At 44.8% G+C, this 1,153,433-nt stretch overlaps 4 protein-coding genes across 9 annotated transcripts; 3 read left to right on the forward strand and 1 right to left on the reverse strand.

Moving 5' to 3' along the window:
* Positions 1-775: 775 nt before the first annotated feature.
* SHISA6 (shisa family member 6) lies at positions 776-326,477 on the forward strand. 3 transcript variants are annotated; one of them, XM_062175261.1, is made up of 6 exons: positions 776-1,419; positions 25,002-25,162; positions 160,451-160,546; positions 320,112-320,168; positions 323,989-324,141; positions 325,927-326,477. In XM_062175261.1, the coding sequence occupies exons 1-6, from the start codon at positions 776-778 to the stop codon at positions 326,475-326,477; spliced, it is 1,662 nt and encodes a 553-aa protein (XP_062031245.1). The 3 variants fall into 3 exon arrangements, with proteins under 3 accessions (XP_062031245.1, XP_062031246.1, XP_062031247.1); XM_062175262.1 differs by lacking the exon at positions 320,112-320,168; XM_062175263.1 differs by lacking the exons at positions 160,451-160,546; positions 320,112-320,168.
* Positions 326,478-359,063: 32,586 nt separating this feature from the next.
* DNAH9 (dynein axonemal heavy chain 9) lies at positions 359,064-718,828 on the forward strand. Its single transcript, XM_062215967.1, has 69 exons — positions 359,064-359,480; positions 367,561-367,757; positions 370,327-370,485; positions 371,966-372,096; positions 379,330-379,541; positions 381,614-381,847; positions 388,549-388,716; positions 391,449-391,565; positions 393,774-393,924; positions 397,087-397,201; positions 400,170-400,238; positions 401,761-401,887; positions 405,666-405,921; positions 407,010-407,251; positions 417,003-417,138; positions 420,549-420,745; positions 420,839-421,263; positions 434,187-434,409; positions 434,995-435,161; positions 447,525-448,395; positions 453,154-453,284; positions 453,863-453,989; positions 459,068-459,220; positions 460,346-460,471; positions 463,348-463,587; positions 464,253-464,413; positions 478,047-478,203; positions 486,060-486,164; positions 496,394-496,551; positions 502,376-502,514; positions 505,817-506,104; positions 513,541-513,751; positions 520,110-520,237; positions 521,493-521,601; positions 523,935-524,082; positions 527,201-527,375; positions 539,587-539,760; positions 542,018-542,225; positions 555,334-555,499; positions 557,465-557,567; positions 558,157-558,396; positions 566,133-566,294; positions 570,233-570,429; positions 577,865-578,027; positions 580,381-580,504; positions 591,653-591,795; positions 592,116-592,277; positions 592,488-592,721; positions 602,349-602,609; positions 620,738-621,163; positions 628,908-629,027; positions 631,802-631,990; positions 634,985-635,220; positions 641,325-641,447; positions 642,816-643,020; positions 646,535-646,699; positions 653,358-653,498; positions 660,499-660,669; positions 662,204-662,326; positions 669,333-669,526; positions 670,739-670,887; positions 680,116-680,243; positions 684,606-684,833; positions 689,310-689,501; positions 690,213-690,404; positions 693,216-693,386; positions 701,209-701,391; positions 709,801-710,190; positions 718,601-718,828. Exons 1-69 carry the CDS (start codon positions 359,064-359,066, stop codon positions 718,826-718,828), a joined length of 13,461 nt encoding a protein of 4,486 aa, XP_062071951.1.
* A 2,227-nt stretch (positions 718,829-721,055) lies between these two features.
* ZNF18 (zinc finger protein 18) lies at positions 721,056-744,389 on the reverse strand. Of its 3 annotated transcripts, none has more exons than XM_062216786.1 (7): positions 744,352-744,389; positions 737,475-737,943; positions 735,722-735,911; positions 735,303-735,394; positions 727,705-727,789; positions 726,915-727,025; positions 721,056-722,311 (listed from the first exon to the last, which is right to left on the reverse strand). In XM_062216786.1, the coding sequence occupies exons 2-7, from the start codon at positions 737,859-737,861 to the stop codon at positions 721,530-721,532; spliced, it is 1,647 nt and encodes a 548-aa protein (XP_062072770.1). In that variant the 5' UTR covers positions 737,862-737,943; positions 744,352-744,389; the 3' UTR covers positions 721,056-721,529. The 3 variants fall into 3 exon arrangements, with proteins under 3 accessions (XP_062072770.1, XP_062072769.1, XP_062072768.1); XM_062216785.1 differs by lacking the exon at positions 744,352-744,389 and adding an exon at positions 743,697-744,159 and having other exon boundaries at positions 726,915-727,022; XM_062216784.1 differs by lacking the exon at positions 744,352-744,389 and adding an exon at positions 743,697-744,159.
* A 13,325-nt stretch (positions 744,390-757,714) lies between these two features.
* On the forward strand, positions 757,715-878,356 carry MAP2K4 (mitogen-activated protein kinase kinase 4). Of its 2 annotated transcripts, XM_062216498.1 has the most exons (12): positions 757,715-757,854; positions 771,503-771,535; positions 790,550-790,652; positions 817,351-817,525; positions 828,171-828,290; positions 842,748-842,867; positions 846,313-846,364; positions 849,570-849,697; positions 863,225-863,302; positions 864,999-865,147; positions 874,004-874,049; positions 875,806-878,356. In XM_062216498.1, the coding sequence occupies exons 1-12, from the start codon at positions 757,737-757,739 to the stop codon at positions 875,917-875,919; spliced, it is 1,236 nt and encodes a 411-aa protein (XP_062072482.1). In that variant the 5' UTR covers positions 757,715-757,736; the 3' UTR covers positions 875,920-878,356. The 2 variants fall into 2 exon arrangements, with proteins under 2 accessions (XP_062072482.1, XP_062072483.1); XM_062216499.1 differs by lacking the exon at positions 771,503-771,535.
* Positions 878,357-1,153,433: the final 275,077 nt, after the last annotated feature.

Here is a 1,153,433-nt window from a genome sequence, read left to right on the forward strand (position 1 = left end):
GCTCGCTCGCTCGCTCGCTCAGTCGCTGCGCTCCCGCCTCGCCGCCGCCGCCACTGCAGTCGCAACCGGGCATGGTGAGTGAGTGAGGTTCGGCCGCCGCACGCGGACCCCAAGCTCCCCGCCCGACCCCACCAGCCTTAGCCGGCGCCGTCCCGGCCAGCCAGCCTGCGGCGGGAGCGCGCGGCGGGCCCCGGCGGCCCGTGCGCTCTCGGTCCCCGGCGCGCAGGGCCGCCCGACTCCGTCTTGGGAGCGAGCTCCTTGCCCCTCCCGGTCCGGAGCTTGGCTCCTCGAGGGCTGCGCGCTCCCTCCTCGCCCGTCCGCTGCTCCGCTCCTGCCCGTCGCCCCACCCCGTGACCGGCTCCCTGTCTTGTCCCGCAGGACCCGCCCGGACGGGACCACGTCGCCACAGCCGCCGCCGCCGCCGCCCGGAGCCGCGCTTCGGGTCCTGCCTGAGCCGAGTCGCGCGCGGGGCCGCCGCCGCCGCCGGCGGGGGATGGGGCTGCCCGGCAGGCGCGCCGATCCCGCAGGGGGAGCGCGGAGCCGGCGCGCAGCCTGAGAGCCCGCCCGGAGCAGCCCGCGCCGGGCCGGTCCGTGCGCACCGCGCGCCGCCACTGCCGCCGCCGCCACCGCTCGCGCCTCGATGGCGCCATCGCCCCGGAGCCGCTGAGCGCCCCGCGCAGCCAGCCCGGCCCGTGCGGCCGCCCTCGGAGCCCGGCCCGCCGGGGGAGCGGGCCTGCCGCGGAAGCTTCCCCGCGCCCTCCCGCCCGGCCCCGCCATGGCGCTGCGGCGCCTCCTGCTGCTGCTTCTGCTGCTGCTCTCCCTGGAGTCCCTGGACCTGCTGCCCGGCGCCCACGCCGCCCGCGGCCGCGCCGCCAACCGGACCCTAAGCGCCGGCGCCGCTGCCGTCGGGGGCCGGCGGCCGGGGGGCGCCCTGGCCCGGGGCGGCCGCGAGCTGAACGGCACCGCTCGGGGGGCATCCGGCGGCCCGGAAGCGGGCAGCCGGCGAGGGCAGCCCGCGGCGGCGGTGGCGGCAGCCAGCGCGACCGTCACCTACGAGACGTGCTGGGGCTACTACGACGTGAGCGGCCAGTACGACAAGGAGTTCGAGTGCAACAACAGCGAGAGCGGCTACCTGTACTGCTGCGGCACCTGCTACTACCGCTTCTGCTGCAAGAAGCGCCACGAGAAACTGGACCAGCGCCAGTGCACCAACTACCAGAGCCCGGTGTGGGTGCAGACGCCCAGCACCAAGGTGGTGTCGCCGGGGCCCGAGAACAAGTACGACCCGGAGAAGGACAAGACCAACTTCACCGTCTACATCACGTGCGGGGTGATCGCCTTCGTTGTCGTGGCGGGGGTCTTCGCCAAGATATCCTACGACAAGGCCCACCGCCCTCCGCGGGAGATGAACATCCACAGGTGAGCGCCAGGGCGCGGTGCCCCCAGCCCGGGACACACCCCCCCCCCCAAGCCCCCAGCTCCCGTAGCCTCTCCCCTCTTAACGTGCCCCCTGGCTTCCACCGCGCTTCTTTCACATGCAATCAACTTGCCTTCCCGCGCCCTGGGCTCTCCATTGCTGCACAGCCTGGGGGCGGAGGGAGTGGGCACGCTTTGGTGGTAGGGGGCTCGCGCGGCCCAGTCAAGAATTGGTGGAGGACACTGGGAATTCAAGTGCCACGGTTTTTACGAATCCTGTCATCGTGCCCAGGGATCCAGGGTTCCCTTATCCAGCCATGTGGGCACTTTGGTTGTGTGGGCTTGATGGCATTTAGCTTTTTTGAGACAAACCCGAGTGTCATCTTCAGTACAGAAAGGAGTCCACTGTTGGAACCGTAGTCAAAAGAGCACCGAGTAGCTTCGAGTAAACTGGGGTGTTCCCTGCGGGGCGGGATGGGGGTGACACGCGGAAGCACAGATGGTGTCTCTCGGAGTGGGATGCTTGTCTTTCCTGCAGAGACCCGACTTGTTCCGTTCCGTTCTGGAGGCAGAACTCGCCGAGGTAACCCATTCTCGCTGAGTTCTGCCTGGTGGGCATCCCTCACTGCTCCCCCTGGGGACACGGTGGGGGCTGCCTCCTACCAAAACTTAGGCTGAGAGAGCTCAGCCAGGGCAGCCTGTGGTTCCACTCTGAGGGCCGCCCACCCCACTGGGCTGGCCCCCAGTTCGATCTTTGGGAAGTGAAAGCCAAGGGAAGGACAGAAAACCCAGCCACTCCTTAGAAGTCTGGAAAAGACACACCCCAGGTTAGCTGCCTTCATGGCGGGGAGGGGCTGGATGTGGCTCAACAGGGTCCTTTTGGGGAGCAAACCTGGCCCCAAGAATTCCCTGCATTTTTGGTGCAGGGGATGGGTACTGCCCTGATAACCATGACTGCCCCCGCCCTAAAACCGTTGCTTCTGGGTTGTTCCAGCAGTGCCCCACCCTGAGCCAGCATCCCCTTCCACTCATCTCCACACCTGCTGTTCTCCTTACATCCCGAAGGGCTCCATCCCTTGCTGCTGTGGACATTAATCACCATCACCCCTGGCTTGCCAGAGGGAGAGAGAAAGGCAGATAGAAATTTCTAGGCATGCCGAAAGAGCTGTCCTCCCCCCCCCCCCCCCCCCAGTTTGGTACTGTGGGTGTTGAGAAAAGGTGATACTCCCTGGCAGGTTCGACCGAGTCAGGTCCACATAGTGTGGGTGCATTGAACTCAGACCTAGAACTGGGCTGACTCCACAAAGAGACCCACTGATAATCTGTCCCCATCCGAGGGTGCCACCACCTTCCCTCCCACTGTTGCCTTAGCTCTCTGGTGGTATATTTTGACTTGGCATCTGCCTCGAGCCTGTGTTGGCCCGAGGCACCGATTGGGGGGAGTTTGAGAAATGATCTGGGGTGCAGATTACAGGACAGGTGGGACGAAATCAAGGCAAAACCCTTTCTCCTTTGAGTCTTGTCTGGCAAAGAGATCTCTGTCTTGGCTGAGCTTGGAAAGCAGAGAAGGCATTGCCTGTGAGCCGTGTCCCTTCCCGAAGCAGATGGTCCTTACCATCCGTCCACCTCTCGCTTAGGACTTGGAGGAGGCTTGTCTCCCAGCCCTTTCCCCCGTGTCCCTGGCCTCTCATCAGAGCCTCTGCTCTCTGCCGCCGGCCTCTTGCTAGTTGATTCCCACACACCCACCTTTCTTTCTGTGGGTTTCTGTCTTCCCTGAGCCATTGCTGTCTGCACTCTTAGAGGAAGTTGCTCGCTGTCCTGCCCCCCTGGCCCCTCCTGCAGAGTCCGGCACAGAGAAGCTGGTATCCCCGGATGCTGGGAGCAGGTGCCTTTGGCTACAGAGTCCGTGCACAGAGAAGGTGGTATCCCCGGATGCTGGGAGCAGGTGCCTTTGGCTACAGAGTCCGTGCACAGAGAAGGTGGTATCCCCGGATGCTGGGAGCAGGTGCCTTTGGCTACAGAGTCCGTGCACAGAGAAGGTGGTATCCCCGGATGTTGGGAGCAGGTGTCTTTGGCTGCTGCTGGCATTGGCACATGACCCCAGCGAGGTCACTCTGTCTCCTGGTATTTCCTCCCCTCCCCACCACACAGACACCCCTTATCCCAAACCAGGGTAGTTATCGTGACACCACCGCAGCGATTTCTCTCTGGGGCTGGAGAAGAGTGGTGACCATGGGGAGGGGACTGAACCTCAGGCCTCCGACCATTATGTAAATGAGGGATGTTTCTCCCTCAAGTTCACCTCCTGCTTTTATTCCACTCATAGCACCTCTTCCAGCAGCTGCAGCCTCGCCTGATCCATGCTTGGGAGATTGTCATATTGACGGTGTTGGGTGGGGACGATGCCTGTGTGTGTGTGTGTGTGTGCGGCAGGGGAGGGTGTGGAGAGGCCGGGGCACAGAACCTGAGAGGTCCAGCTAGGCTGCTTAGAGTGACCTTGTGCAGGTCAGGGGAACTCGCTTTTTCAGTTCGGGTAACCCAGGTACAGAGACCCCACAAGGATCTCTCCCTTCCAGAGCGTGTCAGGGCAGGTGAGCATACTGCCCTCTCCCCTGTGGGGGTGGGAGCTCCTGTCACTCTGCCCATGACTCAAAGCTCCCTGCTCACCATTCATTCCAGGAGTGGGCTTGTGCAGGCTGACTTGTTGGGGAATCAGGATAGGGGTGAGGAGGGAGCGAGGAAGACAGAAAGAAACAGTCACACCCTTGGTGAGTTTTCCCCAGGGAAAGTGCAGATAAAGAATGGGGTCGGGAGGCTTCCAGACAGTTCAACAAAGACCCGAGATCCTGCCTAGAAGGAAAAAGAGGTGCTTACTTGTCCCTGAAGACGGCTGGGCCGGCAGGGCTGAGGTTGCACAAGTCTCAATGACCTCTTTGGAAAGAAGAGTTTGTGGGCACGAAGGAAGGGGCCGTAGGACGGGATTGTCGGCTGCGCCGGGGTGTTCCCTGGCTGGCCTGGAAAGCCCTCTCTCAGCCCAGGCACAGGTGTTCCTTAGGGCAAGCCTGCCTTTCATCTTGGCACCCCCTGCAGGGAAGAACAGATTCTCATCTTTTCCAGAAGTGGTTAGACCTTGCTGTCCTGATCCCGAGTGAGAAGTCCACAGGCTCTCTGCTGCACCAAGTCACACTCAGTTAGCCTGCCGGTGACCCTAGGGGAGGAGGAGGAGGAGGTGGAGGAGGAGGTGGGTACAGGGACTGGAGACAGAGCCATGTCCTGGGTGTGGGCAGCCAGCAGGCAGCCTGGTCTCCAGCAGGATCTCTGTCCTAACTCCCCGTTCACTGAAACAGCCCTGGGCTATGGCTGGAGCTGATGGCCCACAGGCATCCCCCAACTTTCGTATTTACAGAGTGGCCTCTGCCAGGCCTCCCCGGAGCTCTCTGCTCAGTGAGAGGTTCCTGATGTCCTCCAAGGCACAGGCTTCGGACGGAGGCTGACTCCTTCTGCCATTGAACTCCACGCCGGCTGTCTCACATCCAGACCTGTTCCTTCCTCCTCGCCCTGAGTTGATTCATTAGCATCGTCAAGATGAGGGTGATGCTGAGGGAGGAACCGCACGGCTTCTTTTTTCTTTTTTTTTTTTATGGCTAATTAACAGAAGGGTCAGGAAGCTGTTGGGAGGCTGCAGACGCAGTTGGTGAAGTCACAGGTGCCCTGGGTCCTCCCACCCCCGCAACAGGCAGGGGAGGGACAGAGGACAGGGAAGTGGGCAGGGGAGGACTGGCTGCTGGGAGAGGTGGGGAGAGGGACCTGAGTGGACGTCATCAGGACTGGGAGTCAGCTCTGCCATGGGGTCGTAGCTCTTGGGGTCTCCCTGTTGATTTCCAGAGGAACGACTTGCTCCACCTTCTCTCCTTCCAGAAAGGAACCACAAGCCCAGTGAGCACCCGGTGTGTTCCTCACCAGCCACAGAACTGCAGGAGCGGCACCACGGGGCTGGCTGATTCAGTGAGGAGCTCTTTCTGGCTTCCTGGGCATCACATGGCCCAGTCCTTTTCATTTTTGAAGCACTGTGCACTCACTGTTAGGGACTGAGCCCAATGGGAAAATCAATTTTTGTTTTTAATTTCAAATATTAGTAGCTGGAAGGAAAGGAAAAGTGGCACCTGGCCTTGGTCTTCTTTAGCCTTGTGGGTTTTCCCGTTTCATTGAGTTGCAGCAGGGTAAGCCGCCATGTAGGATGCCTGCATTCCTACGTTGGAGTGCGGCTTGCAGTCCTGGCTGCTCTGCTTCCAACCCAGCTCCCTGCTAATGCTTCCAGGAAGGCAGCGGAAGATGGCCCACGTGCTTGGGCCCCTCGCCTTCCAGGCACTTGGTATCCCAACCTGCAGATGCATGCATTTATGCACCGTGTCTGCAAATGAACCCTGCTCACCTTCTACACCCAACAGAAGTTTCAAACCCTATCGCATAAGCTTAGAAAGCACCTGCTGCCCTTGGCACAGAAACGTAGCAGGGTTCATTCTTGCTTTTGCAGGGCTGTCAAGTTTCAGAAATCTCTAGACTTTGACAGTTGTCGCATTACTCACCCTCTTCATGTTCCTTTGCTACCCTGCCCCAAGCTCTGAAGGCAGGCATGTCTGTCCCCTTGTCCCCCCCTCTATTTCCCTCCCCAAAGCTCCGAGCACATTCGTCCTGGGGAGTCTGCTGCTAAGATACCACAGTTCTAGGCTGCCAGGACACAGGAGAGAAAAAAAAAAAAGTCCAATTTATTGTTCTTGACCGATTTTAATGAGAGATTGGATTGACTGTGCAGTCGATCCACATCAATTGTGCAGGAAGCAATGGATAAGACAGCTGAAAAAGTGAGCCGAGAGAAAGAGGTTAATTCACTGGCCCCAGACAGTCATGCCCACAGACCCGGAATCAAAGGAGGACTACCCAGGAGCAGCTCAGCCGCCTGCTTTCTCGAGCTCAGCCGCCTGATTTTTCCAGGGCCTGGCAGCACTGACTGTATTTGGGTCTCAACTGTCTAGATCCACTTGTCCGGCCAGTGGGATTGCTGACTGCACGATGGAACTAGCAGCTGCTCCTGGCCACGGCCGGTCCCCCTTCCTCCTTCCCTGCCACCCTCCTTTCCTCGGTCAGACTCCTGCACGATCTATTTTTGAAACTATGGAGAATCAAGTGCGTTTTGCCCCACCGTTGTGGCCACGTCCTCTGCTGATGTGGAGCCTGCGGGACCACGGCGTGATGGTTTGAGCTCCCGGGTGAATGGGATGTCTCAGGTTGTGGTGATGGAGTGCAGGAAGGGCTAGGCAAAATTCATTCTTTATGTGTCTTCTGTTGCGATTTTTCCCCCCTCTCTTCCCTACCTTGGGAAACTCCAGCCCATTATTTTTCCCTGAGTCACATTTATGACCTCACAGCTCCAGCGTCTTTCCTTTGGCAGACATTTGTAGAGGAGGGAGCGGGCCAAGAGGGAGCGCTCTCCAGGGAGCCCGCGGAGGGTCTTAGTCCTTTCCTTGCCCTTGACCTTAAGCAGGCTTAATTTTTTACACCGTTCGGGACAGACTGCAAATTCCCTCCGTTCTTCTTCTTTTTAATCTCTTGAAGTCAAACCAAAATCTTCTGCACGGGCAAGGTAATCGTTTGGCTATGTTGTTGCTGTTAGAGAATCCTGGACTCTCTGCTGCAGGCGATTCTGAGTCCCTGGGGTTACAAGCAAAGCCGCTGGAGTCCAGCCAGGGTTCCCCAGTAGTGGGTGCATGAGCTTGGACTAAAAGTCAGGGTCCCGTATCACCATCGGCTCATGCTCAGCCTTGCTTTGTCCAGGGAGGTCTGCTTTGCTTTATGAACATTTCTTAGTCATCATCAGATAGCTTTTGGCTGCTTCACGATGGACGTGACAGAGGGAGAGACAAAGAGAGAGCGCTTCCATCCTCTGGTTCACTCCCCAGATGGCCTCAATGCCTGGAGCCCAGGACTCCACTTCAGTCTCTCACATGGGTGACAGGGCCGTAGGCACCTGGGTCATCATCCACTACTTTCCCAAGCACATGAGCAGGGAGCTGCATTGGAAATGGAGCATCCAGGGCTCCAACCAGTGCTCGTATGGCTACTGGTAGTGACTTAACCCACTGTGCCAAATGCTAGCCCTCTGTGCCGTGTCTTTAAGCCTTCCAGGTTCCATGTGTTGATCCACCAAGGTGATTTGCATTGTTTCTCTGGCCCTTTTACAGCCTCCCCATGTCCCTTTTTAAAGAGCAGTCACCTGGTCTCAGCCTAATCCTTTCGTAAGACCTGAGTTCAGGTCTTACATCCTCCAGGATGTAAGGTTTTAACTCCACGAGCCATAGCAGCACAGTGACCAGTGCCCATGGTGGACCTTCTCAGCTCTGGACCAAGACACCACAGGCCGGTGGCGCTGTGCTTCTAGATCCGATCCTGGTGTGAAATAAATCGCTGTGGCCTGTGGTTTGGGACCCTCGCCTGCCTATGCCCGGTTCTCCCATCTGACAGAGTCAGGGGGTACCTATCCTGATGTGCGAGCCCACCTCCCCAGCGGTCTCCCCTGGGAAGCACTTCCTTCGAGGGTCCATGTGTGTCACCTGGACTTTCTAGAACCGGAGCATATTTTTATCTTCCCAGGAGAGATTTGATTCTTGTAAGCAGCGATAAATCATGGGGCCGAGGCCGAGGCATGAAATAGGTGATCAGAAACCCAGAATGCCTCCAGCCAAGAGGCTTGCCCTCTGCAGGCAGGAGCTGGGAAGCGGTGTCTCAGAGACAACCATGGCATGTGTGGCCCCAGCAGTCCAGGAAGGGGCCTCGTGTCACAGGGAAGGGTAATTAGCGGCCCTCCGAAAATCACTTTGTGTTATGCCGATGTGTTGGGCAGGCAGCAGGGCTGTTAGGAGACGGGAGAGGAAAGAGTTGAATATGCAGCAAACGTTTCAAACAACTTAACACAGAAAGGATGAAAAAAAAAAAAATGAATGTCCCACATTCCCGCCTGAGATAGTAGACAGATCGCTCAATTTAGCTTCCTGGTTGGACACTGAGGGTGAAAGGACTGAGTTTTTTTTTGGGATGCGCGCAGAGGGGAGGCGCGGGATCAGAGCCCACGTTCACTGTGCCCCTCCCAATCCCCCTTCCACTCAAGGCCATTCGCCTCTGCGATTCTGAATTCGGATAGGGGTCACCGCTTGGGCCAGACAGCTACAGATGAAGCAGAGTGTTTGCAAGTCCAGAGAGACGGGGCTGCCAAGCGGCATGGCCCAGAGATTCCCAGCGTGCACTGGCCGGCAGCTCCCCACTTCCTTGAATTCCTAAGCATGCTCTCGTCTGACAACGTGGATCTTAGAAGCAGGGTGAGGGTGGGGCCAGGTGACCAGGGGGCCACAGGGTGCTGCGTTTGCCTTACCGCTGTGGGTGGGGTGGCTCTCACGTCTCAGGGGTTGGGTGGCGAAGGGCTGGCCACCTGAATTGTTCTGACGGTCCCATGACTCCTGGGAGGAGCCAGTTCCACTGTGAGCCTGGGTAGGATGTACCCCGCAACTCTGCTCAGGTGTCAGGAAGGGGGCATCCCTAACACCTCACCCCACCAGGGTACACACAATCATATCACCTGTGTAACTCACAGAGCCAGACGGGGGATGGTCCAAGGCCTAGGTGGGAAGAGTACGGCACTCATAAGCACCCCTGTTTCAAGCATTCACTTGTGCCGGGCTCCCTGCTCCATCCCAGACCTTATTGTATCCCTGCATCCTCCCTCTGCATCTCAGAGCACAGGGGCCCATTTCATAGATGAGCAGGCTGGCTCAGAGAGGCTCAGTAACTTGCCCAAGGTCACACAGCCAGCACATTGCCCATCTCTATCCCCTTTTGGGGTCCCACAGGGCAGCTGGCTCACTTCCTCATTGTCAAGGGGTCAGTGATACTCAGATTAGTTTAGAAAGGGAAGGCCAGCTGGCCCTGTGTGCCTAAATGATGCATATATCAGAGGACTGTGGACCAGACTGGCGGCCCCAGGTGGGGTTGTATGCAGGGCAGGCAGGTGCCCAGGGCAGTGAGTGGGTTCTCTTTCAAGAATGGGTGAGGGTAGTGGAGACAATACAAAGGAAATGGAAAACAAACAAGCAAACAGGGCCTCCTGATTTTAAAAGAGGAATTTGATCAACAGACCCTTTTCACAGTAGTGAAAGAAGCTCCGGTCCCACCTCCTGAGGGCAGTGAGGTGCGCTCTTGTCACAGGTGCAGGAGACAGGCAGTGACTGGCAGAGGAAGGCTGGCCTCGGGCAGTGAGTCCCCATTTTAGCTGCAGACAAAGCCCAGGTCACCCAGGGCCCCATTTATAACACCTAGCGCTGTGCATACCAGACAGAATTCTGCCAGCTCAGGTCTGCCTTCCTGTTCTCATTTTCTTTGTTTCTCTCTCTCTCTCTTTCTTTCTTAAGATTTAAAGGCAGAGTTACAGAGAGGCAGAGGCAGAGAGAGAGAGAGGGAGAGAGAGAGAGGTCTTACATCCGCTGGTTCACTCCCCAAATGACCGCAATGGCCAGAGCTGAGCTGATCCAAAGCCAGGAGCCAGGAGCCTCCTCCAGGTCTCCCAAGTGGGTGCAGGGGCCCAAGGACTTGGACCATCTTCTACTGCTTTTCCAGGCCACAGCAGAGAGTTGGATTGGAAATGGAGCAGCTGGGACTTGAACCAGTGCCCATATGGGATGCCGGCGCTGCAGGCTGGGGCTTTAACCCACTGCACCACAGCGCCGGCCCCCCTGTTCTCATTTTCTTCTTCCTCTGCTTTGATACTCCCGGCTGTGCTTCCTGGCCACTCGCTCTGTCCTGGGTTTTTCTGTGTCTCGTGCTCCCAAGTGCTCTGTCCTGAAGGGCATGGGAAAAGGCAGGCACCTGGGGACACCCAGTCACCTTGTGCCAAAGCAGTCACCAGCCTCCAGCTGCAGGTACCACGGGGTGGCGGGCAGCAGCGGAGCCCACCATCCCGGACCCACAGCTGAACGCCAGGGGCCCCAGAGCAGGTGACTCGCCTCTGAGTGCAGCGGGTGTGCCGACCATGTCACCAGCCTGGCTGGCACCCCGAGTTCTCAGCCCCTTGTCCCCTTCCTGGTGCAGGGGAAACAGCAAGAGAATGAAGGCTTGTCTCCTCCTTAGCCATGGCCACCCATGTGCCCATCTTAAGCCCCACGGGAGCTGGGTGGCCAGTGCCTTGGCTGAGCTCCCTGGGGTTGGGAGCGTCACTGCTTTCCTTGGCAAACACTTGCTTTATTCCTGGCGTTCCTGGCATTTGGTCTCGTGTACTGTTCCTATTAGCTCCGGCATTAAAGTCTCATTACTTAGGACATCTGTCCTCTGGACACGTTCTTTGTTCCCTTCGCCAAATGTCCTCTTCTCAGAAGTGTGTTTTCCACCCAAACAGCCATTTCCTCCCTCTTCCTTCACTCTCGCTGCTCTTGGCGCGGGGAGAGAGGGGGCAGGAATTTCAGTCCAGAGAAGGCTCATTTTAAGTAGCCTCCGAGAGATCTTTTCAGAACCTGTCTGAGGCCCCAGGGAATACAGGCCTTGGCTTGGGATCCAACACCGTTGGGTGCAAAACCGTATTCAGGAGTGGGGAGTGGCCGGCCCGTGGGCCATGTAAGGACCTCACAATCATTTGCTCTGGCCCTGCCCAGGCCACTGTGGGCAGGACTTGAAATCGGTCAACCTACAGCAGGCTCATTTTAAGTTGATAATCTTGCATGGCCCGTGACTGATGCTACAAATACCCAAAGAGGTCTTGGCAGTAAAAGGTTCTCCACTCCTGTAAGGGAGCTGGTGATGAAGTGTTCCCTTCAGTCCAGGGATGGAACTCAAATGGGCTAAGGAAGGTGCTCTGGTCCCTGTCGCTGTGGTGTTGGGCAGCTGCTTGGCCCAAGAGCGAGGCCATTGTCAACCCACCTCTCTGAGACGACAGAGGATGTGGCTAGCCCAGATGCCCAGGCTAGCCCAGACGCCAAAGCTGCTCCAGAACCCAGGGGAGATTCAGGGTCCAGCTTCCACTTGGGCCTCGTTTGTTGATCCTCTCTGACTTCCTGCTGCACGTGGAGCAGTTTGCATCAAGTTCCCCGGGAGTGACCTCGCAGAGGTGTGAGGACTGGATGCAGCAGGCACTAAGGCAGTGTTTCTGTGCTCGGATAACGGACAGGCAGCTTCCTACCCAGCCTCCACACCAGCACCGCCTTCCCCCACCCTCATGTGTTTGCAAAGAAGATGGCGGGTCTTTGAGCAAAGGATCTGTCGCGTTTCTCTCTCTTTTAAGTCACATCATTAAAATGTTTCTTCTTGTTACTGCCGGGGTTTTGTCCACCGTCGCTGCTCCTCCATCTGTCCGTCTTTTGATCCGTGTTCCCTTCTGTCGAGTCGGTTCCTTCTCGCCTCTCCCTCCACCTCTCCTTCTTGGGCTTGTTCAGCTGTAACATCATTAACCTGCATCGACTCAGACGCGGCTAATGCAAAATGTATCTGGAGTGGACCTGGGCGCGATTGTTTTTCTTCTCTCTGCCTGATGAAAAGCTGCGGCCGACAGATTAACAGCTCAGATGCTGCTGTGAAGATGGCGCAGGAGGCGTATGCCACGGAGGACGGGCGATCGCATGCTAATGACGCATCATCTTATCTCCCCCTTAAAGCCGCTCTCCCAAGATCGATGTTAGTTTACTTTTTAGTCTAGTTTGAAATCCTGCAGTGACCTGGAAAGTGGTGAAAATGTGGTTCTCTTAAGGTGTTTCCTAGTTGTCATATCTGTTTCCTGGATTGGGATTAACCTGACGGCATTGCTGGTACTTGACACAGGCTGGTTCAGATTTCTTTTTTCTTTATTTGAGAGTCAGGGAGTAGGGGAGAGAGATCTCGTGTCCGCTGGTTCACTCCTCAAACTCTCACAATGGCTGCCTGGCTAGGATTGAAGCTGGGAGTTCTGGTCTCCCATGTGGGTGTCAATAACGCACTTGAGCCCATCACCGTTGCCTCCCGGGGCCTGCATTAGCAGGAAACTGGGGTCCAGGCACTCCAGTGTGGGATGCCCAAGTCTCAGCCTGATGTCTTGAGTGCCCATCCCCCAGATTCCCTCTCTGAGTCCCTCTAGGGGCTTCTGTGCCTCTTCCCTTTTCTTGTTCCTTTTCTTTTTGTTATTTTCCTGGCCTAGTGTCTCTCTCTCTCTCTCTCCCTCTCTCTCTCTCTCTCTCTCTCTCTCTCTCTCTCAATTCTGATAACTAAGTGATGAATCATCAGGCCGCATCCTCAGGGGCCCCTTCCTCTGTGTTGGAGCCTGAGGATGAGCAGCTGGGCTGGGAGGTTCAGGTGCAGGAGGCAGACCCAGGATGCTTTGCCCCATATCTGGGCAATCAGAGGACGTAGAACTCTCCCTTGCTCCTTGTGAAGTTTTTTTTTTTTAATGACCCCAGGAGTCTGCTTGTACATCACTGTCCCCGCACCACTGTTTGGATGGGATTGAGGGGACAGCACCGCACCTGCTGTGGCCCGTGACAGGAGGCATTCAGCCGGCACCCTTACAGCAGAGGACTTTCTCCTCCTCCTCCTTCCCGTCTTCCTCTCACTGCCCGAGGTTGTCACCCACCTTCCTCCGCTCTAGAGCACCTGCAGGGAGCTGAGATACGAGGCAGGCTGGTCCCAGCTCCGGCCACCTTCTGTGCCCTGACCTTGGCTTTGTTATCCGGGTGCTGGGATGTGTGCTGTAACCTGCAGGTGTCTAAGGGTGTTCCAAAGGCTTGTGGCGCAGCGGGTCAACGCTCTGGCCTGAAGCGCTGGCATCCCATATTGGCGCCGGTTCGAAACCCTGCTCCTGTACTTGTGATCCAGCTCTCTGCTATGGCCTGGAAAAGCAGTAGAAGATGGCCCAAGTCATTGGGCCCCTGTACCTGCATGGGAGACCTGAAGGAAGCTCCTGGCTCCAGATCAGCACAGCTCCAGCCATTGTGGCCATCTGGGGAGTGAACCAGTGGATGGAAGACCTCTCTCTCTTTCTCTCTCTCTCTCTCTCTGCCTCTCCTCTCTCTTTGTAACTCTGACTTTCAAATAAATAAATAAATAAATCTTTTTAAAATAAGATAAATTTATTTTGATGCAGATTTGCGTGGAAACCCATGCATTTTTTTTTCATAATCCATGTTTCCCACAAACTTTTTGAAGACCCCTAGTCTTCTTCTCCGGCCCATTGCCACCTCAGCATGCTTTGGAGATCTGGGAAAACACGGTCAGCACTGGTACACATGTAGTGGCCCTGGGATGTGGGAGAAAGTGTGTTGCCCTCGCACACTCCATTCTGATAAGGATGCTCTCTGCAGATGGCCTCATGGCAATGCTTGTTTTAGCATCTTCAACTCACAGGCTCCCTCCGTGGAAAGGGACTCAGGGAGGTGTTTCAGTGCCTTCCCCTCTGGGCACCAGCTGGCTTCCTCCTGAGCTCAGCCAGTGGCCACCCATGCAGTCCCTTTAATTGTTAGGATGCACTTCTAGTTGATTCTCACGGGGGAGCCAACGTTGACTTCCTGGGATGAGGTCCACTCGCTGGAGGCACCCAGAGGCGATCCATCCTTTCTTTTGCAAGATGGCGACCCCCTCCTGTAGAGAGCAGTTAGGACCCCTGCCATCATTCCTCCTTCGAATCAACATTCCCAGTCATAAGTCTGTTCTTACTGGCGTAATTGCAAGTCTTCATGCATGCCCAGAGGCTCTTCACCCAGAGATATGGTTAGCCTCCTTAGTCATAGGCCAGGGGCGGCTTGCCAAGAGCAATGTGTGGGCCTTAGCAATTCACACACAAGGCCGAGAGCTGGGAAATCGCTTGGCCTCCAGTGTTGGGCAGCGGCTTTGCCTTGTAGCAAGGATCCCTCTCCCCTGCTGTAAGGTCAAGAGAACAGGAGTTTTCACCTGCTTTTGCTCACTCACCTGCATTCTAGTGCCCAGAGCGGTGTCTAGCACAAAGTAGATGCTCAGTAAATAGGAACAAATTGGCTGAATGGATGAACAGATGAGTCAGAGTGTGTAGGATCTGGGGTAGTCTTGTGTTCCGTGGTCGCGTTAGTTTGGACGTATGGGGGCATGGAAATGACAAGTGTGTTTTTAATTATTTTCAGGATGAAAGGAAGGAAGGGGGAGCAGGAGAGAGGCAGGAGAGAGGAGGAAGGAAGGCATGAAAGGAAAGAGAGAAAAAGAGGGAGGAAGAAAGAATTTAAACAAGTTCTCGAATCCTCTGCAGGACACGTTGCCCCGGCCAGTGTGAGCTTTTGCCCTTCTGTGCCCGAGTAGAGCCCTGATTGGTTTTGCTCCTGCTGTGAATCTCTCGCTTTCCAGTGGCCTTCCTCCCAAGACTTCCTTGCACACTGATGGAAACGTCATTCGCAGAGGCTTGGTGGACAGAAGCAGACAGACGCTGTGTTTGCACTTGACCCTCAAAGCCCAAGATCAGGGTTCAGCAAAAAACGGGAGTGTGACCATCTGGATCCCTGTGATCCCTGGATCCCTGGGCCTGGCTTCAAAGCGTGTGATGTGGGTGGTCGCTTCCGGGATGGCCTGCGGCCACAGCTGTGCTGTGTGTGGCTGTCCCCACCCCAAGTGCTTTGCCAGTTTGGCTTCATTGAGTCAGTCCTTCGAGACTTCCCTGTTCCATCTGCACCGTTGCTGTGGTCCCGTAGGCCGAGCCTGTGTAGACATTGGGAGGATTTATTTATTTATTTATTTTTATAGATCTTATTTATTTATTTAAGAGGTAAAGTTACAGACAGAAGGAGAGAGAGCGAGAGAGAGTGAGAGAGAGAGAGAGTGCGCTTCCATCCATTGGTTCATTCCCCAAATGGCTGCAATAGCTGGAGCTATGCTGATCCAAAGCCAGGAGCTGGGAGTTTCTTCAGTGTCTTCCATGCAGGTGCAGGGACCCAAGCACTTGGGCCATCCTCTACTGCTTTCCCAGGCCCCAATCAAGGAGCTGGATTGGAAGTGGAACAGCCGGGACGCGAACTGGTACCCATATGTGATGCTGATGCTGCGGGCGGAGGCTTAGCCTACTACGCCACAGTGCCGGCTCTGGGAGGATTTATTTATTTATTTATTTTTATAGATCTTATTTATTTATTTGAGAGGTAAAGTTACAGACAGAAGGAAAGAGAGAGAGAGAGCGAGAGAGAGTGAGAGAGAGAGAGCGAGCGCTTCCATCCATTGGTTCACTCCCCAAATGGCTGCAATAGCTGGAGCTATGCTGATCCAAAGCCAGGAGCTGGGAGTTTCTTCAGTGTCTTCCATGCAGGTGCAGGGACCCAAGCACTTGGGCCATCCTCTACTGCTTTCCCAGGCCCCAATCAAGGAGCTGGATTGGAAGTGGAACAGCCGGGACGCGAGCTGGTACCCATATGTGATGCTGATGCTGCGGGCGGAGGCTTAGCCTACTACGCCACAGCGCCGGCTCTGGGAGGATTTATTTATTAGTCTAATATTTATATAGTGCTTACTAGATGCCAAGCTCTGTTTTAAGTGCTTTACAAATATTAATTCATTTAATCTTCATCGTAACGCTAAGAGGCAGACATTATTTTTTGCCTTGTTATTTTGGTTCTATTTTTTTTTTTTTTCCCAATGAGGGAACAGAGCCATGGGGTATGTGAGTGGTTAGCTAATTATCAGCAGTGCACTGAGTGGCCAGTGTTCCAACTTAGGCACTCTGGCTCCAAAATCCTGGTGTCTAGCCATTAGACTATACTACCTGCATTCTTCCTCAGCTGTAGACTTAACTTCTGAGCCCCTTGCAAACAAAGAAAACAGCAGGAATAACCACAGTAGCAGCAGCAGTGGCAGTGGCCCACTTATACCTTGTAGCAGACACATTTATTAGCTCATTTATCACCTGGCCGGCCATGTGACTCTGCTACCGAATTTTTGGTGGCGGTTTTGTTTTCCTAATTTCCAGTGGTAGCTGCACCTGACACATCCAGATTGATTCCTTCCCAGACAAACAATCCAAATATTTGTGGGAAGTCTGAGTTTAGTATTGATGCTTGCAAATTTCCCAGGCCCAGATACATGTATATGTGATTCATGAGATACGGAATGGAATAAGTGGCATTCATGTCATTAGGAATAAATTTGGGCCCCTGGCAGGGAGGCGTATCAGCTCTCTACCTAGCTGGTCTGCTCAGAAGCCCTGGGCAGGCTCCCATCGGGATGAAGCCACTGGTCTTGCTGGCCTGGAAACCCCAGCAGGCAAGCTATGCCTTGCCTCGCTGAGTCCCGGGATGCTTACTGGGCGCGATGGATTCCAATTGTGCCGGGGACAACTCAGACCTAGGAGCAGCTCAGTGCAGATGCACAGACATTGTTCCCACAACAAATGAGATCTGCACATCCATTCTGAGCTCTGTATGAGGAGAGCAGTCCTGGATACACATAAAGCCAGCAGCTGTGTTTTTCAAGTGGACTGGGAGAGAACCGGGAGTAGGGAGAACTAAATTAAGCCATTCTCCTTGGTCCGTGTTTATTAAAAATATATTCATTGCGATTGTCCTGAATGCGAATTTGAGAGAATCAAAGCACTTTGTCCAGTGGACAAGCGTGAAGATGAGCCTGAAGACAGGACACCAGCTGTTAGCTGAATGTCGGGGACTCAGATATCCGGAATCCTCGATTTAACCGGAATCAAGTTATCTACGCTCTACTGTTTGTCGAAATACAAAAAGAAGTGGTTATCAGAGATTTACTTAAAGAAAACAAAACCAAAGCCGATCTCTATGGTCCGCCCGGCCATTTTTATGGGAAGAGTTGCATTTCCCGGACTGTGTTCTTAGCTCTCTCTGTGAACAGAAGGTTGTGATGGCTCTCTCCCAAAGAACCTTGAATTCTTCAAAGAGAAAAAAAAAATAATTAATTATATTCAGTATCATCTACTTAATTAGACAGGTGTGCTTCTAGAAAAATTTTCAGAACACAAGTGTTCTCATCTATCCTTAGGAATAAGCACATTAACTAGAGTAGCTTATATTCATGGAATGGTTCATCTCGTTGGCCTTTTATTGTACATATCCAACAGCATCAATTTTTTTCCCAGTCCCCCAACTCCTGCTAAGGGAAAAGGAGTGACTTAGGGGTCTCTTTGCACAGACAGCTTAGTGAACAGCTTAGTCTCTCCTTTCCATGGCTCAGAAATCCAGACAAAGGGCAGAGGCCAAGGGCCGGTTTCCATTCGCTGCTCTGCAGGGAGCATCTGTATTCTTAGAATCCTCATGCAGAGCCAGTTCCCTGAGAGCAGAAAGACTTCCCAGGTTTTGGTAAGGGCCCTAGGCACCCCAGCTAATTTGAGCAGACCTGAGCATGGCCATCTGTTCACCGAGTGAGCATGAGGACCAAACAACCCAAGTGTTTATCGGATGCTCTTTTGCCTCATTGATTTTCTAACTGGGAAACTTCATGGAGTGTAGGAGGGGGTGAACTCGAGAGAGGAAGGTTCTGGCTCCTCATGCTGGCCTCAGGCAGGGCAGGGGTCCAGTCAAGGGGTCAGGATGTCACCAGATATGAAGAGCTTCCAGTTGTTGCTGTTTTGGACTCACTGAGAGACAGAGTTGAGCATTTGAGCCACAGCAGACTTTCTGGATTCTGATAGATTGTTGTTCCTAGTAAATATTGGACATTCTCTAAAATCTTAGGTTCATGGCCTAGAAGGTGGAAAAACAAATGTGATTAAGTGAATGGATGAAGTTATGGGGGAGGGTGGATGGATGGATGGATGGATAGATAGTTAGTGTCTGTAGTTTGATCTAAGTTTGAGATCTGGATTCACCACTTCCTTGGACAAATTGTGTTGTTTCCTAGTGTTTGCTCCTCAGTAAAATGGGGCTACTGCCAGTACCTTCTGTGCTAGGTTGTTCTGAGGATTCCATGATAGAGCGAATGGCTGACACTGAGTTAGATGACAGTCTTCAGATTTCCCAAGCAGGCACGGCCATAAAGCAGAGTTTGCTTACTTTTCTATCACTAAGGGCAGTCATTCACCATGTAAAGAAAGATTTCATGTTTTGAATGCAGGTGGCAGCTTGTCGAAGTGTTGACTGGGCTTGGTCCCTACAGGTGTTGAGATCACCAAGCACTTAGGGGAAATTCAGACTTGGTCCTTACAGCCCCTAACAACGTTAACCGAGGTTTTCAGCAAATACCTGCTTGGTCTTGACCTGGATCACTGGGTTTCTAGTTGTTTCCCTAAGTTCAACTATTAGCTGGCATTTGCTGACTTTGCACACCCAGCTCGGGAGACCGGAAGAAGTCGTGCTGGCCCTGGATTTCTAGAAAGCGTGATGTGTGCAAGAGGCAACTCCCAGGGAGCAAAAGGAGGCCTGGGTTCAAGACAGAGCCCTGCATTTCAGTTTCTGTTCCGTCCCATTTTTAGTATTGGAGGAAGCCTGTGCCTCCACTCTGTGCTCAGCCTTGGGGTTACTCGTGTCGGCGGGGGGTCACGGGGTTAGAATGGGAACTGTGAGGGTGAGGGGAAGGACTGGCGAGCACATTTAGGAACCAAGCGCCCACCAGAGAGAAGATGGCGTTTTCCTTACCCAGGTGGTAAACGCACCGTCCCGAGTACTGAAGGAAATGTTTCCTGGCCTGAATGACTCTTTTCCCTGATCAGATTTGCTGCCCAATTAATTTACTCTCCCCTGCTGGCCACGCATCAGAGAAGGCCAAGGAATACTTGGACAGAAGGGAGCAGCCAACTCAGGCAGTAATCCAGATAATTCAGGCAAGAGAATTGCTTTATTTCGTGTATCAGATGTTGCAGCAAACGTGGCCAGTGAGGGGGGGAGGTGTGTGTTGCACCTCCAACCCCTGAATCAGGCACATCTGTTGTCCCCAGGGGAGGGTGACACGAAGGCTGGGGACGCGGGGGGGAGGCGCTGGCTCCCGCCCTGCCCCGGGCACTTGGCTGACAGCCGTCCTCCTTCCTTCCCTTGGCCATCTCTGTGTGTGTGTGTTTCTCTCCCTCTGTCTGTCTCTCCCTCTGTCTGTCTCCTTGCCTCTGAACGTTGCTGTTTCTTTTCCGAGTCATTTTCCGTCTCTCGGTTTCCCTTTGCATCTCTGTTCCTCATTTTGTGTCTTGCTCATTCCACCTGCTCGTCTCTGTCCCTCGGACTCTGTGTCTCTCTTCCCTCTCCGTCTCCTGGTCTGTGTCTTCCTCCTCACCTGCTTCTCTCTCCCGCTCTCTGGTTGGCACCCTCTTGTCTGTCTCTGCCCCTCTCTCAGAGCCTCAAAACTGCTGCCTGCTCTTCTACAAAACCCGCTTCTCTGTCCCTCAGTGGCCAGCTTCCTTTCCTATGGTTAGAAAGTAGCGCAGGCCTTAACCCATTTCCTCCGGCGTATCCAGATTAATTAGGCGAAACCGGGACCGCACAGTTCAGAATTAGAATAATATTTATCGAGCACCCTGGAGACCAGGGGATGGAAGGTGTAAAGGAACCAGAGCAAGGAGGGAGGTCATGGAGCTCAGGGGAGGGGAGGGGAGCTGGCAGAGAGACTCCTCCGAGGGCCACATGGTGGGGGAACCAGGGCCGCCTGGCCAGCTGCCTGGGAGGACAGGTCTTGGGAATGGTCCCAGGCTGGGTGGAGGACTGGGAGGATCTCTGTCGCTACCGTGCCCCTCACTGGGACAACCCAAGGTGAGGTCTCTTGCCCCAGCTGCCTCTCTTAGGAAATACCTTTCCTGGGCGTGCAAAGCCCTCTTCCGGGAGAGGATCAGTCCAAGTATGTGCGAGTTGTTTTCTTGTCTCCTCACATGACTTAGAGACAGGAGGAGACGGCTTTGTGGTGAGCCTGGGGTTAGAGGTGGTTCCGTATCTGCCAGCTGGACTCACTGGGATCCACCAAGCCTACTGGCATTTGGGAAGGTGGCTGTCCAGCCAGGTCCCACGCAGCACCTGCGCCCTGCGGGGCCTCTTGGGTGAAAGGCGTTGAAACTCTTCCCAGCCCATCTCTATCTGTGAGCCCTGGAGGCAGCCAACTCTGAAGCTGTTAATGTTGGCAGGAAGCCCTACAAGGCCGGGATGGGGCCCATCTTCATTGCTTTCTCTCTTGCTGCATACCAAGACCCGTGGATGGGCAGGGTAGGACACCTCTCTCTCGGGACACTCATTTAGTGTCTACAGACCGAGACTAGCCCCGTGTCCAACCTTCATGCAAGCTGCCCTAGGTATTTGCAGAGCTAGATTGCATTGAGGATTAAACATCTACCACTTTGCCATTAAGGTTTCTCAGCTTCACCACTGTTGACAGTTGGAGCTTGGTAATTCCTTGCTTCAGGGGCCATTGTGTGCCTTGCACAATGTTGAAAGCTTCTCTGATCTCTAGCTCGTTAGATACCAGGATTCCCCCCTCGTTAGCTGTGACAACCACAGAGTGTCTGCACACGTGACGGAGTCACTCTGGTTGAGAGCCACTGGTGCAGATCCAGCCTCGACCTACCCAAGGCAGTGGATTTCATCTTGTGACTCTGTCCACCTTCATAGGCACCAGAGAAGCAGGGGTCTTCACAAGAACTTAGGAGTCATGGAAGAGTATAGAAACTTTTCTCTAATAGCAGCTTTGTTCAGATGTAATTCTACCATAAAATCCACTGGGTTCTAAAGTATACGATTTAGTGATTTTTACATATTGACAGATTTGTCCAACTGTCACCACTCTCTATTTTTAAAATACAACAACTTCATGCTCCCAGAAAGAAAGCCCATATCTGCTAGCACTCAGTCCGCACTCATCCCTCTTCCAATTCCTGGGAGACCACAGATCTTCTTTCTGTCTCCATGGGCAGATCTTATTGCACATTTCATATAAATATGGTTCATTGTGATTGACCTGATTCCCTTTGTGTGATGTTTGCAAGGTTCATCTGTGTCCTAGCACGTATCACTACTTTCCTTTTCATGGCTGAATACCATTCCCCGTTTGTTTATCCATTCAGCAGGTGTAGAACATTTTGGGTTATTTCTACTTCTTGGTTATTATAGTTGATATTGTTGCCATGAACCTTTGTACACGTTTCATGTAGACGTACGTGTACGTTTCTCTTACCTAGGATTTCTGGATTGTATGTTAACCCTATGTTTAACATTTTGAGTATAGCTAGAGTGGTTATGAAAAGGGCTTCACTGTTTTATATTCTCGCCAGCAGTGTCAGGACTGCTTTTTCCACATTGCCAGCACTTGGTATGACCTGGCACTTTGGTCATGGCTAACCTAGTGTGTCTGAAGGGGCATCTTGGTGTGATTTTCATTCATGTTTTCCTAATGAGCGATGATATCAAATTACTTTTCATGCATGCCTCCTTTGGAGGAAATGCCTACTTTAGGTGTTGAATATTTTATTTTATTTTTTTAAAGATGTATTTATTTGAAAGTCAGAGTTACACAGAGAGAGGAGAGGCAGGGTGAGAGAGAGGTCTTCCATCGATGGTTCACTCCCCAGATGGCCGCAACGGCCAGAGTTGTGCCGATCCGAAGCCAGGAGCCAGGAGCTTCCTCCAGGTCTCCCATGCGGGTACAGGGGCCCAGTGATGTGGGCCATCTTCTACTGCTTTCCCAGGCCATAGCAGAGAGCTGGATCAGAAGTGGAGCAGCCGGGACTAGAACCGGTGCCCATATGGGATGCTGGCATTTCAGGCCTGCTGTGCCCCAGGTATTGAATATTTTAAAGTTGAACTGTTTTTTCTCTCTCGTTGAACAGCAGGATTTTTTTATATGCTCTGGGTACAAGCTTCTTATCAGATGTGCGATTTGTGACTATTCTCTGCCATTCTCTGAGTTGTCCTTGACTTCCTTGGTGGCATCCTTTGAGACACAATGTTTTTAATTTGTCTGCATTTTTTCTTTTGTTCCTTGTACTTTCATGTCATCTTTAAGACACTGTTGTGAAGTATGAGGTCACGAAGATTTGCTTTTGTATTTTCTTCTGTGAGTTTTACAGGTTGTGGACTAATATTTGGGCGTTGGATCCATTTTGAGTTAACTTTTGCTCATGATGTGAGGTAAGGGTCTGAACTTTGTTCTTGAGCATGAAGATAACCAGTGGTCCCGGGGCCATCTATTGAAAAAGCTGTTCTTTCCCCATGGAATGATCTTGCCACCATTATTCCAAATCGATTAACTATTGATATATGAGTTTTGTCTGGACTGCTGATTCTACTCCATCCGTCCAAGTGTCTGTTTTAACTTAGAACCCACTCTTTGTTTTATCACAGAAAGGTGGTAGGAGAGTGTCTTTGATCATCAGAAGGGAGAAGGAGTCAAGGTAACCTGGGTGAATATGGGGTTAAAAATGCACAAAAGGGGCCAGCGCTGTGGCACAGCTGGTAAAGCCTTTGCCTACAGCGCCGGCATCCCATATGGGCGCCGGTTCGAGACCCGGCTGCTCCTCTTCCGATCCAGCTCTCTGCTATAGCCTGGGAAAGCAGTAGAAGATGGGCCAAGTCCTTGGGCCCCTGCACCCACGTGGGAGACCGAGAAGAAGCTCCAAGCTCTTGGCTTTGGATCAGCGCAGCATTGCGGCCAATTGGGGAGTGAACCAGCGGATGGAAGACCTCTCTCTCTGCCTTTCCTTTTCTCTGTGTAACTCTGACTTTCAAATAAATAAATAGGTATTTTTAAAAAATGCACAAAGTAATCAGATTTTAGAATTAGGAGGAATCTCTAAATTCATGTTAGTTTAAGATTTTTTTTTTTTTTGTGGATGGGGGAAAAGATTAAGTTTCTTTTTAAAATGTTTTTTGTTTATTTGGGAGCAGGGAGAGAGATAAAGAGAAAAGAGAGAGACAGCACGGTCGCATCGCCATCAGCTGATTCACTCTCTAGATCCCAGTGGGTGGCAGGGATCCTATCACTTGAGCCATTCCTGGCTCTCTCCCACTGCCTGCATTAGCGGGAAGTTGGAGCTGGGATTCAAACCCAGGCCTGCTCTTGGGGACCACTAGGCTAAACACCCACTCTTAAAAAGATTAAACTTCAATTTCAGGGATTAAGAGCTATCCCACAGATCCACAGCTGATCAGTGGATTTGGTCCCAAATCTCTCGGCTTTGAGGCCAATCCCAATCTCTTACTCCCAGCCCTGAATGTCAGATCTTTGTACCCGGACCCCGGGCATGCCCAGATTTCCTTTTCCGGACCAATAAGACTCTACATCCTTCTTCCTCTATAACTACTTGTTAGGGAGGCAAACGGGGGTGGTGGCCTGTGTCTGCGCCTCCTTTGACAGCTTGAGAGAAATGCAAAGTGGCAAAGGGGAAAGCGTTCAGAAAATCTGAAATTGCTGTATAAATTCCACTAAATGATAAGATTGCCAAGTTTGCTGCTCTTCTACGAAGCTTCAGCATGTCACAGGCGGCTTAATGGCAGGGGGCAATTCACTGTCAGACGCATCTGTACAGCACTGGGGTTGTCCGTGTCCAAGGAGGCAGAGTGCTGGAGCTGGACTCCCATGCAAAGGATGCCGTGGGGTGGGCTGGGCCTGACGGACCCCCAGCTGGGCAGGGCTGGCTGGGAGGGGCCTGGGGGGCCTGCTGCTTGTCTGCCCCACCCCCCTCAGAGGCACCCTTCCGCACCCCATGTGTACAGACAGTACCCTGGTGTGTTCTCTGGTGGTTTGTCCACAGTCTTCTCTGACCCTCAGTCCGTCGCCAGTGGGTGTCCCACAGGTCACAGTCACAGAGGGGGCCCCGTGGGAAACCAGATGGCAGAGCGATCCCCTGAAATCATGCAGCCCTCATGGCAGGAATTGGGCCCTGCTTCCCATCCGCCTGTGCAGTCACTGATGCAGACCGAGTCTTCCATGAGTGCGTGTCTGGCTGTCAGGGCTGGACGTGGAGGAAGTGCAAGCTGCCTTCCCCGGGGTCAGGTGGGTCTCTTCAGCTGCGGCAGGCTCCCCCAGGGTCCCTCTTTCTCCATGCCTGTTTTCCTCTCTGAGTTTGCAGATGCAAACTGTAAACTCCATCACCTGCGCTGTCTGCGCCTTCCTTGTACCTGGATATTCATCTTTTTATCCGTACATCCTGTCTTTTCAGCTAAATCACACCATTCTCTGACAGCAGGAGCCATGTCTTGTACTTATTTGGGTCACCAGGGTCTAGTGCTGGCTCCTCGGTGTGTGTTTTTGGATGGGGAGGTTGGTCCCCCAGACATTAGTAACTCGTCTCTGAATTTGAGGTTGGTTACACCATTCTTTCACCATGGTGGTGTTCCACTGGCCAGCTGCTACCAAGGTGAGTATTTGGGGCCCAGTATTTTGAAAGGGCTTAGAGGTCATGGATGTGAAATGCATAAAAGAAAGATACTCTATAGTCACAGCCTTTTAGCGTCTATGCCCCCAGGCATGGCAACCTCCCCCTTGCATCCCCAGTGCAACCAGCACCAGGTGAACCTGTTACAGTTGAGAACTGAAGGTTGCGTCTCTGCTCCTTCCCATAGCCCTGGAAATCAAAGGGTCTGTGGAAGCCAGCCAGCTCCCTTTGTGGCTGTGCTCGACCAGTCTCATTGTGTGATCTTCTCCTTGTTTAGGGCTCTGGCTGACATCTTGAGACAACAGGGACCAATCCCCATAGCACACTGTGAAAGAGAAGCTATCTCGGCTATCGATACCTCTCCCAAAGAGAACACACCGGTGAGATCCTCCTCCAAAAACCTCTACACCCCCGTGCGTACCGCCAAGCCGACTCCAGGTAAGTGTGAGCCGAGCTCCTGGAACCTTCGCGGAGGCTGCGAGAGGTGTTGGCCGTGTTTCTGCTCCTGGAGGCCCGGTGGTGGAGCGCTGTGCCGTGAAGAGAGTCCTTGATGGATGGGTAGGCTTGTGAAGGAGTCTGGGGGGTGTCTCCCTGGAGAGCACTCAGAATGGGAGAGACTGTTGCCGGTGGGTGTCCGGGCTGGATGAAGGCTGATGATTGTGGGCATCTCTGATTTTGTGAATGGCTGGCATGGTTCTCTCACTGGAAGGGGGCGCCGTGGTGGAGTATGGTCACCTGTTGGTCCGTGTCGTCAGAAGGTTTGGGGTGCCCAGGATGGCAAATACGTGGCAAGAAGCTGCTGCACCCAGATGTAGAGCCTGTTCGACTATTGGAACCTCAAAGGGTCTTTCCTGTGGGCAGGAGTATGTCTGTGTTCAGGGTGACCCTGTCCTGTGCTGTGCATATCCCCTGGATATAGGATGAGTCGCTGTATAATAACTCTATTCAGTCGTTCCTTGCTCTCTATGGGGAGTTGGTTCCAGGACCCCTGCGGGTATAAAATTCAAGGATGCTAGAGAGTCTTATATCAAGTGGCATAGTATTTGCATATAACCTACATAATCTTCCTGTATATTTTAAATCATCTCTACTTATAAATACCCACAAATCTTCTTATAGTGCCTAATACAATGTAAATGCCATGTAAACTGTTGTTATACTGGGTTGTTTAGAGAGTAATGACAAGAAAGAAAGGTCTGTGGGTGTTTCGTGCTGACACAGTGTTTTCTAGGTTGTTTCTGATCGGTGTTTGGTTGAATCTCATTGGAGTGAATACCACGGCTGGGGTAATCTCATGGCTCAATGTGGAATCGGATGTGGAAGGCTAACCATACCTGATACTTTTCAGCTCGATTTTCACCATGAGAACACTGGGCAGGGAGGGTCCCCCCCCCCCCCCCGTCTTATAGATCAATAAATGAAGCTCAAGGGAACTTAGTAACTTGAGCAAGGTCACTGAAGTATTAATAATAATAAAAGATCAGTAATAGCAGTAATGTAACCTTGTTATTTGTTGGGATTGTCCAAGTTTCATGTCAAGCATTTTATCCATATTTTCTTATTTTTTTTCATAGCAATCTTTTTTTAACATTTATTTAATGAACATACATTTCCAAAGTACAGCATATGGATTACAATGGCTTCCCCCCCCCATAACTTCCCTCCCACCCACAACCCTCCCCTTTCCTGCTCCCTCTCCCCTTCCATTCACATCAAGATTCATTTTCAATTCTCTTTATATACAGAAGATCAGTTTAGTATATATAGAGTAAAGATTTCAACAGTTTGCACCCACATAGAGACACAAAGTGAAAAATACTGTTTGAGTACTAGTTATAGCATTAAATCACAATGTACAGTACATTAAGGACAGAGATCTTACATGAGGAGTAAGTGCACAGTGACTCCTGTTGTTGACTTAACAAATTGACACTCTTGTTTATGGCATCAGTAATCACCCTAGGCTCTTGACATGAGATGCCAAGGCTATGGAAGCCTTTTGAGTTCACCGACTCTGATCATATTTAGACAAGGTCATAGTCAAAGTGGAAGTTCTCGCCTCCCTTCAGAGAAAGGTACCTCCTTCTTTGATGACCCGTTCCTTCCACTGGGATCTCATGTGCGGAGATCCTTCATTTGGGTCATTTTTTTTTTTTTTTGACAGAGTGTCCTGGCTTTTTTTCATAGCAATCTTAAAGTACTTACATTTATCCCCATTTTATATGAGAGATGGAAAGATTCATTGTCTTTTCTAAGATCATATAGTTATTAAGAAATAAAACCAGGATTCAAACCAAGGCAAATAGTTAACATTAGAAAACTGTAATATCCTAATCCAATTGTGGAAGTGAATACTAGTACCTACGCAGACGATATCCTTGCAAGTACAACTTGGGAAGTCTTATCTCATTGTGAACATTCCCAGACATTGTTTTTACTTTGATGGCTTGCATCCAAAGTCTTCACCTCCATCGCTACAGTTTTTTTTTTTTCATTTATTAAACTTTTATTTAATGAATATAAATTTCCAAAGTACAGCTTATGGGTTACAATGGCTTCCCCCCTCCCATAACTTCCCTCCCGCCCGCAACCCTCCCCTTTCCCGCTCCCTCTCCCCTTCCATTCACATCAAGATTCATTTTCAATTCTCTTTATATACAGAAGATCAGTTTAGTATATATTAGGTAAAGATTTCAACAGTTTGCCCCATATAGCAACACAAGGTGAAAAAACTACCGTTGGAGTACTAGTTATAGCATTAAATAACAGTGTACAGCACACTAAAGACAGAGATCCTACATAATATTTTTTTAAAATTAATTAATTTTCTATGCCATTTCCAATTTAACACCAGGTTGTTTTTTTTCATTTCCAATTCTCTTTATATACAGAAGATGGATTCAGTATATAATTAGTGAAGACCTCATCAGTTTGTACCCACACAGAAACACAAAGTATAAAAATACTGTTTCAGTACTAGTTATAGCATCACTTCACATTAGACAACACATTAAGGACAGATCCCACATGGGGTGTAAGTACACAGTGACTCCTGTTGCTGACTTAACAATTTGACACTCCTGTTCATGGCGTCAGTAATCTCCCTAGGCTCTAGTCATGAGTTGTCAGGGCTATGGAAGCCTTTAGAGTTCGCTGACTTTGATCTTATTCCGATAGGGTCATAGTCAAAGTGGAAGTTCTCTCCTCCCTTCGGAGAAGGGAGCCTTCTTTGATGGCCCCGTTCTTTCCACTGGGATCTCACTCACAGAGATCTTTCATTTAGGTCTTTTTTTTTTCCCATGGTATCTTGGCTTTCCATGCCTACAATACTCTCATGGGCTCTTCAGCCAGATCCGAATGCCTTAAGGGCTGATTCTGAGGCCAGAGTGTTGTTTAGGACGTCTGCCATTCTATGAGTCTGCTGTGTACAGGTTTTGCTATGAGCCCTGTGATTTGCACTAAACCTGCAATAAGTGTACATACCCAGTAGGGGGCAGTGGTGTGTTCCAGATCCCAAACCACAGCATGGGCGCTGCTGAGAGCAGTTTTCTTGAATTTATTAAGTCATACTTGCCTTTAAAATACTGGGCTCAAATCTTAAGAATGTGATAAAAGCTAAGGACATTCTGTCCTGAAATTATAGGTGTACAAATCAACACACCTATTGACTCAACAGTTTTTGTAGAATTAAAGGGGACTCCTAGATCCCTCCCAGGTTAGCGATCCCTGAATTAAAGGTAAAGATGGTGACTCACCTTTGCAAAAATTGTAAGATACATTTTCAGCCTCTGTATTTTAGACCCATAGACTAGAAGCAACCTTGGCAAAAACATCTGGAACCATGCTCATTTACCTGGGAGTGGGGGAGGAGTCGCAAGGTGGGGGAGGGGGAGGACAGGGTTCTTAAAAACACAGTGCCTTGGAATTCTTAAGGATGGGGCTGGCGTCCGTCCGTATTTTATGGATTCTTCTCCAGGTGATTCTGACATACAGCCAAAGTGAAGGATCACCGGTCCAAGCATCACTGGTCTTGAGGGAGTGAAGACGCTGGATGCCACCGGTTCTCACATGACACATGGCAGTTACCTGAGCATCTTAAAGATTAAGGATGACTGGGCCCGTAGTACCTCCGGGGACGGGGGTGGGGTGGGGTGGGGTTTCACCGACAGGTGCAGGAGGGTGGCCTGCGAATGGGGGGAGGGGACAGGGACAGGGCGTAAAGCTTCCCAGATGATTCTTTTTTTTTTTTTTTTTTTTTTTTTTTTTTTATTAAACTTTTATTTAATGAATATAGATTTCCAAAGTATAGCTTATGGGTTACAATGGCTTCCCCCCTCCCATAACTTCCCTCCCGCCCGCCACCCTCCCCTTTCCCCTTCCATTCATGTAAAGATTCATTTTCAATTCTCTTTGTATACAGAAGATCAGTTTAGTATATATTAGGTAAAGATTTCAACTTTTTGCCCAAATAGCAACATCTAGTGAAAAAACTACCATTGGATTACTAATTATAGCATTAAATAGCAATGTACAGCACATTAAAGACAGAGATCCTACAGAATTTTTTTTTTCAAATTAATTAATTTTCTATGCCATTTCCATTTTAACACCAGGTTATTTTTTTTTCATTTCCAATTCTCTTTATATACAGAAGATCACTTCAGTATTAATTAGCAAAGACCTCATCAGTCTGCGCCCACACAGAAACGCAAAGTATAAAAATACCGTTTCAGTACCAGTCGTAGCATCACTTGGCTTTAGACGACACATTAGGGACAGATCCCACATGGGGTGTAAGTACACAGTGACTCCTGTTGCTGACTTAACAATTTGACACTCCTGTTCATGGCGTCAGTAATCTCCCTAGGCTCTAGTCATGAGTTGCCAGGGCTATGGAAGCCTTTAGAGTTCGCTGACTTTGATCTTATTCCGATAGGGTCATAGTCAAAGTGGAGGTTCTCTCCTCCCTTCGGAGAAGGGTACCTCCTTCTTTGATGGCCCCGTTCTTTCCACTGGGATCTCACTCACAGAGATCATTCATTTAGGTCTTTTTTTTTTTTTTCCCATGATATCTTGGCTTTCCATGCCTGCTATACTCCCATGGGCTCTTCAGCCAGATCCGAATGCCCTGAGGGCTGATTCTGAGGCCAGAGTGTTGTTTAGGACATCTGCCATCCTATGAGTCTGCTGTGTATCCCACTTCCCATGTTGGATCTTTCTCTCCCTTTTTGATTCTATCAGTCAGTATCAGCAGATACTTGTCTTGTTTGTGTGATCTCTTTGAGTCTTAGACCTGTCAGAGCTATCAATTGTGAGCTGAAATTGGTCACCTGGACCAGTGCGATGGCATTGGTACATGCCATCTTGATGGAATTGTGTTGGAATCCCCTGGCACGTTTCTAACTCCATCATTTGCGGCCAGACCGATTGAGCATGTTCCAAATTGTTCATCTCCTCCCTCTCTTTTTCCACTCTTAGATTTAACAGGGATCACTTTTCAGTTAAAATTTAAACACCTAAGAATAATTGTGTGTTAATTACTGAGTTCAACCAATAGTACTAGAACAACAACAATAACAACAAATACTAAAATGGATAAAGTATTACATTGTACATCTAAAGTCAGGACAGGAGCTGATCAGTTCATTGTTGCTTATAGTGTCCGTTTCACTTAACAGGTTTCCCCTTTGGTGCTCAGTTGTCACCGATCAGGGAAAACAAATGATATTTTTCTCTTTGGGTCTGGCTTAATTCACTCAGCATGATGTTTTCCAGATTGCTCCATCTTGTTGCAAATGACTGGGTTTCGTTGTTTCTTACTGCTGTATAGTATTCTAACATGAGCCGAGTTTGAGAATCAGTGGGCTCTGGCTGTAGCATCAAGCCCCGTGGTCGCTCATCCTCAGGCTCAGTGGCTTTGTAATCTGACCTTGGTGTCATCACCGGCTTCCTGAAGATTTATCTTTTGAAGTCAGTCTTCCCAGAGCCTTGTTTGTAACCCTGGAACTTCAGGCCACTCTGACATCAAAAGCACCCCTGCTTGTTTATTCTCGCCTTTCTCTGCGTGACTTTTCTCTGTTTCACAAGGGGGTTGCTTCCCAGCCACTGCCCCCGGACGAGGTAGACCATCCTGAAACGCCCTTCCCTGCTCAGGAGCAGGTGCCATGTCTTCTGGCTTCCGCGTGCATCCTCTTTCTAGGGAGCTCCTAAGGAAAGCTTGTGGTTCTGTGATTCAGTTCTGATTCGAGAACGGACTCCCTGCGCTTTTCAAATTGGAACTCTCCACTCTGCTTTTCAGAGATGGCAATGCTTTCCTGGCCCAGAAACCGCTCTCCGTGGTGACACTCGAATTTAAAAGCAATTTCATACCAAGCCACGACTTCCACAGCTTATAATGGACACGACGTTTTCCCAAATTGCTGGTGTCTGTTGCCGCAAAATATCGCAATTGGAGCAGAAGTTTACACAGAACTTTGGCTAAGTGCTCAGAGTGGAAAGGGGCTGTGGTTTTGCCACTCATCCAATCAGCAAACCACCAATTGTAGAATAGTGGCACAAGCTTTCCGGGGGATGTTGGGGAAGACACCAAGAGGCGTCAGTGCTTTGCTGCTCTAAGTACAGACTGCGGACGAAGTGCATCGGCACCACCTGGGAGCTTGTGAGAGGCTGTGGAATCTCAGCTCTGTGGAACGAGGAACTGCGTTTTAGTGAAATGCCATGGCAGTGAAAATCTGAGAAGCCCTGGGAAAGCTGGGGACCTGGCGTCTATCTGTTCTCAGCTTGTCTTTTGGCACGGTCACTATATACGAGGGTTCTCCAAAAATGGAAAATGGAATTAAAACCTAGATTTATTTTGGTGCCAAAAATATTGAAATCCATGCATTTTTTTTTTTAAATTTTATTTTATGAGTCATATTTTCCACTAACTTTTTGAAGAACCTTCCTGGGTGGTCTCTGTCTTTCTAGGGTTTCTCATCGTTAACTGACACTCATAGCCCGTGCTGCCTAGGGTTGTTAACAAGAGTTCATGGGAGTAGAACAGTTACAATATCTCCTCATTATTAGCACGACCAGGTGATGGATGTAGAGGCAGAACTCAGGGACAATGAGTCCAGGGAACAGGAGCACCAAAGGCAGTGCTTTGCTGGCCTGGGGCCAGACGGAGTCCATGGGATGAAGGGCCCTGGACCCAGGTCTTCCTGTGCTTGGCTCCTGTCTGAGTCATATCCTTGGGCTTCCAGGTGGCTTGGGACTCAGTCAGGAGTTTGGACCTCAAAAGCCCGTGCTTGTTTGATTTGGGAAGTGACATGAGGGTGCTGCGGGAATGATAAAGACAGTGCTAATGCATGCAGGACACACAGCACTCCTGGGCATTTATTGGGCGCTTACTGTGTGCTGGGGACACTGCTAAGCACCCGTGTGTAACTGAGCATGGATTCTGTGCTATTTGTTTAGGGCCACATGGAAGCTCCTAATTGCACACGAGCAGAAAAGTCCTCTCGCCTTCTCTGAGAGCCTTATACCCTTACTCTTCCCGGAAGCTTTTTTCAAACTTGAAGGGGGCTTGGTAAAGGGGTGCTTGCTTTGGGTGTGGGCAACCAGTTAAGCCTACTTCCTGCTTTCTCAAAGATGGCTGCCTGTAGACCCTCGCTACTCAAACTGTGGTCCATGGACCTGCAGTAGTTCTATCCCATGGGAGCCGATTGGGAAGGCAGAATCTTGGTTTTTCCCCTAGACTTACTGGATCAGAAATCAGTCCCCAGGTGATTGGTAGAGCCCTCTGCCGGTCACTGTCATGGGAATTACCACTGCTTGATTCCTACCTCCAAAGATTTGACTTACTGGGTTTAGGGTAGGAGCTTGGCATTAATATTTTTAGTTAAGACTCCCCAGAGTGTTCTCATTTGAAATAGACTTTGAGAACAGCTGTTTGCCTAGTCAGAGATAGTATGCTGTGATAAGAAGTCCTTCCAAGGCAAGGTGGGGAGGGCCCCGGCTCAACTGGGCGAAGAAGGGGCCGGTATGCAGCTATGAAGGGCCATACCTAAACAGAAGCAGGCACAAGTCGAAATGTCACAATTGGTTAGAGGACATAGCAGAGGCTTTCAGCATGGCAGGTTCCCCAAGCTCAGGGGAGACTGTGGGCCTGGTCTTCCTAGGTGGAGAGGAGGGGAGACCTGTTAGGTGTGCTTGGCCTAGCCCACTCCTGCAGAGCCCATCTTGGGATAGTTAGGGGAGGGTGGGGTGCCCACCCCTAGCAGAAGCAATGAGACCATATCATGCATCAGGGTTCCACAGTTGTGATAGCCTCAACTTCCCAGTTTCAAGAGCAGCATCAGCTGGAGGCAATAAATATTTATTCCCCATCTACACACCACTGTGCGTTGTATAAATGAGTCATCAGTCATCCTGCCTGTTGTCAAAGCCGTGCTCTTGAATGGCAGGCCAAGGAAGCTCAGGGACGTGACCCTTTAAGCTTCACGGAGACCAAGAATGAAGGCTGCCCAGCTGACAGCTGAGAGGCCTGCCCCAGCGCTGCGTAGCCTGCTCCCCGGAGACCCCCGACCTCAGATCCGGTTACCTTCTGCCTCCCTCGATGGGTTCCAGGCACACTGGCCTCCTTTCCTGCCCCTTCTCTTGCAATTTGTATTCTTACCTCGATGTATTTTCCTCTGTCTGTTCCGGTGGCTCCCTGCTTTCCAGCACCAGATGTTTGCGCCGGGAAGTTGAATTCTCAAATGGCCCCGTTTCGGAGAGGCCTTTGCTGACTCCCCATCTGTCTCTCTCTCCTGCTTGATTTCCTCCAGAGCGCCTACACCTCCTAACATGTGAGGTTGGTTCATTGGCTCAGTGTCCCTGTCCCCATCAGAATGTAAGCTGTCTGCTGGCAAGGGTTGAGTCTTTATCCCTGTGGTGTCCTAGAGAGAAGAGCATTGTCTGGAAGATGCCAGGTGCTCAGTAGGCGTTTGTCCAGGGAGTGAATGAATGATGACAATCACAGTCCTTGAATGAATGAATGAATGAATGATGTCATAGTCCTAGACTTTACATGGAGGAGCTGAGGTATGGGTGTCGGTTAAGTAGCTGCAAGATGAGAATGCACCTGTTGAGGCTGAACATCTGTGCCGTGGCCCTCTCTCTAATACAGGTGTAGAGTGGTCACTGTGACAGGCCCATGGCAGGTTCGTGGCAGGTTCCCGGGGAATAACTGACCTGGGAGGCTGAAGTCTCCAGGGCCAGGCTCCTTGCCAAGCCCTGCAACCCCTCTCCTGCTGTCGGGGCTGGCTCCCAGCTCCACAGCTCAGCACAGCCAGAGGCTGAGAGCTTGGCTCCCCTGTCTGGCTCAGAGCCCCTCCCCCAGCTCGTGCTGCCCACTCTGCTCATCCAGCCTGGAAAAACTCATTAGGGAATGTGGGCATCCCAGAGGTAGGGCTGCCTGCGAAGCCAGAAGACCTGTGCTGTGCAGCTGAATCCTGGGAAACATCTGGTCAACCTCCACATCCCATAGGAAATGGGGCCTCTTTTTTTTTTTTTCCCCCAGTCATTTGCACTATTGTGTTCTGGAGGAGGCAAAGAGATGGCTTTATAACAGTGAGACAGTGAGATGAGATGGTCCAGCCTGCACTTGGCCTGTGAGGAAACTGAATCACACTGGGGTTACCCTGTGGAGGTGATGTAAACACCAATGTAGAACTGAGAGCATCATCGGACGTGAAAGATCGCTCAAGTCTGCACTGTGTGGTATGTTGTCCCCAGTCACCTGTGGCTGCCGAGTGCTAAGAGAATTTACTCACCTGTTTCTCTTCTTTATTAAAAATTTTTATTTTCAGGTCTTTATTTTTTGTTTGTTTTTTATATTTTTTTAATTTATTTACTGGAGAGGTAGAGGTATAGACAGTGAGAGGCAGAGGCGGGGGGGGGGGGGGTGTCTTCCATCCGTTGGTTCACTCCCCAAAGTCTACAATGGCCAGAGCTGGGCCAATCTGAAGCCAGGAGCCAGGAGCTTCCTCCAGATCTCCCATGTGGGTGCAGGGGCCCAAATACTTGGGTCACCTTCTACTGCTTTCCCAGGCCATAGCAGAGAGCTGGAATGGAAGAGGAGCAGCCGGACTCGAACCAGTGCCCATATGGTATGCCTGTGGCGCTGCAGGCAGAGCCCTTAGCCCACTAAGCCACAGCTCTGGCCCCAGGTCTTTATTTTTTTAATGTGACTACTAGAAAAAGTGGAACATCATTTATGGCTTACACTTGTAATTTGCATTTTGTTGCCTGGAGTGAGCTGATTCAGATGGTAATGGCATTGAGGGTCCACTTGCATTCAAGTTTCAGTCATGAACAGAACTAAGCTTCTGTCTTCAGTGTGTTGGAGGAAGTGCAAAAGAAGTGGGTCACTAACTTCGTGCTTGGGAAGACAGGCAGGTAGGTGATGTGTTAGGGGAGCAATGGGCAAGGAAAGTGGCCTTGGATAGTGCCGTCTCAAGAAGTGCATTAAGCTGGTACCTGACTGATGTGGGCAGGTCTGGAGGAAGAACGTACCAGGCAGAGAGAGGGAAGAGCCAGTGCTCTGGGGCAGAAGCAAATCTTGCAGTGTGCAAGGAACAAAACTCCAGCATACTTCCATGGTGGGTGAAGGAGCAGGCTGTGTATGATACAGAGAGAAAGATGCAGGCCAGCTATGCATGGTCATAGGGGTCACAGAGTGGAGTGTGGATTTTATGTAAGTGTGATCACCTGATTTCTGATCTCGTAAGATTGCTCTGATCGACAGGCAGTAGACGGGACTCTGTGAGAGCATTTTTCTTTTCCTTCCTTTCTTTCTTTTTCTTTTTTTTAAAGACATATTAATTTGAAAGAGTTACAGAGAGAAGCCCTCCATCCACTGGTTCATTTCCCAGATGGCTGCACCAACCGGCTGGAGCCAGGAGCTTCTTCTGAGTCTCCCACGTCGGGGCAGGGTCCCAAACACTTGGGCCATCCTCTGCTGCTTTCCCAAGTGCATTAGCAGGGAGCTGGATCAGAAGTGGAGAAGCTGGGACTAGAACCAGCTAGAAGGCCAGCATCACAGGCAGCGGCTTAACCTGCTATGCCACAACACCGGCCCCAAGGGCACTTTTCTTTTCTTTTCTTTTCTTTCTTTCTTTTTTTTTTGGACAGGCAGAGTGGACAGTGAGAGAGGGAGACAGAGAGAAAGGTCTTCCTTTTGCCATTGGTTCACCCCTCAATGGCCGCTGCGGCTGGCACACCGCGCTGATCCGAAGCCAGGAGCCAGGTGCTTCTCCTGGTCTCCCATGTGGGTGCAGGGCCCAAGAACCTGGGCCATCCTCCACTGCCTTCCCGGGCCACAGCAGAGAGCTGGCCTGGAAGAGGAGCAACCAGGACAGAATCCAGCGCCCCGACCGGGACTAGAACCTGGTGTGCCGGCGCTGCAGGCGGAGGATTAGCCTAGTGAGCCGTGGCGCTGGCTGCAAGGGCACTTTTCTAACAGCAGTGAAAGAACTTTCCTGAGAGACCCTTCTCGGACTTCCTCCTCTCCAGGAAGGTACCCGCTATACAGGGGGTAGGGCGCTGTGGAAACAGGTTTTAGACTTGGACAAACCAATGCTTGAGTTCCACCTTCACTGGGGTAGCCTGGCCCTTCTGCCAGGGCTCTTCCACAGGGGTGGGCAAATGTGTTCTGAAAAGGGTTGGATCATAAGTGCTTTAAGCCTCTGCCGCCTACCACGTCTCTGTGGCAACCTCCCAGTTAGTTGTCGGAGGCCAGAGGCAACCGTGGAGGATGAATGGGCATGGCTGTGTGCCTGTCTGTAAGACCTGTGATATTTCTGTCCCTGTGGAATGTGGCTAGGAAGCTTTCCTCCCCAGGCACCTGCAGAAGGATCCAAGGCCCTGGAGTTGCTGTGCCAGTGTCAGACCCTGTCTCCCCCCGCCTCCCCCGCCCCCCCGACACTCTGGCTAGCCAGTTGCTTCCTCCTGGTTCTATAGCTCAGTTGAATGGAGCCTCTGGGAACCGATGAATGAATCCATCACTTGGGTGAAGACATAGAAACCTACAAGTGACACATCACCAAGAGGGACAGCCAGCACCGCTCCCTGCATGACAGACCCAGAGTCAAGCTATCTTGGATGGGTGTGGACACACCAAGGTGACATTGAACAAAGCTCCTTTTCCTGCTCAGGGCTCATCTCTCCTCTTGTGCCTTTCTGTCCACAGAGCCCTTGCCCCTCTGATTGACACCCCTTCCACTCCTGCATCATTCTCTTCTAGCTCTGGGCCTTTGGCGTGCCAGTGTGCTCACACCCAGCCTTCCATGGGAAGTTGAGTCCACCCTCCCTCTCGCACCCTTCCCACTGCTTCTCTCCCTGACAGCTAAGTGTGGCAAGTCAGTCATGTGCACCTGCTACCTCTTCATCCTCGCCTCCCCCCCATCAGTCTTCAGCCTCTCCACACAGGGGTTCCAGGCACCGGTCCATGCTTGGCCCTGCAGCTGGGATCCTACTACTCCCCAGTGGGAGACAAGACTCCAGCCACCTGAGTACATTTGGTTCCTTATGCAGATGCACTCTGGCTTCTCAGGCTGCCCAGCTGTGCCCTGCGCTCCTCTGTGTCTGCAGTGCCCTCTTGTTGGCCACTTTTCCTTAGCCTTTCCCAATCCTGGGGCCTTGACCGTGCTCCTTAAACTTCCTGTGCCTGTTTCCTGGTTTGTAAACCAGGGATGGTAATAGTATCACCCCTGTGTGTTACTGTGAAGCATCACGGGGTCAGTGGCCTCTGTGCTATCTGTTATCAGCTCAGCCCTCCAGCCCCTCGCCTTGGGGGCCTGGCACACAGGAGCTGCCCAGTAAATGGTTGTGAACAGTAGAATGAAAATCTGTATTTAAGGATGGATGTTTGGCCTGGCGGTTAAGACACCTGCATCCCATGTTGGAGAATCTGGGTTTGAGTCCTCCTCTATACCCAATTCTAGCTTGCTCTCAGTGTGTACTCTGGGAAGCAGTGGGGATGACTTGGGCGGTTGGGTTCCTGCTATTCCCATGGGAGACCTGGATTGAGTTCCTGGCTCCTGACTTTGGTCTGGCCCAACCTCAGCCAGTGTGGGCATTTGGGGAGCAAAGGAGTGGCTGGAAGTGCTCTCTCCCCCCCCCCCCCCCCAAAAAAAACAACAATCCTTATTTGCGTCAGAAGACCCAGTAACCCAGCAGGGGAATAGCAGGTTACCCTAGAGAGAGTCATGAGGCTTTTTGTTGACTCTGCCCAGTGTGAGCAAACAGGAAGTTGATAACTTGGAAACAGCCATGTCCCCAGAGTGCATGGGAAGGACTTCAGCTCCAGATCCAGGGAGGTGACGTGCCTGCTCTTGTGTGGCTGTGTGTGGCAGCTGACTTCCTGTGTAGACACAGAGGGCAGTGTAGACACTCATGCCCCTTGTCTGCCGGGAAGGGTGACAGCTCCAGGGAAGGGAGCATGAGCCCCTTGGTCTTTGAGTAACTCTAACAACAGTACATCCCTAGTGCTTTCTGTGTGGTGGTTCATTTATATCCTGTAATGATCCTAGGGGCAAACACTGTTACCATGTGAGGAAAATGAGGCCCAGGGGCCACGTGCCACTTGTCCAAGAGCTCAAGGCCAGGAAAGGATCTGAGTTGTGAACATGGACCCCGGAGCTCAGACCTTGAAGCAAACTAATCACAGGTGCAACCAGGGCATCAGGTGCCCCCTGTAGCTACCTGACTCCTGTCCTGGGTGGGGGACTCTGCACTTGTTCTGGTTTCCCTCTTGCACGGACCTGGGGCTGCTGGGAAGATGCCAGGGCAGGCTGCTGTTTGCTCAGCCTTAGGGTGGGTGTTCTCATGATGGGAGCCCCTCAGCTGATAGAAAGACCACCTTGCCCTGCAGTGAGTGACTCACGCCATGATGATCCAGTGTTGGTGGTTGGGTGACGTGGGTCCTTCTTCTCAGAGCATAGCAGGAACAGTAGCTGACATTGGTTGAGGGCTGACTGTGCACTCGGAGGCTTTCTTGTGATGGTTCCCAGAGGCTACTGTCACCATCTCAGGCGACAGTAAGTAATGGGGCATGGTCCTGGGCTATCTCCTCTACAGGTGCACAGGTGTGCTGGGTGCAGAGTGCAGGTCTACCCAGGGCAACCGATCCAAAATTCATTCTTCCCCATTGCACTTCACTTGGGATTCTGTGACCCCAGGGTTTGAGCCCTGTTGAACTTCAAGACCAAGCTACCGTTCCATTCTCAGTGCCACCCTCGCCATGGAACAAGAGCTGATTCCAACTTCATGAGTTCATGATACACACAAAATGAGACCCAAGCTCCTGGGAGTGGAGCTGGCGTGGGGGGTGGGGGCCAGAGGCTTTGCCATGTACATAGTTGCCTTAAGAACAGGTGTGTCTTTCAGCAGAACCTTCCAGAAGCCCGAGGAGCCACCTTGCCCTGGCTGTGCCTGCCCCCATGGCCTTCTCATGTCAGGTTGCTGCACAGATTGGCTGACTGGGCTAGAGAGGACCTGTCCCTTGCCCTCCCCACCACAATGTCGCCTGATCCCACTGTGTGGCCAGGGCAGAAGGGAGAGTCACTGGGCTGGCACACTAATTACTCCCCATGCCCGTGAGCAGGAGGATTCTGAATATGTTCTGACAGTGCTCAACATGAGGCACGGGCCAGGGAGAGCCAGAGCACTGGGGACAGGGTTGGAATGCACAATTACCTCCGTGAGTCTGCAGAACTGAGAATGACCAATGCGGTGTGGTGATGAGAACAGGATGGTTTTGGGCTCCGGGAGCAGAAGGCAGCCAGCCCTGAGGGAGAGGGGCAGCTCGCCCCGACCCCCCAGGCTGGAAGAGGCCATCACAGGCAGGTTTCTCTGGCTAGCACAGAACACCTGAAATTGAGAACTTTGTCCAGCAAAGAGGTTTCTCCCTGACTCGTGGTTCTAGGGTCTGGGGGAGTCTCAGAGCAGCTCCTTGGCGTGTTCATGGCTTCTGGTGATGACTGGGTACTGGTTCATCTCACGATGGAAAGCGGACCAGGCAAGCAGACATGTGCAGAAGAGAGAAAACTGGGCCATGCTCTCCTTACAGCTAACCCAGTCCTATAAGAAAAGCTCTCATTCATTCATTCACTCATTCCTAAGGGCTCCACCCTGGGATCCAGATACCTCCCACTGGGCCCCATCTTCCAACACATGAACTTCTGGGGGAGCACACTCAAACCGAAGCAGAGGGTGAGAGTTCTTGGGAGAAGAGAGAGCCCAGCTTTTATTCTTTTTTTTTTTTTTAACAGGCAGAGTTAGACAGTGAGAGAGACAGAGAGAAAGGTCTTCCTTCCGTTGGTTCACCCCCCAAATGGCCGCTATGGCTGGCGCCCTCCTGCTGATCTGAAGCCAGGAGCCAGGTGCTTCCTCCTGGTCTCCCATGCAGGTGCAGGGCCCAAGCACTGGGGCCATCCTCCACTGCACTCCTGGGGCACAGCAGAGAGCTGGACTGGAAGAGGAGCAACCAGGACAGAACCGGCGCCCCAACTGGGACTAGAACCTGGGGTGCCGGCGCTGCAGGTGGAGGATTAGCCTAGTGAGCCGTGGCGACGGCCCTCAGCTTTTATTCTAGTGGCTTTTAGAGCTGTGTTTCACTGGGACTCAATGCCCATTGCCTGCAGAGTAAAGGATATTTGGGACTCAAGAGATGGAGGAGAGGGGCTGGGGTTAGCCAGCTTCTTGGGACCCTCGCATCCCAAATTGGCATGCCTGGATTCCAGCTGTGGATCTGCTTCTGATTCCAGCTTCCCGCTCATATGTACCCTGGGAGTCAGCAAGTGATGTCTTCAGTTTTGGGATTCCTTTTACCCACAGGGGACACCCAGATGGAATTCCCAGCTGCTCCCTTCAGCCTACCCCAGCTCTGGCTGTTGAAGGCATTTAGGATGTGAACCAGCATTTGGAAGATCTCTCTGTGTCTTTCTCTGTCTGTCTTTGTCTCTCTGTCTCTGTCTCTCTGTCTCTCTCTCTCTCTCTGCTATTCAAATACATAAAATTAAACAAGTGTTTTGTTTTTTAAACGTGTAGGGGAAGGCAACATTGAGCCATTCATAGCTAAATGTGTAGCACTGGCTATACACCAAACACCTCATTAGTTCCTATGGGAACTAGAAGATGGATTAGATGTAGTCCTGGCCCCAGGAAATTAAATCCAGGAGCAGAAAAGCAAGGCTGTACAAGATTCTTCCTCATGCAGGTACCCCGTGAGGGTTACAGGCTGTGACCTTGCAGTGTTCAGATGGAGGCTGCTGAGGCCAGAGTGGGCATCCAGGGCGGGCATTGCAGACTGTTTGAAGGACACTTTGGACTCCCTGGGCGAGAAGGGGGGCGGAATACATTCCTGGAGGATGTTAAGTGGGTTCAGTGAGAGGCTAGGGGGGTGGGACTGCCTAAGCACCAAAGGTTTACAAAAGAGTGCAGTGATTAGTTCCTTTGGAAAGATTGGTTGTAGCCCTTCTGTCAACAGACAGCTGTGATGAAAGAATTGGGACAAAGGCCAAGAAGAAATTGGGACTCTTTGTACTATTGGAGAGGGCTGTTCCAAGCAGGGGGATGTTTCCCCCTCAGTAGACACAGAACTGTGTCCCTGGCATGGAAGCTATGTGGAAAAGGAAGGAGGTTGCTACTCGGGAGGCAGCATATGGCTCAGCTGGACTGACGATATGGAGACAGGACAGAGTGGGCCCTCCAGGGAGGCTTGGAGGTTTGGGAGGACCTAAAGAGGACATGGGGACCATGTCTGTTGCCACAGCCTGTTGGCAGTGTTCTGAGAGCCAGAAAGAGGGAAGTCAAGGTGGACTTAAGAGTCGCTGAACTCTTCCTTCCTTAACCATGGCCTTGGTGCCTTCCTGAGTGACAGGCACTGGGCTTATGGGAGTGAGCAAAGCTCCACCATGGATACCTAGTTGTATGGTGCTTACGACAAGTTAGACGAGACAGGAAATAAACCCCCTAAGCGTGTACTATAAAAGACAGGTAATGGTAAGTATTTAGAAGAGAAAGAGAGCAGGGAAATGGAACAGAAACTGGTGGGAAGTGGCAGGAAGGATCTTGCTTTGGGGAAGGGGCACTGAAGCAGAGACCAGATTACCAAGCCATGTGTGATTGTCCAGAGAAAGAGGACTCAGGGCAGAGGTGAGATCAGGCTTGGCGTGTTTAGGAACAGGAGGGCAGTGACTGGGGTAGAGAGGACCGGAGCCGAGACTTGGGAGGGCATGGAATCTGAGAGGTGGGGCCAGTTAGGGTCTTAGAGTCCATCCGGGTATGCTGGGAGCCCTGGCAAGGTGTACGGTAGAGGAGAGAGGTGATCTGATCCATGTGAATAGTCACTCTGACTGCTGTCTTCAGAGTAGACTCGGGGGGGGGGGGCACAGGTGAAGGAGAGGAGCAGAGGTGGGAAGAAGCTGTTGCCTCATCTAGATGATGGAAGGGAGATGAAGGCTTGGCCTCAACTGTTAGTGATGGAAGGAAAGAGGAGGACTCAGCTTCAGGGTTTGTTTATTTATCTACTCTTAACTCTTTGTTTTAGACAATATCAAATCAACAAAATATTTGCAAGAATGGTGCAGTGGTACACCTGTATGCCCTTACCAATCACAAACATTCTATCACACTTATCTCTTTCTCTCTTCTTCCTTCTAATCCCTGCCATCGTCATCCTCATCACCATGGTCACCATCATCATTGCCATCACCCTCATCATAATCATAATCTTCACAACCATCTTCATCACCATCATCGTCTTCATCATCATTACAGAACCACGTGAGAATAAGTTGCCCCTATCTTGACTCTTCATTAACTACGCAAGCGTTTTTCTTCTCAGTTCTAGGATGTTTTCTTAAATAACCATGATACTAGATTTATGACATTTTCCATTTTTGCCAATGCTAGTATCTAACAAAGAGCTCATGATCCAGGATATATCTGAAAACAGAAATGACAGCATTTGTTGATGGAATTAGTGGAGGGTTTGAGGGGAAGATGGGAGTCATGGATGACTCTGAGGATATTGGCCAGAGCACGTGGTTGATGAGAATGGGCAAGTCAGTGCAGGCACTTGGTATAAACATGTGAGAAGTCTTAACCTAAAAGGGACTCAGGAAAAGGCTGAATGTTGGTGGATGGGCTGACAATAACAGGGAAAGCCAGGTAATCTCTCTCTCTCTCTCTCTCTCTCTCTCTGTCTGTCTCTGTCTCTCTCACACACACACACACAAACACACCCATGCTGAGTATACCTCCATATCTGTAGGTTCCACATCTACATATTCAACAAACCACAGATTGAAGATATTTGGAAAAATATTTGCATCTATGCTGAATAAATAGACTTTTCTCCCTTATAATTACTCCTGAAATAATACAATATAACCAGTATTTACATTGTATTAGGTGTTTTAAGTCATCAAGCAATGATGTAAAGTGTACAGGAAGATGTTCATAAATTATACGCAAATTCTACACCATTTATGGAAGAGATTTGAGCATCCACAGGATTCTTTTTCTGCATAGGGGGTCTGGACCCAGTCCTCTGTAGTTATCCAGGGACAGCTGTCCAGACTTCTTCCAGGGATTTAGACCTGGATGTAGACACAGGTGTATCTCACCAGAGCTAACCGGACCAGTAATGATGCAATCGAGTCTGCTTTGCTCACTGCGTTCCTGGTGCCCAATGTATTTTGCATAGATCTTGACATTGTGTAGGCATCCAGTGACTGTTTCTTGAGCCGATGAATGACGGGATGAATTCTCTTGTTTAGTACACGATACAGGATGCAGCCATTATGATTATGCACATGACTTGGCTGGCGCCGTGGCTCAACAGGCTAATCCTCCGCCTAGCGGCGCCGGCACACCGGGTTCTAGTCCCAGTCGGGGTGCCGGATTCTGTCCTGGTTGCCCCTCTTCCAGGCCAGCTCTCTGCTGTGGCCCGGGAGTGCAGTGGAGGATGGCCCAAGTGCTTGGGCCCTGCACCCCATGGGAGACCAGGATAAGCAACTGGCTCCTGCCTTCGGATCAGCGCGGTGCGCCGGCCGCAGCGCGCCAGCCACGGCGGCCATTGGAGGGTGAACCAACGGCAATAGGAAGACCTTTCTCTCTGTCTCTCTCTCTCACTGTCCACTCTGCCTGTCAAAAAGTAAAAAAAAAAAAAAAAAAAAAAAAGAGATTATGCACATGACTGAATACCTCACTTAATAGCTGCTGATGCAGTGAGCTGTTTTCCTGTCTTTGCTGTAGAAGGAACCAGTCCAGTGATGGTGTAGGCGTCTTCTCTCTGGCTGCTCTCTGTCTTCATAAACCTGTGGCTTCCAGGTCATGGCCCATGGTGGCTGTGCAAGCTCATGCTGTCGTGTTTGCATTCCAGGTCTGGAGGGGAGAAAAGGCCAAGAAGATCATGCTCCTTTTCTTTAAGGAAACCTACTTGAAATGGCCATTCCTCTCCTACTTAAGGCAGGGACCATGTGATCAGTTAACGCGTGAGGGTTCTTTGGCTAGAGCAGAATGCCACACTGGGGACAGTCGGGGCGCTGTGCCACAGTACCCAGAAGCAGACTGCGAAATGGCTTTCTCCCACCAGCCAATGGGACAGAAAGCCATCAGGGGAGGTGAACAGCTGTGGCTAGTGTCTGTTTGCTCCTGTGACCAGACCAGGAGATGAATGGACTGTGACTGCTTAGGATGAGCAAGGCCACTGTGGCTCCCCTGGAGAGACAGGTGACAGCTCAAGAGGCCTTGTGTCTGCTGGCTTGGATTCTGATCTGGAAGCTGCATTTGGGGTAACCTCTGCAGAGAGACCCCGCCTCTGTGCCCGCCATGGAGCCCCTGGAAACAGAGCTTGTGTGCTTTTCATCTCTGCCTGGAGATGTGGGCTCACCTGTCCCCTGGATCCTAGCCCCATGTATGCTGAATGGAGAGAGGGCAATCGGTTTCGAGTATTTGGAAGTTCTACAAGGTGCAGCAGTGCCAGTTTTTCCTTAGTGAAACATTTGTAGAGCTTTTGCCAGAACCATCTAGAAAGTATGTCACTGTGGACATTGCCCCAGCCCCATCCACCTGCCCCTGCAAGGAGGCAGCGGCAGCCCCTCCCAGGTGAAGGCCTGGGTAGTTGGCGGCAGCCGGCAAAGGCCCGCGTTTATCTGGCCTCTGTTTCTTTAGTCTGATCTGTATTCAAGCTTTCGATTTCCCTTTGTGTGTGTTTAGCTTCGGGATTTATCACCGCAGCTTAGATCTGTGATGAAATGGATAAGCCTGCACTTTAATAAATGTGCAATTTCTTTCCCCGTAAGAATTAGATGAAAGGAAACGAGGCCTCCAAGGAGGCTGGTGGGGCAGGGAGGTGGAGGAAGCCGGCGGAAGACGTCACCGGCCCAGCAGTTCAGGACGGGCAGAACTGGGGTGTAGTCTGGGGCTGTTTGCAGGGATGAGGCAGGTGCACTGTCCCCCATGGCACCATCACATTTTCCACAGAAAGGAGCTAAGACAGCAAAGTCTTATGCCTGCTGTGGGTGAGCAGCCAGGGCTCTCCAGCCTGGCTCCTTTTCGTGGCACAACTGCAAACACATCTCCTGCAAGTGTTTGGTTCAGGGGCTGGGGGTGTCTCTTCCTGGCCACACGAGTCCAGCTCCAGGCAACCAAAGAAGTGACATGGTAGGTCAAAGAGTGGGTGAGCCTGTGTGCTTGAGCAGAGATATTGCTCACCTGCTCTGGACCCCAGTTTGCTCTTCTCTGCATGAGAATACAAATGTCTGTGTGCTTGGTGGAGACACTGGATCATAAGGCCAAAGCAGCCAGCATGGTCCCGACCCTGGTCGATGCGTACTGAGTGATAACCTTTAGCGTTACTATTAAGGAGTTCTGATCAGTGTGGTGCAGTCGCCCGAGGCTTACCCCACAGTGGCTCTGAGGACAGGGACCAGTGGAGCTGCTTTTGGTTCGTGACAACCCACAGGCTATCGGATAGGAATCCTAGGAAGTCAGTAGCATCGTTATCCCTTAAAAAACTTAAAAGGACCGACTGACTTACTCAAGGTTAAACAGTTTGTCGTGACAGTGCCTGCAGCGGTTATTAGAGCTTTTAAGACAAGATCCCCCAACTTCCCTGATCCGTTTCTGTCTCCAGCTCCCTGATTCTTCTTCCTCCATAGCCACCAGGTCACTGTGATGCAGAACAGCAGAGAACAGAGAGAGAGGAGGTCAGGGGAATGACCTGTATTTTCAGTTCTCATTAGCAGGTTCACGCTCTCAGGGCTGCTCTGGGCAAACACCTGGCCCCTTAGATTTTCCTGTGAAAGAAGCTTACGGTGACTTTGAGAGCCGTGACGGTTTCGCTGGGGCTGGCCAGCATCTCCAGACACACAGGCTTGAGTGAGTCGGAGGGGTTGGAGTGGGGCACTCTGTCATTCTCTATGAAGCAGTGCGATGGTTTCTGATAGACGCATTCTTAAAGGAGGAGCCAGTGCGAAGAAAATCTTGGTAGCATTTCTGAGTGTATTGTTGCCGCATAAAGCTTTGCTTAAGTACCTGGCAGCTTCTTTTCTGAAATTACCTCTGGGATATGTGATGGGTATGATTAAAATTGACTCCAAGTAGATACTCATGAAATCATCATCAAACTGTTTTACATATATATAATATATATTTAAAAATTTATTTGTTTTGAAAAGCAGAATTACAGAAACAGGATGAGAGAGAGAGAGAGAGAGAGAGAGGGAAAGAGAGAGAGAGAGAGAGAGATCTTCCATCTGCTGGTTTACTCCTCAAATGGTCTCAACAGCCGGGGCTGGGCCAGGAGCCTGGAACTCCATCTAGGTCTCCCACATGGGTGCAGGGGCCCATGGACTTGGGTTGTCTTCTGCTGTTTAGCAGGTGCATTAGCAGGGAGCTGGACTGGGTGTAGAGCAGCTAGGACTCAACCGGCGCCCCTATGAGATGCGGGCATGGCAGGCAGCGGCTTAACCTGCTGTACCACAACATTGGCCCCCAAATACTTATACTTATTGAGTACCCACTCTGCTGGGCATTGTGGTAAAAACTGTGTGAACAGATGGAATGAATGATGGGCATCTTTGCTCTGGCCGTTGCGGTCATTTGGGGAGTGAATCAGCAGAATGGAAGACTCTCTCTCTCTCTCTCTGGCTCTGTCTCTCTCTCTGTAACTTTGTCTTTCAAATAAATAAAATAAATCTTTTAAAAAAGTGTTGAGAAACATTCCCTCCTCTTCTGCATCATGGAAGCATTTTTTTTTTTTTTTTTTGTGGATTCTAGCAGTGAAGCCCTCAAAGCCTGGAGCCTTTGTTTATTTTTTTTGTAGGAAGACTTTTTTTTTTTTAAAGATTTATTTGTTTATTTAAAAGTCAGAGTTACACAGAGAGGGGAGAGGCAGAGAGAGAGAGAGAGGTCTTCCAGCCGCTGGTTCACTCCCTAGTTGGCCGCAATGGCCGGAGCTGTGCCGATCTGAAGCCAGGAGCCAGGAGCTTCTTCCGGGTCTCCCACGTGGGTGCAGGGGCCCAAGGACTTGGGCCATCTTTACTGCTTCCCCAGGCCACAGCAGAGAGCTGGATCAGAAGTGGAGCAACCGGGTCTTGAACCGGTGCCCATATGGGATGCTGGTGCTTCAGGCCAAGGCATTAACCTGAAGCACCACAGCGATGACCCCTGTAAGAAGACTTTTTAACACACTCAATTTCTCTAGTAGGTAAAGGGTCATTCAGATTCTTTAAAAAACAAAACAAAACATGCATAACCAAAAAGCACTTGAACATGTTGCTAAATTTCTGATCCTACAGTGCAGTCTAAATGTAACTTACACAAAGCCATGGTATATCGTTTCATTTCCTTTGGGTATTGTCAGAGGTGAGACTTCTGAGGCAAAGGTAGTAGCTCTATTTTAGTTTTTTTTTTCCCTAAATTTTATTTATTTGAAAACGTCACATATGCAGAGAGAGAGAGAGAGGGAGAGAGATTTTCCATCTACTCTTTCACTCCCCAAATGGCTGCCACAGTTGGGGCTGGGTCAAGCTGAAGCCAGAAGCCAGGAAATCCATCTGGGTATGCTACATGAGTGGCAGTGACCCAAGGACTTGGGCCATCACCCGCTGATTTCCCAGTGCATTAACAGGGAGCTGGGTTGGAAGTGGAGCAGCCGGGACTTGAACCAGCCCTGCAGTATGGGATGCCAGCATTGCAAGCGGTGGCTCAACCTGCTGTGCCACAGCATTGGTCCCTATTTCAGTTTCTTTCAGAACTGCCATATTGTTTTCTTTTTTTTTTTTAAGATTTATTTATTTATTTGAAAGAGTTACACCGAGAGAGAAGGAGAGGCAAAGAGAGAGGAAGAGAGAGAGAGAGAGAGAGAGAGAGAGAGGTCTTCCATCCACTGGTTCACTCCTCAGATGGCCGCAATGACTGGAGTTTCCTCCAAGTCTTGCATGTGGGTGCAGGGGCCCAAGCACTTGGGCCATTTTCCACTACTTTCTCTGGCCGTAGCAGAGAGCTGGATCGGAAGTGGAGCAGTTGGGACTCGAACCAGCGCCCGTATGGGAAGCTGGCACTGCAGACAGCTGCTCTACCCGCTATGCCACAGCACCAGCCCCCACCATACTATTTTCACATTGGCTACACCATCTGCATTCCCAGCAACAGTATCCAGGGGCTGTCTTATCTCCATACCCTAATACTCTTTTGTTTCTTGTCTTTTGGATAAAAGCCGTCTTAACAGGTGAGAGGGGAGAATCTTGTTGTGGTTTTGATTTGCATTTCCCTGATGATCACTGATGTCAAACACCTTTTCATATGCCAGTTGGCCGCTTTTTTTTATGTCTTCTTTGGAGACGTATCTATTCATTTATAATTGGGTTATTCTTTTTTGCTATTGAGTTGTCTGAGTTCCTTATGCATTTGGGACGTCGGCAAATGACTGTGGAAAGATCTTTTTTCGTTTTCCTTATCCTCCGTGCCTTTCATGTTTGCAGAGGCTGCTTCCATAAGCACTCTTTATCACAAAACTTCCCCAAACTCCGCGCAGTGGTCTCGGTGAGTTAGCTGTCTTTGCTGTGTCCCTCAGCTTTAGTCTCTCTCCCTTGCTCTTTGTCATTCACCCATTGCCCAGATTTTGAACATCAGTGGCGAGTTCTGGAACCAATTCAAAGAGGTGTGGAACGTTCTCTGTCTTTTCAGTGGGGGAGGTGGGGCAAGAAGGCAGTGAAATTGAACTGATATTATTTTTTATTTGTAATCACACTGTGTGTTCATGACTGCAGCCTACAGAGACAAGTGAATGAGCGGCTCCCCAAACCACACTTTGAGGGGTCGCCTGTCAAGCAGCAGGTGAGAGAGCAGGTGCTCACCCTAGCTCCACGCTTGGGGTCTGCAGGCGTCCCCTGCTCCTTTCCCTCGAGCCACACTCCACATTCAGGTGTGTGCAATGGAGCTCAGAATAGACTTGCATTGAAATGAGCCCTGCTGTTTGGACAGGATTAGCTCTAGGATCATTTCATGGATCTAACAGAGTGCAAAGATCATTGAACTCGGAGCACAAGATCTGGGTGTTTTTCCCAACTGAATCTTCAGGTTTTGTCATTGGTGAGTAAAGATAAAAATCTCCTACGTTGCAGGGTTTTGAACTCTACTAAGTGTCCTACATAAATGTTAACCGTTACAATCTTTCTAAGCAATATATGTGATAAAATCTTCCATTTATATAGCATTCAATAAAAGCAAATATATAGCTATATGTTATGTAGTATATACATGTGTATCTGTCAATTATTATTTCAGTCTTTTGAGGAAGAAGTAATTATTTCCAATTTTTTTAAAGATTTATTTTTATTTATTTGAAAGGCAGAGAGAGAGAGAGACAGAGAAAGAAAGAGGTCTTCCATCTGCTGGTTTGCTCCACAAATGGCCACAGCTGAACTGATCCAAAGCGAGGAGCCAGGAGCTTCTTCTGTGTCTCCCACATGGGTGCTGGGGCCCAAGGGCTTGGGCCATCCTCTGCTGCTTTCCCAGGTACATTAGCAGGGAGCTGGATTGGGAGTGGAGCACCTGGGACTTGAACTGGTTCCCGTATGGGATGCCCGTGCTTCAGGCCAGGGCTCTAACCCACTGCGCCACAGCGCCGGCCCCAGTACTTTCCCTTTAATAGGCGATTCTGTGTTGGAGATTCAGAAGGATCTGCTATAACACAGCCAGAGGTACTAAACCCAAAACGAGAACTTGAGTCTTCTGCATCAAGGTCTGTTTTCCCTTCTGCTTTTCCACCCCACCCCTTTTACAGTTCAGCCACTTGTTTCCTGCTGCAGGATGAAAACTGAATAGATCTAAAGCCTCCTACTAGATAAACACATGTGCACGCTGGCTCGCTTTTATCTTAAATGAGGAAAATGAGCTAGCCACGTAACGTGGGGTCAGCAGACACTGCCAGAACCACAGAACGCTAGCATATGCTAGGGGAACTCGGTGAATATTCGTTGAATGCACAGAGGCCATGTAAGTTGCACCCATGTTGTTGGAACGTTTCACAGACATACGATGCGGTTGTGGATTTCAGTGCCACAAGGCTGCATTGGCTACCAAAGGAATTCTGGATCTGTTCTGTGCACGGAGGAGCTTCTCTCCCAAATTTCTTTGGCTGCTGCTGGGGAAACCTCCTGAAAAATAATCTATGGCTTGATCGAGTTTTTTGGTGGTTTATTTTCCCCCAGTCCGTTTTTATTTCTAAGCTTTCCTCACTCAGAGATTCTTGCATTTCGCAGAAGGACCTCCAGTAGGAAACTCTGACTTCTGTGTTGTCACCTCTGAACCAAGCACATGGACATACACACTGATGAGTATGGACACGCTTGCATGCACACATACATATACACGTACACTTGCACAACCCCTCTTCCCGAATGAAGACTGGGAGAAGTGATTTCTATCTTTTGGGATTGTGTTCAATTTCAAATAGAAAACTGGCTTAAACAAATGAAGGTTGATTGTTACCCTGGCCATTCATGGAGCTGAGTTGTCAACGGTACCTTCATAGAACCAGATTTTTCCTGTCTCTTCTTCCACCATCCTTAGTGAATTTCCTTCTAAACTTATGCTTGTGACTTCATGACAGCAAGATGGCTGCCCTAGCTCACTTGCTCTTTTTTTTTTTTTTTTTAAGATTATTTATTTGAAAGTCAGAGTTACAGAGAGGAAGGGAGAGAAAGAGGAAGAGGAGGAGGAGAGAGAATCTTCCATCTGCTGGTTCACTCCCCTGGCAGCTGAGCCAGACTGGAGCCAGGAGCCAGGAGCTTCTTCCGGGTCTCCCTTGTGGGTGCAGGGGCCCAAGGACTTGAGCCGTCTTCTACTGCTTTCCCAGGCCATTAGCAGGGAGCTGGATCGGAAGTGGAGCAGCTGGCAGCGCCCATATGGGATGCCGGCATCACAGATGACAGTTTTCCTGCTACGCCATGATGCCAGCTCTGCTCCAGGCTTTTTATCTACATGCAAGGCAATAGGACTGAGGGAAGGGCAGGGCCAGTGGACCTTATTTAGCAGGACGTAATGCTGACCTCAACAATGTTGGTTTTGTTAGCAAAGAAGGAGATGGACAAGTTGATTATTGGTGGATGACTCACAGTGCCTGCCATGTCTTTTGATATACTTCGTTCTCTATTTTTGGATTTGGACACAACTTTCTCAATAAGGGATGCTTCTGGTTAGGTGCTCACTGGAACAAAACTCTGTGTAATTAAAAAATTCAGATGTCCCTTGGGATTCATTCTATATTTTAAAAAAAAAGATTGATTTATTTATTTGAATATCATAGTGACAGAGATGCAGAAGGAGGGAGATTGATCTTCTTTCCATTGGCTCATTCCCTGAAAATCTGCAATAGCCAGTGCTGGGCCACTCCAAAGCCAGGAGCCTGGAACTCCATCTGGCTCTCCCACAAGTATGGCAGGGCCCAAAGCACTTGGGCCATCTTCTGCTGCCTTTCCAGGCGCATTAGCAGGGAGCTGGATCAGAAGCAGAGGAGTTGGGCCCCGAACCCGTGACTCCAGTATGGGGTGTGGATGTTGCCCAGTGGCCTGCTTTACCTGCTGCACACATGCGCGCCCCATGCCGTGGTGTTTTAATGACTCCATTGGTGCTGCATTATGCCTCCCTAGCGCTTGCCCTGTTGGATGGGCTCACACTTAAACTCAGCAGCAGTCACGAGGCACAGATGTCCACACCTCCACCCTTCAAGGGGAAGTTGTGATGAGCTCCACGGCAGCCTCCCCATCCAAGACTCTGTCCCACGCTCCACCTGTGCTTCTAGGCACCGTTGATGTGACTGTGACATGGTCTTGCAGGAAGCCCCAGTTCTTTGAATTCTTCAGAAGCCCTCACTTAGCTGACCCTGTGGCCTGCTGCCCAGCTGAGCACACAGCACAGGTGCCATCTTGCTAACACAAGCCATTGTGCTGAGACACAATCAACCAAGGATGGAATCCCAGCCTCGCGTTTCATTGATACGCACGCTTGTGGACACACGTGCACCTCAGAACCAGATCTTTCCAGGGAAGTCTCCCAGGTCGGGGCATCTGCTGGCTCCACTTGGATCTGACGGATGTCAGGGGAATTGTGAAGAAAAAAATCAGTCCGGATCAGTTTTGTGACAGATGGGGACCGCTTCCTCATCCTGAGACTTGATGCTGTCCTGGGATCCCTGCAGAAGTTGCTGCCTAAAGTTGAGCCATTTTCTTCCTTCCCATTGTCCTGTTTCAGATGGTCCAGCGCGGGGCATGTCCCACCACCCCACAGTCCCTGGGGAGGAGCAGATCGTCCCTAGCCTTGGGCAGAGCCGGGTCTAAAAAAGGGATAAAAGGGAGTTGTGAGGGATGGGGGTCATTTGTTTAAGATAATGATACTGATGCCTTTTAAGAAATGCGTGGCACTGGTAGCTTGGGGACCTTTAGGCGGGGAATCCATACCAGCTGATACAACAGAGTTTTAATGTGAGGTTCATTTGAACAAGGCACCCACAGAACAGGATTCCATCTGCCTTAACCTTGCTGTGCCTGTGCTTGTCAGGGCTCTATGTTTGCTGCAAAAAAATTGTGCTGGAGACTTGGATTAGTGTGGCTGGGACATGGCTCCTTGGCACTTTGTAATAGCGGGTGGCTGCAGTGAGAGTGGTTGGAGTGAGAGGGAGGGTGGCGTTGGTGGTAGACACTGCATATGTATCTCCCCACCACACAGGTGGAGATGGGGCCCACGGGCGTACGGGGCGCACCAGTGCAGCAGGAACAAGTGTGTTTTGGGCATAGGAGGCCCAGTTTGCTGGTGCTGCACTGCCCGCCCACCCAGACCAGACTTTGTTAGGGACCAGGACATATCCATCCATCCTTCCCTATGGAAGATTCTATAACAGGGCCTAAGGGCCCACGCCCCTGCATCTTAACCTTGCATAATTCTGCGACTTCACTTTCATTTTTAAAAAGCGAATTAATTGTCTTTGAAAGGCAGAGAGGTGGAGACAGAGAGGGATCTGCCAGCTGCCAGTTCACTCTGCAAGTACCCGCAGTAGCTGGGGCTGGGCCAGCCTGCAGCCAGGAGGCTAGAACTCAGTCCAGGTCTCCCGCGTGGGTGACAGGGAAGTGAGTGTTTGAGCCATCACCTGCTGCCTCCCGGGTGCATGTTAGAAGAAGCTGGATCAGAAGAGGAGCTGGAACTTGAATCAGGCACTGTGACATTGTTACCTCGGTTCTTTGTCTCCCATGGAAGAATTTCCAAGCAGACAGCAGAGAGATTTGCAAAGATTTATCAGAGTCCAAGACCTCCAGTCAGAGTGCCCTGGAGGGGGGCTTCCAAGAGAAGAAAAAGCCCAAAAGGCCCCATAACCCTACAATTTCGAAGGAAAAAAAATACAAAACTTGAAAATTAGATTGGCATTCAGTTGCCAGGTGGGGACAGAAACCATCAAAAGACCTGATTCTGTGTCCTGTCTGGCCTGCTCTTGATAAAACAAAAGACCATCCAGAAAGGTGGGCTAGGTACCTTGTTTTCTCAGGAAGAACACCCTTGCTATTCTCCTGGTAAATTTGGAGATTTTGAAGAAAGGAGGGCGGCCTGTTTGTTCTTGCTGAAGATAACGTTTTTTTGGGGGGGAAGGGAACAAATATTTTACACCCCAAATTCCATTGGGACCGCCCTGACTACCTGTTAACCCATCTGACTCCTCACATCACGGGATGTGGTGTGTCCTTAGAAGCATTTTAATCACTGCACCAAACACTCATCTTTGTGCATTCATTTGTACCCCCCTCTGCTCTAGGAATTCTCTTACCCCCTTGGCAGCCAGTGGAAGCCTTGACCTGCTCCAAGGATTACTTGAAACATCACTTCCTCTATGAAGCCCTCTGGGGCACATCAGGCCCCTTCGTTCACATCCAGATTCTCCCCTCCTCTTCCCTGTAGCTACCTCTTGGCTGCATTCCCCATCACCCTGCCCTTTATCAAAGCGAGGCATCTCAAGTTGCTGGAAGAGTAATGTTGGAGAGTCAGAGAGAGCTCCCTTCTGTGAGTCTGGACTGACTTCAGTTTCCATCCCAAAGGAGCCAGACCCCAGGTCAAGGGCAGGCTCCTTGATTGGGTCAAGTGGCCACTCACGCTCTGTAGGTCGGTAGGGTAGTTTGTCCAGCATTTCAACACCGTTTGTGTACTTAGGGATGCACAGTGATGGCCTCTGAGGTGCAGAACACCGTGCCTGGCCTTGGAAGCAGGATTCAGGAGAGAAGGTCTCATAGTGTCTATCAGAATTATAGAACAGAAGAGGTGGCATGTTCTGAAGGCCTGATAGAAAGTTTTAAGTCTGTTGATAACAGGAAGGAGGCACCTTGAGCAGTGGACTTGACTTTTCTGTGTGCTCTTGTTGCCCAGGAATCCCACGAAGTCCTCCTCTTTTTTTTTTTTGCTACTTAAATAATTTTTATTACTCAACTAAAATATTTTTGTTATAGAATAATGTGAGCATGCAATGAATGATACAAAAACTCTTCATCGTCTTACCCAAAATCGTTGGGTTTGTGTTTTGATCTATATTTGCATATATATCCAGAATTTTAGAATGAGATTCTACTTTACATACTATTTCACAGATGCGTCCTTTTTCCTGGATAGTTCATAAATAGCTTTACATGAGAACATTAGAACATTATTAACCACTTATTTTCTTTCTTTTTTTTAAAGGTTTATTTATTTATTTGAAAAGCAGAGTCACAGACAGAGAGGGGGAGGCAGAAAGAGAGAGAGATATTCCATCTGTTGGTTCACTCCTGAAATGGTTGCAACAGCTGGAGCTGGGTTGATTCAAAACCAGAGCCAGGAGCTTCTTCCGGGAGAAGTGTAGGAGCACTTGGGCCATCTTTCACTGCTTTCTTGGGCGCATTAGCAGGGAGCTGGTTCAGAAGTGGAGCAGCTGGAGACATGAACTGGGATCTATATGGGATGCTGGCTCCGCAGGTGGTGGCTTTACTTGCTACACTACAGTGCTGACCCCTATAGCTTGTTCTCTTGCTATGGAGAATTTCAAACATAGATATAAAAGTAGAGAGAATAGTGAACATAAATTCCCTTGGGCAGTCACCTACATTCCCAAATTACCAGATCATAGCGAATCCTTTGTATCTATAACCCCTCCACCATCCCCAAATCATGCCCGCCCTTGAACTCAGGTTAATTTGAGACAAAGTCTGGGTATCACGTCTGTGACTATTTAAGGTGGAGTCTCTTACAGGAAAGCACTTTTGGGAAGGAAAAATCCACAGTATCACTCTCCTACTTAGAGAAGTTATCAGGATCTCATTAATCTCATCAGATGCCCCACCAGCTACAGGATCTCCCATGGTCGCTGTCTAGAACCTTCTCATCCAGCTGCAGCGTGGCTCGTTCAGCTGGGAGCTGCTTGTGGGCTGTAGGAGATGATAACTCTTTCTTTTCATTGTTACAAACAATGCAGCTGGAAATCTCTAGGACAAGAACTTTGGCACGTCTGTCTCATTATATCCCCAGGACATGTCACCGCAGAGTCCAAAGCTGTATACATTTTTAAAGACTTTGAATGCATGGTATCAAATTTCCTTCCACAGTGGTTAGACTCACTTATGCAGTTCCCAAGTGGTCCAGGAGGATGCCTCATTATCCTATCACTTTTGTTTTTCTTCTTCTGTGTAAACTTTAGAATTGTTTTGTCTAAATAGAAATGCACTAGGGGTAGTTTTTATTTTTGACTGCATTTTTATATGACAGACTATTTTTAGGCTGATTGTATTATAATACCAAGAATTCCTGTCCATGGACAAGCATTTCAGTTTTTTTTAAATAAGTATTTTATGTTTTATTCATATAAGTTTCTTACATTTATAAAATACTGAGTATTTTATATAGTGTTCCATAATTGTGAGTAGGGTTTCAGTTTGCTTCTTCTTCACTTTTCTCTCCCTACACCTGCTAATTACTGCTAATATTAAAAGATTAACTTTTGTACAGGAATTCTGTACTTGTCAACCTTACTGAAAATTATTACTAGTTTCAGAGGTGTTTTTTTTCTCACTGACTTTCTTAGGTTTTCTGGATTTCTTATCAGTTGGTGATGATAATTTTCTCTCTCTTTTTAAGCATTTATACCTTTTATCTCTTTTTCTTATTGAATTGCACTGACTACCCTGCAAGGTAAAGCAAAAATGATGGTGAGCCCTGGGCATCAGTGTTTCACTTCTACCTGGAGTGGAAATTACTCTGTTCATGGTTCATTTGTGCCTGATAGAGGCTGTAGGTCTTACCTGGGGAGTTCTTCTAATTTTATCTTTTCTTCTTAAATATAAGAGAACTCAGAGCTGTAAGTTTTTCTCAAGGGTAGCTGAACTGAATCCTCCAAATTTTTGTATGTGACTCTTTTATTTCCAGTATGTTCTAAATATCCAGGGTTATAGTTTGAGTCACTGTTTCTCACAAAGATTAATCAGCAAAGACCTTACTTTTATTTATTTATTTATTTGAAAGAGTTACACAGAGAGAGAAGGAGAGGCAGAGAGAGAGAGGTCTTCCATCTGCTGGTTCACTCCCCAATTGGCCACAATGGCCAGAGCTGTGCCGATCCAAAGCCAGGAGCCAGGAGCTTCTTCCGGGTCTCTGACATGGGTGCAGGGGCCCAAGCACTTGGGCCATCTTCTACTGCTTTCCCATGCCACAGCAGAGAGTTGGGTGGGAAGAAGAGCAGCCGGGACTTGAACCAGCGCCCATATGGGATGTCAGCACTATAGGCAGTGGCTTCAGCTGCTATGCCACAGTGCTGCCCCCAAGACCTTCCTTCTTAAACTTCAATTGGTTCATCTTACTGTCTGTTCCTATTTTATTTATTTATTTATTGTGATTTTACTTGAAAGAGAGAGGCAGAGACAGAGAGAGAACTTGCATCTGCTGGTTCTCTCCCCAAATGCCTACAATGGCCAGTGCTGGGCTAGGCTAAAGCCAGGAGTATAGAACTCCATATGGATTTCCCACGTGGGTGACAAGGACCTAAGGACTTGAATTGTCCTCTGCAGCCTGCCGTGGCGCACATGAGCAGGGAGCTGGACTCAAAGTAGGCACTCTAATATAGGATATAGTATCCCAGGCTGCACCTGGCCTGCTGCACCAAATGCCCGCTCATTTGTTCATATTTTATCATTATCTAATGTTATTGCATTTGCACTCAATGTGTGACCTGTATTATTCCCAGTTTTGGAAATTTTCAGTTTGTGTGTGTGTATCTATGGCGTGTAATATGATCAATTTTTGTAAGAACTATCTGCATATTTAAAAATATCTGCTTATAATATATATGATAAGTAAAATGTGGTGGGTTAATCATGTCACTCATATCTATTCTGTGATCATTTATTTTTGCTCACTTGATTAGATTTGACACAAATGTGCTAATTTTTTTCACCGTGATTGTGTTTCATTTCTCTCCTAGTGCTATGCACATAAGAAATCACAGGTTCTGGGGGCGGGTGTTTGGTGCGGCTTGGGACACCCAAGTTCCATGGGGGTGTGTCTGGTTTGCATCCCAGCTCTGCTTCTGATTCCACCTTCCTGCCACTTTGCACCCCAGGAGGCAGCAGGTTTTGACTCCCATTCTTGATGGGTGGTTATTGGCTCAGCTACCCAGATTGAGTTCCCAGATCCTGGCTTGACTTTGCCTGGGGAATGAACCAGAAGTTGGAAGATTGCTCTATCTGTGTGTGTGTGTGTGTTTATCGTCTGTATCTCTTTCTCCATCTCTGTCTTTTAAATAAAAAAAGAGGCGGCGGCGCGGCTCACTAGGCTAATCCTCCGCCTTGCTGCGCCGGCACACCGGGTTCTAGTCCTGGTCGGGGCGCCGGATTCTGTCCCGGTTGCCCCTCTTCCAGTCCAGCTCTCTGCTGTGGCCAGGGAATGCAGTGGAGGATGGCCCAGGTACTTGGGCCCTGCACCCCATGGGAGACCAGGAGAAGCGCCTGGCTCCTGCCATTGGATCAGCGCGGTGCACCGGCCGCAGCGTGCCAACCGCGGCGGCCATTGGAGGGTGAACCAACGGCAAAAGGAAGACCTTTCTCTCTGTCTCTCTCTCTCTCTCACTGTCCACTCTGCCTGTCAAAAATAAAAAATAAATTAATTAAAAAATAAATAAATAAATAAAAATAAATAAATCACACGTGAAAAAAAGGAATACCATATTCCATCGGTCAGAAAAATATTAGATACTGACAGTTGCATATAGGTTAACTAACCTACAAAGAAAATACTTTAGAAATGTGTTTGCTTTTGTTGGCACTGGTATTTAAGGGTTCATCGGCCTACAGGTCTCCTGTGTATGATACATTCCCTTAGCTTGGATGCCCTTTGCCTGTATGCATGCTATCAACTATGACGTTAACAACTATAACACTCTATCAACTATAACAACTATATAACAACTTCGAGACTCTGAATATAGCTGATATATATCAACTGTAACAACTATAATATTCTGTCAACTATAACAATTGCAACTTTTGACTTTTTGTTTTTGCTTGTTTGCATTTTCCTCCTATCTCTTTCCTTACCCCCTCTTAACTAATCCCTTCATATCATTATATGTTAGGTCTATCTCTATTATGTAGTTTGTCATAGGCCTATGTTTGTGTTCTTGTGTTAATGGATTTTGTAGCAACTGGGGTGTTAAGCCTATGCATATTTAGTTGATAAACATTATGCTCTGCTCTTAGATTTTATTTATTTCCATTTTTGGCTCTCCATTTAAAAATCCTTTCTTACTGTTACTTCCTTTCAGTTCTTTCCCTATTTTTGCCTCTTTTATTCTCCAGTGATTTGGAAGGTATCCAGCTTATTTTTACTCCATGGGTGCCTCCCCAATTCCTTCCGCCCCTCCTCTTCTCTCTTTGGTTTGATTTAGAATAGTCCGGGGTGCAGTGTCGCTCAGTCCTTCATCCACATCGCTTGTGAAGGCGCTTCCATGTGCCGTGCACTGGGAGTGGGGAACAGATCCCTAGTCCCGTGCAATGACAGATTGGGGAGGGGAGGCTGATAGATGAACAGGCAGAGGCTGTGAGTGAGGCCTCTATGCACACAATTAAAACACAGCATGGATGGATGGTATCTAGTGGCTTCTTTAAACTCGGTGTCCAGGGAAGACCTCTGTGCTAGTTCCCTCTGGCTCCCATCACAAAGCACCAAGACCGGGTACTGTCAGCGATTGACACTTATCTTCCCTATAGCACTGGAGACTGGTGGGGTCTCCAAGTCCCTAAGGTCAAAGTCTCAGCAGCCTTGGTTTCCTCTGAGGCCTCTCTCTCTGGACTGCTGATAGCTCTATTTTAAATGTAGTCCTATGTTTTAGTTAAAGTAATGGAGATGTACTGGGCATGGAGAGCTGCAGTGAAGTAGTTGACTCGTGGTCCTCCAGGACAGGTAACATTGACATTAGGATCTGAGTAATATAGCAAGTCAGGGAATGGCACACGGAAATCCTAGAGATGAAAATCCCAGGGGGCTAGTGCCGTGGCTCACTTGGTTAATCTTCCGCCTGCGGCACTGGCATCCCATATGGGTGCCGGGTTCTAGTCCCGGTTGCTCCTCTTCCAGTCCAGCTCTCTGCTGTGGCCCGGGAAGGCAGTGGAGGATGGCCCAAGTGCTTGGGCCCTATACCCGCATGGGAGACCAGGAGGAGGCACCTGGCTCTTGACTTCGGATCGGTGTAGCGCCAACTGTAGCAGCCATTTGGGGAGAGAACCAACGGAAGGGAGACCTTTCTTTCTGTCTCTCTCTCATTGTCTGTAATTCTACCTGTCAAATAAATAAATAAATAAATAAATAAATAAATAAATAAAAAATTCCAGGTGAGGGAATGGTCTTGAAGTAAGTGGCAGTGGGTGAACTTAAAAGATCTAAAGGTGGGTGTGCTGGGGGGAATAAGGACGAGAAGAAGGTGCAGCACTGTGCCGGGTTTATAAGCTGGGCTATGATTTCATTCCCAGTGTGATGAGGCGTCACTGGCAGGTTTTAAGCAGGAGACAGGATTGGAGGATTAAGCGGCTTCTCTGGTTGCTCCGTGGAGAATTCCAAAGGGGGGGGGGGGAGTCCTTTGGAGCAGGTCACGTGAAATTGATGTTGGCTTGGACTGAGTGAGGCTTAGAATCTGAATGAAGTAGGTAGATTTGGGATCCATTTCAGCCTAAGGTTGTAGGACCCTGTTAATGAGACTCATGCAAGGGGCACATCTATGTGTTTGGGTCAAGTTAGGCTAATTTCCAGAGTTTTGGCAATGGCCTTCAGGGGGATAGAAAGGAATTGGGAAAGAACAGGCTTTGGGGACAAAATTGAAGTGATGCACTGAGTCCCAGGGGGCCTGGGTCAGGAAACTTGGTGGAGCCTGGGATCCTCAGAGGCCCTGCCACTGGGGTCTCTCTGCCTTGATGCCCAGGCTGGGACACAGTGACACAGTGCTGAGAAAGGAGAGCCAAGTGCTGAGGCTGCCTGGGCTGTCCAGCTGCCCAGCCCTGTGAACCAGGTGGGGATGACCTGCCTCTGGCCTCTGCGAGGTGTCTTGTGTGTTAGGATTATGGACATCAACCTAAGAGATCCACTGGGAGGATTCAGTAGGGTTGTGAATGAACACAAGCCCTGGCACTTGGCATGACCTGTCCTTGGTATTATTCTTAATGTTTTGACAACTGATGGGAGGACAGCTTGACTGTCACTGCCTTCCAGAGATCAGAGGTTGCCACGGCCCTCCAGCCCTCTGCAGTGTTCCACACATCTATTCGGCTCACAACCAACACTTGGTTCAGTCTTGCTTTGTATAATGTTTCTCTCTAGTTTTTATTAAATTCATTGACTGTTGATGTGTCTCCAAGGCTCTGAGCTGTATGAGGGCCATGTCGGTGGGGGGGGGGGTACATCACTCCAGTCTTCCACTGGGCCAGTGACCCGATGAGGGTGACAGCTGTAGACACTCAGGAGACAGGGATAAGAAGCAGGTGTCTCCCTGTGTGCAGAGCTGCACCGTTTTGCCAGTAACAAATTAAAAAATTAATTGAACAAATTGAATTAACAAATGAGAGACTGGAAAACACCCTCTCAGGATGCATTCCCAGGTAAGACAGTGTATTTTATTCATAGCTGTATCTCAGGAGGGAGGCGGAGGAGATTCTGGGTGCTGTGGGTTCCCGGAAGCTGGAGAAGGGGGTGTCTAGAGACGGCGAAGTGAACTCCTCCTGTCCAAAGCCATGGAGAGGATTAATAATACGAGTGAAAGATGCTCACGTGGACATCACCAGCAACCTCAGAAAGAGCAGTGTCCATGGAGTTGGAGAGACTGGAGCCAATTAGGGTGGGGACCAGGGGAAGTGGAATTGTAGAGATGACATTTTTTTTCAGGAAGTTTTGTTTGGAAAAGGAGTGGAAAAAGGATGTGAGAGGGGATATGGAATCCAGAATGTGTCTTTCACAGGTGGAGAGTACTAGAACGTGTGTGTATGTCATAGCGCTCTTGGCAGTGGAATGTAAGAGACTGAAGAGACACATGGGGGAGTGAAACACAAGAGAAGTTGGCTGCACTGATTAGTGTATGAGTGTGGCTGTGTTTAAAGGAGACTTTGAATAAGAGGAGCTTGAATAAGACAGAAGGTTATTTTTCTTTCTTTTTTTTAAAAAGATTTATTTATTTATTTGAAAGTCAGAGTTACACTGAGAGAGAAGGAGAGGCATAGAGAGATCTTCCATCCGATGGTTCAATCCCCAATTGGCCACAATGGCCAGAGCTGTGCTGATCCGAAGCCAGGAGCCAGGAGCTTCTTCTGGGTCTCCCACGTGGGTGCAGGGGCCCAAGGACTTGAGCCATATTCTACTGCTTTCCCAGGCCATAGCAAGGAGCTGGATTGGAAGTGGAGCAGCCGGGACTCGAACCGGCACCCATATGGGATGCCAGCACTGCAGGTGGCAGCTTTACCCTCTATGCCACAGCGCCGGCCCCTATTTTTCTTTCAATATAATAGCCCAAGATAATCTTCATAGGGATGGCATAGTGGTTCGATGATACAGGGTTGTTCAAGATCAAGATCCTTGTTCTACCATCTCTAGCATCATCTTCCCTGGGGTCCAGGTTGACTCAGCTCTGTACCACACTCCACACATCAAGATGGAAGGAGGCACAATGCAGGAGGAAACCCCATCCTTTAAAGGCTGTATTCCAGAATTTGCCCACAGGACTCCCTTTCATGTTAAATCAGCCAGAACTTGGCCACATGGCCATGCTTAGCTGCAAAAGAGACTAGGAGGGCTGGCATGTGATGCCAGCCTCCCTTATGGGTGCTGATTTGAGTCCCGGCTGCTCCACTTCTGATCCAGCCACCTGCCAACGTGCCTGGGAAAGCAATGGAAGGTGACCTAAGTGTTTGAGCGCCTGTACCCACATGGGAGCTAAAGCCAGATAAAGCTCCTGGCTCCTGGCTTTGGCCTGGCCCAGTGTGGTTATTGCAGCCATCTAGGGAGTGAACCAGCAGATAGAAGATCTCTCTCTCTCTCTTTCTCTCTACCCTTCAAAGAAATAAATCCTTTTTTAAAAAAAGAGTAGGAAATACAGCAACCCCCCCCCCCCCCCCACGATCCATATGATCAGCTAAGAACTGAGGCTTCTTTTACCAAAGAAGGAAAAAGCTGATGTTGGGGGTCTGCCCATATCAAAATCTTGAAGTCTCTATCAGTTACCATCATAGGAAAAAAAAAGGGGGATCTCCAAGCAAAGTGGGGGGATATTTGCCTTCAGTCACAGAAGCCATAATGAATTCTTTTGTGTTAGCAGAAAGAAAGAGAAAATGGATGTTGGTGCAAGGGGGTCTGTAGCTCTAGTGGTGAGAGGACAAGAAAGTTCCCACCCGACAGCTTCTGTTTAGTCCATGATGTTGGTGGTGAGGTCATTAGACAGGAGGATGGACTGCAAAGAGCTTGGGGAAGAGAATAATAATTGCTGCTACTTCTGGAGTGCTTGCTGTGCCCTGGTCTCTGCCCCAACACTTGCACCTCCATTCGTTTGCATAACCTTTGGAAGAACAAGGGAGAAAGCTGATGCCCAGGGAGCTTGAGCTACTTGATTAAGATCCCACAGCTGGTGGGTGGGCGGTAGAGCCAGGACTCGAACTTGGACAACTCCATCTCAGCACCTACGCTCTTCAGCCCTGTGTCTCCTGCTGCCAAATGTGGAGCTTGGGGTGTGGGGGCCATCTGCTCCAAGAAGGAGAAACACTCTAAGAGGGCTTGCTTGACCAGAGATTTGTGACCTTGAATTTAAAGAGACAGGGAGAAATTTAGTCGTGCAGTTGTCCCTGGAAAAGTGGGGCTGCTGGGTGCAGGTACAAGGTGATGGATAGATAGGTAGATAGAGAGAGATAGAGATAGAGAGAGAGAGAGAGAAAGAGAGAGAGATAGATAATAGCTAGGTGGATGGATAGGTATGATAGGTAGGTAGGTGGATAGATAGTTATGATAGATGGATATAATAATAGATACATAGATAATCAGAGTTAGAATGCTGCAAGTGAGGGTGACAATAGGAGACTCAGCTAAGGATTGGAGACTGCTGGAAATTCAGATGTCATCATCATAGACCATGGAATCCAGGCTGGGCCAGTTGGCAAAAGAGAATGACCAGAAGGGGCTGATGGTTGGTGAGAGAGCCATAGGGTTGGTCTCAATGAAACCACAGCACGTGGCAGTGAGAAAACTGAAGCACGTGAACTTGCTGCATGGTGGCGCCATGGGTGTGTAATGTGACGATTTTGAAAGCAGTTCGGATTCTGTTCATTTAAGACCTAGGACCTGAGGGCCGGCGCTGTGGCGCAGCGGGTTAATGCCCTGGCCTGAAGCGCCGGCATCCCATATGGGTGTCAGTTCTAGTCCCGGCTGCTCCTCTTCCAGTCCAGCTCTCTGCTATGGCCTGGGAAAGCAGTAGAAGATGGCCCAAGTCCTTGGGCCCCTGCACCCGCGTGGGAGACCCCGATGAAGCTCCTGGCTCCTGACTTTGGATCGGCGCAGCTCTGGCCGTTGCAGCCATCTGGGGAGTGAACCATCGGATGGAAGACACCTCTCTCTCTGTCTCTGCTTCTCCTCTCTCTATGTAACTCTGACTTTCAGATAAATAAATAAATCTTTAAAAAAAAAAAAGACTTAGGACAGGAGTCTGGGGGTGGGCGGCTGGGGGAAGGCTCAGTGAGAATCCAGAACACAGTAGCTCCCAGTGCACACACCGTGTGCCAGGCTCACTGTTGGCAGCCAACTAAGGAGACAGAGCTCATGGCTGGGTGGGAGCGATGGGCAGGAGCCCAGCTTCTTCACCTGTTTAAGGTGGCCTGGCGTTCCGGGTAGATTTGTTCAGGGACATGGGAAATTGGATTTAACTGCCGAATGCTCTCTGCTTCTCCATCTCTCTCTCTCTCTCTCTAAAGATTTTATTTATTTATTTGAGAGTTAGAGTTATACAGTCACTGAGAGTGAGAGAGAGAGAGAGAGAGAGAGAGAGAGAGAGAAAGGTCTTCTATCCGCTGGTTCACTCCCCAATTGGCTGCAATGGCCAGAGCTGCGCGGATCCAAAGCCAGGAGCCAGGAGCTTTTTCCGGGTCTCTCACACGGGTGCAGGGGTCCAAGCACTTGGGCCATCTTCTACTGCTTTCCCAGGCCATAGCAGATAGCAAGACTGGAAGAGGAGCAGCTGGGACTAGAACCAGCGCCCATATGGGATGCCAGCACTGCAGGTGGAGGATTAACCTACTGTGCCACAGCACCTGCCCCTTCTCTATCCCTTTTATCCTCTGACCTAGGGTGGTTGAAACTTCTGTGGTTCCCACATTCCTTTCATAAGCAAGAGAGCGCCTCTTGAGTAATCCCCAATTAGGGATGACCACATTGCCTGGCTGTGTCACTGCGACCTCCAGTACATTACCTTCTCTGTCTGGACTTTAATGTTCTCCCCCATAAAATACAGCAGTTGGATCAGAGGAGCCACTCCTAATATTTATTGAGAATTACCGCCTGCCAGATGCTAGGCTAAGTGATTTGCATATATTATGTTACATTTAATTATCCTGACAGCTCCATCCAAGGCAGATATTATGATAGCCATTTCTTTTTTTGCCAATAAGGGAATTGAGGAGCAGAGAAGAACGTTCATGTTCATTTCCTATTGCTGCAGTCACAGACTTCTACCAGACTGAAGCATCTTGCATTTCTTCCCTGTGAATAAAGTGACACAAAGGGGTTTTCTTACCCTCCTGGAGGTCAGAAGTCCAACGTGAGCTTCATTGGGATGAAGTTGGGGTCGACTCCCTTGGGAGCCTCCAGGGGACCATGCATTGCTTTGCCTTTTCTGCCTTCTCCAGGTTGCCTGTGCTTCTTGGCTTATAGCCCCTGCCTCCTGCCTCCCTGGTGAGTCCCTCCAGCCTCTGATTCTACCACTCCATCGCTGTCTCTCTCTGACCCACCTGCCTCCACTTACAGGGGTAGAGAACCTTTTTTTTTTTTTTCCTCCCAAGTGCCATTTGGATATTCATCACATCATTTGTGAGTCATACACAAATATCAACTTAAAAATGAGCCTGCTGTAGATCTATTAAATTTTGAGGCCCACCTGCTGTTGCCCTGGCAGAGCCAGACCAAATCATTTTGCAGGCCTTATATGGCCTGCGGGCCAGATGTTCCCCACCCCGGGCTAATAAAGACCCCATGATAGCGTGGGGCCCTCATACGTAATCCTTGGTGATTTCTCCATCTGATGGTCCTTACCTCTTTATTCCATGAAAGGTGACGTAGCCACAGGCTTAGGGAGTAGAATGTTGATCCCCATGGGGACCATTACACCACGTACTACACCCGTGTCTGAGACATGAGCTTCTTTCCAGCGTGGACCTGGGCTCAGGACACCTCCTTGCTGTGTTGACTCAGGGAGGGCACATGTGTGGCGAAACATTGCTCCTGTCCTTGTGCTCACGGAATGTCAGCCATGGACCACAGCCCTCTTCCATTCAGAATCCAAAGGCACCGTCGGAATCCTTCCCGGCACTGCTCCTCCCCAGCCTGCTCTGTCCATCAGGATGATTGTGCAAGATGAAACCTCTGGGCCATTCTCCATCCATCTCTCAGGGGCCACTGAGAATATGGTGGTTCTAGGTTACCTTTTAGAAAGTTGGCTGGGGGCCGGTGCTGTGGCATAGCAGGTAAAGCCGTCGCCTGCAGTGCTGGCATCCCATATGGGTGCCAGTTCTAGTCCCGGCTGCTGCACTTCTGATCCAGCTCTCTGCTATGGCCTGGAAAAGCAGTAGAAGATGGCCCAAGTCCTTGGGCCCCTGCACCCACGTGGGAGACCTGGAAGAAGCTCCTGGCTCCTGGCTCTGGATCAGCACAGCTCTGGCCATTGCAGCCAATTGGGGAGTGAACCAGCAGCTGGACGACCTCTCTCTCTCTTTCTCTCTCTCTCTCTGCCTCTCCTTCTCTCTCTCTGTAACTCTTTCAAGTAAAATAAACAAATCTTTTTTAAAAAAAAAGTTGGCTGTAGCAAACCTATGTGCTTTAAAAATGTTTACTTTTAACTGACACATACAAATCTTAAATATCCAAGTGGTATGACCTGATGTTTTGATGCATGCATACATCATTTAATGTTCAAACCAGGGTAAACTCTGTTCTTCAAACATGTATCACTTCTTTATGGTGAAAACATCCCAAATTCCTTCTTCTAGGTTTACAAAAATTTTTTCTTTATTTATTTTTATTTGAAATGCAAAGCAAAAGTAAGACAGAGAGAGTGGCCGGCGCCGTGGCTTAACAGGCTAATCCTCTGCCTTGTGGTGCCGGCACACCGGGTTCTAGTCCCGGTCGGGGCGCCGGACTCTATCCCGGTTGCTCCTCTTCCAGGCCAACTCTCTGCTGTGGCCCGGGAAGGCAGTGGAGGATGGCCCAAGTGCTTGGGCCCTGCACCCGCATGGGAGACCAGGAGAAGCACCTGGCTCCTGGCTTCGGATCAGCAAGATGCGCTGGTCACAGCGGCCATTGGAGGGTGAACCAACGGCAAAAAGGAAGAGCTTTCTCTCTCTCTCTCTCACTATCCACTCCTCCTGTAAAAAAAAAAAAAAAAAAAAAAGACAGAGAGAGGACTTTCTGTTGATTCGTTTACTCCAAATGCTTGCAACCCTCAGGGCTGGTCCAGGCTGAAACCAGGAGCCCAGAACCCCACCTGGATCTCCCACGGGGGTGGCAGCCTTTACCTGCTGCCTCCCAGAGTGTGCGTTAGCGAGAAGCTGGATCGGAAAGCAGAGCTGCCACTTGGAAACTGGCTAAGAAGGGGTGTGGGTGCTTCTAGTGGCATTTTAACCAAGGTGCTGTAATGTCTGCCCCTAGCTTTTTCCTTTTTCTTTTTTTTTAAAAAAGATTTGCTTATGTATTAGAAAGGCATAATTACAGAGTAAGAGGGGGAGACGACAACGAGAGAGAGAGAGAGAGAGAGAGAGGGAGAGAGAGATGCTATTTTTCTCCACCAATGGCCACAATGGCCAGGACTGGGCCAGGGATAAGCCAGGAACTCCATCCAGGTCTCCCACGTGGGTGCAGGGGCCCAAGCACTTGGGCCATCTTCCACTGCCTTCCCAGGGCATTAGCAGGGAGCTGCATCTAAGTAGAGCAGCCAGGACGCGGATCGGTGTCCACAGGGGATACCAGCATTGCAGGCGGGGGCCCAATCCTCTGGGCCGCAACGCCAGCCCTAGCTTTTTTACTTTTTAAGAAAGATATGTGGGGGCCCGGTGCCGTGGCTCACTTGGTTAATCCTCCGCCTGCGGTGCCGGCATCCCATATGGGCGCCAAGTTCTAGTCCTGGTTGCTCTTCTTCCAGGCCAGCTCTCTGCTGTGGCCTGAGAAGACAGTGGAAGATGGCCCAGGTGCTTGGGCCCTGCACCTGCATGGGAGACCAGAAGGAAGCACCTGGCTCCTGGCTTTGGATCGGCATAGCTCTGGCCGTAGAGGCCATGTGGGGGGTGACTCAACAGAAGGAAAACATCTCTTTCTGTCTCTCTCACTCTCTCTCTCACTACTCTACCTGTCAAATAAATAAATAAAAATCTAAAAAAAAAAAAAAATAAAAGAAGAAAGATATGTGGAACCCTCCTATGCACTGGAGCACCAGAACTTTTTCCAGTTAACTACAGCGAAGCACTGGTTAACCAATCTTTCTCCATCTCTTTCTCCCCCCACTCTCGCCAGCCTCTGATGACCACTTTTCTAACTCACAAATTCCGTGAGATTACCCTCTGTATTTCCCACCTCTGAGATAGAGCACGAGGCAAGTGTCTGTCCCTGCCTGGTTTCTTTAGGAGAGAAATCCCTCTTGTCCAGTTCAGGACTGCGTCTTGTAATTCAGCCACTGTGGGTCCAAGCGTCACCGCTTCAGAAGAGATGATTATAGAAGACGCAAGCTATTGCTTCTGATTCCGTGGGGGGTGCTGGCCAGGAATCATGGCTCTCCCTGAAATGTTCCTTGGTGATTGCAGAGTTTGGGCGGTGGGGAAGGGCGGTGGAGCGCACAGGGGGATCCGGCTCCGCCCTCCTGCCCCATCTGCCCGTGCGTCAGGAACATGCTGTAATTTTGCCGAGCCCCGTGTGCAGCAGGGAGGAAGAGGAAATCACAACATGTTCACGCAGATGAGAAAGCAAACAGCCTTTGCTATCAGTCAAGGGAAACACTTTTTAAAGGGTTTCTGCAAGGCCCAGAGCCAAAGGAAGTCCCCCGCGGAGCCACCTGGGGGCCCTTCCTCAGCTTTTTTTTTTTTTTTAAATTTTTGACAGGCGAGTGGACAGTAGAGAGAGAGACAGAGAGAAAGGTCTTCCATTTTGCCGTTGGTTCACCTTCCAACGGCTGCCGCGGTAGGCGCGCTGCGGCCGTCGCACCGTGCTGTTCCGATGGCAGGAGCCAGGTGCTTCTCCTGGTCTCCCATGGGGTGCAGGGCCCAAACACTTGGGCCATCCTCCACTGCACTCCCTGGCCACAGCAGAGAGCTGGCCTGGAAGAGGGGCCACCGGGACAGGATCGGTGCCCCGACCGGGACTAGAACCCGGTGTGCCGGCGCCGCAGGGTGGAGTATTAGCTTACTGAGCCGCGGCGCCGGCCCCTTCCTCAGCTTTATCGTGGGCCCTTCTGTCTGTGGGTGTCAGAGCCTCCGTGGAGGTGCTGGGTTCTCTTCCTCAAGGCCCTCATGGGACCACGTGCTGCAGCCAGGATGCTTGTTGGAAGTCTTCTTCACCCCTCGGCTAGCAGTGCAGTGGTGGGTGCTGGGGTGTGGCGGAGCTTGAAGCTGAGTTATCACCTGGGTGTCCTGCATCCTCCAACACCATCACCCACACGTTCTCCAGGGCATCGCATGCCCCGGAGGAGTAAAAATCCCATTGCAATAAAAGGGGATGGCTCATTGACCTTTATGGGTCTTTCTGATCTCCCACTTCTTTGGGGGCCTCCAGACGTGGCCAGGGTCTTTAGTCTTGGTGGCGGCAGCACTCTGGGGCGACGTGTCCCTTAGGGCACTCTTTGCGGAGCTGCTGGCCAGAGAGCTGCAGCAGAGGCTTTTTGCCCACTGGTAGCCTTGTGCATGGATGATCCTTTCTGTGCTTTGGAGCATCCTTCACTTGCCCTCCTTCCTGCCTCCTCCAGCCGCAGGCAGCTTCCAGCAACTTCCCGCACTTGCTGTGTTTCCCCCGCAGGCTTGTGCAATCGAGGTATGTCCTGGTGGATGCCCCAGCCAGTGTCGTGTGGGTGGAAAGGTTGGGGTGCAGATGCCGCACGTTTGATGGGAGTTTTCCCATAAGGGGAAGCCACGAACTCTGTTTCCCAGCCCCGTCCATAATCTCGGCTTGACGGGCTTGTGGTTGGAATTTTCAGAAAGAATTCCAATTTTTATCAAGCTCAGCTTGTGGAGCCGTTGCTCTGCCCTAAGGATAGGGCCCCCAAGAGACGCAAGTGCTTGGAGCTGGATGACAGCTCTGGGGGAGGTGGCAGGTGGCAACAGGAGGTCACAGAAATAAGAAGATGGGCACTTGATGAGGAGAGAGAGAGAGCGAGAGAGAGAGAGAGAGAGTGAGTGCTGGTGGAAAACCACATGGTATCTCATGTCCTAGGTTTGAGGCCTTCTTGGTCCTTGTGTTTCTCGTGTTGGCAGCCTTGGGGTTTCCAGGAAGTTGGAGTGAATGATGCATTGGAGCCGATGGCTAGGATTGGATGCTGGGACAGAGCTGGCAGAGAGAGGGCAGCAAGAGGAAGGGTGTTTTTTTCAGTGACATTTTGAGCCAATTGTAGAGGAAGTGAGTAGGGGACACTGGTACGGGAGGTGTCGGAAGAGATGAGTCAGGGCTGAAGCAGAGACACAGCATCCCTTAGGACTAGGAGTTAGTGATGATGGCGAGGGAAGGCTGGAGGAGACAAGAGCCAGAATCACTCCAGGGACCTCCCAGGGGCACCTCAGGCTCAAGTGCAGGGCTGCAGCCCGAGAGTTGCCATCACTCTGCCTGGCGAGGTCGGAGGTGAGGGCACAGTGCCAAGTGCGCCTCACTGTCCTCGGCCACTGTCTTTTCGCTTCGCTGATGGATGTCCAGTTGGCCAAGGGAGACCAAAGAGAGGCAGGAACGTTGCTGTGTTGGTAGAAGTGCTCACGCTGTTTGCTTGAAGTTCCAAGAATCCTTTGCTAGCTACAGACCTGGCTGCCACCTTGGCCCATGGTGCTGGGGCTTGTGAGACACAGCCACAAAGATTACATCCTATCCCTGGCTAAGCAGAACACTTGCCTGTGGCATATCCTTGGGCAAATTACTTAACAGCTTTGTGCTTTAGATGCCTTGCATGAAAAGCAGATCTCATAAGATCAGTCTTGTTGGGGAGTTCATTGTTTGCAATGAATAAGCAAGCCTTTTTAAAACACTTAGCACATTGTCAGCGTTCAGGAAAATTTGCTATTTTATGGGTCTTTGACAATAAATTCAACAGGTAAGGAGACCGGGATTCAGGGAGTGTAAATGAATTTCCAAGATCAATAAGCAGTGAATAGGCAGAGTTGGAACATAACTAACGGGGACAAAAGGCAGCTTGGGTTGAAGAGACCTTGAAATGGGGGCAGTGGTGGGAAAGCTGAGGCCAGGCCACAGCATCTGCACTCGGTAGGCTCTGAGTGGGCTGGTGAAGCCCCTGGGGCTGACACATTGAGCTGCCGTAATGGAGAGATCCTAAAACCCATCCTCTGCCTCTCTGCTCTCTGCCTTTCCCTAAGCCTGGAGCATTTTCTGGGTGGCCCAAGGCTGGCTCTCTGGGCATGAAAGGGAGTTGGAGGAGGCAGACCCGCCTCTCACCCCCAGGCCCCAGGATGAGCCCGTCACTGCCTACAACAAGTAGGACAGCCCCAGCTGTAAGAAGGCTGAGAGATGACGGGAGCTGGCCAGCCATCAGCAAGTTCCGATTTCAGCACCACAGGAAAGGGGAAAAGGGATTGCTGGTGGGAAGCCGGCAGTCTCCAGCGTCTGTGGACACCAAGCGACTGTGCACACCCCTCTTCTGACCAACAGGATGCCCTCCACCCTGCCCCCAAAATGCAAACCCAAAACTCAGCGGTCCCGAAGAGTTCAGGATTCTGGACCTTATTCGGCTCTCCTTTCTTGAGGTCTGATGACGCTGTTCATTCATGGTCTCGGAAGGAAAGTGAGTAGTCTTATCCGCTCCCAGCACTGTCCCTCAGCCACGCCCTAGCACCTCCCCCGTAACAGACAGTGGTGGAGCGGACGGAGGAGTTCATAGGAGGATTTCCAGTTGGAAAAGAGAAGGAGTGGCACAGCTCTGATGGGTTCTGCTGGGAGGCGTTTGAGGGCCCATCCCTGGTTTCCCATTCCTCTACCTCCAGGGATTCCTGGTTATCCTGTGTGGCTGTGCCTGAGCCCGTCTTGGTGACCACCCACCACTCCCCCTCGAGGGCTGAGCGCTTCACCTCTGGCTTCCTTCTCGGACATGGTCAGGGCTGTGGACCAATCTTTCTTGGGCAATGCACTCCCCGCAACTTAGCAGGCTTCTGGTCTGTTTCCTTCCTGTCCGTCCCACATTCAGAGAACCACATTCAGGATTCTTTCCTAGACATAGAACTTAAGTCTGCTTTGTTCTTTGCTTCTCTGAACCTGTAAAATACAGCTATTTCTCATTTCAGCGGTGGCTGTCTGAAGGCCACCCAAAAGCTATTGAGTTTGGTGGGAAGGGCAGACACCATTCTTAAGCTGATCTTTGCTGAAGGTTTGGATGCTCCTGTTGCACTGAGGAGTCTTAGGAGGCTTTTGGAAAAATGTTTTGGAGAAAACGGTTTATCTCCTGATGTTCAGGGCATGAAAACAGATGGTTTCTCCAAACTTGGGCACCCTCCCCCTCCCCAGTGGAAAAATTTTATGCTGTGTCTGTTTGCAAAATAACCTTTAAGAGCATGCCATACTTTTAGTACCCTGCTTTCTATATCAGATAAATATTGAGCTGCTCCAAGAAGGATCAGAACATGCAGTGGCTCCAACCGGGTAATTGTGGCACAGGTAGGGTATCTGATGCCCAGGTTGACAAGTAGCTCTGGGGACCCTGGTTCCTTCCATGTTACTTCACTGCATTAAGTCATCATTCGCATCTGCATGGCCAAAGCTGTGCTCCAGCATCAGTTCTTCAGGTGATGGGAAGAGAAAGGTAAGAGGGAGAAGGCAGGTGCACAGACCTTCAGGTCACACCTAACAACAGGGGAATGGAGTGTGCCCTGCGCCTCAGTGTTGGATGGTAGTTCTCCCACCATGCAAGATGGGGAGAATGGATCATGATAGACAGCTAGCTGTGTCCTTCATGAGAGCATGAATGGGTGCCTTGGTGAATTTGCCTTAGCCTGAGGAGGTCAATAAATATTTAGATTCATAATCTAACTCTACACGTGGCACGTGCTTGGCAGAGAATGCATGGAAGGGGACATTGGCTTAGCTGGACTGTTAACAAAGGTCGGGCTGAAAGGCGAGTCCAGTTCCTCCTTTTGCAGATGGGAATGGCTAAGGCAAAGCCACTGTAAAATGCTTAGTATCCACAAGCAGATGAAGAGAGTCCTGGAGAATGGGCAGTTTCTTCTGGTGCCGTTGAGTTCTGTAGGGGAGTTTGCTGTCTGAGCTGTCATTCTCAAAGTCCTACCTGGGGGTGGCGTTGGGGGTAGACACCCAGGTTCGAGAGTTTATCCTGGAAGGGCAGGGTCAGTGGATTCCATAGAAATCCTAGTCCCACCTCCAGATGTGAAACCTAATTCCAGATGCAGGAACCTGCTCTGAACTTCCCCCAGTGTTTTTCACAATGATCATGCAGAGGATGGTCATACAGAGAGCAGAGATGCCGGGGTGCAGAAGGTAGAGCCAGTGGGCTAGATCTACCTGAGTTCCATCAGTGGGACCCAAGTTCCCTAAACACATAAACATCTACCTGTGCCCAGCCCTTCACCCAGTCCTCAATTAATATGAAAAAAATTAGGTATGGATTCCAAAAGATTTTTTGCAGCACCATAAATCTTGCTTTTAATATTTTCCACAAACTTAAAAACATTTTTAAAAAAAATCTATTTATTCTCCCTTTATTTCAAAGAGGGAGAGAGACAGACCCCATAGGTACACAAGACTGCCATCCGCTGGTTCACTCAGCCACCAGGGCTGGACCAGACGGAAGCCAGGAGCCTGGAACTCAATCTGGATCTCCCAGATGGGTGGCAGGAACCCAAGTGCTTGAGACATCACCTGCTACCTCCCAGGTTGTGCATTAACAGGACTAGAACCAGGCACTTGAAAAGGAGCTGTGGACATCCCACATGGCATGCTAAATGCTAGAACACATGCCCACCCCTGTACACACTTTGAAATGCCCTCATGTATGTGCCCAAATGCAGCAAAATTGACTTTCTTCGGGAATGGCAAAAACAGAGTTGTTTCCTCTCTGCATCCATCCAAGGTAATCACAGAATCTTTCTCCTCTTCCCCTTTTACCTAAAACCAACCTTTCAGGCTTCTCAGTTTAATGTCCTAAATGCCTCCTTACAAACCTCCCCACACATATTGCGCTTGGCTATGCTCGCCAAACCCCTTCATTTCACAAGCTGATCCAAAAAGCAATCAAGTTTGTCCAGCATGATTTGTTCTTTAATAAAGAAACTCTGTGATCTCACAGCTGATCTTTGCCCAGGGCTCAGGCTGCAGCCAGTACTGGAGTTCTGTTTGGTGAGTATCCACAGGGACATCTCTCAGGGTCTGGTGGCAGCGAGGCAGGCAACAGCTGCAAAGATTATGCTTTGCTATGTGAAGGGGAGAGCAGGCAACCTTGTAGAGTAGGACATGAAGGCACGGTGACAGATGAGCTCAGTTAATGTGCAGGCTGTCAATATCATCCGTTCACCTGACCCTGACCTTCCAAACAGTGGTCCTGCTGGTCGAGCATGAATCATGCACATGGACATTCTTTTGAAAAATCATTTATTTTATTTAATATTTATTTTATTTGAAAGGCAGAGATAGGGAGAGAGAGAGTGTGTGCGCATTTCCATCTGGAGTCTGGAATTCCATCCAGGTCTCCCACTTGGGTGGCAGGGGCCCAAGCACTTGGGCCATCTTCCTCTGTTTTCACAGTTAGCAGGGAGCTGGATTGGAAGCAAAGCAGCTAGGACTCAAACTGGTGCTCTGGCATGGGATGCCAGTGTTTCAGGTGATAGGTAGCTGAACCCGCTGGGCTACAAAACGGACCCCTATTTATTTACTTATTTATTCATTTATTTATTTTAGAGAGAGAGATGGAGAACTCTACGATCTAGCATCTGCTGGTTCACTCTTGGATCTGGGAACTCAATCCAGGTCTCCCACATGGGTAGCAGAGACCCCATTGCTTCAGTCATCCCTGGTGTCTCCCAGAGTCAGCATTAACAGGAAGCTGGAACTGGGAACCAGAGCTGGGACTCAGGCCTGGGTCCATCCATATGGGGTGCAAGCGCCTTTACCACTAGACTAAGTGGCTGCCACTCGCCTGGACGTTCTTGAAGTGTTGGATGGCAGAGCTTGTATAGAACCGATCTTCGTCCTTTAGGGAAAATAAGATACTCTCTGGGTCTGATCACTGCTTGATGTCTCTAATAGCCTCCGTGGACTGATCTGACTGTTTATCGGACTGACCCTGTATCACTTCTGCCTAGGGACCCATTGTATGGGTGCCCTGTCTGCTGTGTTCCTTCTTTTGAGTGTGGGAAGATATCCCTGTGCCTGCGTGGGGTTATTCCCTACTTTGCTTCATTTTCTGTTTCTGTTTGGCTCTCACTTCCGCGTGCCTTGACGCTTTAGCTTCTGATGTTTGATTTTTTTTTTTTTTTTTTTTTTTTACCCTCATGTGAGTGATAACTGAATTCTGTTAAGTGGCCACTCTAGAAAGCATCATCAATAATTCACAGAGCACTTTGTCAATACCTTCAGCTCTTCATTTAATCAAGTGTATAGATGTGCCCCATGCAAGCATTGGCCCCGCAGCAGTTTTATGTGAGGACATCCTGAATGAAGATGAGAAACTGTGCTTGGTTTCCTTCTAAGATTCTCTCTGTGCAGAGGGATTCCTGTGGTTTGTCTTGGTTTCGGGTTTCCTTTCCCTATTTGCAAATCAGGAAGAAGGACTTATTCACTCTCTCAATGAGATGCATGGACGCTCTATCCACATCTCCATGGCCAAAGTTAGGCTCCTATGTCAGTTGTAACAACTTGGTAAGAAGAGGATACGAAGGAGGCAGGGCCGCCATCTTTTCAGGCTTCATCCCAGTACTGGTGCACAGTCCTTTGATCCCCCGTCCCTGAGTGAGATCACAGGCACATTGGCACACGTGACGGCAAGGCAGGCTGGGGCCTGGCCACCTGTGGGGCTGCAGTTGTCCTGCTGTGAAAGATGGGGCAGGTGCCCTGTGATGGACAGCTAGCAGTGTTTCCTGTATGCCTCACTGAGAGAGTCTGTGTCTTTGTGAAGCTTAGGCTGACTTGGGGAGGTGAATGAATCATAGAATTCATAATGTCAGGCCACATAAAGGCACTGTTTGAAGGATAAGGCTATGGGAGTGAGCAAAACGGAACCTGTGCCTTGGTCATGGAACTGCTCTTGAGGAACTGCTCCCAAGGGGATGGACAGTGAGAAGATAACCACGTGCATATTACACCTGCACAGAAAGGCAGACTTCATAAGGGAAGTAATGCAGATAAGGAGGTGTAGGATGTACTTAGGGTGATCAAAGACAGAGAATGAAAAAGCCCCAAGACTGGACTGCAGCTGCGTGTTTGGGGGAACATCAAGGAGTCCTAAATGCCTGGAATAGAAGAAACATGGGGTGCTGGACCCTGTCATAAAGGGCTTTGTTGGACAGGGCAAAGCTCTGGACTTCATCTCACGTGCAAGGGGAAGCTTTCAGAAGGGAGTAAAGAGTAGGGCAGGGCCCCGGTAGAATTCATGCTTTCAAAGCGCTCACATTGGCTGCTGTGTGGACAGGCGACTGCACCAATGCTTTCTTGGCAATGTGTGTTACTCTAAAAGGATTCGACATGAGGTTTTCTTGCTGGGTGTGTGAGAGGGTCAGGTCTTAAAGTCATGAATTTGCCCATAAGATGTGCTGTGTTGGGATGGATTTTTAGTCCAGCACTGGTCAAATGAATGGGGATGCTTACCTCATTTCTGCTTTGAGAATGATTTTCATAATGTACATATGGGCATTCCAGGAAGTCTCCAGACTTCTTTTTGAGGGACACATTTGGAAAATTCTTTCATAATAGCCTGTTTCTATTGCTTTTTTCCTTTTTTGTTTAAGTTATACTTTAATAGCACACTGTCTTGCCATTTTCAAGTATCATTTCTTTCATGAATTTTCATCTCTGCATTTTTGTTATAAATTATTTTTCATTGTTAAAGATGGATGATGGATAGATGATAGATAGGTTTATTTTTTCTTCTATTGATGGAATGTGCCAGAAGTTCGTTTTACTGATTTTGTGTTCATAGAACTACATTTAGGACTTGTTTTTTACTTATCTTTTTCATGATTTCTAAATGCATTAATTGCTTCTTTCATCCACTTATCCCTTTCCATTGATTTCCCCGAATTTTATTTTCTAACATATTGAGTTGAGAGCTTAGTTACTTTATTATCATGTTTTCTGTTTAGTCATTGAGATTATATAAAGCTACAAATTTTCTTATTTTTTTAAAGATTTATTTATTTATTTGAGAGGCAGAGTTGTAGACAGAGAGAGGGAGATCACTCATCCACTTGTTCACTTCCCAAATGGCTGCAATGGCTGGAGCTGTGCCGATCTGAAGCCAGGAGCCAGAAACCTCTTCGTGGCCTCCCATGTGGGTGTAGGGGACCAAGAAGTTGGGCCATCTTCCACTGCTTTCCCAGTGATGGAACAAAGACATAAGCCTCAGCCATTCTTGATCATTGTCCAAAAGATAGATAAACATTGGGATTTATTCCTTGCCCTTGAATCTCAGTTGGGTCTTACACCCTATTGGCTTCATCCCCCATCCCCCAGTTGATCAAACACTAGAAAGACCAGTTCCAGGAATTCCCCTCTATCTGCTGCCCCCTACCCCTACCCCCATCCCTAGCCCTCCTAAAATTTAAAAAGGGCCAGCCCCTGGGAGTCGGGGCCTTCTATCACGTATTCTATCATGTGTATGCCGGCAATTGGTCACCACCTCTGTAAATTTATTTTCTCTGAATAACTGCAGCCTAGCTGTGAATTTGTACATGGCATCCTCGCTATTCTGCGCCTCTTTTCCTAACATTTATGGTACCTTGTGCGAGGAGCCACCAATCTACAACTCTTTCCCTAACACCCAGGCCATTAGCAGGGAGCTGGATTGGAAGGGGAGCAGCCGGGATGCGAACTGGCACCCATATGGGATGCTGGCCCTGCAGGTGGAGGCCTAACCCACTGTGCCACAGCCCAAGCCCTGAATTTTCTTCCTCTTATGGCTTTTGTCACATTCCATAATTTTTTGCCATGAGTTAGTGTGTCATTATAATTTGATGACCTCTTTAATCCAAAAGTTATTTGACATTATAGTTTGCAGGCCATAATTATCTGCTGTTGTTTCGAGAATGTACACCATTTATAAATGAAGAGGTTAGAGAGCAAAATCCATGCCCCTCCTTTCCCATCTGGATGGCAGTCCTGAGGGGTAACCGTTTGCAGCTGTTCGGCAAACAGACCTGTGCAAACACGTACGAAGTGGTGTGAGCGTATACAGCTTCGTTCAAATGCGGTGGCCATCGATGCCCTCCCGATTCTCTGTTTGTTCCACAGTATCCTTTGGTAATGTCTATACACCTACCTTATGATTTTTGATGGCTATTTTATACTGTGATAAACTTGGGAAATCATTCTGCCACTAACAAGCATTGTGGTATCTATTTGTGTGCATGTTTAAATTTTTATTTTTCTCGTGCAATGATTTGTTCTGGACTACAAAGCCAAAATTATCCCCATTTTTTTTCTATTTATGGATAAAGACATAGGTGTGGCTGTAATGTGACAGCCAAAACAAACAAAACAACCATCAGATTCATAGCAGTTGCCAGTTTTTGTGCTGTAAATACTGCCATTGTGGGTAGCTTCAAGCTACTATTCTCAGAAAACTTCTGAGTAGTCAACTATGGATTCTTTTTTTTTTTTTTTTTAAGATTTTTATTTATTTATTTATTTGAAAGTCAGAGTTACACAGAGAGAAGAGAGGCACAGAGAGAGAGAGAGAGAGAGAGAGAGAGGTCTTCCATCCAATGGTTCACTCCCCAATTGGCCGCAGTGGCTGGAGCTGTGCCGATCCTAAGCCAGGAGCCAGGAGCCAGGAGCCAGGAGCTTCTGGGTCTCTCATGGGGGTGCATGAGCCCAAGCACTTGGGCCATCTTCTACTGCTATCCCAGGAGAACTATCGATTCTTGTGAGCTGGTACAAACCAGTTCAAGTCCATTCCAGCACTCTGGGAAAATTCGCATTGCCTCCATAATTATGGGGTTTGTATAGCCTCATGCAGGTACCATAGTGCACATCTCTCTGTACCTTTAATAACCCTGACTATTCAAAATCCATTTTTTTCCACTTTGTAAGAGTAAAGAAATGTGCTTTATTGTTGTTTAGTCTGCATTTCTGTTCATGAGTTTAATATCACTGATATTTCTTGAGTGAAAAGTTTATTCATATTATTTGTTCTCCTTTAAAAAAAAAGATTTATTTATTTGAGAGGCAGAATTACAGAAAGAGAGGAGAGACATATACATATGTACACACACCAAACACATATATATATGTACATCTACATACACACACACACACACTTGCTGATGTTTGAAAAAAATAATTTAATGGGGGCAGTGTCGAGGCACAGCAGGTCTCCCACGTGTGTGCAGGGGCCCAAGCACTTGGGCCATCCTCTGCTGCTTTCCCAGGCATGTTAGCAGGAGCTGGATCTGAAGTTGGAGACTTGAACTGGCACCCGTATGGGATGCTGACGCTGCAGGCCTTGGCTTTAACCCGCTGAGCCACAGCACTGGCTTGTTCCTTGCTTTCTATAAATTCAATAACACTTTAGTTAAGCACTTTTCTACATACTGTGCTTGCTTCTAGCTGTTAGGGTTACAAAAGCGAACAAGACAGGTAATGTTCTCTGCCCTAGTAAAGTTTATAATGCCAGGGAACAAGACAATTAGAAACAAGTAATCAGTCAGATAGAATTATTTCAAGTTGGAAGTGAACTTGCAGTCCTGGAGCTTAGCAAGGAAATAAAAGGGACATTGTATTTGGGGAAGGCTTCTCTGGGAAGTGATGTTTAACTGGGTATGGAGGACCAGCCAGGCAGTCAGTGTGAGCTGTGAGCTGGGGATTTGAATGGTGTTGGAAAACTTTCCAAGCAGCAGTATTGACCTCTGCAGATTTCTTGAGAATTCAGCAAGATGTGGGAAGACCAGAGCATGGTGATGGTGGAGGAGAGGGGCCTTGTAAGACAAAGTGGGACCAGAGGACCAGGCCTGGTAGGATCACACTGACCATGGGGACTGGATTTTATTTTAAGCAAGCAGTCAGCTCCACAGGTGTTTTGAGAATGGATGTGATCCTGTTGAGGATAAAACCAACAAGTCTCTTTTGCTGCTGTGCACAGAGTAGATAATGGAAGAGATAAGAGAAGAATCTGGGAACTGGTGGAGAGACTGTATGCCGCCATAATCCTGGTGAACAACTCCAGGTGGCGTCCCTCAAGCTGAACTCCATGCTCCGCTGTAACGGACAGTCTATGGCCCCAAATGACAGATTGTTCATTTTTCCTTTTTGATCAGTTATCTTTGGGGTGCTATCAAATATGGTATCAGAGAGTTTGTGGAAAAGAGGAATAATTGACAGATAAGTTTAATTTGGTGCAAAAATTTTTGAAATCCAGGTATAGGAAAAGTCTTTGAAAAGTTCATAAAAATATATTTCATGAAAAAAGTATGCATGATTTTCAAAATATTTTCCCATTGAAATAAACCTTTTAAAAAATTCTGCTCTTTCATGAACTTCCTTATAAAAAGTAATTTGATTTATTTTCATTTATTTGAAAGACAGAGAGTCAAAGGTCTTCCATCCTCTGGTTTACTCCCTCAAATGCCTGCAACAGTTGAGGCTGGGTGAGGCTGAAGCCAGGAGCTTAGAACTCAGTCTGGGTCTCCCACGTGGATGGCAGGGACCCAAGTACTTGAGCCAGCATCTGCCGCATCCCAGGGTGTGCATCAGCTGGAATGCTGGTCTCAGAAATGCAGCTGGACTTCAGTGTAGACACTCTGATAGGGGATGCTTTATCAGGCTTTCCAAGAAACATCTTCACCACTGTACCACACACCCACTCCCCCCGGATCTTAAGGCACCCCAGTTTTAAATTCTTACTAAGTCAGATTTGTTCATCATGCCCTTTATCGGGGTTGAGTTTCCTTGTTCTGTTTAGGAACATCTTCATTTGTGCAAGTATACAAAACACACTGTCCTATTTTTCCATCAATATAAATATTGGAGAAAAAACAAGCTTTAAAATGAATCTGGAAATGAATTTATTTTCTATAAATAATGTAGGGAAATAACTCTTTTAGTGTATTTTTACTGTGGGCTTTGGTATCACTGCATTCTGTTTTTTTTTTTTTTTTTTTTTTAAGATTTATTTGATTTATTTGAAAGAGTTACAGAGAAAGGTAGAGACAGAGAGAGAGAGGTCTTCCATCCGCTGGCTCATTTCCCAAATGACTCCAGTGGCCAGAGCTGCACTGATCCGAAGCCAAGAGCCAGGAGCTTCGTCAAGGTCTCCCACGTGGGTTCAGGGGCCCAAGGACTTGGGTCATCTTCTACTGCTTTCCCAGGCCACAGCAGGGAGCTGGATCAGAAGAGAAGCAGCTGGGACTAGAACCGGCGCCCACGTGGGATGCCAACGCTTCAGGCCAGGGCTTTAACCCGCTGCACCACAGCGCCGGCCCCTGCATACTGTTTTTTTAAAATCTGATGTCTGGAAGTGCAAAACTCCTTTCATCAGATATTTTCATAAAATATCACTGATCGTTCTTATGCATTCACTTTGTCATTTGAGTTTGAGAATTAGCCTTCCCAAGTTCCATTAAAGAAAAACAAGCTCAGAGTCAAATGCAACTCCTGGCCTAATTTGGGGAGAGTTGACATTTTAAGCATCCTGAGTTTTCTTACCCAGTAGTCTATCTTTGCAGTTACCTTCCTTCCCTTCTCCCCTTTAGCAAAATATTCATTGTGTTTTTCTGATACTTCTCGTGTGTTTATTACAAAGCATTTTATCACTTTTCTTATTAAATAAATGGAGTTATTTTTCATTGGATTTTGCAAGTGTGTAGGAAAGCTATTGATTTTTGAGTTTTTCTTCTATCTGGTCATTTTATGGAATTTTCTTCCTACTTTTGATGGCTTTTCAGTTGATTGCCTTGCTTTTTTTTTTGTTTGTTTTTTGTTTTTTGACAGGCAGATTTAGACAGTGAGAGAGAGAGAGAGACAGAGAAAGGTCTTCCTTCCATTGGTTCACCCCCCAAGTGGCCGCTATGGCCGTCGCGCTGCGCCTATCCAAAGCCAGTAGCCAGGTGCTTCCTCCTGGTCTCCCATGCGGGTGCAGGGCCCAAGCACTTGGGCCATCCTCCACTGCCTTCCCGGGCCACAGCAGAGAGCTGACCTGGAAGAGGGGCAACCGGGATAGAATCCGGCGCCCCGACCTGGACTAGCACCCGAGTGCCGGCGCTGCAGGTGGAGGATTCACATTGTTTGGGCCATTGCTTACTTTTTTAATATTTATTTTATTTATTTGAAAGGCAGAGTGAAAGAGAGAGAGAGAGAGAGAGAGAAAGAGATCTTCCATCTGCTGCTGGTTCAGGGCTAGGCCAGGCAAAGCTTGGAGCCAGGAGCCAGGAGCTTCACCCAGGTCTCTCACACAGGTGCAGAGGCCCAAACACTTGGGCCATCTTCCACTGCTTTCCCAGGTACATTAGCAGGAAGCTGGATCAGAAGTGGAGCAGCTGAGATTCAAGCTGGCATCCATATGTGATGCTGGCATTGCAAGCTGTGGCGTTACCCGCTACACCACAGTGCCAGCCCTAACTACTTACTTATTAACATAGAATTTTGAATTGAAGAGAAGCCCCTTTGTGATGTCTACATTTAGAGGTTTATTGAGCTTTTCTTTGTAGCCTGGTGACTGCTTTTTCTAAATGCTTTACAGATGTTTTCAAGAAACATTTTATATTTGTTTGGCTCTCTATTTATGTTTATACATTTTCTTGTGTATACTTTACATATCATGTGCATTTTTGCCTCATATTTTAAAAATTCTAATGAATTATGTCTTTTGATGTACTCATGGCTTTGTCACACTCTTATTTCTGTGAATTTTGTTTTAAATTTTTCTCTATTGTATTTTTAAAAAGATTTTTATTTATTTATGTATTTGAAAGGCACAGTGACAGAGAGGGAGAGATAGATAGATAGATAGAGGTCTTCCATTCCCTGGTTCACTCCCCAAGTGGCTGCGATGGCTTGGGATGTCCAGGGTGTCTTACGTGGGTAGCACGACAGCACAAGCCAACCTTTGCTGCTCTCCCAGCTCCATCACCCTGGAGCTGCATTGGAAGTGGAGGTGCTGGAACAGCTTTACCTCGGTGTTTGTCTTCCTTTTTATCCCTTAATGCTTCTTTATGCTTTGTATTGTCTGTTATCTAAGATTTCTAGTCCCGATTCGTTACTGATAATATGTATAGAGTTTATTTCTGCTTAATCTTTTATTTTCTGCTGTTGGTTTGTAGACTATGAACAAGTGTTAGTGATGTTTTGCCACTTTTACTAAAATACCTGAGAGAAGCTCCTTGGAAGGGAAGAGGGTTTATTTAGACTCACAGTTGGGAGGTTTACATCCCAAGATTGGGTGGTTCCATTGGTTCTGGCATTGGATGAAGCTGGGGATGGTGGAGGGGCAATTACATGGCGAGCCAGGAAGCAGAGACATGGGGAGCCCATGCTTCCTCTCCCCTCCGTGTGGACTCTAGAAAGCCATCGTGGTTCCTTCCTGGGCTCCACCCAAGCAATCTAACACATTCAACCACTTTCCAAAACCTCCACCTTCAGACTCCTTTAATGGATCAAACCTGCACCCCAGTCTACCAGTCACTAACACTAATTCATTCATGGTTCACAGAACGCTTTGAGGTTAAAATGTCTGCATGAGTTTGGGGAGCCAGATCCTGTTTAAACCATCATACACACACACATACACACACGTACATATACACACATACACATGCACATGTACACATGTACATATATACACCCACATACATACATACATATATGTACACATATACATATATACATATGTACACATACACACCCACCCCGCACGTATACACATGTACATACACACATACATATGTACCTGTATATGCACACATATACATATGTACGCACACCCCAAACACACATACATGTGTACATCTACATACACACACACATTTGCTGGTGTTTGAAAAACATAATTCAATGGGGGCAGTGTCGAGGCACAGCAGGTTGAGCTGCTGCCTGCAGTGCTGGCGTCCCATGTGAGCACTGTTCAACTCCTCGACTTCAGATCCAGCTTCCTGCTAACGATCAGCAGAAAATGGCCCAAATCCTTGGCGCCCTCCACTCACATGGGAGACCTGGATGGAGTTTGGGGCTCCTGGTTTCTGCTTGGCCCGGCTCTGGCTGTTGCAACCATTTGGGGAGTCAACCAGCAGATGGAATATACCTCTGTCTCTGAACTCTGATTTTCAAATAAATAAACCTTTTAAAAAATTGACTGCATTTCACAGCCATAGTATGAATAGATACTTAGATTTTCCTATATTTTTATTCTTTGCTTATTCCTTATTTTATTCTTTGCCATTGTTTTGCCTTGTTCCTTCCTGTCTTCCTCTCCCTTTCTTGTTGTCTCCTTTTTTAAATTTTTGTTTTACTAGAATTTCCCTTAAATTATTTACTTCTGACAGATTGAGCATTTGGTTGGCAAATTCTGTCAATGCTTATACTTCAGAAGATGTCATTATTTCATTATTTTAAATGAAATTACTTTATTTATAATTATTTTCTTTTTTATTATAGAAGTATTTCAGGGCCGGTGCTGTGGCATAGCAGGTAAAGCCGCTGCCTACAGTACTGCATCCCATATGGGCACCAGTTTGAGTCCCGGCTGCTCTACTTCCAATCCAGCTCTCTGCTATGGCATGAGAAAGCAGTGAAAGTTAGCCCAAGTCCTTGGGCCCCTGCACCCACCTGGGAGACCTGGAAGAAGCTCCTGGCTCCTGGCTTTGGATCGGCGCAGCTCTGGCTGTTGCGGCCATTTGGGGAGTGAACCATCAGATGGAAGACCTCTCTCTCTCTGCCTCTCCTTCTCTCTCTGTGTAACTCTGACTTTGAAATAAATAAATAAATCTTTAAGAAAAAAAAGGAAGTATTTCAACCAAATGCAAATATATAGAGAATGGTCTGATGAACCTATTTTGTTGAAGATTTATTTTACTTTGAAATGCAGAGTTACAGAGAGAGAGAGAGAGAGAGAGAGAGAGAGAGAATCTTCCATCTACTGGTTCACTCCCCAAAAGGTCATAATGGCCGGGGCCTGGGTAGGGCAGGCTGAAGCCAGGAGTTTCTTCCAGGTCTCCCACGTGGGGGCAGAGGCCCAAGCACTTGAACCATCTTCTGCTTTCCCAGGTGCATTAGCAGGGAGCTGGATTGGAAGCGGAGCAGCCAGGACTTGACCCACACTCGATGTAGTATGCTGGTGTTACACATGGTGGCTTAACCTGCTGCAGCACCCCTGTAGCCCCTGTGTCTGCTTTCACTTCCTGTTGCACAGGCAGCACCAAGCACAGCAGGTTGCATATAAAAGCCACTCAATAAATATGTATCTATTAAATGCTTGAATGCTGGAATCGATGAATGAAGAATATCTTCATGAGATGCTCAACGTCTTAATTATCTGGAAACTTTGCTTTTGGGTTTCCAGTTACTGCATTTCTTTCTCTGCTCCTGGAATTATCATTAGATGGATATTAGATTTTTGCTTGAACTGTCTACAGTGGCTTTTAACGTTTCTCCTAATTTCAATCTCTTACTCTTTTGCAACCTTTACTAATTCGTGCGTCAGCCCTTTCCATTCGGGTAGCCAGCTCTTTATTGGTTTCTTTTTTTAAAAAAAAATTATGTTTTATGTTCTACAAGCTTCTTGTCTTTCTTATTGAGAATGCATCCTTACTTTATGGGTATAATATCCTTTCAAGTATCTCTGAGGGAACTGATTTTACTTATTTGAAAATTGTTTTCTGTATCTCGAGTTAACCCTGTCTTTGGGAACATTTTACCTTGCCCAGTCTTTGCGATTTCTTTGTCATGCTCCTGTTTTCCTTGCAGAGGTGGGAATTAAAAATTGCCTTCTCACTTTTACAACTGTTACTCTGCTAAATTAGTCATGTTTGACATCGCTGTTCACCCTGAAGGAAAATGAATGACATGATAGCTTTTTGATGATTCAGTTGATCCCATCCTTGAAGATATAAGAACTATTCAAAGCGTATTAGTGTTTAACTAACATTAATTGAGCATGTACTATGTGGTTAATCGTTGGAGGCAGAAATATGTGTGCATTTTTGTTCTTTCCTTTATTGGTTCAGTTAGGGGGAAGCACCTCTGGACAGAGAAGGTATAATACTACAGGATTACAGCACCATGATCATGAAGTGCCTGAAGAGAAAAATGGAAGACAAAAACATGTAAAACATTCTAAAGTATCTGAAAGGGAAAACAAGTCGTTATTTCTCGTTTGTGTCCCTAGTGTTCTGGAATAATAATTAATGTTGCATTCGGAGAAGAAAGAATTAATGTAAGACTAGAACAGAAGTCTTTTCCTTCTTAAATAAATATTTTAAATTATTTATCCAGACACAGTAGAGAGCACTACTTCCAGCATGGGTGACATCTCGACTCTCTTTAGAGTGCTTTGCAGACCTCTTGGATAGTTAACAATTAGGTGACAAATAGCCTGCTTCTGGGACGTTGAGAAGTAGTAGATTTTACTTTCCCAATTTATAATTCCGCAGTGCTTGTGGGTGAGGATGAGGGTGGTGTAGTTGAGAGAATAAGCAGAAGAGGGGGAGGCAGAGCAGGGAGAGGAGAAAACAGAGGGGCAGCGGCTGGGGTAGGGACCCCCGTAAATTGTGCTCATGTAGCGCACCCTCTCGCCTGCCATCCTCTTCAGCTGTGATCCAACACTGCCTCCAGGGAGGCAGAGAAATCCCTCTGTAGTGTGAGACACCTTCTTTGCAGAGAGGGGAGAGAGATTGTTCTATCTGCTGATTCATTCTGCAATGGTCAGGGCTGGGCCAGGCCAAAAGCAGGAGCCTGGAACTCCATCTGGGTCTCCCACATGGGTGGCAGGGCCTCAGGCACTTGAACCAACACTGCTGCCTTCCAGGGTGCATTAGCAGGAAGCTGGATCAGAAGCAGAAGTGCTGGGTCTTGAACCAGCACTCTGATATGGGGGGTCGGCGTCCCAAGCTGAGACGTAGCACCCTGTGCCACAACACGCTCTCCTTGGCTTGATTTCTTTTTTAAAGCAAAACACAAAATGCCTGTCTAACATTGCATAAACAAAATGTGGTATAGTTTTCTCACGCAATAAGAAGTATGGAGTATTTATTAAATACCTTAGTGATATCCTTTAGCCATTATCTCTGCCAATTTCTTGGGCTTTATCCTTGTGTCACAGGCAGCCACTGTGAAGTAGCGCAGTATGTATCACATTTGCATTCAAAATGAGGAACTGGATATAGAGGATGGTTGTAGCTACATACATCCCATTTGTTAAGAAAGCTGATGCAGTCCCAGGAAATCTCTGTTCCTGTCTTGCATTCTGCAACTAGGCAATATGATCACCCCTAGCTGCAAGGGAGGCTTGGAAAAATTAGCTTTTGAACTTGAAAAAGTTAGCGTTTGAACTTGAGAGAGTTAGCTTTCCTGGGTTCTTTATGAAAGACAGACAAATCTGGAAGTGGATGAGAATGGGTAATAACAGTGATTGGGGCTCGCTGGATGAGGGGAGTGAACGTTTGCATGGGAGATTATTTTGCTTCTTGAATGTTCAGCCTATCTGTGACTTTATCTCGGAGCAGCATCTATTACCAGGAGCATATAGGTGTGTCTTGTTTTGGTGGCTTGTCTGACAGTGCCTGCCTTTTTATTTTTTTAAAGATTTTATTTATTTATTTGACAGGTAAAACCATAGACAGTGAGAGGTAGAGACAGAGAGAAAGGTTTCCTTCTGGTGGTTCACTCACCAAATGGCTGCAACAGCCGGAGCTGTGCCGATCCAGAACCAGGAGCCAGGTGCTTCTTCCTGGTCTCCCATGAGGGTGCAGGGGCCCAAGGACTTGGGTCATCCTCCACTGCTTTCCCAGGCCACAACAGAGAGCTGGATTGGAAGAGGAGCAACCGGGACTAGAACCCCGCACCCATATGGGATGCCGGCGCCGCAGGCAGAGGATTAACCTTCTGTACCATGGCACCAGCACCAAGTGCCTGCCTTTTAATGATGGTGTTTGCTCACCTTATATTTGATATAAGTACAAGAACAATTGGCCCTCTGCATCCATCATTCCCACATCCGTGAATTCAACCAATTATTCCCCAAACCACACAGTACAGCAATGATTTACATAGAATGTACATTGTAGTCTATGTCATAATAAAGAGATGACTGAAGTATGCAGGAAGGTAAGTGCGGGTTCTGTGCAAGGCGCCACCATCTGTAGATTTTGGCATCTGAGGGGTCCCAGAACCCAGAGAAGCCGCAGGGCAGCTGTCCTTGCTTAGCTGAATTTAAATCTGGTTTGCCTTTGGTCTTTCTGTTCTTTGTTCCTTTCCTCCTCCTTTCCAGGCAAATCAATTTTTATTGTCTTCGTATATGTAAATCAAGTTTCTGTTGCTGTTATTATTCTGTTCTTTGCTTGGATTCTGTCCCCCCCCCCCCCCCGCCCCCGTGGGATTTTTGGAGAGCCCTCTTTCAGTAGCTCTTTTGTGGTTGCTCTAGGGCTTCGAATACAGCACCCGAGGTCACCAGTGCCTGCTGTTACCTTGAATTATGTGACATCCTCCATGGGCCATGTTAGGTCTTTAAAATGAGATTTCCCATCGGTATCCCTCTCATCCCGTGTCTACTAGTGATAGGAATTTTGCTTTTACATATATTCTAAGCCCCACTTTACATTGTTTGATTTTATTTGAGCCCATGAAAAAAATGTAAGAAAAGAAAGCACAGTAGTCCCTTGTTTGCATCTATACAATTTACCATTTCTAGGACTTGTTCTCCAAGGCTAGAGAGAAGAATTTCCCCTTGGCTCTGTTTACTTGAGTAGAAAGAAATTTTACAAATTCTTGTCGAGTGAGTCTGCTGGTGATAAGTTCTCTTTGCTTGTATTTACCTGAAAATATCTCTCTTGCCTCATTTTTTAAAAAATGATATTCTTATCTTCATTATCTATAGCTTAAAATGAGCTTAATGTAGAAGAGTTTTAGATTTGCAAGTTGCAAAGATAGTACTGAGAGTTCCCATCCACCCCACTCGACCCAAGTTTTCTCTGTTTTACAAATCTCCTGTTAATGTAGTACATTTCTCACAATTAATGAACCAATATTGATGCGTTATTATGAACCAAAATGTACACTATATTCACATTTTCTTAGGTGCATTAATATCCTTATATTCTTGTTCCAGGATTCCAGGAAACCACATTACATTCAGTTTTCAGGATCCTTGGGCTAGGGCAATTCCCTTTTAAAATCATTATTTATTTTGGGGCTGGCATTGTGGCACAGCAGCCTAAACTGCTGCCTGACATCTGTATCCCATTTGAGCACCAGCTCCAGTCCCAGCTGCTCCACTTCCAATTCAGCTTCCTGCTAATGCACTTGGGAAAGCAGCGGAAGACGGCTCAAGGGCTTGGGCTTCTGCCACCCACGTGGGAGACTTGGATGAAGTTCCAGGCTCCTGGCTTCAGCCTTGCAGTCATTTGGGGAGTAAACTATTGGATGGAAGATGTGTGAGTGTGTGTGTGTGTGTGTGTGTGAGAGAGAGAGTTCTATCTGTAACACTGCCTTTCAAATAAATAAATATTTTTTAAAAAAATAAAAGAAAAATCTTATTTATTTTATTTATTTGAGAGAGGGGGAGATAGAGATGGAGAGATACAAAGAAGTCAGATAGAATTCTCCCCTATCAGCTTGTTCATTTCTCAAATGCCTGTAAATGATAGGGCTGGGTCAGGCCAAAGCTGGGAGCTAGGAATTCAATCTAGGTCTCCTCCATGGGAGTCAAGGAACCAATTACTTGGACCACCACCTGTTGCCTCCCTGAGTGTGCGTTAGCAGGAAGCTGGAATTGGGAGCAGAGCTGGAACTCCAATTAATCCAAATTAATTAAGAACTCCAAAGTAATCCCAAATATGGAATGCAAATGTCCTGAGTGGCATTTTAACCACTACACCCAATGCCCAGTCTCAGTTTCCTTGTTTCTGATTCCTTTGGGGGTTTTGAAGTGGTTTTCTAGTACTTTCCCTCAGTCAGATTTGTCAGATGTTTTTCTCATGCATTGGAGTTTTGTGTTTTGCCGAGAAAATTCCACGATGTTAGGTGAGATGCCTTTCTGACTGATGGTGATTACCTTGGTTACCTGGCTTAGGTAGTGTTTGTGAGGCTGTTTCATTATCAGCTTCTTCACTGTTGTAATCTATGCACAGGCCTCACCATGTGCAGACCACAGTAAGACTAGATCTTTGTACTCAACTTTTTTCGGGGGGAACAGCTCCATAAATTATTCCAGATTGTTCCTTGTGGGATATTTGTCTGTTCAATTTATTCCTTCTTATTTTTTTTCTAATACTTAGAGTTATAATCCAATATTATTTTGTTTTGTTGGTCAATTTTTTTTGCTTTTATTTTTTAAAGATATTTTTACTGCTTATAGAACTCTAGGATTTTTTTTCTTTTTACTTTGAGTCCCATTGCTCCATTGTCAATGGGTGCCATTGTTTCTTAGTCAAATTGGTAGTACATCTATTCTTCATTTCTTAAGTGTTGAAATTTTAGCCATTTGACTAGGATGTAGATATATATTTTTTGTAGTTCTGTTTTTTTTTTTTTTGGCTTTTTAAAGATTTATTTATTTATTTGAAAGAGTTACACAGAGAAGTAAAGACAGAAAGAGAGAGGGGTTTCCATCTACTGGTTCCCTCCCCAAATGGTCACAACAGCCAGAGCTGAGCCAATTTGAAGCCAGGAGCCAGGAGCTTCTTCCATGTCTCCCCATGTCTCCCACGTGGATGCAGGGGTCCAAAGACTTTGGCCATCCTCTGCTGCTTCCCCAGGATCAGAAGTAGAGCAGCCGGGACTCGAACTGGCACTCTTATGGGATGCCAGCGCTGTAGACTGGGACTTTAACTCGCTGAGCCATAGCACCGGCCCCTCACTGACTCTTAAGAGGACTTTTTTTCAGTTTTTAGGATGGGATAGTTTCCAACAATCTGTCTTCAAGCTCATTGACCTGGTCTTTGAACATCTTTGTGCCCTAAAGCACACCTCTTCATTTCTTCTACTCTAGATGATAATCTTTGTTTCATATGTAGAATGTCCATTCAGTTTTTATCTGGAGTTTCCACTTAGGTGCTTTGATTTTCCATCTATTCACCCATTATCACCATCTTCTCCTGTCTGGTACTTGAGCATATTTATAATAGTTACTTTGAAGTCTTTGTTTTTGATTTCAACATCTGAGTCATTTTGTGAACAATTTCAATCACCTATATTTTCTTCCTGGTTATGAATCACTTTTCCCTAATTCTTCCTATGTCCGTTTATGTTTTTAAAAAGATTTTTTTATTTATTTTATTTGAGAGGTAGAGTTACAGACAATGAGAGGGAGAGATACAGAGAAAGGTCTTCCTTCCATTGGTTCACTCCCCAGATGGCCGCCATGGCCAGAGCTGTGCCGATCCGAAGCCAGGAGCCAGGAGCTTCTTCCGGGTCTCCCACGTGGGTGCAGGGGCCCAAGTCCTTGTGGGCCACCTTCCACTGCTTTCCTAGGCCACAGCAGAGAGCTGGATAGAAAGTGGAGCAGCCGGGACTAGAACCGGCGCCCATATGGGATGCCGGCACCGCAGGCGGAGGATTAACCTACTGCGCCATGGTGCCACCCTCTGTCCATTTATTTTTATGTGATGCTAGACCTGGATGCCATGTAGCTGAACATGTGGATTCTGTAGGATTTCTTCAGAGTGTCGAGTTTCATCAGGTAGGCATTTGCATTGTTAAAGAAATGACGACTTTTTTTCAACTGCTTTTTAATCTTTGTTAGAGTAGGTTTATTGTAGGCAGGAGCTATGGTGTCATTAGCCCAGGTGGCTCAACAAGGGCTGTCTTCCCTGCCTTGTTACAACTCCTGCATCTCTCAGTACCACGCAGATTCTGAGATCTTTGGCTATCCCGTAGCTTCCAAGCAGCTGTTCCCTGCAAATTCGTGAGTCCTTCCTTGCTCATGTACTACATGTTGGTATTTGATCAGAGTCTTAAATTCATCCCTATGCAGATGAAGAATTTCTCTGTAGTGCTTTCCATACTTGGGCATTCTGTTCTGCAGAATTAGACACTTGTATAACCACAGACTTGGCGATACGCTTCCCCAGACCAATGAAATCGCTGAGAGCTGCTGGACTTTCCCCTCTCTGTGGCTCGAGCTAGACAGTGCTTAAAGACAGAAACCTGGGGGCCGGTGCTGTGGTGTAGTGGGTTGAGCCACTGCCTTCAGCGCCAGCATCCCATGTGGGCACTGGTTCAAATCCCAGTTGCTCCATGTCCAATCCAGCTCCCTGCTGGTGGCCTGGGAAGGTAGCGCAGGATGGCTTGGGCCCTTGGGCCCCTGAGCCCATGTTGGGGACCCAGGAGGAAGGTCCTGGCTCTTTGGCTTCAGCCTTGCCCAGCCTTGGCTGTTGTGGTCATTTGCGGATGACCTCTCTCTGTCTCTCTCTCTCTCTCTCTCTAACTCTGCCTTTCAAGTAAATAAAATAAATCCTTTTTTAAAAAAAAGATAGAAACCTGGGGCAGGCATTGTGGCATAATGGGTAAGTCACTGCCTGTGATGCTGGCATTTCATATGGGCATCAGTTTGTGTCCTGGTTGTTCTACGTTGTGTCCAGCTCCCACCTGGAAAAAACAGCAGAAGATGGCCCAAGTGCTTGGGCCTCTGCCGCCCTTGTGGGAGACCCAGATAAAGCTCTTAGCACCTGGTTTTGGCCTGTTCCAGTGGTGGCCATTGTCGCCATTTGGAGAGTGAACTAGCAGGTGGAATATATCCCCCCCACCCCTAGCCCCGTCATTTGCATCTTTCATATAAATAAATATATCTTTTTTTAAAAAAAGTACAGAAACCTGCCCACAGTGTGTACATTTTCCCAGTGGCTCAAACCAGATGGCTCCTGTATTTTGTCCACCTCTGTAGTTGTTTACTGCAGAAAGGCTAACCTATTAGCAGTTACTCCATCACGGCTCTCTCTTCTGTTTTTATAACAATTGATTCTCTATTTGAAAACTTTGAGTCTCGTGTGTCTCTAACATTTTCTCTGTTTTAACCCCATCACTTCTGTTGTCATAGACTCATTTTGGTTCTTGCTTTGAAGTTTCCATATCTCCTCTATAATTACAAAAAATCTGCACCAAAATAAAGTTATCGTCTAATTCGATTTTTCCACCAAGTTTTTTTTTAAAAGTATCCTCATATTTTAAAGTATTTTTTTGTTATTATGAAATCCAGGCTATTTATGAGTTTGCTTCCACTGACCGATTCCTCTCTTCCTGTTTGTGTGTTTGTGGTCATCTGCGTTGCACACTGGATGTGTGGGTGATAACATGGTGGAGGTCCTGCGTTCCCGTGATCCTGTTCTGAGGGCACTGCGTCTTGTTCTAGTGATAGATGCCTGGCAGGTCATGAACTTGTTTGGCACTGAGCTGGGCAGGCCAGTGTTGGTTTTGTGCTCAGCCCTTGTAGTTACTCTGGGTCCGAGATATAGGCTTTCTTCCTAGGGGCTAGCCTTCCTGGAGTGACGATAGCAAGTCTGGGGTGCTTATCAGTTTCCTCCAACTTGAGGGGACCTGAGCTCTACGTTCCAGCTTGCAACTGTAATTTGCCCCGGCACACCTTACTTATCTGCTCATGTGTTGCAGTTCAGGGGGCGGCCAAGGATCCCAATGGGGACTGTGGGAGGCATTTGGGGGCTTCACCTTCCGTGAGTTCCTCATTTCCAGAATTTCTATCTCAGATCCTAGCCCGTTAGATGGTCTCAGTGTCTAGCCTGTGACTCAGGCCAGTGATATTATGGCTTCCCGTCTGAATTCTTGAGTGCATTATTCCATATGGGCTAGAGAATTGCTTTGGGACAAAAGTGATAGAAAATACACTTCTTGCCAGTTTTCTTCTTATAGGAGTCAAATACCCTTCAGTTTCTGCCTCCTTTTGGTATTTCTCTACTGTTGTCAAATAGTTGGGCTTTTTCTCTTGAAATTTTTGTCCAGCGATTTTAAGGAAAATCTCTAGAAAGGTTAGGCCAAATGAGCCATCTTTTTTCTTTCTTTCTTTTTTTTTTTTTTGACAGGCAGAGTTAGACAGTGAGAGAGAGAGGGAGACAGAGAGAAAGGTCTTCCTTCCATTGGTTCACCCACTAAATGGCCTCTATTGGCCGGCACGCTGCGCCGATCCAAAGCCAGGAGCCAGGTGCTTCCTCCTGGTCTCCCATGCGGGTGCAGGGCCCAAGTACTTGGGCCATCCTCCACTGCCTTCCCGGGCCATAGCAGAGAGCTGGCCTGGAAGAGGAGCAACCGGGACAGAATCCGGTGCCCCAACTGGGACTAGAACCCGGGGTGCCAGCGCTGCAGGCAGAGGATTAGCCTAGTGAGCCACAGCACCGGCCCAAATGAGCCATTGTTGCAATAGGATTTCAGGACCTAACTCCACAGTGCTGGGAGGTGGGACCACCGGGGAGGTGTCCGGGCCATAAGGGCCTCTGCCCTTGCTAATAAGTTGACAGCACTCTAAAAGAGGCTGTGGGAGTGGGTTTGCTTTCTTCCACATTTCTACGGTGTGAGGACAGGCGTTGGTCTTGCCCTTCTGCCTTCTACCATGTGTGATGCAATAAGAAAGCCACACCAGATCCTGCTGCTTTGAACTTGGTCTTCCCAGTCTGCAGAACAGTGAGAGAACTCATTTCTTTCTTACAGTACCCAGTCTCAAATATTCTTTTATAGCAGCACAGAAACCCCAAGTCAGTCTCCTGGTGGAAATGTGGAATTACAATCATTGCTTTTACAGGGTTAATTTTTCTTCGGATTTTTTTTTGGGGGGGGGGGGATGAAAGTTTGAAGGACAGAAGGAGAAAAATTTTAGCCAGAAAAAAGAGGAGTGAGTCACTGCCATTAATGTTTTTGAAAAAATATTTTCGTTCAGGTCAGGTTAACCCATCTTCCCCACCCTATGCCCACAGGACCGAATGTTTCACAAGCCCTTCATCAAAAGAGTTCACAGAAGAACCTGGGATTCCATTCTGTGCCTTAGTCTGCCTTCGTTCTATAAAACTCACCTCATTCTAATTTTATCTAAACTTCATTAGCTTGTCTTAAAATAATTTCTGAACCAAAGAATAAGAGCTGTCTCTCATCACAGCCAGCTACCTGGATGTGACTCATGAAAAACCTGAGATGGAGAGGGTGGCTCAAGGTCACGGTACCTGCAAGGGGCTAACTTGACCTCGTGAACTTGACCTCGTGGACTCTTGTATGAGCCCAGGGACGTGTAGGCGGCAACCTGTCCACCACCCCTTCCTTATGGATCCTTTCCTTTCCTGTGTCTCAGGTGCCCTGATCCGCAGGGAAGAAAGCCCACCTTTGCCTGGGTGGGCTTCCTTTCTGTTTTTAGACAGCTTTTGTGAGATAACATGGACAGCGTGCAGTGCATCCATTGTCCATTCACTTCCGGCTGCAGTTTGAAACCTGGATTCCCAGGTACCCAAGTGCCCAGCAGAGAAGGAAGCTGTTGTAAGTGAGAACCCAGGGCCTCTCAGGGTCTATACCCAGGAGCGAACACACACCTGTATTTCATGGAAATGACAACTCAAGAAGACCCGCCCGCGTTCCAACATTCCTGGCCCCAGATCTCTTGGAAATCTTTCCCACTCATCTGCAGCTTTTCTCAGTTTCGGAGCTGGGCTTTCATCCTATCGGAGATGCATGGACGTGTGTCAGACTGGCACGTGTAGGCTGTGGAATCGGATGCCCATGCACAAGGAAAGGCTGGCTTCCTATCTCTGCCACCCTTCCCTTCCCCGCCACACAGCACTCAGCAGGAGGATCATCTGTGTGCTGTCTTTGGCACGAAAGGAAATAAAAAAGCAAAAGAAACTCACAATTATTTACTCATCCAGCGTATACTTCTTGCACACCTCCTGAGTGCTGTGGCCTCTCCGGCTATGGAGGATACGCAGCGGGTCCAAATAGACAGGGGTTCTGCCTTTCTGGAGCTCACAGGAAATGACGTATCCAGCCTCCTGTTGGGCAGAAGCCGTGTTTCTTTCGTACAGATCTGTGCATGTCCTTGGCTGGTGGCTGGGGGACTGGGGCTGGAGGACACAGTTGTGCACCTGCTGGGGAAGTGGAGAACAGAGGCCACACCAGCTGTTGTCCTGCCCCTCCTCTCCAGCTCCTCACGCCCCTCATGGGATTTCTCTGTAAACCCCAGATAGTGCAAGGCGGAGGGTCTGCATAGATCTTCTGGAGATCTGAGAGGTCTGGCTTTACTTAAAAATTTCATATTTTTTTTTTTGACAGGCAGAATTAGACAGTGAGAGAGAGAGACAGAGAGAAAGGTCTTCCTTCGGTTGGTTCACTCCCCAAATGGCTGCTACATTCGGCGCTATGCCAATCCAAAGCCAGGAGCCAGATGCCTCCTCCTGGTCTCCCATGCGGGTGCAGGGCCCAAGCACTTGGGCCATCCTCTGCTTCCCTCCCAGGCCACAGCAGAGAGCTGGACTGGAAGAGGAGCAACCGGGACAGAATCTGGTGCCCCACCCAGGACTAGAACCCGGGGTGCTGGCGCTGCAGGCAGAGGATTAGCCTAGTGAGCCGCGGCGCCGGCCAGAAATTTCATATTTTTATCCCATGTCACCCATTTTGTTAATTCACAGATGAGGAATTGGAAACTGAGAAAGGAAGACAGAAATGACCCAAGGTGACAGCAGCCGGAACAGGGTCTCCAGCCTCTTGCCTGACTGGTCCCTAGTGCTTCCTCCCTCCAAACTGGTTCTACCCTAACTCTTCCCTTTTGTCAGTTTTTCTCCATACACCTAAGAAGACCCCACTGTCTTTGCCACCGGCTCCAGTCACCCACCTGATAAGGGTCAAATGTCCCTGGAAACAGTTCTGAGAAGTGTGCCACCATTGTCAGACAGCAACCTGCATGCGTCAGGATACCCTGATCCAGGGTGGGGGCCCATCAAGGCAGGCCCACAGGCGCAGGACTGTGCCTCACTGTGTGAGGCTGCAGGGGCGGCGGGCTTCGGCAGGTTGAACGGCATGGGCCTGCAGGGGCGGCGGGCTTCGGCAGGTTGAACGGCATGGGCCCCAGAAACAGGGCAGGACCTGTACTTTTCTAGGGCTGCATGAGATAAACTGGGACATCTGCAATTTTTCCTAAGCAAACTAGGTTACCCTCCCCGCTGCTGCGGCCACCCGAGGGCATTGGGCAGCTGGGTGACCCAGAAATGGCCATCTCCTCGTCCAGCTCCATCTGGAATTCCAGCCCCTCGTTCCGGGGCGCTGACAACCTCTAGGTGGAAGTGAGTGTTACAACACCCAATGGAATCAAGCCCATTCTTGCTGCAGGAAGTTTATCCCAGGCAATAAGGGGGAAGAGACATCTGACTTTCCTTTTCTTTTTCTTTTCTTTTTTTTTTTTTAAAGGCCGGATCTGGATGTGAAATGGCAATAAATCTTCCCCGTCTCCTGTTGTGTTTTATAGTTTAGAGATACAAAATAATTGTAGAAAAGTATGCCATGTTAAAAAAAAAACAAACGGAGAGAACAGGTTTGATGTCAAGAGACATTGATTTGGGTCGCTAAACAGGGGAAATGACTTCCTCTGTGGGCCTGGCGCTCTCCGTGGTACCACGGAGAGGTCGGCTGAGGTGACCTCTGAGTGTCTCTTGCTCTGAAAGCCACGACTGTCCAGTTAGCAGTGCACACAACAGCAAGGGGGCCAGTCACCGGCTAAGATGCATTCCCACCCCCAGAGGCCAGGCGGTGCAATGACTGCAAACCCCACAAGGCAGTGTCGGAAGCCCCAGATACGGGATGTAGGACAAGGACAAGGCACCTAGCTTAGGTGAGATGCCTTCACCGCTTCCCTCCAGAAACATGTTCAGTTCGCTCCTATGTCTGGGGTGTTCAGAGTCCAGCGTGTCCCCTGCTGTGTGGGCAGCATTGGGGGTTCCAAACTAATGATGTAAACGAGACGGGGAACCAGCCGGCCGCGAATCCTACCATTCACCTCCACCGGGTAGGCCCAGGATTATTTACTGAGTCACTCAGTAGCAACGTGGCACCCCATTTGGCCAGCGCAACAACCTTCCCAACCCTGGAGCATCTGTCTGTTGCTGCTAATTGGTTCCAGAGGGACATGTGCTCAGAGGACGTGTCCCTGAGTGCACGTTGAATAGGATGAGCAGTTTTTGGATTTAGAGCTCTGTGTGAGATCCCCCTAGCCCTGGGGGCCTATACTGAACCCCCCTATGAGATCATGGAGTTACTTATGCTAAGAATGTAGACAGGCCTTTCCTCCTGGGTCACACTTTCTGCTCTAGTATTCCAGGATGGGAAGCCTCTTGGTGGGGAGCAACCAGCCCCTTGGCTTATCTGATCACATTTCCAGCAAGGTAGGACTTTGGGAAAATGCCCTAAGATGACGTGATTCTGAAACAGCAGAGTAGACAGTAGAAAGCCCACCTGCCTGTGACAGTAACAGCTTCAGTGCCTTCTTTCTCATGCCTGTGCCAGATCGTGCTCTTCTCAGTATCAATGTCCAGTTGTGTCCTTGACCTTGAACTCTCTGGCTGTCTTAACCGAAGTGAGAGCAGCGCTAGGATTGAAATGCACCTGCAGGTTAAGGAGGAGCCAATTTATAGGGCCTGATGGCTGGATGCCTGGTTTTGATGATAGTGTTGAAACGCTGCGGTGCAGGACCAGAGACCAGGATAACTATGATCTCACTTCCAAATTCACCCAGGAGGAAGCGTAGTCCTTGACTGTGCATGTGGGCACACATTCGCCTGGCAGAGCCTAACTTTGTTCTGAGTTGGTGCAACTCAAAAAAGAACACCAAGTCTCTGGGCAAGTCGTTCAAGCTCTCTGAGGATCGGCTTCCCCATCAGAGAAATGAGAGGGAGAGGCCAAAGTATCACCCAGTGACCTGGCCTTAGGAGCCAGGGGCTCTTCTACTACGAGAAAGGAGAAGCAGCTCGGTGTGTTTATTGGAGAGATCTTTGTCGGTAGTGGCAGCAGCAAATCCAGTGAGACAGAAGGAAAGAAAGAGGTAAAAGACTATTTCAGGGTAAAAGGCTTTGATTTAGACTTATCCTGGGTACATCACACACATACACACACACACACCACAATTTTAGTAAACTAAGAAACATAGAAGGGTTCTTTTAAAACTTTGTGGAAAGTGGATTAAAGGACCCATTTAGATTTTCAAAACCCCTACATATGAGTATCTTCAGAAAGCTCATGGAGGAGTGGGTGCTTGGTGTGGTGGCTAAGTCTCTGGTTGGGAAGCCCTTGTCCCACATAGGAGTGCCTGGGTTGAATTCCCGGCTCTGGCTCCTGATTGAACTTCCCGCTAATGCGTGTTCTAGAAGACTGAAGTGATGGCTCAGTTAATAACTGCCACCCATGGGAGAGTCCCGGATGGAGTTCCCCGCTCCTGGCTTCAGCCCAGCACAGCCCTAGGTCTTGCAGGCGTGTCAGGATAAAACAGAGAATGGGAGATGGATTTCTTTCTCTCTCTCCGTCTCTTCCTCTCTCTCTGCCTCTTCCATTAATAAATTTTTTTGAAGTTCATGGAAAATGAATACTATTAAAAAGCTGTGCATGGATGTTGAAATTTTTTGCACCAAAATAAAGGTCCCTGAACTTTCATTTCAGCCAACTTTTTGAAGTACCCTCATGTATATGTTTTAATAAGTGAAAAATTCATGCACTTTTTTGTAGGGAGACTTCCAGTTTATTCCTTGGTCAGTTACTAGATTTGCAGCCAGAGCATGATCTTTTTTTTTTTTAAGATTATTTTTTTGAGAGGCAGAGTTGCGGGGGGGTGGGGGGAAGAAAGGGGAGGGAGAGAGAGAGAGAGAGAGAGAAATTATCCATCCACAGGTTCACTCCCCAGATGGCTGCAATGACTGGAGCTGTGCCAATCCGAAGCCAGGAGCCAGGAGCTTCTTCTGGGTCTCCAACGCAGGTGCAGGGGCCCAAGCACTTGGGCCATCTTCCACTGCTTTCCCAGGCCACAGCAGAGAGCTGGATTGCAAGTAGAGCAGCCGGGACACAAACTGGTGCCATATGGGATGCCGCTGCCACAGGCAGAGGCTTAACCCACTGTGCCACAGCACTGGCCCCCAAGGCATGGTCTTTGACCCTTTGTAAACCCCACTCCTCATCTGTTAAGCAGAGGTCATGGAAGCTAGGCCAAGGGGCCAATAGGGCAACAAGTGAGCAGCAGGCACGGTGTAGTCCTGGCCTTGGCTTGTGAGTGCAGCTCTCCAGCACCGCAACCTGGTGCAGTTCCCTCCCTTCTCTGGGTTTTGGTGATGATAGAACTTTCCCCAGGGGGTCTGTTCTGCACGTGTTACGGGGAAAAGGGGCACAGCTCTGGAGGGAGCCTGGAAAGGATTCAGAGCCCAGTTCTGATACTTAGGAGTTGCAAAACCACAGGCAACCAACTTAGTTGACTTTTTGTGCCTTGCTTTTTGTCCATCTGAAAATGCGATGAATGCCAGCACTGCTCACCTAGCATTTTCCTTAGTATCGAGTGAGTATCTAGTGCTTGCAATGGTGCTTGGTACATAGTAAACACTCCATGCAGAAGGTGTGTGTGTGTGAACACAGTGTAGCATGGTCATCAAAATCATGTAACAGAAATTACAAAGAATACACAGAGAGTCTTCCTCATAGGGACCTTACATTCTTGAATGGAGAAACAGACAATGCACGGATATGTATGTATATGTACTTTTCTCTGCCTGACCTACTTCATATGAGGAGACTTCAATAACTTTGTTTAAAAAAATGGGATGAAAAGCTAACTTTATTTTTGTGGAAAACGTTTTTGAAATCCATGCACATAAGGGGTCTTTAAAAAGTTCATTGAAAATATGTGTTATGAAAAAAAACTGCACGGATTTGAATTTTTTGCACTAAAATAAACCTTTCATTCAATTTCCATGACTTTAAAAAAAAAAAAAAGATTGTATGTATTTGAAAGGCAGAATGACAGAGAGGGAGAGACAGAGACCGAGACAGAGACAGAGAGTTTTCCATCTCCTGGTTCACTCCTCCAAGTGGCAACAGTGATTGGAGCTGGGCCATGCTAAAGCCAGGAGCCAAGAGCTTGATCTGGGTTTCATGTGGGTGGCAGGGGTCTAAGCACTTGGGCCATCTTCTGCTGCTTTCTCAGGTGCATTAGCAGGGAGCTGGATGGGAAGTGGAGCAGCCAGGACTTGAACCGGTGCCCATATGGGATGTCTGCCTTGCAGACAGTGGCTTAACACAATGTGCCGCAGTGCTGGTCGTTCATGGCTTTTCTTGTACTGTGCTCACTAGGGCAGACTGGGAGACCCAGTCCATGGTAAAAGGAGAGAATCCTATTGCATATCAACAGGACTAGCTATCCTGGTCTAGATTCTTAACCTCTATAGAAGAGAGAAAAACAACACAAAATAATTCATGGGAAAGATGAGATTATTGGCTCATTGGTTATAATGCATTCAGTACTACTGGATCAAGGTGCCTGGTGCAGTGGATGTGAAATTTTCACCTGTCTAGAAGCTCTAAGTTGAAGATATCATACTAGGGGCAGGCACTGCAGCAGTTTAAGCCATCACTTCAAACACCAGCATTCCATATTGGAGGGCTGGTGTGACTGCAGGCTGCTTCATGCTTCTGCTCCAGCTTCCTGCTACTGTGCCTGGGAGGCAGAGGATGATGGCCCAAGTACTTGGGCCCCTGTCAACCACATGGGAGACCTACATGAAGTTCCTGGCTCTCCTGGCATCAACCTTGCCCAACCCCAGCTGTTGCAGGCAAGCACCTGGGAGCGAGAACCAGCAGCTGAAGATCTCTCTGTGTGTCTCTCCCTCTCTCTGGGTCACTCTCTGTAGAAAATTCTTTAAGAAAATAAAGATACTGGGGGCCGGTGTTGTGGCTCACTTGGCTAATCCTTCGCCTGCGGCGCCAGCATTCCATATGGGCACTGGATTCTAGTCCCGGTTGCTCCTCTTCCAGGTCAGCTCTCTACTGTGGCCTGGGAAGGCAGTGGAGGATGGCCCAAGTGTTTGGGCCCTGCACCCGCATGGGAGACCAGGAGGAAGCACCTGACTCCTGGCTTCGGATCGGTGCAGCACCGAATGTAGTGGCCATTTGGGGAGTGAACCAACCGAAGGAAGACCTTTCTCTCTGTCTCTCTTTCTCACTGTCTATAACGCTACCTGTCTAATAAAAAAAAGAAAAGAAAAGAAAAGAAAGATATGACATCACACTCTTTGCACAGCAGTGTTCTCCTTTGTCCACAGGGTTCGGGGCGGGGTTGGCTGTCCCCCTCCCAGACCCCTCTTGACCGTGGTCTGGCCAATCCCTCTGCAATTGGTGGTTGAGCTAGGGGACAGTCCAAGATGGCCAGGCAGAAACCTGGAAGGTTTCCTGGAAATCTGACAAGAGACTTCGCTTTCCTCTCAGATGTTAAGCTGCACGCATGATGCAAGGTGGGAGTTGCTCAGTTTCCCCCCAGAAGGCAGCCACCTTCCCAGGAGGGAAATCAAACCAAAGCAAACAGCACGAGGGCGAGAGAGAGCAAGAGAGACGGAGATGCAGAGGGAACCGGAACTGGAAGAGGGGGAAGCGATGGAGAGGAAAGGCAAGAAAAAGGCTAAAATGAAGGGTTTTCCTAGAGAAAATCCGTAACGGTGTTTGGGAAGTTGTCATCAAAGTACAAACCAATACCTTTTCTGAGCTTCCCAGGGGTCCATAGGAAGTGCTTTTACTACAGGTGACAGCCAAGGGAAAAAGACCCCTGTTAGAACAGTGATTCCTGAAGTCCATGAAGCCAGACAAAGCACCGAGTAAGCGTCTGGCCTTGAATGGAGCATAGGCTGCCCTTGGTCCTCTCTCTGGGGTCAAGGGCAGGAGACAGTGGGGACGTGGTCCACCATCTCTCTGCTCGAGAGCCAGGAATGTTGCAGCAGCACGAGACAGCCGATGCTTGGAGACTCCATGAAGTCACTCTTGGGTACATGCGGTCCTGCGAAATGTCAGACTGGGAGTTCCAGGCTGCTGAGAGGCAGCAGAAGTGAGAGACGGCGAGGGGATGGCTGTGCACACTGGCAGCACCTGCAGGCAGCCCTTAGGGTGAGGGCGAGGGTCTGATCTGCATGGAACCCTCGCCAGGGCTGAACCGGCTGTGCCACAGAGCCTGAAGGCCGCCCCCCTGATCCTGGCTGGAGGAGGCTGCGAAGGGGAGGCTTTCCTAATTCATTAGGACCCACCTTTGTTTGGTCGAGTCTGTAATTGAACATAAGATATTCCTTTGGCAAAGCTGCACCCTCGGAAAAGTACAGGCCAGAAGGGATGGCAGAAAAACCAACTGCAGCATCCATTGCCCGCCTCCTCCTCTCTGCCGGGCCCTTTGCTAAATGCTCCGTGCTAAGTTATCTCAGGTAAATTCTGCCGCTGAATTCAGAAGTCCAATTAAATAGGATTTACAGCAGTGTTCACGGGGGAGAGAAAGTAAAACCGGCTTCTTTTGCTCTTGAGAGAGAGGTGGGTCTGTGCGTGATTTCTTTCTCCTTTCAGTCCTCAATTCTTTTTTAAATGGCTGTGTTTTACCTTAAAAAAAAAAAAAAAAAAAAAAAAAACGTCCAAGAGGCAGAGAGGCAAACAGACAGAAACAGAGAGCTCTCATCACCGGTCCGTTCCCCACATACCTGCGAGGCCTGGCTCGTCCCAGGACGGAGCTGGGAACTCGGCACTCAATCCAGTTCTCCGCCCAGGAAGGCAGGAACCCGATTACTTGAGCCATTGCCACGACCACCGAAAGTGTGCACTAGCAGGAAGCTGGAATCAGCAGCCAGAGCCTGGACTGGATCGCGGCACTTGGACGTGGCGTGTAGGTGGCTTAACCTCTAAGCCCTCTGCTTTACTGTTTAAGTGAGAAGACACAGTCCCCAGTGAACATGGCAAAGATGGCCTGTGTCACACGGAGCACACAGAGCGTGGCACACACGTGGCTGCACTTAGATTTCAGCTCAGCGCACCTCCTGCTCGCTCCCTTATGTGTAAGCTTCCCTAATTTCTCTTCCGTTCCTCATTTCCTGTGTGAACGCGGCTCCCATACACATGGCTCCCTTTGTTTCGATTTCTCTGTTGTCCTATGTCTACATGTGCACGCACGCACACACACAGACACTGCTTCCGTCCCTTCCTTACGTCTGTCTTTCTCCCCCTCCAGCTGACTCTTGCACACACAAACCTCCAGTCTTGTCGTCGTCACCCGGCCGCCTTCCCCTGACCCTCGCTGCCCAGCGCACAATCGCACGCCTTCAGCGGCGGTTTCTCGCGCTCTGTGCGTCTTTCATTCGCAGACACACGCACCGCCAGGCTGACCTCAGCCACTTCCTTCCTTCCCTGGGATCCCCCAGCTCCCATCCATCTTACTCTGCTGCCTCGCTCCTTTCCCCCCGTGGGAGCGGGCTCCCCCTTGCCTGTCTCCCGATGAGTTGTGCCCACTCCCAACCGCAGGAGTTATGGATTCAATTATCCAAACCCCACAGCCCTCCCCCAGCCCTGTTGAAGAGTGAAGACAAGGGAGCATCCTAATTAAAACGTTACCCGTCTCATTGGCGTGAGGAGACAGAAGCGCCGGGGCTGGGCAGAGAAATGAAAAGACGCGACTGCGGGTACCTTCCCCCCAGCTGGGTGAGTCATCTGCGGGCTTGCTCTGCTTTTCCACCAGCTCGCTCCCACTCTGGGTACCATCGACTGGGGACAATTTGCTTTTTGTCCATCCCTCTGGGTAAAATGATGAATTCTGTCCCTGGACACTTAGGGATAAACGTGCACTGTCATCAGAGCTTGGCTGCAAGCCGTGGGCTCCCCAAACTTTTCAAAAGGCCCCTTTGTTCTTTGTCAGCTATGAAATAAACACATCGCTGGCGGCTCCCGCCTCCCGTGATAGCAGGTGGACGTGGGCCATATTTGATGGAAGGGGGAGAGTCTCCAGCCTTTCTCCCCACCCCCCCCGCAGCCCACATTTGCCATCCATCCCCTTTCTGTAGGTAAAAAGCGGCTCTCCAGTGTGGGTAGCCTCATGACCAGGGCAGGGCCCGGAGTAGCTCGTGTCTGGAGGAGACAGTGAGAGCCAGGGCCCACCCAGGAGTAGAGCGATCCTGAGCAGCAGCAGCAGCAGCTTGCTTCTTGGTGTTGCCACATCTGATTCAAACGTGCGATGAGGACCTTGCAGTCTTGGCTCCCTCCCAGTGCTCCTGGAGGGCCTGGGATTGGCTGACCTGCGTTATAAGGAATTATCCTGCTGTTCAGGGTGGTAGGACAGGTGGATCCCTGTGGACAACAGGGAGGGGGGCCTGTGAGAGGGTGGCATGATGAGCAGTGTCTATGAGGTCTTCACCCCTGGTCTCTGCGCAGAGCTCCTGAGACCCTGGGAGTTTCCCGAGTGACCTTGCTTTTGTTCCAGCAAGGCTACTTCTGGATGGGGGTCAGTCTCCAAAAGCAGTTTTTACATTTATTTGCAAGGCAGAGAGAAAAAGTGCCCCAGGGCTGGGCCAGGCTAGGAGCCAGGAGCCAGGGCCATTGGCTAGATCTCCCACCTGGGTCGCAGGGACCTGCTGCCTCCCAGGGTCTGCAGGAGCCGGAAGCTGGACTCAGCAGCTGAAACCTGGAATCCAGCTCAGGTAGGCTGATGTGGGATGTGGGCATCCTAACCAGCGGACTAAATGCCTGCAAGACCAAGCTTTGATTCAAAGCTTGAAACTTCCAGCCCCACACTCCAGTCTCCAGGGACAGGAGAGGGGCTGGAGTCTGATGTTCACTGTGGAACGTGTGTCCTGAGACCTCTGCAGCTGGGGCAGGCGGTGGGACCAGAGAGGGCAGCGAAGCTTCTCGGTCCCTACCCCTATCCCTTGTCCTGTGCATCTCTTGCACTGCTGTCCTGGTCTTGTGGACTTCAGTGTGTGGGTAACAGTCAGCCAAGGGTGCTTTGGAGTCCTGAGAGCCATTCTAGCAGGTTACTGAGCATGGAGAGAGGGTCGTGGGGAACTCCCACTCCTAGTGGGGTGGGCAGAAACCCAGAGCCTGAGACCTGCACATAGGGTCTTAGGAGGGGAGCCCTCTTGTGGGACTGAGGCTTTACACTGTAGGGTTTGTCCTTACTGCAGGGAGGGAGTTGATTTGTTCGATGTCCAGCGGTGGCCTGGAGAACTGGAAAACTCTTTCCAAGAGGAAAAGAAAACAAACAAACAAACAAAAAAACTACCTTACACATCTGGTGTCAGAAGTGTGAATAAAAACAGTTCATTGGACTGCATGAGAATCAGACCCTGCTGCATCAGACTCACAAAGTGGCCATTGCCCCTGAACTTGACCTTGTGGGGAGCAAGGTCCAGCATAGCTCACCTGGCTCTGCCCACCAGGAGGGCACCAGATGTGCTAGTTCAGGTTTTATGCTGGAGAGATGCTGGAGGACTGGCCAGGACCAATTATCCCTATAGATTTGGGATCCAATTATCCCTGTAGATCTGGGATTCTTGCTTGGTGGGGGGGGGGGGGAGGTGGGAAGAGATAGAGAGAGAGAAAGACAGTGCCACTGTCACTACCACCAGAGCACCTGGACACTCCCTAGAAGCCCAAACCTCAGCTCAGAGTGCACCACATCTACCTCCAGGGCTCTGAGCAGGAGCACACAGGCGCTGTCCTGGGCGGGGCTGGCTACAGGATCTTTGAATATTCAGTGGGCATCCTTGTCCAGGATCTTTTTGCCTTGTGCTCCTCAGAAGCAGGGATGGTTCTGACACTCAGGGACTCAAGTGTGAATCACAGCTTTCTTCTCCATCACGGCCTCGCCCTGGGCTCGCACACCTCTGCCCAGCTGTGTCTTAGAAGACTCGTCTCTAGCACACGTCTCTGGGTGCTCACTGCTCCCTCAGTCACATGGGTCACTGCCAAGTCGATGTCGGGGCGGGGGGACAACTGAGTGAATGAAAATTTTTCTCCGTGCTTCTCACTGGGGAGAGAGGGGGGCCCTGTGCCCTTGGCAATGTCCTCAGTGTCCAGGGCTTTGGGAGGCAGGAAGAGAGCAAAGTGGCCCTAGAGGCACAGAATTCATGGATGCATCTTCTCCTGGACTTCCCAAGGCCTTTCCCTGGGAAGACTTCTTGGGGCAGGGACCAAGAGTCTCAACAAGTCTCCCTCCCTCCCAGGGAAAAGGGGGTCTTCTCCACCAGTGACCAAGGGCCCGTGGTTCTGGTGAGCACAGAAGGTGGGGAGGCTGTCTTTTGTTTCTTCTCTGAAGCCACTGCTCATTGGCTGGATGACCTTGGGTGCTTCATGGAGCCTCCGCTCCCTCATCTGCTGCATGTGGGTCATGGTAGTGTGTACTGCACAGCACGGCTTGAAGGTTCCAATGAGCTGTGAGTGGCAGCTTGCAGCAGCGTAAGCTCACCCACTCTGACCCCATGTCCCACGTCTGGGGCATGCAGAGGCTGGTGAAGAGGGGCCGGTGCAGGGGTGCGTGAAGTCCCAATGCCTCCTTCCTCCCTCCCGTCTCCCGGTTACTGGACAGAAACCGAGCCAGGAGCAGAGTCTTTCCCTGATCACCTCTGAGGAACATCGTGCAATTACAGGGCTGACAGTTGCCATCTGTCCTGCCCTTCCCCAGTCGCCCAGGGCGCAGGGACTCGGAGCTGGCACAGGGTGATACTCTACAGTGTTTGTGTCACCTCTGATTTCTCCCAGAAAGTCATTAAGCAGACCTGTGTGGGAGCTGCTCCAGTGTCAGAAATCTCCCTCCAGGGCAGGCAGCACAGAGGTGGAGAGAACACGCTAGGATTCCTCAAGTTCAAGGAGGATGGAGTCTGGGAGACGAGAGGAGAGGAGGGTGTGTCGTCAGGCAAGGATGAGCCAGACCTGCGCTGCCCATGGACTCATTCATTTTCTCTCTCCTCTTGGGTCCCTTCGCTGTAAGATTGAGCCCCGTCGCTTCCTTTGGACCCCAGAATTGTAGGCATTATTAGGTGTGAAATCAATTTAGGTTTTGCTAAAAGCGGAGTCTGACACAAGAACTTGGCTGCAGAGAGTTTATTTAGGAGAAGATCCAAGGAGCAGAAGAGAGGGACAAAGGACAGTGGGGTGAGACGGAGAGCCAGTTCCAGGATGTGTGGAAGCAGCATTTCAGCCCCACTGGGGACCCCCTGTAGGACCACCGTCCTGCTGGAGGCTGGGCCATTTAGCCACCTGCTGCCATCCCCCCTAAGGCATTCATTGCTCTGCACTTCTGGCTAGAACCTGCAGATGGTTGGACAAGACCCTGAGGCAGTGAGGCAGAGACGCGTGGCTCACTGCATCCGAGAACTTCTCATTACAGCAGTGCTGAGAAGGAGGCCCCGGGCTGTCGATGCGCTGGGCTGCATTGGTAGCGTGAGCTGACAGAGAGCTGAGTTCTTGGGAAATGGGGCATCTCCATCTACACCCGAGAGGCAGGGACAGGGACTCCCTTTTGCCTTTGTGACGGATGTGTTCTTTTCCCTTGAGGACCTGCTCATGGGTTACCGGCTGCTCTGTCTGGCTTTGCTTGGCCAGGAGCAGTGAGGCGCCTCTGGAATTCTCATGATCTAGCCCTGCTGGAGCCAGCTCACTCTGCTGCTCCTATGGGCTGCCTTATCAGCCTTGAGTCCCTAGAGGGCCGTGGGCCACACCCGCTTCATCTTTGTTTCCTGAGCACCTGCCAGACTACCTAGTCTAAAATAATTGTTGGGTAAATGTTCATTTTTTTAAAGATTTATTTATTTATTTGGAAAATGGAGTGACATAGAGGGAAAGACAGAGAGAGATTTTTTTTTTTTTTTTTGGACAGGCAGAGTGGACAGTGAGAGAGAGAGAGACAGGTCTTCCTTTGCCATTGGTTCACCCCCCAATGGCTGCTGCGGCCAGCGCACTGCACTGATCCGAAGCCAACAGCCAGGTGCTTCTCCTGGTCTCCCATGCTTGTGCAGGGCCCAAGCACTTGGGCCATCCTCCACTGCCCTCCCGGGCTACAGCAGAGAGCTGGACTACAGCAGAGGAGCAACGGCGCCCCAACCGGGACTAGAACCCTGGGATGCCGGCGCCGCAGGTGGAAGATTAGCCTAGTGAGCCGCAGCGCCGGCCGAGGGAAGTATCTTACATCAACTAGTTTTCTCCTCAAATGCTCACAACAGCCAGGACAGGACAAAGCTGAAGCCGGAACCAGGAATCCCATCTTGTTCTCCCACATGGGTGGCAGGGCCCCCAGTACATGAACCATCTTCCGCTGCCTTCCTAGGTTCATTAGCAGGGCGCTGGATCAAAATTGGAGCAGCCAAGTCTGAAACTGGCCCTTCAGTTTGGGATGACAGCATCTCAAGCAGCAGCTTAACTCACTGCACTGCAGTCCTGGCTCCCGATTCTTTATTTTTTCCTTCATATATTTGACAGTACCTACTACAGAAGGTACTTTGACTTATTGCCTTTGCTGTTGACTGAGCAGGGTGTAACAAGATGTGGTCTTTAGGAAGTCTTGGGAGAAGAGTGATGGGGGCATAGGTGTCCGTGGGGGCACCATTATGATGGTCCAATGAGAAAGAAAGCAAGATCTGGCACCAGAGCGTGGGTAGGCACATGTGGAAAGATACATCAGATGCACTAGACTCTGCATCTGATGGCATAAGGTCACTAACAGTGGGTGAAGCACCCAGAAACAGGTGCACACAGACCAGATAGGCACTTGACAGCCATCTGCTATTGAGGGTGTTGCAACCATCGTCATCATTTCCCAACCCCTGGACCCAGCTACGTAACAGTTTGTGCTGATAGTCCCAAAGCCCATGGCTAGGGAGCCACTACTAGTAGACAAGCAACCTAGAATCTGCATCCTAGAGTCGTGGCCTGCCAGGCAGATCTCTTTAATACCAGAAGGCTTTGAACAAGAGGTCTGGCTCTCTTTACACCGGCTGCCCTGCAGTTCATGGCTCAAGATGCCTTTGAAGTTTAGTTGACTTTGCTAATTTTGCTTTCTCTAAATTACCACGGAAACTGCCAAGATACATGAAGAGGTGCTGTGTTGCTTAAATGATCTAAAAACTAAGAGTAACCTAAATGAACAATAGGAGCTTATCCAATTAATTTATCGATGTGCATAAATTGGCAACATCTGTGTACAAGGGTACTTAATTTGTGGAAAATACACATTACATTTCAATTCCATTTTCCATGAAGGTAATTTTGGAGGTATCTTATGCGACCCTATTGTATAAAATATTGATAAACCAGGAACAATTTACACACACTCAACAACAGGAGGTTCATTGAAAAACACAAATGCATGTAGCACAACCATGCAGTAGAAAAATATGAGAGTAGGGCCAGCAGTGAAACTGCCATCTGCGACACCTGTTCGAGTCCCAGCTGCTCCACTTCCAATCCAACTCCCTGCTAATGCACCTGGGAAAACAGTGGAAGATGGCCCAAGTGCTTGGACCCCTGCTACCCACATGGGAGACCCAAATGGAGTTCCGGGCTCTTGGCTTCTGCCTGGCCCAGTTCCAGCTGCTGTTGTCATTTGGGAAGTGAAGAAGCAGATGGAACATCTCTCTCTCTTTCTCTTTCTCTTTCTCTTTCTCTTTCTCTCTCTCTCTCTCTAACTCTGCCTTTGCAATAAATCAATAAATCCTTTAAAAAAGAAAACTATGAGACTACTAATTTGTTCCTGTCCCATTAAATACGATGCTGTGGGCGTATATTTGTTGACATAAAGATCTGTTAGTACCATCTTAAATAAAATAAGCAAATTAAGAATTAGTATGCACACCATGATCTCATTGTTTTCACTATAATTATTTAAATATGAGTAAAAAGATCCGGAATAATAATCTCCAAATGTTTACTGTGGTTCTTTCAACGTGATAGGATTGTGAGCGATTCAGCGCTACCATACACATGTTCGTAATTGTTCTACAAGAAGCATGCTTCATTTGTGTGTATAATAACAAAGGCATTCTTGAGGGACAGCTGTGCAACTTAGCAACCCTCTAGAAGTCTCTTTCTTATCTGTCTTTCATCCCTTGCAACAGAGTCTGACTCCAAGGATTAAAGGGTCAGGTAAAAGTGAGGTGAGGCTAAAACATCTCAGGAAAGAATTTCTATTTGGGCATTTGGTAGTCAGGAAGATTGAGAGAGAGAGAGCGAGAGAGAGAGCGAGAAAGAGAGAATGCGTAAGCAGTGTGACCTGGGACAGGGACTCAAAAGCTTTTGAGAGCCAGGAAAGTGGAGAACGACATTCAGACAGGAGCTGAGATAGAAGGAAGATTAAGACTTGCTAGAAAAGACGGAGCAGGTCAAGAATCTAAGGATGCTAAAAGAGGGCCTAGATGACCCAGGAGAGAAACAAAGGAACAATCTGGTAAAAGCTAATTACTATGCTAATTGTGTCAAGCTAATTAAGTTGAGAAACTGGGAACCTGTGTGTTGCGCTCCTGTAGTTGTTTCTATGCCATTCTGCAAGTTGAGAGGGGGTGGGTATTTGGCACAGCAGGTCAGGTACCACTTGGGATGCCAGCATCCACAGTGGGGGGAACCTGGAGTCAAGTGCCAATTCTACCTGAGTCCAGTTTTCTGCTCACGTGTGCCCTGGGAGGCAACAGATGATGGCTCAAGTCCTTGGGGCCCTGCCATCCACGTTGGGGACCCAGATTGAGTTCTGGGCTCCTGGTTTCAGCTGGGCCCAGCCCCAGCTGTTGTGGACATTTGGGAGTAAACCAGCAGATGGAAGATCTCTGTCTCTGTGTCTATCTGCTTCTCCAATAGAATACAAATCAATAAGTATTTACAAAAGTTGAGAGCACATGAATTCTCAGTGATCATGTCATTATAACAGCGGAAGCCTGAGCACAAATGGACTGGATATGGACGGCCTTTGGGGGATTTGTGATGTGTCCAGGGTCCATCAGAAGTTCATGAAAAACAGAGTGAAGAGTTTATTTTAGTAAAACATTTTTGAAATTCATGGATAGTTCTTTATAATGGGAAGGGTTTTTTTTACTTATTTATTTATTATTATAAAGAGAACAGATGTCATGAAGTTCATAGCTCTTTTTTTAAAAAAAAAAAGATTTATTTTAATTATTTGAAAGAGTTACAGATCAAAGTAGAGCCAGAGAGAGAGAGATAGAGAGGTCTTCCATCCGCTGGTTCACTCCCCAAATGGCCGCAATGGCCAGAGCTGAGCTGATCTGAAGCCGGGAGCCAGGAGCTTCTTCCCGGTCTCCCATGTGGGTGCAGAGGCACAAGCACTTGGGCCATCCTCTTCTGCCTTCCCAGGCCATAGCAGAGAGCTGGCCTGGAAGTGAAGCAGCTAGGACAAGAACTGGTGTCCTCATGGGATGCCAGCACTGCAGGCTGGGGCTTTAACCTGCTGTGCCACAGCACCGGCCCCTAGATACAGTTTTTTTTTTTTTTTTTTTTTTTTTTTAATTTGACAGGTAGAGTTATAGACAGAGAGAAAGGTCTTCCTTCTGTTGGTTCACTCCCCAAATGGCCGCCATGGCCAGCGCTGCACCGATCCGAAGCCAGGAGTCAGATGCCTCTTCCTGGTCTCCCATGAGGGTGCAGGGGCCCAAGCACCTGGGCCATCTTCCACTGCCCTCCCGGGCCACAGCAGAGAGCTGAACTGGAAGAGGAGCAACTGGGACTAGAACCCGGCACCCATATGGGATGCCAGCGCCGCAGGCAGAGGATTAACCAAATGAGCCACCGGCGTCGGCCCCGTAGATACAATTTTAAGAATATAATTATACTTCCCTCCCTCTCCCCTTCCCTCTCACTTCCTTCCTTCCTTTTTAAATTTTTGCAATAACGTATTTTAAATGTACTTTATAATCACAGGTTTAATACTCCGCTAAATTAAGAGTTCAACAAGTAAAAAGTACAAAGACCACAACTCAGGAGGGATATAGACAGGGGCTGTAGATGATAACCCAACCCCTAGAGGTCAATGTTACTCATACACATTAAGTTTTTGGTACCCTGTCTATCAGCTGCCACCAAAATACATGATGTTTGTCTTTCTGGGTCTGGCTATTTTACTCAGCACAGGCACTTTCTGGGAATTTTCTGAATACCCTTTACGTTAGTTATCTATTGCTGCCTAGCAGACTGTTCCAACACGTTGTGAATCCAAACAGCCTGTTCTGCCTGTTCTGAGGGCTGACGGGAGGATGGTCCTGCTGTTCGTGCCCGAGCTTGCCCCTGCAGGTGCATTCCGAAGGCGAGGCGGTTGGAAGCGCGGCTCCTCCGGACCCTGGAAGCCTGGGTGTCTCTCTAAGTGTTCCAAGGAGGCTAAAGCAGAAAGCCTGTGGGCTTGTGGGGGTCCAGCCCCAGACCTGGTCCTGCACTGCTTCCGCTTCCTTCTGCTGGGCAGAGCAAGTTACAGGGCCGGGTCAGATCGAAGGGGAGAGGCAATGTTTCCGCCTCTTCCTGGAGTAGCCATGTGCGTGTGTAGGAGTGGGAGACCCTGCTGCTGATGGCTTTGCAGACAGCCTGTCCCAGGGAGGGCCCAGCCCTGCTGGAAGCTCTCAGTCCCCAACATCACACCCACTCCACAGAGTTGACACCCCCGTTGCATGCAGGCTGCCTAAAAGGCTGGTGGCACAGCTGGTTTTCTGGGGACTCTGGACTAGGGTAATAGACAGAGGCCCAGTGACCGCACGTGGCTACTTCAAAAAATTGTTCTTGCAAAATGGAGCACAAAGACAATTTTATTTTGGTTCACATTTTTTGTTTGTTTGTTTTTGAAATCCTTGCAAATTAGGGGGGAGTCTTCAAAAAGTTCATGGAAATGCATATCCTGAAAAAATTAGGACTGGGCTGGCGCCGCGGCTCACTAGGCTAATCCTCCACTTGCGGCACTGGCACCCCGGGTTCTAGTTCTGGTTGGGGCGCCGGATTCTGTCCCAGTTGCTCCTCTTCCAGTCCAGCTCTCTGCTGTGGCCCGGGAAGGCAGTGGAGGATGGCCCAAGTGCTTGGGCCCTGCACCTACATGGGAGACCAGGAGGAAGCACCTGGCTCCTGGCTTTGGATCGGCACAGCGCTGGCCGTGGTGGCCATTTGGGGGGTGAACCAACAGAAAGAAGACCTTTCTCTCTGTCTCTCTCTCTCTCACTGTCTAACTCTGCCTGTCAAAAAAAAAAAAATTAGGTCTGGATTTCAAACTCAATTGCACCAGAAGAGCTTTCTGAAGATTCCTGTTCTGTCCCAGCCAGTCCCCAGGAGGACTAAAAGGGCCAAAAGAAGGGATGGAGTTTGAATGTGGGTCAGGGAGGGTTCTCAAGCCCAGGGCCCATGCAGCTCTGTCCATGAGCTGTGGTCATGGAGGTGACTCTAAGGCTTGCAGGGCACTGCCTGGGTTGCCTCTCAGGTCCCTCTGGGGTCACAGTCAGTGAGCAGTGGCCACAATCCCGCCCTGCCTTGCGAGTTAGAGCCCTGCCTGCGGGTCAGAGTGGATCTCTGGCTGAGGTGCACCTGCTCCCAGGGCATGACAGCATGTGTGGGAGCATCTTCCAGGGTGGAGAGTCCCAGGGTTGAATTTGTCTCTGCTCCCAGCAGCCACAGCCAGGACGACAGCAGTGACAGCACACACTGAACAGCCCCGAGCTCTGACATGGGACACCAGCATTGCAGGCAGTGGCTGAAGCCAGCCCCTGGAGCTGCCCTTTGAACCCTGCCAACCTGGCTCATAACCACCACCCTGCACCAACATTCAAGATTCGGCTGGGATCTCAATGCTTTTGCACAGGGCAGGCACGTGGGGATCTCTTGTATAACAGAAGACCGTGAGGCAGACTATGCATGTGGCTGGCTACTCGTTATGCAGAATTTCCTTCCAGTGTGGGTTTGAGGCATCCTCTGGGAGTGGGTACTATGGAGCCTCTGCCTCCACGGAGTTTAGAATAAAGGGAAACGGGTTTGGGGGGCAGTTGGCTGAGCCCTCAGCTGTACGGTCAGAAGGTGAGACCCACTACCTGTGGATGAAGCTCCTGGGGGCTTCCTGGGGTTTATTCATTAGCCTGATTTTCAGTGTGGTTGGCCCTGAAGCCCTAGTGGTAGTCTGGGTGCCATCCAGGGCTGTGTTTCTACCAGGGCAGTGCTCAGGAGGAAAGGCGGGTAAAAGTGCAGGCAGTAGGATGGGTGTTTAAGATGCCTGCGATTCGAGCTTCCTAATAACGTTCACCCTGGGAGGCAGCAGTGATGGCCCAAGTGCTGTGGTCGCTGCTGCCCACAGAGGGAGACCTGGATTGAACTCTGGACATTTGGCATGGCCCTGGCCCAGTCCTGGCCGTCACAAGCATTTTGGAAGCTCTCTGTCTATCTTTCTCTGTATGTGTGTGTGTGTGTGTGTGTCTGCCTTTCAAATAAAATGGAAAGAAAAAAAAATTTTAAAAGAGCAGAGAGTGGGCATCAAGCAGACAGGTCCTGTTGCTTCCCCCAGCTGGCGAGGCTCTGCTCGGCTTCTGGAGCAGTTTGACTAATGGGGCAGAGAAGGTCTGAGTTGGGGGTACCCCAAGATGGAGCCCCCTGCAGCCCACCCTCTCTGCACCACTCCCTCCTTCTGCAGAGTCTCCTGGGGACCAGGCTGCATCACCATCCTCTCTCTCTCTCTCTCTCTCTCTCTCTCTCTCTCTCTCTCTGGCTAAATATTCATCCAGCATCTTGAGACCTGTCTGCCAAAATCCCCCACTGGGGTGCAAGCTCCCCTCACTTCGACCCTTTCCTTGCAGTCCCCAGAGCCTCCAGAGAAGCCCAGAGCCTGGAGCGGGTGGACGCATCTAACCAAAAAAGTGAGATCCACAGAGCTGCAGCCTTAAGTTACATTAATATGATGAAATCACCCAGGAGCCCCAATCCTGCGGGAGGGGGAGCCATCCATCAGGGAGAGACAAACGGTGGGGGAGGAAGACGTGCAAGGCCTGGGCTGCAGCCTGATAGGTGGAAAGGGCCAGGCTGGGAAGGTAGAGGTACAGAGAGGAAGCCAGGGAGCCCTGCTCAGTTGTTGGCATCCAGAAATAATCACATTCTGATCCAAGCTCAGCTTCATCTCATGAACCCACTATGAGAAAGCTTGTGGCTGCTGCTCCAATGGGAAGTGTGGCTCCATGTCCCCAGGATCCAGCTCCATGAAGGGGTTTCATGAGTTCCCAAAGGAGAGAAAAAGAAAAGTCCCTTGATGATGAAGGGCTAGAGGCTAGATACTGAAGCTCCCAAGAGCACCGCTGATTTTTCAAAACCACATTTCCCGTTAGAGCAGGCGTCACAACCTTTCTTGCAGTGGGTTCATGTGGTGAGGTCACCCCAAATAAACAGCCAACACCCCACCGCTCTCCAAGGAGCACGAGACAAAACTGTGCATGGATGAGAATGCTGCTATTGTTGCGACTTTTCCCACATCTGTTGCAGGCCTGTTTTTTTTTTTGTTTTTAACCAGGGCCAGTCTGTGCACTGCCCACAAATGTTAGGCAAGGCCGTCACACTGGGGAGGTCCACGGGTGGGGAATGGGAAGCAGAAAAATCCCTGGTGTGATGTGATTCTGAGAACACCCCTGTTCACTTCCTAGGGACTGCTCAAGCTGTGTGAATTGCACCTCCCTCCAGATACAGAGGAAGGCACATTGTGAGCTGCGTGAGATCCTGGGGCTCCCGTCCAAGCCTTTCATTGAACAGAGTAGGAGACTGGAATAGTCACGCCCATCCCTGTGTGCAGCGGCCTCTGGAAAACACGGGGCCGCAGCCACACAGCTGGCACTTGTGCCTCTCGTTCCAACGGTGCCTGTGATTTTAGCTCTGCTACAAATGAATAATTTATTTAGGGTAGTAACTGAAAATCTGACATCATCCCATCGTGGGCATATGGAGGAGGAAGAGAGAGAGGGTCTGCTTCCCAGCTGATTTCCTGGATCCTCTCTTAAAGGAGGGAAACCGGTGTCGTTGGTACAAGTCCAGGACATTGGTTAGCCCAGGGCAGGGACTTGACTGTGTCAAAGGCTCAAGAGACTTGTCTTGGGGCCCCATGAAAGCAGAGCCTGCAACCAGGGTCCAAGCTGGGTCATTTGTTTGTGAGGTGTGATTCCCAAGGAGTGGAGGATTGAGAAAGCACATACAGAAGGAGACAGAGCCCATGCGAGGATTATTGAGCTGTTTACAACTGCGCAAGACAGGAGTCTGATCCTGCTGGGAACATGAAAGTACCTGGAATTTTCTGCTTGAGCCGCTGAGCTCTGAGTCTCATGCCCCCTCCAGATTCGGGTGTGTGATGGATAGCGAGGCAGGCTCCCACAGAGCCTAAAAGCCCCAGGGCAGAGTATGAGAGAGCAGGTGCAGCTGAGGTGGGTTGCTCTGTGTATATACCTGGGTGCAGGCAGGCTGGCTTCTACAGCAATGGCCAAAGCCAAAGGGAAAGACAAAACAGGATGCAAGGTGGGGCATTAAGAGTGATGGATTTACTCACATGGAAAGGGTACTGCTCTCAGGGCCTTTGCCTTCCCGTGCCAGGGGCATGGCCAGGTGACTGTGAGATCCCAGGAACCTGGCTTTGGTCCTAGGTCTCCAGGACTTTGGGCCATGTCAGTGCTTCTCAAACTTGAGACTGCATCAGGATCCCCTGTCCTGGAGGACATGGCAGAACCTGTGTGCCTGGGCCCCCATTCCAGAGTTTCTGATTCCTTAAGTCCTGGTGGGCCTGACTGTTTGCATGACTAACACTGGTGGGGAGTCCAGACAGGAACCCACCGGGCTAAGCTGTGTCTTGGCCTCACTTACTGACGAGTTCTGAAGTGGGATTTCTGGCCTAAACCCAGTTAGTTCATCTGCCATTGTCCATCGTGAGCCTCAGGTAGAGAGGTATCAATGGGATGAGGGAGGAGACATTCCCCAAATAATGTCCAGAGAGCCAGTATTCCTCTTCATCGCATCAAAGCCAACATCCTTTTCTGCATCTTTTTTTTTTTTTTTTTTTTTTTTTTTTTTTTTTTTTGCAGTGGATTTGACTCTACATACTTGGAAGTGCCTGGTTGTAGTCATATTTACTCTACTCACCACCCAGCTTCCTGCTAAGGCACCTGGGGAAGCAGTAGATGATAGCTTGGACCCCTGCCACACACATGGGAGACCCGGGTGGAGCTCTTGGATTCAGTCGCCTAGCCTTGGCTGTTGTAGCCTTTTGGGGAGTGAACCAGGTTATCCAAATTTTTCTTTTAAGAAAAAGCTTTACGAAGATATAGCTTGTATATCATGCAGTTCACCTATTTAAAGTGTATAATTCAATGGTTCTTTGATATGCATAGAGTTGTGCAGCCATCACCATAATCAATCATAAGACATTTTCAATACCCCAAATAAACCTCATTCCCGTTAGCTGATATTTCCCATTTTCTCCCTAAGCTCAACCTCCTCGACCCTAAGCCCTGGGCAAACATTAACTGATGTCTGTGTTTATAGATTTGCTTATTCTGGACATTTCTTGTGAATGGCTTCATGCAATACATCATCTTCCATGGACAGCATCTTTGACTTAGCATAGTGTTTGCAAGGTTCCTTTATGCTGTAGGGTGTCCTAGAGCTTCATACCTTTCTATGGAAGAATACTATCGCATTGTGTGGATACGCTAGCCTTCAACTAGTCATTCATCAATTGACGGGCATTTGAGTTGTTGCCACTTTTGGGCTGTGATGAGTAATGCAAAGTTCATGTTTGCGAACGCACTGAGTTTGATATTCTGATGACGCATCATTCATGTACAGGTGTTAACAGGGGAGTTAGCAGGTGGACACACAGCTGAGGATGGAGTTTGGGGCTGGATCCAGAGGCCAGGTGGCATCATTGGAGGAACATAACCAGCTGAAGACTGACCCTTGAGGGCTGTCTACACTGGCAAGAAGAAAGGAGGAAGAAACCACAAAAATGATAAAGTAGGGGTCATCAGAGCAGTATAAGAAAGTCCAGGGGAGTAGAGAGAGGCTAGGATTGTCAAACCATAAAAAAGGGCACCATGGCTGACTGCTTCAGCTTTCCTGCAGGATATGTGCTAGAACCTAGGCTTCCTAAAGGTACTTCAGAAAGTTGCAGGAGAGAAGTCACGCATCAGGTTCAGCCGTCATTGGGATGCGTGTGTATCCTATATGGGAGTGCCTGGTTCTAGTCCTGGTTTCTTCTGCTTCTGATCCAGTTCCCTGCTAATGTGCCTGGGAAGGCAGTGGACGATGATTCAGTACTTGAGTCCCTGCCACTCAGGTGTGAAACCAAGACTGAGTTCCAGGCCCCTGGCTTTGGCCCCGGATGTTGTGGCCATTTGGGGGCTGAATCAGCAGGTGGAAGATCTCTCTTTCTCTCTCACTCTTTCTCTGTCACTGTGCTTTCAAGTAAATCAATCAATAAGGGTTTTTTTTAAAGCTATGGTAAAATGAAATTAGAAAAATTTATTTTGGTAAAGTCTTGAAATCCATGCATAGTTTTTTTTTCCCCCATGATGTGTATTTTCCAAAAACTTTTTGGAAAAAAGATCGAATTACCTTTTAATGTCATTTTCTACAGTTTTTGTTGTGCTCTCACATTTTGCATCTATTATCATATTAATAAAAGAGCTCCGTGAGATAGATCTTATTCCCCTCTCACAGAGGAGGAAACAAGGACTCAGAAATGTTAAGTAACTCACAGGAAGTCAGACAGAGTCAGTGACAAGCTGGAATTCAAACCCAGCCTAACTCTAAAGGAGAAAGAAGGAGCAGGTGAGGAAGCAAAACAGAGCAGCATGGGTAGACACGTGAGGGACCCAGGACATACCAAGGAGCAGGCGGAGCTGTGTGCCAGGAAAAGGTGTGCCAAGGAGAAGGGGAGCTGTGTGCCAGGGTGGACGTGGCCACCTCCCCTCTGGAAGCCCAGATTAGATGACGTTACAGGACAGGCAGTGTTGCATCCAGCCTGGTGCTCATGGCGTTTGTCCTACATTATCCATACCACTCTTAGGTCGTGAACGAACTTGACCTAGAAAGACAGACACACGGAGACCTGTAAAACCAAACCACGGAGCTCAGTTCAGAGAGTCAACAGGATTTGGGGCGGGGGGGGGGGGGGGAGGGGGCTGGCAGAGCTAACTGGTGCTCCGTAACAGGATGTAGATTTGTCTTCTTTACAGAATGTAGTGGCTCTGCATGACATAATAGCACTCGCAGAAATGTGTCCTCACTCAATGAAGGAGCCCTCTTCTCCTCCACGTGTTGAGGGTACATATGGTGAAGCAGCATTGAATGGGACCCTGTTGCTTGGGAATTTGCGAAGGTCTGATCAGGATCTAGGTTGAAGTTTAGTTTTGCTCTATTTATGGAACCAAAAAAGAATTTGCAAATTGTTGGTTCACAGAAACAAAGATAGCAGTGTTCTATCTAGAGAAACGATTCTCTAGAACCGATAATAGCCATGCACCTACAAGATTATGGATTGCCAACTCTAAGTCACTTTTTACCTCTTATTAAAGCAGGTCTCAAAACAAATTCTAGGCCGGCGCCATGGCTCAATAGGCTAATCCTCTGCCTAGCGGCGCTGGCACACCGGGTTCTAGTCCCGGTCGGGGCGCCGGATTCTGTCCCGGTTGCCCCTCTCCCAGGCCAGCTCTCTGCTATAGCCAGGGAGTGCAGTGGATGATGGCCCACTGCTTGGGCCCTGCACCTGCATGGGAGACCAGGAGAAGCACCTGGCTCCTGCCTTTGGCTCAGCGCAGTGCGCCGGCTGCAGCGGCCACTGGAGGGTGAACCAACGGCAAAAAGGAAGACCTTTCTCTCTGTCTCTCTCTCTCTCTCACCCTCTCACTATCCACTCTGCCTGTCAAAAAAAGAAGAAAGAAAAAACAAATTCTAGGTGTGTGAATGGCATTTGTCATCCTCTGTGTTTAAAATAATGAAACAGGTGGGCATTTGGCCTAGTGGTTAAAATGCCCACTTCCTTAGGCCACAGTAGGCTGAGCCTCCACCTGCGGCGCCGACATTCCATTTGGGCCCTGGTTCAAGTCCCAGCTACTTCTCTTGCAATCCAGCTCTCTGCTAATGGCCTGGGAAAGCAGAGAACGATTGCCAAAGTCCTTGGGCCTCTGCACCTGCATGGGAGACCCAGAAGAAGCTCCTGGCTCCTGGCTTTGGATTGGCACAGCTCTGGATGTTGTGGCCATCTGGGGAATGAACCAGCAGATCTTTCTCTGTGTCTCTCTCTCTCTAACTCTGCCTCTCAGATAAATAAATAAAATATTTAAAAATAAATAAATGAATAAAATGCCCGCTTCCAGGGCGGGTGTTTGGTGTAGTAGTGAACACTCCACAGTGCCTAGTACAAGTCCTAGCAACTCTGTTCTGATCCAGCTTCCTGCTAATGTGCACCCTGGAAGCCAGCAGATGACGGCTCAAGAACTTGGATCCCTGCCACTCACATGGAAGACCCAGACTGAGTTCCAGGGTCCTGGATGCTGTGGGCAGTTGGGAGTGAACCAGCAGATTAAAGATCTCTATCTATCTCTGTTTCCCTCTGCCTTTCAAATATAAATGAAAGGAAAAAAGGGGCTCACTTCCCTTATTGAAATGGCCTACATTTGATTGCCAGCTCTGGCTCTAGGTTCTAGCTTCCTGCCAATGCCCAGGAACCCAGCAGGTGTCGGCTGAAGTAATTGGACGCCTGCCACCACATGGGAGACCTGGATTGAGTTGCTGGCTCTTGGTTTTGGCCCACTTCCGTCCTGGCCATTGTGGACATTTGTGGAATGAACCTGCAGTTGTGAGCACAGTATCTGCCTGCATTTCTCTCTGTGTCTCTCTGCCTCTTAATAATAACAATAATAATTTGATATAATGATTTAAATAATTATGTCATTTCTTTTAGAATATTCTATGATCCCAACAGGTGTCCTCTCTTGATCTGATTTGGTGAGTGAAGTTTTTTTTTTAAAATATTTATTTATTCATTTGAAAGAATTACAGAGAGAGAGAGAGAGAGAGAGAGAGATCTTCTGTCTGCTGGTTTAGTCCTCAAATGGCTGAAGCCAGGAGCCAAGAGCTTCATCCAGGTCTCCCATGTGGGTACAGGGGCCCAAGGACTCGGGCCATCTTCCGCTGCTTTTCCCAGGCACATTAGCAGGGAGCTGGATCTGAATTAGAGCAGCCAGGACTTGAACTGATGCCCACCTAGGATGCTGGTGTTACAGGCAGCAGCTTTACCTGCTATGCCATAACGCCGGCCCCATGGGTGAAGTTTTACTATTTTTGTTTTGTTGATAGCAATGCTTTGCCAAGCTTTTTTTTCTTCTTCTTTTCATTGCTTTTCCCCCCTTTTCTTCCTTTTCCTTTTAAAGAAAAATAAGTTCCCGTTAGGGTTATATTTAGCCATCTACCCAATCTGTATATTTTACCACTCACGATCCTAAGTAGTAAAATAGAATATATATTTCATGTTGGTATCAAGATTGCTCATTTCCAAAGCACATAATTATCTGGTGAGGCACTTATTCTTCACATTGATGAAAAGAGTTGAACAAACATAAAAACAAATATCAGAACTGAAATCATGGCATGTGGTCAGCCTATTGCCCCTCCTCCTCCAATAGCTCTGCTTTCATGAGTGGGGGCTCTGACAGGTGCAGCTCCCGCAGGCTTGGGCCATTCACAAAGAAGTGGGCTCTGCACCAGGGTGGATGTCCAGCTGAAGACCACACTTGGCCCAAGATCTTCTAGCTTAATTTGTGCCACTGGGAAACACTCTGTCAGCTAGCTGCATTTTTTGTGCCTTGCTAAGAATGCTGCCCGTGATAATTTGCCTGTAGGTGCAACCCTATATTTTTATCATTTCTTCCCCGTTCTGCCTCCTCATCATGGGCCACCCACAGAGCAGCACCTGACCCGATAACCCAATAGGATCATTGGGTTCATGGTCTGGCTTTCGTGCTGGGGCAGAACGAAGCTGTTGATGAGCTTGTGACTCGGATCCATAGCCTCTTGGGCGGAGAGCTCTCAGAGTGTGATTTCAGAGTTGGTTTTGAAGTCAGTCTACCTGGATAGGATGATTTGGCTTTGTTTTCCGTGCTTGATTTGAACATCCTTTGAGTATGGCTTTTGTCACCCACCTACATGGCAACAATGGAAGTTATTTCTGGGGTGGATTTTATGGGTCAGCACTTTGAAGGAACCTGCAAATGCCAGTGACTGTGCCTCCCCGAGCTGAGTGCTGTGGCTGAGCAGCCTGGTAATGGCAGGGCGAGGGCGTTGCTTAAGTCTCAGTGCTGAGAGCAGCTGATGTGTTTACAAAGAGCAGCTGCTTTCCAAACGTCTGCAGCATTCTACCTGTCAGTCAACTTCAATCATCTACAAAATTGGATAACCCTATGGGAAGGAAGGAATGAAATAAGATTGCAAAAAAGAGTGATTATTCAGATTCAAAGAGTCAAGTCTGTAGATTTGAGGCAGGCAGAACTGAAGCACGTGGAGGTTGGATGTGAACAGAAGTGGAAGACGTTGTATGGACTCAGGTGAAAGCCCTGTCCTGGGCCTTCTGTTAATGGTTATGAATGGAAAACTTCAAGACTTGCAGCTGGCGCTGTGGCACAGCAGGTTAACACCCTGGCCTGAAGTGCTGGCATCCCATATGGGCGCCAGTTCTGGTCCCAGCTTCGCCTCTTCTGATCCAGCTCTCTGCTATGGCCTGGGAAAGCAGTGGAAGATGGCCCAAGTGCTTGGGCCCCTGCACCCTCGTGGGAGGCCCGGAAGAAGCTCCTGGCTCCTGGCTTTGGATTGGCTCAGCTCCAGCCGTTGCGGCCATCTGGGGAGTGAACCAGTAGATGGAAGACCTCTCTCTCTCTGTCTCTACCTCTCTCTGTAACTCTGTCTTTCAAATAAATAAAATAAATCTTTAAAAAAAAAAAAAAGTCAAGACTTGAGGAGTCAGAAGGAGGGAGTGGAAAACCCTTTGCTTATCCAACTACACATTTCCTTTACTCTTGAGCAAGGTGTTGACTGCATTACTGAGAAACCACAAACAGCACCATCCTCCTTCTCTATGACTACTGTTAATGGGCAGCTGGGAAGCTCCATCTGTCTCTTTTGTTGCATGTCAAGAAGAAAGTGATGCTCACATGATGGAATATTACTCAGCCACGAAATAGTGAAATCCTGACATTTGCAATAGAAGGGATGGAGCTCATTCTACTAAGTGAAATAAGCCAGTCTCGGAAAGTCAAACATCATACATTCTGTGTGTGTGTGGAAATTAGTATAGAGTGTAAAAATTCTGTGGGTGTCATATCACTTGTTATATAATTATAAATATTGCTTCATTGAAATCATCCTATATAAATGACAATATACCCTCCCTTCTCCATGTTATGATCATTGTCATGAATGTCTCTCGTTGTGATATTAATATCTGTTTTCAAGAAAAACATTTTAAAAAAGAAGGAACTGATATAACTCATAAAGAACATGAAAATTACTGATGGAATGGAGGTTAGGGGGTGCCATAGGGAAACAGAAACCTGAGATTAATGCCCTTCAGTTTTGACAAAGAAAAAAGGGTGGCAAAAAAATCAGAACTTGAAAACCGTGAGCAGTGCAGACCCAGTGAACAAAAACTGTCTACTTCTGCAAACACCAGTGCAGATTGTCGTCCCCAAAATAGTTGGTGGCAGTTGGGTGAGGGAAAATGACCAGAATTGCTCTCCTCAATCAATAAAGGGCCACTGTGTGTACAGCCGAGAAAGCGGCCACAGGAGCCACTGTTCTGACTCATGCCAGCCCACTCTGAGGTTCTGACTCTAATTGTTGCACAAGGTGCAGGGGCTCCTGTAGTAATCCCTGCCTTCTTTTGCTTTTGTCTTTGGAACATCAGCACTCTGGCCTCTTGGTCTCTCGCTCTCAACTACATAACCCTCAGCCATCAGCTGCATTGAGGGTATGAGCAGCAGCAACACCTGCTCTACTGCTAAAACCTCAAAGTCTGAAAGGCCGCGGTGACTCAAATCCCCCATACTCTCCGCCCCCTGCCATCGTCATGAGGTCACTGATGTAACACTGCTGCTTCTACAGTAACCCAGCTTTTGAGCACCAAGGACCACCAAACTGTCAAACTCAGCTGCTCTGTAGTCTACTTGCTCTTTGGTACTTGAAGCTATTAACTGCCTTCATATTGTTGAGTCTCCCTTAAGAATATATTCTTTTTCCACAGACCTCTCTTTCACCTCCAGGTACATCCACTTCTTGAGCTCTGAGGTCATACTGCTGCTGTGTCCTTGCATTCCCAACTTATTCATGAGTATTGCTATGCAGCTAAACCACCCCAAACTTGAAGTTATCTTTCACCTCAAACACGTGCCTCTTTATGACTTACCTGTTTTCTTCCCATCCCTCAAAAACCTCTGTGTTGGCATTGATTCCTTGTGCTCGATAGTCCTTTGTAAGACTTTGTTCTGTAACCGTAAACACACGTCTTTGGCCCCTCTCTTCCATAGAACATTGCTGTTTCCGTCTTGCTAAATCACCTTCTTCATTCAAACAGTATCCTTGAGCTCCCAGTATGCATTAGGATCTAAGCAGGGAATGGAAGTGCAGAGAAGAGACACAATTCTTGTCGTCGTGGATTTCTCAAAGTCTAGTAAAAATGTGGCTGTGCAAGCAAAGCCACAGTAATGACATTAGATCACTGCTCTCATGAAGACATGATTAAGAAGTGGTACACACAGCAGTCATCTTTGTAGGAAGGATCTGGGAGGGCTCCACAGAGGAGGCAGTGCTCAAGTTGAGACTTAAAGGGTGAGTGGAATTTTACTGGGTAGACACTTAGAGAACTCAGGAAAAGGAGAAGCGTGCGATAATATAGAGAGGCCCCCCCCCCAAATAATTGTCTCCAAAGAGCTACATATGATTGATTTAGTATTTGGTTTTTCAAAGGAAGACATGATAGGAGATAAACGCAGGGTATTTTTTAAGTTATACTAAGGTGTTTACATTTATCCTTTGGTCAGTGGGCGAGCAGCAGGCAATTTTGAGCTAGGGAATGACACGCTCTACAGTGTCATTGCTCTACAGTGACTGAATGAATGCAGAAAAGGGGACGACCCAAAGCAGAAAAGACACTTAGGCATAATATTTTAATGGTTCCATGACAAATGATTGACAGTGGACTTAGGAAAGAGAGTAAGATTGAGATATAAGGCGAAAGAATCAACAAGACTTGTTGATTGATTAGATGTCTGATGAGGATCTTGATTTGGTTACATCCTAAGCTGACTCTTAAAAAGAGTCCTCAGAGGCATCTATGACAAAAAAAAAATCTGGCTTAAGCCATTGTTAGTCACTCTAGGAGGAGTCAGATGGGTTAATAGGTAGTCAGTGTGGTCCCAATAGAAGTTGGGGTGTAAAATATTTGCTTCCACCCCCTAAATATTATCATTAGCAAGAAGAAACAGGCCACCCTCCTTCCTTCGGAATCTCCAAATTTACCATGAAAGTAGCAAGGGAGCTCTACTTGAGGTCACAGTATGGTCTTTTGTTTTATCCTGAGCAGGCCAGACAGGATGGAGAATTGTAAATGAATGCCAGTCTGATTGTCAAGTTTTTGTTTTTTTCCTTTGAAATTGCACTTAAAAAACCCCAATGCTATGAAGTTCTTGGGGTTTTTTCCTCTCTTGGAAGCCCCCCTCCATGCTGCTCTGGCTAGAGGTCTTTGACTCTAATCTTTTTGAGTCTGTCCGCGTGGAAATTCTTCTTGCATGTGAGACAAAGAACCGAGGTAATATAAGTATTAATAATTTATCCACCGCCGTTTTCCCATAACAACTCCAAATGACAGGAAGGCTAGTGTGTGGATTGGGGTGGTGCCTTCACCGAGCCCTGTGCAGTCTCCCCATATCTCCAGGAAAACCGGTGGATAAAAGTCTGCCCATGACCCCCAGGGACCCAGGCTTCATCTGGGTTATACTCAGAGGGCACCTGATAAACAGAAAGAAAGTAGAGATGCTTTGAGGAATGGAGGAAAGATAATTTGTGTGTTCATAATTCACAAATTTATGTTGCTGTGAAATGGAAGACATCATTCCTGCCTTCCGGGACTAAAGGCTGGAAAAAGACATGGTTTACAAAATTGTCCTGGGCATGTGGTATAAATTCACATTGAAATAATAAATTCAGGTGAATGCTTAGCAAGACGGGGAATGGGACAAGATCCCAATATTATTTCTCTTCCCAACAGATCCTTCTACACCAGAGCTTTCTTATGGATAAATCTTCATTGTGCATCATCAGATATTCTTCAGTATCTCTGATACCTACCCAGAGCACCATCCTACCCCTCTTCCCCAGTTCCAACAACCCAAAGCATCTACAGGCACGGGCAGATGTTGCCTGTGAAGGCCAAACCACCCTTGGTATAGAGCCATTGCTCTGCACTAATGAGTCCAATTTCAAGGCACTGAAGGACCACCTTGGGACCTTGTCCAAATGCAGATTCTGATTCAGTAGGTCTGCCGTAGGGCCTGAGAGTTCTGCATGTGCAGCCACCTCCCAGACGATGTTTGCACGAGTGCCCCAAGGACCATGCTTTGAGGAGCTCGTTTTCCACAGTGTCAGTCATTTCTCCCTTCTGCCCACCGCTCCCCCATGCAGGACACAGAGAGAGAGATGCTCCAGGGGCCTTTCTTTGTGCCGACAATGACGCCCACCGTGCAGGGACCTCCTCCCTCGTGTCCCAGTCTGCTGCTCCCCTTTGGAGCAGCGTAGAGCAGATGTGAGGAAGTAACTGAGGCACATTCCAATTTTTTTTTTTTGCTAGCGCATCTGAGGGTCCATGGAAGCCTTGGGCATCTAGAGACTGGGGTAGGCCTGGAGGCGCTCACACATCAGCCAAGGCAGCTGTGTCTTGGTCCACTGAGTGCAGTTCAGAGGGTACAGCAGCTAATGGGACCAGATGGTCTGTGCCTTGTTCGTGGGCATGTGCCTCCCTCACCCCCTCCCTCACTCACGCAGCGTTTTCCTCATTTGTCCCTTCACTCCGGAAAGAGAATAGCCATTTTTAAACCAACTGTGACTGAGGCTGGCCTTCTCCCCAGCCCCTGTGCTGTTGAGCTTTCCGGTGTGAGTGTGTGTAATCACGGGACTTTCTTTACAAATCCCAGCAGCAGCTTTGTTTGAAAGCCAAGTAAGGTCGCGATTTGGAGCAAAATGGAAAAAAAAAACAGGTATCTCCACTTCCACTCTTTAACATGAGATGCTTAGGCGAGGCCTTGTCTCCTATTAAATGCCAGTAATTGCTGGCAGTGCCACATCTTCGCACTTGACTATTACCAAATGAGGGTGAAACCCGTAGTTAAAACCTCCACAAAGAGGCTTGCTGAGAGCACTTAATTCCAGGCCCCTGCCCCTAAACCTGGGTGACCCAGCAGAGTCAAAGGGATGCAGGCAGGTTCTCAGTGCTTACGTAACTGAGAAAGGGCTTCGTCTGTGCACCTTAGAAGTTGTCCCACCAAACTGAAGTCCTTCAAGGTGGTTAAGGCCAGTCGTCCAAGCATACACGCTCTTCGCCCTCTCTTTGTTCCAAGATCAGCCCTTTCAGGATGGGTGTTTGGTGCAGTGGTTAAATCACCACTAGGGATGCCTACATCCCGTATGAAAGTGCCCACGTTCAAGTCCCAGCTCTGCTCCCAATTCCAGCTTCCCACTGCTGCACAGCTGGGTAGGCAGCAGGCGATGGCTCAGGGGGGCATCCCTGTCCCCCATGTAGGAGATCCAGATTGAGTTCCCAACTCTAGGTTTTAGCCTGGCCAATTCCTGGCCATCGCAGGCATTTGGGGAGCAAACTAACAAATGGGGAATCTCTTTTTTGACTTTCAAACTAAAAAAGTAAAAAAAAAAATTAAAAATGAGATTGACCCTTTTTGTAAATATTGAGAATGAGGCTACACATATTCCCCCATGCTGTTGGACTTCCAAAACCATGGGGAGACGCCCGGTGACTCTGGTTCCCACACCATCATCCTGGAGCTGATGACAAAGGTTACACAACAGCCCTTTCTCCCTACTTAGTCTTTAAATTCTCTATCAGCGTCCTGGCCGACATCTGAATTAATGCTAGGGAAACAAGTGACGGTGCTACCCACACACCTGAAAACTGTTCTTCTCTTCTGTGGCTCACGTGCCCCTGTCTCCCGCTGATGGGCTCTGCAGGTCCAGCCACTCCCCTCGTGGCGTCCTCTGGATGGAGGTGCAGAGTTCTCCACTGTTTCATAACTTCTTTATCTAGAAGAGCCATTTCAGGATTAGGCCCTGGCAGGGGGAAAAAAATAGATTTCCTTGGTTCTGATGATTATGGGAACCAGTGAACTCAGCTGCTGTTACCACTCCCGTGCTCTGCAGAAGGGCAGTGGGAGGTCATGGTGTCCCCAGAGCACAGCTGGAGTTGGGGCCATGGAGGGACACAACAACTGCTGGGAAAGAAATGAAAGAATGAGAGAGGACACGAATGTCTCCTCTCTCCCATCCTCCAGGCACCCATGGGTGCATCCTATTGGGAGAACTCAGTGGAGAATGGCTGGAACGAGAGGTCAGGACCTACTATCCATGGGGGTCACTCCTAGGGCCCTGAACAAGGTTGGTGGATTGATGGGTTGTACAGAAAGCAGAGAATAACCAGCAAATATGCCCTTCCACTTCCATCATGATGTGCTCTGATGATTACATAGCACAGCATGACGTTTGCACGTTAACGGTAAAACATCTGAGACATGCAGTATATTCTGTAGCCCAGGGAGCAGCAATGGCAGCTGAAGCCCAAAGGGGTGACACCATCTGCTGGTGCTGGGCAGAGAGAATGGTCCAAGGCTGCATTTTCGTGAGATTTCCAGGTGCTCTGTGTGTATGTTGAAGTGGTGAGAGGCGCTGATGCCAAGTTGGTTGTCTGCAGAGAAATTACTGTGCAATTCCAGGACCGGCAAGTGAGCCATGCTCTGCAGGATTGGCTTAATGAGGGGCTCCATGCTAATTCCCCATCCTCCCTTCCATAGACTGAGCTCTCCTGGTGCTTAGAGACCCTCACCAGTGCACAGAAGCCAAACCACAGGAGTTAGCAGCCGCACGCAGACAGGCCAAGCCTCGGCTCCATCAGCAGCTGCCTTCAGCAAGTCTCCTTGGGGCTCTCCCCGTTGGTCTGTCTTGCGTGAAGCCGGCTCCCAGAGCTGCCGTTTAGCAGATGCAAACATTCTACACAATTATTCTCTTCCACAGCGAAACAGCCTCCTCTATCCGCCGCAGCTGAAACGTCTTATTTAAAGTTCACACCGAGGAGCTGAGGGTGTTAACGGGCAATTTCTCCTAAGTGAGCAGGAGAATTGGGAAGCCTCTGCCCCTTGGCTGAAAGCGATGGGGTCTGTTTCCACCTGTGTGACCCTTGCCAAGCCTGAGGCTCCATCTAGTTGGGGACCACCATGGGTGAGCAGCAACAGCACAGCAGGGCCCCACAAGCAAGGCCCCTGCTGGGTGAGTTGGGGTCTGATGTCCAGTTCCTTTCCTCTAAATGCCTCCTGGGGACGTGCATGGTAGCCAGAAAAGGGCCTCCCTGGTTTTTCCAGGCTGAGGAAGGTCAGGGGTAAAGAACAGCATAGCTGGGCAGGTGGATTAGCCAGGGTTCTACAGAGAGAGAACATCGACAATCTATGTGTAGAGTGTAGGAAAGGTGATTGATTAGGGAACTGACTCATGTGATTGTGGCAGCTAGGAGTTCCAAGGCAGGTCCTCTGCAGGATGAAGACTCTGGGATGCTGGTAGTGTGGGTTTGTCCAAGCCCAGGAGCCTCTGGATCAGGTCAAGGCCGGATGCCTGAAGGGGGCGCTGGTTTAAGTCCTGGTGTCCAAAGGCCCAGCACACCTGGAGTTCTGATGTTCAAGACAGAAGTCAGGCAGGTCCCAGTTGTGGTGAAAGACCAGTCACCTTCTCTGTTCTCTCTGGACCCTCCCTCAGTTCATGGTGCCCACCCACACTGAGGCCAGGTCTTCATACCTAGGCCACTCAGACTCACCCGTGAATCCCTTCTGGAATCACCTTCACAGACACAACTGAAAAATAATGCAAGTTTCTACGTATTCCTTTTTTTTTTTTTGGACAGGCAGAGTTAGACAGTGAGAGAGAGAGAGAGACAGAGAGAAAGGTCTTCCTTCTGTTGGTTCACCCCACAGATGGCTGCTGCAGCTGGCACTGTGCTGATCTGAAGCCAGGAGCCAGGTGCCCCCTGCTGGTCTCCCATGCGGGTGCAGGGCCCAAGCACTTGGGCCATCCTCCACTGCACTCCCAGGCCACAGCAGAGAGCTGGACTGGAAAAGGAGCAACCGGGACAGAATCCGGCCCCCAACCAGGACTAGAACCCCGGGGTGCCGGGGCCGCAGGTAGGGGATTAGCCAAGTGAGCCACAGCACCAGCCTAGGTATTCCCTAATCTGGTTAAGTTCACACCTCAAGTTCACAGCAGGGTTCTCCCAACCCTCACCTCCTTGTAACTGTGTGGTCCTTTTGAGAAGCAACAGCCTCAAGAAACAGGCCTTGGGGACCAGCATTGTGGCATAGTGGGTAAAGCCATCTCCTGCAAGGCTGGCATCCTGAATGGGCACCAGTTCATGTCTCAGCTGCTCCACTTCCAATCCAGCTCCCTGGGAAAAGCAGCAGAAGATGGCCTAAGTGTTTGGACCCCTGACATCCACGTGGGAGACCTGGAAGAAGCTCCTGGCTCCTGGCTCTGGCATGACCCAACCCTGGCCAACATAGCCATCTGCATAGTGAACCAACAGTCTCTCTCTCTCTCTCTCTCTCTAACTCCAACTTTCAAATAAATAAATAAATCTTTAAAAAGGCAGCAATAGGAGCAGCAGGCCTGGAGGGTGCACCTGCCTGTGTGGTGACTCCTCATCGGTCTTGAATTCCAACTTTTTTTGCTCAGTTTCTGACTAGGCCTCTCTCATCCAAATGCACTCTCATACTAATATAAACTATGTGTAATTATAGAAAGAGTACCTGCCCATTAAAGACAATTCGGACAGCACAGGGGAGTGTAAGAAATCACTCCTGTTACTTCACAACAACCCCTTAGGGATGCCTTCCCCTCCCCCACCCCCATGTTAGTATTCCTCCCTCCCCCCTCTTATTCTCCCCTCCCAAAGATGTAATCCCATTACATATTAATGATAAGTCTTTTGCTCACTTCCTGCTATTTCATGCGAATTTCCTGTGACATTAAAGTACTCTTCAAAAGATAGCGTCGAGTGACTGCATGGCATCCTCTCTTTGGTTGCGATATAATTTATACAGTCATTCCCCTGTTGATCACATTCAGTAGCTTCTAGTCCCACACTATTGTGAATAACATGGTGATGATAATCCTTGTACATAAATCTCTGCCGTGTCTGTCATTATTTCCCTTGGATAGGTTGCTACCAGTAGAATCAGTAAGTCAAAGAGGGGGCATGTTTTAAGACTCTTATTAAATATCACTCTATGGTTCTAAAGAGACGCTGTCACACCTTATGTCTTCTTTCTTGAATCTCTTCTTATTTGTCAGAGCTTTTTTATTTATGCTAGAAATGCTAGATTTATGATTTTGGTGAAATGCATATAACATAAAATTTACCACCCTAACTAGTTTTTAGGTGTAATTTAGTCATGTAAAATGTATATTTATATTGCTGTGGAGCCAGTCTCCAGCACTTCAGCATATGACAAAGCTGGGACTGTACCCATTAACCCAGAGCTCTCCATTTCTCATTCTGCACAGTCCTGGAAACCAGCATTCCCTTTTACGTCTCTGTGAATTTGACTGCTCTCGCTGTCTCTCTGAGGTGCAGAAGTACAGTGTGAGGGTATTTCAGAAAGCTTGTGGGAAAATGGAATTAGATGATCAGTTTATTTGCTGCAAAAATTTTGAAGTCCATGTGGTTTTTTTCATCGTAGACATTTTCCACGACCCCTTTGAAGACATTTCAGAGTTTTTTTGTTTGGTTGTTTTTTCAAAAAAAGTTTATCTTTCACTTCCATTTTCATGAACTTTTTGAAGTGTTCTTGTATTTGATTCATGTTTTTGATAACTGGTTTATACAATTAGCATAACATCCTCAAGGTTCATCCACTTTATAGTATGTGATAGAATTTCTTTCATTTTTTTAAAAATTTTTTTTTTATTTTTGACAGGCAGAGTGGACAGTGAGAGAGAGAGAGAGAGAGAAAGGTCTTCCTTTGCCGTTGGTTCACCCTCCAATGGCTGCCATGGCTGGCACGCTGCAGCCGGCACACCACACTGATCCAAAGGCAGGAGCCAGGTGCTTCTCCTGGTCTCCCATGTGGGTGCAGGGCCCAAGCACTTGGGCCATCCTCCACTGCACTCCCGGGCCACAGCAGAGAGCTGGCCTGGAAGAGGGGCAACCGGGACAGAATCCGGCGCCCCGACTGGGACTAGAACCCGGTGTGCCAGCGCCACAAACCGGAGGATTAGCCTAGTGAGCCGCGGCACCGGCCGAATTTCTTTCATTTTTAAAGAATAGCATTCCATTCATCCATTGCTAGGTCCTTGAGTTGCTTCCGCCTTTGGCTGTTGTGAATAGTGCTGGATTGAACATGGGTATATGTTCACAGTGATTTTTTGTCTCAAAGTCATAGTTACATAGAGGGACACACACACACACACACACACGGGGAGAGAGACAGAAAAAGAGAGAGATCTTCTACCCATTGGTTCATTCTCTAAATGTCTACAACAGCTGGAACTGAGCCAAGCTGAAGCCAGGAGCCCAGAACTCCATTTGGTTTCCCACGTGGGTAGAAAGGACCCAAGCCCTGGAGCTATCATCTGCTGCCTTCCCAGACCCATCAGCAGAAAAGTGGATCAGAAGAAGAGGAACCAGGACTCGAACCAGCATTCCCATACAGAATGCAGTGTCCCAAGCAATGGCTTAATCCCCTGTACCACAATGCCTGCCTCTCATGGTGATTTTTGACATTCAAGCTTCTAAAAAAAAAAGTTTTTTATGAAATTTGACCTATGAGCCCCTTTGTTTTTTGGCTCCCTCCTTTGCTATCATGTTTAGGCATGTATTGTTCACCAAGATTAAGGAAATATTCACAAACATTTCCTCTACTTCTTTTACCATCTTATTTTCTGCACCATATTAAATTCTAGGCTCTAAATAGAAACTGTTATGATGAGGGTTGTATGTTCTACTCAGGATATGTTTGTTTGTAAGAAGCTCTCAAAGACATAAAAATACCTCAAATGAAAGGGAGCTTTTGCAATGATACAGGAGTATCTGGGATACCGTTAGTCAACAGTCTCTGTGGCTTCTCTCTCCGCACTGGCTCTTTGCTCTTTGGATCAGTTGATTTACCTTGCACGTGGCTTTAAGAGTTCCCAGAGTTACAGATTGCAATAAATACGACTTTGAGGTATCTTGGAAAAACCTGTGGGTCTAATTTTACATAATTGTACATTATCTAGCCAGATAGTCGGAACTTTTGCTATGTAATCTTGAAAGAAGAAAAATTTTTGTCCAACATCATTTATGAATTGTTCTCCTTTGTGTTTGTTGTTTGTTTTTGGCCCAATTCGTTCTTACCAGGAAGTGGAAGGGAGTCACATGCTATCAAGCCTTATTCTTTTGTCAAGAAATTAGAAGGGGGCTTCCCAAAAGGATGTATTGGCATAGTAAGCACCCTAATATAACCGTATTAAAAGTTCACTCTTGATTTTCACAAACAGATCACTTTTTACTCATTTTCTCCACTAATTTGGATGCCATCTCTATGGTATATTCATTCCTTAAGTTGACTACCATGTTTTTCCTGAGTTTTCCATTTTCTTCCCTCTTTATGCCTATATTATACTGCTTTAAAATATGCAGAATCTGGTACAAGTTCTTTTTCTACTCTGTCATTTTTCAAAATATCTTGCCTCTCCATCCTGTTTTTTTCCAAATGGATTTTTCAGCCTTGTGGTTCACATATACATTGTTTACATTAGAATTGTTTTAAAACTGTTATTAAGTGAATTGATGAAAAGTTGAATGTTCCCGTTATGTAATGTATGTGATATCTCCACATATTTTTAAGTAACGGTTAATTTAATTTAGAGGTTTTGTTTCTAAGGATTTCATGGAACTCCCTCTTGTCACCAAACATAGGATGTAGAATCTCATCCAGAGCTCTACTGAGTGAATGAATAAATGAATATTGTGTTTAGTCCATGTTCTTGGCTTTAACTTCCACGGAGTTGAAAAGCTGAAGAAATTATGTGGAGAACTTGGTGGGAGGCGTCCACTTAGAGGCAATAACAGCTTTAGAGGTTTTATTTACTCCATGGCTGAAGCCTTGTGACTACTGAATAACTATTCAGCACTTCCCTGTGTGCAGATCAAGTAGGTAGGGGGCATGACTCAGAATTTCCAAGAATTAGAATATGAAGAAAACACACTGCTATTTGTTGATTAATTAACTCAAGAAACAAGTCATGAGCACTCCTCACCACATGTCAAGCACTGTCACAGCCACTGGTCTTTGCTGTGTGGTAAATAGAGTTAGACATCAGAGATAAAAATGGAGGTGGAACTCTATTGGCGTTTAAAGAACATGACAGGTGCACGGATACTCAGAGATGAACCTGCCTCCCTGCCATCCAATTCAGAGGATCTTTGCACTCCCTATCTCCTTGAGGGGAACAGACTAAAAGCCGGATCTGATTAATCAGCTGTGGGATTTGCCTGGCAATGGCTCAAGTCCAGGCTTAGGGGCTGTGAACACATTATTCTTCCCCCCCTCAGCGTTGAGATTAACTCTGGATCCCACATCCATATTCCAGGGCCAGGCTTTTTTTCACATGACCTCTGTTGATCTGTTCTCTGTTGCTTTCACTAATTTCAGTTTCTCACTTTTTTTTTTTTTTTTTTTAGCACATCTTTATCTCTTAACTGTTGCCTGATGCCATTGTAAGGCCTCAGGCTTTGCAATAGAAAACTTGGCTTAAACCCTCAGGGGTCACATTGAAGGATCCTTCAAAGAGTTTGTGGAAAAGTGAAAATTAGAAGGTTTATTTTGGTGCAACACAAAAGTTTCAATCCATGCATTGTTTGTTCATAATACACACTCTCTATGAACTTTTTGAAGTACCCTTGTACTGGCTATTTCATTTTGGACAAAAGATAGAAAATGAAATGTTTTACTTGCCGCAGGAGAATAATGAATGCATCCTTTTTAAGGTTCTTCAAAGGTTCAGTTAAGTGGGATTCTATCTAAAGCATAGACTCACGTGCCTCATCAGAAGTGGTTACCATGTCATTAATATTCAGCCTTCTCTGGCTCCAAGGTATCCTGAACCTGAGACTGACCACATGCCCTCTGGATTTAGCTTTCTGCTGAGATCACTCCGTTAAACCCCTTGTCAAGTGCTGCACTAAGTTTATTAGTAGAATGAATGTCTCCAGGCCAGTTGCTGAGACAAATACCTTGTGCTTCCTGGCAAGGAATCTCTTTCATTTCTCATCCATGCCAACAGCCTTGGAGACTCCAGTTCTGCTGGAGGCCTCGGCTCTTAACCCTTTCCTCAGACACGCGTCATCTGGAATCTGCTTCCTTTCTTGTCTGGCCAGCTCCAGGCTGAAGGGTATATGCTTTTATTTTTGAAAGAAGCCTGCTGGGCTCTTCATTGTGAAGGGGTCACCTCTCCCAGAGTCACATTCCAAATCTCTGTGTAGAGTCTCACTTGGAAAAGAACGCAGTCCTTAGAGCAGTTCTGGGTAAAGGAAGGAACTCTAACTAGACTTGTAGGGAGAAGATAGGTGGCATTGGATCGGTCCTGCTTCTTAGGAACAAGATGAGTTTCAATTTTCTTTCTGCACCTGCTTTCTCATTTTTTGAGTAAACGGTAAATATCGGTGAGTTCTAAGTTGCTTTGCAGCTCTGATGGTCTGATTATAAATTTAATTAAATAAGGACAGTCAGGGAACTAGAATACTAAGAATAGTTTTCTTGTTGTTGTTCTTGTAATTGGGGTACAAATGAGAGTTTAATACCAAGGGTAAAAGCGTGGGTTTTTATAGTTGAGGTACAATATAAACATGAAAATACAGAAAATATGTAACTCAGAAGTATTTTTACTTACATGTCTATCCATCCATCTGTCCACCCACCCATCTTTTCATCCATCCATCCAGACACCCACCCATCCATCCATCCATCCATCCATCCATCACCTAGAAAAACATATAGACCATTTCCATCACCTTATAAGGTTCCTGCATGCCCCTTGCTAGTCTACATGTAGCCCCCAGGGGTGACATTGTTCTAATTCCTGTTATAATCAGTTTTGTTCATCTTTGGAAGTCTCTTGCAAAGTAACTTGGTCTTGGTGTTCAGATAAGCACTGTCTGGTGTCTGGCTTCTCTCTTGACCCATTTTTGAGAGCCAGGATGCTGTCAACATTGACCAGTTGTTCACACTTAGTACAGTATTTCATTTTGTAAACAATACCACTGCATATGTATTCAGTTGCCATTGATGGGTCCTTGTGACTTCCATTTGTTTTTACTGTTTTAAATTAAGCCATACTAAATATTTTAGATTGATGTATTTTTTTGAAAGACAGGGTTACGGAGTGAGAGTTGAGAGTGAGAGCAACAGAGAGAGAGAAAGAGAGAGATCTCCCATTGAAGATTCAATCCCCAAAATGCTGTAATGACTGGGGCTGGGTCAGGCAGAAGCCAGGAGCCAGAAACTTCTTCTGGTCTCCCACGTGGGTGGCAAGGGCCCAAATACTTGGACTATTTTCTACTGCTTTCCGAGGCCATTAGCAAGGAGCTGGATGGGAAGTGGAGGAGCTGGAACACAAACTGGAGCCCATATGGGATGCTGACATGGCAGGCAGTGGCTTTACCCAAATGCCACAGTGCTGGTCCCCACAATAAATATTTTTGCACACATCCGTTTATGCACATCTGAGCATACTTCAAGAAGTTCATGGAAAATATGCACTATGAAAAAAACTATGCACAGATTTCAAAATTATTTTGCACCAAAATATCTTTTAATCTACTTTCTATGGACTTCTGAAGTCCTCTCATACGCTCATTTGCCCTGACTAAATACCTAGGTGTGGAATTGTTGGGATGGTGGAGCAAGAATGTTTTTCATGCAGTAAAAACTATAAACAAATTTTTCAACCTAATTTATGAGAGTCCCATTTGCTCTACCTCCTCACTAACATTTGGTGTTGCCAGTCTTTGTAATTGTAACTGGTGGTGTGTAATGATTTCATTGTGATTAAAAGTATGGGCTATTTTAAGCCATAAAAACACTTAAATTGGAGCCCTAGGTCATCCCTTAATAAGATAGGTGAATGGGGACAAGGAACTTCAACACTCTGTTTCTTCACCTATAAAATAAAGGATGCTCTTGTCCACCTAGGGAAGTTTTATGTGCATGAAATGAGATAACGCTTACAGAGCAGAGAGACTGACATAAAAATCTTTGGTATTAACTGTAGCTATTTTAGCTATTGTTGGTGTTACTGTGATTATTGTTATTACAGCAATTGATAGAATTCAGGTAAAGACATCTCGTATTTGGTTAAAAATTGTCCTGTGTAGAAGGACATTATTAGTGGGAATTATCAAAATGCATTTACGTTTGAATAGCATAGCATTCTCCTACACAGTTGGCAGGAATTTAAGGAGAATGACATGCGAAAAAAATCCATTTATCTCTTCCACGACTATCAGTGGGTACAGCCTCCCTCTGGGTACCCAGCACTCTTCAGCTACTGGGTCTCCCTCTCATGAAGCATAAATGTTAGGGAGCCAGAGGACAGATAGATAATAAACATAACCAAGTAGGCAAAAGGGTAGTTTTGTGCCATGATCATTTCCGTGATGTGATGCAGTAGTGTGGGAGAGAATGCTGGGGAGGCTACAGTAGATGGGCTGATTCGAGAAACACCTCTCTCCAGAGGTAACTTTGCAATCAACATTAATCATGAAGAAGTATCTAGGTCTGTTCCAGGTGGAGGGAACTGCAAAAGGCAAAGGCTCTAAGATGGGCATGGGCTGGGTGTGTTTGAAGAGCTGAAAGAACTTGTTGTAACTGCAGTGAGCCAAAGGGAAAGTGAATAGGGGGGAGGGAGGCCTGTGGGGCCATGGAGGGAAGGTCTTGTAGATTATTTTGCATTTTGAATATGAAGTATTGAGAGATACAGCATGACCTGATGTCTGTTTTTAGAGATTGCTTTTATGGGTGTTAGGCAGAGAAAAGATGGGTAAGGGGTTGATGGGAGAGCCTGGTCCTACGATTGCAGCTGTTCAGATGGTGGTGGCTTTGACAAAGGGTGGCAGGGGAGCAGGAGGAGCGGAAGAGGATAGGACATGAATTTGCAGATAGTCCTGGTAGGCCTTGCTGGTGATAGCAAGGATACTGTGAAGAGAGGAATCAGTCAGGCTCCAGGCCTGGGGAAGTGAAGTGATGCTGGAGAAGCCTAGAAAGAAGCAGATTGGGGCTTGTAGAAACCAAGTTTTCTTTTGACTGTTGCTGTGGCTTGAATGTCCTCTGTCTCAGTCCACTTGCTGCTATTGTAACAGAATATCCAAGACTGGATAATTTATAAGAAGAAATTTATTCCTTACAATTTGGAAGCTGGGCAGTCCAAGATCAAGGGGGTACATCTAGTGAGGGCCTAGCATGGTGGAAAGTGTCCCATTGCAAGTGAGCTGGAGCATGCGAACTGAGGTCTCCCTTTCCTTACAAAGCAACTACTCCCACCATGGGGCCCCCACTCTTGCGACCTCATCTAGCCCTAATTACCTCCCTCCCAAAGGGCCCACCTGCAAATATCACCAACCCCTGAATGTGGGGAATCCATTTCCAACACAGGAACTTTGGGGGCAGCTCATTTAAACCAGAGCATCCCCCAGTAAGCTATGTTTCAGTCCTTATCCGCGTCCCTGTGAATGTGACCTTAGTAGGAAACAGGATTCTTGCAGATGGGAGCCGTTAAGGAGAGGTCACGCTGTGGTAGGGGGAATCGTCATTCATTTCGGCAGTGGTTGGTGCTAATGAGAATAACCGGGCAGAGAAATGGACAGATGCATGTACAAGTGCGACAGGAAAAGAACCGAGAACAAACCGGGAGGCCAAGAAAGTTACAGTCAGCAAGTCTCTTTGACAGATTCCGCCGTGGAGGCCAGCAGAGAAATGAGGCAGCGGCTGGAGCTCCGGGGCCTGGGAGGATACGGTAGAGAGGGGTCGAGGGAGAAGGTTGTGGACAAGGTCACGAGAAGTTGGAGAATTTAGGTGAACATAGCTATCGAGGGACAGCAATGGGTGATTGAATAGGAGGGGCTAAATTCCAGGGCCAAATCCTTGCGAGGATGAAAGGGAGTGGGTGGTGGGCTGTGAGAACCAAGGATATTTAACTTAAACAGCAGGAAGGACCAAGAGAAGGGATGGGTGTGCATCTCCTGTAGACAGGAGAGTCCCACCCTTACTGCTCCACTTTCTCCATGGAGTGTGAGGCAAGGTCATCACTCAAAGGTCGTAGGGAGCTGGAAGCATCGGAGATCTCAGGAACCAGGAGACGTCGTAAAAGACATTGCAGGGCCAGTGCTATGGCATACTAGGTAAAGTCACCACCTGCGGTGCCAGCATCCCATATGGCCGTGGGTTCAAGACCCGGCTGCTTCACTTCCCATCCAGCTCTCTGCTGTGGCCTGGGAAAGCAGTGGAAGATGGCCCAAGTCCTTGGGCCCCTGCACCTGCATGGGACATCCAGAAGCTCCTGGCTCCTGGCTTCAGATTGGCCCAGCTCTGGCCATTGCGGCCATCTGGGAAGTAAACCAGCAGATGAAAGACCTCTCTCTCTCTCTCTCTCTCTGCACCCTGTAATTCTGCCTTTCAAATAAATAAATAAATCTTTTTAAAAAATGATATTGCAAGGAAGAAGAGCAAAGTTACCACAGGGCTGAAGAGTCCTTTGACACTTGTGGTCTTTAATGCTAAGAAACACTGGGCAGTCACAGTGGTGATGAAAGATTCGGTGCTTAGGCCGGCGCCGCGGCTCACTAGGCTAATCCTCTGCCTGTGGCACCTGTACACCTGGTTCTAGTCCCGGTTGGGGTGCTGGTTCTGTCCCGGTTGCTCCTCTTCCAGGCCAGCTCTCTGCTGTGGCCCGGGAGGGCAGTGGAGGATGACCCAAGTCCTTGGGCCCTGCACCTGCATGGGAGACCAGGAGAAGCACCTGGCTCCTGGTTTCAGATTGGCTTGGCGCACCAGCCGAGGCGGCCATTGTGGGGGGGGTAGGCCAACGGAGGGAAGACCTTTCTCTCTCTCTCTCTCTCTCACTGTCTGGCACTGCCTGTCAAAAAAAAAAAAAAAAAAGATTCAGTGCTTAACTTATGTTCTACTATGTTCTAAGCTCTTTATGTGTAATTCTTTTAAAGATTTTTATTTATTTAAGAGGTAAAGTTACAGACAGAGGGACAGACAGAGAGAAAGGTCTTCTATCCACTGGTTCACTCTCCAAATGGCCGCAACAGCCAGAGCTGGGCTTCTTTCCAGGTCTCCCATGTGGGTGCAGGGGCCCAAGCACTTGGGCCATCTTCCACTGCTTTCCGGTTCATTAGCTGTGAGCTGGATTGGAAGTGAAGCAGCCAGGACACGAACCAGTGCCCATATGAGATGCTCATACCACAGTTGGAGGCTTAGCCCACTGCACCACATAAATACCTATGTGTATTTATTTATTGAATCGTTTCAGTCACCCTATGAGTTATTATTTTTTAAATTTTTTAAAAAATTATTTCTTTGAAAGGTAGAGCTACAGAGAGAGGGAGTGCCAGAAAGAGATCTTCCATCTGCTGATTCACTCCCCAAATGGCTGCAACAGGCTAAAACAAGCCAGGAGACAGGAGCTTCCTGTGGGTCTCCCGCATAGGTGCAGGGGCCCAAGGACTTGAGCCATCTTCTACTGCTTTCCCAGGCCATAGCAGAGAGCTGGATCAGAGGTGGAGCAGCTGGAACTCGATCTGCTTTGCCAACGGTGCTGGCTCTTTTTAAAGTTTTTTTTAAATTTCCTTTTTTTAAAAAAAGATTTGTTTATTTATTTGAAAGGCAGAGTTACAGAGAGGCAGAGGCAGAGAGAAAGAGAGAGAGAGAGAAAAAGAGAGAGAGAGAGAGAGGTCTTCTATCTGCTGGTTCACTCCCCCAGATGGCTGCAACGGCCAGAGCTGCACTAATCCAAAGCCAGGAACCAGGAGCTTCTTCCAGGTCTCCCACCTGGGTATAGGGGCCCAAGCAATTGGGCCATCTTCTACTGCTTTCCCAGGCCATAGCAGAGGACTGGATTGGAAATGGAGCAGCTGGGACTCGAACTGGTGCCCAAATGAGATGTTGGCACTGCAGGTGGCAGCTTTACCCAATATGCCACAGTGCCAGCCCCTTTGAATTTCTTTAATTGCTTTCTTGGAAACTTGGAGAGAGAGAGAGAGAAAGTATCTCAGATATACTAGTTTATTCCCCAAATGCCCACAACAGCCAGGGCTTGGATAGGTCAAAACCACGATGCAGGCATTCAGTCTGGGTCTCCCACATGGGTGACAGGGACCCAACTACTTGAGCCATCGCTATTGCCTCCCAGCATCTGTATTAGTGTGAGGAGTCAGATGGATTAATAGTTGGGAGATCCTAATGGAATTTGGGATGTAAAATATTTGCTTCCTACAAATTTACCATGAGAATAGCAAGGGAGCTCTTCCTGAGCTCACAGCTTATTGTGATAACAAGTTACCTCTCCCACCCTTAGCTGGCCAGACAGGATGGGAACTGTAAATGAGGTCTTTTGATGGTTTTTGTTCCAGCCTGGTAACTGAATTCCAATCTGATTGTTAAGTTTTTTTTTTTTTTTTTCCCCTTGGAAATTGTACTTAAAGCCTACTGCCACCAGTCCCTTTGGGTTTTCCTCTCTTGGAAGCCCCCCTCCACGCTGCGCTGGCTGGAGGTCCTTGATTCTAATAAATACTTTCAAACCTCTTTGTCGTCTGCTTGGAAATTCTTCTTCCATGTGAAACAAAGAACCGAGGTAACAGTAATTTCTCCACCGCCGTTTTCCCACAACATTAGCAGGAAGCTGGAAAGGGTGGTGGAGCCGAGACTCAAACGCAAACACTCTGATATGGGATATGGACATCCCAAGAGGAGGCTGAACTACTGGAGCAGACACCTGCCCCTGCCATGGATGCTTCTCTGTTCCTCATTTTATAGGTGAATGATCTCACACAGTTAGTGAGAGCTAGAGCTGAAATTTGAATCAGCGAGGGCAGCGTGGCACTAGGGTCAGGTGCATCGTATGTCACTTTGCCCAGCTGGGCTCTCTTGCTCAGGCCTTGACCACTGCTTATCGAGCTTGCGCTTAGTATGCCTAGTTAAGATCTTCGATGCTTTACCTGTGTTAATTCATCATCACAAGCCCTTGCTAAGCTCTATGGCTTATCTCATTTTACAGATGAGGAAATGAGGGTCCAGGGAGGTAAAGTAATTGGCCTGAAATCCCGGAGCTACTGAATGCAGCCGCTTGGCTTTCATCGGAGCTGGTGGTCTTGCCGGGTGAGCACGGCGGAGTGAGATGGAGGCTGGGGCTGCCTATTAAGGATGGGCTATGGCAGCTCAGCTGGACCAGGAGGGAAGGAAGCTCAGAGTGGGATGGCCCATTAATTAACCACCTTCCCATTAGGATGGAAAGTCTGAAAGAATTAGAGCCCTCTCACCCCCACAAATCCTTCCCTCTGCCCGGTCAGAGGCATCTCTCTGAAGTGTTTGAGAAGAGGTGGGAGTCCCTCTTCCCAAACATCTGCAGGCAGCTCTCTGAACCGGAGTGCTTGTGGCTACTTTAACCCCTCAAAGCTGAAAATCTAACAAATCTCCTACATGACCCTTTTTCCCAAAGAATCTCAGTAAGTGACGAAATTCCACCAGACATCCTACGCCAGTGACTGCATTTTTTTAAAAAGATTTATGTATTTATTTGAAAGTCAGAGTTACACAGAAAGAGGAGAGGCAGAGAAAGAGAGAGAGGTCTTCCATCTACTGGTTCACTCCCCAAATGGTTGTAAGGGCTGGAGCTGCACCGATCTGAAGCCAGGAGCCAGGAGCCAGGAGCTTCTTGTGGGTCTCCCATGTGGGTACAGGGGCCCAAGGACTTGGGCCATCTTCTACTGCTTTCTCAGGCCATAGCAGAGGGCTGGATAGGAAGTGGAGCAGCCAGGACTCTAACCAATGCCTATATGGGATGCCAGCACTGCTGGCGGAGGCTTTACCCATTACGCCACAGTGCTGGCCCCTAAAGATTATTTATTTGAAAGAGTTATATAGAGAGAGGGAGAGACAGAGGGCTTCCAACTGCTAGTCACTCCCCAAATAGCTGCAATTTGGGGTGGTTGAGGCCGAAGCCAGGGAGAGGAACTTCTTCCAGGTCTCCCACAGGGGTAGCAGGGGCCCAAGCACTTGTGCCATCCTCTGCTGCTTTTCCTAGGCCATTAGCAGGGAGCTGGATTGGGAGTGGAACAGCCAGGACTTGAACTGGCGCCCATATGGGATGCAGTCAGCAGCTTTACCTGCTCTGCCACAGCGCTGGCCCCACCAGTGACTACATTTGCACAGGACAACACAAGAATGGGTACTCCTAAGTGAAATTCTGTCCTCAGAACCGAAGACCTGGTCCAACCTGTGCAAACATGAAATACCCCAGTGTCTTGGGGGTGAGTTGGGCACGAGGCACATGGTAAGTCTCCAGGGTGATCGCAAGAGGGGTCTGAACGATTCACTTCTTTTCTTGAAGTGAGAGTCCCGAGGTCTGTCCTAAGAAACAGTCATCTCTCTGTATTCTGCACCTGCATCCGTTGTCTCTCCCGCCTGGTCTTCCTCTGGACTGCTCTTGCTCAGGGTCCTGCTCTTGACAATGAAACAGCAGCACCAAGATGCTGACTGCAGCCCGAAATGGGATTTTGGTTAGACTGGGCATCCTTCCAAGGGGTTTGCAGCCGGCATATCCGAGAAGAAAATGAGTGTTGTGCTGGGGTCCCCTAAATAGAAACCGGCCTCTGTGCCATTTCCTGCCACACAGAGTGGGCTGAGTGATGCTTTGGGGAGAGCTCTGGTCTGAGAAGTCACAGCACGGCGGTCAACACCTCCATGACCTTGGGATGCCTGTACTCTCCCTCCCAGCCCTGGTGTCCTCCTAGGTACACAAAGGCCAGAAAAAGGTGAGCTCAGACGCTTCTGTAGTTGAACATCCTCTGAATCTCTCCATGGCAGGGGTCAGGCAGAGCATTGAGCTCTCCTAAGATCTCTGAAGATTGCCAGTCCCCACCCTCATTCCCTTGGTAAATAATGAAGACTCACAAGGGGAATGGTTTTCCAACTTTTATTTCATTTTACTTTTAGAAGGATTTTTTTTTATTTATTTAAGAAGGGAGGGAGGGAGGGAGAGAGAGAGAATAATGCTCCCATCTGCTGATTCACTCCCCAAATGCCCACAGTGGCCAGGGCTGGACTGAGCCAAATCCTGGAGTGGGAACTCAATCTGGGTCTCCCACATGGGTGACTGGGACCTGACCATGTGACCCAGCACTGCCGCCCAGAGTCTGCATTAGCGTAGAGAGGGGCACCAAACCCAAGTGCTCCAATATGGGGTTTGGGTCACAGAACTACTAGGCAACTGCTTGCCCTCCAAGACCCATATAATTTGCAGGTGACAGAGGAATTCCCCAGTGCATTCTGACCCAATGTTTGCCCTTGGCCTCCTCCTCTTCTTTGCCTTTGGTCACAGTTGGAGATCTTTATAGAATACATATTTATGTTTTTGTTTGTTGTGGTTTTGAGCACAAAGTATCAGTTTGGGTTTTTTTGGCTTTTAAATTCCAAACCAAGGATATGATGCTTTGGGGATCCTTTATTTGAATTGAAAGAGGTGTGTTTATGAACTGTTTTCTGGAGGGTTCACACCCCTCATTGGATGGCTACAGAGCTCCATCCAGGCTCTTAGCCCCACTGAGCCTTGTCTGGGCTCCCTTCCTCCTTTGTGTCTGATGAGATCTTTTGCTTTCCAAGAGCAGAATGAGGACCAAAGGCCCCATCTTGAACGCCAATGAATTGGTCTGGGGATCAGTTTCCAAAACTGTCCGCCCACATGACCTTGAGAATGCCTCTACTCTACTTACAGGGGTTTGCATTTTTCCTTTTGTCCAGCGAGAGTGTTGGGCATGGTGATCCCCACAGCACTCTGGCAATCTGGGATGGGTTATTCTGAGCCCTCACAGCTGTTGGAACCCTTGCTTTGCCCTTGGCGACCCCCCTTCCCTCTGTCACCCCAAGCTACAGCATGAGCAGAGGGAAGACACCAGAGAGGAGCTTTGTGGAGCTGCCCAGAGCATTTGCCAACAGCTGTGCTAAGTCCACAGACCCTGGAGGAAGCAGTCCATGTGGGATTGTGTGAGCGAGCACTGGAATTGTCACATGAAATACCACATTTTCAGCAGCTCTCCCTAGAGACTTTTCAACTAGTAAATAGTTCTTGTCAGTGCCAACTGCAATTAGAACGGCGCTGCCCCAGTTTACCTTGGAGGGAGAGCAGGCCTGGAAGCTGTGGTATTGGCTCCGTGACAAGTGACTGCTTAGAAAGGCCCAGGTTTCCTGGCTCCCAGCCCCCTACTCCCTGGAGAATGGAGGCTGTAGGTTCCCTGAGAATCAGGAGGAGCCCTGGGGCTTCCCAGGGGAAAAGGCCCAGGGCCAGATCACCAAGCTGGGTTCCGCCCTTGACTCATTCTGGCCTGGGGGTCAGCCTGAGGCACAAGCAGGGTAGAAGGGGGAAAGGGAAGATTGTGGTCTTAATGGGAAGAGCATCTCCCCTGTTTGGAGGACTTTCTGGTGCAGAGTGTGAGAGGAAGCCTGGACTACTCCAGGTCCCATGGATTCTCCCCCTCCTTTTAGGCAGCAGGTGTTAGCATCCACATTGTTTTTTCTTCTTTTCTTCTTCTTCTTCTTTTTTTTTTTTTTTTTTTTTTTTTTTTTTTTTTTGGACAGGCAGAGTTAGCGAGAGAGAGAGAGAGAGAGAGAGAGAGGGAGGGAGAAAGGTCTTCCTTTTTCCGTTGGTTCACCCTCCAAATGGCCACTATGGCTGGCACTCTACTGCCAATCTGAAGCCAGGAGCCAGCTGCTTCTCCTGGTCTCCTATGCAGGTGCAGGGCCCAAGAACCTGGGCCATCCTCCACTGCACTCCCGGGCCACAGCAGAGAGCTGGACTGGAAGAGGAGCAACCGGGACAGAATCCGGCGCCCTGACCGGGACTAGAACCCGGTGTGCCGGTGCCACAGGCAGAAGATTAGCCTAGTAAGCTGCGGCGCTGGCCCAGCATCTGCATTTAATTAGTGCCTTACCATTTACACAAGGAAGGGTAGGCCCTTCGCACTTCCTGGCCTTTGCACTTCTATTAATAAAATGATACGGTATTAGTTTAATTTTAATATATAAAGTACAAAGAGGAAAACAGAACAAAAGAAACACGGTCCATCATCCCATACTGAAATACCAGAAAAACTGTAAATATTACAAGAATAAAAATAACTCAAATACCTATTTAGAAAATTCAGGCAGTAAAATAACTAATACAGTTCAGGAGTATTTCGTCCTCACCCCTCTCCCTAGAGGAAAAAAAGTCTTAACAGTTCGTGTGCACAATCATTTACAGAGGGAAAAAAAAAAAAAAAAAAAAAAAACCAGATTGCATAAACCACGCTACCTGCAGTGGGCTTGTAGGTATTCTCATTGTATGGATTCTATATATTGTTAGTTATGGATTCTATGTATTGTTGGTTACCTAAGAGAGACCACACTGAAGCATCACTTTTGGCCTTGCTTCCCCCCCCCCCCTTTAATTTGTCTATCTTGGAAATGTTCCCCCATCAGCACACACAGCTTGGCCTCAGCCTTTGTCACAGCTGCATGGTATTCCATGACGCGATGGGGTCCAGTTTATTTAGTCGGCTCTCCATTGCAGGAAACTATCAGTACAATCGATCCTGCGCTGGCTAGCCTGGTTCATGTAATGTGGGGAAATTTGAGGCTGTAAATAGGAAACCTTCCTAGCAGGGGAATAAGTTTCAGATCTGCCCTCCAAGTAGGTGCTTCCAACTTAGACCCCTACTGGCAGTAATGAGTGCCTCTTCCCTGGGCACTGTCTCATCGGATTCTTAAGCTTTGCCAAATTGATTGATATTTTAAAAGGTACTTCATATTTTGATTAGCACTTCCTTAGTCATTTAACATATTCATTGGTCTTTGAAAATATTTCTTCCTGTGGCCAGTGCTGTGGCTCAGCATGTTAAAGCCGTGGCCTTCAGTGCTGGCATTCCATATGGGCACCGGTTTGATTCTGTGCTGTTCCACTTCTGATCCAGCTCCCTGATAACGCACCTGGGAAAGCAGTGGAGGATGGGCCAAGTGCTTGGGCCCCTGAACCATGTGGAGACCCAGAAGAAGCTCCTGGCGTCAGCCAGGCCCAGCCCAATTCTTCTTCTTCTTCTTTTTTTTTTTTTTTTTTTTTTAGATTTTATTTTATTTATTTGAAAGACAGAGTTACGGAGAAATGTAGAGACAGAGAGGGGTCTTCCATCTGCTGTTTCACTACCCAGGTGGCTGCAATGGCTGGAGCTGTGCCGATCCGAAGTCAGGAGCCAGGAGCTTCTTCCTGGTCTCTACATGAGTGCAGGGGCCCAAGGATTTGGGCCATCTTTTACTACTTTCCCAGGCCATAGCAGAGAGCTGGATTGGAAGAGGAGCAGCCAGGACTAGAACCAGCACCCATATGGGATGCCGACGCTTAAGGCCAGGGCTTTAACCAGCTGCGCCACAGCACCGGCCCCACCCAGCCCAATTCTTATCAGAGTGCTCCGTTCTGAGTGCCAGCTCTGTTCTTCATTTCAGCTTTCTGATAACGTGCACCCTGGGACGCAGCAGGTGACAGCTCAGGGAGTTGACTCCATGTAGAAAACCTGGATTGAGGCCAGCGCCGCGGCTCACTAGGCTAATCCTCTGCCTGCGGCGCCAGTACTCCGGGTTCTAGTCCCGGTTGGGGTGCTGGTTCTGTCCCGGTTGCTCCTCTTCCAGGCCAGCTCTCTGCTGTGGCCCGGGAGTGCAGTGGAGGATGGCCCAAGTGCTTGGGCCTTGCACCCACATGGAAGACCAGGAGGAAGCACCTGGCTCCTGGCTTCAGATCAGCGCAACGTGCTGGCTGTAGCAGCCATTTGGAGGGTGAACCAGTGGAGGGAAGACCTTTCTCTCTGTCTTTCTTTCTCACTGTCTGGCTCTGCCTGTCAAAGAAAAAGAAAAAAAGAAAAACCTGGATTGAGTTTCTGGCTCCCAGCTTCAGCCTGGCCCAGCCCCACCTGTTACAAGCATTTGGAGAGTGAGCCAGCAGTTGGGACCTCTTTGTCTGGTTTCTTCTTTGCCTTTCAAGAAATGAAATCGAATTAATATTTCTTTCTTTGTGGGGCTGGGATGGGGATATTGACCTATTTCTTTTTATTTCTTCCTACTAGTTTATGTGTGTTTGTGTGTGTGTCTTTTTATGGAAATAAGTGAGCAAAGGGAAGAGCCTTGTATCCATGGTTAGGAATATGTCCCTGGGATCCAGTGTGTGTTTTGGGTGTTGTCTGTGGCACATTGTTGTTTAACGAGTTTCATCAGTGGGCCTGGCTGCCCAGAAAGACCTGAACACCCTTCACACTGCCTCTCAGCTTGCCAGAAACCAACTTCACATGTGTGTCCGGGGCTCGTGCTGCATTTTAAGCGAGCCCCGAGGACAGACAGGTGCTTCTGCATCCCCGAAGCCATGTTGAGTTTTGTTTCATCCCCACAGTGCACTTTCATTGCCTTCTGTGCAAACCACATTTCCCAGGGCAGCTCCTATGTCATTTAACTTTATATCAGTCAATAAACATGATTTGTTAAATGCTAAAAAAAAAATGCATACTCTAATTTAACAGTCCTTTTCTTAACAAATGTTTGGATTTATGTACTGCTTGGAAGTTACAAAGAAATACACAGTTACAGTTTTAGAAATTGTAAGGCCGACACAAAACACACCAAACACCGGAGTAAGGGAAAGGTATATTGGAGAAAACCCAGCAGACTGGAAGAAGCAGTGAAAAAGGAGAGAGAGAGACAGAGAGAGAGAGAGAGAGCCAGCACCATGTGTTTCATGGGAATCCCATCAGGATGGGGGTGGAGCTTGACACCAGTGGTTGGGCCATATGGCCACCTGGCTTCCAGCAATGGCAGTGGGGGTCCTAGGATGGCGTCAGGGTGTAGATCGCACCACAGATAAGACTGCCATTTCCCGAACAGAAATTCTATAGTTTTTCTTTCTGCTTCACAGATTTCATCATCAGGTGGATTTTTTATTCCCCTCCTCAATCGAGACATGTGGGTATTTTAGTCCCTGAGTTCTTGAAACTGGAAAATCTTTGTTGCCTTTATTCTTGAAAGATAATTTGGCAATGAATGAATTCCGTGGGTGACAGTTGCTTAACTAAAAACAGTTGATCAGACTATCAGTCTATAGGTATCCATTCATTCATTCATCTGTGTATCCATCCATCCATGCACCCACCAATTAATCTATGTGTCTATCTATCTAGCCAGCTATCAAAATATCTAAATAAAATTAGATGAAGAATTATTTAATTATTAAACATGTCTCCAGCTACCCCAGCACAAAAATAGAACCCCCAAACACTTTCTATACCCTTTGTAAATTACATTCTCCTTCTTACCTACAGAAATGTCTCTTATCTTGATATTTTTATTTATCATTTTGATGAATTCTTCAGATGTGTATAACACTACATATGCACATATCCTTAAACAATGCAGAGTAAGTATTATATTGCATTTCTTAAACTCTAAATATCACACCATCCTATTTTTCTTGTTTGCTCAACATTACCCATGTTGATACTCACAGCTCTGGTTCATTCCACTTCATCGCATTTCATTTGTGTTGGTGTATAGGACTGTATTGCATAAGCCCTCCACCATTGATCACTTTTCTCTTAGTAAGAATATAGATTCTTCTTCCCACAGTTTGTCTGTATTGCAGAGTATTGCATTTTGGGGGCATCCCATAAGTATCTGCCTGCGGTGCTGGCATTCCATACAGGTGCTGGTTTGAGTCCTGGATGCTCCTCTTTTGATCCAGCTCCCTGCTGATGACCTGAGAAAGCGGTAGAAGATGGCCCAAGTGCTTGGGCCCCTGTACCCATGTGGGAGACCTGGAAGAAGCTCCTGGCTCCTGGCTTCGAATCAGCTCAGCTCTAGCCATTGCAGTCATTTGGGGAGTGAGCCAATAGATGGAAGAAGATCTTTTTCTCTGTCTCTCCCTCTCTCTGTAAATCTGCCTCTCAAGTAAATAAATAATTTTTATATATATAAAAGAAGAGTATTGCATTTGAACATGCTTGTGCATATCTTCTTATGTATACCAGGGGGCATGGATTTCAAAATTTTTTAGACCAACATAAACTTATGTTTTAATTCTATTTTTCCATGAACTTTCCAAAATGCCCTCATGTGTGTGAGGAGTTATCTAGGGAATACACTCACAGGCAGAATTGCCAGTTCCATGGTATAGCCATATTTAACTTTGTTAGCCATCGCCAGAGCTCCTAACCAAGTGGTTGTGTCAGGTGACAGTCCTACCAGAGGTTACCTGAGTTCTTGTTCCTGTTCCTTCTCAGGAGTCCTAGGCGTTTACATTTTGCCAGTCTCTTGGGTGTGAAATGATATCTAATTGAGGTCTGAATTTTAATTTCCCGGATTGCTTGTGAGATTGAACATTACTTGATGTATATTGGCCTCTCAGGTTTTCTCTTCCGTGAGTGTCCTGTTGATTATCTTTGCATAGTTTTATCCCCCTAAAGGGTTATTTTCTTTCTTATGAATCTGTGACTACTTACATGTTCTGAATATTAATACAAATACATTTTCTAGTTTTCATGTTCCATGCTTTTGATGGATCAGTATTTAAACTTGTTTCCTCTCTAGTTGGTACCTAGTAAGTCTTGTTCAGGAATTCATTCCTACTCTGAGATCATTAGCATATTCTCCTGTATTCTTGATTTTTATGGTTTTTTTTTTTTGTCTTTAGGTCCTTAGTCTTCTTTAAGTTGATTTCTGTGAATGTGTGTTTGCGTGTGTCTGTGTGTTGTGTCTTTCCCAAGTGTTCTGTTCTATTTGCTGAAAAGCCCGGACTGTTTTCCTAAGGAAAGTTTTTCAATTTTACTTTGTTTTCATTATTATTTTTTTTTTTTGACAGGCAGAGTGGACAGTGAGAGAGAGAGACAGAAAGAAAGGTCTTCCTTTTGCCGTTGGTTCACCCTCCAATGGCTGCCGCGGCCGGCGCACCATGCTGATCTGAAGCCAGGAGCCAGGTGCTCATCCTGGTCTCCCATGCGGGTGCAGGGCCCAAACACTTGGGCCATCCTCCACTGCACTCCCGGGCCATAGCAGAGAGCTGGCCTGGAAGAGGGGCAACCGGGACAGAATCCAGTGCCCCGACCGGGACTAGAACCCAGTGTGCCTGCACTGCAAGGCGGAGGATTAGCCTGTTGAGCCACGGCGCCGGCCTGTTTTCATTATTTACAATGGGTTTCAAGGCACAAGAATTGAATTAAACCATCTGAAATACACTCTTCCAACCTCCTCAACAACCCTCTCAAATGAGTACCATTATGGTTTCCCTTTCACTCTTGAGGAAACAGACACCCAGGGAGCTTCGAATCTTGTCAGTTAGGTTCCAGCCAGCGCCACGGCTCACTAGGCTAATCCTCCGCCTGCGGCGCCAGCACTTTGGGTTCTAGTCCCAGTTGGGGCGCTGGATCTGTCCTGGTTGCTCCTCTTTTAGTCCAGCTCTCTGCTGTGGCCCGGGAAGGCAGTGGAGGACGGCTCAAGTACTTGGGCTCTGCACCCGCATGGGAGACCAGGAGAAGCACCTGGCTCCTGGCTTCAGATCGGCGCAGCGCCGACCATAGCGGCCATTTGGAGGGTGAACCAATGGAGGAAAGACCTTTCTCTCTGTCTCTCTCTCTCACTGCCTGTCAAAAAAAAAAAAAAAAAAAGAATGTTTCAGTATAATGCCCTACCTCTAACAAAATAAAAGTCCCTAAGTTCTTTAAGAGGTTGCTTCATTACATAAGTTTGAAGTTTTATGCAGTGGACTTGGTTTTTTACCACTAGCTTGTTAATATTTGGGAGGGAGGGAGAAGAGATACGGCGAGGTATCTTCCATTCACTAGTTTACTGCCCTCCACAGCCAAGGCTGGACCAGGCTGAAGCCAGGGTCTGGAAACTCTGTCCAGGTCTCTCACAAGGTGGCAAGAACCCAGCTGTATGAGCCATCACCCGCTGCCTGCCAGGGTGTGCATTCACAGGAAGCTGGAATCCAGAGTTGAGCTGAGACTTGAATCCAAGCACTTCCATTTGGGATGCAGGCATACAAGCGGAATCTTAATCACTAAGCCAAACCTCCTACACCCCACCCTGCTGGCGACTTCTTTTACTTTTTAAATGGTATTTCACCATGGTATATCTAGATATTGATTCCTTCTAATATATAGTCTGATATTTGATTCTTTCTTTGGAACTAGAATCTAAAGTCTTTCACCCACTCAGAAAAACCTATTAACTTTTAATTACCGCTTCTGAATTATCTCTTCCATCTCTCCTCTCAGTTTTAGTTTAAAGAAATAGTAACACCGGGTGAACTACTGTGTCTCGTCTTTTCTCCCATGGTGTTCCTCTCTTTGTCCTGCCAACTGGTACTCAGAACTTCTCTCATTGGCTTCTCCACCAGTTTTCTTCTGCCTCCAGCCAGTTGCTTAGCTCTGCAGCCCCAGGAGAACTGTCCCCCACCCCCCACCATGGCTACTGGTCTAATTATTCACAAAGTTCGGTGAAGTCTCATAGAGAGTGCTATTTGAATAATACCTCATTCTTATTTCCTTCAGTTTCTTACAACAAACCTCTTTATTTTATTAATTTTTTTTATTTGACAGGTAGAGTTATAGACAGTGAGAGAGAGAGAGAGAGAGAGGTCTTCCTTCCGTTGGTTCAACCCCTAAATGGCCGCTACGGCCGGCACTGCGCCGATCTGAAGCCAGGAGCCAGGTGCTTCCTCCTGGTCTCCCATGCGGGTGCAGGGCCCAAGCACTTGGGCCATCCTCCTCTGCCTTCCCGGGCCACAGCAGAGAGCTGGACTGGAAGAGGAGCAGCTGGGACTAGAACCGGCTCCCATATGGGATGCCAGCGCTGCAGGCAGAGGATTAACCAAGTGAGCCATGGCGCTGTACAGCAAACCTCTTGCAGAGCAGCTTACTCTCTGACTTCCTTCTCAGAGCCAACAGCATCACACAGCTCCAGGAGCCCAGCCTGGGACCTCTCTTTGCTATCCTCTGCCTCCTGCCTGGGGACAGTTGTCCCCTAGTGCTTCCTCTGTGACTTCTGGCTCCTGCTGAGATTGGAGAAGGCCATGGAGTTCTGACAGGAGGTTGAAGCAGCCTGGACAGTGACTGAGCAAGAATACGCCCTTGGTTTCATTGAGAAGGATTGGCAGTGGGGAGGGTGAGGTGGCGCTGCTAGAGCTGGAGACAGAGGCACCAATCCAGATGCTGCTTTGCAGTGTTTTCTCCATCAGGTGGAGGCATGCACACTCCGAAGCTCCAAACCATGCTTGCTCCCGCTGTGGACTGTGTGTGTGTCCACACTATGAGGTGCACTTGCACCTAGTGCATCAGTACAACATCTTTACCAGGCTCTTGCATGCTTCTGCCCAGAGCTCTCTATGGGATATATACTTGTTTGGTCAAAGGTTGTACTTCTTCTCCGAGCTACCCTAATGGCCAGCAGATGAGCAGAGACTCAAGGTAGTTCCTGCAGGACTAAGCAGGGAGCGGTCTTTGTGTGACAGCTGACAGATTCTACAGTATCAGCTCATATCATTTACATCAGGAATCCACACACTCCATGCACTACCATGGAAAGAAGAGGCATGGACTCCCGTCTTTCTGACTGTCCACCTGCAGAAGGCTGGATTTTTACCAGTTCTTCTTCCCTTCATGCTGCCCTTGTTTGTGATAAGCTCCTGATCACTCTGGACCTTGGCTCTGGATCCAGCTCTGACCTGGTGCTAGCCCTCACATAGGGGTTCATGAGACATGGTCCTTGGGCCAAAGGACATTGTCAGCATCACCTGGGAGTTTGTCAGTAATGGAAAGGACTATATCTTGTCTCCTGTGTTAGCTTTTTATCACTGTAACAAACTGCCTGAGGCAACCTAACTTTATGTAAGGAAGAGGTTTATTTTGGGTCATAGTCCTGGAAGTTCACAGTCCAAGATGGTGGGTCCCATTGGTTCAGCTTCTAGTGAGGGTGTCCTTGCTGGCAGAGTCCCAATGTGGTGTCCAGCACTGCACAGCAAGAGGCAGGGAGCTTGTACAGACATCTGTGTCTGTGTGGTCTCTTCTGGATGCAAGGATTCAGTCCTGGTGTCTCTATCCAATCCAGTCACCTCCCCAAAGCTCCACCTCCAAACAACATAATTGGATGAAGTGTCGACCCTCTTAGTACCACTGACTCGTAACCGTGGGGATCAAGTCTTTAACACATGGACCTTTGGGAGATAGTTAACATCCAAGCTAATTACCCAAGCCATATAGCCTCTGACCTGCTAAGTAAGGAATTCTGGGGCTGGAGCCCAGTTCCGGTTCTCTGTGTACCATCCAGAGCAGGCTGCTACATACTCAAGTTCAAGGACCACAGTACAGACAAAAGCTGGAACCGTTACCACGTTTTTCCCATGTCTACTTTGTGAGCAGCTTTCATGAGAGCATCCGAGAAAGGCGTTTGGAGAACATAAGGGCTCCTTGGAGAGTTCAGCACTCGTTGCTTTGGAGACGCTCCTAGCTTTGGTTTTCATTCCATGTAACTCAACATTTGCAAACTGATTGGACCACAGACTCCCTAATCCTAGAAATGTTCGGGGCCCTGCCTCGTTACCCCTCAGCATCTTGTCTTTCCTCTCCCACTCACAACTGCAGTACTTGAAGCGCAACTCTTTGAGCTTCAACTTGTAGGATCTTGGGCATCACCAAGAGTTCTGCGGACCTAACATTTCTACTATGGCTTCCATCTCAGGGAAGAGTCATCATGGCCTTCATTCAGTCCACAGGGCTGAGAGTTGCGGAGAGAGTGTGGGCTTTGAAGGCAGCTAGACCAAGTGGGAATCCAGGAGCTGTCATTGAGCAGCCATGAACTTGGGAAAGTTACTGCCGCTTTGCACAGGGTGTTTGTGAGGAGCAAACGAAGCCACGTGTGCATGATGGAATGAACATGAGATTTAGATTTAGATAACCAGGATGCTCGTTCCGGCTCAGTCATCTTCCATTTTCAGCCTTTTGGTCTCATTCTGTCCGTCAACAAAATGGGAAAATAGTAATGATGAACAACTTGTCATTAGGCGTTACAATTTCAAGTAAATAGTATATGTGAAAGATCTTTGTCACCTGCCAAATGTTATGGTAGTTTTAAATGTCTAAAACAAAAACCTGTATCTGTGTAGGTTCTGTGCCACCACATGGCATGTGTTAGAAGATTCAGCAACTTTAGTTCCCTTCCAAGCAAGCACAGCCCCAGTGCACTGGAGCAAGGCTTAGTCCAGAGGGACCTTGTCCAGCTAAGAGACAAGAATGATTTGTAAGTAGCACAGACATTGTTTTATGTTCTGTCACCCTCAGTATTGATTTGTTTATTAAAAATTTTTATTCATAAGGAGCACAAAAATAAAGCAGCCCAAATTCTGCCGGATGTATCCCAGGTTCTGAATTAATGAGGCTTAAATTTATGCAGCTTCTAAATTGTTACGAGGTCTCCCGACTCTCCTGTTCTCGAGTCGGGTGTGTTGGGCTGGGGAGGAAATGGCTGAGTTTTAGGAGAAGGGTCCTGGCCCTCCCCTCCACAGGACCCTTCCTCTCCCCTGCTAGGGACTCAGGGTTCCAGCAGCTACCGGAGTCCAGGGTCCCGAGCTGTCTGTCACGTGGCTTGGGAGATGGGCAGAAGCCTCTTAGTTCAGCTCTAATAACTCTATTCTATGAAACTGTGGGCTGTGGCCACCGTAGCTTGCAGCAAGAATGTTCCTCGTGGAAAGCTGGGTGCCCTGAGGAGTGAGTAACGTACTCCACAGTAGCAGGCGTGCGGGAAGCAGTGGCAAGAATCTCCTGTGTCCTAGGGCGACAGTTGTCAGAGTGTGGTCCCTGGACCCACGGCCCCAGCACTGCCGGGGGGCTTGACCGAAATGCCAGCTCCTGAGCCCTATCCTGGATCTGCAGAATCAGAAGCGCCGGGAGTGGGACCCAGCTGTCTGCTTCAAGCTCTCCTGGTTGTTACGCAGGCTTGGCTTTGAGAGCTGGGCTGAGAAGGCAGGAAACCAGACTTCCCTCTAGCAGAGTGCTGAAGCCTTGGATGTACATAGTGGATGGTGCCGTGCACCTGAGAGAGTCCCAGCAAGTGCTCCCTGAATCCATCCAAACAGAGGGGACTCGGCTTGTTTGTCCACTTGTGCTAGAGCAGGGCTTCTTGTTCCCAATGGGGCATTAAAATCAGCCAGAGCGCTGTTTACAAATACCCCTGTCCAAGCCTGGACTCTGTTGAACTAAGCTGGAATCCGGAATTGCATCTGGGCACCTGTGTTTTTAAAACCTCCCAGATGGGGGCTGGCATTGTGGCATAGTGGGTTAAGCTCTCGACGCCAGCATCTGTGTCAGAGTGTGGGTTTGAGTCTCGGCTGCTAGGCTTCTGGTGTACCTCTCTGCTAGTGCGCCTTGGAAGGCAACAGCAAATGGCCCGAGTGCTTGTGTGCCTGCTACCTGGATGGAGTTCTGGGCTCCTGGCTTCAGCCTGGCCTAGAGCCCACTGTTGCAGCCATCTGGGAAGTGAACCAGAGGATGGAAGATCTCTCTGTCTCTCCCTCTCTGCTACTCTACCTTTTAAATAATTAATTTTTTTCAAAGCTTCTAGATGATTCTAGCACATCTCCAGGGCTGAGATCCACTGATCCAGAGGGAGCCCCTGCAAACAAAAACTGTGATTTGGGTGGTTGTTGCATTTTATCATGAACTTGGCCGTTATAGTATTTATATTAGAAAAATTATAGATTTGTTATGGAAAAAATTCTTGGAAAATAGTTGAAAGAAGAGGAGAAATAGCACTCATTTTCTAACTACCCAAAGGCAGTTGGCAATGTCATGGTGTGGTTTCTTTGAATCTTATTTGCTTATTTTTGGTATGTGTTGATTTGAGTTTTTACAGTACTATGATCAGTTTAATATACCGTGTGCTGTCCAGTTTTTCACTTAGCAATGTACCTTAAGTTATTCACATACTATAATTTTTCATGCACTCTTGCAGCAACATGGAAAAAATGGTTTTCCTCCTTTCTCGCATGTGGGTACTACAGGTTGACATTTGGAGTCCTTTCTTTCTTTACCTTGGCTGCACTTCAAGTGCACTGTGAAATCCTACTTTGAATGTCACAAGTGGAACATTCACACCCCTCTCTTTGAATTCCTTCTCCCAGTCCTTAGCTACCCTCTGTCTTTCCCTCATCTCCAATGCACAGGTGGATGTTTGTAGCTGGCTGATGAGGGATAGGTCTCATTGTGGGGTATCCGGAGAAAACAGCACATTGGTGTCTTCCGAGGCTTTCTGATCACCATATCCTACTTGTCAGTTTCAGCTGCTGTTGGGTTTCTGTGCAGTCACAAGACTGTGGTCTCAGACCGTGATGTGATTCATAAGCGCACACACGTACGCAGCAGCACCCCTGAGACCCACTCCTGCGTGCTTTGGAAAGAAAGAAAACAAACAAGGCAAGGAGAGTGGGGCCAAAGGAGAGAATGGTGGGACGAATACAAAGAGAGTGCCCGTCACAGGATGGTTTAACGTAACGATCTGTCAACTTTATGATGGTGCCGGAGCTGTATGCGTCCAGTGGAGACTATGCTTGGAACTGTGAGCATTGATCTTTTCTGGGGCGGACGATGGAGAGCGTGAGCCTCTCTGGGCACGCTGGGCCACAGCCGCGAGCACGGCTCCCGGTCGGCCCCTCAATCATGAGGGTAAACAGGTGGTGCTTTCCCGTGTTGTGGAGTGAGGAGCATTTTCGACCTCGGGAGAGTTTTTTCAACTGCTGATGGGTTTATTGGGACACAACTCATCAGGAGTCAGGGGGTGTCTATGGACTGATGGTTGGGTGGGTGTTATGCCGAGTCAGAAATGCCACAGTCAAGCCATGTATCCCCTCTTGATGCCCCTGCTTTCAGTGTTCCCAGGACTTTATTCTTTGTTGCACAATAACATATATATACATATATATGCACACACATATATATGTGCTTACATGTATATATGCACACATATATGCATATATATGTATGTATGTAATATTCAGAAATATACAGTATATATTACTATAGTATATATATTACTATATATATAGTATATATATTACTATATAGTAATATACACTGTATATAGTATATATCTTTTTCTCGACCACTTCTACCTTCTGACCAAGCTGCCGGTTTGAACACCTGCACACCCCTGTGGCTGGGTGAGACGGAGCCGCAATCGTCTACGGTCTGGGTGTCGTGGATGCGCCAGGTAATTCTGCCCCATCTTCTTGCAGGGCATTATGGGAAGGATGCTTACCGAAGTGGAGGACCAGATCTCCATAACTTCATCTCATCGGGATTTGTCACATTAGGAAGAGGACACACGAAGGGTACAGTGGAAACCATTTTTTACTAAAATACAGAGGTTGCCTAGGGACCCCTGATGGGAAATGTGAAGAATGTTTGGAGGCCGGAGGCTTACTCGGGACAGGAGTAAGCGGGGGTGGTTCCGTGGCGGCTTGTCCTGGTGGCTTCTGACAGGAGTGACCAGGAGGTCACAGGTGTGACTGTAGAGGTGGTGATAGACTGCCAAGAGACATCCATTTGCTCTGCCCGTGGTGGGGAGCAGGACACGGAAGCCAGTGGCTCCCCATGCCTGGGGACCACAGGCAGTGTGTGGGAAACCCCACCGATGGATGTGGCCGCATTGGCAAAGCATGTGTCCGCCTCTTGGCTGCGATCCCTCTCCCTTTCAAAAGCCACACTTTGTAACCCGAGGTGCACGTTCTGTGCTGTGGGTTCCCAAGCCGGCCCGTGTGCATGTGACATGGCAGCCTTCCTAGGGTTTCTGTGCACACCCAGGGGGAGGTGATGCAGATCTTCGAACCGCAAGATGAGAGCTGACCTAGCGGGATTTGCCAAGCTGCTTTACAACCTAGCTGACAGCTTGCCAAGCATCTGTGCGGTGGGGGTGTGGCATCTTCCTCGATGCTGTCCTTTGTTTAAACAGAGTTCTACTAGTGTTGTGAGCATTCTGTCACATCAAGAATAACTGGATCCCTAACTCCTCTGTCACCGTCCTAACACCTGTGTGCTGTTACAGACCAAATGTGAATCCTATTGTTGGGGTAGAATTTCCTTGTCTTTTCTGAAATATGTGTCTGTTTCAAGTGTGAGTGAACAAGGAAACTTGCAGTATTTTCTGACATTCCATGCACCTACTTTTTAAATTCCCTATGTGATGTCTGTTCATCCTGTAGAGAAAAAAAAAATAATCTGTATCTGTGTATGTATTTTCTGTTGTGTCTTCTTGTGTCTAAATAAAGTTCATTGAGGATACAGGTGGCATTTGTGGCTACTAAGAGTTGCAGAATGGAACTGGGACCAGCCAGTTCCAGAGGGGGAAGAGGGTTACACAGTCAACCATGGAAAGACACGATCCTTGTCATACTGGATCAACTTGGAGCTGAGATGACTGATCCCCATCCCCTTCATGCGAGCTACCTCTCACTGTGAAAGAAATTACTCTAAAATGTAGCAGCATAAAACAGTAATAAACACTGAACCTCTCACATGGATCCTGCAGGTTGGGGATTTGGGTCCTTCTGACTCGGAGTATCTCACGAAATTGTAATCTGATGTCAGGCAGGGTTGCATCATGGCAGAGCTTGGCTGGGGCTGAGGATCTGCCTCTGAGATGGTTCACTCACGTGCTGCTGGCTGTTGGCAGGAGGCCTGTCTTCCTCCACATGATGTGGACTTGCTGGGTGTCTTCATGGTATGACGGCTGGGTGTCTGCAGAATGGAGAACAAAGACACAAGCCAGCACATCGTATATAACCAAGTCTCTTGGTTGCACATTTTCTCAACATCCCATAGGTCATGGTGGTCAGTTCTATTCAAGATGGGAGGAAAAAACACAAGGACATGAATATCAGGAGTGAAAGATCATGGGAGGTCCTTTTAGAGGTCGCCACCCACACAGCTACAACCCATGGAGTGGAGCTGCAAGTCTGGCTGCTTCAAACATAGCTCAGCAGCTTTTACCAAAGCCTCCCGACTGCAGTGGATTCCCATCCTGACCTCTGCCCCTTATAGGTGGTCCAACCTGAAATAGCACACACTCCAACCAGTAAAACTCTTATATATATATATATATATACATATATTATCCATATTATGGCTTTGGGTTCATGCATTCCTTCAACAACTATTTAAGAGGCTTGCTATGTGCAAGAATGGAATTGTTCCCATTCCATTGGAAGAAGCAGACAACACAAATTCTTGGCAATAAGTGCAGGTCAGAGTGCAAGGTGCACTGTGGCAGGAAGCTACTTGTGCTAGGAAAGACCTCTCAGGTCAAGTTGAGAATGGAGCAGAGGCCTGCGTTCCAGCTAGAGACAACAGGAAAAATGGGAATGAGCATTCTTGTTGTGTCAAGAACTGGGAAGGAGGCCAGCGTGTGGGTGGAAGGACAGAAGAGAACAAGAGTGGAAGGAGACAAGATCAGAGCTGTCAGAGAGCCAGGTCATGCATCTGCCAGGTGGTGCACATATGGCTGCTTTCAAATGAACTTGACCTCCATCATAGCCATAGAAAGGTGATCCTCTGTCCCCATCTGTCCTTTCAGCCACTGTCATCTGGGGCATCCAGAGGCCCCTACCCTGTCCATGCCTGGGTGGAGGGGGGGACATGGCTAAGTCTGCTGATCTTGTCTCCCTGTCTTGCTCGGTGGTATCACCCACAGCTGCTGTGCCTGCATCACTCCTTACCAGGCCCTCCTCGCCATACTTTTGTTTCCAGGGCCTTTGATACCTCCTCTTTCCACTTGCGTTTGTTTTCCTCTTTAGATAGAACTGAAGTTTCATGAGCAAAGACACTGAGGTTGAGGGCAAACAGGACTTGGGATATGGAAGTTCTCTTCTCATCCTGGGAACTCTGTAGTCCCCTGACAACTTGAATCTGTAAGGACCAAACTCCATGCTCTCTTCCTTCACGGTAAACTTACTTCAACTTGAAGTGGTCCCTCCCAGAAAACTGGGCCCATGTACACACCCCCAAAGAAGGGAACCTCACAGAAATAGCTAAGTGGGGACAGTCTTCAGTGGGTGTGGCTGATTCTCTTCTTTCTCTTCCACCATGCTTTGCTTCAATTGGAGGTGCTCCTTTTTTAATCTCTTCCTTTATTCTTTTATCTTTTTTTTTTCTCACTGAGAGAACTAAGGAAATCGAGTGGATACTCGATTCTTTTTTTTTTTTTTTTTTGACAGGCAGAGTGGACAGTGAGAGAGAGAGACAGAAAGAAAGGTCTTCCTTTGCCATTGTTTCACCCTCCAAATGGCTGCTGCAGCCAACGTGCTGCAGCCGGTGCACCACGCTGATCTGAAGCCAGGAGCCAGGTGCTTCTCCTGGTCTCCTATGCAGGTGCAGGGCCCAAGGACTTGGGCTGTTCTCTACTGCACTCCCGGGCCACAGCAGAGAGCTGGCCTGGAAGAGGGGCAACCGGGACAGAATCCGGAGCCCCGACCGGGACTAGAACCCAGTGTGCCGGCGCCACAGGTGAAGGATTAGCCTATTGAGCTACAGCACCAGCCTATTTTATCTTTTTTACTACATTTGCCTTCAGTGTTTTCGCAGCACTTGGCTATTGTGTAGCCAGGATTGGATGAGTAGCAAACTGTGACCCTCAGGATTGAATGGGTAGCGAACACCTGCTTTTGAAGGTAGCCGCATTTCCCTACTGTCTCCCCATCACGGAATCAAATGCTTGCCTCTGATCAGACTCTGATTATCCAAGAAGCAAGCATTTGTTGATGGTCCCTGCTCCACATGGCACTGGGACTCAGCACTGGAAGTTTGGCTGACACCTGTCCTATCTGGCATTTTTATGGCCCCCAGAGGTAGTGTGGAAGTGGAAGTAGAAGTAGAATTATAGCCAGCTTGGGGCCGGCACCATGGCGCAGTTGGTTAATCCTCCACCTGCAGTGCCGGCATCCTATATGAGTGCTGGTTCTAGTCCCGGCTGCTCCTCTTCCAAACCAGCTCTCTTCTATGGCCTGGGAAAGCAGCAGAAGATGGCCCAAGTCCTAGGGCCCCTGTACCCGCGTGGGAGACCTGGAACAAGCTCCTGGCTCCTGGCTTCGGATTGGTGCAGCTCCTGCTGTTGTGGCCAGTTAAGGAGTGAACCAACGGAAGGAAGACCTTTCTCTCTGTCTCTTCCTCTCACTGTCTGTAACTCTAGCTCTCAAATAAATAAATAAAATCTTTAAAAAAAAAAAAGTACATACAGATTAAGCAAGGGCTCCTGTAACTTCAAGGGATTGAAGGTGAGCTGACAAGATGTACAGGGGCATAAGTATTTACATTTTCTCAGGTGACACCTAGAATAGATACTTTTTGTTAGTGAGGTTGAGCAGTGAGATTTTAGACCATGGGGTCTTAGTACCTACCAATCCCCTCTACTGTATCTCTCTCCTGCTGGAGGACCCCACATGCTAGCCTAGGAGATCACACCCTCCTTGGTCAGCTTCCCAGGCCACATAGCCTTGTGCTCTATGGCACCAGAATTGGTACTGCCTCCTCTTCTCTGGACTTCTAACTGAATGGCATGCTCCTGTCTTTTACATTTCCTCTCACTTTCTCCTTCTGAGGACCTGCTTCTGTGTGTCTCCCTTTCTGGGATTTCTTCCTTTGATCTCTCGTTTGTTCATCCCGTAGGGCAAATGGAAGCCAAGGCTGAAGAAGATGCTGATCTGAGTGAACGTGAGTTTAGATCAAGTTCCCCTTGAAACCTTTGCTCTGTTACACAAGATGACTCAGCTGCCTGCACAGGATCCCAGAGCAGTGCTTAGGAAAGCCAAGGGTCCCACTTAGGCCACCACAATGCAGTCTCAATCTGTAGGCTGCTGCTTGCCAAGCATTTACGATCTGCTGGCGCATTATATATATTGTCATATTTTTAGCTGTATAACAACCCATGGGAGAGATCTTGTTCTGACTGTTTTACAGGAGAAAAACAAAAACTCAGTGCAGTTGAGTCACTAGTCCAAGTCAACATCAGATGTTGAGATGTTCCAAATCCAGGTCTGATTCTGGAAACCATGGCCTTGATCACTGTGCTATCCTGCTTCCTGTGGATGGGCAGGGGGAGAAGTCTGCCAGGGTAGTATGGGGACTGGGGTCCACGAGGAACTACACAGAGCACACATGAAGTAAACTGTGGCTCTTCTTATCAGGGGTACCATTTGGCAAGACTGAAAATCTCTCTCTCTCTCTCTCTCTCTCTCTCTCTCTCTCACACACACACACACACACACACCATGAACCAAGCCTTAGACAGTTAGCACCAGGTAAGCAGGGCCTGTCCTTTCCAAAGAGAAACTCAGATGTTCTCAGGTTTGTCTAAATGAACGCACCTGCGGAAACCTTACTCCACTTTGAAAGCTGGGTTAAAAACTCAGGCTGGCTCATTGTGTTTTGCATTTGATCAAAAAAGCCAGAGGTAGGGTGGGGATTTAGCACAGTAGTTAAGATGCCACTTCAGAAGCTTGCATCCCACATCAGAGTGCCTGAGTTCAAGTCCCAGCTCCGCTTCTGATCCAGCTCCCTGTTAATATGTATCCTGGGAGGCGGCAGGTGATGGTTCAGGTACTTGGGCCCCGGCTACCCACAATGGAAACCTGAACCGCAGTTTCCTGGCTTGGCCTGCCCTGGCCCAGTCCTGGATCCTACAGGCATGTGGGAGGAGTAAACCAGCAGACAGAAGACCTTTCTCTGTCTACCCCTCTCTCTGCCTTTCAAACAAAATGAAAAATAATCAATCAATTTTTAAAAGTGAAATATTATTTTTTAAGGTCACAGGGCTGTTTCCAGAAGCCTCTCTATGTTAATATTGTTAATTCTAGTGGCCTCCAGTACTGCTTCCTTGGCCACACCAGGCCTGAGTAAGGAGCCCCTATGGGCCGCAGTGGCAAATGTGTGGGAGGTCACTGAAGCTGCAGAGTGAGTGTGTGTGCTTGGCCCCTGGAGGGGCTAATGCTAGTTATTGTCTGCCCTTCCTCTTTTTTTTTTCTTTTTTAATTTTTAAAGATTTATTTATTTGAAAGAGTTACAGAGAGAGGTCTTTCATCCAAATGGTTTACCCCCAAATGGCCACAACGGCTGGAACTGAGCCAATCTGAAGCCAGGAGCCAGAAGCTTCTTCCGGGTCTCCCATGTGGGTGCAGAGGCCCAAGGATTTAGGACATCCTCCGCTGCTTTCTCAGATGCATTAGCAGGGAGCTGGACCAGCAGTGGAACAGCTGGGACTTGAACCGGCACCCATATGAGATGGTGGTGCTGCATTCTGGGGCTTTAACCCACTGTACCACAGCACTGGCCCCTGCCTGCCCCTCCACTTGCTCCTCTGGTCTTTCTCATCATTCATTAGGTCCTTTCTCCATGGTGGGAACCAAATGGAGGTGTGCGTGTGTGTGTGTGTGTGTGTGTGTGACAGAGAGAGAGAGAGAGCGAGAGAGAGAGGGATCCCTGAAGCTTTTGCTAAAAGGCAGGAGCTATAAAATGATTGCTGTATTCTGTATTGCAGGAGGTAGGCCTTATTGCCTGTTTACCCATTCATTCATCCATTCAGCCACATGTACTGAGTACTGGGTATATGCTAGACATGTCTTTAGGCACTGGGGATACAAAAGGCAAACTTACATGCCAGTAAGAGAAGAGAGAAATCAATAAAGAGGGAAGGAAATACATGAGTGAGTCCAATGGACTTATGACATATGAAGCAGCATAAGGCAAAGAAGTGGAGTGAGGAGCTGCAGTTTTTAAGCAAGCATCCAAGAAGGCATTTGAGTGGAGCCTGGAGGAAGTAAAGAATCAGACTTACTGGATCCCAAGGCCCCAGGTCTCCCAGGTCAGGGAGCAGCACCACACTGTCTCCTGTCTGGCTGGAGTGAGGCTGGACGGCGGCAGCCAGAGCATGAGCAGTTGAAGGTGACGTCAGAGAGGGACAGGGCTTTGGACACATAGGGACTTGTGAGGCGTGGAAGGATCTGGCTTCTGCATGAGTGAGACGCACAGGGGATTGTCTGGGAGCTGAGGCATCCGGAAAATGGAAGTGTGTGGGTGGAGCAGGTTCTCTTGTCCTATTCCCAAGGAGGTTGGAGGTGATTGTGAGTTCAGGCTGGCTTCATATTAAGTGTCAAAGCTTATTAAACATCCACGTGGGAATACTGAGTTCAGGGAGAGTTCGTGGCCAGGGAGATAAGCCTGGGAGTTTCCAGTAGGAGAATTTTTCAATAAGCTCATGAAAAAATGAATTAAAGTTTTATTTTGGTGAAAAAAAATTTTGAAATCCATGCAGAGTTTTTAATTTTTATTTTTATTTTATTTTTTAAAGATTTATTTATTGAAAGAGTTACACAGAGAGAGGAGAGACAGAGAGAGAGAGGTAGAGAGAGAGAGAGAGAGGTCTTCCATCCACTGGTTCACTCCCTAATTGGCTGCAACGGCCGGAGCTGCGCAGATCCGAAGCCAGGAGCCAGGAGCTTCTTCCAGGTCTCCCAGGTGGGTGCAGGGGCCCAAGGACTTGGGCCATCTTCCACTGCTTTCCCAGGCCATAGCAGAGAGTGGGATCGGAAATGGAACGGCTGGGTCTTGAACCTGTGTCCATATGGGATGCCGGCACTTCAGGCCAGGGCATTAACCCGCTGCACCACAGTGCCGGCCCCAGTTTTTTATTTTTTTAATAATATGCACCCTCCATGTACTCTCTGAAGGCCCCTTCCCTATAATACCATAATAAATCTCCTGCTGGTCTGGGCTGCAAGTGCCCCCTGAGACCACATTCACCCCCTCACCAGCCCATTTGTGTGGATGCTGCCATGGCCTGCTGGGGCACAAAGTTTGAAATTAGATCTTCTTTTCTAGAAAACAAAGAATGGACATTGGTGTGTAGGCCTCCAGAGAGCCACAGGTTGCCACCCACACAGCAGGATTTGAGAAAGAACCCTCCAGTCATCAGTGTGTGGTGGCAAGGTGTCCCTTGAGCCACTTGACTGAAGGAATCCAGCTTAAGTTTTCTCACAGTCTGGGGGAGCCAAGGGAGTGAGTGGATTTGCCTATAGCAAGGTGTTGGAAGGCTAGCCTCCAGATAAGGCTCAGAGCCCAGAGGCATCTCATCTCCATGGCAACAATGAGCTAGGAAACAGCAGGAAGGAAGGAGGACCAGGCCTGGCTTGCTTGAGAATGGCCTCTGTGAAGCTAGTACTACATGGGGGTGTTCTCTCCTGTTCTCTACAAGTGAGGGTGGGTGAGGAGGAGTAGGAGCAGAGCAGGGAGGACCTCTTGGGTTGTGGGCACCCAAGATCTAAGCCGTGTCCTGGTCACTGTGATCTGAGTGTGTGGGACACGGTCTGTGTATTCTGAGACTGTTCACTTTTGATGAATGGCAGGATACCGGGAGCCATCATCCCCTCATGGTGTTCAGCTTGATTCAGGTGGGTGGCACCTAGCCAGCACACCAGGCTGTCCCGCAGTCTTAGCTTTGGAAACAATTCGTGCCATCAGTAAGATTCTATATTTTGTTAGAATGAAGTCAACCTCACATGGTGCTAACTGACAAAAAGCAAGACTAGGTAGGTCTACATGCATGGTGGATTTCACTAAGTCAGCTTTTCATCATGACAACAGAATACCTGAGGCAACTGGCTTTATAAAGAAAAAAAAAAAAAAGGTTTATTTGACTAGGAGTGTTGTAAGTTCACAGTCCAGGATCAGGCAGACAGCCCCATTAATTCAGCCTGTGGTGAGGCTTCCTACCAGCAGGGCTCCAAGGAGACGTGGAGCACCACATGGCAAGGGGAGCTCATGTCTATGTCTGGGGGGTCTCCTACAAAGCCATGAGGATTTAATCATGGGGAATCCACCCCAAAGACCCAATCCAATCCAGTCATCCCCCAAAATGTCCCGCCTGGAGACACCATAATTGTATTAAATTTTACCATCCTAGACCATTAATCTGAAATTTCAGGGATGAAACATTTAACACATGGATCACTAGGGGGGACATTTAGCATCTAAGCTAAGACCCACACCATAGCATCCCAGGGAATTCCTTGCTCATCACAACTGCCGTTCAAACAAATTAGAAAGAAATAAGTCCACACAGACCCAGTACAATACCTTCGAGAGTTTCTAGCTGAATACTTCCGTTCGTGAGCTCAGTCATTTTTGCTTCAAGATGATTCTACAGAACTACCCCTCTCATGTAGGTCCTATTGATAGAGGATCTGTGATCCTCCTGAAAGCTGAAAGGATGCTGAGATTCTCATCCGCCTGGCCCAGGCATCTGTTTCTACCTAGATTCATTTCAGCAGCAGTTAAACCAGGCTGCCCTGAGAATTACAGTGTCTAAGATCCACTTTGTGGGCCACTGCTTGTAGAGTCCACGTCTAAGCTACCACTGCTCACTTGAGGCGATGTACTTGGTACAGAGGAAATCAGACTACAAACTGAGCAAAGGAATGGACAATCATTCCTCTCTGGCTTACCTCATTCTAAGATTGTGCTTGGGTGGAATGGCACAGTGACTGGGTGGGCATCTAAGCTTGGTCACCCAACTCATCTACTTGGGCAAATGATGTCATAGAGAAAAATCCCCAACCACCAGGCTGAATGCTGAATCCTGAATCATGTGTGTCCCTATTTAATGCTTTTTTGTGGACTTTCTGCTATTGGCCCATGGAAGAGCTGGGCCAGCCAACTGGGGCAATCTGCTGAGTTGGTATAAGAAGAGGAGAGATGGGGGCAGGCATTGTAGAGCAGTGGGTTAAGCCACCACCTGTACACTGGCATGCCATATGAGCTCCATGGCTGCTCCACTTCTCATCCAGCTCCCTGCTAATGCACCTGGGAAACCACTGGAAGATAGCCTGAGTGCCTGGCCCCCTGCCACCCATGTGGGAGAGAGACCTGGATAAAATTTCTGGCTCCTGACTTCAGCCTGGCCCAGCTCTGGCTGTTGTGGCCATCTGGGGATTGAACTAGTGGATGGATGACTCCCTATCTCCCTCTATCTCTGTCTCTCTGTGTGTTTCTTCCTCTCTGTAACTTTGCCATTCAAATAAATATATAAATCTTTTTTAAAAAATGAATTGAGTTTATGGAGAAAAGGAATTAAATTTGAGTTTATTAAAAGAGAGAGGAGATGAAATTCTGGGCAAAGGAGGAGGGGTAGGAGGCACTGCAAGACGCCTGTGTTTTGAGAAGTTGCAGCTCTTACCGCTAGTGTACTTCTATGTTCTGCTCCAAGGAGGACCAGTTTAGGTACCATAAGATCTCCCATGGCCTCCAGAGGTGATTCAATAGAGAAAACCCTGCAAACCCCAGGGGTCATGAACACATCCCTTATCCCTGACTCCCCTCCCCCCCACCCTACCCAACCCGGGGCAGCGGAAGGGCTCAACAGGAAGCCTTTCAATCCTCTTTGGAAGAGAACAGAGGATCCAGTTTCTCTGTTGTCCCAGAGGCTGGCTTGCCCAGCCAGAGGGGTATAGAAGCTCTGGGCTGCTGCTCTTCTTATTTTCCAATCCCTTGTTTGTGCCAAATCCCGGCTTTCTCTTGCCATGACCCTTGGCTCAAGTTGGCCCCAGGAGCAACTTTGTGGCCAGCACAATCTCTCTTCCTGGCGCTGGTCTGGACTGACTGGTCATCCAGGTCGGGCATCTCCCCTTCCCAGGAGCCAGCTCTTGGCATCTGCTTGCCTCATTCTCTGCTGCTCACTGCCAAGAGTCTCACAAACCCTGATGGCTGAGCTACAGGACTAAGTCAAGGGGTAAGAAGGGGTAGGGATGACGTCACTCAGATGTCTCCTGGGATTTCCTGGGATCGGATCTCAGAGGTTGGCCTCTCCATCAACAGTTGCCAGGATTTCTTGGAGGCCAAGGAATGAGGCAGAAGACTGGTGCCCGTAGGATTCCACTGTGTGGAACACAACCATGTTACTATGTGGCTCTGCTTCTGTGCAGACTAACATGGAAGAGTGAAGAATTTCTAGCTATTCCCCACCTGGAGTTGTGGTCTCAGCCTCAATCTTCTTCCCTCCCAAATAGTGATGTAAACTTCCCTCGTGAGATGATTATGGAAGGAATAAAAGATGAAAAGACGAGACTCATGCGAGTCAGACATGCTCTACTGCCAGAGCCACCACTACCTAGGTGTGAGACCTTGACCGCTGTGGCATTTATCTATAAAACAAGACAATACTGCTGCACAGAAACAGTTTCAGAGATTGTAGGAGAAATGCATGTACAAGAGCTCTGAGCCCCCAAGCAAGGACAGCTCTTCCTGTTGCTCTGCCTCAAACTGCTATAGAACCTTTAGTTCTTGAAGACTAAGGCTAGGGCCAGCAGCTTCTTCGTCAGCTGGGAGTTCAGTGAAAATGCAGACTCTCGGGCCTCACTCACCCTCAAACCTCCTGAATCAGGAGCAGCATTTTACCAAGATCTCCTGATAGTTATTCATATACACACTAAAATTTGAGAAGCACTGATATAAAAAGAGTTTTGGATTTATTCTTTTAATTCCAGTGATCCACTCACTGGAAGGTCTCCAAGGTCATGTCCATTTCTGAGATTCATTTTCCATGAAGTCTCATTCCATAGGCTGCATATTGCAAGCCATGCTGTCCTATTGAAGAGGCATTGCACGTGGCTGTTTTACGTGCTATGCCACAAGGCCAGCCCCTGAATTCTTAACAAAATGTTGTTATTTAGAAATAATTTCAGACAGATAAAATTTGCAAAAAAATATTGCAAATAATTCCCAAATTGCAACATTTTATCACATTTGCTTTCTCATTCTTTTTTTTCCTGCCCTGTTTCTCTCTATACACATACATTATATATACATATGTATTTGTTTTGAAACTCTAAATAGATGTATCTCTATCATTGTTTTTCTGAAATATTGGAGAGTGAATTGCAGATATGATATGTCTCTACCCCCAAATACTTAAATGTGCATTTCTTTTTTTAAGATTTATTTTAAAGGCAGAGCCACAGACAGAGGAGAGAGAGAGAGAGAGGGAGAGACAGAGAGAGAGAGAGGTCTTCCATCCACTGGTTCACTGTCACAAATGGCTGTAACAGCTAGGGCTGGGGCAGGCCAAAGCCAGGACAGTAGCTTCTTCTGAGTCCCCATGTGGGTGCAGTGGCCCAAGTACTGGACCATCTTCCATTGCTTTCCCAGGCACATTAGCAGAGAGCTGGAATGGAAGTGGAGCAGCCGGGGCTCAAACCGGTGCCCATATGGAATGCCGGCATTGCAGGGGGAGGCTTAACCCCTTATGCCACAACACCAGCCCCAAGTGTGTGTTTCTTAAAATTAAGGACATTCTCTTATCTAGCTACAGATGATCAAAATCAGAAAATGAATACTGATACAATACCAGTACCTAATCTCCTTTATTCAAATATACAACAAATACTAAAAGAAAAAATGGTTTTTCTGGCTGTGGATCACTTGTTGTTAGGGTTCCAAGTATTTGATTGTTTTGCTGTTTGAAAATGAGGTGTCTCTACAATTATGTTCTGTAGTGGTTATGTTGGTGTATATAAATACACTATTAATTTCTGTGTGTTAATTTTATAGTTTGTTACTTTGTCATTTTATCATTTATACTATAGGTACACAATCATACAATATGCAAATAAAGATCCTTTTACTTCTGTATGCTTTTTTGATTTTTCTGTCTGATTGCATTATCTTAATATCACTAGTACAGTATTAAATGGTAGTAGAGATAAAGGACATCCTTGCTTTGTTTCTAATGTGAGTAAAAATGCCACCAGAACTCTCCTATCCCTTTAAGATACTATCTTTAGGGCTAAGGAAGACACATTGATTGATCCAGATAAATAGATACAGAGAGTCAGGCAGACACAAGTTGATTTGGATTAATTTGTATTTAGAAAGTGTCCCTTTTTTTTTAAGATTTATTTATTTATTTGAAAGAGTTACACAGAGAGAGAAGGAGAGGCAGAGAGAAGGAGGGCTTCTATCCAGTGGTTCACTCCCCTGTTGGCCCCAACGCCTGGAGCTGCACTGATCTGAAGCCAGGAGCTTCTTCCGGGTCTCCCATGCGAGTGCAGGGGCCCAAGAACTTGGGCCATCTTCCACTGTTTTCCCAGGCCATTGCAGAGAGCTGGATCGGAAGTGGAGCAGCCAGGACTCAAACTGGTGCCCATATGGGATGCCAGCACTGCAGGCAGCGGCTTTATTAGCTGCACCACAGCGCCGGTCTCTGCCTTAATTCTTGCCTTTTAAAAGTGGTTTTTAATTAATCAGGAATGGAAATTGAATTGTCTCAAAAGCTCTTTGAGCATCTATAGAGATAACCATATGTTCTCTCTCTCTTAGATATAGATATATTAATGAATTCCCTAGTATTGACTCAATGTTGCATTCCTCAAATAAATTGTGCTTGGTTATGATTTATTATTTTCTTAACAAGGAACTAAAGAATGTTAATCCACTCAACATTTTTGTAGCATTATTCAAGAATGATACTGGTCTTTAGTTTTCTTTCTTGTATTGTATTTACAATAATTATTTATTAAATGAGTTAAGAAGTTTCCTTCATTTTCAATACTTTGGAACCATAAGTACAACACTGACACTATCTAGCCTCCCCTTTTTGAAAACTGGAAATCATTCTCCTGTGAAAGCATCAGGGCATATTGCTTTGAAGGAGGTAATTTAGTAGTAATTTTTGTATAATATATGCACATTTGCTATTTAATTGTTTTTAATTTTAGTATTTGGTAGATTTTAATATTTCTTTATAGTAAGTCATCTTTGTACTTATGTTTTTTTTTTAAAGATTTATTTATTTATTTGAAAGTCAAAGAAACGGAGAAAGAATAAGGTGCAGAGAGAGAGAGAGAGGTCTTCCATCCGCTGGTTCACTCTCTAATTGGCCGCAATAGCTGGAGCTGCGCCAATTCGAAGCCAGGAGCCAAGAGTACTCCAGGTCTCCCATGTGGATGCAGGAGCCCAAGGATTTGGGCCATCTTCTAGTGCTTTCCCAGGCCATAGCAGAGAGCTGGATCAGAAGTGGAGCAGTCAGGACTCAAACCAGCAACCACATGGGATGCCGACACTGCAGGCAGTGACCTTACCCGCCACAGCCCCAGCCCCTGTACTTATATCCCAAGTGTTTAAATTTAATCTCTTTCATCTGGTTTGCCATTTCTCATTGATGTTCTTTAACTTACACTTTTTGTATGGCGATTGCCATGTTTGTTCTACTTGTTCTTTCTGCTTCCTTTGTGCTTCCATTCTTCAGTTGCTGATTTCTGTACTGTCACATAGCTTCTATGCACCAGCTGTCTTATTTCTTACTCATCTGTCATCTATCCATATATATGACTTTTTCTTTCCTTCTGAAGTTTGCCCAGTCATCTTTCTGCTGGACGAAGTTCGTCTTCCAATAAATTGCTCAAGAAGGGCTCTTGGATGTATAATTTCCTAAGTTCTTGTATCTTGAACTGTTGTTCTGTAGAGTTGGCACTTAAAGTTTTCCACTATAAAATTCTAGATTCATACTTTCTTGTCCTGCCTTGCTTTGTATGTTTTTTTATATCTCCGATGATGGTTTAATTCAGACCTTGTAAGTCATTTGATCTTTTTGTTTGAAAGTCTTAAGAATTAGTTTCTTTATCTTGGAAGTTCAATAATTTTATTGGGACATTGGAGTGTCATTATTCCTAGGCCAGATATCTCAAAGTCCATCTCCTTCAGCCCTGACATTTTGCTGAGCTCCACTAATAGAGTCTGTTAGCAGAGTAGCACTGGGAGTGGGGGAGGAGAGATCTACCTGCATTTTCTGCCATCACCTAAAATCCAGCATGTCCTAAGGTGAATCTGCATTTTCTCTCCAAAATCGTCTTATCTTTCGCATAGCAATCAGTCGACATCGTTCCCCTCTAGCTGTCCAGCCTGGAAGCATTAGCATCGCTTTTGCTTTACTCCCTTGACACATTCCATGTCCCATCCTTGTTCTATTGAGTCCCCTTCAGTACATCCTTTGGTTCTTTCACATCTGTCCACTCCCCAGTACAAGCTTTTGTCAACTCATTGCCAGCTCCACATAGTAGGAATCCAATTGGAATCCTTGTCTGTGCCCTATATGCTTTTTCATTTCCCATTTTCAGCAAATCATGCTCCACTCAGGTTCTAGGGTGGTTCCTGTTTTCTTTATTTCTTCCTTTCCCTAGACATTCAAGTCCCTCCACCTTCCTTGTCATTCCGACTGCCCTTCTGCTTGGTGCTTGCTTCTTACTGCATTTTGGTAGCCTTCCTGGTCTGTTGAAGCTCTTCCTGAAAGCGCAGAAGCACAGGAGGCTTCCTGCATCCATGAAACCTGACATGTTCAGTTTCCCACATTTCAGCTTACTTGAAATTTTACTTATGCTTTATAGCCGTGGACAAGTCTTGCTTGTTTTTTTCCCATATAGTTCACCCTCCATGATTTTTTCTCATACCTGAATTCTGGAGTAGATACTGCTTCTGGTAGATTGGCCTTTAAACTGCTTGTTGCCTTATGATATTGTTTAACTATTTATATTTACATAAATGTCATAGGTTCCCAGTGATTGTTAGCTCTTTGATTAGACTAGGTTTAGGGACATGGTATAGAACAAAGAGAGTAGCTCTTCCCTGGGGATATCTATATATCTAACAGTTGTTTATGAGGCCTGGAACTTGGCCTTGTCCCAAACAGTCCAATTCTTTTAACTCTCATTTATGTTCATCTACTTTAAAATGGAGAGGGGGAAAGGGAGAGAGAGGGAGAGAGAGAATTATGCCATCTACTAGTTAACTCTCCAGATGCCCACAACATCCAGGGTTGGGCCAGGCTGAAGTCAAGAGCCTGGAACTCCATTTGAGTCTCCCATTTTGATGGCAGGGACCCAAACACTAGCACCATCATCTGCTGCCTCTCAGGATGCATTAGCAAGAAGCTGGATTGGAAACAGGTACCTGGACCCAAACTGGCACTCCAATATGGGGTGTGGGTATCCCAATCAACAGTTTAACTCATTGCACCATAAAGTACCCCCAGTTAAATTTTTAACTCTAACTTTATCAAGAGTTATTAGAAGTTTAAGGAGAGAGTTCAGAGTAAATCGTCTTAGACTGAAGTTGATGCAATAGAGTTCTATAGTAAGAAAAATAATAGGGCCGGCACTGTGGCTCACTAGGCTAATCCTCCACCTGTGGCGCCGGCACCCCAGGTTCTAGTCCTGATTGGGGAACCAAATTCTGTCCCGGTTGCTCCTCTTCCAGTCCAGCTCTCTGCTGTGGCCCTGGAAGGCAGTGGAGGATGGCCCAAGTGCTTGGGCCCTGCACCCACATGGGAGACCAGGAGAAGCACCTGGCTCCTGGCTTCAGATTGGCGCAGCATGCCAGCTGCAGCGGCCATTTGGGGGGGGGGGTGAACCAATGGAAGGAAGACCTTTCTCTCTGTCTCTCTCTCTCACTGTCTAACTCTGTATGTCAAAAAAAAAAAAAAAAAAAGAAAGAAAGAAAGAAAGAAAAAGAAAAATAATAGACTATGTCAGGATGTTAGCAATAAAACAGTTTGGTAACTGAGCACTGATAAAAATCTATTTTGTTTTCTCCTCACACAAGTCTTACAAGTTTAAAGCAAATGCTTTCCATGTGGAGCTTCAGAAATTTTGATCAACTGAGAGGCCACCAACCTGTAGCTACACCAGAACATGCAACCACCTTTGTTGATACAACAGAGAAAGAATAAAACTGGATATTGGCTCCTAAATGTTCTATGTTGATACATCCATGGTTAAAACAAGTTACATCGCCATGGCTAACACTAGGAAGTAGTGAAATGTAACCTTCTCAGGAAGTGTGATCTTTCTACTCTCCAAAGGGGAGAGGAAAATAAGATGAAATGATGAACTCTAATAATGTTAATAACAGCCTAGGCGTCACATACTCTGTTCTTTTTCTTTCCTATACACAGAATGCACTCACTTCTTCTCCAAGGGAGGCAACCCCCAGTGCCCAGTCATGGTACTGAATTTAGGGCCCAAGAAGTCTCTATGTCGGTCTGTGGTGTTGGGGGCTTCTTAATCCCTCTATGAATCTATACATAGCAAATCAGTAAACTAAAGAGACACTTTTCCCTCCACACCCGCCTGTTACGGTGGAATAATGGCAGGGAAACCACAACAAGCAAGCTCATTCAGAAAGGGGAAGAAGAGGCACTCAGCAGGCACTGGTCCTTAGCAATTTTGAAACCTGCTCGAGCCGGCATTGGGAGGGGCTCCTAAACTGGGGTGAAGGGGCTCCTTCATCAGGCAGTTCTGCTCTCTGGAGGACTTCCTTCTCCATTATTTGCCATGACTCCTGGCTTTACCGTGTAGGAGATTCTTCATTTTCCATTGTCATTGGCCATATCTGAAATGGGTGTTGAATAGGCCCACTGTAAGAGCTACACAGCTTCCTCAGCTCACTAGCCTCCCATAGAGAGTCAGAGATGAGGAGCTGTCTGGTTTCCTGCTTCTTTGGCAGTTTAACTCTGTTAAACTGTGAGTTTTCTTTGCTAGTTGATTCCAGTTCTATAGGCTACTAAATATATGCCGTTCTTCTTTGGATATAGTTCCCAGATCTACTTCCTTTGCTTTCTATATATGTTTCCTCCCTTCATGAGCTCTACTCTGAGCCTAATCAGGCTTGGTAAGAGAGTACATCCAGAGGCTCTTTGCTTGGAGTCAGTTTATTCAGGCCACAGAAGAATGCATTTCCTTGTCTTGTGAAGTTTGGCAGGTGCGTGTAGACTTGCATGTACTTTTTTCTACGTTACTCTTCCTTTTCTACATGCACCGAGAAGGCAGAGTAACATTAAAAAAAAAAATCCTCGGAATGTTGGCCAAAACCAGTCGCATGGACCTGCCAGACTTCACAAGACAAGGAAATGTATTCTGTGGCCGGAGATAGAGGAGAGCCAGATCAGTCAGTGAATGTTCTGGAGCAGGGTTGGGGGATTGGCCCACGGGCTGTACGTGGCCCGCAAAATCATTTGATCTGGCTCTGCCAAGGCAACCGCAGGCTGGACTTGAAATTCAATAAATCTGTAGCAGCTGATTTTTAAGTTGATAATTTTGTGTGGCCCGTGAATGAAGTTATAAATATCCAAACAGCCCTTGGCAGGAAAAAGGGTCCCCATCCCTGCTCTCGAGTGCATCGCTTTTGGATGGAAACTGGAGGCTTCATTTGTGAGGCACCAACGTAGGCTTCAGCAAAGGAGTAAGAGATAGTGCTGAGCACAACATGGCAGAAGGGGTAGGTTCTCCTTTTGTCTGGGATCAGACAAATAGATCGCACATGGCAACATTAACACAGCGGAGTCATGGTAATGGTGATGCCCTTCCTGGAGACTTCTGTATTGTCTGCCTCATATCCTTGAGACCCTAAAACAACTCCCTTCTGGTGAGAGAGGATTGAAAGAAGACTCATCCCACATGGCCTGAGATCTCAGAAGATAAAGCCTTTGAAAGCTACTCTTCGTGGTCATGCTCATGTAACCAGAGCTCTCTCGAAGACTTCTCTAAGAAGCACCTTTAACTTCACACTCACTTTAATTAAACCCTCTCCAATGAGTGGAGTTCACTACAGTCACTCAGTTTGCTAGGGCAGGATTGTCCCTCCTCCCACGACCTGTCGGGGAACAGGATGGAGTCTGAGCAGGACTCTGTACCCTTCATCTCTCTGCGTGGATACAAGTACTGCCTGGGAGCCACCACACTGCAGAAAGCGCTAGGATTCTGATGTTTTATTGACTTACTTTGTTTTACTTACAGTGATCAAGTTCAGAGGCCCATTCTGGGAGTTCCACTAGGTGAGCATCGCAGAAGTGTTGGCTCCATTATAAGATAAAGTAGATTCTCAGGAGAGGGGTCAAAGACTCAGGGACATGCCTCCCCCCAACACACACACACACGCGCGCGCGCGCCAACACCAGCTTTGGAAATACCTAGGCAGAGTGCCGCTTGCCTGAGAGTCAGGGCTGTTTGTGTGGGTGTGGGCGTGGAGTGGCTAAGACAGGTGCTGAGGCTCAGCCAGCCTCGTCTTCATCTTGATTAATTGGTTTCCCTTTTGTTTTATGGAACTTGACAGCACTGGTTGTGGCTTTTCGTGGTTGACTACCCCCGTAGTACCTAATTACAGAGGAGATTTTTAAAAGTAACAATGATCACATTTTCTAAATATGTTCTCAATCCACTCCCTCCCTTGATAATTGGAAGCAGAGAGACAGGAGGGCCGGGAAGGGGGGGGGGGGTATTCCCAGAGGCCTCTGTCACTCAGTGCCAGGCAGGTACCCCTGGGATCACTCAGAACACAGCTGCCAGGAAGCCACCTGGCATGGAGTCACAGGGGATGCGTTTGGTGACCCCAAGGCCACACCCTAGGTAGATCAAGCTTTCCCAGCTCTTTCTTACTTCTGCCTGTGAGGGCTGGGGTGCTGCTTAGGAGCTAGGTAGGAAATTATACATTTCAACCAAAGAAATGGCTTTCTGTCAAAATAAAAATAAAAATATCGAGCCGCTTCCAGGGAGATGAGAGGCAGTCTCAGTAACAGCTCCTGACACAGGTGACTTGGAGACGTTTGTCTTTGCCCTTTTAAATGAAAAAGAGTACTTGCAAGAGGGATAACATTTTTATTCGTTTTATTCATTCGTTTACTCCCGCTGTGCACTTGACCCTATGTGAGGCTCTGGAAAATGTTGGCAAGAACTTCATTGGGTAGGTGTGATGGGTTGGGTGCTGCATGTGTTCTTTCAGAGGCTCATGTGTAGGGAACTTGGTCCCAGGGTGAACATATTGAAGTGAACATATTGGAGTGATGGAACCTTAAGAGCTGTGCTCTAGGAGCCTGCATTGTGGCCCAGCTACCACATGCAATACTAGCATCCCATGTTAGAGCACTCATTCAGGTCCCAGCTGCTGCACTTCCTGCCCAGCTCCCTGTTAATGTGATGAGGAAGACAGCAGATGATGGCTCAAGGGCTTGGGCCCCTGCCGTTGATGTAGTAGACCTGGGTGGAGTTCCTGGCTTCTGGCTTCAGGCTGGTCCAGCCTTGGCTGTTGTGGACATTGAGGGAAGTGAACCAATGGATGGGAAATCTCTCTTCCTATCTGTGTTGCTCTCCCTGTCCAAAAAAAAGCTGTTGCTTAATGGGAGGTCGCAGGTCAAGAGGGAGTGTGACTTCAAAAGAGAGTAAGGTATTTTTTGGTGGGACCTTGGTTACTCCTCAAAAGGACTGATATAAAAAGCTAAGCCTGGCCCCACCCAGGATCTCTCAGGCTTCCTGTGTGGCCATATAATCCCTTCCTCCCACAAGGGCTCCCAACCATTGGTGTCTACCATAAGGTGATAAAGCCCAAGGTAGGCCTTTGACAGAGTCTACACCATGCTGTTTGGATCTCCAGCGTCCAGAACTCTGAGCTACATAAACCTCTGTATATTTTTTAAAGATTTATTTATTTATTTGAAAGGCAGAGTTACAGAGAGGCAGAGGCAGAGAGAGAGAGAGAGAGAGAGAGAGAGAGAGAGATCTTTCATGTGCTGGTTCACTCTCCTAGTTACCACAACTGCTGGAGCTGGGCCTATCCGAAGTCAGGAGTGAGGAGCTTCTTCCAGGTCTCCCACACGGGTGCAGGAGCCCAAAGACTTGGGCCATCTTCTGCTGCTTTCCCAGGCCATAGCAGAAAGCTGCAAAGGACGTGGAGCAGCCGGTTTTTGAACCGGCGCCCATATGGAATGCTGGCACTGCAGGCGGCGTTTTTGCCTACTGTGCCATAGTGCTGGCCCCAACCTCTGTACATTTTAAAGCTGTCCTTTCTCATATATTTTGTGATGGTTACAAGAATCTGATTAATGCAGCAGGAACTGACAGAGGAGTCTTCATGTCTCCTGTAGAAGCTTAGAGTCAGGGCAGACACAGGCCCAGGGCTCTGGCTACGCTTTCTAATACCTGCTGGTCTGAACACCAAATTGCTTCCAGATTCCTCTTAACAGAAGACGAGGAAAGCGAATGCCTATGGGCGGTGGTTCAATCACAGGGCTGTGTCTTTGCTTGTGGTTGTCTCTCGGTGCTTATGAGGACCTAGAATTCTCTAATGAACTGCAAACTTCAGGCAAGGTAGCGAAGAACTGGTGAGACTTTCTTGAAAGGATGCTCAAGCACACACAAAAATGCCCTATGACACACCAGCCATCATGTGTGCACACACACACACACACACGGATGATCACAAGATTTAAACTCATTGCCCTTCAGCCTTCCTATCTGGAGGATCACACTGAAGCTGTCATTTTATGGCACAATGAGGATGATCTCACATCTTGGTCCATTTTCCATCCTTATAACAGAAGACCTGGGACCAGATCACTTCCAAAGACAGGGGGTTTATTTGACTCAATGGTTCTGAAAGCTGAGAAGTCTAAGAGTGTGGCACTAGCATCCATTTGGTATCCAGGCAGGGTCTCCTTCTATGTCACAGCACAGTGGAAGGCATCATGTGTTGAGAGAGAGAAAGCATGTCAGAGAGAGTTTAGCTTTGTAACAAAGCCACTTTAATAACTAAGCAATTAATGGATTATCCACTCCTGATGGCAGAACCTTCATGACCCAGTCACCTGTCCAGTGTCTCACTTCTCAAACACCATGAACACAAGACTTTGGGGGTTCAGTTTCCCACATGTGAATTTTAGGGAACACATTCAAACCTTAGCACCTCAACCTTGGACTCATTTATTATTTCTCTCTGTTTCTTCTGCTACTACAACAGGCTCTGCAGGCCTCCAACAAAACCCAAGTTAACTTGTGTATCTTCCTCAGTATGGAAGCTCTTTGTGTAACAGAGGGCCATCCATCTCCCTCCTTTCTTCAAAAGAGGAATCTTACACAAATCCCTCCATCATAGTCTCTTTTTCTAGCTCTGTCTATAGAATAAGCAGTGGTTTCAATTCCAGTTGCCTGTCAGACTCACCAAAACTTAAAAATAAATATGTGAAAGTGCCCATCTAAGACTTTCTAAATCACAGTCTATAAAGTGAGAATCTGTAACTTTTTTTTAAAGATTTATTTCTTTATTTGAAAGTCAGAGTTACACAGGGAGAAGGAAAGGCAGAGAGAGAGAGAGAGAGAGAGAGAGAGAGAGAGGTCTTCAATCCACTGGTTCACTCTCCAGTTGGCCACAACGGCCGGAGCTGCACTTACCTGAAGCCACAAACTTCTTCTGGGTTTCCCACGCGGGTCCAGGGGCCCAAAGACTTGGGCCATCTTCTACTGCTTTCCAGGCCATAGCAGAGAGCTAGATTGGAAGTGGAGCAGCCAGGACTTGAACCGGTGACCATATGGGATTCCGGCTAAGCCACAGTGCTGGCCCCTAGTATCTGTAACTTTGATAAGCTTCCCAGGTGGCTGTGATGCACAGCTATGATCAGTGCTTCTCAACCTGTACATTGGAATCAGTTGGAGGTGTTGTTACATGCAGATTCTGGTCCAGTAGGTCTGGGGTGGACCTGAGATGCATTTCTATCAAGTCCCCGCGTCACTGCTGATCCAGAAACAACTTTTAGGTAGTGAGGTATAGAGGTAGGGTTTTCAACCTTGACATCACATTGAAAATATCTACAAAGCATTTAAAAATCCCTTGGCCAGGACGCAGCCTCTGCCAACTAAATAACAATTTCTAGTGCTGGGATCCAGGCATCAGTTATGTCTAAAGATCTCCAGGATCCACTGGTGTGGGAGATGTTTCCTGCTAGAGTAAGTCCATGATTCAGCTGCTCAGCTCCCAGCCCAACCACAGGCCTGCTACCTGCTCTCTAAAACCTATTGTCTAGGCAGCTGGGCACTGTGCATATTTTGCTTGACAACACATATCATCACAGTAGAGCTCGTTAAGAAATATCCCTTTCTGTAGATAACCAACCACTAGCATTAGCAAAGCCTATATTTAGTCAGTTCCCTTTGTTTAGAAAATTAATTTTTGAGGCCAGTGTTATAGCAAAGTAGCTTAAGCCTCCACTTGCAATGCTAGCATCCTACACGGGTGCTGGTTCAAAACCTGGCTGCTCCACTTCCAATCCAGCTCCCTGCTATTGCACCTGGGAAAGCAGTGGAAGATGGCTCAAGTCCTTGGGCCCCTGCACCCCCATGGGAGACCTGGAAGAAGCTCCTGGGGTCCAAGCTTTATCCTCACCCAGCCCTGACCATTGGAGCCATGTGGGGAGTGCACCAACTGATGGAAGATCTCTCTCTCTGCCCCCCTCTCTCTGTAACTTTGCCTTTCAGATAAATAAATAAATCTTTAAAAATAAATAAATAAAAAGGAAGTTAATTCTTGGTTGTTAGTTACTGGCTTCTTGGCTTCTCTCCCTCTCCTGGAGCACGTCACATGGTCCATTTACACAGCCACATGGGCAGGGTACATAGATATACTGCCTGCAGGAAACTAGCCTCTCATTCAGACAGTCCCTTGACCTGTGACTTCCTGTCATTTTCTACTCCCTGGTACTTCCTTAAGAGCCCTAATGAATAAGTGTCCTGCTTTCCTAATGCCTTCCACCTTCCTCAGTGTCATGGACACCTCTGCATTTTGCACATGGCATTGCTCATAACGCTTTTGCATACGTTGTTGTTGTTGTCGTGGCTGGCTCCTACTTGGCTCCCAGCTCTTCTTGTCTGGCCTTTGGACCTCCTCCTCCCAGACCAAAAAAAGCACAATCCCAGGCAACTCCTCTATGCTTCATGGGCATGTCTACTATAATCCTTAGTACACGATGCATTTATTGGTTTTCTCACCTGCTTTCCTCACTAGGCTGTGTGCTCCTTATGAGCAAGAGTGTCTTATCGACTTCTCAATCTACATCACAACACACAAATGCTCAGAACATAGGCGAAACTCAGACAGCATCCTGTTGAATGATCACCAGTTCCTCTTTTCTTTTCTTTTTTTTTTCTGGTTGCTGCTTCAATTCCATAAAATGTACAGAAAGTGTTCTGTTTTCACATGATTCTGACTGGCATATTTGCTCAAACCAGTCCATACCCAATGAGAGTATAATTGAAATACCCTAGTCCTTCCAAAACCCTGTCAATCATTCTGCTTTGTAAATAGGCACAGGTGATTGGTTCTAATCAAAGCCATTAGGGTAGTTCTGGAACGATCCTGCTGCCATATGTAGATAATTATGGCAGAAGTCTAAATTTTGGATGATAGCCAATCTAAATAGCGTTAGCATTAGGAATTTGCATAGAACAGAAAGAGAAGGATGGCACAGTATTTGGACATAAATTCTAATGGCTAGTACTTATATAGCATTTTCTATGTGCCAGGAACTCATCTGAGTACTTTCCATATATTAACTCATTTACTCAACATAACGGCCCTGTGAGATGAGCTCTGTAAGTATCTAATTCCATAGGTGAGGAAAGTAAGGCAGAAAGAGGTTAGGTAACTTGGCCAAGATTGTATGACTAGTAAATGGTGAAATCTCTATTGGGAGTGGGACCAGGTAGACCAGTAGCTCCAGGTCTGTGCTCATCACCCCTCTGCTAGACTGCACTAGACAGTGAGCTTCTGCCAAGGTACACCATACATTCAGGTTTTCAGTATGGCTCTGTTAGCATTCCCCAGAGTTCTGGTGTCAGTAGGTAGCTTGACCCTGGGCCATCAGGTTTTTCCATTGTATTAGAGTAGCATTCCTCAAGTTTTAGTTATATCCAGCTCATTTTTAAATTTGTTTCTCAGACACAAACACACATGAAGAACGTACACACCTCTCAGGAACCCGAAACTTAGATCCCTTTAATTGGCAACTTGCCTATACATAATAAAATTATTTAGAATGAGAACAACTCTCTCTCTCTCTCTCTCTCTCTCTCTCTCTCTCTCTTATCTGCCTTTGGCCCTAAGACTGTGGTGGTATGGTAAGGAGCTGGTTGATGGTTTCTGAGTCTAAAACACTCCTGTCCATGACACCACTCTTTGCCATTACTTAATGGCTCTTTTTAGTTTTTGGATCTACTAGGAAGCTGAGGCCCACTCTTGTGCTCTCTGGGGTGTGGTCCAATCTCTTTGCTACATGAAGAAAGTTAAATAGAGAGGAAGGCCTGCCTGTGAGATGAATGTCTCCTCATCATTGGATTTTTCACCTTTGGTAAAGTAGCATTAAATGGTGCCTCCTTTCTATCTATCTAGGTACATGAGGTCAGCTATTAAGAAGCACCTTCACAGGCAACTCCATATATGACACACTAAGAGTGCAATTCAACATTTTTGTGTGCCCACTACTCCCAAAGATGGGATCTACCTGCCATGTACAAACAGATCTGATCTGATGACCCTGGTCCAGATAGACAGTGCTGCCTCTGCCCATCTCTGAGGCCAGTGGGAGAGCCTGGGAGCTGGTGTTTTTTAACAAAGTTCTCTAAGGTAGAGTCTTCTTTGGAAGAAAAATTAGAAAGATAAGGACTTCATGGTACTTTTTTTTTTTTTTTTTTGACAGGCAGAGTGGACAGTGAGAGAGAGAGACAGAGAGAAAGGTCTTCCTTTTGCCGTTGGTTCACCCTCCAATGGCCGCCGCGGTAGGCACGCTGCGGCCGGCGCACCACGCTGATCCGATGGCAGGAGCCAGGTGCTTATCCTGGTCTCCCATGGGGTGCAGGGCCCAAGGACTTTGGGCCATCCTCCACTGCACTCCCTGGCCACAGCAGAGAGCTGGCCTGGAAGAGGGGCAACCGGGACAGGATCGGTGCCCCGACCGGGACTAGAACCCGGTGTGCCGGCGCGCCGCAAGGCAGAGGATTAGCCTAGTAAGCCGCGGCGCCGGCCGGACTTCATGGTACTTTTTAAAAAGACTTCATTTATTTATTTTATTTATTTGAAAGAGTTACAGAGAGAGGTAGAGACAGAGAGAGTGGTCTTCCATTCACTGGTTCATCCCCAGATGGCCGGAGCTGCACTGATATGAAACCAGAAGCCAGGAGCTTCTTCAGGGTCTCCCACATGGGTGCAGGGCCCCAAGGACTTGGGCTATCTTCTACTGCTTTCTCAGGCTATCGCAGAGAGCTGGATCGGAAGAGGAGCAGCCGGGACTCGAACCAGCGCCCATATGGGATGCCGGCACTTCAGGACAGGGCTTTAACCTGCTGCGCCACAGCGCCAGCCCCATGGTATTTTTGACCTCTCGCTCCTCCTTCTACTCTATGGGAAAGTGTTTGACTTTAATTTACAAAACTAAAAGGAGTATCAGTATCTCTAAAGATGTGGTGTTTCGAAGTGTGAACCCCACGCCCACAGAATCAGCATGAACTGAAAGTGTATTAGGAATGCAGATTCTTGGGCTGGACCCCAGACTTAATCAGAATATGGTTTTGTTTTTCTCTTAAGATTATTTATTTATTTGAAAGGCTAAAAGAGAGATGGATTGATTGATTGATTCTGCCCCCTCGCCCCCCTCCCCCCCATCCTCTGGTTCACTCCCCAGATGGCCACAACAGCCAGAGCTGAGCCAGGTAGAAGTCAGAAGCCAAAAACTCCATCTAGGTCTCCCACATGAGTGGCAAGGGCCCAAGCACTTGGGCATCTTCCACTGCCTTCCCGGGCACATTGGCAGGGAGCTGGATGGGAAGCAGAGCAACAATGGGATGCCGACATTGTGCACTCATGTGATGGCTTAACCTGCTGTGCTACAATGCCAGCCCTAAAACATGTTCTATTTATATTTTTATTTTATGTTTTTAAATTTTGTTTATTTGAAAGGCAGCATCACAGAGACAAAACAGAGACAGAATGAGAGAGATTTTCCATCTGCTAGTTCACTCTCCAAGTGGCTGCAACAGCCAGGCTGGGCCAGACCAAAGCCAAAAGCTTCATCCAGGTTCCCACATGGGTGGCAGGAGCCCAAGCTCTTGGGCCATCTTCTGTTGATTTTCCCAGACACATTAGCAGGGAGTTGGATCAGAGTGGAGTAGCCGAAACAAACTGGTGCCCTTATGGGATGCCAGCATCACAGGCAGAGGCTCATCCCACTGCATGACAACACTGGCCCCAAATATGTGCTTTGATACATTCTCCAGGTGACTCTGATGCAGGCAAAGTTAGAGAACCACTGTGATGCAAGAAAGATTTTCCCATAATGCAATATTTTTAAAAGATTTTATTTTATTTGAGAGGTAGAGTTACAGACAGTGAGAGGGAGAAACAGAGAAAGGTCTTCCTTCTGTTGGTTCACTCCCCAAATGGCTGCAACGGCTGGAGCTGTGCCAATCCGAAGGCGGAAGCCAGGAGCTTCCTCCTGGTCTCCCACGTGGGTGCAGGGGCCCAAGGACTTGGGCCATCTTCCACTGCTTTCCCAAGCCTTAGCAGAGAGCTGGATTCGAAGTGGAGCAGCTGGGACTACAACTGGCACTCACATGGGATGCCAGGGCCGCAGGCAGAGGATTAACTCACTGTGCCATGGCGCCAGCCCCATTCCATAATGCAATATTATACAGTTATGAAAACAAAGGAAATCCTGTCATTTGTGCTAACATGGATGGGACAGGAGGTCATTCTATTTATTGAAATAAATCAGTCACAGGAGAACCACCACCACATATTCTCACCCAGATGTGGAAGCTACAAAATGTTGACTTCAGAAAGATAGTGGAATAGTGTCACTAGGAGATGAGATAGGAAGGGTACAGGGAAAGCGGAGGGAGGGAGGTCAGGCAATGGGTACCAAAATAGCACTGGATAGAGAGAAAGTTCTAGTGTTCCAGAGCACAGAGAAGTGACTATAGTTTATAATAATTTATTGCATATCTTTAAAAAAGATTATTCATTTGAAAGTCAGAATTAGAGAAAGAAAGAAAGATAGATAGATAGATAGATAGATAGATAAGAGAGAGATCTTCTATCCGCTGGTTCACTTCCCAGATGTCTGCAACAGCCAGCACTAGGCTAGCCGAAAAAAAGGAGCCAGGGGTTTCATCCGGGTCCCCTGGCGACTGCATGCTTCTGATCGAGCTTCCTGCTAATGTGCCTGGGAGATGGCCAAAGCACATGGGTCTCTACTACTCACATGGGAGACCTGGATGGAATTCTTGGCTCCTGGCTTCACATGTGGGCATTTGAAGAGTGAATACAGCAGATGACAGCTCTTTCTTCCTGTCCCTTCCTCTCTCTGTCACTCTGCCTTTCAAATAACTAAATCATTTTAAGGGAATTAAAACATTTAATCAAATCAGGCTGCTTAATGTATGTACTCAAGTAGATAGGTGTGAAGGATACTCTATTCACGAATCATGTTCTGAAAGGGTATCTTAGCTGATACTACCTAGAAATACGGTTTGGTTCCAGGAGTGAAGCTTGAGCCCAATTATAAGGCAGAAGACACAAACTGCTGGGCATTTGGAGCCATCGTTCATTACTGACCCCAGAAAAATACCTCCGCAGTGTACAAACCATCATTTGTCCGTGGCTCGAGGCAGGTGGGCTGTGGCTGTGGGCGGATGATTAATTCAGGTGTTTCTTGTTTGGAAGAGCTCAGCTGCTTGCCTTGCTCACAGCTGCCTTATTGGAGTGATGATATTAAAACTGTGAAAATTCTGAAAGCTAATTCAATCCACTGACTTTAATCACCCAGGGTGATAGAAGCCCTGGGAGACTATAAAGACTGGGGCTTCGGTCAAATTCGCATGTTATTACTTTTGACGGGGGCTATCGCGAAACTCACAGAGCAAATGGAACTGGCACAGTGCGATCTTTAAAATTGGTTACCAAGATCAAAACATTAAAAAAGCAGAAGTGATTTTTCTGAGCATAAAAATGTATCCTTTCAGGAATAATTAATTTGATGAAATTACTCATTAGAACCATGTACCATTGTGTCATTAGAGCTGCAGCATCTGAAATAGCTTTCGCTTTTCCTTTTTGAAGAAGCCAGTATGAATTTCAAAAGTTACGTACCTAATTAGGTCAGACGGTAACTAACTTGCCTTTCCAGTACTGTTCTGTGGAGAATACTAGTTATAATTACCTCCTCGAGAAAAATCGGACCATAGGTTCACATGCAAAATTCAGGACAAGATAGGAGGTCATCAAACTTAGGAAAATCCACAGATTGTGTTAGTGCAGTTATTTTTCAGTGTTGTCTGTACTAGAAAATGACAATGAAGAAATAGGGGAGTTCTTAGGATATCATCCCAGCCACTACTGGTAACATGATGAAGGATCAGAGGTCCAGAGCCACCACGTGGACTGGGAGCCAACCCTACAATTTACCTAAGAGACTATTGTTACGACTTAACATGTTGCTTCTGAGTCTCTATATTTTAGGTCATTCTCCTTTCCCTAAATCCAGGGACACCGAGATGAAAGGTTTAGATGGAAGTAATGCAGTAAAAGAGGATTCATATCTTCACATACCCTTTTGTTGGCAGTGGCCACAAGTTGTGAGTGAAGATCCACAAGCCACTAAGTCTTCCAGGAGTCTAGTAACTACCTGTGATTCTTGGATTTCTCTTTCAATCAGGGGGGACTCCCAGAAACTATAACTGAAATTGCCGCTGACCTAATCTTTCCAACGTTGATATCCTCAATCAGCAATGCACAGAGGAAGTTGGATGAGTTCACCCCATTCCCTGAAGCAGTGTCAAGTCTTGGACATCTGCTTTGTGTCAGTCATTCCTTCACCCGTGTTTCCTTTCATGCTCAAGATCATTCCACAAGTTAGGTCCTACCATCTCCTGAGTGCAGATGAGGGAGGGGAACCTTAGGAGAAGTGCTCTGCCCAGATCTACACGGCTATTCAGGTGGTGAGCCAGCATTTGAACTCAATTGGAATTGAGTTCAATTGGAATTAGGATTAGGGCAAGGTCTAGCTGTAAAGTCTGACTTCTTCCCTTGCTCTTGTTAGGAAAGTGGACTACACTGTTAAGCTACCACCCGCTAACCTCGCCGACTGCTGACTTGAATGTTTTGTCGGTAGAAGCCAGCCAGTCTACTCTGGCCCATCCAGTAGGCCCAGGATGCCCCAGACGTCCATCCCTCCGGTCTGGCTGGCTCTAGGAATAGTTTAGGAGTTGGTGGTTATCAAAGTGTGGCCTCTGGAGTACAGCATCGATGTGCCCTATGAGCAGGTTCAGAATACAGATTCTCAGACAATAGTGAATTAGAAAATTTGGGGACTGGGCCCAGCAATTTATGTTTTAAGGAGTCATCTGGGTGGCCATCTGGGTGCAGGAGCAGGATATGAGAACCGTTCATCTGACACACTCCTTGTTATGGCTGAGAGAGTGAAACAGACTAAATCTAGTCTAGTTTGTCTCTCACTACCATTCAGCCTTTCAGGTCGATCCTCATACTGGTTTTTTGGTTTGCCAAAATCACCTCAATCACCTCTGATTTGTTGAAAATGTCATCGAGTCCCCGAGCCTGGCCTGGGAACCCCTTCATCTTACTGGACACTTGTTTCCTCCCCTTGCGTCTTGCACTTCACCGAGTGACTGGGATTTTCTTCCAGATGCCTGGAGTCTTACTCATCACTCACAGGCACCCAGGGTCCCAATGGGTGTCTTCAGACGATCTCCAGCTCTCTGGGATGTAACAGCTTTTTAAAAATCCACAAACCAAAATTCTGCTTCTTCCTTCCATTTTCTCTAATTAATGAATGCCTACCAATTTGTGATTCCCCTTTGAAAAGGAAATGTGATTTTCATTTCGTTTCCTTTCCCCTCAAGGATATTTGAAGAAGATAAGAAAAAAAGATTGTCTGTGAATATGTAAGGCTGTTGCTTATTAACGGCAAGTGGTAGTATAAAAGACAAGCTTTGAAGAGCCTGAAAACCGAGTTCCGATAGCGTTTCCATTTTACCGGCTTTGAGGTCTTGGGACAAAAAGACTTTAAATCTCTGCACTTTAATTTTTTTTTTCATTTTTTTAATTAGAGAGAGAGAGAACACGTTCTCATCTGCTGATGCATTCTCCAATTGCCCACAACAGCAGGGGCTGGGCTGGGGCCTTAGACAGGAACCAGGAATTCAATCCAGGTCTCCCATGTGGGCAGCAGGAACCCTATTACTTGGGTCATTCCTGCTGCCTCTGAGGGTCTACACGGGCAGGAAGGTGGAATCAGCAGCTGGAGCAGAGAATGAAACCCAGGCACTCTGATATGGGACGTGGGCATCTTAACGATAAGCCCAGTGCCCACTACAATGTTTTCATCTTTGAAAGATACTACCTATCCAGTTGTGATAATTATGTGAGACTAAAGTTTCTAGCACAGTGATTCCACATTTTAAGTGTTAAGTAAGTAGCAGCTGTTAGTATTGCAGAGAATGGTCTTGTTTGCTCAGGAGGTTCAGAAGCCACAAGATAAATGTGGTCTCTGCTTCTCCAGTGCCAGATTAATTTCTTGGTAAGAAATGTAAATACTCATGTGATTTCTATGTTCAGACAAACCAAGATTCTGTTTAATCTCGCCTACAATTTTGAATTTGTAAATTATGGGTTGGAAGAGCACTTACTGGGACCTGCGCTGTGGCATAGAAGGTTAAGCCTCTGCCTGCAGCGCCGGCATCCCATATAGGCACTGGTTCAAGACCTGGTGGCTCCACTTCTTTTCTAGCTCCCTGCTAGTGTGCCTGAGAGGGGAAGAAGATGGCCCAAGTGCTTAGGCTCCTGCCACCCATGTGGGAGACCTGGATGAAGCTCCTGGCTCCTGGCTTCAGTCTGGCCCAGCCCAGGCTGATGCAGCCATTTGAGGACTGAACCTATGGATAGAAGTGCTGTCTCTCTCTCTGCCTTTCAAATAAATAAATATTAAAAAAAAAAAAAAAGAAAAGGAGCACTTAGATGTCTAAAAACTTGCTTTGTTACTCTGTCCTCTATCCATTCCCCTGTCTTCATTTCTGTGGGTTAACTCAATTCTCTTCACTCTTACGTGCACTTCAGAGGAACAATCTGGAAAGCACTAGGAAGTAGGGCTGTGGCCAGTAGGTGAGTGTAATAGGTAGGCAGCTGTTGTTAGTTGTTCTCTAACAGTTAGAGAAGGGGTTTCATTATAATGGGAGGCTGCCTGAGATGTTGGGTGTGTGTCGGGGTGGGGGGGGGGAGTGGTTACTGAGGAAAAGGCAGGCTATGTTTGCTACTCACCTTCCTCCCGCCATGAAAGTCTGTAGGCTGTCATCCATTTGGCTTCCTCCACTGCAAATGGCACTTAGTGTTCACAGTCACCCTTAGTAACCACCATGGATCCCCCACCCATACCGAAATCCTTAGATGCTCAAGCCCTTTATATAGAATGGTGGAATAGGTGTGAATAACCTGTGTATATCCTCCCATATACTTTATTTACTTTTTAAGATTTATTTATTTATTTGAGAGGCAGTTACAGACAGAGAGAGGGAAAGGCAGAAAGAGAGAGGACTTCCGTCCACTCATTCACTCCCCAGATAGCCACAATGGTGGAGCTGGGCCAATCCAAAGCCAGAAGTCAGGAGCTTCTTCCGAATCTCCCACCTGGGTGCAGGGGCCCAAGCACTTGGGCAGTCTTCCACTGCTTTTCCAGGCCATAGCAGAGAGCTGGATCAGAAGAGGAGCAGCCAGAACTCGAACCAGTGCCCATTTGGGATGCTGGCACTGATAGGGGCTTTAACCCACTGCGCCATGGCTCCGGCCCCCTCCCATTTACTTTAAATCATCTTCAGATAATTTAAAATGTGTACTATAACATAAAAAATAATGCCATATAAACATTTTGTATACTTTATTGTTAAAGAATAACGACAAGGAAAACATGTACATGCTCAGCACACAGGCAGTCTTAAAAATAATTTCAGTCTGCGGCTAGTTCAGTCCACAGATGTTGAGCCGTGGCTACAGAGGAAACGATTGAATAAAAGATTGAAAAAAGATTGAATAAATGATTGAATAAAAGAATGAATGGCTGGATGAACTTGGATGCTGTGTCCCCCAGGCCACACTGTCTCCCTCCGGTATGCCATCACTAGTCACTGTAATTGTCTAACCGTCAGACTTTTAATAACACCCTCATTTCAGTTGGGACTATGTTGAGCTGCAAGTAACAGAAAACCTGCCTTAAGCTAACAGTAGCTTTTGATCCAACTCAAGCAAGAAGTCTGTGCTTTCGCTCATGGTTTCTGGTGGCTGGGAAATGGCAACTATGGCACCATTCATCTGCAAGTGCCATGGGCCGGACAGGGAGGCAGGAAGAGGGAGACCAGAGAGAGGGCAATATTGCCAGATACTCGTTTCGGTCTGTGTGTTAAGTACCCATTGCTACCCAACAAAGCACCCTCAAACTGGGGCATAACACAGCCACTTAGCTAACAAACATTGATGTGAGGAGACAGTTTGGGCTGGCTCCTCTGGGCCCTTCTTTCCTCCTTGGCCTGCACTTGGTCAGCCATCAGCAGGGTGGACCACCCTCTGTGCAGGAGGCATCTAGGCCATGGGTTTCATCACTTTCCAGGCTCCCCTGGGCCTACTGTGACCAGCATTCCTACACAGTGTTATCCAAGGCATGGTGGAGGCATGAGACCTCTTGAGTCCCAACCTCAGAACTGGGGTAACATCACTTTGCCTCATTCTGTTAGCAAAAGTAAGTTACAAGGCCAGTTCAGCCTCGAGAGGTGGAAAAATAGACCCGATCTCCTGATGGGAGTTACTGCACAATCACAATGCGAGGAGGTGTGCACACAAGGAGGGCTGGAGAACACAGGCCATCTATCCACCAGACCTATCCTCCACCATGGGAACTGAGAAGCCGATCTTTCTCCTTTCCACGTTTTCCTCCCTCCATCCCTCCCTCTTCTTCTTCCTCTCCCTCTCCTCCATCCTCTCTCCCCCCTCTTCCTCTTCTCTTCCTCCTCCTTCTTCTTCTGCTTTTCTGCAAGCTTTACCAGACCTAACCTAAAAACAGACCAGGGTGTGTTGGGGAGGGGTGCTGGGAGAGGATAGTCGGACAAAGTACCTTGCAGTGTCTACCATAATACTTAAGTCTCATTCTCGATTTTGCTCAGAAAGTTCTTAAACCGGTATCCCTATGAGACTGTCAGAGAGCCCAGCCCTGATTCATACCTATGGAGATATTCCTAGAAGCACTCATTTTGACCCAGGCAGCCCTCAACATGGCATTGGGTTCCTGTTGAGGCATGAAAGGAGCTTGAGTGGTACAGGAAATCTACCTCTTTTCTTTCCCCACCCCTCCCTGCCAGTGAAATGTCAATCATTGCAGACTCTGGCAAAGTACCCGTGAGTACAGAATAGCAACCTCGCTTCCCTGTAGTTTTCACAGCTTTGCTCAGAAACGCTCTGTGATAAGGTAGGAAAAGAGACCTTCAAAAGCCTGCCGATAATAATAACTCTCCCTAAGAATTTTTACTTGAAAGCCAGATGATTTTTAAATGGCATGTAGGTAAATATCAGTCTAGCTGTGGAAACTTCCTAGCTCCCTTGGTGTTTCGGTGGCTATATATGTATATTCTGAGGATAAAGAAGTTTATTATTCAAGAAGTAAAGAAAACTGGTGACCACCCTTGTGAGCTGAAGTTTATAAAAGTGTAGTGAGCACTTATTGAGCACTTATTGTGTGCCTCATACTGTGCAGAACATTTTTATATGACATCATTTAATCTCAAACAACTTATGGTGTAGGGAATATCCCCATGTTGCATAAGATCAAATTGAGAGACACATAGGTTGGTACCTTCGGAAACACACTTGTGGAGAATCAGGATTCAAATTCTCCTCGGTCTGGGGTGCAGAGAGTTAGGCCACTGTGCATCCCATTTGAGCTCCAAATCAAGTCCCTGCTGCTCCACTTCCAATTCACCTCCCTGCTACTGTGCCTGGGAAAGCAGCAGAGGATGGCTGCAAGTCCTTGGGCCCCTGCCATGCAAGTGGGAGACTGGAGGGAGTTCCAGGCTCCTGGCTTTGGCCTGGCCCAGCCCCAACTGTTGCAGCCGTTTGGGGAGTCAGCCAGCTGATGGAAGATCTGTATGTCCGTATCTGCCTCTCTCTCTCTCTCTCTCTGTAATTCTACCCTTCAAATAAATAAAATAAATCTTTAGAGAAATAATAAAAAGATGCATCTCTGTCCAACTTTAAGTCCTGACTCCTGACCATTAGAAAACACTACATCCATGTGCAAAAATAACTATGAGTGAACCTAGAAAATAACGAATACTTCATACATATCTGTTGAAAGTCTTGACTGAGTGTATATCCCTGTGACAGCCAAAACAACACTCAGATGGATTCCACAGCTCTCTTCAATGACATAGAATATATTGCTTGAGCCAGATGATGATTGATCATTTTTAAAGGTATAAACAAGATCTCTATTAATAAAGCTGTTCATTAGCTGTGTCACTCATGTATATGGAACTACACTATAGACCTAGGATTTGTGGATTTTGCTTTCCTTGCTTATTGTTTGCTTTTGTTTTGTTTTGTGCTGTAGGATTTGGGTTATTACCCAACAGATTAATGTTTCCCAAACTGTGTTCTCCATAGGAGATTATCTCTGTTATATGTTTGTCTTAGATAGTTGAGCTACTATAACAAAAGTCCATAGACTGGGTGAAGTGGGGGCTTAAAAAAGGATATTTATTCTAACAGTTCTGGAAGCCAGACGTTCATGGTCAAGGTTCCAGCAGATCCAGTGTCTTGTGAGGACCTGCCTCCTGGGTTTCTGGTGTGCAGACAGCTTTCTTTGCCTTATAGCCTCACATTCCAGGGAGAAGGACCTTATCTTAGTGACCATATCTTATTTTTTTCTTTGTTTAAAACGATTTATATATTTATTTATTTGAAAGTCAGAGTTACAGAGAGAGAAGGAGAGACAGAGGAAGAGAGATCCTCCATCTGCTGGTTTACTTCCCACAAGGCCACAATGGCCAGACTGAAGCGAGGAGCTATGAGCTTCATTGGGGTCTCCCACATGGGTGGCAGGGGCCCAGACACTTGGGCCATCCTTGGCTGCTTTCCCGGGTGTATTAGCAGGGAGCTGGAGTCTACGGCCGTACCACCCTGAACGCGCCCGATCTCGTCTGATCTCGGAAGCAGGGAGCTAGATCAGAAGTGGAGCAGCTAGGACACAAATTGGTGCCCATACAGGATGCCAGCATAGCAGGAGGTTGGGCTTAGCACAACGCCCACCGCAATAAGTATCTTTATCTTATAAAGGCACTCACCCCATTGATCAGGGCTCCCTCCTCATGACTTAATCACCTCCCTACAGCCTCACCTCCACTTACCATCACCTTGGGCACAGACACATCACCATATGGGAAACCACACTGAAACTTTCAGTCCATAGCACTGTTCCTAGGTGTTCCATGTACAGAAAGGGTCCCAGAGTCAACACAGCTTGTCAGATGTAGGATTCATTATTCAAGTGTGTGCATGTTTGTTATCGCAAGACTTATCAGAGCCCCTTACACACTGCAGTCCGCATTGTGACTCTCCAAGGCAGCAGTATAGTTTGCGTTGTTGGCCATGTGTACAAACTGCTGAGAAGTAACTGAACTGTTTGATTTCTAGGCCATCTGATCCCAAAACTCATAAATTCTGGCAGAACTGAATGAGTTGCCAGTTCCATTTATGAATACAGTCACGTTGAATGTGTTTTTAAATTATTTGCTTCTCATTGTTCTAAAACTTATTTATGTTTGGAAGGAAAAGTCCTTGGTTTTAAAGATGTAGGACTTCCTGCATTTATTTAGCTAAAAACAAACAAAACAGTATTGATACACTGGCTTTTAAATGCCAAAGAATAGTCAACGTATTCTTTGTGTGTACTGATTATGTCTAAAACCATGATGTATCTTCATTCAGGTATTATTTTTGATTTCTGTTGCCAAATTCAAGAAGGACATAGTAAAACTGAATTGGGAGAAGAAACTAACATTTTTGGAGGGTTTACCTTGTGTAAGTCATTTGTATGTCTGACATAAGTGCTTCACAACCCTTTAAGATATGTATTTGTGCCCTTATTTTTACAAATGTTAAGCCTACCTCCTGGATACATCAAAAGTTTTCAAGATTATACAGATAATAAACCAGAGGAGGCATGATTTGAACCCAAAACTGTCCAACTCTAAAATTCATAGTCTGTGTATTGTGAAAAAAAAAAAGAGCTAGAATAAAATGATAGAGAACCTGCCATTTAAAAAAGAGATGTGATCAGCTAACTAATAATAACAGCAGCAACAATCATGTTCCTTCCATGTGACAGTCTAAAAGGAGATAGAATACATTTCTGTTAAAGCAAGAGTGGTGACTAAAGATGCTCACTAATTCGAAAATTAGGGAATAATCCGGTAAACTTTATGAGGGTGATTTTCAGAAAGGTCAAAGTATTAACAAATACAATGGATAATAAAATGATTAACCAAATTAACTCCAAGAGATTTTTTTTTCTACAACCATAAGGAGATTTAAGAAGTATATGGATACATCACTGGGTAATTTATTTCTCTAGTTTTTGATTCAAGATCATGTAATACGATATGCCCCTGGAAGCCACCTGCTAACCCATTTGACGCACTACTTATCATGATGGGCAGGGTGGTGATGTTGACTATCACAGCTGAGACTCTGTGGGACAAATGGACCTTTTGTAGACTGAGAGACAATCAAGAACAATAATCGGGGCTGGCGCTGTGGCTCACTTGGTTAATCCTCCACCTGCAGTGCTGGCATCCCATATGGGTGCCGGTTCTAGTCCCGGTTGCTCCCCTTCCAGTCCAGCTCTCTGCTGTGGCCCAAGTGCTTGGGCCCTACACCCGCTTGAGAGACCAGGAGGAAGCACCTGACTCCTGGCTTCGGATCAGCGCAGCACCAGCCATGGCAGCCTTTTGGGGAGTAAATCAACGGAAGGAAGACCTTTCTCTCTGTCTCTCTCTCTCACTGTCTATAACTCTACCTGTCAAATAAATTAAAAAAGAAAAAGAAGAAAGAAACCTTTTCTCATACCAGGAGTGAGTACATTAAGATTTCTGTTTTATTTTTTTCTAGAGAACACAGCCCTGCTTTATCTCTCTCTTTCTCTCTCTCTCTCTCTCTCTCTCTCTCTCACACACACACACACACACACACACACCCCACAATATAGAAAGCCACTCCTGGTCATCTTCTAAGCAAGGCCTTTGGGTCACAGTAGAAGTGAAACTTCTGGAACTTGAGTTAGAAAAGTGATTGAGAGGCCCATCTGGATGTGTATTTCCACCTGAATGAATCTAGCCTTCCTTTTTATCAGGGAAGAGACCCAGAGATATGTCTGGTTCATTTTAAGGGGAAAGTGACAGGGGAAGTAAGAAACTCACACCTGTGTATTTGGTGAGCAGCCCACAAGTGCTCCTCCCTAACCTAACTGCACAGCAAGCAAATGCTCTCCAATATTAGAATCAGCACAGAATATGTCAAAAGTGTCAAAAAAAAAAAAAGTGTGCAATGTTAAGCCATGATCTGTCAAGCTCTGTGCTTTTTTGCAGTTTTTTTTTTTTTAAATTTTCTGTGATTATCTTAGAGTCTACATAATCATGGTGTCCAAGTAAATTTTGTCCTCTCTCTCCTTGCCTGATTCCCAGCTCCCTGCAGTGTGAATCATTTTATACTGGTAGATATTTGATCAGTTATCATTCTCTTTAGTTCTATTTTATTATTATTTTATTTTAATATTATTTTATTTTGTTCTTCCATACCCTACACTTTAGCTACACTTTAGCTGGAATCCTAAATCCGGTGTTCAGTGGCTATGGGATGCTTGGCCCATTTCTTCATCAGCTCATATAAAAGGCAAGCAGTGGCTGCTCCACCTCATTTTGTAAACTGTAAAGTGCTATCTAAATCTAAGTTTGTTGTCATGGTTATCATTGTCCACCCTCCCACCCCTTCCCCATGTTGGCGTAAACGTGTCCTTGGTTGAGGCTGTCAATCACTGCACTTGTTAAAAGGCTGCCAGCATCAGGGGTGAGCTGGTAGTAGCAGTTAAACTGATGGTTGGGACACGTGCATCCCACATACCTGGGTTCAATTCCCAGCCCTGGGAGGCAGCAGTGATAGCTCAAGTAATTGTATTCCTGACATCCATGTGGGAGGTCTGAATTGAGTTCTCAGCTCCTGACTTTGGCCCCAACCTAGCCTCAGCCTTTGTGGACATTTGGGAGTGAAGTAGCCGATGAGAGCTCTCTCTTTCTCTCTCTTTCTCTCTCTCTCTTCCCCTGTTACTCTGCCTTTCAAATAAATAAATACATATTTTTAAAAATTAAATAAAATTCAAAACACCATGCAAAGATTTCTTGAATCCTTTGAGCATAGTCAGGAAATACTATTTGTTGTGGGCTAGCATTGTGGTATAGCAGGTAAAGCCACTGCCTGTGATGCTACATTCCATATGGGCGCCGATTTGTGTCCCAGATATTTCACTTCTCATCCAGCTCCCTGCTAATGGCTTGGGACAAGCAGCAGAAGATGGCCCAAGTATTTGTGCCCTCACCATCCACGGAGATCTAGATGAAGCCCCTGGCTTCGGCCTGACCCAACCCTGTTTGAGCCATCTAGGGAGTGAACCAGCAGATGAAAGATCTTTCTCTCTCCGTCCCCCTCTCCCCCGTTTCTCTGTAACTCTGCCTTTCAAAATAAATAAATAATCTTTTTTTTTTTTTACAAAAAATACTATTTCTATGCCAAAACTCCTGTAAAACGAAGTGTCAAATAAAGCAACCCATTTATGTAATTAAACACAAGTATTTCAGGGTTGGGGGAGGGTGTATAGATGAATGGCAATGACACAGGACTAGGATTGGGAAGATTGCTTTTATATTCCATTTCTTCTACTTTCTCCCTGGATGAATTTGAACATTAAAAACAGTCATGCAGTGCACCTCAAATTACAGTACACCTTCATGTCCACACCTCCTTGGAACCCAGCCACAGTTCCAGTGGTAACACAGAAAAAGCACAGGGAATTCAACAGGGCACAAGCTGGACTCTTGAGCAAGCCATTGGTCCCTGTGACCTTCATTTGTTCCCATCCATGGAGTGTGATGAGGAGGCTTTCCAACCTCATTACTGTGACAATGCAATAAGGCCATGTGGGAAAAGGTGCTTAGCAAGAGCTGAGGAGTCAGCCAACAAGAACCAGGAGTGTATGGGTCCTTACACACCAGGGAAAAACCTTAGGGCTGCTATGGGTAGGGTTTTTTATTGTAAGCAGCAATCAAAAGCATAAAAGGAGTGCATCGGAATGGTATGTGGTAGTTCAGAAACTCAATAGCAAGCTTAAAGATCCAGACTCGTGGGCCGGCGCCCTGGCTCACTAGGCTAATCCTCCGCCTGCAGCGCTGGCACACCGGGTTCTAGTCCCAGTTGGGGCACCGGTTCTGTCCCAGTTGCTCCTCTTCCAGGCCAGCTCTCTGCTATGGCCCAGGAGTGCAGTGGAGGATGGCCCAAGTGCTTGGGCCCTGCACCCGCATGGGAGACCAGGAGGAAGCACCTGGCTCCTGGCTTCGGATTGGCGCAGCGCACCGGCCACAACATGCCGGCTGTAGCAGCCACTTTGGGGGTGAACCAACGGAAAAAGGAAGACCTTTCTCTCTGTCTCTCTCTCTCTCTCACTGTCTAACTCTGCCTGTCCAAAAAAAAAAAAAATCCAGACTCTCGGGAAATATGCAGCAAGCAAAGGAAGACAAGGGCCAGATGCACCTGTGACCTGTCACAGGATCAGGGAGGATGAGCCCTGCTACTGCCGCAGCTGTGTCACTGCCATTGACCTCCAGGAGGAGATGGCATTGCCTCTGCCCAGATGAATTATAACTGGTCACTTGCCTTGTAGCATCGTTTGCTCTAGATTCTACGTCTGGGGCGGGGGGCAATTGAATGGGTTACGATCATATTACCTTCCTACACTGGTTGCCAGGATGCTGAGAGAGGAACTAGTTGATCCTTCTCAGCTTCCTCAGTAGGAAACAAGATCCTGTGCCTTCCCTGCCCTAAGATTTCTTCCTACACAGGAAGGGTATTCCAAGATCTGTTTCTGGACCATATGGGTTAAATAACATACCCAAATTTTTGTGCATGAGGCTAAAATCTACTCATTCCCAGTCTTCAATGCCTTTTCAGCAAGTCTTTTGTGTGTCTTCCTCTAAACTTGTTCACTCTCTAAATGAACATCGAATCTCTCCCAAATACCAGGCATCCTGGCGGGATTCCTCCAGCCCTCATAGTCTGAGATTGTATGATGAAATGTTTCTATGTAACATTTTCCTGGTGATAAAGCATTGTGTTGAGAACATTGTTTGCACAATGAAATTTCAGAGAGCCTTAAATTTAAAATGAAGATTACTATCAGAAGTATCCTGCAGATTCAGCAGAGAGGCAGGGCTGGAAAAGATAATTTGTTCAACAAAAAGAAAGATGATATAACAGCACCAGGGAGATTTCTTGGGCCCCATCAATGTCCACTGTTAAAGTTTATTATGTAAACCCAACAAGGGGTTGTACAGTTCAAGGACTTACAGCCCATAAAATGAATCAGGAAGTTGGCTCACCACAGCACTGCCTAAGCTGGCACTGCAAGTCATTTCCGTACACCATCTCCATTTGCCTGTATCCAGCACCAAGGTACACTAGGGCCACGAGTTACAAAGCACGGAAGCTTTGAAGGTCTGTTCCAGACTGATATCTGAATGTATCTTTTTCTCACCATGACACTCTGTCTTCCTCCAACTGCTGCCTGCTTAGAAACAAACAGAGGGGGCCAAGACTCCAGGAAGATGGCAAGTAAGAATCCTAGCCTGAGTTTCTCAGAAAATGGAGCTTGAGGCAAATTCTTAAGCTTTAGGAATATGTACCAGTCAGCTTCCCATGATCACAGAAACACCCTGAGGCAACTAACTTTATAAAGCCAAAATGTTGACCTAGCTTACAGTTTTGTAGGGTCAAGTCCAAAATCAGGCAGCCCTTCCTAAAGGTTCCGCCACCTCCCACTTGTGCCTCCCTGAGAATCAAATGTTTGGGGGAAAATTCAGCATCCAAACTAATAGCCAAACTATAGCAATAGAGGACTACAACTCCAGGGAGGCCAGGTGTGGGATAGAATGGAGTGTATAAGAAAACACAGGAAAGCAGATGTAAGATTTTATCACAGCTCCTTTTTTTTTTTTTTTTTTGGATATTTATTTATTTGTTTGTTTATTATTTGAAAGGCAGAGAGAGAGAGAGAGAGAATCTTCTGTCTGCTGGTGTGCTCCCCAAATGACCACAATGCCCAAGGCTGGTCCAGCCTGTAACCCTATGTCTCCCATGTGGGTGGCAAGGGTCCAAGTACCTGAGCTGTCTTCTGTTGCTTTCCCAGGTGCATTATAACAAGCACTGTTGATTGCACAGTCTCTCAGGATATCTTCAAATGGGTAACTTGAAATTATTGTATGTTTAATAGTCCATCTTGGGGGTGAAAGGGAGAAGTTTTTTTTTTTTTTTTATTTTATTTTTTTTTTTTTTGACAGGCAGAGTGGACAGTGAGAGAGAGAGACAGAGAGAAAGGTCTTCCTTTGCCGTTGGTTCACCCTCCAATGGCCGCCGCGGTAGCGCGCTGCGGCCGGCGCACCGCGCTGATCCGATGGCAGGAGCCAGGTGCTTCTCCTGGTCTCCCATGGGGTGCAGGGCCCAAGCACTTGGGCCATCCTCCACTGCACTCTCTGGCCACAGCAGAGAGCTGGCCTGGAAGAGGGGCAACCGGGACAGGATCGGTGCCCCGACCGGGACTAGAACCCGGTGTGCCGGCGCCGCAAGGCGGAGGATTAGCCTAGTGAGCCGCGGCGCCGGCGGGAGAAGTATTTTTATGCCAGCTCTTGTCTCCCTTTGGTCAAAGTTGGCCCACATGACATAAACTCTCTTGTACTTCTGGGTTCACCTCCAAGTTTCTCCAACAGGCAAGCCAGATGCCAACATACAACCATGACCCAAGCCTCAACCCTAAGGCTGAGTCTGTGATGGAAGCACACCAGTGGCATTCTCTATCTTCCTACCAGCAGCCTTGTTGCACTGGCCTGGCAAGAAATTCCATGTCAAGAGAGCTCCATGGCGATATGTGTTCATTAGCAACAGGAAAGCCCAGGAAGGAGAAGCAAGAGAGATGCACAGTGAAGCACAAGACTTGAGGGACCTAGAATAGCCACTGAAGAAAATCCAGTTGGCTAAGCAGGGCACAGAGCTCCACCAAGACTGCAACATTTCCTCTGTACCTATAAGAACAATTAGGCCAGGTGATCTGCATGGAGACTCACCAGTACTATCAGCAGAAAAGCATGGCCAAGGATATCCATGAAGCTGCATAAACTGGGTTGAGTGCACTTGAGAACCCTTTCATCATGCACACCAGAAAACTTCTGGGTAGGAGCAGGCCTTTTGCCCACCGGTTAAGACATGGGTTAGGATGCCCATGTCTCACATTGGAGTGCCCAGGTTCAATCCTCAGCAGCAACTCCTGATTCCAGGTTCCTGCTAATGTAGACTCTGGGAGGCTGTAGTGATGTCTGCTGTGGTTGGACTCCTGCCACACATGTAGGAGACCTAAACTGCATTCCAGGCTCCTGGCTTTGGGCCCCCCAACCACTGTGGAAATTTGAGGAGTGAATCAACAGATGGGATTTCTCTCCCCCAGTTCCCCCACCTCCCAAAATTACTAGATAGAATACAAATAAATTAAAATGGATTGATGATGTCACAGGAAACAATGAGGAGTCCTTTGATTCCAGGAGAAGAAAGAGGGTAATTAAAACAAGATCAGTTTTAGTGGCTATAAAAGGAGGGACTGTTGATGCCAATAACCCTTGAGTCTAAATCTACAGAAAGGACACAAAACCTTGGGCCTGAATAAAGAGACGAGCCTAAGTCAGGATACAACTAAACATACTGTCAACTAAACATAGCTGTCAGCACAAGAGACAAGCTTGTCTCTCATTGCCTGTATCTGCCTGGGAAAAAAATTCAGAGAAATGAAACTCAAGACTGCATGTGTTTTTACTTCTATCTTTTTTTTAAACAGAAATTGGCCTTTATTTGTTGTTCTAAAGTCTGTTTAACTTTTGATAAAGTAACATTTTAGTACAGACCATCACAGCCCATCAGATCAGCACCTCTGTGTGCACACTGCACATTCACCGCCTAACTGTCTACAACACAGACAGCCTCCACCCCCAGAAGGTGGGCAAGGAACCCCAAGAACAATCTACAGTTTCCCTCAGATGTCTAATCCAGAAAGGTTGTACCTGTGAAACAAAGGACAGTGTTGAAGACTAAAATTTGTCTGTTCTTTGAACAAATGTGCAAGAAAACACATCCTTTTAAAAAAAAAAATGTCTAAACTAAGTCTAGTGTCTAGAATTACAAAGAGTAAAATGAAATCAAAGATTTTTTGCTCATAAAATGAACTGTTAGAAACAAAGTTAAAATATAATTCCTACCCCAACAATGCCTCGGAAAGCTCAACACAGTGCCTGTTAACTGGACATAGCAGTTTAAGGAGGAAGCATTTCTTAGAGTTCTGAAGTCTGGTTTTATACTACTAGAGAAAAACAGGGAACCATGAAGGTGAAAATATGTCATAAAATAAATATAAAAATTGATTATTTGGCAGTAATACTCCTACAGTACTCAGTAAAAGCAAAATCAGAAGTCCAATAAAAAGATAAGACATGGGATTTCTGAAGGGAAAAAGAAACACCACAAAAAAATCAATTCACCAAACAGTCACAAAGACTACATGATCATTAGACTTCTGGAACTTGAACAAGGGGAAGCTGAAAAACAACATAAAACACATATTTAAATTTATTTCAAATATAAAGGAAAGGATTCAAGTTACAAATAAAACATTAAGATCTTATATAAGAAAGAATGGGAAACTCTAAAGAACCCAATACAATATCTAGATATGCAAAAAGTAGTAACTGAAATTTTAAATTGCAATGAGCATACTAAGTATTGAATTAAACACCCCCAAAGAGAGAATTAGAAGGTTGGAAAATAAATTTGAGGAAATTATATTGCAAAACAGTGAGAAAATATAAAAACATGGGGACCAGCCTTGTGGCACAGTGGGTTGAACCACCACCTGCAATGCTGGCATCCCATATGGCAACAGTTTGAGTTGAGTCCTGGCTGCTCTACTTCTGATCCAGCTACCTGCTAATGTTCCTGGGAAAGGAGCAGAGGATGGCCCAAGTGTCTGGGCCCCTGCCACCCACATGAGAGATCTGGAATAATTTCCTGGCTCCTGGCTTTGGCTTGGCCCAGCCCCAGCCATTACAGCCATTTGGGGAGTGAACCAGAAGATGAAAGATATCTCTCTCTCTTTGTCCCTCTCTCTCTGTAACTCTGCCTTTAAAATAAATAAAATAAACCTTTAAAAAATGATTAGACCAAAATTTGACAATCTCACATATATCTAACAGAGGTTTCAGAATGGAAGAACAAAGGTAAGTACTAGAGAAATAGTATTTGAATAGAAAACAGTGAAGTGTTTTCCAACACTGGTGAATGAAGTGAATCCACAGAATCAAAAAATATAATAACCCCAGGGAGGTAAAATAATCCAAATCTCAAATCACTTACAACATTTTAATTTTGAGTTATTTATTTGTAAGACAGAGAAAGAGAGAGAGAGAGAGAGAGAGATTGAGAGAGATCTTCTGGCTCATTCCCCAAATGCCTGGGGCTGGGCCATTCCAAAGCTGGGAACTGAGAACTCAATCCAGGTCTCCCTTGTGGGTAGCAGGGACCCAATCACTTGAGCCTTCACCTGCCACCTCTCAGGGTCTGCATTATCAGGAAGCAAAAATCCGAAGTGGAACTAGGAATTGGACTGGCACTCTGATATGGGATGCAGGTGTTCTAAGCGGCATCGTAAACCACTATGCCAAACATCTGCCACAGACATAAAATTTTAAAGCAGACAAAAATTAGTGATAGGCTTCTTTCACAGGAACAAACTAGAGCAGGCAGCTGACTTCTAAACATACATGATAGTGCTGGATGATGCTATGATGAAGCAAAATTACCATCAACCTAGGCGTTTATAACCAGCTAAAGCGTAGTTCAGGAGGTAGAACAAAATGAGCACATTTCTGCACAAAGAAAGAACGAAGAAAGCTATCTCTATCAACATAAATAATTCTCAAAGCATTACACTGATAAAGCAAACTACAACAGGATATGTACAATACTATTGACATGAAATTATTCAGTCTAACACTAAACAACCTATTGTTCATGGATTTAAAGTGTAAAGCAATAGTAAGAAAGCTCCACCCTGGTTTTTTTTTTTTTCTTCAAGATTTATTTTATTTATTTGAAAGAGTTACAGAGCGAGGTAGAGCGGAGAGAGGTCTTCCATCTGTTGGTTCACTCCATCTGTTGGTTCACTCCCCAGATGACCACAACACCAGAGCTGTGCTGATCCAAAGCCAGGAGCCAGGAGCTTCTTCTGGGCCTCCCACATCGGTGCAGGGACCCAAGGACTTGGGCCATCTTCTACTGCTTTCCCAGGCCATAGCAGAGAGCTGGATCGGAAGTGGAGCAGCCGGGTCTCAAACTGGCACCCATATGAGATGCCAGTGCTTCAGGCGAGGGTGTTAACCCGCTGTGCCACAGCACCGGCCCCTCTACCCTGTTTAATATAATTGTTACTCAACTATCTGAAACAGGATGAGGAGAAGCAGAAGCGATGGGAAAGGCAGTGGGACTTGAGCGACAATGTCTTAATTCCTTTTGATAAAAGAAAAATCTAAGGAAAAAGCAAAATATTAACTGGTAAACAAAAGTGGAGGTATATCATGTCTGTGACTTTCTATGTGTTTAAAATAATTCAAAATAAAAATTCTTAAATCACATCAAGTAGGGAGAGAAGAAAGGAAAGGAGAATGAGGGGAGAAGGAAGACAAAGGTGACTTAGCATGAAGAATTCTTGAGGGTGACTGGGCACAAGCCAGCAGGGACACCCAGCCTTGTAGAAGATGAGCGTCCACTCCAGTCTGACTGGGCACAGGTGACAAGGAGACTGCGTGACCAGTTGAGGTCCTGCTCCCTCCTCGCCCACCAGCAACTACCTAAACACACTCAGACTTCCCCTGTCTGCTTCTCAGTCTGCTCACCTGACAGTTAACAGGGTTGCAGCTAGTTACCCTAAAATACCCTTTCCCTTTTAAGCATTCTTATATTCTTTTGCCTTTGCTTTTTTTTTTTGCATGGCCATATGTCCAGGCATAAACATGCCTCTCCATTAATGGGGAAAAAGTAAGGATTCTTTTAGCTTCAAGTGATGAAGAACCCAGTCCAAGTTGTCTTAATTAAAGTGAAAAATCATGGGACTATCAAGGGTGAAAACCTCAGGGCAAGGTTGAACTTGAAGGTGCAACTAAATTTAGAGCTCAGAACTAACTGTGGTGAGCATCAGGCATTTTTATTTTTCATCTTTTACTCTTCGTCTTTAGCCATGTTGGCTTTCCTTTTCAGCCATCGTGTAATACGCCAGATGGTGATGGTAGCCAGATGGCAAGGGCCGCTCCAGCCCTTATATCTTCTAGGTTTTCTTTAATGCAAGAAAAGCAAGATCTCTTTCCCTGAAGCCCCAATGAAACCGTCATTCTGTCTCATTAGCTTTGACAGACCTCTGATCCCAGCACTGAACCACTCATGGTGGACAGGGGAGGGCTCTGTGCTGAGTCAACTTGAACTCTGAACGTGTTCCCTTCGTACAATGGCTACAACTTCACCTCAGCTCTCTCTATACACTAAGAAGCAGGCAGGTGTACGCATAGTGAGATGATGGTCTTATCTCTCTCCATCTCTGTCTCTCTCTCTCCATATCTCTCTCTGTCTCTCCCTGTTTGTATCTCTCTCTCTCCCTGTCCACACACTAAGAAGCAGTCACATCCACACACAGCGAGATGGTGGTCTTATATAAGCCATGAGAAGAGACCTCCTATGATGAAAACTATCTTGCCAGTCCTTTCCTCTTGGATTTCCCAGCCTCCAGATGTATGAGAAACAAATTCCTGTGTTTTAAACCACCCAGTCTATGGTATTTTGTATGGCTGAATGGTGCCTATGTGTTTTTATATCCATGATATGTTCTGTAAGTGTTACAGTTATATCATTCTCTTACAAATGTTAATTGAGTTTTTGATGGAATTTTTGCTCCCCCACAATCCCATTCTTCATCAGATCCCTCTTACTCACTTTCACAGCATTTCTGTATGCCTGCTTGGTTGTGCTTAAACTAATCCATTTAGCTCCTGGCTTAGTGTTTGCTGCTTCTGCTACACTCCATCCAAGCCCCATGAAGGCAAGGACTCTTCTGTCATCAGCATAACTGTATCTTTACAACTTCTCCCAGTAGACCATGAGAAATAGCTGTTAGATATATAAATGAAGGATTGCAAATCAGTGCTATGAATATTAGTGACCTATAACTACTTTTGCTTAGTTGTTTTAATAAAAGATACTGTTTTAGACTCCCAAAGAACCTAATGGAAGTTTAAAATTCCATATTTGACCCAGTGACACCTAATTGGAAATCTGGCCTTTTCCATCATAAGGCCAAGCCCATCAATGGCTGGCCACACTATTGCCACTGCCCAATTAAAACTAAAAGGCCTAGGAGAAAAATTATTACCTTTCTGTGTGAGACATGTATGTTGCTAGACAGTGGCTGTTGTAGTTTTTTTCCCTGAGGAAAAAAAACCTGGGAGAAGGACTTGGGACTGGAGCTCTGGGAGATAATTCTAAGAAATGGTGTGGGGCATGGCAATGAGAGAGGAGAAAAGAAAGTTAGAATGTGGTTGCATTGTCGAGATCATTGCCGTAGATAACTGGAGCTTGGTTAAGCTGTGACCTCTGGAAGTGCACAGAACAGTGTGCTTGGAGGATGGGAAGCTGGCCACTTAACCCTAGCCCCTTCCTCTGTTGACTGAGGGTTGCCTTTAGTTGAAGACAGAGAGGACTCCCAGGAGGTTGGAGAAGGTGCTGAGTCATAAAAAGGAAAGAAATACAGTGCATTCTAGTAGTGGATCATGGTTCAGCATGATTCTGCCCTCACAGAGTCCCTTCCCTTACATCTGCACCTGAGCTCAGGTATGATAGCACAAGTGCCTGCTACCATGGTGATCATGAGCTCAGCATATTTTTTGGGCAGTGATATATTTCCTTTGCTCTTCCCTTAGGCTCAGCTTGATGGCCCACTTGCTGTCCACTCCATGAGAATACTTAGCACAGCAGGATGGAACAGCAAGTGGGGCTCTTTAGTAGTCAGAGAGGAAGATTGCCCAAATGAGTAGCAAGATAATCAGGCACCTCTCCAAGGCCTCAACACAGAGCTTCCAAGGCACATCCCATGCCATGTGTTTGTATTTCTTTAATGCCTGCATCTTGCGTGCTCCTCTTACTTATTTTCTGATTCTGCACAGAACAGGTCCCTAGGAGCAGAGGCAGGGGTAAGTTTGGTTTGCAGAGCAATCCCCAAGCCCAGGTCCACCTGGAGAAATTTCAGGGTGGCTCTGTGACACTGGGGCTGCAGCTGCTGTTGAAGAGGGGGCTGGTGAGGGAAATATTTGGGAATCATGATAAGATGACTCTCATGATGTTTTCAACCTTGGCATATTGAGTTAAGGTAAATGAAGATCTATGCCAGACTTGGTTTCTATTCTTTCTATAGTGTTCTCTCATACTACCCTGTCCCCTGAGGTCCAGCACCATGCATTATCTGTCTCTCAACATCGATTCTCTTTGGTACAGCAAATATGTATCATACACAAATTTTGTTCAGTCATTAACTAATTAATCATTTAATAACTTGTCTTGACTTAAGCATTATTTTCACTAGACTGTTTCATCCTTGTTTACATCCTCCCTGTTCTCCAAACAATAAATTATGTTTAAAACCCTAGAGTGTGCCATTAGTAACTGAGTTTGTTATGGCTTCCATAACACAAGAGCACACAATGGGCGGCTTAAGCAACAGAAATTTATTCTCACAGTCATGGAGGATGAAAGTTCAAGATCAAGATGTCAGCAGATTTGGTGCCTGCTGAGGCCTCTCTTCCTCATTTGTAGACAGGTACCTTCTTGTTGTGTGCTCACATGGCCATTGCTGACTGCATACAAAGAGTAAGAGGTGGAGAGAGAGAGAGAGAGAGAGAGAGAGAGAAAAGAGAGAGAAGAGAGAGGAACACAGACTCTGCTGTCTCATCCTCTTCCAATAATGACACCAGTCCTATCAGACTTTCCTACCCATTTCATTTATTTAAGTTTAATTTCCTCCTTAAAGGCTCTATCTCCAAGCCTCCAAATATAGTTACCTTGGGGGTTAGAGCTTCAACACTTGACTTTGGAGGTAAGGAGCATAATTCAGTCCACAGCTATAACCATATGCAGCAGTCTCATTCTGTTTTAAAGACATTATTCATTAATCCCATAGGAAAGTCATGAACCAGTAGGACTCAACTTTAGGGACCCAAGTCATTGGTGATAAAGAGGAGTTAGGGATCCCAAGATGAGGATTCTTGATTTTAGCAAGTCTTATGGGGGAATGGAGGAAGCAAAGCAAGGAAGAAGAATAGAGAAAGAAAAGGAAAGCGAATATGCAAATTCAGGCAGAGTCTCAGGTCTGATCCTACAATGGCTCTGGGAGTGCTAATGATACCTCAGAGTCTTGCTGACTTAGGGGCCACACTTCATACTCCTAAACCTGTAAACATTGGCTAAGAGGCTCTCTCAGCGGGACATGAATTTCCAAGCATTTCCAGTTCTGTGTACCCAAGAAAATCTTTCAACATAGAAAGGCAAGTCCATTGAAGGCAAAACACCCTTAACCCTGGAGGAGTGCACAGAAGGAGTCAAAGAATTTGAGGACTTTCAGTGGGTCAACGGTATCCACTGCAGAACTCTACAAGAACATTGCAGGCCTAAGGGTAGAGGTACAGGTGGCACAGGAGCCACGCTTCTGAGCAGCACTTGGCTGCCCCTCAGCCATGCCTCTCAGCTTGATGACATGACATTATTTGTTGGCCACTTTGTCTTCCAGAAGAGGCAATGGAGGGTGTTTGGCAGTGGAGGGTCCTAGACATTATGGGTAGAAACTTCAAAAGTGAATGGCTTCATAGATTTCTTGAAATGAGTAGGTTGGTGTCCAGTATATCCAAGTTGAGTCCTGGATCTACAGCTTACTGTGTGATCATGAGGAAGTGGTGCCATTGACTCCTAAATGTCATCTCTAAGAGGGAGACATCATGTAAATATGGCAGGTAGGAAATTACCTTGCATCTAGTGGCACTTAAGAAACCCTAGTTGCTTTTTCCACGCTCATCTTCCCTTCCCTCTGAGTAATTACATGCCCACTCTTGAAAAGATCAGACTGCAGTTCTGTTTCCTCTTTTTCAGTTTAATGTTTTTAGCTCTTTGAGGGGAGATGGTTTTATGGTCTTGATGACATATTTCCCTCCTGTGATTTTTAGCTCTTTATTGAGAAGAGAGGAGATCACATTCTATTATGCTTCACAGCATCCTGGGGGATAGACTTTGGTGGAGGGAAGGGAAAGACAACCCAGGTGGGTTATGGCAGAGTGCATCCAAAATAAACAAGAGGCAGCATGAGGGCCCGTGGTGTTCTGAGATGTCTCATTCATTCATTCCATATTTAACTAGAACCCACGTAGTGCAGAGCCTGTCTCTGCATCCCCTAAACAAGACCAGCCAAGATGACGAACCTGCCCTACAGGTATTTTCTCTCCTTTAGGGGCCATAGAAAAGGGAAAAGAGGTGCAGACATGGAAGATCAAGAACAAATTGTTTGCTACTTCATAATTTATACTACACTGCAACCAACAACTATTGCCACACATGTTTTTTGTGGGTTTCTTTGAGAGGAGAGAGCATATGGAAGGAGGGTAGAGGAAAACCCAGTTTATAACAAGAGAACACACCAGCCCTCCAGTGACTTGCTTTTACCTTCACCTTACTCCATGCATTCCTGCTGGATCTGGACATACACGAGGAGTGAATGACAGGGCAGGCTAGCATGGTAGAGACAATTTGGATTCTCTGGGCAAAATCTTCCTGTATCACTTCCCTGTCTATGGGGGCTTAGTAAAGCTGTAGTTCTTCTAATCATCCACCTACTTATCTATGTTGAGTGAAGAGTTAGGAAAAATATAGGGCAAGTGCTTGAAATGTAGTAATAACCACCTAAGAAATGGAGGACCTTTTGTTATTCTTTCTAACACTACCACTACCACTTACTTCTGCTGCTACCTTACTAGCATTGGCCTGCTTCCAGTATCCAAATGTAATTAATGACTGGAGGTTGGGATTTGGCCTCTTCTGGTTCCAGACTCTACCAGCCATGCTCATCTTATAGCTCCATTGAGATATGGGAGAGAGGAGTCCGGGGCCAAGAAAACCAGCTGATCAAGAGGAAAGGAGGAGGTGGGTACTTAGTGCAGTGGTTAAGATGCTGTTTGGGATGCCTGCATACCATATAGGAGTGCCTAGGTTTGATTTCTGGCTCCGCTGTGGATACCAGCTTCCTGCAGATGTGCACTTTGGAAGACACCAAGTGATTGCTCAGGTAGTTGGGTCCCTGCAACCTATGTAGGAGACGCAGACTGGGCTTTTGGTTCCTAGCATCAAATCTACCCCAGCTCCTGCTGTCCTGCTGTTATAGGCATTTGGGGAGTGAATCAGGGTGAGGGGAGTTCTATTTGTCTGTCTGTGTCTCTCTATATATATGAAGGGAAAGAAGAGAAAGACTTGGTAGAGAGGATAGCAAAAGAACATGAGAAATCTCTACTTTCCAGTTCTACTAAGAACTCCAAATTCACTTGCACGTGGTGAGAGGCACATGGTGGGGAATAGAGAGGAAAGAATAGTCATAGATGGGAGATTCAAGCCCCACATGTATTCAGACCCACTGTGAATCTCTTGGTGTTAGTTTCAGCTACATTAAGTTGATATCTAGCTTGCATGCTGCCACATTTTTATAACAACAACTTCTGGATGGACCATGAGCTGTGTCTGCTGCTATGATGAATGGCATCGATCCAGTGCTGGGAAACCACTGGGTAGAAAGTTTCAAGGGAAGCTTCTATGGGCAGTTCTGCAGACTTACTTTTCACCTCTGCTAAATGACAGATGCTGGAGGCCCTTTGCTCCTAACAAGTACAGAGCCCAGAGCAACTCCTCAGAGGTAGACCATGGGCAAAGCCGAGAAGCAGGAAGACAGAAACACAGTCTCCCTCCTTTGTGCAGAGCTCCTCTTTCTTCAAACTTCTGCTTCCTCAGTGTGGAGAGTCTTCTTCACCACCATCAACACCCTCACAGACTCAGAACCACGCTTTCGGGTCTCTCACCAACATTTTTGTTTGTTTGTTTGCATTTGTTGCTTGGACTGCTATGCTTCAGTGTCGTTATCTTGACTTTATAGCTGTAGCAACAGATACTCCAGTTGGGATCACTGAAACAGCCAGCAAAATGTTGAGCTGCTGGCAAGTCATCTCGCCTGGAGTCAGTGTGAACCTGATCTACTTGGATCCGCTCAGCAACAGAGCTCCCCAAGTTTCTGGCCTTTTTCTCTCCCACATGTCTTCTGTTTCCTCAAAAAAAAAGTACTTATCCATGCTGCATTTCCATCAGAGCTCTGCTTTTGCAAGACTGAGAAAACACTGTGCTATTGTGCAGAGCAGGTTTCTGGTTCCAATCCCAGCTCAACTTTTGACAAAGTATATGAACTCTCTCTCTGTAAGTCTCGGTTTCTTCACTTGCAAATGAGGCTAGTAATTCTACTTCCCTCAGAAGGTTGTTGTGAAGATTAAATAAAATAATGCTTGTAAAATATTTAGACCAGTGCCTGGCTAAATAAGGTACTGTTTTTGCTAATAGAATCTACACTAATAGATTCTGGTAATCAAAGCCTGCCTTTGGACAGCATCCTCCTACAGGCAAAGCTCTCTCTACCTGTGGGAGTGTTGGGAGAGAGCCTGGGAGACGTGAGGCTTCAGGGCCCTGGGCACTCAAAAGTGAAGTGTGGGCAGCACATCCATGCTGGGCCAGCCTGGCCTTGAGTGTCCAATCTAAGGATGTCTCATCTTTCTTTTGTAGCCTTCCTTTTAGCCACCGCTCATTAGCCCTTCCTCCAGAGCTCAGGCAAGAAAAGAAAAGAAAAAAGGAAGTGAGAGAGGGCTGAAACCTGTCCATCCTGGTGCTTTGTAGCAGAAAAATAAAGCCAAGAACTACATAAAAGTTGGGTTGAAGATAGAGAGCCAACAATGACACTGAGGTCTACTCTGCTCTCTCTTCCCCCGCGATCTTGGGCATCCTAGTAGGGCTTGAGTTTGACAGTTTTCAAATCTGTACTTGACCTGGCCTCAGGAGCCTTGTCTTTAGGAGTCTTGAAGGGCATCCCTAGGACTTGAAGAGTTGGCTTTTCTCTTGCAGCAGCCTGAGCCCTCAGAAAAAGGCTATGCACATCAACTTAAAGCATATGGCCAGTACCTTGCACATCTGGATTCTGGCTTTGGTCTGCCCTTTATTATATCTGCCTCCATATCACCATCTCGAGAGTGCGCAGGAGGGATAGAATACTTTTAGGCATTCATCGTTTATTCTGCAACTATTGACTGGACACCACTAAGCAATGGGGATATTATTCATAATAGTATTACATCTCCAATTTTTTGAATTTCTATTACTAACACTACCTAGTACTATCAGTACTATTATTACTACTACCAATGAATATAACCTAGCATTGTGTGGTCGCTTTCGGTACCAGGCCTTATGAGGCTTACCTCTCTTTCACCCATTACAGCTACAGCAGCTATAGAGTGCTGTGATTTGGTCTGTTGTGCTGATAATGGAACTGAAGCACAACAGGTGTACATCACCTTCCTAAACCTATGCCTCGGCTGAAGCTGGGCCCATGGACTCAAAAGATCATGCAGTGCAGGAAGCTTAGAGTCTAAGGGGGATTCTCAGCCCCCTCTACAAGGAATGGCAATATAAGGTCAGTTGTGCTACAGTAGAAACAACAATAAGATAAAATGGTTCTGAGAACAAGGAGAAGGAGTTAGCCATTTGCCTATTGAGGGTGGTCAAGGGAGGGTAAGATCAGGAAACAGTCACAGTTATGGTGTGGATTTAGGCAAGTTATATAATGTTCTTTATGCTTCAACTTCTTTCTCTGAATAATAATTTTAAAAAGACATCTAAAAATCCCAAAACTGGAATAATCCAGAATCTGAAAATTTTTGAGTGCTGACAATGACATCACAACTGGAAAATTCCACACTGGATCCCATGTAACAGGTTTTAGTCAAAACACAAGCATACTGGAAATATTATGTTTATGTATAAAACTACCTTGTGTAAGGTGTGTATGAAACAAATTACTTTCTTGTTTAGACTTGGATTCCATCCCTGAGATATTCCATTATGTATTTGCAAACATTCGGAAATTTAAAAAAATCTGAAATCTGGTCCCAAGCATTTCAGATAAGGACTATTCAGCCTGTAGTAGCAGAAGTACTAAGAATATTAAAGCAGTAGTAGAAATAGTATGACTATTTCTAAAATTCCTTTGCTTAGCAGTGTCTATTACACAGCTTAATCTCAACAAATATTTGCCAAATAAATATTGAATGGTGGAATCTATGCAAATACACTATGCAATGTCTCCAGTCATCTGGACAGAGACACTTTTTGTTTCCATAAAGAATCTGAGACATCTGACCCCCCCCCCAATATATGGTAGGTGTAAAATAAAAGTCAGAAATCAAAGAGGAATAGAAAAATCAAGATCGACAACAAGGGAGAAAATTGAGTTTTTGTGGGTTTCTGTGTTACTGTATTTTGTGAGGACAGTCCTAAGGAATTTCCATCTGTATCATACAGCACATGTGAGATTCCTTTTGGGGAATCATGGAGGCACTTTCCAGGAGCCTCAGGTCCTCCAAAACAGTCTAATGTGAGGTCCTTTCCAGGTCACCACTGGGGGCTCAGAAGGATGGGCCGTATGGATTTAGATGCTCTGGACCAAAACACCACGAGAATAACAACAGCAGCAAAAAGTCTGAGTCCCTGATCCAGTGCACAGATCTGGATGGAGCTGCTTCTCACACAGTCCCATATGGCTCACATCAAGGAAAAGAGGAACTGAGATTTATTAGTTAATGATGGCTTGTAATTCTCTAGAGAAATACCAGAAAGTCAGAATGTAGCTAACTGAATGAACGAGAATCAGTAAATAGGTAAGAGCTGAATCTATGCTTCCTGGCAACCAGGACAAAAAGGAGATGTCCACTTCTATACATCTGGAGATCAGAAAGAAGCTTACTAGTACCTTGGAAGAGACATTGATTTCATTGTTGTCAGATTCTAAAATAACTTTATTATACAATGCAGATAATGTGGACAAAAAGTTTAGTAAGCAACAGTTTTACAGAATATGCAGGGGGAGAGAAGTGGGTTTCATATGACTTTTTAAAAATGGTCTTTGATGAAGGGGGATGTGACACAAAGGCAAAACTCAGTGGCAGTGTTTAAGAGAGAATCTGCACATGCCTTAGTCCATGCAGGCTGCTATACCAGAGTACCACATTCTGGGTGGCTAGCAGACTGAGACCAGGGTGCCCACATGGTTGGGTTCTGGGGAGGGCTCTCTTCCAGGTTGCAGAATGCTGACTTCTTACATTCTCATGTGATAGAAAGAGGCAAGGGGGTTCTGTTGGGTCCCTTTAATAAGGGCTATGATCCCATTCCATCCTTATGATCTAATTCCCACCTCAAAGGTCCCACCTGCTACTACCTCAGGGGACAGGATTTCAAGATACAAATTCTGGTGCTGGGGAGGAGCACATTCAGTCCATTGCAGAATAGCACTAATACTCCTGAAAAAAAAAAGTGATGTAACTGCATGCAAACTATTACTTTACACATTCATATATACCCTTGCAAAATAACTCCAGCTAATTAATGTTAATGTTAAATTAATGCTAAAATATTAATGCATTTTAGCAATGTAAGTATGTTGGTATTAGTCAAGTATATATTAAATCCTAATCTTATGATAGCTTTTCTTGGGTATGATTTTGGTGGAGGCCAGGGGACATTGTTCTTTATTAAAAATCAGCACATTCAGCGAGCAGTGATTGATTCCCTACTATGTGGCAGGCATGATGCTAAGTACTGGTGATGCAGAGGTCCCAGATAAACTGTCCTTGAGCACAAGAAACTCACCAGTGAGGGCAGGTGATCAAATAGACTAGGAGGGCTGTAGTGCATAGACGCTGAAGCTCTGGCATACAGAGGAAGGCCTCCACGAGTAGACAAGAGATTGGAGCATGCTTTCACAGGAGGTGGCATGTGGACTGGGTCCTGAGAGATGTGTAGGAGTTGACCAAATGAGGAAGAGCGAAGGAGGGAAAATGTTGCATGTAGAGAGAGAAGAGTGTAGGTCAAAGCAGTGACCTTGGATGGAACTGTTTGTCTCTGGACTGTGATGGTTGTCATGTGACTCTTGACTCTATATGTGATCAAAATGCATAGAACTAAACACTCCTCCCACACACACATACACTGAACCTTACTGTATGGTGAGACCATCTTCAAAGTCAGGCTTGGGACTTTAGTAACTATAAAGTCACATGCCTCATAATGACATCTCAGTCAATGACAGACCACACATATGATGGTGGCCCCATAATGTTATAATGGAACTGAAAAGTTCCTGTTGCCCAGTGATGCTACAACTTTCAGTGAAACATCATAGTGCAGCCTACTCCTCACCTGTCTGTGTTTTTGCTCATGTCAATAAACCCACTGCTGCCAGTTCTATAAGTACAGTTATGTCCAGTGCATCCTATTTGGTAAGGATAATAATAAATAGCTTATGTGTTTTATTACACTAATCTTGTATCATTATACTCCTTCTACTTATTTAAAAAATTAGTTTACCACCTATACCACATTATGCCTGCAGCAACCTCACCATCTTGTTATCACTGTCTCTCTTTTTTTCAAATTTTTAAAATTTATTTGAGAGACAGAGAGAGAGCTCCCATCCATGAGTTCACTTTCTAAATACTCACAATGGCCCCCAGCTGGGATTGAAGTCAGAAGCCGGGAACTCAATCCAGATTTCCCGCATGGATGGCAGGAACCCAATTACTTGAGCCATCAGCATGGCCTCCCAAGGTCTGCATTAGCAGGAAACTGCAGGAGCCAGAGCTTGGTATTGAACTCAGGCTTGCCTGTTCCCATATGGGACACAGGCATCTCAACTGCTAATCAAAATGCCCATTCCTACTTGCATCAAGAGATGTTGAGTGATTGACCTATAGGTTTTATGAATAGACTCTGTAATGTTCACAGGGGATGAAATCTAGAGACACATTTCATAGACCGTGTTGCTATCATTAGGCAATGCATGACTGTACATAGGAACAGAAGCTCCCTGTCCTTGCTGCCCTTGGCTGCCCCTACTCAAGCATGTTTGTGCTAATTACTGTGGCTCTGACCTTTAGAATATAACATTGCTAATCCAATTCCCCAACACTCCTCCCCAGAAAGGCTGCTGTCGGCAGAGCACCCTTGGACAAATATTACAGGAAAATGCTTCCACCAGAAGATGAGATCTACATGTGGACAGAGGTGCAGGGGATAGGAGAGGACCCCAGGGGCTGGGTCCAGCCTGGAAACTCAGTCCTTGTTCTTTTCCTGGCCTAGTTTCCACGCTGTGGAGCCCAGTAGAATTTCTTCTTGTGCTTGCCTCTTTAATGTTGTGAAAGTCATGTCAACTCTGAACTGCAGGTTCTTTGTTTGGAAACAGGACTCTTGTGTGCCTGTTCATGTCCCATAGATGTGGGAGAAGCCAGTGAGGTGTGGCTCATGGAATTATCTTGTTCTTTCATTCCAACTACTCAGTGATGCAAGTACAGGCCTCAGTGTTTGTCTAACCAAAAATCTTCCCTCGATGATCTGGCCCCTGGCTAGACTCTGAGTCTCTTCCGAACCGGTCTCCTCTCAGATCAAACACCTCTTGTTTCTTGCAAAAAAGCAGTGCTGCTTTGCCTCAATAACCATGAACTTCCTGCAGATGTGAATAAAGTCATAGGCATGTTAAACAAAGGACACACTTGGGAGCATGAGAAATGGTGTTGGTGTGTGCATTTGTCAGCTTCTTATGAAGAAGTAGTCGATGCAGCTCACAGTTTGAGAGGTTCAAAAGCATGGTGCCTGCATCGGCTCAGTTTTGGTGAGATTCCTCCCTCAGCTACATCATATGATGGCAATAGTGGGAGTGTGTGCAGGAGCAAATGGTCATATCTCAAACCAGGAGGGAGGGAGGGAGGGAAGGAGAAAGGAAGGAAGGGGAAAAGAGAGAGAGAGAGAGAGAAAGAGAAAAAGAGAGAGGGGGGAGAGAGAAACTGGGTGGGGCCAGGCTTAGGTTTTTACAACGGCTTCTTGACAGAAATAACCAAGGGCTCATTAAAAATACCTTAATTCTTTTTGAAGACACATGTGCCCTTGACCTACAACCTCCCACCAAACCCCACCTCTAAAAGACGGCACCCCACCTCCTGGTACCACCATCGTAGGGACCAAGCCAACACACAGACACCCAAACCACATCCAAACCCTGGCAGGGGTGACATTCCTCCCCCAGGAAGGGAAGGCAAGAGGGAAGTGAGGAGAAGGCAGAGTAACCGAGCTAAGGCAGATAGCCTCCAAAATGTAGTGCTGAATAACGCACCCGATGTGGGGCCATTGTCTACTTCCCAAAATACTCTGGGGAGAGCAGTGTAATCTGTGGGGATAATGAACAGGTGAATATTTTAGCTTAACTGCTGCTGATCTTAGAGAAGCTACCCCATAGCTTCCTGGAACAGGCTGAATCAAACCTGGGAATGGAGCCACCTCTGTTAACACAGATCTCATAATGCCAGATTCATTAACAGTTCACCCCACTCCAGCCTCTGCAAGTTTGCTTCTTTTTTTTTCTTCTTTTTCTTCTTTTCCTCTCAGCTGCACCTTTTCAGAGGGGAGGCAGCTATTTCCTATTTCTCCGTATCTACAAGTGATGCCCTGGCTGGTATAACAGACTCCTGCCCTGTCCTTCCTGGCGCTTTCACAGGATAGCTGCCTGGTTAAAGAATGCCTTGTCATACGCTTTGTCACTGTCTCTTCAACAAATTGTTCTTTCTGTATTTTATTCCATTCTAAACCCAAGAGTTGGGTGGCCAGACAGTTTCCTGTTGGTATAACAAAGAACCCGAGGCTGGGGACTTCATAAAGGAAAGGAGTTTATTTAGCTCACTGTTTTGGAGGCTGAAAGTCTGAGATAGGGTAGCCCATCTGTTCAGCCTCTGGTGAGGGCCTCAGTCCAGATGGCAAGAGTGTGTGTAGAAGAGATCACACGGCAAACTAGGAAGAAAGCAGGTTCAGGGCCCAGCTTGCTGTTCTTGCAACTCGTTCTGTGGGAACTCACTCGCTCCAGGACACCAGCGTTGATCCCTTCCAAGGGCAATGCCCTCATAACCTAATGCCCTCACCCTGGACCCTGCCTCTTAAAGGTCCCACTATACCAACCCTGGCACACTGAGGACCCAGCTTCCAGCACATGAACCTTTGGGGGAAGTACTGGATCCAAACCAGAGCAGCTGCAGGTGGAGATAACTCCATAAGTGTATGTTATGAGGGGGCATGTTATGAAGATGAGGAGCTGATGAGCCAGTAGAGGATTTATGGAACCTAAGAACAGTAGTGGGCAGCGTCAGAGGGGCAGTGGGCAGCTTCATTGTGCAGTTCCCTGCTAGAAACCTTTTTGCTTTCTAATGAAGCTCTCTGATGTGATGGTCCATGGTGACTTTCCCAGGACTTGGTCGTTAGCATACATAATGCAAACAGATACGCTTTGTTCATAATGTCCTTGGGAGTAGAAGGAAAAAAGTGGAAGTCATGGGGAAAACCAAGCTTTTTTATGAAAGATTCACTTGTTTATTTATTTGAAAGTCAGATACAGAGTGAGGGAGAGACACAGTGTGATCCACCAGGCTGATTCATTCCCAAAATGGCTACAACAGCCAGATGAAGCCAACAGCCAGGAACTCAAGGACTCATGCACTTGGGCCATTTTCTGCAGCCTTCCCAGGCACAGCAGCAGGAAGCTGGGGTGGAAGCAGAATAGCCAAGACTCAAACTAGCATTCCAATATGGGATGCCAGCGTTGAAGGCAGCAACTTAACTCACTGCACCCCAACACCAGCTCTGATGACTAACTTTTATGGGGTATCTCTTAAGTGCTGGAAATTGTGTCCACATGCCTTTATTTAATTCCCCTAAGTGCTCTTTGAGGTGGCCTTAACTACTCTGTTAAAAAGATACGAAAAAGGGAGATTTCTAAGAGTGAAGCCTCAAGCCATGTCTGTGTGCATGAACCTCTATCAAGATTTACTCAACATAAATCATGCCTTTAGCTTTTCTGATGAATGCCTGAAGTCTAACTCAAGCTTTTTTTTTTTTTTTTTTTTTTTTTAGTCTCATGGAACTTATTGCCCAGGGAAATGCCATGCAAATATTCCAAAATGATTCCCTCTTCTAGAGTTTATGGTGGGGGCCGACACTGTGGCATAGTAAGTAAAGTTGCTATGTGTGGCACCAGCATCCCTTACGGGCTCTGGTTCAAGTCCTGGCTGCTCCACTTAACAGTCCAGCTCCCTGCTACTGTGCCTAGGAAAGCAGTGGAAGATGGCCAAAGTCCTTGGGCCCCTGCACTTATGTGGGAGAACTGGAAGAAGCTCTTGGCTCCTGGCTTCAGACTTGCCCAGCTGTGGCCATTGTGGTCATTTTGGGAGTTAACCAGCAGATAGAAGATCTCTCTCTCTCTCTCTCTCTCTCTCTAAATATATATATATATATACACACATATATCCCTCTCTCTCTGTAACTCTGCCTTCCAAATGAATAAATAATCTTTTTTTTTAAAAAAAAAAAAGGAGTTTACAGTGTCTTTGGAAAGAAAAAATATAAGAAGGGAAGAAGAGAGTTCAGATTTACTATCAGCTTCTTCAATGTCAGGCACATTTCCTATATTATTTTACTTGATTGCACAAGAATTCCCATTTTATTGATAGGGAAATTGTGACTCTGGAGGATTATGTAACTTTCCAAATTTTGTACAGCTGATAAGTGACTGAATTGGAACTGGACTTCTCAGTAATCCATGGTACCTAAAAGTAGAATAATCTTACTGAAGAGCCAAAGCCCCCTCAGCCCAAGTTTCTGCCAAGTAAGGCAGAAAGACAGTGCTTGAAACCCCTTGGAGAAGTGGGATGTGAGATCCCTCTAGAGATTAGAGGAGGGGTGGGTGGGAAGGAGAAACATGTTGGGACAGAATGAGTGAAGGCCTGAGTTTTCTCCGTGTTGGTTCAGGAGCCAGGCCATCCTTGGTGTGTGGAAATTACAGAAAGACAGAATCAGACATAACATAATAAACAAGACTATCAGAGCTGTCATCCATGGGGTATGCGGCCTGTAATGTCATGAGCTCCCCTAATCCAGAGGAGTTCAAGCTGTAGGAAGGATGAACATAAGTGAAGAAGACTGTAGAAGAAATTTCTACATCCTGTGGCAGGGTGAACTCATTAGAAAGGCTTTAGCACTATAAGTCTGTGATTTAACATCAAGGTCTTGGTCACCCAACTGTGCAACTGTCTCACAGTAGTAGTAGGGAGACCAGTGCTTGTATTTGGACAGGAGATGGGGCACATACATGCAGAATAAATTCCACCTGGGGTCAGAGGCCCCAAGCAAAGGCAGGCACAGTGGGTGGAGGTAGGACCAACTTGCAAGACAGAAGGCAGTTAATCCAGGTGCTCCTACAAGAAGGGTGCTTCTTGGGATATCTGTGCATAATGCTGTTAATCTCCCCTGGTGTACAGTTTCTTAGTGGGATATACGTATATTCTGTAAACCTACATACATGTTCTTCTAGTTGCATTCCTGTTTTTTTTTTTGTTTTGTTTTGTTTTGTTTTGTTTTGTTTTGTTTTTTTGGCCAGGCAGAGTTAGACAGTGAAAGAGAGAGACAGAGAAAGAGTTATAGACAGTGAGAGAGAGACAGAGAGAAAGGTCTTCCTTCCGTTGGTTCACTCCCTTAATGGCCACCACAGCCAGCGCTGTGCCGATCTGAAGCCAGGAGCCAGGTGCTTCCTCCCGGTCCCCCATGTGGGTGCAGGGACTCAAGCACTTGGGCCATCCTCCGCTGCCCTCCCGGGCCACAGCAGAGAGCTGGACTGGAAGAGGAGCAACAAGGACAGAATCCCGCGCCCCAACCGGGACTAGAAGCCGAGGTGCTGACGCCACAGGCGGAGGATTAGCCAAGTGAGCCACGGCGCCGGCCGCATTCCTGGTTTTCTAAGGAAGCCTTTGTCCCCGACATGGACCTGTCCTATGTGGACACTGCTATGCATGCAAGCCCAGTACTGTTCTCTCTCTTGCTGGCAAACTGACTTGCACACAAAGAGCCAAGGCCAGCCTCTTCACCACCAGATCAAGGGGATAATAGTAACTTGTACCAGCATCTTTGTATTTCATGCCACAGACACACGGGATAAAACCCTACCAGCAAATCAGATCTTTGCTCTTGGATCTGAGAATCCAGCACTGAACCTCATAGTAGCATTTTCCAGCGCCCTCAAAGGATCAGCTCTCCCTCTGGTCCCCATTCAGGCAGTCATTCAGGAAATACTGAGGACTGGCCACACATCAAGCCTTGGGCTAGACTCATGCCCAGTAATGCAGCCACTGGCAATGTGTGACTCTTGAGCACTTGGAATGTACCTAGTCCAAACTGATTGGTGTTGTAAGTGCAAAATGCACAGCGAATTTTGAAGACAACAATACAAAGAATGGAACATATCCTGTTAATCATTTTGTAGTGACTGCAGATTGAAATCTTAATATTTTAAATAGTTGAGGTTAAGTAATACATAATTTTAAAAAATTGTGTTTCTCTGCAAGACAGAGACAGACAGCTAGAACTCCCATCCACTGGTTCACTGCAACAGCCCTAAGCCATGCCAGGGGCTGGGAACTCAGTCCTATGTGAGTGGCAGGAATCCAATCACTTGAGCCATCACTACTGCCTCCCCGGGTTTGCATTTAGCAGGAAGTTGGGTTCAGGAATCGGAGCCAAGTAGTCAAACCCAGGCACTGTCATGTGGGACATGGCTGTCTTAACTGGCATCTTAACCACTAGGCCCGCCTATTATTCAGTAAATTTTACCTGTTCCTTTTCATGTTTTTTTTTTTTTTAAGACTTATTGATTATTTGAAAGTCAGAGTTACACAGAGAGAAGTAGAGGCAGAGAGAGAGAGAGAGATATGATGGTTCACTCCCCAGATGGCTGCAACGGCTGGAGCTGCGTCGATCTAAAGCCAGGAGCCACTGCTTTCCCAGGCCATAGCAGGGAGCTGGATTGGAAGAGGAGCAGCGGGACTAGAACTGGCGCCCACATGAGATGCTGGCACTTCAGATCAGGGTGTTAACCCACTGTTCCACAGCGCCGGCCCCTCTTTTCATGTTTAATGTGGCTCCTAGAAAGCTAATATTGTAGATGTGACTTACATTTGCAGGTTTTTCTGTTGGGCCACGCTGAGTTAGTCAGTTGGCTTTTTCCATTTATACAACAGGTGTTTACTAGGCAGCTACTGTATCTCAACCCGCAGGGGACATCCTCATCTCGGAGTTTAGGTAAGATACCCCCTTATCCTCTCACATGGAGATGAAATGCTCCCATGAATGACAGAGTAGCCAAGGGGAAAAGTAAAATGCCATGATGCAGGAGGAATCTGGAGAAGGAGGAACAGTGACAAACGCTTCCTGATGTTTCTATGATGTTTGCTCTTCCTGCTGCTGTGTGGAATCCACGTGGTAAATGCCTCAATGGTTTTCCTTTTTATAACGGGCATATTTTCCAGTAAATCCCCAGTAATTCCACCACCTAAGGGGAATCACTGTTCCCAATTTAGTATCTTCCTTTTCAGCTTGTTGGTCTGTGAACACATAATCCATAAATATATATGCTTTTCTCCAGTGTGAAAATGGGGGAAGGCAGTGTTGATGTTTGGAATTTTGCTTGCAGCACTAGCTTGCTTGGTTGCTTGCTTTCTCCTAATTTATTTATTTATTTATTTTTTTTTTTATTTGAAAAGTAGAGTGACAGAGAGAAGGAGAGACACGGACACACACACACACACAGAGAGATCTTCCATCCACTGATTCATTCCCCAAATGGCCACAGCAGCCAGGAGTAGGCTAGGCCAAAGTCAGAATCCAGGAACTCCATCCTGGTCTCCCAGATGGGTAGCAGGGACCCAAATCATCTTCTGCTTTTCCAGGTGCATTAGCAGGATCCAAAGCAGAGCATCCAGGACTCAAACTGGCTCTCTGATACGGGATACCAGTGTTGCAAGTAGTGACAACCTGCTGTGTCACAATGCTAGCCCTGTAGCACTAGGTTTCAAAGCATGCTGGAGGCCTGAGAGTCTCATCAGAAAGCTGCAATTTAAACAGTGCACCCAATATCTTTCCCCTCCCCCACCACCTCCTCTTCTCCTTTTCTTCTTCCTCCTCCATTTTCTTCTCCTTCTGTGCCCCACCCAGAATCTGGATCCAGTTCTCTTGGAAACACACCACAGCTTTCCTCCCACCCGGAGCACAAAGAGGCCTCAGGCTTCATTTCCTTCCAGTCTCTTCTTGTCCTGTAATGTCTCATCCACTTGTGCGTACCATTTTGGAAAAGGCCCAGGGACACTGAAAGTGGTCCCCAAACAGCGTGGGACCCACCTGAAGGCATCAGAGATGATCAGATATAGATGCTCAAAGGTCATCTTGCCAGCTGACCCAACGACAGTGCTGGCCACAGAGTGGACTTGGTGAAGGAGGAGCCTGGGGCCTAGACGCAGGAGCTCCTGGGAAGGGGGCTTTTATGTCTTCCACTCCTCACCCTGGCTGATCCTCCTTCATGCAATTCATCCTCCTTGTCACCCACAGACCTCCTAGGGTCAGTCTTCCTTACTACCTAACACAGCCTGGTACCAAGAGTCAGCCAAGCTTCCCACACTAGAATCTAGGGAATTTAAATACAGCTTCTTCCCCCAGGCCTTGCCCTGTGTGTCTGTCTCTCCCTCCACCTAACCCATTGCAGAAGGCCCTCCAACCATCCACTGTAGTTTTTGCTTTCATCTTTGCCATTTGCTTTTTTTTCCTGTTTCCATTTAAAAGTATTTGAGTTTTATTTGAAAATTTACATACATTAAAATTGGCTTTTGGTGTAAAACTACTGACCAATTAAAGGAGAGTAGACTATCAAAACACACACCAGTGTGGGTGGATCTCAAAGGCGTTATGTTGAGTGAGAGAAGCCAGTCTCAAAAGGTTGCATCCTTATGATTTCATTAGTATGACATTCTGAGAAAGGTCAAACTGTTGGGACAGAAAACAGATCTGTGGTTGCTAGGGACTGAGGGTTAGGAGGTGTGACACTGTGTTTTATCGATTTACCTACCAAAGGACATTTACTTACAAGTGTTTGTTTGGACCTAAGTTCTTACTTCTCTTGAGTAAACAGTTAGGAGTGGGATCGCTGGGTCATTTGGCATGTTTACATTTCCTTTTATAAGTTATATCAATAATGTGTATTGGCTTATATAAATTGACAAGCCAAATTATTTTGCAGAGTAGCTGTCATCCATTCCTTTTTTAAAGTTGAAAGCGATGGGGCTGATGTTGTGATGCAGCAGTTTAGCTGCCACCTGCAACTCCAGCTTCCTATATTGGAGGGATGGATCAAGTCCCACCTACACTGCTTGTGATTCAGCTCTCTGCGAATACACCGAGGAGGGGCCGGTGCTGTGGTGTAGCAGGGAAAGCTGCCGCCTGCAGTGCTGGCATCCCATATGGGCGCCGGCTCAAGACCTGGCTGCTCCACTTCCAATCTAGCTCTCTGCTATGGCCTAGGAAAGCAGCAGAAGATGGCCCAAGTCCTTAGGCCCCTGCACCCACGTGGGAGACCTGGAAGAAGCTCGTAGCTCCTGACTTCAGATCAGTGCAACCCTGGCCCTTGCGGCCAAATGGGGAGTGAACCAGCAGATGGAAGACTTCTCTCTCTCTCTCTCTGTCTGTCTCTCTCTCTGCCTCTACTTCTTCTGTGTGTAACTCTGACTTTCAAGTAAATAAATAAATCTTTATTAAACAAACAAACAAAAAAACACCGAGGAGGCAGTAGATGATGGCCCAAGTACTATGCCCCTACCACTATGTGGAAGGATGGACTTCCTGGTTCCTGGTCCAGACCTGGCTGTTGTGGCCACTTGAGGAGTGAATCAGAGGATGGAAGATTTCTCTTTCTCTCTGTCTCTGTCTCTCTCTCTGTTTCTCTGCCTTTCAAATAAATAATTTTTTAAAAAATATTTTATTTATTTATTTGAGAGACAGCACTACATGCGGAGAGAGGAACAGACACAGAGAAAGGTCTTCCATCAGCTAGTTCACTCTCCAGATGGCTGCAATGGCCAGCATTGGGCTGACCCAAAGCTAGAAGCCAGAAGCTTCTTTTGGGTCTCAAATGTGAGTGCTGGGGCCCAAGCACTTATCCATCTTCCCACTGCTTTCCTAGGCCCTTAGCAGAGAGCTCGATTGGAAAAGGAACAGCCAGGACACGAACCAGCACCCATATGGGATGCTGGCGCCGCAGGCAGAAGCTTAGCCTACTCTGCCACAGTGTCAGCCCCATCAAATCAATAAAGTTTTAAAAATAAATAAATAAAACAGTCAAAAGTTAGAAGTCATTCTTTATCATTCTCTTTCTATAACTTTTCACATTAAAGCTATGTGCAAGTCTTCATGATTCTACCTCCAAACATTTCAGCCTCCTCCATCTTCACTGCCTATGCTGCTTATTAAAAATAATAATAAAGGAGGTGCCAGCACTGTGGTGTGGTAGGTTGAACTGCCATCTGTGGTGCCGGCATCCCCTGTGGGCTCTGGTTCAAGTCCTTGCTGCTCCACATTTCATCCAGCTCTCTGCTTGTGCACCTGGGAAAGCAGTGGAAGATGGCCTAAGTGCTTGGGCTCCTCCATCCACATTGGAGACCCAGATGAAGCCCCTGGCTCCTGGCCCACTTCTGGCTTTTGTGACTGGGGAGTGAACCAGCAGATGGAAAATCTCTCTCTCTGTAAGTCTGCCTTTCAAATAAAATGGATAGATCTTTAAAAAAAAAAATGGAGGGGGGGGCGGTTTGTGAAGATTTTATATGAAAAAGCAGTACCTGCTTCATGAGGTTAGGAGCCAATGAGTCAGTACATGTAAAACATCTACAAATGTGAGCACAAAACAGTACTGAGGGAAGCAAACTCCTGGGAGAGGGAGTTTCAGCCTTCTTAGAGAGCAAAGCTCTTCATTCCTTTAACAAAGATTCATCGAGCCTGCAGGGATGCGAGTAGGCCCACAAACACAACCACTACATGCAGACGGCGTTGCTCAGGAGAACTAAACACAGATCTAACACGGTTTGCTCCACATCCCCAGGCACATTGGTACTCTCCCTATGGAATGTCCTCTTTCCCTGACTTCTGCAGCCTGCACTGGAAACACGCAGGGCAGCTTGTGTTCCATTTTGAAAGGGGACACTCTCCCAGTAGGGCACTGACTTGGGTTACGTTTACACCTGTGATGTATGCACCACGTAGGGATCCTTCTAATCGCCTGATAGCTATTGGGCGTCTCCTTCCACTTGAAGCACTGAGCCTCAGTGGAAGATATTCTGCAGATCACCTTTGTGTTAAAACTAACGCAGGTTCTTCTAGTGAGCGGGAGGATTGAAGTTAGACAGTGAGATTTCCATGCGGAGTAATCTACGTCTTCGGAGGAGCACTTTATCCTCACTCACCGCTCCTCTCAGTGCCTTCACCTCTTCCAGCCTCTTGCTTAAAGTTGTCTAGCAATTCCAAATTCGCAGATTCAAACCCTTCCCGATGGTGTTCTTGACTAGGCAAGTTGTGAAGGGGTCGCCATGCATGCAGGAGGCATTTACTAAACTCACACTTTTAGAAAGTGAGTCGCTAGGTGATAGAAGACAGAGAGAAGGGAGGATCCTACACAGATGGACTCTGCCTGTTTATCACATGGGGTTGTACAGATGTGCTGTGCAAGCACCAAGCACCAAGCACCAGGCGGGTCATGTTGCTCACTGGGGCGGTGACCACCCCAGGGAGGCTTCCCTTTCCTAGTTCACCCAAAATCTCCTTCGCGGACAAAAATAAGTAGAAACAGAGCTGCTGAGAGTGAGCCGAGCTCAGTTGCAGCCTGGATCCCGCCCCCAACTTAAAACAGGACTCTCTCTCCTCTTTCCCGTCTCTGGCTCCTGACATCCACATCCACAAAATGATGAAATTTGGACGGGACAGTTGTTTTGCACATGTTTGATTTTGAAGCTGCAGGGTCAGATCCTCCAACGAAATTGTTCTGTGGAGCTGGTGAATACAGCTAATGACCTTGAGGCTCTACTGGTGGAGGTGGGAGGGCTCTCCTGGTGGCCTAGCCACATCCCCACACACTCAGGGAAGAGCTGCAGGAGACAGAGGCTGCCTTTAATGTCCTCTTCAGAGCCACATTTCTGTGGTTTTGTAAGAACTTGCTAAGCAGGAAAAGATCCCCAGGAGGTGGTAAAGAGTGGCAAGCAAATGCAAAATGTGAGATCCTCAGCTCCTTGGTGTTGCTGGGCTGTTCGACTGAGAGATGCTTTTAAAGTCATTCAAGCTGGCCCTGAACTCGTCCACTGTCACTCACTCACTTCTCTTTGTCCAAACCTTTAGCGCTCTGCCTCCAGTGTCAATCCAGCCCAGGTCTCTGCTGGGCTGTTTGCTCCTTGGATATCAGAGCACCCTTAAAAGAAGTCAGTATCCCTTGCTGGGTCTGGTTCCCCAAAGAGCCTATCTGCAAATCTCTGCCCAATTGAATATTCATGGTGACCAACTGAATATTTATGATGCCAAAAAACCTCCCTGGGGCCCTGTCTTCTCCCCTCCCTATGTGCTGTCATTCTAATGCATGCAGACTTCCCTCCCTCCCTGGCCCCTCCAGGCTGTCCCTGCCACTCATCTGTGTACCCCGCACTCTTCCTTCTCTGCTGCCCATCCCAGTCCATCAGTCCTCAGCCTTCCTGAGGGGCCTTTGCTGAATTGCACTCCTGACCCTCTAGAAGACAATTACAACACAAGTGAAACCTCCCTTTCAGAACAGAAGCTTTCCAGAAGCTTCCTGGGGTTGCTTTCTGCACAAGGAAATGGCATTGGCTTCCATACAAACGGGTAAGATTTCAATGCCTGATAACATCATTGGGGCCAGTGCTGTGGTACAGCAGGTTAGGCTACCGCCTGCCACACCGGCATCCCATATTGCACTATCAGTCCAAGTCCTGGCTGCTCTGCTTCCAATCCAACTGCCTGCTAATATACCTGGGAAAGCAGAAGATGGCCCAAATGCTTAGGCCCCTGCTACTCGCCTGAAAGACCCGGATGGAGTTCCAGGCTCCTTGCTTTGGTTTGGCTCAGCCCTGTTGTAGCCATTTAGGTAGTGAACCAGCAAATGAAAGATCTCTGTCTCTCTCTCTGTGTCTCTCTCTCTCTGTCTCTCTGACACTCTGCCTTCCAAATAAATAGAATAAATCTTTTTTTTAACAAAAAAATCATCAACAAAGTAAACTAGCATTTACTCCGCACTTACCATGTGTTGAGAATTATCCTAAGTACTTTACAAGATTTGTTCTGCTTAAGTCAAACCAGTAAGTGTCCATTTCCTGGGTCATAATATAATTTTCTCAAGTCTTAGTCTTCCCATCTGTAACATGGCAACAGTGTCTTCTGGTTGCATTGTTTCATAGATGAAACGATGGGAAGAAATCAGCTTTGCAAAGCTGATCGGTAGGCTCTGATAGGAGCATTCCTCCTCTTGCCCTGTTCTTTTCTTTTCTTTTTTTTTTAAGATTTATTTATTTGAAAGAGTTACGCAGAGAGAGAAGGAGAGGCAGAGACAGAGAGGTCTTCCATCCGCTGGTTCACTCTCCAATTGGCTGCAACAGCCAGAGCTGCGCCGATCCGAAGGCAGGAGCCAGGAGCTTCTTCTGGGTCTCCCACGCGGGTTCGAGGTCCCAAGGACTTGGGCCACCTTCCACTGCTTTCCCAGGCCATAGTAGAGAACTGGATCAGAAGTGGAGCAGCCGGGTCTCGAACCAGCGCCTATATGGGATGCCGGCATTGCAGGCGGAGGCTTTGCCTACTATGCCACAGCAACGACCCCAATCGCCCTGAATTCACTCTCCCGGCCTCTGGGTTTATTATCAGCGGATGGAGAAATCAAAATACCCCAGGGAGTGATTGCTGGGCCCTGTAGAAGCAGAGAAGGAAGGGCAGTCAATTCCTGTGTCCCCTGTTTAGCATAGCACACCTTGACATGCTAATGAAGATGAATGAGGCTGTGTGGCAGCAAAGATCTGCTCTCCTGGAAGAGAGTGAGTTGTAGATGCAAACAGGCAAGGCAGGCAGGAGGGAGGCCCCCCTGAAACATCTCAGCTAGACCAGGCCCCCTAGATGAGTGCACAAAACCACCTCTGTGTCCTTGTCCCAGTTGAGCATCCACTTGGAGAACCAGCCCTAGGCACAGTGCCTTTTCCTGGCCCATCTTACTCTCCTGAGTAGTAAGATGGCAAACACTGCTCCTACATTTATTTATTTTTTAATTTTTATTTATCTGAGAGAGAGAGATTTAGAAAGAAAGAATTTCCACCCACACTGGTTCACACCCCAAATTCCTGCACAGCTGAGGCTGGGCTGGGACAAAGTAGGGAACAGTGAGTGACAAAGACTCAACTACTAGAGCTATCAATGCTGCTTCTAGGGTCTGCATTGATAGGAAGCTGACTGGTATCTTAACTGCTAGGCTAAACACCCACCCCTGCTCCTAGATTTAGAGAGCCTTCATGTGGATCTGCCACCAGCCTTGTGTGTGACCTTCAATAGGTTACAGTCTCTGTGAGCCCTGGTATCCCACTTGACAAAAGAGCATAATCCTACCTTGTTGTGGGTAGTCAGGAGAATTAACAGAAGTCATAGTATGAAAGACACAGACTAGTTTCAAATGTCTCATCCTCCCATGAACCCTCTCCCTCCCCTCCTACACGGAATTCGTCTTGTATTCCTCCGGAATTCCTTCTGAATAGTAATAGTACCCCCCTGTTACAGCACGTGTCATTGTCTGCCCTGAATAATAAGGAATTCTTCACAGGTGTGTGTGGGCTGTGTTGCTCCATTCTCTATGGAGACAGGTGGGGAGGGGAGAGCTCCACAGTCACCACTGTGGGCAGCACAGTGCCTGGCACATGGTGGACAGCCCAGAAGCATTTAGCATTTAATGCATGAAACAATGAAGATCTCATTTGATGTGAACTCAGCCCAGGTGTTGTCTGTCATGGGCCTGTCAGCATTTGCAGGTAGGAGAAGAGGGTTCTATTAAGGGTCCACACTCCCTACCCTGGGACACAGGCCCCAGATAAGCAAGTGGAGACGTAAGTGGGCAGAGTAGAGAGACTGCCTGTGAAACACACAGCCCAGCTCCTCCCGCCCCCTGCCCCCATCAGCTTCCTGTGTTCGGGCCCCAGAACACAGCATGGGAACTGGATGGAGTCTTTGAAGCAATTGCTTCTGGTCTCTGAAATTGCTTCCCTGTCTTCTGGGCAAGTCTCTGAAATGGCTGTGGAGAGTCCCTGCTGTTTAATATCCAGCTCGCTGATAGGAGCTATTGCTCATCAAACCCCAGAACCTGGGCACGTTCAGGAGGGAGCGTCGGCAGCCTCGGCCGCAGAGGTCTCAGACAAACGGCTGCCGAGTAGACTGGCCAACATTAAGCAACAAACATGATTAAAGGCCAGAAAATAGGACCTGTGAGGGAAGGATGAAGCCATCTATTTGATTTATTGTAGAGGAGAACAAATAACAATGTGCAAGTCTAGGGGAAATTTCTATAGGACGGATGGCAATGCCCAGCTCAGTGAGGCCAGAACAGGAAGAGAAGGGCATGAACTGCCACGCAAGGGGCTTTGTCCACACATAGGAATGGGGGACCCTACAACTGCCTGGATGGTCTCTCAGAAGCAGCATTGTGAAAATGATACATTTGAGTCTAATAGGAGACACCCAACAATGTTTGGGTGGACAAGAGGGTGGTAGATGGTTCTCTGTGTCCCTTTGGAGGATACCCAGCGCTCTCGGATAATCTGCCAGCCTAGGTGTGTGGGGAAGACGAGATGGGGTGACCCTCGGATGCTGAGTCTTTGTCTAAGCAAAGCCTACACCCCTCAACATGGATCCTGCCAGCAGCCCTCAGGCCTAGCTGTGCCTACAGAGAGCTGACAAGCCCCTAAATGTCTCTTCATCTGCTAAAGACCAACAAAATGTCAAGATTAATGGATTGTGACTAGGATAACAAGTGCGCTTGCAACACAGAGGGACTTTTTTTTTTTTTTTTTTTTGCATAGAGTGTCATACATTACTTGATGAATGATTCTCTGATGGTTTCTGTCTTCATCAGTAATCCAGAGTGTGGGCTAAATCTGATAAAAATACAGCAAGCAAATAAAAATGCATAATAAATATAAGAATCCTATTTGAGCGTACAGTTAAATAGCAAGCATTCCTGTTTTTAAATGTGCCCTGGGTCTGTTTTAATCAGGTGTGGTCCGACACATAGAAGTTGGCAAGGCTGTAGGAAATAAGATGCTTTCCTACTCACAGGTCCCTAGAAACAACAAGGAAAGCCCCAGGCTGGGCCAGAAGGCAGCAGGAAGAAGAACTGAACAAGATCCTTTACTGTGGTGTCCACAGGGAAGGCAAAAGCAAGGGCAGATAAACAGACCTAGGGTGGGGTGGTTTGAATAACTTAAGTGGGCTCAGGACAATGGGGGCCGCCCCTCTGTCTAACAGCAGGCCCTGAGATGATTAGAGCAGGAAGATAATGGAACAGAAAGTGAGAACTGGGCTTTGGGTTGGTTGGTTTGCATATGAAAGGCATGCTTCCAAGCCAGGCATTCACCATCTCTAGAATTAATAACCCTGGGAGGGGCAGTCCTTCCCCAGTCATCAAGACCTCAGGGAAATGAAGGGGCAGGTATTTGGCCTACGGTTAACATTCTGGTTAACACACTGTGCAGGTTCAATTCCTGAGTTCTTTCCCTGACTCCAGCTCATGACTCCAGCTTCCTGTGGGGGTAGATGCTGGGAGGCAGTGGAAATGGCTCCCAGCTTCCGGACTGGCCCAGCCCCTATTGTGAGCATCTGAGGAGTGAACTGGAGGATAGGATATCTTTGTCTGGAGTGTCTTTCTGTCTCTGTCTCTCTCAAAAAATCATACAGATTATAATTTAAAAGACAAATGATACAAAAAATAAGAAAATATAGTTATTACAATGCTATGGAGGTGCAAATTTGGGTCCGTTTTATGCTGTGCATGTTTTGGTGGGCAATTTGGTGTTAGCAAACCTTAGGGAAATACAAAAACTTCTAGGCAAAGCTATATAAAGGGGAAAAATACGAATTGGATAAGAATGAGAGAAAACAGGATAAAGAAACTGTGCAAAGTGACAGATAGTAGAGATTAAAACTCACCCCTTCCTTCCCACTCCTTCCACCTGCCCTTTCTGCAAGGAGACATTGGTATGGATTTGTGAACTGTACAGGGTCCCTAGGGGCTGAATGGTTGAGCCTGTTAGTTACCTGTGTTTTAAAGATGCCACAAGGATGCATTTCTCCCCAAAGAGGGCCAAGAGGCTTGTCTGTATCCCAAGAACACAGATTCTTGTCTTAATCCTACTGTCTACGAAGTCTGCGTACCTCAAGGGAATGGATCAGGCAACTGCTGGCCTCATCAGGCAGTGCTTTGTGGCTGCCAATGTGTGATGTGATGAACAGGAGCTATGCTATTCAACGGCAGCCACCCACATCAACATCAGTGGTTAGGCAATCCTCAGTTAGAACTCTCCTTTACTTTTCTCCTTCTAGAGATAACAAACACAGATGACAGTGTTTTGTCAACTACAACACCCTATGTAATTTTAACAGCTAGCTCATTCATTTGACAAACATTTGTGGAACACCTGCTGGAGCTAGGTATTGTGCTAGGTGCTGGGAATGCAACAATGGGCACAGAAACATGGGTCATGCCCTTGTTGAGTAGAGGGAGATAGATGGTAGGCAAACAAAATAATTAGTTTAGTTGATTACACATTGTACAAACACAATGACAGAAACAAACAAGGCATGTGTGGAGGAGAATAATAAGGTGATCCTATTTAGAGAGAGAAGGTTGGGCCTCTTCAGGGGGAAAAGAACTGCAAGCTGAGAGGGGCCCGTTTGTGACAAGGCAGACGGAGAGTTTTCTACACAGATGGAACAAGAAATACAAAGTCCCCAAGGAGGAAAGAGCATGACTTTCTCTAGGAACTGAACTCCTGAAGAATGGTCGAAGAATTTGCATTTCCTCCCAAGGGCAGTGGGAGGGTTTGAAGCAGGGCCATGATGAATGTTTCTTGAAGATGAGTTTGGCAGTTCCACAGAGGCACAGGGGAGAACAGAACCATCAGCGAGGAGGCTGTTGCAATGGTGTAAGTGCCCATGGTGCCTTGGGCTCCAGTTGGATTGGGGCTATCTTTCAGAACCACAGAAGCAGCTATTGATTAGGATCAGTGAGGAGGGGAGTGAAAGAAGAGGACTGAAGACCGACCTATAAGCTTTTGACTTTTGATAGTGATTGGTTGGTGGTAGAGGGAGACTGGAGAAAGAACAAGCTTGGGGGTACATTGTTGTTTTGCTATTCTTATAATCATTATGAAAAATGCTCCACCCAACTCCAGTCCCAGGAGGGTGCTGTCAGTATCAACACTCAGTTTGTCTCTAATGAATCATATTCTGGCTGCCTGGACATCAATGTTCTTGCTCTTGACTCAAGAGTAGAGCTTCTCAACTACTGACATTGGGTGGTGTAGGGAGGTGGTAGATAATTCTTTGATGGGAAGGGAGTGTCCTGTGCATTGTAGGATGCTTAGCCCCATCACTGCATGCAATTTATGATAATCGTAAATGTTTCCATATATTACAGATGTCCCCTAATGATAAAGTTGCTCTTGCTTAAGTGTCACTGTTCTGGAAGAAGAGGTCTGGAGCTCAGGATGTCAGAGAATCATCTAAAAATCCATCCAGGAAGGATGTGCTTGCTAGTCACATGGAAAGGTCTCTGATTTGTCTATTTCCTGATTTGGGGCATGGACAACAGGCAGCCTGGAAGTGACGGATAGGGGCTGGGAGAAGGCTCACTCTGCAACAAAAAAGGTGCAGCAAAATAGGTTACACAAAGCACCCATGCCAGGTTCAGCTCTGTAATTTTCTTATTCAGTCCCGTGAGCATCCATTTTGCACACAGTAAAGCAGAGATCTGGAGTGGTTAAGTTGCATGCACGTCTATGACAATGAGGTCATTAAGTGGTGGAAACAAGCTTTGAAGTTAAGTCTTTGATGACAGACCCAGTACTTGCTCTCCTCATTATCACAGCTGCCTTTAATGGAGACTGTGACACAACTTTCTTGAAATGGGATAAGTGGCAGGAGATGCCACAGCCTCACAGGGGGAGAAAAGGCAGGAGGCATGACCCCTTCTCAAGCTACTGCTTCTGCTCTTGTTCTTCTAACTTGACCCTCATACCTCCTCCAGGAGATCTTATTGGAGGGACCCTCTGGGCTACTGCCCCACGCTGCCCAGTCACGTCCTCACCACCCAATGACAACACTACAGTCTCCATCAGCAGCGTACTCAGTTCTCTTTGCTTAGGTCTCCTATGAAACCCGAAGGCACAAGGTCCTGAGCATGTCCTCCTCCCCAGCCAGGAACAGGAGCTGATACCTCACTGGGCATTTCAGGCTCATGTCTCAGAGGCTCAGTGAGCAAGCTGCTGGGTTCAGTCTTCTCAAGGCATATGTTAAGCGTTGGATCCTTCCACTTCATAATAACTGAACCAGCCCAGAAGCCACGTTGCAGTGGCAAAGGTTTAGTCTACACGTTTCCTGAGAATTTCTTGATACCATTTATTACTCTTCATGGCGCCTAACATATTGTCATGTAGGCGTCCAATACATATGCTTGCTAAATTGGTGGATGGATGGATGCATGGAGAGAAGAATGGATGAAGAGAAAGGCGAATGAATGGAAGGAAGGGAGGGGTGAAAAGGAAGGAAGAATTAACAGGCATTCAGCTTCAGGTCATTTACCATACCACAGCTCACTGTTCCCACCTGTAAAATCTGATTATTATAACTGGTATGACTAGGAAGTTGGCCTTAAGTGAAACACCAATGGAAAGTTTGTTCATAATATAAAAAAAATTAACCCATGTGTTGTCCTTGGAGGTAGAGTGAAGAGAAGAGCACACAGTCAGATTTTGTCCTTACAAAGCTGACCATCCCCATGAAGCAGGGCATCACAGACCCATGATGGAAAGACTTGCATTATGAAAATCCTCGATGAGGGATACAGAGCTATTCACTTCCCAAGGCATGGTCCAGGAACAGTTTTACCAGGCAGGAGCACAGTGTGGAGCTACGGATGTGCAGATGCACGCCTGGCTGACCACATGCCGAACTGGGGATCTTCAACAAGCTATTTTATCTCTGTGAACCTGTTTCCTCATCCATAAAGTGGAGCTCATAATAGTATCTCCTCCAAATGGGCACTGAATCAATGAGATAATATTTATAAAGCACTTGACACAGGGTTTGGCATGTAACAAGCACTCAACAAATAATAGCTGTTATTATTCTTCATTTTGCTAAATGGTTTACCACTCCTTTAAATACTGAAAAGCCCTTTATGAATCATTTAAAATGATTTGGTTTTTTTTTAAAGATGGAAAAAGAAAAAGAAAAGTCATCTCCAATCCTACTGTTTCTAGTGATTGAAGAAAGAAATGGGAATTATAGTTTCTCTTTTCCAGTCTCACCCTCCAGATCCTTCAATGTTTTTAACAGAATCATTTCCAACACTCTGCTATGCTTTCTGTCATCAACATAGGTTTATACACACACATACACACACACACATTTTGTATAAAAGTAAGATATGCCATCCCTACTGGACTGGAACTCATTTGTTTCAGTTGACAAAATGACATGGGTATTGTTCCTGGAAGGCTCATGCAGATCATCATATTCTCATTTTAAAATCCATGTAGGACCAGTGTGTCAGTACTTACTGAGCCAGATCCCTGTTGATGGACATTTAAGTTGTATCCTTACCTATCCCAACTATGATCTAACATGAAAAATGTTTTGTTCATATGAGAGCACTGTGAAAAGTTCATGAAAAAATGGAATGAGAAGATCTCAAAATGTTTGAAATCCATGCATAGTTTTTTTGTTTGTTTGTTTGTTTGATAGTACACATTTTCTATGAACTTTCTGAAGACCCCTTGGACATTTTGAAATACATGCCAGCCACTTTATGGGTACTTGTAAAAGGGATGCTGGATCAATATTGTACAGAGGGCTTTGCCTAAATGAACAGTACACCTGAAGTCATTATGATCAATGGTTTTCCCCTCCTATTTGGATTAATTATAATTGTGAACTTTTTAAGACTGGCTCAATCCCTAGCTCCATTACCCCAAGGAGAACATGTTTCTCATAGATACTGTGGGATGGGTGCAGGAGCCAGCAGTGTTCATTTTGCCTGCATGATCCTCGAGTCTTGTCCTCTTAGGAAAGATCTGGAATGAGGTGAAATTGGCCACCTCCATCTTATGCCATCAAGCCAGGAGAAATTCCCTTTGATAAATATTGTATCCATGCTATTCATGGAAATAATAATAATTATTTTTTTAAAAATGCTACCTTCATATACTTCGCTCACATATTTTCAGTTGCTGTCTACCACTTACCAGAAATTAAACAGCTCAGACTAGCAACTTGAACTCTTTAAGTACTTCGTCTCTACTGACTGTGCCAGCTTCATAGCCCAAAAGACCTTCCCAACAAGCTGTGTCTGTTCATACTCCCTTACTTTGCTGTCCCTGCTCCTCTGCCTTCCTGAATCCCACAAGGCATCCAGAAAGACCAGGAAGCTTTGGCTATGACAAATTATTTTAATATTCCTATGCATCTCATAGTCAATCTTGTATTGCTACTTTTTGCATACATATGGCTTCTGTCCTCTATTAGATCACCAAGTGCTGCAGGACAGGACCCAAACCACATGAAGCATTTTTTTTTTTTTACTATCTAATATACCCTGCAGATAATAAGCATTAAATACATATTTCTAAACGATGCACTAAGTTAAGAAGCATGGTCACCCTGCTGATTTTTCAAGGAGAGTTTCCTGGTTTCCCCAAATTGGTCTCTTGGTAATGGACTTTCTCCATTGTGTAGAGGTGGTATGAGCAGGGAAGGCTTCCTTAAACACACCACTCTACCTTCTCAGCCTCCACAGAAAGGCTGAACTGGTGGAGGTGTCGGGGAAAGAGTAGGTGTGGTCCTCAGCCAAAGGAAGGGGAGAATAGTGTAAAATAGTGTAAAACCCGAATGTTCGGTTTTTTAATAGTATCCTGTAGATTCCCAACAATATTTTTTAGATTTCTAATTTCCTCTTCTTTTCTTTGGTTTGCCTGTTTCCTTTCTTGTTCTCTGTCTTCTAAGTCTGATATTCTCTCTTCTGCTTTGCCCATTCTGTTGTTAAGGCTCTCTAATGTGTTTGTCATTTGATCTATTGAATTCTTCATTTCATTATAATTTCTCATCACTATCACAGTTTCTTGTTCTACTAGTTGTTTCATTTCATTTTGATTCCTCCTTAATATTTCATTTTCATGAGAGAGATTTTCTATCTTGTCCATTAAGGATTTCTATAGTTCAAGAATTTGTTTTTAAGAACTTCTTAATGTTCTTATCAATTTTTTGAGATCCGCTTCTTGCATTTCTTCGATCTCATCATCTTCATAATCTTGAGTTGGTTGTCTTTTTCATTTGGGGTCGTCATAGTATCTTCCTTGTTCTTGTTACCTCAGTTTTTGCGTTTATTGTTTGGCATGTTGGAGATATTTGGTTTCTTCACTGTGGTGTTTTTTTCTTGTTACACTATGGCTCTATATTAAGTGGACTGTCTGCTTTCGGTGGAGCCTTAGAGGCTTGAGATGAGTGTGGCCTGAGAGCTCTGTTTGGTTCCTCAGGGTTGAGGGTGTGTCAAAGGTGACACTCCCAGGTTAGGCATGGTAAATCTCTCTTTCTTTCTTTCATTCTTTTTTTTTTTTTTTATTCGAAAGGGAAGTAATTCTGCACAGCTGAACGTAATTGGAGGTAGTTAGCAGGCGAATGATATACCCACAGGAGCCAGAGATCAGAAGCTCTTTCCCAAGGACCACACAGGGAATCTCTGCTGCCCTACGCATGGGCTCCAATTCTCCTGCAGTCTCCCAGTGGGTTGCCAAGTTAGATCCTAATCTCCTGTTATTTCACCCCCCCAGAGTCAGGTTTTTCTGTTAGGCTCAGGGCCGGTGCAGACCTGAGGTCGCCCTGCTTATGACGTATGTCCAAAATGGCGCCTGCTCTTTGTCTTGCTCACCTTTGAGAGGTGAGCAGAGAGAGAGAAACTCGTGTCTGTATTGGTCACTTTTTTTTTTCCTCTCTCTCTTCTAGTTAGCCTGGTGAGCTTTTCCCCACGGAGTTTCAAGCCTCGTTCCATCTAGTCTCCTCTTTCCACTTGCCCGCTGGTGTCTCAGGCTGTTGAGGTTCGGCTCACCTCGCATTCCAGCACTGGTGTGTTGATTCTGCCGCTGATGTCCCAAACTTGGGCTCCCACGCTCTCCACGCAGGTCCACTGTGAATCACTAGTTCTGGAAGAGTTTCCTCTGCTGTTTCTTCCCCTACTCTTCCTTGACCCTGCAGTATCTCCACTTTTATTAAACTGTGTCTTCCTGGACTATCAGTGTGCTCCCTTCCTATTCCGCCATCTTGCCGCTCTCTGGAAGGAAGACCTTTCTCTCTGTCTCTCTCTCACTGTCTATAACTCTACCTGTCAAATAAATAAATAAAAAAAAGACCTATGTCCAGGTACTGGTCTTGGCCTTGGGGTTATCACAATGAACAAGCTTATACTTGTCCCCACCTGGGAGATAGCTCATGCTTAACCTTAAAAAATAAGCCACCACCATGACTCTGGATTCATAGATGTTAAAGATCATCTCTAACTTCTGTCACCTTGGCCTCAGTACGACAATGATCAGACACAGTCAGGTTAACACAGTATATGGCACATATTTCTCAGTCTTTTCTGTCATTTCTTAGATGGCACGAAGGTTGACTTTGTACCTGCATGAAAGAAGGAAAATTGAAGGAGGATGGGACAAGACAGGGACCAGTACCCCTCTTACGGTGGTTCCCAAATAAAATGCCCTTCGAGTTTCCGCATGTGTGCTGGCACTAGCTCTCATCAGAGGAGTCCCCAAAGGAAAGGCTTTCCCTCTGTCTTAATGGCATCTCCTGTAAGAATATCTGATGACTTAAAGAGTCACCTCTTGCAGCTCCTATTGATGTAAAGGGAAAACAGTACCCCAGTTCTGAAGCTCACAAGGCAGAAAAAAAAAAATCTAGCGTCAATGCCCGGAAGCAGGGTTTGGTTTGGATAAGAAGCCTCTGCTCAGATCCTGGAGGACTGGGCTCGCCCTTTCTCTGCAGGCCTGCCCATGTATGCACAGCAAACGCCCTCACTCCTGTTAGATGCAGCTTCTAAAACCGTTAAAGCTCCCCAGATCTCCTTGATATTAGCAGTTGGTTTATTCTTTTCCCAAAAAGCTTAGGGAAGCATAAAAATTTTAATGCTGGAAGGGGCCTCAGAGAACAGGTGCATTATTTAATTTATATTTTTAATTTTCCTAATTCAACAACTTCAGGGAGATGAGTTTATTCGCTCTGATTCCCCTCGCTCCCTGGTCTGTTTCCGTTCATTGCTCACTCGCTGCTCTTCCCTCCTGATCCCTGCCCCATGCCCCAGGCCAGCTTGCTCCTGAAAAACCCTGCTTTGGTGGTTCTTGCCTTCCTGAACCACTGTCCACCCAGGTTCCGTAGATTCTGTGTCCTGCACCCCCGCCCCAACCCCACCCCAGGTGAGGGCAGAGCCATGACTTCTGTCTGCTTTGGGCTTTGGAGTTGGGTTATCAAAGGCAAACTGTGCAAAGACAAGGACCCAGTTCTGTAAATGGGGACAGAATGGACCAGGAGCGTCCTCTAGGGTGCAACTGTGTGCTAGGGTTTGCATGAAAGTGGGTTACTGGGCCTGCTCCTGCTAGGACAGAGGAGGCCTGGAGGCTGGTTTTCATCTGACTGCGAATCTTAAAAGAGAAAAGGAGTCTTGGCATATCAGGGCTATGATTGGAGGAGTCATTCTCAGCTCAGAGGCTGGGCCCAGTCTCATTCTCACCAGAGAAAAGCTTGAAGTCCATTATTCCTTCTTTATTTTCCCCCTTACTTTCTTTAAAGTAATTTTTATTTAAGGTATACACATTTCTTGTATTTCATGTATACAGGTTTAGGTGATGCTTCTCACTACCCTCCCTCCCACCCTTGCTTCTCCTTCCTCTCCTGTTCCCTCTCTTAATTTTTATAGTGATCTACTTTCAATTTACTTTTATACTTGTAAAATTAACCCTGCACTAAGTAATGAGTTCAACAAATAGTATGTAGAAAAAACACTGTTCCTCAGCAGTAGAGATAAGGGCTGAGTAGAGGCAATCATTGAAGCTCAAAATGTCAATGTCTCTCCTATACATTGCATTTTTGGTATTCTATTAGCTACCACAGATCAGGGAAAGCATATGGTATTTGTCTTTTGGGGACTGGCTTATTTCACTCAGTATAATGTTTTCCAGTTGCATCTATTTTAATTATTTGAGAGGCAGAGAAGACAGAGAGAGAGAGAAAGTGCTTCCATCTGCTGGTTCATTCTCCAAATGCCCAAGACCAGATCAGAAGCCAGGAACTCAATTCAGATCTTTCACACAGGGAGCAGGAACCCAATCACTTAAGCCATCACCACTGCTTCCCAGGATCTGCATCAGCAGGAAGCTAGAGTCAGGAGCCAGAGCCAGGAATGGACCTCAGGTACTCCAGACACGGTACATGGGCATCTCAACAAGCGTCTTAACTGCTAGGCCCCATCCCAGTTGTTCCTATGTAAAGGAGAAGGGATGGTGTGATTCCATGGACTGGAACTTTCTACCTTTCCCATCCCTAAGGCTCTTGTCTAGAATGCAGTGGCATGGGGAGGGCGTAGTTACCTCTGGGCCCACCATGAAGGACCTCTCTGTTCTGCATAGGCTCCCTGTGGCCAGAACCCATATGGTTCAGGCAACCCTGGGCATCCATCTGGTTCTGCATATTCTTGAATCTTTGACCCTTGACCATGGGGAACCCACCTTCTTCTTTTCCACTCCCACCTGAGCAAGGAATGCTGTTCCTAAAGAGACCTCAGCCAGTCTCCCATCCTGATCTAGGGCTGTAGCTCCTAAATTTCTCTGAACTATCTCTTTGGGATCAGTGACTTTCCAAGGACAGAATATAGCCTGTGACATTAGTGGAATGAGCCCCCTGTGGTAGGCAAAATAATGACCCCAAAGATGTCCACTTCCCAGTTCTCCAAACCCATATATATGGTTCAGGAGTCCCCACTGATCTGAGGAAGGTACTTTCTAAGACCCCCAATGGATACCCAAAACCACAGATAGTACCGAATATATTATGTTTTTCCATACATATATACCAAGGATCAAGTTTAATTTAAAAATTAGATACAGTAAGAGAGTAGCAATAATTAATAGTAAAATAGGGCAATTCTAGCAATAAAATCTAAGTAATGTGTTGGGTGTGCTCACTCTCTCTCTCTCTCACTCAACATATCTTACTGTACTTTCATCTTTTCACTTTAAGGAAACATTTGATAGCTTCTCTGTGGCATCTCTGAATTGCCAGCATCACTGCTTCTGTGCCCTGGGACAATGTTGAAGTAAAATAAAGGTTCCTTGAACACAAACTTGGTCAATCTTTTAATGGAGATGGTTACACTTCACTTATAGGTAGGTAGTATGCAGAACACAGATATGCTGGATGAAGGATGAGTGCCATCCTGGGCAGGATATGCAGGATGGTGTGTGAGAATGGCACACAAGTTGGAACTTATAAATGTTTATTCCAGAATTTTCCATGCAATATTTTGAGACTGCAGCTGATGGAAGGTAACTGAAACCACAGAAGGTGAAACCTCAGACGAGGAGGGACTATGGTGCTCTACATGGCAAAGGAGCTCTAGATTGAGAGGTGACCCTGGATTCCTGGGCAGGCTCACTGCAATCACAAGAGGCCTCATAGTAGGGAGGAAGGTGAGTTCGCATCAAGAGAAACTGGAAGATGCTACACTGCTGGCTTTGAGGAAGAAGGGAGAAGCCAAGAGCCAGGAGAGGAGGCAGCTTCCAGGGCAAGGGAACTGGTTCTCCCATGAAGACTGCACAAGCAAGACAGCCCTGGGGAGACCTTGATTTTAGCCCAGGGAGAAGCATTTGAGACTCCTGATTTTCAGAACTGTATGATAACAAAATCCATGTTGTTTTAATCCATTGAGTTTGTGGGACTGTGTCACAGCAGCAATAGGAAACCAATACTGCCCCCATCCTTCCCCCAAGAAGGGGGAAATAGAGCAGAGGTGAAGGGTTTCCTGTTATGCTTTGGGCAGGGATCACTTGATCTAGATGGGCCTTTTTGGAGGTGTCCTCATTTTGGGTCCCTCTCTAGCATTGGCCTTGCCTTCTCCTGCCCCACACAGCTGAAGTGCACCTAAAAGAAGCAATTTTCTCATGTCTGGGCTCCAAGAAGGCCTCTGCAGCAAACCTTCCAATTGTAGATTTCCCCATTTAGTCCTTATTTGGACTAAATCGTGTCCCCTCAAATTTCCTATGTTTAATCCCTAACCTCTAATGTTGACTGCATTTGGAGCTAGGACCCTGAAGAAGGTTATTAAGAACTTGTGTCCTTATGAGAAGAGGAAGAGACCACAGAAGATGGTGCTCTGTGTGTGTGAATGTGTGTGTGTGAGTGTGTGTGTGAGTAGGGAGGTCCATGTGGAGCCACAGCAAGGAGTTGTGGAGAAAGGTCTCACCAGAAACCAATGCTGATGGCACCTTGACCCTGGACTTCTAGCCTGCAGTACAGTGAGAGAGTCCATTCCTGCAGTTCAGGCTGCCCAGCCTGTGGAAGTTTGCTGGGACAACTCAAGCATAGACAAATATGCTCATCCTGGGATTGTCAGGGTTCTGACTTAGAATGAAGCCCCTACTGCCCTTAGTTCTATTCATGCAGCTGGGACAACACAGAACACTTCTGCTCCTTTGTCCTCTGAGTGTCCTCACTTCAAATGACCAATTATGCACACACAGGGAGAAGGAGGTCAGGAGCCTCTCTAGGGAGTGTTCCTTACAGGCATCAGTCCCGGGAGGCACATACAGAAAGATGCTGATGCTCTCAGCCTTTTCCTCTTAGGGAAGACCATCCCCCAAGGTCACCCCAAGGTCACCCTAACCCCATCTGCTTGGGTTCTCTTCCAAAAGGATGATGACACACTCCTTAGGAGCAGCCAGGACCCGGCCTTCCAGGGGAGCAGCCGGGATCCGGCCTTCCAGGTGAGCAGCCATCGCCTCCTCAGGCTCCACCAAGAGCAGGTGCAATGAGATTCAATGAACAAGGCAGACGTGAAGTAGACAGTGATTTGATTCAGCAAGTGCAGAAGTCATAACTCAGCCTCCAAGGAGTGTATAGGGCTAGGGCTGAGGGCAGGCCTCTCATTGTGTCCTGACAGATGGGCAATGTCAAAATGCTCTCTCCTGGCAGGTAGCAGTGGGATTTGAGGAAATAGCATGGGTTAGGGTTAGTGTAGTCCCTGGGGCTCTCCATGGTAGGGAGTTGTTACAATTCAAGGTCTAAAGGGCCAAGGGGAAAGGTAGGTTCCAGAACCCAGAGAAGGTAGAGGAAAACCACATATAAGAGTGACTCAAGTGGGCAGCAATTAGGGGAATAGATACACCAGCTGAATTCCTTGTGCCATTGTCCAGTCGCCTGCTGGTGCTCCCTGTTGACTGAGCCCAACTGGCAGTCACAGCGTCAGAGAGCTTGGGGTGCACAAAGTGTTGAAGATGACCGTGGTTTCAGAAGTCTGATAGAACACAGCAGCACATTTACTGGCTCTGCCGTGCTGGCTTCCTTTCTGTTCTCTTGTGCACCATGCTCCCTCTGTCTTTCATGCCTCATTGCAAAGGTCATCTGCTCAGAAGAAACCTTTGCTCACCTCTCCATCTGAAGCAATGGCACTTGATCCTTGGGATACCTTCTATAGTATCTAACACAGTCTATAGTCAACTTGTTGGTTGATTGTTTACAGCTTTGCTTTGTCTCGAGACTGAGACTGTGGATTCTCTTTGAACCACTGGAATGGAAGCACAATGCAAGGATCTTGTAATTAGCACTGTGCCTAAAGTAAACGGAAGGTACAGAACGTTACGCCCCCCCCCCCCCAATACACACACATGCCCAGCTTCCCCTGTTATCATCTCCCATCAGAATGGAGCATTTGTCACCATTAATGAACCTACACTGACACATGATTATCATGCAGAGTCAAGGGTTTACAGTATGGTTCATTCCTGGTGTGTTTGGACAGATGGATGCTATGGATCCATTATTATATCATCAAGCAGAGTATTTTTGCTGCCTTAAAACTCTGTGTACCTTCCCTTTCCATTCATCCCCCTTCAGCTGCTGGCAACCACTAGTCTTTCCATAGAATGCCATAGGGTTGGAATCACACAGGATTGAGATGGGCTTCTTCACATCATAATAGGTGCTTGTATCTCTTTCCTGCTTTTTCATGACTGAGAGCTCATTTCTTTTTGGCACTGAGTAATATTCCATTGTCTGGACGTACCACCACCCTTTCACATACTTAAAGGGCGTGTTGATTGTTTCCAAGTTTGGGGGATTATGATAAAATTCTACTAAATGTCATATAAAAGTTTTTTTTTCTGTATACAGAGATGAATTTTCAACTCCTGTAGGTAAATATCAAGGAGTGCAGTTGTTGGATCATCAAGAGTATGTTTGGTTTTGTAAGACACCAAAAAACTGTCTTCCAGAGTGAGCGCACCATTGTGTATGCCTAACAGTAATGAATGAGAGTTCCTATTGCTCCACTTCCTCACCAGCATATGGTATTGTTAGTGTTTCAGTGTTTGAGCTTTCTATTAGATGTGTAGTTGTAGCTCCTAGCTAATTTGCATTTTCCTGATGGCATCTTTCCATTTGCTTATTTGCCATCTGTATATCTTCTTTGCTGAGGCATCTTTTAAGGTCTTTGATCCAAATCAGATGTTTGGTTCTTTTATTGCTGAGTTTTAGAGTTCTTGGTATATTTTGATTATCAATCCTTTAGCAAATGCATCTTTTGCAAATATTTTCTCAGTCTGTAGCTTGTCCTCTTATTGCCTTGAAGTTGTCTTTCACAGAGTAGATGCTTTAATTCTAACAAAGGTCAAAATTAGCAATTCTGTCTTTTTCTTCTTGTACAAATATGGTCAATCAAATAGGATAGGACTTTTTTTGTTTTTTTTTATATTCTTTTATTTGAAAGGCAGTTACAGAGAGAGAGAGAGGAAGAGGCAAACAGACACAGGGAGAGAGAGATCTTCTATCCACTGGTTTACTCCCCAAATGGCCACAATGGCCACAATGGCCAGGGCTGGGCCAGGCTGAAGCTGGGATCCTGGAACTCCACATGGGTGGCAGCGGCCCCAGTACTCAGACCATCTTCCACTCCCTTCCCAGGCACATTAGTAGGGAGCTGGATCAGGTGTGGAGCAGCTGGAACTGGAACTGGTGCTTCTATGGGATGCCAGTGTCACAGGTAGTGGCCCAACCAGCTATACCACAAGGCCTGCCCCATCAATTATTTCTTTCATGGATCTTGCCTTTGGTGTTGTCTCCAGGTTTTCTCTTGTGTTATCTTCTATAAGTGTCAGATTTGGGGTTAAATTAGATCTATGAATCCATTCTGAGTTCATTTTGAAAGTTCTAAGGTCGATCTCTAGATTCATGTTTTTGTTTGTGGTTGTTTGTTTTATTCCCAGCACTATTTACTAAAAAGACTATCTTTGTTCAAATGTATTCACTTTGAATCTTTGTCAAAACTCAGTTAACTATATGTAGATTTATTTCTTGGACCTCTATTGAGTCATTTGTACATTATTTCCTTTTTTTTGTTGTTGTTACTTATTTGACAGGTAGAGTTAGACAGTGAGAGAGAGAGAGACAGAGAGAAAGGTCTTCCTTCCGTTGGTTCACCCCCCAAATGGCTGCTATGGCTGGCGCTATGCCAATACGAAGCCAGGAGCCAGGTGCTTCCTCCTGGTCTCCCACATGGGTGCAGGCGCCCAAGCACTTGGGCCATCCTCCACTGCCTTCCCCGGGCCACAGCAGAGAGCTAGACTGGAAGAGGAGCAATTGGAACTAGAACCCAGCGCCCATATGGGATGCCGGCACCACAGGCGGAGGATTAGCCAAGTGAGCCACGGCGCCCCTCATTTGTACATTATTTCATGAACACTGCCCTATCCCGATTATTGAAGTTTTACAGTAAATCTTGAAGTCAGATAGTGTCACCCTTGTATCTCTGTTCTACTTCAATATTGTGTAGGCTATCTTTTGCCTCTTTATATATAGAATCTTTACATATAAATCTCCACAAAATAAATTCTCAGGATTTTGACTGATACTGCATTGAATCTATAGATGAAGTTCAGAAAAATTGAACAGTATTTCACAGTGTGAAGTCTTCCTGTCCATTAACATAGGCTATTTCTCCATTTACTTAGTTTTTATTTGATTTCATTCAGTAGACATTTTTAGTTTTCTTCAGATGAATTTAGGTGTCATACATATTTTATTAAGTTTACATATAAGTATTTTGTTTTTGAGACTGCTAATGCAAATAGTGGTTTTTTTTCTTTAAACTAGAAAGGCACAGAGAATCACACACACACACACACACAGAGAGAGAGAGAGAGAGAGAAAGAGGCAGATAGACAGACCTCTCCTATTTGCTGGTTCATTCTCCAAGCCTCAGTTTCAAAGCTGGGAAAGGCTAAAGCCAGGAGCTAGGAACTCATCCAAGTTTGTCACATAGGTGGCAGGGACCCAAGTACTTGAGATATCACCTGGTGCCCCCAGGGTGGCCAGGAGCAGGAAGCTGAAATCAGTAGCTGAGTCAGGACTTGAAGCAAGGCACTCTGATATGGGTTGCAAACATCCAAGTGGAATCGTAACTGCTGTGCCAAACACCTGCAAGCATTGTGTTTTTAATTTCAAATCCCACTTGGGTTTCTAGTATATAGGAAAGTGATTGACTTTTGTATACCTCCCTTTATCCTACAACCATGTTTAATAATTACTTATTAGGGAGCTGGTGCTGTGGCATATAAGGTTAAGCCTCTGCCTGTAGTTTAAGCATCCCATATGGGCACCCGTTCAAGTCCTGGCTGGTCAGTTTCCATCCAGCTTCTTGCTAATGTGCCTGAGAAAGCAGCAGAAGATGGTCCAAGTGCTTGGGCCCCTGCACCAGCATGGGAGACCCAGAGGAAGCTCCTGGCTCCTGGTTTGGCTTGATGCAGCCACAGCCATTGTGGCCATTTGGGGAGTGAACCAGTGGATGGAAGCACACTCTCGCTCGCTCTCTCTTGCTCACTCTCTTTCTCGCTCTCACTCTCTCTCTCTCTTTCTCTCTGTGTCTCTGCCTTTCAAATACATAAATCTTTTTAAAAAGTAATAATTACTTATTAGTTCCAGAAGTCTTTTATTGTTGTTGATTCTTTTGGATTTTCTACAATAGATAATCGTCATCTGGAAACAATTTTCTCTTCTGTCACAATCTGTATCTCTTTTCTCTTTCCTTTTCTTTCCTTTCCTTTCCTTTCCTTTCCTTTCCTTTCCTTTCCTTTCCTTTCCTTTCCTTTCTTTTCCTTTTCCCCTTCCCTTCTCTCCTTTCCCCTCCCCTCCCTTCCCTTTTCTTATTGCATTAGTATGTACTTCCAGCATAATGTTAAAAAGACATGCTTGTCTTGTTCCTGATCATAATGGGAAAACATCGAATTTCTCACCATTGAGTATGATGTTAGATATAGGATTTTTGTAGATGTTCTTTATCAAACTGAGGAATTTCTCCCTTTGTTACTATATTACTAAGAACTTTTATGAATGAGTATTGGATTTTGTCAAATGAGTTTTCTACATCTATTGATATGAGCTTGTGATTTTTCCTTTAAAACCTTTTGATGAAAAGATTCAATTAATTGAATTTTGAATGCTTGATCAGCATTTCATACTTGGGGTTAATCCCATTTGATCATAGTCTATAATGTTTTTTTGCATTATTGGATTTGATATGCTAGTACTTTGTTGAAGATTTTTGGATCTATCTTCATCTGAGTTATTGGTCTGTAGTTTTCTTATCTTGTAAAGTATTTTTCTGGGTTTAGGGCATTAAGTAATAATGGCTTCACAGTATCTACTTTTATCCTCTGACAGACATTTTAGAAATTTACTATAATTTCTTCTTTAAACATTTGCTATAATTCACAAATAAACCCATGTGGGCCTGATGATTTCTGTTTTGGAATTTTATTAGTTATTGATACAATTTCCTTAACAATTTTGGAATTTTATTAGTTATTGATACAATTTACTTAACAAATGTAGGCCTATTCAGATTATTTATTTATATGTGGGTTTGGGCAGATCAGATTATATCTTTCAAGAAATTAGTCCATTTCATCTAGGTTATCAAATTTGTGGACATGGAGTTGTTTGTCGTATTCCTTTATTCATTTAATGTCCATGAGATCAGTAGTAAGGTCCTCTCTTTTGTTTGATATTAGTAATTTTCATCCTTTCTTCATCCTTCATGTAGCCCGATTAGAGAATTATCCATTTTATTGATCTTTTCAAAAAACAGCTTTTAGCTTGTTGATTTCAGTATTGATTTCTTGTTCTAAATATCATTGATTCCTGCCCCATTTATATTATTTCTTTTTTTCTGCACACTTTGGATTGAATTTGCTTTTCCTTCTTAGTTTTTAAGGTAGAAAGTTTTTTTTTTTATTTGTTTATTTGAAAGAATTATAGAGAGAAAAAGAGAGACAGAGTGAGAGATCTTCTATCCACTGGTACATTCCCCAAATGGCCAAAGTGGCCGGGGCTGGGCCAACCCAAAGTCAGGAGCCAGGAGCTTTCTCTGGTTCTCCCACATGGGAGGAGGGGTCCAAGCACTTGGGCCATCCTCTGCTGCTTCCTCAGGTACATTAGCAGAGAGTTAGATAGGAGTGGAGCAGCTGGAACACAAACCAGTGCCCAAATGGGATGTTGGTGTCATAGACAGCAGCTTTATCTGCTGTGCCACAAACACCAGTCCCCTAATGTAGAAATTTAGATTATGGACTTAGGTATTTCTTATTCTCTAATATATGTGCTCAGTGCTATAAATTTCCTTCTGCATACTGCTTTTGTTGCATTTCAAACATTTTGAGAAGATGTGTCCAGAAGAAGCTCCTGGCTCCTGGCTTCAGATTGGCGCAGCTCTAGCTATTGCAGCCAATTAGGGAGTGAACCAGTGAATGGAAAACTCTCTCTCTCTCTCTCTCTCTCTCTCTCTCTCTCTCTCCCTCTCTTTGCCTCTCCTTCTATCTCTGTGTTACTCTGACTTTCAAATAAATAATAAATCTTTAAAAATAAATAAAAATACATCATTTACAAGTAGCATTGGTACTTTATAATATCAAAATAATCCTCATTCCTCCCTCCTGTTGTGTCCCTTGTGTCATTTCAAGAAGTCATGGATGGGGGCTAACATTGTGGTACAGTGGGTTAAGCCACAACCTGCAATGCTCACATTCCTGTATCAGAGTACCAGTTCAAGTCCCAGCTGTTCCACTTTTAATCCAGCTCCCAGCTAATGCGCCTAGAAGGCAGTAGAAAATGGCCCAAGTGCTTGGACTCCTGACATACACATAGGAGACCCAGATGGAGTTCCTGGCTCCTGGCTTCAGCCTGGCCCAGCCCTGGCTCTTGTGGCCATTAGGAAATGAACCAGCAGATGGGAGAGCTCTTTCTGTCTGCCTATCCCTCTCTTTCTGTCACTTTGCCTTTCAAATAAATAAAATACAGCTTTTTGGAAAGTTCATGGAAAATGTATAAAATATGTTAACCTTTTATTCTGTTGCAATTATTCTGAATAAACTACTATTAAATAGGTCAAGCAAGAATAAGGAAAACTAAAGGTATCTTATCTTCATGTATTCCTTCTTTGGTGTTCTTCCTTTCTTTATATACGGGGTTGAGTTTCTTCTCTCTAAAGAGCTTCTTTCAACATTTCCTGCAAAACAGGTCAGCTGGCAACAGATTCCTTCAAGTAATCTTAGAAAGTCCTCATTTCTCCTTCATTTTCTCAGGGTACAGATTCCTAGGTTGGTGGTTTTATTCTTCTGGAGGTCACAGGTTTCACTCTTCTTGATTGAATGGTTTCTGAGGGGAGTCAGATAAGATTCTTACATTTGTTCGTCCAGGAAAGCTTCTCCTCAACTCAACTTCTTTTAGGATTTTCTTCCCTTTGACTTCCTATTGTTTCAGGTGATGTAGCTAGATACTTTTAGGGAAGTATTTTCTGAGCTTCTGTGGTTTGTTGTCTGATATCAATTTGGGGAACCTGGCATATATTCTCAAACACTTTTGGAAAAAATACATAAGCTAACATTTACTGAATGGATGAATAAATGAAATGCAAATCTGAAGGCTGAGTAATAGCCACAGTGATACCACCTTGCAGACAGTTGCCAGGGGAAGCAGGTAGAGGCCAGGGTCACCCAAAGTCCCAGGTTTCTCCATGTATCAGACTCTCCCCTGACTCTGGAGTGTTGTATAATGGTGGTGCCCCCCTCACTGAGATCCAATGAGGGGCAAGATGCCCCTGCATTGTTCCCTACAAGACTGAAAGAGAAAGTCACAGTGATCACAGTCCCATGTTGGGGCTGTCCACATGCTCTGTGGGCACTATGATCATTGAATTGGTAGCATATAAATTTGTACCAATGTAGGATATGAATCGGGGACATCATCCAGGAGAGAACAAGGAGCGTCCCCACAGGGAATCTACTGGTGCCACTTTTGGTGCTATTCCAAACTGAGAAGCTATCTTATTTAAAGGTGAGTCAGCTGGGGGCAAAGGGAGGTGAAGTATATTAAAAAATATGGAGCATGTGCAAAGATAAACATAGCATTCAAGGTTAGAGATCAAAATTACTATAATTATATTTGAAAATACTAGATAGCATTGATTTTCATTGAAATACATGGAAGAAAGCACATATTTAATGAAAATATAAGAGAAATCATAAAGTAAAAAGATCATGGTGGATGGTAGATTAAAGAGAGAAGAAAAGGAATCAGAGAGCAAAGCAGATCTCATATAAATACAAAAGGAAGTGAAGGGCAAGTGGGAGATGCTATCCAGGCACCAAAGCAACTGAAACAAGAGGTGGGAGTGGTCCAAGTAAAGACCTTAGGATTTGACCTCAGAGAGCAAATGCCAACATATAGATGAAGGGGGTTCTTGATTGGAAACTTTAAAAACAAAAGACATGAAATCTATATAAAGAATAAAAGAGTAGAAGATGATTCACCTGCATTTAGGAAGGCTTGACTAGCTAGAAGGAATGGGCTCCTCAGGCACAATTAATTAAAAGTAGGCAACACATAGGAATATATTGATTTTTGTTATTTCAAGGATAAAGAAAGAATCTGACAAATTTCCAGGCAAATAATTGAAAAAATAAAATAGCTATTTACAAAGGAGCACAAGTTAGATTTGCTCCAGAAGTTTCCATCACAGGGTTATGTAAATTCCAGAAGATGTGGCTACCTACACAATGAGGGATGTTGATCCAAGAACACACGGGTCAGCTAAGGGCTCATTGACTCATCAAGGCAATACAGAGACTTTTTCAGATATGTCAGAATTCCAAACGTATATCATGTCACTTTTTTCCTTAATAAAATAAAGAGTACACTGAGACGCTTTGCTGACAACCACATGGTAATTCAAAAGAGCTCACGAGAAACATGATGGCCCTGGAAGGTACTTAGACATATGGGTCCAGATAACGATTGTCAATACCATTACAAAACAGCATGATTTCTGGAAAACAAACAACGTACAATGTAAATAAAGCATTTATCAGTACTAGAGAGAAGCCCTAAAAGTTGATAGCATGAAAGTAAATCTGGGAGGAAAAGGGAAAAAGACAGAAATATATGGTAACTTTTTCTTTCTCTGTGTTATAAAGTGTTAGTTACTGCTTCATTACTGACTGATAATCCTGAAGAGTACATAGATTTGACAAAATTTGTAAAATCAGAAGTAACTACTTCTGGGGGTAAAAACAGCCCATAAAGCTAATGTTTTGAAATGAATAGCAAGGAAATATAAAAAGGAAAGGCAAAAAAAATTTACAATACAGCCATAAGAAAAAAGTCAGATAGAAGACACAGATAAGTGGGTCCCACTCTTGTATTAAAATGCAAATTTTCAGAGGGTTTTAAGGAATAAAGATTGACATCACATTATCTACAAGAAATACACCTACAACACAGTTAATCCAAAAATACAAAAGTTAAGAGCTCAACAACAAGAACAAAATACCGGGTGATGCAAATAAAAAGAAAATGGGGATGGGGCAGTTGCATAGAACCTTAGTGACAAATTACTTAGATGATACAGTTTTTTTTATTGATACAGCCTTATAGCTCATGATGAAAATCTAACACCTATTCCTTCACATACATCATCATGTTACACCAAAATACTAAGGCACAAATAGTTAGAACTGAAGGAAAAAATTCAATAGAAATAATAAAAGGCAACATTTCCAGAGCAATTCCAAGAATAAAGCCACGGTTATCTGAATGTTCAATAATGAAATATTTTTATGTCATCAACCTACAAAGATGAAAGAACATTTTCTTCTCTAGTGACCATGGGATATTTACAAAATTTGACCATATATTAGGTTGAAAAAAAAAAAAAAAAAAAAAAAAAAACGTTGTGCAGGAGTGGGCACTTAGTATGACAGCTAAGACACATAATCCTCCATCAGAGTACCTGGTTTTGATTCCTGGCACCTGGCTCCAGTTCCTGACTCCAGGTTCCTGCTAATGCACACCCTAGGAGGCAGCAGTGATGGCTCAAGTATCTGTGTCCCTGTCACCCAAATTGGAGACCTGGACTGAGTTCCCGGCTCCTGGCTTTGGCCTGGCTTAGGCCTGGCCATTGTGGATATTTGATGAGTGAACCAGTTGGTGGGCTCGCTCTCTCTCTGTCTCTCTCTCTCTCTTTTTCCCAAATAAGTATTTTTAAGAGATGAAAATATTAATTGATTCAATAAAAGGAAATATATTATCCAGTCATATAGAATAATACAGTTAATAAATTCTGTGAAATTAGGAGGGTATAGTTGATAAAGATAAAAATAGAAGTTAATAAATTATAAAGCAAAGTAGATTAGTCAATCCAGAAATTATGGTTTAAACAACGCATGCATCCATGGAAATGAGAAAGAACCGAAGAGAAAGATCTGAATACACAAAAGATTAAAAATGGGTAAGATACAGGCATAGAAAATAAGATTTGTCATGTCTGCAAAAAGAGCAATTTTCTAGGAAACACACAATTGTACATGATCAACTCTGGCTTTTTAAAAAGTTTAAAAGCATAAATAGTTGGAAAAATCTATGGGAGAAACTGAAAACTTTGTTAACGCCTTGCTCCACCTGCCTACCAGAAAGAAACGGAGCAGAAATCAGCTTGCAAGCAGTGTTAGAACCTATGGTGAGGCCGGCGCCGTAGCTTAACAGGCTAATCCTCCGCCTTGCGGTGCTGGCATACCGGGTTCTAGTCCCGGTTGGGGCGCCGGATTCTATCCCGATTGCCCCTCTTCCAGGCCAGCTCTCTGCTATGGCCCGGGAAGGCAGTGGAGGATGGCCCAAGTCCTTGGGCCCTGCACCTGCTTGGGAGACCGGGAGAAGCGCCTGGCTCCTGGCTTCGGATCAGCACGATGCGCCGGCCACAGCGGCCATTGGAGGGTGAACCAACGGCAAAAGGAAGACCTTTCTCTCTGTCTCTCTCTCTCACTATCCACTCTGCCTGTCAAAAAAAAAAAAAAAAAAAAAAAAAACCCTATGGTGAATCCATGATGGTGTTATTAGATGGCTTACAACTGGCATACATTTGATTTCTTTAAGCCCTCTCTGTTGAATATACTTCTAACTCTTAAAAAGACCCTTTTCTTTCCCTGATGTCCTCCGAATACAGTCAGTGGAGCAATATCTTCCCCGACACATATCATTGTTCAGAAATGGTGCTTCTATTATCAGGGTAGAAGGCAAAGAAAGGGACCAGCAGCTATAGGAGGTAGAGAGAGGCCTGGAGGAGCCATGAGGAGCCATGGCAAAGGAGAGGAGAAGAGAGGCTCATTAAATACTCTCTGGGGAACCAGCACAAGGGTGCTTTCTCTCTGCCAAAAGCCAAGAGCAACTCAGTGGGAGAAAATAACAGGCAAAACTGGTTTGGTGTGCAAACACTGTGGCTTCTAGTTATCCAGTTAATCAGAGGGCAATGCCTGCTCATGTGAGTTACCCACAGGCACCTTGGCCATACCCAAGACTCAAAGTTGCAGAAGACTCCAGAAATCCCAAGACAGACTCTGGAGCAGATGTTAAATTTCGTCCCCAAGCTCTGGCCCAAGCACACTGTGCACTGGGTGAGCCTTGTCCCCTGCAAAATGAATTTTCACAGGATTATTACAGTAGCCACCTGTGAGAATAAGGGCTTTGACATTGGCCTCACCCCTAGGGGCAGACCCAGTAGACAGGAAGTGAGAAAAAAGCAGGAGAGAGTAAGGGAGAAGGAGAGATGCTTTGCTAGCACTTTTTTTTTTTTAAACACTGCTCCTAAATGGCTCAGGATCTGTGTTTTTCATTTTCATTTCAGGATGCGCTGAGGCACTTCCATTTTGCTCCACTTCCCTCCCTCCCTCCCTACCTTCCAAGCGGATTCCATCCAGCCCCGTTGATTTCTGTCTTGCGACCATTATGGAAATCTGGCTTCATCTCTCCTCCTAATTTATGATCTTGTTAACATGCCCGCATGCCAGATGGTCCTGTTCTTCAGGTTGGGAGATAATGAGATAAACAAAAACTGCTGTAAGAAGCAAAGAAGGGGAGGGTTTTTTTTTTCCCTTGAATGGGCCGCACTCTATTTCTACTACAAATAGGCTATGGAAGCTTGTGTCGCCGATGCTGACTGTGATTCTGAGCAGGTGAACAGCACTCGGTGCTGCTCACGCAGCCGCAAGGGGTGGGAGCTTTGTGCTGCATGGCACTGGGCATTGGAGGCAAAGAGGCCCTGGGATGACTTCTTCCCCGGTCTGCTATAGAGCTGGTGTCTCCTTGTCACACAACAGGACTGTTTGCTTGCTCTCACAACACTTAACACATTCATGTGTGTTTCTTTTCATCTTTGTCATCTACACTGTGGGCTCCCTGAGGCCCAGGAGCTGAATCTCTTTCCTGTGAAACACAGTGACTAGAACAAGCTCTGGCCCATCGTGGGCAACAGACTCAAGAAATAATTATGGAACACCCCCACTCTAACCATGCAAAGTGCTGCAAAGAGAGTAATGAGGAATTGGATGAATAACTACACAGTCATCCCCTGGTGTCCAGGTGGGATCAGTCCACCCCCCACCCCCCATAACCAAAACCTGCAGGGTTCAAGTTCCTTATGTAAAATGGTATAGTCTTTGCACAGAACCTATGCAATTTTACTATCTACTTTAAATCATCTCTCAGTTACTTTTTAAAAAGGATTAATTTACTTATTTGAAAGAGCTACAGAGAGAGAAAGAGAGGTGTCTTCCACCTTCTGTTCACTCCCCAAATGGCCACAATGGCTGGAGCTGGGCCCATCCAAAGCCAGAAGCCAGGAGCTTCTTCCAGGTCTCCCTCATGGGTGAGGGGGATTTGGGCCATACTCCACTGCCTTCCTAGGTACATTAACAGAGAGCTGGATTGGAAGCAGAGCAGCTGTGACTCAAACCGGCGCCCATATGGGATGCCAGCACTGCAAATGGTTGCTTCACCCACTGTGCCACAGTGCTAGCCCCTCGATTACTTTTTTTAAAACACTTTTTTTTTTAAGACTTATTTATTTATTTTAAAGTCGGAGTTACACAGAGGGAGGAGAGGCAGAGAGAGAGAGAGGTCTTCCATCCGCTGGTTTACTCTCCAATTGGCTGCAACAGCCAGAGCTGCGCCAATCCAAAGCCAGGAGCCAGGAGCTTCCTCGGGGTCTCCCATGTGCGTTCAGGAGCCCAAGGACTTGGGCCATCTTCTACTGCTTTCCCAGGCCACAGCAGAGATCTGGATTGGACGTGGAGCAACTGAGACTTGAACCGGCGCCCATATGGGATGCCAGCACTGCAGGCGGTGGCTTTACCCACTATGCCACAGTGCCGGCCCCCCTTGATTACTTTTAACACCTAATACAATGTCAGTACTATGTAAATAGTTGTTATATTGCATTGTTTAGGGAATAATAATGGGAAACATGTCTGTACACATTGAGTAGGGTGTAAAATTTTTTTAGTCCATATTCGATTGAGTTTGAATTGGCAGATATGGAATCGGGTATCTGGAGGGCTAATCATATAGGACACAATGGTACAACCAGAGGAACTGAAGACATGGGCTGCCAGAGACTGTAGCCCTGGGCAAGCACTGTGGTGATTATCTGTAAGGACCTTTCTCACCTTAGCTGAGACAGCACTCAAGGTGAGACCATACATAGATACCTGGAGGAAGAGTTTTTCATGATTCTTCAACAGCCCTGAGCCCTAGCATCTGGACACTAGGAAGACTCTCAAGGGTTCATCTCATCTACCCTTCTTGTCATCAGCAGCTGGTCTCCTATCCATCCTACCCCCACAATGGAGGGGTATGAAAGAAAAAGGCAGACTGTCTACATTCTGTTCACACCAGTCAACCAAGTCATGCAATGCAGTTGATGTCTTGCCCAGGAGTCAGACAGCTAGGCCTATAGGACTCATCCAGTGCCATCTTCTTTGTAAATGACATTTCATTAGTGCACACAATAAGCCATTTATTTACATATTGTCCACAGCCACTTTTGTGCCACAACTGCAAAGCTGCATTGTGACAGAGAACTTACAGCCTGCACAGCCTAAAATATTTACTCTCTGGCCCATTACACAGCAGACCCCTGACCTAGGGGAAGCACCCCTATATCCACACATACATGGGATTTCTTAAGCATAGGCAGACCCACCAGGCTCCCATCTGGAAGTACCAAGAGCCACCATGGTCCTTGGCAGCACCACAGACGCTGCAGGAATAGCCCAGGTGGTGCAAGATTCTCTCCTCTTCCTCCACTGCACATCCAGGGGTTACGACACTCACTGTGACAATTAAAGCCTCAAAGTTGGGATGCAAAGTAGATTGCCATTCTTGTTTTTCACTGTTTGCAAAAATAAACTTTCTCACTACCTTATCAAGAGTAGCCATACGCACAGTGTTCCCAGGGAATGTGGAGAGATTTGGTTGGGGGTGGGGTGGGGGCAAGGACGAGCCAGCTGCAGCCCTGTCCTAATCCGGTGACGATGTAGCCAAGAAATATCATTAAAGCAGAGAGAGCAGAAATGAAAAGCAGCCCCTGCAGTAATCCACCCCCGAGATTAGGCTCGAGCAAGAAGAACGCACTGATAGAGTTCCCAATAATAGGATTAGCCTCAGCCAGAGTGTACTAATGCCCCTGACTCTTTCTAAGACTGGAAACATTTCAATTTAACAATTTGCTAATGCCAGGACCCTTTTGTGAATATCCTCTCCGGTCTGCCAGTCTCTTTAAAGCTCCAGCCTGGAATGACATTAGCTTGCAACTGCCCTTTCCTGAGAACCTGCAGTTTACCCGTGGCCCTTCTCAAAGACAGGTCCAAGGTGACGACTCACCTTCGGGTTAGCTTCTCTGAAGGTCATAAAGTGAATCTCAGTGAAGGATCACCTGGAGCCCAACCAAAGGTTTGCTCAAGTTGTTTTGAAAGGCAAAGACCTGTTTAAACTTCATTCCAACTAAAGGGTCTGACATCATCAGATCTGTTTTTGTTGGGGCAGGGAGAGAGGAAGAGCCAACCGTATCACAGCAACAGAAGAGGAGGGGATGTTGCAAATGGAGAAAAATTTTCCTAACCTCACCGTTTTGTCCAAGATGAGCTCTCAGCTGTCTGGACAAATAGATAGTGAGAAGCCACCCAAAGCTGCTGCACAGTGTCCAGGAACTGGCCCTCAAGAAGACATGGTGCTCGCTCTTTGTAGGCAGAAATGATCAGTAGGCGTGGTCACGGAAAGGCATTTAGCCTAGTGGTTAGGACACCCGTGTCCCACATCAGAGTATCTTGAGTTCAATTCCTGGCTCTGGCTCCTGATTTCAGCTTGATGCTGGGAAACATTTGATAACCGAAGTAGCTGGGTTCCTGACAGTCCAACCCTGGCATTTGTGGGGCATTTGAGAGTGAACCAGTGGATGGGAGCATTTTCTGTGTGTGTGTGTGTGTGCGTGTCTGCCTCTCAAATACATAAGTACAATTTTTAAACAGTGGTGAGAATCGTCATATTTTCTAGTATGAAGAGTTCTTCAACACTTCCTTGTTCAACATCTTCATATTACAGATGAGTACAGGCTAAAGTTCAAAGAGGAACGATGGCTGCCTCTAGCCAAGAGTCGAATCCCTGACCCCTTGACCAGCCTTCTTAACATACTACTTCCTTATAGTGAAGAGCTTTTTTAGTGTCAGAAGGCCAACCCAAACTCAGCTAAGCAAAAAAAAAAAATTCTAAGTGGAATTTATAGCCTCACATTTCTATGCATGCATGGAGTACTGGGCTTCAGGCATGACTGGATCCAGATGTGTGGATGGTGTCATCACTAATCCATCTCTGTCCACCTCTTGCTCTGCTTTGTTCTGTCACTTCCTTTTCAGACAGGCTCTTTTTCCTCCTTCCATGTTAGACACCTCGGGAGAAAGCACATGCTTCCTCTCCAGGTACTGAGTAGAAGTCCCAAAGCTGACGTCCATGGGATCTCATTGACATCAACTGGGCTATGCGCTGATCTGGCTGGCCTTATCTGAGTTAAGTGCCTATCCTTGAGTCTGTCACTGAAGGCTGGCAAGTATGATAGTCATGTCCATGACCAAAGGCCCAAGGATAGAAAATAGGAAGTGGGTGGTTCCCCAAAGGAAAACCAGGGTACCATTCTTAGGAAATAGGATGGGGAATGCTGGACCCAGCAGATGTCCACACCACTCCTTGGCAAGTCCATCTCTGAGGTCATCTGGGTTTTTTAATGGCTTGGGTCCTCCTTGTACAGGTGTTTTCTCTCTTCTTGAGTAACCAAGAAGTCTCTAAAATATTTCTGGTCTTGCCGCTCACTACAGTGTGGCCACACTTCACCTTCAACTGTGGATTCTACAGGCCCTTCCTTGAATCCTCAAATCATTTCCTCCAATTAGGAAGACAAAACTCCAGACCAGCATTAGCCTCTTAACCACAGTGCTTCTTGGGGCCCCAGTTTTCTGGAAATTTTCTCTTCTGCTTTCATGGTGCTCTCCTCCCATGCTGCCTGCTGAGTCCCTTCTTCCCTCTGAACAATCTCCCACAAATCTCCCAATCTAATCAACTGAGTTTCTGGCATCCCCACTTATAATTAACTCTCCCTTGAGTATCTGGCTTTAGTTCTATTTGCATATAATAACATAGTGTAGTGTTTAAATATATTTTATGTAATATTATGTAGTACTTTATAGTTTGTATCTCATTTGTCCTTCACATTAATCCTGTGAAGTAGGTAATGGCCTCATTTGCAAAATGAAAAAAAAAAAAAAAACTTAAGAGAGCTTAAATGTAGGAAGCCAGGGGTAGGTGCTAGGAAGTGGCAAAGAAGCTAAGTTTAAACGAGGGTTCTGAAGACATTTTTGAATATCTCAACTTGAGGGAGGCTGGGGTGGGTGCCAATTTACTGGCATCTGGTGGTGAAAGTCAGGGACCCTGCTAAACACCCTACAGTGCACAGCACAATGCCCCCCCACAACACACACATACGCAACAAAGACATTATCCAGCTCCCAAATCAATAGAACCCAGGTTGAAAAATCTGGCATAGCAGTATCCAAGAAACAAGGGCTTCCCTTCATGGCTTCTCACAGCTTTCCCTTGTGTCTCCAGCCTAACTGAATTGGCCATGACCTTTGTTGTTCCCTTTGCAGAAGGGAGTGGGGAACACAAGGAGTCAGGGGGGAAGGACATGAACACCTGCCATCCCTTCTAGTCCTTGTGTGACCACAGGATATCAAGGCTTTGGCCTCTGCTCACAGATATCAAACAGGTAGACTCAGTAGATGCAGAATACAGAACTGGGGGGGGGTACCCAAGAGAATGGAGGAAGATGGAAGGGAGAAGAGAAGAAAGAAATGGTGAATAATCATGGGAGAGGAAACAACATAAAATCCAAGAGAAGGGGAAAGGGTAAGGACGAGGAAGGGTGAAGAAGGAGAGAGGGAGAAAGGGGATGGAAACAGAGGAAGGGGACAGAACTCTCCTGCTGGTGAATCAGGAAGCCTCAGCCTTGAGTGGAGTGAGAGAGCATTTCAGGTCATAGAAGGGGGAGGCATGAGGCCACCCCGCCTCTGCAATCTTTAGGGAGTACAATGTTAATGTGAGTCTCATTAAGTCAGAAGCGGTTCCCATTATTCACACTCTGCTCCAGCAGGTTCTGAGTCCACACAGGCTCTGCTACACTCTGGGAAGGTCCAGCCAGCAGTGACTCTAGATCCCCATGCACCTCAGAAAGAAGGGAGGGCAGCCTGGCCTCTAGGCAGTGGCCACATCCAGGCCAACATCCTTGCCTTGAGTGCCCTGCCCTGTTTTTCCATATCAGTGGGAGGTGTTTGTGGATGGATTTGTAAAGCCCAGGGAGAAATGACCATCCACAGGAGCAGTTCAAGTCCAATGATGTCATGCATCCCACGGATAGTTCATTGAAGAGAAAGAGCCTTCCCAGTGACTTTTTGACAAATGTGACAAATGCAGCTGTAACAAACCATGTCTAGGCTTCCCAGGACAAGTAGATCCAATGCAGACTTGAATTCAGACTTGGGTCTCACCCTTATGCCAACCTCCCTAACCATACAAAGCGAGAGGGAGACCCTCCAGTAGCATGGGTCCCTTGGTGGTCCCTTCAGCCCAGGGCCAATGTCTGGTTAGGAATGCTTCCCCAGCATCAAGATTCTGGGGGAGGAGTAAACTCCCAGTGACTGTCCTGGAGGGGCAAGCCCAGTTCCATAACTTACTGAATGACCTGGAGGGAGATATCTGTTGTCAGCAGAATGGACCTTCACGGAAATAATAAACCTTCCTGAGTGGAGGTTTTGCCAGGAAAAAAGTAGACTCTGGAAGGAAAAAGAATGTTAAGTAACTGGAGCTACATGGAAAATAACCCAAGATGTGTCCCTTTTGATTGGAGTTATGAAGCACTAACAGGAGTATGGGCTGATGCCGCACATAAAGGGACTTAAATACCAACTTGAAGGTTAACATTCAGTTTTGTGTACTTAAAGGGAGATGACTGAAGATTTTCAGGAAACAAAGTGAGATCTGATCAGAGCCATCTGGTCAGATGGGGTGGGAGTGGGGGTCTCCTGCCTTGATCTTTTGTTCTTCTTGGAGCTTCCTACGCATGCCCAAGTAAAGGATGATGTGCAATATGAAGGGTTAAAAACATCGCAGAAGGTTAAAGGTGCAGGTCACTGAATGTTCTGCCTCACTTTGTTCAATCAAGGTTCAGTTGCAAGAGTAGTTATCACAGCTCGAAGCTGAGCAGACCCTGACACTGACTTATAAACACCACAAACGGTGTTGTGCAGCCAACTGCCTCAGCCTTGATGATACAGTAGAAGATGCTGGGTTTGAGGAATCAGATGAATTCAGGTTCAAGTCTCAGCCTTCTCTGTATCCAAAGCAGGTATTTACTATGGGTCAGCCACATAACCCCTCTATGAACCCAGATTTTATTAATTTTGTCATTCATAAAGTGAGGATGATGATGGGTACTTCACAAGGTTGTCGTAGGAAGTAAGTGCATGGAAGTATCTAGCACAGATCATGGTGCATGGTGAGGGATCGATAAACTCCACCTTTTCCCCTTTGCAATGCACTACTCCATGCATTGAGAATCGGTGGCCCTTCACCCAGGTGTCCCTTTCCTCTGATGACAGGGCAGGGCAAGGGTGCCCTTCACCCTGAAGCCAAGTGCCCTGCATGTAGTCCCTCCTGAAATCAGACCCAGCCATAGACTTTCCCTGTGCTCAGATGGTCCCAGTCCCTTTCCTCCCCCTCTCCCTCCTCCTTCCCTACTGTACCACTCAGCTCACTTTCCTCAGAGGCTGCCACTCCTGTCTGCCCTACTAGATCCACAGTCTTTCCCTCTCTCACCAACTGCAATCCCAGAATCCCAGCATCAATAGGAAAGGAACTTGGAGATCAGCTCATCTACCATCAGCCACTTTCTGCTACATGGAGACCCCATCCTTGGGCCTCCCCAACACTAACATTTGACTTTTCCATGGGAATGAAGAATATTCCAGAAGCTGTGGCTAATCATTATTGTGTGTTCATCTATATAGCAGGGTCATCTCTTGACCATGGCAGCCACTTGGCTGATCAGCCAAAATATGACTCCTAGAAGTAAAAAAAAAAAAAAAAAAAGCAGCTACTTGCATGTCTTTGGCACCATACATGCACATACATGCATGTGTGCACACATGTTCTGTCCACCTACCCAACCCTCCTAGATCCAGAGGAGCCTCAGGTTCTTCTCTGGGCACATCAGCTGGGTTTCCAAGCCTAAGTGTTAACCATATGGAGGCATCAAAGAAGGATTCCCCATTTAGGGTTGGAAATCCCCAGCCTCACCAGCTTCAGATCCCCTCAGCTGATCCCCTAACAGAAGACAGCCAATGGGGTGGGTGTCTGCTCAGAGACACTGGCCTCATGACCCCTGTCAGACGGAGACAGTGGCAAAGGAGGCAATGTTTCTGAACATCCCGAAAAAGTCATTTAAAAATGTGTGCTTTTGCTGCATTCAGTTCTCCTTTATATATTTTTCCTACTGCTTCTTTTTTTAATACTAATTTCTCATCTGAGTCAAAAATTATTTCACCAGAGAGGTGGTGATTAAATCTGATAATTAGGAGAAATACCAATTAAGTCAGGCTCAGCTAGCAGAAGGCAGTCCTCATTCACATGGTTACTTGAGGCTGGCTCAGCCAGGGGGGTTCTGTTTCTTCCTGCATGTTCACAGTCCATATGCTGCACAGGACCGGGGAGGAATCCCAGGCAGAGCCAAGGGCAGGCAGAGCCCCCTCAGCTGCCTTGGAATCCCTCATCAGCTCCATCTCCTCAATGTGTTTCCTGCCTTCTTCAGGGCCCTTGTCCAGACCCTTGCGCATACGCACCCTACGGCCAGGCCTGGCCATCAGTGCCCTAACACTCTGCTTGCTGCATTACTGGTGACCTACCAACTGGGCTGTGTAGAGGTGTACTGTGCCATTGTTTCACCAAAAAGTGAATATCTTCCCCAGCACGCTGCCTCTGCGTACCCACAGAACTTCTGGGGAACAGGAAGCGCCAGAAAGTGACTGTGAAAAGAGAGCTACTCAGAGTCTCAGGGCCTCTTGCATCAGGACTCTCAGGAGCTACTGCTTCATGTAACTGAGAGTTTACATGTTAAGAGAACAGAGGAAGGAGGGGCCTGGAAAGTTAGGTTGGAGCAATTAGGGAAAGCTCTTGGATGCCTGGCTGAGACGTTTCTGCTTACTTTGGTAGGAAACGGATTGGTTGGAAAGGTGAGGACAAATCTGGGTAGGTGATGGGCTAACCAGGTGACGGTGTTGAGCCCAGTTCCTGAGAGGAAACCAGTGGTTCTCAACCTTGGCTATGGCTCATGCGGGGAGCTTCTAGAACTCTGTTCCCAGGCTAAAGTCTGCACCCATTCAACGAACATGTCTGAGGTTTGGAGCCAGTCACTAACATTGCTCGACGTGCCCACTCACTGTGGGCCTGAGGATGACCCACCTTCTGACCAGGGTGACAAACCTTTCAGACATTACCCAGGAATAAGGGGTCCTCTGAGCCAGAACTTTCATGGCTAAAAGCGAGAAAGACTTGAGCAAGGTGCAATAACTTTGTCATCCTGCCTCCAATAGACTTCCTGGAGCTCTCCAGGGGAAGACCCCAGACCTCAGGGTGAAAATATCTTGTCCACTGTTGGGTCTTCTGAGTGGGAGCCTTATAGGCAGAGAAGCCCAGCATCCATCTTCTAGTGGTTTTGTGATTTTGGACAAACTGACCCACCACCTAGCACTGTTGCACCTTCTCTGTCTCCTTCCTTGGAGTTCATAGATGAGCCACATTCATGGGCTGTGTTCTCCAGCACAGGGGCCAGAGAGAAACAAGTTCTGCAAAAGTCAAGAGAACTTGAGACTCTTGATGGATTACCAGATAAGGGCTAGGGCCAGGGGAACAGGAAAGGAGGGGAGATCGGCCCTGAGCACATACTCTCTCCTGCCTTCAGCCCCTTCCAATGCCTGTGGACAGCTGCCTACTTATCCACCCCCAAGGTATCCCCAGCCTGGCCATGTGACATGAAGACTGCCACTTTGCAGGAACACTGAGGCCTCTTCCTGCTGCTTCCGACATGGGCCCCTTCACCACACCATCCCTGGGAGAACTAAGTGAGCATGTTGGCTCTTGTGCTGTGGGATCGAATTCTCCCAGTCCCTATACTTTAGAACCATCAGGGGGTTGATTTCTCTATGGAATGTGTAGCTGTTGTGCTGTTTTGGCTGCAGGCCAGACTTTCAAATCACACAGTTAGAAGCTGAGGGAAAGGAATGTCAGTTATTAAGGCTGCCTGCATTTGGAGGATTCCCAAAGAGACCTCTCCTGGAGCACCTCATTCTTATCTGGACTGTGCCCACACCCACCCACCTGCCTACCCATCTACCCATCCCTCCATCCATCCACTCACCAATCCACCTATCCACCTACCCATTCCTCCCTCCCTCCCTCCCTCCCTCTCTCCCCCCATCTAACAATCCATTAACAACTGTCTTTTTGATGGCTTCCTATGCACCAGGAATGACCTGATACGTTCTGCCCTGGTGCTGACAGCTGACTCTCAACATCACTTCAGATTCACCAGCCATAGGAGCAGATGTTTGTCCTAGCAGTTAGGCCAACAGTTTGGATACCTGGGTTGCATATCAGAGTTCCTGGGTTCAGTTCTCAGTGCTGGCTCCTGACTCCAGCTTCCTGCAAACACAGACCCGGAGAGGCAGTAATGATGGCTCAAGTGATTGAGTTCCTGCTACCCACATGGGAGACCTGGATTGAGTTCCCTGCTCCTGACTCTAGCCTGTTCCAGTCCTGGCTGTTGCAGGCATTTCGAGTCATGCTCTCTCTTTCCCCTTCTCTGTGTCTCTCTCCGACTCTCAAATGAATACATTTTTTTAAAAAGGACTCACCAAGTGTGATCTCATGAAAACTGACTAGTGTCCCCATTGCACTATTAAAGGTTTTTAAGAGATTTCTGAGTCCACAGGAGGTTCTCCATTTTCTTACCACTGTTTTCCTCCCAAAGAACCTTGTGTTACCTGAAATTGTTTTCACACTCTTCAGTCCACTGCAAAGGGAGAATTCAAGAGGTGCCATCTTGATTTAGATTCATTGTAATGTAAAAACAAGATAGGATGGAAGATATTTTAGAAATTACCTAATCTAGTAATTCCAAACTCAAATGCCCATAAGGTCCAGGCATAAAATGGGACAAAAAAGGGCAGGTAGAAAACGATGAAGAGTGGTAGAGACTCTGGCATGCTGGAAAGCAGGGGCCTAGTTAAAGCAGTGGGCCAATTACTGAGCTCCCACCAGTCGCTTCCATGTTGGAATACAGATATAGTAGGACTATATCTTGTTTTTAAAGAGAAGTCAACAATTCGTACTCTGGATCTAAATTCCTAACTTTTAAAACAATGAAGGCCAAATAAATACATACATGAACCAGAATGCTGCTTCCCATAACAGTGGACACTGAGCCCCTCTAGGAGGGAAGAGCCGTAGGACCTCTGCCTGGGATAGGCCTTTAGATCCTCTCCCCTGCATAAATCCTTAGAGCGGACACCCTGAGGCCTTGACCTGAGGAGAGAAGAGAAGGAAGCATCAGAGACAGAGGAAGTGGATGAGGAATGAAGAACCCAACGACACAGAAGACTGATCTGGCTCATGTTCTTAGATTGCTTCTAGAAATTTACTGACTTGGCTTTTTCATGAAACCTAGGATGGGTATGGAGAGAACTGACTTGACTGTGGGTTAAAATAATTAGTCTGGTGGCTGTAAAGAGAAAGGGATATTCCAGGATAACCACTGAATAGGCTACTGCAACCATCCAAACAAGAGATGATGGCTGTGGATCAGGGGCACTTGCTGAGAAAGATGGGACCCTGTTAAACTTGAGGGAGACATCCCTGGGCACTTCAGGCTGGTAGCCCAGGATATAGTGGTGGGTGTTGTCAAACCACCAAGGAAACAGCATACATTATCCAACATTTGTCCAAAATCTTTCCCTTTACCCTAAAGAGAGCCACAAATTATCACCAATCTTGTGTCCCACACCACGGGCCCTCACTCCATTAAATTTCACAGGGTTCAGGAAAGTTTCCCAGCAGCCCTCTTCACTCCTGTTTCCTTCTGCTTCTAAGACCTTCCTCCTCACCCCATCATTCTCAACTTCTCCCCACTCCATTGTGCAATACCAGGGGCAGACGCTTCCTCTCCTGCAGACACACAAAGCCCCCCCTTTTGAGTGCAGTTGAAGCCAGTTTCCTTCTTGCTGACTCCAAGCAGCCATCCGTTGATTATACCAGCTCCCAGCTTGGAAGGTGAGAACTGTGGCGTAGGAATGGGATTTGATTTTTTTTTTAATATATTCATCCTCCAGATCCCAACGAAGTGCTTAATAAACACAGTGTTTGTAGAAGGAAGAGAAGCAGGCAGTGGGTTGGGAAGTGGAGGAATCTTAGCTCATTCTAGCCAAGAATCTCAGGCTTGTTGTATCTCCTCTTCCTGCTCCTCCACTACCTAAATAGAAGCTGTATGTGGGATGCTGGGGAAGCTGGAGCTCTCAGGATGAGAATTCTGTGTTGTTCTCAATAGCTAAGGCTTAGGTCAAAGGGCATGTCCTCTGCAGAACCCTCCTTGGGGATGTGTCCTCATCCTTCCTTGAGCTCATCTACCCTTTGCCTCCACCCCCAAACATCCTGGAAACATCCACTTCCAGTTCTATCTGGCATCCAATTAGAAACGTGTGTGTGTGTGTGTGTGTCTGTCTCCTTGAGGGCAGGGCCTCAGTTTGGCTTTCAAGCCTCCTCTATGAGAAGTAAAGAGTGAGAAGACAAAGGAAGCAAAGCGAAGGAGGGAAAGTGGAGGAGGACAAGGGAAGGGCCTGGACTGCAGAGCAAGACAGACCTGAGTTGGATCTCCAGCTACACTCCTTCTACACTCATACAGGGTTTACTCGGTGATGGGGTAGAGTGACGGGTGTAAGTGCTTAACACAGTGCCTGGCGTACAGGCCTCACTCAATAAATGTTTGTTTCTGTGACTTTGCTGTCACTGTTATTGAGGGAGACAGGGAGGAAGGGAGGAAAAGCATGGAAGTTGTAGTGATTACCCTACCTTGCTATGATAAGCCCATACTGTGACTTCCAGGGTTTGGACTGGCAATAGTTGCAGCTGCACCTGCCATGGCAGAAACACATGGACTGTCTTCCTAAGGATGTATAATTAATATGCAGCCAACTGAAACTGGTTGTGGGAAGGGAAGGGTGAGGATGCAAGCCCCAGGTCTACCCTGGAGCAGGAAGTTCACAGGGCCTACTGAGAGGAGCTGATAAGAACAACACTGCTGTCCAAGAATAGATTCATTCATCCTCATGCAGGGCTAGCACTGGGTGAAAAGAATGGAGCCACCAGTGAGTGAGCAATGGAGCACGCTGTCCACTCTTTCAGGCCCTTTCATCTCCTCTGAAGCACTCATCTACATGTTCTCCCATAAACACACACAGACACAGACACACACACACACACACACACCCCTCTGCTTCACTCTCCCAACACACAAACTGCCAGGCTTCACCTCTCAAGGCAAGTGACAGGCTCTGAATATCTCTTTACATTAGCAAAACAGCTCTCAGCTAGTTAGCTGAGAATAGGCTAATTTATGCTAAAGTGTTGATGTCTACTGAGAATTTATGCATACCCATTTACTGCTTTAATGGAGAATGATGCCTGGTATTACTCCCTATTAAATAATGGCTACAAATAGAAGTCTTGGAAGTTTGGGACAAAGTTGATAGTTGGCCAGCTTATCCTACACAGTACTCTTTCCCTGTAGCCATCTAATACTATTTGCCCTCACAGGTTGCAGTTATGTGGTGGCCTAGAAACCCTTCCTGACTTGTGGGAAATATCAGAGGAGGCAATCTGAAAAACCTTTTTCAAGCCCCAAAATGTTTAGAGATGACCACAAGGCTGCACAACTCTAGGGGGTGCCCTCCACAAAACTGTAGTCACTGTGAATGGAGCCACCTGCCTCTGAGAGTGCTGTACTCAACCCATACACTCACAGATAGCAGCTCTGGATGGAAGGGCTCTTGGAGCATTGAATCTTTGGACGAGGAAACTGAGGCACAGAATTGAACTGACCTGCCCTAGTTTGCATGATGGTGTCTAGTGGGGAGCCCAGTACAGTTCATATTTTATACCATAATGTCCCTGGCTTGTTTGAAATGGAAACAAAGACAATGACAAGAGAAAGGAGTCGGCACTGTCTCACATGTTAGCCACTAGGCACACGTGATTATTTAAACTTAATGAAATCAACTTGAAATTTTCTTTTCTTACTTTAACCAGCCATATTTTAAGTCCTCAGTAACTACATGTGGCTAGTGGCCTTTGTATTAGAATTGTATCAGCTCAGAAAATTCTGTTGGACATAGCTGAATTTCGGGTTATACCTGGGTGTATAGAGAAATTGGAGGTCAAGGCAGATAGAGTTGTTGCTGTGGTTGCTTCTTTTTTTTTTTAATATTTACTTATTTGAAAGTCAGAGTTACATAGAGAGAGAAGGAGAGAGAGAGAGAGAGAGAGAGAGAGAGAGAGAGAGAGAGAGGTCCTCCATCCACTGGTTCACTCCCCAATTGGCCGCAACAGCTGGAGCTGCGCTGATCTGAAGCAGGAGCCAGGAGCTTCCTCCGGGTCTCCCATTCAGGTGCAGGGGCCCAAGAAGTTGGGCCATCTTCTACTGCTTTCCCAGGCCACAGCAGAGAGCTGGATCAGAAGTGGAGCAGCCAGGACTCGAACTGGCACACACATGGGATGCTGGCACTGCAGACGATGGCCTTACCTGCTACTTCACAGTGCCAGCTTCTGTGGTTGCTTCTAAGTCATGCACTGTGCTAAGCACTGTGGTGAGCACTTTGCATGAACGACCTCACTCAGTCTTACCAAGTGTTGTAGCGGCTTTCATTAATACCATTGTACAGATGAAACTGAAGCTCTGCAGTGTGAAGTAACTTGCCTTGAACACACAACTTGTAAGTGGACTTGAACTCAAGTCTCTTTGCCTTCAGAAACCAGGTTCTTAATAACTAATCTTACTGTTTCCAGCCGATTGTCAATTGAAGTGTTGCTAAGGAGCCAAGTAAATAAACACTATTTTCAGGATGGCAAAGACAGTGAAAGGGCTCAGAATTAATTACAGGAATTAATGAGGCTGTTTTCATTCTAGAAGGGCAGACCAAGAAGTGATCTAATCCCATTTCTAAGAATGGGAGGCTACTGGGCACCTGGATAGGTGCTAAAGGGTAGAGAAGAGAAAAAAAAAAAAAAACACAGAACAAAGAGAATTCAGATGGTCACAAGGTGGTGTTTCTTGAGAAATGGGCAATGGAGAAGACACGCACATGTGCACACACACACATACAAACACAGAAAGAGAGAGATGACCACTGCATCTAGAGATACTCAGAGAAAAAGGGCCTCCAATTGCATATCCCTATGGTTCCAGCAGTGCCTTGCCTGCATACAGGGACACGTGCAGCAGGACTCATGTTCTCTCTCTTATTGGTAGCCAAGGAGAGAAAAGAGGAGGCAAAGAGAGACAGTGATGGTGACAGAATTACTGAGTTCTCTGGTCACTGCTTAGCTAGGACATGGACAATTCATTGATATCAAATCACGTTGTTTTTCCCTTTTTCCACTTTTTTTTTTTTGAGAAAGAGAGAGAGAGAATGTATTTGGAACTCACACCCAACAGAAATTCCATCAGACCACTCTGTCACATGCAGATGCAGAAGATGAAGACAAGAAGCCTATCCTATTGACCAGGCACTAGGGTAGAATCCTGGGGTTTACAAAGCAAAGCCAATGTCACTTCTATCTTTGCAGGCAGTAGTTTACTCCTAAGCTTCAGAATTCTGCCCTCAACAGAACCGAGGGAGCTTTTATTGGGTGTGTTTGGGCACAGAGCCAGGTTTCAAGGTGTCTAATTGCTGGATCTCAGAGTCTGGTCTTTGGGGATGGCTATGGGGTAAGGGAAGAGGGGCGGATGAGAAGCTGGGTTACCTTTGATGAACATTTTCCTTTTTGTCTTATTTCTCCTGCAGAAAAAGGTGCTATTAGGACTCACCTGAATTTCCCTTTGTAAGTTCTGGAAGGGTTCTAGAGGTCATCTAGCCAGCGTCCTCATATTACAGATGAAGAAGCTGAGGTCCAGAGAGCTTAAGTGACTTCCTTGCGATTGCTCAGCTAGCAGATTGCAGAGCCAAGGCTAGAACCCAAGGCTGCCAGCAGAGAGGCGTTCATGGCGGTCCTCACCATGCAGGGGTAACGTCCTGTGCCTGTGGCCTGGGGCAGGGGACTTAGCTACCAAATGTAACTTAAACAAAACGAAAAAAGAAAAAGACTCCCTTTGTTCATCTGCAATCCCTGGATTTTTCCAGTGAGGCTGGAAAGTGGAGGTGGGGACTGGAGCTGAGAGTTGACACAGCCCAGTCCAGCCCAGAGGAGGGATCTGGACCTTCTTGATCTCCCTGAGGGTATTGATATAGACCCAACCCAGTGTCTACCTGGACTCCCTTCCCTGACTGCCCTCACTGCTCAGCCTGATGCTTTTCCTCCCCTTGGTATCTTTGTGGTTGCTGCCTGCTTCTTTCCTACCCTCAGAGCCTGGCCTCTGAGCCAATCCATAGAGCTCTTTGAAGTTCCCTAGACCTTGTACCCCTTGGGGATGTATTGTTATTGTCAAATGTAACACAAATGGCTGGATTTTAACTGATGATGTTTATCAACTGACACCTGCACTCTGTATCCAACGCTGTTTCATGTAGGAATGTGTACCGGATGTAGCCTGCACTCCCAAGGCTGCTGTCTGCATTGTATGTGTATCTGTACACTCTGTTGGTCTCTCTGTACTCCTTCTCTATGTACAAGCATGTCAACGTGTAAGCTCTCTGCAGCCCTCTGATGTCTGTCTCTGTGTGTATTTAACCTTGTACCAATGTTCGCAATGCAATAAAAACAGAACCAAAAGAACACAACGCCTTCTGGCGATTTTTAAACCTAGGGGAGATGCTCATTTATCTGGGAAGGATGCATGAGTTATTACTGAAAGGCAGCAGGTGGATAAAATGACTTCTAAATGACCTTGGAAAGGTCCGTGAGCATCTGCTGAAGGCAACCAGGTAAGAAAGTCCTCAGAGATGAGGAGGAAGAGGCAAAGCTGACTTCATAGGCTCTGTAGGTAAATTATTGCACTCCAGAATGTTCTGCATGAACTCTCAAAGTGTGGAGCAGAAGTGTGGCAGCTAATTAGCCGACTGAGTTTCTTATGTGTCAGGGAGAAGCTCCATGGTCACCAATTTCTGATAAAATGTTTAAGCCATTCTCCAGAATTTCACCTTGATAATTGCTCTTGCATCATCCTAAGGAGGAGGTGGACCATTGCCTCCCACTCTGCCCTCTCTGCTTGGATCATAGAAACCCAGGGAACTTAACCCATTCAGGACAGACTTGTCATAAAATTTCAACATGGTCCAAGGGCTCAGAAATGAAACCAGCATCCCTGTCCTTTTCCAGAGACTTGAAAGCATAGGAAAGGAAACTGTTTCTCAGATCACATGGATTGGCCCACTGGAAGAGGAGGGAGGTGTTGAACAAACAGAAATGAAGACCCTCTGATTAGGAGTTAACCCAGAGACCTTCTGGCTTCTAGTGAGCTGGAACATCGGGGGAAAGTCAGCAGGAACATCACAAATAGCACACAAATAGGAGAAGTGGGAACAGATTCCAAGGACCTGAAAATACTAGGACTGAAAAGGAGCTCCTGGTACCAAACATGCTAATTCCACTGGCCCTTAACAGAGGACAGTAGATCCACATAGGAGAGGCAAACACACCAGTTCTGTATGAAGAAACACCTGCAGTTTCATGAAGATGCTGCCAGTATGTATCCCACACTGCCATGGAGCTATCCTTTTCCTCACTGGCCAGTACTCATCAGACATTCCTGAGACTGAACTTCCAAAATCGTACTTACCTGGGACTGGCATATTCTAGCAAAAGCCTCATGCTCAGGGGCAGGGAATGGCTTGCTAGAACCAGATAATTGTCTTTTTATGTTGTGGGGAGAAAAGCTGTAATACTTTCAGACATTCGAGAGAATTCTACCTTTCTCCTTTCTCCTCTAGAAAGCGGTTAATAATTATTACCTCTCCTCCAAAGAGGAAGCAAACATGTGGCTTCTCTCCCAGGATTCTGGACTCACACACTATAGGTCATCTGGAGCATCTTGGATGTTCTTGGGTACATGAATGGTTCCATAAGTAGGAATCTCCTTTCTGAAAGCCTTGTAGAACTAGACATGGAGTATCATATGGTTCCATGGACTCCAGACATATGATTTAGTGAGCCCAGAGCATGTTTCAGTAAATCTTCTAGTCTGACTACCTTAGCTGTGTAGCACATGTGGAAACACTACTCAGGGAAACAGCTCTATCCCCCAAAGACTCAAGTCAGTGACTCCCAAGCTCAAGAAGCACCCCAGGGCCTTGGAATGTGTGGCAGTGCAGTAAAATGAGCAAGACTGAACCATATTTCAGAGATGGTAACTGGGTTCTTTCATGGCTATACTGCATCTGTAAAATTGGATCCTGCATACATTCTAAAATTATTTTCAACTAAAAATGCTATTCTTTTAACCAACACTGAGTATCTTCTTTGTGAAGCAATGTGCTTGGTGTTATGGAAGGCAAGAAACTCTTTTACCAAAAAGTAGGATAGAGGGGCCAGTGCTATGGCATAGTAGGCTAAGCCCCTGCCTCCATTGCTGGCACCCCATGCAGGCACACATCCTGGCTGCTCCTCTTCCTATCTAGTTCTCTGCTGATGGTCTGGGAAAGCAGTGGAAGATGGCCTAAGTGCTTGGGCCCCTGCACCTGCATGGGAGACTGGAGGAAGCTCCTGGCTCCTGGCGTCTGGCTTTGGATTGGCTCAGCTTCAGCTATTGCAGCCTTCTGGGCAGTGAACCAGCGGATGGGAGACTTCTCTGTCTCTCCCTCTCTTTGTCTCTAACTCTACCTCTCTAATTAATCAATAAAATCTTTTTGAAAAAAAAAAAGTAGGATAGATTGCTTTCCAAAGTTGATGAAAAATCAAATGGAAAAGAAAGACACAGGTATAACCTATAATAACATAAGATAGACCATGATGAGTGTTGGAAGAACAGTGCAATCTAAAGATAAGCAGAGTTCAAAGAAGAAGAGGTTTACTCCAGGGACAATGACTTAGGAAAGCTTCCCGGCAGAGATTGGCCTGGGGAGAGACTCGGGACAGTGGCTCTCTGGAGTGCTTCCTGATCAAAGGTCCACTGTTAAAAAGATGCCATGACAGAGAATACAGTGTGACAAGAAGGGAAAAGGTAGGGGAGTATTCATGGGTCTTTGGGGGCACAATGGAACTGGAAAGAGAGTTTCTTTTTTTTATTTTAAAGGATTTATTAATATGTTAGATTCTCTGGGTCACAGCAAATACATAATTAGTCTAGCACAATTCTCATCAGTTCACCTGTTACTGGGATTTTTTTTTCTGATTCATTCTCAACCTGTAGGTATGATATGGCCACTGCTTCCTCCTCACATAGATTTCCACTTATAGAGAAGATCATGCAAAGCTTATCTAGATTTTGTGCTCATGTCAGACATTAGGATCCATGAAACTGATGAGAACACATTCTCTCTGTGACACTCAGGGAGGGGAATCACAGCTTCTTATTCCCCTATCCCACACCTGTTTTCCCCTTACTTTCTAGTCTCCCTACTTTTCTTCTTCCTTTTCCTCTATCTCTCTCTCCCTCTCCCTACTTCCCCTCCCTTGATGCCTGTCTGTAATCACTTTAAGGAGATGATATGGAAAACCAGAGTCTTTCATTCCATTTGAGAGACCCTGGGTACCACACAAATCGTTTGGACATGATGCCTTTGGAAAATACAGATATGTTGAGATATCTTCCTTACTGCCCTAATTCCCCACAACCCAAATTCATTATAATCAATGATACAAGAGCTGAGCTAGGACCGAGCTCCACCACGGTAAATTGTGTCTTGACCCATGCTGTTATGGTAAAGTCTGGCCATTGTATTCAGCTGGTCCTCTGGTATCACTGGTCCATAGATGCACTCAGTAAGAGTGGAACACTTCAACTTCTCTGGGAGTCCCTGGGAGATTCTAGACTGGCTACTATCTGAAAAAGCAGCGATTCCCCAGCTATACAAAGCATGGCACTATGAATGTCTATGAGCTTTTTCTGATAAGCTTCAAACTGGAACCAGTGGTACAAACAGACGCTTCCCGCTATGTCTGTGTGCACCTCAAGTTTTACAGAACAGATCTCAGCAGCTAGCACAAGCACCTCTGCTGTACCATACCCCTAGACTATAGCATAGGGAAGTCGAATGCCATGTAGACTCAAGGGTGGTCTTGAGGAGAGAGGCAGTGCGCCAGGATCACTGTCAAGACCTCCTGCCAGTGAGCAGGTGATGTAAAATCTGGGCATACTGAGGCCATGCAGTCCAGAGTGCAGCGTTCAAGTCTTTACCCTGCCACCTACCAAACAGGCATCTTCCTGAGTTATGTGGCCTCTCCCAGCCTGGGTTTCCTAATCTGTAAAACGAGGAAAACTATTATACCTGTCCCACCAATATCTCACAAAGATCCAGTAAACCGATGGGTTACAAAGTTTCCTGTCGTATAAATTATTGAATGGGTTTGGCTTCTTCTGCTGGTCTTGTTATTGAACTAACGTGAACTGGACAGGCAGGCTGGAGAGCAGAACGTCTGTCTTTTCCTTACAGGTAGCACGTAAGACTGGCCCCTCACCCAGGCATTGCTGGCCATGGCAATGTTGGGGTCAGAGCGCTTCCCTACCACCCCTGCCTTCTGTTGAGGGAGATCTTCTCCTCCCATCCTCCAGGCTTCTCTCACTATCTATCTGGAACCACCTCCTAGGTATCTCTTGGCTGGTACTGCCTCTTTGCCTTAAGAAATGTTTTGTGTTTGCTACGTGCTGGGGAAAGTGACCATCCCCATACTTTCCCATTTACCCTTAAACAGATGTGGGCTTCCCCATCCTCCTCTCCTGGATCTCTGAGAGATGATGCTCTCCCACAGTGCCGAAGTGGCGAGACTCCCCCACCTCTCCAACTTTATTACTAGAAAAGAACATTTGGAGAAAAATGAGTGCAGCACAAATCTGCCTGCTGCTCCCCCACGCCACCCAACTCCAACATTATGGTCTTAATGTGTCTCTTGCCACTAACTTGAAAGTACATCTCTCCTCTAAAACAATAAGATTCTTTCATTTCTGATCTGCAGCAGCCCCCTCCAATCTCATAATGTCCCAATCCATTGCATATTTCCTCTTGAAACATCTGCTCGAATCCCACTTAGTCTGTGGCTTGCAAGAACCGTTGGTGCATGTCACCCTCCCCCACACCAGAGACAGGAGGCCAGTGCAGTGAGTTAGCTCAAGGCTTTGAGCACTAACCACCCTTCAGGCAACTAATTATGGGTACCCAGAGACCTTCTCCAAGACTTCTGCTTTCTTCTTGCTTACTCTAAGCCTTTAGAGGAATCAAGGTTTAGCGAGGAAATACTGGATTGGAAGTCAAGACCTGAATCTAATTCTTGCTCTGAAATGTCCTGCTGTGTGATTGGTCTGTCTGTGCTGTTCTATCAGGATACCACACTTTGGGTAATTTACAAAGTATAAGAATGTGTTTCTCACAATCCTAGAGACTAGAAGTCCAAGATCCAGGCTCTAGCACATGGCATTTGGTAAGTGCTGCACCCTTACCTGGCCATGGGTGGAAAGGACAGCACATGTCAAGTCTCTTGAAAGGGGCACCTAACCCCATTCATGGAGGACGGACCCTCAAGGCTCAGTCACCTCTTCAAGGCCTTACCCCTAGTCCTGCCACAGCAGCAATATCTAGATTCTGGAGTAGACACATTCAAACCACAGCAGTGTCTGTGGGCAAGAGCCTGGAGCTCTCCAAGGCTTGTTTCCCACATATTCTAAGAAACAGAAAGCTTTAGCCTGGAGACCTGAGGTCCACCACTGGTTGAATCAGCACCATGGGGCTTTCCTTTTTCTACCTAGCTTTGCTCCCTGGTCATTTCTCTGTAGGGCAGGATCCACAGGTAGGTGCAGACACTTCTTTCTTTGATTCCCTCCTTGTTTATACACTCTCGTGGGTTTCTTTTGATTCATTCTAAAAATGCTTTTTTTAAAAAAAAAAAAGATGTATTAAAGTGTTCATTTGAAAAGCAGAGTGACAGAGAAAGAAATTGGGAGGGGGGAGATGGAGAGAGAGAACAACTCAGCGTTTCCTGTGGGGCTCTCTGAGGGTCCCCCTGCTCAGTCCAGTGCCTAGCTCCTCACCTCTCAGGATTACTTCCTCCCTCAGGTGACCATATTCAGTTGCAGCAAAGCACTCATTTGTCTGAAGATTGCATTCAAAGATTCCAAGTGAATCCTTTTCATTTACAGAAACAATGAGCACTGAGGACCATAGTTGGCACCCAAGTAGGATAATAACACCAGCTTAAAACGCTCCTAAGAAGGTTTCATGGACTCTCTAAGGATCAGCAAGTAGAAAGAAATCTCTCAGGTAATCCAGGTCTTGGAAGAGTTTCAAGGTCCAGTTCCCTAGCTGGTGGTTGATGTGGACCCTGGGTGTGGGCAGAAAAAGTGGCTCATCCACTATTAGGAGATGAACCTTCATTGCAGGATTTATCCTCTAGCAGCCTCCAGAGTGGAGGAACACAGGCTGAGCAAACCCATGCAGAGTGACCTACACCATCACACAGGGACTTCCTATCTGTTCAAGGCTTCACCATGCACAAAGCACTTTTAGCCTCCATCATTCCAGGGAGGCTCAGCACAACTGTAGGAGGCAGACAGGAAACCAATGCTCAGAGACATGGGGGTGTGACCAGAACTATGGAGAGCTGATTCTTGAACACCCCAAGGTGTTCTTACTGTGGCACCTGCTGCCTCCACCCTGAAGCTTCACCATCCCAGCCTCTAGGAAAGCCCACAGTGAATGAATGAACCAAAGAAAACCTGAGGCTGCAGCGAGTTGGGTGTCAGTAGGGTAATATAGGAAACTCAGGGCTGGCATTGTGGTGCAACAGGTTGGCCCACTGCCTGTGACACTGGTACCTTATATGAGTGTCAGTTCAAGTCCCAGCTGCTCTACTTCTGATCCAGCTCCCTGCTCATGTGCCTAGGAAAGAGGCAGAAGATGGACAAAGTGCTGGGGTCCCTGCAACCCACATGGGAGACCTGGATAGAGTTCTAAGTTCCTGACTTCAGCCTGAACCAGCTTCAGACATTGTGGCCATTTGAGTAGTGAACTAGAGGATGGAAAGTGGAAACTCTCCTTTTCTGTAACTCTGCCTTTTGAATAAATAAAAAAGAAAACATAAAAGAAGACAGAAAGCTCAGGTGACAGAGGGCAGGGTTAGAAGAGATGCTCAGCTTCCTGTCTATCGATGGCCATAGAGGAACTCTGTACACTTTGCCTCCTCCCTGGAGGAGGGAGGAACATTTGTGGTCTCTCTGATCATGTGCACCTTGAGGAAGAGAAACAGAAGCAGGGTCCATACAGGAAGCAGCAAACTTGAGGTGGGAGATGGGAGGAGAGATAATGGAAATGTGCAAAGAACAAATTGCACATCAAAGGGAAACTGAGGGTAGAAGCACACATTTGCCAGCCAGCGGTTTGGCATGGAGCTGGCCCCTCAAGGGACACCAATTCCTGGTTATCATCCCTGCCTCTTGGTGGTTCCAACCTGGGGCACTCTGTCCCTCAGCTCCCTTTCCCAAAATTCTCCCTTCAGATTATTTGTTGATATCACGAGTTAGATGTCACTTTCTCCACGGAGGTGTCTCTCAGAGCTCCTGCCTCCGAAGAGGGAGCTTCCCACAGTGCTCCAGGGCCTCCCACAAGGGCTCTGCTGAGCCAACCATGTCCTCACCTGTCTATAGACTAAACTGAGTACCTGACTGGTGGGCGAGTCCCACGTGGTGGGAGAAGTTTGCCTCTATCCTTGCTGCAGCTGAAGGTCTTCCTAGGCTGGACAAGGATTTCCAGGGCTGCAAAATGCAGAAAGAGCTACCCTGCAGAGCTTGCTTGGGTGGTCTGTTGGCCCACAGGAAGGAGACTCTCCCACACCCATGACTGTGTAGGTAGCACACCACAAACCCTGGGATCCGCCTGACAGGTGAGTAAAACCCGTGTGCTGCCCGATTCTCATGCAGAAGTCTAGAATGTGTACCTCACCATGTGGGTCTTTTTCCCTGCACAAGATCTGGGAGAAACAGCATAGACACTGCAGAGATATGAGTCTCAATCCAAGTTCCACCACTCACCAGCTCTCTTGGATTTGGGGAACCAGCATCATTCTCCAAGTCAATTGCAGATGGTACCACCTAATGAGCAGTGGTTTAGAATATACCTGTTAAAGGAGACGGCTGCTCTGAGGTTCTTACCTTTGCACAGGAAAGAATAACTGACGTGAGACAGAGTAGTGGTAGTGAGGCAGCTAAGTTTAATGATGAGAATGCACCTGACAGTCCAGGCAGCCATCTTAGGAAAGAATTGTGGCTGGCGCCGTGGCTCAACAGGCTAATCCTCCGCCTTGCGGCGCCAGCACACCGGGTGCTAGTCCCGGTCAGGGCGCCGGCTTCTGTCCCAGTTGCCCCTCTTCCAGGCCAGCTCTCTGCTGTGGCCAGGGAGTACAGTGGAGGATGGCCCAAGTGCTTGGGCCCTGCACCCCATGGGAGACTAGGAGAAGCACCTGGCTCCTGCCTTCAGATCAGCGAGATACACTGGCCGCAGTGGCCATTGGAGGGTGAACCAGTGGCAAAAAGGATTACCTTTCTCTCTGTCTCTCTCTCTCTCTCACTATCCACTCTGCCTGTCAAAAAAAAAAAAAAAAAAAAAAAGTGTCCCCCTCTCCCCTCACCCCACTCCCTCTCAAATAAAAATAAATAAATAAAAATAAAACAGAAAAAAAAAAAAGGAAAGAATTGTGTGCCCAGCCTGCATTCAGATTGGAGTTTTTATGGATATAAGTAGAGGCCCTCCATGACTCTTGCCCCCTCCCTCTTCTGATACATTGCTAGGTAGGGGGGTTCTGAATGTGGCATTCCTTCCAGTATTTTATTAGCACTGTGCTGTTCTACCTATTAGCTCCTTTGGAGCAGGCTGGGGAAGATCTACCTAAGCTGCCCACGGGAGAGGGCTGGGACCCACCTAAGAAAGTTATCATGTTCAAGGTTGCGTTCATTCATCTGCACAAAAATTTCCATTTGCTTTGGCCCCACTCACACATATAGGTTAATGTCTATCTTGCTACCTAACAAACCTAGCTCAGTGCCTGGCTCCTGAAAAATGTACATATCTAGTCAAAAGCATTCTTCTTATTCCAGTTTAGTCATTGTGCTTGGTAGTAAAGAATCTGGATTCTAAAACTAGTTACACTCTAGTTTTGCTGTCTTCTCGAGGTATTGCCTCAGACACATTATTTCCAGTACCATGTCTCAGTATTCTCATCTAATAAAAAGACCTAGGGAGAGCATCCAACACAGAGGTTGTGACTTATAAAACTTGAGGATAATAGGAACAGGGCTTAGACATGTGTTTTGTGCGTCAGTAATAGCTCAGTAGACGTTCAGTTAGCACTGGTGTGCTTTTCATCAACCTTTAACTTTACCTAAGTTCCAAAGCTCTCTAAACTTTGAGTATGAAAAAAATAAGCTGATCATAACCTTTTCTGCTTCTGCAAGCTCTCCTTGATGATTGCAAATCAATAAACCCTCTGCATATGCCCTCTGCTTGCAGAACCCTACGCCGCTGGACTGGGAGACAGATGAGGCCTCTGTGTAATGTGGAAGATGGATCAGACACAGGCAGACACAGTAGACACACGACTGCTAATAGCCAGGCCGGTCCTGATGTGCAGGCCAGTCAGGGGCACACAAAGCATTGAGCCGGGAAGCAAGAGATTTAGATTCTAATCCTCCTTTTCCAGTTCAATAGGCAAATTACTTGGCCACTGTAACCCTCAGTGTCTTCATCTGTAAATGAGTTTGACCCCTAATGTCCCTCCCTTCCCATTTGAATACTCCATGATTTCTAAGTCTAAGTTCATGCTGTGCCCTTTGTTTACAAAGCAAGTTCTATTCAAGAATTACTTCCTTGAATGAGGTTTTGATGATCTACACAATGAAGAGTAATTGCGTTAGCTACCGACCTTAATACAGAATGCATGGCTTTTCATCTTTATGCCTGGAGGGATGTGCCCCTGCAGGGGAAATCTGTGTGCCTTCCCCTTCAGGCAAAGGAAAACAGTCTCACCTCCTGGAGTTCCTTTTAAGCCCTAGCTGCCAGGACACGCACACACAAGGTACAGTAACCAGCTCACCTCGAACACCAGAAAGGGCTCCTTCTTCTACTTCCTAGTGAGACTTGTCGTTCATCGGCTGTACATGTTTAACCCCAGAACTGTGTGTTTATACCTCTCACGTCAAATCATTTCTTGACATTATTTTTTGAAATGGAATCCTGTTGAAACTGGTAATCTTTGTCACTTTTATGTTTTAAATTTTAAGTAACTGCATCATTGCAACAACATTAAGTAGATGGAAGATAACTTATAAAATAGGAGATTAGTCAAAAAAGTCAAAAATGCCAATAAGGCTACCGCTCAAAGAAAATCGCTTATTCTCTGACCTTCCAGGTGATTTCTCTCACATAAAAATAATTGATATAACTAAAAGAGAGACTCACGTTCTAATATATTGTTTCCAAGTTCTCTTGTCACTCGACATGCATGGGTTTGCTCATTAGTGACATGAAGCTTGGGGTTTTGAATTTTACTCAATGCTTCTGTTAGACACTGTGAATGAGGCTGTTTCTCATTTTTTGCTATAATCAACAATTTTGCAGCAAATTTACTCAGTTATTTCCTCAAGCTTCACTGCTATTAATGAACTAGCTGGGTGAAATGGCCTATATACTTTTAAGGTTTTTAATGCATATCACGAAATTTATTTCCAGAAATTTTGCAGTAATTATAAGCATGTCTATTTCCTTTTCCTTTCCTAAGAAGCATGTGTTATTTTAATACATTTATTTATGTGTATATATTTTTAGATAAATTTAGATTAATTTTTAGATAATTTCTTTTTCTTTTTTTAAAAAATGATTTTTTGTCTTTTTATTTGAGAGGCAGAGTTACAGACAGAGAGAAGGGGGAGACAGAGAGAGAGGTCTTCCATCTGCTGGTTGACTCCTCAAATGGCCACAACAGCTGGAGCTGGGCCAATCCAAAACAAGGGGCCAGGAGCTTCTTTCAGGTCTCCCCTCCAGGTGCAGGGGCCCAAGCACTTGAGCCGCCTTCTGCTGCTTTCCCAGGCCACGGCAGCAAGCTGGATCAGAAGTGGAGCAGCCAGGACTAGAACTGGTGCCCATACTGGATGCTGGCGTTGCAGGTTGAGGCTTAGCCCACTACACCACAGCGCTGGCCCCATGTGTATTTATTTTTAAGTTTGTATATGATACAAAATACTGTTCTCCTCTCAGAATGAATAAGAATACATACTTCACATATGATCATGTTTATTTATGTAATACATCAATATATATAATGTGTGTATATTTACATGTCATAAATTAATATATAGCTTTTTTTTTTTTTTATTTTTTCAGTCTGAGTCAGGAAAAATGGCATCTGGTTTTCTGATAGGCATTTCTAAAGATTTATTCATTTATTTACTTATTTACTTATTGAAAGGGCAGAATGACAGTGACACAGAGAGAGAAAGAAATCTTCCATCTGCTAGTTCACTCCTCAAATGACTGCAACAGCCAGGGCTAGACCAGGCTGATGCCAGGAGTCAGGAACTCCATCCAGTTCTCCCGCATGGGTGGCAGAAACTCAAATACTTGAATTGTTACCAACTGCTTTCCAGATGCATTAGCAGGGAGCTGGATTGGAAGCAACATTGCGGGAACTCGAAATAGTGTTCCCATATGGGATGTGGATGTCCCAAGTGGTAGCTTAACTTGCTGCACCACAATGCCTGTGCTGCAGGCATGCCTTTGATCACTGAGACTGGATATTTATTTTCATAGGTTTACTGACCAAGTATATTTCATCCATTCTACAAATGTTTATTATGCACATACTATGTGCCACACACTCTTGTATTTTTTCTTCTAGGGATGCCCTGTTGATGTAGAAAGGTGTACCTTTTAAAGGAGCAATCCCTTCATTGTCCACCGTATACCATCAGTCTGGGTGAGAGAAGCTGAGCTGACTCACCCAAGTCTTTCCCCATCCTCCGGGGAAAGGCTGAGAGCCAGTTACCGATCCCTTGGAGCCCGCTCTTTGTTTTTTTTTTTGTTTGTTTGTTTGTTTGTTTTGTTTTGTTTTGTTTTTTTGACAGGCAGAGTGGACAGTGAGAGAGAGACAGAGAGAAAGGTCTTCCTTTTGCCGTTGGTTCACCCTCCAATGGCCGCCGCGGTAGCACACTGCGGCCGGCGCACCGCGCTGATCCGATGGCAGGAGCCAGGTGCTTCTCCTGGTCTCCCATGGGGTGCAGGGCCCAAGGACTTGGGCCATCCTCCACTGCACTCCCTGGCCACAGCAGAGAGCTGGCCTGGAAGAGGGGCAACCGGGACAGGATTGGTGCCCCGACCGGGACTAGAACCCGGTGTGCCGGCGCAGCAAGGCGGAGGATTAGCCTAGTGAGCCGCAGCGCCGGCCGGAGCCCGCTCTTTGTACAGAAATCTGAAGGTGAGCTCCTTGCTAAAACACCAAGTAGCCAAGCACCGAAGTGCTCCAGCGTGGAACCCACGCTGGTGAAAGTCGAACATTGGTCGTGTATGTCTAAAAACTCGATGTTATTGATGCCCCAGAGCTGATCCCGAGCAGGCTGACTCACGGTGACTAAACTCACAAGGGATTTGAGTCTATAAACACAAGAGCCGACTTATTTATGTGTGATGAGAAACAGAACTGTCAGGTCGACCAGACAATTGCTGGACTCTCCAGTACAATTTATCCCTCAGGCAAGCTACAGAAGCAGCCAGACATATCCAAAGGGCGCCTCAGGAGCAGAAGAGCAGAGAGGAGAGGTTGGTGCAGGATGCGAAACTTGGCTAGCATCGTGCTCTGGCAGCCTGATGGCACCTGTGCCCCCTTCCTCCCCTGGACTGGGCATGCGTGGGCACAACCAGTTTGGGCTCCGTGCTTTGTGGCTTTCCAGCACCCCATCTCCTTGCATTCAGCTGTGATCATAGCTTCCGCTCGAGTACCAACCAGCCTGACTGTCCTGTCAGTCATTCTGTCTCTTGAAAGCAATTTGACCCAGGGCTACCATCCTGATTGATAGGTTCATGTTTGGTGTTATTGTCCCATGTTCAATACATGTGTATTGAGAACTCACTGTGTTTCAGTATTGTGATGGTATGCAGCAAAGGACTTGGGCTTCCGGAAGTGGCTGAAACGGCCTTAGTTATAAGATCTGATGGTACTGGTCTTAATGTCCTTCAAAGGAAACCAGAGAACCAATGCTAATGGTACCCTTCTTTTCAAACTGTTTTTTCAGTCAACTTTGAAATGGGGGGGGGGGGTAGGGTAGCACCAGCAGATGTCTCTGCTGCCTGGCATCCCATCCCCTTGGCCCACCTCGACTTTCTGCCTCAGATACAGGGGGAGAGATCCAGGTGACCTTAGACTCCCTCACCTGGGCAGCATCTGTCTTAAGCATATCTTTATGGTTTGTACTTGAGGACAATGTCTGATGTAGCAGAAGTCCAGAAATGAGAGGACTTTGACACACCTAGGGGGACTCTCAGCCCAGGTAGGATGGGAGCCAGCATGTATGTTCTCCAGCCTCCCTTCTTTCAGGAGGACAAAGCTAGGAGGCACAGAGCACAGGTCTCATTGCAAATTGCAGCAGCCTCACCTGCATGCCCTCATAGTGGCTCCTTCTCCCTCGTTCAATTCCAGAATCATCTTCCCAAATAAGAGGCACACACCCATGTCCTTGTCTCCACTTGGGCTTCTGAGGGGGTGTCCTGGAGGCCAGGAGAAGTGGTCTTACCAGGGGCACAGGGAGCTGCAGAGGCAATGCATGGAGCCCGGTGAGCCTCCTTTAGAAGCCACAGTGGATGAAGATGTCACTGCCAGGCAGAGTGAGGTCTCCCCAGAGGGTCTCAGAATTCCCCCAAACCCTTCTACCAGTGTGTTACAGTGAAGGTGGGGTGCCATTAGCAGGAGAACCCTCCGAAGATGCTCCACATAACCACTGAAGACTTCATTTATCTCTAGGAATCTCAGAATAGAAGAATTTTCCATCTAAAATTAAATTTCTTAGAAGCTGAGCCTATGATGGAATTCCAGGGGCAAGTCTATTACAGGGGGAGTTTTAACACTAGGGGAGTAAAGGAGGAAGGAGAAGACAGGGGAAGAATGCTACAGCAGATGTGGCTCCTGTGTGATCCCAGAGCACCCTGGAACACCAAGTGGGCCAGCATGTTAACCATACCTTGAAACCAGAGACACACTTGTACCTGCTACCCCATCAGGCTTGGCCTAAGCCTGACTCCCTACCCCCAACACTTTCTTAGCAAGGTGGCCTCGATTCTGATGCACTGGTTCAGCAGAGGGGACCTGGCTGGGGCACCTGCAGTACTCACCACATTCCTCTAAATGAGGAGCAAGAAAGACCATCTTCCTTCAAACGCTTCACGAAGCAGACTTCTCCCCTGGCTGTGAGCTTTGAAAACTTCCCTTGCTCCGAGCCCTCTGTTTGATCTATAGGAAGCTCTCTTTGCTCTCTCTCTCATACTGTCATCTTCACCAAAACAAAGTTCCAACGGAGAAAGTGCAGTGGAGTGCCAGGGATTCTCTCCAAATACAGATTTGGGGCACATTTTTAAATGTCGATGACATCATTCTAGTTATCAGCATGGCAGTGCTCAGACATCTCCATCCTTCCTTGTGGGGTCTCACGTTGACAATTAGGAGTCTTTCTGTGCTGAAAACCAAAAAACCTTCTCGGAGCCTGGCACTGCTTCCCAAGTGAAACCTCTACCCCTACTGTAAGGGATCTCAGAGGGATAGCTCAGCAGGTGTCTATCCTGCCTAAACGGTGGTGACAGAGGCCAAGATGACTTGGTGGAACAATACATCAGGGTCTGATTCCACAGTCTGCAGACCCTCAGTCCCAAACACTAGATTCCAATTCCAGGTCTGCAGCTCGCCAGCCCAGGGATCCTTGACCACACATGCCTGACATTCCTTCAGCCTCTCTGAGCTCATTCACAAGGACACAATAAAGATTAGATTCCAAATGAGCATAACAGCATCCTGTTACAACAGAGCAATAAATCAATAATGTGCTAAATCCATCAAAATGGTGGTTTCTGGTACTTTCCCAGAGAGACAAATAGTTTAGGAAGGGGGCCAACTAGGACTGCTGTTCCTAGCCAATGATTGTCTCTGCTGTGTTGTCTCAGTTTTGCTCTGATGCTCACTCCAGACCTTCAGACGTGTTGATAAAAGATGCCCAGTGCCCTATTACTTGCTACAGCCAAGGCTAATCCAAATCCAACACAGTCTGGTACAGACATTATGCTCAAAGCTGGTGCTGAGCTTTGAGATGGGGGATGGGGATCCAGTACCAGTTGGGCTTCTGGAAGTCAGAAACCACTTTGGAGGATCAGGAAGATAATTCTTGAGCTTGTAGATCATTATGGTATTAGTATCCAAGAAACTGTCAAAAAAAAAAAAAAAAAAAGACTACAGCCTGCACCCTGGTCATAGAACTGCCCCTATCTTCAGCCCATTTTCCTCATAGCCAGTCTTGCCACAGATGTCAACAATGGCCACCTTCCACACAAATAATTCACTAACACCAATAATATTAGCAGTGGGCAATGTAAGAAGTACAGGTGACAGCAGGGAGAAGATGTAGGGTAGGAGTTTGAAGTCCGACACAGCTGTTTGCCAAGTTTCCCCTAACTCACACCTCCACTCCTGGCTCTTCTCTGCGACCCGTTCTGTAGTATGTGGGGGAATTTCAGCTCTGCCCTTGACCTTGCATTCCCAGCACAGCCCATTGCTTACCCACCCCACCTCTGACACCACCCACCATCAGCGGGCAGCCCTTTGTGACCTGTAGGGTCTTCTCCTTGCCAGAAGTTTATCGAAGTGTTTCCTCCAGCCCTGTGAAATAGCTAATTCTGCTTTTTCTGTTTCATGTCTTGGGAAGGGTAGGGCTGGGACTGCAGGTCTTAGACCATGCACACGGAGGGGTGTAGCGGCATGGTCAAGAGCACGGACTTTGGGTATAGATTTCTTGGTGTCAGGTGCCGCCACTCTCATGCATAAACTGTGAGCATTGACAGCTGCCTGGTTTTATCTTTGCATCTCATTTTCTTCTCTGTAGAATGGACATGTTGGCTATAGTCAGGACTGAAGGACATGATGGATAAGATGCTCAGAACCGTACTGGACACAAGATGAAGCTACTTGTTACTGTTATTGAAAGAAGTCGGCAATGAGAAATAGGCTCCAAAAAAAGGCTGGTGACAGATTTGCTGAACTTGACATGTTTGGGCAGGAAACACACAGGCACTCACATCCACACCTTGTCAGCTGCACTGGCTCATTTCCCTTGGTACTTATGACTACGGAGCTCAGATTGGGGTTTGACACTCTCAGGAATCCTGCCGTTTTTCTCTAACAAATTGGCTTTTCCACTCTAGACTGTTTTTCTCCACCCTTGTGTCACATTAGAGTCACCTAATGAGTTTTTAAAAAATCTCTAGATGCCCTGCCCAGGACGCAAACGAGACCGCTGAAATCACAGTCAGAATGGGGGAAGATGCACAGCTATCGGAATATTCTGGAAGTTCTACATTCATATGAGTCCAGCATGCAACAACGATGGAGAAACATGCCCTTAAGAGACAATTCCATGCCTTCCCTCTCCTATGAGCCTCTTCCCATCCCCTCTGTTTTCGAGCCCCAGCTGACAAACTTGCCTCATACTTCATGGAGGAAACTGACACCATTTGAAGGAAATTTCCTTACAGACTTCAGTTCCAAAGCTATGAAAGCAGCTGCGTGTAGAGCCACATCCTCTCCCTTCTCTTCTGCTGAGAAAGGGGGTCTCCCTGCTCAAGTTCCTCCCTCCTCTTCCACCTCCTCTTCCAATTGTCCGGTTCTCTGCTCAGCGCATGTCTGTCTCTCCACAGAACCACTTTGCCAGTGGCACACAGACATGCTCCAGTTTCTCTTAGCCTGGGGAGACGCAGAAGAAAACACAAACAAAAGCAAACCCTTTCCCTTGACTGCACACCGCTCCACTCAAAAGAGCCGTCTGTGCACCTCTGTTCATAGTGGCAGTGTTCACAATAGAATAGCCACAGGCAGAAGCAGCTCAAGTCTCCCTGGATGGATGAATAGATAAACAAAATGAGGTGTAGAGGGTCCCCTCCCCCAACAGATAGGCACAACCTCAGATGCTGAATCCCTTCTGAAGAATGGTGTGGGATTTGCATATGACCTACACATCCTCCTGTTCACCTAAAACATCTCTGCACTGCTTACAATACCTAATACAATGTACATGCTATGTAAATAGCTGTTACACGGTATTGTTAGAGAATAATTACAAGGAAGAAAACCTGGTACATGTTCCACACAGAAGGAACTGTAGTCCCAATTTTTTAAAGTATGTTTCTTTTGATTAAAAAAATTATTTATTTTCATTTTATTTGAAAGGCAGAGAGAGAGAAAGAGAGAGAGAGAGAGAGAGAGAGAGAGAGATACAAATCTTCCATCTACTGACTGGTTCACTCCCAAATGCCCCCAACATCCAGGGTTAGGCCAGACCAAAGTCAAAACCCATAACTCAATGTGAGTCTACATCCATCATCACCTTCTGCCTCCCAGGGCACACATTATTAGGAAGCCAGAATCAGACGTAGAGCCAAGACTCAAACCTGGTACTCTGATATAGGATGTGAGAATCTCAAGGAGTGTATTAACTGCTGCACCAAATGTCTGCCCCCAAATATTTTTGATCCATGGTTGGTTGAATCCATGGATGTAAACCCTATAGCTATGGAGGGTCAACAGGGAAGAAAATTCTGACATGTGCTACCACGTGGATGAACCTTGAGGACTATGTATTAAGTGAAACAAGACAATCACAAAAAGACAAATACCATGTGATTCCACTTACATGATGGATCTGGACTAAGCAAATTCACAGAGACAGAAAGTAAAATAGAGGTTCCTAGGGATTGGGGTGCTCAGGACACAGGGATTTGTTGAAAAAGTGCAGAGTTTCTGTTTGGGGTCATGAAAAAGCCAGAGGCGGTAACAGCTGCACACAGTGTGAATGTCCCAGCACTACAGAACTGCAAAAATAATAATGGTTAAGATGGTAAATTTTATGTTATATATGTGTTTGCCACAATACAAAATAAAATAATAATAATAACAGCTGTAAACACCTGCTTCCCACTTCCTAATGTCCCATTTGTTCCTCAGCCCACAGCCAATCTGATTCTACCTCCTTACTCCAACAACTCTGCTCCAGCCAAGGTCACCTTGACATGCGTGTTTACAAAGCTAGTAAACACCTTCCCTTCCTCCCCTCACTTAGCCTGGCTGAAGCATTTAGCACCTTCAGAGATGCTCTGTTCTCTTGGTTTCCATGACACCACACTCTGTTTTTAACTCCTAACTGACTGCCCTCCATCTCAGTCTCTGGCTCCACAATTTATGTTTCAGATGTAAGAGGTTCCTCAGTTCTCGCCTGGGCCTTCTCTGCTCTCTTCCCTGAGTACACACTGTTCTTCACCCAGGAGAGCTCATCAAGTCCCATGGCTGGACACAACAATGTCTGCATCGACGACTTGCAATGTTGCATCTCCAGCCTCTTCCATGCTGCTGTCTGCTTGACATCACTACCCAAATATTTCACAAGCATCTCACACTCCATGTGTTCAGATGGAACTCTTGACTGGAGCCAGCACCCCAGTTGTGTACCCAACACTCTTCCCCATCCCAGCAAAGGTTGAGTTGTTCAAATCTGAGTAGCTTCCCCAATTTCTTGCATTTCCTCATCCTCCATATATATGCATTAGCAAATCCTGATAGATCTGCTTTCAAAGTATTCCTGGAATCTAGCCTCTTTTCCATATTATCTCTTAAGTGCAAGTTACCATCTTTCTTCGGGTACATTATTGTGGAAGTCTCCTTACTGATCCGTGATTCTGAAGGATTCTTCTCAACTTTTTCTCTGCAGCCAGGATGTTCTAGCCACACTGGTCATTTCAGATGCTCGACCATACTTTTGCTTAACTTAACTTAGCTCTTTCCTACCCCTGGGATTTTGTGCATGCATGTGTAAGTGCACACATGCATGTATGCACACACACACACACAACCTACTTCTGCATCTTACATCCCTCACACTGTGTCCACTAGCATGGCTAGCCCCTTCTCTTCCTTAAGATCTCTATATAAATGTCACTTCCTAAAAGTACCTTGATCACCCTAATTAGCTAGGCACTGCCTTCTGTTATCTTATTTCCCCTATGTCTAATTATCACCTTCTCAGTCTTTATCTCTAAGAGCAGTTCTTCCTGTGTGTTTGTTAACTTATAATTACCTATCTCTTCTGATAAATTCTAAATGCCACAGGCATAGGAGCCACAACTGTTTGATTTGCAAACAGACACTGTATTTGTGGAGACCCTCTGCTTGTCCTCTGGAACATGGTACATTCAATAAATACATGTTAGACAGACTGGAGTACAGCAGCATCATGAGAAATGGTGCCTTGGATTTAAGCCTTGGGTTCAGATTAAGATAGATATTCCTGGTCCCATTCCAGACATTTATAAGCCTGAATTTCCCCCTATTTTATTTATTAATAAAAATTATTTATTGAGACAGCTGATCTCACACACTACATTAACCAGATTATACTCTTTAAAGCATATTTTTGAGGTTATTAATTTATATTTTATACTTATAGCAAGTATTTTTTTTTTTTACCAAAATGAGTATGTGGTGTCTTTCCACAAATCCTTAATAACAATTGGCCCTCATCCTTCTCTTGGTCAAAATCCTTTAGAACACGAGGGTTCAAATCAATCTAATTTCAAAAAGATTTCAGTTCATTTTAGAATTACTGGTTGCAATGACTACCTTTACAATAATCATAATGAAGAAACTAACTAGATTTTAGCTATTCTCGCTCACCCTGTTTTCTGTCTCTTTGAAGGGATGGAAGAGGAGGGTAGGGGAGGGAACCCTCCTTAGAGAAGCATGTAGTTCTTACATTGAGTGTTTAAAAAGCTTCAACTTGGAGCCAGTGCTGTGGCACAGCAGGTTGAAGCCCTGTCCTGAGGTGCAGGCATCCTATATGGACGCCGGTTGGAGACCTGGCTGTTCTACTTCCGATCCAGCTCTCTGTTATGGCCTGGGAAAGCAGTAGAAGATGGCCCAAGTCCTTGGGCCCGTGCACCTGCGTGGGAGACCCGGAAGAGGCTCCTGGCTCCTGGCTTCAGATTGGTGCAGCTCCGGCTGTCGCAGCCTGTTGGGGAATGAACCATCAGATGGAAGACCTCTCTCTCTCTCTCTCTCTCTCTCTCTCTCTCTCCTCTCTCTGTGTAACTCTGACTTAAATAGGTAAATAAATCTTTAAAAAAAAAAAAGCTTCAACTCTGGGAGTAGACATTTAGCCCAGTGGTTGAGACATCTGGGTCACACATTAGAGTGCCTGAGTTCAATTCCTGGTTCTGGCTCCTGACTCCAACACCTGCTCATGCAGATACTGGGGAACAACAGAACCTGCCACCCATGTGGGAGACATTGATAGAGTTTCGAGCTCCTGGATTGGCTTGGCCCAACCCTAGTTGCTGCAAGGATGTGGAAAGTGAATAAGTAGATTAGAGTTCCCTATCTATCTTTCTTCCACCTATCTATCATCTATAGTCTACTTATCTAGTATCTATCTACCTTCTGTCTATCATCTATCATCTATATTTTATCTACTTTTCTAAATCATCCCTGTTTTTTTGGTCTTCAATTCTCTGCCTTTAAATAAATAATTTTTTTTAAAAAAGAAACCCTCAAACCAAGATTTATCCATTAGGAGATGGTCCATATTATCTGGACTGTGCCTTTGTGCCTCATTCTAAGGAAGTATTTTCAACAAGGATTTCTTTATACTGGCTCGCAAGTGACAATACTTGACATGCAGCTTCCAGGAGCATCTTTGCCTTATCGAGTTTCCAGATGTTGCTTGAGATCACAGACTACCTCCATGGTCCCTGTCTTCTGCAATGTTTTTGTAAAGCAGAATGTTTTCAGCTATCATCCCCATACAGTTTCTCAGCAGATGTTTATACTTGTTTCATCTGGATACTGACGCGGAACACTCCCTGAGCCTCTAAGAAAATCCGAGGGTAAGTTTCCTAGGGACCAACACCTACACCTGCTGGTCAGTAAGCAAGAGCTGAGCTGTGCATATACAGGCATGTCCCCAGGCAGAGCAGAGAAAGTGGAGGGACCCCTCTCTAGAAAGGAACGAAAGGGAGAAAGCCATCCTGTTGGTTCTGACAGGATTTCCTGGGACTGCGCGAGACTGTAGCTTCGCTGCTTTCATTTCCACTAATGTATTCTTCTCATTGTCTGTGGGAGGATTAGAGTTGGTACGGGGAATCTGACAAAACGCAGGGAAGTGTGGCTGAATAAGAAATGCTGAAATATCACTACAGAAGCAGGCAGATGTCTTTCTTGTGAGCCAGGGAGATGAATGTGCCTGAAAGAGGAGAAACGCACGCCTGCCCAAATCCTGAGAAGTCAAAGTTGTAGCTCGGGTTGCAGGCGGGCTTTGGCCACCTGAGTGAGGCTGAGTCTAATTATGACAGTCCAGAGGTGTGTGTGCTTTGAAAACGATAACAGCTTCTCTGTACCTCCTGTATTTGCCATAGAGTTACTTGTTGAGTGAAGAAGAGTAATCACCTTGAACTCTTTGAAAATAACATACAAGCCTTTTAGCCTGAGTCCTATGATGAGGTCACACTTCCACCATCTGGTAACAGGGCCCCAAAACTACTGAAAAAAAATACTGGACCCTACCTCCTCAGTTATGAAGTGGCCACCCTGAAAATCCTAAGGTAGCTACTTGTGGCCAAATAGGACAGAAAAGGGTATTCTAGAAAGACACGTTGATTTTCTTTCTTCTATAGATGAATATTGACCAGAATTATTTTTTTTTAAGATTTATTTTATTTATTTGAAAGGCCAAGTTACATAGAGAGAGAGGAAGAGACTGAGCAAGAGATGTCTTCCATCTTCTGGCTCACTCCCCAAATGGCCACAACAGCCAGGGCTGAGCTAAGCTAAAGCCAGGAGTCAGGGGCTTCTTCTGGATCTCCCTATGTGGGTTCAGGGGCCCAAGTACTTGGGCCATCTTCTGCTGCTTTCCCAGGCACATTAACAGGGAGCTGGATTGGAAGTGGAGCAGCCAGGTCCCAAACCGGCACCCAAATGAGATGCCAGCACTTCAGGCAGAGGCTTAACCCCCTAAGCGATAGCACCAGGCCCAGGATTATTATTTTTTTTTTGAAAGTGCCCCAGGAGACAGGTTGAACTCATGGATAATAAATAAGTGAAGTGTTTTAAGCACTCTTCTATAATTTCTGAGTGTTTTGCAATACCAATTACTGCTGGGTTCTGAAATTTAAATAAACTAATTAACAAAACATCCTTCATTTTGAAAGAAAAGAGGTTAGGAGGTGATAGGAGTTTACTATGTTTAGGGAAGTAACTCCTGGCATGGTGGTTAGAGGACCCTCTCGTGTTTAACAAATGGGGCACCAGCAGGCTTTGGTTATTGTTGTTTTAAATTTTACTTTTGGCTGTTTATGTATCCTTCATCTCATTTCAGAAAAGAATTAGAGGAGTTCTTCAAAGGCCAAGGAGGGCTTAAAGGGGGGAGTAAAGCAGAGGTGGCGAGGACTAGGTAAAGCAGGGATGAGCAACATCCTACCTTCGGGCCTTACAAAAGCATCCGGTCTGGCCTTTTCAAGGCAATCACAGCAGGACTTGAAACCCATAGCAGACTATTTTTTTTTTTTTAATTTTTTGACAGGCAGAGTGGATAGTGAGAGAGAGAGAGACAGAGAGAAAGGTCTTCCTTTGCCGTTGGTTCACCCTCCAATGGCCACCGCGGCCAGCGTGCTGCGGCCGGGGCACCGCACTGATCCCATGGCAGGAGCCAGGTGCTTCTCCTGGTCTCCCATGGGGTGCAGGGCCCAAGCACTTGGGCCATCCTCCACTGTACTCCCTGGCAACAGCAGAGAGCTGACCTGGAAGAGGAGCAACCCGGACAGAAGCCGGCGCCCCGACCGGGACTAGAACCGGGTGTGCCGGCGCCGCAAGGCGGAGGATTACCCTAGTGAGCCGCGGCGTCGGCCATAGCAGACTAATTTTTAAGTTGATAATTTTTTCCAGCCCCCAGATGATGGTTGTAGATGTCCCAACAGCTCTTAAGGCTTCTGCATCCATGCCCCATAAAAGCAGTAATCAAGCTAGCTATGTGCACGGCCCAGGTTTCTACTCACCTGCATGTGTGATCTCACCCCTCCGGCTGCCAGTCAGAGCAGTGGGATCCTCCCAGGCATACAACTCCTGATACCCATAAGGCAAAAACAGCCACTGCTAGAGATAGGAGAACCAGGCTTCTTTCCCCCAGGGCTTTCTTCAGGAGGATATTGTGTTGTCATGAGCAAGGTTACCCTCAATGATGAGTTTCACATCACAATCTGCAGTAGCCTCCAAGGTGAATGTTAGTAAACTCGAAGGCCAGCAGGGGATTTTGTGTAAATTTGATAAAAGCTAAGGATTACCTAACAAAAATAATAACTTCAGATTTTTAGAGGGTGATTCTTATAAGAGTCTGGGAACTTTACAAAAAACTTTTCAACTGACACATGGTAACCATATGTTTATGAGGTACAGTGTGACATTTTAATCCATGCATACAATGTGTATCAGTCATACTAGGATCACTTGCATATCCATCACCTAACAAATGTATCATACCCTTGTGTTAGAAACATTCAATGTCTCCTGTACTAGCCCTTTTGAAATACACAACTAACTCCTATCAACCATAGTTACCCTACTGGGTCTTGGAATATTAGTTGTTCTTCCTCTCCAACTGCACCCATGCTCCTGTTAACCATTCTCTCTCCATCCCCCTGTTTTCAACCTTTGCTAACCCTCATTCCACTGTTTACTTCTATGACCTCAACTTTTTAGCTTCCACATATAAGTGAGAATATGCATATTTGTCTTTCTGTTCCTGACTTATTTCATTTAACATCATGTCCTCTGGCAAAGAATATTTTGTAAAAGACCACAGAATAAATATTTTAAGACTTTCAGGCCATCTTTTTCTCTCTCATAACTACTCAGTTCTACCAGTCTAGCATCAAAGACAATACATAAATGAGTAGGTGGAGTTGTGTTCCAATAAAACTTTATCTACAGTAAGAGATCATGGGGGCAGATTTGGCTCATGACCACAACGCCGCCAACCTTAGATCTATCTCATTCTGGCAATAGTTGTCTCCCAAAAGACCAGTTTTTCCATCAAATCATTCCTAACCTAATAATAAAATAAATAACACTTGTTCAGTATAAACAGAATCATTATCCTGCTTACCCCTATGTGGGTGAAAATGCATGTAGTTATGTCACCCAACAGTAGACTCATGTAAAATAAAATTCAGATTGATTGACCCAGCCAGAGATTTTTACCAGCTTCCATAGTAACACTGCAGTGCAATGTCTGTGTTGCCATTCATACCAATAATTGATGTGGAGTTTTCATAGTTTAACCCTTAATTGATTCCTGTCCATGAACTCAATGTCAAGGACATGTCATTCAAATCCATATGAAATCTACAGCTTTATTTTATGGATTTCCTCACAGGATGACATGTTCCAAAACTCTTCGTGAATAGGCCAAGGCTAACATGTATCATTCATCATAGGAATGATGAGTAATGTTTAAGCCTATGACTGATAAATTAAGGAGCTGGCTTATTCTTTATGTAAATGTCCAGGGCAGGTAGGAATCTGTGATTTGGAGTGGTAAGAAGATGGGATCCAAGTTCTATCTGGTTCATGCAGGAAAGACATTATCCGGAGTTTGCTGTGGCCCAGAAGCCAGGGACAAGCAGAGCCTCCTAGCAGAATGGTCCTTAAACAGCCCTAGAAACATCTTTCGTGAATACTCCATTCTGGTTTGTTTTAAAACTCAGCTTCAGGATGAGGAACTATGGCTGGGCTCTAGGGAGAAAGCATTCTCAGGTAAAACATAAGGGAGTGACCTTCAGCTATCATTCAGGGCATGTGCAGCCACGGGTTGCCTTCCACCCCTGAATCAGGCCACCCTGTCTGATCCAATTGCCAAGCCTATCAACCAATGCTTCCCACAGGGTTGTTTGCAACTGTGTGTTTGTTGGTTCATTAGTTGTTTTTCTTTTAAAGACAAAGTACTTTACCATAAACTTTATTATTTATTTTTTGGATAATTTTAATTTTAATGCACTTACAAGTTCATAAAAGGATAAAAAAATAAAAAAGGACAAAAAACATGAGAAACCACAATAAAAAACACAACTGGCAAACGAAAATATTTAAAAATTACTCAATTTACCAGCTGTTAGAAAAATAAAAACTAAGACATACTGGGAGAAATATAGGACTCATTTCAATTTTGTCTAAGTTCTCAAATGGTACAAATGTGAACAAGTGGAATAAACTTTAAATATTACAAAATCCTAGGAAGTTCCAAATTTTGATTTTTGGGGGGTAACTTACAACCTCTCTAAGTTGTTTTGGGCTACTTGATAGTATTTACAACACCAGACACTTGATCAACTATAACAAGAAAAGGTATGCAATAATTAAAAATAAATGACTTTAATAAAAATGTGCAAGATCAATGTAAAGAAGGTGACAAATACTTACTAAGGTTCATAATAAAAGATTAAAATAATTGGGGAATATATACTATGTCCCTGAATGGGAAAAAGTTCAGTTGTCTCCAAATTAATCAATAAATGTAATTCCAAGCCAAAAAAAACCCCCTGAATTTCTTAATTAGACAAAATAATAATAAAATACATCTGAAAAAATAGATGCATGATATTAATAAGCAGGTGCACACACATGTAAAAATAAAGATTGATAGTTGCTCTGCTAGACATTCAGATGTTTAGAGGCAATATAAAATGTTAATGATTAAAACAGTGGGGGAGCACTACCAAAAAGGATAGAATAGGCAGCATGGGATTGTGTGTAATGAATTATCATTCACACAGAGAGCACTGAAACACAGACATTTGGTGGAAATAAATGTTCACTTAATCCTGGAGGACTGGCGTGTACTTTTGTGCGCACTGCAGAGACCCCGGGGACAGCAGTATAGGCATGCAGGTGCCCAGCTGGAGTCAGGTCCTAACCCAACAGCAGCCGCCAGCACGCAGTGGGCTGCCCCAGATCTACCTAAGCTCCCCTTCCTCTTTTACAAAGGGTCTTCATAAAGTGCATGCAAAAAAAGAACATGTTATAAACGTACTATGCACAGATCTCAAACATTTTGCACTGAAATGCACAAAACTTTTTACAGTCCCCTTGCATATTCCACTGTTGCTTATAATAGGAGATTGTTTCTGAGTCATAATCTTTGATTTACCCTAGTTTTTCATTTACTATGAAAATAGTCTCAAAACTGTTGAATGAATATGAGTGCAAATTTCTGGATATAAATCCATAGACAGTTTTTTCTGCAAGCCTTCCTTACTACTGATAATATAAATAGCCTGGATGGTCAATCTTCAAACCATGCCATCTTCATTAATGGCTAATTATTTAGTGTAGGGTTAGGATGGGTTTGCATAAAAGAAAGGAAAGTCTTTGTTAGAATCATTATTGTGGGTTAACGCCCTGGCCTGAAGTGCTGGCATCCCATATGGGCGTTGGTTCTAGTCCCAGCTGCTCCTCTTCCAGTCCAGCTCTCTGCTATGGCCTGGGAAAGCAGAAGATGGCTCAAGTCCTTGGGCCCCTGCGCCCACGTGGGAGAGCCAGAAGAAGCTCCTGGCTCCTGGCTCCTGGCTCCTGACTTCAGATAGGCACAGCTCCGGCTATTGCGGCCAATTGGGGAGTGAACCATCAGATGGAAGATCTCTCTCTCTCTCTCTCTCTCTCTCTCTGTAACTCTGCCTTTCAGATAAATAAAATAAATCTTCAAAAAAAAGAATCATCATTGAAACATTTTGCAATAAATTATTTAAAAGATTTTATTTATTTGAGAGGTAGAGTTATAGACAGTGGAGGGAGAGACAGAGAGAAAGGTCTTCATTGTTTCACTCCCCAGATGGCCGCAACAGCCGGAGCTGCGCCGATCCGAAGCCAGGAGCTAGGAGCTTCTTCCAGGTCTTCCACGCGAGTGCAGGGGCCCAAGCACTTGGGCCATCTTCTACTGCTTTCCCAGGCCATAGCAGAGAGCTGGATTGGAAGAGGGGCAGCCAGGACTAGAACTGGCGCCACAGGCAGAGGATTAACCTACTACACCATGGAGCTGGCCCCACAGTAAATTTTTATCTCATGGATATAACAAAATATATTCCATGTACACTGTAGATTAAAATGCCAAAAATAAACTCATGAAAGAATGAGATAACAATGTATGTGCCATCTGGGAATGGGATATTGTCCTGAGCATCACCTGCCGCCAGGCACAGAGTCAGTGCTCAAAAATGGTTTTGTGAACAAAAAATGAACAAATTTCCAAAGAGACAAAACATAGACAAAAATACTGGCAAAACTGATACATTCCAATGTAAGATATTTGTGAAAAAAAATTTTTTAAATTTTTCAAAAATTGGTAAAATGTACTCACTTTGGTAGCATACATACTAATATTGGGGAAAATGCTAAGATGTGTAAGAGATGGAGGATCTATATCTTTGATATATAAAACTCTTAAAAATTAATAAAGGCCAAATTACAATAATCACTCCAATAGGGAGAAAAGAGACAAAGAAATTATTGAATATATTCAAATGTCTGTTGAACATATTTCCCTTGTCAAACACAGAGAAAATAAAAAACTGTTTGATCCCAGTAGTAATCAATGAAATACAGAGAAAATTGGATACCAGATATTATTGCATACCTTGCAAGCTTTCTGCACAAGAAAAACCTGGTACCACTCATGGGGAGGAATGGGCACTGTGCTGGCATTCAGGCTCAAGAATTATCAGTCAGCTCAACAAATGTGATCAGAAACTGAACCACAACCTTTAACAACTGCAGTCCCCCTAACCTAGAAATTCTGATTCTAGAATTTTCCCTTGGGAAAATGGTTAAGGATCCCCATGCAGTTCTGCCTGTGAAGAGGAATAAAGCATTGACTACTACATCACTTAAAAGGGAGTACCCTGAATTCTAACAATTAGGAACTTTTTTTTTTTTTTTTTTGACGGGCAGAGTTAGACAGTGAGAGAGAGGAAGACAGAGAGAAATGTCTTCCTTCCGTTGGTTCACCCCCCAAATGGCTTCTATGGCTGGCGCACAGTGCCAATTGGAAACCAGGAGCCAGGTGCTTCCTCCTGGTCTCCCATGCGGGTGCAGGGCCCAAGCACTTGGGCCATCCTCCACTGCCCTCCCGGGCCACAGCAGAGAGCTGGACGGGAAGAGGAGCAACCAGGACAGAATCCGGTGCCCCAACTGGGACTAGAACCTGGGGTGCCGGTGCCACAGGCAGAGGATTAGCCTAGTAAGCCGCGGCGCCAACCAGGAACTGGTTTTAAACAACAACAAAACTCAAACAGACGATGCATTTATACAACTGATTGCTAAGCTACCACCTACAGTCATACAGGTGTACATGATTGACTTGGAAGAACATTCATATACTTTGATGTTGAAAAAGCACATCCCAAAACATGGTCTCTTTTAAATGGGGGAAAAAAAAAACATACATACACATTTTGTTGTTGTTGAGTCTTATTTTCTGTCTTCCAAACAGTCACATGGGTGAGTGGGATCGTTTTTAAAAATGAAAATCAGCCATGACTGTGGTTGTTTCAGAGGGGAGACCGATACTCAGCTGTTCCCAGAAACCCAGCATAAGCACAGAAATGGAGTACTTCCTTCAGCCTTTCCTCTCACTCTCCCACGCTTGAAGGGATGCCTCCGAACACCATGTTATAAAGTTCTGGCAGCATCATTGACATGTCTGTTGTCAAGGTTAGTCATTTATTAAAGATGTTCTCTGAGAAAGGCTCCCCATACTGATGAGGAAAAGAAGCACTGTGTGAATTTTTCACAAACAAAGCAAGGACAAGTTTTACAGCAAAACAGCCGAACTCTATAATGACAGTAGATGCCTCTCAACCTAACACACTAACTCTTCACAATGGAATTGCACAGCAAACAGTTCTTTCTTCTCCCCTGGCACTATCAGCTGGTGGTTTGATACAATATTGCAATATGGCCAGGATTCCCAGAGCACTGATCAGTCTTCATGTCTGATTTGAGGAGAGTGTGCCCATGACAAGATCAGCTGTGTGGAGTGTGGTAAACACAGAAACAGCCCAGATACAGCCAGTGAGGATTCGGAGGGTGGCTGTGCTGTTGAACTGCCTGAGCTCATCAGCCTCTGTCATTACTCACAGCCATGTGTCCTAAACATTTTCCTGATCTGAGCCTCAATTTTCTCATCTATAAAATGGAGTTGATATTCGTTCCTACATCTTGGAGTTACTGTAAAGATTTATTAAAGTAATAAATTTAAATAACCCACACAGCCCTTAAAGTTTATTAAGACTTCTACATTTATTACATGAACACTATTTGGTGAGTTTCCACACTGATTCCAAAACAATGCCTTAGATAAGAGGATTAAGCTTTGGCGATCTCTTGTGCAGAATGGTGATGTAATGATATTGCCTTGCATATTTCAGAATTGTTCAAAGGTTAGGTTTTAAAGATTCTCACCACAAAAATTGGTAAGTTTATCAGGTGAGGGATATGTGAGGTGCTTGATTCAATCAGCCTGCAATGAAAGCATATATCAAAATATCACACTGTACTGCATAAATATAGGAAATTATTATTTGTCAAATAAATAGAAACATTTTAAATGCCTGATCAAATCCAAGCAGAGGGTATAGGAGAAAGTTAGAGACTGAGGGAAGTAAGATGAGGTCCAATAACTTCTCAGGTGATAAAAAATAGTGATGTAGAAAAAGGAATCTTATAGAGTAGAGAGAAAATGTGAAACAAGAGACATTTGCACAGATGTGTTGTAAGCTGGCCAGCGCTGGCTGGTGGGTTTATATGAGGGGCTGTGTGTTGGTTACAGGGTTAGGGATGACATACGGAATTGAACCTTCCCCAGGGGGTAGCAGGCAGCTCAAGCCACAGGCACCATCTCTTCATTCCCAGCAGAGGCCTGGATGTTTAGTGTGTGATAGAGCAGGATGAGAAAGAGCATTTGTGAGCTCCAAGATCAAGGTGCCTGGTGCCCAGGGAATACACAGCCTTCTCTCTTGCCCTTTGCCCCTTCTCCCTCCCAGATTATCCAACCAAAGCGGGAGAAGGCAAAATGTGTGTACACATATGCACACAAATGCCTTCTTCCCCCTCCTCCCAAGTTCCTCTTCTGGGAAAATACCCCATGATGCCACCACGCCTCTGCAGTGAGCATTTCCATTGAAGCACAAACAGTCCTCAGGGCAGGTCAGCAACAGGTGGGGATTTTGCTATAGTTCTCCAATTCTAGTTCTAAGCTGAGCACAAATCTACCTCCCAACGCCAAGAGCCCATGCCCTTCTCCTGTCTATCAAGGGTCTTTGAAAAGCGTTTGTTGTTGTCTTCATTTTATTCCAGCCTCTGCAGGCTTCCTCATCACACACGTCTCACCTGTCAGCACACAGTGATACCCAGGGTCTCCCCTGCGTGTTACCACAGAGGGAGCGCCACTTCCTTCCCTCACCACTGCGCCCAAAGGTTACTTCAAAATGCCTCTGTTGAAGCCAGTGAAGGCCAGCACCTCTCCTGCCGTCCCCTTCTCTGTGTGTCATGTAAGCCCCACACAGATGGTCAGCAGGGACTGTGTGAGTGTGAACAGCTGCTCTGGGCTGTGCTTTCCTTTGCTATGGATTCTGCCTGTTAGGAAGCTGCCCAATTGCCAGAGATACTTGCAGCATCCCACTAATAATAGGAATTAATTTCCCAATAGAGAAACATAATCTGGTATTGGTTATTGGCCCTTTTGAGAAAAAGATTTATTTACTTATTTATTTATTTTTGGAAGTCAGAGATAACAGAGAGTGAGAGAGACACGGAGAGAGGTGAGAGTTCTTCCATCTACTGGTTCACTCCCCAGATGGCCGCAATATCTGGGACTGGGCCAGGCTGAAGCCAGGAGCCAGGAGTTTGTTCCAGGTCTCCCACATAGGTGGCAGGGGCCCAAGTAATTGAGCCATCCTCAAGCCATGAGCAGGGAGCTGGATTGGAGGTGGAGCAGCAGGGACATGATTCTGCACACATATGGGATGCTGGCGTCGCAGGCAGCAGCTTTACCTGACACACCACAACATGGGCCCCTATTGGCCCTCTTTATATCTTGAACTAGGTCCTTTCTTTATGAACCACAATGACTGTGACAGAGACCTCAGTCTAAAAGAAATCTGAGTCAATTCTGCTCCCATTCCTTCCCTTCTGCCATTTCTATCTACAGCAGCCTGGTTTGAACATGGTTGACATGTACCCCAAGACTTTGATATTCAAACCTCCCTGTGAGATGTGAAGAGGACAGAAAGTTAATCCAACCATGATTATTTAGAGGTGGGGCCTTAAATCATTAGATCTTCAAGTCATTAGGGCGAGTCCCTCATGTTGAACACTGATGGCTCATCAAGCAGATAAAGAGAGAGAGACACAGGCAGACATCCACACATGCCACTTCCTCTTGCCACATGATGCTTGTATTTCAAAAACTTTTTCCTGAACATTTTGAAGTACACACACACACACACATACATCCCACATACGGTCTTAGTCCAAACATGATAAAACTCCATTTGTCCTGAGATGGTAATGTGTGTGGATTTCTTGAGTCAGCCACCAGATCTAGAATTTCCTCCAATTGGAGTTGTCATGTAGAAAGCAAATGTGAGAACTAAACCATAACCCTGGATCCTATGCTACTTCACTTCATAAGGGATATATGATAATATGTCAGGTACACTCATAGCATTACCTGATAGGTACGGGTCTTGTGGTGATGACCTTGTATTTGGGATATTTGGGGCATCCCAAAAGACCACACACCCTTAAAATATCAATCCTTCCCAAACAGATATTTCAGACTGAGCCACATGTTGTGATACTGAGCTTCTTTGTGTCACCCAGTGGATGTATTTGATGTCTAGATCAGAGCTTGGAAATTTATAGGGTGGGATGCCCTTGAGTGGGGGTGAGAAGGGTCTGAAACTTGCACAGGAATTCCCCAACAATCCCCCATCTGAGGGAGTATCATAGGGCTTCAACTCTCATAAGGATCCCACCTGAACTGCCAGCTTGACACGGTGACAGAGGCCTGTCCAGCCTACCCTCTCTCAGGTCCACCCCATCACACACCTGGTGCTCACACCTGATCCCCCTCCCAGGTCATGCCAAGCCCTTTCAAGGTGGTCTCTCTACAGCCATGATTTCAACAGGCCTCGGGGATAAGCTCAAGCATTCCTCACCACCAGGAGCAGGACAGGTGGCCTGGAGCCGGGTAGAGGATGGCAAATCCTGTTGCAGTGCTGACAGTAACTGCAAGTAGAACAGCACAGCCCCAGCAACTCGGATGAGCAGAAGCTGCACTGAAGGGGATCACAGCAGGCAGCAGGCAGCACTCCCAAGGAGACCTAAAGTTTGTCTTTTTAAGTGAATCTGGCAGAAAACACATTGCCTTCCTGTGTGGGCATGACAACCCATGCGATGTCATTTTTTTTTCCCCAGGCAGAATCGAAAATGAAAATTTTTGCCAAAAGTGGGGAAGCAGGCCGGCACCGCAGCTCAATAGGCTAATCCTCCGCCTAGCGGCGCCGGCACACCGGGTTCTAGTCCCGGTCGGGGCACCGATCCTGTCCCGGTTGCCCCTCTTCCAGGCCAGCTCTCTGCTGTGGCCAGGGAGTGCAGTGGAGGATGGCCCAAGCCCTTGGGCCCTGCACCCCATGGGAGACCAGGATAAGCACCTGGCTCCTGCCATCGGATCAGCGCGGTGCGCCGGCCGCAGCGCGCTACCGCGGCGGCCATTGGAGGGTGAACCAACGGCAAAAGGAAGACCTTTCTCTCTGTCTCTGTCTCTCACTGTCCACTCTGCCTGTCAAAAAAAAAAAAAAAAGTGGGGAAGCAGAGCAAGTCCACAGGGAAGGAGCTCATACAAGATGGGCTCTCAGGGGTGGAGTGCAGGGGACCCCAAATGAGAGTTTCTGGGGTAAGGAGGGGCAAGATTTTGAGTAGGGGAAGGAAGGAGAATAGACAGAAGCATAGGGTACCATGACCTTACAGTGTCACCTGTGACCAACCTGTCCTCCTGGGAGGAATTTCAGCTGGGGACACCAAGTCTCACAGGCCTGCCTCTCTACCTGGACTTTTTCATGCTACCAAGTTTAACAGGGTTGTGTGGGATGCACAGAGATGGCAACCTAACCTCAAGAGGTGCCAAGTGTGGGTTGAATCTGGGTGGGGAAGAAGGGTGCCTTACTCCTCCACACATACTCAGACGTAGACACAAGTGAAAAATTGCAATGCACGACTCTGTCTGCAGGCCCACAAAATCTGCCATTCTGGGCTTTGGCAAGAGGGTAGTGAACAAGAAGAGGAAAAATAGGGAAAGCAACCGAGTCGTTATCACCATGGCCTCTTGCCCATTTTCTCCTGCCTCAAGAAGTGATTCATTTACTCATTCATTCAGCATTAAAAACCTGTACAAGTGCTTCCCAGGAGCCCAGGAAGAATTGTGCTAATGCACAAAAGCAGCATAATCGAGCTTATCCTCCAGGAATCTTCCGTGTTATTAATGGCTGGGAAGAAGACCTTGCATGCACCTGAACTTTAACCTACTGGTAGTTTGCAATGCTTGGGGGCTCAGGGACAGGATGACATTAGCATTTGAGAAAGACTAAAGTAGCGGCCAGGGAGGATAAACCCAAAGCTGCAGGGACTGAAAGCCAGGAGGAAATCAGGTGCTGATCACAGCAGTTTGAGTGTGGCAGTCAGGCCCCCAGAGTAGAGAGCCTATAACAATATGCACATTCCCTCTTTGTTTTGTCCTCTAAGGATCCCATTGATCAAGCCATTGTTGTTGCCTTTAGGCACTGTTTGTACCACTTCCCTATGATTTGCTGAACAGAAACAACTTTTGCTCTGTTGCTGAATTATCAATCAAAACACCTGACATCAAATCACCCTCTTCTCTTTCATCCCCGCAGTGCTCCAGTGCACACATAAACAAACACACAAATGCAAGCACACCCAGATGAGCACACAGTTTATTTGTTTCTCCAGAGAAACCAAGCACTTCCCTTGGCAGTTAAGCCTGGTCCCAATGCCAGGAAATTCACCATCCACTGGGACAGCTTGGGCTGCAGGAGTGAGGGACAACGTTCTGCTTCTGAGTGGTCAGTTCATCACTGCCGGTGACCCACACACTCTCCGTGGGCAAAAGAGTCCCCTCCTGCTCCTCTGCTTCCGCCATACAGCTGTGAACTCAGGTGGAGATTGTTTTGTCACTCTGTGGTCTTGTCAGCATATCGACCGATGAGTCCTGAGTGCTAATTAATTGTTATGTTATCCTGCTCAATCCATCAGAAAGGCTGCTGGCCCCATTTGGGCACTGTGCCGAAGCCCAGGACTCACCGAAGCGGGAGATGGAGGGGAAGACTGATCATTGCCAGAGAGGAGATATGATCAGTGGATGAGTCCAGGGAGAGACAGGATGCTGAATTGAAAAGAGCACTCATACAACCCAGAAGAGAGGAACCCCAGGCAAAATCAGGGAATTGTCAATCTTTTTATCCTTTGTATGCCATGAACTCTGCTTGTCACCCTTTGCCATTAACACCTATGTCCCAGACACCCCAAGCCTCCATCCATTCCCCAGAACACCTGTTCCCCCACACCCCATAGGATACCTTTGGATGCACCAGAGCAGTGTTGGTCAGAGTGGGTTAGTACTTCCATGGGGAGGAGTTTTGCCACCTGACCCAGTGCTCCTGGGTGCTGACCTTTATGGATTGCATCAATGGGCTCCTTATTCTATTGCTATTGGTTGGCTTTGATAAACAGGAAATCCCTGGCAATGGGCATTTGGCTTAGCATTTAAGACACCAGTTAAAATGCTCTCATCCCAAATCACAGTACCTGGATTCAATTCCTAGCTCTGCTCCTGACTCAAGCTTCCTACTAATGCAGATCCTGAGAGGCATCAGTGATGGCTCAATCAACCTGTGTGGAAGACCTGGATTGCGTTCCTAGCCTCCCCATTGCCAAGGTTTGGCCCCAGCCAGGGAGCAAGAGTTTAAAGGTGGGGGTGGGAAGGATCTGTTGTAGGCACTTGAGGTATGAATCAGTGTATGGGAGTTCTGTCTGTCTCTCTGCCTATCAAACAAACAAATTAATTAAATTCTGGAAAGAGAGGAAAAGAAGAGAGCAAAGTTGGGATACTTAATTCCCAGGCTGCCTTGCTGCACTTCTATTGGTGTTCTAACTCTGTCCCTGAAACAAAGATCAGAGGGTGCTGTCTACTCAGCACTCCCTGCCTTTGGGTCCTAGAAAACACTCAGGATAGTTTGGATAAAACTTTCCATTCTCATACTCATGCGAGGACACTGTTCCATCCCTGTGGGTCCTCTACACCCTGCTCACACCTTTTAATACAGTCCCTTTATTAAAGTTTCCCCAAAATACCCAAATGGATTTATGCTGGACTTCTCAGAGCCTTTAACATGCACAATAAATTTCCCAGAGGAAGAGGATAGTGTGCAATATCCAAAGCTTATTTGATTCAGAACCACCTCCTGTTCTCCCAGGGTTTAGAGTATTTCACGGAACCCAAGTCTACAACGACAGCCAAAGTTGTTCACAAAGAAGTGCACAGCCACCCAAATCCCTCAGAGCTCTGAGGATCTCTTGCTGGGGCACACAGGGGACTTGGTGAAGATCTTGTCAGCTCCCAGACAATAAGGCCTACTGGAAGAAATACAACCCTAGAAAACAGGATTCAAGACTCACTCCTGCCTCTACTAGAACAGATCACTTGAGTATTCTGGGCCTCTTTTCTCACCTGTAAAATGCAATGGCTGCACTTGATCCATAGATATTAAACTTTCTACCAGTGGAACTGTTCCTTCTACTGAAATCTTAATAAAAGCCCAGTTCAGAGAACAGATGGAAACCAAATTGCTCTGAGTGAAACGGCATGGGGATAAGGAGGAAGATAGGACCCTCTGTCCATGAGACACTATCCCTTGAACAGTGGCCCTTGTGGCACTTCCAAAGAACCCACAGGCCTCCCCAGAGCCACTGCAGGGAAGGCCATCCTAAGCTACCTTTCAGTGCCTTTTTTGATGGAAACACAAGGTGTTCTTCACATGGGATCACTGTTGGCTCCTACGTGGAGGAAGCCACTGAGCCTGCACTTAGGGCAAGGCCAGCAAATTATTATTTCTGAAAATGTGAATGGTTTGGGGCGACAAATAATTGCCTTCATCTCAGAGTAAAAGAACTTTGAAATTGATTTTTCCCTCCTAGAAGGTATTGTCAATACCCAGTGACTCTTCTGTAGCCCATATTCTAACTATTAAAATATGTGAATGAGTTTGAAATCTAGACACAAATCATTCTCCCTGGATACAAAAGGCTCAGCCTATATTGTAATGGAGATTTTTCTGATACCCAAGTCTACCCTCTAAGCTGCCCAGGAAGAAATAACCCAGCCAGAGCTCCTGTCTTTTTTTTTTTTTCAACTCCCTCCAGCATCTGTTTGGCTGAGCACTAAGCTATACTGGCTGTTCAGGAGCTGGAGAGTGGGGAGCTAGGTGAAACCAGCCATGCCTCAGTTCGAAGGTTAGCAAATGTTTTCCCCCATAAGCCAACTATGAAGCTTGAGAAATATATTTATAAAAGCAGCCATTTCTGGGCTCTAGAAACTGACCCAAAGTATACAACAATTTGAGAAGTGTTTGTGCTTGAATAATTACGGAGCTTCAGATAAGGATAGTGAAGGTTCATTAGCTCTACACAGTGCTCTATCATCTCCGCAGAGGTTCTGCCAAGTGGAGTCAAGCTGTGTGTGCCAGCTGCTATGGGGCAGACTGGGTGTGCAGGCTGTGTGTGCCGACTGCTGTGGGGCAGACTGGGTGTGTAGGCTATGTGTGCAGGCTGAGCGTGCAGGTTGCTGTGGGCAGACTGGATGTGCAGGTTGTATGTGCCAACTGCTGTGGGGCAGGCTGGGTGTGCAGGCTGTGTGTGCCACCTGCTGTGGGGCAGGCTGGGTGTGCAGGCTGTGTGTGCCACCTGCTGTGGGGCAGGCTGGGTGTGCAGGCTGCTGTGCTTCTGTGGTGGAAATGGACTTGCTGGATATGGAGCACCAGCCAACACCCTTGCCCTCTCAGCACATTGTGATTAATGCTTCATCTCCCATCCTAAACAATGGTGGCCAGAGGTGGTTGGGAAGACTTACTCAAATTTCTACAGAAAAACGATCAACACAGAATTGCCTATTGGGAAAAATTACCCTTCATAAATAAAGGTGAAATAGAGACACTCAGATAAACAAAGGCAGAAAATTCTTTGCTAACAGATGTGACTTGTAAGAAATACTACAGAAAGTTTCCAGGCTGAAAGGAAATGGATACTAGGCACTTACTCATATCCACTGGAAGAAATGAAAACACAGAAATCATAAACATGCCATTAATAGAAGAGTCTCTAACAATCATATTTTTCTTATGTCTTTTAACTTTTTAAAAAGACACAAAATACATAAGGCAATAATGTTAATGCTTCCTCATTGGGAATAACATGTATATATCTGTATATATATGTACACAGATGTAATATACATGATAGTGATGATGCAAAGGAAGAAAGTTCACTGTGACAAATTGGATCAAAATTTCTGTATTCTTCCAGAATTAACTGAATTCTGAAGACTGTGACATGTTAAGATGCATATTGTCATCCCTATGGAAACCATTAAGAACATAACTTTAAAAGCATAGTATAAGTGTCGATGAAACTAAAATGTTAAAGGGGTGGGCGTTTGACACAGTGGTTAGACTGCTGCTTGGGATGCCTGTACACCACACCACAGTGCCTGGGTTCCAGTCCCAGCTCTGTTTTTCCATTCCAACTTCCTGCTAATTCACACCCAGAGAGGCAGCAGGTGGTGGCTCAAGTATCTAATATTCTGTATCCATGTTGGAGAATAGGATTGAGTTCCAGGCTGACAGCTTCAGCCTGGCCCAGACCTGGCTGTTTCATGCATTTGTGGATTGAACCAGTGGATGGGAGATTTCTCTTTGTCTCTCAGCTTCTCAAATTCAGAAAAAAAAATTTTAATGGCATAATATAAATAGAGATATCAAGCCTATGGATTGGAGGGCTAGACAGAGTAAAGATGTCCAACCCCCCCAATAACATACATATTTAAGGCAATTCTTATAAACAACAGTTTTTTTAGCTATAGACAATATAATGAAATTTACATGAGAGGCATAGAACTAGAATAGCTAAAAGAATTTTGAAAAAGAAAGTGGGAGAAATCATCCCACTCAGTTTCAAGAAATATCATATGCCTACAGTCATCAAAACAGTGTAGACTTGGCAGAGGAATAGATATGTAGATAAATGAAATAGAATATAAAACCCAGAAACAGACACATACAAACATATCCCACTGATATATTTTAACAAAGGTGCAAAAGCAAGTTAATGAGAGAAAAATCATTTTTAAGAAAGTATACTGGGCCGGAGCCGTGGCTCAACAGGCTAATCCTCCACCTTGCGGCGCTGGCACACCGTGTTCTAGTCCCGGTTGGGGCGCCGGATTCTATCCCGGTTGCCCTTCTTCCAGGCCAGCTCTCTGCTATGGCCCGGGAGTGCAGTGGAGGATGGCCCAAGTCCTTGGGCCCTGCACCCCATGGGAGACCAGGAGAAGCACCTGGCTCCAAGCTTTGGATCAGCGAGATGCGCTGGCCGCAGCGGCCATTGGAGGGTGAACCAATGGCAAAAAGGAAGACCTTTCTCTCTGTCTCTCTCTCACTATCCACTCAAACAAAAAAAAAAAGTATACTGGGGCAGTTTGACATCCATAAGAAAAAAAAAAAAAGGAACTTCAACCTAAATCTCATACATTTTATAAAAAATAATTAAAATGGATTGTGTAAAACATCAAGAAAAAAAAAAAAACAGTTAAAAGCTTTCATCACCCAAGACTAAGAAAAGAGTTCTTAGGTTTGACTCCAGAAGAACAAGCTATAAAAGGAAAAAAAAAAACTTAATAAATTGGGTAAATACAACATTCACTCTGTGAAAGACCCTATTGAAAGGATAACAAAACAAGCTACAGATTAGAAGAAAATACCTTCAAACCATCCAGCCAACAAAGACTAGTATCTAGGACATAAAATGAAGCCTCAAAACTTAACAGGAAACACGCAGTCCGATTATAAAATGGACAAAAGTAGAGAAGTTTCACTGAAGAGGATGCAGAATACACACATGAAAATATGCTCAACTTCATTGGCCATCAGGGTAATGCACCTTCTGTCCACAATAAGACACCACACTACATACCAGCTGTGGATACAGAAAGCTAAAAATAAATAAATAAATAAATAAAAAATGACTACACCAAATGCTGGCAAGGATGTAGAGAAACTGGACAACTCTTTCATATCTGATGGGAATGTAAAATGGTACAACCACTCTGGAAAACGTCTGGGCAGATTGTTTTAAAAAGTACACAGAACACTGCCAGGCCATCCAGTAAAGGCACTGCTAGATCCAGTCGTGTGTCACATAATGTTTCAGTCAGTGATAGGTCTGCATATATGATACATGGTTCCGTAGGATTATATCATCTAGTGACATCCTGGCCATCTTCTTCTGTGTAAGTGTGCTGTATGATGTTTGTACAATGACAAATTTCTCAGAGCATACCTCCGTCACTAAGCAATACATGACTGTATTTAAATCAGATAATTGAAGAATTAACCATGAGTGTTCATAGAAGCTTTATTCCCAGTATCCCAAAACTGAAAATAACTTATATGTCCTTCAACACATGGGTCCTGAAACAAACTGTGGTGCATTCACACCATATAACATTTACTACTCAGCAACAACAATTGAATGACCCATGCATAGCTTTGTCATAGTATTAATTATCCATGAATTTCTTGAAAACCCCTTGCATCCATGGCTTTCAAAATTTTGTCACCAAAAAAGAACATCATTTCAATCCATTTTGCACAAACATGTGGAAGTATTTTTTCACATGTAGCCCTTTCAGGTGGCTGGGATCCAAGGTGTGAAAGGTACTGAGAGGGAGCCAGTAGAAACCCCATCACCATTTGCAACCTGGCCTTGGAAGTCATTTTTTTTTTTTTTTTTTTTTTTTGACAGGCAGAGTGGACAGTGAGAGAGAGAGACAGAGAGAAAGGTCTTCCTTTTGCCGTTGGTTCACCCTCCAATGGCCGCCGCGGCCGGCGTGCTGCGGCCAGCGCACTGCGCTGATCCGATGGCAGGAGCCAGGTGCTTCTCCTGGTCTCCCATGGGGTGCAGGGCCCAAGGACTTGGGCCATCCTCCACTGCACTCCCTGGCCACAGCAGAGAGCTGGCCTGGAAGAGGGGCAACCGGGACAGAATCCGGTGCCCCGACCAGGACTAGCACCCGGTGTGCCGGCGCCACAAGGCGGAGGATTAGCCTAGTGAGCTGCGGCGCCGGCCTGGAAGTCATTTCCCATTACTTTTGCTGGAACTTATTCATCAATCCAATGCCTCCCACCCCATTTCAATGTCCTGCATCTTATCGGGGAATAACAAGGTTCTGGGCAAGAATGTGAGACCAGAACCATAACCGTGGTCATTTCTGGAAAATACAATCTGCTGTGGTCTCTAAAAACTGGCTGTATTCCAAACCCAGATGACTGCCCATAGCTACCTAGTTTATGTGTCATGGATTCATCCATACAGAGAGATCAAATCACTTTCATCTCATGATTTTTGAAGTAGGAACTCAAATTGGCCCACGTTGAGTCAGAAAACTCTCACTTGGTCACATCAGCTATGGCATCTGGAGTTTGGGCTGCATGAAGAGAGTGTGATCCTATGGCGTGAATATAGCAGGAAGAGGAAAATGCTCCAGTGGAAGGTGGGACAATTTTACAAGCAGGTAGAATGACTTTTAGCTCTCAGGACAACCCAGAAAGTACCAAAGCATATAAAGCAGATTAAATACATATATACTCTCAAAGGAGACAAGCTTAAAACAACATGACACAGAAAGGTTATATGTAAAAGGATAGGCAAAGTTTATCAGGCAAATGCAAACAAAAAGGAAGCTGGGTTAGCAATATAAATATCAGCAAAAGCGGACTTAAAGGCAAAAAAGGCATTAAATAGGACCAAAAGTGGTATTTAACATTGATAAAGGGTGCAATCCACAAAGAAGACATAAGTATCGTAAGGTTTTTTTGCTGAATAATGTAGCTATGAAATATATAAAACCAACTCCATAACAAATACAGGGAGAAAATGACAGAAACACAAGAGTAGTGGGAGACCTTAGCACACTTCTCTCAATCATTGACAGATTAAGTAGGCAAAGAATGAATTACAGTACAGAAAACTGAATAATGTATACCATGTGGCTGATTTAATAGATATAGGTCAATTCTGTACTCTATCAAAAGAAAATATACCTTTTCTCTAAGTACTTATAAAATATTTATAAAAATTGATCATATATTAACCCACAACAGAAAACTCAACAAGTTCTAAAAAGCAGAACTTAAACAGGGCCTGTTCTCTGAGCATAGTACAATAAAACAGAAGATTAATGGCAGAAGTTCAAATCAACAAATCCAAACACTTCTAAATTCAATGGCAGTCTACTAAATAACTCCTGGGTCAAAGAGGAAATCGAGGGTGCAATTATAGATCATTTAGGGCATGACCACAATGGGAACACTACGCACTGATGCCCATGGGATAGTGCCAGAGATAAATCCACAGCTAAGACTCCACTATTTACAGACAACAGTGAGAATAAATGGAGTAAAGATTCAAGCCAAGAAATTAGGAAACAATAACAAATGAAAACAAGGAGATTTAGGAGGCAGGAATAAACAAATCCAAAGGTTAAATAATGCTTTCTCTTATGACCATAACATAAAAAGAAAACATTATTTATTTATTTATCAGACAATAAAAAATAGCAGCTGATATATAGCACGGAAGAGGTAGTTCTATGAAAAAGAATAATGATTTGAATAAATTGTTAACTCAGAAAACAGTGACATGCAAAATTAAGAACAAGAAAATGGATATACCCTAATATATGGAGATTGTGAGGTGGGATGGTCGTGTTATAGTTTTAAGCTAATAAAAAGCTGAAAGTAGCCAATGGATGAGTATTTTAAGAAAAAAAAACAGTAACTACTGATTGAATCCAGCATTAGAAAGGGTGAGTGAATCAATACGCAAGGGTTGTGTTGTTGCATGTACCTAATGGTGAAGGATGCAGGCCCCAGCCAGCCTGGGGTTGCTCCCCAGCTTCACCTGCTCTCTATATAACACTGAGCAAAATATTCAACCTCTCCACACTTCAGTTTCCTTATCTACTTATTGGTGATGGTATGAAATAACACAAGCCCACCCTCTCTCACTGGCCTACAGCAGAACTTGAATAAGAAGGCAGTGTGTACTTCTTCCTTCAAATTTCCAAAGACTAGATATTTTATATGCTATATGAATAGTTTCAAGGCATAGAAAAAGATAGAATACTATTCACTTGGTTTTATAAAATCACTACCTTAATACAACAACAGTTTTAGCACAAAAAATATAGTTTTATGTATTTTATGTATGTATGTAAGTATGTATACATTCATTAAAGATAAGCAACTAAAATCTGGCGATATAATAAAATAACCAGATACCAGAATCAGATTAGGTATTTTCCAGGAATAGATGAATGGTTAAATATGAAGAAATCTGTCATTCTATTTTGTCATACTGCTAGGCAACTGACAGTGTTTTGAGTTAGAAATGTTGTTTTTAGTTATTATTTTAAGAAAATGATGAATGATCAAAAATTTATGCTCACAGATGTTTGGTATAACATTATTAAACTTTTAAACCATTTAAATACCAAAAAAGAGGGTACTGCTTAATTGTGCTTACATATGTTATACTTAAATATAGTATGCTTAAATGATACATAGACTGTTCTCTAGAAAGACCATTGTGAAGCTTCATGAAAGATTTCAAAACATGAAAGTGTTTTCAGATATGCTGTTCATTAAGTATGAGCGAGATTAAAGCAGTATGTGCAACATGCTTATCTTTGGGAAAACTACACATTTTTTCTGTAGATATTTGTATCAGTATTTTGTTTGTCTTTTTGCTTTTGCCACCATAGAAATGCTCCAATGAATAGCTTCACACATTTGTCATTTTGCACAACTGTCAGAATCAAATCACCATGTTTTAATCCATTTTAGAACTGGAATCCGTATGCAAAATGACATAGAGCCAAGATTGCTCATTGCGATATTGTTCAAGTGCTTGTGTATGAGTGCACATGCATGAACACACACATTTTCTTTTATGAGAGGAGAGAAATAAAAGGAAGTACAACAAAATGTCACAATGGTTATTTTAGGGCAGTTTTAATTTTCCTCTGTTTACTTAATTTAGAAAGTTTCTTCTTAATGCCAAGGTAGGAATAAAACCAAATGCGAGCAAAACATTTTCAGTGAGATTCAAAGTAAAGGAAAATCACTGGACTTGCAAGCCAAATATCTAAATTCAAGACATTTATCTTTTTAAAATTGTATCTGTTAAAAATTTACAGAAAAGATTTCCATGAAGGTATTTAAAGAGTTTTGTCCAGGGTCTGGCTAAGGGTAGGCCAATAATATATTTTCATTTTGCTTCACAGCACTCTCCATTCACAGGAAGATCATTGTGAGGTTTTTTTTTTTTTTTTTTTTTTTAAATGCATGTGACCATGTTCAGCACAGGGTATAGAGCACAATCAGCTTTCAGAAATCATCAACTGAACCAGTTTGGATCCTGACACAAGATACTAGAAGCCCTTCTCATCAACTGCCAGTCTCTACCAAGCAAGCAATGTTTTCCTATTTCTTGTACTTTTCTCTCTGGTGCCACCATATTGCTTGGAAACAAAAATAAAACTGATTTTTTCCTTGCCTCTGGAAGATCAGTAGGGGGAAAAAAAAACCTATCCTTTAAGTCCTTTCCTGGATTCTGTCTTCTGGCTTAAACCCAAGTCCAGTGTAGAACAGACTCTATCTGGCATATAGCTTCTTCCTTGGGTATAACTTAATTTGCCTTGGGAAAGAACAGCATCATCATGTGATAAATTCTGCCCTTTTGCTGAAACCCATGCCCCTACTAGATAGTGTGCTTGGCAGATTAAAGAGTCCAATCTTTTTTTTTTTTAGAGACACAAATTTTGGGTGATACCTTGGGCCCACTGAATCAGAACCGCTGGGGGTAGGTCTCAACAATCTTCATTTTAGTAAGGCCTCCCAATGATTCTGATGTAATGGAAGTTAGGAAACCACTGAGAAATTAAAAAGGGCCTGGAGAATAGTAACATTTCTTAGTACTTTCCCCCTGGAGATTTTTCAAGTGATTATGATTTGATAACTTTGGAAACACTAACTTAAACTACCCAGATAATTATAATTATTTATGAAGGACAAGGATTTCAGATAGTTATTTTATTTTTTATTTATTTATTTTTATTTATTTATTTTTTTTGGGGGGTACCATGTGATATATCTTTTTTTTTTTATTTCATAAATGTGAATTTACAAAGTGCAACTTTTGTATTGTTGTGGCTTCCAAGAGTCTAATCTTAATCCAAGAAATGATGTAATGATTCCATTGGTTTAGGAAATTTTGTCTAGCAGGAATACACAGGATGACTTGTCTTGGAAGTGGCCAGAGACTAGAGCTAAGACAAATCTTGAGAAATAGATATATCTTGGGCTTGGATTGATAGAGCGGATATAGGACAAGGACTATTTACTGGATACGGAGGGTGAAGAAAGGGAAATGGTAAAAAAAAAATAATTATAGTAATAATAACTCAAATTTCACATTCCAAGAGCATGGAACATTAGCACCATGGACAAAATTTGAGACATAGAGAAGAAATTATAATGATTTGGGGTAAGGGCAAAAATTTTAAGGCAATGTACTTGAGTGGTTTAAAATCTAACTTTGTAGATTACATGGACCTCTGGCTAAAGGAGTACATTTACTTTGGAACCACCAGTTTGGGTAAGAGGTAGAGGCCCCAAGAACTGCTGAAGTTTTTATAAAGATACCTGAATTTTATGCAGCCACTGTATTTAGGGACTAGAAGATAAAAAGGGATAAATTGAAGGAGAAGGGAATGAGTCATCAAAGAGTATAATTCAACAAGTAGAAAAGATGATTAAATAACAAGATGCAAGGAAACAGGACTGATATCCTACCTAGCCTCACAAGGATAACAAGCTGCAATCCACAGTTTAGTAAACTAAAGCAAAGATCTCACTTTTCTTCACTTTGCTTCAGTTGAAATTAGATGCATGCACCCTTGAAATACAAGAACACAATATTGAGCTAAAGCTGTGATATAATACTGGCAAATATTTTCATTCAAACGATTTTAGAAGCCATTGGAATGCCTTGAACTGCAAGCTGTGAAAACTAAGACTTGATGAATTTTGTGTATCACTCAATCTAGGTGGACTTTTTGCATTAAACCTTTTGAATGGTTGGGCTGTGTCCTCTAAAGGCAGGATAGAGCCCAGAATCCAGGACTCCTGATCTTGGATAGTGAATACTTCTGTATGCTTGCCGCATCCCAGGATGCACCCAGACCTTACATCACAGCTTCCTCCTTCAGATTAATCACACCCTAGCATACCCCCTCACACACGAAGAAACTACTTTCCCTGCCTGGTTCCCCACCCCATGTAAGTATACTTGCCAAATGCTTCTTGGTCTCCATGTACCCTCATCCCAACCAATCCTCTGTGGCTGGTCAACCAGATTGAGAGATGTGGGTGGGTCACCATGGCAACAGAGGAAGCCCTGGTGCAGAAGTAAAGAGACAGAAACAGCAAGAGAAGTTTCTTTGAGGCTAATGTACTTTTTCCCTGCCTTTCTTAGAAGTGCTTCCTTTGAGGAAGAGAAGCTGCTGCTGTGTTGGAGAGACAGCGGAATACCTGAACTCTTCTTTATAAACTTCTTTTCCATTACTTTCAGGTGATCATCAGTATAATCATCCGATTTTAAGCAGTGCTACCCAGACCCCAACACATGGTGAGAGATGATTGGGAACACTCTGTATTCCATCCTCATTCAAGTGGCTCCATTCTAACCACTGATGCCTGACAGGGCATCAATGCATGGAAGGTGCAAGAAGCCATGTGCTTGCCTTCCTCCATGGCCACAATGCTTGCCTCTCACTTTCAGACCATTGTCCCTTGGTGTTTCTCTCTCTGATATCACAATGATCTGCCATGAAAGGAAATGAGCTAGAGCCTGTATGCACCCATTTCTGCTTGCAATTGACATCACTTCTTGCAAGCCACATCACTTCTTGACTCATGAATTCCGTATATCCATGGCAAGGAGTGTAATACTCTCCTTTGCCCAGTGCTGCTTGTGGTATCCTTTACGGATGACACAAGAGTTGGTTAAACTCTCTCCATCCTCCCCAAGCTAATTAAGATTTGATAAAACTAAAAGCTGATTTGGGCCCTAGCTTCTTGGCAGGGGATAGACTAAAAGAAGTTATAAAGTTATAAAGAATGTTCACACAGTGCCAGAGGATCACAAAACCATGTTTTCCACTTAGGTTACAGTGTCCTCCCCCCAGATCACAGCTTCACATTTGGAACTGCAGAGGAAAACTATTTTTTTACACCTGCTCAAAAGTCGACAGAACATAAGATAGCCATGTAAATTGTGAACTATCAGTCATTACTGTCTCTTTGCTGTGAAAGGATGAAAGCTTCATTAGAATTTTAGGGAGACAGACACTCAAAACAAAGGTAAAGTCTTCAGCCCACCTGATAGAGACACCCGCCATTCTCGTGTCAGAGTATACTGAGGTTGAAGGACGTGATAATCAGTGGAGGGCCATAGGATATTTTTACATGCCCTCAAGTGCTGTGCTCCTGGTGGAAGAATCAGTAGGTGATGAAGGCAGAAATATAATCTGATGTGTCAAGTTGTGGGGTTTAAGAAAAACTAGAAATGGGAGAAACTGGAGAAAACAGTTCAAAAAAGCTGATCCTAATGGTGATGTTGATTGACAGTGGGGGCAGAGAGGAGGATTAAGATGTGAGATGTTTTGAACAAAAGATTGAGACAGCTTTGTCACTCATTGAATATGGCTTGTGTGAGCCAGTTCTGAGTAAAATCTCAAGCCAAGATGAATTAGAAGAAAGGGTGCTGAGTCTTAACACCAAGTGAGGAATCAGAGACAACGTCAGCATCTACAGCGGATGGAGTTGTTGTTTGTGAGCTTGCATCTGGAGACCTGGAGTTTGACAAGACCATAGGATATGCAAGAAAAATTATTCAACAGGCAGTTGGGGATGCAAAAAATGAATTGTGTAGAGAGGCTGGATCCGAAGACGCAAGTTATGCTTTGGAGGCAGTAACAGAAGCCTCGGGAGTAGGGACAATCTGTGCAGAAATGCTGAAAGAGAAAAGCAGAAGGCAGAGGCAGGGAGCCTGGGGGATGCCCGTGGTGATGAAGCAGAAACAGGAAGAGGAGCCAGAAAAGGCAAGCGAGGAGAGCTCCTACATTCTGAAAGAACAGCCGCTGAGCTGGTTTCCCAGAGGGAGCCAACACGTGCACGCACTCCCGAATACAAGGAGAGGAACCATTCTTCCCTCCTCTTCTTCCTGGCTTCCCTCCTCCAGTCAGTGCAAGGAGGAGGAGATGGACCCGGTCCCTGTCCTTGAGTGGTTCACACGGCAGTGGAGGCACAGTTTTCTCTGCGCTCCCTTCTTGGATACTACACATTTTCCAGGAACTGGCAAAGCGAATAATTAGAGTCTGGGTGGCCTCTGATTAACCAAAGAGCATTAATAAGAGCCTTATTTTGTTCCAAGTGCAGTAAAGGAAGTAGAAAAAGTGGCAAGACTCCTCCTACCAAGGAGATTGCAGTCTTTGGAGATCAACAAGATCACCTCAAGTTGATTTTTTTTAGAAAGCAGTTAGATGTTAAACTAGGTGAAACTGACAAGACAAGCATGAGCAAGGTTGAAGAGCAGATACGTTTGTGGGCATCAAAGATATAACACTGTCACAGCTAGGAGCCTTCAGTGAAGTCAGAATCCAATAGAGGAAGTACAAGGGGAGACATTTCAGTAGGAGCCAGAGCATCAGCAAAGGAGCAAGGGGTAGTCATGGTGGGGGCAAAAGGCAAGGCAGAGCTGTCATGTTTCAGTGAAGGGCAATGGTACCCAGAAATAACTGCATTTGGAAGAGGGTGAGCTGAGTGATGCCCTCAGTGGGAGGATGATACCCACTGGCAGAGAGAAGTTCCATCTTCTCCAGCGTGGACCAAAGTGAAGCGACAAGAGCTAAGGGATTAGTGGCTATTAACCAGCTCTTGAAAGCAGCACTCCCAGCTTCCTGCCCACTCCATTTCCTGGCATTTGTCCTGGTCCATGCCAGGGAGGCTCTTTCTGTACAGCATGTTCTGATCTCTCGGGGATACGAGCGTTCCCCACCCCCTCACATATGTACCAAGCTGGCAGGAACAGCAGCTTATTGGCTGAGCTTCCCTGGCTCAATCCCCAGTTTTGGGGGTAACAGTGCAGGCAGGAAAGAAATAGAGAAGCTAGGAGTTCCCTGTGCATGGGGCTGCCCTAGGACAAGTCATACAGGGGCTTCTTTATGCTCCATGACATAGAATTCCTATTGTCTGTGGTTTCCTACAGTTCTCCCACACATCTATCTAGAGTTAGAGCCCACCCCTTATCTTTGGTCCTGAGAGTTCCCAACCAAAGAGAATGGAGAACTGATGCAACCAGACAACAGCCTCCCAAACACCTCAAACCTGAGAATAGTATCACTGTTTCCCCCGGCAACCACCTACAGACTTCTGTGGTGGGTGCCTCCTCCTGTCAGTCAATCACCATGGCATGCTTGTCTTCCTTCCTGGGACCTCCATTCTTCTCTGCCCCCATCTCCCACCTTCCCACAGCCACTCCCTCACCCAGTTCTGCATTCCTTCCTTCCTCTCCTGTGCTGTCTTTAATCTGGTCCCCCGGAGCCCAGCTTGCCCTGCATGGTGTCCCCGGTGGTCATGCACTCACTTCCCTTTCACCTTGTCTTCCATTCTTTTCCCCAGGTCTGGAATTGAACAAATGACTTTCTCTCTTTCATTTTTGATTTGTGAATCTCAAGGCTTTATTCCTTCCCAAGGCTTTATTCTGGGGGGAAGGAAGAAGTTGGGGGAAGGATGTGCTGAGCATTTTTATCTATATTCTTTTCCCCAGCAGCTTACAGGGGGCTAAGAGGGCTTTGGAGAAAGGAATTAAAGTAAGATACAATGACTGTGTCTCTCACAGTGGCTTGTCAGGCACTGGGCTTGCAGAGGCCCATGGTAGAAGGAGATATGTGAGAGGTAGAGTGACATGATGGACAGAGTATGGGTTGGAGTCTCAGTGAGGCTGTGTGCTAGATTCAGTTCTCCGTTGGGTACACACACAAATCCCTTCACCAGCTGCTCCAAACTCAGATTTTCCCAAGCCTGACAGCTGGGTTTATCTAAAGCTACTAGGGAAGGGACAGCCCTGGCACATGGAAGTAGATGATTTTAGGATGCCCCTCAGCTCCATCAGGACTACATCTTCATCAGACAACCCAGAGATGTATTTGGAGACTACTCCTTAGTCTCAGAGCAGAATCTGCTATTCAAATAATGGTCAACTGCCGTGGTGGCCAGAGGCAGCTAAAACAGCACCACTTATGTCCCGGCACAGAGGGTCAGGGAAGCAGGATGCGGGCTCTCGTCAGAGATGAGGCAGAAAATGGGGAGAGGGAATTTGGGTGCTTCCCTCTTGTCTGCACAGCCTTCTTTTTCTCTGATGCAATGCACCCTCCCTTTCCCTGCAGAGAAGCCACGGATGAACAATATCCTGACATCGGCCACGGAGCCCTATGATCTCTCCTTCTCCCGCTCTTTCCAGAACTTGGCCCATCTACCCCCATCCTATGAGTCTGCGGTGAAGACCAACCCCAGCAAGTACTCATCTCTGAAGAGACTAAGTAAGTCGGGTTTCCTCCAGGGTTGGGGTGTGCCCCTGGGGCCTCAAGGAAATCCTCTTGTATCTCACTGTCTTGCCCCCAAACCAAGAGGACTGGTGAGAAATCTCAGGAACAAAGAGAAAGCTGGAGAGAGGAAGAAGAGAAGAGACAGCCCCTGGCTTTTGTTATTGAGGGCCTGAGCCCACTCTCCCAGCCTCAGAAAGAGGCAACAAAATCCTCAGATCCACAATCCCATGGGAGACAACACTTCAACTCGTGCACCACTTAAACTGCAAGGGAAAACCTTCCCCCAAGCTGCACCCCACTTGCCTTCTTCAAACCATGGACTTACAGTTGCTTTATATCTTACCTTGTAATAGAGGCTAGCGATGGCCAGAACTTCTTTGTGACCCCTCCCAGAGAACCACAAGCCAGCTCCCTCTCTAACCCAGCCAAGACTGTCTTAAGGACCTGAGACTTCTCATATCTCCCACAAGCACTAGGTCATCAGCCAAGTCCAGTCCATCCAGTGATCTCAGCTCTACCACTTGGGTCTGGAGAGAGTCCAAGCACTGATAAGTTTAAGACACTAAGATGTCAAGAAAACACATTGAGGGACAGCTCTTCTTTCCTGGTCTCTGACCCTGGGGTCTCCTCCTCTGATTTCCCCCATGAGTCTCTTTTGATGATCACCCAACTGAGTTAGAGCCCCCGGGCAGAGCGTTTGCTTGAAACTTCAGAGTAGCCTACCCTGGCCTAAGATCAGGTGCACATGAGTCACTTCATGGGTGGGTGATCTGACGGATGCCCCAAAAAGAGGGAGTATGGTTCAGGAGGCATAATATGCCCATCAGTGAGCCCACTGGGCCAGGTGAGGAGCAGTCAGCCTTCCTACACTATTCAGAGTTCCATGAGGCTTTGCTTCTGAAATCTGGGGCATGCAGGGTTGTGTGTGTCCTTGGTAAGCTCAAAGGCACAGGGGGTAGTGTGAGTGTGGAGGGTGTACTGGATGCAAAGAGGTGGAACATTTGAATGAGGTGCACATGGAGACTGTTGTCGGCTGCTTGTGTTGTGGGCACAGGCAGAGTAAGTGTAGGCTGCTGATGCTGGTGTGTGTGGGGACTGGATGCCCATGTGCTGGCTTCCTGTGCATTGGCTGTTACTCCAGAGAAGGTGTTACTATGTTCCTAAGTTACCAGTGAGGCATTTTCACAAGTGCCTCCTAGCCGGAGCATCTTACTTCATTCCAGCAGGAGGCTGCTTCTGCACCCCAGCTTTCATCGAGAAATGCTCCAGACCACATCGGGAAGCTGAAAGCTGCTCCCTGAGCATTGTAGCAAGACAGGGAGCCATTCTAAGTCAGGATCGCGGTGTGGCAGATACTGCATAGGAACAGGGCAAGTCCAAGGATCTGGGCTTGCCATCAACTCTGCCATGAACTCCCTGGGGATCTAGAGGAACTCCTTTAACCTCTGACCACTCAGGGTAGTCCTTGGACCAGGGCATCTCAAACCTGACAGCTTGTGAGAGATGCATATTCTTGGGCCCACCCTACACCCCTTCCACCTCCCCTCCCCAGAATCTGAACCTGCATTTAATAAGCCCCAGAGAGGAGTTTGCACATTGCATAGAGACCCACTGCCTTCACCCACCTGAGCCTGCAAGTCCTACTCCACAAACTACAGAGGTCTGCCTGTTAGCGCTGAAGGCTTACAGCTGTGTAGCTGAGTGGAAGGAGGTGGGGTTCTACCTGAGTCTAGTGTGATGTCACCCCAATTGTCTTCTCTCTCTGTCTCTCCCCTGCAGCTGACAAGGAAGCTGATGAGTATTACATGAGGCGGAGGCACCTGCCTGACCTGGCTGCCCGCGGCACCCTCCCCCTCAATGTCATCCAGATGTCACAGCAGAAGCCGTTGCCAAGGGAACGACCCCGCAGGCCCATCAGGGCCATGTCCCAGGACAGGGTCCTGTCCCCACAGAGGGGCCTGCCAGATGAGTTCGGCATGCCCTACGACCGCATCCTGTCCGATGAGCAGCTTCTCTCCACGGAGCGCCTGCACTCCCAGGACCCGCTGCTGTCCCCAGAGCGGACGGCCTTCCCCGAGCAGTCGCTGTCGCGGGCCATCTCGCACACGGACGTCTTTGTGTCCACGCCTGTGCTGGACCGCTATCGCATGACCAAGATGCACTCCCATCCCAGTGCCTCCAATAACTCCTACGCCACCCTGGGCCAGAGCCAGACGGCAGCCAAGCGCCACGCCTTCGCCTCACGCAGACACAACACAGTGGAGCAGCTGCACTACATCCCTGGCCACCACACCTGCTACACGGCCAGCAAGACCGAAGTGACCGTGTGACCGGTGGTGAAGGGTCAGGGCCACTGGGCAGGACAGGGGTCTGGAGCAGAGCTTCTAGCCTGGAACCTCTCCCTCCTTGATCTCTTCTGTTAGCAGTGGGGGTGGCCAGCTTTGTCCAGAAAGCCACACCCCCAGGGACACCACCCTGATGGCCTGGCCCAGTACGCTCAGACCCGACATCCAGAGCGATCATTCTCCCTCTTCCCACAGAGTTGGTGGTGGGTGAGTGGGGCAAGCCCCTCCCTGCCCTGTGCAGCCCCCCACCACCTTCACGAACTCCCTTCAGTCTCACATCCCTTCTTCCCCTTCCAGGGGACTCAGCCGCAGGTTCTGCCAAGAGACCCTCACCTGACCTGGAGCCCACAGCTGCCTGGGTTTACATTGGCCAGCGGGTGCAGCCAGTGGGCTGACCGAAGAGACAACCTGGTCTCATTCCTTTACCTAGAACCACATCACAGAAATCTTCTAGTGCCTAAAAACTGCCTGCTCGCTCTCTCACAGCCGGAGAGCTGCTGTGTTCATAAGCACAATAATGATTCTCTGCTGCCTGCTGGAACTCTCTGGTCCCTGCCGAGTGGCCCTTCCTTCGCTGACCCCTTCGGGCCCCACCTTGGCCCCTGGCCCTCCCCTCAATCCTGAGTTCAGGGAGAGCCTCCCTTCCTTCCCCAGTTTCAGCTGGCTGCCCTGCCCTCTCTCCCCTGGGGGGCCATGCTCCTCCCTGTGCCCTGGCTATGTTACCTCTGAGTTTTCTGGGGCTTTTGCTCTTGCCCTCCCAGAGAGAGGGTAGCAATGAGATGTAGGGACTTTGGAGGTGCCCTCCACAGCCACCCAATCCCCTGCACACTTCCTCCAGGCCTCTAGGTCTGAGCTCTGCCCGTCACTCAGACCTACCTTTCCTCCCTCCCCTGGAGGCACCTGTAGGAGTCAGGGTGGAGAGGGCCACTGTGATGCCCGGGGTCTCAGGGGCTTCCCATTCCCATAATCCAAGGCTCTGTCTATCTCCTCCCATGAGTTCATGGCAGGATGGAGGCAGAGGCTTCTAGAGAGAAAGTGCTCATCCCCCAAGGTGGCTGCCCTGCACCCTGCATGCTCTTATCTCCCCATCTGCCCGCCTCCCCTTCCCCCTGCCCTCAGCTCCATTCCTCCCTCCTGGCTGCATCTCCTCAAGCAAGGGTACTCCAGGCTGTTGGTCTGGGGGCTGACCGGGCAGCTTCTCACTGCATCAGTCCCTCTCTGCAGGGGGCGCTCGGGTATGTGGCAGATGACCCCTGCCCTCTGCCCTGGGAGGCCACTCCACCTCCACCGGCAGCCCATTTCAGCCCCATCTCTGCCTCTGGTCTGAGTGGGGTAGGGCGGGCAGGACATCATGGGCTCCTGGGGAGCCTCATAGGGAACCCAGCTGGATCTACTCCCCCTAAGACCAGAGCCTGGGGCAGGGGGAAGGCGGCAGAGAAGGGGTTCCCCCATTCTCAGGGCCAGGGCACTTCCCTGGGCTGGGGGGGATATCAGCCCCAGACAAATGAGTGAAGGGAGTGACAATGAAAAGGTGATGATCACCAGTCAGACTCCAACAGCAATGCCCTTCAGTAGGCTTTTACTGCCCTCAGTTCTGCATGGATGACCCTGCCAAAAGTGGGGGCGGGGTGGTGGGAGAAGTCCTTGGTGTCATCCCTGGGAACTGTGAATCTCACCACGTCCATGGCTGCAGGGAAATCCATGGACTGCCTCCCCTTACTGATTTCACGAATCCCAAAGCTCTCCCCGACATGAGGAAACCCTCACATGCGTCACAAGGGGATGAAGGTTTGGGGCTATGAACACAGCCCCGGCTTCCCCCCACTCTGTCCAGGGCAGTGTCCCTGGGACTGTGGGGGTGGGAAGCCAGGGTTAGCTCCTCCCTTTCCTCCCCTACAAACACATAAACCTTCAAAAGGGCTGGTCCTCATGGGTTTATGAATGTTTGTTTCAGAAGGTGAGGCTCAGAGGATTGGAAAGGAGGACATCAGTCTACAGACAGCAGTCAATCACTCCCAGAAACAAAAAAGCTTGTCTCACAGTTGAGCCCATAAGCTCAGTACCCTTTAATCATCCAACCCCTGGCCAGTTCGCATTCAGGCTGCCTGTTAGTGGGGAGGGGAAAGGACCGGACAGACGTAGGTGGGAACTCCCTCCCCAGGTACCTACAGGCATACACACCAAGCCAGAAGCTTGATCTCATCCTGCACCTGTGTCTTCCGAATGCCAAGTTCTCCTGCCCTCCTGCTTTCCCCAGGGCTGCCTCCCACCTCTATCCTGTCTGACAAGGTGTCTGTCTGTCTGTCTCAGGGGTTGTTTGATAGGTTGATTCCAAAAGATTTCTTATTCCAGCCTTACCACTGTCTGGTTGAAAGTCTCCGACATCAGTTGGATCAGAAAATTCTACTAGAATGCTTTTAAAGCATTCCTTCTGCTTCACCTTTAGGTCTAGAAGTCAGGAATGGAGGGGGAGGAAACAGGGAGAAGTCTACAAACTTGCTCCAATTCAGTCCCCATTTCGAAATCCAGCGAACTTTCTTAACTGGAACATGGATACAAAGAATATACATAGAGGGTCTGGTACCATTTGTGGTTTCCTGAATCTTGGAATGACTATCTCCTATTTATTCAGCCATCCCACCCATCTTTAAGGAACCAGTTCACACAGCCTGATAAGAGAGGGTTCTGGGGCTGGAACCCAGATGTCGTGACTTCCGGGCCACTGGCCTCTGCCATCCTGTCCCTGGAATAAAGCCCCCTCCCCCTTAGCAGGGGAAGCTGAAAGCCCAGGGTCTCACTCTGCTCGTCTGTTCTTTCTTGCATGCCTTCACTGCCCAGATAGGAATGGACCAGGGTATGCACAGGTTCTCTCCTGTCCTGAGAGGTCTTCCTGTTCTCTTGGTCTGTGGTGGCTGTGAATCTCCTATCATCCCTTGTGCTCTCGTACCTCTCCTGCTTTGCTTCCTCCAGTTAACTCCTGGCTCTATGCCTTTGTGATTTGCCAAAGGCAAGAATTCCTTTTAACCAGGTGTTTGCCCTCAGAGCTCCCCTGTGTCTTGGATGATAGGTTTACCCTTTGAAAATTCCCATCTTTCTCCCTAACGTCTCTCCCACAACCTCCTCTTCCCAGTCTTGCTCGGAGAAACTCCTGTCTCAACATCAGTCTTCTATGCCTGTCTGTTCTTCTCTTCCACTTCCATTTACCTTCCTCCAACCCTAATTGTCCCTGATCCTGCTGTTCTCAGGGTCAGAGCTGTCAATGAAACCAGTGAATGAATCAGACCCTTCTCAGGGCTTCTGGTTTTACTGCATGGGTTTATCCTTTACCTCCTGCACCTATGAGAGGATACCCCAGGGCAGAGAGCCAAGGGCTCTCCCACTTTAATCCTTGGGAGGGAAAAGAGAGAAGCTGCTGGTCAGGGATGTCACAAACCAAAAAATCAGCTTTGGTGGCCGCAGTTGCAAATCCCCCTTGAAGCCCCTGACCCTTGGGGACTCTTGGCCTCTACTCTCATTCGCCTCCCCCTTCTTGCTTGCATGCATCTCAGACGCCCCTTTGTCCCCAAAGAGTTGAGGACCTCATGAATCTCCAAGCATGAGGGACTATTCATCTCAACATCCTTGCCACCGTACACAGTCCATTTTCTTCTGAGACACCCTATCTGCTACCGCCAAGCCTCCCATTCTCAGATCACTTTCACAGGCAACTGTGGACTTGACCCAAGGTAATATGAAAGGGCTGTCCATCACGTGGACCCTAGAAGGCACCTGCTCTGAGAAGAGCTGTTTCCTTACCTCCCACACACATTACTCTGCCTGCCTCTCTGAGCCTGGGAAGCTGCCCCAGGAGTACATATTTTCAAGCAAGCTTGTTGTGTTTCAATGAAAGATTTCTTTACGGTTCAAATGTTACTCTTTATCAATGCAGCATTTTAATGGAAGATTCAATATGAAAGATAGGCATTCCTGGGCTCCACATTTGATTTTGGAAGGTGGCACACTCTAGGAGGAAAAAAAAAGCACAGGGCAGAGGCTCTTAGAGACAAGGCCTGGCTTTGTCTCCATCCTACCATGTAACCAAGGGTGAGTCACATTCCTGCTCAGTGCCTCAGTTTCCCATCTGTAAAATGGGCAGCTTTGATTAAATGAGCTCTGAAGTCTCACCCATCTCTTACATTCCAGGGCGTTCACTCCCCGTTGGTATCCCTTCCCTTCTTTGTATTGCACCCCACTTCATCTGATCTGCATGCATCCAATTACACCTGCCTCATGGTGATGTCGTCAGATAACCTAGACAGCCACCAGACACCTCGCCAGAGCCTAGGATGGGCCCCATGGGCTTGGCCACCCAGGGATGCTTTCATACCTGAAGGTGAAGGACCTACCCATTCAATAGCTTGCCAATCATGTGTCAGGGAAGCCTTCTCCTACAGACACACATAACCATCCAAGGTGTCTGTGTCACAGAGGAATTCTGAGTTTGGAGTTTTCATTTTTGACAAGATCCTAATAAGCTGGAGGGAGGCGGTTTCAATTACAGAGGATGGGCTGGAGGAGAAAGGTTTGGAGGTCTGCCCAGGAGGGGTTGAAGCTCCTATTTGAGAGCAGCTGGGAAATATATTCAAAGCCCAAAAGAGCATGCCTGTCCAAGGCTCTGTGTGGCAGTGGATGTTAACACGTCCCACTCTGCAGTGTGTGTCCTGAAGACCAAGTCTGAACACTGAGGCTCCATTCCCACTGGAGAAGGGGGAGGCATCACCACTGGGGCTGCAAGGAGGTGGGCACTCACCCCATCCTAGTACCTTCCAGCCCCCTCCACATGACACTACCGACCTCCCGGTGAAGGCTTGGGAAGCAAGAATGGAGAGTCCAAGTCGGTGTCATCACACTCATCTTGTAAATCAGCCAACACATTAACCTCCCACCATTCAGAGAGATGATGCTGTGTGTTTCCTTACCAACTTCCTTCCCAAGGGAGAAGACCCTGCTCAGCTCTGCTACCCACCCCGCAGTGATCCCGGAATGCCACTCCACGGGAGAACTTACTCATATGCTTCGTAGTGGCAAATACCCCTCTAGTTCTATAACTCAACTAGACATTTTGTAGTAAATAATTCTTGAAATTCTCTAATAAAAAGCAATTCTTACTGTAATATTTTTAGTTTGGGGACACGATTTCCTAAGGGGGGGATTAATGAACATTTTTATGCATTAGCCCAATTTATGGATTCCATGTTTATTATACGGTAGTACTGATGAAAAGTACCTTTCTATCTGTACCTTTGCCCCGTTCTTTCATGACTCATATGTAAGCTTTGTGATGAGCAGTGCTCCAGTAACTGCTTCTTCTGTACAAATCTCATTGGTCTACTTACCCGTCGAAGCACATTCTATATGTACTGTAAACATATATCACTTTAGTAAGATTTAGTCTTAAGGATTTTTCCACTTTTGTCAGTAACAGATATTTATGGATTAAAAAAATAAAGCTGTTTCAACATAACCTGTGTCTCTTAAATCAGTCATGTGCTTACTTTGACAGTCAAAAGCAAACATCAATACAAAGCAAGAAAGAATTTAGAAAATGCAGAGTTAGGATGGGAGCAACAATTGGCTACAAATGGAGCTAAGGGAACTTTTAGAGTGATAACTGTGTTTTAAAACTGACTGGTAGTGATGGTTGCACAAATGCATAAATCTACTAAGAAAATCACCAAACGGTAGCCCTACAGTGGGGAAATAGTATTATATAAAAATTAAACTTTAATAATGCTATTAAAAATGAAGAACAAAGGCCGGCGCCGCGGCTCAACAGGCTAATCCTCTGCCTGCGGCGCCAGCACACCGGGTTCTAGTCCCGGTCCGGGCGCCGGATTCTGTCCTGGTTGCCCCTCTTCCAGGCCAGCTCTCTGCTGTGGCCAGGGAGTGCAGTGGAGGATGGCCCAAGTGCTTGGGCCCTGCACCCCATGGGAGACCAGGAGAAGCACCTGGCTCCTGCCTTGGGATCAGCGCGGTGCGCCAGCCGCAGCGGCCATTGGAGGGTGAACCAACGGCAAAAGGAAGACCTTTCTCTCTGTCTCTCTCTCACTGTCCACTCTGTCAAAAATAAATAAATAAATAAATAAATAATAAGAAGAACAAATGGAATATAGGAAGGTATTCATAGGAAAATGCCACTGGACAAGATATGCCAATTCCAAGCAGATTTAAATTTCTAACTTTGTACCCATTCTCATCTACTCCAACACTATTACTCTTGGACTTTAGGTCTTAGTTTGATTTTAGAGTTAGTCTTTGCAGTTACCCTGAGTGATTAGAGTACAAGTAGCTAAATATCTAGGCCACTTAAGCCAGAAAATCAAGTTGCACCATGAAAACTGATTTAGATTCATAGCTTCGTTCAAGATTCTCTTTCTCTGGACACGTCCTTTGACTATTTTCTTTGGCTCATGCTCACTTTTGCTGCTGAGGTCATTTGCTTCGTGTTTCTGAGTTTTCAACTGAATACCAGTATGTTCAAGTTCAGCACAGTGTTGTCCAAGAGGGCAGCTGGCCTAACCCCAACTTCAGTACCTTCACTCCCAGTGTCCGGTCACACTCTCTTGCCAACTCCCTGATTCCTCTGAAAATAAAATCCTTCTCATTGGATGCACTGGATTTTTATTGACAAACCTTTTTTTTCTTTCCTATTAATGGCATTCATTACCTAGGACAAAATTACAAACCTGTTCACTATTCTTGCTCATTGTAACAAATTAGCACTCTTATTCTGAAATGCATTTTCTCATTAGAATAATCACTACTGATCAGGAATTGGTTCTTAACCTTAATGTCTCTATCCCATGGTGCTTCACAGGAAGTCTACACACATACAAGCACACATTACAAGTATACAAGAGCTTCATTAATCTATACCCATTATTGGAACAAAACCCAAAGGAAAACAAAATTCTGAGTAGGAGAAAGTTTTAAGAGTTGTACAATTTAATTATAATGTTTACATATACATATAATGACTAAATTAAATTAAAACATGTTTTCTCATAAAAACTCACAGGGGACATTCTTTATTGAACAGGTAAGAAATACATAATTAAAAGTAAAATGAGGGGTCCGGCACTGTGGCACAGTAGGTTAATCCTCAGCCTGAGGCACCAGCATCCCATATGGGCGCCAGTTCTAGTCCTGGCTGCTCCACTTCCAATCCAGCTTTCTACTATGGCCTGGGAAAGCAGTGGAAGATGGCATAAGTCCTTGGGCCCCTGCACCCACATGGGAGACCAGGAAGAAGCTCCTGGCTCCTGACTTCAGATCGGCGCAGCTCCAGCCATTGCGGTGGCATTTGGGGAGTGAACTAGCAGCTGCAAGAACTTTCTCTCTGTCTCTCCCTCTCACTGTCTGTAACTCTACCTCTCAAATAAATAAATAAAATCTTTAAAAAAAAAAAAAGTAAAATGGGGTGAGTGTTTGGTGCAGAGGTTAAGATGTTACTTTGGGATGTCCACATCCCATATGAAGTGCCTGGGTTCAAGTCCTGGCTCTGATCTTGATTTCAGCTTCTTGTTAATTTACACCCTGGGAGAAAGCACACCCAGCTACTTGAGTTCCTGCTACTCATATAGGAGAACCAGACTGAAATCCCAGCTCCTAGCTCCAGCTCCTTGGTCTAGCCCTGGCTGTTGCAGAGTGAACCGGTGGTTGCCATTTCTCTATTTCTCTCTCCTGCCCTCTGCTTTCAAAAGAAATAAATTTAAAAATGTATTTTTAAAAACTAAAATTGTCATTAGGTATGGCTCAGAGAGTTCTGAACATGCCTATAATGGTGCTTCTAAAAACATTTTAAGAATTTTCTTAAATAGGCTAAATATCTCCCATTAAATATCATTAACTCTACCAATTTGTTCCATTATTTTACCTCTTTTATTCTCAAAGGTAAATCTCAATTAAGCCCCTGTCACAATTGTTGCTAGCTAATTCCAACTTGGTAAGATGTAAATAAACGACAATTTAATGTACCATTATGAATGAGCCAAGGCCAAAGCAAACTCATGTCGGAAGCACTAAGATTCCAGTGGTCTTGGATGGCTTTTCACCTGCAGTGTCACTTTGGATGCTCATTTTCTTCTTCCTCCTCTCTGGATAAACATGAGAATAAAGTTTAAGCTTCTAGAGAGGAACAAGAAAAATCTTCCCTCAAGGATCTAAGAAGGCTAAGGACCTTTATTGTTTGGGCTGAAAATATCAGGAATGGAAAAGTAAAAAGAGTTTGGAAGCAGAAGTGGAAAAGGAATGCCTCGAAAGTTCCAGAACAAGGGAATCAGTTTTTTATATTTTATATCATGGATGTGTTGGCTAATGTTATCTCTGGGCCTTGGTTTCCTCATTTTTAACAGTTAGGAAATTAGATGAAGTCTAAGAACTTATACCTGGTATATGATCATTTAATGATCACAAAACAGTATATACTTAAATTAAATCTGAGATTCTAAGAAGCTAAAAGTACTTGTGAGTTTGCACTCAGCCATCTCTCGATACTACCCATTTCCGCATCCCCATCTCAAGAGAATAGGATGCAGTCAAAGAGCACTGGACTGGGAATCAGATCTCATTCATTGTACCTGGTTCTGCCAGCATTTTGCTATGTGACCTGGAAAAACTCACTTCTCCTCTTCAAACTTAATTTTTCTCATTTAAAACACAATGAATGGGCCACACCAGGCAATCTCTAAAATGATTCTCAGCTTCTGTAGTCTCTGCTTCTGTAACTTCACCAAGCCAGTGAGCTTATCTGGTATTGTTCATGGCAGAAGGGTAGAGTGAGAATGAGGAAGAAAAAAATCCTTGGCTGGAACCACCACTCATGAGATCACATCTCCCCAAATGCCAACATATATACCCTTGTGAGTAAGAGGAAGAATGGAGTCCTTAGAAAATGGTTTCTAAGTTTCCAAGAATGCATTTCCACAGAAAGTTCTTAATCATTCCTTATTTCTTTGTGTTTTGCCTTAGAAATACAGTTCAAACATGTACTCTAGGACCAGGGATCTTTCCTCAAAGGGTAGAGAAATTTTTTCACGCCCAGTGTTAATCTCAACTCCAGGTCCCAGGACTGTGGATAGGTAGCAAGTGCAATGTACTAAGATGCATGCTCTCATTCCCAACTGTGTGCACCTCCGTAATTCTTTGTTGGGCAGCTTATAGGAACTATTCCTGCTGGTTCATCACAGCAATCATGGAGACATTCTTTGCTCCATAAGGGGTATTGGTCTAAATAAATAAAATATAAATAAATAAATAAATATAAATAAATAAATAAATCTTTTTATTATTTATTTATTTAAAAGTCAGAGTTGTACAGAGAGAGGGAGAGACAGAGATGAAGGGGGAGAGAGAGAGAGAGAGAGAGAGGAGAGAGGTCTTCCATCCACAGGTTCACTCCCCAGATGGCTGCAATGGCCAGATGTTTCTTCCGGGTCTCCCATGTGGGTGGCAGGGGCCAAGCACTAGGGCCATTCTCTGCTGTTTTTCCTAGGAGCATTAGCAGGAAGCTGGATCAGAAGTGGAGGAGCCAGGACAAGAACCTGCATCCATAAAGGATGCCAACATTGCAGGCAGTGGCTTTACCCCTATACCACAACACCTGCCCCATATGTTGATCTTAATTTTAGAGATGGAAGAAACTAAACACCACCATCTCATTTAGTGTTACCAAGTGTGACTTACAGAGCAACACATCAGCACCCTCTGGGAGCTCACTGCAATGCAGATGTCCTTGTCCACCACTCTAGACCTTCTGAATCAGTATCTCTGCAGGTCCAGAGAAATTGCATTTTAGCAAGATCCTGAGGTGACTGTACTTAACATGAAAGTTTGAGAAGCACATCATTTTTTTCTTCTGTTTTGAAATGTTATAATCCATGATAAGAATACGGACTTGGAATTCTGGGCATCATAGTAGCCTTGGTCTTCGCAGTCTGAGGATTTTAAGCAGCTGACTTCAGTGAAGAGATTAGAACAAAAGTGAGTTTACAGAGAATCCTAATTATTTAGTAAATGAGGAGAAAGCTGAGGAAGGGTATATAATGATCTATAGGAAAGCCTAGCAGATGAGAAATTATGTGACTATTGGACATCATTGTAAGGTTGAATGGAATTCCCTAAAGATTGCACACACCTGAGTACGTCAAACTCTGAAGGGAAGAGAATAGAGATAAAGATGTGGATGCAGAACAAGACTCACTCCCTCAGCACAGAAAGGGGGGCGGGGAAGGGCTGCTCCCCTGAAATGTCTTGGGAAGTAGAGATGGTGGCCACTGTGAGATAAGGAGAAGGGGCTGCCCAGGAGGTCTCCCTAGAGGACCCCAGTCTTCTTGGAAGTGTGTGGTGCACAGTCCTTGAATCATGCAGGAAAGGCTGCATTATGCAATCTCCTTAGAACAGCGAAGGATTATTTTTTCATTCTCACTCTGTTTTTACATCAGATGGGACTTATTTGAGAGCCCCCAAAAAAGAGATAAAGAAGCCACTAATCACAGTGTTGCCTGTCACCATGGCAGAGAATAAAGAGAACTCCAGAAAGTCTGACAAGGACAATTAAACGGCAGCCCGGAGTGAGCAGCATGGATGACCACCATAGCTCCCATGCTGTGTTTAGAGCTAAAGATTGGGAGTTTGGGAATTTGCAGAGACAAAGGTCAAGTTTGGAAAGCTTGAGCTTTTGCAATAAGCTACAGAAAGAAAGACTTTCCTGTCCTAGGGAAGAAACTCAGGGAGAATCAAAGAAGAAAGATAGAGAATAAGATCTATGGATTTTGTGACTCTGGTCACCCAACATGAGGTGGGCTGTTGGGGGTAGGGAAAAAAACAAAGAGAGCAAAAGAATCATCTAGGTAGACCAGAGGACCTTGAGGGCAGAATGGACTTCTGCCCAGCTTTCTGCCTAGACCTCTTTGAAGCAAATTCTTGATGAATGTTTGTGTGTGTGTGTGTGTGTGTGTCATCCCCGGGGGCAATCTCAAGAACATGAGAGAAGGAGAAGCTCCAACATAACAAAGAAGGAAACAGCTGCTTTTCTCCACTGCCACTGATCAACCCAAAGCCTGAGCTGGAGATTGGGAGAAGCTTTAATTTTACAATTATCTAGAAGTTGTTAATATTATAATGACTGGATCTATTACCTATGAAGCTGAGAAGTTATCCACTGGCTTCTTATTTTCTAAGAATAACCTGAAAAGAAATATTTACTGATGACCCATCCGGGTTTATTTGTTTAATATAATGGTTATGTGGACAAACACCCCTCACACATGGGACCTACACAAGACACATTGGATTAAGGCAAAGGGAATGTTGTGCTAAAGACTGAAAGGAACATAAAATTGTATGAACGAGAAACTCTATGACATTCTTGATAGACTTATAGCATCCTGGCTATCACACTATCTACTCTTCAGCCCCTAAAGACAGATTCTAACCCTATCTCATCACCATTGTAGGCACCTGACTCAGACCAGACCAATAACAGTCCTTTCCTTTAATTTACAAATTTAAAGTTTAAATGTTTTCCTTCTCAGGGTCTGGACCTTAATGGTACAAATCTGAGGCTACCCGTAGCCTTGTCCCACACAATATGAGGAAAGAGTGAAGGTGACAGAAGAGAATAAGAATGATGGTGAATAGTCATTCAATGCTTACTATGCACTGGGCAAAATTCCAAAACACTTTAAGGCAGTATCTCATGGACTCCCCTCACATAATCTATCATGTGGTAGGAACTACTCTATGTGTCCATGTTTAGAGTTTGTGCTGAATCTAAGGACAGGGAGAAGCCATTGAGGGACCATAAGAAGTATGGGGACAGGGACAAGATCAAGGTTATACTTCAAAGCTTCACAGGAACTCTACTGTAGAGCACATATTTGGCGAAATTCACACTGATGGCAGGGAGACTGGTGAGGAACATGATAGTATTGTGTACACCCAGAAACGCACCAATTTAGAGTTTTCGACCTGTCCTTAAAATCTGAGTTGCATTGAGCAACATATTGGTCATTTTGGAATTCTGACTTGTTTTATAGTTATTTAAAAATTCTCTTCAGGGTAGCATTTGGCCTAGCACTTATGACAATGGTTAGGGACATCCTATATGGGACAAAGTGTCTGTGTTCAATATCTGGCTCCACTCTCTATTCTAGCTTCCTCCTAATTCACATACTGGGAAGCAGCAATGATGGCCCAACTAGTTTAGTCTCTGCCACTCACACAGGAGACCTAAGTGGAATTCTCAGCTCTTGGCTTCTGCCTGGCTCAGCCCTGGCCCAAGCGCAGCCATTGTGAGAATTTGGGGAGTAAGTCATTTCTCTCTCTCTCTCCCCCTCCTTCCCAAATAAACAAATAAATATATTTTAAGATCTATTTATTTATTTGAAAGAGTTACACAGAGAGAGGACAAGAAAGAGAGAGATAGAGACCTTCCATCTGCTGGTTCCTTCCCCAGAAGGCTAAACAGCCGGGGCTGGGCCAGGCTGAAGTCAGGCACCAGGAGCCCAAGCAGTTTGGGCCATTTCTGCTGCTTTTCCCCAGCCATTAGCATGGAGGTGGATCAGAAGTGGAGCAGCCGGGACAAGAACCAGTGTCCATAAAGGATGTTGGTGTCACAGGCTACAGCTCTACCCGTTATACCACAGCACTGGCCCCACAAATATTTTAAAAACTCACATTGAATGATCTGAATCATTGGGTTTTAACAAATATAGATGAATAATCTACCTGGCAGTAGATTGTATTTGTCACAAATCCCCCTTTCCATTTAAATTCCAGCTAGGACTATGATTATCCTGGTGTACACCATGTGTAAAAGCTTGGGAAGTGTGTGTGTGTGTGTGTGTAAACTGTGAAGTAAGTATACCAATAAATCAATTATGTTATCACTAGGTGGTGGGGCTCTATTTGGTTTATAGTGATTTCTTTATATTTTCTATAGTTTCTGATTTTCTATAATGGGCACATATTAATTACTCTTATGTTCAGAAAACAATAAATACATTCAATGTTACAAATGTCATTAGTTCTTATACAGTAGTCTCTCAGTATCCATGAGAAACTTGTTCTAGGGCCCCAAGAATCCCCAAATCTACAGATGCCAAAGTCTCTTATAAAAAATGGAATTGTAGTTGCATATAACCTGTATACATTCTCCTAGATATATTTTTTAAGATTTATTTTATTTATTTGAAAGACAGAGCATCAGAGAGAGAGGAAAAGAGAGGCAAAGAGATCTTCCATCCACTAATGCCCACAACAACTAGGCCTGGGCTAACCAAATCCAGAAGCCAGGAATTCCATCTGAGTCTATCTACCATATGGGTGGCAGGGGCCCAAGCACTTGGGCCATCACCTGGTGCTGCCTTTCCAGGTGCATTAGGAGTGAACTGGCACTGCAGTATACAATGCTGGCCTCAGAAGCAGTAGCTTAACCCACTATGCTACAATTATGGCCCCACTCTCCTAGATACTTTAAATAATCTCTAGATTACTTATAAAACCTATTACAATGTAAATGCTATATAGATATTTGTGACACTGTAATGTTTAGGGAATGATAAGAAAAAATGCTTATATATATATATATATATATATATTCAGTATAGACACAATTTTGAGGGTGATATTTTCAATCAGGAATTGATTGAACTTGTAGATGCCCAGAACTCACAGACATGGTGGGCTGACTGTACATAAATATATAAATGTTTTTATGGATGAAGGGCTTCAAACATCATGTGAAAAATGCATGGATTTTTTAAAAAATTGCACCAAAAGGAACTTTATCCTTTAATTCCATGTCACCATGAACTTTTTGAAGTACCCTCATCTATCAATGTATATGTGTACATGTAGCAAAATGACTAGAAGAAAATTGCTCCAAGTGCGGGAGATGGGAGGGTTGCAGGTGGGAGGGAAGTTATGGGGGGGAAAAAGCCACTGTAATCCAAAAGCTGTACTTTGGAAAATTTATATTAAATAAAAGTTTTTAAAAATTGCTCCAAGTTCTTTTTTTTTTAAATTAAACTTTTATTTAATGAATATAAATTTTCAAAGTACAGCTTATGGGTTACAATGGCTTCCCCCTCCCACCCACAACCCTCCCCTTTCCTGCTCCCTCTCCCCTTCCAATCACATCATGATTCATTTTCAATTCTCTTTATATACAGAAGATCAGTTTAGTATATATTAGGTAACGATTTCAACAGTTTGCCCCCATATAGCAACACAAAGTGAAAAAAAAATACTGTTGGAGTACTAGTTATAGCATTAAATAAGAGTGTACAGCACATTAAATACAGAGATCCTACATAATATTTTTTTAAAAAAATTAATTAATTTTCTATGCCATTTCCAATTTAACACCAGTTTTTTTTTTCATTTCCAATTCTCTTTATATACAGAAGATCGATTCAGTATATAATGAGTAAAGATCTCATCAGTTTGTACCCACGCAGAAACAAAAAGTGTAAAAATACTGTTTCAGTACTAGTTATAGCATCACTGCACATTAGACAACACATTAAGGACAGATCTCACATGGGATGTAAGTACACAGTGACTTCTGTTGCTGACTTAACAATTTGACACTCCTGTTCATGGCGTCAGTAATCTCCCTAGGCTCTAGTCATGAGTTGCCAGGGCTATGGAAGCCTTTAGAGTTCGCTGACTTTGATCTTATTCCGATAGGGTCATAGTCAAAGTGGAAGTTCTCTCCTCCCTTCAGAGAAAGGTACCTCCTTCTTTGATGGCCCTGTTCTTTCCACTGGGATCTCACTCACAGAGATCTTTCATTTAGGTCTTCTTCTTTTTTTCTTTTCCATGGTATCTTGGCTTTCCATGCCTACAATACTCTCATGGGCTCTTCAGCCAGATCCGAATGCCTTAAGGGCTGATTCTGAGGCCAGAGTGTTGTTTAGGACGTCTGCCATTCTATGAGTCTGCTGTGTATCCCACTTCCCATGTTGAACATAACCCTACCATACAACCCAGCCATCCCACTCCTTGGAATTTACCCAAAGGAAATTAATTTGGCAAATAAAAAAGCCATCTGCACATTAATGTTTATTGCAGCTCAATTCACAATAGCTAAGACCTGGAACCAACCCAAATGCCCATCAACAGTAGACTGGATAAAGAAATTATGGGACATGTACTCCATAGAATACTATACAGCAGTAAGGAACAATGAAACCCAGTCATTTGCAACAAGATGGAGGAATCTGGAAAACATCATGCTGAGTGAATTAAGCCAGTCCCAAAGAGACAAATATCATTTGTTTTCCCTGATCGGCGACAACTGAGCACCAAAGGGGAAACCTGTTGAAGTGAAATGGACACTATAAGAAACAATGACCTGATCAGCTCTTGTCCTGACTCTAGATGTACAATGTAATACTTTATCCTTTTTAGTATTTGTTGTTGTTTTTGTTGTTGTTGTTCCAGTACTAGTGGTTGAACTCTGTAATTAACACACAATTATTCTTAGGTGTTTAAATTTTAACTGAAAGGTGATCCCTGTTAAATTTAAGAGTGGAAAAAGAGAGGGAGGAGATGTACAATTTGGGACATGCACAATCAGACTTGCCCCAAATGATGGAGTTAGAAATGTGCCAGAGGATTCCAATACAATCCCATCAAGGTGGCATGTACCAATGCCATCTCACTAGTCCAAGTGATCAATTTCAGTTCACATTCGATGGCTCGGATAGGTCTAAGAATCAAAGGGATCACACAAACAAGACAAGTGTCTGCTAATACTAACTAATAGAATCAAAAAGGGAGAGAAAGATCCAACATGGGAAGTGGGATACACAGCAGACTCATAGAATGGCAGACGTCCAAGTTCTTAATTGTGATAGACACTCTAAGTAATTTTTAAATATCTTTTATGTAATTCCCAATTTTCTAAAATGAGTATGCATTGCTTTTTTTAAAAAAAAAAGATTTATTTTATTTATTTGAAAGTCAGAATTACAGAGAGAAAGAGAGAGAGAGACAGAGAGAACTTCCCCACTCTGGCTCACTCCCCAAATGGCCATAATAGCCAGTACCGGGACAGGTCTAAGACAGGAGCCTGGAACTCCATCCTGGTCTCTCATGTGGGTAACAGGGTCCCAAGCATTTGGACCATCTTGTGCTGCTATCCTAGGTACGTAAACAGGAGGCTGGATTGGAAGCAGAGCAGCCAGGACTCAAACCAGTACTCAGGTATGAGATGCTGGAATCACAGGTGGCTGCCTAGCTCATTGCCCCACAACACCAGCCCCAGAATGTAGATTTTTATAGTAAGAAGTATTGGTTACACAAGGGATAGTTGTACAATATAGGCATAGTATAATCTATACAAAAACCTTTGGCAAAATTTATTTCCTTGAGCTGGCCTTGAGACATCATTTCTCTTACTTCTATGATACCATGCTCCCTTATAAATGAGGATTCTGAGTTGAACTCATTTTTGTTCTCACTGTGTAATTCTGAGACCCCTGGGAAGGTATATCATCACAAAAACATCATTTTAGCAGTAAATTGAAATCATGTCACAATACATTAGAAAAAGACAAAGTTCCAAACCCCAAACATCTAAATCTCCCCTTCAGACTGCCACCTCTCCTCGCAAAAATCTTAAAGGGAAATGCATACAACAAGAAGAGAACAGAGGAAAGAAGTATCATTATTGCCTACTGCCATGTAAAATTTTAGTGAACCCAGTTGAAATTCAGGGAAGTCTCCTTTAATTAAGAGTAGTAGGGAGGCAGGCGCTGTGGTGCAGTGGGTTAAAGCCCCAGCCTGCAGCACCAGCATCCCATATGGGCGCCAATTCTAGTCCCGGCTGCTCCTCTTCTGATCCAGCTCTCCGCTGTGGCCTGGGAAAGCAGTAGAAGATGGCCCAAGTCCTTGGGTCCGTGCACCCACATGGGAGACCTGGAAGAAGTTCCTGGCTTCAGATCAGCTCAGCTCTGGCCGTCATGGTCATTTGGGGAGTGAACCAGCAGAATGGAAGACCTCCCTCTCTCTCTCTGGCTCTATCTCTCTCTGTAACTCCTTCAAATAAATAAAATAATTCTTATTTTTTTTTTTTTGACAGGCAGAGTGGACAGTGAGAGAGAGACAGAGAGAAAGGTCTTCCTTTTGCCGTTGGTTCACCCTCCAATGGCCGCCGCGGCCGGCGTGCTGCGGCCGGCGCACTGCGCTGATCCGATGGCAGGAGCCAGGTGCTTCTCCTGGTCTCCCAAATAATTCTTAAAAAAAAAAAAAGAGTTGTAGGAAGGAAGCCGGTGTTGTGGTATAGAGGGTTAAGTCATTCCATGTCGGAGTACTGGTTCGAGTAATAGCTGCTCTAATTCTGATCCAGCTGCCTGCTGATGCACCTGGGAAGGAAACAGAACATGGCCCAAGTGCTTATGTTCCTGCCACCCACACGAGAGAGTGAGAGGTACTTCCTGGCTCTTACTTTCAGCCTGGATCAGACCTGTTATCGCTATTTGGAAAGTGAATCCAATAGATGGAAGATCTTTTTCTCTCTCTCATCTCCTCCCTCTCTCTCCCTCTCCCTCTATTTTTCTCTTCCTCTCCCTCGCCTCCTTTTTTCCTCTCCCCCATCACTCTGTCTTTCAAATTAAATAAACAGATAAATAAATCTTTTTTTTTTTTTTTTAACAAAAATTGGAAGAGAATCTTCTAAGTAAAGAACAGGGTTGGCCTCAGTGCCCAGACCTTAATCAGCATGCCCTAGGCAACTGTATTTCAAGGCATGCCCCAGGTGGGTTTATGCTAACCATAGGGGAGAAATTTATCAATGTAAGGAAGACTAATTAGATTTTTAAAAAAATTGGTCTGCTTTTCTTTTTGAAAACAATAGCTGCAGCCAGTCTCATTTACCCAACCCAGTGGACAAGCATCCCTGACAGGTGTACATGTTGGGGCAGTGAGGTGGAGGGAAGATGAGAAAGTACAGTCTAGACCACCCAGGTGAAATTGAACACTTGCTCCTTTCACTCCTGGAAGCAACTCCTACCCTCTTTTCTTCTGCGGATGTGTAAAGAAAGGTGGTCTCTGTGGGCCACCCAATGTCTCATCTCTTTGAAAATCCAAATTCCTAGGATTAGGACTACGTCTTGGAATTCCAGCCAATCCAGGTCAGAGGTCCTCCTCTTTGAACTTAGAATGAGCACAAGAGGGAGCGAGGCATCCTGGAACAAAGCTGTGAGCTTCCCTCCCCTTGCAGGTCAGGTATCTCCGTTTTTTTCCCTCTTGAGGTATGGGCTCAGCTCAAGCCTCTGGCTAATCCCTGGAAACACCTGTGCTTCCACTAGGAAACCAGTAAAATCAGAGAAATCTCACAGTTCTGCCAACACCTTCCTAGGCTGCCTGACTTCCAGGCCAGACAGGCTTTTCTCTGACTCCCATGAGGGCTCCTGAAGTAAGCAACTCACCCCTCACCACTATTGTGGTTGTCTTTTGCTTCTGCTCTCAGAAACTGATGAAACATGTGAATCCAAGACAATGAAAGTTCTGTTTGCCTCCAGGCCACACCTGGCCAAGCATCATCATTCTGTTTCCCCACAGAAATGAAGTTCAGTTGCAACTCCAAATAAGCTCACAGACAGGGCTCTATAATATGCACTAGAGAACAATCTGGCCTAGACAGAGCAGCTCCTTTATTTTGAAATGCACAAACCTGCTGCCATCCCTTGAGGTCCGATGTGATAAGCCTTGTTGCTTCCGTAGAAAAAGACAAATTCTTCCTATCTTCACATTTGCCAGGGTGCTATTTGATACATGCAGGTTATCTCTGTTGTCTATCATTTGTGAACACAAAACTCACTTGGGAGAAATCTCCCCTGCAAAAGACGGGAAGTCATGTAAAACAGTGGTAAGGACTTTTGCTCCACAGCCAAAAAACTTACTGTTGAGAGACCTTCTATTTAAACTCTTTGTGCTCATTTATCTGTCGAACGGGGATGGCAACTGTGCTTACTCATAGGGTTTTTTGAGGACAAAGTAACTGGATGCATGTAAAGTATTTAAAACAGTGCTCAGCATAGAGTGAGTTCAACACATGTTAGAAAAGATTTTGATTTACTTCCCATTTAACAGTGATGTGTATGGGGATGCAGTATGGTTAGCTCTGCAACTATCCCAACTTCCTCCTGTCTCGGGGAGAGCGACCATTCTAAACAATCCTGAATTCTTGCAACATCTAGACCTTTGCAAGATTCTACCTGATGTCAATCAAAAGATCTTTCCTAGCAATTAAAACTTGGCCTAGCAATTAAAACACCAGTTAAGATGCCCACATCCCATATCAGGGCTCCTGGGTTTGAGTACTGGCTCGGCTTCCAATTCCAGCTACCTGTTAATACACACCCTGGGAGGCAGCAGTGATGGCTCAAGTAGTTGGGCCCCTGCCACCCACTTGGGGGGCTTGGATTGAGTCCCTAGAACCTGGTTTCAGTGTGGCCCAGCTCTGGATATTGTGGGCATTTGGGGAGTAATCCAGCAAATGGAAGATCCCTCTCTTTGTCTGTCTCTGACTTTAAAATCAATATAAATTAATTAATAAAATTGTTTAAAATTTTAAAAGAAAAAGGAAAGGAACAGACTTTGGGGGCCGGCACTGTGGCACAGTAGGTTAATCCTCCACCTGTGGTGCCAGCATCCCATATGGGCACTGGTTCTAGTCCTGGCTGCTCCTCTTCCGATGCAGTTCTCTGCTATGGCCTGGGAAGGCAGTAGAAGATGGCCTAAGCGCTTAAGCCCCTGTACCCACATGGGGGACCCAGAGGAAGCTCCTGGCTCCTGGCTCCTAGCTCCTAGCTCCTGGCTTCAGATCGGCTCAGCTTGGCAGTTGTGGCCATCTGCAGAGTGAACCAGTAGATGGAAGACCTTTCTCTCTGTCTCTCCCTCTCACTGTCTGTAACTCTACCTCTCAAATAAATAAATAAATCTTTAAAAAAAAAAGAAATAGACTTTGACATATGAGATACATGCAAAAAAACTCAAAATAATTATGCTAAGTGAAAGAAGCCAGTATTTAGCACATATTGCTTGGTCCCATTTATACAAAATTACAGAATCTTGAGAGACAGAAAACAGATCAGTGTTGATGGTGGCAGGGAGTGTGGGGAGGGGAGGGGTAAAAGTGAGAGATTAGCACAAAGAAATGTTGGAGGTGATGAGTACGTTCACTATCTTGATTGTGTTCTTTTTTATGGGTATATAAGCATGTCAAAATTTACCAAATTCTATACTATAAACATGAGAAGTATGTTATACATAAAGTAGTTAAAATGCATTTGCTTCTAATTACTCTTTGATGAGGTCAAAGGACATAAACACAGTATGTCTTATGAACAATAATTCCTCCCTATATACAGTAGGCATATCTTCTACCACGTCTGCAATCCATGTCCTCCGACCTGAACTTCCCTTCTCCTGCATCTTCAGCCCCTCTCAGACCTTATCAGCAGAGTGCTGAAAGTCATCACGGTGGCCAAGGCAGGCACCTCTTCCTGAGGTCTGTGAAGCCTGCCTCTTTGTTGAGGAACATTCCTTACAGCCTCACTTTCTCCAAATGCAGACACTATGGTGCTATATTTTAAAGGGCCGATTTAAGGGCAGACATTTGAAGTACAGTAGTTAAGACACCATTTCCAACACCAGCATTCCATACCCAAGTGCCTGGGTTCCAGACCTGGCTCTTCTCTTGATTCTGGTTTCCTGATAATGTGCACCCTGGGAGGCAGCAAATGATGGCCTAAATACTTGGATCCCTGCCACCCACAAGGAAGACATGGACTGAGTTCCTGGCTCCAGGCTTTGGCCTGGCCCAGTGTTGGCTGTTGCAGGCATTTGAGGAGTGAACTAATGGATGGAAGATCTTTGTCTGCATATCTATATCTCTGTGTCTTTCAAATAAAAATTTAAAAAAATAAAACAAAATAAACATTTAAAAAAGTGTAGACTTGGGAACCAGTCTGTCTATAGCATCTCACCCATGGGGTTATATTGGGCAGTAATAACCTCAGGGTCTTTCTTCATCTCTAAATGGGGCATACTAATAGCACCTCTCTAGTAAGATTGTCGAAAATGGAATGGCTTCAATATGCTGAGAACTAAGCGCAGGCAAGCACTCAACAAATTCTGTCTATAGACAAACTCTATATAAATGATGTCTGCTCCTTTTTGAGAATAAAGGCCATGGAAATATCCTTATTCTTTTTCCAGTTATTTTCATGAAAAAAAATCATCCGAATGTCAAATGGCTACAAAAGTATACTATCTTCAGCAAAGTCCATGGAGATTATATATTTCCCATGTAGAGCAATTCTACCCAGGGGAAATCCAAGTACTGTCTATCCCCCCCAAAACAAACACCTCCCAACACTGCCTTTGGTGTATCTCATCTGCTACCAACTTCTCCCTGAAGTTCTGATGACATCCATCTCTCAGACATGCTCTCTCAAAGCTTAGGCCCTTCAGCCTCCCCACTCATTGCTCTAGGAACCCTACAACTCATTAAATATTGCCTGGAATGTATTCTGCTGCTATTCCCAAGCTCCTTCCTTAAAGCCCTACAAACTATGCTCATGCTTTCATTGTCCCCCAGATTTTTGGAAGAAATAAAGATGGTGGAGCTCTCCATATTATCTTATTTTCCTGGAGTAGTCAGCATTCTCCAGAGAAGCAAACGATCCAGCATCTTCCCTCTGCAAATGGAAGACTTAGGAAAACTAATGGCATCATTCAACAGATTGAGAGCCACAGAGCTGATGGTTTCAATTGATTCCAGGCTGGTGCCAAAGGCCAGGGCCCCAGGAGCACTGGAGATCACATATCGCTTTGGTTCAGAATATCCATGCCCCCACCTCAAGCAGCCTGGCAGAGTCAGCTCCACCTTCCTCCACTTTTGTGTTCTGTTCAGGCCATAAGTGGACTGGATGATGCTCACCCACATCGGGAAAGCCCATCTAACTCATGTAAACACTGACTAGAATCCTAACACCCTCCAGAAACACTTCACGCACACATCAGAAATAGCATTTTATCACCCATCCATGTTATCTATCCTATAACTACTCAAGTTGACCTATAAAATTAATGACCACTGTCAATAACTGACAACTTCCTTAATTTTTGCCCAAGATAGGACCAACCAGAGAAAGCCAAATATGCACCCTTCACTGATCACAAGAGATGCCCCACTTATGATGACTTTGTCTTTAGCTTCTCAAAGCCAACAACTTCAAATCAGGGCACACATACATCCTCCCTGCCCCTCTCTCCCCACTGTTAATCTTTCCCACTCCTCTGCCTGCCTTTGAGCCACTGCTAAACAAAAATGATGGTATCATTGTGGGGTGGCTCCTGGTTAGCACCAAAGTATTTTTTTAGAAAACTTTTATTTAATAAATATAAATTTCAAAAGTACAACTTTGGGATTATAGCAGTTTTTCCCCCCATAACCACCCTCCCACCCACAAACCATCCTATCTCCTAATCCCTCTCCCATCTCATTCTTCATTAAGATTCATTTTTAATTATCTTTATATACAGAAGATCAACTTAGTATATACTAATAAAGATTTCAACAGTTTGCACCCACACAGACACACAAAGTATAAAGTACTGTTTGAAGACTGTTTTTACCATTGATTCTCATAGTACAACACATTAAGGACAGAGATCCTACATGGGAAGTAAGTACACAGTGACTCCTGTTGTTGATTTAACAATTTACACTCTTATTTATGACGTCAGTAATCACTAGAGGCTCTTGTCATGAGCTGTCAAGGCTATGGTAGCCTCTTGAGTTCACAAACTCTGACCTTATTTAGACAAGGCCATAATCAAAGTGGAAGTTCTCTCCTCCCTTCAGAGAAAGGTACCTCCTTATTTAATGGCCCATTCTTTCCCCTGGGATCTCACTCACAGAGATCTTTCATTTAGATCACTTTTTTTTTTTTTTTTTTGCCAGAGTGTCTTGGCTTTCCATGCCTGAGAAACTCTCATGTGCTTTTTAGCCAGATCCAAACGCCTTAAGGGCTGATTATGAGGCCAGAGTACTTTATAGGGCATCTGCCATTCTATGAGTCTGCTGTGTATCCTGCTTCCCATGTTGGATTATTCTCTCCTTTTTAATTCTATCAGTTATTATTAGCAGACACTGGTCTTGTTTATGTGTGAGAGAGAAGAAACAGAGACACGGAAAGATGTCTAATTGTAAGCGGAAATAAGTCAGCTCTCATTACCTTAGCTTCTAGACAAGAAAGGGATTTCCAAAAGAAAGTTCAGTCTCTACCCTGGCAACACATATTGGAATCACCTGGAGATCTTTTAACACATACCAAGACTTGAGTCCTTTCCCCAGTTACTGCTTCAGTTGCTCTAGGATGGGGCCTGACTTGCTGATATGTTTAAAATACCCCTGGATGGCTTTCACCTACAGCTGCAGATACAACTTCTGGCACAGAGGGCAGCACACATAAGTTGTACTCATTTCTCACTCCTTGGAAAGCTGCTCTTTGTGGACCACAGTCCACTGTGTCCTGAAAATAATTTGGCCCACCCACCCCACCAGCTCAAAGATGAATATAACTTTTCAGACTTTGGTTAATTCCTATATTAATTCATTCACTCTGTATTCACAAAGGAATATATATTTCACAAATTTATAATCCTAATGCTACCGGAAAGGTTGGCTCCCTAGGTCTCTCAGATGTGTAATTTCTTTCAATATCAAGGGGACCACATCTAAGAACCCAAGTTCACACTGAGTTCCGAGAATTCCCACAACTGCAGAAAAAAAAGAAAGAAAGAAAGAGCCAAGAAGGTATGTTTTCTTCAGCACTCCTTGTTCTGCCCACTGGTGTCCTGGGGTGGAAAATGTACAGTTACATTCTATATATTATTATAATTAAGTAGTGTATGGAATTCATTTTTAAAAATAGCTGCATCGACTCCTCATAGAATATTTCTGTAAGACAAGTACATGTGAAACACAAGCAAGGGTTGTTATTGTTTGGCACATTTAATTAAGTAAGTATTTCTTTCATCCTTCTGGGAATTAAATATTGAGCAGTGAATAAACATGGGTAAATCTGCCCATATTAATTGCTAGTTTACTGCCTTGACTCAAAAGCAGAGTAAAATCAAGAGCTAAGTCTGATCTGGAGTCTACATGTGTTAAGCAAAGCAACTGAAGTTTCATTTTATCTCTCCTTATCCCTTTTTGTTTTCCTCTCAATTTCTTCTTGATGCACTGTTTTCCTCTCACTAACAAACAGCATGAAGAAACGTTCTTTGTCACCTGAACCAGAGATGGAAATCACAACTCAAACTGGCTTGCCTGGGAGGAAGTATCTCAGCTCATACATATGAAAAGTCCAGTGTGTAGGCTGGATGTAGAGCTCCAACAATGCCATTAAGAAAGGCTTTCTCTTCTCCATCTGCCTGCTTTCAGATAGCCCTTCCCCTCATGGATCCCAGGTGGCCTTAGCAGTTTTGTCCTACATTCTTCTGGGTTCAAGTCCAATAGACAGAAAAAGCCCACATTTACCCCAACAGTCAAACCAAAATTTGGGGCTGACTGTGATCCGGTGGTAGCACATGCCCAGGCCACCTCGATGACTGTGACTAGGGGATGCAATGATCTCAGCCCAGGCCTAGTCACATGTTTCAGCCACAGAGTTAAGAGACTGAGTCTCACCAGAAGAAACTGGACTAGGAATGAGATGGCAGGTGGCTTGGGAATAGATTTAGGTCCCTAGACAAAAAAAAAAAAAAAAAGTAGAGCATAGTTGCTAGGTCATAGGGACATCATATGGCTTTCTGATCCCTCTCCTGAAATCCTGCCCTTGCCCACTGCTATCCTAACACTAGGGGCCAGGCTGGGTAAGGATGTCTCTACTTGCTTGCACTTTCCTCTGGCTTCCCTGGGAAGCACAGCTCAATCTCTCCCATTCTCCTGGACGCACAAGCATTTCCATAGTTCTTGTCATCTCCTTCCCCTCTTGGACCTTGAAAGGATCAAGAATATTGCAGCCAACACCCAGGTCATCCCTACGGTGCCACTTTGCTTCCCTAGCCCTCTCCCCATCCAGAGAGAGTTATTATCTCTCCTCTGTAAGGAACTCTGTTTACCATCTTGCCATGCATTTGTATCCATCTATGGTTTAGCACATACAGTCTAACCTCCCAGTCTTCCAGTCTGTGCCCCTCTGTATTTTCAAAGTCAAGCTTTTAGAATTAAAACAAACAAGCAATACAATATAAACTCCTTTCTCCCTTTTAAGTGCTTGGCTATTACAATACAAGAAAAGAAATAGCATGGCTTTCACAACTATTGTCCCTGCTATGTGTTTAAAAACTATTCAGAGAGTCAATGGACCGTTTTAGGCTCTATCCACACTCCCCTAAGACATTAAGTGTTGCTAACTCACTGGGTGGAGAGCCACAGGACAACATCAAAACATATAGAAATGAAAAACTTCAATTAGAATCTCAAAATACATCCCCTACTTGTAATTGTTAGCACATTCTATCCATTTAGATCACCACAACACCAGATCAGAGAGTGCAAATGGAAAATAAGTAATAACCCAAGATTCCATAGAATAACCTTCCCTGCTGTGAAGAAACACGTCATTATGGGAACCAAATGGGCTCCTATAATTTCAGGCGAAAATTGAGTCAATGGGACTTTAGTTCTATCCTAAAACACTTTCTTCAAGTCAAAAATTAAAATGGAGAGAGAAAAAAATTCCTCAAATATTAAAGTTATTTCAACATGCTACCTACAATGGAATAAAAATCAAGCTGGCTTCAGTCCTCTTTTCTGTTCAAGAAAGCAAGGGGACAACAAGCATCACTTTATGTTAAATAATAACTATAGGAGACTATATTTTCAGGCTAAGCTCCTAGACCAAGCTTCAATGTACCAGACTGAAATAAAAAATGGAGTCACTCATGCTAAAAGTCAAACCTGCTGATGGAAATAAATAGGCTCTGTAAAAACATTAATATAAGGTGTTTTATGGCAGAATATGAGTTACATAGGCCTGGTAGAACAAGTCCGATAATGTTTTGAGAGTATTGGTGGGTGCTCCAAAGAGTTCAAGTTCTAGTTGTGTAACCAGAGGCAGACCCCTTAAAAGTCCCATCCAGGGTGCCATATGGGGTGCCAATATATTGGTGCGAATATATATATATATGGGGTGCTGAAATATGGAGTGCCAATTATATTACTGTGTGCTTATTAATAAATTCACAATATTAATAAGAATCTTGGGTTCTTGCCTAAGAATTCTGAATACTGGCACAAATGAATGAGGCAGCATGATATGTTTTAAGCTTTTTATTCAGTGGGAGAAATGCATAGGAGAGTGAGGGCCCTGTCTAAAAGAGAGAGGGAAATCGGGGTTCATACCGGGTACCAGGAGTCAGCCACGTGGAGGAGCATGTAGGCCAGGAAACATGGGGTAGGTGGCTAAGGCCACGCACCCCGAAGGCACAGGGCAGCACAGGTTTGCAGTGGCGAAAGCGGCGAAAGGCCAAAAAAAGGGCTGGGCCCACCGTGTCCCAGGCCTTTAATCCACTTCCAAAGGGAAGTGATTGATTAGTATTATTGGCCAGTGGGCACACAGGTATGGTCAGGTAGAGGCATGAGGTCACACAGGTGTGTGGTGAAGGTGTGGTCTTCCAGCTCACACACCTGATCAATTTTATCCTATATTACTGCCTACAACTGTCACTGTCAGAGTTCGTGTATTCCGTGACAGGAAATTTTCATTTACGATTACACAGTGAACTACATTGGCTTGACCTAAAAATGTGGACTTTTGGTAAGACAGGTGGATTTCACATAGGTTGAAGATTACTTTTTTAGAACATCATTGGTTGATCTGTTACAAGCATCTTTGGAGGCAGGGTGTTGTCTAGCAAAAAAAAAAAAAAAAGCTACTGAAAAGAAGGCTGCTGATCAAGTTCAAGAACGACATTTCTGGGAACAGATTCACAAGGTATAGATTAAAAAAAAAAAAAGATTTCACGAAGTTGCTCTAGATGTTAACATGAGACAGACTTTTGTGCACATCACCCAAGTCAAATCAATCTGGTGGATAAGATTGTTAGCTCAGTCTTAGGTCTCAGTAGATGTTTCTCTTGAATGTCTGGCAGGCTTTTTAGGGTCAATTTGAACTCAAACCAATACCCAGTTGTTATCTGAACTTCCAAAGCAGCAGGAGAGAAAGAGGTAACAGCTGAAATTCCCAAACAGATGAGTCTCATCTGCTGTGTTGGCTAATTCCTTCTGCTTCTATCCTCATGAAAAAAATAACCTGATGTTAATGAACCAGTTACTTATCTATTGTTCTGGCTCCCTATCCCTGCCTTACAAGGGGCTAACTTTACAGTGACTAATCTACATTTTGTTCTTTGTTTCTGCCCATTTCAGCTCTCCTACATATAAAGTCAACTTCTACTCAACCTTTGTAACACTGATTCTATTTTATGGAATGACACGACGCCTGATTCTAGAATAAGAAAATAAAAAGCTCAATTAAGATCTTTACCCAGGGGCCGGCGCTCGTGGCGCACTAGGTTAATCCTCCACCTGCGGTGCTGGCATCCCATATGAGCGCCAGGTTCTAGTCCCGGTTGCTCCTCTTCTGGTCCCGCTCTCTGCTGTGGCCTGGGAAGGTAGAGGAGGATGGCCCAGGTGCTTGGGCCCTGCACCGGCATGGGAAACCAGGAGGAGGTACCTGGCTTCTGGCTTCGGATCGGCATAGCTCCAGCCGTGGCAGCCATTTGGGGAGTGAACCAATGGAAGGAAGACCTTTCTCTCTGTCTCTCCCTCTCACTGTCTATGACTCTACCTGTCAAATAAAAAATTTAAAAAAAAAAGATCTTTACCCAGATGGACAGAAAGATATGTATTTGGGAGTCATTAGAGTAAAGGGAATAATTGTTGTGATAGATGAATAAGTTCATTTAAGGAAAGGCAGGTTTTAAAGTGAGGAGACCAGACAGTCTGGACAGATGACCAGTATTGAAGGGGAAGGTCAGGAGAAAGTCATTACAGAGGTTGAGAGGAAATGGCCAGAGAAGAGGGAGAAAAAAGGAGTATGCTTGTTATGGGTCTACAGAAGAGAATGTTGCCACACCTTGCATTTGGATTCAATGAGTTGAACAGAGCTAAGAAGCAAAGACAAAGGCCAGAGAGAGTGCCTACGGGATGTGAAGACAGATTAAGTCACTACTTATGAACTTATGATAATACTAGATTTGTAAGATATCTGATGTATACTTCTATATATCTAACACATTGTTAGCATCAAAATGAGTAATTTATATTCAGTAACTGGAATGAGTTCTCCCCTCTCCCCAACATTTGAGGACATGAAATGGCACATTGCTGTTATTTCTTTATTGTGATGTAGATCATGCATAAAGTACAGAATATGTGCTGACAGTTTAAAAAAGAATGATAGCATCAAAAGTCATGAGCCAGATGAAGAAATAAAACAGCATCAAGAACTTAAAAGTCCTCTGAGTGCCCTCTCAATCCCATGCTGCTTTGGTCTCCAGGAAAAATAAAAATCTGAATTTTACAATAATTGTTCCCCTACTTTTCTTCAGATTAGTATATCTGTATAGTCCTCTAAAAATAGTTTGTTTGGTTTGGTTTAAAACCTGTAATAAATAAAAATAACAAATAAATATAACATTGAATATTTTCTTGTTTGTCAACTTTATGCCTTTAAGATTCATCTATGTTGGGGACAGAAGTTGTGGTGCAGTGGGTTAAGCCAACAAGTGGGACACTAATATCCCATATCAGAGAGCCAGTACAAGTCCCTGGCTATTCCACTTCTGACCCAGATCCCTGCTTATGTGCCTGGGAGGCAGAAGATGATGGCCTAAGTACTTGGATCCCTGCCATCCATGTAGGAGACCTGGATGGAGTTACTGGCTCCTCACTTTGGACTCACCCAGTTTTGGCTGTTGCAACCATTTGGAGAGGAAACCAGCAGACAGAAGATTCTTTCTCTCTCTCTCTCTCTCTCTCTCTCTTTCTCTTTCAAATAAATAAACCTTAAAATTCATCCATTCATCTTTGCTGCTGTATAGCATTTTATTTCAGAAATGGTATACAACACAATTTTATTTATACATTCTACTATTGAGGGACACTTGTTTGGCTTCCCATGATTTAACCACTGTGAACAAAGTAACCCACGATATTTATATTCTTGTTTCTTGGACAGAGTCATAGGCAGCCTAGGCACTCTTTCTAGAACACATGTATCCAACACATGTCCCCATTTGTATCTCCAAGATGGCTGAAAAGAGATTATTCTAATTAGGTAGGCATGACCTTTGAATTATAGATCTTAATCATTATTTTGAAATATTTGATCTGGAAAGCAAAATGTCTAATTATAAATGTTATCCTCATAGAAGCAAGTCCAAGTTTCTAATTTTGTAATGGAAATTATCTCATCTGAACATCTCATGCAAATTCAATACCTTCCTTGACACCTTTGGGAATAGCCAGTCTCTAAGAGGACACCCAATGATTCTTGTGCACTGGCACTCACATCCCTGTGTAGTTCTCCCTTGTCCTGAATAAGGGAGATCTCTGTAACTAATAGAAGTGCTATAGAAAGGACATTGTGATTTCCAAGGCTAGGTCATAAGAGACGTTGTGGTTTCCGCTTTGCTGTCCTTTTAGATCAGCTGGTCTGGGAGAAGCCAGCTAGAATATCAGGACAGAGAAAGCTCCAGATGCTAAGAAAGTAAAGGCTGCTTCTGACAGTCAGCACTGGCCATATACATGCGCCATCTTGAAAATGGCTCCTCTAGTTGTGAGGTAGCCCTTGTGTTGCCTGCAACATCATGAGAGACCCTGTGCCAGAATCACTCAGAGAACAGTGCCTGACCTACCATAAACCGCATGAGATAACAAATGTTTCTGGTATTTGAAGGGGCTAAGTTTGGGGGTACATGGCAGTAGATAAGTAATACAGTTTTTTATTCTAATCACATAATATAATGAAAATGTCTACTGTTTTCAGTAAATCCTATATGGCTACCACCCTCAAACCACCTTCTAAAATGGAGGTAACATGCCTTGTTGCAGGGAAAATAAAGCTGGATTCTATGGTTTAAATATGATTTGACCCCTGAATTCATGCAGGAGTTTAAACCTCAAAATTTTATGTTAATGATACTAAAAAGGTAGAAATGTAATCTGGGGCCAGTGCTATGGTGCTGTGGGTTAAGCCTTTACCTGCAGCCTTGGCATCCCATATGCACACAGGTTCGAGACCTGGCTGCACCACTTCCTATCCAGCTCTCTGCTATCACCTAGGAAAGCAGTAGAAGATGACCCAAGTGCTTGGGCCCCTGCACCCACATGGGAGACCCAGAGGAAGCTCCTGGCTCCTGGCTTTGGATGGGCTCAGCTCCGGCCATTGTAGCCATCTGGGGAGTGAGCCAGCGGATCGAAGATTCTCTCTGTCTGCCTCTGCCTCTGCCTCTCTGTAACTCTGCCTTTCAAATAAATAAATAAATAAATCTTTTAAAAAAAAGAAATGTAACCTGATTAGATTAGGTGGATGATGTAGAGCCCCCAGGATTCAATCCTGGTAGCTTTATAAGGAATGAGAAACACCATTTAGACAGACAAGTATGTTCCCTGTTTCTTACCATTCAATGCACTCAGCCACCTCAGGATTCTGCCATTGAAAGAATGCTGTCACCAGAGGCCAGACTGACAGGCCTGGCCCCAGTCTTGGACTGTGAACCTCATGAGCCAACAGAAGCCTCTTTATAAAGTTAGTCTGCCTCAGGTATTTCATTGTAGTGAGGAAATGCTCACAAATACACTGGGATTGCAGGTGCCCATGGTTCGTCACCCTCAGACCCGCATCTTCAATCATCTTCAAAGGTGCCTGTGGTTGTGCTTTTGTGTTTGTTGAGACAAGGGAAAGAGAGGCTCAAGGGCAAAAGCAGCCACAGTGGAGATGGCAGAAAGTTTACTGGAAGAGTTTCTTAGCAGTTAATGGTGCTGAATTCATGAGCAGGATTGAACCACTTAGAGGCCCTAAATATAAAAATGGTTATGACGCCTTCCTGGGTACAAAAACAAAACAAAATACAACTGTACAAAACCATGATGTATGTAAGAAACCCCTGACATTTCTATTTTCCCTAATGCTTTTTCTGAAATGTCAATTATCAAATTCATCTTAAAAACCATTTTAGTGCCCCACTTTATCTCATTACTCATAATTGGCCTGCTTATTGTTTAATCCAGCCATGATAAAATGCTCTTTACAAACATCTAGCTTCATTTTCTAATGTGAACATTTTTCATTACAGCAACTCCTGTGCCCTAGTTATTATGAAATCAATCATTTTACCTTTCAGCTGCTGGTGTTTTCCTGAGGGGCTCTTGTTAGCCAAGCTGCCTTTGATAACTGCTAATTCTGTTAATATTCCTTTGAAGCCCATTATCAACATTCTTTTTGCTCAGAAGCTCCTGCAGTCCCCGGGAGGGGAGCTCACTTCACACCTGCTGTCCCCACCCTGCCCAAGTGGCCATCTCTGTGACACCTGTGCCTTCTCACCTTCCATGCACACAAAGGGCCAATCTATTTATCCTGGCCGTGGGGGACTCAGCGGCGGACAAATGCTAAGTTCTGAGGCCAAGCAAAGCTCTACCCATAACCCCTTCTTGAAGACAGATGTAGGGCAAGATGGGAAGGTGCCGAGCAACCTGCTACATTTAAGAACTGATGGAGAGCCATAATCAAGGAAATCAAAGGGTTCTCACAGCACAGTTACCCTTTTGGCCAATGAAACACATGCCAAAGACACGGGCAAAGACGGACACTGAAAAAAAACGCTTTGGGATTATAACTAAGAGAACTTTGAAGCCTACTCCCTAGTCCCACATGGCTACAAATAAAATCAAACACTCAGTGACATCAGCACATGTCAAACCCCTTACAATACATACCTGGCTAGCACAGGTACAGAACCTGTCCACCGTCACAGAAGGTTGTCTTAGACAGCACTGCTCTAAAGTATTTAAGCTGTCATCACCGAAAGGAATTTAAATTGAATTTTCTGGCATCTGTTTTACGTTCAGAAGTGAGAAAACCATACTGTTTTCAGTGTCCGGAGACCTCTAAAGAACTTAATCTGACCTCGGCTAAAGGGATTCTTAGCATTTATGTTTGATCTCCTGTCCACGCAACCCAAGAATAAACCATTGCCCTCCACAGTCAGTCCTGAGCATCTCCAGTCAGTCCACCAGACCGCACACCAAGTAGCAGCTTGTGCCGGTTTCCTAAGCAACAGCGACGCGACCCCGCCCCTTCCCGCTGAGCCCCGCCCACCGCATTGGCCTGGAGGGGCGGGGCCAAGAGAAACGTACCCAATAGGAGGGGAGAGGAGGCGGCGTCCTGGTCGCGTCCCCGTCGCTAGGGAAACCGTTGCCGCCGAAGTCAGCGCGCGATGCCGAGCGCTGAGGAGTCTGCCGCGCTGACGGCCGAGGACCGGGCTGAGGAACCTGGCGCCGACCCGCGGCTGCGGCTCCTGGGGGCCTACGTGGTCCGGAGCCTGCGGCCGGCGGCCGGCGCCTGGGAGCGCTGCGCCGGAACAGCTGAGGCGGAGCAGCTGCTCCAGGCCTTCCTGGGCCGCGATGCGGCTGAGGCGCCGCGGCCTCTGCTGGTGGTGCGGCCGGGGCCCGGGGGCCTGGCGTTGCAACCTGGGCTGGACCCGGGGCCAGAGTCCGGCCTGCCTCGCGCTAAGGGACTTTTCTTCCTGCGCACCAGGCGCGAGCCGCCAGGGCCCGGCAGCCTCCGCGGCGCAGTGCTGTGCGGGGACCTGCCCGCGGCGCCGCTGGAGCACCTGGCCGCGCTGTTCTCTGAGGTGAGGGTGGGCAGGCGGCCCCGAGGCGGCGGAAACCGGGGTGGGGGAGGGGAGGGGGCGGGGGGCGGGATGCGGCCGCCGCCGGGGAGGGCCTAGGGGCTGGGTCACGGAAAAAGGGGCGAGGCCAAGGCAAGGATACTGAGGAGCAGCCCAGCGCCTGGAGGCAGGGAGAAAACGGGGCGGGGCTCGGGGGCGGAGCCGGGACGGGGGCGGAGCCAGGACAGGGGCGGGGCTGGCTGGAGAGGAAGACTTGTGAGCCACAGGTCGGGTGGGTGAGCTGTGAGATGGGAGCCAGGGCAGCCTGGATGGAGACCAGGCCAGAGTGAGAACGGGAAAGGGCTACGGCTTGGTTCAGCCCGGGTGAGTGCCTGGCCCTGACTACTTTGACCTTGTCTGTGACCTGGGAATGACTGAGGAAGACAGGAAGAGGACATTTCTGATGGACTGGTCGTGGGCAGAGGTGGACTGCTGTAAGCTGAACTTAGTCCTGGAGAGAGGTTAAAGTTGCTGACCTGGCTTTGATTTGCAAAGGTCAGACCTGACCAGCGATAGAAGTTGAGCATCTCTCTGGAAATGCCCAACAGCCTTTGGGAAGAGGCTGCCTGGAGTTCAGGGAGGAAGAGGGGGGTGTGAATTATGAATGTCTCGGTGACATTGTAGCAGAAGCCTCAAGAGTGCAGGAGATTTCAGGCAAGTGCTCAGGAGGGATTCTTGGACCACCCAGACATACCCTTCTGGAGTGGCAGCAAACTCCCCTGCAAGGTGGGCATGCACACTTCTGGAGGCTAGGGCCCTGAGTCCTGCAGGTTGTGAAATAAGTGCTTACAGAGTGCTGGCTGGGTGATCCTGCTTCGTGTGATAGATGCCACGGGAACACCAAAGAAATACAAGACGAATTCCCATCCATTGCCTACTTGAAGAAGCCAAAATATATGCCATATATGCAGTGAATGATATTTTCAAAATATTTATTATGACTGGGGTTTGGATAGAGCTTACTTAAAAGTTAGCCCCAGTGCTGAAGCCAAGTTCTAGATGCTCCCTGGTGTATCAGACATTAGCCCTTTAGTTGTTTTATCAGGAGGCTGTGGGGAGTGGGGGATTTCCAGGGAAGGGGTTATGTGGACAGAGGAACTCCCAAAGGGCCAGGGAAACTAGGCTTAGCAATACATAAGGAAGTATGTCGATATTTTAACAACTAGAATGGTCTTAGTACTTACTGTTCATTGCCTGAACACCATCCCTGAAGAAGTTGTCTTCTAATGATGAAAGTAGAAAGTGCCGTGGCTCAACAGGCTAATCCTCTGCCTTGTGGCGCCGGCACACCGGGTTCTAGTCCCGGTCGGGGCGCTGGATTCTATCCCGGTTGCCCCTCTTCCAGGCCAGCTCTCTGCTATGGCCCGGGAGTGCAGTGGAGGATGGCCCAAGTACTTGGGCCCTGCACCCGCATGGGAGACCAGGAGAAGCACCTGGCTCCTGGCTTTGGATCAGTGAGATGCGCTGGCCACAGCGGCCATTGGAGGGTGAACCAATGGCAAAAAGGAAGACCTTTCTCTCTGTCTCTCTCTCTCACTATCCACTCTGCCTGTCAAAAAAAAAAAAAAAAAAAAGTAGAAAGTGCCATCAAGTTGAGAGGAGATTAGTCCAAAAATCGTGCTTAGTTAGAGGTCAGCACTGTGGCCTAACGGGTTAAGCCGCCACCTGAAATGCTGGCATCTCATATGGGTACCAGTTTGAGTCCTGGCTGCTCTGCTTCCAATCCAGCTCCCTGCTAATGAGCCTGGGAAAGCAGTGGAAATGGCCCAAGTGCTTGAGCCCCTGTACCCACATGGGAGACCAGCTCCTGGCTTTGGCCTGGCCCAGTCCTGGTCTTTACAGCCATTTGAGGAATGAACCAATAGATGGACGATATCTCTCTCTGTCTCTCCCCTTCTGTCTCTCTAACTCTGACTTGCAAATAAATAAAATAAATCTTTAAAAATAAAGTCATGCTTAGCCTTAACTGTTGAACTGGCTCCTGAACAATGAGAAGGAATAGAAGAAGTAGAGAGCAAGGTAGCTTACAGGGAGCAAATCAAACAAAGGTTCAGAGGTAGAGCTCAACTTACCGTATGTTGGGAACACTGGACCCATCTCAGAGTTGTGTCATGGCTAAGGAAATTTAAAAGTCATTCAAATCCTCAAATGCAGAATTTTCACATGGAAAGAGATTGGAGACAAACTGAGTGTTCATCAATAAGGGACTTGAGTGAATGAGTTTTGGTCCATCTACGCAACAATGAAACCCTGTGCAACTGATAAAAAGAATGACTAGTATGGAATGCCCCTGAAGGGCATTTGGGGGCATTAATCTGCCATTTCAGCAATTTCAAAGTGTTCAGTACAATATTGTACTGTTGGGCAGGGCGTTTCAGAACTCCTCCATCCAGCATGACTGAAGCTCTACACCAACGCAATAATGCCTCCCTCCCCCTCCCACCAGGCCCTGGCCATCCACCATTCTAATTTCTCTGCCTATGACTTGGACTCCTCTGGTGACTTCATGCCAGGGGGATCATTCAGTCATTGTCTCTTTGCAATTGGCTTATTTCACTTAGCATACTGTCCTCAGAGTTCATCCCTGCTGTCACATGTGACTGGAGTTCCTTCCTTTTTTAAGGCTAAATAATATTCTGCTGTATTTTTTTTTTTTTTTGCTACATTTATGCCTTTATCTTGGAATTTAGGTGTTTTCCATCTCTTGGCTATTGTGCATAATGTTGCAATTTAGGATTTTTTTTAAAAAAAGATATAAAATTGTACATGTGGTATCTTACTATTTCTCTTACAAAATGGAGGGGGGGGGAAGGAATGACTAATTTCATAGAGTAATCCATAAGTAGGAGGAACTAAGTGAATGAGGGATGGGGGTAGGTAGAAGACTGACTTTTGTAAAAGCTTTTGTACTTTCTAAATTTATACCATGTAAATGTATTATCTATTGAAAAGTCTAAATAAAGTGACTTGCTGTAAAAACATCTCACGTCTTTTACTTGCATTCCTCAAAGCCTGAAACAGGAATCCTTAGCCTGGTCAACCTTCTGTTGTCCGTCTACTTTTGTCACACACGCTGAAGCTGACCCGCTACCACTTCCAAACCCTGCTCGCTTCCTATCTGCTAAGCTCCTTCCTTCCCTCCCCAGCCTTCTGTCCACACCCTTGCCCCTGTCTCAGTACCTTGTAGATCAGCTTAGTCTGACTGCCTGCATCCTTTTGCCTCCCACCCCCACATTCAGCATCATCACAGAAGTCTTCTTGCTGTGGGGGCGGGGGGGAGGGCGTGTTGACAAGGACAGAAAGCTATAATTTTGTATTGATTTGTCTCATTACACAAGAACAAGGTAAAACAGAAATACACCTAAGAAATGTTTGAAAGAAAGAATTAAGAGAATTTAGTAACGTGTTCCCCTCCCTCTTCAAAATCATCTGAGTCACTGCTACCAGGTTTTTTTTTTTTTTCCTCCAGTCATGAAGCTTGCAGGCTTTTTTGAATGTGTGCTCTTTGGAAAGTGAGCATGGGATTTGAAGTCTGACAGTCCTAGGTGCAGATCCTGGTTCTGTCAAACACAGCAGATGGACGTGAGCAGATGAGCTCACTCTGCCAGGGCTAAGTGATCTCATGGGGTTGTTATGAAATTTAGACATAATATGTTAGGACGCCTGGAACAGAGCATGTCACATTGTAGGTGTTCTATAAAGAATGTGAATCATTGTCACCCCACATCTCATTTAAAATCCTCCCGCTTCCTGTCTGCTTCTCAGCACCTCACTCTTCCCAAGACTCAGCCACCACCATCAACCCTTCTGCCTCTGAGCCTGAGGGTGGGATAAGTGTCCTCCTTGTCCCTCTGCTGCTTCTAGACTCAAGCCCCACAACCTCCAGTTTGAATCTCCTGTCATCAAAATCACCCACACATATTGCCATGCCCTGTACTGATGGCATGCCCTCATGTCTCCATGATTTTGGCTCTCAGCTAACCGTGACTCCCCTAAATTACTCCTGTCTTAACATGTAGCTATTTCAGTATAACTGATCCTTCCATTAACTTGGCCTCTGGGTTACTGGACCTTTATCCTCCATTGATCTTGGCCTCCCCTGTATGTCCACCACCCCTTCCCTTACCCATTCCCAAAATGGAAAAAGGTGCCCATGTGGCCAGTGGCAATGTGTTACCAATGACCCTCATGCTCTGACTTCATGCACCTCTTTCTCTGACCATTCTTCTTGTCTTTCAGTTCACCCCATCTGGTACCCAGACTACAGCAGTCCTCTTGATCATGCTGGGACTTCCCCATTCCAATGTCCCTGCTGCCTTCCTGTCGTTCCTCACCTACACCCAGGATTTTTCCCCTTCGCCCAGCTTGAGTGCCAGTCTTAGTCATTATCATCATTCCCTTGCATCAACACCTGACTTAGTGGCCTCTGCCTGGCTTGCTGTGTGCATTTGGCAAAACCACAGTCCTGGTGAAATCCAGCTCCCTGGAATGGCATACCTGTACCAGGTAGCTGAATGGGGTTAGGGGAAAACCAACTGATTCCACTTTACCCTCATGGCCTTGAACTTCTAGTAGTCCTTTCAAGTTTCTCAATAGACATGCTATATTTTTTTCTACTCTGTTTTCTCATTCTTTTGCATCCCTGGTTCACAACTTTGTTTTTTCTTTTTTCAAATATCTAAAATCTCTCTCAACCTCACTCTTTTTTTCTGGTTTGAAAAAAAAATTGGAAATAGTAGAATGAAATTTCCACAAACTTATATTTACTCCACCTGCCAATACCCACACTCACAGAGCTCTGCCATTGCCTCTGTTGCTACAGATAGATGGTGTGTACCATCCTCTGACTAAAGTTGGTGCTGTTGCTTGGAATTCCGGTCATCCTTTAGGAATAGAACAATCTTTTCCTCTCCTCCATTATGATTTTCCCTCTCCAGTAGCTCATTCCCATCAAACAAAACTTTCATTTCTCCTTTGCCAGCTGTCAGCCCACTTCTATGGTCCTCCATATAAGAAAAGTTCTGGAATGTGTACTTCTTCACACAGTGTCCCATTCTTCTCCTGTTTGATCTTATATTCACTGATTGACCTTTTACTCCAATACTTCCCAAAAGAGAAAGGGAAGAACTTGTCAATGTTTCCAGTGAGCTCTGCATGACCAAATCAAATGGCCATTAATTAATGCTCATCCTGCATGACCTGTTAGGTAGCAGCATTTGTCTGTTCATAACCACCCTCTTGTCCTGGCTCCCAGAACACCATTCTGTTCTCCTAACATTTTGGCCATTCCTGGTCCGTTTTCATGGATGATACCTCTCCTTCTTTCAAATTTCTTAACACAGGAAAGCCCTAGGGCTCATTCAGTGGGCACCTTTTTTTTTTTTTTCCTCTGCATATACTCTTTCCCTTGAGAGCTCTTGATTCAATTTTAGAATTTTACAAAACATCTGTATCCAAAACCTCCCAAATTTGTTATCTTCAGCCTTTCCTTCTCTGAATTCCCAACCAAAATCTTCAACTGCCTACTCATAGATTCCATCTTGAAGTCCAATACACATATCACATTTTAGCATATCCCCCAACAAGCCAATCTTTCCTCGAGAACTTGCCCCACCCTTATTCTTCCCCATAGGACTAAAGGCAGCTCCATTCTTCCAAGCCCCAAGTCCTGAGGTCATCTTAACCCCTCTTTTCTTTTTCAACCCCAAAACTAGTTCATCAACACATCCCATTGGCTATATTTTCAAAATCTGTATAAAATCAGACCATTTATCTCCATCTCCACCACAACCCGTGCTATTAAGCCACTATCATCTATGTTATAGCAATAACTTGCTAACTGATCTTATTTTCCATTTTTTACCAGTACAGCCTATTCTTATCATAATAGCCAGAGTGATAATACTTTTTAAAAAATAGATATTCTTACATGCTCAGAAGCTTTCAATTATGTCCTTTTCTGAGAGTAAAAGTCAAATTCCTATAGGTAAGACTATGAGTGATTTTACTCATCCCTGCCTCTTCCTGTGTAGCCTGTTCCAACTTCACTGGCCTCCACACTGCTCCTGGATCGTACCATGTGTGCTGTCACCTAAGGGCCTTTGCACTGGCTTTTCCCTCTCCCAGGGAACTGCAAAATACTGTATTTTCTTCAGTCTTTTTTTTTTTAAGATGGTGTCTTCTTGATGAGGGAGTTCATGGAGTGACATGGAGTTCAATATTTACAATTACAACTCATGATCCCTCTCACACAATTAATCATATTCATAGAACTTATTGTGTATTGACTCTCTTCCCTAGAGTATAAACTGTATGAGACCAGGAACTGTGGTCTGTTTTGTTCGTGGATGTATCCTCCTAGCATCTAGAACAGTACTAACACTTAGTAGATGCTCAATAAATATTCATTGCATGAATGAGTGAGTAGCTTTTCATTTCATGGAGCACTCGCATTCATTAATTTCCTGTCACTCAAAGCCCTCCAAAATCCAACCCAAATTTAGTCACCACTTTTTCTGCAGATAGCATGCATTCAATCATTCTACAAACTTTTATTGAATATTTCTATATGCCAGGCTGTGGGTATTTAAAGATCAAATAAAATTAAGTCCTTGCCTCTGAGATTCCAGGAAAATTCTACGCTATCATTGCTCTCTGTTAGGCCTTCTGCAAGGCTCCCTTCTAGACATGAATGTGACAGAGCTTAGTTTGTGACATTGTTTTTCTTTTCCAGTTCTATTCACATGTTGTACGTTCTCAGCTGAATCAATGTTTCCAGAAAGACCAAGCCAGGAATTGAGCTGGATGCCTCTGGGTATTTTATTTCACAACTACCAGGACTTATTGATCATAGAAAGAACTCAACCAGCCATATGGATCCATATTTCCTTCTCATTATTCACTTGGTGGCTTTCTCATCACATTCCCTGAACACCTGTTTGTCTTTCGAGTATTCTCCTTCCATTCGTTGTGTAATTCTAACAGGTAGAGGCTCCTGAGGAGTTGCATTACTTTCAGAGTTACTGGTAATAGAAGCTCAATTTCTACCAGAAAGCTTAGCTCAAAAAACTCATGAACTTGATTTAGGAAATCAAACAAAGATATCAGGACTGTGTCTTTCTCCATTTGTCAACTTTCTCTTTCTAAGGCTTTATGTAATAGCAAGATGGCCACCAAAAGCCCCAGACTAGCAGAAAAGAGCGGAAAAGGGTAGAAAAATTCAGATGAGGGACTTTGACCTGACTCCTATTGGCTCAGATTTGGTTACATGTGCACCTCTGGATTTGGGTGATAGGTACCGAAAGAAGAGGAACTTTGTAAGATTGCCCAAATCAGCTGAGTTTCACTCTAAAGATGGATTCATGGTCCTGGACTTGATTTTCTTTTTTTAAGGTGCCCTCCCTCTCACACCACCCCTCACATAGTCATCCTTAGCTGCCTTTGACTGTTTCAATCATCTGTTCTCCATGTTGATGAGAGAGGAATCCCTTCCCAAGGGCCATGGGGATAGCTGAACACATCTCACTCCACACATAGGTGACATTGATGACAGCTTCTTAGTCATACCTCCTTATAGCCCAGAGGAGGAGGACACCTTGATATACAGGCCCACAGGGAGGCTGCACCTGGGAATAGAATGAACAATCAGGGGCTTGCCTCATAGTGTCAGGAGAATGTGACTTCCCCTGGTTCCCGTGGAGGACATGATTGATTCGTTTGAATAATTCCACAGGCTGGCAAGACCCTGAAGCCGCTTATCAGAGACAAGCAGGAACTGTGCCCATTCTCCTCCACAAGGAGAGTTGCTTGGCTAGGAGAGTTTAGCCACGGGAACAGAATGGGAAGGAAAACTTGTGAGTAAGCTATCAGAGACCCTGCTGATTTTACCAGATGTCAAGGCAGCACATAACATTCGTTCTTTAGTATTAGTCACTACACAGTGACCTGCAAAAGGTTGAGTATAGCTGCATGGGCCCCTTTCATGAGTCTCTAAAGTCTCAGAAGCCGAATGGCAGCCTTTCTTTCCTGTACACTTCCGTCACAGATCGTCATACCCATCCTGGCCAATGAGAAGAACTGCCTAGACTGGCCTCCCATGGTGTGTCAAGACGTCAGCCGGCATGCCCACACCCTCCAGTGCGATCTCCTGGTGATCCTTGAGCAAGTGAAGGGGAAAACACTGCTGCCCCTTCCAGTAGGCTCAGAAAAAATGGAGTCTGTGGATTTTGAAAACGAGACAACGTAAGTACTGCCAGCTTGGCCATATGGGCCTCTTAAGATACGGGAGGTGCTGGTTTATCCGAGTGTTTTCTTTACAACTTTTCTGTTCCTGGCTCCAAATGTCTCGGTCTGCACACACAGCCTGTGTCTACTCTGTTTTCCAACATCCTCGGACTGTATGTTTGCACAGTTCCTCCCCTGGCCTTCATCCCTCTGCCTGAGTCTTTCATGGCCATCATGGCAATGGGGCCTTTCCAGCATTTGGAACCATGTCGGGGCTGAGGGCAACCACTCTGATGGGGAGAATGCCCGTGGCTGGCAGAGACTCAGCTTGCAGTGTGGGCGGCAGTGTGCCTCTGCCCAACATTTACTCATCACACAGTGTCACAGGGCCAGTGCTCCAGACACTCTTCCCCCAGCAGTTGGAGACTTCTTCTAGGTTCCAGAGACTTTTTATTTTCATTTTCAAACAAGAACACTATTAGGGCCTAGAGTCCACCCCTTCTGTCCCAGCGTGGCCATTAAAACCTCAGCCTTGGGGCCAGCGTTGTGGCAGATTAAACAGATTAAGCAGCCATCTCAGATGCCAGCATCCTATATCAGAGCACTGGTTCAAGACCTGGCTGCTTTGCTTCCAATCCAGCTCCCTGCTAATGAGCCTTGGAAGTCAGCAGAAGACAGCCCAAGTACTTGGGCCCCTGCCACCAATGTGGGAGACCCAGATGGAGTTTCAGGCTCTTAGCTTTGGCCTGGCCCAGACCCAGCCATTGTGGCCATTTGGGGAGTGAGTCTGTGGATGGTGGATCTCTTTCTCCATCTCTCTCTCTCTCTCTCTGTTACTCTGCCTTTCAAATAAGTAAAATAATTAAAAAAAAAAAAAAACAAAAAAACAGCCTCCTCTCCTTTTTGTAGTTATAACCAATCCCAGCCTCCACTTGCCATTCTAGCTTTAAATTGTCTTTGTTTCTGTCTTCTGGGGATGTTGTTTCCCCTTTCAAAGCAGGCTAAGTATGTGCATAATATATTTATTATGTTTTACTCAGCATTTCAATATATTTATGGCCACAGGTGGCCTCCTCGTATGAGCTCAGCCTGCCATATTTCTAGGAGTTTCCCCTAGTATTTCTGTCATCATTGTTTGCTTAGGATTCAGGAATTGCTCTAAAGAATAAGAAATGCAGGCACCGGAAATATACTTTATAATGAATTTTTTCTATTAGAAGTAATTTGCTCCCGGAATAATTTGAAGCAATTTCCCAGTTAACTGGAAAACTTACTATGGTTTAATGAAAATATCCAATTTTCAATATAAGTAAATTAAAACTACTCTCTTCCTGGTCCCTTCATACTTTACCATAATAACATTCAGTGTGTGTATGTAATAATTGCTGGTTTCTCTCCCTTTGTTCAAATTTTATATTTTCCCAAAAGGCTGCATCACTTTGGGGGAAGTAAGTATGTTCTCCCTTTAATAACTTCCATAATTACTTGTGCTATATCATTTTCAGCAAATATGAATTTAATTGAATCAGGTAAAGGTGGGTTTCTGATATAAAAATGTGAACTATACACTCCCTTTCTTTGTTACTGTCTTTTATTTTTTAAAATTAATTAATTAATTTGAAAGGCAGGGCAACAGAGACAGAAGGAGAGGCAGAAAGATCTTCCGTCTGTGGATTCACTCAGACCAGGGCCAGGCTGAAGGCAGGACCCGGGAACTCCATTTGGGTCTCCCACAGGGATGGCAGGGGCACAAGTACTTGGGCCATCATCTGCTTCCTTACCAGGCACATTAGCAGGGAGCTTGATAGGAGCAAAGTAGCCAGGATTTGAATCAGCACTCTGATATACGATGCCAGCATTATAAGTAGTGTCTTAACACGTGACGCCACAATGCTGGCCCTTATCTTTCATTCTTGGTATGTCCAATTTTCAGTTAAGCCTTTTGAAAAGGCAGCTAAAATATAGACTTTGGTTTTTAGTCCTTTCCAAACATCTTTAAATTGTCATGGAAAAATAAAGGGTATATGAGCTTTGGGGGAAAACTTGGGAATTCCACTTGTCACTTTCAGGTGGCTGGCAGTTTGCCAGTGGAGGAGGAAGTAATCTATCTCCTCTTGCTGCAGAAAGCAGAGCTGATAGCAAAATGAGGGAACTAGAGAGAGGCAGAGAGACAAGCCTTCACCTCTGAGAGGGCAGATCTTGGGAGTGTGCTGCATCGTCAAGCAGCCAGCTGGCTGTCCCTGTTGGGATTCAAGCAAAAGTTGGGTGGTCATCTGAATGTTTCCTGTCCAGGGTATTCAGGCACTCACAGGAAGGTATGATGGTGTTCACATCTCGCACATGAGTCTTCAGAATGGTAATCAACCCCTGAATCTGTACGGGTAATGCTGTATTTACACACGGATAGGCATTGTTCCCAGGGACAGGGTCTATACATTTCACTGACTACTCAACAGTTTCCATTATCCAAAACACGGCCTGGGCTCAATGGAATTCCCCATCTTTTTGTTAAAAGATTTGGGATTCTGTTTTGGGACACACAGGGTTATTTTGACAGGTTTCAGGAAGTTTGTTTTGTCTTTCACAGCTTGGATTCCATAGATAAGTCAGTCATCTATGCCATAGAGTCTGCAGTGATCAGATGGAGCCACCAAGTCCAGGGGGTGCTCAAGAGAGAGTCTTCCCAGCCACTCCTGCAAGGGGAGAATCCCACCCCTAAGGTGGAGTTGGAGTTCTGGAAGAGCAGGTAAGCAGGTGTTCAAACCATGGGCAGAAGCTGTCTTATGGAAAATGAAGTGGGAGATGCCCTGGGGGATCTAACTACTGAGCTGCTGCTTCAGATGTTTCTCCTCATCTCCAGGGCACATGGCTCAGTGACACTGGATTGATACAGTTTTTCTATGGATGGGAGATGCATACTTTCCCCAAGGTTCAATAGTCATGCTTCCTTTCTTGGGATACTATCAATCTGTCTTTAGGCATTTCTTCAAAGTCTCTTTCCACTACATGTGACATTCATCAACTCTCTTTAATAATTTTGTTCTAAATGCTTACCCCCTTCTCCTTGAACAGTCAAGGCTAGATGCACATACCTTGTATAAGGATCTCAAGGAAGAGAGGAATTGCTTGAAGCTGGCTTTAGAATGTCCTCTCCTAGGGCTGGCGCCGTGGCTTAACAGGCTAATCCTCCGCCTTGTGGCGCCAGCACACCGGGTTCTAGTCCTGGTCGGGGCGCCGGATTCTATCCCGGTTGCCCCTCTTCCAGGCCAGCTCTCTGCTATGGCCTGGGAAGGCAGTGGAGGATGGCCCAAGTGCTTGGGCCCTGCACCCCATGGGAGACCAGGAGAAGCACCTGGCTCCTGGCTTCGGATCAGCGAGATGCGCTGGCTGTAGTGGCCATTGGAGGGTGAACCAATGGCAAAAAGGAAGACCTTCCCCTCTGTCTCTCTCTCACTATCCACTCTGCCTGTCAAAAAAAAAAAAAAAAAAAAAAAAAAAAAAAAAGAATGTCCTCTCCTAGGTCCCACCTCACCTGTGGCAGGAGGGTGAACCAATGGCAAAAAGGAAGACCTTCCTCTCTGTCTCTCTCTCACTATCCACTCTGAATGTCCTCTCCTAGGTCCCACCTCACCTGTGGCAGGATGTTGTGTTCAGAAAGACCTCATCGCTGCTCCTGCTCTCCTTACTCCCCTACCTGCTTTCCATTTCCTTGCTCTCATTTGTTACTCAAAAGGACACAGATGTTAGAGGCAGATGCCCCTGTCCTCATGTATAATGGAGAATGTCTGTGTCGCATGGCTGGGCCTACCTCTAAGACTCCACCCTCGCTGTCCCCCATGCTGGGCGTCTCCTTCTCTTGCCTGGTTTCTGACCATTTGCTGACCCACGGGCGAGGCCCTTCTCTATCAGCCTTGCTCCAAAAATGCCTCTCTCACCTTCCTGCTCCAACCTTACTGCAAAAGCTAATGACCTCCAGCTGCCAAGCTTTTTGAGCCACCAGATGGTCACAGCAGTGTTTCCTGGAGTTGCCCCTTTGAACCTGTGTTCCTGACTCAGGCATTTGCCCTCAGTGTTCTGGGAACAGATGTCTCAGCTCTTGGGGCAGAGCATAGCCTGTGCAGAAGCCCCCCACAGCATAGCCCCTGTCTATGTGAGGGCAGGATGTCACTGCATGACCTGCATTTCTTGATACTCAGCAGGATGTGCCCTTCTCCGTGGTATTGCAGGTCTGAGGATCTGGAGTATATTGATAATCAGCTGAGAACGATCAAGGTGCGGTGCATGGCTGGGCTCCTGGTCAAGTTTCAGAGCAGCTACTTGCCAGCCTTCAAAGCCATGTTCAGAGATGTCACAGCAGGTAAGGACCAACAAGTGTTTGCACAAAGACATTCGACTGGAATTTCTTACTTAGTAACACATTCACTTCTCTCTGAGTTTAGCCTCTTCAAGACCTGTAACCTTCCAACCTGGCACAATATAGACCAGTGAGAGAGCAGCCACACAGAACTGAGCTCTGCTTGCAGTGCCACTGCTTTGTGACCTTGGCAGCTTCCCCTAACCTGTCTGAGCTCTGGTGTGTGTCATGGGCATGATGCACACTTCTGCCTCCTTGCCTGGGCCCATGGGAGGTAATACCTGTCTTGGCAGAAGAACCTTATTGACTGCCCAATATGGATGCACACTGCTATCTTGTTCCTCTGGAACTCAGGTCCCTCTGCCCTTGACTGGTTGAGAAATCTCTGTTCCGTTTCCAGCTCTTTTCAGCTTTTTTGGTTCCCATTGTCAGATGGGGCTGCTATTTCCTGGCCATCTGAGCACAGACAAGATCAGCCAATGTCATAATCAAAAAGCCAGCGAAGTCTATGATTAGAAATAGGTAAATTTTTCCAGAGCTTCCTCTCCCTACATTGTCACACTTTGTTCCCTTCCCCATCCCCATTTTTCCAATCAAACCTCTTTTTTGCTCTTCAGTACTGAAGGTCAAAATGTGCTTTTAAATTTCTTTGTAATTTTACATGATTTAAGCTTAACCTAAGAAGTGATTTTCAAACATTTTTTTCCTTTCCCCTAATTCTTTTTTTTTAGTATAATCTCCTATGTAAGTCCAAAACAGAAAACCAGTCAGGAGGGATGGACATTGTAATACAGCAGGTTAAGCCACTATTTGGGACACTCTTATCCCATATCATAGTCCTGGGATCAAGGCATCTCAATTTCCTATCCAGTTTTCTACTAATTTGCCTGGGAAGGTAGCAGATAATGGCCCATGTGCTTGGTTTCCTTTCACCAAAGTTTCAGGCTCTTAGTTTTAGCCTGGCCAAGCCCCGGCTGTTGCAGGCATTTGGAGAGTGCACCTGTAGATGAAAGATTCTCTCCCTAACCCTGTCTCTCTCTTTCCCTGTCTCTTTCTCTCTGCCTCTCAAATAAATATAGTAAATAAATAAATGCATATACTTCTCAGGATATATGTACTCTGTCAAAGAGGCAGTATTTTGTCTCCAGAGCCCACTGGACATCATCCCACCTTCTCCTTGTGACATGGGGTTTGGAGACCACTTAACTAAAGAACTTAAAGTTCTGCTGACAGGGTTTCTAACATGAGCTGTATATAACAGAGATGTGGCATCAGGAGTTGGTCCCTGAGATCCTTCTGGATGCTATAAGCCCATCACAGAGGCTGGTCTGACAGCAGGTAGAGCCGACTTGGCCCAAGATATCTCATGGGGCTCCGCTGTATTGCTTCACCGAGAGATGCTGTGTCCCAGGGGAATCTGCTCGTGTTTGCAATTTGTACTTCACTTCAGAAGGACAGGTGTCTGAGAAAGTGGTACGTGTACCAGTTAGCATGGGCGATGACCGTGGGAGACATGCAGACCAGTGTTTTGTAACATGTGTTGAAGCATAACTCTGATATGTATGTCTTCCATTTATGGTAGTGGTTTAAAGTTTTCATTTTGTATAATTTTATTTAGGTTTAACTTGGAGTCAACTTAGAGGGAAATATTAAGTCAGCAGCACTACAGGTTGTAGCCAGACGTGGCAAATATCATAAAGGAAATAAGCAATTGCCTGCAATTTGGAGCTCTAAGATAAAACATGTAGCAAAAATGTATTATGAATTGGTTATTTAGTGCCCCAAGGATATTTTTCACCTTAATAAATTAATAAACTGTAATCATTCAAATAAATCAATAGTTTTAAAACATGCATTTCCCCAGGCAAGCTTCAAAGAATCCTTCACAGTAGATAGATTGTATACTGGCTATGGAATTAGAAAAAATACTATTATAGTAGTACTGAACAAACACTACTATAAAAGTAGAAATTATTTAAATGTGTAACTTAATTCCAATGAAGGCAGGAAAGGAAATTTGATTAGAGGTGTTAGGTGAAGACTTGGTCAGACATTTTGGCAGCATCTTCTAAGACTTAAAAAGATCTTAAAGGCTGGTGACTGAGTTTCTCATTTCCAATTTAATTTCAAAACATATGGCTTTCTTTCTCCTAAATGGTGATACTATGTGAATTATCCTTATTAGTCATGACCGGTATAGTTCATTGACTCACTGATGGGCTGAAGACAAGGAGAGGGGTAGAAATACTTCCAGGTCAGAGGGCACGACCTTGTAAAACAGAGAGGAGTAAAGGAAGTTAAAGGATGGAGGGAAATGTGTGGGAACAAGGTCGCCTAAAGGGGAATTGATTAGACAAAGGAAATCCTTGGAAAGCAACAGTCCCCTGGTGGGAGAGAAAGAGAACAATAAAGGCTAATTTGGGGTTTCCCTTCTCTGGCTCCTGGGGGGAAGGTTGATCTGGAGCCACCTGGTTGCCAACCAAGGAGCTTTGGAGGTGGATACGTGTGGGAAGGAAGAAATCCAGTAGTGCTGGGAGCCAACTTGTGCTGGTTTGCAGAGCCTCACAAGAGGTCCTTGTGTGCATCTATTCCAGCCCACGTTCTCCCAAGCAACCCTCAGTGATGTCACATAAGTAGCTTGTAGTTAGTCACACAGGAACTATTAGACATATTTACACCACAGAGATTGACAGTTGCTACAAATAAAGGTATTTGTCCCTGAAGAGCTTACCAGCAATCCAGCAGACGTCACTATGCAGCTGCTTATTTATAGTTGTAGTAAGTCCTCTTTTTAAAGATTTATGTATTTATTTATTTATTTGAAGTCAGAGTTGCAGAGCAAGAGGGAGACACTGAGGAAGAGAGATCTTTCATCTGCTAGTTCACTCCCCAGATGGCCACAATGGCCAGGGCCAAGCCAAGCCAAGCCAAGCCAAAGCTGGGAGCCAAGAGCTTCTTCCAATTCTCCCACATGGGTAGCAGAAGCCCATACAATTGGACCATCTTCCACTGCTTTTCCCAGGCACATTAGCAAGGAGCTGGATCTGAAGTGGAGCAGTGGGGACACAAACCCATGCCCATATAGGATGCCAGCATTTCAAGCTGTGGCTTTACATGCCACATCACAATGCTGGCCCCTGTGTAGTAAGACCTTATATCCCTGGATACTTTGATATTTTAACCCAACCATGATCAAAAATATTTTTAAAGATTTATTTTAAAGACCAAATTAGAGAGAGAGAGAGAGAGAGAGAGAGAGAGAGAGAAAGCGAGAGACAGATCCTACATCTGCTGGTTCACTCCCCAAATGGCCGCAGTGGCCGGAACTGGACCAGTCTAAAGCCAGGAGCCAGGAGCTTCATCCAGGTCTCCCACATGAGTGGCAGGGCCCAAACACTTGGGATGTCCTCCACTGCTTTTCCCAGGCCATTTAGCAGGGGACTGGATCAGAAGTGGAGCAGCTGGGGTTCAAAAAGGTACCCATATGGGATGCCAGCATCATAGGCAGTGGCTTCACATGCTATAACACAGCACCAGCCCTCAGAAATATTTTTTAAAAAACAATAACACAGCAATAAAAATAATACATCTTTAAAAGAAACAGCATAATGACATCTTAGATAATATATAGATTGTATTAGGTAAAGTCATTCAGAGATGATTTAAGGTATATGAGAAGATTTGCATAGGTTATACGCAGATACTACACTCACTTTTTATGTAAGGGAGTTGAGCATTTGGGGATTTGGGTATCCTAAGATGGTCCTGGAACTAATGGGACCATGTTCTTCATCCTAAAAGAAACTAAAAGTATGCGGTTATTTATTCATCAGTTTTAATATGCCACGATGAATGTGCTCATATATATACATATGTATATGTAGTATGTATATCTATATAAAGGTGTAAGCTTATCTCCGTCTGTCTCTGTCCTCGTTTGCCTTTTAGGCCAAGGTGATTGCACCCTGAACTTAGTGACCAACCCTATTCTCTCAAATAATGTGCTCTTTTTTTATTTATTTATTTTTATTTTATTTATTTTTTGACAGGCAGAGTTGAACAGTGAGAGAGACAGACAGAGAGAAAGATCTTCCTTTGCCGTTGGTTCACCCTCCAATGGCCGCCACGGCTGGCACGCTGTGGCCGGCGCATGGCACTGATCTGAAGCCAGGAGCCAGGTGCTTCTCCTGGTCTCCCATAGGGTGCAGGGCCCAAGCACTTGAGCCATTTTCCACTGCATTCCCGGGCCACAGCAGAGAGCTGGCCTGGAAGAGGGGCAACCGGGACATAATCTGGTGCCCCAACCAGGACTAGAACCCGGTGTGCCGGCGCCACAGGCAGAGGATTAGCCTATTGAGCCGCAGTGCCAGCCAAATAATGTGCTCTTAAAAATCAAAGGAGTGCCTCTTTGTATGATTAAAACAGATTTTGCTTTATTTAAAAATTATTTCTTTATTTTTTTGAGAGGCAAACAAAAAAAAAATCTCTCACCTGCTGGTTCATTCCCCCAGACACCCACAACAGCCAAAGTTGGGCTAGGTCTAAGCAGGGAGCAAGGAACTCAACCCAGGTCTTCCATGTGCATGGCAGGAACTTAATTACTTGAGCTACCACTACTTGAGCTACAACTTAACTACTTAACTACCACCGCCTCTTAGGGTCAGCATTAGCAGGGAGCCAGAATCTGGAGCTGGAGCTGGGACTCAAACCCAGCTACTCTAATGTGAAATATGAGCATCTCAGCTGGATTCTTAACCAATTTGCCCAACACTCACCCAGAATTTTCTAAATGGCTTTAAAATGGGGGTACCATAAAGAGAAACTCCTCTTGTGTAATGAGGCTGGCTTTTTTTCTCTCACAATACATATGAAAGCTAGAGCATGAACTTTTGTGTTTTTTTTTTTTAAGATTTATTTATTTATTTGAAGGCAGAGTTACAGAGAGGCAGAGGCAGAGAGAGAGAGAGAGAGAGAGAGAGAGAGAGAGAGAGAGAGAGAAAGGTCTTCCATCTGCTGTTTCACTCCCCAGATGGCTGAAACAGCCAGAGCTGAGCCGATCTGAAGCCAGGAGCCAGGAGCTTCCTCCAGGCCTCCCATATGGGTGCAGGGGCACATGGACTTGGTCCATCTTCTACTGCTTTCCCAGGCCATAGCAGAGAGCTGGATGGGAAGTGGAGCAGCCAGGACTCAAACCAGCACCCATATGGGATGCCAGCACTGTAGGTGGTGGCTTTACCCCCTATACCATAGCACCAACCTCTAGAGCATGAGCATTTTAACAAGTCTGTTGGATTCTGAGATCTATCCCTCTACACTATGGTTCTGATCACCATGGTCAGCTCCCCCATTTTAGCTTGTCACCATGCAAATCAATTTACCATGATGTTTGACTTTGAACAATCCTGTTCACATGCTGCTTCCCACCGATTCGTTTGGAGTATAAAGCACAAATGTACGCATCGGGCTGCTCCTGTGTATGTCCATCAAGACAGCGGTTTCATACAATACACCTAGAGCAGTCCTCCTTTTGCTCAGCTGGGCAGGGCTGGTTGGTCCACAGGATGACCCCTAGGCAGTTTGTTCGGATCTTCATTTCTTCACTTGTAAAGTGGTAGTACCTCCCAGAGTTCCATATTAGATGATAGAAGAGGGCATTTCAACAAGTTCCTGGGATAGTTGATTTAAAAGGTAAGCTTATTTTGGTGCAAAATAAATTTCAGGTCTATGCATAGCTTCCTCATAATATGCATTTTCCATGAGCTTTTTTGAAGACCTGTCTAGGCATGGATTTCAAAACTTTTTGGGCAGCTGGCTCTGTGGCTCACTAGGCTAATCCTCCGCCTGCGGTGTAAGCACCCCAGGTTCTAGTCCCTGTTGGGGCACCGGTTCTGTCCCAGTTGCTCCTCTTCCAGTCCAGCTCTCTGCTGTGGCCCAGGAGTGCAGTGGAGGATGGCCCAAGTCCTTGGGCCCTACACCCACATGGGAGACCAGGAGAAGCACCTGGCTCCTGGCTTCAGATCAGCACGGTGCCGGCCTCAGCGCGACGGCCTCAGCGGCTACTGGGGGGTGAACCAACAGAAAAGAAAGACCTTTCTGTCTCTCTCTCTCTCTCTCTCACTGTCTACCCTTCCTGTCAAAAAAAAAAAAAAAAAAAAACAACTTTTTGGGCACCAAACTTACCTTTAATTCCATTTATCCTAAAGTTGTTTAAGTACCCTCTTATATCTAGTGAATTGAAAAATCCCTGGAGTATCGAAACTGTCTACTGGTTGCTGTGTTTGTAGGTTTCATTTAGGATGAATCCAGAGCCAGCCATATTGCCATCTGCTCTCATGGAGCACTACCTGACTCTCTGCCCAGGAAAGAACAAGCCTTTAGGAATCAGTTTGCCCCAGGGACTTGTGCATTCCCTAAGTTGCTCTGCAGATGTTACTACCCACTGCCTCTGGGTTGCCTACTTGCTCCTCATTTATCTCAAGACAACAAATCAAAGATCCTTCTCTTTTCTTGGCTGCGTTCAAAAAGACAATGATAGGAGAATTTCCTAGCTTTGAAACCCAGCAGAACACTGGCTATCATTAGTCTGCGCTATTTCTCTCTGTTCTGTGTTTTCCCCCTTACAAGATCTCGGTGAGATTCTCTGTTAACAAACAGCCTCAGAGACACTACCACTTACCAAACACTTGCTTTGGCCCAGGCACTGTGCTGATTATTGTTCAAGACTGCATTTGTCCTACCTTCAGCCTTCAGCGGGACCTTTTATGTTTGTCACTGCTAGTTCTATTGTTGGAGCTCAGAAAGGATCACCATGTTCAAGGTCACACAATTGCTAACTGTCAGGGTCAGCATTTGAAGAAAGGTCTGTCTGATTCTAAAGCTCATCTTCTGTCATTTACTTTATATTGTCTCAAAGATGAAAGTAGCAAAGTTATCAACAGATACTCATATTTACAGAGCAGGTTGTCTACTACACATTGTGCATCAGACGGGAGCTAGGCGGGCTCGGGAGAAATCCCCAGAGCAGAATCCTCACTACGCAGGGCTCTTCTGATTTCCACACATCCACATTAGAGCTAGGCAGTTCTCAGGAGCCAGTCTGCTCTACATGCTGCTCTCTCTGTTGAGGATGAGCTTGTAATCCTAGATGCCCAGATCCTTCTCTTCCTAGGAACTAGGGCTCCATCAGGTGAATGAGCATCTCAAGCCAGAAAGGTGATGGTCTCCAATTTCTTCCAGCTCTAACTGAGGCACAGGACATCCACACACACCTGCTGCCACTCCACCACCACTTGGAAGCCCTGGAGAGTGTGGAGTTTCCCAAGGTGAAGCTCCGGCTGCGGCCTCTGCTCCACGTGGTCTGTCTGATCTGGGCCACATGCAAGGGCTACCGCTCCCCAGGGAGGCTCACGGTGCTGCTCCAGGAGATTTGCAACCTTCTCATCCAGCAGGTGGGCACCCCTTATCCCACCTCTCCCTGGGGGCCTCTTGGCACTGAGTCCCAGGAAAGGGTAAAGTGTGCCTTTTTCCCAGCAGGGGAGTCATTATGGTTTTCACTAACACTAGAATGTTAGCTGGGACAAAGGCTATGGGTGATAAATTTCAAATTCCTTAGTGAGATTGGCATTAAGTTTGGAGCCTGTACTAAAACTCAGGCCTACCCACTTGCTAGCTGTGTGTTGTCAGGTTCAGTCACTTACCTGCTCTATGCCTCCTTTTCCTATATAATGATGCCAAGAAGAGGACACATCTCAGGATGGTTGGGGATTATGTGGCTCCAGTGTGGTAAAGCAAGTACCCTTACATGCTAAGAACTCGGTACTATGAGTTTTGGAGAAGCAGCTTATTGGATTACATGCTTCATGCTCCTCCTTTGTAGGGACCTCTTATAGCACCAACCAGGGCAGTGTAAGCCTCAAAGAATGGATCTTGGAGCAAAGCTAGATGCCATGAGGAAATTTGGGCAACCTTCCCCTCCAGCTGGCATCCTTGCCTCTGAGGAGCTATGACCCTAATATCCATGGAATACCTTTCAGGTTCCAGGCTGTTAATACAGACATTATCTTGGACCATTGTTAGATGAGCCATGGGAATGGGCAGGGAGGGTCTTATTATTTATTTACATAATAACCACTAAGGCTCAGGAAGGACCACAGACTTTGCCCAAGGACACCCGAACCCAAGTAGTAGACTCCTAGACCAGCACCCATCCATCACTCCAGGACTCTTATTAGGCAGAACTCTTTTGGCTTCAAAGTGTTAGAAAACCCAACCAAAAGTAACATCAACAAAAAGAAAAAAGTTTGGCTCCTCTACTTTGCAACCCTAACGTGAGGCTGGCTTTGGCCTCTATTGACAATACAGTCATGGATGTTGTGACTAGAACCCAGCTCCCAGTTCCCTCTGCCTTCCCTGTGATCTTGAAAGTGGCTATCCAATGCATCTCGCTTCCTAGATGTCCAGGCACAGGTGTCTTGGAGAAAGGGAAATAATTATGGTCCAAAGACTTATTTTTCTTGTATTTTATTTATTTGCTCAAAAGACAGAGTTACAGAGAGAGAGAGTGAGAGAGAGAGAGAGAGGGAGAAACAGAGATAAAAAGATTTTCCATCTGCTGGTTCACTCCCCAAATGGTTGCGTCAGCTGGGACAAGGACAGGTTGAAGACAGGAGCCTAGAACTCTGCCTGGGTCTCCCATATGGGTGGCAGGGCCCCCAAGCACTTGGGCCACCTTCTGCTGCTTTCCCAGATGTATTAGCAGGGAATTGGATTGGAAATGTAGCAGCCACGACTCAAACCCCCATGCAAATAGGATACCTGCATTACAAGTGGTAGCTTAACCCACTTCAACACAATGCCAGCCCCTGATCCAAAGAATTCAAAATCCCAAATTATTTTACTATTGAAAGCCTGTAAATCACAAAATAACACCTGAGAGTGAACACTTGGCAGAACGAAAGTCCCATTGTGTCTTCTTACTCATCTTATGGCTGAAGGCCACAGAACCTATTTGGCTTAGACCCAAGTCCCAGTCCTTTCATGGAACTGAAAGTTGGGTTAGATGTTTCCTGTATTATGCTTGTAAAATATATATACTTGGGGAGCTGGCTCTGTGGTATAGCAAGGAAACCCCTACCTGTTACCAGCATCCCATATGAGTGTCAGTTTGAGTCCTGGCTGCTCCACTTCTGATTCAGTTACCTGCTAATGCTCCTGGGAAAGAAGCAAAAGATGGCTGAAGTGCTTAGACCCCTGCAACCACATGGGAGAACCAGAAGAAGCTCCTGGCTCCTGGCTTCGAATTGGCCTCTGATCCAGCTGTTGCAGCCTCTTGGGAAGTGAACTAGTAGATGGAAGATTGTGGTCTCTCTCTCTTTCTGTAATTTGGCCTTTCAAATAAGTAAAGAAATCTTTAAAAAAAAAATCCCTTGGGCCATGTCTCAGTTCTAAGCAGGTGCTGACAACATTATGGGATGTCCAGCACCTGCAGCCCAGTTTGGTGGAACATCTGTTTGCATTCCAGGCCTCTACTTATCTGAGTCCAGAAGACCTCCTGAGAAGTGAGGTAGAAGAAAGTCAGAGAAAACTTCAAGTCGTCTCGGACACCTTGACCTTCTTCAAGCAGGTGTTTCAGGACAGAAGGGAGAATCTCCATACTTACTTCAAAGAGAACCAGGAAGTCAAGGAGTGGGATTTCCAGTCTTCTCTGGTCTTTGTGCGCTTGGACAGCTTCTTGGGACGACTGCACGTAGTAATGGTGAGTGCTCAGATCAGCTCAGGCCCCCAGCCCAACAGTGGAGCAAGTCATCCAAGGATTCATGAAGTGAAACAGGAAAATGAACAACACGTTTGATGGCCAGAACCCATTCAGTAAGGGGTCAAACAATAGTGGCTAGGAAGTGACCATCACGTGATGGTGTTTCTATTAGGAGTTTAGGAAATTGTGGCTCTAGATGCAATTAGGAAGAAGGGCCAAGGAATCAGTCAAGTCATTCAGCTGACTTTCAAATTGGCACCTTGTTTCAAATAGATTCTGACTAGGAAGTCCAGTGTGACAATGTAAGTGAGCAGAGCTGGATGTGGCCGGCCAGACCCCAAGAAGTCAGCAGATTTGAATTTGTCCCCAGCTCCCCCACTTTCCAGGTGGCTTCCAAAACTGCAGAACTGATGAAGCCCCGTGCAAAAGAAGCACAACTTCCGCTCAAAGGTATTTCTTCACCCTCAGAGAAAGAAAGAGGGGCTCCCTTAACCCAGCAGGGCTCTGAAAAATAAGTAGGAAGCCCAAGAGGAAGTTAGTTTTGAAACTGGAGAAAGAATTTGCCAGGAAAAGTAGATGAGGAAGGAAAAAAATGTGTGTGTGTGTGTGAGAGAGAGAGAGCCAGAAGCCAGATCTCAGGGAAGGCACACCTTCAATACTTCATCAGGACAGTGGAGAGTACAAATAATCGATATCCAGCTTTATCCTAAACGTCTCCTTTTTCAGCACAGCTCTCAAGGCACAGCCTCTCCCCCAACCCCTGACCTGCACTCATCTTTCCCCTTAACTCCATTGCTGTTGTTGGCCGGAGGTGATGGAGGCCCCGGGATCCAACCTGCTCCTGGCCTGGGCTGACTGCGCAGGAATAATTGTGTTTGCCCCTTGGCAGCAGGTTCCCCAGCCCCATTGATGGCCCTAGGATGCCACCAATCAGCCACTCCAACAGCTGCTTGGGCCAGGCCCTTCAGACCCCATGCTACTGCTGTGACTTTGCATATAGACAGCTGTTCTAACATTAGAGCACCTAATCTGCTGGGTGGACTCCGTAAACACCAGCAGCAGCAATGGCTACTCGCCTCCCCAGAGTCCTTATCCTCACAATAGTCCTCTCCCAGGCTGCCTTCTCACGCTGCATCAAGGGCACAGGTGCATAAAAATGAGCTGCCCCAGTTTAGTTAGAGGATGACACTGGTACCACCAGGCTCCCTATCTTTCCTGCTACTTCCCCTCTCACATTTTCTGCCCTTAGCTGTGGTTTACTTCCCAGGTCCTTTGCACAGCCCCCACTGTTTCTTCTCTTTTGTTTTCCATCTCCCAAACATTTGCTCAGACTCACCGCCCCCCTTGCCCTTTGCTGTCTTCCTCCTCCACTACCTCCCCTTGCTCAGCTCCAGTGCAACAGGACAGGGGACAATCGATTTCTGGCATATTTCACGTAGCCCTTTAGTTTACATTCTGTGTATCTCTGTGATCGATGCCTGTTTGAAATGGGATTAATGTGCTCCTCTCCAGCAAGAATTTGCATAAACTTAGCCTTCTGTATCGTCTGTTTGCAGACAATATATGACCACTGAGATGATGGTGACCGCAGTGACACGACAGCCATGCATTTAGCCTTCTGCCTGCTAGCACCAAAGGTTTTACCGTGAGGGGCAGGTTTTTAACCTCCACAGTTTTCTGTCCTGTGACTAGTGTTGCATTTTTTTTTTACCCTGTTGCTGTTTTGCATAAGAGTTCTATTGTACAGATTCACTCTTTCCTTCTGGGTGCTTAGCTAAATGAAGGAGGATGGGAGTGGGGGCTGCTGCTGGGAGATGTGCATACTGTTAAGTTTTCAGCAGGTCTGCAGTACATGGAGCAGTTTCCTTCTCAGGGTATCACCGTTCTCTTCCTCATCCCCAGAACTCTCATGCAGCACACCTCTTAGCAACCCCTCATGGAGAGAAAGGAGAAATAGAAAAATAACGAACTAGCATGTTTCAAATCCTGTGTCATGCCGTGACCTGTATCCTTGCAATCATCCTAAGAGCTGGGTTATTAATACCTCACTTTAACCCAACAGCACAGTCAAATCTGACCAGGCTCAAAGAGATTTAGCTGGGGTCAGTATGTGGGGCAGGTGGTCCCAAGAATTGTCTTTTTACAAACTTTGAGCTGGGAGCTTTCAAAGTCTGTTTCCTATCTTCCCCCTCCCCTCTCCCCTCTTCTCCTCTCCTTTATTTTAAGGGTCCCAAACCAGCTTTGTGGTTTCATTCTCCCTCATACATTCTATTCCGCCATCTGTACACCATATAATTTCTTTTTACCTAAATAAGTTACTTACATAAGTTTATATAAAATTATGATCTCATTCCATGTAAAAGCCTTATTTCACTTTATGACTTAGCAAGGAAATCCCAAAAGTACATACAATCTTTGCAATTTGAAACATCAAAAACCAAAGAAAAAATGAGTCATTCAGTTGTCTCTAGATTGCTTGTGTCACTCTGCCTCCCTGATCAGTGTTCCAGCATGCACACACACACACACACTCAAGTTCATTTTTGTGCAGTAATGCTGTAGATTCTGCACAGTTTTCTGTTGATGTTTCTGCCTGCAGCCTCTTGCCTGCAAACAATGCAGGAAGCATCTTGGAGAGAACCCTCATCTCTTTCATTACAAAATCGCTGGAAAGCTGTGATTCACTTGGAGACAAAATGATTTCCTGCTGAGGCTCTATGTGAAGTGATTAGCAGCAATATAGGTAACCAGCGGACCTAAGACACACCACGCTCACTTCCGCTCTCTCCACCCGCTCCAGCCCCTCCCCAGCCTCCTTTCATTCTGAGCCTAATTGGGCCAGCTCCCCTCTTAGCCCAGCTCCAGCCTGTGTTCACGTAGGAGACCATTAGCTGCGAAGGTCCGTAGCAGTCAGCAGTCGAAAGGTAAAGAAAACAGTCTTTTCTCCCAATGACCTTTTGAGATTTTCATCTATGAATGTCTGCTTTGTGCTCTCCCTTAATGAATTCCGAAGACATTTCTTTTAAGACGGGCGGCATGACCTCTCCTTGGAGAACGGCATTGCTCCTGGTGGAGCTTGTCATTATCCCTGATTCAGAGCCTTCACCTCACAGGCCAGAGCAGGAATGGAACCCTACCCCCCATCCCTGCACCTGCCACCACCAGTTCAATGTTGCACAGCTTCTCGTAAGCATGGGACCACAATCAGACTGTCAGCTGCCAGGGGACCCTGATATTCTTTGTGATACCTGTCACCCAGGAAGCACTAGAAGATCCCTTGCAGGAGCTGCGGTGCATGGAATACCCACCAACCCAATCTAATGACATCAAGATGGACCTAGTTAGTGAGCGTGGCTACTGTTTTTCTGAAATCCTAACAAGGTGCTTTCTCTGTAACTTGGCAACCCCACAGCAGACTATTACTGTCCCCATTTATAGGCGAGGAGCAGTGAGACTCAGAAAAGTGAGTGTCTTGCTCTTAGCCACCTGGCTAGTGAATGGCAGAACCAGGGTTTTGTGTTGAGCTCTGGTTTATTTGCCCCCAGATCCCGGGCTGTCTCCACGATGCCATATGTTGGCTATATGCTGAAGTCAGCATTTTCAGCCTTTATACAGCACAGTAGAGTTTGCATGTTTACTACTGTGATGAACAAAAAAATCAATATTTTAAAAATACCATTTAAACCTCTGGCTGGTTTAAATTGCCTTCTATCTGTTCTGTGAGGACTTTTCAACATGCAGTAAAATAAAGGGAGGGGCTATATTTAAATAATTTAAAAATCAAAGATATAGCCATGGCCAACACAATTTATCATGAGACCACCTCTCACCTGCGTTAGAACTCTTTTCTACAGTATCTTCAACATCAGACTCTTAATAGAACCCATCCAGAAACAGAGAGCTCACTCCCTCTCTTAAGTAGTTCACTCTATGGTTGGATATGTGTAAACACAGAACTGTTTAAATTCATTGGAATCACAAAGGGAGAGACTGCAAGAGAGAGAGAGCGCAACAGAGAGAGCTAGAGAGAGAGAGAGAAGAGCGTGCACTATTCCATTCACTGGTTCAAACCACAAATTGCCGTAATGTTCATATCAAAGCCAGGAGCCTGGAGCTCCATCCATGTCTCCCACAAGGATGGCAAAGGCCCAAGTGCTTAGTCCATCACCCACTACCATCACAGGCACATTAGCAAGGAGCTGGTCTGGAAGCAGAGCAGCCAGAACTCAAACCAGCACTCTGATATGGGATGCCAGCCTCATAAGTGGCAGCTTAACCAACTGCACCACAACACACAGCCCCTACAATAATTTATTATAATGGCATAGAGCTATAATAGCTAAAACAAAAGGGACAGAGAACATCAAGGGAAGGCAGGGAAGGGAAGCCCTTTAAGGAAGACAGTAAGGAAAGGCCCTAGACTTTGAATTGACCCCCAAGTAAATGTGTTGTCCACCAGGGATTTGTGAACTTTGACAAAACAAGGCACAAACCCATTGTTTTCACTAGCCAGACTTCCCTTCCCCAAATAAAATAATCACGTATTTCTCTACCACCTGCAATTTCCCCGTTAGATTGCAGATGAAACACCTTCCAGTGATCATCCACGAGCATGCTTGCAGTATTCTGGAGAAATAAAATAGTGTAATGGAATCATCATCTAGTTCCCCGATATAAGCAAACATATCCAAACACATCTATGTTTTAGAATGGTTAGAGACTATTTCCTACACATTGAAATTGACATCCACAGAATTGTGAGGCATGAGCACCAAGGTTATGTTCCATCGCACAAATACGATTTCCTATAAAACCAATCACAACTAAGCACCTTGTGAGAGATTTGAATTATGACTGCAGTCGATTTCATTTCAATAAAGTTCCTTTCTGTTCTCTTTCCAGTATGTAAGTTGGAGGGTCTTCTGGAGTAAAGGCTGCTCAGACTCCCATCAGGGCTGATGAAAGTCTCTGGTTTTAGTGCATGTCTTCCTTTCCTTAGCCACTACGCTTCTTCTTCTCTCCCCTCCCTCTTCAGCCAGCTACTCCTCAATAAAGTTGAGTAGCAGAGGGATAATTCAATGGCTTCCCAAGTCTGGCAAAGCAGAGATAGCCAGTCATTTCTCTCCACTTCTCAATGTCTCTTCCATGGCTACTGGAATTGGTGTCCCAGCAAAAGAAAGGAGCTAGGAAGTCCTATGCTAAGCGGATGGGTCACTCCAATGACAATGGCCATTGGCAGTGCTAGAATCCGCTGGGTTTTGCCACAGCAGTGTCATCATGTACTCTGTTCTTGCCCTTCAAGCCTCCAGGGTAGAGGACCCCCTCCCAGGGTTCCACATCACATGTTTGCTTACCAAAATGACACCCAGGTAACATACCTTCCTCTTTCCTGTTGAAGATTGTTCAGTAGATCAGAGATTGCAATAGGACACATGCCTTGGTTCAGAGGTTTTGTGATTATAGACAGGTACTTACAAGGGATAAGTTCCATTGGCTCTGTTAGACATTCTCATGCTCTGTCCATTCATAGGTGAGATAGATTCCATGGACTTGGGGGGCAGAAGGACACCTCTCCAAGACTTGTGGGCTATGTCATACACCCTGTCGTTTAATCCTGAGCCCAGCTGGGGTACTGCCAAACCAGCAAACCATCAGATCATACAACATGCATGCCATGTATGTACTGTATGTCTAGCTCTGTACTGAATCTTAGGCTTGCAACTTATTATCTCCTACTACCACACCATGAGCTATTGTTATTATCCTGCTACAGACAAGGAAACCTAGCATAGAGACAGTCAATGACTGCCCCAGTTGCAAAGCTGGCAACAGGGCATAACAAGCTTGGTATATTTGGCAAGAACACTTTGCCGGAGACTTCCCCCTTAACAGAAGTCACTAAGAAGTCTGGTGTCAACTTCTGGGCTTGTCTTCATGACTATTTTGACTATTTGAAGGATCTGCTTTCCTGTCCATGTCCCCTAAGACAGCTGTTTTTTTTCTTAAAGATTTATTTGTTAATTTGAAAGGCAGAGTTATGGAGACAGAAGGACACGCACACACACACAACACACACACACACGGTGGGAGAGAGAGAGATATCTTCTATATACTGGTTCACACCCCAAATGTTGCAACAGCCAAAGCTGGGCCAGGCAGAAGCCAGGAGCCTGGGACTCCATCCGGATCCCCCACATGGGTGGCAGGAATCCAAGCATTTGGGCCATTTTCTGCTGCTTTCAGAGGCACGTTAGCAGGAAATTGGACCAGAATTGAAGCAACTGGGACTTGAACTAGCGCTAGAAAGCTGTTTATTCTAGAACTAAGCAACACAGCCTGTTTGAAACTGACTTTTTAAGATAAAAATCGCTGGGAAAGCCACCAATCATGTAAGTAATTTTATTATTATTGTTCATTACTTACTTAAGGATGCAAAGACAGCAAGAGGCCGAGGCATGCATTTTAGTTATTATTTTGGTTTGTGTGAGTTTTATTTGTCTGTACTTTTCCCTCACTTTGTTGTTGAGTTTTACCAAGAGTTATTTATACCAACTCAATCTAATAATAAGGTTACCAAGCTAATCAAGATTCACATTTTCCTAAGCAACCACCACCCCCATATGATTTCCAGCTCTACCCATCCACTGTCGTTAGGATGATAATCATTATTATTTTAACTCTTTTGTGAATTCTCCCCGTAGGATCTTCTGAAGACGGTCTTGGATTTCCACAAACTGGAAAAGCTTGAGTTTAGTGGCATCCGAGGGAATGCCCTGAGTCAGCAGGTGCAGCAAATGTACGAGGAATTTCAAGAGATGTACAAGGTCTTCTCAGAGTCCTCCTGTGACTTCTTGGACCCCCAAAGCATGGTAGGTCTTGGGAGAGCTGAATGACAAGCTTTGTCCCTTTCTAGGTGTTGGCATTCTGTTTCCCCCATGCATTTCCTTTTGCTCTGTTGTCCCAATGACTTTGTCAGTTGTTACTGGTGTCAGGAGTATCTTCATTCCTTGTGTCACCTCTCCCAAATGCTAACTGCCCAGCACCAGCACTTGCCGGAGAGGGTTTCAGAGATAGTGAGGTGGATATGGGATGATGGTGGAGGTTGTGACCACCCCATGGCTTCCAAATGTTTGAGCTGAGTGAGATGAACCACACAGAACAAGACAAACACAGGATGATCTCACTTACATGAAAGTCTAACATAGTCAGACTCAGAACAGCAGAGAGCAGATTGTTGATTTCCAGGGGCTCAGGGGTGATGAAAATGAAAGGCGTTGGTCACAAGGTACAAGGTTTAGTTACACAGGTGGAAAATTTCTGGAGATCTAGTGTACAATATGGTGATGATAGTGAATAATACTGCATTTTAAACTTGAAATTTACTAAGAGAGTAGATCTTTTTTTATTTTATTTTATTTTTTATTTGAAAGGCAGAACGATAGAGGCAGAGACAGAGAGGAATCTGCAGCCTGCTGGCTCACTCTCCCAAGACAGCTAAGCCTGGGCCAGACTGAAGCCAGGACCTGGAACTCTTATCTAGGTCCCCCATGTGGGTGGCAGGAGCCCAGGATTTGTGCCGTCATCTTCCGCACATTAGCAAGGAGCTGTCTTGGAGGCAGAGCAGTCAGGACTCTAACCAGTGCTCATATGGGGTGCTGGTATGGCAGGCAAGGGCTCAATTAACTGAGCTACAGTGCTGGCCCCAGAAGGGTAGTTCTGCAGAGTTCTCATTACAAAAAATAAAAGAAGAAAAATGGTAACCATGTGAGGCAATGGATTATGTTAACCAACTCAATTGTGGCAGACGTTTCAATGTACATGTCTATCAGAATTATCAAGTGTATACCTTTAACGTGCACAGTCCTTTGTCAATGTAACCTCAATGCAATTGAGAACAAAAAGTTTTAAGTTACCAGCAGAGACTGCTAAGTGAGGGCCAGGTACACCTGGACAGAAGTTTGACAGTGTCTTTGTGAGGGTGGAGTGAAACCATGGCCTCTCCAATGAAAAAACAGCCAGTGCCATGTTTTCTGTGATTGGAACCATGAGTTCACATCTCCCCTGCTGCCTCTTGAAAACCATAACGTATGAGTCCAAACCCATAGGAATAAAAGTAGAAGGGTCAATATGGAAACAGGGCAAGGACATCTCAAAAATGGAAGGTCAAATCATGAGAGAAGATATCTTAAGAGTATGAGAGAGAAAAGAAGAAAGAAATCAGGGCAGAATGGGGCCAACCTGTGGCACAGTGACCTAAGCTGCTGCCTGTGTCACCAGCATCCAGTATTGGAGCACCCGTTTGAGTCCTGGATGCTCTACTTTCCATCTAGTTCCCTGCTGGTGCACCTGAGAAAGCAGCAGACAGTGACCCAAGTATTTGGATACCTGCCACTCAGATGGGAGGTCAGGATGGAGTTCCAGGCTCCTGGCTTCAGATTGGACCAGCCCTGGCCATAGCTGCTATTTGGGGACTGAACCAGTAGATGGAAGATTCCCTCTCTCTCTCTCTCTCTCTCTCTCTCTTCTCTCTCCTTCAAATAAATAATAATTTTTTTAAAATTAAAGAAAAGAAATTAGGGCAGGAATCTGCTTTGTGCAACTTCAGACATCCCAGGATGATAGTGCTTTCTTAAAACTCCTTTAATCAAAAGTAGAAAAATAAGGACAGTTGCAGCTAAAAAGCAGAATATATAATATATGTTTGCTGTCATATAACAAAATAAAACAAAACAAATCCTGTGCACAAGAAATACTACATTTTCTATGTGGCTGGGTTTTGGGAAGTAGAAATATACCATGTCTTCCTACTTTCCTTTTTTTCATAAGGAAGCACATTATTATTATAGAGCAGTATAAGAAATAATAATGATTCCACAAATTAGAGATTGTAGTTAACAAAATTCCCTGAACATTGCTTTACTCTAATAATAGGAACACATTCAGGTTGCCAGATAAAATACAGTAGTTGGGACATCCCTATACTACAAGAAATTCATTATTTATCTGATATTCAAATGTAACAGGAGCTGTGTTTTTATTGGCTAAGTTTAACAAACTTAAGAAAAATAACTTGCTGCTGTCTAAACCTATCTAGGTGTATTTAGAAGAAAAGGTACATATTATAATGTTTAGCTTATAATGTTTACATTCCACCTAATGACTAAATTAGTTAAGTGGCAGTGAAAAAACATAGGATTTTGACTTGGGGGAAGAAGAAATGTAGGTGGTAATGTTGGAATACTCCCATTGCTGGGATGTTGCTGCTGAAAACTCGGTTTTCAGGGTAATATGAGATGGTACTGATGAGTGAGAAGGCAGGGTTTTAGAATGTAGATGAGAAGGCCACACAAGGGTTGAAATGACACCAAGCTTACATTTGCTCCACTTGCCACGTTGCACAGAGCATCCAGGTAAAATTGCCGCAATAACAGGGTAATTCTCTAGGTAGTTAAAAGTAGGTCATGCCATAGTGGGTTTCGGAAAATTTAGACAAATCTTTCATATAACCAAGTCAAATACAAATGCTCTTAGTAAACAGCACAGTGGGAATGACTTTGGGAAAATCATGTTTTGGGTAATGCACTTGTGGTGTCTTTTTCAGGAATTTGAAACCGATGTCTCTGAATTTAACCAAAGAGTAGAAGACCTTGACCGAAGGCTGGGGACTATCTTTATTCAAGCTTTTGATGACTCACCTGGATTAGAGCATGCCTTTAAGGTTTGTGCAGATGGGACAAGGGCCACCCCTAAGCTCAGTGCACACCAGAGGTCAGCAGGAATGCTCACCCAACTGTCTTGTTCCTGCAAACTTCATTCTCTTAGTTGGGAAGAGAGGTATGTGAGTATCCTCCAGCAAGTGGCATAATTAACTTCTCAGGATAGCAACTTATGCTCTTCTGAAAATGTAAAAATACTTGTTTGTATTTTGTAATTATTTGAGGCAGAGAGACAACCCATTCATTGGTTAATTCTCCAATTGCCTGCAAAAGCCAGTGCTGGGCTGGATCAAAGACAGGAGCCAGGAACTCAATCCAGATCTCTTATGTGGGTGAGACATCACTGCTGCCTCCAAGGATCTGCATTGGTAGGAAGCTAGAGTCAGGATTTAGAGCCAGGAGTTGAACCCAGGCACCCCAATGAGTGACAGAGGTATCCTAACTGGTGGCTTAATTACTAGACCCCTTTAATTAATTTTTTAATCTTCTATTAACAACAAAATACAACTACAGCAACAACAAAAGAAAACCCTTCAGTCCTTCAGCCAAACCAAAAACCGCCAATGGATATGAAGTTCTGCAGATAAGAGCTTTTTCAGGACTTGGAAAGTAGATTTTCAAAGAGATACCCAGAGAAGTCACCTGACTCCAGATACCACTGAACAATCATCCCATTCACTCATTAGATGGACCACAGGGGACATGGCCAGTCAGGGTACATCCAGATCAAAGCCCTTGGGTCAGAGGGTGTGAACTGACCACAGTGATCCCTCAGCCCAACCTCTGCACTTTCCCAATAGGAGATTTGAGCCATGAAACTCGGTAGAGAGTTCTACCCTCTTATGCCTCCATTGAGAAAGAACTGTTTTCACCACCTCCAGAGATCTGAGTGGTCCTTTTATGGAGGAAAGGATGGTCCTAGAGCCTCCCACAGAAGGTTTTATAGCACCATTGGTGATTCTTGAGAGTCCATTGGAGTCAAATTGTCCGACCGGGACACTATGTGACATAGGACTCCATACGGGATCTTCTCTGCAGTCGGCATTCCCTATAACAAGGAGACTCAGACCTTCCCAGAACCACCTCATATTCAGAGTCTAGGCCCACCAGCTCCTGGGGTTTGTCCTGTCTCCTCCTTTTCTGAGCTCTGAAATTCACTGAAGCGAAGGAAATGATGAGAAGGGCCCAGAGTAAAATATGGTAAGAGAAACAGCAGGGAGTCTTGGACAGATGTAGCCCACTCAGCTTCCAGTTCTAGGAGTTTTATAGTATGTCTCTCATACTCATTCACCTAAAGCTTGGGTAAGCAAACTTGTTTTCCTCAGATGGCCAGTGTATACATATTTGAGGTTATGGTCACCTAGTCTATTCTCAGTCACAGTTTTTAAAAAACATTTTTAAACTCCTTCCTCACAATGTAAAGACCATGCTCCGTGATCATAGAACAGGTTGGCCAAGTTTGGCCACCCACTAGCTGTCCTTTGTCAGCTCCTGATTTGAAGCACAAGATGGAGATGAGAGGTTACAGTAGAAGGCAAGTTTAGAAGCTGTGTGCTGCTGTACCCTAAATATAACTGGAGTCCTTCATGACCTAGTCTCAGGGCAGCACCGCAATCAAAGACATACAGTCCAGGAACCAGAAGTAATTAAAAGCATTTCAAATCTTGATTCTGCTGCACCAGGAAACATCACGGGGTTAGGGCAGTTGTCATGCACAGAAAAACATCTTCAAAGTATCCTCACCCTCACTGCTGTTCACAGGGAAATAGCTCTCCGAAACACTTTTTTTTTTTTTTTGGCTCTCTTAAATTTTTGCTCTCCAAATTCTCCCCAACACCCAGCCCACTTAGCTTCTGCTTTCTTTTTTTCTTTTTCTTTTTCATCATTCTTCCTTCTGTTTTAGGTCTTCATTATGTAGGTCAACTTAACCTTTCTGACATCTGTAGTTTTCCCTTTATTTTATTTTTTATCCAGACTTACAACAAAGGCAGCCTGGTAGATTCCAGCAGACAGGAATCCTTTTCCTTTGGAGGCCCAGGGAGAAGTGGCAAAACCATGAATAGTCACTTATTAATCATTCTTACCCCTACTCGTTGTAATGATTGCTCCCCCTCTCACACTGGTAGGCCTATGAAGGAAAAAAAAGGGAGGGGGAAGCTTAGAAAGATTTAATCTGTAACTTCTTTCTCTTCTTCCTCCCATCTCAATAGCTGCTAGACATTGCAGGAAACCTCCTTGAGAGACCACTAGTAGCACAGGATATATCTGAGAAATACCTGGTCCTCATTCGAATGTTCAGCAAAGACCTGGATGCAGTCAGGACCATCTACAGTCAGCACACCCAGGAGGAGGCACAACTTGGTAGGTTTGTTGCCTGGGGATTTTGACGGGCAGATTTTTATTACTGGGAAAGGTACAACTCTTCTTGTGTTTGCTAAATGTACATAGATAGATGCATGACATTCTCTAAGAAGAGCAAGCCAACCTTCTTGCTTGAAGTTCCAGACCATGGTGGGTGGTTGTAGAACTTGCTGAACTGCGGATTCCTCAGCATCTGGGGCTGAGGTTGGCAGGTCGACCCAGGGTAGTGAAACCTCGACCACTTCTGCTCAACTGAGACCTTGGCATAGTGGTTGATTTGACTCTTGGTCAATGTCGCCACATTGATTAGTCTTCCATGTACCTCAATCCCACAATAGGTTTTTGCATGCCTGAGAGAAGCTTCTCATCCCTCCCAATGCCATAGCAACCGTGCTTCTAGTGGGAGGACCAGCAGGAGCCTGCCAAAGGGCAGTAGCAAGTGGAGGTGTGACATCTCCATTTTTATCACACTTCTTCGAAGCCTTATTTGCTTGAAAGGAAAACACAAATTTTCATTTTACTTTTACCCATGTTTCTCGAGCCCTTGCATATGTGCAAGGAATGCTTGTGGGCCACTGGATGTGAGAGATAAAATAATTAATCCTGAAAGGTAGTTTACTCATGGAGGGTGAGCAGTGCTTCCCTGGAGTTATGAGGCACCCTGATAAAACAAGATGAACTCTGGCTGGGAGACTTGAGGGTGGGTTTAATGGAGAGGGTGGTCTTAGCTGAGTCCTGAAAGGTGGGGGGCTGACAGCAAGGAAGAGGACACAAAGGCTCTGAAGCAAAGACAGAAGAAACTGTGGGAGATTACCAGCCAGCATTACCTGTAGCCAAACAAGGCATATTGAGGGGCATCAGGTCAGCCATGGAGTCCGGGGTCCGATGATGATGTGCCATTAGTACTATAGTAAGGAATGAGGAATTTATGATTCAGGCAGTGGGAAGTTCCCCAAAGTGATTACGTAGTTGATTAACAGCACCACTATGTTTACAAGCAGATTTCATAGTAAGGCCACCCCCGAGAAAGGCATTCCCAGAAAACCTGGTGGGCCAGCTCTATGTGGGGCTATCTTCATAACTCCTTCCAGTCAAGTACAGAGTCTGTTGGCTTTCTACTCCTGTGTAATGAATGAGAGTAACCTTAGTAGCTTAAAGCAACACCTGTCTTTTAGCTCTTGGTTCTGTGGCTCAGGAGACATGTGTACGTGGCATCTGGGTTCTCAGAGCATCATGGGACTGACACCAAGGAGTCAGTCAGGCTGAGTCCACATCTTGCGGGGAAATGCACTTCCCAGCTCCTCCTTGTTTGGAGAATCCAGTTCCTCGGGGTTGTAGGACTGAGGTCCCTATGCCCTTGCCAGTTCTCAGCCAGGGGCTGCTTTCAGCAGCTAGAAGCTGTCTTCATTCCTTGCCCTGTACCTGCCTCGCCTGCCTCTTCTAGTCCGTGTGCAATGGCACGTTGAATTCTCTCATGCTTCCAGCCTCTGACTTCCCCTGCTGCTAGCAGCCAGAGAGAAGGTCGTGCTTTTAAAGTAGTTGGCTGATGAAGCCAGGCCCACCAGGGGATCCTCTCCCTTTTCAGCATGATCACAGACTGACATCTCAGTATAGTATACAGTTTCCATCCACACTTAAAGGGGGCAAGATGGGGCAAGGGTGAGGGGCTTGGGGGTCATCTCAGAATTTTGCCTGTCGCAGAAGACAAGCAGTAAGTGGAAATAATGAACTTGGGCTAAGCATGAGATATCAGGAAATAGTGGAGTTCCTGGTGAAATAAAAGGAGGGCCACTCTAGTGCTAGTTGGAATTGACACCAGAGAGTTGCCAGTCTTCCAACTTTACCACAGAAGCTGGAAACCGTGAGTTTTTAAATGAGATCTCACATTTCTTCTTCTTCTTCTTCTTCTTTTTTTTTTTTTTTGACAGGCAGAGTGGATAGTGAGAGCAAGAGACAGAGAGAAAGGTCTTCCTTTTGCCGTTGGTTCACCCTCCAATGGCCGCCGCGGCTGGCGCTGCGACCTGCACATCGCGCTGATCCGATGGCAGGAGCCAGGTGCTTCTCCTGGTCTCCCATAGGGTGCAGGGCCCAAGGACTTGGGCCATCCTCCACTGCACTCCCTGGCCACAGCAGAGAGCTGGCCTGGAAAAGGGGCAACCGGGACAGGATCGGTGCCCCGACCGGGACTAGAACCCGGTGTGCCGGCGCTGCAAGGCGGAGGATTAGCCTAGTGAGACGCGGCGCCGGCTGAGATCTCGCATTTCTTAAATCTTGACAATTAATTACAAGCAAATGAACTCAATATATGGACCAAAATAGAGTATTTAGCTTGCACTAACTTCAGTCAAATGCTTCAAAATTCACATGGCCTACCTCATTCATAACCTTGCTGAATTCTCACAGAAACCCCAGAAGCTTATTAAATAGGGAAAATATTATTCACATTCCATAAATGAGAAAACCGAGGCCCAGAATGATTAAGTTGTCTGTTGAAGATGTTGTTTCTCAATCCTAACTGTACAGTGTAGGCTCACCTAAGCAATGATGGGCAGGTAATTGGCCTAGCAGTTAAGAAGCTATTTGGGACACCCACATCTCATGTATCAGAGTGCCTGGGTTTAAGTCCCGGCTCTGCTCCAATTCCAGCTTCCTGCTAGTGCCCTGCTCTGGGAAGCAATAAGTGATGGCTCATGTTCTTGGATCTGTGCTTACCCATGGAGGAGACCTAGGTTAAGTTCCAGACTCCTGGTTTCAGCCTGGCCCAGCCCTGGCTGTTGCAGACATTTGGGGAGTGAGCCGACAGATGGGATCTCTCTGTCTCTGTCTTTATTTCTGTCTCTGTCTTTGTTTCTATCATCCTTATCTCTATCTCTATCTCTCTGCCTTTTAAATAAAGAAAATAAAGATTTTAAAAAGTAGCGATGACAGGTTCCTCCTAGGCCAATGAAATCAGAACGCAGAATGAGGATCTCTGGTGCTGTTAATGTCCTCCTGGGACCAAACTTCCTTTGTCTTTAGCAGAACACCAGGGTGTCCTCTTAGGAGCTCCTTAGTGTGAGCCCAGGGTGACTTTTGCCTGGGGTAGGTGATGACACCCACATAACTGGAAGAGGGAGCTGGGGGCCACAGCTTTGCTTCAGCCTGGCTGTGCCATGTCCCCAGGGTTCTCCACCGTGCACAAGAACATGCCTGCTGTGGCTGGGGGCCTCCGCTGGGCACAGGAGCTGAGGCAGCGCATCCAGGGTCCCTTCGGCAACTTTGACCGCGTCTTACATCCGTGAGTATCTTATTCCTAAAGGGGAGGTTCGTTCATGCTGTGCATTCTGGGTGTGGTAGAAATGCAACTGACCAGCCTGAGGCATGAAAATCACTTGTGTTTCTTCCCATTTCCAGCAACGGGCCAGGTGCCTACTGGCCAAGCAACCTTTCAGGTTGAGTGAGGCTTAAGGTGGACCCAGGCTGACTCCTTTTGCTCTGGGGAGTTCATTCCTGAAGGGCAACAAGTCAGAGATGTTTGTGGAGTCCCTGCACACGCCTTCCTCCAACAAAATACCTCTCTGACACTAAGGCCATAGGAAGCAATGTTTCTTACCTTGTGGTGCAAGGGTCTCTCATGTTAGGACACCTGGCCCTACCTGCCACCCACTGCATGAGAGAGAGAGAGAGAAAGAGAGAGAGAGAGAGAGAGAGAGAGAGAGAGAGAGAGAGAGAGAGAGAGAGAGAGAAGCTGTCTGTGATGCAGCCTGGGGAAGGCAGTCTTCCTCGGATTTCACTTTCTAAGCGACTTGATCTCATTGAAGGCACACAGCTTTTGGTAAACATAATAGACACAAAGATATTGGTGTCTGGCCATTGGAGGTGCCAGCTTTTGGTTGCTAGGAGGGACTTTCTTCAGGTGAGAACACCAAATGCCTTCAGACACCAGGAAAATGCATGAACCCAGGAGGCAAACGCTCTAAAACCTCTAAAACCACCCCCTCCCGACTTGAGTGTTGCCAAGCAGTAAAGCAGCCCCAGTGTGAGCATCTCCTACACATCAGAGAACAGCTGGGGAGCTCGGTTTTAAACTTGGACATCCAAAACGATCAAGGAGTCCATTTTTTTTTCCCCTCAGACTTGGCAGAGACCAAACAAGGCTCTGCGGCTCAGTCTGCCCAGTGGGTGACCATTTGCAGCATCTGCTCGGTCTGGGCAGCCTCTGTATTTCGCAGATGAAGAAAACGAGGCAGAGAGAAGTGAGATGACCATGCGCAAGGTGCAAGAGACAGCCAAGGGGTGTCCTGGTCTCAGGGTTCCTAGCCCAGTGCTCTTCCTGCCATGAGAAGTTTGGCCAAGCCTTTGTGTCACCTGCATCAGCCAGACCTTGCCTGTGTGCCTTCCCTGGGAGGAGTGTGATTCCCAAAGAGAGAGGCAGCTGTGCCTGGCCAGCATAGGACTGGGGTGGAAGACCCTGGGCAGGGGTCCCAAGCGGAGACCTGGAGGGCACAGCACAGCAACCTCACCTGCTCCCACCAAGATTCCCATTTTTTTGACAAAGGCATTCAGATTGGTATTATCTCCTCTAATAAATACTCATTATTCTTAAGCCTGCTTCAGCTTCCTCACCAGGATGTGAGACGGAAGCTACAGAAGAGTTTCCATGGCCGGATTCCCATGACTTCTCAAACCTACTAGGCCGCTGTCCCACATGAGCAGCTCCTCTGGCTCGGGAAGGGCGTGAGACTCGTGGAAATATCGCAGCGGCAAGGGGAGAGCGAGGTGTGAGCCTGCCCACCTGATCCAAGGCACTTCCCACATCTCCTCCCTGGCTCACCGAGGAGGTGTCTGCTCATTCACCAAAAAAGGAAACCGAGCGCCTGGGGGAAAATGCCAGCAAGCCCAGCGCTTTCTCCGCAGGCATGAGGGCTTATGTGGGAAGCTCAAGGGAGCCTGTGAAGAAACCCTGTGTTGGTTTAAAGAGCAAATGGACTTTGCAGAATCTTTGCTGTAAGCCGCCTCGTTTTGCTAGCAAGACAAACAAAAACAGACCTCTTCCGTGTGAGTGTGGAGGTTTCTGAAAATTAAGGCTGCTTCACCGTTTTTCCCAGGAGCTGGGCTTTTCATTTAGCGGAACAAGGAGTGTCAGAACAGGGGAAGCTGCAGTGGGTAACAGCGCCTCAGGTCAGATTCCGCCCACTCTTCTCTGTGGTCTGCCACAATCCTGCAGAAGCTTGTGCTTGTGTGTGAGTGCACACGTATGTGCATGTACATCTGTGTACATGCATGTGCGTTTCATGGGCACGCATCTAGGGAAGTAAGAGGCAATAAGACCCTCGTGTAATCAGAGGCCAAAGAACAGCAGTGCTCCTAATCATGGGTACTAGGTCGATTTTGGGGGAGGGGGGTATCTTTTTATTTATATCTGCAACCTGTCTCCATATTTGTGGGTCCCGCTTCCTCAGATTCAACCAACTGAGAATCGAAAATATTTGGGGAAAAAAGTATTCTACTGAACATTTACAGACTTTTTTTCTTGTCATTATTCCCTAAACAATACAGTATAACAATTGTTTTTCATAGCATTTACATTGTGTTAGGCATTATAAATAATCTGGAGATGATTTAAAGCCTAAAGGAGAATGTGTGTAAGTTCTATGCAAATATGAAGCCATTTTACATAAGGGACTTGAGCATCCACAGATTTTGGTATTCAGAGCTGGTCTTGGGATCAATCCCCTACAGATATAGAAGGGGAGACTGTGTGTAGTGTGTTTGTATAAACATTGTTATATATGTCTATATTTACATATATGCAGATATAAACATTTTGTGTATTATATTTATATAAATATGCATATATAAACATTGTTACGTGCATATATTTACTTACATATACATGTATTTACATTTTATATGCATATATAATATTTTCAATATATATAGCATTGGCAGTTTTTTCTTCAATAGGGAAAACTATAATTTTTCTTTAATAACTTAGTGTGTGACCGGCTTAGCCAGTTGAGGGAGTTGGTGGGGCCACCGGTGGGAAAGATTATGACATCCAGATCACCTGTGGGGCTGCCTAGATTTCAGGAAATGCAGATGCCCTCTACTGGTCAAAGGAGGATGTGCAGGAGGAGGAAGACCGCTCAGGGACATTTGGAAAGCAGCCCAAGAAGCTGTTCAATCTCTTCATAGGCTGCAGTTTGATTCCTCAGGTCATTAATTTGACTTCTTTTTTTTTTTTTCCTCTTGTGTTTGGATAGTTGCATGGAATCTGCTGAAGGCAAGCGAATGATACAAAAATATGAAGACACGCTCTTGTTACTGGACAAGTAAGCAGCTTCCCGGAATGTTGCATTTGGTTGTTGCTGTAGACTCCCTGGCAGCTCTGGGCTTTGTGTTGTCACCACAGCCTGTGTGGGTGTGGTACTTCTGGGCGGCACACACAGGGTCTGCGGAGATGGCAGCTCTGCTCTGGAACAAGCACTTTCCCAACGTGGTTTCCCCCGAGAGCAGGCTCTGCAGAGCTGGAAGAAATGGGGGCGCTGCTCATGGCACTCTGAGATCAGAGTCACAGAAAAGCAGAGCTGCTCACCCGGCAGAGAGCCACCGTCCATGCTACCCAAGGGAAAACAGCTTTGGAAAATACTCCTTGCACCCTTTTATGGAGAAAGCATAAGAAGCCACATTTTATATGGGCTCATAGTTTCTGTTGTCCTTTCAAAGCTGAGTAGGTCTTTCTGGGGACATAGGGTCTTGAAACAGCCCACGGTCTTGCCTTTGCCTCTGTTATCTGATCTTCTCCTGCTTCAGCACAGAAGGATGGGAGACAACAGGATTATGAGTGTGATGAGTGTTGTTTTAGACTCAGCCGGTGGGGACCCCTCTGCCTGCCCAGTAACTCACATTTTTACTCCATAGGCCCCACATGTGGCTTCAAGTGTATCCCTTCCTGTTTGTCCTCACCACCAGCATCTGCACAGGAGACTGAGCTCTCTCTGGCCGGAACCACTTGCAGAGGCTTCCTAATGATCCTCCCTGGCCTTAGATTGGTGCTTCCTGGTACCCACACTGTGACTAAATCCCATCACATCCCTGCATCTCCAGCAATTGGGAAACCTTCTGGTCGTTCCATCATCTCCTCACTGTGGCATGAAAGCCCTCCCTGACATGGCCTTTGCCCCCTTTTTCGCTACTTCCAGCCTCAGACACACTGTCAGCTCCTTGTTCCCAACACAGCCGTGCTGTTTCCCCACCTCCACCCTGTGGCCATGCACAGCCTCCACCGGGAACGCCCACTCTCCCTTCACCATCCAACCTCTGAGACCCAGTCAGGCACTGCTTCCGCACCTCCCCTGTGAAACCTCCTCTGATATTCTCCCCATGACCCTCCACTCCCCAACCTTTGCTGTTAGATAGCTAATGCCCTGCACGTCTCTAGGACTGAACTTGCTGCATTGTATTGCAATGAGCTCTTTATTTGGCTGCATTTACAATGAGGTATTCAGTCATCATTTTATCACTCAAGCTCAGCACATAGTGGGTGCCCAGTCAGTGTGGAATGACTGAATGATAAGTGTCCTTGAGCTGAGAGTTGAGAGCAAATCTTATCCAGTCACTTCTTCCATTGTATATAGAGACGAATCACAACTTTTCTTAGCCCCTCCCCACAAAAGATTACACAGCCTTTCTGCTCCCTCTGATTTAAGCTAAGCCATCTTCAGAAATCAACCATCACCTGAAGGAGCTGATCCCGCCTTGCTGGATCAATGGCAAACGATATCTTGGTTATGACCAGGTGTGGGGGAGCTACGAGGGTACTCAGGAAGTGGCTGTCCTCTCTGATCCTCACAGGTACGAGACAAGACTTTATGAGGATTGGTGTCAGACAGTGTCAGAGAAGTCTCAGTACAGTCTTTGCCAGCCACTTCTGAGACGTGATCCAGAGACAAAGCTGATCTCTGTCAACTTTAACCCACAGGTCAGTTGGATGGCAGGAACTTCCTTTTGGGCCCCTGCAAAGTTTTGTTTAACTCTGCTGATTTCAAAGGCAAAAGAGCTTTGTAAAGGAATGTACAAAATCTGCTGAAAAGAAATTTCACCATGGGTTTCTCTAGTGGGATGAACCCTGGCTTGTAGTGTTTCCTGAAGTCACACATATTCACTTTTTTCTCTGGGATTGGTCAACATATTTGCTTTTTTAATTATTTGACAGGTAGAGTTATAGACAGTGAGAGAGAGAGAGAGAGAGAGAGAGAGAGAGAGAGAGAAAGGTCTTCCTTCCGTTGGTTCACTCCCCAAACGGCCGCTACGGCCAGTGCTGCGCTGATCCGAAGCCAGGAGCCAGGTGCCTCTTCCTGGTCTCCCATGCGGGTGCAGGGGCCCAAGCACTTGGGCCATCCTCCACTGTCCTCCCGGGCCACAGCAGACAGCTGGACTGGAAGAGGAGCAACCGGGCATAGAACCCAGTGCTCATATGGGATGCCGGTGCCACAGGCGGAGGATTAACCAAGTAAGCCATGGCACCGGCCCCCCATATTTGCTTTTATTTTCACCAGCAATATTGCAAAATATCACTGGCAAATTAACCTCAACCACAGCCCACTGTGCTTACCTTGAATATGTAACTGCACATGAAGGTTGTTGGCTGCATACCAGAGGGCCATCAGCATGTATGGAAGACTTGGGTCCTGCTCTTGAGGAGCCTACAGTCTGGTTGGGAGCCAATCTCTCAAAATTCAAAAATCCATCTCTACGAGAGATAGCTGGTGATAAATCCCAAAGGAGTGGCTTTGGAACTCCAACTCTGTGTTAGTGGTCCACAGTTGGGTGTGAATTTTGTGCCCCCGGAAGTACTTTTCTTTGTCAAACTTAAAAGAGGTGCTGATGGCATCTAGTGGGGAGATGCCAGGGACAACGCTAAACTTTCTATAGTGCAGAGGACGCCACTTCACAATAAATCAGTGCTGATCTGAAAATGCCAGTATTGCTGATGTGGAGAGGCCTGCTCTAGGTAATCAGAAGAGTGGAAGCAAGTGTGAGCTGTAGCTGCAATGCTTAATGCTGGAGGAGAGAATAAAGCAAGACAGGTCAACATCAGGAAGCGCAATGCTCAGGAGAAAGCACCCCCTCAATGGCTTCTGTCCCAGGAGACACTGGAGACAGAGCTGAAAACCAAGCAGGCACTTTATTGGTGTTTGTCTTTTGAGAAAGCTGCAGTGTAAGGAGATCATCCATTCTCTTCCTAAGAAACCAGTTCAACAAAAGGAGACTAAAAAGGCCATGAGTTCACTTAGGCAGGACATGAGTCTGTTTAACTCATTTAACTCCTTGGATCAACTTTATCAGGATTCATTGTGAGCAATGTTGAAATACCCAGAGATAGGTGATGGATTACCAAGGGAGGCCACAGTCATGTTACAATACAGCAATGAACTCCTTAATTTGAGACAATATTGACACTGGACCAGCCTCCTCTGTATGCCAAGGGTAAAAACTCTTCTGCCTCCATGTGTAGCACACTGTGGGTACCTTATAAGTGTGTGTAGATGATATAAGGGAAAGGAGCTCTGGCATCCCATATGGGCACTGGTTCATGTCCCAGCTGCTCCACTTCCAATCCAGCTCTCTACTGTGACCTGGGAAAGCAGTAGATGGCCCAAGTCCTTGGGCCCCTGCACCCGCGTGGGAGACCTGGAAGAAGCTCCTGGCTCCTGGCTTCAGATCAGCTCAGCTCTGGCCATTGCAGTCATTTGGGCAGTGAACAGCAGATAGATGACCTCTCTTTCTCTGGCTCTACCTCTCTCTATAACTCTATTTTCAAATAAATAAAATAAATCTTTTTTAAAAAAAAAAGGGAAAGGAAAGAGTTAGGAAAGGGGGAAACAATTAAATATCTAACCTATTAAGATGAGTTCAGGGAAGATAAGTACAAGCATAACAAGTCAATGAAGAGCTACAGTTACCCCTCAACACACAACTTCAAGCAATATGGCCATGGCTGTGCTATTAATATTAAGAATGCATAGTAACACATTTATCAGGGACATGATCACAGGGTTTCCCCTATGGGAACAGGACAAGAATTGCATAGGTTAAATTTTTTAATTTGTGTAAATTATTTTCTTAAACTATTTTAAATATCCCATTTGATAAATTTACATTCTTGGCCGGCGCCGCGGCTCACTAGGCTAATCCTCCGCCTTGCGGCGCCGGCACACCGGGTTCTAGTCCCGGTCAGGGCACCGATCCTGTCCCGGTTGCCCCTCTTCCAGGCCAGCTCTCTGCTGTGGCCAGGGAGTGCAGTGGAGGATGGCCTAAGTCCTTGGGCCCTGCACCCCATGGGAGACCAGGAGAAGCACCTGGCTCCTGCCATCGGATCAGCGCGGTGCACCGGCCGCAGCGTGCTACCGCGGTGGCCATTGGAGGGTGAACCAACGGCAAAAGGAAGACCTTTCTCTCTGTCTCTCTCTCACTGTCCACTCTGCCTGTCAAAAAAAAAAAAATTTACATTCTTTCCAGTTTTATACAGTCTGTATTTCATTGATTCTAGGATGCATGTTTTCCATATTTAATCTCTGAAATTGGTATGTATTTATAGTTAAATAAACTTTTTCTTTGTACTTCAGTGAATCTTAAAATTGGTGACATCTTAAATTAGGTGAATTATGGTATAAATAATAATGTTGCAATCATTCTTGATTATTTCTTTAGGATAAATGTCCAGAGGAGCTAAAAGGTATTCGAATTTTGAGACTTTTATGCATGCTATTGAATTATTATTCAAAAAGATAGAATTCAGTCATTTTGCAGGCCACAAGATATCATTCATTACTTTGAATAGTTTCTGGCCTGTAAAAGTAAAAAAAAAATTAATAACTTCTTTTTCTGAGTATTTTTATTTTTTATTAAATTTTTAATTTTGCTTTAATATGCATTTATTTTATTACTAGTGACTACTAGTAAACTTGAACTTCACCATGTGTTCATTGGCCATTTACATTTCTTCTTCCTCTATGAATTGCTTGCTCACTTTTTCCTTTGCTCACTTGCTAGTAGAAGCACCCTCTTTTCCTGTGAATGTGTTAGAATAGCTGGGAAGCATTTGTCATATTTGTTAGCTATTAAAAGGTCTGCTTCAAGCATTTTTATGTTTGTCATATTGTTGGATATATGTATTTTTGATTCCCTGCCACCCACATGGGAGATGTAGATTGAGATCCCAGGCCTGGCCCAGCCCTGGCTGTTGCTGGCATTTGGAAGTGATCCTACATTTGTGGATGACAGAGACTCTGTCTCTGTCTCCATCTCAGTCTCTGTCTCTCTTTCAAGTAAACTAAATAAATACGTTTTTAAAAATTTAAAAGAAACTGTGAGATAGTCTAGTGATTATGTGGATACCTCTGTTCCCTCTTCAGAGCATATGATCTTGTTTGGTGGGAATACCAGAGGTCTAACTTTGGGGCTTCTCAGGAATGTGGGTGGCCCAGGCTAGTTGATCCCCATCCTTCCAGCCACTGCCCCGTGGTGGGAATGGCTCAGCCAGCAGCAGATTATCACTGTAGCAGCCACATGCCCCAAAGCGTAGAAGATAGAGCTCTCCTCATTTGTCACCAGTGCTCCTCTCCCAGGTTTTCCTCTTGCTCAGATTTGCTGTTTTCTGAGTTATCTTCCTTCTACCTAGTGCTTGCTTTTCCTTCTCTGAGACCAGATTTAAGCATCCCCAAACTACAGCTACTTTTGTTGATTCTCCCCTCCAGCTGACTTCAGTGCTGAAAGAAATGAGCTATCTGCAACCCCGACAGATGAAGCACATCCCAGAGATGGCAGCAGCCATGTTCTCCTCCAGGGAGTTCTATCGGCAGCTCGTGGCTCATTTGGAGTTGATGGCCAATTGGTACAACAAGGTTATGAAGACCCTGCTAGAGGTTGAATTTCCATTAGTGGAGGGAGAGTTGCAAAATATTGATCTCCGCCTGAGAGCTGCAGAAGAGACTGTAAACTGGAAAACAGAAGGTAATCGGGCACCACCTGGAGTCTGAAAGAAATGCTGAGAATCAAGATTTAATAATGTTCATAGAGCCTCAAATTATTCCCTGGAAATCTGATTTGGGTTTGAAAATCTTCTCCTCAGACACACATCCAAGCAGAGAGAAGGCAAGGAAGATTGAGTTTCTTCTTTTTCCTTCTCTTTGGATATGATTGGCAGATTTTCAAAAAATGTGTTGCCATGAACTCTGGGAGGATCAAGGGATGCATAAAATGTCCTAATGTCTCCAGCATGTGTTGGACAGTCTGTGAATGAGAGCTCTTACTATATTGTCATCGTTACTTAATTTCCTCATCTAGATGTTTGTTTCTCCACAAACATCTTGAAAGAGGGAACTAACTATTCATTTACTTCTCTTTATGACCCCCGATTCCATAAATCTTGTTAATTGATTAACATATGTAGGGAACAATGTGGAAGACTTTAGGGAGAAAGTGAGAGGTGCAGGGGACATGATCTCTACCTACAGAGGGCTCACATGAGTGGGGACAACAGATATGTACAACCCAAGGCATACAGTCTGGCCATAATAAGCAATAGAGTTAGAGTGTGATGAGTCACAGGGGAGAAAGGTGAACTTGGATTAGGATCCTCAGAAGAGTTAACATTTGAAAAGGAGGTCACAATCAATTTTTGAAAGTCTTAGAATGCCTTAGTAAACAAGTGAGAACTTTCTTCTATATACAAAAGGGAAAGGCATTTCAACGTTGAACATCACAGAAGTGCTTTAACAAAAGATTGATTAACCCAAAAAAGACACCAAGTTTCCTTGGTGTCTGGATGTAAATTATATTCGCTAGCAACAATACCAATTTTTGTACTTTTAGCAGGTACATATTAGCTCTTTGTTTCTCTTCCTCCATTTCAAGATTGTGGTAAAAGTTAGCTTTTTAATGTAACCAGGAAGGAAATTGTTCCAGTGGTAATGAATTAATCTCTGCAGAAAAGTCTTCTGAGACCCACAAGTATTACAGCGCTACCTTTCATCACATCTAGTCCTTTAGCTATGGCACTGTAAGCAATTTCAATTAACTATATTTCTTTTGGGGAGCAGGTGTTTGGGATTATGTTATTCAGATTACCAGTAGCATTCATGATCTTGAACAAAGAATTCAGAAAACTAAAGACAATGTGGAAGAGATCCAAAACATCATGAAAACATGGGTGACTCCAGTATTTAAGAGAAAAGATGGGAAAAGGGACTGTCTTCTTTCTCTCGATGATCAGCATGATCGAATGGAAAAATACTGCAATCTCATCAAAGAATCTGGTTTTAAGATTCATACCCTTGTTCAGGTAATAACCACCCTCTCTGACTCTCATTCCGTGAGTACAGGGAAAGCACCAAGATTTCTGTTTGGGGGGTGTGAAGTGATTTGCAACTTGGAATAATCTATATATGCCATTGTCTTCTGCAGTAAAGGATAGGGGTATAAAAAGTCTCATTCTGGTATCATTGTGTCAATATTAATAGTATCTTAATGGTGACATCGCATGAATTTAAGTTGTACACCTAACCCGAAGGGTGTAGAAGGAGATGCCAAGAGCAGAATCCTAAATTACCAACTACACTAACTTCCCCATCCCCTATTCATCCACACAACCTAGCGTGGTTGTCTAGAGTCATCTTTATAAGCTAGTTCTGCAGAACCTAAAGAGGTAATGATATCCACGGAATCCCTAGCTGCATTTGATAAGAAAAAGATAAATACATAGTGCTGCACTTCAGGCAGTAAGGTTCTGCTCTGTGTTGTGATCAGTTCATGTCCCAGCATCAAAGACCATAGCTGTCATGTGAATGATGGGAAAAGAATTACAAATGACCACTGGCTCCAATCCTACAGAAGTTGCCATAGGGCAGTGTCTGACAGGTTGACTCATGCCAGGAGTCGGGAGTGAATCATAATTGTTATCCGTGGATTGTCTGTGTTTGAAGCACAATAAAACTGGTGAGCCTGAAGCAATGATGATGACCAGAGTTAAAGAGAGGAGATAATTGCCTCAATTCTGGCTTTGAGAGATAGAGTCCCTCAACTTAATTTATTTTTAACTCCTTCTGGACCCATTTTCAGTAATTCAGTAGCTGGTGTAGAGCCCAAACATTCACTGTTCATCCATCCAAACATTCACCCATCTATCAACTGTTTCCATAATTGTCCTAGGCACTATATTGAACATCAAGAAAATATAAGATGCAGCCCCTGCTTTAAAGGAGAAGAAAACCAACAGGCAAAACCAAGAAATTACTTAATATTTTAAGTTTTAAAACTGTGTATGTATGTATTTATTTATCTACCCATCATCTATTATCTATCTATCTATTGATCTACCAACATCTGTCAAATAACAAATATTCAAATCCATGTTCCTCAAAGTTAGAATGAGAGAAAAATTTAGAGAATTAAAGTGCCTAATCAGTGAGATAAGCACAATAAACTAAATATGTGTGTGTGTGTGTATGTATAACATTTTATTTTCACAGAGGCCAAGCAGAAAATAACCAAAAATGACCTCAAGCCAAACTACTTGTCACAAAATTTATTCTACAAGTTCAGACATTAATAACTCCTATTATAGCACAATAGTAATTCACATTGATTTAGTGTCTACCACATGTCAAGCACTATTCTAATTACTGTGCATGTATTATTTCATTTAATCTTCATAAAAGTCATGGGTACTCTCATTCTTATTTTTTTGTGAGAAAACAAAGAGACAGTCAGATTAAATTAATTACCTACAGCCACCCTGCTAATTCAAGGCAAATTTGGCTTATTCTAACTCTACATTCATCCAGTGAATTGTTCACTTCAGAATAGTTAATTGCATACTATGTGAACTTCACCTCAATACATTTTTGAAAAAGAAAAAAAAAAAAAACAAATCCGCACTCTCCTAGCTGTTTGAAAATTTATACCACATTATGATCACCCCACTATGTATTAGAGCCCCAGAACTTATTCCTCCAAACTGACTATAACTTGGTACCTACTGACCAATTCTTTTCTCATCTCCCCTCTTTTTCACTATTAATTTTTGCTTATGAGCTTAAGAGTCGAGTTCATTGTTTTATATAGCAATATCCAATTATTTATATACTTATTGGAAAATACTGAAATTTTGTTACCTTTGTTAGAAATCAATTAATAATAAAATACCAATATATAGAATATATAATACTAGTTGGAATATAAAAACCAATATAAAATGTGTACAGTATAAAATACCAACACCAGTCTTTGTGGGTTCTGGTAGCATTAATAAGTCTTGAAATCAGGTTCTGTAAGTTTTCCCATTTAGTTTCTCTTTTTCAAGACTGTTTTGATTATTCCAGATTATTTGTGTAGCCACATACATTATAGATTCAGCTTAACAACTTCTGAAAAAAGAACTAGGTGTGATTTTGATTGCTATTACCTTGAATCTATTGATTAATTTTTGAAAGATAAACATCTTAATATTGGGAGTAGTAATTAATGAACATGGCATGCCTGCTCACTTAATTAGGTCTCTGGTTTTTCTCTGCAGTATTTTTTTAGATTTTTATGAAGTCTTACACATCTACCATGAAATCTTTCACTAAGTGGTTTAAATTTTGCTGTGCTTCTCTGAAGGCAGGAGCCAGGAGCTCCCTCTGGGTCTCCCCTACATGGGTGCAGGGGCCCAAGGACTTGGGCCATCCTCCACTGCTCTCCCAGGCCATAACAGAGAGCTGGATCGGATGTGGAGCAGCCGGGTCTTGAACCGGCACCCATATGGGATGCCGGCACTGCAGGCGGCAGCTTTACCAGCTATGCCACAGCACCAGCCCCTAATTTTATTTTCTAAATGCTATCAGCTATTGTATCAAAGCACAATTGATTTTTGCTTCTTGATAGTGTATAGTGACTTCTTTAAACTTATTAGATACAGTTGTTTTGTAGATTTCTTGTTATTATCTATGTATTTATTAGTATCATTTAAAAACAGTTTTACTTCTTTCTTTCCAATCTTTGTGTCTTTAGTTCTTTTTCTTGCATTATTGCTATAGCTAAGGCTTCCAGTAAGGTGGTGAGAGTGGATATTCTTCTCTCATTTCCAGTCACATGGAGAATATTTAGTAATTCAGCATGAAGTATTCATAACCATGGATCTCAAAAGTTTTTTCCATCAAAATAAACTTTCTATTAATTCCATTTTCTGTGAACTTTTTGAATAATCATGTAAATTAGTTGTAATTTTTTTGTGACGTTCTTTCCCAGCCTCAGGAAGTTCCTTTCTACTCCTAGTTGGCTGAAAGATTTTTCTCATGATTTACTATTGAATGTTATCAAGTGATTTTTCTGTATTTCCTGGGGCAATTGTGTGATTCTTCTCTTTCATAACTGTTAATGAGCATACTGATTCTTTCGAATGTTAGAATCCACCGTGCATTTCTGCAATAAACTCAGTTGGATATGTTCTTTACCCTTTTTATAGATTACAGAATCTGATTTTCTATTTTAAAAAGGATCTTTATACATATATTTATGGCTGACATCAATCTCTACTTGTCATTTCTCCCAGTGTTCTTATTTGATTTTGGTGTTATGATTATGCTAGCCTTTTAAAATGAGTGTGAAAGCTTTTCCCATTCTGTTTCTTGAAAAAGATTGTGGAAGTTTGCTGTGATCTCTTCCTCAAATGTTTAGTAGATCTCACCAGAAAATACTTCTGGACAGAGGTTTCTTTTGGGGGAAGTGTTTGGTAATGATTTATTTGGCTTGTAAAAGACTATTTAGATTATTTGCAAATCACCATTACCAGTTTCTGCAAGTTGTCTTTTTCAATGCATTTGTGTATTTTTTCTGTATTATCAAATTTATTTGCAAAAATATTCATAATTATTTTGTATCATTATATATCATTGGGATCTGTAGGGATGTATTTTTTTTCTTTCTTTCTTTCTTTTTTTTTTTTTTTTTTTTGACAGGCAGAGTTAGACAGTGAGAGAGAGAGAGACAGAGAGAAAGGTCTTCCTTTTTCCATTGGTTCACCCCCTATATGGCCGCTGCGAAGCCAGGAGCCAGGTGCTTCCTCCTGGTCTCCCATGCAGGTGCAGGGCCCAAGCACCTGGGCCATCCTCCACTGCCTTCCTGAGCCACAGCAGAGAGCTGGACTAGAAGAGAAGCAGCCAGGACAGAATCCGGCGCCCCAACCGGGACTAGAACCCGGGGTGCCAGCGCCGCAAGCGGAGGATTAGCCTAGTGAGCCGCAGCACTGGCCGGGATGTATTTTCTTTCATTCTTAATATTGGTAATTTGTATGTTTCTCTTTTTCTTGACCAAATTTGTTTTTTCAAATTTCTGAATCTTTTTGAAAAACAAGATTTTGAGTTTGTTCATCTTCTCTAGTCATCTATTTTCTAGCCCATTAATTTCTATTCTTTATTATTTTATTTTGGGTTTTGGGAGATTAATTGTGTATTTTTTTCTAGTCTCTCAAGGTGGAACACAGGGTATTATTTTTAAGCCCGTCTTTCTTTCTAGTACAGGCATTTGATGATTTCAGCCCCCACCCCCCTCCTTTTGCAGTGCTTCAGGCTCATTCTACAAATTGGATCTACCTCATTTTCATGACCCTTCCATTTTTAGTGTTTTCTCTTGTTATGACTTCTTTAACTCAATGGTCATTTAGAAGTATGTTCTTTAATTCCACATATTCAGTACTTCCCTGATGAATATTTAGATTCTTAATGAAATTGATTTCCAATGAATGTTGTGGTCAAAGAAGATACTCTGGAAGATTTCAGTCTTTTGGGATTCATCTTGATTTGTTCAGTGTTCTAAATTGTGTTTTATCTTCCTGAATGTTCCTTGGGCCTGGACAATAATGTTTATTCTTCTGTTATGAGGTAGGATGTTCTATAAATATGAATTAATCCAAAGCAGTGGATGGTTTTGCTATGATCTTTTGTATACTTTCTGACTTTTTATTTGTTTTTTCTGTCAATTACTGAAGATAGAGTATAAAAATTTTCACATAGAATTGTGGCTTTATTTAATTCTTTTGTTGTCTCATATTTTTCATGACATGTTTGAAGCTCTGTTTGTAGGTACAAACACATTTATGGTTATTTTACCTTCCTGGTGAACTCATCACTTCAAAATTAGGAAATTCCTCCTTTTTTTTCTAATGATTCTTTCTTGTTTTAAAGTTTATTTTTTTTTCTGATAATAATATACCCTTTCCTTCCTGATTCATTATTCCTCTCTTTTTATGGGGGGGGGGGGGAGAAGCACTCAAGCTTTTTGTTTCTTTGACTCAAACTTTTTCTCGCTATAATCAGCATATATTAGAAAACTATTTCTTTTTTTTTTTTATTTTAATTTTTGACAGGCAGAGTGGACAGTGAGAGAGAGGGACAGAGAGAAAGGTCTTCCTTTGCCATTGGTTCACCCTCCAATGGCCGCCGCCGCTGGCACGCTGCAGCCGGTGCAATGCGCTGATCCGAAGGCAGGAGCCAGGCACTTCTCCCGGTCTCCCATGGGGTGCAGGGCCCAAGCACTTGGGCCATCCTCCACTGCCTTCCCAGGCCACAGCAGAGAGCTGGCCTGGAAGAGGGGCAACCGGGACAGAATCCGGTGCCCCAACCGGGACTAGAACCCGGTGTGCCGGCGCCACAATGCGGAGGATTAGCCTGTTGAGCCACGGCGCCGGCTAGAAAACTATTTCTTAATTCTAACAACCTTGTCTATTAATTGGAATGTTTAGACTATATTTAATGGAAGTGTTGGTTTATTTGAATTTAGGTTGACCACTGGCTGTTTATTTTCTATTTGCTTCACTTCTTTTTTATTCCTCTACTCTTCTATTTCCTCCTTATTGCTTAATTGTATTTTATTATTTTTATATTTATATGTATATTTATACATTTTTATATTGTATATTTATTATTTGTTGTATTACATTTCAAGGGTTCTAGTTTCTATTTTGTACCTTGAGCTTATCAGTATCTAATTATTTATTATATGAAATACAGGGAATTTGTAACAGTGTGGTTCAATTTAAAACCACATGACTTTTTTATTACTGTTGTATGATATATACATACATAATACACATGAATATAAAGTATATGAAATACATATATTAAACTCCATTGTATATTGTTGCAATCTTTTCTTTTGAAATTCTTATTTAATTGAGAGGCTGAGAGATATGTAAAGAAATAGACAAAGATCTCACATCTGCTGTTTCACTGCCCAAAATGCCTGTAGCAGTCTGATCTGGGCAGGCTGATGCCAGTAGCTGGGAATTCAGTCTGGCTTTCTACATGGGCGGCAAGAATCCGAATACTTGACCCATCATCTGCTGCCTCCCAGGTTGCACATCAGAAGGACACTGGAATTGGGAGCAGAGCTTGGACGTGAACCCAGGCACTCCAAGCAGTGTCTCAACTGCAAGGCCAAGTGCCCACCCCAGTATTTTGTATTTGCTCACATACTCACAATTTTCAGGCTTGTTATTCCATTTCTGTAGATCTGATTTGTATTTAGGGACCATTTATCTTCAGCCTAAACCATTTTTTTTTTTTTTAATTTTTGAAGTTCAGGTCTGCTAATAACATATTCAGCTTTTGTTTATCTGAAAATGTCCTCATGTCACCTTTGTTCTTGAAGCCTAGTTGCACTGGATATAGAATTGTGTAGATAGTTTTGTTTTTCTTTTAGAAGTTATGTCATTGTCTTCTACCCTCCAATGATTTTTATAAGAAGCCAGCTATAATTTGTATCTTTGTTCCTCTATACATAATGTATTGTTTCTCACAGGCTGCTTTTAATAGAATCTCTTTTAATCTTTGATTTTCTTTTCAGTTCAGCTATGATGTGCCTAAGTGGGTTCTTATTGTATTCATTCTGCTTGGAGTTTGTAAGCTTCTTGAATTGCTTTTTTTGCCAAATTTGGGACTTTTTTGTTAAATTCTGATGTTCTTGTCTGCTAATTCCAACATCTATGTTATTCACCAAGTCTTTTTTTTTTTTTTAATGAGACAGAAATTTATTTTTCTCTCACATACAGTAAGTCTAACAGGTGAGCACTCCAGGGCTGTGATAGCTCTTGAATAAGAACCTACTCAGGGCCGGTGCTGCGGCTCAATAGGTTAATCCTCCGCCTGTGGTGCCAGCACTCCAGGTTCTAGTCCCAGTTGGGGCACTGGATTCTGTCCTGGTTGCCTCTCTTCTAGTCCAGCTCTCTGCTGTGTCTTGGGAGTGCAGTGGAGGATGGCCCAGGTGCTTGGGCCCTGCACCCCATGGGAGACCAGGATCAGCGTGGTGCGCTGGCCGCAACGGCCATATGGGGGGTGAACCAACAGAAAAGGAAGACCTTTCTCTCTGTATCTCTCTCACTGTCCACTCTGCCTGTCCAAAAAAAAAAAAAAAAACACCTACTCAGACTTACTTTCTTAGTCTGTTCCTCGGGACTAAGTTATCTCCTGCTAAATGTCACAATTTTCTGTTTATTTCTATATCTAATAACCTCTTGCTATGTGCTGGGCATGTTGGATGTCACATGAAAATTTGGGTGTTCAATTAGAACATCTGAATTTTAGCTTCATCAGGCAGGTAACTTCCCAGTGGGTTACCTTGATGCTGTTGAGGTTCATTCTTGAGCTTTTCCAAAGAGGGTCTGAAGAGGACTTGTTCTAGAATAGAGCAGCTCTCACCCTAGAGCATTTCTGGGCTCTCAACTGAATCCTCATGATGTCTGCAAGCAGCTCTTTTTTTATTATTTTGGATAGAAGTTGAACATCTTCCAGCATTCTATGAGCTACACAAATTCCATTTAGCCTAGGGCTCCTGTAACTGTTTTCTGCCTGATCTTGCAGTCTCGCCATAAACATATATGGCTAACACTGAGTCAAAGACTCAAAGAACCCAACCACCTGGGTAGCCCTGGGCTCAAACTGCTGTCTTCTCCACGTGTTAGGAGGGATGCTTTAGTTAAGCCCCATGCCCATGTGCCATGGTTTGGAAAGTGCCTTTCAGTAGAAGACTGGGTGATTGTGTAGCTCACCTTGAATATATAACTTCTGTCAGGGATCACATCCCTTTTTTGTTATCCAGTTACCAAAACCAATTCTTTCTTGTGTTATATCCAGTTCTATCGTTGTTTGTAGCAGAGGGACAATACAGTCTCATTCTTCTGTCTCGTTTAGCATCACCAACCTGAGCTAACTTCACAGAAAATTCCAACACGTTTGTTCGTTAGGCCATAATGGAGTTGAACTATTAAAGAAAGATGAAAGATATAGTGATATTGATAGTATAACAACAGGGAAGAGTTAAAGACAATTGCACAAAGCAATCATAAAAACAAAGTTATATAATGAAGAAGCAAACAAAAATATACATCTTAAGAATACCCCAGAATAACTCTGTATTATCATTGTGTGATAATTTGGATGATGATGGATTTTAAGTCATTAAGAAAATCTTAAATATACTAAGGGAAAAAAAGTGTAGGCAATACATCCTAGAAATTTTACAATCATGTCACTTAAAGGCAGGAGAATGCTATCAATTAAAACCAACGAAATTTGCAACATGGCAAAGTTTCCTAAAAGGCTGTGAGTCACACAGAAAAGTCACTTTAACAAGTTAGTTACCACCTTCTCTGAAGATATCAGATAATTGGAAAGTTGCTATAAAAAAGTGTTAATGAAAGTGATGAAGAGTAAATGGAATGCCAGTACTTGTCCTCTCTGAGCCTTTAGACTTCCTCTCCTTGACGTCCAACCTTGTTACCATGGTGACCCCTGGGCTCCATCAGGCCAGGAACTGTATCATGTAAAAGAGCAGGAAGGGGGGGGGGGAGAGGGAGAGAGAGAGAGAGAGAGAGAGTTGTTTACATGCTTGCGTTTTCAAAATTACTCAGTATGGTTAAAGCTTTTAGTTCCTATGAAAGCCAACTGCAAATTCTCCAGCTCATTTCTAAGAATTATCAAGGAAATGCCCTGTCCCTTTAAATGTCAAATTTCTTATCCACGTAGAATCATGGGGTCCTCCACCCTCACTATTCTTTCGTCTGCCTCTCCTACATCTGCTGATACAAATTCCTCCACAGTACATCCGTCAGCATTCAGGAAGCACACCCATTGCCTCCACCACCTTCCATTCTGAAGTAGCTTGACCCCATCTTCCACACTCAGGGATGGTGTGGGACCCTGCCTTTCCTTCATGGACTCACTCTGCACTCTTTTTTTTTTTATTTTTTATTTCATAAATGTGAATTTACAAAGTGCAAATTTTGTATTGTTGTGGCTCCCCCCCCCCAACCTCCCTCCCTCCCGTGGCCCTCCCCTCTCCCTCTCCCTCTCCCATCCCACCCTTTTTTGAGTTTCATTTTCAATTACCTTCATATACTGAAGATCAACTTAGTATATATTAAGCAAGGATTTCAACAGGCTGCACTCACACAACCACACAAGATATAGGGTATTGTTCGACTAGTAGTGTTTTTCAGTTTCATAGTAAAACACATTAAGGACAGAGATCCTACGTGGGGAGCATGTACCCAGTGACTCCCGTTGTTGATTTAACAATTGGCACTCTTATTTGTGACGTCAGCAATCACCCGAGACTCTTGCTATGAGCTGTCTAGGCTATGGAAGTCCCTTGAGTTCACCAACTCTGAACTTGTTTAGTCAAGGCCGTGTCACAGTGGAGGTTCTTTCCTCCCTTCAGAGAAAGGCGCCTCTCTCCTTGATGGCCTGTTCCTTCTGCTGGGGTCTTGTTCACCAGGGTCTTTCATTTAGATTGTTTTTTGCCACCGTGTCATGGCTTTTCCATGCCTGTGAGACTCTCATGGACCTTTTAGCCAGATCCGAATGTCCCAAGGGTTGATTCTGAGGCAGGAGTCACTCTGCACTCTTTTCAATAGATTGTTATACCCACTAGGCAGAATGGATTGGATTCACATGTAACAGTTTGTCACAAAAGGACTTTTTTCTCCGTGTAAATGATGATTATATCAGTTCTTCCATGCTCCTGAACATGGTTTATATCCTTTCTTCTTTCTTTTGTAGGAAAACCTGAGTTTGTTTTCAGCAGACCCAACCTCAGATACCTGGAATACTTACATTAACTATATTGATAATATGTTGCTGGATGGATTCTTTCTTGCCATCGAGTGCTCCCTCAAATACCTCCTGGAAAACACTGGTACTTGCTGTCTTATGGATGTGGGTTATTATGGGAAAGATAACAGTAGCAGCATCCATTGAGTTAGATCAAAGTGCAATTGAGTGCTCCGTAACTTTTCTGTAAATGTTGTGGAATTTTTTTGTGAATGATGCCACAGTAAAATAACAAAAGTTTTAACTTTCTAAATTGTTCAAAGAGAAAAAATTTCTGACTCTAAAAATCAAGTGATAAATCAGGCTGTAAAGATAGTGAAGTCCGCAGCAAAAGCAAGAGCATACAAGCCAACTCAATCTAAATCAAGCTTCAGTAAAGAGGAGTGACTAAGCTGCGGTAACAGGGGGCACAGTTAGTAATCACAGCTTCATGCACACCTGTCTAGTGGCATTGGAAGGTGAGGGGGGGTGAGGGAGAGTGGGGGGAAGTATCCTGTGCCTCAAAACTACATGTACTTTAACTCTGTGACCTCTTAAGAACACAGGGAAGCTGTGGTAGCCAAGATGAGTGGAAGAAAAAGAAGTGTTTCTGTGTGAAACGCAGTCAGACAAGAAGCAGGGGAGGAGGTGGCTTTCAGAAGGAATGTTAAGAAGGTAATGAGCATTCCTTGAAGCTATTGGAAACAGCTAAGGATGTTGAATTTGTGGTGGATAAAGTGGACTGAGGTGTACAGCATCCAAGATCTAGTAAAGGCCAGTCTTGGCTGGCAAATGATGAGACAGGAAGGTAGGAAGAGTTCCAGAGACTAAGAGGCGACTTGAACCTTCACACACTGGCAAATTCTAAGATGCTGAGCAAGGTTCGCCTTGAAGAAGTGGACAAAACGGAAAGACAGAGGTGAGGGTTTTAAAGCTAGAGGACAAAAGTGAGATGAGAGTTGAAGATGTCAAGTCCAACGCAAAGAGAGAATTCAAATGCAGAATTAAAAATAGGTAGGCCTAGGCCGGTGCCGCGGCTCACTAGGCTAATCCTCCACCTGCGGTGCCAGCACCCTGGGTTCTAGTCCTGGTTGGGGCACTGGATTCTGTCCTGGTTAATCCTCTTCCAGTCCAGCTCTCTTCTGTGGCCCGGGTGTGCAGTGGAGGATGGCCCAAGTGCTTGGGCCCTGCACCCACATGGGAGACCAGGAGGAAGTGCCTGGCTCCTGGCTTCGGATTGGCGCAGCGCCGCACCGGCCATAGCAGCCACTTGGGGGGTGAACCAACGCAAAAAAGAAGACCTTTCTCTCTGTTTCTCTCTCTCTCTCTCACTGTCTAATTCTGCCTGTCAAAAAAAAAAAAAAAAAAATAGGTAGGCCTAGAACAGTGTCCCAATATCCAGGCCATAGAAGAGAGCATGAGCATGTTGAAACCATAGACATAGGAAAGGCTTGGAACTGAGGGCAGTCAAAATGGGCAGCCCTATGGTCTAGGTAGGTGGAGTGGCTGAGGAGTGAAAATAGTCCTTCTTGTAGGACTGCTGCCAATAAAGGACATCTGGCAGCAGGACCCAAGGGGTCCAAAATGGCAAGTTTGGGGACCTTCCAGGTCCTGGGGGCCAGTAAACCAGTGGGGGCATGAAACAGAGGCACCAAGACTGGAGAGCTGGCTCCTAGTGTTTCCCTCAGTGATCTGGCCAAACCTCCTCTGATGTTGGAGGTTCATGGGACTTCATTTCTCAGCCCTCACTTAGAAGAGCAAGGAAGATACCCTGGCCGTAAGAGACAGTGCAGGCAATACACAAGAGGTGGTGTCTACCCACACCCACTGGCTAACTGGTTCTGCTGATGAGGGCTATCTAATGTGTGACTTGTTGTGTTATGAGAACAGCAGAGTGGGAAGAAGGCGATGGAGACAAGAACTGGGGATCTTCGGGACTGCCAAATTTACCTTCCCTCCATGGAAACAGGAGGGCAGGAGCACACCGCTGCTTTACAGTACAGCAGCCTTGCACTTCCTTTGAGTAGGCAGGAGCTGGACTTGGCAGCAGCTTGAACTAAGGTTCTAGAAATAAAATTAAAAGATACTGAGTATCTAAAGGGAAGTGGAGGAAGGTAAAGATGGTAGCCTCTGAGAAGGAGAAAATCACGGTGACCCTTTGCGGTAGCCTAGCTGAACAGTTTTCCTTCCTGGGTCCATCTTACAATTCTTACCTTCCTGAGTTTGGTCATGCCTATACCATTCTCCTGGCTTGGGATGACCTCTTGCAAATTGTGCAGGTTAAGAGCTACACACTATCCCCAGAAATGTTCCTACTCCTCTCATGTCCTGAAATGATTTACGTGGACCAAGATTGTGGAACAAGGAGAACCTGCCTTGTGTGTTCATTATGTTGGCATTGCATCTAACTTAGAGACTCGGTTCTCAGTTAACGCATGGGGAAAAACAGTTAAATTTTTATTATTATTATTATTATTATTTGAGAGGTAGGCAAGGAGGGGCATGGAAAGAGAGAAAGAGAAAGAGAGAGAGAGAAAGGAGAGAGAGAGGAGAGAGAGAGAGAAAGAGAGAGAGAGAGTGCGAGCAAAGGCATCGCGGCTCACTAGGCTAATCCTCCGCCTGTGGCACCAGCACCCCGGGTTCTAGTCCCGGTCGGGGCGCCAGAGTCTATTCCGGTTGCTCCTCTTCCAGTCCAGCTCTCTGCTGTGGCCCGGGAAAGCAGTGGAGGATGGCCCAAGTGCTTGGACCCTGCACCCACATGAGAGACCAGGAGGAAGCACCTGGCTCCTGGCTTCTTTGGGGAATGAACTTTGGGGAGTATTCCTTGACACTCCCAATATCCAGTCCATAACAGGCTCCTAAATATTCCCCAAATCAGAAAGATATATGAAAATAAGTGATTGTTGGTAAAAGCTTAAGCATTTGTACATTTATTTTTTTTTACTTGTGCATCTTGCTCTATGTGGTATTTTGATCCAAATTTAACAAGGCACATCGGTCTAGCAAGTAATTGGGGATTTGTGAATTATTTATACTGTGTTTAAAAGTTTTATCGCCACAGGGCTACAGAATTAAAATAAGTTGTCTTTTTATTTTTTAAGAAAATAAGCAGCACTGTGACTTCCCTTTATTTTTTATGCCCCTACAACCATTGGCAAGCATGCCCTGTGCACCCTAGCGGCTGCCAGTGGCACTGGAAGAAATCAGCTGCTTTCTAGAAATTGCCTATGAAAAATCAGCCCCATCGTGGTGCTGCCCAGCACCGGGCACTTGAGGACGTGGAAGGGGACTGCCTTGGGTTTGTCAGTCACTGGACACGGTAAATGTCCTGCAGTGCCCCGGAGAGCCCTGCACGAGAACTGTCCCGTCCAACAGGCGTCACTCTCCCCTTTGTGGCAGTGCTAGCAGACTTTCCGTTTCTCCTCTCCTCTTATCTGAGAAATGCTTTGGTGCCTTTAAAGCGGTACTCTGCTTTGTCTGTGTTGCCCATTCTTTTTTTTTTTTTTTTTTTTCCAGAATGTAAGGCAGGACTCACCCCCATATTTGAAGCACAACTGAGCCTCGCCATGCCAGAATTAGTTTTCTGTCCACCTCTGGAGCCCGGCGTCAAGGGGGGCTTCCATGACATCATCGAGGGTCTCCTCAGCAGCATTTTTGGGATCTCATCTCTGGTGCCAAGACTTTCCCCACACCACGGCTCTCCGCACTACCAGGTACTGGGTCTGCAACCCATCTTGCCCACTGGAGCTCCCTGCCTAGCGCTGGCGTAACCTACCTGCCTGCTGTTGTCCCACCCCCACCCCAAGGTGGACCTGGAGGGCATGGCCGATTTGGTGAGCATGCGGAGCACCCTCATGGAGCGGGTGCAGAGCGTGACGACCCTCTGCTGCGGCTATCGGCACAGCTTCAGCCAGTACTCCTGCCTCTTCGTGGAGGACCGCAGAGAGACGCTGGGGCAGTTCCTGCTCTACGGCCACGTCCTCACGCCCGAGGAGCTGGAAGCCCATGCCGAGGAGGGCATCCCGGAGACTCCGCCCCTCCTCCCCCAGTTTAAAGCCCAAATCGACTCCTACGAAAAGCTCTATGAGGAGGTGTGTGGGCTGGAGCCGGTCAAGGTGATTGACGGCTGGATGAAGATTGACGTGCGGCCCTTTAAAGCGTCCCTGCTGAATGTGATTAAGAGGTGGAGCCTCACGTTCAAACAGCACCTCGTTGATCATGTCACTAACAGGTAATATGGTTGGCCCAGCAGCTCTGGCTGCCAGAACACTGTAGCTCTTGTTAGTTTGCTTGCTTATTATTATTATTTAAATCTTCTTTGTGTTTTTCCCCATGGATTTCTTGGTTACATTAAAAATTACATCACCAGGCCCAAGGTTTTTGGACACCAGGGTGACTTAAGTCCCTCCCTTTTCCTCCGCTCACCTGGTGAGGACTCTTTGTTTTATTTTCCACTTGGTGCCCTGTGTGAGAAAGGCACCTGGGAAGTGGCAAATAATGTTAGAGACCATCAGAGCAGATCCAGTCTCCTTAAACCACTTTGACTGTGAAAGCTTTTTTAAAAAAAAAAAAAAAAAAGATTTATTTATTTATTTGAAAGGCAGAGTTACAGAGAGGCAGAGGGAGAGAGAGAGAGAAAAAGGCAGAGAGAGAGAGAGAGAGAGAGAGAGAGAGAGAGAGGTCTTCCATCTGCTGGTTCATTTCCCAAATGGCTGCAACAGCTGGAGCTGGGCCAATCTGAAGCCAGGAGCCAGGAGCTTCTTCTGGGTCTCCCACGATGGTGCAGGGGCCCAAGAATTCAGGCTATCTTCTGCTGCTTTCCCAGGCCATAGCAGAGAGCTGGATCGGAAGTGGAGCAGCTAGGACTTGAACTGGAGCCCATATGGGATGCTGGCAGTGTAGGCAGAGGCTTTACCCACTTTGCCACAGCGCTGGCCCCAACTTTGAGAGCTCTTTAAGCCTGGGAAACAGTGGGGGTTTAAAGAGCCCCTTAGATTTTATTTCTGACTCTTCACTCCTAGTCTCCTGTTGTCCCGCTATGCCTCCTGGAAGTCACTACAGTTCCACACTCTAGAGTGCCTATTTGTGCCACACTAACCCGGGGACTGCCTGCTCCAGTATGGCTCTAGATCACCCTGCCCAGCTTCAGGTTTCTCAACCAGAACATCATCCTCTGCATGAGTAACCCATTTATCCCACTTGGTCCCCTAGTCACTCACCTTGTCCCCAGAGCTCCTTTACCCCCATCTCCACTGGAATCTCAGGGAGGTGGGTAGCCACAGATCCTCTGTTTGGTGATCATACATTAGATGACCCCTCAAGGAAACCAGGCTGACCTCTGCCCTAAGCCGGAAGCCAATCTTAGTGCTATGGCTGCCCTGTTGTGTGATCTAGAACCATGAACAGATGGGAAATGGCACGGTAGAGGAGTCACCTGTCTACCAATAAACTCCAGGGGCTTTGTAATGGCGATGCTGGCCACCCAGGAAAGCATCGTGGGCGTGTTTCAAGTATGGCTTCCCGTGTGCTCGTTCAGAAGCAGCAGCCACTTTTCCACAGTCCTGAAGCCTTGTGCTTACTGGGGACCTCAGAGGCAAAAGGAGAAAGGGGTGGGGGGAGGCAGAACAGTGAGGGATGACCCAAAATGAAGCACCACTGGAGGCACAGCTGTTCTGGGGTCCCTCTCTCCATTGGCAGGTCTGGTAATCCAAGAGCCTGGGGCATGCTTTAAAATGTAGGGTTTGTAATTAACTGGGTGTAGTGGGGCCCACAGATTCAGGGATGACTGCTGTCAAAAGATAGCTTGTTACGAATCTCAACCAAAGGGGGCATGCCATGCCACACCGAGCCACATGGGAAACTGCCATCTTGGGAAGTCATTGGGCCTGGGATGTGTGATTTATTGTGGTAAGGAATCAGCGGGGCAGGGGGACGCAGGCTTAGGTTTGGTGGGTTTGAATGGTTTCAGCAGGCTATGGGACGTGGTGTTTAGAGTGTGGTCCCTTAGCCATCAGGCTCTGGGCAGATCAAGGCAGAAGGATGGTGACTTAGATTGTGAGAGCCACTTGCAGGGCAGTCATTGCCATCTCGAGGAACTGACCAGTCCTGAGAGGGGCAGTCCCTCCAGGGCCGGGAAGGCCCCACCTGGTTGGTGGAGGCCATGGTGAGAGCAGCTGCCATGGACATGTAGCAAGTAGGTCTTTGGAGACTCTCAGAGTGGCTTTCATTGGATGGACACATGGTAGAGAGTCAGCAAGCCTCGGTTCTCGTCCATGAACCCCTCTACCCTCACCTCTGAGACACTGGATTCCTCTATGGAACCTTCTGGCTTTAACCGTCAGTTGCTCCATAAATCAGCTCTTTGCTACACTTTAGGGGAAGTTTGAGTGTGCATTCTTGAGGATTAGATAAAATAGAAGTAACAAGAAAAATAAAAGCCTTTTATTATTGAGCATCTATTACACACCATGTAATTATGTGATCTCCGGGACAGAACCAGCACCCCAGCCAGGACTAGAACCGGGGTACCAGTGCTGCAGGTGGAGGATTAGCCTAGTGAGCCACGGCACCAGCCTAGAGAAAAATATTTTTAAATATATATCCACTTGGGGCTGGCGCTATGGCACAGCAGGTTAAAGCCCTGGCCTGAGGCGCCGGCATCCATATGGGCGCTGGTTCAAGTCCCGGATGCTCCACTTCCAATCCAGCTCTATGTTGTGGCCTGGGAAAACAGTAGAAGATGGCCCAAGTGCCTGGGCCCCTGCACCCACATGGAAGATACGGAGGAAGGTTCTGGCTCCTGGCTTCGGATCCGTGCAGCTCCGACCATTGCTGCCATCTGGGGAGTGAACCATTGGATGGAAGACCTCTCTCTCTGTCTCTACCTCTCTCTGTAACTCTGTCTTTCAAATAAAGAAAATAAATCTTTAAAAAAATACATCCACTTGCATTATTCAGCTAAGAAAAAGAATATTAGTTATATTTTTAAATTGCCCTTTTCACCCTTTTCTAATCAAATCCTTCTTCCTTCTTGCAAGACGTTACTTACCCTACATGGGATGCAATCCCTACTGTATTTAATGTGTGTGTATAAATGCACCATATACATATGTGCAGTTATGCTTAACTAAATGATGAGATTGAGTCCTGAGAAATATGTCTTTAGGCAATTCCATCATTGTGTAAACATGTCAGAATGCACTTACACAAATCTGGATGGTTTTGCCTCCTACACACCTGGACTGTATTGCATAGCCACTATCCTCTAAGCGGTCTTCCATTGACCAAAATGATGCAATGTGATGTATGGCTGTACATGTGTATGCATACGTACGTATATGTACATTAAAACTTCATGAAAATGAAGCAGTAGTGTATAATATCTGTTTTTCTGTGTTCTGTTCCATTCAGTGTCGTGTTTGAGGGTCATCCACGTTGAGAGAATAGCAGTTATTCCATTCATTTGCCACCGCTGTATTCCATTAGATGAACATATTACAACTCATCTGGCCTTTCTTTGTTGCTGAATCCCGGGGTTGTTTCTGATGGCTTTGCTAATATCAGCAGTGTTGCTGTGGGCACTCTTAGGTGGATGTTGTGATGTCCATGGGCAAGCATTCCTTTAGGGTATATACTAAGAGTGGAATTGCTGGGTCCAAGAGCATGTGCATGTGCAATGCCAAGCCCTCTCAAGGTTTCTTAAATATTCTATAGATAATCCTTTGCCAGTTGGATTACAAATAGTCTCCTGTTATGTGACCTGTCACTGTCATTTCATTTTTGGCATATGGTTGGCCCTCCACATCTGAAGATTCCCCATCTGTGGATTTAAAGTATACAGGAGAGCGTGCGTAGGTTACATGCAAATAAAATGCCATTTTATCTAAGGGGCTTACTCATCTGTGGGTTTTCGTGTGTAGTTTTGGGTGGGAGTTGGGGGAGTGTCCTGGGACAGATCCCTCACAGATACTGCTGACTGTGTTTTCATGAGCAGTTCGCCATTCCACTATAGCCAAATGTGTCCACCTTTTCACTGTAGCCAAATGTGTCCACATTTTCCCTTATGCTGTTGTTTTGTCTTGTTAAATAATTTTTTGCCCTAAAAACCTAATATATTCCGGATGTTCTCTCCTAAAAGTTTTAGAATATTGTGTTTTACATTAAGTAACCCCATGTCTATTGCCACATGTATATGATTATAACTGTGTAATAAATTTTGATATCTGCTAGTACAAGTCCCATACATTATTAATTTTTATTAAGAATATCTAGATAATTTTTGGCCATTACTTTTTTTAAACTTTTATTTAATAAATATACATTTTGAAAGTACAACTTTTGGATTATAGTGGGTTTTCCCTACATAACCACCCTCCCACCCACAACCATCCATCTCCTACTCCCTCTCCCTTCCCATTCTTCATTAAGATTCATTTTTAATTATCTTTATATACAGAAGATCAACAGTATATACTTTACTTAGTATATACTAAGTAAAGATTTCAACAGTTTTCACCCACACAGACACACAAAGTATAAAGTACTGTTTGAATACTAGTTTTACCGTTAATTCGCATAATACAACACATTAAGGACAGAGATCCTACATGGGGAGTAAGTGCACAGTGTTGATTTAACAGTTGACACTCTTATTTATGACGTCAGTAATCTCCCTAGGCTCTTATAATGAGCTGCCAAGGCCATGGAGGCCTCTTGAGTTCACGAACTCTGACCTTATTTAGACAAGGCCATAATCAAAGTGGAAGTTCTCTCCTCCCTTCAGAGACAGGTACCTCCTTCTTTGAGGCCATTACTTTTTAATATAAATTTTGTTCATCAGTTTGTAGAAGAAAAAGGCTATGGGGATTTTGATTATATTTGTACTGACTAGATTAGTTTGGGGAGAATTGTCATCTCTGTAGTATTGAGTATTCATGTTCAAGAATATATGTTGTCACTTACATTCTTTAAATGTCTGTCAATGAAATTTTGTAATTGTTACCTTTCAAATAATTTGCATATCTTTGTTAATATTTATTCATCAATATTTTTTGATTCCTAGTATAAGTGATAAGAGAGTACTTTAGAAAAACTAAATTAAAACTAGATTTAGGGAACAGATGTTTAACAGAAAAGACACATGTGTCCCACATTGGAGATCTGGGTTTGATTCCCAATTCTGATTCCTGACTCAAGCTTCCTGCTAACGCAGATCACAGAGGGCATGCTATCCACATAGGAGTCATGGATTGCATTCTATCTCCTGGTTTCCAGCTTGGCCCCTGGCCCAGCCCCAGCTATGGGGCACATTTGGGGAGTAAGTCAGAAATGGGAGTTGCCTTTTTCTACCTCTGCTAAATAAAGCTCTGAAACTAGGAGCTGGGACTCAAACACAGGCACCCTGATATGAAGTCTGAGTGTCCCAACTGGCGTCTTAACTGCTAGGCCGAATGCTCAACCCTAAACTTATCTTTTAAGATAATCTATTTATCTATTTGAGAGACATATTGGGACAGAGCGAAAGCTATCATCTATTGGTTCGCTCCCCAAACGCTCACAACTGCTGGGACTTGGCTAAAACCGAAGCTGGGATCCAGAACTCAATTCAGGTCTCCCACAGTTCAGGTAAGAACCCATTCACTTGAGCCATCACCTGCTCCCTTCAGGCTTTGCATTAGGAGGAAGCTGGAGTCAGGAGTCAGAGCTGGGCATAAAACTGAAGTACACCAATGTGAGATGGAGGCATCTTAACTAGATGTAGGCATCTTAACTTACCCACTGAGCTAAATGCCCATTCCTTAGTTTGATTTTTGTATATTGATTTTGTAGCAAGCAACCCTGATAAATTAACTTGCTAATTCTAATAATTTATCTGTATACTCTTTAGGGTTTATTGAGTATATAGCCATCATCTATAATAGTTTTATTTTTTCCTTCTCAGAATTCATGCATTTATTTCTATTTCTTATCCCACCTGCTAGAAGCTCCAGTATAATGTTGAATAGAAATAGTAATGAGAGGCTGGCGCCGCAGCTCAATAGGCTAATCCTCTGCTTGGCGGCGCTGGCACACCAGGTTCTAGTCCCAGTCGGGGCACCAGATCCTGTCCCGGTTGCCCCTCTTCCAGGCCAGCTCTCTGCTGTGGCCCGGGAGTGCAGTGGAGCATGGCCCAAGTGCTTGGGCCCTGCACCCCATGGGAGACCAGGAGAAGCACCAGGCTCCTGCCTTCGGATCAGCGCGGTGAGCTGGCCACAGCGCACTGGCCGCGGCAGCCATTGGAGGGTGAGCCAACGGCAAAAGGAAGGCCTTTCTCTCTGTCTCTCTCTCTCTCACTGTCCACTCTGCCTGTCAAAAATAAAAATAAAAAAATTTAAAAAATTAAAAATAAAAAAAAATGGTAATGAGAGACACCCTTGTCTTGTTCTTGAACTTAAAGTGAGTACATTCAACATTTCACTGCTGAATGTCATACTCATTCTGAGTTTTTTGTGGATCCTCTTTATCTGATTAAAGACATTTCTTTTTACTTCTAATTTATTAAGAGTAACATAAATAGATGTAAAATTTTATCAAGTGCTTTCTCTAAGTCCTTTAAGATAATTCTGTTTATCTCCTTAAAATGTTAAAGTGGTGAATATATTATCTGATTTCTAATTTTTAATCAACCTAGTGTTGCTGAGATAAACACAACACAAGGTATTATCTTTTCCAATGTGTCCAGTGGTTGATTTTGTTTGCAGATTATTGTGTTTGGCATTGTTGCAGCTGTGTTTATGGTTGAGATTGGCCTTCAGTTTTCACTTTTTTATACCGTCTGTCTGAGTTTAGCTTTGTGGTTTTGTTAGCTTCATAAAACAAGTTGGGAAGTAATCCTTATTTATTCTCTGGAAGAGTTGGTGTTATATTGGAATTCTCTGATCCTTGAAAGTTTGAATTAAATCTCCTGTTGAGCCACCTGGGCTTTGAGTTTTCTTTGTGAAAAAATTGTAACTTATCATTTCTTTTATGGTTATAGGAATATTAACGTTTTTCTATTCATTAGTAAGACACTTTTAGTAAGTCGTGTTTTCTAAGAATTTATCAATCTTATGTAAATCTTCAAATTTTTAGCACTAACTTGATATTTTTGTACATGTTTAATCCCTGTGAAGTCTACAGTATATCTACCTTTCTTCCTTATTCATTAATTTTTTCCTTCCTGAATTCCTGTCTTGATCAGTCTTATCAGAGATTTACCAAGAACTATTTTATAAACTCATTGATCCTATCTGTTATGCCTTGATTTTTATTTTAATTTATTCTTTTGGATTTAATAATTCCTTTTACTACTTTTATTGGATTTACTTTCTGTTCTTCAGCAGACCTAAGATACTTTGCTTATTAATTTTGAGTCCTCTGTCATTTTGAATGCTAACCTTTAAAATTATAAATTCTGGCCAGTGCTGCAGCTCACTAGGCTAATCCTCCACCTGCAGCGCCGGCACACTGGGTTCTAGTTCCAGCTGGGGTACCGGATTCAGTCCTGGTTGCTCCTCTTCCAGTTCAGCTCTCTGCTGTGGCACGGGAGAGCAGTGGAGGATGGCCCAAGTGCTTGGGCCCTGCACCCGCATGGGAGACCAGGAGGAAGCGCCTAGCTCCTGGCTTCGGATCAGCACAGCGCGCCGGCTGCAACACACCAGCCACTTGGGGGATGAACCAATGGAAAAAGGAAGACCTTTCTCTCTCTCTCTCTCTCACTGTCAAAAAATAAAAAATAAAAAAAAGTTTAAAAAATTATAAATTCTAAGGCCGGCGCCGTGGCTCAACAGGCTAATCCTCCGCCTTGCGGCGCCGGCACACCGGGTTCTAGTCCCGGTCGGGGCACCGATCCTGTCCCGGTTGCCCCTCTTCCAGGCCAGCTCTCTGCTGTGGCTAGGGAGTGCAGTGGAGGATGGCCCAAGTCCTTGGGTCCTGCACCCCATGGGAGACCAGGAGAAGCACCTGGCTCCTGCCATCGGAACAGCGCGGTGCGCCGGCCGCAGCGCGCTACCGCGGCGGCCATTGGAGGGTGAACCAACGGCAAAAGGAAGACCTTTCTCTCTGTCTCTCTCTCTCACTGTCCACTCTGCCTGTCAAAAAAATAAATAAATAAATAAATAAAAATAAAAAAAATAAAAAAAAATTATAAATTCTAACTTTACCTATATCTCACAAGTTTTAGTATGTCATATTTTCATTGTAATATAGTTCTATATATTTAATACTCATTATAATGGTTTTAGATCTTTTTAAATCTCCAAACATGGAATTTGTCTAATTATACTTCTGTTATTAGTTTCTGACTTAGAGGAGGTCTATACATTATAGCACTCTGCTTCCTAAAGCGGTAGTTCAGGCCATTTTTAGAAGTGTTCTGTCCACATTGGAAAAGAATGTGCACTCTATGCCTGCTGGGGCAGTGTTCTGTGCATGCCTGTGTGATCACGCTTGTTAACAGTGCTGTTCAAACCTACTGTTTCCTCTCTGCCTTTGAAAACTCTGCTTATCAATTACTGAGATAACTGTGTTACAATCACTGTACTTCGACGATGTATTGTCAATTTCTCCTTGTAATTCTGTCACTTTTTGTGTCATATTTTAAACATATTATAGAAGCATACACAGTTTGATTTTTTTTCTCATATCTTCCTGGAAAATTGAACCTTTCAACCAAACATTAAAGATCATCTTTGTCAATAGCTGTGTTTCTTGCAGTCGAATCTGGTTTGGCTTATGTTAATACAGCTAAACAAAGTTTCCTTTGTGTAGTTTTTGTTTGGTGTATTTATCTTTAATCCTTGCTATGCTCTTGCATAAGGAGAGATTTTGTAATCAGTTGCAGAACTGAATTTTTTATCCACTTTAACAATATTTATTCTTTAACTGGAGGGTTTTGTTCATTAGCATTTCTTATGCTGTATTTAGATTTAACTCTACCATTTTTATGTGCTTGCTACTTATTCTATTTCTAACCTTGCTATTCAGTTGAATTATTTTATGTTTTATTTTTTTCCTTTTCCTTATTCCATTTTCTCTCTATTGGTTTCGGTGCTGTACTATGTAGTTCTACTGTTTAAATAAGGGTCCTTAAAATAAATAAATTTATAAGGACCTTTACTCTTCTCACAACCAATATAAAGATGTTGTATCATCAGATTATTTCCTATCATTCCTAGTAATTTAGATTATCCTATGTTATTTATTTAAGCCCCACAAATGATGCTTTATTTGTCTCTCTATAAACCCAATATTTATTTAAATTTACCAACATATTTATGAGTATCTTTGCTCATTGTATTTTTGTACATTATACACCTGCCACCTAGGTATATCGATTGGAAGTACATTTAAACAAGGTCTACTGGTGGAACTTTCTCACTCTTTCTTTCTAATAAATGTATTTATTTTGCCTTATTCTTGAAAAAAATAGTTTTTTTGAAAGAAAAAATTGCAGGACAACAAATTTTCATGGAATATTAAAAACATTCTCCTATGTTCCAGTGTCCTGACTTGCATTTGTGTGGTGAAGCAGTCAGCCATCGATCTAATTGTTCCGTGGTTTTGTTTTGTTTTGTTTTGGCAGAAATCTGTCTTTGTCTGAAGCTAATTTTAATGTGTTTTTTTTTTTCCTTTCAGTAATCTGTAGTTTTGTACTAAAGTATCTATGTGATCATTTGTTAATATTCATTCAATCTGGGATTTGTTGGACTTTCTTGAGTCTGATCACTTCTTTTTTTTTTTTTTTTTTTTTTGACAGGCAGAGTTAGTGAGAGAGAGAAAGGTCTTCCTTCCATTGGTTCACCCCACAAATGGCCGTTACGGCCAGCGCACTGAGCCGATCTGAGGCCATGAGCCAGGTGCTTCCTCCTGGTCTCCCATGTGGGTGCACTTGGGCCATCCTCCACTGCCCTCCTGGGCCACAGCAGAGAGCTGGACTGGAAGAGGAGCAACCGGGACATAATCTGGTGCCCCAACCAGGACTAGAACCCGGTGTGCCGGCACCGCAGGCAGAGGATTAGCCAAGTGAGCCGCGGCGCCGGCCGAGTCTGACCACTTCTTCTTCTTTTTTTTTTTTTTTTGGTGACAGGCAGAGTGGACAGTGAGAGAGAGACAGAGAGAAAGGTCTTCCTTTGCCGTTGGTTCACCCTCCAATGGCCGCCGCGGTTGGCACGCTGCATCTGGCGCACCGCGCTGATCCGATGGCAGGAGCCAGGTGCTTCTCCTGGTCTCCCATGGGGTGCAGGGCCCAAGCACTTGGGCCATCCTCCACTGCACTCCCTGGCCACAGCAGAGAGCTGGCCTGGAAGAGGGGCAACCGGGACTAGAACCCGGTGTGCCGGCGCCGCAAGGCGGAGGATTAGCCTAGTGAGCCGCGGCGCCGGCTGACCACTTCTTACACCCTCCCTCATCCACCTCAAAGCTGAAGCCTTCTGTCACCTGGACCACCACAAGGGTTCCTTGCTGTCCTCCTGGTTTCCATTCTTGTCTCCGTAATATCTAATGTAATATAATAAAATAATAATAACTAATGTCATCATCCTAGCAATACTGCCACCAGCTAAAATCTGTTCTCCTCCAGCTACAGATATTTTTTAAAATGTAAATCCTATTTTGCCTTTCCTATCCAGAACTCTCACACATTAAATAAAATCTGGATTTCTTACCACAGCTAATAAGCCTCTACATTATCTGACCCTCATTAATTCTCTGATTCGTATCCGCATACTTCCTCCTATACCCCTTATGATTTTTTAAAGATTTATTTTACTTATTTGAAAGGAGAGAGAGGGAGAGAGAGAGAAAAAAAAAAGAGAGAGAGAGAGAGTGAGAGAAAGAGTACTTGTCTTCCATCCACTGGTTCACTGCCCAAATAACTGCAATGGCTGGAGCTTGCCCAGACTGAAACCAAGAGCTTGGAACTCCATCAGGGTCTCCCACATGAATAGCAGGGGCCATCTCCACTGCTCTTTCAGGTACATTAGCTAGCAGCTGTATAGGAAGTGGAGCAGCCAGGACTCCAATCAGTGCTCATATGGGATGCCAGCATTGCAAGCTGGGGCTTAACCCCCTGTGCCACAGTGCCAGCCCAGCTCCTCATGCTTTTCCTCCCTGACTTCTCCCTTTTCTTTAAATACACCCAACCTCATCTAACCCCAGTGCCTTTGTATGTGTAGCTCCTCCACTGGGAATGCTCTTCTCCCATTGCTTTCTGTGGCTTCCCTCCTTGACATCATTTACTTTTCTTTTCTACTTCACCTACACAGAAAGGCCTTCCCTGACCATTCCACAGAAGATACTGTCTTTATTTATTTCCCCCTTATCTTTATTTTTTCCATTAACAACCACTACTGTGTGGAAACTACAAAATTCATTTCATTGATCTGTTTCAATTTTTTTTTGAAAGCTTTTTTTTTCTTTTATTTCTTGACAGGCGAGTTAGTGAGAGAGAGAGACAGAGAGAAAGGTCTTCCTTCCGTTGGTTCACCCTGCAAATGGCCACTATGGCCGGCACGCTGCACCGATCCGAAGCCAGGAGCCAGGTGCTTCCTCCTTCCACCATGTGGGTGCAGGGCCCAATCACTTGGGCCATCCTCCACTGCCCTCCCGGGCCACAGCAGAGAGCTGGACTGGAAGAGGAGCAACCGGGACAGAATCTGGTGCCCCAACCGGGACTAGAACCTGGGGTGCCAGTGCGGCAGGTGGAGGATTAGCCAAGTGAGCCGCGGCGCTGGCCAATCTGTTTCAATTTATTTTCCCCATCAGAATGTTACCTCCATAAGGTTGAAGTCTGTTTCTTATTTACCATTGTTTTCTCAGGAATTAAAAGCATGCAAAGGTTTATAATAGATGTTCGATAAATATTTCTTGAATTAAAGAATGAATTTCATTCAACTCTCAATAACCAGTGGGAAATATTATATTTTTCAATCTTCTAGGTGAGGAGACTTGGGCTCAGAGATGTTGAATGACTCAGCCCTGGTCTAGGAAGTGTCAAAATCAGGAGTAGCATTTGACACAGTGGTTAAGGTGTCGCTGGAGACCCTCACATCTCGGAGTGCCCAGAATCAAGTCCTGGCTCCACTCTTTATTCTAGTTTGCTGATAATGTAAACATCGGGAGGCAGCAGGTGATGACTCAAGTAATTGGGTCTCTGCCACGCACATGGGAGATCCCAATTGAGTTTCTGATTACTGGCTTCAGCCTGGCCCATCCCAGCTGTAGCAGGCATTTGGAGAGTGAACCAGCAGATGAGAGTCCTCTTTCTGTCCACCTGTTTGTCTGTCTCTCTGCCTTTCAAATGAATTAAATATAATAAGTGTCAAATCAAATCCAGATGTATCTGACTTTAGTGACCATAGCAGTTTTTTTTTTTACTTTTTATTTCTATTTTGTTTTCTTTTAATAATTTCATACATAGATTTTAAATATTATAAAAATAATACAAAGAGTTCTCCTTTACCTTTGGCATTTTGAATGCCATAGCAAAATTAGCAAAACCATAGTGTTAATATTTTATGTGGAACTAATAACAGATATACAGACCTATTCCAGTTTCATGAGTTGTCCCACTAACATCCTTTTTCTTGTTAAGGATCCTACTTTGGATCACACATGACATTGAGATATGACTCCCAAAGCTCCTCCATCATGGGATAGGCCTCAGTCTTGGTCTTCTATAACCTTGGCACTTGTGGAGAATGCCATATTCTTTTATTATTATTATTATTATTATTATTATTATTAATTTGAGAGGTACAGAGAGAGAGCCAGACAGTAAGCTCTCATCTACTAGTCTTCTCTCCAAATGCCTGGGAGCCAGGAACTCAACCCAGGTCTGCCGTATGAGTGGGACTACTTGAGCCACTGCCTGCCACCTCTCATGGTGGATTAGTAGGAAGCTGGAATCAGAAGAGGAGCTGAAACTCAAACCTAGGCACACACAAATGGAACATGAGCACTTCAAGCTGAGTCACATGCCCAAGAAGGCCATATTCTTAACATTGGGGCTTAGCATATGCAGAGTACGTAGCAAGGCTGAGAAGCTATGTGAGAAAATAGCCATTATGGTTAGGGAAGAAATAAATAATTGCTTTTGAGGCACGAAAGGGTTCCTCATATTCTCTTTGTGTTGATTAGCTTGGCCGACCTTGAAGAGTTCATAAAAAATAGTGAGAACGGCTTGCTCAAGAAAGTGGAAAAAGGAGATCTCCAAGGACTGGTTGAGATCATGGGCCATCTTGTGGCTCTTAAAGACCGACAGAGCAGCACTGATGAAATGTTTGAGCCCTTAAAGCAAACTATTGAATTGCTGAAGACCTATGAGCAAGAATTGCCAGGAACAGTGTTTAATCAGCTGGAGGTCAGTACATTTGTGCATTTCTTATAAAAAAAAGTCAAAATTCTGGGATTTTAGAGTGGGATGAGATGGGCTGAAGTAAGTGAAGTAAACAGTGCTTGGTGGTGAGTCAAGGGCCATGTTTTGACATATGTGTCATGTCTAGTACATTCTGCAAACTCAATATATATGTAATGCTGGAGATGTGTGAGAGAATCAGTATGGAAAGAGAATTTTTCCCAGAATCACAAATGAACCAAGTTTTCAACTCAGAGAAAGAAGTTCAGGTCTGAAGGATGTCAAGATGGCCTAAGAGGAAATGTGGGGCATAAAAGAAAATAGATGAGCTGCAAGGTCCCTGGACTAGAGATTCAGAGTAAGGACAGCGTTGAATGAGAAGTAGGTGATAGTTGAGAGAATGGGCAACCAGGAAGGCAGGTCAAAGAGCAGTGGTGTTAGGAGAGGTTTAGAGCATGGGTGAATGACACCATCGTGTCATGGTGTGACCTACCAGTATACATGAAAGCACGTGAGATCTGCCCAGCTTCAGGACCACGCACAAAGAGGGAGCACCTTGTGGGGCTGACCATACTGAGGTCTCCTTTGCAGGAGTTGCCTGAGAAATGGAACAACATAAAAAAGATGGCCATTACCGTGAGGCAGCAAGTGGCCCCACTGCAGGCGAATGAAGTGGCCATCCTCCGCCAGAGATGCACAGCCTTTGACATTGAACAGCAGCAGTTCTGGGAGCGATTCCGCCAAGAAGCCCCCTTCAGGTATGGACCAATGCACCTCTGCTGCCTGCCTTGCTGTAGACATGGCCCATCTTTGAGTCACCATTGATACCTCTGTTAAGTTTGTATATGCTTTCAGCCAAGGAAGACCAGCTAACAGCCTTCCATTCCATGTAGATCCTTTGATTAGAACATGATTCCTGTGTGAAATGCCTGTACAAACACTGCAAAATACCTTGCCTTAAAAAAAAAAAATCAAGAAACTTCTTGTATCTCCAAATTTGTAGGGGGATTGCATATGGTAAAAATCACTAGAATTTTACTAAACCTTAACATTCCGAAACATCACAGACTTCTTTCCTTTTGGTTTTATAAAATGGCTGAGAGAATTCTAGAATAATTTGGGAGGGCATTTTGGTAGCTGAAAGGAAGGATTTAGGTAAAGGCTTGCTTCAGGGAGTTTTTTTCTTGACAATGGTCAGACATCTCTGTACTTGGGTCTCTACACAAACAAAGTAGAGTAGGATGGAAAGCATCAGTCACAGGTGCTCCCTCCCCTCTGCCCCCTGCACACACACACGCACACACACACACACGGATTTCCCTCTCAGAGCTTTCCTTCCTGGTGGACACATCAACCTGGGGTTTGCTTCCCGTGTACTGCTCAGCATCAGGAGCTCCAATCAGGAGAACGTGCTATTCTGATTGTGTCTACTGATGTGCCAACTGCATTGGACACTGGGTCCTCTCTTCTTCCCTCTTTGACTGGTGTTCTGGTCCCCTGCATAGAATTTCTTGCTGGGTCTCTTCTTTGATCTTGTGTAAACAGACTTGTAAACTTCCAAACTGGAGAATGCCATATATAAGGACTGAGGAACCTTTTAATTTCAAAGGTTACTTAACCAGCAGAAATATGGAAGCAACAAACCAGATTTTTAAAAATCAAAATTTTATTGGGAAGGAACTATGAGAAGTCTCCAAAAAGTTCATGGAAAATGTGTATTATGAAAAAAACTATGCATGTTTTTTAAGACCTATGAATTATTTTTTTAACTTTTTTTTTAAAGATTTATTTTATTTACTTGAAAGACAGTTACAGAGAGAGGCAGAGACAGAGAGAGAGGTCCTCCATCTGCTGGCCCACTCCCCAGATGGTCACATCAGCTGGAGCTGCACCAATCCAAAGCCAAGAGCCTCCTCCGGGTCTCCCCTGTGGGCTCAGGGGCCCAAGGACCCGGGCCATCCTCAACCGCCATTCCAGGCCACAGCAGAGAGCTGGATCAGAAGAGGAGCAGCCGGGACCAGAACCAACACCCACATGGGATGCCGGGGCTCAGGCCAGGGCCCCAACCCGCTGTGCCACAGCGCCGGCCCCTAACTTTTTTTTTTTTTTAAAGATTTATTTATTTACTTGAAAGTCAGAGTTAAAGAGAGAGAGAGGAAGAGAGAGAGAGGTCTTCCATCCACTGGTTCACTCCCCAATGGCCACAACGGCCGGAGCTGCGCCGATCCAAAGCCGGGAGCCAGGAGCTTCTTCCTCTGGGTCTCCCACACGGATGCAAGGGTCCAAGGACTTGGGCCATCTTCTACCGCTTTCCCAGGCCATAGCAGAGAGCTGGATCAGAAACGTAGCAGCTAGGACTCTAACCAGTGCCCATATGGGATGCTGGCACTGGCAGACTGCGGCTTTACCCACTGTGGCCACAGGGCCAGCCCCTGCATGGTTTTCAAAAGAAACAAAAATTGTTTGCACCCAAGTGGACTTTTCTTTTAAGTCCATGTTTCCATAAGCTTTCTGAAGCTCTCTCGTATAACATAGGATTAAGTCCTTGGACTCTGAATTCAGGCTACCTGGAGCCTGGAGTCAGGTCCACCACTTACTGCACATGTTGTGGCAAGTCACTTCATATCTTTGCGCTTCAGTTTCCTGGCCTATGATGTGCAGGTTATGGTAGCATCCACCTTGTATTGTGCTTAGGATTAAAGAGATCATTCCTTTTTTTATTTTTTCAAGATTTATGTATTTATTTGAAAATCACAGTTACACAGAGGAAAAGGAGATGGAGAGAGAAAGAGAGGAAGAGAGAGAGAGAGAGAGAGAGAGAGAGAGAGGTCTTTTATCAGCTGTTTTACTCCCCAATTGGCCGCAACAGCCAGAGCTGTGCTGATCTGAAGCCAGGAGCTTCTTCTGGGTCTCCCACAGGGTGCAGGGGCCCGAGGACTTGGGCTATCTCCTACTTCTTTCCCAGGCCATAGCAGAGACCTGGATAGGAAGTGGAGCAGCTGGAACTTGAACCGGTGCCCATTTTGGGTGCTGGCACTGCAGGCGGTGGCTTCATCTGCCATGCCACAGCGCCGGCTCCAAAGAGATCATTCTTGAAAGAGTTTAGCATTATGTCTTGTAGTATGTTTACCAACCCTCCTGGTTTTCCCCTGGCCATGCTGATTTTAGCGCTGAAATTCTCATGTCCGTGAAGCCCCTCTGTTCCAAGCAAACTTGGCACACAGTAAAGGTCTAATCTCTTTAAAAATTTTCATTAATTGAAAGATAATAATTGTTCATATTTATGGGGCACAGTGTGATATTTTAGTCCAAATTTACCTTGCACAATGACTCACTCGGGAGGTTTAGGTTATCTGTCATCTCAAACAGCTGTCAGTCTTTGTGATGAGAAAATTCAAAATCCTCTTTTCTAGCCATTTGGAATTGCACAGTATAGTACTGTCAGCTGTACTCACTCACCCTTCTCGGTAATAGTACACCTGAGCTTCTTCCTCCTATCTGAGCTATGACTTTGTGCCCTTTAGCCAATCTCTTCCCATCCCTTCCCTCTTCTCTACTTCTCAGTGGCCATTCTTATCATTCATTCTTCAACTATTCATTAAGCAGTTGCTACTTCCTAAGTATTATTCAGAGCCAGAGAGAACAAAGCAAGTATATTACGAGGCAGGGGAAGACAGTGTGTAAACTACTCATAAGGTAGATTACACAGGACATGTGATTCTAGAACAGAGTCCTGCTATTTTGGCTGTGTGTTAGACTCACCTAGGGAGCTTTAAAAAACTCCCAGTGTCCGGTCTGTCCTGCAAACCAGCTGTCCTACACCCTCTGGAGGTGAGATCCATACGTTTATAGAGCTCCCCAGATGATTTCAATGTGTAGCTAAGTTGGAGAACTGCCGCCCTAATGGGAAGTAATTACTTCCTTTTAAGCAATCCTGCCAGTGCATACAATTCCACACGAGTCTATACCCCTTTAGAATGATTGCCACAGGGGCCGGGCCCTTGTTCCAAAGAGGTATCTATTGCTCAAAACATGTGTGCGACTCCCTTGGGGACTATTCTTTCTCAGGCTGAGGCTTATTCTTTGGACTCCCCTTTGCATATACAATTGAATTTGTGAAACTGAAAATGATCATGCAGAGCCAAAGCTGGTGAAGAAGGTGGCTTCTCAACCTTAGGTGCCACTGTTCAGCGTTAGCAACAAACATACCAAAAGCAGCAAAGCATACAAATGATGCTGATATCTTTTCCTCTTCTGTTTTGAAATTTTAATTTGTTTTATAATTTAATTTTCTTTAAATTTTGATGAACACATAATACTTGCACATCATTAATGGGCCACAATATAACATTTCCACACAGGCAAACACGGTACCACCTGATCAAATCAGGCAATTAGCATAATTAGCATTTCCATTTCCTGGAACACGAATATCTTGGCATCAACTGTCTCTCAAGAAAATTTCAAAAGAAGATGCTTGAAAAAAATATCTTCCCGAAGAGACCTCCGGAGACTGCTTGAAGGGAAAGAATGCTGGTGTGCTTTTGTGTATTAGAGACCTGGTGTGCTTCCATTGTTATACTGTGTGGATGCTGATCAGCTGTTGGCTTTCTTTCTCTCTTTTTTTAACTTTAGTTTTATTTTTGTTTGATAGCTGCATTCGTTTTTCTTTCTTAGCCCTTGTGTCTGCTGGCTGCTACTCTTAGCTGGGTTTTCCGGATCCACATCTGCTGATTTGACATGCAGATGAATCTTCAGAAGAGAGTGCTTTCAAAAGAACTGCTCACAGCAGTGTGGGAAACCAAATGTTACTGCAATTTTGATGTATTTCTCTTCTTGTCAGGAAAACTGTCAGGACTAGCGCAGAATTGTAGATTTCTTGCAGAAGGGAATCTCAGCGGGTGTCAACCCATGTGTTTTGTTTTGTTGCTTAGTTTGGTGTATGTGCTTGTTTACAATTTCTAGGTGCTGTGTGTGACAAATGACTTTAATTCCAATTCCTTCCCTTTTAAATCATCTATGAATTTCTAAATTGCATACGCTGATACGCTCCTCTGTTCCTGATTGTGTTACACAGGTTAAGCTCAGCTTCTAATATTGTTGTCTTTGAGTAGGAAAAAAAAATGAATGTGTCTTTAGGGCCTTGCAGTTCAACAAGGACTGTGTAAAGTCTGGCTGCTTGAGTTGAAGTTCCTTCTTTATGCTCAAGCCAAATTTTACCTCCTCCTTTAGTTCTTATTTCTTAATTGGTATCTATTTATTTAAGCAGAGAGACAGAGAAATCTCCCATTGACTGGTTCGCTCTCCAAATGCCCACAATGGCCGAAGCTGGGCCAAGACCTGAGCCAGGAGCCAGGAACCCAATTCAGGCTTCACATGTGGGTGATATAACCTACTGTTTCCCAAAGTTGCATTGGCAGGAAACTGGAGTCAGGAGCTGAGGCCAGGAATTGAACCTAGGGATGCAAATATGGGATGTGTATATTTTAACTGCTAGGCTAACTAATCACATCCCTCCTTTGGTTCTTGATTCCAAATTATATCAGCATACTCCTAGGTGTATGCTCACCCTTCATAGTAATTGGCTGTATCATCATACCCAGATTTGAAGAAATTTCCACATCTCCGAAAACTAGCAACTGTTTCTCCTCCTTGAGTGAAAAGAATGTTCCATACTTCTGGCAGCCTTCTCTTCTTTGGTCTTCCTGCCCTTGAGCAGTCTTTCTGACCTTGAGGCATCGTACCAGAATATGCAATCTTCTTACCCACAAGACTGAGGGGTTGCTAGCATAACAATATCTATCCCCATGAGTTGCAGCCCAGTGGAGACCCTCGATATTCTCAAGCTGGTAACCAAGATTCTACAAATGGCTAGCGGCCCCTTCTTGAAGAACTTTCCCATCAGGTGCCGTCCTACATGACCGCTAGAGAAAACGAGGCTTCCGAAATAGCCCAGTGCAGGGTAAATGAGGACAGAAGGGCTTTGTCCTGCTTGCACAGTGCCAGTTATCTCTTTAACACCTGGAGAAAAGAGAAATGTTAGTCATTATGTCTCCAAGGAGCATATCAATATGCTAAGACATGTCATTCACTCATCTTGACCTTGTTCTTCCAGTTAATCTGACTCATTCACATGATGTAGGTTTCCAAAGTACAGATGAGAGTGTGGTGTCAGCGTGAAGTTAGCACAACATGACCTAGGTGCTGAGATTTTGAGATGATATGTATCCCCAGACCACAAGAACTGAGAGCTTGAGAGACGATTTCAGAAATGATAATGAGGCCTGTACACTGAATGCTATCTTAAACCCCACTAAGGAGGCACTTCACACAGCCCCAGCAAAAATTATGCTTGAGCCAGTGACAAGTAAGATCCATTTGGGGGGCGGGGAGAAAAGAAGTAGAAAAAGGAATACTTCCTGGGCAGGAAAGCAGCACATACAGAGGCACAAAGGGAGACAGTGTGAGAAGCACGCTGAAAAGCAGCAGGTGTGTGGGTCTGGCAAGCAGGGAGTGGGCGATGAGAATGGAGAGGTGCAAGTGACCTAGTATTGAGCCACTGAGAAGTGAAATCATGAGACCAGCTTACAGATGGTCCTCAACTTATGTCCCAGCAAACCCACTGAAGTTGAAAACACTGAGTAAAAAAATGTGTTTGTTACACGTAAGTGATCGGACGTCCTGGCTTAGCAACTCACCACAGTGCAGACTGTGCGTTGTTCCTCTCCCGACTGCAGGCCTGACTGGTGGCTGTGGTCTCTGCCTCTGCCAGCACCACAGGAAAGGATTGGACTACAGATTTCTAGCATAGGAAAAGAGCCAAACTCAAAGTTTCTACAATAATGGCCGGCGCTGTGGCTTAACAGGCTAATCCTCCGCCTTGCGGCGCCGGCACACCGGGTTCTAGTCCCGGTCGGGGCGCCAGACCTATCCCGGTTGCCCCTCTTCCAGGCCAGCTCTCTGCTATGGCCCGGGAAGGCAGAGGAGGATGGCCCAAGTGCTTGGGCCCTGCACCCGCATGGGAGACCAGGAGAAGCACCTGGCTCCTGGCTTCGGATCAGCGAGATGCGTTGGCCGCAGCGGCCATTGGAGGGTGAACCAACGGCAAAAAGGAAGACCTTTCTGTCTGTCTCTCTCTCACTATCCACTCTGCCTGTCAAAAAAAAAAAAAAAAGTTTCTACATAATGTGCCTTCCTTTCAAACCATCCTAAAGTAAAAAAAAAAATAAATAAAATAAAAATCACAAGTTGAACCATCTGAAATATAAACCCCACTCTCTAGTGACTATGGAAAGCAAAATGGAGCAAGACAGCCTCAAGACTGGGTGCTCACACAGCTCAGATGAGAGTTCGTAGGATTCAAATTGAAGCAGTGGCAAAGAAAGAGTGAAAAATGGATTTGGGAGAGATTTAGGAGACAAATTCAGCAGGACTGATGGAATATGGGAGATGGAGAGGACAGTGGGTCTAGGATAATCACCCATCTTCTGGCTTGGACAAGTAGGTGGATGGTGGTTCCACTGCCCATTGAGATGGGTGGGTCTAGAATCTGAAGGATTGGGGATCACGCGTTCACAGTTAGACACCTTGTGTTTTGTGACACATGTGGGGTGTCAAACAGAGGTGTGCCATCACGCATTGTATATGCAGATGTGGCACTGAGGTTGACAGTAACCAATGTCTAGCTTCCCAGGAGCAACTGAAGTAATTTACTCTCCTCTCTCTAGACTCATGTCTGAATCAAGCCGGAATCAATACTTTTCTAAGATCTCTCACACACAAGCATGGTATTTCCATTTCTCTTCATCATAGTCTTTCTTTTTTAAAGTTTTTTTTTTTTTTCGTTATTTGAAAGGCAGAGTTAGAGAGAGACAGAGACAGAGACAGAGATCTTTCATTTGCTGGTTCGCTCCCCAAATGGCCACAACAGCTAGGGCTGGGCAGGCTGAAATCAGGAACCTAGAGGCCAGCGCCGTGGCTCACTTGGCTAATCCTCCACCTGCGGTGCCGGCACCCTGGGTTCTAGTCCCGGTTGGGGCGCCGGATTCTGTCCCAGTTGCTCCTCTTCTAATTCAGCTCTCTGCTGTGGCCTGGGAGTGCAGTGGAGGATGGCCCAAGTGTTTGGGCCCTGCACCCGCATGGGAGACCAGAAGGAAGCACCTGGCTCCTGGCTTCAGATTGGCGCAACGTGCCAGCCATAGCAGCCATTTGAGGGGGTGAACCAATGGAAAAAGGAAGACCTTTCTCTCTCTCTCTCTCTCTCTCTCTCTAACTCTGCCTGTCAAAAAAAAAAAAAAAAAAAATCAGGAACCTAGAATTCCATCAGTGTCTCGCACATAGCTGGCAGGGGCCCAAGCACTTGGGCCATCTTCTGCTGCTTTCCGAGGTGCATTAGCAGGGAGCTGGATCAGAAGTAGAACAGCCAGGTTTCAAACAAGTGCCCATATCAGATGCTATTTCACAATGTCGACTCCCATCATACTTTTATTTATCCAGACTTTCCAGACATTTCTCTTTTCGATGAAAAAATTCTTTGCATTATTGTTGCAATTTCACAGACTTGGTACATCCTCTTGCCTCCTTATTACTTCCTTGTTCTTATACCATATCATTCCCCCAAGATTTGGAGAATGGCTTCAAGTTTATTAGGCGCATGAATCAGGTCTATGAGTATTCTGACAATTTGCACTAGAGACTTAAAATGTTAAGAGGGCTACCTGTCTTCATATCTAGAGGTTGCTTCCACAACTTGGGCTAAATTAGTTTTTATGCGTGCTCAATGACAGAAAATGACTGTCCACGAATTTAAACTATACATAAAAATTATGCCACGGGGTGGATTGGATTTGGACTAGGCTTGACAAATATTTTACTTCTTACAAATATTTGAGGATCCAGCATTGATTTAAGGGTGTTCACGTGTGCTGAGGGGAGAATGGTGAGCAAGCATTTATTACCTCTTGTGGACTCAAATCCTGTAAATTGCTCACATCTTACCTAAAAAGTTACTTCTGAGTCATACTCCATTCATAAATTAAATAGAATTCACCTGAACTTTATAGACCTTACATGAACTCCACAAGGCTAAATACTCTCTAGGTTCAGTCTAGACAAGATTAAATATATAGAACCTGCACACACCAACATTCAGTCTGTGAAAATGAAGGACAGAAAATCACTCATGTTTGGTGATCTGTGCCAGGTCACTGGTCAGGAGCATGGTACATTTCTTTCTTTCTAGTCCATTTTAAAATCATTACTCATAGAGGAGAGTGTTCTTTCCTTACACAGACAGAGAGTCTTCTGTAACTCTCAAACTCCAACCCCTCATCCTGTTCTGAAATACCTCGGGCCTGAGAAATAGCACAGACAGGCATGTGATGTTCAGGCATTCTCTTGAGACCCAAATCTACATTGTGGTGCACTGGGTCAAACCACCACCTGCAATGTCACACCCAATACGAGTGCTGGTTTTAGTCCTGGCTCTCCGCCTCTGACCCACCTCCCTGCCGATGCAGTAGAGGATAGTCCAAGTGCTTGGGCTCCTACCACCCAGGTGGGAGGCCAGGATAGAATGCCAGGCTCCTGGCTTGGGCCTGGCCCAGCCTTAACCATTGCAGCCATTTGGGGAGTGAACCAGCACATGGAAAATCTCTCTCTCTCTTCCTCTGTGTCCCTCTCTCTCCGTAACTCTACCTTTCAAATAAATATTGTAAAAATTAAAAGGAAGAAGGAGGGAGGGTGGAAGCATGGCTGGAGAGAGGGTAGAGTGGGAAGTATCACTATCCTCCTAAATCTATTATATGAACTACATGAAATTTGTTCACCTTTAAAAAATTAAAAATAAAAAGACAAACAAATCTGCAACAAAAGCCCATGAGTCAAAAATGATTTGAATGGAACAAGAAGGAATCAGACATAACAAGCATCAAAGTTAATCTGACACTAATTTAATGGTATGCATAACTGTTAGTGTGTTGCATTGTAATGAGGCGTAAGTGGTAAGCAGTTCAGGTAAATTACTTTAATTAGGATTAAATCCATCTGTCACGTCAAATTTTCTGAAGACGAGTGAGAAAAGGGGCGTTCAAGAAAAGAAGTCTTTGACTCATGATCCTTCTTTTCCCCCTCCTCTCTGCGGCCCACCAACCCCACCCCCCACACACACACATGTGCACCCACAACTAGAAACACACACAAAAGAGGGTGCTTCCAAAAGTTCATGGAAAGGGGAAATGAAAAGAAAGATTGTTTTGGAGCAAAAAAATTACATAGGGTTTTTTCCTTCCATAATACACAAAATTTTCATGAACTTTTTGAACACCTCTTTACATTGAAAGATTACAAAAATTGTTGCGCTAAAATAAACTCTTTTACTTCCATTTCCCACAAACTTTTTTTTAAAGATTTATTTATTTTGTAAATCAGAGTTACAGATAGGAAGAGGCAGAAAGATCTTCCGTCCACTGGTTTACTCCACAAATGGCTGCAACAGCCAGAGCTGGGCCCATCCAAAGTCAGGAGCCAGGAGCTTCTTCCAGATCTCCCATGCGGATGCAAAAGCCCAATTACTTGGGCCTTTTTCCACTGCCTTCCCAGGCCAGTGCAGAGAGCTACATCAGAAGAGAAGCAGTTGGGACTCAAATCGGCACCTATAAGGGATGCCGGCACCGCAGGCATAGGCTTAGCCTACTATGCCACAGCACTGGCCCCTCCCACAAACTTTTTGAAGTACTTTCATGCAATAAAAGGAGGAAATGGTACATTCTCTGATCACTCATTTTCTCTTCACTTTCCCCTCGATGATGAGCCCTGTGATACCCTGGTCTGATTTTAAGGAGAGTACTCTTTTCTCTGAGGTCATGCTGGTACCAAGGGCTAGCCCTTCAAGCACACAGAAACAGGAGAACCAGAGTCTGGGGATGCAGAGGGAGAAAAAGGAGAATTAATGAAGCAAAATGAGAGGTTCTTTGAACATTTGGTTTATGGGTGCTACCAACCAAAGAAATGTTATCTGACCGTGCCCGGCTTCCTTTGCACATAGGGTTCTTAGGATGGCAGAAAGACTATTTTGGAATGTGTGCTTTGCAGGGTCACAGTGGAAGGTGTGCAGACACTCACAGGATTGGGATCCTGTTCTAGTGGGAGGTGTGCCTTACACACTGAAGAGGATGAGGAAACATGAACAAAACCCAGCAAGCTAGACAGAGTGTCTGCTTGAGTCGGTGCAGAGCTAGAGGTTGCCCCAGGTACAGGATGTAGAAGAGATCATCTCAGAGAAGGGAGGAGATCAGGGACAGCTTGGAGGACGGACTTGGGAAGACAAGGGGCCTAGCTTGAGGCTCAAAGCAAAAGAAGGCAACCACTGACTGGGAGTGGGGGAATATTTTTTTTTTTCCTGCTAGGGGCCATTCGGATATTTAAAACCACATCCACAGGCCATACAAAATTATCAGCTTAAAAATTAGCCTGTTGGCCGGCGCCGCGGCTCACTAGGCTAATCCTCCGCCTTGCGGCGCCGGCACACCGGGTTCTAGTCCCGGTCGGGGCACCGGTCCTGTCCCGGATGCCCCTCTTCCAGGCCAGCTCTCTGCTGTGGCCAGGGAGTGCAGTGGAGGATGGCCCAAGTGCTTGGGCCCTGCACCCCATGGGAGACCAGGAGAAGCACCTGGCTCCTGCCATCGGATCAGCGCGGTGCGCCAACCGCGGCGGCCATTGGAGGGTGAACCAACGGCAAAAGGAAGACCTTTCTGTCTGTCTCTCTCTCTCTCACTGTCCACTCTGCCTGTCAAAAAAAAAAAAAAATTAGCCTGCTGTAGATTTATTGAAATTTGACCTCTGCCTGCAGTTGCCTTGGGCAGGGCTAGGCCTAATGATGTCGTGGGCCTTATATGGCCTACAGGCTGGACGTTCTCCACCCCTGCTTGGTAGAGACTTTGTACTCTGTCTTCAGGATGGCTAACAGAGGTTCTTCAACTCAGAGCACTATTGCTTGATGCTGATGTGGGCCAGCAGCGTGAGCTTCACCATGGACGAGGATACCACCCTGACATGCTAGAATCACCAGGGGAGTCTGAGAAATGCTGTCATCAGAATCCCACCTACAGTGACTCTGATTTAATTGATCTGGAGAGCAGACTGGGCATGGGAGTCTTGTTTTTTGTTTTTGGTTTTTTTAAAGATTTATTTATTGGAAAGGCAAAATTACAGAGGGAGGGACACACACACACACACACACAGAGGGAGAGAGAGAGAGAGAGAGAGCTTCCATCTGCTGGTTCACTCCCCCGAAAGGCCACAATGATCGGGGCTGGGCCAAGCCAAAGGTAGGAGTCTGGAACTCCATTCAGATCTCCCACATGGGTGCAGAGGCCTGAATAGTTGGGCCATCTTTTGATGCTTTCTCAGGCACATTAGCAGGGAACTGCATTGGAAGTGGAACAGTACCCAAATCGGTTGCTGGCATTGTAGATGGTGGCTTAACCAGCTGTGCCACAATGCCAGCCTCAAGCAGAAGGATCTTTTAGAGCATTTGGAAGACCCTAACAGGCATCAAAAGCTGAGAGATGTTGCCCTAAAAGGAGCAATGCCAGAGGGGGTCAGAGTTGGACATCTAAGCGCTGGCTCTCACTCGACACCTGTCCACCACTTGTTTCCTGGCAGGGACTCTCTAAGTAGCAGCAATTTTCTCTCATTATGAAGATTTCTGGCTCCCCAGTTTCTACGGGGACTTGGCAAAGCTCTTTTGTGTTATACGGTCTTGCAGAAACCAACAGCAAAGAAGGGAAGTGTTTAAAGGGGGGTTGGATTCGAGTGTGTGCCCCTCCATACCTGGGTGGGAAAGTTGGGGGGGGGGTGAAGGATGAGATATTTTTGTGATCGCTTCAGATATGAAGAAAAGATCCACACAGGTTGCTCCTCTAGATCGCCTCTCCAATGCTCACCCCACCCACCCTCCTCTGGATGTTGTTTCTTCCCAGAATTCGATGTTTGGTGGAAGCCCCTGCTCTTTCTGAAAACACTAAGCCTTGAAGGATTCAACTGGTGTTACCTCAGTGGTTCCAGGAACTGGGCCCCGCGTGCTTTACTTAACAGAGGGAATGATGCGTTGTGTCTTGCAGATTCGATAGCATCAACCCTCATCAAATGCTGGATGCCAGGCACACGGAGATCCAAGAGATGGAATCCATCATGGCCTCCATTTCTGAGTCTGCTGGCCTGTTTGAGGTCAATGTTCCTGACTACAAGCAGCTGAGGCAGTGCCGGAAGGAGGTCTGTCAGCTGAAGGAGCTCTGGGACACCATTGGAATGGTGACCTCCAGCATCCATGCCTGGCAGACCACCACGTGGCAGGATATCAACGTGGAGGCCATGGACATGGAGTGCAAAAGGTTTGCCCGGCACATCCGGAACCTCGACAAGGAGGTCAGGGCCTGGGATGCATTCACAGGCCTGGAGAGCACCGTGTTGAACACCCTGACCTCCCTGAGGGCAGTGGCTGAGCTACAGAATCCAGCCATCCGGGAGCGGCACTGGAGGCAGCTGATGCAGGCCACGGGCGTGAGCTTCTCCATGGACAAGGACACGACCCTGGCACACCTCCTGCAGCTCCAACTGCACCACTTTGAAGATGAGGTCCGGGACATCGTTGACAAAGCTGTGAAAGAGATGGGCATGGAGAAGACCTTAAAGGAGCTGCAGACCACATGGGCCGGCATGGAATTCCAGTACGAGCCCCACCCACGGACCAGCGTCCCCCTGCTGCGGTCTGATGAGGATCTCATCGAGGTTCTAGAGGATAACCAAGTCCAACTTCAGAACCTGATCACATCTAAATACATTGCCTTCTTCCTGGAGGAGGTGTCGGGCTGGCAGAAGAAGCTGTCCACCGCTGACGCTGTCATCTCTCTCTGGTTTGAGGTGCAACGTACCTGGTCTCACCTGGAAAGTATATTTATCGGCTCTGAAGATATCCGGGCTCAGCTGCCCCAGGTACCTGCTGTTCCTATTCTCTGTCTAAGTCGAGGAAGCTCACCCAGCTCCTGCATTGCCTAGACTCTCCTTTCTTGCTGCTTTGCTTCGGCTTCACAGAAGGGCGCCTCCCCCAAACACTGACCTTGCCTTCCACCAAAAGTCAGGCAGACGAAAAGAGAGAAGGTAAAATGTGCACCAGTCAGTTTGTTCTTAGATGAGCAGGAAAAAATAAAAAGGAGAATTGTGGTCTTTTTTTTAAAAAGAATATTTATTTGAGAGAGAGAGACAGAAAGAGATCTTCCATCTGCTGGTTCACTCTCTAAATGGCCACCATGGCCATGGCAGGGCTTATTTGAAGCCAGGAGCCAGGAGCTTGCCTCCATGTCTCCCACTTGGGTGCAGGGGCCCAAGTACTTAGGCCATCTTCCACTGCTTTCCCAGGCCATAGCAGAGAGCTGGATCAGAAGAGGAGCAGCCAGGACTCAAACCGGCACGCCTATGGGAGCCAGCACTGCAGGTGGAGGCTTAGCTCACTACACCATACTGCCAGCCCCAAGGACAACTGTTTTTAAATTTTAAAAAGTATACACAAGAAAGGAGATTGAATGCCCTTGCTTTTTGGATAAGCTCTTCACAGGCTGCTCCATAGATCTTTAAAGTGAAGATATTGACTAAGAGAGTCTTATTTCCAGGCAAATTCAAGTTCTTTCTGAGCAGCGAGCCATTCTGTAAACCTGTGGCCCGTGCCAGCTCACTAACTACCACGTTTCAGCTAAAGTCTGAACAAAGGGTGTCCCTCAAGCACGTGTTCTGCTTATTGCCTTCCTGTGTTTGATTGGCCCTTGTAGTCAGTCCTAATTAACATGCTATTAACCAGTCCCTCTCAGTAGAAGCTAATTCATCTGAAAACTCTTTTTTTTTCCCCAGCCTTCCTCTGTACCACTTCAGAACAGCCAGTTCTTTGCCTACAAATTAGTTTGTTTCCAAAATGTCACAGGTCGTCCAGCACTCGAAGCACACTCCATCAAAACGCTGTAGTTTTCCAGCTCAGCCCACAACGGCAGATTCCGTGTGATACCATAGATTAAAGGTTGTATATTTGCAATAAGTAACAGCAAACAATTCCCTGATAGCAGTTGTAAATAAACCAAATTGAATAAACCAGATTTTGTTTATCTCAAATGCCAGTGATGAAAGAAGAGCTGGGTTTTGTTAGAAGGAGGCAGGGACATAGGTAGAAATTTTTGCACAGACTTTAAGGGAGGCATGCAAGAACTTTTGATTAAAAATATGAATTATCATCAACTTCTAAACAGTGCCACAGATTGTGTACAAAATACTTGTGTTTCTTTTTTTTTTCTTTGACAGGCAGAGTTAGACAGTGAGAGAGAGAGAGAGACAGAGAGAAAGGTCTTCCTTTGCCGTTGGTTCACCCCTCAAATGGCTGCGCCAGGGGCCAGGTGCTTCCTCCTGGTCTCCCATGTGGGTGCAGGGCCCAAGCACTTGGACCATCCTCCACTGCCTTCCTGGGCCACAGCAGAGAGCTGGACTAGAAGAGGAGCAACCAGGACAGAATCCAGTGCCCCAACTGGGACTAGAACCCGGTGTGCCGGCCCTGCAGGCGGAGGATTAGCCTAGTGAGCCGCGGCGCCAGCCTACTTGTGTTTCTTTTAACATTACCTAACAGGAAAAAGAAATCTCAAAACATAATATAATAACTCACCATCTTTCACTGTAACTACTATTTTCACTCATTAAAAAAATTTCCCAATTTTGTATATAACTCTATGTATTTTTACATAATCACGGTCAATGTAACTATAACTTCTTTTCTTTTTTTTTTTAAAAAAGATTTATTTATTTATTTGAAAGTCAAGTTAGAGGAAGAGACAGAGAACCAGATCTTCTGTCTGCTGGTTTACTCCCCAAATGGCCTCAAACAGATGGGGCTGGGCCAAGCCAAAGCCAGGAACCAGGAGCTTCATCCAGGTCTCCTACATGAATGGAAGGGGCCCAAGGACTTGGGCCATCTTCTACTGCTTTCCCATAGCAGAGAGCTGGATGGGAAGAGGAGCAGCTGGGACTAGAACCGGCGCCCATATGGGATGCGCCGGCCCCATGGCCAAGATTCTTCTCAGTGCTTCAGGTTCTTTGTATGTCCTTGTAGGATGGGACCCATGTTAATAGCTACTTCAGAGTTCATTAAGACAATGCACACAGCACTTACCATTACAAGTGTTCTTATGTAATAATAGTAATATTACCCTGGCCGGCGCCGCGGCTCAATAGGATCCTCCACCTTGCGGCGCCGGCACCCCGGGTTCTAGTCCCGGTCAGGGCACCGGATTCTGTCCCAGTTGCCCCTATTCCAGGCCAGCTCTCTGCTATGGCCCAGGAGTGCAGTGGAGGATGGCCCAAGTCCTTGGGCCCTGCACCCGCATGGGAGACCAGGAGAAGCACCTGGCTCCTGGCTTCGGATCAGTGCGGTGCGCTGGCCGTAGCATGCTGGTCGCGGCGGCCATTGGAGGGTGAACCAACGGCAAAGGAAAACCTTTCTCTCTGTCTCTCTCTCACTGTCCACTCTGCCTGTCAAAAAAAAAATAATAATATTACCCTAAAATCTTACCAGGTGCAGGTGTTGGGTTAAAGCACTTTGCACATCCAGACAGCCCTTAGTATCTGCAGGGAATTACTTTCAGGACCCTCCATGGTTATCACCATCTGAGGATGTTCAAGTCGCTTACATAAAGCTCTATGGTACCTGCATAGAACCTGTCCACATCCTCCCACATCCCTTAAATCTTCTCCAGATTACTTAAAATACCTAATGTAGTGTAAATGCTATGTAAATAATTGCCAGTACCACATTGCTTAGGGAATATTGATGAGCACAGACACATTTCTTCCCCCTAAACATTGTCAATCTACTGTTGGTTGAATCTGCAGATGTGGAACCTGTGTATATGTTCTCAATCATTTCAGCAGCACTGTGGGGCTGTTTTGGGTTCCTGCCACCCACATGTGAGACCTGGATTGAGTGCCCAGCTCCCAGCTTTGGCCTGGCCCAGCCCTGGCTATGGTGGACAACTGGGGAGTGAACTAATAGATGAGAGCTGTCTGTCTCTTCTTCTCAAATAAATATAGTTTTTAAAAAATAAATGATAACTCTTTTTTTACCCAAACACGAAGGCAAAGCCAGGAACATATGCAGATACTCATATTCACCCCCTCCTCCACAGATACCTCCTGCACAGGTGAACTTTTTTCCAGGGAAAATGATGGTATCTAATTAATTTTGACATCATAAAAGTACATTTGCTAAGGAAAAATGTACTTTGGTTATAGGAGGCTTTGGACAAGACCTTAAAGAATAATAGATTTACTCTCTACTTGACTTAGAAATCATGTGTTATGTGCCCGGGATGAGGGCGTGCTTTCTGACCTTTGCAGGAGGGCCTCAAGGTCAAAACTATCTTAGTAATCATACTCAGGGGGCCGGCGCTGTGGCACATGGCTTAAAGCCCTGGCCTGAAGCGCCAGCATCCCATTTGGGCGCCGGTTCAAGTCCCGGGCTGCTCCACTTCCGATCCAGCTCCCTGCTGTGGCCTAGGAAAGCAGTAGAAGATGGCCCAAGTCCTTGGGCCCCTGCATCCGCGTGGGAGACCTGGAGGAAGCTCCTGGCTCCTGGCTTTGGATCGGCATAGCTCTGGCCATTGTGGCCATCTGGGGAGTGAACCAGCAGACAGAAGACCTCACTTTCTGTCTCTGCCTCTCTCTGCAACTCAGTCTTTCAAATAAGTAAAATAAATCTTTAAAAAAAAATCATACTCAGATGTTATTTGTGCTTTTGACCCTCATTCTTCCATGAGTACACAGTGGAGTTTTCCAGGAGTGACATGACATGTGATGTCACCATATATTGGGTGCAGAAGCAAATATGAGAATCCCCTTGTCTTCTATTAGGTCAGGCATTAAAGAGATTTGAAGCAAAAATGAAAAGTGAAATGATGTCACCTTATTCTCTGAGTTATATTTTTATTTTGAAAAACAAGTATTGAGAGGCTGGTGTTGTGCTGCAATGGGTTAAAACCACCACCTGCAATGTTGGCATCCAATATGGGTACTGGTTGGAGTCCCAGCTGCTCTACTTCTGATCCACTCCCTGCTAATGCACCTGGGAAAGCAGTAGAAGATGGCCGCGTGGGAAACCTGGAGGAAGCTCCTGGCTCCTGGCCTCAGATCAGCCCAGCCCCACCTCTAGGAACCATTTGGAGAGTGAACCAGTGGATGAAAGATTCCTATCTCTCCCTTTCTCTCACCTTACCTCTTGCTCTTTTTATAACTCTGCTTTAACCCAAATAAAATCAGTCTTTAAAAAAAATAAGTATTGAAAAGCATGTTATTTATGCTAACAAAATGGGTTTATTATTGCTATTTTTAAAATGAATAAATAATTTGGGACTGGCGCTGTGGTGTAGTAGATTTAGCTTTTGCCTGCAGGGCCTGCATCCCATATAGGTGCCGATTTGTGTCTTGGCTGCTCCACTTCTGACCCTATGTACATGTGCAAAACTCTCTGGACTCCTCAATAATTTTTTAAAATATAAAGGGATTCCGGGATTCAGAAGTTTGAAAATTGCTGGTATTTCCTCCTTTGACTCTGATCTCTGTATGGGAGGAGCCAGAAACAGGCTCCAGCCCCCTACAGGCTACACAAGGTGATGTCCTTGGAACTGAGGGCAGCAAAGTTAATTCTTCTTCTATTTTTGTTTGTAGGATTCTAAAAGATTTGACGGTATTGACATGGATTTTAAAGAGCTAGCTTATGATGCTCAGAAAACTCCAAATGTAGTGGAAGCCACCAACCAAGCTGGCCTGTACGAAAAGCTGGAGGATATTCAGAGCAGGTGATGTCCGCGGAGCAGGGGGTGTCTGTGGAGGAGGGGGCAAATTCTAGTTTCTGCACATATCCCTTGCTTTGTCTTTGTGTTTGGGTAAAAACAAGTTACCATTTATTTTTAAAAATTATTTATTTATTTTATTTGAGAAGATCTTCCACTAGTTCCACTATGGCTGGGCCAGGCCAAAGCTGGGAGCTGGGAACTCAATCTAGGTCTTGCATGTGGGTGGCTGGAACCCAATTACTTGAGCAATCACTGCTACCTCTCAGGGTGTGCCTTAGCAGGGTGCTGGGAGTTAACCCAAGCACTCCTATATAAGATTCAGGCATCCCAAGAGGAGTCTAAACTACTAGGGCAAATGCCCACCTGTGTATCATTGGTTGACTGTGTCAAGGTCTTGACAGCTTCAAGATGTCTATGCTGGTTTAAATGTATCCTTGTATATGTTTGGAAATACCAACAGGTGTTTTCTTGTGCTAGTTTCTGCTTCCACCCTATCTAGTGCACGTATTTTCACTGGAGTGGTGTGTATGAGTATAGAGCCAGGCATTTTAATCATGAAACACTATGTTCTGTGCCCTCAGATTGTGCCTGTGTGAGAAGGCCCTGGCAGAGTACCTTGACACCAAAAGGCTGGCCTTCCCTCGGTTTTACTTTCTCTCCTCTTCGGATCTGTTAGACATCCTTTCCAATGGCACAGATCCACAGCAGGTAAGCTAGGGGAGTGCCTGTAGAAAGGCCCAGAAAGACTGAAGCTCTCCCAGCTGGAGGGAGTTTCATCCTACTCTTTATGCCTCCTCTAAGAGTGCATTTCAGTTCCGTGTTGCCGCCAACATCATTGCCAACCTCACCACTTTCTTCATTCCTTCTGTTAGTGCTGCTCAGCTTGGCCACCCCAGCCCCCTAAGCTCCCTAAAATATAAATGGAGAAGCTTTGAGGATGGCAAAGGTGCAAGACATTAAGCCCTGATAGAGAATACCTTTGATCTGATTCTGAAGAGAGCCCTAGTGAATAGTGATCCAAAGTGGCAGGTGCATAAAGAGCGAAATTCTGTCCTTGGCAGTAATATAGATGAACCCAGAGGACATGCTGTTAGGGTGAATAATCTGGGCACAAAAAGATAAATACTACATATTCTCATTAAAAGGCAAAAACTAAAATAGTTGATTTCTTAGGAGTAGAGAGTAGAACAGCGGTTTCCAGAGCATTGTAAGGGTGTGTGGTGGGAGACAGAGGTCAGGAGAAGGGAGAGGATAATTAAAAAATAACTGGAGCAGTTGATAGGAATAACTTCTAATGTTCTACAGAACAGTAGGATAACTAAGGTTGACAAGAATCAGTAGTATGTTTCAAAACTGCTAGTAGAGAGGATTTTGAATGATCGCAACCCAAAGAAATGATCGATGTTCAAAGGAATGGATATGCCAATTACCCTGATCTGATCACTACACATTTGTATATACATATTAAAATATCACACTACTCAATAAATAGGTATAGTTATTATCAAAAATAAAAATGTATTTGTATATTTTAAATGATATGTTCTCCATGGAGAAATAAGATTGGAAGTTTTATTAATTGGACATTGAGATGACTTAGTAGAAAATATATGTATATGAGGAGTCCAAAATTTTGGATTCCAGTCTCTGATTTAGCCACTTATTAGCCATGCAGTCCTGGGCATATCGCTTCTGTGAAATAAACTTTCCTCATGTGCAAAATAGTAGAGGCCTACTTTGTTAATACAGTTTTTGTTACTAATTGGAACGCCATTGGTATTGGGAATGACACTCGTAGGCAGTGGTTCTCAAAATTGAGAATGCAACAGAATCACCTAGATGGCTTCTTAAAGCACAGGTTCAAAAACAAAAACAAAAACAAAAACAAAACAACAACAACAAAAACACACAGGTTCCGAGGCACTGCTCCCAATGTTTCTGATCTGGGTGGGGTTTGGACAATTCTCATTTCTAAGAATTTCCTATGTGCTGCTGATGCTGTAGACCTGGGAACTATGCTTTGAGAAACACTGCCATCAACCACTGAGTGTGGGTCTCACAATGATGTCTCCACTGCAGACTCCCATACCTTCCCTCCCTTCTCAACCTAGGGAGACTTCAAACCTTGAAGTCATAGTAGTCCTTTATTTTTTTCTTTAGACTGAGGATATATTGTTAAAACAGTGTTCAGAATTACTTGGATGATTCCATTCCCTCCCTTTGTGTGATTTTGTTATTCACTTGAAATTTGTTTGGGTTCATTTGTTTCTCTTTGCTTTCAATTTAGGGTTTCTCTATCTTGTTGATTTGATGTTTTTAATATGTACTTAGAGTTGCCACTCCTTTCCCTCTCCCTTCCTATCACTACCTCCCCTATATCTGCTGTAAGTAACCAGCTGCATTATTTTCTGGTTTATCGTTCCATTGTTTATATACATAAATGAGCCAATTCATATTTATATTTATTTGTGCATGTGTATTTTACTCCCCCTTTTTTATGCAAAAGGAAGCATGCTGTTTATACTTGTTTTTTATTAACTGATAAATATATATGTATTTTTATACATGTATATACATATAATTTATCAGTTAAAAACAAGTATATATATGTATGTATATGTATATATGTGTATATATATATATATATATATATATATCTCCTGGAAATGACTCGATATCAATTCAAAAATACCTCCCAGAGATACTTCCCTCCTATTTTTATGTTGGCATTATACTCCATGGAATGATAGACCATTGCTTGGCCACAGGTTATCAATATTTTACAGTTATAAATAATGTAAGCTTGATTAACTTTGGACTTTGTATTGTTGGGGGTCTATCCCCCAAGCAAATTCCTAGAAGTATGAATCGTGGGTTAACGGGTAAATACATATGTAGTCTTAATACATATGGCCAAGTTTCCCTAAACAGAAATTGTACTCTTTTACATCAACACCATTATGGATGAGAGTGTTTTCAACAGAGCCCAAAGATGTTACTCATGCACATTTTTTTTTTTTTAAATTTTTGACAGGCAGAGTGGACAGTAGAGGGAGACAGAGAGAAAGGTCTTCCTTTTTGCCATTGGTTCACCCTCCAATGGCCGCCGCGGTAGGCGCGCTGTGGCCGGCGCACCGCGCTGATCCGATGGCAGGAGCCAGGTGCTTCTCCTGGTCTCCCATGGGGTGCAGGGCCCAAGCACTTGGGCCATCCTCCACTGCACTCCCTGGCCACAGCAGAGAGCTGGCCTGGAAGAGGGGCAACCGGGACAGGATCGGTGCCCCAACCAGGACTAGAACCCGGTGTGCCAGCGCCGCAAGGCGGAGGATTAGCCTAGTGAGCCGCAGCGCTGGCTTTTTCTGTGAGATCTTAGTTGAGTTCCCAACTCCTGTCTTAGGCCTGATCCAGATCCAGGCACTTCCAGTAGAAGGGGGTGTTTCTCTCTCTCCCTCTCTCTGTCTACCTCACAATTGAAAAAAAGAAAACAAAGAAAAATAGAGCTTTCATGATCTTTATAAAAATGTTTTCTTCCAGTATGTTTTAAAATAATATTTCTATTCCATTTATCAAATATCAGGATTTTTCTCCTTTTGGGCTCATTGTATTTCCATAAACTGAGAGTGTATTATATACATTACCTTCTCTTTAATCACATCTTTATCTTTTAGTCCATTTTGTTGGCACTCATCAATAATTTCTCATGTTTACCCACCATATTTAATCTTTTGGGTCAATTTAGCCCTTTCATGTTTCTAATGATGTTATAAGCTATGCTATGTCAGTATTAGTATCCCTTTTTTCCCTCTACCTCTGCCTACTCATCTTTCGTCTTTTAAAGAGTTCATGTTTCTTTTGAGAACAAAATTTTTTCAAAATTTTTCCCCATAAATATGTGTATATATTACATATACAGTATATAGATCTGTACAGAGTTGAATAAATAAAGTACACATAAACAACTATTTGAGTCAAAGGAAAAGATTTAAATGTATGTAAACAATGTATAGATACCTATAATTATGCTCTTGCTTGATCTCTTGAGTCCTGTTTTCTCCTTCTATTAAGTTTCAGGATATTTTCATAGGTCCCATATTGTTACTGCTGTTGTTTTGTTTTTGTTTTTCCCCAAAGAAACCATTACTGCTGTTGTTTTAATGCATTGTGCATGAGTATTCATTAAAGGAAGACCCCAGCCATTAAGATATATATATCCCAAATCCATTCTGGCGGTGCCTCCTCAAGGACCCTCACAGTGTACCTGAGTATGCTTGGATGCTTTCTCTGTTCCCCTAAGCTAGCGAGCTGGTTGTTCTACACTGAGTATTACAGGGGCTGGCATTGTGGCGTAGCTGGTAAAGCCATTGCCTGCGGTGCTGACATCTCCTGTGGTGCCGGGTCATGTCCTGACCTCTCTGCTTCTGATCCAACTGCATGCTAGTGTGCCTGAGAATGCTGCAGAAGGTGGCCCAAGTGTTTGGATCCCTGACACCCATGTGGGAGATTTGGATGAGAAGCGCCTGGCTCCTGGCTTCAGCCTGGCCCAGCCCTGGCCATTGCAGCCATCTGGGGAGTGAACCAATGGATGAAAAATCTCTCTGTTTCTCCTCCCCTCCCCGTAACTCTGACTTTCAAATAAATAAATCTTTTAAAAATAAAAATAAATTTAATGTAACAGCTTGGGTACTAGCCATTGAGGGCCCTATGTGTCTATTCAAGAAACTCTACCAGAAGGCAACTTTCTGCTTATTGCCTTTTCAACCTGCTTTTTTTTTTAACCTTGGGACCTCAGTGTGTCTCTGTCCAGCCCCTCTCCCCGCATGACTTCCACAAACACCACTAGAAGAGATATCACAAGATAACGTGCCAGAGAGCAGCCTGGGATATCCAGGCTCCTTGCTTTGGACCCTGTCAATGTTTGTTGGCTACACTGAAGAGGCTGCAACCATGGGGTGGCTTCTTGCACAGACCACTATCACCAGTCTTCCAGGCATGAAGGCATTAGCATCTGTCACCAGAGCATGCTCCATTTATCTCGTATTGCATAATAGTGGGTTGTTTTTTTTTTTTTAGGGAGGTGGGGTGAGGGAGGTTGATGGATCATTTTTTCACTCTTTTTTTTTAAAAAAAAAGATTTATTTATTTATTTGAAAATCAGAGTTACACAGAGATAGGAGAGGCACAGAGAGAGAGAGAGAGAGAGAGAGAGAGAGAGGTCTTCCATCTGCTGGTTCACTCCCCAACTGGCCACAATGGCCAGAGCTGTGCCAATCCAAAGCCAGGAGCCAGGAGCTTCTTCTGGGTCTCCCATGCCGGTTCAGGGGCCCAAGGACTTGAGCCATCTTCCACTGCTTTCCCAGGCCATAGCAGAGAGCTGGATCAGAAGTGGAGCAGCCGGGACTCAAACCGGCACCCATATGGGATGCCAGCACTGTGGGCAGCAGCCTTACCTGCTACACCACAGCACCGGCCCCCATCTTGTCCCTCTAATCTGATGCTGTTCGTAGTAGATCCAGCAGAAAGAACTTAATCAAACCATTGTGGCTCCTTTGGTTTGTAACTAGTACACAGTTCCCACTTGTTTTATAATCCTTTAGTCACTTATATATATGATTTACTCAATTCCCATCCTCTCACCAACACTGTCCTCACAAAGTTCCCTTCTACATGGTTGGCATTCACTATGCTCATCTTTTACAAGAGTTGACACACAGTAGGTCCCTAAACAATTCTAATAAGCCACTTCCTGGGCATGTTCTTCAATTCCTTGGCATGGTTTCCCTTCACAGGTTCAACGTCACCTTTCCAAACTCTTTGACAACATGGCCAAGATGAAATTCCAGCTGGATGCCAGTGAGAAACCAACCACAATCAGTCTTGGCATGTACAGCAAAGAAGAAGAGTATGTGGCGTTCAGTGAGCCCTGTGATTGCAGCGGGCAGGTAGCATGACAGTCCATCCCCCTCCCCTCTCAAGTGTCTGCATTCAGATATGGTCAGCATCAAATCTGGGGATGCTGGCCTTGGGCCAGAGCTGCTGTCCTGCTGTCCATGTCCGGGGACAGCCAGCTTCCCCTGACCGGGACTGACAGTGCAACAAACCTCCAGTACCTTGCTGTCCTCTCTGGGAAGGACATATGTCAACACCCATCTCTCTTCCTTCACCAAAGACATGTGCAGAGAGGAATAAAATGCACATAAATAACTACTTGAGTCAACAAGAAAAAAAGATTTTAAAATGATTAACACCACCAGGAGACATTAACAGGGCAACCCCTGGGGCTCCCTACAGGGGGAATCGGACACATGGACAGCTTCCCCAGGAGAAAATGTCCCTCAAAATCAGCCAATTTCCTGAGATGTTCCCCTCGCTGCACAACTGAATCTCAGAGTCACTTCCTTCCACAGCCATCCCCTTTGGAGAGCCAGCTACCTTCTTGTCCAAATCAAGGAACATGAATCCAGAGACTGGAATCTCCTTTAGCCCCACCACGAAAGTGCAAACCCCTCCTTCCTTACTCCTTATCCTTGCCCTTGTGGTTTCCAGTATAGTTCAGGGTACCAGCTGGTAGAGGATCTTTTACAGTGTTCCACCTTTATCCACATCATCTTGGAAAACAATTCCATACTAGAAAATAATCAGAAGTTCTCAGTGAGATGAGGCTGGCCAGCAGCCCTGGGGCTTGATTTGGATTATGTTCTTTTTGTGGATCCAGAAAGCATTTGGCTGGGAAGTACATCTCCTTCATCTCTCTCCTCAGCCTGAACGAGGGGATAAGCATCCACCGACTTATTTACAGCTATTTACGGCTAGCTCAACCCAGATTTATATTTCCTTGCACAAACTCTGGGCAGCCCTGATGTGCATATTCCAAATGGACTCCAGTTCTCACTCATTATCATCCTGGACTACACAAACAGAACATCTGCCTTCTGTTGGCTGTTGGGGATTGCATCCCATGCCTGCGCTCCATTTTCTTCCCTCACTCAAGCAGAGAGGAAGGAAACATGTGATGTTCACGCCGGCACCTTAGGTACCTCATGTCTAATCCCGAGTTCTTCTTCCAGGTAGAAATCTGGCTGAACCACGTGCTTGCCCACATGAAGGCAACTGTGAGGCACGAGATGACGGAAGGCGTCACTGCCTATGAGGAGAAGCTAAGGGAGCAGTGGCTTTTTGACTACCCAGCCCAGGTATCCACCCGGCGGGACCTTAGTGGGCCCCTACCCTCTGCAGGGCTCCCTCCCTCTGCAACCTCCTTCAGCATGCAGAGGCTTCGGGCCAGCAGACTTGCCATGGGCTTCACAGTCAGGAGGGGCTTCAATCCCAGACAGCTGTGAGGGGTCAGCAAGAGGGAGCAGGGGAAGTGGCAACCATGGAAAGTCAAGGATGGGGACCAATGTTGTGTCTCAATAGGTTAAGCTACCGCCTGTGATGCCACCATCTCATATGAGTGCTAATTTAATCCCAGCTGATCCTATTCTGATCTAGCTCCCTGCTAAAGCACCTGGGAAAGGAATGGAGTATGGCCCAAGTGCCTGGGCCTCTGCCACCCACGTGAGAAACCTGGATGGAGTTCAAGGCTCCTGGCTTCACCCTGGGAGCCCCAGCCATTATAGCCATTTGGGGAGTGAATCAGAAGATGAAAGAGTCTCTCTCTCTCTCTCTCTCTCTTTCAAATAGATAAATAAATATTTAAAGGAAAAAGGAAGTTAAGGATGGTCTATTTTTACCCTCATTGGCTCCAATATGGAGAAATGTGGACAACTCTACTCTTTAATCACCTATTTTGTAACTGCCAAACCACATGCTGAGTACAGGAGATACCAGCAGGGAATAGGACCATGTAACTGGCCATGCTGGAGTTTACAGATTTGTGCGGAACTCAGTCACTTACGAATGTGACTGGTGTGATACTAGGAGAGGCTTGGGGTTCACTGGAAGAGTGTAGCTAGGTAGCAGGGGCTGGGTACCCCCTCACTTATGATACACCATTCAAACTAAAATTTGAAATAGGAGGGAGCAAACTACAAGTGGAGGAGGGTTGGCCTTGTAGTGCGGCAGGTGACACTGCAGCTGGAGATGTCCATATCTGATATCAGAATGCTGGGTTGTGTCCCAGTTACTCTGTTTCTGATCCAGCTTCCTCCTAGTATGTCCTGGGAGGCAGCAGATGACGGCTCAAGTGCTTGGGTCCCTACCACCCATATGGGAAACTTGGATGAAGTTCTAGGCTCCTGGCCTTGGCCTGGCCCAGCCCTGGTTGTCATGGGCATCTGGGGAGTAACCAGCACATGGAGACTTTCTCTCTCTCTCTCTCTAAAAGAAAATAAACAAATGAATTTTAAAAATAAAAGTTAAGGGGAAGAATAATCAGGCATGGGGAAGAATATGGATAAAGACTCAGAAGCAACAGATCACATGATGAATTTGATGAACAGAGAGAAACTCAATGTGACTGAAGCAAGAGTAGAGGAAAGACCAAGAGAGCAGATAGCGTCTAGAAGAGAAATTAGAAGCCGGGTCTATGGAACCATGTTAAGGAGTCTGACTTGATTCTAGGGTATATCTGAATTCCTTACATGGTTCTCAGGAGGGTCATAAGATAGTGTAACAAGACATAGCAGATGTCAGCAAGAATTTTAAAAATTGACTGTGGCTGCCATAAACCACTCCTGCTTTCCCTCAACAATGGGTAGTACTAATTGTTATCCTTAGAGTTGCAGATATCTGATAGTAATCAAAGCCACAGCAGTAGATAAGTTTGAGATTGCCATTGCAAAGTAGGTAGAAGGAAATGAGAATGTACAACAAATGCTTTAAGGTATTAGGGTTTTTTAAAGATTTATTTATTTATATGACAGGCAGTTACTGAGAGAGAGAGAGAGACAGAGACAGAGCTTCCATCCTCTGATTCATTCCCCAAATGACCACAACAACCAGGGCAAGGCCAATCTGAAGTCAGGAGCCAAGAATTCCCTCCAGATCTCTCTCGTGGGTGACAGGGGCACAAGCACTTGTGCCATCTCCTATTGCTTTTCCAGGCATATTAGTAGGGAGCTGGATGGGAATCAGAGCAGCCAGGGTTTGAACTGGAGCTCTGATGTGGGATGCCAGTGTTGCAGGTGGCAGTTTTACCCACTGGACCACAATGCTGACCCCTAAGCTTACAGGTTTTTAAAAATTTAAACTAGTAAAAATGCTGTAGACAAGCAAAGTATGTGCCACAGATATTGAACAGTAGCTCACTCTTTTTTTTTTAATTTTATTTATTTATTTGTTTATTTATTTATTTATTTTGACAGGCAGAGTTAAACAGTGAGAGAGAGAGAGACAGAGAGAAAGGTCTTTCTTCCGTTGGTTCACCTCCCAAATGGCCACTACGGCCGGCGTGCTACGCCGATCCGAAGCCAGGAGCCAGGTGCTTCCTCCTGGTCTCCCATGTGGGTGCAGGGCCCTAGCACTTGAGCCATCTTCCACTGCCTTCCTGGGCCACAGCAGAGAGCTGGACTGGAAGAGGAGCAACTGGGACAGAATCCGGCACCCCAACTGGGACTAGAACCCGGGGTGCCGGCGCCGCAGGCGGAGGATTAGCCTAGTGAGCCGCGGCGCTGGCCAGAACAGTAGCTCACTCTATTAAAAGCCTCAGACCACAGAGGTTCCAAAACAGAGCCCAAGTAGATTGCTGTTGAGATGCTCAGTCTCCATACTGCTACCCTCCAGAGCCCAGGAAAGCCACTGCCTTCGGAAGTAAAAACTGAGTGATCAGTGCAGTCATTTATAGAAGCCACAGATTGACCAAAGTAAATCTTTGGTTGATACATTTTTCAAGAGAAGAAAGTGCTCTCTCCACCCCGCCCTGCCTTGTGTTGTAACCGCTTCACATATCCAAGGACTTAGAGCAAAATAGAGCATATGGTTCACTTAGTCAATGCTGGAGGAGGGAGTTGCAAGTAAGGAGCAATGTCACCCACACAATTACATCCTGAGCCCTTCAGTGCAATGAGTGGGCGGGCTGGTTGGAAACGGGCATGGTGACAGCTTTACTAAGTGACTCCTGGTGCCACAGGTGGCCCTGACCTGCACTCAGATCTGGTGGACGACAGAAGTGGGCATTGCATTTGCCAGGCTGGAAGAGGGCTATGAGAACGCCATGAAGGACTACTACAAGAAGCAAGTGGCCCAGCTCAAAACACTCATCAGCATGCTGATTGGCCAGCTGTCCAAGGGGGACCGGCAGAAGATCATGACCATATGCACCATCGATGTGCATGCTCGGGACGTCGTAGCCAAGATGATTGCTCAGAAGGTGGGTCCTGAGTGTCCAGAGGTGTTCCTCTTTGTCAGCAGCCACACCTTGGGAGTCTCTGGCATACAGCCAAAGCCTGGAAGCCCCAGGGACTGCACCACACTGACCAGACAATGGGCAGAGGACCATGGTGGCTGCTCCTACCTTGTAAACCTCCTCCAGCAGAGCAGTGTATACATAATCCCCGAAATGACAGCTAGACTTGGGATTTTTCAACTGTATGATCATGCAATAGCTATTGAATGCAGTAAAAACTGAATTTTTAGTGCAGTATTCTAGAAATTACATGATATGTTCAATACTTTTTTTATATATAAAATGGGCTTTATAGATAATTTTTTTCCCAACTGTAGGCTAATGTATGTGATCTGAGTAGTCTAAGGTAGTCTGTGCTATGCTATTTAGTAGGTTAGGTGTATTAAATGCATTTTTGATTCACAATATTTTCAACTTTGGAGTTTGGATAAAACTCCAAAGAGCCTTTGTAATCAGGGTAGCTTGTGCTTTCTGTGCTGTGGTATTGACAGCATGCGGCACCCTTGTGCAGCAGATAACGCCCATGTTATCCACAGCTCATGTGTCCTGTGGCCTCTAGGTGTGGGGGGTGGCACCTGCTTCCTGTTGAGCACAATGATCCACCTCCGACTCTTCCACTCTCTCTTTAGGTGGACAATGCCCAGGCTTTTCTCTGGCTGTCCCAGTTACGCCACCGTTGGGATGATGAGACCAAACACTGCTTTGCCAACATCTGTGATGCCCAGTTTCTGTATTCTTATGAGTACCTGGGAAACACACCTCGCCTGGTGATCACACCTTTGACTGACAGGTGAGCACTAATGTCAACCACTGCCAACCCTTCTGCCCTCTGGTTCAGGCCATCCAGTGGTCTTCCAAGGTCAAGATCACCATCACCTGTTATTTGCCCACAGAGGCACAGGGAAAGGATCTGACTCAACAGAAGCACCCATAAAATAGAAAGGAGGTAGGGCAGGGGTCTTCTGGGAACACACTTAAGAGCAAATAAATGAGCTATGACTTTTTGAGGAATCACTAGTCAGTCATGCATACCCAGATTCCAAAACCAGCTCTAACATATTCCAGCTGTTTGACTAAGAATATAGTCAACCTAGTTTTTGGTTCCCCCACCTATGAAATGATTTTTGTGAGGATAAAAGACAGTAATGCTTACAAAGAGTTTAGTATGTTAGAAGTATGCAGTGATTGATCCTTATCATTATTTGCTTCTCCATCAGTTGATCAACCAGCCAGTGCATTTATTTAGCACTTCTCACTCTGGGAATACAAAGATACAAGCAAGGACATCCCAGTGATTAAGGAGTTGCTGACAATGTCTTAGGGAGACACATTCCCTTTTCATTCATATGAATGCATGTGACAGTGAATTAATAACTGAAACATTCCCTGCCCTTACACTTCCGTTCTTGTGAGGTGGCTGCCTGGCCACAGGACACATAAGGCTGTGGATAACATAGATGTTGTATGTAGATAAAAATTTAAATAGCTCAAAGGGAAAAGGTACAAGTTCCTGGTGTACCAAGCCATATGTAGGGTACCAAGTCATATGATACAAATTTCCAAGTAAGTGACCCAGCAGTAAGTTCTCTGAGCACAGAAGGTCCCACTCACAGTGGGAGGAAGAGGATTGAGAAAGCTTCAGGGAAGAGATGGTGTCTGATCTGAAACTTGAAGGAGGCATTGTATGGCAGTAGGATTTCAGTAGTTTATAAGACTGCTGTCAGTATGTCCTTGAAACTGTAGAGAAATCTGTTCACATCCCACTTCTTCTATTAACAGCATCTGTAATAACCATTCATTGTTAAGGTGATCAGGGGGGCGGGCATTTACCCCCACAGTTAAGATGTGGTTGAGACACCCACATCCCATATCAGTGTGCCTGGGTGCAAGTCCTGGCACCATCCTGATTACAGCTTCTTGCCCATGTGCACTCTGGTAGGCAGCAGTGATGGCTCAAGTAGTTGGGCTTCTGCCATTCACATGGGAGACGAGGATTGAGTTCCTGGACTCTAGCTTTGACCTATCCCTGTCCCAGCTATTGTAGGCATTTGGGAAGTGAACTAGCAGATGGGGAATATCTTTCTTTCCTTCTTTTTCTCTCAGATTTACTTAAAATGTGGTCTGGATCCCCAAAAGTGAGAGAACTAAAGATGACTATTCCTGGAAAATGGAATACTGAGGATGAAGTCAGGAAGATGGGAGAACTCAGGATTCATTCCTGGAAGAGGGAGTGCAAAGCCTCTGGACTTTGGGGGAGGGAGTCAGCCATCATGTAGTCAGACCAGAGAGTTTGACAAACCCATTCCTTATTCAGCAAATACTGATAAACTACTGAAATTGTTTTTATCAAAGGAGTAAGATGATGAAAACTATGCTTAATGAAGATTGATCTGACAATAGAACATGGGCAAGGGAGCAGGAGGGTAGGCCAATAAGGGCATGGTCCTCATGAGAGATGATTTAATTCTGCTGGGATTTCTGTACACCCTGCTAGGAGCTGGTGCCCTTTCCCTGTGATGCCATTGAACACTAAATCTCTTCTCCAAAAGACTTTCATGTCTGAGTGGCCAGCTCACAGAAATAAATGGCTGGAAATAAATGAAGAGATCGTCATAAATTGTGAAGGTTAGAATGGCCAGACAGAACCTGTGCTGTCTTTTCCCTTAATTTTCTCTCAGCCTATTTTAAGTGGTATCACTTGTCTTTTGGTCAGATCCACACATCTCTTTCCAGATGTCTGATAAATATTTACTAATTAGGTCAATTGTAATCACAAATGCATAGAATATGGGAAACCCAAAGCCCTTGAAAAGCCCAACACCATCCATAGATTAAGACTTTGTGGCCAGCGCCATGGCTTAACAGGCTAATCCTCAGCCTTGCGGCGCCGGCACACAGGGTTCTAGTCCCGGTTGGGGCGCCGGATTCTGTCCCAGTTGCCCCTCTTCCAGGCCAGCTCTCTGCTATGGCCCAGGAAGGCAGTGGAGGATGGCCCAAGTGCTTGGGCCCTGCACCCGCATGGGAGACCAGGAGAAGCACCTGGCTCCTGGCTTCGGATCAGCGCGGTGCACTGGCCGCAGCGGCCATTGGAGGGTGAACCAACGGCAAAAAGGAAGACCTTTCTGTCTGTCTCTCTCTCTCACTATCCACTCTGCCTGTCAAAAAAAAAAAAAAAAAAAAAAAAAAAAAAAAAAAAAAGACTTTGTGACTTATCTTCCCCCAAGTTTTTTCATTTCTTTAGTTCTGTTCACCACCCAGCCTGGGAAGCTCTGCCACCTAGAGTCCCATTCAAACCACTCCCCTTTCACTCTTGCATCTGTGTTTTAGTAGGGGACCCTGTAGAGTCATGTCACTATTTCCAGTGGTTCTTCATTTCACCTAGACTAAAAGCTGAACTCCTCATAGGCCTTGGTAGTTCCTATCAACTTCCCTGGTGCCTCACTCCCTGTCCTCCACATGGCCTCTTTACCATCTCTTTGACCACTTGAAGTTCATTGCAGCTTAGAGTCCTCACACACATGCTTCCCTCTGCATAGAATGCCCTTCCCCAGTCTCTGTTCCATGGTTACCTTCTCATCCTTAAGTTCTAGTCTCAGTTCTGAGGGCCTTGCCCAATTACTCTTTCTAAAAGACAACCTCTCAACTCCTGCCACCACACACACCCAGTAGATAATCCTAATAGCTCCCCCTGTTTATCTTCTTTCCGGCACCCTCTCTGTTCTGAAACCAACTTGTTCATTTATTTGCTTACTTGCTAGCTATGTGCATCCCCATTGTGAACTGGGACCTTTTTCTGCCCTGTTGGCTGCTATATCACTAGCACTTAGTGGATTTTGCATACGAAAGCTCCAGATCAAAATAACAGACAGAATTGAGGAGGGACATTAAATAAGGGAAGGATCTGTGTCTTGGCTCTCAGAGAGGAAGGAACAGGTACACTGTCCTTTGTTCTTAGCTGGGAAGCCACTACCTCCATACCCCAACTTAAAACAAAAGGCAGATAACACCTGTTGAAAAGGAGGTGCAGATCTGTCTGCAGCTGGGGTGGTAAAGGCAGCAGTTACTCCGGGTAGGGGAGAGTTGGAGTGTTAAGGTTTTACCTGGTCTTTACTTGAGCCCAGTCAGTTGGATGGGCTCTTCCAATGTGTGTTGAAGTAAAAATTTTCCCATCTCCAACTGCATTCAAGTTGAGCCCTTTCAAGTGTCTTTGTCTTTATGAGGCTTCTCTGTAACACATCCATTAGCACAGAGGAAATCTGAGGCAGAATTCCTTTTGCAACGAGTTTTTCTACTCGCCTTGCAATCTGAGCGAATAGTTTGGGACTTTATCTCTCTTGAAACAGAATAATGAAGCCATTATGTAGTTGAAAGGTTTGATTAATGTCTGCCTCCCACTCTAGACTATTTGATAACCTCGTTCCATGATAACGTTTACTTTTTTAAAAAAAGATGCATTTGTTTGAAAGGCAAAGTGATAGAGAGAAGGAGAGACAGACATAGAGATAGAGATGATAGAGAGAGACAGAGATAGAGAAACAGAGAGATCTTCCATCCACTGGTTCACTCCTCAAATAGCCACAATGGCTAGGACTGGACCAGGCTGAAGCCAAGAGCCTAGAACTCCATCTAGATCTCCAATATGGGTGGCAGGGGCCCAAGGACTTGACCATCGTCTGCTGCTTTCCCAGGCACAATAGCCGGAAGCTGGATCAAAAGTGGAGCAGCGGGGTCTCCAACCAACACTCTGCTATAGAATGCCATCATTGCAGGCAGCAGCTTAGCTCACTGCACTACAATGCTGGCTCCCATAGTATGTTCTTTGATTTGTTCCCTGTGCTTTTCTCAGGACCTAGTACTGCCTTTGGCACACAATAGGCATCTGAGAAATGTTCCTTGAGTGAACGCAGTGAAAGGATATCTGAGACTCCGTTATATACATAGCTTCCCCATACCTTCCAGAATATTTTGTTTATTTCCACTGATATTATTCTGAGTAATAAAAAGTACCAGACTTTTCTTTCCCTGGGTGTTTGCATGTGCCCATGAATTGAAGAAGATAATTATCTCGTTTAGATTTAGAGGTCTCTTGTATACTAATGCCAAATGCCTTATACAAGGGAAAGGTAAAGTTTTGACACTGAATTATTTCTAAAACAGGGATTTATCGCCTACTCTGTGAAATGATGCAAATAAGAACTTGAAAGGAAGATTTGCTGCAAATAACAGTGACTACTAAGTAGACCTTGACCTTGCTTTGCACATGAGATGCCTTTCTGACAAAGTAGTATATAGTTGAATGTTTACATGGCAGATTCTATTTTCTCATTGACTTCCATTATTATCTCAAGAAATGTTTTTGCACAGAAAAAATTGGCCTCCACATAGAAAATCACATTTTAAAGAGCATTCAGCCATTGCCGGTGTGCAGCCTGAGTACATTTAATTCTCTCCTGCCAAAAGAATTAATCAAATGGACAATTGATCCGTACAACCTTTGCACATTCATTAAAAGCACACCCATATTACAGTACATTCGACTGATTATGCCTATTTCTTTGGAATTTCCCACTGCCCGGATGGGACTTGAATGCATAAGTAGGCACAATGGCTGAGCCATTGTTGCAGGTCTTTGGCACAACCTGAGTTGAAGAACTAAGTGGAAATATTTTTTCAGGCTGAACAAAAGCAATTCTCATAACTCGCTTCCGAACCTTTGGATGATATCCTCCCCTTGCCTGCCCTTCCCTCCCCTTCACACAGAAATGCCCTTTTCTGCCCTGAGCTGTGTTAAGTACTGTTTTAATCAAATGCTTATCAATTTTGAGTACTTCTTAATTTCTCAGGAACTACTCCAGTTAGGTGAGATATAATTGATGCAAGACGCTTTGAAGGTGACTAGACAAGGACACAACTCACAAAAGACATACACTTTCTTTAGAAGGCCTTCTCTGATATTTTTGTTATAGAAAATTTTGAAACCATAATAATCTATAAAACAAAATAAAAATCACCCACGCATAACCATCATTAATATTTAATTGTTTCCTACTACATGTGGATTTTGAGAAATGAAACTGAGATCATGTGCTGTATATAAAATTTTATCAATTGCTTGTTTTTACTTAACACTATATTCTGTAAAATTCTTCTAAAATACTTTAATAGACCGAAGTACAACCTATTTGCAAGTATCCCATAAATATATGTATCATAATCATATCTTGGGGTATTTAAATTATATTTAAGTTTTAACTATTAAAAATAAAGCTACATGAACTAACTTACATGTAACTTTTTGATCAGATTTCTTATTATTTCCCTAGGGTGGATTCCAAGAATCAAGCTAATTAGATGATACATACTTAGAAATTGTTCCTGAAACAAAATGCTGTTCCCACTCTCACTAGAAGTTTATGAAAGTGTTCACTGTACAATTCTGATCAGCACTAAATATCACCATTAAAATGTTTATTAATTTTATTAGCCAAAATTGTGTCTTGTTTGGATTTGGACATCCTTCATCATTCACAGGCGGGAGCATTTTAGTGGGTTCATTGGCTAATAGATTTTCTTTTCCTCTGAACTATTTGTCATCATCATTTTCATTTCTCTCCTGGGTGTTATTTTATTACTTTTATACTCAGAAAGTCCCTGCTTGAGTTAGGCATTTGGCCTAGCAGTTAAGATACAATTCAGGATGTCTGCATCCCACATCACAGTACCTGGGTTCCTTTCCTGGCTCTGGCTCCTTAACTCCAGCTTCCTGCTAAGGCAGACCCCAAGAAGCAGCAGTGATGGCTTAGGTAATTGGGTCCCTGCCACCTACATGGCAGACTTAGATTAAGTTCAGCCTGGCCCAGCCCTGGCTGTTGAGGACATTTTCAAAGTGAACCAGTGAATAGAGGCTTTCTCTCTCTCTTAAATATATCTATGTCTGTCTCAAATAGATGAACAAAATTTTTTAAAAAAATAAACATAAAGAGGCCGGCGCCGTGGCTCATTGGGCTAATCCTCTGCCTTGCGGCGCTGGCACACCGGGTTCTAGTCCCTGTCGGGGTGCCGGATTCTGTCCCGGTTGCCCCTCTTCCAGTCCAGTTCTCTGCTGTGGCCAGGGAGTGCAGTGGAGGATGGCCCAAGTGCTTGGGCCCTGCACTCTCATGGGAGACCAGGAGAAGCACCTGGCTCCTGGCTTCGGATCAGCGCGGTGCGCCGGCCGCAGCGCGCCAGCCGCGGCAGCCATTGGAGGGTGAACCAATGGCAAAGGAAGACCTTTCTCTCTGTCTCTCTCTCTCTCTCTCTCACTGTCCACTCTGCCTGTCAAAAAATTAAAAAATTTAAAAAATTAAAAAAAAAATAAGGGAATCACTGTGCACCTACTCCCCACCTAGGATCTCTGTCCTTAATGTGTTGTACTATGCGAATTAATGGTAAACTACCACTCAAACAGTACTCTATATTTTGTGTGTCTGTATTGGTGCAGTCTGTTGAAATCTTTACTTAGTATATACTAAGTTGATCTTCTGTATATAAAGATAATTGAAAATGAATCTTGATGAAGAATGGGATGGGAGAGGGAGTGGGAGATGGGATGGTTGCTGGTGGGAAGGATGTTATGGGGGGGAAAGCTACTATAATCCAAAAGTTGTACTTTGGAAATTTATATTTATTAAATAAAAGTTGAAAAAATTGCTGGCTTTTCAGGCAAAAAAAAAAAGTACTGTTTGAGTACTAGTGATAACATTAATTCACATTGTACAACACATTAAGGACATGTCATAGATGGACCTCACTCTGTCCAATACACCTGTAATGATTGGCTGCAAGTTTTTGTGTTAACATCACTTTTGTTTTCAACACTCTTGGGTGGATACATACGAGGGGAATTGTTGAGTGCTGAGACATAACAATTGTGTTTAACTTTTTAAGAAACTGCCAATCTGTTGGTGACATATTGTGGTGGCATCATATTACATTTGCACAAGTGACATATGAGGACACCTGCTTCTCCACATCCTTGCCAGCATTTATCATAGTCTGTCTTATTTATTACGGCCAATTTGGCAGACGTGAGCTGGTATCTCATCTGGGTTTTAATTTGCATTTTCCTGAGGTTAATGATGTTGAGCAACTTTTGACATGTTTGTTAATCATTGATATATCTTCTTCAGTGTAATTCTGTTCATCTCTGTTACTCATTGTGTGATTGGCTGTCTTATTATTATTGAGTTGTGAGAGTCCTTTGTATATTCTGAGTATATTGAATGTGTTTGTAAGTAATTTATCTTTTTTAAGATTTTTAAAAATTCATTAATATATTTATTTGAAATGTAGAGTTACAGAGATAAGGGGAGACAGAGAAAAAGGTTTCCTGTTCACTGGTTCACTCCCCAAATGGTCGCAATGGCTGGTGCTGGGCCAATCCAAAGCCAGAAACCAGGAGCTAGGAGCTTCTCCTGCTCTTCCATGCAGGTGCATGGGCCCAAGCACTTGGGCCATCTTCTGTTTTCCCAGGCCATAGCAGAGAGCTGGATTGGAAAAGCAGCAGCTGGGACATGAACCAGCGCCCATATGGGATGCCATTGCCATAGGCAGAAGCTTAGCCTACTATGCCATAGCTCCGACACCAAGTATTTTATCTTTTCATTTTGTTAATGGTATTTTCTGAAATACAAAAGTTCTGAACTTTGATGAGGTCCAATTTATTGATTTTTATCTTATAGACTATGTTTTTCAGATTGTAGATAAGACATCATTGCATAATATCATAATATCATTATATCTATAATTTTCCATTGGAAGATAGGGGCATATTTATTTTTGCATATTTACCTTCCATTCTGCCCATTTACTGCCCAATGTTATGAATTCTAAGAACTTTATTCTACTGAGTCTTCTACATCACTTCTAGAATTTCTAACCATATTAGAGACATCAAAATAATTCAAAGCAACCATAAGTGCTCAAGTTAAACACTAGTCCTGCTGTTATTTTTGTTGGAGCATGTGGGAGACTTCAAAAAGTCCTGTGGAAAATGGAATTAGAAGATAAGCTTAGTTTTGGAGGTGCAAAACAATTTTTTAAATCCATATGTAGTTCTTTTTTCTTTTTTATATTTACTTACTTGTTTGTTTATTTGAAAGGCAGAGTTACAAAGAGAGAGAGCAGGAGAGACAGAGAAAGAGACAGATATTCCATCTACTAGTTCACTCCCCAAAAGGCAACAATGGCTAGGACTGGGCCAGGCTGAAGCCAGGAGCCAGGAGCTTCTTCCAGGTCTCCCACATGGATGTCCATGGCCCAAGCATTCAGGCTGTCATCCACTGCTTTCCTAGGCACATTAAGCAGGAGCTATATCAGAAGCAGAGCTGCCAGATACTCAAACCAGGCACTATTCAATATGGAATGCCAATGATGCAAGCAGCAGGTTGAACCACTGTGCCACAACTCCAACCCCCAGGAAGTGAATTTTGTTGAGAACCTGAATGGGCTTGCAAGTGAGTTAATTCATCATCAAAATCTTCTGAAAGGAATCCAGTCTACCTGACACCTTGATTTTTGTTGTGTGAGAGCCAAAACAAAGAGCCATCTGGTCTTCTGAACCACAAAACTGTGAAATAAACAAAATGGGTATTGGGGCTGGAGTTATACAGTGGGTCAAGCCATTGCTTGGGACACTCACATCCCATATAGGATTGCCTGGGATCAAATCCAGTCCCCACTTCTGATCTAGCTTCTTGTTAAAGTGCCTGAGAGGCAGAAGGTGATGGCCCAACAATTTGGATTCCTGCCAGTCACATGGGAGATCCAGATGGGGTTCCAGGATCATAGCTTTGGCCTGGTGCAACCCTGGCTGTATCAGGCATATGGTAAATGAATTAGCAGATGAAAAATCCCTCTCTGTCTCTTCCTCTCTGTTGCTCTTCCTTTCAAACACATAATTTTTTAGAACAAATGCCTGGTCATGTTTTCCCTAGCAGTAGAAAATTAATTATAAACCAACTGTGGTTTCACCAATTCTGAAATGGTCCAGACCCCATCTCTGTGACAGCCATAAGCTGTTCATTGCTGAAATCAAGATATAGCATCCCTGATATTTTCTTTATCTGGCAACTGAATAACTATGTCACAAAAAGCTACATTTCGTGTATTTATTACCTCCAAAAATAATACCTTGAAAATGGACTGGCTTTGTACTTTTCAAGGTCCTTTCAAATCTCTTGTCTCATCAGAACCTGGCAGGACAGATAAGAACAGAATCTGTAGAAACCATTTGCCCAAAGAAAACAAGACTAATTTTGGCTCAAAGCTACGAAGGCCTTTCAAACAATTGGAACCAGTCAACAGTGTAAAGGGCTGCCTTCTAGGATAAACCGTGATTTGCTGGAAGAAAAGGCAATGTGATCATATCTGAAGGATTTAATGGGAGAGAGCTTGGCATGGTTAGAGAGTCAAACAGCTTCACCTCTGAGGTCTCCTCCAATACTAAGATTCTGAGTTCCCACTGGAACCAAATTAAACTGACCCATAATCCACATTGCTCAGTCAGGGACTCTTCCTAAAAGAAACCTTTCCATGTTCACAATTGCCATTTGCACTGGCAGCGGTAAATTTACCTAAGTTCCTTCGTACAAGGAAAATACTATGTGATATACCTTAACGATACCTTTTCTTTGAAGCACAGAATTTTTAGTAGCTTGGCCACATCTCACAGATGCTTCTTAGGTGAATGCAAGATTTGCAGTTCTGTCTTTGCCTGACATTGCTGTTGCATGACCTCTTGACCCACATTAGAAATCAGAAGCAACGAGGAGCTGGCTTGGGTGTTTAAAGAGATGGACATTGTAGGAAGAGGGAATCCTAAGGCAAGGATGTGCCTGAAGAACTAGGACATCCTGCAGGCTCAGTATCCCACACTTGGTGGCCACCTCTCCTAGGACAGTGGGAAGCACGGCTTATCTCTTGTCTTAATGTTTTTCCCCTGGTCTGAGATAAAGCCCCAATGACCCTACCTCAGTTATTAGAACTCACGAGAAAGCCCACTTTTCCTCCCTGAGCCTCGCAGTCTGGCTATATGTAAAACAGGAGGGATGGTTTTGTTGACTTTAGAACTCTCTTCCAGCTCTCCAATTCTATTATCAATGGGAAAAAAAAAATATATATATATACACTATTTTAACATTTCTCCTACCCTCCCCCTCCCCCTAGTAGATGGAAGCTCAAAAAGAGATTGACACCTGACTTCAAGAAATTTTTAAAGAGATTCTTGCATTTTTAGATGAGAATTCTGGGGTGTGTGTGTGTGTGTGTGTGTGTGTGTTTAGAACCACCTTACACTTCTGGGAGTTCCAGTTCCTTTAGAATCCAGCAGCTTCAGAAGCATGGAATTGCCCTCTGTCCACAGAGAGGCAGCCATTGGACAGGAAGGGGCAGAGAGGACGGAGGTGAGCTGAATTGTCTGGGGGCCATGGGGACTCTGCTCATACAGGCAGCTGCCTTTTCTCCTTGGAGGTACAGGGCTGTGACACGCAGTTCTAACAGAAGCCTGGAGCTGGGAGAGGTAAAAAGCATGGGACCAGGCTGGAGTCAGGAACTCAGCACCCTGGAGGACAGGTGCAGTTAAAGAAACACATAAGACTCTAAGAAGATCTAGCTGTGAGTGTTTAAGAGAGGTGAAAAGTGTTACCAAATGCTAACAGCTTCAAAGAAGAATGAGGCAAGACCCAAGTTTTTTCCTTAACCCTGACTCATCTCACTGTGTTTCATGACCCAGCTGATGGTCAAAGTTCTGATATCCACAGGGAAAGTGAGGCAGTTGTATTAGCCTGGCTCAGCAGGAGCTAAATGCACACCACGGTCCCTCATCAGCTAAATCAATGTATTCTGTTGCGCAGGAAAACTGGATGAAATAACAATTCTGAATCTCTCTCCTCTCTGCCTGGGGAACTTGCCTTCCTAAGTTTCTCTTTCAAAGAATGAAACAGATAAGGAAATTTTACGCTTAATTAGAGGAGAAGAAGGGGTCTTATTTCAAGTCTTTTCAAAACCATTTTGGTTCTAGGCTTAGTGAAGTCAGCAGAGACACAGTCACCATCTGGCATGAAAGGCATTAATTAGGAGCTTTTGGTCAACATGAGACATCAGATTCAGAAACAGAAGGAATTACGTTGGAAGTCCCCTCAGACCGTATATCCTGTAAGTCGAGAGTCTGTGCATTGGCTTGCTAGATACTAAATAGAGAGATGGCTCATTTTCCGCAGCTTTTTTGAGGTATAATTTATGTGCTCTAATGTTTACCATGATAAGCATGCAATTCAATGACTTTTTAGTAAATATGAAGATTTGTGCACCCATCACCACAATCCAGTTTGGGAACATTTTCTTCACCCTGTTTGCAGTGAATCCCTGCTCCCACCCAGTAGCCACTTATCCACTAACTGGCCCTACTTGTCTTTTATGGATATTTTGTATAAATGAAATAACAATATACCATCTCTTGTACCTGACTTCTTTCACCTAGTGAAATATTTTTAAGGTTCATCCATTGCATAGCATGCTCACTACTTCATCCTTTATATTGATGAAGAGTCTTCGTGAGCTGGAAATACTACATTTTCATTATCCATTCACTTTTGATGGACATTTGTGTTCTTTTCAGTTTTTTGCTGTTATGAGTATTGTTACGATGAACAAGATCTTTGAACAGGTGAATACTTTTCTATGCACAGACTTTGTCTGAACCTACATTTTTATTTTTCTTGAGTGAATTCCTAGGGAGGAAATGACTGAATCATACAGTAAGCTTTACTTTTTAAGAAATTGCCAAGCTGTCTTCCAAAGTGGGTGTACCTTTTGGCTTTACCCCCGGCAGTGTATGAGGGTTCTGATTTTTCTATAACCTCACCAATACTTGTTACTATTTTTTTTTATTATTATAGCCATCCTAGTGAGTAGTTGTATCTCCTGCTAGATTTAATTTGAATTTCCTGATGAGCAATGATCCTGAGCATCATTTCTTGTATTTTGTAGCCAAAGGCACATCTTAAATTAACACTGAATGAAAATGTTGGGAGTCTTTTTTTTAAGATTTATTTTTTATTTATTTGAAAGACAGAGTTACAGAGAGAGGTAGAGAGAGAGAGAGAGGTCTTCCATCCACTGGTTCACTCCCCAGATGGCCACAACAGCCGGAGCTGCACCAATTCAAAGCCAGGAGCCAGGAGCTTCCTCTGGGTCTCCCACATGGGTGTAGGGGCCCAAGGACTTAGGTCATCTTCCACTGCTTTCCCAGGCCATAGCGGAGAGCTGGATCAGAAGTGGAGCAGCCAGGAGTCAAACTGGCGCCCATATGGGATGCCGGCGCTTCAGGCTAGGGCTTTAACCCAGTGTGCCTAGGTGCTGGTCCCATGGGATATTTCAAAAAGGCTCATGGAGAAGTGGAATTAAAATATATTTATTTTTATGCGAAGAATTGGAAATACATACATAGTTTTTTCATAATATGCATTTTCATGAACTTTTTAAGTAATCCTACTCTTTATGGACTACGAACTTTTGTTGCACCTGAATAAACTTATCTTTTAATTCAATTTTCCATGAACTTTTGGAAATACCCATGTATAATAATATCAGAAATAAATTGAATAGTATATTTATTAGTAAAAATAGTCACAGGAGGATTAAGCAGCTTGAATGACTGATCTCTTCATCCACATGTTTCATAGTTTCTGAGGGCCTATCTGTGCTTGGAGCTGTGTTAAGTTCTGGAGAGGAAACAACGAACAAGATTTAGCCCTGTCTTCAGGTATCTTGCAAAGGCATGTCTGGAAGATGGATATGATACATATTGCAAGCAAGGAAGTTAAAGTGGACAGAGTGGAGTAGAAGCTCAGAGAGGGCAGGGACATCTGCGTTGTCACCCAAGTGTTGGAGATCTAGGAACTCTTCATGGGTGATAATGTCACATGAGGTCCTGAAGGACTAGTAGTCAAGCAAAGACTGAAGAGGAGCATCATCCAGGTAGACTCAAAGAGATGGGGACAGATGGCAAGAGGAGAGAGGGACAAGCACAGACCTCGTGTGTTTGCCAAATGAGCGGAGCTCAATACAGCAGGACTACAGAGGGTTTGGGGGAGAGGTCATAGGGCAGAGAGAAATGAAGCTAGAGAGCAGGCAGGGGCAAGAGTGAGATGGGCCTCACAGAGATCCACCAGTGCCTTAGGAAAGGCTTGTCATAAGCAGAGTGCCCTTCAGAAAGTTCTCCCTGCTGCACCATGGGGGACACATGAAGATGAGAAGCCCCGGGCTTTCCCTCTCAGAAGTTGTGTTGGACCTCTTCTGACCTTGAACTATGCCTGTATCTTCCTGGGATCCAACAGGGTCACCTGAAGCATGGAAAATGACCTTGGCTTTCCTATGTTTGGCAGGTGCTATATCACTCTTACACAGTCTCTGCACCTGACCATGAGTGGGGCTCCATCGGGACCTGCAGGCACAGGCAAGACCGAGACCACCAAGGACCTGGGCCGAGCACTGGGCATCATGGTCTACGTGTTTAACTGCTCAGAACAGATGGACTACAAGGTATGGGTTGACCCAGCTTTGGAAGGGACTAGGAAAGGGGTGGCAGCCTAAACCAGGAATGAGGTTTATCCTTAGTCACCCTGCCCAGGTCCCTAGGTCTCAGAGCTCAGACAAGCACATCTAGGATCTTTAACACCTAGAGCTTGCTGATCTCCCTGTAAATCCCTAATGTGACAAGGAAGGGAAGCCCCAGGGATTCTGATTCCTCCAAAGAGCTTTGTGAGCCATGACCTTTGGGTCTTCCTTTCATTTTCTGTAAAATAAAAAATATTGAACAAACATCCAAAGTCATAAATTCTCTACTTGACCCAGAAATACAGAAAGGCCCCTAAGGAGCTATCATAAAGATGCTTGTCTTCATCTAAAAGCTACGTTGGAGCTCTTCTGTAAAAGTGGACATTCTCTTGGGGCACAGTGGGTTACGCTGCCCCTTGTGTCACTGGCATCTCTCATTGGAGCACCAGTTCTAGTTTCACTGCTCTGCTTCCAACCCAGCTCCCTGCTAATGCATCTGGAAAAATAGTTGAAGATAACCCAAAGCTTGGACTCCTACTACCCATGTGGAAGACCCAGATGAAGTTCCAGGCTCCTGGCATTGACCTGGTCCAGCCCTGGCCATTGTGGTCATTTGGGGAGTGAACCAGCACATAGAAGATCACCCCCCACCTCTCTGTCAACCTGCCTTTCAAATAAATAAAATAAATCTGCTTTTTCAAAGTGGACATTCTCCATAATATCTGTAGAGGCAGAATGTTCTACAGAGGCAATGTGACTTCTGTAAACAGACTAGATTAACCCCTACTCATTGCAAGCGATGTAAACAAAAGACAAGTGTGCAGCTAATGCTCATTCAGGCACTCAGCATTTTTTAAAAACTAATGTATTTTTGGTTGCGTCACAGAAAAAAAAGAGTCAGGAAAACAAAAGGTCCATGCAAAAAACATTCTGTCCACATCTAGACTTTAGATAGATTCTTCTTTTTAAAAATGTAATAATAGTTTGTCTCACTGTCTCATTACTTTTATTTTGCTGTATTATATGTATTTTTGTAAACTGCCTTCAGTCTCTTTTGCAAACAAGAGGGCATATAAGTAAATTTAGAGTAGAAAAAATAAAACAATTGTATTAAATAGATTAAATATTTATATATAAAATCATATGAAATATTGACTAAAATAAATGTAATATAGAAACAATTTTAGCAATTGCAAGGTAGCACTTGCAGTTAAAGAGTTATAGAACTCTTCAAATGTTCTATAACTTTAACAATTTCTCCAGTATATAACTGTGCAGTGCGGAGTTGCAGATTCCTGTGGCACCACATTTTCTCATAGCAAGTAAACAAAATTACGATCCAGATCCAAAATAATTGCCCTCCCTAGGGGTTGGTCTACATCCCCTAAATTTTGGCACAACTTCTTTTATTGATGAATACATGGTGCTACTATTTATCTTTTTAGTCAGCCTGGAAGAAGCAGGATTTTTGCTCTTGAAATGAACAAACTCAGCTTTAAAGATTATTTTAAGCTTCTGGATTTTTCTATAGTTGGATACTGAGAGCCTCACTGCAATAAATGTAGTCTCTCAAGGGGAACATTCTACAGGACACACTTGGATTTAGACGTGGGAGAGGTGGCGTATTGATTGAAGAGAATCAGCTGAATTTCTTCCAAGTCATACCTATCAGAGCAAACAGGAAGTGATGACTTAGCCTCATGGCCAAGGGTTACTACGGCCATTTCTCTAAGATCTTTTCAAAAATAAGCACTGAGAAATCACCTCACCAATGTCTTTAAGAGGACAAGGTAAGAAGAGGCATTTGAACTGTGAGTGAAGTGTTAGGTCATCAAGTGTGGGCTGGACACAGATTAGAGAAACCTCTGTAGGTACAATCATAGCCAAACATACCAGAAGAAAGGTGATCCCTCCACAGACAACAAACATCCCTTGTAACCAAACAGTCCCACTAAACTGTCTACAGACTGCCTCTACTGTTTGTTGTCCAGCTGTTCAGAGGTATCTCTCTTTTTTTGACAGGCAGAGTGGACAATGAGAGAGAGAGAGAGAAAGATCTTCCTTTTCCGTTGGTTCACCCCACAATGGCCACTGTGGCCAGTGCACTGTGGCTGGTGCACTGCGCTGATCCAAAGCCAGGAGCCAGGTGCTTCTCCTGGTCTCCCATGTGGGTGCAGGGCCCAAGGACTTGGGCCATCTTCCACATAAAACACTCCAGCAATTGAGCTAACTTAGTGAATTTTGCCATTGCTCAGCAGGTGTGGGACATCATTAAGAGGACACCAAAAACAAGTGGCATAGAGAGGTAGAAGGATCATACATGATACCTGAATGATAGATGTATTGTAGATAAATGGCAGATAGATAGATAGATACAGATTTAGAAAAATAGGTTATAGATGGATTATAGACAGATGATAGGTCAATGATAGATATAGATAAGTAGATGATTCATTGATAGATGAAATAAAGGAAGGAAAAAAGGGATGGAGGGAGGAAACACATAGATGAAGAGAGTACAACCCAGTCTATTTGGAGAAATAAAGCATACAAGAAATAATTAGGGGAGCTAGCACCCAGACTGCATAATCCTGGGTGCTCATGGGTATTCTACAAGCTCCAGGCCCAGGGATTTCTAGAGTAGGGGTAGAGCCTCAGAATATGCCTACCAGGACATATTTGCAGAGGACATGAGACCCAGACAAGGCTGTATAAGTTTAGAGGTTCATGTCATTCAGGGCATGTGCCATTTTAACACAACCCAACCCATTAACAAGTTAGCTTTAAAGACACAACCAAGTCATGTGTGCAGCCTACTCCTTCTCCCACCTTCGTTCTGTCTTTACCTCCTGAGCTCATCTCTCAGGGCCAGGCTGAGATAAGGGGAAGAAGGAAGGGAGGCTCAGAAAGAGCTGTCATGCATTTCCCCAGGGGTCATTTTGATGATTTTATCTTGACTTTCAAAGCAACATTCTGTTTACATCTCTCTGGAACAAAACCTAGAAATAAGAATGGAATAAAGCCAAACTACCATAAACAGGATTAGAGAATAGGAGATCAATGGGGTTTAATCAAGAGGGGAAGGACTAAAAGACACAGAGAGGAACTTGCTGATAAGTAGTGGACTATAAAAAGACCCTGCAGGCTTGGCAATAGGACTGAAATCCTAACAGTGGCACTGAAGGAAGGAAAGTACCTTAACAGGCAGATGATCTCAAACAGGAAGAGACTGGAAAAGAGAGAGACTTCAGTGAGAACATTGCAGTCATTCCAACTTGAGGATATGCAAAACCAGATAATGAGGTCTGAAAGATGGAAAAAGGAAAGAAAAAGATTTTTTAAAGTTAAATGAAACCTAAAGAACATGAGGGCATGGTGGGTGGCAAAAGGAAGAATTATGGAGGAGAGTTTGACCTGTGGTCATCATTTTGCCTACAAATTCTATAAGGGGTTTGGGGACATCATCCTGCTTAGCTCCATGGGGGTTGAGGGTGCAGGTAGGCTTGCAGTAGACACAAGAACAGTGTGAGGACTTGGAGAAAAGGGTAAGTAACTGCTTTACTCTGTTAGCACTTGTTCAGACTGTTCCACAGCAGTCAAGACAAGAGCTGTTCAAGTCATTGCTTCTCAAAGTGTCAATTTCACTTCCACAGATTGCCTTTTAGATTCTCTATTGGTTATCACAGGTCAGGGAGAATATATTATATTTGTCCCTTTGGGACTGGCTTATTTCACTAAGTATGATGTTTTTCAGATTCATCCATGTTGTTGCAAATAACTGGATTTCATTTTTTTTTTTTTACTATTGTGTAGTATTCCATGATGTACATATTCTATTCTTTATCCAGTCTTTTTTTTTCCACATCCTCACCAGTATTTGTTGTTTGTTGATTTCTGTATGAAAGCTATTCTAATGGGGGTGAGGTTAAACCTCATTGTGGTTTTGATTTGCATTTCCCTGAAAGCTAGTGATCCTAATAATTTTTTCATGTGTCTGTTGGCCGTATGGATTTCCTCTTTTTAAAAATGTCTGTTTAAGTCCTTTGCCCATTTCTTAACTGGGTTGTTTGTTTTGTTGTTGAGTTTCTTGATCTCTTTATATATTCTGGTTATTAATCCTTTATCAGTTGCATAGTTTGCAAATGATTTCTCTCATTCTGTCAGTTGCCTCTTCATTTTGCTGAGTGTTTCTTTTGCAGTACAGAAGCTTCTCAATTTGATATAATCCCATTTGTTACTTTTGGCTTTGATGGCTTGTGCCTCTGGAGGGGGAGGGTCCACAGTTTTAAAAGCCTGCAAAATCAGTCTTAATCATGGATTTTAATTTATAAATTTTTATTTAGTACTTGTGACAATTGATAAGTTGAGAAAAATAAAAGATAGAGATAGATTGATGGATAGATTGGTAGATAATGGCTGGATAGATGGATAGGTAGATAGATACAGATGATGATCGATATAGACAGATGATAAATATATACATAGATATAGATGATAGAAAGATGATATAGATGGTATATATATATATATATATATATATAGAGAGAGAGAGAGAGAGAGAGAGAGAGAGGATGAATGATAGATTTTAAGAATGAAATGGAAAAATCCAAAGCACCCAAGCCCAGTGCCTGAAACTTGCATCCTCGAAGATACAGTCCCTGAAGTTGACTCATCACCCTTGTTTTAAGACTCTAATGGGACTTAATCACTATTTTTATGCTGTTTGTTCATTGTCTGTGTTGTCTGCTAGAAAGTAACCCCCTGAGAATAGGGTCTTTGTTGATTCTTCCTGACCTAGATTGGTCTTCAGCATACACTACATGCTTAGTAAATACTTGACAAATGAATAGAGGAGCCACTCAGTTCCAGGAGGTTAACCAAAGGTGGGGTTTATGTTGTACTTTCTCTTTTAAGTCTACCCCACACCCAACCAGCCTATGTGGATGTTAAACTGGGTCTTCCAAAACATTGCTGTAATCACATTCTCTGATTCAAATCTCCAAAGATTTCTTAAAATAATTGAAGGCTTTGTAGAACCAAGACCTTCTTTTGTAATTTAGTTTTCATCCAAAATGGCACCTTTATTTTTCTCTAGATAAATGATTTGTTCATCTTTCTTCCATAAACTCTTCCTCCTACAGAGGCATTTCCCTTAGATTTTACCTACACAGGAACTCCTATCCTATAAACCCAGCATTTCCTATGTGTGTTGCAAATCATACAGCTAGTAAGGCAGCAGCACCCAGATTTTCTGCTCTTTCCATTTATGCCAAGGTTTGCCAGAGTGCATTCTAAGAAATCCAGGGGTTGTATGGGGGTAAGAGTGGGGGTGATTGATCATAGCCATGTAATGAAGTAAAATAGATTTTTTTTTTTGTTGCAGGAATTCTCACGGCTTTAAAATGCTAGTATAAATGGTAATCTAGCAAAAGTGAATTATCGAATATAGTGTTTGGGGACTACACTGGGGCATAGTGTGTTACTCTGCTGCCTGCAGTGCCAGAATCTCATATGGGTGCTCATTTGAGTCCCAGCTGATCCACTTCAGATCCAGCTCCCTGCTAATGTGTCTCAGAGAACAGCAGAAGGTGGTCCAAGTGCCTGGGCCCCTGCACCCATATGGGAAACCTGGATGAAGCTCTTGGCTTCTGGCTTCAATCTGGTCCAGTCCTGGCCATTGCAGCCATCTAGGGGAATGAACCAAAAGATGAATGATCTCTCTCTCTCTCCATCCCCCCCCCAACTCTGCCTTTCAAATAAATAAATAATTTTTAAAAAATTAAACATAAAAGTATGTAATGTTTGCTGAATTTGCTTGCCCTCAAAGCTCCTCTTTCAAGGAACACCTCTCAGATCTGCAGGTCCACAGAATAAACCTCAGAAACTGTACTATGCTTGGGTATTCACTTTGGCAAAACTGATCACTCTGGAACACTCTGAGCCAGTATTGTCTGAACTCCAAAGCATTTGTGGTTGACATTACTCATGGGAGCCACTGCTCATATAGCCGTGTTCTGGTTTTAGTTGCAGACGTATGGCCACAATCTACCCGAAGATTCTTAGCGGTGCCGAGCTTTCCTGCGTTTAGCACACACAGAGCAGTTAACAAGTGCCCACTGGAGCGTGTATTTGGCGAGGTGCTTAGGATGCCACATAGCACACCTGTGTCCCATATCATAGCACCTGGGTTCAAGTCCTGGCTCTGCTTTTTATTCCAGCATCCTGTGCCCTGAGAGAAAGCAGGTGATGGGTTAAGTATTTGTGTATATATCCCCCTTTTGAGACACCAAGATTGAGTTCCAGATTCCTGGTGTTGGCTTGGTCCAGGCCTGGCTGTTGTGGGCATTTGGGAAGTGAAACAGCAGATGGAAGATTTCTCCCTCTGTCTGTGTGTATCTCTCTCAAATAAATAAGTTTTTTAAAATAAATAAATGATACCCACTGAATAAATGAATAGAACTTCCCTATTATTTACATTTAATGATGTTTCCTGATCTTGAAAGAGTATCCTAAGAACCTATCTCTTTACATTGCTCCATGGTTTACTAATTCACGCTGATTGCCCAGAATGGTTTTTATTCTGGGGATAGAAATACATTCTTCCCTTCAAAATTCTGTCCTTAGTCTGATTTGGAAGATTTACCTGTAGTTGGTTTTCTATAGATGTTATCACTCTCTGTTCCCATCTCCAGCTCCCTGTCACTCCAGGAAACCTAGGTAGTTGTGCTTGGATTTATTTTTTAAGATTTATGTATTGGGGCCGGCACTGTGGCTCACTAGGCTAATCCTCCACCAGCGGCGCTGGCACACTGGGTTCTAGTCCCGATTGGGGTGCCAGGTACTAGTCCTGGTTGCTCCTCTTCCAGTCCAGTTCTCTGCTGTGGCCCAGGAGGGCAGTGGAGGATGGCCCAAGTGCTTGGGGCCGTGCACCTGCATGGGAGACTAGGAGGAAGCACCTGGCTCCTGGCTTCGGATCAGCACAGCGCCGGCCGTAGCGGCCATTAGGGGAGTGAACCAATGGAAGGAAGACCTTTCTCTCTGTCTCTCTCTCACTGTCTATAACTCTACCTGTCAAATAAAAAAAAAAAGGATTTATGTCTTGATTTACTTAGTTATTTACTTACTTACTTGACAGCAGAATCAGAGAGAGAGAGAGAGAGAACATGCAATTCCATCTGCTTGTTTACTCCTCCAAATACCTGCAACAGCCAAGACTGGTCCAGGTTAAAATCAAGAGCCAGGAACTTTATCTGGGTCCCCACGTGGGTGACTTGGACTTCAACTATCATCTGATGTACTTGAACTATTATCTGATGCCTACCAGAACATACATTAGCAGGAAGCTGGATAGGGAGTAGAAGTGGAAGTCGATCCTGGGCGCTGCGATATGGTATGTGGGCATCCCAAGCAATGGCTTTACCCACTGCACCAAACCACTGCCCCTGTACTTGGATTTAAAGAACAGACATAAACGTTGCCATCAATGCCTGCCAAAGGCTAAGTGGAGGGCTTTTTATCAGTATGGTGTAAGAAAAAGCATCTTTTATTCATTGCCTGGGATTTTTGAAAGCTACAGCATCAACAGCAATGCAGCCCTGGTGACATTTTAAAGGAGCTTCCACCCTAGTGCCTTGAAAAGGTTCTGTTTGATCCCATGACTTACGTTGGCACCTGTCACCCTCAAACATTTAGTGGTTCTTGAAATTTTAATACGAATTTCTGACCAGTGGTCTTTAGGGGGCTGGAAGTACCTATAACAAACAGGATGGGAAATGACTTAGATGTGTGTATCAATAGTCTCAACGCAGCTGGTAATTCAATCCCTGTGCTTTCCTCTGCAGTCTTGTGGCAACATCTACAAAGGCCTGGCTCAGACTGGTGCTTGGGGCTGTTTTGATGAGTTCAATCGAATCTCCGTGGAGGTCTTGTCGGTGGTGGCAGTGCAGGTATGGGGGACACACGGTGAGAGTGGGGTGCAGTCTCATGGTCTTAATATTGAGCACTGTGAAAGTCTACAGCCCCTTGTTTCCAACCTCTCCTTGGTATCCACTTCCATCTCCTCTTGCCATTTCATGCCCCTTTTGTCACCCTCTAAAATCAGGGCTAAGTGAGGCTCTCCTCCAGTAGGGTTCTCCTTACCAAAGCAGATCCATTTACTGTCTATGAGGCTCAGTTCTCTCTTCTGCACAGTGGGGATCAGGAATCTCTCTCCTAGTTCCTACTAAAGAGTGCAAGAAAGGACCATCCAAGTTAGCAGAGCTCAGAGTCTTGGAAAGTTAATGCACCCTGGCTCTAAATCAGGACTAAAAATCCCAGCTTTTTCATTTCCTGTTGGAGTCTCTTGGCAAATCTCTCTGTGTCTCTCCACCTAATTCACTCAATTATACCTAAAGTAAAGAGTGCAGCATGAATGTTGTTGAATGAAGTCCTTGTTTGGGGTAGATGTTATGTAAGCATGCTACTTGTCATTCACGTCATCCAGAAAGTGTTTCCTGAATGCCTGCAACACAGCCAGCACTGTGCTAAAGACTGGGGTGAAGGTCCCCCATGGACAGAACATGATCCCTTACTTCAAAACAGCTTGAGTTCTAGAGACAGACATAAGCACTTTCAATGTTCTAGGAGTGACTTGAATTCTGACCCACAGTATGGGAGATTTCCAGATACATTATCTTGAAGCCAGTCTGTGGAAGAATGGGGAGGACATGGATTGGGCTAAGGATCCTGAAGACAATGGGAATACTGAAAAGGGGTATGGGGGAGTTGAACAAGCCTTTGTTGAGAGTTGTTCTGCACCAGGCACTTTTCATATCTCATCTCATGTTCCCACAAAGGCACTAAAAGACACTGTTATTCCCATTTTCTATATGGAGAAACAGAAGATCACAGAACAAAAGGAACCTGTCCAAGTACACAAGGGATGGAAAGTGGCAAGGTTAGGATTTGAACCCAGGACCTCGACTTGTGCCATCCCAGGACAGATATGGGGACAGATGTGGTATCTGCGGGGAAGCATGTTGAAGGAGAAAATGAGGCTGGAGAAGCAGGTTCAAACCAAATCAGAGACTTGAATGTCTTCTGCTGTAGGCACAAAGAATCGCTGAAGATTTCCAAGAGGGAAATTATCCTTCTACTTGGCAGCAGGTAGAATGAGGGACTGGGCAGTAGGAATCTTGGTGGCTGAAGTCAAGTCAAGGTTCTCCCCCGGGGGTCCTGATGGGAGTTGTTGCAAAGGTTCCTACACCCCACCCCAAGATTCCTCATCACCAAGATGAAGCAGTTGCTTTGCCTGCCCCTGGTTCCACACCCCTTCCTGTAAGTTGAGTGCCCATTTCCCATGGCTGATTTTAGAATCCCTGTCTCATCACAAAGGGCACCATACAATGGAAAAAGCTATGACAAGGCACTCAGGATAATGTGTGCTGGGTGCTTCTAGTTTGGGGTGCACATTGTACAATCACAAAAAGTTTACTTTTGCTCTTATTGTTGACTTTTAATTCCAAAGCAGTATGCAGACAGCACAGGAAAAGAAACATGAATCTATACAAGACCCTTTAACTCTTACAGACCTCTGTATAATTCCTTCAGGTGCAAACAACATTCAACTCAACTGACATTCTTCTTAAGCAAGAGTGCAGGGTTGACTTAAAAGATGGCAGAAGGTCTTTGGGAGGAAAGTTCAAGCAGAAGGCCTGTATGGTGGAGGAAACTAACTGAGGTAGCACCAGCCCCCTCCAACTGGCCTGTCTGCCCCATCCTCTTGACCACCACTGCCCAGCATTCTGTCCCTGTCACAGGTGGGCTGCTCGTAGAGCTATAGGCAGGGTACTCAAGCGATCACAGAGCTAAACAGGGATGGAACTCACACCATTGCACAAACACCTCCAGCTGCCCTGAGAGCCAGAGGCAAACAGGGGGTTCTATGGGTTCCCTTCACTTACCTTTCCCCCACACCATCACACACCACACACAAGATGATCAGCCTTTCCATTCTCTCACATCTGAAGCTGGTCATTGTGTTCATCACTGCCCTTTGTCCAGACTGATCCCTGCTGAAGCCCCTGATAGTTGCTAAACTTGCAGGGCTCTTCTGAGTGTCAGGGTGAAATAGGGCTTTCCCTTTGCATAGGTTTGCTCTATTCCTTAGGAGTTAGTGGCAGGGGCAGGGAAGAAGGCAAGCGTCTGACCTGAATCCTTTGTAGGGACTGAAATGTTTAACTAGGTGGGCGCATGTCAAGCATGTCATTATCACATTGGGTGTAGCTTGAAATGGGCCAGAGTGGGACCATTTCCATTGATGATGAACTCTGCACATACAAGGCATTTAGATTTTCCTGGATTATTGCATGATGAGAGCCAGTTGTTAAGCATCTCCTAATACAGCTATACTTTACAAGGATTTGATCTCAGCATGGCCAGACCATTTAAATTTGAAAGAGAACTTGAATATGCAGGGTGTTTTTTTAATATAAGAAATAAAACATGATTCCAACTTTTTTGCAGCCATGTCACAAACTGGAACCCTCTAAAGTCTGTTTGATGATTGCAGTGTGTTGGTGATGGTGATGATGGGAGGTGATGATGCTCATGATGATGATGGTGGTAGTGATGATGGTGATGAGGTGGGCTGGTGATGTTGATGATTATGGTGGTAATGATGGTGCCAGTGGTGAAGACGATGGTGGCGGTGATATGTGCGACTATGATCATCATCTGAACACTGTAGGAAACAAGTTGAAGAAAAGTAGATGGCTGGGACATAGAGTAGAGAAGAAGGGTCTACACACTGGTCTCACGGGTCTCTTCTACGCTCTCGGACCAGCCTCAAGCTACCTTACTAAAGCCGACAGTCCATTAACCAATGAGACAGTGCCCAACAGCCATTGCCCCTACCGCATATGAGATAGACACTGCATTTGCCTTATTTTGAAACTTCCTTGCCTGAGGTCAGGTTCTCTAAGATCAATTTGTTCCCTTTTGTTTCTGGAATTAAGTAAATTCAACCTGGAATTCCCCAGTGCAGTCACACTCTAGCCTAGGAACACACCCACAGGAGACATTCTTAAGAAAGTGCTCTGACAGCAGCCGCAGCAGAATCTGAGCTGGTAGCATTTAAAATCATACACCCATCCAAGGAGAAAATTGCACTTAATTATTCACATGGTAATCCAGGCTGGCATATTGGTTCAGAAGCCGCCCCAGCTGCCAGCAGCTCTTCTCCCTCACCCTCCCCTCTCCTCCTATCAGCTCCCTACCCGTCTGTGCTCCTCTTCACAGTCACTTCTACAAAAGCCATCATGCTTCAGAGTCTTTGTCATTGGCTATTTTCATGTCCATGTCAGACTGGTCGAGCAGAATTGCATTTCCACTCAGGAAAAACCCCAATGTGGCAATTCTGAGCAAAATTACTGTGCTATTTTTAAAACATACATGATACCACCTTTTTTTTTTTCTTTCCAGAATCCCCTCATTACTCTCACAATTGATTCTGCAGACCTTGCATTATCTGAGCCCGTGCCACCAGTACATAGCTCCCTGCCCTGCACCTGCAGCCCCTTGGGCTCCTCCCTGCTCTCTGGCCAGGTGTTCCTGCCATTTCCTTCTCTTCCTGGTGGTACAAGCCATCATGGTGGGCTGGGCTGTGGCAGAAAGCAGGGAGAGGCAGATCATTTGGCAAGGACTTGGGAGCCCTCTGTAGCTGGGGTCCAAGTACTCCAGGCACTGTACAAATGCCCCAGTTTCAGAGCCAAGGGAGCTTCTCGTGCCACATCCTCTGTGGAAGAGCTTAAGGTCTAATGTAAAGAAAAAAGCACACACACACAAATTAAGAAGTGAGTAGGCTTCATTTCCCAAAGACAGCAGACTCCAATCTGCCAGTGCAGAGGGAAGCATGCAGTGAGCCAGGCAGCATTTGAATAGCACATGTCCTTCAGGACAAAGGCTTGGAAAGAGAATGGTCCTGGGGGACCATGGAATAGAAGAGGCGAGTTGGAGGAGAGTGGAGCAAAAGCAGCGAGGACTCAGACACCACAGGGCTAGCCTGCGACCTCCCTGGAGTATGTGGCTGGCAGAGACAGCACTGTAGTGCTTCGCTGAGGGGGCCAGATGACGGCCCTATCCTGAGTGGGAGGACGCAGGGACAGAGCCTTCTGTGATCACCCGCTCCCAGGCTAGGAGGGGGAAGACACTATCCTCCAGCGAGAAATCCAGGCCCGAGAGTCAGACAAACACGTGGCTTTGTGCTGAGATCAGGACTGACAATTGCCCATAACACACTGATGATCTGAGATCAGGGCTGGCTGCCCAAACACAGTCTCCACCTTAACAAGTTCCCCAGTGAGTCCCACACAGTCCAGCCAGAGCCCGTGCTGCTCCAGTTGTCTCAGTCCCGGCTAAACGTTACGATTGCCTGTGTGGACTTGAGAAGAGTGAGGTGCAGTCTACACCTCCAAAAGATTTTGATTTAATTGGCCTGGGTTTAGGACCTGGGTGTTGGAGTTTATTAAAAACTTTCCACACATGGGTCACACATTCAGAAGTCTATGAAAAACAGCTCATGGGGCTGGCGTGGTGGCTCACTTGGTTAATCCTCCGCCTGCGGCACCGGCATCCCATATGGGCGCCGGGTTCTAGTCCCGGTTGCTCCTCTTCCAGTCCAGCTCTCTGCTGTGGCCCGGGAAGGCAGTGGAGGATGGCCCAAGTGCTTGGGCCCTGCACCCGCATGGGAGACCAGGAGGAGGCACCTGGCTCCTGGCTTCGGATTGGTGTAGCTCCGGCCGTAGCGGCCATTTGGGGGTGAACCAACGGAAGGAAGACCTTTCTCTCTGTCTCTCACTCTCACTGTCTATCTGTCAAATAAATAATTAAAAAAAAAAAAAGGAAAGGAAAACAGAGCTCAGAGGGAGCCCGTCAAATCAGGAAGACATTCGTGAGGACTGTCTCAGTTCATTTTCTGTTGCTGTAACACAATACCTGAGACTGGATTGTTTATGAAGAACAGAGGTTTATACTGGCTCACAGCTCTGGAATCCAGGATGTCCACAATCAGGTGCAGATCTCGGGCTGCATGATACCATGGAGGAAAGCAAAAGGGCAAGCAGGTGCACGGGGAGAGACAACACAGAAAGGGCAGCCTTGCTTTAGAACACTGCTCTCGATTCACTCACTCAGTCCTCGAGAAAAGCAGTCACTCCTTTTAGCAACCAGGCGGCCTGTCACAGTTTCCACCTCCCAACACTGCCACGGCGACAGCTACATTTCAACACTGCTTTTAGGAGGGACAAACCATATTCAGCACACAGCAAGGACTGTAGAGATTAGCTTCACATCAGGACCCCCAAGATTGAGCTCAGTGGGTCCTGACTTGTGTGTGGGCTGCAGGGACAAGGCCTCCGGCCAGGTGGGGCAGAAGGAAGTGGAGGACTGAGAGAAGAGGTCGGTCTGCCGCTGTGAATCAGGTGCCCTGGGCATGGGCAGAACTCTAAGAATGGACTAAACTGCAGGGCTTCTCAGACTTTAGCATGCATCAGAATCATATGGAGCTCTGAAAACTCACCTTGTAGGACTCACACCCTTGGAATTTCTGATTTGGTCAATCTGAGGGGTGGGGTAAGGATTTGCAAATATAATAATTTCCAGGTGATGATGACCCCACTCTGAGAACCACTGCTTTTAGGGTGAAGTATTTCAATCTGGGCATCAGTGACATTTGGGGCAGAGCAAGGGCAGTCCAATGCCTTGTAGGATATGGAGCATCATCCTTGCCCACTACTAACTGCAAGCCCTTAGCAGCCTCCCCCAGATTATGATAGCAAAAGTGTCTCCAGAATTGCCAGATACCCCCGAGGGAGAGCTGTGTGCAAAATCATCCCCAGCTGAAAGCACTGGTTTTCTACATAACTTTCCATTCTTTCCACCAAAAACATCTTCGGTGTGGAAATTGGGTCTCTAAATTACTTTTTTAAAAGATTTACATATTAGAAAGACGGAGGGGCAGGTGCTGCGGCTCAATAAACTAATCCTCCGCCTTGCGGCGCCTGCACCCCAGGTTCTGTCCCGGTTGCCCCTCTTCCAGGCCAGCTCTCTGCTGTGGCCCAGGAGTGCAGTGGAGGATGGCCCAAGTGCTTGGGCCCTGCACCCTCATGGGAGACCAGGAGAAGCACCTGGCTCCTGGCTTCGGATCAGCGCGGTGCGTCGGCCGCAACATGCTGGCCGCGGCGGCCATTGAGGGGTGAACCAACGGCAAAGGAAGACCTTTCTCTCTGTCTCTCTCTCTCACTGTCCACTCTGCCTGTCAAAAAAAAAAAAAAAAAAAGAAGAAGAAGAAGAAGAAAGAAAGAAAGACGGAGGGACAGAAACAACAGGACAGAGAAAGAGAGAGAGATCTTCCATCTACTGGTTCATTGCTCCAGAAGGCCAGAGCTGGGCCAGGCCAAAGCCAGGCAGCAGGAAATCCATCTGGGCTTCCTATGTAGACGACAGGAACCCAGGAACTTGGGCCATCATCCGCTGCTTTCCCAGGTGCGTTAACAGTGCACTAGATCAGAAGTGCTGCAGCTGAGACTTGAACCAACGCTGGGATATGGAATGCCATCTTTGCAAGTGCAGCTTGACCCTTTGCACCACAGCACAACATCACTGTGTCTCTAAATGATAACAAACATGATTGTTTTCAGAGCAAAACAGATTACTCAGAAGCCATACGTGTTTGATGGGAACCTAAATGTAGCCGGCCCTGTGTTCCTTCTAACAGCAGCGGTCTGGGGAAAGTGACAAAAAGAGTGCCTGGTTTTTTGTTGTTGTTGTTGTTTTGACAGGCAGAGTGGACAGTGAGAGAGAGAGACAGAGAGAAAGGTCTTCCTTTTTCCGTTGGTTCATGCTGCCGGTGCACCGCGCTTATCTGAAGCCAGGAGCCAGGTGCTTCTCCTGGTCTCCCATGCAGGTGCAGGGCCCAAGCACTTGGGCCATCCTCCACTGCCTTCCCGGGGCCATAGCAGAGAGCTGGCCTGGAAGAGGGGCAACCGGGATAGAATCCGGCACTCCAACCGGGACTAGAACCTGGTATGCTGGTGCCGCAGGCGGAAGATTAGCCTATTGAGCCACGGCGCCGGCCAATTGCCTGGTTTTAAACCCAGTTTAGTCCCACTAAGCCAGTTGTTGCATATCAGCCAAGTCATCTCTTCTTCTAACTTTGTATTTTGTTCCAATTTTAGTATGATAGAAAAGTTGAAAAAAAAAAAGTCTACAGCTCCCACATTTCCCCACTCCTAGCTTTCCCTGTTAAAATCTTACAAAACATAGAACACTTTCTTAACCAGCTTCTGTCTCAGTTTCCTTTGAGTAGAATAATTCATGGAAAAGACTGCACTTAAAATTGGTGACTGGTATATAGCAAGAACTCAAAAATGTCAGTTGTTTATTTTTTTGTTATCACCGTGGCTTGAAAAATCTCTGAAAACAACGAGTATTAATGGAGAAACAGGCCCCAAATAGTGAGATGTACCTGGCAGTCTTAGCTATCAGTCTGGCCTACCCACGTGTGCACCCCCACTCGCCTTGGCTCCCATTTAATCTGCCTTCCCTATCCACCTGCTGTTCCCCTATTGGCACCTGAAGGACCTCTGCACTTCCAGGCCCTGAGCTTTGTTCAGGCCTCTTGCACCCTGATCACGGATACATTCCAGTGATTTATTCCAAAGACCTCCGTTGCTGCTGAAGCAACGAGGAATTCCCAGTAAGTATCTCCTGTCTCGTACAAGCTAGGCTAGCAGAAACACCCACGCACACCCATGCTCCAACACTGACTGCATCCTCCAGTCTGTTCAACACTCCCCATCAAGGGGCCCTCCGCAGAATTCCACACAAAAGCACAGATGCCGCCAATCCGAGACTGTGGGATGCATTTTTGCTGAGCATGAGGTGTTGCAGGACAGAATGCTGAGTCAGACAAACAGCAGGGTGGGAGTGAGGGGTGAGGGGTGGGGGCTGGGTCCCTGGCTCTTGCCTTGGCCTTCAGCCAGACTTGGAAATGCTAATTAAATGTGCTTCACCGCTCCCCTAACAAGGCCAGTGCTCAGAATATTTTATAGACGGGAGGACTGGGGACAAAGGAGAGAAGCAACCTTTAGCAGTGGCAGAGCACCCTGTGGGGAGGACGCTGAGGGCTCCCTCCCCACCATACCAGCAGAGCTGGGCCAAGCTAAAAGCCCCAGGGACTCCAGCAGAGCTCGAGGGTTTGGCTGGCTTGGAGGGTGGGTGCTGAAGACAGCTTCTGCCAGGAGGGCATTGATATTCTGCACGTAGAAGAGAAGTTTCAGTCTCACACTAATTGCTGCGAGCTCGGATGTATTCAGTCATTAGAGCTTCACTTCGGGAAGGGCGCTGAATCTAATTGTAAAACTATCACACATCCTGGCAAATGCTCCCTTCCAAGCACCAGAGACAGCCTTGCTCAGTGGAGGATGGTCCAGCTGCCTCTCTCTCTCCTTCCCACCCCTCCCCATGCACACACTGCATCCCTGCACCCCTGTCCTCAAGGAACTTGTCTATTCTTGGCTGATCTGGAGTTGGCTGACATGCAGAGTGGGCTCGTTCATAATCTTGCACTGGACCCAGCGTTCAGATTTTTGTTCCTGTGAAGCCTGTGAGGCCAGGAACTCCCAGAGAGTTCCAGGGACCTGGCTGAACAAGGTCATAGATCCTGGGCAAGCAATCAAGGATTAACCCTTTTGTCTTCCTCCTTCTGATGTGAATCATTTCTGTGCATGTTTCTTTAGTGCTAGGTGTGAAAATGAGTGGTTGCTTTTCACTTATGTCTTTCATGTGTGCAGATCCAGAACATAAATCTCATCAGGTCAAGCTTCAGCTTGGCTCCAGCCTGCATTTAAAGAAAAGTCAAGTCTTGTTAGAAAGGCACTCACAGCCATTTGTGGTCTGACCCCAGCCCACCTCGGCCATGGTGGAGCTTGCAGCTCTTCACCGTGAACCAGAGGCTACATCCATAAATTCTTTTGCCCTGAGCCCGTACTCAGACTGCACACAGTCATTTTGGAGATGTACTTGGGGTCACAGCTTCAAGGGGCTAAACCAGACAGGGACCACAATTCAATGGCAGGAATGACAATAAAAATTCTCATGCATGCTGCTAGCTTCCAGCATTTTCTGTGCACTAAGTCCTTTACAGACCCAGTTTCCTTTCAGCCTTAATACAAGCCCAGGAAGTAGGTATGGGTGCTCTCACCATCCATAGCATAGTGGCTAAGAGCACGGGCTCCAGGGGCTGGTGCTGTGGCATGGTGGTAAAGCCTCTGCCTGCAGCACTGGCATCCCATATAGACACCAGTTTGAATCCCAGCTGCTCTACTTCTGATCCAGCTTCCTACTAATGCACCTGGAAAAGCAGTGGAAGATAGCACAAGTCCTTGGGCCCCTGCATCCACGTGGAAGCCCTGAAAGAAGTTCCTGGCTTCAGATTGGCCCAGCTCTGGCTATCGCAGCCACTTGGGGGAGTGAACTAGCAGATGGAATACTTGTCTCTTTCTCTCTCTCTCTCCCTCTCTCCCCTCTGCCTCTTCTTCTCTGTAACTCTTTCAAATAACTAAATAAATCATGAGAGAGAGAGAGAGAGAGAGAGAGAGAGAGAGAGAGAGAGATAATGGGCTCTAGAATCCACTGGGCTGGATTGAAATCCCACTGGTAGCTGTATGATTGAGCAAAGCTGCTATACCTGGCCATGCTGTTTGCCATTTTCTCATTCAGAAATGGGCATGATAAGATGATAATGGGGATGATAATGGAGGCATGGTGAGGTTCAAATGAGTTCACATACAGAAAGTGCTCAGAACAGTGCCAGCCAGGCACATGGTCCACACTAATGATGGCTACAGAGGGAGCCCACATTCTGAGACAGTGAAACACGTATTTTGCTGTCCACTGCCATCCCCAAAGCCCCAGAGCCAGAAATAAAGAAGTGAGCAGCCAGATTTCTTTCGGACACACCATCAGCACACATCAGCAGAGACCCAGGGTGCAGCCACGTGTCTGTCTTTCAGCGCAGGGGCCACACAATATTGCCTGTGCTGGCTGTGACGAGGCATCCCCGGGTTCCCTTGTGGCCCCACCACTGACCACAGGCAAACACAAAAGAGTTCTTTTTCCCCTCCTATTGCTTCACCAGGTCAAAAGCATCCAAGATGCGATTAGAGACAAGAAGCCACGGTTCAACTTCCTTGGGGAAGAGATCAGCCTGGATCCTTCCGTGGGCATCTTCATCACCATGAACCCGGGCTACGCGGGCCGCACAGAGCTGCCAGAGAACCTCAAGGCACTTTTCAGGTGAGCATTTCTGCCTCACGTGAGGGCTCCTGAAGAGAAGTCTCCTCTCTCTCTCTCTTCCTCTCTCTCTCTCTCTTACTCTCACTCACTCTTTTAAAGATTTTTTTATTTATTGGAAAGTTGAGTTACAAAAAAAAAGAGGAGACACACACACAGATACACACACACCCTGGCGGGGATCTTCCAACTGCTGGTTCACTCCCCAAATGGCTGCAACGACAGGGGCTGAGCCAGGCTGAAGCCAGGAGCCACTAGCTTCTTCCAGGTCTCCCATGTGGGTGCAGGGGCCCAAGGACTTGGATCATCTTCCACTGTTTTCCCAGGTGCATCAGCAGGGAGCTGGATTGTAGCAGAACCGCCAGGCACTCATGTGGGATGCTGGCACTGCAGGCGGAGGCTTTATCTGTTACACCACAGTGCTGGCCCCTTCCTCCTCTCCATATCTATATATATATATGTCAGAGAAAATTGGGAATATATAGAAAAAGTATTTTTTTTTTTAATTTTTGACAGGCAGAGTGGACAGTGAGAGAGAGAAACAGAGAGAAAGGTCTTCCTTTTGCCGTTGGTTCACCCTCCAATGGCCGCCGTGGTAGGCGCGCTGCGGCCGGCACACCGCGCTGATCCGATGGCAGGAGCCAGGGGCTTATCCTGGTCTCCCATGGGGTGCAGGGCCCAAGGACTTGAGCCATCCTCCACTGCACTCCCTGGCCACAGCAGAGAGCTGGCCTGGAAGAGGGGCAACCGGGACAGGATCGGTGCCCCGACCAGGACTAGAACCCGGTGTGCTGGCGCCGCAAGGCGGAGGATTAGCCTAGTGAGCCACAGCGCCGGCCTGAAAATGTATTTTTTAATTATTACTTATTTATTTTGAATAGTCAGGTATGGAGGAGGGGGAGAGACAGATGTTCCATCCTCTGGTCACTCCTCAAATGGCCATAATGGACAGGGCTGGGCCAGGCCAAGACCAGGAGCCAGGAACTTCATCCAGGTCTCTCACAGGGGTACAGGGGCTCAAGCATTTGGGCCATCTTATGCTGCTTTTCCCAGGCCATTTGCACGGAGCTGGATTGGAAGTAGAGCAGCCGGGACATGAACCAGCACACACATGGGAATGCTGGCATAACAGAAGGAGGCTTTACCTACTACACAACAAGAGATTTTTGTAAACCACCTGTCGTGCCATTATGAGTAAAATTATTTTTTTGCTTGTGCTTCGTTGTTTATATGCATAGTTAAAACCCATACATTTGTCGTCTATACACAGTTATGTCTTGCTTTGTTTTTTCATTTCATAGTCTATCATCATAATATCCTAAATATTTTCTTCTATTAGATATTCTTAATAAATCTCATTTCATGGCTTCATATTTATCTATCAAGTACACAGTCCACAATGTAATTAACTAGTCCCTGCAGATAAATATTAAGACCATTTCTAACATTTAAAATAAATTCATGCATAATGCTGTAATGTACATCTTTGTATATAAATCTTTCCTTCTGTATGCATGATGATTTTGTTTGGCTAGCTTCCCAGAAGCAGAATTACTGAGTTAACGGGTAGGAACATTTTTAAGGCTCTCGATACACATTGCCAAATTGCTTTCTAAAAAGAGTAGTACCAAATTACACTCCTAGTAGCGATGCGTGCGAACACCTCTTTTATTTCACCCTTGCCACCCGTGAATATTGCTGTGTTTTTAAATCTTCTTTATTTTGATAAGAAAACCACAAATGCATTTTCTAGCAGGAGCTGGCGTCTGCGACCTGTTTTCAGAAAAGTGAAGTTGGCCCAACAAAGAGAAAACTAAAAGGATGCTCCGTGGCTCCTGATTTTCTGCTTACGGAGCTTTCACCTGTGTGAGAGAGAGAAGCCATGAGGAGCTTGGACAAAGCTGTCGGTTCCATTTGGGGACTGCGAGACACAGTGCCCTGTCTCTCTGGGGGAGGTTGTCACACAGTGATTGGTTTTCAGAAGCCGAAGGCAGCAGGGGGCAGCTCCTTGAGTACTCTAGTCCTTCATATTTTAGAAATTAATTAATTAATTAGCTAATTTTATTTGAAAGAGACATACAGACAGACCTCCTATCTTCTGGTTTACTCCCCCCAAATGTCTCTCCCTATATCTCTGCAATGCCCAGGGCTGGGCCAGGGTTAGAGCCAGGAGCTAGGAACTCAATCTGGATCTCTCATGTGGCTGGCAGAGACCCAACTACTTGAGCCATTGCTGCTGCCTCTAAGGGTCAGCATCAGCAGGAAGTTGGAACTCAGAGCAGAGCCAGAACACAAACCCAGACATTCCAATGTAGGATAAAGGTATCTCTTGGTAGTCTCTCTCTCTCTCTCTAAGGGTAAAGGTTTATTGTCGAGTGGGGGAAACTCGACAGGCTGTCTCCCCGAGCACAGAGAGAATAGCAGCCTGCACTGGGAGAATAGGTCTTACATAGCTTTGCAGAGGTAAGGAAGTGGGAGTGGCAAATCCCGTTAGGATGGGGGTGGAGCTTGACACCGGTGGTTGGACCATGTGGCCACCTGGCTACCAGCAGTGGTGGTGGGGGCTAGAGCCTAGGATGGTGTCAGGGTGTAGATCAAGCCATAGATAAGACTGTGCCATTTTACTAACTTTCCCCCCTTTTGTTTTTTATAAAGCAGGAGTTGTATGGGATTACATTAGTTTCAAAAGTTTAGGAGGGGTGGAGGGACAATGATCTATCTTCTAGAGCTGCTTCCTGCTGGCATGGGGCAACGAGTTACTCTCCACTGGCATAGGACAATGTCTAAAGTGGTATTGTCCTGGGTGAGGATCCAAGTAGATCCCTGTGGTAGCATTTGGTTGACCTCCTGGTTCGTTCCATTATCACCTCCTGTAAACACTGCCAGTGAGGTGATTGGGCTTTGGAGACCTCGGATGGCATCAACTGGGGTCTCAGTGCACCTAGTTGACTTTTTGTAACTGTTGGAGTGGTTTTGAGTCTGTTGATCGAGAAAACGTTGTGGCCCAAAGCTGTTCCTGAGATCACTACTGAGGAGAGGGAGGCTGTGAAGCTGATCCCAACCAAGACTGGGAGAAAGGCCACTTGTCTCTTGTGGGTGGAGGGGTTTGTCTGTAGAAAAATTCTGAACAATCATACGTTAATTGGGGAGAGAGGACCATCAATCCACATGGGTTGGGAGTGCAGCCACTGTTGTAAGAGTAGAAGGTATAATTACAAAGGAATGAGGCTCCAAGTGGGCTATTCAGGGTCTAAAATAAAGGACAGTCATTATTAGAGGACCTAAGAAAGGTGCTGTCTGTTTTCCGATTAGGAGGCAAATAGAAACTGACAAAAAGGGCTTGACAATAATCAGGTGGGCTCCAAGGCCTTGCCAGTTATAAGGCCCAGACCTGTTATCAAAAGGGAGGTGTGAACCTCCTTGGGAAGGCACCCCGTTGACTTCCATTACCTAGCTGGCCTGGGAGGAGAGCTGGCCAGGTAAAAGCAGGTGGCATCTCTAACAAAAAAATTTACAGTTCTACCTGTAATGTTACTGACCCTACTTGGCTGTCCCCTCAGCAGCAGTGGTCACTTTGGAAGCTGGGCCGAGTGAAGGGCTTTTCAGCTTGGAGCCAGCAAGGTCAGTGGCTCTGACCTGAGCATCCTTTGACTCCAGGGCAGCTCCATTTTCTTGGTAGCCTCTTAACTACTGCAGCAAATGCCCACCCCAGCCCTTCACTTTTAAAGGGCTCCACTGGTTGCCAATTCTGTGTCATAGGAGTGATTTGGGTGATGTTCTCATGAACAAAGAGCTCCTCTAAACTGGGGCCACAAACTGCTGCATTGCTTGTTGTTTGTTTACAAAGCCTTTTTTTTAATTTTAAGATTTATTTATTTATTTGCAAGTCAGACTCACACAGAGAGAAGGAAAGGCAGAGAGAGAGAGAGAGAGGTCTTCCTTCTGCTGCGTCACTCCCCAATTGGCTACAACTGCCAGAGCTGTGCCCATCCAAAGCCAGGAGCCAGGAGTTTCCTCTAGGTCTCCTATGCAGGTGCAGAGACCCAAGCACTTGGGCCATCTTCCACTGCTTTCCCAAGCCATAGCAGAGAGCTGGATCGGAAGTGGAGCAGCCAGGACTCGAACTGGCACCCATATGGGATGCTGGTGTTGCAGGTGGCGGCTTTACCCTCTACACCACAGTGTGGCCCCAACAAAGCATTTATTTAAAAACTTTGTGTGACAAAGGATAAAGAAGGCAGATTGTCACCCAGATAGAAATTATTCCTTTTATCCCTGACCCCAAACTCCAATCGTGAACTCTCACAGACTAGGTGGCCAGACAGTGGAACAACAGACAGTGAGGAGCCCTGTTTGGGGTTGCAGCACTGTGTCTTCACACAGCAGAAAGAAGAGTTCTCTGGCATTTTCTTTACGGGCACTAATCCCATTCCCCCAAGGCCTCCACCCTCCCCCAGGAATTGATCACCTCCAAAAAGCCCCCACCTCCAAACACCATCACCCTGGGGAGGAGGATTTCAACATCTGAATCTGGGAGTGTGTATGCACACACTCAGTGCATACAGCACATCCATAGAAGGAAGTTGAGAGAAAACCAGAAAACTGTTTTTTAAAATAGTAAATACAAGCATTGCCTTCTACTTTGGATTCTCACAAAGACTCTACAAAGGAGGTGCTATTATTTTCTCCCTTGTATAGTAGGAAAATAGATGCTTCAGCAAATTGCCTAGGGTACAAAACTCTTGGGTTATGAGACTGAGCTGATAACCCAGCTAGTAAACGGCAGAACTGGGGTTTGAACCCAGAGCCTCTCCCCCTCCTTACTCCACTCCTGTTATCCAGAGAGAATCCATATCGCCAATTTGCATTTCCCCTTCCTGTACTACGTCCACAGAGCTTTTGTTTTCAAAATTAGAATCTGACTCTGTATTAGTTAGTATCCTGCTTCTGTTAATTAAGGTTTCCCCATGTCATTAAGTAGTTCTCCTTCTATGGCATTATTTCTCACGGTCGTATTGCATTCTGTTGTGTAGACGCATATTTAATTTTAGGTTCAGGGAGAAAAATAATTTTAAGAATATGTTTTGGTTGCTCCTTTGAATTTGAATGCAAAGTAAAATATTTCATACAGAAAGGGTATACTTAAATGAAATGATTAGAAAATTTTCTATGGGTGTAGGAAAAATGCTTCCTACTGTATACATAACAAATTAATTTTTAAGTAATTGTATAATCAGATGTGTTTTATCCCAAAGGGGAGAAAATCATAGTAACTCATTACATAGAGACAAAATCCACTTCTATTTTCTCATTTGTGCCACTTTGTGTCAGGTAGGGTTAATAGATAACCTGCTTTAGACCTCAGCATTAGAAGCTTGAATTTGTATGCAAATAGGTATAAAAGCAGCCCAGGAGGTGTAGGTTTGGTAGAGACATATGTCTTGAGGATGAGAAATAGGAAGACTCTCAATGTATTGTAGACACTCAGTTCCTCTGTCTTAGCCCCTAATCTATACTGCACCATTTGCTTATTAATCTATGCCTTGTACAAAGCACATTGGACCCAAGTTACAAGGCCTGAATCATAGCCCCAACTCTGTCCCTATGTGCTAATATCACTTTGGGCAAGAGAATTCACCTTCTTTATTCTTATGAACTTATCTTTAAATTAAAAGCTTAGGTGAAGTAATTTGCTAAGTTCCCCCATGAGTTTTTACATTCTCAGATGCCTCCATGTGTGGTCTCAGCCAACGTCTCCTGTCTAATGGTCTCCTCCTCAACCCTGTGGCTGGGAAAGTATCTCAGGCTTCTGTCTTTTTCTTCACAGGCCCTGTGCAATGGTTGTTCCAGACTTTGAGTTGATCTGTGAAATCATGCTGGTGGCAGAAGGATTCATCGAAGCCCGGGTATTAGCCAGAAAGTTCATCACCCTCTACAAGTTGTGCAAGGAGCTTCTCTCTAAACAGGTAAGACCTGTAGGGAGGCCAGATAACCAAGAACCATGCAACAGCCTCAGCTCTGGAAGAATCTGAGGCCAATGTCTTATGGAAACATATTTGAAATTTCTAAGAGATCCATTGTGCCCATAAGCATATTAAAAGTTCTGAGCACTTCTACAATAGTGATTCATGTTCATTTATTAAAAGTTTTACTTAAGGTCTGACATTGTGTAGCAGGTAAAGCCATATGGGCGCTGGTTTGTGTCCCAGCTGCTCCACTTCTTATCCAGCTCCCTGCTAATGGCCTGAGAAGGCAATGGAACATAGCCCAAGTGCTTGGGCCCCTGCCACCCATGTAGAAGACCCAGATGAAGCTCCTGGCTCCTGGCTCCTGGCTCCTGGCTTCAGCCTGGCTCAGCCCTGGCTATTGCCACTATTTGGGGGGGGTGAACCAGTGGATGGAATATCTCTCTATGTCTCTCCTCCTCTCTTTGTAACCCTGACTCTCAAGATAATAAATAAATATTTTTAAAGAGTTTTATTCATTTTTATTTATTTATTTTGGAAGACAGAGAGAGAGAGAGAGAGAGAGAATCTTCCATCCACCTGTTCACTCCCCAAATGGTCTTGACAGTTGAACCAAGAGCTTGAAACTCAATCCAGGACTTCCACATAAGTGACTGGGATCCAAGTACTTGACCTATCACCTGGTCCCCTCAGCAAGAACCTGAGATCAGAAACAGAGCCAGGACTTGAACCCAAGACACTCTGAAACATGATGCAGGTGTTCCAAGTTGCATCTTAACACTGTGTCAAATGTCCAACCCCATATTCATTTGTTATAACATTTTTCAGAATTATTTAACCACAGAACTCCATCTTTTTTTTTTTTTTTTTTTTGACAGGCAGAGTGGACAGTGAGAGAGAGACAGAGAGAAAGGTCTTTCTTTTGCCGTTGGTTCACCCTCCAATGGCCGCCACGGTAGGCGCGCTGCAGCCGGCGCACCACGCTGATCCGATGACAGGAGCCAGGTACTTATCCTGGTCTCCCATGGGGTGCAGGGCCCAAGGACTTGGGCCATCCTCCACTGCACTCCCTGACCACAGCAGAGAGCTGGCCTGGAAGAGAGGCAACCAGGACAGAATCCGGTGCCCCGACCGGGACTAGAACCCGGTGTGCTGGCGCCGCTAGGCGGAGGATTAGCCTAGTGAGCCGCGGCGCCAGCCACAGAACTCCATCTTAATAGAACACTTAGCAGCATCTCAGCAACACCATTAGCTCATGAGAAACACTGCATGGCCAACAAAAGTTCCTTGAGGGAATAGTTCTACTCGAAGGAACATGAGATGGGGAGAGCATTGTGAAGAGAGTTGGGCACAACTAGCTCCATACTTGTCATTGCTCATACTTCCGATGACCTTGGCTGTAGCTTTTGCCTAAGGCAAGCACACTCATGGGAAATAAAACCTTAATAAAAATATGGCTGCACACCTGCAAGCCTTATACCTTGGATGGAGAATGTCTTAGGAGCAAGGACAGTCAACCACACTTCCCTGGGCTGCTCCCAATGAGTTTCACCTTCCCTTTGGGGTTATCTCTTTGATCACCTCTGCTGCCACAACACAGGCTCTCTCAGCCCGGTTGGAGTCTGTGTTCAAAATAAAGAATATTATTATGTCTTCATACTTCCTTTCTCATTGTATCTAGGTTCTCACCACCACTAACTTGTGGCCAGTGACTCCTGCTCTTACAGCCCAATCTCAAACCTTTCTTTTGAGTTCTAACCCTGTATATTCAATGCTCTACATAGTACCTGTGAGTGTTTATAAAGCAACTCCAGCTCTGTACCTCTAAAGTTGATCTCCCCTGCCAGCTGCCCCACCCTCTACCAAGCCTACACCTGCCTTTCCTGCTGCAGTGGGTGAAGTCACCATTCATTAACTTGCTGATTCTACTACCATAGCAGTCATCTTAGACACTTTCCTCCGTATTGGCCCTGTATCTAATCATGAATGAACTGATGCAGATTCGACTCCCTGGATATTTGTCAAATAAGTCCATTTTCTTCCCATACTCATTGCTGCCACTTTCATTCCAAGAACCCATATCTCTCACTCAACTATTGCAACTGCCTGTCTACTAGTTTTTCCACCTCTGCTTTAGTTCCTCTAACCTGTTCCTTAGCCATCAATGGGGGTGATCACTTAAAAGTATTCCTGGTAGGAAAAGACTAGCTTCCTTGTCACTTTCTGTGAAGGACTGTGTGGAGCTCTGCCTCCCGCCCACCTCTGCAGCTCCAACTTGCACACTCTTCCTGTGGTGCTGTACTCCATCCGCATTGCTCTTCCTTTGGTATTCCTTAAGTTCCTTGAAATTGGCAGTCTTCTCACCCCTGGGCCTGTGGATATCCCATTCCATCTGGCCTTCACTGTACTTCTTCTTTATTTGGTCTTGACTGACATCTACTGTCTTGGGTATTTTTGAAAAATACATATATAAACATCTTTTAATAAATATTTGAGAGGCAGAGACAGAGAAGGATAGAGATAGAGATTCTAACTGCTGATTCACTCGCAAAATGACCACAATGGCCAGGCTGAACTAGGGCAAAGTCAAGAGCTTGGAGTCTTGTCCATTGCCCTCATTGTACACTGAATTTTTCCTTTGTAGCATTTATCACAGCTTTAATTAAATAATCTGCTCTAAAGCAAGTGTCAGAGCTGGGACTTGAACCTAGGTCTGCCTGAGTTTTGACTGTATGCACCTCTGAACCACAAGCTTTATCACCGCTCCCTCCCATGCTGTTCTGAGACCTGGGGCCAGCAGTGTGGTCTGCTCTCCCCTGGACTCTACTTGTGACCACTGCCAGTGGGGAGCTCCGCCTTAGATGGAACCTACTTTAAGGAACTTAAAAAAAAAAAAAACCCTCACTTTCCCAGAGAGTTTGAAGCCCTGCAGGATGGAGCACGGAAGAGCAGCCTGCACCTGGACCATCTCTAGGAGCTAACAGAACCTCCCTGCCAATCCTTCACCTTCTGATGTACAAGTAGTCAGAGGTTTACAAATGGTTCTGTCTCAACTGGTCCCCAGCCCTTCGTGTGTATGTCTGACCTGTTCCAGTCACAGCTGGAAAAGTAGCTCATGCAGACCAGCCACTGGAATTCTGGGACCCTGATTCTCTCAGTCATTCATCCTTCCCCATGCTCCTGCTTGTGCCTTAGAAATGACCTCATACCAACACCACAGCCGTAATCTGCAGACCCTGGCCCCAGTGTGTAGTGCTGTGCATCCCAGCAGCCTTGCTCTAACCCATGTTGCCTACCCACAGGATCACTATGACTGGGGCCTGAGGGCCATCAAGTCAGTGCTGGTGGTGGCAGGGTCCCTGAAGAGAGGAGACCCTGACCGGCCTGAGGACCAAGTCCTGATGCGCTCCTTGCGTGACTTCAATGTCCCCAAGATCGTGACCGACGACATGCCTGTTTTCATGGGACTGATCGGGGACCTCTTTCCTGCCCTGGATGTCCCCCGGCGGAGAGACCCCCAGTTCGAAGCTCTGGTGAGGAAGGCAGTGGTGGACCTGAAGCTCCAGGCTGAGGAGAACTTCGTACTCAAGGTACACGAGGGAGTCCCTCCAAAGATCTCTCTGCTTCTTCATTGTTTTCTTGAACCATGGTTTAGCCTTCAACCTTTTTTTTTGGACAGGCAGAGTGAAGTGAATAGTGTGTGAGAGAGAGACAGAGAGAAAGGTCTTCCTTTTTGCCGTTGGTTCACCCTCCAATGGCCACTGCAGCCGGCGCATCTCGCTGATCCGAAGCCAGGAGCCAGGTGCTTCATCCTGGTCTCCCATGAGGGTGCAGGGCCCAAGCACTTGGGCCATCCTCCACTGCCTTCCCAGGCCATAGCAGAGAGCTGGCCTGGAAGAGGGGCAACCGGGATAGAATCCGGCGCCCCAACGGGGACTAGAACCCGGTGTGCTGGCGCCGCAAGGCGGAGGATTAGCCTGTTAAGCCACAGCGCCAGCCAGCCTTCAACCTTAACCCGAATGGTTGCTTTAGATGTACAGATAGATATTTACCGAGTAATTATTCATTTCAACAGCCCTTTCTTAGGGCTGCACAGTGTGAAATGCTTGGTAGGAAACACAAAAGATGGGGGCAGCCCTCCCTGCCATCTGGGCTCATGATCTATTGGGAAGGTGAAGGGCATACACAATTTGCTCTGTCATGTGAATTCCTTCACACATGTTTACAGAGCAGTGACAGGGATGAAGCATGGAAGCCGTGTTGGTGCGTGTGCCATTTGGCTGACTTCGTAAGATTTTGTTTTTTAAGATTTAGTTTATTTGAGAGGCAGAGTTACAGAAAGAGACAGAGAGAAAGGTCTTCCATTCACTGGTTCATTCCCCAAATGATTGCAAAGGCTGGAGCTGATGTGTTCTGAAGCCAGGATCTAGGCTCCTCTTCCAGGTCTCCTACATGGGTGCAGGGGCCCAAGCACTTGGGCCATCTTCCACTGCCTTCCCAGGCTATAGCAGAGAGCTGGATCAGAAGAGGAGCAGCCAGGACTCAAACTGGCACCCATAAGAGATGCCAGCACCACAGGTGGAGGTTTAACCTACTATGCCACAGTGCTGGCCCCACTTCATAAGGATTTTGAAGTGATCTCCAGGAGATTTTTCTTTTTAAATTTTTTAATTGGCACATAATTATGGTATATACTTACAGGGCACACTGTCACATTTTAATGTATGTTTATAATGTGTAATGATCAGATCAACATCATCTGTACAGCTGTCACCCAAGACATGAATCATTTCTTTGTGTTGGGAACTTTTAAAATCTTCTCTGTTAGCTATTTTTAAATAGACAGCAATTGTCAATCATAGTTATCCTGAAACGCTATAGAATATTAAAAGTTATTCTTTTTATCCAGTTGCACTCCTGTAAAACTTTCTTACAATTGAAAAGAAGGCATTGGAATCATGGGTAAAATAATGCTCCAGCTCCCCCAAAAGGTGCCCCTGTCCTATTCTCCAGAACCTGTGAAGTTGTTGATGTCCAGGGAGGACTTGGGATGCAGGTGGAAGCAAGGCTCTGACTCAGGTAACCGCCCTTGAGAAGGGAGATGAGCCTGGGTTATCCAGGTGGATCCAGTGTAGTCACAGGGGTCTTTATAAGTGGAAGAGGGGGGCATCTGAGTAGGGTCAGAGAGGTTTCCTGGGAGGGAGAGTAACCAACCATCACTAGATTTGAAATCAGAAGAAAGACCTGGAGTCAAGGAAGGTTGGCAAGTTTTAGAAGCTGGAAAAGGCAGGGACCAGTTTTGGTTTAGCCCAGGGGGACTCATTTTGGATTCTTTTACTTCAAGAATTACAAGATCATATAGTTTATTTTAAGCCAATGAGTTTGTGGTTATCTATTACAGTACCAATGGGAAACTGATATCATTAGTGGTAGATTAAGACATGAAGGAGGAAAAACTAGAACTTTAGTGCAATTATAGTTAATCTAGTTGCTGTAGCTGTAGGAGCCACTGTGCTTCGTTCTCTGTCTTCTTGGGAGGCTCCAAAGTTGCAGAGGAAGAGGCGGTGGCATAATTTCCCTGATGTTAAAAACCATGGATTAATAAGAAGGGCCCATAAGGACTGGCTCTTTAACTGATTAAAATGGTCTCTCACAGAACCAGGTGTACTTAGGGTCTACCTCTTGAACAAGGAAGCACTGGCCCCCAGGTTTTGGACCTGCCAAAGATGGACTGACCATGAGGCAGGATGAAAATGCTTAAGGATTTAACTGCTAGTTCTTGGATCATGACTAGAATTCGTAGTTGAGTATTTAGGGTGTAGGATACAGAATTCTGTACATTTTTTTTTCTTTTTTTGACAGGCAGAGTGGATAGTGAGAGAGAGAGAGAGACAGAGAGAAAGGTTTTCCTTTTTGCCGTTGGTTCACCCTCCGATGGCCACTGCGGCCGACGCATCGTGCTGATCCGAAGCCAGGAGCCAGGTGCTTCCTCCTGGTCTCCCATGCGGGTGCAGGGCCCAAGGACTTGGGCCATCCTCCACTGCCTTCCCGGGCCACAGCAGAGAGCTGGACTGGAAGAGGGGCAACCGGGATAGAATCTGGCGCCCCAGCCGGGACTAGAACCCAGTGTGCCGGCGCCACAAGGCGGAGGATTAGCCTGTTAAGCCATGGCGCCGGCCAGAATTCTGTACATTTTGAATGGTGTGCCCCAATCCTGCTCTTCTACAAGTCTGTTATGTTGTGGTTTTATAGCAGGAGATGTTTTCAGGTTGCATATGTGTTATTGCAGCAGAGATGCTTGTGTACAGATAAGTATGGGTGGAGCAGGAGCAGACAAGAGTCGCAGAAAAAGAATCAAGAGTCTCAAGTTCAGGGACATAGGTAGATTTTTTTTCCTAGTCAATAATATCTTTTTTAAATGTTTATTTTTTTTTCTCCATGAAAGAGAGAGAGAAAGAGGATCTTCCATCTAATGGTTCAGTCCCCTAATGTCTGCAGCAACCTGGGCTGGGCCAAGCCAAAGTCAAGAGCCAGGAACTTCATCCAAGTCTCCCATGTGGGTAGCAGCCACCCAAGTATTTGAACCATCTTCTGCTGCCTCCTAGGAGGCATTAGTAGGGAATTGGATCTGAAGGATAGCAGCTGGGACTTGAACTGGCACTCTCATATGGGATATTGGTTTCCAAGCAACAGCCCAAACCCCTGTGCCACCATTCCTGTCTCCAACATCTTTAAGAAATACATGAACATCCCCTTAGAGTTCACCAGTAATTTATATCTACATCCCATCTGGTTCCCCCCAACAGTACTTGGGACAGATGATGCAAATGAGGCACTTTGTAGGTGAAGAAGTGGGAGCTCCATTACTTCTCCTCTGAGCTATTTCATAAAAGAACTTACAGACCAAGTGGGAGTTCCTTCTGCTCCATGCCAGAAGTGTTTCTAGCACATAATCCCTTCCTTGGTAGAAGCTAAGTCCTGGCTATAACAATTGAATTAGGAATGCACTGGGATATCACCTTCCCATGGCAGATAGATGTCTGCTTTCATTTCTAGAATGGCGTCCTGGTGCTTCGCAAGCGACTCTTTCTGTCAGGTGGCCCATCCCCACTCCCAGTTTCCCTCTGCCCAAACTTGGCAGATAAGCTTTTGAAAGGAAGACATAGGCAGGATAACCTTTAGGAAGAGGAAAAATGGTTAGCCAAAGGGTATGGGGAGTAGGGGTAGGGAAGCACAGAGACTGTACCAGAAGAAGCAGGAAGTCCATGTTGCTAATGGAAAGGCTATTGGAGTGTTGGATGCCAAGGCAAAGTGGGAGCAAATGGGCGATAAGATTCAAAAAATAATATAGAACCATGATATAGGGGCCTTTGAACGTGAAGCATGATATGGAGGCCTTTCCTTTAAAGGGTCTAATCCTTTTGGCAGGCATGGCCCTGTAGCAGATTAAGTCACCACTTGGGATACCCATGTCCCCTGTTAGATATCCTCTTCCAGTCCAGCTTCCCACTAACGCACCTAGGAAGGCAGTAGATGATGCCCCAAATACTTGGGCCCCTTCCACCCATGTCAGAGACCTAGATGGAATTCCTGGCTCCTGGCTTCCACTTGTCCCATCCTCGGGTATTGTGGGCATTTGAAGAGTAAAATAGCTGATGGAAGATCTTTCTCCTTCCTCCCCTTTACCTACCTTCCCCCATCAGTCTGTCTTCAAAAGAAATAAATCTTAAACACGCGTGCATACACACACGAACACACACACGCACAAAGGGTCTAATCCCAAGAGGCACTTCCACCCCACAAAAAATTGAGTTAAGTCCAATGATGTTTATAAGGTGCGTCCCTGAGGATGGTGTCTTAGAATCAGGACCGTCCACATCTTCCCAAACTCCCTGGGAGTCTGGCAAGGCCATCTGACCCCCTTTCCCCATTTTCTGCAACTCTACTGAGACTCTTACTCTTTAGATTTTGTAGTCCGCTGGGTCACATACTGTCTCCTTCTCTGCCTTCTCTTCCTTCTTGTAACTGTTTTTCTGCTCTGCTGGTGAGACAGATGCTCATGAGTAACAGCTCATGGAGCAGAGGGTGTTCCTACCCACTTTTCATGTGTTCTGTCCAGCCAAGCTTCTGAAAAATAACATCCTACACTGCCTCGTGGGGCTCTGGTTTGGGGTGGCCTCGTACAATCCCTTAAAAGTGATCGTATTTGTTTATTCTATCTTAATGAAAAAGGAATGAACTCATGGACATATGGAAGCTGCAAAAAAGATATTGCTGATTTCTAAAAGGATGGAAAGAGGATGAAATTGGGTTTACAGCTCAGGCAGAGTGTGCTGAGGGAGGGTTTTGGGGAAAGAGGGCCAGGAGGCCTCTCTCCTGCCAAGTGGAGCCCTAGAGAAGTTCTGGACTTGCGTGTGGTAGCTTAGAAAGGCAGAGATGAGAAAGAGAACTGAAAATAGCCAAGGGGCCTCATTAAGTCTGTTTACCCTATAATTTTGCCACTTGGCTCCCAATACTCTTCTCTTAGTACCTCCTTCCAATCCTCAGTTCCCAAGTAGTGCAGATCATATGCAGCCAGGCATTTAACCCTAGGCCAAAAAGGAAAAGGAAGACTTTAAGCAAACTTAGTAAACTCTTTGGGCAGAAATTAGGACTGCTTCCAGTGTATGGGTCCCCGGTTTAAAGCTTTTCGGTTCTTCTGGGGGTCGCTCAGCCTCAGGGCCATCTACCTGCTCACCCACAACCAAGTGAAGGGACTAAAACAAAGTTCTAATTATTATACTGAAGATAATGTGATGGTTAAGATTATGTGCCAGCTGAACTGGGCCATTGTATGCCCACACATGCGGTCAAATATTATTCTGGGTATGTCTATGAGGGTGGTGCAAAGTTTCAGTTAGGGTGGATAAGTTTTCTGGAGCTCCATTGCACAAGATATGGACTTCAGTTAATAGTAAGATATGCTTAAAAATTGCTAAGGGTGTGTGTGTGTGGGGGGTGGACATTTGGCACAGTGGTAAAAACACTGCTAGAATTCCTGCATCCCATATCAGAATGTCTGGGTTCAAGTTCCCTGCCACCCATGTGGGAGACCCAGATTAAATTTCATGTTCCATGCCGTTGGCCTGGCCCAGTTCCAGCTGTTGTGGCCATTTGGGGAGTGAAGCAGAGGAGAGAGGATGAAAGACTTCTCTCTGTCTCTCTCTTCTCTCTGTGTGTCTCTCTGTGTATGTATGTGTGTATGTGTGTGTGTGTGTGAGCCTTTCAAATAAATTAATTAATTTTTAAAAAGAAAATGAAAATTGCTCAGAGAGTAGATATTAAATCTTCTTAGCATCAAAAATGATAAATATGTGAGGTAATGGATATGCTAATCACTTTGATTTAATCATTTCATGGCGTATTCATATATCAAAACATCACTTTCTGCACCATAAATACATATCATTTTTTATTTGTTGATTACATCTTAATTGAGCTGGCTGAGGGAAAAAAGGAATGAGTTCTAATACATGCTCTGAATGATAGGAACAGCAATCCCTTGGAGAGAGAAGAAACATTGACGCAATGAAAACAAAACACAAATCAATAGCTCAGAAAATTATCATGCCCCAACCAAACCTAATCATCTTACCCAAAGTATCCATTAACTCACTCCCTTCAGTTGAATATAACACTAATGCTCTTCTCCGAATTCGCTAAAATTCTCCCAATTCCAGAATTCTTTTTAACATCTGTATCACCTGCATTTTAAAAGCATGGCCAGCAATAATTATCATTTTTTTTTACAATGTGGAATAAATGAATGAAATGTATGAGAAAAAAACTTCTGATGGTACCATCACCCTGTCAACATTTTGCTGCCAAGAATCTTACAGTCCAAAATACAAAAAACCTGAACTATAATAATATTCAAGTGTTTTTGGTCATGATGCCAAGTCCTCTCAAGACCTTCCCAACCCTCCATCATATTTTCAACCCCTGTTTTATTCAGCACTTGGTATGTGCCAGATTCTCTGTTGGATGCTGAAAGGAGAGAGATGAGCGATCTAGCTCTGCCTGCCTTTGAGGAGCTGAAATAGAATAGGGATCCAGAAAAGTAACCATTGCAGTATTGTTCGGTGCTAGGATGTAGCCTGTGGGTCTGGGATATACCTACCCTGGACCCAAGGCTTCCTGAAGATGCACTGAACTTGGCCAGAGAAAGGCAGGGAAAAGGGTCATTTCTGAACAGAAGGGACATTGTGTTCAAAGGCCTAGACTAGGAACAAGCATCATGGAACAGCTCCAAATAGATGTTGGGCTGGGACGTAAGTGCATTGGGAGTTGAGAGGAAAGACAGGCTGGTTTGGGTCAGGCTGCACAAGGACTGTGTAAGCCAAAGAGAACCGCTTAAGGGACAGAGTGATGGCAAGGATGTAATCAGGTACTTACTGATCCTGGAGGGAAGCCAGTTCCAGAGTGATGAGACCTTTGCCAGCACCCCCATGGGCCTCCTCAATCCCAGCCTCACCGAACCATCTCACAACCACATCAGGCTCTGCCCGCTGCAAGCCTCTGTCTGTGCTGTTACTCCTGTCTGGAGCAGCTTTCTTGCGCATCTTTGAGGCAACCTCCTACCTATTCCTGGAGCCCCTGTTCAGATGTCCCCTTTTGAGAGAAGCCTTTCTTCGTGCCCTTGTATCTGTACAAAATCAATCGTTCCCTCCTGCCTTTGTATACACCACTAGTATAGCACTCACCATCCTACATTATAATCTATCAACCTGACTTTTCTTCCCCATCAGATTGAGACCATCTCTGGGCCCCCCTCACCTGGTGCACATGCTAATACTTAGTTGGTAACTAATAATTATGAGTGAATAAGTGAACAAATGAATCGCATCGATTATCCCCCTATATTTCAGACCCTAACTCATCCTGGGCAACTAACCCTCCCTTAGACAGCAGCCCGGCTCACAGCAGTGCAGTGGAGATGTAGCGGGGTAGCAGGTTGGTCCCCATGGCTGACTCTGTGTGTCCCCAGGTGGTCCAGCTGGAGGAGCTGCTGGCAGTACGGCACTCTGTGTTCGTGGTGGGTGGCGCTGGCACTGGCAAGTCGCAGGTGCTGAGGTCGCTGCACAAGACCTATCAAATCATGAAACGCCGCCCTGTCTGGACGGACCTGAACCCCAAAGCAGTCACAAATGACGAGCTCTTCGGCATCATCAACCCAGCCACACGAGAATGGAAAGATGGTAAGAGGAGGATCCCCCTAGGAGAAAGTCCCTGCTGTCCTCACAGTCCCCCCTTGGAGCAGGTATGGATGTAGTGGGCGTGAACTACAGAGAACGTGGGACTGGTCTGTTCGAGACCACAGAAGGAGATAAAAAGACCAACTGAGAGGAAAAGCCAGTTTGGTCTTGGAGGGAAGTATCGGTCCTTCAGAAGTTCTTCCTCCTGGGAGAGCTCTGTCTGCTGCCAATTGGAGAAGGCACTGGAAGAAGAGCAAGCAGGGCAGGCATTCAGCTGCAGCTTGCTGATCCTGGAGCACAGTCCATGGTGCTGAGTTGCTGCAATGCTTGGTGTGAGATAGGGGAGCCTACAACTCCTCCCTTAAAAAAAAAAAAAAAAAAAAAAAACTGCAGTGTAGCATCCATCAGAGGCACCTCTCTCCCCATCAGCGGTGATGCAGAAGCTGCCCACCAGAACACTGTGCCTAGGCCAGGCCCCTGCTGATGCTGAAGCTATCCATTCCATCCCAGGTTTCCTAGAGCCATCTTCCCTCCCAAAGGGATGCTAAGGGCCCCACAGCTGAGTTCATTCGGCGCTGAGCTCAGATTCACCTGCAAAGAGCTAAATATCACTGAGATACACTGGAAAGGGTTGCTGGCCCTGAAGGAGAGCAGAAAAGAAAACGGAGCTGATAGGCCTTTCTCTGTGGGTTCTGGAAGGAGACCTCAGCTCCCTCCTAGCGTCCGGATGTCTGACTACATCAGGATCAAACTGTCTGCATCTCTCCAAGCTGGGAGCTTCCATCAGAGGCCCAGAACAAGGGGCCTTAACACACAGCTGCTCTGGGTTTTTTTTCTTTCACTATTAGTGAGGTTTAGCATCTTTTCCTTCTGAGGGGTATTAGCAATCGGCTCTTTTGTGATTTTATTTCCCCTCATTTTTTATCACTTTGTAAGAGCTCATTGGCTAGCAAAGGAAGTAACCCTTTGTTGGCTATATTCATTGCTAATGTTTTTTTTTTTCTCATCTATCACTTTTTGTAGCAGCTTTGTGACATATTTTACCATTTTTTTTTCTAAAAACAAAATTAGCACTATCTAGTCTTCTTGGCATCTGGGATTCCTACTGAACTTGTAGCCCTGCAGCTCAGCTGCAGAGATACTACAATGAATTTGGTCAATATGGATTCTTTTTACATCAATATATTTCATATACCTAGAATTTATTTGGGGGCTTAGCATAAGGTAAGGTAGGTAGGCAGTCAGCTTTATTTTCTTCCTGATGGAATACTGACTATGCCAGAACCATTTATTAAGTAAGTCATCCTTTCTATGAATTAATAGCTTGTAATTCATTAAATTGTGTAAATCTTGTATTGAGATCTGGTTCTGGGCTTCTGCTCCACTCAATTACTTACCTAACCCTAATACTAATATCATTATATTTCTATTTCTATAGTCATTTTCTAGGATATTTTAATATCTGATGAGGTAAGTCTCACCTCAATATCCCTTTGTAATGTTCTTGATGAGCCTCAGGCATTTCTTTTTCCATATTAAATATATAAGTTCAATAATAGAATTCAAACTTTTAAATTCTGCTGAAATTCTAGTCAGAATTTTATTAAATTTATACACCAAATTTAGGGAAATGACAAAGAGATATAATAATCATAAATCTGTATTCACTAAACATGATAATTTCAAAGTAAATGGAATTCAAAATTTTAAAAAATTTTAGAACTTGGTAAAATGCAAATATGATGGCTTCTTTTAATGTAACTTTGGAAGGCAGCTATGCTCACCACTATAACCAACACTCTTTTTTTTTTGACAGGCATAGTGGACAGTGAGAGAGAGAGACAGAGAGAAAGGTCTTCCTTTTCTGTGGGTTCACCTCCAATGGCTGCTGTGGCCAGTGCGCTGCAGCTGGTGCACTGTACTGATCCGAAGCCAGGAGCCAGGTGCTTCTCCTGGTCTCCCATGCGGGTGCAGGGCCCAAGCACTTGGGCCATCCTCCACTGCCTTCCCAGGCCACAGCAGAGAACTGGACTGGAAGAGGAGCAACTGGGACAGAATCCGGCACCCCAACCAGGACTAGAACCCGGGGTGCCAGAGCCGAAGGCGGAGGATTAACCTATTGAGCCACAGTGCCGGCACCAATGCTCTTTTAATATAACTTTTTCAAAGTTAGTTCCAGTAGACAGAAAAATAAGTATAGACACAAAGAAGCACATTATAGTGGATTCCAAGGTGGCGGAATAGGGAGGGAGCTTACTGCTGCAGTCTAGGGGAAGAGAGTTTAATAAAAAATGGAGAGAGCGCAATCTCAGGAAAGAGTTAGGGAGAAAATTGCAGAGGAAACTCTGTGCTTCTACGTGGAGGGTGTGGACTCACACAATTCAGGATCTTTGGAGAGTGAGGAGAGACCAGATTGCAGCAGCCCAAGCCACTGGCGATAAAGCCTGTGAGAAGAGCCTGGTGTGAGTGCGGTGGGGGACAGTGTACCTGCCAACCTAGAGGCAAAAAAACGGGGGGCATGTTTCTCTCTCCCTAACCACCTAGCACCAGCATCCTGGAACTAGGACAGAGGGCAGGTGCCATTTTAGACATATATAACAGCTGTGCCAGCGTGTGTCCATGTGGCTAGCAACCAGCTGAGAGGAGATGCGTGAGTCTGGCTGGGAGAATTGACAAAGGGATGGGCACTCATGACTGTGGGAGCCTTGTGTGCTAGAATGGACTGTCAAAACACTGTGGCCTGGGGAAAGGCACAGGGATACAACGAAAGTACTGTTAAGAGGAAAGTTTATAGCAATTGGTGTCTATGTCAAGAAATTGGAAAGGCGCCAAATAAATGAGCTATTGATGCATATCGAGAACCTAGAAAACCAACAGCAATCCAAACCCAAAATTAGAAGGAGAAAATAAATAATTAAAATTATAGAAGAATTAGACAAAATTGAACCCCCCCCCCCAAAGTTGCAAAAGATCATAGCATTTCTGAATTAACAAAACCACATGACCCTGGCCATAGGGTTCTGGCTTGCCCATGTGAACATAGGTAGAGTTGGAAGAATCACTAGGTTCCTAAAGGTTGTGTTTATGAAATGCATGAAGCTTGTATATGTTATGTAAAAGGTTTCTGGTTAAAAAAAAAAACATAAAGTAAATTGAAAGTATGTTGTTGTAAAAAATTAAAAGAAAAATAAGAAAGAAAGAGGGAGGTAGGGTAGAGTGGAAAGCATCATTACGCTTTTAACACTATATATATGAAATACAAGAAATTTATTCCCTTTTTGTAAATAAAAATTACTTTTAAATGGCCAAATATTAAATAGACTGTAAAATTGAAAAAATAACTTTGTATAATGTAAAAAATATATATCATCAAACTCAATATAACACATTGTTACAGAACTTTATAACCTACAAGTACAGAATGTTCCTTTCTGGATTGGTTCATGGACTATTTTCAAACATTAAAAATTTAATTTACTGCAGAGAAAGCTATAATAAATTTAAAAGTATTATTTTGAAAGCCACATTATCAGATGGCAGTGCAATGGAGTTAGAAACAAATATCAAGAAAATAACGAAAAAGAATTTTACTACTTCAAACCAAAAGATGCTTTCTTAACCCCTGGTTGAAAAAGAAAATGAAATGGTGACCTCTCTAGGAAGCAATAAAAAGAAACTGCGGACAGAACCTGTGGGACACATTCAAAGCCTTTAAGAAGAAACTTTAAACCCTCTTTATGATAGAAGGTAGAAGTGAAGGAAGCTAGGATCCATCCCAAGAAACTGTTCAAACCAACCTGGAAAAAAATGAGGAAAAAGAAGCTAATCAAGATGAAAGCTGAAATTAGTGAGAAGAAACAACAGAAAAAGCATAGAAAGATAAAATAGTAGTTCTTCGTAAACAGTAATAAAAGTAAGTCCATTGTGAGAACAGTTAATGGGGGAAAAGTAAAAATATATGTGAGTAGGAATCAGAAACCAGCAATAGCAATAAATACAGAAACAATTAAAAGAGAAGATATTTAATTAGATGATACATATTTGAAAAATTAGAAGAGGATCCGGCACTGTGGTATAGTGGGTAAAGCCACCATCTGCAGTGCCAGCGTCCCATATGGGCACCGGTTTGAGTCCCAGCTGCTCCACTGCCAATCCAACTCTCTCCTATGACCTGGGAAAGCAATGGAAAGTGGCCCAAGTCCTTGGGCCCCTACACCCATGTGGGAGACCCAGAAGAGGCTCCTGGCTCCTGGCTTCGGATTGGCTTGGCTCCAGCCATTGCAGCCATCTGGGGGCTGAATCAGTAGATGGAAGACCTCTTTCTTTCTCTGCCTCTGCCTCTGCCTCTCTGTAACTCTGCCTTTCAAATAAATAAAAATGAATCTTTAAAAAATTAGAAGACATGGATGACTCCTAGCAAAATACAAATTAACACAATTAACTCAATAAGAAGTAGAAGACTTGAGTAAACTAATGAAAAAGAAAATTTAAAGTAGCAGCATGGAAAAAAGGCAATTCCAAAAGTCAGGGAAAAAAGAGCTCAAAAATAATTTTATGTAGCCAGAATAGTCTTAGTATCAATTTTTATGTAGAACTAAAGAGAGAGAGAGGGAAAGGGAGAGGGAGAGGGAGGGGGGGAAAGAGAGAGAGAGAGAGAGAGTCCAACTTCACTTATTATAGACACAGAAAGCCCATCAGTAAATGCAGTTCAACAGTATCTCCAAAGAAAGGTACACATTGACCAAGTAGAATCTTTTCCAGGAATATAAAGATAGATCAAATTATCAAATTTTCTTCTTAAAAGTGTTAACAAAAACATTAATAAATTAATGGGGGAAGTCATTTGATCAATCCATGGTCACCTAAAACTCAATAGCCATTCCTAATAAAAAAAAATCCTGTATACAATCTCTGAATTACGATAAGTACTCTATGCCTAAAGCTAAAAGTGAAATGAAATTATTTTGAATAATGACATGCGGGTATTTCAAATGGTTTGTGGAAAATGTGTATGATGAAATAACTATGCATGAATTTCATCTTTTGCACCAAAATAAACTTTTTAAAATTCCACTTTCCCACAAACTTTTTGAAGTGCCCTCATACACTAAAGCTATTTTCATTAAAATCAGGGACAAGTCAAAGAGGCCTTTTATTATCAAAATTATTCAACATTGTGAGTGGAGTTTCAGAAAATGCAGTAAGACAAGAAAATGGAATACATTATATCAGTTGGGGGATAAGAGAAAAAATGATTGTTTTTCTGATTATGCAACTTTATGCCTAGAAAACCCATAAGACATTATTGAAAAAAATCACTAGGGCCAATATGAAAGTTTATTAAAGGTAATGGTATAAATAAATTCACAAAATTAGATAACTTTTCTCTGTACTAGCAGTAGTTAGATAAAAGGAAACATGGGAGAAAATACTATTTATAACAATAAAACTGAATATTTAAGAATGCATTTAGCCAAGCAGATATATTTTTAAAGCTGTAAACTTTTATTAGGGGCACAAAACAATATTTGAATAAATGAAAAAATGCCATGTTATTAAGTTTGATATCATAAAAATCAATTCTAAACAAGTGAATATATAAATTCCATGTAATGACAATTAGAATTACATGGAGTCGTCTCCTGAAGTCTCCCGTTTGGCAAGACTTGCCAGGACTGTAATTACAAGAGGTAAAATCTTAAGCTAAGAAAGTTTATTATGGGGCGGGTGCTGTGGCACAATAGGCACAATAGGTTAATCCTCCTCCTGCAGCATCCCATGTGGGCGCTGGTTCTAGACCCAGCTGCTCCTCTTCCAATCCAGCTCTCTGCTGTGGCGTGGGAGAGCAATGGAGGATGGCCCAAGTCCGTGGGCCCCTACACACATGGGAGACCAGGAAGAGGTACCTGGCTCCTGGCTTTGGATCAGCTCAGCTCCGGCCACTGTGGCCACTGGGGAGTGAACCAGTGGATGGAAGACCTCTCTCTATGGCTCTCATTCTCACGGTTGGAACTCTACCTCTCAAATAAATAAATAAAATCTTTTAAAAAAAGAAAGTTTATTATAATTCCATCATGTCACACGGCCACCTGCTTAAGCAAATTCACTGGGTCTCTTGTCACTTAAAAAATCTGTACTACCAGGTGGTGGTGGTCTTCTTGATTTTACAAAAAGTTATATTGCAGCACAGGGAGAATGCACCTTGGACACTGTCAAGTTTTAGGAAGAGCAATATACAAAGCCAGGTGCCATCTGCCTTTTGTATCTACATCCCCTTCTGAGTGCTGTAGCTCATGGAGGGAAGCTGGGTGGACAGAATCGATGGTGAAATGGAAAATCAGATGTAGCTGGCTCCTTTCAGGACTGTTCTCATGCATCATGCGCGAGCTTGCCAACCTCACCCACGATGGATCCAAGTGGATTGTACTGGATGGCGACATAGACCCAATGTGGATTGAGTCTCTGAACACTGTCATGGATGACAATAAGGTATCAAAGGAGGGAGGGTGAGAAACGCCTACTGCCCCCACCTAAACCATCTGGGAGGCAGTTCCCTGGGTTTTCAAGCATATTGGAAATCTAGATGCCACAGGATGGCCTGTCCTGAGTGAGGAGCTAATACTGATAACATCCCAGAACAAATATATTCCTGGAACAACCCTTACTTACTTCAGTGATCTTGATATTGCTCTCCGCTCTATAGTAATTTCCCTCAGAATCTTCTGTCTATAGATTCACTTCATATTTAGAGCTGAAAAAAAATCTTGAGTCATTTATTCAAGTCTTTAAATTTTCCTTCTTTCCTTTTGTATAAGTAAGGAAGTGGAAGATCAGAAGCACTCCAAGACTACCACGTATCTTACATGGTAGCAAACACTTACCCATGGAGAGTATATTTTACTTTTTATAAACAGTAAGAAACTAACTGGATGCCAATAAAATGGCTGTTTAGCTGGTAGGTGCTCCTCAGCTTGTTTGGAAACCACATTCAGATTGGAAGCTGTACAGCGTTCTTAACAATTTCAGAATCATTAGAAGTATGTTTTCACAGAGGGATGGCTTTAAAAGGAAGAGGAATAATATGAAATCTAAGCCCTTTTCTTTGAATCATGTTATTATTCCACTATGTTCTAGTTCACTCAAATTGTTGACACTAGTTCTGTTTCAATATTATTTGTTTCCTGATTCAACACACACACACACACACACAAAGATAGGGTAGAGGGAGGAGTTTATATAAGAGAATGAAGAGTCCTGGGATTACTGTAGAAAATACAGTCATGAAGAAGTAACAATTATCCTACCTCAGCCCATTTCATGCTCCTCTAACAGAATACCAAATACATATATATGTATATCAAATTTATATATAAATACATAAAGTTTAAAAAATGTATTTGGCTCATAGTTCTGAAGGGTGGAAAGTCCAAGACCGAGGGGCCACTTCTGATGAGGGCCTTCGTGCTCTATCAGTCATCCCATGGCAGAAAGCAGAAGGCTAAGAGAGTATGCAGGAGAGAGCAAAGCATCCAACTCCCAGTCTTTGTGACGGTGAAGGACTCCTGGCCTAGTCACCTCTCGAAGGTCCCACTGGGGATTGAGTTTCCAACACATACTTTTTGAAAGATATGTCCAAACCACAGCATATCCATAATCCAGACTGACAATGATCAACCAAATCCCCACCAGCTGTCAACACAACCTGACTGCTTCCCACCTGGCATGTCCCTTCGGTTGTTTCCAGGTGCTGACCTTGGCAAGCAATGAGAGGATTCCTCTTAACCCCACAATGAGACTCCTTTTTGAGATCAGCCACCTGCGCACAGCCACTCCAGCCACAGTCTCCAGAGCAGGTATGGACCCGCAGGTAAAGGTGCGACACTGGCACAGGTGCCTCCAGCTTTACGTATGGTTTTGCTGGCTCTGAAGGAAGCTCTAAACATAAGCCAGAACCTGATCATCCAAGACTCTGGCAGAGTTCCCGGCTCTGTTCCACATTCACAAGGGCAAGCCAGAACCGTATGGCCAGAGTCATGTGGTTTTGTTAACTCAGAAATATTATGGTACGTAGAAGGGAAATAGCCCCAGAGCTGAACAACCATCCTCTGCATCAGAGTCTCCAGGTAGATGCTTAGAATGAACTGCTTTTAGGTAGTTCCAGCCTCTGTGTCAATGGAAATCACCCAGCACCACTACTTCTTACTAATTCCTGGTGGAGAATATCAACTGTTTTTTACTTATTTTGTTTATTTGAAAGACACATAGAGACACATATAAAGATCTTCCATTTGCTGCTTCACTTTCCAAATTCTGAGGCTGAAGCCAGGATCCAGGAACACAATCCAGGTCTCCCACATGGGTGGCAGGCACCCAAGTGCTTGAACCATCACTGCTGCCTCCCAGGGTGCTCATGAGCAGAAAGCTGGAATCAAGATCAGAGCCAAGACTCAAACCCAGTCTCTCTGGTGTGGAATGGTGGGCATCCCAAGCTGCATCTTATTAACTACACCGAACACAAACCCTGAAAATAGAAACTTTATACCTTAACATTCCTCTACCTCCACTGGCCAAGTGTATTAGTGCAGACTAGAGAATAAAATAAAGTTACCTGGCAAAAATATCAAACTTAAAGAAGCATAGAGTAGGCTAATTGCCAGGGGCTGGTGCTTGGTAAAAACAGGCAGGTGTTTGTTAACAGGTATAAAGTTTCAGTTATGTAGAATAGGTAAGTTCTACAGATCTACTGTGCAACACACTGCCTATAGCTAACAAGACAATAAGAAATTTGTTAAGAAGGTAAATCTCATGTTGTGTTCACACTCCCCTCCCATCCAAATAAAAAAAGACATGAAGAAACTCTTGAAGATGAAAGTTATGTCTATTACTGTGGTTATGGTGATAATGTCACTGTGTGTGCATATGCCCAACCCATCAAATGGTACGTATTAAATGTGTGCAATTTTTCAGTATTAACCATATCTCTCAATAAAGCTGTTAAAATTATTTTTAAGTTAATAATAACCTTGTATCTTGATGGATAATGACTTTGTTGAGCTTGTTGCAGATTGCTAGGCTTGGGTGCTCCGTCTCCCTGTTTCTCCTCCTGGGATGTTGGTAGCTTGAGAGAGTTTGTGTGGGGGATTAGAAGGTATGATTATGTTTGCAAAATTCAGTTTTCATCCATAATTTTTTCAGAGGCACTTTTCTTCATCATAAGGGGCATGAAAATAAATTATCTGGGCTGCAAAAAAATTAATAACTTTTTTTGAAATTTTTGAGGTGACATTTTTAATTTACATCGTAATCTATGGCTTAATACTCCATTAAATAGAGCTCAACAAATAAAAAGCAAAAAAGACCCTAGTTCAACAAGAATACACACAAAGGTTATAAAATGAATAAAAATAAACGAATGTATTTGATCTTGACCACAATATCAGGTTCCTTTGCAAGGGCCTATGCAAAGGTAGGTGAACACAGGCTGGGAGAATTGCTTCTCTCACTCTTTTATTACTTCCCCAGGGCTGCTATAAGGAGCATAACCAATGATCACAAACTTGGTGGCTTTTAAAGCAACAGAAACATATTCTCCCACACTTTTAGAAGTCAGACATCCAAAATCAAGATCAGCAAGGATGCACTCACCCCAAAGACTCTAAGGGAAAATCCTTCCTTGCAGCGTGCAGCTTAGGTGTTTCTGGGCTTGTGGTCCCATGACTCCAAGCTCTACCTTCCCATGACCCTCTTGTGTGTGTATGTATGCATCTCCCCTTCCAGCTCTTATAAGAACTCTTGTAAATGCATCACTCAGATAATCCAGGTTAATCTCATTTCAAGATCTTCAATTACATTTGCAAAGGTGCCTTTTCCAAGTAAGGCCACATGGAAAGGTTCTGGATTAGGACACGCACCTATCTTTTGAGAGATCACCAGTCAACCCAATCAATGCTTTCTTTCCTCCTGAGCTTCATGTTGACCTTAGGATACTTCTCAAGGCAACTCTCCACTCAGCTATTATCAGGCCATTGGAGTTGGATCTCAATAGCAAACTCATCTGTGCTCTCCAGTGTAGGCCAAGAAGTCCAGACCCCTGTATGCTTTCTAAACAGGGAGCATCACTCTCTATGGTGAAGAATATAGGGACATGTGTGGGCCATTCACTGAACTATGCCCTCTGTGCCTGCAGGAATCCTATACATCAACCCAGCAGACCTAGGATGGAACGCCCCAGTGAGCAGCTGGATCGACCAGAGGGAGATCCAGACAGAGAGAGCTAACCTGACAATCCTGTTTGACAAATATCTTCCCACCTGCTTGGACACACTCAGAACCAGGTAGGCCAAGAAATTTAAAAAAAAAAAAAAAAAAAAGATGGCAAGTCAAAGCAGCCATCAAGAGCCTGTGAGCTTACACTTGATGTCCTGCTGATGTCCTGTCCTGTCCCTGAAGTCAGAAGCCTCTGGGCATGACAGATGGCAAGGGGAACACACATTAGGATGGCCATGGGATGCCTATTGTAATTTCAGCCAAGAAGAGGGATGAGCAAAGAGGAGGAATATTTAAAGTGTCTTTTGTGAGTGACACATGGGTGTCATCCAAACCAGGCTGTCATCTGTAATACTAGATAGCACTGCTGAGACTCAGATCCTTCTGTTTGCAAGGCAAACAGCTGCCCTGGAAAGGCCAGATCAACAGGTGACGTTTGTCAGGGGCAAAAGTTCTCAAGGTGATGTTTCTCAGGAACATGCGGGGCCCACTTCCTTTTCCTGTTTCTGCCATGGCCCAGGTCAGGTGGGATTGGGTAGAAAACACCATTTGGCCAGCCCTGTCCTGTTGGACTTTGTGAGTTCACTTTTGCTTCTACGGGCTTGTAAAAGCAAAAGCAATAAGCCCTGAGCACACCTCACATAAAGAAGAGAATACTACGCTTCCAAGAGGATATTACAGTGAGAACATCATGAGTTGGCTCAGAGAGGTCCCCAGGCTTAGAGCCCGCTTTGGTTTTGTACTCCTTTTCTTGTTTTTTTTTTTTCTTTTCTTTTTGCTATTTGTACATTATTCTGTGAACCTGACACTTGACCCTGTAGTTCAACCATGGATGGGCAGCAGAGGAGAGTGCTGTGCAAGGGACATGAGTTGGAGGCCAATATTTCCTGAAGATTCCACAATTTTGGCTCAAGAGTGCTTCCCAGAAATTAAAGTCTGTCACTTAAATTGCTCCCTGACTCCTCATTCACTGACCTGTCAAGCATGGGAACATGGTTGTGCCCCTAAGGGCTCACAAGTGCAGAAGCAGAGAAAAAAGTTGAACTTCACACTGGGTACAGCAAGATTGCAAGGTGCCCCAAGCACCCTTACTCCACTTGCCTGCCCCTTGACCTGGAAGTACACTCCCACAATAAAAATAAGCTGTGTAAAACTAAAAATTGAGTTGCAGTTGAGTAGTTGTCAAAGTGGCATATTTTAGACTTCTAATGAAGCATTCATTAATTTTTAAAAAAATATTTATTTGTTATTTGTAAGTCAGAGTTACAGTGAGAGAAGGAGAAACAGAGAGAGAAAAAGATCTTCCATCCACTGGTTCACTCCCCAGATGGCTGCAATGGCTGGGGGTGGGTCAGGCAGAGGCCAGGATCCAGGAGCTTCTTCCAGGTCTTCCACGTACATGCGGGCGCACAAGCACTTGGACCATCTTCCGCTGCTTTTCCCAGGCCATAATCAGGGAACCTTGATCAGAAGTAGAGCAGCTGGGACATAAACCAGTGCCCATGTGGAATGAGGGCATCACAGCTGGTGACTTTACCTACTATACTAGATCCCAACATTTATTAATTCTGATTTTATATGTTTTATATTTCAGGGTCAATGACTGTTTTTCCATAAATCAACATTTTCAGATGCCCTTGAAAAGCTTTTAGTCCCTTTTGGCTCATGGGCATTACGGCCTTGGGATCTAATGAGATAGAGAAGCCCCCGTAATCAGCAAAGTCTAGGAGTGGGTGATGTGGTTAGTGCCCCGAATGGGCAAGGGTAGTAGCAATGAGTTAGCCTTCCAGGGAAGGGTGAGGTTTTAGGAAGGTAGTCTACTCTTGTTCTTTTGCTTTGCTTGGGATGCTTGGTTGATACATCCTTTGACCAAATGTCAGGTGGTTTTCCAATCCAGGCATTTGGAAGAAGTCATGCCAAATGTTTGTATTTGTGAGGAGGGAGGGGAAGGGAAGCAGGAGTGGCAGAACCGTCTCCCATATTATAATGCCTGGGTTTAGTACCCAGCTTCTACTGCTTACCCCAGATTCCTGCTAATTAAGACCCTGAGAGGCAACAGTGATGACTCAAGTACTTGTGAGCCTGACACCCATGTGAGAGACCTGGATTGAGTTCCTGGCTCCTGGCTTCAGACTGACCCAGCCCCAGCTGTTGCAGGCATCTGGAGAGTGAACCAGAGATGAGAAACTGTGTGCGTGTGTGTATGCATGCGTGTGCGCACATCTCTGTGTGTGTGCATCTCTCTGTGTGTGTAGTTCTGTCTCTCTCTGCCTCTCAAATAAACATATAAACAATTTTTGAATAATAGCCATCTATCCTGGTCCTCTCTACTCACCAGGTAATGCCCTGGTCCCAGCAAACAAGTTTTTTTTTTAAGATTTTTTATTTATTTGTTTGACAGAATTACAGACAGTAAGAGAGAGACAGAGAGAAAGGTCTTTCCTCTGTTAGTTCACTCCCCAAATGGCCACCACAGACAGAGCTATGCTGATCCAAAGCCAGGAGCCAGGTGCTTCCTCCTGGTCTCCCATGCGGGTGCAGGAGCACAAGCACCTGGGCCATCCTCCACTGCCTTCCCGAGCCACAGCAGAGAGCTGAACTGGAAGAGGAGAAACCGGGACTAGAACCCGGCGCCCATATGGGATGCCAGCGCCGCAGGTGGAGGACTAACCCAGTGCGCCATGGCACCGGCCCCAGCAAGCAAGTTTTCTATGTGTTTCAATTGGAGGCAAATCACTGAGGTAAAGGACTGGACATTTAAATAAACCTCAGAATTGCATCCAAATTGCCTCTTCAGGTATTTTTTTGACAATTGAAGAAATTGTGAGAAGGGTGAAACAGTTGTGTACTGACTTGTTTTTTTTGCAGCCACCTGCATTTCCCAAGGACTGAAGAAGATGATCAGTATAAAGAGAAGGGGATCAGGGGAGAGGGAGACAGGGGCGAGCACTCAGAGGAGAGGGAGACGGGAAATGGGAACTCTGGGCCCCGACTCCTTTGCTAAGGAAGCCGATCCAAGAATAGCTGATGGGAACGAAGGCTTACGTAGCACTACGGTCCTCTGTAACCCAAGGAACTTGAACAAATAGTGAGTCCACAGGCACAGTGGATTCCACAGCAGTGCATCAGTGCCTCCAGAATGTAGCACCCATGGGACTTAGAACGTGTCTGGGCCTCTCTTTGCAGATTTAAGAAGATCATTCCAGTCCCAGAGCAGAGCATGGTTCAGATGGTGTGCTACCTTCTTGAGTGTCTCCTGACCAAGGAGGACATCCCTGTGGACTGCCCCAAGGAAATCTATGAGCTCTATTTTGTGTTTGCTGCCATCTGGGCCTTTGGCGGAGCACTGGTCCAAGATCAGGTAAGGGGATGTGCTGAGGTCATCATCTACGCTGAAACCTGCACCTGCAAAAAACTAATCTTCCAGCCAAGATTTGTTAGACAGGGCAGCTAAGTGTCAGAATTAACTTGAAAACAGCATATTATCTAGTTTTAACGACCTACTGCTCTACTAAATACATCAGTTCTGGTAAGAGGGACTCGCAGAGTAAGACAGAAAAAATGGGGTTTTGGAGCTGTTGCATTTTTGAGTGAGTGAACATAGCTCTGCTTCCTTGGAGAGTTATATGATGTTTGTGTTGGAACAACTGCTGGTATATGTACACTACTTTTCCAGGTGGTGTGTGTTTTATAAAGAGAGAGTTGGAAGGATGCGGTGAGTAGAAGAAACTTGAGTGGAAGGAATCCTTGCAGCCTTCTAAAAATCTTGCAGAATAAGGACATCATACGGGGTCAGAGTTAACCATCATGGCTCCATTCCCCTGAGTCACAAAGCTGTTCAGAAGAGACTAAACTAAGGATTCACTGGTATCTAGCAGAGGAAGACCAAAGCAGTAATTTCTCTCATGGTGTTGGCTGCTCTTTGTGGGCGTGGGATAGTTTGTCATCCTCTCCCCTAACCATCCTGTGTTCCCAACCATTTTCTTGACATATTTTGCTTCAAAGATTTTTTTTTATCTAGAAACAATCTATTTAGTATTATGCAAACCAGTGTCTTACAGCTGAGTTTAACCTCTGGAAATATGCAGAGGTTAAGGGCATGGATACTGTTAGTAAATTTTAAAGTATACAGTGCAATATTGTTGAGTAGAGGCACTGTGGTTGTACAGAAGATCATTAAAGACTAATCCACAGAATGTCATACCCAGACTAATGCCTCTCCATTTTCTCCGGCACTTAGTAACCATCAGTCTACTCTCAGCTTCAGAAAGTTTAAATATTTTGGATTCAACCTGTACGTGGCATCATGTGGTATTTGGCCTTCTATGTCTGACTTCTTTCACTTAGCATAATGTCCTCCTGGTTCATCCATGTTTGTCACAAATGGCAGAATTCCTTCTTTTCTAAAAATATGTGCTAAGAGGGTATAATGTATGTTAAGTGTCCTTACCAAAGAAACCATAAATATGGTGATGATGATGATGATGATCGTGATAAAAGAGGCCAAGAGGAAACTTTGGTGGTGAATGACCTGTTTATGGTGTGGATTGTGTTGATGATTTCATGTGTATATAACCATCTCCCAACTCATCAAGTTTCTTATGTCAATCATGTTCAATGAAGTGGGTCTTATTAATATAAAAAAAAGAGAACCTGAGAAAAGAAAAAAAAAAAAACAGAACATGGACTTAGTATGTGAAATGTAATCATTTGGGACGTTGGGCAAGTAACTTAACCACACTCTACCTTCCTCTCCCCATGTGTCCAAAGGATATAATTGGTGCCCGGATCCTAGGGTGGCAGTGAGGATAAAGCAGACACATGCTGTTCTAATCACCCAACAGAAACGCACACAAAGCACTTAGAATAATGCTGGCACACCTATGTGCTCAGTGTTAATATTCTCCTAACATAAATATTCAGTTTTACAACAAGTATCTGGAGCCTCTCTCCCAATAGGGGATCAGACCAATGTGCATGTGTTGGGATATAACTTACTCTTTCTGGTCTGGATGGGTTGTGAGGCTCTCTCAAAGGAAAGTAAAAAGTTTCAGCCTCCCAAGGCAAAGCCATTTTCTAAATATCCAAAATAGATGTGAAGTGAGACAAAAAGAATTAGCAATTAGCTTCTTTTCCATATCTCAGGTCCTCCTTATAACGCCCTCCCACCTCCCTTTATTCACTAATGTGTTCAGAATCCGGAAAGCAGCCTGCGCTGGCTCTCAGGAGGTATGCCTTTCCTCTCTTCCTTCCCGGAGCCAGAAGGAAATCCCCATGGGCAGGGGTACGCGTGGGCCTTGAGGCTGACCTCTGAGAGTCCTGTGCTGTCTGTTCGGCAGTCCTTGGAGCTTCTCCACGGGCTGAACCTTTGACAACTTTACATTCCCCCTTGGAGGCAACCAGGCCAGGAGTCCAGCAGGGTAGATGAGAGCCAGCTGAAGTGCACAAAAATCCTGGCTGCATGGATTACTGCTTTCCATCAAATGCAGTCCCTGACCTTTCGGCTGATGAAATGTCAGACAGCAAGCATACTGGTGCCAAGCAAGCAGTGGGGTATTGAGAAGACGAGACTTAGTCAACTTTTCTATGTCTGTATAGGAAAATTTAAATCTATTCAGCTGTTTTTAAAAGCCGAAGAGAAAAAAAAAATCCCTCCAGGTGTCCTGGGCTCCGAAGTACTTGGAGCTGTAAGCAGCCATGCTGGCACACAGGGTGAAATGATGGGAGAAAGCTTTTAGCCCCCGGGGATGTCCAAGACCCCTGCACAACCTGCATTACAGTTAAACACCAAAAACAGTACTATAAATCAGAAAGTAGGAATTCAGCCAGAAACAAGCTGTGATTAAAGCAAAGCAGAAATACAAAAGGAAGTCTGTACCTGAGTGGAAGTTCCTCTTTAAAAAAAAAAAAAAATGGTCCTGGCTGAATACTTTGCAATGGGGAACTGAACACCTGAGTTCAATTCCCAATTCTGTCTTTTCATATTTAAAAAAATGGAGATAATTTTAACTAGCCAGGGTAATTTTCAGCATTGTGAAGATCCAATGAGGCTGAATTGGGTTCTGAATTCTACTACCATAGGCTGGTAAGGTTTTGGTGTGGTCCAGGTCTGTCCAGGTGAGGACGAATGAGAGGAGGCAGGGATTCCAGGAGGAATCCAGCCACTAAGGCCCCTGTCTAAAGAGCTGCAGTCTCGATGAATCACAATAGGACCCTAGCATCCGTGCAGCAGAATTTACCCTGTTTGTAATAAGTCGCAGTAAAAGGGGAGGCCAAGTGCCGGAGTACAGGGGGGCAAAGCAGACAGAATGGGTGTGGCCCAGCCAAAGGCTTGCTTGAGAAACTGAGCAGGTCACTCAAAGTGGAGTTGGAGAGAGGAAAGGAGAGGACTTATAAGCCTCATTCTTTCTAGAGGTGAGCCTCATCACAGGATCTCCATAGAGACCTAAAATCCGGTTTTCTGGGCTGTCACTGTGGCACAGGAGGATAAGCCATCAGCTGCAATACCCTCAGCCCACATCAGAGCCCTGGTTTGGGTCCAGGCTGCTCTGTCTCTGATCCAGCTCCTTGCTGGTGAGCCTGGTAAGGCAGCAGATAATGGCCCAAGTACTTGGGACCCTGCCACTCATGAGTGGAGTTCCTGGTTCCTGGTTTCAGTATGGCCCAGCCCCGGCTGTTGCAGCCATTTGTGGGGAGTGAATCAGAGAATGAAAACTCTTTTTCTTTCTCTCTCTCTCTCTGCCTTTCAAATAAATAACAAAATAAAAATTTTTTTAAAAAAAATTGACTTTCCTGGAAAGGTAAATATCCTCAAGAATTTTCTCCATGTATTAAAAATGGAGGATTTAGCCGGCGCCGCGGCTCACTAGGCTAATCATCCACCTTGTGGCACCGGCACCCCGGGTTCTAGTCCCGGTCGGGGCGCTGGTTCTGTCCTGGTTGCTCCTCTTCCAGGCCAGCTCTCTGCTGTGGCCCGGGAGTGCAGTGGAGGATAGCCCAAGTGCTTGGGCCCTGGACCTGCATGGGAGACCAGGAGAAGTACCTGGCTCCTGGCTTTGGATCAGCGTGATGCACCGGCCGCAGCGGCCATTGGAGGGTGAACCAACGGTAAAGAAAGACCTTTCTCTCTGTCTCTCTCTCTCTCACTGTCCACTCTGCCTGTCAAAATAAATAAATAAATAAATAAATGGAGATTTGGCCGGCGCCATGGCTCACTAGGCTAATCCTCTGCCTGCGGCGCCGGTACCCTGGGTTCTAGTCCCAGTTGGGGCGCCGGTTCTGTCCCGGTTGCTCCTCTTCCAGTCCAGCTCTCTGCTGTGGCCCAGGAAGGCAGTGGAGGATGGCCCAAGTGCTTGGGCCCTGGACCTGCATGGGAGACCAGGAGGAAGTACCTGACTCCTGGCTTCGGATTGGCACAGCGCACCGGCCATAGCGGCCATTCCAGGGGTGAACCAGCGGAATGAAGACCTTTCTCTATCTCTCTCACTGTCTAACTCTGCCTGTCAAAAAAAAAAAAAAAAAATTGGAGGATTCTCCTAGGCTTCTGATTTGAGAGGATGATACTGGGAAGCTGTGGTGTCCCCTTAATCTGAATTCAAATGAGAATAAGATTAGCAAGCAGTCTGTCCATATCTTAGGGCCTATTTGCATTTTCTTTTTTAAAAATTTACTTTTAAATTTTGTATTAACATGTAATACTTGTGCATGTTAAGGGGTGGAGTGCAATATCTTCAGTACATATATACAGCATAAGCCATAAGCCAATCATATCAGGTGATTCACCTTTTTTCTCATCTTCTCTTTGAGTCTGGAGCCTACCAGCTCCTCTGTTGCAGTTCTTCATACTGAATGTAGTACATTGTCAGGAGCTACAGTCATCCCACTGTGTTGCAAAACACAAGTTATGCATATGGGGACAGGTTGGGCAATGGATTATGTTATATTTATATAATTGTATATATAGCTATAAAACTTCCAAATATGGTAGAAAGTAGATGTTGCCTTTTTGTGTCTGGTTTATTTAACAACACAGTGACCTCTAGTTCCATCCATTTGGCTGTAAATATCAGGATTTCATTCTTTTTTATGACAATAACATTCCAATGTATATGTACCATATTTTCTTTATTCATTCACCCATAGATGGACATCTAGGTTGATTCGTTTTTTAAAAAATTTCTATTTATTTATTTGAAAGGGAGATAGACAGAGAGAAAGGTCTTCCATACACTGGTTCACTCCCCAAATGGCCACAATGGCCAGAGCTGGGCCTATCCAAAGCCAGAATCCAGGAGCTTCTTCTGGGTCCCACACAGGTGCAAGGGCCCAAGCACTTAGACCATCTTCCACTGCTTTCCCAGGCAAAAACAGAGAGTTGGATGGGAAGAGGAGCAGCTGGGGCAAAAATTGGTGCCTATATGGGATGCCAGTGTCACAGGCAGTGTCACAGCCTACTATGCCACAGCGCCAGGCCCATCACTACTGTCTCCCAGGGTCTACACTGCCAAGAAGCTGGAATTAGGAGCTCAAGACTAACTCAGTATAGGAAGTTGGTGTCTTAACCACTAGTCTCTTTTTTAACATGTAATTTATTTATTGTGAAAGGCAAAATGACAGATAAAGGAAGAGAGAGAAAAATCTTCTACCCACTGGGCCACTTCCCAAATGCCTGCCACAGCCAGTCTGAATCCAGGAGCCAGGAACTCCATCCGGGTCTCACATAGGTGACAAGAAGCCAAGCAGCCACCATCTACTGCTTTCTCAAGCATATTATGAGGAAGCTGGATCACAGCAGAGCAGCTGAGCATCAAACCAGAACTCCTGTATGGGATGCCAGCATCACAAGTGGTGGCTTAACCCACTGTGCCACAGTGCCAGCCCCTTGGTTGATTCTGTATCTATACTACTGGAAATAGTGAAGCAATGAACTTGGGAATGCAGGTGTCTCTTTTGTATGCTTATTTCATATGCTTCAGATGCACACCCAGAAGTGGGATCGCTGGGTCACATGGTAGATCTATTTTTAGTTTTGTAAGGAAACTCCATAATGTTCTCTATAATGGCTCTACCAATTTTCATCCCCACCAACAGAATATAAAGATGCTCTTTTCTCCATATCCTCACAATTACCTAGTATTTTTGTCATTTTGATAATAACCATTCCAAATGCAGTGAGGTGATACCTCATTATGATCCTTCTACTGTACAGAAGCTTTTTGGTTTGATATGATACAGTTTGCTCATTTTTGCTTTTGTTGTTTTTATTTGGGAGTTCCAACCCCCCCCAAAATATTGCCTATGCCAATGTCTTGAAGTATTGTCCATATGTTTTCTTTTGATGGCTTCCAGTCAGCTACTTTTACATCTTTCGTCCATTTTGAGTTGACTTCTGTGTAGAATGAGAAATAGGGGGAGGTGTCTTGATTCAGTCTTGTGTGTATGGATATCCAGTTTTCTCAGTGCCATTTATTAAAAAGACGGTCTTTTCTCAAGGGTATGTTTTTAACTCCTTTGTCAAAGATAAGTTGGCTGTAGATGCATTTAGTTATTTCTGGGGTTTCTTTTCTGCTTCATTGGTCTGTGTGTCTGTTTTTATGCTCATTAAATTGCTGCTTTGGTTACAACAGCTCTGTAATGTCTTAAAATACAGTATTGTAATGCCTCCAGCTTTGTTTCTTTTGTTAGAAATTGCTTTGGCTGTTTGGGGTCTTCTGTGCATCCTTTTCAATTTTAGGATCTTTTTTCTAGTTAAGAATGCCACTCTCTTTAGTATTTTGATGGGGATTGTGTTGAATCTGTAAATCACTTTGGGCAATCTGAACATTAAATAACGTTAATTCTTACAATCTATGAACATGGGCAAACTTTTCATTTGTGTTTATGTGTGTGTGTGTGTGTGTGTTGTTTGATTTGTTTCCTTAGCATTTTGTAATTTTCATAGTAAAGATCTTTCATATCTTTGGTTAAATTTATTCCAATGTATTTTGTAGTTATTTTGAATGGGATTGTTCTTATAAGTTCTTTTTCAGTGAGTTTGTTACTGTTGTGTAAGAACGCTGCTGATTTTTGTGTGTTGATTTTGTATAGTGAAGTTTTAGTGAATTTCTAACTGCCACTTGGTGGAGTCTTTGGTTTCTGTATGTGTAGAATCATGTCATCTGTAAACAGGAGAAGTTTGACTTTCTCCTTTCCTATCTGTATGCCTTTTATTTTGTTTTCTCTGACCTGTTCTGGCTAAAAATCCCAGTAATATATTGAATAAGCGTGATGAGAGTAGATATCCTTGTCAGCTATAGAACTCGGAGGATCCGCTTTTCTCCATTCAATGTGTTTGTGAGCTGTGGCTTTGTCATATGAGGCCCTCGTTATGCTCATGTATGTTCCTTCTGTATCTAATTTGATCAAGCCTTCTTAATCATGAATGGGTGCTGAATTTCATCTACTGCTTTTCCCTTCATCGGTTGAGATAAATAATGTGATATTTATTCTTCATTCTGTTGATGTGATAGTTTATTGATTTACATATATTGAAGCATTCATGCATCCTTGGAATCAGTTCCACCTGATCCAGACTGATGATCTTTTTGATGTGTTATTGGGTTTGATTTGCTAGCATTTTGTTGAGAGATTTTTGCATCTATATTCATCACAGATTTTGAGTCATAGTTTTCATTTTTTTTTTGTCACATGTCTGGTTTTGGAACTGAGGTAATATCAATCTCTTAGGATGAGTTTGAAAAGATTTCTTCCTTTTCAATTTTTTGGAATAGTTTGAGGAAATTAGTGTTAGCTCTTCCTTAAAGTGTGGTAGAATTTGGCAGTGAACTCATTAAATCCTGAGTTTTTCTTTGTTCTCTTTATGTTGTACTTTTGAGAATGTGACTAGAATGTGTTGTGGTAAAGGTCTTTCCTGGTCATATCTATTTGGGCTCCTCAGGGCCTCTTGTTCTTTTTCCAGATTGGGGGAATTTTCAGCTATTACAGCATTTAATGGTTCTTTTTTTTTTTTTTTTTTTTTTTTTTTTTTTTTTTTTTTTTTGACAGGCAGAGTGGACAGTGAGAGAGAGACAGAGAGAAAGGTCTTCCTTTTGCCATTGGTTCACCCTCCAATGGCCACCACGGTAGCGCGCTGCGGCCGGCGCACCGCGCTGATCCGAAGCCAGGAGCCAGGTGCTTATCCTGGTCTCCCATGGGGTGCAGAGCCCAAGCACTTGGGCCATCCTCCACTGCACTCCCTGGCCACAGCAGAGAGCTGGCCTGGAAGAGGGGCAACCGGGACAGGATCGGTGCCCCGACCGGGACTAGAACCCGGTGTGCCGGCGCCGCAAGGCGGAGTTAATGGTTTTTCTGTGCCTTTATTCTCTCTCTCAAGAATCCCCATCATGCAAATATTAATGCGTTTAATGGTATCCCAAAGAAGTTAGAGGTTGCTTTCTTCTTTTATTATTATTTTTTTTCTGACTTGGGATATTTTAAAAAGACTCATATTCGGTTCATATATTCTTTCTTCTACTTGCCCTAATATATTGATGAGGTTTTCAACTGTATTTTTTATTTGATTGAATGAGTGCTTCCTATCTAAGATTTGTCTAGTTATTCTTCAAGATCTCTTTTTGCTAAATTTCTCATTCATAGCATGCATTGATTCTCTAACTTCATTTTTTAAAGAGTCACTTATTTATTTGAAAGGCACAGTTACAGAGAGAGGGGGAGAGACAAAGATTTTCCCTTAATCTGATACTATTGTGTTGGTTTACAGGGCCATATAGCACTGTTTTTCTCATAGGTCTTATGTCCTTACATTGGTATCTGCACACCTGGAAGATCAGGTTTACCTATTGCTTTCTGGCTTTTTATTTGTTTGTTTTTATCTATTGAAAAGCATAGGAACAGAATGAAAACAGAGAAAAAGAGAGAGAGAGAGAAATCTTTCATCACTGGTTCACTCCCAAATACCTGCAACATCTTAGACTAGGCCAGGTCAAAACCAGGAGCGGGGAGGTCCACCTGGGTCTGCCACATGGGTGGCGTGGATCCATTCACTTGAGCCGTCCTCTGCTGCCTCCCAGGATGCTCATTAGCAGGAAGCTGGATCAGAAGTGGAGGTGGGACTCATTCTCAGGCACTCTGATGTAAGATGCGGCTGTTGCCAAGTGATGATTTTGTCACTTGCACCACAAGGCCTGCCTCATACTGCTTTTAAAGAATGGCTTTCAGGCCGGCGCCGTGGCTTAACAGGCTAATCCTCCGCCTTGCGGCGCCAGCACACCGGGTTCCAGTCCCGGTGGGGGCACCGATCCTGTCCCGGTTGCCCCTCTTCCAGGCCAGCTCTCTGCTATGGCCCGGGAACGCAGTGGAGGATGGCCCAAGTACTTGGGCCCTGCACCTGCATGGGAGACCAGGAGAAGCACCTGGCTCCTGGCTTTGGATCAACGAGATGCGCTGGCTGCAGCGGCCATTGGAGGGTGAACCAACGGCAAAGGAAGACCTTTTTCTCTGTCTCTCTCTCTCACTATCCACTCCGCCTGTAAAAAAAAAAAAAAGAATGGATTTAAGGCTTGTTTCTAAAGATATGCTGTCAGGTGTCAGTTTGGGACGCCACTTTGACTTTAGTTGAAGTCGTAGGCTGTGGTATCCCTATACCTTCTTTCTTGACCACCTTAGTGGTCCTAGCTACAGGAAGAATCCAAGGTGGCACCACAGACTAGGAGCCCAGTGAGGACAGCTCTCTGGAGATCTCATGCAATGGCAGGAGTCCAGAGCACTTCTGGAACCCAAAGAGGTTGCGTGAATTCTCTGGCACATAGTCCCCCAGTCACTATCCACATGAGGGGCAGAAACTGTGGTGCTGATGCTGGCACAGGGATGGACAAGGGCATGCAGGTACCTCCAGTTGCTGCCCAAGTAAGGGCCTGAATCCACAGTATGAACTGGCACTGGAACAGGTGGAGCATGCAGATCCTAAGCCACTGCTTGAAGCCACAGGGCTGGTTCTGGCACTTTTAACAGACTCAGTGAGTGCACAGTTCTGGGCACAGGCCCAGTGCCTGCACAGTTTTGAGCAGTGGTGGGCGGACTGGGCTATAGTTCCAGGAACCCTGACGGGGAGTCTTGATGAGTGTGTCCAGTGGCAGTGAGCATGGCCCCAGGTATCAGGGGGAGGGGAAAACGTGAAGGAGATGGGCCCAAATGTAAAGTTGTATATTTACCTCTAGGGTCTGGGAGTCAGGATCCCCCTGCTGTTTTGCGTACTTTGTCTCCTGTAGGGCTGAGTGCTGTGTGGACTAGGGTTCACCGCTGCTCTGCTAGATATAGTTGGATTTACAAGGCTGCAGTCATCTTAGCCAATGTGGTAGAAGGACAGTGGGGCCCCAGGGGATGAGACATGCAGGGGCTTCCGCTCCCTAGGGCAGTGTAGATTCTGACAGTGACTCTTTTCTCAAGAGGTGCTACACTGCTGCAGCCTATGCCCTTAGGGTTGTGGAGATGCAACGTGAGTGCCTTCTCTGATTCTCAGCAACCAACCATGAGATCTCCAGAGAGCTGTCCTCACTGGGCTCCTAGTCTGTGGTGCCACCTTGGATTCTTCCTGCAGCTAGGACCACTAAGGTGATCAAGAGAGTGGGCTCTGCTAATGCTTGCCCCTGCCGTGGTGAGCCCCTCTAGCCTTTGGGCTGAGCTCTTAGTCCATGGTTGGCTTTGCTCCTCTCTGTGTGTTGCCATTCCAGGTCTTTGTGCCCCCAAAGTTTCCCATTATTCCCCTACTGAGTGCCAGGGCTCTCTCTCACACACTCACCTTGAGACACAGCTATTTGTTTACTGCTTTGTTTTTTCTCATGGAAGAGGAGATGAATGGTAGCTCTCTCTATTTGATCATCTTAGAAGTCCAGAATCTCCTTTCTCACTTTAAAGCAAAAGAAATCTATTCAGGAGCAGGCATTGAGCCTAGTGGTTAAGACACCCACTTCCTATACTGAGTTAGTCTTGAGCTCCAGCTTCTTGGCAGTGCAGACCCTGGGAGACAGTAGTGATGCTTGAAATAATTGGGTTCCTGCCACCAACATGGGAGACAGATTGAGTTCCCAGCTCTCAGCTTCAGAACTATTATGGATGGGCATTTGCAGATTGAACAACTGAGTGGAAGTCTCTCTCTCTCTCTCTCTCTCTCTCTCTCTCTCTCTCTCTCTCTCTCTTCTTACTTAATAGGCAGCAAAATGAGAAGCATTCCTTCTCCTGAGTACAGGTTTGTTTCCATGCCCCTGGCTTCCTGCTCTGTGCAGCTTTGAAGTCCACCTTTGTCTTGCCCTCCATTAACATTTCCTAAAATGCCCACCTCTGACTTTTTCCCCTTTAAGACGTTCTTACATTTGTGTGTTCATTTGCTGTCCAGTAAAGATGCCAGTATCATCAGGTTTTACTGGGATATGGTGCATTTGTGTGTGTTAGCTTGGGCAGAGTATGGCAGTTTGAAAACCTGGGTACACACACACACAAGGAGCTTATGGTCTAATGTGCATGCAGGTAAATTATATGTACTCTCTGCACTTCAACTTATTCCTCTGTCAGAAAGATCAGTATAGCTTTTTCTCCTCTGATGCTCCTAGATTTTAGAACTTTAGCTTCTGAAGGAAACTTAGTCTTGTCTAGGAATTCCGTGTTAGAGATTAGGAGACTGAGGCACAGAAGGATGTGCTGGCATACCAGACTCCTCTTCTGAGTCTCCTCTCACCCAATCACACTACGCCCCAGGTGTCAGCAGCCGCCCTTCCAGTTGACCACCCCTCACTGCCATTCTGGAAGTCATTCAGTCTCAGGCATTTAGGAGGATGGGGGAACTGGTCTACCTTGGCAGGACCTCTTGAACCACACTTGTCCTTCCAAGGGTCACAGATTGTTCACTCTCCTCCATGTCCTTACACCCTCCTTCCATCCACCCTCCAATGGTTACTAAATGCACCAAGGCCAAGATGACTCAGTAGCATAGTCAAGTAGAAGGGCTCCAAATGCTTGTCTTGGTCTGTTTTTCTGCTGCTCTCACTGGACACCACAGATTGGGTAGTTCTAGAGTCTGGGGTGCCCAAGAGCATGGCACCAGAATCCTAGCAGGGCCTTCTTCCTGCACCAAAGCCTTGCAGATGGCATTGCATGGCAACACAGGCACTTGCTGGTTGAATTCTCTCTTCCTTGTCTTCTTATGAAGTCACTGATTCCATCGGAGGCCATACTCCCACGACCTCACCAAATCCTAATCACTTCCCAAAGGCCCCACCTCCAAATGCCATTAACACAGGACTTTGGGGATTAGGTTTCCAACATTCGGGGAGAGCACCCTACCCATCACAGTGCCTCAAAGTCACACCTACCGAAGGGCAGCCCCTGCATAGCTGGGCCTAGTCAGGGCTGATGCTTGGGGGACCACCATCCTTCCAGGAGGAGCTGGTGCAGCCAGCACACCTTCCCTAGGCAGCAGCACTGTGTCTTCCCACCCTGCCCTCCTGCCGATGCCAGGGCTGCCTATCAGGGCCTCCTGAATGTTCCAGGACCTTGCTCCCTGATTGGTTTTGTTTCTGCAGCTTGTGGACTACCGGACAGAGTTCAGCAAATGGTGGCTGACAGAGTTCAAGACAGTCAAGTTTCCTTCCCAGGGCACCGTCTTTGACTATTACATAGACCCAGAGACCAAGAAATTCGAACCTTGGTCCAAGCTCATCCCCCAGTTTGAATTTGATCCTGAGATGCCTTTACAGGTGAGTGTGGCTGGGTTGTCAGGAACAGGCAACCACACCTCCTACCCCACAGAGGTCTGGGTAGTTCTAGCAATAGCCTCCTATTGAGATCTGGGTTCTAGGAATCAGCTGTCCACCAGCTACATGCCCCCCTTTTTAAGATTTATTTATTGATTCAACAGGCAGAGTTACAGAGAAGGAAAGACAGAGGTCTTCCATCTGCTGGTTCACTCCCCAAATGGTCACAAGGGCTGGAGCCAGGCCAATTTGAAGTCAAGAGCCAGGAGCTTCTTCAGGGTCTCCCATGTGGGTACAAGGGCCCAAGCACTTGGGCTGTCCTCTGAGGCTTTCTGAGGCCATTAGCAGGGAGTTGGATCAGAAGTAGAGCAACAATGACCTGATCAGCTTTTGTCCTGACTCTAGATGTACAATGTAATACTTTATCCTTTTTAGTATTTGTTGTTGTAGTAGTTGTTCTAGTACTAGTGGTTAAACTCTGTAAATAACACACAATTATTCTTAGGTGTTTAAATTTTAACTGAAAAGTGATCCCTGCTAAATTTAAGAGTGGAAAAAGAGAGGGAGGAGATGCACAGTTTGGGACATGCACAATCAGTCTTGCCCCAAATGAAGGAGTTAGAAATGTGCCAGGGGATTCCAATACAATCCCATCAAGGTGGCATGTACCAATGCCACCTCGCTAGTCCAAGTGATCAATTTCAGTTCACATTCGATGGCTTAGACAGGTCTAAAAATCAAAGGGATCACACAAACAAGACAAGTGTCTGCTAATACTAACTGATAGAATCAAAAAAGGAGAGAAAGATCCAACATGGGAAGTGGGATACACAGCAGACTCATAGAATGGCAGATGTCCTAAACAACACTCCGGCCTCAGAATCAGCCCTTAAGGCATTCGGATCTGGCTGAAGAGCCCATGAAAGTATTGTAGGCATGGAAAGCCAAGATACCATGGAAAAGAAAAAAAGAAGAAGACCTAAATGAAAGATCTCTGTTAGTGAGATCCCAGTGGAAAGAACGGGGCCATCAAAGAAGGAGGTACCTTTCTCTGAAGGGAGGAGAGAACTTCCACTTTGACTGTGACCCTATCGGAACAATATCAAAGTCAGCGAACTCTAAAGGCTTCCATAGCCCTGGCAACTCATGACTAGAGCCTAGGGAGATTACTGACGCCATGAACAGGAGTGTCAAATTGTTAAGTCAGCAACAGGAGTCACTGTGTACTTACATCCCCTGTGGGATCTGTCCTTAATGTATTGTCTAATGTGCAGTGATGCTATAACTAGTACTGAAACAGTATTTTTACACTTTGTGTTTCTGCGTGGGTACAAACTGATGAGATCTTTACTAATTACATTTGAATCGATCTTCTGTATATAAAGATAATTGGAAATGAAAAAAAAAAAAACCTGGTGTTAAATTGGAAATGGCATAGAAAATTAATTAATTTAAAAAATATATATATTGTGTAGGATCTCTGTCTTTAATGTGCTGTACACCCTTATTTAATGCTATAACTAGTACTCCAACAGTATTTTTTTTTTCTTTTCTTTTCACTTTGTGTTACTATATGGGGAGCAAACTGTTGAAACTGTTACCTAATGTATACTAAACTGATCTTTTGTATACAAAGAGAATTGAAAATGAATCATGATGTGATAGGAAGGGGAGAGGGAGCGGGAGGGGGGAGGGTTGTGGGGGGAGGAAAGTTTTGGGAGGGGGAAGCCATTGTAACCCATAAGCTATACTTTGGAAATTTATATTCATTAAATAAAAGTTTAATAAAAAAAAAAAAAAAGAAGAAGTAGAGCAGTCAGCACTCCCTGGCAGCACCCATACGGGATGCCGGTGCTAGAGGCAAGGCTTAGCCTACAGCTAAGTCACAGCACTGGCCCCTTTCATAGGAAACATGATGGAATCACATTCTCCCCTAAAGGCTAGGAGACTTAAAGACCAGATCCAACCAAAATTTTAGGGTCTAAGAAGAGGAGATGGCAGGGCCAGAAAATTCTAAAATACATTGGAGAGATCACAAGGGGTTACACAGGAACAAGTAGAGGAGGGGAAGGATGCTCTCTATCCTGTAGCAGGGATCCCTGGAATGAGACTGTAGGATGGATATTCAGGAAGACACCCCTGATCCACACTTCCATGGTGAGCTCCACTATGGGAAGATCTCTACTTCTACAATGCTCCAGAACATTTCGTGGTACACTTGTTTCTTCCTGGAGCTCACCCCTGCCATTTCCCATTCTAGGCCTGTTTGGTGCACACGAGTGAGACCATCCGAGTGTGCTACTTCATGGAGCGGCTCTTGGAGCGGCGGCGGCCAGTCATGCTGGTGGGCACCGCGGGCATGGGCAAGTCAGTGCTGGTGGGAGCCAAGCTGGCTGGCCTTGATCCTGAGCACTACCTGGTGAAAAATGTGCCGTTTAACTACTACACCACATCAGCAATGCTACAGGGTAAGGCTTCTTGGGCACCTGGAGGTGGGAGTTGTCCCCTGGCAGAGCTGGAGCTGAGCACCGGGTGCATACTTAGCCTAACTTCCCTTGCATCCCAGAATGCATTTCCTCCCACCTGCCCCTTTCCACCCCTCCCCTCCTTCTTCCACACACCTCTGTGCACGTCTCCAGCACCCCTGAATGCTGCTTCCTGTTCCCGCTCTTTCTCCCTATGTTCCTCCCTGGCCTGTTACATTCAACATCGAGCAGTTCAGCACCTTGACAACAAGGAGTGTTGAGAGCCATTGAGGGGTGGTCTTGTAGATATTTGGCCCAGGAAGGGCCTCTAGAGATCATTTCACTCACCCCTCATGTCTTGTAGGTGGGAAAACTGAGGCCCAGAACAGAGAACAGGATTGTCACGGTTGCTGCCAAAGGGCAAGGCCAGCATGGCACATCAGATCTTCTGACTCTGTGGAGTAGGCATTGCAGCACTGTTGAGGCACTGGGCTCCCCCAGGGGTCAGGAACCTCCAGGGCCTGGCTGTGGGGTCAGAGGCTCACTGCATGTGTTCTCCCCTTGCCAGAGGTGTTCCCTCCCTAACTGGTACTCATAACAGAGTCTCAACATTCAACAAGTGAACCAAAGTGTTCTGTTCAAGAAATATACAAGCCAACTTCCCAAACAAAAAGAGAGAAGGGGCAGGGCTGGGGCAAAAGGCTGTTGTCACTTCCCAAACAGCAGCCAGCAGCCTTGCCCCATTTTTTGCTACTCTACCTATGCCTTCCCAGGTGACAGTGCAGTGTGTCCCCACGAAAGTCAGGAATTCTGTGTGTGAGCTGTTTGCGGACTGTGATGAGTTACAAGCCATGGCTTATATTGAAAAAAAGGCAGCCTAGTGCTTTTCCTCTCTGACTACCAGGCCTTAGGCCAAAAGTCCTGGAAAATGGTTCCTTCTGGGCCACACAGTGTTCAGCATCTTGTGTCCCTGCCAGCTGTGAACCCGAGTCTCCCACTGCAGCCAAAGTGCTAACTATCTTCCAGCTTCCATGGAAGCTCATTGTCCCACCTTCTTTCTGCCCATGTGTCCCAGCTCCTCTAGGAACAGGGTCCAGCCAGCTCCCTCATTTGTAGCAGTTAAGTGCCAGGAGTGTGCAATGAAAGCTAAGGCTGTCCCTAGCCACCACTTCAGTAGCAAAGAGACGCCACCATCTCTCCCTTTTTTGTTTCCTTTCTAACTGTCAAATAATAATTGCATATATTTATGAGGTTTGATGTGAAGTTTCTTTTTCTTTTGAAAGATTTATTTATTTGAAAGTCAGAGTCACACACACACACATACAGAGAGAGAGAGAGAGAGAAAGGTCTTCCATCCACTGATTCACTCTCCAGTTGGCTGCAACGGCCAGAGCTGTGCCAATCTGAAGCCAGGAGCCAGGAGCTTCTTCCAGGTCTCCCATGCGGGTGCAGGGGCCCAAGGACTTGGGCCATCTTCTACTGCTTTCCCAGGCCATAGCAGAGAGCAGGATCGGAAGTGGAGCAGCTGGGACTCAAACCAGTACTCATATGGGATGCCGGCACTGTGGGCGGCAGCTTTACCTGCTATGCCATGGCGCCGGCCCCAAGTGAAGGTGGGAGATGATCGAATCAGGCTAACAAAAATGATATGCATTGGGAGATGATCAAATCAGGCTAACAAAAATGGTAACCTCAAATATTTATCATGTCTTTGCAGTGAGAACATTTAATATCCTTCTTTCTGCTATTTTAAAATATACAGGGATGGGATTTTGACTCAGCAGAGACAGATGGAGAGATCTCATCCACTGGCTCACTACCCAAATTGCTGTTTGTACTTAAGACTCTGTGTGTGTAAGGAAAGATTGAATGTGATGGGGCATAGTCTGCTTAAAGGACAAGTAGCACATCCAGACAGATGTGAAAATGTGGCAAAATATGGGAAAGAGCCTAATTATTCACATGACATAGCGCTAAACAGCATTTGCAAAGAACAAGGAAATTATGTATGCACTGATTTGGAACTATTGCCAAGGATCTGTTGAGTGAGAAAAGCAAGACATACAGCAGTGCGTGTGGTATGCTCCTGTACTGTTCTGTTTTCTGTCGCTATCATGAATTTCCTGAGGCCAAGTAACTTCATAAAGAGAGAGAGCCTTGTTTCACTCACAGTCCTGGAGGGTCCAGGGTCCACAGCTGAAGGCAGCCTTCTTCTAGAGCAGAGAGGGTCATCACACAGCAGCTGACAGGGAGGGCACGTTCCTGTGTTCTGGTCTGTCTCCTTCTTATAAAGCCACCACCATTTGATCCCAGGGCTCCACTCTGAGCACTTTAATCCTCATCACCCCACGAAAGCCCCACTTTTACCCAGCACAGTTGGGTTAAGTTTCTACCCTCTTAAGACCTTGCCATGGGGACTAAGTTTCAACATATGAACCCCAGGGGGACACTAAATCCATAGCCATACCATAGCTGCTCCAAACTGTGTCCTGTCTAAAAGGAAGTAACTATAATTGTACTCACTTACTTGATTTTAAAGAGATATATCGAGATTTACATACATTTATAAATCATATACACATAGATAGAGGAGAGACAGAATAGGTAGATGATGGCTGAATGGGCAGATAGATAGATAAGTAGGTAGATTATAGATAGATGGATGATAGACAAGTAGATGGACACATAGATAGATGATAGATAATGAATACATAGATTGATGACGGATAGATGATAGATGGATAGATGAGTATGTAGGTAAGTAGATAGATTATAGAAACACAGACAAGTAGATAGATACATGCATAGATAGATACATAGATAAATTGCAGAGAGATAGATGCATGATAGATGATGAAAGATAAATGAATAGATACATGATAGATGATGATGATGAAAGATAAATTATAGATGGATAGATAAGTAGGTAGATAAGTAGATAGATGATAGATAAGTAGATGTACAGATAGACAAGTAGGTGGATATGGACACAGATATATAGATGATAGATAAGTAGATAGACTTCCAGAAGGATGCACCAGAAACTGATGTCAGCAGTTGTCTCTGGCAAGAGGAACTGAATGCTGAGGGTGGGAAGGGGAATTATTTAAATCATTTTTTTAAATATGAAATATTCCAAGCATGCAGAAAAGCACAGACAATAACATAACAGATGCCTTTGAAACATTACACAGATTTCACAGATGCTAGAAGTTGTCACTTCGCCATGGCTCTAGGCATTGTCAGTACAGCTGATCCTCTACCCCATCCCTTGCTCCTTCCTGCCCTTGTTTAACCTGACACTAAAGTTAATTTGTGTCACTCCAAGTTCACACTTTTGATACACTCCAAGTTCACACTTTTGATACACTTGTACCCATTACATAGAGAATGTTGCCTGTGTATTTAAATTTTAAGTGTGTGCTTGACTGTACCTTCCTTTGGCCACTTAACCTTTCTCAAGAGTCCAGACCTGCAGATCCATTTCTTTCATTTTCACCACCACATAGAAATTCCACTGTGCAAATAAATCAGAGCTTACTTTATCCATTTGCTGACTGAAAGGAAGCATAACATTTCTTACTTTTAAAAAATTATTTAATTATAATTAGAATATAGTAAACCACACATACTTGCTAAGTTTCAAAATATTTACATACCATCAAAGCATCATCATAATGGAGATGAACATACTCATCACCTCCAAAGGTTTCCTTGGGCCCCTCTGAGACTTCCCACTCCGTGTTCCCCATTCTGCCTAGTTCCAGGCAACTGCTGATTCGTATTTTCCAGAATTTTATATAATGGAACCGCACATTAAGCACTCTATTTTTTTGGGGGGTTGGGGGCTGGCTTCTTTCACTCAGCATGATTTTGAGATCTATCCACATTGTTAAGTGTACCAATAGTTCATTCTTTTCACTCTTGAATAGGAAGGTACAATATGTAAAGCACTCAAAACGAGTCCTAGAGTACTGTAAGTGCCTAGTAAATGGAAGCTCTTATTATAATAATATTTTTTTTGACAGGCAGAGTGGACAGTGAGAGAGAGAGAGAGAGAGAAAGGTCTTCCTTTGCCATTGGTTCACCCTCCAATGGCCGCCGCGGCCGGCGCGCTGCGGCTGGTGCACGGCGCCGATCCGATGGCAGGAGCCAGGTGCTTCTCCTGGTCTCCCATGCAGGTGCAGGGCCCAAGCACTTGGGCCATCCTCCACTGCACTCCCTGGCCACAGCAGAGAGCTGGCCTGGAAGAGGGGCAACCGGGACAGAATCCAGTGCCCCGACCGGGACTAGAACCCGGTGTGCCGGCGCCGCAAGGCGGAGGATTAGCCTAGTGAGCCGCAGCGCCTGCCTTATTATAATAATATTAACAAATTTCTCCTCAAATTTAAGAATCAATGTTATGCAATAATTTCTAAGCCTCAACTGTCAAAACAAAAAGCATGCAAGCAAAACCCCTTTGCTGGAAAAATGAGTTTAACCTGAACTAGGCTTTGAAAGAAACATCCCAGCTTTCAAACAGGCAAGAACTCCACCCTGCAAGTCACCCCCAGCGGTCTCCAAGGGGACATTCTGCAGCTGACTTACCCTGCGAGGCCGTACAGGGCTGTTTTCTCAACATCAGATGAGGCAGCTGCTTGGTGATACCTGCATCTCTCCTCTCATTAATCCAGCTCTGGAGTCTCCACTGAGAATTTTTTTTTTTTTTTTTTTGACAGGCAGAGTTAGACAGTGAGAGAGAGAGGTCTTCCTTTTCCGTTGGTTCACCCCCCAAATGGCCACTACGGCCGGTGTGCTGCACCCATCCGAAGCCAGGAGTCCGGTGCTTCCTCCTGGTCTCCCATGCGGGTGTAGGGCCCAAGCACCTGGACCATCCTCCACTGCCTTCCTGGGCCACAGCAGAGAGCTGGCCTGGAAGAGGGGCAACCGGGACAGAATCCAGTGCCCCAACTGGGACTAGAACCTGGAGTGCCAGCGCCGCAGGTGGAGGATTAGCCTAGGGAGCCGCGGCGCCGGCTGAGCATTTTTCTAATATAGATTCTGAGCTCCTTGAAGTAGCAATCTTTGTTCATTCACACCGCTCACCAGGGTGATGAGCACATGGCCTACTTAGGGTTTACAACATGCCAGCCCTTGTGCTAAATGGTTTACCCTCTTCAGTTCCATTACTCCCTCCTTGCCCTACCAGATACTGATCATTAGTGCTTTTGGTGGACGTAGCAGAAAACCTGGCATAAACAATAAATCATGGCTGGCGCCGTGGCTTAACAGGCTAATCCTCCGCCTGCGGCGCCGGCACACCAGGTTCTAGTCCCGGTTAGGGCGCCGGATTCTATCCCGGTTGCCCCTCTTCCAGGCCAGCTCTCTGCTATGGCCCGGGAAGGCAGTGGAGGATGGCCCAAGTGGTTGGGTCCTACCCCATGGGAGACCAGGAGAAGCACCTGGCTCCTGCCTTCGGATCAGCGAGATGCGCTGGCCACAGCGGCCATTGGAGGATGAACCAACGGCAAAAAGGAAGACCTTTCTCTCTGTCTCTCTCTCTCTCACTATCCACTCTGCCTGTCAAAAAAATAAATAAATAAAAATAAATCATTTTGCAAACAAGAAATCTTAAGGTGGGCATCTTCTAATGCTGGATCAACAGCTCATGATAAAGTATTTACTACTCTCTTGGCTGTTCACTCACGGTGGCAGAATGGCTGCTGTTCTGGCTGGTATATCTACATTCCACATAAAAAAATAAAAGAGGGGCTGGTGCTGTGGTGTAGCAGGTGAAGCCACTGCCTGCAGGGCTGGCATCCCATGTGGGCACCGGTTCGAGTCCCAGCTGCTCCGCTTGTGATCCAGCTCTCTGCTATGGCCTGGGAAAACAGTGGAGGATGGCTCAGGTCCTTGGGCCCCTGCACTCACGTGGGAAGACCTGGAGGAGTCTCCTGGCTCCTGGCTTTGGATCAGCGCAGCTCTGGCCATTGTGGCCTCTCCTTTTCTGTAACTCTTTAAAGTAAATAAATAAATCTTCAAAAAAAAAAAAGGATAGAGGTGGTGACCATACAGGAAATGATAGCTCCCCAATAACTTCATAGACCTATGTCTATGCCTTACTGTTCAGAACTGTGTCACATGGCCACCTCAGACTAAAGAGGGGGTTTTGGAATGGTGTCCATCAGATATGATGGTAGCCCCCCATTTTTACAAAATGAGAAAATTAGACTTAGGTGTGTTTATGTGACTTCCCTCAAGTTACCTCATGAATTAATCGCAGAGCTGTTTTACTCCATCAAGTTGTAACTGCCTTCTACTTTTATAAGACTGTAAGCTGTGGATTTGTTTTCATTTTTTATATCTATCTATCTCTCTATCTGAAAGGCAGAAAGAGACCGACGAATAGGCTTACTGATTCATTCCGCCAGTGCCCACAATAGCTAGGACTGGGCCAAGCTGAAACAGGAAACCGGGAACTCAATCTAGATTGGGCATGGACCCAACTACCTGGGTTATCACTTGCTGCCTCCCAGGGTTTGCAGTAGTAGTAAGCTGGAGTTGAGAGTGGAGCTGAGACACGAATCCAGGCACTCTGATCCACATCAGAATGCCAGCTTGGCTTCTGTCTATCTGATATCTACAACATATGAACAGCTTCCCCTTTGATAGAAAATACAATAGGCCCTGCAGTCAATGGTCATTGAGAAACTCAACCTTCCATTGACTACCTTCCCCTATGTGTGCAAACCACAGGTTAAGAACACCCACCTCTCCAGCAGAGCAGGGCAGAGACTCATGTTCAGTCTCCATCCCCCTCTCCCCCAGAATTCCACAAACCCCGTGGCATTGCCCAATGAAGGAATGACCTTTTGCTGAGTACCAGTTGAATGATCACCCCCTTGGGTTTGGTGTGGTAAAAGATCATTTTAAATTATTGCTGTATCTTCTGTAAAATCTCAGGCAAAGACCATTTTGCACTTGGATAGATCTCTTGTAAGGATCCATGATATATGCCCCCTAGGTCTTAGTGCCCGGACAATCTCTGCACACAAGTGAAAGAGGATCTGGACCAGTCATCTGGGCAGGCACCGTGGCTGCAATTAAACACAGACTCAGTTCTGAGCTTTCGCACAAGCAGTAAATAAAGGGAAACATGAGATAAAATTTTATATGGTTGCAGTAACCATGTCATCCTCAATTACTGAGACAAGTGAGTTTCTTCTCATTCTGTATTGTTTTGCTATCTCTTTTTAGTATTTGGCTTTTATTAGAAGAAAGATTGATTTATTTTGAAAGGCAGAGTTACAAAGAGGCAGAGGCAGAGAGAGAGAGAGAAAGAGAGAGAGAGATCTTCCATCCACTCTTTCACTTCCCAAGTGGCCACAACGGCTGGAGCTGAGCCAATCCAAAGCCAGGAGCCAGGAGCTTCTTCTGGGCCTCCCACACAGGTGCAGGGGCCCAAGGACTTGGGCCATCTTCTATTGCTTTCCCAGGCCATAGCATAGAGCTAGATCAGAAGTGGAGCAGCCAGGTCTTGAACTGGCACCCACATGGGATGCGGGCACTGCAGGCGGCAGGTTTACCCACTATGCCATGGCACCAACCTCCATAGTATTTGTTTTTAAAATGATCTGTTTTATGTCTCTTCACTTACCTTTTCATTCTTTTTGAAAATATATATTTTTTAAAAAAATAAAAGGATTTACAAAGGCCACAGACAAGATGGGTTAGAAACAGAAAAGGAGCAACAAACAACTTGGTTAAGGTACCAATGGACTCTGTTTCTGCAGAAAGGGAGAAGGCCAAAAAGCATTCTCGTGAAAATCATGAATTCTCTCACCATCCAACGGAGACTTGATTTACTGTTTCCACAAATATTCGAATGCTTAATATCACTAATTACATAGGATCTCAGATGTCTGAAAGTTTGTGTAAAATAAATTTCTTGTAACCTGTTCATCAAGAGCTGAAGGTTAGACAAAGCCTTCAAAGACCTAATCAGACTCTCAACCTCAAAGGAACACCGTGCATACACTCTGACAGACAGACAGCTTTCTTCCACTCAGTGTCTTCCAAAAAGGAGATGACACACATGAAAGTTAAAGCATCAAAGATTTACTGTCTAGTGGGCAAGACATTCTGCTTGGAATTACAGTGGGTTCAAAGTAGACTGAAATTGAACGCAACACATATTTCAGACAACAGAGGAATCAGCCCATAAATTCTGGTCCATCCAAATTATAGAACACAACACAGCAATTAGCATCTTGATTTAGGAGGATCTTTATGATCCTATAAAGAGGTTTACGATATACTAAATGAAAGTAACATGTACAAGCACATTCATTATAATTCTGATACTATAAAGGAAAACATTCTAACAGAATAGACTAGAATAAAATACAAAAATGTGTTGAAAGTCATGTTTACTGCTGAGTGACAGAATGATGGATGATTTTCAGTTTCATCACTACCATTTGTGATGCTTTTTATCTTCCTAAAATGAATTTATACCATTTTTATAATTTTGCAAAGTATGCTACCTTTTTGTAAATGTAAATGCAAAGCCATTACAATATAACCAAGAAGTCTTAACACATGAAAAATTAGATAACATGAAGGAAAACAGTTCAACCACAGGTATACAAATCAGCTCAATGCAGAGTAAAACATAGTTAATTACTAATGATCTGTCAAAAATATGCTGCAGGGGCTGGCACTGTAGAGCAGTCGATGAACCTGCAGCCTGCAGTGCTGGCATCCTATACTAGAATTCCATTAGAGTCCTGGCTGCTCCACTTCCAATCCAGCTCCCTGCTCATTCCCTGGGAGAGCAGCAGAAGAGGGTCTAAGTTTTGGAGCTGTTGCCACACACGTGGGAGACTTTGATGGAGTCGCAGTCTCTCTCTCAGTGAGAGAGAGGAGAGAAAGATAGATCTTCCATCCACTCTTCCACTTCCCAGGTGACCACAATGGCTGGAGCTGGGCCAATCCAAAGCCAGGAGCCAGGAGCCAGGAGCTTCTTCAGGGCTCCCACACAGGTGCAGGGGCCCAAGGACTTGGGCCGTCTTCTACTGCTTTCCCAGGCCATAGCAGAGAGCTGAATCAGAAGTAGAGCAGCCAGGCCTCGAATTGGCACCCACATGGCATGCCAGCACTGCAGGCGGCAGCTTTACCCACTATGCCATGGCACCAACCCCTCAACAAGAAGGAAAAGAGTTCAACCACAGGTACATAAACCAGCTCAATGCAGAGCTTGAGCTGCATTACTTACTAATGATCTGTCAAAAATATGCTGCAGGGGGCCGGCGTTGTAGAGCAGTTGATGAACCTGTGGCCTACAATGCTGGCATCCTATACCAGAATTCCATTAGAGTCCTGGCTGCTTCTCTCTCTCTCTCTCTCTCTCTCTCTCTCTCCAGGCAGAGTGGACAGTGAGAGAGAGAGAGAGAGAGAGATAAAGGTCTTCCTTTTCAGTTGGTTCACCCCTCAATGGCCACTGCAGTAGGTGCACTGCGGCCAGCGTACCACGCTGATCCGAAGCCAGGAGCCAGGTGCTTCTCTTGGTCTCCCATGCGGGTGCAGGGCCCAAGCACTTGGGCCATTCTCCACTGCACTCCTGGGCCACAGCAGAGAGCTGGACTGGAAGAGGAGCAACCGGGACAGAATCCGGCGCCCCGACCAGGACTAGAACCCAGGGTGCCAGCACCGCAGGTGGAGGATTAGCCTAGTGAGCCGCAACGCCGGCCTCTCTCTCTCTTTCTCCCACCCTCCATCCCTCCCTCTCTCTCTCCTTCCCTTGTTTCCTCCCTCCCTCCCTGTCACTCTGCCTGTCATCTAAATTGTGCGTGAAAAGGCTGTCTCTGATTGAGATGAGGAAGCATTGGATTCCTATCCAAAGCCTATGTTCTAATTCCAGCAAGGTATTAAAACTGCCTTCACCTCTGTGCCATTACTTGCAAAACAGCAATAGTAACATTTTCTTTATCTGTCTCTTTAGATTCATTGTAATAATAAAATACATTTATTCAGCCTTTAATCAATAACTTTGAGGAGCAGGTGTTTGACATAGCAGTTAAACCACCACTTGGGACACCCACATCCCATATCAGAGTACTTGGGTTTGAGCACTGGCTCTGCTTCTGTTCCAATTTCTTCTTAATGTACATCCTGGGATGCAATACCACTGTGATGGCTGCAGTAATTGGGTCCTTGCCACCACATGAGGGACCCAGATCGAGTTCCCAGCTCCTGGCTTTGGTCTGGCCCAGCCTTGGCTGTTGCGGGCATTTGGGAAGTGCAACACTAGATAGAGGAGATCACTTTCTGTTTCTCTGTGTGTTGCTCTATGTGTGCGTTTCTCTACCTTTCAAATAGAATAAATTAATTTTGAAAAAACTTTAAATAAATAAATGATTTGAGCCCCCTACTATGTGCTAGAAAATGTACTACGTGAGGTGGTGAGGTTATGTCAATGAGGAAAACTCCTGTCTCTATAATCCAGTATGTGTGGGCGCTGATGATAATAACAAATAAGGTCAATAAATAAAAGGTTCAAGGAATTAGGTGGCAATAAGTGTTATGAAGACAAATGAAGCAAAGCCAGGACTAAGAGGTGTGGGTTTCAATTTGAGACTGAGTACCAGGGGAAGGCCTTATTGAAAAAATGGTTTTGGGGAAATAAATGCAGACCTAGTGGACATGAAGAAGCAAACTGTGCTGGCATTTGGAAGAAAAGGATTCCAGACATATGAAACAGCCAGACCAAAGGCCCTGGGGCAGCGAGTGACGCATATGTCAAAGGGGAGTGGCTAGAGTAGAGAGTAAAGCAGAAGTGTGAGGTTTAAATAGACGTAACCAGACTGGCCTTGGCTCCAAGTGAGGTGGGAGGTACTGGAGGCCTCCATGCAAGGGACTACAGGGCCTGATTTACACTTTACTGGAGTACATCTGGCCACTGTTCTGAGAATAGAGTGGAGGGAGTCCACAGGAGACTCAGGGAGACCATCTGGGAGGATAGGGTGGTTGCCAGGTGACAGCCTCACGAGATGGCAAAACAGAGCCGATGGATGACAAGGGCAGTGGCACAGATGGTGAAACGAGACCAATGGGAAACTACTTTGAAAATCAAATTGCTCTTCAAATATAAGACGATGGTGAAATGGTGCCCAGCAGTGGCACAAATAAGAACACGGGCTCCACTGGGGCCTCAGCCCAAACCCCAAGCCGTTGCTTTCAGATCTAGAGAAGTTGAGTTCAGAATGGAGCAGTGAGTGCAGGCTGGCCGGCTGTGGGCTTGAGTCTCCAGGCTTGCAAACAATGGCACAGAACTCAGTCAGAAATGGAGTAAGAAGGCCAGATTTGCTTACTGCCTTCAGCCTCACCCCTTTCCCTGGAACTCACAGCCACTTCTGTTTTCTCCAGTTGTGCCTGGAAACAGAGTAGCTCTACCCTGGCTGCGACCTGCAGCAGAATTCAGCCCAAAAAGAGATCACCAACGTTGGTCAGTCTGTCCTGAGGCAGTCCCCTGTCTCTGGGCAGAGCCCATCATCCCCGATGGAGATAGTCCAGGGCGCTCTCATGCTGCTTCTCGCTAACTGACATGCTTCTCTCCTCAGTAATCCTTTAGGAGCATAAAGATCTTAGTCAACCCAAATTACAGGGTCTGCTTATTCCAGGGGTTGATTTAAATATCGTTGCCTTGGGAGGAGGAGACACAAGTCTTCCCAGGCAGAGAATTTCCTATGAGAACAATTGTTCTCCAAAGCGTGTCCTTGGCAGCCCATTAATTATATTTCATTTTGACAGATCTCATATATAGTTGTTACATCTTTGGGGGTAGGGGGAGAAGGTGTTGGGTGATTAATTGGTTGATAGTGTATGTTAATTGGATGATAATTAAATTTAAATTTAATTCCTATTTGAAACACTTAATTTAACTCAGGGCCAGAAAATTAGAATATTCAAGCTTCTTGAAGGAACTTGTCTTTCTGTCACCTTCCGATGTCTGTTGACACTTTCTCCTTGTTTACAAACGTGTTTCTCAAGAGAAGAAATCAGATAGTGCTTAGAGCTTCCAGCTATAATAATAAAAAAAAAAAAGGTGTTGTTCTTGCAATCCATAAATATTTAATTGTTTCAAGTTGGGAAAAAAAATGTAAATATCCCTCACACTATCACTTAAGTTTGTTCTGAACAAGTCCTGTCAGGCTGAAAACCATGGGGTTTGATTCCTCCCCTTTGGCATAATAATTGAGGAGCAACTCCAGAAGACAGGCCCCGTACTTAGTCTCCAAAGAGGCCCCGAGATGCCCCCACAGGGGGCCAGGAGACTGAAGGCAAGGCAGGGAGCCATCCACATCACTGGAAGCATCTGAGAAATTCTCTGAGACTGTCATTTCTACTTCCCATCAAGGAACACCTCATGAGGTGAACTCTCTGGGAGCACTGTTGGCAAAATACCTCCTGAGTCCTCTCCTGTCACCCCAAGGTGGAAGGGACCTCTGGCCAGCCCTGGCATGGAAACCGCAGCCTTCATGACCCTTGACCCTCTTATGCAGAAAGTTCTAGTCTACCTGGGATCCAGTTATTTGTAGGTTTCCTTGAGGATTGAGTGCCTGGCCTTAGGACTATGAAAGGATCTTCAACTCCTAGGCTATGAACGAAGAAAATGGAGGACCACGATCCATCAGAAATAGCAGGGCATTTGACATTTCCCTGCTCTGGTTCAAGTCCTGATGCTACCTTAGTAAAGTTCTTCTGAGCCTCGTTCCTGTCTTCTGTAAAATGGAATGAATACCACCAGGACTCACAATGATGTTGTAAGGACTGAATGAGCTGATAAATGTTTGTAGGCACTTAGCGTGGCACACACACTAAGATGTCCAGTGTCTGGTGGGTACTGCCATCATTACTGCCTAGCAGTCTTAAACTTTACCTTCTGATCCTACAACATGCCTCAGCCTAGCAGTAGCTGTGTTGATGTTGTCATCATCGTCATCATTGCTATTGGTTACACAAACATGCAGGCTGTGCCCCACGTTTGTCCTTGACTTCTATGCTGCCTCAGACTTGGCCTCTGAAGGTTGACCCTCCCCCCTTCCCTCACTAACTGGACCTCTCTCCCCAGCTGTCCTGGAGAAGCCTCTAGAAAAGAAGGCTGGAAGAAACTATGGCCCTCCAGGTAACAGGAAGCTTATCTATTTCATTGATGATATGAACATGCCCGAGGTGGACACTTACGGGACCGTGCAGCCCCATACCATCATCAGGCAGCATCTGGACTACGGCCACTGGTAAGAGCACACACACAGAGGACATATGCCAGGGGCAAAGTTCAAGGCCTGGAGCCAGGCCAGTTGCAAGTCTGCTGGACTTACAGATCTCAGCTGAACCCTGGGTCCAGATGAGAATCCCCATGCTAACCCCAGTCTTCAGGGGATCCTCCACCTCCTGGACTTCTCTTTCAAATAGGGCCACTGGCAGGGGGGTGAGAAAAAGCTTGTGGCTCAGCAGGCTAAGTTGTTGCTTTGGATGCCTGCAAACCATACTGGAGTGCCTGGTTCAAGTCCCAGCTACTCTGCTTCCTGTCCTGCTAGTGGGAATCCAGGGGGGCAGAGGTGATGGTTCAAGTACCTGAGTCCCTGCCAACCACATAGATTCAAATGGAGTTCCAGGCTCCTGATTTGGGCATGGCCCAACCCAAGTCATTGCATGCATTTGTAGAGAGAACCAGCACATGGAAAGAGCTCTCTTCCTTCCTCCACTCCAACAAATACATATATATATACATACATACGTACAGCAGGGCCATTAATATCCACATGAAAATTTCATCTACAGAAGCCACTGAGCCCCCATCTAAGAAAAAGCCTTTTTCTCCAGGCCTCAACCCAAAATTACTTTTTCTGGAAGGACCTCCAAACCCCCAAAGCAGAATGATCCTCTCTAATCCCCGACCATGGCTCTATAGCTCTGAGAAGGTGCTGAAGGGAAAACACTCACCACACTGTGTATCAACTACACCAGGGCCTGCAGACCTTCAGAGTCTCCATCTCCTCAGAGTAACCCACAGACTGTGATGGGGTCTCTTGCAACAGCGTGGGTGTTGATGGCCTAAGGTCTGCACGTGCCAGGAAAACAAAACTTGAGACAAGTTCGGCCATCCTTCCTACCTCACATCGAGTTGATTGCTGAGAAAGAGTGAGGAGTGGGAAGAGAGACTGTAGAGAAGGATTATAGTTAGGATGGGAACCTGAGTTGCTGTCATTTCCTCCCTACAGTCTTTATTGGATGGTTGTCAAATGCAACTACCCATAGTCTCAATACTGGTCACTGAGCAGATGAACTCTGTGGTCAAATCAGAGACACACTAGCTACTTTTACCCTATACTCATAGTCACAAACCTTACATGGGAAGTCGAAGTTCCCTAGAAATGCCGCCATATTGTCATAGTCTAATTACAAGTCCTCTCCCAGAAATGTGTACCTCGGATCATCTGCTCTCTCCTCAAACTTCCTAGTCCACCCCAGCTCATAGCTTTGCCTTCTCGGAGAACACAGGTACCTTCCCCATTGCTTGCTTCTACATATGTACAACTTACTCAGAACCCCTCCTTTTCCATCTTATCTAAGGCACTGTCCTTCGGCATCTTGATTCTACTAATGGAGACCTAACTTCATCAGTTGCCCCCTCTGTCTCCCTGCTGCCTCCTTCACATCATTTAAAATTGCATGAATTCCTTCTGTTGTGTTAAAAAAAAATCATTTCTAATTACCTTTCTGGCTCTCTTCCTCTACACTACCTAGTCTCTGTATGCTGACCTCACTTCCTCATCTCCTGCTGTCTCTTTGATCCACTATTGTTTGATATATTTTCCCGGCACGTTACTGAGTTATTCTTGCTAAATTACTACCTGCATCATTATTTCAAAATCCAAAGGGCATCCTTTGGGGTCTTTATCTTTCTTAATCTCCCTGCAGCAGTTGGTGTGTTTAGACATTCTGTTTTAGAAACTCTGGCTTCCTTTGCCTTCTGCTATACCACAGAGTGGTCTCTCTTCCTAGACTATTTCTGTAGATGCTAACTGCCTTTGGAATTCGTCCTGAGCTCTTGTCTCTTCTCAGTCTCTAGCAGTAGATCTAGACTTTTATTCTTACCAAACACAAGAGCCGTGGGATACAGACTACTTCACCTTGACAGAGCACTCATTTACCTTGGCCCTCACACATCTCTCACCTGTGCCTTCTGCTGGTTCCAGGTATGATCGGAACAAGCTGTCCCTAAAGGAGATCATGAATGTGCAGTATGTTTCCTGTATGAACCCAACTGCAGGGAGCTTCACCATCAACCCACGGCTTCAGGTAAAAATTACAGATCTGGGTGGTCCATAGGTCCTAACAGTACCTTATCTGGGCTGATCTCTCTTGATAATGAATAATAGTTGGCCTTTCTCCACCCAGCCTTTCAGAATGGCAAATCAAATAGGATGCTCATTTGCATTTTTAGAGGGACCGAGAAACTCCCAGAAGCAAAATTGTGAGGCTTTTAGAACTGGAGTGGTCATAGCGTTCATGTGATCAACTCCCTATCTCTGTAGATGAGGGCATTTCAGAGACATGAAGCTGTTTTCCCAAGGCCATGGGGATATCCAGTGTCAAATCTTCAGGTCTGGACTCAGATTATCTGAGTTCAAGTTCAGCTGTCTTCCTATTAGGCAATGTAGATATCTTTGACCAGAGATCCAAAGCCAATTTTCACCACCACCACCCCGAACAGTGATTTTTTTTTTTTTTTAAGGTTCAACCTGAATTTGGGAATAGCATGAGAAACTTGAGGATAATGTACAGAAAATGTTCATTACTTTATCCAAACCCAGGAGAGGTGATTTCCATTCAGTGACAAAGGGTCTCTGGCTCATGTCCTCCCCATGTGCCTTTGTTTCCCATGCAGCGTCACTTCTGCGTGTTTGTGCTCTCCTTCCCGGGAGCAGATGCCCTCTCCTCCATCTACAGCACCCTCCTGACTCAGCACCTGCAGCTTGGAAACTTCCCAGCCCCCCTGCACAAGTCCATCCCCCAGCTGGTCCACCTGGCCCTCACTCTCCACCAGAAAATCGCCACCACATTCCTGCCCACTGCGATCAAATTCCACTACATCTTCAACCTCAGAGATTTTGCCAACATCTTCCAGGTGAGTGCATTTGCTCCAAGATGCCTCAGTCATGACCAGGAGACTCCTGTTACTAAAAAAATGAGTAGGAAATGCCGAATTTTTAAGCAAAGGCACAGTTCATATCGAGTTGTGAACATAAACAGACTGCCATGGGCTCCGGGAGGAGAGACCTCAGCAAAACAGAATCTTGTTTGTAAATCAAATTATTTTTCAGTAAGTGGAACACACTTCTGAGTCAGTTCTTTTGGGCTGAAGAAGGTTCAGTATGCTGGAGACACTGTCATACAGATATTCCTGAAGTATAGAGGAGTTACCTTCCAGTAAGCTCATTGTAAATTGAAAATATCTACAGATATTGGCACAAGGGGATAAACCACTGCTTCCAATACTGGTATCCCATATCGGAATGCTGGTTCGAGTCCTGGTTGCTCTGCTCCCAATCCAGCTTTCTGCCAACGCACTTGGGAAAGCAGCAGAGGATGGTCCAAGTACTTGTGTCCCTGTCCCTGATGTAGGAGACCCAGAGTGAGTTCCAAGCTCCTGGCTTCAGCCTGGACCAGTGCTGGCCATTGTAGCCACTTGGGGAATGAACTGGTGGATGAAAGGTACCTGTCTCCCCTTCTCTCTTTACCTCTGTTGCTCTGCCTTTCAAATAAATAAATAAGTCTTTAAATTAAAAAAAAAAAAATAAAATATCTCCAAATTGAAAACACATTGACTATATCTAAGCCACCAAGTATCACAGCTTAGCATAGTCCAACTTAAACATGCTTTGGAACACTTATGTTAGCCTACACTTGGGCAAAATCATCTAATAGAGGGCCTACTTTATAATAGAATACTGAGTATCTTGTGTACTGAAAATAGCAAACAGAATGGTTGTATGGGTCTGTTTTCCCACCATCACAAGTGGAAAAACTGCTAAGTTGAACCACAATAAGGCAGAGACTTTCTGTATGATGATGTCAGTTTCCTGGGTGAGAAAGTGACACAAAAGGAGGCTGGTGTTGGGGTGCAGCAGGTTAAGCTTGTTGTGTCCGAATTTCCCAATCAATGCACAAGGCACAGACGGAGGATGCAAAAGCAGAGGTTTATTTGTTACCAGCCGGCTGGGACCCCCTACCCGCACACAGCCATTTAGCAATGCACAGGCAAAAAGCCCTCTCATTTGCATAAGAGAGGTTTTATAGCCTCACACTTACAAGGGTGCAGGTCATCTCCTACGTAGGTTACCTTCTTATTCTCTATATGGCAAGGTATTGGGACCTAACATGTTCATTGGTTCATTTAAACGTAAAGACTATATACAGTTATGTGGTGGGAAGGCCACACAAAGGGGATGGCATGGGGAGGCACTGGCAGGAAGCATTGGGCCATAAATTCCAGGGGAGCTGGTGGGGAGCAGAAGGTCATAAATTCCAGGAGAGCTTACTTTGTTTTGTTTTCGAGGACCCGGCCTGCCCTCTTCATGGCCCAAGATGAGGCCTATACAGCAGGCAGGGACTCCAATCCCTACAAGCTGCCTCCTGCAGAGCCGGCACCCTGTATGAGTCTCAACTGTTCCACTTCTGATCCCACTCCATGCTAATGTGCCTGGGAAAGCAGAGTAAGATGGCCCACATGCTTGAGCCCCTGCTACCCACATGGGAGACCTAGATGGCGTTCCAGGCTTCTGACTTCAGCCTGACCCAGGCCTGGCCATTACAGCCATTTGGGGAGAGAACCAGCAACAAAAGATCATTCTTTCTCTCCCCACTCTCTTTCAAGTAATTCTGCCTTTCAAACAAACATACACATTTTAAAAGAGGGAAAAAAAAGAAAAGGAAGGACAGAGAGAGTAAGGAAGGAAGGAAGCAAGGGAGGAAGAAAACCTTCTCTAGATCCTATCCGTTGTTCTTGAGATGTCAAAGAAAGTTCCCCAAAGCATGCAAGACAGCTTTGCTTCCTGCATCTCACATCTTGATACTCCTAATAGGCTAGCTGCCAGCCCCTGGGATGACCCCAGTCCTAAAAACTCCAGGTCCATTTGCAGTCCCAAACCATTTCAGACCCCTCTGACATCAGAGTGGTGAGGGCTTGTCTCTGCCCACCGCTGCTTGCCCCATCAGAACCTCAAAGGACAGCCCAGCAAACCCAGGCCCTCACCTCCCCAGGACAGGTGCAGCATCCTCACGTAGTAGAGACCACAACTCTCCCAGCCTGCAGAAGAGTCTGCAGCAGCTCCTTTCCAGAGAGACCCCTCCCCCACGACAGCAAAGAGCTGTTATGGAGGGAAGAATGCCTTTTACACCGAGCAGAGGCTGTCGGCACAGGGAAGTGTCAAAGTGAAGTGACGTGACCCTCAGCATTGAACACAGGTACTTGGAAGTTGTCCAGGGCACTGGCTGTGCAGGTAGGATTCAAAGCTCCAAACCCTGAGGGTGTCAGAGCCGCACGTTGCAGCCAAGACTCCAAGGAGCAGCATCCTAACACTGGTTCCCAGATCCGAGAGCTGTGCACCAGAGAGCCTTAACCAGAAGGTGGAGCCACTAAGCCTCGGAGCCTGGGAAAGTCTGAGCACTCAAGGAGGCTGGCCTGGGACTCCTGTCTCAGAGGTAGCCCCCAAACACGAACTCATTTTAAAACTATGGAACCAGGGACCATGTTGATTTGCTGAAGAGCACACAACTGTCCCCAGTGAGGGAACTGAAACTCAGGTGCTCAGGTTCCTGGTCAAGGCCCCTTTCCAGCACCCCAAATCATCCTCTTCATCCAAATTTCCAGTGAGGAACATAAGCAAGTGATGTTCAGGCAGCAACACACCCACAGCAGTAGGCCTGTGAGGCCCTCAGCTCTACAGCTCTCAGGCCTGGAGGTGGCACAGCTTGTGCTGACCCAACCCGTTTGTTGAGCTTTAATTGAAAGGGGAATTGTTTACCCATCCCTCTCTGTTGTCTCCGCAACCCCTGGAATGGGAGTGCTACCACCCACATTTTCCAGATGGGAAAGGCAAAGGTAAAGGCCATTTGAGCAAACTTGGGTTGCTCATAAGAAGCAGAACTAAAGGGCGGTTGGGTCAGTGACCTTCCTTTTATCAGACAACCCAGCCTTAGCTTCTACCTGGACAGTCGCCTTGTCGCCTGCACACCCTGCCATCTAATCCTCACAATAACCCTTTGAGACAGACATTGTTATCTCAATTCAACAGCGGCTAAGAAAACTTACTAGGGAGTAGTTGACAGCACAAGTGGTCAAGGAGGTAGGAAAGCAAAAACGGTGTTGTGGCATGAGTGCTTCCTGGTGGGGACAGACAGGGGTGGAGGGGATCTGGTGAGAGGTGCAACTGGGGAGACCATTCAAGACCGGAGTGGGACCTAGGAAGCTTTGACCTTAGTCTGTACTAACTGAGAACACTTTCTGACCTCAGTTCTAAGCCTTTACATCTATCAACAAATTTAACCCTCACAACAGTGGAGAGAAGGTAAAATACTGACGATTCTCAATTTAGAGAAGACAAATCTGCTACAGATGAATCCGGTACCTTGAGCATGATGACAATGCCTATCTGCGGCCCTGACAGCCACCACGAGAGTGCTCATTCCTACTGCGTAGGTGACTCCGGGGCCACAACAGGCTTCCTAGGAGGAGGCTGTTCTAGTCCAACGGTGTTTTCACTGACAATCGATGCAGTGTCAAGGAGGAAGCAGAGAGCAGAGACACTGGAATGGAAGCTAAGCCTCATGCTGTTCCCCCAGTCCCTCACCCTGGCCTAAGCAGCCTGAGTGGCAACCCCCTGGGCTCTGTATCCCTGCCTGGCCCCTGCACCTGCCAGCTGTCAGTCACCTGCCACAAGCATGGGAAGGTACATCTCCCACTGGAGCAGCTGCCTTCCTTTACCCACACAGCCCCTCACCCTCCTCCCCCAGAGAGAAATTCCAAACTCAGAGCTTGGCCACTGTCTCCCTCTGCTCCCTCCCTCCCTGACTGCTGAGTTGAAGCCCTGATGGAAGAGGTTAAGCGGCTGGGTGGATGCCCAGCAGGAGACAGGCACTGCTTAGACAGCATTGTTGCTTTCCTTCATCCAGCTCGATCCAAGGCTCTGTAGTGCGGAGACCCTCTCTTCACTTCCCTCACTGTGTCCAAATCAGAAGAGAATCTTACAGCAGTCTGAGTAGCAGAAATCATTAACGGTTCCCATCTCGGGGCTACCCATCACTAAAATGGTGCGGAGTTTGCACTTGACATGCTCACATGTACGCAGCCCTTAATTGTCAGTCTGCCTGGCCACCCAACCATGACAGGGTTTAGAAACATCAACTGTGAGCTGGCCTCACTGTCACACACAAACTCCTAGAAGTCAGAATCCCTGCCTGGTGCTTTCTCCTCCCCTCCCCTAGGAGAGACAGCAAGGAGAAAGAGGCTGAGACATGCAACAAGTTCTTGAAAAAGCTCACGGAGAGATGCGTATTATGAAAAAACTATCCGTGGATTTCAAAAAAGTTTTTCACCAAAATAAACCTGTGTTTTCCTGGAATCAAAAGAACCTAGTGTGATTCCTTTTCTCTCTTAATGAACGTTTGTTAAAACATAACAAAATAACAAACAGGAGAAAAGCTCACAGTCAGAAAGCAGAGTTTGGTTAATTATTTCAAAGTAACTGCAGCTATCTAACCACAACTGCAATAAAGAAATAGAACCTTCTCAGCATCTCAGAAACTCCTCTCTCACTTCCTCCCATCCAGTCTTTCCTACTCCTGCCAGGGTTAAATACGGTCTGGACTTCCAACGCTATGAATGACTTTGACCTGTTGTTGAACTTTATAAAATAGGATATATAGTGAACATTGCTCCATCAGAATTATGTATATTATTAGCTTTTTATCACTGTAATAGTTGAGATAAGTTACTTATAAAGGAAAGAGGTTTATTTCAGATCACAACTTTTTCTTTTTTTTTTTCCTTAAAGATTTGTTTCTTTGAAAGTCAGAGTTACACAGAGAGAGGAGAAGCAGCAAGAAAGAGAGGTCTTCCATCCGTTGGTTCATTCCCCAATTGGCCGCAACAGCCGGAGCTGCACCAGGAGCTTCCTCCAGGCCTCCCATGCGGGTGCAGGAGCCCAAGGACTTAGGCCATCCTCCACTGCTATCCCAGGCGATAGCAGAGAGCTGGATCAGGAAGAGGAGCAGCTGGGACTAGAACCGGCATCCATATGGGATGCCGGTGCTTTAGGCCAGGGTGGCAACTCACTGTGGCACAGCGCCAGCCCCTGATGTCTTTTTTCAATGTTAAAGAAGTTACAGTGGCTGGCACTATGGCGTAGCGGGTAAAGCTGCCTGCAGTGCTGGCATCCCATATGGGCACCAGTTTGAGTCCCAGCTGCTCCACTTCTGATCCAGCTCCCTGCTATGGCCTGAGAAAGCAGTAGAAGATGGCCCAAGTCCTTGGGCCTTGGGCCCCTGCACTCGCGTGCAAACCGGGAAGGAACTCCTGGTTCATGGCTTTGAATCAGCGCAGCTCCAGGCCATTGCGGCCATCTGGGGAGTGAACCAGTGGATGGAAGACCTCTCTCTCGGCCTCTCTATAGCTCTACCTTTCAAATAAATAAATAAATCTTTTAAACAAAAAGTTATAGATACTATCACTCAAATATTTCTTCTCTCCTCCTCCTTCCAATCCATGTATGTGAGACCACCCCACTGTCTCTTGTGTCTGTTATGCTCTTTTCTTTTGGTTTTTCTGGCTTTGATTCAAACTGTATGTTTCATGCTGATTTCTCTTCCTATCCACTAATTCTCTCTTTCACTGTATCTGTTATGTTTTAGCCTTTCTGTTGTTCATTTTACTACTGTGAATTAGTGTCATTTTAGTTCAATAAGTTCCATTTGATTCATTTTTTGCTTCCCGTTCATTGCTAAAACTCTTCATCTTGTCTTCAGATTTCTTACTCATATGAGAGAACTTCAAAAAATTCACACACAAAAAAATGAATTAAAGGAGAACTTTGTTTTGGTGCAAAGATTTTGAAATATGTGGATAGTATTTTGCTGGTATTAATGAATAATGAGGAATTGTTAAATGATCTGTTTTCTTCTAAGACAAGAAAGAAATCAATAAGAACAAACACAAAATAAATGAGTTTGAAGTTAGAGGACTTGCTGGAATTTTCAGTGAAAAAGAAGGTTAGGACATTGGCTAATAGTAACAGAGGGAAATGATGGAAGAATTTTAGGAAAATGGTAAATATTTGGAACCATCTCTGTGGCATACAGGAAGGGGATGCAACCAGATAAGAGTAAATGGATTATTGACCTGAAAAGATGAGCTATATGCATTCCAACTCTTTGTCATAGTTCTGAATTTACACAGCCATTTGCTACCTCCATCATTTTTTTTTAAAAGATTTCTTCTTTTGAAAGGCAGAGTTAGAGAGAGAGAGAGGAGAGACAGAGAGAGAGAGATCTTCCATCCACTGGTTCACTTTCCCAAATGGCTTCACTGACCTGGGTTGGGCCAGGCTGAAGCCAGGAGCCAGAAGCTTTATCTGGGTCTCCCATATAGGTGCAGGGGCCCAGCCACTTGCACTATCTTCCACTGTTTTCCCAGGCACATTAGCAGGGAGCTGGATCAGAAGAGGAGCAGTTAGAACTCGAACTGGTGCCCATATGAGATGCTGACGCCATAGTCAGCAGCTTAACCTGCTACGTGCTATGCCACAGTGCCAGCCCCTCCATTGTTTTCAAAATGGCAGTTTGGAATTGACATATAACAGAAAAGCCACCTCTCCCTCACTGTGAGGATCCAAAATATAGTGGGTAAAATTTCAGACACTAAAGTCAGGAAAAACTGGTTTCAAAATGTTGTGATTTAGAAGTAAAGCAACTTAATGTATGACACTGAGCAACTTTTCTCTCCTCCTCAATCCCAATCCCAATCCCTAAACTACATAAAATGTAGGTCATAAAATTATTTCAAAGGATCATCACAAAGTTCAAAGCATTGTTTGGTAAGTTTCTTGGCCAGTGCCTTTCACAATACTGGCTTCAATAAATTATAGTGGTTATAGTTTTATGATGAGAACAAAATAAGAATTTCAATGTATCGAGTATGTGAGATGGGCAATACTAATTTCCTTAGGTGTGTTAATCTGAATTATTTCAAGACCTTTAAGAAGTCAGCATTATTCGTCCTGTTTGAAAAGTGAGCTGTCACATGCACTGCCCAAAATCACACAACTGCTATTGTAGAAGTGACAGTATTGGAGGTCAGTTATGTCTGCCTCCAACACCTGAATTTTTCCACACAAGCCCCCATTCAGCAAGTGCTCTAAATACTCCAGGGAGCTTCTCCCAACCCATCACTCTAGGCTGGATAAAAAGATTTCATAAAGTTCTCTTAGCTATTGTAGTCTGAATTTTTAAAAGAATTGTTTATTTATTTGAAAGTCAGAGTTTTGGGGAGGAGGGAACAAGGAGGGAGAGGAGTGGGAGAGAATCTTTCTTGTACTGGTTCACTTTCCAGATGCCTGCAACAAATTCAAGAGCCTGGAACTCCATCTAGGTCTCCCACGTGGGTGACAATGGCCCAGGTTCTCGGGCCATCTTTTGCTGCTTACCCAGATGCTTTAGCATTGAGCTGGATCTGAAATACAGCAGCCAGGACTCACAGTTGCTCCAGAATGGAATGTCAGTATTGCAAGCAGCAGCTCGACCATGCACCACAACTCTGGCCCCATGAATTGTTATTAATGTTATTTTTTCTATATGTTCTCCTTGAAGGGCATTCTTTTCTCCTCAGTGGAATGTGTAAAATCCACACGTGACCTAGTAAAGCTCTATCTGCATGAATCCAATCGGGTTTATCGGGATAAGATGGTGGAAGAGAAGGACTTTGATCTTTATGATAAAATCCAGACAGAAGCACTTAAGAAAATTTTTGATGTGAGTATTGCCCTGAAGATTTCTTTTACATCTGAAATATAATGATAACTGTGCAAATGACCACCCAAATATTAACATTAACTAGGCCATTAATTGGGGAAAGTCAGAGATTAGATAAGCGAAGAAGTTCTATCACTATTTTTTCCAGGTGAAAAATGTTGGGCCAAGAATAGATACAAACTCATCACAGAACCTCTGTGTTGAAAAGGTGCATAGAGATCACCTGACCTACTGTCAGTGTGGTACAATGTGACTTCAGTAGCATCTCCCAGACTGGTCATTCCAATGAGGTCCAGCATCCTTGGGGTCACACAATCTCATCTTTTCCACAGCTGCCATTTTGGAATTGCTAATGACTTGAAATTCAGAACAATTTTGAAATTTGGAGAAATTTCAAAAACAGAGCTTTTTTTTCTAATAGTGGTCTAACACTAATCTTAGGTCTATTTGACAAACTTGCAGATGTTTTCAGGCCATTTATTTCATCTTTCCTGAATCTTTTCTTCTGCTGGCCAAATAGTCGTAATCTTTCTAGCCATGTCTAACATAGGTTAGCTTCAAATCTGGAGAACTTTCATATCATCTTCATTATTTTCCCATCAATTCTTCCCTCCACCCCTGAAATTGTGGTATCTGACTTTCATCACAGGACCCAGCTGGGTCTTACCAAAAGCAGGATCATCCCTCCCATATTTTTTTTTTTTTTTTGACAGGCAGAGTGGACAGTGAGAGAGAGAGAGAGACAGAGAGAAAGGTCTTCCTTTTGCCGTTGGTTCACCCTCCAATGGCCGCCGCGGTAGCGCGCTGCGGCCGGCGCACCGCGCTGATCCGATGGCAGGAGCCAGGTACTTCTCCTGGTCTCCCATGGGGTGCAGGGCCCAAGCACTTGGGCCATCCTCCACTGCACTCCCTGGCCACAGCAGAGAGCTGGCCTGGAAGAGGGGCAACCGGGACAGGATCGGTGCCCCGACCGGGACTAGAACCCGGTGTGCCGGCGCTGCAAGGCGGAGGATTAGCCTAGTGAGCCGCAGCGCCGGCCCATCCCTCCCATATTTTATATACTGTATTTCGTTACCATGTTCCCCAAAATGTATCCTGCTAAACGTTGTACTACAAGTTACTCCTTGGACAGAAGCTGTCTGTAATGAAATGAGTGGAGAAAGTGCTATATATTTTATCTGTCTCTTGGAAATTCACAGTGCATTTAGCATATTAAAGCCCAGAATCATGAATAACCCTATTTTATATACCGTGTCTTAAATGTATTAGACCCTAAAACTCATTTTTCATAAAAGCTATTAATAATTCACATAATGAATGATCCACAAAATATGCCTTGGGACACACTGATAGTATTAGCACAACCTGAAATCGTATTATATTTCTTAATGTCAAAATTACCCTGCATTTAACACTGTTTGTTCTATTCATCAGAGCTCTGTATGTTCCACATTTATTGCATGTTTGTCTTCTCTTATACTTAGAAATATTCTAGTCATGTAAAGTTTACAGTGTTTTTCCTATACTCACTAGGTTTGGTTTATTTCCGTATCTATTCTTGATAAGATCCTAACTCTGTAGAGCCTACACAGCCTTTTGGAATGTTTTGATAGCATTTTAAGCAGTGTATTTCAACCTGCTTTTTACTAGGTCAAACCTTCTAAGTTCTTCTACTTCTCTCATCACTTCTATGGGGCCTGATTGAGAACTCTCACTCCTTACCCACCCCTCTCTGAGCACTGTAGTGCTGGCTAATTTACATATTCATTGTTAGCTCCGAAAGTGAGGCTTGGCTACTTCATCAGGTGACTTGAGCTAGCACCTTAAAGTAGACCCTCAGTCTTTGAAATAAAGTCCCTTATGTGGGTCGTTCTATGAAGGTCACCTCCTTTTGATTATAGACCCGGTATCATTAATCCTGCCATCATCTTTCCCCAAATGCTAGCCTGAAGTAACTGTCTGCATGCAGTCTTCACACTGCTATCAAGAAAAGGTTGCCAAATTTCCACCAAACAAGCAATACAATCCTGTATCCACCGCTCAAAGTTTCAACTGCTCTGCTCCACGGCCCTGTGTGAAATAACATCACTATTAAAGAATCTTTGATTCACTGTGTCAGTTGATCTTTTCTCCCTTCTACCCGGCATGGCTCTGATCATAAAATCGGAGACTTGTTTTGTTGATCAAAGAGTCTTTGTCAACCTTTTCAAAACTATACTTTTGTTCCCCCTCTGCTGGATCGTCAGTGTAAATTGACTGCCATCGGAACTGGTTCCAAGTATGTCAGCACATTCCCAAAGTGGGTAAATGTATTCCCACATTCCTTCCTGAAATGCTTTCCTAAGCTAACCAGAAGAGCCCTCCTGCATTGCACTGACACCTTATCCAAATGCATGTGTATTTCTTGTCACTGTCTGACAAAACCAGAAAGGTTTGCTTTCTTTGGCCATGAAACCATGTACAAAATATAATAACTCCTTGATTTGTGAGGGCTCTTTCCAGTCCTTTCTTCTTTTACCCAAGCAGCAGTCTTGGTTCCTCTATAGCATCCGTATGATATTGCCATCATCACTCTCCCTAATTAGGTTTCATGAACTCCATCTCATGGTCTTACAAGACTAAATCCTCCCCCACTCCCACTACAGTGACTTTGGCCCTGGGCAGTCCTCCTGACGGTGGTTACCTCTTTCCCAAATAGGTCTTTCAATCTGAACTTGAGGAGCAATGACTAGCAGACAGGGATAGCTGTTTGTACTGACATGACTTCCTTCCTGTGTCTCAGAAATCCTGTTCCCTTTTTGGACTTACCTTCTCTAGTACTTTTCTTCCTACCTTAAGTCCCAGGTTTTTGGGTTCTGACAGGTGAGTCGTTCCTTATGACTCCTCCCACATGAATTTAAAAATTAGTTCCATCCACCTAGCAGCACCGGCACACCAGGTTCTAGTCCCGGTCGGGGCGCCGGATTCTGTCCTGGTTGCACCTCTTCCAGGCCAGCTCTCTGCTATGGCCCGGGAAGGCAGTGGAGGATGGCCCAAGTCCTTGGGCCCTGCACCCGCATGGGAGACCAGGAGGAAGCACCTGGCTCCTGCCTTGGGATCAGCGCGGTGTGCCGGCCGTGGCGGCCATTGGAGGGTGAACCAACGGCAAAAGGAAGACCTTTCTCTCTGTCTCTCTCTCTCACTGTCCACTCTGCCTGTCAAAAAAAAAAAAAAAAGAATAAATTGGAGTGAAGAGACAGAGACTCCATGTGTTTTAAGTTAATTCATGTTTGACATTTATTTAACACAGTAACTCAGATTTCTCCTGTGGGTGAGATTTGACACACAGTAAGTCCATATCCTTATGAAAGCTTTCTCAATAAGGGAGTCTACTGTGAAAGCTTTCAGGATGCTAGAAAGTCCCCATAAGTAAGTCAGGCACCTAAGGATGGCCAGCAGCACATTCTGTCCCTCAGGACAAATCCATGAAGCTGGGAGTGGCAACCTACAGTGTGCATTTGCTTGTGAAAAAGGAAAGCATGCTTTGTTATGGTTCAGGACACGTTGGAATGGAAGCAGTAAGGCCATCTGAGGACGGTGTCTTCATCCAACACCGGTGAAAGTGCCCCTTCTTAGAGAAACCCATCTGTGTGTCTACACCTCCTCTTCCGATCCAGGAAGCAGAGGCCACCTGCTATCTTCCATTTCCTAGCCTCACCCAACAAGGAATAGCCGACATCACCCATGACCTCACGGAGCTGGTACATGAGTGCTAAATATCCACATGCAAGGACTTCTCGAGAGGGAGGAAGTGTTGGAGGTAGCACTCACACTGCATTTTTCAGGGAGTGTGCACAGAAAAAATAAATAAACAAATAAATAAAACCAGGTGTCTCCACTCTGTAGAACCAAATTGGGGATCAATAAGGAGGATCCCTTTTCCTACATCTCATCCTCAGGATACTGAAGAGGTCATGGAGCAGACCCAAAGCCTGAACGTGTATTGCCACTTTGCAAGTGGAATCGGTGAGCCCAAATACATGCCTGTCCAGTCCTGGGAACTTCTGACCCAAACCCTGGTGGAAGCCTTGGAGAACCACAACGAAGTCAACACAGTGATGGACCTGGTTCTCTTTGAGGATGCCGTGCACCACGTGTAAGTGTGCTGCTCTTCTTACCTTTGCTCAGTTGCTTCCCCTTCTCAGTGGCATGGGTCTCCTTTGGCTCTTTGCACACCCTTCCCTAAGGCCAGGAAAACAAATGCAGCTTCTTCCACTGGCCTTATGGGGGCAGCAAAGTGCTGAACCCAGGCAGAACTTGATGTCTGCCATTCACTATCCCTATGTGTGACCACAGTGATGCTAAAAGAGTTGAGATCATAAAAGAGACACCACAACAGCTCAGGACTCCTATCCTTATCCCAATGCTGGTCCAAAGATTATTTTTTTTTTGTTAAGAAGCATCATTTATTTAGGTAAAACAGCTTGCAAATAAATCATTGGTAAACATTACAAAGCAAATACAATTTCAAAAACTTTCCAAGATATGTAAAATTCACAAATGTAATCCTTTTTAAAAATAAAATATGTTCAGAGCACTTTTGGTATAAAATGCCTAATTGCTACCTTTGTCCAGAGACAAAGGCTAAATTTTCTTTTAATGAAATATAGCATTTTTGTTCAAGTACGCACATCTGATAGGGTCATGAAAAATGTATACTATGGGGGAAAAAAATGGGGCATGTATTGTGGTGCAGTGAATTAAACTGCCGCCTGCAATGCCGGCATTCTGCATGCAAGCACTGGCCGGTTTGAGTCCCAGCTGCACCACTTCCCATCCAGCTCCCTGCTAATGTGCCTGGGAAGGTAGCAGAGGATAGATAGCCCCAGTATTTTGGCCCCTGCACCCATGTTGGAGACCTGGATGGAGTTCCCAGATCCTAGCTTTGGCCTGGAACAGCTCTGGCTATTTTAACCGTTTAGTTAGTGAACCCATGGATGGAAGATTTCTCTCTCTCTTTTTCTCCCTGTTCCTCTCTCTCTCTATATATATATATCACTTTGTCTTTCATACAAATAAATATTAAAAAATAATTCATGAATATAAAAAAAATTTTGCACCCAAATAAACCCATCTTTTAAGTCCATTTTCCATTTATCTTTGAAGCCTTCTCATATTTCAAAAGTCAAATGTCCTTTTGAGTATCATTGCTATTCAGCGAGTCACTGAGAGCCCACACCAAGTCTCCCAGCTCATCAGCATTCCCACTATGCTATCCCCAGACTTCTCACAGTCCCCAATCGGGGTCCCATTCACCAGCCCTCCCAATCCTCCACATCCCCCGACCTTGACCCCCGACACTCCTGGTCTTCACCAGAAAACTCTGCTCTGCCTTCAACTCCTCTGAGCCTTGGCCTCCTTGCTGATTTCTAACTGAACCCTGATGGATCCCTGAGCCAGGGGAAGCTGTTCTTTCTTCGCCATCCCATGTCTCCCAAGGCCGAGGGGGTTAAGGCTCCCCTTTCCCACCAGCCCACCCCTGTGGCCCATTTAAGTCATCTCTCCTTTCATCCTTAACAAACCGGGTTCTTTTGAAGCACAAGCAATCGACTTTTATGCACAGCCTCTCTCCTCGTTCCTGTCATCAGCCGACTTCAGTCAGTGTGGCTTCCAACACAGGTGATCAAACTGACTAATACTGTTTTTAGGGGAAATAATGGCTGACTGTGAAGACTGGCTTTTCTCCTGAGGCTCATCAAGCTCCAAAGATGAGTTCCAAAGAGAAGCCTGTACTGCTTTTCAGAGTGGCAAAATAACCGAGAAAAAAAAATGAAGTATATCTGGATGTCCAATTTCTGCATACCTGTGTTAAAATATCCTCCCTCTTCCTTTAACCTTGTTCTGCCCTTTCTTCCCCTCCCTGGGGCTCAGGGACTCCTCTCTGCTGCCTCTACTGGACAGACAGAATAGAAGCATCCCCTTTTTAAACAGAAAAAAAAAAAAAAATGCGAAACAGTACAGGGAGAAGCAGATGGAACTAAGATCTCACAGCCTCTCATTGCTGCACACGGTGCCTGGGACACGGAGGCCTTGGGGCCCACCTTCTGAAGTCCAAGGTGCAAGAGGGACAGGGCAAGATGGAAGGGGTGTGTGCGCGTGTGGTCTAAGGAGGTAAAAGCTCATTCTGACTTCATCTAGCTGTGTTATTCTCAGCACTGGAGTCCTTAACATTTTCTTCTCTTTGGTTCCTTATGTCTTTTCCCAGCTTTGCCTTTCTTCCCTTCAGCTATTTTGATGTTGGACCCAATAACACACGGCTGTGTAGTGCTTAGGGCTTACGTCTGGAGACAGAGCCAGATCCAAGTTCAAATCCTGGTCCTGCCAGCGCCGTGGCTCACCAGGCTAATCCTCTGCCTGCGGTGCCGGCATCCCGGGTTCTAGTCCCAGTTAGGGCACTGGATTCTGTCCCGGTTGCCCCTCTTCCAGTCCAGCTCTCTGCTGTGGCCCAGGAAGGCAGTGGAGGATGGCCCAAGTGCTTGGGCCCTGCACCCGCATGGGAGGCCAGGAGAAGCACCTGGCTCCTGGCTTCTGATCAGCGCAGTGCAAGCCATAGTGGCCATTTGGTTGGTGAACCAATGGAAGGAAGACCTTTCTCTTTCTCTTTCTCTCTCTCACTGTCTAACTCTGCCTGTCAAAAAAAAAAAAAAATCCTGGTCCTGTCACCCATTGGCTGAGGTGCTTTGGGAAGAACGCTTAACTTCCCAAGCCTCAGCTTCCTTTCCTGGAAAAATGAGACTAATAAGAGGGTACCTCTGTGTTGCAGGGTCACCACTATTGAGGTAAAACACTTTGTGCTGAATAGGCAGTCAACAGATAGCAGGGTCTTCTTTGCACAATCACTTTCCTTAAGATTACCATTGTCAATTTTCTCCTGACTTCTTCCCCACTTCAGTCTATTCTTGTTCTGCTTTCTTTTCAAAGCCTTAAACTGCATCTTCCCCCTTCCCACCCCTTCCTTTGGCATCATTTCCATACATCTTTCCCTCGGTTTTTTTGTCTTTTCACTCCCCCCATATATGTTTCTGCCTTATTTTTATTCCCCTTAGAATCACTCAGCAGTCCTTAGCAAAACAGGAGCTTCAGAGCTACGTCTTTTGTCCAAGTATCTTATCAGTCCTCCAGGGGTGTGTGTGTGTGTGTGTGTGTAGTCATCAATACACCAGCTTCCTCCAGCTGTGCCGTGCTGCATCCTCAGCTTTTGTTTTTAATCTCCTAGAAATTCAGTAATGGGCTTAACTTAGCCCGCCGTGGTTTTCTGGCCCAGGAGCCCTTTAGAATATTGATCTTCTTTCTAAATGTTGTAATTTAAATGCAGAGTCCTGTGCCCTCGTCAGAGGTTGTTAATGAGTCCCCAGCTGGAACCTAATGCTGACGATTGCAGACTTAACCACTCTTCTCTGGAAACTTCATCACTAACGATGCATTTCCCATTAGATATTGAATAACATGGGCCATGCTAAACTGAGTTCAGGTCTTCCAGAAGAGGCTAGGGTGTTGGGCAGCCCAGAAAAACCAGTGGCAATCCAGCACCATCTCTAAGTCTAAGCTCACCTTTCTCTTTCTTCCACTAATCCATTCCTTTTTCGGAATCCCAAGAGTGGCCCTGGATATTCTAGCGCCATAGTTTTTCCTTCCATCAGGAACCATCTAACATAGACACGGAGCAAAAGATCCCTTGCACCTTGCATAATGAATGCTGTGTGCATACCCCTGGGGAGGCTGAACATAAGGCGTGGCTAGTTTTATTTCAATGTAACAAAATTTTATTGGATTCCTTCAGGGGACTCAACCTACAGGCATTTTTTAGGAATCCAGAAATGATGGCTTAACACAGAGCAAGGGATATGCAAATCTATCTGACACAAGACAGAGTATCTTGAGGTATTGTGACACCACAGGTTAAGCCACTGCCACCTGCAATGCCAGTATCCCATGAGAGTGAGTCGGTTCAAGTCCCAGCTGCTCATTTCTAATCCATCTCCCTGCTGGTGAGCCTAAGAAAGCAATGGAAGATGGCCTAAGTGCTTGAGCCCCTGACACACACATGGGAGACTTGGATGGAGGTCCAGTATTCTGGCTTCCGCCTTGGTCCAGACCCAGCCACTGCAGCCATTTGGGGAGTGAATCAGAGTATGGAAGATCTATCTTCTTTCTCCCTCTCCCTATATAACTCTGCTTTTCAAAAAAAAAACTTTAACAACAAAAATAGTGTATGAATCACAATTAAAGTGTAAAAGTAAAATCACACACAAAAAAATCTAAATGTAGATCAACTCTGGAATATTTAGGTAAATAAATTTAAACTACACAAAAATTACTGGGATACTATTTTAAGTCCTAAAAATTTATGTAATGTAAAACACCTAAAAGAAAACTAAAAGGCAAAAGTGATTAACTGGAAAGTAAATCAAAACAGACATAAAGAGGACATACACATGTACATAAACAGAAAATCCACAAAATATAAAATTACTAAGCATGAAAAATGTCCAATTCCTTAGAAATCAAAAGATTAAGCCATAATATTTCCAGTCATTAAATCAGCAAAGGTTAAAAAATCTAAGACCCAGTGTCAACAAAGGTTGGGAGCCAGCCCTATGATATGCTGCTGCTGAGACTTGCAGACTCACACCTGCTAGGGGTTCTTTTCCAAGCACAAGTACATCCCATAGGAGAGGTGAAGCAATGAGTATGCCATAAACTTGTAGTAAGAAAATGCAAACCAGGCTCAACATGAACCCTGTCCTCTAAGCTCACGGCACTTACATATTGTTAGCATGTCAAATTCCACCCACCAAAACTACCTACCCCACCCCCAGCCCTTCTTCTAAATTGGGCTTAAACCTCAGTGTCTCCATCATTATTTAATTTGAATATGGCATTTCTGATGATGATCTCATTAACACAAGACAGGGACCCGGGGTTGTAATCTGTGCAATTAAGTTTCTAATGTAACCTGTGCTCCATTTGGCTGAACATCGCAGAATTTCTTATTCTCATACTCTTTTTTAAAAAATTAATTTATTTATTTTTGACAGACAGAGTGGATAGTGAGAGAGAGAGACAGAGAGAAAGGTCTTCCTTTTTGCCATTGGTTCACCCTCCAAAGGCCGCTGCGGCCGGCGCATCTCACTGATCCGAAGCCAGGAGCCAGGTGCTTCTCCTGGTCTCCCATGTGGGTGCAGGGCCCAAGGACTTAGGCCATCCTCCACTGCCTTCCCGGGCCATAGTAGATAGCTGGCCTGGAAGAGGGGCAACCGGGATAGAATCCGGCGCCCTAACCGGGACTAGAACCCGGTGTGCCAGCGCCGCAAGGCGGAGGATTAGCCTGTTAAGCCACAGCACCAGCCCTCATACTCTTTTGATTCCAAGACTACCAACACCCATCATCTCTTCCTCTGTTTCCATTTCTCTATGATGGCTTAAATACTGTGTTATGGGTCCCTGATCCTATTGACTTAACACGTTCAACAGACATAATCTAATCTATCTTCACCCTCTACTGTAAGAGACTCACCTTTGTTCAGTTCTTTTTAAGAACAGCACAAATTGACACTTCCATCTTGAGTGAATAGCTTTTCAGTACACATCAAAAGCCATAACATCATCTTACTGTTTGATTCAGCAATTTCATCTCTAAGAATTTACCAAGAGAAAATAGAAATATAAACTTTTAAAAAAAACATTATTTAGAGCTGAAAAATATTGGAAATAACTCAAATTTCCAATAGTATAGACCACGGCACACAAACAGCTTGCCCAATTCTTGTTACCAATAGCATACACAATATTGCCCACCATCAAAAGCATGGTTTAACAGATCATTTAATGGCATAGGGAAGCAATCACAATACACTGCTAAAAGGAAAAAAATGATTTCAAAACATTGTCCTCAATAGTCAAGGTAAACCCAGTTTTTAAAATACAAAGGGTAGGGAGTAGGTCCTCAGCCTAGCAGCTAAGACACCCATGCCCCACATCAGAGTACTTAAGTTTGACTCCTGGTTCTGACTCCTGACTCCTGGCTCCAGTTTCCTGCCACTGCAAAACCTGGGAGGCAGTAGTGATGGCTCAAGCACTTGGGTTCCTGTCATCCATGTGGGAAACCTGGGTTGAGTTCCTGGCTACTTACTGGCTTTGGCCCTAGACCAGTCATGGCCATTGCAAACCATTCTGGGCATCTGGGGAGTGAACCAGTAGATTGGAGGTATCTTTCTTTCTCTCAAATAAATAAAATTTAAAATGCATAGGGTAGAAAACACGAACCTTCAGGTATCATAGATGTGTATATATATATATATATATATACACAAATATATATATTTATAAGCATACAGACACTAGAAAAAACATCCAGAAGGACATATAATTAATGTCAATAGTGTTTATAGCTGCTCTTTGATGATGGGCTTCAGTCCTGAGAAACGCATAAGCTGAAAATATTATAAGTCCAAAATGAATCCAGCTCACCTAATAGGCATCACAGCGCAGCACATGATAGAGTGTTGGCTGTTTCTGTTGCCCAGCCTGAAAAGAAAGGAGTTTACCACACCTCACTGGCCTGGAGAGAAAATCAAGATCCAAGGTTGGGAGACTGGTTTCTAATGAATGTATATGACTTCTGCACCCTTGTAAAGTTGAAAGATCGTCAACCAAACTACCACCAGTCAGGGACGGTGTGTATTCCTGAGTGAGGCGTTATCTTTAAGAGGAGAAAAGAAAAAAGGGATAAGGGTTGTTTTCATAAAGAATGTAGCACCTGAGGGGAGTTGAAGAAAAGGTTTTCGGGTATCCTGGAGGGAAAGGCCTTGGACAGGTTTGATGGAGGTGAGATTTCCTCTGGAAGGCCTGGTCTAAGCCCAGCAGGAAGCCTGGGGTATTCCCCAGGGCCAGGGGGGAAATCTGCCCACTGAGTGCTGCGAAGCATAAGGCAGTGACAGGAAGAGCCCAGAGGCCTAGGACTAGGATGTGGGTGACAATAAAAATCCACGGATATTCATTAGAGGCTTGGATGTCCTGGGAGGATTAAGGGAGGAAGAGAGAATGAAGTTGGGGCGCCCTGTTCTTATCCTGCTGAGCTTCTGTACCTGTTCTGTATCTGATTCATCCTCTAGCCTCCCCCCACACTGTTTTAGGTGTAAACCTTACACTTTCCTCTTCTAAACCAAGCTCACGGTGAAGTGGGGAGGTGGGGGCAGAGTCAAGTTTGGCTGGGAAGAGGAAAGAGGGCGATTCTGGGTTCCGCCCCCCTATGCTGTCACGTATGCACTCAGATCCTGCCCACCAGCCTGCTGCCTTCTCGCCCTCTCTCTCCCCCTGGGCCACCCACGGGAACTGCAGCTTCAGGCAAAGCAGTGTCAACCGCAGCCCAAGACGGTGAGGCCAGGCTAAGGCTCATCTAATCACAGTCTCCCAGAGCTCAGCCCAGGACATGCCTCCAAGGGAGGCTCCTGTTCTCACTCAGACACCACCCAGGCTTCCCGCAGCAGCGAGGCCCATCACAGCAACGTCCCTCTGCTCCCTGTCTGCAGCTGTCACATCAGTCGCATCCTGGAGTCCCCGAGGGGAAATGCGCTGCTGGTTGGCGTGGGTGGGAGCGGCAAGCAGAGCCTCACGAGGCTGGCAGCCTTCATCAGCTCCATAGAGGTCTTCCAGATCACTCTGCGCAAGGGCTACCAGCTCCTCGACTTCAAAGTAAGTGGGTTGGGCGGCCGTCGGGGTACAGACCTGGCTCCTGTCCGTCCACCCCCAAGCCCCTGTTACTAGTTCTACGATTACCCTGCCGAGAACCTCCCCTTTACTCCCTTTTGGGCTGATGTTGCAAGTGGCTTTTTTTTATTATTATTATTCAGCCCAAGAACAGGGGCCTGTCCAAGGTTGCCTTTGCAAGAGCTCAGCTGCCCTCATTGTGTCTGTGGGACCCCAACTCTTAACCATGCCAGAAGCACATATTTAAAAGGTTTTTCAAAAAGATGGCAGAAAACATGTGTTACAAAAAAAAATTTTTAAAACTATGCACGGGTTAAAAAAAATTGTACCAAAAAAAGCTTATCTTTTTTTTTTTTTTTTTTTTGACAGGCAGAGTGGATAGTGAGAGAGAGGGACAGAGAGAAAAGTCTTCCTTTTTGCTGTTGGTTCACCCTCCAATGGCCGCTGCGGCTGGCACATCATGCTGATCCGAAGCCAGGAGCCAGGTGCTTCTCCTGGTCTCTCTCCCATGGGGTGCAGGGCCCAAGGACTTGGGCCATGCTCCACTGCCTTCCCGGGCCATAGCAGAGAGTTGGCCTGGAAGAGGGGCAACCGGGACAGGATCGGTGCCCCGACCGGGACTAGAACCCGGTGTGCTGGCATCGCAAGGTGGAGGATTAGCCTGTTAAGCCACGGCGCCGGCCCAATAAACTTATCTTTTAAGTCCATTTTTTCCACAAATTTTTCAAGTATCTACCATGTAGCACATTTAACACACAAGTCACTAGTTGCTCTGGTTAAACTTCAGAAGAATTCTGAGGGTTGTCCCTAGATTCCTAAGAAATTCACGTTTTCAGAAATGGGTTTGTTAGCCACTGGTAGCTGGGACCTTCAATGACATCTGGTTTCAGAGAGCAGGCACTATGAGCCATGCTACGCGCACAGGAAAGTGAGGAAAGGGATTCTATACAAGCTTCAAAGGTCAGCTTGTCCAACCCCCTCCCTTCTATCCACGACCACAACTGAGTCACAGTACAAAGCCACGGAGTACTCTTGGTCAGGATGTGCCCCGTGCTGCCCCTGACAGAGCTCCAGCCAGCACTGAGCCAGACCTGCCCACCTGCTCTCCTACTCTCTGAGCCGAGGACGGGAGAGGCACATGCTCATTGCTGCTCTGCAGCTGCAGCTCAGCCTCGCGTGACATTGGCCGAATCCAAGGTCACACGTCGGGTTCACATTACATCTTTCTTGAACGCTCCCAGAAAAGACAAGACAGTGTGTGCATAGTTATACGTTTACAGAATGATACAAGACAGCGGTTCTATACTAAGACGTTATCTGTGTACTGGAATCACTGGGGATTTTCGAGTAATGCTGACACCTGCATCCCAACCCTGGATGCTGCGATTTAACTGCTCTGGGGAATGGCTTGGGCCTCGGGGGTTATCAGTGGCTCCCCAAATGATTCTAATGAGAACGGAGAAACACTGTCTTAGATCATTCCTCTCGTGCATGAGGTGAGGAACACTGATCTGAATGGAAGTTTATTTTCTTTGAAGGGGAGGGGTCATGTGGAACTAAGCAGGCTCTGCCATCTGAGGCTGTTAAGGAATGAGCTCTGAGTGGTGAGAGAGAGAGAAAACAAGGCATGGGGCTTCTGCTGGGGTATACAGCAGAAGAAGCAAAATTGACTAAGCTGGATAGATACGGGGTTTGTCATCCTAGCCCAAAACTTCACCCACCTGCAGTTTTGAATGGATATAATAACCTACCAGTGATCACGTATATACATGTGCATACCTGTAAGATATGTGTGTGTGTGTTCGTTCCCCAAAATGTAACTTTCAACAATAGCGTTTGAATAGAGTTGGTCAAGAGAACACAAAGACATTGCTACCATAAGATGTATTTGTCCCCCGTGCTGGTAGCCCCAAGCCCATGACTCCTCTGTCCAGGCCAAGAGCGATCACTTACCTTCCAGAGCAGCGCATTCACTTGTATGATGCTAGAAGGAACGGAGGAACAGGGGACTGCTCTGCCCTTTGGAAAACTATCCCCTCTTGGCACAAAACTGGAGCTCCAGAGGCTGGTGCAGGAGCCACTGTGACTGCATGAGTGAAAGGTCATCAACGCACTGTTGCATTGCCCCCTGTGCTGGCACTGAGGCCTGGGAACAAGGCGTATGTTCCTGCCTGTGGGCACGACAGCACTCCTGCCTGCACCCCCAGTGCCATCTTGCTTTATTTCTCACTAAAGCAAATAAGAAAATGGTTCCCTTCCTGAAGAGCAGGCTGGGGATCTCTCTTATGAGAGAGGGGAGACCTTGTTCTCAGATTTCTGGCTTTGATTGTTCCCACAGGTGGACCTGGCCAGCCTGTGCCTGAAAGCAGGGGTCAAGAACCAGAGCACAGTGTTTCTCATGACTGACGCCCAGGTGGCCGATGAGCGCTTCCTTGTGCTCATCAACGACCTCTTGGCATCTGGTAAGGGACTCCCCGCGCTTGAGCGTCGCTAATCAATCTCCTGTGGAACAAGTCAGTCAAAGGCAGACACTGGGTCCCAGGTCAGAAGCATGAGGTCATAGACATGAGGGAGGAAACGGACACACTGAAGGGGCTGGTGCTGGGTCAGCTGACCTGGCTCTTTCCTTGTAAAACAGACAAGCATCTAGGGGCTCACAGATCTGATTCTCGGAGGAAGAGCAGGTTCGGGGCCTCGTGATCTGCTGAGCCCAGAGAAAGGTCTTGAGCAGGTTTGATGGAGGTGGGATTTCCTCTGGAAGGCGTGGTCTAAGCCCAGCAGGAGGCCAGGCACATAACCCAGGCACAGGGAAAACATGCACATGCAACAGGCCAACATCAGGTCACAATTGAATTAAACAAGGATTCAGGCCTTATGGGAGCAAAGTAGAAGCAGGACCAGATGTAGCTTCTCTCCACAAAGTATTCCTTGGTCCCTATGTATCTTGACGGAAGTCATGTGCTCTGTGACACTATTTGTGTAAGATAGGATTTTAGTGGAGAGTTCATTCTTTGTTACTTTGTTGTTTTTTTTTTTTAAGATTTATTTATTTATTTGAAAAGCAAAGTTACAGAGAGGCAGAAGCAGAGAGACAGAGAGAGAGAGAGAGAGAGAGAGGTCTTCCATCTGCTGGTTCACTCCCCAAATGGCCACAACAGCCTGAGCTGGGCTGACCTGAAGCCAGGAGCCTGAAACTTCTTCCAAGTCTCCCACATGGGTGCAGGGGCCCAAGGACTTGGGAACTGCTTTCCCAGGCCATAGCAGAGAGCTATATCACAGCGCTGTTCTTAATAACATAGAAATTCATGGCCCTAACCACTCAGAAAACTATACACGTATATGTATACATGTACACACATACATCTCCAAAATAAGGAAATAAACTCTGTGTGTGTGTATTTGTGTGTCTCTTTCTCCCTCTCTGCCCTTAAAATAAATAATTTTTAAAACAATAAAAATAAATTTTAAAAAATTGCGTCAGTGTTGTGTCAGAGCAGGTTAAGCCACTGCCTGAAACACTTGAGCACTGCTTGGAATCCCAGCTACTCCACTTCCAATTGAGGTCCCTGCTAATGTACCTTGGAAAGCAACAGAAGATGTTGCAAGTACTTGGGCCCCTACTACCTACATGGGAGACCCAAATGGAGTTCCAGGCTCCCGGCTTCAGTTTGGTCCAGCCCTGGCTGTTGTAGCCATCTCTCTCTCTCTCCCTCTGTTACTCTGCCTTTCAAATAAGTAAAATAAATCTTTCAACAAGGTTAAAATTTTTAAAAGAGAATAAAGTCCTTGAATTATGTATTTACATAAATGTGTGGGTGTTTATACCAATTAAACAGGAATATGCTTTCCTGGCTCTTCACCCGAATGCAACATCTGCAAAACCACCTCTTCCTCTGGGGCTAAGAAAACAAGACAATGCACAGATGTTCCTGCCTCCAGGTTCCCTGCCCTTCAAAAGCTCATGTGTCCGTTGTCCACCCACTGGCTCTGAGTGAACACTCTAGTCTGTGAAGTTCAGGGACCATATCACAAGTGCCCTTGATGATCCACCCCATGTGACAAGTAATACATTTCAGGATGGATCCTGCCAATCCCTGGGAACCTCACTGGTCATTGTCTGCTTCCTGTTTTGTGGCACTGCACCCCATGCTATGTTCCTGTCACCTCTAGGAACAGCCACTGGTTCAGGGTCCAGACCAGGCACCAGCAGGTTCTCTGAGCAACTTTCAGTCTGTTCCCATAAGGACCTGTGTCCCAGGTTCTTTCTATCTTGGTTCTTACCATTACACTGGTCCCTCATTCTCATTTCTTTTTTTTTTTTTAAATTGAGAGGCAGAGATACAGGGAGACACAGACAAAGAGAGCTAAAGAGCTCCCATCTGCTGATTCACTCCCCAAATGTCTGTAATAGTGAGAACTGGACCGGCCCAAAGCTGGGAGCTGGGAACTCAATCCAGGTTGTAAGGGCCTGACCACTTGAGCCATCACCTGCTGCCTCCCAGGATCTGCATTAGTAGGAAAGCTAGAATTGTGAGCTGAGCCAGGATTCAAACCAGACACTCCAATAGAGAACATGGGCATCCTAACCAGTGCCAAACACCTGCCCCCCATATTCTCATTTCTTTCTCATCCTGCCCTAGCATACCTCTATTTCCAAGAGTTTGCTTCTGAACTCTTAAACCTTTTCTCCTCCAATACAACAAAATTTTCCTTTTCAAAATACTGTCTCTTTAACATCTCACCACCTTCTACCTTAGTATTTAACCTACTAATATTTCCTCACCTTTTATTACTGTACTAAATAATGAGACAACTACCCTCCCACATGGAAGTTACCCTAAAGCTTAATTTTTAAAAACTATCTAAGAGAGTAACACTGCTCCCAAAGACTTATGGCTTTGGAAATGTTAGGCATGTTGCCATGTTGCCTGTATTCAATTGGTACCAATCCAGCCAGGTCACCTACTCCTAAAATAACATCTCAGACACAGAGTTGCTACACTTGTACCAATTGAAATTTTATTTCTCAATTAAATATCTTGAATTTTTCATTTAGAGGACAACATTTTTTTTCAAGTGCAAATGAGTTCTGAAGCCTTGCCCAGTGAAAACTTAATGCCATTAGCCTGTTCCAGAGTTACAGGGTTTCAGGCCCACAATTCCTTTTTATGGTTTCTATATAGGTAACAAAAAAAAAAAAAAAAAAAAGCAAGATTTGTATGTACATGTTAAAATGGAGATACAGTTAAGATTAATACTTTTTTTTCTTCTAAACTTACTCTTATTAACTATTCTGACAGGGAGAATTAGTTCTGATTTTCAACATCAAATAAATATTTTCTTTCTAGGAAGTAACTGACTGCCCATCTTATCAAGGCTGTAGGAGTCCTAGAAAACTCACTATCTTCCTGATTTTTCAATTTTGCCATTACTCCTCCCCTAGGTAACACAGTAGAGACCAGCAAACTGTACTTCAGGCTTCCTCACCTTTAAGTCAATTTTAGATTCCTACAGGTTCTCCTAGGCTTGATATGTACACTGAGTGAATCCCATGGATGCAGCTTCTCTTCTGAAACATCTCCCACAGTGAACCAATGAACTTCTGCTACACTGTCTGCTTTCCTCTCAAATGTATTTGGTTCATTATTTCACCCCTTTGCTTACACCATTTCCAAAAAAACAAAAAACCATGATGATAATTTGGTTCATGAATCCCACTTCTGACACCAACTGTAGCATTTCAGAACCCTCCTTTATGCCAGTTACATCTCAAGTGTTACAGATGGACAGGAACACTACACACTGAGTTGTAAAACTTTAGTTCCTGGTTGAATGATCAACACACACAGTTGTGTAAGAACAGGGTGGCCACCCAGGTCAGGAGCAGATGAAGCGTATCTTTGCGCCCCTTCCCTTGACTGTCAGAACCCTTATTGGAAGTCATGCAATTGTTGGTGGAATTGCAAGAAACAGTACGCCCTTGCTGGAGCTTAAAAGTTCAGTTTCTGGCATGTCTTTAGGGATCTGTCACAATAATTTCTGAAGAAGGTACACTGAGCATCAAACCCAGGTATTTAAGGAATTCTTGCAGAAAGTTGTGCTATTTTGGTGCTCAACCCAAACTCAGCGTCAGCAAGGCTAGTCTAGAAGGAGAAAGTAGATTCATCCCTGGCATCCCAGGGCAGCACCTCTGCCTCCAGCTAGCTCTCCAGCCTTCTAGAAATCCCATTTTACAGCAGTACCATGACTCATTGGCACTAGCCAGTCAAGAAGGCCTAGTCTGCTCCAGGTATCATGTCACTTCCTCTCCTACTTGACAGATTTCATACTTGGCTTTGCTTTGGGATCTTGGGATTTTCTTTTTATCTGTCAAAGGAGTTAATTGTCTTACTCCAAAGTTAAGATTTCTTTACTATGGTACATGCTAGATCACCTTGCATTTATTCATATATTCATAACCATCATTCATTAACTCCCATGCTCCAGCCAGACCAATACCATGCTCAAAAATGAATAGCACACAGCTTGTGCTTGGTCTAGGGGAGACTTTATAACCAATGGGTTCTCCTCTCTAGAAGAGAGAGTCATATTCCTCTCCATCTCCAAACCAGGGTATCCTTTTTGTCTTTGTGCTAGATCTCCTCTTGGTATACATGAAAAAGTAACCTCATCTTTCGGGTATTTTGGGATCATGTCCAGGAGTAAAGATATGTTAGCATAGTGAATGCGTTACATGAGAAGGCAGGGTCTGGAAATATTTGTAGCAGGCTTGGCACTGGATTTTTTTTTTCCTGTGAGCACATGGAATTGGATTTCTTAGTGAACAATTTATGCTATACCATAAACTGAATTTTGGCCTAGTTTCTCTAAAAGTATTTAAAAAAACACCACAGAGTTTGAGGAGGAAAAAAGCACCCATCAGTCATGCACTAGACCCCTTTTAAAAGTTGTTCATTTATTTATTTGAAAGGCAGAAAGAGATAGAGACAGAAGCAGAGAAAGAAATCTTCCATCTGCTGGTTCACTCCCAAAGTACTGGCACAGGTGTGAACTCAATCCAGGTCCTCCATGTGGGTGGCAGGGACCCAATCACCTGGGCTATCATCTGCTGCCTCCCAAGGTACACACAAGCAGGAAGCTAGAAATGAAAGTAGAGCCAAGACTCGAACCCAGGTACACTGATACGGGGTGTAGGTGTCCCAAGCAGCATCTCAACCTCTGTGCCAAATGCCTGGGCCTGCACTGGCCTCTTGAACATACTTCATACACTTACTGGATCTGGCCCCTACATATATCCAGCACCTGGTTGGTTCCCTCAGCTGCAAAAACAGAAATCTCAAAAAGATAATGCAAACAGAGGCTTGAGTTATTGGCCTTTGCTTTTCTTCTTGTATTGCCAATGTCCATACAATTTACTCCAGACTCCATGTCTCTCTAGATTCCCCACAGGGCTAACCTCGCTCTCACCACCTATACCCAAGAGATAAGCAGCTGCCACCAACTTTTCTCCCTAATTCTGATTCCGTATCTTCTCTGTTCTTTGGTAAAGTTTATGTTATTAAATCTTCCAGAGACACAGGAAAAAAAAAAAAAAAGAAGTAAATAAAGGAGAAAAAAGGAAGGTTCTTGTCCACTCAAAGGATGGACAAGTGCAGTGAAAGTGAAACTTGCAATGCCAAGCTCCTGATGGGCCAGCACACCAGGGTGGTTTACAGCGAGCTATTTAGTTCCTAGCACGCAGGTCCCGCCCCTCTGCCCCCAGCCCTGGTTCCTCATTGGCGGAGTAACTACAGGGTTGCAATCTCCCCCTGCATTTGCTTCAGCTGTTTTGGCCGCTAATCTCCCGTTTGCCCAAGGACTTTCAGGTGCATGTAACCTAGCTGTTATGCTCGCTAGTTGCTCACAACTAAACACCTTCCTTTGAAAATGAACCAAATGTTGACATCTCACCATACCTACCACCCAGTTGAGGAGGTAAGACAACACTGACACAATCCGAAGCCTCTGCGAAGGCTGTGTTGTTTCATCTTTTTTTCACATCAGCACTGAACACATATCCTGACCCTTAATCGACCTTCCGGAGGTATTCTTTGAACTTGATAGAGATGTGCCATCTTACATACTAGATAGGACTACAATTGAGCATATGCTTTGGGAAGTTTCCTAGAAGTGGGATGAGGTGGGCACGGGTCTTGAAAAAGCAACTACACTCCCTTGGTCTTTCTCCCAGGAGACCAGAGAAACATTGCTGAGAACTTTCAAGCCCATAAACAAGCGTGAAGCTACCTTGTTTGTAGCTCCACCTTCTATCACCAAGCTCCAGCTAACTGATTCGTGTTAAACTCTTCTTCTCCCCAAAGGCAGTCGTGGCCTCTCACGAGTCCACTAATATAGAGCAGATGAAGGTAAGTCTGGCTTGCAAATACTTTAATGACCATGAAAAGCCTGTAAACACTTAGAGGCAGACAGGGTTTCCCAGCTCTAAGTCAGAGGAGGAAATTTTCCAGATATTTAAATAGCCTCCATCTGTGTTTACTTCACAACGTGGGCCCTTCCAACACACACCGGAAGTTCAATTTCCTGTTTTCAGCATGATTACCTACATCATTTACCACCATCCTATGAACATGGGAAAAGTCTGTAAATGGCCTGGACACCTTCTACATCTTTGCACTGGGAGTATCACGTAAACCAAGGACAGCAAACATTTTCTATGAAGGTTCAGCAGGTAAATGTTTCAGGCATAACAGATGGTACATTGTCACAACTACTCACCTCTGTCATCATAGTGTGAAAACTGTCATAGACAATATCTCAACGAATGAGTGTGGTTGTAGCCAATAAAATTTTATTACAGGCAATAAACTTTGAATTTCATGTAATTTTCACATGCCGTTAAGTATTACTATTATTTTAATTTTTTTCAGTCATTAAAAATTATAAAACCCATTTTTAGCTTGCGGACCGTATAAAAAAGAGGCAGATGGCCAAATGAAGCCCATAGGCTGCAGTTTGCCTCCTCAATAAACAGCATTTTACATATAAAATACCAAAAGGACATAAAACCTACAACATTCAGATAGGAGAAAGGTGACGATTGTAAATTCTATTGCAAATTTCTCAAGACCAAAGACAACCCCAGTTCTCGCTAGGTGGCTCCAACATATTATCAGAAAAGGAAATGCACATAATCAAGGAGGCCATAGAAAAAACAATATGAACATCTACAGGCAGCCGGCCCCTGAAGTTGAATGAATATGGTTCATGCCAATTCCACTGGAGCACTTCTCTTTTAAACTGAACTTCTTAACTCCTAGCACATGGTGAATATCATTTTCCTATTAGTTTTCCCTGGCCTCTATTTTTATTTTATTTTATTTTATTTTATTTTATTTTAAGTTTGCACATGTGGCACAGTGGTTGAGTCATTACTTGGGACACCCACATCCTGTAACAAAGTGCCTGGTCCAAGTCCTGGCTACTCCACTTCTGATCCAGCCTCCTGCCAATGCATACTGTTGGAGGCAGCAGGTGATGGCTCAAGCCAGAGACTCAGATTGAGTGCCAGGCTCTTGGCTTTGGCCTGGACCAGCTCTGGCTGTTGCAGGCATCAGAGAGTAAACGAGCAGATAGAAAATTGATCTCTCTCTCTCTCTCTCTCTCTCTCTCTCTGTGTGTCTGCCTTTCAAATAAAAATGGAAATGTATAAATAAAAAAATTTTAAAGAGGCTGAAATGCATTATTCCATTAGTAAAACCTTGATCTCAACAAATTGCAATACCAAATATTTTATATGCATATTAAATATTAAAGAATGGAAATTAATTCAAGTTTATCCAATTAAGGAAATAAAGTAAATGATCACTTTCCTAATAATTCATTTTTCTTATTTTGACCTTTTAAATGATTAGAGATAATTAGCATAAGTATAAAACCTTTCTTAGCCTCCCAGTTGGGTTAATGCTGTCAAACTATGATGGCCGGAATATATTGGAGAGTTGGCAAGAGTTTCTTCAAAATGCAGTAACTCAAGTAAGTGTAGTGGTCTCAGTGACTGATAGGATCCTAGCACTCTAATTACTTACAGACACCTTGCCAAACCATCCACTTTGAGGAGCTCACCCAGGTCTGCAAAGGAAGTAGGGTGTCCCCAATGAGGATTTGATGCTGATATTTCTATGTTGGCAATGGGAGAGGTAAAAGCCTGTGAGTGCAGTGAAGTTTAATTTTTTTTTATTTGACAGAGTTAGACAGTGAGAGAGAGACAGAGAGAAAGGTCTTCCTTCCATTGGTTCACCCCCCAAATGGCCGCTATGGCCAGAACTACGCAGATCCGAAGCCAGGAACCAGGTGCCTCCTCCTGATCTCCCATGCGGGTGCAGGGGCCCAAGCACTTGGGCCATCCTCCACTGCCCTCCTGGCCCACACCAGAGAGCTGGACTGGAAGAGGAGCAACCAGGACTAGAACCGAGTGCCCATGTGAAATGCCGGCGCTGCAGGCGGAGGATTAGCCAAGTGAGCCACGGCGCCGGCCCATGAAGTTTAAAGAGGAGGCCAAATTCACCTTTACATCAGACCCAGGGTCATCATGCTTTAGCGATACCCTGCTTCCTTCATGTTTACCTTCCTCTGTCTCATTTCTTTCACTAAGAAAACTTAGTATGAATCTCGTAGTACATCATATAGATCACAGCGTGTGTGACTACCTTGGTATGATTCTCGTAGTATATCATTTAGATCACCCCCTGTAACCTATTTCAGAATTTTGCTCAATTGCATTTCTTCTTTCAATTTCCAACTCTCCTTCTTCTCACCTGCATAAAGTTTTTTAAAAAGTATTTTTTTACTTAAAGGACAGGCATTTGGCAGAGCAGTTAAGACTTCTGGGGATGCCTGCATCCCATATCAGAGTCCCTGGGTTTGAGTCCTGGCTCTGCTGCTGATCCAGTTTACTGTTAATGTGAACGTTAGGAGGCAGCAAATGATGGCTCAAGTACTTGGGTTCCTGACTGCCTTTCAAGTAAATAAATAAAATATATTTTATATTATCTTTGGCACTGGCGCCGTGGCTTAACAGGCTAATCCTCCGCCTTGTGGCACCGGCACACCGGGTTCTAGTCCCGGTCGGGGCGCCAGATTCTATCCCGGTTGCCCCTCTTCCAGGCCAGCTCTCTGCTATGGCCCGGGAAGGCAGTGGAGGATGGCCCAAGTGCTTGGGCCCTGCACCCGCATGGGAGACCAGGAGAAGCACCTGGCTCCTGCCATCAGATCAGCGAGATGCGCCAGCCGCAGCGGCCATTGGAGGATGAACCAACGGCAAAAAGGAAGACCTTTCTCTCTGTCTCTCTCTCTCTCACTATCCACTCTGCCTATCAAAAAAAAAAAAAAAAAAAAAAAACTACTCGCTTCACTGAAGATTCTTTGAGGGGTTCTTTTACAATATATTATCTTTGGCTTGAAATGGCAACCTATTCCCAGACAAAATCCTTAGAACAATAAAATCTACGGTGTTGACATTCCCATCATCCATTTACATTATTCTCTGTAGAGTTTTCTGTATTTCTTTACAAAATATTCTGGACATGCAGAACACACTCAAACACCCATGCAAAACAGAAACTTTCGTCCTGCAGGTACAAGAGTTTCTTTTCCAATAGTTGTCCCCAACTAAGACTCCTAGGTTGTCTGGTACATGCATCCCGACTTTATTTTACTGCCAAACTGGCTCTCCACAGCAGCCATACAAATTGAGTAGCTGACAGTATTGCATGAAAACCTGTTTGCTCTTATCCTCACTAACAGTTGGTCTATCTAACATATTAATTTTTGCCAATGAGAATGAAATCTCGTGGCTTTCCCTCCCTTTTGTGCTGGTGACATTGAGCATATTTCAAGTACTCAGTAGTTATTCTGTCAGGAAGTCTCTGTCTTTTTCTTACGGATTTGCAGGAGTTGTTAGTATATTTTGGATGTGAGCCCTTAGTTCGTTATATGAGTTGTAAATACCTTTTTGAAATCTTTATCTGGCTTTTTTCATGCCAATTTAGTTTTAATGTAGAAGTTTACAGTCTTTTATTATTTGTGCTTTTTAAATTATTTTTTTCTATCACAGAAATTTTGTCTTATCCCAATGCCATAAAAATAATCACTGTATTTTATGTTTTTAATTATTACTGCTTACTTTTCATATTTATGCCTTTAATCCACTTGGAATTTATTTTCTTCCAGTGATCTAATAGTATTTTATGTTATTATTTAATTATCTGAATCACTTACTCATTAATTATCACTTATTCATTAATTATCAAGAGATATTTTTAGCTCCTGTCCTGAACTCCCTTTTCATACCCTTCACCCCATCTTTCTATTAAATTATGATATTTTCTTTTATTTGTTGAGAATTTTTTCACATCATAAGGACACTAGCCATGTATTGTTTTTGGTTTTATGCAGTCCAACTTATTAATTTTTATACCTTAACTTATCTTGCTTTAAAAGTACATTGATGGAATTATGATTAGGAAGTTTTTATACATTCAAAGGTTATGAGAGTGTTTCCTTGTTGTATAGAAAAAAATTTTGCAAGTTTTTATAGTTAAATTGTTGATCTATTTGGGATTTATTCTAGTATACAATGTTAAGAAGAATCCAAGTATAATTTTTTTCCAATCCCAGTTTTCCTATTATCGTTTATCTAATTGTTCATCTTTCCCCCACTAACTTAAGGTGTCATACTTATCACATACTAAATTCCATGAAGCTGTCCCTGCTCTCTGCACTTCTTTTCTTGCTCAAAGCAATAATTCATTCTTGTAACGTATATGGACCTTTCTGTATCTTTCTCCTGGCTCTTTTCAACTGTGGTCTAGCAGCTATTTTAGAACTGTTTTATATCTTCTGCTAAATATCAAGCTTCTTGGGAACAAAATTTCCTCAAGGCTCAAAAATATAGTAGCTATCAAATAAATGTTTTAAGCAAAAGAAGAAAAGACAATTTAAGTCTCTTGTTCTAAAAAACAAACAAACAAAAAACAAAAACAAAAACTGGCTACTCCATAGTTGCCTTCATCCTGTTTCATTCATTCATGTATTCACTTTCCTGTCCTGGTTTTGGAGTATGTACGATATCAATTTTCATCAGAAGGACAAGTGGATCATAATGTAAAAGCAAGGATCCTGGGGCCAGCGTTGTGGCATAGCAGGTAAAGCCACTGCCTATGACATCGGCATCCTATATGGGCACCAATTCAAGTCCTGGCTGCTTCACTTCTGATCCAGCTCCCTGTTAATGTGCCTGGGAAAGCAGCAGAAAATGGCACAAGTACCTGGGCCCCCGCACCCAAGTGGAAGACTTGGGAGAACCTCCTGGTTCGTGGCTTCAGACATGCCCAGCTCCAGCCACTGCAACCATTTGGGAAGTAACCAGTGGGTGCAAGATGTCTCTGTCTGTCTGTGTGTGTGTCCCTCTCTCTCTCTTTGTAACTCTGCCTTTCAAATAAATATTTTAAAAAAAGCAAGGACCCTGTGTCCCATGGTAACATCATCCCTAGTATCTGATTGCATCGTTCACTGGAATGACAAAGCTGCGCTTGTGCTCTGTCTTTTCCCAGGAGAGATCCCAGATCTTTACTCTGATGATGAAGTTGAAAGCATCATAAACAATGTGAGAAATGAAGTCAAGAGCCACGGTCTGGTTGACAACAGGGAGAACTGCTGGAAGTTCTTTATAGACAGGGTCCGACGACAGCTGAAGGTAAAGAAGGATTGACCCGGTCAGGGTGTGCAGGGACCACAGGTGGATCGTGGCAGCTTCTGCTGCTATCTTGAGCACCGCTGTGCTTATTGGTTGTCTTGGGAGTGGGTGGTGAGCAAGCAGTACTCTTCTAAGCCTGAGAACCTTCTTATCTGCTCGATGAGAACTAGCCTCCCTTCTGTTCCACGAAATCCCAGCACGCTTGTCTCAGTTAGATGTGCATCAACATTTTCCGGGAGATCAAAACCCCACAGGCATGTCTGCCTCTCCAGGTATTCCCCTGATGCCTTTTGGTTGTCTCTGCCCCCCTGACTTCTCAGGTGACCCTCTGTTTCTCGCCTGTGGGGGACAAGCTGAGGGTCCGCAGCAGGAAGTTCCCGGCCATTGTGAACTGCACAGCCATCGACTGGTTCCACGAGTGGCCTCAGCAGGCATTGGAGTCTGTCAGCCTCCGCTTCTTGCAGAACACAGAGAGCATTGAGGTGAGAGAGAGAAAAGGGGGCATCAGCAAGGGCCTCTCCACCTCAGGGCACAAGGAATCCCATGCCTAGAATGTCAGCGGTAGAATTCAGCCTTGCATAGAGTGGCCGAACACAACTTTCAATGTGCTGAAGCCCCGAGTGGGATGGGCAGCTGTCTGTACTATGGGTGGTGAGCCGATCTCTCTATTTCCTGCTCTCTTCCCTTTTTAGCCTCCTGTCAAGCAGTCAATTAGCAAATTCATGGCCTTTGTCCATACAAGTGTCAACAGGAGGTCCCAGTCCTATCTGAACAATGAGCAGCGTTACAACTACACAACCCCCAAATCCTTCCTGGAGTTCATCCGACTCTACCAGAGCTTGTTGCGTAGGAATGGAAAAGAGCTCAAGTCCAAAATGGAGCGGCTTGAAAACGGGCTGCTGAAGCTCCACAGCACCTCCGCCCAGGTGAGTACCATCCTCCTCGCCTGCCTGCAGGGGACTTAGACCGGCAGCGGAGCGATCACAATCGATGTGAAAACACAAATGGTTTTCCAAGGGCCCCTCCAGGTCTTCGGGAAGCACGAAAAGTTAAGGTCAAGCTCCCCCAGCAGAGGCACAGGTCCTCAGCCTTGGGTCTAGTCTGCTCCTCTCAATGACGCTGGAATCCTCCATAGCACCTCCCCTCTCTTTTTCTCCTTGCAATCTCCTCCTTTTCCTCCCCTCCCCTCCTCTCCTCTCCTCTCCTCCCCTCTCCTCTCCTCTCCTCTCCTCTCCTTTCCTCTCCTCCCCTTTCCTCTCCTCTCCTCTCCTCTCCTCTCCTCTCCTCCCCTTTCCTCTCCTCTCCTCTCCTCTCCTCTCCTCTCCTCTCCTCTCCTCCCCTCTCCACGTCACTTCACTTTCACTTGGTCTTAGTCTGTTTTCTGAGGCTCTAACAAAATGCCCAGAGATGAATATTTTATAAGGAAAAGAGCTTATGTGGCTCACAGTGTTGGAGGTTCAAGAGCACAGCTCTGGCATCTGCTCAGCTCTGCTGAGGGTGAGAACCCCATGGGCAGATGCTATCCCAGTGGTAGAACTGCATTGCAAGAGGTGAGCAGCAGGTGCAGGAGAGGGATTCAGGGGAGGTGCCAGGCTCACCAATGCCAACCCATTCTCACGGGAACTAACCCAGTCTCTGGAGACTGGATCCACTTCTGTGAGACTGTATTAATCCATTCATGAGAGGGGAGCCCCCATGACCAAATCACCTTCCACTAGGCCCCACCTCTTAAAGGTCTCACCACCACTCACCGCAGCCACACTGGGGACCAAGATTTTAACACATGAATCTTTGAGAGACAAACCACATCCAAACTATAGCACCTTCATCCTCAGAACCAAAAGAAACAAACAGTGGAGAGCAATGGATGTAGCGTTATGACGATTTTCTTTTTATTTCTTTTGTCCTTACTGTGTTATCTGTCGAAGAGCCATTGGAATCTCATTTCTGAAACAAATCCTATGTTGTTTGGTGCATTTCCTCATATGTTTCTAGGTTCCTAGGAAGGTTTTGTCCTTATTACCTTGTTCTGTTTAGTCTTTAATCAATTTGCTATTCTCCCCTTGAGAACTGGAGATAACTTTAGCACCTGTTCTGTCCCTTCTCATGCCCATCAAGAATTGCTGATCCCTCAACAGGCCTCTTTCTCATCTCCATTTCCTGCAGCAGAGCCAGCCTCTTGTTAAGGTGGTGAAACTTCAAGAATAACACTTGGACATCACATGTATCTGTATATGTCTAAGTCATTTAGTTTTCTCAGAATTTTACTTTCGGAATCGCTCTACTGAATTTCCTTCTTCTAACTCACCTCTTCTCCCCACTTGAGTTTCTTGATGCAGAGATGTAATGTAAGTAAGGTATTTAATTTAGTGCAGTACAGCGAGCCCTTGCAATCTATGCACAGTCTCTCTTCTGCTCAGGCAACATTTCTGTTACATGGTTTTGTTCATCTAGCCTGGCCTCTCTAAGAACTTTGGTGAATTGTGTGGATTCCCTGTGCCCTGTATCTCACTGTTCTCACTCATTGTTTTCATCCCTTTGGCGTTTCTCTCTACATTCTAGGAAAGCCTTTCAACTTTATCCCAGCAATACTAATTTAATCGCATGTGATATTGCTTCTACTTCTTATGCTTGCAATGAAGACTTCAATTATGCTACTACATTTTTAATTTCCTAAAAACCCTTCCTCATCTCTTCCTTTTCCCTTTTCAACACATCCTGTTGCTGTTTTATTTAAGCCTGCTTTTCTGAAACAATATCACAGGAAGTATTCTACTGATAATTCCAAACAGCTCCTGCTCTGTTTTTCTAGGTCTGGCAATGGATGGTTTCCAGAGTTGTGCTCTTTCTTCATCTTCTAGATACTATTCTTTTCCTAATTCTGTTGTTTTTTTTTTTTTTAACTTATTTTACAGGTAGAGTTAGACAGTGAGAGAGAGAGACAGAGAGAAAGGTCTTCCTTCCGTTGGTTCCCCCCACAAATGGCCGCTACGGCCGGCGTGCTGCGCTGATCCAAAACCAGGAGCCAGGTGCTTCCTCCTGGTCTCCCATGCCGGTGCAGGCGCCCATTCACCTGGGCCATCCTCCACTGCCTTCCCAGGCCACAGCAGAGAGCTGCACTGGAAGAGGAGCAGCCAGGACTAGAACCTGGTGCCCATATGGGATGGTGGCCCCGCAGGAGGAGGATTAGCCAAGTAAGCCACAGCGCCGGCCCCTCTTCGTTCTGTTTTTTCAAGGTGAGATCAATTCAAGCACAATGTCAACTAATGACATGTGCAAATTGACCTGTGGTGTTACTGTCTTTCAATATGGGTGATAATCAGAACCCCTTTTTAGAGCTTCCAGACAGATCCCAGTCTAGGTCCCAGCAGTTTGCATGGTACACACCTTCACCATAGAAAGGTTGCGTGTTTTCTCTGTTTCATTCCATCTCTCTGAACTTGTAGAAAACAATATAGAATGTAATCCCAGAATGCAGCACTACCAGATCTTTTTTTTAGCTTCTCCCCTCTCTTCATCTTCCTTTTCCCTCCCTGCACTTAGAACGCCCTCAGAATCTTCTGTATTCCCACCCCTCCCCCCGTTCTACCTCCAAACCACTGAGTTCTGGGAATTGCTGCTCAGTCTGTGCAAAAGATGTGCAGGGAGCGAGAGACGGGGAAAATACTCTGACCCTCTCACAGAGCGCAGCTCAGGATTCTAGTTTTTACACACTCTGGGCCTTTAAGCAGACAATGAACAAAGCACCAATGCCTGTTCTTATTTTAAGCGATCTCTGTTTAATAAGAAGCAACCTTATTATACTGTTAGGCAAATCCAGCTTTATCTGAACATAGGTAATAGAGACTCCTCCCAAGATCTGGCTTGGGTCAGTATCTGAACCTACCAAAAACCAAAGCACAATTATAGATATTTCTACCTATCCAGTTATTGGGCCAGTAACTGGAGGGAAGTGTATCTTAGACTTTTCCCTTCCCTCACTCCCTGTTTTTAATAATTAACAAATTCTGTGTCTTCTAAATGTCCTTCAAATTTATCCCTCCTGCTGTATATCCATTCTAAATGTCTCAGTTTAGACAAGCTTTACCTGGATTATTTCAATAAACTTTACTCTTAGGATTTCCTTGTATTAATCAGCCTTTTGCTACTATAACAAAAAACCTGAGGCAGCCCAGCTTTATAGAGAAAGGTTTATTTCAGCTCTTGGTGCTGGAGTTTCACATTATAAGATCAGGCAGCCCCCATTAGTTCAGCCTATGGTGATAATGTTCTCGGTGTCAGAGTCCCAACATGGCAAGAAGGAGCATGTGTGTTCATGCCTAAGCCTTATGATCTTATAAAGCTACTGGGGTTTATTTGATCATGGGGCTCCCATGCTTACAACCCAATACAATCCAATAATCTCTCAAAGTCTCACTTCCAACTACCATAACTGAGTTAAGTTTTCCCCCTCTTGGTACTGTTAACATGATTTTGGGGACCTTCAGCATCCAAACTACTGCCCATACCCTAGTTCTCCCCGACTCCAAGCCTGCTTCACCCACTACCTCCCACATCAACACCCAGGCCAAAATCCTTGCAGCTGTCCCTGACTCTTCTCCCTTTTGTCTTTCTATCACACCCATACCCAAACCATCAGAAAGTCACTGTCAGCTCTCACCCCAATACCACCGAATCACACCCTCTTCACCACTACTACCTTACTCTGCCAGTGACCTTTTACCAGGACAGCCATGACCCCTTCTGACTAGACTGCACGCCTCTACTTTTGCCCCCTCTACCCCAGGGCCTGTCATTAACTTAGAGTGATCCATTTAAAATGTAAATCAGACTGTGTCACTCTTTTGATCAAAACCTTGCAAAGGCTCCCATTTCAAGGCTCTTCTCTAGCCTTGCCCTGTAGCTCTCAGACCTTGTCTCCGACCTCTGCCCATGCTGTCCCTCTCCCACCACACTGCCTTGGTGCTTTTCCCTCAGACACACCAGGCCTTGACATTGACTGTTCCCTACCTGAGATGCCTGCCCTCTCTTGCTCCCATGGCTCAATGCTTTGCCACCTTCTCAATGATTCCTACTGCAAATCCTCATTACTCCTGATCCCCTTATTCTGGTCTATTTTATCCTTTTCCCTTTGCACTTAATCCTATCTATTATACTGTATAATTTATGTATTTGTTGTGCTTATTGTTCGTTATCCATCTCTATCCCTTGGATACAAGCCCTGTAAGGGCAGGGATCTTTTTGTTTTGTTCATCAATATAGCCTACATGCCTAAAACAGTACCTGGGCAGAGTGGACACCCGTGTGATACTTGTCAAATGAATAAGTTCATGAATGAACAGCATGTCACTTAGCCTCCCTGACTGTATTCCAGCAGCAGTCTTGACTTGTCCTACTCAAGAGGATGGCTCTATCCTTTTCCTCTTCATTCTAACATACTGAGCCCTGGAGTCCAGCAGTACCATTTGTAGTCCCTCCAAAACTCCACAACCAGCTCACATCTCTGTCTTTATATACACCCCCATCTCATCTGCTCATCACTGCCAAGACCTAAACAACTCGCTACCTGTTCCCCAAGAGGCCCTTTTACAGCTTTGAGCAGTTATGGACATCCTTCTCGGTGGCTCATCCTTAAATTACGGTTCTTACCCTGCCCCTATCATGTGGTACTGTTATCAGCTCTTCAAGGGCAGAGGCCAAGATTCAGGGGTCTCTTATCTTCAAGGATGGGCACATGGTAGGGGTGTTGTACTCATGGACAAATAAATGGATAGGTGAGTCAATGTCAAATGGATAGGATAAAACCAGGAGCCCAGCTCGAAAGTCACCTAAAAGCCCAGAGCAAGGGATGAGGATGGCTGTTGATGATGCTGTGTATCAGTGTGTATTCCATAACTACCCTGGATGGTCACAGCAATGATTCTTACAGCAAAACTGATGCTCAGGGTTCCTAACTCTGGTATAAAGTCTTCATTTGAAACTGTTCTTTTGTTAGTAGAAAATGGAAATATACCATCAAAATATACTGTAATCTTGATAGAAGGGGAAAGCCTTGAATTACATTGTATCAGTATCCAACAACCTGATGATAACAGTTTCTAGTGCTTATAATTTGCTGAGGATAAACTAAATGAATCTTACAGCTCTGGCTCAGTGAGGATTGGACTTATCTAGCAACAACAGCTATCATAAAGTTGTAATGATAATGGTAATATGGACAAAAATTTTAAATTAGATATTAATCTAAAATATATAAACAGCCGGCGCCATGGCTTAACAGGCTAATCCTCCGCCTTGCGGCGCCGGCACACTGGGTTCTAGTCCCAGTTGGGGCACCGGATTCTATCCCGGTTGCCCCTCTTCCAGGCCAGCTCTCTGCTACGGCCCGGGAAGGCAGTGGAGGATGGCCCAAGTGCTTGGACCCTGCATCCCATGGGAGACCAGGAGAAGCACCTGGCTCCTGGCTTCAGATCAGCACGATGCGCCGGCCGCAGTGGCCATTGGAGGGTGAACCAATGGCAAAAAGGAAGACCTTTCTGTCTCTCTCTCTCACTATCCACTCTGCCTGTCAAAAAGAAAAAAAAAATAAAGTATATAAACATTAGACTTAGGTTTACAGAATTGTCAGAAATGTATCTGTTTTTCTGTATCTAGATTCAATTTAGTTCTGGATCCATCTCTGACTCATTCATTGCAGAGTAGAAAGTGCCTCATCTTGAATTTCAGCATGACCTGGTCACTTCAGGTTAAAGACTTAGTCTTCGGAAGGCAGGAAATTCAAAGCCCAAACTCTACCACCCACCCCCACCCCCACCTCCCCACCCCCACGCACAACAGGCAACCCAGGAAAGACAGGTGCACTTCTGTCCCGGAAAATGGGAGAGTGCTTCCAAAAGTTCATAGGAAAAAGGAATTAAAATGTAGGCTTAGATAGGTGCCCCAAATTTTGAAATCCATGCATAGTTTTCACTGTGTATTTTTTGAAGATTATGCTCCTTCTCAGTTGCTCTGGTGCCTTCTCTGTTTCATTTCCAAGGTGTCTGAAGCTCTGGGGGCAAAGGTCGTAGGAAGCCTCTCCTCTCTCTAGCATCCTGTGCTTCATCTTTCAAGGATCAAGGCCCACCTACCCCCACCGAACACTTCCCTCCCTCAGCTGGCATCCCCCCTCCCCACTCACTCACATGGTCACATCTCATGGGGCCAGCAGGGCAAAGGGAAGGGGTCTCCTCCGTGTCTGTGCCACCCTCCCTCTTAATATTTCCATTCAGGTTTGGGGGTCTCTAAACAAGGGAAGGTCCAAAGTGTGCCTGCAGCGTTTTGAATACAGAGAAAGAAGAAATGGATTTTAAAGTAACTTATTTCTGGGACTTGTGTTGTGGCATAGTGTGTTAAGCCACCACCTGCAACACCAGCATCCCATATCGGAGCACTGATTCAGGGCCCGGCTGCTCCCTGTTAATGTGCTTGGGAGAACTGCTGTAGATGGTCCAAGTACTTGGGGCCCTGCCACCCACGTAGGAAATCACAATGAAGTTCCCGGCTCCTGGTTTCAGCCTGACCAAGCTTCTGCCATTATAACCATTTGGGGAGTAAATGAACAGATGGAAGATATCTCTCTCTCTCTCTCTCTCTCTCTGTGTGTGTGTGTGTGTGTGAGAGAGACTCTGCCCTTCAAATAAGTAAATCAATGTCTTAAAAGTAACCTATTTCCATCTCTTCCAGTGCAAAAGAACCTGAGCTCTGCCTTCTCTGTAGCTTTCTGGGGAGCGGCCTCATTCTAATGGATGGGACCCCCGTGTCACTTCCTTGTCAACAGCTTAAGAGCTCCTAAGCCACTGTTCGCAGTGCTGGTGATCATTTACCTCGGACCTGAGGTCACAAGCCACGTCTGCAGTCAATAAAACAAAACAACGACCAAAAAAAAAATCCACTTCAATTTTCTCAAATCTCAGAAGATTTAAAAAGGAACCAAAAGTCCCCAGTGTGTTTGCTGACTGGAGTGATTATGTGACTCAATCATTTTGATTTACAATTGCATCTTTGTCCTTGTAGAAATAACTCTGCAGCTGAACAACGGGAGCTGGCAGCGGATTAACCTTCCAACACGTGAATCTGAGACAAGTTCTAGGGAGCGGGCCTCCATTGGAGGTTAACACAAAGTCTCCAGTTGCTATGAATACACAAAATTAAACAGCATTCTTTTTTTTCCCCCCTTCCTTTTCTTTGCTTCTGATCTGCCATGAAAAGGGAATTATCAGCAGTGTCTAAGCCTCACTTTTATTTTTTGCCCTTATGTATTTTGCATCATAAAGCTTTCGAATCTGTCTGACGCGTTCCAGGAGCTCTGAAGTAATCTTTGGCTGTTGCGTGAAATAGACGGCAGGAAAATGAGAGGCAAGAGGTCATTCTGGAATGTGAAGTTTATGGGCCATGCTGCACATACAAATGGCCATTTTCCTGTCCAGAGATAAATAGGCCTGCACCTTCCCTTTGCATCTGAAAAAGCTGTTACACTAGGCCAGTGAATCTCAAGCCCAAGGAGGCAGTGGAATCACCCAGAAGCTCTTGTGATAGCACAGATTGTCAGGCCCCCTCCCAGAATTTCTGAACCAGTAGGTCTGGATGTGGGCCTGGGAGTTTGCATGTCCACCAGATTTATGGACGATGCTGATGCTGCTTGCCCAGGAAACACATTCTGAGGACCACCTTACTGTGCTTCTCTGAATGCAAATAAAAAAAAACTCCTCCTCTACCCCTAGCTCTTGAGACAAAAAGATGGTTTTCCTGGGATTGTATTCCCATCACTTCACTAATGCCTCCTGATTAGGCATGACTTCAGTGGATGGTAGAATCTAGCTGGCCTGGATCAGTGGGATTCTTGCTGTCCCACCTTGACCTGGTCATCTATTCCTAGTAATGATTTAAGACCTACCAAAGGAGAGCCATTCCAAAGCAATCTGTTCAGAGCTTACTGCAGAAAGGGAGTCAGCCACCATCCCTTGCATTTAGCAAAGAGTCAAGGCCAGGTGGAGAAGTGGAAAGACTGTGTAGTGAAGAGGGGGATGGCTTCAGGTGTGCCTGATTGGAGGGTGTTGGCATGGGAAGCTGTAATTAGACTCACTAGAAGTGGGGACTCCTGCATGATTGATCAGGGGGAACATGTTTGGATTTCTCTAGCTGCTTTTAAGTCAGAAGCAGAGACAAAATTAATATGGTTCATTGTTACTCAAATCCTAGCCATTTGGGGTCAGTTGTCATAGGGTTTGTTGTTTGTCTTGCTGGGTTACCACTAGGTATAGAAATCTGACTTTCTGCCTGTCTGACTTGTGCATGCTGGCTCCCTGAGATGGTTGTTACAGACAAAGGGTTGGTTTCCTAGACAGGGTGCTGCAGGTTGTAGGTCAGAATTATGCTTTTGTATATAATCTGGCCACTGGCCATCTGTGTATTGAGCCTCTCAGGATGAATAGCAACATTCCCTTTGTGTGAACCATAGAACTCTCCACATTAGCCAGTTTATTTATTTATTTATTTATTTTTGACAGGCAGAGTGGACAGTGAGTGAGAGAGACAGAAAGAAAGGTCTTCCTTGGCCGTTGGTTCACCCTCCAATGGCCGCCGCGGCCGGCGCACCGTGCTGATCCAGAGGCAGGAGCCAGGTGCTTCTCCTGGTCTCCCATGCGGGTGCAGGGCCCAAGCACTTGGGCCATCCTCCACTGCCTTGCCGGGCCACAGCAGAGAGTTGGCAACTGGGACAGAATCTGGTGCCCTGACCAGGACTAGAACCCGGTGTGCCGGCACTGTAGGCGGAGGATTAGCCTAGTGAGCTACGGCGGCACCGGCCCACATTAGCCAGTTTAAAAAAATTTATTTATTTGAAAGGCAGAATAACAGAGAAACAGGAAGAGACAGAGAAAGATCTTCCACCTACTGGTTCACTTCCCCACATGGCCTCAACAGCCAGGTCTGGACCAGGGCAAAGTTGGGAGCCAGGAACTCCATCTGGGTCTCCACATGGGTGGCATGGACTCAAGTACTTGGATCAGCTTCTGCTGCCTTTCCAGGTGCATTAGCAGGAAGCTGGACTGGAAGCAGAGCAGCCAGGACTCAAACCAGCACTCTGACATGGGATGCCTGCGTCACAAACAGCAGCTTAACCCACTGCAACACAACACTGGCTGTTCACATTAGCCAATCCAAATTAAACAACTAATCTTTATTAAGTGGCTACTATGTGCAGACTATCATGGTAGGCACTTGATGCTTGTAGGATATAGGCACCAGTGTCAGTGAGAAGCACCTTAAGTCATTCGGCAACAAGGCACAAGGTCAGGGCTTATGTTGTTTGTAATATTCTGTGAGGAGGAAGGGATATCCAGCATTGCTTTCCTTTTTATAGCTAGGAGCTGGCTTCCACCTGTGACCTTTGCATCATGAGCTGGTGTTCTGTTCTGCACTGTTGGGTCCTCATCCAGGCCATGACCACAGTCCCTCTGCTCACTCTTTCACTACTTCTCACTCCTCGTGATGAGCCCTGTGCTTCTCCTTTGCAGGTGGATGACCTGAAAGCCAAGCTGGCCACCCAGGAAGTGGAGCTGAAGCAGAAGAATGAAGATGCAGACAAGCTGATTCGGGTGGTAGGCGTGGAGACTGATAAAGTGAGCAGGGAGAAGGCCGTTGCCGATGAGGAGGAGCAGAGGGTGGCCCTCATCATGCAAGAGGTGAGGCAGAAGCAGAAGGACTGTGAGGAAGACCTGGCTAAAGCGGAGCCAGCACTCACAGCAGCCCAGGCAGCTCTCAACACCCTCAACAAGGTAAGCGTGTCTCCCCTGCCTGCTTATCCCCCAGAGGAGGACCCAGAGGAAACTCAGTTCCTAAGGGATATAAGGAAAACACTGGAAGGGGCTCCCAGCCAACTCCAGCTGTCACTGGTTTATTCATTGAGCAAACAAATGTGTATTTAGGCTGACTATACGTCAGGTTCCGCAAACCACCAGTGGAATCCCAAAGACATAAATGTTAGACCCAACCAGAATGTGACAGGTCCACTAGCCCAACTGCCTCACTTCATAGATAAGAAAACTGAGCCCCAGCAGGAGGATCGACCTGCTCAGAATTACAGAAATAAACCGTAGAGCCAGGACTTGAACTCACATCTTCAGAATCCAATTCCCAGAGATCTTTCTACTGTGACCAGAGTGATTTGACCCATTAGATAGTACTATAGGCTGCAGAAGCCATTTAAAACCCCTATCTTGAGCGTTTAAAATCTGAGACTCCAAAATATGAAAAAAAAAACTACAAAATCAAAATTAGGGAGAATTTAGTTGTGGCAACAACATGAATGTGTGCCAACTTAACTCATGTGTGTCAAATGCATAACCGTTTGGTGAGACAAGCATGGGTGTTGAGATGTATTCACCAGGTGATTTTGAATTTGGTTTAATCTAAATTTTCTGTGGGAGTGGGGAAGGGCATGTGATTAACACTTCTTTCTTTTCTCACCTGTCACAACTAAACTTTCCCATTTGAATAAATAAAAGGAGAAAAGGGGACCGTAAGGATCATGTTGTTAGGAGTCAGCATCAGAGCCAGACAAAAAGCTGACCCTTTTTCCGTTGTAACACTCACACGGACTCTGTGGAGACCCTTAATCAGTCAATGGGGTCCTCTCCCCTACAGGTTGTGTTCTCCAGTGATTCATTTACCCCCTGTAAATAAACTGCTTGCACTGAAACTAAAACAACCTCTGGCAATTCTGCCATGCCGGTAGCTGACTTCTGGTCCATTGGAGACATCTGTGTCTCATTTCCCAAAACAAGCTCAGAGCTTGTTGACCTCCATGGCAACATACTCTCCCCAGTTCCCCTCTTAGGGGTTGATCAGCACTTCTCATATGCTCAAAATTTCTCAGGTATAAGTTAGACCCCAGTCCACTGTATCACTCAAACTGTTGGAGATGCACAAAAAGTTCACCAAGTTAACTCCTTAAAGCCCCTCCTACTGGATTTTATGGGAAAGTGGTAGCTGCCCTAAATCTCCCTTAAAGACAGACTAGGTACAACTCAACTAACAATTCTCGCTAACAATTCCCTATTCATCTCCCACCTCCTGACTCTCTTTACATCCTCAGAGAGAGTGAAGGGTTTGAGGGTCAAAAATAACCATTTCATACTTCACTTTGGATGGTAACATCTTTTGGCTTTAGGGTATTGGCAAAACTGAAATTCAACTAGGGATTCCTAAAATCCTGTTGCATTTTGCTATATAGAAATTATCTAGTTTTTAATGCACTTAGTGATTACATTTTAATATTTTTTTATAATGTGGGCTGGGGGAATCCCCTGAAAGTGTGTCCAGGGCCAGTGAAGCCCTCCCAGTGTCTCAGTAGAAAACTTTCCCTACTGGGAATCCAATATATAGCTTAGCAGGTGGGGAACTGGAAGCGTGGCCCACAATCACTCTACCACTTCCCAGCCTGAACCTTTCAATACAGCCAGACCAGGCCTCTGTCTGACTCCTCACAGCAGCAGCATCCATTTTAGACCTACCCCCACTGCCCTCCTCATTTAGAGTTACTCTTATTTCATTCCATCTAAATCCTACCCATATTGTTCCAGAGTGTTCCTTTTTTGCTTTCCAGAACACAAAAGATGGCACGATTTCATTTGTGTATCCTACCTTTGTTTACCCAATCATCTTTTGCCCAGAGAAATAATCCTTTGTAAGCTCCTTTTGATACAAGGATTCTATTTCCTGAGATGACCTAAGTCTAACTGCTGACTGGACTATTTACTAATAGCATGGCCTTGAGAAGGATTTTCTCTTCTCTGAGTCCCCGTTCCCTCATCTGTAAAATAGAAGTAATAGTGATATACTCCCCATTGGGTTGTTACAAGGATTAAAATGAGATAACATGTGAAAAGTGATAATGTGGTCACCAGTCAGTAAATGTTAGCTGTTGACATTGGTATAGCCAGTGTTACCATTTCTGTTGCCACAAAACTGCAAATAAAGTGAACACTCGTAAGCACTTGTGGCTAATTTGTTGGTTAATTCATTGATTGTTTAATTGATTGATTAATTGGATCGACAGGTAGAAATAGAGATAAATAAGGCATTATGAGATAGGATACTAAGAGCACTGTAGTGTAGGTCCTCCTGTCACATAGTAAATGAACATCATTTTTAATAAGTGTCTACCATATGCCAGGAAATTTAATAGGTGCTTTCCTCTAGTTACGTAGCATACATCACCAAAGTTCTTGATCCCTCAGCTTCTTTTCCCTGTTATGTAGAGAGGGAATTAATTAATTCATGGGCTTTTTTTTAACTTTTATTTAATGAATATAAATTTCCAATGTACAGCTTATGGATTACAATGGCTTCCCCCTCCCACCCACAACTCTCCCCTCTCCCGCTCCCTCTCCCCTTCCAATCACATCAAGATTCATTTTCAATTCTCTTTATATGCAGAAGATCAATTTAGTATATATTAAGTAAAGATTTCAACAGTTTGCACCCACATAGAAACACAAAGTGAAACATACTGTTTGAGTACTAGTTATAGCATTAAATCACAATGTACAGCACATTAAGGACAGAGATCCCACATGAGGAGCAAGTGCACAGTGGCTCCTGTTGTTGACCCAACAAACTGACACTCTAGTTTATGGCACCAGTAACCACCCTAGGCTGTCGTCATGAGTTGCCAAGGCTATGGAAGCCTTCCAAGTTCGCCGACTCTGATCATATTTAGACAAGGTCATAAAAGACAGGGTGAGGATAGTAACCAATGATCCTAAGAGTGGCATTAACCAGGTCGGAACAATTATACAGCATTAAGTGGGGGAAGAGGACCATCAGTACACACAGGTTGGGAGTAGAGCCATTGGTGGTAGAGTAGAGGTTATGATTATGAAGGAATGAGGCCCAAGTGCACTAGACAGGGCCTAGAACAAAGGACAGAGTCATTATTAGAGGAGCTAAGAAAGGTGCTGTCTAAGCTACAATTAAGTTTTCTGATTGAGAGGCAAATACAACCTGACAGAAGGGGCTTGATAATAATCTGGTGGGCTTTAGGCCTTGTAAGTTAAGAGGCCCAGACCTATCTATCTCTTCACATGGGGTACATCCTAAGGGAGGTGTGAACCTCCTAGGGGAAGGCACTCTGTTGACTTTCATTACTTAGCTGGCCTGGGAGGAGAGCTGGCCAGGTAAAGGCAGGGGGCATCTCTAACAAGAAATTTACAGTTCTGCCTGCAATGTTGCTGACCCTACTTGGCCGTCCCCTCAGCTACAGTGGTCACTTTGGAAGTTGGGCTGAGTGAAGGGCTTTTCAGCTTAGAGCCAATAAGATCTGTGGCTCTGACCTGGGCATCCTTCGACTCCAGGGCAGGTCCATTTCCAGTGATCCAACTCTTGGCAGAGCTGCCAGGGCTCTTCACAAGTTGACTTCTGCTGAAACCCAGGCTTACCACATTGAAAGCCACTGCAGTGGACTGGCCTGTTGGGTCTCCTTGAGGGCAGATCACTGTATAGATCAGCCATTAATAGGCCTGCCACCCATTGCTTCTGATGCATAGCTTTCTTTTCCTCCTGGTAATTCATGGGCTCTTATTAATCGGGCTCTTTATCTCACACTCCAATCCAATCTACTCATAAATTCTATCAATTCAATTTCAAAATATCCACTTAAGGTCCAAGTCGCCATCATCTCTTGGATTATTGCCAACAGCTTCTCAATTGGTCTCTCTGCTTCCACCTGTGCTCCAGGGTTGACTAAACCCATTATGGCAGTCTGAATATCTTTTTAAATTTGTTTTTCTCATATATTGACAGATTTATTTTAGGGCCGGCACTGTGGCTCAACAGGCTAATCCTCCGCCTAGCAGCGCCAGCACACCGGGCTCTAGTCCCGGTCGGGGCACCGGATTCTGTCCCGGTTGCCCCTCTTCCAGGCCAACTCTCTGCTATGGCCCAGGAGTGCAGTGGAGGATGGCCCAAGTGCTTGGGCCCTGTACCCCATGGGAGACCAGGATAAGTACCTGGCTCCTGCCTTTGGATCAGCGCAGTGCGCCGGCCGTGGCGGCCATTGGAGGGTGAACCAACGGCAAAGGAAGACCTTTCTCTCTGTCTCTCTCTCTCACTATCCACTCTGCCTGTCAAAAAAAAAAAAAAGAGGTCTTCCATCCACTGGTTCATTCCCTGATGGCACAACAGCCAGAGCTGAGCCTATCCAAATCTGGGAGCCAGGAGCTTCTTCCATGTCTCCCACATGGGTGCAGGGGCCTAAGGACTTGTGCCATCTTTTACTGTTTTCCCAGGTTCATTAGCAGGGAGCTGGATTGGAAATAGAACAGCTAGGACTTGAACCAGCAGCCCATATGGGATGCTGGTGCCACAGGCCAGGGCTTTAACCTGTGCCACAGGGCTGGCCCCCAACAGATTACACTTGTATATGTTTTAATGTGGAATGATTAAATCAAGTTGATTAACACATCCATCGCCTCAGATATTTAACATTTTTTGTGATAATCCATTTTATCTTTTAAATTTTTTTATTTATTTATTTGAGAAGCAGAAAGACAAGACATACTGGGGAGGGGGGAGGCTCCCATCTACTGGTTTGCTCCTCAATGGCCAGAGCTGTGCCTAGCTAAAGCTGGGAGTCAGGGACCCAAATTGTCTCCTGCATGGGTGACAAGAGCCCAATTACTTGAGCCATCCTTTCCTCCAGCCCTTAACAGAAAGCTGGAGCTAGTGTTCAAACCCAGACACTCCAATGTGGGATGCAGGCGTCTTAATCAGCGTTGTAACTGCTAGGTCAAACATCTGCCCAAGACATTTTCAACTTATTCTCTTAGTAATATTGAAACATATAGTACTCAACTATTTAGCTATATATTTACCAGATATCCAGAAAAGCAAATATACTCCTCTTTTTTGAGACTTTATACCCTTTGACCATCATTTCCCATTCCCATTGCCCTCCTCTGCCAGCTTCTCATAGCCACCATCATACTCTGCTTCTCTGAGTTTTAGATTCACATCTAAGTGAGAACATGTGATATTTGTCTCTCTGTGTTTGACTTATTTCACTTAACGTAATGTTCTTCAATTCTATGCATGGTTAGGAAAGTAGAATTCCCTCCCTTTTCAGGACTGAGTGGTATTCCGTTGTGCATACATACCATTTTTCTATCCATTCATCCATGGATGGATTCTTCATTTGATTCCGTAACTTCACTGTCGTGAATAAAGCTGCAGTGAACATGGAAGTAGAGACAATTCTCCAGCATCCTGATTTCATTTCCTTTGGACAGACGCTCAGTAGTAGGATATCTGGACATGGTAATTCTGTTCTTAGTTATTTGAGGAAACTTCGTACAGTTTTTCATAATGACTACTAATTTACTTTCCCACCACAAGTGAGTTCCTTTTTCTTCACATGCTGGCCAATACTTGTTATCTTTCATCTTTTTGATACCAGCAATTCTAATATATGCAATGCAGTATCTTTTTATGCTTTTAATTTAAAGCTTCCTAATGATTAGTAATTTTAAATATTTTCCATATACCTGTTAGTCATTTGAATTTTAGGATTATTTTTACTATGTTTATAGAAAATGTCATTGGAATTTTGGAAGAAATTGCACTGAATCTATAGATTGCTTTGGGTAATATTGACATTTTAATGATATCATTTCTTCTGCATAAATGCACTCACTCATTGATCTCTTTCCATTTATTTGTGTCTTCTTTGGTTTCTTTCATTCGTGTTTTATACTTCTTAGTACACAAGTCTTTCACCTCCCTGGTTAAATTCATTCCCAAGTATTTTTTGTAACTAATATAAGTGGGATTATTTCCTCAAGTTCCGTTTTGGAAAGTTTGTGTAGAGAAACTGCTGATTATTTTGTACTGATGTTCTATCCTGCAACTATACTGAATTCATTTATCAGAGTTTTGTTGTTATTGTTCTAATATTTTATGTACAGAGGATCCTATCATCAGCAAACACTGACAGTTTTACTATATTCCTACTTATTTTTGATGCCTTTAACTTCTTTTCTCTGGCCTTATTGCTGTAGCAAAGACTCTCAATACTACGTTGAATAGAAGTAGCAAGAGTGGACAGCCTTGCCTTATTCCAGACCTTAGAGGAAAGGATTCCAATTTTTCACCATTGAGTGTACTGTTAGCTGTGGGCATATCATATGTACCTTTACTGTTCTGAAGTACATTCCTTCTATGCTGAATGTGTTGAGTGTTTTTATCATGAAATTGAGTTAAATGCTGTCAAAATTCTTTTTCTGCATATGATGAGATGACTATATGATTTTTATCTTTGATTCTATTAATTGATTCTATTTATTGATCTGCAAATATTGAATCATTCTTGAATCCCACAGACAAATCTTAGTTGATCATGGTGAATGATCCATTCGATGTGTTACTGAGTTGAGCTTGCTAGTATTTTGTTGAGGATGGTTGCATCAATGTTCACCGAAAATATTGACCTATAGTTTTCTTTTCTTGTGAAGTCCTTGTGTGGCTTTGGTATCAGGATGATATTGATCTTGACAAAGGAATTTGGAAGTATTTTTTCCTCTTTCATTTTTTGGAAAAGTTTGTAGAGAATTGTTATTGGTTTTTCTTTATATATTTGGTAGAAGTCAGCAGTGAAACCCTTGGGTACTGCATTTTTCTTTGATCGGAGACTTTTTATCAGTGATTCAATCTCCTCACTCATTAATCTCTTCAGATTTTTTCTTTCATCATGATTCAGTCTTGAATCTTGAATCTTGTATATGTGTACAAAAGAATTATCTATTTCTGGTAGGCTACCCAATTTTGGCATATAATTGCTCATAATAGTTCTTAAGGTCCATCATAAGAGTAATATTTATTTTTAAAAATACATACAAAATAACAAAAAACAGAAGTTTGGCCTTGCCATTTCTCTTCTCAGAATCTTCCATTGATTTGCATCACATTCAGAATAAAATCCCAAGTCTCTGTCATGACCACAAGACTCTACATCCCTTCCACCACATCAGTCAGAACCACTCTTCTTATCATTCTGTTATACTCACACTAACATTCTTGCTCTGCCTCTCCAAGCACAGTCCAACCCAGGAGCTCTGTCCCAGGCATTGCTTCTGTGTGGAATTCCCATCCCCGTGGGAATGCCCATTCCCATGGTTCCTTGCTGTTCCTCCAAGTGTTTGCCCAAAAGTCACCTTATCAAGAAACAAGCAGCAAAAATATTTATTAATTTTGGAAAAGAAAGATATACAAGAAATATAATGTGGCCGGCGCCGTGGCTCAACAGGCTAATCCTCCGCCTTGCGGCGCCGGCACACCGGGTTCTAGTCCCAGTTGGGGCGCCGGATTCTATCTCGGTTGCCCCTCTTCCAGGCCAGCTCTCTGCTATGGCCCGGGAGTGCAGTGGAGGATGGCCCAAGTCCTTGGCCCTGCACCCGCATGGGAGACCAGGAGAAGCACCTGGCTCCTGGCTTCGGATCAGCGCGATGAGCCGGCCGCAGCGGCCATTGGAGGGTGAACCAACAGCAAAAAGGAAGACCTTTCTCTCTCTCTCTCTCACTATCCACTCTTCCTGTCAAAAAAAAAGAGAAATATAATGTAATCTAAGATGAACAGTATTTATAATCATAAACATATACATAGTGTTAATTTACAGGAGAACCCTTGGGAGGTGCCAGAGGTCTGAAAAAAAAAAAAACTAAATATTCAAACTCTGCTGTAGGAGTCTGCTTTCTAATATCTGCAATGAAAAAGCAATGGCAGCATGAGCATGTTCTTTGTCAATATAGACTGAAACTTGGAAGTAATGATGGGAGGAATGGTGGCTTATCAATTGTGGCTTGTAGAGAGCAAGAATTGTGGTGATGTGGCACTGTGTTCTGTCCTGAGCCTTGTAGCTCTATTAGAGTTTTGAAGTATCTTCATGTATTACATTAACAAAAATAAAACTTAAACAGTCTCATTGGCTTGAGTGCTCAGAAGAGGGTGTAACTGACTGCCTGACCAGGTAGGAAACAGAGAAGAGAAAACCCATGAGACAGGAGGTATGAGGGTGTTGCTAGAGGGGGAACATAGTAGGAAAGAACATCTCAGATGGAACAATGCTAGCAAAGTCGTGATGCATGAAAGGGTGTGGGGTATCAAAGCTGTGGGCACAGATGTGGGTGCCTGCAAAGGTGAGGGGGAAGATGTTGCTCTAAAGGTGAGTTGAGCAGGATCTAAGAGCCCCATGGCACCACTAAGAGTCTTACCTGTAAACCAGCATTTATCATCTACAGACAATGAGCATTTTTAATGGAGTAGATGGGCCAGGGGGCACTATGTACATGTACTAAGGACAGTACTGTTATGTGAACTCAAGGACTCCTGGCTCATCTTCAAAACCTCTGCACTCATAGGACTCTGGTATCTAAGAGCCATTTCCCTGTTTTCTCATTATTTTCAAATTTAACAATAAATCTTTAGTTAATACATAAAGAATACCTGTAAATCAGAGCTTGGTAGTAAGTCTCCGCACATTTTGTTTCCAGTTTGGCAGTTTTATTTTGCTTTTATAGCTAAACTAAAATAAATCCAGTATAACTTTTCCTGCCTTAGTTTAACAATGGTTTATCTTGCAGTGTCATGACCTTTTTTCCCTCTGCAAAGTCCCAAGGAATTTTCTGTTTCTTTTCTATGTATTTTCAGAGTAAGCTTATTTTTGTTACACTAATAACATGTAATGACATTTTTATTGTTAATTTAAATAGTACAGAATATATAGGGTCAAATATACAGTCACCTTCATTTTCCACTCCAGCCCTAGTTCTCTCCTGAAAGATAATGCCAATAATAATTTGGGATGTATCTATTCCAACAGTTCTTCTATGTGTTATATTTGCATAAATGCATATAAAATATATTGTATTTTAAATACAAATGGATATTACTAACCTACATTACCTCTTTACAGCACATATTTCAAGTGTACAACATGATGAGAATGTAAAATTAATATACACATCACCTCACAAAGTTATCATGGGTGTGTGGAGGAGGTAGACCATATTGCTTTGAGTTTCTCAGTTTCTGTTAATTTATTACAGAAGTAATAGAGAACTCCATAATTAATACTTTTTAAAATAAGTGCTGTGAAATTTCTATCCAAAATGACTCTTTTTATTCATAGCTATGAGGACTACTGTCTCCTCATCCTTTCCAACCCTAGATATTTTCAATCATTTCTACCCAATGAAATGAGTGAAACGTGTGGCTTTTCTTTAAAATTTGAATGGTTTCATTCTAATGAGATCAGACATATGATAGTTTCTCTTTTTTTTCTAATTTACAAATATTATTTATAATAATTTTTCCCCAGCAAGTATGTTGTGAATCTTTCTCCCAGTCTGTCATTTAGTTGTGTTTTTTTTGTTTGTTTTTTGTTTTTGTTTTTTGACAGGCAGAGTGGACAGTGAGAGAGACAGAGAGAAAGGTCTTCCTTTGCCATTGGTTCACCCTCCAATGGCCGCCACGGCTGGCGCGCTGTGGCTGGTGCACGGCGCCGATCCGATGGCAGGAGCCAGGTGCTTCTCCTGGTCTCCCATGCAGGTGCAGGGCCCAAGCACGTGGGCCATCCTCCACTGCACTCCTGGGCCATAGCAGAGAGCTGGCCTGGAAGATGGGTAACCAGGACAGAATCCGGTGCCCCAACCGGGACTAGAACCCGGTGTGCCGGCGCCGCAAGGCGGAGGATTAGCCTGTTAAGCCACGGCGCCGGCCTTGTCATTTATTTTTTAACAGCACTAAAAAGTAATATACAAGTAGATTTCCTCAAGAAATAATATTGACAATGCTAGAATAACAGAATTAAACAAACTTCTTTCCTATGGGACTTCTCAGGGCCTTTATTCTATAAACTAATACTAAAAGTGATAGATATAGCATAAGAAAATAAAACCCCAGATTAATTTAACTTATGAATAGTGCAAAACATCTATGTACAATACTAGTAAGTGAAATCCAGATATTTATTTAGACACAAATGTGCCACCAACTGGTGAGACTCATTCAACAAGTAAATCTAGTGTTATTACCATACCCAACCAGACATCAATGGAGAAAGCTATTGAGAAGTGCTAACATGGTTCTTTGCTAACTGGTGACACTCAATCCCACTCCAGGATCAGCCTATTCTATCCAAGGAGGGCCCCTACATTAGTAAAGGCATTTCCATTAGCAGAGAAGAGGCACAGTGACACCCCTCCCCCAGCTTGAGTATTTAAAAACTTACTCAGCCGGCGCCGCGGCTCACTATGCTAATCCTCCGCCTTGCTGCGCTGGCACACAGGGTTCTAGTCCCGGTCGCCCCTCTTCCAGGCCAGCTCTCTGCTGTGGCTAGGGGGTGCAATGGAGGATGGCCCAAGTCCTTGGGCCCTGCACCCCATGGGAGGCCAGGAGAAGCACCTGGCTCCTGCCATCGGAACAGCGCGGTGCGCCGGCCGCAGCGCGCTACCGCGGCGGCCATTGGAGGGTGAACCAACGGCAAAAGGAAGACCTTTCTCTCTGTCTCTCTCACTGTCCACTCTGCCTGTCAAAAAAAAAAAAAGAAAAAGAAAAACTTACTCTAGATTCCTAACCAATGCAATAATAAATGCAAAATATTAATGACTGTTGTGAAATAGAAGATAAATGTATTATTATTCATAAATGTTATTATTCATAAATGTTACAAAAATATAGCAAAACAAAAGAGAAAGGCTAGGAGCATATGACAAAATAAATTGCAAATTTCAATAGCTTTCCAAATAGCCACAATAAACCAGCAGAGAATGTATTCTCAAAACAACAACCAAATCATAAGGTACAAATAAGTGTAAAGAAATTTGTTGAAACTGTGAAGAAAACTGCACATCTTTATTGAAATACATAAAAAAGTAAATAAACATATATATATATATACACACACACCAAGTTTTTGTAGAAGATTCAATTTTATGAAGATGTAACTATTCCTTGAATGTATTTATCAGTTAAATATAAGCCTAACTGAAGTCCAGTTTGAGTTTTTGTTTCCAGTCCATATCATTTTAGCCAACTACTAAAGATTTAATGACCTAAATGTTCAACAATATGGAATTAGAGAAATAAATTATGATACATTCAAATGAGAGAAAACTATACATTGCTTATTTAAAATTATGCTTTACAAAATTAATGATATCTCTTTTTTAAAGGTATATTATATATATATATATATATATATATTAGTGGAGCTGGTGCTGTAGCACAGTGGGTTAAAGCCCCAGCCTACAGTGCCAGCATCCCATATGGACGCCGGTTCAAGTCCCGGCTGCTCCACTTCCAATCCAGCTCTCTGCTATGGTCTGAGAAAGCAGTAAAAGATGGCCCAAGTCCTTGGGCCTCTGCACCTACCTGGGAGACCCAGAAGAAACTCCTGGATCCTGGCTTTGGATCATCTCAGCTCTGGCCATTGTGGTCATTTGGAAAGTGAACCAGCAGATGGAAGATCTGACTGAAATCAAACTGGCACCCATATGGGATGCCGGCACTTCAGGCAGCAGCTTTTACCGATATGCCACAGCACTGGCCTCAAGTTCAAAATTTTATTGAAAAAGTACATTCAAAAATAACATAGTGATTGATGTGTGTATGTGTGTGTGTACGTGTGTGTGGAAAACAAAAAAGATGACTGTATTTTAATGCAAAAAGAATTTGGAATCCATAAATAGCTTCTTCATAACACAGAGTTTTCATGAACTTTCTGAAGACCTTTCATATGTGTATATATGCACACACATTTATATATGTGTACATGTATGTATATATACACATAGAAATAGATATAGATATGGATGATATAAATGTGAATGGACTAACAGAAAGACTTTACCAAAAAAAAGCTACTGAATAAAACACGCCAAGACATGAATATCAGGGTCCTTCCAAAAGTTTACAGGAAATGGAATTAAAAGATAAGTTTATTTTCATATGACATTTTGAAATTGATTCACACAAGAGGTCTTCAAAAGGTTCATGGATAATGCATAATTTATTTCAAAATTATTTTACATCAAAATAAACTTATCTTTTAATTCCATATTCCATGAATTTTTGGAAGTGTCTGTCATGTGTGTCACTGCTGAGTAAAATCATGTATATCTAGTTTTCTGATTTATCTTTGCTGAATATTCCACAGTAAGTATATATACTCTAAATAAAAGGACAACACAGCAGTGAAAGAACTAGAAAACTTTCCATAAGTTTCAGATCCATCTTAATGTTTGTGAAAGGTCTTTGAAAGCATAGAAACTAGGAACAGTGTCCTTTAGAAAAACAATCGCTGGATTGGACTCCATGAAAACTTTAGAGCTGTAGGTCACAAAATATCATAGAACTTAAAAGAGAAATCTGCAGAAAGGTACTACAGTCCTCCGCTCTACCAGCTGAGCTCTCACAGGGAGCGCAAGAGAAACATGCAACGTAGAGGGGAGGAAAGGTAAAATCCTTTAGGTGTTCAAAAGTTCTCATTGGTTGTACTGGACATCGCCCACCTGTTCCTCTCCTCTCCTGTCATTGACCCCCCAAGTCCTCATGTCTTCCCACATCCTGTGTTTTCTGTGACCTAGGAGGCTGCCTTGCAGGGACTTTGTCAATGGCTGCTTTTGCCCTCCAGCTTCCTAGGAGCTGGGCCACAATGAGCACCAGGAGGCGACTGGAGGAAGGGAGAATGCAATGCAGGTATTTGTTCCCTTGGCCTCAGCCTGCCCACTTCCGCTGAGGGTGAGGGCTCTCTTTCTCTTTCCTCTCCAAGCCTCAGGCCCAGGGATGCTGATGGAGCAACCTCAGCACTTCTGGCCCAGGATAATGCCTGACCTCTTAGGTTTCTCCGGTTTTCATAAACAGTCCCTTCAGTTAGTTTTCCTCAAAAAAGTTAGTGTGTGGAAACTCTATTTTTGTTTTTTGGTTAGAGACTCTGAGTAATGCAGTAATCAGAAGAGAAAAAGACAAATAGCCCAGGAGGAATTTAGACAAAGGTCAAGAAAAAAATTCAAAGATCAAAAAATCCAAATGGTTTATATATATTTTTTTAAAGTTTAGCATTACTAGTAGTTATGCATATAGATATGTAGACATTTGAATTAAAACACGGTTATGAGCATTTTTTCAACATATCAAGTTTAAAAAATTAAGTAGTGAATATAAGCCTTATCTGGGAAATAATCTAAAAGTATTTACAAAGAACACTAAAAATACTTCTACCATTTGACCCATCACATTCATTTCTTTTTTTTAAGATTTATTAATGTATTGAAAGGCAGAGTTTACAGAGGGAGGGAGAGAGGGAGAGGGAGAGGGAGAGAGAGAGAGAGAGAGAGAGAGAGATGTATTCCATCCGCTGGTTCACTTCCCAAATGGCTGCGATGGCCAGAGTAGGGCCAGTCCAAAGCCAGGAGCCAGGAGCTCCTTTTAGATCTCCCACGTGGATGTGGGGCTCCAAGGATTTGGGCTATCTTCTGTTGTTTTCCCAGGTGCATTAACAGGGAGCTATATCAGAAGTGGAGCAGCCAGGTCTTGAACCAGTGCCCATATGGGATGCCAACCTCTCAAGCAGTAGCTTTACTGACTACCCTACAGCATCAGCCTCTAGCAGATACATTTCTATGGATGTTATCCTGAAGACTTAAATCTAAGCTTTTCACAAAGATTTAAATGGAAGCATGCCCAACAAAACATCATCTGTAAGATAAATTGTTGGAAAGGATCTAAGTTTCCAGAAATCAGATATGTTTTACATAAAATAGGGTTCATTCATGTACTGGAATACAGACTTTTTAAAAAGTCCTATTGGAAAATAACAAGTGATTTTTAGCCCTATCTCTTGTTAGAACAATCAGTAAATTCTTCCTATGCTATAACCAGAATATGTTCCAGATCTAATCACTTCCCAGATCTAATCACTTCGCACCACCTGCCTTGTAGAAAACTTGGACCAAGCCTCCTGGAGTCACCCTCCCTAACTTGTCCTTCCAGGACCACCCCTACCCTACTACAGTGCATCTACCTGGAAACAAGTTCTTGTTAAATGGACTTAAATGTGGGTTCAAGGGTTTCTCTGTACACAGTGAATTGTAACCTAATTTGTTATAGTTATTCTCTGAAAGCATCAGCCAGATCGCTTCATTCCCTGCCTAAGACCCTCAAGTGTTGGGACTAGACTCGTGGCACAGTAGGCTAAGCTGCAGCCTGCAGCACCAGCATTCCACCTGAGGCCTGCAACTCCAGCATCCCATATTGGAACACTGCTTCAAGTCCCAGCTGCTCCACTTCCATCCCAGCTCCCTGCTAGTGCACCTGAGAAGGCAGCAGAAGATGGCCCCAGTACTTGGGCTCTGCCAAGTACATCCTGGGAGATCAGGATGGAATTCCAGGCTTGGCTTGGCCCAGTTCTAGCTAGTGGCCATTTGGGGAGTGAACCAGCAGATGAAAAAAATCTTCTCTCCCTTTCTTTGTCTGTAACTCTGCCTTTCAAATAAATAAAATAAATGTTTTTTTTTTTTTTTAAGACACTACAGTGGCTGTCCATTGAAATCAGAATAAAATCCGAACTTCTGCCACTAGTCTGGCCCTGACTCCCACTCACTCTCATCTCCACCACCCCCCTGCCTCCTTTACCTTCTAGGTCATAGGGAAGAGGGTTCCTGCCTCTGACCTTTGCAGCTGCTACTCCTCAGCCTGAAGCAGCCCCCTTGCAGATCTCTGTAGGGCTGCGTCTTGCCCATTGTTTAGATCCAGCTGGAATGTAATGTTATCAAGGAGGCCTCCCCAGCCCGACCTCCTTAGCTAAGGTGGTATCGCCACACCCCAATACTTCTCCATCCCAGTGACTCTGATGGGCTTTTTCTCACTCTCAAAAATCTCAAACATCTCTTTGTTGCCTGTCTCCCATTCCTGAGTGAGTGAAAGGACACTGACTTTCTTCTTTACCATGGGATCCACATCACTCAACACGCTGCCTGATAGACACATTTAACAGCATTTGTCCAGTGAATGACCATGCACACACTAAGTTACTCATTTGTTCACTCAACCAAGATGTACAGACTGTATTTTGTGTGCCAGGCACTGCTCTTGAGTGCATGAGACGCATCCATGGGTGAAGACCCCTGTCTCTGGAAAGGTCATATTCTATCAGAGTTAAGAGGCAAGAGACAATAAGCATGGCCCAAAGGTAATAGTACAATACAATGTACAATAAGACAATAAGCATGATGCAAAGAACAAGAACACCATGTGACAGGTGCTTCAGGAGAAACCCTGGTGCAGATGTAGGAAGGGTGCTGAGGCAGACAGGCTCAGGGGCAGGCGGGAGGGGATGGGTGTAGGCCTTCTTGGGAAGGAGAAGTTTGAGAAGAACAAAGTAGTCAGGCGGATATCTGGGGAAGGGCAGTCAAGGCCAAGGCCAGAGCTTGAACAATAACCCTGAGACGGGAGTGGGGTGGAGCCAAGTATGTCTAATGTTTGCTCACTCAAAAACACCACTGTCCTTCTGTTGAGAAAAGCTTCTTCCAACCTTGTGTTTCTATTCATCGTTTTGTAAATGCCTGCCCCATAGTCATCAGCTTGAGGGTCCATGCATAACTAAACAAGGTGATTACCTAGAGCTTTTTAAATTTTGTTTTGCAATGGAGAAAAAGTCTGTTTCCCTTCCAGTTGCAAAGCTAAGGATATGAGCTGAGCTGCCAGCATTTGTTCACTGTATTCAATCATCCAACACACATTTTGATGGTGCTTGCTAGGGAACAGTTTCTGTTCTAAGCCCTGGAGCTCCCATAGTTAACTAGATGGATAGGGTCCCTATTTTCTTGAGGAAAAGGAATACTTGTATAAGAAGTCAACAAGCAAAAAGTGATTGTCATTTCCAACTGCAATCATTTCTCCAAAAGAAATCATCATGGTGCTAGGATAGGAAATAAGAAAGCTTGGTGGGTAGAATCCCTCTGAGTTGGGGGTGTTTGATTTTAGATCTTGGAGGATGGGGAATTATCAGTCATGCACATGACTGAGGAAGAAGTGTGTGGGCAGCCATCCTGGGGTGAGCATGAGTTTGGTAAATCAACATCTTGAAAGGAAGCAATTGTGGTGAGAGCGTGATGGCAAAGTGTCTTGAGGTCAGAGTTAGGCTCTGTACCTGACAACATGCAGAATCTGGCATGCAACAAAAATCCAGGCGTAGGGAGACATGAAAACAAGAGAGACAATATTACACCCCTATTGGAGTGCTGGTTTGAGTTCCAACTTCAGATCCAGCTTCGTACCAATGTGCCTGGGAAGGCAGGAAAAGATGGCTCCTACCACCCAAATGGGAGACACATGGATGGAGTTCCAAGCTTTTGGCTTTGGCTTTGCACAGCCCCAGTGGCCATCTGGGGAGTGACCCAACAGTTGGAAGATCTCTCTCCCTCTCTCTCTCATTATGACTTTCAAATAAATAATCTTTTTAAAAAGTAACTAATGATAATAATAATGCAATTCTGCTCACCCCTACAGCAGAATGCATCCCTGCCTTTCCCAAACACAGGTGCAAACACGTTCCTTCTGTCTTTCAGCTAGATTGTCTGTCACTAAAATCAAAATAACTCTGATTGGTTTATATATATACATGAATTTGGGAAGGAATTATGGTGAAATATTGACAATAATATAGCTGTGTAAAAGAACTCATTTTCATTTATATTTTTTTCCTTCTTTATTAATGCAGACCATTGAATGTGTTACCTTCTACCAATTCTAAATTGTAGAGTTTTTTTTGCTTCTGCTTGCCTTTTCCCAGTTCGCCCTCTCTCATCTTTGTGGAGGCCACTGTGATGGGTAAGCCAGCATCCCTTTCACACCTGTACTGTCTGTCCTTCATTCCTGGTCCTGACAGGTTTTGTTGACCAAATGTGAAAACAGATCCAAGGGTAAGAAGAGCATCTTCTTCAGCACTTCTATTAGGGGCCAGAAGTAATCCTCTTTGTTAATGGATTTCCAGGCTCATACCACCTCAGGTTAATTTGGAAAATGATCTAATCTTTGAAATCAAGGTCCCCACCCTACCACCTTACAAAATCAACCCCATAAGCAAGTAGTTTTGCAGACATACACTTCTCATTGAATATCACAACAAGAATTAAAATCAACTTCAAATGCATTCATGACCACAATTTCATGAAAACCGTATAGGTTCTCCAGCCCCCAGTGTACAGATAAACACATCAAGGCCTGGGAAGTTGAAGTGATTTGCCAAGGTCAACCCATATCTTTCTGGAGCAAGTGTAACTCAGAACAAAAGACAGACCTGAGGCCAGGCAGAGGCAGCCGACTCCTGGCTGTGCCTAGCTTGCTGTCTGAATTATTTCTTGGCAGACAATGCCACTTTGCTATCAGGACAGTCAAGTGTAGTTAGAATGAGCTCATGGAACAAAGCAGTTTAATTAAAGGAAAAAAAAAATTAGTTGAGTTGCAGTGCTATTCTCTTCGATCCAAGATGGAAATTAATTTATAATAACCATATCTTTTATTCATGGCATGCTGCCTATTTCAGAGTAGGTTGACAGCCTTATATTTTGCAGTTGAATGTGAAATAATTGTGTGTTTCTAATGGACTGCGAGTCAGTTAAAGTGCTGAAAGAACATAGCTGAGTCTCAGCTAACCATTCAAGGAAGACTGAAGCCGCTGGGGAGTAGCTTTGGTTTCCTTTTGATGAGTCATGGTATTTAAAATTCAGAGAGCTTCTACAGGCTTCAAAGCAACCCTTTCAGATGGATCACTCCAGAGCCTAACTCCGTTCGTGGGCCGAGGATGAGCAACGCTCATTCGTTTTCCTTTAACAACGTTCTTCTCTTTTCCCAGACCAACCTGACGGAGCTGAAGTCCTTCGGGTCCCCGCCTCTGGCCGTCAGCAATGTCAGTGCTGCCGTAATGGTGCTCATGGCCCCCGCAGGCAAGGTGCCCAAGGACCGGAGCTGGAAGGCTGCAAAGGTCACCATGGCCAAAGTAGATAGCTTCCTGGACGCGCTCATCAACTTTGACAAAGAGAACATCCATGAGAACTGCCTCAAGGCCATCAGGCCCTACCTGCAAGACCCCGAGTTCAATCCGGAGTTCGTGGCCACCAAGTCGTATGCAGCCGCGGGCCTCTGCTCCTGGGTCATAAACATCGTGAGGTTCCACGAGGTGTTCTGTGACGTAGAACCCAAGCGCCAAGCACTGAACAAAGCCACCTTGGACCTCACAGCTGCCCAGGAGAAGCTGGCAGCCATCAAAGCCAAGATCTCCGTGAGTGAATCCAGAGCCTCCCTGTCGGGCACTCTCCAGCCATCGCTTAGCAATTCTCATGATCTATACAAGGTGTCATTTGTCAGTAGAGGCTACTATCTACTTTTCTTTCTCCAACACTCTATAGAGCAAACCATACAAATCCCCTGGGCCATGGGTTTGCAGCTCTGCTCCTAAACGATTTTCTTCTTTTCCTCTAAAGAAAGACAAGATGACAGCTACATATAATAGATGAACAGTCTTATCTGTGCAGCCAACTGTCTTCTTATGAGACACAAACTGCATTTAATAACTTTGCACATTTGCTAATTAAGAACAAAAGGATAAAATGCCATCTTCTTTTTTTCCACTTTGAAATGTAGGTTCTAACTCCCTTATTTCACCTCTTGTACCTAGGAGGGCACTTCAAAAAGTCCATAGAAAATGAAATTTTCAGTTTATTATGATGCAAAAAAATGTTGAAATCCATGCTTACTAAGGTTCTTCAAAAAAGATTGAAAATGCACATTATGGTGAAAAAACACTATGCAAGGATTTCAATTTTTTGGAACCAAAATGAATTTATCTTTTTATGTTTAAAGATTTATTTATTTATTTGAAAGTCAGAGTTACAGAAAGGCATAGAGAGGGAAGTCTTCCATTCGCTTGTTCACTCCCTCGATGGCCATAATGGTCAAAACTGGGCCAATCCAAAACCAGGAGCTAGGAGCATCTTCCAGGCCTCCCACGCAGGTGCAGGAGCCCAAGGACTTGGGCTGTCTTCTACTGCTTTCCCAGGCCATAGCGGAGAGCCGGATCGGAAGTGGAGAGGCTGAGACTCGAATCGATGCCCATATGGGATGCCGGCACTGTAGACTGCGGCTTTACCTGACAGGCCATAGTGCTGGCCCCTGAACTTATCTTTTAATTTTGATGTATCTTCATGTTTTGGCCACCTGTCAGACTCACTCTCAGCGAAGTGGACCTATGGCATGTTTTATGCTATCTGCGTTTCTTTCTGGAAGCTTTAAAAACAAGTGGTAGATTGTGGTTGAGGAGACATTCCCTTTTTCATAAACATAAAAGTATGGGGGCTGTTAGCTTTTATAAATCCCTTGTAGATATTACTATTTTATCTGCTTCACCTAGAACTGGAGGATGGTGATGGTGATCTTCATTTTGAACCTGTCTGAGAGATTTCCCTTGAACTTCACCTTTCCCATTAAAATGGATACTGTCAAAGTGAGAGACAGAATTAGAATCCCGTAGGATAGTGTAGCGGCTAAAGATTCATCCATTCAATCTGTCAGTTCCCATCAAAACTACCATATTTCCCAGTTGTGTCTCTAGCTGTCCAAACTGCTGCTTCCTACACAGTAATCACACCTGCTCATGGTATTATTGAGAGGATTAAAAGATACTGTGCAGGTAAAGCATGAGTCCAGGGCCCAGCCCATGGTTATGGGAGCAGCAGGAACTGCCGCCAGGACTGTGGCCACGACTGTTACACTCGACCTCTCCTGTCTCCTTGAACTGCATGTGCTGTCTGTCATATACACTTACTGTGGTCAAGTCTAATCCAAACAATTTCCTTCTGTATCTTTAATTACTATATATGTATTGCAGGCAAACAAGATTCCTGTTGCAAATGATGATAAAGAGGATTTTACAAACTGTGAAAAGTGGGATTGTAGACACACCGCATGCTTCATGTGAATGGGCTTATTGATTGTTAGATAAAAATCTATGACTAAGGGCTCTAGTTCAAAGATCCTTGAAACCAGACTCTCTATTTAAAAACGATACTTTGGTGAGGCACCTCATCTCTTCCTAGCATGCTGGTTTATAAATCCAGACTGGTTTACTTAAAACAGGTGATAATCACCCTAACAATGGCTCCCTTAAAAAAAAAAAAACAAAACACCAAATGCAAAACACCAGAGCATGCCCATTCCTGTTCCCAGGTGAAAAAGTCCTCCAATGGTTTTCATATTCTTCAATCTCTCCCAGAAAAGTATAACAAAAACTGCCTTTTCAAAGACTCTTTCTATTCAAGTTATTTTAACTAAAGGAACAGTTGGTGCGAAGGGAATGTTTTCAAAATGTTTATACCTTTTTGGTAGCCAACGTTCGCATGGTGGGCCCACTCAACCTGCAAAAGCAATAGGAATATCTTAAAAATACTTGGCTACCTTAGCAAGGCACTTCTTGCCTGCCAAAATATTTTCAGGAAAAAAAAAATATATTCTTGATTTTAACAACCTCCTCTCCATCCTTTGTTTATACACATGCCTATCAACATCCCAAAATGTAGACAGTCCCTTCTAATAGCAGTGGAGACGGAGCAGCAATCCTCACTAACCTGGAGGCCCACCCACAACCAAAACTTCTTCTCTATTTGCCTCAGGCCATTGCCAGCCTTCTCCTGTCTCTCTCTCTCTCTCTCTCTCTCTCTCTCTCTTCCATCCCTCCTTAAAATAAACAAAGTTTTTCACAAAATAAGTAAGTCATTTACATTGAGTATAGAATCACTGAAGAGTAAAATACCAAACAGTAGAGAACTACTTCCAAGAAACAACAGTCCCCTTCTATTTCTTATGTGTGTTTCATCTGATTGTTGAGTTCACATTACAGCCTGCTACCTTGTGGCTTCGTGTTTTACTAGGCCCACAGATAGTATTTGCAGATGACTTAATTAATTGATAATAGTTAAAACAGCAGGAGCTCTTATGTAAAATTCTGGTTTCTGGCCGGTTGAAAATAATCATAAGATTCCCACATATCATCCATTGATCCTGGAGCTAAGGAGTGGCTTCCCATTCAAACAGATGGTTTGGCTGCCTTTTTCATAATCCCCACCAACTCCAAATTTTTGTTCAACATTAGATTCATCTGACTAAGTTTACATTATCTTTCTGCTCTCTGCTCATTTGAATTTCTGACTTCTGTCCTGGTGCTGGGCTGATGTCTCTATTTCTTGATATATCTTATTCAGGCAGTTGACTTCCTAGATGAAGCTATAAATTGTTCAACCTAACGTCTTCCCAAAATAGTTATGGCAACTTGTTTAAGCTGACATAACCTTTATATCTTGCTCCTTCACATATAGGCAGCTTCCTGGGGATCCTCAGCTTGCAAGACGAGGCTAGCCTTGCCTTCAGCTCTTTTCTCTTCCCGCTACCTCCCAACTTCTGTTACCATGACTTTCTATTTTTGTTTTGTAATCACCACCACAGAAAGCATTAACATTCTCATCCATAACCAAAATTAAGTGTCTCATGCCCTGTCTATAGAATGGTTCACAACATTGTAAACTCAATAATTTCTATTTATAGTGTATAAGCATGTCTATATTGTTCAGAGCAGATACAAATGCTGCACTGTAATTGTATTTTCTTTTTCTGTACAACCTGTTCTTTCCTCCCTTGAGCCTCCACTGTTAGTTAGTTACCTTCCTTTAGTTCCTTGTATATAGCCTCCATTATTTTTATTTTTAAATATTTATTTTATTTATTTGAAAGAGTTACAGAGAGTGGTAGAGACAGAGAGAGAGGTCTTCCATCTGCTGGTTCACGCCCCAGATGGCCGCAATGGTCGGATCTGCGCTGATCCAAAGCCAGGAGCCAGGAGCTTCTTCCGGGCCTCCCACATGGGTGCAGGGACCCAACGACTTGGGCCATTTCTACTGCTTTCTCAGGCACAGCAGAGAGCTGGATCAGAAGAGGAGAAGCCAGGACTAGAACCAGCGCTCATATGGGATGCCAGTACTTCAGGCCAGGGCTTTAACCCGCTGTGCCACAGTGCCAGCTCCCATTATTTTTATTTTAAAAATACATTTATTTATTTATTTATTTGAAAAGCACTGAGAAGGAGAGAGAGATTTTCCATCTACAGGCTCACTCCCCAGATGACAACACCTGAGGCTGAGCCAATCCAAAGCCAGGAGTCTAGAACCCCAGCCTGGTCTCCCACCTGGTTGGCAGGGATCCAAGCATTTGGTCCATCTTCTACTGCCTTCCTTGGTGCATTAGCAGGGAGTTGGAGAGGAAGTGCAGCAGCTGAGACTTGAACCTGTGCTGCAATCCAGGATGCTGGTGTTGCAGGCCATGACTTAACCCGTTGCACCCCAACGCCAGCCCCTTCATTGTTTTCAAGCTCTGCATTCAGCCCAGTATTCTTTTTTTTTTTTTTTTTTTTTTTTTGACAGGCAGAGTGGACAGTAGAGGGAGACAGAGAGAAAGGTCTTCCTTTTTGCTGTTGGTTCACCCTCCAATGGCCACCGCAGTAGGCGCACTGCGGCTGGCGCACCGCGCTGTTCCGATTCAGCCCAGTATTCTATCAAGTCCCCCTTGCCTCCAAGACCTTTCTCCCTTGTTCCTTGATTAGAGCTCTATTCCATGTTGGAAACTAAATAACTGCCACTGCTTTCTCGAGTCTGTTCCAGTGATTCCTACCTACTTTCTCCTTCCTTCTACCCCTACCTTCTCCTTTCTTGGTTTCTTTTATATTCCTATGAAACATCCTCAAATAGCTTTCTCAGAAATGTTAAGAGAGACATAAATTTTCTAAATAGTTATAGTTTGGAAGTGTCTTTATTTTATTATTAACTTGAACTAATGATTTTGCTGAGTACTGAATTCTGAGTGCCATATTTTTTTTTTTCTCTTTGAACATTGAATCCTTTATGTTGGTGAGAAAGCTAATGAACCGTCAAGGTTCCTTTCCTTTGTAGATGCACTATGCTTTCCCTTTTCTGTAAGCCTCTCAACCTTTTCTTCATTCTTGCTGCCTGAAACTTTACATTGATTTTCTTAGCTGTCATTCTTATTAATCATTGTGCTTCGCATGCAGAGAGTTTTTAATCTTCGGCTGTAGGAAAAGATGTTGCACTTTTTTTGAGGGTTTTCCTTTCTGTTTTCTTTTTTTAATCATATTCTCTGGAATGCTTGTTAGACATTGGACCTCCCAAATTGGTGCTCTATTTTCTTTCATCTTTCTGTTACTGTACAATTTCTTAAACTTTGTAGATTTCCTCAAGTTCACCTTTCGGCTCTTTCCTGGAACTTATTGTTTTTATGTGACCAATGATGGAAATTTCCACAGTTTTTTTTGTTTGTTTGTTCTGCCATTTAATAACACCCTGCCTTGTTTTAATGATAAAGTATCTTGAATCTCTCTGAGAAACAAGTTGTAAAGAGTTTTAACTGTGTTGTTGTTTTTGCTGTTACCAGAATTATCTGTAGCTTAGATAATTGTTTTTTCCTTGTTTCTTTTCATCTAAGCTTTCATTCAAAGTTTTCTTGTCCTTTCACATCTACAAGAGTAATGATCAAAAGCTGATTGTAGGGGCCAGCGCCATGGCTCACTTGGTTAATCCTCCACCTGCAGCACCGGCATCCCATATGGGCACCGGGTTCTAGTCCCGGCTGCTCCTCTTCCAGTCCAGCTCTCTGCTGTGGCCTGGGAAGGCAGTGGAGGATGGCCCTGCACCCGCTCCGGAGACCAGGAGGAAGCACCTGGCTCCTGGCTTCAGATCGGTGCAGCGCCGGCCATGGCGGCCATTTGGCGAGTGAACCAATGGAAGGAAGACCTTTCTCTCTGTCTGTCCCTCTCTGTCTATAACTCTACCTGTCAAATAAATTTTAAAAAATAAAAATTAAAAAATAGCTGATTGTAGGGTCCAGCACTGTGGTATATCAGGTAAAGCTGCCACTTGCAGTGCTGGCATCCCATATGGGTGCTGGTTCAAGTCCCAGCTGCTCCACTTTCGATCCAGCTCTCTGCTGTGGCCTGGGAAAGCAGTAGAAGATGGCCTGAGTATTTGGGCCCCTACACCCACTAAGGAGACCCAGAAAAAGCTCCCAGGTCCTGGCTTTGGATGGCCCAGCTCTGGCCTTTGCAGCCATTTGGAGAGTGAACCAGCAGCTAGAAGACCTCTCTCTCTCTCTCTCTCTCTCTCTCTGCCTCTCTGAAACTCTGCCTTTCAAATAAATAAATCTGTTTTAAAACATTCATTGTAGGGACTAGTATCTGGCACAGTGGTTAAGATGCTGCTTAGGACACACATACCCCTTATCAGAATGCCTGGGTTTGAGTTCCAGCTCTGCTTCTGATTCTAGGTTCCTGCTAATGCACACTCTGGAAAGTATTAGGTGATGGCTCAAGTGTGTGCATCCCTGTCATCCACAAGGGGACCTGGATTGAGTTCCTGGCTTCTGGGTTTGCCCTGGTCTAGCCCTGGCTGATGCAGACATTTAGGGAATGGGAAATCTCTATCCATTTTTCTGTCTTTCATTATCTCTCCCTCTGTCTCTGTGCTTTTCAAGTAAATTAAATAGCAAAATCTTGTTTGAAAAGCCAACCGTAGTTCTACAGGCAAAGGCAGCACTAGTTTACTGGCAGAAAGTATCCTTGAATGCAACCTAAATGCCAGAAGGCGGTGTCCGTCCTCTGCCAGCATTGAGTCGCTGTCCTGGTGACATAGATGCCTGGTGGTATTGCATAGTGGGCAGCAGGATGGAAACATGAGGTAGGGGAATCAGTTGGTGTCCAGTTAGCCCTTGTGTTTTCAGTCACATCTAATGATTTCCAAATCCCCAGTTCACGTGGGCTCTGCAAGCTGATGAGCTCCCCCTTTGGTGAACTGTGGCCAATATGACACCTGACACCACAGCTTCCTCCACCCTGCTCCAACAGTCTCCGCCCCTCCTTCAATGTAGTTTTCCATAAATCCAATGGAATCCCTCACTGTCCAATGGTTCTCACCAATTTGTTTGGTGTTATGGGCTTACGACTTCTGTATAACCACTGTAGAGAAGTCAGGGAAGAAGACAAGGCAATTGAATGTGATCAGTCCACCGTTGCTAATTGGATGGCTCACCATTTGCTTTTAAAAGTGCTTCATCATATAAACTTTGGCCCTTGTTTATTTCTCCTGGGCCTTAATAATGGTCAGCAAGGTGATCTGAATCCCAATTATTACTCAGACATGAGACATATTTGGAGGTTTCTGATGTGCGCCTGTGTGTCTTTGTGTATGCAAACACGTATTCTGAGAGTGACAAAAACCACGTGCTTTGATCCTAAATTGTTAATAAATTTAGGAGGAAAATTACTCTTAGACTTAAAGAAAACATTCCTGTGCTTTAAGACAATGAGAAAGAAAGGATGTGGTTAGTGAAAGTTATGTTAAGCTCCTCAGACCTCCAAGTCAGGGAAAGACTCAGATTCCAGACAGTCCAGCCCCAGACAAGCTACGACGAATACAGTCAGTTGTCCTCGCAGGCCTCCCTCCCTGCCGGCGTCCTCTACCCAGGCTCTTACATCCCCGGCTTTAATGTGCTTTGGCTTCTAATAGCAGCACCTGTATTGTTTTGTCAGGTCACGGGACCCCATATTCCCCTAACACAAGGAAAGACAGAATGCACCCCGCTGCCCCTCCCCATATCCGTTGGGCCTCATGGTATTTAGCCAATGACAGAGGGGTTGCAGTGTGGGAGCTCGGCTCTCTCCCTTTGGTCTGAACATCTCTGAACTTCACTCCATGTCCCTCCTGCAGTACCTAACTGAAGCCTTCCCAACAACTCTGCCTGAGGTCACTCCTTACTTACCTCCATTTCCTGCCCTGCCCTGCCTTGCTTTCCCCAAACCCCTTACAGTATCCCTTTGAAGCACTGCCTGCAATACCACTCGCCCATGGTTCTCAGAAGCACCGCAGGTGACCGGGCTGGAATTACTGACGCACCATATGTTCCTTCCCAAACAGCACCTCAATGAAAACCTGGCCAAGCTCACAGCCAAGTTTGAGAAAGCAACGGCAGACAAACTCAAGTGTCAGCAAGAAGCTGAGGCGACTGCAGGCACCATCGCCCTGGCCAACCGCCTGGTGAGTGCCAGCCTTGGCGGCGCGAGCTTCCATTGCGTGAGCAGCACTTGTCAAGTACCTCGGAGGAGGGAAATAGATGAGCACAGCTCAGCACTGCTTTGTCTTGGGGGACAATAGTGAAATGTGCTGAAAGGCAGGGACCAAGGGACACACACACACACTCACAGGTCTGATGAGAGGCAATTTCTTATAAAGATGGTGGGACCCTCAGAAAACCCAATGTAAGACATGGCCGTGCTTCCGTGTGCAACGGGACTTTGAAAAGTTCATGAAAAAGTGGAATTCATAGAAAGATAAGCTTATTTTGTGTGCAAAGAAAAGCTTTGAAACCCATGCATGTGAGAGGTTTTCAAAAACTCCTGAAAAAAAAAAAGCATATTATGACAAAACCATGCACAGATTTCAACATTTTTCTGCACTGAAATAAGCATACACTTTAATTCCATTTTCTACAAATTTTTGAAGTCCCCTCACACTTAAAATGACCAGAGGAAACATTAAGAGGCAAAGCTAGGATTCTGTAGACAAACTCTGACGTTTTTATCTACTTAGGGCTTGATAATAAGGATGTGACCAGGATTGGGAACTGAAGCAACAAAGAATGAGACCTACCGACCCTGAGCATTTCTGAACCTGACCTTACCCAGGCATGTGTGAATATATACATGCAAAGGCGCTGGCCTTCCTGAGAGGACTATGTCTAAAGGTCAGGGTCAGAGGCAGTGTCATGGGTATCTTTTGCTGCACAACACATTCTCCTGAATTGTAGTGACTTAGCATGATACCCTTTGCATTGCATCTCGTAAGATTGGGCTCAGGGATTTGGGCAGCTGGCCAATTCTTCTGCTGCACATGGTAATGACTGGACCCACTCGGTGTTATCAGCATTGGGGGTGGGGAGGGGAAGGTGCATATATGGGCTGGGCTGGAGGGGCTGGGATCGCTTTCTTCACTTGGTAGACACATTGGCAGGGGGTATCTGGAAGAGTGGGCTCTGCCAGGTATCTCTGCCTTTCCATGTCTTGGGACCTCTCCGTGCAATCTCTCCTCCAGGGGAGGAGTCAGACAGCTTCCATGGTGACTCAGGGCTGCGAGAGCAGGCATTCCAATAAGGCCTGAGACAGAAAGCCAGTGCACCACCCCCTCTGCTGTAGTCTATCTGTCCAAGCAGTCCCAGGTTCAAGGGGAAGGAGCAAGAGGAAAGAAGATGCCGACCTTGAGTGAGAAGAATTCTGAGCAATTTATCACCTTTTTTCATCCTCCACAGCTTGTGTTTCTCCTCACATGCTCATGGAAACAGAATTTTTAAAAAATGAGTTTATTTTGATGCAAGAAAAATTTTTCATTCATTCATACATGGGTTTTCAAAAAGTTCGTGGAAAATGCTTATTAGGGAAAAATGAATATGCCTGGGTTTCAAAATATGTTGCATTAGAATAAACCTGCCTTTTAATTCCATTTTTCCATGAACTTTTTTTTTTAAAGTTTAAGTTATTTACTTAAGCCATCTCCTACTACAAGCAAAGGGATAGAAAATCAGTTTCCTTCATCTATCAGCTAAGACTGTTAAAGCTGTGCCCACCAGGTGTGATTTCTCTTCCATCAGGAATCTTCGCTCACCCAGGAAGGGGAGTACACTTGATACCATGTCACACTGATTCCAGCCACTCTTTATTTATCGAAAACAAAGCCAGGTTTCTTAACTCAGGAAGAAATGAGTCACAGCCACCTCTGAATTGAGCCACACTGTGATGGAGAAAGGCTCTACCACTAGCCTGCGCCTGCACTGCCGTTTGTTGGGTCCGCTGCTGCCTGGCACTGAGATGATCTGTCTGGCAGAACAGGTGGAAACAGAGACCACACCTCTGCAAGTGTGCAGGAGGTCCTGTGTATCTCTCGGCCCACCTGCCTCCCACTTGACTTCCTGCTTGATTTCCAAGCTCAGCACAGCCTTCTTGGCCTGGCTGCAGCATTTCCTAACCCTGTCCTCTTGGGAAGCTGGATGGCCCGCTGCTCTAGAGACACATGGGCACCAAATCCACTGCCATTTCTACCAACCAAGGGAAACACTTGGACGCTCTGGTTCTTATGCAATGCACATCATCAGCAAATTTCTCAGGTTTTTTTTTTTTTTTCTCAGCTTCCAAGGGAAAAATGATCAAGTCCCAACACAGAAACTAAACTCCACCATGCACTTAACAGTGGCTCTCCTCCCAGGAGAGGGATGCCACGCCACACAGTGTGCCAGGCCAGTCAGGACGTGTTCTGCAGCCCATCGTACCTGGTACACACTCGTGTGCCTCCAACATTGTGATTAATTACCACATCTAGCTCCCCACCCACTGTGAATTATTTATAGCTCAGCAACTCCACTCATTTCCCCAGCCCCTGGAGAGAAACATAGAGTGGCACCTCCTTTTCTACCGTGTCTTACAGACCAGGTATTGTGCTAATAAGGATTTAACGCTCACGGTTCTATTTAATCTTCTCCACAACCTTTTGGGGCAGGTGGTATCCAACTCCACACATAGAGAAGGCAGAGATTCAAACTTTCAGCTCTCCACGGCCCACCTCATGCACAGCACAGAAGAGGGGCTGTTTGCTGAAATGACTGTGGCAGCCAGTGCAAGGCCCCATTGATCCAAAAGGCCCACAGTGAGGTCCCGTGCCTTCCCACAGTGAAAGGGCAGTGTGCGTTTCCCATGACCACATCCACAGCCCAGTAGCCTGCAGCATGACGAGCCTTCTCCCCTCTCTTACCTGTGCAACGGCAGGTCCGAGGACTGGCTTCAGAAAACGTGAGATGGGCAGAAGCCGTGCAGAGCTTCAAACAGCAGGAAAGCACGTTGTGCGGAGACATCTTACTGGTCACAGCTTTCATTTCATACCTCGGCTTCTTCTCAAAGAGATACCGGCAGAGCCTCATGGATGAGACCTGGAGACCCCACCTGAGCCAGCTGAAGGTTTGGACAGCCCAAACGTCTCCTGACTGCATCAGCCAGACGGTGCCAGGGTGGTCCTGTGACACTCACACGGCAAACCTTCCAGTACCCTGTTTGTGTGTGTATGTGTGTGTGTCTGATTTTTATTAAAAAAAAAAGATTTATTTATTCATATTTGAAAGGCAGAGCAACAGAGAGAGAAAGAGAGAGAGAGAGAGAGAGAGAGAGAGAGAGAGAGAGAGAGAGAAATCTTCCATCCACTGGTTCGCTCCCCCAGATGGCTGCAAAAGCCAGGCATAGTCCAGAGCAAAGCCTGGAGCCAAGCTCTCCATCCAGGTCTCCCATGTGGGTGGCAGGGTCCCAGGCATTTGGACCATCCCCTGCTGCCTTGCCGGGCACATTAGCAGGAAGTCGAGCGCCCTCGTGCACACTCACTCCTGAGCATCAGGCATGGGACAAGTATACCCAAGTCTTTCCACGCTGATTTGCATTGCCATCCACTGCCCCTTGGGCCACCTGAGCACTGGCCCTCACCTCTTAATGAGATCCTCTTGGGAACTTTGATTCTCTGCCCACCATGCTGTCTCCTGGTCCTCCTTCAAGTTGCAAAACCTGGGGGATACCATGAGAACCCTGTGTTTCTCCCAGCTCTCCCTGCTCCAGAGCCGAACCTCACAGGAGCAGCCAGGGAAAGTTCCCTTTCCCAGATTCCTCATGGCACTTTGTGACTGGGCCCCAAAGTTGCACCGTTCATACCCCTGGTTCAGATGCCTTTATGGGCTCCACCCACTTCATCATTTCCATGCTCTTGTGAAGAGCTACCACAAAGATTTTCATATGTACCCCTGTCTTCTTCATGTAGGTGGATTCTACCTCCAGCTCCTCCCTCTGCAATCCACTCCCCTCCACACACACGAATGGGAAAATTGTGAGCTCCCAATTAAAGGGGAATCAACACTGCACCTGCACGCTATAGTGAGACTAGTTGATGATATTCCCTTGGCACTTTTGCATCACTCACAGTCATCAGTCCCCAGTATCCACCAAGTGTTATGTCCACGATAAAGGAGGTTCAACAGACACTCAAGACCAGGATGCCTTCAGCAGGATCACAGGCCAGTCAAGGGGACAGGGTTCACAAAAATCAGCTACAGCAAGATTCAGCACAAAAAAATTCCCCACGTACAGTCACGGTTGGATTCTAAAATCCATTTGTACTTGTATCCTAACAATACACAACACATTCTGTACTGCGATGGTTGGTTTCCCAGATCAGCACATAAAATCCTGCTGGTGATGATTTGCTGAACAGTGGTTTAGAAAGCTACAGTACTAGTAAATAAAAAATAAAGCTGTTATTTTATTCATCTTGAATGCTTGTGGGGAAAGGAAATTGTGGAAAGAATCATCATTCACCTAGTGAATAAGGATGAGGCTCCTGTAGCAGCTTTGTGAGAGTTTCGCTGGCTTTGTTTGGGGGGCCATGGTCTTCACTGGTGGTCTGGGAGAGCCAATGGGTTCCTTCTCAGAATCATGTTTTTGAGCACAAAAAACAGGGTGCATAAGATTGCAAGAAAAATTCTTATATTTGAAAAAGCTTTTGGACCCCAGGATAAGAACCCCCAAGGGCCAGCACTGTGGCATAGCGGGTGAAGCCACTGCCTGCAGTGCCGGCATCCCAGATGGGTGCCGGTTCGAGTCCTGGCTGCTCCACTTCTGATCCAGCTCTCTGCTGTGACCTTGGAAAGCAGTAGAAGATGGCCCAAGTGCTTGGGCCCCTGCACCCTCGTGGGAGACCCAGAAAAGGCTCCTGGCTCCTCAGATTAGCCCAGCTTTGGCCATTGCTGCTATTTGGGGAGTGAACAGCAGATGGAAGACCTCTCTCTCTCTCTCTCTCTGTCTCTCTGTCTCTTTCTCTCTGTGTAACTCTGACCTTCAAATAAATAAATAAATTGTTTTAAAAAATGAAAAAAAAATAAAGAAGACACTGACTTCCCTTTATAGGCTTGCTTGCTGGGACATCCCTGGCCATTGGTGCCCTCAGTAGACAAGGATTAAAGGGACGGGAGATGGCTGGAGAGGTTTGTATACATTCAGTGGGCAAAGCAAACTGCAGAGTAGAGAGAGCAGTCAAAAGGGCACGTGTGTGAGCTTGGAAAACATAATGCTAAATGAAAGTAGCCAGACGCAAAAGGTCATATAGTGTATGATCCCATTTATATTAAATATCCAGAACAGGAAAACCCATGGAGGCAGGAAACATATTAGTCATTGCCATGAGCTCAGGGTAGAGAGAAATGGGGAGTGACTGCTTACCCAGGGGGAGGTTTCCTTGTGGGGGATGAAAATGTTTTGATAGTAGACAGAGCTGTCAGTTGCACAACACTGTGAGCAGACCAAAGACAGCTGCATCGCACACGTCAACGTGCTTAGTGTTGTGTTGTGTGATTTATACCTCATTTTTTAAAAAAAAGAAGTATATGAGTCACCAGTGAGAAAGATTGCTTGTAGAAGAAATCAGTGAGCTGAGACAGGCCACCCAAGACTAAAAGGAAGAGCCTTGTGCACACCCAAGGGAGGCCAGATGGGTGCTCACCAGCTTTGCAGAAGGTGGGGGAAAGGTAAGCTTCCCTGGCCCTTTGCAAGTGGGTGAAATAGATGCAAGGCGAGAGTGGTTTGTGCAGGCAGGAGAAAACCCACCAGGCTTGCATGCCAAAGAAACAGTGAAGTAACCCTGTTTACAGGGGTGAGAACATTAGGCATTAAATGATTGACATCTGGTCGTCTACACTGGAATTGTGATCTAAGTGAGTCTTGTGCAGGACAAAGAGTCAGTCATGCAGACTGAATGGCTGCATCCACCAGAAAGAAAAAAACATACTATGAGGCTTTAACCAAACCTGCCTGCAGGAATTGTCACACAGCCAGAAAAAAACCCTATGCCTTGTGGCCAGGCCACAGTATACTCACCCCCGCCTTCCATTCCAAGTAGGGGTAACACTGCTGTTTTGCCAGGTCCCCATCCCAGTCACCCCCGGCCTGGATCCCCTGAGGATGCTGACAGATGATGCCGACGTGGCTGCGTGGCAGAATGAGGGCCTCCCTGCTGACCGCATGTCCATGGAGAACGCCACCATCCTCCTCAACTGTGAGCGTTGGCCGCTCCTGGTGGACCCGCAGCTGCAAGGCATCAAGTGGATCAAGAACAAATACGGAGAAGACCTCCGGGTCACCCAGATTGGCCAGAAAGGGTAAGTGGCCAAGCACAGACATCCCCACTTTTGCCACACATGCAGGAAAAGTCCGTTATGAGCAGACCGTAAGGGCCCGCAGATCATGTCTGCCTCCTGGGCTCTGACAGTTCTCCCATGTGAAGACACATCTCAGTGAAAGATGCCTGGGCACGATGTCTTTGCATTTTTGTCTCACTGGAAATCCCATGCTGCCAGGATGGTGACTGCTGTTCACAACAATTTATTATATGCTTGGTAAAGAACTGGAAGAGACAGGCTGGGGTTGTGGTGCAGTGGGTTAAGCTGCTGCCTGCGACACTGGTATCCCACCTGGGCCCTGGTTGGAGTCCCAGATTCAGCTCCCAGCTAATGCACCTGGAAAAGTAGCAGAGGATGGCCCAAGTGCTTGGGCCCCTGCCGCCTACCCATGTGGGAGACCTGGATGGAGTTCCTGGCTCCTGCCTTCAGGCCTGGCTGTTGTGGCCATGTGGGAAGTGAACCAGCTAATAGGAGATCTCATTCTCTCTTTTTCTGTCATTCAATATTTTTTTAAAAGAGAAATAGGCAGGAGAATTGAAGGTTCCCAACATAGAAATGATCAAGATGTAAGGAGATAGAAACCCTAGTGACCCTGATCTGACCATTACACACATTGAATGGTTGCTCTATGCCGCACACTTGTGCACATTTATTCTACGTCAATTAGAAAACAGAACTCTCATGCAGCATCTCCCTTACCCTTTTTCCATCAGCCCTCATGTTCATCCCCACATCTCTCCTGAAATGTTTCCTGCCCCCCAAATTTCACAAGCCCTTGTCTCGTGAACTCTGTGTTTTACGAAGTCTTCCTCACAGTCCAAAGCTGCCTGGCTTCGCTCTCCTCCGCCCTAGAGCCACATAGAGCAAACCAGAACTCTCTTTCTGCCGATGCATAATGGGTTGTGTGGCAGCTGTTCATTATGTAAAACATCAGAGCACTTGGCGCCTGCCACGTGGCTTTAGCCATCTGTGATGGGGAAGTTAGTCCATGGAGGGGCATGAAGGGCAGGGAGAGTGTCTGGCCAGCTCCCACCACACGTCACTGGCTTGGGCTCAGCATCTTCCACCCATTGCTTTCTCAACTCCCTCGCAGCTTAGCTTTGTAGTTTCAGTTCTCAAATCCTGCTCTTCACCACTGGGACATGTGGGGAAGACAGGATGGGGCAGTGGTGGAGGGGAAGAGAGGCAGGTGATTGACATGTGCCTGGCTTCATGTTAGGGGTCTTTTTCCAATGCTTCCTTTTTTTACATCTTTAGAGGTTTATTTTGTGTTCATTTATGTTTAAGGTTTTTTAAATTATTATTTATTTGAAAGGCAGAGGGAGAGACAGAGAAAGAGAGACAGAGATCCTCTACCCTCTGGTTTTTTAAAGGAAGTTGAATGCTGAAACATGTTACAGCATGAATGAAACCTTGAAGACGTTGAGCTAAATGAAGTGAACCAGATGCGTAAGGACAAATTGTGACCGATTACACCAACTAAGTGAAACAAGATAGTCACAAAAAGACAAATATTATGTGGGTCCACTTAGATGAGGTATCTAAAGTCGTCAAGTTCATACACACCAAAAATAGAAGGGTGGTGCCAGGGGCTGGGGGAGGAGAAGCGGGAGCTGGTGTTTAACGGGCACAGGGTTTCAGATTTGCAAGAAAGAGCCCTGTGAAGGTACAATGGTGATGGGGTGATGGGTGCGCAACAATATGAATGCCTTGAATGCCACAGAATGGTACACTTAGAAATAGTCAAGGCCGGCGCCCTGGCTCACTAGGCTAATCCTCTGCCTGCAGCGCCAGCACCCCGGGGTTCTAGTCCCAGTTGGGGCACTGGATTCTGTCCTGGTTACTCTTCTTCCAGTCCAGCTCTCTGCTGTGGCCCGGGAGTACAGTGGAAGATGACCCAGGTCCTTGGGCCCTGCACCTGCATGGGAGACCAGAAGGAAGCACCTGGCTCCTGGCTTTGGATCGGCACAGCGTGCTGGCTGTAGCGGCCACTTGGGGGGGGTGAACCAACGGAAAAAGGAAGACTTTTCTCTCTGTCTCTCTTTCTCTCTCACTATCTAACTCTGCCTGTCAAAAAAAAAAGAAAGAAAGAAAGAAAGAAAGAAAGAAAGAAAGAAAGAAAGAAAGAAAGAAAGAAAGAAAGAGTTAAGATGCAAGATTTTAGGTTAATGGGCATCTTGCCTCAATTTAAAAAGATTTTTTTTCTAAGTAACAGAGGCAATATTTAAACCCAAACCACCCTTGCTTAGGCTCTCAAGATTATCCACCACAGCACATGGCCACCATGGGGAGGTTCTCCACTGTGGATGTACATCGCTAACATGCTTCCCAAAAGGGCCAGATCACTGAGGTATTTAAATCAAACATGTAATGTTAAAAATAATAGTCACACAGAGCAAATACTGAATGCTAGAGTGGGACCCTCTGATAGAGTAAGCTATGTTGAGAAGTGAACACCGAGGTATGCTATATTTTTATCTGTATTCTTCAGCCCCGAAGGAATCCAAACCTGACCTTCTCCCCAAACATTGATTGAAATATTTCTTCCTAGTCCGTTAGTAAATGCATTTTAAATGTAAGTGCGTGTCCTTTTTGCTCACTGCTCTACCTCTATTCCCTAAAATGCTGCTGGCGCACAGTAGGCCTTCAATAAGTAGATGTTCAGTTCATTCCCTGTTCATGTCCTTTGACCACTTTCTTGTTGAGTAGTTTTCTAGATTTGTCCTTTGTTATTTGTATTCAAACATTGTATTACACATACTACAAAGGAACTTCACAAAATTCATGGAAAACAAAATTAAAAGTCAGTTCATTTTGGTACAAAAACATTTTGAAACCCATGAGGTTTTTTTTTTTTTTTTTGTAATGCACATTTTTCATGAAGTTTCAGGAAAAGAAAAACTATACAAGGGCTTCAACTTTTTGCAAGAAAGAAAACTGATTTTTTTAGTTCCATCTTTCAATGTACTTTTTGGGGTACCTTCATATATACAGTCTTCTTTCATCAGAGGAATAAAAAGTTGTTCAGTTGTCTCATTTGCCTTTTATCTGTAGGGTTGAACATATTACAGTGCCTTTTATTTTCACTTTTATTTGGTCAGACTTGTCATCTACCTCTTTTATAGTTCATGCATAGAAAAGTATTGTCTCTGCAGAAATTATTTAAATATACACCTGTGTTGTTTAGTTCTTTATGACATTTCTTCTTACATTGAAATCCAATTACTTTGAATATATTTTAAAGAATGTATAAGGCACAGACTAATTGTGCAAGTGACATTTATTGAATTTTCCAACATTCTTCAATTAGATACCATTTAATTAAACTTGTTCAATTTAATATATGTTAAATAATTTTACTAAATATGATATTTATTCTTTTCTATTTTATTAATACTGTACCAGATTTTAATTGTTTAGCTTTATATTTAGTACCATTTATTGTGATATTTCTCATTACAAAAGCAATGTATTATCATTTTGTTTTTAAAACAAATGAGGGAGAAAGAGCTACAAAAAAGAGTAAAGAAAATAAAACTTCTAATTCATCATTCAAAAATACTTCTAACTTACTATTATATGATGTCCTTTAAGACTTATTTCTAAACAGGCTAGTTATCATGGCATAGCAGATTAAGGCAGGCTTTGGGCACCAGCACACTGTATCAGAGTGCCAAGGTTCAAGTCCTGGCTACTCCACTTCAAATCCAGCTCTCTGCCAATGTGCCTGGGAGGAAGAAGGCAATGGCTCAAGTACTTGGGTTCCTGCCTCCCTTATAGGAGACTAGAATTAAGTTCCTGGCTCCTGGTTTCAGCCTAGCCCAGCCCTGGCTCCTGTGGCCATTTAGGGAGTGAGCTAGCAGATGGAAAATGTTTATTTCTGTCACTCTGCCTTTCAAATAAATAAATAAATCTTTTCTATGGAGTCCACAGAAAATGCATTTTATTTACTTTTTTTAATTTTTATTTGACAGGTAGAGTTAGAGAGAGAGACAGAGACAGAGAGACAGAGAGAAAGGTCTTCCTTCTGTTGGATCACTCCCCAGATGGCCACCATGGCTGGCGCTGAGCCGATCCTAAGCCAGGAGCCAGATGCTTCCTCCTGGTCTCCCAAGCGGGTGTAGGGGCCCAAGCACTTGGGCCATCCTCCACTGCCCTCCTGTGCCACAGCAGAGAGCTGGACTGGAAGAGGAGCATCCGGGACTAGAACCCAGCGCCCATATGGGTTGCTGGCGCTGCAGGTGGAGGATTAACCAAGTGAACCACAGCACCGGCCCAAAAATGAATTTAAAGATAAGCTGATTTTGAAAGACTTCTTTCTATAAATCTGTACTGTTGAAGTTATATAAAATGTTTTAGTTTTAGATTATATGAGTCTCTCTTTTTCTTCATTATAATTTTTTTTCTTAGCATCTACATTATTTTCTTTTAGGTTAACGTTAGGATCTTTTATCAAGTTCCATAAAATTTTATGGTTATTTTTGGTGAGAATTAGAATTACATCAAACTTACAGACTAATTTATGGAAAATTTAACTCAATCACATGTTTATTAAACTCTATGTAACACTGAAAAGTTAAAAGTAACCTAGATCTTTGTTAATTAATGGATAAATTAAAGTGTGTTAATATGGTCTGATACCCAGTCATTAAAAGTTATTATGAAATAATATTTAATGACAAAAGAAATATTTTCAACACATTTTATGTATGAAAAGCCAGATTGTAAAATGAAAGTGCCACAGAAGCTCAATAATATAAAAATGAAGTTTGAAAATGGGCTGTAGCTGGCCCTGCACGTTTGTGGCTCCACATTTCCAGATTCAGCCACTATAGCTGATCAAGTACAGACATTCCTTTCTCACCATCATGCCCTATACCAATAAGGCATAACAACTATATACCTAGATCTACACTCCTCTAGGTGGCATGATTAATGCAGAGGTCATTTAAAGTAGACAGGAAGGTGTGCGTGACTTTATGAAAATACCATGTCCCACTATATATAAAGGACTTAAGCATCTGCAGGTTTTGATGTCCAGGAGGGTCCCAAAACCAATCCTCCATGGAATCCCGAGGTACGGTGTACCAAAATAAAAACAGTACACATGAGAATGTCAATGACAAACCAGGGATCATGGTTCATTTTTCATATCCTTCTCTATGTTTTCTCATTTCCCCCTATTGCTAAAAGTGTGTGAAAGCACATAGCTATCACTTTAAATACAGAAAAATGGGGTCACTGAAGACATTCCAAGTGATGTGGCTCCAAGGTTACCAATGTGCCTCAGAGGCCACAGCTGTCTTTTTTATTTTTATTTTATTTTATTTTCTATTTATTGGGGCTGGTGCTGTGGAATAGCAGGTAAAGCCACCACCTGCAGTGCCAGAATCCCCTAGAGGCTCCAGTTCAAGTCTGGGCTGTTACACTTCTGATCTAGTTCCCTGCTAATGTGCCTGGGAGAGCAGCAGAAGATGGCCCAAGTCCTTGGGTCCCTTCACCCACATGGGAGACCTGGAAAGAAGCTCCTGGCTCCTGGCATAGCATCTACCCAGCTCCAGCCATTGTGGCCATTTGGTTTGTGAACCAGTGGATAGAAGACATACATACACTCTCTCTCTTTTTCTGTCTGCCTCTGCCTCTGCCTCTCAAATAAATAAATAAATCTTCTTTAAAAAAGATTTATTTATTTATTTTGAAAGTCAGATTTGAGAGAGAGAGAAAAAGAGAGAGAGAGAGAGAGAGAGATCTTCCATCCACTGTTTCACTCTGCAAATGGCAGCAATGGCCAATGCTAGGCCAGGCCAAAGCCTGGAGCCAGGAACTCTATCTGGTTGTCCCACAATGGGGAAAGGGTCCCACACACTTGAGCCATCCTCCAGTGCTTTGTCCAGACCACTAGCAGGGAGCTGGATTGGAAGTAGAGCAGCTAGGGCACAAACCAGCGTCCATATGGGATGCCAGCATCACAGGTGGCAGCTTTACCCACTATGCCACAATGCCAGCCCCTACAGCTGTCTATTTAAATTGCCTCTAAACCCATACCTTGCCTCAGCCTCACGCTGTCCAACTTGCTCCTCCAGCTACCTCCAAGTCATAGAGCATGCCCTGGAGGCTGGAGACGTGGTGTTAATTGAAAACCTCGAGGAGTCCATCAATCCTGTTCTGGGACCCCTGCTCGGGAGAGAAGTCATTAAAAAAGGACGGTAAGACTCAGAAGTGCTGCTTCCCCAGTTCCACCCTGGATGGAGTCTGCTCTTCCTAGAGTCTCCTTTCTCAGCTCATGTCAAGCAGCTCCCTGGAGCACATCTTTTTCAGAGTGCCATTTAGGTGCCCTCCTCTCCTAGAGAAAACTTCCCAGAATGCCTCTGACATCTTCATTGACTTCCTTCTGAATGGCCGCAGAGCACAGCTGGGGAGGAATGCTAGTAGGGAGATGGTCAAGAAGCAGGCTGATTTTTTAGCGTGAGCATTGTACCCAGAGCTAGTGGCCTTGAGTTCTTTTTTTTTTTTTTTTTTTTTTTTTTTTTTTGACAGGCGGAGTGGACAGTGAGAGAGAGAGAGACAGAAAGAAAGGTCTTCCTTTGTCCGTTAGTTCACTCCCCAATGGCTGCTGCAGCTGGCACACCGCGCTGATCCGAAGCCAGGAGCCAGGTGCTTCTCCTGGTCTCCCATGTGGGTGCAGGGCCCAAGGACCTGGGCCATCCTCCACTGCCTTCCTGGGCCTCAGCTGAGAGCTGGACAGGAAGAGGAGCGACAGGGACAGAATCCGGCGCCCCCACTGGGACTAGAACCTGGTGTGCTGGCGCCACAGGCGGAGAATTAGCCTACTGAGCCGCGGCGCCAGCTGGCCTTGAGTTCTGAGAACTCAGCTCCTCATCCATTTGATGCACCCTGCTACTCTGGGTGCTGGTGAATGATCGGGACTTAGCAAGTGCAGAGTGGAAGGAGGGGGTGCAGAGAGGAGAGAGGGGGGAAGCAGAAGGGCAATCAGCGCCTGTAACAGGGAGTGATCATTATTATGAAGGTTGCTTGACTCAGGAGTCTCACCGGCTGCTCAGGCTCCAAGCTGTCTTTACCCGTCCCTAGGTTATGTTCATTTATGTGTTTAATCTTTTTCACCCATAAAAGTCATTCCCCCGTCAGCCATGAGTAAAAGTTAATCTCTATTGTTAGCCTATAAAGCACTTTTGTGCCAACTTCATGCAGGTGCACCTACCTCCAAGCCTTTTACTGCCATCTGCTGGAACTTTTTCATACTGCACTACTCTACCTTGGCTCGAGTTGCCAATGTAACTCAGTTCATTCAATGGAAATGGTTCTCGCTAGAGTTGCCTGGTGCGCAATCAAACATGGTGGCTCTGGGAGCAAGTCTCTCTCTCTCTCTCTCCGTGCCTGTTCCTACATTAGAGCAAAGAGGATGCTAAGGGCCACACTAGACATGCTTAGGAGAAATCCTTCTGAGTATGGCAACACTGTTTGCTTTGAATTTGTGAAAACAAACCCTAGAATTCTGTCCCTGATCAACTCTCCCAGGCAGGCACCCAAACTTCACCTGAGCCTTTCTGTTCCAGATTCGTTAAAATTGGAGACAAGGAGTGTGAATATAATCCCAAATTCCGGCTTATCCTTCACACCAAGCTGGCCAATCCTCACTACCAGCCTGAGCTGCAGGCTCAGGCCACTCTGATCAACTTCACTGTGACCAGGGATGGCCTGGAGGACCAGCTGCTGGCCGCCGTGGTCAGCATGGAAAGGCCAGATTTGGAGCATCTGAAGGTAGGCTGGGCATTCGGGGAGGGAGGGAGGAAGGGATGCTTTTCCGCCACATTCTGCAGTGCATCGACTGGGAGAGGTAGGGGCTGTTTCTCCAGGAGCTGAGCAGGATGGGCTCTGCCAGACCTTCGAAGAGTTTCAGTTCCACTTAGTCACCTGGGAACAGTGAATTGGGAAAGGGAGGATAAGAAGAGCTGAAGAATAGGAAATGTAGCTGGAGAAAGGGCATGCCTATTACCAAGAGCAGGCCCTTGTGTAGTGCTATGGACATGGGGGCCTCTGCTCACCTGTGCTCACATGCCAACACCCAGAACCAAGGGGAATTAAATTCTGCAAGGGTAATAGAAAGGTGTTCTCTCATATTAGAGTGGCGTCTTCATCCGCTCTGGCTTCCATGACAAAATGCCCCAGACGAGATGGCTTCAACAACGGACATTTATGTCCTCATCATCCCTTAGGGTGGATGTCTGAGACCTTACATGTCTGCTGAGGCCTCTCCTCCTGGCGTACAGGTGCCACCTGCCTGCTGGACCCTCATGTGGTGTCTTCTTTGTGAACACATGGAAAGAGAGAGACAGAAAGTTCTCTGGGGTCTCTTCTTACAAGTACACCAAGTCTCTTGGCCCAGGACCCCACTCAACTTAATCACCCCCTCCAAGGCCCTATCTCCAATACAGTCATACAGGAAGTTAAGGATTCACCATATGAATTTGGGAAGATGGGGACACAATTTTGTCCACAGCAGATAGCATGTTTTTTCTTTCCTCTCTTTAAAAAAATGATTTGATTATATTAGACAACCCCAAAATCACAATGCATGTGAGACTGCATTCATGGCTCTCTGGGCCTCTACTCCCTGCAATCCTTTGTTTGCTGGACAAACTCCTATGGAGCACCAACTCTACAACAGGCAAGATATTAAGCGTGGTGTGTGTGTTGGGGGGTGTTCAACAGTGGACAAGGGAAACCATGGCCCTGCCCTCAGGGAACACAGAAAAATAAAATTGTAAACAAATAAAGAATGGCATCTCAGAAAAATAAAATTGTAAGCAAATAAAGAATGACATCTCAGGCCAGTATTTTGGCATAGTTGGTTAAGCCTTTGCCTCCAGTGCTGACATCCCAAATGGGTGCCAGTTAGAGTCCTGGCTGCTCCACTTCTGATCCAGCTCTCTGCTGATGGCCTGGGAAAGCAGTGGAAGACAGCTCAAGTGCTTGGGTCCGTGCACCCACGTGGGAGATGGGAGACCCAGAGGAAGCTTTTGGCTCCTGGCTTTGGATCGGCCAAACTCTGGCTGTTGTGGCCATTTGGGGAGTAAACCAGTGGATGGAAGACCTCTGTGTGTGTGTGTGTGTGCGTGCGTGTCCCTCTCTCTGTTTATGAGTCTGGCTCACAATTAAATAAATTACTCTTTAAAAATGTTGTCAGGGAGTGACAACATTTTTGAGAAAATAAAATGTGGTTATATGAGAAAGCCAGGGAGATAAGATAAACAGTGATAGTCTGAAAAGAGTCTCTGGGAAGTTAACATTTATTCTAATTCCTGAATGATTTGAAAGCCCCTAGGGGCTCAGGAGATTCCTAGCAAAGAGAACTTTGAATTCTGGTCTTCCAGGAAGATAGAGATGTGTGTTGTTAGGAAACAGCAGGCAGGCAAGGGTGGCCACTGGAGGGCATGGCTGGAACCTCCGGCAAACAAGTTGTCCTTTTTTTTTCCCCAAAGAAAACCTTTTATTTAAGGAATATAGAGTTCATGCATTTCATAAGTACAACTTTAGGAATATAGTGATTCTTCCCACTATACCCACCTTCCCATCCACTCTCTCACCTCTCCTCTCCCCCCCCACCCCGCCTTCCATTCCCAGTCCCATTTCTCCACTAAGATCCATTTTTGATTAACTTTATACACAGAAGATCAACTCTGTACCAAGTAAAGAGTTCAACAATTTGCATGGTAAAAAAAATAACACTGTTCCTCAACAGTCAAGACAAGGGCTGTTCAAAGTCATTGCATCTTGAAGTTAATTTTACTTCTTTTTTTTTTTTTAGAAACTTAACTAACTTTAATGAAGCACCCAATAATGACACATCTTTTGGGATCACTTAAATATAGTTATAATACAACTCCTTTTGAGGACAGAGGTCCTTCATGGGAAGTTATACACAGTGACTCTTGTTAATTTAACAATTAATAGTCATGTATGATGTCAGGATCACCCTAGGCTCTTGACATGAGCTGCCTAGGCTATGGAAGCCTTTTGAATCCACAAACTCCATCAGTATTTAGACAAGGTCATAAGCAAAGTGGAAGTTCTCTCCTCTCTTCAGAGAAAGTATCTCCTTCTTTGATGACTACTTCTTTACACTGGGTCTCACCCACTGAGGTCCTTCATGTAGGACATTTTTTGCCTCAGTGTCTTGGCTTTCCAGGCCCGAAATGCTCTCATGGGCTTTCCAGACAGACCAGATGCCTTAAGGGCTGATTCTGAGGTTAGAGTGCTATTTAAAGTAATTGTCATTCTATGAGTCTGCTGTGTAGACACAGCAGTTGTCTTTCCACAGATCCAAAGGCTGTACAAGGACCAAGGGGAGCTACAACCTCCTGTAGTTAAGTCCCCAATTCCTAGCCCCATATGAATAAAAAAAATTGTCCAGTTCTTTGGTCTATGGAGCTTAACAATAAGAAAAGGAAGACAACATGGGGTGTGCTTGGACTCGAGGGTTCCACTCAACAACCTTGTCTGAACTGAGCCAGTTTTTGTTAGTATTTATTTTTCAAAAAGAAAGAAAGAAATCTGTAAGAAGAGCTGTTAATGCAGGAGTAGTAAAGTGGTGATAGGACCACCCAGAAAATTGAAAGTTAGTCCTAATGTCTCTTCACAGAAATAACATCTATTTAATACATACTGACTGCACCATCACTGTGTTTAAGCACAGCACAACAACCCTAAAGTAAGGACTAGGATTAACCCCTGGAGGAGGCTTAAATGCAAAGAAGGTGAATTGGCCCAAGGTCATATGCCTAGGTATGGTGCAGTTGGGGTTCAACTTACCTGTCCATGGCCTCAAGCCGTTCACTATTTGGCTTCTAGTTTACTATCTCTAGGGAAAATAACTCTTGACCCCATGAATCTGGTTTTTTTTTTTTTTTTCCTTCTTTCATTTTACTTGAAAGGCAGAGAGTAAAGAGGCAAAGGCAGAGAGAGAGAGCCTCCATCCACAGGTTCACTTCCTAAATGCCCACAACAGCCAGAGCTGGGCCAAGCCAAAGCCAGGAGCACAGGTATCCACATGAGTGGCAGGGCCCCAAGTACTTGAGCCATCACCCGCTGCCTCTCGGGGTGTGCAATAGAAGAAAGCTGGATCAGAAGTAGTGTAGAGGGATTGGAACTGGGCCCTCTATAGGATGTTGGGGTCCCAGCAGGGGACCCAATGCCCACCTCCACAACTTTCATTCAGAGCTACCCTGGATGTTCTGGCATCTCTCCCTGACTCCTTCTTGCTTGACATTTGCAGTCAGAGCTCACAAAGCAGCAGAATGGATTCAAAATCACCCTCAAAACATTGGAAGACAACCTGCTCTCGCGCCTCTCCTCTGCATCCGGGAACTTCCTGGGAGAGACGTCCTTGGTGGAGAATCTAGAGATCACCAAGCAGACTGCTGCAGAAGTTGAGACAAAGGTAAATCCACTGTGGCTAGTCCTGAGAAGGCAGCAAAGGCTGGGGTCCTCCTCTTAGTCCCTGAGTCTGACTTTTAGCAAAGGGATGATTTTTCCATCTTTGCACATTTCTTCTACAAAGTCCAGCCAGACTGGAGTCCTCAAAAGACACTCTCACCTCCTGTATCATGGGATTCCCACCTTCTGGAAAACGCTCTTGACATCTCCACTCCACATATGTTTGATGAGCCCCAAAGTCTTGGCAGGGCCTGGTACCGTGGGTAGGGGATGATGGCTCAAACTGAATGCCTCAGATAGTTTATGCAATGGTCCTGGAGCTAAGGACTCACAGTGTTGTCAAAGGGGACTGATTCAGGCATCAATGCACCCCAGGAAAACCCACTGGATTGCAAAAATGTCGCAAGTCTTATTTTAATGGAAAACGTCAACGACTTCCCAGGAAATGTAGCTCTCAGAAGCTATCATCCTGGGAAATCATCACAGTGTGCAGCTGCCCTCCTTTATACCGCAACGTCTGACAGGCTTTTAGTCCTCCTTGTGGGGCATGAAAAAAACGTCAGTTGCTGGGGGAAGGGCCCCCAAGCCCATTGCTCTTTCGAACAAGCTGTTGAACCTACACCTCTTGCCTTCTCAGTCCTCTCCTTAGATCAGGAGAGCGGCTAAGATGCTGGTTCTGAGCAGAATGTCACCCACCTGTAAGAGGGTACGGAAACAATATACCCTCGAGGGGACGCCCTTATGGCCAGATGATTGGGATTTCTGCAGACGTGAAAGACTTTGCTCTGGGTAGAAACAAGGTAGGAAAAATGACAAGTGATTATATGTAAGGAGAATAAACCAGGTCATACCAACTCTAACAGACAACTCAGGGTGGTACAATGAGAGCAAAAGGAGGAAAGTCCAGCTATGCTTTGGGCAGCAGCTACTGTGCGACCCCCAGGGTTTACCACCAGCTATCTCTGGCCTCCACGTCTCCAGATGGGGACACAAGGCTTTATGGAGTAATTACGGTAGAAGCTCCAGTGCCTTGGGTTGGAGAGACAAGGGTACAAAAGTAACTCACACAGAAGGCATCAATCAGAGGACCAGATCAACTCAATTCTTCCTGCCTCCTCATTCCTGCTTCCTTGATCCTTTTCTTTAAAATCAATGAGCATTTATGGATATCCTACTATGTGCCAAGTGTTACACAGAGTTTCCTTATTTCTCTTCCTGTTGCTTTTGTTGTATCTTCTTTCTCATTGATTCATCCAGTGAATACTTACTCAGAGGCTGCTATACTCCAAGTCCCATGACAAAAGATGAGAATACAACAAGGAACTTGGCCGAGTCCTAGCCTTTCAGGAGCTGGCCCTCTGAAGACAAGTCAGTAGGTGGTGGCAAAACAGTGATAGAGGCTGAGGCGGAGAAAGGAGAGGGAGCTGTAAACCCCCGAGGTGGAGCAGTCAGCCCACGCTGGGGAAGAGCGAGGGGGTTCACGTTTTTGTAGCTGGAATTTAGAAAGGATGAGAACTGGCAGTGGTCAGTGGTAAAGAGGAACGAAAATTAGCCTGGGCTTCTTTAGGCCATGAAGACTGGAATTTATCCTATGGAAGTTGCAGAATGTCAGAGTTTGGGATTTTTTTTTTCTTTTTTTTCCTCTTTGAGAAAGGACGGTAATATGATAAGTTCATAAGATCCTGGCCGGCGCCGTGGCTCACTAGGCTAATCCTCCGCCTTGCGGCGCCGGCACACCGGGTTCTAGTCCCGGTCGGGGCGCCGGATTCTGTCCCGGTTGCCCCTCTTCCAGGCCAGCTCTCTGCTGTGGCCAGGGAGTGCAGTGGAGGATGGTCCAGGTCCTTGGGCCCTGCACCCCATGGGAGACCAGGAGAAGCACCTGCCTCCAGCTACACTCTTCCGAAGAGATTGAGGCTTCAGATGCAGCAATTCAGAGTAGTGGGGATGGTTTCCCGGATGGAGGTGGTGGCAGAGGGAGTAGAAAATAGGACAGTTCAAGAGCCATGAAGAAACGAGGATTGATAAGCTTGTTAATCAATAGGATATGATTTATCTACGGGCAAAGAAATAGTCAAGGAAGAGTCTCAGGCTCTTGGAATAAACTTCAGGAAGGGTACAGGGTGCCAATCCCTGGAAGAAGGTGAAAAGGTGAACAAAGAAGGGTTGGGAGTGAGAGAAAATGATGGTTTCAGTTTGTGTTGTGTTGAGTTTGGAAGGCCTTTGAGCCATTCACATGGGACTGCCCCATAGGTCTGGGGTCTATGATCACGGCGGACCACAGAGAGCTGAGCACCACCACCACCTGCAAGTAGTTGAGAAGGGAGCATTTGGGAGTGGATGAAGTCGGCTGGGAGATGTGTGTGCAACGACGTGCCTGGGAGGGGGCACTGAGGACTGCTACTGCATTGTAAGAGGAGGAGAGAAGGTGTATGAGTGCAGTAGAGCAGAAATAGAAAATAAATAAGGTCATTATGAAAGAAAGCCGGCGCTGCGGCTCAACAGGCTAATCCTCCGCCTTCTGGCACCGGCACCCCGGGTTCTAGTCCCAGTCGGGGCACCGGATTCTGTCCCGGTTGCTCCTCTTCCAATCCAGCTCTCTGCTATAGCCAGGGAGCGCAGTGGAGGATGGCCCAAGTGCTTGGGCCCTGCACCCACATGGGAGACCAGGAGAAGCACCTGGCTCCTGCCTTTGGATCAGCGCGGTGCGCCGGCTGCAGTGCGCCGGCTGCGGCGGCCATTGGAGGGTGAACTGAAGGCAAAAGGAAGACCTTTCTCTCTGTCTCTCTCTCTCACTGTCCACTCTGCCTGTCGAAAGAAAGAAAGAAAGAAAGAAAGAAAGAAAGAAAGAAAGAAAGAAAGAAAGAAAGAAAGAAAGAAAGAAAGAAAGAAAGAAAGAAAGAAAGAAAGAAAGAGAAAGAAAGAAAGGAAGGAAGGAAGGAAGGAAGGAAAGAAAAGAAAAGAAAAGAAAAGAAAAGAAAAGAAAAGAAAAGAAAGGAAAGGAAAGGAAAGAAGGAAAAGAAAGAAAGAAAGGAAGGAAGGAAGGAAGGAAGAAAGAAAGAATGAACGAACGTGAATAAGGTATTAGGAAAGTATCTCCAAAAAAGGGGATATCAGAAATGTTGAATGAGAACATATGGCTGAGATGTACACATTGAATTTTGCAAAAGTGAGTTATCAATGATTTTGTTATAAACAGTTTCAAGTCAGATAGTAGAAATAGCACCCAGACCACATTATAGAAAGAGTAGAGGGGCGGGTGCTGTGGCGCAGCGGGTTAACACCCTGGCCTGAAGCACCGGCATCCCATATGGGTGCCAATTCAAGACCCGGCTGCTCCACTTCTGATCCAGTCTCTCTGCTGTGGCCTGGGAAAGCAGTAGAAGATGGCCCAAGTCCTTGGGCCCCTGCACCCATGTGGGAGACCCAGAAGAAGCTCCTGGCTCCTGGCTTCAGATCAGCGCAGTTCCGGCAGTTGCAACCAATTGGAGAGTGAACCAACAGATGGAAGACCTCTCTCTCTCTCTCTCTGCCTCTCCTCTCTCTGTGTAACTCTGCCTTTCAAATATATAAATCGTTTAAAAAAAAAAAGAGTAGAGAAAGGGGAAATAGGGCTGACACTGTGATGCAGCAGGTTAAGCCGCCACCTGCAGCACCAGCATCCCATAACAGAGCCATTTAGAGTCCCTGCAGCTCTACATCTAATCCAGCTCCCTGCTAATATACCTGGGAAAGCAGAAGATGGCCCAGGTGTTTGGGCCCCTGTCACCCACGTAGGAGGCAGGGATGGAGTTCCGGGCTCCTGGCTTCAGCCTCAACCAGTCCCAGCCACTGCAGCCATTTGGGGAGTGAACTAGCAGATGGAAAATTCTCTCTCTCTCTTTCTCTCTCTTTCTCTTTGTTCCTCCCCCTTTTTCTCTGTAACTCTGCCTTTCAAATAAATAAGGAAATATAAAATTTTTTAAAAGAAAAAGGGGAAGTGAGTACAGATGACTCTTTAAGGAAGCCCAACTGTGAAATCGTATAGAGAAAGGGTTGTAACTTAAGAGGGCCAGACGTAGACTTCTTCCGCTGAGCAGGGGGAGCCCTGAGCTGGGGATGGGAGATGCTGGGACTGGAAAAGAAAAGGAGAGGACTTGAATTTACAGGGATGAGAGGGAGTGGATATTCCAGTGGCAATCATCGAGGGAGGGAAAACACGATTCGGGTCACAGGTGAGACGCTGACCTTTTGTAAGGTGGACACTGGGTTTCCAATGTGACAGGGAATGGGGGCAAATGGGAGTCTAGAAGCGGCGGGTGGGTCCGTGTGGGCCACTGGAGTTTGGTGACAGATAAGGGGATGGACAGACTTTGAGGTGATCCCTTCCCAGTATATAATCTATGAACATGTAGGTCAAGTTCATCTGCTGAGAGTGAGGGAACGGTGGTGATGTAGGAGACCTGTGGAGAGGGGTGAAGGTCGATGATAACTGTTGAGGGAAACGGGCACCGACACCTACTAGAGACGGGGATTACTGGACTGTGTGAAGGACTATGACTCTGTGACAACGCAAATCTCAGTCAGGGTGTGATTTTTTTATTCAGCTCCACTCCCTTCTGAGAATCTTGGCTTTCCACTACCGAATGTAATTAATGTACATTTATTAACGTTATTGTTAATAGTCGAACGTCTTTTTACTATCTTAGTTCATGTTTTCTGTTAGCCACCCATGCTTTTTATTTTTGTCTTTTGTTTATTTTCCTTTCTTCCCCTTCTTTTATCCTTTTCTGATTTTAAAACTCTTCATTCTGTTTAATGTTATTGATTAAACGTGTTTCATTTATTTATGGAAAATCTGTCTCTTTTTATATATATGACAAATATATAAGACTAAGCAGTATATCCAGGCTGTGTCACAACAAGGGAAAGACATGTCAGTGCTTGAGCTGTGATGCTTCCCTGCCACCTTCTGTCCCTGTTTTATGATCGATCTTAGGACGCTCTTGCAGCTGAGATCTTCTGTCGGTCTGACTGCTACTCCTTTTTAGGTCCCCTGTCTTTTCTTCCTGGTTGCCTTTAATAGTCTCTCTCACCTTCCATGTTCTGAGTTTCACTGTACAGCGGGAGTTTCATTTTCATCCTTCCCAACAGCGATACGCTTCCTCAAAGGAAGGAATCTGGCCTTCCATCTGTTTCGAGAAATTCTTCGTTATTACAGCTTCAAATATTGCCTCGCCCTCATTCTTCCCATTCTCTACTTCCTGATGTTACATGTACTTTCAATCTTATTCTATATGCTGTGGCTTGTAACCTCTTTAATATATTTGCCATCTTTGTTTCTTTCTGAGATTTTTTTTTAATAGTTTCATTGGCCTCTCTTCCAGTTTGCTTATGTTTTCAACTCTAGTCTATTCCTCAACCTCTATATCTTTTTCCATTTATGTAACTGTATTCTTATTTTTAGAAGTGCTAATTGGTTCTTTTTCAGGTATACCTGTCATCTTTTATGTTGTCCTTGTCTTAGGCTTTCTTTTATATCTACTGCCATAAAATACATTTAATTAATTGTGAGTTTTTGATCATTCAACCATCTTTACTGCCCAGGAGCTTAATTCTTCCAGAGTTTGGGTTTTCTTTTTCTGATTGATTGGTTTTTGGTGTGTTTTGTTTTTTTTTTTTTTGGTAAGGTATCTTCTAATTTTCCCCTTTGATAACACTTCCTCCTGCAGTTTTTTGGAGATCTTCAACAGGATTCTGGCTTTTTCCTTTAAGTCTCCCACAAATTCTCAATAGTTTTACTCTATCTGGATGTAGGGGGGCCATACAGACATAGCACACTGTGATTCGTATTTAGTGACATATTCTCACAGGAATCCCCATCTCTCACGCCTAGGCTTCTTTCTATTACCTAGGAAGGTAACTTTCTGAAACTAGACTATTCCAGTGGGGAATTTACATGCTAACTATTTCACAAAAGTTAAGAAAGCAGAAAATTATACTACGCTGCTTTCTCTGTAATTCCACTGTTTGGAATTCTAGTTCCATTTCAAGTAATATGTGGTATTTGCATTTCCCTGAAATCATTCTCATTAAAGAAAGAGCTTGGGAGCTTGTCTGGTTCACAGTGTCCAGCTGAGAGCTGGTGCCCTCACACTTGTGGAAGACTAGATGTGTGCCAGCTCCTTGCTCACCCATGCTCTAATGAGAAATTACCATAACCACTACTCCTTTTTTTTAATTAATTAATTTATTTGAAAGCCACAGTGACAGAGAGGATACGACAGAGAGAGAGATAGAAATCCTCCATCTGCTGGCTCACTTCCCTACATGGCCACAACAGCCAAGTCTGAGCCAGGCAGAAGCCAGGAGCTCAGAACTCCATCAGGGCCTCCAACATGGGTAGCAGGGACACAGCACTTGGGCCATCTTCCGCTGCCTTTCCAGGCACATTAAATGGGAGCTGGATGGGAAGCAGAGCATCCAAGTCTCAAATCAGCACTCTTACATGGGAGACTGGAATCACAAGCAGTTGCTTAACCTACTCTGCCACAATTCCCACCCTCAGAATCACTTTTCAGTTCTGTCTACTGTCCCCAGCCCAATCCCCTGCACCCTCCATACTGATGATTCTCAGGAAGCTCTGATTGGTTTGAACCAATGACTGCTGTTTCTTTTCCCAACAGGTCCAAGAGGCCAAGGTGACTGAAGTGAAAATCAATGAGGCCCGAGAGCACTACCGGCCAGCAGCTGCCCGAGCCTCTCTTCTCTACTTCATCATGAATGACCTCAGCAAGATCCATCCTATGTACCAGTTCTCTCTCAAGGTGACGCTCCTAATACAGCAGTGTCGTACAGCCTTGTGCCTCATTAGCTATGACAGATCTTTGAAATCAATATAGAGACCAGCTACACTGCCTTCTGACCTGTATCACAGTCCTCATCTCTTTGATTGGGTCTACGTGTTTCACCAGTGACTTTGGTTGGAAGAGAAGGGGAGGTCAGGCAAGTTGCAGCCCCATTTATTCATTAAAGCACATTTAAGCCGGCGGGTACTGTGCTTACTGTGTCTGTGGAGGCGGGTACCCAAGAAATATGAGAAGGGATGTGAGCTTAAACTAAGATAGGGGCAATCAACTGTTGCCTGACATGTAGATTAAAAACCAAAGCAGGCAATAATAATAGACCAATTTTAAGTTTTATGGGTTGTTGAAATATTCTTAAAACCCAAGATGCTAGCAAATTGGAAGTGCTGACTAAACTTTATCTTATTCATGAAAAAATAATGACCTATAAATTGTAAGTGCATCTCTGAAAGCACATCTTTCTCCCGCAGAGCGTGCACCCAAAGACCACAATTAAAAAGGCATTAGGAGGTGGTGGAGCATTTCTGAACAACTGCTGTGGCTTGGCCCAACAGGAAGGACACACACACACATAGGATGAGACAGGAGAGAAAGAGAGAGGATGTGCACAGGGATTTTGTGGGGGGAGAGAGAGAAGGAGCAGGAGAGAGCGAGCTCAGTTCTGTGCAGTGTTTCCGGCTAACTGCTCAGTGGATGCCCAAGTGTAGGGATGGAGTAGGGAAGCTGAGAAATCTGAGGACCTCCAGGACCTGGGCATTGTTCAATCAGAGATGGCATTTCCCCATCCAACCCCTCTCCCTTCACCCAGAGTGTCTACTTGGTAAGTGAACTGTATTTATACTATTTTATGTTTTCAGGAGAAACCCAATCTTGACCTTATTTTTAGGTCAAGGCAACATTATAGAAAAGCTATGAGACATTTTAAAAGAGAATTAAAGTTAACATGATAAGCCTAATAACTACATGATAAGCCTAATAACTACAGGATCATCCCCTCTCCCTAGTTCCAAGAGTAGTAGAAATTGGCTATAGGGATCTATCAGGAGCCTCCCACAGTGGCTGTTTCTGAAAATCAGAAATCACATAAAACCCATGAAAATATGTACTCAAAAACATGCTGTAAATTTTTTCACAGCAATGACATCCAGATACAGGAGGCTCTGCAGCAATGTTTTAAAAGGCAGGGAGCTACATTTTGGGTCCCTAATGGCTACTGTTTGTTAACTGACTTGATCATTGAAAGAAGATGTGAATACTTAATGATAAGAGGCTCAAGGAAAGTCCTCCAAAAATACGAAAGCAATAGTGCACCCAGAAGCCTTTTGTGATCTGAAGGAAAACTTAGCACTTTCATGGTCTCGGCTTTTTCTCGGGTTGAAGTGTGTAGTTCTTACTCCTGGCGGGAATCAGAGAGGCATGTTTAAAGTGGGGTAATTCCAGATAGGCCAGTGTGACGGGAGACATAGTTTTCACAAGTGTTTTGAGCAGGAACATGTGGAAATGTGTGTATTTGCTCTTATCCAAGTTTAAAAAAAAAAAAAACACTTTAAGAGCCAGTTTTTTAAGGTTTTATTTATTTATTTATTTGAGAGATAGAGTTACAGATAGAGAAAGGGAGAGACAGAGAGAAAGGTCTTCCATCCACTGGCTCACTCCCCAGATGGCTGCAACGGCTGGAGCTGAGCTGATCTGAAGCCAGAAGCCAGGAACCAGGAGCTTCTTCCAGGTCTCCCTCTAGGTGCAGGGCCCCAAGGACTTGGGCCATCTTATACTGCTTTCCCAGGCCATAGCAGAGAGCTGGATCAGAAGAGCAGCCAGAACATGAGCCGGCATCCATATGGGATGCAAGCGCCACAGGCGGAGGCTTAGCCTACTGTGCCACAGTGCTGGACCCTAGAGCCAGGTTTTGAATGAACTTGGAAGTTCATAATGTGGTTAAGATGGAGCCTTAGTGATTGCAAAGTAAATTTTCTTCAAGACTCAGTCAAAGGCTAGGGAAGGGCCCAACAGGATCCCTGGGGATGCCGTCCAGACGGATGCATGGCCTCACTTCCTCTGTTGTGTGCCACTGTGCACAGAGACATGGCTGGAGGAATAGCATTCCTTAAAGAGAAGCATCAGGTAGGCAGAAGCACTTATTGCAAACTGGAGGCCCAAGGACCTGTGGACCTGTTTTCACTGGACCCCAGAGAGCTTTTCGAATACTTTAATTGGTTGTCAACATGTAAAAATAAGGCAAATTCTTGGGGCTTTTTATAGAAATCTGGAAGCTTGGCAGCATCCTGTTCCACCCGGCAGGAATGGCTGGAGCTCAGGGATGCTGCTCCCTGGACGGGCACTTTACCTGTGTGCTTCCCCGGGCCCTAGCCCTCCCGTTTGGTCTTGTCCACCTGGCCCCTGAAGCCATTTGAGTTTGAGACCTCTGGTCTAGAGCATCTCTCATGGCTTGCCTAAGTGCTGTGGCATCAACAGCCAGTCATTCACTCAACAGACAGCTTTCTGTGTCTATTATGTGTAAGGAGTAGGGCTAGAGCCAGGGAAATATAAGAAAGTGAGCAAGGTCTGCCCTCCCTCCCACCGTGTTCTTAATCTGGTTTGAATGAGAAGATTAGAAAGTACCCAAGATACCTAAAAGGTTAAAAAAAAAAGCTGATGATTGGCCAGCGCCATGGCTTAACAGGCTAATCCTCCGCCTTGCGGCACCAGCACACCAGGTTCTAGTCCCGGTTGGGGTGCCGGATTCTATCCCGGTTGCCCCTCTTCCAGGCCAGCTCTCTGCTATGGACCGGGAAGGCAGTGGAGGATGGCCCAAGTGCTTGGGCCCTGCACCCGCAAGGGAGACCAGGAGAAGCACCTGGCTCCTGGCTTCGGATCAGCACGATGCGCCGGCCGCAGCAGCCATTGGAGGGTGAACCAACGGCAAAAAGGAAGACCTTTCTCTCTCTCTCTCTCACTATCCACTCTGTCAAAAAAAAAAAAAAAAAAAAAAAAGCTGATGACTGAGCTACAGGCTTGTTTGAATCAATGTGGGCAAGAAAAGAGGCATTCTGCAGGCAGCCATGGAAGTGGGGATCAGACCCAGCACCAGTGCTGCTCTGATACCAGAAGTGAGAGGATGAAGAAAGTTCTTTTTAGGGTAGAAAAGAAAAAAAGAGAGAGAGCCAAAATGAGTTTAGTGTAAAGAAAATGAAAGATGTACCCAGGTTTTTTAATTTTCTTTGAATCGTGTCCCAAATTGTGAAAGAGTTTTGTTTAAACTTAGTAGATAAGAGATTCACCATCATTTTGATGAAGGTTGAGTTTTAGGGAGAAGTCATGGTAATCACTTGGAGACAATGGTCCATTCTGTCTCTTCGGACCAATTCTGTTAGTGAAAGCTCCCCAAATTGCTCCGTATGGTTCTGGGACTTGTCATCCACCGCTAATGAGATATTATCCCTACCTACGTCTACCAAGCGAGGGCAAGCAGCACAATGGAGGGGCTGAACACAGGCAGAGGATTTGCTAGGATCATCAAAACCAAATGAAGAAGAAAGATGGCACTGGCTTGTTAACAAGAAACACCATAGAACTACAGAATGGAGAGAGGAATTCACATTTGCGAATGAAGAAATAGTGAACATACAAGTCTTACATGATTTCCATGGAGGTTCAAATACTTGGTGCTAGAAAAAACCAGACTTTCTTTCTTCTTCTTCTTCTTCTTCTTGAAACCATAAAATGAAAATAGAGAAGGCAAGAAATCTGCTTTGCCCAGAACCAAACAGATCCAATTACATCCTGAATTTATTTTCTTTAATGATTTGTTCTATTCAGATTACATTGAAAATGTACCACTCCAAATATTTATCATTATAGTCAATATGTACATTTGAAACAGTGGAAAATTGGCTCAAATGATGTTTATTTCTTTTTTTATTTTATTTGTTTGAAAGACAGAGGAGAGAGGTAGAGACAGAGAGAAAGGACCACTGCTTCACTCCCCAGATGGCCGCAATGGCCGGAGCTTTGCTGATCCGAAGCCAGGAGCCAGAAGCTTCTTCCAGGCCTCCCACATGGATGCAGGGGCCCAATCACTTGGGCCATCCTCTACTGCTTTCCCAGGCCATAGCAGAGAGCTGGATTGGAAGAGGAGCATCTGGGATTAGAATCAGTGCCCATATGGGATGCCAGTGCTTCAGGCCAGAGCTTTAACCCACTGTGCCACAGCACCAGCCCCCATTTACTTCATATTACACCCACAATATATAGTTCAGAAGAAGGTATACCCAAAGCAAGGTATACTCCCACCATCACAAGAGTATACACGAGAGAGAAGGACACTCGTGAGCTCACATCAAATGACCGAAGAACTAATAGGAAGAAAAGCAAACGACATCTGAAAGTCTGATAATGACTCAAAGGAAAAGAATCAGTAAATTACAAACATTCTGGGTTGGGCATTTAACCTAGGAGTTAAGACAGTGCTTAAAATACCTGTGTCCCGGCCAGCGCCGCGGCTCACTAGGCTAATCCTCTGCCTTGCGGCGCCGGCACACCGGGTTCTAGTCCCGGTCGGGGCACCAATCCTGTCCCGGTTGCCCTTCTTCCAGGCCAGCTCTCTGCTATGGCCCGGGAATGCAGTGGAGGATGGCCCAAGTGCTTGGGCCCTGCACCCGCAAGGGAGACCAGGAGAAGCACCTGGCTCCTGCCATCAGATCAGCGCAGTGTGCCGGCCGCAGCGCACCTACCGCGGCGGCCATTGGAGGGTGAACCAACGGCAAAAAGGAAGACCTTTCTCTCTGTCTCTCTCTACTGTCCACTCTGCCTGTCAAAAAAAAAAAAAAAATACCTGTGTCCCATATTGAGGTACCTGGGTCTGATGCCTAGTCCCATCTCCTTACTCCAGTTTCCTGTATATGTGCACCCTGGGAGACAGTGGTAATGGCTCAAGTAATTGCATCCTTGCCACCCACACAGGAGACTTACATTGAGTCCTCAGCTCCTGGCTTCAGCCAGGTCAAGTCCCAGGTGTTGTGGCCATTTGGATAGTGAACCAGCAGGATAAGACCTCTCTCTATTTCTGTCTACTGTCTCTCTCACTCTCAGGTTAAATAAGTAAATTACTTACTTAATTTTTTTAGATTTTTTTTTAAATTTATTTATTTGAAAGTTAGAGTTACACAGAGAGAAGAGAGGCAGAGAGAGAGAGGTCTTCCATCCGATGGTTCACTCCCCAACTGGACCCAACGGCCGGAGCTTTGCGGATCTGAAGCCAGGAGCCAGGAGCCAGGAGCTTCTTCTGGGTCTCCCACGTGGGTGCAGGGGCCCAAGCACTTGAGCCATCTTCTTCTGCTTTCCCAGGCCATAGCAGAGAGCTGGACCAGAAGAGGAGCAGCCGGGACAAGAACCAGTGCCCATATGGAATGCCAGCACTTCAGGCCAGGGCGTTAACCCGCTGTACCACAGCACCAGCCCCAATTAATTAATTTAAAAACATTCTTAGTGCATGTTATGTACAAGAGTCAATATGCTGTTTCTCCTCCCTAAGAATTTTAAAATCTACCGGGTAACATCATCAATCCTAGCTGGTCATTGTTGGTTGTGTCTACTTTTCACTCAGGTAGTTATTCAGCAAAAGTTATTGGGTTTAATTTAATTATTTTGGCTACTGGACATTTATTTTTCACTGATCAAAGCTGCAGGCTTGGGCCTGGCATCGTGATATAACAGATAAGGCCACTGCCTGCGATGCCAGCATCCTATATCAGTGCCAGTTCAACTCACAGCTGCTCTACTTCCAATCCAACTCCCTGCCAATGACCTGGGAAAAGCAGTGGGGGATGGCCCAAGTGTTTGAGCCTCTGCCACCCCCATAAGAGACCTGGATGAAGCTCCTGGCTCCTGGCTCCTGGCTCCTAGCTTCAGCCTGGCCCAGCCCTGGCTCTTGTGGCCATGTGCGGAATGAAACAGCGGATGGAAGAACCCTCTCTCTCTCCCTCCCTCTCCAGCTCTCCATACCTCTGACTTCCAAATAAATAAGCAAATTTTTTTTAAAAAAGCTGCAGGCTTCTCTTTATGTGCCCCATAAAAATGTCATAATTCATATGACAAAATAAGAAAGAGCTAAAGCATGTTTTCTTGTTACCATTATCTTCTTTGCAGGATAAGATGGGAAAATATTTCTTTTTTTATTTTAAGGATTGATTTATTTGTTTGAGAGGCAGAGTTACAGACAGAGAGAGGGAGAGACAGAGATCTTCTATCCACTGGTTCACTACCCAAATTACTGCAATGGCCAGAACTGGGCCCATCCAAAGCCAAGAGCCAGGTGCTTCTTCCAGATCTCCCATGTAGGTGCAGGGGCTCAAGCACTTGAACCATCTTCCACTGCCTCCCCAGGCCATAAGCAAACAGCTGGATCAGAAGAGGAGAAGCTGGGACATGAACCAGCACCCATATAGGATGCCAGCACCACAAGCAGAGGCTTAACCTACTATGCCACAGGTCCGGCCCCAGGAAAACATTTCTATGGGCTGGAAAATTATAATATTCTTTTTTTTTTTTTTTTGACAGGCAGAGTGGACAGTGAGAGAGAGACAGAGAGAAAGGTCTTCCTTTTGCCGTTGGTTCACCCTCCAATGGCCGCCACGGTAGGTGCGCTGCGGCCGGCGCACCGCGCTGATCCGATGGCAGGAGCCAGGTGCTTCTCCTGGTCTCCCATGGGGTGCAGGGCCCAAGCACTTGGGCCATCCTCCACTGCACTCCCTGGCCACAGCAGAGAGCTGGCCTGGAAGAGGGGCAACCGGGACAGGATCGGTGCCCCGACCGGGACTAGAACCCGGTGTGCCGACGCCGCAAGGCGGAGGATTAGCCTAGTGAGCCGCGGCGCCGGCTAAAATTATAATATTCTTCACAGGTAAGACCACTAACATATGCAGAAAGCTATGTAAGTCACCAATGTGCCACCTTCTGTCCCCAGGCCTTCAGTATCGTCTTCCAGAAGGCTGTGGGGAGGGCTGCTCCCGATGAGAACCTCAAGGAGCGAGTGAGCAACCTCATAGACAGCATAACCTTCTCTGTGTACCAGTATACCACCCGTGGACTCTTCGAATGTGATAAGCTGACCTATCTCACCCTGCTCACTTTTCAGGTACAAGTAGGCAGAAGATGTTTTCAGAAAACAGGTCCTCTATAGTGTCCAATCAGAAAATGTTAAGAAACTCTCCTCTCCTAACACAATTTACTTCATAATATTTGTAGAGTATATCTTTGTTAAAGGTGTCAGACAAGAAGGTCTGAAACAGTGCATGTGTGCTGCCTTGCCCCCCCCCCCACACACACACACCATTATTCCACCCATGGCAGACATGCTCAATCGATCACTGTACTTCTTGTTGATCCTGGGTGATCTAAAATCCTCCACCAATAACCCTTCTGGAGCCACTGTCAAATCAATCAAAACTGGCACTGAAGATAAAACTAGATGGCCATGCCAATAACTGAATACATTTTGAGATGCCATAAGAACTTTGGTAGAGTATTGTCATCATTTATCTACTTTTATATTACAAGCTTGCCAACTCAATCTCTCCCAGGATGAAGAATTGCAAGGGTCTTCTTATAGCCTTATAACCCTTGGCCTCAGAAGGTTTTCAACAACTTTGGTTCTCAAAGGCTTGGGGAATATCAGGGACTTCCAGTGTTGCTGCTGCCGCCCTAAAAAAGAAACCCTTTCAGTTAATCTCAAAAATCGAAAAGTCATGAAAATGTACTTCCCTTGTACTTATCCATCTAATCATTTAGAATTGGGACTTCAACATGTAAATTGGAGACACAGACTAGATTAGCTCAAAGACCATTTCCAGTGCTGGGTCAGATACGCTACCATCACTTGTGTGCTGACCCTGTGTGCGTGTTCCCAAGCCTGAGCTCCCGAGTGAGCATCAGTGTGCCTTTTTTTCCCTCGCCCTCTGGAGACCCCACTCCAGCACAGCTGGGCTTTCCCAGGGATGCCTGGCCCCACCTCTCAGTGTGAACCATTAGCTCTGAGCAGGCCAAAGACTTCTCACTCTCCTGTACACACCTCTCTAATCTCCCTCCCAACCCTCTGCACAAAGCATTTCCTTCCCCTGGAAAATCTTCCCTTCCTGCCTAGGTATTCCCACCCAAGAGCCAATTCAAAGCTACTCTAGAAAGTTAAGTCACATCATTCCCTCCCAACCCCTCTCACTTGCTGGTCACTCCCCTGTTCTGGATCCTCTTTTGCATTACTGATTCATATGTGCATGTACACTTTGCATGATTCGTGTGTTGCCTTGGCACTCTCCTCCAGTCACATCACATGTATGCATCATCTTCTCAATTAAATTACAGAAACACATGCAACAACCTTTATGATTAATATGTAATAATGCTTAATAACCCAGCTGTCTAGTCATTTATGGTGTGCACTCACATTGCCCTAATATTTGGGGTGAGAATAGATGCACACAGAAGTAGTTTGCATCAATACAGACTTTCTTCCACTCTGCACACTCTGCACTCTTAAAACAACCAAAATTTATGGGCAAACCCTATTATTAGAGTCAGCACTAATTGCAATGAATGACAACCCCTAAGATCTTTAGGACACCATGGCTACTACCATAAGCTAAGGAAATGTGATGTTGTTTTCCACATTGCAGATTCTCCTTATGAACAAGGAAGTCAACACAGCTGAGCTGGATTTCCTGCTTCGATCTCCAGTGCAGACAGGCATCTCCAGCCCAGTGGAGTTCCTCTCAGATCAGGCCTGGGGAGGCATCAAGGTCAGTCCAAGCCCCTCTGAAAAGGTCAGGTTCTCATCTCTTAGAGTTTCCCCCTGACACTTGTACCCATGAAGTCAACAGGGCTCTCCTCTGGAGTTCAAGCAGAGAGTTGTGTTAAACACAGATGCATGCATGCCTTTCCCTGCACCTCCACCATGTGCTCACTATCCTGGCTCCATGGAGAAGGAGCAGGTGCATACTTGAATGTGAGAGCCCCACCTGCAGGGTATAAGGGAACAGAGAGTTCCTGCAAGCTGCTTTGAGTGGGCTGAGCTGCCTGCCTCCTGCTAGGGCTTAGGGATGCAATTCAGGCTCCTGAGTGAGCCTTGGTTGAGGGGGCAATGCTGTAATAGCATTTCCGTGACACAGACAGAATCAAGGGCTCTGTTCAGGCATCGGTGTGTGAGTCCTAACTCGGGCTTCAAGCAGAGATGCACTCCAGCCTGAGATGCCCAGAAGTTGGTGACTTCTCACCTTTATTGAGTGCCTTAGGAACACATCACCTTACTTCATTCTCATGTCCACTCAATTCTGGTCCTAATATCAGAAATGTTTGTATTTAAATTTCATAGGACCTGGAGTTGAAACAGTTGGTTCACATCAAGTTTTCCAATCACTAAAACAAGATCCAGTTTCTATGCTTTTAAAAAAAAAAGATTTTTTTATTTGAAAGTTAGAGTTACACGGAGAGAGAAGGAGAGGCAGAGAGAGAGGTTTTCCATCTACTGGTTCACTCCCCATTTGGCTGCAAAAGCGGAGCTGTGCCGATCCAAAGCCAGGAGCCAGGAGCTTCTTCTGGGTCTCCTACGCAAGTGCAGGGGTTCAAGAACTTGGGTCATCTTCTACTGCTTTCCCAGGACATACAGGAGCTGTATCGGAAATGGAGCAGCTGGGACTCGAACTGGCGCCCATATGGGATGCCAGCACTGCAGGCAGTGGCTTTATCCGCTATACCACAGTGCCAGCCCCTCTACACTTTTTTAAAAATGTATTTATTTGAGTGACAGAGAGAGGGATATAGAACAAACTCCCATCCACTGGTTCCTCCCCATTTGTCCACAAAGGCTGGAGGTTGACCAAACAAACCTGGAAGCCAGGAACTCAATCCAGGTCTCCCATGCCCATGGCAGGAACCCAACTACTTGAGCCATCACTGTTACCACTCAGGGTCTGCACTGAAATCAGGAGCTGGAGCCAGGGATGAATTCCAGGCACTCCAGTGTAGGGGGCTTCTTAACCACTGGGCCAAACCCCCTCCCCTACACCTAAATTTTAGAAATATAATTGTATTGAATTGCAATTGAAATACAATTGTAAATCCAGTCCCTGAACCACATTTCAGATGTTCACTGGTCATTCATGGACAGCATGACCCCAGAACTTGAGAAGAAAGACTCATAGACCAATGCCTTTATGCAAATCAAGTTGAGGCCAGCAGTTCTGAATGAACCCATTTGCAGAACTAGAGCAATGGTGGAGTCAGACATTCCTGGGCTCAAGTCCAGGGCTGTGTTTGTGCAACCTCTGCTGTGTTATCTTATTCTCCTGAGCCTTGGTTTCCTGACTTGCAAAATGGCCATGACAAAACCCTCCTCCCAGGACTATGCCAGACAGAGGCAACCTCAGCAAGTGGAAGCTCAGTACAATTCCGGGGATCACATTTGTTTCCTACAGCTGCCGTTATGTGGTGCTGCAAGCTGAGTTGCTTAAGCAACAGAAAAAGATCCTTTGCCATTGTGGAGGCCAGAAGTCTTCAATGAAGGTGTTAGCAGTGCCATGCTCCCTCCAAAGCCTCTGGGGAGAAGGCTTCCTTTTCTCTTCTGGCTATTGGTAGCCCCTGGCATTCCTTGGTCTGTGGCCCCCTGACTCCAATCTGCAATCCTCACAGTGCTGTCTTCCCTCTATGTGTCTCTAGGTCTCCCCCTCCTCTTATAGGGGCATAAATTACACTGGATTACAGCTAATCCTAGTGATGTCATCATTTTTAAAAATTTTTTTTTAATTTTGTTTATTTGAAAAGCAAAGACAGAGAGAGAAATCTTTTCATCTACTTGCCCACTCCTCTGAATGGCTGGGCCAGGCTGAAGCCAGGAGCCAGGAATTCAATCTGGGTCTCCCACCTGGTGGCAGGGATTCAAGTACTTGAGCCATCTCTGCTGCCTCCCAGGGTGTGCGTTAGCAGAAAGCTTAGTCAGAAGCAGAGCTGAGACTAGAACCCAGGCGCTCCGATAGGGGATGCAGACATCCCAAGCAGCATCTTAACTGCTGCGTCAAATTCCTGCCCCTAGTGACATAATCTTAACTGATTAGATCTACCTCTGGAAACAGGGCCAGCATTGTGGCACCACTGGGTAAGTTCTACAACACCAGCATCCCATAGGAGCCTCTTCTTCGAGTCCCAGAGGCTCCACTTCTGATCCAGTTCCCTGCTAATGCACCTGGGAGAGAAGCAGAGGATGGGCCAAGTGCTTGGGCCCCTGCCACCCATGTGGAAGATACACATGGAGTTCCAGGCTACTAGCTTCAGCCTGGCCAACTTCACAACCAATGTGTGGAAAATCTCTCTCTCTCTCTCTCTCTCTCCCTCTCTCTCTCTCTCTCTTTCCCCCCTCTCCCTCTCCCTCCATCATGAGAGCAACAACTTTGCTTTAATAACTGCTCATCTCTAACACTTAAAGTGTCCAGAGAGAAAGATATCTGCCATCTGCTAGTTCACTCCCCAAATGGCCACAATGGCCAGAGCTGGGCCAGGCTGAAGCCAAGAGCCAGGAGCTTCTTCCAGGTCTCCTACATGGGGGCAGGGTCCCAAGCACTTGGGTCATCTTCTACTGCTTTCCCAGGCCATAGCAGAGAACTGGAATGAAAGTGGAGCAGCCGGGTCGGGTCTCAAACTGGCACCCATATGGGATGCCAGCACTGCAGGCAGCAACTTTACCCACTATGCCACAGTGTGGCCCCATAAATAAATCTTAAAACACACACACAAAAGACCCTATTTTCAAAAAAGGTCATATTCACAAGTTTGAGAGCTTAGTGCTTCAAAGCATCATTTTGAGAAAAACAATTCACCCTGTAACCATTGCAATTATTAAATTGCAAAAATATAATTATGTAAGGTACACACTTGCTGCGGTTGATACAAGTTGTGCTTTTGCTGCGGTTGATACAAGTTGTGCTTGATAGAATGTGTCCATAGAAGGAAACACTTGGGAACTGGGAGTTGCCCAGTTGGGCCATGTCCAGTTGGCTTTCTCTGTACTACCCCACAAAGCCCTCTGCAGCAAAAGTCGTAAAGAACAGCTGATTCACAAAGCACTCTTTAGTGCTTCCATTTTACATTGCTCAACTCAAAAGGCGCTGTGCAATTCAGTTCCATTGCTCTTTTCACAAAATGGATTGTTTGCTTTGCTTTGCTTCACTCTGCCTTTTTTTGGGGGGGTATTGGGAGGGGGGGAGACAGTTTGTGAGCTAAGCTCACCCGACTGTTCAAAGCCTTTTGCAAATGAGTGAGGCTTTATCTTTTTGTAGAAGTTTATTATGTGGAGCAGCTGCATCAAACTCAAGCACAGTACAGGATGTGAGCAGGTGAAACAGTGCCACATGGAGTACACATTGTGGAAGCCTTTGATGAATGCTCTTTTTAAGTGTTTGTTTGGATTGCAGCCTAAAGAAACGAAATAAGCATAATCAAATAGGACATGTTAAAAAAATTTTTTTTAAGTATTCTAATGAGGAAGGTTGATGACCTTGTTTGACCAGAAGAACTAATAAGCAGGTAATGAATGGAATCTTTGTGATGAAATCCTGCTTTTATTATCACCCTTTGTAAGGATTGTTTAAGTTCCATCGAATACAGAACTTTCAGATAATGGGCATGTCCCATTCTTCATTAGAAAAAAAAATCCCATCTGTGATGAATTTCTTTGCTAGCCTTTGAAAAGGCCCCTCACTACCACTCTGGCTGCCAATTTAGCTCCGTTGTCTTTTGCTACATGGTCCAAAGTAATTAGGTTAATTAGTCATTTCCATTTAGCTTATTAGACGACTAGAAATCTCTCTCCCTCATTTGGAAGATTAAGCATTGCAATTGTATTCAAGCCAGAGCTTCAAGAAAGCATGTTTCAGACCTAGCCCTGGCAGCTGGGAGCACTGATCGTGGGGCAATTTGCTCCGTTTAGTGGAGTCACCAGAAGGGGGTAATGGGACGCCGGAAGGGTTAACGATTGTGCAAACTGGGAAGAGGGTGAGTGGCTGCCTGGAAGATGAAAGTTAGAGCCTCAGCATGGAGAGAAATAATTACAGCAGCTGCAGCTTTCCCTCTGCCCGTCAACAGCCCTCCTGCTGGCCGCCCAGATGTCAAACTTTATTAATTGAGCACTTTCAAAGTGCCAGGCAGTGTCTGAGAAAGTTCTTGGCCGCAGGGAACTCACAATCTTGTGAGAATAACAGGCAAGGGAACCAGCCATTGCAACCCAAGAGCCATCGCAGCCTCCCACCCCACCCCGAGGGAAAGACAAGGAAAGGGCTGGATGGACTTCAAAGCACTTGGATCTACATAAAAGGATGAGATATGGCAGACAATGATTACTTGGCCTCATTTGCCAGAGGAACAAACTAAAGCCCAAGAGGATTTAAAAACAGGCTCTGAAGGCCAGTGGCTCCTACTGATGGGGCCAGCGCTCCCACCTCCCCATGCCTCCTCCACCACTCCAAACACACACACACACACACACACCCCAACCACCCTCAGTGTGGATGAAGGTGTGTTCCTTGCCCTAAATGGTCAGGGTGGAATTGGGAAGCCACAAAGCCCACATTAACGGACACAAGTTTATTCCCAGGGGAGAAGAATGTAGGCTTTCAAGGTCAAATGTATTTGTCTCAATCCAGCAGCGCCTCCCAGTTGTCACTAGCAATACTCCTACTGCCCCAAGTGCTCCTTCCTCCATTCTAGCTCTTCCTGTCCCTACCATAAAATGCCCTTCCTTTTTCCTCTACCTCTATCTCTGCCCACCAGAATACTACAGCCCCAGCATGGGCCCCATCTTCCCTTATCCCTTTTATTTTATTTTATTTTTTTTTTACTTAACTTAGGCTACAAGGTCCTTGAACTTCTGTGTCTTTTTCATGTTCGTCAATGTATTCCCAAGTCCTTGGTATGCAACAGACCCTCCATATATGTTGAAAAAAAAACTGTATGGACTAATCAAAGAACAAGAAAGTATTGGGTTCCTTAAAACTCGTGACAGGAGAGTAGGTGCTATAGGCACACGGTCCAGTTTTGAATCTCATTGCAGAAACGGAACATGCAGACAGAGGTGAGTGATACTGGAAAGAATGCAGGCTCTTAAGTTTCTAAGTGAGCGGAGTGTTGATATGGGCACTCTGAAGAAACGGGAGGGGCCACACGCAAACCACAGATCTGTTTTTGATGACAGCACACGCATACCAAGAGGGTATTGAAAAATTTATTGGGCCGGCACCGTGGCTCAACAGGCTAATCCTCCGCCTTGCGGCACCGGCACACGGGGTTCTAGTCCCGGTTGGGGTGCCGGATTCTATCCCGGTTGCCCCTCTTCCAGGCCAGCTCTCTGCTATGGCCCGGGAAGGCAGTGGAGGATAGCCCAAGTTCTTGGGCCCTGCACCCCATGGGAGACCAGGAGAAGCACCTGGCTCCTGGCTTCAGATCAGCATGATGCGCTGGCCGCAGCGGCCATTGGAGGGTGAACCAACGGCAAAAAGGAAGACCTTTCTCTCTGTCTCTCCTCTCTCTCACTATCCACTCTGCCTGTAAAAAAAAAAAAAAAGAAAAAGAAAAGAAAAGTTTATTACTCAGTTCACTAGGCTTTCTTAAGATTATGGAGAGGCTCCCAAGCAGTCTGGAAATGGCTCAGGGGAACCAGAAAAGGTGACTGATTGGGGGATTTTGTGGTAATTGGAGAAGGAGGGCAGGATGCCAGTTCCTGTGCAGGGACAAGGGCTCGCCTCATCCGACTTCCCTCCAGCACCAAGGAAGGGAAGGCCCAGGCTTACTGATCAGCTTGCTCTGATGTAAGGCAGAAGGGGAGGAAGGAAGAGTAAGGAATAAAAGCTATCAGCACTTAAATATCTGAAAATTGCATCAGAGCCATTATTAAAAGAGATCAGGTCTATGAGCAGCTCTAGATGATACACAAAATCATGACAGGCCCATGTATTCTCCATTAGACAGGCTGTGCCTGGGAGAACTTGTTGGTTCTGAACTGGACTTTACCACCAGCAAAACCTTAATAACTAAAAATCCTGACCAGCACGAGAGAAAGAATGAGTAGGATTTGGTAGAGAGAACAAGACCTTACATTGTGATGGAAGTGGTGTGAACAGGGAGCTGAGTTGGTAAGGGGTTGGGCACATTTCCAAGGCTGAGTGCAGGTAGGTTCGGGCAGGGGAGAATGGGACAGGACAACTGGTTAACTGGAGGGATTGGAGGGCAGCACTAAATGAAGAGATTTGGTTACCAAGTTATCCAATTGGACTTAATCCTGATAGAAAGAGGCAACCCCTGGACATTTTAAGAGTTGCTATTCATACAAAGTGATGCTAGAGACACATTTGGAGGTGGGCCACCTGGGCTTGGTGGCAAAGTGAGAGGGGGATGAAATGAAGAAGTCAGTGATTTTTAGATGTCTGGGCTCCATGACCAAAATAATCATGCTGCCCCTCCCTGTCCTTCTTCAGCCAACTCCCTGCAGGCAGGTGTGGCTCACCCTCTGCTGCAAGTAATATCCCAAGCATCATATTGACTAGACTTTACATATCATTGGGTATAGTTTAACGAGGATGAGCTGATCAAAACCCCTCTTCTTCCTTGATTTTCCTGGGGGGAAGAGCCAAGAGTCCAGACAAAGAGTAGAAAGGGGGCAGCATTGGGTATGTAATGCCATCTTGCCCCTCGGTCCCAACACAGCGTTCATGACAGATTTCTGTAGAAACTCCATACCAGAGCAAGAGTCTTTGACATTCCCAGGCACTTTCATCAATGGAAGAATTCGCTAATCTGGATCGGGACATTGAGGGATCTGCCAAGAGCTGGAAAAAGTTTGTGGAGTCCGAATGTCCTGAGAAGGAGAAGTTCCCCCAGGAGTGGAAGAACAAGACAGCCCTGCAGCGACTCTGCATGCTGAGGGCTCTGCGGCCTGACCGGATGGCCTACGCCATGCGGTAGGAATCAGGGGAAGACGGGAGGCTCCTGCTGGGCGTGGGGCAAGGGCTATCTCAGGCTGGCCAGACCAGCAGGACTGAGCTCCAAGGCCTTCTGTTCATAGCAACAGAAGCCTTCGCACCAGCAGGAAGAACATCTCTTTCGTCAGGAACAGAGGCGAGAGAGAGGTGTGTGCTGCAGTTTAGGTGGTAAGCAGGTGGCAGAGAAGGATTTTGTGCACTGGTCTCTAATTTCTCTGAGAAGTAGGAAGCAAGATCATCATTGAGTTTGTGTGTGTGTGAGGGGGCTAGTGGCACTGGATATTTGAGGAGAGTGGAGAGAGTTTGGGGAAGCATCTCTGTACAGTGGGAGAGATGGCTGACCAGGGAAACGGAGAGAAATCGAAATGAGGATCCACCTGTTGTCGACCACGGCGTTTGCCATGGCACCACATTGGATGATTTTTCTCCAGAAGGTCAGGGGCAAGTGCCCAAGTATTTAGTGAATGAGGACAGTGTCCAGAGGGGCCAGAGATGGCACTGTTGTGCAGGGGTAGCTGTGATATAGACAAGGAAAAGAGCCTCAATGGAGCCCTAAGAGTGCAGAGGTAATGGCTGAGTGATAGGCAGTAAACAGAACTCATCGCACCTGCCAATCCTGATGTGCGCTAGATGTAGAAGTGAGCTTCATGGAGACGGCTACACCTTCCAGGAGAACGGAAGTTTCTGTTAAGGCTGAGATTTGGGCCAGAGATTCAGTAAGTAGTTATAGTTAGAGGGTCTGGTTATCATGACGTGGGCTACTCTGGAAGGAACACCAGCAAGGGGAGTGAGAATGATAAAGCGTGGGGGAATAGAGTGCTATGGGGCCTTAAATCTTGAGCCGCGGTGACAGATAGCAGGGAAACAGAATGGAGGATTTAGCTGTCTACACACACTCGGAAGGCATTGGTCCTAAGAGTCTTTTGATAGGCAGGGTGATATGAGAGGACACCAGAGTCAGCAGTGGCTTGGGTGGGCAGTGGTTCAGGAGGCAGCCCTAACCTAGGTGAGCATCCTGACCACTGGCAGCACAGGTTGTTAAGGGTTGACTTGCTAAGCAGTGACCTTGGAGCCAGAACTCTGCAATTACCTAACCGCTGACCTAGGGCACACCCTCTCATTTCTATAGTCCTCCGCTTTCTCTGTTACTATTCTATGACTGACAATCCATGTACGCTTTCTGTCTGGCAGAGATTTTGTTGAAGAGAAGTTGGGAAGCAAATACGTGGTAGGAAGGGCACTAGATTTTGCAACCTCATTTGAAGAATCAGGACCAGCCACGCCCATGTTTTTTATCCTGTCGCCAGGGGTGGACCCACTGAAGGACGTGGAAAGTCAAGGTGAGAAAAGCTCCCTCTGGGGGCCAAGGCAGCACCAGCGACGTGCTCTTGCATTCTTTGGGTCTGTTGGTTTCTCTCCTCCGGTTTCAGGTCTCATCATGCAATACTTAACCCTTGCAAACCATCCAGATGTCAGGGTCGAAGCAAAACCAGAGGATCACCCACCAGAGAGAAAGGGCTGCTCTGGGCTGAGTAAGGCAGAATCCACAGTAGCAGTTTCATGCTGAGGCCTTGGCCTCTTCCACTCCGTACCAGCCTTTCCACTTAGCGCAGCCAGCCCAGTCTTTCTGAGACACACGTACGATCTTTTCACAGCTCATATTACTCAAGTCAAACTTCTTAAAATGGCTTAAAAATATATACCTCTCCTATTCTCCCCATTTTCTCCAGCTTATTTTCCATTATTAGTTTCCTGCTTATGCTGCAAAAAATTACCACAAACTTGGAGACATAAAATAATGCAGATGTATTATCTTATTGTTCTGGAGCTCATCATTCATAACTTTTAGGACTGCATTGGCCGCACCCAGATAATCCAGGATAATCTCTGAGTCGCAAGATCCTGCATTTAATCTCATCTCCAGAGTTCCTTTTACCACATAAAGTTGCACATCCATGGGTTTCAGGAACTAGGATATGGATGTCTTTGGGAGTCCATTATCCTACCTGTCACATTGTCCCACTCCATCTCCACTCTGCGCCATAGCCATCAGACTTAATCCATCTTCCCAAATAGGCTGTTTCCTCTTCACCCGCCCAGGCCACCTCTCGTTCTTCAGACACCAACTTCAACATCACCACCTGCAGGAAGCCCCGCCTGACTCCTGGGGCTCTAGGCTCCCCCGTCCTGTGCTCCTAGAGCACCCATGCTGTTGTGGTTCAGTGACTCCTGTGTCTTCCCATGAGTGACAGCTCCTGGGAAATCCGTTGTGTTTTCCGCTCTAGTATCTCAGGTTCCTAGCATCGTATCGGTCCTGTAAAGCACACTCAGGGAATAGGTGTGTTTAATGAAAAATGAGCAAGTGAGTGATCGAAACTGTAAAACTAGCAAAACTACCCTGCTCAGAGTTACATAAAGGTCCAGCAGGTTTTTATAAAACAAGTTCTTTATAGGTCAGCGCTCAGACCGGAATACAACTCCATGAGCCTTTAGGCTGTTGTTTTTTACATAATGAAAGGCAAATTTTTTTTTTTACATAATTGAAAGAACACACATAGGCCTTGTGTGTTTCGGGAGGAGGTGAGATAAAGCTGATTTGCCCCAAAAAATTGGACAAAGGGTAGGCACAAGGCACAGTGGTTAAGATGCCAGTAGGACATAATTAATTGACATTGGAATGCCTGGGTTCAAGTTCTCACTCCGCTTCTGATTCTAGCTTCCTACTAACATGCACCCAAGGAGTCATCTGAGAGTTACTTCTCTGTTTCCTGCTAATACCCTTGTATTGCTGTTTCTGAATTTAATAATTTTAAATTTCTGTTTACTCCCTGATCATTTTATTTAGCAATGATTTTTTTAGCTTTTAGTGTTCAAGTTTTGAACTTCCTTTATTGATTTTGTTCCTAACTTGTTTTTCTTTTGGATCCTGTTGCAAATGGAGTTGTTTCCTTAATTTCGGTTTCATTACTCATGAATTTTTATGTGTTGATCCTCTATCCTGAAAACTTATTGAACTTGTTTATTAGTGTAAATAATCTTAGTGAAGTCCTTACTGTTTTCTAGATACAAGGCCATGTCATCTGCAAATAGAGATCGTTTTACTTCTTTTCCAATATGGTTTTCTTTTTATTTCACTCTTACTTAATTGCCCTAGCTAAAATTTCCAGTTCAGTGTTTAATGGAAGTGGCAAATCTGGATATTTTGTATTGCTCCTCATCTTAGGGGAGATGATTGAGTCTTCATACATAAGCATGATGTTAGCTGTGGGTTTTTTTGTATCTTTTATCAGATTGAGGAAGTTGCCTTCTATTCCTCTTCATGTGATTTTTTTTTCCTTGTATTGTGAAAAGGTATTAGATTTGTCAAATGTTTCTTCTTTACCTATTGAGATTAAAACTTTTTTATTTTTTCTATTAATACATTGTACTATGTTAATTGACTTTTGGAAAGTAAACCAACCTTATATTCCTGATCCTGGTCACTTCTAATGGATAATCCTGTCACTGAAATCATCTAATGGCCTCCTACTATACTAAAGATTAAAATCAGTATCCTTAACTTGATCATGTGGCCTGCATGGCCTGGCCTTTCTGCCCCGAGGCTCACATCACTCCAGCCACACCATGAGTCTTCTTTTTTTTAAAGATTGATTTATTTATTTGAAAGGTGGTGTTAGAGAGAGGCAGAGACAAAGGCAGAGAGAGAGAAGTCTTCCATCCTCTGGTTCACTCCCCAGATAGCCACAACAGCTGGAGCTGTGCTGGTCCAAAGCCAGGAGCTAGGAGCTTCCTCCAGGTCTCCCACATGGGTGCAGGGGCCCAAGGATTTGGGCCATCTCCTACTGCTTTTCCAGGCCATAGCAGAGAGCTGCATCCAAAGTGGAGCAGCCAGGTCTTGAACTGGCGTCCATATGGGATGCCGGCACTGCAGGCGGCGGCTTTACCTACTATGCTACGTGCCAGCCCCATTGGAGTCTTCTTGACTCAGGATATTTTCACAAACATTTCCTTTGGTGTGAAATAGTTCAGCAGTCCGATACCTATTCATCCTGAAAATATCCACCTCACCTGGCCTCCTCCCCATAAGACCCTCTGATTCCCCAGTTTGCATTCTTATAACATTCTATATTTGCTTCAGATGGCTTACTGCAATCCTAATTTTAATTATTCCAATTTAATGTTCTATTGCCTGTTCATCACTAAGATCCTTGAGGTCAGGGACCAGGTCATCTTATTCATCATTTTCATTCCAGTGCCAGTAGTGTTACAAGCACAGAGAAGGTACTCATTAAGTATTTGTTGAATGAATTAACAAACAAATGAATGAATGAATGAATGTCACAAGAACTGGTGTCATAGCGAACTTATTCCTGACAGTCACACTTTTGTAGAATCCTGTGTCCTTCTGTGCCCTGGAGCCTTGGTTCTTTTCATACTGATAAACTGAGTTGCCTTATTTTTATTCAGTATTTTCCCTTTCAGAAGCTTTTATAATACCTGTTTCTGAGCAATTTCCTACTGTTCTTAGCCAATTGACCTCCAGCTATTCCATCATGTAGCTTGATGCCTCCTGTCATTTCAGGCAAACTGACCCCTCCTTGATCTCTATTGGTTATTTAACTCTGAATACGTTATCTCAGCCTTGCCCTTGGCTTAATCGCAATGCATATTTCCTCACCAGGAGCAATATTGCTGTTCATCAGCTAGAGATTACTTAGACACCTGTGCCTCTTTCTCTCCTTGTCTTTGTCCGTCCCTGCCTTCTTGATGGTTTGATTTATTCTCTAATTCACTCATTTAGTCCATATATTCTGGTAATATCCAGGTTCCCCACATCTTGAATCTAATCAGTCTGATGGGCTACTATTTTCCAGCTTGGAATCCGCTTTGCTGACCCAAAACACTTTCCCCTATTCTTCCTCACCCCAATTTATTACGTAAACCTTCTGTCTCTTTACTTGTGCAGAGCCTTGTACCAGACAGTTCAGTTTTCTTCCATTGAAACTCTCAAAAAGCTTGCTGTCTTGCCACACCCTTGGATATTTGAAGAGTGTCCTTAACTCCTTCATTTCTCTCTTCCTTTGTTTCACCGCAATAGTTATTAGTTAGGATTTTTAAACCTCAGGAGTCAGAATAAAGATGTGTCCCTTTGTTCTCACTCCATCCCACAAAAGGATTTATGTGCCCATAGAAAAGCAAAGTTTTATTAGGATTTTTGTGAGTTCTCTGAGTTCCTGGAGCTCATCTCATAGCCTTGATTAGGAAACAAATCTGACAGTGTTGTGCCACCCAGTCTTCTCCAAGGATGTCCTTTCTCATCAACAGTGAAGGGAGATATGGAGGCAAAGGAGGAGGAGGAGTGGGGAATCCCATTTAAAAAAAAGATTTATGTATTCGAAATGCAGAGTTACAGAATGGAAGAAGAGACAGAGAAAGAGAGATCTTCTATCCACTTGTATATTCCCCAATTTGACTGCAATGGCCAAAGCTGGGCCAGGCCAAAGCCAGAAGCCTAGAACTTCATCTGGGTCTCCTACATGCGTGACAGGGACCAAAGAATTTTGGCCATCTTCCACTGCTTTCCCAGGTGCATTGGCAGAGAGCTGGATCAGAAGTAGAGCAGCCAGGACTCTAACCAGGACCCATATCGGATGCCAGCACACAGACGGCAGCTTAACCCACTGCACCACAGTGCTGGTTCCATCCATCCACCTTTCTTGGCCACTGTTTTAACCTGAAACCTACCATCATCCACCATCAGTGCTTCCTTCTTCCCTCCTCAGGTTACTCCTTTAACCATATTTTAATTTTATCCTCCTTCTCTCTCTTTTCTCATCACCTTCTCTCTGAATGAGTCATGCTTATTTGTACACTTATTTTTTTTCTCCATCTTCTTCTCCCTTGCTTTCAATAACCCATGATACTATCTCCTTAGACTACTGTGAGGATAAACATGAAATCTCAGATATGACAAGCCTTTGAAAAGTTAAAGTCCATTATCATTGGATGGCATAATAATGATGACAAGGCTTCATTCTGTTCTTTTTCTAATTTTTAATTTATCTTTTTTAAATTTATTTGAAAGGCAGAGACTGGTACAGACAGAATTCTTACACTTGCTGATTTACTTCCAAATGCCTGTAAAAGCCAGGGCTAGCCAGGCCACAGCCAGGAACCTGGAACTCCATACAGGTCTCCCCACCTGGATGGAAGTGACTCAAGTACTTGACCCATCACCTTTGCCTCCTAAGGTGTGCCTTAGAAGGAAGCTGGAGTCTAAAGCAGAGCCAGGACTCGAACCCAAGCACTCTGATAATAAGGTATGGGAGTGCCAAGTGGCTTCTTAACTGCTACACCAAACCCCTACCCTTCGTCATTCCCTTAAGGGAGCTCACTTCGCTGCTCCTCTCACATCCTCTTGCCGCATCTTTCCAAAGCAAAGCTTCGACTTTGGCCCTCCTCTTTCTGCCCTCCCACAGGCCTCGTCTCTGGTCTTTCTTTCACGTGCCTGAAACACTGTTACTTGGTCTCCATTCTCCTTTGTCTAAGTATGCAGCTTTGACAACATGAATTCTGTCATTTTTCTTTTGTGATCAGAGAGAAGCTGTATATCCCACCTTTGCCTTCTGTTGCCTCCTGTTTCCAACATTCTGGCAAACTCTGAGCTCACTTAGGCTTCTGTGAGCCTCCTATTAAATGTGTTCAAAGAAAAGGTTTTCAGTTCAGTGTCTCTCCAGGTGGATTACCAATACTGTCCTTGGAGTCCTTTTCACTCCCTTTAAGAGGCAATTAAAATCTGGTCTCCCTTTCTCCGTCTCTCAAATAAACAAATGTATACTTTGTAAGTTGGTTAGACTGAAGCCAGTACAGTATTTAAAGAACAGCTTTGGGACTGATGGAGTATTTGTTCCTGTGCCAGGGAGCAGGAGAATGAACAGACAGATCAAGATTGAAGATCCAAAAAAAAGGGAGAGGTTTTTTTTTAAAAGATTTGTTTTTATTTATTTGAAAAGCAGAGTTACAGAGAGAGAGGGAGAGACAGAGAGAGAGGTCTTCCGTCCATTGGTTCACTCTCCAAATGGCTACAATGGCCAGGGCTAGGCCAAACCGAAGCCAGGAGCCAGGAGCTTCGTCCAGGTCTCCCACATGGTTGCAGGGACCCAAGCATCTAAGCCACCTCTGCTGCTTTCCCAGCCCCATTAGCTGGGAGCTGGATCAGAAGTGGAGAAGCCAGGATTCAACCTAGTGCACATATAGGATGCTGGCATGGTAGGTGGCAGCTTTACCCATTATCCCACGATGCCAGCCCCTAATGGAGAGATTTAGAGAACACACAGGAGGCAGATTGCAGCTTCTGTTGAGAGAGGAGGTACAGAGATGGAGAAAAAGTGTCAGTAAATTGAAGGAGTTTCTAGCAGGTGGCCTGTTTAGTAGCAAGTGAGACGAATGGCCCATTAAAAGGCTGTAAAGCCGAGAGGCTGGGACACATAGAAAGGGGGCCCAACAGTATCAAGGTTAAGAATCAAGAGTTTGGGGTGAGGCCAACTCACCAGATATATTCATTTTATCTCTTATCAATGCTTGGATTCATCAGGAGTCAACATTTTACAAAAGTTGGGTTTTGCGAGAGTAGAAAGGGGCAATGGAGTTGAGGAATACTGGAAAAAATAGAGGAGCCAAAGGCCAGCACCTTCCGCTGAGGTGGAGTCACAGCCAGGGGACAAAGAACATGAACAGTCTGGGACTGGTGTGCTTGACCATGTCAGCCTCCTGCTCTATGTGGCCAGCAGGTCTGAAAAGTGCATGTCACCATTTTACGTGAATGGGAGTGAAGCGAGGCCAGAGGCAAGACAAGAAGGGGTGTGGGAGTATAGGAATGAGTGGATCTGTTGTGTGTGTTTTGGCAAGGGCTACCAGTGTTGGAAACAGAATAAGGGGAGGATCACATGAGTGGCTATGACGAGTGATGTTTCAGACAAGAGTCAGTTCGCGGGGATGGTGAATTCCTGGGTGCAGCTGTTGGGAGTGGGTAGTAGAAATGGAATGGGGCCAAGTCCTTTGAAGACAAAGAAGATGAGGAAGCGTGAAGCCGGATGTTGGCTGAGTCATCCAGGATAGCGCTGAAGTTTACCAGGACAAGCATGAAACAGGAATCAGGTTCCAAATTCCCTAATAAGAGTCTCACGAGGAAACTGGTGGAAGACAGAGAACATAAGTGTTAGTAGACAAACTAGCCAGATGACATGTGCTTTAAAAGAGGAAGGGTGTTTCTATGACAGTGGAAAAGAAATAGCCTGCAAGTGGGAAGGGAATACTTGAAATATGTACCCTTTCCTCCAAACCCGTGAGTGTGCAGAACTAGGGACAGCCTAGGACTTGCAGGGTCCTCAAGGAGGTAGCAGGTAAATGAAGCACACTGTGAGAGTGTTAAATGAGGTTTACAACGGGGCTTGGTTCCAGGTGATACCACCATATGGACAGGGGTGAGGAAAGTCAGAAACAGAAAGTTGAGTCACAGACAATGTGGGGAGAGTGGGAGGCATGGAAGCCAAAGCACACAACCATCCGACCACGCAAGCTCGTGAGAACGTAGCTGGCTAGAGGTGTTCGCTCATGCCTCTCCTCTTGAGAACTTCAAGGATGCAACTAGGCCAGTGCCATGGCTCACTAGGCTAATCCTCCACCTGTGGCACCGGCACCCCGGGGTTCTAGTCCCGGTTGGGGTGCCAGATTCTGTCCCGGTTGCTCCTCTTCCAGGCCAGCTCTTTGCTGTGGCCCGGGAGGGCAGTGGAGGATGGCCCAAGTGCATGGGCCCTGCACCCGCATGGGAGACCAGGAGGGAGCACCTGGCTCCTGGCTTCCCATCAGTACAGCGCACCGGCTGTAGCAGCCATTTGGGGGGTGAACCAAAGGAAGGAAGACCTTTCTCTCTGTCTCTCTCTCTCACTGTCTAACTCTGCCAGTAAAAAAAAAAAAAAGGATGCAACTGAAGGGGCTCTGCAAAGCCATCCTGACACCCCCTGAAGCTCGCAGGTAATGCGGGCCTCTTCTGCTACGTGTTCCGTAAAATGTTCCCCTTCTCAGTTTTCCCAGGATCCACTTCTTTCTTCTCAGCCTTGTCCTCATGCCTCTAGCCTAGATTAATGTAGACTCATTCAAGCTGGCCACCACAGAGCTAGGATTTGCGGCCCTGTCCCTGAGCCCTCCAGTCTATAGCTTTCAAACTCAGTTCTGTTAAGCACCTCTTTTCCCATATCCTTCTTTTCCCAATAAAGAAAACAAATAGGCTCTTTTGTGAGCAAAACCGTCACAGAAGCCATCTAATAATCCCCAGCACATTTTATCCTGGTATTTTCTCTGGAATAAGTTGTTTATCTCTCAGTTCTAAAGCTGGCATCAAATTTATGGCCAGCCAGGATTTATAGAGTTTAATAAAGGTGTTTCTGGGGTTCATCTCAGTTGAATCTGTAATAACTATTTTGCTCTATGAAAATCATCATCTTGCTTTATTCTATGCAGTTGAAGGAGAGTCTATACCTTTTGTTATTTAAAAGAAATATCCAATCTTAATATTTTTCAAAAAATTTCTTGCAAAAGTATCTAATTACATCTCCAACTTTAGGCCTTCTGTGAACAACTTTTTTCAAGCGCAGATTTTTATTCTTTTGCCCATTGTTCAATTTCTCCTCACATTCTTAGAATAGTTGCTTAATGATTCCTTTATGATATTTTTATGGTTCTTTTGTCTATGGAATGTTACGTAATTTCTTTAAGCTTTATTGAATTTGGTTAATAGTTAATATCTAAGCAGAATTGCTCCTCTATATTAAGATCATTTCTTTGTATTATTTTCCTTGGACTTGACGAGCAGCTCATTGGCACTGATCTGGCTTCAGTGGCGTGGCTGAGATACTTGTGCCTGTGTAATCCTCCCCTTACTCTTGTTCCAACACTAGCAGCCCTTATCAAAATACACACAACAAGTCATTCACACCTATACCACCAAACCCCTTCGTGTCTTGCCTCTTGCTGTCTTCAGTCTCATTCATGCAAAATGAGGAGATAAAATTTTCAACATGCTGGACAAAAACCAAAACTCACTGAATTCCTGTTCCTACTGAACACACCACCCAGTAAAGTTACAGAGAAGACAAGGTATACACTCAGAGGACAAAGGAAGCCAGCGGGGACCTCAGCCACCTGCCTGCTATTTGCCTCTTTTCATATCAGCATTCTGGAAGACAATAGAACAATGCCTGATCTTCAAAGGGGAGCCATTCAGGAGAGCATCAGCCTTCCAAAGCATGCTTGGGGAGAAATGAAGAGCAGGGGGAGGCAGGGGGTGGGGGTGGGGGGGACAGTGTTGGAATGGGCAACTGCTTGTGTTGGGGGTGATGAAAAAGCTGGACAAGGTAGCCCTCTGTGAAGGGAGATGTCAGTATCTCAGGCTTGCGGTGAGGGTTCAGGAACACCTGTGTTTGTGGGGTGATGTGGAGGTGTGCATTTGGTTGTGACAGCACAGATCACGAGGCACAGGGAATGCTCACGACACCTCCTACTCCTTTTAGGAAGAAAACTTGGATATACTTTCAACAACCGGAACTTTCACAACGTGTCTCTGGGACAAGGACAGGAAGTGGTAGCTGAGGCTGCGCTGGACCTGGCTGCCAAGAAAGGTCACTGGGTCATTTTGCAGGTACACCCACTCTGCCCTGATCTGGGTCATTCTAGACCTCACACCTGTTTGGGCTTCACTCCATAGTCTCCAGTTTCTCTGTCCACTCAGCCTCTCACCCACTTGGCCTTCCATGCTCTTGTTCCCTTCCCTTACAAATATCTCTTTCCAGTTCTCCTCCCTTAGAAATTCTCTTCCCCCACACCACCCCTAATAAGTCTTCTCTCCCTCCCGCCTGTTCTATTTTCTTTCTTCCTTTCTTCCTTTCTTTCTTTCTTTCTTTCTTTCTTTCTTTCTTTCTTTCTTTCTTTCTTTCTTTTTTGACAGGCAGAGTAGACACAGAGAGAGAGACAGAGAGAGAGAGACAGAGAGAAAAGTCTTCCTTTTCTGTTGGTTCACCCCCCAATGGCCACTGTGGCCAGCATGCTGCAGCCAGTGCACCGCGCTGATCCGAAGCCAGGAGCCAGGTGCTTCTCCTGGTCTCCCATGCAGGTGCAGGGCCCAAGCACTTGGGCCATCCTCCACTGCACTCCTGGGCCACAGCAGAGAGCTGAACTAAAGAGGAGCAACCAGGACAGAATCCGGCACCCCGACCAGGATTAGAACCCGATGTGCCAGCACGCCAAAGGCGGGGGATTAACCTATTGAGCTGAGGCACCGGCCCCGCCTGTTCTATTTTCAATAGCTTTATTTACAAAAGGGAGTGGGATTCCCATGCAAGTGCACGTTCAGGAAGTTGGCATTTCATCGAAGGCCATGGCAGCTGGATTCTTTCTGCTGCTTATTTCTTCACATGAATTTCATGGAACCCCCCTCTGCTGTGTTGTATTACGTATTCTTATTTGCGTGTGTGACGAGAATGGGGGAGCAATGTGTATTTTCAGTGAGAGTTCATGTGAGTGTTTGGAAATCTACAAAAGCCACCACTAAGAAGTTCACTGAATAGTTACAAGGGAAGAAAAACTTTCCCTCTTCTGTCCTGATCTGTGCTCTTCATCCTCTCTTACGTACTCACAGGGATGCTAGGACTGGAACAGAACAAGTGGCTGACTCCTCTTTTCTCATAATAATCTACTCATGTAAACACTTCTGCTAGAACACCCGTTGCTGTGTGGACATGATGTCTTAGATGACTTGTCTGTCACTAAGTCTTCTTAGGAAAAGAGATGTTTCCTATTTACCTTGTATCACCCAGTCCCCTGCCTTGAACATAGACACTCAACTAAATCCTATTGAATTGCTAAAGAAATTAAAGGAAGAAACAATAATTTAAAAAAAAAAAAAAAAAAGCAAGGCACTCCCATCCACCCTGGCTCTCATCATGAGCACTTCTTCTGCCTCCTTCCTGACTGTACTACACCTTGAGGCTGGACTTCATCCTTAACAAAGTGGGCTATTGATTCAGAACTTAAAGACTGAGGGATCTACGATTCTCTGTGATTTCTTTTACAGAAATAGCAGGACTCTCAGAAAGCAAGATGATGACAGCCAGGGTCCCTGCTCCCTCCCACACGGATCAGCAGAGGGCTGGGAGGGTGACCTCCCCCAGCTGTCTCAGGCTCAACCCCCTAATAGGCACTAGTGTCTTGCGGACCCAAGCACTCAACAAGGCCTGATTCTGAGACCGCAGTGCTGCCTCCCATGACCCCCTTGGCCAATGAGTAGAGAGTGTTTCCTCCCCCAGCACCTACTGGAGACCCAGGACTCCCCATCCCCCAATTCCTGGACTGATGTGGTTTTTGAGAGCTCTCAAAGATTGAACTCAAAGCTCTCTCTTTAATCCCTCATGATTGGGCATTTCCAGGGAAACTGGTCTTCTCACTGATGTGACATTCAAGTGTTAAACAAGCATAACCTGTCCCAACTGTAAAGTGCTGACAGAGGCAAATGTTCCCTGCTGGTTTCTGCTATCCTAGGGCTCAGAGATATCCTGTTTCTAAGACTCCCCTAAAGTACTAAACTAGACTGGACTGGAATTCTGCTGGATAGTATTTCCCAGCCTATGAGCCTGAGAGAGTCTCTGGAAAAAAAAAATAGAAAACCAGTTAACAAGTCCTCTTCCAATTTTGGAAAACACTGCCTGCAATATCCCTTTGAGAAGGTTTTCAATTATATCCACAGGTTGATGGTTCTGAGAAGCCAGTGGTGTAGAAATCTCATTCAACCCCGTGTCTCTCATATGGGTCTAGTGTCGGTTAACACCCCGTGGCACACTGTTGGGAAATGCTGCTTGAGATCCCACCCCAGAGCAGCTCCTGCAAGAGCTGCTTCTCAGGACCTGGACACAAGACCAAGGTTCAGGCTTTCTCCCATTTACCTTCCTGACGGGAGTAGCTGAGGGGTGAGTTTCCAAGGCACTGGCCCAGGACCCTGGCATATCCAGGCCCATAAACCGAGAAGAGCAGCCTCAGAGATCTCCACCCCAGGTTCTGTCCCCAGACAACAGAGGTTTCCTCCCAGCTGTGTCCTGCCCGGTGTCAGAGCCAGTGTCCCTGTAAAGCAGCCAGAATCCTCCCTTGTGGGACACTGGCTCTCCAGGTAGCCTGCTCAGCTCTCTGCTCCTGCTCCGGGGTGATTACACACAAGTTCCTTAAGAAATTTTCAGTTCAACCACTCCTGGCAACTCTTACAGGTAGCATTATACAGCACACAGAGCCCTTTCAAATACATCACCTTTGGTTATTTGCAGCAATTCTGTGAAATCAGTATAGCAAACATTATTGTGATTTCGCTTCTTATAGAAGAGAAAACAGCACGGAGAGACCAAATTACTGTGGTCCAAGTACTGTGCCCAGTGCTGATGTGTGTATTTAAGGCTCTGCAAGCCCTACTTCCTCAAATATTTGCTGAGGAGCTTGTATCTGTCCATCATAATGAAACACATTGCAATGAAGGCAAGTGATTATCCTTGCTACAGGGAGAGGTGCACTCTGCAAAGTCGTGCAAAGAAATAAAGGCAGGCTTTTGACAGATAGACACACAGACAAATAGGAATCCGTTCAACGGAAGAGAGGGTCAGAAACCACACAGAGGAGCTTGGGATGGGAGCCTTTGTGGGCCTCTGAGAGGCAATGATTCGGTATGTTTTAGGAAGATAAGTTTGGCAACAATTAGCAGAATGGCTTGGAGAGGAGAGATTTAAATCAGTGCCTTTCAAATGTTAACACGCATACGAATTCCTGGATCCCAGAAAATGTGCTGATGCCTGAAGTCTGGGTGGGGCCCGAGATGTTGCCTGTCTCATTAGCTCCCTCCCAGCTCAGGCCGGCAATGCTGGTCCCTGGCCCCCCACTTCTGACTCTCAAGGGATCAAATATTCCAGGTGTCTGGCCTCGGTGGCGGGGAATTGGGCCTGGAACGCAAGTCTGTATGAGGCCAGCAGCAGAAGCTGGGAACCCATCCATTAGAAATGCAAATCCTCAGGCTTCCAGCCCAGACCTACTGAATCGGAAACCCTCAGGGCGGGCCCTCAAACCCATGTTGAAACCAGCTCTCCAGATGGTTCTCACGTTCAGCCCAGGTGGAGAACTTTATGCTGCAAAGACTTCAGGTATCAGAGGACAGAGTTCAAGTGCAGGCTATTAGGAGGTCCCCAATCCTGGGCAGCCCAAGACTCTTGTTGTGATGTGATTAAAGATGTTTTTCCCATTGAACAGCATTGGGTTTCACAACACTGTAAGTGCATGAAATGCCATGAGACACTTAAAAATGTACACTCTTGATTTAAAAATGGTTGAGGGGCGGGTGTTTGGCCTAGCAGTTATGGTGCCAGTTAAGACTCAGCTCTCCCATGTTGGAGTACCCAGGTTTGATTCCCAGTTCCAGCTCCTTACTCCAGCCTCCTGCCTGTGCACACCTTGAGAGGCAGTGATCATGGCTCAAGCAGTTGGGTTCGTGCCAATCAAATGAGAGAGCTGGATTGAGTTCCCAGCTCCTGACTTTGGTCTTTGGTCCAGGCCCAGTCTTTTTTTTTTTTTAAAGATTTATTTATTTATTTGAAAATCAGAGTTACACAGAGAGAGAAGGAGAGGCAGAGAGAGAGAGAGGCCTTCCAACCACTGGTTCACTCCCTAATTGTCCACAACAGCCAGAGCTGCGCCGATCTGAAGCCAGGAGCTTCTTCCGGGTCCAGGCCCAGTCTTGGCCATTGCCGACATTTGGGGAATGAACCAGTAATTAGGAGCTCTCTCTATCTCTATATCTCTGCCCCTCAAATTTAAAATACATACATATATATATATATTTGACTGAGATTATAAATTTTAAGTTATATCTATTTGATCATTTTTTTTAAAAAAAAAAAAAGGTTATTTGAAGCTTACTGCTAACTGAGCTAAACAGTTGTCTGCATGGGGTTGGGGGGTGTTTCTTCCTTCCCACCAGAATATACACCTGGTAGCCAAGTGGCTCAGCACCCTGGAGAAGAAGCTGGAGGAGCACAGTGAGGACAGCCACCCCGAGTTCAGGGTCTTCATGAGCGCAGAGCCTGCACCCTCCCCCGAGGGCCATATCATCCCCCAGGGCATCCTGGAGAACTCCATCAAGATCACCAATGAGCCCCCTACGGGCATGCATGCCAACCTGCACAAAGCCTTGGACAACTTCACCCAGGTACGAGTCCAAGAGGGAAGGGAAGAGCCACTCCCCATCTCACAAGAGCCATTCAACCTGGGGGAAGGGCACGAAGCTGGGGGGTGGACCGGGTGCTGCCCAAGGCCTAGAGCAACTCCAACAGGTACCAAATATGCCCCATTTGCAAGCGACCCCCATTCAGTTTCCACAGGGCACAACACAGCTCCCAAATTGCCACACGCAGGAAAAGTGGAGTGTGCAGCCTGCCTTTGGCCGAAGGTGTGGGGCCGCTTTCTGCAAGCCCACTGTTAACTGAGACACCAAGGGGAGCAGGGTGCGTTGCTATGAATCTATGGGATTGATAGGATGTGCTGGGTCACACACGGATGAGCTAAGCCCCCTACCTTTGAGCCAGGGGAAAGGGCTCTACTTCAGATGACATCATTGCAATCGGCATGTGTCTTGAGTAACCCAGGTGCCAGATGGTGGGGATGGTTTCGTTACAGAAACCTGGGCTGGGAAAACTCCCTCCATTCAAACAGGCACCAGAGACAGTGGAGGATCAAGCAGTTTATTACCCCAGCGGCCTCAGCTGGAATCATTTCCCAAGAACTGAGCAACAATGCCAACTTTCTTACAATATTTATAGGTTCATCAGTGTCATACCTTAGCTGTTACAGCATTGGCGGGTTTAAATTGCAGCCTACTTGACTTAGGACCACACTTCCGATGGTTGGGGGGGCCTGGTATGTTTGTAAAAGAGATACCAGGGGCAGATTTATTAGGACAGATGTATGACTGGAGTTGGCAGAAGCAGAACTTAGGCCATCTTCCCTCCCTAGACAAGGTCCCAGCGGGCAGCTGCTTCACTACTGAATTGTGAACAGCCACTTTGCAAGGTCTGTGTGGGGAGGAGGGGTCTGCTTTTCTTTCTTTGACTCTGTTTGCGGCCCTATTTCCTCTACAGTTGATTGTTGGACTCTTAATTACAGTGTGGCCCCCAGACCAGCAGGCTCAGGATCACCTGAGAACTAACGAGAGATGAAGATTTTCAGGCCCCACCCTAGACCTGCTGAGTAAGAACCAGGATGGAGCCCAGGAATCTGTGTTTTAATAAGCCCTCCAGGTCATGCTCATGCATGGCCAAGTTTGAATACACCATTGATTTACATTCTTAAAAAATTTATGTGAAAGACAGAGTTACAGAGAGAGAAGGAGATGGAGAGAGAGAGAGAGAGAGAGAGAGCTCTTCCATCCACTGGTTCACTCCCCCAAATGGTCACAATGGCCGGGGCTTGCAAGGCCAAATCCAGGAGCCTCTTCTGGGTCTCCCACATGGGTGCAGAGGTCCAAGGACTGGGGCCATCCTCTGCTGCTTTCCCAGGGAGCTGCATCAGAAGTGCAGCAGCTGGGACTCGAACCAGTGCCCATGTGGGATGCTGGCATTGCAGGCCACAGCTTAATCTGTTGCACCACAGTGCTGGCCCCACCACTGGTTTACTCCAGAGGGACTCCTAATGCCAAGGCTTAAGGTTCAAGTGCAGGCTACTACACTATTCCAAGTCTGGGATGCTAAACTTGTCTCATTGGCTGTTTATCTAAAGCCGAGGCCAGGCCCGGAGGTGGCTGATGCCATTGGTTGAGTGGTACCTGGGAAATCTGCGGTTCAGACATCTTTCACCTCCTCTGGAAAGCACCATGCCTTTAGCTTCTTCCTTGAGGAGGTGCACCTTCCTGTGGAGGGAGTGCACAAAGGTTTAACTACCAGGAGGGCAGGGTCCACAGGGTCACCTGAAGTCCACCCACCACACCGAGATCTTCCTAACGAGCTCTTAGGAAGCTTTTCCTCTCTGATGCCATCTTAGAGTAGCCCCAGGCAGGGTCTTCAATGTCACAGAATTGAGCCTCAAACTCACAAGCCCAAGATGGGTCACCCAGGGACTCGAGCTGCACCCTCCAACCCAACAAATACTTCAGCTAGCGCTGTGCAAACCTCCGGCACCACAGGCCCTTGGAGGCTTGGTTTAACTTAGCAGTAACATGAAGGCTGGGGGCAGGCTGAGTCTCAGGAGGTTCCGCTGGCTGCAGGACCCCCTCATAGCATAGGAGTCGCACAGTCCCACTGGAAAAGGGACGCGTCCGCAAAGATGGAGAAGCAAAATCTGTCCAGTCTCCTCCGTTTTCCATCCCCTTCCCAACACACCTGCAAAGCTCACACATCATCTGGGACAGAGAATGGAGAAAGGCCACCAGGAGACGCAGAGCATTCGAGAGTGAAGTCTCTGCTGAGCCGTGCCCACCCTCTGCGCGTGGGGCACTCTCCTCTACAGGCGCATCTCCTCTTCCTTTCTTTTTCACTTTTTCCAAAACAGGGCTTGAGTAGACTCCTAGGTGCTCAGTACCCGGGAGGTCCAAACTACCAGATTTTCTGGCTTTTCTATCCCATGTCATGAAAGCATCCATTTAAAAATAATTTATTTATTTATTATTTTTGAGATAACATGTTTAATCCACATTGTAGTCAAAGGCTTAATGCTCCACTAACTAAAGAGTTCACCAAAGAAAAAGTAAAAAGAGCGTAGATGAGCAGGGAGATGGACAAGGGCTGGACATCAAATGAAAAAATGGGCAACTCCACTCAAAGTCAGTTTTTAAATAACTGCAAAATCATTATGATTATGGCAGTATATAATTTTTTTATTTTTTTTAATTTTTTTTTGACAGGCAGAGTGGACAGTGAGAGAGAGAGAGACAGAGAGAAAGGTCTTCCTTTTCCGCTGGTTCACCCTCCAATGGCCGCCGCGGCCGGCACACCACGCTGATCCAAAGGCAGGAGCCAGGTGCTCCTCCTGGTCTCCCATGGGGTGCAGGGCCCAAGGACTTGGGCCATCCTCCACTGCACTCCTGGGCCATAGCAGAGAGCTGGCCTGGAAGAGGAGCAACTGGGACAGAATCTGGGGTGCCGGCGCCACAGGCAGAGGATTAGCCTAGTGAGCCACAGCGCCGGCCAAGTAATATATAATTTTTAACAATTAGTTTGACAAAGTACTGTAATTGCAGCAACACTGATACACACAGGCATTTCTTTCTCTTTCTCTTTTTATTTTTCTTCTTTGATTTTTTTTTTTTTAATTTTAGTTCCCACATGGAAGGGAGAACACCACACTGAGTGAAAGAAGCCAGGCACAGAGAGAAAAATACTGCATGGTCTCCCTTACCCGTGGAGACATACATCCTTTGGTTTTCAATCTGTAGCCTTCTCCATAGAAAGCTAGTACTGGCTCCTTTTTTTTTTTTTTTTTTTTTTTTTTTTTTGAGATTATTTATTTGAAAGGGAGAGTTACAGAAAGAGAGATGTTCCATCCTCTGGTTCACTTCCCAAATGACTTCAAAGGCTAGGGCGAGGCCAGGCCGAAGCCAGGAGCCAGGAGCTTCTTCCAAGTCTCCCACATGGGTGCAGGGGCAGTGGAGCAGCCAGGACCCAAAATGGGCACCCATCTGGGATGCTGGTGCTGCAGGCTGTGGCTTTACCCACTATGCCATTGGTCCAAGCTCTCAAAAAGCATGGCTTTGTACAACACTGGCAGTGTACATGGCAACATTGCTGAAAATGGTAAATGTTATGCCATGTGAAATTTATCACAAATTTTTTTTTTTTTTTTCAGATTAAAAGTTGGGGGAAAACGGGGATTAGGATGTGGTCAGCGGGGTCTTTGGAAGGCTCCGTGGGCCGGCCACTCTCAGCTATCCTGCCTGGAGGGTCTCCGGCAGAGTTGCAGGGTAGGGTAGCAAGTGCCCAACATGCGGTTTTTGCTAATAATCAATGCTGAGCCTCAGTAGGATTGTTGCCACTGAGAGCCACCCTGGCTTCAACTGCTCAACTTCCCTGGGGGCCACTGTCCCTGGGTTCCTCCCCCTGCAAGCCTTGATGTCAGCGTTGGTCACTGGGCAAGGGAGGACTAGGTCCTAAGAGATGCCGCCTTCCCCCGGCGTCTCTGCCCCTGGCACAGCCAGCTGGTTCTGCACTGAGGGCCACCAAGCGGGAGGTGGATGAGGGCGGTCACTGCTCCTAAGGCTTCCTTGCTCGACTCAGCTTTGATGAGCTCAGGGCTGTGCTCATCCACCATCCACTCTGTGCCTTCAGACCTCCCGTTTTAACCATCCACAGGATCAATTACTAGAAACTGACATCTTTCCATCCCCGTTTGGGGACAGCTGCTTTATTTTGACTTCCATGTGAATTGTGCCAGGGGCAGCCAGCATCGCCTTAGTCCCAAGGGCAGGGATTATACCGATTAACTTTCTGCAGTGCACAAGAAAGGCATGGCTGGAAGAGAAGACCGTAGACATAATCGGTGGGCGCCCCCACCCACACCCTGGGGCACGGCGACATTGACAGGACAAAGCTGGACCATCCCGTGGGCCACGACCCTGTCTTCGGTTAACAGCACTGCCCCAGCCCTGGCTAAGGGAAGCTGAGTGTCAACGTCCTCACCAGGGACGCTCTCCTTCCAGGACACCCTGGAGCTGTGCGCCCGCGAGACGGAGTTTAAGAGCATCCTCTTTGCTCTTTGTTACTTCCACGCCGTGGTGGCAGAGAGACGAAAGTTTGGGCCTCAGGGGTGGAACCGGCCCTACCCCTTTAACACCGGGGACCTCACCATCTCCGTCAACGTGCTCTACAACTTCCTGGAGGCCAACGCCAAGGTGAAAGAGATGGGCGTTCTGGGGCCGACCAGCACGGATGCGGGTCGGCAGGGCAGCTCTCAGGGGGATGCAGTGGTGTCACCACACATACGGAGGGGAGGGTGCTGGGGAAAGTCTACATCTAATACCAGCTGGGTAAGGAAGTGCCAACCCCAGGACCAGCCTGGGGCTGAAAACAGCGCTACCATGCTGTCACAGCCAAGGAAGCTCAGGGAACCAGTAGCTCATGCCCTGGGGGAGTCAGAACCATCCCACCCCACCCCCCTCAGAAACTCTTCTGCCTCCAGCTGCTGGGCTCCAGGAAGCCCCCCCTCCCCACCATCCCTCCATTTGCCGGCTTTCCCCAAAGGGTTTCCCTCCCTTTCACACCAGTGAACGCGCAAGCTGCATTTCATTTGCTGTGAATTTTCCAAAGGAACAATGAGTTCATCTTGGCGTTCTTGGCATAAGGGGCTTCTGGGTGGAACCTGCCTTCATGGTCATGGCTGATGATTGTGATAGAGGAAAGGTATCTACGGGAGGGGGTTGGCATCTCGCCCCTCCTCGCCCTTCGATGCAATTCCTCAAGCCTTTTGCGCGCTCGCACAAAATATGTTTGCATCTGCTGGGCACTGATCGTATAGAGATAAGGCAACAAGTGGTCACAAGAAGCCCACCTGTCAGGCCAATCCCATGCCTCACTGGGGAGTCTATCTTTCCGCTATCTCTAAGGTGCCCTACGATGACTTGCGTTACCTCTTTGGTGAGATCATGTACGGAGGCCACATTACGGACGACTGGGACAGGAGACTCTGCAGAACCTACCTGGAGGAATTCATTAAGCCAGAAATGTTGGAAGGGGAGCTGTCTCTGGCGCCGGGGTTCCTGCTCCCCGGCAACATGGACTACAGTGGGTACCATCAGGTGAGGTCACACGGGGACAGGGCTAGGGATGAGCAGCTCACGGAGCTGAGTCTGTGTCTGCTTTGGTTCTCTGCCCCAAATGTTCCCGGCTCAGCCCCAGAGATGCAGGACCTCTTGCCCCAAATCAGTCACAACATTGAGCCAGTGGAGATCTTTTTCCCTTCATGGGCTTTGGTTCCAGAGTTCTATCTGTTGCTCTTCCTACAATTAAACATTGGGGGCAGTTGCTGGCTGCTTTCCTTCAGGATGTCAACAAAAGCCATCACTGGTGGAGAAAGAGCTCCGGAGAAAGAACTTAGCCAGTTTGGGGTTCAGTTTATACCAGTGATTCTAAATCTCTCCAGAGGGGCCTGGTCTCTCACCCCTCCTTTTCCCTATTGGTCCCCTATAAACACAGGCAAACATACCCACCTACGCTGCGAAAATCAGTCTCATGGACAATTTTCTTATTAATTTGACTGCTCATGCTATTACCACAGTTTTTAAAAAATATTCCTCTTTGCCTATTTAACTTGCCATGAAAAATATACTGAAAGATCATTTTTTTTAGAATTTTTATTGCTGGACTTTTGAACATGCAGAAAAGAAGTCTCGAGTACTATGGAGTGGCAGTGTGGCACAGTGGGTTAAGCCACCACTGGGGATGCCAGCATCCTATATCAGGGTTCCCTGGACCAAGTCCTGCCTCTGCTTTCCATCCAGCTCCCTGCTAATGCACCTGGAATGCAGCAGATAATGACCCAAGCACTGGGTCCCTGCCACCCACGTGGGAAACCAGGATGGAATTCCTGGCTCCTGGCTTTGGCCTGGCCCAGCCCTGGCTGTTGTGGGCACTTGGAAGATTTCTGTCTGTCTCTCCCTCTCTCTTTCTGTGTCTCTCGCTCTCTCTGTGGCACTCTGCCTTACAAATAAATAAATAAAAGCTTTTAAAGAATAATCAGTCTTTTGACTGATGCTCAGGATTAGGCCCTCTGAACTTGGTACCTAAGAGGTGAACAACAAATACGTATTCAAAAAAAAAAGAAAGTCTTGAGTACTAGTCATATACTGGTCATAGAAACCTTAACTGCAAGCTTTAGAATTTTTTTAAGTCATAAAACTTAAGAGGATAAGTCTTCAAAGTCATTTGATCCAGAAAAACTGACCTATGAGGGGAAATTAAAAACAATAAATCTCTTTAAGGAAAATAAGAGGGTTTTTTGTTTAACTATTTGACCCAGGCTGCACGGCTTCTCACAGGAAAGTAGTGCAAGAGCGCCCCCTAGTGTCCACAGGCTAATTTGACAAGAGGCTGGAGAAGGTGATGTGAGACGAAGATCTGATTGTTTTACCCAGGGACAACCTGGTTTGTACACACTGAGCGACAGGGGCGATGTCACCCTCTAATCTTTCCCTTAATAATCGGTGGTTATAAGGAACTCTCCAAAAGTGCAGGGGTGTGCCAAATGCTGGAAGAGATACAAAAATAAACACACACCTGCTTTTGAGAAGTGAGCAATCTTTTTACTTGGGCTGGATGTTAATGACTCCAAAAAATCATCAAAATAGCATGGGAGAAAATCATGAGGGATATTTTCCCACCATCATAAAAAGAACAGAAGGATACAATGCGCGTGGACAGCCTGGCAGGCATTTGAGATATGGCTGATTGTGACCACTGGAACTGACTCAATTAGGCACCACACTTTTTTTTTTTTTTTTAAGATTTATTTATTTATTTATTTGAAAGTCAGAGTTACAGAGAGAGGGAGGGGGGGAGAGGGAGAGACAGAGAGGAAGATATATTTTCCATTCGCTGGTTCACTCCCCAGATGGCCACAACGGCCACAATTGGGCTAATCTGAAGCCAGGAGCTTCTTCCAGGTCTCCCACATGGGTGCAGGGGCCCAAAGACATAGGCCATCTTCCACTGCTTCCCTAGTTGCATTAGCAGGGAGTTGGATCGGAAGTGGAGCCGCCTGGACTCGAACCAGTGCTAATATGGGATGCTGGTGCTGTGGACAGCAGCTTAACCCACTGTACTACAATGCCGGCCCTGCCTTTTGCCTGGGACACAAGCTCTCCAGTTTGTAGCCCATCTCACCTCACCCTATAGCCCAATTACACGTCTGTTCAGCACACATAGTCCCATGTATGGGTTTAGGTTTGTCTTGATGTAGATAATCAGAGGGGAGGAGGGAATAAAAAGGGGGTGGAGGTGGGGGTGGGGATCCCCTTCTGGCTGGGACCCTGTCAGAGTTTGTGTAAAACACCAGGGTGGGCTTCGTGTTGCTGAGGGATTGTGGGAAACTCTCCCGATGTCTGTGTCAGCAAGCCATGGGACAGGGTGAGACTGAGATGGATCAAGTCTTCTGTGCTTCCAAAAGAAGAGAATGAGACGGGGCTGGCACTGTGGCGCAGTAGGCTAAGCCTCCGCCTGCGGTGCCGGCATCCCATGTGGGCTCCGGTTCAAGTCCCGGCTGCTCCATTTCCAATCCAGCTCTCTGCTGTGGCCTGGGAAAGCAGTAGACAATGAACAGGACATTCTGGGACACTGTTCTGGTAAGGGGGGTGGGGGAAAACAGGAAGGCAAGAAAGGCAGCGGGGACAAACTTCACCTGAATCTCCCTCTAGATCCCAAACACTTGGGCCATCCCCTACTGCTTTCCCAGGGGCATTAGCAGGGAGCTGGATCAGAAGCAGAGCAGCCAGGACTTGAATCCACACTCCAATACTGGATGCCGGTGTTGCAGGCTGCAGCCCAGTTGGCTGTGCCACAACGCCCGCCCCCTGGCTTGCTCTCTAAGTGAGCCTGCCCCTGACTGATTTCAGTACATCGACGCCGAGCTGCCCCCGGAGTCGCCCTACCTCTACGGCCTCCACCCCAACGCAGAGATCGGCTTCCTGACCCAGACCTCGGACAAGCTCTTCCGCACCGTGCTGGAGCTGCAGCCTCGGGACCGCCAGGCTGGGGATGGAGCCGCAGGCACCCGGGAAGAACAGGTGTGTGGTGGGGATGGCCTGGGCTCGCTCTTGCAGGTAGAGGCTCCCCCTCCCCGCTACCAGCCACACTGGCAGGACCCAGCAGAGACCCTGCACCTGAGGTGTGGCCTGTCCAGCCTTGACCTGCTGGCCCGTCACCTCTGTGAGCTCCTCGTCCTCCCAGGTCTGGTTACATCACAGGAAGTCCTGCCCTTGTGGGCTGCCCAGCCCACCCATCATCTCTTCACTCCATTTGCCTGCCCAAGCTTAGAAAGGGTGGGACTGATCAATGGTGATTTGGAAACCTTGACACTGCAAGCACCTGCCGGCTTCCCCACTCCACCAAGGAGGTGTCCGTTTGGGCAAGCCCCCTCCGCTTTCACACAAAGACACCCACTCTGGGTGAATGACTCCTGGGCACCGCACCCTCACAGGGAGGAGCTCGTAAGAACAGCACCTCTGAAGAGTCAGCGTGGTGGAGGGAACCCTGTGGAGTAGAAAGGTTGACTGGACAGGGCGGGGCCCTGTGCCTGGTACAGGAGGTAACAGAGGGGACAAAAAATGGGTGAGCCACCAAATAGAATGTGTGCCTGAATTTTTCCCTATGACAACCTATTTCAGCGTTCGAGATGTAGCGCTCCTTCCCTCTAACCAACACCCATCCCCAGTACTGCCTGGGTCCCCTCACTTAGAGACACCCTGGGGTTTTTGAGGACATATGCCCACCTGGAAGATGAAGGGTTAGGAAGACAGGTGGTTATCAAACTTTCAGGCCCCTGGGATTGGCCTTAGGGAAGCAAACCGATTGATCCTAAAGGAGTCAGACTTTCATTCAAAGGCGTGGAGTGGGTACCATGCAAACAGTCGTTCTCAAATGTTAAAATGCTTCTGCTGAGCCGGAGGACTTGAAATCCTCCTTCTGGAGTCTGGACTTAGACTTAGGAATGAGCAATCCAAATGGCTTGGATGAAACTTGGCCTACTTCAAGGAAGCCAAGTATTTTATTTACTTATTTTATTTGTTCATAATGCAAAAATAGAGGGATAGACAGAAGTCTTCCATCTATTGGTTTGCTCCTCAGATGGCCACAATAGCCAGGGCTGGGCCAGGCAGAAGCCGGGAACTCAACCTGAGTCTCGCATGGAAGTAGCAGGGACCTGAGTCCTTGAGTCATCTGCTCCTCCCAGGGCGAACATGCACAGGAAATGGAATCAGGAGAGGCGCTGAGACCTGAACACACCCAGCGCTCTGATGCGGGATGCAGGTAGCCCAGGGGCATCTTGACTGCTCTACCCAATTCCTGCCCTCTGCTTTCCTTTTAAATCACACTGTTCACCCTATTCCACTGTTTGATGTGTAACATACAATCTTAGAATGAAGAGGAGGGGAAGAATCCAGACCAACCAGAACAAAAAATGTTCCTTAGCTCTAAAAATGAGAAAGGCTGTAGCCATCCCGGTGGGTGATCCTCGACTCAGAGTGGTTCATCTGAGTGAGTTGTCAGTTTTACGATGATGCAGAGGTGATAGTCATTCTGTAGAAATCACACCTCGGGCTAGTGATATGTGGTCCCTTCCTCTCCCCCAGTGCTGGACAGCAGCAGCAAACCTGGTTCCCAGCCAGCCCCGCTGTCACTAGGGAAAACCTCCAATGCTGTAACCTAACAAATCACAAAAGATGTTCAACACCTTATAAAATAGACTGTATGTTATATGATGTTGCCCAGCTGTAGGCAAATAGGAATGTTCTGAGTTCATTTGAAGCAGGAGAAGCTAACCTATGATGTTGGGTAGGCTGGGTGTGCTCATAACAGATGCATTTTACAATATTTTTTTTACTTACAAAGGGTTTGTTAGGATATTGTAACCCCATGGTAACTTAAGGAGGAGCATCTGTGTAAGTAATATATTTCAGACAAGGGTCAAAGAAGCTTCTGTCATCACTTCCTTATGCCCTCCCCCGGCTAACTGAAGCAATGGTGTGGGCCATGATCACTTGCCATGCATGATACTGTGTAGGATAGGAAGTGTACAGCTCACTGGGTGCAGGTGCAACTGCTCAATAACCTGGGACTCACCATGGTAGGGTTCCTCACATAGAGCTCACATGTTCTCATGAGCCCTGCTCCTTCCCATCCTCTTGAGGTTCCAGGAGAAAGGCAAAGAGCCCAAGTGCAGAGATGTTTTGTTACTAGGTAGCAAAAGACCAGAGGTTGCACCTTCCACATACACCCGCAAGCTCTTCACCCAAGTCTACTTCCATGTCCACATCTACCAGGATACTTCAGAAGTTGGTAAAGCAGTGGGCATTTGGTGTCGCAATTCAGCTACTGCCTGAAACACCCACATCTCATATTAGAGTACATGAACCCATTAGAGTACTTGAACTCATGTTCAAGTCCCAGTTCCACTTCCAATTCCGGCTTCCAGCTAATCAGCATCCTGGGATGCAGCAAATGGTGGCTCAACACTTGGGTCCCTGCCAGCCACATGGAAGGCCTGACTGAGGTCCAGGCTCCTGGCTTTGGCCTGGCCCAGGCCTAGCTGTTGTAGCAGATCAAAGATCTCTGTGTCTGCATCTCTCTGTGTCTCTCTTTCAAATAAAATGAAAATAAATAAAAACAGTTTTTCAGAAGTCTGTAGAAAATGGAATGAAAAAATAAGGTGATTACCTTGCAAAGAATGTTTGAGATGCACGTGTAGTTTTTTTCATAACATGCGCTTTCCATGGATCTGTGAAGAACTCTCACAGATGAAGGGAAGCTGAGGGTTTCTCTGTGTGGCCAGGCTGTGTGTGCCTTGGGAGAAGAGAGAACAGTTGAGGGTGGGGGACACAGGGACAAACAACTAGCAGTCTCCATAATCTTCCATTTTCTCTTCTAAGACACCAAGGCACATTTTGCTGCTGTCAGCCAGGACTGCTGCATGGCCCCAGATAGCCCTCGAAGGCAGGTGAACCTGCTATTACTCAGGAAGGGCACCTGGCTGTGTTCGTTGCCACAGACAGGGTGGCTTCAACAACTGGAATTTATTTTGTTCATATTCTAGAGGCTCAAAGTCCAGGATCCAGGTACTGGCAGGTTTGCTTTCTCCTAGGGCATCTCTACTCTGGGCATGCAAACCCCTGTTGTCTCTCTTGTGTGCATCAAAATTTCCTCTTCCTGGATGTATACCAGAAAGACTAGATTTGGGCCTGCCTGAATGGCTCTCTTCTTAAAGATTTATTTGTTTGTTTGGCAGGCAGAATGACAGAGAGAGCAAGAGATACAGGGAGAGACAGAGAGAGAGAGAGACAGAGAGATCTTCCATCCACTGGTTCACTCCCCAGATGGCTACAACACCCGGGGCTGATTCATGCCAAAGACTAGAGCCAGGAACTCCATCATGGGTGGAAGACACCCAAGCACTTGGGCCATCCTCCACTGCTTACCCAGGCAGATTAGCAGGGAGCCAGATTGGAAGTGGAGCAGCCAGGACTCTAACCAGTGCTCCAATATGGTATGTCGGCATCAAAATTACTTCTTAACCTGCTGCGCCACAACACAGCCCCCTTAATGGCTTCCTTTTAACCTAATCGCCTCTTCAAAGGCTCCAGATAGTCACCTTCTGAGGTACCGGGGGTTAGCACTTAAGCATAAGAAGTCTGGGGGGCCGGCGCCATGGCTCAATAGGCTAATCCTCCGCCTGCGGTGCTGGCACACCAGGTTCTAGTCCCAGTCGGGGTGCCGGATTCTGTCCCGGTTGCCCCTCTTCCAGGCCAGCTCTCTGCTATGGCCTGGGAGTGCAGTGGAGGATGGCCCAAGTGCTTGGGCCCTGCACCCCATGGGAGACCAGGCGAAGCGCCTGGCTCCTGGCTTTGGATCAGTGTGAAGTGCCGGCCGTGGCGGCCATTGGAGGGTGAATCAACGGCAAAAGGAAGACCTTTCTCTCTCTCTCTCTCTCTCTCTCTCTCTCACTGTCCACTCTGCTTTTCAAAAAAAAAAAAAAGAAGAAGAAGAAGTCTGGGGTACACAACTCAGCCTATAGCACTTGTCCCCTCAGTGACTTTCCTTGGAAGCACTTCCTTTCTTCCTTGGCGATGAGGCCTGTGCCACTCACATGGGAGGCCTGCTTTGATTTCCCAGCTCCCAGTTCCCAGCTTTAGCTTGACCCAGTCCTGGCTTTTGCCCGCATTCAAGGAGTGAAGTAGCATATAGATGGAAGATCTCTGTGTGTCTGTCTATCTCTCTATCTCTTTGCATTTTGAACAAATAAAATAAATAAAATATTCAAATGAAAACAGCTTTCTCAAAGTATCTCACTTGCATCCAAGTTACTAGATTGACCATGTCCAGGTCTGACTCCAGACGCCAGCATCAGAATTCCAAGTTTTCTAGCTCATTATCAGGCATTTAAAACTTGAGGACTGGCCGGCGCCGCGGCTCACTAGGCTAATCATCCGCCTTGCGGCGCCGGCACACCGGGTTCTAGTCCCGGTCGGGGCACCGATCCTGTCCCGGTTGCCCCTCTTCCAGGCCAGCTCTCTGCTATGGCCCGGGAAGGCAGTGGAGGATGGCCCAAGTGCTTGGGCCCTGCACCCCATGGGAGACCAGGAGAAGCACCTGGCTCCTGCCATCGGATCAGCGCGGTGCGCCGGCTGCAGCGCGCCTACCACGGCGGCCATTGGAGGGTGAACCAATGGCAAAAGGAAGACCTTTCTCTCTGTCTCTCTCTCACTGTCCACTCTTCCTGTCCAAAAAAAAAAAAAAAAAAAAAAATTCAAAAAATTTCAAAAATTCAAAAACTTGAGGACTATTACTCTGATGACATCGCTCCACATCTTTAAATAAAAGCCTCATTCCTTTAGGCAATCAGTTTGCATCTATCCCAGGAGCCTAAATGTTTGATAGCAACCAGTTTTCCTAACCATTCATCTTCCAAGGATATTTCCTCATAAACTCAAGAGCATCTAAGGTGATCCAGACAGTACTGAGGCTGGGTGTTGCTTGGGGAAGCCCATATCTACCTTATGGAATCCCCTCAGTATTGGATTTCTTTGGTGTTGAACAACTAGCCAGCCATTTGGAGAAAAAAAATATGCTATCTCTTTTTCAAGAGGCAGAGAGATGGGGAGAAAGAGGGAGAGAGGGAGAGAGTGAAAAAGAGAAAGCTCTCATCTGCTGGTTCACTCCCCAGATGCCCACAATGGCCAAGGTGCTGAAGCCTGGAGCTGGGAACTCAGTCTGGGTCTCCCACGCAGGTGGCTGAGACCCGAGTCCTTGAGTCTGCCTCCCAGGGTCTACATCGGCAGGAAGCTGGAATGAGGAGCTGTAGCCAGGCACTGAACCCATGTATTCCAGTGTGGGACACGAGCATCCTAACCAGCACCTAAACTACCAAACATGTGCCTCCAGCTTCTGTTTAAATTCGGCTTTTCATACATCTGTGGACCCCACCCCCTTCCTCATCGGTCCTCTCTTTTCTTGGGCCTCCAAACCCTGCACGGCCAGATCGGCAACAGAACTCCGCGCCCCCACACCCAGTGCATTGTGGAACAGTCTCCTTGGACTATCTTTTCATCTTTTCGTGAGTAATGTTCAAATGGCAGCTCACTGATATAGGGCTGTTTCTTCGAATTCCACTCCAGAGATGGAAATATGGTACAATTTTAGCCATTTGTCTTCTACCCTGGCAGAGCCTCAAGGACCATTTGAATTCTATTCCTGTTTTTGCTATGACAGCACCGGAGACCCGCTCGTGACAGGGTGATGGGTTTTTGCTTCCTTTTTTTTTTCTAACATCAGCTATTTTCCTGGGGACTGTATTGTACGTTAGCAATGCAAGGCCAGGTGAATGTGCATCATCCTCTACGTGTACATGGTTCTTTAGAGCTGTCGGATGCTGCCACATTCATCAGCTCACTTGAGCTGATCTTCGTGTCAACCCTGGGAGGTGGAGAGGAGGGGACAGGCAGAGAAAGATGCTCTTGGAAACATTTGTAGATGAGAACTTAGAGGCCCATGGGGAAGCCTGGCAGAACCATGCTAACCCCGTCAGAGTTCTTTGATTGCAATTCAGCTGAACCAGGCAAGAAATAGCTTACTATATCAAAGTAGTCAACCCAAGACAAAATAAAGACCCCCATGGGCCTAGGGTCCCTGGGAGAAATAAAAAAAGAGTGGGCAGTCCTTTCAGGGCCTGTCCATCCTGCCAGTGGCTCCTAGACCCTGGGCTCCTGGGGGCGATAATCTGATTGGTCTAACTTGGGCTCAGGATGCTGGGCCCAGTGACTATCTGCCACCAAAAAAAACAAACAATGGGGAAGAGGTCATTTGTTACAGGAGATGGAGACCTGTTCCTAGACGATGAAGACAAAAACACTGGGCATCCACCGCAGTGGATGGATCTAGGGCTCAGCTCTCCCCACTCGAGGAAGGGTGCTGCCTACTCACCTGCTCACCTGCTCCACATGTCCGCCTCCTCTCCCTCCTTCGCAGTTTGCTGGGTGTGCACTTGCTTCATCTCTCTTCCTCTGCTGATGGACCTCCCAGGCTTACTCATGGACTCCAAAATGGCAAACTCAGCCTCCAAATGTTTGCCCCAAAGTTGCTCAGAGCCTCTGTGCCTTGCTTCCGATGTCCCAGGAGAGAGATCCTGGCGGTTATAGCTCCCGAGGTCTAAGTAGCTGACAGTCTGTATGGGGAAAGGAAGCACAGGTGCAAAGGAAGATTGTACATGTGTGTACATGTGTGCATGATGGGTGAGGGTGTTTCCCTAGAACTCAGAGATGCAAAACCCAGGGTCACATCACAGAAACGCCAAACTGACCGTGTGTGTGTATGTGAGCACATGTGTGATGTGTATGTATATAAGTGTCATTTGTGTATGTGTGTGTTATTTATGTGTGCATGTGTCTCTGTATCTGTGTAGGTATATTTTTGTGTATATGTGTCTTGTGTGAATATGTGTCTGTATGTGTGTGCATGTGTATCAGTGTGTTACGTGTATGAGTGTGGGTATAAACGTATATGTGATCATGTGCATGTGTGTCAGTGTGTGTATGTATGAATGTGTGTACATGTATGAGTGTGTGCGCGTGTGTGTATATGTGATTGTGTGCATGTGTATCTGTGTGTATGAGTATGTATGTGTATGTGAGTGTGTGTATGAGTTTGTATGTGGGTGTATGTTTGTGGTTGTGTGTATGTGTCTCAGTGTGTATGTATATGTACATGTATGTGTGTGGGTGTATGTGATTGTATGTGTATCAGTGTGTGTATGTATGTGTAGGTACATGTATGAGTGTGGGAGTATATGTTTATATGATTGCATGTATTTCAGTGTATGCATAAGTATTGTGTACATGTATGAGTGTGCACCTCTGTTTATGAATATGTTCATACATGTACGTGTGTGCACATGCGTGTACACATATATGTGTGCATCTATTCATGTGTGTTCGTAAGTGTGCACATGTGTGTATGTGCATCGCTGCTGCCTATCACTCCAGCATCACATGGCCCACAAGGGCCAGTGGAAGCCCTAGCCTTATGCTTTCTAGTTTGATTCCCAGAACTGACTGAGTTGGCCCCTGAGCTGTTCAACAACCAGTTCCTAGAGAGGCATTGGCGCTGGTCCCACGAGGCACAGCATGTCGGCAGCTGTGGAGTGCTCTCCTGTGTCAGTCCTCCCCCTGCCTAGGATGGAGCTGCCTGGAGCAAACAGGCAGAAGTGTAGGCAGGTGCCGCGTGTGGCGGAGCAGCAGGTGATGGGCGAGTGGCCTCTTCGGGGCCCTGGGCAGCAGGACGGGATCTTTCTGGAGAAGCAAAGCCCCTCCTAACCCAGGGTCTTCTGTGGCGGGGCAGGTCAAGGGCCTTCTGGAAGAAATCCTGGAGCGGATGACGGACGAGTTTAGCATCCCCGAGCTGATGGCCAGAGTGGAGGAGCGCACTCCGTACATCGCCGTCGCCTTCCAGGAGTGCGAGCGGATGAACAGCCTCACCAGGGAGATCCAGCGCTCGCTCCGGGAGCTGGACCTCGGCTTAAAGGTGAGCGATGTCTTGAGGTGCTGGCGCTGCCACAGGGCACACAACTGGACCCCGGGGAGCTGTCCTACAGTGACCTCATTAATCAAAAAGGTGTCCGTGTACAGAAACCAGAGTGTGGCCGTGAGGTAGTGTGGAAGGACCAAGGCACTGCATGTGCACTAACATCTCTCTTGACCAGCAGAAGGGTTGACCAGTTCCACTGCCAGTTACTTGGGCATGGAGAAGCTATGAAACTGATTGCAAAATCCAGGTTAGTGGGTGTAAAAAAAAAAAAAAAAAAACTCCTTCCATTCTTTTTTTCCCCTCCAGTATCAGTGGAGGGGAGTGAAAAGGAAGGAGACAGGGAGGAAGGGCATGCGGCAGGCTGCCGGTGCTTGGCAGAGTTTGCAAATCCTGCCCCAGCGTGCCATCAGCTGACGCACAGAATCCTACAGCCCTCTCTCAGATGTCAGCAAGGACGCTGGCTGTCCACTGTGCAGCCCTGCAGAGCACTTGTCCCCAGGAGTAGCAGCCTCCAGGTGTTGGCTGCGATCTTAGCTTACTGCAGCCACATGCCGTGGGTGAAGTCTGTTTACCCATCTGACTTGCAAGTCACTCACTCATTCGTCTGCTGGGAGCCCTCCCTGAGGTTCTGGGGGAGCAGTGAATCCCAGAGCATGCCTGGGCGAGGGCGAAGGGGTGGAGGAGGGCGTGTCTCTCTGCACTCGGTCTGGCTCAGGCAGTGTTGAGGGATGAGCTCTGGGGCCAGTCGGGTCAGGGCATGCCCAAGCAGACAGGGGAGCCACACCAACATGTTCTAACACCGGGCAGGACTGTCAAAGATAAACCGAGACACGTTCCCCGTAAAGATGCAGAGGAAGAAAGCAGAACAAGGCTGTGAGGTCAGGAAAGTCCCAGAATGGACCCCGTATCTGGGGGTTCAGCCTCCAACTGCACATCAGAAATACCTGGACAACTGTACTGGCCTGGGGCAGGCTCCCTCTTCTGGTCACTCACTGTTCCCGACATGACCCAGCGCGGAGAAGCATGTGCCTAGCACTTACATAGGTCACCCAAAGTTCAATCTAAGCTAGGCAGAAGGATGGACATGGGGGTCCAGGCAGATGCTCCTCCACCATCTAGAAGGAACATGAGCGTGCACTGATGTGGGTGTCCGCAGCGGTTCCAGAACCAACCCCTCCCCGTGCAGCATGGGTCTGCCTGCACCCGTTCCCATCTTCAGCCTCCAGTGCCACCAGCCTGGGGGACAGGGGCTGGGGTTTATCTTTCTGTCCCTCAGCCCCCAAAGCTAGTAGGTGTCTGCGACATGCACGGCCTCATGGACCTTCACTGTGCCCCAAATCCCTGTGTTCTGCTCGCTCTTGTCCCTGCTCCGTACTCCAGACGTGATTCCTCCAGGAGTCACCAGGCTGCTGGTTTGGAACTCCCGAGATCAAAATAGCATAAGAGGCCACAGGGTATCTCTTGTTACTCATCAGACAGGCAAACCCTCGTTCCCCGCCCAGACTGGGCATGCAAGTTAGACAACACGGATCGTTTTTAAGTCATCGTATCAACTCTCTTAGAATTTATAATAAACAAATTCATGCACCCAGGAATTCATCATTGACGGGATGGAGGCCATGATGTCTGCACCAAAAGTATGAGCTGATGCAAGAGGTACCTCGCTGTGAGACCCTGAGGACCGTGAATGGTGGAAGGGGTGTGGCAGCTGCCTGGGGAAAGACAAAGAGAAACAGAGAGAGAGAGAGAGAGAGAGATTCCATCTGCTGGTTCACTCTCCAAATGCCCACAGTGGCCAGGGCTGGACTGGGGTCCAAGCCAGGAGGCAGGAGCTCAATCCAGGTTTCCCATGTGAGTGGCAAGAACCCAGCCATTTGAGATCTTGCTGCCTCTTAGGAGCTGCGTTAGCAGGAAGCTGGAGTCAGGAGCCAGAGCTGGGAATCAAAGCCCCGCATCCCAATACGGGACACAGGCATTTAACTGCCAGACTTAATGCCAACCCTGCTTTGTATATCTTTTTTTTAAGATTTATTTTATTTATTTGAAAGGCAGAGTGACAGAGAGAAACAAAGAGAAAGAGAGATCTTCCATCTGCTGGTTCATTCACCAGATGGCAGTATCTGGGCCCCTGCCACCCACATTGGTGGAAGAAGCTCCTGACTCCTGGCTTAAGCCTGGCCCAGCCCTGGCATTTGTGGCCATTTGGAGAGAGAACCAACAGATGGACGAACTCCCTCTCTCTGGCTCTCTCTACCTCCCTCTCTCTGTAAATCTGTCTGTCAAATAAGTAAATACATCCTTTTTTAAAAATATAAAAAATAAAAGCCCCAATTGTACAGATCTGATGAAAACCATAAACCTACTGTCCCCCAAAGTCTAATGAGCCCTATGTAGAATAGGCCCAGTGAGAACATTGTAAAGATATTTCATAATAGAACTGATAACCCCGGCACAGTCTCGGAAGCAGCTCGGGCACAAGCATTTGGCCTTGCAGTTAACACGCTGGTTGGACACCTGTGTGCCACACTGGAGAACTGGGTTCCATCCCTGGCTCCCATTCCTAGTGTGAGCTTCCTGCTAATGCACACCTGGGAAGCAGCGGTGATGCACCTGCCATCCACGTGCAGCTCCTGGCTTCAGCCCACTGGACGTTGTGGGCATTTGGGGAATGAATCAACAGATAGTAGCTAGCATACTGTGTATGTGTATGTCTCTGTCTCTTTCTCTCTCTCTCTTTCTGCCTCTCAAACAAAAAGCAGCAGCCAGAAGAAAAAAATAAATAGCAGACGCAAAGGAGCAAAGGAAAGAATGATAGCAGATTTCATTTCAGAAGTTGTACATACCAGAAGACAGTGGAGAGAGATCATTAAAGTGCTAAAATACTAAAATAAAACACTTTAAAGCTAGAATTCTTTGCCCATAGAAAAAATGTCTTTCAAGAAGGAAAACTGGGGTGGGAATTGGTACAGCAGTTACCTGTGCAACAGGTAACAGACACCCACATCTCACAGCACAGGGGCTGGTCTGAAGCCCAGCTCCACTTTGGCTCCTGCTTCCTGCTGATGTGCCTGGGAGGCAGCAGATGATGGCCCAAGTACATGAGTTCCTGCCACCCACATGGGAGACCTGGATGGGGATCTGGGGTCCTAGCTTCACCTTGGCCCATCTCTGGCTGTTACAAGCATTTGCAGAATGAACCAGCATACAAAAGAGTTCTCTCTCTCTGTTTCTCCCTGTCACCCTGCCTTTCAAATAAGTAAATCTTTACAAAATAAATGTTTTAAAAAGTAAGCAAAGATTTTTTTCAGACATTTGATAAATCATAACAAGTAGGCCTACAGTGTAAGAAATGTTAAAGGAATTTCTTAGAAAAAAGGAAAATGGTATCTAATTTTTACCCATCCAAAATCTCATAATTAACTGCTTAAAACAAAAATAATAAAATTTTTCTGTGGGCCCTGCAGCAGATGTGGAACCAAAATGTATGCCAACAAGGGCATGGAAAACAAGAAGGTAGAGGGAGAAGCATATTATACACAATGCCTGCACCATATGTGAAGTGGTGTGCTCTGATTCTCAGGGTAAACTATGATAACATAAAGACGTATATTGTAACTCCTGGAGTAGGGTTCAGCAAACTATTAGTCAACAAGCCAAATCCAGCCACAGCCTGTTTTTATAAGCTAACGTGTGAATACGGCCTGCCATCATTTGGGTATGACTTGAGTGTGCACCCCAAGGGTTTAGGTGGTGACCGCTGTGAGGTAGCAGGCGGGTGGGAACTTCATGTCACCGTGGTGTTGGGAGGAAATGAGCAGGACTAGATGAGGTGACTGGGGTGGTGGCTTCACAAGAGGGAGCCCAGAAGACACACCCGTGCACGCGCTCCCTGCCTTTGGCCATGCAGTGCCCTGCAGCACCCCAGGACTCAGCCAGCAAGGAGCCGTCGCCAGGTACAGCTCTCATCCCTCCACAACAGTGAGCCCAACTAAAGCTCTTTTCTCAAAAAGGGCTCAGCTTCAGGTGTTTGGTTACAATAACAGAAAACAGACTGTATCTATAATACCTATAGAACATGTGTATCTATAATCATCTCAAAATTTGAGGTTTCAGAGCATCATGAGAAAACCTACATGCAGGTGTATAGGGCAGCCTTATTCACAATTGCCAAAACTTGGAGTTAACCAAGAGGCCCTTCAGTAGGGGAGTGGATAAGTGGTAGTACATGCAGACAATGGATGCTTTTTTTTTTCATTGCTAAAAAATAAACGAGCTATCAAGCCACAAAAACATGTGGAGAAAGTTAAATGCATGCTACTAAGTGAAACCAGCCAATCTGAAAAGGCTGTATGATTACAATTATAGAACATTCTGGAAAAGGCAAAGCTATGGAGATAGGAAACAGTGGTTGATGGGTTGGGAAGAAGGAATGGACAGGCAGGGCCCAGAGGACTTTTAGGGCAGGGAAACCATACTGATGGATACAATATTATAATGGATACAATATTATAATATTATAATGGATACAATAGATACACTATTATAATATTATAATGTAATATTATATATTTTATTGTTATATAATAGTGTAATATTATAATTACAATATAATATAAAGTCATTATACTATAACATGCTGTGATACTGTATCTATGAGAGATCTTCAAAACATTCATAGAAATTGTGTATTATGAAAAAACTGCATAGATTTCAAGGTGGGTTTTTTTAACCAAAATAAACTTGTTCTAACTTAGGTTTTTGGGTGTTTGTTCATTTTTTTAAGGTAAACAAATTTCATATATACAGATTTAGAAGCATAGTGATACTTCCCATCCTACCCTCCCTCCTCCTTCCCTTTCCTAACTTGCTTTAACATGAATGCACAGGATCTAAATCGGAGGACTAAGAAAGATAAGACACCAATTTGAAAAGAACCCCTATCCCCGCATCAGGAATTCTGTCAAAATTGAAGCCAGAACAAGCCTGAAATTTACTGGGAAGCTTGAGTGGAAAAATGGTAAAATCATTGATGATTTTTGAGAAGATTATGGGGACACTGCCCCAAAGATGTCAGTGGTTTAAAAGTGTACCCCTCACTTCAAGGGACAAGATGATGTCGAAGATGAAGCCCGCGCAGCACAGCTGTGGGCCCCGCCCCACTGTGGAATGAAATCTCTTTTCCTTTGATTGCTGGACATTAAAGCACAGAAAGTGACATTAAAGAAGCAGCAGCAGCCCCCCCGTGGCAGATGGCAGACCATCCACTTTGACGTGTGGGGGCAAAGTTCATCTTCATGCTCTGATGGAAGACACCAATGATTAACAGCAGACGACCAGCCCACACCACAGACATCTCAATTGTGTCAGCTCACAGAATTCTAAGTGAAAAATTAAAACCTGACGAAACTTCTGGGTGACGGGTGCCTAGATCAGCTGTAGACAGGAGCAGGGCTTTCACTGGAAATGGGCCATTAAGTGGGATCGAGACTGTGAAACATGTCTTTGAAGAACTGTAACATGGAGCACAGGTTTATCGGTGTGGCCCTGAAGACAAAACACAACCAAAGCAATGGCTACCAAGAGGCGGGGTGGGGAGAAGGCACTTAGCACAGTTATTTAGTCACCACTGGGGACATCCACAAACCAAATCAGAGTCCTGGCTACCCTGCTTCCAGTCCAGCTCCCTACTAACACGTGCTGGTGGAGGCAGCAGGTGACAGCTCCTGGACTGTGTCCCTGCCACCCACGTGGGTAACCTGGATGGAGTTCCAGGCTCCTGATTTTGACCCAGCCCAGGTGTGGCTGATGCACGCATTTGAAGAGTGAACCATTGGTGGAATGAGAAGGCCATGCAACAAACCATTGTATGGAAGCTCTCTCTCCATATGTCTCTCTGCCTTTCAAATAAAATGAAAATGAAAAATAGAAGATAAAAGAGGTAGAAGTAGTCCAAACAAAAGCAGATTGGTCAAGGATAAAGGTCATAGCAACAGTTTTGGGGGATGCTCATGACATTGACATTGACTTTCTGGAAGGCTAAGGAACAATGACATCTCATTAGGAGTGTTTCGAGGAAGTTATCCAAAGTTTTAGCAGGAAAATGCCCAGGACAGCTTCACCCGAGAGTCTTTTCTCCACAAGGCTGCTGCTTATTCCTCTCATCAATCAAGGGCAGTTTTGTGAGAGTTTGACTGGGAAGTCACCAGGCATTCGCCCTCCAGTTCTGATTTGGCTCCTTTCGGCTCCTTCTTGTTGCCTAATCTTTAAAAAAAAAAAAAAAAAAAAAAAAAAAAAAAAAAAAAAAAAAAAAAAACCTGTGCAGCCACCCTATTTTGTTCGGTTACTAATGTGACCATGGGTTGACATGGGTGAATCCCAGGACCCTCACTTCCTAAGGGATGGCTTCCATGCATCTCGGCACTGAAGTCCTGGGTGGTGCAGTCAAGAACGAACCTGCACAGATGGAGTCTGCATTGCCCAGCTTCCTGGGACTGCGATGAGGTACCTGGGACTGAAAGGGGGCTTTATTTACCTCAAAGGTCTGGGGGTTCAAGTCTAAACTTGGGCAGCCCCATTGCTCTGGGCCTCTGAGAGCTGACAGTGGGGGAGCACATGTCACAGTGTGTGTTCACCTATCAAGCCAAGAAGGAAACAAGGAGGAACCAGGCCAGGCTCCCACAATCCCCTTTGTGAGTGTGCCCCTAGTGATCTAAAGACCTCCTACCAGGCTCCACCTTTTAAAGGTGCCAACACTTGCCAGTAGTACCACCCGGAGCCAAGCCTGTAACACATACACCTTTGGGCGACACCCAAAGTGATATCCAAACCATAACAAGGTCTCATAAAACAAATGGCTTGTTTCTCTTTTGCACCAAATTTAACCTAAGTATTTAATGTTATTAAATATTCAGGTACTTGAAGGGAAACTTATTTATGAAGTAACAAATTGCGTGTAACAATGAATTGTTATGTAAGTGCAGCCATGAGGCAACCATGCTGTCTCTGAGGTTTGGTCCGGGGCTCAGATACCCAAGCCGCAGATTATTCCAGGAGCCCGCAGATACCAAAGCTGAGACGTCAAACAACAAGAAGAGCTTTTCCTAGTTTAACTTGATAATGGTACGCATCTCAGCAGACTGTTGAGGAGATCCGCCAGAACACACGTGTTCACCTCACTTGGGTGCAGTGGAAAGAGATGGAGGTGGCACACACAGGGCACATGTCCCTCCCACCGAGCCTGGAGACGCCTCAGACTCCCTCCGGTCAGCAGCCTCAATCCACAGAGCAGGTGCACGCGGCCAATCTGCTCTCCATCTCTGTAACAAGGTTCTCTAACCCGAGTGGGGGGATAAACCTGGAATTCAGGCTGTACGCACTCAGACTGACTCGGCCTGCTCTTCTCTGAATAGGAGTATATCTCTTTAAAATATCAAGGGATTAATATCTTCACAGTCCAGCCACCAGACCACCCTAGCTTACAGAAAGTATATGTAATAACAGTACTCTATCTGGGAAGTTCATGAAGAAGTTGTTAGTCTCTTTCCTGTAAACCAGGGGTCTCTGGCTGTCACTCAGGGCACTGCAATATGTTCACCTTAAGGTAGGTACGCCCAACTATTTGTAACAGTTCCAGAAGTGCAGGGAAAGAGTTGGACCTGGAATTCCATGGTGCCAGTCTCCCATCACACAGCCAAGGTGACCCCAGGCCCGCCCTTCAGCAGTGAGCCAAACTCTGTCGGGTACATTAATGCCTACCACAGAAACCACTGCAGTGGTAATGAGGTCTTCAAGAAACTGCTGCACGTCTTTAGGAAACTGGTCTTTAAGTTACAAAGTGTAATTGCAAGATGGTTTTTGGGTGTAAACCTTTCTTTAGGAATCCAGTCTTTCTCTCTCTCTCTCTCTCTCTCTCTCTCTCTCTCTCTCTCATGCTCTCATCTTTATTTCTGTGCTTGGGGCCGGTCGCAAGGAATCTAGTCTTGAGAGACTCTTGAAATTGACTGTGGAATCAATAGCTCAGTTTCTGAAGGAAATCATTCATTGGGGAAGATGTAAGTCTTCGCAGCTTTGGCTTCTTGTGTTTCTACGCTGGGCACAGCATCCCGCAGGGGTGCTACGGAGGCTGCAGGAACTCGAGTTTCAGGTTAGCATTGGAGCAGCACAGAACCCCACAAGCAGTCGTGTTTTCTGAAGCCCTGACAGTAGACAGGTGAGGCTCTGCCATCCCAGAGCAAGGGAGGTTTTAAGGACCAGCCTCTGTGAGACAAACATTACAAAGCAAGCACTAGACAGGGAGTCACTGCAGTTCCTGCCACTGGCGTCATCTCCCATCTCCTGGTGGCCGGGAGCCACAGGTCTCTGAAGCTGCCCCCTTAACTCCTCCCCATCTTGTGCTGTCTTCCGCAGGGGGAGCTGACCATGACCAGCGACATGGAGAACTTGCAGAATGCCCTGTATCTAGATGCAGTGCCAGAGGCCTGGGCCCGGCGGGCCTACCCTTCCACGGCGGGCCTGGCAGCCTGGTTCCCCGACCTCCTCCACCGGATCAAGGAGCTGGAGGCTTGGACGGGCGACTTCGCAATGCCCTCCACTGTGTGGCTCACGGGCTTCTTCAACCCCCAGTCCTTCCTCACCGCCATCATGCAGTCAATGGCCCGCAAGAACGAGTGGCCGCTGGACCAGATGGCCCTGCAATGTGATGTCACAAAGAAGAACAAGGAAGAGTTCAGGAGTCCTCCTCGGGAGGGGGCCTACATCCATGGCCTCTTCATGGAGGGTGCCCGCTGGGACACACAGGTAAAGCCGGGGTGAGCCACAGGCCATGACCTATGGTGTGCTGATTAAATACCCATTGCCTCCAATAAAGTGTGCTGACCCCTGCATCTTTTTACCAAGCTAGCTGCCACCCCTTGAGGCCATCTAGCCATTTTTATCCAGCCAGAAACTGTGCAAAAAACAGAAGTAGAGAGTGGGTTTTAGAACCAGTTTAGCTCTATAAGCTCAGTTTACTCTACTGTTGAATGGGAGAATGAAGTCCCTGTGAAAACTGGATGAGTTATTTGTGTGTGTGTGTGTGTGTTTATTATTTTTTTTAATTTTTCACAGGCAGAGTGGACAGTGAGAGAGAGAGAGAGACAGAGAGAAAGGTCTTCCTTTGCCGTTGGTTCACCCTCCAATGGCCGCCGCGGTTGGCGCGCTGCGGCCGGCGCACCGCACTGATCCGATGGCAGGAGCCAGGTGCTTCTCCTGGTCTCCCATGGGGTGCAGGGCCCAAGCACTTGAGCCATCCTCCACTGCACTCCCAGGCCATAGCAGAGAGCTGGCCTGGAAGAGGGGCAACCGGGACAGGATCGGTGCCCCGACCGGGACTAGAACTCGGTGTGCCGGCGCCGCAAGGCGGAGGATTAGCCTAGTGAGCCGTGGCGCCGGCCTTGGATGAGTTATTATGTGAGACAGTCCCTGGCATGTGGGCGGTCCTCAAAAGCGCTGCAGCCAGCTCTCCCCACTGCTGCGTGACCTGGGGCTATCCTATCTTCTCCCTGGTCCGCCTTCCTCAGTCAGGAGCCCCGGGAGGCCAGGCATCCCATCTGCCTTTAATTTGTTCTACAATGGCAAGGAAACAGCAGATGTCACTTAAAGTGACATTTTGAAAGGATTCCTCTCTTGAAGGCTGATACAAATTTTGTCACCCTGTGATTGAAGATGTCTTGTCACTGATTAGAAGCAGGCAAGCAAGTGTAAATGTGTGTGATAAATGAAAGACACAAGAGGGGCTGGCGCCGTGGCTCACTTGGTTAATCCTCCACCTGCGGTGCTGGCATCCCATATGGGCGCCGGGTTCTAGTCCTGGTTGCTCCTCTTCCAGTCCAGCTCTCTGCTGTGGCCCGGGAGTGCAGTGGAGGATGGCCCAAGTGCTTGGGCCCTGCACCCACATAGGAGACCAGGAAGAAGCACCTGGCTCCTGGCTTCAGATCAGCACAGCGCCAGCTGTGGCGGCCATTTGGGGAATGAATCAATGGAAGACCTTTCTCTTTGTGTCTCTCTCTGTCTATAACTCTACCTGTCAAATAAAAAAAAAAAAAAAAAGACACAAGGATGGATGACTCTAGGGCATGTTTAAGCTTGTTGTACACAAGATCTGGAAACGGTACCTGGTCAAACAGCCCACTTGGCAGGTGACTTAAGCTATTCGTAGCAGTCAATACCAAGCTAACTGTGCAAAACTCTTAGAAGATCTAGAAGATCATGCGAATATGCCTATAGAGATGTGCGGGGTTCAACACTATCTCCCCAAAATTCATGTCCACTCAGAACCTCGGAATGAGATCTTAGTTTTTTTTAAAGATTATTTATTTATCTATTTGACAGGTAGAGTTACAGACAGCGAGAGAGAGAGAGAGAGAGAGAGAGAGAGAGAGAGAGAGAGAGAGAAAGGTCTTCTTTCCCTTGGTTCACTCCTCAAATGGCTGCAATGGCCAGAGCTGCGCCATTTGGAGCTACGTCCAAAGCCAGGAGCCAGGAGCTTCCCCCTGGTTCCCCATGTGGGTGCAGGGCCCCAAGGACTTGGGCCATCCTCCACTGCCACCCCAGGCCACAGCAGAAAGCTGGACTGGAAGAGGAGCAACTGGGACTAGAACTGGCGTCTATATGGGATGCCAGCGCTGCAGGTGGAGGATTAACCTACTGAGCCATGGGGCCGGCCCCCGAGGTCTTATTTAGAAATAGGGTTTTGCAGATGGCATTGGGTAAAATGAGGCCATACTGGATTAGGATGGATCCTAAATCCGACGTGAATTCACACGGAGACACAGAAGAGGATGGCCTGCAAGGATGGAGGCGGAGACCGGCATCCACGCAACGCCAAGGTTTGCCAGCAACCGTCAGAATCAAGGGAGAGAGGCTTGGGACAGGCTCCACCTCAGCAGCTCCAGATGGACCAGCGCTGCCTACATGTAGACTTCGGGCCTGTAGCCTCAGAACTGGGAGAGAGTTAAGTCTCTGTTGTCTGAAGCCAGCCAGTTTAGGGCAATTCCTAACACCAGCCCTGGGAAACAAATATAGGAGCCGACAGAAAGGTCGGTGAAACGGGACAGTGTTCACACAGCCTGGATCTTGAGAAGGAAACTGACTTCCCCCCTCCACACGAAGATCTGCACCAGATTCTATTCACGGAGACCACACATGCATTGTATCAGGTGTGGTGCAGGATTCCAAAAAAATAAAGCCACCAACATGAAAGAAGTACAAAAGCAGCAAAGTAAGGAAAAGGCCAGAGGGGAGGACTGTGCAAGGGCTGTGGGGAGCAACTCAAGCACATCCATTCCGGTCATCAGCCTCTCGTTTTTCATACGTCACTGTAAATTATAAACATTTTCCAAAAATCAATACAGGTCCACCATGTACTTTTGTCCTCAAAGGTTCTATCCCAGGAAGATATCAGCAAAAGTAGAAGAGTCAGGACCTCCAAAAATCCTCCATAAAACAAAGAGAAAATGGCAAAAAAAATACTTTTATCAGAAGTCTGGAAACTAACCAAAGGTCTTCATCAGTCCAAGGAATGTTTATTCAAGACTCTTGGAAAGAAGAGCACACTTTGTGGTCTTTCAACTTGTCCTATCCCTATCGCCCACTGCACACCCAGCTGTGGGATAGCCTTGAAATCCAACAACTCACAGTTAGAAATGAAAACCAGCAGCCTGGCAGCTACTGGGGCTGGGGGGTGGTGGGCAACAGAGAGGTGCAGCACTCACAAAGGCCCATTCCCTGAAAACCTTCCAGTGATGTTCTGGAAGGCTCCGCTTGTGTCTCCTATTTGACCTGAGTTGGAACCCACTTAGGGCAACACCTTTTTCCCTAGAGGCATTGTTGAAAACAGACAGACAACTGCTTCACACTAAAGCAGTAGAGGACAGTGGAACAAATGGGAGGAGAAACCAAAAGTTAAACCTGTGGATGTAAGACCTCTCTCTGTCTCTGCCTCTGCCTCTCTGTAACTCTGCCTTTCAAAAAAAAAGGACAAACTGGAGAACAGGAAGCTTTGGAAACCTCTAATGTGTTCAGGCCATCTAAAAGGCCGTGCTTGGATGGGTGCAGGGTGGCACACCCGCCCACAGCCATCTGTGTGCTCCAGACAGACTTGAGAAGGTCAGACACTGTCCTCTCCAGCTAACCTTGAGGCTCTGTGAAAGTGAAGCTAAGGCACAGTTTTTTACTGCCTGGCTAAGCAAGAAACACATGACCCAACACACATACACACACACACTCTCACACACACTCACATACACATACATACATATACACACATGCACACATATACAGAACACACATACATACACACATACACACATGCACACACATACACACATACACATATATACAGACACATGCACACACATACATGCATATACACAGAGACACACACACACATACATACATACACACACACACACCCCTGAGAGACTAATTGGTTCCAAGCATTTTAAGACAACCTCTGTCTAGTTATTTGCTGACCACTAAGCTAACTGAGCAAGCCACTTCAGGGGTCATATATGAAAAAGAGTAGAGATTTTAGAGAATGAGTTGAGAAAAGTCAAAAAGTCACTGAACAACAAACTCTATGGACAGAGAGAATCTGATTTTGACAGTGGCCTTATTGTTTTAAAATTGCAGTTTTTGGATCCAGCGCTATGGCAGAGAGGGCTAAGCCTCCGTCTGCAGTGTCAGCATCCCACATGGGTGCCAGTTTGAGTCTGAGCTGCTCCACATCCAACCCAGCTCCCTGCTAATGCACCTGGGAAAGCAGTAGCAGATGGCCCAAGTCCTTGGGTCCCTGCATCCACGTGGGAGACCCAGATGAAGCTCCTGGCTTCAGCCTTGCCCAGCCCTGGCCATTGTGGCCATTTGTGGAGTGAACCAGTGGATGGAAGATCTCTTCTCTCTCTCAATCTCTCTCTCTCTCTGAATTCTGACTTTTCAAATAAAATAAATAAATCTTTAAAAACAGTTTTCAACAAAAAATATGAGCTGTATAAAGGAATGAAAAGAAATGACTCATATACAAGGGAAAGAATCATTGAAAGAAACTATCCCTGAGGAAGCCCAAGTGGTAGACTTGCCAGACAAGGCCTTTAAGAACTAAAGGAAACCATGTAGCAATAACTGGAGGAGATTTTATGAACAGCATCTCACCAAACATAATATTAATATAGACACAGGAATTATAGCTATCAAAAAAATAAATCAAAGAAACTCCAAAGTTGAAGAACATAGTATCTGAAATGAAAAGCAATAGAGGAATTCAACTGTAGATTTGAAGAAGCAGAAAGATCAGGAAACGTGGAAATAGGCCATTTAGATTATCCAGTGGAAGAAACAGATGAAGAAAACGCAGACCTGAGGGGCACCCGCCATCACAGAAACATACACACAGCGGGGGCTTAAAAAGGAGAGGAGACAGGAAGAGCCCGAGAGACCACTGGAAGAAATACCAGCCCCAAACTTTCTAAATTTGAATAAAAACATTCACCTACATCCAAAGAGCTAAAAAAAAAATCCAAGTATAATAAACTCAGAGATGCATATCTAGATGTATTATAATAAAACTAATATGGGCAACAGGGAAGTGACTCATCACTGTCAAGGCAGAATAAGAAGGGGCAATTTCTCTCAGAATCCATGAAGGCCAGAGGTGGTGAGATGACACAGTCATGTGCTAAGAGAGAAAGACTGTGATCCAAGAATTCTATATCCAGCAAAGCTATCTTTCAGAAGTAAGTTAAGACACCCCCAGATTTCAGAGAGAAAGCGGGAGAGAATCTGTCTCTAGCAAACCAGCCCTAAGAACACTAAATAGTAACTTAAACCCCACATGAAGAAATAAGAGGCTTAGGAAAGGGAATCCCATATGTAAATATGAGAGATGGTATAAATGCATTTTTTTTTTTGCTGCTAACTTTTGTTTTTCTCCTGACTTAAGGACAATTGAATAACGCAATAATTATAAATCTGTGTTGATGGGCATAAAATGTATAATGATGTATTTGAACGACAAAAACAGCACAAAGGAGGGGGAGGGAATGTAACAATAGAGGAATGAAGTTTTCAGTATTATTAGAAGTTAGAATTAACTGAGTATATTGCTATATATTACAGTGTTCATCGTAATTTTCAGGGCAACTACTAAGAAAATAATTTTAAAAATACAGTGAAACAAGGGAAAGCAAATGGTACACTAGAATACAGCACACATGTGAGATAGTAATCAGGGAATAGAGGAACAAAGAGCACAGACGTATAGAGAACAAAGTTGCATGTATAAGTCCTACCTTATCACCAATAAATTAAATGAATTACGCTCTATAATTGGAAGGCAGAGATTGACAGACTCGATTTTATAAAACAAACAAAAAAGAACCCGCCATGATCCAACTACAGCTCTACAAGAGACACTTGAGGCTTCCAGGACACCAACAGAACAAAAGGATGGGGGCGGGAAAAGACATCATCTTACAAACAGTAATCAAAGGAGCGCTGATGACCTACATTTAGTCTCAGACAAAACAGACCCTGTAAGACAAAAATTGCCATTGGAGAAAAAAATGAGAAATTGTAGACAAAGAAGGCCATGCTGGGGCAGTCACTGTGCTACAGCAGGTGAAGCACTCTTGGGATGCCTACATCCCATACTGGAGTGCCTGTTAGAGGCCCAGCCACTGCGCTTCTGATGCAGCTCCCTGCTGATGCTCTTGGAAAGCAGTGGAGGATGGCCCAAGTGCTCGATTTCCTGCCACCCACATTGGAGACCTGGATGGAGTTCCTGGCTCCTGGCTTCGGCCTTGTCCAGCCCTACCTGTTGCAGTCTTCTAGGGAGTGGAAAAACAGATGGAAGATCTGTCTCTGTATAATTCTCACATTTCCAATAAGTACATAATTTCTTTTTTCTTTAAAAGACATGATTAAAAAGACCCATCAAGAGCATATAATAAGTATAAACATAGATGCACCCAACAAAAAAGCTGTGAAACTACATGAAATAAAAACCAACAGGATTGAAGGAAGAAATAAACAACAGGACCAGAATAACTGGGGCTACAAATGCCTCACTGCTAAAATTGACTGACAGTTACAAAGTTTCTTTTTGAAGAGATGAAAATGTTCTGGAATTAAGACGGTGGTTACGGGGTCAGCTCTGTGGCACAGCAGGTAAAGCCACCACCTGCAGTGCCGTCATCCCATATGGGCGCTGGTTTGAGTCTTGGCTTCTCTACTTCCAATCCAGCTCTCTGCTATGGCCTGGGAAAGCAGAAGATGGCCCAAGTGCATGGGCCCCTGCAACCACATGGGAGACCCAGAAGCTGCTCCAGGCTCCTGGCATCCGCATTTGGGGAGTGAACCAGTGGATGCAGGATCTCTCTCTCTCCCTCTCTCTCTCTCTCTCTCTCTGCCTCTGCCTTTCAAACAAATAAATTTTTAAAAAATCTAAAATAAAAAAAGACAGTGGTTATGATTGCCAGACTTTATAATACACTTCAAGCCACTGAATTACACATTTTAGAAATGGTTGGATTTATGGTATTTGTGGGGAAAAGGGCTCGACCTCTCCCATTCCCTGCCATCAACACTTCTTTGGCGGGAGGGATTCCCGCGGTTTATCTTAGTTCTATTACTCACTATGCCTCATATCAGCCTCCAAAAGAACTAACAAGGGAAATCCTTCTCTATAAATAAAAAAAAAAATCATGAAAATAAAGCAAGCTGCCCATAGCATAAGGGACTCAGAGTCACATTATGCTCAGGCAAGAAATCTATGACTCACTATGGACCAGTATTTCCCAAAAAGCATGTTCCATACAGGCCATCAAGGAGAGAGGCGCCTTTCTCTGAAGGGAGGAAGGAACCTCCACTGTGACACGGCCTTGACTAAACAAGTTCAGAGTCGGTGAACTCAAGGGGCTTCCATAGCCTAGACAGCTCATAGCAAGAGTCTCGGGTGATTGCTGACGTCATAAATAAGAGTGCCAATTGTTAAATCAACAATGGGAGTCACTGGGTACATGCTCCCCACATAGGATCTCTGTCCTTAATGTGTTTTACTATGAAACTTAAAAACACTACTAGTGAACAGTACCCTATACTTTGTGTGGTTGTGTGAGTGCAGCCTGTTGAAATCCTTGCTTAGTATATACTAAGTTGATCTTCAGTATATGAAGGTAATTGAATAAGAAACTCGATAAAGGGCGGGATGGGAGAGGGAGAGGGGAGGGCCACGGGAGGGAGGGAGGTTGGGGGGGGAAAGCCACAATACAAAAGTTGCACTTTGTAAATTCACATTTATGAAATTAAAAAAAAAAAAAAAGCGTGTTCCATAAAACAGTGATGTTGTAGGAAATCAACAGGCTGCAAAGAAAGCGGGCCTGACAGTCAAAGTTTGGGAAACAGCAGGTTAGAAAAGTTAAGCTGTTTTCTTAAAGAGAACTTCTCATCGTCAGAGTGTCTTCAGTGTGCTAGTGTACATTGCAAAGCTTCAAGTCCAGGGTTAGTAAGCACCCATTTCTCAAACTTGTTTGACCAAGGGACCGTTTTGTTCATCAGAATCTCTCAGGAGTAGTAGGAATGACCCCCATAGACAGCTCTGCTCAGACATCTTGGAAAACCGCAGGGACGCCCATGTAGCGTGTTAAAGACCGGCCAGTTCCCAATACGAGAGTAAACATGGAACGTAGCTCTCTCTTTGCAAAGTCCAGATTCTCTAGAGGGTGAATGAGGTTCCTTCCTTATGGAAAGAGGCAGAAACAGTACATGACCAAAGCCTTCCAATATGTAGCATTTGCTGGCAAAAAACGTGTCTTAACCATCGTCAGAAGCCGTACCTCCTAACATGAGATCGGCCAAATAGTTACAATCTGCTTATGAATGAATGGACAACAAAACTAGGAGACAGACAAGTTCCAAAGGGATTGACCTGTGAGAAATAATAGCTTTGGGAACGCTACGTCGAGAAGTGATTTAGGCTGAACACAATGGAAATGTGTTCTCCGAGCGTCAGAGGCATGTCACCGTGGGTGGCTGAGAACACCTGGAAGGGGAGGACAGAGAGGCAGCCAGTTCACCCTGGTATCTCAACCCTTGGATATTCCCACAGGAGAAGGCGGGCTGGCTGGGGTCTGGGTCTGATCTAAGATGCCTCTTCTCCCTTTCTTGTCCTCAGGCTGGGGTCATCACGGAGGCAAAGCTGAAAGACCTAACGCCCCCCATGCCTGTGATGTTCCTCAGAGCCATTCCTGCAGATAAGCAGGAATCCCGCAGCGTCTACCCCTGCCCTGTATACAAGACGAGTCAGCGGGGACCCACCTACGTGTGGACATTCAACCTGAAGACAAAGGAAAATCCATCCAAGTGGGTCCTGGCTGGTGTGGCCTTGCTTCTCCAGATTTAGCTTCCTGCAGACTGGAAGCCCCCAGAGACAGGTGGGTAGACAGACTGGTAGAAACTAGTAAGAAAAACAAGAAGTGTGAGCACTCACACTTCTGTAGAATTTCTCTAGGGAACTTGAAGAGGAAAATTGAGACCAACCTTGCGTGTGGACCCACAAATTAGGGGAGGAGAGTTTTGTAGTCCTGAACATTTAATAAAGTGATTTATCTTTCAGTTGTGTCTGGCTCAGGCCTTGAGAGTTGCAGAGCTACAAATGAACATGAAAAGGCCAAGAGAAACAAGCCACAGACACTTGAGCCCAGACCTCATCACACAGCACCAGCCTCAGTGCTCCAGCTCCCAGCTGCCCCTGTTCAGTCCTCGGGCCAGAGACGCTGGGAGCATCCACGAATCACAATCTTCCCCTTAACAAACTGGGCAATTGGTATGTACATGAGTTTGAGAGAAACAACCATGGACCAGGGGGTACCCTGTCAACAACCAGACAGTAGTTATTTTAGGCTTCGTAGGCAATGCTGATTCTGTTTCAACTACTCATCTCTGGCCTGTGGCCCCAAAAGCAACTGCAGATAATACATCAACAAATGGGTGTGGCTGCATTGCAATAAAGACACAAAAACAAGCAATTGGCCTTGTGGAGGGTAAGGGAAGCATATATGTGATATCTATCCTTCATTAATTCACGAATCTACTCAATACATTTTGACACCTCCTATTTGCTGAGAATATAACTGTGAACAAGCAAGGCAGGCTGTGTGCCTGTATCCCTTCAGATGATCTAGGAGCGTCTCAAAGGAGCAACCCTTCTCCTAAAGCTTTGTAACCAAGAGGCTTTTCAGATTTTCTTCTGTGGAACAAATTGTTACCGGAAGCCCAAAGAGTTCCACAGTGTGGGTGAGTTTAAGGAGCTCTGTGAGGTGCCTTGCTTGGAGAAAAGTCTGGGAGGGCCCAGTCTTCCTTCTGGGATCATTAGTCCCTTATATCCTTGCAGAAACTGATTAGTACTGTTATTTCTGATTCAGTAACTTTAACTGCCACTGCTGATCTGGAAGCCACACTTTGAGAACCCAATATGAAACACCAGTTCTACAGAATCCAGCATCAATTCCTCCACAGTTTTCCTGCTTTCTTCTCTATGGTTCCTATGTCCTTTTAAGTAGAGCCTTATTTCCCCATCTCCATGGTTTAAGGGAATTAACAAAATTCTCCTGGTATTCAGGAATTCCGACTTGCGTTTTGTACCTCCTCTCCCATCAGCAGATGTACTTCCCACTCTTTGCCAACGTCTTACACTGCCCTGCCTGTTGGTTACTCTGCCTTCAGAGAACCAGGCTCTGCTCTTCCCATTAGCACCATCCTGCCCGACCCTCACCCAGAACAGTGCACTAAGACCCAGCAAGACCAACATGGTAGAAGGCAGAAGTTCCAAATACACAAGAGCGGGACACTTTGAGGCAGTAGTTTTTGAAGACAAAGTCAAATGGACAGAATAGACACACGTATTAGTAAACTTTTGGACAGCATTAAAAACTACATCCAATAGTACTTACTTCTTCCTCGAACACCTGAAAAAAATGAGATAAGGATCATTTCGGCAAAAACGACACCCAAATGGTATGCCAGGAAAAAGAGGTACAGCCTGAGGCATGCAATCAAGGGAGAACTAAGCTCAAAGAGGCTATCAAACTTAACCTGAGATAAAAGTATGCCCAGCACTGGCCGCGCTCTCACTCTCTGGCATTAGGTTAGCACTTTCGTATTACTGTCCTGATGCATAACTTTAAAAAAAAAAAAATTTACTTATTTCAAAGGAAAAATAACACAGAGAGATGGAGAGAGGGAAACAGGAGACAGAAAAAGAAGACACAGATCTTCCAAGCCATGGTTCACTACCCAGATGGCCTCAGTGGCCCAGGCTGAAGCCAGGAACCCAGAACTCCATCCAGGTCTCCCATGTGGGAGGCAGGGGCCCAAATAACTGAACCATCTTCCAATGCTTCCCCGGGTGCGTCAGCAGGCAGCTGGATGGGAAGCGGAGTACCTGGGACTTGAACTAGCACACCGGTGTAGGATGTTGAAAGCCACGGCTCCACCCACCGCGCCACAGTGGCCCTATGTTATAAACTTCACATGTTTATCTGGGCTGAACTTGGAAGTAACATTTAGAGTCCTCTAGGAAAAAAGCGTGCTTTGGATGAATCAACATACATGAACATTCCAGACACAAATAAGATAGGGAATGATTCCAGTCAGTTTATTTCAAACAAGGGACACTTGGAAGTTAATTTTCACCCGTATGACGAAGAACACACATGAGCTCACTGACCCCCTGTGCTTCCCACTCTGTAACAGGAGACCTGCTCTAGAGCCCCAATTCTAGGGCGGATCGCAGGCTCTTCCCATAAGCCCTGACTGCAGCTACTCTAAACTATTCCCAGATAGCGCTTCTAAAACTCATCTCCAATTAAGACGTAGTTTCCAAGAGGGACAAAGGAAGAGATCAGATGAAACATGAAGACTGTTCTTCATCCTGATACAGAAGCATCATGAAATCCAATCCAGAGGCCAGTACCGCTCCCAAGTCCAAAACCGTATTTGGGCTCGCTCTCCTCCAATGCAGGAGGAGAGAACAGGAGAAGCACCCTCTCCGAGATGCAGTTCTTCCCGATGGAACAGACCCAGAAATGGCTTGGAGAGTTCAGCTACTGCAAGGGCTTCTTTCCTAAGTGGGACCTTTGATGTTTGTCCAGGCTTGAGCTCCAGCTGAAACTTTTCCCGCAGTGGGAACATTTATAAGGTTTCTCTCCTGTGTGAACCCTCTGATGTCTATTAAAGTTTGATCTCTGAATAAAACTTTTCTCGCAGATGGGACATTTATAGGGTTTCTCTCCCGTGTGGATTTTTTCATGGTGGCGCAGCCCTGAGAAGTCACTAAAGCCTTTCCCGCAGTAATCGCATTTACAGGGCTTCTCCCCCGTGTGGGTCCTCTGATGTTTCACAAAGTCGGAACTCCGCAGAAAGGCCTTTTTGCAGATGGGGCACTGAAAGTATGTCTCTCCGGTGTGAGTCCTTTGGTGAAACACCAGCTGAGAATTCCTGTAGAAGGTTTTCCCACACTCCCTGCAGGTGGGGAGTTTCTGGGCCATGGGAGCTCTTGGCTGTGCTTTCGGAAAGGCCTCTCTCTTCTCCTCAAGCCACATGGCGGACAGTTCGGGAGGAGGATGGGGCAAGTGCTGGCCTAGCTGTTTCCCAGAATTCCTTTCCTGAGAAGAGAGCTGTCCTCCCGCCGCCTCAGCCTGCAGGCATTCCAGGGCCTCAGGGAGAGTCTCTCTTTGTCCGAAATGTCCCGGCTCATCGTCGCCGAACACGCCTCTCAGAGAAGCCTGAGGAGCAGCCTCTCCTGGGGCTTGGCAGGAGCCTGCCAGAGGCTCCTGGTCCCTGTGGTTTTCCAGGTTCAGGTTCTCTTTGTCATTCTCTTGTCTACCTGTTGAAAGAAGAAAGATTTGAAACAGCTCAATGAATGCTTTGCCCTGTTTTCAAACTCATGTCAAAGAAAGGGTCATCAAAAGACACTCACTCTTCTAACCAAGAGGGCATCAGCAAGTGAAGGCCTTCGTTCGGCCTGCACCACCAGGACTCCTACACTCGTGGCCTGGGAAGGCAATGGGAGATGGCCCAAGTCCCTGGGCCCCTGCACCCATGTGGGAGACCCAGGGGAGGCTCCTGGCTCTGATTAGCCCAGCTCCGGCCTTTGCGGCCACTTGGGGAGTGAACCTGTGGATGGAAGACTGCTCTCTCTCTCTGCCTCTCTGTAATTCTGCCTTTCAAATAAATAACTAAATCTTAAAAAAAAAAAAAGTGAATCTGTTGGCCTATGCTTGCATCCAACACTTACATGTGTTTTTATTAGCCCATTTAAGCAGTTAAAACTTCATTTTTCTCATCGTAACTTAGATTTTTGGTTATAACTAGTTAATGATGCACATAATAAAGGTTTTTTATTTTGGTGGTAAGATTTATTTTTAACTTTTATGGATTACTTTATTCCTGTAACTCTAAAACTATTTTCCTTCTTCCATATATTAATATCTTTCCAATTATCTGCCAGAGGTTTAGGTATCTGCTAGAAAACTATACCTGAAGTTCTTAATTCAAAGCCTTGGAGCATAGCCCACTGCATTAGCAACAGCACTGCCTCTTGTCTTTAAAGCCTTTACAAATATAGTTTTAAAGAGTTAAGCAATGGGACCAGCGCTGTGGCACAGCGGGTTAAAACCCTAGCCTACAGTGTTGCTATCCCATATGGGCACCAGTTCATGTCCCGGCTGCTCTACTTCTGATCCAGCTCTGTGTTAATGCCCCTGGGAAAGCGGCAGAGGACAGCCCTAGTCCTTGGGCTTCTGCACACATACGGGAAACCAGAAAGAAGCCCCTGGCTCCTGGCTTTGGATTGGCCCAGCACCAGCCATTGTGACCACTCAAGGAGTGAACCAACGGAAAGAAGACCTTTCTCTCTGTCTGTCTCTACCTCTCCATAACTCTTTCAAAACAAAAAATAAATCTTAAAAAAAAAAAAAGGGGGGGGGGGTAAGTAATGGGCCGGCAGCTGTGGTGCAGTGGGCTAAGCTTTCATCTGCAGCACCAGCATCCCATATGGGCAACAGTTCGCATCCCAGCTGTTTCTCTTCCAATCCATTTCTCTGCTTATGGCCTGGGAAGGCAGTGGAAGATGGCCCAAGTCCTTGGGCCCCTGCACCAGCATGGGAGACCCAGAAGAAGCTGCTGGTGGCTGGCTGCTGGCTGCAGATTGGCTCAGCTCTGGCTGTTGTGGCCATTTGGGGAGTGAACCAGTGGATGGAAGACTTTTCTCTCTGTCTCTCCCCCTCTCTCTGTAACTCTGCCTTTCAAATAAATAAAATCTTAAAAAAAAAAAAAATTAAGTAATGACCCATCACAGAGATGTCATCATAAATACAATTTATTTAAGAATTTTCATGAGCCAGTGCTGTGGTGTAGCGAGTAAAGCCGTTGCCTGCAGTGCTGGCATCCCATAAGGGCACTGGTTGGAGACCCGGCTACTCTACTTCCAATCCAGCTCTCTGCTGTGGCCTAGGAAAGTAGTAGAAGATGGCCCAAGTGCTTGGGCCCCTGCACCCACATGGGAGACCAGGAAAAAGCTCCTGGCTCCTGGCTTCGGATCAGCGTAGCTCTGGCTGTTGCGGCCATCTGGGGAGTGAACCAACGAGAGGAAGACCTTTCTCTTTCTCCCTCTCATTGTCTAACTCTACCTCTCAAATAAATAAATAAAATCTTTAAAAAATTTATTTATTTTATTTGAAAGGCAAAGACAAAGACAGTCACACATACTCAAACAGAGAGATCTCCCATCTGCTGGTTCACTCCCCAGATGCCCACAACATCTAAGGCTAGGCCAGGCTGAAGCCAGGAGCTGGGAACTCCATCTGGGTCTCCCGCATGAATGGAAGGGACCCAAATACTTAAGTCATCACCTGCTGCCTCCCAGAGTACATGTGAGCAGGGAGCTGGAATCATGAGTAGGGCCAGGACTTAAATCTAGGCACGCTGATACAGGATATCCTAAGCAGTTTCCTAAATCACTTGGCCAGAGGCCTGGCCCCAACATTTCTGATCAATACCTTAACGGAGCTCCTTGAAGATGGAATTACTATCTATGGCAGTGGGCATGCATAGAATATTAAGGATCTTGACACCTACTTGCAACCTGATATCCAGAATGACTCTGCCATCCTCTGGTGGGAAAAACTGGGCAGAGGGGGAGGCAAAATTCAATATTTACTTAAGTATTGAATATTTTTAAAGTATGTGCTATTTACATTAATGAGAAATGGTTTTTCATTATTTTAAACTTTAACTCCTTAGTTATGAGAAGATGAACTCTTTTACACATTTAGGAGGTATTTTTCACATTCCAAGACTGCCATCACTATTTTATTGGGAAAGTAATTTTTCTTACCAACTTGCTTTAATTACTTCTATATTAAAAATAATTTATATGTCATCTTCATGAAAAATATTTTTTGTCAATTTGGTTACATAATTTTGTTTGGGGTTATCTTACATAGAAAAGTTTTTGTGTCTTTTTTAAAATTCATTCATCTGTTAATTTCCTTCTTAATGATTCTTTCATTGCTTCAGTACTTCCTAATTCTGCCATATCTAGACATCATTACAACATACACTTTGTTTTCAAGTTTATTTTATTTTCACATTAAATCCTTTTTCAACCTATCCCCAATTACTTTGGTATATAACAGACATTAAATCTAAACCATTTCCTCTTCCCAAAGAGACTTTTCCCTGACCACGCGCTTTGATATTGCTTCCTTTTCCATCGTGTTCAATTCCTATATGGACCAGCATTTCCACCTAGGCTCCCTTTTCTGTTCCCCTGATCCGTGCATCAGTTTTTATATCAATACCACACTACTTTAGTGATCTGCCTTTTGTAACATAATAAATTCTTAATATTTACAGATCTCCTTTCAAAACTTTCTTTCTCCTCTTCTTGCCTATTGTATTATTCCAGATAACTTACCAAGAATCATTTTTCTAAATAATGTTTTTAATTCCTTGGGATTTTGGTTAGAAGAATCAACGTGTGACTTTGTGACTTACTCCTGCAGGCCTACATTAAACACCAGCTGTTCTTCCATGTGGTCAAACCAAACAACAGATACTCATACACTCTCTCCTGTGACTTCTTTCCTTGCTCTCAGTGCACATGTAGAAGACTGGCTAATTACCGTACCTTTCAGAACTGCCTTTTGCGACTTCTGCAGGCTCCCCTCCTGCCAGTGCTCCCTTCCTACCCTTCCTGCACACTGCTACCGTATTCACCTTCCCAAATCTCCTTCCACACGCCCCTTTCTCGAAGAACCCGCAGCTGGATTTTTTGCCTAACAAGGCAGGCTGGCTTTGTAGACTTGCCACAGTATGGTTCAAGGTAGGATCTAATGGGGCCATGCCAAGCAGGTGAGATGAAAGAACAGGGAAAAGCAAGCAAAAACCAGAATGAGTGGGAATACAGACTGAGCTATATATCACAACTAAAATCCTACTGCATTAGACACATGGGAAATGTGCACCTTCTGCTCAATCTTGCTATGAACTTAAAACTGCTCTAAAAAATTAAATCTATCCAAAAAAATCTTACTACTTGGTCATGAATTGCAGTTTGAAAAATACTGCTCCAAAGCCATCTTTCTGAAATAGTCTAACAATAAATATATTATTTACAATTAAAATCGTACATCTCAGTTGCTGCATGTTCTCTGCATGGTCTATCAGCAAAGGAAAAATAGTTAATTACATCCCACTGGGAAGAAAGAATGGCTTATCACACAACTCCCATTCCTCAAAGTTCTGGGATTCATTGTATCTGTAAAGGGGGGGTGGGGCATGTGCACACGTATGCGAAGGTCTGACAGCTAAATCTTACACACTATAATCGTTTACAAAGCATGTAGAAAGCAATGAGTGATTGCCATTTTACAATAGAACAAGTCCATATTTTTCCCTCTCCAGTCTTAAAATATATGATTTTTATGATGTATATGTTACGCTGCTTTTTAATAACAGTTAGGTGCATAAAGATGAACTAAAACATGTCTTTTCTGTTTGTTTTACTGTGTTTCGCTGAGAATATGTTAGTAACTGTTCACTCTAACCATAGTAAGGGAAGTTTAGTTACTGAGAACTGTCCTTCTAGGAATGATAAAAGTGGCTGCTATATACTCTTTTTTAAGTGAAATTCTGCCTACATCTGTATTGTCTCAATCTGCACAAATCCTAATTCTCTCAGCGAAGGAAAGCTATCTTGACAGATACAACTAAAGAGGAAATCCAATGTGTGGTCCTCATGGTTAAGTACACGTGGCAACAGTCCTATAGCCAGAGACAAGGAGACCCAACCTTAGTATTCAAACTGGACCAATGAGACTGCGGCTAGTTACAACAAATTGAGTAGAAACCAAAGTCCTAACACCTCCCCCAGCACCACCCACTTAAGGACAGCAGCTCAGAAACGGCCTGGACCAGGGACTCACCCACGCAGGCAGGTCTCGGGATCTTCTCATTAACATGAAGGTGCAGTCCGGCTAGCTCTTCCCCGTACTCTGCTGAATTAGTCAGGTCAGGTTTGGAACTGGAAGTGCCTGCTGCGGGAAGAAGTATGCAGACCTGGATGAATGGGCAAGACTGGGAGCTCAAGTTACATCTTTGGAAGGAGCACACTAAGCATGAAAGCACGTATGAAGGCTCCGCATGGTGGTGGCGCAAGGGGCTTGTAAGACACAGCACTCACAAGATGACTCACGTGTGGTGAAGCCCACAAAATGAGAGACTGGATAGGTCCTCAGAGGACCTGCACACTATCTGGAAAGCTGGTGCAAGGAACATGATAGAAACCCTACCAATGGTTGGTTTAGGCAGTGTGATTTAATGGAAAAGAGCATGGACTCAGAGTCAGCCACAACTGACTGCCATCTTGACTTGGCACTTAACAGGTTATGTATCAGTGAGCAAGTATTTGGATCTGACATTCACTTCATCATCTTTAAAACAACAACGCCGTAACACCAGCACCCATTTCATAGAGGAAGGGAATTACCATGCATCACACCCACCATGGTTCCTGGCACACAAAATACTTCCAGTACAAGGAAGTTCTTACTGTAACTCTTCTATCTCCAAACTGCCCCAGTTCCCGAAACATCCCTAGTGCTTTCTTCTCCCCAGAGGACTGCAAGTTGAGCAAATCCCTTGAGAGTGCACAGAAAATGCCCAACAGTTCACCAGTCTTTCCATCTCCTTCTACCAGGCCAACTGTGCCCTCACCTCCTGAGACCATCTTCCCATAGGTCTCCAGCATGAGGTCCCAGTATTGCTCCTTTTGAGTGGAATCCAAATGTCTCCACTGCTCCTGTAAAAAATATAATACTATGACTCCAGTGAAGGATTGGGAAACTGCCTTCCCTGCCTACAGGAAAGATGACATGACAGTCACGTGCCACAAGAATTTGGTCATCAGAAGACTTAGGAAATCATAAAAGAGTGATTCAAGAAACAAGGAGGCCAAAGGCAAAAAGACAGTCTTCATGTCAATTTTCCTTGCCCTGGTTAGAAAATATTTTTGCTTTAAGTTCTGTATTTTTTTTCACTTGCATGTATTTAAGAGAAGAGAACAAGAGAACATACACAAAGCAGGAGCCTTTTCTACACTGCCTCCCCACCCCCACTGCCACCTCCCCTAACTCTATCACACACTTGGAGATTCAAGGAAAAAAAGAAAGAATTTAAAAAGGAATATGTTGGGGCCGGCACTGTGGTGCAGTGGGTTAACGCCCTGGCCGGAAGCACCAGCATCCCACATGGGCACCAGTTCAAGTCCCAGCTGCTCCACTTCCAGTCCAGCTCTCTGCTATGGCCTGGGAAAGCAGTGGAAGATGGTCCAAGTCCTTGGGCCCCTGCACCCACATGGGAGACCTGGAAGAAGCTCCTGGCTCCTGGCTTTGGATTGGTGCAGCTCCAGCCATTGCAGCCAACTGGGGAGTAAACCAATGGATGGAAGACTGACCTATCTCTCTCTCTCTCTCTGCCTCTCCTCTGTGAAACTCTTTCAAATAAATAAATAAATCTTTTTTTTTTAAAGGAATATGTTGGAAACATAGTACAAATCAGTGAAAATGTTGAGAAAATCAACAATGTAGTCAACTGCATTGTAAACTTTACCCTCAAACTAAGACTGCTGGTTTCACAGATGTTGCAGGCACACAACAGTTTCCTGACAGCTCTGCACTTAGTTCTCAGAATCAGTTCTCTCATTGGCTGGTAGGAAATTGAGAGGTTCTGTGTAGCAAGGTGCCCCTCCATTATCCCCAGAAAGAGTGCTGCTTTTCTTCTGGAATTTGGACTAGAAACTCAAAATTGGGAATGCTATCATCTAGCTAGGATGGTATGGTTTGAATGTGGTTTGCCCCCACCAAAGCTGAATTGAGCCTTGGTCCCCAGTGTAAGAGTTGAGAGACGGTGGGACCTTTAGGAGGCAGTGAGGGCCTGGGAGCTCCACGTCATGCAGGGATTAATGTGCTACAACAGTGAGTTCCTTACATCATTTCTCCACAACGAGTCAAGCAGCTCATGGCCCTCACAAGAAGCCAAGTTGCTGCTGACACCCACTCTTGGACCTGCGAGCTAAAACAAATCTTCCTTTGTAGATTACACAGCCTCAGGTATTCTGTTATCCCAACTGAAGATCTGACACAAAGGGTCTACTTTTGTGGATTCAGCTTTCAATCGTGCCACCATGAAGATGACCCCTCCGTTAGAAACTCAGATTACACAGCACAAGGTAATCTGCCCATTCTTTGGAGTCCTAAATACTGTGTCTGAAAGTTTAGCCTTGCCACTATCTAGCTGTGTGACCAATAGCACTGAATTAAAAAAACTGCTAGGAGATTTGAGAGAAATAATGAAAGGTTTACCTGTCATCATAGCACGCTGTTCTTTTCATTCATAGCATTCATTGCAGTTATTAGATATTTGGGTGTTAATGTACAAAAACCTGCACATCTCCCACATATACACACAAATATCTGATTGAGTGTTGCCTCTACTAGCACATAAACACCATGAAAAGAGAGAGGACTTTGTCACACTCTCCACTTACTTTCTTAGTTCTTAGGACTGTTGTCCCAGACAGAGGAAGCATTCAGTGTATGTTGTTAGAGTGAAATAAAGCCCTTGGCACATGAGTCCTGAGTAGATGACATAAATTATAGCTGTCATGTGCAGTCTCCAAGACTCATTCCAGGCATTTCCAGAGTGAATGAACAGATTTCTTCAGGAACCCCAAAGTTGATGGCCATGCACTGTTAAGAACAGCCGGGCTTCCGGCGAGCACCAACAAGCATGGGAATTATGAAGTCCCTTCCCATCACGCACAGTATACCACTCAGGGAAGGCATTCTGAGTCCTAAGTCAAGTCTGCTCCATAGAGCATCAGAGAGAAGCGGAATTGGCTCCAGGAGAAAGGACATACAAAGAACTTTAATTAGCAGGCATGAAGCAAGGAAAAAAGAAAGGAGTAGTTGAATTTTTAGGGTGGAAAAGACACGAAGTCAAAAGGTGAACTCAATATACTTAACTGTATATTCAACGATTAAGTATAACCACATTTTAGTATGGATTTTCATTTAAAAATGCTGAAGTATGGGTTGCTAGCAGCTTATTTTGCTAATCCTCTGTGAATGAGGTTAGCTTGACAACCTCCTGGAAACAACCAGCTCGAGCAAACACTGCTAAATATGGGCGCCCTTGGTCTTCACGGGCAGAACAGAGAACACGGGCAGCAGGGAAAGGAAACAAACGCCAGACTCAGTAGTATCCAACTGTGTGCTGGTTTTGTTGGATACAGGACCTATTCTGTGGGCACCAGAACAACAGCTACCAAGAAGAGTACAAGGCAAAAATGAATCCAGCCACCAAGGTCTCCAAGAGTCACAATCAGCTCATTCAAAACCAGAAAAGCTGCTTTAGGAGTCTCTGAACAGGGTACCTCCAGCTTAAAGCCACAAATTTACTCAAGGAACTGCCAAGAACTGGAGCAGTTCGAATAAAAACCCTATTTAAGAGGCAAGACATCAATGGCAGCCAGCTTGCCTTTTTTTTTTTTTTTTTCCTATTTGTAAGAAGAGGCCAAAAAAACCTCGCTTCCTATTCTAGAAAGGCAGAGCGTGGGGTGTGATGGGAAAATAACTATTTCATGTGCAAACAGCACCATCTTCTGGATTTATGAGGCAGTACCACAACTAATTTTCAGTTATTAGTACTGTGTTCCTTTCCTTTAAGTTAGGGAACACAGGAACGTGAGGCTAGGTGAGAATACCAAACTTGGTCACGGTTTCTGATGATGAAGTATGGTGTGGTGATAATGGTATCATTTTGTTATACTAACATTATTCATGAGTCTCTTAAGAAAGAGATTTGTAGAGCCAGTTTTGTGGCCTAGCAGATAAAGCCACCCCCAGTGATACCAGTATCTCTTATGGGCACTGGTTCATGCCCTGGTTGCTCCACCTCTGATCCAGCTCCTTGCTAATGGCTTGGGAAAAGCAGCAGAAGATGGCCCAAGTGTTTAGGCCCTTGCCAGGCACATGGGAGACCCCACATGAAGCTCTTGGCTCCTGGCTTCAGCCTGGCACAGTACTAGCTGCTGTGGCCATCTGCAGAGTGAACTAGCAGATGAAAGTTCTCTCTCTCTCTCCCTGCTTCTCTGTAACTCTTTCAAAATAAATAAATAATTTTTTTGGAGAGAGGGAGAGATCAGAGGGAGTTATTACTTATATTTTAAAATTCCCTTACTTTCTTTAAAACTTTATTTATTCATTTATTTATTTGACAGGCAGAATTAGACAGTGAGAGAGAGAGGCAGAGAGAAAGGTCTTCCTTTGCCGTTGGTTCACCCCCCAATGGCTGCTCTGGCAGTGCACTGCAGCCGGCACACCATGCCAATCCAAAGCCAGAAGCCAGGTGCTTCTCCTGGTCTTCCATGCGGGTGCAGGGCCCAAACACTTGGGCCATCCTCCACTGCACTCCCAGGCCACAGCAGAGAGCTGGACTGGAAGAGGAGCAACCGGGACAGAATTTGGCGCCCCGACCGGGACTAGAACCCAGGGTGCTGGCGCCGCAGGCAGAGGATTAGCCTATTGAGCCACGGCACTGGCCTCCTTTACTTTCAAGGAAGTCCACTGAATATCAAGGTATTCCTGATGCAAATAACTGCTGTTAGTTTGGGGGAGAAATAATGAGACTGGGTGGGATTAACTTTTATGTGTTTGAGCTGAGTGGTTGTTAATTAGTTATCAGCTAAATGTGGGAAATTACACAAAAACACAGAGACACATACATTATACCTGTAAAATCATAAATAACAAATGGTGCTGTTGAACATTTTTAATCTTCTGATGTTATCTAGAACAGGTAATGGTTGATATCTGCCCACTGTACTAGGCTAAATATATTAATAAATTATATACTCTACATACTATAGAAGCAATAATAATCCTCCAAAATACCCAACTCTTTTTCTCTACACAATCAACAACTCTCTGGTTGCCTTCAAAGCAGGAAGAAGGGAGCCCTTGATCCATTATAAAGGTGTATCCTCCACCCTACCCCCCGCCATACTGCCATCCCCCTTCTTCCAGGGTAAACTGGGACGCTGATATACCAGTTTCTAAATCTCTAGCCTGGAAAACTGAAGCTCTGATGGTAAACATGGCCTGAACATGGCATTTACCACCACTGAATGCCTTCTCAATTTTCACCATCACTCAACAGTAGCTTACCAGGCAAGTCCCAAGAAAAGCTCCCTCAAATTTAAATGATATTTCAGTTGAGTTTATACAGTCAATAACTATATCATCAGTATAACTGATCTCAAAGATTTCTATCTATAGCCAAAATGGAGTAACAGAAAGTGAGTTTATCTTCCTGCCAAAAACAAAAAGAGAACAAAATACATGAAACAACTGTTTTCAGACATTGAACACTATGCAGAACAGAGATCTCTAAAAGTGGGAAAACAAATGAAGTGAGTTCTACAGTTGGACGGGCAGTGTGTGGATCCAGGTGCAGCATAGGAAGGGGCAGCCCAGGTAGGGCCAGGTGGCCTGAGTTGAGCAGGAACTCAGAGACTGGGGAGGCCAAGACAGTTAGAGTTAGCAGCACAGAGAACCAAAGAGAAGGGAGCTGCACAAAGAAGAGTTCTGGAGACTGCAAAGGCCTGCCCCTCAGATCCAGGAAGGAACCCCCCTGAGGAGTTAGGGAACAATACCCTGAGTTCACGCAGAACTGAAAAGTGTTCGGATTTCCACCAGGCAGACTGTGTGTCAACCTGGTACACCAAGGGGCATCAGGCAGAACACTCAGAGGGCTACTGCGTCAGTAGTGGGGAAGATGAGCCCTAGAGTAATGGTGTCTGGTGCTATACAGTTGTCCTCCCTTATCTGCAGCTTCACGTTCCACAGTTTCAGTTACCTGCAGTCAGCTGTGGTCTGAAAATATTGAAATTCCAGAAAAAGATAACTCATGAGTTTTAAACTGCACACAATTCTGAGTAACATAATGAAACCTTGAGCCCTTACAACTGGGAAGTGAATCATCCTTTGTCCAGTGTATCCACACTTTATACATGACTCGCCCATTGGTCATTTAGTAACTGGGTATTCAAAGCCACTGGGCTGGTAGTGCAGTGCTTGTGTTCAAGTGCTTTCCTGTACTTAATAATGGCCCCAATGTGCAAGAGTAGTAAGAGAAACCACAAAAGTGCTTCCTTGAAGTGAAAACCAGAAAGTTCTCAATTTAGTAAGAGGAGAAAAAAGACTGTAAGTCAAATCTATCTGTAAAATTGTGAAGGAAAAAGAGTTTCATACTGGTTTTCCTGTCGCACCTCACTGGTAAGGTATGGTCACAGTGTGTGGTAAGCACTTAGTCATTTCAGGTCATCTCATCATGTAAGTTGCACCATCTCACAGCATCACAAGGAGGGTAAGCACGGCACTGAGAGGTATTCTGAGATGACAGAAACCACATCTGTCTAACTTTTATTATCTAATACATCGTTAGAATTTTTCTATTTTATGAGTTACCACTAATCTCTTGCTGCACTTCATTTATAAATTAAATTCTCAGCATCGGTATATATGTATAAACTGCAAAAAAAAAAACCCCACATAGAATTTAGTGCCCTCTATGGTTTCTAGAATTCACTAGGGGACCAAAAATGGATCCCCTATAGATAAAGGGGATTACTGTAAAAGAAATTGTGTCCAGATAGCAACCACCTTCCACAACAAGGCTCAAGAACATTCACAGGGACCAGTGTTGTAGCATAATGGATTAAGCTGCAACCTGAAATGCCAACATCCCATATGGGCGTCGTCAGTTCAAACTCCAGCTGCTCCACTTCTGATCCAGCTGCCTGCTAATCTTCCTGGGAAAGCAGCAAAAGATGACCCAAGTCCTTGGGCCCCTGCACTCATATGGGAGACCTGGATGAAGCTCCTGGCTCCTGGTTTCGGCCTGGCCCAGTCCAAGTCATTGTGGCCATTTGGAGAGGGAACTAGCAGATGGACGATCTCTGTAACTGCCTTCCAAATAAATAAAATAAATCTTAAGAAAAAAACATTTATAGAAATTCAAAAATATCCTGCCCCTATCAAGGTAAAATTCACCATGGGTGACAGCCAAAGATCACCAGGCATACAAAGAAGCAGGAAAATGCATGTCATTAGGAAGACATCATTCAAACAAAACTGACCCAGAACTGATGGAGGTGAAAATCACAGATGAGGCTATTAATACATACAGTACGACTGTATTCTGGAGAAAAGAGTGAAAACACTGAATACAATAATCAAAGATAAAATGAATCCAACTTCTAGAGATGTAGGATAAGTACTTGGCCTAGTGTATAAGACATGGGTTTAGATGCCTGTGTCCCATAGAGGAGCAACTGGGTGTGAGTCCCAGCTCTGCTCCCAATTCCAGCTTCCTGCTAATGTGCACCCTGGCAGGCAGCAGGTGACGGCTCAGTAGCTGGGTTCCCGCCATCCATGTGAGAGACCTGGATTGACTTCCTGGCTCCTGGTTTTGACCTGGCCCAGCCTTGACCATTGTAGACATTTGGGGAAGAACCAGAGATGGTCATTGTATCTCTCCCCCCTCCAATAATCTTTAAATTATTATATACAGAACAACAAAAATAAAATTACATTTGGCATATCATTTAATATAAAGTGCTAGAAAACACAGTTAATAGTTGATGACCCAAAGGAGATCAGTAGCTGCCTCCAGATGGTAGAGATGAGGGGGCTGATGAGGGACAGGGGAAGGGATTACAAAAGTTGTAAAACAGAAACTTTTGAGCGTAATGGACATATTTATTAACCTGATTATGGCTACAAAATCATCAGGTGTATGTGTGTCAAAACTTATCAAACTGTACACTTTAAATATGTGCAACTGTTTGTCCTTTATACTTCCACAAAGTTGGGGGGCAAGAAAAGATTCACGTGTCTCACATTAGTTATAACCTGTCACACTCAAACTGACACCTTTGTGGGTGGCCTAGACAAGGAAATGAAATCATCTTTTCTTCACATACTTCAAAGATAATAAAAGGAGACAACCATATTTGGATGAGGAGATTTGCCTCTTTACAGCAAAACATGTGCCTTTTTCCAGAGGCCCAATTTCACTGTCCGTGACAATAGTTAGGAGACATCTGACTGGACAGAAATGGTGACATTCATTCTACACGGCCCTCCTTGCTACTCCACTTTTGCGAGTCTGTCCCCGTTAAGTCCTGCTGACGACTAACAGGCACTTGAAGCCTGGGTCAGGGGTAAGAGAGGCAGGAGAATGCAGCTCACCTGAGGTGCTGTTGGGAGAAGTGAGGCTCCGAAATCCTGGTCTCTGATGGGCCTCTCCTCAGGGAGAGCAGGAAGGTGGGAAGCAGCCAGAGCTACAGGGAGAAAAGGAAGTTTTCAGAATCTCGATGTCTCCCCTAACCACCCCCTAAAGGCTCACCTACCAATCTGTCTGGATCACTGGGATGCCCGTTCTCCCATCCAAATTCCAGGACTGTGTTTACCCCCTAACAAAGTCCAACTCCCTCCAACCTTCTAGTCTAAAATAAAGACTCCCAAATCAGAATAGTTCATGTAGGTCTGTCCTATTTTCACACTTTCCCATGGTACCCCAATCTGAACTTACACTTGGGCCTCCTAACTACAACCCTGAAATTTCTCCAAGACAGAAGCACGTGCCACCATGAACAACTGCCCCTCACCTAATGCTGGCTCCGCGTCAGCTTCCTCCTTCACGACGTGGCCCAGCAGCTCCCCAGGCCCTGAGGGTGACGTCTGCAGGCCCAACTCCTGACGCCCCACTTCCAGATGGGGCTCCACGTCCCCCGCTTGGCAGCTTGGAGATTCCATCTTCTCTGATAAGATTTCCTGCCCCAGAACTTGAATGCTGATCTAGGGACCACATAATACTAATTACCGAAGGGTCCAGAATCAGAATTTCTGAAAGATACAAATTCAACCTTCGACAACAGATCCCAAGATAGGTTTTAGGGACAATGGAGCAGAGAAAAAGAACACCAGTTTTTATTTCTAGTCCAGCAGGAATCAGGGAAGACACCCAAACCTGGGGCCTGAACCAGGCCCGGGGGATCTTCAAGATACATCTCTGATGCTGACTGGACAGGCCCCATCAATGAAAATGAGGCACCTTTTGAAGAACTTCTTAAGCATTCTACTCTAGGGATTGAATGGGATCGGAGATTGTATCCTCAACCCCCAATGACTAAAAAGTGCAGAGAATCAGAGAAAGTCTTAGAATCATAGGAGAGACAAGAACAAGCAGAGGTGGTGTAATAATAAACGCAAGCTTGGATTTTGTTCCCTATTCCTGGCACAGAGCACCTAAAACACTTGTGATCTCCTGAGTGATAGGAGTAAAAGAAGGGTTTTTTTGTAATTCATAATGAGGCCTTTTCAATCACACCTGAGTTTCTGCTATCTGGCAACTCTATCTATCTAGAGGGTCTCTAGATAACTTGAGGAGGGGATTAGTTGCTAGAGGAACCAACCATGCCATCTCCCAAATTCAAGGGAGGCTGGAGGGACTGCAGATTTTTTTTTTTTTTTTGACAGGCAGAGTGGACAGTGAGAGAGAGAGACAGAAAGAGGTCTTCCTTTTGCCGTTGGTTCACCCTCCAATGGCCGCTGCGGCCAGCTCATCGCGCTGATCCAAAGCCAGGAGCCAGGTGCTTCTCCTGGTCTCCCACGCGGGTGCAGGGCCCAAGGACGTGGGCCATCCTCCACTGCCTTCCTGGGCCATAGCAGAGAGCTGGCCTGGAAGAGGGGCAACCGGGATAGAATCCGGCGCCCCAACCGAGACTAGAACCCAGTGTGCAGGCGCCACAAGGTGGAGGATTAGCCTGTTAAGCCACGGCGCCGGCCGGAACTGCAGATCTTTAACCACCAATAGCAAACGATTTGATCAACTGCGGAAATAGTGAGGCCTCCATAAAAATCTCTAAATAATAGGCTCCAGGGAGTTTCCAGATTGGTGAACTCAAAAAATACTAATAAAGCACCATGCATAAGAGTAGTATATCTTCCATTTGATTGCTAGTGGGTTGTAGCCTTTAAAATAAATGAAAAACAGTAAATAAAATGCTTTCCTGAATTCAAATGATATAACACGAAGAGGGAACTGTGGGAATCCCCAAGTTTATAGATGGTTTTTCAGAAGTAATAAGTGGTCCCTGAGACTTGTAACTGACATCTGAAGTTTGGGGCATTCCTGTGAACCTGTGGGATTTATACTAACTCCAAATACTGTCATAATCAAAGACAACTGATTTGTAGGACACAGAGCTGGCATCAGAGAACCAGAAAAAAACTGGTTGTTGGTGTAGAAAAGCCCATTCATTTGGTGCCATAAGTGGTATCAGGAAAGAAGCCAACACATCTGATAGGATCCCAGAGGAGCCCTGTGCTTCCCTCCCAGTCATCAGGCCCCTTGCTTACCCACTGCCAAAGTCTCTGGGGGTCGCCCTTCAAGCTCTCCACAAGCGTCACCGCCTCCTCTCCGCTGCCTGGACACTGCTTCCGCACCCACATCTGGATCTCCCCAGGCAGGATGGTCAGAAACTGCTCCAACATGAGGATCTCTAGGATCTGCTCCTTGGTGTGAACCTCCGGTTGCAGCCATTGGAAACAGAGCTTCCGAAGCTGTCTCAGGGTCTCGTGGGGCCCAGACATCACCTGGTAACGAAACTGCCTGAAGAGCTGGCGTGCGGCCTCAGGGCTGGAGAGCTCAGCTTCAGGGGCAGCATCTGGTCCAGAGAATGGGGAGTTCTCAGCCTTTGTCAAGGATGGCAGCAGGCCCAGGGCCTGCCCCAGGTCAATGGGCATCGTCTGGCTTTGCAGGTCCTTTGAGGTGAGGAGCTTCCAAGGTAGAACTGTCTCTGTGGAGAACCAGGTCTTCACAGGGATGCTAAAGAAGGAATAAGATTGAGTGCTAAATAGACAGGGACATATTTTCAGAAAGAAAAAAATGTAGGTGTCTTATCTGAGAAGCCTTGAAGGCAACTATGTTTCTTATGAAACTACTCAAAAAACTATTCTGCTTTGAAAGTTTTCAAATTTGAGGGTCCTTGAAGGTGACTATGTTCCTTTGGAAGCTACTAGATGGATACATTATTCTATTTTGAAACTTTGCAAACCTGAAGCCACAAAGCAAATACTGATGCTGTATCGAAACAGCCACCATGACCCTATCTATTTTATAACCTTCTCTCTGCAAACATCCAGACCACCCAGAATAACAAAATACATCCTATGAAAGCATTTTCACTAGTCGGTTTCCAGAAAAAGAGTTCTTCTCAAAACTGGAGATTAAGAAATAAAGCTGGACAGAGACATTCATGACCTAAGAATAAAGACTAATGTTGAAATGAACATATTAAATATGAGGTTACAGAGAATAAATTTTTTCCAAAGGGTATAACAAAATTTGCATGTGACCTGTTTTGATGCCATGTTAAAAACAGTTCTATTTGGAAATTTATAAAAAATGAATCATATCTGAGACTTTCAACCTTGAGCCTAAAGATGGGTTAGAACAAATACTGACTACCTAAAAATACTACTGTGGTCTTAAACCAAGTAATAGTTATTTTAAGTGAATTTTAGAAATTTAAAAGACATCAAATGATAGAGCAAAAACAAACATTAGATGGCAAAGTCATATGAAGGCACTGTAAAGGATCATGCAATACATAATTCTAGTTAACTGATATTAGGTTACTGGGGATAATTCTTAAAAGTGACAAAGGAGCTGGAAGTCATCATTTCTTCTGAACACTCACGGCAATCAGTTTGGGTGTGTGCTTAATCACAGACCAGAACAATGTTCTAGCTTTTAATAACTGGCTCTTTTCTTGAGGTATAAGCATTGTCCTCATCCCTACAACTTCACCCAAATAATTCCACCTACATCCAAAAAAATGTGTTTTTTCCTCCGATGGTCCAAAAGAAGTGAGCTAAAAGCGGCTGATGCGATACCACATTTCTTATGTGCACCTCACTAAATTTATAATTATTTAAAAAGAAACCTACATACCTCATTCAAATATTCACATGGCACTTGGTATGCCAGAGTGACACACTTTAAGTGCTCAAAAATACGCATTTGAGGAATTTGATTCTGGCTACACCAGAGTAACCGGTAATATAGATTAGACCACCTGCTAGAAACATCTACAACACTAGAGAAGGAAAGCACTTTGTGGGGAAACATTTCCAAGAGCTAGACAACAGGAAAGGCACACTGTAGTTCCTGGGAGCAGAGAAATGTGAGGCGAGCCTCACAGTCACCATGGCTGTCTGCTAGGTGACAATTTCCCAACCACAGGGCAAGAGGCGGAGCTCAAGTAGGGCCCGAGAGTCTCACTAAGCACAGACGGGAATCTGGAGCTGTTGAAGTGGCTGTAAACATGAAGAAAGCCTGGGGGGCGCTATGGGGATGGGGACAGAAATCTGTATGGGCTTTCCTCCCAGACTCCGTGTCAAGGAGTTGGACTTGCATACAAGCAAGATAAAAGTGCAAGGTTTAATGAAGAGCATCTGCTACAGGGTTGAGAACAAAACAGATACGGAAGGCCAACCAGTATGAGATGTTGGAGTTGTTAACCATCCAGACTGGACAGATCTCTTCAATGCCCAAAGCATCTTGAGATACCAAAGAGGCTCTACTTTAGCAGTAAATACCACACCCTAGAGCACGGACTCTTCTGACCCACTCCCACCCCCAACACTTACAAAACCCTAAACCAAGCCTCCAACAATCCACAGGCTATACCCGGACTACTGGTCTAGTTTTATCAACTAAGAAGGAACTGGGAAACATCTTTTACTTAAAAAAAAAAAAAATTTATTTTATTTATTTGAAAGAGTTACAGAGAGCGGTAGAGACAAAGAGAGAGGTCTTCCATCCGCTGGTTCACTCCCCAGATGGCCACAACGGCCGGAGCTGCGCCGATCTGAAGCCAGGAGCCAGGAGCTTCTTCTAGGTCTCCCACGTGGGTGCAGGGGCCCAAGATCTTGGGCCATCTTCCACTGCTTTTCCATGCCATAGCGGAGAGCTGGACTGGAAGAGGAGCAGCTGGGACTAGAACCAGCGCCCGTAAGGGTGCTGGTGCTTCAGGCCAGGGCTTTAACCCGCTACGCCACAGTGCTGACCCCAATATCTTTTACTTTTCTAAATACCTGCTTTACCAAAGCATACAACTGAGCTTACACAAGTTAAAAGCAATCGTTCCGGGGGCTGCCGCCTGCAGTACCAGCATCCCATATGGGCACTGGTTTGAGACCTGGCTGTGCCACTTCTCATCCAGCTTTATGCTATGGCCTGGGAAAGCCGAAGGTGGCCCAAATCCTTGGGCCCCTACACCCGTGTGGGAGACCCGGAAGAAGCTCCTAGCTCTTGGCTTCGGATCAGCACGCTCCAGCCACTGTGGCTATCTGGGGAGTGAACCAGCGGATGGAAGACCTACCTACCCACCCCTGCCTCTCTGCAACTCTGCCTTTCATATAAAGTAAGTAAATCTTTTTTAAAAAATTTTAAAAATAAATTAAAGAAAAAAAGCAAATGGTGAGAGATCACGGAGATGGCAGAGTGGGTTAAGCCACCACCTGCAATCACCAGCATCCCAAATCAGGGTGCCAATTTGAATCCTGGCTGCTCCACTTTCGATCCAGCTCACTGCTAATGTGCCTAGAAAAGCAGTGGAAGATGGCCCAAATGCCTGGGCCCCTGCCACCCATGTGGGAGTTCTGGATGGAGTTTCAGGCTCCTGGCTTCAACCTGGACCAGCCCTGGCCATTGTAGCCCTTTGCAGAGTGAACCAGGGGATGGAAGATCTCTCTGTAACTCTGCCCTTCAAATAAATAAACAAACACATCTTTGAAAACAAAACAAACAGCAGTAAGTAACTGAACTGCCTGCTAGAAGAGGCATCAGCACTCTTCAAAGGAAAATAATTGGAACCTCAGCATCTGCAAAGCAGTATCCAAAACACCAAGGATGCAAGTCAAAATTCTAGAAGGATGGGAAAATGGGACCTAAAGTCAAAGAAAAAGCAATAAAGAGAAACAAACTCCAACATAGCACAAGATGCTTAAAGAAAAATCAAATTTTAGTGGGAAAAGAGAGACTCCCAACAGAGGAATAGAAACTGTAAGAAGAAACAAAGGTATAGTCTAGAAAAACAACTGCAGTCAGAATTCTATATCCAGCAAAAAAATCTTCATAAATGAGTTTAAATAGTTTTCAGATAAATCAGGAGAAGCTGTCACCAACAGACATGTACTATAAGAAATGCAAAAGGACATTCTTGTGGTTGATGGGAAACTCAGATCTACAGAAAGGAATGAAGAACACCAAAAATGGTCACTATATGCTGGAGAAATATAAAATACTATCCTTTTTTAAAATAAATTACATTTATTTCATTTTCTGTGAAAAGCAGAGTAACAGAGACAGAAAGAGAGATATCTTCCTTCTGCTACCCAGATGCCTACAACAGCCAGAACTGGGCCAGGCTCAAGTTGGGAACCCAGAACACACCCCAAGTCTGCCACAGGGGTGGCAGGGATCCAAGTACTTGAGTCATCACCTGCTGCGCCCTGGGTGCATCAGTAGGAAGCCAGAATCAGAAGCAGAGCCGGGACTCGAATCCAGGCACTCTGATATGGGATGTGAGTTTTCCAGTCCAAACATTCACCCCCTAAGCTTTCTTTAGTCTCATAATTTCCTTAAAAGGCAGCTCAGTGTTAAAAGCAAAAATATAAGGGGGAAGCAGGCCATGGGGGAGTGTCAGGTGGGAATGGGGAGTGTGAAGGTGCTAAGTGAGATGTGGAGAATGAGAAAGATGAACTGTGAGGTATTAAGGGATTCAACACTAAAGCAGACCTTGGTAAAGTAAACTCTGGTAAATTAAGGCTGTCATTGCTAGCTCTAAAATTATACAAAGAGGTATAGGTATAGCTAAAAATAAATAAATAAAATGAATATTAAAAAACAAGTAGTAATCCAAAACATGATAGGAAATGAGAAAGAGAGAAAGGAAAACCAGAAAAGTCCAATGGAAAGCAAGGCAAGATGGTAAACTAAAACCTATCCATCATAACTACATTAAATATAAACACACTCAATATTATAATTGCAAGGCAGAGATTGTCAGGCCTGTGGCATAGCAGGTAAGGCCGCCACCTGCAGTGCCAGCATCCCATATGGGTGCTGGTTCGAGTCCTGGCTGCTCCATTTCTGATCCAGCTCTCTGCTATGGCCTGGGAAAGCAGTAAAAGATGGTCCAAGTCCTTGGGCCCCTGCACCCAAGTGGGAGACCCAGAAGAAGCTCCTGGCTCCTGGCTTCAGATTCACACAGCTCTGGCCGTTGCAGCCAACTGGGGAGTGAACCAGCAGATGGAAGACCTCTCTCTCTCTCTCTCTGCCTCTCCTTCTCTCTCTGTGTAACTCTGACTTTCAAGTAAATAAATAAATCTTTAAAAAAAGGAAAAAAAAAAATAAAAAGAAAGCAACAGGGCTGGGCATTTGATACAGCGGTTAAGATCCCCACATCTCACATGTGTGGGTTTGGGTCCTGGTTCTGCTCCCAATTTCAGCTTCCTGCTATGTGTACAGCAAGAGGCAACAGGTGATGGCTCAAGTAGCAGGGTCCCTGAGAGTTGGATTGAGTTCCCAGCTCCCAGCTGTGGGGAGTGAACCAGCAGATGAGAGCGAGCTAGCTAGCACTCTCAAGCTCACACATACTCTCACTCACTTTCTCTCTGCCTTTCCAATAAACTTTAAAAAAAAAAAAAAACATTAAAAAATTAATCCATAAGTTATTTAGCAAAATTCCAATTCGTTAAATAACCCACAAATATATTTTTATACTGAATGATAATGACAATGAAAACTCAGCATATCACACTGTAACAAGCATCTAAAACATAACTTACAAGGAGATCTACAGCTTCAAACAAGTATCTGTTTAAAAGTGGATGTGTGTACAAAACTCCTTCACTAACAAGAAAAATTTCAGAGAGCAAGAACTCATCTGTAAACTTGTTCAACTTTATGTGGTTCCTGAATAAAAAAAGTAGTTTAGATAAACAGGAGAAACCACATGTAGGGATAACTGCAGGTCTTATATTTAAATCCCGGGCTGGTGCTGTGGCACAGTGGGTAAAGCCACTGCCTGCAGCGTCAGCATCCCATTTGGATGCCAGTTCGATTCCTGTCTGCTCCACTTCTGATCCAGCTCTCTGCTGTGGCCTGGGGAATCAGTAGAAGATGGCCCAAGTCCTTGGGCCCCTGCACCCACATGGGAGACCCAGAAGGAGCTCCTGACTTCGAATTGGCCCAGCTCTGGCCACTGTGGTCATTTGGGAAGTGAACCAGAGGCTGGAAGAGCTCTCTCCCTCTCTCTCTGCTTCTGCCTCTCTGTAACTCTGCCTTTCAAATAAATAAATAAATCTTTAAATCCAATATTTGCAATTAGTATACTTTCGGATACTGTTAAGAAAAATGTCTCCATTATTCAAAATTAAATTACTTTATAGAAGGCTTATGGATTTATACCCCAATGACTTCATGAGAATCTACTCCCACTAATTATACACGCACACACCCCACAAATGTATACTTGCTATACTTGTTAAAGCTTTAATACTACAGCTTACCTGTCATGCTTGTTAAAGCTGTAACAAACGAGAATGCATTTGCAAATGCGCATTCCGCAGGTACATTTACTCGGTATCAATGACCCACGACCCGGTGACTGTTGCAGGGTGAGCATCCGCTCGCCCGGAACCTCTGTTCCCGCTGCTTCTCACCCTCCAGCACCCTGCAAGCTTGGCCTTTACCCATCGGCAACCTCTGAGCCTCACGAGGGGCGGCCGGATTCAAACCCGGGAAGCTCTCAAGCCTGGGCCTTGGACAGGAGCGCTCCCAAGCACCGAGGGGAGCGCCTGGCAGAGCTGCCCGCGGCGGAGGCGCGCTCCATCCGGCACTCGGGCGACAGGGCTTCCTGCCCGAGGCCTATTTTCAGTCCTTGGAGGAGGACAGCGCGTTCCGGGGGTCCCAGGGCAAGGGGAAGGCAGGTCGGGCTCGGGGTCACGCATCCCCACTCCCAGAGTCCACGGGCAGCCTGGGGCGCCCCTCCCCCGCACTCGCCGCATCTCGCCGCGCGCGCGCTCCCCAGGCACACGGGCGCGCGCAGGCCCGCTGATCCCGCCTTGACTCCGGGGGTCCCGCCGAGCAGGGCGCTGACGCGGGCGGCGTCAGATCCGACAACCGGACGGCCGACGACCATACCCGCCCAGCCCCCGCGCTCACCTCAGCCCGCGGGGCCGGCTCCAGGCGCACTTCCGGGAGCTGGGCGGCTGCGCGCGCCGCTGGCGGACGGCAAGCGACGCGCGGCGTCGGGGCGGGGCAGGAAGTGAAGCCGAGGCTCCGATTGGCTGTGAGGCTGCCGCGCCCCGCCCCGCCCCGCTGTGTTGTCCCAGCTCCTCCAACCGACAGGCGGGGCGGGTCCTTCGGCCACGCCACTCTCGTTCCTTCCTCCCTTCATTCAAGCTCTTGGCGTGCCTTCGCTTGTCATCCAGCAGACGCTGCGCGCCTGCCCAGTCCCACGCAGTAGGCCAGGCGCTGCGGGCGCTGCACACAGTTGCCCGGTCACCCGCAGCCGAAACGGCCGTTCTGCACCCTCCCGGGGCCTCCCCTGGGGTCTCGCCTCTCTGGGACTTGTGACAATTGCCCTGGACACGTGCCCAGCCTTACTCTGTCTTGCTTCTCCTCAATGCTCACCAGCTCTGCACTTCCTGGGCCTTGGGTGAGGAGCCAAGCTCCCTCCCAGCTCTGTCTCCTCTCTCTTTTTCCCCTTCTCTCTCATCTCCCATTCTTCTTCGGCTCCTCGCTTCCCCTTCTTCCTTCTGCCAACCAACGAGTTGACTCGCCAAGTCGTTTGGTTTTACCACATCGTCTCTCAACGATTGTCTCACTACCTCCACCCGTGCTCAGTTCCACATCATTTGATTTTTTGAGCAGAGCCGGGTCTGGTACCCAGGTACTTTGATACAGAATGTGGGCGTCCCTCTAAGCCACGTGCAGCCATGGCTCTACATCATTTCCTACAGGCATGATAGCCACAGCTATCTCTCTGTTACCGGAGAAACTGCAGGGTTCTTGCAGGGTTCTTGTCTTCGCGCAAGAAAGAATTCAGGCGTGAGACAGAGAGTAGTGGGAGGTAAAATAGCAAGGTTTATTAGGAAGGGACATCTGTAAGGACGGATGGGCACCTCTCCAGACAGAGCCTGAGAGACTGGGGAGGAGGAAGGAGGGAGGTTACATGTTGAGTGGAGAGATTACACCTGACCAGGCCAGGCGGGCGGCTCAGCAAAGATGCAGAGTGCTGAGCGCACAGTCCAGTTGAGGCTGGGGGTTTTTAAGGAGATGGGTCTTGCTTCCCCACCTCTGCTCCTCTTGGAACAAAGGGCTTTTTGGATGTAAATAGAAAAACTTCTCTTGAAGGTCTGAAACAAAGGACTTTATGGATGCAAATGTTATCAGACCAGAGGAAGGGAGCAGGGTGTTTGAGATGCAGATACTAGGCTGCACCTGGGAGATTGTGGAAGATTGTCAGGCAGAAGGGGTGGGGACCTCCACCTGACAGGTTATCAGGTAGAAGGGTGCAGGGCAGGATGCGAGGGCCAGGCTGCCCATGAAACATTATGGGGATGACTTTGAGATGCAGATGCATGTGCTGGACATAGATGTCTTCTCTTTAGGCCTGTTACACACACATAAGCTCATAACTGACTTCCTACCTAACATCTCTAGTGTGCAAGAATCCACCTTCACCCATTTCCTGGGCATCCTGTGCTGGGCTAGAACACCCATTTTTGTGATGCTAAGCTGCATTAATAGAAGTATCATGTCCACATCTGGAACTTCAATCTTGGGCAATTAGCAGAAAAGAACTTCTCAGTATGATAAAGTGTCCTGTCCCTGTGTGATATTTAAAGGAATTGAAAACATCTCGGGGCCGGTGCTGTGGCGCACTAGGTTAATCCTCCACCTGCAGCACCAGCATCCCTTATGGGCACCAGTTTAAGTCCTGACTGCTCTACATATGGAATGCCAGCCCAGTAGATGTTGACTTTACCTGCCACGCCACAGGGCCGACCCCTTAAAGATTTATTTATTTTTTATTTTAAAGGCAGAGTTACAGAGAGAGGAGGAGAGACAGAGAGATCTTCAACCACTGGTTCACTCCCCAAATGACTGTAATGGCCAGGGCTGGGCCAGGCCTAAGCCAGGAGCTTCTTCCAGGTCTCCCATGTGGGTGCAGGGGCCCATGAACTTGGGCCATGTTCCACTGTTTTCCGAGACCATTAGCAGGGAACTGGATGGGAAACAGAGCAGCCAGGACACAAACTGGCCCAGTATGAGATGCTAGTGTTGCAGGTGGAGGCGAACCTGCTATGCCGCAGCACGAGCCCCTAAACTACATGTTCTGGCTCCAGATCTCACATTGTCCCTCTCTCTGTGTTGCATTAGCTCCAGGATACAGCAGAATAGGCAGAGAAACCTGTTTTAAGGATTGTGCAAGGTTTAATTAATACCAAGGATGAAGTTTAATTGTCTGAGGTTGTTAATGGCCAGATCAGTTATTTCACCCAAAATTTTCTGAAACCTAGCGATGGAAATGTGAAAAGGCATGTTCGATGGAGAGAGAGAAAGAGAGAGAGAGAGAGATTGATTCAAGGTAAAAGGAACATGTGTATCAGTGGAGGACATCAGCCATAGGCTGAATGGAAATTACTGGGCAAATGGACCACACAGGGGAGGGAGATTGGAGCAGAAACCAATTTCCAATTCTCTCCCTCAGACTTCAAGAGGTGGTTTATATCCCGCTGATTTCAGTGGAGCAATAGTGATTCACCTTGTGGCAGGAGGAACCTGAATTATCTTCTGCAGAATATTAGAGAATATTTAGAGAATTAAGCAGAAAGTAACTCTGATTTTTTTTTTCCTCCCTTGTTAAGAGGAGCCCTGAGAACTGTGTTGTGGTGTCACCGCCTGAGATGCTGGTATCCCATATAGGTACCTGTTTGTGTCCCAGCTGCTCCTCTTCCAGTCCAGCTCTCTGCTGTGGCCCGGGAGTGCAGTGGAGGATGGCCCAGGTCCTTGGGCCTTGCACCTGCATGGGAGACCAGGAGGAAGCACCTGGCTCCTGGCTTCAGATCAGCACAGTACGCCGGCTGTAGTGGCCACTTGGGGGGTGAACCAACGGAAAAAGGAAGACCTTTCTCTCTCTCTCTCTCTCCCTAACACTGCCTGTCAAAAAAACAAACAAAAAAAAGTTGTGGGTAAATCTTGTTGCTTCTCTCACCAAACAAAATTCCACTTTGAAGACATAAAATGCTTTTAGACAAAGAGTTCTCAATCTGAGACTTTTTAGAATTTCAATGACCAACCACTGCACACATAACCCATGCAAATGTTTATAGGTATGGGTATTTTACTCAAATGGATTCATGACATTTCTTTAAGTTTGAAAAGTCATTGTGGGGCTAGTGTTGTGGCACAGCAGATTAAACCTCCGCCTGTGATGCCAGCATCCCATATGGAGCTGGTTCAAGTCCCAGCTGCTCCACTTTTGATCCAGCTCCCTGAGGAAGCAGTAGAAGATGGCCCAAGTGCTTGGGGCCCTACACCCATGTGAAAGACTCAGAAGAAGCTTTTGGCTTCTGGCTTCAACCTGGCTCAGCCCCAGGTCACTTGCGGAGTGAACCAGTGGATGGAAACTCTTTCTGTAACTCTGCCTTTTAAATAAATAAAAAATAAAACTTAAAAAAAAAAAAAGTCATTGCATGTGAAGGCAGACTCCTTTAAGCTTCTAAGTGCATGGTCCTGGAGAGATGAGGAAGGAATTCAGCTTTGCCAGTACTGAATATAACGCATAGCCTAGCTCTCCATTTGGTCACCTTTGGACATATGGTGAACAAACTTTAGTCACGGCGTGGGAGGTACCATAAGGGAAGAGGAAGAGGTGCATGCCAAGGAGCAGGTGACAATGACATCCCCATATCTGTCCTTGTTCCCAACATCTTGAGACAGACTGAAGTTGACAAGTGATAGATTCAGCACATTCATGGATTATATTACTTAGTTTTAACTAAGTCACCCCAACAAATGGGCACATCGATTTCACATACATTTAAAAGCCTCTTGCAAAATAATCTCAGTTGGAAGATGACAGCATGTTGTGGTTTGAACAACCTGTGGCTCCTGACCTCACACCCCAAAGCCCTATGTTAATGGCACTTGGGTGATGGAGACATAATCCAGTTACTGTGCTGGGAGGTGGGCCTAGTGAGAGAGTCCTTAGGTCACTAGGAGTGTGCCCTGGGAAGGTGAGTTGGTTGCCAACAAAGCCCACGTGGGACCCAGCCTCTCCCTCTACTGCCTGGCTCCCCACATGATCCTCACCCTGCCTGAGCTCCACCATTGCCATCCACAGTCTGCATCAGATCCAGGCCTGATCTTGAATTTGAGCCACCAAAAATCATGTGCTAAATAAAACTTTTCTCTTTATAAGGTCGGTCTCCTCAGGTTTTTTGTTGTAGGAGTGAAAAGCTGATGAATACCAGGCCCACGTAAATAAGAAAATGGCAGAACTATACTTTTGTCTTAGCACTTGTTCAGATACACTGGGAAATCATGGCAATACCAGACTCATCCAATCCAACCAAAATTTTAAGTATTAAAAAGTCTACCAGAGGGGCTGACATTGTAGGTTAAGCCTATACGTGACATTGTAGGTTAAGCCTCTGCCTGCGGCACTAGCATCCCATATGGCACCAGTTCAAGTCCTGGCCACTCCACTTCCAATCAAGCTCCCTGTTGATGGCCTGGGAAGCAGCAGCAAATGGCTGGAAGAAGACCTGGAAGACCTGGAAGAAGCTCTGGGCTCCTGGCTTCAGCCTGGCCCAGCCCTGGCTGTTGCAGCCATTTGGGAAGTGAACCAGTGGATGTAAAATCTCTCTCTCTCTCTGCAACTCTGCCTCTCAAATAAATAAATCTTAAAAAAATAAAAAACTAGGCACAGATTCCAAAAATCATTTGCATCAAAATAGACTTGTCTTTTAATTGTAAGTCCATTAACTTTCTGAAGTATCTTCATATGTATATGTATGTGTGTATGTATTTACACTAGGGTATATGTGTGTAAAATACAAGTGTATGTACATGTTTCAAATAGGTTTGCATGTATACATGTGATGCATGTGTGAATATATATGTATATATAACACAGATATATATATATATGTATGTATGTATGTATACACATACATACACACACACATGCATGCAGGTTATATTAAACCTCTGAGCTTAATCCACACTGGTCCCTCCCCCACCAAGACTGGAGCTTGGGTTTCAGCCACAGAGGCCCCCACAGTGCTGGACTCTTACCCCTCCTACACTTTCCAGATATGTTGACCCCCCCCCCCCACTCCCTCGAGCTTCTGTTCCTTCCAGAAAAAGAGCTCCAGCCTTCAGAAGCAAACTTGGAAGGCTTTATAATGTTCACTGCCCAGAGGCCCTTTAAAGTTTAGAGTTCTATCCAGGTATGATCTTAGAATGTGGTAGGAGGAACGTGGTAGGAGGCTCCATATACCCTCAAATCTTCCACCACCTAGAATTCTCCCCCTTTGGCCCCATAAGTGCCTCATCTTGATCATTTGCTGACCTTATAGTCAATTTATACTATGCATGGTCCTCCTTCACTCTGACCTCTTGCTGGGCTGATGGCCCTGCCAACTTTGCACTTGCTGGGTCCGTGACATCCACCTCACCTTGACGGCCAGGATGCCTGAAACCCCCACGAGCACTGAGCAGTGTGGAGCCCATCTGTCCCTGGTGCCTGCTGCTGGGGATAGCTGGACACTTGCCCACATTGAGGTTCTGTCTGTATTCTGTTTTTCAGACAGAACTTACCACCCTCTGACAGAAGCTTCCAGGAGCATGTGGTGGCTCTGAAGGCCCCTCAGATCAGTCATAGAAGCAAGTGTTTTCTTCCCCTGGAGAGGCAGCAAGACTGGTGATTCACCTGTCACTGCTCATTAGCAGAAAGGGCCTGAACATTGAGGAACACACAGAGAGAAAAGGATTGAGAATAACCAGATGCCAGGGTGTTTTTTTTTTTTTTTTCTTTAATTATTTTCCAGAATGTAGCCTATTCATTATGTGGCATTAGGAGAACAGAAAGAAAATAAAGTTAATCAGCACCAGTAGTCTGTTCTAGAAAGTTTTGAAGAGCTTTGGGTTGCTCACAGAGTTATACGGAGCAGCAGCATGTAGCCAGTGGCACAACACAGAAGCCCCATCTTGGAAAAAGCTGGTGACCATGAATCAGGCAAAGAATACATTTGTGAAAACTTACAGCATTTTATCCAAGATCTGTTCTCATCTCTGATGCTGAGACAGACCCTCCGAACCAGAAGATGGAAACTGGAAGCCTGTATTTTGTATAACAAGCTCAATTTTCAAAATTCTTGCTTTGAATTGTGATGCTTTCTAGCCATGCAGACAACTGGCACTTTACCCTAAGTCTCACCACCTCTTTAAATCAGGTCTCCTTGTGTATTTACAGTAGTAAACCACTTGGCCCTGGAAGGCATTTGAGTGAAACTGCTCAGTAATATTTTCCAGAAGGCAAAAGAGTTGAGAAGTTGACCATGCTATTACAGTTTGGATGTTGAAGCCCCCCAAAAGCCTCTGTCTTAAAGGCTTGGTTCCCAAAGTCTTATGTTAATGGTACCAAGAGGGAGGAAATTAACCCTTATTATGATGTTTAGGAAGTGGCCTTGGGGAAGGTCTGTAGATCAGTTGGGTGTGCCCTCAGAAGGTAGCTCTGGCGAGAGGTTATTATAAAAGCCTAGTTTGGGCCCAGGCTCTTTCTCTGCTTCCTGGTTTGCCATGGGATTCTTCTGTCATACATGCATACTTGTGCCATGTGACACTCAGTGCCACCTTGGGACTCTGTCAGCAAGAATGCTATCATCCGAGGCTGAACCAACCGGGCCTGCCTGACCTTGTACTATGAGCCTCCAGAACCGTGAGCCAAACTAAACCTATTCTCTCTGCTTTGTCACATCGATGAAAAGCTGATTATTACAGATGTCCACCTCTGGATTCTGGACTTCAGCCCCCACTGGGAATGCCTACAGGCCGTACTGGCCTGAGAGCCTAGGAGGTATTCAGGGGAAGAGGCAAAGCTTCATGCTACAGTGCACTCACTGTTTGCTTATCAGAATGTTGCTTCCACCAGATGCATTTAGGAACTGTTGTCCCCCAAGATCTCTATCATTCAGGAGAATGCCAAGAAAGCAATCCTAAGGAATTGGTCAAGGTCAAGAGATAAGACTTTAGCTGGGGTAAACTGTAACTACATTCCTAGGACTGAAACTCAGACCCCATGGTCCAAAACCAGGAGCCTCGTACTTGAACTTGTGACTGCCCTGAGAAATGGGGCCAAATGAGCACAAGAGCAAAACAGATCTCTGTCACTGTTCCCAGGTGGAAATGGAGGGCAGAAGGCAGGAGTTCCTACCTCAAGCCCTGTCTGTGAAAAGAAGACAGGTTCTTAGGATTGTACTCACTTGTAAACCAGGATCTGGTCTTTTTCTGGAAGATTCCACTGAATTATTTTGGATTTCCTCCACACACCTGAAAACAGACATATTCAAAGAGATGTGAATGGGTGTAGACTGCTGTGTGAGCCTGGGATTTCCTACACCACTCCCAGAACTATCTACTCCACTCAGGATTCCAGGAGGGCAGTGCTGTGGGCAGGACAGCCACATTCTTTTTATTGCCAACTACATCTTTCTGATCCCTAGAAAACATAATCCTATGGTCCGATTCTATCCATTTCTGTACTGTGCATTACCGGGATTTTAAGTTCATGTATCCTCACTCCTACCTGACTGAGAGGGGGAGAAAAGCCCTAACAAATCCCTCAATTTTGCTTCCTGAAAACTGTCAAACTATCTAAAACTATATTCCTAGAATTTCAGTACACAGGGCTGGTGCCTTGGCATAGCGGGTAAAGCTGCCACCTACAGTGTCGGCATCCCATTAGACAACAGTTTGAGTCCTGGCTGCTCCACTTCCAATCCAGCTCCCTGTGAATGTACCTGGGAAAGCAGTGGAAGATGGCCCAAGTACTTGGGCCCCTGCACTCACAGGGGAGACCCAGAAGAAGCTCCTGGCTCTTGGCTTCAGTCTGACCCAGCCCTGGCCATTGTGGCCAAATGGGGCAGTAAACCAGTGGGTACAAGACATTTCTCTCTCTCTCTCTCTCTCTCTCCATCTGTAACTCTGCCTTTCAAATACATAAATAATAAATATTTTTAAAAAAAGAATTTCAGCACACAGACTTATGTGATAGTAGAAAAACATACCTAAAATATTCCTTATCTATGTAAGATCAGGATAGAGGGTGGTAGAGAAATTAAGGAACATCACTTCTTTTAACTGTGTAGGTGGCTTGGATTTCATAAACTACAATAGACCAAAACTAGGGTGAACACTCACTTGTGATACCTCTTGAGAATAGATTAGAATGGGCAGAAAGAAAAGAGTAAAGATAGTTTCACAGAACTTTATTCTCGGGCTGAATGAGAATCAGTGAAGAAGTTTAAGCAAAAAATCATTGTCTATGAATTTTACTACATGAATATAGGAAGAAATGTTTACTGAATGAATTCTTCCATGGTTATTCACATCTTATAGTTCTTTGCTATTCAAGTTGAATCTGAGCTTAAAACAGAAATGAGTACAATTATTTTCTGGTGACTTAAAGAGAAAAAATATATTTGTAAGGAAAATACCTATTTTTTTTTAATAAAACAGACCTTTCAAAAAATTTTTATTTCTGAATCTTTTCAAATGAAACTCTTTAAGAGAATATAGAGTACTATTTTGTAACTTTTTTTTTTTGACAGGCAGAGTGGATAGTGAGAGAGAGACAGAGAGAAAGGTCTTCCTTTTTGCCGCTGGTTCACCCTCCAATGGCCGCTGTGGCCAGCGCATCTCGCTGATCCAAAGCCAGGAGCCAGGTGCTTCTCCTGGTCTCCCATGCTGGTGCAGGGCCCAAGGACCTGGGCCATCCTCCACTGCCTTCCCGGGCTATAGCAGAGAGCTGGCCTGGGAGAGGGGCAACCGGGATAGAATCCGGCACCCCAACTGGGACTAGAACCCGGTGTGCTGGCGCCGCAAGGCGGAGGATTAGCCTGTTAAGCCACGGCGCCGGCCTATTTTGTAACTTTTTAAAAAACATTCATTTATTTATTTGAAAATCAGAGCATCAGAGAGAGCAGAAGAGACAGAGAGAGATCTTCCAAATGCTAGTTCACTCCTCAAATGCCCACAACAGCCAATGCTGGACAAGGCCAAACCAGGAGCCAGGAACTCAATCCAGATCCCCCATGTGGTTGGCAGGGGCCCAAGCACTTAGGTCATCCTTTGCTGCCTTCTCAGGTGCAAGTGGCGGCTTAAGCCACTGCACCATCAGGCTGGTCCTCATAACTGTTTTATAAGCTGATTGCAATAACAAGAGAAAGGACCACCACTGTTCCTGATGTAGTTGCATATTGGTTCATTGATTTTCATTATTATTACATTCACTTGTAAGCTACCAAATAGTGTGGTCTCCCTCTCAATTCTATCCAGCAATCACTCAGTTTCTCTCCTTTGAGACATCAAATGTGTTTTAGCATTTTGAGTATCCTTCCAAATACACTTTGGAGAAGTGTGTGTATATTAAAGACACATTTCCCCTCTTCTTATACAAATAGTAGCAGACTAACCACAGTGTTCTTCATTTGGCTTTTTGTACCCAACAACAACATTTAAGTATTGGCAATCATTGTCTATCACTACACAGAGTTTCCTCATTTTTATAGCTGCGTAGTTTCCCCTTCATATTTATTAGATTGGTTTCCTACTAAATGACATTTAGAGTGATTCTAATATTTTGCCATAAAAATGCTATAATCATTAACTGGTATATATGTTGTTTTGCAAATATGAAATAACCTGCATAAACTTCTAGAAAAATATAATTTCTAGGTTAAAGGGCATATATATTTGTCCTTTGGACAGACATTACTAAATTGCCCTGATTGCACTAATATGCACAGACTCCAGCAATGTTTAAGAATGTCAGTTGCCCACACTGTCAACATATTATGTTACCAAACATAAGTGAGAAATCAACTGGTTTAATTTGCATTATTTTAGAGTAACAATGAGGATCTTTGTATTTTTTAGTAATTTTATTTATTTGAAAGGCAGAGACAAAGGGAGCTCTCCCACCAGCTAGTTAACTCCCCAAGTGCCTGCAACAGCAGAGTCTAGGACAGGGCAAAGCCTTAAGCCAGGAATTCCCAGTTCAGGTTTCTCATGTGGGCTGCAAGGACCCAATTACTTGAGCTACAACCCCTGGCTCTTTGGTAGGGGGAGGGGCATTGACTAGAAACAGAGGCAGGAATAGAACCCAGGCACTTTGATTTGGGATGCAGGCAACCCAAACCACCTTTTAAATGGTCTGCCAAATGCCTGCCCCCATCTTTGCTTTTTTTTTTTTTTTTTGACAGGCAGAGTGGATGGATCCGAAGCCAGGAGCCAAGTGCTCCTCCTGGTTTCCCATGCGGGTACAGGGCCCAAGCACTTGGGCCATCCTCCACTGCACTCCTGGGACACAGCAGAGAGCTGGACTGGAAGAGGAGCAGCTGGGACAGAATCTGGTGCTGGGACTAGAACCGGGGGTGCCGGTGCCACAGGCGGAGGACTAGCCTATTGAGCTGTGGCGCCAGCCCCATCTTTGCATTTTTAAGAGACAACTTGATTCCTTTTCTGGATCTGTCTGTTGGTAACTTTGGGCCAATTTTCTATTAGTTTGTTGGTCTTTTTCTTGTTGACTTATCAGAAATCTTTATTAGTAAAACTAACCCTAAACTGGGCTATCAGTTGAAACATGATTTTCCCCATTTGTTGTTTTGAGTTTGCTTACTAGGTTTTTGTCACAAAAATTCCAGGAAAATTTTTTTTAATTTTTTATTTCATAAATGTGTCCAGGGAAATTTTTAAAAATATTCTTTCGCTAACTTTATGTCATCCTGAGAAATGGTGAGCTCATCTTATATTTTCATGGTTTCTTATTTTTTTTCTTTTACACTAAAATCTTTGATCCTTTGGAACTCATGATTTAAAGTTTGAGGAATGAATTCAAGTTCACTGTTTTTGCAGTTTGAGTTGAAATTGCACCTTTAATTATAATGGAGGTCTTTTCCTCTGTCTATTTATGTGGCAGTTCCACAAAGCTTTAATCATTTTAGACTTAAAATATTTTAATATTTAGCAGAGCTAGAATTCCTTACTTTTTATATTTTTAATTGTTTTGGCTTCTTTTTTTTCCATATGATCTTTATAATCTGCTGTTCCAGTATTTTTTTCAAAATATAGAAAGATACATGTTTTTTAAAAAGTGCATCTAACTCATAGAAAGAAATAATTGTGTGTTACATAAAAAAATATAATTTCATTTAGATTTCAAAGGTAATGACAATATGTTTAATTTCATTACCTTGCATTAAAGAGATAGATTGATACAATTTCAATTCATGAATATAACACAAATGAGGAAATATACTACAAATTGATACTAAGCATCAGAGGTTCATGACCACTGGCAAACTTATCCTCTAGGAGACATTTGGCAACATCAGAAAACATTTTTCATTTTCTTTTGTTTTTAAAACTTATTTGAAAGGGAGAAAGAGAGGGAGGAGAGATAAAGAGAAACCTTCCATCTGTTGGTTCACTGTAGGAATGAGCCAGATCAAAGCCAGGAGCCAGCAAGGAACTCAATCCAGGTCTCCCATATGGATAGCAGTGACTCAGCTAGCTGGGCGATCACCTGCTACATCCCAGGGCCTGCACTAGCAGAAGCCAGAATTATGGGAGCAGAGCAGAGACTCAAACCTAGGCATCCTGGGGCTAGCGCTGTGGCATAGCGGGTAAAACCTCTGGCTGCAGTGCCAGCATCTGTGGCCATTTAGGGACTGACCCACTGGATGGAAGCTCTTTCTCTGCCTTTCCTTCACTTTCTGTGTAACTCTTTCAAATAAATAATTAAATATATTTTTAAAAAACCTAGGCATTCCAATATGGGATATGGGTATCCAAGTGGCATCTCCATTACTGAGCCCACCTCCAGAATACATTTTTTTTTTTAGATTCATTTGAAAGTCAGAGTTACACACAGAGAGAAGGAGAGGCAGAGAGAGAGAGAGAGAGAGAGAAAGAGAGAGAAAGAGAGGTCCCCCATCTGCCAGTTCACTCCCCAGATAGCTGCAACAGCTGGAGCTGTACCAACTCTTTCTCTGCACTGTGGACATTTTTGTAGTCCACATGGACAGCAGGTAGTCTTGTACATATAGCATGTCTAGCAGCATCCTTGGGCCCCTGCACCCACGTGGGAGACCTGGAGGAAGTTCCTGGCTCCTAGCTTGGCTCTGGCCTTTGCGGTCATTTGGGGAGTGAACCAGCGGAATAGAAGACCTCTCTCTCTCTCTCTCTCTGTCTCTACTTCTCTCTGTAACTCTTTCAAATAAATAAAATAAATCTTAAAAAAAAAAATTATGGAAAGTGCATATTATGTACTAACTACACAAATACATTTTAATATGTTTTGCACCAAAATAAATTTATTATTTATTTATTTATTTATTTATTTATTTGAAGGGTAGAGTTACAGAGGGAGAGACAGAGAGAAAGGTTTTCCATCCACTGGTTCACTCCCCAAATAGCCAGAACGGCTGAAGCTGGGTTGAGCTGAACCCAGGAGCCAGGAGCTTCTTCTGGGTTTCCCATGTGGGTCCAGGGGCCCAAACACCTGGGCCAGGTTCCACCAGGGAATCTGGGCTCTAGCTCGCACAGGCCCCTAAGCACTGCCTGGTGCCCCTCCTCTGCCAGTGGGGCCCACCTGGCCTGGGGTCGCCCGTATCCCGGTCCAGGGGCCCAAGGACTTGGGCCATCTTCTACTGCTTTCCCAGGCCACAGCAGAGAGCTGACTGGAGTGGAGCAGCCGGGACTCGAACCGGTGCCGGCTCCACAGGAAGCGGCTTTACCAGCTACGCCACGGCCAGGGCGCCGGCCCCTCAAATATATATATTTTTTGCACCAAACAGACCCATTCTTTACTTTCTATTGGAGCTGAACGGGAGCTGCAGAGCAGAGTTACAGCTGACTGCTCTCTGGAAGCCATGTGTCACAGAGCGGACACCAGGCACGGTTTCTGGGGTTCCTGTCAGCTTTACTGCCCAAGACTGAGGGCAGGGAGGACCACACACTCACGTGGGGATGATGAAAGGCACGCACCGCCCTTTCCCCTCCCGAAAGCACACGCACTCCGCATTCCGCGATCCGGCGCGGCCCCGGCCCTCTTCCCTCCGGGACCCGCGGCTGAGGCGGCGCTGCCCGGAGCGTCCGGAGCCGGCTCCGCGCCAGGCCAGGACGGGGGCGTGGCCGGGGGCGTGGCCGGGGCGTGGCCAAGGCGGGCGCACGCCGCGCCCCTCGGCCCTGCGAGAGGCCGAGCTTGCTGCATTGCAGCCGCCGCGGCGCCGCTCGGCTCCTCACTTCCAACAATGGCGGCTCCGAGCCCGAGCGGCGGCGGCGGCGGCTCCGGGGGCGGCAGCGGCAGCGGCACCCCGGGCCCCGTAGGGTCTCCGGCGCCGGGCCACCCGGCCGTCAGCAGCATGCAGGGTAAGGAACGCGGCCGCGCTGCGACCCCGGCCCCTTCGCGCGGCCGTCGGCGTCGCCGCGGCCTGCCTGAGCGGCCGCCCCCGGACCCGGCTGAGGAAGCCTCCGGAGCTGCCCGCGCGCCCTCCTGCTCTCCCTGCTTCCCGGCCGCCGCCTCCGGCTCGGCCTGATTGCGGACCCTCGCCCGCGCAGGCCCCGGCCCGGGCCCCTCGGCCCTGCCCGGCGTCCCCATCGGGCCCGCGGGGCCCACCTGGCCCGGGACCGCCCCCGCGGCCGCCCGCATCGCGGCCGCCGCTTACCTGGCGCCCGTCGGGCCTGGGGCGGCGGCGGGGCGGCAGGCGCCGCGGGGCCTGGCTCTGGGTGCCTGCAGCTGCTCAGGTAGGCGGCGGCAGCAGCGGCGGCGTCCCCTGGCCTGGCGCCCCCGGCTCCTGCGGTGGGGCCCCGCTCAGGGCCATCTTGGTTCTCGCTCGGGCACCGCTGCTGCCTGGAGCCGGACCACCGAGCCGACCTCCGGGCCCCGCGGTCCGGTTGGAGCCTGCGTTTCCAAACTTTTGCAGGGTTTCTGTGCGCTGGGAGGAGCGGGGAGGGGTGGGTGGGGTGATTGCCCCGGCCTGTGCCACCTGTAAGGTAGGTAGACAGCCATTGGCCTGGGAGAGGCATTTTGTTGCAGGCCGGGGATATGTGTGTGAGCGTTGCATGCAGAAAAATGAGACATGAAGGTTGGATTCGGTTTCAGTGGAGAGATACAGGAAGTAGAAAGGCAGGGGTCAAAGTGATACGGTGGTGTCTGGACAACCGAGGCAGCTCTCCTAATGAATGTCTCTCCGCGCTGGGAATGCCTGTGTGGCTCTTGACAAGGGGTGTTGTGCACTTACCAGGCCCGAGAGCCGACTGGGGACCATTTCCTTAAGTTTCCAGGGGGAATTTTGAAGAATAGTGCTCTTTTTAAGACAGAGGATCTTGGAAATCTCAGGACAACCTTAGCAAACTGTTGATGTTGAATTATTAGCAGAACTGATTAAAAGGCACCCTTGCTGGCCAGTGTGACCATGGTTAACTTTTTGGTCAAACTCTTCCCCTAGGGCTCCCTGTGTCTAATCAGGTACAGCGGACAGTTAGTGATTTAGGAAGTAGACACAGGATTTTGTCTTCACATCCCTGTCACCCTCCCCATGAGATCGTTTTCATAGAAATCAAGTACAGTGTGGAGATATGGACAGTATGATGTCAGAGCTCAAGACACTGTGTGTGCAGGTCCTAAGATAATTAATTCAAGTGGAGTTGGTTATTGGATGCCCCCCGTGTTGCATAGCACATTCTACAGATGAAGTACAATATGGGCTTCCTGATCTTGCAGTTTTACAGGCTAGTTGGTGGTAGGGAGACAAGAAACAGCAAAACAGCGACTTGTCAAAATGGGTGACTTACCAAGCTTGTAAAAATAGTTCTAGTGTTGGGAGCTTTTCTGTAGGGGATACTGAGGCTGACAGCCTGAAAAAAGGTAGACAGATTTATTTTTGTTGTTGTTCCCAAAAATATTTATTGAACATCTGCTGAGTGCCAGGTCCAGTACTCTAATGCTGAGCGTGTAGGGAAGACTGAATGGGACAGGCTCATCCTGGGTGGAGCTTACCCTCCTGAGAGGATGGAGGAGAAAAGACAGGATGCAGGCAAATAAGGAAAATGATTGGTTGAGAAAAGTGTTTGAAGGTAACAGGCTAGGTTTTGTGACAGAAGGTAATAGGTGGAGGACATTCTGTTTCCTAAGATGGCCAGGGAAGGCCTCTCTGGAAAGCTGACCCTGGGGATCCTAGGTGGAAAGAACAGTGTGTGTGAAAGTTCCAGACCAGAGAAGAGCTCAGCTGTTTTAGGAACTCAGAATTCAGTTGTCAGTTAACAATTCCTATGATGCAGTCCATTCTCCTTCCCTACCCCAATATTTTGATACCCAGTAAATTAAACTTTGTAATAATTGAAATCCGTTTTAAAAGGGAGAAGGACCCCAGATCTGTCTTTGAATTACTGCTGAATTTCCTTTCGTCAGTACTGTGTGTGGCCTTGATTCATTTCACAAGCATATAGTTATATCTTGTTCTTTTTTAAAGATTTATTTATTTATTTTTATTTGAAAGAGTTACAGAGAGAGAGAGACATCTTTCATCCACTGGTTCACTACCTGGATGACCACAACGGCTGGGCTGGGCCAGGCCAGGCCAGAGCCAAGAGCCAGGAGCTTCTTCTGGGTCTCCCATGTGGGTGCCAGGGGTCCATGTACTTGGGCCATCTTCTGTTGCTTTTCCCAAGCAGGGAGCTGGATGGGAAGTGGAGCATCCAGGACTCAAACTGGCATTCATATGGGATACCAGCATCGCAGGTGGCAGCTTTACCCACTATGTCACAACGCTGGCCCCTAGATCTCGTTCTTGAACCTCTTTTGATGACTCAGAATGAAGTGCTTCAAATTCTCAGCGTGTTGTCTGGCACAATTCAAGTCATGAAGCATGAACTTAAGTAGTAATTTAGGATCGCTCTTTGTTTCATTATGCTGGACCCTAACCTCTCATACTTCATCTACCAAGACCGTCTTTGGCTTTAGTTCAGATTTCACAGAGAGTGGTCCATAGAAGATGTTTGGTGTGCTGGGCTCCCCACTCCCGTCTACTTCTATTTGCCACCCGAAACACTGCCTTTCTAGGAATTGTTAATGACCAACTTCTTTCAAACAGCAGGGCTTATTCGCGGGATGTGTGGGCTACATTGGTTCTGTTAGACAATGGACAACCTCCTGTGTGATAAGCATGTGGTGGGCATTGGCTGACCCTGCATACTTTTTCATGGCTTGAGGTTTGTGGCCCAGGAGTGGTCCAAGGTGGGAAACCTTGTTGTCTTAATATCATAATGCTTAAGACTCAGAGCTTTGGAGTCCAGGATTTGAATCTCGCCAAGATTTAAACTTTTTGTGACCATGAGTTAAAGGCACTTCACCTCCCAATGTGCCAGTTTTCTCAAATGGAAAGTAAGAATAATGCTCGTGTACTTTGGGCATGTAAGTGAAGTATGGGCCCTGGCACATGGATGGAGTGCTACCAGCCACTCTTGTTAGTAGCCACAGTACTGTTGTCAGAAAGGACTCTACCAGTGGTCTCTTCATTATTCTTAAAATGAGTCCCTAACCCTCACAATATGCCATGTAATATTTAAAAAAAGTTTTATTTATTTGAAAATCAGAGTTAGAGACAGAGAGACAGAGAGGTCTTCTATCCGCTGGTTCACTCCCCAATTGTCCACAACGGCCGGAGCTACTCTGATCCAGAGCCAGGAGCTTCTTCTGGGTCTCCCATGTCAGTGCAGGGGCCCAAGGATCACCTTCACTGCCATCTTCCACTGCCTTCCCAGGTCATCAGCAGGGGGTTGGTTTGGAAGTAGAGCAGCTGGGACTTGAACCAGCACCCACATGGGATGCCGGCACTACAGACAGCAGCTCTACCCGCTACTCCACAGCGTCCGCCTCTTCCATGTAATTTCTTTAGCTTCATTGTTGCTGGATCCCTACTTTTTTTTTTTTGCAACTTTTAATTATTTGAACAAAGTTTTTCTTAGAATATTCTAGGTGAGACTATTTTTGAAGCTGTAGATCCTCCGTCTATTCTGGATCTGAACATTCTCAAGTGAATTACAATGCGTATGATACTAAATAGAGGGCTAGCTATAAATTTGCTCTAATCTTTTTTTTTTTTTTTTGAGGGAGGGGTAAAAGGTTGGAAGGGGGAATTTTAGTAAATTTGGCTTTATAACAGTCCTAGCTTTGGTTATATTTTTGTACTAATAGTTGTGGATTCTAATTTGGCCTTTTTTTTTTTTTCTTTTAGCAATCTTCTCATTGTACCACAGATAATAGGATAGTTGCTAATTTTGTTATTACTCATACGTTTGACTATTTTCATTCTGACTCATGTTTATGTTCATTCATAATCACATCGAACTTTTATAAATTGAGTAGTTTTTACATTTTGGTTTTTTGGGATTAAAAGAAGCAAAATGTAGATCTGTTTGCCAAGTTAAGTTAATGATTTTATAAAAAATGTATTTGACATTAGGATAAGTTTGCACTGGAGTAAGAAAAGAATACTCAAATGAACTACTGTGAGTTCTGCTTTTATTTATAATAGTTCATCAATAATTTGTCAGTATAGATGAATTCAATAGGGAGATTTCTCACATACCAGGATAAAGTACTGGGTAACAGTATGATTCTTTTTTTTTTTTTTTTTTAAGATTTATTTATTTATTTGAAAGTCGGAGTTACACAGAGAGAGATGGAGAGGCAGAGAGAGAGAGGTCTTCCATCCGCTGGTTCACTCCCCAATTGGCTACAATGGCCAGAGCTGTGCGAATCTGAAGCCAGGAGCCAGGAGCCTCTTCTGGGTCTCCAATGTGGGTGCAGGGGCCCAAGGACTTGGGCCATCTTCTACTGCTTTCCCAGGCCACAACAGAGAGCTGGATCGGAAGTGGAGCAGCCGGCCCCAACAGTATGATTCTTTAGCTTAAGATTAAGTCTTACTACACTTAAAGAATAGGATTTACTTGTTAGCATTCCAGAACTTTCCTAGCCCTGGTTTGGGTTTTCTGTTGTGGCAACTGAAAAACTCAGTGAATTTAGCCAGGTTAGTGTAAAGCAAATGAAGAGAAGTAGATTCCACTGTGCAATTTCAGGTGAGTAGGGCTTATGTATAGAAAATAATTTTAGATAGTTTCATTGTTGACATGTTGGCGAATAGCATTTTCTCATTAAGAGAGCTTGACAGGTGAGAGTTCAACGATTTCTATAATGAAATTGCACAGGCATGGTGATTTCTTCTCAACCCAGTAGCTTGATAGTAGCTAGCTATCCTGTTGTGTGTGGTAGTGTTTAAGACCCAAGAGGATGTTGATGGGAAGAAAGTACTGAATTTGGACCTGCAAAACTGGGGTTTTGGTAACTGCTGTACTCAAGCTTGGTGACCTCAGGCAAGTTGCCTAACTTTTCTGGTGTTTCTCATGTATTAAAATAGGGATAACACTGGGCTGTTCAGAGAATCACAGTATTAAATTAATGTGTGTGAAAGTGCTTTTAAAATTATAAACTAGCTATAAGTATATAAGGATTATTAGACATGGTTATTTACCTGCTTTAGTTACTAGTCACTTAACATAGCATAGATTTAATTTTTTAAATTTTTAAATTTTTTATTTTTTTTACAGGCAGAGTGGACAGTGAGAGAGAGAGAGAGAGAAAGGTCTTCTTTTGCCGTTGGTTCACCCTCCAGTGGCCGCTGCGGCCAGCGCATCTCGCTGATCCAAAGTCAGGAGCCATGTGCTTCTCCTGGTCTCCCATGCGGGTGCAGGGCCCAAGCACTTGGGCCATCCTCCACTGCCTTCCCGGGGCCATAGCAGAGAGCTGGCCTGGAAGAGGGGCAACCGGGATAGAATCCGGTGCCCCAACCGGGACTAGAACCTGGTGTGCCGGCGCCGCAAGGCGGAATTTTTTTAAAGATTTATTTATTTTGCTCTTTTTTTTTTTTTAATTTTTGACAGGCAGAGTGGACAGTGAGAGAGAGACAGACAGAAAGGTCTTCCTTTTGCCGTTGGTTCACCCTCCAATGGCCGCCGCGGTAGCGCGCTGCGGCCGGCGCACCGCGCTGTTCCGATGGCAGGAGCCAGGTGCTTCTCCTGGTCTCCCATAGGGTGCAGGGCCCAAGCACTTGGGCCATCCTCCACTGCACTCCCTGGCCACAGCAGAGAGCTGGCCTGGAAGAGGGGCAACCGGGACAGGATCGGTGCCCCAACCGGGACTAGAACCCGGTGTGCCGGCGCCGCAAGGCGGAATTTTTTTAAAGATTTATTTATTTTGAAAGTCAGAGTTACACAGACAGAGAAGGAGAGGCGCTGGGTGGGGGGTGTTTTTTGTCTGCTGGCTCACTCCTCAATTGGCCGCAACAGCTGGAGCTGTGTTGATCCAAAGCCAGGAGCCAGGAGCTTCTTTCGGGTCTCCCTGGCAGGTGCAGGGGTCCTTGGGCATCCTCTACTGCTTTCCCAGGCCATAGCAGAGAGCTGGATTGGAAGAGGAGCCTGCCGGGTATCGAACCAGTGTCCATATGGGATGCTGGCACTGCAGGTGGTGGCTTTACCTGCTATGGCACAGTGGCAGCCCTATAAGTGAATCTTTTATTTTTTTTAATTTGACTGGTAGAGTTATAGACAGAGAGAGAAAGGTCTTCCTTCCATTGGTTCACCCCCCAAATGGCCACTATGGCCAGCGCGCTGTGCCGATCCGAAGCCAGGAGCCAGGTGCTTCCTCCTGATCTCCCATGTGAGTGTAGGGCCCAAGCACTTGGGCCATCTTCCATAAGTGAATCTTTAAACGAAGTTTATCATAGAAGACTTAAAAGGCAGAGAAACACAAAGTACTTCCTAAACTTTACTCAGGTGCTTGAGAAATATCAGTTTTTACATTAGAATCAGTAATTGATTCCGAAAATACTGAGCATTTGTAAAGTACTTGTTACAGGAATGAAGTACTCTTGTATTGTAGGTGCCTGGGATTCTCCTAATGTGCTGATCTAGGCATTTTCTTTCTTAGGCGTGTAACAGAAACTTCTGAACCTGTCCAGTCCTTACCCTTTTATCCTTAGCTGAGCATTTTATATATAACAATTTAAGTAAAAAGATCATAATTTGATTCTTCTTAAAAATCCACACATAAGACTTTGTATTGAAATATATCTGTTAAAATGAAGAAAGGTTTAATTTGAAATCAGTGTATTTTTTCTCTCAATGTTTGAATATATAAGTATACATGAAATTCCCTACTTTTGATTATATTTTACTATTTTTACCATTTTTATTATATTTTACTATTTTTACCATTTTATGTTTTTTAAAAACTATAGGAAGGTGCCTTTATCATAATTTTAAAGAACCAAATTTTGTAGACTTTATAGTGTCAACACCTAGATATGTGTGCTTTTCCTGGTGTTGTATACTATTTCTTTTACTGTGTGCTTAACTTTATACAAGTACAGCTCATCAAATTAGTCCTCCCTCAAAGCTCATATTGCATTTATCTTATGTTCCCTTAAAATTGAGATTAACCCTAGTACTAAAATAAGAGAAGTAGAAAAACTTCTCACTTTTTTTTTTTTTTAAAGACTTGTTTATTTATCTGAGAGGCTGAGTTATAGAGAGAGGTGAATCTGCTGGTTCACTCCCCAAATGGCCATAATGGCTGGAGCTGGGCCGATCCAAAGCCAGGAGCCAGGAGCTTCCTCCGGGTTTCCCAAGTGGGTGCAGGGGCCCAAGCACTTGGGCCATCTTCCAGTGCTTTCCCAGGCCATTAGCAGGGAGGTGGATTTGAAGTGGAGCAGCCGGGACTCAAACCATTGTCCATAAGGGAAGCTTGGCCTTCAGGCAGAGACTTAACCTGGCGCTGACCCCAAACCTCTCACTTTTAGAGTCCATATGTTCTCACATTTTCCTCTAATGTATCTTATCTAGTGAGCATATTAATATTTGTTTAAGTTGGGATATTTATTTGTTAACCAGTATTTTGAGTTATGGTTTCTTTTTTAGTAAAATTCTCTATTCCATTTTACCTAATTTGAGAAGCTGGATTGATTTGGGCCAAGAGATTGATTTGGGCCCATCTTTTTAGGGGTCTGAATATCATAATTAACTTTGGCCTACATAATCCAAGTCAGGCTTTTGCAGTCTCTAGAAGGTAGAGATGGCTTTAATGATACAATTCAAGAAACTTAATTCAGATTTGGGGAAAAAGAAGGAAAGAAAGGGAAATTGCCAGTTAAAACAACTCTTTCACTGTCCTTAAGTAATTTGATGCTCACAACTTTTTTAAGGGTAGGTGGGCCGTAGTTCTTTTCAAAGATGTTATTTGCCCTAGAAGTGGATTTTAACTTTCCTATGTGATTGGTAGCTATTGCTCTTCTTACCCCTCCACTGCATGGATTTTCTGAGCTCTGTTTAAGTCATTTTACCATTCAGATCTGCAGGCAGAAACTTTGCCAGAAGTGGTATAGATTTAAGAATAAAAGAGAGATTATTTTTGGTTTCAGTCAGGGGGTGGAAGCTTTAAGCAACAAAGTACTTTTGTGGTTGACTTTGGAGTCTTGGTGCTCCTTTATGTTAGGGAGTTCTAAACTTGCTGGGGCATTTGAAGCGGTGTTTTGAATACAGAGGCGTTTTGATTGGGAATCTGCGTGTAGGCAGAAGACTAATTAGGCAGTGATCCAGGAGGCCAGTGTAAATTTGAAAGGTAATAGAATCATTTAAACATCATATAAGAGTATAGTATATAAAAGGAATTCATTTAGCATAAATGTTAACATATGTTGCCACTTTGGCTAAATTTGTCATCTGGGCAAATTACTGTGGGTTAATGGACTTGTTTTAGCATTTAGTCCTTTCCTCATAATTCCACAAAGTCCTTCGATGTCTCATCATACTGTTAGCGAGGCTTTAATATGTATATAGAAAGGGTTCAGGAGCAGGGAGTCATATAAGCTTGGCCTAACTTGTGGCCAGCCAGTGAAAGGGAACATTGGCTAGTTGTTAGCATGGCCCAAGATAGGTCTTTTGAAAGAAGGAAACAGTTACATCACACACAGCTTGATTCTTTAAGAACAACACATCATTCCCCAGGAAAGAGGATTAAAGTGGACACCATGGCCACTTTTTCATGCTGTGTTGTTTCATCATACTCCAAGTCACTCAATAGCACTTTTAAAAAAGAAGAAACAACAAAAGTATTATGACTGATAGATACAGTATATCAGATACTCACATGTATATCTGACAGCCTGTGTTTGTTATTGCTTGGCTTTGCAAAAAAAAAAAAAAAAAAAAAAAAAACAAAAAACAAGCAAATCAGGTGGCTCCCCTGATGCGTTTGGCAGTTCCCCTGGGATCTGGGTTAGGTGCCTCTCAGGGGAAAGTAGTCACTTTTTGGAGTTAAGAGTCCTCAGAATACCAGGCAGTGCCCAGTAAGGGCTGTGGTAGAGGTGTAGAGAGTGGGGTGGTCCTTATAACTCTCTCAGAATGATTGGGAATGAAAGGAGCAGGACTGCTGTTGTGTAGATTAGTCTGTTTGGAAATGAGGGAAGGTGCCATAACTTTACTCATCTTAGGGAGAAATAAAGAATAATGACTCTGATAAGAATAACACTCTTCTAACCTCTGTTAAGCATTTGAGATACGTTTTCTCATTTAGTGATCACAGAATACTTTTATGTATTATTCTGCTTTACAGATGTGGAAATGGAGGCTCACAGATGTGAGATACTTGCCCCAAGTCATGTAGCTATTATAAGTTGCTGTCCCTGGTATACTGTGCTTCACTGAACTGGCTTGGGAAAATAGAGGCCTTTAGTTCCATAGTCAAGCGGTAAATAAGGTGAAACATCAGTCATTGGCTACAAGGAAGAAAAGAGCTGGTATATGAGGACAAGATCTTGTGTTTTTAAGAAATGTGGGAAAGATTTGATGGGTATTTTATAAAATCATTGGTTCTAAATGATACAAACAACCTGAAGTTACTAAGTTCTTGATTAAGAAAACTGAAGGCAGGAAATAAATCTTGTGGAACTTGCTCCAAGTACAATGAAAATACAAATTTAGACCAAGTGTAGATTAACTCCCTAGTTGTTAGAGCCAGAATGATGTACTATGGGTAGCTGCATATTGAGGCACTTATCAGGATTTTGAGGTGGAAAGTAGCAAACATGGAGAGTTGGCATGATTGTGACAGAAGGAAGATTGTGTAGCATAGTCCTAGTGGCCTGACCTAGAGGGGAAGCTCTGATCTTTGTATTAGTGTGGATTCATACTGACGCTGATATAATGTACTTTGAGCAGTGTAGGAGTCTAGATTGTCCAAGGAGTCAGAAGGAAACAATGAGGAGGGAAACTGCTTACACCCCTGCCTCTCCCTGGGTTATACCTTCAGCCTAAAAGAAGAGGAACAGAAATAACTGCAAACTCCCCAAAAGGCCTTTACAAAACAAGCAAAATTAGGTTTAGACACTGTTTTCTTCTTTTTTAAGAGATTTATTTATTTGAAAGGCAGAGTTACAGAGACAGAAACGGAGACAGAGCATGGTATCTTCTATCTGTTGGTTCACTCCCCAAATGGCTACAATGGCCGGGGCTGAGAGATAGATAGGGATAGGGGTAGGGGTAGGGATAGGGATAGGGATAGGGATAGGGATGTGGGATAGGGATAGGGATAGGAGAGATCTTCTATCTGATGGTTCATTCCCAAGTGGCTGTATTGGCCAGGGCTGAGAGAGAATCCATCTTCTTTCTGCTTGTTCACTCCCCAAATGGCTGCAAGGGCCAGGGCTGGGCCAGATTGAAGCCAGGAGCCAAGACCTCCCTCCAGGTCTCCCATGTGGGTGCAGGGGCCCAAGGACTTGGACCATCTGCTTTCCCAGGCATGTTAGCAGGAGCTGGATTGGAAGTGGAGCAGCTGGGACTCGAACTGGTGCCCATATCGTGCACCAGCACTGCAGATGGTGGCTTAACTCACTGTGCCACAGCACTGGTCCCCTGACACACTATTTTCAAGCTCCAGGAGATTTTCTGATAATTTTTTATTTAAATAAGAAAACTAAGGCTCAAGTGAAATGACAAAAGTTTTGCAGTTGGAAATAGCATAAAGTCTCCTGGCACCCCTCATTTTGTTTTCTCCTTTTTCAAATACAACTTGCTCCTTTTTTTTTTTTTTTTAAATACACTTACATATGTCCTAAACAGCCCTATAAGTTAATATAGGACTGTCTCACTTTATTTAGTAAATACAATAAATTACAGGTTTCAAGTTGAGACTATCCTAAAATTGAGGTAAGAGAATGAGAACAGGAGATGTTGTAGGAAAGAGCTAGAAGAGGATGAGAGGCGTAGGGAAGAAAAAAGAAGAAAGAAGCCCATGTAGGTTTATTTCTTACATGCATTCTGTCCTATCTATCCTATTCTTGGAAGTATTGACTTAAAATAAACTTGCCTGGGACTAGGTAAAATAAAGATGACTTAAATCCCCCCCCCCCCCACTTACAACACAGAAATTGAAACACAAGATCATATAAAATTATATCCTAGGGTATAGGTAACTCGCTAAGACATAAGAGTGTGGCCCACAAGACTTGTAATTAATTGGTGACTGTCAACAGATTGAGTTGGTATCTAGCACTCCTAGATGTAGAACTTTAAGTGAATGAGAAGGCAGAATTTTGGAGACAATGGAGATCTCATGAATTGAACACATGGGAATGAATATTCATGGATAGTACAGCAGCAGCATGCCCACAAGTTTTCATGTTGTTAAATTTAAGGTACTGAAAGTTTTCCTCACCATCTCTTCCCCAGCATCTTTCTCTGGCACAAGATATTGCTCTCTTGTTGGCAGTCTCCTGCGCCCCTCCTTGCCCTATGTGTATGAGCTAGTAGAGCTATTTCCCAGATATGTACTACTGTAAGCACAACTTTCTGGCTTCTGCAGGTCTTTTCATAAATGTATTGTGATTTTTTTTAAAAAGATTTATGTATTTATTTGAAAGGCAGAGCTACATAGAGAGATTTTCCATCCATTGGTTCACTCCCCGAATGGCCACAGTGGCCAAGGCTGTGCAAGCCAAAAGCCAGGAGCCAGCAGCTTCTTATGGGTCCTCCACCTGGGTGTCAGGGGCCCAAGAACTTGGGCCATCTTCTGTTGCTTTCCCAGATGCATCAGCAGGGAGCTTGATGGAAGTGGAGCAGCTGAGACTCAAACAGCTGCCCATATGGGATGCCAGCATCACAGGCAGTGACTTTACCTGCCACACTACAATGTGCCCCCCCCCCATTAGGTTTTAAAGAAAAGCAGATTTATAGTTATTCTTTGAGAATTTCACCTCCAAGACTTTTAGAATTTGTATTGATTCTGTTCTGATGGCAGGATTTCATTTTGAGAGCTTCTTAGCACTTAACTTGGGTTTAGCTTTTGATGTGGTAGAGCCATAATTGGTAACATTCTAATGTTTTCAGTCACATAGGCCTTTGCATTTTTTCCCCATTGTACACTTTATTCTGTAACTTTTTATGCAACCTTGAATACAGATGTAACTGATTCTCTCTCATGTAACTTGCAAGGTTGTTTTTCTGGTTTGTTCATCTCTTCCCTTCTTCCCTTTGCTTTTTGCTACCTAGTAGCTATCACTCACCATAATTAGAGCAGCAGAAAGAAGAGTAACTGTTGCCTTAGGATTGTTCAGTGTTTCCCATTTTCCTCTCCAGCTGTGTTGGAGATGATCGTTCTCTTCCTTGGGGTGGGAAGTAGAGGGAGACTTGCCTCTGGACTTGGAGAGGCTTCTTCCTGACTTTGTGCTTGCTTCATTTTGCCTGGTAGGAGGCTGACTGGCTTTTAGTTAGGATGATAAGCCCCACAGATGTCTAATTTTTCTTTCTGGATCCTGTTCCTGCTGCTTATTTGGTGGGGCAACATGGACTTTGAGTGGTAGAGAGACTTGGCCAGGACATGAGCCAGGTTTGTCTCAGGACCTCATGCCGGGCAGGCCCCTCCATTCCCAGCATTCTGTGTGATTAGCTAGTCACCAGTGGCTGCCTTTTGTGGTGCACCAAAGCAGTCTTTGTGTCAAAGTGGCTACATTAGCGTTTTGACTTTTTGTACATTATGATGTCTTTATATTCTTAGAATTCGAAAAATTTTTATCACTGGGTAGGAAAGGCTGCTTAAACATATCTTTCCTTTATTCCTGGCGTATTTGCCTGCATGTTTTGAGTGAATTTGCTTAAACACAAACTCCTTTTATTTGTTCCTCAAAGCAGTAATAAACTCAAGCATAGATAGATATTTCACAAAGGCTTTTGTTTTAAATGGCTGATTTTACGTGGTACATTTTATTAAAAACTATATCTGTATATGATGTGAACTCAGTCCAAATAGATTCAGAAAATGTTTCAAAGAGGAATTCACAGGTTTTCTTCCTATGACATCTAATCCTGCTCTACTTTATCATTCCCAAGGACACTGATTATTTATTTTTTAAAGGCCTACTTTAGAAGAATTGCAGCCCATCTTAAGTAGTAGTTATCATTTGAGTTTAGCTAATTGAGTAGGAAATGTTGCTTTATATGTGTTTCATGTTTTACAATCCATGGACCTCAAAAAGTTTTGAACTCTCAGTAGTGATTAATCATGAGTAGTTCTAACTCAGTAATTTGAGTGAATAAAATAACTTGTAGTATACTTTAAATTTGTAGGTTGAAAACATTGAAAAAATTGATAGAACTGTTAAAAGTTACTAGTAACTTTTGAAGGCCTAATAGCTATTCTTTTTTAATTGAGTAAATGAGAAAAATAAGCATTAAGACTAATAATTAAAATTTGATTTCAGTTTTGTATAATATAGCACATCTACATCTGAAAGCTGGGTTCTTAAAGAAAGCCCACATGTTATCAATGTCTCTGTAATGGAGTAATGTGATTTGAACTGTTCTTGAATTAGTTTTACTCAGAATGTAATATAAAAATGCAATGTCATGTTCTAATTTTCGTTTGTTTGACTTACAGTAAATGAACTGGAACTTATCTCTTTTACTTTAGGCTTTCAGATAAACTTCTGTGAAAAGGCACAAAGTAAGCTACAAATTTTATGATACTATGCTGCTTATTTTTTTCATATCCATCTTGGTATTGGGAATGTATCCACTATTGTTTCAACTAACCAGTCATGGCGATTTTACATAAAAAGAGCTTCCATTTTTCATTCTTTTTCAAATACAAATAAAAATCCTATGGCTATAGCCTTGATTGTAAATCTTTCTTATTTTCACTTAAAATTGAAATAGAATTATGTATATAGATCTTCAGCTGTATATAAGTATTTAGACAATCATAATTGAAATTATAAGTTGAAGAAAATTCACTTTTAGTATTGTGGTGCAAAAATTATCTAACTGTACTCAGATTTTATGTTTCATTTAACATTCTTATTTTTTCTTTACAACAAAACTGTTGTTTCTTCCCTGTGTCTCTCCCCTTCTCCATCATTTTGTTAGGACACTAGTCTTCATAGAACACAGAAGAGATTTTCTACAAAAAGGCAAAGTTATAAAGCTAAACCAAATATATTATAAAATATTTATTTATTTGAAAGATGGAGTGACAGATGGGGTGGGTGGGGAAGAGAGAGAGAGAGAGAGGGAGAATAGAGAGAGAGAGAAATATCTTCCACGATTTCACTTTCCAAATGACTACAGCAGTCAGGGCTGGGCCAGGTCAAAGCCAGGAGCCAGAATCTCTAACCAGGTCTGGGTGGCAGGGACTCAAGTACTTGAGCCATCATTTTCTGCTTCCTAGGTTTGTTAGCAGGAAACTAGAATGGAAGTGGAGTAGCTGGGACTTGAACCAGCACTCTGATATGGGATGTGGGTATCTCATGCAGCTACTTAAGCCACCGTGCCACAGTGCTCACCCCAAATCAAATACATTTTAAACTTAAATACCATTTGTATAAAATGTAGGTTAAAAGAACATAATCTCAGAGAGACTATTCTCCAGTTAACACAAAAACATCTCAAAATACAATGTAAGTAGTTTCATATTTGTCTTATTTATTTGTGGACTGAGGAAGAATTATGACCACTTTTTGATATGTATCATTTTTAAGTAAATTAGTTCAAAGGAAAAACATTTCTGTTATGTTTTAAAATTCTTTTTGATAGACTCAAATCAATCTATCGATTTACCATTGTGACCATATTTGGAATGTGATTAGCCAAGTTTATTTCTTGAAGGGTTTACCCATGATGTAAATATGTAATAAGAAAAATAAATAAGGCACCTAGACTCTCGAATAAACATTTTTAATTGGTCAGTTACTATCACCCTTTACCTTAAATAGTAAGCTAAAAAATATGACTCCCTGCTCACAGTAAACCTATACATATGATATGGATTCATGTATAATGAAGTGTCATCTTCAATTTATGTTATCTTTTAATAAACTCACTGTGATAAATTTAAAGTTTCTTTTATGCTTTAACATCAAATATTTGTTTAATATAACAATTTTTATCATTATATATTGACATAATGTCTAAGGGAAGAACCTTTGAAAATTTAAAATCATATTTACATTTTTGCTTTTTTTCTGACTTCATTCGATTGTAGACCTAAGACAAGAGAAACTGATTATCTTAAGTTTAAAATTGTGAATGAATAGACCTGTGGAGGGATTAAAAATGCCTTTGAAACTTCTAAATAGTTCTGTCCTTTCCCATTGCTGTAGAAATGATAGGTTTGTGGTGTTGCTTGCTTTGATCTACACAGTAGAACCTAACAAAGAAGGGTTGGAACAGTAGAACCAATTAGAACTTAAGCCTGTGATGGGCAGGTCATGTGTGTTCCCACATTGATACTAACTTCTGGTTGCTTTCACTGTCTCTTCACGGAGTGGCTATTTCTCTCGGGTTTTCATATCTCCCTTTGTATTTCTCTGTTTTCTTTTTGGCTGATTCCACTTCTTTGTTTTCTAACTTTCGAGATTCAACATAACTATGTACATTGATTCATGAGGCATGTATTGGACACCTAGGAACCATAGGATGAGCAAACTTCTTGGAGAGAAAAGAATAGGACGAGTCTCTGCTCTCAACAGACTGATAGTGTAATAGATTAGAGTTGACCTCTTGATTATTTGTGTCCAACTACTAGTGCTTCACTACATATAGATTGATTATCAGCTGAAACCAGGGTGAGGGCAGTGCAGGGGCCAATGTGTACCAGGAACCTTTGCTTCTGCTGTTTTCTCATGAGGAAGTAAGATCAGAAACTGGCTTAGGGATCTAGCAATGGGCCTACCTTTTGTTGGAGTTAAGCAGAGCTGTCTGTGCTGGCTCAGACCTCTGATAGAAGCCTTAGGGATAGGGAGCATTATACATCAAGGAAAGAGGAACTGGGGAGTTAGTAGGAATGGCCAATGGTTTTGGTACTATCAGTACCTATATTTTAGGGTAAGTTTTCTGTTGCTTCTATATATTAATACTGTTTTCTAAGACTCATGATTTGCATGTCTTAAACATGAGAAGTGTAATTTTGTAATGCTTACAGACAATTTTCTGGTTTGCTTTGCAATATAGACATTAACTTTATGTTAAAAGTAGTTACCTGTTTCTTAAAAAAAAAAAAACAAAAAGGCTTGAAATTATTAAAGGAGTGATTGCTTCCCTATCTGGGCATACTTTAGACCCAGAATCTTTATTTTTGTTCTATGAGTGTTTCAGAATTCTCAGAGAAACTTATTTTTAATTCATTAAAAATAAAAGTATGTCATGTGGTAGTTATAGAAGGGGATGGGGCAGAGAATAAAACTAGGTATTGTTAAAGTCCAATAAGTTTCAATAGTGCTGCTTCAAATGTTCAATTCTCCACAAATAAAAAAGATTTATTGTAAGATGATTCTGATGACTAATGGAAGCTCTGAAGGATTAATTTTTTTCCATTGTTTGACTTTCACATAGTTTTTGTTCTTTATATTGCTGCATTTCTTTATCCTAATTGGTTTGTTACAATTGTCTGTTATAAGTTAGTGAAGTTTTATTGGAGACATTTGCTACACATATTTACATATACAAATAGTGTGAGATTACATATTGAATTTGGGAACCAGATTTCTATAGAAATTCAATAAAACCCACCCCGTACCTCATGGTCTTCGTTGTCATAAATTACAGTTGGTACATTTATCTGACATTTTAAAGTTATTTTTACTTAAGATAACAGCATTTCATTTAATATTGCTGACTCACTGAGTTTTTCTGAAGTCTGAATATAAGCCTCCTTTAGGGAAAAAACAACTTTACAATTGTAAATATGAGGAAGTTGGTTTTCACTTATCATTTGGAGATAATGCTCTCATACATGTAAAGGTGTTTTTATAATTTATGGTCCAGTTTGAATGATCATAAATTCATAAAGCTCATTGGCTTTTTGAACTAACTTGTAAATGTAGTTCTTTAGAGTATGATTTGCTTGCTTTAAAAAATCAATTGGGGGAAGATGAGGATATGTCTAGTAACAGTGTTTGAGAGTTTTTTTAAGCATGGAATTTACCTATGTGTTGTCAACTTTCTTTTTTTTTTTTTCTGGATGAGAATTATGGCCCATTGATGATTCCTGTGCATAGAAATTTTCCTCAAAAAACACCTAGCAGATTCTTATTTTAATCATTGTGAGAGTAGTTAGGAGTTCGGGAAATACTCTTTTAATAATTTAGTTTTCACAAAAGGGAACTTTCAGCCCATTTTCCCTGTACTGTAGTATATTTTCAACCCATGGCCAAAACATTCTTGGACTCTAAAGACAATTTTGGGGAGTGTTGAATTTATGTAGCTTTGCCTTTTACACTTTAAACACTTTTTGTGGCTTTTAAAAATTGTTTTACTTGGTAATGTTTGCATGGCAACAGGATCTTTATTTAGACACTTGTATGTGCCAGAGCTGACTGTTGTTCTTGATGTCAGTAATTGAAATTAGACTACACGTGGTGGTTGTATTTGGTGACACTGCATCAGTGTATTAGGAAGCATTCTACTGACTGATCTAATTTCATTGTGAAACTTTGCTTTTTAAATAAGTATATCTGTTTTTAAATTGGTAATAGTAAAAAGGAAACAGTAAAGGAAAATGATGTTTTGTGCATCTTCCCAAAAGTTTGAGGAATAAATTAATAAGTGTACTGACCTTGTAAGAGCTGTCTGTAAAAAATGTGTTGACTTTATTGGAATATAGAAAATCAGGGCAAGTAAGAAGTGGAGGGAGAGTGTAAGTCCTCCTAAATTTAAGACCAAGAGCTTAGAACACTTAGGTGATTATTTGTAACAGAAGTGTATGAAAAATAACCAGCAGTTTAACATGTGCAAGTTATCAAACTTAGCTTTTCAGCAATCTTTTTTATTTTTTTTGACAAGGCAGAGTTAGACAGTGAGAGAGACAGAGAGAAAGGTCTTCCTTCCATTGGTTCACCCCCCAAATGGCCGCTACGGCCCGGGCTATGCCAATCCAAAGCCAGGAGCCAGGTGCCTCCTCCTGGTCTCCTATGTGGGTGCAGGGCCCAAACACTTGGGCCATCTTCCACTGCCCTCCCGGGCCACAGCAAGAGCTGGACCGGAAGAGGAACAACCGGGACTAGAACTGGTGCTCTTGTGGGATGCTGGCGCCACAGGTGGAGGATTAACCAAGTGAGCCACGGTGCCAGCCCCAGCAATCTTTTTTTTTTTTTTTTTTTTTTTAGATTTATTTATTTATTTGAAAGGCAGAGTTACAGAAGGATGGAAAGAGAGAGAGAAAGAGAAAGAGAGAGAGAGAAAAAGGGAATGAAAGAGAAAGGTCTTCCATCCGCTGGTTCACTCTCCAGATGACCAAAATGGCTCTAGCTGGGCCGATCTGAAGCCAGGAGCCAGGAGTTTCCTCTGGGTCTCCAACACAGGTACAGCGCCCAAGGTCTTGGGCCATCTTCTGCTGCTTTCCCAGGAGCATTAGATGGCTGGATGGATAGCGGAGCAGCTGGGACTTGAACTGGCACTCATGAGATGCTTAACCTGTTACTCCACAACACGAGCCCCTGATAAACAACTTTTAAACTGTGTGTCAAACTGTGTTCTAAGTACTTTAGACTTACTCCTTTAATTCGCATGACCTTATGAAGTAGATATAATAGTTATTGTAGATGAGAAAATGAAAGCACAGTGGGGTTAAGTAGAATTTCCCAGTGTTACATAGCCAATGAGCGGCAGAACTGTGAGATTGTGGTAAAAGAAAGTGGACACTGACAGCAATCATGTTTCTAAAACATGGCTTTTTTATTTTTTTAAGATTGATTTTAGGCCGGCACCGTGGCTCACTTGGCTAATCCTCTGCCTGCGGTGCTGGCACCCCAGGTTCTTGTCCCAGTTGGGGCGCCAGATTCTGTCCCGGTTGCTCCTCTTCCAGTCCAGCTCTCTGCTGTGGCCTGGGAAGGCAGTGGAGGATGGCCCAAGTGTTTGGGCCCTGCACCCACCTGGGAGACCAGGAGGAAGCACCTGGCTCCTGGCTTCGGATCGGTGCAGCGTGCCAGCTGTAGCAGTCATTTGGGGGGTGAACCAACAGAAAAGGAAGACCTTTCTCAGTGTCTCTCTCTCACTGTCTAATTCTGGCTGTCAAAACAAAAAAAAAAAAAAAAAAAAAAAGGAAAAAAATTTGATTTTATTTATTTGAAAGGCAGAGTTACAGAGAGAGAAAGGGAGAGACAGAGGTCTTCCATCCGCTGGTTCACTCTCCAGTGGCTGCAGTGGTCAGAGCTGGGCCATTTGAAAGTCAGGAGACAGTGATTTTTTTCAGGTCTCCCTCATGGGTGCAGGGGCCCAAGCACATTCCCAAGTGGATTAGCAGGGAGCTGGATGGGAAGTGGAGCAGCTAGGACTGGAACCAGAGTCCATATGAGATGCTGGCACTGCAGGCAGTGGCTTAACCCACTATGCCACAACACCAGCCCCACCATATGGCTTTTGACAGATCTTTGTTTACAATGGATCACGAGATGTGGACTTATCATTTATATCACTTCTGATTTTCTCTCCTTAGAGAGCTTTTTAATGTTACTGAGTAAGGTTTACGGCGCATTAAATCCTTCATGTGGCTCTGATACTAGTGGGACTGGGGAAGAATGTCTTAAAAAAACAACAAGAACTCTCCTGGCCTAGCAGATGCAAAGAATGAATTGCTCCAGGATTCTCCAGGTGACTTGTGTGCCTGGGGACAGCTGAGCAGGCTGAGCAGGCTGAGAGATGGGGTATCAGTGAACAAGGTGACATGTACTTGAGCTGTGTGTACAGGCTGTCTTAAGAACAAGTTGGGGCTGGCGCTGTGGCACAGTGGGTTAACACCCTGCCCTGAAGCGCCAGCATCCCATCTGGGCAGACCCGGCTGCTCCACTTCTGATCCAGCTCTCTGCTATGGCTGAGAGAGCAGTAGAAGAGGGCCCAAGTCCTTGGGCCCCTGCTCCCATGTGAAAGACCCGGCAGAAGCTCCTGGCTCCTGGCTTCGGATCGGCGCAGCTCTGGCCATTGCAGCCAATTGGGGAGTGAACCAGCGGATGGAAGACCTCTCTCTCTCTCTCTTTCTTTCTCTCTCTCTCTATCTCTGCCTCTCCTCTCTCTGTGTAACTCTGACTTTCAAATAATAAATCATAAAAAAAAAAAAAAGAATAAGTTGATGCCTTTGGCAGAAGATTCGTGCCCCTTCCACCCCTGACACTCTGATAGGGGTTGGAGAAAGAAGATTATTTAATTTTTAGAAACTTTTTGTGGTAGAATTTTTGAGCCATACACAAAAATGGAGTTGTAGAATGAACCCACCATGTGCCTGTTACATAGCACAATGTCAGTGTATGGCTGGTCTTCATTTGTTTCTCCCCTATATACCTACAGAAATATGTAAAGAAAATTTTAGTTGTACTTTCACCCACATAAATGCCAGTCATATATCTTTGATGTGATAAGAAGTTTAAATACATAACCTCAATGCTATTGTCATTAAATAAATAAAAGACTGTTGTCAAATAGTTACTTCATGTTCACAAAAGCTTTTTGAATGCCTTATTAGCAGATATTTTGTTGAAGTACATATCTCAACAAGGTCTATCCACACATTGTATTTTGTTGATACATTTCTTTCTATAGTAGTTCCCTCTACTCTTTTTTGTGCTATGTTTTTGTTGAAAAATCAGGTCATTTAAAAAAAAATTTTTTAACATCTGATGCATTTTGGATTTAGAGTTAATCATTGGTTATTTCTGACTTAACTGTGCCAGTGCTAATAGGTTATGAAAGTATATGTACACACATTATATACACAAATATCTGCCACAGTTTTCTGTATTGTGAGAGAGTAAATACTGGGCATCTCTCCCTCATGTTCTGGAACACGTGTTGACCTGTTCATTAACTAAGGTTCTCTCTCTTTTTTTCTTTTAAAGGTTTTTAACATTTTTTTATTTTTTATTTTTTGACAGGCAGAGTGGATAGTGAGAGAGAGAGAGAGAGACAGAGAGAAAGGTCTTCCTTTTTGCCGTTGGTTCACCCTCCAATGGCCGCTGTGGCTGGCACATCTCACTGATCCGAAGCCAGGAGCCAGGTGCTTCTCCTGGTCTCCCATGCGGGTGCAGGGCCCAAGCACTTGGGCCATCCTCCACTGCCTTCCCGGGCCACAGCAGAGAGCTGGACTGGAAGAGGGACAACCGGGATAGAATCTGGCGCCCCAACCGGGACTAGAATCCGGTGTGCCGGCGCCGCAAGGCGGAGGATTAGCCTGTTGAACCATGGCGCCGGCCCAAGGTTCTCTTTTTTAAGTCTCTTTATCTCTGAAGAAAATCCAAAGGCATGTCAAACAATAAGGCATGTGCTGGTGAAGCTGAAGAACCAGAGTGTGCGTTAAGACTAGTTTTATTGGGATCAGTTCCGAACCAGACACCAGGTTTTAATGTTTATATTCATGGTTAGAATGCTTAGGTCCTCTATGGCATTACCTTCCTGCTACTTAGGAGTCAGAATTAGTCATGAAAACGCAAATTGGTGAAAAGAGTTCTTATCCAAGATTTATTAAGTAAAAGAGAAACACACCCGATGAAGTCCTTCTGTTCCAGTTATCTTTTTAGTGCCCAGCAGGTTCTTGTTCGACAGGTGTCATTTATCCTTAAAATAATGCTTTCTCAGCCACTTTTCTTTTTCACTATTTGCGTTCTGTCACCCAGCTGTAAATTACTGAAATCTCTCCCTTATGATGTTCTGAAGTGGATTTCATCTTTAGATTTTCTTTGTTGTATCAAAAAAATGTACAATTCGTAGGTAATATTAGAAACATTTCAGTACAGATATTCTCATGTACTATATACTCCTGAAGCAGATAAGATGCAGTATGTCTTGAGTACCATTCATTCTCTTGTTTATTCTTACTCTATTCTAGCCTTTAAAAATAAAACCCCTCAATTTACAAACTTACAAGTAATCATGAATTGTATCCTCTAAGAAAGGAAAAATGTGTTAATGTTTTTTTTTTTTTTTTAATTTTTTTTTTTTTGACAGGCAGAGTGGATAGTGAGAGAGCGAGACAGAGAGAAAGGTCTTCCTTTTTGCTGTTGGTTCACCCTCCAATGGCCGCTGCGGCCGGCGCATCACGCTGATCCGAAGCCAGGAGCCACGTGCTTCTCCTGGTCTCCCATGCGGGTGCAGGGCCCAAGCACTTGGGCCATCCTCCACTGCCTTCCCGGGCCATAGCAGAGAGCTGGCCTGGAAGAGGGGCAACCGGGACAGAATCCGGTGCCCCAACCGGGACTAGAACCCGGTGTGCCGGCGCCGCAAGGCGGAGGATTAGGCTGTTAAGCCACGGCGCCAGCCAAAAAATGTTAATGTTTTTGAAACTTTGAGGTCTTGTGTAGGCAAGGGCAAAAGAAGTGATTCAAATGGGGAAGGCAGTATGCTATGCTATAGTTATTTCTTATAAATGCACAGTATTAGCTTTGCATAGAAGATGCCTATTCATTTCCTATCTCTATTATCTGCTTTGGTAATAGCATAACTGGATTTTTATTTACTTTGGAGTATGCCTTGTTTCCTTGGAGCAAATGGGTACCTTGACTATGAAGGTTTCTGCATCTTAGAGCTTGCTTTCTCCTAATCCATTTGCTAATGAAGTTCATACAGAATTGAAATAAAAAAAAAGTTCATTATTTTTGACTGCTGGGAATTCCTGCTGGTATTTTGGGCTGATGAAAATGGATCAAATTCACTTTTGACAAAATCTGGCTTCCTTTTATGATTAAAAATATGCTAAGTAAGCTTTTCAAGAAAGATAAGTCAGAACTGATTGTCTTGGTAGCTCCTCAATTTGTATGCTGTTGGAAATATTTTCCTGTAAAATATAATACAGATTTTCCTTACCACTGTGGGCTGGGGTCACTCACTAGAGCTCCAGTTCAGTTGTCCTTCAGCTAAGAACAGCCTTGTTTATCCTTCGTTGTGTTGTATAGATGTTCTTTTCATTACATCATGGCATATGTAAAAAATGTTTGGAAGCACTGACTGGACAAATACAGATGGTATAATTAGAAAATATGATTAAGGTGCTTATTTCATATATTGGTGGTGGAAAGTTAAAATAGGGTAGTGATAGGATGTCGGGATTTATCAGCCAGCAACAATAAATGTGACCTAAGACATGTGAGCACTTTATTTTTTTGCTGGAATTCAAGTGAGCTGTTCACCTGAGATTTATCTAAGGGATGCTCTTGCCCTCACAATGAGAGCAGGCTGGAAAACACTCCAGGGGCTCTGAGGTATTGATGGAAATCAGAACAGGTCTTAGGACTTTCATAGATTTGCATATTGTGTTTCCTGTCCCACTAGGAAGATAGCTATCAAAAAGCAAGAGTCATGAAATTCTAGAAATTTTTAGAAAACCTTGCTATTGGTGCATGGTGAGGCAGTAATTCTCAACTTTGAGGTGCTTATCTAGAACTTGATTAGAATGTTGAGGAGTCTGACTGGGAGACAGAGATCACCATAATGGCCTGTGTAATACAGAGGAAGAGATCACTGTTGATTTTTTTTTTTTTTTTGGTTACAGCAGTTTCTCTCTCTCTCTCTCTCTCTCTTTAAAGATTTATTTATTTGAAAGAGTTATAGAGAGGCAGAGAGAGTGAGTCAGTCTTCTATCCACTGGTTCACTCGCCAAATGGCTGCAACGGCCAGAGCTGGGTCAATCTGAAGTCAGGAGCCAGGAGCTTCTTCTGGGTCTCCCACATGGGTGCAGGGGCCCAAGGACTTGGGCCATCTTCTACTGCCTTCCCAGGCCATAGCAGAGAGCTGGACCGGAAGTGGAGCAGCTGGGACTTGAACTGGAGCCCGTATGAAATGCTGGCACTGCAAAACTGGGGCTTTAACCTGCTACGCCACAGTGCTAGCCCTTGACTATTCTTAGGGAATTTTGTTGTAGTTAATTAATGTAGGGTCTTTTCTCCACGGGCACCTATATTCAATATAATTTCCCTGTGGATATGGCAGAGTTTTAGACGTATGGATTTAAAGTGTTTAGTGTCTTTACTGACTCTTGCTATGCTATGAAGTTCCTTCCTCATGACTAGATCTCTTGGTACCACGTGTGACAGTGGTGCATCTGTGTGGAAACAGAATTAATGTAGGTGTGTATCAGGGTAGGCTGGACTTTCTTATTAAGAATTGTGAAGGATGATATAAGAGAATGCTTTAAATGAGCTGGGACACATTATAGATTCAGTTATTACACATTCTTTGTCTTCTTCCCTGAACCAGGAGGGTGGACATACATTGAAAGCACTGGCTACTGACTTCTGGGTGTCCCTTTGGAGGCTTCTCAGGTTGGGTGTCCATTTGCAACCTCCTCAGGGCGATAGTCTAAATGTGGGAATTCCAACTTTTAGATTCCCATGATCTGTTTACAAAATCACTGGAGTATGGAGTTGGGGGTTTAAGATTATGTTGAGTAAGTGGTTCCTATTTTGTTAGCAGTTAAAATATTGTTCAATTTAGCTGGCACATATACCCAAAAAATCTCATCTATGAGATAACAGAAGATGACTGGAGTGTGGAAATGTCCAGGCTGTTTTTAACAAGTATATTACAGTGAGCCTATATTTGTATTTTTTTTTTAAAGATTTATTTTATTTATTTGAAAGATAGAGTTACAGAGAGGTAGAGACAGAGGTCTTCCATCCACTGGTTCACTCCCCAGATGGCCGCAAGCTGGAGCTGCGCCGATCCAAAGCCAGGAGCCAGGAGCCGGGAGCCTCTTCCGGGTCTCCCACGTGGGTGCAGGGCCCAAGGACTTGCTCCACCTTTCACTGCTTCCCCAGGCCATAGCAGAGAGCTGGATCGGAAGAGGAGCAGCTGAGACTAGAACCGCTGTCCATATGGGATGCCAGCGCTTCAGGCAAGGGCATTAACCAGCTACACCACAGTGCTGGCCCCTGTATTTGTATTTTTAAGGCCATTCACTTTGGAGAATGACCTGTTTGAGTAGGGATATATGTAAGTTATCATACAAAGTGTTACATTAAAAGTAATCTATTAGTCATATTACTGCCCAGCTGAAAAAGAGTTAACATTTCTAGTCTTTCCTCATATTAATAGTTTTATGGTATCTTTTTCTTTGATAGTAGCTTAGTATTCCAGTTATGCCATCATTTTTGTAAGTAATGGAGTGTACATGTCATTATGTTGAATAACTTATGTGCATAGTCTTTAATTTCTTTAGGATAAATTCTTAGGAATGGAGTTACTGGGTTAATTGTAAGGATATTTTTGAAATATTTGCTAGGTATTATCTTTTGGAAAAGACCAATGTAACACTTGTATCAGCAATTCATTCACTCACCTGTATTCATTTGTTTACTGAGTAAATGTTGAAACATTTATGTGTCAGACATAATTCTAGGCACTGAGGCATGTGAGAAGAAATAGAATTTCTGCTCTCCTGGCTAATATCAAGATATGATGGAGAAGGTAGATATTAACCAAATAACTGTAAGTGTGAAAATACAGCTGGGATAAGTTCTGAAGCAGCTACCTGCTTCTTCAAACCATTATTAACATTGATATGAAGATTCTGTTTATGTGTGGTATTAAAGGGAGCCATTGTATTTTAATTTTTTGTATAGCTAGATTGATTTTATGGCTTTTCATAGTAATATCTTGTTTTCTTTCTTTCTAAATTACATGTTCATGTTCTTTGTTTGTAAGTAATGCCCTTATCGCCTTCTCTCTTCCAGTTTGGGCTATGTGGTTCAAACAAAAGTGTGTTGTTTTTGCCTCTAAATAAATATGGGGACCTTGCAGGAGAACTAGGGGCCGTAGAGATACAAAACATGATTCTGCTAAACAGAATCTATTTGAGCAGCTACATGACCACTGTGGACAAGCATCCCAGGTCTGTTTTTTCAATAAAGTTCTGACATTTGTGCTGTTTTGAAAACCACAGTAGGGCCTTCCTGGAAAAGCTTATTCCTTGGTGTTTTTGAAAGGGTTGGATTAATCAGGACTTGGCCAGAGGAATTTCTAGTGTATCTGAGGAAGTGCATATTTGCTTGCTGGTAGCAGGCAGCTGGCTCAGAGTCTGGTAGAAAGTGATGCTGTTATTAGCTTTAATTAATTGATAGCTCCAATCTAGCTGTCTCTAGACTCCTATGATGTTGGCACTATGCATAATTGATGTAAAATTACTGGGGTAGTAAGGGGCTAATAAATTAATGACAGAGTTAGTAAGTTGAAAGAATGAAGAACCAATCATGAATTTCTACTCATAGTTTTGCGAGGATTTTAGGCCATTTCCTCAGTTCCATTCTATGACATTGATAAAATCTTTATTTTACTACAGCTCAAATGAGTTTAAATTTTCTTTTTCCTTGTTGGGAACAAGTCTGGGGGCTTTTAATCTGTCATATTCTCTCTGAAAACTTTTGTTAACCAGACAAGGGCCTTGTAGTAAAATATAGTCTACAACAAGTAAAACGCTGCTGTTGCCTTTGTCTAGAATGAGGACGAATCTGCTAGGATCTGTTAAGCCTTTAGTGTCACAGCAGTACCTTTGGAGGAGACGGAGGACTAATGCAATCCTTGATACTCTAGGGTAAATAAATCATTTTACTCAAGGAAGGGATCATGAGTCATCTGCCACAGCCTGAAAATGCTAAGTGTGGATTATTTTGGGTCTTTACTTGGCAGCGGAGCCTCTGAGGTCCAAGTTTGTGAAATGGGGAAAATGGTTGACATTTAGGAAGCATGGCTGTTAGTGATCTACTGCCTCCCTAGTTCAGGATTTGGCTATTTTATACTGATGTATCATTGCCAATATCATAATTGATAATAAAGCTGGGGAAAAGTGAATGATTATGAAGCCGACACTGTTACATATTTGCTTCTTACAACACCCCTGTGAGGAAGGTGATATTAAACTAATTTGTCAGATATGGGGCTAGGACATAGAGATGAGGTCATTTGTCCAAGAGTAAATGGCTTGTAAGTAGCAGAGATGAGTTTAAAAACTAGACAGTCTAACTCTGTTCTATATTGCTTTTTCTAATTAAGTTCCATTGGGATGCTAGATTTGGAATGGGGCCTTTTATGGCATAGTAATTTGAATGATTCCACAAAGCAAGCTGAATTCCTTTCTTTCCTTGATGCTAATTTATTGTGTTGGTTTAAAAGCTATCAGACAACCTTTTTCTCTTTTGGATAATTTAATAGATTCTTCAGTTAAGTTTTATTATTATAGTACTTACTACTTTTTTCATACCTACTGTTTGCCAGCCATTGCATATTTAATAATCCTCACCGTAACAGTGCTACCAAATAAGAGACTATTTTTATCTAGATCTTACAGATGTGTAGGTTACTGGGCCACAGAAACATCTTTGTATTTATCTTTACTAGAGTTTCAATGGTGATCATTTAACATCTAGAAAAAGCAATCACAAGGCCGATGCCACGGCTCACTAGGCTAATCCTCTGCCTGCGGCAGCGCCGACACCCCAGGTTCTAGTCCAGGTCGGGGCACCGGATTCTGTCCCGGTTGCCCCTCTTCCAGGCCAGCTCTCTGCTGTGGCCCAGGAGTGCAGTGGAGGATGGCCCAAGTCCTTGGGCCCTGCACCCCATGGGAGACCAGGATAAGCACCTGGCTCCTGCCTTTGGATCAGCGTGGTGTGCCGGCTGCAGTGCGCCGGCTGCAGCGGCCATTGGAGGGTGAACCAATGGCAAAAGGAAGACCTTTCTCTGTCTCTCTCTCTCACTGTCCACTCTGCCTAGCAAAAAAAAAAAAAAAAAAAAAAAGCGATCACCTTCCTTATTCCTGCCTCTTGGACCAAGTGTTGTCATAGTTTTAATTTTTGGCAGAATGCCAAACAAAACACCTGTGGATGGGTCAGTTTCCTTGTCTGTTGTCTCTCCTACCTGTCACAACAGTTTATGTATTGGATATTTTTACACCTGTTGCTATTTAAATATTACAGTGGGCTTACCAAAATTCCAGTTCACATACAAAAGTGTATTTGGTTTCTTGAACGAGAACAGTTCAGTTTCCAAAATGCTTAGCTGAATAACAGCATTTTATTGCTGAGAGTTCAAAAGTTTCTGGTTTTTGAATTTTTTTTTTGGTTATTGCTTACTCTTGTGTATCAAAGGTTGGAGTAGGGATGGGGCAATACAAAATTGGCTGTTAGTAATAACCACCTTTAATATATGAGTGCATGGAATGTCTGATACTGCAAGTCTAGGATAGAACTGTTGTAATTGCCCATTTCTTCCAAGTCTAAGATTGTTCCCTTTTCTCTTGTGTTTAAGAATCATGATGTCCTTCATTGCTATATAGTTGTTTAGAGAGAAAAAGGAATGAAAATGAATTTTTCTACCACTTTATTGCCTGATTTATGCAATTGTTTGAATATAAAGTTGCATAGTTAGAATTGGTGTTGCTCATCTTATAACTCGTGATTACAGACAATTAAAAAGTAATTTTGGGTGAGCTTTATGTTTTGAAAATGAGGTATTTGGACTGAGAGCCAGGAGAGAAATTAGAATATAAGGCATCTTCCTCCCAACATCCTCCATGGGATGTTCTAAATACTTGGAGTCAATGTAGTCGGTCATCAGTATCCTTAAAGGTATTGGTAGTGACTTGTGGCTATTTTTGTAATAACCTGTCACATAACCCATAGTGGTCTATTAGCCTTATATCCCAGAAGCCACACTCTGGAGGCAGCTAGTCAAGGTCCTACGGTGATCTTTTCATTATAATTAACAATTGAGAACTTTGCTGTTACTGTAAGAGTTGTTAAACATGGGCTTTCCAAATTGATGGAATCAGTGGGGTCGAGGATATGTAGATTGGGTGAAGTATTTTAAAGACACTCAGTTCTTACAGGTTGGGTGGAAGAATTCTGGTTCACTGTTACCATACTGGTAACACTCTTACTTTCCAATGGTATAACGGAAAACAAGCCTGTAAATGGTGGTGGGAAGGCAGTGAAATGTTGATAAGAAAAACACTCTGATAATAGTAATGCAATAAGAACTTGTTGTACTACTGATTGTTCTAGATGCCTATCACGCTATAGATGATTTGCAGTTAAAGATAAATCAAGATATTTAAAAATTTAGAGCAGATGTTTGCAGTTTGGTGATGGGAATGAATTTAGGGAGGGTGGCAAGGTGGACCCTATGTAAACAGAATATCTTTCTGAGGACAGACACATTTTTATGTTTTGGAAACTATGAATAATGAAGAAATGACACTGTTCTCATCTGTAGAAGGTAAAGGAGAAATGATTTTGGTAACTTAGATTGCAAAGAGCTTGTTTGAGTGGTAGACTGTTCTGGTGGAGTCTTTGGCTACGAGATTGAGCCAAACTATAGGGTCAGCTTAGCTGACTGGAAAGTGATGTTGAAGGTTTCCATTGCTTGAGAAGTTAGTGGAGGAAGATTATTCAGGGCTGTTTATCATCTCATTTAAAGCTAAATAAAGCTGAAAGATTTATTTTTCTAGTATTGGGTGAATCTGTTGCTTAGAGTTAGAGCAGCAGTTTTTTGTTGTTGTTGTTTTTTTTTAAGATTTGTTTATTTCAAAGGCAAGAGTTAGGCAGAGGCAGAGAGAGAGAAAGATCTTCCATCCGCTGGTTCACTCCCCAGATGGCCACAACGGCTGGAGCTGGCTGATTCGAAGCCAGGAGTCAGGAGCTTCTTTGGGGTCTCCCATGCAGGTGCAGGGACCCAAGGACTTGGGCCATCTTCTACTGCTTTCCCAGGCCATAGCAGAGAGCTGAATTGGAAATGGAGCAGCCGGGACTTGAACCGGCGCCCATATGGGATCCCAGCATTGCAGGTGGCGGCTTTACCTGCTGCGCCACCATGCTGGTCCCAGAAGGTATTCTGAGGCCTAAATAAGTGTAGATGTGCTTGGCCCAATCCCTGTTCTTCAGAATCATAGTGCTTAGCATTCCTAACGATCATGTGCATGGAAGTGCTTTTCTCATGTGAACTTTGTGGATGACATTGTATACAGATAATGTGAAAAGCATGTTTTAATTATGCTGGGTATTAAGACAACTTTCTTTTAAAATTAATTTTGTTTGAAAGGCAGTAAAAGAGATCTTTTACCTGCTGCTTCATGTACCAAAAGCCCACAATACTCGGGACTGGGCCAGGCTGAAGACGGGAGCCAAAAATCAATCTGAGTCTCCCATATGGTGTCAGAGACCCAAGTACTTGAGTCATGACTTGCTGCCTTCTGAGTTGCACATTGCCAGGAAGCTGGAATCGGAGCAGAGGCAGGATTTGAATCCAGGTATTCTGTTCCAAGTGGTGGTTTAACTGCTATGCCAAATGCCTGACCTAATACAGAACTTTTTTAAAAAAAGATTTATTTGAGGCCGGCACCGCGGCTCACTAGGCTAATCCTCTGCCTGCGGCGCTCGCACCCCAGGTTCTAGTCCCAATTGGGGCGCCAGATTCTGTCCCGGTTCCAGTCCAGCTCTCTGCTGTGGCCTGGGAAGGCAGTGGAGGATGGCCCAAGTGCTTGGGCCCTGCACTTGCATGGGGGACCGGGATGAAGCACCTGGCTCCTGGCTTCGGTTCGGGGCACTGCACGAGCTATGGCAGCCATTTGAGGGGTGAACCAACAGAAGGAAAACCTTTCTTTCTTCTCTCTCTCTCTCACTGTCTAACTCTGCCTGTCACCAAAAAAAAAAAAAAAAAAAAAAAAGATTTGAAAGGCAGAGCAACAGAGAGGGGGAAAGAGAGAGGGAGGAGGGGAAAGAGAGAAAGAAATAAAACATAGAGAAATAGATCTTCCATCTGCTGATTTACTTCCCAAAATACTGCAATGGCCAGGACTGTTGCAGGCCAAAAACAAGAGCCAGGCACTCCACCTGGGACTCCCACATGGGTGGCAAGAGCCCAAACACTTGGACCATCTTCTACAACTTTCCCAGGCACATTAGCCGGGAGCTGGATCAGAAGTGGAACAGCCAGGACTTGAACGGGCATTTGAGTGTGGAGTGCCAGCATTGCAAATGACAGGTTAACCCATTGTGCTACAATGCTGGCCCCTTGGGGTTTGATCTTTTGGGGCACTTGAGAAGGAGAGAAGTAAATGAAAGCATGAACAGTGGTAGTGCTGATTCTGATAACTCAGGGAAGTAAGGTAAGAGAAGGCACCACTTCAATAATATAAGAAGATAGCCAGAAACTTCCGCTCCTGTGTATTGTCAAAGCCACCTCTCCCACATTCTCCGAGTCTCATTTTGCATTGACTTTTTGGGGCCTTCCTTTTCCTTTTCAAAACTGTGTTGTAAGTTCATCTTTGTTTGTTTGTTTGTTTTAAATATTTATTTATTTATTTGAGAGAGTTGCAGACAGAAGGAGAGAGAGAGAGCTCTTTTATCCATTGGCTCACTCCCCAAATGCCTGCAATGGCCGGAGCTGAACGGATCTAAAGCCAGGAGCCAGGAGCCTCTTCTGGGTCTCCCACACGGGATTGCAGGGGCCCAATCATCTGGGCCATCTTCTACTGCTTTCCCAGGTGCATTAGCAGGGAGCTGGATCAGAAGTGGAGCAGTCGGGATTTGAACCCGTGCCCATATGGGATGCTGGCATCAAAGGTAGAGGCTTAACCTGCTATGTCACAGTACCGACACCATGAGTTCATCTTAAGCTGAGCATCTTTTGGAGGATTGAGGTTCACAGAGGAGAACAGGCAATGTTAACTTGATTTTGCTGTCAACCCTGTAGACTAGTTTTAGGTATGGAGTAAGTGCCTAAATAATCTAAATAAATAATTCTGTCAGATTTATTAATGTAGAAAGAATTGTGGTTATTGATTAAAACTTGTTACAGTATCATGGCCTGATTTCAGTTGTAGGGAAAAGAAAGTCTACAATAGAAAGTGAACAATGATCTTTTGGGGATAATTATATTAAGAAGTATATAAAAAATTTAAAAAGCTTTATTATAATATAGCTGAATGTTTTCTAGATATTTAATTTTTCTGTAATAGACATGTTTTACTCATGTGCTAAAAAGTGTTGATACCTCCCAAAGAAATGGTTTCAGGGAAATACCTGTGTTGTGAGCTTTAAGTTGATTGTACCATGGTGTTTTTAGCTCATTATAAGTGTAGAATGCCTCATGTTTATGTTAAACTTGAAGGAAAGTGATTTTTGTTAAATGGAAGATATTAAAGTATAACATTAGAGAGTAATATTTTAGAGTTTTTCATTCTGTTTGCTGCAATAAATGATTTTTAGGGTGATATTTTCATTTACAAAATGTTGACAGCTGAACAGTGAAACTTGAAGCATTATTTGTTGTACTGCAGCGTAGTGAGTAACTTGCGATTAGTAATAACTTCAGGTAATTTTTGATTACTTTTATTAATTCTGAGAAATTCTTTGTTGCCTTTCAAAATATTGTCCCATATTAACTATTTGTTAAAGCTAGTTTATCTACCTTTTGGTATGAATTGCTTACACCCTCAGAATAGTACCCATTTTATATTACTTGAAACTTTTACTTTTTATCTGTTATTTCTCAGGTAAACGCAAAGCACTGAAGTTGAATTTTGCAAATCCACCTTTCAAATCTACAGCAAGGTTTACTCTGAATCCCAATCCTACAGGAGTTCAAAACCCACACATGTGAGTATTCTTTGTAATCAAATAAAAGATTCAACTCCAGCAGGGGTTTTAAAGTTACTGTATATTATGAACTTTTCCAAGTTTAGGGATTACTGTTTCTTCAATAATCCAATTGAAATAGTGGCAGAGGAAGTTACTGGTTCTGTATCTTTGGTAGGTAAATACAATTTTCCTTTATAGAGTTTAATAGGAAAAAGAGCCGAAGATCTAGATGCATTGTATCTTTTTAATTTCTCTCCATAAACCCTGAGAATATTGTATACCCTTTTCATTTTGGATTTCCAACTAAATTGCAAGTTTTATTTAAGAAACTTAACTGTCCTGTGTTGATCTGTACAGATCCTCAACAGAGACAAAATAGAAGCTAAATTCCTTCGAGATGTCCATGATACAGTAAATTGAAAGGATTGTGTCCATGTCAGTCTACAGATGCCCATGATTCTATTTTACTTATTCATTGAGTACTTTTTGTTACAAACACATGAAAAACCTTCCATTGAATCTGAAATGGTATGGCTTATTAAATAATAACCTCTTCCTGCCACCTCCCCCCAATCTGTCATGAGCATGAAGGCTGGTGGCTTTTACATTTATACTTATGTCTGTGGAAATAATTCTAAGCTAGTCCTGGTATTGAGAAGTGTAAAGCAGTTGGTGTAAAGTATGGTTAAAAACCTGGCAGAATACATTATTTTTTTAAATAAGCTTTCAACAATTTGTATATAAATTTTATTAGAGTTCAAATATATTTGTTTGTCCCAAAGAGACACACTTATTGCAATTTTCTTCTCTTTTAATCTTTAGTGTACATTGCATTTGCCAAAAGTAACAAATTGTTAGAAGTTACAGTGTCTTGCAATAGAGATGCTTAAAATATTTTGCTATTTTAAAAATAGCAATTTCTACAAGGAAGGGCTGTGTATGTATGTGTATATACTCTTATGCTTTTACCCATACCCTTACAGGGCATGGAAGATAAATATATATTTTTAAAAGATTTATTTATTTGAAAGAGAGAGAGAGATCTTTCACCTGCTGGTTCACTCCCCAAATGGCCACTATGCCTAAGGCTGGGCCAGGCTGAATCTAGGAGCCAGGAGCTTCTCCAGGTCTCCCATGTGGGTACAGGGGCCCAAACACTTGGGCCATCTTCTACTGCTTTCCCAAGTGCATTAGCTGGGAGTTGTATTGGAATTGGAGGAGCCAGGTCTTGAAGTGGCACCCAGATGGGATGCTGGTGTGACAGGAGCAGCTTTACCTGCTATGCTACAATGTTGGCCCAATGAAAGATATTTTAAGTGAAAACTGGAATAATAATTTATGTGACTACGAATGCTGTCAATTTTATTATACCAGTGTTCATAATCAGATTTCTTGTCAGAGTTCAGGGTAGATAGAGTTCTAGCCTTTTTCCCTTCTGTGAAACATTAAGTGGGAGCTATATTGAGGAGGGCAACTTAATATTTCCTTTTTTTAAAAAAAGATTTATTTAATTATTTGAAAGAGTGACAGAGAAAGATTGGGGGACAGGAGAGAGAGAGAGAGAAGAAAAAAAGAGAGCTCTTCCATCCACTGGTTCACTCGTCAAGTGGTCTTAATGGCCTAAGCTGGGCCAGGGCAAAGCTAGGAGCCTGGAGCTGTATCCAGGTCTCCCATGTGGCTGGGGCCCAAGTACTTGGGCCATCTTCTGGTGCTTATCCAGTTGCATTAGCAGGGATCTGGGTTAGAAGCAGCAGAGTACCTGGGACTTGAACAGGCATTCTGATATGGGCTTGCCAGTGTTACAGGTGGTAGATTAACCCACTGTGCTACAATGCCATCTCCTACTTAGTATTTTTTAACTCCAAAAGTATGGAACACCTCTTAGAAGAACCTCTTTCCTCATTTTCTAGAGTTTCTCTTGAAAGTTAATACAAAAGTAATTCTTCAACATCATCTAGTCTGTAACGTTGGTTATCAGCTGAATGACATTTGTGATCTGTGAGAGAAAGGATGTAGTCCTAATCACCAGCTTTATTAGATTTTTTTTTTTAATCAACAAAAATATTTATTTGAAAGGCAAAGCCCCAGAGAGAGAGAGAAAGAGAGAATCAGTGAGTGAATGAATGAATCTTCATCTGCTGCTTCTCTTCCCAAATGGCGGCAACAACCAGGGCTGGGCCAAACCAAAGCCAGGGACTCCATCTGGGTCTCTCACATGGGTGGCAGGGGCCTGCATATTTGAGCCATTATCTGCTGCCTTCCCAGGACCATCAGCAGGATGCTGGATGGGAAGCAGGACAGCCAGAACTCAAAATGGCATGCTGATACAGGATGCCAGCATTATAAACGGCAGCTTAACATGTGTGCGCCACATCAGCCCTGAATCAATCAATCAATTTATAGCTGTCTTCCTTCCTTCCTTCCTTTTTTTTTTCTTTTTTTTTTTTTTAAGATTTATTTATTTATTTGGAATGAAAGTGTTATATACAGAGAGAGAGCCACACAGGGAGAGATCTTCCATATGCCTGTTTACTCCCCAGATGGCCACAATGGCCAGCACTGGGCCAGGCTGAAATCAGGATGACAGGGTCCCAGATACTTGAGCCATTTGCTGCTGCTTTTTCCAAGCCATTAGCAGGGAGCTGGATTGGAAGTGGAGCAGCTGGGACTTGTACCAGTGCCCATATGGGATGCTGGCATCCCAGATGGTAGCTTTACCCACTATACCACAACATTACCCCAAATTTTTCTTCTTTAAATATGAACTTTTATTTTACTTATTTGAAAGGCAGAAAGAGAGACAGACAGAAATCTCTCATCCTTTGGTTTACTTTGTAAATGCATGCAACAGCTGGATCTATACCAAGCCAAAGCCAAGAGCTGGGGACTCAGTCTGGGTCTCCCACATGGCAGGTAGGACCCAACTGTGTGAGCCATCCCTGCTGCCTCCCAGGATGTGTGTTAGCAGGAAACGAATTGGGAGCAGAGCCAGAACTTGAACTCAAGAGACTCTGATATGGGATGCAGGCATTCCCATTTAGTATCTTACCTGTTAGGCCAAATGCCTGTCCTGATCTTTGTTTTTTTAAAATCTATTTGGATAAGAAGACAGCCTGACTTACATTTAGGACTGGAAACACATTTATGTGCTTGTAGTGCCTTCCCTCTGGAATTCATGGGCAAGTTCTTAAATTTTTTTAAACAAATAAACACAGGATGAAAACAAGATTTCCCCTAAAAACTGAGTTAATCAGATTTTATTGTTTTGTTCCAAACTGCTTTTTTTTTTTTTTAAGAAAACTTTTATTTAATAAATATGAATTTGAAAAGTACAACTTTTGGATTATAGTGGTTTTTCCCCCCATAACCACCCTCCCACCCACAAACCATCTCATCTCCTACTCCCTCTCCCATCCCATTCTTCATTAAGATTCATTTTTAATTATCTTTATATACAGAAGATCAACATAGTATATACTAAGTAAAGATTTCAACAGTTTCCATCCACACATACACACAAAGTATGAAGTACTGTTTGAAGACTATTTTTACTGTTAATTTTCATAGTACAACACATTAAAGACAGAGATCGTACATGGGGAGTAGTTGCACAGTGACTCCCATTGTTGATTTAACAATTGACACTCTCATTTATGATATCAGTAATCACCTGAGGCTCTTGTCCTGAGCTGCCAAGGCTATGGAAACCTCTTGAGTTCACAAACTCCGACCTTATTTAGACAAAGCCAGAATCAAAGTGGAAGTTCTCTTTTCCCTTCAGAGAAAGGCAGCTCCTTCTTTGATGGCCTGTTCTTTCCACTGGGATTTCACTCACAGAGATCTTTCATTTAGGTCATTTTTTGCCACAGTGTCTTGGCTTTCCATGCCTGAGAAATTCTCATGGGCTTTTAGCCAGATTCAAATGCCTTAAGGGCTGGTTCTGAGGCCAGAGTGCTGTCTAAACTGCTTTATAATTATCCTGTATCCAGCTAGATTTCTTACAATCTTTTTCTCTTCCATGCAAGTGTTGAAAGTTTGAGAAGACATCATAATAGTCATTTATACCTTATGATAAAGCGTTTAGAACTTGATTCTGGCGTGTTAAAATTTTAGACCCAGACTTGGTTGGAGTTAGATTACTGTTCAGCCTATTGCTATGGATCAGGAGAAGGCAAACACCAACGCTGACACTCGTCAAAGAGAATTGTTGGATTACTTAGGACAGCGTATTTCCTCCACCTCTCTGGCCCTTTCCACAAGAGGTCCCTTTGCATCCTTCCACTGAGTTGTGTATCACCAGGCACTGAAATCCCTTGTTGGTTGCTGTTTAGGATAAGTGCTTTGCAATTAGAAAATGTAAATTATGGTTTGTGGGAGCTTTGAAATAAGATACTACTTGCCATTTATGTTTTTTCTCCTAAGATTTCCTTAAACTTTAGTTCAAGGAAATGTGTAACTTATTTATGAATTTAGGAAAAGAGAAGATGAAATAAGGAGCTAATGAAATTAAGATAGGTCCCAGGAATTAGTTTCAGATCTACCTGACATTTGATGTCTCCTTGGTGCAGGATCCTTTGAAACGTTATAAAACATTTGTAAGAATGTATTCTTATTTTCTGAGAAACAACAATTTAACTGAAATTCTAACAAGTGCCTGTAGGCTATAGCAATTCAAGAAGTAAAGCATAGGCCGGCGCCGTGGCTTAACAGGCTAATCCTCCGCCTTGTGGCGCCGGCACACCGGGTTCTAGTCCCGGTTGGGGCGCTGGATTCTATCCCGGTTGCCCCTCTTCCAGGCCAGCTCTCTGCTATGGCCCGGGAAGGCAGTGGAGGATGGCCCAAGTGCTTGGGCCCTGCACCCGCATGGGAGACCAGGCTCCTGGCTTCGGATCAGCGAGATGCGCCAGCCGCAGTGGCTATTGGAGGGTGAACCAACGGCAAAAAGGAAGACCTTTCTTTCTTTCTGTCTCTCTCTCTCTCTCTCACTATCCACTCTGCCTGTCAAAAATAAAAAAATTAAAAAGAAAAAAAAAAAAGAAGTAAAGCATGGGTAACAACAGATCGAATGTCAGATGAAATGTGCAGGAGAGGCTAACGTCACTTACACTGCTTGAGTGAAAAGTTTCACAGAGGAGCAAGATTAGAGTTGGATTTTGGAAGACAAGCAGGGAAAGGATGCAGAGAAGGGAAAATGGCCTCTGTGAGTGTTAGGCTCAAGGTAAGTTTTGAGAACAAGTGTAGATCCACTTAAATGTGGCAGAAATGTTACTTTAAATGAATACCTATTTTTATCTCTCTCTCTTTTTAAAAGATTTATGTGAAAGGCAGAGTTACAAGAAAGGCAGAGGCAGAGAGGGAGGGAGGGAGGGAGGTAGAGAGGGAGACACACACACACACACACACACAGAGGTCTTCCATCTGCTGGTTCAGTTCCCAGTTGGCTGTGACGGCTGGAGCTGTGCCAATCCAAAGCCGGGAGCCAGGAGCTTCTTCCAGGTCTCCCATGTGGGTGGCAGGGGCCCAGCACTTGGGCTATCTTCTGCTGCTGTCCCAGGTGCATTAAGCAGAGAGCTGGATCGAAAATGGAGCAGCCATGACTTGAACTGGTGCCCAAATGGGATGTCGGCACTGGCGGTGGCTTTACCTGCTGTGCCACAGTGCTGGCTACTGTTTTTATATCTTACTGTAAGCTTTTTAATAATTTTCCTTTATTTTAGGTTTGGATCATTTTTCTGTGCATCAGATAAACTCTTATTTTGAAGATTCATGGTATTTTCATTTCTGAGAAAATTTCTGTTGCTTTCCTTTTGATGTATTCCTTCATGGTTTTCTATTTTCCTGAAACATTTTTTGAATGTTTGAATGCCTTTAAATTCCTTATTTTTTTTATCTTTCTTTTATAATTTTCATCTTTTGGTTTTTCTTACTCTATATTCTGGGAAATTTATTTTTTATATCTCTATGTAGTATTCTTAGAGTCTGTTTTTTTTTTTTTAACTTTAATTTTTATTTTTTTTAATTTTTTTTTATTTTTATTTTTGACAGGCAGAGTGGACAGTGAGAGAGAGACAGAGAGAAAGGTCTTCCTTTTGCCGTTGGTTCACCCTCCAATGGCCGCCGCGGTAGCGCGCTACGGCCGGTGCACCGCACTGATCCGATGGCAGGAGCCAGGTGCTTCTCCTGGTCTCCCATGGGGTGCAGGGCCCAAGGACTTGGGCCATCCTCCACTGCACTCCCTGGCCACAGCAGAGAGCTGGCCTGGAAGAGGGGCAACCGGGACAGGATCGGTGCCCCGACCGGGACTAGAACCCGGTGTGCCAGCGCCGCAAGGCGGAGGATTAGCCTAGTGAGCCGCGGCGCCGGCCTAGAGTCTGTTTTAACTTCCAAGCTTTGATTGTGGTATTTTAAAAAATTATTTTCTGTGCTTTGGATTATCTCATATTTCCTCAATTTCTTAGCTGTTTTTAATCTTTGTCCTTTTTTTTGTTGACATCTTGTAATTTGTGATTGTCCATTGATTAGAGCTCTGATTATGAGTCATCATCTGATAGGCTGGAGTTTCCTTTTCTGTCAGTAGTTTCGAGGTATTTCAAATACCAGAATGAATATGGCCACATTCACCCTAGGAAGACTAGTTCTCTCCAGAGATACTTGTTTTCTTGAGAGACACATGCTCCGTTTTCATTTTGTAGGGAGAGAGGAGAGGAAGGTAGCACTGGCTAGAACTTCTTTTATTTATTTATTTATTTTTAAGATTTATTTACTTATAAAAAAGGCAGAATTAGAGAGAGGGAGAGACAGAGAGAAAGAGAAACCTTCTATCTACTGATTGACTCCCAAGTGGCCACAATGGCCAGGAGTGGGCCAGGCTGATACAGAGATCCAAGCACTTAGGCCACCTTCTGCTGCTTTCACAGGTGCATTAGCAAGGAGCTGGATTGGCAGTGGAGCAGCTGGGTCCTGAATTGGTGCGCCCATATGGGATGCTGGTGTCACATGCAGTGGCTATACCCTCTGTGCCACCACAAAGCTGCTGGCCCCTAGACCTTTCTTACGGAAACAATTTTAATTACTCCTTTGTGTCTAGGCTTCATTCATTCAAACTATGGATCCTTTCTCATCCAGGGGTTCTGTTGGGACTGTAATTTATCTTTTGTGTTTGTTCTTACCTACTTCCCATCAGGTATTATGAATGGTAGATTTCACTATTATGTGTTTTTTTTTTTTTTTTGGACAGGCAGAGTGGACAGTGAGAGAGAGAGAGAGAGAGAGAGAGAAAGGTCTTCCTTTTTTCCGTTGGTTCACCCCCCAATGGCCACTGCAGCTGCTGCAGCCGACACGCTGTGACCGGCACACCGCACTGATCTGAAGCCAGGAGCCAGGTGCTTCTCCTGGTCTCCCAGGCGGGTGCAGGGCCCAAGCACTTGGGTCATCCTGCACTGCCTTCCTGGGCCACAGCAGAGAGCTGGACTGGAAGAGGAGCAACCGGGACAGAATCTGGTGCCCCAACTGGGACTAGAACCCGGGGTGCCAGCACCGCAGGCGGCGGATTAGCCTATTGAGCCTCGGCGCTGGCCATTATGTTTCTTTAAGCATTTTATTTTAGAAAATGACAAGCATATCTAAGTCTAGAGAGTAGTAGATTACTCTGTACTTACCAGCTTAACAGTTTCAACAATTACACGAGCTGTCACTCTGCCTCCCATGGTCTGCATTAGCTGGAATCAGGAGCCTGAGGTGGAATGGAACTCAGGGACTCTGACATCAGATGTATGCATCCCAACTGACATCTTATCTGCTAGGCCAAATGCCCACCTCATCCTTTTATTCCCTCCCTTCCTTCCTTCTGTTCTCATTTGAGTCAATGGAAAGTGAAGAGATAACCTGAATAAGGAACCATGATTTTTAATTGTCATTTGTTAAAATTATAAATATTTCAAACACACAGGAATTAGTATTATTACAGACACTCTTGTAGCTATTTCCTAGATTTCACAGATGGTAACGTTTTGCCCATGACTTCTAAAATGAAAGATTAAGGAATAAGATGGAAGGAAAAATGTGTAACTTTTACATTTGTAATAAATGTGGGTTTTATTAGTCACTGCATGTCTTTTTGATCCCTCAGGGGTATTCTTATAAATGTGGTGTGCTTGTTCTAAAATCCTGGTCTATATATATAAATTTGGTGAGCAGAAATATATATTCTACTCTTAATTCTATGTTTTTACAATAATGAATAATGGTTGAGAGCTCTCAGTATATTAAATCCTTTAAAATGTATTGAATACAATTGTTATTCTGAAGGAGTAGTCCTTTTATCTTCATATCATAATTGTTAAGCAATAAGAAACAGTAGATTAAAAGTTAACACTAAAAATAATGATGAGCACAGATATATTTTTGGATTGTAGCTTTTTGGAACCACATGTTTTGAGTTTAAGGGGCTTTTTTGAGAGCAGGAGAGACTTAATTGTGCTGTAAAGCATCTAGGAGTAAGGTTTCTTTTCTTTTTTTCTTTTTTTTTTTTTTTGAGAGGCAGAGAGAGGGAGGGAGAGGGAGAGACTGGCCATCTATCTGCTGGTCTGCTAGTTTACTTCCCCAAATGGGTCTAAGTTGGACTGGATTGAAGCCAGAAGCCAGAGCCAGGAACTCAATCCATGTCTCCCATGTGGGTTTCAGGCTATCACTGCTAGCTCCCAGGTCCACATTAGTAGGAAGCTGGAGCCCAGAGTCAGAGGTGACTTAGTCTCTCCCATATGGTATGTTATGTGTGTTATGTGTGTCTTAACCACCAGGCTAAATGCCCACCACAGATTACTTTTAAAGTCAGTTAATCAGTAATATTCTCAATTGCGTGATGACTCTAATTGTCATCTTTTTTTAAAGATTTATTTATTTATTTGAAAGTCAGAATTATATAGAGAGGGAGAGGGAGAGGGAGGGGGCAGGGAGAGACAGAGAGAAGAGAGAGAGAGATATCTTCCATCCACTGGTTCACTCTACAACAGCTGTAGCTGTACCGAGTTGAAGCCAGGAGTTTCTTCCTGGTCTCCCACATGGGTGCAGGGGCCCAAGTACTTAGGCCATCTTCCACTGCTTTCCCAGGCTGTAGCAGAGAGCTGGATCGAAAGTGGAGTAGCTGGGATTCGAGCTGGCGCCCATATGGGATGCCAGCACTGCAGGCAGTGGCTTTACTTGCTACACCACAGTGACGGCCACCTAATTGTCCTTTAAACTTTACAGTCTTGAAATTAACAGTGGGTGCAAATATAAGAGTCTTAGTTTCTTTGTCAGTATTGTCAACATCTCTGTACCCACGATGGTGAAACTTAACTCTGATCTCATTTCAGACATAGAATTAGATTTCTTTTTAACAGAAGGAAGACCTTTCACTCTGTCTCTCTCTCTCTGTCTCTCACTGTCTATAACTCTCTCTGTCAATTAAAAAAAAAATAAAGTACAGTGATACTCAGTCTTGTCCTCATCCCCACATTCTATCACAGTGCACCTGATAGGCAGCCAAAGTGATTCTCAACAGAGGTGGGAGCGCAGTGTTAGTAGGAGTGGAAGGACTGATTGTTCTCTTGGTCTCTTACCACTTCAGGTTCAGAAACGTACCTCTCTTCAAACTGAATGTTTATAGCTACGTATTGAATATTAATTCTGTAATGTTTGAAAAAAAATTAATGATAAATTAATTAGTTATGTGTCTACTTGCAGTATTATATTATCTTTGTTCTTCAGAGACTTAAGCAGACATCAAAAGATAGCCCTGGCTCTTTAATCCAAGGTACTGCAAAGTTCTGCTCTTTGCAGATAGGCCTAATTTCTTTGCTGTTCATGAGTTTCTCAACTATTTCTCATCAGGCAGTGAGTTTTTGAGTTCTGATTTTGTTCAAAATAGTATGAGGTCTTTTGCCTTTTATTGTGTAGGCTCATTTTTGGAAACCTGTATTTATCAGTGTTCTTTTTTTTATTATTTACAACTCTGTCACAATGTGATTATACATGCTAATAATTGCCTCAATGAAAATGGTTCATTGTGAGTCTTTTTACAACATGATTAAATACCTCAGCTGGTCACTCAGTTCTCTCTCTTTAAATAATCACATGTCCCATTTTCTTGCTCTGTCTGGATTAGTTGCACTTCAGGTTTGCTCCATGCTGTTGCCATTGTTTTTTGAGTGTTTGATTTTGAATCCCTTGTTTCTGGGACTTCATGTTTCTTTTTCTTTTCTCTTTTTAATATTTCAGTTTTTACCCTCTTTTGGGTAGGGTATATTTTCTAAGTCTTCTTGAAGAGAAGGTTCTTCCTTAGTAAGATTTTTGCATCTTTATACTTGAAAGTGTATTTATTTAGTTCTCATTACAGATTAATAACTTTACTGGCTTTAGAATTCTGGGCTAGCAAATTTTCAGAAGTTTGGAGATGTAAAAAGTCAGATGGAGGGCTGGTGCTGTGGCGCAGCAGGTTAACGCCCTGGCCTGAAGCGCTGGCATCTCATATGGGCACCGGTTCTCGTCCTGGCTGTTCCACTTCCGATCTAGCTCTCTGCTATGGCCTGAAGATGGCTCAAGTCCTTGGGCCCCCGCACCCACGTGGGAGACCCGGAAAGAAGCTCCTGGCTCCTGGCTTCAGATCAGTCCAGCTTTGGCTGTTGTCATTTAGGGAGTGAACCAGCAATTGGAAGACTAATTCTTTTTTTTTTTTTTAATTTTTAATTTTTTAAATTTTTTTGACAGGCAGAGTGGACAGTGAGAGAGAGAGACAGAGAGAAAGGTCTTCCTTTGCCATTGGTTCACCCTCCAATGGCCACCGCGGCCGGCGCACTGTGGCTGGCGCACCGCGCTGATCCGAAGGCAGGAGCCAGGTGCTTCTCCTGGTCTCCCATATGGGTGCAGGGCCCAAGGACTTGGGCCATCCTCCACTGCACTCCCGGGCCATAGCAGAGAGCTGGCCTGGAAGAGGGGCAACGGGGACAGAATCTGGCGCCCCGACCAGGACTAGAACCCGGTGTGCCGGTGCCGCAAGGCGGAGGATTAGCCTGTTGAGCCACGGCGCCGGCTGGAAGACTAATTCTTAAAATAAGATGTGTTTGTGATCCTTCCTGATTTCTTATTTGAGAGACAGGGCTCCTCTCTGTTGATCCATTCCCCATGTGTCCATGGTGACCTGGTCTGGGCCAGGCTGAAGCTGCGAGCTGGAAATTCAGTCTACCTCCCCAGTGTGGGTGGCAAGTATTTGAGCCATCACTGCTGCTTTCCAGGGTTAGCATTAGCAGGAAGCTGAATCGGGAGTGGTGCTACACCTGCAACCCAGGCACTCTGCTATGGGATGTGGTGTCCCAACAGAAATCTCTGCATTAGAAGGGGCGCCTGCTCAGCTTGTGATTCTTGAATGTTAGAATGTGCCTTGTTGTCTTAAAAACTTTGTGGTCGACTGTGGTATTTTATCTTTTCTCCCAGCAACTTAGGGTACCTCCTCCCCCTCTTTCTGTCATCTTTCTCCTTCCTTTCATAATTCACCCTGCCATTGGTGGACTCTGAGTTTAGAAACTGCTATCATTGTAGAAAAGACAGCTTATTATTCTTTTCATCTATTTTTTGATTTTTCTCTATTCCTTGGAACTCTAGGTTTAGAATCTGTTAGTTTGCCTTTGTCTTCCCTGTGTCCTCTGTTAGCTTTAGTTTTGTTTGATCTGTGGGTTCTCTGACACACACACACACACATGTGATTTGGTAGGAGGGATAGTGGGATGTAAAGAACCTTATCTTTTTCCTTCAGAGAATCCCCAGATGTTGATACCTGGAGGTCTTTTCTTCTTTTCTCTTGGGCTCGACTCTTGGTTTTCATCTATAGGTGGTTAGGGGCTAGACTAAGTTGCTGAGGGAAGGCATATGAGTGTATGTCAGGCTACTACCACTCTGGAAATTAAGCCAAGCAAAGGAGGAGAGACATATCTCTCTCACATAGATTTTTTTGCTTGATCCACCTTACATTTCTTCACTGTGCATTGTACGGCTTGCATATATTTTCTCCAAAGTAAACAGCCTTGTGTCACCTGCTGAGGCAGAGGAGGATCCATCCTCTGGTTGTGATCATTTAAGAATATTACTGCTCCTATTTAGATTTTTATTAATGTCTCTGGATATAACCTCTGCTCTGTCCTCATTCAGACTTCCCATTCTTGCACCTTTTTGGGTTTTCACAGTGCAAGTTGATTGTTTTTTGTATCCCCTATTGTAGGTAGCTTTATGTTTCACCCTTCTCTGCCTTGCTAATTCAGGTACTGATTCTTTGTTTGCTTTTGATGTTCCAAAACAATTTCTTCTCTAGTTTTGTCTCTTTCCTAGTCTCTTTTACATTGTGAGTTTGTATCTTGTTGTTTCATTAGTGTTTCTAGAGCAAGGGGAGAATCATGTATGTTTATTTGGAAGTCTCTTCTTTAAATGGGCTTTTTAAAAATTTTACTTATTTATTATTTGAAAGGCAGATTTACTGATAGGCAAAGATAGAGATATAAATATATATATATATATATATATATATATATAGAGAGAGAGAGAGAGAGAGAGAGAGAGAGAGCGAGCGAGCTCCTCCATCTGCTGGTCTACTCCCCAAATGGCTGCAATGGCCAATCTGAAGCCAGGAGCCAGGAACCAGGAGCTTCTTCTGGGTCTCCAACATGGGTGCAGGCACCCAAGAACTTGGGCCATCTTCCACTGCTTTCCCAGGCCACAGCAGAAAGCTGGATTGGAAGCGGAGCAGCTGGGACTCAAAACAGCACTCAAATGAGATGCCAGCACTGCAGGCAGCAGCTTTACTTTCTATACCACAGTGCTGGCCATTAAATGGATTTGTAAAAGTAAGCTTCTTGGGGCTGGTGCTGTGGTGTTGTGGGTAAAGCCGCCGCCTGCAGTGCTGGCATCCCATATTGGCACTGGTTCGAATCTTGGCTGCTCCACTTCCGATTTAGCCTTTGCTGTGGCCTGGAAAAGCAGTAGAAGATGGCCCAAGTCCTTGGGCCCCTTCACCTGTGTGGGAGGCCTGGAAGAAGCTCCTGGCCCCTGGCTTTGGATTGGCCCAGTTCTGGCCTTTGTGGCTGTTTGGGGAGTGAACAAGTGAACCAGTGGATAGAAGATTGATATTCTCTCTCTCTCTCTAACTCTAACTCTGACTTTCAAATAGTCTTTAAAAAATAAAAATAATAATTAAGCGCTTATCCTTCTATAACTGATTGTCCAGATATTTGTTTCTTAATTTAAGAATTTTGTTTTTATGTAAATTGGCATGCATTAAACTCAATTAAGGAAATGATTGAAGATTCTTAATGAATGGGAAAGAAAATGTGATAGTATTCTTCTCAAACATTTAAATGCCTAGACAAGGCACAAACACAGAATCATTAGAAAGATTAATAACTCCCTGTAGTGCCAGCATCCCATATGGGTGCTAGTTTGAGTCTTGGCTGCTCCACTTCCAATCTAGCTCTCTACTGTAGCCTGAGAAAGCAGTAGAAGATGGCCCAAGTCCTTGGGGCCCTGCACTCACGTGGGAGACCTGGAAGAAGCTCCTGACTCCTGACTTTAGATCAGTTCAGCTCTGTCCACTGTGGCCACTTGGAGAATGAACCAGTGGATGGAAGACCGACCTCTCTCTCTGCCTCTGCCTCTCTGTAACTCTGCCTTTCAAATAAATAAATAAATCTTTTAAAAAAGAAGATTAATGACCAACATTCAGGAGCTAGCAAAAGAACAAATTAAACCCATAAATAAGCAAAGGAAAAGAAACAAAGAGAACAGAAATCAGTAAACCTGAAAATGGACAAATACTAGGGAAACTCAAGCATTTCAACAATTATTTCTTGGAAAGAACATGAAGAACCTCTAACAATTCAGAACATTATGCCAATAAGTCAACAACTGAATGATCTAAATAAAAGAAAATAATCCAGCTGACCCAAAAAGAAATGGAGAATGTTAAACCCTACTATTAAAAAATTGAATTTATAATTAAAAACATTCTCAAAAAGGAAACTGGGGACCCAGGTTATTTGTCTTGATAAATTTTATCAAACATAAAAAGAAAAAATAAGGCTAAATTTATTATAAACGTTTTTAGAAAAAGAGTGTGGAGTATTTTAAGAAGTCATTTTAAGAAGTTGGCATAATCCTGACATCAAAACCAGTCAAGAACATTATTGGAAAAGAAAGAAAACTTTAGCCTACTATCCTAATGAATGTACACTTGAAAATACTCAAAAGTATATATAGGAAGGATGATATCTCATAACCAAATGGGATTTGTCTTAATCTAGCAATTGGGAATTATGAATATAATTCATTACATGAATAAAATAAGGGAGGAAGCATCTGTAACCATTTCAGTAGACACAGTAAAAGTATGACAGCATTCAATATTTATTCATTATAAAAATCATTAAACTTGCTGGCGCTGCGGCTCACTAGGCTAATCCTCCGCCTGCGGTGCCGGCACCCCGGGTTCTAGTCCCGGTCGGGGTGCCAGATTCTGTCCCAGTTGCCCCTCTTCCAGGCCAGCTCTCTGCTATGGCCCGGGAGTGCAGTGGAGGATGGCCCAAGTGCTTGGGCCCTGCACCCGCATGGGAGACCAGGATAAGCACCTGGCTCCTGGCTTCGGATCAGCGCGGTGCGCCAGCCGCAGCGCGCCAGCTGCAGCGGCTATTGGAGGGTGAACCAACCGTAAAGGAAGACCTTTCTCTCTGTCTCTCTCTCTCTCACTGTCTACTCTGCCTGTCAAAAAAACAAACAAACAAAAAAACAAAAACAAAAACAAAAAAACCTACAACTCAAAACCAAGAATTCAATTTTGTACTATACATTTTAAACTTAATTTATTAAGTTTAAGACTTAATATGTCACAAAGAAGATATGGAAATGGATTTGCAAAATGTACTTAACAACATCAGTAATCACAGAAATGCAAGTTAAAACAGGATGTTACCACTGCATACCTGCCAGAATGGCTGAAATTTGAAAGACTGCACAGTATCTTGGCAAATACCTGATGGAAGTGGATTTCTCATATATTGTTGGGGAAGTGGAAAATGGTACAATAACTTTAGGAAGCTACTTGATAGCTTCTTATGAACTTAAATAAACACCTACTTTATGACTGAGCAATTCTGCTTGTTATTTACTCAAGGTAAAAATGTAGTCAAAAAGACTCATTATGTATGTTCATAGAAACTTCATCTGTAATATCCCACAAAGTAGGAGGAACCTAGATGCCCAACAGGAGAATAGATAAACAAATTGTGGTAAATTATTCCATAAAATACTCTTCAACAAGAAAATGGACAAAGTACCAATGCCTGCTACCATATTGATGAATCTCTAAAAATGCTAAGTAGACAAAAAAAAAGAATGTACTGTATGATTCTACATATATGCAAATTCCAACATAGGCAAAACTGAGCTCTGGTGATTGAATTTGGAATAGTAACTGCCTGTGGGTGATCAGGTGTTTTCTATTGTTGTATGTTGAGATATCATGGTATATACATTTGTCAAAACTCACTCATTGACCCTCATGCTTATGCGTTGGGCATTTTATTTATGTAGATGATACTTCAGTTTTTAAAAAAACCTGAAAAATAATAGTGAAAATTATGTGGATAGATTGTTATTCCCACTGAAAAACATTTGTGGCTTTCTGTCATTGTTCTCAAAGCACCTATATTTTTCAGCAATCTTGACACTTGATATATATATATATATATATATATATATATATATATATATATATGGACGTTGTGTTTTTATTGAATTCAACTCATTTCTGTAAAACAGTATTGTGATAGATTTGGTTTCTGCTTACTTGTTCTCTTGTCATGATGTTTGAAGGAAACTTAGGATGACATTTAAGAAACTTTTCAGGTGTCTTTCATTTAAAACCAATGTTTAAATTAATTTTTATTTGATCATCATCTTTAAAGAGAAAGACCTCTTATCCACTGTTTCACTCCCTAAATGCCTGCAATGATAGGGGCTAAACAAGGCTGACACTAGGCACTGGGGACTCAGTCTAGGTCTCCGACGTGAATGGCAGGGACCCACCTACTGCCTTTCGGGGTGCACATTAGCAGGAAACTGGAATAGGGAGCAGAGCCAGGACTCAAACCCGGGCATTCCAAAGTGGAATATGAGCATTCTCAATGGCATCTTAACTGCTAGGACAACATGTGCCCTTCTAGGGTCTTTTAAGGATGCATTTTTAGGCCGATTTTGTCATGAAGTGGGGGTAAGCCTCTACTTGCTATGCCAGCATCCCATATGAGTGCTGATTTGAGTGTCAGCAGTTCTACTTTTTATCCCATTCCCTGTTAATGCACCTGGGAAAGCAGTGGAAGATGGCCCAAGTACCTGGGCCACCCATGTGGAAGACCCAAACGAAGCTCTTGACTCCTGGCTCCTGGCTTCAGCCTGGCCCAGCTTGGGACATTGTGGACATCTGGGGAGTGAACTAGCAGACACAAGATCTCTTTCTCTCTGGCTCTCCCACTCTCTCTGTAACTCTGCCTTTCAAATAAGTCAATCAATCAATAAATTTTTAAGGATGATTCTAGAGCATTTATTGCCTCATATTAGGTAAACATGCCCCTACGCAGTTTGATTCCCCTAGATGACCTGAGAATATGTTATCTTTCTGTGCTTTAAAAAGAAAATTTACGGCTGGCGCCATGGCTCAACAGGCTAATCCTCCGCCTAGCGGCGCTGGTATGCCGGGTTCTAGTCCCGGTCGGGGCGCCGGATTCTGTCCTGGTTGCCCCTCTTCCATGCCAGTTCTCTAATATGGCCCGGGAGTGCAGTGGAGGATGGCCCAAGTGCTTGGGTCCTGCACCCCATGGGAGACCAGGATAAGTACCTGGCTCCTGACTTCAGATCAGCGTAGTGTGCCGGCCGCGGCGGCCATTGGAAGGTGAACCAACGGCAAAGGAAGACATTTCTGTCTCTTTCTCTCACTATCCACTCTGCCTGTCAAAAATAAAAAAAAGAAAAAGAAAAAGAAAATTTACTATTATTTCTTTCTTTTCTCTTCTCTTCTCTTCTCTTCTCTTCTCTTCTCTTCTCTTCTCTTCTCTTCTCTTCTCTTCTCTTCTCTTTCTTCTTTCAATGCAGAAACGTCTAAAGAAAACCAAAATGACCCATAATGTTACCATCAGATAGTTCATGTTGCTCTTTAAAAAATGAGTAATACATGCTTCAAGTATTCAATTGATAGTTATAAAATGAAAAATATGCTTCATGCCTTTTTATTTCTCTCTAAAGGTATCCTATTTGTAACACAGGAAAGCTATTTGATATCAGAATATATAATTTTTAAAAAAAATTTTTTTTGACAGAGTGGACAGTGAGAGAGAGACAGAGAGAAAGGTCTTCCTTTTGCCGTTGGTTCACCCTCCAATGGCCGCCACGGCTGGCACGCTGTGGCTGGCACACTGTGCTGATCCGAAGCCAGGAGCCAGGTGCTTATCCTGGTCTCCCATGTAGGTGCAGGGCCCAAGGACTTGAGCCATCCTTCACTGCACTCCCGGGCCATAGCAGAGAGCTGGACTGGAAGAGAGGCAACTGGTACAGAATCCGGCGCCCCGACCAGGACTAGAACCCGGGGTGCCGGTGCCGCAGGCAGTGGATTAGTCTACTGAGCCATGACGCTGGCCAGAATATATAATTATTATCAATACCTAAAATATTTATATGAAAAGCTTTATTATATACTGCTTTTGCAGCTTGATTTGTTAGTACATCTCAAAGATACTTCTAAATTAGCATGTATCCTCTGAGTTATATAATATTCATTATATTGTATAGGTATATTACATATTTTACTAATTCCTTACTGATTGTTATCTAGATTATTTTTATTTTTTTTTACAAGTTATTATGTATTTCAGAGTCAGAGCAAGTGAGTGTCCCATCTGTGGTTTACTCTTACAAATACCTGCAATAATCTGTACCTGGCCCAGACCATAGTGTGGAGTTGGTAACTCAATCCAGATCTCCTGGGAGGGTGGCAGGAACTCAGTTACTGGAATGATCACTGCTGCCTACCAGGATCTGCATTAGCAGGAAGCTGGAGTCAGGAACTGGAGCTGGGTATTGATCGCAGGTGCTCTGCTATGGGATGTAGGCATCCTGATCTCTAGGCTGAATGTCTGCTCCTAGGTTTTTGTTATTTAATAAGAAAATGTATTTTAAAGAACAGGGGTGTGCTGATTAAATGTGTTTTTAAAGTTATTTGTTCATTTTCACTTGAAAGGGAGAGAGGAAAGATAGAGATCTTATATTTACTTGTTCATTCCCCAAATGCCCAGAAGACCCAGGGCTGGACCATGCTGTAGTCAGGAACCAGGAAACTTAATCAGTCTGTGTCTCCAGAGTGAGTGGCAGGTATCAAAGTCATTGAGTCTTTACCTGCTGCCTCCAAGTGCACATTAGCAGGGAGCAGAGCCAGGACTTGAACCCCAGGCACTTAGCATATACGCATCCCAAGTGGCATCTTCACTCCTAGACCAAATGCTTTCTCCTGAAATACTTTTTCTAATTAAAAATTTTTAATTCTTCATATTCATAATTTTTAAAAAAGATTTAATTTATTTAGAAGACAGAGACCGACCGACCGACCTACCTACCTATCTTTTATATGCTGGTTCAACTCCCAAATGGCCATAACAGCCTGGCTGGATGGAACTCCATCCAGGTTTCTCACATAGGTGACAAGGGCCCAAGTACTTGGGCCATCTTCTTTTTTTTTAAATTTTTTTAAATTTATTTTTGACAGGCAGAGTGGACAGTGAGAGAGAGAGAGAGACAGAGAGACAGGTCTTCCTTTGCCGTTGGTTCACCCTCTAATGGCCGCCGCGGCCAGTGCGCTATGGCCGGCGCATCTCGCTGATCTGAAGTCAGGAGCCAGGTGCTTCTCCTGGTCTCCCATGGGGTGCAGGGCCCAAGCAGTTGGGCCATCCTCCACTGCACTCCCGGGCCATAGCAGAGAGCTGGCCTGGAAGAGGGGCAACCAGGACAGAATCCGGTGCCCCGACTGGGACTAGAACCTGGTGTACCGGCGCCGCAAGGCGGAGGATTAGCCTAGTGAGCTGCGGCGCCGGCCGTAGGGCCATCTTCTGCTGTTTTCTCAAGCACATTAGCGGAGAGCTGGATCAGAAGCAGAACAGCCAGGAAATGAACTGGTGCCCATATGAGATGCCAGCATCGCAGGCTTAACCCACTGTGCCATGGTGCTGGCCCCTTAGACTGATAATCTTCAGCCTTTTTCTTGTCTCAGGAGACGTGGAAGTGGTTGTGTCTTCTCTACCTTGACACTGTTGACATTTTCAACTGGGAAATTCTTTGTTGTAGGGAGCTATCCTGTATGTTGTAGGATGTATATGTTGTAGAATGTAGCAGCATTACTGTATTCTACCTACTGGATGCCAATAGCACTTACCTTCCCCAGTTGGAGTAACCAGAATGTATCCAGATAGGGGCTGCCGAATTGCCCCTGGTTAAGGACCATGGGTACAAAGAGAATTAATCGCATGTTCACAGATATGGTTAGTTTCACCTTCCTGGGGAGCTACTGAAGTCAGGTCTGATAAGAATTATATTCCTTCTTATCTTGGAATTTGAATGGATCCAAGAAAGGGAGAGTTTCAAAAATAGATTTTAGGGCGTCTCATAGAATCCAAGGAGAACTTCAGAGCTTTGGTAGCAACTGATGGATTTTAGAAACCAAAGCAACCTAGTACGTGTTCTCTCATGCATTTGGCAAGTGTTTGTTGAACGCCTTCTATCTCCTGGTTACTATGGAATGGGTGTAGTTATTTCATCTTGGAAAAAAAGGAGAAGTGATTGCTACTTCATGAAGCCTTGTGTTTAGAGCTAGACATGCACATTAAGAAAAAAATGTAATTATAAATAATGTGCATACTATTGAAGGAAAAGAAATAGACCTAAGAGTATAAAAGAGGGAGCCTAATTTAGAATGGGAATGGTGAAGAGATCACCATTGAATTTTCCTAAACTTGGAGTTGTTACTTCATGAAGCCTTATGTTTAGAGGTAGACATGCACATTAAGAAAAAATATAACTATAAATAATGTACGTACTATTGAAGGAAAAGAAATAGACCTATAAGAGTATAAAAGAGGGAGCCTAATTTAGAATGGGAATGGTGAAGAGATCACCATTGAATTTTCCTAAACCTGGAGTGAGTTTTGGGAAGGAACAGATAAATTTGTTCCAGTGGGGGAAATAGTATATAAATTAGATTGCCATAGTAGGAAGGAGTCAGCTTTTCTATTCTCTCTCTCTTTTTTTTTTTTTCTGCTTTTTTTGTTTGTTTTTTTATTTGACAGGTAGAGTTATAGACAGTGAGAGAGAGAGAGACAGAAAGAAAGGTCTTTCTTCTGTTGGTTCACTCCCCAAATGGCCGCCACGGCGGGTGCTGTGCTGATCCGAAGCCAGGAGCCAGATGCTTCTCCTGGTCTCCCATGTGGGTGCAGGGCCCAAGCACTTGGGCCATCCTCCACTGCCTTCCCGGGCCACAGCAGAGAGCTGGCCTGGAAGAGGAGCAGCCGGGACTAGAACCTGACACCCACAGTGGGATGCTGGCACCGCAGGCGGAGGATTAACCAAGTGAGCCATGGCGCTGGCCCCTAGTTTTTCTTTTTTAAAAACCTTTAATTAATTAACTGGAGAATCTGAGAGAGATAGACAGAGCACCTGTCTACTAGCTGGGGCTAGGCCAGGCCAAAACCAGGATCTAGAAACCTCATTCTGGGTTTTCCATGTGGGTAGTAGAGACCCAACTACTCAAGCCATCACTTGATGTGTCCTGAGGTGCATATTATTAGCAGGAAGCTAGAGACTAGTGGAGCTGTGGTTCAAACCTAGGAATTCTGACCTGGGATGTGGGTGGCCCAACTGGTGTCTTAACTTCTAAGCCAAATGCCTGCCCAAGATTGAATTTTTCATGGAATGGAAAGAATGTGTTTGAATGGAGAATTAGTGAATGGGGAAAGACAAGAGGATTTAGAACAAGGGTGGAAGAAAGGTAGTCAGATCTGAATGAGATGGGCCACATAATGTAGTGATTTAAAGGTAAAGGGTTGGAAAAAATCAAAAGTACAGCAGGGAGCAATAGAAGGGTTATAAGCAGGTGAGTGGCACTATCCCTCATACACATTCTAAAGTAATGCTAGCAGCTCTGCTGAGTATGTTTTGGAAGGAGGCAAGAATTTGGGAGACTATTAAGCTTAAAGTAGTATAGTTGAAACATAATAGGTAACCATGTTATTAGATTATTGTAGAGGTAGAGGTAGAGAGAAATGAGCAGACTCGAAAGAGACTTTTGGATGTAGAATTAACAAATACTGGTTATAATTCTAATGCGAGAGATGAAGAGGGACAAGGTATTAGTAGTAATTGCTAGAAATATGGCTTGAGTGCATGGATTCAATTACCATTTCCGAGATGAGGGCTACTGAGTATGGAACTTCTGTGGATAAAGGAGCCAAGAGTTTAATGTTAGATTTGTTAAGTCTGAGATAGCTGTGAAATACCCTATTAGAGGTATGAAATATTTATATGTGTGTGTGTGTGTGTGTATGTATGTATGTATATGTATAAGCACTTGGGCCATCTTCTACTGCTTTCCCAGGCCATAAGCAGGGAGCTGGATCAGAAGTGGAGCAGTTAGGACATGAACCAGTGCCCACATGGGATGCTGGTGGTGCAGGCAGTGGCTTGACCTGCTACGCCACAGTGCCAGCCCCAGGAATGGGCTTTTGCCACCTTTGGAGATTGAGGCCCAGAATTAGGATCTTAAGAAAGCATGTAACCTGTTGATTTAGGGCAGTTTCTCCAACCTTTTCAATAGGGAGAATGGCCTAGGACAGCTTTCCTAATGGTAAGCTTTGAGTACAACCAACCCAGGGCACTTGCAGTTGATAGCAGCAAGATGCAGTCTTGAATGTCGTCTTTCTGGGTATCTTTAAAATTGCTCTTTTCCCGGGAGGTGAAACATTTCTTTCTGCTTCATAAGCCAGTTCTGCTTCAAAATACTACAGATGTATCCTATTTGTGTAGTACCTTCTACTCACCCAGTGTGAATATCAGAATTTATAAACATTTTCATTTTTAATATTTGAGCAGTTCTTTTGGACATTTTTTTTTTAAGTTTTTCTTTTTGCTTCATCTTCAATCTAAGCAAAAATACTCATTTTGTTAGTAGTGCCAGGAAGCAGGCAGTTCCCATGGTAACTGACAGACCGAGTTTACTGTGGAAATTTCCGGAATTAACAGAGCTGCATTGCAGAAAGCAGCATAAGGCAGTATTCATCTAGAGACCCCAGCAGTACGGACACAGAACAGTTGCAGTGGTGTGCGGGGTATGTGTTATGTTTATGTTCTTGTCTAGAATGATTAATGGTTGTATGTATTTATATGTGCTAAGGAGAGAGTAAAACAGTTTGAGGCATTTTAGTATATACTGGCTTGGTAAAAGAAAGTGTACTCAGGGGAAAAGAAGGAAGAAATGATTTGGGAAGGAAGGTATGTTTGAAAACATTGGGAGGGAATCAAGATAATTGAGGTCGAGGAAAGTGATAATGAAATAAGGGGAGAAAACACTTCAAGCAAATTTGGCAATAGAAGATTCTTATGGATGGTGCTTCTAGGGATAACAATATATTTATTTATCAAAGAGGAATTGGCAAATTTGAGAAATCAGATTCTCATGTCCAGGAAGAAGAAATCTGTTAAGGCAGTTAGCTGTTACTTGCTGAAAGATATGTGGATATGAGATACACTCAGGGTGTTAACTAAAGAGGTTTGCTACTTTCTTGGCATACTTATCTGATCCATGAGAGAATTTGGGCAAGTTTATTACACCCTTAATCCTACTCTTATTGGTTTGTGGGGGATTTTTAAGAAAAAGTCTGAAATGTGTTGAGATTAAATTCTGGAAATAAAAATCTAGACTTTGATGTTGTTTGGGATTTCATTAGGTAATTGGAATACTTATAGAGCATAGTTGTAAATTTGGAAGAGAAAAAGGATATAGAAAATAAATTGATATTATTTAGATAATTTAAGTGATTTAGATGGCTATATATTTAGATATCCTTTATATCAAGTAGTCAGCAAACTGTAGCTCATGAGTCAGATTTGGTCTGTTTGCTTGCTCTTATAAGTAAAGTTTTATTGCAACACAGATACACCTATCTGGTTACATCATAGAAACAGAATTACCTGCAAAGCCTAAAATGTTTACTCTCTCCTTTACAGAAAAATTTGTGATTCGTGATTTAGATGTTGTGTTGGATTCCTCGGGCTACTGTAAGAAATTACCAGATTTGGTGGTTTAAAACCGTAGACATTTATTTCCCCACAATGCTGCAGGCCAGAAATCTAAACTCAAGATGTTGACAGTGCCGTGCTTCCCTAGAAGCTTCTAGAGGAGGATCCTTCTTTGCCTGTGCGTGCTTCTGTTAGTTCCTGCATTCCTTGGCCTGTTTGTGGCAGCCTAGGTCTAATACTCTCTGTCTCTGCCTTTGTTTGCCTGTCTTCCCTGTATCTCTCTGTGTTTTTTCTTCCTTTCTGTCTCTTATAAGGAGAGCTGTCAATGTATGTAGAGCCCATGCTAATCCAGGATGATTTCTTGTTGAGATCTTTAATTGCATCTGTAAAGGTAAGGTCACATTCTGAGGTTCTGCGGACACATCTTTTTTTCAGGGCAGGGATGACAATTGAAGCCATCCTCAGATGGTTTTGAAAAACTGCTTTGGCTTCTTAAATCACATTCTGTGTCAGCATGGTCATTTTCCAGGTCCTGGCAGGTTTTCTTTGGCGGCATATGAGGACTATACTTCACAGGAGACTTGTTAACCTGCTGAAGAAGATAGTAAACTCATTCTTCAAGTATAGGGAAATATGGGCATAGTTGAAATTGTAGACGGCAGCCTCCATGATGCAAAAAATACACAGTAGAGTAGAAGTAGTACTAGGATGTTTATAGGAAAAATAAGTATTAAATTATTAATAGGAGACTGAAGAAGACCGGTGTCTGATGCTTCATGTCTGTTTCTTACCTTTGTATCTTCTTCTCAACTGACACTCTCCATACATAAAACAAAACAAATCACAAATTTTAATGAAAAATAGTTGACAACAAAATAAAAATCAGAGTTTTGGGGGATGAGCTTCATAACTAGATTATGGCACTGAAGTAGAGGCAAATCTATTCCAAAGAAATACCAAATGAGTGGAGGAGTGATTATATAGAATATACACACCAGTATATAGACAGTGAGCCTGAGACAACTCTTAGTGTAGAACATTTTTATCATTGTGAGCGTTTATAAACTATTTGCCTAGGCAGGAGAGAATATCTGTGACGTTTTCCTCTTATCACATGGGCACATTTGTAAGCTAGTCACTACTGTAGAGAATCTATCCTTGCATTCCCTGGAAATACCACTTAGCATATTTGGGTATATTCTGAAATGTTTAAAGAGTGATTCATGTGCATGATGAAGAATCAAATACTAGCAGATAAAAACATGAACATCAGGGAGGTGGGGATTGTTGGGGCTATTTAGAATCTGTCTGCTGCAGCCCTTCCATTGGTGAATACTTTTAAACCATTCTAGTTTACAAGTGATTTAAATTAATTTTCTTAAGCTACCCTCAGTGACAGGCTTGAGCTGAATATTTCAATACTGGAGATGGTATTTACTTGCCGATGATCATAGAACCATAATCATTATACATGGAACTTCTTTATGTTAGAGTATTTCCTGGCTTTATCTGTTCACTTAATAAAAAGTTATTGACAAGATTTTTCTCTTCTTGTCTAGAACTGATGTTCACCTCAGTGGTCACTTAGGCCTCTGATTTTTGGCCTACATGTGATTCTGGATGCCACAGTATCAAATAATATGGGTAAAAGTAAATGTGTTTTGAATGAAAAGCACTTTAATGGTTGGAAGATGGTGTTATGACTTATTAATGTGATTTGAGAATCTGTTATTTAGAATATTAGCTTTCCAAGTTGTTATTTAGATAAGATATATTATTTGAACTACAACCTTGAATCTTAGTTGGTTATTATTATTAGTATAGATGATTATTCTGGGAAAGAGTTTTAAAAATTCCAAATATTTTGAGAACCTTAGGAGCTGCTACAGAAAACAATAATTTTCATTGGAGAAAATATTCTTAAATTTTAAAAGAAGAAGAATGGATACCCAAGCACAGAAATGGGCTTTATTTGGATCACAGGATTGGAGTTTTAAAGAGATTCTGACATTGTGTGAAATTAAAAAATGCAGTTGAAAGATATAATTGATGTCCAGTGGACCCTTTCTTTATGTATGTTGTACTTTCTATGTTGGTGTAGTTGGAGGAGTTATTGAGTAAGGGTAGGGAGGGGACAGAAAAAGATTTTAGGCTTTTCATTGGATTTACTTTTTTTTTTTTTTTTTTTTTAAAGAAAGCATGACTAGAAGTTAATACTTTGAGCTCCAGATTAGAATTTTGGAGGTGACTGTTTTATTTACTAGAAATTTGTAGTTAGTGACCTCTTGCCTATTGTTCATCATGTTTCCTGTTGAACAAGGCCCGAGAGGTTCAATTGGGAGTTTTCCTCTTACAGTCAGCTGCCAAGTCATTTAATTGTTCCCTCACTTCGCCTTGGTTTTAAGAGGGACAAGATGTAGTACTTTTTTATTTTATTTTATTTTTAAAGATTTATGTACTTGAAAGAGTTACACAGAGAGAGAAGGAGAGGCAGAGAGAAAGAGAGAGAGAGAGAGAGAGAGAGGTCTTCCACTGGCTGGTTCACTCCCTAGATGGCTGCAACAGTCAGACTTGCCTGGATCCGAAGGCAGCAGACAGGAGCTTCCTCCAGGTCTCCCACACTAGTACAGGGGCCCAAGGACTTGGGCCATCTTCTACTGCTTTCCCAGGCCTTAGCAGAGAGCTGGATTGGAAGTGGGGCAGCCGGGATTCGAACTGATGCCCATATGGGATGTGGGCACTGCAGGCTGTGGCCTTACCTGTTATGACACAGTGCCGGCCCCAGGATGTAGTAGTAAGTCCAGACATTGCTGGGATTACCTGTAGATCTTTGAAAATACTATTTTCTCACTCTGAGCCCCAGATACTTTGCCTTGATTGCAATGGGATGGTACCTGGACATTGGGATTTCAGAGCTCTCCCCAGGTGATTCTGTGGTGCAGTAGAGTTTGGGAATATTCTAGCTAAAGATTGAGGCCCTGGAATAGTTAATGCTGCTAAGATAGGATAAGAACTTTCTAGAGTTGGGGTTTGTAGCTCCTGGGATTTTCACTTGAAAATGCAGATTTCCCAAGTTTAGAAAAGATCTTATATGGATATAGAAACTGGTCTGCAGAATTAGTTTTCACAAATAAGTGGAATTTGGTTTTATGAATCCTGTTGAAGCTATTGACTAATTAAATTTAGACCTTTTTAAATTCAGTGCGTAAAACAAAATGACACAAAGAAAATATCCAAAAATCTGAAGGGTCAGATTAATTTAATAACTTAAGAGAAAACAAAATTTTCCCACACATTAATTCAGTGCTAACTGAAAGAAAGAAGTTAAAACCTATTTAAAATGTGGAAAAATTGCTTCCCAATATTTTAACAGAGAGAGACTGAGAACACACAGCATTGAGTCATCAGGAAAACTGAAGATCTCCCCTGAACAACACTGGGATTTCACTGCTGAGGACTTGAAAGACCTTGGAGAAATTGGACGAGGAGCTTATGGTTCTGTCAACAAAATGGTCCACAAACCAAGTGGGCAAATAATGGCAGTTAAAGTAGGTGATGCCATGATTATTTTTGGTACTTTAATCTATTAGGTGAAATTTTGTGGTGCAGTAATACTACTGATGTTTGTTTGTACTTTTGTGGTAAATATGGGTTTAAAGAATTGGTTTTCTAAGGGTGTTTTGTGGAGAGATTGTCTTTGGTGGCACGTTTTCTCTCTGGAAACAGTGTACGAAGTGTGCATGTTCACTGCACTTCTGGCATGATGCATTAACATGTTTTAAACTTCAGGCCCTTCCACTACCAAGGTGAGTTCAGGCTGGGCGGCTGCACCCCTGGGAGCAGGGCAGTGCTGCCCTGAGCCAGGCGGGAGCTGGAAGAAGAGGCAGCACACTGGGTTGGGCAAGGTGCGGGGCTAGGGCTAACAGCAGTCTTACTGAAGGTTTCCTGGAAACCACGCACATGCTGTTGCCACTAACCTCAACCTTACTCGGTCCTGACCGGCTCGGCTCCTGTTTGTTTATTTCATCTCTACGCAGTACTGCCCTGTTCCCTGGCTTTAAAGTTGTACTGAAATGCATACCTTGTGATAATGCTGTCACATTTTGTCCTTACTGTGAGTGTAATGCTACTAAATGTTAGTTCATTTAAAAAAAAAATAGAAATGGAGATTTGACCAGTAGACTGTACCTGCAGGCTTATGTTGGTTCCTGTAATGAACTGGTGATTTCCTTCCAACTCCTAATGGGTCTGAGTAATTGTAATTTATACATTTTTTGTCTAAATGTTTAACAAATATTTGCCCTACGTAAGATATTTCAGGAAAATCAACAATGGGGGAAGGCAATTTAAAAATAAAAGGGAAAAATTTAGATATGGTCATGCCGCATACCACTGAACTTAAAATTTCTATGCAAACAAAAATGTCTCAGTTTGCCAGAGTTGAAAGTGAGTTTGCAGACAGTCTAAGCCAGGGGTGGGGAACCTTTTTTCTGCCAAGGGCCATTTATAGCATCATTTGTGGACCATACACAATCATTAACTTAGAAATTAGCCTGCTATAGATTTATTGAATTTTGAATTCTGCCTGTAGTGGCCTTGGCAGGACCATACTAAATGATTTTGCTGGCCTTATGTGGCCCGCGGGCCAGATGTTCCAGCCACCTGTGGCAGCTAATCATATTCCTGTTAATCTCCTGTTTGAGAGTTTGTCAAGGCCTGAAGAGAGAAGGGGCCTCGGTTTTTTTATTTGACATTTGGGAATCATTTGTATCATATTAATAGAAAATGATTTCTGTAGGTCTGTTGTGAGCAAGATCTTGTAACTATTTTAGTTACCTTTATTTTGAACATTTCTCTTTGCTGGATTAGATAAAAGTAATGTTAAATTAGAGGTGGGGAAAATTTTTAAGATTCTCTTTGTGGGTTCTTTACCCTTTTTTGGGCCATTTTCTTATGATGTGAGAAAATAGCCATTCATAGGAAGGTATTTTGTATAAATACATCTAAAGATGTGTAGGCAGAGACTTCTGTAGATTATCTGATGAAATAAAATGATGTTTTTCTCAGAATGTGCAATGATTTCTGTGTTCCTAGTTTGTGCTGCTACAGTGAAAGTGGAAAGAGTCCTTTTTTCCAGACTTCCCTGGATGAGTCTTGCAACTGGTCTTGTGTGTTCTCTCAGTATGACATCCAGTGTCAGCTGACTGGACCTTAGGGGCAAGTCTTCCTACATACCTGAAGTTGTAACCTTTTCTCTCAGATTCTAGGAAAGTACTTTTAAATATGATTTTTTATTTTCAGTTTGTGCCTTGTGAGCTTCAAACTATGTTGACCAACATTATAAAATGTTTTAGTAATATGGATAGGCTTATTTATGGTTAAATAACACTTTCAGGGTAAAGAAGGAGCTTGATTTTGACATTTAAAAAAACTTTGTCTCAGTGGTTAATTTCATAACGTTTGGAGTTGTATGAGTTTTACTCAAAGTTTGAATGAACTTAAGAGTGAAAATAGGAAAAATTTGGTCTCTGTTTGTAATCTGATCCTACCAGTGGCTTCTATGAGGGCCCTGGCTGAATGTTGTTAAAAATCACACTCTCGTAAGAAGTGCTTTCAAGGCAGTTGTGGGACTATAGTCTGACTACCATTTATCTATTCTATGGTACTATCTACCTCTATTTACTCCCTTGAGTTCCTGAACAAGTGTAACGATTTGGGATGAAGAAGGGTGGCAATATGACACAGCAGTAAAGATGTAGATGAGATTAACCATTGGCTTCCATGGCTTGATTAATACTGGAATAAGTATTTTTGCATTGCTATACATTAAAACTTGATATCAATTGAGGACTGATGTATGCCATTTTCTGTGGATTTTAAAATGTACTGTTGATTTATCCATCACACCTGAGAGAGTTTGCTGCCTAATCACCTAGACACGCAGATCAGATTGACAATCATAAACATAGAGAAGTAATGTGTGATTAGGGAGGAATTAGATTTGACATTTGACCTGTAGAGAAAGTGTGAGACAATGATTTCCTTGGCTGAGAGCTTTCCATTGCCTTTGGTAAAATGAGAAGCACGCTTGAAATAGTTCTGTAGTTAACAATTTCTTGATCTTTGGCCTAAGGAAAGTTTTCCATGCTGCTAGAGAGGTTCTGGGTTAGGACTTAAGATCTGGACATTTTTAGCCCTTCAAATTTAATAGCCCCTACCTGGGGAAAGAGGGTTTGCTCTTCTGTAAATGGAAGTAACACTACTGCGTTGTCTACCTGTGCTGGAATGAGTCTTAGGGTTGCCCGGGGCAAAACCCTTGCCTCACTGGGGATGTCCTAAAGTTTGGAGAGGACAGCCTTCAGCTTTGGCCAGGGATTTACTTTTGACTGTGATCAGCATCCTCTGCAAATGCGTTCGTTGAGTGCCCCATCTTACATGACAGAGAAGTAACCACTGAATAACAAAAGTTAGACCTTGATGAGTACTATCTATAAGAGTAAAGTAGGTGTCTCTGCACAGCCCTCTGGCAGGGTTAATTGTAGTTTGGTAAAGTCCAGTGTTGAGACCAAAATATTTGAAGAAGCAATCAGGATTAGTTTGCTGAGCTAGGGTTAGGGAAATTCAGATAGGGGAGAAACACTCAGGAATGTTTGGGCCATAGGTGGTCAAAATCAGGATATCAAAGCAAATTCTAGTGGGAAAGAGGTGGATGTTAGAAAGAACAGATGAAATGTCTCAATTCAGACCCATGGGCTCAAGTTGAGTGGAATTACAAGCAGATTGCTCATAGAGGAAAGAATGACTCCAATCTTAATGGTTGTCATCTCCCTGATCCAGCCTGCTGTGTCAATCCTGAAGGCCTACAGGAGCAATGTCCCTGTTGTTTTTGAATAAACTCATGTACATATTGACTTGTTTGTTTCTAAGATTTATCTATTTATTTGAAAGGCAGAGTTGTGGGGCAGGGGGAGAGATCTTTCATCCACTGGTTCACTCCCCAAATAACTGCATAAGCCAGGACTGGGCCAGTCCAAAGCCAGGCACCTGGAACTCTCATGTGGACAGCAGAGGCCCCAGCACTTGGGCCATCGTCACTTGCTTTCCCAGGTATATTAATAGAGAACTGGATCCGAAGTGAAGCAGCCAGGACTTGGACCAGTACTCATATGGGATGTGGACATATCAGGCAGTGGCTTAACCTTCTGTGCCACAGTGCTGGCCCCAGATTGATTTCTTGACTATGAGAAAAAACATGGGAGAGTGGGAAAGAAAGAAAGAGAATGAGAGAATACAAGGCAACTAAGTTACCATCCCTAAAGATGGCTGCCAATGGAGTCTGTATTGTTTTTTGAAGGGTTAGTGCTGCAGTAAAAGTGTCATCTCAATGGAGAACAGAACAAATATTAGGTAGGTAGGTGGGGATATTATGTTAAGGCTGTTACTGTTGATCATTATGATGACCTTTTGGTGTTTTGCTTGAGTTATCTGGGATTATCAGAAAAATAGATCAGTTATTTGAGATTAGGTGCTTAGGCCTAAGTGATGTGATCTTGTGTTTTCTTTCTGCTAGTGTTTTGCACACCTTGTGTTGTTCCTTTGACCCTCTACTCTTTCAGTTCTACTGTTTCATTGACATCTGTGTTCCTGATCCTGGCCTGGTAACTTGATCCTGATTCTATATTCCTGCCACTCTTTGGTATTTGGATTTTGCCTTCCTTGACCTGGAACTGAGAGCTTGCTTTTGCCAGTGCTTGTGGGAAGGACCAGACCCATTCATTCTCAGTATCAGCAGCCTACATCTTAGCCCTTCTGTGAGCTGTGTGGAGCTTTCATCTGCTGATTGGGTAGGCCACCTTGGTACAGATGTTCTGGCATGTAGGGGAAGTCAGGGATCAGTAAATATATGCCTTGGTTTTTCTCACCCTCCCCACCCATTCTGCTGTTCAGAAGTCCCATTGCTGGGTGATTTCATTGCAAACTGTGGTGGCCCGTAATCTTTGGAGGAGTTTCATTCTAGTGTTTAAACGTTAAATAAGTGTGGCTTATTCTGAAAGCACTTGCGTGGTATTTGAGAGCAGTAGTCTTAAATTGGAAAAGTTCCTTTTTGATGGTATAGAGTGACTTTTTTGGGCAGTTTTTTTGTTTCTAAAGGCCATAGGATAATATTTGATTATCCAAATCACATGGCTATGTTTTGAGACTGGATTCCAGTATCTTATGGTTTTGTTTGATTGACTAGATCATATATGGTGATTATAAAATCCATGATTGAACCATACTATTTTATGCTCCCTAATATTGCTTAAAAGCTATGGTGTTCTGTATGAAAAGCGTATGTGGAGCACTTCCAAGAGTTCCCAGATTCCAAGGATGGAAGGGCTGCCCTCCAGTCAGCCTTGATTCTGAACTCAGGTCTTTTGTGTAGTTGGAACTAGAACTCCCAGTACACATGTGTTTATTTTGCTATTGCTCCAGGTTAGGGATTTCCAGACTGTGGGTTCTATTGCCAGACCTGTATGTAGAGCTTAACTGATAAAAATAGACAAAATCAGTTCTGTCTGGTTGATGTAAGGAATAGGAAATGGAGGCTATCCAGCCATATTAGAAGCCTTTGGGTCACCAGCATAGGAAATGTTAGGGGTCCACCTGGATACTATGGAAATGGTTGCTTTTGGTGGATTTTAATCAACCATTGTTGATATTTGTGAACATTCTGTATATCTAGTTTTTGAAACTTTCTACCATCTTGTTGATATAACTGAATTGTGATGAACTATATCTGAACTTATATGGTTATTTGGAGAAGAACCCGTCTTACCTTAACCTCATTCTGCATAGGAGCCATCTGAACCAATATTTGAAATATATCCCACATATTTTATATTTTTTTAAAGATTTATTTATTTGAAAGGCAGAGTTATAGAGAGGGAGAGGCAGAGGCAAAGAGAGAAAGAGATCTTCCATCCACTGATTCACTCCCCAAATGGCTGCGATGCCTGGAGCTGGGCTGATCCAAAGCCAGAAATCAGGAGTTTCTTCTGGGTCTCCCACATGGGGGTAGGGGCCTAAGGACCTAGACCATCTTCTATGGCTTTCCCAGCCCATAGTAGAGAGCTGGATCAGAAGTGGAGCAGCTGGGTCTCCAACTGACGCCCATATGGGAAGTTAGCACTGCAGGAGGAGGCTTTACCTACTACGCCACAGCGCTGGACCCATATTTTGTATTTTTTATGCATTGTGAGGTATCATGGGCATTTTTGTGTGTGACATTTTTAGGCTAAGGATGAATTTATGCATCAGGGATATAGAATCTTTGTTTCACAAATTAGGAAAATGGAATGCCTAAGATTTCCTATAGCCCAGAGGAAGGTATTAACATATCAGGGTGCTGTAGTGATTTCTGGGAGTTTCCAGCTTTGTGTAAGAACTGAGTTGTGACCATTTCTCTGAGAGGGTAACATAATTTTTGTTTGGTAAGGATCAGAATGGGGGGCATTTTGGGATCTGACTGTGATCTTGTGCCTCTATCCTCCTTATCACTGACTTAGGTCAGTTGTCAACTGACAATACATTTTGCTTCAACTTTTATTTAGACACTAACCCTAGGAAGGTCTTTCCCAAGGACCATTTAATGAACAAGGCTGTAATTACATCACAGCAGTATCGTGTTTATAGATTGCAGGAACTAGTGCATTTTCAAAATATCATTAGTACAGCTATATTAATGAAAATAATCTGCCTTTTGTACTATTGTTACACCTTTGTTATATCACAGTTTTCTGTGGAGATGAGTTCTACCTAAGGTCCCATGTGACATGTTTGCTTCTGTATCAGTCATAGGATTTCTGCATAGGTGATAAGACACTACCAGAGAGACAAAAAGTAGACAGCTGTCATCACAGAGAGTTTCTAGTTGGTTCTTGTTATGGGATTGGTTGTTCTAGTCATCATACTAATATGGCAAGACATTTGGCAGTTATTTGGTGAAATATGGAATATAAATACTTGTGGTAACCTTAGGTGATAGTAGGTGCTTATGCACTGACCTGCAAGCTTTAGCTAATTGCGACAGCAGATCCTGTACAGCTTTGCTGAAAGGTAAATACTTTACTGATAAGTTACTGATAAATTGAAAATGACACTCTGCCTTGCTAATGGCCAAAATACTAGTAGCTAGCATTATTTTATCCCATTTCAAATTGTTTTAGTCAGTGCCTGGAATAACCTCTGAAGTCCTACACTGGTTTACTCTATATTTATTGAATTCATCGCCTTGCTTCATTTTGTTCATGCCCTAATTTCTGATGAAAGAACTGTCTTCTCTTTCACACACCTTATTCTAACTTATTCTAACCAGTCATGGAGGAAGTGTGCAGAAGGATGTGATTGTCTTGTTGACTCTTGCTGTTCTGCCCTCAGGACTCTCAGCTGAGCCATGTGAAAACCTGAGGCGAGTTCCTCTTGTGAGAACTTAAGAGCCCTGATTCCGCATTAGCTTTCCCATTTTGTCTCCCTACATCTCATTCCCCCATACATTCTCTCCATTTTAAAACAAAACAAAAATAGCATCAGTTAGAACGGGTAGCACTTTTGTAAGTTTATTTGAGGATGTTGCCACTTTCAAATCTGTCTGCTATAGCTCTCATTCTAACTTTAGTTCTGGATTCCTCAATTCTTGATTTACTGGTATGATTGCTGATGACTCATATCCTTTTTTACCTGGGATCTTCAGATTCTAAGAACTGACATCTGTCACACGTGCTGTGGAACTGCTGTTCTTAATCAAGAGTGTATGTGGCTTGTTACCAGTTTTCTTTGCTTAGTCTATATATGATGGTGTATTTTCCCTCTCTCCAGCCGAGAATGGAATCAGGTAACCACAGTGCCCCTTCATACACGTTGTTCAGGAGAAACAGCTTGCCATTGCCTTACCTTTTCTTATAACTTCACTTGGTAGCAAGAAAAACTCTGGGTTTGGTTTCATCTGGAATGAGTCGGTGGTTGTCATGTCAGGACAAGGCAGTCACAGAGTAGATCACTTCAAAGCAGGGCCTGGTGCTTTGGTAAATGGTATATGCCTGTTCTGTCTAGCAACTGGGATATCTTTGAGAACCTTGACTTGGAGATAAAAGACTTGACTGTGAATCAGGATGAGTGGGAAGGACCGCTATCAGAATTAGCTGGGTATTTATTTATCACTCAGCACCATGCTGCTTGGTGATCTGCTTCTTAAGAAGTATTGTGAACCTTGCTCATTTTTTTTCTATAATTCTTCCTTAAGCCATTGTGTTGTCAGCCTTCTTTTTTCCTCTTTATCACATTTGAGTCTTCCCTGGATCGTGCTTTTATCCCAGTAAGAAGGAGTCCAGTTAGTTTTCCTTGATAGAACACACTGATTTCACCTGTCTTCCTATTTGTGTCTTCACTGTGGCCTTCCCACTCCTGGTCCTGCAGTGGATCCAGTTTTCTTAATTCCCACAGTCCCTTTCCGTTATAACAATGTTCCCTACCTACTGGAAAAATTTTCAGACTTAGTAATGTTAGTTTTTAATCACTACCCCTCTTCCCTGATGAGTACCAACAAATTGTCAGGATTTGGTCATAAAGCTAGAGAATTGTGTCAGTGTCAAAAGCGGGCTGCCCTGGATATGCCAATGTGGAGTTAGAGAATATCTTGACGTAATTCAGATGTGATGTCAGCAAGTACCCTTCTGCGCGTTGCCAGATACGTGGACAGAACACTTGGAGGGCATGAGGTGGTGTTGATCGGTTGAAGAGCATCCAGGAGCACAATCATTTTGGTGTTAAAAACAATAGGCCATTCAGCTGCTCCATAGTCTATTTCTTGCTGGAAGTGACATTAAGCAATGGTATAGATGACTAGATTTTCCTGCCATGCTGATGATCTCAAACGTTAGAGCTGTGCCAGAAACTTTCTGCACTCCACTTAGGAACAGTTCCGTCAGGGTAGTGTGAATATTGGATATCAATCAGATGTGGGGATTCAGTTAGGTTTCCGGGTTATGTAGTAGCATGCGTCCTTTCTGTTTCACAGCAGGGTTTTTGGAATTAGCTCCCAAAAGGTAACTATTGAGAGTAACTGTAATATGCATTTCAAGAGTTGAGACATAAACATTTGTACAAATGTAATTTAGAAAACTATGTAGCCAGTTTAGGAAAAAAAAAAATTAGCTAGCAAAAGAGGGTATCTTTTATAAGTGTGTATATGTTCACATTTGCCAGTATATCTTTATGCAAAAATAGGGGGAAAACTACATTTTTTCCCACCTTTTAAAAATGAGAGTTCTTTAGGAGGTGGAAATGTTTCCCAACTTAAAAGGGGTCATTGGGCTTTTCTTTCTTGCATGTCTTTAATTTCCAACTCCTTGTCTGTTTTAAGTTTGTATAAGATCTTTTTAAAAATAATCACCTTCTTGAACTAGTATTCCCATAGCCATACTTTTAAAGTTATGTTTTCCAAACAAGAATAAATGTATTTAGAATGTTTACAGAAAGTACAACACCATGTTTTGAGGAAACACAAGTTACATCTCTGGGCTATTTGATTTTTAAAAAATATCCTTTTTGAGCAAACATTGTGTTGATGTTGATTTAAAAACAAGATTATTACGTGGTAAATTCTGAAAATGTAGATGTGAGAGAATGGGAGGGGTAGAAAGGGGAAGAAAAGAACTTTGTTAGCTTTAACTTTTTTTTAAGTGGACTTTGTTAACTTTAATAGAACCAGCCTTATTTCTATTTTCCATTCTTATTTCTTTCTTTGTTTATCTGGCCAATGATATTCAGGGTGAACACTTCAAAAAAATCAGTGTATATAAGATAGATTTCAGATAATTTTATTTGGTATGAAATGCTATAGCTAGTAAGCTATACATTTTAAGGGTTAAAATTGAATTTGTTTGTATTTGGAGTGTATTGAGTATATTGAAATTCCTCATGTAGTATCAAAAAATGAAACTGAGAGAACCTCCTTCTATTCCTTAAACAACTACTTATTCTCAAGTCACATGGAATACATCTTTTGTATTTCTCTGTGCCTCTGGCTTCTGTTTTGTAAAATGGGCTCAAGAATTTAATTGACTGCCATCATCCCTTTCAAGAGCATCAAGGACAGATACCTCAAAGTCTTTGGAAGACAAAATGCCAGCTTATGTATTTGTCATACTAACTTGCCTTGTAAGTATGTGCTACGTATCGTGCACAGTGTGTTGATGTGACATCGTGAGCTTTTTTTTTTTTTTGATGAGAACAGAAGTTGCTTGCATGCTGTGATATTAAAAGTTAATTCCATATTAATATTTTCTTTCCTCTCTCTAGAGAAGTGGGAACTGTCCCTCTGATCGCCTCTGTGTACTTCATTCTTCCTGGATGGGAGGTGGGGGATGGGAGCACTAATGTTTTTCAACAGTTTCTTAGGAACATGCAGAGTTGTAGTACAGTGTGGTTAGGGATATTTACCAGGGACACAGTGTGTGGGGGAGGGTTTCATCAGCCTAGGAATGGAAAAAAGAGCGCTTTGTCTCCTAAGTTTTAGCATTCTTCCCCAGGTTTATACTGTTCTGCATGCTGACTCTTGAGTTGGACAGTCAGGTATAATTTGTTTCTAACATACGGAAAGTGCATTGAAGGTAGAGAGTGTCTCTGTTTAGGATTGGGGAAACCTGAATTTTTGTCTGTGTATTGCCCCTGTGCTAGCACTCAAATTTTGTTGTTCTGAACTGCATCCCATCTAATGAGTGTGGATGCTAGGGAGCTGAGAGGGCTGTTTTGGGTTGGATGCCTAGATCTCACACAATTCTAAATGGTGACTTAAAGTTTGTATGAATTATCCATATGAAAACTGTTAGCATTTATTCTGATTTTCTTTATATTTGCATGTGGGGATTAATTTTCACTGCCTAAGAACTTTGTTGCAAAACTCCCCACATCATTTGTGAATGCTTGTGGTTAAAGAGCTCTGTGCTCTTTAAAGAAGTCACAGATGCTATTTTGTTAAACTTCCTGCCATAAAAATCATTCCGATAAAGCATAAGGACAGATGATAATTTTTGTGTCTGGTTGGTTTTTATGAAATTTCCATGGTAATTTTCAATCTTGTGTTAGAAATTTTTTTCAGATTTCTAAAACTGTTTCTTTTTTCCTTTTTTAACATCTTTTGTCATTCTTTTCCAGAGAATTCGGTCAACAGTGGATGAAAAAGAACAAAAGCAACTTCTTATGGATTTGGATGTAGTAATGCGGAGTAGTGATTGCCCATACATTGTTCAGTTTTATGGCGCACTCTTCAGAGAGGTAGGAGTATAATATTTGGGCCTTAGCTGATGAATGAGTATCTAATTGAGACACGTAAGAGAATGGTAGAGTTAGATTCTAATCTTCAATTAACTGCTGTACATTGGTGATGTTATTAATATTTTTATAGATAGTCATGATAATTTGTACAGTAACGTCTACCACTCATTGTTTTTAAGGGGGTGTCTCATATTTTAGCATTTGTTGCTGTCATTTGTGAATTTCATATTTCTTTTCTTTATGTACAAATGTTTTCTAAAAGTACCTAAAAATAGCTTTAATATTTAAATATCAGCATTTCTGTTATTAATTTAGATTTTCTCTTTGGCCTTTTCTTATCCTTCTATTTGTTTTATTAACTTTTACTCATTTCTGTTATCAAATGTATTTTCATTTAATGTTAATATTTATTTGGCTCCACCTATAATCCTCATTTGTACTCATAATTGCATTAAAATTCTTTTTTCTATTGCTGTTATTGTGATTTTTGTGTGGGAACTAGAACTCTAATTTCTTTATCTGATGATCATCATTCTTCTTTGGGTCTCTGTTTCCCAACTTGGGTTATCACTTCTGCTTATCACATCAATCCCCTTACTCATTCCCAGCCATCTCATTACCTGAAAAGGAAGTGAATGAGAGCCCTGGGTGAAAATAGAACTGTAAATCGGTCAAGTACTTCTTGGAGTCCTGGAAGCAAAGATTGTGATATTTAGTCCATTGAGTATGACTTGAACTGAACTGTTAAGCATTTCAAATACTCTTTAAAAATTATCATTCTTGGGCTGGTGATGCTGGAGGATGACAGATGGAAGGTAATATGGCAAGCTAGGAAGCAGAGAGGGAGGGAGGTAGGGAGGGAGGGACGGAGAGAGAGAGAGAGAGATAGGAAGCCCACTTGGTTTATATCACCAATTCTCTCATGGGAACTGCTTTCTGAAGGCAAGCCCCCAGTGACCCAGATGCCATAATCAGATCAAGTCAGCTACCTTTAATCCGTCAACCAGCAACATTGATCCATTAACCATTAACAGAAGACTTTGAGGTTTAAACATCTGTATGAGTTTGGGGAGACAGATCCTGTTCAAATCATCCAACCTTTCAAGAGTGACTTATGAAGTGTTTTCTGAAGTCACTAAGGTTTCAAATATTAAATATTAAATAGACTTAATGATGGCTTAGAGAAACATTTTTCATTTGAAATTATCAATGAAAGCATCCTCTTTTTATTTTTTTGTGCCATGACTTTCAGTTCTGATAATAGCCACAAGATTATAGGTTTATAAAAAAAGTGAAATAAAAGTATGCATTCAGGCCTTTCTACCTCGCCTTCCTACCACTGGGAAGGAGAAAGTGCTTTTAGATGGAGAGATTCTCTAGGGATTTCATTTTATATTTTATACAACCTGTGTGCCCAGAATTTTGGTGTGGTTCAGTCAGCCACCAATCAAAGGGTTGGAGCTTCTGAGGTATTCTTTGTCTTTTCCTTGCAGCCACAATGTAGAGATTAATCTTGCCACTGGATAATATCAAGCCTTCTCTAGAGCTTTATTCAGAGCAGGGAGTAATATATACTGAAGTGTTAACTTTGTCATGGACTTTAATCATCTGTACTTATTTCTAGAATGGCTAAACTAAGATAAAAACCCTGAAGTTCAACTTGGATTTGATTTGGATAAGTTATTAGGACATTTAGTTGCATAAGTTTTTGAAAGTCATTTTTAGAGTTTGTAGATAGGAAAAAAGAAGAGCTTGACAGTGTTGCATAATAGAAGTCACTCTTAGCCTATAGCCTACAAAACAGCTTCTACTTTATATTTGTCTTATCAATACTGAAACCTAGAATCATTTAAATGTGCCTTTTAGTTTACCAGTTTACAGAATTTAGTAGCAAGTAAACTCTTATCTCAAACATCTTTTGAGGCTGGAAAATTAATTCTAGTGCATAAAATATTGTTCAGAATAGCATATGATTTTAGAAGTTCATCAAATTGAAGAAGGCAGTGATATTAGCAAATTTATTTATTTATTTATTTATTTTTTGACAGGCAGAGTGGATAGTGAGAGAGACAGACAGAGAGAAAGGTCTTCCTTTTTGCTGTTGGTTCACCCTCCAGTGGCCGCTGTGGCCGGCTCATCGCACTGATCCGAAGCCAGGAGCTAGGTGCTTCTCCTGGTCTCCCATGTGGGTGCAGGGCCCAAGCACTTGGGCCATCCTCCACTGCCTTCCCGGGCCATAGCAGAGAGCTGGCCTGGAAGAGGGGCAACCAGGATAGAATCCAGCGCCCCAACCGGGACTAGAACCCGGTGTGCCGGCGCCACAGTGTGGAGGATTAGCCTGTTAAGCCACGGCACTGGCTGATATTAGCAAATTTAATCACCTTCCCCTTTCTATCCCTACATCTACCTCTCTTTTGTCTCTTTCGTTTCTCCTTGTAAGCTATAAATACCACCCATGGGGGTAGAATTGATGTGTGATAAGCTGCATATATTTAAAATATATAATTTGATATGCTTAAACAAGTGTACATACCTACAGATTTATTACCAAAATCAAAATAATGACTGTACCCATCTTTCACAAGTTTGCTTGTGCCCCAGATGTACATTGTCCTCTGCTGTCCCTGCCTTCAGGCAACCATTGATCCATTTTCTTCCACTATAGATAAATTTCAGTTTCCTGAAGTTTTTATATAAGTGCATTCATAAGCATGTACTTTCTTTCCTGGTTTGTTTTTTGTCTCAATTATTATCAATTCATGCTGTATCAGTAGTTTGTTGATTCATTTTTACTGCTGAATGTAGTCTGTCATAATCCATTATACAGATATGCCACGGTTTGTTTACTTGTTTGCCTATTGATAGACATTTGAATCCAAATCCCCAGTTTTTTGTCTATTGTAAATGAAGTTGCTATAAGCATTTCTGCACAAGTTTTTGTATGGAAATAGGCTTTTATTTCCCTGGGATAAGTACCCAGCAGTGGAGTGGTTGGGTATTTTGGTAGGGGTAAATTGCTTTCCAGGGGAGTTATACCACTGTATATCTCCAACAGTAACTTATGAGGGCTGTTTCTTCCATATGTTTTTGAACACTTGATACAGTCTTTAATTTTAAGCTATTCAAACAGAGGTGTAGTGGAATCTCATTGTAATTTTGATTTGCATTTTCCTAATGACTAGCAATGTTGAACTTCTTTTCATGTATTTATATGCTAACTGTATATCTTTTTTTTTTGATGTTTCTGTTTATTTAGGTTTCTGTCTTATTTAAGATTTATTTATTTGAAAGGCAGACTTAGAGGGAGAGACAGAAGGAGAGATCGGCCACCTGCTGGTTCATTCCTTAGATGGCCACAGTGGCCAGGAATGGGCCAGGCTGAAGCCAGGAGTTTCATCTGGGACCCCCACATGGGTGGCAGGACCCCAAGCACTCGGGCCATCTTCTGCTTTCCCCAGACCATTAGCAAGGAGCTGGATTGGAAGTAGAACAGCTGAGACATGAACCAGTGTTCGTGTGGGATGGTGGTGTAGCAGTTTTACCAGTTATGCCACAATTCTGGCCCCAGCAAATACGTATTTTTTTTTTTTTTTTGACAGGCAGAGTGGACAGTGAGAGAGAGACAGAGAGAAAGGTCTTCCTTTTGCCGTTGGTTCACCCTCCAATGGCCGCCGCGGTAGCGCGCTGCGGCCGGCGCACCGCGCTGCTCCGATGGCAGGAGCCAGGTGCTTCTCCTGGTCTCCCATGGGGTGCAGAGCCCAAGCACTTGGGCCATCCTCCACTGCACTCCCTGGCCACAGCAGAGAGCTGGCCTGAAAGAGGGGCATCCGGGACAGGATCGGTGCCCCGACCGGGACTAGAACCCGGTGTGCCGGCGCCGCAAGGCGGAGGATTAGCCTGTTGAGCCACGGCGCCGGCCCAAATACGTATTTTTTAGTTGGGTTTTCTGTTACTCAGTTTGGGAAATTTTTTAAAAAACATATTCTGAATGCCAGCTTATTATCACAGTGTGACTTGTAGGTATTTTTCCCTGTCTATACCTTACCTTTTCTTATTGTTGAGAGTGTTCTTTGGAGAGCAAAAGTTTTTGATATTGACATAACCCAATTTTTCAGTTTTTTTCTTTTATTGCTTTTGATGTGGTTTCAAAGAAGTCCTGTCTAACCGCAGGTCATCAAGATTTTCTGTCCTCCCACCCCCCAATGGCAGTTCTGTAGTTTTAAGTATCGTATTTATAATAATCATCCATCCGAAGTTAGTTTCTTTATGTGATAAGGATATATATTGATGATTAGATTTTGCGTGTAGATACCCTTTGCATCTTCTTCAGAAGTCAGCTGTCCATACATAAAAGGGTTTCTTCCCTTACAACGTGGTCTGTCTCATTGCTCTGTCTCTGCACTATTTGCTGCTTGGACCACTCTAGCTTTATAGAAAGTCAGCCCTGAGAGTTTTAGTCCTTAAGCTTTGTTCTTTTAAAGGTTGTTTGGTTCTTTCTGGTTGTTTCCATCTCCAAATGGATTTTAGGATGAGCTTGTCAGCTTCAGCAACACAAAATAAAGAACAGAAACTGCAAGGCTTTTTGGTTGGGATTATGTTGAATTTATGGGTTAAATAAGGGGAATAATTGATATTTTACAGAGTCTATTAGAATTTTTCTTTTTAGAACATGTTTTCTGTGAATAAAGAGTATACTCTTTTTTCTAATTAATTGGATGTTTATTATTATTATTATTATTATTTTATTTTTTATTTTTTGACAGAGTGGACAGTGAGAGAGAGACAGAGAGAAAGGTCTTCCTTTTTCCGTTGGTTCACCTTCCAATGGCCGCTGCGGTGATCCGAAGCCAGGAGCCAGATGCTTCTCTGGTCTCCCATGCGGGTGCAGGGCCCAAGGACTTGGGCCATCCTCCACTGCACTCCCGGGCCACAGCAGAGAGCTGGCCTGGAAGAGGGGCAACCGGGACAGAATCCGGCTCCCCGACCGGGACTAGAACCTGGGGTGCCGGCGCTGCAGGTGGAGGATTAGCCTATTGAGCCGCGGCACTGGCTGTTTATTATTATTTTTTAAAGATTTATTTATTTATTTATTTATTTGAAACTCAGAGTTAGAGAGAGAAGGAGATGTAGAGAGAGAGAAGGAGAGGCAGAGAGAGAGAGAGAGGTCTTTCATCTACTGGTTCACTCCTCAACTGGCTGTAATGGCCGGAGCTGCATCGATCTGAAGCCAGGAGCCGGGAACTTCTTCCAGGTCTCCCATGCGGATGCAGGGGCCCAAGGACTTTGGCCATCTAACACCGTTTTCCCAGGCTACAACTGGGATCTGAAGTGGAGCAGCCAGGTCTTGAACCAGCGTCCATAGGGGATGCTGGCACTGTAGGTGGTGGCTTTACCCATTGCACCACAGCACCGGCCCCTGTGTCTTACTATTTTTGTTTTGCTACATTACACTGGCTCGAACCTCAAATATGTTGTTGAATAGGAATGGTGAGAGTGGACATCCTTGTCTTTTTGCTGATGTTATGGGAAGGCATTCAGGCTTTCACCTTTAAATATTACATTAGTTGTAGATTTTTCATAGATTTTTTTTTTTTGAAGAAGCTATTCAGATTTTTATTGAATATACTCTTGGCACAAATCTTTAAAATACATAAACATTACACATAAAGTATCTTCATGGCAGCAAAACAGAAGTGCAGACAAGGACTGTTAGCCTACAGATTGACTGTCAAAGCTATGTATAGGGGTTGGTGCTGCTAAGGCCGACTTGCCTGGGAGGTACCCTGAGGGCCAGCAGGGCCTGGGGAACCCTCCCATCTATCCTGTCCTGCCTAGCCTGTGGCCCAAAGGAGTGTGTGCTCCCCCTAACCTCCAACTATCCTTTTGGCCTCACCTGCTGCACTTGAGTGATCTCCCAGCCCCTCTGTTCTTGCTTGCCCTGGGGACCTTGGTCTCCCATCTCTGATGGGTTCCCTGGCCTCTTTGCCTGCGGGGTCAGGGCTGGGCAAGGCTGGAAGAGAGAGCCAGATGTTCACCCAACAGAACCATCACAAGCTGTGTGGTTTCTGGGGTGTAAAAGCTCGGAATGAGATTGGGGGTGGCCCATCTCACGTAGGTTCAAGGCAGGACGCACAGAGGGACAGAACCAAGAGAAGAAAGGAGGTCATGGCTGGGAACAGGGGTGGTTGCCCTTGTGCAGATCCCTTTGTAATGGTGGCTGCTGAGCCAACAGTGAACACCACCGCTACTGTCGGTCACCCTCATGTTGGAACCGGAGCCCAGCAGCCAGGAGTTTGAGCAGACCCAGGGCCAGCCAGATTGGAAAACAAAACCGCAAAATAGTCAAGAAAACCCAAACATCATTAGGAGACTGATGTTCCTGAATCCCAGTGATACCTGGAGGGCTCTGTGAGATCAGCCAGCTGGGGGTACCCCAGGGTCCCCCCATTCTTCTGTGCTCCTAACTCTAGGTCATACACCATGATAAGGGTCCCATGTTGGGGAGGGTCAAAGTCACAGCCGCCTCTCTGTGTTCCACTCATGGAAGTCAAACAAGCCTCTGTGGTTCTTAAATTGCTGGGTCCCTGCCAAGTACCTGTTCAGGTGGGGAGCCAGGGACTCTGTGGATACTATGGCTGGGCAGACGGTCAGGGCTTAGCGACTGTTTTCTGCAGGCACCCTCATACTGAGAGACCGAAACCTGACACAGTTGTCTGGTTGGTGGCTCCAACCCTGCTGCATGGAGGGAATGAGTCTTTCCCAGGAAGGTTACAGATGGGGCCCTCCTGCTGACCTTGGAGTCTGGGCTGGGCACAAGGCTATCAAGGAGTCCCTGTGACTTGGGCAACAATGGGGAAGGCAGGACAGGCAGGGTGGGGCTGCTTTTGTAGTTGAAGCTGAGCACAAGGCTCTGCCGTCCTGGACAGAGTCCTGGAGGCCATGTACCCTCACAGTCAGAAGGAGGAAGGAAGGCCAGTCTCTGGGCCCATGTGACTGGGGTGCAGCAGCACTTCCTGGGACAGGGTGCCAGGGGGCAGGGCTGACCTTTCAGGTCACAGCTTCTAGAGATGCACCTGCCCCTCATAGATGCTATTAATCAGATTCTGGAAGTTCCTTTGTATTCCTAGTTTGATGAGAAGTTTTTTTTTTTTTTTTTTTTTTTAAAGAGACTAGACGGAATTAGTCTCTTTTTAAAAATTTATTTGACAGAGTTATAGTCAGATAGACAGAGAGAAAGGTCTTCCTACCGTTGGTTCACTACCCAAATGGCCACAGTGGCTGGAACTGCGCTGATCCGAAGCCAGCAGCCAGGTGCTTCTTCCTGGTCTCCCATGCGGGTGCAGGGGCCTAACCACTTGGGCCATCCTCCACTGCCCCCTGGGCCACAATAGAGAGCTGGACTGGAAGAGGAGCAGCCGGGACTAGAACCGGTGCCCATATGGGATGCCAGCGCCGCAGGCGGAGGATTAACCAAGTGAGCCATGGCGCTGGCCTCCTTTGTTTTGTTTTTTAAATCAGGATAGGGATATCAGATTTTTGTTAAAATCCATTTTCCAAATGTTTTATATTCCTCATGAGGTTTTTTATTTTTTACTTTTCAGTGAATTTTTATTCAAGAAATATTTATTTTGAAATTTGGAGTTACGGGGGTGGGGGGAGGGGGGAAGAGACATAGAGAAAGTCTGCCATTCACTGATTCACTCTCCAGGTGGCTGCAATGGCCGGGGCTGTTCCAGGATGAAGCCAGGAGCCAGGAGCTTCATTCTAATCTCCCAAGTAGGTAGCAGGAGCCCAGACACTTGGCCCACCTTCCTCTGGTTTTCCTAGTCATCAGCTGGCAGCTGGATTTGAAGTGGAGAGCCCGGAATTGAACCAGCACTCACTCATAGGGGATGCTGGCATCACAGGTGGCAGCTTCACCTGCTATGCCACATTGTAGACTCCTACAGTTTTGTGTGTGTGTGTGTGTGTATGTGTTTTCATGGATTGGTTTTCAAATGTTAAACCAACCTTGTGTTTCTGGGGGAAGTACACTTGGTAACTTTTATATATCATTGGATTCAATTTGCTAAATTGTTAAAATTTAGCTACTTAGCCTTTTTTTTTTTAAGAATTTTTTTTTAATCAGTGCAATGCTAATCTCATCGAAAGAGTTAGGAAATTTTTTTTTCAAATTTCTGGAAGATTTTGTATGATATTGGTATTAATTCTTCTGTAAATATTTGATGGAATTTACTAGTAAAGCCAAATTGATCTTGGAGTTTGTGAGACGATTTTTAACTATAAATTCAGTGTCTTTCAAAGAAAGAATTCTATTCAAATTATTTCTTTCTTCGAGTGATCTGTGGTAGTTCGTTTCTTTTTGAGGACATTTGTTCCTTTCATCTAAATTATCAAATTTATTGGAATAGTTATTCATAGTACTCATTTTAAAATTCTTTTAATACCTAGAATGTGTGGTAATATTACCTCTCTTTTACTCCTCTCCTATTCATTCCTGATACTGATAATTTGTCTTTTTTTTTTCTCTACTAGTCTGCATAGAGGTTTATCAATTTTATTGACCTCACTGAACTCTCAGTTACATTACTTTTCTATCTTGATTTTTCTGTTTTTGTTGGGGAGGTGGATTTTCATTCTGATTGCTCTTCTAGTTATTCTTGTTAACTTTTTCCTAGTTTCTTAAGTTAGTCCTTTTGTAATCTATGCAATATTTTAAATATATGGAAAATTATAGGAGTGTTTACCCTAGTAATTTAGGAACCCATGAAGATGCCTGCGTCCCACTTCAGATTATCTAGGTTTAAGAGTGACTTCTGGCTCCTGAATCAAGGTTTCTGTTAATGCAGATCATGAAAGATAGTGGCAACCTACATGGGAAACCTGAGTTGAGTTTCCAGCTCCCAGCTTTGGCCCTAGCCAGGTGGGCTGTTGTGGACATTTGGGGAGTGAACCAGCAGACAAGAGCACTTTCTATATATCTATCTATATTTCTCCTTATCAAATTAAAAAATATGGAAGAATAACAGTATAACCAGACCGCGGATTTAATATATTAGTGTTTTGACATCATTACTCTGTATCTATATTTAAACAATTTAAATGCGGCTAAATCTCTTCTTACTCTACAGGTGTAACTAGTACCTTAAATCAAATGTTTCCTGCAACTCAGTTGTTTGGGCTTTCCATACATGTATTTCTCCCCACTTAAAACATAAAATTACTTTATGATTTTCAAAATTTTTATAAATGGAATTATCCTATATGCATCTTTCGTAATATATTTAATGTCTTTTTAAGATTTGTCCTTGTAAATATACATCTGTAAAATATAGTTTGGGTTAATTTATTCCAAATGCTATGTAGTATTCTAATGTTCAAATGTAGCAAATATATGTGTGTGTGTGTGTGTGTGTATTAAAGATTTATTTTATTTAGCAGGGAGAGTTACAAAAGAGGGAGATCCAAAGAGGGAGAGACAGAGATCTTCCATTTGCTGGTTCACTCCCCAGGTGGCTATAGCAGCCAGGACTGGGCCAGGCTGAAGCCAGGACCTGGAACTCTATCCAGGTCTGGGTACTGAGGCCTAAGCACTCAGGCTATCTTCTGCTGCTTTCCCAGACAGGTTAGCAGGGAGCTGCATTGGAAGTGGAGCAGCCGGCAGTTGAACTGGTGCCCATGTGGGATGCCAGCATTTCAGACTGCGGCTTAACTCGTCGTGCCACAATGCCGTCCCCAATATACCATATATTCTAAACATAATCCTAATGTAGGTGATTTCTAATTTTTCGCAGTTATCAATAGTAGAAAAATGAATACCCTTTTGCATGTCTCTTTAGCACCTTCAATTAAGTTACAGATTCTTTAGGGTATGTCCCTGTAAATGTAGATGGTAGTTTAAGTAATATGACTACCTTCAATTTGAGTGGATAGTGTCATATTTCTCTCCACAGTGTTTGTACTGACTTATTTCTGTGTAATGAATGACAGTGCCTATATCAAGAATTAAATTTAGTTATCGAAACAGATTGTTAGTGTTTCCTCTGTGAAGATTACCTCATGGTTGAAGTTGACATGCAGCTTTATACATTAAGGAAGAAAGCAAGGAAGAATGGAAGAGACTGTCCTGGAATCATTAGCCAATTGTTTTAGATTGATACCTCATTGGCTGCCCTTTCTACATTAGACTGGAAAACATAGTGTTAAGCTAGATACATTGTACATTAGAAAGGAGAAATATTTGATAGGCCATAAAGCATTGACCCTCACAGGTTTTGTTTTTCCTGATCTCTGCTAACATTTGCTGTTGTTTAGTGTTTCATTGGGACAGTCAGATGGCTTTAAAATGTATCTCACTTTTCAAATGCATTTCCCTGACTAATGGCAAGGTATAGAAGTTTGTATGTGTTTTAAACAGGTTTTCCTTTCTATGATTTGCCTATTCATATTCCTTTGCTATTGTATTATCTTTCTAATTAATTTTCCATGGACTTGATTATTCAGAGTAACCTTTTGTTTCTTTACATCCAGATAATTGTTTTTGTCTTATTTTTAACCTTTTGTTAAGTCTTTTATTATACATAAGTATTTATTATAATGGAATTAAATCTAATAGGCTTTATTCTTTGTGGTTTGGTGATATTTATTTTTGGAAAGAAATATTTTCCTACCTTGAAGTCATGAAGAACTCCTATTTACAAAAAAAGGTTTAAACTTGCCTTCCAAAAAATCTTCGTGTGTGTTTTGTATTTATATTTGTGAGTTATTTGAGGTGAAAATCTAACTTAATTTTGTTTTCTGTATGGAAGTCCAGTGTTCCTGGCAGCATTCACTTATTAACCCATGCTCTTGCTGCTAATTGCTTTACTACCTCTATCATATATCAGTTTGTGTGTGTGCATGGACGCTTTGAATCTGCCCCATTGCGGTTCTTGGTCTTTTAATTGTGGTAGCTTTATAAAAGCCCAGTGGGTCGGCCCCTCTTCTTTAAAATTGTCTTGACTATTCTTTGCTTTACTTTTCTATGTAAATTTTAGAATCAGCTTAGCCAGGTCCAGATCCATGAAACTTTTGATTAGAATTTAATTGAATTCTTAGATTAATGGGAGAATTTGGCATCTTCATGATCTTGTCTTCATACTCATAAATATGGGCTGCCTTGTCATTGCTTAGGTGTTTGTTATTCCTTTGTTAACATTTGTATTTGTTTTCATAGAGTCTGCTTATTTAGTTAGGTATATTCCTAGCTTCCTCTTGGTTTTATATCTATTATATCAATCTTTTTAAACATTCTATTTTCTAACTGGATATTGGTGTATCTGGTATTAGCTTTTTTTTTTTTTTTTTTTTTTTTAAATTTTTTGACAGGCAGAGTGGATAGTGAGAGAGAGAGAGACAGAGAGAAAGGTCTTCCTTTGCCGTTGGTTCACCCTCCAATGGCCGCTGCGGCTGGTGCGCTGCGGCTGGCGCACCACGCTGATCCGATGGCAGGAGCCAGGTGCTTATCCTGGTCTCCCATGGGGTGCAGGGCCCAAGCACTTGGGCCATCCTCCACTGCACTCCCTGGCCACAGCAGAGAGCTGGTCTGGAAGAGGGGCAACCAGGACAGAATCCGGCGCCCTGACCGGGACTAGAACCTGGTGTGCTGGCGCCACAAGGCAGAGGATTAGCCTAGTGAGCCATGGCGCCGGCCGGTATTAGCTTTTTTTGGATCATTGTCTTTAGGTAGTCCAGTTTTTTGTCATCCTGTACCTTTCTTTTTAAGTAAATCCACATTCAATATTTTCCTCTCTTATATTTCAAGCATATGTTCATCTCCATTGCTTGAACATGAAACTAGTGTTGCCATTGCTGCTTTTTATGCAGCCCAGATCATTCCATTTTATGAAAAGTACAGTTCACTGCTATTGTCTGTTTTCAGTTATGGCCAAAAGGAACCGCCAGAGAGATTAAAAAAGTTTATGCTGGGCTGGGGCCAGCGCTGTGGTGCACTAGGTTAATCCTCCGCCTGCGGCGCCAGCATCCCATATGGGCACTGGGTTCTAGTTCCGGTTACTCTTCTTCCAGTCCAGCTCTCTGCTACGGCCAGGGAGTGCAGTGGAGGATGGCCCAAGTACTTGGGCCCCTGCACCCGCCTGGGAGACCAGGAGGGAGCACCTGGCTCCTGGCTTCTGATAGGCACAGCGCCGGCCGTAGCAGCCATTTGGGGAGTGAATCAATGGAAGGAAGACCTTTCTGTCTCTCTCTCTCTCTGTCTGTAACTCTACCTGTCAAATAAATAAATTAAGTGCCTTAGAAACCACAAAGGCTTCCCTCTCTGGAGCTAATTGCTCCTTTCTATCTCCCCTTCTCATCTCAGTGCTCAGTTGACTTCTTAACTTTATTCTCTTTGCTCCTATGTCTTTCTTTTTTGTTAGCTTATTTTTCTATCCATTTTCCCTTCAGTTTTGTAACTGTAGTTTTTGACACCTGCCAGGCATATTATTTTATGCTTCACATTTATTAACTCATTTAACGTTTGTCTCAGGCCATGGAGGAGGCAGAGTAGTCTCATTTCATAGATGAGAAAGCAAAGGAGCCCAAGTTTATAAAAGTAGGAGAGCTTGGATGATAGGTCAGGTCTTGCACATTCTTGATGTCAGTAATCTTTCCATTCTAGTATATTGTTGAGGTTAAGTTCCTTCCACCTGTTTTTCTAAGTAGGTTATTTAAATGTATTATGTTTTATTGAGATGGTTTCTTATTAAAAAATACAAGCATGTTTTGGGTAGGGGTGTAATTCAATCTTCTGTGAGAGCTATTCTCCAAGAGCACTCTAAAGAATAAGACATAGAGAAAGAAGATAGACTTAAAGAAAATATAAGTGAAAGTTCACCGTGTCAGAAATATTTTATATAAACATATTTCATGTAGCTGGGGAGCTACATCAGTATTCTAGTCAGTGGTCCTATTGTAAGGATTCTCTTACTTACGTCACTATCACAGTGTGTGCTCTCTCTGCATACTTCTGTAAGTTGTTGGATTCTTTTCCTGCCTTTTATTACTAATTGGTGGTGGTGTTCTGGATAAACCATTTTTATCTTAATGGGTACTAACTATTATTTTACCAGTCTGGATCATGCATGAAGGAATGAAGATTAGCAGGTATACACTCTCCCAGTATTTAAATTGCATTTCCAATCATGAGATGATTCTGTCAAATAGTACAGCACGTTTATAGAAGTGTTAACTTTATCTATGGACAGTATGTTTCAAAGACCCCGAGTGAATGCTTGAAGGTAGTTAGTTCTGAATCCTATATATTTTTCCCCTGTGCATACATATTTATGGTCAAATTTAATTTATAAATTAGACACAGTAAGACATTAACAGTAGTCATAAAACATGATAATCATAGTACTCTTGAGGCCGTTATCAAGTTGTTGGAACACAAGCACTCATTGCCTCTGCAGTTGATCTGATAACTGAGACAGCTACTAAGTGACTAACAGCAGCTAGCATAACTATGGCTATGCAGGACAAACAAGGTGATCCCTTTCACGGTGGGGTGGATAAGGTGGCAGGAGATTTCATGACGTGGCATGCATCAGAACAGCATTCAATTTAAAGCATATTGTTTATTTCTGGAATTTCCTACTTAATATTTTTGGACTAGGTTGACTGTAGATAGCTGAAACCTCAAAGTGAAACTGCAGATAAGGGGAGACTACTGAGTATTTTCTTTTGTTTTATTGTCAAATGGCTTTCAGACTGGTTTATAACTGTCTATACTGCTGCAACAGTGTTTGAATGATACTGTTTATTTATGGCCAGCATCCATTTACATAAGAAATAGTCACTGGGCCCCTGACATGGTAGAAGTTGCGTTGCAGTAGGGAAGGTCTATGAGAAACATAATAAGTGAGTACATCAGATTCAGGGTTAGCAGATGGCAGGGCCGCACTGCGTGAGCAGAGGACAGGAATGTGGGGAGGGTGACTTACCCTTTATGTCACCTAGAGTAGACCTCGTGGAGAGGTGGCATCTGAGCAGTCTTGAGGCATTGGGTTTGCTTTGGGCATTTCTTTCCTGTGTGTTCTTTTAAGAAGTTTGTATAGTCATTCAAGGTTACTATCATGCATTTTCTGTGTTAGTGAAAAGAAATGATTTTCTATGTATTTCCTAATTTTATTTTCAATTATAGCAAAATCTGAAGTTTTTATAAGCTTAGAATTTTTCTATGTAAGACTATCTGTATCGATACAATTAAGAATGGAGAAAATTGGCTTTAACTACTAAACCTGAGTAGAATATTCTGCTTAGGACTTTAATAAGGAACTAAAAATTATGACTACTTCAAGATTAAAAATAAAAATGAATAAGTTTGCTTCTTCTTTAATTGTGTTTCAACAAAGGCAAGGTTTTACTCCCAATATTATATTGAGATATATAAAAATCACAGCTATTTTTATTTTGTAGGGTGACTGTTGGATCTGCATGGAACTCATGTCTACCTCGTTTGATAAGTTTTACAAATATGTATATAGTGTATTAGATGATGTTATTCCAGAAGAAATTTTAGGCAAAATCACTTTAGCAGTAAGTACCTTGTTTTCAAGTTGTTCATTGTAGATATAATTATATAAAGCTGCTGCTGGGGTTTTGAATGCACCTTATTATCTGAATGTCCTTCACAGAGTTCTACTGACTTTCATGGACAATCATTTGCGGGACAAGAGACAAAATTACTTCTGAGGGGTAATTAACACAACAGGTCATAAGAATACTTTCCAAAATAAGGTCTGGATAAATACAGTGTTCTTTTCATTCGGATCTCAGTGAGCCTTAACAGACTGTGCTGTAAATAAGACTAGAAAGAAGAATATTCTCTTCATGTCTCCTTGTTGCATTCACTGTTTTTGGGTAGGTTGTATTACCACCTGTATCCATAATTAATCCCAGTTGTAGCAGCCACCTTGAAAGTCTGAGGCAGACTCTTCCCTGTGGCCCAAGATGTGGCTTATTCATCCAGACTATTTAACATGTTCACTAGCAATTACAAAGACCAGTTCTGCTACTGATTTGGCTAAGTTACTCTTACCAGAGTATCATCAAGACAGGAAAGAGGCACTTGGTTGCATGTGTATTTGTAGTCTGAAAATGAATTTATGATCATTTTCTTTCTTTGAATATTTTAGTTGACAAATATTACAGTTTTTTTCCCAAAAGGAGAAAGTGATTTTTTACTTTAAAGATTAATTAATTAATTGAAAAGCAGAGCATCAGAGAGAGAGGGAGAGACAGACCTTCCAATTGCTGATTCACCCCCCAAATGTCCTCAACAGCTAGCGCAGGGCCAGGTGAAGCTAAGAAGCAGGAACTCCATCCTGGTCTCCTATAAGGGTGACAGGGGCCCAAGTGCTTGGACCATCATCTGTTGCCTTCCCAGATGCATTAGCAGGGAGCTGGATTGGAAGCAGAGTAGCTGGAACTCATACTGGCATTCTGATACGGGCTGCCGGCTTCGCAAGCTACTATATAACCTGCAGTGCCACAACATTAACCCCCAGTAATTAATTTTAATAGTGCAAAATTAGTAGGATTCTTAGAAACCCCTGGGAATCTGAGCTAATGACACACCCACGTTTGATAAGTTGTAAACGAAATCAAGTAGGAAGTTGTAAAATAATTTTTGGGTTGCATTAGATTCCTTTCGTCCTTGCCTGCACCCTCCCCTTCCAGTCATAGAGCCTTTGTTCAGGTCCTGGCTCTACACCCGATTCCAGCTTCCTGTGAATGCAGACCCAGGGGAGTGGCAGATGACAGCTCAGATGGTTGGCTTCCTGCCACCCATGTGGGAGACTGAGATTGGCTTCTGCCTTGGCCTCAGTCAGTCCTGGCTATTGAGCCATTTTGGGAGTGAACCACTGACTGGGAGCTCCCTCTGTTCTCTACTGTCTCTCTCTCTCTTTCAGTCTCTCTCCCTTTAAAAGAAATCAATTAAAGATAATAGTGCACAAGACTTACTCTGCAAGTAACTCTTGGCACCCCACATCTCTGTGCTGGAATGAATGGAAAGGTAGATAATATGTCTGACAAGGTACCATGGCATAGTGAAAACACCATAAGTGTGGGCATTCAGAATAAAAAAAAAAGTTACTTTTCCAAATCAGTGATTAAGTTTAAATGTTTCATTAAACAGATTTCTTTTCTTTTTTTTTTTTAGAAATCTTTTTTTTTAGGCTGGCGCCACGGCTCACTAGGCTAATCCTCCGCCTGCGGTGCCGGCACCCCGGGTTCTAGTCCCGGTCGGGGTGCCAGGTTCTGTCCCGGTTGCTTCTCTTCCAGTCCAGCTCTCTGCTGTGGCCCGGGAAGGCAGTGGAGGATGGCCCAAGTGCTTGGACCCTGCACCTGCATGGGAGACCAGGAGGAAGCATCTGGCTCCTGGCTTCAGATCGGCGCGCCAGCCGTAGTGGCCATTTTGGGGGTGAACCAACAGAAGGAAGACCTTTCTCTCTGTCTTTCTCTCTCACTGTCTATCTTTGCCTGTCCAAAAATTTTTTTTTTAAAGGTTTATTTATTTGAAAGTCAGAGTTACACATAGAGAGGAGAGGCAGAGAGAGAGAGAGAGGTCTTCCATCTACTGGTTCACTCCCCAAATGGCTGCAATGTCCGGAGCTGTACCAATCTGAAGCCAGGAGTTTCTTCAGGTTTCCCAAGTGGGTGCAGGGGCCCAAGGACTTGGGCCATCTTCTCCTTCTATCTCAGGCCATAGCAGAAAGCTGGATCAGAAGTGGAGCAGCTGGGACTCGAACCTGCACCCATGTAGGATACTGGCACTGCAGGCGGCAGCTTTACCGGCTTCGCACAGTGCCAGCCCCTGTTGGAATTTCATATAAAGAAGTTAGACTAGAAACCATTTTATTATTCAGATGGTAAATGAAATTTTACATTGATCAGGTTAGCCATCTCTCTCCAGAATATAAAACCAATATTAACTTGGAACTTTTTACTATTCATTATAATTACAATGCAATAATGGTTTGGAATATTTGTTGAATATTTATTAAGGTGTTAGAGCATTTAGTCTTCATAGCAATCCTCTGTGGTCAGTAATATAAGCCAGCTATTACAGATGATAAATATGAGGCAGAGAGGTGATGTAATTAATTTGCTTTACAGTTTATACAGTTAGAAGTGGTAACTGTTTTAAGCCTAGGCGGTCTAATTCTTGACCCCTCATCTTAACCACTGCATAGCAGGATGATCATGAAATTGCAAAAACATAGATAAAATTTTTATATATTGCAGTATATGTAATATATACACTAAAAATTATTTCTTATATATTTTGCTTGTGTTTCTAGACTTGGTTATCACCTGATAATATTAAGCATAACACTTAAAATTGCTTAGGTTAAGTCTTTTGCTAATTAATAAGCCAGTAAACCCAGAAGCACAGTTGTTGAAACATGACAAGTTTATGTGCTCCACATTCCTACTGCCTGGCAGCATGATGACAGGAGAACTTGACTTTTCTGTAGCACATTGTTGTCCTGTTCTCTTTTCGTCTGAGGTTATGGAAATTTTGATTCAAGTCTCTTTTCCCTCCCTTCTTAAGAAACCTATGATTTTCTGATAATGGGCTGTGATCAAACAGGGAAAATTCTGGATAAATTGCCACAGTAGTTGAGAAGAAATACACTTACTTTGCATATTTCACCCAAGAAGGGTGAAGATTATAAGGAACTGAGAATTTGGGAAAACTTATTAATTACTATTGACAATGAGACCAGCCCATGGATCTTTCTTGTACTATCTGTATTCTTGAAAAGAATGTAGAAACAACTAAGTTTGCAGGTCTAAGGTTATCAATCAGCATCTCCTTTTAACATAAAAATGATGAACTCGATATTGAAGTATGACCTTTAAGAAGTATATGGAGGACTACTGCATGAAATATGCCTATGATAAACTATTGTGCTGTTTGATGAACAAGAAACAAGTTGTTTATCCCGCCTCCCATTTTTTTTTTTCTCTCTAGACTGTGAAAGCACTAAACCACTTAAAAGAAAACTTGAAAATCATTCACAGAGGTGGGTAGATTGTTTTTTGTAGATTAGAAAATCACTTTTTTCCCTTTCTTGGTAAAAAGTAATACTGAAAATTATAGTGCCACTGTATAAGCTTTCCTGACATTTATGTTTAGCAAAAAAATACATAATCTAAAGCTTTATTATTCTTTTATTTGAGCTGTATCATTTCAGTCTATAAGTATGCTGGCCTTAGAATTTGAAGTAGATTTTGCTGCAGGTTGTTTTTACTTGTAGTTGAAAATAATGATTCATCTGGCTGATAATTAGTGTTTCTTTGCATAGAAGTGAGGTACTCTGGTGGTCCTGTGAACATCCAACAACAATCTGAGGGGTAATAATGAGGGGTAATAATGATTCATCTGGCTGATAATTAGTGTTTCTTTGCATAGAAGTGAGGTACTCTGGTGGTCCTGTGAACATCCAACAACAATCTGAGGGGTAGGACCCTGAGCATTTCAAAGGGATGCTGCTCTATCAAGCGTTTCTTCTTCACTTTAGAGGATCTTTCTGTCGATTAAGAAAGGTCTCTTCATTAGTATTGTAAAGGGAAATTTCTCTGTTATTTATGATAACAGCAATCTTGGCCTTATTAGACCCAGATTCAGATTTAAACATAGTAGAAGTAGTGATGTAGTGGAAGACCAAACTTAAAAAAGCAGCATTAACCCCATGGGAATCCTGAATTTAATTTGGCAACTAGATTAAATTCTTTCTCTGTTTATTACTATGCAAGACGTAGAAGCAGCACACAGAGTCACTACCCTCAGTCAGTTTGTAATGGACAAACCTAAGCTAATACCTGGCCGGATGTGAGTCAGCAAGACAGTTAAAGGATGAATGCAAGAGCAAATTCAGAGAAATGGAACATTTTTAGTTCTAGGAAATAACGTTTCTGGTGGTTTGAGAAACTAATAATTGGGCATTTATTTATGTGCTTTTACTTTGGGGTTGATGCTGGACCACAGAAATTTGTTAACCCTGAACATCAGAATATTTTGTTTAATTTTGCCTGTTTTAAAGCTTGTAATAAATAGTAAACAGCCCTCTTATTTTGTCTTTTGATCTAAAATCATGTAGCACCAGGCACCCAAATAAAATTATTTGTTCATGTTGTAGTTCATCTTGTTCTTGTTTTGATTTATTCCCTCCTAAACAGCTAAAGAGTTGTTCTGTAATTATGAGAGAACCACCTGTAGCACATTTGACAAAACTGAATGATCTTAGCAAAGCACTGAGACATTGCCTAGAGAGTAGCTGAATGAAATAACTCGTCTCCAAATGTAGCTTTGGTTTTCCTCTTGATAAATAAAATGATGAGTTCCTAGCCTTTTTTTTTTTTTTTAAATCAATTAGGGTCGGTTAGCTTTTTTGCTGTAGTGAGAATACGTTTGATCCCAAATAGCAGAAAATCCTATCTGGCTTAAACTTAAGGAAGTTTATTGTCTTTCATAAGTCTAAAGATAGGGTTGCTGGAAGGGCACTATGATTAGAGATCTAATGCCCTCCTTCATGTGTTGACTCCATCCTGAGGGTAGTAAGGACGGCAGCAGTTCCCTTTGTCATATCTAGCCATGACATATGACAACCTCCTGACAAAGAGATGTCTTTCTGTGTGGCTGTCTTAGGAGCATGGGAATTTTTCCTACTTAGATCTAATGTTTTTTTTCTTGTCTCATTCACCAGAATTGCCTCATGCCCTTATAGCCTCAGGGAACATGAGACTATCCTGACAAGTCTTAACACATGGAGAAGCCAGGTCTTGGATGTGTGATAGAGCCATGCAGAGGACACAGATACTTCAGCCAGCTTCAGGTTCCATTGGAAAGGATTGATGGTTAGGTTTGGTAGGCAGGCAGTTGTGTCCGTGATGGTAATAGTTCTTTTCTGGACTTTGTTTTTGTGAGTCACCTTGTGAGTTATACTCTGTATCCTTAGTTTATGTTCACTGAGCTTTGACAATGACACTGACATGAAATGGGTAGAAGGATTGAGAATAGGGATAGAGAATTTTTGAAGAAGGGGAGAAAATTGACCAGTCAGTTGGCACATAGTATAATGAGTTGTCAGTGAGGAAGGCATTTGACTTTTTCCTATTTCATGGAGAGCACACATACTCTGGGAATCTGTTTCTCAAGGACAAGTCCAAGAAAAGATTGGTTGGAAGAAAAAGGATGACACAATACAAAATCTAAAAGAATTTCCTTGTGAGAAATAATCAAGTAGCTGCACTGATTGTTATGAATAATGTTCAGATACTGCACTAAATGTTTCAGTTTCTACACCCCTGTGAACTAGGAATTATTTCCATTTTGTAGATGATGCAATCATGATTGCTAAGAGGAGTTCAAGAGCTTGCTCAGATCACATTGTAAATTTCACACTCAGATATTGATCCTTAACATCTCTGATCTCAAAGCTCATGGTCTTTTAGATGTACTGTATGAGATACTTCATAAGTTAGATAAGGCTCCTCTACTTTAATGGAATTGTGGATTTATAATTTGTATACTTCATGTTAGTTGTATAGCTTTTGACGTTTCTTATAAATTAACTTAGTGTGTACTGTGACAGGATAAATCCATTCCTATAGATTGAGCATGCCTGATCTGAAAATCTGAAATGCTATAAAATTTGAAACTAAAAGTTTCTTTAACTGGTGAAGTATGCCAGTATTCCAAACTGAAAAAAACACTTTTTGTGCCACACATTTCAGATCAGTGATACTCAGCCTATATTTTGATTGTTATATAATGATTTTTGAACCAAGTAAATGAATATAAGCCTCTTTATAAAACAAAGAAAACATTTTAGATTGGCTAATTTTATTGTGAAATATTTTTGATATTTAGCATGCAGAAATTCTTTTTCTAACTTTCATTAGAGAAAAACCATATTTTTATTTATTTATGCTTTACAAATTTGAAGATGGTAAGATAAAAAATCAACCTCCATTCATATTTTCTAGATTTTAAAGATGTTGCTAGTGAAATGACTTTTGCTATGCACAATACTAGTCATTAAAGATCTACTTAAAACATGAATAATGATGGCATGTGATAAATGGAGATAATTTGCTTCTCCTTATATTTCTGAATTTAAAAGACTTGACCGCTATATGGTTTTTTAATATTTTTGCTTAAAGTACTTTAGAATCTTGCTCATTTGATTGATTATTAGTACACTGAATGACATCTACCTCTTGCAGATATCAAACCTTCCAATATTCTTCTGGATAGAAGTGGAAATATTAAACTCTGTGACTTTGGCATCAGTGGACAGCTTGTGGACTCCATTGCCAAGACAAGAGACGCGGGGTGTAGGCCTTACATGGCAGTAAGTGTGAAGTCCACGCCTTCTTTTGATAGTCATTGCAAGAGAGCTGGTTTCCTTTGGTGATATACATCTGAGGACTCAGTCTACTGCTGATCATGCAGGCTGGAATGTTTTCCTTTCACCTAAAGCCCAAGCTCTGGTTCTAGATATTCTGTGAAACATAGCTGTTATTCCAGTGAACTCTATTCATGGTATCACTCAGTTTCTCTTACGTGGTGTTTGTGATGTTCATTGATTCTTTTCCCTTACTATATTCTTCTTTTTTTTTTTTTTTTTTTTTGGTGACAGGCAGAGTGGATAGTGAGAGAGACAGAGGGAAAGGTCTTCCTTTTTGCCGTTGGTTCACCCTCCAATGGCCACTGCAGCCGGCTCATTGCACTGATCTGAAGCCAGGAGCCAGGTGCTTCTCCTGGTCTCCCATGCGGGTGCAGGGCCCAAGCACTTGGGCCATCCTCCACTGCCTTCCCGGTCCATAGCAGAGAGCTGGCCTGGAAGAGGGGCAACCAGGATAGAATCCGGCGCCCCAACTGGGGCTAGAACCCAGTGTGCCGGTGCCGCAGTGTGGAGGATTAGCCTGTCAAGCCACGGCGCCGGCCGATTTTGCAACTTTTTTTTAGTCTGTTCTGCCAGTAACTTCTGTTTTCAGTTTTCAAACTCTTGTAAACTAAAGATTAGCTTAGAATGGAATAAATTTTTTTCTCTCCTTTTGCTTGTAACAAGTTTTCTCTTTGATTTATATTCCCAAACCCAGTGCTTTAAGCAATAGAAAAGTAAGAAGAATCACAAGTGAGATGTTACAGATTTTTCATCTTGTTTATGAATGGGAAGGCTTAGTGCTACCCGGATTTTCAGACTTCATTTTAAAAAGTTGATTAAGTCTTATTTTATGTCATTTAAATGTATGTTATTAAATTTATTTCATATCATTTGAAAGTAAATTTTACATCAGTAATTTTTCTTCCTTTCATTTACCTCTCCATTGAAAAATGTATTAAAAGACACTACAGATTGAATATCTCTTTTTCCAAATGTTTGAGAACGGAAGTAATTTTTCAGATTGCCAAGTTTTATGGATTTGGTGATATTTGTGTAGACTTTGACCATTGAGTATTCCTAATCGGAAAATCTATATAGATGAGCAAGAGTGCAATTAACATTAATTTTAAAAGCTTTAATGTGTTTGCTCTTATTTGTTGTGTCTTGACAAAACGCATCAGTAATATATCTTTGAAGATTTTTGTCTTTAGTCTTTTTTTTTAAAAAAACATTATCTATTTGAAAGTCAGAATTATAGAGAGGCAGAGAAAGAGGGGCGAGTCAGTCTTCTCTCCGCTGGTTTACTCCCCAAATGGCCACAGCAGCTGTAGTGGGGCCAGTCTGAAGCCAGGAGCCTGGAACTTCTTCTGGCTCAACCCTGTGGATACAGGCACCCAAGGAGTTGGGCCATCTTCTGCTGCTTTCCTAGGCCATCGTGGAGAGCTGGAGCAGAAGTGGAGCAACCTGGATTTGAACCAGCACCATATGGGATGCTGGCACTGCAGGCAGTGGTTTCACCCACACTACACCACAACCCTGGACCCTGTCTTTAGTCTTAAATTGGAATTATTCAGATTGTTTTAACATAAAAACTATATACAATACAGAATTTAAATATAAGGTTTTTCATAAGCTAATTGTTAATATTTTACTCTTTCCCATGTAGGGGTATGAGTGTGTGTGTGTGTGTGTGTGTGTTTACCATTTGAAAATTGGTATCATGAATTTCTTTTTTACTGGAAGTTCAAGTTTCTTTCTTTTTTTTTTTTTTTTTTTATTTTTTTGACAGGCAGAGTGGACAGTGAGAGAGAGACAGAGAGAAAGGTCTTCCTTTTTCCGTTGGTTCACCCCTCAAGTGGCCGCTATGGCCGGCGCGCTGCGGCCAGCGCACCGCACTGATCTGAAGCCAGGAGCCAGGTGCTTCTCCTGGTCTCCCATGGGGTGCAGGGCCCAAGCACTTGGGCCATCCTCCACTGCACTCCCTGGCCATAGCAGAGAGCTGGACTGAAAGAGGGGCAACCGAGACAGAATCCGGTGCCCTGACTGGGACTAGAACCTGGTGTGCCAGAGCCGCAAGGTGGAGGATTAGCCTGTTGAGCCACGGCGCTGGCCGATATCATGAATTTCATTTTAAAAACTTAAGCATGTGTCTGCTATGATGTTTACTTTTTTAGTAGTATTTTTAGAATGTCGTTATGGATCGGTCTGATCTTGACTCATGAGTAGATTCAGACTTTGTATTTTTTTGGCAAGAATACTTCATAGGTGATGGATACTGTATATTGCATCACATTATAAAGCATGTATGGTTTATTATTTGCAGTGTTTAGGGACATACCTTGTTTTTTTTTTGTTTTTTTTTTTTTTTGTTTTGTTTTGTTTTTTAGAGGTAGAGATGGTTGCAAAATAGAAACTTATTTTTTCATAGTTTTCTTCTCTCTCAAATAAGTGGCAAAAAGTCTTTTCATTTTCGAAAGATTTCCTTGCCTAATCTCTTTCACACTCTTCTGCCACTTCCACTGTGGGGGACTTCTAAAATGGCACTTGAGTTTCCTCATTTTTAGCCACATTTCCTTTTACATGTCTGTTATTAGCCATGTTAGTTTATAAGATGGTCCTAGGACATGGAAATGCCAGCAAGAACGCATTCATAGCAATACTTTTTAACAATATATCAATTTATTTATCTTGCTTGTTCTTAAGCCCTGGCATAATCTTACATTGAATATACCCAGCCTATTAGTCATTGAAGTCTAATCAAGTTATGGCTCATCAGCGTGAGGAAGCTGTTGATGCGTGTCCCGGCCTTTGTTCAACAAGTTTGATAATACTGATTCATCCGCCCTTTTTCATTCCCCACTCCCTTCCTCTTCTATCTCTGTTTGTCTCCTTTTCTCAGTGTCTCTAATTTCAAAATAACTTTATTCTTCAGGACAGAATTTTTGTTTTTCATTTGTACAAATATATAAGACTAAAAACAATTATTACCCACTGCTTTTATTTTATATGACCAAGTTTTCAAAATTCTGGTTAAAAAATAATTTAGTAGCTCTTATAGGACTTTTCTTTGTTAGAAAGTGCTTTTATTTTTTATTTTTTATTTTTTTTGCTGATTCAATCTTTTTGTATGTTCACATTTTCTATTTTTCTGAGTCAGTTATGGTAATTTTAGTGTTTCTAGAAATTTTTTCATTCCATCTAAATATCTAATTGCTGGTTTACAATTGTTCATAATGTTTTCTTATAATTATTTTTATTTCTGTAAGGAATGTAGTAGTGTCTCCATTCACATTTCTGATTTTAGTTACTTTTATCTTCTTTCTTGTCAATCTGGATAAAGGCTATTCAATTTTGTTTATCATTTGAAAGAACAAACTTGGTTTATTAGATTCTTTTTCTCAATTCTTTTATTTGTTTTGGTTCTAATCTTTAATATTTCCTTCTAGTCTTTAATTTTAGCTCTTTTTTCCCTAGTTACATAAAGTATAACTTTAATATTTTAGAACTTTCTCTTTTTTTAATATAGATGTTTATAGCTGTAAATTTCTCTCTGTGCTTTCTGTGAATCCTGTAACTTTGTATTCTCTCTTTATTTTCATTCATCTCAAAAGTATTTTTAATTTTCTGGTTTCTTTATTCCTTGACACATTGGTTAACTATGTTAATTCCTACATACTTGATATGGGATGCAGGCATCCCAAGCAGCATTTTAACTGGTACACCAAATGTCTGTCCCCTTTTGTGTGTTTTTTATATTTTTAATTTGTTAATAATATATTCTGTTTTTAAAAATTCACTTATTTAAAAGGCAGAGTTAGAGAAAGGGAGACAGATATATATATATATATATATATATATATAGAGAGAGAGAGAGAGAGAGAGAGAGAGAGAATATGAATGAGAATGAATGAATATCTTCTATCGGTTCACTTCCCAAATGGCTTCAAGGGCCAGTTCTGGGCCAGGTTGAAGCCAGTAGTCGGGAGCTTCATCCAGATCTCCCACGTGGGTGACAGGGGCCCAAGCACTTGTGACCATCTTTAGCTGCATTCCCAAGCACATTAACAGAGAGCTGGATCAGAATTGGAGCAGCTGGCGCTTGAACCCACACTCACATTGGGTGACGGTGTCGTGTCGCAGGTGGTGGCTTAACCAGCTACTTCACAATGCTGGCTCCATATTTTTTGATATTTTCTTAATGATTACCATGTGCATTACAATTAACCCCCCAAATTTATAACACTCTCATTTGAGTTCATTCCAACTTAGCTTCAAAAGCATACATAAACTTTGTAGTTCCACTCCCATTTTTGCCATTGTCAGTAATTATATATGTGTATACATTGTATGAATAGTAAGATATTTATAATGATTATTTTATGTATTTATCTTTTAAGTAATAAAAGAAAGAGTTATAAGCAAAAAGTACAATTATAATGGCTTTTGTATTTGTCTATGTGGTTACTTCTCTCAGAGTTAGTTATTTCTTCATATTCTCAGAAATACTGCAGTGTCTTTCCTTATTCTCTTGCATTTGTTTATTTGAGAATGTTTTAGTTCTCCTTCAGTTTTGAAGGACACTTTTGCTGGACAAAGTAATCAAATGCATTTGAAGGGACTGTCTATGAGAAGGAGGAGGATGCTGGCGTCACAGGTGGCGGCTTTGCCCTGCAAGCCACAGCGCTAGCCCCTTCAGTCTCTTCTTAAAACTACCACGTTCCTTGAAGGAGTTCTTTTACGTTTAAGGATTTAAATACTACCTTTCTCTTTTGTTCAGTGATGTTCAGTGCGTGCCACTTATAAGTTCTGGAAAATGATGAGTGCTGGTAACTGCCTGATTGTTCTTTCTTGCCCTTATACCTCACCTGCAAACTCTAAAGCTCTGTGTCTAGTATGATTTATTTTTTATATCCTCCTCTTAGATTATGTTAGAAATTGCAACCATAGCATGTCTGGTAGAGAATTCTTAATCTCCCACCAGCGCTTTGCTCTCCACATAATATGTGAGCTTCTTCCTGCTGCTGGGTTCTTCTGTACTTCAGTAAGTAGCAGCTCTCTCTTTCCAGTTGCTCAGGACACATGTTTTGAAATTACCTTTCATGTGTCTATTTACTGTACTCTTCCTTTTTTTTTTTTTTTTTTTAATTTGACAGGTAGAGTTATAGACAGTGAGAGAGAGAGAGAGAGAGAAAGGTTTTCCTTCCGTTGGTTCACTCCCCAAATAGCTGCTACGGCCCACACTGCACCGATCCGAAGCCAGGAGCCATGTGCTTCTTCCTGGTCTCCCATGTGGGCGCAGGGGCCCAAGCACTTGGGCCATCCTCCACTGCCTTCTCAGGCCACAGCAGAGAGCTGGACTGGAAGAGGACTAGAACCCAGCGCCCATATGGGATGCCGGCACCGCAGGCGGAGGATTAACCAAGTGAGCCACGGCGCCGGCCCCTATATCTGTTCCTTTAGCACATACTGCCTTCCTTTCTTCTAAGGTGTTATCAGAACCTGTCCTCTTTAAAACCACCAGGTATTCACTAGTTTGATTACTGGCATTTCTCACCCGCCTTTGACTGGAGTTTGCAGACTTGTCTTCCCTTGCTTATACCTTGCAGTGTCTCATGCCGTTGGCTTTCAGCGTAGCAGCCAGAGTAGGCCTTCCAAGCACTAAGTCAGGTCATGACTCACTGTCTTAAAGCTCCTCCGAGCCTTTCAGTGAGCCTGTCGGTTTCTATTTTATCTGACCCGCACCTGTCTTTCCAGTGTTCTTTCTGTTGTCCTCCTTGTTTGCTTAGCTCTAGCCACCACACAGAACTCTTTGATGTTCCACAGATAATAATAGAGGATGTTCCTACCTTTTCCTCCCTTGTGAATAATTTTGATGTGCCACTCTTACATTTTAGTTAGGTCTGTGAGCAATTGCCACATCCGTAGAAAATATCACTCAACATTACTGTCTTGCTCCTTAATATATTATTTTGCTTTTATCATAACCTGACTGTTTTTTAGTAGGTCATGAGCCCTTTGAGACCACGGTCTCTGGCTCACTCTGAATTCTCAGGTATTAAGGTAGTTTTTTGTTAGTATTTTGAATATATTCGATTATATTTTCCTGACAGTTACTAAGATAATGGAAAGCTGTTTATTGGATAGGTTTATTTTATGACCAATTACTGATCTCCCTTTTTAAACTAGGTTTTAGATGGTATTCATGGTACCATTCCATAAATAATTCTTGCTTTGGCTTTTCTCTTATTCATTAATTTTCTCTAATTTACTTTTTTTTTTTCCTTTGGACAAAGCCAGAAGTCAGGTGCAGGGACCCAGGCACTTGGGCCATCTTCTTCTGCCCTCCCGGGCCACAGCAGAGAGCTGGACTGGAAGAAGAGCAACCAGGACTAGTACCTGGTGCCCCTCTAATTTACTTTTGTTCCTTTGTTTAGAACTTCTAGATCAATGTTGAATGATAGTGGTATTCTTGTGTGGTGACAGTAGAATTCTTGTTGTTTCTGACTTGGAATGCAGATGTCTTTTGAGTAGTCCTTATTCTCGAAGAGTTTGTGATTTGCCAAATATGTGTGTGTGTGTGTGTGTGAATGAGTGTGAGTAAGAGAGACAGAAATAATAAGAATAAATAAGGAATGGCTATTACATTTTAGTAGATAACTTTTTGGTATCATTCAATAAATGATGAAATGTTTCTATATATATTAATATGATGAATTACAATAATATATATTTTCTACAGTCGGTCCATCCTGGCATTCCAGAAGTGATTCCTATTTGGTTCAGATTTGTATTAAATATATTTTTGCACTTGGAATGCTAATATTTATGATGCATGCATAAAATGCTTAAGTGGCATTGATTAATAATGTACTTCATAAAGGTTTTTATGGGTTATGCTACCCTTTAAATGGGGAAAATTTTCATTTTTAAATTTATTTTATCATGCAGTAAAAAATTATTGATGATGTAGTGAGCAAAAACGTATCTTCAGTCTTCTCAAACTCAGACTTTTCCAGATTTTGTTCAGAAGTCAGTTGAGAGGCAGAGTTTTCTGTTTCTTGAGGTCGAGATGCATCTTAACCAAGAGTTGTTGGTAGAAGGATGATAGATAATTCTCTGAAAATTGTAAAATTTTTCTTTAGCATCAACAGGTGGGTATAGGTATATGTGTGTATGTGTACACATTTACATATGCACACTTTTTTAAATATTTTAAATTTAAATGTAGGACATTTTACTGGAGTGTTTTTAAATATTAAGGTATATATATGGGGCTGGCGTTGTGGTGCACTGAGTTAAACTGCCGCTTGTGTCCCCAGCATCCCAGATTAGAGTGCCAGTTTGGGTCTTGCTATTCTGCTTCCCATCTAGTGTCATGTACCTGGAAATGCAGCAGTGTTAACCCAAGTACTTACACCTCTGCCACCCACGTGGGAGATTAGAGTGGAGTTTCTGGCTCCTGGCTTTGGCCTGGCCCCATCTTGGCTGTTGTAGGCATTTGGGGAGTGAACTAGTACATGGAAGATATCTTCTCCCCTCTCTCTGTTATTCTGCCTTTCAAATAGCTAAATCTTTAGAAGTAAAAAAAAAAAAAAAGAAAAAGAAAAAGAAACGTGAAGAAATCAAGCTATCCTCCAGGTGCTGACAGACCAGAGACTCCCCTCTCACACTGGGCATAAGGGTGTGCAGATCAAAAATTACTTCTGGGGTTGGGTACTTCCAAGCTCCCTCTGTTTTTCCCTTGCTGTAGCTCTTTTTGTGTAAAATTCTCAATGTAATCTCTGACCAATTTGCTCCATCTGTGGACACTCATTGAGAATCTACAGCATTCTCTAGACTCCACCAAGGGAGCAGTGAGAAGAGAGAACCTACCAGTCCACTGAAGGGATACAGCACACAGCGTAGTGAACAAGCTTCTCACTGGCTGCTTGCAAGTGGTTGCAGTCGTTAATATAGGGTGATTTTAAAATTCATGCACAGTTTGATACGTACCCTTCAAAATGTGGAGATTCAGCTCCTAACTGTGGCTCTAACTTTATGACCTGCTTCCACTGCAAAGAAGGCCACAGTAGACACTGTGTGTCGCTTTGGAGAGTAGGTAGCAAAGCAGTGTTGTGGCTTTTCTGCTTGTTCTTGGTTGTGAGGAAGCCATGCTGTGCAGATACTCAAGCAGCTTTATGAAGAGACTCAGGTGGTGAGGATCTGAGGTTTCCTGCCAGTAGCCATGTGACACATCCTCCAACCCAGTAAAGCTCACTTCTTGGTTTTAGTCTCATGAGGTACCCTGAGTCAGAACAACCCAGATCAAATGCTTCCTGAATCCTGACTCTCAGAAACCATGACATAATGAATGTTGGTTGTTTTCAACTATAAGGCTTTAGGGTAATTTTTGTAGAACATAGATTGCTAGTACAGATTCTTTCACTGATTTATTAGGATTGATTGATTGATTTGAAAGGCAAAGTGACAGAGAGAGAGAATATCTTCTGCTGGTTCATTCCCAAATAGTGTAACAGCTGGGGCCAGGGCTGGGGCTGGGTTAGGCTGAAGCCAGAAGCCAGGAGCCAGGATTTCCATCTGGGTCTCCCACGTGGATGGCAGGGACCCAAGTACTTGGGCCATCTCCTGCTGCCTTCCCAGGTTCCTGAGCAGGAAACTGGATGGAAAGCGGAGCCCCAGGAATGCAAACAGCATTCCCATAAGGGATGCAGGCCCAACAAGTGGCAGATTAACTGCTGTGTGCTACATGCCAGACCCATTTTTAGCTTATTACTTTCTTTCAAAGCATTTTAGTCTGTATAATTCTTCTTTTTGGGACATACTGAGATTTTTTTTTGTGGCATAATGAATGATTAAAAACTATCAGAAAAAGTTTGTATTATTAGTCATATTTATTCAGTGGGTTTTTTTCATCTTTTTTTAAAGATTTATTTTATTTATTTGAAAGACATAGTTACAGAGAGAGGTAGAGACAGAGAAGTCTTCCTTCTGCTGGTTCACTCCCCAGATGGCCGCAACGGCTGGAGCTGTGCTGATCTGAAGCAAGGAGCTAAGAGTATTTTCTGGGTCTCCCACGTGGGTGCAGAGGCCCAAGAACTTGGGCCATCTTCTACTGCTTTCCCAGGCCATAGCAGAGAGCTGGATTGGAAGAGGAGCAGCCAGGACTAGAACCGGCGCCCAAATGGGATGCTGGCACTTCAGGCCAGGGCTTTAACCTGCTGCACCACAGTGCTGGCCCCTTTTTGCATCTTTAATCCAAAAATATTGAGGATTTGTTCAAAATTTATTTACATTGTGATTGACAATTTCTCCTATTCCTTGACTTTTATTATATATTTCAACATTAGCTTGACTTGTATATTTATTGTAAACTATATATATTTATAGATAGATGGATAAATAGATAGTTTATATTTCAAAGATTTGTTTGTTTATTTCAGGGGAAGAGATAGGTCTTCTATTCACTGTTTCATTCCCCAAATGACTGAATCAGCAAGGGCTGGGCCAGGCTGAAGCAAGGACCAGGAACTCCATCTGCATCTGCATGGGAGGTTGGGAACCAAGTACTTGGGGCATCATTTCCCAAGTACATTAGCAGGAAGCTGGATTGGAAGCAAAGCAGCCAGGACTGGAACCAGTGCTTTGATATGGAATGCTGGTGTAGCAAGTGCGAGCCTAAACCATTGTACCACAGTGCTGGTCATACACACACACACACACACACACATAATATATGTATGTATGTGAAAAGATTTTAGTTTTAATTTCTGTAGCTTTTGTTAATGTTGCATACTCTGTTTTCTAAGTTAGTATTATCCTGTTGTAGTTTAAAAGAGCTTTTTGTTTTTCAAGCCTATTCTCTGATTTAGAATACTCTGCCATTTTATCAATGTTAAATATATACTCTTCAAAAATATTTTTTAAAATAAAAAAAACCTTGCATATACAAATGAAGAAGGAGTATAAAACTTTATTTAACATTAATGATCATCACTGTGGTAAAACTGGTTTAAAGGAATGTTGTAGTAATTCAGTTTTTGTGATCACTGTAGAAAGAATATTGGCATGAGATGGCTAGATTGAAAACCCAGGCATTAGATAAAACTGCTAATTATCTCTAAGATGATAAAACAGTAATCTTTGGAGTTTGGAGACAAATCGTTTGCATCCCTACTGAACAAAAATCTCTAAGTTATCATTTAAGTTAAATGTCTGTATCCTAGTGAGTGGTAAAGGTCAAAGGAATCAAGAGTACACTTAAAAAAAATTCTTGAGGAGACATGAAAAGGAGAGGGAATCCTTGTTTTTTCTTATGTCTAGGAATGGGATAAGTTTTCCTAACACACACACAGGCTGGAAATTCCAACTGTCAATGACATAAATGCAACAGTTACAGAATGACATTGCCATCATAACCACAAATGACAGGCACCCACTTTAAGTGTACATTTTGAGTGTTGACAAATGTAGCTACTCTGTAATCACAACCAGTCAAGATGCAGAACTGGCCTGTACCCTGAGAAAGATCTTGGTGACTCATACACTCCCACCTGTGTGGTGCTTAAGGCGATCATTCATTCAGCTTCTTGTCACTGTCAGTTTCGATTTTTTCCTAGAATTTGATATAAACATAATCTTACTGTATGAACTTACTTGTGCCTGCTTTTTGTCTCTCAGCCTTTGCGTGTGTTGTTAAGTTTGCATTGTATTGATATACTGCCATGTGTTTATCTGAGGGCAGTACTGAAACTCAACAATCTTTTGTAGTTTTCATTGTGGAGCTTTTACATGTATTCCTAAGAAATTCATGGTCTTTGACACCATTATTGTGAATAGAGTTTAAATAAATTTCTGGTATTTTGCTACCTTACATAGAAATATAGTTGATTGGCTTATGTTCTTGATTGGCATATACTGTGTCCTTTGACCTAATAGTTTAATTTCACTATGAGTCTTAGTAGTTATTTTCTGTGTAAAGAGTTGTAGAAATGCAAATGTCTCTGAGTGAAAGCAAAGCTATTTTTTTCTTTTTCCTTGTTTACCTTTGTACCTACTATGACTAAGTGTGATATTAGTGGGAGGTTATTTAAGGTGTCCTTTATGAAATGAAAAAATTTCAACTGTGCTAACAGTTGTTAGTGTTCTTTACTAATGGATTTTGTTGGGACAATCAAATGATTTTTTTCTCAACTATTCTGTAAATATTGTACATGACATTGATTTTCTAATATTAAGCTGGTATTGCAGTCCTGAAAGGAACTTCACTCAATTATGATATATATCCTTTTCCTGTATTGTTGGATTAGCCGTTCATATTTTAATGATTTTTGTTTCTTTTTGTACAAGGGATATTATCTTGTGATGTCTTTGTCAGGTTTTTGTAAACAGTTATGCTGGCCTCATGAAAGAGTGTGAAGCACACTTTCTGTTCATTAAAAAAAAATGTGTAAAGACTGTTATTTCTTGCTTGCATGTTTTTAAGAGTTCACCAGTGAGCCCATCTGGGTCTGGACTTTCTGTGAGGGATTTGACTAACAAGTTCATTAACTAAGTTCTAAAATTATTCAGGTTTCTATATTATTTTTGGAAGGTTTTCAGTTTCAGAGAATGAGTCCATTTAATCTTTTCTTGGTAAAATAAGTAGTAATTTCCCCTTTTTTCATTTTGATTTTAGTGATTTGAATCTTCTCTGTTGGTCAGTGTAGCTGAAGGCTTGCCTTTGGTGATTTTTCCCAAAGAATCATTTTGGTTTTGTTGACTTTTCTGTACTGTTTTTCTATCTCTTTCTCAGCTGTTTCCATTCTACTTTTTGTTACTTCCTTCTTGTTGCTTGTTTTGGCCTTATTTAAAGAACAAATTAATTCCCTAAACTATAAAGTTAGGTTCTTGATTTGAGATTTCTTCTAGTGTATATGTGTAATGCTGCAAGTTATCATCGGAACATTTCTTTCACTTCGTCCTGCAAATGTTGATGAGTTGTAACTTTATTTTTTTTAGCCCAAAATATTTTTTTTACTATTTCTGGAGACACCTTTGATCCATTGTTATTTAGAAGTGTATTGTTTAAGGGCCATATATTTGAGAATTTTTTAGGTGTGTTTTGTTATTGGTTTCTAATTTAATTATTTTGTGGTTGAAGAACATACATGATTTCCATTCTTCTAACAAAAGTTGTGTTTTGGGGGCTGGTGCTGTGGTGTAGTAGGTTAAGCCTCCGCCTACGGTGCTAGCACCCCATATTGGCACTGTTTTGTTTCCTGGCTGCTCCTCTTCCAGTCCAGCTCTCTGCTATGGCCTGGGAAAGCAGTGGAAGATGGCCTAAGTGCTTGAGTCCCTGCACCTGCATGGGAGATCCAGAAGGATCTCCTGGCTCTTGGCTTTTGATCAGCCAAGCTGCAGCTCTTGCTGCCATTTGGAGAGTGAACCAGTGGATGGAAGACCTCTCTTTCTCTGTGTAACTCTACCTCTCAAATAAATAAATAAAATCTTAAAAAAAAAAAAAAAGTTGTGTTTTACCCCACACGAATTTGGCAAAAATATTTACCTTGAAGTTACTGCATGGGGCATTTTGTCTCTTGGCTGACTGAGATTTATGTGTTGTGTGTTTCATCAAGCAAATAAATATAGCTAACAAACAAACTAGATAACTTCTAATCAATAATAAAATACATAGGTCTCCAAATTAATTATTACTATTAAAGAATGTAATACTGCCAACTCTTCTGCTTCCCTGTATATTTCTTTCAACAGTAGTTTACTCTGTTTCAGTAAAGGATCTATCTGTAGCCAGTTCTGTGCCATTGATATCCCCTCTCCTTTTTCACCATCCCTAATGCATGTAAATGATGATCTCTAATTTCAAGGATTATGTGAAGATGGTCCCTTCACAGAAATGACTTAAAATGATATTTGGTGTTCAGATGGTATGATAATATATATAACTGTACTGGTAATGCTTTAATTTGGCTAAGAAGGACTAATTCATATCATGAAAGATAATGTATGGTGGTGACTTAGCTTAATTAAGTGACAAATGGGTAGAATAATTATAATTATTTTAACTTATGTTTACTTATGCCATTTACTGTGGTTTCACCTTGTCCACAGAAACAATGACCGTAAAATCAGAAGACCTGGTCTTTTTGTTCTTCTTGTTTATCACTAATTGCTGACCTTGTAATTCTTTCTTTGTTTTTCTAGTTTTCTCCCTTTCTGTTTCTATTCTGGGCTTCAGTTTGTGGGTCCTTAGAGGGAAAATTAGAAGAGCACCTTTAGATTTCTTTTATGGAAGTAGCCATTGAGTTTTTGTTGCTGTTGTTGTTGTTTGGTTTTAATATAATAATGGCTTCCTGCTATTCTTTATCTGACCCTAGACATGGATTCCTCTAGAAATACGTCATTTTGATCATTATCCACCTAGCTGTTGCTTTTATTTTTCTGTCTCTTTTGGGCGAGCCCAATTAGTTACCTTGACTTCTCTTTGTGTTTCAGCCTGAAAGAATAGACCCAAGTGCATCACGACAAGGATATGATGTCCGCTCTGATGTCTGGAGTTTGGGGATCACGTTGGTATGTTTCTGTTGATTCATCCTTGTCACACATTTAGAAGTGAAGGACTGTTTCATCAAACTTTGATTCCTCATAAGAACTTCTTTTCTTGACTTTAATTTTGTTTGCCTGTTTTCCACCATGCCTATTATTGTAGGGACTATATTTTCTATTGTTGAGGGGAAAAAAGTATATATTTACCTTAAAGTCAAATCAGTTCGTAATTTTTCTCAAGTTTTTTTTTTTATTTTTTTTAATTTTTGACAGGCAGAGTGGATAGTGAGAGAGAGACAGAGAGAAAGGTCTTCCTTTTGCCGTTGGTTCACCCTCCAATGGCCGCCGCGGTAGCGCGCTACGGCCTGCGCACCGCGCTGATCCGATGGCAGGAGCCAGGTGCTTCTCCTGGTCTCCCATGGGGTGCAGGGCCCAAGGACTTGGGCCATCCTCCACTGCACTCCCTGGCCACAGCAGAGAGCTGGCCTGGAAGAGGGGCAACCGGGACAGGATCGGTGCCCTGACCGGGACTAGAACCCGGTGTACCGGCGCCGCAAGGCAGAGGATTAGCCTAGTGAGCCGCAGCGCCGGTTTTTTAAAGTGTCTGAGGCTAGCTGATGTTGCAGCTGGATCTCTGGGCCACAGGTGGTAGAGTCAGGAGCTGCGCTAAGAATGGCACAGGGAAAGGCAACTTGCCTGCTCCAGGTCAACCATGAAGCTATGTTAGTCTCTCCCATCTCAACACAGTGTATGGTAGCATTTTTATTTGCTTATTATTTTTTTTTTTACAAATTTTGTTTTGAAGCTTTATTTTCCTGTGCTTGGTGACCTGATTTTGGATGACCTCAATAGCTTCTTCCACATTAGAAGATAGTTATCAGATTAGGTGTGCAGCCCAAACCTTTTCCTTCATTTTTTATCCCATTTTCAGTAATCTCCATTTGTTCAGTGGCCTTATATGCTTCTAGAATCCTTTTCCTATGTAGCAGCTCATACCCTAGTTAGTTCTTGTTGATGAGTCCTGTTGCCAGGCCTGCTGCCGACCCTGTATAGCGAGTTGAAGGCTTGCTGCTTGCCTTTCCGGGGGCTCCATCTGCTCCCTTATGACCACACGTGGGAGCTGCCTTCTGGAGGGTGTTTGCATTGTGAAGCCAACTGACTGAACAAGGAAGGCTTTTTTCCCTTCTTGTATAGTCAGGAGAGAATGTGCATCTTGGGTATCCTTTAAGTCTGCCAGCTTGTCCCAAAGACTGCAGCAAGGCCCCTACCTTCCAGTGGAGGCAACTGTTTGCTATAAGGAGATGGTGGTCAGACATATCTGCCTCAGAGCATGCCAGTTGTGTGTAAAGTAACAAATATATACTTCTGCTTACAAAAACAAAATTCTGTTTTGTGAACAGTTTTATTGTCATTTTTAAAACAAGCTCCTTTAATTACATTTAGCTAAACTTCATTGTTTAAAAGTAAGATACTTGGTATTTATATTTGCTTTATAATTGATTTTTATAGAGACAATCTTTTTCTAAGACAATCTTAGAAAAATCATGAAATTAATTTCTAAGACCCTAAATCTTTAATTTTTTTAAAGATTTATTTTATTTATTTGAAAGAGAGAGGTAGAGACAGAGAGAGAGGTCTTCCATCCGCTGGTTCACTCCCCATTCCACTGGGGAGAGTGAATAATGCCTGGTGTATTTTGCTTTCTCCTCTTTGTTCTCTGTAGTACGAGCTGGCCACAGGCCGATTTCCTTATCCGAAGTGGAACAGTGTGTTTGATCAGCTAACACAGGTCGTGAAAGGAGATCCTCCACAGCTGAGTAATTCTGAGGAAAGGGAATTCTCCCCAAGTTTCATCAACTTTGTCAACTTGTGGTAAGTACTTCATTCATGATTGCTCAAACACATATGGGGAGAACAATGAGGTTGACTTCAGCCTAGCAGCATTGGTACTTGACCTGGGTGAGGTGGACCCTTTGTGACATCACCCTGCCTTGTAGGCTGGGACTCAAGGTCATTATGGCTATGTGGAAGGCTCCAGCTAGCCTGGAGAAGTATCACCTTTTTATTGTGCTGCTCCAGTGTTGGTGAGAAACAGTCATGGGTGGTGGAGAAGCTGATGCCTCCAGGTGTCTAGCACTTTGTACAGAGAGAGCTAGGTTAAACCTCTAGGTGGGACAGATCATCCTACTCGGATATGGTTCTCACAATGAAATTGTGCCAGAATTGCCTGGAAACTTTTTCTACGTCAAGGCTTTGCCATACCAGACTGTTCAGGAGTGAATTTGCTCTGATACAACACTACACAGGTCTGTGTGTGTATGTAGTAGGGCCAGGCCCAAAGCAAAATGGACAAAACTATATATAATGACCCTCTGAAAATTTAGACAAGATGCGAATCCCACACCTGTTGGTATTAACTTTATTTAACAGTTGTGTGTGTGTGTGTTTGTGTTTGTAGCACCTAAGAATAAATACATGCAGACATGGCAAGAATAAAGTCATGCTTTGCTCCTTTTTTTTTTTTTGACAGGCAGAGTTAGACAGTGAGAGAGACAGAGACAGAGAGAGAGGTCTTCCTTTTTCCATTGGTTCACCTCCCCAAATGGCCGCTACGGCTGGTGCGTTTCGCCGATCCGAAGCCAGGTGCCAGCTGCTTCCTCCTAGTCTCCCATACAGGCGCAGGGCCCAAGCACTTGGGCCATCCTCCACTGCCTTCCCGGGCCATAGCAGAGAGCTGGACTGGAACAGGAGCAATCGGGACAGAATCCGGCGCCCCAAATGGGACTAGAACCTGGGGTGCCGGCGCCGCAGGCAGAGGATTAGCCAAGTGAGCCATGGCACCAGCACTTTGCTCTGTTTTTAAATAAAACCCTTTTTTTGTTATTATTATTTTTTTAAGATTTGCTTATTTGAAAGGCAGAGTCAGAGAGAGCTTCCATCCACTGTTTACTCCCTAAAAGGTCACAGTGGCCAAGGCTGGGCCAGGCCCAAGTGAGGAGCCGATTGCTGTATCCCAGTGTCCCATGTGGGTGCAGGGGCCCAAGCACTTGGGCCATCTTCCGCTGCTTTCCCTGCATTAGCAGGGAGCTGGATTGGAAGTGGAGCAGCTGGGACTTGAACTGGTGCTTACATGGGATGCCAGCATAGCAGGTGGCAGCTTAACCCCACTGTGCCACAAAGTTGGCCTTGTCATTTGCTGTTTTTTGTAATTTTTCCATTTATTCAGTATTTTTTAAAAAGATATTTATGAACAAAAAAAACACAGAGAATTAGGGTTGGTGTTGTGGCGTGGAATATTGGACTGCTGCCTGCAATGCAGGCATCCCATATGGGCTCTGGTTCCCGTCCTGACTGCTACACTTTCTATTCAGCTCCCTGCTAATGCACCTCGATAAGTAGCAGAGGATGGCTCAATTACTTGAGCCGCTGCACCCATGTGGGAGATCTGGAAGAAATTTCTGGCTCCTGGCTTTGGCCTGGCCCAGTCCCAGCCATTCCGGCCATTTGGGGAATGAACCAGGAGACGGAAGACTGCTCTCTCTCTCTCTCTCTCTGTCTCTCTCTCTTTCTCTCTCTGTTTCTGTTTCTCTGTCTATAACTCAGTCTTTCAAATAAATAAAAAAAAAATCTTAAAAAAAAAAAAGCTGGAGTATTTTATTCATTCTTGAAAATGCTTTTTTTGTTTCTTATTTTTTTCCTGCCAAGAATGCTATTTATTTCTTCTCTTTATAAGCTTATATGACTCATATTTCAGGGTCTAACATTATCTCCTCTTTGAATAATTAGAAAGTATATGGTTGACTTTAGCTTTCAAGCCCCTATCATCTTCTCTGACTAATTTCTACTCTTGTGGGGGAGTAGAATACCTCAAAATTTTCTAGGTCGAAGAAGGCTACAGAGATGACTCAAATTAGCTGCTTTCTTCTAAGAACAATTTGTTTTTTGCTAATTTGCATACTGTATATAAGTTATATAATTCCACAAATGTGATCATTTTATATATTCTGTTTTTATGAAATATCTGCTTAAAGAATATATGTAAGTCATAAAGCATAATATCTGAATAATCACCTGTGAACCTTCCATGGGTGTTGCTTTCTTTTAATTCCTAGAGTTCTTGATTAGCTTTGTTTTATATATTGTAACTCTTGTTGATTTTTGAATTTCATTTCTCATGGTTATGGACATCAGTGTCCCTTTTGTTTTCCCTGAGTAGGTTTATATTTCCATCTCATTCCAAATCATTTAGGTCTATTTTCGTCATCTGCTTTTATTAGTGCTTTACATTTGTCATTTTCCCTGCCACTGTATTTGTCTTGGACATTGTAGGATCATTCAGATTTCTAAGTAGTTTCTTATATTCCAGGATTGCCTTGTTCCAAACCATTCTCTATTTTAGTATTGTGTATGTGTGTGTTGCACACATGATTATATTCTCTATTTAAAACCATCTAAACCATGTGTTCTAACTGGAGTGGTATTAGCCCCAAACAGTTGAAAACTGATTTTGTGGAGACAGAAATCTTGGATCACACAGTCATTCATAGCCCTTCCTAGTAGGGAGGGTGCTTATTGCAAAAACGTTTGGAAAGCACTGTCCTGGAGGCTTCTTCCTGACCTGAAAACTGTGTACATTAACATGACTTTGCAAACCTCATTGTGATCTGATTTGGCTTGTTGCTGTAGCCACATTTCTCATTACTCCCCTTGAATGAGCTGTCTCTCTGCCAAACTGATTTTCTTCAGTTATATAATGTAGAAGTGACTGGAGGCTAACATGGGAGAATAGTTTCATTGCCTTTGCAAAAAGACTTCTCAAAAAGCATACAGAAAGAAGCTAAGTACAAGAGAAAAGACTGGCAAAATTGGATTTCACTAAAATTGAAAACTTTTGCTGATTAAAAGACAGTCATGTATGAAATGCTAAACCATGCAGTATAAGGTATTTCTCATAAAGATGTTTGATAAAGGACTCTTCTACAGAATATGTAAAGAATACTTATAAAACATTCATTGATACGAAAATAACAATGCAACATGGTAAAATACTTGAAAGATATTGTAAAAGATGATATTTGAAAGATCAATAAACATATTAAAGGGTGTTCACTAAGCATTATTAGTCATCAGAGAGATGCAAATCACAACTGCAATGAGATACCATTACAGTCACCAGAACACTTTAAAGTGACTGACCGTACCAGGTATTGGTGAGGATGTGAGGCTACTGGAAGTCTTGTACATAACATGTGGAAATATATGATTGAAGTATGAGCTGCTATAACAAACTCAGAAAGTAAATCCCTGGACAAGGTAATGATGCTGTTGTGATGCACCTGCCTCGCACAATCTCCTCAATCTAAACCCTGGATCAACTTGGGATATGTTATGAACTCTGAAGCCCTTTTAGAAGAGGTAAAGAAGAATCACTGGCAGAAGTAAGCAGATCAGAGAATTGTACCAGAACTAGAAATCTGAACAAAATATGCCCTTGTAAAATTGTCAGTGAAAACATATGCAATGAAGGAATGCTTTGAATTTAAGAAATGTTTCAAATAGGAAATACAGTTTTTGAATTGAAAAATGGTGGTATGTGTTTGATTGTGTGTTGGGGGTTAACCAAATCTGTGAAGTAGGCAATGTCCTTCAGTGCATCTTCCAGAAGAAAGGGATAAAAAAGTTAATATGAGGTAGATGATGAAAGATGTAGAAGGAAAATCCAGGAAATTTTATGTAACTGATAATAATCAGAAAAGGATCTCCTGTATTTGAAGAAAAACTTGAGTGAGATTAAGATGCCAGACCAAATTAACTAAAAAAAGGGGGAGAGGCAGAAAGCCACACCTAGGTAAGGTAACATTTTGAAATTCCTTTTAAAAATGTATTAAGGTTGGCCAACATTGTGGTGCAGCAGTTTAAGCCATCACCTGTGATGCCAGCATCCCATATGAGCATTGATTGGAGTCCCCAGCTGCTCCACTTCCAATTCTGCTCCCACTAATGCACCTTGGAAAATAGCAGAAGATTACCCAAATACTTGGGCCTCTGCCACCCATGGGGGAGACCTGGATGGAGTTCCAGGCTCCTGGCTTGAACCTGGCTCAGCTGCAGCTGTTGTGGCCATTTTGAGGAGTCAAAAGAATGGAAGACCTCCGTATCTCTCTCTAACTCTGTCAAATAAATAAATAAATGTTTTTTAAAAAAAGTGTATCAAGTGGTACAAAATTAAGGAATCCATAGAGTTCTCAAATTAAATGAAATCTGAAATTATGGAAGGTAAGGGAATGCCAAAGCAAACTTAAAAACTGTATTCCTAACATGGCTTTTCTATCTGAATTTATAATAAGTATGTGATAGAAATTCTTTAGAAGATAATTTAATTTTAAAACTTAATTTTAAGCCTTTGGTTGGAGAGAGACTTCCTACTCCCTGTAGTTGATGGGCTCCAGCAGATGCCCAAGACAAAGCTAAACGGAATATGAGTAGTACACAGAAAACTCAACACTTAACAAAAGGGAATGAGAACTAGTAGAAACAAGAAACAACTGGTAACAGAAATAGATCTTTAACAAACTTCAAATATTAGAATGATCAGAAACAAAAAATTTTTTTATTTAATTAAAGAGATGCATCTTGGAGATATAAACATAAAACGTAAAGAGCCCAATAGAAATTCTAGAATTGAAAAGCATAGATTAAAACACTAAATAGCTGGTTTTACATTAAATACAATTGAAGAGAGATTAGTGAACTGGAAGGCAGATCTGAACCTCTCCTAGTAGAACCCTTTTTTTTTTTTTTTGACAGGCAGAGTGGACAGTGAGAGAGACAGAGAGAAAGGTCTTCCTTTGCCGTTGGTTCACCCTCCAATGGCCGCTGCGGCCGGGCCACACTCCCGGGCCACAGCAGAGAGCTGGCCTGGAAGAGGGGCAACCGGGACAGAATCCGGCGCCTCAAATGGGACTAGAACCCGGTGTGCCTGCGCCGCTAGGTGGAGGATTAGCCTGTTGAGCCACGGCACTGGCCTCCTAGTAGAACTTTTTGAGATGAATTTTCTGTAGTCTGCTATGTCCAATGATACAGCTACTAGCTTTGAAATGTGGCCAATGTGACTGAGGAAGTATTTTATCTAATTAGAGTTAATTTGGCTAGTGGCTACCTTATTTGATAGTCTAACTAATTGGGGTTATATTATTGATAGCAGATTACTTCTGTTAGCAATAATTCAGAAATATCAGTGTTGATAGTAATTTGGTTTCAGATTTTCCCTCAGCCTCATGGGTTTATATGGTGACATCATTTTCTGCTCTACTGGATGAAATAGAAAAACAAAAAACCAAAAAGACATGGGAGTTTTATAAAGAAAGCAATCTGTGTGGGTGAAACATGCAATAGAAATGCTCATTAAGTTTTATGTAGGTCTGAAGCTACAGGCTTGGTGTATTCCTTGTATAAAAGTAGGCAGCAACAGCTGGGACCTTACTTCCTGTAGAATCCGAGTTCTGCAAGTGCTCTTTTTCACAGGGGGCCAGCAGGAGTAAGTGTAGGAGAAAGGAGAAACTATTGGTATCAGTTGCTGCCTGGGCCACAGCCTAAATAAGCTGTGACTGCAACATGGCAAGAATATAGATACCTGATGCAAGACTATGGGACTGTATCTGTAATAGTTCAATGTCAGTACAGGACTGGAACTTGAAGGGTTTATTATAGGATCTTGTTCTAAACTGGTATCTGAAAAGAAGACGAAGCTGTGAAATTACTCTGCATGATGTATCTCTAGCTTCAGGCTCAGGTTGTGCTTTGTAGGCACTCAGATATTTCTTGAACAAATGAGTATACATGGAAAGTAGGCACATTCTTTCAGAGTGAGTTGTTAGACCAAAATTCCAAGATATATAAAGTCAGATGCTAACAAAAGCACCCAATAAAACAGAACCTGAATTTACTTTAAGTTGAGGTAAATTATGGAATACTGAAATACACTGTAACAGAAAATAAGTATATTTAGGATGCTTTGTAAGTTATAATAAACTTATAAAAGTGTAAGTTCCGTTAAAACCAAGGAAGAAATAAAGCAGAAATGAATCAGTCAGATATGAGAACTATTTAAATTGAAGTCATGGAAATTAAAAAACATAGCTATTGCTATAAAAGGCACAACAGACTTGATGTACTCTAAACTAGATATAATTAGAAGACAGAATTAGAAAAATGAATTCATAGTAGTCAAGTGGAAACCACCTATTTGTCCGTTCACTGATGAATGGATAAAATGTATGATACCTACACACAATTGAATGCTAGTCAGCCTTTAAAAAAGGATGAAATCTTGTCATTTGTAACAACATAGATGGAACTGCTGGAGTTCATTATGATAAGTGAAATAAGCCATCTTAACTCAAATGTGGAATCTCAAGAAGGATGGTGACCTCATAGAAGTGTAATGGTAGCTACCATAGTCTGGGGAGGGAGAGGTTGGGAGAACCTGATTAATAGGTACAGACTTGTAGCTAGATAGGAGTGATAAGTTCAGGGGTTCTCTTGCATAGTAGAATGACTACAGATAATGTACTGCATACTTCTCTTTTAAAATACTAGCAGATAGGATTTTGGATGTTTTCACCATAACAGCATGTGAAATATTTGAGGAGATAGATATATTTACTCAGATTGGACATTTACAATGTATCCATGTGTCAAAACATCACGTGGTACCCCATAAATATGTACAATTTTTATGTGTATTAAACTTTTTAAAACAAGAATTAAGGAAATGAAAAAGAAACTGAGGAATTTCCCCAGCATGAAACAGATTAAAAAATATGAAAAGCAGCTAAGAATTAGGGATCATGAAAAGTAGAGAAGAATGTAATGGAAATATGAAGGCAGCTCTGAAAGAAGAGAAGCAGTATTTGAGGTAGTCATGGAAACATCTGAGAATTGATCCGGGATAGGCTATCACAGTGAAAATAAAGCTTGTCCCATTCCGGGTAGTGAAGGACAAATCGCTGCCTAAATGCACTGGTGCAAAAATGGCAGAACAATGACAAACATAGAAGTCATCAGGAAGAGAGGATAGGTTAGCTGCCAAGGACTGATCATTAGACTGACAGAAATCGTGTTCCCAGCAACATAATTGCCAGTAAAAAGTGGAGTCAGCTCCTGAGTGCTGCAGGGAAACACTTGTCAGCCTACCCCTGAAGTCTTGTACTCAGGCATTCAAACAGCATTCAAAGTTAGGGAGAAATACAGACATTTCAGGACTAGGAAAACTGGGAGCTCACCATTTCTAGACAGTTTTCACAGAAGATCCTCGATCAAGAAGAAAAGTTGGTCCAGAAGACGTGTGTCCCAACATGGTCCCAGAAGTCAAGCTTTTGAGACAGAAATGAGTGTGTAAGAATTGGATGTTAGGGATTTGGGGATCAGCAGCTTAGCCAAAGGAAGGAAGCAGCATTGGGCAGAGGAAGTTGGGCTGCAGTGCAGTCTTTGTGAGAGTTTCAGCTGACTCCATGGGAAGGTAAAAGTGGAATGGCCCATCGGGATAACCCAACTTGTAATGACAGTCTTCTATTTATAACCTCTTGTGGATCAGTCATGAAAGACAAGCCATTGTGGGGAAGATAAGGCAGTTTTCTTCTGATGAGGTATTCTTGAATAGGCAGCAACAAGAGGGTTGTCTGCTGGCAGTGTTCCTCAGATTGGAAAAGTAAGTCCATCATTCTTGAAGAGGGAGTCCGTGTAGCACTTCGCAGCATCCACTACGAAAGGAATGGGAGATGACAGAGCAGTAAGTTTAGAAAAAGAGGTAAACTATGTTGTCAGTATTAACTTTTGATAGTAAGAAATGAATTTAAGTTTGAGGAGAGTCGTGATTAAAATATGGGTCAATATAGATGGAGTAAATACAAACTAAATGGAAATACTTCTGACAACTTTAATTAGATGAGGGAGAATTTGAGGAGAAAATATCAACAGAGCAGAAGCTTTATATATTGATACAATCCTTAGTGAAGTTGTAGTGTTTCAGACTTTTGGACCCAAGTAGATATCATTGAAATACAGAATACAAAAGTTTTAAACGCTTAATGATAAATTAATAAAATTCATGTGTAGTTTACCTTTCAGGATTACTGAATTGCTGGTTCCTCTTGGGTGATGGGTGGATGGATGGATGGATGGATGGATGGAGATGCACACATTTAGAAAAGCATAAATGTATAAATATACAATTTTATACTTATACGTGCATTCATATCCTCAGGGGTACAGAATTTTTTTTTTTTTTTTTACAGAAGACCATTTGGCTAATTATAACAACATGATCGGTGAACCATACAAAATTATCAACTTAAAAACTAGCCTGATAACATATTTATTGAATTTTGAGTCCCTCCTGTGCTTGCCTTGGCAGGGCCAGCCGTCTCCACCCCTGATTTATCAAGTATTCAGTGTGGCTGTACCACAGTGTCATCAGTTCTCAGCAGTTAACTTTCATCTGATTTTCTATTATTGATCCTATACTGATAGCCTAAAGATAAATCCTTAGATTATAGATCACCTAATTTTGTGTATATACTTTGCTATGTTTAGCAGGTAATTTGCTTTGTTTATTACTTTGGATCTCAAGGAAAAAGCTATTTGATCTATGTAGTATTTTGTGTGTGAAATAAAACAGTACAATAAATATACCTCCATTTTATTAACATTGCTTTAATGTTATTTTAGCCTTACGAAGGATGAATCCAAAAGGCCAAAGTATAAAGAACTTCTGGTGAGTGTGAACTGGGAATTTTAGATCCAGGCTCTCCCCTAAATCCTGTTAGCATGCTGATTCACTAAGCAAGCAGTGCACTCTCTGTCACAGATAATCACCCTGACTTTACTGTTTTCTTGAATGTTTTAACTTTTCAAAAACTTGTTTATTTGAAAGGCAGAGAGAGAGAGAGACCTTCCACTTATTCCCTCCCCAAATGCCTACAATAGCCTGGGGTTGGACCAGGCGGAAGCAGGGAGCCTGGAACTCCATCCAGTTCTCTCACATGGGTGGCAGAGACTCAACTACTTGAACCATCATCTGCTGTCTCCCAGGAAAACATTAGCCAGGAGTTGGATAGGAAGGGAGTAGCTGGGGCTCTAACCTAGAGCTCCATTGGAACATGGGCATCCCAAGTGGTGGTTTAACCTGGCGTGCCACAATGCCCATCTGTGATCTGTAATGTTTTTAGATAAAGGCATAAGGAAAGAAAATTTGTGGTTATATTTTTCCTCTGGATTTACTAATTTCTCATGGAAAATTTTGGTCTTAATGTATAGAAATTAGAGAATGGTGTTGTGGCACAGCAGGTAAAGCCACTGCCTACAGAGCTGGCATTCCATATGGTTGCCAGTTTGAATCCCAGCTGCTCCACTTTTGTTACAGCTCCCTGCTAATGGCCTGGTGAAGTAGTGGAGGAAGCCCAAGTCCTTGGACCCCTGCACCCATGTGGGAGACCCGGAAGAAGCTCCTGGCTTTAGCCTGGCCCAGCCCTGGCCGTTGTGGCCATTTTGGGGGTGAACCAGTGGATGGAAGACCTCTCTATGCTTCCCCTCTCTCTAACTCTGACTTTCAAATAAATAAATAGATAAGTAAGAACTTAAAAAAAATTACCCCCAGGAATTCTAGCTTTCACTTTATGGAGCCATTTTTCACTGTGTACTGTATGTATATGTAACATATCCATAAGAAAAAGTTTGTGAGAGATATACTTATTGTACTTACTCTGCTTTTATCAAAAACTCACAAGCAAATCTACATCATATGGCTACTTTGCGTTTTTATGAAAGTTCTCAGTCACAGTCTGCTGGGTGTGGCAATGCAGGGAAGGAGGTACTGTGATCTGATAATGTAGGGCTATTTTTAAAAAAGACCTATTTATTTTTCACATTTAGCTTCTGCAAAGATGTTAGATGAAATTTACAGTCATCTCAGCAATGATTGTAAAGATACTGAGTCATTGTATTTAGAGAAGTTGTGAGGGAAAAATGTTGATAAAAGTGGAGTATGAGAAGGTGGGTTAGTGAAGTGGGTCTGGGCCCAGGGCCCAAGCTCATGGGACAAGTTTCTGTTCGTCTTTGCACTGCCACTGGGCTACACTGAGGATTGGGATTTTTGCCTGTGCCGCTAGTGGAACAGCGAGTGGTATTCATGTAGTCCTTCTTGGCTCTCAGATGGTATGGTAGAGGCTCCACTTGTGTTTTGTGCTGAGGAACAAACAACACTGCCGCCTGCCTCAACACACTCTCCCCGGTCCACAGAGAAGCTCAGACCTCACCGCCAGGGTGGCACCTCCAAACTGTCACACCCACTAACTCACCTGCACGGAACGAAGGCTCCGGACTGGTGGAGCTACAGTTGTCTACAGCCACATGTGGTTGGGAGTCTGCAGTTAGACTGTGTGCTGTGTAGAAATTGGGAGAAGTTCAGTTTGGGCTTTAATACATACCCTTGATGTTTTTCTTTCCTTCTTCCCTTTTCAATTTTCTTACAGAAACATCCCTTTATTTTGATGTATGAGGAACGTACCGTTGAGGTCGCATGCTATGTTTGTAAAATCCTGGATCAAATGCCAGCTACTCCCAGCTCTCCCATGTATGTCGATTGATATCGCTGCTACATCAGACTCTAGGAAAAAGGGCTGAGAGGAAGCAAGACGTAAAGAATTTTCATCCCGTATCACAGTGTTTTTATTGCTCGCCCAGACACCATGTGCAATAAGATTGGTGTTCGTTTCCATCATGTCTGTATACTCCTGTCACCTAGAACGTGCATCCCTGTAATACCTGATTGATCACACAGTGTTAGTGCTGGTCAGAGAGACCTCATCCTGCTCTTTCGTGATGAACATGTTCATGAAATGTGGAAGTCCGTACGATCAAGTTGTTGACTGTGATTAGATCACACCTTAAATTCATTTCTAGACTCGAAACCTGGAGACGCAGCTACTGGAATGTTGTTTGATCAGACTTCCAAATCCTGGAAGGACGTGGTGATGGATGTACTAAGTCTGAACGTAGAGACTCGGGCTTGAGTGAGAAGAACTTGCACAGCCAATGAGACACATTGCCTTCTGGAGCTGGGAGACAAAGGAGGAGTTTACCTTCTTCACCAAGTGCAATAGATTTACTGATTTGATATTCTGTTGCTTTACACAGTCGATGTTTGGGGATCGATGTGCTCAGCCAAATTTCCTGTTCGAAATATCATGTTAAATTAGAATGAATTTATCTTTACCAAAAACCATGTTGCATTCAAAGAGGTGAACATTAAAATATTGAGACAGGACAGAATGTGTTCTTTTCTCCTTTACCAGTCCTTCTGCTTTTCATTGGGAAGACTCAGGAGTCTGCCACTTGTCAAAGAAGGTGCTGATCCTAAGAATTTTTCACTCTCAGAATTTGGTGTGCTGCCAACTTGATGTTTCACCTGCCACAAACCACCAGGACTGAAAGAAGAAAAAAGTACAGAGGGCAAAGTTTACAAATGTTTTAATTCTAATACTGTATCCGGAACAACTTGTAGCAGCTATGTGTGTTTCCCCTTGGTCCCCAACCTGTTACTTTAGCCATCATAACTCACTAACAGGGAGAAGGAGCTAGTAGCAATGTGCCTTGATTGAATAGATAAAAAGTTCTTATAGGCAGCAAAAGACCAAATCTCAGTTGTTTGCTTCTTGCCATCACTGGCCCAGGTATTTAGTTTCTGGATATCTTTCCCCTTTCCTGTGGCCTGTTGCCGCTGTGTGACTTTTGCTTAATCCAAAATATTTAGGCTTTTTTTTTTTTTTTTTCTATATCAAAAACCTTTCTGATTACCAGGGATGTCTCTGACCAAGGAAGTTGAGCCGCCGGATCTCTCTTATGCTCTAGTGTTTAAAAGGCTGAGAACAGTGGGGCCTGGCTGATGTGGTAGGTGATGAGGCCAGAGATGGGGATCTGAAATGGCAGTCTTTTTACCTGCTGCAATCTCTAGTAGTTCATTATCACTTCTGAGAATTGGAATTTCGCGAAACAAAAAATCCCGCGTAATTAGAGGGGGCCATTTAAATGTATCACGTGTGCATCTTCACTTACCCGTGAGCCAGTGTCTCGTTTGGTTTTGCACAGGCCTCCCTGGCATGGAGCCTTGGGCTTTATCTAGCAGTTGGGCAGCACTGTGAGTGGTTCAAGCACACTGGAATATAGAGCAGCAGAGCTCTGAGATGCAGATCATGCCATTCCAGAACCAAATCGTGGCAGGTATTGCTGTGTCTCCTCCCAGAGTGACGGTCATACCTACTATACAACAACAAAGGGAGAATGGTGCTGTTTAAAAGTTACATCCCTGTAAAACTGCAGAATTAAAAAGATTTCTCTCTTAGGTCCACTTGCCTAATTTCCTTATCTCTTCCCCGACGGTGTCCCAAACCTTAGATGTCCCAGTGTTCTGAAAGGAGGCGTTGCTATATGTCTTCCTTCGACCGCACCAAGCCATCACCCTCCATTGCTCCCAGGGACCCAAGAGGAATTGGTTTCTCTGCTGTCAACTTCCCGTCTGGCTCAGCCTAGGGTCACTTTGCCATTATGCAAATGGAGATTAAAGCAATTCTGACTGTCCAGGAGCTAATCTGACCGTTTTATTGTGTGGATGACCACATAAAAAGGCAATTTTAGTGTATTAATCATAGATTATTATAAACTATAAACTTAAGGGCAAGGAATTTATTACAATGTATCTTTATTAAAACAAAAGGGTGTATAGTGTTCACAAACTGTGAAAATAGTGTAAGAACTGTACATTGTGAGCTCTGGTTATTTTTCTCTTGTACCATAGAAAAATGTATAAAAATTATCAAAAAGCTAATGTGCAGGGATATTGCCTTATTTGTCTGTAAAAATGGAGCTCAGTAACATAACTGCTTCTTTGAGCTTTGGAATATTTTATCCTGTATTCTTGTTTGAATTCCTCCTCTATTTAAGATATATACATGGAATCAAAGTGTTTATGTAATAGTTCTATCCTTTTGCCTGCAGGTCAGTTGTAATAAATCTAGGATGTGATGATGACTTTGTAATTTGATTTTCTGAAGTCAGACCCTGAGAGGGGAAACTGAAGTAAATTGCATTAAATTATCTGTGCATTTCCCACTGGGAGGAACTATCCCCTTCTGGAAGTGCTCATGGCTTCTGCCGTGTTCTCCCCTCCCATGGTTGCTCTGTGCCCTTTGCTTGTCCTTTGTGAAACCAGAGATGCACCTGGGAAGCACCGTGTTGCTTCCTGTGTGAGCAAGTGTGCCGCGGTGTCTTCAAGTTTGTTCCTGTGCTGAGTGTCTTTATCTGCCACTAACTCATTGCTAAAGGAAGGGACAACAGCTCTTCCATCTGTGTCGTAATGGAAAGGTCCAACTTGTAAGAAGCCAGGTGTGGTTGCCAGGCATCCTCTCTGTTCCTGGTTCTGGCACCGCCAGATGAGCATTACATGTCAGGTTAGATCCTGAGTGGTGACCACTCATGGCTGCCTGAGAGAAGGGTAGGTAGAACATTTGTGGGTAAAAAACTCAGGACCGGACCTGGGAGGTTTATGGATGAGAGGACTGGGGCCTGGAAACAATTGGAGAGAAGCGCTTTGTGGCTCCAGCCCTGACTTTATCTTTTACAATACCAGGTCTTGCTCACTGATCAAATTCTGACTCATTGCATAGTGATTTAGCTCCCTGTTCTTTTACTATGCCTGCTCCTAACTGAATCTGAGATACTACTATGGAACCAGATGGGAGAAGTATTCAACATTCTCCACAGAAGGGGGTAACTGAAGGAATCCTGGCCTTAGCTGCTCAGGGAAAATCTACCCTGTGGAGTTTCCATATCCCAGCTGTGTGCAAGAGACCAGATGGCGTGAGAGGTAGGTGGAATGCACTCCGTGTTTCCTAGGACACTGTCTTGTGTTTGTTCATCTCATTTCATCCCAACGGCAGCCTATCAAACTCAGTGGTTTCCCATTTTAGATAAATATACTTATATAAGTATATTTATCAATAGAATGAAATGTATATTTATCTAAAATGGGAAACCACTGAGTTTTGAAACCATATATATATCTGGCTCATATGAGATTCAAATCCAAGGCTGTAATAATACATACCATCAGAAATTCATTGATTAAAAACACAGCCATTAAAGAAGTGTTGTGGAGTTGAAAGCAAAACAGTAAACACTGTTGGAGGCACTCTTCCTAAATTCTAGGACCTACTTTGTTGTCTTGGAAAGGAGTTGAACGCTGAGGTCTGGGAGACACACTGAAGGTTAGTGGTCTTCCCAAGGACAGCTGAGTGGTTTCCTTGGAACTAACCAGAGAAACTGTCCTGATTCTTAAGTGCAATACTTGGGAGCATGGTGGACTGATGGCATTCATTGAGAATGGGTGTCAGGCAAGGAGGGAGCATCTAGTGACCTTTTGGTTAGTCCTCAAGTATTGTTCATTTTTGATGCTTTCCAACTGGCTTAGCTGTGGGGAGATAGAAAAAGGACCCACATCAGGTCTTTGAAAGCACCTTTGGAACACTGGCTACCCTATCTTGGAGTCCAACAGTGGTTTTGTATCCCAGTTCTTGGCAAGGAAATGGTTTGATCTGCTTTGTACTTTAGAAACATCAGTTCAGTTAACTGTGTAGGCTGATATGAAAGCAGGGAGGTTTGAAGAACAACTAAGACTCTTGCGGCGGGGGGAGGGGGGTATAGAATTGGGAACGGGGAGGAGAGGATTTAAGAGATACCTTGTTGGTGAAATGAGTTAGATTGGTTCCTGATCCCATGTGTGGGGTAAAGAGGGCAGGGAAGCCTGGAATAATGTTTTCTGGCTTGGGTGACTTGGGGGTTTACACCATCTGTTGATCCTTTACAACCTTCCATGGTTGACCAAGCTTGCTCTGCTCTTTTATGCCTTCTTGCCTTAGCTGGTTCCTTCTGTCTGCAATTCATTTCTTCACTACATATCCTTTTATATGTTTTTAAAGACTTATTTATTTATTTGAAATGCAGAGTTACAGAGTTACAGAGACAGGGGCAGAGGCAGAGAGAGAGAAATCTTCCATCTTCTGGTTCACTCCACAGATGGCTGCTCTGAAGCCAGGAGCCAGGAGCTGCTTCTGTGTCTCCCACATGGGTGTAGGGGCCCAAGGACTTGGGCCATCTTCTGCTTTCCCAGGCCACAGCGGAGAGCTGGATCAGAAGTGGAGCACCTGGGTCTCGAACTGGCACCCATGTGGAATGCTGGCACTGTGGCGACTTTTCCCACTACGCCACAATGTTGGTCCCTAAATATCCTTTGAGACCTAGGTTAAAATCTTGGGGAAACTTTCCCCAATTCTGTCTTCAGATCAAGTCACTTTTTTTTTTTTTTTTTTTTTTTTGACAGGCAGAGTTAGAGAGACAGAAAGAAAGGTCTTCCTTTTCCATTGGTTCATCCCCCAAATGGCTGCTGTGGTCGGCATGCTGCGCCGATCCAAAGCCAGGAGCCAGGTGCTTCCTCTTGGTCTCCCATGCGGGTGCAGGGCCCAAGCACTTGGGTCATCCTCCACTGCCTTCCTGGGCCACATCAGAGAGCTGGACTGGAAGAGGAGCAACTGGGACAGAATCCGGCGCCCCGACCGGGACTAGAACCCGGGGTGCTGGCGCCGGCCAGATCAAGTCACTTTTTACATATTTTTCTGCAACCTTTAATCATGTTATGTTACAGTTATTAGTTCCTCACTTGGTTCTTGTGGTGTTCTGGTCAACCTTAGGCTGGCATGTCATGATAGTTCTTGTTGGTTAGAAAGGCCACAGGTTGATTTTATCACACTTGTTGAAGATAGCATTTCATTCTATTGAACAAAGCTGATTTTTCCCTCCAAGAATACAAAATAACTTGAATTTATGTATCCATGACATATTTCTACAGAAAGCAATGAATCGTATGCCTCGGGGTGGGTATTGTGATACAGCCAGGTAAGCTGCTGGGTGCCCACCTCCCATATCAGAGTGCCAGTTTGAGTCCTGGCTGTTTCACTTTTGATCCAACTACCTCCTAATGCAGTGGGAAGCAGCAAATGATGGCTCTAGTACTTGAGTTCCTGCCATCCATGATGAGAGACCTGGCTAGCATTCAGCCTGGCCAAGTCTTGGCTGTTGTGGCCATTTTGGGAGTGAACTTGTGTGTGTGTGTGTGTGTGTCTGTGTCTGCTTTTCAAATAAATAAATAAATAAGCTTTGGAGTTGGGGCTGTCCTACCACATGTCAACAATTAGTAACCACGTTTAGGTACTGCTTGCTTAAACCAAAGTAGTCAAGTCAGCCAGTAGGAAAATCCTAGTGACTTCCGTTCTCACAGGATGCTAGATGAGATAGCGTTAATTGTATTCCCAAAGTAACTACTTTGAAAAGTGCAAAATAAAATTCCTTGTAAATACTTTCCTGAGCTGGCACAAAAGTAAGGAAACAGAAGCTCCTGTTACAAGTAGGAAATCTTGGTTCCAAGTCTTTTTTGGCTTAAAAAAAAATTGAGAGGCAGAGAGAGATCTCCTGTCTGCTCCCCAATGCCCACAATAGCAGAGTCTGGGCCAGGTGGAAAGCAGGAGCTGGAGCACCATCCAGGTCTCCCAGGGGGTGACAGGAATCCGTTTAGTTGAGCCTGCACCTGCTGCCTTCTGGGGTGCATATTAGCTTGAAGCTGGAGTTGGAAGCTGAAGTGTATGTAGCCAGGACTCAAACTCAGGCTCTCTCAGAGAGAATGCTGTTCTCCCAAGCAGAATCTTAACCACTAGGCCAAGCATCCACCTCTGGTTTAGAAAGTAAATCTATTTTCAAAGCGTGAAGACTTACTTCAATTAGTGACAGAAAAAAAGTACGAAGAATTTGTTAAGATTAACATTTGTCCCTGAAGTCCTCAGGGCCTTTGAGCCTTGCCTAACCAAATGCCGAGAAGTAAGTCTTGTGATGAGAGTTTCTCTGGAACCTTGAACGTTTGTGTTTAAAGTTGTGCAGGGTTCAGGGCTCAGAAAACAGTTGTGGAGCTTGACCAATGAGAGCTGTCTAACAGGAAATCCTCCAACAAAGCCGCAACTCCAAGGGGCTGTGTGCAAAGTACAAGGCAGAATGAAAAATGAATATGCCAACCTGCCAATCTGCTGATGGTGAATTGAAACATCTTTACCTTCATCTTGGCACTGTTTGAAGGAAATAAATTTAGACGTCTCCAAGAATCTATAACAATTTAACTTTGTGATCTGAATTCACTATCTCTGTGGTCCAAAACACTCAAGCAGATATATATATATATATATATATATATATATATATATATATATATTTTTTTTTTTTTAAGATTTTACCTATTTGAGAGGCAGAGTTACAGAGGGAGGAGGGAAGACAGAAAGAGGTCTTCCATCTGCTGGTTCACTCCCCAAATGGCCACACTAGCCAGAGCTGGGCTGATCCAAAGCCAGGAGCTTCTGGGTTTCCCTTGTGGGTGCAGAGACCCAAGCACTTTCCCAGGCCATAAGTAGAGAGCTAGATCAGAAGAGGAGCAGCTGGGACATGAACCCATACCCATATGGGATTGTTGGTTCTATAGGCAGAGGCTTAGTCTACCATGCCACAGTGTCAGCCCTAAGCAGAGAGTTATTTAAATGGATATATAGTCAGTATCCCCAGGTGTCTGGCAGAAGCAAGTCAGAATCATTTTCAGAGAAACTCTACTTCAGTTCAGTCCATATCACAGATGCCTGAAAGGGCTGCAATATCCAGTGCTGGGCCAGGCTGAAGCCAGGAGCTGCTTCTGGGCCTCCTACGTGGGTGTCAGGGATACAAGCACTTGAGCCATTTTCTACTGCTTTCCTAGACCCATTACCAGGGAGTTGGTTTGGAAGTTGAGCACCCAGGACAGGAATGTGGGATGCCAGGGTTGAAGGCTGCAGCTTAACCTGCTATACCGCAACACTGGCCCCTCATTTCTTATTTTAGTGAGACTGTCTAACATTTCTCCTTAGAATGATGTCTGCTCCATTTTGTTTTTACTAGGTGTTCTTTAACATAGTGAGATAGTTTTGTTCTAAATTAGGATAATTTTTTAATGATTGAGAGTGAAGATTACTATTTCTTTTGCATCTACTAAGATCATATATACTTTTTCTTATTTAATTTGTTAATGTGGTGAATTACACTTGTAGATTTTTCAAATATTCAGCCATCTTTTAAACTATTTTTCATTACTGGGACAAGCATGACTTGGTTGTATTCAAGAATTTCACATATATACTCCTGAGTGACAGGGGCCATTCACTGAAAGATTTTTGTTACTTTGTTTATAACACTATTTTGGATTGATTATTTCATTTCTTTATGGGATATTCATATACTTCAAAAATTCATTTTGCATCAACTGTCATGTTAATTTTCTTGTCATCTAATTTGTTAACATTTGTTGATATGTTTATGAAAATCCTTTTTAATCTGCAATTTTATTCCTATTTTTCATTAATGACATTGTTCTCATCTTCTCCTTTCCCCTTAATCATTCTTACCAGAAGTTTATCTACTGAGTTACATTTTTGAAAGCCATTTTTTGATTCTTCTACATTTCATTCACTTCTGTTCTTTTAAAAATTACTTGCTATGTTCTGCTTTCTTTAGGTTTGTGCTGTTATTTTTCCAACTTCTTAACATTAACTTCAATAAATGTGAGACTTTATTTTTTTTCATATTATCATTCAAGGCTAAACATTTTCCTATAAGAACAGCTTTTGATGCACCCTGTAAGTTCTGATATGTATTAATTTCATTATAATTCATTTTAGTGTTTCCTCAAATTTCTATTATGTCTTTTTTATTCCAGAAGTTACTTAATATTTAATGTGTTAATATTTCCAAACATCTTTTTCTAATTAAATTGTAAGTTAATTATACTACAGTCAAGGATGTGAGGACATGTAGTATGTATTTGAAATTTGAATTTGTTTCCTGTAGGACCAGAAAGTAATATTTTTTTATTTTGACAGGCAGAGTTACAGACAATGAGAGAGAGAGTCAGAGAGAAAGGTCTTCCTTCTGTTGGTTCACCCCCTAAATGGCCACAACAGCCGGTGCTGCGCCAGTCCGAAGCCAGGAGCCAGATGCTTCTTCCTGGTCTCCCATGCAGGTGCAGGGGCCCAAGCACTTGGGCCATCCTCCACTGCCTTCCCGGGCCACAGCAGAGAGCTGGACTAGAAGAGGAGCAACTGGGACTAGAACCCGGTGCCCATATGGGATGCTGGCACTGCAGGCAGAGGATTAGCCAAGTGAGCCAAGGTGCTAGCCCTGAAAGTAATAATTTTTTTTTTTTTTTGACAGGCAGAGTGGACAGTAGAGGGAGACAGAGAGAAAGGTCTTCCTTTTTGCCATTGGTTCACCCTCCAATGGCCGCTGCAGTAGGCGCGCTGCGGCCGGCGCACCACGCTGTTCCGATGGCAGGAGCCAGGGGCTTCTCCTGGTCTCCCATGGGGTGCAGATCCCAAACACTTGGGCTATCCTCCACTGCACTCCCTGGCCACAGCAGAGAGCTGGCCTGGAAGAGGGGCAACCGGGACAGGATCGGTGCCCCGACCGGGACTAGAACCCGGTGTGCCGGCGCCGCAAGGCGGAGGATTAGCCTGTTGAGCCACGGCGCCGGCTTGAAAGTAATAATTTTTTAAAGATTTATTTATTTGAGAGGCAGAGAGAGAGAGAGAGAGAGAGGTGTCTTCCATCACTGGTTCACTCCCCAAATGGTTGCAACAGTCAGAGCTGGGCTGATCCAAAACCAGGAGCCAGGAGCTTCTTTGGGGTCTCCCACATGGGTACAGGGGCCCAAGGACTTGGGCCATTTTCTTCTTCTTCTTTTTTTTTTTTTAAGATTTATTTTTTTATTTGAAAGACAGTTACAGAGAGAGGTAGAGACAGAAAGAGAGGTCTTCCATCCGCTTGTTCACTCTCCAGGTGGCTGCAATGGCTGGAGCTGTGCTGATCCAAAACCAGGAGCCAGGAGCTTCTTCCGAGTCTCCCATGTGGGTGCAGGGGCCCAAGCAGTTGGGCCATCTTACACTGCTTTCCCAGGCCATAGCAGAGAGCTGGATCGGAAATAGAGCTGCTGCGACTAGAACCGGTGCCCATATGGGATGCTGGCGCTTCAGGTCAGGGCTTTAACTTGCTGCGCCACAGCACCGGCCCCCTACTTGGGCCATCTTTTACTGCTTTCCCAGGCCATAGCAGAGCTGTTATGAGGCAAAGTGAGTAACAGAACTAAGATAAATCGTGGAAATCCTCCCCACCAAAGAAGTGTTGATGGCAGGGAATGGGAGAGCCCTTTTCCCTACAAATACCATAAATCCAACAGTTTTTAAAATGTGTAATTCAGTGACTTTAAGTGTATTATAAAGTTCTGCAATCATAACCACTGTCTTTTTTTTAAGATTTTTTTAAAAAAATTATTTATTTATTAGAAAGGCAGAGGCAGAGAGAGAGACAGAGAGAGGGAGAGAGAGAGAGAGGTCCTCTATATCCTCCATCCACTGGGTCACTCCCCAAATGTGAGTGCCGGGAGCCAGGAGCTTCTTCTGGGTCTCTCTTGTGGGTGCAGGGGCCATGCACTTAAGCCATCTTCTACTGCTTTCCCAGGCCATAGCAGAGTGCCGGATCGGAAGTCGAGCAGCTGTAGCTTTACCCACTATGCCACAACGCTGGCCCCCAGGAAGTAATCATTTTTAAAAAGTTCTTATGTGCCTGAAAAAAAAATGCATACTCTCTAGTTGTTGGATATAGAATTTTCTCTGTGTCTTTGGTCAAGCTTGTTCACCTTTGTTCACATCTTTTTATCATTTTGCTAATTTTTATTTAATGGTAGAGGAAATCCAAAGAAAATATAAAGAAGAAAATTACGAAGATGAGAGCAGGAAAAAATGTGAAGAATCTAAAGATGAAATTTAATAGGATCAAATTTGAAAGATCAATTTTGTTTTTCTGTAAAAGACAATGAAAGGATAAGTCCTTGACAAGATTTCTATATAGAGAAAGGAAAAGTATAGACCACATTAGGATTGAATAAGAAGCTATATCTAGACTTGCTTCAGAAATTAAAATACTAGAATCTTAGGGAAAAAAGTTCAACTGACAAATGTGCAGGTTAGAGGTAATGAAAAATACAATAGAAAAAATACAGCATACTAAAAACTGAGTTAAGGAGACATAGAATACATGAATAGTTCTACAACTATTAAAAAAGTCAATATAGTTTTAAAATCTTCAAACACTATACTAAAATGCCTGATTTTAGTGATAGTTCTACCAAGTTTTTAGGGGTTATATAATTCCAGATTTCCAGAGAAAAGAGTAAGAGGAGATCCAAGAAAAAAACACTCATATATGGTTACATAACTTTTGACAAGCAATCCAAGATTATTCAATGAGGGCAAGAAAAATCTTTTCAGCAAATAATGGTGGGAAAACTGGATAGCCACATGCAAAATAATAAAGCTGAGTTCTTAAGTAGCATCATATGCAGAAATGAACTCAAGTGGATCAGAGTCAGAAATGTAAGACCTAAAGCAACAAGTATAAAACTAGTAGAAAATATAGGATGAAAGTTTCACAGTATTACACCTCTCATTGATTTCTTGAATATAACGCCAAAGGCACAGGCAACAATAGGACAGACAGATTTGATGTCATCAAATTTTTTTTTTTTTTGACAGAGTGGATAGAGAGAGAGAGACATAGAGAAAGGTCTTCCTTTTTGCCGTTGGTTCACCCTCCAATGGCCGCTGCGGCCGGCGCACCGCGCTGATCCGAAGCCAGGAGCCAGGTGCTTCTCCTGGTCTCCCATGCGGGTGCGGGGCCAAGCACTTGGGCCATCCTCCACTGCCTTCCTGGGCCATAGCAGAGAGCTGGCTTGGAAGAAGGGCAACCGGGATAGAATCCGGCGCCCCAACCGGGACTAGAACCCAGTGTGCCGGCGCCGCAAGGTGGAGGATTAGCCTGTTAAGCCACGGCGCCGGCCAGAAAATTTTTAAAAATGTGCATCAAAAGACATTATCAATAGAGTAGAAAGGCAACCTAAAGTATGGGACAAAATATTTGCAAAAGATTTGTCTAATAAGGAATTAATGTGGAAGATACATACAGAACTCCTAAAACTCAACAGTAAGACAAGCTTTATTTTAAAAATTGCTAAAGGACTTGAATAGGTGTTTTTTTTTTTTTCCACAAAGAAGATATGCAAATAGCCAATAAGCATATCAAAAGATGTTCATCACTAATCATTTTGGAAATGCGAATCAAAACTATAATGAGATACTACCTCATAACCATTATGATGGTTACTATTTACAAAAAGAAAGGAAGAAAAAAAATACAAACAAGTGTTAGGGTGTGAGAAATTAGAACTCTTGTCCACTGTTGGAAGGGAAGATGGTACAGCTGTGTGAAGCACAGGATGGCTGTTCCTCAAAAAATTAAAAACAGAATGTAGGATACAGTGGTTCCATTTCAGACATCTTCAGATATCCACAGATGTACTTCTGGCCATAAAGCTAAAATAACCGAAGGCAGAATCTCAAAGAAATAGTTGTACAGCCATGCTATAGCCCCATGATTCACAATAGCTAAACGGTGCAAGGAACTCAAGTTGCCATGGCCTGATGACCAGATGAATCAAATGTGGTCTTTACATTCAATGGAATGTTAGCCTTAGAAGGGAAGGGAATTGTGACATAGGCTGTGGCACAGAGAAGTGCTGAGGACATTACAGTAAGTGAAAGAAGCCAGTCACAAATACATAAATGCTGTCAGGTTCCACTTAACATGAGATGGAAAGTAAATGGTGGATCCTTGGTGTGGGGGCATGTAGAAGTGAGCGGTTGTTTACTGGGTACAGAATTTTAGAAAAGAATTCTGGAGAAGGATGTTGGTGACATATGCACAATGTGAACATAGGAGGGGACTTCCAAAAGTGTATGAGAATGGAACTAAAGCTTGTTTAGCAGGTTGGTGCTATGGTGCAATGGGCTAAGCCACCACCTGCAATGGCAGCATTCCATATCAGAGCGCCTGTTCAAGTCTGGGCTGCTCTGCTTCTGATCCAGCTCCCTGCTAATGCACCTGGACAGAGAAGATGGCCCAAGTTCTTGGGCTCCTGCCACCCACATGGAAGACCCCAGTGGAATTCCCAGTGCAGGCCATAGCAGCCATTTCGGAAGTGAACCAGCCAATGGAAGACCTCTCTCTCTCTCTCCTTTCTGTCACTCTGCCCTTTCAAATAAATGAAATAAGTCCTTCATAAAACCATTTATTTAGGTGCAAAAATGTTTGAAAACAATGCATAGTTTCTTCATAATTTGCATTTTCACAAACTTTTTAAAGATATCTCATTTAATACCATTGAACTGTACACTTATATGTGTGTTAAGACTGTAAATTTTATGTTTGTGCCACAATTTAAAAAACTGTCAAATGAAAAGAGTGCAGAGAGTACCAATAAAAATGTAGTAGAGGAGGAAATATGGTGGTTCTGTTTGTGCTAGACAAAGCAATAATGGCACCGCAACCTCAGGCAACCACAAAAGGAGCAAGTGACACCATCTTCTACCCTCTCCTGCTGGGTCATGGACCATGGGAAATCAACTGAGTGATAGGCTAGGCTATGACAGGGTGGTGTAAGGAGATGCGTGCACCCGGCATCTCAGAAATTTGCACTGGGAAATACTAAGATGGAAGCAGGTAGCATGGGAGTGGGTGCCGAAAGGAAACACACAGGCCACCGTGAGTCGGGAAGCAGAATGGGCAGGTCATTTGTGAGGCAAATCCAAGGAAGCAGAAGCTACAAGCTAGAAAATATTCACAGAAAAAACCAGTTAGTGTAGGAAGAGACGGACAGCCCCGAGTCCTGGAGGCATGGTGTGAAATTCCTTTTGCTTCCATTTGATGAAGCCCATGGCTTTCCCTGGATCCCAGAACACCCTGAAGGCTTGGAGTCTGAGGTTCAGTGCCAGCTGGCTCTGGGTCCCAAGTTTCCTTCTCCCCGGATCTCCATGTGGCTCAGTCCATGACCAGCACGTGGTTTTCTCTCCCTTACACTTAACTCCAACTGAAATACAAATATGTTCTTTTCAAAATATCAGAACTGGGTGGAGGGCTTCTGGGCTGGCCATGTGCAGGGAGCCAGCACTCCAGCCTCTCTCTTCAACTAAGAACATCTAAAACTTGGGACATAAGATGGGCATTTGGTGCAGTGGATGAGATGCCACTTGGGACACTTGCATCCCATCTCAGAGTGCTGCATTTGAGTCCCCTCTCTGCTACCACTTCCAGACTCCTGCTGTATGTGCCCTGGGAGGCAGCAGGTGATGGCTCAAGTACGTGGGTCTCTGCATTGAGTTCCCAGCTCCTGGCTTCAGCCTGGCCCAGCCTCTGCTGTTGTGAGTATTTGGAGAGTGAACCAGCAGGTGGAAGATTCATTCATATTTATCTCTCTCTCTGTGTCTCTCCTTTTAAAAGAAAATAAATTTATAGAAAAGAAAACAGCAAACATTAGCAAGCGGTTTGGGGGAAAAAGTCAAAACTTGGAGATATCACTGTTAAATCTCATAGAAATATACAGCCAAGAGAGTAGATTCTACTGGAACTAAAGATTAATTTAAAAATACCATGGTAGGACGAAAATGAGATACACCTTGTCTTTGCGGAGCTCAGCTACTTGTTATTTATTTGGTCACTTAGCTGAACCTCACAAACTAAAAATCCCAAACTAGCTGGAGGTAAACAAGCAGAGCAAACCCACGTCGATGCATTTCTTATAAAAAGAACGTTTATTTATTTGAAAGATGGAGAAGGGGGGGAGAGGAGGAGAGAAGAGAGGGGCGCAGCTGGTTCATTCTTCAAATACTTGAGCAGCTGGGACTGCACCAGACTTGAAGCTAGGAGCCTAGAACTCAATCTAGGCCTCCCACAACCAATACCTTCTGCCTCCCAGGGTGCACATCAGAAGGAACCTGGGATGGGAAGAAGAGCTGGAACATGAACCCAGGCACTTTTTTTTTTTTTTTTTTTTTTTTTTTTTTTTGACAGGCAGAGTGGACAGTGAGAGAGAGAGAGAGACAGAGAGAAAGGTCTTCCTTTGCCGTTGGTTCACCCTCTAATGGCCGCCGCGGTAGCGCACTGCGGCCGGCGCACCGCGCTGTTCCGATGGCAGGAGCCAGGTGCTTCTCCTGGTCTCCCATGGGGTGCAGATCCCAAACACTTGGGCTATCCTCCACTGCACTCCCTGGCCACAGCAGAGAGCTGGCCTGGAAGAGGGGCAACCGGGACAGGATCGGTGCCCCGACCGGGACTAGAACCCGGTGTGCCGGCGCCGCAAGGCGGAGGATTAGCCTGTTGAGCCACGGCGCCGGCGAACCCAGGCACTTTTATAAGGTGTGAGGGCATCCCAACGGAGTCTTCACCACCACGACAAACTTCCACCCCCTGTACACTTTCTGATTGTGCTGTTGAAGATGCTGATCCAAGCAGACGAAGCATCTTCCAATGATAATAAAGGATAAAAAGACTGCTTTCTGCCCTATAGCAGTAGGCCCTGGACAGTGTGGGTGGAGGTGCTGGGGACTCAGTTGGCTTCACAAATCATTTCTGACCTGAGGTCGTGAGAAGGGGGTTCCTTCCACCTCCAGCTGTCCCAAATCACCTTTCCACAGGCAGGTAGCCATTGTGATGAGTGAGTCCAGGGTCTCACCGCGAAAGCTTTCCCACCATGAGTCAACATCCATTCCTTCTATTGTACGGAGACTTACACTAAGGTTCTTGGTTGTCAACAGTTAAGACTCTGGACTTGGACTGCCTCAGTTTGAATCCTGGCTCATCACTTCTCTTGGTGACCTTGAATCCTACATCTCAATTTCCTCCCTTGTAAGAAGTGGATGAAAAATAATAATCACCTCTTTGTGTTTTAGTGAGGACTTAATGAGAAGAATCATCCCAAATACCACCGTGTCTGACCCATGTTGAATGATCAGTAAATAAACTCAATGCCTAAATCACAGGGCATTTATTCCGGTTACTTTCATCCCATTAGCCACTTGGGGGCGCTCTGCAGCTGTAAGACAAGCTCCGGGAACGGTTTATTTTAGTGAAGATTTTAGCCACTGACTATATTCAGAGGGAGAATTAAGGGTCACCTAATTCTGCTCGTTCAGTTTTGCATGTGGGGAAACAGCTCAGAGAGGAGAAAGGATTTTAACTGGTAATGTAAAAACTGGAGATTTCTATTTCCTAGTTTATGAACAGATAGGTCTATAAAAATCATGTATTAAAATCCTACTAGGTTCTCGGCATGGTCAAATTCATTCACCTTGCTTGTGTCTGTGAAGAATTTAAAATAATCCTGCCATTCTCATGTTATCTTCTAATGAATTTGTGTGCCTCTAAGAGGACACTTCTCAAATTTCCATCTCCAACTGAGCTCTCTACCTGAACTTCACATTTGTCTCTCTGACAATGATGACGATGACAATGACTTCTTCTTTTTCTTCTTCTTCTTCTGGTTCTGTTTCTAAAGATTTATTTGAAAGGCAGAGCGATGGAGAGATAGTGATAGATTTTCTATCTGCTGGACCAGGGCTAGGGGCAGGTCAAAACCAGGAACATGGAACTCCATCTGGGTCTCCCGTTCCAGTGACAGGGCCACAAAGCCACTCTGGAAGTGGAGCAGCCAGGACTGGAACCAGTGCTCTGCTAGAGGATGCTGGCATTACAGTGGTGGCTTGACCCGCTACACCACAATGCCAGCCTCTTTCTGACTTATAGAACGTTTCCATTTGGAAGGCTATAAGATATCTCTTGTTCTTGTTATTTAAAGCTGAGTTCTATACCTTCTCCCCTGCATTCAGACTTTCCCATTCCAGTTCCTGGCAACCCCATCCTTCTGTCTACTCTGCCAAAACCTTGGAGTTGACCTTAAACCATCACCTTCTCTCATACTCCACATTGCATTCATCATCAAACATGGTGACGCTGTCTCCAAAAGAAAAACAGGCTCCAACACTTCTTTCCACCCCTATAGCTCCTATCATGGCCCAGGCCTCCAGCATCTCACCCTGGTTGATGCAATACCCTCTTGGTTGGCATCCTTGTTTTCTCCATAGAGTGGTGGATGCTGTTAAAAAAGATTCTGGAAATATTTAGCAGGCCTCTGCTGAATAACTTCCAGTAGTATACTGCTGTAGTCAAACCCATTGCCGAAATCCTAATCCCCAAAGGATGGCATGAAAAGTTGCAGCCTCTCCCAGGTGATTGGCTTATGAAGGTGGAGCCCTCGTGCTGAGTTTTGTGCCCTCATAGAGGAGACCCTGGGGAGCTCTCTCGCCCCTGCTGTCATGTCAGGACAGATGGGGAAGACGGCCTCTGAGGTCCAGGCAGTGGGTGCTGGTTGGAAGACCAGCCACTGAATCCATTGGCATCTTGATCTTGGACTTGGATTGTGAGAAGTAAGTTTCTGTTGTTTCTAACCCTCTCCCAAGCCCTGATCTGTGATCCTCTGTTACAGCAGCTGGGATGGACTAAAACACGGCCCACCTCACCGAAGTTCCTTCAGCAGCCCAGTGGGTCCCTTCCCAACAGGCCTCCTGCTCTCCCTGGCCTCCAGCCCTGCACCTGTCCCCAGCCTTTCAGCTGCAGCCACTCTGACCTGCTTTCTGTGCTTTGAGCACAGGACAGCTTCCACCTTGGGCCATCACTGCTCACCTATGATGTCCTGACCCCGAATCCTCGCAGAGCTCCTTCCCTTCCCTCCCTCCTTCCTGTCATTCCCCACCCGTCTCCCAGCCTTGGAGCCATCTCACGACCACTCCTAAGAATGGTCTTCCCTTCCTCCTACTTTTCAACTCCCTCCCGTGCTTCCATTTCTCTCCCTAGCTCGCAGCCCCCAACCTCCCATGATTGTTACTGGTTTCATCCACTGGCTACCTCCCTTCTCTGGAACGTCATCTCTCCAAAGGCAGGACTTCCCATCTGTGTTTTCCGTGGCCAACTCCCAGTGCCTACAATGAAGAACAGAACATCACAGGAGTGAGAGATACTGACAAGAATGGGCTGCGTGTATTTCTAAAAATAGAGATGAATGGGTTTTGAATGTTTTCATCACACAGAAGCGACAAGTGTTTGAGAAGATAGATACATTGACCCCAGTTGGACATTATACCATGTTTCGTGTATCAGAAGATCACATGGGGTCCCCATACATATCTATAATTTTTAGGTGTCAGAGCAAATTGGTGTGGAAAATGTACTAGACCAGGAGTGGAATGCTTAGGCCTGCTTCTCCTTGCTTGGTTTGGGGCAAGTTACTGGTTCCTTGTTGGTGCTGGGAATCACCCAGTCTAGTACTGGATTTGATGGAGGAGGACCCGGGGTCTCTTTTTTTCTGCTCTAAACTGTTGCTGTGTGTTCAGATTCTGCAAATCTTCTGGTTTATTGTGGAGGCTGGAGGTGTTGATCACAGGTTGGGGATGTCGTGGGCCATGAGGCCGAGGTAGGATGTGACCAGGAAGACCCAACACGCCAGAATGTCCAGAGATGGCACAAAGGCATCCCAGACAAGGAGAAGGGGCTGTGCGGTGCTGTTGTGGGGAAGGAAACCCCAGTGATAAAGTGCGGCCATGTTTGAGGGATTTGTCTACAGGTCAGAGTCCCAACTGCTTAGCACAGAATTTCACACACAAGGCACAGTCTGTTTTGTGTGGGACAAGACCCATGTAGTAGTTGAGAAAGATTGACCTAGCCAAGAGGGGTTAGAGGAGGTCAAGGGTTAGGGTCCGGTGAGAAGATTCTAGGGGCCTGGGTGGAAGGTGAGTGGCAGCATGGCTAGAGATGGAAGATCAAAGCCAGGGAAATTTGGAGGTAGAGGAAAGGGGGAAGAAGCAACTCGATGGTCCACAAGGATGACAGGTCTGTGGGCTCTCGGGACTTTATAAGAGAGGAGATTTCAGGTTGTTTTCTCTTTTCTAGGTGTTCCTAAAGGAAGCATCAAAGTTCAAGGCAATATTCTTTTCCATGTGGGAAGATCAGTGACTGTTTGAAGGCAAAACAGAAGGGGCAAGCTCAGTGAGGAAAAGATCAGAGACCCTGGGCAAGGGTGAGAGAGTGAGATTATACTTAGTCAGGAGGGAGGTCTCCATCCATTGAGACTGGAGGGAATGTGGGGAGACTGGGGAAAGTAAGAGAAAGAAAAATCCTTAGAGGTAGTGATAAGGAAAATCCAGGGAGCTTATTGCTAGGTGACAGAATAGCAAGAGTGGTGTGCAGGGTGACCCCAGGGCACTTGGTGGAGTCTGCTAAAATAAAGGGGATATAAACTCCCCAGCTCTACTCAGAGATGCCAGTCACCTACCTGGGAAAACCTGGACCATAGAAAGCGTGCACTAACTAAGGAAATAATGCAGTTACAGGCACGCTCCTCTGGCTGCCCTGCCCACCGCTCTCTTGCAAGCACACGCCAGCTGTCACCCACATTGAGAAGAGACTGCTACCGTGGGTGCACCCCTCAGCTGACAGTCTGTGTTGCAACAGGAGCCAGCCCCTGCTTGTTCTGCGTTCCTGCTGCTTTCGTGCAGTGTGGCTAGTCGATCTAGTTCTGCTCACTGAATCTGTGCTGGTGAGTTCTCTTAGCAGCTGCAGGTGATGTAGCTAATGTACAGGTGAGAGCAGCACTGAGGTTGTTGGCCCTGCAGCAAGTCCTCTCATGTTCTTGGTTTCATATCCTGCTGAAAATAAGTGCATGTGCAATCATTCTGATTGTTTTACATGTCTTCATTGTATTATTATTATTAGTTTTGTAAAATGGCTGTGCAATTCACCTCTTCACCCACTCTGCACCCATACTAATAGTTGGTGAAAACTAGCAAACCAAATTCTGCTACCTGGTCTCCTTTAACTTCATTGGCACTGACTCCAAGTGCTTCCAGAGCTTCAGGCAAAATATAACTAGATCACTCGTTTGCTTAATTCTTCCAGTTGGCGATTTCATTTCTCTTCGTTCTATTCTAACTCCCAGCATGTCTTCTCTCACTCACACTTTCAGCTCATGACCTTGCCGCCTATTTTGCTGATAAAATAGGAGCAGTTGGGAGAGTGTCCACATTCCCACCACCATATCTGCCCCATTCACTTGCATCTCTCAGTGTCTGGGCTGCCTTCTCCCTGTAACTACATAGACTTCCCCCACTCTTCCCAAATACTGATGTCTTCCCTGGAGAACCAGGAGTCATCCCTCTTACCCACTCTAGAACCCCACTTCAGTAGTAATCCCCTAGGTCTCTGGTATACTCACTTTACCCCTCTCTAGCATGCCTTTAAACTTACTAATATGCTGTCATTCCTCTCATCTTGAAAAAAGTTCTGGGGCCAGTTGTTGTGGCGTAGCAAGTTAAGCTGCCGCCTGTGATCCCGGCATCCAATATTGGAGTGCCAGTTTGAGTCTTGACTGGTCCAATTCCAATCCAGCTCCCTGCTAATGAGTCTGAGAAAGCAGCAAATGATGACCCAAGTACTTGGGCCCCTGCAACCCATGTGGGAGACCCGGATGGAGTTCCTGGATCCTGGATTCAGCCTGGCACAGCTCCAGCTGTTGAGGCTATTTGGGGAATGAACCACTGGATGGAAGATCTCTCTCTCTCTCTCTCTCTCTCTCTCTGTCTCTGCCTCTCAAATTATTTATTTGTGACCACCAGGGCTGACCCAGGCTGAAGCCAGGAGCTGTGGACTCAGTCTGGATCCGGTTCCCACGTGGGTAGCAGGAACCCAACTACTTGAATCATCACCTGCAGTCCCCCAGGGTCCATGTTAGCAGGAAGCTGGAGTCAGGAGCAGAGCCAGGACTTACATCCAGGCGCTCTGATGTGGGATATGGGCATCTCCATCAGGGTCTTTGCTGCTAGACCAAACGCCTGCCCCAGGGATCATCACTTTAAATATTGTATGTACAGTTACGATTCACAAACTTATATTTTGTAGCTTCTACTTCTAGCAGTGAGGAAGTACGTGTTCAGGACTGCCCTTTCAGCCTAACGACAACGAAACAGGACAAAATAAAGGAAATGCCAGACAACGGGCAGTGCGGAACTGTGATCTCTCCATAAAGACAGGCAAAGTTGACTGCTCAGTCAGCCTTTCCAACTGGGAGCAATTTTCAGACCATGGCATAGGAAGGGTGGATCCAAGCAAAGTCCAGCAGTTTTCTTAAACTGAAGTGGAGATGGAATTTGAAGGGGTCACGGTCGCTAGATTTTGTAGAGTAGCAGAGAGGAGAGAGCTAAGCAAAGAAGTGCAGACATCCATACAGAGGGACCCTGGAGTCTGAGTCTGAGTACAAGCACATACAAACAGCTGAAATTCTTTCAGGTTGGGCGAAGGGAAACTTTTAAGAGAGCAAATACTGAACAATTTCTAGAGCTCATCTAGGGCAGGGGATTCCATGAGGGACCTCACTGAATGTAGGAGACAATTAGTAAAAATCCATAAAAGTCATGCCTTAGCAATGGGGCTACACTAGACCTACAGGAAATGCTGCTCTGGGTTTGTGTTCATATTATGTAAAAGCTTGTCTTGAAAGGGTCAAATAGGTTTTTCAGTAATATGCCGCCATAACCAAGTTCAACATTCTTTAAAGAACTATAACAAAACCTAGCACATAATGACATAAAATTTACAATGACCTGTAGCTACTAAAAAATGTCTAGACATGAAAGGAAGCAGGAAAACATAACCCATTATTACAAAGAGATGAATCAGGCAACAGCAATGGCAGAAGCGATCCAGACAATGAACATGCACATTGAACTATTGAAAAAATATGTCCAACATATGCTAGGATGGAATGGAAAACATGGCCATAATGAAGAGATGAACGGGAGGTATATTTGTAGAGAGATGTAAAAGTGGAGCAAGCATTGCGGTACGGTAGGTTAAGCCAGCCACTGCTCACAACACTGGTTCAAGTCCTGGCTGCTCTGCTTCCTGTCCAGCTCCCTGCTAATGTGGAAGGTGGTCCAAGTGCTTGTGCCCTGCCACACGTGTGGGAGACCCAGATGAAGTTCCAGGCTCTTGGCTTCAGCCTGGCCCAGCCCCAATTCTTGATACCATCTGGGAGAGTGAATCAGCAGTTGGAAGATCTCTCACTCTCCACCTCTCTCTTTGTTACTCTGCCTTTCGAATAAATAAGTAAATTGTTGCCAAGTAATGAAAGTCAACAGAGTGCCTTCCCCTAGGAGGTTCACACCTCCCTTAGGATGTACCCCATGGGAAGAGATAGGTAGGTCTGGGCCTCTTAACTTACAAGGCCTAAAGCCCACCAGATGATTATCAAGCCCCTTCTATCAGGTTCTATTTGCCTCTCAATCAGAAAACTTAATTGTAGCTTAGACAGCACCTTTCTTAGCTCCTCTAATAATGTCCTTTGTTCTAGACCCTGTCTAGCGTACTTGGGCCTCATTCCTTTGTAATCATAACCTCTACTCTACCACCAATGGCTCTACTCCCAACCTGTGTGTACTGATGGTCCTCTTCCCCACTTAATGCTGTATAATTGTTCAGACCTGGTTAATGCCACTCTTAGGATCATTGGTTACTATCCTCACTCTGTCTTTTATGACCTTGTCTAAATATGATCAGAGTCGGCGAACTTGGAAGGCTTCCATAGCCTTGGCAACTCATGACGACAGCCTAGGGTGGTTACTGGCTCCATAAACTAGAGTGTCAATTTGTTGGGTCAACAACAGGAGCCACTGTGCACTTGCTCCTCATGTGGGATCTCTGTCCTTAATGTGCTGTACATTTTGATTTAATGCTATAACTAGTACTCAAACAGTATGTTTCACTTTGTGTTTCTATGTGGGTGCAAACTGTTGAAATCTTTATACTAAATTGATCTTCTGTATATAAAGAGAATTGAAAATGAATCTTGATGCAAATGGAAGGGGAGAGGGAGCAGGAGAGGGGAGGGTTGCGGGTGGGAGGGAAGTTATGGGAGGGGGAAGCCATTGTAATCCATAAGCTGTACACTAGAAATTTATATTCATTAAATAAAAGTTTAAAAAAAAAAAGAAAAAAATAAGTAAATTGTTTTAAAGAGACTGAAATGAAACTTCTAGAAGTGAAAATATATAATTTATTAAACGAAAATCTTACTAAATGGGATAAATAGATTGGATACTAGAGATAAAATGATTGAAGATGAAGACTTAGGAAGAAAACGTATCCAAAACAAAGAACACAGAGGAAAAAAAGTCAAAAACAAGTGAACATAGCCTTGGTGACCTATGGAATAAAATAACATTTTCCAGAGGAGGAGTAGAGACAAAAAAATGTATTTGATGAACTGAGGGCTGAAATTTCCTCAAAATTATTTCAAAGCCTATAAACACAGAGAAAAAAGATGAAGGTAAAAAGTTTTTTTTTCTGTTTTCAAACAAGCAAATGCTGAGGGGATTTGTCACTGACAGAAGGGAACTTTAAAAAATGATGAGTTTTGTTGGCAGGAGGAAAGTCAGTTGGATGGAAATTTACATGTGCCTTGCAGAACAAGGAGCATTAGAAACAGTAAATACTCATGTACAGGGGAATACAGATATTTTCCTGTTTTTTTTTCTCTTCAAAAGAAAGTAGACAATATAATAATGTTATTGTAATAGCGCTGTATTGTGAGATTAGTAACACAGATGGAAGTAAACTGCATGACACCAGTAGCACCAGCGATGGAAGGGGATAACAACTGAAGTCTGTGGTGATGAGGTTCTCACATGACAGAGTGATAGCCTATGTTAAGATAAAATGCATAGTCTAAACCCCACGTAACCAGAACAAACCCAAGTGAAGCTGCAAAGCCAGTGGTGGAAGTTAAGTGGAATACCAAGAAATTACTGAATTATTCCAAAAGAAGATGAACAAAAAGGGAAAAGAAGCAAATAATTATGTGGTGACAAATGGAAATGAAATAGTAGGATGGTAAACTTGCACCCATCCACATAGATAACTACATTAAGTATAAATAAGCTAAAACACTCAAAAAAGCAGAGATTGTTCAAGTGAAAAAAGAAGCAAAACCCAGGGGCGGGGCCTGGTGGGGTGGGTAAGAAGGATGGCTGCTCTCTACCACGGAGGCTGGAGTGGGATTTGAGGGCTGAGAAAACGGGTCTATGGATACATGCCCAGCCTCTTTAGGCCATGGGACCACACAGATCTGGGTCCTGAGGTGATTGCGCTGTCCCAATTGGCGGAAACCTTACTTGTTCCACCTATAACTGACAGAGGCCTTAGTGGCCTGGAAGGATCCAGTCTAAGAACTACCAGTATGTTCTGGCTTTGTTTGTTGACATTGAGGGGATCAACAGGGGTCTTCGTCTTCCATCCAGTGTGATGCTGCAATCTGCTCTGTATAATGTCTTTTTTTTTTTTTTTTTTTTTTGACAGGCAGAGTTAGACAGTGAGAGAAAGAGACAGAGAGAAAGGTCTTCCTTTTCCGTTGGTTCACCCCCCAGGTGGCCGCTACCGCCGGTGCGCTGCTTTGATCCGAAGCCAGGAGCCAGGTGCCTCCTCCTGGTCTTCCATGTGGGTGCAGGACCCAAGCACTTGGGCCATCCTCCACTGCACTCCCGGGCCATAGCAGAGAGCTGGACTGGAAGAGAAGCAACCGGGACAGAACCCGGCGCCCCAACTGGGACTAGAACCTGAGGTGCTGGTGCCGCAGGCAGATTAGCCAAGTGAGCCATGACACTGGCCTGTATAATGTCTTGCATAATAAATGGGGGGTGTTGGAGAGTTCCCTCATGTGGCTCTCAGGGCTGGACAGAGACATCCCTAATTGCACCTGTAGGAGAGAGAGCAAGTCTGCAGCTAGGCCGACAGGAACAACAATTTCTGCCCAGATTGGGAATCTCCCAGAACTCTACAAATTTCCACAGACACAGATTAGCATGTGAAGAGTCCACATTGTCAGTATGTATGAATCCACTGCCTCCAAAAAGTTGTGATGTTTTTGGATTATGATCTGGTCTGCATAGCCTGTGCTCATCTGTCCTCAAAGCTAGGGTGCTTTGTGTCTTTGTGAAGCACCGAGACAAAGCCACTGTCAAGGCCAACAACTGGCCTCCCAGCGACCTTCTGACCTTCACCTGTATCAGTGGCCACCCACATTCTCTAGCAGACCCCATTTGGAATTCTGTTCACTGTGGCTGTTTCCACTATCATGGTCAGAACTATTGCCATGGTTCTGGCCTTCAAGGTCACTGCTTCAGGGAGAAGGATGAGGCACAAGCTTATATCAAGGGTGCCTAACTCCATCACTCTCTCCTCCCCTTCATCCAACTGACTGTGCAATCTGGTGAGGAATCTCCCCTTTAATGGATGTAGATGCACACTCCACTGTGAATGTTCCCGCATCATCACTGGGTACGACAAGGCTTCAGTCACTGCCTGCTGCCTTGTCTGAGGACGTCTGGGCTCCTTGACCCTGGGGAGCTTCCCTGTAGATTTCTTGGCCAGGAACCTGGCTGCTACATTCAACGAAGCCAAGTTCCCGATGTTCTGTGGTGTCTGAGTCACCTTTCTCCCTCATTTACTACAACACTCCATTTACTACAATAACGTGGAAAGGTCATGGTGGCTGCTATGGTTTGTCCCCCAAAGGCCCCTGCACTGAGGGCTTGGTCTCGAGGGTGGTGCTAATGAGAAGTGGTGGAATGTTTAGGAGATTGGGAACCAGCTCTCTCTGATTCCTGGCTCACCAAGTGAGCCTTGCTCTAACCACATTCAGCCAATGCCATCTTGGAACTTGACTAGATGCCAAACCCATGGATCTTGGATGTGAACCTCCAAAACTGTAGATCAAATAAATCTTTTCTCTTACTGAGTTAAAAGAAAAAGAAGCAACTCTACGCCGTCTACAAAAATTCTCTAATTTAAATGTGGTGACAGTGATTGTTGAAAATAAATGAATTGCAAATGGTATACCAACATGCAGTGACTGCATTAATGTCAGACAAAGTAGACTTCAAAGTTAGGAATATTTTCTTGGTTAAGTGTACTATTTTACAAATGGCAAAGAGGGTAAGTTAACCTAACAGATGTAATAACTACAGATTTAGTAAACTGATAATAAATTTCAAAATACTTGAACAACAACACGAAAATGAACAGACAAGCAGACAAACCCACAGAACACTGGGCCTAATTGAATTCATGAAAGTTTTCATGTGGCAAGAGCAGAATACAGTGGTTTTTCCTTTTTCCAGGTGAACATAGAACCTAATCAACAAGACAGGTCAAGTACTGGGCCAGCATATATGCATCAATAAATGAAAACAATTTGAAATGCTATAGATTGTATTCTCCGTCTGTACCACCACGGAATTCAGCAAGCCATCAATAGCAAGAAAGATAACTAGAAAATTCTTAAATATTTGGAAATTAAATAATACACTTACTGCCCCTCCCAACAAGGGTCAAAGAAGAAATCACAAGGGAATTTAGGAAGTATTTTGAACCTAATCTCAGTATTAATCTAACATTTCAAAATGTGCAGTGCGCAGTGAGGAGTTTGGTTTGAGGTCTGCATCCTACCTGTGCCGTTTCAGGGATGACCATAGGCAAATACAAGGCCATACCCAGCAGCCTCCTTGGGAGAAACTTCTCTTCCAGTACCAGACTTGGTGCAGAGCCAGTGTGTTGCAGGTTTATGGATGGAGTTGTCGACGATGGCTTAGAAGTGCCTGGGCCAGCCTTGCTGTTGTAGTGATCTCCATTTCTAGCCGAGACACCTCCAATTGGACGCCTCCCTACAGGTAGGCATGCTCAGATGCCTCTGCCGACACCTTCTCTCTTCACTCTCCTAGCCTTTCTTCCTTCCCTCTCCACCCTGCCCTGATCTAAGGATCTGTAAAGGAACTTTTGGTTCTAGGCTCCTTGACAGTGAGATCACCTTTGTTTCACCTGTCTGTGCTTTCTGGGGGGAAAAAAAAACAAAAACAAAAAACCACCAGCCAGAAGTGCCTCTTTCGTCTTTTGCTTGTACTGTCACAGTCAGTGAACTAAAGCTTGACAGTTACTTATATTGGCTGGTTCTCCTGACTACTCTGACACTTGATTACTTAACAGCAGTTAAATCATGCATGAAGGGAAATTGATAGCATGAAATGTTTATATTGGAAGAGAGAGAGATGTTTATAATCAATGATCTGAACTCTACTTAAAAAACTAAAGCTTGAAACCCTTGATAGGAAAACATAGGAGAAACTCTTCCTTGCCTTGTATAAGTAGTTTTTTAAGATTCTGCTTCTCCTCCCAACTTTGCCGGACAGTCATCAAAATTGTATTTTAATTTGGGGGCATAACTGATACTTTTAAGAAATGTTAACCTTCCTGTCCATTAACATCTTCATGTTTTTAGGTCTTTTAAAATGTCTACTGCGTTTTCTAATTTATTACTCCTGTACCAAAAACCTGCTTTTTTTAAAGCTCCTTTTTCAAGATTTATTTATTTATTTATTTGACAGGCAGAGTTAGAGAGAGGCAGAGAGAGAATATTCCATCTGCTGGTTCATCCCCAGATGGTCACAATGGCTGCAGCTGAGCCTATCCAAAGCCAGCAGGAGCCGGGAGCTTCCAGATCTTCCACATAGGTGAAGGGGCCCAAGGACTTGGACCATCTTCTGCAGCTTTCTTAGGTACATTAGCAAAGAGCTGGATTGGAAGTGGAGCAGCTGGGACTTGAACCGGCACCCACATGGGATGCCAGCACTATAGGCAGTGGCTTTACTCGCTACGCCACAGTGCAGACCCCCAGCATTTTTCTATATGTAAGATCATGTCCTCTATTAATAGAGATGATTTTGTGTCTTTTCCAATCCAGATGCCTTTTATTTCTTTTCTTGCCCAGTTGCCACGGGTAGAACTTTCACTAAAATGCTAAGCAGAAATGGCAAGAGTGGGCACCATTGTCTTCTTGCTCTAGGGGAAATTCAGTCTTCCACTGTGAATTGTGATGTGAGCTGTGGGATTTTTTAGATGCCCTTTATTGGACTGAAGATATTCCCTTCTACTCCTAGCTTGTTGAATTTATTTTTAGTCATGAAAAGGTATTGAATTTTGTTAATTAATTGCTTTTTCCATGGTAAAAGAAAACACCATTTCTTCTACACTCATTTCTGATACCAAATAAGTGGCTTTTCCCCTTATAATAAGCAATTCTCCAAGTCTCTAGACACCAACTGGGTGTGCTACAGTTCAGTGGTGACGCTAACAGCTCAGAGTCCATGCAGACTCCACAGATTCAAGGCTCAGTCCCACAAGCCCCACCAGCTCCACTCAAGGGCCAGTCGCAGGCCTTCTGATCAGCTCTAAACCGGGGGTTCCTGTGACTCCTTCTTAGGGTTCAATAATTTACTGGAAAGCCGGCAGCTTCTTCCAGGTCTTGTTAAGCTTTTAAGGCTTTAGTTTTTAGTTTTATTGCTTTTTTCTGTATTGTTTTTTCTAGTCTCTATTTTTGCTTTAGTTCTTATTGTGTCTTTCTGCTTGCGTTGAGTTTAGTTTTATCTTCTTTTTCTAACCGCTTAAGGTGCAAGCTTAGGTTATTGATTTGAGATCTTCTTTATTAATATAAGCATTTACAGTTAGAATTTCCCTCTAAACCCTGCTTTCATTATGTCCCAAAAGATTTGGTATGTTTCATTTTTGTTTCATCCATCCCAAACTATTTTCTAATTTCTGCCATGATTTCTTCTTTGATTCATTAGTCATTTAATAATATGTTTTTTATGACACATGTTTGTGAAATTTCCAGTTTTCCTTATGTTGTTGATGTCTGCTTTTGTTCCATTGTGGTCAGAGAACATGCTTTATGTGATTTCAGTCCTTTTAAATTTAATGAAACTTGTTTTATGGTCTACCATCTGGTCTGTTCTGGAAAAAGTTCTGTGTGCATTTGAGGAAAATATGTATGCTGCCCTTGCTGGGTAGAGTGTTCTGTAGATGTCTGTCAAGTCCAGTTGATTTGCAGTGTTGTTCAAGTCTTCTTCTGTATCCCTGTGGATCTTCTGCCCATTTTCTTCTTTCCTTTATTGCATATGGGATATTGAAGTCTTCAACAATTGTTGTTGAGCTGTCTGGTTTTTTTTTCCATTCACTTGGGTCTTTGTTTGGGGGCTTTGTTAGGTGATATTTATGATGATTATATTTACCTGATGGATTGGTGCTTTTATTATTATAAAATAGCCTGTTTTGTCTTTAGTGGCATTCTTATTTCTTGTAAGATCTTTTTTGCCTGTTACTATGTAGCAGTTCTAGCTCTCTTACAGTTGCTATTACATGAAATTGTCTTTCAAACTATTTGTGAATCTAAACTTTGTCTTCTATAGTTGGCACAAATAATTGGATCCTGATATTTTTAAGATTTATTTATTTATTTGAAAAGAAAATTGATAGAGAGGGAGAGATGGGAGGGGGGAGAAAGAGAGAGAGAGAGAGAGAGAGAGAGAATCTTCCATTTGCTGGTTCCCTCCACATATGATGACTAGGGCTAGGCAGGTCAATGCCAGTAGCCAGGAACTCTATCTGAGTTTCCCACGTGGGTATCAGTGGCCCACAAACTTGAGCCACTATCTGCTGCTTTTTCAGGACCATTAAGAAGGAAAAGAATTGGAAGTAGTACAGCCGGGACTTGAACTTGCACTCTGATTTAGATGCTGGCATTGTAAGCAGTGAAACCAGCCCATGCATCCTGGTTTTTTTTTTTTTTTTTTTTAATTAGTTGGACAATATCTGTTTTTTTTTTTTTTTATTGTAGTGGACTACCTCTACCATCAAAATTATTGTACTAATATTAATATGATTTGAGTTATATCTACTTTGTTTTCTGTATGTCTCATTTTTTTTAAAAAAATATTTATTTTATTTATTTAAAAGGCAGAGTTACAGAGAGAGAAAAAGAGAGAGAGATATTACATTCCCAAATGGCTGCAATGGCTGGGGCTGAACCAGTCTGAAACCAGGATCCTAAAACTGTATCCATGTTGGTAGAAGAGGCCCAAGCACTTGGGCCATCTTCTACTTTCCCTGGTGCCTTAGCAGGGAACTGGATTGGAAGTGGAGCAGCTGGGATTTGAACTGGCACTCATATGGGTGCTGGTGTCTCAGGTGGTGGCTTAACCTGCTGTGCCACAATGCCAGGGCTCTCGTGTCTTTTTTCTTTCTCTAATCCTTCTTTGTTGATTTTTTTCATTAATATCCCCTATTGTAGCATTTCAATAATTTTTTTAAAAAAATCTGTATTTTTGAAGAAATTTTCTTAATGGCTGCTCCAGGGCTACAATATACATCTTTTTTTTTTAAAGATTTATTTATTTATTTGAAAAAGTTACAGGGGTGTGTGTGTGTGTGTGTGTGTGTGTGTGAGAGAGAGAGAGAGAGAGAGAGAGAGAGAGAGAGAAAGTCCTCCATCCACTGGTTCATTCCCCAAATAGCCACAATGGCCAGAGCTGGGCCAATCTGAAGCCAGGAGCCAGGAACTTCTTCTGGGTCTCCCACGTGGGTGCATAGGCACAAGGACTTGGGCCATCTTCTGCTGCTTTTCTAGGCCATAGCAGAGAGCTGGATTGAAAGTAGAGCAGCTGGGGCTCTAGTTGGTGTCCATATGGGATGCCAGTGCTGTAGATGACGGCTTTACCCACCAGGCTACAGTGCCTGCCCCTACAATATACGTCTTAAATTGTTTACACCTACTTCAGATCTACACTATCTTAATTTCAGTGAGATATAGAAATATGTCTGTGTTGTTCTCCTCTCTGTTCCCTGAACTATTGTTATATATATTATACTTACATATGATACAAAGCCATCGACACAGTGTTATCATTATGTGTTTATCATGTGTCTCGGAGGAGCGGAGCGCAGGCAGCAGAGTAAGGGCTTGTATATATTTAGAGAATATGGGACAGGAACCTTCTTCCCTACCACTACTGGTCCCCCTCTGCGTCTTCCCTGGATTCAGGTTGCTCCCTGGTGTCCTTTTCTTGTTCTAGCACAGCTTTACTCCCTTGTGCTGCTACCGTGGTTCCCCCTTATCTGTGGGAGATCCGTCACTGGAACCCCAGTGGATGCCTGAACCCACAGTACCAAACCTGAATGTACAATGTTTCATCCACCCACCCATACCTATGATGAAGCTGAATTTATGAACTAGATGCAATAAGAGATTAACAGTAACTAATAACAGACCAATATACTATAACGAGTTATATGAGTGTAGCACCTTTCCTTCTCTCTATGTTGTACTTTTACCTTTTCACTTCAATGAAGCACTTTATGGCTTCCCTTTGGCATATCTTTCTTTTTGATTTTTTAAAGTATTTGAGAAGCAGAGAGAGAGAGAGAGAGAGAGAGAGAGAGAGAGAGAGAAACGTGCTCCATTCTGCTGGTTCACTGCCCTAAGTGTCCACAATGGTGGGAGGGTGTGGGAGTACAAAGCCAGGAGCCAAGAATGCAATTCAAATCTCCCACATGAGTAGCTGGAACTCAACGACTTGAGTCACAAGTGCTGTCTCCTAGGGTCTGCGTTAGCAGGAAGCTGGAATGCTCAAGAGCTGAAGCTGGGAATCGATCCCAGGCCCCCTGCTATAGGACATAGGCATCTTAACCACTAGGCTAAACATCCATTCCTCTTTGGCATGCTTGAATGGCCAGCATCACTCCTTTTGCATTTTGGGGCCTTTGTGAAGTAAAATAAGAATTACTTGAGTTTATAAGCACTGTGACACCACAACAGTCAATCTGATAACCCAGACAACCATTAAGTGATGATGGCCAAGTAGCATATGCAGTGTGGGTGTACAGGACAAAGGGATGATTCAGGTCCCGGGTGGAACAGAGCAGGACGGTGTGAGACTTCATCACACTACTCAGTACAGTGTGCAGCTTATTTTGTGCAGCCCATGATGTGCCTATTTTGAATGCATTTCTTATATTCGTCCTTTTCTGCCCCACCTGCTGCCACCAAGGGCGTCCCTGGCGCTTGCAACATGGAGACAGACAGCCCTACTTGTGAGGGTTCTTTGCCTTCTGTACTTCTTTTGCCTGAAGTGTGGTCCCCATGGAAATCACCTGGTAGCTTTTTAGCACTGCAGAAACTTTTGCTCCACCCCAGGCTTACTGAATCAGATCTGTATTTTAACATCTTCGGATGAGTAATTTTTAAGTTAGACTTGGAGAAGCACTTGGTCTAGCCCAGAGCCATTTGGCTATTTATGACATCATTCACCAGGCCATACGAAATTATCAACTGAGAAATTAGCCTGGTGTCAATGTGTTGAATTTTGAGTCCTGCCTGGAGTTACCTTCGTAGGAAAATGATTTTGAGGGTCTTATACAGCCCGTGAGCTGGACGTCCCCCACCCCAACCTAATATTTTCATTCTGCAGCTGAGAAAACTAATAGCCTGAGAAATAAGGTGATTCACCCAGGAGTGTGCACAGGGAGGATGATACTTCACAGGAAAATTGGGAGAAACAGAAAAAGAAAGAAATGGCAGGGTGAGAGGGAGAGGAAGAAAGGGGTGGATGAATGCAGTGGGAAGCAAGAAGAAAGTAAGTGGGGAGGAGGGGACTGGGGAGGTAATCTTTGTCCAGGGCACAGTTCATCTGAGGCCAACCTCTGGGCATGCTGAGTAGCTGCAAGTTTTATTCACAACAATAGGAGCTTGGTATATGACACTCGAATGGCTGTAGGAAAACACACCCAGATTTCAGCAAACTTCAAGTTCTTTTCCCGACACCGAGAGCAGCAGTAACAAAGGCTGAAGAATGGGAGGCTCTGTTCCCTGGCTCTTGAGGTGGCCAGGTGTCATGGCCGGGGGACCAGCCGTCCGTTTGCAGCCTGGGTCCCTTGGACCTCCCACTTCTCCTAAGGCCCCAGAGCTGTGGGTAGCCTGTGGCCTGGAAGAAGGCATCGTAAATCTGCAGTGACCCTCCACTGTCTGTGCCCAGAGCTCCTTTCCAGGAACATCCAGGGATTATTTATGGCAGCCCATAGAATTCTCTGCAAGGCTTCACCCCCAGATGCGGGAGATGCATGTTCTCTCTCTGTTTGACATCTCGTGTCAGAAGCCAGCCCTGGAAGAGGTGTAAGTAATTCTGCGTTATATACAGAGAGTGAAGTTATGCGGTTATAGATCAACACCAGGCACTGGAAGTCCTTGCAAATCAGGAGAGTATAATTTTAGAATGAACGTAATGAAAATGTTCAGGGGATCCATTTTTCTCCTCCACCTCTAAAGATGGGCTAAAAATAATTGGGTGAATTTTCCAAGCATTTATGAACGCCTTATGCTGGAGTTACCCCTGAGCTGGGAGAAAACATCCCCACGTTGCCAGCCCTGACTCCAAGACCCGAATTTCTTGGACGTCTGCTTCTCAGACATCTTCCTGAGAATGTCCCTGCCAATAGCATCCCAACCTGACATGTCTGCAGCTGGACTCATTGCTTTCCTTCCACTTGCAACCCTCTTCCCTGTTTCGTACCTGGGGTACCAGCATCGCTTGGCTCCCTGTAGCTCAGGCCCCAAACGCTTGCCTTCCTGTATTCCTCCACTCCTCCCATCCACAGGTGGCTGGTGCCTGTCTGTTTTGCCTCTACACAGATTCTCAGATCAATCCTTGTCCCAACTCAAGGGCAGCTGCATTCCTCTGGGACTCCAGCTTTCATCTGAGTGACAGCAATCTCCTCTGGTCTGTAAGGCGTGCGGTCCAGGACCCCCAGGGGGTGCCTGAAGCGGCAGATCGTGCTAACCCCTGCAAGTGCCTGTCCTCATAACTGAGTGGCTCCCGATTGCCACAAGGATACATGGGACAAAGGATGTGGGATGCAGTTGGAAGACAGGCAGCAGAAAACTTATACATTATTTATTCCTGGAATTTCCCATTGAGTATTTTGGGATCGCGAGTAACCGAAGCGAGACTGTGGATGAGTGGGGGCTACTGTGTTGTAATGACCCATCCTTACCACCACCAGCCTTATCTTCTGCAAGTAGCCAAAGAGGTGTCCTGTGCCCTCTCAGAGGCCTACTCTCCAGCCAGAAGAAAAAATTCCCTTCCAAGCTTCTTTGGAGCCAGCTCCATGTCCTCTGTTACATGTCTCTCTATGCCACTGTGGACACATCAATCTCCCTGCCCTTCCTCCACACTCTCACACTTTTCATGCCTGTGAACATCCTAATTCCCAAGACTCTTCCCACTGCGTGTATATCAAGAAACTACTTGGGGCTGGTGCTGTGGCTCAGTGGGTTAATGCCCTGGCCTGAAGCTCCGGCATCCCATATGGGTGCTGGTTTGAGACCCAGCTGCTCCTCTTCCGATCCAACTCTCTGCTACGGCCTGGGAAAGCAGTAGAGGATGGCCCAAGTCCTTGGGCCCCTGCACCCATGTGGGAGGCCCGGAAGAAGCTCCTGGCTCCTGCTTTCGGATCGACGCAGCTCTGGCTGTTGTGGTCAATTGGGGAGTGAACCAGTGGATAGAAGACCTCTCTCTCTCTCTCTCTCCCTCTCTCTCTCTCTCTCTCTCTCTCTCTCTCTGTGTGTGTGTGTGTGTGTATGTAGCTCTAACTTTCGAAACAATAAATAGATCTTTTAAAAAAAAAGAAACTACTTGTGGGGTGACATTGTGGTGCAGCAAGTTAAGCTTCCACTTGTGAGGCTGGTGTCTGATATCAGAGCACAGGTTCAAGTCCTGGCTGCTCTGCTTCTGAGCCAGCTCCCTGCTGGATACGTGGGAAGGCAGTGGGCAATGGCTCAAATGCCTCTGCCACCCACGTGGGAGATCTGGACAGAGTTCCTGGCTCCTGGCTGTAGCTTGGCCCAGACCTGTCTGTCGCAGCCATTTGGGGAGTGAACAAGCACATGGAAGATCTCTCTCTCCCTCTCTCTTTGCTGCTCTACCTTTCATATATTAAATAATTCTTAAAAAAAAAAGAACCCACCATAACTTTCCTCTTTCTCCTTGTCTGCTCCCTGAGGATAGTGTCTCACCTTATTTTGACAAAATCCTGATTGGCAATAGAGTGTTCGGCTCCTTTTTGAGAATGGAAAAAAAATCTTTGGGGTCATTTTTAGCTGCAGTATAATTTCATTTTTAATTATGAACATATCCAGCCTGATGCAATGTTTAAGGGAAGAAGAGACACCCAACTTTAGTCCAGGTTACAGTTTTCTGTCCTCTCTTCCAGACCAGCAACAATGGCATGGGTCTGCAGCGGGGCGGGGTGGAGAGCAGGGGAGGGCTGGAAGCTGCTGCTCCGTGTCCTGCCTGGAGCTTCCCTTCCTGCTGAGCTGCTGCCAGCTCACTTGCTGAAGCTTCTGACCCTCCAGGTCTGAATGGGGGTGCAAGGGGAGGTCTGGGGCAACCCAAGTGCGAGTAGGTGAGCAGAGCGAGTCTGGTTTCTGTGCGTATTCATGAGTTCTTCGGAATTTTCACTGGGAGAATTCAACAAGGCTTCCTGTGGCCAATGCCATGAATCCCCCGCCACCCCCCCCCCCCACTTCTTCCTGCCCTAGAAGCTACTTCTGTTTTCTCCCTCTGTTGTTAGAATCCAGATCTAAGGCCTTGTCCTAGGTTCAGGTCATCATGCCCACACACAGGGCAATGCTAAAAGTGGTTCTATGAAAATCCTTGCGCTTTCTCTATGGTCCACACCCGATCTGTTAGAAACATCCGTGGATCCTTGCCTCTGATGTGGGTAGATATGTCTACCTCTTGAGGAGATGTACAATTTGGGACATGCTCAATTGGAGTTGCCCCAAATGGTAGAGTTAGAAACGAGCCAGGGGATTCCAATTCAATCCCCTCAAGGTGGCATGTACCAATGCCATCTCACTAGTCCAAGTGATCAATTTCAGTTCACAATTGATCACAATGATAGGTCTAAGGGTCAAAGAGATCACATAAACAAGACTAGTGTCTGCTAATACTATCTGATAGAATTAAGAAGGAGAGAACAATCCAACATGGGAAGCGGGATACACATCAGACTCATAGAATGGCAGATGTCCTAAACAGCACTCTGGCCTCAGAATCAGCCCTTAAGGCATTCGGATCTGACTGAAGAGCCCATGAGAGTATTTTAGGCGTGGAAAGCCAAAACACTCTGGCAAAAAAACAAAACAAAACAAAACAAAAACAAAAACAAAAACAAAAAAAACCTAAATGAAAAATCTCTGCGACTGAGATCCCAGTGGAAAGAACAGGCCATCAAAGAAGGAGGTACCTTTCTCTGAAGGGAGGAGAGAACTTTCACTCTATGACCTTGTCTAAATTAGATCGGAGTCAGTGAACCCAAAATGCTTCCATAGCCATGGCAACTCATAACAAGAGCCTAGGGTGATTACTGATGCCATAAACAAGAGTGTCAATTTGCTAAGTCAACAACTAGAGTCACTATGCACTTACTCCTCATGTAGGATCTCTGTCCTTAATGTGTTGTCCAATGTGAATTAATGCTATAACTAATACTCAAACAGTATTTTACACTTTGTGGGTGCAAACTGTTGAAATCTTTACTTAATTTATACTAAATTGATCTTCTGTATATAAAGATAATTGAAAATGAATCTTGATGTGAATGGAATGGGAGAGGGAGCGGGGGATGGGAGGGTTGCGGGTGGGAGGGAAGTTATGGGGGGGGGAAAGCCATTGTAATCCACAAACTGTACTTTGGAAATTTATATTTATTAAATAAAAGTTAAAAAAAATAAAAATAAAAAAGATGTCTACCTCTTCTGGCTGATAGCAGCAGCTTGCCTTATTTAGAGAGAGGCACTGGGGTGGGCTCCTGGCCTAGTGGTTAAGATGCTGACATCCCATGTCGAAGTACCCGGGTTCAAGTCCCAGCTTCGCTTCTGATTCCAGATCCCTGCTAATGCACACCCTTGGAGGCAGTAGGTGATGGCTCATATAGCAGGATCTTTGACACCCAAGTGGGAGGTCTGGACTGAGTTCCAGGTCCCGGGCTTTGACTGAGTCCAGCCCTGGTTGTTGTGGACATTGAAGGAAGGAAGCAGCTGATGGGAGATTTCTTTCTCTCATCTTTCAAATAAATAACTTTAAAAAAAAAATAAGAATGAGGCAGCATGTAGGGAAGTTGGAAGCTTCTGAACACAGCCTACTGTGTTGCTCAAACTCAGGATAGAAGAGGGGTCCACCTTACTATGCTTACAGGAAGTGGACACACTCCTCCATTGTACACTCTTGGAAAATCAATTTCTCCCTAATTTCCACCCTTAACTCTTTCTAGCTTTTGAGTGAATCAAGGTGAGCTATGGGCTACAGAGTCACCCAGGGGCCTCCTCTGCACCCCTGCAGAGTTGGCTGACCCCTCCCTTTGGAGCCTGGAGAAACTTGGCTCGGCTGCTGAGATTTGTCCGTCTCACAACCATTTGATGTCCCCCTCCATCATCATCCAAGGGTTTGCTCCAGGGTTCCTCTCCCTGGAGCCCCACCCTCAAGTGGAAGTGAGGGTCATTGGGGTGTTTCCTGGCATGAATCAGAAGTTACCTGTTCCTAACCGGGGCCTGGGAATGGCAGAGGTGTCACCGACCAGTGCAGCTGCTGATGTCTTCCAGTGCCCCACACGATGCAGAAGAGCACCCATGCCCAGCCAGGACTGGTTTCTGCCTCCCACACCTGTGCTCCATCCAGCCTTAGTTGGCATTCTGAGCTCTGCTGTCTTAGAAGGACCAGTGCCACCACCCTGCAGTGTCAGGCCAAGACAGGAGATGTACTGGTGCAGAGAAAGTCAGATGAAAGTGGCCCAATCAGTCGTTCAAAAGATATTTGTTCAACCAATATGTCAGGCCCTGAACTAGGTCCTGGGGATGCGATGATGAATGGAAAATTCCAAAGAACTCACGAATGTGCACAGGAGCCAGACTCAGCTCTGCTCACCTACTCGCACTTGGGTTGCCTCAGACCTCCTCTTATACCCTCCTTTGGACCTGGAGGGTCAGAAGCTTCAGCGAGTGAGCTGGCAGCAGCTCAGCAGGAAGGGAAGCTCCAGGCAGGACACGGAGCAGCAGCTTCCAGCCCTCCCCTGCTCTCCACCCCGCCCCGCTGCAGACCCATGCCATCGTTGCTGGTCTGGGAGAGAGGACAGAAAACTGTAACCTGGACTAAAGTTGGGTGTCTCTTCTTCCCTTAAACGTTGCATCGGGCTGGATATGTTCATGACCCTTAATCCTTGTCTCTTGGCCACCCTGAGCTCTGTCCAGCACACCTTGCCCCCTTCCCTCTACCCACTGCATACGCAGTCCTGGATGCCTGGTTTCTGTGGCTGAAAGCTGAGGTGGTTAGCATAGGGCTGGCTGGGAGGCACCTCAGCAGGTGGTTCTTCTGCTGTTGGTATCTGCTTACATCTCAAAGAACGATTGCATTCCATGATGACTTCGGCCCACATCTGATGAATTTAAATCAGCGAGGCCGCTATGAATCAAACCCTCCCCAAAAAATGGAAGCAATTCAAGATGACCCTTGGTCTGTATTGTAGAATAGTCCCCAATATGTTGTTTCCTAAATATTTGCACCTCTGAATGCCAAAGGGTGAACACATGAGCGAGGAATGTGAGGCTGCAGGGGAAGAACATTGTCTTCTCTTGCCTTTAAGATGTTCTGAGACTCTGCCAACAGTGGGCTCTGGCTCTGGTTTGGGCGCGGGTGGTTAGTGTTAGACGTACTTTAGTTCAGTTTGCCTCTGTCGTCCTCAGGTAGGCTCTGAGGAGCGAGGGTGGCTCCTTGGCTCAGGCTGGCACCATGCACGTGTCCCCTCGGGAGGTGCCTCATGCCTTCGCTTTCCTCCCCATTTCGCTTGCAGACTGAAGGATGTAAACTAGTATGAGCACACTGGAAGACAGTTTGGCAGGCTCTTATAAAGTTAAACACTCACCTATGCTATGAATCAGTGTTTACCCAAGTGGAGAGAAAGCATATGCCCCCTCACGGACCTGTACGCAAATGTGCATGGCAGCCTGGTTCATAACAGTCAGATCCTACAAATAATCCAGGTGTTTATCAACAGGCAACTGTGGTATATCTATACCCCAGGAAAGCACCCAGCAACAAAGAATGAACAAACTTCAGAAATGCAGAACATGGCTGAGTCTCACAAGCATATGCTAAGCAAAGAAGCCAGACATACAGGGCCATTCTTGTGGTGCAGTGGGTTAGCTGCTGCCTGCAACGCCAGCATCCCATATGCGCGCTGGTTCAAGTCCTGGCTGTTACACTTCGATCCAGTTCCCTGCTAATGAGCCTGGGAAAGCAGCAGAAGATGACTCAAGTACTTGCACCCTTTAACCGATGTGGGAGACCTGGATGGAGTTCCAGGCTTGCTGGCTTTGACCTGGCTTAGCAGGGAGTGAAGAGGAGATTCGAAGATCTCTTTCTCTGTCTCTATAACACTGCCTGGCAAATCAATCAGTCTAAAAAGAACAAATAAAAGAGGCCAGTTGCAAAAGAGTAAATATTATGTAATACACTTTGTATGACATTCTTATAACAAAACAAGCACAACAATAGTAACAGGAAGTGTGTAGAGCATTGGTTGTCAGGTTCAGGATCAGGGGGAGAGTGGTTGGCAAAGGAGCATGAATGAATGTTTTGGGATAAAGTGTGTAATTTTAGTCATTACATTTAGGTTTGTGGCCCATCACGAGTTAAATTTTGTTTATAGTATGAGGTAAGGGTTGAAGCAAGATTTTTTTGTTGTTTTGTTTTTTTTTTTAAAGATTTATTTATTTATTTGAGAGAGTTATATAGGGAGAGAAGGGAGAGAGAGAGAGAAAGAGGTTTTCCATCCACTGGTTCACTCCCCAGTTGGCTGCAATGGTCAGAGCTGTGCCGATCCAAAGCCAGGAGCCAAGAGCTTCTTCTGGGTCTCTTACACAGGTGCAGGTGCCAAGGACTTGGGCCATCTTCTACTGCTTTCCCAGGCATAGGAGAGAGCTGGATTGGAAGTGAAGCAGCCATGACTCGAACCGGTGCCCTTATGGGATGCCAGTGCTGCAGGCAGCAGCTTTACCTGCTAAGACACAGAGCCAGCCCCTAGGAAGGGTTTTATTCATTTATTTTTGCATACAAACATATGGTTGTTGCATCATTTGTTGAAAAAATTCTCATTTCACCATCAAATTCCTTTTGTGTTTGCCTCAAAAATCAATTGAGCCAGGCTGGTGTTGTGGCACAGCAGGATGATATGCTTCCTGTGATGCTAGCCTCCCATACAGGTGCTGGTTCAAGACCCAGCTGCTCCACTTCCAATCCCACTCCCTGCTTATGCACCTGGGAAAGCAGCACATGATGCCCAAGTGCTTGGGCCCCTGCCATCCACATGGGAGACCCAGGTGGAGTTCTAGGCTCCCAGTTTTCACCTGACTCAGCCCTGGCTGTTGTGGCCATGGAAATGGACCAGTGGATGAAAGATCTGTTTCGCTCTCTTTCGCTCTCTCTCTCTCATCTCTCATCATCTCTCACTGTCATTTTGCCTTTTAAATAAAGAAAAATGAATAATCAATTGACTATATACATGTCTGGATTATAATTATTTTATTTATTTATGTTTTTGAGAGACAGAGAGGGATATAGATAGAGTAAGAGAGCTTCCATCATGAGCAAATGCCCACAGTGGCCAGGGGCCAGATCTAGGAGCTGAGAACTCATTCCAGGTCTCCAATGTGGGTGGCAGGAACCCAGTGATTTGAGCCATCGTTACTACCTTTTAGGATCTGCATTAGCAGGAAGGTGGAGTGGGGACTTGAACCTAGGCACTCCAATGTGGGACATGGATGTCCTAACTAGCATCTTAACTGCTAAGCCAGATGCCCAGCTGTATTTTTAAAATTAGGTTTTATTTTAAAACTGTAATTTAAAAATATGAATTTCCCTTGAGCTGTGATCTCTGCATTTTACATCATTTCTAACAATAATAACTATAATAGGTAACATTTGTTAAGCATTTACCATTTAGCACCTTTCTGAAATTTTTACCTGGGTTAACTAATATAATTCTCGCAGCTGCCGTGTGAAATGTGTTTCATTATTTCCATTTTAAAGAAGAGGGAACTGAAACTATATAACATTAAATAATTTGCCTAAGTCCTAATGATTAAAAAAAATCACAGAGCTGGGATTTGAACCAGGTGGTCAAGCTCTCATGGGCTGCTTAAACTCCACGCTACACCTGCCTCTCCCACGCGCCTGGCATAGACTCAGCACTCAAAGAACATTCATGGAGTCGGTGAATACCATCGTGGTTATAACACTGGGCTGTGACTGTTTACCTGTCCATCCTTACAACTCAAGGGTATGCTTTTTTAAAGACGGAAATGTGCTTTTATTAATTCTAAAACATTTAGTGAGGCTTACAGTTAAGTTCAATAGATGCCAGCAAAGAGGAGTATACATATTAACGCCTGGACAATTTTATGGATGGGCAAGCACGTTTGCTTCACTGGCAGCTTTTGTCCTCAGAAAGATTGACTTAACTCACACAGCTTAACCCTATGATTTAGACTAAGAGTAGGAACCCCATTGCTTGCAGTACTGTCAACCTTCTCATCTTTAGGTGGATCACCTACAGCATGGGGCTAAGGAAGCCTCTCCTTAGGGTCTTGTGAAGTTAGAGCAATATTGCTCATGGGCGAGTTTAATAAAGTGTTCAAAGCTAAGCAGGCGTCAGAGGCTGCTACCTTCACATTAAACTTGTTGCAGGTGGTATGTGGCCAAATGTGATCTGCTTGTACGTGTGGTTGACAGCTTCTGTCTGGGGGTAGCAGCAGGGGCAGCGAGCAAGTCTACAAATGCTGCACAAGGAGCCGTAAGAGCAGGCATTGATCCTGGCTTGGAGAATGATCAATTGATTCTGTGCTGACCACGGGATGGTGACAGTTCATCCTCACATCCTATGATTCCCACAGGGTGTAGTGCTAGAGGAAGGCCTGTGTGAGGCGCTGTGTGCCTCAAACTGCAGTGGACAGTACTGGACAAGGGAAAGCACCTGATGGAGAAGACAGAAGACTGGGCAGAGGATTTGAAGTTTTTTTTTTTTTACTTTGCGGATGAGCATTCACTCTGTCAATACCAGTATGGTAGCACTTTATTTCTGGATTAGAAAGAAAAAAATATATGATATACCATATCTCCAGATTTTTATTCAGTTCAATTCCACAATGCTATAACTGTTTATTAAGCACCTACTAAGTGATTGGCACTATGCAGATGGAGTATCCCTTATCTGAAATACTTGGGTCTAGAAGTCTTTTAGATTTTGGATTTCAGGATATTTGCATATATCTAACCAGAAATCTTGAGGATTGGACCAAGGTCCAGACATGGAATTCGTCTATGTTTCATACAGCCCTTATACGTGTAAAATAAGTGTAATTTTTAAAAAAAGATTTATTTATTTATTTGAAAGAATTACACACAGAGAGAAGGAGAGGCAGAGGAGAGAGAAGCCTTCCATCTGCTGGTTCACTCCCCAGTTGGCCATAATGGCTGGAGCTGCACCGACCCGAAGCCAGGAGCCAGGAGCTTCCTCTGGGTCTCCCACTTGGGTGCAGGGGCCCAAGGACTTGGGCCATCTTCTACTGCTTTCCCAGGCCATAGCAGAGAGCTGGATTGGAAGTGGAGCAGCCGAGTCTCAAACCGGCACCTATATGGGATACTGGCACTGCAGGTGGTGGCTTTACCAGCTACACCACAGCGCCGGCCCTTAAGTGCAATCTTATGCTATATTTTTATGATACCTGCATTTTGACTGTGACCTGCCACATGAAGTCAAAAGAGTGGAATGTTCTACTTGTGGCGTCATGCTGACATCAAAAAGTATTGGATTTGTGTGTATTGCAGGTAGTGAATTTTCCAATTAGTGATGATCAACCTGTATTCTGCAGTGTGGGGACTGTGAAGATGAGCCAGACACCAATCACAGCCCAGGAAACAGGTGTGCCCACCATCATCTGAGGCACCAAGATTATGCTCTGAGCTCTGAGCTGTCTCAGTTTTGGCTTCATCTTGATTTTGGCATAAACTCTACGCTTAAGAATTTTCAACTTCATGATGGTGCAAAAGTGTATTCATATGATTATTTTTGTCCTTACCTTCAGTACCATGTCCCATCCATTCAATGAGACATTCCTCTCTTTGTTATAACAACAGGCTTGTGTTAGAGGATTTTGCCCAACAGAAGGCTACTATAAGTGTTCAGATCATATGTAAGGCAGGCTAGGCTAAGCTATGATGTTCAGTAGCATCGGCGTATTCAATGGTTTTTAAACTTTGGATATTTTCTTTCTTTTTTAAAAAAATATTTATTTGAAAGGTAGAGTTACAGAGAGAGAGAGAGAGAGAGAGATTGCTTTCATCTGCTGGGTCACTACCCAAATGGCTGGAGTTGGTCTGATCTGAAGCCAGGAGCCAGGAGTGTCTGCTGGGTCTCCCACACAGGTGGGCCATCCTCTGCTGCTTTCCAAGGCTCATTAGCAGAGAGCTGGACTGGAAGCAGAGCTATCAGGACTCGAACTGGCATCCATATGGGATGCTAGTACTGCAGACTGTGGCTTAACCCACTACACCACAGCACTGGTCCCATTTTATTTCTTTTTTTTTTTTAAAGATTTATTTATTTATTTGACAGATACAGTGAGGGGGAAGAGAGAGAGAGGGAGAGAGGGAGAGAGAGGAGAGAGAGGGAGAGAGTAGGGGAGAGAGGGAAAGAGGGAGAGAGAGAGAGAAAATGAGAATTTTCCATGTCCATCTACTGGTTCACTCCCCAAATGGCTGTAGTGGCTGGGCTTGGGCCAGCCTGAAGCAAAGTGCCCAGAACTCCATCCAGGTCTTCCTCATGGTGACGAGCGCCCAGGCACTTGGGCCGTTATCTATTGCCTTGCCAGGCCTATTAGCAGAGAGCTGAATCAGAAATGGGGCAGCCAGGACCGAACTGGCACTCTGATTTGTGAATGCGGACATTGCAAGCTTAGCTGGCTGCGGAGTATTTTCGATTTACAATGGGTTTATCAGGCCTAACCCCATCATAACTTGGGGAGCACCCGGTATTGAACAGATCTGGGCCCCATGAAACGATTGGGGCCCAGAGGGGCAAGGAAGGCCTGCCAGCTCTGGGGCTCGCTCTGTACTCTCCTGAGTCAGGTGTGATTGGGAGTGCAAGTCTGCTGACCTCATTTTCTGTAGGTTTACATGGAAACTGCAGGATGGCAGAGATTTTCCTTTCTTCTGTTTTTTAAAGGTTTATTTATTTGAAAATTAGATTTACAGAGAAATAGGAAGAGACACTGAGAGAGAGAGAGAGAAAGAGAGAGAGAGATTGATTTTCCATCCAGTGGTTCACTCCCCAGATGGCCTCAATGGCCAGGGCTGGGCCAGGCAGAAGCCAGGAGCCAGAACTCTGTCTGGGTCTCCCATGTGGGCAGTGGGGACTCAAACACTTCGGGCCATCTTTCGCTGCTTTCCTAGGCCATTAGCAGGGAGCTGGATTAGAAGTGGAGCAGCCAGGACCTGAACCGACAGCCTTATGAGATGCTGATGTCACAGGCAGTGGCTTTACCTGCTATGCCACAATGCTGGCGTTGGTTTTCCTTTATTTAACAAGCTCTTTATTTTAGAAGCATTTTAGATTTACAGAAAGTCATGTGAAGCTGGCATAGAGAGTTCTTATTTACCCTGTACCCGGTTTCCCTCATCTGTCACCTCCTACGCTGGTGTGGCACATTCCTTGCAACGAATAGCTGGTGCTGACAGAGACATCACTGGTCACCAGCATTCAGAGTTCAACCTGATTCTCTGAGGTTGTATCGAATGCCCTTTCTCAGTTCCTGGACCCCAGGCTGGGCGCCACATTACACTGGGCTGTCCCGTCTTCCCCAGCTTCCTCTTGGCTGTGACTTTCTCAGACTTCCCTTGCTTTGAATCACTTTAGTACAGAATTGAGAACAGACTCTTTTATATATATATATATATATATATATATATATATATATATATATATATATCTTTACAGAAATGATACGAAGACCAGAGATACATGAATTCTGTCCACCAAGATGTGAGAAGGCTTCCTGGAAAATGCAACATTTTGAGCTTCATCCAACATTCAAGATTGACTTGGTAAGCAGAGAAAGCAAAAAGCATCCTGGCAGAAGCAATTGCCTGAGTGAAAACATGGCGGTGAGTGGGGAGAGGGGCAGTCAGCATTGTGGCAAAGCCAGTTTAGCTGCTGCTTGAGACACCAACACCAGCATCCTGGATCAGAGTGCCAGTCAAAGTCCCGACTGCTCCACTTCTGATCCAGATCTCTGCTAATGCGCCTGGGAAGGGAATGGAAGTTGGCCCAGGTGCTTGAGTCCCTGCTGTCCACTGAGTGGAGTTCCTGGCTCCCGGCTTCAACCCGGCCTAGACCTGGCTATCTGAGGGATGAACCAATAGGTTGAAGACTTCTCTATCTCTTTCTATCTCTCCCTCCTTCTCTCACTGTTGTCCTGCCTTTCAAATAAATAAAAGTAAATAAACCTTTTTTATAAATATCATTGGCTTTTTTTTTTTTTGACAGGCAGAGTGGACAGTGAGAGAGAGAGAGACAGAGAGAAAGGTCTTCCTTTACTGTTGGTTCACCCTCCAATGGCCGCCGCGGCTGGTGCACTGCACTGATCCGAAGCCAGGAGCCAGGTGCTTCTCCTGGTCTCCCATGGGGTACGGGGCCCAAGCACTTGGGCCATCCTCCACTGCACTCCCGGGCCACAGCAGAGAGCTGGCCTGGAAGAGGGGCAACCGGGACAGAATCCCGTGCCCCGACTGGGACTAGAACCCAGTGTGCCTGCGCCACAGGTGGAGGATTAGCCTATTGAGCTGCGGCGCCGGCCAGTAAATAAATCTTAAAAACAAATGGCAGTGGGGATGTGTTGAGTGCACTCATGCCATGGTGATTAGTTCGGTAGGGGTGGAGTATGTGGGGAGGGGCAGAGAGGGACGTTTTAGAGCAGTAAGCAGGCCTGTCGCAGCACACAGGCATGGCCAATTCAGAGAGGGCTCTCACCTGACTTCCCTGCTCTTGGTCTCCTTTTCCAATGCGACAAAGGAAATAATTTTTCTGGGAGAAGAGACCCTTGCCCAGCTCTGCCAGCGTTTATTGTTTGATAGGAAGGACTTGCTATAGGCTGTGCCCAGATCTTGCTTGTTCCAGTGATCAAGACCCCAGCTGCAAATATCTGTGGCTTTTGTGGGGTTAATACAGGACACAACTTCTAAACTATTTCAGAGACGACTTTCCAAAGTCATAAAAATGCACAATTCTACCAACGTTATATAACAGTTGCTAAAAATATCACATGACCACTGGTTAGCTCACAGGAACAGATATCCCACAGACGAATTTAACCACTGGCATTAGGCCATGCAGTCTCCAGACAGGATCAGAATCAAACTGGGGGCTGCTAAATATAGAAATACAAATTTGGGTTTGTTTAGAAGGATTTGAAAACCGAAAGAACACATAAGCCAGGATGCAGGCTTGGTAGTATATTCCAGAGGCACAGCTCTTATGGCCTCTCTTGATCATCCTGAGCTTGGTTTTTTCCTACACCCTCAACCCCAAGTTCAGCTTTTCACCGGGAGTATGGGCTAGGTCTCCATCTCTGTAAGTCGGAGCAGACTTCTGAGCGAGTCTGGGCTGGAAATAGACTCTGGTAGAGGTCGTACCATTTCCAGACGTTGACTGTGAGGTCTCTGTGACAGATCAGTTTCCGAGACGACGGCAGCCACAGTCTTGTCTTGCGTGGCCCTGTGTCCTTGCCACTCTGCCTGTCAAGATGCAAGAATGAATGTCTAGAATGCGGGAATGAATGTCTCCCTGAAGCTTCATCCTGGGCCAGAGGAATCACGAGCCCTGGAAGGCATGACTGAGAGGGAAAGGAGGGTAAAGAAAAACCGGTTCTTGGAAATAACTCTGCCCTACATCTTCCTTTTGTTAAGTGCTTATTGTGGGCTGGCGCTGTGGCTCACTAGGCTAATCCTCCACCTGCAGTGCTGGCACTCTGGGTTCTAGTCCCGGTTGGGGCGCCGGATTCTGTCCGGGTCGCTCTTCCAGTCCAGCTCTCTGCTGTGGTCCGGGAGGGCAGTGGAGGATGGCCCAAGTGGTTGGGCCCTGCACCCGCATGGGAGACCAGGAGGAAGTACCTGGCTCCTGGCTTTGGATCGGCACAGCGCACCAGCCATAGTGGCCATTTGGGGGGGTGAACCAACAGAAGGAAGACCTTTCTCTCTGTCTCTCTTTCCCTCTCTCTCTCACTGTCTAACTCTGCCTGTCAAACAAACAAACAAAAAAATGCTTATTGTGGGCAGGTCCGTTAAAGCACAAATATATTGGCCGAGGCAGGGACTCGGGCAATGAGGGCCATGCATGTCACTCTTTGGGATGTCACCCATAACATCGCAGGGAAGTCAGCGTGCTGGAGTGGAAGGGCTCTGGAGGACACAGCCGGATAATTGGGTAATCGACCAGCATCACCAGGCCAAAGTGCATCTCAAGTGGCTTTCAAGGCTCTACCAGTCTGTCCTCTGGTCACCTCTGTCACAGCACTTTTGACGACTCTCCTCCTTACTCACAAGGCTCCTGGCACACTCACCCTGCCAAGCTGTCCCTCACACATGCCAGATCCTCCCTTGTCCCGGCCTTTGCTTTCCCACCCTGCCTGCAATCCAGCAGATACTGTCATGGCTGCTTCTCGCGCCATTTAGGGCTGAGTTCAGGTGTCAGCTGCTCAGAGAAGGAAGCCTTATCCACAGCAACTCTTTTATAGCCCGGCCATATTTCCTTGTTTTATCTTTTTAGATATAACTCATTACTCTGTGTTAGACATCATGTCATATTGTATTATATCCTCACTTCTTTATTGCATGTTTCGTCTACTCATAAAGGCATCCAAGTAACATATGTTGAATGAATAATGAATGAAGGAGTGATATGTCTGTTTATTCCTTGTACCTGGATGAAACTTTATGGCAAACATGGTTGTATATATGCGCACATATTTCATCAGGAGTTCACACATCCGTTCTTCCAACACATAGTTTATTTCTCCTGAGGTTTTGTGACCCTACTGGTGAATGTGTAACTACAGACAGGTACAGGCTCTGAAGGGGAGGCCAGATAGATCTCTGTGAAGATCTCCCAGGGAAAGAAACCCTTCAGCAGTGAGGGGTGGGGATGGGGAGGGTGGGGGGGTGCTGGGAGGGTGCTGAGGAGCAAGGAGTGTCTACTGGATGAAAAGTAGGGAGCAGACATTGTAGAGAAACCAGCCTGCACCATAGTTCCATGTTGCATGTTGTTTTTATTCCCGAATTTAGGCTGAGTCTTAGAATTGATTGCATGTCACAATCCTTTTTGACCAGGTGGAAGCCAAGATCTCTTCTTGTCACCTGTGCTTGTTAGAATCTCGTTTTTTGTTAATGAAGGCATGGCTGGACAAGTTAAGAGCCATTGCAGAAAGGCCAATATGTCTCAGTTTTGTCGTCTGAAAACCTCCCATTGACATCGTCTGATTAGGACAAGGGAGCACCAACTTCAGAACGCGCATCCCTGACTTGGGAGAAAAGCCAGCAGGCCGTGAAGGAGCCACTGTAAGATAAGCAACGTTCTCAACACTTTTAAGCGTGGACACAGAGGCCTCAGAGTCCGAGGGTGATTCGGAAGTGCCAGACTCTCAAGAGACTTTAGAAGCATCAACCATCCATGAAATCGGGGTGCGTTTTCATTTCTGTGTAGGCACAAGAACAATAAATATTTCAGTCCTATACCTTAAGAAGCCTAAAGGAATACTTTTGACAAGTATAAAATAACATCAAACCTTAAGAAAAAAAAACACAGGGCAACATTTCATTGATACAGATTTTCATTTCTTAAAGTGATCCAAAGTATTGGTGCATCTCAAAGTCCATGATACTTGGATTTGGTGCAATATATAAAACTAGTTTGAAGATCTGAGAGAAGAATAGTGTCAGGTGATGTGTGAAGGCAAGAGGTGGGGGAACAACAGAGATGGTAGGAAGGGGCCAAGCAGCAACTACATCACTGTGCACTCTTGGAAGGGGTGGTGCCCTCTGGGAAGGGATGGCTTCTCTGAAACTGAACTGATGGACCATTTTCTACAGCATCAATGCATTGCCATCTTACTAGCACTCAGTACAGTTCAAGTATAAGAATCACTTTGCAACTGACATTGACAAAAAACACATGGTAGAGAGACACAATACTTTTCTCCAAATTACCCCCAAATAAACAAGCAGAAGGATGTTATATAGGCGCACCTAGAGATATATAGAGAAGAGAAAGGGCCAGGGTGAGTTAATATCTAGGGCCAGGGAGCAGAGGGAAGATGTCTGAGATCTCCAGGTCATTCAGTATTTGCAGGCAGTACATGAAATTGTCCACATTGGCTTTCTCATGAAAATGTCAGCTCAAGAGCTTAAAGTGAGTAATTCTTTTCTTATGGCCTAAAAAAGAAGCTCTTTTTATTTTGTTGCCCTTGAGACAAAAGAGGCTTTTTGTTCTGGTTCCATGTTTCCAGTCGGCTGGTACTTTTCAGATTTGCTTACAGAGAGTTCTGATATGAATTTTCAGGTGGAAGACACTGGGCGCTGACACGTTTGTCTGGTCGAAGCCAGAGCTGTCGTCACCCACCTGCTGAGCTTCACAGGGGCCGGAGTCCTTGGTTTCCCTCCTGCCTGTTCTCCAGGTAAGATCGACGGCCCACAAACGGCTCTTTCTTTGCAAGACGTTTTAATAGGATGGGACATAAAAGGGCTATGGCTACATAATTCTTGCTTATAAATGTCCTGTTTAGTTACCTCATGTTAATTAATCTCCAGGCAAAGACAGTTGTCAGATTTTGTTTGGGCTCAAGCCTGAAAATAACTCGTAGCTCTTGTTTGAACGCCGCATTTGCTTCTTCTTGCTCCCTCCAGCCCTCTCCCTCTCCTCTCTCTGCTCCTTTCTTCATCATCTTCCTCCTCTCCTTCCTTCCTCCTCCCTCCTTTTCCTTCCTCCCCTCTTCCTCTTCTTCCTGCTCTGTCCTTCCTCTTCCACCTCCTCCTCTTTCCTTATCTTGCTCCTTTTTCTTCTTCTCCTCCTCCTCTTCTTCCTCTCTTTTTCCCCCTCTTCTTCTTTTACCCCCAATGAACTCTTTAAAGTTTCTTTTAACAAAAAAAAAAAAAGGACAAAGACAAAGTTTTGCTGTCTGGTTTATGAGTGGATCTTCAGTGGTGACAGCTGAAGGGAGTGTTGTCCAACTGCTCTGAGGATCTGATGGGTTTTAGTGCCCAATCTGTGGGATGCGCCTGGAAGGTCTGGTGGGGTGGCTTCTGCCTGGTCCACTGATCCAGGGACAGTGGTCTCATGTTCTTTTTGGTTCCACATATGTGATTTCTGCCTCAGTTTTCACAAAAAGGAAAGGGTCTGAGTTCTGGGCACATCTGAAAATGGCTGGTGAAAGTCAAGTGTCTCACCTGCCCATGAAGAAATGAAACTTCAGGGAGGTATAGTGATTTATCTAAGATCCCAAGGCTTCCTGGTAAGGGAGTTGGGACAAGGACTCCTGTCTTCTTCTTGCCATATAGGGAGAGCAACCATTTCCCTCTTTCTAAGATTGATTTCTTTATTTGAAGGGCAGAGTTAGAGAGAGAGAGAGGCGAGACACAGAGAGAAATCTATCCACTGGTCCACTCCCCAAAAGGTCGCAATGGCTGAGGCCAGGCAAGGCCAAAGCTAGGAGCCAAGGAGCTTCATCCAGGTCTCCCCCGTGGGTGGCAAGGGCCCAAGTACTTGTGCCATCTTCTGCTGCTTTCCCAGGCACAAAAGCAGGGAGCTGGGTCAGAAGTGAATGGGCCAGCGCTGGGTACACCAGATTAAGCCACTGCCTGCAGCGTGACTGCTCCACTTTCCACCCAGCTCTCTGATAATATGACTGCACCCATATGGGAGAATGGCTTGAAGCTCCTGGTCCAGCCCTGGCTGTTGTGGTCATCTGTGGGAAGTGAACCAGTAGATGGAAGATCTCCCTCTCTATATGTAACTCTGCTTTTCAAAATAAATCTTAAAAAAAAAAAAAGTAGAGCACAAACTGTTGCCCATATGGGATGCTGGTGTCACAGGCAGCAGCTTAACCTGCTGTACCACAATGTGGACCCTAAGAGGAACTGTTCTGAGAAGCAGAGATGAAATGGAAAGTGGAAGCTTATGAATACCTACATTTCCATGTCTCTGGGATGCAGCGCAAGGCGGTGTCTCCACTGTGGTCCCTGAAAACAGCAATGTGAATGTGACTCCTGGTCCTTTGGTCTCCTTGATAATGGAATGAAAACGGGAAATGAGTGCTCTAGAGCTTGTGGGATGGAGCTGTGGCTCGTTCCCAATTTCACTGCATATGATTTCTTTTCTATTCTTTGGTTTATGGCTATTCTGGGGGATGATTTTCTGGGAGGGAATTTTGGAAATGTGCACCAAGTCTATCATATTTCTCAGTTAGTTGGAATTTAAAATTTAGAGATGAGTCAGTCTTAGGCATGCTGACCTAGAGAAAGTTTGTGGGTCAATAGTAAGGCCTAAATAAAAACATCCAGCATTATATCTAGCAATGCCTTTTGTTGTTTTGATTAAAACAGTAAAAGTTTTGTTGAGAGGATATATAGTGTTGTGGTGAGAGACTCTGAGGACTTCTGCCCCCTGCCATCTGCGTACCTCTGGGAAAGTCACTTCCCTCCCTGTGCCCTGGATGTCTTCATTTGTAGAATGGTGACTGTAATAGCACTTTCTATATATAGGATTGCTGTAGGATTACATATACTTTTACTATAGGCTCAACTTGGGTTTTATTGTGCTTCACTAATTGGAACATTGGTGTCTCTCAGCAATTCTGGAAGATTCTTGGCTTACATTGCTTTAAATATGACCTCCTCCCCACCCTGCCTGCTGCGGAAGGAGTGTTTCTCTACCCCATATTCCTATATTGAACCCTACTCTCCAAGGTGATGGCTTTGGAGGTGGCACCTTTGGAAGATGATTGGTCTGTGAGGCTGGAGATCTCATGAATGGGATTAGTGCCCTTTTAAAAAGCGATCCTCAGAATACTCCCTCCAACCTGCCCCCATATGAGGACACAGCAAAAAGACAGCTGTCTGTGAACCAGACAAAAAGACAGCTTGCCCTCACCAAGAACCAACTTCGCCTGTGCTTTGGTCTTGGACTTGCAGCATCCACAACTGTGAGAAATAGATTTCTGTTTATAAGCCACTCAGACTGTAGCCTTTTTGTTACAGCAGCCTCAATGGATTAAGACGCTGTCTATGGGACCTTCTCAGGACTCGTCACGTCCCTGTTGTGTTTCTATTCCTTTGTGTCTGGAGGGCTTCTAGATTATTCCTTTGGTCCTAGCTTTCAATTCACTGATATTCTGATGCAGTCCGTCTACTATGCTTTGTAATCTGTGATGGAGACAACTTGCTGTGCACACGAATCTACTCTTTTATATTAATGCAATTGTGGTTGAACACATGGCTACCCACCTATATGGTATTTCCCAGATACCTTTGCAGCTGCATGTGATATGTGACCAAGTCTTTTTTTTTTTTTTCTGTAAAATTTGTCTACTTATTTGAAAGGCAGAGAGAGAGCGAGAGCGAGAGCGAGAGAGAGAGAGAGAGAGAGAGAGAGAGAAATCTTCTATCCTTCACTCCTAAAATGGCCGCCACAGCTGGGGCTGGTCTAGGTTGAAACCAGGAACCAGGAACTCCCCAAGGTCTTCCATGTGGATGGCAGGAATTCAAGTACTAGGGCCATCATCTGCTAATTTCCAGGTGCATTAGCAGGGAGTTGCATTGGAAGTGGAGCAGCTGGGACTCAAGCCAGGACTCAGATATGGGATGCTGATAGTAAAAGTGGTGGCTTAACTCATTGGGCCACAGTGCCCACCCACTAAGTCTTCAATAGAATGTGAGTAGAAGTGACGGGCACTGCTTCAGCAGAGTGGGTACATCTTTTCCATACCCTTTCTTCTTGAGAGCTAGAATAACACTGTCCAACAGTTGTCCGTGGAACACAGCAGATCCATGGACTATCTCTGGGTAGCAATGAGATGACTTGAAAATGTGACTGAAATAAAAAAAAAATCTTAAAAACTTAAAAAAAAGGAAAAATGTGGAAAAAAGCAGTTAGAAACATATCAGTTCAACATGGTCACCATACCCAAGTTGTAATCAGCTTTTTGGTAATTCATTTTATTGTATATTACAATGGTAATGGTTCAAAAAAGATGAAAAATAAACAAGCAAAACAACTGATTCGTTGCCTGAGCCTGTGACCAGCAGAGGTGGATGTCTTAGAGAGTGGCTGAGAACAAGGTGGCAGGAAGCTGTGTTCCTGAGTGACCACCTGGAGCAGAGAGCTCCTTTCCAACTCAGAGTGCTCACCTCGTACTTATGTAAGTAGGAAAGAAACTATTGAGTTGAAGGAGAGAGAAATTAGTGAAGCTTAGCCAATTGAATTGTTGTTAGGCTTCTTCCTGCTGTGGTCAAATCTTACTCATTGTACAACTATTCCATTTTAAATTCCAATTATTGTTTTTTTATTTTTTTATTTTATTTTATTTTATTTTTTGACAGGCAGAGTGGACAGTGTGAGAGAGAGAGAGACAGAGAGAAAGGTCTTCCTTTTTGCCGTTGGTTCACCCTCCAATGGCCACTGCGGCCTGTGCGCTGTGGCGGGCGCATCACATTGATCCAAAGCCAGGAGCAAGGTGTTTATCCTGGTCTCCCATGGGGTGCGGGGCCCAAGCACTTGGGCCATCCTCCACTGCACTCCCTGGCCACAACAGAGAGCTGGCCTGGAAGAGGGACAACCGGGACAGAATCTGGTGCCCCGACCGGGACTAGAACCCAGTGTGCCGGTGCCGCTAGGCGGAGGATTAGCCTAGTGAGCCGTGGCGCCGGCTAAATTCCAATTATTGTATGTTTTACTTCTAGAAACTATTTTCTTCTTCTTTTCAAATCGTTCTGTCTTCAAAAATAGATTCTCATTTCTTGATCATATTTTCAAACCCTTGTTATGTTTTGATCTTTCAACATGGATTAAAATCAAGTCTTGTTGAAACCCCAAGACACAACAGATAGGAACTTTCAAACTGAGATGCTAAATCTACCATATGTAGATGTTTATCAAGAATCTCTGAGAACTTGTTCTGCAACACTTAGATGTTCTCCATGACCTTGAGAATATAAAGCAATTGAGAGTGGATGAGAAAAGATTTAAATTAGGAAAATATCTTTAAATAGATACTGAGAGTTTAATCTATCCCATCCCAAAGAGCATCTTGAACCCAGTTGGTGCAAGGCAAAAGCAGAGACTTGCCCCTGGGGATGGCTGATGTCTGGGTAGATTCTGATGAACTCATTTACCAGTGTATTGACTGGGTGAGCATTTGGTTTGCTGGTTAAGGCACTATGTCCTGTGGTGAAGCACCTGTGTTGAGGTTCTGTCTCCAGTTCCTGATTCTAGCTTCCTGCTTATGTGTACCCTGGGAGGGAGCAGGTGATGTCTCAAGTACTTGGGACCCTGCCACCCAGGGAGACCCAGATTAAGGTCCTGGGTCACAGCTTCTGCCCTACAGCCAGTGTGGGCATTTGGGGAGGGAACCAGCAGATGGAAACATTCTCTCTCTTTATCTGGCGCTCGCTCTCTCTCTCTCTCTCTCTCTCTCTCTCTCTCTCATTTTGTCTCTAAAAGAAAGAGAAAAAAAAAGAAGAAAAGAAAAAAGAGTTGAAAGTGTATTTATTTCATTTCTCTCTTTTCTGGTTTGCTGTAATCAACAATCACAAAAGCAGAGGGCATTACCACACACTGGGTGCCTTCAAACAACAGAGATTCACTGTCTCACAGTACTGGAGGCCAGGAGTTTGAGTTGGAGGACTTGCAAGAGCTGTGCTCCCCCTGAGGCATCTCAGAGGACCTTTTCTAGTCTCTCCCAGATTCTTGGAGCCCCTGACTCTCTGCCTCCTTCTCCGCGTGGCTGTGACTGCATTTGGAATTCTCCCCTCCGTGCGTGTCTGCGTCCAGACTTCCCTTTTGTAGACACCAGAGATGCTGGGTTAAGGGCCCACTCTACTCCACGATGACCTCATCCTAACCAATCCCATCTGTAATGACCCCATTTCCAAATAAGCCCACTTTCTGAGGTCCTGGGAATGAAGACCTCAGCCCATCATTTTTTAAAATTTTTTTAAAAAAGTTACTCATAGTTTTATAATTTATTTTATTTATTTATTTTTTTGACAGGCAGAGTGGACAGTGAAAGAGAGAGACAGAGAGAAAGGTCTTCCTTTACCATTGGTTCACCCTCCAATGGCCGCTGTGACCGGCACGCTGCAGCCGGTGCACTGCGCTGATCCAAAGTCAGGGGCCAGGTGCTTTCTCCTGGTCTCCCATGCGGGTGCAGGGCCCAAGGACTTGGGCCATCCTCCACTGCCCTCCCAGGCCACAGCAGAGAGCTGGACTGGAAGAGGAGCAACTGGGACAGAACTGGCGCCCCAACTGGGACTAGCACCGGGGGTGCTGGCACCGCAGGCAGAGGATTAGCCTAGTGAGGTGCAGCGCTGGCCAGCCTATCTTTTTAGGGGACACCATTCAACCCAAAACACAGGCAGGAAAGATTCATGTATTCACAGTTTCCTTCCTGTAATGCTTGATGCTGGTCCACTTCATGGTAGACTTTCAGCACAAGCCTCCTGCTTCAAAGACTATTTATGTATTTAAAAGGCAGTGACGAGAGAGAGAGAGAGAGAGAGAGAGAGAGAGAGAGAGAGAGAGAGAGAGAACAGAGAGATTCCTATCCACTGCTCATTCCCCAAATGCCCACAACAACCAGTGCTCGGTCTGGCCAGATCCAGGAGCCAGGAGCTGACCCCAGGTCTCTCATGTGGATGGAAGCTCTTTTGACATCACCTGCTGTTTCCAGGGAATGCATTTGCAGGAAGCTGGAACTGGAGCCGAGCCTGGATTTGGAACCCAGGCACTCTGATGTGGGAAGTGAGTATCCCAACCTGGGGTCTTTCTGTTTTTGCTTTTTAAGAGTTTTTTTTTTTTTATTTGGAAGGGAGGGAGGGGGAGATATTAGATAGATAGATAGATAGATAGATAGAGGTCTTCCATCCATTTCTCGCTAAATGGCTGCACAGTCAAGGCTGGGCCAGGCAGGAGCCAGAAACCCCATCCAGGTCTCTCATGTAGGTGGATTGTGGCCAAGGACTTAGGCCATCTTATGCTGCCTTCTCAGGCACATTAGCAAGGAGCTGGATCAGAAGTGGAGCAGATAGCACTCGAACTTACTCTGAAAAGGGGATGCTGGCACTGCAGGTGGTGGATTCATCTGCTGTGGTGCACATGGGCCCCTGCCTCAAAGGTCCTGAACCTTCCAAGCTCCTTCCTGATTCTGCACCTGTCACTGAAGACCGCCCTCTACCCTCATCCCGACTGCGTGTGCCTGGTCTCCATGACGGGTCCTGCTCACCTGCTCTCCGGGACTGCAGACAAGGTCTTAGCCCTGACCTTTCTGTAATCCCCAACGGATACACACCTTGCCCCCTTTGGTTTATCACCCAAGTGAGCCTCGCATGCCAGGTTTGCTTTAGAGTCCTCTCCTCCCTCACCTTCCTGATCCACGCGTGTGCTGGGAGCCAACTTCTGCAACGTGCTTGAGGGCTCTATCCCCCAGCTCAGTGCAGGGAATCCCAGTGTAGCCTGCTGAGGTCAGGAAATCCTCCCAAGGAACCATGAGGATGCTAGCACTTTCCCGTCCGGGCTACTGTGGCATCTGTGTACGTCTGTCAAATGACGGAGATCTGTGCTTGTGAAGGGAACAGATAAAGCTGTTGGAGAAGCATTTAACATTAGAAAAATCTTCACGTGTGAACTTGACTTGGAGACCAGAGTTCAAGCTCCCTCTCCTAATTAACCCTTTGTGTTTGCATAAATTCATTAGTAAAATATGAGCCCAGTCCATCCCTTGGCAGAACAATACCGCGGGCCTTTACCTGAGCACCAATGAACCTCCTGCAGTTTCAACTAAGAATGCTCTTCCCAGAAGAGCAAGATCACATGGAGGCTGATGAGAGCTTTGGACGGAGTGTTGGGGACTGAAGAGGCCGCTTCACCTTTCTGCATTTCAGCTTCCTGCAAAATGAGTGCACCGACAGAGCCCTTTCAGGCCTAGTGATCCAACTGTAAAAGTAAGATCAAAAAATTTACAGTGCACTAAACAAGGGACTGCTGTGTGGCACAGTCATACGGGCACCAGTTTGCACCCCGGCTGTTCCACTTCTGATCCGGCTCCCTGCTAATGCCTGGGAAGGTGGTGGAAGATGGCCCAAATGCTTGGACCCTGCACTCATGTAGAAGCCCAAGAAAAAGCTCCTGGCTCCTGGTTTTGGCCTGGCCCCAGCCTGGCCAGTGTGGCCATTTGGAGAGTGAACCAGTAGATAGGAGCGCTCTCTCTCTCTCTCTCTCTCTCTCTCTTTCTCTCCATGTCTCTACAGCACTGTTTCAAATGTAATAAATAAATCTTTTAAAAAATAAAGTGCATTAAACATACTAAATCTATTAATTCTCTATATTTTGATTCAATGCATTTAAGCACTTTTGTTGCCAGCAAAAAAACTCCAGTGACTTTCTGTAATAACACTCACTCTACTCAAACCCAGGAGAGAAAGAAAACTATAAACTACTTATATAAAATTAAGAAAAAAAAAAACCTGTATGATTTTGGAGAACTTAAAATCTTCAATTAAACTAAAAAATTCATATTTTCTTTTTTTCTCCAGAACACACAAATAGGTCTCAAAATTTTTTCTTTCATCTGAACACACTGTCCAGAGACATCTTGATCCATCTCACACATGAAGGAATGCAGCCAAAACCTTTTCCTCCCTGTGAGGCAATTCTCTAAATCAAGACCAACTTTTTAATGATTCAAAGTCAAAGAAACATTCAGGATGCTGCAAAAAAGCTGCTCAAATCTGATGTTGCCCTTCTCATTTGCCATAGTGAGGCAAAGATGCAAAGCTTGGGACAGATTCTATGCAGCCCTGGGTGCACATGAATAAGGCGATTCAAAATATAGTTTTCTAATCATATGTTCAGTAGATCACAGAAGCGTCTCGTAAAATCAACTCTTTGCTTTTGAAAATAAATTACACTATTTAAAATATACGTGTACACAGATGAATAAGTTGTCCAGAAATGTGGTTAAGTGGTTTGGGACTCACGAGTGTAGGGACGGTTTGGAAGCTGATGGGGCTGATAAGTGGTTGTGCCCTGGTCTCCATGCTGGATCCTGCTCACCTGCCCTCTGGGTCCCCCATGCCTTGGCCTGATGTTGCAGACAAGGTCTTAGCCCTGACTTTTCTTCAATCCTCCATAGGATACACAGCTTGCCCCTTTGGTTTCTCCCTCAAGGAAACAATGAGCCTCACATGCCAGGTTTTCTTTAGAGTCCTCTCCTCCCTCACGCGTGTGCTGGGAGCAAACCTCTGTCATGTGCTTGAGGGCTCTATCCCCTAGCTCAGTGCAGGGAATCCCAGAGTAAACTTCTGTGGGCAGAAAGTCTTCCCAAGGAACCGTGAGGTTGCCACCACTTTCCCTTCCGGGCTAGTATGGCATCTGTGTACATCTGTCAAAGGATGGGGATTGGTGCTTGTGAAGATATTAAATCAACTCATAAGAATGGGATAGGTAGGCAAGCCTGGGACTGGAGCAAGAATGATTTCCCATTGATCGGAAACTCTCCCATGTGTCTTTGCAGGATACATCCAGCACTAAATATGTGCATGTCAAGTCCTTGCCTCCCCACCCCCCCAGGAGGGACATGGCAGCCTCACCTTCTCCCTGGTCTTGGGTGCCACAGATTCCGGGCAGTGTTTTGCTCATTTCAGTGGAGTCAACTTTTGGCTCAGCCCTTTGCTACGCAGGGGCACAGGAAGGAAAGGAATTAGATGTCTCTGTGCCTGACCCTGAGACTGTCTTGTCTGCTGAAAGAGAGGGAGAGGGACTTTTCACCTTGAAACCTCCCCTCTTTACAGACTTGCCAGGGAATGTGCTCTGGGGAGGAAGAATGTGCACAGCTGTGGGGAGGGAGAAGTTCTGATGGCCGGGCCCCAGCTGATGTGGCCCATGGTGAAGACTCGCCTTTGCAGGGAGGTCAAGGAAACCCAGAGAAGATGATGGAAGGGCTGGAGGTGAGAGTGGCGAGAGATATGGAAAGAATGGGGACAAGTTCTCCTTGAAGAGAGATGTCTGAAAGCCGAGAGCTCACGTAGGAGGGCGCTTCACAAAGTTCGTAGAAACATGGAATTGAGAACGAGGTTTATTTTGGTGCAAAAATGTTGGAATCCACGCATGTGAGAGGTCTTCAAAAAAGTTCATGGAAAATGCATGTTATGAAAACCTAGGGCAGTTTTGGGAGGGGGAAGCCATTGTAACCCATGGGCTGTGCTTTGGAAATTTATATTCATTAAATAAAAGTTTAATAAAAAAAAAAAGAGAAAACCTAGGGCAGATTTCAACTTTTTTTTCCCCTTTTGCACCAAAATAAGCGCATCTTTTAATTTCATTTTCCACAAATTTTGCAAAGCGCCCACACAATAAGCTGATTTTGAAGGGCATCCTTTGTGTTTCTGGGCCTTGCTGTGAGCATCAGGAGACAGAAGCAGATTAATTCTATGAAGCAGATTAATTAGATACAGTTACTTTCAGTCCCAAATTTCATGACTCTAGGAAAAGATTTTTTTTACATGTAGAAACGATTTCCTTTTGTGCATCGGGAGAAAGTCATGGAGGTTATAAAATCTCACTGTCCACCCAGTAATCAGATGGACACCCACCCTGAGCATCTGAGTGTTGTGTGAAGAATGAAGGCCATTTGGTCTGGATGGGTCAGGGTGCACAAGGAGAGGGGAAAGTGGGAGAGAAGAATGCAAAGGAAAAGAGAGGTTCTCACAGGAGGTAGGTGGACGCCGCTCTCCCCCAACAAGCTTTTCTAATGTTTAGTTTTTCCCTAGAGACCTTGGTGGCAACCAGTGTGCTGATGCCATGTTGGTGTTGTAATGATTCAATGCTGCCACCATCTGATCCTGGCCTCTCCCCCTCCCACCCTTCCTCCTCCATGCTGCATCCCTCCTGGGGGCTCATGCGAGTCAAGAAGACAGGGAACAATGCAATGCTGTTGGCCTCACGCTGGCATTATGGGGATAGTCCTAATGCTCTTTCCAATTCAGAAACTAGAAGTCCCTTAGTGCTTCCTGCTCCTTCTCACCATTGTGACAGTTTTATAATTTCATCCCAGTTGATCTGTTCATGAGCTGCACTGGTGATATTTGTCCTGGACGAGTCTTTCCCTGATCTTATTCTGTGTTAGTGATCTCCTGACATTTTTAAACATATACCCATGAGCATATGATTGTTTCCAGATGGGTGTAGGAACTTCTGGCTATGTGGCAATAAGGATTTTCTTGCTCAGACTCCTCTTTCTTGGATTACTAGCATGGGGGCCCCACACCTGCAGACAGGCAAAGCACTGATGATATTACACTTTTCTGGCCAACTGGAGAAAAAAGGGGAAGGAAGACCAATGTAGATCTAGCTCATCATGTGACCTTATCCCATCCATAGATTTAAAAACAAATCCAGAATGTGGGTGGGTGTTTGGCCTAGTGGTTAAGCCATTGCTTGGGGTTCCTGCATCCCATATCAGAGTGCCTGGGTTCAAGTTGTGGCTTGCCTCCCAATTCTAGCTTCCTCCTAATGCACCCCTTGGGAAACAACAGATGATGGCACAGTAGTTGACTCCCTGCCACCCCCATGGGAGACCTGGATTGAGTTCTGGCTCCTGGCTTAGGCCTGGCTCAGTCTCAGTTGTTAATAGCCATTTGGGAAATGAACCAGTGGATAGGAGCTCTGTCTGTCTCTTTGTCAGTTTGTCTCTGTTTCTAAAAAAAAAAAAAAAAAAAAAAAAATTCAGACTGTGTCCTGCACCAAATATAAGCACCACATGGAAGGGTTTTGTTCCCCCTCTTAAAGTCTCATGAAGGGAAGTTGGGGGTCTTAGAAAGTTGCTCTATGCACAGGCTCTGTTGAGAGTTGTTTGAGATTCCAGTCTCTGATTTCTGGTTTCCTGATTGTCTTTCCTCCTGAGACGATGCCATGCGTTTGCTGGTTTTTATTTTCGACTTGTTGGGTTCAGGGGAAGGCTATACTCTGACCTCCCTTGCTGTTGGGTTGGGGTCCTGTGCCTAATTCTGACCAATGGGCTGAAGTGCACGAGATGTGTCATTTCCAGGCTAGAACACTGGTGAGCAGGAATGAGGCCTGCACACTTCCTCTGTCCTCTGTGGTCATGACCCTGAGACATCAGATCGCAAGATGGCAGAGCTGCCATTAGCCTGCATTTCTGGAGGGCCATGGGTTGCAAAGATTTCCACCAGTCCACATTGGATGCCTAGCATGAGGGAGGAATCAATCATCATTGGGTGACAGCACTGAGATTTTGAGATTCAAATTACCAGACTAAAACCAACGAAAGTACATGTGTGGTTAGTTTTAGGGTTCTGAAAATAATTTTTTTTTCTCATTGAAATGTCACACATTTTCTTTTCTTTCCATTTTAACTTATTTAAATGCATATCCTATGCCAAGAGTAGTAATCAGAGTACAGAGATAATCTCTGAATGGAAAAAAGAAACAGCAGGCATCATGGTTTTTTTAAAAAATTTTTTTAAAAATTTATTTGACAGGTAGAGTTATAGACAGTGAGAGAGAGAGACACAGAGAAAGGTCTTCCTTCCGTTGGTTCACTGCTGCGCCAATCCAAAGCCGGGAGCCAGGTGCCCCCTCCTGGTCTCCCATGCAGGTGCAGGGCCCCAAGCACTTGGGCCATCCTCCACTGCCCTCCCAGGCCACAGCAGAGAGCTGGACTGGAAGAGGAGCAACCGGGACTAGAACCAGCACCCATATGGGATGCTGGCACCGCAGGGGGAGGATTCACCAAGGGCGCCATGGCGCCGGCCCCAGGCATCATGTTTTATTGGAGGTTTTCCAAGTTCGATCACCTGTGAGGACATACATCAGAGTGGAGTGAATGGAGAAGGGCACAGATGTTGGTCAGCTAGAGGTGTGGGGAGTGACATCTGGGACAGGATACATTCATGCCACCACGGTGGCATTCCTGGTGTCTGCGATCCTCTTTCCTTTTCATAGCTTCTATGCTCTTCCCCTATATAAAGCAGAGAACAATGACTCTCACTTACCCTGTGTCTTCAGGGCACAGAGCAACACACAGGGTCATATTTGGCGGGGATCAGAGGGAGGAGGGGTGGGAGAACTCATTGGCAGATGTGTCACCTAAATTTAGATTTTCAAGGGGCTGTATAAGGGAAAGCCCACTTTCTCTCTAAAATTATACCCTTGGGCACAGTGGGTTAGGCTGCTGCCTTCAACACTGGCATCACATATGAGTGCCAGTTCAAGTCCCAGCTGCTCTGTTTCTTGTCCATTCTCCTGCTAATCCACCTGGGAAAGCAATGGAAGATGGCGCAGCTCTCTGGACTCCTGCCACCCACATGGGAGACTAAGATGTAGTTCCAGGCTCCTGGCTGCAGCCTGGTCCAGCCACAGTTGTTGCAGACATTTAGGGAGTAAACCAGTGGATGGAAGATCTCTTTCTGTTACTCTGTCTTTCAAATAAATGCATAAATCTCAAAATAAAAAAAGTTTTAGCTTTTGCAACATTTCAGGTTAGGGATACTCAGTCTGTACAAGTCGATCAGTTTCTTCCTCTTTTTTTCTTGCCTTTTCCCCCTCCTCCACTGCTGGGTATTGATGTTCATTTAATAGTTCATTAATTTACAGTCAGCAAGCACTGTGTTTGTGCTTTGCACTGTGCCAGAGGCTGTGAGGGAAAAAGACAAACTAGTTTCCCGTTGCAGTGGGGGTTACGTTCTGATTGACGGATGAGGATGGCCAATCAATGAGCAATATGGCCAATAACCAGAGTTATCTCAGACAGTGAAATGGGCTCCAGATGGCAGTAGAGGCTGTGGTGGAGAGAAGCTGGGGAGTGTGTTGCTAAAGTGATAGGGGTGCTTCCAGAAGTCTCACCAAGGAAATGATGCTGGAGCTGACAGTCAAAGGACTAAGGCTAGCCTGCCATGGACTGTGTGGGGCAGGGTGTTCAAAGCTGAGAGAAGGTCGTTTGTCCTGCATGAAACAAGGCCAGTGTAGCTGGAGGCAGAGACTGACCACGGGAAAGTAAGCTGGAGAAGCAGGATAATGCAGAGAGTGAATTGTTAGGCTCCCAATTTGCTGGAAGACAATGATCAACTTTTGCCATGGTGATTTGCCAAAGGCTGAGGAGGTCACCCAGGTCACCACTGACCAACCTGTCCCTGTGTTGGGATACAGCTGGGTCCACAAGCTGGTTCCCTCTCACAGCTCCCGCCTTCCCCTCCTGTTTGCTGGCTCTGCTGGGATCACGAAGCATGCAGAACCCCCGACCTCACAGAGTGTTCTCCGTCCTGCTCTGCCCAGGGCCCCGAGGAGATGGGCCTTTTCCCTCTTCACGAGGAGCACAGACTGAAAGGTGTCTTGGGCCGGCACGGACAGCTTCCCTTTTCTGCACCTCACTTTCTTCAGTAGGATGTCATGAGGATGGGGTAGTCTCACACACACAGGCAAGGCGGAGTGTGTCACATAGAACACGCCCATGTCCACCCCCACTAACTAAGTAGTGAGACGAGGAAGAGAACGGATGTTTTGCCATAGCCAGTGGCAAAAATAGTAAGAGCTCTACATCTGTTTTTTAAAAACCACATAATTGACTATTTAATACATTAATACCTATTTAATATATATGACTTGGTGAGTTGGAGGTTAAGTGTGTGCCTTGAAACCATAGTTGAGACCATCACTACATTAATGTCATAAACATACCCACCCCTCCCAAAGTTTCCTTTTGTTCCTATTCCCATCATTACTATCTTGGGAGTAAGAACCCTGGACACGATCTAGTTTCAGGCCAGCACCGTAGCTCACTTGGCTAATCCTCTGCCTGCGGCGTCGGCACCCCAGGTTCTAGTCCTGGTTGGGGTGCCGGATTCTGTCCTGGTTGCTCCTCTTCCAGTTCAGCTCTCTGCTGTGGCCCGGGAGGGCAGTGGAGGATGGCCCAAGTGCTTGGGCCCTGCACCCGCATAGGAGACCAGGAGGAAGTGCCTGGCTCCTGGCTTCGGATTGGCTGTAGTGGCCATTTGGGGGGTGAACCAACGGAAGGAAGACCTTTCTCTCTGTCTCTCTCTCTCACTGTCTAAGTCTGCCTGACAAGGAAAAAAAAAAAAAAAAGATCTAGTCTCAGCAAATGTTAAGTCGGCCGTACAGTGTTGTTAGCTAGAGCTACTGTGCTGGACGTGGTGACTCAACAAGACTAATTCATCCTGTGTAACTGAAACTCCACCCCTTGGCTATTCCCTCCCCATCTCTTCCACCTCCCAGCCCCAGCACCCACCATTGTCTCTGCTTCTGAGTTTGTGTTTTAGATTCCACGTGTAAGTGGAGAACGTGCAGGATTTTTTCTGGGACTGACTTGCTACACTGAGCACCATGTCTTCTAGGTTCATACATGTTTTTACCAACAGCAGAATTTCTTTACCTTTTTTAGGATGAATAATAGTTTGCTGAATGTATATATACCTTTTTAAAAAATTAACTTATTTTTATTTATTTGCATGCATTTCATAAATACATTAGGAACATAGTAATTCTTCCCACCATACTCACCTTCCAACCTATTCTCCCACCCCACTTCCACTTCCCTCTCCTGTTCCTGGTCTTGTTTTTCACTAAGATCTATTTTCACTTAACTCTATATACAGGGACTGGTGCTGTGGTAAGTGGGTTAATCCTCTGCCTGCAGTGCAAGCATCCCATATGGGCGTTGATTCTAGCCCTGGCTGCTCCTCTTCCAATCTGGCTCTCTGCCTTGGCCTGGGAGGGCAGTGGAGGATGGCCCAAGTCTTTGGGCCCCTGCACCCGCGTGGGAGAACTGGAAGGAGTTCCTGGCTTCTGGCTTTGGTTCAGTGCAGTTCTGGCCATTGTGGCCATTTGGGGAATGAACCAGCAGAAGGAAGACCTTTCTCTCTGTCTTCCCCTCTCACTGTCTGTAACTCTGCCTCTCATATAAAGAAATCAAATATTTTTTAAAAACCCTTTATATATAGAAGATTAACTCTATTCTAGGTGAAGAGTTCAATGCTTTGTATGAGCAAGAGAAAGAAAAAGAAGAAAAAACCAAAACCAAAACCAACAACAACAACAATGAGACAGTTTTACACCACTTTCAAGTAATTAATTAATTTGAAAAGTAGAGTGACGGAGGAACAGAGGGGAAGAGAGAGAGAGAGAGAGAGCGAGAGCGAGCGAGCGAACAAGCTCTTCCATCTGCTGGTTCACTTCTCAAATGGCTGCAATAGCCGGGTCTTGACCAGGTCAGAGTCAAGAGCCAGGAGCTCCATCTGGGTCTCCCATGTAGGTCACACGGGCCCAAGTACTTAAGGCATCATCTGTAGGCTTCCCTGGGCACATTAGCAGGAAAATGGATTGGAAGCACAGAGCAGCAGGGATTCCAGTAAGGGCTGCAGGCATTGCAAGTGGCTGCTTCACTGGCTGTCCCACAGCACAGCACTCCACCACTGATTCCTTTATCCAAGGATGGTCATTGAGATTGTGATGTAGGTTGTATCCTGGCTATTGTGAATAATACTGCAATAAACCTGGATGAGATCGAATGGGGAAATAAACAATGCCCAAACCTGAAGATTGGCTACTGCCCAGATAGAAAGAAAGCTGAAAACCCTGTGGTTATCTTACTCCCAGAATAGCCGGCTCCCCCTCACTTAACTCTCCCAGTTCTTGGCCAGCAGCTCCTTATCAGGGGACACAGCAGTTCCTCAAGGCCCTTTCTCTCCATGCAGGTTTTCACAAGCTCTGGGGTGGGGGATGCTCAGAGGCAGCCTGTGCTGAACAATTGAATCCTGTGCTGCATTTTGTGTTCTGCTTTCTTCTCTTCACACCCTGCTTTCCCAATGCGGTGGAACTCGAATAATTGAGTATCCTCCTGCCTCTAGTTGGACTGCAAGCAATTCAACTTCTTTTTAGAAAATCAGTTGCTTGGCCGGTGCTGTGGCTCACTAGGCTAATCCTTCGCCTGTGGCTCCAGTACTCCCGATTCTGTTCCGGTTGCTCCTCTTCTAGTCCAGCTCTCTGCTGTGGCCCGGGAGGGCAGTGGAGGATGACCCAGGTGCTTGGGCTCCTGCACCCGCATGGGAGACCAGGGGGAAGCACCTGGCTCCTGGCTTAAGATCGGCGCAGCGCGGCTGTAGCGGCCATTTGGGGGATGAACCAACGGAGGGAAGACCTTTCTCTCTGTCTCTCTCTCTCTCACTGTCTAACTCTGCCTGTCAAAAAAAAAAAAGAAAGAAAATCAGTTGCTCAGAGAGAGTGCAATTTTGACAGCGCTGTCTCCACACACTGTGTGTGTTTGCCAGCGCTTACTGTGAACTCAGAAGCCAGCCAGACCACCGGCAGCTCGGCTCCATGCAGAAACCTTCCACGGGGGGCGCCCTTCCTGGCTCAGCTGTAAGGCGGGCCTTTCTGCACTCATGACTCTGTTTTCATGGTTTTTTGCCCTGTGTGGCTATTTGCCTATACAGACGTCAGTCAGGGTGTTAGGATTCTATAGAGAGACAGAGAGCCTGAGGTCTTCAAAAAGTCTATGGAAGGGGCTGTTGCTGTGGCATGGTTGGCTGGGCTTCCACCTGTGGTGCCAGCATCCCATTTTTTTTTTCTTTATAGATGAGGTCATGAAATGACCTATTGGGGCTAGCATTGTGGCACAGCAGATTCAGCCATCACCTGCAATGCTGGCATCCCATATGAGCAACAGTTCATGTCCCAGTTGCTCCAACCCATCCAACTCCCTGCTAATGCGCCTGGGAAAGCAACAGAAGATGGCCCAAGTGCTTGGGCCCTGCACCCATGTGGGAGACCCAGATGAAGTTCTGGGTTCTTGGTTCCAGGCTTGTTCAGCCCTGGTCATTGTAGTCATTACAGGAGTGAACCATTGGATGGAAAATCTTTCTCTCTGCCTCTCTCTCTTCCTCTCTCCTGTAACTCTGCCTTAAAAGAAAATGACTTGTCAAAGCTCATACAGCTGGCTAGTGGCAGGGCTAGGATAGAGTTTCTGGTCCCCTGAGAGCCACTAAAAGGACTGTTCACCCCTGGATGTGGTTAAGAATCCAAGGCGAGGCCGGCGCCACGGCTCAATAGACTAATCCTCCGCCTGTGGCACCGGCACCCCGGGTTCTAGTCCTGGTCGGGGTGCTGGATTTTGTCCCGGTTGCCCCTCTTCCAGGCCAGCTTTCTGCTGTGGCCCAGGAAGGCAGTGGAGGATGGCCCAAGTGCTTGGGCCCTGCACCCATATGGGAGACCAGGAGAAGCACCTGGCTCCTGGCTTTGGATCAGTGCGATGCGCTGGCCGCAGTGCACCGGCCACAGCGGCCATTGGAGGGTGAACCAACGGCAAAGGAAGACCTTTCTCTCTGTCACTGTCCAATCTGCCTGTCCAAAAAAAAAAAAAAAAAAAAAAAAAGAGTCCAAGGAGAAGAGAATCTGCCCCATCGTCATTGCTGGGGATGGAGAACAGCAACACAAACACAGCTGAGTTTAGTGTGTTCCAAGAGATCAAGGCTTCCAGGGAAAATCCAGGATGCTCGCTTCAATCCAGTCTTTTTTGGGGGGCATATGCTAAACACTTACTTCGCACTTATCCGAAATTCGTTCTACATTTTTATTTGCCAAATCTGGCAACTCCTCAGTAGGTGAAACCCACCTCTAAGCTTTCTAGCAAACCAAACTGTGGCTGCATAGACCCATGCTGGGTCTCCCACGGAGGTGGCGTCTCTACACTTTCTGGCAGTTCTCAGGAGGGCTGTGGCCACAGGGCAGCAGTGCCAAATCTCGATAGGAAAGCAGTGCAATTCAGTTGCTTATTCTCTGTCTAGATGTTTGCAGCACGTAGACAAAATACTGAAATGTTTGGCACAATTGCACAAATGTCTTTGGGAAGTCGGGCCCCTTTGCAGCTGCAGCCTTGGGGTTCGCCGTGTGCGGGGACTGTGTCTGCAACACAGCGCTCTGATCTGTGATGACCCTGTGGGCCCTCCCCGCATGCTTTTCCAGAGGGGCCAGGCACATGCTACCAGAATTTTCAAGGATTCGGCTGAAGTCTGGACGTACTTTGCATTTCGTTCATTTCTTGGCCCCAGACCTGTGTGTATGTACAGTTGTTTTACTTCAGTCTGCTGATAGAGCTCAGGCTCCTGCAGGCTTCTTTCTCTGAGTTTCTATTATACAGGAAACTCAGCAAGAAAATGGGATTTTTTTTTTCCTCCTTAAGAGCACAATGAGCTGAAATAAATCCCATGCAAGCAGCAACACTGTGACCCCATTAAGATGATGGATGGAGAGCGGTGATTCCAACAGCACTGAAGGAAGGTGCATGTGTTGACTCATTCATTCATTCACTCATCCATTCGTTCCATGGATCTTGCTGACCCCAGGTGGCCTAGATGAGAGCCGAGCAGAGTGCGGTCGTTAGAAGCACAGGTCAGCCAGCCTGAGACCAAGACTTGGTTCTGTCACCTGTTAGTTTTGCCACCCCAGCCAGTCACTTCATCTCTCTGTATGTCCATTTGTTTGTTCAACTGCAAGATGGGACTAATAACAGTGCCTGCATTGTGAGGACTAAATAGGAATTCATGGAAATGCTTAAAAATGATGCCTGACACATATGAAGTATTCATTTAATGGACGCATCACTGCTTGGATCTCAGGAGAGATTGGTTCTTGTCCCCAAAGGTGAAATTCAGTGACCATGTGGCAGGGCTGCTCTAAATCCTGACAGAGGAGCTGTGTCCTGGGTCTCCAAGTGAGATGTCTCATTGCGTCCTGACTAGTGATTGGTCTGGGAATGGCTGGGATCCCTGGTGCTGGCCAGTGAGAGATAAATGTATACTTTTCTGACTGGGAGTTCTGGAAAAGCTTTTGCTTTCTTGATTAAAAAAAGAAAAAGGAGAAAAACAGAGTTCTTTTGCCTGGGGACATGATGATGGTGCCTGGAGGCAGAGCAGCCATTTGTGACCCGGAGGTGACAGCCCAGTGACAAAGGCTGCTGTGCTGCAGGTGGTGACCAGAGGAATGGGAAGAGCCCCTACCTCTAAGGGTGTGCTGGAGTACTCCACCAGGTGGTCTGCCTTCATGTCAGGAAGGAAAATTGCATGTATCTTTTAAGGCAATGTGATTATGCTTTCAATCACTTACAGCTGAATGGGATTTTCATGGCTGCAACCAGCTACACAACAAGGCAGTCTCTTTCCTCAAAGGAATCATAGACGAGGAAAGGACGAAGTGCAGTGCATCTGAGTACCTGCATCTGAGTACCATAAACTAGCAAAGGAAGCAAAGTGCTTTGTGCACACAGCACAGGAAGGTGGAGGAGGTGATGGGGATGTTTTACCGGATTACAAAGATCCAGCTCTGCCCTCAGCATTGGACCCTTGACCCCAACGCAAAACCTGTCACTCATCATCTGGTGTCCCACCACAACGCTCTACCACAGCCAGGGGAAGCAGAGGCCCCACCTCCACGACTGAGAACGACCGTAGCATCTTTTTTGCTTCCCATGCCAAGGCTGGACCATCTGCTTCTGTCTCCCTGGCTCCTGGGACACAGATTGTCACTTGGTGGACTGGGTCCTTCAGCTTCACTCTTGTCCTTCTTATACGTGAAGCCCGGCCTAGCTACTCTGCACCTCTGCTCACCACCTGCCTCCAGCCTCAGTGCTTGTGGGGAGAGCAGTTGCTCATGTGCTGTGCATGGAGAGAAGAGGAGCAGAGTGCGGGCTGAGGATGTCACCTGGAGCCTCCAGAGGCTGGTGCGGCTCAGGGAAGGGGAGGTTAATGGGCACAGAGGTGCGGTAATTAGGACGAATAACTTTTTTAAAGGTTTATTTTAGCCGGCGCCACAGCTCAATAGGCTAATCCTCTGCCTGCGGCGCCGGCACACCGGGTTCTAGTCCCGGTCGGGGCACCGATCCTGTCCCGGTTGCCCCTCTTCCAGGCCAGCTCTCTGCTGTGGCCAGGGAGTGCAGTGGAGGATGGCCCAAGTGCTTGGGCCCTGCACCCCATGGGAGACCAGGAGAAGCACCTGGCTCCTGCCATCGGATCAGCGCGCTGCGCTGGCCGCAGCGCGCCTACCGCGGCGGCCGTTGGAGGGTGAACCAACGGCAAAAGGAAGACCTTTCTCTCTGTCTCTCTCTACTGTCCACTCTGCCTGTCAAAAAAAAAAAAAAAAAAAAAAAGAAAGAAAAAAAAGGTTTATTTTATTTATTTGAAAGGCAGAGTTACAGAGAGAAAGAGAGATCTTCTACCCACTGGTTCACTCTCAAATAGTCACAATTGCTAAGGCTGGGCCAGGCTGAAGCCAGGAGTCAGGAGCTCCATCCAAGTCTCCCACATGGGTGGCAAGGGTCCAAGCACTTGAGCCATCTTCTACTACTTTCCTAGGTGCATTGGCAGGGAGCTGGATCGGAAGTGGAGCAGCTGGGACTTGAACTGGCACCCATATGGGATGCCGGTGTACCTGGCAGTGGCTTTACCCTCTATGCCACAATGCCAGATCCCCTACACAATTTTTTTTTACCACTTAGTTGAGAAGTGGTTCTTGTGTCTTAGAAGGATCTTTGCTGAATTGACCTGTTTCTAGTAAAAGAAAGTCAATTTAAGCCAAAAAGCTAGACATGTTGGGTAGTTTAGCAGTTCACATGAGGTCTTTTCTTTGTATCTTTTTTTTTCAAGATTTATTTATTTTGAAAGAGCTACAGGCAGAGAAGGGGGGAGAGAGAGAGAGAAAGAGAGAGAGAGAGGGAGGAAGAAAGAGAAAAAGAAAGAGAGAGAGAAATAACAGTCTTCCATCTGCTGGTTCACTTCCCAGATGGCTACAATGGCCAGGTTGAAGCCAGGAGCCAGGAACTTCATCGGGGTCTCCTACATAGGTGGCAGAGACCCTTGGGTCATCCTCCACTGCCTTTCTCAGGCCATTAGTTGGGAGCTGGATTAGAAGTGGAGCAGCCGGGACAGGTACTGGTCCCCATATGGGATGCTGGCATTGCAGGCGGGATCTTTACCTGCTCATCACAGTGCCAGCCCATGCATCTTATTATTATTACTTTTTTGACAGGCAGAGTGGACAGTGAGAGAGAGAGACAGAGAGAAAGGTCTTCCTTTTTCTGTTGGTTCACCTCACAATGGCCGCTGCAGCTGGCGCACCACGCCGATCTGAAGCCAGGAGCCAGGTGCTTCTCCTGGTCTCCCATGCAGTTATGTATATATTTGTTTTATTTGAAAGGCGGAGAGAGAGAGAGAGAGAGAGAGAGAGAGAGGCCCTCCACATTCTGATTCATTCTTCAAATCATCTGCTGGTTTGCTCCTCAAATGCCTAATACCTGCAGTAGCTGGAACTGGGCCAGCCTGAAGCCAGGATCCTAGAACTCAGTCCTGGTCTGCCACGTGGATGGCAGGGATCCAAGTACATGAAACATCGTCTGTTACCTCCCGGGGTGCACATTAGCAAGAAGCTGGATTGGAAGCAGAACTGGGACTGGAACTTGAACCCAAGGACTCTGAAATGGGATATATGTGTCACCTACTGCATTGAATGTCTGCTCCGAATGTTTATTACTGTTAATAGATTTCCATATATTAACTCATTTAATGACCTGAGATACTCTTATCAGGTTGATACGCTCATTAGCCCCATTTTACATGTGAGGAAGCTGAGGCGCAGAGAGGCTAGGGAGATTGCTAGTGTCCTACAATGACTCAATGGTGGGGGCAGCATTTGAATCCATGCTACAGACTCCATGGCCCTAACCACTATGCTATACAACTCTGTCATTTTGTTGAGATGACCCAAGAGCATGACTTCAGTCCCTAGGGCTTGGATAGCCCCAACAAAGTCTGGACAAAGGCCAGGCATTCAATGGAACACTAATGGGAAAACTTTCCATCTTCTTCCTCCTGTTATTATTGGTACAGCGCTGGATTTCAACTTAGAGTTTAAGGACAGCCTGAGCCTTGTTGATGAGAAATGACCCGGGGATCTTGCAGGGTAATTACAGCCCAGTGGGAGTTACTTCTGCCTGGGGAGGCTGTCATAGCCTGTATCACTTCTCTTAGACAAACAAACAACTGAGGGAAAGGCACTCATCCAAAAGGGATATTGTGTAAAAGATCATTGCAAAAACTGGTGAAGAAAGGGGATGGAGAGAGGGGGATTGGAGGAGGGATCAGGGGAGTGAGGGGAGTGTGGTTGTCTTCTTTGAACTGTATCTATGGAATGCATAAAATCTATTCTCTTTATATTAATAAAATTTTTTTTTAAAAAAATCATGTTCACATCGAATTGCCATGTGAGGTTTTGGATGGAAATCATAGCTCAAAATGATATAAAAAATGTCTAGTTTGATATTCAGATAATCTGTAGCATTTTTGAGTCGGCAGGGGATACATTATGAGAGATCAGGGAAAGCCCTGTGGATATAGAGGTATGGGTGGTTCTGCTCACCACGAGGCAGCTCAGAGCACGTTGCCCACCATCCCCAAGACCAAATGCACAGGGACTATGTTTTGATAGGGAAGTCATGTCGTTCAGAAGATAAGCGCCAGCCGAAGCTGCTAGAAAAGTCTGTTGTAACCTGGACGAGGGCACCGTCATGCTCAGGAGGCTAAGCAGCAAATTGTGCACCTGGAATAAGGGGCCTGGGACATCAAGGGGCACTGCACTAAAGGACCTTGAAGTCATCCTTCATCGTGTCTGGGGCCTGTAGCCTGTTGCTGATGGGGACAGGGAGTCAACAAAGACATAGCAGTTGTGAAGGGTTTTGTGAATCGAACTTCGTCGGAAGCCCACACCCACAAGGTTGTCTTTAGAAAGAATTGAATGCAAAAAAGGTCCAAAATATATCTGCATGGTCAGAAGAACAGGACAAGGTGGGTTTGGGACTTCCTACTTAAAGTCAGGCTGAAAAGATCCAGTGCTCATGGGGAGAATGCTGAAAATGTGTGCATTCTCCCACACCATTAATCTTTTTGACTTATTTCTTAAGGACCAATTCCAGGGCTGGTGCTGTGGCGCAGCGGGTTAATGCCCTGGCCTGAAGCGCCAGCATCCCATATGGGCGCCGGTTCAAGACTCGGCTGCTCCACTTCCAATCTCTGCTATGGCCTGGGAAAGCAGTGGAGGATGACCCAAGTCCTTGGACCCTGGCACCCATGTGGGAGACCTGGAAGAGTCTCCTGGCTCCTGGCTTTGGATCGGTGCAGCTGACTGGGGAGTGAACCAGCAGATAGAAGACCTCTCTCTTTCCATCTCCCTCTCCCTCTCTCTCTGCCTCTCCTCTCTCTGTGTAACTCTGCCTTTCAAATAAGTGAATAAATCTTAAAAAAAAAAAGGACCAATTCCAATCAAAGTCAGCATGGTGGGCAGTGGTGGTGTTGTGATGTAGTAGATAAGGCTGCTGCCTGCCATGGCCAGCATCCCATATATGCAAGCCCTGGCTGTTCTACTTCCTGTCCAGCTCCCTGCTGATGCATCTGAGAAAGCAACAGAATATGTCCCAAGTGTTCGGGCCCCTGCACCCATGTGGGAAACCTGGAAGAAGCTCAGGGCTCCTGGCTCTGTTCTGGCCCAGCCTTGTGCATCGCAGCCATTTGGGGAGTGAACCAGCTTATGGAAGTTAATCAATACCTCTCTCATTCTTTCTCTCTCTGCCTTCCATAACTGCCCTTTCAAATAAGTAAAATAAATCTTAAAAAAAAATCAGCACTGACAGGCTGGTATTGAGGTACAGTGGGTTAAGCCACCACTTGCAACACCAGTGTTCCACATTGGAGTGCCTGTTGCTCCACTTCCAAACCAGCTCTCTGCTAATGTGCCTGGAAAGGCAATGCATGATAGCCCCAGTGCTTGGGTTCCTGCCACTCATGTGGGAGACCAGGAAGGAGTTCCTGACTCCTGGCTTTGTCCTGGCCCAGACCTGGCTGCTGTGACCATCTGGAGAGTGAACCAGCAGATAGAAGATTGCTTTCCTTCTCTGTTTCTCCCTCCTTCTCTGTAACTCTGCCTTTCAAATCAATCAATCAATCAATCAATCAATCTTAAGGCAAAAAACACCCTCCCACCCAGGGAGTAAGAACTTCCATCTCAGGCAGTGGGGGTTCCCTGACCTTCCCCTTCCACCACTACCCCAGGCCTTCTAAATGTCCCAAAGGCCTCAACAGAGCAGACAGTGGGCAAGGCCTCCATAGTTTTTGGTTCAACCTTCCTACTGTTGAAGTACTTGCTACTCAGACTACGGTCATTTTGTGTGTGTGTGTGTGTGTGTGTGTATGACAGAGGAAGAGATTATCTTCTGGTTTATTCCCCAAATACCTTCAACATCCAGAGTCAGGCCAGGCCAAACCAGGAGCCTGAAACACCATCGGGATCTCTCACGTGGGTGGCAGGGGTCCAAGCACTGTGACCACCCTCCACTGCTTCCCTGGGTGCATTAGCAGGGAGCTGGATGGGAAGTGGACACCCAGGTCTCATACTGGTCCCTGCATGGGATACTGGTGTGGCGGGCAGCGGCTTTACCTGCTTACATCAAAATGTCAGCACTGGTCCATTTGTTAGAACAGAGAATGGCTCTGTTCTAAAGTTAGAATGGCTGTCTTACTATAAATTCCAGACTCGATGTAAACTTCAGCAGTTTTTCCATTAATATTTTCTTTCTATTTTAGGATCCAAAATTCAGGGTACCACATGGTTTTCATGGGCCTCCAGGCCCCTGTGGTCTCTGATGGTTTTTCAGCCATTCCTCTTGTTTTAATGACCTTGGCAGCATCTGAGGAGTTCCGTGGCATCCTGGATGGATATTGTGTAAAATATCCCCCATCCTGGATGCCCAGTCTTTTCTCATAATTTGATTGAAGTTATAGGTTTTTTGGGAAAGAAACCACAGAGGTGATGTGTCCTTCTTAACCTGTTCTACTGTAAGTTACATAATACGCTTATGGCCTCATCGGTGATGTGAACCTTGGTCACGTAGTTAAGATAGTGTTGGCCACATCTCTCCACCATCAGGTTATTTCCCCCTTTCCCTTCTGATGCGGTTTGAACGTGTCCCCTAAAAGTTCACGTGTTGGAAATTCATCCCCACATTCCCATGTTAACAGTAGTTGGAGGCAGGGCCTCTGGGAGGTGACCAGGATTATTGGGCATCACATGGCATTAGTGGCTTTATCAGAAGAGAAAGACCCAAGTTAGCAGCTTGCTCTGACTTGCCATGTGATGCCCCTGCTGTGTTTTAGTGCAGCCAGAGACCCTCAGCAGATGCTGGTGCTGTACATTTGGACTTCCCAGCTTCCAGAACCATGAGCTAAAGAAATCTGTCTTTATAAATCACTCAGGTATTCAGGATAGCAGTTAACAAAGGTGATAGTAACTTTGAGATTCATTCTCTAGAATGACTTAGACAATTCTTTTCTTTTCTTTTTTTTTTTCTAACAAAGTTCCAAAAAATTCTCTTGGAAAACCACCTGGGCCTGAAATCTTTATGGAGATAAATTAAAAAAAAACAAAAACTATATGTCATTACTTGTCCACAAAGGCCTTCCATATTTTCAGATGTCAGAATGCTTGCTAATCACAGAAAATTAAATGATCCATTTCCTTGCAACCTTGAAATTCAGTTGTATTTTGCCTCTCATTTTCTTTCTTCCTTTCTTTTTATTTATTTATTTGAAAGACAGATTTACAGAGAGAGGTAGAGACAGAGAGAGAGAGGTCTTCCATCCACTGGTTCACTCCCCCAAATTGCCGCAACAGCCGGAGTTGCGCCGATCTGAAGCCAGGAGTCAGGTGCTTCCTCCGGTGCAGGGGCAGGGGCCCAAGGACTTGGGCCATCTTCTACTGCTTTCCCAGGCCACAGCCGAGAGCTGGATTGGAAGTGGAGCAGCTGGGACTAGAACTGGCACCCATATGGGATGCCGGCACTTCAGGCCAGGGCTTTAACCCACCTGTGCCACAGCGCCGGCCCCTCACATTTTCTATTCTTGTATATTTGGGATCAATTTTTTTCCTGATTTTGAAGATAGATGTGTATTTTCTCTTCATGAGTAGGCAGCTGTTTGTGTTTTTCCTCTGCAGAGGAACAAGTAGAGCACTTCAGATTCGTGAAGCCTGAGGCGTGATAGCCCAGCAATGGGAGTTGGTAAGTTCTGGAACTGGTGAGCTAACACTTTTCGGAACAGAGAACTCCGGAGTCGGGCAGAACCTCGAGTCCTGATAAAAGATCTCAGTGGTGGGGAGTCACTGACACCTAACACTAAGTTTATGCTTCATTCTCTCAGAAGCTCTTTCTGGAAGATTCTCTAGCGTGAACAGGAGGGGCAACACAGAACTCTGGGAGAGCGAGTGGGCTGCACTCTTCACCCCCATCCATTGTTGCTCAGAATCTTTTCTCTGCCCATCCTACAAGAGTTGCTGATGCCTCCCATCAAGCCCTTCTCCCCAGCTTGACAGTGACAACCGTTTTATACAAGACTGATGGGAGTGGGCATTTTTGATATTTGAGAGAAGAAGAAAAAAAAAATCACAGAGCATCAAGTCTGTGGGAGCTTCTGGGTCAATATCGCCAAGGTTAAATTATCTGTAAGGTTAAGGAAGGCAAAGGAATTTTCCAAGGCCTCAGAGGAAATCAAATCAATGGTGAAAGTAGTTCTTGTACCTCAATTTCTTTACTCCTGGTGCCAAGCTCTTTCTGTGGCCACATTGCCTTACTTTTGACCCAGCAGACTTAGAGGGTACGTAGAGAGTCAGAGAAAAGGCCGTGAGTGATGTGATAAACTGTAAACACCCTAATCCAGGGAGATTTCCCCAATGTGGGTGTCTCTGCCCTCTGCTGTGGATGTGTGGTTGCTGCGGGACCTGTCCCGGTCAAACTGCTCAAGGGATTGACCCTGCAAGTGTTCACCCGCTGTACTTTAGAAGTCCCCAGGGAAAACCAAGGCCCATTTGCAGGAGTTGCTTTATCTCTTCAATCTACTTCAGAAGTAATCCTGAACTTGGAGCGAGCGGCCAAGGGCCGGGATACTTGCCAGTCCATATACACACTGTCCATCTGCAGGGGATAGACTAGAATCCAGGCTACATGGAGATTCCCTCTTTTGGCTGCTGTGCGCTGTCTCAGGCTGTGTATCTTGAAGCAGGATCCACATTCTTGGCAGGTCAGCTGTGAAACGTGTTTGACGTTGGTGGAAAAGGGCAGTTCTGGGCTCCAGGGGCCTCGCTGCTTGTCTGTCTGAACTGTGGAGGAAGCCTTTGGCAGGAGCCAGCTTTGTGAGAGTCTGTTTGGCTCTGTCTTTGACACTGATGGAGCAGGGTAGACTGACTCCAGGCTCACAAAGGTCTCTCCCCTGTACTTGTTGTGGGACACACGCACAAGCCTGCCTGAGTGGCGGGTGAGCATGTCCAGTGCCCATTGAAATTCACTTGCCACAAGGCCCAGTAGAAAGGGGAATGCAAACGTAAATTAAGGTTATGTTGTGATGTTATGGGATGACGAGAATTTAATGAAGGGAAGGTCACTCACGCCCTTCCCAATCCCTAGGACGTGGTTGATGTGTTATGACCATTTTCTGTCTATGGAATCATACTGCAGTGTAACAGATTTCAGACCCCAAATTCTGGGCTCCTGGTATTGAGCCTAAACTCGATCTGGATTTCCCCTCCTGTTCCTGCTGCTTTTATGATTTCTGATGACCCATTTTTTAAATTATTTATTTATTTGAGAGGTAGGATTGCAGAGAGAGGGAGAGAGAGAGGTCTTCCATCTGCTGGTTCACTCCTCAAATGGCCACAGTGGCTGGAGCTGAGCCGATTTGAAGCCAGGAGCCAGGAGCTTCTTCCTGGTCTCCCACATAGGTGCAGGGGTCCAAGGACTTGGGCAATCTTCCACTGCTTTCCCAGGCCACAGCAGAGAGCTGGATCAGAAGAGGAGCAACCAGGACATGAACCGGTGCCCATAGGGGATGCCTGAGCTGCAGGCAGAGACTTAGCCCACTACACCACAGCACCGGCCCCATCTGGAGCCATCTTACACTTCTAGTTGCAAAATAAATAAACTAACTGCCTTGGAGTGGAAGCGTCTAGTTAGTGCAGATGCAAGCCCAGAGGGAACCAGAGGTAAAAAAAGATGCAGTCTGCTGAGATTGGGTTGATTTTTTGTGAGATCGATTCCCGCGGAATCTGTGACCGAGGACTTGCGGGAATCATGCCTCATGTTACCCTCCAGCCCAGGCTAAGAGAAGCTGACTGGTGGGCCGCACTGCTGTGCTGGGGTGTGCAGGAGATGGGCAGAGATTGAACTGCATAAAGAAAACCTAACTCCTTTAGCAAAGGGTGTGCAGAGTTGAGTGAGGGAAAGGAAAGGCAGGTGACTAAGTAAATGGAGCTGTACTCAGTCTGTTGACTCTGAATCCCCCTCCCATGTCCAACAGTTCTGCGAATATGACAAGAACTTACTTCAGCTTCTGTGGCTTCCAGGAGAAATGCACTGAGGGAGGGGCATGGTGGGTATGGAGCTTTGGAAAATGCAGAGAAGCAAGCCTTTCCCAGGCCTTGCTCCAGGCAAGCCTGTGCGTGTGTTCATCTGCTGTAAAAGCACAGGCCATCTCCCCTGCTCAGGGCTCATCTTGTAGCTCACTTGGTCCATATTTAAGCAACTCCAACAAAGCTTTAAAAGTTCTATCACCTCTTAGCTGTGGTCACGTGTTCTGTAGTCTGTGTAAGTTCAAATCTGCACAGACGTGTGTAGTTTCGTGCTGTCAAACCCGAGGTTACTGGAGCTCTTCAGGATTCTGCATGTGTGAAGCCTGAATACGTGTAAAATCTTGCAAGTCTGACTTTGAACCAGATTCTTATCCTGTGTTCAAAATTCTGTCACATCTATCATCCCAATTTAAAAATGCAGTTGTGAGAGAGACATTAAGCAACAGTATTAAAATCACAATTAATTAATTAATTTTTAAAAGATTTATTTATTTGAAAGTCAGAGTTACAGAGAGAGAAGAGAGGCAGAGAGAGAGAGAGAGAGAGAAAGAGAGGTCCTCTACCCGATGGTTCACTCCCCAGGTGGTCACAATGGCTGGAGCTTTGCTGATCTGAAGCCAGGAGCCAGGAGCTTCTTCTGGGTCTCCCACACGGGTGCAGGGGCCCAAGGACTTCAGCCATCTTCTACTGCTTTCCCAGGTCATAGCAGAGAGCTGGACTGGGAGTGGAGCAGCTGGGTCTTGAACTGGTGCCTGTATTGGGATGCTGGCACCTCAGGCCAGGGCATTAACCCACTGAGCCACAGCGCCGGCCCCTAATTTATTTTTTTAAAAGTTGCTTAATGTTACTTTATGAATTTCTGGAAGACACAGGAGAAAGAAATTGAGGATTTAAAAGTTGCCTGTTATTCTGTCATTGAGACTTTAATACTTTGGTGTACTCAATCCCAGATTTTTTTTTGATTGTGTGTGTGTGTGTGTGTACGTGTATGAAGGTACCCAGGGATAGGAATTTGATGCAGCAGTTAAGATGCTGCTGCCTGGGGATGCCCACGTTAGGTATCAGAGTTCCCGGGTTCCAGTCTCGACTCTGCTCCCAACTCCAGCTTCCCGACAGTGTGCACCCTATGAGGCAGCACACGATGCTTCGATTGCTTGGGTCCCTGCCGCCTGCGTAGGAGACCTGGAATGAGTTCTCAGTTACTGGCTGTGGCCTGGCCCAGGCCTGGATGTTATGGGCATTTGAGAAGTGAACCAGTACATGCAAGATCTCCCTCTCCTCTGTCTGTGTCTCTCTGTCACTCCACCTTTCAAATAAATAAATATACAAATAAAGTAAAAAATTTAAAATAATTTATTTTTGTGCAAAAAATTGAAATCCATCAATGGTTTTCCCAAAATATGCATTTTCTGCTAATTTTTTGAAGATCCCTAGTATTTAAACAAGATGGAATCATTCAAAGATACATTTGAAAATCATTTTCACTTAGTTTATTATAATATTTTTCTCCTATTAATTTTCCTACCATAGTATATTAATGGGTACATTTTATTAGATATACCATATTAGATATTACTATTAGACATACCATAGCATTTTTAGATATACCATATTAGATATCATTATTAGATATACCATAGCATTTTTTAGGAGTCCCTATTGTTGGAAATGTAGATTGCTTCCAATAATTTCACCATTGTTACCAGTATTTAATTCTTGGAAATAGAATTGCTAGGTCAAAATGTATGCAAACATCCTGAAATACGACAAGCATATTGCTTATTGTTTGCATAAATTTATCTTCCCACCCTTCCTCTGAGAAAACTCGTTTAAATTAAATTTTTGCTAATTTGATAAACAATGCATTTTACATAATTGTTTAAATGTGTGCTTCTCTGATGATTAATGGTGATACCTTTTTAAAAAATGTTTAAGTTAGTTTAACTTTTAGGGTTTTAAAATTACTTTTTCATGTTTTTCAGTTTTTTGTTGTTTAAACTACTTGTAAATAGCGAACTGAATCATCTTGTTAGTTGAGTCATTTTTAGATGTTTCTTTTAGATTTTGTGGGCAAATTATTATGTTAATCTTCCAATTATGATAATTTCTATTCCCCCTTTCTAATGTGTGTAGTTTTTTCCTTAGTACATTAGTGAGAACTCCTCTTTGCTCTTTTCTTTAAATTCCAGGAGGATGTCTTGAGCTGGTTTTAATTCCTTGATTAGTTTTCTTCAGTATGTAATATGTTACTCATTATCTCTACTCTGTTTTAAAATTTGATGCTTATATTTTTTAGCTCCAATATTTCTTCCTAATTTCACGTGTTTTTTTTTTCTGTTTCTCCTTCGGTTTTATAGATGCAATGTGCTCTTGAGTCTCACTGAGACCATAAATTAGAGATTTTCCTGACGTTTTCTCTTATTTCATGGATGTGCTCACCACATATCAGTTCCCTTCTTTTGAATTGCTAGATATTTTCATTTTTTAAAAAATATTAATTAATTTATTTTAGAGGCAGAGTTACAGACAGAGAGAGGGAGAGGGAGAAGAGAGGGGAAGAGGCAGAGAGAGAGAGATCTTCCAATCTGCTGGCTCACTCCCCAGATGGCTGTAGCTGTGCTGATCTGAAGCCAGGAGTGAAGAGCTTCTCCTGGGTCTCTCATGTCGGTGCAGGGGCCCAAGCACTTGAAGCATCTCCCACTGCTTTCCCAGGTGCATTAGCAGAGAGCTGGATCAGAAGGGGAGCAGCACATATGGTGCCCATAGGTGATGCCAGTGTCGCAGGCAGAGGCTTAACCTACCACGCCACAGGTCGACCCCTAGGTATTTTCATTATTACTTTGTTCATTCTTAGAATGGAAACTTTGTCCAGAGCAAAGGGCCGAGGTGGCCATTAATGAAACTAGGCAGGTGTTTGTTCAAACACTTTATTCCCTATGTGGGAGACAGCTTGATCGTGTCCTCACTTTTATTAGTGTGCCCTTTGTGTTAACTGTGGGCTCTGGGGGTCAGTCTGTTTCCAACTCTTGCTAATTTTCTTAGAGGTGCTGATTAATGTTGACTTTGCATTGATTGCCTGATGGCCGGGCCACTGCCTTAGCTACTATAACTCAGAGTTAGAAGTCATCCGGCATTTAAATGTCAAGGCTCTGAGGACTCCACCTTAGTTCTTTTTGTTCCTCATTCTCTGCACCCTTCATTATCTCTGCTGCCCTCAGACTCAGCTTCCACTGTCTCCCATATGCTGCAGATTCCCGAGTCAAAGTCTCCAGCCCAGAGAATCTCCAGCCCAGACACCTCTCTTGAAAATGAAACTGAGCCTCTCCATGTAAATGTTCCTCAGGCGATTAAACAAAATGATATGGCCACAGGAGAAGCACCTTGAGCTAAGCCTCATTACCTGATTATGGGGGTGAACAGATTCGTCCATTCTCTCTCTAAGTCACCATGACAACACAGCAGAACCTTGTGAGCCTGGTGGCCATGTACACACATCTGCTTCCACCCGTGCTTGCTTTCACACATGGTGATGCTACTGGTACTTGCCATACAAAAGAACCACACTTCAAGAAGAGTTGCTGATGCTTTGAAAACCTTAGAGGGAGCTTAGTAAAGAACTCACTAAGGTCAACTCCTTTATAAACGCTGTTGAATTAGATGTGGGTTGGCTAATGGTAAGAGCAGGATATTAACAAACAAAGAGAGCTCTGTTAAGACCCCTGAGAACTTTTTAATTGATGTACACGTTTTCACTTTGCTTTAAAGAAATCAAAACTAGGAGTCACAGCTGATTGGTGAGGGGTATTGTTTGTATGAGAAAGGTGGGACAGAATTGCCAGTTAGCAGACTTACTCATAGACTTGGCTGTGCATCAAATGATTGATGTGCATCAAGTGCTTTGTATGTTTTAAAGTAAAATAAAATAAGATATGTATGTTTTACTTCTTAAAATGATTCTGCCGTCGTTGAGCTTGTGATCAGCTCTAAGTCCTGGTCCATCAAAATCAGAGCTCATGTGTGGTTCTTTTTCCTTTTATCCTCAACCTCTCAGCAGAAGGCCTACTCTCAGTGCAGGTTCTGTTTTTCCTATTTGTGAAGTGGCAGTATATCCATGTCGGGCTGTGAGGATTCAATTGGATAATATGTCGGTAAGTGCCTAGCATAGGATTTGGAACATAGTAGGTGCTCAGTGAGTATTACTTAAATTGGAAAATATGGGAGGCTAGAGGAAGGGCTAAATTAGTCACCCTAAGTTGCTGAAGGGCAGTTGACTTCAGCAGCTGTTAACTGCTGTGCCCCTGTGTTGGCTGCACTTGGCTGGCATGGATCAGTACCGGAACGAGTCCATGTAATTCTCTGTGGCGCCTGCAGACTCAGAGAGAGGGTATATTAGGGGAAGGCCCCATCTTTGGAGACTGTTATGGGGAAACGCTTCTCTGGCTCATAATTTTTGCTCCTTCTAATTAATTCAGTGTCCATTCAGAGAAGCAATAGCTAACCATGTTTATCACTGTGATCCCTGGGAGTATGTCAGTGCCCAGTATTAGCGGCAGTGGATTTGGTACTAACCGAATTGGAGAGCTGCCTCTCGCTTTCCCCATTGGCAACCATCTAAGAGAGATTCGTCCACATGGGCTACATGGAAGGAGCAAACAGACAACACATTAGAAATGTTAATTATGAAGTAGTGTTAACACATTGTATTGGTAAAATGTAAGTGCATATGACTGGTTTACTCACTCATCTGAACTCAGTGCAATTCAAATGGCATTTTCTCTTCTCTCCAAATGATGCTTTCAACTTTACTTGCAGCCTCATTTTTCTGTCCTTTAATGGATCTTGAGCCAATATCATCATTTCTGACCACAATTCACTGCGAAAGTTAAGTCCAGGGACTCTTTTCTGACCATGAAGGAGTAACAGGTCACAGATTTGCCCTTGCGCCAGGAACAGAGCAAAAAAAATAAAACAAACCCTCCAAGACGATGGTCACTGGGCCTTGGGCCATAGGTAGCAGAGGACAGGGATCATAAGGATGAGGGAGAAGCAAAGTGGTGGAGGCAATGATGCTCCAGGCAGGGCTGGTGGTCTCCCTGAGTGGCGCAGACAGACCTGGGACTGCGGGAACGCCACGGCAGCTGCTGTCACAGGGCATACACATCGGAGAGGAGAGAGCTGCTGAGAGAAAATGCAAACTCTAGGGTTCTGCAGAGGGTCCCCCGGCACTTAGGTGAGGGCTGAGTGCCTTACGTGTGCAAAGAAATAGCCCCAAGGCTGGGGAGAGAATCACCCAGAAGGGTTAAAAGAAACAAATCCCCGAGCCTTGTGTTGGAGGCGGATGCTAGAGATGCAAAGGGAGAAGCAGAAAGCCCAGAGACCCCAAAACCAACAGGATGTGGGTGAAGCAGCAGATTGTGGAGGGCTGGACTTTGGGCAGAGTGGATATTTGGGATGCTCCCTATGTAAGCAGATTTTTAGCTGGGGTACCACAAACGTCCTATGTTCTCACCGAGTTTTCACTAATACACAGTTGTAAGTCAGATCAGGCAGCTGTAGGCTCCCTGAAGCTCCTTTTGTGCTCTTCTCAGGCAATAACAACTCCAGACTCCTGGCCACCATCCCCACTCCCTCCCCACAAGCACAAGACAAACTTTATTCCATGGCTGCGCACATTTACCGTGCTCTCTGTGGCTGCCGCTGCTTCTCGGGCCACTCGTGAGCTCCATGACGTGTGGCAGGTGTCCAAATGTTGGCTGTCTTGGGGGTGTCGCCTGAATTCTTTGGGAGACCCTGTGGGGTCTGCCCACTGCCCGGTTCCCTCACATAGGCTCCCTGGCTCGGGGATGGATGTCCATTCTTCATCAGCTCCATCATTCAAGTCTGCTCGCCTGGCAGGCAGCCCTCTTGGTGGGGTACCGGAAAGATGGCTCAAGCCCAGCTGCATTCCAGTGTCCGCTCGACCCATGGGAAACTTATTTATTCTGGCCACGCCAAACAGTGGACCAAAGGCTGCTCCACGTTACCCTCCCACCCCCCCAACCCCTGCCAAGCTTCCACTTCCCGCCAGTTCTCTTCCCCCATTAGCAAGTCCATTAAGGACACAGGTCCAGTTTCTGGAGGCCCCCACTGCTGCCATAGGAGATGGTCTTGGATGCTCCCTCTGCATGGGGCTTTGGGAGGACAGGGCACAGCCACTGCTTGACATGAGGTTGCCCACAGTCCGTGCCTACAGCAGTCATTTGCCTTTTAAGGGGAAGCAAGGTGAAGGTCTGGGGAGCAAGGCCAGTGTTTCCAGAGTTTCTGGGACTTGTTTTTAATCCGCTTTGGTGATGTTGCCAGGCAAAATGATCAGGCTGTCGCTGCTCAGCGCTGGGCGGCCCACTCACCAGAGATGGAAGTTGGTAAGAGGAAAGGGCTTATTTCAAGGAGCTGGTAGTCTAGGGGAAGGCGTGAGCTTTGCCACCAAAGTGTGCTCTTTCCACCCAACAAACCAGCACAGTGTTTGGAAAGGGGAGGAGGACCTGCAGGTGGAAGTTAGAAAAGCAATGAATCCAGTGCATGGATAATTGAGCTGATTTTCCAGCTTTGTTCTGATGATGCTCCATCTGGGAAATCCAGGGAGTCAGCCAGGTGGAGGTGTCTTAGTGGAGCTCAGTTGTCTGCAGCCGATGTTTCACCCTTTGTCTTCAGCCGGGTGTGAGGTCTGTCATCCCAAGTCGTCCTCTTTCAGTCTGCTCCTGACATTCTAAGGCCAACATCATCATTCACAAAACTACCCAGAGGTAATTCACAATATCAATAGTTGGTTTCTGCTAGTTAAAATGCGAAAAGGAAAGATGACTTACAGTGAGACGTGGAGACAGGGAAATGTTGGTTACACAGGAAGGATTTTGCTAAACTCACAGCTCACTAGAAGGAGGAGGGAAGCCCCAAGGTCAAGTCAGGAGGCAGAGGGAGGGAGAAAAGTGGGTGAGAGACTTCACTGTAGGTGCCCCAGAGGGGTCAGGTGAGACCAGGTACCAAGGATGAGGTTGGAGTTGGGGTGATCTTAGCAGACTCGGGGGCACAGGTGCTGCTCCCAGGTATCTGGTAGCTGGCCCTGGGGTGTTGAAGGGCACATGCCTAGTGGTCCTGAGTTCGAAAGCCAGACAAAGGAGGTGGTTTGGGGTGTGGCTTCGGATTGGCTGTTGCACAATTGGAAGGCAAGGCCAGGTGAGTCGTTGACTTTATCTAGAGATTAGCGGCTCCTGGGAGGGGCTGTCTCTCCAGCACCCACATAGCAGCTGAATACAAAAAATAAAAGACGTGGTTAGATTTCTGGTTGCTGGTTTCTTTTTAGAAGGTATGATAATTCTCTTTCTCCCTAGCTTTGAGTCCTGGCTATAACAATGAGACAACAGCAAATGCTCCATCATACATCTTATTGCAATGTGATCAGTGAGAAGCACACTTTATTTTATTTATTTAGCCTTCATGTTAGAAATTAAAGTTGGCAGGGGCTGGCACTGTAGGTTAAGCCCCTGCCTGTGGTGCTGGAATCCCATGTGGGCACGAGTTTGAGTCCCAGCTGCTCCACTTCCGATCCAGCTCTCTGCTAATGGCCTGGGAAAGCAGAGGAAGATGGTTCAAGTGCTTGGGCCCCTGCACCTGTGTAGGAGACCTGGAAGAAGCTCCTGGCTCCTGGCTTTGGATAGGCGCAGCTCCAGCTGTTGTGGCCATTTTGGGGGTGAACCAGCAGATGAAGACCTCTCTCTCTCTCTCTCTCTCTTTGTAACTTTGCCTCTCAGATAAATAAATAAGCCTTTTAAAAAAGAAATTAAAGTTGCATTTGCAGAAATGGGTTATACTTTTCAAAAAAGGTTTATTTATCTGACACAGAGAGAGGCAAAGAGACAGAGAGATCTTCCATCCACTGGTTCACTCCCCAAATAACCACAACAGACAGGGATGAGCCAGGCCAGATTCAGGAGCCAAGAACTCCATCTTGGTCCTACATGGGTGGCAGGGGCTCAAGCACTTGGGCCATCTTCTGCTCCCTTCCCGGGTGTATTAGCAGGAAGCTGGATCAGAGACAGAGTAGCTGGGACTCCACTGGTGCTCTGACATGGGACACTGGCAGCTTAACCCTTCATAGCACAGGCCTGGGGTACACTTTTTATTGTGGCTCTGTGTCAGCATGCTTTGGTCACAAGTGATAGAACTTGACTGGCTAGTTTTAACAAGAACAGAACCTACTGAGTGGATGTGGAGTAGCTGATGTGGTGTCTGAGAGGTCAGATCACCGCTACCGGCATCAAAATGCCCCAGCATTTTCCATAGACAGGAGTCAGAGTCCAGAGGCAGGGGCACTAAGCGCACAGACGCAGCTGCAGGAGAGCCAGGGCCGAGTTCCGTGTCTGTCACTCACTTTTCATCAGGTCCCGTTGTCTCACCTGCGATAGGAGGAAATAATGTTGTCCTGACCTCCCTGTTCAGATAAGGAGCTGAAAGGGCGGTGAAGACGACGAAACACTGTGTGATTCATACAGCACAGCGTTAGTACAAACTACATCCTGCCTTCTGCCCGAGCCTCCGTTTATCTTGCAGATGGTGTGTGGTGCTGTCGCTGACTCTGAATCGCCTACCTGTGAACACACACTGACTTGAGAGTAGAGCATAAGAATTCTAAAAGTCCCATGGCAATGCTGGCATACTCTCATCTGATGCACGTTTACGCTCCGGATCTCCACATGGAGCAAATCTGATATACAGATGTCAATATCTCCGACACTCACTCTAAATCACGGTTTAAAAGCAAACAGCCTTTCTTTATCTAGATTCTCTATTATCTTGAAATGGACAGGAATGAAATCAAGAGGGCTTCAGCCTTCTCGGCTTGCAAAGTGCCAAATGGATCTTCTCCGCCCTGTCGTGGCCCCCCGTGCACAGGCCTGCACAGCTCCAGGGTCTGTGTTGACAACATTCCAGCGTGTTCGGCTGATGTGCCAAAACCCATTGAAAACCCTATGCCTGGATTATGCTAACAGCACCCTTTAAAATCCTCGAAATCCAGGCACATCCGGGAAGGAAAGAGGCCTGTGAGGGGTCTCCTTTCTCTTACAAAAGACACGGGTGGCACGTGGAACCTCTGATCCAGACAAAGCCTTGGACACTGTTGGAATCGTCTGCCTTTGTTAGGAGGCGGCGAATTCTGTACAGACAGTTTGCAGCTTCACTGGGAGCTGTGTTCTTTGCTGGGATGCAGCACGTTTTAATTGAGAGTCTGAGGACCTTCTGGTGAGAAAGTTGATTCTGGGTGAGTCCCAGGGTCAGGCACATTCTTTGTTGCCTTTAGTAGCTCCTGGTTTTTGGGAAATTCTGAGAACAGAGCAGGTTATTTATATATATCTAGCAGCGCCATCTCCCCCTGGCTGGGAAGCGTGAGAGGGAGGTGTGTGTTTTCCGGGTGGGCTGTGCATAGTAACCAAAGGTATAGACAAGGCAGGACACAGACGCCATGGCTTTGGTGCAGCAGGTGAATCACAGAACAGCGAGGTGTGGAGGGAGGTTATTCCAATGCTGCACTGGTATGAAACAATCAACTCCACAAACACAGTGTTGCAATCCACTACCGTTGCATTGGTTCTCAAGGGTTTGAGGGTCAGGAAGTTGGGCAGGGCTTGGCTGCCTCAAGTGGTGTCTATTGGGCCACTTGGTGGTCTTCAGTGGATGCTTGTTGCCTCAAGGGGGTTTTCTTCACATCCACGGCCCATTGGCGGGGATGGCTGGAAGACTTGGCTTAGCTGAGCCCCTCTACTTCTGTGGTGTCTCCATTAGCAAAGCCAGACTTCAGCATGGTGGGGCAGCACTCCAAGAGACCAAGGCGGAAGCTGCTAGTTCTCTTTACAGGTGAGAATCCACTCACTCTCATGTAGTCTCTTGGACAAGGTAGTCACGAAGTCTCTGGGATTCTTGGGCAGAGGAAGTAGACCCCCACTCCTATTAAACAGAGGGTCAGGCCAGCGGCGCGGCTCACTTGGTTAATCCTCCACCTGCTGTGCTGGCACACCGGGTTCTAGTCCTGCTTGAGGTGCCGGTTCTGTCCCGGTTGCCCCTCTTCCAGTCCAGCTCTCTGCTGTGGCCTGGGAAGGCAGTGGAAAATGGCCCAAGTGCTTGGGCCCTGCACCCACATGGGAGACTGAGAGGAAGCACCTGGCTCCTAGCTTCGGATCGGTGCAGTGCGCCGGCCGAAGAGGCCACTTGGAGGGTGAACCAATGGAAGGAAGACCTTTCTCTCTGTCTCTCTCACTGTCTAATTCTGCCTGTCAAATAAACAAACAAATAAGCAAAAAACAAACAAACAAACAAACAAAAAAACAAAACAGAGGGTCAAGTGATTTATGGCCATCTGCCATCAACCATTCTCCCTTCCTTTGTAGGCACTTTGGGGCAGCTCCTACCTGGTGTAGGGCTCCTGGGAAAGTGAAAGTCACTACTGCCTAGGAGAGTCTGGTTGCCCATGTAGGCAGAGTCCTGATGAGGCCCTGAGCTTGCTTGTGTGACAAGAGGCGGAGGTGAGCTCCCTCCCTGAGAGGAGGGGAGAAAATAGTCGATGCTGGTGTGGGCTGGCTGGACTTGGGTGTTATCACAAGCTTTGGAGGCTCCTAGACGTCCTTGAAGAGTGAGAAGGTGGTTGTACAAAAATCCCCTCCACCCCCTGCATGGACCTTGACGTGCAAAACAGTAAGGGTGGCAGGATCTGGGCTGTCACTGTTACTGATATGATCTGTCTCACCTTGTATCTTAGACTGTGCATGCGTGCACACACACACACAGACATGGGCAGATGTTGCTTGTGGAAAAGTTGACGATGTGTTCAAAGATTCGCCCTCCCAGTGCAGCAGTGCTGTGCAAGTGGGGCCCACCAAAGACCAGTGCCACCCCAACACCGACATCACCTAAGGTGTCATGGATCCCCCAGGAACACCAGGCCCCCTTTATGGAAGGCTTACTGGGCCACAGGCTGCACCTCCCTGTCGCCCTCACAGCTCCACTGAATTGCTTTACAGGCGAGGAAACTGGGGCTGAGCGCTGCTGAGTGGTGCATTGAGCTCACAGGCCCCAGGCAGGGGTGGATGTGGGGTTGGCTGGCTGCCAGCAGTCATCTTGGAGGCCACAGAGGGAGGGGTGTGCCCACTTCCTCCCGCGCCCTTGGTGCCTTCACCCTGCCCCTGGCACCTTTCTCCTCTCCTTAGCCGCGAGGATGCTCTTGTGGGAGGAGAGAGCAGGACGAAGGAGTCACATTGAGCATTCACACCTGCGGTGAGATTACGCTAGGGGACACCACAGGAAGGTCCTTTGGTTTCCAGACTTTCCTGTTATCTAAAGCAACCTCGCCTGAAGTTCTTCCGCTTTGGACTCCCAGGAAAGAATACTGAGTTGCAGGCTTTTGATTGAACTTCTGGTCATAGCCACCACTGCACAAGTGGGAATTGTGAAAGGGAGCGTGTTCCCCAACTGCTGTCCAGTGTCTTTGACCCCCGGAGACTTCATTCCCACTGTTTAGGGCAAACAGCCTCTCTCTGGAGAGTCCACCCCGTGCCCGTGTGTCTGTTGGCAAGCAGGTGCAGCCATGGACAGCATCCAGGAGGACATTTTTTTCTCCATCCTTTAAAACCAGTGACAAGAGCACACCTCTCACCTCTATTGCTATTTTTTAATCATGGTCACTGAAGCCAGGATCAACATCCACTTGAGATGTTTTATAATATGCTAGCATGTGCTCAGGGTTTGTCACCTTCCAGAAAGCAGTTTTGAGGAGTTTTACCTGGAGCAGGGTTGAGCTCAAACTAACGCCTGGGAGAGTGGAATCAATGGCTGATTAGCTAACCGGGCAGCTGACAGCTGGGGGCTGTCATCCCAACTCCCTTCCACCTCCCACCCGTCTTCTCACCACTCCATACACCTCACAACACCTGGAACAAACTCTGCAGCAGTTTGAGTTCTTAGCACAAAGTTAGCCCGAGGTCCCCCTAACTATCCTCCAAGAAGTCAGTCTTTTTTTTTTTAAGTTTTCTTTTTTTTATTTTCTATTTTTTGACAGGCAGAGTGGACAGTGAGAGAGAGAGAGACAGAGAGAAAGGTCTTCCTTTGCCGTTGGTTCACCCTCCAATGGCCCACGTGGCCAGTGCACCGCACTGATCCGAAGCCAGGAGCCAGGTGCTTCTCCTGGTCTCCCATGCGGGTGCAGGGCCCAAGGACTTGGGCCATCCTCCACTGCACTCCTGGGTCACAGCAGAGAGCTGGACTAGAAGAGGGGCAACCAGGACAGAATCCGGCGCCCTGACCGGGACTAGAACCCGGTGTGCCGGCGCTGCAAGGCGGAGGATTAGCCTATTGAGCCACAGCGCCGGCCAAGAAGTAAGTCTTGATTCTCTCTGTCTCCCCCTCTGCTGATTCTTCTGACTGACGCAGTCATGAGCGTCACTTCCTCTGCAGGACAGCCTTCCTGTCCTGTATGGTGGAAACCCGTCCTTAACGAGCCAGTTATTTGCATATATGATTAATTAACCACTGATGTTCATAGACTATTGTCTTGCTTGTGTTTGGGCCCCATTTCAAAACCAGAGTAGATGCCCAGAATTAAATGGACCTCAAATTTAATGATAGTATTTATTTTTTTGTAAATACTTTACCTTATCCTAAAATTTTTATAATCTTTAGCTATTTTTAAAAGAGGCATATTTTTGCTATTCAAAAGTGGAAAAATCTCTGGTTTATGTGTTTGTTGAATATGGTTTTTTTAAGCTCAGGCACAAATTAGGTTTAATAGGAGCATAACACTTACTACCACTAGGTGGTAGTGTATTCCAATTACAAGACTACCTAAGCGAACACTGGACTGTGATAAGTGTTAAAATCACAAACCAGAAGTTATGAAGTGACAGTAACAACTCATATCTAGATTTTATTTTAGTGATGGAGCTTCTAATAAAATGACTTTAAATATTTCCTAAAAACAATCTCTTTGGATATGTCACTAGTCTCCTTATGAAAATGACTTAAATATCTTTTTACTTACGGATGAAAAGTACAGATGTAAAGATCTTACAACATCATGTCAGGAAATTAACCACTAGTAGCATTTTATTAAGATTTTATTTTATTTACCATTTTCTTTAAATGTTCACATAAGACCACACAATGTAAATCTCAAAGTTATTTATAAACTCTACACAGAAGGAATTGTTCTATGTAAAAATTTCAACTCCCCCAGAAAGCAATGCAAAAAAGATTCCGAAAGGATCAAGGGGGCATCCCTGAAAAAAAATCTAAGCCTACAATCTATAAAATATCAACTGGGAGTGTCGTCTACAGGGGCAGTGTGGTAGAAGAATAAAAGGGGATTTGGGAAGCTGAGTGAGGACACAAGTCAGATCTTCCACAAGTGTGTCTGTCCTTGTATTACTTTCTTAGTCACATAACCAAGGCTGAAACCAGAAAAGAAGAACTGAGTTTTTTCTTTTTAATATGTATTTGAAAGGGAGAGGAAGAGGGAGGGAGGGAGGAAGGGATGGGGGAGAGGAAAGAGAGAGAGAGAGAAAGAGAGAGAGAGATTTTCTATTCATTGACTCATTCCTCAAATAACCACAACAGCAGGGGCTGGGTTAGGCTGAAGCCAGAAGCCAGGAACTCCATCCAGGCTTCCCTCAATGGTGGCAGGAACTCAGGGACTAGAACCATCTTCCATTGCTTCTCAGGTGCATTAGCAGGGAGCTGGATCATAAGTGGAGCAGCTGGAACTCAAACCAGGCACTCTAATATGGGATACAGGCGTCCCAAGCAGTGGCTTAACTGGCTGCACCACAATGCCTGCCACAAAGCTGTGTTTTGCATTTGGAGGGAGTCTTAGAGAGAACTAGCTAGACCAGGGGCCTGAAGAGTCAAGGAGGTTCTCTTGGGTGAGGAGCTGGGGCGTCACTATGCTTACCTAGAGTTTGTAATTAAGTTGTAGTTAAGAGAGCACCTTCATGGGAAGAAAGACAGGCTTCTGGAAGGACAACTCGCTAAGACCATGTCTGACTGCCCGTAATACCTGCTTTGAGCTCAGGGTCATCTGGAGTTGGAATATTTCTGGCTAATGAACCCTGCCATGAGAAATGGAGTTACAGCCCTTTTGAGCTTTCTAAGCCTCACCATGGAGGTTGACAAGAGCAAGTGGCATCCAAAAGGCAGCAAGAATGGAGCCAAGAAAGTGGTTGCTCCATCTTCTAAGAAAGGTCGAAATGGTGTGAGAAGCACTTGCTATGTTAAACATCAGTAGTATTGTTTAGGGGGTGGCATGGCACAGCAGGTTAAGCCGCCACTTGCAATGCTGGCATCCCCCATCAGAGAGCCATATTTATTTATTTGAGAGATAGAGTCACAGACAGAGAGAAGGAGAGACAGAAAGAAAGACCTTCCATCTGCTTGTTCACTCCCCAGTTGGCTGTCACAGCCAGAACTGGACCTACCCAAAGCCAAGAGTTTCTTCTGGGTCTTCCACACAGGTGCAGGGTCCTAAGTACTTGAGCCATCTTCCACTGCTTTCTCAGGCCATAGCAGAGAGCTGGATCAGAAGAGAAGCTGGGATATGAACCAGTGCCTATATGGGTGCCCGGCACCACAGGTAGAGGCTTAGCCTACTATCTACTATGCCACAGCGCTGATCCTTATTATTATTATTATTTTATTATTTTTTTTTTGAGAGAGTTACAGACAGAGGGAGGGACAGAGCTCCATTTTGAATTCCTGCTGCCCCACTTCTGATCCAGTTTCCTGGTAATGTCCTTGGGAAAGCACATGGCTCAAATTTGCATGCGGTGGCCCCATGAGTCCTGTGTTAGAAGTGAGTCTTGCTGATCTGCAGAATGATGAAGCTGTAGTTAGAAAATTCAAACTAATTACTGAGAATGGTCAGGGCGAAACCTGGCTGACTAACTTCCCTGAAATGTATCTTACTTGTGACAAAAACTATTCCACAGTCAGAAAATGGCAGAGCAAAATTGAGGCTTGTGTTCATGTCATGACCACCCATTGGGACTGGCACCATGGGAAAGCAGCTGCCTGCCACACTGGTGTTCCGTATGATGGTTTGTGTTCTGTCTGCTCCACTTCCCATCTAGTTCCCTGCTAATGGTCTGGGAAAAGCAGCAGCAGATGGTCCCTGGATTTGGGCCCCTGCTACCCACGTGGCAGACCCAGATGAAGCTCCTGGCTCCTGACTTCAGCCTGGCCCTGTACTGGCCACTGAGGGCACTTGGGGAGTGTACCAGCAGATGGAAGACCTCTCTCTCTGTCTCACCATAGTTCTATCTCTAACTCAGATTTTCAAATAAATAAACAAGAAAAGATGATCAATGGTTGTTCTGTCTGTTTTGTATTGGTTTTACAAAACAAAACAAAACAAAACAAAAAAACAAAAAAACAAACAACCAGAGACAGGCATTTGGCAGGAGTTAAGACACCCACGTCTTATGTTGGAGTGCCTGTATTGAGTCCCAAGTCTGCTCCTGACTCCAGCTTCCTGCTGATGCACACCCTGGGGAACAGAAGGTGATGGCTCAAGTCGTTGGGTACCTGGCACCTATGTGGGAGACCAGGATTGAGTTCCTGCCTCCTGGACTCAGACTGGTCCAGCTCTGGCAGTTGCAGACAGTTGGGGAATAAACCAGCGGATGAGAAATCTCTGTCTGTCTGTCTCTTTCAAATAAAAATAACAGTCAGATACAGAAGACTTCCTATGCTTAACACTAACAGTTCTGCCAAATCCAGAAGATGTTGGGAACCATGACCTAAGAGGTGCAAACAAATGATTTGAAAGGAGTGGTCAATAAATTGATTCCAGACAGCACTGGAAAAGGCAGAGGAAGGGCTTGCCAACCCAGCCCTGTTGCGATGTCTTTGTTGGAAAAGTACAAGTGCAAAAGAAGCCCAAGTTTGAATAGGGAATGCTTGTGGAGCTCCACAGTGATGACAGTGGTTCTGGAAAAGCCAGTGGGGGCGAGACAGGTGCTAAAGTGGACCAAGGTGATGGACAGGAACCACCAGTTCAAGAATCTCCTTAAAATTTAGACTTTTCATACTAACAAAGAAAAAAGTCCTATGGGGGGAGGAATGCAATAAACAATGCAAACTATCTGTGTTCCATAGAATCACAGGTGTTATTAGCTCTCTCTCTGGTAGCCCTCCTGCATACTCACTTCACTTAAGCCACCTACCATCTGTATGTGACATTTGTGATGATCTCTGTTGCAGAGACACCTCCAGGCTCAGAGGAGTTAAACCGTCTGATTAACCTCAGACAACTAGTTAGTTGTGGAGCTGAGACTCAAATCACAATTTCAGATCCAACCTTGATTTCCCCAAGGAAGTTGGCCTTTGGAGGATAAATGGGTCACAGAAAGATGTGAGCAGAGGTTAAGTGGCCAACCTGTCACATTGCTTAAGGCCTAGCTTCACTTTATATGCCTAGGTTTTAGAAACTTGACCATTTGAGATTCCCTTGGCCAGAGTATTTGGTGACATTTTTTGCATGTGTAAGCACCAATAAGAATAAAGCTAATGGTTGACATGTAATGACTGTTTATTTCATGCCAAATATTTCCCACATTGTGTTTTATCCAACCATCACAATGAATTATAATTTAAATCATTTTATGGATGAGGACGTGGAGTCCCATAGGAACTAACAGGCTACTAAATAACAAATCCAAGCCCTGAACCCATGCCTGTCTCACTCCACAGCCCATCCCGGTCAGTACACTCTGCCATCCTGGTTAATGATACAATTTTTCATCAAGAGATGAAATTAATGTTGTCAGAAATGAGCAACCGACAAGTTCAAGTAAAACTGTCCATCTTGCTGAGGAAGTCTAGCCCAGAAAACTTTAAGCCACACTAAACTGTGTAAGAATTCACCGCTTGTTACATGTTTGATCTTGGGCAAAGTATTTAATTTTCTTGTACCTGTTTTCTTATTTGTAAAGCAGTGATAATAACAGCCGCTGACTATATGATTGTGAGAGATGAATGGGAAAATGTCTGTAAAACACTTAGCAGAATGCCTGGCCTATAGAAAGTGCTTGATCAATGTGAGCTGTCATCGTTACCATCAGTCACAATCCTGTCCTCATCACCATAGCAACTAGGTCCAAGCTACTCATGGTTTAATTACCATGCTCAAGGAGAGGCAAGAAGGTGAAAAACAATGATGAAAAGTCCGTATCACCAAACACAGGGACAGTATCTTTTTTATTTTTATTTTTATTTTTTTTTATTTTTTATTTTTTGACAGGCAGAGTGGACAGTGAGAGAGAGAGAGACAGAGAGACAGGTCTTCCTTTGCCGTTGGTTCACCCTCCAATGGCCGCCGCGGTTGGCGCGCTGTGGCCGGCGCACCGCGCTGACCCGATGGCAGGAGCCAGGTGCTTCTCCTGGTCTCCCATGGGGTGCGGGGCCCAAGGACTTGGGCCATCCTCCACTGCACTCCCTGGCCACAGCAGAGAGCTGGCCTGGAAGAGGGGCAACCGGGACAGAATCCTGCACCCCGACCAGGACTAGAACCCGGTGTGCCGGCGCAGCAAGGCGGAGGATTAGCCTAGTGAGCCGCGGCGCCGGCCAAGGGACAGTATCTTTTCAAGATCTGTAAACAAGGAGGCTCTTCAGGAAAGGGTACTAGTGGAAGATTCTAAAGTGCCCCCCAAAGTGTTCCAAACACTATGCCTGGAGAAGTCACAGAATTTCCTGAGTATTCTGGGGCCAGCTTCTTCACCATCTCACATCTTCACCAGAGAATGTGAGACTCTCAGCTGTTCTTCCCCAAAGCCCACATGTACCTCCACTTAAAAAGTAGTTTGTGGCCGGCGCCACGGCTCACTAGGCTAATCCTCCGCCTTGCGGCGCCGGCACACCGGGTTCTAGTCCCGGTCGGGGTGCCGGATTCTGTCCCGGTCGCTCCTCTTCCTGTCCAGCTCTCTGCTGTGGCCCGGGAGTGCAGTGGAGGATGGCCCAAGTGCTTGGGCCCTGCACCCGCATGGGAGACCAGGAGGAAGCACCTGGCTCCTGGCTTTGGATCAGCGCGGTGCACTGGCCGCAGCGGCCATTGGAGGGTGAACCAACGGCAAAGGAAGACCTTTCTATCTCTCTCTCTCACTGTCCACTCTGCCTGTCCAAAAAAAAAAAAAAAATTAGTTGGTTATGTAAATGCAAGATCTTGCTCGGAGAAGAGAGGATCAGCAGAGAGATGATCCTCAAAACTGGAGCTAATTCATCCCTTCATTCATTCATGGAGTTTATTGAACTACAAATAGAAACAGAAATAGTCCTGTCTTCAAGGGAGTTGCAGACTGCAAAGGGAGACAGATATTATTCACTCATTGCAAAACAGAGCAATATCATCAGCAAATGTGCTAAGGAAAATGGAGGTACGAAGAGAGGAGAGGAGAATGTCAGGTTTCCTCCCAGCTGTTGGAGAGGCTGGGTCTCAATAGTGCATGTGGTGAAGAGCTTGCCTTTGCGGGATTGCCCTGTTATTCCAGCCTTCACCCCTATTATGGATAGAACGGGACTTGGCTCCGCAAAGACGTGCAGACGTTTCAACCCTGAAGTCCTGGGATAACGATTGATGGATTAAAGGCAGAGACTTGATCTAAATATGGTGTCTGGTAGCTGGGCCTACTGGGAGGTCTTGAGGCCACTGGGGGCTTGCCTAGGAAGGAAGTTCTTGAGAGAGCATTGATTTTATAAGCCGTGCGTGCTTCTTGTGTCTCTACTTCCTAGCTTGTCATGTGATCATTTCTGTACACCTGCTCCACCATTGCTGGCCTCTGCCACATGCCAGAATGATGGGGCCATTGGATCTTGAACTGTGAACCCCTGAACTGTAAGCCCATTAGAACTTTCCTTGCCCAGGAAGGCTCCTCAGGTATTTAGTTAAATTTTCAAAAAACTGACCCATAGAATCCCTATAAGGAATCTTAACCTGATCCATCCAGAGACAGCTGCCCTCTACCCCCTGAGTCGTAATAGCCATGCTGTGTGCCAAAAGACCTATCATTAATCCAGAGCCACCTTGGGCGGCTTCACTGTATCTTGGGGTTCTGGAAGGGGCCCCCCAGGGCAATTGGCAAAGTCCGGGTAGCAGGGCAGGCTTCCCAGGCATGATGGGAGGGAAGCCAGGAGCCAGGCAAGGACTCTTCCTTGTCTCAGTAGAAGCTGCAGTGTTTTCCACTTAAGGCTGATGCAGATTCTGTCTTTAACAACAGACTCCTTCAACAGATGTGAGAGCATGTGTGAGGAGGCTGTGGGTGTCCTGGAGATTTGTACAGGGTTCCAGGTCAGAGAGGAAAGTGTGACCTCCTGCCACGGAGGGTCTTCCACATGGCCACCATGGTGCATTTTCCCATTCTTTTCTCCCATCAGCTACAAGCAATGGGAGTACCTGTGCTTTCCCTTCTTCCTGGTATGTACATCTCTTAGATGCTACCACCCATTGGACTTCTGCTTCTGAAATCAGTATTTCTTTCTTTCTTTCTTTCTTTTTGACAGGCAGAGTTAGACAGTGAGAGAGAGAGAGAGAGAGAGAGACAGAGAGAAAGGTCTTCCTTTTTCCATTGGTTTACCCCCCAAGTGGCCGCCATGGCTGGCGCATTGCGGCCGATCCTAAGCCAGGAGCCAGTTGCTTCCTCCTGTTCTCCCACGCGAGTGCAGGGCCCAAGCACTTGGGCCATCCTCCATTGCACTCCCAGGCCACAGCAGAGAGCTGGACTGGAAGAGGAGCAATGGGAACAGAATCCGGCGCCCCGACCAGGACTAGAACCTGGTGTGCTGGCGCCTCAGGTGGAGGATTAGCCTAGTGAGCCGTGGCGCCAGCCATCAGTATTTATTTCTGAACCCAACTTAAAATACTTGAATTTTGCCAAAATACACATAATACTTACTATCTTAAGCATGCAGTGGTAGCAAGTATCTTCATAATGTCATGTAACCATCACCACCAAACTTTTTCATCCTCCCATCTTGAAACTCTGTATCAGCTCTCTCCTCAAAACCTGGCAACCACCATTCTACTTTCAAGCTCTCTGAATTTGACTATTCTAGACATATCCTAAATGTGGAATCATACAATTTGTCCTTCTGTGACTAGCTTATTTCACTTAGTATAGCGTCTTCAAGATTCACCCATCAGTGTGTATCATAACTTCATACCTTTTAAAGGCTGAATAATATTCCACCATATGTATAGACCACCTTTATCCATTCATCCATTGATGGAAATGTTGCTTCCACCTTTTGGCCACTGTGGATAATGCTGCTATTAAACTCAACTTTTAAAAAATGTTGTTTACTTTTATTTATTTGAAAGGTGGAAAGACAGAGATACAGAGACAGATTGGCAGGGAGAAATCTTCCATCTACTGATTCACCACTCTCCAAATTCTTACAATGACTGGAGCTGGGCCAGGCTGAAGCCAGGAGCCCAGAACTCGATCTGAGTCTTCCATGCAGGTGTCAGAGACCAAAATACTTGAGCCACCATCTACTGCTTCCGAGGCCGTGCATTATCAGGAAGTTAGAATGGGAAGTGGAGCTGGGACTTGAACCCAGGAGCTCTGGTATGGGATTCAAGGTGGCATCGTAACCACTGTACCAAATGTCCACTCCTAAGCTCAACTTTCTATTGCCCTTTTTTGGTGAATACTTTTTCTCCTAAGAAGAATGTTATTCAGCCTGGAAAACATGATTAATATGAATATGAAAGGAAATTTAGTCTCCAAGGCCAGGGACCTGGGGTCTTCTCTTTCCCTCACGTGGTATGTCCAGAAGCCCCAGGTCCTACCTGCTCTTGCTTCAGGTGAGCTGGACTCAGCCACACCCACTTTGCAGTTAGAGGCTGCTTCTTACAGCACTTGCATGACTTAGAAGAGTCCTCTGGAATTGGTGGTTGTGGAATTTAACCTCTGCTATGATTTGGGCTAAGCACACATGCAATCTATTTTTAGAAAAGTGTGGGAAGTAGAGCAGGAATAAAGGTATCCCCTGAAGGAACCCCAACTCAGACACGATTTGGTTTTCCTGAGATGGTGAGACTGTTTCCTGCACTTGTAGCTTCTCCACTATTGGGTTCACTCATCAAATCCTCCTTCTTCTCCTTCTCATCCTCCCCCTCCTCCCCCTCCTCCCCCTCCTCTTCCTTCCTTTTCTTATTTTTCTCTTCCTTTCTCCACCTCCTCCTTCTTCTGATTTATTTGCGAGGCAGGCAGAGAAGGACAGAAAGAGGGAGAGGTTCAGGGAGAGGGATAGATTGATGGGGGCAGGGGGAGAGAGAGCCAGAGTGAGCCCATCTGCCCATTCACTCCCCAGATGCCAGCGGTGACAGAGATTGGGCTGGACTGAAGTTGGGAGACAGGAACTCAATCCAGACCTCCCTTATGGGTGTCAGGGATCCAACTACCTGAGCCATCACTGCTGCCTCCTAGTGTCTGCGTCAGCAGGAAGCTGGCGTCAGGAGACAGAGCCGGGAACTGAACCCCGAATTCTATTATGAGACTTGGACACCTTAACTGCTAGGCTAAATGCCCATGCCTGCTAATCAAGTCATCACTGATGCTCTTGTATGCTGCACAAGGCACTGTGAAGGCCGTTTATATTTTAAAAAATGGACTTAGAGTAACATCACTATTTGTTTAAAGATATTCCTTTTCTAGAAAATTGTTAATTTATCTAAGAGGCAGAAAGAAAGATACACACGCGCACACACACACACACACACCCAGAGAGAGAGAGAGAGAGAAATAGACAGATGAGTTCCCATCTTTGGCTTTAATTCTCAAATGTTCAAACAGCCTGAGCTGGGCAGGGCTAGAGCCAGGAGCCTAAATTGCAATCCAGGTCTCCCTTGTGGGTGGCAGGAGCACAACTACTTGAGCCACCAGTGCTGCCTCCCAAGGTCTGCATTGGCCGGAAGCTGGAATTGGGAGCTGGAGCCAGGAACCTAGGCACTTCATTATGGGATGTGGGTTCCTCCACTGGAGTTTAGACCAAATGCCTATGACAGCTGTGAAGGATATTTAACTGTGCAATGACTTCATGTTTAGCAACATTTATTATTTAGAAATAATAAAATAATAATAATTAGTGCAACATAGCATGTAGTTGAACATGGTGGCCAAAGCAATGTGATTGACTCTAGGTGGTTCAAATTCAGTGACTGTGCCATTACTGAGGTGGGAGAAGCCTCTATCTAGGGTGCAATTCAGGAAAGCTGCTTGGAGGAGGGAACATGAAATTAGGACATTTGACTAAACTGACTGACTGCTGCTACGACTGGGGGTGGGAGCTGATGTTCATCAACTCAGTCCTTCTAGATTTAAGGTCTAATTGTTCAGAATTGTCGTACAATATAGGATTCAAGTTGCAAACTTGCAGTGTGGTTGATAAGAAGCAGTTATGGAAAAGGCTTGCAACATTTCTCCTTTTCTTCATTAAATACCTAAGTGTTATATTTGCACCAGATTCTCAGCTTTGAATTTTAGTCTGCTAATATTAAGGGAATTTAAGAGACAAAGGAGTTGGTACTCCTGCAAAGATGTGACTGGAGATAGGCTTGCGGATAAAGGCTAAGCTTGTCTAAAATGGAGAGGAGGATTGGGAAAAACATTTTAAACCCCTAAGGTACAGGGTGTTTAAGAGAAGCAATTTCACTGGAGAATGGTCAGTTAAAGACCAGTACAAAGGACAAGGAAGTCATGGAGATGAGTTTGCTCACACAGTACAATTTAAATTAAAAGTAAGAACTCTTTCCCTTTCATGAAACAAGGAAATTGTTTCATAAAGTAGCCCGGGGGCCCATAACTGCCTAGGGAAGGGTCATTGGCTGATTAAGGAGTTTAGAAAAATCCCAAGGCTGGGGAGTTCGTTTGCTGTCTGTTTCTTTTCTTTTTATTTTATTTTATTTTATTTATTTTTTTTTATTTTTTATTATTTTATTTTTTTTTTACAGGCAGAGTGGATAGTGAGAGAGAGAGAGAGACAGAGAGAAAGGTCTTCCTTTTTGCCATTGGTTCACTCTCCAATGGCCGCTGCGGCCAGCACATCGTGCTGATCCGAAGCCAGGAGCCAGGTGCTTCTCCCGGTCTCCCATGCGGGTGCAGGGGCCAAGGACTTGGGCCATCCTCCACTGCCTTCCTGGGCCATAGCAGAGAGCTGGCCTGGAAGAGGGGCAACCGTGATTGAATCCTGCGCTCCGACCGGGACTAGAACCCGGTGTGCCGGCGCCACAAGGCGGAGGATTAGCCTGTTGAGCCGTGGTGCCGGCCTGCTGTCTGTTTCTAAACCTGAGGCTGGGTTTATAAAGAAAAGAGGTTTTTTGTTTTGTTTTGTTTTTAGCTCACAGTTCTAGAGAGTTAAAGGCATGATGCTGGCATCTGCCATGCTCTGGTGAGGGTCCCATGTTGGAGGGCATCACAATAGCAGGAGTATGTGTGAGTGGGCACTGGTTCATGCACAGGTGAGGTTTGAAGGGAAGCGCCAGGCTCCCTTATAAGATCCCATTCTCATGGGAATGTATCCAGTCCTGTGAGATCTGCATGAATCCCTACTGAGAGAGGAGCCCTTGCCCTGACTGTCTTCCACTGGGCCCCACCTCTTAGAGATTCCACCACCTCAACACCACCACCTTGGAGACCAAGCCTCCAGCACATGCACCTTTGGGAGACACAATGAAATGATGTCCTAACCATAGAAGAATTGGCAGATCCTAAAGTGTGAGGGAACGCATCGCTGTTCCTGAAAACACTTCTTTTGTCTAATTCCTAATGCTACACTACTCAGCTGAGTTTGTGCAGAGCAGGCAGTTGATTTTGGTCGAAGGAATTTATTTATTTCCTCATTCATTCATTCAATAAATATTTATTGAGTATTTCCCAGGTGATGATAGACAATCTTCTAGACTCTGAGAGTGCAGCAGCTTAGATATGTACAGTAGCAGTATAGCTGTTTATAGTTAGATACAGACATCTATGTAGTTAAAGATATAGTATATATAACTATATATAGCAGTATATATAGTTAACTATAGAAGTGTAGCTATATACTGCTATATTTGGCCAGGAAATAATTTACTGGCTTCAAACACAACACTTTCTCTCCCTTTCTTTCTTACTCTCCTAGAGGGAGAGAGAATTGGTCCTATGTAGAAAATGTGGTCTCTCTTGTCTTCTGGAAGAAATAATTCTTGTGATGGCAGTCAATACAAAAAGAAAAGTGAAATAAAATAAGGTATCAGATTGTTGTATGGTCCAGAGATAAAGAAGTGGATCTGGAGAGGGGGATTATGTTAGTGTGCTTTGGGCGTGCTGAAGCTAAGCACCACACCCTGGGTGGTGCATGTATACAACAGAAGTGTGTTGTCCCACAGTTCTGGATGCTAGGAGCCCGAGATCAGGGTGTTAGCATGGCCATGCTCCCCCTGAAGGCCCTGTGGAAACATCTGTTCCAGGCCTCTCCCTTAGCTTCTGGTAGTTCTTGTCTTGTGGAAGTACAACTCCAACTTTCACATAGCATTTCCATGCACCTCTGGCTCTGAGTCTAAACTTCCCCTTTCAAAGGACACCAGTCAGGTTGGGTTAGGACCCACCATAATGACCTCCCCTTAACATGACTATTTGCTAAAATCTTATTTCCAAATAAGGTCACATTCATAGGTACTGGGGGTTTGGACCTCATTGTCTCTGGGGAGATGCAATGAAATCCCCCACAAAGGTTAAGTAGCTGGTAAGCTGCTGTTCTGCAGGTGTGCTCAGGTGAGCCTGAGGTGGGGCCATTTGGTCATGAACATGAAGAAATGGAAGGAGTGAGGCATGCAGAATGTGGGGGAAGAGCCTTCCCAGCAGAGAGTGGGACAATGTGCTGTGTGTCCCAGGAGCAACAGTGACTCCTATATGAGAGACACACAGGCAAAAGATGGGGCCCAAGAGATGATGAGGTTTTCCCTTTCAGCAAAATGGGGAGCCCTTGATGGGTCTGAGTGTCACTGTGTCCTAGTCTGATGTACACTTGGAAAGGATCCCTACAAAAACTCTCTTGTGAATAGACTGAATGGACCAAGGGTGGAACTAGGGAGGACACTGTAAGGGAGAACGGATGGTGACCTGGACCAGAGTGGGAGTGGCGGAAGCAGTGAGAGGTGGCCAGAGTCAGATCATGTCTTCAAGGGAGGAGACACTAGGGCTAGCAGGATCGGAGGTGGATTGGATGTGGGATGTGAGAGCAAGATGTGACTCAGATAATGCTTGGACTTCTAGCTTCTACAGCTGCAAAGATGGATTTGCTGCTTATTGAAGTGGGAGAATAAGTTTTGCTGGGGGCAGAAACAAGCGCTGTATTTAAGCTGTGTGACATCTGAGATGATTTTTGGCATCCACACGGAGATTACAAGTAGATGGTCGGAGATAGGAATCTAGAGTTGAGGATGTCATCAGATGGAACACAAACCCATAATTTGGGATCCAATGCCAAAAGGAGCTGGGGGGGAGAGGAAGAGTTCCAGAATTCATCCTTGGAGCCTCTGAGCATTCAGATGCTGGCGGGGGGGGGGGGGGGTGTGTGAAACAGAGCAGCACAGGAGTATACACATACTAAAAAAGCATGGCCAGTGGGGTAGGAGGGGAACCAAGGAGAGAGCTGATTCTATGACATGAAGTGAGGGGTGTGTTTGCAGACAGGTTCTGTCAAGGAAGAGAGGGAACTGGGCGCTGACCCTGGGATTTGGCAATGTGGAGGTCACTGGTGACCATGAGACAAATGTCACAGAGAGTAAAGGGGAGAGGAAATAGATTATATAATAGGCTCAAGAGAGTCTGAGAGAGGGGTTGTCCATGCTCAGCGCTTACAGCTCCTTCAAGAATTTACCTTTAAAAGGAAGCAGAAAAATTTCCATAACTAAAGATGTATCTAAGGTCAAGGGGAGGGATTCTTTTTTTTTTTTTCTTAAGTGGATGACGACGTAGCATTTTATATTCTGATGGTGCCAGTGCAGCAGAGAGGAAACACTAAAGATAAAGAGAGATGGTGGAGTTGTAGAAGTGATAGCTTCGGACAGGTAACAAGAATGGGATCCAGCACTAAATGGAAAAGTCAGATTTTAGGGGCAAAGATGATGCATACAAACAGGAAGGCAGGCAAGGAAAGGAGTTTAAAAGGGTGAAGACTTAAGGAGTTTAGTCCATGGGGCAGTATGAGCACATGGAAAATTTCTTCATGTTGCTCTTTCTTCTGTTTTATCAGAGATAGGAGGAACAGAGGCTCTAGTGGAGAATGTAAAGGAAGAAGACAGGGGTGATGATGTGAAAGAATCCTTAGGAACATCAGTAAAGTCCTGGAGTGAGGAAATACAATAGGATGGCCGAGCAGCTCCAAGCCCCCACTTGTAGTAAGTGGTCTGACCAGCATGGGTGCCATATTGTTAATAAGCAGGCATGAGGATGGCCGAGAAGATGCATGGGACTACATCTGGAAGCAGAAGGGTAAGGATTGGGAGGTCAGGGTTTTGGAAGCATCATTGACTTGGCTATTGTAATGACCAGCAGTTATAACAGAAGTGTTGTTGAAGAGCATTAAGGTCTGAGTCTTCAGTGAAGGAGGGGGCATGTCCAGAAGTCTGTGGGTGACTCATGCATGCAGGGCTATCCATTGGTAAAATCTGAATGTGTGAGGTTTGTTGTTGAGGGTGTGGGGGCAGAGAGAGGCAGAGTGGCTGGGGAGCACCCCGCCTCCAGATCCAAAAGCATGGGGAGTATGAGGCAGGAAGCAGTTAACTCCTCAGAGGTCTGCTGGAAAAATCTCCCAGGGAAAGCCAAGTTTATGTAAAGCCAGGGAACTTCCAGAACACAAGGAGGCTGCTTGTGTTGAATGAGTTTGGGGAGGCCAGGAAATAGAGATGGGGTATGTGTCATGGTATCTGGAGTGGGAAGGTGACAAGGACACCCAGAGAACCTGGAGCTTCCTGTGATTGACTCCAGCATGGTCTCCAAGGCAGATTGTCATAGCGAGGTCATTGGAGTTAGCAAGGGGCCCATAGAATGTGGGCTTGGTTCCCCCTCCCACTTTATCCTGTTTTTGGTGTTACTGCTACTGCATCTGGAACTCTGGGAGCTTCCTTCACATCCATGATTGTGTTAGGGCTGTTGAGGGAGGTGACTAACACACCTGAAAGTTAAGCATACGTGACATGGATCAGCCTCAAAGGGGAGGAGAGCCTCCTTTCTGGAATCCGGCTTAAAATGACGCGGTCTGGGGACTGGCGTTTGGCAAGCGTGTTAAGCTGCTTGCAATGCCAGTATCATACTGGAGTAATGGTTGGAGCCCCAGCTGCTCGACTTCTGATCCAGTTTCTCACTAATGCACCTGGGAAGACAGCAGAAGATGCCCCAAGTGCTTGGGTCCCTGCCACCCACATGGGAAACCCAGGTGAAGTTCCTGGTTCCTGGCCTCAGCTTGGCCTAGTCCTGGCTGCTGGCAGACCTTTGGAGAGGGAACCAGTGGGTGGAAGATATGTTTCTCTCTCTCTCTCTCTCTCTTTCTCTTCCCGTTTGTTTCTCTACTTTTCAAATAAATAAAATAAGTCTTTAAAAAAAGTGACCTGGTTCATTGAAAGGGAGAAGAGAGTGGGTAGATCGGGAGGTAAGCTTGCTTTTCTGCCTTGTTGTTTAGTGACTGTCAGTCGTAGTTGGGCTCTACAAGTCTGTTCAATTATCTAAATATATTCCAATTTTCCAAAAAGATTCACAATTTTGTTTCACTACGCAAAGATAAAAGACTATTTCTCCTTCAGGATAAACAAAGAGAATGTTTTCTCAGCTGAATAAAAGGTTAAACTTTCAGTCGTGATGTTTTGTCTGAAAACCTTTGTGAGAAGAAACTTTGGTTCTTACCATTTATAGTTATGTAAGAAAGGTAGAGTTTTGGGTAAGTTAGTATAGTTTATGAAAGAAATTTCAACACATCTGGGATCTGAGTGGAAACAGCAAAAGAATGGGGTCCGTTCCAGGGAAGAGCTGAACTAGTTCTTCATGTTTTGTTTGTTTGTTTGTTTTTCATGACTTCAGGGGAGGGAAGGTTTACTTAATTCTAGAGTAACAAAGGGAAGGCGTTATGGGGGGATAAATTTTGAAATATGCCTTTTATAGTGGGGAGCATTTGGGGTGGTATCTGGAGTCATACGGGGAGAATGATTGGCAGTCGAATTTTAATATAGAGCTAGAAATATAAAATGTTTTATTAAGCCCCTTAAAAATAAGGTGATCACATACATTCAAGAGCATTTCATGAGGTTCATGAAAAATAAACATTTTCATGCTATTTTTCCACGAAATTTTTGAGGTACACTCATATATTTAATGATATATCCTTTCAGGTTCTATTTTAAAAATTTATTCAAGATGAGGAGTGACAGAAAGAGGGAGGCAGAGAGATCTTTCACTTCCCAAACACCCACATCAGTTGGGTTCCTGCCTCCAACGGAGCACATTAGCAGGAGCTGGAAGTGGAAGCAGATGGAGACTGGAACCTAGCACTCCAACAGGGGATACAGGAATCCCAAATGGCGTCTTAATTACTGTGCCACAACTGCAGCCCCTGTGTATATGATTGATTTATTTATCTTTCCTAATATGAAAGAAATACATGAAAGGGTTCCTAACAAAACAGCAGGTCTACCTGATGTGGAAAAGGCATCCCTCTCCTATCACAATCAGAAAAGCCGAATAAATTATCACAAGCAATATTTTGTAATCCTTACTCAGATTGAAAGAGGAAAAGACAAGGTGACAGAGATTGAGAGATAAATCTAAGCCGGAACAAGAAGAGGGACTGATGTGACCCTGGCCCTTTAAGGAGGTGAGAGTCACACTGAGGCCCCAGGTTGACTGCCCAGGATGGGCAGGAGAGAGAGGCTTGATCCTCTTTGCATGGTGAGTGACAACAAACGTTTGGCCATAAAGCCTGGAGCCTCCAGTGGTTTTGCTCCTTCATAAAAACCATTCCCCTACTCCTCTGGAGGAAGCAACTAAGAAGGTGGGAGGAATGGAAAGCCAGTGTTGAGGAAGTTAAGTCCCAGACCTGTATCACTAAGTAAGCCATCTCCTTGGAGCGAAAAGATTCACGGAAGAAAGCAACTTACAAAACTCTTCTTGGCTGGTGTTGTGGAGCAGTGGGTTAAGCTGCTGCCTGCAATGCTGGCATCCCGAATGGGCGCTTGTTCAAGTCCCAGCTGCTCCACTTCCCGTCCAGCTCCCTCCTAATGCTCCTGTGAAGGCAGCGGAAGATGGCCTAAGTGCTTGGGCCCCTGCCACTTGTGGGAGAGACCTGGACAAAGCTCCTGGCTTCACCCTGGCCCAGCCCCAGTCGCTGTGGCCATTTGAGGAGTGAGCCAGTGGATGGAAGATTTCTCTATCTCTTCCTCCCTCTCTGTAGCTCTGCCTTTCAAAATAAATAAATGAATCTTAAAAGAAAACAAAGAACGAAAATTGGAAGTTACAGCATGAACAAACTTTACATTACCCTATAGGTGTTAATTTCCCAAAATGAATTAAGTTACGTTTGTCAGTGCATCAACCATACCTCCCATGTCTTCCCACTCCTGTCGTGCAGTCTGAGTTTGGTCGCTACGGACTGCAGGCAGAAAAGGTATATTTTCCCTGAAGCCTTGAACGTGCTCTCTCTGTGGCCCCATTGAGAGCTCTTACACCCATGGCAGCCCCGGTCTTTGATCTCAAGTTCATTCCTATCACTTGGATGACTCCGGCCGGACATGTCTGTGCAGCTTTCCGGGTGACAGCTTTTGCAAGAGCTCACAAACGCTGTCTTTTACGAGGGCATTTATTCCTTGCCGGCGTTTGGCTGCCTGGGGCTGAGAAAGAATAGTTGATTCTGGTTATCAAAGCTTTGTCTAAATAAACTAGGCCCTCACTAGATCTCTCTTGGCTATAGAGTCGGGGATATGGACAGTTCCTCCTGGAGGCTCTCCAAAGTGGAGATAGTTATTGAAGGATGAAAAAAAAAAAGACCTCCTTATAAGGAAGTTTCACCTGGGAGGAAGGCCCCCAGCGTTGGCTTAGCAAATAGCATTTTAGTGTAGCTACAGGATATTGGAGCCAAATAAGAGTCTCCTCGCTTTCAACCAAAGACCCAGCCTGGTTTTTATAGGCCAGACATAAATCTGAGAAAGTGTTTATAAAATAGGCGAGCCTAACTGGAAGGCTTAAAAAACAACTTTTATAGGTTAATTCTTAGGAAATTGATTTGAAGCTATTTAGGGAGATTGCTCGTGTGGTGGAATGGGATTCTTCTCACCTTATCTTGCCCTGTCCGGCTGGGATGTGTGGCTCATTCAACAGAACGGCACTGCTGTTGTCAGGCTCCTGCTCTTTTGGGCAGGGAAGGCTTGCTTCACGGTAGAGTTAGACTCACAGAAGAGCAGGGAGAACATTTATTAAATATTCATTAGGGGGCCTCAAATCTCCCCAGATGGCCACAATGGCCAGGGCTGTGCCTATCCAAAGCCAGGAGCCAGGAGCTTCTTCCAAGTCTCCCATGCGGGTGCAGGGGCCCAAGGACTTGGGCCATCTTCTACTGTTTTCCCAGGCCATAGCAGAGAGCTGGATTGGAAGTGGAGCAGCCGGGACTCGAACCAGCACCCATATGGGAATGCCAGCACTGCAGGTGGTGGCTTTACCTATGCCACAGTGCTGGCCCCTCTATTTTTCTACCTTGTGACACCATCTCCACTTTGCATTTCCACTTGGTAACCCAGCTTCTGGTTGAAGCACAGACATCCAGAGTGCTTGTCATCCATAGAAGTTTTGGACTGGGTGCACCCCTACACCACATTCATGGAACCTGTCCTGAGAGAGAGGTATCTGGTACTCTCTTAATTATCAAATTTTTAAAAAAGATTTATTGGCCTGAAAGGTAAAATGACAGAGAGTGAAGGAGAGAGAGAGAGAGAGAAAGAGAAAGAGAGAAAGACAGAGAGAGATCTTCTTTGAAGAAACACTACTGTGTGCAAAACATGAGGCATGGCCCTTTGTGGGGAAGACAAATACATGGCTCCATGTTATTGTCCTCAGGGCATGTTCTCCATGATAAGAAGATAAAGCAAGTGTAGAAATAACTGGAATGTGTAGTGTGATAAGAGCTGTAAGTGAGGGGAAAATGAAAAATGCACTGTGCCAGGGCTTGGGTATTTAGAAGGAAATTAATAGAGTTTTGGTGGACATGGCAGAGGGAAGCCACCTGATAGTTACCATAATGTACTTGACGTTTAAGGGCAATCTTTGGGAATCTGAGTTTTTGCAGTGCAGGTAGGAGTGAAGAGTAAACTCACTGCAACGAGCAATCCCCTACCATGAAAAGACAGCACCAGGAAGTCCAGCTTGGTTGGGCGAGTAGATCACATAAAGGAGAAAAGAAAAAGTAATGTTGGAGAGACGGTTTGGGACAAGGTTACAGAGAGGCCCTGGCAGGGTGCAGTGAGCGTTGTGACTTTATTTGGTTGATAGCACTGGTCGTAAAGAACTCAGAACAGGAGGTGACATGAATGAGACAAGGAGGACGGTCAGAATAGTAATAATAAAATCATAGCAACAACAAAAAAAGAGGATAACCAGGAAAGCAACTCAGGCTAGAAACAAGGAAGAAAAGTGATTTGAAAAGTTGTCAGTGGTTAACTATGTCGAAAGCTTGCAAGAGGTGAAAGACAATGACAGAGAAATATTGGGCAGGAGACACATTTCAGGGGCTTAAGCTGCAAGTACTTAATGAGAACACGGAGACAGACTGTGAATAATTCTTTGAGTAATTTGCTAGTAAAGAAAAATAAAAAGTAGATAGATGCCGGGGGAAAACAAAGTTTACAAGGATTATTTATAGGTAGAAAGAATTGACTACGCAGTACTCAGACCAGAAGGATTCGATTTACAATGTTCCAACTTTACGAAGGCGCCAATGCAATACGCATTCAGAAGAAAACGTACTTCAGATTTTGAATCTGAATCCTGTCCCATCTTCTCTCTCGATGCTAGGGACCACCAATGAGCGCAGCCCCCAGTGAGTCCCATGACCATGAGGGGAAACAACCAAAGGTGTATAGTGCGTGGTGTTGTGGACCTATGTGAGGTGGATTTGATGCATTTTCAACTTACGAGCCTTTCTATTTCCCATGGGTTTATTGGGATGGAAGCTCTTCATCATCTGGGGGAATCCAGCTGGGCCGTTGCAGTTCTGAGAGTTGCCCAGGGGTGAGTGGGATGGTGAGCACATTGTCAAGTCACCCGCTAGGGTGGGCTCCTGCCTCTGTGTTCACACAGCATCCGGGCATGCCGAGGTCGTGTCTCATGATGGCCGGCAGTTGTACGGATCTGAAAAACACAACGAATAGCTATCTGGATTATCCCAACTCTGCAGATCAGACCAAAGGAGATGAAAGCAAAGTGTTGCTCCCTTTACTCAAGCGTTTGGCAAGTGTCTCATTCTTTTACAGATGATTTTGAGTTTTGCAAAATTAAGACTTTTCTCCCCCCAAGCATAGTTCTCCGAGTTTTCAAAAAGATTCGGTACTTGTAAGAAATTTAATCCACATGTTTATGATTCTTTTCAACTCCACTCTTTTTAAATTTATCTTTGGAGCATGAGTGAGTTGGTACATGAGAAGCCTTTTAAAGTTCAGGACTTTTAGAACCAGATTGTTATTTTGCTAGATGTGTCTAGAAAACATGTATCAGAAGTTTTCATAAGTCTGGAGCGTTGTCTGAATGTGGTACTCTCCAGGCTTCTGACCATGCGTTTTCATCAGCTGACCTGTAGGCAGAGGCCAGGGAAAGTGTACGGAGAGCAGCTTTACCGAGTGGTAAAGAAAGAGTGTCTATGTTTATAGGAGTGCACCTCAACTGCTCCAGTTATTCCAAGACAGCAGGCCTGGGGAGCACCAGGACATCTCTGTCCTTCCTGGTAGACCCCGATGCTTTTCATAGTTTCTGGGCCTCCATCATTGAGCTTCCAGAACATTCCGGATCACCCCATGCCTAGTTCAACCTCCTCCATTTATAGATGAAATTAAAGTTCAAAAAAAATCTGATGCCTTGCTCAAGGTCTCACATACTTCAGTGTTAGAAAGTCTTCAAGTTTCTACCACATCCACTTTAGAGCACAAAGAATCTTGGACAGGGCTCAAGGTCACACCCCTGGGACCTGGGGCTGGATAATAGCTGCGGTTTACCATGAGTGGAGAGAGAATGAACATTTGCATCTATGTGGCCTGCCTCCTTGGAATTGCTCTGTCAGATCTTCTGGCTGTTCTGGGTCACTTCTCCCCTTTGGAAGAAGAGGTTTCTGGAAATGAACTCGGATGGGATGGGCTCCTAAGGCCTGACACCAAAGGTGGTGTCACATCAGAAGGGGGCAGTAGTCCAGTCTCAAGCCCTGTTCCCACAGCCTAACGTAAGGAGGAGACTGGGATCAGGCTGAGTACTCTGTAATAGACGGCTTCGCGTCTCAAATGGATGTGCTTTTCCCGTCCATGAGCAGTCTAATGCCTGTTGGATGAGTCAATGAGTGACCATTCTAAGTATGTTGGATCCACTCCGTCACTGCAGGGGAAATCTATTGACCTTGGACACAAACTTTGGCCCAGAACAGCTACACTTGGTTATTTAGTTTAGTTGTAAAAAATGTGGGAAACAGATGCCTATCAGGAAAGGTCTTGGTCTTTGTTCAGCTAGGAAAGTAGTGGTGAAATTTATGAAGGTTTTTATCCGACTGAGGTCAACAGAACATATTCACACACATGCCATTTAAAATAGAATTTATTTGTTTTATAAATGATTATAAAAGTACTATATGTTCGTTGTGGAAAACTTGAAAATGCCAAATGCTCAGAGAAGAAAAAATAAATCACTTCTAATTCCACTACTTAGAGATAACCAATGCTAACATTCACATTTGACAGTTTCTTGTCTTTTTTCTTTTTTTTTTAGTGCATTTATAGGTTATTTTCAGTTTTTTTTTTTTTAAGAAAACATACTCTTTTCATTGGTTATAAACTGTTTTTTCTCCTTTTTAATTGTAAAGATAAGAGGGGGGAAAAAGTTGTTTTCTAACCATCTAAGACCAATATTCATGGTTTTATTAGGTCTCTAGTTGGGGTGCAGGGTTGAGTGTTTGTGGGGCCTGATGCCCCAGGAGTTCATGTTTGGATTCCTCTCTGATGCTCCTCTGTGAACACCACTTGGTTGTTCTCCACGACTACTTTCCTTTAGATTTGCCTTTCTTTCTCTCCACTGGCCTCCATGTACCTCTACTTGCTGGCTTGCTCTCACACAGTTTCTTTCCTTTTTTTTTTTTTTTTTAAAGATTTTATGTATTTATTTGAGAGGTGGAGTTACAGACAGAGAGAGGTTGATACAGAGAGAAAGGTCTTCCATCCACTGGTTCACTCCCCACATGGCTGCAACAGCTGGAACTCCATCCTGGTCTCCTATGTGGGTGGCAGGAACCCCAGCACTTGGTCCATCCTCCACTGCCTTACCAGGCCATAGCAGAGAGCTAGATTGGAAATGGAGGAGCCAGGACTCGAACCAGCACCCATATGGGATGCTGGCACTGCAGGCAGAGGTTTATCATACACAGTGCCAGCCCCACACTTTCTTATTTCTTGTGTTTTGGCTTGCTGGGACTCACATGGAGCCTCATCCTAACTCACGACCTCTTTCTCCACATACCATTTGTATGACGTTTTCCAGTTCAGACCATTCAGGGAGAGAACCTGATTTATTCAGCAAGTAACTCTTGGTTCTACTTGAGCACCTCACTGCACGCCGGCTCCCTCATAAATTGCTGGCCAGCTGGGCAACTCACTTCTCTCATTGACTCCTTGATTCAGGTGTGTGCAGATGGTGAAGGAATTCAGGTAACACTGAGGAAACAATACAGCAGACAATAAAACCCACCCCAAATCCTGCCAGTCAACAATGGACGTTGTTAGTGTTTCGTTGAAGCTTTTTCTTTCAGTCATTGTTCTATAAGATGACACATATTTGAGTATATATATCAAAAATTCCATCGCATCCTATCTTTAGCTGAACATTATAGCTGGAGATTTTTCATATACCTTCAGGTATTTTTCTAAATATGATTTGTAGCAATGTATGATAGTCCATTTTATGGGTGCACCCATTACTTTATTTCTCAATTCCAGCATTGCTGGGCTTTTTTTTTTTTTTTTTTGGGATGTCTGCAGTGGGAAGAGTCCACATCCTACCAGCATCACACAGTGGTGAGGTTTCCTAACACTGGAGCAAATGTCCAGTTGCTAGGCACCACAAACTGCCAAACATCAATTCAAGGCTCTCCAGGTAGATAATTTAGTTTCATCATGGGGACACTTGCATTCTCTCTGTCTTCTATGTTTTATTTTTCTCAATTTATTTCCTTTGACAATATGGAATTTATCTTGATGTACAGTGTAAGGAAGGAATTTAACCTTTAAATTTTTCCCCTAAAAGTTTAGCCTATTGTTCCATAACCATTTATTTATGAGTCCACTCTCTCTCAACTGATCTGGAATGTGGTGAGATTTATGTCACTGATGCTCAGGTGCAGTTTATTGTGAGAGTCACCCTTGGTTTAGAAACCACTGCAACTTGAAATTCTCAAGTCCCATCCTGGGATCAGAAGGTCATGGTCAAGGACATGTGATACTAGGCTGTCATACCCCCTCAGTTCTCTAGTATCTGACTCTGACCTATTCGGGGCCACGTTATTTTAGTAGTTATGAGTTAAAATTTGTATTGGTATCAGGTACTCTCTTAATTATAAAATTTTTAAAAAAGATTTATTGGCCTGAAAGGCAAAATGAGAGAGAGAAAGGAGAGAGTAAAGGAGGGAGAGAGAGGGAGAGGGAGAGGCAAAGGAAGAGGGAGAGGGAGAGGGAGAGAGGGAGGGGGGTGGGGGAAGGGGAGGGGTGTTGAGGGGGAGGGGGAGGGAGAGGGAGAGAGGGAGGGGGGAGGGGGAGGGGGGAGGGGGAGGGAGAGAGGGAGGGAGATCTTCCATTCCCTGAAGTCAGGAAGCAGCAACTCCACCTGAGTCTCCCGTGTGGGTGCAGGTGCCAAGCACTTGGGCCATCTTCCACTGCCTTTCCAGGCACATTAGCAGGAAACTGGATTGTAAGTGAAGTAACCAGACTTAAAACCAAGCTCCAATATGGGATACTTGAGTCCCACGTGGTGGCTTAACCCCCCTGCACCACAATGCTGGCCTCCATTATAAATTATTTTTGACTAATCTTGTCCATTTGTGTACATATGTGACGTTCAAGATGAAGTCCCCCTGTGCCCCATTATATTCTTCAACAAATTGCATTAAATCTGTATCTAAAATCTTAATAGGGCCGATGTCATGGTGTAGTGGATTAATTCGCTGCCCGCAAGGCCAGCATCCCAGATGAGCACCTGTCCAGACTGCTCCACTTCTGATTCAGTTCCCTGCTGATGCACTTGGGAAAGCAGCAGAAGATGACCTAAGTTCCTTGGCCATTGCCGCTCACACGGGAGACTTGGATGGAGTTCTAGGCTCCTGGCTTCGGCCTGGCCCAGCCTCAGCTATTGCAGCCATCCTGGTAGTGAACAAGCAAATGGAAGATCACTCTGTCTCTGTCTGTGCCCCCCCCCCCCAACTCTGCCTTTCAAATAAATAAATAAACCTTAAAAAATTGTAGTCAAGCTGGCGCCGTGGCTCACTAGGCTAAATCTTCCACCTGTGGCACCAGTACTCCGGGTTCTAGTCCTGGTTGGAGTGCCAGTTCTGTTGCGGTTGCTCCTCTTGCAGTCCAGCTCTCTGCTGTGGCTCGAGAGGGCAGTGGAGGATGGCCCAAGTGCTTGGGCCCTGCACCCGCATGGGAGACCAGGAGGAGGCACCTGGATCCTGGCTTTGGATCGGCCATAGCGGCCATTTGGGGGGTGAACCAACGGAAGGAAGGCGTTTCTCTCTGTCTCTCTCTCTCACTGTCTAACTCTGCCTGTAAAAAAAAAAAAAAAAAAAAAAAGAAAAAAGAAAGAAAAAAAGAAAAAAAATTGTAGTCAACTTGAAAGAACTTGTATGTTTATAAATATATTGTTTATCAATCTACTTTGATATATAGGATAACCATTGATTTTTCAAGTTACTTAACTCTTGTTGATTATTATGGTTTTCAAAATTGGTTCACTTTGGATTTCCATAAATTTGCTATTAAATGCATTATTAATGTTCTTTCTGATTTTAATGGAAAGACTTCTGATGTTTAACCATTTTGTATTATGTCTATTTGTATGAGGTTATTACCATTCGATTTTTTATTTTTTAAAGATTTACTGTTATTTGAAAGGCAGAGTAGACAGAGACAGTGAGATCTCCCATGTGCTGGTTCACTTCCCAAATGGCCGCAACAGCTGGGACAGAGCCAGGCCGAAGCCAGGAGCCAGGAGCCTCTTCTGGGTCTCCCACATGACTGCAGGGGCTCAAGTAGTTGGGTCATCTTCTGCTGTTTTCCCAGGCACATTAGCAGGGAGCTGGATCAGAAGTGGAGCAGCTGGGACTCGAACTGGTGCTCATATGGGATACCAGTGCTGCAGGTGGTGGTTTAACCTGCTGTGCCACAGCACTGGCCCCGGGTTATTACCATTTTAAAGAAATGTTTATTTCAAGAGTTTTAATCAGAATCAAATGTTGAAAAATTGCTCGTTTGCATCTATGCAGGATTTACTGTGATATTCTTTTTTTGAATTTATTAAGTAGATTTGTGAATATTTAGCCATTTTTAAATTTCTACATCAAGTCTTCATTACTTTGGGGGATTATATGTGTCAGGCTGCATCTATGTGCATTGGGGAGCTTTTGTATTATAGTTTCTCTGTTTTTTTTTCCTCTTCATTTTTTTTTTCCCAATAATCTCTGGTGTAGAAGATTGAGTTATTCAGTTTTCTTAGTTTCTGGGACATTGATCTGTGCCAGATACCTGTTAGGTATATATTTATCTGCTTATTCACCTATTTATTATTGTTTATCTTCATAATCCATTCCCATTCTCTTCTTTCCAATTGCCCATAAACAACTACTGGAACGTTTTAAAAGATCCTTTTTTCCGCTGTGTCCTTCTAAATGTGTGTTCTCACCATGCGGCTTGTATTGTTAATCTGTTGTTTTTCAATCATTCTGCTTTTACTTTCTAAAGTCAGCCCAACGTGGCTGTCTCTGACTGTTGCACAACACACTGCGGCTACGTCCATGCAGTGTGCAGCTCCAGCCCTTCCAGTTTTACATCGTGGTTAAGACAGTGCAGCTAAGGAAATTTTGAGGTCTCCCATGTTTTGCTTTTTAATATTTTGGCAAATTTCAACCTGAACAGAATACTTATCCCTTGAAAGCTTGAAAAATTTTATCCATAAAACTGTTTGTATCCAGCTCCTCTTGGGGAATAGTGGTCAAACACATAAACAAACTTGCATACCCTTCTCATCCATCATCATTGATCCACTTAATTTTTCATCCTTTTTAAAATAGCTAATAGTTTTGAGAAAAAAAACCCTCATTTTCAAATCTGGTAGCAAATACTAATATTTTCTCATAAATTCAAAGTAATCTCTATTATAATGTGGCAATATTGCTTTTTATATTTTTAATATTTGTTTTTGCTTTTGCTATTTTAAAAGTTAAACTTTGGGACCGGTGTGGTGTTGTAGCAGGTTAAGCCTTCTCCTGCAATACTTGCATCCTTCATGGGTGTTAGTTCACATCCTGGCTGCTCTACTTCTGATCCAGCTCCCTGCTAATGGCCTTGGAAAAGCAACAGAAAATGGCCCAAATGCCCTGGAGACCTGGATGAAGCTCCTGGCTCCTGGCTGTGGCCTGGCTCAGCCCTGGTCATTGCTGCCACCTGCGGAGTGAACCAATCTCTTTCTCTCTCTCCCTCTTTCTGTAATCCCGGCTTTCAAATAAATAAATAAATCTTAAAAAAAAGTTAAACTTGTACTTTTGTCTGATATAAAAGCAGTATATGCCTATCTAATGGGAGTTTTAATGATTCTCTTTGTGGGAAATTAATCTTTTCCAGAACATGTTTTTTTATTTTTTTTTTAAATAAACCAGATTCTTTACCTATTTACCAACTTAAATGCTTTTTGCTTTTCATAAAATAAATTTTTAAAAATAATTTTACCTTTATTTTCTCTACCTGCATTTTTTAAGACTTTATGAGTCTATTACAGTATTGGATTGGATACTTAATACTCACACTTTCTGTATTTCTTGCTTGATAATAAAATCTCAGTGCTATTAATTTTCCTCAGTATCTCTTTGGCCACAGCCCCTACATTTTACATGCTCTGTTTTTATTGTCATAATTTTAAAAAATAGTGTATACTTGTAGTTTTTATTTGTTACTTGTCTTAAGAGTTATTTAAGAGGGTTTGACATTTCTCATGTTTAAAAAAACTCTTGTGTTATGAATTTCTGGATTTATTACATTGTGGTTGGAGAATGTGAAACTACAACCTGCATTATTTCTACTTTTTGGAAAATGGTAAGATTTTCTTTGTGGTCTATTATATGATCATTTTTGGTTAATGTTCCATGGCACTTGTAAAGAATATATATTTTCTGAGTGTATCCAAGGCTTGAAATATAGCTGTTAGATCAGACATATTAATGCATTATATAAATTTTTATATTCTTTTTTTTCTCTCTGCATATATGTGTCTGTGTGTTTGGTCTACTTGAACTGACAAAGCCTGACGATGTTATATTAATGATTCCCAGTGTAACTGTAACTCTGACAATTTCCCATGTGTTTCCAACTGTTTTGTGCTCTCTTTATTTCACCGGCAGAATCAATGAAGCCTCTCTCTGCACTTCCTGAATGTGCTCTCTAAGAAGCTAGGGTGGGTTTCTTACAAAGAGACCCCACTGTAGTGCTAGCCCAATTTTGGTTATCATTGCTATGGGAGTTCCTAGTTTCCCATCTCTGTGTTCTTCCTCAGCTTACTCTTCAATGCTTATCCATGGAAGACTCCTCCCATATATCTTCATTCAACACTCAGTATTCCTCGGAGAGCATTTAGATTATGGATGCCCCTCCTTGTGATAGGATTCTTTTTTCCCAGCTAAAAGAAATCTGGTTCTGTCCTGTGACTTCCTTTGGCCGATGAGATGTGATCATGTGCCCCCTCTAAGTGCCATACCTTCGGTATAACTGCATAGACTGCATTGCTTTTTGCTCTGCTCTAAGGAAAGAAAGTTGTGAGACGGGCCGCTCCTTCATCCCCAGGCTGTGAAAAGAGACAATGTGGAGTATCGTAGTAGACACTCAGTGCCCTCTGCCGAATGTGCAGTGGGTCTTGTTTTAGGCATTGGGGATTATCTAATCAGGATCTAAACCAGACATAGGCCCTGTTATCAGGACACTGATTGGAAGTTGAAAAACTTCGTATGTGGTGCTACTAGCCACTGTTTTCATAGATCTCAACAGCATTTCATACTTTTCTTCATATAGAATCTGGACTTTTCTTACTAGTCTTTTCCAAGATACTTTGCATTTTTGGTTATTATGACTATATGTTATCTAAGCACTTATGGCTGGTATAGGCAAAATATACAGATTACTGTATTACTATATCTTATCTGGGCACTTTATTAAGTTCTCACATTCTTTTTTTTTTAAGGTTTATTTATTTTATTTAAAAGGCAGAGTTACAGAGAGGCAGAGAGAGAGAGATAGAGAGATAGAGATAGAGAGAGAGAGAGAGAGAGAGATCTTCCATCCATTGGTTCACTGCCCAAATGGCCACAATGGCTGGAGCTGAGCTGATCTGAAGCTGGGAGCCAGGAGTTTTTTCTGGGCCTCCCATGTGGGTGCAGGGGTCCAAGCACTTGGGCCATCATCCACTGCTTTCCCAGGCACATTAGCAGGGAGCTGTATTGGAAGTGGAGCAGCCAGGACTTGAACTGGTGTCCAGCCCTTCTCATATTCTGATAGTTATGTAGTTACATGTTAGATTTTCTAGGTATATAATCATATTTCTAATAATAGCTTCTTTGTAAGTGATTATAACTGTTTTTTAATATCTCATGTAATTGAACAGATATTCATAAAATTGTAAACTAATAATGGTAATAGCAAGTGTTCTTGCCTTTCTCCTGATTTTATGGGGAAAATGGCTGGTGTTTGACTCTTAAGAAATGACATTTGTTTAATACACAATCTTTGCCAAATTAGGAGGAGGATGATTTTCCGTTTCTAGTTTTCTCTGACTTTTTATTCTGTGTACACGTAACACATTAGGAAGTGCCTTTAAGTGTCTATTGCCTGCCTATCTATGACGTATTTTGTTAACAGATCCCCTGATGTTGAAATACTTCAGCGTTTCTTGAATAACTCCAGTGGGTTGTGATGTATGATCTTTCAGTATACAATTTCATTCAGTTTTAGAATTTATGTTCAGACTTAGTGTTCTCTATAGGGTCTTTGTTGTGAGAGTGCTGTCTTTGTGAGGCTTTAGTATCAAGATTATTCTTATAGTAGACAGTTTTAATTTTAATTTACTTTTCTTACTATTCAGGAACAGTTTATATTGCATGGGGATTATCTGTTCCTTGAAAGTTTGAACTGACTTGACAATAAAACTGTTCGGGTGATCATCTCTTCAGTAACTTCCTCTGTTTCTTCGGTGGCTTTATTTGTCACATCAGTGCCTCCCAAGCCAGCTCTGCAGGGGTCCCTTTGGACTACTAGGGCTTGGTTTGGATTTGAGAACATTTCTTGATGGAAGATTCCATCTCTTCATTAGATCTTTAGCTGAATTTTAACTCTAGAAAACAGTACTTACCTTCAGAGAAAGTTTTGTGTTTACTAGTTAAATTGCCTGCAGAACAGAGAGCTGAGGCTTTATCAAGTTGTGTATCTGTTTTTGTTTCTGATTTTTATTAAATCTTTTTATGCTGCCAGAAATTGCTTTGAGATTGGGATTGGTGGGAGGTGGGGCAGATCCAAACCCGTCACAGACTTGTCATCCTTGGACCTGGCTGGTATTCACCAAGAAGAACCTGAACCTTGGGAGTGGCCAGGTTGGCTTAGGTTGGCAGGTTCTCAACAATGCTTTCGCTTCACAAGACTACTTCAAGAAGTTCATGGAAAATGGATCGAAAAAGTGAGTCTTTTTGGTGCAATTTTTTAAAAGATTAGTTGATAGTTTTTTTTTCTTTTTATTAAAAAAAGGTCATGGAGGGGCTCATGTTGTAGTACAGGAGGTTAAGTTGTGGCTTGTGATGCTAGCAACCAATGTCAGAGTGCCAGCTTCAGTCCTGGCTGCCCCACTTCCCATCCAGCCCCCTGCTAAGGTACCCAGAAAGGCAGTAAAATGTGGTCCAAGTACTTGTGCCACTGGCACCTATGTGAGAGACTTTGGTGTAGTTCCTTGCTCCTGGTTTCAGCATGGCCCAGGCCAGGCTGCTGTGGCCATTTGGGGGAGTGAACCAGCAGATGGAAGATTCTCTCTCTCTCTTTCTCACTCTGCCTTTCAGATAAATAAAATAAATTTTAAAAAAATAGTTCATAGAAAATATGTATTAGGAAAGAATTATGCATGGATTTAAAAACAGGTTTGCACCAAAATAACCTTATCTGGGGGCTGGCACTGTGGCTCACTGGGTTAATCCTCTGCCTGCAGCACTGGCATCCTATATGGGCACTGGGTTCTAGTCCCGGCTGCCCCTCTTCCAGTCTAGCTCTCTGCTGTGGCCCGGGAAGGCAGTGGAGGATGGCCCAAGTGCTTGGACACCTGCACCCGCGTGGGAGACCAGGAAGAAGCACCTGGCTCCTGGCTTCGGATCGGTGCAGCGCCTGCCGTGGCGGCCATTTGGGAGTGAACCAACGGGAGGAAGATACCTTTCTCTCTGTCTCTCTCTCTCTTACTGTCTATAACTCTACCTGTCAAATAAACAAAATAACCTTAACTGTACATTCTATTTTGCACAAACCTGTTGAAATACCTGCATATATGAGGTGGAGTTGGGAAAAGAGCATCCTGGTAGTCTCTAAAACCCTTCTGTACACAATGAAGCAAGAGGTGTCCTCATCACTCACCTGTCAGATTGGCTCCCTGGAGCTGCCAACAAAGTCCTACACACTGGGAACCCTTAAGCAACAGAAATGTGTTGTCTAATAGCCCTGAGGAACTCTAGAAGTCAGGTCATAGTGTTGTCTGGTGGGTAGAATCCTTTCAGTACCCTTCTTTTTGCTTTGGGTTGGTCCACTGGCCCTCTTTCGCCCTCCTTGGTTCATACACATGTCCCTCCATCTTCACAAGGCATCCCTATTTCTTTTCCCATTGCCTTCCCTCTGTGCAGTTTTGTCTCTGTGTCCCAATTTATTCCCTTATTCGCTAAGGAGAAAAGTAATTTTTTAAATTTTTATTTATTTATTTATTTTGACGGGCAGAGTTAGACAGTGAGAGAGAGAGAGACAGAGAGAAAGGTCTTCCTTGTTCACCCCCCAAATGGCTGCTACGGCCGGAGCACTGAGCCAATCTGAAGCCAGGAACCAGGTGCTTCCTCCTGGTCTCCCATGCGGGTGCAGGGTCCAAGCACTTGGGCCATCCTCCACTGCCTTCCTGGGCCACAGCAGAGAGCTGGACTGGAAGAGGAGCAACCAGGACAGAATCTGGTGCCCCAGGCCGGCGCCGTGGCTCAACAGGCTAATCCTCCGCCTTGCGGCGCCGGCACACCGGGTTCTAGTCCCGGTCGGGGCACCGATCCTGTCCCGGTTGCCCCTCTTCCAGGCCAGCTCTCTGCTGTGGCCAGGGAGTGCAGTGGAGGATGGCCCAAGTGTTTGGGCTCTGCACCCCATGGGAGACCAGGAGAAGCACCTGGCTCCTGCCATCGGAACAGCGCGGTGCGCCGGCCGCAGCGCGCTACCGCGGCGACCATTGGAGGGTGAACCAACGGCAAAAGGAAGACCTTTCTCTCTGTCTCTCTCTCACTGTCCACTCTGCCTGTCAAAAAAAAAAAAAAAAAAGAATCTGGTGCCCCAACTGGGACTAGAACCTGGAGTACCAGTGCCGCAGGTGGAGGATTAGCCAAGTGAGCTGCGGCGCCAGGTGAAAAGTCATTTTATTTTGATTACCCTCCGTCAAAGCCCTATTTCCAAATACTGTCACAATCTGACATACCGGGGTGGTGGTGGTGTGTGTCTCTTGTCGGGGGGTGGGGGTGGCCCACACTTGAACCATACACTCAGTAAGGCTGCCTGTAGAAGGGAACTGGAAGGACTTTGTTGCTCCTTCTTGGACAGATGGTGAACTATGTCCCATGTAGCACACAGGTGTATGTAGCTAAGCTACCAACTGTCTTTCTCAATCCACTCCACCAGCCTTCTCAGTTAGATGATAGTTCTCCCAAGTTCTGCCAATAGATTGTTCCAAGTTCAATGTTAAATTTTTGGGAAACCTCGAGGTTTAGTATTTTCTTTGTCTTTAACAGCATTTTTCTGGGAAGAAGAGAGAGTGACTGTATCAGGCCTTACTGGCTAGGAGTCAGTGTTAACTGAAAGTTCTTACCACTCTTACTTCTTCCCTGACAAAGCATCAACCAATTGCTACCCCCTGGCTGCAAATTTGATGACACCCCTGCCTTGGGGTGCAGGTTGTGAGACAACAGAATTTAGGAGGACTTCCTTCACAGGCTGTGGGAGACCACTTATGGTTTTTGAGTTTCTCTGCACATTGGCCATGTCACTCTGATGGTCCCTGTGTAACCTCTGCAGGGATCCCCAACTGTCTTTATTGCTCACAACTTTATTATCTTCTGAAGCCTTGCGGCTTATAAAATAGCTATATTTGGCCAAAGCTGTATAATAAAGAATCGTATTTGACTCTCACATTTCGCCTCCTCTCTTGCTAGCTAAATAATGTGACATTTCAATTTGGAATCTTCAAGTCTAGCTTACATTTTTGGCTTTTACTAATTTTATCAAGGTCTTACTGGGATGCTTGTCAATTCCCAAAGTGCTTTGATATGATCTCATCTTATTCTCACAATAAGTTGCTTTTTCTGCTCATTTTTCATGGCGATAACTCACAGAAGTTACTGGAGGCACGGGGGCGACTTGGCCAACGGCACACAGATAGCAGTAGAGCCAGGACTACGACTCAGGTCTGCTGACTCGCAGCCCGGCTCCTTTCCATGAGGTCATTCTGTTCTCCTGCTACCTCCTGGTCAAGCCAAGTCTCAGCTCACACTCACGATCTCAAAATATCACCACCTCTCCCCCACTCAGAGTCTTCCTAGATTAAGCAGAAGATAATAACGGACAGCTTTCCGTTATGTTGTCATCTGTCGATGACAGAGTCGGGAGAATTGCTGACTCCTTGGCCTACTTTTAGTTGTCTACTATTGTTCACATGTTTGAAGGGTTGTTAAAAAAAGAAATAAGAGTATTATGACAGAGATATATGTGCCCTCCATGCCTTAACTGTTCACTACTTGGCCCTTTACACAAAAAGTTTGCCAGCCCTTGGTCGAGATAAATGTTACCTTCCTTTATCTGCTTTTAAACGTCACTCAATCTGTGTTTTGGTCTGGATGCCTCTCCAAATTCATGTGTTGAAACTTAATCCTCCCGGGGTGGTATGAAGAGAAGAGGTAAGGTCTTTTGGGAAGTGACTGAGCCACAAAGTCTCACGAATAGATGAATGTCTTAAAAAAAAAAAAAAAAAAAGGCTGGTGGGAATCAGCTTAGCCCTTTGCTCTTCTTATTCCTTCTGCCGTGTGAGGATGCAGTAAGGCGCCATGTTGGAAGCAGAGAGAAGCCCTGGCCAGACCCTAAACTTGCTGGCACCTGCCTTGATCTTGGATTTCCCAGCCTCCAGCACTCGGAGAGTGAATGTCTGTGGTTTATGAATCATTCAGTCTCAGGTATTTTGTCATAGCAGCAGGAAGGGACCAGATCATTTTTGGGGATCTATTTACTTATTTAAAATGGGTTTGGGGTTTTTGCTTGGAATATTCCAAGCTCCTGCTTGCTCTTCTATGAAATTTTTCTTCTCCCGCTGAACATAGGTACAATGTGGAATAAACCTTGCGTCATAATTTAATTGAAAAAGGAAGGCAGGCTTTGGCGTCAAATAAATTAGTTTACACTGGATACCTAATGAGTAGCATTTATAGTGAATACTGAGGCAGATAAAAGGAGGGAACTTCCTTTTTCAAAAAAGATTTATTTATTATTTATTTGAAAGGCCATACTTACAGAGAGAGAAGGAGGGAGGGAAGGACACACACATGAAAGAGAGAGAGAGATCTATCTTCCATCTACTGGTTCTTCCCCAAATGTCCACAAGAGCCAAGGTTGGGCCAAATCCATGCCAGGAGCCAGGAACTCCATCAGTGTCTCCCATGTGTGTGGCTGGGGCCCATGCACTTGAGCTGTCATCTGCTGCCTCCTAGGATGCATTAGTGGGAAGCTAGATTGTAAGTGGAGTAGCTGGGACGTGAATTAGGCTCTTTGATATGGGATGCAGGTGTCACCAAGAGGTGGTTCATTGTTCTGCACCATAGCACCCACCCTGATGTTTTTAATTTCTGATCTAGAGAGAAACGGGAAGCCCCTGAGTTGAGACTCTGGCCTTTTCACTGTGTAGTCCTACTGCTTAACAAGGTACCCACAACCTAGTGGGGATGGATGACTCTCTGTTGGAAATAAAGACAGCTTATGGGGCTGTGAAAGCTGAGTAGGGCCATGGAGTGGGGAGTCCTCAATGCCAGGCTGCTTACCTTGATACGTATCCTGTCTGTAGTCCAGGTGTTCGCACACTGCAGCCCACAGCCCATGTTCACTCTGGCATTTACCTCTTGTTTGTGATTACCTTTACATCGCAATAACAGAGTTGAGCAGCCGCAGAAGAGGTATTATGTGACTCCTTGGCCCACAAAGCCTAAAATATTTGCTGTCTTCCCTGTGTAGAGATAAAGGTCACCAATATGTGCTGAAGGTGGTGGAGAATGACATAGGAAATTTATTGCCGCCATGAGGTTGGTGCTGGGTGCCTACAGTTGGGGATGGGCAGCTGGCACTGCACAGAACACAAGCCTACAAAAATGCCCCAAGTCCAAGGCCTTCCTCTGTCCTAGAGACCTCCCTGGCCATTCTCACGGCTGTGTACAGGGAGGCCCTGGGTTGTTAGGAAACATTGTGGGCTTTGCTGATGTCTAAATGTCCCATCCTGTACTTTTGCTGATTTTCTAATTTTCTGAGCGGAATCAAGCAAATGATTTCCTTAGGTATTTCCCAGTCCCCTTTATTGCTCAAAACTCTCTTATCTTCTGAAGGCTAGTGGTTTATAAACCGGGATGTTTTGGACAAAGTTGCATAACAAAGAACCATATTTGCCTGCCTGCTTTTGTCCCCTTCTTCTTGGTGGCTGAGGAATATGGCATCTTCAAGCTTAATCTTCATGCTTAGTGAATATATTTATCTTTCCCAGTTTTGTCAAGGAATCGTCACTCAGGCAGTGTCTTGGGGTGATTTTCTGGTTTTTCGTTAGGTTTTCGTGAGAGTTTTAGACCACCAGGCGCAGTTCAAAAGATGCTATGTACGGAGTTAGTAGAGTTTCTAGAGAGAAAAGATTGGGCCTAAAGAAACAAATTCTTGCAGCCAAGGTGTGCGATATTTGTGAGACTCTCCCTGCTCATCTTTGCTTTGTGCTTTATAAATGAGCCCTATTTATCTTCTTCTTACCTTAGTTTCATTATATGTTGTTCCTCTTTAAATGCAACAATACCTTTAGGACTTCTACATTGCCTAATTACCATTGTTTTGAGTATTCATATTCCAACATAACTTAAGGTGATTTCTGGGCTTTTGGCGAACAGTAGGGTCATATTTGGGGCTAAGATGTGCTATGTGTGTGTTTTACTCAATAGGCTAAGCATTTGAGCACGGTATTTCATGGCACAGCATTTATTAACCCCCAAAGTAGCAAAGCCTTGTCAATAGAAGCTGGTTCTTTCTAGTGATGGTACTAGAACTCAATGGTTTATGTAATATTCTCCTCCCAACACAGACCCTCTTGCTTAAATTTCTGAAATTTGAAAATTTACTCCTATAGGACTTTTTCTCAAAGCTGAAGAATTTGGTTTGAGTAGACATGGGTACTGGGGTGTGTTAGCACAGGTAATGAGATATTGAAGCATAGGTAATGGGGTATCTAAGCAGGGTAGGAACTGAGATGCAGACCCCACTGGAAAGGGATGTTGATCTCACTCCCCATCCTTCTGATTGTAACTGAGCTGGTGATGGAGTTGCCTTTACTCATTTGCATAGGGACTGGAGACTAATCCCACTGAGTCTTAGTGGTACAGGGACATGTGGCAGAGTGTTGCAGACCCACAGAGTAGACTGCAGGAAAAAAATTACACAAGGCTCTGAAAGGAAACGAAGAGGGAAGAGGGCTGAGATCTGCGGCAAGTAGAGGGCTTAGCCCCTGAAGGGTGCTGTGGGTGCTGGGTGCAATCTGTAACTGACAACAGGAACTCCCTGTTTCTGTTTCAAGAGACAAGTATGTTCTGCATCCCTGGGACACAGTAACATTAATGTTTGGAAAACACAACGGGGACATGAACTATTATTAGCATAGATTTGTGTGTTCTTTTTTATTTTTAAGATTGATTGATTGATTTGAAAGGCAGGGTTACAGAGGGGTGGAGGAGTAGAAAGGGAGGGAGGAAGGGAGTGGGGGAGAGAGAGAGAGAGAGAGGGAGGGAGGGAGGGAGGGAGAGAGGAAGGGAGAGAGGTCGAGAGGTCTTTCATCTGCTGGTTCACTCCTCAAATGGCCACAGTGGCCGAAGCTGGGCCAATCTGAAGCCAGGATTCAGGAGCCAGGAGCTTTTTCTGGGCTCCCGCACGGGTGCAGGGACCCAAGGACTTGGTCCATCTTCTATTGCTTTCCCAGGCCATAGCAGAGAGCTGGATCAGAAGTGGAGCAGCCAGGACTTGAACCAGCGCCCATATGGGATGCTGGCACTGCAGGTGGCAGCTTTACCCTGCTATGCCACAGTGCCAGCCCCTGTGTGTTCTTACTGTGTCTGTAGCACAGAGTAATGCGTTTCATTACATGAGAATACAAAGTATAGCTGGGGTGAGGTGTGCACAGCTCTATTCAGATGTGTGGGAAGAGCAAGCCAACACTGCTAATGCTTTGTAAATGGACCTCATTTTGCTCTGCGTCCTCTATCCCTGCAGCAGAAGTCTCATTTCTTTTTTTTTTTTGCATCTTGACCCCTTCCTACTTATGCCTTGTCTCCTCCCATTAGTCTCTTACCCAAGGTAATCAGGTGATTTATGTTAACATGATGTACATGTTGTATACATATATATCCATATCTGATTCAGTACATTCACACATAATTCAAAATGGATAATAATTATACAAATAAGCATATATACACATATATATTGGGATATTGAATTAAAAAATTGGAATATCATTCACATACTTTGTTGTATCAACTTTTTTTCACTCAAATGTGCTTTATGGAATTCCTAAATCAATGGAATCCAGGCAGTTTATTATTTTCAACAGTTGTGTCATAGTCAATAGTGTACATGGATGACCATACGTATATTGCATGTATGCCTTTTTTTTTGACAGGCAGAATTAGACAGTGAGAGAGAGAGACAGAGAGAAAGGTCTTCCTTCTGTTGGTTCACCCCCCAAATGGCCACTACAGCCGGCACGCTGTGCCGATCCAAAGCCAGGAGCCAGGTGCTTCCTCCTGGTCTCCCATGGGGTGCAGGGCCCAAGCACTTTGGTCATCCTCCACTGCCTTCCTGGACCCCAGCAGAGAGCTGGCCTGGAAGAGGAGCAACCAGGACAGAATCTGGTGCCCCGACCGGGACTAGAACCTGGAGTACCAGTGCCACAGGCAGAGGATTAGCCTTTCTTCTACCTAGCTGCATATACTTGGTTTCCAGTTTTTCCCCCTCATGTATTGTTATAATAAACATTCATGGACATTTCATCTTATAAACTAATAAATTATAATAGCCTCCTGCTTAGGGCTGAAGGATGGAGGTACATGAACTCGGTGAAACTTAGACTACCCTGTTAACTTGGTTAAATTAAGGTAAGTATAAAAGAAGTCAGAAGTTAAGATTCCCCACTTCTATGTCAACTAATTCTCACAACCTCTTTTTAGTATTTGTCATTAGAAAACTATGTCATTTCTTTGTTAATTCTTCTGTCCACCCATCCATCTGTTTTACGTCTATGATGTTTTCAACGTTTTTAAAGAAAAATATGAGACATAGGATATAGATGTGAAGGGGATTATGATATAGCTGAACAGTAAGCTGTGTGTGTGGAATAGGTGTTTAATGGTATTGGCTGGTGAAAGATTGGTTTGAGATGCTGAACAACGAGCAGGGTCCTTGTTCTGTCTGTTCTGTCTTCTTGCTCGTCCCAGGTCTGTGAAAAGGTCAGCTCACCATTCTAAACTTGATTTTTCTCATCTGCACAATAGGAGAGTAATCCTAGATCAAAACTAAAAGATTTTTGCAAGGCAAACCTGCTCCATAGCCATCCCATCTGGCCTCTCACGGTGTTTGGTTCTTGTTTTTTCTTTTTTTTAAACTCAACATTTAAAAACTAGTAAATCTCTCATAAAATTATAGATTTTAGAGTTCTCTCAAAAAATCAATGGGATTAGAGTGGCCATTTGGCGCAGGAGTTAAGATGCCCTTAGGATGCCCACACCCTGCGTTGAAATGCCTGGTTCAAGTCCCGCTCTCCTGCTTCCAATCCAGCTTCCTGCTAATGTGCATCCTAGGTGGGAGGCAGCAGATGATGGCTCCAGTAATTGGTTTCCTGCTACCCATGTGGGAGAATTAAATTGAGTTTCAGACTCATGGCTTTGGCCTGGATCAGCTCTGGCTGTTGTGGGCATTTGGAGAGTAAATCAGTAGATGAAAGACCTCCGTTTCTGTGTCTCTCTCATATCTCTCGGCCTTTCAAGTTTTTTTAAGAAAAGAAAAGGGAGATCTCTTAGCACCATGTCTAAACATCAGTCCCATGAAGCAAAGATTTGAGAAATCTGGGTAGTGGTTGCTCATTTCAGACAAGAAACTCACTCTCCAGTTTACCACAGTCTCCACTCTCCCCTAACGTGGCCTCCCAGGTGAGATGTCAGTGGCCAGTCGTCATTGTGCTAGCACAGTTGATTTTTTTTTTTTGGACAGGCAGAGTGGATAGTGAGAGAGAGAGACAGAGCAGAGAGAAAGGTCTTCCTTTTTGCTGTTGGTTCACCCTCCAATGGCCACTGCGGCCGGCTCATCGCGCTGATCCGAAGCTGGAGCCAGGTGCTTCTCCTGGTCTCCCATGCGGGTGCAGGGCCCAAGCACTTGGGCCATCCTCCACTGCCTTCCCGGGCCATAGCAGAGAGCTGGCCTGGAAGAGGGGCAACCAGGATAGAATCCGGCACCCCAACCGGGACTAGAACCCGGTGTGCTGGCGCTGCAAGGTGGAGGATTTAGCCTGTTAAGCCACAGCGCCGGCCGCACAGTTGATTTCAATGTTGGTGTGCAAATGCATTTCTTGCATCTGTGTCAAAAGCAGGACTGTAAAAGCTCTACTGAGAAGGCTGTGGGCTTCCAGCAAAGTGGAAGAGATGACACTTAGACAAAGTGTTTCCTGTGCGCACAGAAGCTTTGTTGAAGACTACACCTGAGGGGTCGGCGCTGTGGCCTAGTAGGTAAAGCCACCGTCTGCAATAATGACTTCCTATATGGGCACCACTTTGAGTCCCAGCTGCTCCACTTCCTATCCAGCTACCTGCTAATGTGCCTGGGAAAACAGTGAAGGATGGTCCAAGTGCTTGGGTTCCTGCACCCATATGGTAGACCCGGAAGAAGCTCCTGGCTCCTGGCTTTTGCCTGGCCCAGCCCTGACCATTGTGGCCATGTTTGGAGAGAACCAGTGGATGGAAGACCTCTTTCTTTGTAGCTCTGCCTTTCAAATAAATAAATCTTCAAAAAAAATTTTAAAAAAAATGAATGACACCTGGAAGTCCCAGGTGGGGTCCCTGCTGGGGTCAGGGCTTCCAGGCTGTGGCCAAGCGACAGCCCAGCCCTCCTCCACCACGTGAGCCCCTGTCACTGTACGTTAGACATAGCACGTCAAGCCACACCAGAGGAGAGCCTGTTTGGAGCCAGCTCTGGGGAGGAAAAAAGGAAAAAAAAAAGACAGAAGGAGAGCCGGCCCTGCTATTCAGAGAGACGACTTTGCTCCTGCAAAGACCGTCTTGGAAAGCTGGCCGTCTCTGATTTCTATATGGTTTTTGGCACATCGTTTTAATCAAAAGAAGAAAAGGAAACACTGCGAAGCCTTCAAACCCTAAACACAATGAGCTGGCAACGGAAGACGTGGTTAAGTCACTCCAATAATATGCCAGGCTCGGAATAACAACATCTGTTCCTGCAGGGCAGCGAGCAGAGACTGAAAACAAGAAAGAAACCTTAGATTTTAATGCAAATAGATTTACTCACTGGCAGACAGCTCGAAGTTACTGTCAAGGGCATATCTGTGCCTAATTGCAAGCTTCAAAGGCTAGGCCCAGTGGTGGGTGAGTCGGGGAGAATTGAACTCTAACCTCCGCAGGGTCTGATCCAGGTACGGGAACACACACTTGGGTGCATTAAACAGTGCCGTGGGCGCTGCTGGTAGAGCATCAGATCTTAGAAAACTCACTTGGCCTCATCGGGGAGAGTTTCTACGTGCTCCTCTAATAATACCCATGAGGGCTTGCCCCACGTATCCAAGCTCCCGATTCTTGACCAGTTCTTTGAGTCCACTGCAGAGAAATCTTCAATTAATTTCCCTCAAAGCCTACGACAGGTCTTTCTCCTTTAAGAAATCAGAGTTGCCGAAGTGGTCGAATTGTTAGCCCAAGATCCTTTCAGCCGGCACTCACCCGATGCCTTCTTCCTATGCCTGGAGCCCACAGGGCAAGTGCAGACCCCAGATCTGAACCCAGAGCAGGTCAGCATCTCGAGAGATATCCATCCCGTAGTATACAGTGGCTCGTCCACCTTGGAAATTTCCTTATCCAAAGATTCAACCAACCACTCATGGACAAGGAAATTGTGTCTGTATTGGATATACATGAACTTTTTAATTTTGTTGTTTATTCCCTAAACAATACAGTAACAGCTTTTAACACAGCATTTACAGTGCATCAGGCGTCACGGGCAATCTAGAGGTGATTTCAAGTCCACAGGAGGATATGCATGGGTTATGTGTATGCTGTGGCAATGCAGACTCATAAAGGACTTGAGACTGCAGATTTGGATGTCCACAGGAGGCCCTGGAACCAAGTCCCCATGGGGACATTCATGGGGGGGGGGTTCCCTCTTCCTGGATTCCCTTCCCTCTTTACCTGCATTTTCTCCAAGGATCACTCACAGGTCACCTCCCCACGCTCTCCGACTCAGTTGGATGCCTCTTGCTCTGTCTTCCCCTGTGCTGGCTGCTTGCACATGTCATTGCAGCAGATACACTGTAGCACAGAAGGTAGACTTGTCTAGCATCTTACTCTAGTAGATGTCACTTCAAGGTTAGTTGATGCACTATTATGTTTTTTTAAGATTTATTTTGTATTCATTTGAAAGGCATTTATAGAGAGAGGAGAGAGAGACACACACAAAGAGAGAGACATAGAGAGATTGATTCCATTCACTGGTTCTCTTCCCAAATGGCCACAAGAGCTGGGGCTGGGCCAGGCCAAAGCCAGGAGCCTGGAATTTCTTCTGGGTCTCCTATGTGGGGGCAGGGGCCCAAGCACTTAGGCCATCACCTGCTGCTTTCCCAGGTGCACTAATAGGGAGCGATATCAGAAGTGGAGCTGAGTCTTGAACTGGCACCATGTGGGATGCTGGCATTGCAGGTAGAGGCTTAACCTGCTACTCTACAGCACTGGCCCCACTACTGTGGTTTAATGATCTGTGATTATTTTAAAATGTGTTGTGTATGAATGAAATGGTTATCTTTTCATCTGGTAATTGGTGGTAGCCTTTGCCTATATTCTTGCTGAATAACGATCTTTTTTACTTTTTTTGCTCTGTAATTAGTGGAGTATTGAGCCTTTGACTATATTGTAAATTCACAATATGTTATCTCAAAAATTAAAAAAAGAACGGAAGGGAGAGGGATGGAAGTATTGTATTTTTAGAGTTGTATCTATGATCTACATTGCATTGGTTCTCTTTGTATTCATATCACATTAACATGAGAATTAATGAGAACTGTTTCAGTAATTATCAAGCATTTGCTGTGACTGAGACTCTAATGTATTAGTGAATTAATTAAAAAGGTTAATTGAATAGATGCAATAATTTGTTCAGCAATTATGCCTGTTTGGCTTCCCATATTTGTCTTAGGGTCAAATAATGAAAGCATAGGTTTCCTCCCATCGCCGGTGGATAGAGGAGAAGAACCAGAGGCTCCAAGCCTCTCAGTCACAGGTGTTCTGTGTCCTGGCCACATCATGTTGAAAAGAAACTCACTGACCTCGTTCATCATGAAACCAGCTGATTTTCCTGCATAATTAGTACTTCCCTTCCTTGTTGTCAGTTTCCTGTGAGATGAGGGGCCTCTAAACCCCTTTGAACTCTCCAAGTCTGAAGTTTTGCATCCCTCTTCTCATTCTCTTCCCCCTTGCACACGAGGAGCAGGTTTCTTCGATGTTTTCCTACTTAGAGTGGAAAGATTTCATTCCTCCTGTGCGTGATTTGGTCGAGTCTAATTTAAAACTACAAACTTAAACATTCAAAATATTTTTCCTTTCCCAAATAGTACATGCTGTGGTGTTAAGCAAGCCTAGATCTGAATGGTGGCTTATATTAATTAGGTGTTCTTGAGTTTCTCGGTCTCTCTAAGCCTCAATTTCCTTATTTACAAAATGGGGATAAACCCACATAATTCACAGCAATGTTGCAATCATCAGATAAAATAACATAAATCCTTACCACAATGCATCACACATGGGTAGTGCTTAATACGTGCTAGCTGGTTTTTTTTTTTTTTTTTTTAGATTTATTTATTTATTTGAGAGGCAGAGTTGCAGGCAAAGAGACAGGGAGATAAGGAGAGAGAGGTGTTCCATCCGCTGGGTCACTCCCCAGATGGCCATAAAGGCCGGAGCTGGACTAATCTGAAGCCAGGAGCCAGGAGCTTCTTTTGGGTCTCCCATGCAGGTGCAGGGGCCCAAGCACTTCCAACCATCTTCCACTGCCTTCCCAGGTAATAAGCAGAGAGCTGAACTGAAAGTAGAGCAGCCGGAACACGAACTGGTGCCCATGTGGGATGCTGGTGCCGCAGGAGGAGGCTTAGCCTACTATGCCACAGTGCTGGACCCTCAATGTTAGCTTTTTAATTATGTTGTGATCCATCACTCATCTATTTAGTGTAATATGAAACCATGGCTTCCCGATTAGTGGTATTTTAATAAAACATTTCAGCATGAGTCCTGTGATGTGTAAGCGCAGGTTATTTCTGCTTGAAATGCCTGGGGGTGGGGTGTATGTGTGGTGTTTAATTAGCCTACGAAATACTCTAATCTGAATCAATACGAAGTTCGCTGAGTTAGTACTTAATAAAAGTTGTTTCTTTTAGAAGGATGACGTTCGTGGTGCTTGAGCTTTGTGGCTAACGAGGAGTGGTAGAACCGGATCCACCAAACTCGTGCAAATGATGGAAGAAATCACCCTACCCTGAAGCCTCTGCCAGCCTGCAGCACTTACTCTGCAGGCCCGCTGCCCCTGCCCCTGTCCACACCCGGGGCGGCCCCACTGCCTCCTCTGCCTGCTAACTGGTGGATGCACTGCCATCCTTTTTCAAGGGAGTCTGTTTCACAAGAGATGGGGGAGGGGGCACCCGAGGCTGCCTCTGCTGGGCTGCGGAGAGTTAGGGGTGGTGACTTCTTGCCACTAACCTTCTGACATTTTGTCGACGACTTAAGGAGGACTGGTCCCCGGGCTGCAGGGAGTGGGAGGTCTCTGTCACCTTCTCCAGCCTCCAGACTGCCAAGAAGCTGACTTCCCCTGAAGGGTTTAGGTTGGTTTGCTCCACCGGGTATTTCTCCCATCACTCTCAAGGATTTCCCAATCCCTTTCTCAGCCGGTTCTTCTTGGGTCTTGGGTCAAACTTTGGTTTATTTAAAAAGTTTTTCTTTATATTGGGAATCTTCAAAAATGTCGTGAAAATGCATATGATTATAGAACTCTGAGGCTTCAGTTTTGGGTGCAGCAAGTTACGTTGCCCCTTTTGACAATGGCATCCCATATCGGAGCAGGGGATTGAGCCCCAGGTACTCCAATTGTAATCCAACTTCCCGCTCATGCACCTGGGAAAGCAGCAGAAGCTGGCCCAGGTACTTGGACCCCTACTACTCACATAGGAGACCAGGGTACAATTCCTGACTTGTGGCTTTGGCCTGGCCCAGCCTTGGCCATTGTGACCATTTGGGCAGTGAGTGGAAGCTCTCTCTCTCTCTCTCTGTCACTTTGCCTTTCAGATAAATAAATCAAATCTTTAAACAAAAAATAAATCTCTGCATAGATTTCAAAAATTTTTTGCAACAATCTTTGAATGTTAAAGGTGTATTTATTTATTTGAAAGCAGAGTGACAGGGAGGGAGGGAGGGAAGGAAGGAGGGAGAGAGAGAGAGAGATCTTCCATCTGCTGGTTCACTTCTCAAATGAATTCAACCCCAGGGCAAGAACCAGGAACTCCATTTGAGTCTCCCTTGTGGATGACAGGAACCCAAATACTGCTTTTCCAGGTGCATTAGCAGGAAGGTGGTTTGGAAGTCGAGTGGCCAGGATTCCCACGTGGGATACTTGCTTGCAAGTGGCAGCTTAACTTGCTGTGCCACAACACCAGCACCTTTTGAGGCCATGTGGCTCAGAACTTTTTTTTTTTTTTTTTTTTACAGGTAGAGTTATAAGTAGTGAGAGAGAGAGAAAAAGAGAGACAGAGAGAAAGGTCTTCCTTCCGTTGGTTCACTCCCCAAATGACCGCCATGGCCGGCGCTGCACTGATCCGAAGCCAGGAGCCAGGTGCTTCTCCTGGTCTCCCATGCGGGTGCAGGGGCCCAAGCACCTGGATCATCCTCCACTGCCCTCCTGGGCCACAGCAGAGAGCTGACTGGAAGAAGAGTAACCGGGACTAGAACCCGGTGCCTATATAGGATGCCGGTGTCGCAGGTAGAGGATTAACCAAGTAAGCCATGGTGCCGGCCTCTGGCTAAAAACCTTTTTTTTTTTTTTTTATTTGACAGGTAGAGTTATAGACAGTGAGAGAGAGAGACAGAGAGAAAGGTCTTCCTTCCGTTGGTTCACTCCCCAAATGGCTGCCACGGCTGGCGCTGCTCCAATCCGAAGCCAGGAGCCAGGTGCTTCTTCCTGGTCTCCCATGCGGGTGCAGGCCCCCAAGCCCTTGGGCCATCCTCCACTGCCCTCCCGAGCTACAGCAGAGAGCTGGACTGGAAGAGGAGCAACTGGGACTAGAACCCAGCACCCATATGGGATGCTGGTGCTGCAGGTAGAGGATTAACTAAGTGAGCCACGGCGCTGGCGTCAGCCCCAGGCTAAGAACTCTTGGAAGCCCCTCACTTGCTCCATAAACAGAAAGCATCATTCTGATGGGAAGTGTCTGTGGACATCATTAAATCATAGGAACTTAATAATTCATGAGAAGTGTACTACTAAAGACATCACAGATGATATACTGGCTTTAAATAAGTAATAGCATTCACAGCATAATGACTGCGGAAAATGCCAAGATTTGGTGTTATGTTTAATTTTAATTTTTTTTAAGATTTATTTATTTTTATTTGAAAGGCAGAGTTACAGAGAGGCAGAGGCAGAAAGAAAGAGAGAGAGAGAGAGAGAGAGAGAGAGAGAGAGAGAGGTCTTCCATCTGCTAGTTTACTCCTCAGATGGCTGCAGTGGCTGGAGCTGTGCCAATCTGAAGCCAGGAGCCAGGATCCAGGAGCCTCTTCCACGTCTCCCACTTGGATGCAGGGGCCCAAGGACCTGGGCCATCTTCTGCTTTCCCAGGCCATAGCAGAGAACTGGATTGGAAGTGGAGCAGCAGGGGCTTAAACTGGTGCCCATATGGGATGCTGGCACTGCAGGCAGAGGCTTTACCTGTTATACCACAGTGTTGGCCCCTGGTGTTATATTTAAGGAAATTTCTGTCATAATTAAAATAGGAAGACAGATTTTCATCCCAATCTGAAGAGGCTCTGAAGAATGGTTTTTGCAGTTGATGAATTCATGGTAGCTCGTTTCAGGATTAAATATAATTTTCTACATCAAACAGGTAAACGACTCTCTTAGACTCAGGGATAATACAAACATAACAAGTAACCATCACAGTTGGAGTCAGCTTTCACAGGACAGCTTCTTGTAAACAAACTACTGAATTTTATGATGACAAGACACAGAATCAAGTATAAAGATGGCAAGAGAGAGCCTTCCCAGGGCCTGGCTTACTGTTTAAATTCTTTGTAAGTTCAAGGTAAATGCCTTGCAAGTGTTTTCTAGCCTTTGCTGTTATCAATATAATAAGACATAATGGCACATTATATTATCAAAGCCTGTGCTAAGAGTTCAACCTTTTGCAGTCTTGTAGTATTACATATGTGGTGGCCTGTGGCCTCAATTTTAATTTTAATTGATGTTAAACTAGGGAATATGTATCCTATACTTTTTTTTTTAAAAAAAAAAACTTACTTTTTATTTGAAAGGCAGAATTACAGAAAGACAGGGAGAGAGATCTTCCACCCACTGGTTCACTCTCCAAATGGCTGCAGCGGCCAAAGCCAGGAGCCTGGAACTCCGTCTGGGGTCTCCCATATGGGTGACGGGGCCCAGATACTTGGGCCATCTTCTGCTGTTTTCCCACGTGCATTTGCAGGGAGCTGGATTGGAAATGGAGCAGCCGGGACTCGAACCAGCACTTATAAGGGACAATGGCATCTCAGGCAGTAGCTTAACCCACTGAGCCACAATGCAGGCCCTTATCCTACACCTTCACATTCTGCATTTTTTTCAATTGCAAAGTGCATTAGAGAGCTGCTTCCAGTTGCCATGTTCCTCCTTCTCCCCACCTCCATCTCTCATCCCAAGTGAGGCTTCTGAAGCTCCCTGTGAGAATGGGCTGAGACCAGGGAGGTTTTCCTCTACACCTGTCTACACTTTGCATTCCCTTCTTTGCTCTAGGAGTCAAAATTCTGAAAGCTTGAGTCTCCATCTCCAGTCTCTGACTCCTTTCTTCTCCACTGGACTTCAGAGCCAAAGGGAAAGTGGGAAGGGTCACACTGCTGACCCAGCATTTTTACCCAGGGCTAGAATCTACAGGTCTGTGACCCCTGGAGGAACCATGTAAACGCCATGAACTTTGAGAAAACAAGCATCTGAAAAACACGAACAACTGATTCAGGGAATCACCTGGAAGACCAAGGAATCTAGCCAAAGACTAGACGTTTGTTTCGAGAGGACCAGAGAGTTGATAGCATGGTGATGCTGTCAGACTTCAGGGGATAAGTTTTCCAAGGCTCTTTATCTAATATTTTTAAAAAAGATTAATTTATTTATTTGAGAGGCAGAGTTAGAGAGAGGGAGAGACAGAAAGAGAGGCTGGAGCTGGCTGATCCGAAGCTGGGAGCCAGGAGCTTCTTCCGGGTTTCCCACACGGGTGCAGGGGCCTAAGGGCATGGGCCGTCTTCCACTGCTTTCCCAGGCCATAGCAGGTAGCTGGATGGCAAGAGGAGCAGCCGTGACTTGAACTGGAGCCCATATAGGTTGCTGGAACTGCAGGCGGAGGCTTAGCCTACTACTTCTGGCCCCTTTATCTAATACTCTGACCACTGTTTGTTCTGTTTTCTGTCCAGACCTCTCAATTTGCAGCATTTCCTTGTCCTCTCTCTCCTTGTGTTTCTGAAACCTGCTGTTGTTGTTGTTTTATTTTTTTTTTCCTTTTTGCCTTTGTTAGCTGGCAAGCTGGGGATTCTTTTCCCCCATGTGCCTAGTATTTTTGATCTCCATCACAAATTCTTCCAGGCCTCTTAATACAATGTTTTAAAATAGTCAGCAGGATTCCTGGGGGTTATTAACTTACAGTGTGACGGTTCAGTCACCCTGCAACCCCCATGCCTACATAATTTTTTCGAAGTTCTATTTTTGAACACTGAATAACTATGTGATGAGCATTTTCCCTATAGTATCCTATTCCATGCAAAAGCTATAGACATGTCTGTCTTTTGGGCAAGCTGGGGAGGGAGTAGGATTGGGTAATCCAGTTTAAAAGGAGATGACTGTGTGTGCATGTGTGTGTTTTAGATCATGGTAAAAGATACATAAAAATGCCCATTTTCATCACTGTTAAGGGTACAGTTTCATGGCATTATTCATTCATTTGGTTGTGTAAGCATCACCACCATCTATTTCTAGAGTTAGCTGCATTTAATAAGGACCTGGCCCCTTGAGACCCTTAAGTGGTTGCATTAGGAAAAATGGTTGTATCAGTTAGGTTTGCCCATCACAACAAAGAAAGCATGGCTGAAGCAACAGACATTGATTTCTCACAGTTCTGGAGGCTGGATGTTCAAGATCAAGGCAGATTTTATTCCAGGGACGCTTTCAGTTTGCAGTTGGCCACCATTTTGCTGTGCACCTGCGTGATCTCATTTTGAATGCTTTCAAAGAGAGTGAACTCCCTCATGTCTCTTCTAAGGGCTTCCATCCCATAAGACAAGAGCCGCACTGTCAGGATCTCATCTAAGCCTAATGATCTTCCTTCCTAAAACCCCATCTCCAAACACCACTCACTGGAAGGATGAGTGGTTAGGGCTTCCGCCTAGGAATTGTGGTCAGACACAGATAGCAAGTCCCTAGCAGTGACTTACTGATTCTGAAGGGACCAACAGAGTCCTAATGACACAACTAGACAAAAACTAGAGGGCAGGGAAAGGAGTTGACCCAGGGGGAGAAGAAGGTAAGACCAGAAGATGTTAGGGAGCAGTTGAAAAACCCAGACAGCCCTTAGTCCGAGGTTCACGGAGCCTATAAAGAGCTTGGCTAGAGCTGTGTGGTGTCAAAGAAGGGCCATGTGCAGGCTCCTATTGCTTTCCAGTGCACAGATGTAGATGGAGTCTCGCTGAAAAGAAATTGATTCTAGGAAGGAAGAAAAGGCAATCAACACAAATCATGTGTCTATGAGTTGAATTAGAATTAAGAAGAAACATAGATTTATAGATTTTTGTATGCTTATGGTTGTAGATTTGAGTTTTTTTCTTTATGCTTTTTTATTTGCTATGATTTAGTATAATAATGTACCCAGATTAAACTCTCATTTGGGCATGTGCCTACTGAGTTATTTTTATTTATTCATATTTTTTATAGCTGCTGTCATGCAGAATGAAAAATGATAGAAAATTTGGGGCTGGCGCTGTGGCATAGCAGGTTAGTCCTCCGCCTTTGGCGCTGGCATCCCATGTGGTGCCAGTTTGAGTCCCAACTGCATAGCTTCTGATTTAGCTCTTTGCTAACGGCCTGAGAAAGCAACAGAAGATGGTCCAAGTCCTTGGGCCCCTGCACCCAGGTGGGAGACCTGGAAGAAGCTCCTGGCTCCTGGCTTTGGCCTGGCTCAACTCTGGCATGTGGCCATCTGGGGAAGGAACCAGCAGATGGAAGATTTTTCTCTTTGTCTTTACCTCTCTCTGTCTGTAACTCTGCCTCTCAGATAAGTAAATAAATCTTTAAAAAAATGTAGAGAATCAAACAGTGGATGAGGGAGAGCTACTGTAGTTTATTATTATTCTGATTTTCTCTGATTCTGTGCTTATTTCCCCATTTAATTTATTATTTTTTGATTAATTATTTATTTGAAAGGCAGAGTTACAGAGAGAGGTAGAGACAGAGAGAGAGGTCTTCCATCCACTGGTTCACTCCCCAGATGGCCGCAACGGCCAGAGCTGTGCCGATCTGAAGCCAGGAGCCAGGAGCTCCTTCTGGGACTCCCACATGGGTGCAGGGGCCCAAGGACCTGGGCCATCCTCCACTGCTTTTCCAGGCCACAGCAGAGAGCTGGATCAGAAGAGTAGCAGCTGGGACCAGAACTGGCACCCATAGAGGATGCCAGTGCTTCAGGCCAGGGCTTTAACCCACTTTGTCACAACACCAGCCCCATTTAATTTATTATTTATACAGACTTCTTTTTTCCTAACTAGGTATCTTACAATTTTATTTTACTTCATTTTTTTTAAAAAGACTTATTTATTTGAAAAGCATAGTTCAGAGAGTTGGGGAGATAGATCCATCTTCCATCCACTGGTTCACTGCCCAGGTGGCCACAACAGCCAGGGCTGAACCACACGAAAGCCAGGAATCTAGAATTCCAGCCAGGTCTCCCATGTGAGAGGTGGGGGCTCAAGTATTTGGGCCATCTTCCACTGCCTTCCCATTCTCATGAGCAGGGAGCTTGATCAGAAGTGGAGAAGCCAGGATTTGAATGGACACCCAAATGGGATGCTGGCATTGCAGGTGCGGGCTTAACCTACTGCAGCACCATGCTGGTCCCTTTCCTTCATTTTTTAAGAAACTGCTTCTTGAATTCATCTGTTAGATTTGTCATTTTCCCTTTTATCCTGTTTTTCAACTTAACACCCCTGATTTTGTTAGTTTCTAACTTCTGCTTCTTTAAATTTTGTTATTTTCATAGATTCTTGGGTTGAAACTTTAATATATCTAATTTATCTTTTGTGTTTCTTATCTTTTAAAAGATTTATCCATTTATTTGAAAGGCAGAGTGATGAGAGAGAGAGAGAGAGAGACAGAGAGAGATAGAGAGAGAGGGAACCTTTTCATCCTGGATGAGACATTTCTTTCTTTCTTTTTTTTTTTTTTAAAAAGATTTATTTATTTATTTGAAAGTCAGAGTTACATAGAGAGAGAAAAAGAGAGAGGGAGAGAGAGGTCTTCCATCTGATGGTTCACCTCCAAATTGGTCACAACGGCCAGAGCTGCACTGATCTGAAGACAGGAGCCAGGAGCCTCCTCCGGGTGCAGGTGCAGGGGCCCAAGGGCTTGGGCCATCTTCTACTGCCTTCCCAGGCCATAGCAAAGAGCTGGATAGGAAGTGGAGCAGCCAGGACTAGAACTGGAACTTTAGGCCAGGGGTGTTAACCTGCCGCGCCACAGTGCCGGCTCGGAGACATTTCTTTTATAAGGACTTTATGGACATTATTTTACTGTCTTCTAATATTGAATTTTTTATGGAAATGTCTGTAACTAGAACAGTATTTTTTCTCTATATGGGTTTCTATGATATTTTCTTTTGGCTATCCTCCTGAGATATGGTATGTTTTTTCAACTTGTTGAATCATTTCCTTTTCTGGAATGTTTCCTTGAATGATAGCCACTATTTTTTTTTTTCTATTCTATTTTTTCTGTAATTATCTTTTGTCCATTTCATGTTAATTTTGTGTCTTTCAACCTTGCCTTTCCCATTTCTGACTATGATTTCTCCAGTATAGTACTTCTGGGGCGGCCTTCCATTCTTGTCCTGAGTCTTGCTTCGTCTTCCTCTGTTTTCTCATTGTATTTCCCTGTCTTCTGATGTCTCACCATATCTTTGCTGAATGTGTGTAGCCCATTTTACGTCCTTCAAGAGTTTTGTAGTATAACTGAGTCCATGGACATGATTTACTTCAATGAGTAATTTTGTCTTTTAATGATAATATTTTTTTCTAATGACTATTTGCCAGATTTTTCTTTGCAATCTGATTCTTTTTATATAGTGTGTTTTATTGATCTGAAGCTAATTTCAGCAAATGTTTGTGCCTGTCTGGTGGCTATATATGGGGTATGAACCAGGAAAAGGGTTGTGCCAACCACAGTTCTCTAAGGTGAGTGCCCCTGATTATGCAGGTGTGCTTGATGTGTGTCTGTGTTTGTATCCATGTGTTTTAGGATTTATTTAACTCCTCACACAAAAACAATTAGTGGGGTTAACTAGTAATTCCAAGTCTCTTTCCTTTACCATGTCTCATCCACTCACTGCCTCCTACCAAGTTGGCGTGTCTCTGTGGTTTTCTATTTTTCATTCAATTTCCTTTCTTTTGCTATTCCTTGGTGTCACATGGTCCAGGAAAGTTGCCACTGCCTGATTCCTCAACTCATCCCACCCATCTCAGTTGACTATTGGGTTGTCCCTTTATTGTCACCTACCTTGAAGAGCTCTGCTTTTTATTTATTTATTTAAGAGGTTTATTTATTTGAGAAAGTTATGGGGAGGGCGGGACAGAAAGAGTTCTTCCATCCACTGGTTCACTCCCCAGATAGACACAATGGCTAGCAGGAGGCCAGACTGAAACCAGGAGCAGGAGCTGGCTTCATCCAGGTCTCCCACAAGGGTGGTAGGGGCTCAAACACTTGGGCCATGTTCCACTGTGTTTTCCAGGTGAATAGCAGGGAGCTGGATTGGAAGTGGAGCAGCTGGGACATGAACCAGCACCCAAATTGGATGCTGGTGTCACAGGTGGTGGCTTTGCCTGCTATGCCACAGTGCTATCCCTAAAGAGCTTTTTTTTTTTTTTTTTTAAGATTTGTTTATTTGAAAGTCAGAGTTACACAGAGAGAGGAGAGGCAGAGACACAGAGAGAGAGAGAGGTCTTCTATCTGCTGGTTCACTCCCCCACAGTGACTGGAGCTGTGCTGATCAGAAGCCAGGAGCCAGGAGCTTCTTCCGGGTCTCCCACAGGGGTGCAGGGGCCCAAGGACTTGGGTCATCTTCTATTGCTTTCCCAGGCAATGGCAGAGAGCTGGATTGGAAGCGGATCAGCCGGGACTTGAACCGGTGCCCATATGGGATGCTGGCACTGCAGGCGGCTGCCTTACCCACTACACCACAGGGCCGGCCCCAGAGCTGTTTTTTTGTTTTTTTGTTTTTTTTTGTTTTTTTTTTTTTACAGGCAGAGTGGATAGTGAGAGAGAGAGAGAGACAGAGAGAAAGGTCTTCCTTTTTGCCGTTGGTTCACCCTCCAATGGCCGCCGCCGTGCTGATCCGAAGCCAGGAGCCAGGTGCTTCTCCTGGTCTCCCATGCGGGTGCAGGGGCCAAGGACTTGGGCCATCCTCCACTGCCTTCCTGGGCCATAGCAGAGAGCTGGCCTGGAAGAGGGGCAACCGGGACAGAATCCGGCGCCCCAACCGGGACTAGAACCCAGTGTGCCGGCGCCACAAGGCAGAGGATTAGCCTGTTAAGCCACGGCGCCGGCCAGAGCTGTGGTTTTTAAACACTGCTTGAACATACGCATTGTTCGGTTTCCATTCTTGTGCAATTTCCCCTGCGTAAGGCAGCCTTTCCGCAGGTGTTGTGGGTCCTAATTAAAGATACGTAAGAGCTGTGAGAGGTCTGAGATTTTGCCTTTCTTACAAGCCAACAAATTAGTCTGCTACTGCTTCAGGGATGCTGGCAGAAGACACAAGATTCCTGGGTCAAAGATTCAGGCAAAACAAGAAGTGCAAGCACTGTGTTTGCATCAGTTCCCTTGGGACCATGCATCCCACGAGGGAGACATGGAGAGGCCTAGGTGGATACTCAGCGTGTGCTGGGCTTGCATCACAACTTACGGACCACAGCGTAGGGAACTCAGATCTTTGGCAATGGGTGGAAAGCATGCCCGGCCTTTGCTTTAGCATCTCCAACTCCCAAGGCTGTTTGCTATGCAAATATCCTCGAGAAGATCGTCTGGAGCAAAGGCAGCCAAGACTTCTGCTTACAAAATGTACAGAAACGTGAGAGACCAACAGACAGTTGTCTCCCAAGAACAATGTCACATCGCTTTGTTGGGAAGGGAATCATGTTTCAAAAATCTTTATGTATAAACACTTCTGAGATGAAAACAGGACAGAGATAACCTTACTTGGCTTTTTAAAAAAGTATTTATTTATTTATTTGAAAGGCAGAGTTACAGAGAGAGAGAGGGAGAAAGAGAGAGAAAGAGGGAGAGAGACCTTCTATCTGCAGCTTCACTTCCCAAGTGGCCACAACTACTGGAGTTGGGCCAGGCTGAAGGCAGAACCCTGGAACTTCATCTGGGTCTCGCACTTGCGTAGCAGGGGTCCAAGTACCTGGAAATCTGCTGCTGCTTTCCCAGGTACATTAGCAGGGATCTGGATAGGAAACAGAGCAGCCAGGACTTGAACCAGTGTTCCTTTGGGATGCCAGCGTCATAGGCAGTAGCTTAACCTGCTGTGCCACAATGCAGGCCCCTACTTAGCTATCTTAACTGGAAATTGACCCACCTTTCTCTTCTTAAAAGTATAAATATGTATATATATAATTTCTATAATATAATATATATGTGTAACATATAATAATATGTTAAGTAATTTTTATTTAAAAAATTTAACAGACATAAAATTGTATATATTTATTAGATGCTATCTGATGTTTTGTTACATATATATGTATAATGTCCAATTAGAGTAAATATGCTTTCAAGCATTTAACTTTTATTTTGTGGTGAAAACATCCAAAAATTCTATTTTCTGTTTTTTTAATTGAGAAATACAAAGAAAGTTAACATTATCTGTCTTCACTTAACTGTAAATAGAATCCTAGAACTTTTACTCACATCTAGCTGTAACCTAGTACCTGTCAATCAATCTTCTCCCTCCCTCCCTCCTTCCCTCCCCACTTCCCTCCCCAGCCCCTGGTAACCGCAATTACATTTTTAACTCCAGTGAGATCACCTGTTTTCTTTAAGGTTCCCATGTGAGTGCGATCCTAAGATATTTGTCTCTCTGTACTTGGCTTCTTTTACTTAACATGATGACTCCAACTGCATCCATGTTGTTGCAAATGAAAAGATTTCATCCTTGTATATGGTTGAGCAGTATTCCATTGTGTACTTTTTCTTTATCCATTCATCAGTTGATGGACACTTCAGCTGTTTCCACTTCCTGGCTACAGTGATCATCCAAGTGCAGATGTCTCTGATGGATGAGAGATTGTTGGATTATATGATAGTTCCACTTTTAGCTTTACTGATGAAACTCTCTACTGTTTTCCACAGTGCTTGTATTAGTTTACCTTCCTAGCAACATTATATTGGGCTCTCTTTTCTCCACAGCCTTCCCAACACTTATTATCTTTTGTCTTTTTGATGATAGCCAATCTTACTGGAGTGAGGAGAGAGCTCACTGTGGTATTGACTGACATTTAAGTGATGATTAATGAGGCTGAGCATTTTTTCATGTACCATTTGACCATTTGTATGTCTTCCTTTGACAAAAATCTGTTTAGATCTATGATCCGTTTTAAAACTAGATTTTTTGTTTCTTTGCTATGGAGTTATTGGGTTCTTTATATATTCTGGATACTAACCCCTTGTCAGATGGATAGCTTGAAAATATTCTGTCTCAGTTTTTAGGCTGTCGATATTTCCTTTGCTGTGAAAATACCCTTTTGTTAGATGAAATCCCATTTGTCTATTTTTGCTTTTATTTCCTGTGCTTTTGGGGTCTGACTCAGTAAATCATTGCCCAATCCATTGTTATAAATTATTTCCTTTATGTTTTCTTCTAAGTGTCAAAATTTTAGGCCTGACATTTAGGTGCTTAATCAATTTTGACCTGGTTTTGTAAATGATAAGAGATAGGGATCTAGTTTCATTCTTCTGCATGTGTAAATCCAGTTTTTCTGCCACCACTTATAAAAAGACCCTTCTTTCCCTCATGTATGTTCTTAGCACCTTTGTCAAAGATCAGTTGGCTGTAGATGAATGAGTTTACTCCCAGGGTCTCTATTCTGTTCCATTACTATGGGCCTGTTTTTGTACAAACACCATGTTGCTTAAATTACCATTGCTTTGAATATATTTTAAAGTCAAGTAGTCCAATGACTCCTGTTTTGTTCTTTTTGTTCAAGAATGCTTTGGGTGGGGCTGATGCTCTGGCATAGCAAACTAAGCTGCCTGTGATGTCAGCATCCTATATCAGAGCACCAGTTTGAGTCCTTGCTGTACTGCTTCCAATCCAGCTCCCTGCTAATATGCCTGGGAAGGCAGTGGAAGATGGCCCGAATACTTAGGACCCTGCCACCCATGTAGGAGACTCTGGGCTCTTGGTTTTGGCTTGGCCCAGTCTGGGACCACTGCAGCCATTTGGGTAATGAACCCATGGACGAAGTTCTCTTTCTCATGCGTTCTCTCTCTCTCTCTCTCTTTCTCTCTGCTTCAAAAACAATTGCTTTGGCTATTTAGAATCTTTTGTCTTCCTGTGAAAAATTTCGTACTGCTTTTCCTAGTTCTGTGAAAAATGTTATTAGGAGTTTGGTATGGATTACATTTAATCTATAAATTATTTTGGACAGTATGCACGCTTTAATGGTATTGATTCTTCCAACTCTTTAACATGGGACATTTCCAATACTTTGTGTCCTCTTCAATTTCTTTCATCGATGGTTTGTAGCTTTCATTGTAAAGACCTTTTACCTCTTTGGTTAAATTTATTGCAGGCATTTTTTTTTTTTTGGTACCTATTGGAAATAGGAGTGCTTTCTTCATTTCTACTATATCACTATTGATGTATAATAATACTACTGATTTTTGTATACTGTTTTTTATTTATTTATTTATTTATTTATTTTTGTATCCTGCAAATTTGCTGAATTTGTTTAATAGTTTCAGCAGCTTTTCGGTAGAGTCTTTGGTGTTTCCTCTACGTAAGATCATGTCATCTGCAGACAGTGACAGTTTGACTTTCCTCTTTCCAGTTTGGATGGCCTGTATTTCTTTCTTTTGCCCAATTGATCTATCTGATACTGCCAGTAATATGTTGCATGAGACTGAGCAGCCTTCTAAATCTTATAAAATCTCCGCTTTTCTCCATTTAATTTGATGCTAGCTGTTGACTTATTATATGGGGCCTTTATTATGTTGAGGTATGTTCCTTTTCTACCCAATTCAGTCAGAGCTTTTATCAGGAAGAGATGTTGAGTTTTATCAAATGACCTTTCTGTATCTAAGGAGATGATCATATGCTATTTGTCCTTCATTCTGTTGATGCGGAGTTTCATATTTATTGATTGGTATATACGTCGAACATCCTGGCATTCCTGGGATACGTCCCACTTGATCATGGTGAATGAACTTTTGATGTCCTGTTGGATTCAATTTGTTAGTTTTTTTTTTTTTGAGGATTTTTGCATGTATATTCATCAAGGATATTGGTCTGTAGCTTTCTCTTTTGTGTGTGTGTATGCTTCTCTGACTGTGTGTCAAGGTAATGCTAGACTCAGAATGAATTTGGAATAATTCACTCCTCTTTTATTTCTTGAAACATTAAGAAGCATTCACATTAATCCTTCTTTAAATGTTTGGTAGAGTTTAGCAGTGAAGTCATCTGGTCCTGAGCTTTTGTTTGAAGGGGGATTTTTTTTTTTTATTACTGATTCTATCTTGTTACTCCGTTTTGGTCTGTTTATGTTTCTATATCCTCATGATTCAATGTGGGTAAGGTATGAGTCCAAGAATTTGTCCATTTATTTTAGACTATTGAATTTGTTGCTTTATACTTGTTCATAGTAATCTCTAACAATCTTGTATTTTCTGTGATATCAGTGTAATATCTCCATTTTCATCTCTAGTTCTATGTATTTGAAACTTCTCTCTTTCTTTCTTGGTTAGCCTAGCTAAGGGTTTATCAATTTTGTTTATCTTATCCAAGAACCAGTTCTTTGGGTCGGCGCCGTGGCTCACTAGGCTAATCCTCCACCTGCAGTGCCAGCACTCTGGGTTCTAGTCCCATTTGGGGCACCAGTTCTGTCCCGGTTGCTTCTCTTCCAGTCCAGCTCTCTGCTGTGGCCTGGGAAGGCAGTGGAGGATGGCCCAAGTGCTTGGGCCCTGCACCTGCATGGGAGACCAGGAGGAAGCACCTGGCTCCTGGCTTCAGATTGGTTGCAGCGCTCTGGCCGTGATGGCCATTTGGGGGGTGAAGCAATGGAAGGAAAATCTCTCTCTCTGTCTCTCTCTCTCTCTCACTGTCTAACTCTGCTTGTCAAAAAAAAAAAAAAAAAAGAACCAGTTCTTTATTTCATTGATTTTTCGTTTGTTTCTAAGTCATTTATATGTGTTCTGAGTCTTATCATTTCTTTCTTTTATCAATTTTGTTATTTGATTTGTTCTTGTTTTTCTTTTGTTTCCTGTTTTTTTCCTTTAGGTATAATGATATATTGTTTATTTGAGATCATCATGTGTTTTGGATGTATGCATTGATTACTATCACTGTGTTAGTATTACTTTTGCTGTTTCTCACAGGGTTTGGTGTGTTGTGTTTACATTTTTATTTGTTTCAAGGAATTTTTAAATTTCCTCCTTGATCTGCTGGTTGCTCAGCAGTTGATTAATTTCCACGCATTTTTGTAGTTTTTATATTTTTGTTGTTGTTTTCTAGCTTTATTGCATTGTGGTCAGAAAATGTACTTGATATGATTTCTGTTCTTTTTTTTTGACAGGCAGAGTGGACAGTGAGAGAGAGAGACAGAGAGAAAGGTCTTTCTTTTGCCGTTGGTTCACCCTCCAATGGCCGTCGCGGTAGGCGCGCTGCGGCCGGCGCACCGCACCGATCCGATGGCAGGAGCCAGGTAGTTGAGACTTGTTTGCAACCTACCATATGATCTATTCTGAAAAATGTGCTATGTGCTCTTGAGAAGAATGTGTATTTTGTAGCTGTTAGGTGATTAGATCTAGTTGATATAGAGTGCAGGTTAGCTTTTCTGTGTCGTTGTTGGTGTTCTGTCTACATAATTTGTCCATTTCTGAAAGTGAGTTGTTAAAGTTTCCTTCTGTTTTTGTATTGGAGTCTATCTCTCTCTTTAGATCTATTAATATTTACTTTATGCATTTGTGTGCTCCAATACTGGATGTGTGTGTATGTATGTGTGTGTATATATATATATATATAATAATGAAATGTTATTTTATTTTACTGGTTTGAATCTTTATCATTATGGAATGACCTTACTAATCTCATTTTACTGTATTTGATTTAAAATTTATTTTTTCTGATAAAAATATGATTATCCCTGCTTTCTTGTAGATTCCATTTGTATGGAATATCTTGCTCCACCCTATCACTTTCAGTATATATGTGTCCTTAGGGGTGAAGTGAGTTTCTTGTATTGATATATATAATTTTTTTCTTTAACAGGCAGAGTGGATAGTGAGAGAGAGAGACAGAGAGAAAGGTCTTCCTTTTTGCTGTTGGTTCACCCTCCAATGGCCGCTGCGGCCAGCACATCTCACTGATCCGAAGCCAGGAGCCAGGTGCTTCTCCTGGTCTCCCATGCGGGTGCAGGGCCCAAGGACTTGGGCCATCCTCCACTGCCTTCCTGGGCCATAGCAGAGAGCTGGCCTGGAAGAGGGGCAACTGGGACAGAATCCAGCGCCCCAACCGGGACTAGAACCCGGTGTGCCGGCGCCGCAAGGTGGAGGATTAGCCTGTTAAGCCACGGCGCCGGCCTAATTATTGATATTGATAGGTAAGGTCTAACTACTGCCATTTTGATACTTGGTTTGTATTTTTCTTACAGATCCTTTCTTTGTTTGTCCCTAAATCACAATCTTTATGTGTGGTCTAGTGATTTTCACTAGTGGTATACTTGGATTACTTACTTATTATTTTTGTAAGTCTATATATAGGTTTTGCTTTGTGGTTACCTTGAGGCTTACAGAAATTCTTTTGTCTATAACAAGCTATCTTGAAATGGTAACAACTTAATTTTGATGATAAAAATAGGAAAATGGATGTGCATTGTGGTACAGTGGATTAAGCCACTGCTTGGGATACTATATCCCGTATGGTGTACCAGCTCAAGCCCCATTAATTCTGCTTCTAATCCAGCTTCCTGATAGTGCATTGTGGGAGGCAGCAGATGATGGCTCAATTAACTGGACTCCTGCCAACCATGTGAGAGAAATGGATGGAGTTCCTGGTTCCTGGCTTTGGCCTGGCCTAGCCCTGGAATTGAACCAACCGAGGGAAGATCTCGCTCTCTCTTTTTCTTACTTAGTGTTGCTTTCTCTCTCTGTTATTTCAAGTAGTGAAATAAATAAATGTCAAAAAAAAATAGGGAAAGACAAAGAAAAAGCAAAGAGATAAGAAATCCTAATAAAGCTCTATGTAGTTTTGTTCTATTCCTCCCCACATTTTGAATTTTGATGTTACCTTTGACCTCTTTCCATTTTGCTTATGTCTTAACATTTTAGTATATAAGTATAAATTTTAGTTTTCACAATAAAGATATAAAAGATTTACACACTGTATATTAGAGCATCCTGAATTTGTTGGTATGGTTACCCCTCCCAGTGAGTTTTCTACTTTCTTATATTTTCTATTTCTTATATTTTCTTCTTTTCTGTTTCAGTTTGAAGAACTCCTTTAACACTTCTTGTTAAAGTGGCCGGTTAGCTCAGTTGGTTAGAGTGACACAGGTGACACTAGTGGAAATTTAATTTTGTTTCAGGCATATTTATTTTCTTTCAAAGTTTCTTCCTTTGATTTGTGCTCAGTCTTCACTTACCTTGAGATCAGATGCATTTTTATTAGCAATTTTTATGAATGTTTCCTGGTTTATACACTCCTATGTAACTTCTCTGAAGTCTATTTTTTAAAAAATTTAATTAAATTAATTTCAGAATAATTTGATTTATAAAATAAGAATCGTGAAGTAGTATAAAGATTTTGCCTATACCTCCCCTGACCCAGCTTCCACTATTATTGAAATCTATAGGTGTGTTTGTCACAATTAATGAACCATACCCAGCTTCTTGTATTTTTTAAGGGCACACTTTACGATCAGAACTCTTAAATTTTCTAGTAGGTTTTATTATTTGAAAAACCATTCTTTTGTGACAGCTAAGATGGGAGTGGGAAGTGGTCCATGAGGGGACTTCAAAAGTTCATAGAAAATGGAATTAAAAGATGTTGATTTTGATACAAGCAATTTTAAAGTACATAAATATAAGAGTCTTCAAAAGCTCCTAAAAAGTGTGTATTATGAAAAACTGTGCTTATATTTCAGATTTTTTGTACCAAAATAAACTTACCTTTCAATTACATTTTTGCATGAATGTTTTGAAGTGCTCTCAAATCCCTGATTTTCTTAATTTTTTTTATATTTTCCAAAATATCTATGACTACACAATTCACTTTTGTCAGTTATAAGAATAATGAAGCAGCAGTTTAGACAAAATCGTATGACAAATTAAATAGAACAAAAACTAACTTTATCTAGTGAAACTTTAAAATCTCTCACTGAAGACTTACAACACAGGTAATTATCACATAAATGAACCTTTAAATATGCTGTGAGACAGAATAAAAATAAACCATGATTCTGATTCAGCTCAGCAAATGGTTTTAAGTTAATTAAATATCTTTCTTGACATCTGAACTAAAACTAAGAGGTTAAGTAATGATGGTACTCATAGCTCTCTCCAGAGGTTAGTCTTTTCCCCCAGAAACCATTTATTTAAGGTATGCAAACTTCATGCATTTCATAAATACAAATTTGGGAATATAGTGATTCTTCCCACCCTGCCCTCCCTTCTAACCCACATTCCCACCCTTCCTTGTCCTCCCTCTCCTATTCCCATTCTTATTTTTTACTAAGATCTATTTTCAATTAATTTTATACACATAAGATTAACCCTACACCAAGTATAGAGTTCAACAAATACTGTGACAAAAACAAAACAAAACAAAAACACTGTTTCTCAACAGTCAAGAAAAGAGCTAGTCAAGATCATTGCATCTCAAAGTGTCAATTTCACTTTTATAGATTACCTTTTAGGTACTCTATTAGTTACCACAGATCAGGGAGAACATATGGTATTTGTCTTTTTGGGATTGGCTTGTTTCACTAAGTATAATGTTTTCCAGTTGCATCCATTTTTTTTTTGCAAATGACAGGATTTCATTTTATTTTTACTGCATGTAGTATTCCATGGTGTACATAGCCCATAATTTCTTTATCTAGTCTTCGGTTGATGGACATCTGGGTTGATTCCATATCTAGTTATAATACATATGAGATGGGACTCAGAATAAAAGGTATTTTTTGAGTCAATTTTTTAAAAATTAATTTACTTTTTTAAGGATTTATTTTTATTTATTTGGAAGAGTTGCAGAGAGAGGTAGAGATAAAGAGAGAGAGAGTGGGAGAAATCTTCCATTCACCGATTCATTCTCCAAATGGCTGCAATGGTCAGAGCTGAGCTGATCCAATGCCAGGAGCTAGGAGCTTCTTCCAGGCTCCCACATGGGTGCAGGAACTCAAGCACTTGGGCCATCCTCTGTTGCTTTCCCAGGCACATTAGCAGGGACCTGGATCAGAAGTGGGGCAGCCGGACTTGAACCAGCACCCATATGGAATGCTGGCACTGCAAGCCAGGGCTTTAACCTACTGCGCCACAGCACCAACTTTTATAGTAAAATGAATGGTGTTCTATTCAACTCAGCTACTCATTTTCGTGAAACTTCCATAGTTGAAAACCTCTCTCATAATTGTTTTACACAGTTGACTTTGAGGCCAACCATATGTTTCTGTTGCCATCCTCAGTATACTTTGAAGGGTATATAAAGTCTTAGCAACAGCCTGAAGAAATTTAGATTAAAGTCTGGGGAACATGTCTGTTGGGTCCAGCTGACTGACAAAAAATAAGACTATCATGCTGTGTCATTTATGACGTTTTGTTCAGCTTTAAGTTTTATAAAATACACTTATGGTGGCTAGCAGTATGAATTTTTCTAACATATTAAGGAGTCGAAGGCTACTGGCGTGGGCTTACATTGCTCAATGATGTCAGGGCTGGCATTGCTGTAATTCTTTTGTTTTTTTCACTTATGACTCCTTCTCCAGGATTACAGGACAACTGGTCTCTTTCCAGGCTTCACTTTCATGTCCAATGAAGAAAGGGCAATAGCAAGGAGCATTGCTAGTCTCCCCCAGCCCCCATTTAACAGGACAACCAATGATGGCTCTAGTGTCATTGATCAAAACTAGGCCACACAGTCATCCCCTAAGCAAGAGCACTGGGAGCACAAGGGATAGACTTGTCATGATTGGTCTACATCAGTCATGACCCTTAGCTCTCATTTGAGCACATGGCTGTCCATACAAAATAGGGACTGTAATGACAAGGATGAAATGGAAATAGGACAGGCCACAAACTGTGTTTGCCACAATGTGAATGGTGCAAGGCTGGCTATGAAGAAGTTCCCCAAACAGTAACTGGTGGTAGTTGCAAGGTGTCCGGCGTGTAACAAATTTTCCCAGGCAGGCAGACAAATCAATTAATTCACAGGCTTTTATTGGGATTCCGCTCCCGGGAGAGGTTCACTAGTCCCAACAGAGCAACAGAGTGGGGGCCGGGGAAGTCATGTGTCAGAGGTTGGGAGGGCTTCTTTTATAGATACAGGGCATGGGGGTTAAAGGTAGAGGCAGGTCTGATCCTCATTGGTTGACCTTTAGGCACCCATGGGGACCTTGACAAGGACCTTTCTTCCCAGGAAGTACAGGTAGGGACTCTCCATTCCCGGAAGTATAGGCCTTCCCTCCTTGTGGATCCCAAAGCTACTAATAGTCTCTTGGGATTATTGGAAATGCACACTGATTTGACCATATGTGTTCTGTCATTTTACTTACAAAATAATAGCAGTCTCTGTACTCACACTTTCCAACTTTATATTGCTAGTGTTTGCTCTTGTCTTTTTCATTAGATAACGTTTTTCTCTAAGATAAGGACTACATTTATTTATTTATTAAAGTTTTATTTATTTATTTGAAAGGCAGAGGTACAGAGAGAGAAAAGAAGAGAGAGAGAGAGAGAGAGAGAGAGAGAGAGAGAGAGATCTTCCATTCACTGGTTCACTCCCCAAATGGCTGCAATGGCCAGAGCTGGACTGGTCCAAAGTCAGGAGACAGGAATTTCTTCCAGGTCTCCCACATGGGTGGCGGGGCCCAGGGACTTGAGCATCTTCCACTGCCTTCCCAGGTGCATTATTAGGGAGCTGGACTGGAAGTGGAGCAGCTGGGACATGACCTGGTGCCCATATGGGATGCTGGTGGTGCAGTCGCTGGTGGCTTAGCCTTCTACTCCACAGTGCCAGCCCTCTACATTTATTTTTATAACATTGTGAAGGCAGGTTTCCCTGTATTTCTGGGTTCTTAAGTTTTGCTTGCTGATCAATTAAATGTAAAGCAGTTAACTCCACACTTAATAAGTCTCTACAGAATGGGAGACTTAACACACAGTGCTTGGTGTCTTACACATTCATGGACAATTACTCATATGGTGAATACTCCTCCCAGCTCCAGGATGTTTTTAGCGATATGGTTTAGCTCAAGGAGTCTCTCCACCGATCACAAAACCTGGAAATGATAGAAGCCACAGATACTTAAAAGCTAGCTTTATTAGTACATTTGAGTAGACTGAGTCAAGAATGAGGAGTGTATTAGCCAGACACTTTCAGCTTTCTCTCAGTAAGGAGATGTTCACTGTTCCTGCTTTTCACATGTATTTGCATGATGTTGTGCTTCAGAGTGTGGGTAATCCAGGGAGCTAAGCCGATAAGTATGCAAACGTATATATTCCTATAGCCAGAAAAATGAAGCTTGGGATTGAGTAGTGTACTGAGAGGAGAAACGAGGTGAATAGGTTGTAGACTTGGGATTATGAATTATGAAATGTGGATTTTAAACAATTGCACAAGAATCTTTCCTTGGAAACACTGAGTGATAAGAGAACTAAAGACATAGTAGGGGCCGGCGCCATGGCTCACTAGGCTAATCCTCTGCCTGTGGCACTGACACACCGGGTTCTAGTCCCAGTTGGGGTGCCGGTTCTGTCCCTGTTGCTCCTCTTCCAGGCCAGCTCTCTGCTGTGGCCCGGGAAGGCAGTGGAGGTTGGCCCAAGTGCTTGGGCCCTGCGCCCGCATGGGAGACCAGGAGAAGCACCTGGCTCCTGGCTTCGGATCAGTGTAGCGCGCCAGTCATAGCAGCCATTTGGGGGGTGAACCAACGGAAGGAAGACCTTTCTCTCTCTCTCTCTCTCACTGTCTAACTCTGCCTGTCAAAAAAAAAAAAAAAAAAAAAAAAAAAAAAAAAAAAAAGACACAGTAGGACTCTGTAGTATAAAAGTCCAAAAAATAGGTGAATGACCCAGGATTCTTTTTTTTTTTTTTTGCAAATGACAGATAACCCAAACTACTTTAGCAAAAAAAAAGGGGCAATTAATTGGCTCACATAATTGAAAACACTAGGGTTCGGGGGAGGCAGATGTGCTAATGTTATCAGTAGAGTGGGATTCTCTTAGTCTCTAATTTGACTTTGCTTTCCTGGCTGTATTGGTTTATTATCTCCTGCATTGTCCTTTCACGAGCACAAGACGGTCTTGTGATCCTGACATGGCACTTTTTGAACTTCATGTCTGGAAGGAGAAAAAGAACTTTCTCTGCAGCAGGGAAGACAAAGGCCAAAGCCTGGTTCATTGATCGGACCTGGTTCATTGATCACAGCCATCTTTGCACCAATCCCAGTGGGTAGGAGGTGGGACATACTGACGAATTGGATCCACCAATGTCTACTCAAACCTCATGACTCCTAGGTAATTCTCTCGCTCTTTCCTTGTTGAATTATGGCAGAATATCCATGACTACACGTCTCCTTTATTATACATAGTGTGGTCAAAGTGTGCTCCGGACCAGTGACATGAGTTTCACCTGGGAACTCATAACAAGTACAGTTCTTGGGACCCACCTCAGACCTATAAAATCAGAAAACCTAGGGATGGGACCTGGTGTGTGCTTTCTTAAAACCCTCTAGATGTTTCTGGTGCACATTAAAGTTTGAGAACCATGACCTAGAGAGAAATTGACTTTGTATGAGAAAGAGGCCTCTTCTGAGAGGAGAATATATTTTCATAGCAATAATGGCAGCTTAGCCAAAGGTCAAATTAGATGAACTTCTAGAATCCATCAAATGCCAGAGAGAGAGAGAGAGAGAGAAGAAAAATAACTGCGAGAGAGTTTGTTGTGTGCTGTCTGAACATGGCTATTTTGACCCTGAAAAAATGCAAATGCATTTTTGTACCCTTAGCACACACTCTACAGTCCAGTAATAATGCATTGTAAACAGACCATATTAAAACAAACAGTTCTCTCTAGATCTTTTTTCAATATTTTCTCTAAATAGTTATTTGGTAATACACATTTTTCTGTTTTGTAGAGTCCCTAAATAGCAGAGGTCTTAGTTTGGAGGAGCCAACTTGTGCCTCCAAGTGCCAGAATGTTCGTGGAGTTTTCGTTGTACTAAATAAAGAACTGGAGCTAATGTCGACCCTGTAGTGGCACTGGGCCCTCGATCCAGTAGGAAAAATAAGGAACTCATAGTTCCCTTTGCTTCCTCAAACCGGAGCTGGTCCGAGACTAAATGGCGCCGAAGGGCAGTCACATCCCCCTGTTTCCTGTTTCCTTCTTTCTGGTGAGTTATCTGCAGAATGCCCTACCGATGTCACAAAATCAGACACACACTCCACTTTAGAATCAGGTGACTATGTATTCATTTGTGTCACACGGATCTGTGCCAGCAGATCCCTCTGGGGCTAAAGGTTTCCACTACCGCACTTAACTGCAAAACCCAATATTGAAGAAGCTGATGATTTTCTGATATTTACTGTATTATTTGAAGTCATTTTACAGCTTTGTTGATTTTGTCTTCAAATTCATCCCTAGGGTGGTTTTCACCAGCTCAGAGCCAATCATGTGCCTGTGAACTGCTTGCTGTCTGTGTCTCGGATGTTGGAGCACAGGCTGTTTTATGACTCACTGGCTTTTGTATTCTGGGCCTCACAGATTCATGGTGTTGGAGGTAGAAGATACTTTGGTAATTGAATATTATTTATTGGTTTCCTCTAAGGCAGACTGTGTGCTAATGCCATGCGATTCCTTGGAATTCCTGCCACTGGGAGAGAGGTTCTTCCTCACTTTTCCATGGCTTTGGGGGCTTGCATCTCAAAGCACCTCCAAAAAGGGCATACTTTGCTGGTACAACTGTCCTGAGCCTGCACTACCCCTTACAGCTGGAGCAGTGTTCTGTAAGAATTAATGTTTCAGAAGTAACTGTGCACTTAATCCCCATATAGCACTTCTGTCCTTAGTGAGTTGTACTATGAGAATTAACTGCAAAACTTGCTCTCAAATTGTACTTTATATGTTGTGTGTGTGTGGGGGTGCAAACTGTTGAAATCTTGACTTGGCATAGAGTTGGTCCTCTGTATATAAAGTTAAACTAAAAATGAACCTTAATAAAGAATGGGATGGAAGAGGGAGTAGGAGGTGGGACGGGAGTGGGGGTGAGAGGGCGGGTATGGGGAAAAGAACCACTATATTCTTAAAGCTGTACCTATGAAATTTGCATTCATTAAATAAAAGCTTTAAAAAAAAACACAATAAATATTTAAACAGATGGGCTTTGGATTCAGTAGGCGCTCATAAGCGAAGCAACTTGCTGGCTTTGCTATCTGGGAGGGTGACTTAACCTTTGTGGTCTCAGTTGTAATCTGAGGCTTCCACTAGCACAGGAGGGCTGTGGTGAGCCTGAGAGGCATGGATAGACATAAACTGCCTAGACTCATGCCTGGTGCATGCTGAACTCCCAGCAAAAGCGTTAGCGATTGTTTGTACCTCCCTGCAGTGGTGCCTCTTTCTCTCTGCCTCATAGCCAGAGTTAGGAACATGACTCACACTTCCTACAAGATGGCAAGGGTCATCGCAAGGGCAGGGCTGTATCTGCTCATCCTTTAGTGCCTAAACCTCAGCAAAGTACCTTGGCTTAATAGGAGCTTAAGAAATAGGTTTTGAGTTGAACTGAAGCTCCCCTTCTCCCACCTTAAGCATATTTAGCATATTCCAGGATAACAGTCCTCTGATACTCTTTTCTTTTACCTAAAATTGATGTTCTGTAAGTTTGTCTGCTTCAAGACCCCTGCCAGGATTTTTGATTCTCTAAATTCCTCTTGCAAAAGCCTTCTTTTCACCATCAAAGCTGCTCACTGCTCATTTAGTCTCTTCTCTCTTCCTCCAGTCTTCCTGGGTGCTCACCACATTAAAAAATAATAACAATAAATAGACCAACTCATTGTTTTGGTCATCTGATAAGATGCTTTTTCCATTGTGCTCTGGGCCTTTAACTTTTTCTCCTGGAGAAGTGGGTAAGAGGTGAACAAAAAACGGGTTGAAGGAGGGTCTCAGAAATTCTTCATATCAGTCCCTGTAGACATGACAATCACCCTCTTGTTTATTTTTAAACATTTATTCTTTGAGAGACAATGTGGGTGGGGGGGGGGGGAGAGAGATCACATTTGCTGGCTTACTCCCCAAATGCCCACATCTTGGGGGTGGACCATAACCAGTAGCTGTAACTCAATCTAGGTCTCCCACATGGATGGCAGGAGTCTAATCACTAGACTCATCATCACTGCCCCAAGGTCTGCAGAAGCAGGAAGCTGGCATCAGGAGCCAGACCTGGCTACCAAATCCAGGCACTCCCGCAGGGACATGGACAACTCACCTGCAACGCCAACCTCCCACCCTCTCATCCTCTTCTGATGATTTTCTTGACCCCACCCACGCTGCAGGACTCTCACTCAGCAGCCATTAGGAGCATGAAGAAGCTTCCTGATCATCCTCCACATGACACCCAAAGCAATCTGTCGATCACCATGGGATTCTGCTCTGGGTCCCTGGTGATGCCTGTTCTTTCTAGTACGGTGAGGATGGATGTGGCTGATTGAGCTGCAGGGCTGGAAAGAGTTACACATCAAGGCAACCTACAGTGAGCAAACTTACCCATTGGTAAAAGCGTGGGAATCGAAGATCATGGTTTTCTTTCCTGAATTTTCACTCTTCCTCCATACTGCAGGGCTGAAGAACTGTAGAATGGCCTGAGCAGTGTAGGGAAGTGCCACCATAAGCTTGGCAAATGGGGTGGCTTCCAGCAGAAACGTTTTCTCTCATAGTGCTCGAAGCTACATCTGAAATCAAGATGTTGGCAGGGCTGTACTCTCTTGAAGACTCCAAGAGAGGATCTGTTATTTTTTCTTAATTTCTGGTGTCACCAGTGATTCTTGGTGATTCTTGGCTCGTAGATGCATCCTTCTAATCTCTGCCTCTGTCGTCATGTGATGTCCCCTTGCCATCCTCCTTACAAGGATACCAATCATGTTGGATTATTGGCTGACTGTTCTCCAACAGGATCTCCTCTTAACTAGTTAAATCTATAATAGCCCCATTTCCAAATAATGTCACATCTCAAGATATTGAGGGTTAGGGCTTCAATATATCTCTTTGGGGAAGGGGAACAATGCAAGCCATCACAGAAGGGAGATGCTTTGAGGCAACTGTATGATAAAAATTTTGATATCACATGAGCTGGTCATTTTAATATTGAAAATTGGGTCTGGCATTGTGGCATAATGGATAAAGCTGTTGCCTGTGACACCAGCATCCCATATGGGTGTCAGTTCATGTTCCAGCTGCTTTGCTTCTAATCTGTTTCCCTGATAAAGCCCCTGGGAAAGCAGCAAAAGATGCCGCAAGTCCTTGGATCTTAGATTCAATACTGTCCTACTCACTATCCTAGCAGTATGTGAAGCTCCTGGCTCCTGACTTCAGCCTGGCACAGCCTGACCATTGCAGCCATTTGGGGAGTGAGCTAGTGCATAGATCTCTTCCTCTGCTTCCTCTTCTCTTTCTTTGTAACTCTGCCTTCAAATAAAGAAATATATCCTAAAAAAAAAGAAAATTAATTATTGTCTGTAAATCTGAAAGTGACTGAAAGAAGCTGTTTGCTCCTGAGAGAAAGGAAAGGAGATGTGAGAGACCAGGTGGTACCAATGGAGGAAAAATGAACTCCTTTCAACCCCACTAAATCCAGTCCATTTAGCAAGATAGACACAAACCTAGCCAAACTCCTGCTTTTGAAGACAAGGAAGCAAAAGCTTAGAGAAGTATAAAGCTTTGCCACAGCCAGTGTTTTAATAACTCAGTGTTTTGTAGTTCTTTCTGTTCTTTCTTTTCTAAATAAAGAGAAGGGGGTCATCATTGGTTGAGCCCTGATTGCTCCACTTCCAATCCAGATCCCTGCTTATACAACTGGGAAAGCAGTAGAAGATGGCCCAAGTGCTTGGGCCCCTGCTACCCACATGGGAGACTCAGATAGAGTTTTCAGGGTCCTGGCTTCAGCCTGGTCCACCCTGGCCATTGTGGCCATTTGTGCCATGAATCAGGAGAGGAAATCTCTCTCTCTCTCTCTCGACCCAAGGACCCAACAGCAGCATTAGGAACAGCTTTCCTCCATTTCTCATATCTGCTCTCCTCTCTGTTGGTTTCATTTTCAGCCACCATTTCCTGCCCAAAGGTGATTGACCCCTTATCCTGACTGCTAGCAACATTGATTAGTGTTGCCTGATTTGAATTGCATATTAATGGAACCATATGCAGTCTGCTTCTTTTATCTTTTATTTATGTTTGTGAGAATCATCTATTTTGTTCCACATGGATTTTTCAATGCTATTTGTGTACTATATGAATGTACCACAGTTCATGACTTCTTTTTCTGTTTTACTATTAGCAAACATTTTCCCTTGGTTATAAAAAATATTAACCATTTAATTTGAAGGAAGGATGGAGGGAGGGGAGAAGAAAAGAGGGAGAGAGGGAGGGAAGGAGAGAAGGAGAGAGGGAGAGAGGGAGAGAAGGAGAGAAGGAGAGAGGGAGAGAGGGGGAGAGAGAAAGGCAGAGAGGCAGCAAGCTCCCATTTGCTGCTTCACTCCCCAGATACAAGAACCAGAACATGGCCAGGCTGAGCCAGGAGGTGGAAACTCAATCCAGATGTCCCAGCTGGGTGGCAGGAACCCAGCTACTGAGCCATTACCTGCTCCTGCTGCCTCCCAGGAATATGGGATGTGGGCATCTTAAATGCTATACCATATGCCCACCTTTCCCCCAGTTTTTTACTAATATTGTTGCTGTGAACATTTTTATACACTTACATGTAAACATAAGTATTTTTATCCTAGTAGATTTTCTGGGTGAGAGGATTTGCATGCATGAGGGGGTACTTCAGAAAGTTAATGGAAAATTAAATTAAATGATATGTTTATTTTCATGCAAAAACACTTGAAATCCATGTACAATTTTTTTTATAACATCAATTTCTTATGAGTTTTTTGAAGGACCCTTCTTATTCAATTTTAGAAGATAATATATAACCCAATTAATCCCCACCACCACCACATACTGCTAGGATAGTGAGTAGGACAGTATTGAATCTATAACTCAGATTGGAAGAATATGCATTGACAACACTGAAATTCTAATCCATGAACATGGTATATATCTATTTACTATTTGGTTATTTACTATCTCTTAATAATGGTTTGTAATTTTCTGGTTACACAGATTTTTAGATTTCTATTTGACTCATTCCTATGCATTTAAAACATTTTTGTTGCTGTTATGTTATTATTTTCAGTATTTCTTTCATTATTTTTACTATTTAGAGTACATATATGATATATTTTTATATAACTGGACTTCTATCTAGTAACCTTGTTAAATTCATTTGTTGATTCCAATAAAATATCTGCAGATTCTTTAGGATTTTTTATACATACCATCCTGTGTGTAATAACAATTTTTCTTTCCTATCAATCTTTTAAGTTTTAATTGAAATTTTGTTTTACTGAATGGGCTAAGATACTTAATAAAATGTTGAAAACAAATAATGAGAGTTGACTACATTGTTTTCTTCCTGATATGAGAGGCAAAATTTTCTGTGTTTTATTATTAAGTACTACGCTTGATTTAGAATCCCTTGTGAATTCCTTCTGGCAGACAAAGGAAATTACCTTCCATTCGTAGTTTGTTATGCTTTATTGAGAATGCACATTGGGGCTTGTCACATTCTTCTACTATATACTATATATATAGTACATTTATATATATATTTATATAGTATATATATTCTACTATATAATTTTCACATATAACATTGATTTTGAAATGTTAAATAAACTTTGTATTTCTGGAATAAGCCCCACTTTGCCATGGTTTTTTTTTTTTTTAATTGCTGAATTTTACTTGCTACCCTTTGGTTAAGAACTGTTGCAACTTTGTTCATGAGAGATTCTAGCCTATAATTTCCTTACTTGTAATATCTTTGCCAGGTTTTGGTAATAAGATTATAATGGCCTCATAAAATCAATTGGGAAGTGTTATCCCCCTTTTTGGTAGTCTCTAGAACTAGTGCTACTTCTTCCTTAAATATTCAGTGGATCTTAGTATTGAAGCTCTCTGAAGCTGAGGTTTCCTGTGTGGAAAGATTTTAAATTATGAATTCAGTTTCTTTCCTAGCTACTGGATTACTTAGATTTTTTTTTTTTTTTAAGGATTTGGCTCCTCAATTTTTTTTTTATTTTTTAAATTTTTTTGACAGGCAGAGTGGATAGTGAGAGAGAGAGAGACAGAGAGAAAGGTCTTCCTTTTTGCCATTGGTTCACCCTCCAATGGCTGCTGCGGCCGGCGCATCTCGCTGATCCGAAGCCAGGAGCCAGGTGCTTCTCCTGGTCTCCCATGCGGGTGCAGGGCCCAAGCACTTGGGCCATCCTCCACTGCCTTCCCAGGCCACAGAAGAGAGCTGGCCTGGAAGAGGGGCAACTGGGATAGAATCCGGCGCCCCAACCGGGACTAGAACCCGGTGTGCTGGCGCCGCAAGGGGGAGGATTAGCCTGTTAAGCCACGGCGCCGGCTGGATTACTTAGATTTTTAAAAAAGATTTTATTTATTTATTTATCTTAGAGGTAAAGTTACAGACAGAGAGAGGGAGAAACTGAAAGGTCTTCCATCCAGTGGCTGTACATCCAAATGGTTGTAATGGCCAGAGCTGGGCTGATCCAAAGCCAGGAGCCAGGAGCTTCTTCTGGGTCTCCCACATGGGTGCAGGGGCCCAAACACTTGTGCCACCTTCACTGCCTTCCCAGGCCACCAGCAGAGAGCTGCATCAGAAGAGGAGCAGCCAGGACATGAACCGGTGCCACAGGTGGAGGCTTAGCCTACTGTGCCACAGTGCTGGCCCCTATTTAGGTTTTATATTTCTTCTCATGCCACTTTTGTAAATTATGTTTTTCTGGGAATATGCCATTTCCTCTGAAATTTCAAATAGATTTGCATAAAGTTATTAAAATATATTTTCTTGATGAGGTCATTTAGCCTAGCAGTATAGAAGCTGTTTAAGCTGCCAGAGTACCTGGGTTTAATTCCTGTTTCTGGTTCCTGACTGTCCTCTTGCTAATGCTGGCACCTGGGAAGTGGTAGTGATGGCTGAAGTGACTGGGTTCCTGCCACCCGTGTGGGAGACCTGGATCGAGTTCCTGACTCTTGCCCAGCCTGGTCGTTGTGGGCGTTTGAGGAGTAAACTAGTGGATGGAAGCTCTGTTTATATGTCTCTCTCTTTGTCTACTCTCAGATAAATAGATAGACATTAAAAGATATTCTCTTACCGTTTCTTATCTTTAGTATCTGTTATGATATTCTTTTTTTTTTTTTTTTGGTTCCATTTGGAAATTTTTCACCTTCCACCCTCTTGGCCAGTTTGTATTTGTTTTTAAAGATGTCTTTCTTTATTTGAAAGTCAGAGTTACCGGGGCAGTGGGGGGTGGTGGGAGAGAGACAGAGACAGAGACAGAAAGAGACAGACAGACAGAGACCTTCTATCTGCTAATTCCCCAAATGCCTGCAATGGTCAGGGCTGGGCCAGGCCAAGGCCAGGAGCTTCTTCCAGGTCTCCCATGTGGGTAGACCATCTTCTACTGATTTTCCCAGACCATTAGCAGAGATCTGGATTGGAAATGGAGCATCCAGGACATGAACCAGTGCCCATATAGGGTGCTGGCATCACAGGTGGCAGTTTTACCTGCTACGCCACAACACCAGCCCCTGTTGTATTTTTAAATTCAATCCTTTTAGTCTTTTCAAAGGAAAATATTTGACTTTGTTGATTCTAATTTAATTTATTTTTTATTTTATCAGTTTTCTCTCCCAGCTACAATTTTCTTCTTCCTACTTTCCCGAGTTTAATTTGCTTTCTATCCCTGTGATCTTCAGATGGGTACTTCAGTTAGTGGTTTTCATACATTTTGTTTTCTAGTGTATTTATTTAAGGCCACGTTTTTTAGAGGAAAAATTCCTAATTTGGTGATATACTATAACATGCCATATTTTAATAATAATTCTATTAAAATACTTTGTAATTCTGATTTTTATTTCTTATTTCATTTATTTGTTATAGAGAAGAGTCTTAATTCCCAAATATTTGAAGATATTCTGTTACCTCATATATTGATTTATATATATATATAAATATATATATATATATATATATATTGAACTAGAGGTACATATTTATTGCGCACTTACTAAGCATAATGTCAATTAGATTAAGTTTGTTCAAATTTTTTTATATATTAACTAACTTTTGTCTTCTTGTGTTATCAGTTGCTGAAATAAATATAGAGATCTCATTTTGATTTGGGATTCGCCTATTTTTCCTTTGTTTTCTAACTTTTTTGATGAATCAACACTTTTATTATTCTGCTTTTCGCCTTTATTTTGCACTTATTTATTTATTTAGCAATCACTCTTCATAACAATTGAATACTTCCTGGATGTATCAGTGTATACATTGGTACTTTTTTCATGAGACGCTCTCCATCTTTTGTTTTATCCTCCAGTATTTTTTAAATGCTCATGTTTTAATTTACAGACATTCAGACAGCACAAGGCGTTGGTATTCCTGTATGGCACATCGAGTGTCCATTTAGATTTACGGTCTGTGTTCTTCCTGTTGGCCTTCATTTCCTCCTCCATCTGTGGGCTTTCCTCTGAGATAATTTCCCTGAAGTTCATGTAGTGTTACTTTTTAAACAGCTTTGTCGGTGATTATTTCAATATACTTAGTCTCACCTTTGGTTTCCTAAAATAATACTCTCACAAGATAGGCAATTGAGTTGTTTCCTTTTAGCGTTTTAAAGGATGATGTTCCATTTTCTTATGACTTCTGTCTTTTCTGTTTAAAGCCATCTGTAATAGGTAAGTACTTGCTCCAGCAGTGAAGCGATTGTTCAGGATGCCTGCATCTAGTATCAGAGTGCCTGGGCCCAAGTCCCGGGTCTGGTTCCCAATTCCAGCTTCTACTAATGTGAACCCTGGAAGGTGGCAGCTGATGGTTCAAATAGTTGGATTTTTGTCACCCTTGTGGGAGATCAGGATTGAGTTCCTGGATCCTGGATTTAGCTTAACCCAGTCCTAGTTATTGCAGGTATTTGGGGAGTGAACCAGAAGGTAGAAGTTATCTCTGTTTACTTGTCTCTCAAAGAAAAGTCATGGGCAAGTTTTACTATTGATCTTCTTTTAACAAGTATATATGTGTATTTATATTTATATGAAGAGAACTGATTCTACGTATTGTATATATACAGTTTTAAGAACATATCGATGCTTCAACCCTTCCTCCTACCCCCTCTCCTCTTCCCTTTATTATTTTTCTTTTAATTTTTGCAACGACATACTTTTCATTTACTTTATAATCACAAGCTTAGTCTTCCACTAAATAAAGAACTCAACAAGGAAAAAGCAGAAAGACCACTGTTCCTCAGGAGTATAGACAAGGGCTATAAATAATAATCAAATCGCAAGATGTTAGTTTCAGTCATTTACTTTACTTTTTTTGTACTCTATCTATTAGTTACCACAAATCTCTCTCTCTCTCTCTCTCTCTCTCTCTCTCTCTCTCTCTCTCTGTGTGTGTGTGTGTGTATGTGTATCTCTGTGTATTTTCTTCATCCTGTCACCAGTTGATAGAGATCTGGGTTGATTTCATGTCTCAGCTATTGTGAGGTGAGCTGTTATAAACATGAGGGTTTAGATAATTTTTATATACTGATTTTATATCCTTTGGATAAATTCCCAGGAGTGAGATAGCTGGGTCACGTGATAGATCAATTTTTAGATTTCTGAGGAATTTCCATACTGTCTTCCATAATGGTTGTACTAGTTTACATTTCCAATAGTGTATTGGGGTACACTTTTCCCTACATCCTCATCAGCATTTTTTACTTTTGGGTTTTTGGATGGTAGCCATTCTGACTGGGATGAGGTGAAATTGCATTGTGGTTTTTATTTGTATTTCTCTGATGGCTAGTGATCCTAAGCATCTTTTCATGTGTCTATCGCCCATTTGTATTTCATCCTTTGAAAAATGCCCATTCATATACTTAGACAATTTCCTAACTTGATTTTTTGTTTTGTTGTTGTTGAGTTTCTTGAGTTCCTTATATATTCTGGATATTAATTCTTTATCAGATGTATAGTTTTCAAATATTTTCTTCCCTTCTATAGATTGCCTCTTCATTTTGTTGAGTGTTTTCTTTGCAGAAGCTTTCTCAGCTTGATGTAATCCCATTTGCCTATTTTTGCTTTTATTGCTTGTACTTTTGGGGTCTTATCCAAAAAGTCCTTGCTTTTGCCAATGTCTTGCAGTGTTTCCCCTACATTTTCCTCTAGTAATTTGATGATTTCAGGACTTAGATTTAGATCCTTGCTCCATTTTGAGTTAGTTTTTGTATAAGGTGTAAGATAGGGGTCTTATTTCAAACTTCTGCATGTGGAGGTCCAGTTTTCCCAGCACTGTTTATTGAAGAGACTGTCCTTTGTCCAAGAAGTGCTTTTAGTTCTTTTGTCAAAGATTAGTTGGTTGTAGATTTGTGGATTAATTTCTGGGGTTTCTAATCTGTTTCATGGGTCCACATGTCTATTTTTGTGCCAGTACCAGGCTGTTTTGATTATAACCACCCTGTAATATGCCTTGAAATCTGATATTGTGATGACTCCAGTCTTATTTTTATTAAGATTGCTTTAGCTACTCAGGGTCTCCTGCATTTCCCTATGAATTTTAGGGTAATTTTTCTAGATCTGAGAAGAATATCCTTGGTATTTTGATTGGGATCACATTGAATCTGTAAATTGTTCTGGGTAGTATGGACATTTTGATGATATTCTTCCAATCCATGAACATGGAATTTTTTTTAAGGAAAGTTTATTTTTTTTCTCTCTGTTGTTGATTTTCAAATAGTTCTGCTATGATGCGCAAATATATGATTTCTTTGTCTTAATTCTAGTTAGACACTTGATCTTAGCCAAAAGGCTGAGAACCAATTAACTCTGCTTAGATACATTAGTGTTTCTTGAATTTGTGTCCCTGTCTTTCTTATGTTTTGGAAACTTTTACTTTATTAACTTTCTAAATAGTATTTTATCTCCATTTTCTTTCCCCTTTCATTCTGGGAGCTCCATAACACGAGTATTAAACTCTACCGTGGTCCACATGCCCCTCATTTTATTTCTCTCCATTACCCTTTCTTGCTGCATCTGAGAATGCAATTGCATCCTCATTCCAGCTGTGCTCAACCCGACATCAGATCTACTTAGTGAGTCATTGGCTTCATGTATTGACCTGTCAGTTCTGGATTTTACATTTGATCCTATATTACATACTTCAGTTATCCACTCAAATTCTATCCTTTTCATATTTTTCACTAAACACAGTAGTGCTAGCTATGTAAGAAGACATATGGATAACTCTAATATCTAATGTCACTGGTAAGTCTGTTTCTATAATTTTCCCCTTCTCCCAAGTTCTGTGTTTTGGTACTTTGTTCTTTGATGCCTGATATTTTTAGACTAGTTTTTGGACATTGTGTGTGAAAAGATGATATAGGGTATCTTCCCATTTTCTTGGCCAATTAACCTCTTAACATTTCAGCCCCCAGATATGTATAAGATATCAAATGCTTTGCACAGCATCACTGCCTGTGATCTCAGTCCATCTCCTGGCTACCTTGTTATCACTTACTTATTCCCCTAGACAGATGACTTAAAATTTCCTTTCATAAAAAATCCTAGTTCTAGTTGTTCTTGGTGGCAGGTACAAGCTAGTCAAACTAGAACAGGAAATCTAAAAGTCTTCTTTCCTTGAGTTCTATGTTTTGTGCTCCTAAAACAACAGAACCACACTCTTCGTCCTCTTCTCCTTGAAGAAGATGGTGGAAGTTACGAATGTTAGATACAAGGACACTTCTTCCTCTTTCTCGTACAGTGTATTGGTTTTCTTTCAGGAAACCGGAGGTATAATTTAGAGAATACTCTTCCTACAAAATTCTCCAAATTTTGAATCTTTAAGGAACAAAATCTTTGATGCTTTTCATTGCTCTATCTTAGCAAAATAATGACTAATATTTTTATCTATAAGTTTTTAAATTTACATTATAGGGCTGGCGCTGTAGCTCACTTGGTTAATCCTCTGCCTGCGGCGCCGGCATCTCATATGGGCGCCAGGTTCTAGTCCTGGTTGCTCCTCTTCCAGTTCATCTCTCTGTTGTGGCCCAGGAGGGCAGTGGAGGATGGTCCCTGCACCTGCATGGGAGACCAGGAAGAAGCACCTGGCTCCTGGCTTTGGATTGGCGCAGCACCGGCTGTAGCAGCTATTTGGGGAGTGAACCAATGGAAGGAAGACCGTTCTCTCTGTCTCTCTCTCTCTCACTGTCTATAACTCTACCTGTCAAATAAAAAATTACATTATAGTTGTGATTTTTGTAGCTTCTATTAATGGTAGAAAGTGGTTGCTTTCTCAACACTCCATTAGATGGGAAATAACAGGTTGATGGAAAAATGTTGTCGTAAGCATTTACCTGGAACTATGGACAGACAGAATCTGTTTCTGAAACTTGGCTTCATGCTCTGTGAGGTCCTATTTGGCTTTGATTTTGAGTTTTGTTTCTTTATGGAAATATGTTGAGTTCTATATTCACTATATGCCTCCACTCATGAAAATGAATTCTCTTTGGATGGGTTATAGTCATGACTGACTAATTCAGAGGTTCAGGACGGTATTTCTAGTGAAAGTTCAGAGCTAAGTCTAGGCATTCCTTATCCTTGTTGTTAAAAGCAGCCTCTTGTTTATATGCAGAATGAGAGACCTGACCTTATGGTGCAGTGAGTTAAGCTGCAGCTTGTGATACTGGCATCTCCTAGCTAAACACCGATTCAAGTCCTGGCTACTCTGCTTCCAATCCAGCTTCTTGTTAATGCAGAATTAGGACAAGAGTTGCAGTTTCTTAAATAGTGATTAGACAGCTAGTTCAAAGTTATAAGAGCATTGTTGCTCAAAGTGTTCTACAAATACCACTTCCTGACCTGACCAATATGTAAAATGGCCAGAGTGTGAAGTGTAGGGTGCTAGGGAAGAGACAGGATCCTGTATTCAAAAGCAAAGTTATACAGCCAAGTTTATTTACTAGGCCACTTGTCAGATAGGCACGCATGTGTGTCTGATATGCATTGTGATTCTCCAAGGTGGGGAGGGACGAATAAAAAGGTGCAGCACTTCCCAAAGGAATCTGAAAGGTGGAACTTATTCCACTTTACACGTTCAAAGGAAATTCTTACATTTGTTATAAGCCCTAGGTTTGGTGATGATGCTGGGAGAGTGGGAGTGAGTAAGATAGCTCTAGATGGGATGATAAATTTATTTTCTTTCCACTCCATATATTCGTTTTCACTGTCATCATGTTAAGAAATGTTTCTTGTTTTTGTGAGGTTTTTTGGTAGTGACTTTAAGCCTTTGGCATGGGAGTTTTTATAGAAACTAAGCAACCAGACAAACAGAATGCTCATAGCTTCCCCCTTCCCCTGGCAGTGAAGTGCAGGTGATGTTAAGAAGGCGGCAATGGCAGAAGCTCCCCTGGGGGAGTCCTCTTGTTGGTACAAGATACTTCTCCTAACTGGAGTTCTTCTGAGTGCTTGGTTTCCCAGTGGTGACTGGTGGACTGGAGATAGGTTGAACCTCGGATGATATGAATCTTATTTGAAAGGAAACTCAGATGAGCCAAGCGTTAGAGGACAAATTCCAAGGGAAAATCATACCTACCATACCCTCATATCCATCACCTTTTTCAAGGACAGACTGGAGAAGAAAAAGAAGAGTCAGACTGGTAGCAATAGTAATTATTTCTACAAGAAATATATATATATATTTAAAAATATAGCATTAGGTTAAATCTTGTCTTTCTCATGGCATTACAACATGTACGAGTAATTGAATACCTCTCACTTGTGTTGTGTGTGTTAGGAGACTGTGGAGCTAGAACCCAATATTTAGTCCTATGTAGAGTAAGAGTTCCTTGTGGTTATGAGGAGTCAAAAGGAATCTTGTTACTTATTTTGCATTTATATATAGCCACCATTTTTTTAAATTTATTTGACAGGTAGAGTTATAGACAGTGAGAGAGAGAGAGAGAAAGATCTTCCTTCTGTTGATTCGCTCCCCAGATGGCTACTATGGCCGGAGCTACGCCGATCCGAAGCCAGGAGCCAGGTGCTTCCTCCTGGTCTCCCATGTGGGTGCAGTGGCCCAAGCACTTGGGCCATCCTCCACTGCCTTCCCGGGCCACAGCAGAAAGCTGGACTGGAAGAAGAGGAACTGGGACTAGAACCCAGCGCCCGTATGGGATGCTGGCGCCGCAAGGTGGAGGATTAACCAAGTGAGCCACGGCACTGGCCTGCCACCATTTTTTAAAATTTATTTTTATTTATTTGAAAGGGCTGAAAAAATACACAGACAGGCAGTAAAAGAGAGACCTGCCACCCACTGGTTCACTTCCCAAATGCCTGCACAGCCAGGTCTGGGGCAGGTCAAAGCCAGGAGACTGAAATTCAATCCAGGTCTCCCTTGTGGACAGAGAAACCCATGAACTTGAATGATCACCTGCTGTCTCCCAAGGTGTGCCTCAGCAGGAATTTAGAATTGGGAGCAGAATCAGGACTGAAACCCAGGCACTTTGATATGGGATGTAGACATCCTAAGCTGTGTCTTAACTACTATTTCAGATCCTCAACCTGCATAACCACCTCTCTTTAAGGTATTCTGGAATAAAGGGAAAACTGGAGTGTTGGGGAGAGAGATCACAGTTCTTAACAGATGGCAGATCTCTTTGCACCAACCCACACTGTGGTTCTCAGCTGTGCTATCCCTGTCACTCTGAGCAGAGCTGCTTTGTTTAACGTTGCTGGTGATGGTGATGGGCAGGGAGGGGAGGCTGTTATTTGCCTTGACTCTTCCACAGAAATTTCACAAATAGTTTGCTTAGTGTGTCAATCTGTGCATCTGGGAAGCATAATGCGTTCTTGGCACTGCAGCCCACTGTGATGTTCGTCAATTGCCTCTCGCAGAAGGGGAAGGGGTTGAGTCCATCTATTTAGAGTATTGAGTATTTTGGTGTCTATTATTTAGAAAGTTGTGATTGGGATCTCTCTTCAAGTGGAGATTATTTTTGTCCTCAAATAATGAAAACCAGACTCCCTACAGGAGGTTGTAGGATGGCGGCGGGTGCACTTGAGTAGAACCAATTGCTATCGTGCAAACCTCATCACCACATTAGCGAAGAAGGGGATTTGAATGATGAAAATTGTTCCAGAGAGGTTTGGCCTTATGGTTTTGATAATGTGTATGGCAAAGCTGGGAATACAAATATACTTTCTCTGGGATAAACAACATAGTACTATAGCATCTTTGACAATGTTTCGTCTTGATTTTGGAAAGGGAGATGACAAATTAGACATCAGGGTTGAGTTATAGTCACTGGAACCTCATTTCTCCTTTCTTCTTCCCCATCACTGAGTGTTTTTGCGAGATTTTAACCCTTTTTGATGATATAGTACCCTTTTTTCTCCCTAGGCAGATCAGAGACATGGCAATACCTATTCCAATGTCATGGAGATAAATTTTGAAATGTGAAAGACCCTGAAACACTGATTTTTCCTCTGCATTTTTCCTGCTGCTCACCATTGTCATGCAATGATATTGATGATCATCATTACCATCATCTTCTAAACATGAACTCTTACACCTTCCCTCTGTCTTCCACCCTGCACATTGTTGCCAGATTCATCTTCCTGAGAGAGGTCTCTGATGCTGCTGTCACTCTGGTCAGACACCTTCACCTGGATGGTCCGGGCATTACAGAGTTCAAAGTCCTGTAGTCTAGATCTGGTCTCACTCTGAAGACTCAGCCTCTCCCTGTTTGTGACACACATTCAGGAGTTACTTGACTTTGCCTGTGGTGCTCCTTTTGGCTGAAACACCTTTCTTTGCACCTTCCTAGGTGTAAATGCTGCTTAGCATTCCTGATGTAGTTGAAATGCTGCTTTCTTCTCTCTGAGACCGTATCTTCCTCTTCTAACCTCCTTCTACACTGTTAATTTGTTTCATCATTTATCATCTTTTTTTCTTATAGCATGCTTTGAAAAATATATGTTATCTTCTTTTAAGGAGTCAGAATCTCTCCTGGAAGCCACTTTCAGTGCCTAAGTGACATTTCATTATCCATGAGATTTGGCCATAGTGAGCTTTCTGGGTTCCAGAAAAATTCTTCATTTCTTGACTTCTATTTGAATGTTTATACTGAATAAACCATTGCTTGAAGCAATTTTATTGAGTTGTTCTTCTTGGAAAGTAAATGAACCTAAGACAATTATAAAGATGTTTATTTCTTAGTGGTCACTAGAGGCTAAGAAGGGGAAGGTAAAGCTGGGATTAGAGGGACCTGGATCCCAAAATGGTGTTTCACCGGAGACATAAACTGCAGTGTTACATAGCACAATAGGGTGATTATTATAATTGAAAGCAATGTAGTACATAGGTGATTATTATAATTGAAAGCAATGTAGTACATATTTCATAAAGAACAAGAAGAGAAGAATTCTAAGTTTCTCAACACAAAGAAGTTATAGATGTGTAGAGAGATGGAATTATCCAGATTTGATCATTATCCATTGTATACATGGATTGAATTATTACACTTTCCCGCTAGAAATCTGTACCATTGAGATGTCTTAATGTCTTTCTAAGTTAATTAGCAAATGCAATACAATTCTAGTTAAAACATGAAGAATTTCTTTTTATTTAACCTGAGAAAGTGACTTTAAAGTTTGACAGAGAGAATACAAGAGGAGCCTGACCAAAAAAAAAAAAAAAAGTCCAGAGGAGGAAGGATGGATCATTGACATCGCTAAACTCTAAACTGATTTGTAGGAATACAGCGGTATAGAGCCAAAGCCAGAATCCACAGATGAGGGGATGAGCATGGTGAAACCAGAGGTTGGAAGATAGCAAAGGGGGGCATTTCAATCTATAGCAAGAGGTTTCGGGTGATTCATGTCCCTACTCCTGGAAAGAAATCAATGAGTCTCCACTTGCAGCCATGCAGCAAACAGACTTATGGAAAGGTTTAATGTAAAATGAAACCACCAGAGATGAAAGTCAAAATCTAAGAGACTATGACGTAGAAGGAGCCAGCTTTCCCTAAGGAAAATCACAAAGGGCCTACGTTTGCTTCTACTGCTCTGCTGTTGCCATCTTAAATCTTAGTAACTGTTTATGGAGGTCTCCTGCCATTCATGTATTGGAGACTTAATCCACAAGCTCACATGCAACGGCATGTGGAGGTGGTAATTAGGGTGGATAAGGTCATGAGGGTAGGCTCCCCATGATGGCACTGGTGGCTTCCGAAGGCGAGGAGGAGAGAATGAAGCTAATTTGTTTGCTCTGTCTTACAGTGTGATGCCCTCTGCCATGTAATGATGCAAAGTGCCTCACCAGGTGCGGAGCACATGCCAATGTCAAGTTATTGGAACTCACAGCCTCCAACTTCTATTCTTTTTTTAAAAAAGATTTTGTTTATTAATTTACTTCATTTGAAAGGGAAAGAAAGAGAGAGAGAAAGAATGAGAGAGAACTTCCATCAGCTGGTTCACTCCTCATATGGCTGCAATGGCTGAGGGCTGGTCCAGGCTGAATCTGGGAGTCTGAAACTCCATCTTGGTCTGCCACGTAGGTGACAGGGGCCCAAGCATTTAGGTCATCTTCTGCTGCTTTTCCAGGTGTGTTAGCAGGGAGCTGGATTAGCTGCAGAGCAACCAGGACTTGAACCGCCACTTTCACAGGGCATGCTGGAGTCGCAAGCAGTGGCTTAACCTGCCATACCACAATGCTAGTCCCAACTTCTACTCTGTAAATCACCCAACCTCAGATTCTTTGGTAGAGTCACAGAAAACAGATTAAGACAATTTCATATTTATATTTTGCACTGAGCCCCATAAATCATATAGAAGATTCTGCCTATTTACATAAGACAATGCCGTAAGGCCAAAGACTTTCAAATAAAATTAAGCACTTTTTAGGTCTAACCCACCATGTTTAACATTTAAATGCCAACAACCAATTGGTAGGAAATATTTGCAATGCACATGGTAAAGATAAAATATATGGAGCGTTTTTATCCAAATTATTAAGAAAAATAAAACCCCCCTTAGAAAACAACTCATCAAAAGACATAAGAAAATTCACACACACAAATGAAATGTAAACAAATTTCAATGAACATATGATTATATAATCCCAACTCTTAATGCCCAGTGCTGAATCTAATGAGAGTTAAAAGGGCACACTTAAAATCTTGTGCGTGAGACTGTAAGCTTCTATAACTTGCCTGGAGGAAAATGTGGACAAATACAGATTTTTCCTAAATTATTAAAAAAAAATACAAACAACCCCAATGGGAAAAAGTGGTCAAGGGACATGAGAAGAAAAATTCGCATAATGCAACTAACTATTCTTGCCTTCTATGGTTATTGCCATTCCTTTACTTCTGCTCCATTATGCCTGCAGTGTATAACCCTTTCTACCAATTTGCAATGCACATGGCAAAGATTTGCATATGATATTAAAAAGGGCTGTGTTAGTTTCCTAAGCTACTTGAACAAGGAACTTAGACTAGGAGACTTAGAAAACAAAAAATGTATTGTCTCACAGTTCTGGAGGCTGAAAGTCCAAGATGAAGGTGTTGGCAGGGCCGTGTTGTCCCTGGAGGCTGTACGGAGGGATGGTTTCCTGGGGCTCTTCATGTGTGGGAGCCCCAGGTGCTCCTTGGCCTGTGGACACACCCACTCTAGTCCTCCACATGCACGTGGGGTTCTCCTCTGTGTCTCTTCCTGTTGTTGCCCCTCTATGTGTCTGTCTCTGAATCCAAATTTCCCCTTGTTACAAACACACCAGTCATGCTGGGTGCTAACCAAATGGCTCATTTGATGACTTTTTTCAAGTCTTTTCTCCTGAATAAAGTCACATTTTGAGATGGTGCCCGCATTGTGGTATAACAGGTTAAGCCTCTGCTTGTGATGCCAGCATCCCATATGGGGTAGGTTCAAGTCCCAGCTGCTCCACTTCTGGTCCAGACCCTGCTAATGTGCCTGGAAAAGCAGTGTAGATTGGCCTAAGTGCTTGGGTCCTTGCCACCTACATGGGAGACTGGAATGGAGTTCCAGGCACTTGGCTTCAGCCTGGCCCAGCCCTGAGCCCTCGAGCCCTGTCTGTTTTGGCCATTTGGGGCGTGAGCCAGCAGATGGTAGATTCTCTCTCTCTCTCTCTCCATCCTTCCCTCCCTCTCCCTCTGTAACTCTACCTTTCAAATAAATAAATAAATAAATATTTTAAAAAATACATCAATAAGTTTTTTTTTTTTTTCAGCAGACATATTCAACTTGTAACAAGGCCCAACTGGGATCCTCCCTCACCTGTGACTGAGTTGATCTCATAGTGATCTTTTCTTTCATCTGAATTCCTTCTCAAGTGCTGAATCAGGAGCAGATATTTGCACAAGGGCTATGGAGGAGTTCTCCAGTTGTTTCACTTGCAGTCTCCTCAGGGTGTCTCCTTCACCTTCTTAGAGCTAACCCACAAATGGTCCTGAGGTGCCTCCAGTAGTTGGATGTGGGCAATGATTTGATTTCCAATCCAGGTTCTTGTCTTTACTAGAGACAAAAACACCAAGTGGAGGCTAGTATTGTGTGCAGATAGGAAGAGAATTTACTTAACAATGAGGAAATAAATACACATCCATACATCCATGCATGTGTGGGCTGCCCCACACTGAGAAACACCCATCATGACTGGGTCAAATGAAGGAGAGAGAAAAAAAATCCCTAAAACACTACCTGTATACGAGATTGGGAGAGGTCCATTTGAGAGTGGTCTCTGGTAGAAAGACAGCTCCCTAGCACCTTCCACTTCTTTTTTTTATAAGGATGGGGGGATACCCCAATGGATATACAACTAGGGTTGGATCTGAGTATGTGCCCTGATTCTGTATGTGACAGGTGCATCATGGGGAGGTGGGCATGTCAAATCAACAGCTGATGAGTCAGCATGACTTTGCAAGGATACAAGAATTCCAGTTCACCTAAACTTCAACTCCCTACCTGGTTACATTTGTGTCATTACCAGTGGCCAAACTAAGTCTCTAAAACTTAAGGGAAACCTAAAATGCATACCATCAAGTCATGTTGCTAATGCATGGTGGCTGGGTGTATAGCTGAAAGCAGGCAGAGGCTGTGCCTGTGTTAGGGCTGTTGGGCTAGGTTCAAGGCAGGGGTCCCATCATCCACTCTTCTATTGCCAATGTTCTCTATCCATCTCCATTTAATATATTCTGCAACTGTTTTCTTGGACTCCTTGATCTTCAGTGCTGGAACTTTGAAATAAAGTTAAACGTGGGTACAATACAGGAGACATGAGAGACTAAAGACCCTCTCATGGACCAGGCGAGTTCTAGTTGGAGGAAACCTACAGGTGGTGGCCAGTTTGTGCTGTGGTCAGGGTGAGGTATGAGGGCTACAAGAGAGACATTCTTGGTGTATAATAATCCAGCCACACCCCTCTTGGAACCATGCCTTCTTTGCCAGTCATGGAAACCAGAAGCCTCACTGGAGCAGATGTTACTGTTGGGAAGATAAATCCTTCCCCTGGTCCCCCAACCATTCATGCGCAGTCAAAAGTGCTTCCTGAAGAAGGAACCTGCATTTTGCTCCTCTTTTATCGCCTTCCCTTGGTCCTGTCTCCAGTGTCCATGGAGCAGCCATGGACACTGTATCTACAATGGTAGATACTCAGAAAACGTTTAAGTGAGTTTTCCTTCCATTATTGGTCACCAAAAAGACATTATCTAATGTCTGTTAAAAGCCAACTCCAGGGTCTGGTGTTGTGGTGTAGTGGATAAAGTCACCACCTGCAATGATGGCATCACATATGGGCACTGGTTTATCTCCTGGCTGCTCTACTTCTGATCTAACTCCCTGCCAATGTCCTGGGAAAAGCAACAGAAGATGGTTAAAGTGCTTAGGCCCCTGATACCCACATGGAACACCTGGAAGAAACTCCTGGCTTCAGCCTGGCCCAGCCCTGGCTGTTGCAACCACCTGGGGAGTGAACCAGAAGATGAAAGATATCTCTTTCTGTTTTTCCTTTTGTCTCTATAACTCTGACTTTCAAATAAATAAATGATTTTTTTTTTTTAATAAAAGCAGACTCCAGACTCCCTTGAGTATGCTGCTCCCCCTGCAGGGGCTGAGACAGGGCTCTCTCTGTGTCCAAGCCTTGGTTATCCCACTGAAAAAAATTTGTTGTCCATCAGTTGATCATTTTCTTATCCAGTACTGCCTTTGCTCCCCTGACTCCAGCTCCTTCATAAAGATCTCCTTGTAAAAGATCTGCCTTATCTAATTATAAAATAAAATTATGTAAATGAGATCGTCATGAAAATATGAGGTGCCATTTTATAGTCGCCGATGGTATGATACAAGCTGAACTCAAAGGGTTTTGAGCTCTTTTTCCGTGACCCTGGGAGCAAGGGGGTAGGGAGACCCCTTGCTGGGGCAGCAGGGAGACCCAGCCATGGCCGCAGACTGATGAGGGAGGGAGTTTCAGAAAAGCTGAAAGTTCGGGAGGGAAATAACAGCCAAGAAATCTAGCTTCTCCTTATCCAGGCATCTCTCTCGTGCCCTCTTCTTTGCCAGAGTACCTGAGTCACATTACCGACATTAAGTCACCTTACCTAATCCTCACTACCTCCCAATGAGGTGGGTGTTCAGTGTCTCACGTTACAGTGTCTGGGATCACTGTTTGGTCATGGCTCCTGACTCCAGCTTCTGGCTAATACAGACCTTGCGAGGCAAGGGTGATGGCTCCCATAGTGGGATTCCTGGCACCTATGTGGTAAATCTGCATTGAGTTCCCTATTTAAGCCCCAGCTGTGGCATCATTTGAGGAGTCAACCTCCAGATAGAGTCCCTTTGCCTCGCCCTTTCCCTCCCTGTCTCCCTCAAATAAGTAACTTTTTTTTTGACAGGCAGAGTGGACAGTGAGAGAGAGAGACAGAGATAAAGGTCTTCCTTTGCCGTTGGTTCACTCTCCAATGGCTGCCGCAGCCAGTGCTCTGCGGCTGGTGCACTGCACTGATCCGAAGGCAGGAGCCAGGTGCTTCTCCTGGTCTCCCATGCGGGTGCAGGGCCCAAGGACTTGGGCCATCCTCCACTGCACTCCCTGGCCACAGCAGAGAGCTGGCCTGGAAGAGGGGCAACCGGTACAGAGTCCGGACTAGACCCTGGGGTGTCAGCACCACAGGTGGAGGATTAGCCTATTGAGCTGCGGCGCCGGCCTCAAATAAATAACTAAATGCAGTTTTTTAAGTTAAAAAGAAAGCTTACCTGACAATGGGGGTTGCATTTTAAACTCACAAACTCTTGAGGTCCCTTTAAACCATATTCAGACAAAATATCCAAGTATTTCTCTCCTGTCTCTGTTTCTGGAGCCTTCTTTCGCAGTCTCTGCAGCCCCTCTTGGCTTCAGCTGCCGCCAAACAGGCTCATGCAGCCTTCAGCTTCTGAGGGGGTGACCTTAGCCTCTGGGCCGCTGTAACTCTGCCTCCTCCCCACCCCTCCAGCTGGGGAGAGGGGCAGTGGGGACTTTTTACTCGTGCTACTCCTGTGTTTGCATTGCTGTCCCTGGTTTGATTTCTCAGCTCTGCTACCACCTAGGAAACCAATTTCCTACAGGAAAGCCCCTCTGTGTTTTGCATATTCAAGTGATTTTGCTTCCTGGTTAGATCCTGGTTGACAAACCCTTCTGCTAAGAGCCCAAAGGCCTGGGCACAGTTCTGGCAGAGAACTTGGCAAAGCATCTGTTGCCAAATTGCAGCACCCTGCAGAGAGCCACAGCCACAGGCTTTGCTCCTGCAAAGCCTTTTCTTGGATCGAAGGGTTGGAAAATTGGGCTCTGTGATTTGTTGGACACATGTTTATACGGAGGGCCTGTGCAGTCCTACAGATTTCATGACTCCAAGACGTTCACTGACTTCCAAGTTTTATATATTTGAATGTTTAAAAAATAAATTTGGCCTGAAGATGAAAGGACTGGAAATAATTTCCATGTCCTCATTTGTGTGCTTCAGCTATTGCTACTGACATTTTGTAAATATTTTAAACCTTTCTTCACCTTCTATATGTCAAGATAAAAAAAAAAAAAGACCGTTCCAGATAAGAGCTGGGGTGATGTGTGGCGCCTCTCTCTTGACTGGGGACGGATGCCCCCATGGAAATGCTGAGTGGTATCCCTGCACACTTTACACAGCATGGTTTCCCAGAACACACAGTAGAGACCTGTAGGAAAGCTTGTGGAGTGGTTGTAGAATTCAGGGTGGTTTTTTTTTTTTTTTTTAAAGCCTCTAATTTTCCTGTGCCACATCCTCCTTCCCCTCCTGCCTCCAATTCTGTGATTTATGCACAAACTCTCTCTGCTGCCAACCCTGCCCTGAGTCCTGTTCTAGACGGGTTTCCCTCCCCAATGCATCACCAGGAGCCCTCCCTCTCTCAGCTTCTATTGTGTCCTGTAGAAGCACATCAGGGAAAGGTCAATCTTTTTATCCTTCTTTCGGTTTTTCTTGTTTTGTTTTTGATTTTGAGTAATGAGCTCCTTTGGAAAATATCTGATAAGCTTTAGGACCCACTGCAGGAGCACTTACAGTAAGTATTCTATACAACTTTAGCAAGATAATTCAACTGTAGCCATAGGTAGGTTGCAGTTCAAATGGCCCTCTCGCCTCTTAACTTACAAGGCCTAAAGCCCACCAGATTATTATCAAGCCCCTTCCATCAGGTTCTATTTGCCTCTCAATCAGAAAACTTATTTGTAGCCTAGACAGCACCATTCTTAGATCCTCTAATAATGACTCTGTCCTTAGTTCTAGACCCTGTCTAGTGCACTTGGGCCTCATTCCTTTGTAATCATAACCTCTACTCTACCACCAATGGCTCTACTCCCAACCTGTGTGTACTGATGGTCCTCTTCCCCACTTAATGCCGTATAATTGTTCAAACCTGGTAAATGCCACTCTTAGGATCATTGGTTACTATCCTCACCCTGTCTTTTATGACCTTGTCTAAATATGATCAGAGTCGGCAAACTTGGAAGGCTTCCATAGCCTTGGCAACTCATGACGAGAGCCTAGGGTGGTTACTGGCGCCATAAACTAGAGTGTCAATTTGTTGGGTCAACAACAGGAGCCACTGTGCACTTGCTCCTCATGTGGGATCTCTGTCCTTAATGTGCTGTACATTTTGATTTAATGCTATAACTAGTACTCAAACAGTATGTTTCACTTTGTGTTTCTATGTGGGTGCAAACTGTTGAAACCTTTATACTAAATTGATCTTCTGTATATAAAGAGAATTGAAAATGAATCTTGATGCAGATGAAAGGGGAGAGGGAGCGGGAGAGGGGAGGGTTGCGGGTGGGAGGGAGTTATGGGAGGGGGAAGCCATTGTAATCCATAAGCTGTACACTAGAAATTTATATTCATTAAATAAAAGTTAAAAAAAATGAAAATTAAAAAAAAACCAAATGGCCCTCTCATATATATATATATATATATATATATATATATATATATATTTGAGAGGTAGAGTTACAGACAATGAGAAGGAGAAACAGAGAGAAAGGTTTTCCGTCAGTTGGTTCACTTCCTAGTTGGCTGCAACAGTTGGAGCTGCGCCAATCCAAAGCCAGAAGCCAGGTGCTTCCTCCCAGTCTCCCACATGTGTGCAGGGGCCCAAGGACTTGGGCCATCCTCCACTGCTTTCTCAGGCCACAGCAGAGAGCTGGATTGGAAGAGGAGCAGCCGGGACTAGAACCGGCACCCATATGGGATCCCGGCACTGCAGGCAGAGGATTAACCTACTGCGCCACAGCGCCGGCCCCAGACCCTCTCTTATGTTCTGGACATTTTACATTAGAGCTCTTCTTATCCTCAGCCCTGACCAAATTGTCTTTTCTCTGGGGCATACACACTCTGAATGCAGTTGGATTGATTTGACTTCTGCTTCATTTGATTTCACTCCTATATTAATTCCATTGTGGTTAGAGAACATATTTTGCAGGATTCTACTCTTTTACATTTATCTATAATTCTTTTCCAATTTAGCATATGAACTATCCTGAAGAGTGTTCTAGGAGCTCTAGAGTGTAGAGTGTTCTATTGATGTCTATCAAGTCTAGTTGGTTTAGTGTTAAAATGGTCTATGTCCTTGTTAACCTTTTGTTACTTTTTCTATCTATGATTGAAAGTGAAGTATTGAAATCTTCAGCTGTTATTGTTGAATTGTATCTTCTTGTAATTCCATTACTTTGCTGCTTCATATATTTTGGTAGTTCTGTAGTTAGATGTACATATGCTTATATTCTTTTTTTTTAAAAAAATATTTATTTGAAAGTCAGAGAGAGAAGGAGAGGCAGAGAGGGAGAGTGAGAGGTCATCCACCCGCTGGTTCACTTCCCAAATGGCCACAATGGCTGGAGCGGGGTAGATCTGAAGCCAGAAGCCAGGAGCTTCTTCCGGGTTTCCCACATGGGTGCAGGGGCCCAAGGAGTTGGGCCTTCTTCCACTGCTTTCCCGGTTCATAGCAGAGAGCTGGATTGGAAGTGGAGCAGCTAGGACTCGAACAGGCGCCCATATGGGATGCTGGCACTGTAGGTGGTGGCCTTACCCGCTACACCACAACGCTGGCCCCATGCTTATATTCTTATATCTTCCTGATGCATGAACCCTTTTATCATTTATGAAATATCCCTCTTTTATCTCTAGTAATATTTTTTAAAGCTTAATTTGTCCAATATTGTATAGCTACTCTGGCTCTCTTATAGCTGCACCTTTTTGGTGTGACATTTTAATTTTTTATTTTAAGATGTATTTACTAAGCTAGTTTCTCAATCGATGCCCTGGAGCTCACAATATACACTTACCAGAATTGCCTTTAGATTTATACCAATTTAATTTTAGTGAGGCATGGAATGTTACTTCCATAAGGCTCTATTTCTTCTTTTTCCCTCCTTTTAGTACTATTATTGGTACATATACCATGTCTGTTACAACACACAGTATGTTATTATAGTTGTTATCTTTTCCAATTTTTGTCCTTTAAGGAAGTAGAGAGAAGAAATGAGAAATGTGTCATTCACAATTTCTGATTCTCTTTCTCCTCTTTCTTTTTAATGAATTCAAGTTACTCATTCAATCTCATTTCATTTGTTTTTTCCCTATCTGGACTAGAAAGGATACTCTCTTCTTAAACTTCGTTCCTGACATTTTCAAAACAATGTTCTGTTGTAGCCCCTCAAAGCCCCAGCCTCTTTAGAAATCTCTATCTTTTCAAATGACTGCTCATGATGCTTGTTGGTTTTTCTCTGAAGTCAGAACAACTTCTTCGGTGACATCTTCTCCTAATTCAGTCTTCTTTTGTGCCATCTCTCTTGGTAGCTTGATAACAAATTGGCCATTGTTTTAGCTCTGGGGGTAGACGTTATCCTTAAACATAACCACAATATTTGATGCAGGGGTGGGTACAACCAAATCAGAGACAAAGAGAATTTTACTGAGATTGTTGGGGAAGGGGCACAAGCTCTTTAGATCAGATGCAATCAAGACTCCCTCATATGAAAGCAAAATCAAGAAGACAATGAGCATACTTTTATAGTTTATGGAAAAACATATTAAAAGATAAGATTATTTTGTGCAAAAATGTTTTGAAATCATACAGGTTTTTTCATGATGCTCATTTTCCACAAACTTTATGAGATCACTCTTTTAGTTGTTATTGTTGTTCTTTTTTGTTCTTGCTCCTTTGAGTTGGATTTCTGACTTTTGGCACCAAATAATGTTAAGTGATAGACATCTCTTTCTTACAGTCAGACATTTTCAAGATACAACAAAGCAAGCTATCTGGATGGGTTAAAAATGTTTGATTACTGTAATGTTCTCAAGTCCTTATATCTTATATAGGATACAAGCAGAGACATGGTTAAGTGATTTACAGAAGTAATGATACAAATGGCTAGTACATAGAGAAAAAGTTTAACCTCATTGTTAATCAAGAACTGCATATCAAAACAAAAGATAACATTTTCTTACAGATGAAGTTGGCAAAGTCTTGTCTAAAAATGATAATTCTATGTGTTGTTGCCAGAAACATATATTCTAAATTGTTCACGGTGCTGTATATTACCCTAAGTTTCTCAGAGGCAACTTGGTAGCATAAATTTAAACCCTGACTATTTTGCATACCTTTTGATCCAGATATTTCTGTAGAAGGAACTAAGCATAAAACAACATGGCTTTTCTTTGCAGCACTGTATACAAAGCCAATATTTTGAAACAACAAAATTATCCAAATTATAACAAATTTTGTCCAATAACTAAGTAATGACTTTGACATTTAAATTGGTTGAACTAAGCATTTCCCTAGTTTTTAAATATTATTTTACTTAATTGAACACATCTTTATAGTGCCCATTATACAAAACAAACTCCCAGATCTGAGAGCTATGGATCCAATTCCTAACCTCAAGATAGCCACATATATTGGAAGAAAATAACCTCTGATGAGAGATCTAAAAATGTTAAATGCCATATCCTTAATAAGGAGTAGAAAATCTTGTGAAAATGATGAGCATCATTCTAATAAGTGGAAACTGGAAAATGATATTTGATTTCTTCAAAAAGTATAATTTTTATTTGAAAAGGAGAGTTAGTGGAAGAGGGAGAGAAGAGGAGAGGAGAGGAGAGGAGAGGAGAGGAGAGGAGAGGAGAGGAGAGAAGAGAAGAGAAGAGGAGAGGAGAGGAGAGATATTCACTATCCACTGGTTTACTCTCCAGATGTCTGTAACAGCCAGAGCTGAGGCCAAGAGCTAAGAATTCAAGAAGTCTCCAATTTGGGTGGCAGAAACCCAATTATTTGGCCATCACCATTGCCCTCCAGAGTGCATTAGCAAGAAGCTGGAATCTGTAGCCAAGTCAGGACTTGAACTCAGGGACTCTGTTATGGGACATGGGTGTCCTAAGCAGCCTCTTAACCACTTTGCGAAATCCCTGCCCCTAGGAAATGATACTTGTATTTGACTTTGGAGGATGGGCAGGACCCTGAGCAGCTCTCAGCTGGTGGTGTGTGCCTGCCTGCTTGTGTTTCACAGTACAAACTCCAAAGAGGAGCACATGTGATGGGAATCTCCTAACCCTGGCTGAGGCCACCCTTTGGGTCGGGCAGTCTGGCAGTCTGCCTACTACCCAGGAGCTCTCTTCTCTGCAGGGAGTCCTGGCCTGAAAAATTTTGCCTGAGGTCCTAAGTATGATTGGCTCTGTGCTGTCATTCCTGGGAGTTCAGTTTGTGGTCTGGGTATGTTTTCCATCAGATCTTTGCAAAGAGTCAGGGACTACGGGAATAGCAAAAAAAAAAAAAAAAAACAAAAAAAAAAAAAACAAACCCGAGAAATTCAAGTTCCTACAGAGGAGAGCTTGGTGGGGTATCCAGGGCAAGGATGTGTAAGTCATAGCTTTGTCTATGGGCCCATATGTGTGCTATAGGTTTTCTGGCCCAGTAGAAAAGGCTGATCATATCTACGTAGAAAATTGTATAGAAATATTAGTGCTTCTGCTACATTGCCTCACATTTTGAATTAACAACTGTGGGTCTGAGAACACAGGAGTATGTAAAATGTAAGACCAAATCATGGGCTTCCTGTGGCACAGATAAGAGCATAGTGACTCAGCAAGTCCTGGGTGAGGAACACACAGAAAAAGAGGCGAGTCAGCAGTTCCCAACCAGTGCTTACCCAAGAAAGCCAAGGGAGTTTGTAAGCTTCAGTGCTGCATGGAGGTGTATGTGATCTTGACCCTTACATTTTTAGTGCACTGAGATTACAATAGAAGGAAAATGGGGGGGAATGCTGAGATGTTGCCAGTCTGGCAGATTGCTTCATAAAGTTGAGTTGATTGAAGTGCGTAACTTAACATAGCCCAGATTCTGGCCTCAGAATTCTAATTTCGTGGGAATACTTAATGCTCTTTCTTAGGGGCCGATTTACATCAGTCAAATTGTTCTGAAATCAGTAGATTAAAGGAGAGTGATTGCTGCACACTTAACGAGAGAGAATGCACCAAAGTCATTGTCACTTGGCTAATGCAGTCCCTACTGTCTGCTGCATTTGCTCACCTACCATTCTGCTGTCTTCACACAGCTGGCTGCTTGTCTTCATTTAGGTCTCAGCTTTATTTGTAGGAACTAAGCCAAACAAATGTATCAAACACATAGAAGTTCTTCTTTTTGATCATGTAACATGTAGTCCAGCTGTGTGTCAAAGAGCAGGAAGACAGTGATTTTGGTCAGTAGTTCCTGCCACTGCAGTTGTGTTCTGGGGGATGTGATTTCTGTGTAGACTGTGTTACAAACGGTGGCCCTGGAGCTGTGTAATATGATGACATTGCTACTGTATTCCTGGGACACCAAACAGAAATAGTGATAGTAGGCAATCACTGTAACGCGGACTAAAACACCTTACCATGGCAATGGTAACATGTACTCTCCTCTTATGCAGAATTTCAGGGGAAGTCAAATTGTGGCCAAGAGTTCCAGTGGGAATGGGAAATAACTTGAGAATGTAACGAAAGCAGGAAAAGATAGCTACGAGGTGGCCATCCCTGTGATAGGTAAGAAGTTAAGTCCTGAGTCAAGGTACCCTTTCACAAAGGTGAAATTACAGTGGAGACTGACAAAGTTGTCCACCATCATCCTTATTTCTCCCCAGTTCCACAGCTCAGTCAGTTCACCAGAGTTATGATGTGCAAGACTATATAAAACTCTGACTTGGCAAATTATATTTGGATCTATCACATTAATTTTTATAGCTGATCTCTCACATGATCAACTAGAGAAATCTTGCTGAGCCCAAGTAAGGGCCATAGTTAGCAACTGCAAGGTCGTTTCATTTCCAATGCATTTGCTCACAAAATACATTACTTGATCCTCACATCGTGACTGGAAGGGAGATGGATAGTTACCATGATCCGTGTTTTACAGGTAAACCTAGAGAACGGTGACACACAGGAAATAGATGTCACTAAGACCCCAATTTGTTACCTGCACCTTCAACTATTCCCTCTTTACTGGCATCTTTAACTTCGACATGAACATATGCTTAAGAATCGTTTACCTTATTAAAGGAAAACGGGGGCGGGGGAGGCTGGTGCTGTGGCATAGTGGGTAAAGCTGCCGCCTGTGGTGCCGGCATCCCATATGGGCGCTGGTTTGCAACCCAGCTGCTCCTCTTCTAATCCAGCTCTCTGCTGTGGCCTGGGAAAGCAGTAGAAGATGGCCCAAGTCCTTGGGCCCCTGCACCCACGTGGGAGACCCAGAAGAAGCTTCTGGCTCCTGGCTTTGGATTGGCCCAGCTCTGGCTATTGCAGCCAACTGGGGAGTGAACCAGTGGATAGAAGACCTCTCTCTCTCTCTCTCTCTCTCTCTCTCTCTGCTTATCCTTCTCTCTTGATGTAACTCTTTCAAATACATAAATAAATCTTTAAAAAAAAGATAAGAAAAATAGGGACTGGTGTTGTGGTGAAGTAGGTTAGGCTGCCACATGCAATACCAGCATCCCACATTGGAGTACTGGCAGTTCCACTTCCAATTCAGCTCCCTGCTAATGCACCTGGGAAAGCAGCAAGAAGACCCAAATGCTTGGGACTCTGCCATTCAAGTGGGAGACTAGGATGTGGTTTTGGGCTTCTGGCCTTAGCCTGGATTATCTCGGGTCTTTGTGGCCATTTGGGGAGTGAACCAGCAGATATAAGATCTCCCCTCCCCATCCCCTGGCCCCATCACTCTTCATTCCTCCCTCCCTCTCTCCCTCCCTCCCTCCTTCCCTCCCTCTCTCCCTCCCTCCTTCCCTCCCTCTCTCCCTCCCTCCTTCCCTCCCTCCCTCCCTCCCTCCTTCCTTCCTTCCTTCCTTCCTTCCTTCCTTCCTTTCTCTTTCTTAAGATTTATTCATTTATTTGAAAGAGTTACACAGAGAGAGGAGAGAGAGAGGTCTTCTATCTGCTGATTCACTCCCTACATGATAACTGTGGGGCTGCTCCATCTGAGCCTTCCTTGTGGGCAGCAGGGAACTGAACACTTGAGCTGTCATCTGCTGCCTCCCAGCGTGTTCATTAGCGGGAAGGTGGATCTGAAACAGAGGTGGGATGGATCCCAGACACTCCGTACGTCATGTGGTTGTCCCAAGGGGCCACTTAGTCTGCTGCACCATGACGTCCACCCCTTCGCCTGCTTCTAAAAGTGCCACCTCAGCGCCACTCCACACCAACGTGTGAGAGCGAGGACGGCAGAGTACAAAGAGAGAGAGAGAGCTGTAGCTCATGGAGTCTGCGATTTTGTAAACCAGGCCAGCAGGTGTACACATGGCCAATTAACCTGTGAGCGTGGTGGAAGCATCTGTCCTGGGCTGAGCTTTGTTAGCTTCCTGCTGAGTCTTCTCCAATTTGGGACAGTGTAACCTGGAACTAATGGAAAAGAGCAAAATTGACTTGACAGCACCAAGCACAATGGGCTGAAAGTTGATTTAGTGCCTAGCAAAACCCCCTCCTTAAGTCTCGAAAGCCAAAAAACACAAAATAGTCTCTTGTTGCTAAGGCCCAGTGCCAGTGCTGGGCCTGTCTGCCCTTGGATCCATTCCTGGTCTTTGGCCTGCTCATCACAGAGTAGCTGACCCCAGAGACTTACCCTCTTCCTGGCCAGAGCTTTCCCTAGACAAGCCCTCTGTGGCGCTCCTACTCCTGAGCTCCCACATCACCACCTTTAAGTATCCCCAGCTGGGACTAGCACTGGATTCCTGCTTTTGCTACTCCCAGGGTTCATTTTTTACCTTTATCACCTTGCAACTGATTCTTTGTAGTCAATTCCCTCCACTCATAGACTTGACGATGTTTTCATTTTTCCTGATAAAAGCTGGACCAAGGAGGCCCTGTTGGCTAAGATGTTTGGAAACTGTTGACTTTGAGATCTAAGCAGATTGCTCTCAGTGGAGTGGACAGAGAAAAGGAATTATTTAAATATCGCAAAGGTGGCAAGTGTTTGGTCTAGAGGTTAAGACGCTGCTTAAGACACCCATAGCACATATTGGAGTGTGTGAGTTTGAGTCTGTCTTTGCTTCCAATCCCAGCTTCTCGCTCATGTAGATCCAGGCAGGTGGCAGGTTGTGGCTCTGGCATATGGGTCCCTGCTGTCCACATGAGAGAACTGGGTTGAGCTTTAGGATCCAGGCTTCAGCCTGGGCCAGCCCCAGATGTTATGGGCATTTGGGGAGTGACCTAGGAGATGGACAATCTCTGTTTGTCTATCTCTTCTCCTCTCAAATAAAATAAATTTTAAAAATTGCACAAGGAAAGGTAAACAATTGCAGAAAACCCATAAAATCCACAAAGAATTCAGAAGAACAGGTGCACAAGCTCATATATTCCTCTCAGGAAAAATATCAATAAAGTCAAAAACCCTTTTGCTGCTAAGAGTTGCTTTCAGGGGCCAGCACCGTGGCTCACTTGGTTAGTCCTCCGCCTGTGGTGCCGACATCCCATATGGGTGCCGGTTCTAGTCCTGGTTGCTCCTCTTCCGGTCCAGATCTCTGCTGTGGCCTGGGATAGCAGTGGAGGATGGCCCAAGAGCTTGGGCCACTGCACCTGCATGGGAGACTGGGAGGAGGCACCTGGCTCCCAGCTTCGGATTGGCGCAGCTCCGACCGTTGCGGCCATTTGGGGAGTGAACCAATGGAAGGAAGACCATTCTGTCTGTCTCTCTCTCTCTCACTGTCTGTAACTCTACCTGTCAAATAAAATTTTAAAAATCTTAAAAAAAAAAAAAAGAGTTGCTTTTAGAGATGGCGCTGTGGCATAGTGGGTTGATCTGCCACCCACAGCCGTGCCATCCCATAGGCACCCTGCTTCAAATCCCAGCTGCTCCACTTCCATTCCTGCTCTCTGCTAATGCGCCTGCACCCATGCGGGAGACCTGGAAGAACTTCCTGGCTCCTGCCTTCAGATCAGCCCAGCTGTGGCTGTTTGAGGTGTAAACCAGTGGATGTAAGATCTTACTCTCTGTCCCTCCCCCTTCTGTAACTCTGCTTTTCAAATAAATAAATAAATCTTAAAGAAAAAAAGAACATGGCAGCTGTTACATTTGTTTAAAAAAAAAAGTTGCACCCCTGGAAAAAGTCAATAAAGGGTGATTTAAATGTAATATAATAAAATGTAGCTTATTTCAAAAATATAATAAATATATTTTAAAATATATACATCAACATGTTTACATATATGTATAACCTATATGGGAAAGAAACATTAAATATTCCATTCATTCCCTTAAACATTGAACTAACAACACCGTCCACTGCTGGACTGATATAACAAGTAAAACGTCTGGTCAGTTTTGGAAAAAATGAATGAGAGAGCAGGAAGAAGAAGGCACAGGAAGAAACAGTTACGAGAGAAGGCTAAAAAGAGAGAAAAGACAAACGTACAGTATTGTAATAAAGAGCAATAAATTACAGAGGGAGGAAACCAAAATGTATTATGCTTACAATAAAAAAAATTTAACAGCCTAAGTTGTCCAGGCTTGAAAATTAAATTCTGCCTGTTTTAATCCAAGTTCAAGTTGGTGATCGTTGGACCCAAGCCGTCAATGAAATTTTACAGGAAGTCAAATGCCTGGACCTAAATGGTATCCTGGACAAATTCTTCTAAGTGTTCTATGAATAAAAGCATTCACATCACTGCAATAATTCCAAACCTTATAAAAATGAACCTATGTCCAATAAAGGCAGAACCCTGACATCAAAACTTAACAGAACTAGGACACCAATTGCCAATACTCTATCCCATTTATAAATTATATTTTGAAGCCAAGAATCAAATAAATATGGTGAAATGTGAAAGACAAAATAAGAAAGAAGAAGTGAGAAGAATCTCAAATATTAGAAAGGTGGGGTGGGCATTTGGCCTCGTGGTTCTGACACTGCTTGGGCCCCCACATCCCATTTCAGAGTGACTGCCTTTTCATCCTGACTCTGATCCCAATTTCAGCTTCCTGATAATGTGCACCCTGGGGGTCCTCAGGTGATGGCTCAATTACAGGGGTCACTGACACCCACGTGGGAGACCTGAATTGAGGTCTTAGCTTCTGGCTTCAGCATGGCTCAGCCCACTCCAGTCCTGGCTGTTGTGGATATCTGGGGAGCAAACCAGAGATGGGACATCTCTGTCCATCTGTCTATCTGTTTCTCTCTCTCTTTGTATCTCTGACTTTCAAATAGATAAAAGCTAACAAAAAGTAAATACCACAAAGAAGTTAAATCACCACGGCTCAGGGCCGGCGCCATGGCTCACTTGGCTAATCCTCTGCCTGCGGGGCCAGCATCCCATATGGGCGCCGGTTCTGGTCCCGGTTGCTCTTCTTTCAGTCCAGCTCTCTGCGGTGGCCTGGGAAGGCAGTGGAGGATGGCCCAAGTGCTTGGGCCCCTGCACCCGCATGGGAGACCATCGGGCCTGGCTCCAGGCTTTGGATTGGCGCAGCGCCGGCTACAGCGGCCATTTGGGGGGTGAGCCAACGGAAGGAAGACCTTTCTCTCTTTCTCTCTCTCTTACTAATTCTGCCTGACAAAAAAAAATATCTAGGACTGAATTTAAGGAAGAAATTTCTGGAATATACAGAAAATATGGCCACCTATGATTAGGCAATCTAAGAGATACATGCAGTGTTGCTGACAATCTGTTTTAAATTGGTTGATATGTTTAATGTAATTCCAAGAAAAAATGCTGATACTTTTTTTAGAGGTTTGCAAAAATAACCCAGAATTATATTGGAAAAAATCTAATAAATTTTTCACCATAAGAAACTAAAACAGATTGAGATCTTAACAAGAAAGCAGGATGGAAATTATACAAGGTTGGTAGGAAGAGGATAAGAACTCATTATGTGATTGTGTCATTAAACTTCATGGATTGGCTAATAATGGAGATGGCATGACTATTTAAAAATGACTTGAATATTATGTTGTATCTCGAGATAAATTTCAGATGTCCTTATGACCTTAGTCTTAAGAATTCTTAAGGGTTTATCTCAAAAGAGAAATCAGAGATATTGACAAAAGTTTATCTTCAAGGAAGATACCCAAAGCTTTTTGATAATAGTGAAAAATGAGCAACTAACTGAATGTCCAGAATTAGGATCTAGATTAAGAAAGAATAGAAAATCTATAGGACAGAAAACCCTATGGCCATAAAAATGCAAAATTCTCATTTTACATTGTTAAGTAAAAAATAATTTAAACATGATGAACACCTTATGCCATTTTCAAAGGACATATAAAAATGTTAGGAAGACATTTACCACAATGTTTATGTGTTGCTTCTCCTCCTCTTCCTCCCCTCCCTCCCCTCCCCACCCTCTCTGTCTCATGCACAGTGCCAGCAAGTTCACACAGACAACAGGGAGTGGGACACCAGTGACTCCTATGCCAATTAATTCACCACTTTGCATTTTTAGGAGGAAGTAAGTTTGAGATGCGGGTACAGAATCTAAGTTACTTACAGGGAGGGTCGTTAGGCTGTGAAAGTCCAGGAAAGTGCTAAGCTTCAGTGGAACCGGTCAGCTAGGGAGAGATTTGATCTTTTGTTCTTGTTTATGATGAAAGACTATTGACAGGGAGTGATTTGCAGGACGGGCTCACACCCTCAGCTCTTCATGATGTTCCGACTATAGCTTCTTATGCTTGAACGTGCACACAGATCACCTGGAGATCCTGCGAAAAGCAAATCCTGATTCAGTAGGTCTGGAGGCTGTACTCCTAACAAGCTCCCAAGGGACAGTGGCCTACACCAAACAGGAGGGGCCTAGCCAATTCTGATATCTCTGTCTAGTTTGGTTCCAAATGATTTCTACCAATAATCTTTCTGCCTTGTTCTCCTTTTCTCTGGGATCTTACCTTTTTCCTTGTTATTCCCAGGAATGAGTGCTCTACCTGGGGTTTGAGTCAAATGTAGGGTTAACGCCTCTTGTAGGCCAAGAGCAAATAGAGAATAAGAAATGCATGGAAAAAAAAGAATATTTTTTATCCTAGGCAAATACTTCAGTCAGATAAAACAGAAAATATCTTTATGAAACTATTAATAAATCCCCAAGACATCTCAAATTAAACAATGGCAAGAAATGTTATGTTTGTAGAAATACATAAAATTCATTTGAGGTCAGGACATTTTATGGTGTCAGCCAGTAAAGCAGATGGGAGATTCCACTCATCTGAATGGGCCCGGGATAAAGCTGTCAGTCCACAGAGCCAGGAGACTGGGGGTTCTGTTCTGGCCCAGGTAACTTGGGGGGTGGGCAGTTGTGGCAGAGACCCTTTGTGGTTGGTCTGAGCAGTAGGCTCTTGGGTTCAGGCTGCTGTGGGTGGCAGCAATGCTTGTATGTGAGCAGTGAATTGAAGAGACTCAGAGCGTGAGTCGTCACAGTTCCACAGCTGCCGAGTTGTAGTGGTTAGGATAATACCAGCTGCAGTAACAAGCAGACCCTGCCATGTGCCATGGCTGACACAGTAGATGTTTACTGTCACTCGCATGACAGTTCAAGGTTGTTCCTACCTGGCGACAGTTCTCCTCCACATGGTGATCCGGGATCCAAGTTTCTTTCTATCCCACCATCTCATTCTAGGTCACAAAATGAGACAGAGCTGAGAGAGAGAGAGAGAGAGAGAGAGAGAGAGAGATGCATTTATGAGGGAACTTCAAAATAGTCGTTGAAAAATGGAATCAAAATGTTTATTTTGATGCTAAAATTGTGAAATTATGTATAGTTTTTAATAATATGTATCTTCCACGAAGTTTTATCCTTGTATTTCTTTAAAAATTTTTAAGGATTTATTTATTTATTTGAAAGGCAGAGAGAGAGAGAGAGAGAGAAATCTTCCATCCACTGGTTCAGTCCCCAGATGGCCAGGGTTGGGCCAAGCTAAAGTCAGGAGCCAAGAACTCCATCGTGGTGCAGGTTCCCAAGCACTGGGTTTATCTTCCACCACTTTCTTTTTTTTCAATTTTTTAAAAAATTTATTTATTTTTTTTAGACAGGCAGAGTGGACAGTGAGAGAGAGAGAGAGACAGAGAGAAAGGTCTTCCTTTTACTGTTGGTTCAGCCTCCAATGGTCGCTGTGGCTGGTACGCTGCGGCCGGCGCACCGTGTTGATCCGAAGGCTGGAGCTAGGTGCTTCTCCTGGTCTCCCATGGGGTGCAGGGCCCAAGCACTTGGGCCATCCTCCACTGCCTTCCCGGGCCACAGCAGAGAGCTGGACTGGAAGAGGAGCAACCAGGACAGAATCCGGTGCCCCAGCTGGGACTAGAACCCAGTGTGCCGGCGCCTCAGGCAGAGGATTAGCCTATTGAGCCGCGGCGCCGGCCCTCTTCCACCACTTTCCAAGTTACATTAGCAGGGCATTGTATTGGAACTGGAGCATCTGGGACTCCAACCACTGCTGATATGGAATGCTGGCATTGCAAGTGGGTGGCTCGCCTCACTGTACCACAGCCTCAGCCCCTCCTCTGTATTTCTTAGGTACTTTGGCTCAGATGCAGTCAATTGAGGATCACTTTGGATTCATGAGAAGCCCTTCTCGGAGCCACTGACTGTCAGAGAGTCAGCTGGGAAATGAAGGCTGACCCTGTGGCAGGTAGAAACAGAAACAGATCTATGAAGCTGATACTTGATAGACATAAACAGCAGCCTAAACCCTCATACAAAAGCTCAGTTTTAAATAGAAACAATGGTTTAGAAGGTTGTGGAGCAGAAACTTAGTGTTCTTCTTGGTAAACATGTTAAATGCAGCAAATAGTGGGATTGGGGGAAATGATCAAGGTGAACTTGGGGCGAATAAGTTTGTCAGTTAGTTGAGAAACTTTGCTGGCCATCAAGGGAAGATCTCATTAGGTGTGCCTGGGGCTCCCAGCACCAAGATAGCTTCATTCATTCCTTTAAAAGAGCTGTCATTCATTTCTTGCAACAAAAGTTGCAAGCAGGGGTGGGAAGGCTGCAGTATTGCAGAGTTCCCAGACAATGTGCAATGTCACACAGAGGTGGCAGAGATCTGCCAGGCTACTGATCCTCAGCTCTCCGAGTGATGGGTGGCACCCAGCATGGCTGCAATCCCTGGATTCTTCTCCACTGGCGGCCTAGAATCCATGTCTTCCATCCCGGTGTGTTACCGTCTTTGTTACTGTCTGTGTGTGACTTGACACGAAGAGTTTTGGGACACACAAGCTAGACAGAGTGTTTTCCAAAGACTGACACATTGTTGATTCTGATTGGCTTCCTATAAGCATCATGTATTGGATCCTCATGCTTCAACTGCTCTTTCGTCCAACAGACATTTTCTGGGCATCCACTCTCTGCCAAGCACCGTTTTAGGTATGGACTTCTGAGTTTTGACTTCAAGGTCATGTATGTGTGCATAGAAAAGATTTTACATTACTTTCGTTTTATCCTGATAGCTGCCTATATTTTTTCCCTCTCCTCCTCAGCCAGAGATGGGTACATTTTCTGGGAAACTTGAGCAAGTCAGAACACATAGCAGTTGGGCCTTAATTATGGCCCAGTGTTCCTGAAGTGGCCTGTGCATTTTTCCTGAGGTATACAACGAGGACATATGACACTTAGCGAGATGGATCTCTCTACTGAGAAACAAACGAGCCTTAGTGACAATGTTTTTCCAATCAAAAGAGAGGAATTTTCCAACCAAAACAAAGGGAAAGCCTCCATCTCTCCATCCCTCGACAGGTAGATACTAAGTAAAACCAACACAAGGCTGCCAGGATTTTACATTAAACACTTAGTTTCTGTTTAATGTTTTCTTTATCAAGATTCTCATACTTCATCAGACACCCTCAGCTTCAGTGAGTTCCTCAGAACCGAGTTCTTAGAGCTAGCCTCCCTTCCAGAACCCGAGATGTTTAAAAAAAAAAGAAAAAACATTTAAACAAAACAAAACAAAACAAAAAACTTAACAAGGATTTTTTAAACAGAGATTTATAGTGGTTTCATCACTGGCTCATTCCTCCAGAATTCTGCCCCGGGTGGCCGGCTGGAGTTGCCAAAGCTTGTGTGGTTTGCTCTCGGGAACAGCTCCTCTGCTCCGGACAACGGCCAGGCTGAGCTCGTCCCCAGCTTGTGTGCTGTTCGGCGTAGCCCAGGGTCCTCTCTGGTACTGATGCTGGAGCAATACTGAGAGCATTCAGGCTCCTTGTGGAGACACAGCTGCTGCTATACATGCTCCTCACAGAGCCTTCTAGGCGGGAATGGCTTCACGTTGCAGTATCTCAAATTCCACCACCCAAGCATACGGGAGTCTCTTCTCCAAAGATCCTGCATTTTAGTAGCAGGAAGTCTCGGGGGTACAAGCTAACCCCATCGTGTTATTATCTGAACTCATTTAGTGTGGACGGATACGTGGGTCTAACGTGTTCCAACTTTAGGTCAGGCTGAGACCAACCAACTCACTTCCTTTCACGCCGGGCCCTGGGTGGCTTAGTTCTTGTATTCTGGACCACAAATCTACCCCTCTCTTCCAGGTTCCAACTGTCTCTCTGCGGTAGTCTAAATATTGACATAATGTTTCTCTCCCCCTCTTGACAAGCTCCTCTTTATCAAGCCTCTCTCTGTCCAGGCTCTTGCTAAGAAGCTGGGCACGTTCTCCCCAGTGTCTGCTCCATCTCCCAAGTGTTTTGTAGTTGACCTCTGAGCGGTCAGTTATGTTTGGTGTCTCAGTGCCCTGTAAAGTTCTAAGTTGTTGCACATGGTGTGGGCCCCTTTGCAATTGATTATCAGCCTTCCTCAGATTCTTCCTCTTTGCTCAGTTTTTCTCTGCTGGAACAGTTGATCAGGAGTCTTGCCTCTCTTTCAAATCATAACAACATTCTTTTGTGACTCGTATTTGTATTGGAAAAAAATAAGGTTTTAAACAGGAAACCAGTACCATCCAAAGTAGACATTTAGGAAAAGGGTTTCAACACAGCCATCACTCAGTACCATCTTCCCTTCTTTTTCTTTGATGGCAGCTTTCCTTTCAGGGGATGAAGGGACATCACAACTTGGCTACTTTTCTGTAAACCTCAAACACGCAGCCAAATGGAACTCAGTAGATTTAAAGCAGGTCTAACCAAAGATCTAGTTCAATTACTTGTTTTGTAATCAGCTGTTTGCAGGATTTGGAAAACCCAACAAGCGAAAGACTGCTTGAGTTTCATTTCTTTCTGTTTAGAGAGGAACAACTAGATGATGTCTGGAGGAGATTTATGCACAAGACTGGTAGTGAAATCCATTAAGAGACTTACGATGAGCTCCATAGCACTGGGGCATTGGGAAACTGCATTAGCTGCTCTCTGTGTTGAAAGAGCTTGTAAGCTGAGCAAGAGAGGTAGGCGTGGCACAGATGGCACAGCACAAAGGACAGCGCAAGACAGCAGGATACATTGAGCCAAATTAACCAAGATGGGCAGGCAGACTTAGGATGACTTCCTGAGAAGATTGGCCTTGACCTGGACCTGAAGGAAGTGTGGGGAGAGCAAAGCATTTCAGAAGACGAGGACCAAGTCTTGGAGATATAAGCAGAGCAAACGTAGAGGCAGATGAGAAGCCTGCCTTGGCTGCAGGAGAGTCAACTTCAACCGGAGGTTTGGGGCAAACATGAACAGATAGGTAAGGTATAATCCGGTGAAGGGCAGCTTTTGCTAGCAGAGTGAGTTTGTGGTTTGGGTGTTCATAATTCTTAACACTTTTAGATAGAATGCCCTCTGGCTTCAGGAAGAGCAGCGAAGAGGAAAGAAATTCCACTTCCTGTCACTTGGACTCAGTGAGTTGCCATTGTCTTCATTCAAACTGTATCTTGCCTGGGCTCTTCATATCTCTTCTGTTTGTCTGTAGTTTTTCTTCTTTGCTTCTAATTTTGGGGATAGTTTCTTCTATCCTCTAAACTTTATGTCAGGAAGTAACACTTGGGTGTAGGTTTGTGTGCCTTCATTCAAGATAGTATTAGTTGCACTGAAAATCCTATTTCATTGTATATAGCTGAAAGCCCTATTGCTTTTTGCTGGGGGACCCTGGAGAAGAATTTCAATGAAGAAAATTCCTATAAGCCATCTTTCTGACAAATGTATTTCCCTTGTGAAACTGAGATTCTCTTACATAGTAACTTTGGCCATGAAGTAATAAGGATGTGGGGCACCAAATCTCTAGGCCTCCAGACTTTCATTACATTCTGTGTGTGTCACTGTTTTCACCTGCAAAATGAGATGTGCATGTCACATGATTATTCTGTTCTTTTTCATGCCAGAGCTCACGGTTGAATGATGTTAAGTGAAATTCAAATGCAATTGACCCCCCCCCTTTTTTTTTTGGTAAAGGTTTTAATTTTATTTACAAAGCAGAATGACAGAGAGAGAGCGCGAGACCAAGAGCAAGAGCGAGATTTTCTATCTGTTGGTTCACTCCCCCAAATGGCCACAACAGCCAAAGCTGGCCAGGCTGAAGCCAGCAGCCTGGGACTCCAGCCAGGTCCCCAACATGGGTGCAGGGGTCAGAGTATTCAAACCATCTTCTGCTTCTTTTCCCAGGTGCATTAGCAGGGAGCTGGATCAGAAGTGGAGCAGCCAGGACTTAACTGGCCTTCTAATGGGCTGCCAGCCTTGCAGGTGGCTGCTTAACCTGCTGTGCCACAACGCTGGCCCCTAATTGCCTCCATCTTAACCAGAAACATGAAACCCAGTTACTATCAGTGTTGACTGAATGGAGACAGAGTTTTGATAGATGAGGAACAAGAAGCAGTGAGAGGTTTTTCGTAGGGGTACATCTAAAATCGGTTTCCCTAATTCTTATGCCTCTATGATTATGTGTGAGAAACTACTGCAGAAATCTTTTTAGGACATGGCTTTGAGCATGCCAAGTCAAAGTCCTCTAATAGACACTTGTAGTGACTTTATCACCTTTTGTGTCAAGATGAAACTCTTTCCAATTCAATTAAATCTTAACCCAATTATCAGAGTCCATTCAGGATCGATCATCGCCTAACCTGCCTCCCTCTCATTGCCTTTTCCTTCTTCAGTGTCTCTTACTGGCTGTACAGTGAGTCTGACCGGGGTAGGTGTGTGTGTGTGTGTGAATTTTCTATTTGTTTCTTGCTGTTTATTTCCCTCCTCATCCTCTACCTTCAAGTTCCTCTTTCCAACAAATATAGGGGTACTTCAAAAAGTTTGTAGAAAAATACAACTGAAAAATAAGTGTATTTTGGTGCATAAAATGTTTGAAAGCCAAACATAGTTTTCCCATAGTTTATATTTTCAATAAGCTCTTTGATGAGCTTTTGTATGTGCATTGACTTAGAATTTATTGTACCAAAATAAATTTCTTTTTTTTAGAGATATATTTATTTATTTGAAAGGCAGAGTTACAGAGAGGCAGAGGCAGAGAGAGAAAGAGAGAGAGAGAGAGAGAGAGAGAGACAGAGAGTCTTCCATTCACTGATTCACTTCCCAAATGGCCACAACAGCTGGAGCTGGGCTGATTTGAAGCCAGGAGCCAGGAGCTTCTTCCAGGTCTCCTATGCGTTTGCAGGGACCTGAGAATTTGGGCCATCTTCTACTGCTTTCCCAGGCCATAATGGGGAGCTGGATTGTAATTAGAATAGCCAGGACTCAAATTGGTGCCCATAAGGAATGCTGGCACTGCAGGCAGTGGCTTTATCTGCTATGCCACAGTGCTGGCCTATTAAATTTATCTTTTAACTCCACTTTCCACAAACTTAAAAAAAATTACCTTTTTTTTTGAAAGGCAGAGAGAGAGAATCTTCCATCTCCTTATTCACTTTCCAAATGCCTACAATAGCCAGGGCTGTACCAGGTGAAAGTCAGGAGCCAGGAACTCTATCCTGGTCTTTCACATGGGTGGCAGGGGCCCAAGTACTTGGGTCATCCTCCACTGCCTTCCCAGGAGCCTTAGCATGGAGCTGGGTTATAAGCAGAGTAGCTGAGACTTGAATAGGCACTCTGATATGGGATGCTGGTGTAGCAGTGCTCTGGGCCACAGTGCAGTTCCCTCTATGAGCTTTGTAAAGTGACCTCCTACATGATCCTCTAGTGCAGGGCTTGTGCTTCTTACATATTCCTTTTAGTCCAAATGAAAGTACCAGGCACATCTTAGCCTTTCAGTAAATGCACCCTAATGAATTGATTAAGGGTCACAATATTCGGAGCAGTAAATGCATATGAAAAGGACCGATGGGCATTTTTAATCTCTGGAATCATCCATCTGCTGGATCAGGTCATCTATACATATTGGTGATCTTATTTCAGCAAATGGTCTTTTTCAGAACCCACATCAAGATGAGGACATGTCCTGAAAAAGAGATGATACTGAGTGTGCCTGGGCTCTGAAGACCACCCACAAAGGCTTGGGTGGAAAGGAGAGAGGACACTGGGGGCGGGGGTGAAAGTGTCCCGAGGATGAAGGGACAGCACAGATGGATGGAGGAGCACAAGGTGACCCAACCAGGGGCAAGAAGGAAGAGAGGAGGCTGCTGTAGGTCTTGGGCAGCAAGCAGTTTACATGGATCAGTTTATACTGTTGGATTAATACTGTTTGGCTGGAAGAAATAGTGTAAATAAGATGAATATAAGCCATCTGGTTGGTAAACTCATGGACAATGTGAACAATAATTGGGAAGAATGCTGAAAAGAATAAGAAGTGTAATTTCACTTTTTAAGAATTCCTACAGCCACGTTATTTAAAACGCAGGGATGATTATCAGGTCAGCACCGTAGGGATAATCACACCAAGAACAATGCAGCATCCCCCAGCGTTGAGGCTGGTCCCACCATCATGACCGGTGCTCTCTGAAGTCTCTGGAAGCTAGGAGCGGATAATAATGCTTTAGGAAGAGCCAACTATGATGACTGAGCCCATGCCAGCAGTTTTGTGTTGCCATTAATTAAAATTTACAACAGAGTTAATCTGGCAACATCCACATATTTAACAATATGGATAATTGTTATTGTGCTGGGAGGCTTTTACGAATGAATGGTGACCAGATCACATAAATGCCTGTAATTTGTGTTTCTTTACACTGTTGATCTGAGCCTTTACAGATTTCTCTTCTCTTTGTTAGGGCTCCAATAACCCAGAAACAAAGCCAGTGTTAACAAGTTTTTGTGACACTGATTTAATCCTCTCTCTCTCTCTCTCACACACACACACACACACACACACACCTTCAGAGACAAATGTTCTGGTTTGATTCCTTGGCAATGGCATCCCCATGGCATGAGGGCCCCAGTGAGGGACTCAGGCCACCCTCGTGTGCTGGCTCTACCTGCCTCTGCCTTCTCAGTCTCATTTCCCATCCACAAAAGAGGCCCCTGGCTATTGCGTGCTGGCTTTTAATCCCTTCCTGGCTATGGGGAAAGCTTAGAAATTACTCCGGGGAGGCCAAGAAACATGGAGCCTTGAGCTTAAAAGAAGGGGTTGGGCAGGTGAGCAAGAAGATTCCCGGGGCCGGTGCTGTGGCACAGTGGGTTAAAGCTCTGGCCTGAAGCGCTGGCATCCCATATGGGTGCCGGTTCTAGTCCTGGCTTCTCCTCTTCTGATCCAGCTCTTTGCTTTGGCCTGGGATAGCAGTAGGAGATGACCCAAGTCCTTGGGCCCTTGAACCCACGTGGGAGACCTGGAAGAAGCTCCTGGCTCCTGGCTTCAGATCGGCGCAGCTCTAGCCATTGCAGCCATCTGGGGAGTGAACCAGTGGATGGAATACCTCTCTCTCTCTGTCTCTACTTCTCTCTGTAACTCTCTTTCAAATAAATAAAATAAATCTTTTTTTTTAAAAAAAGAAGATGCCCATCTTCTGGGGGTCTTGGGGAAGAGAAATGTCTTTAGCTCTTTAAATGCTTTAAGTTTCTAAATTTGTTCTATATAAATTCATAATTGTTAGAAAAATTTAAAAAATAAGATGATGTGAAAAGAAGAAAACAAAGATAGCATGCATTTGTGGCTTGCAGTGTAGCTTGCCCGTGCCCTCATGTGCACACATAAACAGTTCCCCAAATGAGATTATACATGCTTTGTAATCTATATTTTCTCTGAGTGTATTGTGATATCCTAATGCATTATCTCATATGCAGTCAGGACATGATTTCTATTTTATTTATTTATTTCTTAAAGGTTTATTTTGAAAGTCAGTTACAGACAGAAATGGAGAGGAGGAGGAAGAGGAGGAGGAGCAGGGGAGAGAGAAAGAGAGAGAGAGAGAGAGAGTGTGTGTGTGTGTGTGTGTGTCTTGTTTGCTGATTCACTCCCCCTTCAGATAGCTGCAATGGCCAGGGCTGGGTCAGGCCAAAGCCAGAACCCAGTAGCTTCATCCATGTCCCCCACATTGGTGGCAGGAACCAAAACACTTCAGCCATCCTCTGTTGCTTTTCCCAGACCATTAGCAGGGAGCTGGATGGAAGTGGAACAGCCAGGACATGAACCAGTGCCCATATGGGATGCTGGCACAGCAGGCAGCAGCTTTACCTGCTACACCACAACACCAGTTTGAAGACATGAATTTAATGAAGACAGAGTGATGATTGCTAATTGTATTGTGTGCTCTCTAGGGATTGGGGAACTTGAAGGACTTTGCTTTCTGAGGAAGTTAGTATTGACACCACAAAAATACTGAGTAAGCAGGTGTAGCACAAGTTTTAGGAATTTTCATGTATTGTAGAACAGAAAAGGGATTTAGCAAATCTAAGGTGATGAACATTTTACAGACAGATAGCTTCCCTCTCAAGACAGTCTAGTACTCATGAGGAATTTCCATAGTTTTATATTTCTTTGGCATTCTTGGAAATAAATGGAATTGGTGGTGGTGGGGTGAGGGGAATCAGACTATGTCCCATAAGCCTTTACCCATCTCAGGAATCACAAGCTTGTTCCTTTGACATGTTGATTCCTGATATTCAGAAAAATAGATTATACCATACTCATCCACAACTACCTTCATTCTTCTGTTTTACAAAGTTATGGAGAAGAGTGTTTCACTTAGTTGTTTATCTGTCCATGTCCCATATTGGATGCTTGGGTTGGATTCCTGGCTCCAGCTTCCTGCCAATGCATGTCCCGGAAGGCTGCATTGATAGCTCAAGTCATTGAGTTCCTGCCACCCACGTGGGAGACCTGGATTGGATTCCAAGTTCCTGGCTCCAGTCCTGGCATTGGCCCAACCCTGGGTATTGTGGACATTTGAGGAGTGAGTCAGTCAATAGGACAATAGGAGTTCTTTCTTTGGGTTTGTCTCTCAAATAAACTTGTGATAATAGATCTCAAAGTTGACATTTTTATTCTTTATAAAAATAGAGAATTGTTGGGAAGTCTGTGTTCTCAAAGCAGGATTTAATTACCTCCCCCAAAGAAGTAGACTATAGGTCTCACAATAGAGGGTAAACAAAGCAAAAGGTAGTCTGGGGCAGAAGAAACATGTGATCTGTATCAGTTAGCTATTGCTGTGTAACAAGCCACTTCACTAGTCAGTTGCTTAAAAATAAATATCATGAAGGTGAACAACTGACCAAGACACCTAATTATTTTTTTCCCAGAGATTTTTTATTTAAGGTATACAAACTTTTTTTTTCTTTTTTTTTAACTTTTATTTAGTAAATATAAATTTCCAAAGTACAGTTTATGGATTACAATGGCTCCCCCCCCCCATAACTTCCCTCCAACCCGCAACCCTCCCATCTCCTGCTCCCTCTCCCATTCCATTCACATCAAGATTCATTTTCAATTATCTTTATAGACAGAAGATTGATTTAGTATATATTAAGTAAAGATTTCATCAGTTTGCACCCACACAGAACATAAAGTGTAAAATACTGTTTCAGTACTAGTTACGGCATTAATTCACATTGGACAACACATTAAGGACAGAGATCCTACATGAGGAGTAAGTACACAGTGACTCCTGTTGTTGACTTAACAATTTGACACTCGTTTATGGCGTCAGTAATCTCCCTAGGCTCTAGTCATGAGTTGCCAAGGCTATGGAAGCCTTTTGAGTTCGTCGACTTTGATCTTATTTAGACCAGGTAAAATGAGCATGAAATATGTATTCATATGAGTAGCTAATGCCTGGTCTATACCTGGTACTGTATCAGCTCTCCTCCATTCAGATATATTCTCTGCCCACTTGAACTATACCTGGAGTATGCTATGGCGATGTAAGTGACTACTTGGAGGGAATGCTGCAGATACAACTGGAGTGTCCTTCCAGAATGGACCGGATGACCTTCAAGATCTCTGAGAGTAACAGAATCACAAGTCCCACTGTAAAGAAATCTCTGATAGAGCCTTATCAAAGTTAAGCAAGTGGGGAAAGACATCTATGAAGTCTTTTGTTTTATCTATATTTAAATTGATATCTATCTGCCTGTGTATATAATCATACACTGAAATTTAACTTAATGGACTTATTTTAATCTTTGTTTTCCTTTCCCTTTTCTGTGTGGACTGCATCTACTGAAATAACAGTAATGATTGTTCTATCTGCAAAAAAAAAATAAATAAATAAGTATCAATGCTTATTCCCATGCTGGTGGGTCTGTTGAGAGTTGACTGATCCAAGCTGTATCTAGACTTGGTGTACCTGGTCCTAGCTTCTTGCTTCAGGAGGCACTTAGGTCTGTTTGTTTTAGGGCTCAAGTTGAGGGAGTCTCAGCCATTCAGAGGAAGAAAACTCTTCTCATAGCAATGGTGGAGGTGTTGGAGCTCAAGAGTCACTACTCAAGCAGGTTGCAAACACTGTGTCCAACCTTGCTACCAAAAAATCTCATTGGCCAAAGCAAATCACATGGTCAAACCCAAAGGCAACAAGGAAGAGAGTTCTACTGCCCAACCCTTCCAGTTTTCCAGGGATTTTCCTGGTTTTATCACTGCAAGTTAGCTCCTGAGAAAACTTTGAGTCCAAGGAATATCAAGACGATTCATCATTCTGGGGAATACTTTAGAAAGTTCATGAAAGTGGAATTAATGCATAAGTTTACTTTGTTGCAAAAATTTGGGAATCCAGGAAGGGATATTCAAAAGGTTCATAGAGATTGTTTATTATGAAAAAACTATGGGTGAATTTCAAAAATTTTACACCAAATAAATGTGTCTTTTAATTCCATTTTTCATGAACTTTCTGAGGTGTCTTGGTGATTTCTGACTCAAGACCATGGATGCAGGAAGAGGTAAGTGATTGGGCTAATAATTCAGTCTACCATAGATGGAAGGTGTGGTTCTGTGGTGAGGAATTCTGTATCTATCTGTTGGAGATGGCTTCCGATCTACATAGTATGTGGCCTGTCTATTCACTTTGGTACAGAGCTTCATATACCCATAGTCTATTTCAGTCCTCACAGGATACCTGCAACAAGCCTGTAAGATGAGTGGGAGGGGCATTTTGGGCAAGCTCAGTGGGCCATTCTCAGTTTGCCTGTCTTGACCAAGTTGGAGTAAGGCTGCCAAGAGCCTTGGGGAGTGAATGGACTTCACGCTCAGGTTTTTGGACTTTCATTCTCCATCCTTTACAGTCTTTCTAAAAAGTGATTCATTTTGTTAAAAGTTGGAGGCCACTGGACGTTAGCATTGAGTTGGAAAACTGATTTCTGCTCTTTCAAGTCCTCTAATTCTAGTCCGGTTTGCAAATAGCCCCCTTGTCATGCATGAGCAGCAGAGAAGTGACAGACATGTCCTTCTGAGCATGGGAAGTGGACAATGACAGTCTACCCTGGTGTTTGAGGACGTCTGAGAGCAGATGTGAGGAACAGGATCCGCATGGGGCTCTGGTAGTAGAAAGAAGTCTCTTGTTCATTTATTCACAGAAGCATCCAATGACCCCAGGAACACGGTCTACCCTACTTTAGTCCATCCTACCCAGGGCATAGTGACACTGCCGAAGGAGGTACTGTGTCTGTGAGATGTGGTGCCACCCGTCCCTTGGCAGGCCGCGCGGGCTTACTGTAACTTGTCTGGCATGGTGGGACTGAGAGATTGCAGAGCTGGTACTCTATGCACATCCAGAGTCTGAGTCAACATTTCAAGGAAGTGAAACTCAGCCGTTGGCGGTTATTTATAAGGACTGATGTAAGTTGCTCCTTACAAATCATTTATTACTATTTAACTGAAAGTGATGAGCTCATGCCTGAATTAAAAAAAAAAAAAGGCCTTAATGAAATGATGAACCTTTGGGAGTGCTTCTCCTGGAGCCAGTTTGTTCTGGATGGAGCGGGAGGGAGCAGAGGAGGAGAGGAGTAAGCCTCGTATTCCCCTTCCAACAAATCCAGCTCAATCTTATAAAATAGGGGGTTTTAGCTACAATTTCCAATGAGCTGGGTGACTTCATTTACATGGCAAGGATTTATGAAACAAGTTCACTACCATAGATGTCTATGACACTGAGTCCCTTTGGCTGCCCAAGTGTTCTCCCTCTGGTTTAAATTGTTTCTAAGTTTGAACTCCGGAGTTTAAAGAAAATGGTCTTATGTAAGGAGGAACTGTGTCTATGAAGATTGAGCACAATGTGAAATGGGTTCTGTGCAAAGTTCAAATATTCAGGGAGAGCGATGGGAAGCAGTAGGGTTAAGCTGCTGCTTGCAGCACTTGCATCCCGTACTGGAGACTGGTTAGAGTCCTGGATACACTACTTCCAACCCAGCTCCCTGCTAATGAGCCTGGGAAGCAGCAGATGGTGGCTCAGGAGCTCGAGTTCCTGCCACACCTGTGGGAGAATGCGATGGAGTTCCTGGCCCCTGGCTTCAGTCTGGCCAAGCCCCAGCTGTTGTGGACAACTGGAGAGTGAACCAGCAGATGGAACTCCTTCCATCCCCTCCCCTCCCCTCCCCTCTCCTCCCCTCCCCTTCCTTTTCCTTCCCTCTCTTCCCCTCCCCTCCCCTCCCCTCTCCTTCCCTCTCCTCCCCTTCCCTCCCCTCTCCTCTCCTCCCCTCCCCTCCTCTTCCTGCCCTATTCTTTCCTTCTTTCCTCCTCACTCTCTCCTCCTTTCAAATAAATAAATCTTTAAATAAATAAAAATCTCAAATACTCATGTTTGCTCGGAAGTTTCTGAGTCACAGGTACGATTCTGCCATCCTTGGATCAGGAAAATGATCTATTTATGACTTAGTAACTGAGCTCCCCAACTAGCATAACTTGTTTATGGATTAAAATATTCAAACTCTGAGATCTTTAATGTGTCACCTTTTGAAATTCTCTCCCTCCCTCCCTCCCTCCCTCCCTCTCTCTCTCTCTCTCTCTCTCTCTCTCTCTCTCTCTCTCACACACACACACACACACACACACACGGAAGGCAGTATAGTGTTTCATTTAAAATAAAACAGTGCACAACAAAATGGTTTTCATTTAAAACAGTGCACAACAAAATACGTAAACTGAAAACAAAATCATAAAAGCTTTCCAATTTATTTTAACAGGAAGTTCATGTACAATTCAATCAATACTATGAACGATTAAGGGAGACAAGATGATGCAGGACAACCCTGGCAGCTCGTAAGAGAAATCAGTGAAAGGAATGATATGAACAACACAGAACAGACATTTGGGAAAAGAAGCAAAAAGATAGAGAGGAAATAAGAGATATAAATAAAAGAAATGATAAAAGAAAGATACAGCCCTTGGGTCCTACCCAATTGATCATTTCTGCTCCACCAAAGGACTGAGGACATCCATCCCTGCAAACTCCAGGGTCCTTTAGTTTGTTTTTAACACTTGTTTGTTTGTTTAAGATGGAGAGGAAAAGCGGGGGAGGGAGAGAGAGAGGGCAATGCTCTCACCTGCTGATTCACTCCTTAAATGCCCACGTGGCCCAGGCTGGCCAGGACCACCTAAAACTTAATCCTAATCTCCCATGTGGGTGGCAGAAACCCAATCACGTGAGCCACCGCCCGCTCCCTCCTATGGTATGCACTAGTAGGAAATGAGTCGGGAGCGAAGCCAAGGCACAAACCCAGGAACTCCAACAGGGAACGAGGGCATCCCAAGTGGCATCTCAACTGCCAGGCCAAATGCCAGCTCCTGGATTCCTCGACTCTTTCCCAGTCCAGTCTGCTTCTGACCACAGAAACTGGGGAGAGGTTGGTCAAAGGGCACACACTTTCAGTTGTAGGGTGAATAAGTTCTCAGGATCTACTGTACATACGAGTAATGTGTTCAATAATACCGTCTCACTTACCTGAAATTGGGTGACTGTAGATTTTAAGTGTCCTCACCAACCCCCTCCCTCCCACAAATAATAACTCTGGGTGGTGATGGATATGTTAATTAGATCATGGTGATCAGAGCGCACTGAATGCATCAAACCATCATTTTTTTTTTTTTTTTGGACAGGCAGAGTTAGATAGTGAGAGAGAGAGAGATACAGAGAGAAAGGTCTTCCTTTTTCCATTGGTGCATCCCCCAAGTGGCCGCTAAGGCCGGCATGTTGTGGCCGGCATGCTGCACCGATCTGAAGCCAGGAGCCAGGTGCTTCCTCCTGGTCTCCCATGCTGGTGCAGGGCCCAACAACCTGGGCCATCCTCCACTGCACTCCTGGGCCACAGCAGAGAGCTGGCCTGGAAGAGGAGCAACCGGGACAGAATCCGGCACCCCGAATGGGACTAGAACCCAGGGTGCCGGTGCCACAGGCAGAGGATTAACCTAGTGAGCCACAGCACCGGCCCCAAACCATCATTGTTAAACATCTTGAGTATATATGATTATGTGTCAAGTAAATATTTTAAAACTCAACAGTTGAATTATGTATACATGTCTATGTATAGATAATAAATATATCACATATTCTATAATTCATTAAATATTTTCTAAAAAGATTTATTTATATTTTTGAATGGCAGAGTTATGCACACACACACACACACACTGAGAGAGAGAGAGAGAGAGAGGGAGAGAGAGAGAGTCTTCCAACTGCTGGTTTACTCCCCAGATGGCCACGACAGTTGGAGCTGGGCCAAGCAGAAGCCAGGAGCTTCATGTGGGTCCCCCTTCTTGGGTGCAGGGGCCTAAACACCTGGGCCATCCTCCACTGCTTTCCCAGGTGCATTAGCAGGGAGCTGGATGGAAAGTGGAGCAGCCAGGACTGAACCAGCACCCATATGGGATGCCAGCATTGCAGGTGGCAGCTTTGCCCACTATGCCAGAAGTCAGGCCCCTAATTTGAACATTTAAAATGTGCATCTCAGTAGTTTTTCATGTATGTCCCAGTATTAGGCAACCATCAATTCTGGAGCATTTTCCACACTTCAGAAAGCAGACTTATTTGATATGTTTAAAAAAGATGGCTTTTCTTATTGACTTTGGAGTCTTTTGCAATGTTTTCCTCAAATTATTTTTGGATGCTATTTTTTACTAACAATATTTTAATCTAAATTTAAATCAAGAAGATGACGAGCTTCTAAAACAGGGTACACACCATAGTCACACGGGTTTTTAGGGAAACTTGGTTCTGTGAAAGGCATCATGTCTGTCAGAAGTCACCTTGGGATGCTTTTCTGTTGCCCACTCTGGCAATTCCATTAGTAAAGCACCTCTTTCATTTAGCCTTTTTTCCATGGTCTGAAATGGTTTATTAAACTCCGGATTTTTTTTTTTCAGTGTTTATTCTACATCTACAAGGGGATTCTAACAGACTCCAACTTCCATTATATTAATCAGTGTTAGCACAACCATTCCTTTTTTTGTTTTTTGACTTCACCAAATCTCATGTTTTATTATGGTTCCTCTCTTGGAATTTGAACAACCTTCACAAAGGAAGAGCATATAAAAAGTAAGATACTGAATTTGATTGTGAAGTTGTCTGCATATCAGAACACCAACTCTCTGAGAACAGGCTCTATTTTTATTTTATACATCAGATAATTTTTTCAAGCTCCCAAGACATCTGCACATAGAATGTTCAAATTCATATTTCATTTACACACCTGTTGGCAAAATGGGTCTTAATGGGGGGCAAGTGTCCTCCCATTTTAATTAATTTTAATTTTCTTGTTTGGACTGTGCCAATTTTCTAGAACCAGGCAGAAATCTGAGGTTAGTCTAGAGGCTTGGGACTCTCATAACTTACTTTAAATTGCCCTGAGAATTATTTATTAATGCTTCTAGAAGTGGGCAAACTAACAACAGCAAAGTGGTAGATGGACCAACAACCACATTTTATTTTTCTAAGCCAGTTATGTATATTTCCAAAAGGTTTAGTGTTAGAAAAATCTGAGGAAACTATGTGTAATGCAGTCACTAGGAGCCAAGTGACTATTATTTAACTAAAAAAAAAAAAAAAAGGTCCACTTAAGAATGTGGTTTCCAATATAGTCCCTATTCTTGTGATCCAACATTTTTTTTAACATTCTAAAATTAACCAGACAAACCTGATCACTTGACCCCTAGCAGAATGTTTATGTTCTCAGTACTTAGAGCGTACAGGAAGTTAAAATGGTAGAAACCAAGGTGCTGGTTGAAAAAAATCTTCTGAAAGTCAGGTAAACTGGTGAAACCACAAGTTCTCCCTTAGAATGTGAAAACGGGGGTTCTCCTAAGAGCCCTCAAGTCCGTCCCTTCTTCTACCCATGTCCTCATTGTGATTGGGTGCTTAATGAACTCCTGGTCACATACATGACTCCATGGAGCCCCTGCCCCCCGACTTCCTAGTCCAAAGAGGCGTCCCCCACCTTGCCCTGTCTCCTTGTTCTGCTTGATCACTCGTCCTTACCATTCTCCATAACTGATGATCTCCTACCCACTTCCTTGTGTTCTGCCTGCTCTACTGGATATGACCTTAGCAAGACAAGGAAAAATGGCAGTTTCCAATGTATAGAGTTGCCCTAAGAATGTATTAGTTGCTCAACTACTGGTTACTGGTAACTATTAGCTACAATATACTAGCGCTCTCTCTCTCTCTCTCTCTCTCTCTCTCTCTCTCTCTCTCTCTGTGTGTGTGTGTGTGTATGTGTATATGTATGTATGTGAGAGAGAGGGAATACTAGAGTTTCAATTAAAATCATCAAATCTTTAGCTTGAAGAACAAGTCTTTTTCTTTATACTATTTATTTATTTAATCTGGAAGCCAGAAAGAGAGAAAGAGAAGATAGACACATAGAGACACAGAGAGAGAGCTCCCATCCACTTACTCACTCCTCAAAGGCCCACGACAGCCAGAGCTGAAGTAGGCCAAAGTCAGGAGCTGGCAGCTCAGTCTAGGTCTGTCCCATGAGTGGCAAGGACCAAACTGCTGGAGCAGCCACTTGCTGCCTCCCAGGGTGGGCACTGGCAGAAACATCGCCTGCCCCCAAAGACTAGATTTTGAGTGGATAGAGAAGAAAAGGAAAAGTAGTGGAGCACTGATAACAGTCCAGGGAGGAAGGATGCATCTGGTGGCAACAAGGAGAAGCAGAGGATAATTCCAGGGAGCGTCAGGACTTAAGATCAGCGAGATGTGGCGGTGCTGTGGCTATGGAGAACCCAGTCAGGGCGGGCCCAGGCCTGACACTGGGTCAGTTATAGAGAATGGAGGTTGACTTGGTTCCCAGTTCTGGAGCTGGGAAGTCCAACATCCACGGGCTGGCATCAGCTTAGCCCCTGGTGAGGGCCTCCTCATTGCGCCGTAATGCAGCAGAGCATATTATGTGGCGAGGCAGAGTAAGTGTGCCAACTCAGGTCTCTTCCTCTTCTTATAAGGCCATGATGCCTTCATGAGGGCCCCAATCCAATGACCTTGTCTAAGCTCAATTACCTCCCAAGTGCTCCATCTCTAATTCACATTAACACATGAAGTCCAGGGGGCATTCTCAAACAATAGCAATCATTCTAGCAATCTTAACTTTCTTCACATTATGGTTAATTCCACCAGCATTAAAATCTTATGAACTGATGGGAATGGGATTTATTTATGCTCTGTCTTTGCTGCCACAGCCTGTTTCTTGAGTCTAATTTCTCTCTTTAGTTTTCCTTTTTTTCTGATGAGATTTGCCAAAAGTATGCCTATTTTATTGTTTCTTTTTATCCCAGTATCAAACTTGCTGATTCAATTATTACTTTTTTTTATTTTCAAATAAATTAATTCTAACTTTTATCCACAGTCATAAAAGCATTCATGGCTATTAATTTTCCCTGAATACAGCTCCTACCATTGTACATATTCTGGTGTGATGGGGTCCTCCCTTTTGTCTCTAGCTAGCTTATATTTTTAATTTTGATTCCCTGTGTTTAAGATCTAGGAGTTATTTCAGAGAGTGTTTCCTAATTTCCAAGTAGTAAAGGTCTTTTTCTGTCACTTTTTTTTATTTCTGATTTTATGAGATTATGATTAGAGAACACAGCCTAAAAACTCTCCGCTTGGAAATCATCAACTTTTCTTTGTGGCCAAGCTTATAACTGATTTTTATAAAGGTTCTATGTACAGGAGGGCTAGCGTAGATATCTTTGTGTATTATTCTATTAGATTGTGTCCAAAAAATTCCTCTTTGGAGGGTATGCAAATAATGTCTGATTCTTAAGGAAATACATGAAAATCTTTCATGAGAGTTTTTTTTTTTTAAATTAAAGTGTCTTTGAATCTCTAATATTAATATCTGACACTTAGGTGTTATGTCTTCATAGGGCATGCAGGTTTATGATCATTGTTTCTTCTTCATAAATCGTCTTTTATTATTACAGAATGTTCCTCTTTATTTTGTTTAGTGCTTTTAACCTTAAGTTCCACCCCGTGTGATATTAATATTGTCATTCCTGCTTTCTTTTTGCCTGCATCTGCCTGACGTCTCCTTGCTCATCCCTTTATTTTCAATGTTTCTTTTCCATTTTTGAGAGCGTTCCTTATAAACAACCTATATCTGGGTTTTGTTTTTTTCACTCGATGTGACAGTCTCTGTGATTTAATGGGATAACTCAGTTCACTCACGTTTGCTCAGCATGTGCCACTTTTCATTTCATTACACCCATCCTGATGCTTGTTTATTTTACCTTGCGATTCTCCTCTATTTCTGAGCTGATCTTATTTGCCCGTCATTCCATTTTTTAATATCAGTTTGATAGTTCTACTGTGTTTTACTATTTTTCTAGTCATCTATTGCTAGTAGTAACTTCCTTTTTTGACTGTCATAATCAAATGTGTTATATCCTATTATTATGCAGAAGTAAGAATTTCCTAGCTTCCCTCATTAAGAAGTTCTATTACAGGTTGAGTATCCTTTTTCTGAAATGCTTGGGACCAGAAAGGTTTCAGATTTCAGGGTGTTTTGGATTTTGAAATATTTGCACGGACTTTACAACTTGAGTATCTTAACCTGAAAATACCAAATCCAAATTCTCTGAAACATGAAACTTTTTAAGTGTCACATGATACCATGTAATGCTCAAAAAGTTTCAGATTTGGGGGTATTTCAGATTGTTTGTTTGTTTTTAATATTTCCTTATTTATTTGAAAGAGTTGCAGAGAGAGAGAGAGAGATCTTTCACCCTTTGGTTCACTCCTCAAATGGCTGCAATGTCTGGGGCTGAACCAGGCTGACGTCAAGTGCCTGGAACTTCATCTGGGTCTTCCACGTGGGTGCATGGGTCCAAGGACTTCGGCCATCTTCCACTGCTTTCCCGGGCACATTAGCAGGCAATTAGATCAGAAGTGGAGCAGTAGGGTCTCAAATCGGCACCCTTAGGGGATGTCGACATTGTAGTTGGTAGCTTAACTTGCTACACCACAATGCCAGCCCTAGATTCCAGCTTTTTGGGTAAGTGATGGTCAACCTCTATGGGCCTACTTCTCCAGTGCTAATTAGAATATTTTTTGTTGTCTCTCTCCATTCTGCCTCCATGCCTAATGCTCTAAGACATAGTTTAGAACTTTAAATTCAGATCAGTATTAGGCTTCCTTTATCATCTGTCTCTTTTCCCCCCAAGAGTCTTTAGTTGATGGAGACCAACCCTACTGCCAGAAACTAAAATTCTGGAAAACATGATGATTAAAAATTACCCTCCATGGCATTAAAGAAGTCACAAAAGAGTAAGGGATTTGGAGCCACAGTATAGAGAATGGGAGAGAGACGTGTGTATCCCAGAAGTGATTCTGCCCTTTGGTAGACTTGCCACTTGTATCCTCAACACTTGGTGCAGGTAACAACCTGAGCTGCTACTTCTGTTTAAAATTGTCCAAAACTGGTCATATCCCTAATCTACCTCACCCAGGCCGATTTTCTCTTCAGCTGTGCCTCAAAGAAGTTGCACACATAATTTCCTAAAGAAAATGAGTGTTTACAGTAAAACTGATTAAGTGCACTAGAAAACATGGCACCATGAGCAGGAAGAAGTCGAATAACTGGCAGTAGAGGCTCCTATATGTTTAGATATTAGGATTTCCAGACACTGATAACAAAACACCTGCTCTCTACTGTGTTTAATGGAAAAGGACAGGGGCTGGCGCTGTGGTACAGTGGGTTAAAGACCCAGCCTATAGCACCGGCATCCCATATGGTGCCAGTTCATGTCCCAGCTGCTCCTCTTCCAATCCAGCTCTCTGTTTATGGCCTGGGAAAACAGTGGAAGATGGTCCCGGTGCTTGGGTCCCTGAATCTGTTTGTGAGACCTGGAAGAAAGTCCAGGGTCCTGGCTTTGGCTTGCCCAGTTATGGCCATTTGGGGAGTGAACCAGGGGATGGAAGACTTTTCTCAATCTCTCTCTCTCTCTCTCTCCCTCTTTCTCTCTTTCTCTCTCTCTCTGTAACTCTGCTTCTCAACTAAATAAATAAAATCTTTGGGAAAAAAAGAAATATTTTTTCAGAATAAGGAACTCTAAAATACTGACTTAGAAATTAAAAAAAAATAGCCAGCCAGTGAGAACTTCTAGAAATATAAAAATGTGAAATAATTGAAATGAGAAATTAAACCAGTGAATTTAAAGGACGGTTAGGTGTGTTTGAAGAGTTTGTGGATTGTATTATAAATCAGATGTTAGAAAAGTACAACACAGTGGTACTAAGGTAACCACCGACATCTGAATAAAAACATAATTAAGAAAGAGGGTGGTAGGGTGAGAGGAGAGAAGAGAGTGAGGAGAAGGAAGAGAGGAAAGGAGGAAAGAAGAAAGCCAGTTTTATCCCAAACACTGGAAAGTTAGTTACAATGAATAGATAGAAGCCCCAAATTCAGTGACTTAAGCACAGTAAAAGTTGGTTTTCTAATACAATGGAACTTCAAAAAGTTCATGGAAAAACAGAGTTAAGAGAGAAGTATAGAGGCCAGTATCGTGGTGCAGTGGGGTAAGCCACAGCCTGTGATGCTGGCATCCCTTATCCAAGTGCTGGTTTGAGTCCTGGATACTCTGACTCCCATTGGGGTCCATGCTAATGCAACTGGGTAAGCAGCAGAAGATGGCCCAAGTATTTAGGTCCATGTCACCCACATGGGAGACCAGGATGGAGTTCCTGGTTCCTGGCTTTAACTTGGCCCAGCCCTGGCTGTTGCAGCTATTTGAGAAGTGAACCAGTGAACGGAAGATCTTTCCCTCACCTTCTCTGTCACTCTTTCAAATAAATAAATATATTTTTTAAAAAAGATAAGTATTTTTTGGGGCCAGTGCTGTGGCGCAGTGGGTTAATGCCCTGGCCTGAAGTGCTGGCATCCCATATGGGCACAGGTTTGAGACCCGGCAGCTCCACTCCCGATCCAGCTCTCTGCTATGGCCTGGGAAGGCAGTAGAAGATGGCCCAACTCCTTGGGCCCTGCACCCACGGGGGAAACCCAGAAGAAGCTCCTGGCTCCTAGCTTCGGACCAGCGCAGCTCTGGCTGTTGCGGCCAACTGGGGAATGAACCAGCAGATGGAAGACCTCTCTCTCTCTCTCTCTCTCTCTCTGTGCCTTCCCTCTCTCTGTGTAACTCCGACTTTCAAATAAATAAATAAATCTTAAAAATAATTTTTGGGACAGTTATTTTTTGAAATAGATGTTCTGTAATTCCATTACCATTTTGAAGACTGTTTAACTGTTCAAACTCATTGCTCCCAGTCAGAGGGTAGCTCTCCTTCAGGTGGTAATGCAGGCTTCTTTAGTCTTAACAATTTGCACCTGCTGGGTCTCTTTGCTGTCTGTATTCAGCTGCTAAGAAGAAAAAGGTATCACGCAGGAAGCAAAATAGCTTTGCTTCTTAAAAAGTCTCCACCTGGGGTAAACATTTAGTCTAGCTGCTAAGGTGCCCGTGTTCCACATTGGACTGCCTGGGTTCAGTTCCCAGGTCCAGCTCCTCCCTCCAGCTCCCTGTTAGGGCAGACTCTGGGGCCAGCGTTGATAACTCAGGGAGTTGGGTCCCTGCTACTCCTGTGGGAGTCTTAGATTGAGTTCTGAGTTCGTGGCTTCAGTCTGAATCTAGGGGCATTGTGGGCACTTGGGGAGTGACCAGTGACCTGGCAGGTGGGACCTTTTCCTCTTTGTCCATCTACATGTCTTTCTCTATCTCTCTGCTTCTCAAACAAATAAATAAAATGATAAAAGCCTTGGCCCAGAAGTGATGCTTCTAGAACTCTTTGGTTATTACTAAAAAATAAGTCATAGCCCAAAAAGACACAAGGGAGGCCGGGAAGTGTCCTCTGCAGGGGACAGTCACTTCTGAACTTGATCTGTATGGTGTAGAAGGGTGAACAGGTTTGATTGGCAGCCAGCTGCCCTTGCTTTACCAGGAGACATGAACACACAGGAAACTTAGTCTCAGAGAGTCCCCCATGTCTCCCAGAGGACCTTACTGAAAGGAATATGACCGATGTTGTGACTGCTTTTCAAAAACTTTTAAATTAGATTGCAATATGCATTCAGCAAAAAATCCTGAATGGACATGGCTTAGTGATTTGTCACAAAGTGAGGAAAACACCCACGTAAACACCACCAAGGTCAAGAAATAAAACCATCGCCAGGGGCCGGCACTGTGGCATTTGGGTAAAGCCGCCGCCTGCAGTGCCGGCATCCCTTAGGGGTAACAGTTCGAATCCCGGCCGCTCCTCTTCCAATCCAGCTCTCTGCTGTAGCCTGGGAAAACAGTGGAAGATGGCCCAAGTCCTTGGGCCCCTGCACCCGCATGGGAGACCAGGAAGAAGCTCTTGGCTCCTGGCTTCAGTCCCGGCTGTTGCAGCCATCTGGGGAATGAGCCAGCAGGTGGAAGACCTTTCTCTCCCTCTCTGCTTCTGCCTCTCTGTAACTCTGCCTTTCAAATTTTCAAATAAATAAATAAATAAATAAATAAATCTTTTAAAAAAGAAACTCTTGCCAGGATCTGGGAAGTCCCACCTGCAAGGCTGTCCCATCACCCCCTGAGCCTCTACCACCCTGACTTAAAACACCCCAGATTAGTTTTGTGTCTTTCTGAGCTGTCTACCCAGATCATATCATATGGATTCTTTCCTGGCTGGCTTCTTTTGCTCAAAGTCTTCTAGTAGAAGTCACAAATGGGAGTTCATGGAGCAGGAGAACTTCAGTGCCCCCACTCAGGGAATCAGCCCGCCCAGTTAAATGCTAATCACTCTTGGAAACAGCCTCACAGACACAGCTGTAAGTAATGGGTGATCAGATAGCTGGGCATCCCATGGCCTGGGCAGGTGGCCACACCAAATTAATCATCTCAGCAAGGAGGCATTGCTTTGTGTCTGAGTTCATCACCAGGGACATCAATACGTTCCAGGGAGACTATGAGATGTGTTGGTCAACCTAGAACGGTAGCTAAATGGGCGTTGGCTAAAAGAATTTCTACTCATGGGGAATCAATCCACCCCGTGTTTACTGCCCGCCTACTGCAGATCTACTTTGCAGAGTTCCTTCCATCTTAGTCACACCCAGGGCAAGAATGAAGCTTATTCTTCTGAGCTACTCCATGATTCATGTCTTTGCACACACTCTTCTGTCTACTTCATGCTGTTCTCATGCCTCTTCTATCACCTGATAATATGTCTGCTTATCCTTTAACTCATGTCTGAAAAAGCGCCTCCTGCAGGAAGCCTTCCTTGTCATCTAAGACTATTGTAAAAGGTTACTGTGTTGCCTTGTGCATTCTCTCACAATAATATGTATCATTCCGTGTTATAAAACATAGTTTCCAAACATCTCTAAGCCAGGACCCTTTGAGGACATGGATTGAAACTTGGTCATGTCCATAATCAGTTGTACACAGCTGGTGTTCAATAAATGTTTGCTAAATAATGACAAGATTAGTACAGCAAAGCATAAAATAAAAGGGCTACATGAGTTGCCTTTATTATCATGAATATGTATGTGACTTTTTAAGTGTAAATATGGACTTAATTAAAAAAAAAGTCTTGAGGATTATAAATTACAAAGTAAAACAGATTACTATGTAGAAATCTAGTGAATATATTTTGCCTGTGCATGGAAACTGTGAAAGTTATTCATTTAACAACCCCCATTCATAATATTAGCTGTTATAATGCTCTTAAGGTCACTAAACTTTTATTTCAAATTGTAGTACATATCTTCCTTCAAAATGAACTATTTTCTAAAGATTTTTTATGTACTTGAGAGGCAGAGTTATAGAGAGAGGGAGAGACAGAGAGAGGGAGAGACAGAGAGATCTTCTATCCTCTGGTTCACTCTCCAAATGGCCACAATGGCCAGAGCTGAGCTGATTCAAAGCCAGGGGCCAGGAGTCTCCTCTGGGCCCCCGACATGGGTGCAGGGGCAAACTTGGGTCATCTTCCACTGCTTTCTCAGACTACCAGCAGGGAGCTGGATAGGAAGTAGAGCAGCTAGGACTCAAGCCAACGTCACAGCCAGAGGCTTAATTTACTGCACCACAGTGTCAGCCCCAAGATGAAAATTTAAACACCAAATTCTTGGCTCATAAGAATGATATCTTCCAAAAGGGCAATCTCCACTCAGTCTCTAGTGGCCTTGATCCACATTAGTATCTTTTACCAATTGAAAAAATCTTCAAAACGTTCACTTTTAATAATCTTTCCAGTGGAAAAAAAAATTAACTACTTCCACCCTCCCCCAAATGAGTCCCTACATAAATGGGTAGTGGGCAAGCAAAGAAAAATTAAAAATAAAAGGCAGCTATTAAAAAATAAACAGATTAACTGTATAGAATATTTGGCTCATGGCTTTATTACATACTGCCAAATATTCTTCAAAGTCGGTGTAGCAATGTATAACTTCTACCAACAAAGAATGGGATTTTAGCTGCTCCACTGCTGTGCCAACTCCGGTTATTATCTGTTTCTTTAATTTTAGCCACATAGGTGAGTATGTAGTAGTACATTGTGGTTTTAGTGTGTATTTCTTCAATGACTCATGTTTTTGTAAGTTCATGAATTTATTAACTGTTTTGCTGTCCTTTTTGTAAAGAGTCTTTAAAAATTTTTTTTTGCCTATTTCTCCATAGAATTGATTTGCCAACATTCTTTAAATGTTTCAATCTGAGATCCTTGTAAAATGGATGTATTGCAAGTGTTTTCTTCCTCTCTGTGACTTACCTTTAATTTTCTTAATAGGAGATGAAAAGAAGCTCTGAATTTTAATGAGATTCAATCTTTTAATCTTTTTCTTTATGGATAGTGCTTTTTTATATCTGGACTAAGAAATCATTACCTAGTCCAAAGTCATGAAGACATTCTCCTATGTATTTTTTAAAATACATTTTTATTTATTTATTTTTAAGATTTTGTTTATTTATCTGAGAGACAGAGTTTCAGAGAAAAAGAGGGAGAGACAGAGAGAAGTCTTCCATTCACTGGTTCACTCCCCAAATGGCTATCACGACCGGAGCTGAGCTTGTCTGAATCCAGGAGCCAGGAGCTTCTTCCAGGTCTCCCACGAGGATACAGGGGCCCCAGCACCTGGGCCATCTTCCACTGCTTTCCCAGGCCATAGCAGAGAGCTCCACTGTTGGTGGAGGCTTAGCCCACTACACCATGTGTCAGCTCCTCCTATGTGTTTTTAGGAATATTATGGTTTTACCTTTCTCCGGCAGATCTAAAGTGCACCTGAAATCGATCGTTTCATCAAGTGTGTAGGAGACTGTGGTAGTCGGGGGTCTCATTACTTCGGCAATGAAAATAATAAACAAGTCTAGCTGCTTATGAAGGAGAAGAGAGCTAGTCTATTTAGCTCACAGTTTTGGAGGCTGAAAGCCCAGATGGCTTGATGCAGGCTTTGGCGCAGGCCCCATGGAGGGTGGCAGGGCACATGTGCCAGGAAGCAGAGAGGCTCCGCCCCAAATTAGGGCTTTACAGCAACCCTTCTAAGGCCACACCTCTAGCAACCTAAGGACCTCCCACTAGGCCCACCAGCTAAACACCATAACTGGATTAAGTTTCCATCCTGGTAGTATCATTAACTTACGACTTTGGAGTTTAAAATCCTGTATGAATTCAGGGGTCCAACCACATTCAAACCATAGCAGTCAATGTTTCCTTTTCCGTGTTGATATCGACATGACTCAGCACTGTTTATAGAGAAGGTGTCCTTTCCCTCCTTCTCTTTAGCCCCACTGCTGCCGCACGCATGGGTGTCTGTGAATCCTCGCTTTTGTCCCACTGCTCTATTCTTCTACCTTGGTTCCAGTGCTGCTTTGTCACAGTGTCAAGGCTCAGTTTGTGATGAGCCTTGCCATGCGGCAGTGATAAAGTCTTCCAACTTTGTTCTTTCTCCTGATTGCATTGGCTAAGTTTGGCTTTTTACATTTTTGTCTAAAATTTGGAGCATGATTGCTAATTTCCACAAAAACTTGCCAGGATTTTGATTGAGGTCACATTAAGTCTATGTGTCATTTTGGTGAGAATTGACATTACCCTCTAGAGTCCTCTAATACATGAGTAGGGTATATTGCTTTATTTCCTCAAGTTTACTTAGGTCTCAATGTTTTGTAGTGTGTCTGTGCCCACTGTAAAATTTATTCCTAGGCATTTGATTCCTATTTTTTCTTATGCTTTCTTGAATGATACTATTTTAAATTTGTTTTCTAATCGTTTAGTACCAATGTATAGAATGCCATTGACTTTTATATATTAGCTCTGTATCCAACAACTTTGCGGAATTCAGTCCTTAATGTTTGTAGCATAGCTATAGATTATTTGGAATTTTCCAAGTACAGAATTATGAATAGTTTTTTTTCCCTTTTAAAGTCCTTATATTTTATTTCCCTTCTCTTATCAAACTGAATTATCACCAGTACATTGTTGACCGATATGTTTGTGTTATTGGATCCTGGATGAAAGCTTTCATTATTTCATCATTAAATGCAATGGTTGCTATAGGCTTGGACTCACAGCCTCTTATAAGATAAAGAATATTTTCTTCTACCCCAAATTTTATTAACTGCATTTGTTTGAAAGGAAGGGGGCCGGAGAGAGAGAGAGAGATGGACAGAGATATCCCACCTGTTAGTTTGCTTCCCAAGTGTCCACAAGAGCTGGACTGGGCTGAACCTGAGTCTCTCATGTAGGTGGCAGAGACCCCGCTACTTGAGCCATCACTCGCAGGATGGTTTTATCTTTCTCCAGCAGATCTAAAGTGCACCTGAAATCGTTCGCTTCATCAGATGTGCAGGAGTCTGTGCTAGTCGGGGTCTCATTACTTCAGCAATGAAAATAATAAACAAGACTAACTGCTTATGAAGGAGAAGAGAGCTAATCTATTTAGCTCACAGTTTTGGAGGCTGACATGGTGCACATTAACAGGAAGCTGGAGTCAGGAGTGGATCTGGGATTCGAACTCAGGCACTCCAGTATGGGATATAGGAATCCCAGTCATGGTCTAAACTGCTGTGTCAAACTCCTGTGCCCTGTACAGTGCTTTTTTTTTTTTCCAATCATGAAGAAATATTGGATTTTTCATGTGGAATTTTTCACATCTGTTGAAATGATCACATAACCTTCTCCTTTATTAGGATAATTATGTGATTTATATGGATTGAGTCTGCAATGTGAAACCAACCTTACATTTCTGAAACACACGCAACTTGGTTTTCACATGGTATTTTCTCTCTGTGTCACTGTTTACTTATTCTTCCCAGCCATTTTGTCTTTGATACAGTATCTATGTTCATGAAAGGTGCTGACCTGTAATTTGTCTTTCTGGTGTTGTCCTCACCCACATGAAGGTTATGTTGGTGTTACAAAAAATGAGTTATGAATTGATAATATTGTGGCTGTTTTGTCTGTGTATGTTTGAAAATATTGAATGCTAAAGCTATCTGGGCTGGAAATGTTTTAGAAACTGATTTGCTATCTTTAGAAGGTTGTTAGCATATTTTATTACTATTTGGTAGGTTTTGATTTTACTAGGAATTTCTTCCTTTTATCTGAATTTTCACATGAGTTGCCATAGTTTTAAGAATGTCATTTTTGTTTTGAGACTTTTCATATCTTATCTTACCTACTTCTAGTCTTCTGTTTTCTTTGAATTTAGTTTCTTCTTCTTTTTCTGGTAGATAATTGGGCTTTAGCCTTTAGTTTTTCTAATGTATGTATTAACGTTATAAGTTTCTGTCTTGAAGGAAAGCTCTGCATAGTCCAAAATCCCCTTACATTTCTGTATCTTTCCTCTGTGTTCTTCCTCAGATCTGTTTGGTTGGCCTTTCCCCACAATGACCAAACCAAGCAAACAAACCAAAAACCGCAGTGATTACTGGGTCAAGACTTTTACATTAGCAAGTAGCCTTCTTCACACCACTGGCTAACAGACGCGCTGAGATCTTTTTGAGGCCTTCCCACTTCTGTCTTGCTAACTCTGTTCCACTCAGATTGTGTCTTACTGAGGCAGTGATGGCAATAGACAATGGAAAAAGCATCAGAGTTGAGGGATATCGAAGGAAGAGTGGGCAGAATTGGTTACAAAAATTGGACTGAAGGGAATTTATGAAAGCAATGACAAATCGTATTTTATTGGCTCACTCAGCATTTGCTAAGTGACTGTGATGTGCAGTATGTTGTGGTAGGAGGTTGGATAAGCAGGAAGGAGAGGGGGAAGTGTCCTGGGAGGGGTCGCAATTCATGGGGGATTGGGATGATTTTGTGACTGCAATGTTAAGACCTGATAAGAAAGTTTTTGGGGTCGGTGTTGTGACTTAGCTGTAACACCAGCAACCCGTATCAGAGCGAAGGTTCAGGTCTTGGCTGCTCTGCTTCTTTTTTTCTTTTTAAAAAATAGATCTACTTATTTATTTGAAAGGCAGAGTTACACAGAAAGAGGGAGAGACAGAGGGAGATCTTACATCTACTGGTTCGTTCCCCAAATGATAGCAACAGCCAGGACTGGGCCAGGTCAAAGCAAGGAATCAGGAGCTTGATCCAGATCTCCCACGTGGGTGCAGGATTCCAAGTCCTTGGGCCGTTCTCTGCTGATTTTCCAGGCATATTAGTTGGGCGCTGGATCAGAAGTGGAACAGCTGGGACATAACCAGTGCCCATATGGGATGCCGATGTTCAAGGCAGAGGCCTAACCTGTCACACCACGGCACTGGCCCTGGATCTTGGCTGCTGTGCGTCTGCTCCAGCTCCCTGCTAATGCACCCAGGAAAGCAGCGGATGATAGCTCAGATGCTTGGGCTCTTGCCACCACATGGGAGAACTAGCTAGAGTTCCTGGCTCCTGGCTTCAGCCAGGACCAGCTCTGGCTATTGAGGCCATTTGGGGAGTGAACGAGTGGATGGAAGATTCTCTACTTCTCTCTCTCTCTCTCTCTCTCTCCATATGTGTGTGTGTGTGTGTGTGTATAATTGCCTTTGTAATAAATAAAAGCTATTTCATTTTTAAAAGGAAGTTCCTTAGCTATAACATTTCAATATTCTAAAAGATACAAGCACAGAGATCTTTCCCAAGAAGGATTGTCTCTTTCTGTGTCTTTCTTTGACCCTGTCACTTCATTTTTGAGCCGTGCGAGTAAAGGCAATTTATTTAGCGCCTTCGTTATTTAAAGCGTCCCAGTTTCTTCAGCTGTGAAATACTTTCCTCACACCTTAGACCACAGAATTCTGGAGAGAACGAAATGAGGGTCTTTCAGTGAAGTATTTGATGTACTGGATCGGGTCCAGCCCATGTCAGGTATCCTTGACATCATTGTCAGTTTTCCTGTGTGCTTTTCCCCCTCCTCATCCTTCTGTGTCTCCTCTTTTTCTCCCTTATTTATCCTTTGCCTTCTGTATAACTGGTTAAAGAACAAGAGAATTGTTCTCAGAAAATTTAGTGGAAAGTAGTGTTTCGTGTTCTTGATCTTAGAACTATGTGAATGAGTTGTCATACACCTATATACTTTTTGATCTAGTAAAATATACCCCAAATTAGAATAATGATAAAAAAGATTCTCATGGTGAAGGTAAGGCTTACACACATTCCCCAGTTACACAACTATCTTTGTAGTCCTCTTCAGTCCTGGTTCTCTTTGTAATCTAACCTTTCTGAAGGTTTGGTGTCTCTTTTAGCTATTAATATAATATTAATTACTAAATATTTTGGAGCTATAGCATGCAGTGTATTTTTTAAAGATTTATTTATGTATTTGAAAGAGTTACAGAGGCAGAGAGAGAGAGAGAGAGAGAGAGAGAGAGGTCTTCCATCCACTGGTTCATTCCCCAAATAGCTGAAATGGCCAGAGCTGGGCCAATCCAAAGCCAGGAATCAGGAGCTTCTTCTGGGTCTCCCATGTGGGTGCAGGGACTCAAGTACTTGGGCCGTCTTCCACTGCTTTCCCAGGCCATAGCAGAGGGTTGGATCAGAAGTGGAGCAGCCGGGACTTGAACCGGCGCCCATATGAGATGCCAGCACTGCAGGTGGTGGCTTTATCCGCTACCCCACAGTGCTAGCCCCAGAATGCACTTTTAGGCAGCAAGGAAAAAGAGAGCACACTTAGGAATACACTGTATCCTGTGATGCTTATGTCCATGGCAGGTAACCTTGATTTAGTTCCTTTGGCTCTAAGTGAAGTGTGTGTGTGTGGTGTGGTGTGTGTGTGTGTGTGTGTGTATACAAGCTTCACAAATACTTTTATTCCCTTTCTCATTGATGTACACTCAAATTTGTATACTTGGAGATGATGAAAGTTCTGATTTTTCCAGAAGACAGAAAAGGAGCTGCTTTGACATGGAATCAAGAGCTGCAGTGTGGAGTTCACTTTAGAATTCATTGCCAGTGCACACAGAGGGCTTAATGGGATGATCATTGGATGTAACTCAGCACTCCCACTAAGGGACACTGACAGAAGGAGAAGCCTTGAAGCAACCTATTATCAGTCATTATATTGCTTCTGCTGTCAAAAGCTGTGTAGACGTCAGACCAGTGGGATTCAGAACTACTCCTAATGCATATTTTCATGTAGGTGTAACTTTTTCTCTGTGCATAGCCCAGTCAACTTTAAAAGCCAAAATCAAAACAAGATCCTTGGAATATCCCTGTAGAACTCTAATGTCAGGGAAAAATTAGATTTGAAAAAAAAAAATGTAATGTGGCCAGTTTGTGGTCTTCTTTTATTACCCCAAGATTTATCACATTCATTGTATAATTAAATCTCTACATCTGTGGGGCACAAATGTTTTATGTTTCCAACATTTATGGTTTGACATCGGAAACATCTGTGCAGGCCCAGTATACAACATCTGGAAGACATTTCTGAGCTTTTATGACATGCAGAGTGATCTTTGTTTTGGAACAAGTGTGTGGTTTTCTCCAGTAGCTCTTCCTGCTGGTTATATCCCTCTAATTGGCATTTCGCTGGAGGATTGAAAGAAGCCTGGCTTCATGACCTCCCGTGGGTGTAAGGAGATACTCCAGAAGATTCTTCTTGTTGAGATTCACAGGAGAGAGAGAGAGAGAGAGAGAGAGAGAGAGAGAGAGAAGTTGCTGAGTCATAGGTTTAGCTGCCTTCTGCTATGATTCATGGATCAAAGGGAGCAGGTTGAAAGGAGAGAGGAGAATATACTAGATTCCTTCTTAGATGTGTTTTCTTTCTTTTTTTTTAAGTTTTATTTGTTTGGAAGTCGGGGGGGGGGAGGGAGGGAGAGAGAGAGAGAGAGAGAGAGATAAAGTATCTTCCATCTACTGGTTTACTTCCCAGATGGTCACCAACAGCTAGGTGTTGGCTGGGCAGAAGCCATGAGCCAGGAGCTTCATCCAGGTCTCCATGTGGGTAGCTGGGACTCAACTGGGCCACTTTATGCTGATTTTCCCAGGCCATTAGCCGTGAGCTGGAATGAAAGTGTAGCAACCAGGACATGAACCAGTGCCTGTATGGGATGATGGCGTTGCAGGTGGTGGCTTTACCTGCTATGCCACAGCACCATATCCCAGATATTTTCTTTAGATTAAGGCATTGATGGCAAAATGAACATCACTGTCCATATTTACCAGTGAGGAAACTGAGTATTAGAGAGGTTAATCCACTTATAATAAATGGCAGATCTGCATTTTAAACTGAGGTTTGCCTAACATTGTATAGAAAATACCATCTTTGTTCTTGAAGTGGTTTAACGTTCAACAAATATTTGAGTACCTTCTAGGCATTGGGAAACAATTCTAAGTGGTGATGATGGAGCAATGGACAAAAAGAAAATACTACTTGTGAAGTTTATATTATCTAGTACTATGGAATGACAAAGCAACAGTGCAATTGAATTGTGCAATTAACTTATCTAGTGCAATAAATACATAAATGACATTGTAGCTAGGAGGTTGATGGTAGTGTGGAGGTGGAGAAAGAGAGCCAGGTATGGGATTCAGGAGTGTTGTGCAAGGATTTGTTTCTGTTTGGGCTCACCTGAGCAGAGGCAGAATCAAGGACCTGGAAATGGGCGGCTCATCTGGGAGGTGATCCCAGGAAGTAAAATGACATGGGGAGGAAACCGACCTGAGGTGGGGAGAAAGGCCAATAGGGCAAACATTGGCAAAGTGATGACCAGGACTCAATTCCCTAGGGAATTCTCCGAGGAGGACCGCATAGAACACACCCCAAAATTAACCTACAGCAAAACAGGGAACTTGGGGGCTGTTGTTCCTCATTGGTTCAGGGTTGCCCCCGAGGAAATTCAACTCTTCTAAACATTCAGATTATGCCAGCATAGAATGAAGGGTCTTCTGTGGCTCTAAAGCAGCCCAGGACATGTGCTTAACACAGGGCACTGCAGATATTGCCAAAGCAGGTTGAATTCCAGGAGGTCACAGGCACTGGTGTAGTGTACCTCAACTGTCCACTATATGGTTAAAATTTAAAGTGGAGTGGGGAGCCAATGCCTGTATGGGAGCCAGTTTGTGTCCTGGCTGCTCCACTTCCAATCCATCTCTTTTTTGAAGAATTTTGAAGAATCTTATGGCCTGGGAAAGCAACAGAAGATGGCCCAAGGTGTGGAAGACCTGAAAGAAGCTCCTAGCTCCTGGCTTGAATTGGCCCAGCTTGTCATTGTGGCCATTTGGGGAGTGAACCAGCAGATTGGAAGACCTCTCTCTCTCTCTCAATCTGTCTCTCCCTGTCTATAACACTGCCTTTCAAATAAATAAATACATCTTTAAAAAAACATTTTGAAGTAGGAGGGTCATTGCAGGCCTCACTGTATAGCTGATATGTAATCAAAAACTGAAAGCAGTTAGGGGTGAGCCAAGAAACTATCGAGACACAGGAACATTTCAACAGTCGAGTCAGTTCCGAGACCCTGACCTGGGAACATGGCAGAGGGCATCTGGCATGTTCTAGGAATGTGTGAGGATATAACAGATGAGGCTGTGGGCAGGAAGGCACAGATCATATGGGACTTGCAGGGTATTGTAAAGATTTTTGGCTTTTGCCATAAGGGAAAAGACGAATCACCAAATGGTTTTGACTTACATTGACACAGACAACTCTGGTTGCTCAGTTGCAAATGTAAGGATGTTATTGAGGATGGCTGAGACCAGGGTGGTAGACATAGAAGTGGTGAGAAGCAGAGGCATGCAAGATCGGCTTTAAAGGCAGAGCCAATAGGATTTCCTGGCACATTGCATGCAACTTATGAATAAGAGACAGGAGAAGAGGGACAGGCAGCATGCACATGTTTGCCTCTGCAGCTAGGATACCAGAATCACTATAAAGTGGAATGGAAGAGGCAGGAGAAAGAACAGATCTGATGAGGAAAATCAGAAGTTCAGTTTGGAGATGTTTCTCGTTGGAGGTGAACACCAGGCATGCAGGAAGAGAGGCCAAGTTGGAGGTTGGAGCTGAGTCTGGAGCTGAGGGGTGAGGACGAGGCTGGAGATAAAACTGTGGGAATCTTCAGCCCGCAGATAGGCTTCAAAGCCTTGGGACCGAATGAGCTCACCAGAAGCCAGACACTGCTGGAGAAACGACTCCAAGGACCGAACCCTGCAGTCCTCCAACATTTGAAACTCAGGGAGAAGAGGAGGCCAGCAGAGAGGATGGAGAGAGTATAGCCAGTGAAGAGGAGGAAAGCCAAGAGAAAGTTGTGTCCGTGAAGCCAGAGGGGATGAGATTTAAGAGCGACTTGGGGGATGGGCGGCAGGGAGTGAAAACAGCTTCTTTGAGATGTTTGGCAAGAAAGAGGAGCTGACACATGCAGTAACAGCTAGACAGGAAGTGCAGACATGAGAGGATCTTTTCTCTTTAGTTATGAGAAATAACAACAGTTTGTCTGCTGATGGAGATGATCCAGAATTCCTCTCCCTAAGGAGGAAAAACATCAGAGGTATAGAAGAGAGAGAGGAGAATTGCTGGAGCAATGTCTTACCTGCTGTGGTCAAGGCGTGATGGGTCTAAATCTCCAGGGACATTTTAGGCTCAGATAAGAACACACACGGTTCATCATTTCAGTAAGTGACATACGGACTGTAGACTCTGTAGATATGGAGATATGTTGGTGGGAGTTGGTGAAAGTTTTTTCTGATGTTTTAACTTTCTGGTGCAGTAGCACACAGTGTCACAGTGCTGGGTGTTAAGAAGAGAGAGGTGTAAAATATTTATCTAGAAGTGCAAGGAAAGGATTGAATTCATGAAATAATGTGTGGTTTCCAGGAAACAGCGTGAAGGACCTGTTTGAGGCGCATGGTCTGAAGCATTTTTTTTAGCAAGGTAGAACCCATATATCAATCATTAAAGAATGACAAAGAGGGGCCTGTGTTATGAACCACCTGCGATGCTGGCTGCCCATATGAGTGCCGATTCGAATCCTGGCTCTTCCACTTCTGATCCAGCTCCCTGCTAATACACCCGGGAAGGCAGTGGAAGATGGCCCATGTGCTTGGGCCCCTGCCATCTGGATGGGAGACCCAGATGGCATTCCAGGCCCCTGGCTTTGCTGTGGCCCAGCCCTGGCTGTTGTGGCCATTGGGAGAATGAACCAGCAAATGGAAGCTTCTCTGTATCTCTGTCTCTAACTCTAACTCTAACTCTAACTCTAACTCTAACTCTAACTCTAACTCTAACTCTAACTTTATCTCATCTCTTTCTGTTTCTCTCTCTAATTCTGACTTCCAAATAAATGAATAAATCTTTTTTAAAGAAAAAAAGAATGACCAAGAACAGGGAAGTCAATGTTTCTAGTAGGTTAAGATTCCCTGCCACAGGCCCCCAGACACATGGCTATCCTACCACTCATCACATTTTGCAAAGGGAGCAAAGCAAGGAGTCTTTTCCTATATAAACTGATGACAGTGAGTGTTGATTGAGCCTCCTTGATAAGCAGTTTTATCATGTCCAATTTCTAAAATCTCTGTACCCCCCTGTCCCATCATATTGTAGTGAACAGCTCAAATACCTTTCCTTACCTCTGAAGAACTCAGACGTCCATGTCCCCAGCTACAGAGGGTGCTGATGTGACTGCCAGCTCTGAGCTGAGTTGCTGAGAATTGCCTCTGCCAAGGAGATCCCCACTGCAGTCAGGGGCACCCCTCACCCCCCGATGGTGCAGTGTAGAACAGGGTCATCCTGGACAGCTGTTCCAGAGTTCCCTGTGAGCTCTCATTGTCTTCATTGTGGTTGTGCTGCAGCTCAATGCCTCATCCTGTCCAGTTCTGCCTCCTTCGCTCTTCAGTACCCAGCAACTGGTGACTGTGAAGTCCCCCCAACAATCTTGCTATGTTCAAACCGCTTTCTTAGCCTATTTTGCAGAGAATCCCACCTGCAACTCTTCCAACTGACAAACTCTAGAATTAGGAATGGATCAGGGGGACATGCATAAGAACACAAGGGTTTTGCTGACACATTGTTTTTGATAGTTCAAAATTAAAATGACAACAATAGTGGGAATGATTGCTTAAATTATTTATGGTGTACCGTATTTTAGAGATTTCAGTCTGCTATAGATGCATAATTAAAGGCATGGGAAGATTTCACAGCATTTATTGAATGAAAAATGCCGGTTGCAAGGCAGTAAGTTTGGTAGAATCTCATTAAAATGATTTATAGGAGTATGTATGTATGAAATACAAGAGTGCTTTAGAAGGTCCATGGACAGTGAAGCTAAATGATAAATTTATCTTCTTGACAAACAAGTTTGAAACCATGGCAGTTTATTTTTCATAAAACACATTTTCCATGAATATGTTGAAGTATTCTCGTGTATGTTTAGTAGATCTTGAAGAATAGTCACTAAGGTATTTCACATGGTCTATTGGATACTGGAATTATAGGTATTTTAAATATTTGTTTTTCTTTTTTGTCCATATTGTTTAATTTAAAAAATTTTATGTATTTGAAAGGCAGAGTGACAGAGAGGGAGAGATGGAGAGAACTTCCATTCTCTGGTTCACTTCTCAAATGCCTGCAACAGCCAGCCAGAGCCAGGAGCCAGAAACTCTGTCCAGGTGTCCCACATGGATGGCAAGAGCTCAAGCACTTGGGCCATCATCTGCTGCCTTCCCAGGGGCATTGGTAGGAAGTTGGATCAAAAATAGAGCAGCAGGCCTCAAACCAGCAGTCTGATACAGGATGCCAGTGTTGTAAGCAGCAGCTTAACCTGCTGAGCCACAGTTCTGGCCCCTAATTGTCTAATTTTTATGTGCTGATCATAATTTGCTTTTATAACAAGATAAAGCAAGCTTTTATTTTAATTTGAGGGAAAAAAACTATTAAAATTGTTTTATTGTGGCTCACTTGGTTCATCCTCTGCCTGCGGTGCCAGCATCACATATGGGTGCCGGGTTCTAGTCCCAGCTGCTCCTCTTCCAGGCCAGCTCTCTGCTGTGGCCCGGGAAGGCAGTGGAGGAGGGCCCAAGTGCTTGGGCCCCTGCACCCGCATGGGAGACCAGGAGAAGCACCTGGCTCCTGGCTTCAGATTGGCGCAGCGCCAGCCATAGCAGCCGTTTGGGGGGTGAACCAACGGAAGGAAGACCTTTCTCTCTGTCTCTCTCTCTCATTGTCTGTAACTCTACCTGCCAAATTAATAATATTAAAAAATTGTTTTATCTGAGTAAAAGGAACACATGCAGGAAACTTCCAGAATGGGCACATCTACAGCTACAGTGAGTGTGGATTCCAGAGTTTACAAAAAAAAAAAAATTAAGATTTCCTTTGTCCAAGTGTACATTTCCAAAATTCAGGATGTGTGAGCCACTCGGCACATCTGTCTCAGAGATGGTCTCAGAACTACAGTTTAGTCGATGATTATTAAACAGATTATTTGAAATTAAGACGTTTGGGAAAATCTTGCCTCTACAATCACCATAAATATAAATATTCTCACTCTTGTTACAGAGACCATCTGGGAAACGCCACCATTTTGCTGCAACCTTTGAGAAAATCTTTTGTCAAGTGTCCCCAAATCTGTTGTGTGCAGGCTACCTACACGATTTTTCACATGTGGACTGCCTGTACAATTACATATTCAATATTTTTCCTTACATAGACTCTTTGCAGAAATATCAGAACTTCCTTAACCTGATTCTAAGTCATAATATTCAAGATAAAACTGACTTAATTTACTAGTAATAATTTTTAGATACCCATTAAAATAAGCACATAACTATCAAAATAGAAAGTGTTTGTTCATGTACCTCTGTAAAAAAAAAAATCATCTCTTGTATTTGTACCATGTTTTGGGAACACACTGCACTAGGTTGTCAGAATCTGGAAGAACAGACAATTTTTGGACCTGCAGAGGCCCCACTGCACTGGGAGGAGAAAAATGGAAGGTACTCAAAACCATTTGGCCCAGCCTGTTCCCAAAGAGACCCTGCCCAAGGCCAGAATTTTATTTGTAAGCTAGTCATGTAGAACAAGAACTTGTTATATGTTAAATGAGGTTTTATGAGCTGATGGGAGAAAAGTATAAATTTTTATGGACGTCTTTTTCTGAGGTTGCTGAATGACATTGATTTATGGACTTATTTTGGCCAAGGACGTTTTACCAGTGCCGACACCTACCTGTTGTTGTTGGTGGTGGGTTCTTGAATGCCATTGGCTAAGGTTGTTTAAAATGTTTCCTCAGTGTCCTGGGAATTTCAGAATTAAAATGATTCTTACCTGAAATTGAAAGGAATCCAGAAGTTAGATCAGATCAAAGGATGAAAAGTGGGGCCTGGGAGAGCGTGTTAAAAGAGACCAGGGCAATTTTCTATGATTTTAGTGTGGGGTGCAAGAAGGAGGCTTTGGAGAGAGTATTTGATCTCTTTTGGAAAACAAACTGAGTTCTTGACTTTGAGCTTTAGGGTCTAATATCTGGGAAACCTCTCATAGATTCTCATCCTCTGCTCCAAAATCTGTCCCTTAACATTGATTAAAAAATGCCAATATGTGCCGGGTTCTAGTCCCAGTTGCTCTTCTTCCAGTCCAGCTCTCTTCTGTGACCCGGGAAGGCAGTGGAGGAGGGCCCAAGTGCTTGGGCCCTGCACCCGCATGGGAGACCAGGAGGAAGCACCTGGCTCCTGGCTTCGGATTGGCGCAGTGCGCTGGCCGTAGCAGCCATTTGGGGGGTGAACCAACGGAAGGAAGACCTTTCTCTCTGTCTCTGTCTCTGACTGTTTAACTCTATCTGTCATATAAATAAATAAATAAATATATTAAAAAATGCCAATATGGAAGAGAGTTCTTTTACTTTTCTAGCTCGCCTTCTTATTAGAATCCAACAGAAGAAGCTAATACCTTGCTGTTTCCTTCGACGTGTCCTCCTGATCTGATACACCTATCCCAATACACTTATGCGTTATTCTAGGGAAGTACAGAGAGTGGTAACCCACTTCATGTAGTGTACACAAACACTCTTTACACCTGCTAGGCAGGAGCCTTCAAAGATTAGTCGGTTGAAAAATGACTGTCGATGGCCCATATACTTACTGAGTATTTGAGAGTGAGCTTAGAAGGTGGACTTCGGAGGGCTTGCATGGACTAAGATAATCACTTTGTAAGCTATTTAAAATTCTGTGCAGGTGCAAGGAATAATGACTTTTTATAAACATTTATTTTTTGTTTTTGTTTGTTTGAAAGGCAGAGTGACAAGGAGAGACAGAGAAAGTTCATTCCCTAAATACCAGCAATAGCCAGGGCTGATCCAGGCCAAAGCCAGAAGCTTGGAACTCCATCCAGGTCTCCTACACGAGTGACAGGGACTCGTGCTCTTAGGCTATCCTCCACTGCTTCCCAGGCTCACGTTCAGTGAGCTGGACCAGAAGCCCAACAGCCAGGACTCCATTCAGGAGGCTGGTATCTGAAGCAGTGGCTTCACCTGCTGCAGCACAATGTGAGTTCTGGGAATAATGATTATTATTGGTTTGCTCAATTGGCCACTTCCTCTTTTCTCTCTCAAGCTCTCTTCTTAGTACATCCTCTGTTACTGCCACTTAGCTCTCTTAAGATTTTGAGTTCCAAGTGTGGTAGACTGTTCCTTTGGATGGCATTCCTGTCTTAGCGCACCCCTCCCATTGGATCTGGGCTGCCCTGTGATCTGCCACGTGGGAGAAGTTACACTGATCCAGTCCTTCACCTAAGTCTTCAGCAGGTCTGGAACCTTTTGGCTTTTGCCTGGGGGGGAGCCATCCACCATGTGAGATGCCCCACTACACCCATGCTGCAAGCAGCCCAAGCCAGCCAACCAGAGAGTTCAAGGGGAGAAGAGGGTTCTCCCAGCCAGCAGAGACAGCTATGTCATGGCCAGTCCCAGCGCCAACGCTCCAGCCATGTGAGTGGGGCCATCTTGGAAGCAGATCCTCTTGCCCTCCTAAAACCTCTTCGGCTGACAGCACGTGGAAAGACAAATGTGTATTAATTGTTTGGAGCTGATGTAACAAAGAAACATAAACGGCGTGGCTTCAAATAGATATCAACTCGGTCCTAGTTCTGGAGGCCAGAATCCGACATTGAGAAGTTGACAGGGCCATGGCCCCTCTGTGGGCTCTGTGGGAGGCTCATTCCTTGCCTCTTCCAGCTTCTGCTAGTCTGGGCTACTTCTTGGCTTGTGCCTCTCTCTTCGTGGCTCCCTCCTCTCTCTGATTGTGTTCTAACTTTCTTCTTCTTATAAGGACACAAACCGTGGCATTGGGGGTGCTACTCTGGTGACCTCATCTGAACTTTATGACATCCACAAAGACCTTACTTTCAAATAAGTTCACATTTATGGGGGCCAACCATCAGAACTTCAGCATACTCATGTCATTGTGGGGACCCAATGTCACCCACCGCAAGTTGTCTATCCTGAGCCCGGTCCTAACTGGGGAACTGTGAACAAATAAATAGATGCTTTTAGCCACTGAGCCCTGGGTCACTTTGTCACGGAGCAGCAAACAATGGACACACAGAGTTACAGCCCTGTGATGGCCTCTGCCACAGAGGCATGGCCATTCCCTGACCCGGACTGTAGTTTGTTCTTTCTGTTGCTGTTGCTTCCAGGTTACTCCAGTTGTAGGAAACGTTGTTGTATACATTCCTACTTTACTCTCATTTTAATCACTCCTAGTTTTCCCGATCCCAGGAAAGTTTGTTTTGGCAATCAATATGATTATTTTCTCAACATGATTATTCCAATATGACTACAAAGTCTATTTCTTGGCGTTCTCAGTTGCTAATGCTTTGTCCGACTGCCTCACTTTCATATGTGTCTGCCTAATGCTGGCCTTATGATACCTATCGACTCTGGTTCTCCCTTCTTGCAGACTTCATTATGAGCCTATGCTTGGGTCCATACTACCCATGTGGGAGACCTGGATGGCGCTCCTGGCTGCTGGCTTAAGCCTGGCCCAGCTCTGGCCATTGCCAGTGGATGGAAGATTTCTCTTTCTCTCTCTCCCTATCTCTCTTTCTCTCTCTCTTTCTCTCTCTCTCTGTATAACTCTGACTTTCAAAATAAATAAATAAATCTTAAATTAAAAAAAGTTGAATTGTGAGGAATAAAAATTCTACCCCTCATCTACCCCTCATGTGTTCATTCAACAAATATTTCCTGAGCCCCTGCCAGTGGCCAGGCATGGTTCTGAGTCACGGGGATCCAGAAATGAGTAGAACAAATATAGTCTCTACCCTTATGGAACTGGCACTCTAGAGGGAGGGGAACAGCCACAAGTATAACAAATACCATAGTGTCTCAGGTGATGCCTGTGTGTCACAAAGGAACATACAACAGGGAGTGGGGATGCTGTCCTGTATAGGGTGGTCAAGGAAGCTGATAAGGATAAGATGGCACTGGTGAAGAGATCTGAAGGAACTGAGTCATGCTTCCTTGGTAAAATGTATGTGTATGCGTATGTATGTGTGTATGTGTATGTGTGTATGTGTATGTGTATGTGTGTATGTGTGTATGTGTATGTATATGTATGTGTATATATGTGTGTATGTATGTATGTGTACATATATGTATGTGTGTATGTGTGTGTATATGTATGTGTATATATATGTGTGTATGTATGTGAGTATGTGTACGTATATGTATGTGTGTATGTATGTGTATATGTGTATGTGTGTGTATGTGTATGTGTGTATGTATGTGTGTATGTGTACATATATGTATGTGTGTTTATGTGTATCTATGTGTATGTGTGTGTATTTAGAATGAAAAATAGGCCAGACCGGTGCAAGGAATCCAGTGAGGAGGAAAGTGGGAGGGCATAGGGGTGGGAGGGAGTGGCTTCCAATGGACAATCGTCCCTAAACTTTGCTGCATATTAAAATCCACTCGTGAACTTTTAAGACCACCTCAGTGTGCAGAGCTTGCTCTAGATGAGACTGCCTGGGGTTGAGATGCAGAGGTCAGCAGTTTCTCAAGGCCTCTGCCCCGAGCCCATGGAAGGGCGGGGCAGGGGATTCCAATGTGCCACCTCCCGGAGCTGAGAACTTGTGGACCATTGTTAGGAAGTGTGATGGCTCATTCTATGTGTCAACCTGGCTGAGGCACGATGCTCAATTTGTGATTAAAGATTGTCCTGAATATTCCTATGAAGTTAGCATTGAGGCCGGCGCCGTGGCTCAATAGGCTAATCCTCCACCTGCGGCGCCGGCACACCGGGCTCTAGTCCAGTTCGGGGTGCCAGATTCTGTCCCGGTTGCCCCTCTTCCAGGCCAACTCTCGGTTGTGGCCCGGGAGTGCAGTGGAGGATGGGCCCTGCACCCCATGGGAGACCAGGAGAAGCACCTGGCTCCCGGCTTTGGATCAGTGCAGTGCGCCAGCCGCAACGCGCCAGCTGTGGCGGCCATGGGAGGGTGAACCAACGGCAAAGGAAGACCTTTCTCTCTGTCTCTCTCTCTCACTGTCCACTCTGCCTGTCAAAAAAAAAAAAAAGTTAGCATTGAAGTCATTGGACTGTGAGTGGAACAGATTGTCCTCCATAACGAGGCAGGGACTTGTTGAAGCGATTGAAGATGCAAAGAGAGCAAAGATTGATCCCCCTGATCAAGAAGGAATTCTGTCTTCAAGACGGCCTTTGAACTTGAATCAAAGCATGGGTTCTCCCCGGGCCTGCAGGGTGATGGCATACCCTGCTTATTTTCGACCTTCTGGACTCTATAATTGTATAAGCCAATTCCTTAGAGTAAATCTTTTTCTATAGCTGGACATCCTATTGGATCTGTTTCTCTGGGAGACTCCAGACTGTTAGAAATGGAGGAGGGATAGAATCGGATTAACCCTTTAAATAAATCCCTGATTGCTCCGCTGTACTCAGACTCTTCAGAGTCAAGGGCCAATGCGAGGAGATGGCTTAGGGGGATGCTGCAGTAATCCAGGCCAGAGTTAACAGTGGTCCAAACCCAGGGGGTAGAGGCCATGGTCTGTAGCAGGAGTTGTAGGATTTTGTTTTATCATAGGTAGAGCCATCAGTAGCTGCTGTTGGACGCATGACAGTTTTGCTGCAATTGATCTTGGAGATCCAGGGTTTTGGTAATTCAAATGTTGGCTTAGTCACTTACTGCGATTTGCATCACATGAAACCAAGCAGAAAACGGCCGTACGTGCCTGATCGGACACAGGCAGCAACGCGCAAAGTCTGATCCTAAGAGAGTTCTGGCATCAACCAAACAATTCAAACGCTTTCAAACATGCTGGAATAAGCAAGAAACAAAACACACTTTGACAGATGATTTATTTCTAAACTATATGTATCTTAAGTGTAACTGAATCCAGCTGTTTCTCCTCCTTTGCTTTCTCTCTCCCGTCTCCCTGATGAGGCACTGACAGCCCTTAGAACACGTCAAGTGCAACGTTCGCCCAGCGGGACAAAATGTTTTGTTACTCACGAGGACTCTGACCTCAGGAGGGCTGAGTTTTCATCCATAAATCATCACCCAGACATCCAAGTGCCGCTACATTTGGCAAGGACCCCTCTACCCACTTGCAGCAAGGCCAGAGCCAGGCACGCGTTGGGAAAAGCCTCAGTCCCAAGGTAGAAGAGGAATGAAACTTTTCCGCCCCTACCCTCAGTCCATTTTAGCCCTACCTACTCCTCTTAGGCCCAGGAACCTCTTGCTGTCTTTCATCTGCGGGGTGGTGGTGGGGATCCCCAAGGAGATGTCCCCCGGAGCTGTCCATTTCTCCCATCTGCTTCCACAAATAGCGAAGCAGATTGTGTCTCCCCAGCCTTGTCCCAGGGACTTCCTGCTACCAAAGCCTCCCTTGACCTCTGCAGAGGAACTCCAGGTGCTATGGTCTGAATGCTTACCACCCGCCCCCCACCCCAAATCTATATGTTGAAATCATGACCTCTATGGTGATGAGGTGGAGAGGAGGGATCTTTGGGAGGTCAATAGGTCATGGGGGTGGAGCCCTCCTGAACAGGATTAGTGCCCTTATTAAAGAGACTCAACCCTAGTGCCTTCTACCTGGTGAGGTTAGAGGGAGAAAGTGGCTCCAGGAGGGAGTAAGCCCTTGCCAGACACCAAATCTGCTGGCACCATGGTTTTAGATTTCCCAGCTTCCAGAGCTGTGAGAAAGTAAGTTTCTGCTGCTTAGAAGCTACTCAATATTTCAGACTAAGATGACAAGTTTGAAAATCCATCTTTTCAACACTTACCATACCTGTATATAGCCTTCTAATATTTCATCTTCTAGGTTACAAAACACCATTAAAACAGACCCAGGCTGTCCAATCCACTCGCATATGCCCAGCCAGCAGCATAGTTCTGGGTCAAGGGTACCTTTGCCCATTCGGTTACAATTTTTTTTTTTTTTTAAAGTTGCTCTGTGTCTGGTAGAGTGCTAGGCTCTAAGTAGACATGGTGCTCTGTAAAGGTTTGTTGACCAAACATTTGAATTTAATTCAGACACATTGTAAATTCTCTATCACTTTCCAAAAATCATATTCCATTCACAAATATCTGCTATCAACAATGTCCCCAAAACTCCAAGCTAGATTAACTCCAAACTGCTTTCATCATTTATGTATGTTTTTGTGTGATGATTTGCCATCAAATCCTATAGGGTAACCCTATAAAATACTCCTTATGCTCACATCTTTATTCTTTCTAATAGTCACTTGAGGTCCCTTTCATTCCTGAGTTACTAAAATAGCTACTTCATTCTTTATCCCTGTCCCGGAAGAAATGTCATCAGAAATCTGGTGCACGGCCAGTCTATAATTCTTTTTCTATAAGATTTTATTTATTTGAGAGTCGAGTTATGGGCAGATAGGGAGAGATAGAGAGAAAGATCTTCCCTCTGCTGGTTCACTCCCTAAATGGCCACAATGGCCAGAGCTGGGCTAATCCAAAGCCAGGAGCCAGAAGCTTCTTCTGGGTCTTCCATGTGGGTGCAGGGGCCCAAGCACTTGGGCCATCTTAAGCTGCTTTCCCAGAGCATTAGCAGGAGCTGGATCAGAAGTGGAACAGCGAGGACTCAAATCTGCACCCATATGGGATGCCAGCTCTGCAGGCAGCAGCTTAACCTGCTCCGCTACAGTGCCAGCCTCGATATTCTTGTTTCAAGATGATAACTCAAAGATGTGTTTTCTTTCTTTTCCTTTTGAAATTTCTTTGAAAAACACAAGAATAAGAAAGAAAATAAAGCCACAAATTTGACCTGGATAAAGCTAGGTGATTCCTATAACATAACATAACTGTACTATAGGAAGATGGAAAGCAGAATACAGAAAGAGAAATGATTTCAACAGTGAGGAGAAGGAGAGGGAGGGAGAAGGCATGAGGAATTCAAGCCTAGGATGCACATAGGGTAGCAAAGCCACCAGCAGTTGCATTCTTCGAATGCCAGAAGTGAGCCTGTGAGCACCTTCCACCTACTGGGACTTCCAGGAAAGTCACCCAGGTCCTGAGCAGGAACATGGAATGACAAGACAGCAGTACCCTGGGCTTGTCAATCAAAGTCACATCACCTGGATGGTTCAAAAAGCTCAAGGCTGTGAATTGTGCTTGTTCCTAGACCGGTATATGCACTGAGTTTTTAACAGAAAAAGCTAAAAACTAGAAGCATTTAACTGTAGTAAAAACATAAGGTTGTATGAAATTTGGTGGAGAACAATATTTACATAGTTAAAATGGTAGATATGGAATATGAATTTAGCAAAAAACAGGTAAAATTGTAGTGCAGGATAACCAAAGGGGAAATGGGAATAAGTTAGCTAAATAATAAGGAACAAATAACTAAAGTCTGAAAGACACGAAGGGGAAGATAATTTCTATAATTTAAACATTTAAGATTAAGTAACAATAATAGTTAAGGTTGGCATACTTTAGGAATTACTTCTGGGTACTTAAAGAAAACAGTAAGGTTGAATAAAAAACACCTAACTTGGTTTTTTGCTATAAGCCTTTTTTTTTTTTCTGACAGGCAGAGTTAGCCAGTGAGAGAGACAGAGAGAAAGGTCTTCCTTCTGTTGGTTCACCCCCCAAATGGCCGCCACAGCCGGCGTGCTGTGCCGATCCAAAGCCAGTGCTTCCTCCTGGTCTCCCATGTGGATGCAGGGGCCCAAACACTTGGGCCATCCTTTACTGCTCTCCTGGGGCACAGCAGAGAGCTGGATTGGAAGAGGAGCAGCCGGGACTAGAACCCAGTGCCCATATGGGATGCCGGCACCATGAGGGGAGGATTAACCAAGTGAGCCACGGCACTGGCCCCTATAAGCCTTTTAATACTATTTGGCTTTTGAGATGATTGAAATATAGTATCTTATTTAAAATAATCTCTAAACATAAATGGGGCAGTAAAATAATTTATGCAACTACAAACCTACATTTTGATGTTGGGACAAAAATAGAATTCAAGGCAAAACAATTATATAGGATAAAGATATTTTTAAAGTGATGTTTATATAAAAATCATGACTATTTGTACGTCCAAATACCATTTAAATAGATTAATCAAAAATGGTTACAAGTTGCAAGAACATTTGCCAGAACACAGCAACTTTTGAGACATTACGTATCTATTTTAGTCATTGTTAAATCAAATAGGAGAAACAAGGGGGAAAAGGAAATAGAGAAACAACACAATGATAAAGTAGAATTAATAGGCATCATGCTATCATTAAACAGAACTGTATGTATGTAATGAATCAATAAAACTGGAAATAAATAGCCAAAACATAATAAAATAATCCAAGTTATCTGGAAATGTTGATGTGGTGTCTCAAGTATCTCTTGGAGAAAAGGGAAACATCAATCCTTCAATTAAATTGTATTTAGGAAGCAGTGATAATATGATCACCATAAAGCAAAGCTTTTAGGAAATCGCTAGCACAGCACTGTTCAAAGTGAAATTCAAAATCATGATACTTTAATTTCCCAAGTGAAATGAGAGCCAAGTATACTAATTCCAGAACGTAAAAAAAGAAAGAAAAAAAAAAGAAGAAAGCAACACACATGCACACACAAACACACAGAATAAAGGAAAAATACAATAACATAGCGAATAATAGAAAAATAAAAATTAATGAATTAGGATTCATAAATAATACAATAGAATAGTAAAACATTTTAACTTATCTAATGAAACCTAAAAATAGAGATTGCTGGAAAATATAACTTTATTTATTAGAAAGTATGTAAAATCACAAAGTACATAAAATACAATGAGAATAAGTAAAATCCAACACTAATAAATTTGAAAACTTTAGAAAAATATAAATTAGAAAATTTTACTGAAGTTGAAAACCTGGAATAAATATTTAATCAAGGGAGAAATGGAAAAAGTAAAAATCTAATTTGAAATAGAAGAGCCAATTCTAGATACAGGAGACTATATTCAAAGCTTTCCAACTTTCAAGGGACAGAAAGTCCCCAAACTGTAAAAGCTTTTCCCAATTCTCTGGTTTTTTTTGTTGTTGTTGTATGTTTCATTCAGTCTCTTTCAATTTTAGATTTCTTAATTATCAAAATTAAGATAATGATAATAATAAGCAACTGAACTCTAAAAATGTAATGGATCAGAGACGCACTTAAAAATACTAAATTTTTTAAGAACCTATTGTAATTAGTCAATTATAAAGCAAATATCTAACAATTCAGTATCATTATAATAGAAGATTGTAGTTTAGAAATTTAACAGGAAAATATCCCATTCACGCGAGTAACCAAATGCAATAATGGGACAAGGTACACCAATTTATAAGAGGTATAGAAGAATGCTTCAATAAGTAGAAAGACATAGATTTAAGATTAGGGGAAGGTTGATAAAATTCTTATTGTGGAAAATGCGAAGTCCAGGGGCGGGATGATGCTTAGTCATATTTTTCTGTGGAATTTATTTTTGTATTTCTGAGTAATTTCTGAGAGTCTTGGCCAAAATTCTCTCCAGTGAATGGGAGTACCTACACTTACACATCTCCATCGCTTATGTTTAGTTTCCTACTGAACACGAATGAACAAATACATCGCCCATGTTTATTTTCTGTTGTTAGTGGGTTTGTTTCTATATTCTGGAGAGTTCTCTTATCCTGCCCAAATGGTGACTCATGTAAATTAAATACGTGACGATCCAGGAGGCATGAGGGACCTCCCAAGAGGCCCAAGAAACTAGCGTCACCATCACTGGTCTGGCATCTGGGACAGGAAACTAGACCATGCTAGCAAACATAACGTGCCCGTAAGAAAACCTAGGGTGAATCTCCATTCCCAGCAGTCTAGGTTTCTACAATCCTGTGACATAAGCAATTCCTAGACTGCAATTGCTTCCTGGGAAGTCTCTTACAGCCACTGCTTTGTCATCTACCAGAGATGAGAAATACGGGTCCAGCAACAGGGCCTCCCCACATTGAGTTATTACCCTAGGATCTTGGATTTTCTTTATAGTTCTCCACATTCTAGAACACACCATGCCAATCAGTGCAAGGGTGGACAAGAAAGCAGTGGAAGATGGCCCAAGTCCTTGGGCCCCTGCACCCACATAGGAGACCTGGGGGAAGTTTCTGGCTCCTGACTTTGGATCAGCGCAGCTCTGACCATTGCAGCCAATTGGGAAGTGAATCATCGGATAGAAGACTCTCTCTCTCTCTCTCTCTCTCTCTCTCTCTCTCTCTCTCTCTCTTTCTCTCTCTGCTTCTCCTCTCTGTGTGTCACTGTGACTTTCAAATAAATAAATAAATAAATCTTTAAAAAAAAAAGAGAGAGAGAGAGAGAAGCCAGAGTGAGGCCACATACTGAAGTTTTCAGATCTCAGCAACCCTGTCAACACCCCACATCCTCAATTGTGAGATCTCTGATCTCACATTTCTCTCCTACAGTAAGGGCAACAGACAGAAACTCCTGGAATTTTGCCTTCTCCCTCCAAAAAACAGGATTATATAACATGGGCTTAGGAAACATAACTGTCCCTTTACATCTGTTGGAGATTGGTTCCAGGAACCTCTTCAGATACCAAAATCCATGGGTACTCAAGTTCCTTATATAAAATGGTACAGGATTTGCATTTAACCTACACACATCCTTCTGTATGCTTTAAAGCATCTCTATATTGCTTATGGTATCTAATGCAATGTAAATGCCGTGCAAACAGTGGTTAACCTGTGCTGTTTAGGGAATCAAGACAAGGAAAACATCTTTATAGTACAGGTGCAATTATTGTTTTAAGAATCTTTCCAATCCACGGTTGGTGGAATCTAGGGGTATAGAACCCATGGGTATTAAGTGCCAGCTATGTATACATAACCTGGGCTTTCCCTGGGCATGCAAGTGTCTTAGATGCAGGAGCAAGAAGTCACATTCCCTGGAGAAGAACTTTGGTGCATATTAGCAGAGATAGAATGTGAGGCAGAGATATAGTTTAGGTGTATTTGCCTTGCCATTAATAAAGCAGCACTCCATTTCCTACTGGCTTAGCATGTAGATGCCCGTGTCTGCTGTCAAATTCTGGCTGCTCCATTTGCCTCTCCCTGTCTCACTCTCATTCACTTCAATGACCCTTCTTCATCCCCAGGGCACTTTGTAGCATTCATGCTCTTCACCATTCACTTAATCCTTGGGCCGTTTTGCCACACCTTGAAGTTACTTTGAAAACCGTAGCTACCTGGTAGACAGTGAATCTAGATCTTGATATCTGCCACTTTTCCTTAGTGGCGGTGATGGGGAGTTACAAAACCTCACTCTGGACAGGAGCAGGGCCATCAAATGGCAAGAAAACTTTGAGACGGGTCTCAAAGGTGGGGCAGAAGTTCTGCAGGTAGAATTGGCCAGGAGGAAGCCATTCTAGCACGGGAGACCCATGTGCACACTTGCTTGGACAGGGTCTTGATGTGGGTCATTTAGAAAGCATGGGGAATTCAGTCTGGACAGATATAGATGATGGGTGGGAGGATCGCAGACAGAGAAGCCTTGAGTCTCCAGCTGATCAGACTTATTAGGGTAATAAATATATTTCCCCATATCCTGAGCCGCCAAGAGCCCCTTTCGACTTGCCACTTGATGCATCAGCATCACCTGGTATTTCATTAACATGTGTTGTCTCAGGCCCCACTCCAGACCTTCTGCAACAGAATCTGTATTTTAACAAGAGCCCTCGGTGACTCGAGCACACATTAAAGTTTGACAAGTCCTGTTCGGTTGCACAGATGACTAAAAACCCCAAGCCTCCGTTGGAGGCTTAAACAGAAACAGATGGCTTTGAAATGTAGCTAACAACTGGGTTTCGAGTCATTTCCTCAAACCTTCATGTTTCCGGCAGCTCCCAGCATCACCCATCCAGAGGGCATATCCGAGGTTCTCCAACCTTAATAAACACCAGAACAGCCCACAGCGGTAGTAACAGGCAGGGCCCTGGAACACCAGGCTGCAGCCCTCACAGGGATCCTCATGCTGACTGTTCCGGGACTACACTATGAGAAATATCCCATTCTTGATATATTGCTTAGCACCATCAGGTAAAGCATGAGGGACAGATGGGGGAGATTGAAAGTGTTACTATTCCCTGTATGGAAAAGTTTTAGGTTCGCTGCATTGGCTTTGAAATTGCCTCAGCCAGGATTTAACGGGACACTTATCATAGTTATGTGGAAATAATGCCATTAGCCTTCCAAGCGGTGATAAAATTAGCAGAGTAAACAAAGCAGTAAGTGACCTCAGGCGGATCGCTGTTGACTGTGACCCAACACCTTCTAAGACTATTAGTCAGAGCCAATGAGACCGGGGAGAAGAGCACACTCCCCTCCTTGTTCACTTCCCCAGGATTCTCCAGGACATACACTGTTTCTTCCAATGCCTGTGGCTGCTGAGGGCTCCGGATGCCTAGAGCTTTGCCGCAGCTCTGTGCCAAACTCTGTCCTGGTTGTTCTTCCCCAGGAAGGGAAATTTCCTTCCAACTTGAGACATTTTTGTGCTGTTACTAGCCCAGCTGCCCGAGAAGGATGAGTTCTCTCCCAGAGTCCCAGCGAGGCGCGAGGCAGGGTAGGAGTCAGGTGGTGAGGAAGGAATGGTTGTTATTTGGCAGCGGCAGATGCCCACTGGTTTTAGACGGACGCTTCTTCTGTAAAAACCCCACCTCCTCCAGGGGGTCCTCAGGATTCAGACAAGTCCGAAGTGAGACCTGCTCGTCTGTGTTATTGATGGGGCCTCTTCTGTTGTCTTTATTGGATTGTTTCCTCACCTAATTCTTAATTTCTTGAGGCGTACTCTCAACATTATATTTCTTTTTGCTTACTTAAAGAAAAAGCCCAGACTCTGAGGCAGCAGATCTGACTTATTGTGCTGATCTGAGCATAACAGGGAGAGAAATACTCGTAAGTTTACAGGAGGCAGTAGGTACACATGTTTGTGTGTACAGGCACGTGCATGTATGTGTGTACATGTGCATTCATGCACACACATGCATTGCTTACTTGCAGGTGGATGTATGTCTGTGCACATATGTAAAGTGCAAGCGTGCTGATGTGCATATGTGGGTTTGCCTGCACATAGGCATGTACATATATTTATGTATGCACGTGTGTGCACGTGTGTATGTTTCCCTGTCACTTCCTCCTTCTAGGCAGCTGGAGCGGTAAGCTCAGAACCTGATGGTGTGGCAGGTGCATACCTGTCTCTGCATTCCCATTATCCTCCCGACAAACAAGCCAGGGCTCCTTGGACACTGGGCCAAGGTAGCACTGGTTATTCGCAGTACACATAGCGAATACACACCCTTCCCTACCTGTGTAGACTTGCTGGTTCTGTTCTGTCCCAGTCCATGTAAGCCAGCCCCAGCACCATGCTCCTGCCTGGTGCCTGGGAGAACTCAGCATCTGAGATCAGGCTCAAAAGCCCATCAGCCTTTGCTTCCCATGTGTGTTCTTCTGTCAGGGACCCCTAAGGAAGGCAGGCTATGGTGCAGTCTCCTAGTCCAGTGCTGTTGGTTGCCACCTGCAATCCTGGGTTGCCCTCACCATTTGTCTGCTCACACTGTGCCTGCTTGCAATCAACTCTGGGCCACAGTGCTCTTTCTAAAGTGGAAATCACAACTGTACTTACAGAGATTTAAATGGAATAACATTGCCAAATGCCTGGTAAATTGTAAAAACATGCAAAGGGGAATTTCTTATTGTCCTGTTCATCAGGTTTGGTATGGTTTTTTGGTGAAATGGAGACAATGAGGCTTTTTAGAATTCCTGGTTGACCAAAGAAAATTTCTGTCTCACTGTATCTATGGAGAAGTTTAACTGTGTGTTTGTGTTAATGTATCTATAGAGAGATGATTATTTAAATATATGTATTTTTAAAGTTTTATTTATATTTTTTATTCTGTTTTATTTGAAAAGGAGAGAGGGAGAGGATGAACTTATCCCTTGGCTCTCTTTGCTAATGCCCACCGTGGCCATGAATAGGCTGGACAAAAAGTCAGGAGCTAGGAATTTAGTCTGGGTCTCCCATGTGAGTGGCAGGAACGAAGTTGCTTGAGTCATTCCCTGCTGCTTCCCAGAGTATGAATTAGCAGGAGGCTGGCTTGGGAGCGGAGCTGGGACTTGAACCAAGGGTTTTGGGTATCTCCAGTGGCATCTTGACCGCTGCAGCAAACACCCACCTAAGATCTGGTATCATTATATAGGGATATCATTTATATCTTTATATAGGGATGTTATCTTTATATAGGGATATCATATATAAGGGAGGTATATTGGACTAGGAGTACCCTGGCAGTCTGGCTGGGCAGGCACATAGTAGACCCCTGTGGACTAAGAAGTTAGTCTAGTGGAGAAAGTTCTTGAAGAGGTATCTCTAAATTAACCCACGGTCATTTGACCAGCTCATTCAAATTGCTCTAAACAAATGTTGATTGACTTTTTGGATCTATGTGTTTACAGAAAGTTTGACCTTCAGAAACATATTTTCAACTTGGGGGAAAAAAAGTGGAAGCCACACCAGTGTACCTTTCTCATATCAGAAAGAGCTCCAGCTCTTCTGTCTTCTGAGTTTTCTGAACCTAAGATTGTAGGAAACCAGAAACTTAGACCCAGGATCATCCCTTGATAAAAAGCCCTCCAGCCAGCCTGCTGCGCTCTCTCTCGTGTCATTGCATCGTGTGGGGCCAGCTGATTCCCATCTCCACTCCCACGATTGACTACAAACTGAGGTTAGATAAGTGCGTCTTCTCTTTGTAAGCTCCAGAAATCCACTTAAATACTGGTAGAAGTTCCTGGGGAATACGGTCCAACCTCTTATAACTCTTTCTATCCTTGTTTCTTTTCTTCGTCCTACCAGCATATTTATTATCTCTGGTCCACTAAAACAAAAACAAATCTCACAGAACAAAATAACTTTTCTCTTATCCTACCATCGTACTGTAGTCAAACTGCCTTTCTCTTGTTTTAGTGTTATGTATTTGCAGAGTATGTTATTAGATACTCTTTCTTTTTGAAAGAGAAATTTTTATCCTCTGTGTTTGAGGTTTACAATGTAATGTTATAGGATACATGTAGGTAGTGAAATGGCTACTCTGGTGGTGTCTAGCTTATGTGTACTTACCTCCCTATATCATGCATCTTACACAATTGTTTTTATTTTTAAGATAAGAAAAGCTGGGGCTGGCACTGTGGTGTAGTGGGTAAAGCTGCCACCATAGGGGTGCTGGTGCAAGTTCAGCTGCTGTACTTCTGATCCAGCTTTCTGCTATGGCCTGGGAAAGCAGTGGAAGATGGCCCAAGTCCTTGGGCCCCTGCACCCACGTGAGGGTGGAAGCTCCTGGATCCTGCCTTCAGATTGGCTCAGCTCCAGCTGGCTGTCATGGCCATTTGGATAGTGAACCAGGGGATGAAAGAATTTCTCTCTTTCTTTCTTTCTCTTCCTCTGTTTCTCTCTCTCTCTCCCTCTGTCCCTCCCTCTTCCCTCCCTCCCTCCCTGCTGCCTCTCTGTAACTCTGCCTTTCAAATAAAACAAATAAATCTTAAAAAAAAGATAAGAACAGCTAAAATCTATTTAGTTAACTAAATCTCTTATATACTAAGTATCATTAAGTATAGTCCTCATGTTGTACATTAGACCTCAAGATTCATTCATCCTACATGGTTGTCATTTTGTCTCCTTAGACCTACATCTGCTCCTTTCCTCTCCCTCACCACTATTTTATCATTGTGCAGTCTCACTGTACAGTCTCATTCTTTGGTTCCCACTGGGAATTGACTCCACCACCACCACAGGCTCTAAAACCCACATATAATCAAATCCCTTGTGTAAACCAGCATAGCATCCACATATAATCTGTGTACACCCCCACATACTTTAAGTGATCTCAAGATTATTTATAATACCTTAATACAGTATAAATACAAAATTAATAGTTGTTATACTGTATTGTTTAGGAAATTACAGGAGAAGTCTATATGTGTTCAGTATAGAGATAATTTTTTTCAAATATTTTTGACCTGCAGTTGATTGAATCTGTGGGTGTAGAAATTCTAGCTATATGATGAAGAGCGGGATGGGAGAGGGAGTAGGAGAGGGGATGGCTGTGGGTGGGAGGGAGGTTATGGGGGAAAAAGCCACAACAGTGCAAAAGTTGTACTTTGTAAATTTACATTTATTAAGTAAAAAAAAAAAGAAAAAAGAAATTAAAGAACATAATTCTTCAGCCAAAAAAAAAAAAAAAAGAAATTGTAGCTATAAAGCTCATGAATATGTATGGCCAATTGCACATTTGACCCTTAAAAATTTTTCATATGTAAATGACATCTTGCAAAATTTTACTTTCTGTGTCTGACTTAGTCACTTCATATAATGTTCTGGTCCAGCTATGTTGTAGCAAGTTAAGTAAGATGACATGTGATACATGTGTATATATTCATACATATACACACATATATGTATCACATATATATATATAGCATATTTTCTTTATTCGTCCATTTGTGGACATTTAGGTTGTTCCTGTATCTTGGCTATTGTGATTCATGCTGTAAAGAACGTGAGAGTGTATGTATTTTTATAAGGTGAGGATTTCAATTCAAACATGTTCTTAACCCAAAGCTAACTTGGTCTGTGTTCCCTGAGCACTCTGCCCAGACTGCTTCCTAGACAGGCTCCAACAGCCACTCAGCCGGAAAATCAGAACTTCTTTTTACTCCTCAACCTCCAGACCCTCTTTACAGCGTTTGATTCTAATATAAACTGCATCGTAGTGCGTGAATTGTGTCTGTATTTTCCACTTTTGATGCTTTGGCAGCTGGGGCCTTGCTGACTTTGAATGACTGCCTTTTCCGGGGCTCACCAATTCCTAGGGGCAGGAACTGGGCTACCAGGGGGCAGTTCCTATGTCCTGGAGCCTGCTGGCATTTTCAAACTATGCAATCCCGAACCGCTTTCCCTGTCCGTCCTGTTCCTTCCCCCTGGAAATCAAAGAGAAGGTTCTTGCCCACTCTTTTCTTCCTCTTGCGCTACCTCCTGATAAACCCTGCTGCTTCCCCAGTGGCCTGCATGGTATGCGTGCCTACTGTTTCTAGGGACCCGTGGGTATAATAAATGTGTTCCTTCATGGCAGACATTTCCATGTCTGTGTGTCTTACTTGCACTTGACTCAAACAAATCCCAGGCACCCTTGCAATGCACCTTGTCTTTTGGGAAAATATCACCTTCATTGCCTTTAGGACAGCTCTCTGGTGTTTTAACTGTTTCCCTCTGTTTTCTGCATTACTCTGTGCTTTGCATTTTTCTGCTCTGGCTCTGATTTGCTCAAGAAGCAACCAACAAATGAAGAGATTTCTCTTTTTAAAAACGAGGTTGTTTATTAATTTATTTGAAGGGCAGAGTGACACAGAGTAGGACAAAGAGATCTTCCATCCACTGCTTCACTCCTCAAATGGCTGCAACAGACAGGGCCAGGGCAGGCCAAAGCCGGGAGCCAGGAAACCCTTCCTGGCCTCCCATGTGGGTAGCAGGGTCCCAAGTACTTGGGCCATCACCGTTGCCTTTCCAGGTACATTTGCAGGAAGTTGGATCAGAAATGCAGCCTGTGGGGCTTGAACTGGCTTTCATCCATAGGATACTGCCATAGCAAGCAGCAGCTTGACCGGTGCACCACAGAGCCCACCTCACAATAAAGGATCTCTAACTATAAGATGAAGTGGGTGGTAAGTGAAAGCAAGGTTCTGTGTCAGTTTATCCTAAAGGAAATAAAGGCTTATGGAAGACTAGGGTAGAATAAACTCCTATATTACACACATTGTGCACAAACTGTGAGATGAAGTCAGAAGGCTTTTATATTTTGTCTCAGACAATCCCTTTAAATTCTCCCTTGCCTTTGGTTAAAAATGGCTCAATATAAGGTGGCACCCTTTTGTGCCCACACCAGTCTGAATTTGGTTATTAGAATGGGTAGTTTGCCTCCAGGATTGTGGTACAGCTGAGTATGCTGTGTTTGTGGTGTTGGCATCCCATATGGGAGTGCTAATTGGAGTACCAGCTGCCCTGCTTCCGATCCAGCTCCCTGCTAATACACCTGGGAAAGCAGTGGAAGATGGCCCCAGTGCTTGGGCCCTGGCCACCCACAGGAAAGACCAAGATAGAGGTCCAGGATCCTGCCTTTGTCTTTGCCCAGTCCCCATTGCAGCCATCTGGGGAGTGAACTAGCAGATGGAAGATCTTCTCTTTCTGTCTGTGTCTCTCCTTCTTTCTCTTTCCCTCTGTCACTCTGTCCTTCAAATAAATAAAGTAAATCTTGAAAAAAATAAAAATGAAAAGAATAATCAGTTCCACATTCAAATGCCAGACCTGACTTAAAATTGCCTTTTTGTTTTGTTGTCCCACTGGAAACTGTTTCAGTTCCTAATCCCTCTGCTGCCTTGGAGGGAGGGGTAGTCATCTTTTTGCTTTTTATCTGGTTCATCTTCCCCATCATGGTCCCACTTCAGTCCATGTTCCTTCCAGGACACTAACACAGAAGACAGGAAAAGAAAAGACTGGTACTCCTATCAGAGGGCTGCTGGGGCTGTGGGTAGGGTTTCTTTGTGTCTCCCAAGAAGCCATGCATTACAGGTGTAGTCCTCAGTGTGTTTGTGTTGAGGTAGTGGGGTCTTTAAGAGGTGAGGCCTTGTGGGAAGTCCGTAGTTCACTGGGCACTGCCTCCAGAAGGGATTTAGGTAGCTCTCATGGGAATCGTGAGCTCTCATGAGAACAAGGTGTTGTAAGCATGAGCTTGACCCTTGAGTCACTCTCTGCTTCCAGTTTCCCAAGGTAATCTGTGCTCTCCCACCACAGTGGTACCATCCACCCTAAGGGCCCAACCAGAGCTGAGCCAAGGCCACAGCCTGGCCCTTGAGTCTCCAGAACTGTGAGCTACACAATTCCATTATAGTAACAGAAAATGGTCTGATACAGTGGCTTTGGGCTCTCTGTCCTGGCTCTGTCTTTGTTGCTGCCTTCTTGTTGGAACAACAGCCACGGCCTGATTTCAGACCTCGACTCCCCCGCCCCATGTCTCTTTCCATTTCCACGCAGGAGCAAGACTCAGTCCTGCTGAGTTTCCCAACAGCAGGAAGTACACCTTGAACCCTCACTCCAGTAGTCTCACCCTAGTGCCTCTCACCAGACTTGGGTTTAGAAGGAAACACTCCCCCACGCCTGCCCCTCAGTGAGCTGTGGGTTTCCCACACTGACCTCTCTTTCCGTGGACATCTTTCCCCTTGGAACAGAGCCTTGGAAATGCCATCCTTCCAAGTTGCCTTGAAAACCTTTCTATTCCCTCCAAGTTTCACAATCGAAGCTTCCATTCTGGGGTAGACACTTGGCCTAGTGGTTAAGACATTTGGGATGTCCACATTCTATTCAGAAATGCCTGGGTTCAATTCCCAACCTGGCTTCAGACTTCAGTGGACTGCTAATGTGTACCCTGGAAGCCAGCAGGTGATGGTTCAAGTTCTTGGGTCCTTGCCAGCCCACATGGGTGTCTTGGATAGAGTTATCAGCGTAGCCCAACTGTGGCCATATGGTCATTTGGAGAGTAAATGGGAGGGAGTGTGTGGTACTCTCTCTCTTTCTCCCTCTCTTTCTCTTTCTCTCTCTCTCTCTCCATTCCCCCCCTGTGTATGTCTGCCTCTGAGATATATTTCCCATTTTAACATCACATGACCCATTTTTTAAGGGTAAAGAAATTAAAAAAAATGCTACAATCATTTTAATGTATGACTGAATAGCCTTTATCAAAAATGCTTGGGACCAGAAGTGTTTCACATTTCATTTCTTTTCTTCCAGATTTTGGAATATTTTCATAAACTTCTCTGATTGAGCATCTCTAATCCCAAAATCTAAAATTCAAATGCTCCAAATTATGAAACTTGGAGCATTTTGGATTTTAGATTTTTTGGATCAGAGATGCTCAGCTTGTGCTTGTTTTTTTAATGATCTTCGTTTAAACAGTGTGTCACATATATTTAAAATTATATATGCAAGATAAGCTCTAGACTCTTCTCACAAATTATTGTACAGAAAAATTAGGCTGTGCTCTTGACGCTTGGTTTTCTATGCCTGTGCACAATCATTCTGTTTGGACTAGGCTGTGATCTATAGTAGTGATTGTCAAACTTGGCAGTGCATCAATAAAACCTAAGAAACTTATTGGAGATTCTGATGTCAGGCTCTGTTCCAGACCTAGTAAATCTGTCTCCAGGCCATCAGGATTTTTATCAGGCTTCACCTGTGATTCTCTTGCACAACTAGGGTCATAATTATCCTCGTGTGATGAAGTCGGAAATGCCAGTACCTCTCGAGGAGGCAGACAGCGCGTGCTGCGCAGTTCTTGCAAAGCTAAGCTTAGAAAACCGCGGTCTTGAACTGGGAGCATGCTCCACCAGCCTCTTATTTATCCAGAGGGCTTCTCGTTCATGGATTTTCTCTGCTCCGGAGCAGTGAAACCCCACCTCCAGGTTTAGAAGTGAGTTCCCTGTTGAATCCATTGTTCTGGAATGTTCCTGTTTAACAGCGTTGCTAAGAAAGCCTGACTCATAACCTTCAACCCCATGGATTCTATGTTCCAGTGCTAAGTCCCTTCCTAACCAGTTTATCCACTTGTTCTTTACTAGGCTTGACGACTTGGGTCTTGGCTGCCAATTCTCTTGTTTTGTGTCTTGGTAGCCTTGGGGATTTTAAACATTTCGCCCCTTTCTCTTTCTCCTTAATCAGAGAAATGAAGTTCTCCATGGTTCTCATCAGTAACCTCTGAGTATGAAAAATTGTATCAAAAGTTCATGACCATTCAAATGTTTCCCCCATCTGCTATTTTGATTCTGTCCTTTCTCTGAGCTTCCAGCGTTCTAATGCACAATGTCGGCTTGGATGCTTAGAGTTATTTGGGGCCCCTTAAAAGAAGTAGGTAGTGATGGCTCAGGCCCTGATCTGGAGGTGAGGGACTTCGTGGTAGTAGTATAACTCTCCTCTTCATGACTGGGATCTAGACCAATGAAAAAAGTCCAGCTCTTCTGTTTCTAGCCTTCTGCAGTCTTTACCCCCTGTCGTTTGTCCATTCACACAGTCACTGGAGTTATTCTTGCAAATTACAGGTCACCCAGGCTAATTCTTCCTCACCCGTTCCACCTAATAGCTTCCCCCTGGTCTTCAGATTGAATCCCCAAATGACCTGGTGCCAAAATGTATATCCGGTTTTTTTTTTAAGATTTATTTATTTATTTGAAAGTCAGAGTGACACACAGAGAGAAGGAGAGAGAGAGAGAGATTGAGAGAGAGAGAGAGAGAGAGAGAGAGAGAGAGAGTCTTCTACCTGCTGGTTCACTCCCCAATTGGCTGCAACGGCCAGAGCTGCACTGATCCGAAGCCAGGAGCCAGGAGCTTCCTCCAGGTCTCCCACATGGGTGCAGGGGCCCAAGGACTTGGGCCATCCCCTACTGCTTTCCCAGGCCATAGCAGAGACCTGGATTGGAGGTGGAGCAGCCAGAACTAGAACTGGCACCCATATAGGATGCTAGTGCTGTAGGCAGCAGCTTTACCTGCTATGCCACAGTGCCAGCCCCAATATAACTGGCTTTGACTTCCACTTCTCCCCACCACAATACTCCTAAATGATTCAGTTTTCTCATGATCCTCCAAATATGTTGTTGTCTTAGTCTACTTGGGCTGCTATCACAAAAACTCCATAGACTGGGTGACTTAAACAACACACAGAGTCCAAGGTCATGGGATTGGCCTTGATCTGGTGCTCACCTGCTTCCTGGTTCATAGACCTCTTGTTGTGTCCTCACATAGAAGAAGGGCTGTGGAATCTCTCTAGGGTCTCTGCTTAAACAGATATCTTATCCCACTCATGAGGGCTATGAAATATCTTTAAATTTCTTCATAGTCCATTGCATGTATACCCTTATTCATAAAGAAAGGTCTTGTTGAGAATGGCCTTAATGTCAGATGCTGTGTGCGGCTCTAGGAAGAACAGCGTGAACACAAAATATATTCCAGCTCTGAAAGGAGCTTACATTCTCATGGGGAGATGGAAAATAAACAAGTAAATAATGATGAACACAGAGCGGGGATTGCTGTAGAAGTGATAAACTAAGTAAAAGCAGATGATGGTGTCTGGGAGTATTACTTTTTGGCTTATAGTTCTGGAGCCTGAGAAGTCCAAGGCTATAGCCTTGGCAGTTGATGAGGGTCTTTTGTGGCATCATACCAAGGCAGGGGGAATCCCAAGGTGCAACAGAACAAGCTTGCTACTTCAAGTCTCTTTTCCTCTTAAAGCCAGTAATGCCTTCGTGGGAGTTCCTCCCTTATGACCTCATTGAATCCCAATGGCTTCCCAAAAGCTCCAACCCCAAAGCCATTAACATAATGAGTTTGTGAATAAGGTTTCTAGCCCATGAACTGTTGGGGGAAACATTCAAAGACTTAGCAGCAAGGTAGGTAGGTATGAGGTCCTGTGGAGCCATGAGGTCACTTTGAATTCTGAGGATAATAGACACGATCTAACGTATTGGAAGTGCACAGCTGATAAGCTTTGACATATGTGTGAACCATGAAATAAACACAATCAAAATAATGAACACAGCCATTGTCCTTCAGAGTTTTGTCATCGTCTTTGTAATCCCCTGCTCCTAATCTTACCTGACCTCAATTCTTGGCCACATCTGATTTACTGCTTCTCACTGTAAAGTAGTGTGTAGGTTCTAGAATGGCCTATCAATGCATGCATAAAGTATGGACTTCTGTGAGTGTGTGTGGCCTATAGATTTTTCAAAGATAAGTTTTCTTCCCTTCCAGCCTTAGCTATTTATGTTTTCATCAGAAGTGAGCACTGTGTTTAATCAAATACTTGTTTACTAACTTTTCAGATGAGAATTTTTTTTCAGACTTAAAATTGATTGTTTGAACAGCAAACTAATCTTATATTTCTGCAATAATCCCTTGTAGATCATGATTTATTAGCCTTTTATATATTATTGGATTAAATTGCCCAAGATTTTGTTGAGAAAACAGGCATCTATGTCATTTCGTTTTCTTGTAAAACTTTGGACTTGGTGTCACAGAAATGCTTGGCCTCATAGAATAGTCTGCAAAGCATTCCCTCTCCTCAATTTTCCTTGTTTGTTTAAATTGGTATTATTTCTTATTTATGTCTGGGAGACTGCACCAATTTATTCCTGAGCCCAGAGTGTCCTTTGATGGAAGGTTATAAATTACAAATTCCATTTTTAATTTTCAAAAATCTATATTTTTATTTCACAGAGAGATAGACACAAACAGAGAGACAGAGACAGAAAGAGATCTTTAGTCCACTGGTTCACTCTTCAAATGCCTGCAATAGCTGGTTCTGGGCCAGGCTGAAACCAGGAGCCTGGAGCTCAATTCAAGTCTCCCACAAGGGTGACAGGGCCCCAAATGCTTGAGCTGTCACCTGCTGCCTCCCAAAGTTTGCATTAGGATGCTGGATTGGAAGTGGAGCAGTGGGGAACCAGGCACTCTGATATGGGATGCCTACATTCCAAGTAGAAACTTAGCTGCTGGCCACATGCCTGCCTCAAGTTCAATTTTTAAAGATAATGTAAGATTATCTCTCTATTCAGCCTATCTTTTTCTTCTTGAGCAAGCATTGGTATTTATCTTTCAAGGAATTTTCCTGTTTTTTCTAAGTTGTCAGTGTATTGCCAAAAATTTGTTCGTGACAATCTTTTATCATCTCTTTGACATCTGTACAATCTGTGATGTCACATTTCTCATTGCTGGTATTGCTAATTTGTGTCTTTCTCTATCTCTTTGACCCTGATGACTTTTGTAGAGGCTAATCAAGTTTACTGATCTCCTCAAATAATCAGCTCTTTATATCATCCATTTTTATATTTCCAAATCATTTTATATTTTTATAGCATTCACTTTCTTTATTATGCTTTCTGTTTTATATATAACTGGTTTTGTTCTAATCTTTACTTCATTATTTTGAGTTTAGTACATTGTTTCCTAGTTTTCTGGTTTTTGCTATTTAAAAAAGATTTATTTATTTGAAAGAGTTATGGAGAGGCAGAGAGAGAGAGAGAGAGAGAGAGAGAGAGACAATCTTCCATTTGCTGATTCACTCCCCAAATGGCCACAATGGTCAGAGCTGGGCCAGTCCAAAGCCAGAAGCCAGAACCTTCCTCCGGGTCTCCCATGTGGGTGGCAAGGGCCCAAGGACTTGAGCCATCTTCCCCTGCTTTCCTAAGCACATTAGCAGGGAAATGGACAAGAAGTAGAGCAGCCAGCACCCATATGAGATTACCTACTATGCCACAGCGCCAGCCCCGGATTCTTGCTTTTTAAGAATGAAACTAAGGTTACTGATTTGAGACCCATTTTGTCACTGTGGCTGGTGGGACAGGAATTATGCCCAGTGCACGCGACCTCTGAGGCATCGCCGCCTTTAATTCTTTGAAGTGGTTCTCTCCCTGGCCTCAGCTCGTTGTGTCACAGGTGCAGGCTGAGCAGCACTCAGTACAGGACTCAAGAGGATTCTGTGCACCTCAGTGCAGCCTGCCTCTCTCCAGTGCTCTCTCTAGAAACACTGCTTCCTGACTGCCTTGCTGCACCAGGGTACTTTAGAAAGCTTAGGCAAAGCCTATGTGAAGGGATTAACGCTGGCCTTGCAGAGCCAGTTCCTACACTGGTGAGTTAGCGTGGGAAGTTCAAGCATGGGCCCTGGATCTCTTGCTTCCAGTCTCATCAGTGATCTCTTCCTCATAAGCTCCTGCCGCCTTGGTGCTATCCACCATGAAGCCCTCCCAAGAGCCCAGCAGTTGGGACCACTCAATCTTGGACTTTCAGATTTCAAAACTGCAGGCTAAATTCCTCTTTTCTTTATAAGGTATACATCTCAGGTATTTTGTTACAGCAACAGAAAGTGGACTAAGAAGGCAAACGTGCTTTGCCTGGCTTCTCCGTGCTTGAAACATGACCTGGAAAGGCTTGGAGATTCTCTTTGGGCAGTATGCTGGGCGATCGTATGGCTCCACTTTGCTTCTCGCCCCTCAGATGTTGTCTGATGCCCCAGTGTTTCATATATTTTGAATCATGTTTTTGTTACTGCACGTGGGAGGATAAATATAGTCGCTGTCATTCCGTTTGTCTGATTCCTTTGATAAATGTTAAGCTTAGAGGAGCAGCATTGTACCTTTTAAGGTTTAAAAGGATTGCAGCGTGGATAGTGGACAGATGTGAGAGAACAGGTAGACCATTCCAAGATGCAGGCAAGAAGCAAGGGATATGAAAGGAAGGTTTGGGCGTGGTCCTTGGATACTGAAGGTTTGGCAGGGTCCTTGGATACCGAAGATGGATCCCAATCCACTGGGAGGGGGAATGTTTGGGAATTGCTGATTGCTGGGAAGTCAACATTGCCTCCTGGAACAACGGGGCAGCTGGAGAAAGCAGGGAGGGAGGCCACTGCAGACGGGCAAAGTCAAGAGTGACTACTTTCACGTGAGCTTGAGATGCTTCCTTTGATCATTCAGATGCCTCTGGCCAGCCAGGCAGAGGACTATGAGATGCTTGGGGGAGGAATCAGAGTTGGAGACAGAAAAATGGAATCACCAGTGCAGAACCGTTCAAAGCTCTAAAATAAGTCACCTGGAGGAAGAGGGGGTGGTAGAGAACAAAGGATCCAGGATGAGCCCACGGGGTCTTCAGCATCAAGAGACCAGGAGGGTGGGAAGAGCTGAGAGGGAGACAGACACGAGGCACCTGTGTTCCTGTAAGACCAGGTTCCTTTATTTACCCATGTGTTGTTCCTGTTTACCTGCCCGTCACTCAACTGTCCTAAGAGCCCTTGAGGTCAGGGCCTTATTTAACTGTATCATGAATGTCTAATGCAGTGCCTGGCACTCAGACCACTGTTTAGAGGAATGAATGAAGACTAAGGAGGTTAAGAAATAGCTGGTGTCAGGCAGAAAGCACAGAACCTTTTATAGGAGCTGCGAAAGATAAGTCTGGGAAAACTAGGCTCAGGAAAAAGCTCCCCAAAGGAACAATCCAGAAACTTTCTTCTGAGCACCCATTTCCTGATCTGTAAATTAGCAGTCCCAGAGAAATGATCATCTGGGTGGTTTTTTTTCCCCCGTGAACACTGCACACACAGACCAGAACCTTCTGTTTGACTTTCTGCTAACGGAGCTGCCGCAGGGAGACAAAACAATGTGTTTAAGTTGAGCTGGGTGGATGTTTCTATTCTTTGGGTCTTTTGTCTGTTTTCAAGCAGATCAAAGCATGTCTTGTGAAATGCTTTGGCCCCAGATTAGTACTGAGGACAAGAATGGACATTAATCAAAGCTCATTTTGACCCTTTCGGACTGGGCGGCGGCGGCGGTGGGGGCACACAGTGGGGGTCATGAGAGGCCAGGTGTGTCCCTGCCAGCCCAGTGGAGAGACATAAAGATGTCTTCCCCAGGCTAGGGGTCAGTGACAGTCTCCACATTTACCCCCTGCCACGCTGAGGAGCCAAAACTCCCGCTCTTGACTTAGAGGACTAGCAAAGACACTGACAGAAGCCTGGCCGTGGAGCCTGGCTGGAATCCTGGCCCGCCTCAAAGATAGCAGAGAAAGGCAGCCTTCAGAGGTTAACCACGGTATTTACAGTTTCATGATTTCTGCCGAGAGCCGCGGTCTCGCGTTTTACACATTCAGCAAGTTGAGCAGACCCTGAAAGGTTTAACTGTCCAGTTGAAACTATAATAAAGTTTATTTTGGTTAAAACCTGAAATGAGTCTGAGTTTAGATCTTTCAGCCTGGTGGCTTTGTGTAAACAGTTTACTTAACATCGTTTTTGGCTCTTCTTCAATAAACCACCATGATAATCCCATTCACAGACAAAACAGATCACAGATTAGCAGACAGACTGCTGTAAAACAGCACGTTACCTGCTCTTAGTGTGAAACCTAAAGATCTGTTTGGAAGAATGTTCTCGTCCATCTCTGGTTTTCTGATTGAAAACATAGCTTCTTTGGACCTCAATGGGAGAGAGAGAACATTGCATTATTTAGCTCCTTCTTATGCCACAAAAATAGCTTTTAATTAAGCACATAAAGTGAGCCTGGCCCGGAGCTGTTATTTTCCAGAGAAGGCGTGCTGACTTTATTCAGATCGCAAGAGACCCTAGGCGAGTGCCAAAATCACCTATTGCTTACATTTCATTTTAATGTGCTCAAGTTCAATAAAAGTTTATCATCTCCATTAAACCAGTACCTATTGGAACTGATTTAATCTCGTTAGCACAAAGAACCACATGAAAGAAATCAAGACCCCAGGACAAGATTGTGCACAGCACAGTTTAGGGGGATAAATTACATAAAAGAAACCAAGGATCCACTGATGAGAAGGGTGACTCTCACCTGCTCTGTGTGTGCATGGGCACGCGCGCGTGTGTGTGTGTGTGTAGCATGTGTGTGTCTCCACCGAGAGCCACACACCCTGCAGTGTGGGGTTCTGGCTTGCTGCCACAGTGCAGCACGCCAGCAGGCTGCCAAGTGCGGGAGTCCTTAGCTGTGCAGTGTCACAGCACCGCCACGCTCCCTCTCGGGCCATGAATTGTGTGACATTTGAACAAACAGATGTCACGTGCAGGGGTGCTAGTCAAATGTCTACTGGCAACGGCACACTGAGGACATATATCTTGATGGTAGCCCCAGGGAGCTACAGCACACACACACACACACAGAACTTTCTGTGCAGGAAACAGAATCAGGATGCTTTCCACTTTCAGTAAACTCTTCTCCATCAGCCAGAAAGCATCCTATAGCTCATGGTAAGCCAGGGATGGAGATGGATCTGGGACAAAGCTTGGGGCCAGGAATTCAATCCAAGTCTCCTATATTGGTGGCAGGGACCCAATACCTTGAGCCATCACTGTTGCCTCCTGGAGAATTCATTAGGAGTAAACTGGAATCGGGAGTGGAGCTAAGACTCCAACATGCACTCTAATATGGGATGTGTGTGTCCCAACAGGTGTCTTAACTGCCTGCCCATAAGACCAGGCTCCACCGTCCATGACCACAGTTTACTCTAGATACCTAAGTTCCAAACCTCATTTCCAAATAGATCCACATTGGAAGCTGGGATCTCAGCATTTGAATCTTGGCAGGACACATTCAGTCCTTAACAAACTGTGAGGAAGGTCACGGATCTTCAAGACGCTTACACAACAGTCAATCAATAAAGCCCCAAACTGACACTGGAGAGAATGCTGACCGAAGCCTGTTTTCTTCCAATCTCATTCAACTCAGAGAGCACCACTCACATCACCTGGTGTGTGCTCCTGGAACCTGTCAGGTTCACCTGCTCATCTCACATCCTGGAATGACCTTGGCCCCTGCTAAACATCAACTTTCTCAGGCCTCCACCTGTGGTCAGCTCCTCACAGAGGTCTCTCTTTCCACCCAATGGAAAGTTCTCTCTAGATTCCAGGCACCATCAGTCACCTTACCTTGTCTCATTTTCCCCAAACCCTTGATAGCATCTTGTGTGTTTATTTCCTTGTTCATCACATGCATGTTCCAGTCCTTGATAATGTGGGCTCTGTGACATCATTGCTGTCTCCCCAGATCAGAAGAGCATATGGACATAGTAGGTTTTCAGTAAGTACATGATGACGAATCACAAATAATAGAGAAAGGGTGAAAATAACATTCGATGAGCATCAGAGATGGGCCTTGGAGGTCCAGGAGGACTTTGGGAGATGGATATGTGGAGTGAGGAGAGAAATAATCCATCCCTTTAGCTTTACAAGGATTACATCTAGATTAAGTGTTTTATTTCTTTTTTAAAGCACAGATTCGTAAACTCTTTTTAAAAAGATTTTATTTATTTATTTGAGAGGTAGAGTTACAGACAGAGAGAGGGAGAGACAGAGAGAGAGAGGTCTTCCATCTGCTGGTTCACTCCCTAAATGGCCGCGATGGCTGGACTGAACTGATCCAAAGTCAGGAACCAGGAGCTTCTTCTGGGTCTCCCATGTGGGTACAGGGGCCCAAGGACTTGGGCCATTTTCCACTGCTTTCCCAGGCCATAGCAGAGAGCTGGATCAGAAGAGGATTAGCCAGGACGCGAACTGGTGCCCATGTGGGATGCTGGCACTGCAGGCGGAAGCTTAGCCTACTATGCCACAGTGCTGGCTCCTCAGATGCTCTTTAAAGGTCTTGTTCCAGTAAGTTAGAACTCTGGAAATCAGGGTGTTCTTCTTGATGTCTAACCTAAGAGCTCACTTTCTTTCTTCACCAATTTCAGTCCACCTTCATCTCCCATCCAGTAGAAACACCGTAAAGCCCACTATCAGGCTTTATAAATCTTTACATTTGAAAAACACAGGTTGTGCAAATGAAAAGTGATCATGCTCCTCTTGCCGAAGTCGTGTTTTCAGAAGATACTAGCAGAGCATGCTGGGAGGCCTGAAGTTGTGTTTTAGGGCCATAAATGGCTCTGGGTTTGTCTTAGGGATGGATGCTCTTTGTGTTTTCATGTGGATGAGAGATACTAGTGAAAAGACTTTGGAGAGCATCATTTCCGCAGATACCGTGCTTGTAATCATCTTGGCCTGGATCAAGGGCTCAGCCACTGTCTCTGACAGCCTAGCGGTGCCGACGTCCACCCTGCAAGCATTTAACAGCAGTGCTCAGGGGCCAGACCACATGTCTCCTAGCGCTGACTCACTCATCTCGGTGAACGAGGCAGGGGCCCAGCGTGCAGGGCAGGTAAAGTGAAATGTGAGTCCCCTGGGGAACACTTAGGCGTGTAGAAAGGCACCTAGCAAAGGTAAAGCAAGAAGTTTCCAACGAAGGCCAACTGGAATCCTCAAAGAAGCAACTTTGCAAGACCTTCAATGTCAGTTTCAGCCTCAGACACATCGTGGTCTGGGCCAGAGCCCTCCAGGGCATGTGAGGATGATGTCATAGGGACAGCCATCACTCTCTTCCAGGCACAGTGGCTGTGCAGGCAGAGCAGGTGCCCGCTTCTGTCTGCAAGACTCGGCCCCGCATTTCCCAGCCCTCAGAAGCAGTTCCTCCTTCCTTTCACATCCCTGAGGTCCTTTTGGTGCGCTGGGCTTGATCTACTTCTCTCGGTGTACAGACAACGTAAGTACAAGTCCAAAAGCCAGACAGCAGCTAACAGGAGAACTGACTTTGAAGTTGAGAGCCTTAGGTTGAAGGGAATTCTCTTGGCCGAGTTACAAAGGGAATAAAATGCCATCATAGGAGAGCAGCTTTAGATTTTCACTTTATCTTCAAAATAAAAGATTAGGGACACCATTCTGGTTGAGATGGTTAAGCGGGTGCCTGCATAATTGAATTTCACGCTTATTACTTCCCTCTGAAGTGGTGTACACAAGCAGACATTGGAAAGCAGGTTTAACAAATACACTGGTCAGGGCTTTGTGAAACTCTGCAGCTTTCCAAAACTTCTGAGTTCTTTCAGGCTTCATGGTTGTTGTGCAGAAAGTATGAGTCAACACGGATAGATGCTCTAAGCCAAGCAGTTTCAAAATGAGCTTCTCTTCTGCCAGCGCACTTGTCTTAGCATTCGAGCATTTTCCGTTTTGCACAAGATCAGATGTAGCTCAAGGGACGCTTTAGGCTGTGCTGGATGGACGATTTGTCTGGAGCTTTGACATCCCATAATTAAGGTATATCCGGCTCCAAAGTAGGAATACACTAAAGCTCAGTTTGATACTCTGATGGTAAACATGTGTCATTATACACTTATCCAAACCCATCGAATGCACAGCACTGGGAGTGAACTCTAAGATAAACTAAGGGCTCTGAGCAGTGACGTGTCTATGCAGCTTCATGGACTACAGCTAGTGTGCCAGTGTGGTGAGGGATGTTGATAACAACGGGATCTATGTATGTGGGCAGTGGGGGGTATATGGGATATCTCCATACCTTTCACTTGATTTTGATGCTAACCTAAGACTGCTTTAAAAAGTAAAGACACAAGCAAAGCCACGGTTGTAAGTGAGGGAGATGACTTCCAGTTCTCTCATTCTGAGCCCTTGTCTCCTCTTTGCTATTTGAAATTTCTTGCTTTAAATGTTGCAAATCGATGAACTGCTTGTTGTTCACAATACTGGAGTTGACTGGGGAAAGGTCTGGCTCCTTGGAGATGTCCAAATTATTTCATTTAAAGCTTGTTTCAAAAATAAATATTTTCTGTAGATCCCACAGGGGGTACTTTCTCCTAGGGTGAGAGATGAGTAGCTTTCTATGTGGACCCTTCTGTGTTCACATCAATTGGGAGACAATAGTCATGTGCACATCTTTCCTCCCAAACAAAGTTTCCTTGTGCAGGAGAAGGTAGGTCTTACACTTGCTTTTTTTGTTTGCTTTGTTTTTGTTTGTTTCTGGAGCAAGATCAAGGCTCACTATCTTGTGTTGACTGCAGGATCCTTAGTCTTTGTTGGGAAAGAACTGACTTTTCTTGAGTACCTGCACTATGCCCGGCACTACTACAAAACTTCCTGTACATTATCAGAGAGGGGGTAGATTGTCCCTTTTCTACTTGAACTTTCTCCATGGAAAGAGCAAGTGTTCCCTGTGTTTATTTCCTTTCTCTTTCTCCTTTTTGCTACACAAGTATATTTTTTTGGTCCGGACCTTCTTCAATGAGAAGAATCAAAGAAGAAGAGTCAAAGAATCACGTGTTTGGACATTATAACAATGTCAAGGTGCTAAAACAAAATTCCTAACTACTTCCTGTCCGTGTTTACAGTTCCCTTGGCATGGGCCAGGGATGCAGAGGGCGTGCTCCAGTGCCAGTTGGGAAGCATGCTTGTTTGTGCAACAAAGTGTGCACGGAAGTTAGAGAAGGTGAGCAACCTGACCATGGTGGCGCAGATCCACTCCAGGTTAGGGTACCTCTAGCATCTACACTTTATGTATAGAAACTGTACAAAGTGGACATGGAAATTATTCTGTCCAAGTTACTAGTTTTCCAATGAATTATCCACGAAAAGAAGATGGAAGGAAGGATAACTAGTCACTTCTCTAAATTTTACTTCCCTGAGTCAAAGTAACCAGGGCCTTACTCCCAACCCTTGCAGGGAGAACCGGAGCCTTAGTGACATTTTCTTCTCTTTCTATTCCCTGTTGCAGCTGCCACTTACTTGATCATGCTTCCCAAGAACTCACTCAGCATAGAGCACAGAATTCAGGGGTAGAGGGGGGAGGAGCAACATCAGAACAATGAAATAAATTATAGTGTCCAAAGAATTCTCAGGAATCCAAACAGAGCAAAATTATTATGTTTAATGTAAAAATTGAACTTAAAATAATTCTGCTCTGTGTTTAATAACAACAGGTATGGCTAAGCTAAGCCAAGTCAGCGAGGTCCTCCCAGCCAGGCAGCCTGGCTTCTCTTAGCAAAAAGATAAAGCAAATGTGAGCGTATGAAGGTTAATAGAATCTATCACCTCCTAAAGAATGCAAACTGTATAAATATTCAGGTTTTAAAATAAAATCCCCCAAAGCCAGCATCGCAGAATGAGGTCAGCCCGGTCTGGCAGGGCCGTTGGCTTGTCTTTCTGCCGTGTGGTGGTGTGTCTTGTGACCAGAACATCCGTGACATATAGACACAGCTTTTGCCTCTCCATTGTATATTGAAACTGGGAAGGCAGAACTCCCATAGCTCAAGTTTATAGAAATACGTGACAATGTTTGAAGTAGCTTAACCGAGACTAAAACAGTCTGACATCACAGCCTTGGGGAAGATGATGGAAATTTCTTAATTTCTCTGGAAAATTGAAAAAACAAATTCTTTTCAGGTACTCGGTTGGCCACCCAAGTGCAGCTCTGGAGCTGCTGTTATTTTCAGGTTTTAGAAAATCATGCAGAAATACAGAGATTCTCCCTAAAGGGCCCATCACTTTGTACCTCCCCAGTTGCATGGAGCAGTGTTGGTAGAATTCTGTGTATCGCACACCACAGGCTCTTTTCCAATTGACTCCAGATCCGTTCTCATTCCTTCCATGCCTTGGTCTGTGTCTGGGAAGATTGATCTCAAGAATTGTGTTTCTTGGGTTCTCCACCCTCTCTGACTTGCAGGTGGATTTGGCCAAAGGAAGCCCCTGGCAGGAGAGAGGAAGGATGGAGAAGAGAGCCCCATCCTGTTCTCTTAGGTGATACCTCTTCCTTCCCTCCAGGCTCTCTAACACAATTTCCTCCTTTGCCTCTTTTGGCCAAGAGATGGTAATAGCTTTCCACTGTTGCTGGCCCCTGAGTGACTCATCTCTTTATTTCCCTGATCTCACCCACAGTCTTGTCTGTTTTTCACTGGGGCCCAAGATGCTCTCCAGACCTCTCCCTTAGCCTCAAGTTCCTGTTCAAGACTCCATATTTCCTCATCTTAATTTGAATATCCTAATACCATTGATTGCACTGAAGATAAATGAGTAAGCAAGTGTCATGGAGAACAAATAGGTGATAATTTCTTCTTGTCATTAAAAAAAAATATCTCTTTGAAAAGCAGAGCAATGGAGAGATGGGGAGAAGAGAGGGAAAGAAGGAAGGAGGGGAGAGAGAGAAAGAGAAAGAGAGAGAGAGAGAGAGAGAGAGAGAAAACATATCTGCTAGTCTACTTCTCAAATGCCACAATACCCAGGGCTGGGCCAGGTGGAACCCAGGAGCCAGGAACCCCATCCAGGTCTCCCACATGGTTGGCAGGGGCCCAGGCACTTGGGCCATCATTTGCTGCTTTCCCCTGGCACATTAGTAGGAAGCTAGAGTGGAAGCAGAGGAGCCGGGACTTGAACTGGCCCTCCAATATAGAATGCAGGTGACCGCAGCAGTGGCTAAATGCACCGCCCCACAGCACTGCTTCCTCTTCTTGTCACATAAGCATTTTATTTGCATAGTTTCCCAAGTCATCTGTTGATGGTGAAAGGAAACCGTTCTTTTTTTTTTTTTTTTCTTGTTTTTCCTCTTTCTGGAATAACTTACCTTTAATCACTATCATATCATTTTTTTTTAAGCAAGATCAGACATTTACAATCTACAGCTTCCATGCGCCAAATCATCCTGTGTGTGTTTGTATCCGTAGAAGCTTCTTGTGTGCCTATTGCCGCTGATTGTGTTTGGGGAGTTAAGCAGCTTGTTTCAGTTGAAATCAGGTTCTTTTGGGGAAATGATATCTTGTAACATTTTTCTGCTCCTCTCACAACCATCCTCATTCCGTTCCCCTGATCATGTTAATATATGGGGGTCATGTCACGTTTATGGGTCTATTGTTGTGGTGAGACCAGCACCTCGGGTCCATAGGAAATCTGGGCCCACAGTGGTCTCTGCCCTGTCTGGACTGACCTAGTCTAGTCCCTGGACATTCACATACCAGTGCCTTTTGGAACATCATGCCTAGACTTACTGTTATGTCTTTGTTCATGTTTTTTAAAAAATATTTCTTTATTTGAAAGGCAAGAGGGGTGGCGAGAGATCTTCTATCCACTGGTTCACTCCCCAAATGGCCATTCAAATGCCCACAACAGCCAGGGCTGGACCAGACTGAAGCCAAGAGCCAGGAACTCCACCTGGGTCTCCCACATGGGTGACAGAAACTCAATTACTTGAGACATCATCCACTACTTCCCAGGTTCATTAGCAGGGAGCTGGATCAGAAGCTGAGTAACTGGGACTCAAACTAATTCTCTGATGTGGGGTGCAGGCATCCCAAGTGGTATTTTAACTCACTGGGCCACCATGCCTGCCTCCTGATGTCCTGGTTCTGAACTTTGCATATGAAGTTACTACAATCTGTTCTGTCCCCTCAGCTGAAGCACTGGTACAGTTGTCCCTTGGTGTCCATGGAGGATTGGTTTCAGGACCCCCTGTAGACACTGCAATGCATGGATGCCCAAGCTCTTGACCTGCACACTGTCCATGATGTATAGAGAACAAAAAGTCTGCCTCCAGGCCACCTGCAGCAAGGCTCACTCCAGCGAATGAACTCCCTGTTGCTCTGGGACCCAACTAAACATGAAGTTGTTCCTAGGGGCTTTGCAGTGATCTCCACATGGAGCTAGAGAGGCAGGAACAGGTACCCTGCTCTGGGATTGTCCCCAGATTCATTTTCTTTTCTTTTTTTTTTTTTTCTGTTACTGCTCTGAGGATGATTTTGAACTCCAGGGGATGACCATGACTTACGTGACTCACTTCTTTCACCTGCAGATGTAATCATTCCTCACTTCCCACCTTGGCAGAAGGCACAGTTGTATCACAGTATCTGCTTGTCTAGTTAGGAATTATAGGTTGATTCCTTATTTGATTCTCCAAGTCCTGATGTTTACTATGTCAGAGGAGATTTTGGCAGCTGCTCTTCCTTTTTATTCTTCCACGTAGACTGGCTTACAAGACTCATTTCTCCAGGAAGCAGAACTTATAGCTGGAGGACTCCCATGTTTCCAACTTTCCTCCCTTTATCCCACCCTCCCTTCCTCTCAAAAAACATCAACAGAACATGCACTGTCTGCTACTTCTGCTCTATGCCTGTTTCATTTGGAGTAGGGATATCATACCCATCCATTGTATAATTTAGAATGTAGATTTACACACATACTAAGTAATTTCTGAGGCCATAAGAAGAATAAAACTAGGATAGAAAACACAGTCAGGCTATTTGATAGTTTATTCCCCCATAACAACCAGATCCTGTGTTTAATTCAACCACATTTGTTGTCATTGTCTTACACTAAATTGGATTTTGATTGCTGTGAATGCTTAGCTAGTTGGCCAGAAGTCTACATTATAGCTGCCATTTAACTTTAAAGGGAGTCTGTCAATATTTTCATTATTTTGTGGACACACAAATCTTAAAAATATGTGCTTAGGTTCAAGAGAAGACAGAAAATATGATCATTAAAATCTTCTGGAAGGGAAAAAACAATGTAAATACAGGATGTGCTGACAATAAATTGGTATGTCGTCATCACAGAGAGTAGACAAAACTGCTGGTTATCTTGATGGCAAACCAATAGCATGTGTTCCTTCCCCTTCTTCCTGTGGTCACCTATGGAGTTCAGACCCTCAACAGCTTGCCTGCCTGGCAACAACAGCTTCCTAACTTCTCCCTAGATGAGCCTCCCATCATTCCTCACCAAGCTATGTGCTGTTTTGCAACCAGTAGCATCTGGGGATATCATAATATAATAAAATATCATTTGATATTTTAGCTTGGACGATATAACCAGTAATTTTAAAACGTCTGAGCCCAGTTTTGAGAGCTAAAGATGTGGCCATTAAGGAGAGTCAGCAATAGACCAGTTCCTATTTCCTGCAAATGCCTAGGGCTATAATATAAAAGGTAGTCAGGCAAAGGATAAGAAAAATATTTTACCTGGTTTGTGCAACCATGGATATTATTAACCCCATTGGGAGTGGTATGGAAGTGGTCTTTAAAACTAAGGAGCAGGTAGAAAAATATGCCCATCTTACCTTCAGAGTTAGCGGGAGGGCTCAACATTCCCAGCCACCCACATAGACCAGACCGCCAACTGAAGGAGTGATGAAGGTTGTTCCCGGAGGAAGATGTGCAGTGACATGAGCCATGGTGCATTAGCGAGAGAGACTTCTCCAAAGGGGCCACCATTCCTCAGCAGCAGGCCAATGAAAATTTTTCATTTTATTAAAAAAAATGGAAATCTGGATTTTTATATTCAGTTTTATAATTTTTCACACTGAGCCATATCAGGTTTGGTCAATGGGCTTTCTGTTGGCTACTTCTGATTTAGACTGCACTATGCATGAGAGTTAAGGTATATTTTTCAGAGGTGGTGGTGGTGGTGGTGGTGATGATGATGGCAAAGAAGGTGGTGATGGTGCTAGTGGTGACGGCGGTAGTGATGGGGGTAATGGTGGCAACGGTGGCAATCATGGTGGTAATGATGGTGATGGTGGTGGTATGTGATTAAACATTGCTTTCTGGACAAATAAAGGTTTAAAAGAAAACCTGTGAATCAACTTGGAAATGAAAGGACTAGAGCTGCTCCCTCCATCTCCATCTATTTCTTCTGATGTGTCCTTGGCTTCCTATCCCACTCCTACACACACACACACACACACATGCACGCACACACCAAGAACAGACTATTCTTAGGACACAGAGTGCCAATGCTGTGGAATTTGTGCTCCCACTCCTGGAACATTTTCTAACTTTAATAACTCCAGCTTGGAGAAGCACCCCTGGGGAATAGGCCATGACTTTGGGGATATGATCAATCTGGGAAAGTATGGGAAGGTGTTTGTCGAGATTTTTATATCAAGTCTCAAAATGGAGATTAGATTAAAGGGCATTTTTGTTTGTTTTTTTGAAAAAGAAACCAGAGGAGGCCCTGGAGCTTGAGTAGGCTTCCCACGTGGGTTATGAGAAAACCCGCATAGACACAGAGTTGTGAGGTTTTCCCTCCATGTGATGGTTTCAGTCTAATGGGGAAGACTAATGTTTAAGTTAAAATCTGCATGAGTTCAGTGCAAAAAGATGCCCTACAGGAGCATATGGACAACAGCAATATGGAAGTGTGTAGGGCTATGTTATCATGTTATGAGAGAGGAAATTGAGGCCTAGACCGGGCAGGGCTTGTCCGTCTTGTCTCGGTCCTGTTGGATTGTTCCAGTGTTTCCTTCCCCAAGTCGCTTGTTTCTCAGTCCATCCCAAGCACCACCACCTAAGTTTTCACCATCTGGCTTCCCTGGTCAGACATTCTCGGTGCTGTTCCCTCATTCTTATGGTAAATCCACGTTTCTGAGTGTGACAACATAAGATGTAAGAATGATACCTCCCTCACGTTTGTACTTGCCATTGGATATGTGATGTGGGCACTTAGCTCCTCCTTGTGCCTTTTATATGTACAATTTGACTTCCTGCAGAGGATTTTGGTGAGGATTAAATGCATAAATTGGATGGATAGGATCATGGACAGAGAGATGGTAGATACAAAAATAGGTAGATGATAAATAGATTGAGGACAGAGACACAGTTGTTTCTTGGTATCCATAGAACATTGCTTTCAGGGTCCCCATAGATACCAACATCTGCGGCTACTCAAGTTCTTTATATGAAACGTTAATGTAATATAATCTATATAGAGCCTCCTATATACTCTAAATCACCTATAGATTATTTATAATACCTAGTAAATTGGAAATGCTATGTCGATAGTTGTTACACTGTATTATTTAGGGAATAACACAGGGGAATGTCTGTACATTTTCAATACAGATGTGATTTTTTTTCCCCAAATATTTTCTTTGTCTCTGGCTTGTTGAACTGTGGCATGAGGAGCTGCTGGATAGGGAGGGACAGCTGTGTAGACAGAGATGGAGACAGAGATGGTGAGGGAGGTAGCTGTATCTTAGGGCAAGACCCAGTGCATGGCAAATGCTTTGTAAGTGCTTGTTGTTGTTATTCCTGTTGTTGATAATATTAATGCTTGTTTTCACTCTGATTACACTGATTTCTTCATCTCCCGGCCCCTTTCCTTACTCCTATTTTCCAAAAATTATGTCAACATCTGCTACTGCACTCCCACTGCTCCCTGTCCCCACCCGCTGGATACCGTACTAGGACTCTTCACTTTATGGGGATTGTTTATAAACTTATGATTGTTGGTTGTCAACAGTCTGAAGGCCCTGAGGGAGGTCTAACATTGTGGCTGCATTTTACATCTAAATTGTTAAGCTGTTTCAAGTGCCCTGGACTTCTTCTGACTTAGGATCTAGGGGAATAGTGAGGTCATTTCTCCCTGGTTTTACATTTAATACAAATGTGGGGAAATCAAGTAAGTCATATCCAAGAAGTCCTGGGATCCGTGCCTCCTCTTTCGTGTCCTAGAGCCATTCATTTACTGGCCTGATAAATGAATCAAGGCATGTACATCACATGGAAGAGAGCACTCTGTTACTAGGCAGATAGGAAGGAAAGGATGGTAAAATATGAGCTTAAAGTCTGGCCAACCAATAGTACTACGCATTCAGGATAGAGGGGACCTTAAACAAATCCAACAGGGTTAAACAACATTGATGTTATGATTTACAACATTTGCCTTCTACCTTTTGCCTTTTCAGAGACGTCATTGGAATGACAGTAATTAGCTGCCTGTAATGGGCTCTGTGGCTCTACCAGGTTCTATGCTAACCTCTGCATATTTTTGTTTCATTCGACTATGAAGACAAGGTTATGGTGAAAGCTTTTAATTAACCCACTTTGTAGCTGAGAAAACTGGGGCTAAACAACATTGGGAGATTTTTCTCAAGGTCACACCACATGGCAATAATTAAAATGTTAATCTGAATATCATCTTTGAGGCCAGCAAAATTTTCACTTCATTTTACTTTGTTGTTCTTCTCCACTGACAATGAATTTCTTTGGCATCTTCTACTTCAATGTTCTCACTGTGTTCTTGATTTTCACCATACTTCTTTCTCCATAAAACTGGTTCTTCACCATTCAATTATTTAGCATAGAATCATTAAGCATTTCCTTTGAGTAAATAACTTTTTAAGAATTTGTCTATTAATTGCAATTTAGTAAAAGTCTTTCACGTATCTTGTTTGAAAATGTTTATTTATTTATTTTCATCTGTTTGAAAGGGAGATCCACAGTGAGAAAGACAGGGAGAGAGGGAAAATGAGAGAAAGTCTTCTATCTACTGGTTTACTCCCCAAATGCCTACAACAACTAGGACAGAGCCAGGCCAAAGCCTGGAGTCCAGAACTCCATCCCAAGTACTTGGTCCATGCTCTGCTATTCTGCCCAGGCACAGTATTAGGGAGCTAGATTGGAAGTGGAGCAACCAGGACTTGAACTGGTGCTCTGATATGGGATGTCAGCATCACTAGCAGTAACTTAACCCACCACACCACAATGTCAGCCCCTCGAATCATCACTGTGGCATAGTAGGTTAACACTCAGCCTGTGGCACCAGCATTCCATATAGATGCCAGTTTGTGTCCTGGCTGTTTCCCTTCCAGTCCAGCTCCCTGATGATGAGCTGGAAAAGCAGTAGAAGATGACCTAAGGATCTGTTCAGCTGACCTAAGAATCTGTTCAGCTCTGGCCATTGTGTTTATTTGGGGAGCAAACCAACGGATGAAAGACTCTCTCTCTCTCTCTCTCTCTCTCTCTCTCTCTTTTTATGTGGCTCTGCCTCTCAAATGAATAAATCTTAAATCATTTAAGGCCATGGGGCCAGCGCCATGGCACAGTAGGTTAATCCTCCGCCTGCAGCACTGGCATCCCATAGGGGCGCCGGTTCAAGATCCGGCTGCTCCACTTCCAATCCAGTTCTCTGTTATGGCCTGGGAAAGCAGTGGAAGATGTCCCAAGTCCTTGGGCCCCTGCACCCACATGGAAGACCGGGAAGAAGCACCTTGCTCATGGCTTTGGATCAGTGCAGCTCCAGCTGTTGCCATTTGGGGAGTGAACCAGAGGATGGAAGACCTCCCTCTCTCTGTCTCTCCCTCTCACTGTCTGTAACTCTATCTCTCAAATAAATAAATTAAAAAAAAATCTTTTAAAAAATCATTTAAGAAAATAAACCAACCAGTTATGGGGGAGAAAAGCCATTGTAATCCATAAACTGTACTTTGGAAATTATATTTACTAAATTAAAAAAAAAAAAGAAAAAGAAACCAACCAATGAAACACAAAACAACAAAGTAAGGTCTCTGTAAAACACAATTTCCACCAAACCACGATGGCTCAACTTTGATTTGAAAACATTGGAAGTACCGTATCCAGCGCGTGAGGACAGGCAGTGGAAGTGCAGTAACAGGTGTTGACATGATTTTGGAAAAAAAAAAAAAAAAAAAAAAAAAAGTAAAAAGACAGTTGGAAAAAACTAAAACTTCCAGAATTAACTATTAACATTTCCAGAATTAACGGTGCTATTATTATCAGGATAGGGGAAGGGCAGGCGTATCTCCCGGTGGTAATCACCACAAACAATAAACAGATGTATTAGAACAGAAACACAAAAGAGTTGGCAGTCCCAAGGGTATGAGGGCCTGGTGTTCCTGTCTGGCCAGACTTAGGATCTAACTGACAAGGCCCACCTGGTACCAACAGCCTACAGAGGAGGTGAGGCTCTCCTATCTTCCCAGCTGCTCCCTCTCTGCCCCTTCCCTGAAGTGGGGGGCGGGAGGGAGATACCCTGCCAACAGCTAGCTCCTCCCTCTAGGGGGTGGGGCCTTTATTCCTGGGGCACTGTGGCCTCCTTTTGCTTTGAAACCAAGAAAAGAAAAAGGGAATCCAGCAGTTCTGAGTGAGTCATTGAGGGGGGCTGTGGAGACATGGAGACAGAAGCAAAGGCAAGCTACAGGCTTCCTGGCCAGGACACAGCACAGGATCAGATGGTGACACCCAGGCTGATCCAGCCAGTCATTAGCGTGCCTCTTCAGAGACGCCCCAGCTCAGGGCGAACTGGGCTCTCATGGAACAAGGGGAGGAATCTGACTCTTGGCACCAGCTTGAACTGCCGGCTCCTCCCCCTGCAGCCTCCTCTCTGGCCTGTGGCTCCGTACACCTTACAGAATGAGGTTGTGCTCTCTCCTCTCACCAGCCTGAGAACACAGCAGTCCCAGTACAGAGCCAGGAAAGGAGTGGGCTTGCGTGGGAACAGATGCTCATGGCTCACCTTCTCTGGCTCTTAGGGGAACAGGGGTGGCTTTAGTTCCCAGAGGGTACAGTGAACTGGGATAGGACATGCATAGAACTCAATCAGAGGGGCAGACTTGATGGCAAAAGGGTAGTACTCATGCACATAGACTCTTTATGCACATAGACTCTTTCCCCTAACTAGATAGAGGCAACACTGACATGGACATTTTTACAAACCTGTATTTTTTGTAATGGAGATGAAGTCACCTATTGTAACTATCCATGACACCAGAGAATCCTCCTTCTGCCCCTCCCTATGACCAAGCCCTTGAATCACAGAGGAAGTACCCATCCACACTACAGAAAGTACACACAGAGCCACCCACTGCTGGGCAGAATCACTGTGACAGTCACGTCATGCTCTTATGCCCGTAGAAGAAGGTAGCATGCAAAAGGCCAAGAGAGACTCCATTCCAACTGTATTTCAAGATGTAGAACCAAAAATCCTGCAACAAATTCTGCCCTCTGAAAAGGATTTAAGCAGACAAGAAACCAATGGAACAAATGATAAAAAAACAAACAAACAAACAAACAAACAAACAAAACATACTGTAAACAACGAGATGGGAAAAAAAACAGAAGTTTAAAAAAACCAAGAAGGGGCCAGCGCTGTTAATCTTCTGCCTGCAGCACTGGCATCCCACATAGGCATCAGTTCTAGTCCCGGTTGCTCCTCTTCCAGTCCAGCTCTCTACTGTGGTCCAGAAAGGCAGTGGAGGATGGCCCAAGTGCTTGGGCACTGCACCCGCAGGAGGCGGTACCTGGCTCCTGGCTTCGAATCGGCGTAGCTCTGGCCATAGCGGCCATTTGGGGGGTGAACCAACGAAGGAAGACCTTTCCCTCTGTCTTTCTCTCACTGTCTAACTCTATCTGTAAAACAAGCAAACAAACAAACAAGAAAACACATAGGGGATTCAAAAGGAGAAGGGACCAGCACTGTGACCCAGGGGGTTAAGCTGCACTCACAAGGCTGGTGTTCAATAGTGGAGGGCCGATTGGAGTCTCAGCTACTCTGCTTATGATCCAGCTTCCTGCTAATGATCTTGAGAAGGCAGCAGAGGATGGCCCAAATACTTGGGACCCTGCCACCCAGATGGTAAACCTAGGTGGAGTTCCTGGCTCAGCCTTGGGAATTGTTGCCACTTGGGGAATGAACCAGCAGATGAAAGATCTCTGTCTGTCTCTCTTTCCCTCACTTCCTCTGCCCCAACTCTCTGTGAAGCTCTTTCAAATAAATAAATAAATTAGAAAATAACACATTACAAATAGAAAGCAAGATTCAGATAGTTGAGATTGAATTAGTGAGATGTAGAAAAGGCTTGCTATAATCGCATGAAATATGAAGAAGAAAGCCAATAGATGCAAAGTAATTAGAGAATAGATAATAAATAGGACAATGACATTAGCAAACAGAGAATGGAAAAATGCAATCAGGCAATATTAATAGATATAGAAAAAAGGATTGAAATAAAACAACTGAGTTTGTAAATGAAAGGGAATACTGTGTTCTAGGGGGAAAAATAGACCAAACCAAGTCCAATGAAACATAGGCTAAGAATTTTCTAAGCTTCAAGGACAAAGAAAGAATTCTCTTAGCATCTTGCCAACAGAGCAATCACTTATGGTAGGGGGAGGTGGAGAGGACTTGCACATCGCATTCTTCATAAAACTATTCATTGTCAGGAGATAGCAGAATCCCATCTATAGGATTCTAATGTTTTAATTAGTGTCCTGGAGTGGGCATTTATCTGGCAGCTGAGATGCTGGTTCAGAACCTTCATCCTACACTACAGGGTACAGGGTTCATACCTCCAGTTTCCTGTTAATTCAGATTCTGAGAGACAGCGATGATGGCTCAAGTAATGTGGGAGACCTGGATGGCATTTCTGGCTCCCAGCCTTTAGCCTTTGCCATTGCAGGCATCTGGACAGCAAATCAGTAGAGCGGAACCCTATGTCTTTCTCTGTCTGTCTCTTTCTCTATTTTTGCATCTCTACCTCTTAAATAAATAAATGAATAAATATATAAAAAATTTTAAATGGCCTAAGAATTTTTAAGACCAGTTAAGTCTGGTCAAGGACACAAAATTAAGGACATAGAGAACACTTTTGATACAAGGTAAGATTTCTAGATAAAATATAGGATGTTCAGTTAAGTTTGAATTTCAGATAAACAATATAAAATGTTTTAAGATATGTAAGTCCTAGTTATTGCCTACAACATGCTTATATTTAAAAAATTATCCATTTTTATCTGAAATTCAAATTTCATTGGGGGATTTGTATTCCATTTGCTAAATCTGGCAACCTCAATACAAGGCATTTTTTAAACAATCTATTTTATGAGGAAATTTAATCATATTAGAGCTAGATTCAAGGGGAAAAAGAGGAAGTCAAGAGGATGAAGCTGGACTAGCCACTGGTATGAGAATCCATTTTATTTTAATAACAGGCCCAAGGTAGGGAAATAAGGAGTTATAGTTTCAGAAAAAAAAAGTATAAATATCTTCAACATAGAAAGAAAATGATTCAATAAACATATGTACATATAAAATGTATATGTATGTATACAATACATACAATATGCATATATACATCTAAGCTCCATATATCTTTATATGTACATAATGCATTCAATATGCCAACATACATATAAAATGCAAATATATGTATATTTACTTGTATAGTAGCTAAACTTCTCTGCAATTCTGGCAGAAACTGGGAGGAGGAGGAATGAAGTTGTGAGAAAATATATGTGGGCTCCTCTCATTACCATGCATGGCAAGGAGCTAATTAACAGTGTGCTAATTTGAAGCTGTTCAATGAAGAGCCAGAGATAGAGTGAAATCACATCTTTATGGCTGGATTGGGCTCTCAGATCAGCTCTGAGAGAACCTGGGTTTCAGGATGCATCAAGTTGCAAAAACTTCAGTCCGATGTCAACGATAAATGAGGCTTCCTCAGTCACATAACTGCGAAATCCCACATTGTGAACACGTCGCTCCTGATTGGACGCAAGGGGCACCACAGTGCCCTCAAGGACTGGTTTCTCCTTTTGCCTTTCCTCCTGGAGATCAGCTTTGTACTAAGGAGAGGCTAACAGGCGTGGCTGCAGGATACCTGACAACAGTGTCTGGGGTAATGTACTTCCTCCTGCAAATGTAAG

This window comes from Lepus europaeus, chromosome 18 (assembly GCF_033115175.1).
Source record: "Lepus europaeus isolate LE1 chromosome 18, mLepTim1.pri, whole genome shotgun sequence".
NCBI lineage: Eukaryota > Metazoa > Chordata > Mammalia > Lagomorpha > Leporidae > Lepus > Lepus europaeus.

Coding starts and splice junctions, on each gene's coding strand:
- DNAH9 (XM_062215967.1), top strand. CDS start 359,064: ATGCCGAGCGCTGAGGAGTCTGCCGCGCTGACGGCCGAGGACCGGGCT. Junction 379,542..381,613: donor GCAACCTTCTCATCCAGCAG/GTGGGCACCCCT, acceptor TTTGCATTCCAG/GCCTCTACTTATCTGAGTCC. Junction 513,752..520,109: donor CACACGAGAATGGAAAGATG/GTAAGAGGAGGA, acceptor GGCTCCTTTCAG/GACTGTTCTCATGCATCATG.
- MAP2K4 (XM_062216498.1), top strand. CDS start 757,737: ATGGCGGCTCCGAGCCCGAGCGGCGGCGGCGGCGGCTCCGGGGGCGGC. Junction 757,855..771,502: donor GGCCGTCAGCAGCATGCAGG/GTAAGGAACGCG, acceptor CTTTTACTTTAG/GCTTTCAGATAAACTTCTGT. Junction 771,536..790,549: donor CTTCTGTGAAAAGGCACAAA/GTAAGCTACAAA, acceptor GTTATTTCTCAG/GTAAACGCAAAGCACTGAAG.
- SHISA6 (XM_062175261.1), top strand. CDS start 776: ATGGCGCTGCGGCGCCTCCTGCTGCTGCTTCTGCTGCTGCTCTCCCTG. Junction 1,420..25,001: donor CGGGAGATGAACATCCACAG/GTGAGCGCCAGG, acceptor CTCCTTGTTTAG/GGCTCTGGCTGACATCTTGA. Junction 324,142..325,926: donor CTCATCTCTGAAGAGACTAA/GTAAGTCGGGTT, acceptor TCTCCCCTGCAG/CTGACAAGGAAGCTGATGAG.
- ZNF18 (XM_062216784.1), bottom strand. CDS start 743,812: ATGCTCACCCTGCAACAGTCACCGGGTCGTGGGTCATTGATACCGAGT. Junction 737,944..743,696: donor AGCTTTAACAAGCATGACAG/GTAAGCTGTAGT, acceptor TTCCTTCTTTAG/CATCCCTGTGAAGACCTGGT. Junction 727,790..735,302: donor TTCTCCCAACAGCACCTCAG/GTGAGCTGCATT, acceptor TATTTTTTACAG/GAGCAGTGGAGACATTTGGA.